The sequence below is a fragment of the Heterodontus francisci genome, chromosome 9 (genome assembly GCF_036365525.1).
Source record: "Heterodontus francisci isolate sHetFra1 chromosome 9, sHetFra1.hap1, whole genome shotgun sequence".
Taxonomy (NCBI): Eukaryota; Metazoa; Chordata; class Chondrichthyes; order Heterodontiformes; family Heterodontidae; genus Heterodontus; species Heterodontus francisci.
Genome location: NC_090379.1, coordinates 16,252,198 through 17,405,630, shown reverse-complemented (window position 1 = coordinate 17,405,630; position 1,153,433 = coordinate 16,252,198). Strand labels below are relative to the sequence as shown.

Below are 1,153,433 nucleotides of genomic sequence, written 5' to 3'. Positions count from 1 at the left end.
GCTGATTGTTGTGGTTTTCATATCTTCACACTCTTACTTCAGAGAGTTGTGTGGAGTAGTGGAAGGATACACAGGCTGAATGCTCATGGCCATAACCATCTTTATACCAGTCGATACGGTGATTAGTCCCATACGATGGAAGGGTTTGAATGGGCTGCCACAACCCACAAGATGAAGAGGCGAGGGCCACCCACAGCCACCGCATGCAAGTATCCCACTGGATGCCAACCCATTGTTCATAGTCGGAACTGTCTGTGTCATACTTAGGAACGGGAGGAGGCCATTTAGCCCCTAAAACCTGTTCCACCATTTAATGAGATCATGGCTGCTCTGTGACCTAACTCCATATAGCTGCTGTTGAATGTTTGTTTGGTACACTGTCAACTTAATATGCTTAGTTAGTCTAGCTTAGAGAGATTCCTACGTCTGAAGTAATTAGAACATTAACTTTTATGACATTACAATTATGTACAGCTTCACACTAGTCTGTGTGAGTCCTGTAAAGTCACATTGCATCTATCTTCAAGTCTCTCTCACATGTGCTCTCTTACATCCTCATGGTTGGAGGTATTGTTTACACTGTTTCAACATTAATCCTTTCAGACCCTTATACTACACCTGCCTTTATCCCATATCCCTTTGGTGAACAGAAATCTACCAATCTCAGATTTTAAATTAACATTTGATCTCGCATCAATTGCCCTTTGTGAAGAGCATTTCAAATTTTTACTATCCTTTGTGTGTGGAAGTGTTTCCGAACTTCATCCCTGAAAGGCCTGGCACTAATTTTTAGCCAATGCGCCTTAGTAATAGACTCCTCAACCAGCAGAAATAGTTTCTCTGTATCTACCCTATATGTTCCCTTTAATATCTTGAAAACTTCAATCAAATCATCCCATAATTTTCTAAATTCTAGGGAATACAACCTTGGTTTGTGTAATCTCATGTAATTTAATCCTTGGAGTCCAGGTATGATTCTTGTAAATCTACAGTGCACTCTCTCCAAGGCCAATATATCCTAAGGTGTGGTGTCCAGAACCGTTCACAGTATTCCAGGTGAGGTCAAATCCTTTATTTTCTGACTCAGAGGCGAGGATGCTGACTAAGCCAAAGATTTGCCTCATTGCTTTCTGTGGGAACTTTGCTGTGCACAAAATGGCTGTCGTGTTTACTTACACAACTGTCACACCTCTTCAAAGTAATCAATTGCATGTGAAGTGCTTTGAGACATCCCTGAGAGGCAGTGATAAGGTGCTATATGAGTGTAAGTCCTTATAAGTTCAAAGTAATTTGTATAGTTAAATGATCTATAGCATCAGGATTTAATTGGTATTGTCGGGCATTTAAGAAGCTAAGAAAATCTACAGGAATCTTTTCTGGCTCCACAACATAACACTTAAAAATGTCATACTAATGTTTATTAATTTAGAAAGATACGAATTGGAAATATTGCTGAATGTTATATTGGGAATATTACCCAGAGAAAACGTGAGTTCAATGCAGTACTGATCACTGATCTCACAGACTGTATTCTCTGGTTTGCCTGCCTCATTTTGTTTCAGTCAGTTCCCTAATACAGTTGCAAATGACTGGTAGGCATGACATGGATAACAAAAGCAGATGGAGCCAAAAAAAAAGTGACGGTTTAATTATAGTAATTATCACCAGCAGCAGGAGGACAGGCCGTGCAAATCTGAGTGAGTCTTCAGAGTAAAGTAAAATAAAATGAGTCCTGCAAAACAGGCGTATTTACCTCCTCAACAGTAATTTCACAGCGCAGAAATGTAGCACCTTATGAAATATTGAGTTTTCAGAAAGATGGATTAGGCTGCAGTGTCTTGTTGACTTGTTGCTGCTTCCTTTTCTACTCTGTTTATATGTTTTGACAATATTTTATTGCACTGATTTAACAAATGCACGTAGTATATTGAAGTATACCCCTATTGTGAGAAAACAACATATCCTGCTGTTCAAAAAGGACAGTCATTAACTTGTCACCTGTCAGTTACAATCAGTTACAGTTGGTTGACCTCAGCAGTTTCTAAGTAGGTATAATGAACTAGATTTGCCTATTTGGAACAGTGGCCTTAAAGGGACAGCCAAGGTTAATAAATAAATATTGATACTACGTTCCAGATCCCAGTCTGCTCACAAGCAATTCCTTAGGAGATCCAAATTATATTTTTTTAGAAACAGTTTTGTTTTAAACTCAACATGTCCTTATAAAGCCCCAGTGCCGAGGTGTGACCATAAATTTCAGTGTTCAAAATTATGAGGGGTTTGGATACAGTAGATAGGGAGACACTGTCACAAGGGGCAGTAACCGGAGGAGACAGATCTAAAATAATTGACAAAGAAGCCAAGAGGAAGATGAAAAGTGTTGTGATCTGGAATACACTGGCGGAAGGGATGGTGGAATCAGTTTCAATTGTAACTTTTAAAAGAGAATTGGACCTCTACTTAAAAGGAGAAAAAAAATTGCAGGGCTGTGGAGTAAGAGCGATGGGGTAAGAGCAAGGAAATGGGACTAATTGGATAGCTCTTTCAGTGAGCTGACACAAGCGTGATGGGACAAATGGCCTCCTTCTGTGCTGTATGATTCTATTGTAATGAAAGTGCTTCCTTTTTTTAATGTTGTTTGAGGACTCATGTTTAAAAATTGTGGAAATGGATTCATTTGAAAGACTGAAAAGATTCCATAGATGCTAGACTTTTTTTATATAAAGGTCACTGGAAGGACTTGATGTTTTGTTTAAAAACAAACCCTTTCTGGATGTCATATGCTTTAGCTAAATAAACAGCAAAAGCCTTGGTGACTAGGGGAGTTGTTTACAGAGAAGTGACATGTCAAGATTTATGGTGATGAAGAGTTGATTTCGTTTTGGATATTGTTTTGAGTCAGTTGGGGGGTCAACCAGCTAAGAGACAAGCCACCAGATCATCCTTTTCCATCCCTTTGAGAATCCCTGAAAATCCATTGTGTGAACTGGAAAAATTGATGCTCCATTTCTCCTGAAAAACCTGCCATACTAATCCTCAACTTCACCTGATGAGAACTGTTAAAAGAAAAAGATCCCAGTGACAGCCATCTATGAGTATCTGGATGCCAGACTAAAAGGGCCAGTGGAGAACATCGCATATCTTCTCCATTTTTCCTTCAAGAATTAACAAATATTTGGCCAAAGTATTTTTTTTTGACTTTTTGTAAAGAGATCTCTGCAGAGAAAACGTCCTTATTTTTTCTTTAACTGATGTGTTTGTGCACGTTTGTGTTGGGCTAATTTAGAAGGGAACTTTCATGTTTCAACTTGTGTGTTAATGCTTTGCATCTTTACTGAATAAGTCTTGTTTTATAATAAATTAATAATTTCTTTGTTTATTAAAGAAACCTGGTGAGTGGATTTTAATCTGAAACTAAAATAGATGAAGTATATAATTGGCCGTATCGGTAACTGGGTAAACATTTAGGCATATATTGTGATCCGTGAAGAAGTGGAAGTAGAGACAGACAGTGCACTCCTCCAGCCTCAGTCATAACATTATGATAAAGCATCTCATTATTTGGATCAATGAGTTGCTACAAAATAGACTGTTGTGCAAAAGTTTATATTATATACTTTCAAGGACAGCATCCAGACCATCCTTACCATGGAAACCATGAGAATCTTGCCACTGTTTCTGGGATCATAATAAAGAAGATGGCCCTAAATATTATCCAACAACAATTCCAAATTCTAGCATACAACCAGAAGTTGTTAAGCCTGTGAAAATCCAACAGCTCTCTGGAGTTTTGAAAGGAAGAGTCATCCCATTCTTATTACTTCTTTTTTATCAGTCTGGCTAATTAAAAAAACATGCCTTTAACTGGCACAGTCTCACAGGATTTCCCTTTGCATGTAAGAAGCACGTTGTTATGGGAATCACACAAGATGATCCACATTGTAAGATTATGACGAGTACCAGAAACAGTGTATGGCTCAAAATTGGTACAATCTGAGGGAAAACACATTGGAATTGCCCAGAAGATTAATTGGGGGCTGTGGCCAATTGCTTCTAAGTAACTCCACCTTCAAGTTGGCCCTGTCTATTATCTCTTTAGCAGTCTGCTAACCGGGGAGCAGCGTCTTCTCTAAACAAGGGAACAAAGGTATAAGAGGTGAACAGTTTTTTGTAGAATTTGTTACATGGTAATTTGAGTGGAAGTAATTCTACTCCACTAGAGCTAGGGATCAATGCTAATCACCATGTTCAGCTTGGACTTTCTGATCCCTTATAGTTGGGTGGATGGTGAATTCACCATTTATTATGAAAATCACAGATAAGTTGGGAGAGTTCGTTATCATTCCATTTATTACACCTGTGCTAGTCCGAGGCTTTCACCGGAGCTATTTACTCTAATCCCCACTCCTTCTGCAGGTGTTCACCCAAGGGTCGAATCTTTATTCCCCATGGGAAGGTATTGTGGATTTAGCCCTGAGATAAACCATATTTATGAGGGAACTAGAAGGAAGATTCTGCAGTCCCACATCCTCCCATTGGGCAGTAGCATTACCAGAGAGAGAGTGCATCATGTGAAATCACAGCTGATAAGTTTGTGATTTTCCAATCATTTGTTTTAATGGGTGGAAACTCATAATCTGTGCTCCTGTGATTTTGCACGATGCAATCCATGGGAGTGTGGGAACATAGAAGGGACCATTTCATTCCCCCTTAAATGTTGCATTTGACTCAGCTTCATTTGTCACTTGTTATGAAGCATTCCATACCACGAAAATGCTTCTGTGTAAAAACAAATCCTCTTCTCACTCTACACTTCACATATCTAGTGCTCACACTCAGATAATTCACCAATCAATAGAAATAACCTTTCATTATTTATCCTTTTCATTTCTTTCATAATCTCAAAGACTTCTATTGGATCCTCATTAACCCCCTCTGCTCCATAGATCCTATATTTCATGAGCCCCACATCATTTTGCATCATAAACCCAGTATTCAACGAGGTCCCTGTATGGGCGATGGCTGCCCCTGCGGGAAGACACCCCCGCCCACCATAACTATAACTACACCCCCCCCCCCACTCCACCCCGCCAGCTGGTTCGGCCACAGCTGGAGTATTGCGTACAGTTCTGGTCACCACATTACAGGAAGGACATAATTGCTCTGGAGAGAGTGCAGAGGAGATTTACAAGAATGTTGCCAGGGCTTGAAAGTTGCAGCTATGAGGAAAGATTGGATCGGCTGGGGTTGTTTTCCTTAGAACAGACGAGGCTGAGGGGTGACTTAATTGAGGTGTACAAAATTATGAGGGGCCTAGATAGAGCAGACAGAAAGAACCTGTTTCCCCTAGTGGAGAGGTCAATTATCAGGGGGCACAGATTTAAGGTGATTGGTAGAAGGATTAGAGGGGACATGAGGAAAATCTTTTTCACCCATTGAGTGGTTGGTGTCTGGAATTCACTGCCACGAACAGTGGTGGAGGCAGAAACCCTCAATTCTTTTAAAATGTACCTGGACATGCACCTGAAGTGCTGTAACTTGCAAGGCTACAGACCAGGTGCTGGAAGTTGGGATTAGATTGGGCAGCTAGATTTAGAACTGGCAAGGACACGACGGGCTGAATGGCCTCCTTCTGTGCTTTAATTTTTCTATGGTTCTATGATTCTACATCACTGTTCAACCACAAAAGCAGAAAACAAGTGTTTAATATTATTCCATACAACAAAAGAGTTGATCGGAGATAAGGGAAGGAGTTTGCCCTTGGGAACGGGGAAGGAGGTGGGGGAGTGGTCAAACAAAATGGGAAGGGGCGATGTTCTACATTGACCGGGTTCCCTGACATTTTGTCCAAGGTGGGAAAGGCCAAAGATGGCCTTCCTGCCCCAGGCCAATTGAGGCCCTTAAGTGGTCTCCCCTGCAATTTTGTGGAGGACAGAGGGGCCTGCCACCATGTGGTGCCGCAGCCAGGTGAGACATGGTGGCCTCCTAGTACAGTCAGGAGGGTCCCTTCTTTGGGGGAAATCCATGGCCCCTAGAGGGCCCCCTGGTGGTGATGGCTGTCCCTGCGGGAAGACCCCCCCCCTCACTAAATCCCCCCCTACTCTCACCCTGCCGTAGGGGACTGCCTGACGGACCCTGGTGACCACGACTCCACTCATCTGTCGGGGTTTTCAACATCCTAGGTAGTGCAGACTTCCTGCAGTGCCAGCAGTGGCCACCACTCCCAGTGGCGCTGCTGGTACTGCAGAGCTGCCAGCCCTCCAACTGGCTGGCAGCTCTGTAGGTGGAAGCTTGTCCCTTAAAGGGACAGCATCCCTATTGGCGGGCAGTTAATTGACTGCCCGCTGTTAAATTACAACAGGGGTCCGAAGAGGGACGATTCTCCACCCGCCTTCTGGCCCGTCACGGGGACATCCATCGCTGGAATAAAATCCGGCTTAAGGAAACACAATCATTTATTTATTCTTAGGACTCAGATCACCAATAAACCAATTGAATTTTATTTTCACATTTGATGTCACCCGAAGTTCTCAGTCGGAGGGAGCCTTAGCTCAGTGGTAGCATTCCTCCCTCTCAATTGGTAAGTTAAGGGTTTGAGTGCCACTCCAAACAGTGAAGATGAGAGTTCTGGCCTCTGAACACTGCGCTGACGTCCAAAGGAACTGCAGTGGTGACCACCGCCCCCCCACCCCCCCACACCCCGCCCCCGCCATTCCCGCCTCCCAAGCCCCAATCACATCTAGTTGATTCTCCTTGTTATGAGTCAGGCTAGCAAACTGTCCACAGTAAAGCAGGGACTTTGTTATTGAAACAATCCAGATCATGATTTACTGGATCCAAAGCAGTAGAAGAAATGGGTCGCTTGCTTAATTAAGTTCTCCGTTGGATTACTGCCTTCTAACACACTCCTACCCATACACTGCCCCACATAGACAATTGTTTCCAACTGGTGTTGAGGGATTGGATCTTAGTTGTCACTCAACCTTTCATAGCAGATATCTACTTATTAGGGGCTCGCCAAGGAGTGTCACAGAATTCTAGAAAAATAGCCCTTGAACCTGCCTGTCTGTTCACTCTGCAGTATCAGATGAGGAAGGTTTGATTAGCAATTGCTGTGCAAATATCTTCTGTAATACCAAAAGTCAGAACAACCTACAGAATTAGGTGCACAAATATTCATGTAATCTATTAACTCTGCTAAGGCTAATCTCTTGTATAACAAAATATTGCAGCAATTTTATTTAATATGGGAACATAGAGTAGTAAAGAGAGTCTTCCCATATTTTCCAGCTCTCTTATGAACAGTAGGAGGGCTGAGAAGAAGAGCTGCTGTGTTTTATTTTATTCATCAAGGTGCAAATAATTAAATCGATTGCTTTCTTTGCAAACAGTGCCCTTATCAAGTTATCATTCAGGTGCTATGCCAAGCAAAGGTATCTTCACATTAGCCAAACAACTATTCTTTTTAAAAGCAAAATACTGCGGATGCTGGAAATCTGAAATAAAAACAAGAAATGCTGGAACCACTCAGCAGGTCTGGCAGCATCTGTGAAAAGAGAAGCAGAGTTAACGTTTCGGGTCAGTGACCCTTCATCGGAACTGTTTCTTTTTGTTCTGGAGAGTGTGTGTGCATGTCTGCACATGTGTGCATGTGTTTGTGTATGTTTGTGCCTGTATATCTGTGTGTTGTGTGTGTGTGTGTGTGTGTGTGTGTCTGTCTGCCTGTCTGTGTTTATGTGTGTCTGTATTTTTGTGTCTGTGTCTGTGTGCATGTATATGTGTTTGTGTGTGTGTCTTTCTTTACCAAACTCTTTATGTCTGTGTGTGTCTATGTCTATGAGTGTGTGTTTATGAGCGTGTCTTTCTGTGCCAGTTTGTTTATGTCTGTGTGTTTTTTTTTTCATTTGTGGGGTGTGGGCATTGCTGGCAAGGTCGGCATTTATTGCCTATTGCTAATTGCCCTTGCAAAGGTGGTGGTGAGCTGTCTTCTTGAATTGCTGCAGTCTCTGTGGTGTAGGTACACCCACAGTGCTATTAGGGAGGGAGTTTGGGGATTTTGACTCAGCAACAGGGAAGGAACTGCATGTGTGTGTGTGTATATTCATGTGTGTCTCTGTGTGTATGTTTGTGTCTGTATGTATCTGTGTTCCGTGCGTGTGTGTGTGTCTGTGTGTATATTTGTGTATGTATCTGTGTGTATATATTTGTGTGTGTGTGTGAATGTACGTTGTAGATGTTCCTCCTGTTTAGATGGTGCTGACAAGAGAGAATGGCATTTGATGCAATAATAAGTTTTCTCTACTAATCGTGTGAGCTGCTACTGAGACATGATAATGTGTACCGACAGGAGCTTACAATGCTGCCCACGAGGGCAATTTGAGGAATTTACAAGGAGGAACTGGAGCCAGAGATTGCCCAGTCCATCTGGCCAATTTCAAAGTTCAAAACATACCACGCTGTACTCTCTTTTCCCCTGTATTTGCTGAAAATCTAGCCACCTTCTCCAGAATTTGCTGTTGCTATCCGCCCCAATTGTTTGACTGAGAAATCTGTTCTGCATTCATTACCTTCTGTGTGAATTCGTTAAATCTAAACTACAAGGGAGAAAGTAGTCTCCATCACACCTGATATCTGGGCACAAAATACAAGTTGGTGGAGAATTAATTTCCAGGCCTGATCTCTTGTGCCCAATCCACACCACAATTGCATCAAAGGCCACCAATGAATAGCTACAGTTTTTTTTGACTTACCTTAACATGGATGCAGGAGCTGCAGGAGCATTCCTCCTAGCTTCACGGCAGTACTCCGCCTGAAGCTATTACGTAGACCAGGTCCAAGACCTGTTTTCCAGTGAGCCTTGGGCCTACTTCTTCAGGCTGTCATGAACATATTGCCCACTTCATGCCAGATTCTGGCACAAGATTGATTTCCTATCCTATGTTTTTTTTGTTCGGGGGATGTGGGCATCGCTGGCTAGGCCAGCATTTATTGCCCATCCCTAACTGTCCTTGAGAAGGTGGTGGTGAGCTGCCTTCTTGAACTGTTGCAGTCCTTGGCGTGCAGATGTTATTAGGAAGAGTGTTCCAGGATCTTGATCCAGCAACAGTGAAGGAACAGTGATATAGTTCCAAGTCAGGATGGTGTGTGGCATGGAGGGAAACTTGCAGGTGGTGGTTTTCCTATGCATCTGCTGCCCTTGTCGTTCTAGGTGGTAGAGATCGTGGGTTTGGAAGGCGTGTTGCTGCAGTGGGCATCTTCTAGATGGTACATACTGCTGCCACTGTGCATCGGTGATGAAGGGAGCGAATGTAGAAGATAATGGATGGGGTGCCAATCAAGCGGGATGCTTTGTCCTGGATGGTGTCGAGCTTCTTGAGTGTTGTTGGAGCTGCACCCATCCAGGTAAGTGGAGAGTATTCCATCACACTCCTGACTTGTAGATGGTGGACAGGGATTGGGAAGACAGGAGGTGAGTTACTCGCCACAGAATTCCCAGCCTCTGACCTGCTCTTGTAGCTGCAGCATTTATGTGGCTGGTCCAATTCAGTTTCTGGTCAATGGTGACCTCAGGATGTTGATAATGGGGGATTAAGTGATGGTAATGCCATTGAACATTAAGGGGAGATGGTTAGATTCTCTCTTGTTTCAGATGGTCATTACCTGGCACTTGTGTGTGTAAGGGTGAAGGCTTGCCCTGATACCCAAAAACGCCTCAAGCGTCAGATGTCTTGTCCAAACGAGCAATCTTTATTACGAGTATGCAAGGAGAAGTCCTCCTCTCACAAATGATTGTAGGGGTTCTACTAGTACAATGTTTTAGCAGTTAATTTATACAGTTACAAGAGGTTTATTTGACAAGCTGTTTCTTTAATTGCATCATCTTCCCACCTTACTCTCTTCCCTGATCTCATCTACCTCTTCATTAGATTATTCATGTGATTCCATGTGTCTTCCCCCGACCTCATCTACCTCTTGACTAGATTCTTCATATGATTTTCTGTGTCTCACAGACAAGCTTTTCTCAAGTTTAAGGGGCCTAAGTTTTACGCCAAGTATCCCATCGTTCCCTATGCCTCCCCTACAGAGCCCCCTGGTTTTGCAAGTAGGACCCTAACAATCACTTGATCCCTTACTTCTGGCAACTTTTCCCTGTCCTTTAGAATAACTTCCAAGTTCTGATGTTCCTGACTTAACTACATTTGAATTGCATCATCTTTAACTTGCTGCACAAGTTTGAAAGGCTAAAACTGGGTTTCTGATGGACTTTTACAAGGCTCAGGACTCATCTTTATATTTGGAAAACAAACTGGAGCTTCATCCCCAGTTGCCAATAGTTTGTGCCAGTATGTCTCAGCTTTAAAATTGCACTGAAAATCACAAAGTCAAGCACACAAACATCATGCGCCCAAATAAAATATATAAATCCATATACACACACAGACACACACACAGACACACACACACACAGACACAGAAAAGAGTAGCACGTGCGTTTAAAGGAAGGAAAATCAATTACTGCAATGATCCCAATTCTCCCCTTTTCGAATGTCTTGCAACAACTCTAATTAGAAACGAAAGGAAAAAGATAAACTCTCACAAGCAGACAAACTCCAAGAGGTTATGCAGCAGCCTTTCACAGTCATTCTTTGATGAATATCCTGAACTAGCTGATATGCGTCCCCTTTTCTGAGGCCCATAGCCCTAGCGACCCAAGTCTTCATTTCGTCCCAGGTGCTTCGAGCCATTCTCCCTTCCTCTGGTAGGGCTGAGTAAATCTCCCTCCTGCTCAGCTTCACTACACCTCTGCTTCAACAATCTCTCGTCCGCCTCCCTCTTTTCCCATTCCCTTGATATATCTGCACAAAATGCCTTCAGGATCTCCACTTTCCCAGCCCGCTGACCTGTCTCTTCTATATATCTGGGTCGTTCCTCCCCTCGTTTATCCCTTTCTTTCAGTAATTGACTCTTTGTCCTGTCAACTATGGCACACCTATCTTCCTTCTCTTTCCTTAATTTACTAAATTCTAACTCTGACTGTCTACATTTTTCCTCCTCCTGCTTACACTTAGCCTGATACACCAACAGCCAGACTGCTTTCATTTATCTAAAAGCAAGTTCTGAAGAAGGGTCACTGACCCGAAACGTTAACTCTGCTTCTCTTGCCACAGATGCTGCCAGACCTGCTGAGTGAATCCAGCATTTCTTGTGTTTGCTTTCATTTATCTGTCTTTACATGTCGACCCCTGCATCTAATGTTCTGCCTCACCGACAGGGTCATCCGAAATCTGTACAACCCGGACCCACCCTATAGATTTCACTACCACCAAACAAAACAAGTTAGGAAGCAATTCTTGCTAATAACTTAAACACTCATATTTTTCGTAGCTTCTTCTTTTAACTTACACCAATTTAATACAACTTCTCTCAGACGCTTCACACACATTTACCATTCAACAATTTCTGAACACACAAAGAGATCAAACACCAACTCAGACTTACACACACACACACACACACACACACACACACACACACACACACACACACACACACACACACACACACACACACACACACACACACGTTTTACTTCTTATGTCCTTTCAACAGCATTCTAGACTACTGTGGTACTTCTAATGTAATTTTTACCAATCGTTTTCTGAAACTTGTTTCTATCTCTGGACTTGTTTCTGGACATGCTGTTAATTTGTTTCTGCTTTTGAGAATGTTTGTGGACTCGCCGGCAGAGTCCCACAAGACAATTGATTTGATCAATTGCCTTATCCCTCAGACCTTTCTTTTGGCCCTTCCACCATGCTCTTAGTGCTTTTGAAGGAGTCATTAGCTTTTCACCCACCTTTTTTCATGTTACTGATCAAATTTTCATCTTCATCTGCTATAAACCTGGTAAGGGACCACCTCCCTCCCTCCACCACCGGTCCCCAATCTAGGCCTTCTGCACTATTGGTCATTCTGTCAAAGTGTGGTCTGCCCGAACAGTATTGACATATGGAATGCCCTTTAAATCCCCTACATGATATATGGACCTACGGGATACCCTTTAAATCCCCTGTGCAGCCCAATCTCTTGCGAAGGTCTGCTTTGAGGTCTCTCTCAGCACGGTCTCCTGCGTGGTACTGGCCTTCGGGATGCCTCTATATCCCCTGCACGGATTCACCTACTATGTGGCTCTATGTTGGGGCTTTCTTAGCACGGCTCCATGCCCAGTTCTCTCAACTTGCGACCTACTACCCTGGCGTGTGCTTTGATCGCTCGGCACTTAAGTATCCAGACTTTGCTTCTTTGATACCCACTTAAATTACCAGTCCCGCGACTGTGAGATAGACCTTTCCTAACTATGGGTGGTAAAATAAAAGGTACTCACCCCCTGATTGGTCTCCTCAATGTCGCGGTCCTGATATGGTGTATCCTGCTGACTACGCCAAATGTAAGGGTGAGGGTTTGCCCCAGTACCCAAAAACACCTTGAGAGTCCCAAACGAGTGATCTTTATTACAAGCATGCAAGGAGAAGTCCTACTCTCACGACTGATCGTAGGAGTTCTACTAGTACAATGTTTGAGCAGTTAATTTATACAGTTACAAGAGGTTTACTTGACAAGCTATTTCGTCATCTTTCCACCTTAATCTCTTACCTGATCTATCTCTTTACCTCTTCAGTAGATTAGTCATATGATTTCCTGTGTCTCTCAGACAAGCTTTTCTCAAGTTTCAGAGGCCTAAGTTTTACGCCAAGTATCCCATGATGCCCATACGCCAATCTCCCCTACATGTGGCACGAATTAAAGGCCAGCTCGCGTCTGCAAATGAAACCCGACCCGAGCCCGACAGAACCACGTCCGACCCTGCCCCTCCCGACCCGAGCCCGAATGCCAGACCTGGAAGTGTGACCCGACCCGAACCCAACACGTGTCGTCAGGTTCCGTCGGGTTCAGGTCTGGTAGCCATGCTCTAGCACGAATGTTATTTGCCACTTATCAGCCCAAGCCTGGATGTTGTCCAGGTCTTGGTGCATATGGACATGGGCTGCTTCAGTATCTGAGGAGTTGTGAATGTTGCTGAACATGGTGCAATCATCAGCGAATATCCCCACTTCTGACCTTATGATGGAGGGAAGGTCATTGATGAAAAGGTTGAAGATGGTTGGGCCTAGGACACTACCCTGAGGAACTCCTGCAGTGATGTCCTGGAACTGAGATGATCGATCCTCCAACAACCACAACCATCTTCCTTTGTGCTAATTAAAGGTGTTCACCTTCTGAGCTTGAGTCTTGCCAAATGGTTACTGAGTTTGTACCCCTTAGAATCCCAAAAACCTCTGGACAATCTCTCCTGAGTTGCCTTTTCCTCTAGTGAAATCATTTGCAAAGCCTTTCCTCATTGTTCAGAAGCCTAACCCCTCAGTAATGATTAACTTGTCCTCCTCTTTCCAAAGTCAAAGTATCCCCATTGTAGCACAACAACCTTTGTATATAGTCCTCATACAGGGCCAGCCAGTTCACTACAGGCTGGTCAGGGGGAGTGGAATATGATTTTTTTAAAAGAAGGGCTAAAAATAATAATTTTCAAGATAAAAGAACACTTTGAAAACTATGGCCATAATTTTTACAACCCCTCAATGAGCGGGCTGCTGGCAGTGGGCGGGGCGGGTGGGCATTCCCAACGCCTCCCGCCTCCGCTGCAATTTTACACGGGGTGGCGGCGGTGAGAAATGGCCTGCCCACCCCAGGGCAATCAAAACCCTTAAGTGGCCAATTAACTGCCAATTAAGGGCCTCCTCCTGCCACCGCTGGTATTTTACCCTCGGTGGGCGGACGGCAAAGACCCCAAGAACACTGCAGGTAAAAGCTGGCAGCCTCCTTGCAGGCTGGTGGGGGCCCCTCCTGATCAGGCACACTGTGACCCATGGAGGGCTGCCACAGCTTACCCTCCTTGCTTCGCCGGGGCCTAGTTGATAATCCCCGGTGAAGCCCCAAAACCTTACCTTTGTTCCAGGGCCGCCTTTCACCTTGCTTGCGATGGCTGGGTGCAGTCACAGCATTGGCCGGTAGCTCCATAAGGTCAATTAAGGACCTGGGGAGGGAAAAATCCCAGCCTGGCTCTGCAGGCCGAGTGGAGGCAGGATCACACCCGACCTTTTGACCGGTGGATGGGGCCTCCCGCCCAACGTAAAATTCCGGCCTATGTATTTTGAGAATTGGAGTGGTTTCTTAAGGCTGTGTTCTCATTGTTTAGGCTAGAAATCAGAGGAGAAAATACAGTGGGATTGTGGGACTAGTGAAGGGAACACAGCCATAAGGAACCCATCTAATCCCCAAAGATATGTAGGCCGGAATTTTACACCAGCTGCAAGAGTAGGCTGGAGGTTGGTGGTCGGGGGGGGGGGAGGGCGCGGGGGGGGTGTTGGGGGGAGGGGCGGTAAAAATGAGTGGGAGGCAGGGGGTGCCATTCCCTTTGCCTTCCCACCCCTGCTGCAATTTTGTGAGTGGTGGGGGAGGTGACAAATGGTCCACCTGCCCCAGGCCAATTAAGGCCCATAAGTGGCCAATTAATTGCCACTTAACGGCCTCCTCCCACCACTGCTGATGGTTTTGCAGCTCAGAAAGCCACCCAGTAAGACTTGGCTGCCCCCTTGCAGGCTGTCGGGGGTCCTTCCTAGTTGTGCACCCTGTGCCCGACAGAGGACACCAGCTCCTCCCCCGTGGCACAAGCCATCCCGAATGGAGCACCTCCCCCACTCCTCTCGAGCGAACCCTGCCTCCCCCCCAACCCCGCACCCACCTCACTGCCTCACCCCTGGTTGCACTGCTGGGACTGAAGAGCTATCGACCCGCTGATTGGCCAGAAGCTCTTGTAGGCGGGACTTCCTGCCTCGGGGGCAGAAGTCCTGCCCGAGGCCACTTAAGGGCCTGGGCCATGTACAATTACAGTGTGGCTTCCAGGCCCAGAGGAGGCGGGTCACCATTAACCTTTTTTGCCAGTGGGCCGGGCCTCTGGCCCAACATAAAATTCCAGCCATAGTTTTCAAATTGGACTTTTATCTTGCAAATTATTATTTTTAGCCTTTTTAATTTGGCACACAAGGCCCAGACTCCGCTGGTAATTTAATTTCTCTTGTCACTCGTCCTACATCAGGATGTGATGAATTTGGCTGAAGAAACTACAGTCTCTGTGCACAGGTGTATGTTTTAATCCTTCCTTGTTGGAAAAACAACAAATTGGAGCCAATGATTCCCTTAATTCCCAGAATCAATCAATCTCAGTCTTGAATGTACTCACCGACTGGGCCAAGAATTCAAAAGATTCACAACCCTCTGAGTGAAGGAATTTCTCTTTACTTCAATCCTAAATGGCCGACCCCTTATAGTGAGTCTGTGACCCTTAGTTCCAGACTCTCCAAACAGGGGAAACAACCTCTCAGCATCTAAGCTGTCAAGCCCTCGCTATGTAGTCATAAACACACATGCACTAATAAAATATTTTATCTGTGCAAAGCAAGTTTATACAGTGCAGTTAATGACTGATTCTTAGCTTCCCAAAGGCTCAGCTATAGTCCAGTGATGGTGGGGGAGTTGCAATCCCCAGTCTGTACTGAACCAGGGGACACAATTTCAAAATAAGGGGGAAGCCACTTAGGACAGAGATGAGGAGAAATTTCTTTACTCAGAGGGTTGTGAATCTTTGGAATTCTCTATCCCAGTGGGCTGTGGAAGCTCAGTCATTGAGTATGTTTAAAGCAGATATTGACAGATTTCTAAATACCAATGACATAAAGATATATGGGGATAGTGTGGGGAGAAAGGCATTGAAGTAGATGATCAGCCATGATCGTATTGAATGGCGGAGCAGGCTCGATGGGCTGAATGGCCTACTCCTGCTCCTATGTTCCTAACTGAAGATATCTCAGCTTGTGTCACAGTTGGTCTCAGCACAGTTCAATTAAGAAGGGACAAAGGTTCCTGTGCCTGATCACTATCGAGTGACCCCTGCCAGAATTGTGTAAGAGAGAATAAGACCAACTTTAGTTGTGATGTATTTCCCTCTGCACCTTATTGAAAGGTCTCAGTCAAGGATTGTGCAAAAATATTGGGCAGCTTCAGAGAGGTACTGAAGTTAAACTCCACCTTGGGTAGAAGCCAGCATTTTTAGGAGAGGATAAGGGAGAAAATCGATGAAAAATGTGCTGATTGTTAAAACTTCAACGAGCAGAATAAAAGAAGGCATAAACTCTACACTTACTGATTGTCTAAAACCCACCTTCACTGGTCCCTGGGATTGCTGGCACATTCGCCAAAGTGAAAATAGACTTGGACACTGCAATGAAAAAAATATCTAAAGCAAGTGTTTTTCCACTGGCACACATCGCTGAAATGAAATGGCATAGATTAACCCTTTTGAGTACTGAATCACAGAACCACTGAATGTCATTTAGAACATGCACTTTGGTGAACTGGCAAAAAAATTGGTCAAATATGAATTTTATCAAAGTCAATTTATTTTGGTTGGTTTATTACAAAAGGAAGCTATCTCCACACTTTGAACACCGTGGCAAACCCATCATTCCAGATTTTATTTCTTGCATTACGTTTAGGAACTGGACAATTTTTCCCAAATTTCTTCCCGGGTCCACCATCTTCGAACTTGCAGTAAGCTCTTTCAACCCCAAGTGTCCAGTCTCTTCACACTGCCATGGTGCTCAGTTGTACTTTCCTTTATCCAACATCTTCATCTTTGTACCTGTGAATAGAATATGGAACCCCTCATTACCATAACATTAATATAATTATGGTGCGATTTGCATGTCTTTTTTATTCTCCCTGGTGTTGACAAAATTGACTCGAGGATCATGAAGTAAAATACGCACATATCCAAAATATGCAGAACAGCAAACAATTTTATCCATCATTTCAACAGAAGTGTAAGTAAGAATGTTAGACTATTTCTAATTATTCAGAACATCAAAAACACCATAGAACTACCTAAGCAGAATTATTTGCTATCTATTTTTTCTTAATGTAATTTAAACATGGCTTTAAAGATTTAATGTAATTCAGGTAAGATAGTTAGCAATGCTAAGAGCAAAGACCAATTGAAGTAAGAATTTCAAAGCACAAGTATGCAGAATGAATACGAACAATGAAGAGAACCTAACCACTTAAAAATAAACCAAACTACAAGAACTACAGAAATGGTGATGTGAGGAATCAAAAACTGGAAATGTTCCAGCTTGTGGCGATTCTGGCCCCAACTTGACACAAAAGAGTGCTCAACGGACCTTTGGGTGGTGTTCTCGGGACCTACACCAGGAGTCACAAGAACATAAGAAATAGAAGCAGGAGAAGACCACCAGCACCCTTGAGCCTGCTGTGCCATTCAGTAAGACCATGGCTGATCTTCAACCTCAATTCCAGCATCCCACACTGTCCCCATATCCCTTGATTCCCGTAGAGTCCAAAAATCCTTAAATATAGGCAACGACTGAGCATCCACAGCTCTCTGGGGTAAAGAATTCCAAAGTTTCACAACCGTCTGAGTGAAGAAAATTTCCTCATCTCGGTCCTATATGGCCAACCCCTTATCCTGAGATTATGCCTTCTAGTTCTAGACTCTTCAACCAGAGAAACAGCCTCTTAGCATCTACCCTGTCAAGCCCTCTCCGAATCTTATATGTTTCAAGTCATTGAATAGAAAGTTGGAAGCTGCGATGGAGCATTGTAAGCATCTGCTAAGATGGGCTGAATGGTATTCCTTAAATGTATTTCCCTTGTGATTTTTCTTTTGTGTAGTAAATGAAAGTCTCGGCAATTACAACAACAGCTTCTATATTCTAACTTAAGTTAAAATAAAGCCTTGGCTCAGTGAGAGCACTCTCACTTCTAAGTCAGATGTTTGTGTGTCGCTTCAAGACATGAGCATGTTTTTTTTAATTCATTCATGGAATGTTAGCTAGGCCAGCATTTATTGCCCATCCCTAATTGCCCTTGATAAGGTAAACTGTCTTCTTGAACCACTGCAGTCCGTATGGGGCAGGTACACCCACAGTACTGTTAGGAAGGGAGTTCCAGGATTTTGACCCAGTGACAGTGAAGGAACGGCAATATAGTTCCAAGTCAGGACGGTGTGTGGCTTGGAGGGGAACTTGCAGGTGGTGGTATTCCCTTGCATTTGCTGCCCTTGTCCTCCTAGTGGTAGAGGTCACAGGTTTGGAAGGTGCTGTCAAAGGAGCGTTGGTGCGTTGCTGCAGTGAATCTTGTAGATGGTACACACTGCTGCCATTGTACCTCGGTGGTGGAGGGAGTGAATGTTTGTGGACGGGGTGCCAATCAAGCGGGCTGCTTTGTCCTGGATGGTGTCGAGCTTCTTGAGTGTTGTTGGAGCTGCACCCATCCAGGCAAGTGGAGAGTATTCCTACACACTTCTGACTCGTGCCTTGTAGATGGTGGACAGGCTTTGGGGAGTCAGGAGGTGAGTTACTCGCCACAGGATTCCTAGCCTCTGACCTGCTCTTGTAGCCACAGTATTTATACGGCTACTCCAGTTTAGTTTCTGGTCAATGGTAACGCCCAGGATGTTGAAGGTGGGGGAATCAGAAATTGTAATGTCAAGGGGAGATGGTTGGATTCTCTCTTGCTGGAGAGAGTCATTGCCTGGCACTTGTGTGGCACAATGTTACTTGCCACTTATCAGTCCAATCCTGGATATTGTCCGGGTCTTGCTGCATTTCTACACAGACTGCTTCAGTATCTGAGGAGTCACGAATGGTGCTGAACATTGTGCAATTATCAGCGAACATCCCCACTTCTGATCTTATGATTGAAGGAAGGTCATTGATGAAGCAGCTGAAGATGGTTGGGCCTAGGACACTACCCTGAGGAACTCCTGCAGTGATGTCCTGGAGCTCAGATGATTGACCTCCAAAAACCACAACCACCTTCTTTTGTGCTAGGCATGACTCCAACCAGCAGAGAGTTTCCCTCCTGATTCCCATTGACTTCAGTTTTGCTAGGGCTCCTTGATGCCATACTTGGTCAAATGTTGCCTTGATGTCAAGGGCAGTCACTCTCACCTCACAGGTTCAGCTCTTTTGTTCATGTTTGAACCAAGGCTGTAATGAGGTCAGGAGCTGAGTAGACCTGGCGGAACCTGAACTGAACATCACTGAGCAGGTTATTGCAAAGCAAGTGCCACTTGATGGCACTGTTGATGACACCTTCCATCACTTTACTGATGATTGAGAGTAGACTGATGGGGCGGTAATCGGCCGGGTTGGACTAGTCCTGCCTTTTGTGTACAGGATGTACTTGGGCAATTTTCCACATTGCCGGGTAGATGCCAGTGTTGTAGCTGGACTGGAACAGCTTGGCTATGCGCGTGGCAAGTCCTGGAGCACAGGTCTTCAGTACTATTGCCAGAATATTGTCAGGGCCCATAGCCTTTGCAGTATCCAGTGCCTTCAGTCGTTTCTTGACATCACAAGGAGTGAATCAAATTGGCTGAAGTCTGGCATCTGTGATGCTGGGGACTTCAGGAGGAGGCCGAGATGGATCATCAACTCGGCACTTCTGGCTGAAGATTGTTGCAAATGCTTCAGCCTTGTCTCTTGCACTGATGTGCTGGGCTCCCCCATCATTGAGGATGGGAATATTTGTGAAGCCACCTTCTCCAGTTAGTTGTTTAATTGTCCACCACCATTCACAGCTTGATGTGGCAGGACTGCAGAGCTTAGATCTAATCCATTGGTTATGGGATCGCTTAGCTCTGTCTATCGCATTCTGCTTACGCAGTTTGGCACGCAAGTAGTCCTGGGTTGTATCTTCACCAGGTTGACACCTCATTTTGAGGCATACTTGGTGCTGCAATTCTGGTCGCCACACTACCAGAAGGACGTGGAAGCTTTGGAGAGGGTACAGAGGAGGTTTACCAGGATGTTGCCTAGTCAGGAGAGCTATGAGGAGAGGTTGGAAAAACTCGGATTGTTTTCACTGGAACGATGGAGGTGGAGGGGCGACATGATAGAGGTTTACAAAGTTATGAGAGGCATGGACAGAGTGGATAGTCAGAAGCTTTTTCCCAGGGTGGAAGAGTCAGTTACTAGGGGACATAGGTTTAAGGTGCGAGGGGCAAAGTTTAGAGGGGATGTGCGAGGCAAGTTCTTTACACAGAGGGTGGTGAGTGCCTGGAGCTTGCTGCCAGGGGAGGTGGTGGAAGCAGATACGATAGCAACGTTTAAGAGACATCTTGACAAATATATGAATAGGAAGGGAATAGAGGGATATGGGCCCCGGAAGTGCAGAAGGTGTTAGTTTAGGCAGGCATCAAGATCGGCGCAGGCTTGAATGGCCTGTTCCTGTGCTGTACTGTTATTTGTTCTTTGCTCCTGACATGCCCTCCTGCACTCTTCATTGAACCAGGGTTGGTCTCCCGGCTTGTTGGTAATTGTAGAGTGGGGGATATGCCAGGCCATGAGGTTACAGATGATGGCCCACACACCTCGTGGATGCCCAGTTTTGTTTCTGTTCGAAATCTATCCCATTTAGCATGGTGGTAGTGCCATACAACACGATGGAGGGTATCTTCAATGTGAAGGCTGGACATTGTCTCCACAAGGACTGTCATGGACAGATGCACCTGCGGCAGGCAGATTGGTGAGGATGAGGTCAAGTATGTTTTTTATTCTTGTTGATTCCTCACCACCTGCTGCATACCCAGTCTATGTCCTTTAGAACTCGGCCAACTTGGTCAGTATTGGTGCTACCAAGCCACTCTTGGTGATGGACATTGAAGTCCCCCACCCACAGTACATTTTGCACCCTTGCCACCCTCAGTGCTTCCTCCAAGTGGTGTTCAACATGGAGGAGTACTGATTCATCAGCTGAGGGAGGGCACTAGCTGGTAATCAGCAGGAGGTTTCCTTGCCCATGTGTGATTTGATGCCATGGGACATACCCGGGGATGGTGATGGCACTGTCTGGAACATTCTCTGTAAGGTATGATTCCGTGAGTATGACTATGTCAGGCTGTTGCTTGACTAGTCTGTGGGACAGCTCTCCCAACTTTGGCACAAGCCCCCAGATGTTTGTAAGGAGGATCTTGCAGGGTCAACAGGGCTGGGCTTGCCGTTGTCGTTTCCGGTGCCTCGATCGATGCTGGGTCGTTTGTATGGTTTCATTCTTTATTGACTTCGTACCAGTTAGATACAACTGAGTGGCTTGCTAGACCATTTCAGAGGGCATTTAAGAGTCTACCACATTGCTGTGGGTCTGGAGTCATATGTAGGCCAGACCAGGTAAGGACAGTAGATTTCCTTCCTGTTACGGCCAGGTGAGAAATGTGTCTAGGGGTCTTTTGCGGTCTTTACCTGGTCTTATTGTAACAGGGTTTAATTTTAAACAGAGTATTGAGCTCCTCCTTTGTGAATTCTTAGTTTAGAGATACAAGCACTGAAACAGGCCCTTCGGCCCACCGAGTCTGTGCCGACCATCAACCACCCATCCATACTAATCCTACACTAATTCCATATTCCTACCACATCCCCACCTGTCCCTATATTTCCCTACCACCTACCTATACTAGGGGCAATTTATAATGGCCAATTTACCTATCAACCTGCAAGTCTTTGGCATGTGGGAGGAAACCGGAGCACCCGGAGGAAACCCACGCAGACACAGAGAGAACTTGCAAACTCCACACAGGCAGTACCCGGAATTGAACCCGGGTCGCTGGAGCTGTGAGGCTGCGGTGCTAACCACTGCGCCACTGTGCCGCCCTTGATCACAGCTTTCCAATTATAAGGCAAAGAAATGAGCACAAATAGGCTTTCTTTGGTTTAAGGAAGAAAAGTGAAATTATTAAACTTACTTGAACTCTAATACGGTTCATGCCTACGGATATACGACGTGACCACGATAGCATGCACATGCGATATACACATGCAGAGAGGGACAGAAAAGATAAAGTGGAACAGTTTGAGGCAATATCTTGTTACTGTGCTTCGAGCTCGCTATAGTCCTTGATTGAAGATATAGTCTTGCATTTCATTGGGGCCCAGTATTCTTCTTAAACCTTGTTCACGCAGGAGACTTTTCTCTCTTTGAGTTTACGTGTCTTCAATGGTTTCCGAAGCTGGTGAGAGCGAGATGAGGGCAGACTGGAGAAGAGGTAATTCTTGCTGCAGTTCCAGGAGCACATGGCGTTCTGAGTACAATTTCTGTTTTTCCAGTTTAAGTCACCTCTAGTTGGCCAGCAGGTGGTCACAGGACCGACTGGTTTGACCAGGTCTCTTCTTTGTATTGGGACGTGGACTGGTTCCTTTGTTTCAACACCGTCTGGTACTATGCAAATTTCCTTCTAGCCAGGGGCTTGCAATTTTAAGTTTTAATGTTCATGTAGCCAAATCATGTGTGTCTCAGTCTTGGCAGGTGGGGGGTTTGCCTGACATTCCCTAAAGGACATTAGTAATCCTGACTGATGTTTCAGTGCCGCACTGATGGAATGATGCACTATGATGAGTCATTAAACTGAGGTTCTGTCTGCCATCTCAGGTGGACCTAAAAGGTCCCACGTCACCAGTCAAAGAAGGGCGGAGGAGTTCTCCCTGGTGTCCTGGCCAATATTTATCCCTCAATCAGTATCACTAAAGCAGATTATCTGGTTGTTATCGCATTGGTGTTTGTGGGGCCTTGCCATGCACAAATTAGATGCTGCATTTCCTACATTCCAAAAGTGACTACTGTGGAAACAAGAGTTCACCCTACCCGAGTACCTCAATGTGCTGGGCTGTCTGTGGGATCAGCACATGATGAGTTAAAACAGCTTTCTGTTGAACATGGGATGCATTATGGAAGTGGGCCTAAGGCAAGGCAAGGATAACCTTCTTGGATAAATGAGCAATGTGTGAAATTCACTCAACCATTTCCTGATGGTCTGGGTGATATTGACCTGGTCACTTGTGTTAATAGTCATAAAATGACAGGAAGAATATATGAGAGCAATATCGCCATGGAACTTCAGAGGGCAATATAACCATGAGAACAGAATGGTTAGAAGACATTGAGAAGAATGTTGTTATTCTGGTGTCTCTTTTATGCATCTTTAATGTACTATGATTTAATGGTACTTTGCATGGAATGTAGAAATCAAAGGTAGAATTAATGCAAGAATTGTGAGTGACCATTATAGGTTGTACTCACAATGGAATCATGAAGTGCATTGGACCAGAGCACACATACTGGATCATGTGGTATGATGCCTCATTAAAGATCTGAGTGCACATTTTGGATCTTGAAATGTGATATCTCATTAAAGATCTGATTCTGTGTTGTTACAACTGCATGTGTCTGATGTTTAAAGTGACGAGATGAAATAGAACAAGAAGATATTCAAACAGCTACTCTTCAAAAATACCTCATTGTCTGTAAGGCACGTTAGGACATCCTGAGGTCATGAAGTGTGCTATATAGATGCAAGTTTTTTTTTCTTGCTGAAGTGCTTCAGGAGTTATATAGGTGCCCACCTAAGACAAAGTCACATTTCTGCTTGCATCCTAATCACAAGAGGTATATACATAGTCTAGGGGGATTAGAAAGGAAAAGCTCAGTGAATTAATCCAGTGAACAGTTATGCCATTTCGACCGGGATAATCCCAGGTTCAAACAGCAGTGTGTGCTGATGTAGCTGATGTCTGCCAGGGCAGCAGCAACAGCAGCAGTGATGCTACAACTGGACGAAGTACCAGAGGACAACCCAAAACGCATTGAGCCATGTCTCATAAAAGAGTCATTTGCTTGGGAGAGGAGAGACAAGGGAGAAAACTGGCAGGGAAAACTGGTGAAAAGCTAAGCGTAGCATGCATTCTGCAGTTTAAGAAGACCTAAGAATGCTAAAAACACAAGTAATCAAGTGCAGAGGATGAAAGTACCTTTAAAAGTCAGCTCTTTGCTCCCTATGGGACTTTGATAAATATTTTGTGTGTTTGGGGAATAGGTGGGTGGTGAGATGCATTGGCTAAATCAGTGGGTGGATCACACCACCTGTCCCTCGCCAAGGTGAAGTTATAATATATCAAATACATGCTGTATATAATGCAAGCTCACTCCTTTCCATTGTGAAATCAGGATGAATTAAGAGGTCTTTTTTTCCCCTTGCAGAATGCCTTCACGCAACATTCCTTCCTGTACTAATTTAACTCATTCGTTAGCCTGCTTAGAATGACCACACAGACATGTTAAGCATGCAGAGAAAATTAGATTCCAAAATGCTCTCATTAAACTGAGAAAACAATGTTTGCTCGGGGGGCCTAAATTTATTTTTAGGACGGTAAGTCAATTAAATCAAGACTATATATAGTTCTGATCTCGTTCTGGCTGGAGTCCCAGCTTTATCAGCAAGTCAAAAATATTAGCAGGGTTTGCTGATGCAATGTTCTTTCATTTTCAACATGGATACTGTGCTGTCACAGATGGCCTGTGGATATCCTGGGGAAACAATTGGGTGTCACAGAAATCATGATAAGCATTTATTATTGCATTCTTTTACAGCAGAACCTCCAGTCTACGTGTTTGGTTGACTGACACTCGTAAGAAACTCAATACACCCATTGTACATCATCTGATGAGAATTGCACAGTGACACCTGATCTGCAGTTTAATTATCAGTTATGTGGTTTTCTTTGTGTGTATCCTCTCATACTTAGCCTAATCTCAGCTTACTCTGATAATGAATGAATGAACATTTAATGGTTCATACAATACTATTTTAGCAGAAGTATTAGCCCACTCAGAATAAATGGGTTTACACCTCCATTCAAATGTCATACAAAGAAAAGTTTTAAGCAATTTTTATGCTAATATTAGTGACAGTAATTTCTTGGCTATAGTGTCATAACTTACTCCTATTAGTTATTTCAACCTAGTTATAGTTTGTGCACCACATCATTCTTTGCAAATGTGTCCTTTTGACTAAGTTCAGCTATGTGTACATATTGCAAAGAGTTACCATTAAACGGAGGACTTTTGGTCATGCCTCTCAACTTTCCCTTTGGTTTAGTGGAGCTGATTGGGTCAGGCTGAAAATTGGCTTCAGTTTAATTAAGGAATTTGGATATTTCTCCAGTAGAACATTTTTGAGATAATTATTGAATATTCAGGTTACTCCACAAAAAAACTGATTTGCCTCATAAATTTTGGGTTGTAAATGACTTTGGGGTAAGAGAGGTGATGATCTGCCGAGGGTAATTTGTGTATCAGCTTAGCTCCAAATAGAAAATGGCTGACTTGGTGCAAGAGTTCACGTGGGTACGAGTTCTGACTACATTCTCTACTACCAAGTAACATCATGGTAAAAATTTCAATTAAACCCATTTATGTGCAGGAAGAGTAGATTCAATTAACTCTAATAACGTTGCAACTCTCCAGTTGTTACATAGCCTATTCATCCAGACCTTTGACATTGATGGTGCAAAGTCAATTTGATGAAAGTCTATCGTTATTATTATGTGGAATGAGTCTGTGAAAAGGAGTGAATCCTCCTATATTGATGCATGTGGTGACATACAAGGGTTGACTATGACGGTGCAAACCATTGCATATGCATCACATACTCTGCACAGTGCATTATTTTCTAATTATTTTCTAAGGCACTATTCTCCATGCGTACTTACTGAATAGGTATCGCATATGGTATGTACATGTATGAAATGTACCGAGCAACAGGCAGGATCCTGCCCCACTGCGCCCCCTGCCTGCTTCATGGATAATGTAACATTTCTGGGAGCCCAGAAGAAAAAGACAACGAACTGAATTTTATAAGCCCGCTGCCGAATTTGGCGGTGGGCATATAAAATAGCAGCCCGCCCGTGCGGGTCCCACATCAAAGAGCTGTTGCGATTCCAAGCACGGCGGCTCATTTAAATAGCTGGGGGGGGGGGGGGGGGGGGGGTGCCACTTGCCCCACCCCCGATCATGTTGGAGGGGGTGGAATGTCCATCCCTGGCAATGGTGTCAGCTGCTTGTGCGCAGGCACTGATGCCATTTTTAAAGGGCAGTTAAACCTACCGGCTAATTTAAGTGTTTAAATATAGATTTAATGAGCTTAAATAAATACGTTTTTGCCCCTCCCCCATCTCCCATAACAATTAGTTATTTGCCATTCCCCCCCCCCCAAAAAAAACCTTACCTTTACCATCTGACCTTCCCCCACAAACTGCACAAAGTTTAAACTACAACCCTTCCCATCATCCCCTACACCCATGATGTTAATTTCACGCCCCCGCCCCTCCGCACTGAAAAACATACCTCCTCCCCGCACCCTACAGGTGTCACGCCTCGTTTCCCCGGACGGGGATCTGAAGGCATGAGAATGCCGGCTGCTGGGTAGAAGATCGCAGCGGGACACCAGGATGATTTGGAGGAAAGTATAGGTGGTCTGATTAGCAAGTTTGCAGACGACATTAAGATTGGTGGAGTAGCAGATACTGAAGGGGACTGTCAGAGAATACAGCAGAATATAGATAGACTGGAGAGTTGGGCAGAGAAATGGCAGATGGAGTTCAATCAGGGCAAATGCGAGGTGATGCATTTTGGAAGATCCAATTCAAGAGTGAACTATACAGTAAATGGAAAAGTCCTGGGGAAAATTGATGTACAGAGAGATTTGGGTGTTCAGGTCCATTGTTCCCTGAAGGTGGCAACGCAGGTCAATAGAGTGGTCAAGAAGGCATACGGCATGCTTTCCTTCATCGGACAGGGTATTGTGTACAAGAGTTGGCAGGTCATGTTACAGTTGTATAGGACTTTGGTTCGGCCACATTTGGAATACTGCGTGCAGTTCTGGTCACCACATTACCAAAAGGATGTGGATGCTTTGGAGAGGGTGCAGAGGAGATTCACCAGGATGTTGCCTGGTATGGAGGGCGCTAGCTATGAAGAGAGGTTGAGTAGATCAGGATTATTTTCATTAGAAAGACTGAGGTTGAGGGGGGACCTGATTGAGGTGTACAAAATCATGAGAGGTATAGACAGGGTGGATAGCAAGAAGCTTTTTCCCAGAGTGGGGGATTCAATTACTAGAGGACACGAGTTCAAAGTGAAAGGGGAAAAGTTTAGGGGGGATATGCGTGGAAATTTCTTTACGCAGAGGGTGGTGGGTGCATGGAACGCTTTGCCGGCGGAGGTGGTAGACGCGGGCACGATAGCGTCTTTTAAGATGTATCTAGACAGATACATGAATGGGCAGGAAGTAAAGAGATACAGACCCTTAGAAAATAGGCGACAGGTTTAGATAGAGGATTTGGATCAGCGTAGGCTTGGAGGGCCGAAGGGCCTGTTCCTGTGCTGTAATTTTCTTTGTTCTTTGTTCTTTGTTCTTTGTAAGTTTACTTAAGTTAATTATTTAAATTGAGTTAAATATTCAAATTATGGTCCCGTCGCCCAGCAGCAGGGAGGCCACCACGGTGCCTCGCCACCACCAGGCCGGGCCTGCCAGCATTGAGGTCCGTGGCGGACATCATCAGGGGCCATCTTCAGGCCCTCCTCCGCCATGGATCCTGAAGTCGAGGGCTCCTTAAAATCCAGCCCAATAAATTTAACCATTCTAATCAACCTAACCTAATCATCAGAACAAACCATATGGGGGCAAATGTTACAGACCCCCCCTGACGTCAGGGGTCATGGCAGGGGGGCCCGGAAAATGTCTCCGGGAGAGGCCTGCCACGGGCCTCAACGCTGGGAAGGCCTGGCCCCATATTACTGGTGGCGGCAAGGCCGCTTTGCGGCCCCCCCCCACCGGTCAACGACGGGAGACAAATCTAAATATTTTAATTTATTAAAATAAATGACTTAAATACTTACCTGCTCCCGCTGTCTGTCCAGCTCCGATATTGTAGCCGGTGGCTGGCACTCCCACACCTTTGGATCTCTGTTCGGAGATCCGATGCGAGACACTGGTGGGTGGGGGGTGCGCAGGTAAGTATTTCAGTGCGGGGGGGTGGTGGTGGAAGTGATTGGTAGAGGGGATGTTGAGAAGGGGCAAATTTAAAAGTTTGTGAACTTTGCGGGGGTGGAGAGGAGAGGTCAGATACACAGGGTAAGTGTTTTGGGGGAAGAGGGCAAGGAAACAGTGTATGGTTATTGGGGGGGTTGGGGTGATGGGAGAGGGATTGGAAACATGTATGTAATTTTTTTCATTAAACTTTATTGAACTATTCCTTTAAAACTTTAAATTGTAATGATGGGGCTTGAAGCCCTTCAAAAATGGCGTCGGCACCCGCGCCGTGGCACAAGACGCTGCTGTTGGGGATAGACTGCCCGCCCCTGCATGTTATCGAGGTGGTGAGGGGGGTCCACCCCAGCCATATAAATGGGCTGTTGCACTTAATATCACGGCAGATCCGCGGAGTAAATCCCGTGTGTGCGCGCCGCCACCGATCTCTTGTAAAATGCAACCCATGTTATTGTTAAATCATCCTGGAATTGATGAGGACCTTGGAAAGCATGGAATAAGGAAAGGTTATTTGATTCCTTAAACCTGCCCCTTCTGCAAACCATATTCAAATGAATCTATTAGGGACTCTGCAGAATTGGTTTAATTTCAGAGCTTTGTTCTGAACCTCTTAAGTTAATTGAGTAATGTAGTATAAGGGTTTGAAAGGGTTAATGTATGAGACAGTGTGAGGAATAGCTCCCACCATGATGATGTAAGAGATTACATGTGAGGGAGACTGGAGGGAGAAGCAGCATGGCTTCAGAGGAGTCACACAGACTTATGTAAAGCTGTATGTAGTTTAAATGTAATAAATGAGTTAATGTTAAAATCACTGAAGACTCAGTAATCTCTCCTAGCTAGACTGACCAAGTATACAAATTGTGGCAGACTAACCAAACATGGTGAACAGCAGTGGTTCTTACTATACAACACGCAGAAGAATTTGAAAAATACTCTTAAGCAAGCTGACCCGGAAAAAAAGGCACCAGAACCTAAGCAGAGGCTGTGAAAAAGCTCCAGAGCTGCTCCATGGATGAAGGAGGCATAGAGAGTTAGGGAATCGGCTTGTAGAGGCACTCAGGCTGCAGCAGGGAGGCTGGTGGTCTGTGGAAAAATTCCGGTCCAGCAGTTGCAGGGTTCAAGCTGGCGAATCAAGCAACAGTTGGGGTTCTGGTGAGCAACCCTTAAAGAGGGTAAAAAGATTTGTTCCTAACGACACTAGGCAGGCAGCACTGGGAAAACCAAAAGTCCTCAGTGAGGGTGGATCCAAGATCAGTGCCTTACACATAGTGACCAGAGCAAGTAAAAACAAAGAGACTGCAAATACCCAATATTCTGAGTGAAGAGAGTAAAAAGAGTATAGAGAAAACGCTGCAAAACCTCATTTAAAGAAATAAATAAATAAATAGAGTTAGAGGTGAGATTTCACAGGGAGAAATGGTGACCATAGCAGCAGTCAACGCAAGGCTGAAAAAGTGCGGGCAACTTTCGATAATGGAGGGAAAATTTAAAAAGAAAATAAACCAAATAGAAAGCCACAGATCTTAAATTCACAATACCAGAGTGGTTTGAACAGATGGAAGGACCAAATCAAACTCAAAATTGGTCACTCTGGCGAAAAAGATTTTTGAGATACAGAATTGCTTCCAAATTAGACAGCCAGTCTGAAGCAGAGCAAGTTAACACATTGCTTTATTCCATCGGAGTAATAGCAGATGATGTTATTGCAAGACAAGGTATTAATGAGACATCAGAAAAATCTGTCTTTGATAGCTGTTTTAACCTGAGGAACAATAAGATTCTGGAAAGGGCAAAATTTAACAGAAGGGTCCAAAACCCAGGTGAGACAGTTGATACTTTTCTTAATGACATTTACAGACTAGTTGAAGGATATAAATATGGGGACTTAAAAGCAGAATTAATAAGAGACCAAATTGTAATAGGTATTACTGATGAATCCCTATCAGATTTATTGCAGTCTAAGGAAGACTTCACCCTAAATAAAACAATTCAGCTGATGAGCCAAGCAGAGGTCCAGGAGAAGAACTGAGCAATCCTGAGAGGTGAAGAAAGACCTTGGTTCAGGAAACCTCCAGTGACCATACAGTTCCTTAATCACAGGGCTGTAATGTGGGATGGGGGTGGGTGGGTAGTGCAGGACGCCATGAAACCCTGCTAGCGCTGTGGTGCCAAAAAGACTCATAGGCACGACCAGTGTCCTGCAAACAAAGCAGAATGCTTTCACTGCAAGAAGGTTGGCCATTTTGGAAAGATGCACCGAAGTAAAACATCTACTTTAAACAGTTTCGAAGAAAAAGTCTTCACACATAGATTCCCATTAATGAAGTAGAACAATCTCCTTTGGAAGAGAAATCAGAAGAATTCCTTGGTAAGATCAATGACCCTAATCATGCATTCTGGACACAGATATATATGTCAACGGACATATCACCAATTTTAAACTAGACACCGAAGCAAGTGTAATGGTTTTATCAGACAACGAACCATGGCTTCAACTTATTACCTGCAACCAACAGAAACTCAGTTACATGGCCCACGAGGGATTGAACTGAAAGTCAAGGGAAAGCTACAGGCAACACTCCAGTACAAGGGAAAGCAGATATTGGAAACACTGTATGTTCTACAGAATCAAGAATTCTCTTTCTTAAGTTGAAGAGCTTGTATTGCCCTTCATCTTATAAGAAAAGTCAAAGAAGTTAAGCAACATGAGTCCAGGAGTCAGTTCCAAAAAGACTTTCCAAAATGATTTACAGGTCAAGGAAGGCTGAAGACCGAAGATAGCATTAGATTGAGAAAAGATGAAAAACCAGTATACCTTTACATGCCTAGAACGATACCACACCCACTAATGAAGCAAGTCCAATATCAGCTAGAAGAGATGACCAGGATGGGAGTCATTTCTCTTGTCACTGAACCTACAGAGCGGTGTTCGGGAATGGTTCCAGTTCCTAAACCTAACAGTACTCTTCGTATTTCAGTAGATTTAACTTAATAAAGTTGTGGCAAGAGAAATTCATCTGATCTCCTCAGTAGATGAAAGCTTGGCAAAATTATCCAAAAACACATGCTCACAAAGCTTGATGCAAATAGTTGCTTTTAGTAAGTTCCGTTGGATAAGTAGTCAAGGTTATTGACAACCTTCATTACTCTGTTCAGAAGATTTTGCTTTAATCGTCTACCATTTGGTATAGCACAGCACTGGAAATATTCCAAAGAAATATGTCAAACATTCTACAGGGCCTTAAAGAAGTAATATGCCATATTCTTTGGCCTCCTTGTCTCGAGAGACAATGGGTAAGCGCCTGGAGGTGGTCAGTGGTTTGTGAAGCAGTGCCTGAAGTGGCTATAAAGGCCAATTTTAGAGTGATAGACTCTTCCACAGGTGCTGCAGATAAGATTGGTTGTTGGGGCGGTTACACAGTTGGCTCTCCCCTTGCGCTTCTGTCTTTTTTCCTGCCAACAGCTAAGTCTCTTTGACTCGCCACGTTTTAGCCCTGCCTTTATGGTTGCCCGCCAGCTCTGGCGATCGCTGGCAACTGACTCCCACGACTTGTGATCAATGTCACAGGACTTCATGTCGCGTTTGCAGACGTCTTTAAAGCGGAGACATGGACGGACGGTGGGTCTGGTACCAGTGACGAGCTCGCTGTACAATGTGTCCTTGGGGATCCTGCCATCTTCCATGCGGCTCACATGGCCAAGCCATCTCAAGCGCCGCTGACTCAGTAAGGTGTATTTGCTGGGGATGTTCGTCGCCTCTAGGACTTCTGTGTTGGAGATACAGTCCTGCCACCTGATGCCAAGGATTCTCCGGAGGCAGCGAAGATGGAATGAATTGAGACGTCGCTCTTAGCTGACGTACGTTGTCCAGACCTCGCTGCCGTAGAGCAAGGTACTGAGGACAAGGGCTTGATACACTTGGACTTTTGTGTTCTGTGTCAGTGCGCCATTTTCCCACACTCTCTTGGCCAGTCTGGACATAGCAGAGGAAGCCTTTCCCATGCGCTTGTTTAATTCTGCATCGAGAGACAGGTTACTGGTGATAGTTGAGTCTAGGTAGGTGAACTCGTGAACCACTTCCAGAGTGTGGTCACTGATATTGATGAATGGGGCATCCTGTCCCATGATGTTCGTTTTCTTGAGGCTGATGGTTAGGCCAAATTCATTGCAGGCAGCCGCAAACCTGTCGATGAGTCTCTGCAGGCACTCTTCAGTGTGAGATGTTAATGCAGCATCATCAGCAAAGAGGAGTTCCCTGATGAGGACTTTCCGTACTTTGGTCTTCGCTTTTAGACGGGCAAGGTTGAACAACCTGCCACCTGATCTTGTGTGGAGGAAAATTCCTTCTTCTGAAGATTTGAACGCATGTGAGAGCGGCAGGGAGAAGAAAATCCCAAACAGTGTAGGTGCGAGAATATGCCATATGGACGACATCTTAGTCCATGGTGAATCCATTGAAGAACATGACCTGAGGGTTAGAGTGGTTTTGAATCGTCTACAAGAAGAAGGCCTAATACCTAATGAAAAGTGTGAATTCTCAAAAGCACCTATTTGTTTCTTAGGACACGTTGTCAGCAGCAACAGCATAATGGCAGACCTGTAAAAGACGAGAGCCATTAGTGAATTCCCAATTCCTACTTCTCTCCAAGATATTCAACAATTCCTTGGAATGGTTAATTAGTTGGCAAAATTTTTACCCAATCTAGCACAAGTTACTGAACATTAATGACAACTGTTAAGGAAAGCTCAAGATGGTGTTGGGATGAACATCAGGAGCAAGCATTTAAAAGGATCTAGGAGATACTGATTTCGCCGGATATCTGAACACATTATAACCTCTCGCTACCAAACACAATTGCAGCAGATGCCTCATCTATAGGGTTAGGGGCACTCCTTTTCCAGGAACAGCCAAATTAATGTCAAAGACCAATCCATTGTGTGCCTTGAGCATTGGCTGAGACTGATGCGGTCACAAAGAAAGAAGCTTTCGCAATCACGTGAGCTTGCGAAAAGTTCTCAGATTGTATCATCAGCTTAAAGGTTGTCATAGAAACAGACCACAAACCCCTATTTCCTTACTTGATGGAAAGGAACTCGCTAGGATGCCTCCAAGAATCCAGAAATTCCAGTTGACACTAATGCGATACAAATATGAAAAGGTATATGTGCAGGGAAAACTGCAAACATCTGCAGATGCATTATCCAGAGCTACTGTTGACCATCCTACACAACAGGATGTTAACTTTATGAGTGAAATTGAGTCATATTCTCAGTTCATTGAATCACAATGGCCAGCAAACTCAAAAGAAGCTCCAAGAAATTCATCATGCTCAGCTGCAAGATGAGGAATGAATCCAAATATGCCAATATTGCACACAAGGTTGGCTACAGCAGTGTACCAGTGGTAAGAGGATGAAAATCTACTTCGGGCACAGAAGGCACTTTACTATTGTGAATGATTTACTGGTATATGACGAGAGGCTGGTATCACTCAGGACTGATATACTGGAGAAGATACATCAGGGTCACATGGGTATCATGAAACACAGAGCACAGGCTCAGTTGTCCGTCTGGTGGCCAAGAATATCGAAAGATATAGAAGAAATTATTTCAAATTGGCAGGTATGCACAGTGCACAGACCAGACAAGACCAGACAGAACCTCTTATGTCGACTCAACTTCCAACCAGACTACGGGAACGTCTGGGGATGGATCTATTTATGTTTAATGGAAAATCCTACCTAATTGTTATCGATTATTTTTCAAGGTGGATTGAGGTCAAACGTTTGTACACAACAACAATGGAGATAGTCATTCGAGTGTTACAGGAGATCTTTGCAACACATGGCATTCCTGGCCAAATAGTTTCTGATAATGGACCACAATTTGCAAACAACTATTTCAGGCACCTTGCAGAAAACTGTGGATTTGTGCAACATACAAGTTCCCCTAGATATCTTCAATCTAATGGTGAAGCTGAGAGAGGAGTCAGAACTATCAAAGCACTGTTAAAGAAAAATGAAGATTTTCAAACAGTGCTCCTGAACTACAGAGCCTCTCCAATGCTGTGTGGATTAGCATCATCTGAACTGTTGATGAGGAGAACACTTAAAACACAACTTTCCAAACTACCTAAAAAGTTACTTCCAGGGCTAGAAGTCCAGGGTTATCAGACAGTTCAAGACAGAGAAAAGTCATACTGAAAGCAACAAGCTTGTAATTATAATAGGAAATATCGTTCCAGGAACTGACCTAAGTTGATGGAAGGAGAAAAGTTATGGGTATGAGACCAAGGCAGAGAAGGAGTAATCGTCCAGAGAGATGAGAATCAACAGAGGGATCTTATTTCATACATACTTCAGAAGGTACTATGAGAAACAGGAGAAATCTTATTTCTATTCATCAAAGATGTCAATCAGTCATACATTTGGATGAACCAGATGTTGAACCTAAAATTCAGAAAGCACCGGATACTACAAATCTCAATGAAGGCCGTCCAGGTCAAGAGACCAGAGTTCAGAGAAGGGCTACTGGTCTTCCGCATCTGACAACAACATGATCAGGGAGAGTTGTGACGCTCCCTGACGGCGAGTTTCATGGCGGCGGGGGGGGGGGGGGGGTCCGGAGAATGGGAGTGGCAGTGGCCGCCACAGAACTCGACACTGGGATTGCCGGTTTCGATTCTCCTGGGGGCAGGATAAGCCAATGGCGGCATTCCCGCCAGAGACCAAATAAGAGCCTATTCCCCCCACCACTGGGTGGGCCCCTCCTTTGTGGCCCACGGTGGACCCCCACTGGGAACAAATGTACCCCCTGGGACTCCCCTCCCCCGGACCAAACGCCCATCCCACCACACCCCCTCGCCAGGGCCTTCTGAACTGGCCCTGGCGATCCTGCCTCACTTACCTGACGTCCAGAATTCCAGCACTGGGCCTGGGTTCGGGCCTCCATGGTACCAGCAGTGGACACCGCTCCGGGTGCTCAATGCCCAGGTGGGAAAGATGAAACTCTATCTCAATGAATCTTTATAGCTTAGAGTGCTTTGTCCTTGTCACACATCAGCATTAGTTGACCATTTTTCCACCGAAAGGATGTGAAAATAAGAGTGACTTTTAATCTCCTTTTTTAAGTAAAGCATATTCTCACAAATTTATAATTGCTACCTTAATGTGAAGAGGTTAATATGGCCAATGGAAGTTGTTATCCCCCAAGATTATATAATAAGAAATTTGTTAGTTTCACTTACTAACCAAGACTCACCTCACATCCTTTGTGTTGGAAAGTCGTTTGTCCTTGCCTGACTGTGAACAGATGAGAGGTAAAAAGTAAAAGAAAGCATTACAGACTTTTGGGAGAAAATAAGGCCATAATGGCTTTAATCTGAGAGTTAACAAAGCTTTCAGCAGGCTCAAACAGACAGCTATGAAGACAGAACAGTTAGAAGACATTTTAAAAGAAAGAAAGACTTGCATTTGTGTTTCACAACTTCAGGATGTCCCAAAGCACTTTACAACCAAAGACCTATTTTTGAAGTATGATCACTGTTGTAATGTAGGAAACACGAGAGCCAATTTACACATAGCAAGCTCCCACAAACAGCAAGGTGATAATGACCAGATAATCTATTTTCCTATCATGTTGGTTGAGGGATAAATATGGCCAGAACACCAGGGATAACTCCCCTGCTCATCTTCAAAATAGTACCATCAGTTCTTTTGCATCCACCTGAGAGAACAAGCAGGGCCTTGGTTTAACGTTTCATCTGAAAGACAGCGCTTCCAACAGTGTAGGACTCCTTCAGTAGAGTACTGGATTGTCAGCCTACATTTTTGTGCTAAGTGAGACTCAAACCCACAGACTTTTGACTCAGAGGTGAAAATGCTACCAACTGAGCCACAGCTGACTTTATTAAAAGTTGCCCCACTGATGTGGAATACTGGGGAATGTCCTTTACATGAAGACACGCTATTCTGATTGGATCACAATTGTTGCTCTGTTACAGTTCAACCACTGTGAAATAAAGCATCTTTACAATTCATATGACGCCTCACCTCACCAAGTTAGCCAGTTCACAAGCAATGATAATGAAATTTCCCTCGGTTATGCTATTATGCAGGCAAATGTGTCTCTGAAGACACTGAACCTGTGTTGGTTTCTACAGCAAACCTATTCCTTGAAATATCTCCTGTCTATCAATGTCCTGTTGAAGGTAACATCCAAAATTGCACAATATGTTCTAAATGTGGCTTCACTGATCATAGAAAGTACAGAGGGTCAGAGGGACCTTGGTGTACTTGTCCATAGATCACTGAAGGCAGCAGCACAAGAAGGTGGTTAGGAAGACATACGGGATACTTGTCCTTATTAGCCGAGGCATAGACTATAAGAGCAGGGAGGTTATGATGGAGCTGTACAAAACACTAGTTAGGCCACAGCTGGAGTACTGTTTACAGTTCTGATCACCACACTATAGGAAGGATGTGATTGCACTGGAGAGGCGAGGGTTGTTTTCCTTGGAGCAGAGAAGGCTGAGGGAGGACCTGATTGAGGTATACAGAATTATGAGAGGCATTGATAGGATAGATAGGAAGAAATGTTTTCCTTAGCAGAGGGGTCAATAACCAGGGGGTATAGATTTAAGGTAAGGGGCAGCAGGATTAGAGGGGATCTGAGGAAACATTTTTTTTCACCCAGAGGGTGGCTGGAGTCTGGAACACACTGCCTGAGGCAGGAACCCTCACAACATTTAAGAAGTATTTTGATGAGCACTTGAAATTCCATAGCTACGGGCCAAGTGCTGGAAAATGGGATTAGAATAGATGGGTGTTGATGGCCGGCACAGACACGATGGGCCAAAGGGCCTGTTTCTGTGCTGTATAACTCTATGACTCGATGATTTATACGAAGTTGGAATAGCTTGTTTTGGTTAAAATTAAATGCCCTTGAGATGCATCTCAGCACTTGATTAGCATGGTTGATAATAGCTTCACATTGGCCATCTGCTTTCAGTATATAAACAATAGCCTCGACAAGCCTCCCAAAATGTAATTATCGGCCCTGTGAAGCTTTTTTGAATATGCTTTCAACTAATTCTCGTTATCTCTGTATGCCAATTCAGCCCAAAACATTATGCAGTATTGAACAATTTTACTCAGTTTATTCCTGCTGGTATCAGAGGTTCTTTAACCAGCTTGCCCTCACACAAACAGAGGAAGTACTTGCATAGATACATAGAATTACATAGAACTTAGAGCACAGAAATAAGCTATTCGGCCTACCTGGTCTATGCCGGCATTCATGTTGCACACAAGCCTCCTCCCAGCCCTCTTCTGTATCATTCTACCCGTCTATTCCTTTGTCCATCATCCATGTTATTCATCTCAAACACTCCATATGGTAGTGAGTGCCACATTCTGTTTAGTTTAGTTTAGTTTAGAGATACAGCACTGAAACAGGCCTTTCGGCCCACCGAGTCTGTGCCGACCATCAACCACCCATTTATACTAATCCTACACTAATCCCATATTCCTAGCACATCCCCACCTGTCCCTATATTTTCCCTACCACCTACCTATACTAGGGGCAATTTCTAATGGCCAATTTACCTATCAACCTGCAAGTCTTTGGCATGTGGGAGGAAACCGGAGCACCCGGAGGAAACGCACGCAGACACAGGGAGAACTTGCAAACTCCACACAGGCAGTACCCGGAATTGAACCCGGGTCGCTGGAGCTGTGAGGCTGCGGTGCTAACCACTGCGCCACTGTGCCGCCCTTTCTCACCACACTTTGGGTAAAGAGGTTTGTCCTGAATTCTTTATTACATTTATTGGTCACTATTTATATTGATGGCCCCGAGTTTTGGATTCTCCCTCAAGTGAAAACATTTTCTCTATATCCACCCTATCAAATCTTTTCATTATCCTAAAGACCTTTATCAGGTCACCCCTCAATCTCCCTTTTTCTACTTAAAAGAAATGATTCGAATGACTCAATCATCTCAGTCCCAGGACATCACTGCAGGTGTTCCTCAGGGGCAGTATTCTAGACCCAACCATCTTCAGCTGCTTCAGCAATGACCGTCCCTCCATCATAAGATCAAAATTATGGATGTTTGCTGATGATTGCACAATGTTCAGCACCATTCACGACTCCTCAGATAATGAAGCAGCCCACGTCCATATGCAGCAAGACCTGGACAACATCCAGGCTTGGGCCGATAAGTGACAAGCAATATTCATGCTACACAAGTGCCAGGCAATGACCATCTCAAACAAAAGAAAATCTACCATCTCCCCTTGGCGTTCAATGGCATTACCATCACTAAATCCCCCACTATCAACATCCTGGGGGTTACCATTGACCAGAAACTGAACTGGACCAGTCACACAAATGCTCTGGCGAGAAGAGCAGGCCAGAGGCTGGGAATTCTGTGGAATTCACCTCCTGTCTCCCCAATGCCTGTCCACCATCTACAAGGCACAAGTCATGAGTGTTATGGAATACTCTCCACTTCCCTGTATGATGCAGCTCCAACAACACTCAAGAAGCTCGATACCATCCAGGACAAAGCAACCCGCTTGATTTCCACCCCATCCACCACCTTCAACATTCACTCCCTCCACCACGGACACACAGTGGCAGCAGTGTGTACCATCTACAAGATGCACTGCAGCAACACATCAAGGTTCCTTCGACAGCACCTTCCAAACCCGCGACCTCTACCACCTAGAAGGATAAGGGCAGCGGATGCATAGGAACTCCACCACCTCCAAGCCACACACCATCCTGACTTGGAACTATATCGCTGTTCCTTCACTGTTGCTGGGTCAAAATCCTGGAATTTGCTTTCAAAGAACAAAAAAAGAACAGTACAGCACAGGAACAGGCCCTTCAGCCCTCCAAGCCTGCGCCGATCCAGATCCTCTATCTAAACATGTTGCCTATTTTCTAAGGGTCTGTATCTCTTTGCTTCCTGCCCATTCATGTATCTGTCTAGATACATCTTAAAAGACGCTATCATGCCCGCGTCTACCACCTCCGCTGGCAACGCGTTCCAGGCACCCACCACCCTCTGCGTAAAGAACTTTCCACGCATATCCCCCCTAAACTTTTCCCCTCTCACTTTGAACTCGTGACCCCTAGTAATTGAATCCCCCACTCTGGGAAAAAGCTTCTTGCTATCCACCCTGTCTATACCTCTCATGATTTTGTACACCTCAATCAGGTCCCCCCTCAACCTCCGTCTTTCTAATGAAAATAATCCTAATCTACTCAACCTCTCTTCATAGCTAGCGCCCTCCATACCAGGCAACATCCTGGTGAACCTCCTCTGCACCCTCTCCAAAGCATCTACATTCTTTTGGTAATGTGGCGACCAGAACTGCACGCAGTATTCCAAATGTGGCCAAACCAAAGTCTTATACAACTGTAACATGACCTGCCAACTCTTGTACTCAATACCCCGTCCGATGAAGGAAAGCATGCCGTATGCCTTCTTGACCACTCTATTGACCTGCGTTGCCACCTTCAGGGAACAATGGACCTGAACACCCAAATCTCTCTGTACATCAATTTTCCCCAGGACTTTTCCATTTACTGTATTGTTCACTCTTGAATTAGATCTTCCAAAATGCATCACCTCGCATTTGCCCTGATTGAACTCCATCTGTCATTTCTCTGCCCAACTCTCCAGTCTATCTATATTCTGCTGTATTCTTTGACAGTCCCCTTCAGTATCTGCTACTCCACCAATCTTAGTGTCGTCTGCAAACTTGCTAATCAGACCACCTATACTTTCCTCCAAATCATTTATGTATATCACAAACAACAGTGGTCCCAGCACGGATCCCTGTGGAACACCACTGGTCACACGTCTCCATTTTGAAAAACTCCCTTCCACTGCTACTCTCTGTCTCCTGTTGCCCAGCCAGTTCTTTATCCATCTAGCTAGTATACCTTGGACCCCATGCGCCTTCACTTTCTCCATCAGCCTACCATGGGGAACCTTATCAAACGCCTTACTGAAGTCCATGTATACGACATCTACAGCCCTTCCCTCATCAACCAACTTTGTCACTTCCTCAAAGAATTCTATTAAGTTGGTAAGACATGACCTTCCCTGCACAAACCCATGTTGCCTATCACTGATAAGCCCATTTTCTTCCAAATGGGAATATCCCTCAGTATCTTCTCCAGCAGCTTCCCTACCACTGACGTCAGGCTCACCGGTCTATAATTACCTGGATTATCCCTGCTACCCTTCTTAAACAAGGGGACAACATTAGCAATTCTCCAGTCCTCCGGGACCTCACCCGTGTTTAAGGATGCTGCAAAGATATCTGTTAAGGCCCCAGCTATTTCCTCTCTCGCTTCCCACAGTAACCTGGGATAGATCCCATCCGGACCTGGGGACTTGTCCACCTTAATGCCTTTTAGAATACCCAACACTTCCTCCCTCCTTATGCTGACTTGACCTAGAGTAATCAAACATCTGTCCCTAACTTCAACATCCGTCATGTCCCCCTCCTCGGTGAATACCGATGCAAAGTACTCGTTTAGAATCTCACCCATTTTCTCTGACTCCACGCATAATTTTCCTCCTTTGTCCTTGAGTGGGCCAATCCTTTCTCTAGTTACCCTCTTGCTCCTTATATATGAATAAAAGGCTTTGGGATTTTCCTTAACCCTGTTTGCTAAAGATTAGAATTAGAATTAGAATTAGAACATTACAGCGCAGTACAGGCCCTTCGGCCCTCGATGTTGCGCCGACCTGTGAAACCATCTGACCTACACTATTCCATTTTCATCCATATGTCTATCCAATGACCACTTAAATGCCCTTAAAGTTGGCGAGTCTACTACTGTTGCAGGCAGGGCGTTCCACGCCCCTACTACTCTGAGTAAAGAAACTACCTCTCTCATTTGTCCTATATCTATCACCCCTCAACTTGAAGCTATGTCCCCAAGCTATATTCCAATATTTCATGACCCCTTTTAGCCCTCTTAATTCCTCGTTTCAGATTGGTCCTACATTCCCGATATTCTTCCAAAGCAGAGTTGAGGCTCAGAAAAGAGTCATCCGCAATGGAACCAGCGGAACTCTTGGGGAAGACCTCTCTGTGGTGTTTATCTTTTCCTTAGTAAAGGCTTGCGCTCTTTTCATAGGCTTATAGAGGCCTTGTAGCGCAGAATTCCGAGGATAGCCTAGGACCCTCTCCCAGATCTGCCCCCTTAATGTAGAGGAGGGATGAGCAGAAAATTCTCCTGAGGCCCTATTTTCTGATCCCCGTGTTCTACACAGGGCCTGATCAGACTTTCAGGCTTATTATATGTTTTATTATGAATGCTGTGTTAAAAATTACACAACTGCACCATTACGTAAACCAATGAATGGTTTTGCATGCATTCTTTGGCTTTGAAGTGCAAGGTTTAATAAAACCTGATCATGTTAATGGACTTTCTCCATGCCTCAGCACTCCATCCCTCCTACATCAACAATCTTGATACAACATGTGTAAATTATGACTGAATATCGCTAGTTATGAGAGCAGCTAATTAGTTAATAGGAAACTGTGTACAAACAAATTGTGTATACATGAATGCTGCTCAGATATTTTATTTCTTTTCTAATCATTTTGTCTCCACAGGAAAATGGAAGGCTTGCCGTCCACTACAAGCAGACATTGGCTGGTGATAGAGATTGTTAGCAGCCATCCCTTACTGGATGATGTCCCACTCCACTCTTGCAAATGTAGTTGAACATTGTGCAATCATCAGTGAACAATCCCACTTCTGACCTTTTTGATGGAGGGAACAATATTGATAAAGTAGCTGGAGGTAGTTGTGCCTAGAACACGAACCTAAAAAAAACCTGCAGCAACCTCCTGAGGTTGAGATGATTGGCCTCCAATTACCACAACCATCTCATTTTGTCCTCGGTATGACTCCAGTCACTGGAGAGTTTCACCCTGATCCCCTTTGAATTGGATTTTACTGGGGCTCCTTGGTAGTACACTAAGTCCAATGCTGCCTTGAGGTACTCTCTTGCTATTGTCTCTCCTTCCCCTCATCATGTATTTCACTGCAAAAACAAAGTTAGATTTGCCAACACATCAGCTCCCTCCTTTTCAGCCACCTCAACTTCTTCCAGTGGGCCTACAACAACAACTTATATTTATATAGAGCCTTTAATGCAATAAAACATCCCAGCATTATAAACAAAGTATGACACCGAGCCACCAAAGGAGATATTAGGCCAGATGACTAAAAGCTTGGTCAAAGAGCTAGGTTTTAAGGCAGGTCTCAAAGGAAGAAAGCAAGGTGCAGATGCAGAAAGGTGTCGGGAGGGTGTTCCAGAGCTTGGGGCGTAGGCAACTGAAGGCAGGTCCACCAATGGTGGAGCAATTAAAATCAGGAATGCACCAGAGGCCAGAGTTACAGGAGCACAGATATATTGGAGGGTTGTGAGGCTGCATATAGGGAGGGGTGAGGCCATGGAGGGATTTGAAAACGAAGATGAGAATTTTAAAATCAAGACTTTGCTTGACCAGGAGCCAGTGTCGGTGAGCGAGCACAGGGATGATGGGGAAATAGGACTTGGTGCGAGTTAAGACACAGGCAGCAGAGTTTTGGCTGACCTCAGGTTTTCAGAGAGTAGTAGAATGTGGGAGACCAGCCAGGAGTGCTTTGGAATAATCAAAACTCAAGGTAACAAAGGCATGAATGAGACAGGGGCGAAGTTGGGTGATGTTACGGAGGTATAAATAGGCTGTCTTAGTGATGGCACAAATATGAGGTCAGAAGATCAGCTCGGGGTCACATGTGACACCAAGGTTGTGAACATTCTGGCTTAATCTCAGCCTGTTGCCACGGAGAGGGATGGAGTTGGTATCTAGGGAACAGTGTTTGGAGCAGGGACCAAAAACAATGGCATCAGTCTTCCCAATATTTAATTGGAGGAAATTTCTGCTCATCCAGTCCTGGGTGTTGGATAAGCAGTCTGATAATTTAGCAACTGTGGGGGAGTCAAGAGAAATGGTGGTGAGGTACAGCTGAGTGTCGTCAGCATACATGTGAAAACTTACGCTATGCTTTCGGATGATGTTGCCAAGGGCAGCATGTAAATAAGAAATAGGAGGGGGTCAAGGATAGATCCTTGGGGGACACCAGAGGTAACATTACGGGTGCAGGAAGGGGAGCTATTGCAAGTGATTCTCTGGCTATGATTAGATAGATATGAATGGAACCAGGTAAGAGCAGTCCCACCAAGCTGGATGACAGTGGAGAGTTGGAGAAGGATGCAACATCAAGGGGCTCTTCATTAACCTCCTCTTCATTCTCCTCTATCCTCCTTTTCCCGATTCACCCAGGATATGTGAGTGTTGCTGTCAAGGCTAACATTTATTGTCATCCCTAATTGTTCTTTATTCATTCATGGGTTGAGGGCATTGCTGGCAAGGCCAGCACTTATTGCCCATCCCTAATTCCCTTTGACAAGGTGTCTGTGAGCTGCCTTCTTGAACCGCTGCAGACCAAGTGGTGGTACACCCACAGTGCTGTTAGGGAGGGAGTTCCAGGATTTTGACCCCGCGACAGTGATGGAATGGTGATATAGTTCCAAGCCAGGATGGTATGCAGCCCGGAGGGGAATTTGCAGCTGTGGTCATCCCATGCAGCGGCTGCCCTTTCCTTCTTGGTGATAGAGGTCATGGGTTTAGGAGGTGTTGTCCAAGAAACCTTGACAAGTTGCTGCAGTGCATCTTGTAGATGGTACACACTGCAGTCATGGTGCACCATGAGCGGAGAAAGTGAAGGTGATGGATGGGCTGCCAATCAAGCGGGCTGCTTTGTTTTGGATGATGTCGAGAGCTTCACTCATCCAGGTAAGTGGAGAGTATTCCATCACACTCCTGATTTGTGCCTTATAGATGATGGAAAGGCTCTGGGAGTCAGGAGTAAGTTATTTGCCACAGAATACTGAGCCTCTGACCTGCTCTTGTAACCACAGTATTGATGTAGCTGGTAGATTTAAGTTTCTGGTCAATGGTGACCTTCAGGATGTTGATGATGGGGGATTCAATGGTAATACCATTGAACGTCAAGGGGAGATGTTTTTCTCTTGTTGGAGGTGGTCATTGCCTGGAACTTTTTGGTGCAAAGCATACCAGCCACTTATCAGCCCAAACCTGGATGTTGTCCAGGTCTTGCTGCATGCAGGCATGGAATGCTTCAGTATCAGGGGAGCTACAAATGGTATTAAACACTACAATCATCTGTGACTTTCCCCACTTCTGACCTTAGGTTGTAGGGATGATCATTGATGAAGCAGCTGAAGATGGTGGAGCCGAGGACACTGCCCTGAGGAACTCTCGCAGTGATGTCCTGGGGCTGAAATGATTGGCCTCCAACAACAACAACTAACTTCCTTTGGCTAGGTAGGACAGCAGCCAGTGAAGAGTTTTCCCCCTGATTCCCATTAACTTCAATTTCACTAGGGTTCCTTAATGCCACAGTTGGTCAAATGCTGCCTTGATGTCAAGGGAAGTCACTCTCGCATCACCTCTGGAATTTAGCTCTTTTGTCCATAGGAACATAGGAGCAGGTGTAGACCATTCAGCCCATCGAGCCTGTCCCGCCATTCAATATGATCATGGCTGATCATCTACTTCAGTGCCTTTTTCCCACACTATCCTCATATCCCCTTATGCCATTTGTATTTAGAAATCTGTCAATCTCTGCTTTAAACATACTCAATGACTGAGCTTCCACAGCCCTCTGGGGTAGAGAATTCCAAAGATTCACAACCCTCTGAGTAAAGAAATTTCTCCTCATCTCTGTGTTAAGTGGCTTCCCCTTATTTTGAAATTGCGTCCACTGGTTCTAGATTCCCCAACCAGGGGAAACATCTTAGCTGCATCTACCCTGTCTATCCCTTTAAGTATTTTGTAGGTTTCAATGAGGTCAGCCCTCATTCTTCGAAACTCGAGAGCATACAGGGCCAGTTTCCCCACTCTCTCTTCATAGGACAGTCCCCCCATCCCGGGAACGTCTGGCGAACCTTCATTGCATTCCCTCTATGGCAATAATATTCTTCCTAAGGTAAGAGGACCAAAACTGCACACAGTACTCCAGGTGCAGTCTAACCAATGTTCTATACAATTGAAGTAACACTTCATTAGTCCTGTACTCAAATCCTCTTGTGATAAAGGCTAACATACCATTAGCCTTCTTAATTGCTTGCTGCACCTGCATGTTAGCTTTCAGTGACTTATTGACAAGGACACCCTGATCCCTTTGTACATCTACACTTTCTAATCTCTTACCATTTAAGAAATACTCTGCACATCTATTCCACCTACCAAAGTTGATAACCTCACATTTTTCCACATTATATTCAGTCTGCCACGTTTTTGCCCACTCACTAAGTCTTTCCAAATTCCCTTGAAGCCGCTTTACATCTTCCTCATAACACACATTCTCACCTAGTTTTGTGTCATCCGCAAACTTGGAAATATTACATTTAGTCCCCACATCCAAATCATTGATATATATTGTGAACAGCTGGGGCCCAAGCACTGATCCCTGCGGTACCCCACTAGTCACAGCCTACCAATGTGAGAATGACTCGTTTATTCCTACTCTCTGCTTTCTGCCTGTCAACCAATCTTTAATCCATGCCAGTATATTACCTTCTATCTCGTGTGCTTTCATTTTCCTAACCAACCTCCTATGAGGGACTTTATCAAAAGCTTTCTGAAAATCCAATGCCCACCAACTCCCCTTTATCAATTCTGTTAGTTACATCCTCAAAAAACTCCAACAGCTTCATCAAACATGATTTCCCATTCATAAATCCATGTTGACTATGTCCAATTATCCAAGTGTCCATTTGTCACATCCTTTAGAATAGATTCTAGCATTTTCCCAATGACTGATGTAAGGCTAACAGGTCTGTAATTCCCTGTTTTCTCTCTCCCTCCCTTCTTAAATAGTGGGGTGACATTTGCGACCTTCCAATCTGCAGGAACCTCTCTAGAATCTATATAATTTTGGAAGATGATCACCAATACATCCCTTATCTCCATAGCGATCTCTTTCAACATTCTGGGATGTAGAATATTAGGTGCTGGGGACCTATCAACCTTCAGCCCCATTAATTTCTCCAGTACAACCTTCTTATTAATATTAATTTCCTTCAATTCCTCACTCTCCCTAATCCCTTGGATCTCTAATTCTGGGAGATTTCTTGTACCTTCCTCAGTGAAGACCAACACAAAGTAATCATTTTGCTTCTCTGCCATTTCTCTATCCCCCATTATAAATTCTCCTGACTGCCTGTAATGGACCCACATTTGCCTTAGCCAAACGTTTCCTTTTTACGTACCTATAGAAGCTTTTACAGTCCGTTTTTATATTTTTGCTAGTTTACATTCATATTCTATTCTCCCTTTCTTTATCAGTCTCTTCGTCCTCCTTTGCTGTATTCTAAAATCCTCCCAGTCCTCAGGTTTACTACTATTGCTGGCAACTTTATAGGCCTTTTATTTTAACCTTATACAATCCTTAACTTCCTTATCCATGGTTGACTGCCTTTACTTTTGGGGATTTTGTGCCTTGAAGGAATGTATAGTTGCTGTAAACTATGTAATGTTTCTTGAAAGAATGTCCATTACATATGTACTGTCATACTTTTTAATGCATTTTCCTAATCCACCTCAACCAATTTGCCTCTCATACCATCACGATTTCCTTTGTTCAAATTTAACACCCTGGCTTCAGATTGAACTACCTCACTTACAAACATAATGTAAAATGTTATCATATTCGGTCATTCATCCTTCAAGGTTCTTTTACAACAAGATTATTAATTAGCCCTTTCTCATTACATAATACTAGATCTAAAATGCCCTGTTCTCTAGTCAGTTCCTCAACATACTGCTCTAGAAAACCATCCCTAATACACTCCAGAAATTCGTCCTCCACAGCATTAATGCTCATTAAGTTTACCCAGTCTATATGCAGATTGAAGTCACCCATGATTACTTTATTACCCATGCTACATGCTTCTCTAATCTCCTGATTAATACCATGCCCCACACTACCACTACTGTTTGGAGGCCTATAAACAACTCCTACCAATGTTTGCTGCCCCTTGCTGTTTCTTAGCTCCACCCAAACAGATTCCACATTTTGTTCTTCCGATCTGAGATTCTCCCTTACTAATGTACTGATCCCATCCCTTATTATCAGCGCAACACCACCTCCTTGTCCATTTTGCCTGTACTTCCTAGATGTCGAAAAGCCTTGAATATTCAGTTCCTACTCTTGGCCACCCTGTAGCCACGTTTCTGGTATGGAAATTAGATCATATCCATTTACCTCTATTTAGGCCTTTAAATCATCTACCTTGCTGCGAATGCTGAATGCATTCAGGTAGAGTGCCCTTAACCTTGTCTTCTTGACATTCTGCATTCTAAGCCTAGTTAATGCTCGCCTTTGTTTCGCCTGCCTTCTAATGTCACTTGCTACATTTCTACCTTCTGTTACCAGCTTTACTTTCTTCCAATTTGAGCTACCTTTCAGGTTCCCATCCCTCTGACGAGCTATTTTAAACCCTCCCCAACAGCACTAGAAAATTTCCCTGCGTGGATGTTAGTTCCGGTCCTGTTAAACTGTAGCCTGTCCATCTTGTATTTATCCCACCTGCCCCAGATCCGGTCCCAATGTCTCAGAAACCTGATGCCTCCCTCCTACACCAATTCTCCAGCCACGTGTTCAATTGATCGATCCTCCTATTCCTATGCTCAGTAGCACGTGGCACTGGGAGTAATCCTGAGATTACTGCTTTGGAGGTTCTGCTTTTTAATTTCCTTCCTAACTCCCTAAAATCTGCTTTCAGGACCTCAACCCTCTTCCTATCTATGTCATGTTTGAACCAAGGCTTTAATGAGGTCTGGAGTTGAGTGGCCCTGATAGTTTTTTTTATCCTTCACACTGTATGGACTTTCTTTCCTCCAATGACTTCTCCCCCTTGCAAGCGCCTGCTGCTTCTTCCATTATGTTAAGCTGCCTCGCACATCTGCACAACACTTATGCATATATCAACAAATTTGGCCCTTGCACAATAACGTCACTTTTCAGAGTAATGATAATAAATGGGATTTAGCTTCCATCCAACTTTAAGTTATCTAGGCCACTGCAGATGATGTAAATAGCATAGGACAATATAAAGAAAGAAAAGGTCTTTCAACCTATCATTCTCACTCCATGCAGACCCCATACAGTTTGGACAATTGTGGACCCTACCCAATTTATCTCATTCATTGGGGAGGTGATTAATCACAGAGAACACTTTGGAGAAGATAAAGCTTTGTGATTTGTTTTTCTCTAACCCCTTAAAGTAATCTAGCAAAACTCCCACAAAACAGTCTAACATTGTAGCCTACTTTATTCAATTCTGAGCACTTGCATTTCAGGTTCAGTATGTGATTTTCATGCTTCCAGCAATACCAGAAAAGCATAAACAGATTATCTGGTTGTTACCACATTGCTGTTTGTGGGAACTTGCTGTGCACTACTTCATTACCTACATTACAACAGTGACTAGACTTTGAAAGTATTTAATTGGCTGTGAAGCACTTTGGGACATCCTAAGGTCATGAAAGGCACTGTAGAAATGCAAGTCTTTTTTTCTTTCGTTCCATAAATAATAGGCCAAGAACGCTGGGCCCAAAAAACCTGGATCTTTTTCATGGAATTATAGAAATTTATAGCACCGATGGAGACTATTCAGCCCGTCGTGCCTGTACTGGCTCTTTGAAAGAGCATTGTGCTTAGTCACCACCACCACCCACCCCCCCCCCCCCCCCCCCACCCCACAGGTTTTTTTGTCCGTAACCTTGTAAGTTCCTCATCCTCAAATACTTGTCCAATTACCTTTTGAAATTATTTATGGAATCAGTTTCCATTACCTTTTCATGTACACCATTCCAAATCCCAACAACTCTGAGTGAAAATATTTCTCCTCATCTCCCCTTTAGATCATTTGTCAATGCTTTTAAGCCTATGACTTTTCAGAGACTAACTTCAGCTACCTGCCATCTTACCATATCCCTCAACTTTTTCTCTTTCCAGAAACTCATCCATGATCTGTTGCACCTATTTACGTTGTCTCCTTCATGTGTTATCCCTAGTGACAAAAATAGAGTTATGTAGAATCTAGAGCACAGAAACAAGCCATTTCACCCAACCAGTCCATGCCAGCATTCATGCTCCATTTGAGCCTCCTCCTATCCTTCATTGTCTAACTGTATCAGCATAACCTTCTAATCCCTTCTCCCTCATATGCTTATCCAGCCTCCCCTTAAATGCATCTGTGCTATTCCATTCAACCACATCCTGTGGTAGTGAGTTTCACATTCTCACTGAGTAAAGAAATTTCTCTGAATTCCCTATTTGATTTCTCGGTGACTGTTTTATATTGATGGTCTCTAGTTTTGCTCTTCCGTACAAGTAGAAACATTCTCTCTGTTTCTACTCTATCAAAACCTTTCATAATTTTAAAGACCTCTATTCGGTCATCTCTTAGCCTTTTCTTTTCAAAAGAGAGATCCAGCCTGTTCATCATTTCCTAATCAATATAACCTTGTAGTTCTGGTATCATCCTTATAAAATGCACCATTTCCAGTGCCACTAAATCCTTTTTGTAATGTGGTGACCAGAACGCTTCACAGCACTCCAAATGTGGTCTAACCAAGATTAAGTACAAGTTTACATAACTTCTCAATTTTTCAATTCTTTTCCTCTGGAAAGAAACCTAGTGCTTGTTTTACTTTTGTTATGGCCTTATTAACCTGCATCGCAGCTTTAAGTTATTTCTTTATTTATACTCCTCGAACCCTTTTCCTCTTCTGCCCATTTAGATTCTCATGTTTTAAGTAATACGTAACCTCCTTATTTTGTTTACCAAAATGTAATACATCACACTTATCTAAGATTAAATTCATTTGCCAATTATATGCACATTCTGCATGTTTATTAATGTCTTGTAATTTGTTGCAGTCCTCCTCAGTGTTGGTTACCCTCCAAATTTGGTGTAGTCCAAAAATTTATAAATTGTGGTTATGGTTCCAAAGTCTAAATCATTAATATAAATTGTGAACAATAGTGGTTTCAGCGCGGAATCTTGTAGGCCCCACTTCTTACCTTCTACCGTTCTGAATAGCTACCCTTTAACCCTCCTTATGCTTTCTGTCTTTCAAAAAGCTGGCTATCCATTCTGCTGCTTGTCCCGACTCTGCATGTTCTGGCTTTATTCATTAGTCTATTATATGGTACTTTATCAAAGGCTTTTTGGAAATTTAGATAAATTACATCTACTGCAATACCCCTGTCTACTCTAAAATAAAAGCAAAATACTGCAGATGCTGGAAATCTGAAATAAAAACAAGAAATTCTGGAAATGCTCAGCAGGTCTGGCAGCATCTGTGGAGAGAGAAGCAGAGTTAACATTTCAGGTCAGTGACCCGAAACGTTAACTCTGCTTCTCTCTCCATAGATGCTGCCAGACCTGCTGAGTATTTCCAGCATTTCTTGTTTTTATTACCCCTGGCTACTCTCTCTGTTACCACTTCAAGGAATTCAATAAGGTTGGTCAAGCTCCATATTGACTATTCACATATTTTTAGTTTCTAGATGTTTTATTCTATTTTCACCTTCAGTAGGGATTCCATTATTCCTCAACTCTGTTACCCTTTGAGTGATGAAGTTCTGTCTGTCTTCTGTTCTTACATCTAGGTTCCTAGGATTAAAATTGTACAACTCTTGGTATTTGATCTTCTTAGCATGGTGCACAATTTTCATGGATCTGTAGTGTAGTTGATCATCTAGTTAATACATATCCCTTCATTTTTCTTCTTAAACGAATATTTAACTCTGTTCAAAGAGATCAGTAAAGCCGTCTTGCGTGGGGCTTAAAAGGCGACTGATGTGTAAAAGTTAATGCATTGGTCAACCTCATCCAGTCTCTGTCATAACCTATAATTGGTATTATGATGCCTGCATCATTCACTCCATCTCCTCTGCATGGTAAAGCCATGAAAGGATTTAATGCAGAATTACAAAAGATAAACTGGGGCCATAAAATCCGTACATACCATCATATGAAAGCTGTGGCTTGCGCCTCTGCACATTAACTTAATTGGAATAAAGGTGTTCATGAGTGTTCCCACCTGGCCACATGAGCCCACCCACCGACTGCTGGAAACCTTGTTTACGTGGTTTAGCCTGCTGCGTGCCATCTGTTCCGAACTGACACATTAAAATTGGCTAGATGCAAAATACCATCTTCTCTTCAACCCTCTCTGAAGGCTTTCAGCCACTTGCTGTGCAGTCTTCTTAATAATTTATTTCAAATTAAGTCAATGCTGTGCAGTGGTGCCAATGTTTGTTTGAACTGGTTACAAGCATACCTGTGCGTAGAGGAAATGTTTGCAAAAAGTAGTAGATCAGAATGAGCATTAACTGGCTCGGCATCTGCTCCATTATATTTTCTTTTCTTGGACTGTGCACCATAATCTGCCAGGACATTTCTGGGAGCAACACAGTGAGATCAGTAATTAGTCATTTCCCTACCCACATTGAGAGAGGTTATTCAGATGCTCCAGTGAGTAAATGCCTAGTTAGGCACTGAGTTATACAGATGGAAAAAAAAGGCCCAGATTTCCCTCTCCCTAACCCGAGGTCACCAAGGCCAATGATAGTGACACTATGACTAAAATAAGATAGTCAAGCACAGAACAAGGACTGAATCTGGGGTCTTGATGTCTGTATGGCTCTATTCTTTATTGGAGTAGTGTAGTTACATACTGCGCCATCGGAGTACCCAACTTCAAAACTCTTTTCTATTCACTGGTGTCAGACCTGGCTCACCTGGTAGCATTCTTGTCTTTGAGTCATAAAGGTTAAAGATTCAAGTCTCACTCCAGAGACTTAACCACAAAATCCAGGCTGACACGACAGTGCAGTACTGAGGGAGCACTGCTCTGTCAGAGGTGCTGTCCTTTGGAAAGCATTAAACTGAGAACCCCGTCTGCCCTCTCAAGTGGATGGAAAGGATCCCATGATGCTAATTTGAAGAGCAGATAAGTTCTCCTGGTATCCTGGCCAATATTTATCCCTCAATCAACATCACTTAAAGAGATCATCTGGTTATTAACTCATTTCTGGTTGTGGGATCTTGCTTTTTTTTATTGCAAATTGACAGCCGCATTGCCTACATTAGAGCAGTGACTATAATTCAAAGCACTTCAGTGGCTGTAAAGTGCTAAATGATTTCTTGAGGTCGTGAAAGACACTATATAAATGCAAGTCTATTTTTAAACTAGAATTGTAAATCTTCCACTCAATTTCCTGAAGTGCTTCATCTGCAAAGATAAATAGAAGAAAGCTATGGTCAGGCTGGTGTTGGCTGACCTTTTTTTAAAAAATATATTTTGACCTTCACTCTTCTGTCCCAGAAATAGTAAATCTATTGTACGATGATTACAAGACGATTTAAATATAACCCTGCGGTTCAAGACTGAATGACTGAAGCACAGGAGAATAAAATAGAAAAAAGGTCAATTGTAATGACACCCAAGCAGAAGGTACTGTTTTCTTGTCAGTCTTTTTCACATAAACCTGAAGTGTATACAGCTCCCACAGGTACACCGAAATCTGATCTCCATACCTGCCTATGATAGTTAGCATAATTTAACACAATACAGTAAGTCTGTTAAAGAAGGATTCTTGCCAGCAGGGCTCCCTTGGAATATTGAAATGGGTAAAAATAATGACCAACTTTAACATCCTGTTATAATTTTTTTTTTCCTAATTTCCTCCTCTCTCCTAACGGCTCTCTCTCTATGCTGGAATAGGATCCCACCCCAGTGCTCATTGCTCATATATGCCTTCAGGCAGTTCTCATATACTATTCAATTGGAGGGGTAGATAGCATCACAACTGTACATAAACCTATCCTTTCCAACATCCATAAGCATCCACTGTCCAACGAGACACCACTGGTGAGAGCCAAGAGAAGAAATTTTGGCCGGAATTCTACGCCCCCTTTCCCCCAAAGACCGGGCTGGTGGCGGGGGGTGGGGGGCATAAAATGGAGTGGGAGGCTCGGGGAGTCCTTCCCGACCAGCTTCTGCTTCTGCCGACATTTTACGCAGGGCAATGGTGGTGGGAAACGGCCCGCCCACCCCAGGCCAATCATAGCCCCTAAGTGACCAGTTAATGACGACCTTAAGGCCTCCGCCCACCGTCACTGGGATTTTACCATAGGCAGGCAGGCGGCCCAGGCCCGAGAAAAGCCGCCTGTAAAAAGTAGGGGGTCTTCTGCCGGCCTAGTGGGACGGGCATGGGGGGGCCCTCCTGATCAGGCACCCTGTGCCTGATGGAAAACCGCCCCCGATGCCCCAACCACCCCCAACGCCCACCACGCCCACTGTCCCCCCAATTGACCACCCTTGCCTCGCCGGGGCCCAACTGATCACCCCCGGCCAGGCCCCAAAAACTTATCTCTTTTCTGTCCTCTCCGTCATCTTGATCACGAAGCTGGGTTTGCAGTCGCAGGAGTGGCCACCGCTCCCAGTGGTGCTGCTGGGACTACGGGTTGCTGGCCCGCTGATTGGCTGGCAGCTCCATTAGGTAGAAGTCCCGCCTAAGACCAATTAAGGGCATGGGGACTGTAAAATCCGGACTGGATCCCCAGGCCCAGCAGAGGCGAGATCACCACCGACTTTTCGGTCGGTGGATGGCTCCCTTCCGACGAGCACAAAATTCTGGTCTTTGGTTAATTTCCCCTTCTCTGTCCCTCACTTTACCCTATTATATTGTAATCAATTGTAGCAGCTCTACTTTTGACTGTAGCGAAGATCAGTTAATTAGGTATAAACAAGGAATTGAACCTGGAATTTTATTGTTCTGTAGGCCACCAAGTGACATAAATACCAACAGAAAGATCAAGGCATCTTCTAATTTTTTTGCCTGGGGTATAAGATGTTTGTGGGATGGTGAATTTTGATGAATTTAATTGCTACGTGGCTGAGTGTAATTATTGAGTCCAACCGGGTGAAGAAACTGATCTGATATCAGTGGACATGCTCATCCTCCCAGGGTGCTTCAGTTATCATGTTATTTTAAATGTGTTAGTCAATGCAGCTTTGTAAAAGGAGACTGTATGTGTCAAAGCTGCCAGGATAGCTTGTTGGACTGAAGCTGTTGGATTTCATCCAATCGTTTCAGGTTCTGTTACAGGTATAACTTGCATTTTTTTAATGAAGGGTCCGATAAGGACATAGGAGTGGAAATAATTCAAGGCACATTTCTTTTTTGATTATTTGTTCCTGCCAGTATTTATTGCGCATCCCTAATTGCCCATGAGAAGGTGGTGATGAGCTGCCTTCTTGAACCGCTGCAGTCCATGTGGTGTAGGTTCTCACACAGTGCTGTTGGGGAGAGAGTTCCAGGATTTTGACCCAGCGACAGTGAAGGAACAGCGATATAGTTCCAAGTCAGGATGGTGTGTGACTTGGAGGGGGACTTGCAGGTGGTGGTGTTCCCATGCATCTGCAGCCCTTGTCCTTCTAGGTGATAAAGGTCATGTGTTTGGAAGGTATTATTGAAGAAGCCTTGGCGTGTTGCTGCTGTGCATCTTGTAGATGGTACACTGCTTCCACTGTGCGCTGGTAGCAAAGGGAGTGAATGTTTAAAGTGGTGGATGGGATACCAAACAAGCGCTTCTGATATGTCTTCCTTTTTCCTCAACGAGGATTCCCCCCATTGTGCTTGACAGAGCCCTTAACCGTGTCTGACCTATTTCCTGCATTTCTGCCCTCACCTCTTCCCCTCCCTCCCAGAACTGCAACAGGGTTCCCCTTGTCCTCACGTTCTACCCACCAGCCTCCACATCCAAAAGATCATCATCTGCCATTTCCGTCCCCTCCAGCATGATGCCACCACTCCTGACTTGTACCTTGTAGATGGTGGGAGTCAGGAGGTGAGATACTCATGGCAAAACTCCTGCCTCTGACTTGTTCTTGTAGCCAGAATTAAGGGGAGATGGCTAGATTCTCTCTTGTTGGAGATGGTCATTGCCTGGCACTTGTGTTGCATGAATGTCACTTGTTACTTATCAGCCCAAGCCTGAATGTTGTCCAGCTCTTGCTGCATGTGGGCATGGACTGCTTCATTATCTGAGGAGTTCCAAATGGAACTGAACACTGCGCAATCATCGCAAGCATCCTCCCCTGTGACCTTATGTTGAAGGAAGGTCATTAATGAAGCACTTGAAGATGGTTAAGCCTAGGACAGTACCCTGAGAAACACCTGCAGTGATGTCCTGGGGCTGAGATGATTGGCCTCCAATAACCACAACCATCTTCCTTTCTGCTAGGTATGACTCCAACCAGTGGAGAGATTTCCTCCTGATTCCCATTGACTTCAATTTTCCTAGGGCTCTTTGATGCTACACTCGATCAAATGCTGCTTTGATGCCAAAGGCAGTCTGTCTCATCTCAGCTCTGGAATTGAGTTCTTTTGTCCATGTTTGGACCCAGACTGTAATGCAGTCAAGAGCTGAGCAGCCCTGGTAGAACCCAAACTGAGCATCGCTACTGAACAGGTTATTGCTGAACAAGTGCCACTTGATAGCACTGTCGACGATGCCTTCCATTATTTGAGGCAGCTTGCAGCCAAAGAGGCCTGAGAATTGGGAGGAGTTGTTCCTTGGGCCTAATCCAAATAATGAAGGGAGACATCAATTTCGAGCCACCTGCCTCACCAAAGCAGCCCTCAGGTAATTCTTGGCAGTGGGCTCAGAGAAGGCTGTGGGGGGAGGATGGGGTTCGGCTCATCGATTGCGTCATTGTGGAGTCAGAGGGCATGCCTACACTTTCTGGCTTCACAATAATGTATTTTCTTCAAAAAAGAAATCAAAAATTCCCTTTGTTTGGTGGCTGCGGGGGTTGCTGAAGAATCCTGAGGAAGTCGAGCTCGATACCCCCTACTCGTGAGATAACCAATTTGTCAAAAGGGTCCTTTAATGGTGTTAGACCCTAATTATGCATATTTCAGGTCCCTAACACTGGTTTTAGCCGTCCGCCCAGGAAAGTTGGCACAGTGGGACCCATGCCTGTGCAGAAGGACACAGGCCGTCCCATTGCTAAATTGGTATACTTTGCTTCAGTGGAACACATACCAATTTCTACATTGTGATTTGTGTGCATACATTTCATATCATGCAATCACATACACGATGTAATGAAAATGCATCCAGACTCCCTCAATGACGCAATGAGTAAAGATCTGATGTAATGTGAAACTGTGCCGATCAGAAGGTTCAAGTCGTGCTGATTGCGAAAGTCGCCAGCTATCGTGGTGTTACAGTGCCTCTGGGACAGAAAAAGGAAAAAGTATCGAGGGCTCCTGCCTCTAAATACCAAGTCATGACTTTCTGGAGAATGTGCATGCTGGGGCATCTGGTAAAGATGGGATTTAGCCCAATTGTTCTCTACACTTGAAAAACCTTCCCAATTCTCACATTCTAGGCTCACACAGAGAGTCACAGAATGACACGACACAGAAGGAAGGCCATTTGGCCCATCAATCTGTGCCAGCACTCTGGTTAGTCCCACTCGCCTGTTCTTTCCTCACGCCCTACAAATTTTCCCTCAAAATGAATGGCCTTTTGCTGAGGTAGTAGAGGGTTTCTGCACCCATGGAACAATAGTTAGCAGTTCTAGGAGAGAAGAAAAGAAAGCACGTGCTGTCAATAAAGTGCCTTTTATGATTGCATAATGTCCCAAAGCACTTCACTGCCGATGAAGTACTATTTCTGAAGTGTAGTCATTGTTGTGATTTAGGAAACGCGGCGGCCAATTTGCACAGCAAGGTACCACAAGCAGCAATTTGATTACGACTAGATAATTTGTTTTTTCTTAGCAATGTTTGGAGAAAGCTAGCAACACAACCTGGCCGAGTAGATACAAAAATTATGCATTACTCTCAAAGCACCTGTTACAAACATACCAATATTCAGAACCACCATGACGCCTCAGCGTGCTGGAAAAGATAGGCGGAGGTGACAGGTTGCAGGTCAATCATTGCGTGGATCTCACCGTGTTAAGTGGCAATCAGCATCATTACTGGTCACGGATTCTGATTCCAGCACTCCGGCATAATTAAAAAGCACTGTAAAGGCTACGAGACTGACAGATGCAAACTGTGGGGAGTCTTTTCAGCTGAGAGACTCGGGTCTTTAGGCAGGTTGCTTTGTTAGTAGAAGAAAAGTTGAATTTCTGCTTTTGAAGAGGAGAAATTAGAAAGTAGCTTTTTTACGTGATGTTTGTGGGGGAAGTACTCTGGATTTTTTTCATTATTGGGAAACCAGTTGAGAGACCAAAGTCAGCATCAAAGCTGAAAAGAGCAGGAGAGAACATAGGGTCAATCAAGAAACAGTGCTGATAGAAACTTGCATTTTAAAAGCTTGAAGAAAGACTTGTATTTATATACTGCCTTTTATGACCTTAGGATATCCGAAAGCACTTTACAAACAATGAAGTATTTTTTGAAGTGTAGTCACTGTTGTAATGTAGGAAACACGACAGACAATCTGCACACAGCAAGCTCCCTCCCTCAAACAGCAAGGAGATAATCACCGGATAATCTGTTTTTAGGTATCTTTTGAGAGGTAAGATTTGGCCAGGACACTGGGGAGCTCTCCGCTGCTCTTCTTTGAATAATGCCATGGGATTTTGTTTCTATCCACCTGAGACGGCAGACACGGTTTAATGTTCCATTCAAAAGACTGTGCGAGGAAGGAAAGACTGGTGGAGGTAAGAAGTTCCGCAGTTCTGATGATTTGGAAATGAATAAATTGGAGTAAGAGGTATGGTGATTATTTTTGACTTCAGCAATGTAGGTGCAGGGAGACTATTTAGCATAGTATATTTGAATCTTCAGAAAAACAGAGAGAAAAGTTGAATTTAAAACTGTTTCCAGAGGTAGGAGGGTTGGTAATCAGAGGACACAGATTGAAGATAATTGGCAAAAGAACCAGAGGTGACACGAGGAAAATGTTTGTAAGCAGTGAGTTGTTGAGATCTGGAATGCACTGATCGAAAGAGGGATGGAATCTGATTCAGTAATAATTTTCAAAAAGAAACTGGATAAATGCTTGAAGGAGAAATATTACAGCTTTTTAAAAAATGTTCATGGCATGTGAACATCGCTGGCTAGGCCAGCATTCGTGTCCATCTCTAATTGCCCTTGAGAAGGTTGTGGTGAGCTGCCTTCTTGAACCGTTACAGTCCTTGGGGTGTAGGTACACCCACGATGCTTTTAGGGAGGGAGTTCCAGGATTTTGACCCAACAACAGTGAAGTAACAGCGATATAGTTCCAAGTCAGGATGATGTGTAACTTGAAGGGAACTTGGGTGATGTTCCCTATGTCTGTTGCCTTTGCCCTTCTAGGTGGTAGAGGTCACAGGTTTGGAAGGTGCTGTTGAAGGAGCCTTGGTGAGTTGCTGCAGTGCATCTTGAATCTGGTACACACTGCAGCCACTGTGCTTCGGTGGTGGAGGGAGTGAATGTTTAAGAGTTGGATGGGGTGATGATCAAGCGGGCTGCTTTGTCCTGGCTGGTGCCGGGCTTCTTCAGTGTTGTTGGAGCCACACTCATCCAGGAAAATGGGGAGTATTCCATCACACTCTTGACTTGTGCCTTGCAGAACAGGCTTTGAGGAGTCAGGAGGTGAGTTGCTCACCGCAGAATTCCCAGCATCTGACCTGCTCTTGTAGCCACAAAATTTATTATATGGCTGGTCCAGTTAAGTTTCTGGTCAATGGTAATCCCCAGGATGTTGATGGTTGGGGGGGCGGGGGGGGGTTCAGTGATGGTAATGCCATTAAATGACAAGGGAAGATGGTCATTGCCTGACACTTGTGTGGTTACTTACCACTTATCAGCCCAAGCCTGAATGTTGTCCAGGTCTTGCTGCATGTGGACACGGACTGTTTCAGGATCTGAGGCGTTGCGAATGCCATGGGGGAAAGAACATGCGATTGGGGCTGGTTGGATAACCCTTTCAAAGAGCCAGCACAGGCACAATGTGTCTGAATGGCCTACTGTATCATTCTATGATTCTAAGATTCTCAGAGCAATAATTATGGTAGTATTAGCTGTGCTATATTTATGCTATTTATAAATACATTATAAATATTCAATGCCTTTTGATCAATCTCCTATTGATCACATGCATAGAGTAAAAGCAGCAAATTCATATTCCCTGTACTCTGTGAAGCTGCAGTAAAGGCGGGGTGATTCTAGTGCATGAGCATACTCCAGCTGATAATTGTTCCTTTCACTCAATGTTGCTACAGGATTCTTGTGCTGGGCACTGAGGTGAGGTGAGGTGAGGTGAGGCTGGAGTTGGCTTAGAATGTGGATTACGAGTCTGAGGCTGGAACTGGGGCTGCTGAGTAGCTGGGGGTGGGTGATAGTGCTGCAAACATGGAGCTGTGTTCTGGGAGGGATGCGTGAAGTGTGGGTACAACTTTGTGCGGAGGTTGGTGTCGACCTTTGTCAATCTCCCAATTTTCCTATGCTTCAACTTCTGATCTAAGCTTTGCCATCAGGAGGAAAGTCTCAATGGGTAAGAATGGCTGATCTTCCTATTCTGTTGTCATATATTCCGAGTCCGCATTTACATTGTACATCGTCAGGAGTCCAGGAACATCATACTTGCCTACCCTCTGGTCAGACTATTTTTAAAGGCTTTTTGACATTTATTTTAAGATTGCCAATTGAGCCTGATGAAATAATTTTAAAACTCCTTAAATATACTTGAATTGGTCTCTTCGAATGCCTACTGACTCCATGCACCCAAATACACTGTTGAATTTGAAATTTTTTTTTTACAATTTCTGTACATCATTGTGCACCACCATAGCTTTCTGCCCTTGTTATCTCCTTCCTCTCCCCAGACAGTTTTTAGCTTTTTCCTCTTTTGTCACACACCGTTAGTTAAGAAATGTAACAATCTGTGTGTGCTAGCAGGCTCCAATGTGAAAGGAAAGGATGAGCTTAGTGACTGCTGGTGCAGATGGACTGTTCTGGCAGCATCTCTTTAGAAGTACAGGCAGTCCCTGTTCTTCAGAAACATTAAATTCACTCATTAGGAGCTCAAAGAGTCTTTTTTTTTTACCTTGTTTGAAGTACATGGTTCACTCAAAGTTGCCTGTGCAGAGTGTAAGACACTTTAGTAACAGGAAAAGGTCATGAGCTTACCTAAACCTACCCCTTTTCTTATATCTCAATCGCAGGTTGTTAAAATGAGGAACTGGCGACCACAAGGAGTATTGAGGTGAATAGCATAGCTGTGTTTAAGAGGGAATCGAGATAAACAAGTGAGGGAAGAAGGAATAGACGGATATGTTGATCAGGTGAGATGAAGCAGGGCTGAGAGGAGGCTCATGTGGGGTATAAACACCAGCATAGACCAGTTGGGTCGAATGACCTGTTTCTGTGATGCACATTCTATGTAGCACCTACATATCTTCTGAACACATCCGTCAATCCCTTTTCTCTTCATGATCACTTTAAAATACATATAATTTACAAGCTGGTAACAGGCCATTCAGCACAGGTATATTGTGTCAGCATTCACCTCCATGCAAGCAAATAGTCATCATCAGATTAACCTGTTTGATTACATGTGTTTATTCCCTTTAGCTTCCTTCACCAATACATTCAGATCTTGATTGTCGACATTGTTTCCGTCTCAACCATTTACTCTGGAAGTGAATTTTACAGCCTTGTAACCCTCTGTGTGAAGACGTTTCTCCTGCTGTTTTTTCTAAAGACTCTTATATTTAATGTTGTATCTATGCCCCCCCTCCTCCTCTCCCCCACCTTGCAAGACTCCTCAGCTGCTGGAAAGTCTGCTTTTACCTATCCTTTCATAATTTTAAGCACTTATATCATGTCAGCCTGTAATCTACATTGCTGTAGCAAAGTAAGCCCCAATTTTTCAAGGCTTTCTTTGTATTTGTATGTCCGCACACCAGGCTGCACCCTGGTAAATCTGTGCTGAATCTGTGTTTTAAAAGGCGAGAAACTTGTAAATGTTGATGATCAGAGAGACTTGGGTGTGCTCGTACAAGGAACACAGAAAGGTAGCATGGAGGTACAGTAAGCAATTAGGAAGGCAGATGGTATGTTGACCTTTAGTGTGAGGGGATTGGAGCACAAGAATAAAGAAGTATTGCTACAATTATACAGGGTTTTGGTGAGACCACATCTGGAATACTGGGCTGAATTTAGTCGAGCCACCGGGGCTCCCAGCAGCAGGCCAAAAAGGTGAGGGGAATCCCGCCTCGGTCCTTCGAAGCCCCCCCACCCCCTGCCGGCACGATTCAACGGCGCTCGTGCAATGAACTGGGATCCTTTCTCTGTAAGGGCGAGGATCTCACTTCCTAGAGCTGCCAGCCAATCAGTGCCAGCAGCTCAGTAGTATTGGCAGTGCCACTGAGAGCTTGACAGGAGGCCTGCGACCAGGCTCACGCTGGAGCCCCGGACCCCAGGTAACTGTGGCAGGGTTTCTGGAGCTAGTCTGGGAGGCCCCTGTGAGAGGAGAGGGGAGGGTGGACGTTGAGAGTGGGGGGGTGGGGGAGTTAACATAGGGTGGCCTTTGCTGCTGGGGGCCCTCTTTGGGCCACAGATTGCCCACAGAGGAGGCCCCTCCCCCAGGCCTGCAGGGAGGCCACCTTGTTTCACTGGGCGACCTCCACGTGTGACAGAGGCACCACCCCCCCCCCCCCCCCAACCCCCTCCTCACCCACCTCCACCACCACCCCACACCCCCCGGTCGCTGGTTTAATTTCAGCGATGGCAGGAAGGTGACCTTAAGTGGGTAGCGATTTGCCACTTAAGGGCCTCAACTAGCCACTGGGTGGGAAGGCCGTCCTTGGCCTTTCCTACCCATGACTTAATTGCAGTGCGATGGGAAAGCGACAGGCCTTTCAGAATCACTTTTTAACAGTGTTACGCAGAGCAAAATAAAGACTGGGACATACACATGGGGTGAAGGTAGAAGCTGAAATATGAAAAACACTTTTTTAAAAATTATTTTTAAAAATCTAGTATAAAAAATCTAGTAACTAATCATAATGGAGACAATTAACATCATTGCACATCCTTAACAGAGCCAGATCAGTTGTTCTGTGGTAGTTATTACTCACATTTCTGTTAAAAATCTAGTAACACCTCACTGAACAAGGCTTACTTTTGTTATGGGGCTTCTAACAGTGATATGAGAGTTGGAAAAAGGGAGATTTTCACCAGATCAATTGATCTCGTTGATTCACAATTCTATGGGCCCCCGGCCCACTGCTCCTCCCCCATCAGCCCCCGCCTCCAAGCCCATCTCCCGGGGGTCTATTAAATTCTGCTCTCTGTGAGCAGCTTTAGTCTCCATATGTAAGGAAGGATATACTTGCATTGGAGGCGGTACAGTTGTAAGGTTCACTAGGTTGGTCCCTGGGATGAGACGGTTGTCCAATGATGCGAGGCTGAGTAAATTGGGCCCGTATTCTCTGGCGTTTAGAAGAATGAGAGGTGATCTAATTGAAACGTACAAGATTCTGAAGGGGTTGGATAGGGTGGACACTGAGAGATTGTTTCCGCTGGCTGAGGAATCTAAAACACCGGGCACAGTCTCAGGATAACTGGACAATCATTCAGGACTGAGATGAGCAGAAATCTCTTCAAACCACTTACTTGCCAACAGGAGCGGCGACTGGCGAACCTGGGTGGAAGCTGATCCGGAGTGGTGACGGGCTCTCTGTCTCTGTGCCGGATTGTAGTAGGTAGTGTTTGGAGTAGAACAAGGCCCCGAGTGCAATTAGTATTATTTAATTAAGGGAGTAACTAATTAATTTTTTTTTTATTCATTCATGGGATGTGGGCGTCGCTGGCCAGGCCAACATTTATTGCCCATCCCTAATTGCCCTTGAGAAGGTGGTGGTGAGCTGCCTTCATGAACCGCTGCAGTCCATGTGGGGTAGGTACACCCATAGTGCATTAGAAAGGGAGTTCCAGGATTTTGACCCAGCGACAGTGAAGGAACGGTGATATAGTTCCAAGTCAGGATGGTGTGTGACTTGGAGGGGAACTTGCAGGTGGTGGTGTTGCCATGCATTTGCTGCCCTTGTCCTTCTAGTTGGTAGAGGTCGCGGGTTTGGAAGGTGCTGTCTAAGGAGCCTTGGTGCATTGCTGCAGTGCATCTTATAGATGGTGCACACTGCTGCCACTGTGCGTCGGTGGTGGAGGGAGTGAATGTTTGTAGATGGTGTGCCAATCAAGCGGGCTGCTTTGTCCTGCATGGTGTCAAGCTTCTTGAGTGTTGTTGGAGCTGCACCCATCCAGGCAAGTGGAAGTATTCCATCACACTCCTGACTTGGGTTTTGTAGATGGTGAACAGGCTTTGGGGAGTCAGGAGGTGAGTTACTCACCGCAGGATTCCTAGCCTCTGATCTGCTCTTGTAGCCACAGTATTTATATGGCTACTCCAGTTCAGTTTCTGGTCAATGGTAGCCCCTAGGATGTTGATAGTGGGGGATTCAGTGATGGTAATGCCATTGAATGTCAAGGGGAGATGGTTTGATTCTCTCTTGTTGGGGATGGTCATTGCCTGGCACTTGTGTGGCGCGAATGTTACTTGCCACTTATCAGCCCAAGCCTGGATATTGTCCAGGTCTTGCTGCATTTCTACACGGACTGCTTCAGTATTTGAGGAGTTGCAAATGGTGCTGAACATTGTGCAATCGTCAGCGAACATCCCCATTTCTGACCTTATGATTGAAGGAAGCAGCTGAAGATGGTTGGGCCGAGGACACTACTCTGAGGAACTCATGCAGTGATGTCCTGGAGCACAGATGATTGACCTCCAACAACCACAGCCATCTTCCTTTGCGCTAGGTATGACATTGGCAGGCAAGATAAAGGAAAATCCTCAGGCGTTTTATAAGTATATTAAGGGTAAGAGGATAACCAGGAAAGAGTAGGGCCCATTAGGTACCAAAGTGGCAATCTGTGTGTGGAGCTGGAGAACATAGGTGAGGTTTTAAATTATTACTTTTCATCTGTGTTCACTATGGAGAAGGACGATGTAGCAGTAGAGATCAGGAAGGGATATTGCGATATACTTGAATAGATTAGCTTTGAAAGGGAGGAAGTATTAGATGTTTTAACGGGCTTAAAAGTGGATAAATCCCCAGGCGCAGATGAGATGTATCCCAGGCTGTTATGTGAGGCAAGGAAGGAGATAGCAGGGACTCTAACACAAATTTTCACATCCTCTCTGGCCACAGGAGAGTACCAGAGGATTGGAGGACAGCGAATGTGGTACCATTATTCAAGAAGAGTAGCAGGGATAAACCAGGTAATTACAGACCAGTGAGTCTAACATTAGTGGTCGGGAAACTATTGGAAAAAATTCTGAGGGACAGGATTAATCTCCACTTGGAGAGGCAGGGATTAATCAGGGATAGTCAACACGGCTTTGTCAGGGGGAGATCGTGTCTAACTAACCTCATTGAATGTTTCAAGGAGGTGACTAGATGTGTCGATGAGGGTAAAGCAGTTGATGTAGCTTACATGGACTTCGGTCAGGCTTTTGATAAGGTATGGGAGATTGGCGGGCAAGATAAAGAAAAATCCTATGGGAGATTGATTAAGAAGGTAAGAGCCCATGGGATCCAGGGCAATTTGGCAAATTGGATCCAAAATTGGCTTAGTGGCAGGAAACAGAAGGTAATGGTCGAGGGTTGTTTTTGCAAGTGGAAGCCTGTGACCAGTGGTGTACCGCAGGGATCGGTGCTGGGACCCTTGCTGTTTGTAGTGTACATTAATGATGTAGACGTGACTATAGGAGGTATGGTAAGTAAGTTCACAGATGACACAAAAATTGGTGGTGTCATAAATAGTGAGGAGGAAAGCCTTAGATTACAGGACGATATAGATGGGCTGGTAAGATGGGCAGAGCAGTGGCAAATGGAATTTAATCCTGAGAAGTGTGAGGTGATGCATTTTGGGAGGACTAACAAGGCAAGGGAATATACAATGGATGGTAGGACCCTAGGAAACACAGAAGGTCAGAGGGACCTTGGTGTACTTGTCCATAGATCACTGAAGGCAGCAGCACAGGTAGATAAGGTGGTTAGGAAGGCAAATGGGATACTTGCCTTTATTAGCCGAGGCATAGAATATAGGAACAGGGAGGTTATGATGGAGCTGTATAAAACACTACTTCGGCCACAGCTAGAGTACTGTGTACAGTTCTGGTCACCACACTATAGGAAGGATGTGATTGCACTGGAGAGGGTGCAGAGGAGATTCACCAGGATGTTGCCTGGGCTGGAGCATTTCAACTATGAAGAGAGACTGAAAAGGCTAGGGTTGTTTTCCTTAGAGCAGAGAAGGCTGAGGGGGAACATGATTGAGGTATACAAAATTATGAGCAGCCTTGATAGGTTAGATAGGAAGAGACCTTTTCCCTTAGCGGTGGGGTCAATAACCAGGGGGCATAGATTTAAGGTAAGGGGCAGGAGGTTTAGAGGGGATTTGAGGAAAAAAAATTTCACCCAGAGGGTGGTTGGAATCTGGAATGCACTACCTGAAGGGGTGGTGGAGGCAGGAATCCTCACAACATTTAAGAAGTATTTAGATGAGCACTTGAAACGTCAAAGCATAAAAGGCTACGGGCCAATTACTCGAAAATGTGATTAGAATAGTTAGGTGCTTGATGGCCGGCACAGACACGATGGGCCGAAGGGCCTGTTTCTGTGCTGTATAACTCTATGACTCTATAAGGTTGTGGATCTTTGGAATTCTCTACCCCAGTGGGTAGTGGATGCTCCATCATTAAATATATTTAAGGCTGAGATAGACAGATTTTTAGTCTCTCGGGGAATCAAGGGATATGGGGAGCGGGCGGGAAAGTGGAGTTGAAGCCATGATTGTATTGAATGGTGGAGCAGGCTTGACGGGCCGTGTGGTCTACTCCTGCTCCTCGTCCTTATGTTCTTATCATCTCGGAAGTGTCAGTGTCCTTACTTTAGTGTGCAGCCCAATAAAGAGCACAGCTGTCTAGCTGAGGAGTTGCTACGGTTTGATGTAGGCTTATAGTTATTAGGCTCCCGCTTTTCATATTCTATATTTCTTGTGATGAAACCAGAATTCGATTAGCTTTGTTTAATGGCCTTATCAACCTGAGGTGCTGCCTTTAATGTCCTGAAAACCTTTACCTCTTTCACAGTATTGTTCAGAGTATAATTGCTTCAATTACTATAGTTAGTTTTATTATGCAAAATGTATTAGCTCTCACTTACTGACATTGAATTTCATCTTTTTGTCTCATTCCCCATCTTATTAACCCACTGCAGCCTTCTTTGGCATCTCAAGAATTAAATTATACTTCCTAATTTGGTGTGAGCTGCAAATTTCACTACCACTCTCTCTAGCCTATATCCAAAACACTGATAGACACAGTGAATGGAAATTGACCCTATGAGACACATTTACCCACTTCTACCAATATTCAAGAACTGCCCTAACTCCTCCTCTCCCTTTTCTCCATTCTAACCATTTTATAATCCCGTTTTTCATCCTTCCCATTAATTCAATATCTCTTAATCTTCTCCAGTGATCTCCCATGTGGTACCTTGTCAAAGATTTCCCTAAAGTCCATGTACGCTGCCTTCATTTCTTTTCTTCCCCTCAGCAATGGCCTGGATTTTTGCAGTCAGTGGCAAAACAAGGGTGCTCACCGCTGACGTTGAAGAAAGCCTCACTGAGCCATCTAGTGATCTCTGTGATGAGAACTTTACCTCTCTCAACATGCAATTGATTACAGTTTAATGGAGATTCCCAGCGTCGAGCTGCCATGATGTCACCAAGCTATCCAACCAGCCAATCACATTAAAGAATACTAATAGACCGCCAACCAGGAAATGAAAAGCACTAAAAACCGCTTTTTAAAAGTGTTACACAGAGTAAAATAAAGACTGGGGCATACACATGGAGTGAAGGTAGAAGCTGAAATATGAAAAACATTTATCTTTTTAGTTATTTTAAAAATCTACTTTAAAAAATCTACTAACTAATCATAATGCAGATATTTAACAACATTCCACATCTTTTCCAGGGCCAGATCAGTTGCTCTGCAATAGTTATCACTCACATTTCTGTTAAAAATCTAGTACACCTCATTGAACAAGGCTTAATTTTGTTATGGGGTTTCTAAGAGCGATACGAGAGTGGAAAAGGGGAGGTTTTGACCAGATCAATTGATCTCGCTGATTCCTGCCTTTGGCAGTATGGAGGGATGGTGCTTGTGGCAGAGCAGTGAATGACTTCCAGATTTCTGCGGTCAGATTCAGAGGGGTCAATGAAGGCGAACAGTGAGAGTTCGCTGTCAAAAACCATGCTAATTCCAATGTCTGTTACTTCCTCAAATAACTCTCAGGTTCTTCAAGCATGATTGCCCCATTTGAGATCCATCCTGGCTATGTCTATTGTCTTTTTATCAGGATATGTAGTAATTTCATCCTTAATTAAAGATTCTACAATTTTCCTTACCACAGATGGTAAACTAACTGTCCTATAATTACCCAGATTAGTTCAGTATATCTTTTTCTCTAATTCCCTGAAAACATTCACACCCAACAGTGCACTGAAAATATAATTTCTACAACCTCGGCAATTTCTTTTCTCATCCGCCACAGGATCTGAGGATGTATCCCACGGCATTTTGTCTTCCTGTAGCCTAACAAAACCAACTAAAGGTTTTCTTTTATCTACCATAATTTGACTCATCTCGTGTTGAACCAGTTGAGGATTCGCCTCCTCATCCAATATCTTTCACTTTTGAAGCTGCCAGCTGTTACGTAGTAGTTAACAGTCTTGCCTCTGAGTTAGAAGGTTGTGGGTTTAAGTCACTGTCCAAAAGCTTGAGCACAAAATCAGTCTAGGCTAATACTCCCAGTGCAATACTGACGGAGTGCTGCACTGTTGGAGGTGTTATCTTTTGGACCGAGACCCAGTTACCCCTCTCAGGTGGATATAAAAGATCCCATAACTTTATATAGCAGAAGAGCAGGGAATTCTCCCCTGCGCCCTGGCCAATATTTATTGCTCATCTACCATCACTATTCAACAGGTTATTCAGTCATTATCAGGTTATTGTTTGTGGGAGTTTGCTGTGCACAAATTGGCTGCTGCATTTTGTACAATACGACAGTGACTACCTTTCAGTGACTGCAAAGCACTTCAGATTTCCTGAGGTTGTGAAAGGCACTATACAAATGCAAGCCTTTCTTTTTTCTGCTGTCTACTGAAAGATTAACGCAAAGCATTTCATAAATGCCTCCACCAATTTTTGATCATCATCTACAAAATGACAATTCTCTCACCTCAGGGATCCCACCTCATTTTAATAATCCTGTTTTTACTGATAAACCTGTAAAATACTTGAATGATTGTAAAGCATTCTTTTCCTTTACGAGCATATTTATGATGTTGGTACACACACTGACCAGAGAATTCTTACCCCTATATGGGATACTTATTTTAAACCATTGGGCAGCGTGTTGTAGCATTGTTAACCCTGATTTAGTAAGAAAAAACAGCAGTCAAAATAAATCAGCAAAGGAAAAAAAAATATTGGAATAGTCTAGTAATGCACAAACAGTAATGGCGATGACTTGTAATTCTTGCTTGCTACAGAGGTGGCACTGCGACCTCTCTCTACCTATTACAACAAGCACAGAAAATGACGTCCCATTTCTCAGACTAACGGTGAGTCGGACAATGGGAGATACAGAAGTGTATAAAATATGGTTATATATCTATTATGGATCTGTCATACGTCAGGCAACACCTTTCGGTAGCATCAATAAAAAAGAAAGAAAATCATTTCCTCCTGTTTTAACCTGACCTCTCCCCCATGAGATTTATTTGCAGCTGCCAGTCCACAGATGCTTCCCTCAACAATTGACCTCACGGTCTGCCTAGTTAGACCTGCTTCCCCACTTTGACTACTCGAACACTTCTTTTTAAAAATTCATTCTTGGGAAATGGGGTGTCACTGGCAAGGCCAGTATTTATTGTCCATCTCTAATTGTCGTTCAGAAGGTGGTGATGAGCCTTTTTAAATCACTGTAGTCCATGTGGTGTAGGTACACTCACAGTGTTGTTAGAATCATAGAATCACAGAATCATAGAATGGTTATAGCACAGAAGGAGACTTTTGGTCAGAGGCTGGGAATTTTGAGGCAAGTAACTCACCTGCTGTATCCCCAATGCCTGTCCACCATCTACAAGGCACAAGTCAGGAGTGTGATGGAATACTCTCCACTTGCCCGGATGGGTGCAGCTCCAACAACACTCAAGGAGCTCGACACCATCCAGGACAAAGCAGCCCGTTTGATTGATACCCCATTCACCATGTTCAGCATTCACTCCCTTCACTACTGACGCACTGTGGCAGCAAGTTGTACCATCTACAAGATGCATTGCAGCAACTCACCAAGGCTCCTTCAACAGCACCTTCTAAACCCACGACCTCTACCACCTAGAAGGACAAGAACAGCAGATGCATGGGAACACCACACCTGCAAGTTTCCCTCCAAGCCACAAACCATCCTGACTTGGAACTATATCGCCGTTCCTTCACTGTCACTGGGTCAAAATCCTGGAACTCTCTTCCTACACCACAGGGACTGCAGCAGTTGAAGAAGTCAGCTCACCATCACCTTCTCAAAGGCAATTAGGGATGGGCAACAAACGCTAGCCTAGCCAGCGATGCCCACATTAAAGGCCTGCTCGGGTTTAAAGTTGAAACCTGACCCAGGCCCGACCCAAACACAGCCAGCCCGAACCCGACCTGGACCTTTAATTTTTTTCGTGCCTGACCTGACCCGACACGAATAGCGCAATAAATTTAATGATATCAAACATGTTATTGTGCTCTACCTTGTCTAAATAGTAATACTTGTGGATCCTGTTCATCAGTTACGGCAGCAGGCTATTCCTGCAGTTCGAGTTGTGGGGTATCATGGGTGAGCCTGATCCTGTGAGTTCCCAGAGGCAGCACTGTCCAGGCCGACCAGACCTGAACCCGAATGCTGGTCTCGGAATATAGACCTGACCCAGCCCGGACCAGACACATGTAGTCAGGTCTAGTCGGGCTCAGGTCGCAAAGCCAGGCTTTAACCCACATTGCACAAATGAATAATAAAAAAAATCGCAATCATGCCGGTTCTCTGCAAGAGCAACTCAGCTAGTCCCACTTCCCTGTCTTTTCCCCATAGCCCTGAAAATATTTTCTATCCAGATAATTACCCAATTCTCTTTTGAAAGTCACAACTGAATCTCCCTCCATCATACTCTGACAGTGCTTTCCAGATCCTAACTATTCACTGCATAAAAAGGTTTTTCCTCATGTCGCCTTTGGTTCCTTTACCATTCACCTTAAATCGGCGTCCTCTGGTTTGTGACCCTTCTGCCAAGGGGAACAGTTTCTCTCTTTCTACTCTGTCCAGACCCCTCATGATTTTGAACACCTCGATCAAATGTCCTCTCAACCTTCACTTCTCCAACCCCAGCTTCTCCAATCTATCCGCGTAACTGAAGTCTCTCATCCCCGGAACCATTCTTGTAAATTTTTTCTGCACACTCTCTAATGCCTCCGCATCCTTCCTAACGCGTGCTGCCCAGAATTGGACACAATACTCCAGTTGAGGCCGAGCCAGTGTTTTACAAAGGTTCACCATAGCTTCCTTGCTTTTGTACTCTATATCTCGATAGGTAGAGAGTTCCAGGAATTTTGCCCAGTTAGGATGAATTGCGACAATATATATCCAAGTCAGATTGGTGTGTGACTTGGAGGGGATGGTGGTCCCATGGGCCTACTGCCCTTGTCCTTCCTAAGTGGTTGGGGTTACAAACCTTAAAGGGACAGGCCAAGTTAAATGTAGCTCCATCTTAGCAGTTGAATATCACAACTGTGTGCCAGAGTGTTGATACGCGCAAGCAGTACCTCAAGAACAGGTCTATTGTCTGTTCTACTGTGCAGCAATCCATCGAAAAATGTAGTCCTTGCACTTATGTGCAACATATTTGGCCTCTTGTTTTAAACAGCCGACTCCACAAGTGGAACAAATGCTGCAGATCCATAATTTCCCACACAGTATCCTCTGCAGCATGTGAGTGGAATCTTGATAAATGTCACATCTTGAACCTTGCACTGTTTATGTTTCATGCTTCTTGCCTTTTATCTTTGACAAATTAATCAAAGTCTGAGTATATATTTTGTTACATTAAATATAAATACAGTGCTCGGAGTAGCACATATCTACCCGCACGATTTTCTTTGCTTCTGTGTGGTGAAATAGCCCTGAAGGATTGTAATTGTCTTAAAAAGTTATTGGAAATACACCACGTGGGCAGAAGACAAACAGGCAATATTGAAAAGATGAATTATATCATGAGTAATGTCAATACACATTTGCACTCTTAATTTGTCTTACTTAATCAAAACAAACCACGTAGCAGAGTTCCTTTTACTTATTCATAGGACACGGGCATCATTGGCAAGGCTGACATTTATTGCCCATCCTTAATTGCCCTTGAGCATGTGGTGGTGAGCCGCTTTCTTGAACTGCTGCAATTCGTGTGGTGTCGGTACTCCCACAGTGCTGTTAGCATAACACAAATGATTATATAATGCTTTAATAATTTGTGAACTTTATTCCCTTTCCTCAAAAAAGTAAAATGAAGAAGAAACTTTCTAGGAAAGATCTTCCTTAAAAGAAATACTTGAAAAAAATGTGAAACATTAAAGCTGGCTTTAATTTCTATCCGGGTATGCTACAGGCCAGTTACACGACTTTTTAAGTTGGTGTAAATTGTCTTTTTGGATGTGCACCAAAGAAGGAACTTGTATCAATACAGAGCCTTTCATAACCTCAGGTTGTCCCAAAGTGCGTCACAGCCAATGAAGTACTTCTGAAGTGTAGACACTGTTTTAATGTAGGAAACACAGTAGAAAGGTCCCTCAAACATCAATGAGATAATAACTGGACAACTTCTTTTTAGCGATATTGGTTGAAGGATAAATATGGGCTAGGACATCTTTTAGTCTGAAAAACAACTATTTATCACAGCTCGCTGTTTTCTGTTCTCAAGCCAATTTTTTTATCAAACATGACGCTGACCCTCCTATTCCATGAGCCTCAATTTTGTTAACCAGACTTTTATGTGGTACTTTATCCAACGCTTTCTTAAAATCTACATAGACAACATCCATCACATTCCATTCATCAACCGCCTCTGTTACTTCATCAAAAAATTCAATTTGATTAGTCAACCATGAACTGCCTTTGACAAATCCCTGTACCTGTTGATTTTTTCCCCTGATAATTGTTTCTAAAACCTTACCCACCATTGATGTTAAACTAACCAGCCTGTAATTACTAGGAATGTCCTGACACCCTTTCCCGAATAAGGATGTCACATCTGCCACTCTCCAATCGTCTGGCATCTCCCCCATAACACAGGAAGATTGAAAGATTATAGCAAGCTCTTCCACTATCTCCATTCTCACTTTCTTTAGCAACCTGGTATGCAAGCCATCTGGATCCGGACCAGGTGACGTATGCACTCTAAGAATAGCCAGCCTTTCCAGTACATCCTTTCTACCAATTTTCACTGTATCCATTACCTCTACCATCTCCAATTCTATTCTGTCAGCATCCTCTTAGTAAACACTGACACAATGTAATCATTAAGTATTCTAGCTTTGCCCTGTGCCTCGAAGCATATATCATCTTTTTTTCCTAATAGGCCCCACCCACCTCTGGAGAGGTCGCAAGACTCCCCTCTTATTCTTCCTCTTTGTTTGACCGCAACAGGGTTTATTCTGTTTTAAACAGCAGCTGTAATTACCACTTCAATGAGTGTTTACCTTTATTGTGATCATAAAAGAACCAATTGGGCAGTTTTTCTTGAGTTTAAACAAGAAAGAGGTGAGTTTATTGTACTTAAAAATCTAAACCCGATCTAAATAAAATAATAAATTTCACTACACTTTCACTCACACACACACACAAGAGAAATGCACACAGACAAATAGATTACAGAGTGATGAGGAATAGTTTTTGGGTTGGATTAGAGTCCAGAACAAATAAAAATAATATACAGTCTGTCTTCTTCTTCTTTGGCCTCCTTATCTCGAGAGACAATGGGTAAGCGCCTGGAGGTGGTCAGTGGTGTGTGGAGCAGCGCCTGGAGTGGCTATAAAAGCCAATTCTAGAGTGACAGGCTCTTCCACAGGTGCTGCAGAAAAATTTGTTTGTCGGGGCTGTTTTTCATGTTGTTTGGTGCGGTGTTGCAGTCCACCTTTCGGGCAATGACCCTGAGCTCCAAGCACCCATTGAAGCAGGTAGACTGTGGTGGGACAGAACCTTATTGACCGGGGGCTGCCCGGTTTGAGGCGGGCGGTAGCTGTCCAGTGAGGTGCGATGACCTCTCCCACCGACAAAGGCAACCCGTGGCGCCCAATCTCTACACCAATTTAGCTGGACTTATAACCCGTAACTGCTGCCTTCCGTGTTGTTTCAGTCGCTGTGAGGCAACTATGGAGTGACCTCTCCATGGCGCATGCCTGGGCGAATTTATGGGGGTTGAGAGTTGCCCAATTGTCAAAACCTCCCTCTCGGCCTTTCTGGTGGGGTCCAAAGGAGTGCAGCGCACGACGTTTGGCACCGGTATGGCTGCAGGAACTGCCGGAAACATGCCAAAGGTGACACATGACCGCCTACGGGGTTCCGCGGTGACTGTTAATTCAGTTGCTTTCTGGCTGTGGTTGTGATTCTAAAGTCTCTGGCTGGTAGCAGTATTTTTGCAGCTGGCCCATCTGGTTCAGGTTCTTCTTGGAGGCAGTGATGTGGGTGGCTTTCTTCCTGGGGTCTTTTTCTTCGATCTTTCCCAATCAGCAGGCAAGATTTGAATGCCCCAAGGTCACTTGGAGAGAGAGAGAGAGAGAGAGAGAGAGAGAGGGGGGGGTGGGGGGCACCCCCTATCTTCTGCCTACAAAGTCTCAGCAGCTCGCCCCTTTGCAGCAAAGTTTTTCCACAGATGGGGAGGTGGTCACATGATTGTCCAGTGTCCTTGTTTGCAATTTAATTAGATTCAAGTCTTGGAATTCTCAATCGCTCTCTGGTCTCATTGTTTCTAGATGGCTTTGAAGGTTTTGCTATTAGAAGTGAAGCTATTGGCTGAAACCAAATTCATGAAGTATTGTGCTGGTGGTTAGCTCAGATATTCGATTGTTCTTTGAAGTGTAAAGTGTTTCAATGCTGCCAACTTTTTAAAAGGTTTAATGTAGGTTGCTAACTGATAAATTAAAATCCTCATTTGGTATAGCATGTTTTCTTGACGCTATTTACATGCTAGGAGAAGATTTTTGGGTTCCCTTTTATGCTAATTACCATTGTATTCTCATGTTCTCTCTGTGCCAGTCTTATTTTCCTCTTCACTTCTCCTCTGAACTTATATTTGGCCAGGTTCTCACTTGAAAAATTCACCTGACATGCATCATACACTTTCTTGTTTTGTTTCATCACATTTGCTATCTCCCTTGTCATCTAAGAAGCCCTGGTTTTGGTTCCCTTACCTTACACCCTTGTTGGACTGTACCTAGCTTGTACCATTTTGCTTCCATTTTACCCTAGCTAGATACCCTCACATCCAATTACGTTTTCTCTCTTCCAATTTAGAAGTTCTACTTTACATTGTATTTGCCTCTTCTCAATTACTAATCTAAACCTTATGATACAAAGATCACTCTTACCCAAGTGTTCCCCACTGACACTTGGTCTATCTCATTCCCCGGCACCAGATCCAGCAATGCCTCTTTTCTAGTTGGACTGAGAATATTCTGGTCAAGGAAGTTCTCCTGAACACATTTCTGAAATTCCTCCTCCTCCCTCTTTACTCGAACATTATACCAATCAATATTTAGGTTATTGAAGTCTCCCAATATCACCACTCTATTGTTCTTGCACATCTGTGATTACCCTGCAGATTTGCTTCTCTCTCTCTCTCTTTCCCGATTTGGAGGCCTAGAGAATACTCCTAATAGTGTGATCATATTCTTTTTGTTTCTCAACTCTAACCGAATGGATTCTGTCCATGCCTCCTCAAGGACTTCGTCTCTTTCCAACACTCTGTTCTTTGGCCTCCTTGTCTCAAGAGACAATGGGTAAGCACCTGGAGGTGGTCAGTGGTTTGTGAAGCACCAGCTGGAGTGGCTATAAAGGCCAATTCCAGAGTGACAGACTCTTCCACAGGCACTGCAGATAAAATTGGTTGTCGGGGCTGTTACACAGTTGGCTCTCTCCTGGCACTTCTGTCTTTTTTCCTCCGAACTGCTAAGTCTCTTCGACTCGCCACTCTTTAGCCCCGCCTTTATGGCTGTCAGCCAGCTCTGGCGATCGCTGGCAACTGACTCCCACAACTTGTGGTCAATGTCACAGGACTTCATGTCACGTTTGCAGACGTCTTTAAAGCGGAGACATGGATGGCCGGTGGGTCTGATACCAGTGACAAGCTCGCTGTACAACGTGTCCTTGGGGATCCTGCCATCTTCCATTCGGCTCACATGGCCAAGCCATCTCAAGTGCCACTGGCTCAGTAGGGTGTATATGCGGGGATGTTGGTCGCCTTGAGGACTTCTGTGTTGGAGATACAGCCCTGCCACCTGATGCCAAGGATTCTCCGGAGACAGTGAAGTTGGAATGAATTGAGATGTTGCTCTTGGCTGACATACATTGTCCAGGCCTCGCTGCCATAGAGCAAGGTACTGAGGACACAGGCTCGATACACTCGCGGACTTTTGTGTTCCATGTCAGTGCACCATTTTCCCACATTCTCTTGGCCAGTCTAAACATAGCAGCGGACGCTTTTCCCATGCACTTGTTGATTTCTGCATCGAGAGACAGGTTACTGGTGATAATTGAGCCTAGGTAGGTGAACTCTTGAACCACTTCCAGAGTGTGGTCGCCGATATTGATGGATGGAGCATTTCTGACCTCCTGTCCCATGATATTCGTTTTCTTGAGGCTGATGGTGAGGTCAAATTCGTTGCAGGCAGCTGCAAACCTGTCGATGAGTCTCTGCAGACACTCTCCTACAACACTAATCAGTACTGCCACCCCACTTCCCTCTTTTCCTTCCCTATCTTTTCTGACAACTTTGTATCCATGTCAGTCTTCAGCATTTTTAAGCCAGGTTTCCATTATTGCCACTACATCATATTCTGACAGGACTATTTTTACTTGTAGCTCACTTATTCACCACACTTTGTGCATTTACATACATGCATTGTAATCCTGTCTTTGTATTCAAAGAACAAAGAACAAAGAAAATTACAGCACAGGAACAGGCCCTTCGGCCCTCCAAGCCTACGCCGATCCAAATCCTCTATCTAAACCTGTCGCCTATTTTCTAAGGGTCTGTATCTCTTTACTTCCTGCCCATTCATGTATCTGTCCAGATACATCTTAAAAGACGCTATCGTGCCCGCGTCTACCACCTCCGCTGGCAATGCGTTCCAGGCACCCACCACCCTCTGCGTAAAGAACTTTCCACGCATATCCCCCCTAAACTTTTCCCCTTTCACTTTGAACTCGTGTCCCCTAGTAATTGAATCCCCCACTCTGGGAAAAAGCTTCTTGCTATCCACCCTGTCTATACCTCTCATGATTTTGTACACCTCAATCAGGTCCCCCCTCAACCTCCGTCTTTCTAATGAAAATAATCCTAATCTACTCAACCTCTCTTCATAGCTAGCGCCCTCCATACCAGGCAACATCCTGGTGAACCTCCTCTGCACCCTCTCCAAAGCATCCACATCCTTTTGGTAATGTGGCGACCAGAACTGCACGCAGTATTCCAAATGTGGCCGAACCAAAGTCCTATACAACTGTAACATGACCTGCCAACTCTTGTACTCAATACCCTGTCCGATGAAGGAAAGCATGCCGTATGCCTTCTTGACCACTCTATTGACCTGCGTTGCCACCTTCAGGGAACAATGGACCTGAACACCCAAATCTCTCTGTACATCAATTTTCCCCAGGACTTTTCCATTTACTGTATAGTTCACTCTTGAATTAGATCTTCCAAAATGCATCACCTCGCATTTGCCCTGATTGAACTCCATCTGCCATTTCTCTGCCCAACTCTCCAGTCTATCTATATTCTGCTGTATTCTCTGACAATCCCCTTCAGTATCTGCTACTCCACCAATCTTAGTGTCGTCTGCAAACTTGCTAATCAGACCACATATACTTTCCTCCAAATCATTTATGTATATCACAAACAACAGTGGTCCCAGCACGGATCCCTGTGGAACACCACTGGTCACACGTCTCCATTTTGAGAAACTCCCTTCCACTGCTACTCTCTGTCTCCTGTTGCCCAGCCAGTTCTTTATCCATCTAGCTAGTATACCTTGGACCCCATGCGCCTTCACTTTCTCCATCAGCCTACCATGGGGAACCTTATCAAACGCCTTACTGAAGTCCATGTATATGACATCTACAGCCCTTCCCTCATCAACCAACTTTGTCACTTTCTCAAAGAATTCTATTAAGTTGGTAAGACATGACCTTCCCTGCACAAAACCATGTTGCCTATCACTGATAAGCCCATTTTCTTCCAGATAGGAATAGATCCTATCCCTCAGTATCTTCTCCAGAAGCTTCCCTGCCACTGACGTCAGGCTCACCGGTCTATAATTACCTGGATTATCCCTGCTACCCTTCTTAAACAAGGGGACAACATTAGCAATTCTCCAGTCCTCCGGGACCTCACCCGTGTTTAAGGAAGTTGCAAAGATATCTGTTAAGGACCCAACTATTTCCTCTCTCGCTTCCCTCAGAAACCTGGGATAGATCCCATCCGGACCTGGGGACTTGTCCACCTTAATGCCTTTTAGAATACCCAACACTTCCTCCCTCCTTATGCCGACTTGACCTAGAGTAATCAAACATCTGTCCCTAACCTCAACAACCGTCATGTCCCTCTCCTCAGTGAATACCGATGCAAAGTACTCATTTAGAATCTCACCCATTTTCTCTGACTCCACGCATAACTTTCCTCCTTTGTCCTTGAGTGGGCCAATCCTTTCTCTAGTTACCCTCTTGCTCCTTATATATGAATAAAAGGCTTTGGGATTTTCCTTAACCCTGTTTGCTAAAGATATTTCATGACCCCTTTTAGCCCTTTTAATTCCTCGTTTCAGATTGCGCCTACAATCCCGATATTCTTTCAAAGCTTCGTCTTTCTTCAGCCGCCTAGACCTTATGTATGCTTCCTTTTTCCTCTTAGCTAGTCTCACAATTTCACCTGTCATCCATGGTTTCCTAATCTTGCCATTTCTACCCCTCATTTTCACAGGAACATGTCTCTCCTGCACGCTAATCAACCTCTCTTTAAAAGCCTCCCACATATCAAATGTGGATTTACCTTCAAACAGCTGCTCCCAATCTACATTCCCCAGCTCCTGCCGAATTTTGGTATAGTTGGCCTTCCCCCAATTTAGCACTCTTCCTTTAGGACCACTCTCGTCTTTGTCCATGAGTATTCTAAAACTTACGGAATTGTGATCACTATTCCCAAAGTAGTCACCTACTGAAACATCAACCACCTGGCCCGGCTCATTCCCCAACACCAGGTCCAGTATGGCCCCTTCCCGAGTTGGACTATTTACATACTGCTCTAGAAAACCCTCCTGGATGCTCCCTACAAATTCTGCTCCATCTAGACCTCTAACACTAAGTGAATCCCAGTCAATGTTGGGAAAATTAAAATCTCCTATCACCACCACCCTGTTGCTCCTACAGCTTTCCATAATCTGTTTACATATTTGTACCTCTATCTCACGCTCGTTGTTGGGAGGCCTGTAGTACAGCCCCAACATTGTTACCGCACCCTTCCTATTTCTGAGTTCTGCCCATATTGCCTCACAGCTCGAGTCCTCCATGGTGCCTTCCTTCAGCACAGCTGTGATATCCTCTTTGACCAGTAATGCAACTCCTCCACCCCTTTTACCTCCCTCTCTATCCCGCCTGAAGCATCGGTATCCTGGGATATTTAGTTGCCAATCATGCCCTTCCCTTAACCAAGTCTCAGTAATAGCAATAACATCATACTCCCAGGTACTAATCCAAGTCCTAAGTTCATCTGCCTTACCTATTACACTTCTTGCATTAAAACAAATACACCTCAGACCACCAGTCCCTTTGCTTTCATCATCTGTTCCCTGCCTACTCTTTCCCTTAGTCACGCTGACTTCATTATCTAGTTCCTTACAGGCTTTAGTTACTACATCCTTACTCTCCACTGACCTCATTTGGTTCCCATCCCCCTGCCACATTAGTTTAAACCCTCCCCAACAGCGTTAGCAAAAGCACCCCCAAGGACATTGGTTCCAGTCCGGCCCAGGTGTAGACCATCCAATTTGTAATAGTCCCACCTCCCCCAGAACCAGTCCCAATGTCCCAAAAATCTGAACCCTTCCCTCCTGCACCATCTCTCAAGCCACGCATTCATCCTGACTATTCTTTCATTTCTACTCTGACTATCACGTGGCACTGGTAGCAATCCTGAGATTACTACCTCTGAGGTCCTACTTTTTAACTTGGCTCCTAACTCCCTAAATTCTGCTTGTAGGACCTCATCCCGTTTTTTACCTATATCATTGGTGCCTATGTGCACAACGACAACTGGCTGTTCACCCTCCCCCTTCAGAATGTTCTGCAGCCGATCTGAGACATCCCTGACCCGTGCACCTGGGAGGCATCATACCATTCGGGAATCTCGTTTTCGACCACAGAACCGCCTATCTACTCCCCTTACAATCGAATCCCCTATGACTATAGCCCTTCCACTCTTTTTCCCGCCCTTCTGAACAGCAGAGCCAGCCACGGTGCCATGAACCTGGCTACTGCTGCCTTCCCCTGGTGAGCCATCTCTCTCAACAGTATCCAAAACGGTATACCTGTTGTGGAGGGAGATGACCGCAGGGGACACCTGCGCTGCCTTCCTGCTCTTTCTCTGCCTTTTGGTCACCCATTCCCTTTCTCCCTCAGCAATCCTAATCTGCGGTGTGACCAATTCGCTAAACGTGCTATCCACGACCTCCTCAGCATCGCGGATGCTCCAAAGTGAGTCCATCTGCAGCTCCAGAGCCATCATGCGGTCTAACAAGAGCTGCAGCTGGACACACTTCCTGTACGTGAAGGAGTCAGGGACATCAGCCATGTCCCTGAGCTCCCACATTGAGCAAGAGGAGCATGTCACGGGTCTGAGATCTCCTGCCATTTTTAATCTTAAGCTTAAACTTAGTTAAATGAAAAAGGAACAAAAAGTTTTTAACCAATCACACGATAAAACAATTCCTTGTAATCCTTCTTCGTCTGCTCTTATCTAATATGGTATGACTTCCTTCTCTAGTACAATCCAACACTTTCACTCCTTTATTCACCTTAATCTTCTTTTCTACTTCTATTTTCTGCTGCCCATCCCCCTGCCAATTTAGTTTAAACCCTCCCCAACCACACTAATATATTGTCACAAGAGCTTTTTTTTAATTGAAAGCTAAACATTCTGTGTGCTTTTAAAAACTGAAAGGATTTTTCTCTGTCAACATTGTATGCTAAAACCTGGTGTTTGAACTGAGTGCAGACTGCAAGACACCTGTTTCCAAGCAGCTCAGCTGGGAAATGACAGGAAGTTTTATGACTGTCACATAACTTATTGTTGGAGTTTTAGTTTCAGTTTTGGAGTGTGAACAAGACCAGGGAGCTGGAAGCAGCTAGCAGTGAGCTGGCTGGGACCTGTGTTTGCAGACCAGAGATAAAGGACCTATGCTTTGAAAAAGAAGGCTTGCCTGTCTTGTAAAAAGAAATTCTACATGAGAGACGTGGCTGTGGTCAGCCTGGAGAGAGAAAAGACCCAGGAAAAGAGGAGTTGCTGCTCTATGTGGAGAAAGGCTCCTTTGCTGAGAGGAAGCCCTGCATTTCCAGGAGCAGAGCAGACCTGTGGGGAGAACGCCGAGAGCGCAGCCTAGAAATCAAACCCAAGGATCGAGGCCCAGTCTCTTACCTTCCGGGAGAGCAGTCCAGGCGCGGCGGAGTTTGAAACAAAAGTCAACAGTGACATCACAGGAAAGCTGCAAGGTGATTGGTTGGTGAGTAATTGCTGTTAGGGTATAGATCTAAATAGCTGGCTATTATACCAAGGTATACTATTAAGGTATACCTTAATTAAGGTCAGAAAGGTCTACAGTTTATTTTCATATATAGTAAGTCATGTTTTTTAGGGAGTTCTGTAGTCACGAGGACCAGGGAAGAAGGACCTTAGAATAATTGATATTATTTTATATTAAGCATCTTCCAAAAGGTTTAATATAAAGGGTTAAGTCATGGTAGGAGAGCTCAAAGCCGTGGTGTGCTCCTCGTGCTCTATGTGGGAAGCCGGGAACAATTCCAGTGCCCGGGACCAGCATGTGTGCAGGAAGTGTCTCCAGCTGCAGCTCCTGGAAGCCTGGGTTTCAGAGCTGGAGTGGCGACTGGGGACAATGTGGAGCGGCGGCTGGGGACACTGTGCAGCATCTGTGAGGCAGAGGGTATCGTGGATAACATGTATAGAGAGGTGGTCACACCGCAGGCTCAGACTCCCCAGGCAGGAAGGGAACGGGTGACCACCAGGCAGAGCAAGAGGAGCAGAGAGACCTGGACGTACAGGTCCACAGGTCACTGAAAGTGGTAACGCAGGTGGATAAGGTAGTGAAGAAGGAATACAGCATGCTTACCTTCATCGGTCGGGGCATAGAGTATAAAAATTGGCAAGTCATGCTGCAGCTGTATAGAACTTTAGTTAGGCCACACTTGGAATATTGCGTGCAATTCTGGTCGCCACACTACCAGAAAGACATGGAGGCTTTGGAGAGGGTACAGAAGAGGTTTACCAGGATGCTGCCTGGTCTGGAGGGCATTAGCTATGAGGAGAGGTTGGATTAACTCGGATTGTTTTCACTGGAACGACGGAGGTGGGGGGGCGACCTGATAGAGGTTTACAAAGTTATGAGTGGCATGGACAGAGTGGATAGTCAGAAGCTTTTTCCCAGGGTGGAAGAGTCAGTTACTAGGGGACATAGGTTTAAGGTGCGAGGGGCAAAGTTTAGAGGGGATGTGCGAGGCAAGTTCTTTACACAGAAGGTGGTGAGTGCCTGGAACTTGCTGTCGGGGGAGGTGGTGGAAGCAGATACGATAGCGACGCTTAAGAGGCATCTTGACAAATACATGAATAGGCTAAATTGTGGCGAGTCGAAGAGACTTAGTAGTTGGCAGGAAAAAAGACAGAGGCGCAAGGGGAGAGCCAACTGTGCAACAGCCCCAACAAACAAATTTCTCTGCAGCACCTGTGGAAGAGCCTGTCACTCCAGAATTGGCCTTTATAGCCACTCCAGGCGCTGCTTCACAAACCACTGACCACCTCCAGGCGCGTATCCATTGTCTCTCGAGATAAGGAGGCCCAAAAGAAAGAAACTACCAGAAAGACATGGAGGCTTTGGAGAGGGTACAGAAGAGGTTTACCAGGATGTTGCCTGGTCTGGAGGGCATTAGCTATGAGGAGAGGTTGGATTAACTCGGATTGTTTTCACTGGAACGACGGAGGTGGGGGGGCGACCTGATAGAGGTTTACAAAGTTATGAGTGGCATGGACAGAGTGGATAGTCAGAAGCTTTTTCCCAGGGTGGAAGAGTCAGTTACTAGGGGACATAGGTTTAAGGTGCGAGGGGCAAAGTTTAGAGGGGATGTGCGAGGCAAGTTCTTTACACAGAAGGTGGTGAGTGCCTGGAACTTGCTGTCGGGGGAGGTGGTGGAAGCAGATACGATAGCGACGCTTAAGAGGCATCTTGACAAATACATGAATAGGATGGGAATAGAGGGATACGGTCCCCGGAAGTGCAGAAGGTGTTAGTTTAGACGTCATCAAGATCGGCGCTGGCTTGGAGGGCCGAATGGCCTGTTCCTGTTCTTTGTTCTTGTTCTTTGTTCTTTGTTTGACTAGGCAGGCAGTTCTGGAATCTCCTGAGGCTATTCCCCTGCAAAACAGATATACTGCTTTGGATACTGTTGGGGGATTGGCCTCTCGGGAAAGCAGCAACGGCCCATACATTGCACCATGGTTGGCTCTGCTGCACAGGGGAGGAGTAAAAAGTGTGGGAATGCAATAGTTATAGGGGATTCAATTGTAAGGGGAATAGATAGGCATTTCTGTGGCCCCAAAAGAGATTCCAGGATGGTATGTTGCCTCCCTGGTGTCAAGGTCAAGGATGTCTCAGAGCTGTTACAGGACATTCTGAAGTGGGGAGGGTGAACAGCCAGTGGTCGTGGTATACATTGGTCCAAACGGCGTAGGTAAAAAAAAAAGGATGAGGTCCTAAAAGCAGAATGTAGGGAGTTAGGAAGTAAGTTGAAAAGTAGGACCTCAAAGGTAGTGATCTCAGGATTACTACCAGTGCCACGTGCTAGTCAGAGTAGAAATAGCAGGATATAACGGATGAATACGTGGCTGAAGAGATGGTGTGAGGGGGAGGGTTTTAGATTCCTGACATAGGGTCCTGTTCTTGGGAGGTGGAACCAGTACAAACTGGACGGGTTACACCTGGGCAGGACCGGGACTGATGTCTTAGGGGGAATATTTGCTAGAGTGGTTGGGGAGGGTTTAAACTAAAATGGCAAGGGGATGGGAACCTTTGCAAGGAGTCAGAGGAGGGGGGTCAAAGACAAGAACAAAAGACAGTAAGAGGAATAAAAAAAGTGATAGGCAGAGAAATCAAGGGCCAGAAACAAACAGTGCCACAGTGAAAAATAGTGGGAAGGGGACAAGGAATGTTAAAAAGACAAGCCCTACGAATTTGTCCCTTAACGCGCAGAGCATTTGCAATAAAGTGGATGAATTAATCGCGCAAATAGATGTAAATGGGTACGATATAGTTGGGATTATGAAGACATGGCTGCAGGGTGACCAGGGATGGGAAATGAACATCCAGGGCTATTCAGTATTTAGGAAGGACAGACAAAAAGTAAAAGGTGGTGGAGTTGCATTGCTGGTTAAAGAGGAAATTAACGCAATAGTGAGGAAGGATATTAGCTCTGACGATGTGGAATATGTATGGGTAGAGCTGAGAAACACTAAGAGGCCAAAACATTAGTGGGGGTTGTATATAGACCCCCAAACTGTAGTGGTGATGTTGGGAATGGCATTAAACAGGAAATTAGAGATGCATGCGATAAAGGAACATCTGTAATTATGGGTGATATTAATCTGCATATAGATTGGGCAAATCAAATTAGTCACAATACCGTAGAGGAAGAATTCATGGAGTGTATACAGGATGGTTTTCTGGACCAGTATGTTGAGAAACCAACTAGAGAACAGTCCATCCTAGACTGGGTATTGTGTAATGAGAGAGGAATAATTGACAATAGAGTTGTGTGGGACCCCTTGGGGATGAGCAACCATAATATGATCGAATTTTTCATCAAGATGGAGAGTGACGTAGTTGATGCTGCGACTAGAGTCCTGAATCATAATAAAGGAAACAACGATGGTATGAGGTGCGAGTTGGCTATGATGGATTGGGAAACGTTACATAAAGGGATGAAGGTGGATAGGCAATGGCAAACATTCAAAGAGCGCATGGATAAACTGCAACACAAAGAGATTCTTGACAACACAGCCGGCCGCTGACATCATCCGATTGTGCCAACCTGCGCACATGCGCAAATGGGCTCCTGCTCTCTGCGCATGTGCTGCGTTCTGCATTGCCATGACCAGTTGGTACAAGCGCAGATGATGTCATCACATAACGAGGGAGGGAGAGCAAGCGGGGAAGCGGGGAGAGAGCAGGGGGGAAGCGGGGAGAGAGAGGGGGGGTGGGGGAAGCAGGGAGGGAGCTGTCTCTGGCAATTCCCCCCACCAATCGATCTCTCCGGCCATTCCCCCACTGCCCGATCTCTCTGGCCATTATGTGCTGCCATGTGTTTACGTTGCCTTTGTGTGATTATTTGAGCAGCGCCATCTTTAGTCCTGTCAGCTACCTGAACGTCGCGGACTGTGACGTTTTATTTGAACAGGCTGCATTTGCGCATGTGCCAGTGCAGCGCCATCTAGTGGTTGTGTTGTCAGTAAACGCAGCCATTGTTTATTCCCAGTTCCGAAGAAGGGTCACTGACACGAAACTTTAACTCTGCTTCTCTCTCCACAGATGCTGCAGGACCCGTTGAGCATTTCCAGCATTTCTTGCTTTTATTTCAGATTTCCAGCATCCGCAGTATTTTGCTTTTATTTATTATATCATTGTTTGTTTCTGTCTGGCGCAAAAGTAAAACGGGAAAGGTAGCCAAACCATGGCTTCCAAGGGAAATTAGAGATAGCATTAGATCCAAGGAAGAGGCATACAAATTTGTCAGAAAAAACAACAGACCTGAGGATTGGGAGCAGTTTAGAATTCAGCAAAGGAGGACCAAGGGATTGATTAAGAAGGGGAAAATATAGTATGAGTAAGCTTGCAGGGAACATAAAAACTGCCTGTAAAAGTTTCTATCGGTATGTGGAGAAAAAGATTGGTGAAGACCAATGTAGGTCCCTTACAGTCAGAAACAGGGGAATTTATTATGGAGAACTGGCTGACCAGCTAAATGCATACTTTGGTTCTGTCTTCACAAAGAAGGACACAAATATCATACCAGAAATGTTGGGGAACACAGGGCTTAGTGAGAGAAAGGAACTGAAAGAAATCAGTATTAGTGGAGAAATGGTGTTGGGGAAATTGATAGGATTGAAGGCTGATAATTCCCCAGGGCCTGATAATCTACATCCCAGAGTACTTAATGAAGTGGCCTTAGAAATAGTGAATGCATTGGTGATCATCTTCCAAGATTCTATAAACTCTAGAACAGTTCCTACAGATTGGTGGGTAGCTAATGTAACCCCACTATTTAAAAAGGGAGGTAGAGAGAAAACAGGGAATTATAGACCAGTCAGCCTGACGTCGGTAGTGGGGAAAATTCTAGAGTCCATTATCAAAGATTTTATAGCAGAGCACTTGGAGAACAGTAGTAGAATCGGACAGAGTCAGCATGGATTTACGAAAGGGAAATCATGCTTGACAAATCTACTAGAATTCTTTGAGGATGTAACTAGTTGAGTTGATAAGGGGGAGCCGGTGGATGTGGTTTATTTGGACTTTCGGAAGGCTTTCGACAAAGTCCCACATAAGAGATTAGCGTGTAAAACTAAAGCGCGTGGGATTGGGGGTAGTGTATTGCAATGGATACAAAATTGGTTGGCAGACAGGAAACAAAGAGTAGGAATAAATGGGTCTTTTGCCGAATAGCAGGCAGTGACTAGTGGGGTACCGCAGAGATCAGTGCTAGGACCCCAGCTATTCACAATATATATTAATGATTTAGATGAGGGAACTAAATGTCATATCCCCAAATTTGCAGATGACACAAAACTGGGTGGGAGGGTGAGTTGTGAGGAGGATGCAGAGAGGCTTCAGGGTGATTTGGACAAGTTGAGTGAGTGGGCGAATGTACGGCAGATGCAGTATAATGTGGATAAATGTGAGGTTATCCACTTTGGTAGCAAAAACAGGAAGGCAGATTATCAGAACGGCTATAAACTGAGAGAGGGGAATATGCAACGAGACCTGGGTGTTCTTGTACACCAGTCACTGAAGGTAAGCATGTAGGTCCAACAGGTGGTAAAAAAGGCAAATGGTATGTTGGCCTTCATAGCGAGAGGATTAGAGTACAGGAGCAAGGATGTCTTGCTGCAATTATACAGGGCCTTGGTGAGGCCACACCTGGAATATTGTGTGCAGTTTCGGTCTCTTTATCTGAGGAAGAATGTTCTTGTTATAGAGGGAGTGCAGCGAAGGTTTACCAGACTGATTCCTGGGATGACAGGTCTGACGTATGAGGAGAGATTGAGTCAGTTAGGATTATATTCGCTGGAGTTCAGAAGAGTGAGGGGGGATCTCATAGAAACCTATAAAATTCTAACAGGACTTGACAGGGTAGATGCAGGAAGGATGTTCCCGATGGTGGGGGAGTCCAGAACCAGGGGTCATAGTCTAAGGATACAGGGTAAAACTTTCAGGACTGAGATGAGGAGAAATTACTTCACCCAGAGAGTGGTGAGCCTGTGGAATTCGCTACCACAGAAAGCAGTTGAGGCCAAAACATTGTATGTTTTCAAGAAGGAGTTAGATATAGCTCTTGGGGTGAAAGGGGGAAAAGCGGGAATAGGTTACTGAGTTGAATAATCAGCTATGATCATAATGAATGGCGGAGCAGGCTCGAAGGGCTGAATGGCCTACTCCTGCTCCTATTTTCTATGTTTCTATGTTTAAAATGTAGCAGATTTCTACTGCCTCCAGTCTCTGAAAAATCTCTGCCTCAGGAGTGATTCTTGTTCCCTCTTATGTTTTGGGAGGTCTTGAAAGCTCAAGAACGATTTTATTTCTAGTCTGCTATTTCAAACCCGAAGTAGACCTGTTGCTACACCCTTTGCTGAAAGATTTGTGTGACACCTGCTGCAGACGAAGTGCCGTGAATGCCTACCCATCACAGACTGTTCATTAAACTTGCCTGGAGAGACTTCGAGTGGCATCCCACTAATGGACTCTAGGACACCTCACTGACCTGGAAATATCCTACCAGAACGTCACAACCTAATTATTTTATTATTCCTAAGAAACAGTTGTAACCCAAAACATCCTTTTAAAACCGGTTAACCGTTTTTTTTTGAATTTATGTGTGTGTGCATGACGGTTTGGAAGAATAAGAAGTTTGAAAAGAATCCTTTCACATATCGAGTTATCTCATTATTGTTTGAGACTTAGTTAATTTTGTTGTTGTTTAAAGAAACCTGGTCTGATGTGATTTATTCTGGGGAATAAATGAAGTGTTTAATTTGGCTATTTTTCGGTAGGTGGGAAACTTTATATTTGATATGTTCTGACCTATGGAGTAGTGGGACTGAATTGACAGTGCATTACTCCCGCCTTGGTTGTAACAATTTTAATATACATTACATTTGTATAGTGCCTATCGTGTCATCAAAATACTACTTTTGGGATGCAATGACTATTGTTACTTCCCATTGTTTCAGCTAACCTCCAGCTCTTAAAGGCAGACTGTCCCTCTTTAAGGGGAAGCTGCACCACACCAAAGGAGGCTGAGTGCCAGGACTGCAACTGGAGACTAGTTAAATGGAACATTGGGGCAGATAAAGGTCACAGGTGTGGCGTTGAAGGCCTTAGTCATGGATGTTGACACAAGGAGCGATGCCATAGTCCCATGGGTGGCTGAGGGGATCAGGAGGCCCTCAAGGAACACCCACTGAAGGGAGTGGGAGCAGGTGGCCAGAGAATCAATGCTAGGGGACTGGCACCAACAACCTGGCTGCAGTGCCACAAGAAGTCTGATGACCACATATGGGTGGTCAAGGTCAGTGAATGCATCTTCATATGACATATCCACCGCACTAACATCCTCTCACACTACTCAATGCACCACACCCCCATCACTCACCCAGCAGCACTCTCTCACACTCAGGACTCAGGCTTAACATTCAGATATTATATCTCATCCTCACATTGCTACCAATGCTGACAAACTCACACCTACCTCTCGCTGCCTGCGCATACCTCCAGCTCTTCAGCTATGGCAGGCACATCACTCAAACACACTGCCACACACTCACTGACATTCTGCCCTCTCTGTGGCATTACATGGTAGGGAGCAGAACAGAAGCGGTGGGGGCCAGGCATGCCTTCATTTCCTAAGCCCAATGAAGGAAAAGCTCTCCCTATCCTGGGGCAGGATGTGACAGAGCCAGTGGTATCTCGCATCACTGAGAGCATTCAGAATGACAGTATGTTTCTGCCTTTTGCCCCGTCTCACCTCCCAGCTCATCCACATCCTGATATTTGGCATGAAGTGCAAGCTGCTGATGGTGTGATCATAGATCCTGCTTTTCACCCCAACATTTTCCCCTCCTCGACTTCCTCATGCTGACCCTCCCCTTCTAATTTTCTGCTTTCAGATACTCAGGGACTCTCACCTGCCCAGCAATAGCAGCCTCAGGAGGAAGAGAGAGAGCAACAGCACAGCACTGGTGAAGAGGCCCCACTACTTGATCTGACACACGCAGCCACCAGCTCAAATACTAACACTACACGTACCGTAGAGTAGTGTAGAGCTGGAATCAACATGTGGTGAGTCATCGGGAACGAATGGCTTCAGCCAGGTCAGGGGAAAGGATAGTCTGTGTGCTAGCTCACTGGAGGGCGAGGTCACAGATGGGTTCTGCTACAGGGCACTCAACAGAGGCCATCAATGGGGAATGCTGATGAGAATGCACACTGAGTTGCTTGGTGCATTGGCAGTCCTGCCAGACAGTTTCCTGTCACCAGCAAGGAGCATGGAGCAGTCTGGCTCCAATATGGCACAAGCACTGTAATGCTTGAAGCCCAGCACTTCCACCATGGCAATGGTATACAACTCCAGGAGAAAGCACGTCTGGACCCAATCTAGTGGTCACTGTTTCAGCTCCTGCTGTAGTACAGGTGCAAGTCACCCAAAGTCTGAGTGCTACAGTGGAAGCTATGATGGAGGACATGAGATCCAAGCTTGCTGCCATGCAGGATCAGACTGATTCCACCATGGCTGTGGATTTCAATGCCCAAAGTGGCAGTCAAGCAATCTGTCCTCGCAACAGATTACTATGGCGGCTGATGTTTGCCCTGTGGGAGTGGCAGTGGCACTGTGGGGCACAAACCTGTTGTCCTGTCTCAGCATAACATGATGACATTCATGCTCCCACGACTGCCACTTCGCCAGTGCCCTTGCTGGTTGCCTGTCAGCCAGCTGCCTCCCATGCTGAGGTGGTGCAGTCCAAAGTCAGGCCCTCAAGTCCCAGAGCTGCTCAAAGGCGTCATACCAGCATACGAATTAGGAGCAGGAGTAATCTATTCGGCCCCTCGAGCCTTCTCTGCCACTCTTTCGGATCATGACAGATCCTGTTTGTGGACACAACTCCATTTTCCCACCTACCCCCGATACCCTTTAAGTCCCTTGTTTGTCAAGAATCTGTATTCCTCTGCCTTAAAAATATTCAATGACTCTGCCTCCACCACTCTCTGGGGAAGGAAGTTCCACATTCTCACGACCCTCTGAGAAAAAACATTTCTCATCTCTCTCTTAAATGGAAGACCCCTTATTTTTAAACTGTGCCCCCTAGTTTTAGCCTCTCCTACAAGGGGGAACATCCTTTCAACATCCACCCTGTCAAGTCCCCTCAGGATCTATATGCTTCAGTAAGATCACCTCTCATCCTTCTAAACTTCAATGAATACAGACCCAACCAATCCAACCTTTCTTCATAAGATAACCCTCTCATCCCAAAGAATCAAAGAACCTTCTCTGAACTGCTTCCAATGCAATTACATCCTTTCTTAAGTAAGGAGTCCAAAACTGTACAGAATACTCTAGATGTGGTCTCACATCAATGCACTGTACAACCGTAGCAAAACATCTCTATTTTTATATTCCGTTCCCCTTGCAATAAACAACACCATTGCATTTGCATTCTTAATCTCTTGCTGTACCTGCATATTAACCTTTTGTATTTTGTGTACTAGGACACCCAGATCTCTCTGCATCTCAGAGTTCTGCAATCTCTCTCCATTTAAATAATATGTTGCTTTTCTATTTTTTTGGCCAAAGTGGACAAGTTCACACTTCCCCACATTATGCTACAACTGCCAAATCTTTGCCCACTCACTTAACCTATCTATATCCTTTTGCAGACTCTTTATATCCTCTTCACTATTTACTTTCCTACCTACCTTTGTATCATTAGCAAATGCATCGACGGCGTACTGGGAAACATTGGATATGCTGCCCACTCTCGCTTGGAAAAATTCAGATGTGTCGAAGTTCAATGCCATCCTCACCCTGGTGTCAGGTTCCAGGTCATGTTGAAGGAGATGACACAGTTTGGACACCAGGCTGACAATTCAAGTTTTTGTTTAAGGTGGTGGCAGTCCTTCTTGATTCTCAGCAGTCCAAGTGGTGAAGGTACTCCTGCAATGGTGTTAGGCAGGGAGTTCCAGGATTTTGGGTCTGGCAAGGACTGCCATTGGGAATGGAGAAGCAGCGATGGAGAGAGCTTCGGAAGCCGGGAGACGGAGGAGATGGCGATGCACTGCAGTGCGGACAATACCCACAGCGAGTCTTCAGGGATCACATCTTGTGCTTCAACATCACCAAAGGAGCCCTCTGGTCACCAACAAGTTATGGTATCTGCTACAGGCACAACTGGAGAACCCAACCAGGGTTTGTACAGCACTGTCAGTGCCATGAACTAATATTCCCAGAAGACCTTCCAGTCTGAAGCAGGTGACATCAGCAATATAAAAAAAGAAAAAAAGATTTGCATTTATATAGTACCTTTAACTACCTCAGGGCTTTCCAAAACGCTTTTGAAGTGTAGTCACTGTTGTAATTTGGGAAACGCAATAGCCAATTTGTGCACAGCAAGCTCCCACAAACAGCAATGTGATCATGACCACATAATCTGTTATAGTGATACAAAGAACAAAGGTCAAAGAACCGTACAGCACAGGAACAGGCCATTCGGCCCTCCAAGCCTGTGCCGATCTTGATGCCTGTCTAAACTAAAACCTTCTGCACTTCCGGGGACCATATCCCTCTATTCCCATCCTATTCATGTATTTGTCAAGATGCCTCTTAAACGTCGCTATCGTACCTGCTTCCACCACCTCCCCCGGCAGCAAGTTCCAGGCACTCACCACCCTCTGTGTAAAGAACTTGCCTCGCACATCCCCTTTAAACTTTGCCCTTCTCACCTTAAACCTATGTCCCCTAGTAACTGACTCTTCCACCCTGGGAAAAAGCTTCTGACTATCCACTCTGTCCATGCCGCACATAACTTTGTAAGCCTCTATCATGTCGCCCCTCCACCTCCGTCGTTCCAGTGAAAACAATCCGAGTTTATCCAACCTCTCCTCATAGCTAATGCCCTCCAGACCAGGCAACATCCTGGTAAACCTCTTCTGTACCCTCTCCAAAGTCTCCACATCCTTCTGGTAGTGTGGTGACCAGAATTGCGCGCAATGACGTTGATTGAACGATAAGCATTGACCAGGACATTGGGGATAACTCCCCTGCTCTTCTTCGAAATGGTGTCACAAGATCTTTTACACCCATTTCAGTTGGGGTTTTGGTTTATTGTCTCATCCAAAAAATGGCACCTCTGACAATGCAGCACTCTCTCAGTACGGCACTGGAGTATCAGCCTAGAGTTTTGTGCTCAACTCCCTGGAATGAGACTTGAACCTATAATCTTTTGACTAAAAGGCAAAAGTGCTGCCAACTGAGCCACTCTGACATATATTGCAGCTTTCTGTGCACCACTATATGGGAGGTCCATCATGGGATGCTGAAAGAGGTAAATACAGAAAAATTTTTACAGTTAACTTGATTTCTGCTGAAGTGCAGGGTGATTTTTTTCTTCTGCGTGCTAAAAATAAGCAATGATAATTCTACTTGGCAGATAGCATCCGTTACGATATAAAAACCGCCCGAAGAAGCCTGTGAGGTTGTTCAGACCTAAATAACGATTCCCTGCTGCCATTCTCACCAGTGAATCGATCAGTCAATTGGCACAGACAGCTTTACTTCATGTTTTCATTAAATACATAAATAAATAAAGGTCTGGCGTCACAAGGAATTGTCGGTTACTGTACTCCTCGAGTTAATCAATCTTCTGTCTTTCAAGCAGGGATTTCCCCACCATCGTTCTGCTATGTGTGTCTGTAAAGATAAATAGACAGTCAGGTTTGTAGTTGGATCGACAGGCTGCTAGACAAAGGAGCTAGTAAGTAAAAAAAAAGGCAAGACAGACAGTAAGTACTTAGATTGATGGATAGACAGGTAGATTAGCAAGTAAATAGACAGGGAGATAAATATGTAAAAAAAAAAGTTGAGACAGAACTTGTAAATAGACACATACCTAGATATATGGTGAGGCAGATAGGCACAGTGGGGCAGTGGTTAGCACTGCAGCCTCACAGCTCCAACGACCCGGGTTCGGTTCTGGGTACTGTGGAGAGTTTGCAAGTTCTCCCTGTGGGTTTCTGCCGGGTGTTCTGGTTTCCTCCCACAGCCAAAGACTTGCAGGTTGATAGGTAAACTGGCCATTGTAAATTGCCCCTGGTGTAGGTAGGAGAATGGTGGGGATGTGGTAGGGAATGTAGGATTAGTATAAATGGGTGGCTGATGGTCAGCACAGACTCGGTGGGCCGAAGGGCCTGTTTCAGTGCTGTATCTCTCTCTGACTCTATATAAACCCAAAAATTGTGCAAAAAAAAAAATCATGTACCCTGATCAAGGGTGAGGGTCAAAAGATAGGTGGTGGAACCTGGATCCACCAGGTATCTGTCACTTAAACAACAATAACTTGTTTTTATATGGTGTCTTTAACTTAGTACAACATGCCAAGGCACTTCACAGGAGTGTTTATCAAACAACTTTTGACACTGAGCTACAGAAGGGGATATTCGAGCAGATGACCTAAAGCTTGGGCAAACCAATAGGTTAAAACCAATAGGAACATCTTAAAGGAGGAGTGGTAGAAAGGCAGTGAGGTTTATGGAGGGAATTCCAGAGCTTCGGGCCTTGGCAGCTGAAGGCATGGCTGCCAATGGGGGAGTGATGAAAACTGGGGATGCTCGAAAGGCCAGGATTAGATGAGCACAGAGATCTCAGAGGGCTGGAGGAGACTACAGAGATAGGGAGGGCAAGACCATGAAGAGATGTGAAAACAAGGAGGAGAATTTTAAAATCGTTGTGTTGCTTAACCGGGAGCCAATGTAAGTCAGTGAGCACAGGAGTGATTGGTGAGCAGGATTTGGTGCAGCAGAGTTTTGGATGAGCTTAAGTTTATGGAGGGTGAAAGTGCCTAACATTGCTGAAAGGTGGGGTCAGACATGTTGTCAGTCTGTCCCCATTGCATGGTGGCAGCATTTTGGGGGACATTCCTGGAGGAATTCCAGGGCTACCTGGAGAATTCAGCCAGAAGCAGCTTGGTAGATCTAACAGGACTTGCGTCAAGGGAGAAGGGGCGGGTTGGGGGCTCGTATATTCTGATAAGAGTCGGAAGTAGGGCCTGAAGCTGAAAAAGAAACCAGCAATTGGTCCCAGTTGCTGCAGACGCCATCTGGAGCCACAGGAAGGATCACAAAAACATTTTGACCCTTTTCCTTTGGCCCAAGCTGGGCGTCTGGTTCCACCTGTTGGTTTGGGAGTCTGCCACATTTGTGAGGCCCAGGTGCCAAAATAAGTCGAGGCCTGATTGCTGCAGCAGTGGACGAGTTTCCAACTCGTGTCACCACCCAGCCACCATCCCAGAACTCACCTGGAATTAAAGCTGGGAACCCAGTATGCATACTTGGAAAGTTAGAAACATATCTAGTCATTAAAAGAATTGTAAAAAAAAAAATGTCATATGGTCAAGTTGAGAACTGTGCAGCTGCCATCAGCTCATTCTAGGCCATCTGTTATTCTCTACAATTCACTCATTGGGAAAGATTTCCTATGTTGACTATTGATGGTAAAATTGTTCTGGTTGATAATTTCAGTGCAAATAACAAACAGACGAAACATTCCACTCATTGTCTTCAAATGCTTAAACAGACAGCACACCTCAATTACCGAAGTGTCTAAAAGTAGAATTGACATGTGTCTCGCGATTGATGTTTAAGTATGAGATTTTTCGGCTGATAAAATAATTTAGTTTTTAATTAGGCCTTTTAGCTAATGGATAAGTAACATCTAAAACAATCATTTCAGAGGTCGTCTGTACAAAATATATGGAAATTTCATATAGCAGTGAAGACTTTGCATGAATTTAAGATTTCTTTTTGGTGGTCTTTAACATGTCCACTCATCACAGCTTTGCTTCCTTCCTCAGTCAACTGATTTCCTGCTTATGTCCAACAGCAGCATCGCCTCATATCCAGCGCCACTCTGCTTATCTCTGAACTTCAAACCAGGAACTAACAGACCCAAGCATTTGCCGCGAGCACTCGGCTTGAGATTTGGTTGTGCCCTCACGCATTAATAGTAGACTTCCCAGCCAGGAACATGCAATCAAATGCAACCAATTGTAATTAACTGGCAGCAGCTACTGCTTCGTGCCTGATTTTGAGAGTTGCACAGGGCTAAGAAGAAAACAAACTGCAACTGACCTGAGGCCAATGGGAATGGGCAACCCAACCTCCAGTTGAATGCTCGGTCCATTTTAGATACATAGATTTTTAACTTGTAGAAATTTAGACTGAATTATATTGAGGCACAACAAAAATTTTAGACAACAGAAAAAAAAAAGAGAGACAATGCCAAGAGCACGTGAATTGCTTTTCAGGTTTTAGAAATTTCTAACTCTTCTTCAGCTGCATGTGTACAGCTGTGAGCATAAACAACTTAAGGTGCTCAAACCTAACAGAATGATCAATGGTTCAGAATTGTCAATGTTTCAAAATTCAGAAGAGTTTAAGTTACGAATCATATTCCACCATCATTATAGGGGAATGGTAGAATTCACACGAACAAGAGCTAAAGAGAACAAGCATTATCCATAATTGGAATTTTGAACAATATGTAAAGGTCCATGAAATCCATTCCTTCCTCAGATCATTTACAGTCTCTCCCATATGGACTCTACCTCACTCATTTTGTCTCCTGAAGGACAGTTTCATTTAAAAATCTCCTGAACCTCAAAGTTGCCTAAATAAAAATTCACAATACTCATCCATCCCCTTCCTCAGTCCTACCTTGGTCCATTGCCCAACCATCTCTGGCCTCAACCACACTGGAATCCATCAGGTCTCATGAATTGTTTGATCATCTCAGTCTGTACCCAACCATATAATCTCCAGGCACGTTGCCAACCAGATATTGGTTAGAAACTCGGGGCATGGGGTCAGGGGAGGTCGAGTTTAACCCTACCCACCTGGTGGAAACCCAGGCAGATGGTCCTCCGCACCTCCTGACACAGGCCTCCAATGCAGTGTCGGAAAACCTTGGAGCCTGCTCTCCCCCATGTTGTTCCATTCTTCAGACTTTCCCAGGTCAGGGTCAGCACCTGCTCCAGTCACAATGCACCTCCCCTTTAAGAGATGCCAGATGACTTTAAGTAGCATGGCGAGCTTTAACTGGTGCTAGCCTCACATGATTTTGGTCCCCGCGCTGAGGTGAGCAGCCTCTCAACAGTGCAGTTAGCCATGGCTGCACACTTCAATCATAACATGATGTGAAATAGAAACAGGAAGATGTCATACAGACCCTTATCAGCTTGCTCCATCATTCAGTAAAATAGTGGCGGTTCCTCAACATTAACTCCACTTGACTGCCTGATCCCAATCTCCTTAGAGTTCAAAATCTATTGACCTCAGCCTTGAATGTACTCAACGATTGAGCATCCAGAACCCTCTGGGGTAAGGAATTCCGAGAACCACAACCCTCTTTGTGAATTATGTTAATCCTATATTCACTAGAGTTTAGAAGAATGAGAGGGGATCGTATAGAAACCTATAAAATTCTAACAGGACTAGACAGCCTAGATGCAGGGAGGATGTTCCCGATGTCTGGGGAGTCCAGAATCAGGGGTCATTTAGAACCGAGATGAGGAGAAATTTCTTCACTCGGAAGGTGGTGAACCTATGGAATTCTCTACTGCAGAAGGCAGTGGAGGTCAAGTCATTAAATATATTCAAGAAGGAGATAGATATATTTCTTAATGCCAAAGGGATCAAGGGATATGGGGAGAAAGCGGGAACAGGGTACTGAATTAGACGATCAGCCATGATCTTTTTTGAATGGCGGAGCAGGTCCGAAGGGCCGAATGGCCTACTCCTGCTCCTATTTTCTATGTTTCTATGTTTAATCAGCATGCTACCTACATCACATAGAACGGGCGCGAGTTAATTGTGCATCGCAATCCCCTGCCCATTTTTGGACCCCATTAAATTTAGCCCCCTTAGGTCTCCAGGCAGGTAGAAAAATAAATGTGTGACTTCCTCTAGTGAAACGTATGAGGGAGAGGGAACAGCTTATATCTCGAGTAACTTTCTCCAAGATTGATATTCGCCTTCGAGAAATATTCTCCCCTTGTTTAATTTTTTCTATTCCTTTCAGCTGCAGGTTTTGCAGAATCACATTTCAATGTTTCAGCTTTGTCAGCCTGTTCAGATAAAGCTGGGAAAAATGTGCAAATACCTGATAGCTTCACGTCACGGTTTTGTAGCACTTGGCAGTCTGGAATCGGCATCTTTCATAATGAACATGCAACAGTGAGCTGCCAGAGCTATAAGGCAACTAATTATTGAAGAGAGATTCTCCTGAACCTTCCTCCTTTGTCCAACACTCCCCCCTTCCATCTGACCCAGTCCTGACACCCACCATATCACTGAACTCAAAATAGACAACTTCATGTTGTATCATTAAGATTATGAAGACGAACAACTATATACAAAAACAAAACATGTTATTTCCAACAGACTTAATTCATTATTTCCCAAATGACTGCTACATATCTACAAATCACCCTCCATGCTGTCTGCATTCCTCCAATTCTTGCTCATGCGAATCCTCGATTATTTTCACCCCACCTGTTACAGCCATGCCTTCAGCTGTCTCGACCCTAAATTCTGGAATTCCCTCCTTAAACCTCTTCGCCTCTCTACCTCTCTCTCCTGCTTTAAAACCTTCCTTTTTGACTAAGCTTTGGTCACCTGTCCTCGTATCTCCTATTGTGACTTAGTTCCATATGAAAGCAAGTTCCTGTTGTTGTGCAAAGTCCGAGGGCCTATCTTCTGTACATTACCTATTCTAGTGCCCCTGCAGGGTGGCAACAGCTTGGGAGGTGCAAAGATTGAAGAGATATGAGTAGATACAGAAACAACCATAGAATCATAGAATGGTTACAGCACAGAAGGAGGCCGTTCAGCCCGTCGTGTCTGTGCCAGCTCTCGGCAAGAGCAAACCTCTAGACCCACTTCCCCGCCTTTTTCCCGTAGCCCTGCGATTTTTTTTCTTTTCAGATAATTATCCAATTTCCTTTCAAAGGCCTCAATTGAATCTGCCTCCACCACATTCTCAAGCAGTGCATTCCAAATCCTAACCACACGCTGCGTAAAAAAGTTTTTCCTCATGTCGCTGTTGCTTCTTTTGCCAATCACCTTAAATTGGTGTCCTCTTGTTCTGGATCCTTCCACCGATGGGAACAGTTTCTCCCTATGTACTCTGTCGAGACCCCTCACGATTTTGAACACTATCAAATCTCCTCTTAATCTTGTCTTCTCTAAGAAGAACAACCCCAGCATCTCTAACCTATCCACATAACTGAAACTCATCATCCCTGGAACCATTCTCATGAATCTTTTCTGCATCCGCTCTAATGCCTTAACCTCCTTACTGTGGTGCCCAGAACTGGACACAATAGTCCAATTGAGGCTGAACTAGTATTTTATACAGGTTTATCATAACTTCCCTGTTCTTCTACTCTGTGCCTCTATTTATAATGCCCAGGATCTCATATGCTTTATTAACCATTTTCCTAACTTGCTCTGCAATGTTCAATGATTTGTGCACATATATACAGGTCCCTCTGCTCCTGCAATCCCTTTAGAATTGCACCCTTTAATTTATATGCCCTCTCCTTGTTCTTCCTATCAAAATGAATCACTTCATACTTTTCTGCATTAATTTTCATTAAATCAACATGGGGAGAGTAGCTGGTACAGTTGAAGCCTTCTGAACTTCAACTGAGGATACTTGAGATGGTGATGGTGAAGGTGATGGCTGCAGGACATTCTGAAGGGGGAGGGGGAGCAGTCAGAGGTTGTGATACACATTGGTACCAATGACATAGGTAGAGAGAGGGATGAGGTCCTGCAATAAGAATTTAGGGAGCTAGGTAGCAGATTAAAAAGCAGGACTTCAAAGGTTGTAATCTCTGGATTACTTCCTGTGCCACATGCTAGCGAGTATAGGAGTAGGAGATAGAGCAGATGAATGCGTGGCTGAGGAGGTGGTGCAGGAGGGAGAGCTTTAGTTTCCTGGATTACTGGGTCTGTTTCTGGCAAAAGTGGGACCTGTACTAGTTGGATGTGTTGCACCTGGACCGGAACGGGACCAACATCCTTGCTGGGAGGTTTGCAGGTGCTGTTGTGGGGTGGGGGGGGTGGGGGGGTTTAAACTAATTTGGCAGGGGGATGGGATACAGAGTGGAGGTACAGTAGGGGGTGAGGCACATCCAAATAGAAGAGAAACTGAGTCAGTGTGGAAGGCAGAGCAAATATAGACCTGCTAAGGCACAAGTGAAAAATGCAAGATTGGATTGCATATACTTTGATGCAAGGAGTCTTACTAATAAGGCAGATGAATTGAGGGCATTGATTAACACATGGGATTCTAACATTATTGCTTTCACAAAGACATGGCTGAGGGAGGGGCAGAACGGGCAACTCAATATTCCAGGGTATAGAATCTTCAGGCGTGATAGGGGAGGGGATAAAAGAGGAGGTGGTATTGAACTGTTGATCAAGGAGTCAATTACTGCAGTGAGGAGGGATGATATCTTAGAAGGTTCCTCAAATGAGGCCATATGGGTAGAACTTAAGAACAAAAGGGGGGGCAAGCACTTTTTTTTTTATTCATTCATGGGATGTGGGCATCACTGGCTATGCCAGCATTTATTGCCAGTCCCTAATTGCCCTTGAGAAGGTGGTGGTGAGCTGCCTTCTTGAACCGCTGCAGTCCATGTGAGGTAGGTACACCCACAGTGCTGTTAGGAAGGGAGTTCCAGGATTTTGACCCAGCGACAGTGAAGGAATGGATGGTGTGTGACTTGGAGGGGAACTTGCAGGTGGTGGTGTTCCCATGCATCTGCTGCTCTTGTCCTTCGAGGCGGTAGAAGTCGTGGCTTTGGAAGGTGCTGTCGAAGGAGCCTTGGTGTGTTGCTGCAGTGCATCTTGCAGATGGTACACACTGCTGCCACTGTGCGTCGGTGATGGAGGGAGTGAATGTTTGTGGATGGTGTGCCAATCAAGCGGGCTGCTTTGTTCTGGATGGTGTCGAGCTTCATGAGTGTTGTTGGAGCTGCAAGTGGAGTGTATTCCATCACACTCCTGACTTGTGCCTTGTAAATGGTGGACAGGCTTTGGGGAGTCAAGAGGTGAGTTACTCGCCACAGGATTCCTAGCCTCTGACCTGCTCTTGTAACCACGGTATTTATATGACTACTCCAGTTCAGTTTCAGGTCAATGGTAGCCCCGAGGATGTTGATAGTGGGTGATTCAGCGATTGTAATGCCATTGAATGTCAAGGGGAGATGGTTAGATTCTCTCTTGTTGGAGATGGTCATTGCCTGGCACTTGTGTGGTGCATATGTTACTTGCCACTTATCAGCCCAAGCTTGGATATTGTCCAGGTCTTGCTGCATTTCTACACGGACTGCTTCAGTATTTGAGGAGTTGCGAATGGTGCTGAATATTGTGCAATCATCAGCGAACATCCCCAGTTCTGACCTTATGATTGAAGGAAGGTCATTGATGAAGCAGCTGAAGATGGTTGGGCCTAGGACACTACCCTGAAGAACTCCTGCAGTAATGTCCTGGAGCTCAGATGATTGACCTCCAACAACCATAACCATCTTCCTTTGTGCTAGGTATGCTTCCAACCAGCAGAGAGTTTTCCCCCTGATTCCCATTGACTCCAGTTTTGCTAGGGCTCCTTGATGCCACACTCGGTCAAATGCTGCCTTGATGTCAAGGGCAGTCACTCTCACCTCACCTCTTGAGTTCAGTTCTTTTGTCCATGTTTAAACCAAGGCTGTAATGAGGTCAGGAGCTGAGTGGCCCTGGCAGAACCCAAACTGAGCATCACTGAGCAGGTTATTGCTAAGCAAGTGCTGCTTGATGGCACTGTTGATGACACCTTCCATCATTTTACTGATGATTGAGAGTACACTGATGGGTGGTAATTGGCCAGGTTGGACTTGTCCTGCTTTTTGTGTACAGGACATACCTGGGCAATTTTCCACACTGCCGGGTAGATGCCAGTGTTGTAGCTATACTGGAACAGCTTGGCTAGGGGTGCGGCAAGTTCTGGAGCACAGGTCTTCAGTACTATTGCCAGAATATTGTCAGGACCCATAGCCTTTGCAGTATCCAGTGCCTTCAGTTGTTTCTTGATATCACGCGGAGCGAATCGAATTGGCTGAAGTCTGGCATCTGTGATACTGGGGACTTCAGGATAGAGCCGAGATGGATCATCAACTCGGATCTTCTGGCTGAAATTGTTGCAAATGCTTCTGCCTTATCTTTCGCAGTTATGTGCTGGGCTCCCCCATCATTGAGGATGGGGATATTTGTGGAGCCACCTCCTCCAGTCAGTTGTTTAATTGTCCACCACCATTCACGACTGGATGTGGCAGGACTGCAGAGCTTAGATCTGATCCATTGGTTATGGGATCGCTTAGCTTTGTCTATTGCATGCTGCTTATGCAGTTTGGCATGCAAGTAATCCTGGGTTGTAGCTTCACCAGGTTGACACCTCATTTTGAGGAATGCCTGGTGCTGCACCTGGCATGCCCTCCTGCACTCTTCATTGAACCAGGGTTGGTCTCCTGGCTTGATGATAATGGTAGAGTAGGGAATATGCCGGGCCATGAGGTTACAGATTGTGGTTGAGTACAATTCTGCTGCTGCTGATGGCCCACAGCACCTCATGGATGTCCAGTTTTGCATTGCTAGATCTGTTCGAAATCTATCCCATTTAGCACGGTGGTTGTGCCACACAACACGATGGACGGTATCCTCAATGTGAAGGCGGGACTTCGTCTCCACAAAGACTGTGCGGTGGTCACTCCTCCCAATACAGTCATGGACACAAGCAACTGCGGCAGGCAGGTTGGTAAGGATAAGGTCAAGTATGTTTTTCCCTCGTGTTGGTTCCCCCACCACCTGCCGCAGACCCAGTCTAGCAGCTATGTCCTTTAGGACTCGGCCTGCTCAGTCAGTCTTGGTGCTACTGAGCCACTCTTGGTGATGGACATTGAAGTCCCCCATCCAGAGTACATTTTGTGCCCTTGCCACCCTCAGTGCTTCCTCCAAATGGTGTTCAACATGGAGGAGTACTGTCTCATCAGCTGAGGTAGGTCGTAATCAGTAGGAGGTTACCTTGCCCATGTTTGGCCTGATGCCATGAGAATTCATGGGATCCAGAGTCGATGTTGAGGACTCCCAGGGCAACTCCCTCCCTACTGTAGACCACTGTCCCGCCACCTCTGCTTTATCTGTCCTGCCGTGGGACAGGACATACCCGGGGATAGTGATCGCAGTGTCTGGGACATTGTCTGTTAGGTATGATTCTGTGAGTATGCCTGTGTCAGGCTGTTGCTTGAGTAGTCTGTGGGACAGCTCTCCCAACTTTGGCACAATGTCACAGATGTTAGTAAGGAGGACTTTGCAGGGTCGACAGGGCTGGGTTTGCCGTTGTCGTTTCCGGTGCCTAGGTCGATGCCGGATGTTCCATCTGGTTTCATTCCTTTTCATTGAATTCGTAGTGGTTAGGTACAACTGAGTGACTTGCTCGGCCATTTCAGAGGGCATGTAAGAGTTAAGCACATTGCTGTGGGTCTGGAGTCACATGTAGGCCAGACTAGGTCAGGACAGCAGATTTCTTTCGCTAAAGGACGTTAATGAACCAGATGGGTTTTTACAACAATCGACAGTGGTTTCATGGCCATCATTAGATTAGCTTTTAATTCCAGATTTATTAATGTGGTGGGATTCGAACCCATGTCTCCAGATCAATACCCTAGGTCTCTGGGTTACTAGTCCAGTGATAATACCACTACGCCACCACCTCCCCACTTGGCTGGATGTGTACTACAGGCCTCCAAACACTCAGGGAGAGATAGAGGAACAGATTATGTAGGCAAATCTCAGAAAGGTGTAAAAATAATAGGATAAAAATAGTAGGGAATTTCAACTTACCTAATATCAGCTGGGATAGTCTTAGCGTAAAAGGGTTAAAGGGGGCGGAATTCTTAAAATGCATACAGGAGAGCTTTTTGAGCCAGTATGTAGAAAGTCCTACAAGAGAAGGGGCAGTACTGGACCTAATCCTAGGGAATGAAGCTGGACAAGTGGTAGAAGTATCAGTGGGGGAGCGTTTCGGGGATAGTGCCCATAACTCTGTAAGATTTAAGGTAGTTATGGAAAAGGACAAAGACAGGCCAGAAATAAAGGTCCTGAATGGGCGAAGGCCAATTTCAATTTGATGTAACAGGATCTGGCCAAAGTGGACTGGGAGCAGCTACTTGTAGGAAAGTCTACATCAGGCCAGTGGGAGGAATTCAAAGAGGAAATAGTGAGAGTTCAGGGCCAACATGTTCCCATTAAGGGCAAGGGTAGGACCAACAAGTCCAGGGAACCCTGGATGTCAAGGGATATCGAGCATTGGATCAGAAAAAAAAAGGGAGGCTTCTGGCAGATTCAGAGCGCTGAAAACAGCAGAGGCACTAGAAGAGTATAGAAAGTGTAGGGGGGTACATAAAGTAATTAGGAGAGCGAATAGGGGAACATGAAAAAACAGTGGTGGACAAGATAAAGGAAAATCCTCAGGCGTTTTATAAGTATATTAAGGGCAAGAGGATAACCAGGGAAAGAGTAGGGCCCATTAGGGACCAAAGTGGCAATGTGTGTGTGGAGCCGGAGGACATCGGTGAGGTTTTAAATGATTACTTTTCATCTGTTTTCACTGTGGAGAACGACGATGTAGGTGTAGCGATCAGGGATGGGAATTGCGATATACTTGAACATATTAACATTGAAAGGGAGGAAATATTAGTTGCTTTAGCGGGCTTAAAAGTGGATAAATCCCCAAGCCCAGATGAGATGTATCCCAGGCTGTTGTGTGAGGCAAGGGAGGTGATAGCAGGGGCTCTGACACAAATTTTCACATCCTCTCTGGCCACAGGAGAGGTGCCAAAGGACTGGAGGACAGCGAATGTGGTACCATTATTCAAGAAGGGTAGCAGGGATAAACCAGGTAATTGCAGGCCAGTGAGTCTAACATCAGTGGTTGGGAAACTATTGGAAAAAATTCTGAGGGACAGGATTAATCTCCACTTGGAGAGGTAGGAAATAATCAGGGATAGTCAGCATGGTTTTGTCAGGGGGAGATGGTGTCTATCTAACTTGATTGAATTTTTTGAGGCCGTGACTAGATGTGTAGATGAAGGTAAAGCAGTTGATGTAGTCTACATGGACTTCAGTCAGGCTTTTGACAAGGTCACGCATGGGAGATTGGTTAAGAAGGTAAGAGCCAATGGGATCCAGGGTAATTTGGCAAATTGGATCCAAAATTGGCTTAGTGGCAGGAGGCAGAGGGTAATGATCGAGGGTTGTTTTTGTGAGTGGAAGCCTGTGACCAGTGGTGTACCACAGGGATCGGTTCTGGGACCCTTGCTGTTTGTAGTGTACATTAATGATTTAGACATGAATATAGGAGGCATGATAGGTAAGTTCGCAGATGACATGAAAATTGGTGGTGTCGTAAATAGTGAGGAGGAAAGCCTTAGATTACAGGACGATATAGGTGGGCTTGTAAGATGGGCGAAGCAGTGGCAAATGGAATTTAATCCTGAGAAGTGTGAGGTGATGCATTTTGGGAGGACTAACAAGGCAAGGGAATATACAATGGATGGTAGGACCCTAGTAAGTACAGAAGGTCAGAGGGACCTTGGTATACTTATCCATAGATCACTGAAGGTAGCAGCACAGGTAGATAAGGTGGTTAGGAAGGCATATGGGATACGTGCCTTTATCAGCCGAGGTATAGAATATAAGAGCAGGGAGGTTATGATTAAGCTGTATAAAATGCTAGTTCGGCCACAGCTGGAGTGCTGTGTACAGCTCTGGGCACCACACTATAGGAAGGATGTGATTGCACTGGAGAGGGTGCAGGGGAGATTCATCAGGATGTTGCATGGGCTGGAGCATTTCTGCTATGAAGAGAGACTGAAAAGGCTAGGGTTGTTTTCCTTAGAACAGAGAAGGATGAGGCAGGACATGATTGAGGTATACAAAATTATGAGGGGCATTGATAGGTCAGATAGGAAGAGACTTTTTCCCTTAGCGGAGGGGGTCAATAACCAGGAGGCACAAATTTAAGGTAAGGGGCAGGAGGTTTAGAGGAGATTTGAGGTAACATTTTTTCACCCAGAGAGTGGTTGGAATCTGGAACGCACTGCCTGAAGTGGTGGTAGAGGCAGGAACCCTCACAACATTTAACAAGTATTTAGATGAGCACTTGAAACGCCATAGCATACAAGGCTATGGGCCAAGTGCTGGAAAATGGGACTAGAATAGTTAGGTGCTTAATGACCGGCACAGATACGATGGGCCGAAGGGCCTATTTCTGTGCTGTATAACTCTATGACTCTATGATCTTGAGGAACTCTGGCTGTTGACGGCACAGCTGCAGATGGCTGTGAGTCAGTCTTGGCCAGGGCAGTCCGATCCAATCGGCGCCTGGCACCAACGAGGGCACTTGTTGAGTGGTTGACCGGGGAGTAGGCATGTTGTCAAGCTCAGGCAGAAGAGCAGACATCTCTTCCCATATAGCCAACGGAAGGCTCAGGGGGCAAAGCCTCAGCAATCCCACTGCTCTGCGTGAATTAGAGTATTGGGAGGCTCTCAACTTTCGCTAATGGTCTCTTATGAGGGACTTTATCAAATGCCTTCTGGAAGTCTATATAAATAATATCCATAGACATTCCCTTGTCCACTACTTCAGCCAGCTCTTCAAAAAATGCAATCAGATTCATTAGGCATGACCTACCTTTTACAAATCCACCTGGCTCTCTCTGATCAACTGAACATTTTCAAGATGTTCAGTCACTCTATCTTTAAGTATAGCCTCTAGTAATTTCCTGACAACAGATGTTAAGTTAACTGGTCTATACTTCCCTGATTTCCCTCTCTCACCTTAAATAGCGGAGTGACTTACACAATGTTCCAATTTAAAGGAATAGCTCCCAAATTGAGATGTTACACTTCCACCCCAACCCCGCCACCGACCCCCTCCCTTTGGACAGATTCCTGTTCCAAGGTCCCATAGTCGGCATACTGCCTGTATTCCCAAGAGTCTTTATCCCTGTCCTCGCTTTGAAAGATTATAGTCAGGGCCTCTGCGATGTTCTCACCTCCTTTCTTTAAAACCCTGAGATGGAAACCAACAGGCCTAGGCATTTGTCACTCTTCACTGCCTTTATGATCCCATCCCTGATTCAATATTAATTTCTTTGGGATGTCCAACATGTCTACTGTAAATATTGAAGTATTGGGTCAAAATCCTGGAACTCCCTCCCTTACAGCACTGTGGGTGTACCTACACCACATGGACTGCAGTGGTTCAAGAAGGCAGCTCACCACCACCTTCTCAAGGGCAATTGGGAATGGGCAATAAATACAGGCCTTGCCAGTGATGTTCACATCCCTACTATCTCTTTTGTCACCTTTTGTTATTCTTTTTGTCTCATCTATTTGCCAGGATCTTAAGTTGTCCCTTACCTCTTTAGTCATCCATAGTTTTTTTTTTGGCAAGAAAAGCTCTTGCCACTTAAGGGTATAAACTGTTCTATATCATATTACGTTTTTTTTGAACACCTTCCACTAATTTTCTGTCTTTTTACCCATTAACAGATTTTCTCACTTTATTGTGAAAGTCAGCCTTACCTAAATCTAGAATCTTCGTAACGTTTCTGTCGTTCAAACACTATGTTGAACGTAACCATATTATGATTGCTATTGGAAAAATTCTCACAGACCATTCGGCTTTTAAGTAAATCTGGCTCATTGCTCATTACTAAATCAATATGGCCTGGCCTCCTTGTTGGTTCTGGGCCATACTGTTGCAGCAAACTATCCTGAACACACCTAAGAAATTCACTACCCTTCTGACATGTGCTAGTCTGCTTATCCCAATCTATATGATAGCTAAAATCTCCCATTAAAACCTACATTCTTGTCTAATCTCTACATTTATACATTCTACCACTTCACAGCTGATACTAGAGCACCTGTAACAACAGTCATAAAATCATTCTACCCATTAGGTCTCCACTACCTGCTTACCTTTCATTATAATCTCCCCTATCATTGAAGTAATTTCGTCCTTAATCACTAAGGCTACTCCTCCCCTCTACCATTTTCCCGATCTTTCCTGTAAACCTTAAAGCTGATAGATTTAGTTTCCAGTCTTAACTGTCTTGCAACCATGTCTCAGTAATGGTTACCGTGCCATACCCTACAAGTTCAATTTGTGCCTGCAATTCATTCAATTTGTTCCTTATACTCCATGCATTTTTCTAAAGAATGCTTATTTGGGGCCATATACCCTAACCTGTCCTTCTGCTCCAATGTTTTACTTACATGTTTCTTATTTCTCTCTCCTAGTTGAATAACTTTTCATCTATTAATTTTCTCTTTATCTGAATGCACAATTTCTGACTATTAATCCACTCTCTTCTTTTACGTTTCTTTCAAAGCTATTATTTATACTATCTTTTCCACGTGAGTCCCCTGACCCAACTACTAGTTTAAAGTCTTTGTGACCACCCTATTTATCTGCTTCACAAGGTCCCTGCCCGGTTCAGGTGGAGCCCGTCCCAACAGTACAGTTCCCTCCTGTCCCAGTACAGATGCCAGCGTCCTATGAAATGGAATCCCTCTTTTTCCCACACTGCTCCCTCAGCCATGTGCTCACCTCCTTAATCTGACGCCAATTTGCACATGGGTCAGGTAATAGTCCAGAGATTATAACCCTTAATTAGCTTCTAGTTCCTGGTACTCTCCAAACAGGACCTTTTGCCTACTCTTTCCTATGCTCGTGGTTCAATAGGGATCACAATGGCTGGTCCACCCCCTCTGCCTCCCATACCCTTTCATGCTGGTTGGAGATGTCCCACACCCTGGCACCAGGTAGGCAACATACCATGTGGGACTTTCAACCTTACTTACAAAAGATGTCATTTGTCCCCCGAATTATTGAATCCCCTGAAACTACCACATTACACATCTCCCTCTCCTCTTCCCTTTGGACCTGTTCTAAGGTCCCATAGTCAGCATACTGCCAGTCTTTCCAACAGTCTTTATCCCTATCCTCACAAGTAGCAAGTACATTGTACCTGTTGAATAGGATCAATTTCTCTGCATCCTCCTTTTCTATCTCCCCTGGCTTCTCTTTACACTGTTCACTATTGGTCACATCAACCCTGTTCTGATCCTTCACCTCATTACCAGGTGTTACTAAGATCTGCAGTGAAATGCCCAGCTATTCCTTCCCCTCCTTTATGTGTCAGGATGTCTCCAATGTGCACTCCAGCTCAATGACTCTGAGCTGCCAATGGAAAGCCTGGGTAGCTCTGGCAGATTGCCTGTTTTATTTAGGACCTTCCTTGCGGCCGTGCAAGTGGGTGAGCTCTGAGATTGGCGCCCATTCTGCTGATGAAAACACTGCAATTTCTACCTCAGTGTGTGTTAAATAATATACCTTCCACAGTGTTTGATTGCACTAACTGCCTCTATAATTCATGTTGACTAAGAGGTTCGACATCTGCAAGTTTCGTAACAGACTTTTTCTGCAATGCTCTCTAAAAACAATAATTTGCAATAAATGTTAAGATATTGCTCTGATATTGGCCTTTTCTAAAATTGTTTCCCAGTGTATCTTAAAGACATTGCTCAGAGCTGTGAAACAATGGGCTGGATTTTTGTGCTGGAGGCGGGGCTTCCTGCGTCTGGCCAAAAAGGCAGAGGGAACCCCTCCTCTCCCTTTGCATGCCCACCAATACCCCGTCCCCCGCCCCCAGAGCCATCCTCCGATCTTTTTGAATCAAAGTTTTAGGAGGCAGGATCCCCATCCCTTTAAAGGAAAAGGGGATCCTGCCTCCAAGAGCTGCCAGCCAATCAGAGGGCAAGCAGCTCAGCAGTATTGGCAGCGCCACCGGTAACGGTGGCCACTGCCAGTACTGCAGAGGCCTCGGACGCAGGCCCAGTGCTGGAACCCTGGAACTGAGGTAGGGTTAAGTAGGGTCGCCAGGGCCAGTCCAGATGGCCCCAGCGAGGACGGGTGGGGGAGTGGTTGTTCAGTCCGGGGGAGGGGCTTCCCAAGCGGTGAAGTTGTTCCTGGTGCAGGTCCTCCGTGGGCCACAAATTGCCCACAGAGGACGGGCCCACCCTCCAAGCCCACAGGGAGGGCATCTCATTTTACGGCATCCTCCCTGTGCGGCAGAGGTAACCCCCCCCCCCCCCCCCCCCCCACCCCGCCACTGGTAAGATCCCAGTGGCAGTGGGAAGAGGCCCTTAATTGGCCTCAATTGGCCTCTGGGAGGCAAGGCCATCGGTGGCATATCTCGCCCCGGGAAGATTGCTGGGCTAAGGGGAAGTGATGGGCCCTCCGCCCTGCTGCCCCTTCACCACCTGTTGTGATACTCTGTGCCCCCCAACCCCCATCTCCTACCCCACCTCAGGAGGGCCCGTAAAATTGCAGCCAACGTGCTCCCTATGGTTAAATGACATGATCCTCAAATTCTTACCTCTGTTGGTCTCGTTTTACGTAGGTACAATTTATCCTCTCACTTTTAGTCTGTTGGGTAGATTTGCCCACTGCAATTCTGCTACTCAATCAAAACAGTTTACTGTTATGTGACCAATGACATACATTTTTTCCATTCTTCAAATGAGGTTGATTCATTCTTATGTCATCGCATGATACAGCAGAGAAAGAAGAATCCCTGAATCTTGTGGTTAATTGGGATTACCCTCTTCAGGAGCTTGCAGATATTTTCTCCTCCAGTCTTTCCAGCCACTTCTATTTCAACAGCTTGCATTTATAGAATGCCTTTAATGTGAAAAACATCCTAGGGCAATTTATGCGAGGATGGATGGAGCAAAATGTAGCTGAAAAGCATAAAGGAACAATGCTTACTGCAAGAGTTAGGTAAGTTGCTGAAAGCTTTATTGAAATGACAGGCTTTGGAAAGGACTTTGTAGGTTCTGAGAAGAGCAGAGTGGTTTTCAGAATAAAGGCCAGCTACCCGAACCGAACCCAACGGGACCTGACGACATATGTGGGGTTCGGGTCAATCAGTCCGCATTTCCGGGTCCGGCATTTGGGCTCGGGTCGGGTAGGGTCGGGCATGCTCTATCACCACCTCCGGTAAGTGGCTCCAATGTTAATGTACTTTTTGAACTTGAAAGGTGGTTTTGTTACAGTTATTTTGTTGCTTATCTGCACAAGCTTAAAGTGAAAAATGGGAGGTAGGCTAACTGATGAACGGGTCGGGTTGGGTTGGGCGCGGGCAAAAATGAAAGGACTCAGGCCGGGTCGGGTTTCATTTGCAGAGCCAAGCCAGCCTTTATTCCAGAAGGCAGTTCCAGAGAGAAAGGCTGAGATGCCTAAATACTACGCTGCCAATCCACAAAAGGAGAACCTATCTGCAATACGCAAAAGGTTAGAGCTGGAGGAATAAAGGATGTGGGATAGGGTGGTTTGCAAAAGTAGAATGGTGCACAGCTATTGAAGATAAGGATTTTAAATTCAATTTTTGTATTCTGAAAAGCCAATGTAGGTCACCTAAGTTGGAAGTGATGGATAAACAGAGACTTTGGGCTGAATTTTACGCCTCCCCAGCGGGTCAGATAGTGGCGTGGGGGCGGATGGGGGCAGCGGAAAGTTGAGCGAGAGGCTCCGGGAGGCCTTCCCACCCCGCTCCTGCCTCCGGTCAACTTTACGGCCATCAGGTGGTGGGGGGGGGGGGGGGGTAGAGGAGGAGTGGGGGCGGGTGGTGGAGAACGGTCCGCCAACCCGAGGCCAATCAAGGCCCTTAAAGTGGGGATGTGAAAGGCCGCCCAGCAATAGCTGCCGTCCTTTCCGAGCGCCGGGGGGGGGGGGGGGGGGGGGGGTGCCATGGCAGTTGGGCACAGGGTGCCTGATTGATGGCCGCTCCCACCTCCCAACCCACCCCCGGCACCCAAGATGCACCCCCGCCCTCCCCCCAAACGACGACCCTAGCCTCACCAGGGCAGGACCGATCTCCCTGGTGAGGCATGCCTAACTTACCTTCCCTCCTGGCTCCATGTCGTCAGCTGGGCTGCAGTCCCAGTTGTGGCCACCGCTCCCGGCAGCTCACTGAGGTGGAAGTCCCACCTCAGGACAATTAAAGCCTGCGGACCCGTAAAATGCAGAACGGATCCCCGAGCAAGACAGAAGTGGGTTTGCCACCGACTTTTACGTCGGTGGTGAATTCCCGTCCGCCTGAGGTAAAACCCAGCCCTTATTATGGGACAGAGGATAGGAGACCAGCAAGGAAGATATTGAGAAAGTTGAGTCTGAAGGTAACAAAATCTGTATAAGAACTTCTACTACCAGATGTTTGTTAGTTGTATTTAAAAGTCATAGTCATAGAGTTATACAGCACAGAAACAGGCCCTTCGGCCCACTATGTCCACGCCCGCCATCAAGCCTATCCATTCTAATCCCATTTTCCAGCACTTGGCCCGTAGCCTTGTATGCTATGGCGTTTCAAGTGCTCATCTAAATACTTCTTAAATGTTGTGAGGGTTCCTGCCTCTACCACCCCCTCAGGCAGTGCGTTCCAGATTCCAACCACCCTCTGGGTGATCAAATGTTTCCTCAAATTCCCTCTAAACCTCCTGCCCCTTCCCTTAAATCTATGCTCCCTGGTATTTGACATCTCTGCTAAGGGAAAAAGTTTCTTCCTATCTATCCTATCTATGCCCCTCATAATTTTGTATACCTCAATCAGGTCCACCCTCAGCCTTCTCTGCTCTAAGAAAACAACCCTAGCCTATCCAGTCTCACTTCATAGCTGAAATGCTCCAGCCCAGGCAACATCCTGGTGAATCTCCACTGCATTCTCTCCAGTGCAATCACATTCTTCCTATAGTGTGGCGACCAGAACTATACACAGTACTCCAGCTGTGGCCTAACTAGCATTTTATACAGCTCCATCATAACCTCCCTGCTCTTACATTCTATGCCTCGGCTAATAAAGGCAAGTATCCCATATGCCTTCCTAACCACCTTATCTACCTGTGCTGCTGCCTTTAGTAATCAATGGACAAGTACACCAAGGTCATTCTGACCCTCAGTCCTTCCTAGGGTCCTACCATCCATTGTATATTCCCTTGCATTGTTAGTCCTCCCAAAATGCATCACCTCACACTTCTCAGGATTAAATTCCATTTGCCACAGCTCGGCCCATCTTACCAGCCCATCTATATCGTCCTGTAATCTAAGGCTTTCCTCCTCACTATTTATGGCACCACCAATTTTCGTGTCATCTATGACCTTATTGATCATACCTCCTATATTCACGTCTAAATCATTAATGTACACTACGAACAGCGAGGGTCCCAGCACCGATCCCTGCGGTACACCATTGGTCACTGGCTTCCAATCGCAGAAACAACTCTCAACCATCACCTTCTGCCTGCCACTAAGCCAATTTTGGATCCAATTTGCCAAATTGCCCTGGATCTCATAGGCTCTTATCTTCTTGACCAATCTTCCATGCAGGACCTTATCAACAGCTTTACTGAAATCCACGTAGACGACATCAACTGCTTTACCCTCATCTACACACCTAATCACCTCCTCGAAAAATGCAATCAAATTTGTTAGACATGATCTCCCCCGACAAAGCCATGCTGACTATCCTTGATTGATCTCTGCTTCTCCAAGTGGAGATTAATCCTGTCCCTCAGAATTTTTTCCACCAGTTTCTCTACCACTGATGTTAGACTCACTGGCCTGTAGTTACCTGGTTCATCTGGGCATGGGGATTTATCCACTGTTAAGTCCACTAAAACTGTTAATACCTCCTCTCTTTCAATGCTAATTTGTTCGAATATATCACAATTCCCCTCCCTGATCTCTACACCTACATCATCCTTCTCCATAGTGAACAGAGTTGAAAAGTAATCATTTAAAACCTCACCTTCGTCCTCTGGCTCCACACACAGATTGCCACTTTGGTCCTTCTTGGGTCCTGCTCTTTCCCTGGCTATCCTCTTGCCTTTAATATACTTATAAAAAGCCTTGGGATTTTCCTTTATCTTGCCCGTCAGCATTTTTTCATACCCCCTCTTTGCTCTCCTAATTACTTTTTTTTTTTAAGTACCCCCCCTACACTTTCTATACTCCTCTAGGGCCTCCGCTATATTCAGCCCTCTGAATCTGCCGTAACATGCTCTGATTGTTCTTAGGAATGTTTTAAATTTGAAGTGAGGAAGACAGTAACAGTAAAATCAGGACAATTCCAGAGGAGGACGCTAATGCTTAATACAGATTTTGCTAGAAAGCTTTATGGAGAACCATGGAACTCAATAACCTTTATTACGAGCTTTCAGACCTTGTCATTCATGAATGATTGAATCAGATACTCCAGTTGAACACTGTGGAATGTATTTTATTTAAACACAGAACAAGTTTAATGGATATGTGTCTTCATACTATCTGTCTCATCTTTTAAAAATTCAGTGACATCAGGTAATGTGCTTTGCAAAGCATTTTAACAGGATTATATCAAATAAGTTTCCGCAATGGCATAATTGATAACAAGAAGACAATGTATAGTGTCAGCTGTGGCTCAGTAAGTAGCACTTTCACCTCTAAGTCAGAAAGTGATGCGTTTACATCCTACTGAGCACAAAAAAATGCTAACACTCCTCTGCAGCACCGAGGGAGTGCTGCACTGCCACAGGTGCCATCTTTTGAATGAGACAATAAACTGAGGACCTGTCTGCCCTCTCGGAGGTCGAGGTAAAAGAGCCTATGGCACTATTTTGAAGGAGAGCAGGGGAGTTACCCTGGTGTCCTGGAACAATACTTATCAATCAATATCACAAAAACAGATTATCTGGTGATTATCACATTGCTGTTTTTGGCAACTTGCTATGTGCAAATTTGCTGCAGAGTTTCCTATATTGAAATAGTGACTACACTGCAAGAAGTACTTCATTGGCTGTGGTTGTGAAAGGTGCTATATAAATGCAAGTTTTTCTTTTTTATTGTTTTAAGTGCTTTCCACTGGCAAATGTTAATTAAACATTACACTCACATAAACACTGTCCCAAACACAAACCCGGCTCCTGTTTCCTGCCTCTGTGGCGAAAATATCACACTTTGTTGCACTTATTTCTAATTTAACCACATTGTTAGGGACATTGATTCATTTGGTTAGTTCTCAAATTGTTTGGCAGTAGTTCTGGGAACGGCCTTGCCTCTGAAACAGGTCAGGATATTTTTTTTAATTTTCTTAAAAATAATCCTTATTAAAAAAATGCATAATTTCAATCTTTTGCGGAAGTGAAAAAGAAACAGATACTTGGCAACATCGATGAACTTTCTCAAACAGTGAATTACTAATCATATTCTCACTTGAAAATAACCAGTGGAGAAAATTCAGGCAGTTAATGTGGAAACCAAAATCTAGCCTACAGGGTAGAAATTGGTATGGGTTGTGCCTGTTTCTCAGGCAAACGGTCCCAAAGTGTACCAAATTAGCAGTGGGACAGCATGTAACCAATCCGCTAAGGTCTTACTGAGAAATTAGATTTTTATTCCAACTTTTATCCATACCTAAAATAGATGTGAGGCATCTTGAATATGTAAATTAGGGGCCTAACACCAGTTAAAGGACCCCTTTGACAAATTGGCCACCTCATGAGGGTGGAGTGGTTCCAGACAGATAATCCAGATAAGGACCAAGGACCAACTTTTATCAATCCTTTGGCCTTTTCTTCAGATGTGTGCTGCTTATACAGTGCCGAGTCTGGCAGCCAATAGTAAGCCCAGCCTCATTCCTACCCTCATACACAATGGAGTGTATTGTTAGGAACATCAGAACAGGAGTAGGCCATCCAACAGCCTGAACCTACTCTGCCATTCATTGAGATCATGACTGATCTGTTAATACTTAAAATAGCACTATTACCTATATTGATGAAATAGGACACAGCTATCACATATTCCACTTTCATTAGTAAGTAATTGTATTAGATTTTATCATCACTAACTTTGAAGGTTTTATTCTTTTTTGGCCGCTTCCATCTTGTTCTTCATTTCCCAGAGGTCAGAGGCTGTGATTTTAACTACCATAGCAATAGTCATCTTGGCTGACAATCCACTGCAAGAATGAGAGAGTGCTGCATTGTTGGAGGTACTTCCTTTGGCTGAGACGTTAAACTGAAGCCATGGCTCCTATTTCAATGGTTCAGGTCAACACTAAAAATTTCAGGACACTATTCAAAGATGAGCAGGGGCTCCCCTAATGCTGTTGGCCACCATTCCTCTCTCAATTAGTACCGCCGAAAAGAAAAACAATGAATCTCATAACTGATTATGTGATCTTGCTTTGCACAAAAATAAGGCTCGTGTATTTGTCCACATAGTAGCAGTCACTGCACTTCAAAAGGTAAATAATTGTATCTGAAGTGATTTGTGACCTAAGAGATGTGGTACAGCATCACATAAATGCAAGTTTTTCATTATGTCATGCTCACATGAAGTGCAGTGATGAAAATACAGAACCCAAACTGAAGTTATAAATATTGATTTTTCCTTTACAAAGTGGACAATGTGCTGCAAAATGGCCACTGAAGGGCAAACTACATGACCCTATATATTCAAACTGTCTTACTGTCTGTTAAGGACAAAAGGATACATTCCAAGCTAAGGGGTGTCAATTACACCCATCCTGAACCCATCAAGAGACATTTCTGAATTAAATGGGTTCTTCTGAAACAAAGAAGGTATGAAGTAGCCACATCCTGGTCCATTGTTGGTCACTACAGGGAGGGGTTTTGAGTCTCCTAATAGAGTCAACATGCGAAAGACTTTTACCTTAAAACGTAGCTCTCTGAAGAGAGAGAGGAGAGATCACAACAACATCACAAAAGCCGGCCTAGCTGACAGCTGAGAGAGATCCAACAAGAAAAACAAAGAAGGAGCCCTGGTGTGAATTCTACACTTCAACGTGACACAGCAAAGAACTGTAAGTGACCACTGCCTCCAGACTAAAGTCTCAACCACTAGAAAAATATACAAACAACCCAGACCTGCAACTTTAAAAATGAACCCTGAGCACCTACCTCACTTAAAGCCATTTAGCCTTTTCCTCTCTATTCTTGTGTGTGTGTGTGTGTGTGTGTGCCTGTGTGTGAGAGAATGTGTGTGTGGACGCGATTGTGACCATTGCAGGATTGAATATTATTCAATAAATAGTTAATTTTCTATTTTAAAAATACAAGAAAACCTGTCACTGTCTGCTTATTTGACAAATAAAACACAAGGGGTTTTAACCCGAGTAACAAAAACATTTGCTACCGTCAGTTAGGAGGTAAACATTGGGAACCACCCACACCCCTTACTATCTGGCCGTAACAACAGTTTTCTACATCTTTTCAACATTTTCATTTTGCTACAGAATTTTGCTCTTAGACCTGTCTTTCCTTGGAAATTTCCAAAAAGACAGATTTGCTTCCTTCTCTCATTCTTACTCCATTATTGTTATTAAAAAAGGTAAAAGTGAATGGGAGGGCACAGGGCTGGGGAGTCCTTTCAGTGTAGATTATAAGACCATAAGAAATAGGAACACATCCTTTATTCATAAGAAAGAAAACTTGCATTTATACAGCTCCTTCTACGACCTCAGGATGTTCCAAAGCACTTAACAGCCAACTAAGTACTTTTGAAGTGAAGGCACTGTTGCAATGCTGGAAACATACTGTTTGAAAGATTCTTCTATACACTCCAGATGCAAAGCCATTTACATTAGAGGGAAAGAAGGCAGACATACCCTGTTGATATCACTGGGAACTTCTGGACAGAAAATGATGGTTATCAACTGGTCTGTAAAAACAGCATTTACAGTGAAATCAGTGCTAGTTCATGGATCACTCTACGTGATGTGAATGAAATGTATTCACTTCACCTTTAATTGAACAGTCAGTCAGTTAGGAGGTAAACAGTGGGAACTGTTGGCTACCATCTTGGTAACTTGGAAGATCCTATCACCTACCGGTATCAATGACAAGGAAGAATAGCCCTTACCGTGCTTTTAAACTGTTGAAGTGGGCAACTTATTTTTGGACAGGTTTGAGGTAAAGGTGAAACTAAATGCTAAAAAGTGACTGATGTTTAATTTCTGCTCCCTGACCTGCTCCTATATCTCTTATTTTCTCCACATGCAATTATCTTAGTTATCCACTCTTAAGACATTATGAAATGATCAAATCATGTTGTGTTTGAATAGGTTGACTCCAAAGCTAATTGCCGTCTACACTGTTCTCTTAATCATTTGACCCAATTACTACCCTTTCACTGCCAGACGAAGCAGCCACACGTGAGGAGCTTCAAGCTCTAGTTTTGAATTCAGACTGATTTAAACTGGATCAGATCCTCAAACATATTTGTGAATTTGCCTCTGCGTGTAACACCAATGCTACCAAAAATATTAGCTTAACCGGACATTGCCGTTTCTGGGTTTTTGCTGTTCACTATAAACATTGTTATGATAGGCTGCACAACAACAATAACTGCATTTCAAAAGTAAATAATTGCAAGTGAAGCACTTTGAGACATTTGAAATATCAGAGATCATGGAATAGTACAGCATGGAAGGAGGCCATTCAGCCCATCGGGTCTGTGCTGGCTCTTTCGGAGAATCCAGATAGTCTCACTCCCCTGCTCTTTCCCCATACTTCTGCATTTTTTTTCCTTCAAGCATTTAGCCAATTCCCTTTTGAAGACTACTATTGAATCTCTATCCATCACCCTATCAGGCTGCTACATTCCAAATCGTAACAGTTCATTGCATAAAAAAGCTTTTCTATTATTTGTTCATAGGATGTGGGCATCATTGGCTAGGCCAGCATTTACTACCCATCCCTATTTGCCCTTGAAAAACTGAATGGTTTGCTAAGAGGGCATTTAAGAGTCAACTACATTGCTGTGGGTCTGGAGTCACATGTAGGCCAGACCTAAACCAACAATGGTTTCACGGTCACCATTAGACTAGCTTTTTTTTAAAAATTCCAGATTTATTAATTGAATTCAAATTTCACCATCTGCTGTGGTGGGATTCGAACCCATGTCCCCAGGGTGTTAGACTGGGCCTCTGGATTACTAGTCCAATGATATTACCACCCTCTGCTTTCCACTTGCTGCCTCTAGTTTTTTTGCCAATAATCTTAAATCTGTGCCTTTTGGTTATCGACCCTTCGGAAACAGTTTCTCTTTATTTACTATATCTAAACCCTTCATGATTTTAAACATCTCTATCAAATCTCCGCTTAGCCTTCTCTGCTCTAAAATGAACACCCCCAGATTCTTCAATCAATTGTTACGGACAGGTGGTAAGGGGTGTGCATGCTTCCCACTGTTCAATTCCCATATGACTGCAATAGTGTTTTGTTTAACATGATAAGTTAACCCAAGTGTTTTTAGGGTCAAATAAACAGACATATAACAGGTTTTCTGGTAGGTTTAAAACAGAAGATTAACTATTTATTGAACAATATTAATTCTCCGAAATGTTCGCAAAACCACTCACGCACACATTCACTGTCACTTGCACTCTCAAGAGAAAGTAGATAGAAGGTAAAGGGTAAGAGTTCAAGCTGTGTTAGGTGTTTGTGATTTATGGTAAACTTGTTGAATCTAAGTAGGACAGTCTCTTTTAACAGTGTAGACCTGGGTGTTTGTAGTCTTGAACTTGTTGAGGTGCTGTAGATTTCTGGTGGCTAAGATTTCAGACTGGAGGTGGTGGTTCACTTTCAGTTCTCTGCTGCAGTAAGCTGAAGTGTAGAATTAGCAGCAGGGCTTCTTCCTTGTTTTGGACAGAACTCTTTCCACAGCCTCTCACTGGACTGCTTTCTATTGTTGTTGTGATCTCTCCCTCTCTCTCCAGAGGGTTGCCTTTTAAAGGTAAAAATTCATCATATTAGCATTTCTGTTAGTTGACACATAGCCTTCTCCCCTGGTGTGACCACACAACGAACCACGATGTGGACTCCATGGCTATCTATGGATGTCTGGATGGGCACCATTCTGTTATGATGTGTCTACTTCACATCGTTTTTGTCTCAGAAGAAAACCATTCAATTCAGGAATGTCTCTTGATGGTTTCAGGATGGGTACAGTCGACAGCTCTTAGTCTCAACTGTATCCTTTTGTCCTTTCGAGACAGTGAGACAGTTTTTGATTACACAGGCCAGATCATCTGACCTTCGGTAGCCATATTTACAGCACATTGCCCACTTTTGTTAAAGGAAAACTCAATTTCAAAGCATGCACATTGACTGAAGTTTGTACCTTAAAAGCTAGGAATATATGTTTTTACTGGGCATAACACTATTCACATAACTGTAATCCCTCACCTATGGAACCATTTTAGTAAATCTCTTCTGTGCCCTCTCCAAAGCCTTCATGTCCTTCCAAAAAGCTTTGTACACGATACCTCTATTTATAACGTCCAGGATCCCATATGCTTTACTAACTGCTTTGTTAACCTGTCCTGCCACCTACAAAGATTGTGCACAGACACCGCCAGGTCTCTCTGTTCTTGCTCCCTCCTTAAAATTGTACCATTTAGCATATATGGTATCTCTCCATTCTTCCTACCAAGATGCATCGCTGCACTGTTTTCTTCATTGAATTATATCTCCCTAGTGTCCACTCATTCCACCAGCCTATGTATGCCAGCTTGAAGTTTATCTTCCTTACTGTTTACTATACATCCAAGTTTCCGGTCATCTGCAAATTTCAAAATTGTGCCCTGTACCCCCAAGTACATATCATTAATGTAGACAGTGGTCCTAATACTGAAGCTTGGGGTACTCCACTGTATACCTCACTTGAGCCTGAACAACATCCATTCACCACAAGTCTCTATTTTCTATCCTTTAGCCAATTTTATATCCAAGCTGCTGCTGTCCCTTTTATACAATGGGCTTCAATTTTTCTAACAAACCTAATATGTGGCACTTTATCATAAATGCACATCCATTTATCCAAACCTTTTGGATATATTTAGGCTTCATTTTTAACCCAGTCTATCCAACTTTGCTAAATTTTTTTCTGTTAAACCCTATTTCGACCATTCAGAAACCATCCCCATTGCATTGCTTTGAATGTTACATTCATTGAGGAAGATTGTATAAAACTGCTTCATTTATATTACCAGTCAGGTGTAGAAGTTCACATATGTATGAAATTACTTCATATTTTTAATGGTATTGGCAGAAACCGCCTGTTTATACTGTAGGGCAGTTTCACTAACAGCAGGTAAATAAATATGTTGCTGTTAGCAAACAAGCACGGTCAAGATGAATGCTTTTACTTTTTCTCTTCAGGCTGTTTCAACAGGATCTATGTTGTGTGACATTTCCTTTAGAACAGCTCAGATAAAATGGTAAAGGATAGACTTTGCTTCTGCTTGCACAGGCGCACAAGCACAAGCGCTCACTGTCTATAATAAATATGATCATAGGAAATAAGAGCAGGAGTAGGCCATTCGGCCCATCGAGCCTGCTCTGACATTCAAACAGATCATGGCTGATTCATCTACCTCTGTGCCATTTTTCCCCCACTATCCCCATATCCCTTGATGTCATTGGTATTCAGAAATCTATCGAATTCTGTCTTGAACATGCTCAATGATTGAGCTTCCACAGCCCTCTGGGGTAGAGAATTCCAAAGATTCCCCACCCTCTGAGTGAGCGCATTCCGATACAAAACCAGATATACCCCTAGATACATCCCCACAATCAGACACACACACACCAAGCACAGTCACATATGCCCCCCAGTGGCGTAGTGGGAATGTCACTATACCAGTGATCCAGAGCACAGGCTAATGCTCTGGGGACATGGATTCGAATCCCACCGTGGCAGATGGTGAAATTTGAATTCAATTAATAAATCTGGAATTAAAAACTAGTCGAATGGTGACCACGAAACCATTGTTGTTGTAAAAACCCATCTGGATCAGAAATGTCCTTTAAGGAAGGAAATCTGCCGTCCTTACCTGGTCTGGCCCACATGTGACTCCAGACCCACAGCAATGTGGTTAACTCTTTAAATGCCCTCTGAAATAGCCTAGCAAACCACTCAGTTCAAAGGCAATTAGGGATGGGCTATTCAACTGCAGGGGGCATTACAGCCAGGCCCAATTCTGTTCTCACCCCTCATCCACAGACTTCCAGTGGGAATCGCTGCAAAATGATGAGCAGTGGGAATCCTGGAAGATTTTCCCTTTCCCCAACTGAGGACCACAATACCCCATTGTAGCTGCACCGATTCACAGGCTGAGATTCATAGATCTCAGATTCATACAGCACAGAACCAAGCTATTTGACCCATTGTGCCTGTGCTGGCTCTTTCAAAGAGCTATCCAATTAGTTCTACTCCCCTGCTCTTTCCTCATAGCCCAGCAATTTTTTGTATTTCAAAGTTACAATTGAATCTGCTTCCACTGCCCTTTCATGCAGTGCATTCCAGATCATCACAACTCGCTGCGTTAAAAAATTCTCATCTCCCATCGGAATCTTTTGCGTATTACCTTAAATCTGTGTCCTCTGGTTACTGACCTTCCTGTCAATGGAAGCAGTTCTCCTTAATTACTCTAACAAAACCCCTAAAAATGTTGAACTCATGATTAAATCTCCTCTTCACCTTCTCTGCTCTCAGGAGAAAAGCTCAATTTCTCCAGTCTCTCCACACCAAAACTGCAGTTCCTCATCTGTGGTACCCTCTCCAAAACCGTGACATCCTTCCTAAAGTGTGGTGCCCAGAATTGGACATAATACACCAGCTGAGGCTGAACCAGCAATTTAAAAGTCCAGCTTACTCTGCACAATTGGAACCTGGGACATCTCCAGCCATTAAGATTCAGCTATTCCCTATCTTAATCAGCTATCCTGTTGAGGATAAGGACCACCATCTCCTCTGGTGCATTATTGCATCATACAGTACAAATTATAGAGGATAGAATTGCCAATCAGCCATAATTTCACATACAAAAGTGCTCATACTGCCTTTTCATGTGGCCTAAATTTGCATCAGGTGTTAACTCATTTAACATAATGACTAAGCTGGACAATGGATTGGTTGGACCCATATGTGAGAAGGTTTTGAGTTGTGACTGGCTCTTGGGCTGCAGACTTTCTGAAGTGAAGTTTTAGGTCCTGCTGGGGGCAGGAATGGAGGCGGGTGGGGTATGGAAGTAGCAGTGCCAGTTAATGTGCCAGTTTCCCGACGCCTTTCACCAGGGCGGGGGAGGGTGGCCCCCAAGATCACACCCAGTCTACTTGAAGCCAATTAACATTGCTAAAGAGCTCACAGAGCTCATTAAGGGGCATGTTGTGATATTGACAGGGGCATACAGGCTGCACGTGCTGTCTGGGGCAGATAGCCGGATGGAGGCGGACACACAGTGGGGAGCCGGTCATGGCCGTCCCAGGGAATTAGCTGGACCCCATGAGAGGGTGAATGGTGCAGAGCAGCACTCAGCCATTGGGAAACACATTCCATTGGGTCAGCGCAGATTGCGCGGAAAGTGGGCAGTAAGTGCTCGGGCAGTGCAGGGGATCGTCACCCTCCTGGCATTGCAAGGGTATTAGAGGAGGATGAAAGGCTGCCAAACACAATTGGAGGGCCACCTGAGCACAGGAGAGGCTGCAGATGGTAATGGGGGCACGAGTCTCATATTATGTTTGATTGATCAGGGTTTGATTGCATCAGTCTGTCCACTATCTGTGTTCACAGTGTTTGATTGCTTGAGCCTCCGGGTGGGGCTGCAGAGCAAAAGTGTAACTAAGACAGATGCTCAGCTAGAAGCTTCTACAGAACACACTGCTGATTGTACTGAAATCCTGTAAAAACCTTTATAATTAAAGTCTTGTAAACAAACCAGTTGGTTATTTAACACAAGTGTGATATCTGCAATGCTTGGAGTTAAATCAGATATTACAAACTAAACCCAGTAACCCAGCGTAAACAGAACAAAAATGTGGCAATGAAGATGATTCAACTAATTCTAATGTTACCATCTCCAGAACCTTTCCTTCCGATGCCAGGAAATCCTCCTTTGTGTTGGGAGTGATGGATTTCGGGGTTCAAGACCTGCTTGCTCGCTATGGGGATGGACAGCCCAGATATAGCAGCAAACCCTAAGAATGCAATACTTGTGCATTGTTTAGGAGCAGAAGGACAGCATGTCTTCAAACAGCTCACAGAAGATACATCTACGTTTGATGCGGCGGTAAGTGCTCTCGAAAAATACTTCGGGCCAAAGAAATGTGTAATGATAGAATGATACGCATTCCGCCAGAGATCCCCGGGACATGGTGAGCCCCTAAAACAATACGTGACAGCATTGCAGAAATTGGCATCTACGTTTAAATTTGGCACACTAACCAATGAGCTAATTTGTAACCATTAATTGAAAAGACTTTAATTCCAAGAATTAGGGAACATCTTTTCATGGAGGATGATGGTTTAACCATGGGAAAAGCCATAATCTCAGCAGTCCGGATTGAATTCCCCATGTTAGACTCAAAGAGGTTACACACACATGCACCCTTAGACTGAGGGATGCAGACACAGCCTGCCCAACCAGATTCAGTGCAAGAAGACCTCAGCAACCTCATCAAAATGTGCCCCATCATGGTCAGTTTACAGACAAACTCGACCCAAATTCCAGAAATCCTCATCATCAAGTCACAATGTCATGTCCAGCTCAAGGGAAAAAGTGTAACTCATGTTCAAAATGGAACCATTTTGCAAAGATGTGCAGGCCGTCAAAGAAAAAGGCTTTATCAGTTTGACACGTTGGGGAGTCTCTTCCTGAGAGTGAGGTACAACATGTATATTCCATCACAAAAGGTAAAGCAAAAAGAGATTGCAGGCATCTCAATGTCACTTCTTATCAATGTTGGTGCGAAAGTATCTATTTTGAGTGACAAACTCGATCACCAATATTTTGCACAATTCTCCCTCACTCCTGCAACACTCTTCAAGGTTATGACGACACTATCATTCCAGTTTCGGGGATGATCACAGTTCCAGTACATTACAAAAACGTCACCCCAGATAGCTTCACTTTCAATGTAGTTAAAGGCCGAAGCTTTACGGGATAAACCTTTTCGATAGGCTTGGATTCAAACTTGAAGACCCCACTGGAGCACACATTAATGGGATTGATAATGCAGATTATACACGCCAGTATCCTTCCTTATTTACTGGATTTGGGGATATCAAAGGATACTGTCATGTTCCTCGCATTGACACTTCAATTCGACCAATTTCACAAAGTTTGACATGACTGTCATTTGCAATCCGTGCCAAAGTGACACAGGAGCTGAAATGACTAGAAGCAAACGGTATCATTGGAAGAATTGACTCATCGCCATGGATATCAAATCTAGTTATTGCACAATGGAAAAATGGTGAACGCGACTACGCATTGACCTAAACGCAGTCAACAAAGTTATCATTCCAGACAAGTACAATTTAAGACTGTCAGCACATTTTCATGACTCCACAGTCTTCACAAAGTTTGATATGTGACGGAGTTATCTTCAGATACCTCTAGCAGAACAAAGCCGATATCTTACAGCTTTTGTTACTCATGAAGGTGTGTTTTAGTACCGAAGAATGCCCTCTGGACTAATTTCAGCACCTAGTGCATTCCAGAAGATAGTTTCTTCAGTCTTGCCGGATGGTGAGGGAGTGCGCAACCTACTATTGTCCACGGATGGGACAGAGCTGAACATGATCAACGATTATCAGCAGTGCTCACTCTACTTGTAAAACACAATTTGACGCTCAATATGGACAAATGCATATTTGCGGCACCCAAGATTGACTTTCGAGGCTACAGAGTGACAGCAGCTGGAGTAAAGCCTACACACGACAATGTCAAAGCCCTTCCTGCACTTCCAACACTGGCTAATGTGAAGGAATTGGCATAGTTTCTAGGTACTACCAACTTCCATCATAAATTCATTCCTAATTACGCAGAGATTGCAGAGCCTCTTCAGAAGCTACTTCGTAAAGAGGCTCACTGGGAATGGACTGTCGCATAACAAACAACATTTGAAACATTAAAAGTGAAGATAGCATCTCCACCAGTCCTCGCACATTTCAGCCCACATGCGGAAACGTATCTCACGACAGATGCGTCGGGAACTGCAATTGGCGCTGTACTCTCACGGTCCATTGTTGGCTGCGAACGACCAATAGCTTATGCATCACGCCCATTGTTGGACACTGAATGTAAATATTCTACTGGAGAGCGGGAAGCACTAGCCTGTATCTGTGCATGTGAACATCGACACATGTACCTTTTTGGTGGATAGTTTACTCTTAGCACTGATCACCAAGCATTGACTACATTATTATCTATGTCAGGATCAAGTCACCGACCTCTACACATCTACAGATGATTAGATCATCTACATCAGTATAACTTTGAGGTCAAGTACCTTGCAGGTTCACGCAACCGAGTAGCTATATGCTTAGCCGTATACTGTCGCAGATAGTGTTAGCGACAGAAAAGCAACTTGCAACATTGAAGACTATGTGATGGCAGTGATTTCGCACATGACCACGAATCTTGTTACACGAGAGAAGTTGGAGACAGAATCAGCAGCAGACAGCATACTGCAGCAAATAAGTCAAAACCTCAAATCTGAATGGTCTCACGATATAGGGAAAGAACTGATCCCGTTTTACAGGGTATGCAATGAACTCGCATTGTTTGGCAATAACTGTATTGCACGTGGAACTTGAGCAGTTATCCCAAAGGCACTACAGTAATGTGTAGTGCATCTTGCCCATGAATGACATCTGGGTGTTGTTAAGATAAAGCAACGATCCCGTGGCCAGGAATAGATCGCTGTATAGAAGAGTTCATTAGGAACTGCGTAGCTTGTGCACTCAATGAAAAATCTGTTAAACCATGTCCTGCACCTCTACCACTGACCGCATGGCCAACAAAACCCTGTGGAAGAGGAGGAGGCTGGTGGTGGTGGTGGGGGGGGGGGGGGTGGGGTGGAAAGATGCAGAACATTGAGGTGTCCTGGTTGCATAGGGAAGGGGTTGGGCCTGACACGGGGCTTGAGGGTCTCATCAGGATGCCATCAACATTAGGAAACATCTGCTACAGAAACATTTTGAGTAAGCCCCTCTGACCCAGGAGGAACATCATGGTATGGAAATCACTGAGCTGCCTGTGCTAACACTTCCATTGAAGACGCAGCCTGGAACATAGGAGCAGGAGTAGGCCATTCAACCTGCTCTGCTATTCAATATGATCATGACTTCAATGTCTCTTTCCCACACTATACCCATATCCCCTTATGTCATTGGCATTTAGAAATCTGTCAATCTCTGCTTTAAACATACTCAATGACTGAGCTTCCACAGCCCTCTGGGGTAGAGAATTCCAAAGATTCACAACCCTCTGAGTAAATAAATGGCTCCTCATCTCTGTCCTAAGTGGCTTCCCCCTTATTTTGAAATGGCTGCGTTTGCTGACAACGCCACCACCAGGTGGCGCTGCAATGGCACAGGCACAAATGCAGCCTGTGCCACGAAAACGTCACAGTCTGCAAAGTCAAGCAGGTGCCAGGATTAAAGATGGTGCTGCTCAAATAATCATACGATGGCAACCTAAACACATGGCAGCTCATAATTGCCGGAGGGGAGGGGAGCGGGCCGGGGGCTGTAAGCGAGCGGGCCGGGGGCTGTAAGCGAGCGGGCCGGGGGCTGTAAGCGAGCGGGCCGGGGGCTGTGTGCAAGGGGGCGGGTGGTGGGGGTCAGGAGCGGGCGGAAGGAGGAGAGTGCACCTACCACCAGCAAGGTCTTCGGCCGCGCTCTCCCCACACCCGCTATGTACCCGTTTCCCAGACCCCCTCTCCCCCCACCCCTGCTCGCCCCGGCCGGCATCCTCCCACAATCTGCCCGTGTTACGCAATGACGTCATCTGCGCATGCATCAACTAGTCCTGGCACTGCGGAACGCAGCGCATGCGCAGATTGGCGCAGTCGGGTGACATAAGCTGCCGGCTGCGTTGTCAGTAATCACTTTGTTTTGAAATTGTGTCCCCTGGTTCTAGACTCCCCAATCAGGGGAAACATCTTAACTGCATCTACCTTGTCTATCCCTTTAAGTATTTTGTAGGTTTCAATGAGATCACCTCTCATTCTTCGAAACTCGAGAGAATACAGGGCCAGTTTCCCCAATCTCTCTTTATAGGAGAGTCCCCCCATCCCAGGAACAAATCTTCGTTGCACTCCCTCTAAGGCAATAATATCCTTCCTAAGGTCAAGGGACCAAAACTGCACACAGTACTCCAGGTGCGGTCTAACTAAGGTTCTATATATTTGAAGCAAGACTTGACTACTCCTGTACTCAAATCCTCATGCGATAAAGGCCAACATACCATTAGCCTTCTTAATTGCTTGCTGCACCTGCATGTTAGCTTTCAGTGACTTATTGACAAGGACACGCAGGTCACCTTGTACATCTACATTTTCTAATCTCTTGCCATTTAAGAAATACTCTGCACATCTGTTCCTCCTACCAAAGTGGATAACCTCACATTTTTCCACATTATATTCCATCTGTCACGCTTTTTCCCACTTTATTTATTTATTTAATAAGTCATTCCAAATCTCCTTGAAGCCACTTTCCATCTTCCTCACAACACATATTCCCACCTAGTTTTGTGTCATCCGCCAACTTTGAAATACTACATTTAGTCCCCACATCTAAATCATTGATATATATTGTGAACAGCTGGGGCCCAAGCATTGATCCCTGCGGGCACCCCACTTGTCACAGCCTGCCAATGCGTGAATGACCTGTTTATTCCTACTCTGTTTTCTGCCTGTTAACCAATCCTTAATCCATGCCAATATATTACCGCCTATCCCATGTGCTTTCATTTTGCTAACCAACCTCTTGTGGGGCACTTTATCAAAAGCCTTCTAAAAATCCAAGTATACCACATTCACCAACTCCCCTTTATCAATTCCGTTAGTAACATCCTCAAAAAACTCCAACAGGTTTGTCAAACATGATTTCCCATTCATAAATCCATGTTGGCTATGCCCAATCAGATCATTATTATCCAAATGTCCATTTATCACATCCTTTAGAATAGATTCTACCATTTTCCCAATGAAAGATGTAAGGCTGATGGGTCTGTAATTCCATTTTCTCTCTCCCTGCCTTCTTAAATAGTGGGGTGACATTTGCGACCTTTCAATCTGCAGGAACCACTCCAGAATCTATAGAATTTTGGAAGATGATCACCAATACATCCATTATCTCCATAGCTACCTCTTTCAACACTCTGGGATGTAGAATATCAGGTGCTGGGGACTTACCAACATTCAGCCCCATTAATTTCTCCAATACAACCTTCTTACCAGTACTAATTTCCTTCAATTCAGGTCCTGTTAAGGTGTAGCCCATCCATCTTATACAGGTCCCACCTGCCCCAGGACCAGTCCCAATGCCTCAGAAACCTGATGCCTCCCTCCTACACCAATTCTCCAACCATGTGTTCAATCAATCAATCCTCCTATTCCTATGTTCACTAGCACGTGGCACTGGGAGTAATCCTGAGATTACTGCTTTGGAGGTCCTGCTTTTTACATTTCCTTCCTAACTCCCTAAAATCTGCTTTCAGGACCTCATCCCTCTTCCTACCTATGTCATTGGTACTAATGTGGACCACGACCTCTGGATGTTCACCCTCCCCCAGAAGGATGTCCTGCAGTTGCTCAGTTACATCCTTGACCCTAGCACCAGGGAGGCAACACACCATCCTGGAGTCAGGTTAATGCCGCATGTAAACATGTAACCTCTTACCGCCAATGAACAATGCATATCTGCCCAGAGGTCACCTTTGATGTACCCTTGCTCTCATCCACCACTTCACACCTCTTTTCTTGCTCTGCCATTAATAAAAGAAGCCTCATATGTATGGCTTCAAGTGTCAATATTTGCATGGTGATCATAAAAGAAAACAGTGTACAGTTACAGGTGCAAGACACCACAGTGACACACTCAGTGCCCTGCCTGTAACTGGGCCCTGCTCCACAGATGTTCCCTCTGTCAAAGGGGACAAGGAGACTGAAGATGAGAATGGCAACCTGTGATGGGTGGCAGCCTGATCCTCCTCAGAGGAGGTGGTGGCGTAATGGTAATGTCACTGAGCTAGTAATCCGGAGACCTCGGCTAATGCTCTGGGTACATGGGTTCGAATCCCACCACAGTAGATGGTGAAATGTGAATTCCATTAATAAGAAATCTGGAATTAAATGCTAGTCTAATGATGACCATGAAACCAATGTCGATTGTTGTAAAAGCCCATCTGGTTCACTAATGTCCTTTAGGGAAGGAAATTTGCCATCCTTACCTGGTCTGGCCTATATGTGACTCCAGACCCACAGCAATGGCCTAGCAAGCCACTCAATTTATCAAACTGCTACAAGTGTAAGAAAAGGAATGAACCTGGACAGATCACCCGGCATTGACCTAGGCACCAGAAACAACAACGGCAAACCCAGCCCTGTCAACCCTGCAAAGTCCTCCATACTAACATGTGGGGGCTTGTGCCAAAGTTCGGAGAGCTGTCCCACAGACTAGTGAAGTAACAGTCTGACATAATCATACTCACGGAATCATACGTTAGAGACAATGACACTGATACCACCATCACCATCCACCGGCAGGACAGACCTACCAGAGATGGTGGCACAGTGGTATACAGTCGGGATGGAGTTGCCCTGGGAGTCTGCAACATTGACTCTAGACCCTTTGGAGTCTGATGGCATCAGTTCAAACATGGGCAAAGCAACCTCCTGCTGATTACCACCTACCATCGGCTGATGAATCACTGCTTCTCCATTTTGAACACCAATTGGAAGAAACATTAAGGTTATCAAGGGCATAGAATGTACTCTGGGTGGGGGACTTCAATATCCATCACCAAGAGTGGCTCTGTAGCAGCAGTACTGGCCGAGTCCCAAAGGACATAGGTGCTAGACTGGCTCTGCAGCAGGCGGTGAAGAAACCTATTTGACCACGTCCTCACCAATCTATCTGTCACAGATGCATCTGTCCATGATAGTATTGATAGGAGTGACCACCGCACAGTCCTTGTGGAGACGAAGTCCCATCTTCACATTGAGGCTACCCACCATTGTGTTGTGTGGCACTACCACCATGCTAAATGGGGTAGATTTCAAACAGATCTAGCAATTCAAAACTGGGCATCCAGGAGGCGCTGTGGGCCATCAGCAGCAGCAGAATTGTATTCAACCACAATCTGTAACCTCATGGCCCGGCATATTCCCTACTCTACCATTATCATCAAGCCAGGAGACCAACCCTGGTTCAATGAAGAGTGCAGGAGGGCTTGTGAAGCTACAACACAGGACTACTTGATGCCAAACAGCAGAAGCAGCATGCGATAGACAGGGCTAAGCCATCCCACAACAAACGGATCAGATCTAAGCTCTGCAGTCCTGCCACATCCAGTCGTGAATGTTGGTGGACAATTAAACAACTAAAAGGAGGCGAGTCCACAAATATCCCCATCCTCAATGATGGGGGAGCACAGCACATTAGTGCAAAAGACAAGGCTGAAGCATTTGCAACCATCTTCAGCCAGATGTGTCAAGTGGATGAGCCAACTTGGCCTTCTCCTGAGATCCCCAGCATCACAGATACCAGTCTTCAGCCAATCCGATTCACTCACGTGATATCAAGAAACTGCTGAAGGCACAGGATATTGCAAAGGCTATGGGCCCTGACAACATTCCAGTGATAGTACTGAAGACTTGTGCTCCAGCCAAGCTGTTCCAGTACAGCTACAACACTGGCATCTACCCGGTAATGTGGAAAATTGTCCAAGTATGTCCTGTACACAAAAAGCAGGACAAATACAAGCCGGCCAATTAACGCCCATCAGTCTACTCTTGATCATCAGCAAAGTGAGGGAAGGTGTTGTCCACAAGCGGCACTTGCTCAGCAATAACCTGCTCACTGACACTCAGTTCCGCCAGGTTCAAACATGGACAAAAGAGCTGAACACCAGAGGTGAGGTGAGAGTGACTGCCCTTGACATCAAGGCAGCATTTTACCGAGGATGGCATGAAGCAGCCCTAGCAAAACTGGAGTCAATGGGAATCGGAGAAAACTCTCCGCTGGTTGGAGTTATACCTAGTGCAAAGGAGGATGGTTGCGGTTGTTGGAAGTCAATCATCGCAGCTCCAGGACATTACTTCAGGAGTTCCTCAGGGGAGTGTCCTAGGCCCAACCATCTTCAGCTGCTTCATCAATGACTACCCTCCATCATAAGGTCAGAAGTGGGGATATTCATTGATGATTGCACAATGTTCAGCACCATTTGTGACTCCTCAGATACTGAAGCAGTCTGCGTAGAAATTCAGCAAGACCTGGACAATATCCAAGCTTGGGCTGATGAGTGACAAGTAACATTTGCACCACCAAAGTGCCAGGCAATGACCATCTCACTATCTCCCTTGATGTTCAATGGCATTAGCGTCACTGAATCCCCCACTATCAACATCCTGGAGGTTACCATTGACCAGAAACTGAACTGGACCAGCCACATAAATACTGTGACTACAAGAGAAAGTCAGAGGCTGGGAATTCTGCTGCGAGTAATTCACCTCCTGTCTCCCCAAAGCCTGTCCACCATCTACAAGGCACAAGTCAGGAGTGTGATGGAATACTCTCCACTTGTCTGGATGAGTGCAGAGCCAACACTCAAGAAGCTAGACATCATCCAGGACAAAGCAGCCTGCTTGATTGGCACCCCATCCACCACCTTCTTTATTCACTCCCTCCACCACTGATGTACAGTGGCAGCAGTGTGTACCATCCACAAGATGCACTGCAGCAACTCTCCCAGTCTCCTTCGACAGCACCTTCCAAACCTGCGACCTTTACCACCTAGAAGGATAAGGACAGCAGATGCATGGGAACACCACCACCTGCAAGTTCCCCTCTCAACTACAAACCATCCTTACTTGGAACTATATCACCGTTCCATCACAGTCGCTGGGTCAATATTTATTTATTTAGAGATACAGCACTGAAACAGGCCCTTCGGCCCACCGAGTCTGTGCTGACCAACAACCACCCATTTATACTAACCCTACAGTAATGCCATATTCCCTACCACCTACCTACACTAGGGGCAATTTACAATGGCCAATTTACCTATCACCTGCAAGTCTTTGGCTGTGGGAGGAAACCAGAGCACCCAGCGAAAACCCACGTGGTCACAGGGAGAACTTGCAAACTCCGCATAGGCAGTACCCAGAATTGAACCCGGGTCCCTGGAGCTGTGAGGCTGCGGTGCTAACCACTGCGCTGCCCCTACCCTGCCCCAATATGCTGGAACTCCCTTCCTAACAGCAGTGTGGGTGTACCTACACCCCAAAGACTGCAGCAGTTCAAGAAGGCAGCTCACCACCACCTTCTCAAGGGCAATTAGGGATGAGCAATAAATGCTGGCCTTGCCTGCGATGCTCACATCCCATGAATGAATAAAAAGCCTTTAGCCTGTGCTCCAGATGGCTGGAGGGGAGCACACCAACTGGGGCGCAACTGGTATCCCCTCCACACATCCCTGCACCATCAGCATCCTCTGAACATCAGTGCACAGTTCCTGAATGCACTCCAAGTGCTGCCACATATGGCTCTCCATGAGGTTGCCCAATCTATCAATGGAGGAGCTCGTGCGCTCAAAGCCCCTGAGCCATTGTGACGCTCAAATCACCATCTCTACTATGGATGCCCATTTTGCCATTGCCGACTTCCTCATGGTCCATGGTCCTGACGATGTCCATGGCTCCCTCCCCCATGGCGGTGAATAAGCAATCAGAGACCAAGGAGAGAATCAAACCCACACCAGTATATTGTCTTCTTTAAGTTTGAAAATTTAAGTTTCAACTGATTTCACTGTCATTCATGCATGTTTCAGAACCTGCAATTGAGGAAGCTTTTCAATTTTTAATGAGACTTATACTTACGCCATGAAATGTATTAAAATGAACAAAGTATAAAGCAGATTACAGTAAGGATAAATTAAAGAAGCATTCAAAAAATTGGAATAAATTAGCAGAGGGATGACTTTTTTTCCTCCTGTGCCTGAAAATGTCAAGCGAACACCCCCACCACCACCGCCCCCCCCGCCACCCGCAACCACCCCTTGTCTGCTTGAAGAAGCCTTGAAGCCTAGAAGAGTTGGGGCTGGCCATTTTAGTGGGTGGAGGCTCAATCGGGTGGTGGCTTTGATGGACCACCTGTAAAATAAGTGATTAATGTAGTTACACGCCCAAAATTCTGCTATCTTTTAAGAACATAAGAGCATAAAAAAAAATGAGCAGGAGTAGGCTATTCAGTCCTTCAAGCCTGCTCCACCATTCAATAAGATCAATTATTCTTCTACCTCAACTCCAGCTTCACGTACGATCTCCACATCTTTTAATTCACTTAGTACCCAAAAATCTATTGACCTCTGTCTTGGATATATGCATTGACTGAGCAGCCACAGCTCTTTGGTGTAGATAATTCCAAAGATACGCAACCCTTTGAGTAAAGAAATTCCTCCTCGTCGCAGTCCTGAATGGTGGACACATCCAAAACTGTTGCCCCGTGACTATGCTCCCCAGCCAGGCAAAACATTTTCTCAGCATCTCCCGTCAAGCCCCTTCAAAATGTTATATGTTTCAATCAGATCACCTCTCATCCTTCTAAATTTCAGCAAATCTTTGGTCTGTACCAAACTTACGTGTGTCTCTGACACAACTGAGGAAGAAATTCCAGGTCCCTTTGATTTAGAGGCAGCTGCAGAACATCAATCAGATCATAGCTTGCAGAGAAACATGTTTCACTTTTATTTGTATTTCAATGGAAATAAAAAAAATCAGGGAAAAAATGTTCGGGGATTGCCCACTAGCTAGTGTCCATTTTACACTATCCCACAAAATCAAGACTTACCCCCTGGAATGGGGGGTTTGAAACTAAATCACTGAGTCTCGGGGTGAGACCATTACCATTTAGCCAAGTTAATCGAGCAGAACAGTTGGAATTACATAGGTGTGTAATGCTTGGAAAGCCAAGCAAACAGACATGCATAGAAGCGAAGAAAATGTGAAATTTATATCAAATTGGTATACTTTCCAGCTGACGGGCATGTTGGACTCTTTTCTACGTGTACGGACACATCTGGATACGTGCCGAATGCCAAACTGTTAATTGTATAGGTAAGTAAAGAAGAATCCTTACAATAGTGCCATTTACTCACCAATAACCCCTGCTCACTAAACGCTGAGTTTGGCTTCCACCAGTCTTCACTATAGCGTTAATTCAGAAATGGATGCAATAGCTGAATGCTAGAGGATTGAGGAGAGCAGCTTCCCTCAACATCAAGGCAGCAATCAACTGAGTGTGGCACCAAAAAGCCCCAGCAAAACTGAAGTCAGTGGGAGGGGAGGAGTCAATGGGAAAGCCCTCAATGACTGGAGTCATAACTGATGGAAAGAAACATGGTTTTGGTTGTTAGCCTGCCGCTGTGATGAATGGGTTCTATCACTCCAGAAGTTCTTCAAGGATGTGTCCTCGGCCCAACCATCTTCAGCTGCATAATCCTGACATTAGTTCAGGGACGTGGATGTTCGCTGACAGTTCCACAGTGTTTGACTCCATTCACAACACTTCCCATAATGAAGCAGATCACCCCAATATACAGAAGAACCTGGACATCATCCAGGCTTGAGCTGACAAGTAGCAGGTAACATTCATGTCACATAAGTGCCCGGTAATGATCATCTCAAACAAAAAAAAAGCCCAGCCATCTCCCCTTGACCTTCCATGACACCACCAACACAAGTCCCCCACAATCAACATCTTGGTGGCAGTCCAGAATTTTATTAGCTCCATGCCTACATGAACAGGCTAGTGACTGGGTACTCTGCATTCCACGTGTGAAAGCGTTCCCACAATTCTTTTTTTTTAAGAGATACAGCACTGAAACAGGCCCTTCGGCCCACCGAGTCTGTGCCGACCATCAACCACCCATTTATACTAATCCTATACTAATTCCATATTCCTACCACATCCCCACCAGTCCCTATATTTCCCTACCACCTACCTAGTAGGTGCGTAGAGTAGTAAGGGCGTGGAACGCCCTGCCTGCAACAGTAGTAGACTCGCCAACTTTAAGGGCATTTAAGTGGTCATTGGATAGACATATGGATGAAAATGGAATAGTGTAGGTCAGATGGTTTCACAGGTCGGCGCAACATCGAGGGCCTGTACTGCGCTGTAATGTTCTAATATCCTAGGGGTAATTTATAATGGCCAACTTACCTTTCAACCTGCAAGTCTTTGGCATGTGGGAGGAAACCGGAGCACCCGGAGGAAACCCACGCAGACACAGGGAGAACTTGCAAACTCCACACAGGCAGTACCCGGAATTGAACCCGGGTCACTGGAGCTGTGAGGCTGTGGTGCTAACCACTGCGCCACTGTGCCGCCCTTTTCTTATGAAAACTGAGGTCTTTCTAGGTGACATCAGATGGCAGTTAAGAGTCAACTGCATTGGCGTGGAATTGGTGTTGCAGAAAGGATACATGGCATGTTTGCTTCCCTGTAGGACATTAGTGAAGCAGTTGAACTTTTACGACAAAACAACAACTTCTCAGTCACTTCTGCTGACACCAGTTTCTTGTTTTCAGACTTTGTTTAACTGAATTCAAACTCTCAAACTGCCCTGGAGGGATTTGAAGGCAAGTTCTGCAGATTATTACCCAAAGGCTCAGGATTACTCGTCCATCTATGCTACTGTACCACATCTTCACATGGCAACTAGGTAATGAATGTGACCTGGATATTGCGGCCCAAATTCCAAGAACAAATTTTTAAAAAATGTAATATTCTCAAGATACGACCAAAATGCTGGTTCACTGAATAAATTACTGACAAAGAAAAAAATATCACCGTGAATATGCATTGCTGTGTCAATGCTTCCAAATCCACCTTAGTTTCATATTTTGTTAATGTAGACTCTCCAAAATTCACAAACACAAAGATTTCGTAGCCCTTTTCTAAATCAGGGTTTCAACATGTTTTTATATGTCTCACACTTCCTTTCTCTCAGTACAGCAATGCAATTCAATCAGAAGCCAGCTACCTGCTGTGCTAACAGCATCTTACAACCCATAATATTAAAGTAATTTACAAATGAATCAGAGGCAACATGAGAAAACTCTTTTTTTTTAAACGCAGCGACTTATTATGATCTGGAATGCACTGCCTGAAAGGTCGGTGGAAGCAGATCCAATTGTAACTTTCAAAAGGGAATTGGATAAATATTTGAAGGGGAAAAATTTGCAGAGCTGTGGAGAAAGAGGAGAGTGGGACTAATTGGATAGCTCTTTCAAAGAACCAGCACAAGCACGATGGACCTTACGGCCTCCTTCCGTGTTGTATCATTTTATAATTTTACGGTTCTATGAGTAAAAAAATTGGCAAAAGTAACCGAGGTGACCTGAGGGAAAGGTTTTCTTTTGCAACTATTGGTTATGATCTGGAATGCACTGCCTGAAATGGAAGCAGATTCAATGGAAGTGGCCCAAAGCACTGGAATTATCTCCATGAACCTCACCACCTCTCTACCTCTTTCTCTTCCTTTTAAGATGATCCTTAAAACCTACCTTTTTCTTTTATAAGTTCTTGCAGCTTCTTCGATGGCTGGGGGCCAAACTTCGATTAATAGTGCTCTTGTGAAGTGCCTTGGGACTTTCTTTTGCTTTAAAGGTGCCATAGAAATGCAAGTTGTTGTTGTAGTGATGATATAATTGTTAATCATCTTTATTGGCTGCTTTGCCATTTTCTATAATTGATGTACATATGTTTATGTGCCCACTATGGCTGGAATTGTACGGCCCCCCAACAAGCAGGCTGGTGGCAAGGGGCCATAAAATTGAGTGGGAGGCATTGGGGAAGGGGGAGGGGGTGTCCATTCCCGATGCCTTCCCGCACCCGCCCCCTGCAATTTTACGCGGGGCAGAGGCGACGAGAAACAGCTGCCCATCCCAGGCGAATCAAGGCCCTTAATTGGCCAATTAACTGGGGAGGCAGTGGTGTAGTGGTATCACTGGACCAGTAACCCAGAGACCCAGGGTATTGATCTGGAGACATGGGTTTGAATCCCACCACAGAAGGTGGAATTTGAATTTAATTAATAAAATGTGGAATTAAAAGATAGTCTAATGATGGCCATGAAACCATTGTCAATTGTTGTAAAAACCCATCTGGTTCACTAATGTCCTTCAGGGAAGGAAATCTGCTGTCCTTACCTGGTCTGGCCTACATGTGACTCCAGACCCATAGTAATATGGTTAACTCTTACATGCCCTCTGAAATGGCCTAGCAAGCCACTCAGTTGTACCTAACCGCTATGAAGTCAATAAAAAGGAATGAAACCGGATGGACCACCCGGCATCGACCAAGGCACCGGAAACGACAACAGCAAACCCAGCCCTGTCGACCCTGCAGATTCCTCCATGCTAACATCTGGGGGCTTGCGCCAAAGTTTGGAGAGCTGTCCCACAGACTAGTCAAGCAACAGCCTGACATAGTTACACTCACGAAATCATACCTTACAGACAATGTCCCAGAAACTGCAATCACTATCCCTGGGTATGTCCTGTCCCACAGGCAGGACAGACCCAGCAGAGGTGGCGGGACAGTGGTCTACAGTAGGGAGGGAGTTACCCTGGGAGTCCTCAACATCGACTCCGGACCCCATGAAGTCTCATGGCATCAGGTCAAACATGGACAAGGAAACCTCCTACTGATTACCACCTCCTTCAGCTGATGAGTCAGTACTCCTCCATATTGAACACCACTTGGAGGAAGCACTGAGGGTGGCAAGGGAACATTATGTACTCTGGGTGAGGGACTTCCATGTCCATCACCAAGAGTGGCTTGGTAGCACCACTACTGACCGAGCTGTCCGAGTACTAAAGGACATAGCTGCTAGACTGGGTCTGCGGCAGGTGATGGGGGAACCAACACGAGGGAAAAACATACTTGACCTTGTCCTCACCAATCTGCCTGCTGCAGATGCTTTTGTCCATGACTGTATTGGTAGGAGTGACCACCGCACAGTCCTTGTGGAGACAAAGTCCCGCCTTCACACTGAGGATACCGTCCATCGTGTTGTGTGACACTATCACTGTGCTAAATGGGATAGATTTCGAACAGATCTAGCAATGCAAAACTGGGCATCCATGAGGCACTGTGGGCCATCAGCAGCAGCAGAATTGTACTCAACCACAATCTGTAACCTCATGGCCCGACATAACCCCCACTCTACCATTACCATCAAGCCAGGAGACCAACCCTGGTTCAATGAAGACTGCAGGAGGGCATACCAAGAGCAGCATCAGGCATACCTCAAAATGAGGAGTCAACCTGGTGAAGCTACAACCCAGGACTACTTGCATGCCAAAGTGCATAAGCAGCATGCAATAGACAGAGCTAAGCGATCCCATAGGCAATGGATCAGATCTAAGCTCTGCAGTCCTGCCACATCCAGTCGTGAATGTTTGTGGACAATTAAACAACTAACTGGAGGAGGTGGCTCCACAAATATCCCCATCCTCAATGATGGGGGAGCACAGCACATCAGTGCGAAAGATAAGGCTGAAGCATTTGCAACAATCTTCAGCCCGAAGTGCCAAGTTGATGATCCATCCTGGCCTCCTCCTGAAGTCCCCAGCATTACAAATGCCAGACTTCAACCAATTCGATTCACTCCGCGTGATATCAAGAAACGACTGAAGGCACTGGATACTGCAAAGGCTATTGGTCCTGACAATATTCTGGCAATAGTACTGAAGACCTGTGCTCCAGAACTTGCCGCACCCTTAGCCAAGCTGTTCCAGTATAGCTACAACACTGGCATCTACCCGACAATGTGGAAAATTGCCCAGGTATGTCCTGTACACAAAAAGCAGGACAAGTCCAACCTGGCCAATTACCGCCCCTTCAGTCTACTCTCAATCATCAGTAAAGTGATGGAAGGTGTCATCAACAGTGCCATCAAGCAGCACTTGCTTAGCAATAACTTGTTCAGTGATGCTCAGTTTGGGTTCCGCCAGGGCCACACAGCTCCTGACCTCATTACAGCCTTGGTTCAAATATGGACAAAAGAGCTGAACTCAAGAGGTGAGGTGAGACTGACTGCCCTTGACATCAAGACAGCATTTGACCGAGTATGGCAACCAAGGAGCCCGAGCAAAACTGAAGTCAATGGGAATCATGGGGAAAACTCTCTACTGGTTGGGGTCATACCTAGCGCAAAGGAAGATGGTTGTGGTTGTTGGAAGTCAATCATCTGAGCTCCAGGACATCACTGCAGGAGTTACTCAGGGTAGTGTCCTAGGCCCAACCATCTTCAGCTGCTTCATCAATGACCTTCCTTCAATCATAAGGTCAGAAGTCGGGATGTTCGCTGATGATTGCACAATGTTCAGCACCATTCGCAACTCCTCAAATACTTAAGCAGTCCGTGTAGAAATGCAGCAAGACCTGGACAATATCCAGGCTTGGGCTGATAAGTGGCAAGTAACATTTGCGCCACACAAGTGCCAGACAATGACCATCTCCAACAAGAGAGAATCTAAACATCTCCACTCAACATTCAATGGCATTACCATCGCTGAATCCCCCATTATCAACATCCTATGGGCTACCATTGACCAGAAACTGAACTGGAGTAGCCATATAAATACCGTGTCTACAAGAGCAGGTCAGAGACTAGGAATCCTAAGGCGAGTAACTCACCTCCTGACTCCCCAAAGCCTGTCCACTATCTACAAGGCACAAGTCAGGAGTGTGATGGAATACTCTCCATTTGCCTGGATGGGTGCAGCTCCAACAACACTCAAGAGGCTCGACACTGTCCAGAGCAAAGCAGCCCGCTTGATTGTTTGTGGATGGTGTGCCAATCACTCCCTCCACCACCGACGCACTGTGGCAGCAGTGTGTACCATCTACAAGATGCACTGCAGCAACACACCAAGGCTCCTTAGACAGCACCTTCCAAACGCACGACCTCTACCACGTCGAAGGACAAGAGCAGCAGATGCATGGGAACACCACCACCTGCAAGTTCCCCTCCAAGTCACACACCATCCTGACTTGGAACTATATCACCGTTCCTTCACCGTCGCTGGGTCAAATTCCTGGAACTCCCTTCCCAACAGCATTGTGGGTGTACCTACCCCACATGGACTGCAGCGGTTCAAGAAGGCAGCCCACCACCACCTTCTCAAGGGCAATTAGGGATGGGGAATAAATGCTGGCCTGGCCAGCGACGCCCCACATCCCATGAATGAATTTTTAAAAACTGCCACTTAAGGGCGTCCTCCCATCGCCACAGGTATTTTACCTGTAGCGGGCGGACGGCAAAGACCCCAAGTACTCCGCCAGGTAAAATCTGGCGGTCTTCTTGTGGGCTAGTGGAGGGGCCCTCCTGATTGGCCACAGTGTGCCCCATGGAGGGCCGCTCCCGAAGCCCCAACTGCCCAACACTCCCCCACAGCCCCGCAAACGACCTGCCCCCCCCCCTTTGCCTCGCCAGGGCCCGGCTGATTGCCCCCAGCAAGGCCCCAAAAACATACTATAATAAAAGCAAAATACTGCGGATGCTGGAAATCTGAAACAAAAACAAGAAATGCTGGATTCACTCAGCAGGTCTGGCAGCATCTGTGGAAAGAGAAGCAGAGTTAACGTTTCGGGTCAGTGACCCTTCTTCCGAAGGCAGCTCACCACCTCTTCTTCCGAAGAAGGGTCACTGACCCGAACCGTTAACTCTGCTTCTCTTTCCACAGATGCTGCCAGACCTGCTGAGTGAATCCAGCATTTCTTGTTTTTGTCCCAAAAACATACTGTTTACAACAACCAAAATATATAGAAGTGTAGAAGGTTATGACAGAGAAAAGGCTACCTGTCCCATTTTGTCTGTGCTAGCCCTATGCCAGATTATATCTAGAGTCAGGATACCCTCATCAGAATCGTGTCTACATACATATCTTTATAACTGCACTTATCTATGTTTTGATCATTTGTATTATATAGGTGACAACCATGGTTCAGTGGGTAGCACTCTTGCCTTTGAGGGAACTGAGCGCAAAATCTCAGCTGATGCTCCAGTGAGGCATTGCTACACAGACAGAGGTGCTGACTTTTGGATGAGATGTTAAATCGAAGACTCGTCTGCGCTCTTGGGTGGAATACCCTTTGAAAAAGTAGAATCGTTTTCCCAATATTCATCCTTCAACCAACCTAAAAACAGATTATCTGATCATTATTACATTGCCGTTTGTGGAATTTTGCTGTGTGAAAATTGGCCTTCCTACATTACAGCATTGACTACATTTCAAAAATACTGAAAAGGCTTTTGGATGTCCTGAGATTAAGATACCATATCAGGGCAAGTTCCTGTTTAACAGCTTTCTGCATATAAATGACACAGTTGAAACACAGGGAGCAAGACGCTAAACTTACTGTTTATTTTATTCCTCAGCTGCGGGTTCTGAGGAAATTGGGTCATCTCGGTGAAGTTATGTTATGTCATCTTTAGCTTATGGAAACCACCAATTTGGTGATTTTGACTTTGAGACATTAAACCCTAATTATTTCTCATGTTGAATTCTGTTTTGAGGACATCGGAATAAGAGTAGGCCATTTAGCCCCTCGAGCCTGTTCTGCCATTCACTGAGATCATGGCTGATCTGTGACCTAATTTCATATGGCAGTAGCAGTTGCACACCTACATCTCTCATGTACCCATTTTGTTTGCTGTTCGATCAGGTAGAGTGGGCTGATTGTCAGCTTGGCTCAACTGACAGGACTTTTTACTTATGTCTCAGAGCATATCATCTAGGCAGACACTTCAGTGCTGTGACAAAATATTATATATATGTATGAGGCAAAGTAATTGAACAACTGTGGAATCCAATAAAGTACAAAAAACAGAGATCTATGTTGTAAACTATAGAAAATACTAAAACCACACTCCTGCTTTAATTCCTTCAATAATGGCGTGGACGCAAAAGATATCACTTCAGTTCCATGTAGAATAGTGGAATTGATTATCAAGAATAAACTTGAGGACCATTCTACAATAAAAATCTATTAAATAGCAGTCAACATAGATTCTTCCCAGACCAACCTTCTCGACTGCTTTAACAACCCAAGTACATGGTGATATGCTCAATGGGATAGTTTGACTTGTGGAAGACCTTTGACACAGTTGCATACAAAAGGCTATTTGTTAAACTGAAAACTAGGGATTAAGGGTAAGCATTGGGAATGACTGAAAGGTATAAAAGAAGTACTCATTAGAGGAGTTTATCTCAGTCGTGGGCGGGGGGGGGGGGGGGGCATGGTGGGAGGAAGCACTGAGAGGGAGCTGCTTGGAGATCAGTATTGTCTCAAATTTATGTGGATTCAGAAACCCAATGCAGAGTGATCAAATTTGCAGACAATACCAAAATAGATGAGGTAGTGGAATCAAAAGAGGTAGTTAAGATGTTATAGAATGAGTTGGACAAGATATGTAAATGGGTAAAATGTGGTCAGATGAAATTTAATACAAACAATTGAACAGTGCTACACAGAGGAAGAAAAAATAGGTGTCACACGTACTCCACAAATGGTGTTGAAATAATTAATGATGAAGCTAAAAAATACTTTGGAGCCATAGCGGACTTGTTACTAAACATGTCCACTCCCAATGCAGAACAGCAATCAACAAAGCCAATACAATGTTGAACTTCATAGCCAAAAAAAGAGTAGAACAATAAGTCAGAGGAGGAATCTGTGATCAAATTTTACGGTACTCTAGTCATATAGCACCATAAATACTGCATCCAGTTCTGGTCGCTAAGAAACAAGCGAGACACTGAAGCCCTGAGGCAGTACAGCAAAGAACCATAAAAATAATTCCCTGTACCTGGGGTATGAGCTATGAGAAAATACTGGTGAAACTTGGGCTTTTCACCCTTCAAATGAAGCCACTGGAAGTTCAGAGTATAGAAAGGCCTTCATAGAGGGTTTGGCAAGGACACAATATGGTTTTATCATCTGTAACATTAACCTTGGTTACTATCTTTATGTTACACTGAATAAATGGAAACTGGGGATGTAGGTTCAAGCTAGTGAAAAGTACTTTTAGGACAGACATCATGAACATATTTCTGCAATTGCTTGTATTCATCCCAGTGCATCCCTTTTCCATTCTCCCTGATTGATTTATATGTGCCATTTTTCCTCTTTATCTCACATTTACTTTGTTAGCTGATCCATTTAAGGGGAGGTTTGTTTCGTCTGAACTTCTTGGTTTCGGGAATGCTTGCTCGGCATTATACCTTTAGAGGTCTTCCATTTGTCTTCTACTGAAGTGCTGCTGAACAACCTCCCCCAGTCTATTTGCCACAGACGTTCCCTCATTTGGTTGAATTTTAAAATTCCATTACTGACTCCTGGTCTTAAATGTTTCTCATTCCCAGACCATGTTGATCCTAATTATTCTGTGAGTGAATGGGGGATCAAGGATTGTTCATTTAGCATGCCATCCACAAACTTTCGAGAAACACAATTCACAAATGCGTGACTAATTTAACTGAATGCTTTGAGGAAATTAGGGTACATAAATTAAAGGAAATGCAGTGCATGTTGAATTTACAGAAGATGTTTGATTAGGTGCCATGTAAGAAATTTGTTAAAATAAATTAATGCATGTGGGAGTAAACTTTTTTCTTAAATGGGCAGTGATCTGGGGGAGTGGATTGCCTCTCCTCTGTGAAAAATCACATGTGCTCTATCACAAATGAGTAGTTTACCCAAAATCACTGCCCAAAGATCAAATACAGAAATTAATTCCAGGGCATTAAATGTAAAAACATAGAAAACATAAAAACATTAAAGCCAATACAGATAGAGACAGAAAGCTCAGAAACAGAAAGAGTTGATGTTAATGGGAAAGAAGGGATGTGAGTTTGACATTCTCCAGGGTTATGAGTTTGGACCTTGTGTTTTCTCTTTATGTAAATGATTTGGACGTATGTTCGGGAATAGATGTTCTCAGTTGTAAGTTATTCCACAAGATAATAAGGTTCAAAGGCATTTATAGGCTTTCATAGTGTCACGCCAACTTGCTTTGTTGAATGATAATTTTCTTTAATCCGCTGATGACAGATCTCCATTTATATTTTTTGAAGAAATTTTTTTTAAAAAAGAGATTAAAATAAGATGACTTTGCTGGCAGCTTAGGATGGCCACCTAATTTGTAACACTGTATCTTACATTGCAAGGCTTGTGAGGAGGTAGACAAAATGTCTGCTCATTTCTCAGAAAAAACCAAGACCCAGGAGGGAACTGTTTGTTCTTTTTCTTTTAGCAAGAAGAAACACTGCTAACTACAATGCTTGAGTGGCTGAGGGACTGTCATGTGATAAACCTCTCCTTTTTTAAAAAAAATATTTGGGCATCGCAAGCCAGGCCAGCATTTATTGCCCATCCATAATTTCCCTCGAGAAGGTGGTGGTGAGCTGCCCTCTTGAACCATTGCAGTCCATTTGGGGTAGGTATACCCACAGTGCTGTTAGGAAGGGAGTTCCAGCACTTTGGCCCAGCGACAGGAAGGAATGGCGATATAGTTCCAAGTTGGTGGTGAAGGAAGTGAATGTGACCCCATCCACAAACAAACAAACAATCAAGCGGGCTGCTTTGTCTTGGATGGTGTCGAGCTTCTTGAGTGTTGTTGGAGCTGCACGCATTGAGGCAAGTGAAGATTATTCCATCACACTCCTGACTTGTGCCTTGTAGATGATGGACAGGCTTTGGGGAGTCAGGAGGTGAGTTACTCGCCGCAGGATTCCTAGCCTCTGACCTGCTCTTGTAGTCACTGTATTTATATGGCTACTCCAGTTCAGTTTCTGGTCAATGGTAGCCCCCAGATGTTGGTAGTAGGGGATTCAGTGATTGTAATGCCATTGAATGTCAAGGGGAGATAGTTAGATTCTCTCTTTTTGGTACTTGTGTGGCGCGAATGTTATTTGCCACTTATCAGCCCAACCCTGGATATTGTCCAGGTCTTGCTGCATTTCTATATGAACTGCTTCAGTATTTGAGGAGTCGCGAATGGTGCTGAACATTGTGCAATCATCAGCGAACATCCCGACTTCTGACCTTATGATTGAAGGAAGGTCATTGATGAAGCAGCTGAAGATGGTTGGACAATACCCTGAGGAACTCCTGCATTGTTGTCCTGAAGCTGAGATGACTGACCTCCAACAAACACGATCATCTTCCTTCGTGTTAGGTATGACTCCAACCAGTGGAGAGTTTTCTCCCCGATTCCTATTGACTCCAGTTTTGCTAGGGCTCCTTGATGCCATACTCGGTCAAATGCAGCCTTGATGTCAAGGGTAGTCACTCTCACCTGACCTCTTGAGTTCAGCTCTTTTGTCCATGTTTGAAGCAAGGCCGTAACAACGTCAGGAGCTGAGTGGCCATGGCGGAACCCAAATTGAGCGTCACTGAGCAGGTTATTGCTAAACAAATGCCGCTTGATAGCACTGTCAACCACCTCAGGACCACCGAATCCAGCTAGAAGCCAGTTGAATCACCAAATGCCACAGACTGTATACCCCATTTTTTATGAACGCTAACTCAACCAATCTACCTTTTCCCACTGGTGTAACCTATTTGTGTGTATGAGTGATAGTTGCCACTTAGTTTATCATTTTCATTAGTTCAGTTTAGGTACAATAAAGTTAACCTCTTTCATTGTTAAACTCAAGAAAACCTGTCTGATGGGTTCTTGTTATAGCAAGTAAGTAATTAAACATCTACTGAATTGGTCAGTACATCCACTTTAAGAAATAATTAAGCCTGTTGTGATCAAACATGGTGAGGGAAAAAAGGAAAGCCCTTCGACCTGTCCTCACCTGACCGTAACAATAGAATTAAAAATACAGTGATAACTAATGTGAATAATAATTACACATACAATACGATTTGCCAGAAAATTCACATATTACAAGGGAAATACTCTAACACTCACCTTTCAAATCTTTCTTTCCTTCTGCCTATGTGAAAATCCATATATGTTTCCAATTAGCTGCAGTAACTTCAATTTTAACAAGAATCACTCCCCAAGCCTTCACCTTGACTGACCTGTCAATCAAGTCATTCAACTGGAGATAGTTACTGGAACCTAAGGCCCTCCCTCTAGCTGAATTATCACTTGTATCTGTGCAAATGTGTCCTTGGAGGGGGACAGCTGAGAATCCTAGGGGGCAAGGATAAATAAAGCTTGTAGCTGAGTGCTTACCAACGCCAGTCTCTGGTAACTTTTAGTTCCCACTGAACATTGAAACATGCTGGCAGTACTAAATTATGGGGGCATGACAAACTGAGGGAAAAGCAGGAGATTGCAAGGGCACATAGATGGATTAGTGAAGCGAGGAGATAGACGAACAATGCAGTACAATGGGGAAAAAAATGTAAATATAGGAATATGGGAAAGACCATATCTGGCAGGTATCAGTGAAGTAATATATTTCAGGGAGAAAAGCTATGAAAGGAGGTCCACTTTAAATGGTAAGTTTCTGAAAAAAGTAGAAGAATGAGATTTAGGATTCAGATACATAAATCTCTAAGGGTGAGAGTGCAGATAGAGAAGGGTATGAAAAGATAAATAGGATTTTGAGTTTGAGGTTGAATTAGTAAAAATGTGTGGGTCACAAATGGAGTATTATAAGCAGTTCCTGTTATAGGAAGAATACGATAGCCATGAAAATTAGCACAGCAAAAATTCATTATTTTGGTATAACTTATGAAGAAAGTCTTGAAACATAGAAAAATAGGTGCAGGATTAGGCCATTCAGCCACTTCGAGCCTGGTCCGCCATTCAATACGATCATGGCTGATCATCCAAACTCAGTACCCTGGTCCTGCTTTCTCTCCGTATCCCTTGATCCCTTTAGCTCTAAGAACTATATCTAACTCTTTCTTGAATATAATTAATGATTTGGCCTCAACTGCTTTCTGTGGTAGAGAATCCACAGGTTCACCACTCCCTGGGTGAAGAAATCTCTCCTCATCTCAGTCCTAAATGGCTTACCCCTTATCCTTAGACTGTGACCCCTGGTCCTGGACTCCCCCACCATCGGGAACATCCTTCCTGCATCTAGTCTGTCCAGTCCTGTTACAATTTTGTAGGTTTCTATGAGATCCCCTCTCATTCTTCTGAACTCTAGCAAATACAAGCCTAATCGACCCAATCTCTCTTCATACGTCAGTCCTGCCATCCCAGGAATCAGTCTGGTGATCCTCTGGAGTCTGGAGAAAATAAAGGTTGGGTTCTATTAGAAGTTTTCGAAATTCCATGAAGTTTTGAGAGGTTAAATAGTGAAAGATAGTTTCAGTTAATTGTATATCAATTGCGTTTAATTATATGCAGGTGGAGGGCATTAACTGTGGTTTCACTTGAGCACATTTCACGAGACACTTGCTGAAACAGTGTGTGGTTGAGGTAGGAGGTAAATGCTTGTAATGTTTCAATATTTAAATAAATATAAGACTGACTAAAGATTGGCTCCAGTATCATCCTTCGCCAACTGACTTTCTGGAATAGAACAGTTTCCACTTGTGACAGTGACGAGAGCATAAACTGAAGGTATACCAGAATAGTAAAAGTTAGAAGAGATTTTATACACAAAGAGATTCATAGGAATATAGAATGCTTCAGCACAAAGTGTCTTTTGAAATAGATATTACAAGAGGTAATCTTCCAACTTTCCACTGTCAGCCTTACCCCTGGTAGTGCACTTCAGAAATTACACTGGAAAATTATGTACGGTTGTGCACCCAAATTTCCGATATGTGCGATTGATAGGCGAGGCTTCCAGACAGCAGTGTAAAGACAGAAATTTACACCTACAGACGTCACTTTAATTGGAATTAGATAAGTATTTTAAAATTCAGATCCTTCTTTCAAATCCCTGCATGGCCACAATCCTCCCTATCTCTGTAACTTGTTCCAGTGCTACAACTCTGAGGTCTCTGCACTTTTCCAATTCTGGCCTCTCGCGCATCCCCAATTTTATTGCTCCATCATTGGCAGCCGTGCCTTCAGCTGCTTAGTCTGGACTCTGGAATTCCCTCCCTAAACTTCACTGCCTCGCTACTTATCTCTCCTCCTTTAATCTGCTCCTTAAAACTGTAAGCTCTTGACCAAACCTGTTCTATTACTTCCTTAAGTGAATCTGTGTCAAATTCTGTTTGACAAAGCTCCTGTGAAGCACGTTGAGATGTTTTACTACATTAGAGGTGTTTCGACCAGGTGAGAAAGAGGTCTGGGGTTCCCTTTCAGCCTTCACCTGGTCTTACTGTAACAGGGTTTTATTTTAAACACACCACGTTTTGAGCTCCCCCTTGGTGAATCCTCATTCACCGCTTTCCAATTATAAGGCAAATAAAAGAGCACAAACAGACTTGTAGGTTTAAAGAAGAAAAGTGAAATTTATTAAACTTAAACTCTAATTCGGTTGACGCCTATGGATCACGATGTGCCCACGCTAGCATGCATACGTGATACGCACATGCAAATAGAGACAGAAAAGAGAAGAAAGATAAAGTGGAAAGGTTTGACGCAATATCTGAAGAGTTTCTTCATTACGGTTCTTCGTGCTCACTGAAGGGTCCTTGCTTGTGGGTAATTCTTGTTTTTCGTTGGGGCCCAGTATTCTTCTTAAACCTTGTTCACTGTAGGATACTTTTCTTTCTTGGGGTTCATGTGTCTTCAATGGATTCCGAAGCTGGTGAGAAAGAGATGGGAGCAGACAGGAGAGAAACGTTCTCATTTCCAAGAGCCAGGAGCTTTCTGTCTTCAAACACTGCTTCTCCAATTTAAAACGCTCAGTTCAAAACTCTGCAACAGCCAGTTAGTCATGTGACTAAACTGGTCCAACCACGTCCATTCTGTGTATTGGGAGCAGGGACTGGTTCTTTTGTTCCAAAGCAAAACTGGTCTGCAAAAATGTCTTTCCAGTTAGGGGCTTGGCAATTCCTTGTAATAGGCCCTCTTTTCTTCCCAGCAACAATTTGAAGTTTAATGTCCATGGTGGTGAAATTAATGTGCCAGGTGGGGCCTGCATGACAGAGGTGCTATATAAATGCAGTTTATTGTTATATTCAAAAATGAAGGAAAAAGGTTTGCAATTGAAAGTGGACAGCTCAGTTGAAGAGCTGTGCATGGACCTAATTCTTCCTGTGTAATAATTTTATGATTCTATAAGTAATGCTGCTTATTCAAAATAAAACAATAATTCATCCATTGTAAGGCAAGTTAAAATAGAAGAGAAAATAACTTTGTTCATAAAAGAAAACCGTTAAGATTCCATGCTTGTCTGGCCAAACGCCAACTATATTGATATTTGCTTTGATTCTTTGGCCAACTAAATTAACAGGTTGGCTAATGTGCAAGAGTAATATCAGTCAATTAACTGCCATTGGGTATTAGCATTGCAGCAGCTTAAGCCATTCTGAGGAACCAAAATTGATTTAAAAAGATGAATTGTGTTGAAAGAGATTTGAAATAGGTCTTGAAAAGAGATGGGGCTGAATTTTCAAACTTGGGTCAGGAATCCGATGCCTGGATGATTTCACATCCCAACCCTGCATCTCAGCTGCGTTACAATCAAATGTAAATACCCAAATTGGACAGAAGTCAAGCTCTGTGCCCAATTAGTGGCACCAAGCATCTGTAGGAGCTGGGAGCTGGCTGCAGAACTTGAGCAAAAAAGACAGGCAGCAGCAAAGAGAGCAGGCAGCTCCTGGGAGGGCCGGCGGAATAAAAAGGTAAGGCAGCGCTTCAAAAATCAAACAAAAGCCCTGCACTGGGCCCAGCGCAAGATGCCCGCAGGCCCAAACATTTCACCTCCCATCAAAAATGTTTGCCATCTTCCCACTGTGAGCCCGACGGCTGTGCATTATCGTTCAGACTGGGTGAGCTCACCGGAATTCTCATTGAAAATTGCTGTGCAGATCCTCCCCTGTCCCCTTAACGAGCTCCTCCATGACCTTAATGGGCTGATAATTGGAGACAAGCTGCTTCCCTTGTTACCTCCCCACCCCCACCGTCCTCACATTAAAGATTGCGGATGGTCCCAGAGGCTTCAAGTTCCAGGGACGACTTCTGGGACTGTGATATTTGAATCGTGTCCACACTGCCTGATGACCCCCGTCCCTTTGAAAATCCAGCTCTTGATGTCTATTGAGCTAGGGTAAACATTACCTTTTACTGTGTCCAATTCAACCACACAACTTTGCACTTAATGCCTGAACTAAGCTTCAAACTGGCATTAACGTATTTTGATCTTGCCCTGCTGGAATGTGACCCACTTTGCACTCCAGCATAGTTTCCAGTGGTGTCAGTAGAAGTGCCCACCTCAAACTGGTGGAAGCTTTATATAACGACGCATCTGAAGACCTGCCAATCCGACATGTGATTTCCTGCCACTTTAGTGTGCATGACATCAAATGTTAATTACATCCTTGTGAAATGGATATCCAGGATTACTGGTCAGTATACTAGAAAGGCCTGATATTAAGATACTTTTTTAAAATTAAGGTATCTCAATTTCTTTTTTATCTTTTGGCATTTAGGTTCTCAGGAGCCTGTGCTCCAATTATGCTTCATTAATTTTTTTGCCTTCAGCGCTAGTACTGACACCAATGGGCTTCCCAATGGGAATTGCCCGATTTGAATTGATTAGGAAAAATTAAAGCTACATTGGGATGCCAGGCAGTAAGTTGGCACAAAGGATTCTTGATCCCCACATTCGGATAACAGCACACCTGGAGATGCAGACAGGGCATTGGTGAGACCACATCTGGAGTATCGTGTACAGTACTGGTCTCCTTATTGAAGGAAGGATGTAAATGCGTTGGAGGCAGTACAGAGAAGGTTTACTAGACAGATACCTGGAATGGGTGGCCTGTCTTACGAGGGAAGATTGGACAGGCTAGGCTTGTATCCGCTGGAATTTAGAAGAGTAAGAGGCCACTTGATTGAAACACAAGATCCTGAGGGGTCTGGATGTGGAAAGGATGTTTCCTCTTGTAGGAGAATCTCGAACTAGGGATCACTGTTTAAAAATAAGGGGTTGCCCATTTAAAAGCTTTTGATAAAGTCCTGCATGGGAAATTGGTTAAGAAGGTAAGAGCCCATGGGATCCAGGGCAATTTGGCAAATTGGATCAAAAATTGACTTAGTGGCAGGAGGCAGAGGGTAATGGCCGAGGGTTGTTTTTGCGATTGGAAGCCTGTGACCAGTGGTGTACCGCAGGGATCGGTGATGGGACCCTTGCGGTTTGTAGTGTACATTAATGATTTAGACATGAATATAGGAGGTATGATAAGTAAGTTCGCAGATGACACGAGAATTGGTGGTGTTGTAAATAGTGAGGAGGAAAGCCTTAGATTACAGGACGATATAGATGGGTGAGTAAGATGGGCGGAGCACTGGCAAATGGAATTTAATCCTGAGAAGTGTGAGGTGATACATTTTGAGAGGACTCACGAGGCAAGGAAATATACAATGGATGGTAGGACCCTTTGAAGTACAGAAGGTCAGAGGGACCTTCTTGGTGTACTTGTCCATAGATCACTGAAGGCAGCAGCACAGGTAGATAAGGTGGTTAGGAAGGCATATGGGATACTTGCCTTTATTAGCCGAGGCATAGAATATGAAAGCAGGGAGGTTATGATGGAGCTGTATAAAACGCTTGTTCGGCCACAGCTGGAGTACTGTGTACAGTTCTGGGCACCACTATAGGAAGGATGTGATCGCACTGGAGAGGGTGCAGAGGAGATTCACCAGGATGTTGCCTGGGCTGGAGCATTTCAGCTATGAAGAGAGACTGAAAAGGCTGGGGTTGTTTTGCTTAGAGCAAAGAAGGCTGAGGGGGGACACGATTGAGGTATACAAAATTATGATGGGCACCGACAGGTTCGATGGGAAGAGAATTTTTCCCTTAGTGGAGGTGTCAATAACCAGGGAGCATAGATTTAAGGTAAGGGTCAGGAGGTTTAGAGGGGATTTGATGAAAAGAAATTTCACCCAGAGGGTGGTTGGAATCTGGAACGCACTGCGTGAAGAGGTGGTAGAGGCAGGAACCCTCACAACATTTAAGAAGTATTTAGATGAGCACTTGAAACGCCATAGCATACAAGACTAAGGGCCAAGTGCTGGAAAATGGGATTAGAATAGTTAGGTGCTTGATGGCCGGCACGGACACGATGGGCCAAAGGGCCTGCTTCTGTGCTGTATAACTCTATGTCTCTATAAAACAGAGATGAGGAGAAATCTTTTCTCAGTGGGTCGTGAGTCTTTGGAATTCTCTTCCTCAAAAGGCAGTGGAAGCAGAGTCTTGGAATATTTTTAAGGCAGAGATAGATAGATTCTTGATAAGCAAGGGGGTGGAAGGTTACTGGGGGTAGGTGGAAATGTGGAGTAATCAGTTCAGCCATGAACTTATTGAATGGCGGAGCAGGCTCAAAGGGTCGAGTGGTCTACTCCTGCTCCTAATTCGTATGTTCATATGTTCATATACCTTGTTTTGGCAAGCAATTGGAGCAGATGGAGGTTCCTTTTCTCAAGGGAAATTGGATCTGCAGATCCAATGCCATTACTAAGTTACGGGAATTTTTGACTGTCATGAATAGATGAGAACCCACTGTAAATTGTATTTTGTGCATTTGAGTATTAATATCAACCACCATTTAAAAAAAAAACATGGTTAGTTTTAGCTGGGTTCCACTTGTTAAAATGGAGGAGAGAGAGAGAGAGATCATGGGACAACAATGTGAAAGGGTCCAATTTTAGGACCCAGGAAACCCCGATCCAACCTGCCTGGACTTGAAACTGTAACAGTTTGAGGGTACAGCCTGTTTTCAATCCACAGCTGCCTTGGTTTAGATTAGCACAGCTGCCTAAAGCTGCACACCTCTCTCTAAGACACATCCTGCAAAAAGCCAGAAAATTTAAGAAGACGCAGACTGCAAACAGCGAAGAAAATTAAAGACCCAGTCTGCAAAAATAGCAAGAAAACCTGCCTTCTGCTAGCTTCCTCTCCATCGAAGAGAAAGGTGACTTCAGCCAAATCAAGCTACCTCCATTTACCTTCGAGAGTGCGAAGAAGAAGAAATTTGAGAGAGGAGATATTTCCAACAGCTCCTTTCCCCAATTCGGCATTTCTAGTCGGTGACCTCCAATTTTTGGACATTTTGATAATTTAAACGGACACCAGTTTCAGCTGAAATTCATGTTAGTTTATAGTTCTATTGAGTAAATGTCCTTGCTTTTTCTTATGCCTTTAACCTTAGCCTGTATGTTTGTAAGCATGCATGGCAAAGTTGAACCCCTTCCCAAGTTTAAAAGCAGGTAAATAAACCCTAATTCTTTGATTTAACTCTAACAACCATGTTGTTGCGGTCAGTTATTATCTGGGTTTAAAGGATGGAAAAATTCAAATCACTAATCTGTTTATAGACAGGTGGTTGGGAAAAAGAGAAATTTGTTCCAAGATAAAAAAAGATTAACTGCCTGTTCATAACACTGACTAACTAATAAGTCATGCATTGAACATTACTGCTTGTACAGGATGAACAACCGACAATGTGGCCTGTTTGACTGCACAAGATGCCACCAACTAATTCTGCAGAAGCTGACGGTATCTGTGGGAAATTGTCTCCACAACATTTGGATCAACAGAGAGGCAGACGCAGGGCTATACCATCTGCTGCAAAGACACCTGCAGCATAGAGGCAACACATCCATCCTCAGTAAAGGTCAGCTGTGGCCTGAAAGGCTCCACCTTTTTGCAAATCTATGGGGTAGTTGCAATGAAGTAGGACAGATTGCAGCCCTTCTTTTAACCACCTCCTCGAACACGACTTCCACTTCAAAAGTGGCCAAACAACAACAGCAACTTGCATTTGTGTAGCACCTTTCATGCAGTTAAATATCCCAAGGCACTTCACAGCAGCATTAACAAAACTTGACACTGAACCACATAAAGAGATATTAGTTCATGAAAATACCTGAACTTTTGAGGAAGTGACGAAGATGATTGATGAAGGAAGGGCAGTGGATGTTACCTATATGGACTTCAGTAAAGCCTTTGACAAGGTCCCTCATGGCAGACTGGTACAAAAGGTGAAGTCACATGGGATCAGAGGTGAGCTGCCAAGATGGATACAGAACTGGCTCAGTCATAGAAGACAGAGGGTAGCAGTGGAAGGGTGCTTTTCTGAGTAGAGGGATGTGACTAGTGGTGTTCCGCAGGGATCAGTGCTGGGACCTTTGCTGTTTGTAGTATATATAAATGCTTTGGAGGAAAATGTAGCTGGTCTGATTAGTAAGTTTGCAGACGACACAAAGGTTGGTGGAATTGCGGATAGTGATGAGGATTGTCAGAGGATACAGATCGGTTGGAGACTTGGGCGGAGAAATGGCAGATGGAGTTTAATCCGGACAAATGTGAGGTAATGCATTTTGGAAGGTCTAATGCAGGTGGGAAGTATACAGAAAATGGCACAACCCTTAGGAATATTGACAGGCAGAGAGATTTGGGCGTACAGGTCCACAGGTCACTGAAAGTGGCAACGCAGGTGGATAAGGTAGTCAAGAAGGCATACGGCATGCTTACCTTCATCGGTTGGGGCATAGAGTATAAAAATTGGCAAGTCATGCTGCAGCTGTACAGAACTTTAGTTAGGCCACACTTAGAATATTGCGTGCAATTCTGGTCGCCTCACTACCAGAAGGACGTGGAGGCTTTGGAGAGGGTACAGTGGAGGTTTACCAGGATGTTGCCTGGACTGGAGGGCATTAGCTATGAGGAGAGGTTGAATAAACTTAGATTGTTTTCACTGGAACGACAGAGATGGAGGGGCGAAATGATAGAGGTTTACAAAGTTATGAGCGGCATGGACAGAGTGGATAGTCAGAAGCTTTTTCCCAGGGTGGAAGAGTCAGTTACTAGGGGACATAGGTTTAAGGTGAGAGGGGCAAAGTTTAGAGGGGATGTGCGAGGCAAGTTCTTTACACAGAGGGTGGTGAGTGCCTGGAACTTGCTGCCAGGGGTGCTGGTGGAAGCAGGTACGATAGCGACGTTTAAGAGGCATCTTGACAAATACATGAATAGGATGGGAATAGAGCGATATGGTTCCCGGAAGTGCAGACAGTTTTAGTTTAGGCAGGCATCAAGATCGGCGCAGGCTTGGAGGGCCGAATGGCCTGTTCCTGTGCTGTACTGTTCTTTGTTCTTTGTTCATCAAATGGTCTTTACTCATTCTTGTACGTTGTTGTCCCTCTTTTTTCCCATAGATGCTGTTCACACATTAAACCCTATGTAGCTTGGTGAATGGGTCATTGTGTCATGACTGAAAATTAGTCAATACTCCATCTTGGTCACTTCAGATGATTGTTGACACCTGAACATGCTGCCAAAAAAACAAAATCGCTCATTACATTTCTGCAACTACAATTTGCATTTATACATCACCTTGAATGTCAAAAAATGTTCCAAAATGTACAGAGCATGTATTAGATGGGAACTCTATCTTGCCCATTGGCGCCCCCTACAACTTCTTCAAGTCTGTCACTGCATGACAATCACGAGGATCAAAATGATGAGACAGCTGTCCTTGTTATAGCTGTCTCTTGTTGCACTTTGTTTTTGTATCAGCAAATGTACACAGAAATTTTTTTTACTGCATCGATCTGATTTGAGTACTGTATTTGTAATAAATAAAAAGACACTCTATACCAGCCAAGTCTTTATCCTGCTGCAGATTTCTTATCACACATGAAAAATGATGGGGACTGGGTGAGATGGTAAGTTTGAACATTGTATTACTGCTTCTGGGACCAAGGGTTGAATCTAGGCCCGATCGGATTAGTTGACATTCTGTTTTCCTTGGAAATTGTCAGAGTCCTAAGTGAAATGTATCTGGATGGTGTCACGGCAGCTGGAAGCAGCCATGAGTCCGCCACACATAAAGGAGCAAAATGCAACATTCATTCGCACTAAGTTGTCAGCTTTAGTCAAGCTGAATGAAAATTCAGAGATTTGTGGGAGGGACCAAAGCTAGAGGCCATAAATATAAGATAGTCACCAATATATCCAATAAGCAATTCAGGAGAATCTTCTTTACTCAAAGAGTGGTAAGAAAGTGGGCCTTGCTACAACAACGAGTGATTAAGAACAGAAGAAATAGGAGCGAAAGTAGACCACAGGGCCTGCTGAGCCTGCTCCACCATCGAGTACGATCATGGCTGATCCTCAGCCTCAACTCCACTTTCCTGCCCACTACCCATATCCCTAAGAGTCTAAAAATCTGTCTACCCAGCCTTACATATATTCAACGATGGAGCATCCACTACCCTCTGGGGTAGAGAATTCCAAAGATTCATAACCCTTTGAGTGAAGAAAATTGAGGTGATTTGCTTTGATACATTTTAGAGGAAGCTAGATAAACATACAAGAGAGAAAGGAGTAGAAGGATATGTTGATAGGTGGAGATGAAGAGGGGTGGAAGGAGGCTCATGTGGAGTATTACCTCCAGTATATACCAGTTGGACCGAATGGCATGTTCCTATGCCGTAGATTCTATGTGATATATATGTGGAAAATGTCACACTGATATAGTGCAGGGTAGTTTTTTGAGGATGGGGTTGAGGTCCTGTTTTGGGGATGGAGACAAAGGATCTTTAATACTCTTAGCCTGTGTGTGCTGAAGACTGACATTAATTTTCAGCTTTGATAAGGGGTAGAAAACTGGTGGCAATGGATTGACCGCTCGTCATGTGCGGATCCCAATGTTTAATGGAAAACAAAATTGGGTGGGGTGCATTATGGGCACCCAATCCACTATCACCAGCTTTCCGTACCTGCTGAAATTGAAAATTGCCCCCCCCTCCAGTGTATAAAGCAGAAGAGTGTTCCATTTCACAGTAATGACATCCCTCACTTTGATGAATGTAAGCTCATCCAAATTATAAATAGACAATCATTTTCTTTTGAAATATTAAAGATGATAGTGCTCATAACACTTTGCAAAGTGGACTCGATAGCAATCAAACCTTAAGGTTGTAACATGGATTCTGTTGGTAAATGGGCGAAATGCCTGAATTAATTGCATGTAGTATAACTGTGACATCTGCTGAAGTTTGTATTTGCAGTGCCAGTTTAGAGAGTACAGTGATGTGCAGTCTGTGGAGAAATGTTTCAATTTCAGCAGGCACGGAGAACTGGCGATGAAACTTTCAGCAGGTTAGTCTCTTTGTTCACAATTAAAAAATAAAGACAGGACTTGGGCTGACTGAAAGGCTTAACTAGTTGGAATGGAATCGAAGCTCACTGGCAGGTGGGTTTGCCTGTTTTCATCCCAGCTATAACAGGTGCATTACGAAGCATTCCTAGGCTTGAAACATCTCTCCTGGGATATGTCAGTTTAATTTCCAAGGCCAGCTCACAGTTGTGCTCTGTCCCCAGAGTTTTTTCTCATCTGTCTCTCCAAAAGATCATGAAGTGCTGCTGTAATGCTCCCCAAGTGCCCCAGCTGCCCCCTGGTAGGTGACACACATGACAATTCTTCATGCTTGATGCTTTCAAGAGGGACTGAGACCGGTTCTTAACTGGTCAGAGATTGCATCATATGGAAGATAAGTGGCTATATAGATAATACATGGTCTCCTAGACTGGTTATGATTGCCTGATGGAGTTGTGGAGAAATTTTCTTGGGTATTTTTTTCCCTGATTAGTCCTGGGTTTGTCTCTGTTTGCTTTAACCTCTCCCAGGAGATTTCATGCCTATGAGGGTGGTGGAAGGTATCTAGTCATGATGCTCTAATATCATGAATGTGGAGCAGATCTGATGGACCAGCTAGTCGTTTTCTGCTCATTAATTTCACATCTTCAGATGTTAGCACCTAGGCAGTAAATGTCAGCAAGCAATCAAGGAGCCCCAGCAAAACTAGAGTCAATGGGAATCAGGGGGAAAACTCTCCACTGGTTTGAGTTATACCTAGCACAAAGGAAGATGGTTGTGGTTGTTGGAAGTCAGTCATCTCAGTCCCAGGACATCACTGCAGGAGTTCCTCAGGGTAGTGTCCTCGGCCCAATCTTCTTCAGCTGCTTCATCAATGACCTTACTTCCATCATAAGGTCAGAAGTGGGGATGTTTGCTGATGACTGCACAATGTTCAGCACCATTCATGACTCTTCAGATACTGAAACAGCCCATGTCCATATGCAGCAAGACCTGGACAACATCCAGGCTCGGGCTGATAAGTGGCAAGTAACATACACACCAGTGCCAGGCAATGACCATTTCCAACAAGAGAGAATCTAACCATCTCCCCTTGACATTCAGTGGCATTACCATCACTGAGTCCCCCATTATCAACATCCTGGGCGTTACCATTGACCAGAAACTAAACTGGACCAGGCACATAAATGCTGCAGCTCCAAGAGCAGGTCAGAGGCTGGGAATTCTGTGGCGAGTAACTCACCTCCTGTCTCCCCAATGCCTGTCCACCATCGACAAGGCACAAGTCAGGACTGTGATGGAATATTCTCCACTTGTCTGGATGGGTGCAGCTCCAACAACACTCAAGAAGCTCGACACCATCCAGGATAAAGCTGCCTGCTTGATTGGCACGCCATCCACCACCTTCAATATTTACTCCCTCCACCGACACACAGTGGCAGCAGTGTGTACCATCTACAAGATGCACTGCAGCAACTCACCAAGGCTCCTTCAACAGCACCTTTCAAACCCACGACCTCTACAACCTAGAAGGACAAGGGCAGCAGATGCCTTGGAACACCACCACCTGCAAGCTTCCCCTCCAAGCCACACACCATCCTGACTTGGAGCTATATCGCCATTCCTTCACTGTCGCTAGGTCAAAATCCTGGAACTCTCTTCCTAACAGCACCCCAAGGACTGCAGCGGTTCAAGAAGGCAGCTCACTACCACCTTCTCAAGGGCAATTAGGGATGGGCAATAAATTCTGGCCTAGCCAGCGACACCCACATCTCCCGAACGAATAAAAAACAAATTCCTCCACTAATCTGCAATGCATGTACTTGTTCCTGCACTGATCTATAGATAGTGATGGGGCTGAGAACCCTGGCTGATAATATTTTTCCTCTCCCCAACTTAGTGACATTAGGGCAGGTTGTAACACGGTTACTGCATCCTGCCCTGAGGTTTGCAGAACAAGGAATGTTTGAACTGTTGGGCCCAGTGTTTTGTTGCTATCGATAAAATGATCAATCAAGATCCATGACCAATTTATGGATTTATTTACAAGACAGGGATTTCTGAATCATTACCCAAACACGCTGGGGTAGATTGTGACTTTGTATGATAGTGTAAAAAGGGCATTAGCAGGTTTGTAGCCTATTTTACATTTCTCCTGATTTATATATCCTTCGACGTCAATTGGGAGAACCGCAATACAGGCTGCCGACTCGCTATTATCCTTTCACACTATCACACAAAGCCAAGATCCTCCCATTGAAACTTAAGGGGTCAATTTTAACCTAACTCACCTATTGGAAAACAGACAGGATTGGGTGCAATGCTGGTTTCACACCCCACTGGACTCGACTCTCCACAATGGAAGTAATATTGGAAAGGGTGTAAAATCAGCATTTCACCTGATCCCATTGGTGTTCCATCTGATGAGTTCGGTTAACATTATCTCAGGCAGAAAAATGTGAAATTGTGAACATTTAACCATCATGGGATGGCTGAGAGAAGATTCATATTCCATAAGGGCTGATCACTCACAAGTGATAAAGTCCTAAGCAAGTTAGTATGAATAAGTAATGATTCATATCTCAAAGACCCTCATCGTGTATTCTGTTTGAACTAAAATTAGATAAGGTTGATTGTCAATGCTAATTTTTTTAAATACAAATTGTATTTATGCAACAGCTTCAGAGTGATGCTATTATAAACAATTTGTTTCCTCTTCAAATGATCTCTCTAGGTGAGATCCTAACCATGAAATCAGAAAAATATTTTGTGGAGATAAGGAGGAAGTGAGTTGCATTAGTATAGTGTCTTATCACAACACGAAGTTCATCATATGCAATGAATTACTTTGACATTTTGTAAGTTTTGTCATGTACACAAATACAACAGTCATTTTGCAGATAACAAGATCCCACCAAAATCAGCTAAATAAATGACCAATTAAACTGTTAGCTGACAAAGAATTGCTGATCAGGACAGCGAGAGAACTCTGTGCTCTTCTTCAGGGAGTGCCATGGGATCCATAAGCCAACCTGAACTGTTGGAACAAGCAGACAAGGCTTTGGTTTGATGCCCCCTCCAAAAGACCACGTTTGCAACAATGCAGTACTGTGTTGGAATTTCAGGTTAGATATTGTGCTTATACTGCTGGCATATGGCGTGCATACGCAGTCTTTCAACCCAGAGGTAAGCTGGTTATCAACTGAGCCAAGCTGTTGTGCAAACCAATGTCACAAGGGTTAGAATTCTACCAGAGTAAGTGAGGTCCTCGTCCATCGATGAAGACCCAATCCAAATCTTGGGCATGGGGTCAATTTCCTTATCCAAATTGGACCATCAATTTCCTGCCCCAGTCCCAGATGATCATCTTTGTAAGGTGGAGTGGTGCCTCAAAGAACATAACATAAGAACTAGGAAGAGTAGGCAATTCAGCTCCTCGAGCCTGCTCCACCATTTAATACGATCATGGCTGATCTAATTTCGGCCTCAACTCCACTTTCCTACTCGTTCTCCATAACCCTTCAACCCGTTACTAAGCAAAAATATGTCTATCTCCTCCTTAAATTTACTCAATGTCCCGGCATCCACCGCACTCTGGGGTAGTGCATTCTACAGATTCACACCCTTTGAGAGAAGTAATTTCTCCTCATCTGTTTTAAATCTGCTACCCCTTATCCTAAAACTATGACCTCTCATTCTAGATTGCCCCGCAAGAGGAAACATCCTCTCGTCTATTTTGTCAATCCCCTTAATCATCTTATATACCTCAATTAGATCTCCTCTCATTCTTCTAAATTCTAGAGAGAAAAGGCCTAAACTGCTCAATCTCTTTAGTGTGGCACAGCGGCGCCAGTGACCTGGGTTCGATTCTGGGTACTGCCTGTACGGAGTTTGCAAGTTCTCCCTGTGACCGCGTGGGTTTCCGCCGGGTGCTCCAGTTTCCTCCCACAGCCAAAGACCTGCAGGTCGATAGGTAAATTGGCCATTGTAAATTGCCCCTAGTGTAGGTAGGTGGTAGGAGAATGCTGGGGATGTGGTAGGGAATATGGGATTAAGGTAGGATTAGTATAAATGGGTGGTTGTTGGTTGGCACAGACTTGGTGGGCCGAAGGGCCCGTTTCAGTGCTGTATCTCTCTATGACTCTCTTTGTAAGACAAAGTCCTCATCTCTGGAATCAATCTAGTGAACCTCCTTTGAACTGCCTCCAATGCAACTACATCCCTCCTCAAGCAAGGGGGCCAAAACTATATGCAATACTCCAGGTGCGGTTTCACCAATGCCTTGTACAGTTGCAGCAACACTTCCCTACCTTTATACTCTATTCCTTTAGCAATAAGTGCCAAAATTCCATTTGCCTTCCTTATTACCTGCTGCACCTGCATACTAGTTTTCTGCGATGTGATTCATGCACAAGGACGCCCAGATCCCTCTGCACTGAAGCACTCTGAAGTTTCTCTCCATTTAGATAATAATTTGCCTTTCTATTCTTCCGACCAAAATGGATAACCTCACACTTGTCCTGATTAAACTCCATTTGCCAAATTTTGGCCCATTCATCTAACCTATCCATATCCATTTGTAAATTTCTTATTTCTTTATTGCAACTTACTATCCGACCTATTTTAGTGTCATCTGCAAATTTGGCTATAGTATCTCCTATCCCTGCATCCAAGTCATTTACATAGATTGTAAATAGTTGGGGCCAGAGGACCTCACCTTGTGGCACCCCACTAGTTACATCTTGCCAACCAGAATAAGACCCATTTATCCTGACTCTGTTTTCTGCTGGTTAGCCAATCCTCTATCCAAGCTAATAAATTGCCCCTAACCCCATGTGATCTTACCTTGTGTAAGAACCTTTTGTGCGGCACCTTATCAAATGCCTTCTGGAATTCCGGATATACTACATCTACAGGATCCCCATTATCCACTTTACTTGTTACAGCTTTGAAGAACTCTGACAAATTAGTCAAACACTATTTACCCTTCAAAAAGCTATGCTGACTCTGATGGATTGCGTTTTGACTTTCTAAATGTCCTGTTATCACTTCCTTAATAATGGATTCTAACAATTTTGCAATAACAGATGTTAAACTAACTGGTCTATAGTTTCCTACTTTCTCCCTCCCTTTTTGAATAAGGGAGTTATATTAGCATTTTTCCAATCCACTGGAACCTTTCCTGCATCCAGGGAATTTGGGAAGATTTATAACCAATGGATCCATTATCTCTGCTGCCACTTCCTTTAAGACCCTAGGATGTAGGCCATCAGGCCCTGGGGACTTGTCTGCCTTCAATCCCAATAGTTTGTTCAGTACTTTTTCCCTTAGTGATGATGATTGTTCGAAGTTCCTTCCTTTCTATAACCTCTGCATTGCCTGTTATTATTGGGATGGTACTAGTGTCCATGGAAACTGAGGCAAAATACTGATTTAGTGTTTCCGTCATTTCTGCGTTCCCCACCATTAACTCCCCAGTGACATCCTCCAAGGGACCAACATTCACCTTAGCAACTCTTCCCTTTTATATACTTATAGAAGCTTTTGAACAAAGAACAGTACAGCACAGGAACAGGCCATTCAGCCCTCCAAGCCTGCGCCGATCTTGATGCCTGCCGAAACTAACACCTTCTACACTTCCAGGGCCCATATCCCTCTATTCCCTTCCTATTCATATATTTACTGTGTACCTCCCACCTGTATTAGACCTTCCCAAATGCATTACCGCACATTTGTCCGGATTAAACAGGGGAAATCAGCAGCAGCCAGAGCAGTGGCACCACGGCTGGCACTGTTGTTCAGCAAGGAGGGACAAAGCGCAGAAGAGCAATAGTTATAGGGGACTCTATAGTCAGGGGCACAGATAGGTGCTTCTGTGGACGAGAAAGAGACCCCAGGAAGGTATGTTGCCTCCCTGGTGTCAGGGTCAAGGATGTCTCTGAACGGACAGAGGGCATTCTGAAGGAGGAGGGTGAACAGCCAGAGGTAGTGGCACACATCGGTACCAATGACATAGGCAGGAAGAGTGATGAGGTCCTGCAGGGGGAGTTAGGTAGTAAGTTAAAAAACAGGACCTCGAGGGTTGTTATCTCTGGATTACTCCCTGTGCCACATGCCAGTGAGGCTAGAAATAGGAAGATAGTGCAGCTAAACACGTGGCTGAGCAGCTGGTGTAGAATGGAGGGTTTCAGATATCTGGACCATTGGGCTCTCTTCAGGGACAGATGGGACCTGTTCAAGAAGGACGGGTTGCATCTAAACTGGAAGGGCACTAATATCCTGGCTGCAAGGTTTGCTAGCGTCACTCGGGAGGGTTTAAACTAGTGTGGCAGGGGGGTGGGAACCAGAGCAGTAGGACAGCTAGTGAAGCAAATGAGGAGGACATAGTAAATAAGGCCAGTAGGACTAATAGGAAGAGCAGGCAGAGAGATGTTGCAGAGCACAACGGGACTGGTGGTCTGAAGTGCATTTGTTTCAATGCGAGAAGTATAACAGGTAAGGCAGATGAACTAAGAGCTTGGATTAGTACTTGGAAATATGATGTTGTTGCTATTACAGAGACTTGGTTGATGGAAGGGCAGGATTGGCAGCTAAATGTTCCAGGCTTTAGAAGCTTCAGGCGGGAGAGAGGGGGGTGTAAAAGAGGTGGGGGAGTTGCATTACTGGTTAAGGAGAATATCACAGCTGTACTGCGGGAGGACACCACAGAGAGGTCATGCGAGGCAATATGGGTGGAGCTCAGGAATAGGAAGGGTGCAGTCACGATGTTGGGTGTTTACTACAGGCCTCCCAACAGCCAGCGGGAGGTAGAGGAGCAGATACGTAGACAGATTTTGGAAAGATGTAAAGGTAATAGGGTTGTAGTGGTGGGTGATTTTAACTTCCCCAATATTGACTGGGACTCACTTAGTGCTAGGGGCTTGGATGGGGCAGAATTTGTGAGGAGCATCAAGGAGGGCTTCTTGAAACAATATGTAGATAGTCCAACGAGGGATGGGGCCATTCTGGACCTGGTAATGGAGAATGAGCCCGGCCAGGTGGTCGAAGTTTCAGTGCAGGAGCATTTCGGGAGCAGTGACCATAATTACATAAGTTTTAAGGTACTTGTGGATAAGGATAAGAGTAGTCCTCGGGTATAGGTGATAAATTGGGGGAAGGCTAATTATAACAATATGAGGCAGGAACTGAAGAATATAGATTGGGGGCGGCTGTTTGAGGGTAAATCAACATCTGACATGTGGGAGTCTTTCAAACGTCAGCTGATTAGAATCCAGGACCAGCATGTTCCTGTGAGGAAGAAAGACAAGTTTGGCAAGTTTCGGGAAGCTTGGATAACACGGGATATTGTGAGCCTAGTCAAAAAGAAAAAGGAAGCATTTGTAAGGGCTGGAAGACTAGGAACAGATGAAGCACTTGAGGAATATAAAGACAGTAGGAAGGAACTTAAGCAAGGAGTTAGGAGGGCGAAAAGGGGTCATGAAAAGTCATTGGCAAACAGGATTAAGGAAAATCCCAAGGCCTTTTACACATATATAAAGAGCAAGAGGGTAACCAGGGAAAGGGTTGGCCCACTCAAGGACAGAGATGGAAATCTATGCATGGAGCCAGTGGAAATGGGTGTGGTGCTAAATGAGTACTTTGCATCAGTATTCACCAAGGAGAAGGACTTGGTGGATGATGAGCCGAGGGAAGGGAGTGCAGATAGTCTCAGTCATCTCATTATCAAAAAGGAGGTGTTGGGTGTCTTGCAAAGCATTAAGGTAGATAAGTCCCCAGGGCCTGATGGGATCTATCCTAGAATACTGAGGGAGGCAAGGGAATAAATTGCTGGGGCCTTGACAGAAATCTTTGCATCCTCATTGGCAACAGGTGAGGTCCCAGAGGACTGGAGAATAGCCAATGTTGTTCCTTTGTTTAAGGAGGGTGGTAAGGACAATCCAGGAAATTATAAGCCGGTGAGCCTTACGTCAGTGGTAGGGAAACTATTGGAGAGGATTCTTCGGGACAGGATTTACTCCCATTTGGAAACAAACGAACTTATTAGCGAGAGACAGCATGGTTTTGTGAAGGGGAGGTCGTGTCTTACTAATTTGATTGAGTTTTTTGAGGAAGTGACGAAGATGATTGATGAGAGAAGGGCGGTGGATGTTGTCTATATGGACTTTAGTAAGGCCTTTGACAAGGTCCCGCATGGCAGACTGGTGCAAAAGGTGAAATCACACGGGATCAGAAGTGAGCTGGCAAGATGGATACAGAACTGGCTCTGTCATAGAAGACAGAGGGTAACAGTGGATGGGTGTTTTTCTGAATGCAGGGATGTGACTAGTGGTGTTCCGCAGGGATCAGTGCTGGGACCTTTGCTGTTTGTAGTATATATAAATGATTTGGAGGAAAATGTAGCTGGTCTGATTAGTAAGTTTGCGGACGACACAAAGGTTGGTGGAGTTGTGGATAATGATGAGGATTGTCAGAGGATACAGCAGGATATAGATCGGTTGGAGACTTGGGCGGAGAAATGGCAGATGGAGTTTAATCCGGACAAATGTGAGGTGATGCATTTTGGAAGGTCTAATGCAGGTGGGAGGTATACAGTAAATGGCAGAACCCTTAGGAGTATTGACAGGCAGAGAGATCTAGGTGTACAGGTCCACAGGTCACTGAAAGTGGCAATGCAGGTGGATAAGGTAGTCAAGAAGGCATACGGCATGCTTGTCTTCATCGGTCGGGGCATAGAGTATAAAAATTGGCAAGTCATGTTGCAGCTGTACAGAACCTTAGTTAGGCCACACTTAGAATATTGCGTGCAATTCTGGTCGCCACACTACCAGAAGGACGTGGAGGCTTTGGAGAGGGTACAGAGGAGGTTTACCAGGATGTTGCCTGGTCTGGAGGGCATTAGCTATGAGGAGAGGTTGGAAAAACTTGGATTGTTTTCAATGGAACGACGGAGGTGGAGGGGCGACATGATAGAGGTTTACAAAGGTATGAGCGGCATGGACAGAGTGGATAGTCAGAAGCTTTTTCCCAGGGTGGAAGAGTCAGTTACTATGGCAACATAGGTTTAAGGTGCGAGGGGCAAAATTTAGAGGGGATGTGCGAGGCAAATCTTTTACACAGAGGGTGGTGAGTGCCTGGAAATTGCTGCCAGGGGAGGTGGTGGAAGCAGATATGATTGCGACGTTTAAGAGACATCTTGACAAATATATGAATAGGAAGGGAATAGAGGGATATGGGCCCCGGAAGTGCAGAAGGTGTTAGTTTCAGCAGGCATCAAGATCGGCGCAGGCTTGGAGGGCCGAATGGCCTGTTCCTGTGCTGTACTGTTCTTTGTTCTTTTGTTCTTTGCCATTTCTCCGCCCAAGTCTCCAACCGATCAATATCCTGCTGTATCCTTTGACAATCCTCATCATTATCCGTAACTCCACCAACCTTTGTGTGGTCCGCAAACTTACTAATCAGACCAGCTACATTTTCCTTCAAATCATTTATATATACGACAAACAGCAAAGATCCCAGCACTGATCCCTGCGGAACACCACTAGTCACATCCTTCCATTCAGAAAAACACCCATCCACTGCTACCCTCTGTTTTCTATGACAGAGCCAGTTCTGTATCCATCTTGCCAGCTCACCTCTGATCCCGTGTGACTTCACCTTTTGCACCAGTTTGCCATGCGGGACCTTGTCAAAGGCTTTACTATAGTCCATATAGACAACATCCACCGCCCTTCCCTCATCAATTATCTTCGTCACTTCCTCAAAAAACTCAATCAAATTAGTAAGACATGACCTCCCCTTTACAAACCCATGCTGTCTCTCGCTAATAAGTTCATTTGTTTCCAAATGGGAGTAAATCCTGTCCCGAAGAATCCTCTCCAATAGTTTCCCTACCACTGGCATAAGGCTCACCAGCCTATAATTTCCTGGATTATGCTTACCACCCTTCTTAAACAAAGGAACAACATTGGCTATTCTCCAGTCCTCTGGGACCTCACCTGTAGCCAATGAGGATGCAAAGATTTCTGTCAAGGCCCCAGCAATTTCTTCCCTTGCCTCCCTCAGTATTCTGGTGTAGATCCCATCAGGCCCTGGGGACTTATCTACCTTAATGCTTTGCAAGACACCCAACACCTCCTCCTTTTTGATAATGAGATGACTGAGACTATCTGCACTCCCTTCCCTCGGCTCATCATCCACCAAGTCCTTCTCCTTGGTGAATACGGATGCAAAGTACTCATTTAGTACCTCGCCCATTTCCTCTGGCTCCACGCATAGATTCCCTTCTCTGTCCTTGAGTGAGCCAACCCTTTCCCTGGTTACCCTCTTGCTCTTTATATATGTATAAAAAGACTTGGCTATCAGTTTTTATATTTTGCATTAGTTTTCTTTCATAATTTACCTTTGCTCTTTTTATTACTTTTTAGTAACCCTTTGTTGATCTTTAAAAGTTTCCCAATCTGCCAGCCTGCCACTGGCCTTTGCAATATGGTATGTCTTAGTTTTTGTCTTTATGTCATTCTTAACTTCCTTGATTAGCCATGGATTTTTTCCCCTTCTTACAATCTTTCTTCCTCTCTGGAATATATTTTAGTTGGGAGGAATTGAATATCTCCTTAAACACTTGCCACTGTTCATCAACTGTCCTCCCCTTTAGTCTTCCTGCCCAGTCCACTCGGGCCAAATCCTCATACCTATGTAATTACCTTTGTTTAAAACCAGAACGCTAGTGTGGGACTCCAGTTTCTCGCCTTCAAACTGAATTTCAAATTCTAGCATGCTATGATCACTCTTCCCTAGAGGATCCTTAACTATGAGATTAATTAATCCCAGCTCATTACATAATACCAAATCTAGACTAGCCTGCTTCCTGGTTGGTTACACAATATATTGCTCCAAAAAACAGTCCCTAATACATTCAATGAACTCTCCCTTGAAGCTACCCTTGCCAATTTGATTAATCCAGTCTATATGCATAGTAAAATCACCCATGATTATTGCCATACCTTTCCTACAAGCCCCCAGGCAATTCTTCAGTTTCCATTGGAACTACTATAGTGCTGGACAAGGCAATTCATCAATTACCTTATTTCCAAAAATTTTGGCGTCTTTAGAAGCTTCATAGAAACTCAGGGCAAGGCTAAATTGGTGTGTGCTCCACTGAGGGCTTTTGCAGTTATAAAGGAAGAAATTTCCCAGCAATGTCCAGGATCCTTCCCCCACTGCACATCCCCCAACCCGCTCCCACCCCACCAAGTTCCCTTGACATAAGGAAGGTAGCTGGAAGATCCATCTATGCACCCACCTATTCCCTCCCCACCCATCAAAATGTAAAGGTCCAGTCTAAACAAAGTGCAGTCCAACAGAACTCGATTCCAGATGATTTTCTGCCCTCGCCAAGGTGGAAATCTAATTAACACCCTGTCCCAAGCCAAGAATTTCAAGTCCAGTGTACATAAAGGGAACCTACTATAAGAAGCTGTAATATTCTTGACTAAATTAATGATACTTTAAGTGAAACTTCCAGTTGAAATTTGCAAAAGCTATTCAACCCAGGGGGCATTGACAGTTTAGATAAAAGGTGAAGTGTTTTTTTACTTTAGCCATTTGTTGGCTTGTTTTTTCCCCCACAGATAACCAAAGCTGCTAATCTGTGATGAAAAACAACACTTTCGAAGCCATGGGATGTTTAGCAAGAGGCCTAAGGTTCATTAATGGGTTTGAAACCGACAAACAGCCATACTTCAAAAGCTGTGTTTTGCATTGATGCAAAGTTAGAACCTTAAATGAAAGTTTCGGTAAATCTGATAAGAAATAAAACTGAAGGAGCTAAAATGACTGTTTCAGGGGTTATAAAACCCAACTACAGAGATATAGCTAATTTAAGTAGTGTAAAGTTTACTTGGAAACTGCAAGATGATAACACAAATTAACATTGATTGATAATGTCAGGGCTTTTTTGGAATGCAAAGAAGTTCAGCTTTATATGCTTTTCTGTGCTTCCTTGTGTGAGATAAACTTTTTTTTTAAATTCACCAAGCAACAACTTGTAAGAAGTCAATAATTTGAGGGACCCTGATTGTTTAGTTATCTTGGTGGTCCTGGAATGTGTGATCAGGAAAAAAAAACTGCTGTTGTGTGTGCTGATAACAATCTAAAGACATCTGCAGCATTCAAGAGTCATAGAGAATTATTGAAGGACGTTTGAGTGACATGGAGAATTGTACCTTAGGGTGAATTTTGATACAGTGCAACCCTGTCAATGGAACTGTCAACAGAACATCCTGCCCACCTTGGGAAGAAAGGTATAAAGATCATTGTAAAAAGTGATTTGGTGCTGCAGCCAGGCAACTTCAGTTGCTGAAGAGTATGCTCAATGGGAAGTGACTGTTAACCAGGTGATCGTAAGTATAACTTGTATTTGTGACTAACGGGTATACCGTATTGCTAACAGGTATATTGTATTGCTAACTGGCAATCCTACCAAACCTAGTAATGACACTAATGTTTAATTTGGGCTTTGAGTGTTGTCTCATTATTTCTTGTAATTCTCATCTGTACCGTAGAGAAATGTGTAAGGGGTAGAAGGTTACATCTTACACTATCCATCTTTATTGGGAAAGTACATTTTTCATGTTCTAATGTTACATGGAATTATTAATATTCACTTGTGTTTTCACTCATTACTCCATTGTGATTTTATACTTTAAATGTCATACATTCATTACAAATCCATTGCAATTAATTAATGTAAGTCAAGTCAAAATGTTTAAGAATTCTTCCAGAGTGCTTCTAGCACTCTAAATTCTTGGGGCAGGCCAGTTGCATAATTATTCAGATATCCAGGTACAGACTTGTGGTGGGAGCACATGAGTAGTGCAAATGAAATTTGAAGGGATAAGTACAATTAAATGGAAGCATTTGCAGCAGAGGGCATTTAAAATGTAGCTCGAGTTAAATTGTACCTTGTGTAAACTCGGTAATTTGATGCTACTGAGCAGATGTCACCACTTTACTGTATTTAGGAGTTAGATGGTCTATCTAACTGAGTTATACTGCCACCTTTGCATTAATGCATGCCAAAAATCATTTTGCATCAATGCAAATGTAAGTGTGTTAACAACAACCTTAATGGTCTACTAGCTTGAAAGCAATGATGGATTGTCGAGAACCTTTGTAATGCTCCCTTGGCCATTCAATGTTATATATGAATTGTACAGCTGTTGAGTGCTTTAATTGGATCTAATTGAATGGTAGAATAGGCTTGAAGAGCTGAATGGCTTATTCCTGCTCACGTGTTCATGTGACTGAAGCATGCCAGGAAATTAACGAGTATGGTTGAGCATTTACATCATGCACCTCATAGCATTCTTTGAAGCAAAAATTCCCCCATGACATGAATCCTAACTGTTATGATACATTGCCAATAGAGACCAAAGGGAATACTCATAGAAATGTTACAAAACAGAAGAAGGCCATTCGACCCATCGTGTCCATGCTGGCTTTCCCAAGGAGCAATTCGAGTACTGCCACTACTCTTCCCCCTCATCCCTGCACATTCCTCCTTTTGATATTCAGAATATTTAGAAAGTATGGAAAAATTTATGGCACAAAAGGAGGCCACTCTACCCATTGTATCTGTGCCAGCCACAAAATGAGCCACCCATCCTAATCCCATTTTCCAGCACTTGGTCCATATCCCTGGAGGAAACAAGAGTTCAGACGCCTAACCCGACATCTTTTAAATGAGTTGAGGTTTTCTGCCTCTACTAATATTTCAGGCAGTGAGTTCCAGACCTCGAACTTCCTCTGGGTGAAAAAATTCTACTGAGGAAATACAATTTAAACCTGAGGGACTGTATAATTCTCTTTCTTTGTACCTGATAGCAAACAAAGCTGTATAATAATGTTATGACCGAGGCAGGAGGAGCGCACTGTCTTTCTCTAGTTCCACTTCTCCACAAGTCACAAAATATATTTAAATGTTTACCCAGTCACCGATGCACCAATTATATACTTTATTTTTATTTCAGAATAAAATCCAACAACCAGGTTTCTTTAATAAACAGCAAAATCAATGTATTATATAACAAGACATATTTAGTACGCGCACACACAGGAGAAATGCGACATCAGGGCTTACGGCTATCACATACTGGATTCTCAGGATTTCTCAGAGAGGTGGAGAAAGGATGAGTTGGGTGCAACCATAAATCTTGACATGTCACTTCTCTGTAAATTTTGTAAATCTATTTCGGTAAGAAATGTGGCACGACCCACTCTATCAATACAGTTTTCCGAGCGAGGAATTGAGTAGGAGTCTGCCTTTGTTACTGCATTTACCTTTCCTGTAGTCTATGCAAAATCTAGTTGAACCATGAGGCTTAGGCACGAACACATCTGATGAACCCTGGCTGCCTTGACTGGGTTCAATTAGGCAGTTTTCCAACATGTATTGGTTTCTGCTTTCACCTGGGCCTGTTTCTCTGGACTTAAGTGATAATAGGAACATAGGAGCAGGAATAGGCCATTCAGCCCATCAAGCCTGCTCTGCCATTCAATACGATCATGGCTGATCATCCACTTCAATGCCTTTTTCCCACACTGTCCCCATATCCCTTTATGTCATTGGTATTTAGAAATCTGTAGATCTGTCAATTTCTACTTTAAACATACTCAATGACTGAGCTTCCACAGCCCTCTGGGGTAGAGAATTCCAAAGATTCACAACCCTCTGAGTAAAGAAATTTCTCCTCATCTCAGTCCTAAGTGGCTTCCCCCTTATTTTGAAAATCTGTCCCCTGGTTTTAGAGTCCCCAACCAGGAACCATCTTTGCTGCGACTACCCTGTCTATCCCTTTAAGTATTTTGTAGGTTTCAATTAGATCACCTCTCATTCTTCGAAGCTCGAGAGAATACAGGCACAGTTTCCCCAATCTCTCTTTACAGGACAGTCCCCCCATCCCGGGAACAAGTCTGGTGAATCTTCATTGCACTCCCTCTATGGCAATAATATCCTTCCTAAGGTCAAGGGACCAAAACTGCACACAATACTCCAGGTGTGGTCTAACAAAGGTTCTATACAATTGAAGCAGGACTTCACACCTGTATTCAAATCCTCTTGCGATAAAGACCAACATACCATTAGCCTTCCTAATTGCTTGCTGCACCTGCATGTTAGCTTTCAGTGACTTATTGACCAGAACACCCAGGTCCCTTTGTACATCTACATTTTCTAATCTCGTACCATTTAAGAAGTACTCTGCACATCTATTCCTCCTACGAAAGTGGATAACCTCACATTTTTCCACATTATCTTCCATCTGTTGTGCTCTTGCCCACTCACTAAGTCTATCCAAATCCCCTTGTAGCCACTTTGTATCTTCTTCACAACACACATTTCCACCTAGTTTTGCGCCATCAGCAAACTTGGAAATATTACATTTGGTCCCCACATCCAAATCATTGATATATATTGTGAACAGCTGGAGCCTACTAATCCTTGCATACCCCACTAATCACAGCCTGCCAATGTGAGAATGACCCGTGTATTCCTACTCTGTTTTCTGCCTGTTAACCAATCTTTAATTCATGCCAGTATGTTACCTCCTATTTCATGTGCTTTAATTTTGCTAACCAACCTCCTGTGAGGAACTTTATTGAAAACCTTCTGAAAATCCAAGTATACCACACTGACTTCCCTTTAGCAAATCTGTTAGTAACATCCTCAAAAAACTCCAACAGGTTCGTCAAACATGATTTCCCATTCATAAATCCATGTTGGCTATGCCCAGATTATTATCCAAGTGTCCCTTTATCGCATTCTTTAGAATAGATTCTAGGTTGCTTTTTTATAGGAAAGAATTCTCCTACATTCACATCATATATGGCTAAGGTTGTACATCCTGGTTTATTCCTACAGACTCCTTTAAATTCTATGAGTAGCCTTGTTAGGTCTTCTCATTGTTCTGCATCTGAATATGAAAGCATAATGTCCGATCTCCCTAACAATTCAGTATTAGCTAACAGAATAGTAGGAGGTTCTTTTTGAGAATTGCCTAGGCCTCCTTCTGCCTCTTCCTCACTATACTTTTCATCCTTCACTGTTTCTGTTACTTGACATACATGTGCTTGCTTACCCCGCTCCAGTCAGTGATATTGTTTCAACATATTTTTCCAGCCATCTGGGGTGTCAATCAAAATTTCCTTACCAATCCTTTTGACTACTCTATATGGTCCACTAAACCACGCTTTCAGTGGTTCACCCTGTAAAGGCCGGAATACTAACACCTCATCCCCTGGTTGAAATGTTTGGGTCTTGGCATACTTGTCTGTCCATTTCTTCATGGTTGTTTGGGAAGCCTAAGGTGTTCCTGAGCCACTTTGCAGGCTCTCATGTGTCGCTCCTGGAACACAGATACATAATCTAACATGGAAGATTTGTCCCTCTATTCTAAAAACTTTGATTAGTTTTACAGGACTTCTTATCTCATGTCCATAAACTAATTCAAAAGGACTAAAACCAGATGAATCCCTAGCGGCAAACAAAAGTAATTCCAGCCCTTCGTCCTAATCATGGGGATATTCATGACAGTATGCCCTGATCATCATTTTAAGGGTCTGATGGTACCTTTCTAAAGCCCCTTGTGTCTGTGGGTGGCAGGCAGAAGACTTTAACTGTGTTGTACCCTGATTACTCATAACTTCCTGAAAAATGTTAGACATAAAATTGGAACCTTGATCCGACTGAATCTCAATCGGTAATCCAGATCAAGTGAAGTACTGGGTTAAGTTTTCCACCACTACCTTAGCAGAAATTGTTCTCAAGCGAATGGCCTCTGGGAACCAAGTAGCCATATCCATGATAGTGAGTATATATTGCTGTACTGCTTTTGTTTTCAGTAAAGGTCCCACACAGCATACCAGTACCCTACTAAATGGTTCCCCGAAGTCTGGTACGGGAATTAGAGGTGCCGGTTTTATGGCAGGTTGTGGTTTTCCCACAATCTGGCAAGTATTGCAAAACCGCACCACGTCCTTTAAAGACCTGGCTAGTAAAAATGTCGACTTGTATGTGATTGGGTCTTCCATATACCCACATGTCCCACCATAGGAATTTCATGGGCTATCCTTAATATTTCCTGGTGATACTTGGGTGGTACCACTATCTGGTGAACAACCCTCCAGTCTTCATTCACAGGTCTGTGAGGAGGTCTCCACTTCCTCATCAGGATCCCATTTTTAATATAGTAGCCTTCTGGATCTCCCTTTGCTTCAGTGAGAGCCGATTGTGCCATTTTACTTCACTCTGGATCAGCTTGCTGAGCCTTGATCAGAGAAGACTTACTAAACATTTCCTTCGGATTATCCAAATCCCCAAAGTAAGTTTCAGATATTCAGCTAGCTGTGCTACCAATTTGACCTCTGACAATGGAACTTGTTTAACCATTGCTCGGTCACTACATATGAAGGAAAAATTCCTGGAACCTTTTCCTGCAACTGCTCTGTCTCCTTGACTTCATTTAGCCTTTCCATGACCACTGGAAAAGCTACTACCTTCGCTCCGACCAAATCATTCACTCCGTCTACAAGCAAACTATGGACAACTCCTATGGTTACCATTCTAGACATTATTTCACACTTCAGGTGCACCTGATACCTGCCGATACCATTCACTAAAACCTTGGCATTCAGTGCGTTCTCTGGTGGAAAAGTTATGCCTTTCCCAGCAAAAGAGTTTGGGGGGCTCCTGTATCCCTAAGTATAACTATAGGCTTACCTGCCTCACTTGAGGAATAATGAGTTACTTTTCCTTTTGTCAAGAATTCACTATAACTCTCAGGTATCTTGTTTATGCCGCCTGCACTCAGTGGTTTTTGTACTTAGCTTTCCAGCTGCAGGCAGAGCTACAGCTTGCTCTGTCATACTCTCAGTTCTCTTTAGGCGACGTCAAGGATTAGTCTGGCAGGCTTTCCAGGAGAAATGCGGCATCAGGGCTTTTAGCTATCACACACTGGATTCTCAAGGTTTCTCAGAGAGGTGGAGAAAGAATGAGTTGGGTGCTTCTCCCAGCAGGCTGAAACCTCAACTGACTCAAAACAATCCCAAAACGAAACCAACACTTGACCACCATAAATCTTGACATGTCACTTCTCCGTAAACACTTCTCATAGTCAGAAGGCACCTGCTGTTTACATACCTGAAGACATGTGACTTCCAGTAAGTGTGTTTTTAAATGAAATCCTAAAGTCCTTCCAATGACCTCTTAAAAAAAAAAATCAAAGTCCAGCATCTACGGAATCACTTCAGTCCTCCAAAGGAATCCATTTCCACAATTTTAAAACATGGATCCTCAGAAAATATTAAAAGTGGAAGCACTTTCATAACAACAACTAATTTATTCAGTGCCTTTAATGTAATAAAAGGACCCAAGGCCCTTCATAGGAGTATTATAAAACAAAGTATGATACTGAGCCACAAAAGGAGATATTAGGTCAAATGATCAAAAGTTTGGTCAAAGAGGTAGGTTTTAAGGAGTGTCTTAAAAGGAAAGCAAGGTGGAGAGGCAAAGGGGTAGAGAGAGTGTAATTGTGTATCTCATTACTTCTGACTCATTTTTTCTGTCCTTCTTCCTGGATCTATCTGCTTATCTCCCCCTCTTTTTCTCTTTCTAGACATTTCACAACTTCCCTGTCATCCCAGTGTCCTGGCCAATATTTATCCCTCAATCAACATCACTAAAACAGATTATCTGGTCATTTTTACATTGCTCCAGGGAGTCTTGGGGCCTAGGCAACTAAAGGCGCCGCCAATGGTGGAGAGATTAAAATCCAGGATGTACAAGAGGCCAGAATTAGAGCAGCGCAGATATCTTGGAGAATTTTGGGGCTGGAGGAGATTAGAGTGAGAGGGAAGGTGAGGCCGGAGAGGGGTTTGAAAACAAGGATGAGAATTTTAAAATCAAGACATTGCTTGACCAGGAGCCAATGTAGGTCAGCGAGCACAGGGATGGTAGGGGAACTGGACTTGGTGCAAGTTAAAACACAGCTGCATAGTTTCGAATGACCTCAAGTTTACGGAGAGTAGAATGTGGGACACCAGCCAGGAGTGCATTAGAATAGTCAAGTCTAGAGGTAATGAAGGCATGACTGAGGGCTTCAGCAGCTGATGAGCTGAGACAGGGACAAAGTCGGGCGATGTTACGGAGGGTGAAAATAGGCAGTCTTAGTGATGGCACAAATATGAGGTCGGAAGCTCATCTCTGGGTCAACTGTGACAGCAAAGTTGCAAACAAACTGGCTTAATCTCAGACTGTTGCCAGGGAAAGGGAAAGGAATGGAGTCGGTAGCTAGGGAACGAAGTTTGAGCAGAGACGGAAAACGATGGCTTCTGTCTTCCCAATATTTAATTGGAGGAAATTTCTGCTCATCCAGTACTGGATTTTGGATAAGCAGTCTGATAAGCACAGCTTAAGAGTATGCAGGGAGAGAGGGAATGGGTGACCACCAGGCAGAAAGAATCAGGCAGGTAGTGCAGGAGACCCCAGAGTGCTTAGGAAAGTGATGCTTCCTCTGGGGAGTGCAGCCAGAGCCAAGTCCATGGCACTACGGGTGGCTCAGCGGGATACAGGGAAGACTGGAAGAGCCATAGTGATAGGTAATTCGTGAGTCAGGGGAACAGACAAGCATTTCTGTGGCCTCAGACGTGAATCCAGGATGGTGTGTTGCCTCCCTGGTGCCAGGGTCAAGGATGTCACTGAGCAGCTGCAGAGCCTCCTGAAGGGGGATGGTGAACAGCCAGCAGTTGTGGTCCACATCGGAACCAATGACATAGGTGGAAAGAGGGATGTGATCCTGCAGTCAGGATTTAGGGAGCTAGGTAAGAAATTAGCAAGCAGGACCTCAAAAGTAGTCATCTCCAGATTATTCCGAGTGCTACGCATAAGTGAATACAGGAATAGAAGGATAAGACAGATGAATGCGTGGCTGGAACGATGGTGCGGGGGGAGGGCTTTAGATTCCTGGGTCATTGGGACTGGCTCTGGGGGAGATGGGAACTGTACAGGCCGGACGGGTTGCACCTGAACAGAGCTGGAACTGAGTTCCTTGTGGGACATTTTGCAAGTCCTGTTGGGAGGGTTTAAACTAGTTTGGCAGGAGGATGGGGACCTGAGGCTAGACTCAGTTGGGACAAAATCAGAAATGAAAATGGAAGGCAGAAAGTTAACGGATGTTTCCTCTGTCTTCCAGACTCAAAGGTTAGAACATTTAAAAAAAAATTAGCAGTGCTCAAGAGTATCTATTTCAATGCAAGGAGTATAGCAAATAAAGCAGATGAGCTGAGGGCACAGATAGACACATGGCAGTATGATATCATAGCTATTACAGATACATGGCTTAAGGAGGGACAGGAATGGCAGCTCAACGTTCCTGGCTACAGGGTTTTCAGACGCGATAGGGAGGGGGATAAGAAAGGAGGGGGAGTGGCAATTTTGGTCAAGGAAACTATTACAGCTGTGAGGAGGGATATGTTGGAAGGTTCATCAAATGAGGCCATATGGAATGAGCTAAGGAACAAAAAAAGGGAAATCACACTGCTGTGACTGTACTATAGACCGCCAAAAGTCAGAGGGAGATAGAAGTGCAGATATGTAGGCAAATCTCTGAGAAGTGCAAGAACAATAGGGCAGTAATAGTAGGAGATTTTAACTACCCCAATATTGACTGGGATTGTTTTAGCCTGAAAGGAATTGAGGGAGCATAATTCTTGAGGTGCATTCAGGAGAACTTTTTTGACCAGTATGTAGCAAGTCCAACAAGAGAGGGTGCAGTTTTAGACTTAGTTTTAGGAAATGAAGATGGGCAGGTGGAAGGGGTGGCAGTGAGAGAGCATTTTGGTGGTAGTGATCATAATTCAGTCAGTTTTAACATAATTATGGAAAAGGATAGAGATAGAACAGGAGTTAGAGTTCTCAATTGGGGCAAGGCCAATTTTATTAAACTGAGGAGTGATTTAGTAAAAGTGGACTGGAAACAGCTACTTGAAGGTAAATCAGTGTCAGAACTGTGGGAAGCATTCAAAGGGGAGATTCAAGGTGTTCAGAGTCAACATGTTCCCATAGAGACAAAGTGTGAGATGGCCAAATCTAGAGCCCCATGGATGTCAAGGAGCCTACAGGGTAAGATAAGGCAGAAAAGGAGAGCTTATGTCCAACACCAAGAACTCAATACTACAGAAAGCTGAGAGGAGTGAAAGGGTGAAATCAAAAGGACATTAGGACAACAAAGAGATGGCATGAAAGAATATTGGCAAGAAAAATCAAGGTGAACCCAAAGATGTTTTATCAATACATAAAGAATAAGAGGACAACTAAGGAGAGAGTAGAGCCCATAAAAGACCAAAAAGGCAACCTATGCGTAGGGGCGGAAGATGTTGATATGGTTCGTAATGAATACTTTGCATCTGTCTTCACAAAAGAGGGAGACAATGCAGATATTGTAGTTAAGGAGGAGTAGTGTGAAGTATTGGATGTGATAAACATAGGTAGAGAGGAAGCATTAATGGGACTAGCATCCTTGAAAGTTGATAAATTACCACAGACAGATGAAATGTACCCTAGGCTGTTAAAAGAAGCAAGAGAAGAAATAGAAGAAGGTCTGACCATCATCTTTCAAACCTCACTGGATATAGGGGTGGTGCCGTAGGATTGGAGAACTGCTAACATTGTACTTCTGTTTAAAAAGGGAGCAAAGGATAGAATGGTCAGTCTAACCTCAGTAGTGGGCAAATTATTGAAATCTATTCTGCGAGACAGGATAAACTGTCACTTAGAATAGTACAGGTTAATCAAGGATAGCCAGCACAGATTTGTTAAGGGAAGATCTTGTTTGACCAACTTGATCGAATTTTTTGAAGTAGTAACAAGGAAGATAGATGAGGGTAGTGCAGGTCTATATGTATTTTAGCAAGACTTTTGACAAGATCCCACATGGCAGACTGGTTAAAAAAATAAAATCCCATGGGATCCAGGGAAATGCAGCAAGGTGGATACAAAATTGGCTCAGTGGCAGGAAACAAAGGAAAGTTATTGACGGGTGTTTTAGTGACTGGAGGGCTGTTTCCAGTGGCATTCTGCAGGACTCAGTACTGGGTCCCCTGCTTTTTGTGGTATTTATTAACAATGTTGATGTAAATGTAGGGGGCATGATCAAGAAGTTTGCAGATGACACAAAGATTGACTGCGTGGTAGATAGCGAGGAGGATCGCTATAGGCTGCAGGAAGATATTGATGGCCTGATCAGATGGGCAGAAAAGTGGCAAATGGAATTAAACCTGGAGAAAAGTGCGAGGTGACGCATTTGGGGAGGTCAAACAAGGCAAAGGAATACACGGGAGCATACTGAGAAGTGTAGAGAAAGTGAGGGACCTTGGAGTGAATGTCCACAGATCCCTGAAGATAGCAGGACAGGTCAATAAGGTGGTTAAGAAGACATATGGAATCCTGTCATTTATTAACCAAGGTATAGAATATAAGAGCAGGGAAGTTATGCTGGAACTGTATAACTCATTGGTTAGACCACAGCTGCATTACAGAAAGGATGTAATTGCACTAGAGAGGGTTTAGAGGAGATTTAAGAGGATGTTGCCAGGACTGGGAAAAGGCAGCTATGAGGAAAGATTGGATATTCTCCTTGGAACAGAGAGGTTAAGGGGAGATTTGACTGAGATGTACAAAATTGTGAGGGGCCTGGATCGAGTGGAGGTGATGGGTCTATTCACCTTAGCAGAGAGGTCAGTGACGAGGGGGCATAGATTTAAAGTGATTGGTAGGAAAATTAGAGGAGGGATGAGGAAATGTTTTCACCCAGAGGGTGGTGGCGGTCTGGAACTCACTGCCTATAAGGGTAGTTGAGGCAGAGACCCTCAACTCATTCAAAAGGAGTCTGGATAAGCACCTCAAGTGCCATAAACTGCAGGGCTACGGATCAAATGCTGGAAGGTGGGATTAGATTAGGTGGATCGATTTTTGGCCGGCACAGACACGATGGGCCAAGTGACTTCTTTCTGTGCCTTGAACTTTCTATGATTCTATCATAATTTAGCAACAGTGGAGGAGTCGAGAGAGATGGTGTGTAAACATGTGTAAACTAATGCTGTAATAACAGTAAAGGCCATTATATAATTGTTTGTAAATGCTAGTTGAGCTCCTGTGGTGTTGTTCATAACTTAAAATAAAAATTATGTCTGCTTTCCTGTAATTGTTTATCTCATTATTTCTGACCTTCTCCCTGAATCTGCTTATCTCCCCCTCTTTTTCTCTGACTAGATATTGCACAATGTCTCGGTCATCCGAGGGTCCTGGCCAATATTTATCCCTCAACCAACATCAGTGAAACCGATTATCTAGTCATCGTCACATTGCTTATTCCAGGAGCTTGCTGTGTGCAAATTTGCTGCCTTAGTTCCCACGTTACAAGAGACTAAACTTCAAAAATACTTAATTGACTGTACTGTGCTTTGGAATGTCCTGAAGTCATGAAAGGCACTATCAAAATGCATGTCTTTATTTCTCTTTGCTTGTCCTGTTCTCACTATTTCTATCTTTATATAAGTCTGTTCTACTTCTTACCTTCTCTATGTTGCCTGCTATCTCTGTATGCCTTTCAGCAATATTCCTTTATTAATTTTGTTATGAGTGCTTGCATTTTTTGGTTAAATTTTGAGAATTTATGTTTTAAAACTGAAAAGGAATCCATGGATGTGTTTTTTTTCCAAGGGTCACTGAGCAACCTGAAAACAAACAGTTACTGGAAGGCACCCGTTTTCAAATAATTACCCAGCAGGGTTGTTTTTGACTTGGGGAAGATGTTTCCAGAGAAGTGACAGGTCAAGATTTAAAGGGGTCAGGAGGTTTGACTCCTGACATTGTTTATGGTTTTGCTTTGGACAATGTGTTGGGATATGGACAATGGTTTGAAATGACAGTTGGAGAAAACTTGCCAGAAAGAACAAACCACCCCAACTCAGTCTATTCCAGCAGTTTGGAAAAAGCCTGCCAGTTTTCCATCTCTCAAGGAGCTGAAAAGCAACTGTAAGAAACAGACTGAAACTGTGGCTGCATTCCTCCTTCAAGGCCTGTGTCTGAAATCTCTGTGCTGCATTTCTTGGAAGCCTACCCAAACTGATCTTCAACGTCGCCTGAAAAGAACCGTTCTGGGAAGATCCCAGTGACAGCTGTCGATACACATTTGGGACACCAACCCAAAACAAAGGACATTTTTCCGTATCTTCTCTTTCTTCTTCAAGAATTAGCAAGTATTTAACCCAAGTGTTTATTTTGGAATAGAGCTCTAAAATGCAAATCCCTTTATTTTTCCAGTTAACTAGTGTATGTGTGAGTGAGAGTGAAAGGCTAAGGTAAAAAGGGAACTTTAATATTTCAATGTATGCATTTGTGCTTTACTTCATTACTGGTTAAGACTCGTTTTATAATAAACTTATTAACAAAATTAACAAAACCTGGTTGGTGTATTTTATTCTGGGGGAAATAGAGTATATGATTGACTGTATTAGTAAGTGGGAACATTTAAACATATGTTGTGACCTGTGCAGAAATGGAATGAGAACAAACAGTGCACTTCTCCTGCCTCAGTCATAAAAATGTACTGAAATTATTAAGGAGGTGGGCACAATGATTGGGTTAGGAGACATTGTTTGCTTGCTGCTGCAGCACGCATTAGTTGAAAGAGAGTAACTAATGCTTGAGTTGGCAAGAGAAGTTAGATTGATAGAGAGCATGAGGCTAGAGTCCAGACTGAAGAGGGTGGGGTCTGGTGCTGGGATGCACCTGAATCTCAGATATGACCTTCCTTTTGGAGCCACAGCCTTGACTGGCACTGGAGCATTGGGTTCCACTCCAAAATACATTGGTCTGTAAGAAAGTGAGAGTGAGGGTGTTGGCATGGCTGAGTGTGATGTGTAGAGTTCTGCAGTAGGGAGGCTGCAGGACATGTAAATGGAGTGGGCCCCGAGTGGGCATAAAGTGATTTAGGGCATTAAGTCTGAAGCTGAAGTGAGGAGTGGAGTAGATACCAAGTTCCAAAGCTGGAGGGGGACAAGCAATTTGGAGGGGAGAAAGTAACTGTTCTAATAGTGGCATTATTGTGCTGAGAGAATTGGAGGAATGTTGCCAGAATGTGAGCTGGAGCTGGGGACCCTGCAGGATGCTGCTGCAGAATGGGAGCAGCAATTCTAAATTCACTTGGCACCAGGACTAGTAGATCAGCTGATTTTCTGACTTCTGATACTGCTGTTTCCACAAAGTAAAATGGAAAAGCAGCAGCATCAGCATTTGGAAATCAGTTAACCTGGCAGTCCACTCTCGTGAACCCTGGTGCCATTGACTTAACAATATAGACTGGTACCGAAGCCATGCCTGATGCAAAGGCCAAGAGAACATCAGATTAGGCTGAGGTCAGAGCTCAAGCATAGAAAAAGTTGACAGGGGATGGGCAAGCTGACAAAATTGATAGTTGAGAGGTTTTATACTACTCAGTTCTTTTCCTCTATGTTACCAGAGCTAAAATGGCTATTGGAACAGATTGCAAAGAGCAGTGCAGGAAAGCATGCCAGGAAGCAGCACCAGGCATACCTAAAAATGAGGTGCCAACCTGGTGAAGCTACAATATGGGACAACATGCATGCTAAACAGCAGAAGCATTATGCTATAGACAGAGCATAGTGATCCCACAACCAACAGATCAGATCAAAGCATGTCACATTCAGTTGTGAATGGTGGTGGACAATTAAACAGCCAACCGAAGCAGGAGGCTTCACAAATATCTCCATCCTCAATGATGGAACAGCCCAGCGTGTGAGTGCAAAAGTTAAGGCTGAAACATTTGCAACAATCTTCGGCTAGAAGTGCTGAGTGGATAATCCATCGCGGCCTCCTCCTGAGGTCCCACCGTCATAGATACTGGTCTTCAGACAATTCGATTCACTCCATGTGAGTTCAAGAAATGGCAGATGGCACTGGATACAGCAAAGGCTATGGGCCCTGACAACATCCCACCTGAAGGACTGAAGACGTGCTCCAGAACTAGCAACGCCCTTAGCTACAACACAGGCATCTACCTGCCAATATGGAAAATTGCCCAGGTATATCCTTTCCAAAAGAGGACAAATACAATCTACCCAATTACCACCTCATCAGTCCACTCTCAATCAACAAAGTGATGGAAGGTTTTGTTGATAATGCTATCAAGCAGCACTTACTCAGCAATAACCTGTTCACCGATCCTCAGTTTGGGTTCATTACAGCCTTGGTCCAGACATGGACAAAAGAGCTGAATTCAGGAGGTGAGGTGAGAGTGAACAACAGTATTTGACTGAGTATAGCATTAAGGAGCCCTCGCAAAATTGAAGTCAATGGGAATCAGGGGGAAAACTCTCCAGTGGTTGGAGTCATACCTAGCACAAAGTAAAGATGGTTGTGGTTCTTGGAGACTAATCATCTCAGACCCAAAACATTGCTGGAGGAGTTCCTCAGGGTAGTGTCCAAAGCCCAACCATCTTCAACTACTTCAATGATCTTCCCTCCAACATAAAATCAGAAGTGGGAATGTTGGCTGATGATTGCACAGTGTTCAATGTTAGGGTCTGAAGTTCTGTTAATGGATGATAAATACCTGGTAGTTCAAGATAATAGGGTTAACAGGTGTTGGGTGTTAATTAGTTAATGGTATTCAAATGTGTATATATAAAGAGCCAGCCAGCACTAGCTGTGGGTTGTTGGGAGTGGAGAAGTAAGTTCTCTGGCAAGCAATAAACAGTCTCTTCCTAAGCTTCCTGGTCTCAGTAGTCTTCACAATCAGGCTTGGAAGTTCTATAACATCCAATACCATTTGAAACACCTTAGATACTGAAGCAGTCCATGCCCACATGTAGCGAGACTTAGACAACATTCAGATTTGGCCTGATAAGTGACATTCATGCCATACAAGTGCTAGTCCATGATCATCTCCAAAGGAGAGAATCTAACCACTTCCCATGACATTCAATGGCATTACCATTGCTGAATCCTGCACCATCAACATCCTGGGGGTTATCATGAACCATAAACATAACCGGACTAGCCATACTTGCCTACTGTGGCTACAAGAGCAAGTCAGACAGAACTCTGTGGTGAGTAACACACCTCCTGACTCCCCAAAGTCTGTCCACTATCTACAAGGCATAAGTCAGGGGTATGATGGAATACTTTCCGCTTGCCTGGATGAGTACAGCACCAACAACACTCAAGAAGTTCGACACCAATCCAAGATAAAGCAGCCCACTTGATCAGCACCCCATCCACCACCTTAAATAGTCACTCCCTTCACCACTGGTGCACAGTGGCAGCAATGCGTATCATCTACAAGATACACTGCAACAGCTCACCAACGCTTCTTCGACAGCACCTTCAAAACCCAAGACCTCTACCACCTAGAAAAGGACAAGGTCAGCAGATGCATGGGAACACCACCACCTACAAGTTCCCGTCCAAAGTCACTCACCATCCTGACTTGGAAATATATCACCGTTCCTTCACTGCCACTGGGCCAAAAACCCAGAACTCCCTTCCTAACAGCACTGTGGATGTATCTACACCACGTGGACTGCAACGGTTTAAGAAAGAGGCTCACCACTACCTTTTCAAGGGCAATTTGGGATGGGCAATAAATGCTGGCCTTGTCAGTGAGGCCCACATCCCAAGAACAAGTAAAGAATGTCTTGGCTTGTATTCCCTTGAGTATAGAAGATTAAGGGGTGATCTAATTGAGGAGTTAAACATACAAACATATGAAAATGATGGGTCGGCAAAGACCAGCTGGTCCATCAAACCTGGCCCACACCATGATGGCTGGGCCATTATGGATAGACACTTCTTCCTGACCTCACACCCATCCTTGCAGCCATGTAATCTCTGAAAGAGGCAAAAAAACTGAATAAACCCAGAGCCAATAAGGGAAAAGGTACTCTGTAAAATCATTCTCTGACCCCTTTAGGCGATCAAAACCAATACAGGAGATCACATGAACCAAGTGTTACCTGTTAAGACATTTACCTCCTATATGATGATTGAAGGAGTTGATAGGGTAGATCAATAGAAACTTTTTCCTCTGGTGGGGGTCATAACCATAACATTGGGGCTAGGCTGTTCATTGGCGATGTCAGGAAGCACTTCTTCACACACAGGGGTCGTTGAAATCTGGAACTCCCTCCTCCCAAAAGCTGTTAAGGCTGGGGGACTCAATTGAAAATTTCAAAACTGAGATGGGTAGATTTATGTTCGGCAAAGTTATTCAGGGTTATGAAACCAAGGTGAGTAGACAGAGGTAAGATATAGATCAACCATGGTCTAATTGAATGTTGAAACGGGCTGAATGGCCTCCTGCAGTTCCTATCTTCCAATGTTTCTTGTGCTAGCAAGAAAATGAAGCTGAATAGGACCAGGAACTGCCCAGTCATCACAGAATTAGTTTTTGATGGTTACTAATTTCTTTTTAAATGTGATTAATTGACAACTAACCAATCAGAAAGCAGAAAATGAACCTTCATTGAACCAATAGCAAGCTTTGCACATGACAATTGGAAGGGGCTGGAATGATCAAATAAATGCTGAATAGATTGATTGTGATAAGGCTTTTGTTCCTGGACAGGATGACAAGGGAGACTTTTAAAAATATAAACATCTGGTCCAGCCATTTCATTTTCACTCAATCTTACAACCTATTGCTTTCTTTTTGAAAAGGTACTGCATTTTAAGCCTATGATGGTTTCAGTGCCATAACAAGGTTTCAGTGTAGGAAAATTGAATGCTTTCATACTTTGGACTTCCATTGTCAGTACCAAGCACTTCAAAACAACATGCAGCACAAGCAGCATTTTTTTAAAAATCCGTTCAAAGTAATCATTGAGAGATCTAGCTGAAGGACTAAAAGTCTTATAGTGCAAGGCATCATCAAAGTTGAATCATGAGAAAGAAAAATATATAGATCAAGAAGTGGTGATTGGGCGAAATTAAGATTGGATATTAAAAGCTAGTGTATTTTAGGAGGCAGGGGAGACTGAGAAAGTAAAATACAATTGTTTCCAGGTCTTGGGGGAAAAATAAGTAGGAGGTGGTGTCCTGAGTTGCAGAGAGAAGGAAAAGGCATATTTGTGACTTGAGAAGAGAAAAACTTCAGAGGAGCATTGAAGATCGTAAAAGTGTCCACATGTCATGTGTAAGGAATGCCATTGGTTCAGTGACATCATTTTCTTCATTCCAATTGGCCAACTGTCAACCAATCAAATTTAAATAGAAATCTGAATTTCTTTGTTCCCAAAAGTCTGTGAAGACTGGGATAGTTGGAGTTTTCAAGACTGAAAGCAATAGATTTCTGTCAGGTAAGTGTATCAAGGGAGAAACTCCATTCCCTAGTCACCAACTCCATCTCCCTCCCTGGCTATGCTCTAAGGCTAAAACTGGCTGTTTGCAACCTCAACATCCTATTTGACCCCAAGCAAAACATTCGACCCCATTACCTTTCCAAAACCCAAGCAACCTACTTCCGTCTCCGTAACATCGCCATCTGCATTCCTGCATTAGCCTATCTACTGTTGAAACCCTTGTTCATCCATGTCTTTGTTACCTCCAGACTCAATTATTCCTATGCTCTCTGGCTGGCCTCCCATCTTCCACCATCTGTAAACTTCAGTCCATCCAAAAGTTTGTTGCCCGTATCATAAAATGCGCTAAGTCCTGTCCACCCATCACCCCTGTGGCCTACTATGGCTCCCAATCCAGCAATGCCTCGAATTTAAAATTCTCATCCTTGTTTCAAATCCCTCCATGGCTTTGCCCCAACCTCTCTTTGTAACTTCCTCCAGCCCAATAACCTCAGAGATCTCTGCACTCCTCCAATTCTGATATCATGTACACCTCAATTTTCATCACCCCACTATTGGTGGCTGTGCCTTCAGCTGCCTAGGCTCCAAGCTCTAATTTCCTTCCAAAGCTTCTCCACCTTGCTTTCTTCCTTTAAGACACTCCTTTAAAACCAATCTCTTTGACCAAGCTTTTGGTCACCTGGCTTAATATCTCTATGTCGCTCAGTATCAAACTTTGTTCTGTGAAGTGCCTTGGGGTGTTTTACTATATTAAAGGTGCTATCTAAATGCAGGTTGTTGGTGATACATAATGAGATGGCCAAGAGGTTAAGACAATGCTAATCCATTTGCTCTTCACGTGTGGGTTTGAAACCCATCCTTGTTAGTATATGAAATGTTTAATGCATAGTCTTTTTGCATTTGAACATGTTTTACATAAAATCAGTCAGGAATCCTATTCTTGTCAACGCTGGAGTTTCCAAAGTTGTTCATTATGGATGCAATATCAGTTGTTAAATTTAAAACTGAGACTGATAGATTTTTGTTAACCAAAGCCATTAAGGGACACAAGCCAAAGGCAGGTATATGGAGCTAAGTCCCAGATCATCGATGATCTCATTGAATGTCAGAATAGGCTTGAGGGGCTGAATGGCCCCATCCTCTTCCTATATGGAGATAAGGTGGGCAAATGGAGTTGTGGTACAGATCAGTGATGATCTGATTGAATGGCACAGCAGACTTGGGCAGCTTCTGCTTCAGTTGTGTCAGCATCACAGGCTAAAATCCATATTCTGCCAACAGGCCAGGGCAAAGAGGCAGTTCCCCCAAGTCTACCTCAGCCTGAATGCGCTGCTGGCATTCTGAACCACACCCTAGCCAACTGAGCTGATGGGCTGAATGGCCTGAACCCCTGTCCTGAATGTTCCTAAAATGTCCAACCATCAAAAAAATTCTGAGCTGACGACATTTCGTGGTCAATTTCCCCCGTATTGTCTCCTCAGCCTCCTTCTAATGAACTATTAAAATCATTCGTTACCATAAGGCAAAATACAAGTCAAGAAATGTAAAACTTCCCCTCGAACTCGATGAATTTCCTTACTTTTTTTGCGTGTGGATATGAACAGCTACATTTCTACATCGCCATCTGCTTGACGTTTTATTGCGGTTGCCTGAAGTCTCAGTCTCTCTTTCTCACAGTCCAGGCAACAGAACGCAAAGGCCGTTTCCTTTTTAAATGCTGGTGTGGAGGGCGGGGTTTCCAAGCTGTGCATCCCGAGGTTGGCTTGCCTGACGAGTACTTGCCATAAACCGGAGTACCAGAGAAAGGAGAGGAGACGCGCGGGATCTGCAGCAGAAAGGAGAGGGCCGGGCTATCGAGGTTCCCCCCCCCCCCCAACCACCTCTCTAGCTGAACTAACCAGTATCCCGGAGGCACTGGGCTTGCAATCCCAGCGCATTTACCCCTGTACTCTCATCAGAATCGACCTCGCCATCGGAAGGGATTTAACCGAGGAATACGAATTGGATGTGTGTGTGTATATATATATATATCAGTCCAGGACGAGACTTGCAAGGTACGGCTTGTGACGTTAGGGATGAAGGAAATGAAATTCCTTCTCTTTCACGTGCCTGTGTTACGTTTGTGTTTCCTGGTCGAGGCAATGGACATAAACGCCAGTTTTAAATTATATATTTCCCATAATCGAGCAAAGTAGTGGCAAATAAGGATGCCCACCAAAAGCCTGGAAGGGGTGGGGGGTACATTAGAGTGACTGGGAGATATGGGGCAGCCCAGTCACCAAAAGTTGTGACATTTATGTATGTGTTTTCTATCCAGAAACAATTACATATTTTTGTTTCGGCGAAAGCCCAATACAAGCGGATGCTGGAAATCTGAAATTTAAAACCAGAAATCTCTGGAAATACTCATTCGGTCAGGCAGCATCTGTGGAGGGAGAAGCGGTTAACGTTTCGGGTCGATGACCTTTCCCCAGATCTCTCTTATGTTGTGTTTGTTGGTATGGAGGAGAGAGAGAGGAGAGAGGGGGGGTTTAATAGCATGGAGAGTGCACAGGCTAATGCTACTCCTTTGTAACTGCACAGAAAGGGCGGCGAATGTGAGCTAATATTTGCTGCAAAGTCCGATGACTTTGACCGTGCAGGTGATCTGTCGTCAAGTTAAAATGCAGACGATGCAGCTTCTTGCAATCTATTGGGGAATTTTTAAAAAAACAGGGAAAAATAGATGTGCCGCCGCAGCTGACTTTAAGAAGAAACGCGATACAGATGTAATGGTTAAAAGGCTGCTCTCTCTCTCTCTCTCGCACGCATACTGTTTTCGCTTGTTTGTCATTGGTATACGACCATCTATCTACAGAGCATCCTTCCCACCTTAGCGGGTGTATCCCATGGCTGTAATCGCACTGACATTACATAAATCATATCTAATTTCCCAAATCAGCGTGTCATAGTAAAAGGTGATGGTGGGAAAACTGCATTAACTTGGTAACTCTTTTTCGCCAGGCTCCGCAAACATTATTTTTTTTGTTTAGCCATAGTGATAACTCAGAGGTCAAGTCAAGTTAGCAGATTGAAGATGCGTTGCTGGTAGTGTTTTAATTCTTGCGCACAGACTTTAAAGTTGCTCTCCATCCCTGCAATCAAATGCAGCGTATTAAAACTGTACCATTTCCCCCACCTCTTTTCTTCCCATGCGGTTAATTCTTTTTCAGATACTTGTGAATATCATTTTGGTGCAAGTGAACAGTTTCCCCCCCCGCTACCATTCTGACGAGATTCACCGCTGTACTTGAAATGTTTTCCATAAATCGTTGCCAAAAATAGCTGAAGATTGAGCGAGTTCTGAAATGTTTAAATTGTGCGGTATTAAATTAAATATATTTTTATATATAAATATAATGCTGGCCTCTACTGCTAAATATTATGAGCAGCAAGTGCGATAGAGCAGTACACCCAATCGTGCTGATGTGGTCCCTATGAACGCAAGGCCAGATGGAAAATACGATATTGTTGTAAGTGTACAGCTATCGTCTGATGACAGCAAACAGACTCCCCCCTCCCCTTTCCCATTATAGAAACCCTTTCTACCAATAACAATGGAAAGAAATTAAAAGATAGAACCGTGCCTCACGCGATATCCTCTAGGTGCAAAGAGCCGTTAACTTGTTCAAATGGACTCCTGCTCCATTGGGATTTCATTCCGTGTTGAGGTCCATGCGCTGATACGCTGCGTTCTGTTAACCTCTGTGCATCTGATTTTGTTAATATAAAATTTTTGAACTGCAACAATGCAACGTTTGTTGAAAGTTCGTAAGTTTTCATAGAATATCGTTCCTATAGATCTTTTCAATCACATGGAGAATGGTGTATGGGGGCGTTTGGAGTGATGTTTTAAAATAAATATTGGTTGGGTTTATTGTGTGTGCGTGTGCTGCGATTGGAAGCCGAAGTTGTCGAAGACTAAATTTGTAAATTCCACTGATGTGTCGGAATCCCCACTAGTTAACAAGCAGTGATAACACATCAGGCGTCTGTTAAGCAAGTAGCCTTTTAATTTTGGTTGTGTATGTTGGGCATGTTGAGTGGGTACCTCGGTGGGTGCTATCTGGAGAGGTTTAAATGCCGTGCTTCCCTCTGTCTCTCGTCGTTTGAAATCAGAGTATTTAGTAAACGCCGATTATTAATCAGGGATTGGGAGGAGGGGAAAGCCACAGATTAATTCACTCAAAAATAAATCCGGATTTAAGCGAGCTTCTGAATATTTGTTTGATCAGCCGTGTCATCAGCGTACAGCCGTGGATTCATCAGCCGGGCTTTGAACCAACCCACAATTGTCGATTCTTACATCGTATAATTTAAAAAATAATTGTAATTGGCTTTGCATGAACACTGGAGATTTCATCGTCAGCTTTGTTGCTTCTCTCCACCCCCCCCCCCCCCCCCTCCTCCTCCTCCCTCCCTCCCAAAAAAATACGCCACAGTTGATGAAATAGCAAAAGCGGTTTCGGGCAAATTCATCGAATCGTTGAACCAGAACTTTTTTTTTTCTTAAAAGTGTTGCAGTTAATATAAATGAAGAGCAGACGCTGCTGAGATAAATGGAAAATTGGTGTATTTTAATATATATATGTGATGGGCAATGATCTCATTTCATATGCATTTCACAAGCTGGCAAAAATTTACAGTCTGCAGGGAGTTGCCATTAATGAACACAAGAGGTAGGGACGGTGATATAGTCTCAGATGAAAATACGAAGGGCTCAAAGGCGCCGGACCTCTGTCACTTGAAACAAAAGCTGGGAATGCATAGACCAGTCAATAGCGGAGAGGTTAGCTCCAACTAGTCGGATGGACCCCTTCCTTAGAGTAGGTCTTTATTCTTAGCAATGCTGACTTGACGCAATTTCAGCATTTCTCCCTCTTTATTTTAATTCTGGCAATAGCCAATTTGGGAAGGTAAAAAAAAAAGTTGAGATTTGACCTCTACCAAGTAAAACTGACCACCCGTTCTTCTCGAATAAGCCAAAACATCATCTTACCGTTTTATTAAAGTGCATTCGTTGTTTCGGAACCTTTTATAATGCATTGCAATGTCAGTTACTTTAAGGTTAGTACCTGAATAATAGATCCAGGCTGGAGAACAGGTAAAGGAGAGAGACACAGCAACTGATCCTTGACTCAAATTTAGGGTGCGTTATATTTGCAAGATCGTGTTTTTAAGAACACAAAGAATCCGTCCACTGTGTATTGCAAACTTATTTGTAATAGATTCACAGAATATCCACGCTCGGTCAGAATATTTCCCGACCTCCAGTACAATCTTCATTGTAAAGTGGTGGGGAACTCGATATGTTTCTGTTCGGGCCTCTTATTTATTGTAAATCGGGGAGGGAAAGTTCATTGAAGAAACGTTGTGTCTTTTCATTTAAAGAGTGCAATTTGCAGTTTTGCATGTTTTTTTTTGTTGCATTGGAAACAAATAGCAGTGGAGGTAGTGGGCGATGAGCAACAAAAGTCTGTAGGTGTTGCACTCGCGGTTTTTTTTGTTCCATTTAAGAAAGCGCGCGACACAGGCGAGGCGCACGCGCGCGGCGGGAGACCCCGGGAGGCGCGCGCGTGGCCGTGGGCAGTGTGCTGCGAGTGAGCAGGGCTGCAGCAGCAGCAAGCTCTGGAAGTCCATCACCTGAGGTGCAGATTCCCATCATAGACACAGAATCGTAGAAAGTTTAAGGCACAGAAAGAGGCCACTTGGCCCGTCGTGTCTTTGCCGGCCGAAAAACGATCCACCTATTCTTAACCCAACATTCCAGCATTTGGTCCGTAGCCCTGCCGATTATGGCACTTGAAGGGGGAGGGAGAATGCCTTGGTGTTTTTTTTTAGGACGAGCAATACTGAAAATCTGAGGTAAATTTTCATAAGCACAAGTCCAGCATTTCGCAATGGGAGGAGGCCATTCATCCCCTCCAGCCCTTTCTGCCAATCAAGGAGGTCATGTCTGATCTGTGACCTAACTCCACATAACCACCTTGACACCAGATTTTGTTTTAATGCATTCACAGGATGTGGGTGTCGCTGGTAAGACCAGTGTATGTTGTCCATCCCATCATTGCCCTTGAGGAGGTGATGGTGAGCTGTTGTCTTGCACTGCTGAAAGTGTCACAGTTTTGGTTCAATTGAATGGCTCGCTAGACAGTTGGGGGTCAACCATATTACCGTGAGGGTGGAGTCACATAAAGGTAAGGACAGCATATTTCCTTCCCCAAATGAACCAGTAGGGTTTTTATGGACCCAATTCATAGTCCCCGTTACTGATACTGGCTTTTTAATTCCAGATTGATTGATTTAATTAACTGAATTTAACTTCACCAGCTGCCATGGTGGGATTTGAACTCATATCTCCAAATAATTAGTCCAGGCCTCTGGATTTCTAGTCTAGTAATACAACCACGATGCTACAGTTGCCCTTTTTAAGTATGCTGCTGTATCCTTTTCTACCCTTGTTTGTAAGAGAAAAATTGGTTAATATTTGGGTAGGAGCCTCCTTAGAACTGGTCACACAGTTCACTTACTTTTGTGGGGCAGAGAAGGAATGAACCCCAATGAATTGTACAAGGTGGAGATTGTTTACCTTTTTTAAAGCCTCCTTTTTCTTCTACCTCCCTGGATTTTAAGCGGAAGGCAGGCATCAAGTATAGCAAACCTAGTCTCGTCATCAATCTGATAAGTAATGTCTCTGCATGAATAATTCACCCACTCTCTTTAGTTTTATTGTGGCTTTGAGTGTACAATATCAAAATGGAATGTTTAAGGGACTATGTGTGATATTTATTGCCAGTATAACCGTTTATATTTTAAGATGTTATTCCTGTTTTACTTTTTTAGTACTGAGACTTTTAGTGTAAAAATACTTCAGCAGGTGATAATTCAGGTGAGGCTTGTTGTTGAACTATCAAGGTCATCATGTGTGGTCACTGAGAACTAGTTCGAGGCAGCCATTGAAGTCCTATCGCCTGCAGAGATTCACAGTCTTGGCCTGCATGTGGAAAATCGTATAATGGGCCAGGGTTGCCAGGGCTTGTGAAAAATATTCAGGAACAGTAAGGACAGGAAGGGAAAGAATTGGATGGAAAAGATACTCATTCCATCATTGCATGTCTTCAGTTAATTCTGGCATCAATATCGCGTCTCAAAGGATAACACAAGTTCATCATTAGCCCTACTCATAATTAATGGGCTATTCATCTCCTCTTCTATTTACCTTGTTTAATGGATATAGATTCCATAGATAAATATTTGGCAGGGCTTTATTTTGTGCACCCCAACTCAATATAAATTGGGTTGTAATGCTGAATCTCCAATTTACTTGATCTATATATTTTAAGCCTGCCATTGACAAATATTCGATTTACGTTGTTACGTTGATGCATGCTGATGAAATGTCAAACAGATATTGTTGCAGGGCTGGCTATTAATAAGAGAAGACACAATCATGACCATGATGTGCAGCCAGAAATGTTTCACCTGTCGCAATAGAAATATGTATGGGTACGGAATATACGAACCAAAAGGATAGCTTTTTGTCTTGTCAAAGTGCACTCATGGATTTCCTCTGCACCATGAGAGATTCACACAATAATTGAATGTTGACCACTGCTGACTTCACCACAAGGTATGAGAATAGTAGAGCTGGCATAAAGCTGCTGATATTTTTCAAAGTTCAAGGTGAATTAACACTTATTTTTTTAAATGCTGAAAAAATGACTTTACTAATTATTCCAGGCTTGAACCAACTCTTTGGATAAATATCACCAGTAATAGTTTTTTTGTCTCTGTAGTACGAATTGTTCTTCATTATACTATAGATTATAAAATCAATTGCTAAACTAACTAAGGGTGTAGTTATTATCACACCCACCACCCAGACAGATAGACTAGAGTTATTTTGGGGTACAAGCTAATCCCTAGTGATAATACAGAATGGGTGATGGCAAATCAGCATCTCATTTACACGCAGCCCGTTATTTTGTTTTTTGCATTGCATTTGCACATTTGCTATCACCTGCCCAAAACAAATTCATGCCCCATTGTCTCTGCTTTGGTTAAAAAAAAATTGCAGTCAAGAATTGCTAGCCTTTAGGTGTGTATATATATTAGACATACAGTACACCAGCAAATGGGTTGTAAAACATAACCTTGTAGTAAAGGTTTCTGTTTTCAGCGTGCTCCTGCTTCAGCATGGTCACCCAAATGCAATGGAATTCAGTTACCTGCATCTATAAGAATGTGTAAAACCACCTTCACTCCTTCTACTACAATGGACTCAGAAGTCAGATGTATAATTTGACTTCCAATAATTCCATTGAAAACCATTTTGCATTGATGCAAAGTTGGTTGGATACCTGCACCCTGAAATAGACTGCATCTTGGATTTATTTATCCACTAGATTATTTTAAAAACTTTGTATTCATCCCATTTATCGAATGCAAATTTCTGGATCACAATTTTTAAAAAGTACAAGGAAACACCAAGAATAAAAAAAAAAACTGGAGCCACAATGTCTGCAGCCTCTTAAATGATCTTTCCATGAACAAAACAAGAGTTTTGATATTCATCTGGATTGTGATTAATCCCAATGTTAGATGAGTCAAGTCAATTAGACTTTGTGGCCTTAAAGGGATGCACATACACTCATCCTTTTAGAAGCAGATTAATAAACCATATTTTACATGACATAATCACAGAATCGTTACAGTGCAGAAGGAGGCCATTCGGCCCATTCTGTCTGCACTGGCTCTCTGAAAGAGCAATTTCCTCAGTTCCAGTCCCCTGCCTTCTCCCCATAACTCTGCACAGTCTTCCTTTTCATATAACTGTCTAATTCCCTTTTGAATGCTTCAATTGAAACAGCCTCCACCACATTCTCGGGCAGCGCATTCCAGATCTTAACCACTCGCTGCGTGAAAAAGTTTTTCCTCATGTCACTTTTGCTTCTCTTACCAAATACTTTAAATCTGTGCCCTCTCGTACTCAATCCTTTCACGAGTGGGAACAGTTTCTCTCTATCTACTCTGTCCAGACCCCACATGATTTTGAATATTTGTATCAAATCACCTCTCAGCCTTCTCTTCTCCAAGGAAAACAGTCCTAACTTCTCCAATCTATCTTCATAACTGAAGTTGCTCATCCCTGGAACCATTCTCGTGAATCTTTTCTGTACTCTCTTCATTGTCCTCACATCTTTCCTAAAGTGCAGCACCCAGACCTGGATGCAATACCCAGCTTAGGCCAAACTAGTGTCTTATACAAGTTCAACATAGCTTCCTTGCTCTTGTACTCTATGCCCCTATTAATAAAGCCCAGGACACTGTATGCAAGGGCTCTCGCAACCTGTCCAGCCACCTTCAATGACTTATGCACATATAAACCCAGGTCCCTCTGCTCCTGCACCCCCTTTAGAATTATCCCCTTTATTCTATATTGTCTCTCCATGTTCTTACTACCAAAATGAATCACTTCACATTTCTCTACATTGAACTTCATCTGCCACCTATCTGCCCATTCCACCAACTTGTTTGTCCTTTTTTGAAGTTCTACACTATCCTCCTCACAATTCACAATGCTTCCAAGTTTTGTATCATCTGCAAACTTTGAAATTGTGCCCTGTACACAAAGGTCTAGGTCATTAATAAATATCTGGAAAGCAAGGGTCCCAACACCGATCACTGGGGAACTCCACTACAAACCTTTCTCCAGCCCGTAAAACGTCCATTAACCGCTACCCTTTGTTTCCTATAGTTATAAAACAACACATCCTATTATTTGTGAGCAATACAACAGAGGATTTGTGTATGTTATGTATTTCTGACACATTTGACAAATAAATAGCACCAATATATAAGATTTAAGAATATTTTACAAAGCACAGACCTACCTGTTACATGCTGGATTTAAGAACTTGAAAGAATGACTTTGCTCTGGACCTGTTTCAGATTCAGTGCTGAGGAATCAGCGCTGCCCAATGTAAAAGGCTGAGGCTTGCCAGAAATTTGGTACTTGGGCCTCAGCTAGCTATTTGGAAAATCAAGTTAAGGCCTCCTGCGTCGCTGTCAAATTCCAGGGTTGGGTGTTGTGGAGGCTGGATTGGAGCTACCAATGAGGTAAGGGTGTGGGAGATGATTGCCAGGGCTGTGGAGTTGTCAAACCACTCTTGCTGCTTCTGGTCCCACAGATTTTATGAAGTAATATACTTTTTGTTTGTGGCTGTTAGGGCCACTGAAGAATCCTGAGTGTGTCCTGCTCATCATATAATTTAACATAGGCTCCTTTTACTAGGCATTTGGCCCATAGTTAACCTATTAAAGGAGCCTAACGCCTGTTTTATGTGGCCACTTGGGATGCCTAAAGAAAATTTGACCCTACAAAATTAACAGTGGGACGGACACCAGCACTGGGTGCAGACTGTCCCACTGCTCAACTGGAATGCTTGGCATCCCCCAATTTACGTCTGAAAAATTGGTGCAACGTATACCAATTTCTGCCCCATATTATACAAAGGGATTGAATTATAGGATTGACCAGAAAAAAAAAACATACTTTGTTCTCAATTTGCCAAAAATGCTCTGATCATTGCAATACATTAAAATGGTGATCAGTGCCTTTTGTATTTTGTTCTTAATACACTATGGAGCTTAATTCAGAAGGCACTATAGCCTGCAATTTGTATGTAGATTGGATTCTCAGCACTTGAGAATACATCAGAGCTTTTTTAGGTCCAAAAGTGAGAATTTGGGCAATATATAATCATTTTATTTTGTCTTTTTGCCGTAAATGTTTACAATCGCGGCTAAATGTGATGAGCAGAAAAGGGGAGCAGCTCTCAAAACGTTGACATGTCTTTTGAGTAATTGTTTCAGGCAATGACAGTACGTGCAGCAGTCATACAGTGTTTCAGTTGGTGTTTCATTACAGACTCAGAAACTGTTCTGAATAAAAATTTATTAAGAACTCCAATCAGCGGTCAAATGCTGATCAGTGTTCAAGTGTGTAATCACTGAAGACACGTTTATTACCAGCACGGATCCATAATATTTATTTCAGACTATTCTACTCAAATTACAATTGTAGTCTTCCATTCCATTATTGTATTGCAGATGTTTTAAGTAGCCTTGGATAAAATATTAAATGCCAGAGCACGTATTATTACTACTATAAAATGAAATGCAAGGTTTGTGAATTGTGCCGCCATAGAGAATTAGAAGTTATTCTTATTGTCATGCAGACCCCCACCTGCCAAGAATGTAGCGTATTAATTTTGTCATATGAACATTGATTTTAAACTATTGCTAGAGCGAGGAAATGACTTGTTAAACAGATCAACCGTGGCTGGAAAAAACATTTACATACTAACAGACAAAGGACCATTCCCTGACACATTCAACCCACAATGGACTTTGATCACCAGACATTGAAGGTGAGGAAGCTCGCGTTCCGGGATGACTGCTAAGATGGCTGAATCCACAAACACGTGTTCAAACCAGCTGGTCACATGACTAATCTGTTGGGCAACCTGAGTTTTATTTGAATTTTACAGACAATTTGAGAGAGAGGCTAAAATAAAAGCAAAATACTGCGGATGCTGGAAATCTGAAATAAAAAGAAGAAATGCTGGAAATACTCAGGTCTGGCAGCATCTGTGGAGAGAGATTTAACGTTAACTGACCTGAAACATTAACTCTGCTTCTCCCTCCACAGATGCTGCCAGATCTGCTGAGTATTTCCAGCATTTCTTGTTTTTATTTGAGGCTGTTTGCTCCTCGACTGTGTAGACCTCTCCTGTCTGCTCCCATCTCTTTCTCATGGAACTCCAAATCCACTGCACACATGAACCTCGAGAGAAAAGTCTCCTATATTGAACAAGGTTTAAGAAGAATTCTGGGCCCCAACGAAAAGCAAGATCTACCTACAATCAAGGACTTTACAGCAAGCTCAAAGAATAGTAACCAAAACCATCTTCAGATATTGCCTCAAACTTTTCCACTTCATTTCTTCAGCTCTTTTCTGTCTCTATCTGCATGTGTGTTTATCATGTATGCATGCTAGCATAGGTGCGTTCTGTATCCATAGGCATTAACCTAATGTTAACCTAGAGTTCAAGTTTAATAAATTTCAACTAGTCTTTAAACCAAAGAAAACCTGTTTGGCTGGTTTCTTTGAATTAGGATTGGAAAGTGGTGAACAAGGATTCACCAAGAAAGAGCTAAAAACACGGTGTGTTTAAAATTAAACCCTGTTATGGTAAGACCAGGTGAAGGCTGAGGGAACCCTAAACCCATTTCTCACCTGGTCGTAACACTATCATCAGATAACTTTTTTAAGATGCATTGAAGCAGTATTGTCATGATAATGGTCTAAAACCAGAGGTGAAACTCCAATGCGTATTAGAGTTGAGATGTTCCCACTTGTGGTGGGGGGTGGGGGGGGGTCCAAAACCAGGGGTCATAAATATAAGGTAGTCAGTCACTAATAAAACCAGTGAGGAATTCAGGAGAAACCTTTTTACCCAGACAGTGGTTGGATTGTGGAACTTACTACTGTATAGAGTAATTAAGGTGAATAGCATAGATGCATTTGAGAGGAAGCTGGATAAGTACATGAGGGAGAAAGAAATATAAGGATATGCAGACTGGGTTAGATGAAGTATTGTGAAAGGAGGCTCGTGAGAAGTATAAGCACTGGCAGACGGTAGAAAAGCAAGTTGTGGGGAGGACACAGTGTCTCCAAAGAGATATAGATAGGCTAAGTGAGTGGGCAAAAATTTGGCAGATGGAGTATAATGTGGGAAAATGTGAGGTTGTCCACTTTAGCAGGTAGAATAGAAAAGCAGAATATTATTTACATGGGGGGAGAGAGAGACTGCAGAATGCTGCAGTCAGAAGGATCTGGGTGTCCTTGTACATGAATCACAAAAAGTTAGCATGCAGGTAAAGCAAGTAATTAGGAAGGCAAATGGAATGCTGGCATTTATTGAAAGGGAGCTGGAGTATAAAAGCAGGAGTACTGCATACAGTTTTGGTCTCCTTACTTAAGGAGGGATCTACTTGCATTTAAAGCAATTTGGAGGAGGTTCTCTAAGCTGATTCTGAGATGAGGGATTTGTATTATGAGGAAAGGTCGAGCAATTTGGGCATATACTCATTAGAGTTTAGAAGAATGGGAGGTGATTTTATGGAAACATATAAGTTTCTGAGGAGGAATTGAGAGGATGTTTTCCCCTTGTGGGGAATCTAGAACTAGAATACAGTTTCACAATAAGCCATCTCCCATTTAAGACAGACGAGGAGGAAATTCTTCTCTGAGAGTCATTAATCTTTGGAATTCTCTTCCCCAGAGAGCAGTGGAGACTGGGTCATTGAATATATTCAAAGCTGAGTTAGATTTTTGATCAACAAGGGTTATGGGGATACAGGCAGGAAAGTGGAGTGAAGGACACAATCAGATCAGCCATGATATTGAATAACTGTGTAGGGTCGAATGGTCAACTCCTGCTCCTAGTTTGCAGACCAGTTGGACTGATTGGCCTGTTTCTAGAAACATAGAAAATGGGAGCAGGAGTAGGCCATTCGGCCCTTCGAGCCTGCTCCGCAATTCATTATGATCATGGCTGATCATCCAACTCAGTAACCTGTTCCCACTTTCCCCCCTTTTCTGTGCTGTAAATTCTCCATAATTCTGTGAAGTGTTAAATTTCTGAAAAATACTAGGCCTATTTTATTTTGTTAGTGGCAGGATTAACTAACTAATTGTCCTAATCTGGGGTCAAAACCAAGACCAGAAACAAGAAGTTTCCATTTGATTGTCTCTTTGGATATTCTAAGCAGGAAAATCCAAGTAAAAGATGCAAAATATTTTTATTATAATATTGGCTTGATAAACTTTTAGATAGACCACGCAAAGAACCAAGAAGTCAGAAGTAGAATCTGAGTCCTAGTTCTCCAGTTGATGATTTAGCAAAAGCACACGTGATGGGCCAAATGGCCTCCTTCTGAATTATCAATTTAAATCGGTGAGGGCTGCAATAAGGTTAATTATACAAAGGTTCTTGTGGTTGAACAGCAGCAAAAAGATGTAGCTTTTTCTAAAAGAAGTTGAAGAGCGTGAGTTCTTTTCAGTGTCATGGCCACTATTTCTCCCTCAGCCAACATAAAAAACAGATTATCTGATCATTACCTCATTGCTGTTTGTGGGAGCTTACTGTGTGCAAATTGCCTGCTGCATTTTCCTACATTACAACAGAAACTATGCTTTAAAGTGTTTAATTGGCTGCAAAGTTCTTTGGGATACTCTTGTGGTCGTGAAAAGTGCTATATAAATACAGTTCTTTGTTTTTTATAAGCACATGCAACCTGTAATTTGAAGGGAATTGATGTCACTGTGACTAGGGTACAGGTTGAGTGAACAGAAATGCCACAAAGTCTCAATGATGCTGCAGCAATGGTAACAAACTTGCCCAATCACCTTTAATGACATTAGCGTCTTTACACTGGCAGTGCCTGGCCTGATGCACAGCAGGTCCTAAACAATAGATTACATAACAAGGAACTGCCACTAATATCAATTTCACCCTCCCATTGGTTTCAACTATCTGCTTTTGGACTTGGTGAAGGTGCAACTTTAATTACTACCACTGATGTAAAGCCCTATTATTACATTCTGTATTATTCTGTCAGATAAAGACACATTAACTGAGTCTATGTATGGTTCCCAAAGTTTTTTTTTCATAGTGTGGTTTTTGCTCTTTCTCCTTTACAACACAATGGTATTGAGACAATAACAGAAACCAGCTGGAGCCTTACTAATCTGTATCCATGTAACATAAGTAGCTGTATATTGGATGGGCTATCTATTACCAAAATGTAAAACCTAATAGCAGTGTGCGTGAATTTAACAATAGCAAGCAGGTGGTAAAAGGCTTGCATTATATTTCACATAATTCAGCTGCATTGTATTATTGTTTACTGGGACAGGTAAACTGCTATTTGTGTTTGGGGTAGCATAACCCGCAGATCTGGATACATATTATGTTTCCATTTGCATTTTTCTTTAGAAATACTAATTCTTCCCGAGTGCATATGCCAGAACAGTTGTGGTAGGTGATTTTTCCCATTGGTATGAGTCCTTCTATATTTCATCACTTGTATAAATTTATTTAATTTGTATAATGACTTGCTGTAAGGTTAAGATTTGTTTTGCATTTTCATACAGTGATCTGTCTTGGCTACTGCTCCTGCTGGACCCCTAGAATGAGCAAGAGTGATAAGTATAGGGCATTTTCGGTACCTGCTCAATATGGTGCACCATCTCTCCATTCCAATTTGTCATTTTATTGGAGAGGGAAAGGGTGAATCTTGCACTCATTAGGTTAAGGATTTCCATTTTCTGGTTTCAGAAAGGCTGCTCCAGACTCCTCTTTCTTAAATTCTAAAACAGACAACACAGTCAAATTATTGCAAACAAATGGATCTTGCTTTCCCACCGGTGGGAACCTGAACGGAATTCACTTCACATGAAGCGTCAGGTTCGGACCCTAAACTCCTATAAGTAGCTTTTTTTTGTTTGGAATGCTGTTGGACGATCTTTGTACTTCCCCAATTCTGGCTTCTTGCATTTTTTGCTGGTTTTCATTGCTTCACCATTAGTGGATGAGTCTTCAGCTGCCTGGGCCCTAATCTCTGGGATTCCCTCCCTAAACCCCTCTGCCTCTGTACCTCCTCTCTTCTTTACGCTGCTCCTTAAAACTTTGACCTAGCTTATGATCACCCCATCATAATATCTGCTTATGAGGTTCAGTGTTAAATTGTGTTTGGTAACACTCCTGTGAAGCACCCTGGTATGTTTTACTGCAATAATATAAAAGCAAGTTGCTTTTAGGATTGTAGATTCTGTTCATTTGTTCACATCAACATTCACCATTTTTCATAGTCAAAAATTTTTATTTTTCAAAAAAATTTCATTTTTTTTTGTTGGCCTAACTTGCTCTGATCTTTTGTGGTGCCACACTTACTGCAACTGAAAAGGCAGAACCCCTCAACTCATTTAAAAGGTACCTGGACCTGCACCTGAAGTGCTGTAACCTGCAAGGCTACGGACCAGGTGCTGGAAGGTGGCGCAGACACAATGGGCTGAATGGCCACTTTCAGTGCTGTAACTTTTCTATGGTTCCCTGGGAGGATGACCTGCTCCAGTGCATACCGGATCTGACCAGGAGAGAATGTGCAGGATTTGGCCCCCAGTATGTTTATTTCTGATTTGTTCCCCCACCACTCTCAAGAAATACTTTGAGGTAAAGACTCCAGCAGTATGGCTGATAGAAGTTGCAGCCATTTACTTCTATGACACCCAGTGTTGGCCCAATTGCCCCTGCGTTGCCCTGTAACTTTACTTCAGAAGTGAGCTGATGACATTGCTGAGGAGGGAGAGAACAGTCGTTTACTAAATCTGGCAGTGCGAGGCAGCTGAATTAGAAATAGTAATAGATCAGTACATGCAGTAATTAACTTAGACTGCTTCAGTAATTGTCTTGCTTCAATTATGTATGTTCAGTTCCTCCACTCCGGCTCAGTGACTTCTATAATAAACAAGTTCCCTTCTCAATACCTTCCACCCCCCCTCCAAAATGCTAATGGCAGTTGGCTATTTCAATAAAAGGAGTAAATGACAAAAATATCATGAGCTGCTCAGAATTTATTACATTCTTTAAGTACTGAATGTGCTGCCCGTTTTTATTTTATTTTTTAAAAACTCATGTTTGCATTGTTAGTTTGCTGAAATGGCACTTCCACTGCAAGAGGTGGTGTATACCAACATATGTGCAATGTTGACTGCAGTCTCTGCCAGCGGTAATGGACTTGGTTGAAGTTGTGATTGCTTGATCTGCTCTTTCTGGTCTTATCTATGCTAATGAAGTGGTTTTTGCAGTGGTAAATCTGTACTGATTTTCTATAGTTTTTGTTGGGGATGGTATTGCTGCCAGCTAAATAATTGTGTGAAACATATGTATATGAAATTGTTTACAATTGGAATTGGTTGCTGTAAAAACTACACTGCTGTATAATTGAGGATTTTTTTTTTGACAGCAATGGGGCAAATTGCAGAACCAATGTTAGCCTGGCATGATTGGAAGCAGTTCCAGTCTCAAGGCGCATCATGGGTTTACACTGTGCTTACGTAACACCTCATCTAGATGACATTCCAGCGTAGTACTAAGAAACTTCTGCATTATTGGAAGCACCAACCTTCATGAGGTGCAAAACTTACTCCAATGTCTTAGATGGATGTTTAAAAAAAAAAAAATCTCTATGGGACTATTCAAAAAAGAGTGGGGAGTTTTTCCCAGTGTTCTGAACTAATGTTCTACCCACAGCTAGACCATCAAAACAGATTATTCATTGACTTGCAGTTTGTGCGATGCTGCTAGCCTTGCTTGGCACCATAACAATAGCACTCCATTTCAAAGTAATTGATTGTGAGGCTTTCGGGAAGAGCCTCTTATTGCCAGGAAAACATTCTGCAATACAAGTCTGTGACCGGAGATAGTTACATGTTCTAAACTAAGTACACTGGCATTTTTATGTACATTTGCTTAATTAGATTCAAAGACTTCCGAAATCTAAAATTGCAATTTCATCTTTCAAAGTACTTCATATACAATGGATAGAATTTTCCCAGCCCAGTGGAGGCAGGTTTGGAAGCGTGAGGTTGGGGAAGCTCCTGGATGTCAGGTTGGGATCCGACATGATCCTGCCCTCTTCCGGCTTTTCCCAGGGTGGAATTGAAGGAGAGCAGGGAGTCACCTTGGATCTGTTGGGTAAGTAATTAAGAAGTAGTTGAGGTAGTTAAGCCAACTATGAGTTGTTTTAACCCTGAATCTTGGATTTCCCAGGCAGGGAACGAGTTTCCCAACCTGCCAGCATCTCACCAGGGTCAGTGAGCCGAGTGCACAATAGGAAGAGCTTATTCAGTGAAACAGATAAGCCGGGAAGGCATTGATCAATTACGCTGAAGAGCTCCAGCCATGGACAGGTGAGAGGCTTCTGTTCACTGCATTTCTTCTGAGTGCTTTCACTGCTTGCTAGGTGATTGCCAATTTCTTGGAAGGCATTTCACTCACCTTGGTGCCATTACCCTGCTGCTCGTCTTCATGTCATAGTGACATGAAGCTTATGCAGCCCCACCTTCCACCTCTGCCACCATCAGCTTGTCCAGGAGCAACACCAGCGGCAGCACTAGCTGCCTTCTCAGTTGTATGCGCCTCTACAGGGCCGAGGTGCAGGGCAGCAAGATCCAGCTAGGAGGAGGTAAGACTGTGTGGACATAACTGAGCACCAGTGCTTCAAGAATTTCAGGCCTTCCTGGCAGGTCGCTGCTGACATCCGCAGCCTCCTGGAACACGAGCTCCTTCCCAGTGAAGCAGATGGCCATGAATTGCCAATGGCCGACTGGCACCTGTCACTGCAGCAGGTTCTCTTTGTGTAGTTTTCAGTTTGGAGGGAGCGCACGTCTGCTGCTGAATTCCTTGGCCACTTTCGTCCATGCCTGCTTGTTTGGAGAGGTTGTCCTCTTCCTCCTGGCCTTGGAAGAGCTCACCTCGGTGCAGCCCCTCCGATCCTGCAGCAGGACCTCCAGGTAAGAGTGAGTATTAGCCATTTTACAGTCAGCAAGTTGGCACGAACAGCTCTGAGAGGAATGACATGGAACACAGAATGATCTATTTATGATGGTCTTGGAGGAATGTTTGGCCAGGACATTGGGAGAACGTCCTACTCTCTTTATAGTGCAACGAGGGGCAATTTTAATTTAACTGGTCCACCTGAAAACCGATGGGACTGGGTGAAATGCTGGTTTTTACACACCGGACAATTTTATTCTCTGTTGAAGTCAATGGAGACTAACACTGTGTGGACTGTAAAACCAGGGTTGCACCCAATCCAGTGTGTTTCCTGCCCAGCGGGATAGTTTAAAACTACCCCCGATATTTTATCTTCAGGCTGAAGTGTCTGCTTCTGCACTCGCTGACCTGTGATGTCCTCCTGCCCTTACCTGAGAAATGTATTGCAAATTGTGCTGCTGTTAGTCTAATAGCAGTTGTAAATTTGTGAAGTAAAAATAGCATTTATGTGTCTAACTAACAAATGTACCCCAAATCTGATCCCAGAAGTAGTTTGGCTCTTGTTTTTGTGAGCTCTGGATATACATTTTTGGTGTTAAATATAGGTTCTTTCTTATCCAAGGCTCAGCAATAGTATGAGCAGCTGAGCCACAGAGATCTGGAAGTTTCCCACCTTTACCCAGTAGAACAAAATGGTGTTTTTTATGCTTCATTTATTTCTCAATGTTATGTAAATCTTCATAGCTGTGGATAAATGTTGCTGTTCAAAATTAAGTGGATTTCTTTAATCAAATAAAACGAAAGATTTGTCCTTTTTTAATTTGTGGAAGCAGCGACTGCTATAGATATTTCATAAATTTCTCTTTATTCTTCCATGGGATGTGGGCATTGCTGGCAAGGCCAGCATTTATTGTCCATTCCTAATTGTCCTTCAGTTTGGTACAACTGAGTTGCTTGCTAGGCTCTTTCAGAGTCAACCACATTGCTGTGGGTCTGGAGTAACCTGGCCAGACCAGGTAAGGACGGCAGCTTTCTTTTTCTAAAGGACATTACCCACCATCGTGTTGCATGTCACTACCACCGTGCTAAATGGGATAGATTTCTAACAGATGTAGCAACTTAAAACTGGGCATCCATGAGGTGCTGTGGGCCATCAGCAGCAGTAGAATTGTATTCAACCACAATCTGTAACTTCATGGCCCAGCATACCACCCCCCCCCCCCCCCATTCTACCATTACCATCAAGCTGGGGGACCAACCCTGGTTCAATGAAGAGTGCAGAAACGCATGCCCGGAGCAGCACTAAGCATACCTAAAAACGAGGTGTCAGCTTTGTGAAGCTACAACACAGGACAACTTACATGCCCAACAGCAGAAGCAGCATGCAATAGACAAGGCTAAGAAATCCCACAACCAAAGGGTCAGATCTAAGTCCTGCCACATCCAGTCATGAATGGTGGTGGACAATTAAATAACTGATAAGGAGGCGGCTCCACAAATATTCCCGTCCTCAACGATGGGTGAGTCCAGCATGCGAGTGCAAAAGACAAGGCTGAAACATTTGCATCCATTTTCAGCCAGAAGTGCCGAGTGGATGATCCATCTCTGCCTCCTGCTGAGGTCCCCAGCATCACAGATACCAGTCTTGAGCCAATCCAATTCACTCCACATATCAAGAAAGGCTGAAGGCACTGGATACTGCAAAGGCTATGGGCCCTGACAACATTCTGGCAATAGTACTGAAGACTTGTGCTGTAGAACGAGCCGTGCCCCGAACCAAGCTGTTCCAATATAGCCACATCACTGGCGTCTACCTGGCAATGTGCAAAATTGGCCAGATATGTCCTGCCAATTACTGCCCTGTTAGTCTACTGCTGATGATCAGCAAAGTGAAGGAAGGGGTCATCGACAACCCTATCAAGTGGCACTTGCTCAGCAATAACCTGCTTGTTGACGCTCTGTTTGGATTCTGCCAGGGCCACTCGGCTCTTGACCTCATTACAGCCCTGGTTCAAACATAGACAGAAGAGGTAAGGTGAGGGTGATTGCCCTTGACATCAAGGCAGTATTTGACCGAGTATGGCATCAAGGGGCCCGAGTAAAACTGGAGTGAATGGGAATCGGGGAGAAAAGTCTCTGCTAGTCGGCGTCATACCTAGCACAAAGGAAGATGGCTGTGGTTGGAGATCAATCATCTCAGTCCCAGGACAACACTGTAGGAGTTCCTCAGGATAGTGTCCTAGGCTAAACCATCTTCAGCTGCTTCATCAATGACCTTCCCTCCTTCATAAGGTCAGAGTGGAGATGTTCACTGATGATTGCCCAATGTTCAGCACCATTCTTGACTCCCCAGTTATTGAAATAGCCTGTGCTCATTTGCAGCAAGATGGGCTGATATGAGATTACAACTTCAAAAAAAACTGTTATGGACATTGATTCATCTGGAATCTTGAAGCTAAACAATTTTTTTTAAAAAGGAAGGTCACCAGAAGATTTGACCTGAGAGTAAACAGTTACTGGAAGGTACCTGTTTTCAAAGAACCCAGCAGGGGTGGTTTTAGGTTGAGAAATGTTTGGCGAGGAGTGATAGGCCAAGATTTAAAGATGCCACAGGACTTGCTTCTGGAAAGTTTTAATTTTAAACTGTTAAAGCCAGTTGTTGTTTGGCCTGAGACAGAAGACGTTTTTTTCCTGACTTGCCAGGAGAAGACTGATCACCTCTATCTTTTGAAAAGAAGTCCTGCATCAAGAGATTCCTATTTCCTCCTGTATTTGAAGAAAGCCTGCATGGTTAAAGAACCTGCATGTCAAATGTGTGCAACTGAAAACCTTGCTGCTGCCTCCCTGATGTCAGGCCTATTTCGAGCCTTCTGAAGCTGCATGTCTTGAAAGCCTACCCAAACTGATCATCATAATGGCCTGGAAAGAACTGTTCTAGGAAGATCCCATTGACAGTCATCTACTTGCCTTTGGGATACCTCACCGCATAAAAATCTGGTTTATAATTGGATAATTCTGTTGTTTATTAAAGAAACCTAGTTTATTCTGGGCAAAAATAGAGTATATGATTGTTTCAGTAAGTGGGGAAAATGTTAAATGTATGTTGTGACCTGTTGAGAAGTGGGACTGAATTAACAGTGCACTCCTCCCACTTCAGTCGTAACACTCATAAGTGGGAAATAACATTTGTGCCACACAAGTGCCAGGCAATGACCGTCTCTAACAAGAGACAATCTAACCATCTCCCCTTGATGTTCATTGGCATTACCATCACTGAATCCCACACTATCAACATCCTGGGGGTCACTATTGATCAGAAACTGAACTGGACGAGCCACATAAATGCTGTGCTACAAGAGCAGGTCAGAGGCTGGGAATTCTGTGGCGAGTAACTCGCCTCCTGTTTCCCCAATGCCTGTCCACCATCTACAAGGCATAAGTCAGGAGTGTGATGGAGTACCCTCCACTTGCCTGGATGGCTGCAGCTCCAACACTCAAGAAGCTCAACACCATCCAGGACAAAGCTGCTTGCTTTATTGGAACCCCATCCATCACCTTAAACACTCACTCCCTCCACCACTGATGCACAGTGACAGCAGTGTGTACCATCTACAAGATGCACTGCAGCAACTCACCGAGGCTCCTTCGACAGCACCTTCTAAATCTGCGACCTCTGCCATCTTGAAGGACAAGCTCAGCAGATGCATGGGAACACCACCACCTGCAAGTTCCCCTCCAAGCCACACAGCATCCTGAATTGGAACTATATCGCCTTTCCTTCACTGTCACTGGGTCAAAATCCTGGAATTCCCTTCCTTACAGCAGTGTTGGCGTACCAATACCCCAAGGTCTGCAGCAATTCAAGAAGGTGGCTCACCACAACCTTCTCCAGGGCAATTAGGGATGGGCAATAAATGCTGGCATAGCCAGCAATTCCCACATTTTCTGAATGAATAATAAAAATTGGTAAACCAGGTGGGTTTTTTTATGACTGTCAGTGATGGTTTCATGGCACCATTGCTGAGACTCCCTTTCAATTCCAGATTTTTATTAATTGAGTTTAACTTCTACTAGCTACTGTGGTGGGATTTGAACCCATGTCCCCAGGGATATAGCCTTGGCCTCTGGAACATTACCCCATGGACATTACCACTGTCACCATCTCCCCTTGTTTGCAGATATAACAGATTTATCAACAATTTATTGGGTCTAATATGGTGATTAGTTGCATCGATGCATTTAAGGGGAAGCTCGATAAACACATGAGGGAGAAAGGGATTAAAGACGCTGTTGATGGGATTGACAGGGTGGGAGGAGACTCATGTGGAGCATAAGTACTGGAATAGACCTGTTGGGTCGAATGGCCAGTTTCTAAGCTGTATATTCTATGCAGTTTTTTGTATTAAAAAAAAAATTATTGGTTCCTTGAAGCCTGATGTAGATTTTTTTTTTTTATTGGTTTCCTGAAGCTTGATGTAGAGCACATAACCCTTCATGTGGGTTGAGATAAATGGGTAGTTTTAATAATTGATGATTGTGTCTTTCCTTAAAGTATGTAATTTCTAAAGCAAATAACCAATGAATCTGAGAAACCTAGATAAGTGATGGATATTAAACTTTAAATTAGATATTTTTACTTTTAAGTTGAAACTGGACAGTAATATTTCAGCTGGAATTCATCCTTTGCACGAGTCTTTTTAAATAAAAATAAAAATTGTGTAGTTGGTCACTCTCTGACTGGATCTGAGTGTATGTAGATTATGTCCTTAATATTCTCCAGAGGGGTATGAGCGTGATTCTCTTCTATAGTCATAAATTATGAAGTCTGTTAGTTCCCTGGTTGAAATGGAAGGTTATTGCAACATAGAATTTTCTGTAAAATGGGGCGAGGAGGAGAGGTGTGAAAGAAATGAAAAGACAAAAAATGCCAATTGATGGAAATCTGAAATAAAAGCATAATATAAATGCACAGTATTTCAAAAGGCTAAGGCAGGTTTAAGGTTTGGGATTAGATCCTTCATCAGAAATATTTTTTTTTCAAAGTGGGAGCAAATGGTTTGATTCTTAAGCTTTGGGTAACATTGTTCTCCATGCATTTGGAAATCCAAAGTATTATAAAACCATAGAATGACACAGCACAGGAGGATCCAGCGATGCCTGTGAAAGCGAGCCAATTAGTCCCTGCTCTTTCCTCATAGCTCTGCAAATTCTTTTCTCCAAGTATTTGTCCAGTTTCTTTTTGAAAGTTGCTGTTGAGACTGCTTCCATTGCCCCTTTAGGCAGTGCATTTCAGATCTTCATAACTTAGTTATGTGGGGTAAAAAAAATTCTCATCTATCCTTTTGGTTCTTTTGTCAATTACCTTAAATTTGTATCAAAGCAAAATACTGCGGATGCTGGAAATCTCAAATAAAAACAAGAAATGCTGGAACCACTCAGCAAGTCTGGCAGCATCTGTGGAAAGAGAAGCAGATTTAACGTTTCGGGTCAGTGACCCTTCTTCGGAACTGATAAATATTAGAAATGTCAAAGGTTATAAGCAAGTGAGCCGGGGGTGAGGCAAAAGATAACCAACGAGAAGGTGTAGATTGGACAAGGCCACATAGCTGACCAAGAGGTCATGGAGCAATAGCAAACAATATATTAATGGTGTGTTAAAAGACAAAGCATTAGTACAGATAGGGTGTTAACGAACTGAAGATTGAGCAGCAGCAAGTACAAACATGAAAACAAACAGTGGGTAAGCAAACTGAACAAACTACAATGAAATGAAATAAACCAAAGAAAAAATTGTAAAAAATGTTAAAAAAAAAGAAAAAATAACTAAAAATAAAAGTAAAATGGGGGGCCCCCCCCGTCATGCTCTGAAATTATTGAACTCAATGTTCAGTCCGGCAGGCTGTAGTGTGCCTAATCAGTAGATGAGATGCTGTTCCTCGAGCTTGCGTTGATGTTCACTGGAACACTGCAGCAATCCCAGGATAGAGATGTGAGCATGAGAGCAGGGGGGAGTGTTGAAATGGCGAGCAACCGGAAGCTCAAGGTCCTGCTTGCGGACTGAGCGGAGGTGTTCCGCAAAGCGGTCTCCCAGTCTGCGTTTGGTCTCCCCAGTGTAGAGGAGACCACACTGTGAGCAGCGAATACAGTATACTACATTGAAAGAAGTACAAGTAAATCGTCGCTTCACCTGAAAGGAGTGTTTGGGGCCTGGGATAGTGAGGAGAGAGGAGGTAAATGGGCAGGTGTTACACCTCCTGCGATTTCAGGGGAAGGTGCCATGGGACGGGGACGAGGTGGTGAGGGTAATGGAGGAGTGGACCAGGGTGTCGCGGAGGGAACGATCCCTTCGGAATGCTGACAGGGGAAGGGAGGGGAAGATGCGTTTGGTAGTGGCATCACGCTGGAGGTGGCGGAAATGGCGGAGGATGATCCTTTGGATATCGAGGCTGATGGGGTGGAAAGTGAGGCCAAGGGGAACCCTATCACGGTTCTGGGAGGGAGGGGAAGGGGTGAGGGTAGAGGTGCGGGGAATGGGCCGGACACGGTTGAGGGCCCTGTCAACAACAGTGGGGGGAATCCTCGGTTGAGGAAAAAGGAGGTCATATCAGAAGCACCGTCATGGAAGATGGCATCATCAGAGCAGATCCGTCGGAGACGGAGAAACTGGGAGTATGGAATGGAGTCCTTACGGGAGGTAGGGTGTAAAGAAGTGTAGTCCAGGTAGCTGTGGGAGTCTGTGGGCTTATAATGGATATTCGTAGACAGCCTATCCCCAGAGATGGAGACAGAGAAGTCGAGGAAGGGAAGTGTCAGAGATGGACCATGTAAAGGTGAGAGAAGGGTGGAAATTGGAAGCAAAGTTGATAAAGTTTTCCAGTTCGGGGCGGGAGCAGGAAACTGCACCGATACAGTCATCAATGTACTGTAAAAAGAGTTGGGGGCGGGGGCCTGAGTAAGACTGGAACAAAGAATGCTCGACATATCCCACAAAAAGACAGGCATAACTAGGACCCATGCGGGTACACATAGCAACACCTTTTACTTGAAGGAAGTGAGCCGAGTTGAAGGAGAAGTTGTTCAATGTGAGAACAAGTTCAGCCAGGCGGAGGAGGGTGGTGGTGGATGGGGACTGGTTGTGCCTCTGTTCAAGGAAGAAGCGGAGAGCGCTTAAACCATCCTGGTGGGGGATGGAGGTGAAGAGCGATTGGACGTCCATAGTGAAGAGGAGGCATTTGGGACCAGGAAACTGGAAATTGTCAAAATGACGTAGGGCGTCAGAAGAGTCACGGATGTAGGTGGGAAGAGACTGGACCAGCGGAGAAAGGATAGTCAAGATAGGAAGAAATAAGTTCAGTGGGGCAGGAGCAGGCTGACGCAATGGGTCTGCCGGGACAGTCCCGTTTGTGGATTTTGGGAAGGAGGTAGAAGCGGGCTGTCCGGGGTTGCGGGACTATGAGGTTGGAAGCTGTAGACGGAAGATCTCCAGAGGAGATGAGGTCAGTGACAGTCCTTTGGACAGTGGCTTGATGTTCGGTGGTGGGGTCATGGTCCAGAGGGAGGTAGGAAGAAGTGTCTGTGAGTTGGCGTTGAGCTTCTGCAAGGTAGAGGTCGGTACGCCATACAACAACTGCACCACCCTTGTCTGCAGGTTTGATGACCATGTCGGGGTTAGACCTGAGAGAACGGAGTGCTTCAAGTTCAGAGGGGGACAGGTTGGAGTGAGTGAGGGGGGCAGAGAAATTGAGATGACCAATGTCTCGCCGACAGTTTTCAATGAAGAGATCAAGAGCGGGTAAGAGGCCAGGGGGAGGGGTCCAGGTAGAGGGAGAATGCTGGAGGCGGGTGAATGCGTCTGCTGGTCGGGGTGGGGGGAGGACTCCTGGTCAACAAAATGAGCCTGGAGACGGAGGCGATGGAAGAAGAGCTCAACGTCGTGCCGAGCGCGAAATTCATTTGAGGTGGGGACGTAAGGGGATAAAACTGGGACCTTTGCTGTGTACAGAACATTCAGCATCAGAGAGGGGGAGGTCAGAGGGTATAGTGAATACAAGGCAAGGGGTGAGGTCAGAGGGAAGTGAAGCGGAAGGAGGATCTGGAGGAGCATTCGTCCTGCAGCTCTACCCTCACCCCTTCCCCTCCCTCCCAGAACCGTGACAGGGTTCCCCTTGTCCTCACTTTCCACCCCATCAGCCTCGATATCCAAAGGATCATCCTCCGCCATTTCTGCCACCTCCAACGTGATGCCACTACCAAACGCATCTTCCCCTCCCTTCCCCTGTCGGCATTCCGAAGGGATTGTTCCCTCCGCGACACCCTGGTCCACTCCTCCATTACCCTCATCACCTCATCCCCGTCCCATGGCACCTTCCCTTGCAATTGCAGGAGGTGTAATACCTGCCCATTTACCTCCTCTCTTCACTATCCCAGGCCCCAAACACTCCTTTCAGGTGAAGCGGCGATTTACTTGTACTTCTTTCAATGTAGTATACTGTATTCGCTGCTCACAATGTGGTCTCCTCTACACTAGGGAGACCAAGCGCAGACTGGGTGACCGCTTTGCGGAACACCTCCGCTCAGTCCGCAAGCAGGACCCTGAGCTTCCGGTTGCTTGCCATTTCAACACTTTCCCCCCACCCCCCTGCTCTCATGCTCACATCTCTATCCTGGGCTTGCTGCAGTGTTCCACTGAACATCAACGCAAGCTCAAGGGACAGCATCTCATTTTCCGATTAGGCACACAACAGCCTGCCAGACTGAACATTGAGTTCAATAATTTCAGAGCATGACGGGGGGGCCCCCCATTTTACTTTCATTTTTAGTTATTTTTTCTTTTTTTACATTTTTTACAATTTTTTCTTTGGTTTATTTCATTTCATCTTATTTTGTTCAGTTTGCTTACCACTTTTTTTTCATGTTTGTACTTGCTGCTGCTCAATCTTCAGTTTGTTAACACTCTATCTGTACTAATGCTTTGTCTTTTAACACACCATTAACATATTGTTTGCTATTGCTCCATGACCTCTTGGTCAGCTATGTGGCCTTGTCCAATCTACACCTTCTCCTTGGTTAGCTCTTGCCCCACCCCCGGCTTACTTGCTTATAACCTTTTGACATTTTTAATATTTGCTAGTTCCGAAGAAGGTTCACTGACCCGAAACGTTAACTCTGCTTCTCTTTCCACAGATGCTGCCAGACCTGCTGAGTGGTTCCAGCATTTCTTCTTTTTATTACCTTAAATTTGTATCTTTGGTTACTGACCTCTTTGTCAGTAAAAACAGAGTAAATAAGGAGGAGCTATCAAAACCTTCAGGATTTTGAACACCTCTATTAAATCTCCCTGAACATTGCAGTTTCTCTCCCATTTCCATGTTAATGACGGAGTTCTTCCATGTTTCCTGTCTAGTAAATCTCCTATGTACACACTCTAAGACCTTGACATCTTTTCTAAAGTCTCAGCATCATCCAGCGGAGGGCTAACCAGTGTTTCATAAAGTTTGAGCATAATCTCCTTGTTTTTGTACTCCAGTAACTATTCATAAAGCTAAGGATTCCATATAGCTTTTTTTTTAGACAAGCTTCTTAACTTGTACCATCACCTTCAAAGACTTGTGTATGTATACTACTTGGTCTCTCTCTCTCTTCCTGCATCCTTAAAAATTGTACTATTTTGTTTTTATTGCCTCTCATTATTCCTATCGAAAGGAATCACTTCACACTTCTCTGCATTAAATTTCATCTGCCATCTTTTTGCCATTTCACCAGTCTGTCTGTGTCCTCCCAATGCCTGCTATCCCCTTTTCTGTATAGTACATTTATGTATTTCATATCATCTGCCAATTTTGAAATTTTCTCCTGTACACTCAAGTCCACGTCATCAAAAATATCAAAAGGTCTTCTGAGAGAGTTTTCTAAATTCAGGTTCTTAAAATGGCATACAGTTATTCTGTCATTAGTTCACTCTGTAATTATGAAAAATTATCGAATAGTTCCAGAGTTAGATTCCAGTCCATCACCAGAATGCAATGCAGTGCTGTGAGGCCACTTTATGGAAACCATCACATACTGCTTGAGTTTGACAAGCTCTGTAAATCCTTCCCTAAACTTTGACACCATTCAGGACAAAGCAGTCCACTTGTTTGGCACCCCATCCACCACAAACATTCACTCCCTCCACTACAGGCGCACTGTGGCTGCCATGTATACCATTTCAAGCAACAACTTGCTAGGCTTCTTTGACAGCACCTTCAAAACCAGTGACCTCTACCACCTAGAAGGACAGGATGCATGGGAACACCACCGTCTGCAAGTTTTCCTCCAAGTCACACACTATCCTACCATCCTGTCTTGGAAACATGTTGCTATTCCTTCATTGTTGCTGGGTCAAAATCCTGGAACTCCCTGGGTGTACCTACACCACATAGATTGCAGTGGTTCAAGAAGACTGATCACCACTACCTTAAGGGCAATTAAGGACAGTCAATAAATGCTGGCCTTGCCAGCAATTCCCACGAATGGATAAAAACCTCTCTATCTCTCCTTCCTAATTTTAAGACATTCCTTAAAACCTACCTCTTTGAGCTTCTTCCTTAATGTCTCCTTCTCATACTGTCATAGGTCAAGATTTTATTGGACCCTGGGTGACGTGCTAGGAGGTGGGGGAGCCTGGTAAAATGCCAGAGAGCCACGTCGGGATGGCTCTGCAATGCTGCCGGGCCATTTTCACAATGGCTGGAACGGCAGTGGCTTGGCTGCCTGCCGACTGGAGGTGGGCAGCCAAGTAAGCCAATTAATAGGCCTATTGATGGCTGTTTTACCAGGCCACTGGCATTTTTCCGGCATCAGAATGACCCTGGCGCATGGGGAGGTGGCGGCCTTCCAGCGGCTTCCTGGGGGGAATGGTGGGGACCTTCCTTGCCAGAGGCTCCATGGCTCAAGGAAGGGTCCCCTAGAGGCAATGGCTGCCCACACAGCCCCAACACTGCTGCTGACTGGTTCACCTTTCTGATAGCTGGGGCCTTCCTGACTGGCCCTGGCACATCAGTAAATTTCCCACCAGCCCTTCTAGGATGCTTGAGATGGAGACACCCTCTTCTCCTTGCAGCTTCAGCAGCAGCCACCTCTCTCGGTGACACTGCCAAGTCTGCAACACTGCTGGCCCTCTTGGCAGGCAGCTTGGATGGTGGGCCTGGTGGAGGCCCCTTAATTGGCTGCCACCGAGGAACCGCTGTCTGCCTGCACAGGCTTGGGACCCACATTTGGTCCTGACGCTGGGACTCGCTGCATGCCAGTAAGATCCCAGCCATAGTGTCATTATGGCATAGAACGAGGCTGTTCGGCTCATTGAGTCCATGCGGCTCTTTATAGAGCAATCCAATCAGCCCCATTCCCCCACTCTAGCCCATATCCCTACAAGTTTATTTTCCTCAAGAACCCATTCAATTTCCTTTTGAAGTCATTCACCACCTTTTGTAGGTGGTGAGTTGCAAGTCATTACCACTCGCTGCGTTTTTAAAAAAAGTTCCAACTCACATCCCCCTGCATCTCTTGCCCATAAGCTTAGATCTATGTCCCCTAGTCTTTGTACTATTAGCTTTTCTTTGTCTACCTTATCCATATCTGTCGAATCTCCTCTGCTGTAAGGAGAACAACCCCAGCTTCTCCAACCTCACCTTGTAGCTAAAATGCCTCATCTCTGGAACCATTCTGGTAAATCTCCTCTGCAGCCTCTCAAGGACCCTAATATCCTTCCTAAAGTGTGGTAACCAGAACTGGATGCAATACTCGAGTAGTGACCTAACCAGAGCTTTTTAAAGATTCAGCACAACTTCACTGCTTTTGTACTCAATACCTCTATTTATGAAGCCCAAGATCCCATATGCTTTGCTAACTGTTCTCCCAATATGTCCTGCCACCTTCTAAGATCTATGCAGATGAACTCCCAGGTCCCTCTGTCCCTGCACGCTCTTTAGAACTGTGCCATTAAGTATATATTTCCTCTCCCTATCCCTTCTGCCTAAATGCATCATCTCGCACTTCTCTATTAAATGTTAACTGCTGCTTGTCTGCCCATTCTGCGACCCTATCTGTCCTGTTGCAGTCGATTGCTATCATCCTCACTGTCTGCCATACCTCCAAGTTTGGTATCATTGGCAAATTTTGAAATTTTACCACGACTCACTCCTTTCTGTCCTTAAGCCAATTTTTATCCAAGCTGACACTGACCCTCCTATTCTGTGAGCCTCAGTTTTGTTAACCAGCTTTTTATGCAGTACTTTGTCAAACATTATCTTAAAATCTATATAGATATCATCCATTGCTTTCCTTTCTTCAACCTTCTGTTATTGAATTTTTTGATGAAGTTAGATTAGTCCAGCACGATGCGCATTTGACAAATCCATGCGGGCTCCCCTTAATTAACTCAAACCTCTCCAAGTGCCTGTAGATTTTTTTCCCCCCTGATTGTAGTTTCTAAAACCTTACCCACCACTGATAAACTAACTGGCCTGTAGTTGCTAGGAATGTCCTTACACTCTTGAATAAGGGTGGCACATTTGCCACTCTCCAGTCCTCTGGCATCTCCCCAGTACCTAGGGAAGATTGGAAGATTATAGCAAGCCCTTGCACTCTCTCACTTCCCTTAACAACCTGGGTTATAAGCCATCCGTACCAGGTGACCTATCCACTCTAAGCATAGCCAGCCTTTTAGTACATCCTGCCTATCACTTTTCACCCCATTCATTTTCTCTACCATCTCTGCTTCTACTGATATTTTGTTCGCATCCTCTTCATTAGTAAACGCCGATTTTAAAAAGTATCAGTGGTATCAAAGTATCTTTGGCTTGTTGTCAATTTTTGTCTGATTGCATTCCTGTGAAATACCTTGAGATATTTTATATTTGCCTACCTTGGAGAGGGTGCAATGGAAATTTACTAGAAAGATACCTGCAATGATGGACTTTGATTATATGGAGGGACTAGAGAAACTGGGATTGTTCGACTTAGAGCAGAGAAGCTTAAAGGAAGATTTCATTGAAACATAGAGAAATAGGAGCAGGAGTAGGCCATTCGGCCCTTGGAGCCTGCATCGCCATTCAGTATGATCATGGCTGATCCAAACTCAGTACCCTGTTCCTGCTTTCTCTCCGTATCCCTTGATCCCTTTAGCCCCAAGAACTATATCTAACTCTTGAATATATTTAATGATTTGACCTCAACTGCTTTCTGTGGTAGAGAATTCCACAGGTTTTCCACTCTCTGGGTGAAGAAATCTCCCCTCATCTCCGTCCTAAATGGCTTACTCCTTATCCTTAGACTGTGACCCCTGGTCCTGGACTCCCCCACCATCGGGAACATCCTTCCTGCATCTAGTCTGTCCAGTCCTGTTAGAATTTTGTAGGTTTCTACGAATCCCCTCTCAAAATTATGAAGTGCTTTGATGGAGTAAATACAGATAATGTTTCCACTTGCTAGATAGTGGGTAATAGAGGACACAGATTTAAAATAATTGACAAAAGAAGCAGAAGAGAGGGTTTTATTTAATGCAGTTTATGATCTGGAATGCACTGCCTAAAGTGGTGGTGGAAGCAGTTTGAATAGTAACTTTCAAGAGGGAATTGGTTATATACTTGCAAACGAAACATTTGCGGGACTATGAGGAAAGAGCAAGAGACTGAGACTAATTGTTAGCTCTTTCAAAGAGCCATCACAGACACTATAGGCAGAATGGCCAGTGTTGCATGTTGTTGGTGATTACTAATTGGAGTATAACTCCATTGTGGCATCAGAGCCAGGTTTAGAAAGCATTTGATCAAACTTGCACTTTCAGGGTACTCCAGAGATCTGCAGCTGAGATTTACATTTACTGAAACAAATATTTCCATGTCTAGCACTCACACGTTCAAGATTTACTAGCTGGGTGCTGAAATCTGCATGAACATTTCAAACTAGAATGTGGCGTGTTGCAGCAGCATTAGTGAATTTATGTTCTTTGGTGTCCACAGAGGATTCTGATAAAGTTGTGTATTTGTACAAATTATATTGTTCTAATGAGTTCATGACAGAATAAATCTGCTAATCCTAGATAGATTTGCTGTTTACTAAGCTTGGTGTCTTTAAAAACATTGAAATGCGTTATCTGCGGTAAAGAGATTAATGTAGAAAATACAATACTACTTTGACTTTAAATGCCATTTTTATTTTATTTACAGGTTGTCAGCAGCGATTCAGCTCATTGTGGTGGCTTTGTGGCAGATGCAACTACAAATGTATCGTAGCATCATGTGGCATCTGTGCATTATGGCATGCAAAAAGTGACAGCTGTATACTTCTGACAAAAACAAAAATTATCGGCACAATCTTGCACCTTCAGCGTAGATGGCAGAATTATACGAGAGCTTAAGGTTTGACTGAAGTCCCTGTTTCTTTTCGCCATCTATCCAGTGAAAACTTCCCATTCACAATTTCTCATTATCTCGACAGTAGCTTCTTATGAGTGAACTAATGCTGTCCAACTAGACCACATTTAAAGCTCGGGATCAGAGGCCATCGTGAGTTCTACCATTGTTGATGAAGTGCTTTGGGTGGACCTAACTCATGGCACCAGCTGATGCTTAAATTACCTCTCAAATGAGCATTTCTGTCATTGTGGATTTAAACCTCTACGTCAAGCTGCACTTTCCGTGAGCAGTTTTTTGAAAAATCCCATCCCCAGCTTCTGCCAACACAATGCTAAACATGGATTCCTTCTGCTTTGCACTGGTGTTCAGTTCTTTAGCAGGGCTCTGCCTGGGTATTGAGTTTACAGGTGCTCCAGGGTTGTGGACCCGCTACTCACGTTGGGATGCAAGTACCAGGAGCGATCTAAGTTTTCAGTTCAAAACGGAACTCTCCAGAGCTCTGCTGCTGTACTTTGACGATGGAGGATACTGTGATTTCTTGCAGCTGATGGTCGTGGATGGGAAAGTTCAACTTAAGTTCAGCATTGATTGCTATGAAGCTGTCATTGATATGGATAGGCAGGTGAGTGATGACAAATGGCACTTTCTTATGATTAGCCGCAACAACCTGAGAACTGTCCTTGTGCTGGACGGAGACACGCAGTCTGTCGAAGTCAAGCCCCAGCGGCGGTACATGAAGATTGTGAGTGATTTGTTCGTGGGAGGGGTCCCACAGGATATCCGAGAATCTGCACTAACTTCGATGATGGTGCAAAGTGAACCTCCTTTCAAGGGATTTATCGAAGATTTGAAGTATGGAAACTCTGCACCAGTGCTGCTGGGGAGTCAGTCGGTGAGACTAGACAAGGAAGGCATTTGCAGTGAAAATCCTTGTGAAAATGGTGGAATTTGCTCGCTGGTCGAAGGGGAAGTCTCCTGTGACTGTTCTAACACAGGGTATATGGGGCGGTACTGCACTGAAGGTGAGAATGAGCTCCTTCTAATTATTTTTCCCACAATCTTTTTGCACTAAAATGTAAAACTCTGAACCTTGAGTATGTTTTCATTTTTTATTGGATTAAAATTATATTCTCTCCATTATTTTGTTGTGAAATTTAACTGTTTGAATTTGAGGTTCTGCTAATGGTTCAATGGCTTGACCCAGAAAGTAGCTGTGTTACGCACATCAGGCTGCTTCTAGATTCCATTACATATCTGTGCCCTATCAGTTTATCACAATTGGGGCAGCAGCTTGCGGGAAAGTAAAAGTTACCTCTGGGCCCCACCCTCGATTGCTTAATAGCAACCATGTGCCTTTGTCCCATTGGTGAACAGGAGGTTATGTTCTTTTGTTCTTGTGTTCTCTGGCAATATTCACAATTCAAAGCTCAAAGGTGAATAATGGCCACTTGGGCTGAAGTACCAGAGGGCTTTTAGCACCCACAGAACCTGGGGAAGGAAGAAGATTGGCAAGAAAACATAAATTTCACTCCTGATTCAGTGACCTGACAAGTTTAAATGTTTCTATCATTTTCAAATCCATCCAGCAATATGTAAGTGGAATTGATGTTTAAAGTAGCAGAAGGATAGAATTAATTTTCTTTTGCAAGTTTTATTTATTCAATCATTCACTTTAAAATATCCATGCTGCTTCAGGTATTTAAGCATTTTAGAATAGTGTTCATGTGAATATAAATCTAAACCAGTTGTTCTATTTAAGCAGATTGATTTAAGCTATGTTCATATTTAACGACTGTATATCAGTGTAAAATTGGAATATTGTATATTTTTCAATTTATTGGAAAATGAATGTGCAAAAGACAAGAGAATTTTAATGTTTATAGTGTGTGAATGTTCTTCATATTTGTTCAATTCTAACCGAGCTGCATCATTCCATAATATAGCTCTCACCTGGCAAGATTGGACATGAACATTGCTTCATCGACTGCCGTTAGAATGTGTCTCTGTATATACGTTTGGTATCGTGTGGAAAAACATGCATAGCTAGTAGGCTTCTCATGGTGTTTCATGCTTTATGAATCTCAGAAAATGGTGTTGCTTCCGACATTTTGTGTTGTTGGCATGTGTCTCCTCTTCAAAAGCGGATCAGCAGAATTTTTAAAAGTTGTAACAGTGTGTATTCCTCAAGTTTTATATCTAGTTTTCTCATAGGTTTTTATAATGCGTATCTATTTGCTACAATGAAACTTCATGTGGTAATCTCTGTGCAAAACAATTCTACTAGATTTTACTTAATTAGAAAAAAAATTGGACCTCCTAATATATAATGAAAAATAACCATCGGGCTATCCCATAGCATAGGTTAGTGTGCTGATCCATTTCACCCTGGAGTGGTGTGACTCAGGTTTGTGCTTCTGTCTCACCACATGGTGAATTACCAATCCTCATCAGAGCCATTGGGGGAGATACCTTATGGGGTTGAAGCATTTTCTCCAAAGGAGCGGAAATTGGATGGAAAAACCGTCATGCAACAACTGATGCACGCACCAACGCTGCTCCTGTCCCAGCAGCTGGCTGCAGACGACATGTTGGAGCTTCACAGTGAGTCACAGCTCTTGTGTGATGCACCGGGCATTGATGAACTACAAGAGATTCTTGCAATGGAAGAATCAAAGGTGATCAGAAGTGTGATATCTGAAAATTCTTAAACAGTGGTGAGATCACATTTTAAAAAGGGACTTGTTTGGAAGAGAGGCTAACTAATATTAATCTTTTCAATATGCATTACAAATATTGATTATTTTCCATAAATAATGAGATTTACATACACCCATCTGTTATTGCACACATCCTGAATACTTCTATTGCTCAGTAAATAAGCAAATGCGAGAGAGCAGTGGTTGGTGAGGAAAATTTATTTTTTTCTGAAGGGTAAAATATTACCAGAAAAGAAAGTTCATCATTGAAAAATAGTAGAATTGGTAAAGATTAGGAACAGTAGGCTTAATAGCTAAGCTTGTGTGGTTTCCCAGATAATCTTCATTGCAGACAATTACATTTCAAAGGACAGCTGCCAGAAAAAGAACATAATAGTTTCTGAATGAAACTTTCTGCATCTTACTTAAATGAATGAAACCATTTCATGAAACCTTCCTTTCAGCACATTTTTTTTCCCTTCAATCATAAGTGTTGAGTTAAAAAGTCTTGAGAATACAGACTGCTTTTATTGCAGCTAAAAGTTATGAGTAAAATCTATACTGTAATATGTGTTTAATGGAGTCAGTGTTAATATTTTTGAAGATGATATCAGATTTACATTTTATAGCTAAGTACGTATCTGGGTGAGGATCCACTTTCAGGAATGCCTACTGTATATTGATGTACAGTGATACTAATGACTACAGATAATTTGGAAGCTTTAAACACGTACTTATAGTTGATCAATATTTAGAAGTTGTTATCCAGGAGGCTTCCGATAAATTGTTTTAACAGTTTGTGCTTCTGAATTGCTTTCAGGGATTGATCTATTCACATTTGTTAGCGTTCACAAAGAATTCCATTTCAGCATTTACAGAGTTCATCATGTTCAGTATATCCTGAAGAACCAGGATCTCTGACTGTCATGTACCATTCAGGCAACACCAGATCAGTTTTGTTTCTTGAGGGACTAAACATCAATTGGGTTTTCAACACATCTATGCTGAAACTGATTGCAAATCCTTGCTAAAAGTGCAGAGAATATGTGGGGCTGATTTTCTTGTACTTTTTAGGGCACTTTTGTTAAATTTTAATTTTAAAAAGTTCACTGGTAGCTTCTGGGAATATCATAAAAGAGGCACCCTGATTTTTAAAAACTGTCTCCCTGGTGCTGCTAAAAATTCACTGATGGACTTTGTCATTGTTAATTAGCTATTATATTTTTAATCGATGTTGATAAATAGTGTTTAAATCTACATATTTGGAAAATATCAAGCCGAGTTCATGAGCCAAATTGTAAAACAGATACGCAAAAAAAAATTCTTTGATTTTCAAATGTACGACAGAGTCCATTCATGCTATGATTTTTTTTTTTTTGACCCATGACATTTTATTCTAATCTACTTTGGTTCTCTAATGTCATTCCCATCCCATGGCTGCTCACTTGGGCATTGATGGTTCCAACACGACAGATGAATAGGTAACCATGGGCTGTTCATGCTATCTGGATCCTCAGGTTTTTCAGGGGTTGACTTACCGGAGGAAATAAAGATCAGAATGACACCAAATGAGATTTTCAGTTGTCATCTTCAAATAGTTATATCTCACTCTGTGTTAGGGCTGCAAACTGACAAATCACTGAGGTAAATATTTCTGAATTTTGGTCACAATTGAGACAAAAAATGGGTGAGTAATTCACTGTCCTGCTCCAGGAGAGGCATATTTATTTATTTATTTTTATTTAGAGCTACAGCACTGAAACAGGCCCTTCGACCCAGCGAGTCTGTGCCGACCATCAACCACCCATTTATACTAATCCTACATTAATCCCATATTCCTACCACATCCCCTCAATTCTCCTACCACCTACCTATACTAGGTAAATTGGCCATTATAAATTGCCCCCATCAACCTGCAAGTCTTTGGCTGTGGGAGGAAACCGGAGCAACCGACGGAAACCCACACAGTCACAGGGAGAACTTGCAAACTCCGCACAGGCAGTACCCAGAACTGAGCCCTGGTCGCTGGAGCTGTGAGGCTGCGGTGCTAACTGTGTTGAAAGAAAGCATATTCAATCCTAAAGTCCAGACTTCTTCCAATGAAAGCATACTAAGCAATTCACTAATAGTACTTTTGTTGATACTGGAGCCTGTTTAAAAGGGAATACACTTTCAACTGACAAGAATACTGGGATGAGTTTGAGTTGAGAAAAGTGGTCAAGAAATTGAAAATTTGCATGATAGGAATGATGATGCTCTTATACAGTCGTAGCAAGATGGTAAAATCCTAGTAATGAGATTAGTTTAGTTTTGGTAGCATAGGGCACCACCTTATTTACTCTTTTAAATGGAGCCAACAGTATTAAGCTATCATGTCTGCTCTTATCCTATTTGCGTTGACTCAGGACTGTTCTGTGGAAGCTGCTTGAAATGAAATAGCAATCCTGAACTGCAGACCATGTTTTGCTCAATACAGCCCAAGGGTTGTAGACTATATAAGAGCAGCCAGTCCTGGCTAAACCAAAATTTTAACATGTGTCTTAGTTTCCAAATTTTATCAATACAGGGCACGAGCATTCAGTTTACAGCTGCCCATAATGGAAAGGACTGTATTGTATTTAGGAAGCTAAAATTTGGAACTCAAATTTAAACAAATTCCTGCCAATGTCATGTGCTCATTTTCCCCCTCATTCCTTTCTGACTCTTCTTGTTGTGGTGCTGCCAGACAGATTGCTTAAACACAAAATCCTCATCTTCACAGAACAATCCAGTTAGTCCCATTTAGCAGGATGAATGATGAGAGACAATACCCAAGCTAAATGTTACCATTTTTAAGGGGTTGCAGGAACACCTGGGGGTATTTTTGCACAAATCTTTTGAAGGTGGCAGGACTGGTTAACAAAGTAGTTAATAAAGAGAATAAAAACAAAATGTTGGAAATATTCACATTAGGCAGCATCTGTGGAGAGAGTTTCGTATCAGTGAAGGTGAACCATCCAATGGGGCTGGAAGGCCGGTTTGGGGGGGGGGGGGTGGTGGCGACACCGCCTGAGCCATCCAGTGGACCCCCAGTCAAATTCCACAGCTTGCAGGCATTTAACTGCCTGCCGTCGGGGATGCTGTCCCTTTTAAGGGACTAAATCCTACCCTTAGAGCTGCTGGTCAATTCATGCCACCAGGAGCTTTGGCCACTGCTGGTACTGTAGGAGGCCTAGAGCAGCAAGGAGGGAAGAGACCCCCACTAGGTGGGTCGGGGTCGCTGTGGCCAGTCAGGAAGGCCCCGGCGAGGGGGTGGAGGGGTGGTTGGTGAGGGCGGGGGATTGGTCTTGCTGTGGGGGTTGCCATTACTGGGGGGGGGGTCCCCCTCTGTTTTTCATGGATTGCCCCCAAGAAGAGCGACCCCCACCCCCAAGCTCATTAGGCGGGTACCTCCTAGCTAAATGCTAGCAGAGACGGGAGGTGGCCCTTATGTGGTGAGCTACTTAAGTGGCTTAATTGGCCTCCCAGCGGACTTCCTGCAGCGGACAAAATGGCATAGGGCTGGACAACGTTGTTCCCAGTGCCACCCCGTGCCATTTTGTGTGACCTGCATCTCCAAGCTCTTCTCCAAGGGCTGGATAAAATCCAGCCCAATGTTTCAGGTCAGGGACCTTTCATCAGTTCCAATGAAAGGTTCACGACTTGAAACTTCAACGGTTTTCCTCTCTGAACAGATGGCGCCTGACCTGCTGAGTATTTCCAGTGTTTTCTGTTTTTATTTCAGATTTCCAGCATCCACAGAATTTTGCTTTTGTATTAGTTAATAAAGCATATGGGATCCTGGGATTTATAAGGACAGGCATAGAATACATAAGCAAGGAAGTTCTCCTGAACCTATATAAATGTACTAGTTTGGCCCAAGCTGGTACATAGAACATAGAACAGTACAGCACAGTACAGGCCCTTCGGCCCACGATATTGTGCCGAACCTTTAACCTACTCTAAGATCAAACTAACTACCGACCCTTCATTCTACTATCATCCATGTACCTATCCAAGAGTCGCATAAATGCCCCTAATGTATCTGCTTCTACTACCAATGCTGGCAGTGCATTCCACGCACCCACCATTCTGTGTAAAGAACCTACCTCTGTCATCTCCCCGAAACCTTCCTCCAATCACCTTAAAATTATGCCCCCTGGTGATAGCCCTTTCCACCCTGGGAAAAAGTCTCTGGCTATCCACTCTATCTATGCCTCTCATCATCTTGTACCCCTCTATCAAGTCACCTCTCATCCTTCTTCGCTCCAATGAGAAAAGCCCTAGCTCCCTCAGTCTTTCTTCATAGGACATGCCCTCCAGTCCAGGCAGCATCCTGGTAAATCTCCTCTGCACCCTCTCTAAAGCTTCCACATCCTTCCTATAATGAGGCGACCAGAACTGAACACAATATTCCAAGTGTGGTCGAACCAGGGCCTTATAGAGCTGCAGCATAACCTCGTGGCTCTTAAACTCAATCCCCCTGTTAATGAAAGCCAACACACCATACGCCTTCTTAACAACCCTATCAACTTGGGTGGCAACTTTGAGCGATCTATGGACATGGACCCCAAGATCCCTCTGTTCCTCCACACTGCCAAGAATCCTGTCTTTAAGCCTGTATTCCGCATTCAAATTCGACCTTCCAAAATGAATCACTTCACACTTTTCCAGGTTGAACTCCATCTGCCACTTCTCAGCCCAGCTGTGCATCCTGTCAATGTCCCGTTGCAACCTACAACAGCCTTCCACACTATCCACAACTCCAGCAACCTTCGTGTCATCGGCAAACTTGCTAACCCAGCCTTCCACTTCCTTATCCAAGTCATTTATAAAAATTACAAAGAGCAGAGGTCCCAGAACAGATCCTTGTGGAACACCACTGGTCACCGAGCTCCATGCTGAATACTTTCCATCTACTCCCACCCTCTGTCTTCTATGGGCCAGCCAATTTTGTATCCAGACAGCCAACTTCCCCTGTATCCCATGCCCCCTCACTTTCTGAATTAGCCTACCATGGGGAACCTTATCAAACGCCTTGCTAAAATCCATATACACCACATCCACTGCTCTTCCTTCATCAATGTGTTTTGTCACATCTTCAAAGAATTCAATAAGGCTTGTGAGGCATGACCTGCCCCTCACAAAGCCATGCTGACTGTCTCTAATCAAACCATGCTTTTCCAAATAATCATAAATCCTGTCTCTCAGAATCCTCTCCAATAATTTGCCCACTACCGACGTAAGACTGACTGGTCTATAATTCCCAGGGTTATCCCTATCCCCTTTCTTGAACAAGGGAACAACATTTGCCACCCTCCAATCATCCGGTACTACTCCAGTGGACAGTGAGGACGCAAAGATCATCGGCAAAGGCGCAGCAATCTCTTCCCTTGCTTCCCGTAATATCCTTGGGTATATCCCGTCTGGCCCCGGGGACTTATCTGTCCTCATGTCTTTCAAAATTTCCAGCACATCCTCCCTCTTAACCTCAACCTGTTGGAGCATATCAGCCTGTTCCACGCTGTCCTCACAAACGACCAGGTCCCTCTCACTAGTGAATACTGAAGCAAAGTATTCATTTAGGACCTCCCCTACCTCCTCCGACTCCAGGCACAAGCTCCCTCCACTATCCCTGATCGGCCCTACCCTCACTCTGGCCATCCTCTTGTTCCTCACATAAATGTAGAACGCCTTGGGATTTTCCTTAATCCTACCCGCCAAGACTTTTTCATGTCCCCTTCTAGCTCTCCTAAGTCCATTCTTCAGTTCATTCCTGGCTACCTTGAAACCCTCTAGAGCCCTGTCTGATCCTTGCTTCCTCAACCTTAAGTAAGCTTCCTTCTTCCTCTTGACTAGCTGTTCCACATCTCTTGTCATCCAAGGTTCCTTCATCCTACCATCCCTTCCCTGCCTCATCGGGACAAACCTATCCAGCAGTCGCAGCAAGTGCTCCCTAAACAACCTCCACATTTCTGTCGTGCATTTCCCTGAGAACATCTGTTCCCTATTTATGCTCCCCAGTTCGTGCCTAATAGCATTGTAATTCCCCCTCCCCCAATTAAATATTTTCCCATCCCGTCTGCTCCTGTCCCTCTCCATGACTATAGTATTAAATCCAATTCTTGGCACCACACTTTAGGAAGGATGTGAAGGCTTTGGAGAGGGTGCAGAAGGGATTTACTAGAATGGTTCCAGGGATGAGAGATTTCAATTACGTGGGCAGACTGGAGAAGCAGAGGTTCTCCAGGAGCAGTAAAGACTAAGAAGAAATTTGATAAACGGCTTTTAAAATCATGAAGGGTTTAGATAGTGTAAATAAAGAGAAACTGTTTCCAATGGCTGAAGGATCTTCAACCAAAGGTTTTAAGGTGATTGGCAAAAGAACCAGAGGCGACAGGAGGAAAAGCTTTTTAACTCGCGTAGTTAGGATATGGAATGCACTGCCTGAAAAGGATGATGAATACAGGTTCGTTTGTAGCCTTCAAAAGCAAATTGGATAAATCTTGAAGGAGCAAAATTGCAGGGATATGGGGAAAGAGCAGGGGAGTGGGATTAACTGGATTGCTCTTTGAACAAGCTGGCACAAACCTGATGGATTGAACTAATCCTTCTGTGCTGTACTATTCTATGATTCTGTGATCTTGCATTTTAAAATTCTGGTCTGTGTGACGATTAGCTGATCTCAATCGGATGGCAGTGGGAAAACTACTGCAATTTTCAATTGCTGCTCACCCATTTCTCACCTGAAAAGTGACGGGCATGGGTTGCAAATGGGAAAACTGCTTGTTTTAAGCTGGAGCCTGTTGAAACATATAAATAATGTTCCTATGCTGTGCTGTCTGTACTTGGTGGCATGCTACCTAACCAACGGTCCTTAAAGGGGCCACTGGTAGACACTCCACAAAAGGGCCACAAACATTTTTTCTTTTATTTGAGTGAGACGAGAAGGTAGAGTAGAAAGAAAATTACAATGTGACTTGATGGGCTGAATGGTGAGTCAGAAATTCACCATTTTGAGAAGTGATGCACTTGGTATCCTGATGACTCCAGTTAATTCAAATCGAGAGATTGATTTTTTCACAGGGTTAACTTGCGTTACTGGTAAGGAGGTTGGACTTTGCAGAAAAGCCCCACCTTTTGGCAGTAGGTTAATGTTAGGGTATTCATTTAATTTTAATGGGAGGAGGGTATGCTTAAAAATTTAGGTGAACTCATTCCTAGCTGACAGATGCCTTGGCATGCATCTTGCCAGATGTATTTACAGATTACACTAGGGAACATTAGTTCACACTAATCAGTTTTTGTAGATTTAAAAGGATTTTTCTTTAAATCAAAGTGACTTAAAACAAATTCAAAACTAATCAGATCTTCTGTTTTTAATATTGCAGTCAGTTTTTAGTGCATTCCTGCACTTCGCATCTGCTGCACTCAGTTTGAGATTCATTGAATATTGTACAAGGGCCTCAATCAATTGTCATTTGCATTTGAATTGACACCAACAACCTCAATTTAAATATATATATTTAAATTGTTCTGGACATCTTATTTTTCAGTAGTAAACTGTTGAAGGTTTCCTGATTAAACACTTGATTGTATTGCAATCTTTGATCCTTAAAGGTTAACATCATTGTGGATCAGCCTTGCACATTGTATTGCTTGTCAACAGCAGCACTTACTGTTTGCAAGAGAGTCAGGAGAACATGCCAATGGCCCTGGAACTAAATAAAATGATCCATATTTTCACTGTTAATTTCACAGTATCTATTCCTTGAAATGATTTCAGGGCTGTAATCTCAGTGCTGGTTTCAGATGAAAATTACTTTTACAGCCAATAGTGTGGTTTCACATCATCTGCACCTCTCAATAAGCTTAGATTCTTGGAATCACTCAAATGTCTCTTCTGCCTATCCACTCTCTGGACCCTACTGGGTATGACTGTTTCCTGTGTTTCTGAACATGTGACACTGTCATTTCGAGGTGTAAAGTTGATATTTTTTTTGGGAACTGATCATAAAGCTTTCGGAGTGCATCAGAAATTGGCTCAGTAAGGGAGGGAATAAAAATAGTTATGCCTGGAATTCATCAGTGTAGAGGAAAGTGTCTCATTGGTGCTGGCTTGATTTGGAAGTGGTGACGAAAAGAAAGGTGTTGAGGATGGGGGCGAGGGAGAAGAGAGGTGCCATAAATAAGAGTACAAGTGCAGCATATAAAGAAGTATCTGGATAGATTGGGATGACAAAGTGGAGAAACTGGGAAAGGAGAATCGGCAGTGGAAATAGGCGAACAGTGAATGCAACTCAAAAGAGGGATCAAGAATCCTGGTGTATAGCATGTTGAAACCATCAGCAGTAGCATTAAAGAAAGTAAATGAGTATGTTTAGGGCACTGGTTCAGCTCTAGCTGTAGTCTAGGATGCCTTAGCACAATAGGAACATTGAATACGAGGAAGGTCAATTAAACGGAGATGTTGGTACTTGAGGGACTAGGAGATAAAAGGGAAACTGGGTATGTTTAGACAGAATGAAAGGAGGATCTGGAACTATGAGGAGAGACCAGGAAAATGGAATGCTTTCGCTGGAGAAAGGTCATTTCGGGGCAGCCCTTCTCAAGATTTTAAAATACTGAGGGATTATGGATGAATTGAACCTTAAGATGCTAGGCAAAACTGCTAACTCAGTAACTAGGGGCATCAGCTCAAACTCAGAGGAGGGAAGGTGAACACCGTTCAGGTTTGGCTATTTCACGCACAGGGTGGTGAAAATATGGAATGGACTGTCCAAAAAGACATTCAAGACAGATTGGGGCTAATTTTCACTTTCATTGCACGAGTGGTAAACTGGCAGAGTGGATCATCCACCTGTTGTGGAACACCCCCCAAATTTCACCCCAATGATTTAATGAAAAGAATCATGGAATCATAAAAATCCTACACCACAAATGGATGCTTTTCATTGCATCATGCCTGTGCCAGATCTTTGAAAGAGCTAGCCACTTAGTCCCACTCCCCTACTGCTTCCCCACAGCCCTGCAATTTTTTCCTTTCCAAGTATATATCCAATTCCCTTTTGAAACTTACTACTGAATCTACTTCCACTGCACTTTCAGGCAGAGCATTTGAGATCACAACAACTTGCTGCATAAATAAAAATCTCCTTTTTCCCCCATGGATTTTTGTCAATTATCTTACATCTGTGTTCTCTGGTTACTGACAATCTTGCCAGCGGAAACAATTTCTCATCTATTCAATCAAAAGCCCTTATAAGTATGAATTTCTATTAAATCTCCTCTTAATCTTCTCTGCTCCAAGGAGAACAAACCTAGGTGCTTTAATCTCTCCACCTAACCAAAGCCCCTCATCCCTGGTACCATTCTAGTAAATTCCTCTGCACCTTCTCCAAGGCCTTGACATCCTAAAGTATGGTACTCAGAATTGATCACTATACTCTAGCTGAGGCCTAACCAGCAATTTATAAAGGTTTACCTTTGGGGGAGGCAGCTGGACGAGTAATCCAGAGCCCCAGGCTAATGCTCTGGGGACATGGGTTCGAATCCCACCACAGCAGATGGTGGAATTTAAACTCCATTAATAAATCTGGAATTAAAAGCTAGTCTAGTGGTGATCGTGAAACCATTGTTGATTGTTGAAAAAACCCATCTGGTTGACTCATGTCCTTTAGGGAAGGACATCTGTCCTGGTCTGGTTTGGCATACATGCTACATGTGACTCCAGACCCATAACCATGTGATTGATTGAAATGGCCCAGCAAGCCACTCAGTTGTATTAAACTGCTACAATGCCGAAGAAAACGAATGAAACCAGATGGACCACCGCCATCGACCTAGGCACCAAAAACAACAAAGGGGCTCTCTACTAGAAGCCTCAACTAGAAGGACAAGGGCAGCAAATGCATGAGAACACTACCACCTGCAAGTTCCACTCCAAGTCACATGTCATCCTGACTTGGAGCTATATTGCCGTTCCTTCACTCTCGATGGGTCAAAATCCTGCAACTCCCTTCCTAACAGTACTGTAGGTGTACCTACTTCACATGGACTTCAACGTTTCAAGAAGGTAGCTCCCCACCACTTCTCAAGGGCAATTAGTGATGGGCAATACATACACCTAGACAGCGACGCCCACATCTCACGAATGAATTTTTAATCCTAGCCCTATTGACCCTGCAGTGTCCTTACTAACATCTGGGGGCTTGTGCCAAAGTTGGGAGAGCTGTCCCACAGACTAGTCAAGCAACAGCCTATTCACGGAATTGTACCTTGCAGACAATGTCCCAGACATCACCATTCCTGGATATGTCCTGGCCCACCAGAGGTGGCGGAACAGTGGTATACAGTCGGGAAGGAGTTGCCCTCAACATTGACTCTGGACCCCATGAAGTCTCATGGCATCAGGTCAAACATAGGCAACAAACCCTCCAACCCCTCCTCCCCGCCACCTCAGCTGATGAATCCGTGCTTCTTCATGTTGAACACCTGTTGGCAGAAGCAATGAGGGTGGCAAGGGCACAAAAAGTAATGTGGGTGGGGGACTTCAATGACCATCACCAAGAGTAGCTTGGTAGCACCACTGCTGGCATAGTCCTAAAGGACATAACTGCTAAACTGGGTCTGCTGCTTGTGCTGTGAGGGAAACAAGGGGAAAACCTACTTGACGTCGTCCTCACCAATTTACCTGTTGCAGACATATCTGTCCATGACCGTGTTAGTAGGAGTGACCACCACATGGAGGGTACCCACCATAGTGTTGTGTGCCACTACCACAGTGCCAAATGGGATAGATTTCGAACAGATCTAGCAACTCAAAAGTGGGCATCCATAAGGCACTGTGGGCTATCAGCAGCAGCAGAATTGTATTCAAGCACAATCTGTAACCTCATGGCCCAGCATATCCCCCATTCTACCATTACCGTTCTGCCGGGGGATCAACCCCAGTTCAATGAAGAATGCAGGAGCAAAGAACAGTACAGCACAGGAACAGGTCATTCGGCCCTCCAAGCCTGCGCCGATCTTGATGCCTGCCGAAACTAACACCTTCTGCACTTCCGGGGCCCATATCCGTCTATTCCCTTCCTATTCATATATTTGTCAAGATGTCTCTTAAACGTTGCTATCGTATCTGCTTCCGCCACCTCCCCTGGCAGCAAGTTCCAGGCACTCACCACCCTCTGTGTAAAAAAAAAAAAAAAAAACTTGCCTCGCACATCCCCTCTAAACTTTGCCCCTCGCACCTTAAACCTATGTCCCCTAGTAACTGACTCTTCCACCCTGGGAAAAAGCTTCTGACTATCCACTCTGTCCATGCCGCTCATAACTTTGTAAACCTCTATCATGTCGCCCCTCCACCTCCGTCGTTCCAGTGAAAACAATCCGAGTTTATCCAACCTCTCTTCGTAGCTAATGCCCTCCAGACCAGGCAACATCCTGGTAAACCTCCTCTGTACCCTCTCCAAAGCCTCCACGTCCTTCTGGTATTGTGGCGACCAGAATTGCACGCAATATTCTAAGTGTGGCCTAACTAAGGTTCTGTACAGCTGCAACATGACTTGCCAATTTGTATACTCTATGCCCCGACCGATGAAGGCAAACATGCCGAATGCCTTATCCACCTGCGTTGCCACTTTCAGCGACCTGTGGACCTGTACACCCAGATCTCTCTGCCTGTCAATACTCCTAAGGGTTCTGCCATTTACATGTAGCACCAGGCATACCTAAAAATGAGGTGTCAACCTGGTGAAGCTGCAACACAGGACTACTTGCATACCAAACAGCGGAAACAGCATGCAATGTACAGGGCTAAGCGATCCCATAACCAACAGATCAAATCTAACCTCTGCAGTCCTGCCACATCAAGTTGTGAATGGTGGTGTACAATTAAACAACTGAGAGGAGGAGGTGGCTCCACAAATAACCCTATTCTCAATGATGGGGGAGCCCAGCACATCAGTGCAAATGACCAGGCTGAAGAATTTGCAACAATCTTCGGCCAGAAGTGTCGAGTGGATGATCCATCTCGGCCTGCTCCTGAGGTCCCCATCGCCAGTCTTTAGCCAATCCGATTCCCTCCATGTGATATCAAGAAACGGCTGAAGGCATGCATACTGCAAAGGCAATGGGCCCTGACAACATTCTGGCAGTAGTACTGAAGCCCTGTGCTCCAGAATAAAGGTGTGCAAAGGAAACCCAACCGAGCCCAAATGCCGGTCCCGGAAGTACGAACCAACCTGGCCCGAACCTGACACAAGTCATAGTCATACAGCACATGAAACAGGCCCTTCGGCCCATCGTGTCTGTGCTAGCCATCAAGCACCTAACTATTCTAGTTCCATTTTCCAGCACTTGGCCCGCAGCCTTGTATGCGATGGCGTTTCAAGTGCTCATCTAAATACTACTTAAATGTTGTGAGGGTTCCTGCCTCCACCACCTCTTCAGGCAGTGTATTCCAGATTCCAACCATCCTCTGGGTGAAAATTGTTTTCCTCAAATCCCCTCTAAACCTCCTGCCCCTTAACTTAAATCTACGCCCCCTGGTTATTGACCCCACTGCTAAGGGAAAAAGTCTCTTCCTATCTATCCTATTAATGCCCCTCATAATCATGCCCCCCTCATCCTTCTCTGTTCTAAGGAAAACAACCCTAGCCTTTTTAATCTCTCTTCATAGCTGAAATGCACCAGCCCAGGCAACATCCTGGTGAATCTCCTCTGCACCCTCTCCAGTGCAATCACATCCTTCCTATCGTGTGGTGACCAGAACTGTACACAGTACTCCAGCTGTGGCCTAACTAGCATTTTATACAGCTCCATCATAACCTCCCTGCTTTTATATTCTATGCCTTGGCTAATAAAGGCAGGTATTCCCATATTCCTTCTAAACACCTTATCTACCTGTGCTGCTGCCTTCAGTGATCTGTGGACAAGTACACCAAGGTCCCTGTGACACTCTGTATTTCCTAGGGTCCTACCATCCATTGTGTATTCCCTTGCCTTGTTAGTCTTCCCAAAATGCGTCACCTCACACTTCTCAGGATTAAATTCCATTTGCCACTGCTCTGCCCATCTTACCAGTCCATCTGTGTCATCCTGTAATCTAAGGTTTTCCTCCTCACGACACCACCAATTTTCGTGTCATCTGCGAACTTACTTATCATACCTCCTATATTCATGTCTAAATCATTAATGTACACTATGAACAGCAAGGGTCCTGGCACCGATCCCTGTAGTACACTACTGGTCAAAAACAACCCTTGACCTCTGTTTCCTGCCACCAAGCCAATTTTGAATCCAGTTTGCCAAATTGCCCTGGATCCCATGAGCTCTTACCTTCTTAACCAATCTCCCATGCGGGACCTTATCAAAAGCCTCACTGAAGTCCATGTAGACTACATCAACTGCTTTACCCTCATCTACACATCTGGTCACCCCTCGAAAAATTCGATCAAGTTAGTTAGACACAATCTCCCCCTGACAAAGCCATGCTGACTATCCCTGATTATTCCTGCCTCTCCAAATGGAGATTAATCCTGTCCCTCAGAATTTTTTCCAATAATTTCCCAGCCACTGATGTTAGACTCACCGGCCTGTAATTACCTGGTCTATCCTTGCTACCCCATCGGGGTCAGGTTGGGTAGCAGGCCTTTATCCATGTGCTGATGTAAAGGCCTGCTACCTGACCCCAACAGGATCTGACGACACGTCTGGTTCGGGCCGGGTCATGTTGGGTTCCCAGGTTCGGCATTTGGACTGGGGTCGGGTTTCCTTTGCACACATTTACTCCAGAACTTGCTGCACCCCAAGCCAAGCTGTTCCAGTATAGCTACAACACTGGCATCTACCAAGCAATGTGGAAAATTGCCCAGGTATGTCCTGTGCACAAAGAGCAGGACAAATCCAACCCGGCCAATTACCGCCCTATCAGTTTACTCCCGATCATCAGTAAAGTGATGGAAGGGGTCGTCGACAGTGCTATCAAGCAACTCTTGCGCAGCAATAACCGATTCACTGACACTCGGTTTGGGTTCCGCCAGGACCGTTCAACTCCTGACCTCATTACAGCCTTGGTCCAAACATGAACAAAAGAGCTGAACTCCAGAGGTGAGGTGTGGTGAGAATGGCTGCCCTTGACATCAAAGCAGCATTTGACAGAGTATGGCATCAAGGAGCCCTAGCAAAGCTGAAGTCAATGGGAATCCAGGGGAAAACTCTCCACTGACTGGAGTCATAGCGAACACAAAGGAGGATGGTTGTGGTTGTTGGAGGTCAATCATCTCCATCCCAGGACATCACTGCAGGAGTTCTTCAGGGTAATGTCCTAGGCCCAACCATCTTCAGCTGCTACATTGTGACCTTTCCTCCATCATGGGGTCAGAAGGGGGATGTTATCTGACGGTTGCACAATGTTCAGCACCATTCGTGACTCCTCAGATACTGAAGCAGCCCATGTCCATGTGCAGCAAGACCTGGCCAGCATCCAAGTTTGGGCTGATGTGTGGTGGGAATGTTGCTTGCCACTTAAGTGCCAGGCAATGACCATCTCCAACAAGGGAATCTAACTATCTCCCCTTGATGTTCAATGGCATTACCATCGCTGAATTCCCCCACTATCAACATCCTGGTGGTCACCATTGACCAGAAACTGAACTGGACCAGCCGCATAAATGCTGTGGCTACAAGAGCATGTCAGAGGCTAGGAGTTCTGCAGTGAGTAACTCACCACCTGTCTCCCCAATGCCTGTCCATCGTCTACAAGGCACAAGTCAGGAGTGTAATGGAATACTCTCACTTGCCTGGATGGGTGCAGCTCCAACAACACTAAAGAAGCTCGACACCATCCAAGGCAAAGCAGCCCGCTTGATTTGCACTCCATCCTCCTTCAACATTCACTCCCTCCACCGCTGACGCACAGTGGCAGCAGTTTGCACCATCTACAAGATGCACTGCAGCAACTCACCGAGGCTCTTTCAACAGTATCTTCCAAACCTGCAACCTCTACCACCTGGAAGGACAAGGGCAGCAGATGCATGGGAACACCACCAACTGCAAGTCCCCCTCCAAGCCACACACTATCCTGACTTAGAACTATATCTCTGTTCCTTAACTGTTGCTGGGTCAAAATCCTGGAACTCCCTTCCTAACATCACTTTGGGTGTACCTACCCTCCCAAGGACTGCAGCAGTTCAAGAAGGCAGCTCACCACCACCTTCTCAAGGGCAGTTAGGGTGGGCAACAAATGCAGGCCTAGCCTGCGACGCCCACATCCCCCAATTGAATAAAAAAAACTAACCACCTTGCTTTTGTACTCCATGCCCGTGTAAATCTAAGGATTCCATATGCTTTTTCAACAGCTTTACTAGCTTGTCCTGCCACCTTCAAAGAGCTGGACATGTTAAAATTAAGCTGGTTCTATGATGGGTGGGTAATTTGCTCCATCGAGTAACCTCTAGCGGTGAATTTGAAAATTACCTCCTTACTTACAATCTCAGCAAATTCAAGAGAAAACTGTTTAGTTTTACCTTGACAAAGGAAGCAATAGAGTAGTACGAGAGAGTGTATTTTACAGGGGTGATTTTCCAACTTTCCGTGATGAAGCTCATCTGCTGGGGCCATGTAGTGGAAATCAGGACGTGCATGCACGTGGTTTTCTAATCATTTGAATAATTAGTCATCAAGCCATTTTGCCAGTTCACCTTGAAGCCCATACTGCTCACTGCTTTCTGTAGGATGGCTCGGAGTAAAAGGTAATGGTGATAAAGCAACAAATTGTAACCTCTCAACACCTGCCTTGGAAGCTCTACAAAGATTGACAAACCAGCTGCCTTGTGATTAATATGTCATGAATCTATTTAGTAGTAGACTGTTCAAAAATATGAACATTGAAGACTTGATATGGAGTACTACTTTAATGTTCAAAATGTTCTTCAGAATGCCTAATTTGCTTGAGTAATCAGATAAGTTTTGCTAATGTTTTTAAGCATTGTTTTCTCAATGCTTTTTAAAATTTTAACAACTCCTTTTAATCATACTTGAATGTTATATTTAAATCCCTGCTTCCTATTCATTTTCTTTGCTTTTCAGTTTTTGATTACATCTTTTTTTTCATTTACTTTATATCCCCAAATTGCTTAGAGCAGTTCCACCTACATTAAGAAGCGTGAATCGGGGTCACGGGGATGAGTCCTCAAAGTAAAAGGCCTACCCAAAAAATTCTCAACCCATGACAGGTGCAATTTTTAATTTGCAAAACTGTCAGATTGCTTAGTCTCTTTTAGCGTAAAAAATTAAAACCTCATTTTACATTTTTTGAGAAGCCTAGACATTTTTCTACAAGCAAACCAATGATTAGGGTGTTTTTGCTTGATATTGTATTCAGTATAACATGTATATTTTAGCTTAAAGAATTAAATATGAGTGGAAGTATAGTGCTATTTTGTCCTGCTATAGGCTTTAGAGTGTATAAAATGTAACCAAAAGGAAGAATTGATTGGTCCACGTAAATGCATTAGGAACCAATGATATCATTGCATCTAGTGTCAACAGCAATTTTTCGCTAAACCTTTCCTGTCCCTATTGAAGCAGTGAGCTTGTCTCATATCATCAACAGAATTGTGATGGAGAAATTGGTCTGAGTTACCTCTCTTTTATTTTGAGCGTAAGTTGTGAGCAACCAATTTCTGGGTACAAGGTCCTGCATGGCCATATTGGTTCCCTCTGGTTTTTATGTATCCCTGCTGGCCCCCTGAAAGCTATTTTGACTCAGATTTTGAATAAACAAAGGATGGCCTGTTTCCGGGCCCTCCTGCAATATTCGTCATAAACTAAGTCAAGCAATTGCCAACTGGACTTTTCAGTTTCACGGTGACCTAACCAGTGGTCCTCAAAGCTGGAGGATGCAGGACGAAAAGTCCAATAATTTTTATTAACTTACCTCATCATGCGCATGTTGTAATCCTACCACCTCTTTCATGCTCGTTTATTGGGTGCTAGCCAATTTCTCTCACCCTGTTAGTCTCCGCTAACATAATTTCTTCTGCATCAAAACTTTCCATTCTCACATTCTGATGCCTTTGTTGAAACTGCTTAAATGTAGAGCTGTTTGTGGTTTGTGAACTCACTTGGCTAAGTATTTCTAGCAGCATTAATGAGAAAATTCAAATGGGCAAATAAGATAATGCACTAAAATAGTAAACCATTCTGAGCTAATGAATTTTGTTGATATACTGGGCAGTTAATCTGGTTTCTGATGCTAGCTGCCCTTTGTAAACCAGTGGGTAAACTCTGTCAGAAATTTTCCGCACTTGAATTCTTTAAAATATTATACAGATTAAGACAGCTAAATGGTGTCACAGCATATAAAGGTAGTACATTAAGATGAAGGTATTATTTCTGGTGACAGGTTGAAGGAGCTTAAGCTAGGAAAAGTGAGTAAAAGCTGATCAGTGAGAACCAGCTGTTTTCTTGAAGGATGGGTTAAGAAAAGAATTGTTTCAATGTGACAAAATGGTACCATTTTAAAAATACCAACTTACTATGTCTGCAATGAAGGTGACTTGGTAAACTACCAACTGTTCGTATGGTCTTTTGGTACTGTCAGTTCTACAAATGGTAGTAAATTTTTTTTAATCCTTTTTTTTTTAAAGGAGCATGTTTGACATGCAAAAAATTTATGGGCGAATCCTTTTGTAGGAAAAAAACTTCAGTCAGTACCGTGACTAAAGAATATTTTAAAATATTCTTAATTGTAGCTGAGTAGCTTTCTTGATATGTCAAAATTATCTGATTCCAGCTGCCAGGACAGATGATGAAATGCGAGGTTTTATTTTTGTTAAATTCACACATGCACAGTGTTTAATCACTTGCATGTTCATGAGCATGGTACTTTTGTTCTTGTGCATGAGACAGTTCCATGCAAAGACAAGTGCATTCAGTGTGTCTAACATCTGGTTCTTTCCTCCTTTTTTAAATTTCTGCTTTCAGAAGTCAACCGTGTGCCAGGTGAGTTCTCCCTCCACTGGGTGAACTTAATTTAACCAATGACTAACTTGCAGGGTGTAGCTGAACTTGTGGTTTACAAATTAAAAAAAGTAGTGAAAATGCTCAAGTTGAGAAAAACATATCTCATCGTTCAGGACCAAATCTTCTATAATTCTGTATTGCTTTTATGCAGCTGAATTTATTTGATAAAGTAATATTCACCCACATGTTGAACTTGTATAAAAGTGCAGTAGAAGGCTAAAGAAATAAGAAATCTTGCACGTAGAGAATAAATCATGAAATCGAAAAGACTTACATAGTATGAACAGAGACTGGAGGAGCACTAAACCTCATTAGAGTATTGGGGCAGAAAGTTATTAATTTACTAGATAATTTGAAGTTCCCTAAAATACACCTTTTTTAATACCCAATGATTGTTAACAATGTTATTAAGAGGAAATTTGCTTTTGAGTTGGCTGCTAAGCTACACCATAGACTTTGTCTAGAAATTAACCTAAACTTTAAAAATATATTATGGAATGAGTACTTGACTTAACTCCTTCACCAGTTTTTTGAACTCCTCCACATCTCTCCTGCACCACCCCCAAAAATAATAGATTCTGTGTTTTAACTTTATTATTGTAAGTGGCCCTAATTCAGAAATAACTTTCCATTCCATTGTAATTATACTGCCCTTTATGAGGGGAATTTACTGCACTTTCTATTTTTAAAGGAACAGACAGTGGTTTGGCTATTAGTTGGAATACCTTTTACTGTAGATCGGTTGCATATTTAATTTCCCATAGCAAAACAATTAACTGACACACTCATTGAGTCCTTAACCTGCCTAGAAACAAATTGTGATTGATTGCTTGTATGAGAAAAGTAACTACAATGCTTAAAAGTAAAAACATTTGGAAGAGGTGGAAATATTAAACAGAAAAGTTAGTGGTGCGTCTATATATGTTCAGAGGCAAAAGGTGACTCTTTTGATTCTTCTGGAATCAATTTACTCTTACTCAGCTCATTTATGAGCCAAGCTTTCTTTTTCTCATGGTGAAAAGCTTATTCAGTGTGATTGATGCCATACTTAGCCATAAGTATGTGACATCACAATACCAATTGGTATTGTATGAAACACTCTGTTTATTTTCTTTGTCTTTATTTCTTCCTCTTCAAAGGTTTCTCGCATCTGATGATGGGCGAGCAAGGTATGCTACCTTTTTCTCTCTCCCTTTTTCTATTAACTTGCTTTTGTTCTCACTGCCAGTTTATTGAATAGCGATGCAGTAGATGAATTTCTGTTGACTGTATAAGCTATTTTTGGGCCTTTAATTAATGCAACCGTTTTAATGGTTGTGTTGAATGATGAGTGGATGATGGTGGGGTGGGGGGGAACACCTGATATTCCGAATGCTTTTTAATGTGATGCTATTTATACTTTGTGTGACCACAAAGCACGCTATGTGTATATACACATAATATATTTTTCAATATTATCATTGCATGACCCCAAGAACTTACTGACAATTCAGCAGTGACTAATGAAGCTGGGCTATCAGTGTGGGAAAATAATGCATATGATATATTTTCACATTGGTAAGCATTGATACCTAGAGCTGCATTAGCAGGTTTAGAAGATTTTTCTTTGCATTTTGGATTTGCCATTGCACGCATGTGTATATTTTGTTTTGCAGTGTGTTTTCTTGAGTTTGTGTAACCTTAAACTAATTTAACGTATTACTGCAGAATTCTGCAATAATGCAGTGTTTAAGTTTTTTTTGTATTGTGTTTATTGTGTGTGGTGTGTTCAGGTTTCCTAATCTGTTGTCCTTCCCCTTCTTCATTGCTCTTCAATGATGGAATTCATGCTTACTTGGATCCAATCTTCATTTCTGTAGGTAGAAGTAAAGGTAGAGTTCTGTTTTTATTTTCACTTCTTATTAACTAAGATGTTTTTCTTTCTTTTTTTTAACATATGTTTGTTAATCTGTTATTGTGGTAACACAGCTGAGCTGAAAAATCCATCATATGTTGGCCTGATGATGATGGCTAAAGAAGCTCTTTTTTTTTAACCCACATAATCTTCAGTTTTTCTATGTTAACTTATCATTGTTAAAAGTATGCACATGACAAATCCCTTGGAGAAGATCCACATTAATAATAACATGGGTTTTATTTTAAATTGCAGTCAAAGATTATTGTGATCTGAAATTTTCCAAGTCTGAATGTTTATCTTGATCAGCATTGAAAATGCTTTGTTGCATTAAAGTACAATCTCTTGTTTGACTGCTTTGGATTAACCAAACTGAAGACTAGTTCTGGTAATTGTCATGCAGAATGACATTCTTTAACATTGCATCATATGCAAGGTATTATATGAACAAGACACCGACCATAACTACAAACCAAAAAATGTGGTTTGTGGGAATTATTTTGCTGATTTCTTGGTTTCAGAAACAGTCCAGAGCGATTAAAAAGTCTTGGAAGGTAATTGAGTCTATCAATCCAGCTTTCCGTGCTCAACAATGAAAATAAACTCCTAGAAGTACATTCTTCATGTTTCAGTGAATTTTAATTGTATGAATTTAAACTGTTTATAAGAATTGGTTGGATATTCACTTGCCTGTCAGATGAAAAGCTAAATGTTGCATTCCATGTTTTTATTTTCATGCTGTCATCATGTTATACAAATATGAATTTATTTGACAGAAAATGACTTAAACTCGCTATAAATAGGTTAGAAAACCAAGTGTGGTAACGAGTGGCATTTTTCCACTGTGCTTTATTTTCAGTCTGGTTTCAGGAATAGGTTGACAGCTTTTTGATAAATGATTTCATCATTTGCACTTTCCGTTTGCTGTCTAATTAGGTTTTCAACATTATGTTGCGCTGTGTGTTTTTTTAATATAAAAAGGAAAGATGCATGTGTTCACTGTGGGTGATGTGTCAACTTGCTTGTTAGTACTTTCACAAATCTTTGATGGAATAGCAGATGTTAGTTGAGATTCTGTAAGACCAAAATTAAGAGCTATTTTTTGTATCGATAAAAATGCTTAAGTACTCCAGTAAAGAAAGGTTTATATACTTCATTGAGCTCCAACACGCTTGTGGGAATCCAATTCAATGGAAAGAAGATTTGGGTGGATGCATAACAGATTTTTATTCACTACCACCCATTGTGTGACCTGGCTGAAGTTGAATTTCACCTCCTTGTGCTTCTAAGTTCATATTGAGTGATATTGGTATTCATATGAAATTCCTTTGCTTGCTCTTCCTATAGCGATTGTAATCACCTATTTTAAAAAAACCTAGTTAATATCTGTGTTAAAATAGGAAAGGAATTTCATAGGTATATATGAATCATTCTCATAGAAGTATCCCACAGTGTAATTTCAAAGCAAAATGACTTGAGCTCTTTCCATTTAGAAATGAAGCATTTGATATCCAGTAAAATATTGATGAGAACAGGTGGCATAAATTCAGATGTACTTTTGTTGTGCAATGTTCAAACGTTAATAAAATTGTTGGCTTTTTTGTGTGCTCCTGACTTTTTGTGTTCTCTTGGTGCACCTGCCCAGCTCCATAGAGAACAATTAATGCCTGTGTTCTTGTTTTTTTTGTCTATTGAGGCTTTCAGAAAATCCCCAAATCAGAAATGAAACTCAGTTTGTACCAGCTTTCAGTGCTCCCTACTGAGTTTACAGTCTTGAAATATCTCCTGTGCGTCTGCTGGAATGGACTTGATGGGCCAAATGGCCTCCTTCTGTGCTGTTAGGACTCTATGGCACTTAAGATTATAGAGTTAGATTTGTGGAAGATGTTTAGTTTTGCTAGTTGTTGGATGCTGGGATGGGCAGGGTGCTCCATTCACTTTGTGTGATGAAGAATTAAGAACTGTGGAAAATTAAAATAATTGTATGGGAGATAAGACATTATAAAATAAGTTTTGAGGAAGAAAGATGATGAATCCCAAGATTATATTGGATACTGTTATATTTGGCCTCCAATTACTTTTTAATACTTTGTTATTGAACGTTGTTCTATGTATAATATCAATAAGTAAATCACAGAATTGTTATTTCACAGGCCCTTTCATGTCTGTGCTAGCTCTCCGAAGAGCAATTTACCTAGTGCCACTCTCCCTCCTCCTTGCTGTAGCCTTACACATTCTTTTCAGATAACAATCCAATTCCCTCTTGAATGCCTCGATTGAATCTGCCTCCACCACACTCTCAGGTAGTGCATTCCAGATCCTAACTACTCAATGCGTGAAAAAGTTTTTCCTCATGTCGTGATTTCTTCTTTTGCCAATTATCTTAAATCTGTACCCTCTTGTTCTTAATCCCTCCACCAATGGGAACAGTTTCTCCCCATCTATCCTGTTCAGACCCCTCATGATTTTGAATACCTCTATCAAATCTCCTCTCAACCTTCTCCAAAGAAAACAGTCCCAACTTCTCCAATCTGTCCATGTAACAGATGTTCCTCATCCCTGGAACCATTCTCATGAATCTTTCATGCACTCCAATGTCTTCATATCTTTCCTAAAATGTGGCACCCAGAACTGGGCACAACACTCCAGTTGAGGCTGAAGCAGTGTTTTATACAAGTTTAACATAACTTCCTTGCATTGTACTCTATGCGCTCATTAATGAAGTCTAGGCTGCTGTATGCTCTATTAACTGCTCTCTCCACCGTCAATGATTTGAAACAACCAGGTACTTGTGCTCGTGCACCCTTTTTAGAATTGCATTCTTCATTTTATGTTGTCTCTTCATGTTCTTCCTACCAAAAAGAATCACTTCACACTTTTCTGCATTAAAGTTCTTCTGCCAATTGTCCACCCATTCCACCAAACTGTCTGTCCTTTTGAAGTTCTACCCTCCTAGCAGTCCACAATGCTCCCAAGTTTTGTGCCATCTGCAGATTTTGAAATTGTGCCCTGTCCACCAAGATCTAAGTCATTTAATATATATCAGGAGCAGCAAGGGTTAATTAGGGAAAGCCAACGATGGCCTTCCCACAGAGAGGCCAATTGAAGCCCTTAAGTGGCGTGTTAACTGAAGGCTGCATCCGCCACACGGGGAGGGCACCTTGTAAAATGAGTCCTCCCTGCATATTTTGTGGGGGGGTCCCTCCTTTGTGGGAAATCTGTAGCCCATTGAGGACCCCCACCTCCGTGCCCATGGACCCACCCTCCCCCTGGACTTCATGCCCACCCACTCACCACCCCCTTCATTGGTGCCTTCCAGACTGGTCCTGGTGACCCCACCTCACTTAGCTGAGGTCCAGGGTTCCAGTGCTGGCCTCTGCAGTACTGGAAGTGGCCACCTCTAGCAGGGCACTTAGGCAGCAAAATGACAGAGCATTGCTTGGTGGTGGGAGGGCGGGGGGCACAGTGGCGAAAGGGGTACGAAAAGGCCGAGACGGGGTGTTCTCCACCTTTTCGGCCCGGTGCCGGGAGTCTCAACTCCTCCCCAAAATCTAGCTTGGTTTTCTGTCACTCAGCCAATTTCATATCCATGTTGCTACTATCCCTTTTATTCCACGAGCTATAACTTTTCTCTCATGTCTATTGTGCAGCACTTTATCAAATGTATTTTGGAAGTCCATGTACACCACATCAACAGCATTGCCCTGATCAACCTTCTCTGTTACCTCATCAATAAATTCCAGCAAGTTTATTGAGCACTAATTCCCTTCACAAATCTGTGTTGGCTTTCCCTAATTAACCTGCATTTTCCCAAGTGATAATTTTATCCCGAATTATCGGGCTGCATTTTACATGTCCACTGCTGAAATCGGCAGTGTACTTAAACTATGGCGGACTGCACGTCGTGGAACCACCGCGATATTCAACATGGCGACTAATTTAAATGGCCGAGATAGACGGCAATCCGAAGTAAAGGCCTGTGCAGATATAAAATTAAAGCCTGGCCCGACCACAGCCAAACCAAACCTGACTGGAGCCCGAGTCCTTTAAATTTATTTTCAGACCCGACCCACGAAGTGGAAAAAACACTTGCTAAAATGTAATAATGCATTTATTTATAAAACATGGAGCCAGTACAGTCCAGCCCGACCTGATCCTAGCCCGAATGCTGGACACCGAATATAGACCCGACCCCACCCAATCCTGACACATGTAGTTGGGTTCGGGTCGGATAGCTAGGTTTTAATCCGAAGGTGCAGGAGTGCCGGCTACCAGCACCAATATCTCCCCAGAATGGATGGCGGGAGCGTCATTTATTCATTCATTTACATGTTTTGAAATATGCAGATTTGGCTCTTGTCGCCGAGTGGCGGGGGGCCACCACAAGGCCTCACCGCTGGTAATATCGGGCTGGGCCTTCCCAGCGTCAGGGCTCATGGCGGGCCTCTGCTGGAGGCATTTTCCGCACACCACCCCCCCAACCCCACACCATGACCCCCGACGTTGAGGGGGTGGGGTCTGTAAAATCCAGCCCATTATTTCGAGAAGCTTCCCCACCACCAAGGTTAGGCCTTTAGATGCTGGGTTTTAAAGGCCTGCTCGGGTCAGGGAAAAAAAAACCCGACAGGACCACATCGGACCCAAGCCCGACTCTGACCCGACCACCACAATGTTCCCTTTACTTACCTTGCGACTCCCAATCTTCAGGAAGCTTCAGCATGAGCGTGATGATGTCATTCACTCTGCTCAGACTCCATTTCCTTCTTTGACATCCTGGACTCCCAGCTCAGGTAGTTTTTTTTACTTTTTAACACTTATTTCTGTGTGCCCGGCTCGAGCACAAAAGCCAGACCTGGAAGAGTGGCCTGACCTGAACCGAACCCAACACATGTCGGGTCCCGTCCGGTTCGGGTCAGGTAGCAGGCCTTGACTGGGTTGATCTTTACACCCTTTTTTGAACTCGGGTGTAACATTTGCAATTCTCCAGTCCTCTGGCAGCACCCCTGAATCTAAAGAAAACTGGAAAGTTATGGCCAGTGCCTCTGCAATTTTCACTCTCTCTTCCCTCAGTATCCTTGGATGCATTGTATCAACTTCAAGTACAGCTAGCCTATCCAATACTTGCTCATCAATTTTAAACCCTTCAAGTGTTTGAATTACCTTCTCTTTCACCATGACCTGCGCAGCATCTTCTTCCTTGATAAAGATAGATGCAAAGTATTCATTTAATACCTCAGCCATGCTCCCTGCCTCCATGCATAAATCCCCTTTTTGGTCCCTAATTGGCCCACTCCTTTTTACTACCTTTTTACTATTAATGTGCCCATAGAAGACTTTTGGATTTCCTTTTATGTTAGCTGCCAGTTTCTTTTCATACTCTCTCTCTTCTCTTATTTGCTTTTTTACTTTCCCTCTGAACCTTCGATATTTAGTCTGGTTCCCAGTTATTTATCCACCTGATGTCTGTCATAAACACACTTTTTCATCCTAATCTCTATCTCTTTCTTTCGTCATCCAGGAAGCTCTGGATTTGTTTGCCCTACCTTTTCCCCTTCATGAGAAGATACCTTGACTGTGCCCAAACTATCTCATCTTTAAAGGCAGCCCATTGTTCAGTTAGCGTTTTGCCTGCCAACGTTTTGATTCCAATTTAACTGGGTCAGATCCATTCTTACCCCATTGAAGTTTTTTTAGCCAGTTAATTATTCTTACTCTGGATTGTTCCTTATCCATAGCTAACCTAAACCTTAAGATACAATGATCACTGTCCCTATTTGCTCCCCTACTTGCACTTGATCCACTTGGCCCCCCTCATTCGTAAGCACCAGGTCCATCAGTGCCTCCTTTCTTGTTGGACTGAAAACATACTGTTATAGAAAATTCTCCTGAAGACACTCTGGGAACTCTTTCCCCTCTCTACCCTTTACACTACTACTATTCCAGTCTATATTCAGATAATTAAAGTCCCCCATTATAACCACTGTACAATTCTTGCACTTCTCTGTATTTTCCTTGCAAATTTGTTTCTCTGCCACTTTCCCGCTGGTTGGTTGCCTATATACTACATCGAGCAATGTAATTGAACCTTTTTTGTTCCTCAGCTCCAGCCAAATAGGTTCTGTCCTTATCCCCTCTGGAATATTCTCCCTCTCTCCAGCACTGCAATGTTCACTTCAATCAAAACTGCCACATCTCCCCCTTTCCTGAACACCTTCTTCCAAGAATATTTAGTAACCTGCCCTGCCTTCCTTAAGAGTTACTAATGTACTTGCTTGTACGCTTTTACGCCTTTTTGTGCAAATGTTTTGCGTTGGCCTGTGTCTTAGATTGTGAGACAGGATTCTTCTTACAAACCAAGGGAGGCAAGGGAGGAAATTGCTGGGGCCTTGACAGAAATCTTTTCATCCTCATTGGCTACAGGTGAGGTCCCAGAGGACTGGAGAATAGCCAATGTTCCTTTGTTTAAGAAGGGTGGCAAGGATAATCCAGGAAATTATAGGCCGGTGAGCCTTACATCAGTGGTAGGGAAATTATTAGAGAGGATTATTCGGGACAGGATTTACTCCCATTTGGAAACAAATGAACTTATTAGCGAGAGACAGCATGGTTTTGTGAAGGGGAGGTCGTGTCTTACTAATTTGACTGAATTTTTTGAGGAAGTGACAAAGATGATTGATGAAGGAAGGGCAGTGGATGTTATCTGTATGGTCTTTAGTAAAGCCTTTGACAAGGTCCCCGCATGGCAGACTGGTACAAAAGATGAAGTCACACGGGATCAGAGGTGAGCTGGCAAGATGGATACAGAACTGGCTCGGTCATAGAAGACAGAGGGTATCAGTGGATGGGTGCTTTTCTGAATGGAGGGATATGACTAGTGGTGTTCTGCAGGGATCAGTGCTGGGACCTTTGCTGTTTGTAGTATATATAAATGATTTGGAGGAAAATGTAGCTGGTCTGATTAGTAAGTTTGCGGACGACACAAAGGTTGGTGGAGTTGCGGATAATGATGAGGATTGTCAGAGGATACAGCAGGATATAGATCGGTTGGAGACTTGGGCGGAGAAATGGCAGATGGAGTTTAATCAGGACAAATGTGAGGTAATGCATTTTGGAAGGTCTAATGCAGGTGGGAGGTATACAGTAAATGGCAGAACCCTTAGGAGTATTGACAGGCAGAGAGATCTGGGTGTACAGGTCCACAGGTCACTGAAAGTGGCGACGCAGGTGGATAAGGTAGTCAAGAAGGCATACGGCATGTTTGCCTTCATCGGTCGGGGCATAGAGTATACAAATTGGCAAGTCATGTTGCAGCTGTACAGAACCTTAGTTAGGCCACACTTAGAATATTGCGTGCAATTCTGGTCGCCACACTACCAGAAGGATGTGGAGGCTTTGGAGAGGGTACAGAAGAGGATTACCAGGATGTTGCCTGGTCTGGAGGGCATTAGCTATGCGGAGAGGTTGGAAAAACTCGGATTGTTCTCACTGGAACGACGGAGGTGGAGGGGCGACATGATAGAGGTTTACAAAGTTATGAGCGGCATGGACAGAGTGGATAGTCAGAAGCTTTTTCCCAGGGTGGAAGAGTCAGTTACTAGGGGACATAGGTTTAAGGTGCGAGGGGCGAAGTTTAGAGGGGATGTGTGAGGCAAGTTTTTTTTACAGAGGGTGGTGAGTGCCTGGAACTTGCTGCCAGGAGAGGTGGTGGAAGCAGATACGGTAGCGACGTTTCAGAGACATCTTGACAAATACATGAATAGGATGGGAATCGAGGGATATGGTCCCCGGAAGTGCAGAAGGTGTTAGTTTCGGCAGGCATCAAGATCGGCGCAGGCTTGGAGGGCCGAATGGCCTGTTCCTGTGCTGTACTGTTCTTTGTTCTTATGAATTCCACACAGAAATTTGCATTTCCTTGCACATGTTTTAAAAATTTTATTTCTTGATCTTTAGTTATTTGATTAATGTTTCTTGAGCAGTCTTCACATTCTCACTAGTAATCTTTTAGTCCTTCTTCTGTATTATTTCAGCAATTATCCATTCTCTTGCAAGCCACACTTTCTTTTTGGCTCTTCAAAGTCTGTGCCATGAATGACCCTAATGCTGTCGGCTAACATCTAAAAAGATCACCTTTAACTATGCAAAGATATCCTAAAAAAATTTGCTTTCAGTTATAATTTTGATTTTTTAAAATTGATTTAATTTTGTTGAATATTTGGCACTAATATTAAAGTCCCAGAACATTTGTTTTCATTTCTGATGAAAAGTAATGGACCTAAAGTGTTAACTCTGTTTCTCTACCAAGATATACTGAATAAATGGCTGAGTATTACCAGAATTTTCTGTTCTTATTTGTTTCCATCTCACTGTTACATCTGAGGTGGTGGAATTTCTGATAACCACAGGAAGGAAATTCATTGAAGGTGTGTGGCAATTTTGTTTCAGCCAGTTAATTAAGAAATTTATATAGTGAGCACTGCTTGATAGATTATAGAGCGCTTTCCATTCACTATCAGCTATGCAATATGCATTATTTATTTTCCTTATCTTACATTTTTCTATTTTAAGTCCTTGAGTTATGTTTGCTGAAGTATTTGGTCTTTCAGGCAAATGGACTGTGTCAATTTAGAATTGGACTTAGACAATTGTTGGTTTCAGCAAAAGCTTGCATAATGTTCCATACAGTTGATGAGTATCATTGGGCAGAATTACTGCCTTTCTGCAGTCATATGATAGAGTTGGTGCAGAAGGGATGAAAGGTTCTTTTACTTAACAATAACATGCACATTTGCTTGCTCACACCTCGGGCTGAATTTTATCAGCCCTCCAATTACTGACCACTTAAGGGCTACTTCCCGCTGCTGGTATTTTACCAGTGGCTGGTGGGAGTCCAGCCATCTGGGGACTCTGCCCAATAGAACCAGATCCCTGCGGGCTGGAGAGCTCCCCCTGCTTGGGCAATCTATGGACTGCTGGCAGCAAAGGCTACCCCTTCACCAATACCACCCCACCCCCCACTCTCACCAACCTCACCCCTGCCCCCCAACCCCTCACCAGGGCCTGCCCCACTGGCCCCTGTAAACCCACCCCATTTACCCGCTTCCAAGGCCAGTGTCCATGTTGCTCCTTCTAGCTGGGTGCAGTCCCAGCAATGGCCACTGCTGCTGATGGCAGTGGTGAGCTGCTGGCCCTCTGATTGGCCAGCAGTTCTTGGAGGTGGGATCTCCGTCCTCAGAGATAGGAACTGTGGTGCCGGGCAATTAACTGCCTGAGCGGTATAAAATGTGCCGAGGCGAAGTTGTCCCTGGCTTTCAGGCCTGCAGTTGGGGCCCCCGCTGCTCTGACAAAATACCAGCCATCATGCGAAGTGCCTTATTTAGTGATATGATTGAGAACTAGCTAAACGCAAGCTGATAATCCAAACTTCAACTGGGCATCCAGCACTCTACCATTGCAGATACTGGGCTGCTTCATTATGTGAGGTTATCTCCTGAGGCACTAGTCCATTCATTTGTAACTAATCCACAATGCTTAAGCTGAGTCTATTAACTGAATGAACTCTGAAAATTAGATGGCTAATGTTTAGCTGTGAATTGCAAAGAGTGGTTAACAGGGAAAATATTGTTTTGCAAGGAAAAATAATTGCTAACACATTCTTGCTGTATTGTTACTTTAGGCTGTGGTATATTGAGCTGTCGTGCTGTTTAGTCTATCCCATAAAAAGAATCATTTAGTCGGTATAGCTAATCTTAATCTGCTTTTAAGTAACAATTTTAAACATCTGACCAATTGTGTACAATAGGATGGAATGACTATTGAAGCATATGCACTGACACACTTAGTAATATTAGACGTCACATTAGCTTTTAAATGTTCTGCAATGCAATAATGTAAAAAGGCCTGAAATTAAGCTAATAGACTTATTGTGAGATGGATTGAATGTGGTGACTCGTTAAGCCTGAAGGACTTAATGTTTTTAAAACAGAACTTTAAAACTGATAACTGAGATTGAGATTAGCCCCTCCTCCTTCATACAATTGTAGTATTTTCCTTGTTTCATATCACAAATATTCCACCCCTGCTCCCCTTTCCATGACCAGATCCTCTTTTATTTTAATTTATGGAATTGCCCAGTGCCATGAAACTGAAGCTTTGTGTTGTGGCAAAATCTGCTTCATTGCACCCATCTTTCTCCTTGGAAACATTTGGCTTTGGCTTGTGGCACAGGCAGAAGTTTGGCACTAGAGGGGGAAAGTGATTTTACTGTAGAGAATGTGCCCACATATGACAACACGACCAAGGATTCCGATCTTTTTTTTTAGAACATTACAGCGCAGTACAGGCCCTTCGGCCCTCGATGTTGCGCCAACCTGCGAAACCATCTGACCTACACTATTCCATTTTCATCCATATGTCTATCCAATGACCACTTAAATGCCCTTAAAGTTGGCGAGTCTACGACTGTTGCAGGCAGGGCGCTCCACGCCCCTACTACTCTCTGAGTAAAGAAACTACCTCTGACATCTGTCCTATATCTATCACCCCTCAACTTAAAGCTATGTCCTCTCGTGTTTGCCATCACCATCCCAGGAAAAAGACTCTCACTGTCCACTCTATCTAACCCTCTGATTATCTTATATGTCTCTATTAAGTCACCTCTCCTCCTCCTTCTCTCCATCGAAAACAACCTCAAGTCCCTCAGCCTTTCCTCGTAAGACCTTCCCTCCATACCAGGCAACATCCTAGTAAATCTCCTCTGCACCCTTTCCATAGCTTCCACATCCTTCCTATAATGCGGTGACCAGAACTGCACGCAATACTCCAGGTGCGGTCTCACCAGAGTTTTGTACAGCTGCAGCATGACCTCGTGGCTCCGAAACTCGATCCCCCTACTAATAAAAGCTAACACACCATATGCCTTCTTAACAGCTCTATTAACCTGGGTAGCAACCTTCAGGGATTTATGCACCTGGACACCAAGATCTCTCTGTTCATCTACACTACCAAGAATCTTCCCATTAGCCCAGTACTCTGCATTCCTGTTAATCCTTCCAAAGTGAATCACCTCACACTTTTCCGCATTAAACTCCATTTGCCATCTCTCAGCCCAGCTCTGCAGCCTATCTATGTCCCTCTGTACTCTACAACATCCTTCAGCACTATCCACAACTCCACCGACCTTAGTGTCATCCGCAAATTTACTAACCCACCCTTCTACACCCTCTTCCAGGTCATTTATAAAAATGACAAACAGCAGTGGCCCCAAAACAGATCCTTGCGGTACACCACTAGTAACTAAACGCCAGAATGAACATTTGCCATCAACCACCACCCTCTGTCTTCTTTCAGCTAGCCAATTTCTGATCCAAAGCTCTAAATCACCTTCAACCCCATACTTCCGTATTTTCTGCAATAGCCTACCATGGGGAACCTTATCAAACGCCTTACTGAAATCCATATACACCACATCCACTGCTTTACCCTCATCCACCTGTTTGGTCACCTTCTCGAAAAACTCAATAAGGTTTGTGAGGCACGACCTACCCGTCACAAAACCGTGCTGACTATCGCTAATGAACTTATTCTTTTCAAGATGATTATAAATCCTGTCTCTTATAACCTTTTCCAACATTTTACCCACAACCGAAGTAAGGCTCACAGGTCTATAATTACCAGGGCTGTCTCTACTCCCCTTCTTGAACAAGGGGACAACATTTGCTATCCTCCAGTCTTCCGGCACTATTCCTGTCGACAATGACGACATAAAGATCAAGGACAAAGGCTCTGCAATCTCCTCCCTTGCTTCCCAGAGAATCCTCGGATAAATCCCATCTGGCCCAGGGGACTTATCTATTTTCACACTTTCCAAAATTGCTAACACCTCCTCCTTGTGAACCTCAATCCCATCTAGCCTAGTAGCCTGAATCTCAGTATTCTCCTCGACAACATTTTCTTTCTCTACTGTAAATACTGACGCAAAATATTCTTTTAACACTTCCCCTACCTTCTCTGATTCCACACACAACTTCCCACTACTATCCTTGATTGGCCCTAATCTAACTCTAGTCATTCTTTTATTCCTGATATACCGATAGAAAGCCTTAGGGTTTTCCCTGATCCTATCCGCCAATGACTTCTCGTGTCCTCTCCTTGCTCTTCTTAGCTCTCCCTTTAGATCCTTCCTGGCTAGCTTGTAACTCTCAAGCGCCCTAACTGAGCCTTCACGTCTCATCCTAACATAAGCCTTCTTCTTCCTCTTGACAAGCGCTTCAACTTCTTTAGTAAACCACGGCTCCCTCGCTCGACAACTTCCTCCCTGCCTGACAGGTACATACTTATCAAGGACACGCAGTGGCTGCTCCTTGAATAAGCTCCACATTTCGATTGTTCCCATCCCCTGCAGTTTCCTTCCCCAACCTACGCATCCTAAATCTTGCCTAATCGCATCATAATTTCCTTTCCCCCAGCTATAATTCTTGCCCTGCGGTATATACCTGTCCCTGCCCATCGCTAAGGTAAACCTAACCGAATTGTGATCACTATCACCAAAGTGCTCACCTGCATCTAAATCTAGATCACTTCATTATTATTATTATATACCAGGGGCTGGATTTTCAAAGGGCCATGGTGTCGGGACCTGGTGTGGGCAAGATTTCAAAATGACGGTTCTGGAGGTCGTCTCAGGACAGTTTGTTATTTTTAAAGGGCCGGCACGGGAAGGGAATGGGAAAACCACTCGCGGCCAATTTACGGCCCCTTAACAAGCTCCTTAAGGGGCCTGTCTGGTGCAGAATGGAATTTTTCAACTTTATTTCGGCAAACCTGAACAGTCTGGTGCACGTCAGTGCACAGCTGTCAGGTCACCATGGGGCCACATAAAGCTTATTTGCCTGTCTTAATACTGTGTTTTTTTTTAATGGACTTTCTTGTACCTGTGCTCGCACTGGACCTCATTTTTCCTGCGTCGCTGCTGGCCCTGTAAGGAACTGCTTGCTCTCTTCAGCAAGGCTGTGTGAGCCCCCAACATGGCTGTTGCCTACCTGTGCTGCTGGCAACACATAGTCCGCTCATACCTGCTGGAGACACCCAATGCCTCTAATTGGGTGTCAAGCTCCTCTCCTGCCCAATTAAGGTACTTGCATTGAAAAGTACCGTCGCGAGAGCGACACAGATGAGGTATGGGGGTCAGGACCCAGAATACATCCGGGTGTTTGGTTCCTGACCCCAAGTTTGAAAATCTGGTTCGAGGTGTCAACCTTGGCTCAGTTGTAGAACTCTCGCCTCTGGGCCAGAAGCTCGTGTCCCACTCGAGATTTGAGCACATGATCTAGGCTGTCACTTCAGTGCAGTACGGAAGGAGTGCTGCACTGTTGAAGGTGCTATCTTTCAGATGAGGCGTTAAATCGAGGCCCTCTCTAACCTCTCGGGTGGACGTAAAAGATCCCATGGGCATTAATTGAAGTAGTGCAGGGGAATTCTTCCCACTCTCCTGGCCAATATTTATCCCAACTAAATCAGTAAAAACAGATAATCTGGCCATTATCTCATTACTGCTTCTGGAACCTTATTGTCTACGTATTATAACTTCAATGGCTATAAAGTGCTACAGATTGTTGTGAAATGTGCTACATAAATGCAAGTTCATTTGCTCTTGTATATATGACTGCAAATGGCACTATTTTCATCTGGGACGAAACTGTTGAGTAAAAAGGTAATTGCCTCCGAGTACCATGCCAACTTGAGTGAAAATAAAAGTACAAATGGCACAAGAGTGAACATCTTGCTACAAAAACTTATATCGTGCCTTTAACGTAATCCCAAGGCGCTTCACAGGAGCATTATAAAACAAAATGACACCACCTACATAGGATTTTCAATCAGCTGATCAAAAGCTTGGTCAAAGAGGTAGGTTTTAAAGGAGGAAAGTGAGGTAGAGAGGCAGAAAGGTATAAGGAGGGTATTCCAGAACTTAGTAATTGAAGGCGCAGTTGAAAACTCGTTTCATATTCCAATCAGACCTTGCTTTCTTCTGAGGTTTAGAAGCTTTTTTTTTTAAATAGCTCCATGACTATTGATAATATAAATAGAATAATCAGGGGTTAAAATAGAACACAACTTGCATTGATTGACTAACTACAACTAGTCAGTAAAAGCACTACTAGAACGTACAGCGTTGAACTTGGTTTCAAGTTCAGAATGAGTTTAAGGGGCTGGAAATAGATTGGAGGTAGGTCTACGGAATGATGGATTCCAGGAAGCTCCTCCTAAGTGCAGGTAAATCTTAGGACTCCATCCCAAGTTCTGCCCTGAAATGCTCACTCATCTTCTGCCACTTCTACAAAAAAAAAAACCCTCCCTCAGTCTTTCACCTTCTCAGCATCTCCCAATTATTAAGAAATCCCAGGTACCGACCCTCTTTCCCAGTGCAGCCACATACTGAGTATCTGCTTCTAACCTGCTACTTTTTGACTACCTTCTTGTATGTATCCTTAGGCTTTGCCTAATTGAAAATTGAGTACATTGCTAAAGGAAATATATAAATAATCAAGGGCATTGATTTACGGATTTGACAGGAAAATGGACAGTTATTAATCCCCAAATTTTAGTACATTTAATAAAAGTACAATTTGACTGATTCAGTAGCTGTTAAACAGTAGCCCCGATGATACATAGCACAGCACTGCACTAGACCTGTTTCTGGCAGGGGCAACGATCACCTCTTAGAAAAGGTAAGTACAGCATAGAATTATCAGTGCCTGATTGATCTCTCGGGCTAGTTTTGATTGCCCAGTGGAGGCCAGAGAGCAATTTTGCAGATTTCTTTCCCCCACGTTGGCCTGGATTTTAATAGTTTTTCACTGCCTCCAGGAGATTATGTGGTTTTGGTGGGATGGGAAGTGGATACACAATGTACCACAATTATATGGGACAGGATAGCTGGACTGCAAGTTCTTCTCCTGTCTGTCACTTTTATATTTTATAAAACAGCACTTTTTTGTCTTCGCTAATGAACATTGCCATTAGAAATCTTCTACAGGTGTGTGTCTAAAACACTTGCACATGTACATTTGTGTATTTTTACACCTCTGCTGTTTTCATTTCTCTCTCTCTCCATAGTGTATCTCCCTTCTCAAGCGTCCAGCTAGTCTTCCACCACCCTTGTGCATCTAGCTGCTCCACTTGATCGTCCTTTGCCCTTCATAGTTCAAGATCTCACACCCTCCACCCTCTCTTGTGGATTATTTCTAACTTCTCCTCTCCCACCCCCCACCTTACCAAGAAATCCTCCTTGTTGGTATCTCCCTGCTCTCCTATTCTGGTTCTGGTCTCACTTGTAGTTTTCTGCCCTTTTGCTTTGGATATCCCTCCCTATTATTGTGCATTTGGGTTCTTCTTCCTCCCTCCCTTAGTAAAGAGTCTGCTGCAGATAAGCCTGGGAGAAGGTGGCACTGATGCATGACTGGCTGACTTCCTACTCCAGTCTTCTGATAGTCATTTATTTTCAGCCCCTGGTCTCCAACTCCATTTTTAGGAAATGTTGAGAGTTTGTTCCTGGTCTAGAATATTTTGGGTCCCAGCTCCTCTGTAGGCAATGCCACTGGCAGTTTCTTAATGCTTTGTTGTGTTCACAAAGCGCACTAATCTGAGACGTGTATGCATGCATGCATACATATACTGCATGCACGCGCACACTTGAATTTTGTGAACAAGTGTAACTTCTTTCACGTGTGTTTTCACCCTTTTGGGCAACTCCGAGCATGTGCCATTGGTCATGAACCATAATTAATTTGTACCCATGAGAGGGGGAAGGGGAGGAGAAGTAAAAAGAATCACAACTATTCCCAATCAATCTAGTCCAATAGCGACACATTCACCTTTCCTGCAAACGTCACTAGGTCATGATCAAGTGCAAGCACTGTAGTTGATTTTCTTTCTCCCCCCCCTTTTTCCCTCCCATGCAAGCGCGTGATGCTATGACCAATAATAGTGCAAACCAATTGCTATTAACCAGCCGCATTTGAACTTGTAGTCAATGGGAATTAAGATGAGGAGAGATGGAAGATGGGCTGCCAATTTCCTAGCGCTCATTTTATGTGATCACCTAAAGTCGAAATTACGCCCCAAGAGTGGGAGTATCTAATAAAACCCCTTTTGTTAAATATGAGTGTTAAAATCTGTAACATGTATCTAACATGCCTTTATTACTGATTTAAATGGAACATACTGTTGAACTAGCTGCTATTTTCTTTTTGCCAAAGGCATTTAATGTCTTGCTTGCAACCTTTTTCTGATGTTTGCAGTGTGGGCATGTTAGTTAAAAGGTTCTTCAAAATAAAGTCTATGATATAAATGACTGTGGCTTTTATGGACACACTGAATATGTAGTTGTAGTAATTTCAAGACAGCATTATTGAACCTGAAGAAAATAAGCAAACAGATTGTTAAATTATTTTTAGAAAATGTGGCTTTTTCCAAAGGCAGGTTTAACATTTCTCATTCTACTTTGTAATGCGTTAGAAGTGTGGAAAAAAATGCCACGGATGGGGTATTATCAAATTTGCTATGTATTTTAGAAGCTAGAATAGACATTAGGTGTTCCTGAGGGTTAATGGAGTCTAGACCTTGGACAGCTCCAGACTATGAAGCTTGCCCAGTGTGTTTTGTCATTCAGGCTATGCGTTCAACCATGTCCTTCTCTCGCTTTAGCAGTGGTGAAGGGTCTGCTGTTTTGTTGCATTCAATTCTCTTAGCTATGGGGGGAAATCAAATTCATTTTGGAATTGCTATTCTTGATTTTCAAGAAGAAAGTTTGAACTAGCTATGATAGGTTTAAAGGGAAGTGGGTGTTTGTTTCACTCTACCCTTTGTTGTTGTGGCCAGGCTTATATAAATACTGTTACTTGAGCAAATGAAAACGGGTAGATTATCCATGAGTTCAGCATTATTGACCTGCAATATACAAGTGGGCAGAAAAAAAGCTGAGTGTAGAATTATTTTCAGATCACACATCTGACAGTTATTAGATAATTTACCTAGTGGCCTATTTAAATACGATTAAAAGGTTTATACACACAGTAGCAATCTATTAAGATTCTGTGTGTTTCCTTCGAGATGTGTTGCAGGAAAGAGTTTTGGCCCAGATAACTGCCCAATTTTATTTTTAAAAGATGACAATCTTGGGGTTGAGGGAGCAACAAGCAGTCCTCCAACAAATATTGAAGAGCAGAATGGTCATTCTCCTGTTCTGTAGTGCCTTCTCCATTTCTGTAAAGTGATAAAAATGTATGAAAGAAAACAAAATAGTTAGAGGATTTACTTCTTCCTATCTAGACTCTATCTTTTCTCTGCTGGTTCAGTCTCTTCCCACCTACATCTGTGACTCTTCTGACGCCCGACATCATTTTGACAATTTCCAGTTTCCTGGTCCCAACCGCCTCCTCTTCACTATGGACGTCCAGTCGCTCTACACCTCCAACCCCCACCAGGATGGTTTGAGGGCTCTCCGCTTCTTCCTGGAACAGAGGCCCAACCAGTCCCCATCCACCACCACCTGGCTGAACTTGTTCTCACATTGAACAACTTCTGCTTCAACTCCACGCACTTCCTTCAAGTAAAAGGTGTCGCTATGGGTACCCGCATGGGTCCTAGTTATGCCTGTCTTTTTGTGGGATATGTCGAGCATTCTTTGTTCCAGTCTTACTCAGGCCCCCTCCCCCAACTCTTTTTCCGGTACATTGATGACTGTATCGGTGCAGTTTCCTGCTCCCGCCCCGAACTGGAAAACTTTATCAACTTTTGCTTCCAATTTCCACCCTTCTCTCACCTTTACATGGTCCATCTCTGACACTTCCCTTCCCTTCCTCGACTTCTCTGTCTCCATCTTTGGGGATAGGTTGTCTACTAATATATCCGTTATAAGCCCACCGACTCTCACAGCTACCTCGACTACACTTCTTCACACCCTACCTCCTGTAAGGACTCCATTCCATTTTCCCAGTTTCTCCGTCTCCGACGCATCCGCTCTGGTGATGCTACCTTCCATGACGGTGCTTCTGATATGACCTCCTTTTTCCTCAACCGAGGATGTCCCCCCACTGTGGTTGACCGGGCCCTCAACCGTGTCCGGCCCATTCCCCGCACCTCTACCCTCACCCCTTCCCCTCCCTCCCAGAACCGATAGGGTTCCCCTTGTCCTCACTTTTCACCCCATCAGCCTCCATATTCAAAAGGATCATCCTCCGCCATTTCCGCCACCTCCAGTGTGATGCCACTATCAGTCGCATCTTCCCCTCCCTTCCCCTGTCAGCATTCCGAAGGGATCGTTCCCTCCGCGACACCCTGGTCCACTCCTCCATTACCCCCACCACCTCGTCCCCGTCCCATGGCACCTTCCCCTGAAATCGCAGGAGGTGTAACACCTGCCCATTTACCTCCTCTCTCCTCACTATCCCAGGCCCCAAACACTCCTTTCAGGTGAAGCAGCGATTTACTTGTACTTCTTTCAATGTAGTATACTGTATTCGCTGCTCACAGTGTGGTCTCCTCTACATTGGGGAGACCAAGCGCAGATTGGGTGACCACTTTGCGGAACATCTCCGCTCAGTCCGCAAGCAGGACCCTGAGCTTCCAGTTGCTTGCCATTTCAACACTCTGCCCTGCTCTCATGCTCACATCTCTGTCCTGGGATTGCTGCAGTGTTCCAGTGAACATCAACGCAAGCTCGAGGAACAGCATCTCATCTACCGATTAGGCACACTACAGCCTGCCGGACTGAACATTGAGTTCGGTAATTTCAGAGCATGACAGCCCCCCATTTTACTTTCATTTTTAGTTATTTTTTCTTCCTTTTTTTTGACATTCTTTTTTACATTTTTTACAATCTTTTTTTTGCATTTATTTCATTTCATCTTAGTTTGTCTAGTTTGCTTACCCACTGTTTTTTTTCAGGTTTGCACTTGCTGCTGTTCAATATTCAGTGTATTAACACCTAATCTGTACTAATGCTTTGTCTTTCAACACACCATTAACATATTGTTTGCCTTTGCTCCGTGACCTTTTCATCAGCTATGTGGCCTGGTCCAATCTAGACCTCCTTTGTTATCTCTTGCCCCACCCCCGCCTCACTTGCTTATAACCTGTGACTTTTCTAATAATTGTCAGTTCCGAAGAAGGGTCACTGACCCGAAACGTTTACTCTGCTTCTCTTTTCACAGATGCTGCCAGACCTGCTGAGTGGTTCCAGCATTTCTTGTTTTTATTATAGTTAGAGGATAAATATGTACAACAGCGATTTTAATCATTGACTCGTATTTTGGCTCTTTTTAATGTCAGCTGCTGCTTATAAGAATGTCATTAAACTAGGGCTGTGAAGGTCACTGCATACAATGTCAATGATTTATCAAGAATAATGGCATTTTTCTTTCATATCGGCTTATCTCTGTTGCTGTTAATACAGGCACTAGATTTAGTGGGGTTTTCGCCCCTCTGTTGGTACCTTGAAGAGAAAACAATAACAATGACTAATGAATTTCTCACCTTTTGGCAAAGCACATCTGAGAGCAAAGCATTTGAGATGGGTAGTGTGCAATTGTGTTAATCATTGTTTTGGTATTACTGAATTTTACTGTTGTAATTTTAAAAAAATATCAGAGCTTATGTAAAATGTCTGAAGCACTTAATTTGATGTACGGCAATTCATAAAAAAAGATTATGCTGAAGCTGTTTAATTGAAATGTTGACAGCAAAATAATAACGCCAGCATGGCTCCAGTTATCTGCCAACATTAATTTTAATGTTGGCACTCAAAATAAGGAAATATACAATTTTCATTCAGGTTGATCACTTGCTTTAACACGTGATTGAATCTTGATATAATAAATGTTCCATATAGAATGCAACACTGTCGATCGACAGCTTGGAATAGCTGTCATCGCATCTGTTGAGAATAGAATGAGGGATCACAGTCTCCGATTAAGGAGTCAGCCATTTAGGACTGAGATGAAAAATTTGTTCACTCAGAAGGTTGTGAATTTTGGAATTCTCTACCCCTGGGGGCAGGGGATGCTCAGTTGTTGAGTATATTCAAAGCTGAGTTTGATCAGATTTTTGGGCACTGAGGGAACTAAGACGCAGGGATAAAGTTGGGAAAGTGGAGTTGAGGTTTAAAAAAAAAACAGCCCCACTGCCTACTTCTACTCCTCTTTGTTTTTATGTTAGATGAATATGTACCTTTGTCAAACCGTTGCTGGTTTCAGAACCTCGCTATACCACTTGATTTCACTTTTGATCATCTATAATGTAATTACTTCTGGATATTCACTATTCTCAATAAAAATCTTCCTTTCACAGGGAAGGTTTTTAGGAGTTTATTAGAACATAGAACACTACAGCAGAGTACAGGCCCTTCGGCCCACGATGTTGTGCCGAACCTTTAACCTACTCTAAGATCAAACTAACTACCTACCCTTCATTCTATTATCATCCATGTACCTATCCAAGAGTCGCTTAAATGTCCCTAATGAATCTGCTTCTACCACCACCGCTGGCAGCGCATTCCACGCACCCACCACTCTCTGTGTAAAGAACCTACCTCTGACATCTCCCCGAAACCTTCCTCCAATCACCTTAAAATTATGCCCCCTGGTGATAGCCCTTTCCACCCTGGGATAAAAGTCTCTGGCTATCCACTCTATCTATGCCTCTCATCATCTTGTACCCCTCTATCAAGTCACCTCTCATCCTTCTTCGCTCCAATGAGAAAAGCCCTAGCTCCCTCAGTCTTTCTTCATAGGACATGCCCTCCAGTCCAGGCAGCATCCTGGTAAATCTCCTCTGCACCCTCTCTAAAGCTTCCACATCCTTCCTATAATGAGGCGACCAGAACTGAACACAATATTCCAAGTGTGGTCGAACCAGGGCCTTATAGAGCTGCAGCATAACCTCGTGGCTCTTAAACTCAATCCCCCTGTTAATGAAAGCCAACACACCATACGCCTTCTTAACAACCCTATCAACTTGGGTGGCAACTTTGAGCGATCTATGGACATGGACCCCAAGATCCCTCTGTTCCTCCACACTGCCAAGAATCCTGTCTTTAAGCCTGTATTCCGCATTCAAATTCGACCTTCCAAAATGAATCACTTCACACTTCTCCGGGTTGAACTCCATCTGCCACTTCTCAGCCCAGCTGTGCAACCTGTCAATGTCCCGTTGCAACCTACAACAGCCTTCCACACCATCCACAACTCCAGCAACCTTCGTGTCATCGGCAAACTTGCTAACCCAGCTTTCCACTTCCTCATCCAAGTCATTTATAAAAATCACAACGAGCAGAGGTCCCAGAATAGATCCCTGCGGAACACCACTGGTCACCGAGCTCCAGGCTGAATACTTTCCATCTACTCCCACCCTCTGTCTTCTATGGGCTTGCCAATTTTGTATCCAGACAGCCAACTTCCCCTGTATCCCATGCCCCATCACTTTCTGAATTAGCCTACCATGGGGAACCTTATCAAACGCCTTGCTAAAATCCATATACACCACATCCACTGCTCTTCCTTCATCAATGTGTTTTGTCACATCTTCAAAGAATTCATTAAGGCTTGTGAGGCATGACCTGCCCCTCACAAAGCCATGCTGACTGTCTCTAATCAAACCATGCTTTTCCAAATAATCATAAATCCTGTCTCTCAGAATCCTCTCCAATAATTTGCCCACTACCGACGTAAGACTGACTGGTCTATAATTCCCAGGGTTATCCCTATTCCCTTTCTTGAACAAGGGAACAACATTTGCCACCCTCCAATCATCCGGTACTACTCCAGTGGACAGTGAGGACGCAAAGATCATTGCCAAAGGCGCAGCAATCTCTTCCCTGGCTTCCCGTAATATCCTTGGGTATATCCCGTCTGGCCCTGGGGACTTAGCTGTCCTCATGTCTTTCAAAATTTCCAGCACATCCTCCCTCTTAACCTCAACCTGTTGGAGCATATCAGCCTGTTCCACGCTGTCCTCACAAACGACCAGGTCCCTCTCACTAGTGAATACTGAAGCAAAGTATTAATTTAGGACCTCCCCTACCTCCTCCAACTCCAGGCACAAGTTCCCTCCACTAGCCCTGATCGGCCCTACCCTCACTCTGGCCATCCTCTTGTTCCTCACATAAATGTAGAACGCCTTGGGATTTTCCTTAATCCTACCCACCAAGACTTTTTCATGTCCCCTTCTAGCTCTCCTAAGTCCATTCTTCAGTTCATTCCTGGCTACCTTGTAACCCTCTGGAGCCCTGTCTGATCCTTGCTTCCTCAACCTTAAGTGAGCTTCCTTCTTCCTCTTGACTAGCTGTTCCACATCTCTTGTCATCCAAGGTTCCTTCACCCTACCATCCCTTCCTTGCCTCATCGGGACAAACCTATCTAGCAGTCGCAGCAAGGGCTCCCTAAACAACCTCCACATTTCTGTCGTGCATTTCCCTGAGAACATCTGTTCCCAGTTTATGCTCCCCAGTTCCTGTCTAATAGCATTGTAATTCCCCCTTCCCCAATTAAATATTTTCCCATCCCGTCTGCTCCTGTCCCTCTCCATGACTATAGTAAAGGTCAGGGAGTTATGATCACTATCACCGAAATGCTCTCCCACCGAGAGATCTGCCACCTGGCCTGGTTCGTTGCCAAGCACCAAGTCCAACATAGCCTCCCCTCTAGTCGGCCTATCTACATATTGAGTCAGGAAACCTTCCTGGACACACCTGACAAAAACTGCTCCATCCAAACTATTTGCACTAAGGAGGTTCCAATCAATATTAGGGAAGTTGAAGTCACCCATGACAACAACCCTGTTACTTCTGCACCTTTCCAAAATCTGCCTCCGAATCTGTTCCTCCGTGTCTCTGTTGCTATTGGGGGGTCTATAGAAAACTCCCAACAAAGTGACTGCTCCTTTCCTGTTTCTGACTTCCACCCATAATGACTCAGTGGACAAACCCTCCTCGACGACCTCCCTTTCTGCAGCTGTGAGACTATCCCTGATTAGCAATGCCACTCCCCCACCTCTTTTACCTCCCTCCCTATTCCTTTTGAAACATATAAACCCCGGAACATCCAACATCCATTCCTGCCCCTGTGATATCCACGTCTCCGTAATGGCCACAACATCGTAGCTCCAAGTACTGATCCATGTTCTAAGTTCATCACCCTTATTTCTGACACTTCTTGTGTTAAAATAGACACACTTCAACCCATCATACTGGCTGCAACTTTATCGTGTCAACTGTCTAACCTTCCTCACAGACTTTCTGCACTCGGTATCTGCCTGTTCAACAGCTACCCCATCCACTGATCCGTAGCTCCGGTTCCCATCCCCCTGCCAAACTAGTTTAAACCCTCCCGAAGAGCTCTAGCAAACCTCCCGCCCAGGAAATTGGTGCCCCTCCAGTTCAGATGCAACCCATCCTTCTTGTACAGATCCCATCTTCCCCGGAAGGTATCCCAATGATCCACATATCTGAATCCCTCCCTCCTACACCAGTTCTGTAGCCACGTGTTCAGCTGCACTCGCTCCCTGTTTCTAGCCTCACTAGCATGTGGCACCGGTAACAATCCTGAGATTACTACTCTGCTCGTCCTGCCCTTCAGCTTCCAACCTAACACCCTATATTCGCTTTTCAGGTCCTCATCCCTTTTCCTAGCTATGTCATTGGTGCCGATATGTACCACGACCTCTGGCTGCTCCCCCTCCCCCTTAAGAATCCTGTGGACTCGATCCGAGACATCCCTGACCCTGGTTACAATTGAACTGCCAATATTTGGTAAAAGTTGAGAAAATTTCATTTGAAAATGTTATAATATTGTTCATGTTGAATACTTGCCTACCCTCCATCTTGTAAAATCATGATTGCAGCATTTTTTTCTGTTTTTGCTAAGAAGCTCCTTCGCTGTTGAATAATATGTATTATGTGGAGGGCTAAATACACTTTGACATCAGGATGAATCGGGAAAATAATAGTGGCTAACACGTACTGCTGACTTTGGTAACTGCTCTGGTAATAACTTTTGGATTATCTCCTGTTATCTGATGCTTTGGATATTTGGTAAGGTAATGTACTGAATAGGAATTTATCTGCTATTAGCTGACTGTAACTGTACTTATGTATCAGTAATGAATACATATTGCTATATTAAATAGCCTTCCCCATCCCAATTTTCAGTTACTCCAGTGCTTTGAGGGTATTCTCATGCTGAGGTGGAAGCAACAGAACCATTGCCAGAACTCTAGTGTCTCAACTCTGTGGTCGTTAACATGTGTGAACCTGAGCAGTTAGTGTTGGGAGACTATTTGATCATAATACATGACAACTAAGTCTATTCCTGTCTCCATTTACTGTCTGAATATCCCTTTTGTATCAGGGCCACCTTTTTTTCTCCTCCTCCTATCCCAGTGCCCACTCTGCCCCAGCTAAGAATATAAAATAGATATAGCTAAGGGAAGCCTTGCTCATCCAGAAAAACCTATTGTTCAGTGATTGCAGAGCTATGGTTACGTGTCTACAGTCCAGAATTCCACTTGATGGGGTGAATTTTACAGAGCTCCTCCCCACCCCCGCCACCCCGACATCAGGAATCACTGCAGGGGTCGGGGGAAAACAGAAAATGCCTCTGGGAGAGGGCTTCCACGGGCCTCAACGCTGGAATATTGCCGGCTGCAGCGAGGCCTCGTGGTGGCACCACCACCCCCCCCCCCCCTACCCCCCGCTGCTTAGCGACGGGAACCCCATTTCAATATTTCAATAAATAAATAAATTGATGACTTGTCCGCTCCTGTTGTCTGTCCCGGTGTGATATTAGTGCCGGTGGCTGGCACTCCTCTGCCTTCGGATCCCCATACGGGATCCGTGGCGGTACATTGGTGGGGAGTGGGGGTTGGGGGGGAGCGGGTACGTTTTGAGTGCAGGAGTGGGGTCAAACTTATCTGATTGGTGTAGGAGATGTTGGGAAGGGGTGAAGTTTGAAGTTGATTAATTTTGTTGGGGGGGGTGCGGGTTGCAGGGAGGTGGTCAGGTGGGCAGGGGGGGTGGGAAGAGGCCAAGTAATGAATTGCATGGTTATTGGGGGGGGGATGGGAGAGGGGCAAATTAAATATTAAAATTTTTATTGACTTTCTTTTAAATATATAAATTAAATGGAAGGGCTTGAAACCCTTTAAAAATGGTGTTGGAACCCGCGTAAAGGCTGCTCAGCCATTGCCGGGGACGGACCGTCTGCCCTCTTCACGTCATTGGGGGAGGCGGTTCACCCCAGCCATTTAAGAGCTGCCGCGTTTAATATCGCGGCTCCGCGACATGTGGTCCGCGCGGGAGGGCCGCCATAGTTTACTTTGGTGGCGGGCGTATAAAATGCTGCCCGATCTGTTGACTTTTTGTGTGAAGAACCTCTGATTGCAGCCCGAAATTTACCTTTGGCTATTTTTTTAACAATATGCACTCCTTATTGTACTGTCATGGTTTATCTTCGATTTGCATTTTGTACGCTAATAGTTATCTTATTTAGCTCATGAGGATGGCCTCCTGGTCACCTGCATTCAAGGCCATGAAGTCCAAGCTTCTCCAGTCATCCTTTTGGAGCTGAGGATCGGTCGTATGCCTTTCCTTGTCGTCGTTCCCCTGGGTCTTAGTTTCCAAGGTGTGGCCTGAGCCGAGCTGCTAGAGTTTCGAGGCATGATTTCCCCTGGCCTATACCCTGTTGTTTTGCCTGTATAGTTCAACGTTCTGTTAGCTTTGTTTTCTTGTTCCACAGTGATGGAGCAATCCTTGATCTCTTTCAAAAAAAAATCTCTTTTTAAAAAAAAAAATTATTTTTCTGTCGAGATCAACTAATTTGGTTACAGACCAGGGAATAAACTTGGGATCTTTTGACAGTTAGTATAGTATGCAATACCGGTTATCTAATTTGTACTCATATGTTTCATCTGATTATATGTTTACAAATAATGGAAATATAAATGCAATCTATATTACAGATTAGAATTCAATGTTCCTCTCCTTACCAATGCTAAACAAATGTGTTTTCTTAGATAATGACTTTCAAACTGTCAGTAAGTCTGTTTGACTGCTTCGTATAAAATGTCAACATGTAGTAACAACAGAACTTGGGAATAATTAGCATTACAGACATTTTACCTTTTTAAACTTGCCAAACTATAAAAATATGACTTGGACATCATTCCTCTTCAAGGTCCGTTTGAATTACTTCCTCTTTCCAATGGAGTTTCAATGAATTAAATTCAGATTGCTCTACTTAAAATCTCCTACCATTCATTGGTGTCTCTGAATGAAGTGTCCCTGGCTGCAGCTTCCTGCCCTGGCTATTCTATCTATTTGACCGGTTGCTGGCCAGGAAACTAACTTAAATATTATTAATTAAGTCCCTCTTACCTTTGGCAGGACCTCCGCATCCCTAAACTTGACAGGTCCTCATCGGTTTTTAATTTTCCCCTGCACCCTACCCATAAATATCGGGCCCCTTGTTTCTCTAAAGCCATTTTTTTTCCTTATCAGCTTGTCCTTCAAAAATTTGTGTATGGAACCCCAGATCTCAGTTCCTGCAACCCTGGAACACTTATTTCATAAAAATATCAACTGAAAGCAAAAGTGTACCCCCCAAAATTGCAAATTAGAATTTCTTTTTGTAATTCTTTTGTGGGCGTCGCTGGCAAGGCCAGTATTTCTTGCCCATCGCTAATTTCCCTTGAGAAGGTGGTGGTGAGCTGCCTGCTTGAACCATTGCAGCCCATCTGGTGTGGTTACACCCACCGTGCTGTTCGGAAGGGAGTTCCAGGATTTTGATCCAGCGATAGTGAAGGAACAGTGATATATTTCCAAGTCAAGATGGTAACTTGGAGGGGAACTTGCAGGTGGTGGTGTTCCCATGCCTCTGCAGTCCTTGTCCTCCTAGATGGAAGGTGCTGTTGAAGGAGGCGTGATGAGTTGCTGCAGTGCATCTTGTAGATGGTACACACTGCTGCCACTGTGCGTCAGTGGTGGAGGGAGTGAATGTTGAAGATGGTTGATGAGATGATAGTCTAGTGGGCTGTTTTGTCCTGGATGGTGTTGAGCTTCTTGAGTGTTGTTGGAGTCTCACTTATCCTGACAAGTGGAGAGTATTCCACCACGCTCCTCCCTTGTGCCTTGTAGATGGTGGACAGGCTTTAGGGAGTCAAGAGGTGGCTTACTTGCCACAGACTTCCAAGCCTTTGACCTGTTCTTGTAGCCACAGTATTAATGCAGCTGCTCCAGTTCAGTTTCTGGTCAAAGGTAGCCCCCCAGGATGTTGATAGTGGGGGATTCAGCGATGATAATGCCATTGAATGTCAAGGTGAAAATGGTTAGATTCTCTCTTGTTGGAGATTGTTGGTGGCTGGCACCGTGTGGCATGAATGTTTATTTGACACTTATCAGCCCAAACCTGAATATTGTCCAGGTCCTTCTGCAAAACGACACTGACTGCTTCAGTATCTGAGGAGTTTTGAATGGTACTGAACATTTTGCAATCATCAGCGAACATCCCCAGTTCTGACCTTATGATGGAGGAAAGTCATCGATGAAGCAGCTGAAGATGGTTGGGCCTAGGACACTACCTTAAGGAACTCCTGTGGCAATGTCCTGGAGTTGAGATGATTGACCTCCAACAACCTTCTTCCTTTGTGCCAGGTATGACTCCAAGCAGTGGAGAGTTTTCCCCTTGATTGCCATTGACGTCAAATGCTGCCTTGCTATCCAGGGCAATCACTCTCGCCTCACCTCTTGTTCAGCTCTTTTGTCCATGTTTGGACCAAGGCTGCAATGAAGTCAGGAGCCGAGTGGCCCTGGCAGAACCTAAACTGAGCATCACTGAGCAGGTTATTGCTGTTTAAGTGGCACTTGATAGCACCATCGATGACCCCTTCCGTTACTTTGCTGATGATTGAGAGTAGACTGATGGGGCTGCAATAGGTCGGATTGGATTTATCCTCCTTTTTCTGATCGGACTTACCTGAGCGATTTTCCACATTGCCAGTGTTGTAGCTGTACTAGAACAGTTTGGCTAGGGGCGCAGCTAGTTCTGGAGCACAAGTCTTCATACTATTGCTGGAATGTTTTCAGGGCCCATAGCCTTTGCAGTATCCAATGTCTTCAGCCATTTCTTGATATCATGTGGAGTGAATCGGATTGGCTAAAGACTGGCATCTGTGATGATGGGGACTTCAGAAGGAGGCTGAGATGGATCATCAACTCGGCGTTCTGGCTGAAGATGGTTGCAAATGCTTCAGCCTTGTCTTTTGCACTGATGTGCTGGGTTCCCCCATTTTTGAGGATGGGAATATTTGTGGAGCCTCCTCCGTCTCCTGTTACTTGTTTAATTGTCCACCACCATTCATGACTGGATGTGGCAGGACTGCAGAGCTTTGATCTGATCTGTTGGCTGTGGGATTTCTTAGCTCTGTCTATTGCATGCTGATTCCACTGTTTGGCATGCAAGTAACCTTATTTTGTAGCTTCACTGGGTTGACACCTCATTTTTGGTATGCCTAGCACTGCTCCTGGCATGACTCCTGCACTCTTCATTGCACCAGGTTTGGTCCTCTGGCTTCATAGTAATTGGAGAATGAGGGATATGCTGGACCATGATGTTACAGATTGTGCTTGAATACAATTCTGTTGCTGATGGCCCACAGCGCCTCATAGATGCTCAGTTTTGAGCTGCCAGATCTATTCTGAATCTATCCCATTTAGAACAGTGTTAGTGCCACACAACACGATGGAGGGTATCCTCAGTGTGAAGATGGAACTTGGTTTTCACAAGGATTGTGCAGTGGTCACTCCTGCCAATACTATCATGGACAGATGCATCTGCAACAAGTAGATTGGTGAGAACACAAGACATAGGAGCAGAAGTAGACCATATAGCCCATCGAGCCTGCTCCGCCATTCAATATGATCATGGCTGATCTTGGGCTTCACTTCCACTTTTCTGCCCGCTCCCCATATACCTTGATTCCCTGCAAGACCTAAAATATATCTGTCTCAGCCTTGTATTCAATGACGGAGCATCCACAACCCTCTGGCGTAGAGAATTCACAACCCTTTGAGGTCTAGTAGGTTTTTCCCTCTTGTTGATTCCCTCACCACCTGCCACGGGCCCAGTCTGGCAGATATGGCCTTCTGGACTCTGTTTGCTCTGTCAGTAGTGGTGCTACTGAGCCTCTCAGTGATGGACATTGAAGTCCCCCACCCAGTAGTGTTCAACATGGAGGAGTGCTGATTCATCAGCTGAGGGAGAGCAGTAGTTGGTAATCAGCAGGAAGACTTTTTGCCCATGTTTGACCTGATGCCATGAGACTTCATGGGGTCCAGAGTCAATGTTGAGGACTCCCAGGGCAACTCCTTCCCGACTGTATACCACTGTACTGCCACCTCTAGTGGGTCTGTCCTGCAGCTGGGACAAGACATATCCAGGAATGGTGATGGTGTCTGGGACATTGGATGCAAGGTATGTTTCCATGTCAGGCTGTTGCTTGACTAATCTGTGGGTTTGCCATTGTCGTTTCCAGTGCCTAGGTCGATGCCAGATGTTCCGTCCTGTTTTATTCCTTTTCAACTTTTACGCAGTGATTTTGTACAACTGAGTGGCTTGCTAGACCATTTCAGGGGACAATTGAGAATCAACCGCATTGCTGTGTGTCTGGAGTCACATGTGGGCCAGACTAGGTGTAGATGGCAGATTTCCATCCCTAAAGGGCATTAATGAACCAGATGGGTTTTTACAACAATCGATGGTAGTTTCAACATGGCTAACTAGCTTTCAATTCCAGATTTTGATTAAGTAATTGAATTTAAATTCCACCAGCTGCCATGGTGGAATTTGAACCCTTGTCCCCACAGTGTTCGCATGGATCTCTGAATTACTAGTCCAGTGACATTACCACTATGCCACCATCTCTCTCAAATGGCAAAACAATGTATAATGAGACAAAAGGGACCATGGAAGTTACCCCCCCCCCCCCCCACCCAAATGTGGACTGAGGAAATTAAACACAAGATATTCAAAGTTGGAATATTCTCATGACCTCCAAGAGTGAGCAAGATAACCAGGAATATTCCCGTGATCTCCAGGGATGAGCAAGGTGGTAATCATCATTGTCCGAAGTGGTCATTTATATCAGAACAAGCAGAATGTAATTCAGAATCCATAACCACAGGCATCAATCACTAGAAAACCTTTACAAAAGAACTCATGATATCATCCAGGCACCATAACAAATATACAATGAACGCACACATTGAAATTCTGCATCAGAGATGAGCACTTTATGACTCGGGGACGCTAATAGATAATGAGAAACCCTTAAGTAGTGAGATGAACTAGAGAAAAGAAAACACACACATACATTATTGCCCATTCACTGGGAAATTGCATCCTTACCCAGTAAAGTACAATGCATGTACTAAATTGCTGTTATTTCTTTTATTCAGTCGTTTGGCTTTGTGAAAAAAAATTATATGCATAAACTCTCCTTCCCCACACACATCCCACATATTATAACATTGAGTAATGTGTACCATAGGATTAATTTATCCAGCCTGCGTTCTGACTGAGAACTTGCTCTCAAAGACACCATGAGCCCAAAGATAGGACTACAAAACTGATCCTCTATCTATGCTGCCTTTGAGCATGGTCATCTACCTGGAGTATGGGATGAGTAAATTATTATGAAGTGTTACAGGCCCAACGCACTGAAGATAGGAATAGGGGTAGGTCATTTAGCCCCTTGAGCCTTTTCTACCATTCAGTGAGATTGTGGCTGATCATGGGTAACCTTTGTCCCATATCCCTTTAATAGCTTTGGCTGACAAAAATCTATTAATCTCCATTAAAATTAACAATTGATCTAGCATCAATTGCCTTGTGCAGAAGAGAGTTCCAAACTTCTACCATTTTTCCGAGAAGGGTTTTCTAATTTTACTCCTGAAAGGTCAGGCTCTAATTTTTAGATTCCCCAACCAGTAGAAATAGTTTCTCGCTAACAACTCTATCCTTTCACCTTAATATATTGAAAACTTTGATCAAATTACCCCTTAACCTTCTAAAGTTCAGGGAATACAACCCAAGTTTCTGCAGTCTCTCCTCCACAATTTATCTCTTGAAGTCCAGGCTTTTATCTGGTAAACCTGACTGCACTCCCTCAAAGGTACTAAGGTGTGGTGTGCCCAGAACTGCTCACAGTACTCTAGGTTGGGGCCAACCAAGGCTTTGTATAGCTGAAGCATGACTTCTACCCTCTTGTATTGTAGCTCTCTAGATATAAAGGATTGGATTTTATTAGCCTTTTTGATTTATTTTCTGTATCTATTCATGCCATTTTAATGATCTATGTTTCTGGACTTCCACTGTTTCTAGATTTTCACCATCTTAAAAAGTACCTTGTTCTATCTTTTTTAGGTCCAAAGTGGATGGCTTCACATTTGCCTATATTGAAATCCATTTGCAACCATTTTGTTCATTTACTTAATCTATCAATATCTCTGCAGTTTTGATCTTTGCGGGACACTTCTAGTCATATCTTTCCAATTGGAGTACCTGCTCATTATTCCTACTCTGTCTCCAGCCGATCATGCCATTTCCTAACCAGGTCAATAATTTGCCTTGAATTCCATAAGCTTCAACTTTAGCTGACAGAATCTTATGATGGACTTTATCAAATGTCTTCTGGAAGTTCATGTAAGTAACATCCATAGACATATCCTAGTCCACTAATGTAGTCACCTCTTCAAAATTGCAATAACGTTTGTCAGGTATGACCTATCCTTTACAAATCCATTTTGGCTCTCGTAATCAGCTGAAAAATTTTCAAGGTGTTATAGAGTCATAGAGAGAAACAGCACTGAAACAGGCCCTTCGGCCCACCGAGTCTGTGCCGACCATCAACCACCCATTTATACTAATCCTACATTAATCCCATGTCCCCTACCACATCCCCACCTTCCCTCAATTCTCCCACTACCTACCTACACTAGGGGCAATTTACAGTGGCCAATTTACCTATCAACCTGCAAGTCTTTGGCAGTGGGAGGAAACCGGAGCACCCAGCAGAAACCCACACGGTCGCAGGGAGAACTTGCAAACTCCACACAGGCAGTGCCCAGAAGCAAACCCGGGTCACTGGAGCTGTGAGACTGCGGTGCTAACCACTGCGCTGCCCCTGTGTTCGGTCACCCTATCCTTAATTATAGACTCAAGTAATTTCCTGACAACAGATGTTAGGCTAACTAGTTCAAAATTCCCTGGTTTTCCTCTGTCACCTTACTTAATAGCAGACTGACATGCACAATTTTCGAATCTAACAGAACAGTTATCAAATCAAGAGAACTTTTGGAAGTTTATTAATAGAGCACCTGGAATGTTCTCACATATACCCTTTAAAATCCTGGGATGAAAACCATCAGCTCCTGGGGGGAATTTGTCACTTTTTAGTGCCATTATTTTCTTCATTTCTGCTATTTTGCTAAATGTGCGTCCCTGTGTGTGATTCAATATTAATGCTCTTGGGATTTCCAAAAATGCTGACCTCTCCCTCTGCTGTCAACACTGGCACAAAATAGTTATTCAGCAGGTCTGCCACTTCCTTATTTTCATTGACAATATCACTGTTATCAGTTGTTGAGGGGACTACAGTGCTCCTGACAGTCCTCTTTTTTTCCCCCCCTAATGTAAAGTTGTTTTGCATTGATTTTGATATCCCTTGCAAGTTTCTTTTCATACTTCCTGCCGTAGCTCTTGCTATTTCACTTGATGCAGCAAAGGCCATGAGCCCGACAACATCCTGGCTGTAGTGCTGAAGATGTTCTCCAGTTGCGCCTCTAGCCAAGGTTGATAGGTAAATTGGCCATTATAAATTGCCACTAGTATAGGTAGGTGGTAGGGAAATATAGGGACAGGTGGGGATGTTTGGTAGGAATATGGGATTAGTGTAGGATTAGTATAAATGGGTGGTTGATGTTCGGCACAGACTCGGTGGGCCGAAGGGCCTGTTTCAGTGCTGTATCTCTAATCTAATCTAAGCTATGCTAATACAGCTACAACACTGGCACCTACCCGACAAACACATTTGTGCAGCTTGTTCTGTCCACTAAAAACAGGACGAATCCAACCTGGCCAATTACACTCAGTTGTCAGCAAAGTGATCGAAGTTGTCACAGATAATGTTATGAAGCAGTTCCTACTCGCCAGTAACCTGTTTTGGGTTCTGCCAGGATCACTTGGCTCCCAACCTCAAGCCTAGGTCCAATCACTGACAAAAGAGCTGAATCCCAGAGGTGAGGTGATAGTCACTGCCTTTGACATCAAGGCAGCACTTGACTAGGTGTGGCACCAAGGAGTCCTAGTAAAATTGAAGTCAATGGGAATCAGGGAAAATGCTACAGAAAGCACTGTGGGTGGACCTACACCACATGGATGGCAGTAATTAAAGAAGGCACCACCTACTCAAGGGCAATTAGGGGTGAGCAAAAAATGTTGACCTCAAAAAAAAAAACTTTGTTTGTGCTGGAAGTCTCTATGATGCTATGAATTGTAAGTGTGGAGTCTCATTCCTTCAGGTTGTGATTGGTTTTAGGAGATTTTAAAAATGTCAAATTTTTCATTTTTTTCTGTTTGCCTCCTATTTGTCCTTTTTGTCTTTTTTTTTTCTCTCGTAATCCCATCTTTCTTTTGATTTCTTTTTGTGTGCTGATAATTACTGGACTACTTTCAATGGAGAGTAGAATCAGATGATGTGTAAAACAGACATTGCACCTGATCCCATTAATTTCCTGACGGGTGCATTAGATTACAATTGACCCATAATTGTCTGTGAATGGACATTAATAAAACCAAAAAGGACACTGAACTGTTAAATAGACATAATTGGAAGCACAGAGTTTTCCAATCTATAGTCTTATCAGCTAGAGCTAACAGCAAGTCCTTGACTTTGCCATAGCCAGATTCATTATTCTTTCAATTAGTAAAACCACAGTTGGATTACTCTATAAGAAGGTGTTGAGGCAATAGAGGGAGTACAATGCATGTTCATGAGCTTGCTGTCTGGTATGAGGAAATACAAAGCAACACTTGAAAAACTGGGGGGTCTGTTTCATAAAAACAGAGGAGATTTAGTTGTGATTTGTTAACAGTGTTTAAAAGTATGAAGGATTGGAACACAGTAAATAGAAACTGACTTAACCGTGCCAAAACATTGCAGCAAGTAACTCATCTCCTGACTTCCCAAAGCCTGTCCACCATCTAAAAGGCACAAGTCAGGAGTGTGATGGAATACTCTCCACTTGCCTGGATGGGTGCAGCTCCAACAACACTCGGGAAGCTTGATGCTATCCAGGACAAAGTAGCCCAATTGATTGGCACCCCATCCATCACCTTAAACATTCACTCCCTTTACCACCGTCGCACAATGGCAGCAGTATGTGTTATATACAAGATGCACTGCAGCAACTCACCAAGGTTCTTTCGACAGCACCTTCCAGACCCACTACCTCTGCCACCTAGAAGAACAAGGGCAGCAGATGCATGGGAACACCACCACCTGCAAGTTCCCCTCCAAGCCACACACCATCCTGACTTGGAACTATATCGCCATTCCTTCACTGTCGCTGGGTCAAAATCCTGGAGCTCCCTTCCTAACAATCTAAAGTAATATTTCCAAATTTGCTGATGACACAAAACTAGGTGGGAATGTAAGTTGTGAGAAGGTTGCAAGGACCCAAGAACTGCAGCAGTTCAAGAAGGCAGCTCACCACCACCTTCTCTGGGGCAATTGGAGATGGGCACTAAATGCTGGCCTAGCCAGCGATGCCCACATCGCACTAATGAATAAAAAAAACCCGTATGCTAGCTTTTAGTGACTCCTGAACAAGGACACCCAATTCCCTTCAGACATCAACACTTTCCAATCTCTCACTATTTAGGAAATACTCTGCCTTTTGTTTGTTTCTACCAAAGTGAATAACTTCACCCATTATATTCCATCTGCCATGTCTTGCCCGTTCACCTAGCTAGTCCAGGTCCCCTTGAAGCCTCCTTGCATCTTTCTCACAACTTACATTCCCACCTAGTTTTGTGTCATCAGCAAATTTGGAAATATTACTTTAGGTCCCCACATCCAAATCATTTATGTAGATTGTGAACAGCTGTGGCTCAAGCACTGATCCTTCTGGTACCCCACTAGTAACAGCCTGCCATCCTGAAAATGACCCGTTTATTCCTTGTCTTTGTTTTCTGTCATTAACCAATCCATTGCAGTATATTACCCCCAATCCCACGTGCTCCAGTTTTGTTTACTAACCTCGTATGGGACCTTTATCGAAAGCCGTCTGAAGATTCAAATACACCACATCCGCTGGTTCTTCTTTATCTATGCTACAAGTAACGCCCTCAAAAAAAAACTCCAACAGATTTGTCAAACATGATTTCCCTTTCATAAATCCAGAACAGGAGGTGTAGATATCACATTAAAAGTAAGGAATTTGGGACTGAAAGCAGAAGTCTGGTAAAGTTGTGAGGCTGTGATATACACTACTGGGGTTTGTGATTGTAGCTGAGACCATGTGAACATTTAAGAATAGTTTAGAAAGAAAGGTGAATAAAGGGATATGATAACAGAGTGGATCAGGAGACTAGGGGTACCACTCGTGGAATATAAACACAGACTGGTTGGGCTGGACAGCCTATTCTTGTGTTGTGATTTTTATGTAATACAAAATATATCAGCACAACAGTTGCTTGCTTAAACAGATAAAAACATTTTTTTTAGCATTTCTTTGAAGGGGCACTGTGGAACTGAAACATCATATTCAACTGGAAAGGCCATCCATTCTATATGCTGCTACTGCTACATGGAAACTTAAATGCATGGCAAGATTTCCATGTGATGCCGACTCTGATTTCTTTCTTTTAAGATGGTTCTTTAAGATAACTCTAAGTGTTATCTATTTTATTTCTACAATTTGATGTTTTGATTGCAATAAAAGGAATTTTGAGGATCAAACTATGTCATTATGAGGAAGGTACTGTTGTATAATACATAAAATAGCCTTCTTGCTTTTCATATTTACTTGTGTTTTCAAAATCCCTCTGTGCATCGTCCCTCCCTATCTCTGCAACTTCCTCCAGCCCTAGAACCCTTCAAGATTTCTGCGCTGCTCTAATTCTGGCCTCTTACACATCCTTGATTTTCTTTGCGCCACCATTGACGGTCATGCCTTCAACTGCTTAGGTCCAAAACGCTGGAATTCCCTCCCTGAATCTCTTAGCCTCTTTACCACTCTTTTCTCTTATAAGGCATTCCTTTAAAATGTTCCTTTTTGACCAAGCTTCTGGTCACCTGCCCCCCTATCTCCTTACATTATTCAGTGTCAAATTTTGTTTGATGAGACTCCTGTAAACACCTTGGGACATTTTTACTCCATTAAAAGTGCTGCATAAATACAAGTTGTTGTGTGCAAGATGTATGCTACTTTAAATCTTTTATTCTTTTGTGCACATACTGACCTAAATTAACATTCAAGTGCTATGGATGCTGGAAATCTGAAATAAAAACAGAAAATGCTTGAAATACTCAGCAGGTCTGGCAGCATCTGTGGAGCAAAGACCTGAAACATTAACTCTGTTTATCTTTCCACAGATGCTGCCAGACCTGCTGAGTATTTTCAGCATTTTCTGTTTTTATTTCAGATTTCCAGCACCCATAGTATTTCCTGTATTTATCTGAGCTAAGTCCATTTATTCCAAGTAAATTGTAAACATCTAGATACCTTCCCCTTGTTAACATTGTTTTGCGTGACCTGATTAATTCATAGCTGGTAGCTTTTTTGGGTGATCTGCTTTGGTTAGCAGTTGAATAATCACACAGGTGGATAGACTTAGCAAGTGTTTGGTGGAAACTCTAGTTTTTTCAGCCGGCGCAGACACGATGGGCTGAATGGTCTCCTTCTGTGGCGTAACTTTTCTATTCTCTGGCTTCTAACAGTGCAAGCATTTGTTTTGAAAAAGAGATCCAAATAGTCCCTGGTATGGCCAATAGATAAAGCTTACAATAGGTGAAGGATGCAGTCAGCAGCTAAGCTCTAATGCACCGTGCTCTAACATGTAGTGAGCCTGAAAAGCACTGTAAATTTTCAAAAGGACCAGATGCAATACAGGCAATAGGAGAAGCTGAACTGCTAGATACTATTGACCTAACACAGAACTTGCAATTTCAATTGGGCAAATGGGAACAGGCATGTAATCTTACTATACAACTTCAAGTGGGCAAATGCCCGAGTATGAGGGACAAGCTTAGTTGTGCAAACAACTCAAAATACACATCTGTCAAGGATATCTTTCAAAAACATTACGCAGCACAGGTACATTTTTATAGTTCCTGCAAAATTTGATTGAATATTTTTTAACAGTTTTTTGTAACATTAATTGCAAAGTTTTATATCTTGTTGTGGAATGTGTTACTACTAACTTGTGAACAGAAATCATAATTTTAAAATGAAAAGTTAATGGAGAATCTCATCCCTGAATCAGTACAAGTGATCTAGTTCTCAAAAAATAAATCAAAAGCAGGTTAAAATTGTGGTACATTATTCAGAATGTTTTTTGACCTGGAGTTTCCGTTCGATTACACTGTTTTTGTATACGCCTGATCGCGGTGTATCCGCAGCTAAAGAGCGCAGAATTTTAAGTGTGAATTGTGTTCAGCACAACTTGAGTTTCCTCAATCTTTTGTGCTAGTTTTAAAAAATATCCAACTAGAAAGAGGCCCACCCACATATTTGTCCATGCGTCCAGGATGAATTAACCAATATTAGGAGCTTCTGCTAACTGCTCTCATTTTCAGCCTTTCAAGCAAGCTTCAAAAATTAAACTGGATCTTTTGAGTGAAAAGACACTTACTTTTGAAAGTTTTTTTGACTTTCTTTTAAAGAAAATTAACTCAGGAACAGCAACAGTACCCCAATCCAACAAGAAAATAGTTTAGTATATTTTTTAAAAAGTAATTTCTAGTCATTTACAATTGGGTTACTTAAAGGTGGTGGATTGACACTGCGATTTTAAAATGCTTTTTTTTTAATGACAAACTCATTTTCAGCTGTATTAATCAAACATTACCAAGTTAGCACCCTTAAATATACCAAACAATACTTTATAAAGCAACATTTGTTCTTTTAAAAAAAATTATGTTGTGTTTGATGGTATGCAAATTAGTTTGAGCAGAACCTTGGGGGTGGGGTGGGAGGAACGCAACATTGGTGGGTGCAACATTGGCCACACTTTGCACTGAATCGCTGATTGCACCCAAAGCGGAAACTTTACCCCAGAGTTAATGTACTTGTCTAAGACAAGCCAAGTTTAGAATGCAGATTAATGGGTTCATATTCCAATTCCATGTGCACTAAGCAGAAATAAGGAATTACTAAAGCATAAAAAGCTCACTAGTTGTTTAGGGAAGTACTAGAAAACCTATCTTTTTTTCATGCTGGGAAAAGCCCCACCTTTATTCAGAGTTACTTCAGCTATGGGTAAACTACTAATGTACAATGTGTGATGAAATAAGCCAGCACGTGTGGATTTCTGAAAGGGAGGTTGTGCCTGATAAACCTTATAGAATGAATTCTTTGAAGGAGTAAGTGGATAGATAAAGGAAATACACTGAATGTTTGTTTGTGTATTTTCAAAAAGCATTTGATTAAGTATCTCAAAAGAAACTTATGGCATGTGGAATTAAGGGGAATGTGGTCACATAGTTGCAGAAAAGTCTGGAGAAAAGTAGGATTTAGCAAAATGAAATATAGCTTGAATGGTTAAGATTTTAAATGGAGTAGAAGAGCAGAAGGATCCTTGTGTGCAATTACACAGGTCTGGTACCGAGAGGCAGCTAGAGTACAAAAGCAAAAAGATGATGTTGAACTTAAACAAAAAGTTAGTTATGACACAGTTATTGTGTACAGGTTTGGGCAACACATTAAAGAACGTGAAGAATAGTTACAGCCAAGACTTGCACTCACCTAAGGATTTTATTGGAGATGTTGGGTTATAGTTATGAAGGGAGATTTGAAAAACGTATGCAGATCTCAGAAGATTGAGGGTGACCTGATGGAGGTCTTCAAGTTTGGGAAGGGTTATGCTAAAACAAATAGGGATAGTTTGTTTTGACTGTTTACGAGGCACAAATTTAAGATAATCACAAACGGAACTGAAGGTAGCTGGATTTTGGCCTTGGCTCACCTCATCTGCTGCCGAAACCCTCATTCAGTCCTTCATTACCTCTAGACTTGACTATTCCAATGCACTCCTAGCTGGTCTCCCACACTCTACACTGTAAACTCGGTCATCCAAAACTGCTGCCTGTGCCTTAACTCGTATCAGCTCCCGTTCACCTATCCCCCACACTCGCTGACCTACATTGGCTCCCAGTCAAGCAATGTCTTGATTTTAGAAATGCTTATCCTTGTTTTCAAATCCCTTTGTAGCTTCATCCCTCCCTATCTCTGTAACCTTCCACAACCCTCTGAGATATCTGTGCTCCTCTAATTCGGGTCTCTTGAGCATTCCCGATTTTAATTGCTGCACCATTGGTGGCCGCGCCTTCAGTTGCCTAGGCTTTAAGCTCCAGAATACTCTCCCTATGCTTCTCTGTGCCTGTACCTCACTTTCTTCCTTTTAAGACACACCTTAAAACCTACCTCTTTGACCAAGCTTTTGATCATCTGACCAAATATCTCTTTATGTGGCTCGGTGTCACATTTTGTTTGATGCCCCTGTGAAGTGCCTTGGGACATTTTATTACATTAAAGGTGCTACATAAAATAAGTTGTTGTTGTAGTAGTCATGGAAAAAAGATCTTCACACCAAGGGATTTTAGAAGTGGAATTCTGTGCCACAGGTGGTTGAAGTAGAGTCAATAAATTCTTTCAAAAGAGAATTAGACAGTTGCTTGAAAAAGAGGAATGCTGAACGGTGTGGGGAGCAAACAGGAAAGTGGGATTAAACTTGGTGTCTTGCAGAGAAAAGCACCTATAGAGACTTAATGATCTGTTTCCATGATGTAGCATTGTGATTCTCTGATGAGATCACTGAGTCATAACATCTGGTGACTAAAATAATTAATAGTAACTTGATTCTGTAGTTAATGATGCAGGTTGTGTTTTAATATCCTGGTTATATGTAATTGTTGATTGGAGGCTAGTTGCTATCTTATGCTTGCTATTGAAAAGCTATTGTATATTAGAATAACCATGAAATATTATCCCTTCCACTTCTCCCTGCTGGGAAGATCTCATTAGGGATCATGTGTGCGTTTTCCACTGAGTTAACCCTAGATTTTTGGAGATGGGCCTGTCGAATATTTTTGAACCTTGATTTATTTAGGGCACTGGAAGGATTTCCTCTGTGGGTTTTCCCCCTAGTTGTTTAATTGATTTCCCTTTGTCTTTTAATGTTTAATTTAGTTGGTTTTATGTCTGCTAAATGCTGATAAAAATTAAATTATGCACCTATTCACCTTTATTTTAATCTTGCCTGTAGCCTTGCAGTTTTGTTAATAATGAGACCATTTATTCTTAAAAATTCTGGAATCATTAAAAGGCAGATGGAGGAATGATGGTTTAAAAAGTACTAAGCAAGTGCTTAGCAACTCTCTATTCAGAGTTCCTTTCATGGGGATGAAAGACAAAGACTAGCATTAGGAATGTTAATAATCTGCAGGGCTCTGGCAGAAGATCTTGGACAGTTATTTAGTTTGTTGGTATTAAGTGGCTTAAAGGACTAATCCAAGCTGCCAGAATGACCAATATTGGGTTTGATTTGGACCTTCCATGTGCCCAACCCTTTCCATAGCTCCATAGTTTCAGTTTGTTTTACTTTCTCTTTGGAGTTTTTCCCTCCAGAATCAGAAATTTTCCATGCATTTTCAGCCCTGCGATGACACCCACTATGGCCAACATTTCTGCCTTTGAAATCTCACCGCTGCGCTTAGGATTAATTTAATTCATGTATTAAACTCAGTTTTATAGCATTACCGCTATACTTTAACTGGTTTCTGGCAGAACATTTTGCAGCCTCGTCGTTTTTCTTTCTCTTCATTCTGGTCACCACATGGACATATGAACATATGAATTAGGAGCAGGAGTAGGCCACTCGGCCCTTCGAGCCTGCTGCGCCGTTTAATAAGTTCGTGGCTGAACTGATTATTCCACATCTCCACCTGTCCTCGATAACCTTCCGCCCCCTTGCTTATCAAGAATCTGTCTACCTCTGCGTTAAAAATATTCAAGGACTCTGCTTCCACCACCTTTTGAGGAAGAGAATTCCAAACACTAACCACCCGTTGTGGGAAAAAATTTCTCCTCATCTCTGTCTTAAATGGGCGACCCTTCCATCCATTAATTTATCTTAAATTAATTTATTAATTAGTGCTAGAAATGTCAGTTAGAGGGGTCAAGTTCTTCACCTGTGAGATGTGGGAGGTCCGTGATGCTTCCAGCGTTCTGGATGACTACATCTTCAGGAAGTGTAGCCAGTTGCAGCTCCTCACAGACCGCATGGATTGGTTGGAGCGGCAACTGGATGCACCTAGGAGCATGCAGGTGGCAGAAAGCGTCATAGACAGGAGTTTTAGAGAAGTGGTTACACCCAAGGTGCAGGCAGGTAGATGGGTGACCGCTAGAAGGGGCAGGCAGTCAGTGCAGGAATCCCCTTTGGCTATCCCCCCCTCTAACAAGTATACCATTTTGGATACTGTTGGCGGGGATGGCCTATGAGGGGAAAACATCAGCAGCCAGAGCAGTGGCACCACGGCTGGCATTGTTGTTGAGCAGGGAGGGACAAAGCGCAGAAGAGCAATAGTTATAGGGGACTCTATAGTCAGGGGCACAGATAGGCGCTTCTGTGGACGTGAAAGAGACTCCAGGATGGTTTGTTGCCTCCCCGGTGCCAGGGTCAAGGATGTTTCTGAACGGACGGGGCATTCTGAAGGGGGAGGGTGAACAGCCAGACGTTGTGGTACACATCGGTACCAATGACATAGGCAGGAAGAGTGCTGAGGTCCTGCAGGGGGAGTTTAGGGAGTTAGGTAGTAAGTTTAAAAAAACAGGACCTCTAGGGTTGTAATCTCTGGATTACTCCCTGTGCCACGTGCCAGTGAGGCTAGAAATAGGAAGATAGTGCAGCTAAACATGTGGCTGAACAGCTGGTGTAGAAGGGAGGGTTTCAGATATCTGGACCATTGGGATCTCTTCAGGGACAGATGGGACCTGTACAAGAAAGACGGGTTGCATCTAAACTGGAGGGGCACAAATATCCTGGCTGCGAGGTTTGCTAGCGTCACTCGGGAGGGTTTAAACTAGTGTGGCAGGGGGGTGGGAACCAGAGCAATAGGACAGCAAGTGAAATAAATGAGGGGGAACTAGTAAATAAGGCCAGTAAGACTAAGAGGAAGAGCAGGCAGGGAGATGTTGAGCACAGCGGGACTGGTGGTCTGAAGTGCATTTGTTTCAATGCGAGAAGTATAACAGGTAAGGCAGATGAACTGAGAGCTTGGTTAGTACTTGGAACTATGATGTTGTTGCCATTACAGAGACTTGGTTGAGGGAAGGACAGGATTGGCAGCTAAATGTTCCAGGATTTAGAAGCTTCAGGCAGGATAGAGGGGGTTGTAAAAGGGGTGGGGGAGTTGCATTACTTGTTGAGGAGAATATCACAGCTGTACTGCGGGAGGAAACCTTGGTGGGGTCATGCAGCAAGGCAATATGGGTGGAGCTCAGGAATAGGAAGGGTGCAGTCATGATGTTGGGGGTTTTCTACAGGCCTCCCAACAGCCAGCTGGAGGCAGAGGAGCAGATATATAGACAGATTTTGGAAAGATGTAAAGGTAACAGGGTTGTAGTGGTGGGTGATTTTAACTTCCCCTATATTGACTGGGATTCACTTATTGCGAGGGGCTTAGATGGGGCAGAATTTGTAAGGAGCATCCAGGAGGGCTTCTTGAAACAATATGTAGATAGTCCAACTAGGGATGGGGCTGTACTGGAGCTGGTATTGGGGAATGAGCCTGGCCAGGTGGTCGAAGTTTCAGTAGGGGAGCATTTTGGGAACAGTGACCATAATTCCATAAGTTTTAAGGTACTTGTGGATAAGGGTAGTCCTCTGGTGAAGGTGCTAAATTGGGGGAAGGCTAATTATAACAATATGAGGCAGGAACTGAAGAATTTAGATTGGGGGCGGCTGTTTGAGGGTAAATCAACATCTGACGTGGGAGTCTTTCAAATGTCAGTTGATTAGAATCCAGGACCAGCATGTTCCTGTGAGGAAGAAGGATAAGTTTGGCAAGTTTCGGGAACCTTGGATAACACGTGATATTGTGAGCCTAGTCAAAAAGAGAAAGGAAGCATTTGTAAGGGCTAGAAGGCTAGGAACAGACGAATCCCTTGAGAAATATAAAGACAGTAGGAAGGAACTTAAGCAAGGAGTCAGGAGGGCTAGAAGGGGTCATGAAAAGTCATTGGCAAACAGGATTAAGGATAATCCCAAGGCTTTTTATACATATATAAAGAGCAAGAGGGTAACTAGGGAAAGGGTTGGCCCGCTCAAGGATAGAGAAGGGAATCTATGTGTGGAGCCAGAGGAAATGGGCGAGGTACTAAATGATTACTTTGCATCAGTATTCACCAAAGAGAAGGACTTGGTGGTTGATGAGCCTAGGGAAGGGAGTGCAGATAGTCTCAGTCATCTCATTATCAAAAAGGAGGAGGTGTTGGGTGTCTTGCAAAGCATTAAGGTAGATAAGTCCCCAGGGCCTGATGGGATCTACCCCAGAATACTAAGGGAGGCAAGGGAAGAAATTGCTGGGGCCTCGACAGAAATCTTTGAATCCTCATTGACTACAGGTGAGGTCCCAGAGGACTGGAGAATAGCCAATGTTGTTCCTTTGTTTAAGAAGGGTAGCAAGGATAATCCAGGAAATTATAGGCCGGTGAGCCTTACGTCAGTGGTAGGGAAATTATTAGAGAGGATTCTTCAGGACAGGATTTACTCCCATTTGGAAACAAACAAACTTAATAGCGAGAGGCAGCATGGTTTTGTGAAGGGGAGGTCGTGTCTCATTAATTTGATTGAGTTTTTTCAGGAAGTGACAAAGATGATTGATGAAGGAAGGGCAGTGGATGGTATCTATATGGACTTCAGTAAAGCCTTTGACAAGGTCCCTCATGGCAGACTGGTATAAAAGGTGAAGTCACACGGGATCAGAGGTGAGCTGGCATGATGGATACAGAACTGGCTCTGTCATAGAAGACAGAGGGTAGCAGTGGAAGGGTGCTTTTCTGAATGGAGGGATGTGACTAGTGGTGTTCTGCAGGGATCAGTGCTGGGACCTTTGCTGTTTGTAGTAGAAATAAATGATTTGGAGGAAAATGTAGCTGGTCTGATTAGCAAGTTTGCGGACGACACAAAGGTTGGTGGAGTTGCGGATAGTGATGAGGATTGTCAGAGGATACAGCAGGATATAGATCGGTTGGAGACTTGGGCGGAGAAATGGCAGATGGATTTAATCTGGACAAATGTGAGGTAATGCATTTTGGAAGGTCCAATGCAGGTGGGAAGTATACAGAAAATGGCAGAACCCTTAGGAGTATTGACAGGCAGAGAGATCTGGGTGTACAGGTCCACAGGCCACTGAAAGTGGCAATGCAGGTGGATAAGGTAGTCAAGAAGGCATACGGCATGCTTGCCTTCATCGGTCGGGGCATAGAGTATAAAAAAGTCATGTTGCAGCTGTACAGAACCTTAGTTAGGCCACACTTAGAATATTGCGTGCAATTCTGGTCGCCACACTACCAGAAGGACGTGGAGGCTTTGGAGAGGGTACAGAAGAGGTTTACCAGGATGTTGCCTGGAGGCATTAGCTGTGAGGAGAAGTTGGATAAACTCGGATTGTTTTCACTGGAACGACGGAGGTGGAGGGGCGACATGATAGAGGTTTACAAAGTTATGAGCGGCATGGACAAAGTGGATAGTCAGAAGCTTTTTCCCAGGGTGGAAGAGTCGGTTACTAGGGGGCATAGGTTTAAGGTGAGAGGGGCAAAGTTTAGAGGGGATGTGCGAGGAAAGTTTTTTTTTACAGAGGGTGGTGAGTGCCTGGAACTTGCTGCCGGGGGAGGTGGTGGAAGCAGGTACAATAATGACGTTTAAGAGGCATCTTGACAAATACGTGAATAGAATGGGAATAGAGGGATACAGTCCCTGGAAGTGCAGAAGGTTTTAGTTTAGGCAGGCATCAAGATCGGCGCAGGCTTGGAGGGCCGAATGGCCTGTTCCTGTGCTGTACTGCTCTTTGTTCTTTGTTCTGACCAGCCCTGCTCACCTGTTCAACATCAATGATGATTTTATCTGGAAACTGATCAGTGCTGTAACTTGTGAAGTGGTTCGACAGAGCACGGGGAAGGAGCAGGAGAGTGGGATTAGACTCGGTGTATATTTTGAAGGACACCTGTGCAGACTTAATGGGCTAACAGGCTGTTTCTATGCTGTAATTTCTACTGTTAATCGAAGCTCTTAATGGGTTCCATGTGGTATAACAGCAATGCTGTTCAGTTTGTCTTTATTTTCAATAAGACTCTCTCCAACTTCCAGTGTCAGAAACCAGTCTTCATTGATTGCCTTTAGGAATTCAGTAAGATGGCATTTAATTAAAGAGTGTAGATTGGATCAATTGAAATCTTTTTCCTCCGTTTCAAGGTAAAATCTTCCAAGCTACAGTCATCAGGTCCTGTGTAAAACATGTGATATTTTCAGGTCAAAGTATCCTTTAAAGTAAGCAGTGAATGCATCAATGCTTTGGAAAGCAAGTGAAATTGAAAAAGTGTTCACTTTTTATCAAAGCAATGTCAACTTTAAAGCAGTGTAGGTTAACCCTGAGTTTATACTTTACAGTGACTGGTTTACGTTTTACAGGCATGTCTCCAGAGGAGATGAAAATGAGATTCCTTGAAGGAGACAGTCCCCAGTTGACACTCCATGCAGTATAGCTCCTTTCTGCTATCCAAACAAGTTTACAAAGTACTTGGATTAAAAACCAGAAAATGCTGCAAGCACTCTGCAGTCAGGCAGCATCTCTCACAAAAGAGAGAGAGGATGGTCGGGTGAATGTTTCAGATCCAGGACCCTTCTCGCCATAGCTGCTGCCTGACCTGCTGGATGTTTCCAGCACTTTTGTTTTTATTTCAGATTTCCAGTGTTTAGCTTTTTGTTTTACAAAGTAGTTGGGTTTTGTTGGATCTGCTGAACAGTTTATAAATGAACCCAGAGCTCATTAAGTGAAAATGCTCCCACCTGTGCTCAATACCTTTAAAATTGATTGAGATTGAAGCTCTACTTATGTGTGAACGAACAAATAATGCCTGGACCCTCTCCTGGATCTGAGACCTGACTGCAGACAAGCAGTATAAATAAGATACGGCCGGCAGAGAGCTGATATTTAGTTTCCGACTTGAGGTCGGTAGCTAAAATACAACTCGACCCAAATGATTTATCACCAAATAACAGGCACAGAATGAACTATTCAGAAATGTTCTCTCTTGTACAGAGAAAAAAAAAAGTAGATTAATTAATTTTGTGTTTTTAGAATTCACAATACGGAGCACGTTTGTTGATGGCTGTCTCAGCATCTTTCAGTATGATACCAGGTGTCAAACAAAACTCTCTCATGTAAAGCAGAAGAACCAACACAAATAGGTCAATTCCCCTGACACTGTGAAAAGGTTAAGTCAACTGTCTTAAGAGTCTCTTGTGCCCCATATGTGTGAAGGAGTGAAGCATGTACTTAGGTGGAAATTACTTCACAATAGACTTTTAAAAATCTGTTTTGAATTGTAACGAGAATCTTTCTGGTAGCATAATTGTATTCAAGTAGGAAATCCTGTGAGCTTTTGTACTATTTAATCAGAGTGCTTTGTATTAAGCCAAAGCTGCAGCTGTCTTTTCTTTAGTCTCCTTGTGCCATAGGTTACTTGGGCAATCCCATAGAGGACATTGATTTGTTTGCAATGTGCATTCTTACAGCATGTAATTTTTTTCCAACATTTGTATCCATATATAATCAAGCATTTCATTTGTTCTGCAGTCAAGAGCTTTATTATAACAACATAAAACAAGCTGAAAGAAAGACCAAAAATACTTGAAAGACGTTCCGGCAACATGTGTGGAGACAACAGATGAGATGTTTAAATGAGCCTCCCACTGTGCTCGCAAGGTGAATGCATAGGATCCTTTGGTACAATTTGAAGAAAAGCAGGGGAGTTTTCCCATTGCCCTGACCAACATTTGTCCCTTGACCAACATCACTAAAACAGTTTATTTGGATATTTTGGTTATCTCATTGCTGTTTGTGGGAGCTTATTGTGCATAAATTGGCTCCCTGTTTTCCTGCAATACAACAGTGACTATACTTCAAAAGTACTTAGTTGGTTGTGAAGCACTTGAAGGGTGCGAACGGTGCTATGGGAATGCAAGTTATTTTTTTTTATGTTTTGGGTTTCTAAATCTGCTTATAGGTTTTATTAGAATATTAGAATATTACAGCGCAGTACAGGCCCTTCGGCCCTCGATGTTGCGCCGACCTGTGAAACCATCTGACCTACACTATTCCATTTTCATCCATATGTCTATCCAATGACCACTTAAATGCCCTTAAAGTTGGCGAGTCTACTACTGCTGCAGGAAGGGCGTTCTTCGCCCCTACTACTCTCTGAGTAAAGAAACTACCTCTGACATCTGTCCTATATCTATCACCCCTCAACTTAAAGCTATGTCCCCTCGTGTTTGCCATCACCATCCGAGGAAAAAGACTCTCACTATCCACCCTATCTAACCCTCTGATTATCTTATATGTCTCTATTAAGTCACCTCTCCTCCTCCTTCTCTCCAACGAAAACAACCTCAAGTCCCTCAGCCTTTCCTCGTAAGACCTTCCCTCCATACCAGGCAACATCCTAGTAAATCTCCTCTGCACCCTTTCCAAAGCTTCCACATCCTTCCTATAATGCGATGACCAGAACTGCACGCAATACTCCAGGTGCGGTCTCACCAGAGTTTTGTACAGCTGCAGCATGACCACGTGGCTCCGAAACTCGATCCCCCTACTAATAAAAGCTAACACACCATATGCCTTCTTAACAGCCCTATTAACCTGGGTAGCAACCTTCAGGGATTTATGTACCTGGACACCAAGATCTCTCTGATCATCTACACTACCAAGAATCTACCCATTCGCCCAGTACTCTGCATTCCTGTTAATCCTTCCAAAGTGAATCACCTCACACTTTTCCGCATTAAACTCCATTTGCCATCTCTCAGCCCAGCTCTGCAGCCTGTCTATGTCCCTCTGTACCCTACAACATCCTTCGGCACTATCCACAACTCCACCGACCTTAGTGTCATCCGCAAATTTACTAACCCACCCTTCGACACCCTCTTCCAGGTCATTTATAAAAATGACAAACAGCAGTGGCCCCAAAACAGATCCTTGCGGTACACCACTGGTAACTAAACTCCAGGATGAACATTTGCCATCAATCACCACCCTCTGTCTTCTTTCAGCTAGCCAATTTCTGATCCAAAGCTCTAAATCACCTTCAGCCCCATACTTCCGTATTTTCTGCAATAGCCTACAGTGGGGAACCTTATCAAACGCCTTACTGAAATCCATATACACCACATCCACTGCTTTACCCTCATCCACCTGTTTGGTCACCTTCTCGAAAAACTCAATAAGGTTTGTGAGGCACGACCTACCTTTCACAAAACCGTGCTGACTATCGCAAATGAACTTATTCTTTTCTAGATGATTATAAATCCTGTCTCTTATAACCTTTTCCAACATTTTACCCACAACCGAAGTAAGGCTCACAGGTCTATAATTACCAGGGCTGTCTCTACTCCCCTTCTTGAACAAGGGGACAACATTTGCTATCCTCCAGTCTTCCGGCACTATTCCTGTCGACAATGACGACATAAAGATCAAGGACAGAGGCTCTGCAATCTCCTCCCTTGCTTCCCAGAGAATCCTAGGATAAATCCCATCTGGCCCAGGGGACTTATCTATTTTCACACTTTCCAAAATTGATAACACCTCCTCCTTGTGAACCTCAATCCCATCTAGCCTAGTAGCCTGAATCTCAGTATTCTCCTCGACAACATTTTCTTTCTCTACTGTAAATACTGACGCAAAATATTCATTTAACGCTTCCCCTATCTCCTCTGATTCCACACACAACTTCCCACTACTATCCTTGATTGGCCCTAATCTAACTCTAGTCATTCTTTTATTCCTGATATACCTATAGAAAGCCTTAGGGTTTTCTTTGATCCTATCCGCCAATGACTTCTCGTGTCCTCTCCTTGCTCTTCTTAGCTCTCCCTTTAGATCCTTCCTGGCTAGCTTGTAACTCTCAAGCGCCCTAACTGAGCCTTCACGTCTCATCCTAACATAAGCCTTCTTCTTCCTCTTGACAAGCGCTTCAACTTCTTTAGTAAACCACGGCTCCCTTGCTCGACAACTTCCTCCCTGCCTGACAGGTACATACTTATCAAGGACACGCAGTAGCTGCTCCTTGAATAAGCTCCACATTTCGATTGTTCCCATCCCCTGCAGCTTCCTTCCCCATCCTATGCATCCTAAATCTTGCCTAATCGCATCATAATTTCCTTTCCCCCAGCTATAATTCTTGCCCTGCGGTATATACCTGTCCCTGCCCATCGCTAAGGTAAACCTAACCGAATTGTGATCACTATCACCAAAGTGCTCACCTACATCTAAATCTAACACCTGGCCGGGTTCATTACCCAGTACCAAATCCAATGTGGCATCGCCCCTGGTTGGCCTGTCTACATACTGTGTCAGAAAACCCTCCTGCACACACTGGACAAAAACTGACCCATCTAAAGTACTCGAACTATAGTATTTCCAGTCGATATTTGGAAAGTTAAAGTCCCCCATAACAACTACCCTGTTACTCTCGCCCCTGTCGAGAATCATCTTCGCTATCCTTTCCTCTACATCTCTGGAACTATTTGGAGGTCTATAAAAGACTCCCAACAGGGTGACCTCTCCTCTCCTGTTTCTAACCTCGGCCCATACTACCTCAGTAGACGAGTCCTCAAATGTCCTTTCTGTCGCTGTAATACTCTCCTTGATTAACAATGCCAAACCCCCCCCCTCTTTTACCATCTTCTCTGTTCTTACTGAAACATCTAAATCCCGGAACCTGCAACATCCATTCCTGCCCCTGCTCTACCCATGTCTCCGAAATGGCCACAACATCAAGATCCCAGGTACCAACCCATGCTGCAAGCTCACCCACCTTATTCCGGATGCTCCTGGCGTTGAAGTAGACACACTTTAAACCAGGTTTTCGCTTGCCAATGCCCTCTTGCGTCCTTGTAACCTTATCCCTGACCTCACTACTCCCAACATCCTGTACACTGGCACTACAATTTAGGTTCCCATTCCCCTGCTGAATTAGTTTAAACCCCCCCGAAGAGCACTAGCAAATCTCCCCCCCCAGGATATTGGTACCCCTCCGGTTCAGGTGAAGACCATCCTGTTTGTAGAGGTCCCACCTACCCCAGAAAGAGCCCCAATTATCCAGGAAACCAAAACCCTCCCTCCTACACCATCCCTGCAGCCACGTGTTCAACTCCTCTCTCTCCCTATTCCTCGCTTCGCTATCACGTGGCACGGGCAACAACCCAGAGATAACAACTCTGTTTGTTTTAAGTCTGATGGTTTACAAATTGAAGTTTGAAACACCCAAAACATTAACATGTCTGTTATCCCAACATATTGCCTAATTTTCTGAATGTTTGCAACATTTCCTCGTTTTGTTTTCTTCGTGCTGTAACCTGGTTTGTAGATCTCCAATTAAAAATCGCGCAACATTGTTTTTCAATTTCGCACTTTAAAAGAATTTATAGGAAGTCTGCTCTGTGCAAAACACTGCTTTCAACATTCTTCCTGGGATAGCCTTATCTGTGATCGCAATGATTGTACATTGGGTGAATTATTGTAACTTTGTACCATGCACCGTGATTTTCAATCCAGTTCCATTATGTGGAAACTGTATTGGAAGACATGTTACAGTATGCAAACTTTTGAACGGGACTTGGAATGCTACAGTTCATTATAAACACTTGCTTAGAGTTTCAAATTGCATCCTTCTGTTGAGCCAGTGGCTTTATGTTGGGTTAAACTTTTGACTTGCAAAGCATGCTGTGTCAGCTTCAACCTAGAAGGATGACTGATCCATTTAGCATGGAAACAGTGCAGCACTCAGACATAGTCATAGAATAGTGCAGCACAGCAGGAGGCCATTTGGCTTATTGAATCTGTGCTGGCTCTTTCGAAGAGCAATCTAGTTAGTCCCACCCCCCCCCCCCCCCCACCCTTCTTCTCCAAATCCCTGCAATTTTTTCCCCCCTTCAAGTATTTATCCAATTCCCTTATGAAGGTTGCTACTAAATCTATATCCATGGCTGGAAATTTGCAGCCCTCTTTCTCCCCCCCACCGCCCCCAATGAGCGGGGTGGGGGGTGGGGAACCATTATCGGCACCTTGCTGCCTCAGCTGCAATTTTACGTGGGGCTGTGGTGGTGAGAAATGGCCCACCCATCCCAGGCCAATCAAGGCCCATAATTGGCCTATTAACTGCCACTTAAGGGCCTCCTCCTGCCACCGCGAGTATTTTACCTGTACTGGGCAGATGGCAAAGCCACCAATAAAACCTGGCAGCCGCCTTGTGGGCTGGGGCCTCAGAGGGCTGCCCCCCCCCCCCCCCGCCCCATTCTTGGAACCATTCTGGTAAATCTCCTCTGCACCCTCTGGAACCCTTACATCTTTCCGTAAGTGTGGTGACCAGAACTGGACGCAATATTCTAGCTGGGGCCTAACCGGAGCCTTATAAAGGTTCAGCATGACCTCCCTGCTTTTATATTTAATGCAATTATTTATGAAGCCCAAGATCCCATATGCTTTGCTAATCACTCTCACTACATCCTGCCACCTTCAAAGATTAATGCACATGCACCCTGTTACAACCGACTGCTCCACTCAAAGCCCCCAATCAAAATATACGATTCTGATTGTGGTGGGAGAGGCACACTGATAATTCAATCCCGTCACTCCACATATAGCCTAACATCATTTAAAACTTTCCAAATTAAAGAGACACCCAACCAAATTGTACCATCTATTAACCCCCGAATGAGGTTAACCAAACTAGGGTGTCTTTAAATCAATAAATTAACTCTAATTAGAAGAACTAAATTCTTAAACACTGTGAAGATATGAACAACGTTTAAAATAGAAAAAAGTTAGGGTCCTTGCAAATTTAGTCCGATGTTGCTCAAAGTCCTCGCAGAATGTTGCTTTCCTTCTCCAGTGAATTTCAACAATTAACGACTTGCAAGCACTTTCAACAGAATCAATCTGACTTTAGAGTTTTTGAGGGATAAAAGATTGTCACAGTCTAACTTCCCTTTCTTAAATTTAAATTACCAGAGATCTCTGTTTTGGCTTGATTTTATTTTTTGAATTTTGAGAGATAATAATTGAACAGACTAAAATCCTCTTCCTTCAGTTTAAATGGTTGCGAGCTCTTTTTCAGGTGTGCTCATCACAGCTGTCTGTGTCTGTGTGTCTCTCTTCTGCTAGAACAAACTGTCTTTCACCAAAGCCAGTTCAAAACTGAATTGTAACAAATGTATCACATCAGGCTCACTCCCAGTGGCTGTTTCCATGGTGTCGAGAATGCACCCTTTGAATCGCAGTCTCCAAATGGCTGTTTCTAAGGCAACGAAAATGAACGTTCCTGTAACTCCTAAGGCTTGCTGGTTCTTAAAGCTATACTGATCCCTTGCAAGCCTTGAAGGCAAACCGCATATTCCAAAAAAAAAACTACATACCATGAAAACCCCCAGGTACCGATGTTCCTGCACGCTTTTCAGGAATGGGGAATTTTAGTTACAAGGTGAGGTTGGAAAAGCTGGGGCTGTTCTCCTTGGAGCAAAGGAGATTGAGGGAAGATTTGATAGAAGTATACAAGATTATGACAGGTTTAGATAAGCTAGACAAGGAAAAACTGTTCCAATTGACATTTGGTACAAGGACTAGAGGACGCAGATTGAAGGTTTTGGGCAAGAGATTCGGGGGAATGTGAGGAAGAACTTTTTACGCAGTGGGTGGTAATGACCTGGAACCCGCTGCCCACAAGGGCACTGGAAGCAGAGACGATCAATGATTTCAAAAGGAAACTGGATGACCATTGGAAAGAAATGAATCTGCCAGGCTACAGGGATTGAGTGGGGATGTGGGACTGACTAGATTGCTCTGTCGAGTGCTGGCATGGACTCGATGGATCGAATGGCTTCATTCTGTTCCATAAATGTCTCTATGACCCAACTACATCATGCTCGCTGTTTTCTGTCCTAAGCCAGTTTCTTTTTATCCAATTGGACACTGACTAACTCCACCATTCCATGAGTCTCGATTTTTGTTAACCAGTGTTTTATGTGGCACCTTATGAAACCTTTCCTTTTCCTTTTGGCCTTCTTGTCTCAAGAGACAATGGGTAAGCGCCTAGAGGTGGTCAGTGGTTTGTGGAGCAGCACCTGGAGTGGCTATAAAGGCCAATTCTGGAATGACAGACTCTTCAGGTAAAGTTGGTTGTCGGGGCTGCTACACCATTGGCTCTCTCCTTACACTTCTGTCTCTTTTCCTGCCAACTGCTAAGTCTCTTCGACCCGCCTCTTTTCAGCTCCGCCTTTAAGGCTGTCTGCCAGCTCTGGCAGTCACTGGCAACTGACTCCCACGACGTGGTCAGTGTCGCAGGACTTCATGTCGCGTTTGCAAACGTCTTTAACGCAGAGACGTGGACGGCCGGTGGGTCTGACACTAGTGACGAGCTCGCTGTACAATACATCCTTAGGGATCCTGCCGTCTTCCGTGCGGCTCACCTGGCCAAGCCATCTCGAGCGCCGCTGGCTCAGTAGGGCGTACATACTGGAGATGTCGGCTGCCTCAAGGACCTCTGCATTGGAGATACGGTCCTGCCACCTGATGCCAAGGATCCTCCGGAGACAGCGAAGATGGAATGCATTGAGACGTCGCTCTAGGCTGACATACTTTGTCCAGGCCTCGCTGCCGTAGAGCAAGGCACTGAGGATACAGGCTTGAAACACTCGGACTTTTGTGTTCTGTGTCATTGTGCCAGTTTCCCATACCCTCTTGGCCAGTCTGGACATAGCAGTAGATACCTTTCCCATGCGCTTGTTGATTTCTGCATCGAGAGACAGGTTGCTGGTAATGGTTGAGCCCAGGTAGGTGAACTCTTGAACCACTTCCAGAGTGTGGTCGCTGTTATTGATGGATGGAGTATATCTGATGTCCTGTCCCATGATGCTCGTTTTCTTGAAACTGATTGTTAGGCCAAATTCGTTGCAGGCAGCTGGGAGGGAGTTTCTGCAGACACTCTTCTGTGTGGGATGTTAATGCAGCATCGTCAGCAAAGGGGAGTTCCCTGATGAGGATTTTCCATACTTTGGTCTTCGCTCTAAGACAGGCAAGGTTGAACAACCTGCCATCTGATCTTGTGTGGAGGAAAATTCCTTCTTCTGAAGACATAAATGCATGTGAGAGCAGCAGGAAGAAGAAGATCCCAAACCGTGTTGGTGCAAGAACACAGCCCTGTTTCACACCTCTCAGGATAGGAAAGGGGTCTGATGAGGCACCGCTATGCTGAATTGTGCCTTTCATATTGTCATGGAATGAGGTGATGATACTTAGTAGCTTTGGTAGTAGTCTGAAGAGACCACATCGGCTGACAAGGTCAAAGGCTTTGGTGAGATCTATGAAAGCAACGTCGAGGGGCATCCGTTCGCGGCATTTCTCCTGTAGCTGGCGAAGGGAGAACAGCATGTCAATAGTGGATCTCTCTGCTTGAAAGCCACACTGTGCCTCAGGGTAGACACGCTCAGCCAGCTTCTGGAGTCTATTTAAAATGGCTTGAGCGAAGGCTTTCCCCACTGTGCTGAGCAGGGAGATTCCATGGTAGTTGTTGCAGTCACCGTGGTCACCCTTGTTCTGATAGAGGGTGATGATATTGGCATCGCACATGTCCTGTGGTACTGCTCCCTCATCCCAGCACAGGCAAAGCAGTTCATGGAGTGCTGACAGTATAGCAGGCTTGGCGCTCTTGATTATTTCAGGGGTAATGCCGTCCTTCCCAGGGGCTTTTCCACTGGCTAGAGAATCAATGGCGTTACTGAGCTCCAATTTTGTTGGCTGTTTGTCCAGCTCGTTCATGACTGGCAGAGACTGGGCTGCATTGAGGGTGGTCTCCATGACATTTTCCCTGGAGTACAGTTCTAGGTAGTGCTGCACTCAGCGGTCCATTTGCTTGCTTGGGTCAGTGATCGCTTCACCTGATTTAGACTTGAGGGGGGGCGCTCTTCTTGATTGGCCCAAAAGCTCTCTTAATGTCATCATACATTCCTCTGACATCAAACACTTTATTAAATCCATATAGACAACATCCACTGCATTCCCTTCATCAACCTTCTCTGTTGGTTCATCAAAAATTCAATTAGATTAGTCAATCATGATCTACCTTTACAAATCCATGCTGGCTTTCCTTAATTACCTCAAACCTCTCCAAGTCTCCATTGATTTTTTTCTCCCCTGATTATTGTTTTTAAAACCTTACCCACCACTGATAAACCAGATGGGATTTATCCTAGGATTCTCTGGGAAGCCAGGGAGGAGATTGCAGAGCCGTTGTTGTTGATCTTTATGTCGTCATTGTCGACAGGAGTAGTGCCGGAAGACTGGAGGATAGCAAATGTTGTCCCCTTGTTCAAGAAGGGGAGTAGAGACAGCCCTGGTAATTATAGACCTGTGAGCCTTACTTCGGTTGTGGGTAAAATGTTGGAAAGGGTTATAAGAGACAGGATTTATAATCATCTTGAAAAGAATAAGTTCATTTGCGATAGTCAGCACGGTTTTGTGAAAGGTAGGTCGTGCCTCACAAACCTTATTGAGTTTTTCGAGAAGGTGACCAAACAGGTGGATGAGGGTAAAGCCGTGGATGTGGTGTATATGGATTTCAGTAAGGCGTTTGATAAGGTTCCCCACGGTAGGCTATTGCAGAAAATACGGAAGTATGGGGTTGAAGGTGATTTAGAGTTTTGGATCAGAAATTGGCGAGCTGAAAGAAGACAGAGGGTGGTGGTTGATGGCAAATGTTCATCCTGGAGTTTAGTTACTAGTGGTGTACCGCAAGGTTCTGTTTTGGGGCCACTGCTGTTTGTCATTTTTATAAATGGCGGCACAGTGGCGCAGTGGTTAGCACCGCAGCCTCACAGCTCCAGGGACCCGGGTTCGATTCCGGGTACTGTCTGTGTGGAGTTTGCAAGTTCTCCCTGTGTCTGCGTGGGTTTTCTCCGGGTGCTCCGGTTTCCTCCCACAAGCCAAAAGACTTGCAGGTTGATAGGTAAATTGGCCATTATAAATTGTCACTCGTATAGGTAGGTGGTAGGGAAATATAGGGACAGGTGGGGATGTTTGCTAGGAATATGGGATTAGTTTAGGATTAGTATAAATGGGTGGTTGATGTTCGGCACAGACTCGGTGGGCCGAAGGGCCTGTTTCAGTGCTGTATCTCTAATCTAATCTAAATGACCTGAATGAGGGTGTAGAAGGGTGGGTTAGTAAATTTGCGGATGACATGAAGGTCGGTGGAGTTGTGGATAGTGTCGAAGGGTGTTGTAGGGTACAGAGGGACATAGATAGGCTGCAGAGCTGGGCTGAGAGATGGCAAATGGAGTTTAATGCGGAGAAGTGTGAGGTGATTCACTTTGGAAGGAGTAATAGCAATGCAGAGTACTGGGCTAATGGGAAGATTCTTGGTAGTGTAGATGAGCAGAGAGATCTTGGTGTCCAGGTACATAAATCCCTGAAAGTTGCTACCCAGGTTAATAGGGCTGTTAAGAAGGCATATGGTGTGTTAGCTTTTATTAGTAGGGGGATCGAGTTTCGGAGCCACGAGGTCATGATGCAGCTGTACAAAACTCTGGTGAGGCCGCACCTTGAGTATTGCGTGCAGTTCTGGTCACCGCATTATAGGAAGGATGTGGAAGCTTTGGAAAGGGTGCAGAGGAGATTTACTAGGATGTTGCCTGGTATGGAAGGAAGGTCTTCCGAGGAAAGGCTGAGGGACTTGGGGTTGTTTTCGTTAGAGAGAAGGAGGAGGAGAGGTGACTTAATAGAGACATACAAGATAATCAGAGGGTTAGATAGGGTGGATAGTGAGAGTCTTTTTCCTCGGATGATGATGGCAAACACGAGGGGACATAGCTTTAAGTTGAGGGGTGAAAGATATAGGACAGATGTCAGAGGTAGTTTCTTTACGCAGAGAGTAGTAGGGGCGTGGAACGCCCTGCCTGCAACAGTAGTAGACTCGCCAACTTTAAGGGCATTTAAGTGGTCATTGGATAGACATATGGATGAAAATGGAATAGTGTAGGTCAGATGGTCGGCGCAACATCGAGAGCCGAAGGGCCTGTACTGCGCTGTAATGTTCTAATTCTAATTCTAACTGGTCTGTAGTTGGCAGGAATGCCCTTATGCCCTTTCTTGAATGAAGGTATCACATTTTCCACACTCCAGTCCTCTGGCACCTCTCCCATATCTGGGGACAATTTGAGGATTATGGCAAGCCCTTCCGCTATCTCCACCCTCACTTCCTTTAGCAACCTGGGTGCAATTCATTCTGACCCAGTGCCTTATCTACCCTAAGATTAGCCAGCCTTTCCAGTACCTCCTCCCCCTCAATTTTTACCCTAACCGTTGCCTGTACTCTCTCTGCTTCTACCATTATTTTGTCAGATTCCTCTTGCTTGGTGAACACTGATACAAGGTACTCATTAAGTATTCCAGCCTTGCCCTCCGCCCCAAAGCATATATCACCTTCTTTGTCCCTCATAGGCCCCAATCCACCTCTTATTACCTGCTTCCTATTTACATGCTGGTGGAAGATTTTTGGGTTCCCTTTTATGTTGATTGCCCTTCTATTCTCATGTTCTCTCTTTGCCTGTCTTATTTTCCTTTCAACTCCCCTCTCAACTTAATGTATATGGCCTGGTTCTCACTTGAAGAATTCAACTGACGGGCATCATACATCCTTTTTTGTTTGTTTCATCATAATCTCTCTCTCCCTCTTCATCCAAGGAGCCCTCTTTTTGGTTCCCCTACCTTTTGCCCTTGTTGGAATGTGCCCGGCATATACCTGAAGCATCTCTTCCTTAAAGATAACCCATTGTTCCGTTATAGTTTTTCCTGTTAGTCTTTGGTTCCAATTTATCCTGGCCAGATCCCTTCTCACTTTGAAATTAGTGCTAATACAATCTTGTCATTCTACCTTTTCTACATTATTAGTCTAAACCTTATGATATGATGATCAGTCTTACTGAAGTGCTCCCCCCAGACACGGTCCACCTCATTCCCCAGCACCAGATCCAGCAATGCCTCCTTTCCAGTTCGGCTGAGAACATACTGATCAAGGAAGTTCTCCCGAATGCATTTCAGAAATTCCTCCCCCTCCTTACCTGTTACTCTAACATTATCCCAATCGATATTTGGGTAATTAAAGTCCCCCAATATCACCACTCTATAGTTCTTGCACATCTCAGTGATTTTCCTGCAGATTTGCTGCTCCATCTCATGATTTGGAGGCCTATAGAATATCCCTGTAGCTTGATCATACACTTTTTGCTTCTCAACTCTAGCCAAATGGATTCTGTCCTTGCCCCCTCAAGGACATCTTTCCTTTCCAACACTACAATGTCTTCCCTAATCAGTACTGCCTTTGTTCCTTCTCTATCTTTTCTGAACACTTTATATCTTTTGTATATTTAATGCCCTGTCCTCACCGTTTGTAAGCTACGTTTCCATTATTGCCACTATATTATATTCCCATATGCCTTTGTGCTTGTAGCTCATCAACCTTATTCACTACACTTTGTGCATTTACATACATGCATTGTAATCCAGTCTTTGCATTCCTCGAAGCCCTTCTCCATCTGCTCCCATCTAATATGGGACTACTGCCTTCTCTAATACTGTCCAACACTCTTACATTATGCATAGTACTCTTCTTCTATAGGCTGGTGCCCATCCCCTTGCCAATTTAGTTTAAGTCCTCCCCAACCACACTAGTGAATCTCCCTGCAAGGGCATTGGTACCAGGCTTGTTGCAATGCAGGCCATCCCTTTTGAATAGGTGCCTTCTGCCCCAGAACTGGTCCCAATGCCCAAGAACCTGAAGCCCTCCCTCCTGCATCATGCTTCAAGGCACACAGTGACCCGCTCTGTTGCTACTCTTGCTATGTGTGAAGCACTGGGAGTAATGCAGAGCTTACTACCTTCAACTTCCTACTCTTCAACTTCCTTCCTAGCTCCTGAAAATCTGACTGTAGGACCTCAGTACCTGCCCTTTTATGTCATTGGTACCAATGTGTACCACAACGTCTGGCTCACTCCCATCCTCCTGATGAATATCCTGCACTCTTTCCAGGATGACCTTTACCCTGGCACCAGGGAGGCAGCACACCATGCGGGACTCACAGTATTGTTTACAGAAATGCTTGTCTGTTCCCCTGACTATGAAATCTCCTATAACCACTGCATTTCTGCATCTTGCTGCTCCCTCCTGTACAGTCCCTTGCCCATTGGTGCTGGGGTTTGAACTGCATTCATTCAGAGTGTCGTCCCTCCCAGCAGTTGCCAATGATGAGTACCTGTTTGAGAGTGGCACACACCCATAAGACTCGTCCACCTCCTGCTTCTTCCTAATCTTCCAGATGGCCATCCACTCTTATGCCTGTGGGGTGACCACCTCCTGGAAAGTACCCTCCAGGAAACTCTCCTGCTCCCTGATGCTCCGCTGGAGACACTTCCCACACACGCGGTCGCCCAAGTGTCCTGAAGTTTCCACGTGGCGCAGGAATTGCATACAACATGTCGCAGCTGCCCATTCACAATCTAAAAAAAACTCTTCCCTCTTTTTTTAGAATCTAGTTGGTACCTTGTTTAAACTATTCATTTTAATTAATGCCTCTAGACTTGCTCTGTTGTACCACTGTTATTAATTCACTCGCTGTTATACTCACCCTGATTTGAGGTTATTAATTTCCCATCTGCTAATTGGAAAAACTGCCTAGTTTAGAGAGAAAAAGAGAAACACTCACCAATCAAACAATCACTTACCCGCTTTCCTGTAGCATCACTCCTTGATTTTTTTTTTCTTGGTTTCCTCTCGTAGTTCCTCTTCCCCCTCCCTGCCATTTGCTTTATCCCCACTGTGCTATTGGAGCTTCTGCTGTTCTCGCTGTGCACTCTCTCTCTGGTCGTGTCTACAATTGATTTTGCTAAAGACAGCATAACCCTCTCTCTATCTTCCATATGGCACATAACGGTGAGCCAAAGTAGCTGGCATCAGAATAGCATTTTGTTGCTGGAGGGAATAGGAAATAGTAGTTATTCCAGTCAACTGTTTGCACAAGAAGAGGACATTTGGGCTATCAAGTTCTGTAATAGAGCTATCTACTTTTAAATTCCATTTCTCTGCTCTTTTTCTGTACTCTTTTAATATTTTTCTTCGTGTTTATCTAATTCCCTGTTAAACTATGTGATTGATTTTTTTGTTTCACGAGCCACTTCTGGTAAAGCGTTCCATGTTCCACAGACCTTTGACAGAAAGGAAAAGGTGTTTCTAACCTCGAAGTTTCTGATATGAATATTAATTTAATTTACAGACCTGAAACATTAACTTTGTTTCAACCACCATAGATGTTGCCATACCTATTGAGTATTTCCAGCATTTTCTGTTTTATTACTAATTTAATGCCTTAATTGGACTCGTTTTGCTGACCACGGGAAATCATTTCTCATTTTCTGCCTTCTGAAGCTCTTTCATAATTTTGAAAGACTTTCTATTCGGTTCCAATCACCTTTTGAAAGTAATGTTTTGATGAGTTCACTGAGCAGAGAATAGCTTGCTAGTTGGCACAGCAAATTCTCCACTACCAGCAGGAGTCTGGAGGCTATTCTATAAAAGTAGTAACTAGCATGATATAGTATGGGGTAGTTTCAAACACATTGGGTGGGATCTTACCATCTGAGCAAATTCTTGGGCGTCGGGACCCCGATGGTGTCCAAGAACTGCCCACCTGTGTGCTTTTCATGGGGGTGCCAAACAAGAGGGGGAAACCCTCCACAGGATGGCCAGCAGCCGCAGCTGTGGCCCTCTGCCAACCACGACTCTGGGCCTCAGCGGGGGCCCATCCACCATTGGTAAGATCCCAGCGGTGTGACCATTCTGCTCCCAATTGGGCATTTAATTTCCAATAATTGGCTACTTGCTCCTACTGTGCGGGGAGCCATTACCATTCTGAACCCACTGTGACAAGATTGCTCAGAGGCAGGAATGCTCGGGTAGATGACCCAATGCATAACATTCACAAATTCCCCTCCCTCCTGCCTCCACAGGGCCTCTGCACAGCTGATAAGATTCTACTCGTCGTGTTGGAGGATACTGTCATTGAACATTAGTAAACAAAATTAGAACACATGCGATTGTAATGTCCTGCAATGGAATAAATGGGTCATTCTCAGGATGGCAGGCTGTTACTAGTGGGCTACCACAAGGATCAGTGCTTGGGCCACAGCTGTTCACAATCTATATAAATGATTTGGATATGGGAACCAATTGTAATATTTCTAAATTTGCTGATGACACAACATTAGGAGGGAATGTAAGTTGTGAGGAGGATGCAAGAAGGCTTCAAGGGGATTTGGACAGGCTAAGTGAGTAGACAAGAACATGGAATATAATGTGATTAAGTGTGAAGTGATTCACCTTGCTAGAAAAAACAGGCAGAGTATTTTTTTAATGGAGAGAGGTTGGTTAAGTGTTGATGTCCAAACAGACCTGAGTGTTCATGCTCATGAGTCACTAAAAGCTAGTATTCAGTTGCAGCATGCAATTAAGAAGGCAAATGGTATGTTGGCCTTCATTGCAAGGGGATTTGAATACAGGAGTAAAGATGTCTCGCTGCAATTGTACAAAGCCTTGGTGAGACCGCACCTGGAGTATTGTGTACAGTTTTGGTATCCTTATCTAAGGAAGAATATACTTGCCATAGAGGGAGTGCAACGGAGGTTCACCACACTAATCCCTGGAATGTCAGGAATGTCTTATGAGGAGAGATTGCAGAAACTGGGCCTGCATTCTCTAGAGTTTCGAAGAATGAGAGGTGATCTCGTTGAAACTTAAAAAATTCATACAGGGCATGACAGGGTAGATGTGGATAGGATGTTTCCTCTGGCTGGTGAGTCCAGAACCAGGGAACACAGCTTCAGAATAAGGGACGGGCCATTTAAGATTGAGATGAGGAGGAACTTCTTTACTCAGAGGGTGGTGAATCTGTGGCATTTTCTACCCCAGAAGGCTGTGGAAGCTCAATCATTGAGCATGTTCAAGACAGCAATCAATAGATTTCTTAATACGACCGACATCAAGGGATATGAGGATAGTGGAGAAAAAATAGTGTAGAGGTAGATGATCAGCAATGATCTTTGAATGGTGGAGCAGGCTTGATGGACCAAATGGCCTACTCTTCCAGTTTCCTATGAACAATGAATGTTCTTCCATTCACTGTTCAAACCTTTAAAGTACTCTTATGTGATCTATGTGCTTTTATTTTGCCAGTCTGTGTTATCTCCTACGTTTTGCATCAGAAAATTATGTCTGTTTATTGGAATCTATTTACTTGTCTAATGAACTAAAAGCATATTGTGGAGTACCAAGGAGAAGGGCAAATTACTTGCCTTAATGAACATTTCTCATAGCATATGCAGAAGACAACAATTTGAACAATACCTCTCCTTCTGTCCTTGATTTAAAAAGGAAAGGTAACTGTGCATAATTTTGGTATTTGTTGTCTATGCGGCATGCTGCTTTTTAAACCAGTTTTTAACCTATATGATTCAGCTAAATATGTTTTTTAGAAAAAGAAATGTGTAATAGTTTCTTGCTCTGGATTGCTGCATAAAAATCCAAGGTAAAAACCACAAGGGAACAAAATATAGGTTACAAGAAGGGGACATTTTTAAGTGACTCCATCTCTAGTGACTTCCTCTTGGAAATGCCCGACATCGTTGATATGCTAAAAAAAACAAATTGATTTGAAAAGCTCTGAATATTAACACCTGAAGGGGAATGTATATATTGTAAGAAGCGGGTATAATCTTAAAATTAGAACCAGGCCATAGTGAAATCAGGAAGCACTTCATGCAAAGGGTGTCGAAATCTGGAACTTTTCCCCGTAAAAGGGTGTGGGTGCTAAGTCAACTAAAGCCTTCAAGGGTGAGGTCGATGGATTTTTGTTGAGTAAGGGTATCAAGGGATATAGAGGAAAGGTGGATAAATGAGGTTGAGGTACAGATCAACCATGATCTAATTGATTTTTTTTTTAACTCTTTCATGGGATGTGGGCATTGCTGGAAAGACCAGCATTTATTGTCCATCTGTAATTGCCCTTGACGACTGAGTGTCTTGCTAGGCCATTTCAGAGGGCAGTTAAGAGTCATCTGTATTGCTGTGGGTCTGGAGTCACATGTAGGCCAGACCAGCTAAGGACAGCAGATTTCCTTCCCTAAAGGACAGTAACAAATTGATAGTCTCATGGCACCATTACTGAGACTATGGCCGGAATTCAACAGTGGGCGGGAGGCCTGGGAGTGTTCTTGGGGCTTTTACCGCCCATCTGCTGTGGGTAAAATACCAGTGGCGGCGGGAGGAGGCCTTTATATGGCAGTTAATTGACCACTTAAGGGCCTTGATTGGCCTTGAGCGGGCGGGCCATTTCTTGCCGCCACTGCCCCACGTAAAATTGCAGCGGAGGTGGGAAGACATTGGGAACGGCACCCGCCCCCAATCTCCCACTCAATTTCTTGGACCCCCGCCATTAGGGATGTAAAATTCTGGCCTAGCTTTCAACTCCAGATTATTATTTATGAATTGAATTTAAATTCCACCTGCTGCCAAAGTGGCATTTGAACCCATGATTTCAGGGCATTAGGCTGGGCCTCTGAATTACTAGTTCAGTGACATTACCACGACACCACCGTCTCCCCGCAGGAAGGGAACAGGCTTGAGGTCCGAATGGCCACCTCCTTGGTCCTCTGCAGCTTCAGTTATGGATGACTTTCACTTTTGGCCCCAAGGTCCATTACCTTTGGTCAATTCAAAAGGAATTGCCACTTATCTTTAGTAATTGTATTTCTTTCAAGCTAGCACCTTTAGGATAGCTGCAATCCCACATATTAAAGCAGTGCCACATTTTTGATTGGGATTTGCACTGGAACATGTTACTTTCCTTCCAGCAGTAATCTGTTAAAATAATTTTTTTTAATGAAATAAGCTGAGTGACGCTCGGTAGCAACACATCAACGCAAGGGTCGATTTTTAGTCTTCAGCTTGGCCGCAAAACAGATGTTGCAGATTGCTCACCATATAGAAACCACCCGATTTATCATTTAAATGAAATTTGGGTGGTTACCATAATGGGTGGTCAATCAGTAATGCCAGTTCCACTCCCAGGAATCTACCAAGTTGAACACCTGGAATCTGTGACCGCACTAGTGTGTGACCGAATGGCAGGTGGAATTGGCCCATAGTCATTTGCATTACTCTGACCTGCTGGGAGGGTGGGGTGGTGGGATGCCTAAAATATGTTTACCGTCCACTTAATTTGATTGTCAGATGAGCTGTGGAACATCGGCAAATCTACCCAAGCAAATTGAAGGATGTTTGATTGAATTTCTACTTTTTATATTTTTTGCTTAGTTTGTCAAATTGCTAAGTAACAATCCCACACCAGTAGAGTCAGAGTTATAGAGCACACAAACAGGCCCTTCAGTCCATCGTGTCTGTGCCGTCTGTCGAGCACCTATCTATTCTAATCCCATTTTCCAGCACTTGGCCCGTAGCCTCGTCTGCTATGGCATTTCAAGTGCTCATCTAAATACTTTTTTTAAATGTTGTGAGGGTTCCTGCCTCTACCACGCCATCAGGTAGTGTGTTCCAGATACCAATCACCCTCTGGGTGAAAACATTTTCCTCAAATACCCTCTAAACCTCCTGCCTCTTAGCTTAAATCTATGTCCCCTGGTTATTGATCTCTCCGCTAAGGGAAAAAGTTTCTTCATATCTTAGGGCGGCACAGTGGCGCAGTGGTTAGCACCGCAGCCTCACAGCTCCAGGGACCCGGGTTCGATTCCGGGTACTGCCTGTGTGGAGTTTGCAAGTTCTCCCTGTGTCTGCGTGGGTTTTCTCCGGGTGCTCCGGTTTCCTCCCACAAACCAAAAGACTCGCAGGTTGATAGGTAAATTGGCCATTATAAATTGTCACTAGTATAGGTAGGTGGTAGGGAAATATAGGGACAGGTGGGGATGTTTGGTAGGAATATGGGATTAGTGTAGGATTAGTATAAATGGGTGGTTGATGTTCGGCACAGACTCGGTGGGCCGAAGGGCCTGTTTCAGTGCTGTATCTCTAATCTAAAAAAAAATCTAATCTTTCCCATCAATGCCCCTCATAATTTTGTAAACACAGTAGTGCATATTTTAAATGTTTTTCCCAGTCCCTTTTTTAAATTTTCTGCTGCGTAGTTGTAAATAGGGAACAAACCTAAACTATTGCAACAATGTGTTCCAAGAATAAGGAACTTCAGTTATGAAGATAGATTGGAGAAGTTGGGACTGTTTTCCTTGAAGAGGGGGTTGAGAAGATATTTGATAGTGGTATTCAAAATTATGAGGCATCTGGACAGAGTAGGTAGGGAGAAACTGTTCCCACTTGTGAAAAAAATCAAGAACAAGAGGGCACAAATTTAAAGTAATTGCTAAAAGAAGCAAAAGTGAATTGAGGAAAAACTATTTCACACAGCGAGTGGTTAAGGTCTGGAATGCACTGCCTGAGAGTGTGGTGGAGGTAGGTTCAATTGAAACATTCAAAAGGGAATTAGGCAGTCATATGAACAGGAAGAATGTGCAGGGTTAGGTTGAGAAGGCGGGGAGTGGCACTGGGTGAATTGCTCATTTAGAGAGCCAGTGCAGACACGATGGGCCGAATGGCCGCTTTCTGCGCTGTAACAATTCTGTGTAGATCTGGCTGTTGGTATCTATCTTGTAGCTTGTTTAACAAACAGGAGAAGGCAGAAAGTTGTATGTTGCTTTTAAAAAAAAAATCCATTCATTTTGGTTCTGCACAGCCAGATATTTTACAGCAAGTGTTAATTTGTCAGCTTTATGACTTGTATGAAGCTTTTGCTGTTTTATTCTCTGACCATTTTGCTTGCTGAGGAGGTTGGGCAAGTATTCTTGTTTCTATGACTAATAGTTTTTTTGTTTAAAAAAAAAATCTGCCTCAGCAATTGACTATGTTATTCTAACTTGAATGACAGAGCAAGTCTGATTTTTGTAGTGTTGCAGTTATCAGAGGAAATTTCTTTCAAACTCTAGTGTCATCAAGAAATATATCCTCGCCAATAAGAATACACTGTTGATCTAGATGAATAGATGCAAAAGGCCAGGCTGACAAACCAGTTTCACTTGCATTCTATTAACAGTGTAATAAAAGCAAAATACTGCAGATGCTGGAAATCTGAAATACAAAGAAGAAATACTGGAAATACTCAGCAGGTCTGCCAGCATTTGTGGAGAGAGAAGCAGAGTTAATGTTAACTCTGCTTCTCTCTCCACAGATGCTGGCAGACCTGCTGAGTATTTCCAGCATTTCTTCTTTTTATTTCGATTAACAGTGTACTTGGCAGGAATCATTGAATGCTGACATCACAAATACAGCGAAAAGGAGTTGGAATACAGATCAGCCACGATTTCATTGAATGCTGCAATAGGCTCGAACGGCTGAATGTCCTACTCCTGTTCTTGATGACTAAATGGTGAGATACAAAAAAGAAAGACTTGCATTTATATAGTGCCTTTCACTAAGCACCGAATGTCCCAATGTGCTTTTACAGCCAATGAAGTACTTCTGAAGTGTAGTCCCTGTTATAATGTAGGAAACACGGCAGCCAATTTGCACACAGCAAGCTCCCATATCAGCAATGTGATAATGACCAGATAATCTGTTGTTTTTGTGATATTGATGGATAAATGTTGGCCAGGACACCCCGGCTCCCCTTTGAATCTGTGCCATAAAATCTTTTACATTCACTCGAGACAGCAGATGGGATTTAATGTGTCATCCAAAAGATGGTACCTCTGACAGTACAGCACTCCCTCAGTAACTGCAGAGGAGTGTCTGCCTTGATTTTTGTGTTCAAGTCATGGACTTGAACCCATGTTCTTGTTACTCGGAGGCAAGAGTGCTACCAACTGAGGTGCAGCTGACAGAAATAACACAAATGAATGCATGTGATTTACAACACTGAGCAGGAGCCTTTGTTAACCTATTAGTCCAAGAAAGATGGTTGTGGTTGTTGGAGGCAAATCATCTCAGCGCCAAGACATTGCCACAGGCATTCCTCAGGGTAGTGTCCTAGGCCCAACCATCTTCAGTTGCATCATCAATGACCTCCCCTCCATCATAAGGCCAGAAATGGGGATTTTCTCTGATAATTGTACCATGTTCAGTACCATTCAGAACTCCTCAGATACTGAAGCAGTCAGTGTCCGTATGCAGCAAGACCTGGACAAGATTCAGGTTTGGGTTGATAAATAGCAAGTAACATTCATGCCGCACAAGTGCCAGGCAGTGACTATCTCCAATAAGAGAGAATCTTATCTCCAGTTGACATTCAACAGCATTATCATTGCTGAATCTCCCACTATCAACACCCTGGGGGGTTACCATTGACCAGAAACTGAACTGGAGCAGCCGCATAAACACTGGCTACAAGAGCAGGTCAGAGGCTGGGAAATCTGTGACAAGTAAGCCACCTCTTGACTCCCCAAAGCCTGTCTGCCATCGACAAGGCACAAGTTAGAAGTGTGATGGAATACACTCCACTTGCCTGGATGGGTGCAGCTCCACCAACACTCGAAGTCTTTGAATATTTTTAAGGCAGTGGTAGATAGGTTCTTGATAAGCAAGGGGGTGGAAGGTTATCGGGGGTAGGTGGAAATGTGGAGTAATCAGTTCAGCCATGAAATTATTGAATGGAGGAGCAGGCTTGAAGGGCTGAGTGACCTACTCCTGCTCCTAATGCACATGTTCGTGTGTAGGACGAAGCCGCCCGCTTTATTGGCACCCCATACACCACCTTCAACGTTCACTCCCACCAATTCACAGTGGAAGCAGTGTGTACCATATGCAAGATGCACTGCAACAACTCACCACACCTGCTTCGACAGTACATTCCAAACCCGTGACCTCTTATACCTAGAAGGGCAAGGGCAGCAGACACATGGGAACACGACTATCTGCATGTTCCATCCAAGCCCCCCACCATCCTGACTTGGAAATATATTGTCATTGCTTCACTGTCACTGGGTCAAAATCCTGGAACTCCCTTCCTAACAGCACTGTAGGTGTACCTACATCACATGGACTGCAGCGGTTCAAGAAGGCAGCTCACCACCACCTTCTCCAAACCGAAGGAAGGATATACTTGCCATAGAGGGAGTGCAATGAAGAGTCACCAGACTGATTCCTGGGATGGCGGGATTGTCATATGAGGAGAGATTAAGGAGTCTGGGCCTGTATTCTCTAAAGTTTAGAAGAATGAGAGGTGATCTCATTGAAGCATACAAAATTCTTAGAGGGCTCAACAGGATTGAAGCAGGAAGAATGTTTCCCCTGGCTGAGGGGGGGATGTCTAGAACCAGAGGGGACAGTGTCAGAATAAGAGGTCGGCCATTTAGGACTGAGATGAGGAGGAATTTCTTCGCTCAGAGGGTGGTGAATCTTTGGAATTCTGAGGGCTGTGGAGGCTCAGTCATGGTGTATGGTCAAGACAGAGATTGATAGATTTCTAGATATTAAAGATACCTGGGGATATGGCGATAGTATGGGATAATGATGAGGTAGTGGATCAGCCATGATCTAATTGAATGGCAGAGCAGACCTGAGGGGCTGGATGGTTACTCCTACTCCTATGTTCTCAAGAGAAATTGGGGATGGGCAGCAAATGCTGGCTTCGCTCGTGATGCGCATATCGCATGAAAGGAATAAAAAGCAATCCCATGTGGTCTCTGCAATCAACAACCGATGGGTACCGTTTCCATCATAATAAAAGCAAAATACTGCGGATGCTGGAAATCTGAAATAAAAACAAGAAATGCTGGAACCACTCACCAGGTCTGGTAGCATCTGTGGAAAGAGAAGCAGAATTCCGAAGAAGGGTCACTGACCCGAAATGTTAACTCTGCTTCTCTTTCCACAGATGCTGCCAGACCTGCTGAGTGGTTCCAGCATTTCTTGTTTTTATTACCATTTCCATCATGATGCTTCAGGTCTTAAATTGTAGTGCGATGTAGATGAAGTTTTGGCTTGGCTAAAATGCATATTTGATTATGGTGGATACGGCAAGTCCAACTCTAGTGTAATCGCAAATATTTATTTACTTGAAGTTGTTGCCAGCTGATTTCTTGACATCTGCTTTATTGAATTATTTTGATAGTCTCTTGACATAATGTGCCAAGGTCAAAGTTTAGAGTGAGGAAAATCCATTTGCTTCATCAAATACTTGGTTGCACAGACCATGGATTCACCACAAACTCCTCTGAGAGGCAATGGGAAATGTTATACTGTTGTTTAGTAAATATCTAATGATTTTTTTCATGTTACTGATACAAAATGGTTGCTACTGTGTAATTCAAAATTGTCTTACTGCAATCTCTCTGCTTTTCTTTAAGTGCTGAAACAGAAGCTGTGAAAAATATTTTTGAAGTCTAGGTATGTTAGCATCTGGCAACATTACTTGTGATCTTGGGGATCAGTTGTGTAATTGTTTAGTTGTAAGATGGATTACATACCAAAAGTTAAGAAAATTTGAAATTACTTGAAACGCCAATGTAGTTATTTTTAAATTAGACAATGAAATGTCTAATAGAAGTAATTGGAATAGACCAATGAATAATTTATTTTGGATCACTCAAGCCAATCTCATTGGCAGGACAGAAGACATTGATACTCATTGATATAAGCAGTTTATTGTGAACCATTTCAGCAATAGGAACTTGATATGTGTTCATATGATGGTGTCTTCTGCTGAAATTGCTGAGTAGTTTGTTGTAATATGGCAAAAGACATGGGCCCAGATTTTGTGGTCAGCGGCGAAGATACGTTCCTTTAAAATTACACTTGTTAACAGGATTTCTGTGGTCTTTTGCACTGTGATTTGCAGTAATTGAAAATCCAAAACACCCCTACAGGAGATCTAGGACCTGTGGGAATTGCATACCTCCTTAACCAATCAGATTGAAGAATTCATACTGACAAGTGCATCATACCGATGTGCAGTGTCTATACTAGAAAGTGTCAGAATATTTTAATTCAATGTAAAATCATGTACAGGTAGTGTACAAGAGAGGGAAGGAAAGATGAAATTGAAAGAGGTCAAATAAAAAGTGATTTAAAAAAAAATCTCAAACAGTAATTAAAATCTGAAAGAATGAGACTCTTGTATAAGTAAATTTTCAGTGCTAGAGGTTGCTTGGCAGTAGTTGAGACTTATCACACCATTAAAAGTTCACTTATACTTGAATGGACAAGTCCTAACTTTTTCTGCTGTGTTTAGTGGGTAAGTATTGCCAAATCTCTCTGTGAAGTACCAGTACAACACGGCTTCTGGAAGAACAGGGCAGCTCGGAAAGCAACTTTCTGATTTCCACTTTTACCCGTGCATGTGCGGGCACCAGAGGTTGCCGACTGATTTGCTCCTTAATAATGGTGAACGCTGATTGTGGCTCGCAGATTGGGTTAGACTTTGCACTATCAGCATTCACTGTTCTTCACTATGATCTTCAAAACAGCCAGGGTCTTAATTCCCAGATAATGAAGGAGTCACAAGAGACACTCAAAACATTCTGGGAAGGAAAGTTGCATCTTCCTAATTTTTCTAGAATTTTGATTTTGAAGATGTTAGGTTTGTGGATGAGAGTATACCAGTAGAAAATGGCAACTTGGATTTTCATGAAGCCTTTGATCAGGTTTACAATAGGTAGGTCTGTAAGATGGAATCTTGCAAAATCAGTGTGCTGTTGCTACAATGGATTGAGAATTGGCCTCATTCCTATAGGCAGAAAGTAGTTGTTATAGGCTGCACATCTGTCTCATGGCTGGTTATCAGTGGTGTCTTTGCTTATTACTGTCAGGGGGTTGGTGGTGGGTGGGGAATGGTCTGCCAGTTTGTGTAGGATATGAACAATTTCTGCACGCAGCTTTTAGATGCGCTAAATGGGTCAAATTTTGACACGGTGCAGTGCTATGCATTTAGGTAGGACCAACAACAAGTTTACTTACACTTCACATGGAACAGAACTGAAATTGGTTGAGAGAGTGAAGGATCTTGGCATTATAGTCATAATTTTCTTAAGGTTCACGACCATGACAGGATGCCACAGCCAAAGCAGGTAGTTTTTTTTTAATTTCCAAAATATGCTTCATAAAAATCTGTAAAACAAATACATTACCAAACAGTTTCAAACAGTGCAAAGGAGGTCCGTTTGCTTCAATACAATCATGAGTTGCCTCACAACCCTTCCATTTCACATTTGTCGTGCCAGATACATTTTTACATTTTACAGCACACAAAATTTTCCCGGTACAGTTGAGCGGTTTCCCATGGATCCAGCCCCTCCGTTCAGCTTGGTGGGAGGACCTTACACTGTGGTCTTTCCAAATTGAGCCTTTGCTGTGGCTGCCCCAAAGCTTTAGTGCGACCCTCAGCACGTAGTCCTGGACCTTGGAATGTGCCAGTCTGCAACATTCGGTCGTGGACAACTTTGCGCTGGAAGACCAGCAAGTTTCGGGCAGACCAAAGGGCATCTTTCACCGAATTGATAGTCCTCCAGCAGCAGTTGATGTTTCTCTCGGTGTGCGTCCCTAGGAACAGCTCGTAGAGCACAGACTCCTGTGTTAGAGCTGCTTGCGATGAACCTTGACAAAAACCACTGCATCTCTTTCCACATCTGCTTTGCAAAGACACATTCCAGGAGGAGGTGGGCAATGGTCTCTTCCCCTCCCTCCACAGCCACCGCAGGGGCATTGTGCGGAGGGGGTGAGGCTTCGGGCGTGCAGGAAGGATCTGATGGGGAGGGCTCTTCTCACCACCAGCCAAGCTACATCTTGGTGCTTGTTTGAAAATTCTGGTGATGAGGCATTCAGCCAAATGACTTTGGTGGTCTGTTCAGAGAACCATCCGACAGGATCCACCGTCTCCTTTTTCCGTAGGGCCTTGAGGACATTCCGTGCAGACCACTGCCTGATGGATCGGTGGTCAAAGGTGTTTTCCCGCAGAAACTGCTCCACGAAGGATAGGTGGTACGGCACAGTCCAACTGGATGGAGCGTTCCGCGGCAGTGTGACCAGGCCCATCCTTCGCAACACCGGGGACAGATAGAACCTCAGCACGTAGTGACACTTGGAGTTTGCGTACTGGAGGTCTACACACAGCTTGATGCAGCCACACACGAGAGTAGTCATCAGGATGAGGGCCACGTTGGGTACATTTTTCCCGCCCTTATCCAGAGGTTTGAACATCATGTCCCTCCGGACCCGGTCCATTTTGGATCCCCAGATGAAGCGGAAAATGGCTCGGATGACCGTCACAGCACAGGAATGGGGTATGGGCCAGACCTGCGCCACGTACAGCAACAACGTGAGCAAAGCAGGTAGTTCATTAGACTCTATTAGCGGGGCTATTCAATATAAAATAAAACAAACCATTTTGTCTTTGTACGAGACATTGGTTAGACCACGTTTAGAATGTTATGTCCAGGTTTGGTCCCCTCATGGTGAGTAAAATAAAGGTTTTGGAAAAGTTGTGGAGGGGCAGCTAAAATATTTACCAGCTTAAACAACCTTAAATAAACTTTAAATGCTGGTTCTATTCATATTTTAGCAATGTGTGGACTTGAAAATACGGAGACTGTATGGATTTTAGCAAGGCTTTTGATAAGATTCCATATGGCAGATTGGTCACAAATGTAAGACCCCTTGGAATTCAAGGCAAAGCGGCAAGTTGGGTTCAAAATTGGCTTAGAGGCAGGACGCAAAGGGTAATGGTTGACAGGTGTTTTTGTGACTGGAAGGCTGTTTCCAGTGGGATTCCACAGGGCTCAGAACAAGGTCTGTTGCTTTTTGTTGATGTATACCATGATTTGGACTTGAATGTAGGGGAAATGATTAAGAAGTTTGCAGACAATACAAAAATTGGCCATGTGGTTGATAATGAAGAAAGCTGTAGACTGCAGGAAGATGTCAATGGACTAGTCAGATAGGCGGAACAGTGGCAATTGGAGTTCAACCTGGAGAAGTGTGAGGTAATGCATTCGGGGAGGGCTAACAAGGCAAGGGAATACATAATAAATGGTAGGATACCGAGAAGTGTAGAGGAGCAGAGGGACCTTGGAGTGCATGTCCACAGATTCCTGAAGGTGACTGGACAGGTCGATATGATGGTCAAGAAGGCAAACAGGATACTTGCCTTTATTAGCCGAGACATAGATTATAAGAGCTGGGAGGTTATGCTGGTGCTTTATAAAACACTAGGCTACAGCTGATCACCACACTTGAGGAAAGATGTGATTGCAGTACTGAGGGTACAGAGGACATTTACAAGGATGTTGCCTAGACTGGAGAATTTTAGTTATGAGAAAAGATTGAATAGGCTAGGGTTGTTATCTTTGGAACAGAGGAGGCTGAGGGAGACCGAATTGAAATGTCGAAAATTGAGGTGTCTAGATAGAGTGGACCCCTTTGTTAAGGGGTCCATAGCTAGTGGTGGTGTGGGGGGTGGAGGCGCGGATGGGGGGATGCATAGATTTAGGGTAAGGGATAGGAGGTTTACAGGGGCTTTGAGGGGAAATCTAATCACCCAGAGTGTGGTGGGGATCTTGACATCACTGCCTAAAAGGCGGTAGAGACAGAAACCCTCATAACATTTATAAAGTACTTTTAGGTTATGGCAGTTCAAGTGCATATCCAAGGCTATGGACCAAGAGCTAGAAGGTTGGCGTGGACACAATGGGCTGGATGGATTCCTTCGTGCTGTAAATTTCTATAATTTTAGGGTGATTTGATAGAGATATATCAAATAGTTAAAGGACTATATGGTGTACATATTGATAGTTTGAGGAAGACCAGGGGCCAAGCGAGTGAATTACACGAGGGTAGAGCAACGTTAGATGTTGGGCAGTTGTTCTTTTGCCAGAGGACAGTAAACCTACGGCACAAGTTGCAACCTAATACGATGAGAGTTGACTCTGTGCAAACTGTCAAAAGAGAACTGGACCAGTCCAGTGAAGATCACAACTTATTAAAAGTAGCTGAATAACAAGGCAATATGAGCATGGTCACTTAGGCAATCGCCTAAGGGGAGGGGTCAAAGAGGAACTTTTCAGATATTTTTCCCCTATTTGGCTGTGGGATTTTTATAAAAAATCTTTTGCCCCTCTGAGGAGGTTACATGGCTGCTGGCGGGTAGAGGGTGTTTAATCACAATGCTTCAAGCAACATGGCAGGCTTGGTGGATGAGATGGTCTTTACCTGTCCGTCATTCTCGTATCTTCAGAATTTGCAAGTCAAAGAATTCTAATCATGCTGGGCTTCTAGAATCCTTATTTGCCTTTAGCTAACAACCCTTACATTTTGCTGCAAGTAAATCTGTCTGTTCATTTGTTTAAGGTATTGACCTTTACTTTCAAGTGAAAGGTTCAAAACCATAACTATACAAATTTTTTTAGCTCAACATAATTTTATAATTAAATCATGTGGTTTGCAGCATTATAGAGATTGGAGTATGCTTTACTTTGAAATACATCAGCTGTCAAGATTATGGAACAATATTTTATGGGCTGAAGTAAACCTTTGTTCTTATTAAATGTCAGCTCAACTCACTGGTTGCTCTCGAGTCAGAAACCCATAGTGTTACGATCCCATTGGGGACCATTAACTTTTAATAAGAGAAAGTCGAATTCCCAGTTACTACTAAAAGAATTATGCCACAAGATTTCATGTTTTAAACAAAAAACTTTACAGTACAAGAGTTAAACAAAGCAAAACACGACTAACTTACTACAGTTTGGAAACCCTGATACTTGAAACTTTAAACAAAATCTCAACAGAACAGCCCCGTTTGACTTTTACTTCCACCACATAAGTTCCCAATAAGTTACAGATCTTGGTGGTTTGTTCGCTTCTCCTGGGATCAATCCAAAATGAACCACAGTTCTTAGGAATTCGCTTAGATTTGCTTAATTTCTCAGCTGTCTTCCGAGGTTTGAGATTTACTGTGGGTTCTCCCACTAGCTTTAGCTAGGCAAATCGTCCAGTTCACCTTCAACACCTCACATCTGAATTTCCCAGCTAGAGCACGGGCCTGCCTCAAAACAGAAACATCCCTGGTTCCTGATGGCCTCTTTGCTCCCGAGTCCAGCTGATTTCCAAAAGCCAACTGCTTTTCCAAAAACCACTGACTGACTGACTGTGCCAGCAAGCATACAGATCAAGGAACCAACAGGCATCCCCTGCAATATATTTCTCGATAGCAAATGGTACATGTGGGATGTCCCAGATAGCAATTTAAGCTAATTATTTCCAACTCCAAATCTTCTCTCTGATCTGGGAAATGAATAATTTAAACCGCTGACTGAGGTAGCTCCAGACACACTGTCTCCAGCAACAAGTTAAGAGGGGTTCCCATTGTGTAGGGTTGTTAGACTTCCCAATATGACCTTACTAAATAAACATGGACTACTCTTTGATTTGTAACCACTCTAGGCTTGTTGCCAGCTTCTCAAACTAGGTGTTTTCATTAGTCTTGCATAAAAAAAACAATTCCCAAATTAAAAATTACCTCTAGAAAATTAGTACAAACAATGAACCAGGTGATTGTAACAATAGGTCTAAGCCCTACTACAGGAACTGAGCACACATTTAGATGCAGTGTTGAAGGAGTACTGCACTGTTGGAGATACCATCTTTTGATGAGACATTAAACTGAAGTACCATCCACCAGTTTAGGTGGATGTAAAAGATCCTATGGCGCTAATTGAAGAGTGGCCGGGGTGTTCACCTGGTACCTCTCCATGTGGAACGATCCAGTCACCACTCCCCACCCCCCCCCCACCCCCCAACCCCGCTCAATGCCTGTAGCCCTGCGGTTTTATTTCCTTTTGAAATCATTGATTGTCTCTGCTTCTACCATCCTCGTGGGCTGCGAGTTCCGGCCATTACTATTCACTGAGTTAAAAAAGCTACTCCTCACTGCATTAAAATGTTGTTGGTCACATTCCCCCTGCATCTCCCTATTCCGTCTGCCAAAATGTATCAGCTGATACGTGTCAGTATTAAATTCCATCTGCCACTTGTCTGCCCATTCTGCTAGCCTATCTATCCTGTTGCAGGCGCTTCATATCATCCACACTGTTTGCCACACCTCCAAGTTTGGTATCATGAGCAAATTTAGAAATTTTGCTCTGTATTCCAAATCCAAGTCATTTATATGTAGCAAAAAAGCATTGGTCCAGGCACTGATTCTTGGGGAATCATTGTCTATCATCCTCCAGTCTGAAAAACAAACATTTACCACGACTTGCTGTTTTCTGTCCTTCAGCCAATTTTTATCTGGTTGGACACTGACCCTCCTATTCCATGAGCCTCAATTTCGTTAACCAGCCTTTTATGTGGTACTTTACCAAACACTTTCTTAAAATCCATGCAGACAATAGCCACTGCATTCCCTTCATCAACCTTCTCTGTTACTTCATCAAAAAGGTCAAGCATGATCTGTCTTTCACAAATCCATGCTGACCATCCCTAATTAACTCAAATCTCTCCAAGTGCCTGTTGATTTTTTTTTTTTCTTCCCCGGTCATTGTTTCTAAAACCTTACTCCCCCCCACCCCACCTCATTGATGTTAAACTGGCATGTAGTTGCTAGGACTTCCTAACACCCTTTCTTGAATAAGGGTATCACATTTGCCACTCCCTAATCCTCTGACATCTCCTACATATCTAGGGAAGATTGGAAGATAATGGCAAGCCCTTCTACCATCTCCACCCCACTTCCTTTAGTAACCTAGATGTAAGCCATCTGGACCAGTTGACTTATCTACCCTAAGTATAGACAGCCTTTCCAGTGCTTCCTCCCTCTCAATTTTCAACCTATCTATTGCCTGTACTCTCTCCAAGCTTCTACCGATATTTTGTTAGCATCCTCCTAGTAAAAACAGATACAAAACATTCATTTAGTATTCTAGCCTTGTCCTGCACCTCTAAGTATATATTATTCTCGTTGTCCCTAATAGGCCCCAATCCACCTCATACTACCTGCTTACTATTTAAATGCTGGTAGAAGATTTTTGGATTCCCTTTTATGTTGACTGCCATTCTATTCTCATGCTCTCTCTTTGCCTGTCTTATTTTCCTCTCTCATCTTAATGTATATGGCCTAACTCTCACTTGAAGAATTCACCTGACATGCATCATACACCCTCTTTTTTGATTCATCATGATTTCTCTCTCTCGTCATCCAAGGAGTACTGTTTTTGGTTCCCCTACCTTTCGCCCTTGTTGGAATGTACTTCGCCTGTACCTGAAGTATCTGTTCCTTAAAGATAACGCATTGTTAAGTTACATTTTTCTTGTCAGTCTTTAGTTCTATTTTATCCTGGCTAGATCCCTTCTTATCATATTGAAATTAGCCCTCTTCCAATCTAGCCATTCTACCTTGTATCGTTCCTTGCTTTTCTGCATTACGAGTCTCAACCTTATGATACGATGATCACTCATACCCCAAGTGCTCCCCAACAGACACATGGTCCACTTGGCCCACTTCATTTCCCAGCACCAGATCCAGCAATGCCTCCTTTCTAATTGCGCCGAGAACTGATCAAGAAAGTTCTCCTGAACATAGATGGTATTTTATGCATTTTATTTTCTGGCCTTTCCGACGGCGGAACTGGAAGTTGGCGACACTTGCGGTTCCCACGAAATTACATTTAAATTTATGTGCCAACAGCAGGCACGGGGGACATGAGCAATCATGCGGCGGATTCGGCTTTCCATTGGCAGATCCCGTCATCACTCTGCAAAGTACGATCAGCGGCAAGGCTATAAGGCTTTCCACATTGCAAGCATGGATGCCGACCAGTCTACATGCTCTCTTTTTTTTTCCTTTGAATGTAAGAACATAAGAAATAGGAGGAGCAGGAGCGGGCCATTCAGCCCTTCGATCCTGCTCTTCCATTCAATGAGATCATGGCTGATCTTCTACTTCAACACCATTTTTCTACACTGTCCCCATATCCCTAGATGTTTTGAATATGTAGAAACCTATGAATCTCAGTCTTGAACACACTCAACAACTGACCCTCTGGGGTAGCGAATTCCAAAAATTCACCACCCTCTGAGTCAATAAATTCCTCCTCATTTCAGTCCTAATTGGCCTGCCCTTATTCTGAGACTGTGTCCACTGGTTCTAGACTCCCCAGCCAGGGGAAATATCCTTCCTGCATTAACCCTGTCAAGCCCTGTAAGAATTTTGTATGTTTGAATGAGATCACCTCTCATTATTTGAAACTCCAGAGAATAAAGGCCAGTCTATTTGATCATTCCTCATAGGACAATCTCTCCATCCCAGGAATTAGTCTGGTGAACCTTCTTTGCACTTCCTCGATGGCAATTATATCTTTCCTTAGGTAACAAGCCCAAAACTGCGCACAATACTCCAGGTGCAGTCTCACCAAGGCTCTATATAATTGCAGTAAGACATCTTTACTCCTATACTCAAATCCTCTTGTAATAAATGCCAACATACCATTTGCCTTAATTGCTTTGCTATACCTGCAAGTTAGCTTTCAGTGACTAAAGAACAAGGACACCCAAGTCCCTTTTGAAGTTCAACACTTGCCACCATTTAAGAAATACTCTATTTTTGTTTTTCCTAGCAAAGTGGATAACCTCACATTTCTCCACAGGTTAAAGATTAATATAGTCTGAATCATTTTTCCTTATCACCCTACCCAATCCTTTATTTTTCCTCTCCCGCCCCAGCACTAAATTCCGGTTTTCCTTTACTCATCGTTCTGTGGCCACCACACCCCTGACCCAACAGCAGCAACGAAAACCCCTAGTACACACCCTGAATGCTATAACCATACTCTTCCCCCACACCTCCACCCCCTCGATACCCCACCCTGAACTACCCCCCCCCCACCCAATGCCTTCCCCGCCTTCACGGCAAAAGATTTGCCCCTGCTGGTCCTAAGCCTGGAGCCAAGCATCTGTTCAAAAGTTGGCCTTTCTTGTGCCAAAAGTTCAAGAATTAAAACCACTGACCTCAGGCACAACTGCACAAAGCCGATTGGTGTGTGCCACCTTTAAATGATGTGAACATGGCACCTCAAGATTCCTGTGCGCTGCTGACTTAATGTGGCAGGTAAGACTTAATTTGAAATAACTATAGGGTAATGTGTATGCAAATGCATAAAAAGCTGGAACCCACCACAGGGCAGGGTGAACTTGCCACTAACACGCAGCTGATTTATTCTTACGAGAAAACCCGCCACCGGGAAATCGAATGATCAGCTTATTCCTAATTAAATCACGCTGCCCGCCACAAATGCTGCTCTTGCTGAGCCCTCAAAATCCCCCCCCAAATTTCAGAAATTCCTCCATTTTCCCTTTACTCCAATATTATCCAAATTGATATTTGGGTAATTAAAGTCAACCAATATCTTGCATATCTCTGTGGCGGAATAATACAATGTGTTTGGTATACAGGTGTAGTGCACTGGCATTGTGGAGATATATATACATATTCTTGTACAATGTGGTTCCTAAATCATTTTGAATATTATAACAATATATCAGGTCGTTACTAACTTTGGGTTGATAAGTGTAAATGTATGATTAGCACAAAAGATAGAATATAAACTTCTGAGTCGTGACACAATATCACACCAACTTCTATCAATTTAAAGAATGGGTAGTACCCTACTGCAATGGTGAGGTGAGAGTGACTGCCCTTGACATCGATTGGCAATTGACAGTGTGTGACATAAAAGTGCCTTGGCAAAATTGAAGTCAGTGGGAGTCTCATACTTAGCAGAATGGAAGATGGTTGTTTTTTTGGAAGCCAATCATCTCAGGCCCAGGACTTCGCTGCAGGAGTTCATCAGTGGACTGTGCTAGGCCCATCTTCAGCTGCTTCATCAATGACCACTTCTCCATCATAAGGCCAGGAGTGAAGATGTTTGCTGATGATTGCACAATGTTCAGCACCATTCGCGACGACTCAGATACTGAAGCAGCCCATGTCCGTAAGCTGCAATACCTGGACAACATTTAGACTTGGACTGATGTGTGGCAAGTTATTCGTGCCACATAAGTGCTAGGCAATGACCATCACTAATAAGTGAGTATCTAACCATCTCTTCTTGACATTCAATGGCATTACCATCGCTAAATCCCTCACTGTCAACATCCTGGGGGTTACTATTGACCAGAAACTGAACTGGACCAGCCATATAAATACTGTGGCTACAACAGCAAGTCAGAGACTGAGAATTCTGATGCGAGTAACTTACCTCCTGATTCCCCAAAGCCTGTCTATCGTCTACAAGGGACAAGTCAGGAGTGTGATGGAATACTCTCCACTTGCCCGGTTGAGTGCAGCTCCACCAACACTCGAAGCTCGACACCATCTAGGACAAAGCAGTCTGCTTGATTGGCACCCCATCTACAACCTTCAACATTCACTCCCTCCACCACCAATGCACAGTGGCAGCAGTGTGTTCCATGTACAAGATACACTGCAGCAACTTGCCAAGGCACATTCGAGAACCAGCCAAACCCATGGCCTCTACCACCTGGAAGGACAAGTGCAGCAGATGCATGGTAATGCCAACACCTGCAAGTTCCTCTCCAATCCACACACCATCCTCACTTGGAACTATATCGCCATTTCTTCATTGCGCAATGCCCACATCCCATGAATGAATAAAAAAAATTGGGTTCTGATGTAGAGAGCATAGTTGGAATTCATGTTGAAAATTAGTTGGGATGGATATGTCATGGAGTGATATTTGATGCTCCACTCGCATAAATTAGACCTTTCCCAATATACATTGTAATTCTCTACTCATTGGCACGTCTGAACTAAGTACCTTTAAAATGTTACTGCAAATGTGAAAAATATTGTCTTGGATATTCAGTATTGCAAGAGTACACCTGATCTAATGCTGTTTTTTAATTATAGTGCTCAATGTGGTAGATTTTGGGCTGAAATTTATGTTGCTGCCGCCGTAATTGGCAGCAGACGTAAACAATGGCGGCCCGCACACTTCACGAAGCCTCTGACATTAAACGCAGTGGCTCATTTACATGGCCAGGGCAGACCACCCCCTGCCTCCCCCCACCCCCCCCCCCCCACGCCCCAGTGATGTGGAGGGGGTGGGCGGCAAGTCTCCGGCAATGGCGTCAGCCACCTTTGCACAGGTGCTGACGCCATTTGTAAAGGGCTTCAAACCCTAACTTGCAATTTAAATATTTAAAGGAATACTGATTTTAAAATATTAAATACAGTGATCCTGACCCTCTCCCACTGCCACCCAATAAGCATAGAATTAATTACCTGCCCTCTTTACCCCCCAAACACTTGCCTTTTGCTCCCAAAGTTCCCTCCATCCCCCAAAGTTCATCAACTTTGCCCCATCCCCACACCTCCTAGACCAATAAAATTAATCTGACCCTGCTCCCCCACCTCCCACACTGAAAAACGTACCTGCTTTCCCCTCCCCGCCAGTGTTCCGCCTCGGATCCCCAGATGGGGATCTGAAGACGTGGGAATGCCAGCCACCAGCACCAGTATTGCTCCTGGATGGACAACGGGAGTAATTAATTTATTTGTTTAAATAAATTTACATATGTAAATTTTACTGCCGTTGCCGAACAGTGTTGGGGACGCACGAGGCCTGGCTGCTGCCGCTGGCAATATTGGGCCGGACCTTCCTGGCGTCGAGGCCTGTGGCAGGCCTTTATCAGAGGCATTTTCCAGTGCCCCCCCCCGCCCACCCCCATGACCCCTGACAACGGTGTTTGTGGGGGGGGGGGCGAGGGGGGCTCTAAAATTCAGCCTTTTAATATGGGATAACAAAGTCAGCATCCAAAAGAAGAAATTCATATTTTGGGTGCAAACCCATGTCTGATTCATCAACCTCCTTTACTGTTCTATTTTTATCTGATTTTAGCTATTCTAATAAGAATGTTAACAGCTTCTTTTGGAAAAAAAATTCAAATTAGAGGCCACTCTAACATGAAAGCAAGCCTCAAGAGTGAGCATTAATTTAAACCAATTAAATATGAAGTTTACACCTAAAACAAAGTGAAATTCTGCAGAGTTAAATTATAACACTTCATTGTGTTAGCAATGCTGTAAGAAGAGGTGGTAAATAATTTTTAGACAGACCAAATCTTCCAGTCATTGAATTCGATTTTTTTTTTTCCCCATGCAATCTGCAGAGATTTGAAAGTTTACAGTAATTTGATGCTGTCTATATAAACTGGAAGATGGATGAGCTAAAATCATGGAGCAGCAAAACCCACAAACCATGCACACAAAAATTGTAAATTTCATTGGGTCAGTGCCAGGCACCACTTAATTTTGTATAAGATTTAATGCTCATTTTCTGAGACTCTTTGTTTTTGAAAGAATGTACATGGAGAAGGCTGTAAAAGTTTGGACGAGGAAAAAATTGCATTTGCATTTACTTCGAACCGTAGGACACCTCGATGTGCTTTCCAGCCAATGAAGTACTTTTGAAGTAAAAGCAAAATACTGCGGATGCTGGAAATCTGAAACAAAAACAAGAAATGCTGGAATCACTCAGCAGGTCTGGCAGCATCTGTGGAAAGAGAAGCAGAGTTAACGTTTCGGGTCAGTGACCCGAAGTACTTTTGAAGAGTAGCCACTGTTGTAACATAAGAACTATGGCAGCTAACTGGCACACAGTAAGCTTCCACAAGGTGATAATGATCAGATAACCTCTTTTTTATTTAGTGATGCGAATTCAGGAACAAATATTAGCCAGGACACCTGTGATAGCTCCCCTGCTTTTTCATGTCATGTCTTGGGATCTTTCACTTCCACCTGATAGAGCAGATGGGACTTCAGTTTGAAGTCTCACCTGAAATACTACACTTGTGACAGTTCAGCATTCTCTCAGTACTGCACTAGAGTGTCAGCTTCGATTTTTGTGCTCGAGTCCTGGAGTGGGATTGAACCCACAACTTTCTGATTTAGAGGCAAGAGTACTACCCAGTGAGCCATGGCTAATATGCAATGGTTAGAATTTTACCTTTTGGCAGAGGCCCCACCCACCAGCACAAAAGTCCACACAGTGATTTTGCATGGCCCTGGCCCTTAATTGGAAGATGTTGGGGCTTCTGCCCCTCTGTTGACGGATGTCCCATCTCCAAGATCTGATGGCCAATTCGAGGTCCGGCAGTTCCTCAGATCCAACAGCGCCACTGGGAGCAGTGGCCACTGTTGGGACTGCATCCAGACAGGACCAGCAAGATGGAAGAGGCCCCGGAATAGAGCTAAGTGGGGCCTCGATGGGGGCAGTCGGCTGGGCCCTGCTGGGCAGGGGGAGGTGGTGGGGGGGGGGGGGTGAGTTTGCTTGAGAGCAGGGGGTGTTCCAGTGGGAGTGGCTTGTGCTGCTGGGGTGGGGAGGGCACAGGGGGCCCGATAAACAGAGCCCCCCCCCCCCTTCAGGCTGCAAGGTGGCCATCAGGTTTAACTGGGTGACCTCCCCAGGTGGTGAAGTGCCCAGCCGCTTGAGGGCCTCAGTTGGCCTGATCCGGGTGGGCCATTTGTCACCTCCCCCACTGCTGGTAAAATTGCAGTTTGGGCGAGTAGGCAGTGGAAGCGGCCCCCCACTCACCTCCCATTCAATTTTATGCCCACTCCACCGCCTCCAGCCTGCTCCTGGGATGAGGGTGTAGCGGGGGAAGGTGTAAAATTCCTGCCAATGTGTCATATCAGTTGGATGGCTGTATGCAGTTGCAGTGATGCAAGTTTGTAACTGTACAAGATCATGTAGAAGGTTTAGTTAAAGGCAAAGCAAAGAGCTATTTGATATAGGATAATAAATGATGGAATGTGCACAAAGCAGGAACAAAAGCCAGTTCATATAATCTCTGCAATGCTCACTTGGCTGGGAAAAGTTGAAAGGTGTGTGGATTAAACAGATCTGGCCTTTTAACTTCCTGGTTTTATGCAATTAGAATTACAAAATACATTTCATCATTGGAGGAGAAATTCAACTCTCAAACCAACTCATTTGCAATTTAAAAAAAAGACACATGCAGCTGGAAATTGATTGTTGAGAGACCTCAGCCACCCCATTGATACCAGAGGACCCCAAATGCCATATTCAGGAGAGTCTGTAAATGGGCGTATGGTTGCTCTTCGATGTAAGCTGGGTTGTGGGGCCATAGTGGAAAATTCAGGTATGAGCGGGAGGAGCTTGTATTGTGCAATCTTCACCTAGTTGCACCAGGTCTTGAGTGGCTGAACGAGCAGTCCTTAAAAGGAAAATGTCCTCAAATCCAGCCTGATGCTGGATTTGGCTTAGCTCCAGCTGGCAGGGACTGGCACAAGGAACAATTGTCTGCTGACCTGCTGCGCGTTTTGGATGCAGTCAAATTTCTCCCCCATTGAGCATTCTTTTTCTTTTTTGCACAGTTAAATCTTCATTTATTGCCTTACTTACTGGGGATATTCAATGGCAAACTGCTGAATGTGTAGTTTATCTCTTGAATTATTTCACGTTAAATGCAGGAGTGAGTTGAAAAGGTTCCGCTTGTCAGTCAGATAAATTCTGTATTCAGTGGCTTAGCACTGCTGTTTGTTGCAGTTATTATGCTGTAAAACATGACAGGTTAGTTTTATTGCTTTTATGAATTGTGCTGTAGTCTGAACTGCAGTAAACATCAAAGTTGCTTAAATACAGTCTGTCTTTAGGTGTACTATGTTTTGCCTCTCCTTGTTATCTTAAAAAATCCATTACTAGAGATTAAAATTGGCAGTCAAGGGCAGATAGAGCACTAACAACCATATCATCTCTGGGTGCAAGTTGCAATGCTTGCTTCGTGGATATGGAAATGAGCTTTACAGATCAAGAAGTTTATTTTTTAAATCGTGAAGGCTTTAGATGCAGTAAATAAAGAGAACTTATTCCAGTGGCAGCAGGGCCGATAATAAGGCACAGATTTAAGGTGATTGGCAAAAGAACCAGAGTCAGCATGAGGAAAATCTTTTTCACACAACAAGTGGTTTGGATTTGGAATGCACTGCTTGATAGGATGGTGGAAATGGATTCAATCGTAGTCTTCAAAAGGTAATACTTAAAAGAGAAAAACATTGCAGGGATATGGGGACCAACTGGGGGGGGGGGGGTTGTTTGAAAGAGCTAGCACAGACTCGATGAGTTGAATGGCCGCCTTCTGTGCTGCAGTTAGCCTCAATAGGTCTGTACAAGGAAAGGTAGTAAACCAACTAGAGATTTTGCTATTGTTTGTTATCCATTGGCTCCCCCTGAATGCGATTTTCAAGATCAAGCAGCCTGTCAGTGCTCATGATCGAGCCTGTCATATGAAGCATGATCCTAGGGCAAAGTACTATAGGGTGCCTGAGATTCATGCAAACATACCTCAGGACTGGCTCTTATCTTGAAGAGGAGAAAATTGAATAAATGTTGTTTCAAAAGTTATCCTTTGTCCTCTGTGGCACCGTATTGCTCATAACCTTTTATGTGTGTAGTATTTTTAGTTTCCGACATGGGAGCTTCCTGCTAACTATTAGTTTTTCTCTACTTAAGCTATTTGGTTTCATATATACTTGTTTTATCGGTGAGCCGTCACGGTGTGAATTGAAGGATGACTATAATGCTGGTCTTGGAGCAGGTCATGCTTGCCTGTTGTATAGGGTGGAAAGATATACTGTGCAGTGCAGTTGTTTTTTTAAAAAAAAGAGAAAATAGCTTTTAAAATGGGGGAAGTAAATAACTCAAAAGAAGACAAATGATAGTGTACCATAACACTTGGTTGAATATGTTAAGCATTCAAATAAGGATATGGGTTTGCACATTAGTATTCATATGCTGTTGATTAGGCTCTAATGAGCCAGAAAGCACCACCTTGCATTGAATCAAATTCCAGGAGCTCCATGCTTCTGTTGTAGGACCATAGAAAAACTACGGCACAGAAGGAGGCCATTCAGCCCATTGTGTCTGCGCCAGCCAAAGAAACTAGCCGCCCAATCTAATCCCACCTTCCAGCACCTGGTCTGTAGCCTTGCAGGTTGCAGCATTTCAGGTGTATGTCCAGGTACTTTTTAAATGAGTTGAGGGTTTCTTCTGCACCACCATTCCTGGCAGTGAATTCCAGACACTCACCACTCTCTGGGTGAAAAAGTTTTTCCTCCTGTCCCCTCTAATCCTTCTACCAAACACCTTACATCTGTGCCCCTTGGTAATTGACCTCTCTGCTTAGGGAAACAGGTCCTTCCTGTCTACTCTATCTAGGTCCCTCATAATTTTGTACACTACAATTAAGTCACCCCTCAGCCTCCTCTTTTCCAAGGAAACCAACCCTAGCCGATCCAATCTTTCCTCATAGCTTCAACTTTCAAGCCCTGGCAACATTCTTGTAAATTTCCTCTGTACTCTCTCCACAGCAATTATGTCCTTCCTGTAATGTGGTGACCAGAACTGTACGCAATACTCCAGCTGTGGCCTAACCAGCATTTTATACAGTTCCAGCATCACATCCCTGCTTTTGTATTCTGTACCTCGGCCAATAAAGGAAAACATTCCATATGCCTTCTTCACTCTATCTACCTATCCTACCACCTTCAGGGACCTGTGGACATGCACTCCAAGGTCTCTCACTTCTACCCCTCTCAGTATCCTCGTGTTTATTGTGTATTACCTCACTTTCTTTGTCCTCCCCAAATGCATTACCTCACACTTCACTGGATTGAATTCCATTTGCCACTTTGCTGTCCACTCAACCAAACCATTGATATTCTGGAGTCTACAGCTATCCTCTTCGCTATCAGCTACACGGCCAATTTTTGTGTCATCAGCAAATTTCCCAATCATGCCTCCCTCATTTCAGTCCAAATCGTTAATATATACCACAAACAGCAAGAGACCCACACTGAGCCCTGTGGAACGCCACTGAAAACCGCTTTCCATTCGCAAAAACATTCGTCGACTACTACCTTTTTGTTTCCTGTCGTTGAGCCAATTTTGGATCCAACCTGCCACATTCCCCTCTATCCCATGGGATTTCATTTTACTGACCAGTCTGCCATGTTGTGCACCTGAAATAGTGAAAAATACTTTACAACTGTGTGGCTTTCGATTCTGGCCTTGTGCGCACAGAAAATAAACCTGCATGCAGAAGAGAACATCTCAAGGAAGGAGCCTTCTTGAGTTGGACAGATCACATACCAAGGCCGTACTGGTTAACTGAGCAGGCAGTGTGAAGAACTCGAAGGTGATTGCAAGTCCAGTGCTGATTACACGCGCATAATAGTTACATTTACCCTTTATAGCTGTGATCGCCCTTATTTCAGCAATACTTAATGTTTCATACCAAGGTAGCGAATAGTTCAAGAATTAGTTAAGCATTTGTCCTCTTGTTTTAATGAGGGAAAATGTTTGAGCATTTGAGTTGTTTGGTAAGCCTTTGTTCGGTGGCTTTTTTTTTTCATCAGTGTGGATTTTGACATTTAAATAGGATGTGTACTTTTCAGTTTCAAATTGATTATCATACGTCAATTTTGTGCTGTAAATTAAGCATACTCTGCAGTACCAAAAAGTAGATGGGACCGGCATGAAATTCTGCCATGAGGGTCAGTGAAGCAGACTGTGCATAGAGTTTCTGCTAAATGCTGTTAATGTATTGTACAGTTAGAGAGTTGTCAGGAACCTCAGTCCTCAGAATAATTGTCCTAAAACAGAGCAGCAAGGAGTCATACTGATTAGACTTCAGCTGGAGTAATATGTCCAATTCTGGGCAACACACTTTAGCAAGGATGTACTGGCCTTGGAGGGGGTACAAGGGAGATTTAGTAGAATGGTACCAGGGGTAAGGGACTTCAGTTATGTGACAGACTAATGTTTCCACATTAGGGGTCCAGGGCTCCCCTTTCGGCCTTTTCCTGGTTTGGCTGTAATAGGGTTTAACTTTTAAAACACAGTGGTTTTAGCTTCCCCCTGAGTGAGTCCTTGCTCACTGCTATCTAATTGTAATTGTAAAGAAATCAACCAGGCAGGTTTTCTCAGATTTAAACCAGAAAGGTGTAAGTTTATTAACCTTAAAAACTCTAACTCGTTAAAACTATGAATATACGACCACGCTAGCATGCATATGTGATAAACACGCTCACATATAGATACAGAGGAGGGGAAAGAATTAAAAGAGGGGAGGTTTAAAGTAGTAGATGGAATTCAGTTACTGGTGTTGGATTGGATGTAAAGTCATTGAAGTTAAATCTTGCAGTTCTCGTTGGGGCCCAGTGCACAATTTCAAACTTGTTTAGCTGTAGAAGGCTGCAGGAGTCTTTTGTCTTGAAGCTTGAGTTACTTCCATGGGTCCCTGGAACTTTGCGTGAGAGAGAGGGGGAGATGCTTTCTTCTTGAAGTTCAATTGCAGTCTGTCTCAAAACTTTTCTGTGAGCACAATTCAATTAATCCCCAGATTGGCCCGCAGGTTAGTAATGTGACTAGCTCCTTGTTTGAAACAGCCTCACCTACAAGGTTTGTGGATTCCTCCAAGCTTACCAGACATTGTGGGGGTGGGGTGGTGGGGGTGTTTGAATGCTCGCTCTTACACAGTCAGTGACTCTCGAAGTCCTTTGATCATCACTATTGACAAAACCCATCTGGCTAATTGGATCAGGGAGTACTCCCATTGTCTCTCCATGTAACTGTCTTTCTGAATGCAAATGTGCAGCCATGTTTTCCGCCACTGTTCTGTGGTCTTTTTAAAACAAGTTGTGTTCATTGTAGAGTCGGCGTTCAAATACTGTTCCATATGGCAAAATTAATATATTTCCATTTGGCAGGTGCAGTTTTCCATCTCACTAGAGAAGCTGGGATTGTCCTCCTTAGACCAGAGAAGATTAAGGGGAGATTTAATAGAGGTGTTCAAAGTCATGAAGTATATCGATAGTGATTAAGGAGAACCTGTTCCTGCTGGCAGGAAGGTCAGTAATTAGAGGATTCTGATTTAAGGTCATTGGCAAAAGAACCGGAGGAAAGATGGGAATTTTTCTGACACAAGTTGTGATATTGAATACGCTGCCTGAAAGGGTGGTGGAAGAAGATTCAATGGTAACTTTTAAAAGGGAATTGGATAAATTATTAAATATTTGCGGGGCTATAGGGAAAGAGCTGGGGAGTGGGACTAATTGAATGGTTCTTTCAAAGAGCTGGCATAGGCATGATGGGCCAAATGGTCTCCTTTTGTACTACATGATTTTAGAAAGCACACATTTTAATCAAGATCAAGCTGCAGATTTAGGACACAAGGTAGTTTTTACAAGTCCACTGTATACTGGGTTAAAATCAGAACCACAATATTAATGATTGGGGCTCATCAGAGTACAGTATTGAATGTAATGCTTCAGTGTGTTGAAAACAGGGTTACATTCATTTTTTCCCAACTTAAACTGTTCAGCAAGCTCAGTACATTACATTCGGTAGGGATGTTTCCTAATGTTTAATCAATAGCATGATTTTTGAAATATGCTTTTTGGATATAGAGAAAATTCCTTCTGTATTTGTATGGTTGTCAGTAACTTTTCAGAAGTTCCAAATGAATTATTCACAGCTTCTGTAAAAATTGCCAGAACGTGCTCTCTTCAGCAGAAGCTCAGTGTTCAAAAATGCAACAGAATGAGAAATCACTTAACAGCTTTGTGAGGTTGCTTAGCAGAATTGACAGTGATGAGGTACAGAAATCCCACTACTCAAAAGGCTTATAATTGCAAATGAAAAAGATTTCATGTCCAAATAGACAGCCTTGCTATCCAGGATCTGCTGGAGTCCTGTCCTACCTAAACTTATTGCTGTCAGAAAACATATCTTGCATGTATATATGCACATGGGCACATGAAAGATGAGAGATGAAACTTTTGTCAAGACTTCTACCTCTTGGTCTTGCTTCACTTTTTCATTCTAATGGCAAAGGACTTTGGCAGTCCAGTTTACAACTGGAGCCCAAAAGTTTCCAATACATTGGTCATCCGTAGATTATTTTTTATTTTCAATTGTATATTATCTTTCTCTAAGCACATACATGCTTCAGTTTTCTTAAATCAACACATGCGTTCTCTTTGGTCTCCTTGTCTCGAGATACAATGGGTAAGCACCTTGAGGTGGTCAGTGGTTTGTGGAGCATCACCTCGAGTGGTTATAAAGGCCAATTCTAGAGTGACAGACTCTTCCACAGGTGCTGCAGATAAAATTGGTTGTCGGGGCTGTTACACAGTTGGCTCTCTCCTTACACTTCTGTCTCTTTTCCTGTCAACTGCTAAGTCTCTTTGACTCGCCTCTCTTTAGTCCCTCCTTTATAGATGTCCGCCAGCTCTGGCGATCGCTGGCAACGACTCCCATGATTTATGGTCAATGTCACAGGACTTCATGCTGCATTTGCAGACGTCTTTAAAGCAGAGACATGGATAGCCGGTGGGTCTGATTCCAGTGACGAGCTCGCTGTACAATGCATCCTTGGGGATCCTGCCATCTTGCATGCGGCTCACATGGCCAAGCCATCTCAAGCGCCACTGACTCAGTAGGGTGTATATGCTGGGGATGTTGGCTGCCTCGAGGACTTCTGCATTGGAGATATGGTCCTGCCACCTGATGCCAAGGATTCTCCAGAGACAGCGAAGATGGAATGCATTGAGATGTCGCTCTTGGCTTGCATACGTTGTTCAGGCCTCGCTGCCGTAGAGCAAGGTACTGAGGACACAGGCTTGAAACACTCGAACTTCTGTGTTCTGTGTCAGTGTGCCATTTTCCCACACCCTCTTTGCCAGTCTGGACATAGCAGCAGATGCCTTTCCCATGCGCTTGTTGATTTCTGCATCGAGAGACAGGTTACTGGTGATGGTTGAGCCTAGGTAGGTGAACTCTTGAACCACTTCCAGAGCGTGGTTGCCGATATTGATGGTTGGAGCATTTCTGACATCCTGTCCCATGATGTTAGTTTTCTTGAAGCTAATGGTTAGGCCAAATTCGTTGCAGGCAGCTGCAATCACAGGCTAGATGCGTACTAATCAAGAAGTCACAAATGATATGCTCTCAGTGGCACTGAATTAGTCCTTAGGAGAAGCAATTTCCTCTAATGTGAGGTGTCTTTTCTCCTTTCACTAGTGGAAAATGCAACAAACAAGAGAACCTTTTCTTGTATGATTCTCAGCATGTCTTTTGACTTTTACAATTGTTTTGATGGTCCTTGGTCTGCTTGCATGTTCTGTAGGAAACCTTATCAGATTATGTTGGAAGGTTTGGTCCTTGGGATCAGTATCATCTGTGCTAACTACAAAGAATATATTGGCTGCTCTCTCTTTTCTTTCCCACTGATCTATGACATGTCGTTTTAATTCAACAGTGCTCCTGTTTAAATTATTTTCAGTGTTTTTTGTGTTCCCCTAAATGTGCTGGAGAATTGAATGTTCCCGCTATGAACATTATTCAGATAACAAGTCAAATAAAAACCTGCATGTGTGTGTCCTGTCTGCTTCCCATACCAGAAATACTTGCAACTTGCCTAAGAGAGACTGCCTATTCAGTGTAAAAGAGTATGAAATTATTGCAGGATTGTGTCTTAAGCTATCATCTGGTTGGTTGGCATTCTTCCATCTACGAAAGATGATGGATATGCAACGAACAGTCCATTTCCGTGGGGTGTCTTCTCTTGGTGCACCTTTGCTGATGGCTGTGAAGGCTAGTTCTTGAGAGGCAGGTCATCATCTAGCTATCATCTAGGATCTGGTTAAGACTGGCTCAGGCTCATTTTATTTGGAGCTCTTGTAGCATTGCAGCTGATAAAGAGAGGAGACTTGATTTCATCCCATCAGCCATGTTTGGATTCAGTTTCAAAAAGGACTGTGTTCTAACTTATCAGTGAAAGTCTGTCTCCCTCTAACATGCACCTAAAAATGCACTAGAATTGTCATCTGCATAATGGGTTACTCAGGTTGTGCTGTCCTTTTTTTTGTATAAGAATGAGGCATTATTTCTTTCAGTTTTGAACACTCTGCTTCTGCTCAGATTATACTGAGGAGGCAGTAGAATCTCTATCCACCATCATCTTATTGGATTATGGAAACAGTTGAATAATTTGAGTGTCTGGAAATTTAGGTCTTACAATTGAGGTACATCAATAAGCATGGGACAGAATGATATGCAACACAAAGAATATAATAAGCAACATTTTATTGGAATGGTGCATCTTCCCCGACATGCCCAGTTAGTTAGATTTGTTCGTGCATGTTTACGTTTTCTTTAAAAAGTCGCCCACCTAGATGCTGGATGTGTGAGCTGATCATGACACTGAGGACAACAGGACATCTGGGAACAATGGGACAAACGGTATATCGCCTTAACCAAGGATGAAGAAGTAAACAGAGGAAGGGTGAATTAGAGCGGGCAAATTCAATGTCATATCAGGTACAGAAAAGGAAATAACGAGAGGGAAAGCAAGACCGGATTGAGGGAAAAGATACTGAAGAGCAAAATTTTTTAAATAACAAGTTAAAATGACATTCTTAAAAACTCTCAAAGCAATTCACAACCTGAAGAAATGAGTCTCCACACTTATAATTGTTTACTTTCAGGGCAAGAGAGAATTACCTCAGAGTTATCACTTCGTTAAAACAGTTCTTGCGCTGGTAACTACAAGACTTAATTCTTTATGATGTGTTTAATGGGCAATTAATGTACAAGTGCAGCAACTTCATGAACATCATGGCAGATTAATGACGAGCTGCCATTTTCACAAAGCTAATGTTGAAGCGGCACAAATTGGCCAGCAAATTGTGGCAATTCACGTGGCATCTTGTCCTTGCTACAAATTTCTGGCCAATTTGCGCATCAGTAACAGCATGCGTCATTATTTTTCAAAATCTGGCCCATTATAAGTTGGCAACTAGCACTTTTAGCTTACTGTGCCAATTTGGGGTGCGAGGGGAAGGGGGAGGGGTTATGAGTTTCTGTGGAGATTCTTGTGTTTTAAGTTGATTTGGCTAACTGGTCAGTGTGATAGAGAAGTATTTTTCTTGGACTATGACATCTTCCTCGATGTACTGGATTAAATCTAATAGATTTATCCGATTCTTCCAAATGTAGGGCAGTTCCATTTAGTTAACACTATTTAGTGACTGCTATATATTTTTTATAAATCAGGTGACTTTTTCAATTAAAGAATTTCCAGTCTTTGTCTCATTTTGCTTAACTGCTGCTATTGTGAATGGTGTAAAATCCTTTGTGGGCTTGTGCACTGTTTTTCTTCAAAAGGCATTTTCTATTTAAAATTACCTGAAAACTGAAAGTCTTTCCAAAATATGTTGCCAAATATTCTTGCCTTTAAATGAAATCCTGATTCTAAATTAATTGGCTTAAATGAAGACTTGACTGTCATCTTTTTATTTCCAACTTGCTCAGAAGAGGCAGTTAAATTCATCTGTATTACATGTGAGAATAAAATGAGATTAAGGCCAATGTAGGGCAATGTTTTCATCACCTGACTGGAAAAATATTATTTAAAAACTGAAATGTTAATGATTTTACCTGTAAATTTGTCAAAAAAGACTCCCATTCATAGAGTGCGTAATCACATCATTCAAATTTCTCAAAACACAACATTAAATTAACAGCCACTAAACTTCTAATTAGTCATATGGTAAACCTTTTGTACACAACAAGATCACACGAGCAACAATGAGTTGAAATGTCATTGATATTGTCATGCCAGGCCCCCACCTGCCAAGAGTGAGGCATATTAATTTTGTCATGAACATTGATTTTAAACAGTTACTGGAGTGAAGAAAGGACTTGTTAAACAGCTGTGGCTGGAAAAGACATCTGCATATTGACAGACACTGTTTGGAAGGACAAAGCAGCCATTCCCTAACACAGTCAACTTACAATGGACTTTTGATCACCAGACATTGAAGGTGGGGGAGCTCGCATTGCAGGTTGACTGCTAAGATGGCTGAATACACAAACGGACATGTCAAACCAGCTAGTCATATGACTTAATATAAAATAAAAACAAGAAATGTTGGAACCACTCAGCAGGTCTGGCAGCATCTGTGGAAAGAGAAGCAGAGTTAACATTTCGGGTCAGTGACCCTTCTTCGGAACCTGCTGGGCAACCTGAGTTTTTTTTTGAATTTGTACAAACAGTTTGGGCAGAAAGCAGAATGCTCCTGGGCTGAAGATATCTCTGGCTGGCTCGCCACAGCCTCTCTTGTCTGCCTGCTCCCATCTCTTTCCCACAAGCCTCTGAATCCACTGAAGACACATGAACCCCAAAAGAGAAATTTTCCTACAGCGGACAAGGTTTAAGAATAATACTGGGCCCCAACGAAAAGCAAGATCTGCCTACAATCAAGGACTCTACTGTGAGCTCTAAGACCTGTAACAAAAACGAGATATTGCCTCACACTTTTCCACTTTATTTCTTTTTTCTGTATCTGCATGTGTGTACCACGTGTGCATGCTAGCATGGGCGTGTCGTGTAACTGTCAGCGTCAACCGAATTAGAGTTTAAGTTTAATGAATTTCAACTTTACTTTTTTAAATCGAAGAAAGCCTGTTTGCGTTGGTTTCTTTGCTTTATAATTGGAAAACAGTGAACAAGGATTCGCCAAGGGGGAGCTTTAAACACAGTGTGTTTAAAATTAAACCCTGTTACAGTAAGACCAGGTGAAGGCTGAAAGGGAATCCTAGACCTCTTTCTCACCTGGTCGTAGCAATGTCCTAACACAATAGAAAGCTAGAAATTCTAATCTACTGGTCCACGTTGAACTTCATTTCATGCATTTAGCAAAGCCCAGCTTTACTGAAGCTTTTTTGTGACTCAATGCTATAAATGTTGATGAAGTTGTTTGTGGGATCCTCTACTAATACAGGAATCAGTAGAAAGTGCCAACCTGCGCAACTTGCTTAAACATCCTCTTCTGTGAAAGACTATTCCGTAATACTGATTATATTATTTAAAAACATAAATTGCTCAAAGTAATTTTAAAAAAAATTTGAAAACCTGTTGCCATCTGCCAGAGAGAATACTTCAACTCAACGTTGTTTCCAATTGAACTCAAACTGCAATTATTCTTTGTCCACATCTATCACAGTGATTGTTAGTTAGATCAGTTCTATTTCATGACCAGCTAGTGTCAACAGTATAAAACTTAATTTGGTGTACTCAATGCAAAAAAAGTATATTTGTTGATTCAGTTATTGGCTTGGATTTCGTAGTCAGTGGTGAAGCGACAGTGCGCGCGCTGACCTCAAAGAAAGTTGCCTGCAAAGATCGAGCAATCTCTGATGTGAATTTCCCCTTTCCTGATGCCCGTTTGAATCTAGTGCCAAGTTCATGGGATATCTGGGCATTAAGTAACAGTGATGCCATCAAGCAGCGTAAGCAGGTAATCACATTGAAGTATTCTCACTGACATCAAAGCAAAAAGTAAAAACCACTGAATTTTTCACTTTTAATTAAAATTTTACAGGAAGTGACATTAGTGATTAAGGCACATGTAGGAGTAAGGTAAAAACTGAAATACCATAAAATTGGAAAAAAAAATTATCATGGGGAAATCTGACATTCCATAAATATAATTATTTTTTCAGGGCCTGTGAGGCTCAGTGTCATGCAGACCCCACCTGCCAAGAATGAGGCATATTAATTTCGTCACATGAACATTGATTTTAAACTGTTGCTGGAGTGAAGAAATAACTTGTTTGAAGATCACCAGACACTTGGAAGAACATTTGCATTCTAAGAGACAGTGCTTGGAGAGACAAAAAAGAATTGCTCACTGATTCAATTACCAGACCAAGTCTGGGCAATGGCGATCTACATCTTGTCAATAAGAGACAGCACTACCCACACCACCCCCCCCCCCCCCCCCCCCACCCCACCAAGAGCTTCGAAATCCACAAAAGTAGGAGTGGTTAAGCCAGTTAGTCACATGACTAACCTCCTGGCCAACTTGGAGTTTTGAATTGTGCCACACGGAAAGGAACAGACTCGAGTTTGCAACTGAAGTTAGAACAAGGAAGCCTCTTTCCTGGCTGTCTCTCTCTCGCTTTCTCCCAAGCCGCCGGACCCACGGAAGACACGTAAACCTCGAGAGACAAAAGACTCCGATATCGAAACAATTTGAAGTATGCGCTGGGCCCCAACGAATTGCAGGACTTACTGGCAACCAAAGACTCCACATTGAACTTAAAGGACTGTAACTATAACCCAGCTATTGCCTCAAACTTTTCCCCTTTTATTCTTTTCTACTTTTTCTGTCGGTATCTGCATGTTTGTTTGTCGCGTATGCATGCTAGCGTGGTCGCTTTGCATATTCGTATTCATTAACCCGATTAGAGTTTAAGATGAATGAACATCCACCTTTTTTAAATCTAAGGAAACCTGTCTGATTTCTTTGCCTTACAATTGGAACAGTGAACAAGGATTCACTGAGGGGGAGCTAAAAACACGGTGTTTCTAAAAATTAAACCCGGTTACGGTTAAACGAGGCAAAGGCTGAGAGGGAACCCCGAGGCCCTTTCTCACCTGGTCGTAACACTCAGCAGCAATCCTAGCTGGTGGGATTTGAATTCAATTCATTCATAAATGTGGAATAAAAAGCTAGCCTCAGTAACGATGATCATGAAATTACCAGATATCATCAAAACCCATCCGGTTTATTAATGTCCTTGGGAGTGAAAATTTACCATTCTTACCTGTTCTTGGCCGAGATGTGACTCCAGACCCACAGCAATGTGGTTGACTCTTCACTGCCCTCTGAAATGGCCCACCAAGCCACTCAGTTGTATTTGGTATGGACAACAAATGCTGACCTTGCCAGCGACAATTGCGTGCAATTCTGGTCGCCACACTACCAGAAGGACGTGGAGGCTTTGGAGAGGGTACAGAAGAGGTTTACCAGGATGTTGCCTGGTCTGGAGGGCATTAGCTATTTTTTATTTATTTTTATTTATTTATTTAGAGAAACAGCACTGAAACAGGCCCTTCGGCCCACCGAGTCTGTGCCGACCATCAACCACCCATTTATACTAATCCTACACTAATCCCATATTCCTACCACATCCCCACCTGTCCCTATATTTCCCTACCACCTACCTATACTAGTGACAATTTATAATGGCCAATTTACCTATCAACCTGCAAGTCTTTGGCATGTGGGAGGAAACCGGAGCACCTGGAGGAAACCCACGCAGACACAGGGAGAACTTGCAAACTCCACACAGGCAGTACCCAGAATTGAACCCGGGTCGCTGGAATTGTGAGGCTGCGGTGCTAACCACTGCACTACTGTGCCGCCCCGAAGGAGAGGTTGGATAAACTCGGATTGTTTTCACTGGAATGACGGAGGTGGAGGGGTGACATGATAGAGGTTTACAAAGTTATGAGCGGCATGGACAGAATGGAGAGTCAGAAGCTTTTTCCCAGTTACTAGGAGACATAGGTTTAAGGTGAGAGGAGCAAAGTTTAGAGGGGATGTGCGAGGCAAGTTCTTTACACAGAGGGTGGTGAGTGCCTGGAACTTGCTGCCGGGGGAGGTGGTGGAAGCAGGTACGATAATGACGTTTAAGAGGCATCTTGGCAAATACATGAATAGGATGGGAATAGAGGGATATGGTCCCCGGAAGTGCAGAAGGTTTTCGTTTAGGCAGGCATCAAGATCGGCGCAGGCTTGGAGGGCCGAATGGCCTGTTCCTGTGCTGTACAGTTCTTTGTTCTTTGACACCCACATCCGAGGAATGAATAAAAAAAAAACACAGCCGCAGAACTCTGAACTACCTGATACTTTGCTTTTGTCTTCTCAAGCCAGGAATGGCCTCCAAAATGCTAAATCATAGTCTACGTCTACACATTACTACCAAAAAAATTAGCCTTAGCAGAAATATTACTTTATGGCTGTGTCTAATAAACCTTTGAAGAATAAGGAATATCCAAATATGTAGCTTTAAGAGAATAAAACATGACTCATAAGTTATAAGTTAATTAACAATTTGCATGCTATCATAAACAAGAGTTCTGCAGGTTTACAGGATTACAAGACCGTAGTATGTGTTGAAGCTATGCATCCTAAACTACTGTCAGGAAGAAAGTTTTTTGAAGTATTCCTGCTCACGTAATGCTGTGCAATCTGTTTCGCTACTGCTGCTACCAACTTTCTCAAGTGAAATTTTCCAGCTTTGCTCTGTACTATGTGACAAAAATGTGAGTTTTTCGCACACACCCATAAATGCCATCAAGTTTCGGCAAGAGAAGACGAGGCAAATCTGGAATTGCCAATCTGACACCAAGATGGCGTTTAAAAACTTTGTAAGTAGTGGGCGGAAAAGACTGTGGTTGTAAAAGATTTTTGAGAAAGGCTTTGGAGTGCACAACAAGTTATGATTTCAATAAATGAGGATGTAAAGAGGAGGAAGAACGTGATAACACCCTGCAGATGTACTGTGCTGAATGTAAGGACAATCACTTCAAAGAGGAAAGCTGATGATTTGGATTTCGTGGTAAAATGATGGCAAAACTGCCAGAGTTCACTGTCCTTACTCCACTGAAACTGACAGCAACTTCTAGAGTCTGCACATGCGCCGAATAGCGTGGAAATCCAGAAGCTGCTAACAGTGATTCTCTGCTTCTCCAGATGGTACACCCCCCTCACACCACCGCTCCTCCCCCCCCCCCCCCCCCCCCCGCAACCAGTCACTCCATACACTGCCGTTGTGCAAATCAATGGAATTGATGAGAACTTCCATTCTTTTGCTATTAGTCTCACTGCAAAAATCCTTGATCAGGTTAAACCTTTATGAATGAGGTGTAACTGGGTTTTTAAACGGCATGCTAGCCTCATAATTACTTAAAACACCCTCACTGGCCTAGAAACACATTTTATATTTTGGAATGTCAAATTTTTCAAAAAATCCCACATTTAAATACATTTTAAATATTTGTTAACCTTTATTTTAACACTTTTAATCCAATCATAGAAATTTTCAAATAATATAATAAATGATTATTAAAAGTGAAGGATATTAAGTGCTTTTAACTTCCTGGTTTGCTGTGTGTGAATACTTCAATGTGATTGGCTGCTTACCTGTTTGTTGACATCACTGCTGCTGCACGCCATGACATCCCCTTGACTTGGCTCAAGATTTAAACTGCTATTGGGAGAGGGGAAAACCTTGCTACAGAGAACGTTAAATCTTTATTGGCAAACTTTCTTTGAGGTCAGCAGCAAGTGCCATGGACTGCAAAATCCAGGCCGATATTTATAAAGAAACCTTGGTTCGGAAAGAGCTGATTTTTGAAGTTGTAATGGGGGAGGAAGAACTGTTAGATTGATATTAAACTTAGAAAGGAAGTGTTTGATCATACAACTGTCGATAAGTGTATCTGCACAAAATATTTGTCATGTAAAATGTAATGGTGTTTTTGAATAGAATACCATAATGATGCAAGTTTTTCAACTCAAGTGGTTTAGATGACATCTTTAAAAACTCCAAGATTAAATGTCAAATGATTTGCAATTACCCTGTAGATCTCTAGGTAATTATAGTCTCATTTCCTGGTATCTGTTTTACATCAGTGTACTACCTATGACATTGGTAGTTAAAATCCTTAAATTAAAAAAATGTTTGTAAGAGTCCCAGCTGTTTCCCAAAGCAGTTTATAAATTCTGTAATGAGTGATTTGCACAGATGGGTGTTCTGCTGCTTTCTGGTGACATTAATGCAGATTTACTGGTAAACAATTAGCAGCATGTTAGCAGCGAGGAAATATGCTGTACAGTGTAACTGGATCAGTCACCAAAACGGCTGCTGCCATGGTTCTGGGCAAAAATAAGGACCTTCTAATAGACCAGTAGAGTTGTGACTGACTGATGATGTAGGATATTATATGTAGTAGGAGCTCAATTTTGGCAGAATAACAGCAAAACCAATTAAACTTTTCTTACAAGATAGAAAATTGACATGAGAAAAAAAAATTCCAGAACAAAGATTTTTCCTTGTAACCTCATATTTTTATGGAAATTTTAAATGAATAATTCATCAGCTGTAAATGACAACATTGTAATCATTTGATTTGTTATGCCAATATAAATAGTGAAGAATTGCATCAAAACTTTGTAATACTCTCTTTTTAACTTGTCGAGTTTTAAGATCAACGCAATACAAGATTAGACCATTCAATCTAACTCCTTCCGCAGGTTGTGATCGTGGCCTAAGAAAAGGTCCAGACTAACTTCTACCCCATAATGTCCCAAGGTCAATTCATCCCATCATTTGAATTATATATTAATTGTGTTTAATTGTAGGCAGGTGGTGGTCATATAAATAGACACTGACTGAAACAGTGGTTGTTGGGTTAGGAGGTACTTGCTTGTAACTGTGTAAATAAATGCTAATATAAAAGTTGGGTCCAGCTATATTCTTGTGGAATATAATGCATCAAGCTGGCTTTATCAGAGTCCAGGTATAATTCTAGAATGGACATTTTCTTTCTCCAGCTGCCATCATCTGATGCTTTCCAACTTCAGGGAACATAAGTCTGCAAAGAGAAAAGTTCATATGCCATTATGTTTTGAATGCTTATATTTTTGTTGTTTTTGCTGCCCCCTCTAATTGTCACCATTACTGCTTCTAGGTTTTTTTAATTCCAGATTTATTTAGTTAACTGAATTTACATTTCCCAGTTACTGTGGTGGGATTTGAACTCACTTCTCTGGATCATTAGTCCAGACCTCTGTGTTACCAGTTCAATAACATAGCCACTATGCGACTGTCCCCTATAATAAAAGGAAATTACTGAGAATGAAATGGATAAATCCTTTGCTCTAAGGCAAAAGATCATTAATTTATGACTGTTATGGGAATGCTTAAGAGGAGCGCTAAGCGTGGACTGGTCATTGGACAGGAGGAAGGGAAAGATGACAAATTACTTCAGATGTAAGATGCAATAACTGGCTTCGAAAGGCAGTGTGCAGATAAACTACAGCTGCATTATATAAACAAACAGATTGTGCCAGAACTAAAAGAATGAAGATCCTAATAGAACAAGCCCTTCCGAACTGGGCACAAATCCCAACAAGATGGGGATAAGCCAATTAACTTACTTACTGGGCAACATAAGAATGGCAGTAACTGTTCTGGTTGCTGCCTGTTAAAGGGGCAACTTGGCCTAGGGATTCAGGGAAAACTTGGATCATCTCGCTGTAAATATTCTAAAACTTCTGCAAGTCTGAGACAGCTCAAATCACTTGGAAATTCAGAGCTTACCATCTCTCTCAAATATTCTAGAGGAATCTGTCCAATAGTTGGAGATAACAATCAAAAGGAGACAAGTGGTCAAGTAAAGGTCCAGGGTCAGACAGAAGCAATTGACAAAATTACCGTTTCCTATTCCCTCCATTAATTAGTATAGACTCTTAGAATAGTTAAAGCAGAGAAGGAGGCCAATTTGACCCATGTGTCCATGCTGGCTCTCTGCAAGAGCAACTCAGCTCGTCCTACTCCCCCACCCTTTTCCCCGTAGCCCTGCAAATTTTCTCTCTTCGGGTGCTTATCCGATTCCCTTTTGAAAAATGGTTTGGTTGGCATCCTTCCATCTATGAAAGACGATGGACATGCAGCAAACAATCCATTTAGGTGGGGTGTCTTCTCTTGGTGCACCTTTTGCTGATGGCTGTGAAGGTCAGTCTTTGAGAGGCAGGGTTCTGCTACAAGTGCAGCTTATGAAGCTGCCACCTGATGCTGTGAGTTGTTGTTTTTGACATTGGTGCCTGTTACCAAGCCGCTGTAGTAACTGGCCATCGTGGTAGTGCACCCCACAATTGAATCTGCTTCTACCACACTCTCAGGCAGTGCATTCCAGATCCTAACCACTCGCTGCGTAAAATAAATTTTTCCACACATCGTCAATGGCTCTTTTGCCAGTCATCATAAATTGGTGTCCTCTGGTTCCGACCTTTCCACCAATGGGAACAGTTTCTCTCTCTCTCTCTACTCTGTCTAGACCCCTCATGATTTTGAACACCTCTGTTAAATCTCCTCTCAACCTTCTCTTTTTGAAGAAGAACAGCCCCAGCTTCTCCAATCTAACCATGCAAATGAAGTTCCTCATCCCTGGAGCTATTCTCGTGAATCTTTTCTGCACCCTCTCTAATGCCTTCACATCCTTCCTAAAGTGGTGCCCAGAACTGAACACAATATTCCTGTTGAGGGTGAACCAGGGATTTTATACAGGTTATTCATAACTTGCTTACTCTACGCCTCTATTTATAAAGCCCAGGATCCCATATACCTTTATAGCCACTTTCTCAACCTGCCCTGCCATCTTCAGCAATTTGTGCACATACATTCCAGGTCTCTCTGTTCCTGCACCCACTTTAGAATTGTACTCTTTATTTTGCCTCAGTGGGCATCATTACGTAGTGTTACATAATAATTACAGCACAGTATCAGGCCATTTGGCCCAAAAGGTTCCTGCTGGTGTTCATGCTCTATACGAATCTCTTCCCATTCTTCTTCATCTAACTCCATTTACATATCCTTCTGTTCCTTTCTATCTTCCCCCCCTCCCCCCCCATATTTATGTAGCTTCCCTTTAAATGCATCAATGTTATTTCACCTCAACCATTCCTTGTGGTAGCAAGTTTCACATTCTAACCACTCCACGGGTAAAGAAGTTTCTCCTGAATTCCCTACTGGATTTATTAGTAACTATCTTTTATTTATGACCTGTAGTTGTGGCCTCACCTGCATAATCTTGAAGACTTCTATCAGATCACCCCTCAGCCTTTTTTTTTCTAGAGAAAACATCCCCAGTCTGTTCAATTTTTGCTGATCGGTATGACCGCTCAGTTCTGGTTTCATTCTGTTAAATTTTTTTGCTGCATCTTCAGTCCTCCTATATCCTTTTATAATAGGGAGACCAGAACTGTTGACATTACTGCAGATGTGATCTAACCCAGGTTCTATAGAACTTAAACAGAGCTTCTCTGCTTTTCAATTCTAACTGTAGAAATGAAATTCACTGCTTCTGGATTCAGTTAGTTCATTATATCTGTTACTAAGAGAAAAGCTTGCACTAAGATGGTGCTTACTGCTGACTGCTGCAATACAGTTAGATTTTGATGATGAGGTCTTGCAAGAATTCTCGCCCCTAGGGTTGAATCAACACTTTTTACTGTTAATTGTTGGACGCTGCAAGATTTATGAAAGGCTGCACACGCTCTGAAAAGCTATGCAAAAAAGAGGGTATGGAGAAGAGAAAAAACGAAAACAAGAAAACCCTTTATTTCTTTTTAGGATAAATTTGATTTGGACAATAACTAATCATGATTGCGACCAAAAATAGTTACTGAAAGACCCTAAAATAAACGCAATTAGGAGAAATTATTCACTTAAATATGGACCATTGGAATAAATTTATGGGTATGTGTAGCCATGAAATGGTAGTTATGCCAGTAAACAAACTTACAGATAGAGAAAACAAGAGGCAAAAGAAATGTTGAAGGGTTCCATGATTTGAGAATTTAATAATGTTAGTCATTGAGCTGGAGAACAGTGGTAATTCGGACACTAGAAGGGTTTAAAATTGATGAGGTGTTGGATAGGCTGTCTGTTCTTAAAGTGGATAAGGCACCAGGACCAGATGAGATGCATCCAAGGATACTGAGGGAAGTGAGAGTGAAAATTGCAGAGGCACTGGCTATAATTTCTCAGTCTTCCTTAGACTTAGGGGTGGTGCCAGAGGACTGGAGAATTGCAAATGTTACACCCTTGTTCAAAAAAGGGTGTAAAGATAAGCCCAGCAGATACAGTCCAGTCAGTTTAACTTCGGTGGAGGGGAAACTTCTGGAAAGATTAATTCAGGACAAAATTAATTGTCACAGCAACAAATGCAGGTTAATTAAAGAAAACCAGCATGGATTTCTTGAGGGAAGTCATGTTTAACTAAGTTGCTGGAGTTTTATGAGCAGGTAACGGAGAGGGTTGATGGGGGCAACATGGTTGATGTGGTGTACATGGACTTCGAAATGGAATTTGATACAGAGCCACACAACAGACTTGTGTGCAAAGTTATAGGTCATGGAATAAACAGGACAGTAGCAAAGTGGATACAGAATTGGCTGAGTGACAGAAAACAAAGAGTAGTGGTTAATGGATGTTCTTCAGGCTGGAGGAAGGTTTGTAGTGGAGTTCCCCAGAGTTCAGCTTTGGGACCCTTGCTTTTCCTGATGTATATTAATGACCTAGACCTTGTACAGAGCACAATTTCAAAGTTTACAGTTGAGCTCAACTAAGCAGGAACCATGGTGTTAATCAACAATTATTGGAATAATATACTTGAATTTGTGTAGTACCTTACCATGTCAAAACATTTCAAAAGACTTCATGCAATAAATTACTTTTGAAGATTAGAGACTATGATTTAGGAAATTGCACCAGCAGTATGGCAGCAGCACTGTCCTGCAAGCAGCAATAAGATGAATGACCAAGTCATTTATTTTTTGTTTGGCTGAGGAGGCTCGTCTTTGGCTCGGTATCAATTTTGATCTTCTTTAGTTGTTATGAAGTGCCTTGGGATGTTTACTACCTTAAAAGGTGCTCTGTAAAGCGTTCATTGTGACACCAGCTCCCTAAATGGGCATAACCTTGAAATTAGATCTAGGCCATTCAGCCCTGATTTCAGAAAGCACATCTTCACACAAAGGGCTGGATTTTACTTTAGGCAGATGGGAATTCACCACCAAAGTAAAAGTCGGTGGCAAACCCGCTTCCGCCTAGCCCGGGCATCTGTCCCGCATTTTATGGGTCCCCGGGCTTTAATTATCCCAATGCAGGACTTCCACCTGCTTAAGGGAGGAGGTTCCGCATCATTGAGCTGCTGGCCAATCAGCAGGCTGACAGCCCTTAGTCCCAGTAGCACCACCAGGTGTGGTGGCCACTGCTCGGACTGCAGCCCAGCTGACGACATGAAGCCAGGAGCGAAGGTAAGTTGGGCATGCCTCACCAGTGAGATCGGTCATGCCCTAGTGAGGCTGGAGTGGCCATTTGGGGGGAGGGGGCGTCTTGGGTCCCAGGGGTGGGTTGGGAGGGAGGGGCGGCCCTCAATCGGGCATCCTGTGCCTGACTGCCATGGCTCCCCTGGCGCGTGGAAAGGCCGGCACCTATCACTGAGCAGCCTTTCATGTCCCCAGCATGATCGCTTGCCATGGGTAAAATACCTGTGGGGGCGGGTGAGGGCCATTAAGTGTCCATTTAAGGGCCTTGATTGGCCTCGGGCGGGCGGGCCATTCCCCCCCCCCACTTCCATCCGACTGCTGTAAAGTTGACCAGAGGTGGGAGTGGGCACCCCAGAGCCTCCCACCCAATTTTATGCCAGCCCCACGCCACCATCCGACCCGCTGGGGCGGAGTAAAATTCAGCCCAAAGGCTTAGTGGAAATCTGCACCTCTGTCCTGCAAAAAGCTGTTAAGGGGTTGATGAAATTTCAAAACTGAAAAAAAATAGATTTTTGTGAAGCAACAGTTCAGCCATGATGGAACAGGCTTTCGGGGCTAGATGGCCTGGACCTGTTCTTGTGTTCCAGAAAGAGGAGTAGATCTGGCCTTTGTGTAAGGTTGTAAAACGGGTGATAGAGTGTAAGCAGCCCATCACATATATATCTCTCCCAATGTTGATTTTCACAGTACAGGTAGAACAGTTAACACCAAAAAAGCACTGGAGGTTTGCAGATTTCCTGATTTGTCACAGCACTCTGCTTATCTGTGACAGTCATTTTGTAACAGAATGAGGTTACCTTCCTCCTTCATATTGCTCATGCAGTAGGAGCTTCTTTAAATGTCGGTGTCCCATTTTACATTGATCTACAAAATAGTCCTGTTTCATTGCAATTGTAAATGTCCTATGGATCAGATTCTGGCAGCTAACTTTGCTCAGCAGCAGAAGTTTTCCATCTTCATCTAGTTTCTCACTGTGCAACTTCTAAACTTATTCTTGGTTTTCCAGTGACTTTAAGGCACTTCTGGAACATGCTTTCTACAGCATAGAAGGGTATTCTCTACACAGAATCACAGAAGGAGGCCATTGAGCCTGTGCCAGCTCTTTCGAAGTGTGATCCAGTTAGTTCCACTCATCAGCTCTTCCCCCATGCACTTTTGAAGGCAACTATTGAATCTGTTTACACCACCCAATCTGACAGTGCATTCCAAATCGTAACCAGTCATTACACAAAAAAGCTTCTCCTATAACCTCTGGTTCTTTTGCCAAACTTTCAGCCATTGGACACAGTTTCTCTTTATTCACTCTATTTAAATCCTTCATGATTTTAAACACCTCCATCAAATCTCCTCTTGAACTTCTCTGCTTTGAGTATAACAATCCCAGCTTCTCTAATCTATGCAAATAACTATAATTCCTCCTCACTGCAACCATGCAAATAAATCTCTTCTGTAACCCTTCAATCCTTCACTTCCTTCCTAAAGTGTATTTCCCAGAAATTGTCTCAATACTCCAGCTAGGGCTAAACTACTGTTTTGCATAGATTTATCATATCTTCCTGACTTTTGTACTCTCTGCCTCTATTTATAAAGCCCAAGATTCCAACTGCATCTTGCCCAGCACTATGCTATTGGCAGTTTTAGTTCTTTTTCTTCAACCAGCAGATCACTAATGTATCTTTCTGCATCAACACAGTAGATAACACTGACTGCAAAATCATAAAGTATTGCAAAAGATACCCTTTTTTTGGCATTTTCATAGTCTGTAGCAGAATCTTCCTTTTGTGTTGCAGCACTGGTTTGCATAGTATGGTGGAAACCTTGGTCAGGTAAAGAGGGGAGGGAAAAAAACTGAAAAAGTCTAGGGTGTTTATGGATTTGTAGGTCAATTGACAACTTAAAATTGGAACTTGTCTGTGCAGTTTGTAGGTGAACGATTTATAATTTTTTTTCCCACCATGAAATGGTAGAATATTATTACGGGTGCAGAGTTGCTACTCTGATCAATACAATTGAATCATGAGATATGGATTTGGTGTTAAGTGATCGTTGCAAGGGGGGGATGACTAAAACTGAATTCCACTGTACGTAATATCAATAGTTGCTTGTTAAATAGAATCTGTTTCTTAAAAAACCTAGCAACGTTTCTTACTGTCACTATATGCTGTGTAACACTGTATGCAATTGCAATTTTGTATAATACACGTTTTTTAAAAAACACTAATTTTGAAAGCCATATTTTCTAATATCAGAATCAGCTTGATCAATGTTGGTAGAACCTGGATCATTGCTTGAGCTAATAGCTACTGTCTCTACCTTTTAGTAATGCCTTCTAACAGTAAGGGATCTCCACATGTTGATGGCATGAAGCAAATTAGTATCCAATTTATGCACAGCCTTCCTGCCAAAATGGACAATTTCACATTTTCCCACTTTGTACTCCATTTGCCAGATCTTTGCCCACTCACTTTAACCTATCTATATCGCTTTGTAGCTTCCTTATGTCCTCTTCACAACTTACTTTCCTACCTATCTTTGTGTCATCAGCAAATTTAGCAACTGTACCTTTGGTCCCTTCATCCAAGTCATTTATGTAAATTGTAAAAAGTTGAGGCCCCAGCACTGATCCCTGTGGCACGCCACTCATTGTATCTTGCCAACCAGAAAATGACCCATTTATTCCTGCTCTGTTTCTTGTTAGCTAGCTAATCTTCTATCCATGCCAATATGTTACCCCCTACACCATGAGCTTTTATTTTCTGCAATAATCTTTGATGTGGCATCTTATCAAATGCCTTCTCGAAATCTAAGTACAGTATATCCACAGCACATGTTACTTCAAAGAACTCCAATAAATTGGTTAAACATAATTTCGCTTTCACAGAACCATCTTGTCTGTCTGATTACCTTGAATTTTTCTAAGTGCCCTGCTACAACGTCTTTAATAACAGATTCTAACATTTTCCCTATGACAGTTGTTAAGCTAACTGGCCTCTAGTTTCCTGCTTTCTGTCTCCCTCCTTTTTTGAATAAAAGAGTTACATTGGCTATTTTCCAATCCAACGGAACGTTCCCTGAATCTAGGGAATTTTGGAAAATTAAAACTAATGCATCAACTAGCCGCTTCGTTTAAGACTCTAGGATGAAGTCTCTCAGGACCCGGGGTCAATGTGAAACAGTCTGATGGCCAATACTTTAGTGGCATCCATACTTTGGACAAGGTACCTGATAAGTGTTGAGCACTCTTGTCTTGGTAGCTTGAAGGTGTAGCATCATCATTCCATATCTGTTCCAAGGTCCTTCAGGTACTAAAGGGTTTTGAGCCTGGCTAATGGCACCTGCCATCCCCTATATTGGGCACCCTGCTGTATCAACCATGATAATACTCACTGTATCCAATTCTATTTCTCCAGTGATTTAAATAGGTGGTTTGGATGCTGCCTTGCACCTTTTTTATTTGACTGCAGACTCTCAACAGCCTACAAGTTCATTTTGGTAGCCAATTTTTAAATCCCCAAACAACCTTTTGCAAATTCTGAACCACATATAGTTGAAAATTGTTGTAATGGCTGAGAATATTTGCTGCTTTTCTTTTTAAATGGCTGCATGCTTTTAAATTTTAACTGCACCACTTTAAGGCTGACTGATGTATAATCTCCGTTCTCTCTTACGAACTTGTTATGAATGACTTATAAGGGCCAATCCCAGAAAATCCTGAAAGGTTTTTAAGTTTTACATCCAGGACAGGAAAATTTACAGTTCTAAGAGAAGACATTTAAGTTTAACTATGCTCTATTTTTTCCCCCTCAGCTGCTTTTAGCTTGTGCTACAAATTCAGTGAAAATTTAGAAAGCATTAACTCAGTCCTGTGTTAGGCTTTGTATTTTGTAGCAGTGAGCTGTATCTGTGCAGTCCCACTAAACTGCTACCTGACAGTAGTTCTCCTTGAAGTATAAATACAGGGACAAATGTGATCAGTTTACCAGAGTGTTTTAAATCTTATCCGAGCAGGAAAGCTTCTTCAAAGGTGAAAATCTGAATATTAATCTTCTATTGTTTAGTCCATTGGAACCTCGTATGGAAACTTATACCTGAAGTCATAATGCACTTAATCTGTGCTTATGCATTGATTGATTTGTTTTTTCAAACTAAATATTCAGTCATAGGATGACAGATTTTTTTGTGACTTTCACAGCTTGATTTTCAATTGCCCGGGGAGGGGTGGGGGTGGGGGGGGTGGGGTGCGCCCAATGCCTCCTGAACACGACGTGATTTTCAAAGGGAGGGAAGGAGGGAGTGAGCCAGAAACTCCCACACCTCCGATTAAGGGGTTGTTGAGCTCATTAAATGGCTTTAGAGGAGCAGTTTTAAATTGCCAATAGGGAGGCATCAGGAAAACAGTGTCAGGGTGCAGCTGTTGTGAACACAGTATGGAGCCATGAGGGCTAATGGATGCACTGGTCAACAAACTTAAGAAGTGGAGAATAATGCTCAGCTTTTCAACCAGTGGCACAGCATTGCCATTGCTGGAGCTGAGAGGGTTGCATTTGTGAGCAGTGTGTGGGAGGGCTCTTGAGAGGGATGTGAGGCTGCTGGCATCACTTGGGCAGCAGAGGTTGACAGAGGAAGTCCTGGTGAATGTACGAGTGCCAACTGAGGGAGTTGACACGGGAGCAGGCTATTCTGACATTGGACAGAGTAGTGAGGAGGAGCTTCAACAGGTGCATCCTTCTGCACAGAAGGAGGTCAAAGGAGCACAGCGAGGGGCTGCAAGGGGAAGAAGACACTACCCAAGACATCAGCTGTACCTCCCAAGAGTCAGCTACCTGCAAATGACAGAATGCCAGTGCCAGACAAGACTGCATCTATCCAGACAGATGGTCTCAGACCACTGTGCTCTGATCTGCAATGATCTGATGCCTCGCGGTCCCCATGGCAGTCCCCTCCCTGCAGCTGTCAAGGTCACCATCACCCTGAATTTTTATGCATCTGAGTTGTTTCAGGGAACAGCTGCGGACCTGGGTAGTACTCCAGTCGCCAGCTCATCATGCCATCAGGCAGGTCACGGATTCTCTATTCATGAAGGCGGGAGACGACATCCATTTTGAGACAGATGGGCCAGCGCATGCACTGAGAGCATTAGGCTTTGCCACCATCAGTGGATTCCCTCAGGCCCAGGAGGTCATCGATTTATACCTACATAGATATCAAGGTACTTAGAGACCATATTCCTGAACAGAAAAGGCTTCCGCTCGATGAATATCCAGCTGGTCTGTGATCACAGTAAGCACATTTTTCAGATCTGCGCTCTGTTCCCAGGCAGCTATCATGATTCCTGGTTAGCTGCTGGGGGCTAAGGGTTATCCCCTGAGAAGGTGACTCCCGATGCCCATCTGGCACCCAGACATGGATGCAGAGAGGTAGTACAGCCAGAGCCATCTCCTTTACATGAAGCTGCATTGAACAGACCATTGGCATCTCAAAGATCCACTTCCATTGCCTTGACCGGTTGGATGGCACCCTCCAGCACGAGCCAGCCAGGGTGTCTCAACATGACTATACAAAGAGGCCTGGACCTGGAATGCCACTCTTCCTTGGAGAAGGACTGAGTAAGTTGCATACAAAGGGGGTGTCCCAGGCATTGGAAGAGGACTGCCTAGGCCATCCCAGGCCTCACTGCGATCGGCAACATTTCACTTAAGCGCCTCTCAGCCCTGATGAAAGATGGCTGCGTAACTCACTTTCCATCAGAGAGAGAAATCATCCAGCAAGTGCACACATCTGAAGAATCCCATTGTGACCCAAAACCATTGTAAACGGGGTCTTCATCAACATTCTCTCACATCACAGACTATGACAGCGCAACAAACTCAGGTCCCCTCAGCCCCTCACCCCTTGACCTCCATTTGCCTTTTGACACCAAACAATAATAAAAGTCTGATCGAAGGAAAAAATAATTATTCCAGGAAAGGTCAATGAAAAGATAAATTGAGCAAACAATCACTCAAGTGACCCTTAAAATGCAACGACTGACATGGTAATGCATTCCCATCCACTTCTACTGGCTGCTTCTCCTGTGGTTAAGTGGTGGAGGATGAGATGCCTGAAGTTTCTGTCCTCATCTTGGAGGTGCCCGTGGGGGTCTCCTCCACAGGCTGCGCTGCCTGTGTCATTGAGGGGCAAACTCTGTCACAAGGTCTTGTGGCATGGATGGTTCCTGACTGGCTGAGGAAATGAGAGATGATGTCAGGGCTACCTCATCAGACTCTTCGACTTCCTCAGCTCTCTTATGGTGTCTTTGAAATCTGGATGAGGCCATCGGCTGGGACACAGCTGGCATCCACTTCAAGCATCTCTGCGGTCACTGAGCGGTCAATGCTAGAGTATCACTCTTTCTGTGCATATCAGTGTGCTGCTCTTGCATCCACTAAGAGTCAAGCTGCATATGGCTCACCAAGAGGTTGGCCAGTCTCTCAATGGAGGAGCTCATACACTCAAAACCCTGTTATAACGGTGCATGTGCGCTGCATGGACTCCCCCATTGTCTGCCCATGGCTCTACATTGTCTCTTGGATGTCTGACATTTTGGGAAGTCGTCTACCTCTGATGCTCCAGGAAGATCTCCCTGTTTGTGACACCTGAAGCCCAGCATCTTCACCAAATGGAGCATGGCTGTTTCTGTTCTCCCTGAGGGGGACCGCCCACATCTGAGACTGAGCGGGAGAAGAGTGAGACAGTCATGATGTACTGCTCACCCAATGCTCCCTGTTTTAATCTTGATTGACGCCCAATTGAGGTAAGTGCGTCTGCACTGGTGGATGGTGCAGAGGAATTATGTGATGGTGCAGGCTCTGGAACACCTCCCCTGCTGCCAAGGAGGCCAGTGATGACTTGTATCTAACAGTCTGCTCCCGCTCAGGTACTGGACCTGTGGCAAACCCAAGAAGTTGGTAATCAGAACCTGGGCTACTCAGCAGGTGCCTCAGCACAATCAACCCCGTCAATGACACTGGTTGTATAGTCATAGCATGCATTGAGCAGGAGTTTCCTCCATGTCCTTCATCTCGAAGATAAAGCTATCAAATGACCCTGCTCTTCACAGCTTCCTATCTCGCCATCGACTATGGCTTGACACAATGGCGCCCTCCTGATTTCTAGCACCGCCTCCCCTATCAGGGTCAGAGTGTGGAGGTCCAGCACACCACCACCTGTCCAAGACATTTCCTGGGAGTTGTGCAATCTTATCCTGCAAAGTGAGGAGAGAATGATTCATGAATAGGCTGCCCTTCCTCACCTATCCCAGCATAACATTCACATGAGCTGTTATGCTCTTCAGTGATGCCTTCTGCTCAATTATGCCCCATGTGTGAGGGTTGCTCCCTTCTCAGTGATGCAACTGAGCACTTGATCTGACAATATTAAGGAGAACTATAGGCACTCAGACTGCTCAGCTCGTCTGCATGCTGGTATATGTAGAGTTGGAGACCTGTCACCCAGGTGTTGCATGCCACTCATCTTTCCAGACCTTATCAGGTCATTGAATCTTTTTCTATACTGGACCTACGTCCTTCTGGTCACTCCTATTTTCTAAGGGTCTGTATCTCTTTGCTTCCTGCCCATTCATGTATCTGTCTAGATACATCTTAAAAGACGCTATCGTGCCCGCGTCTACCACCTCCGCTGGCAACGCGTTCCAGGCACCCACCACCCTCTGCGTAAAGAACTTTCCACGCATATCCCCCCTAAACTTTTCCCCTCTCACTTTGAACTCGTGACCCCTAGTAATTGAATCCCCCACTCTGGGGAAAAAGCTTCTTGCTATCCACCCTGTCTATACCTCTCATGATTTTGTACACCTCAATCAGGTCCCCCCTCAACCTCCGTCTTTCTAATGAAAATAATCCTAATCTACTCAACCTCTCTTCATAGCTAGCGCCCCCCATACCAGGCAACATCCTGGTGAACCTCCTCTGCACCCTCTCCAAAGCATCCACATCCTTTTGGTAATGTGGCGACCAGAACTGCACGCAGTATTCCAAATGTGGCCGAACCAAAGTCTTATACAACTGTAACATGACCTTCCAACCCTTGTACTCAATACCCCGTCCGATGAAGGAAAGCATGCCGTATGCCTTCTTGACCACTCTATTGACCTGCGTTGCCACCTTCAGGGAACAATGGACCTGAACACCCAAATCTCTCTGTACATCAATTTTCCCCAGGACTTTTCCATTTACTGTATAATTCACTCTTGAATTAGACCTTCCAAAGTGCATCACCTTGCATTTGCCCTGATTGAACTCCATCTGCCATTTCTCTGCCCAACTCTCCAATCTATTTATATTCTGCTGTATTCTCTGACAGTCCCCTTCACTATCTGCTACTCCACCAATCTTAGTGTCGTCTGCAAACTTGCTAATCAGACCACCTATACTTTCCTCCAAATCATTTATGTATATCACAAACAACAGTGGTCCCAGCACGAATCCCTGTGGAACACCACTGGTCACACGTCTCCATTTTGAGAAACTCCCTTCCACTGCTACTCTCTGTCTCCTGTTGCCCAGCCAGTTCTTTATCCATCTAGCTAGTACACCCTGGACCCCATGCGACTTCACTTTCTCCATCAGCCTACCATGGGGAACCTTATCAAACGCCTTACTGAAGTCCATGTATATGACATCTACAGCCCTTCCCTCATCAATCAACTTCGTCACTTCCTCAAAGAATTCTATTAAGTTGGTGAGACATGACCTTCCCTGCACAAAACCATGATGCCTATCACTGATAAGCCCATTTTCTTCCAAATGGGAATAGATCCTATCCCTCAGTATCTTCTCCAGCAGCTTCCATACCACTGACGTCAGGCTCACCGGTCTATAATTACCTGGATTTTCCCTGCTACCCTTCTTAAACAAGGGGACAACATGAGCAATTCTCCAGTCCTCCGGGACCTCACCCGTGTTTAAGGATGCTGCAAAGATATCTGTTAAGGCCCCAGCTATTTCCTCTCTCGCTTCCCACAGTAACCTGGGATAGATCCCATCCGGACCTGGGGACTTGTCCACCTTAAGGCCTTTTAGAATACCCAACCCTTCCTCCCTCCTTATGCCGACTTGACCTAGAGTAATCAAACATCTGTCCCTAACCTCAACATCCGTCATGTCCCTCTCCTCGGTGAATACCGATGCAAAGTACTCGTTTAGAATCTCACCCGTTTTCTCTGACTCCACGCATAACTTTCCTCCTTTGTCCTTGAGTGGGCCAATCCTTTCTCTAGTTACCCTCTTGCTCCTTATATATGAATAAAAGGCTTTGGGATTTTGCTTAACCCTGTTTGCTAAAGATATTTCATGACCCCTTTTAGCCCTCTTAATTCCTCGTTTCAGATTGGTCCTACATTCCTGATATTCTTTCAAAGCTTCGTCTTTCTTCAGCCGCCTAGTCCTTATGTATGCTTCCTTTTTCCTCTTAGCTGGTCTCACAATTTCACCTGTCATCCATGGTTCCCTAATCTTGCCATTTCTACCCCTCATTTTCACAGGAACATGTCTCTCCTGCACGCTAATCAACCTCTCTTTAAAAGCCTCCCACATATCAAATGTGGATTTACCTTCAAACAGCTGCTCCCAATCTACATTCCCCAGCTCCTGCCGAATTTTGGTATAGTTGGCCTTCCCCCAATTTAGCACTCTTCCTTTGGGACCACTCTCGTCTTTGTCCATGAGTATTCTAAAACTTACGGAATTGTGATTACTATTCCCAAAGTAGTCCCCTACTGAAACTTCAACCACCTGGCCGGGCTCATTCCCCAACACCAGGTCCAGTATGGCCCCTTCCCGAGTTGGACTATTTACATACTGCTCTAGAAATCCCTCCTGGATGCTCCTTACAAATTCTGCTCCATCTGGACCTCTAAGACTAAGTGAATCCCAGTCAATGTTGGGAAAATTAAAATCTCCTATCACCACCACCCTGTTGCTGCTACATCTTTCCATAATCTGTTTACATATTTGTACCTCTATCTCACGCTCGCTGTTGGGAGGCCTGTAGTACAGCCCCAACATTGTTGCCACACCCTTCCTATTTCTGAGTTCTGCCCATATTGCCTCACTGCTCGAGTCCTCCATAGTGCCCTCCTTCAGCACAGCTGTGATATCCTCTTTGACCAGTACTGCAACTCCTCCACCCCTTTTACCTCCCTCTCTATCCTGCCGGAAGCATCGATATCCTGGGATATTTAGTTGCCAATCATGCCCTTCCCTCAACCAAGTCTCAGTAATAGCAATAACATCATACTCCCAGGTACTAATCCAGGCCCTAAGTTCATCTGCCTTACCTACTACACTTCTTGCATTAAAACAAATGCACCTCAGACCACCAGTCCCTTTGCGTTCATCATCTGCTCCCTGTCTACTCTTTTCCTTAGTCACGCTGACTTCATGATCTAGTTCCTTACAGGCTTTAGTTACTACCTCCTTACTGTCCACTGACCTCCTCATTTGGTTCCCATCCCCCTGCCACATTAGTTTAAACACTCCCCAACAGCGTTAGCAAAAGCACCCCCAAGGACATTGGTTCCAGTCCGGCCCAGGTGTAGACCGTTCAATTTGTAATAGTCCCACCTCCCCCAGAACCAGTCCCAATGTCCCAAAAATCTGAACTCCTCCCTCCTGCACCATCTCTCAAGCCACACATTCATCCTGACTATTCTTTCATTTCTACTCTGACTATCACGTGGCACTGGTAGCAATCCTGAGATTACTACCTCTGAGGTCCTACTTTTTAACTTGGCTCCTAACTCCCTAAATTCTGCTTGTAGGACCTCATCCCGTTTTTTTACCTATATCATTGGTGCCTATGTGCACAACGACAACTGGCTGTTCACCCTCCCCTTTCAGAATGTTCTGCAGCCGATCTGAGATATCCCTGACCCGTGCACCTGGGAGGCAACATACCATTCGGGAGTCTCGTTTTCGACCACAGAACCGCCTATCTACTCCCCTTACAATCGAATCCCCGATAACTATAGCCCTCCACTCTTTTTCCCGTCCTTCCGAACAGCAGAGCCAGCCACGGTGCCATGAACCTGGCGACTGCTGCCTTCCCCTGGTGAGCCATCTCCCTCAACAGTATCCAAAACGGTATACCTGTTGTGGAGGGAGATGACCGCAGGGGACACCTGCGCTGCCTTCCTGCTGTTTCTCTGCCTTTTGGTCACCCATTCCCTTTCACCCTCAGCAATCCTAATCTGCGGTGTGACCAATTCGCTAAACGTGCTATCCACGACCTCCTCAGCATCGCGGATGCTCCAAAGTGAGTCCATCCGCAGCTCCAGAGCCGTCATGCAGTCTAACAAGAGCTGCAGCTGGACACACTTCCTGTACGTGAAGGAGTCAGGGACATCAGCCGTGTCCCTGAGCTCCCACATTGAGCAAGAGGAGCATAACACGGGTCTGAGATCTCCTGCCATTTTCAATCTTAAGCGTAAGTTAGTCTTAACTTAGATAAACGAAAAAGGAACGAAAAGTTTTCACCAATCACAGGAAAAAAAAATAAATAGAAAAAGCCTTACCTTATCTGCACACCATCGAGTCCTTTTTTTTGGTTAGAGGAGGAGGGCGGGTGGGAGACACTACAGGTGTAGCGGGGTGGCAGCTGGGTAAGTAAGTCCTATATATTTGGGCAGCGGCTGAACCCGAGACACTACAGGTGTAGTGTCTCGGGTTCAGCCGCTGCCCAAATATATAGGACTTACTTACCCAGCTGCCACCTCGCTCTCCCTGTCGCCGCTGCAAAAATAAACCGCCAAAACAACAAGGTAAGTTTATATAAGTTGTAAACTCACTTACCCAGCTGCCACCTCGCTGGTGGCCACTCCTTGCCTGCTGACCTCTGTCGCCACCTCTATCCAGGCCCTCTTTGTGTCTCTTCTTCCAAACACCAGGGACAAGATCTCTCTCCTGTCTGCCACTGCCTTGGTTAAAGCCTCAAGGGAGGCATCGGAGAACTTTGGTGTCACCCATGGATGTCTGCCTGTGCTAGTGCTGGCCCTTTGAGCAGTCTGTCGCTCCATCTCATCAGTGAATAGCAAGCCCAGTCATGGCTGCCGTTCACCTTTTCAAAGGGCTCTCAGTTACTGGGTCCTGCCTCCAGGGCCACTCCCAGCTCTGCTAATTGGGCCCCATGAGCCAATTAGGCCCTTTGCATAGGAAAATCGCATTGCACTACTGATGCCGATATGACATGGACTGGGATCTGGAAATGATCCAACCCCGAATTGAAAATTCAGTTCTTAGTGTCAGATTCAGGAACGCAAAGTGCTCCTTGGATTAATATGTTTGAATTACTTTCTGATGTAATGTGCAGAATGCAGCCATCTCACAGGGTTATCTAGTTGTTGTAACTGAAGTTGAATGTTTTTATTTTATGCGATGAGTTGTTGAGATCTGGAATGCATTGCCTGAAAGGGTGGTGGATGCATATTCCATCATAATTTTCAAAACGGAATTGGATAAATACTTGAAGTGCAAAAATCTGCAGGGCTTTGGGCAAAGGGGTGCTGGGGTTGGGGCAAGAACCTAATAACTATGTGGGAACAGGCACGATGGGCTGAATCGTCTTTTCCTGTGATGTGTCATTCTATCAATAGCATTTTTAGTTTTCTGGTTAATGCCATGAGACTGCCTGCTCGGAAATGGATATGGTTCAAAAGAGGAACTCTGCAACTATAATTTAAAAAAATACAAAGTAAAAATGTAACCTATAACGTTAATATATTTGTGTGGTGTTGTCATTCTGCAGCACCATATGCAATGCCTAGTTGCCCTAGTGTGTCGGTGGAGGAGGGAGTGAATGTTGAAGGTTGTGGATGGGGTGCCAATCAAGTGGGCTGCTTTGTCCTGGCTGGTATTGAGCTTCTTGAGTGTTGCTGGAGATGCACCCATCCAGGCAAGTGGAGAGTATTCCATCACACTCCTGACTTGTGCCTTGTAGATGGTGGACAGGAATTGGGGAATTAGGAGGTGAGTTACTCGCCGCAGAATTCCCAGCCTCTGACCTGCTGTTATAACCACAGTATTTATCTGGCTGGTCCAGTTCAGTTTCTGGTCAATGGTGACCTCCCCAGGATGTTGATAGTGGGGGATTCAGTGATGGTAATGCCATTGAACATCAAGAGGAGATGGTTAGATTCTCTCTTGTTTGAGATGGTCATTGCCTGGCACTTGTGTGGCGCATATGTTACTTGCAACATGTGGAATAGACTACCCAGGAAGGCAGACTATAGATACTTGAGGGAGTAGAGCAACTGAGAGGTATTACATTTTGTTATAAATGTCACAGGTTTGCATTGCATATTCTCTCTGTTTCAGTGTCAGTGGACAGCCAAGTGAGTAGATGTCACATTCTCTATGATCTGTGCTGTATCTTTACTGCTCAATGTCTAGTTAAGGGATGGAATGTTCTGGGGAATTGTAATATAGACCTCTTTTATTACATGTACTGGATCCTGTGATCTCTTATGTGCTCCAACACACGTTCCACAGCCTTTAAAGCAAGCAAATTGAGAAGCACATGAGATGTGGCATGACTATAACTAAACAACTGGTTTACTTCACATGAAATATTGGCATGAGCAATACAATTTCCCCTGAGCTGCATCTATTTCCTCCCTTTTTTTTTAATAAAAAAGGCAACTCGCTCCAAGCAAGCAAGCTGGCCCATTTTTAGAAAGCTCTTTTCTGATCCTGTACTTTATGTACATAATCAGCTTTATGACTTGTATCCAAACTTTTAAAAGACATTTAACAAAGTTCTGCACAGTAGGCTGTGAGTAAAGTTCAAGACTGTTCTGATTCAACGGAAATCCGGGCAACATATGAAACACTGGTTGAAGGATAGAAAACAACGGTGGTTATTAGGAGAGTTATGTTCAGGTGGTTGAAAGTAGTAATAGCAGTGCCCAGGGATTGTTTTTGGTACCATTACTCAATGGCAGATTCAGGAACTCAATGGAAACTGGTAGAATTTGTAAATAGGAAGGAAAAATGGGAGGCATACTGACTCCATGAATGGTATTCAAATAGCTAAGGGTAATGTTGAGCGACTTGAGAGTCTTGGTTGACTTGGTACTCAATCTGCCCAACCAATACAGAGCAGCAAACAATCCCGTAGAATATCGAACTTTGTAGCCAAAACAGTAGAATGCAAACCAGGAAGTCATGATCAAACTCTACATTCTTCTGGTTAGGTGACACCTTGAGAATTGTCTTAATTTCTGGTCGCTGAGACCCAAGAGGGATATTCAAGCTTTGGTGGTACTGCAAAGAAGAGTCACGAGGCTGAACCCTAAAGTTATAGGTCTTGTATTATTAGGCAAGACTGAAGAAGTAGGCTTTATAACCTTTAACGGATACATTGAAGACTTGATCTAGTGTAAGTTATTGGTAAATGCAGAAAATTACTTCATATGATTTCAAGTGCAAGTCTAATGAGGGGATACAGGTTCAAAATTTAGGAATGATAGCAGGACTTCCAGATGCAGACATGGAATAAAAAATGCTGCCACCATTTAAGAATCCATTGGTTACTGCATTGGGGTGGGGAAGACTTCAGGGTATTGCTGATGAACAAATTAGGATGGGTTGAATGGTTTCTGTCGCCTGTAGTTATCTTCTGACGTAGATGTGCTGGAAATCTGTCTTCCGTGTATGAACCCAAATGTTTTCCTAGAGCGGATCCAGATTAGCTGCCAGGCCAGTTCAAAACAACTGAACCCGTTGAAATAATTAAAGCTACTGCACCCGTTGAAATAAATGAAGCTGTTTCAGGATCATCCCTTCTTTCACCTCCACCATCACCTCCACTTCAGTCAAGAATAAAGTAGAGACCTGGAGGGAAGAGGACCCAAAATAGCAGGTTTCCATTGAGGTGAGTTTTTTTTTGTCAGTATTTTTAGCAAAGCTTTGAGTTACCTCATCCTTTTAAATATTCATTACCTAGGGTATTGTCAAATTAGAGGTTTTTTTCTGTTTTGATCAACATTAAGCAATTAAATGTTCTAAATTGAGTAAAGGATGTTTGAATTCTAAAACTGGAATTAATTGAAAGCAATTTAATTCAAATTAATTTTATTGTCAATGTTTCCATGCAGACTAAAGGATTCTGGTTTCAGAATTTTATTCTTAATATCCTATAAAATATTTTTGAACCTTAAGCTTATCTATTACTATAAAATCATTATATCGAGTCCCAAAAATACCAAAGAAAGGTCTATCTGTGAGTGAAGTCAAGTTTCTGACGGTAATCAATATCCTTCCCAACCATAACATGGCTGTCATGGCAACCGTTCGAGTCAGCAGAGTAGAACGCATTTAAATGCAATGCTACTTGGAAAACTTGTCTGCTGAAAATTGTGGCTGGACTTGTCTGAGCTTTTGATACAGTGGTGTTCATCACAGTAAGAAATCATTGAAAGATCTTGGAAGCGCTCTCTCTTTCCTTGACTGGTTTATCAACTCTGGCGTTCTGATTGCTTTGCATGGTTCAAAGAGAACTGTATTTTTTTTGCTCTGGTGTGTTACCAATACTTGCTTGTGAAATGGCTCAGAGGAAATTTGTGAACTGGGAACCACCAGATCCTCATCAGATGAAATATCCATCCAAGCTTTGTGTTGAGGGCAGCTTAATATCCCATTGGAGTGTGAATTTTTCCAGTAGCATATGTTCCACCTCATCACCTTCCAGGAAGGATTTTTTTTATTCATTTATGGGATGTGGGCATTGCTGGCTAGGACAGCATTTGGAGCCCATCAAAAGGAGGCATGAGCATGCCCAGGATAGGATTAGAAGACAGCAGGTGAATAGTTAAGGGTAAAGTTCCACCTATTATTGCAGAAATATGCTTTAATCCTCATTGCAGAAGCGTTTCCCCTACTGTGCCATATTTTGTACAGTGGTGATGTTTGTGACATCTCAAAATGGGAAATGATACCAGTTTAGTGCAATGAATCAGTGAGAACCGGATTGAAATTTACCCAACCTCATGTGTGGGGCACTTTATAGCCAGCAGTGAAACTTTTGCACCAGTGGTTTGAGTTGAATTTCAATCGAGGGCCGATTATTCCAACCCACTCTGTCACCAATCATAAAAGTGAATGTGGGATTTGAAATATTTGTTGAAATGCCGACTGTTGTATTCACATGTTTGCAGCTGTGTTTGTTGAATTACATCATATATGATGATGCTTGTGTGCCTGCAGACATGAATGCATTAGCTCATATCCAGAATTGGTAGTGTTATTACAGTCTAGTGCGCATATATATGTTTGTAAGTGTTTCTGTTTTTAATAGTTGTCAGTAGGAGGCTGTTGCTTTATTTGATTTCATGAAGCACTGTTAATTTTCATTTGATCACCCATCCTCATTGCTAGTTGCACTTCTATGAATATAAATACTATAAAATTTGATAGTTGAAAATCAGTAGAAGATACTGAATAATATGCCAGGGCTGCTGACGGGAATTTAGTTCAATTCTAAGAAAAGAAGAGGTGGTGATCAAAAAGCATTGTGCAGTAAACAAAAGAGGAGGCTTTATCTGCAGCAGTTTCTGAAACATTGTACAGCAACATTGACTCCTGTTCTCACTTGATTAGAAGAAATAAAAGAGCTATTAATCTCTTGCGGATATTTATGTTTGATTTTTCAGCTGTTCTAGTGTTACCCAAGCCCATTTACAAAGCCTCTGAAATTGTAAATAAATGCACTAGTTAATTTGTATATAAAATTCTGATCTTTGTTTAGTTTCAAAGTCGGTAGAAAATGTTGTGCAAATTGATATAAAATCCAGAATGCAGGTAACTGCAACTGGGGCCATTTTTACCCGAGAGTAGAAAAGGGCAGACTGTATACAGCTTCTTGATTTATGGTGGAAAAGGTCTGTTCACAGGAAAGGCTGGTAAACTCCTCAGAGAAAATGGTACAATTGGATTGTTTTTAATAAAGTAATATAAAGGCTATAAATTATATCAACTAAAAATATTTGCCATATTTGATTAATTTAAAGGGTTACTGCCTTTATGGAAAAAGCATGCAATTATTTTATTCTTTTGTTTAAAAAATTATGCAAAGTTTTACCCTGCACCAACATCCATCATTACTGAAAAAAAACACATTATCTGCTCATCATCTCATTCCTGTTTGTGGGAGCTTGCTGTGCGCAAATGAGCTGCCAAGCTTCCTACATTACGACAGTGACTACATTTCAGAGTACTCGTTCATTGGTTGTAAAGCACTTTGGGGTGGCCTGAGGTGGTGAATGGCGCTATATAAATTCAAGATTGAACTTTCATCCATTTGTTCATCCTTGATTCATATTGCATGTAATTAACCTGATAAAATTTGTGCATGGTTCTTCTATCATCTGAAAAAATAGTTCCCATTAAAGCTATATTCCTCTAAAGCCATACTATGCAGCAGACAGTGCATTTTTCTTTACAAATATATGTGTGTGTGTGTGTGTGTGAGAGAGACAGTGTGAGGGGCTAAGGTAAAAAGGGAACTTGAATATTTCAATCTGTGTTTATGCTTTGCATTGTTATAACCGACGCAGGCGGAGTGCACTGTTCTAGTTCCACTTCTCCACAGGTCACAACATATATTTATATTTTTTCCCACTTACCGATACGGTCAATCATAGACTCTATTTTTATTCCAGAATAAAACACAACAAACAGATTTCTTTAATAAACAACAAAATTATCCGTTTATTATAAACCAAGTCTTAACCAGTAATGAAGTAAAGCATAAACACACACATTGAAATATTAAAGTTCCCTTTTTACCTTAGCCCTTCACTCTCTCTCTCTCTCTCTCTCTCTCTCACACACACACACCGCTAAACTGGAAAAATAAAGAGATTTTTGTTTTTAGAGCTCTATTACAGACAAAACAACACTTGGGCTGAATACTTTCTCATTCTTGAAGAAACATCAGATGAGATGTTATGTTTCCTGTAAGGCTTGTTTTCCTCATGACTTCTCAGTGACCCTTTTTAAAGAACATTTCCAGGGACTGTTTCAAAGTCAAGTGGCCTTTACATGACCCCTTTGAAAACCCCAAAGTTTAACATTTCTTCAAACTTTCAAAAAATAAATCCTGAAAAAATATATTGAACAAATCAGAGACAGTATGTAAGATTTTCCAACTACAGTACACAGATGAACTTATTTGTTTAAAATGCCACAGAGCGAACATATTAATTTTCAAGTACCTTCTGTACAATCTTCTAAGTAAGTCTGTATTTGTTTTAATATGGTCATTGATTTTAATTAATACTGTACAGTTGGCTTCTTATAAAGTGTCTGTTATAGAGTACAAAGTAAGATGATCTGAAATACTAACCTCTGAGTTAATATAAAATAATTTTTAAGCAATTGCCTGCAAAAGAGCAAATGTGTGACATAGGCCGTAATTTTATGCCACCCCAGCGAGCCGGATGGTGGCAGAGGATGGCGTAAAATTGAGCGGGAGGCCTTCCCGACTTGCTCCTGCCTCTGCCCCACTTTACATGGTGGGGGGGTGGGAAATACGGGCTGCCCACCCCAGGCCAAACAAGGCCTTAAAGTCGCCACCTCAAAGCCACTTAAGGGCCTTCGCCTGCTTCCATGGGGATTTTACCTGTGGCAAGCAGGTATCCTGGAGACGTGAAAGGCCGCCCGGTGAAACTTGGCCTCTCAGCGCACTTGGGGAGGGGAGGGGGACCCTGACCCTGACTCTGACCCTGACCATTATGCACAGGGTGCCCGATTGAGGGCCACCTCAGCTTCCCCAACCACCCCTAGGACCCAAGAGCACCCCCCCCACCCCCACCCCCCAAAACAACCACCCTTGCCTCGCCGGGGCCCAATCGACTGCAAGGCAAGGCAAACCAAACTTACCTGCAGTCCTGGCTCCATGTCCTCGGCTGGGTGGCATTCCCAGCAGTGGCCACCACTCGCGGTGGTGCTGCTGGGACTAACAGCTGCTGGCCCAATGATTGACCAGCAGCTCAATGAGGCAGGGCTTCGTCCCTCAAGCAGGTGGAAGTTCTGCCTCGGAACAATTAAAGCCCAGGAACCCGTAAAACGCGGCACGGATCCCCGGACTTTAAGCATGTGGTCATGGACACAACTGTCAACTTTAACATTCACTGGTGGTGCAATTACATAAGTTTAAGAAATTTTTATTATAAATGTGGATAAAAGGATTTGTAATGGAAATAACAAGAAGGACAAGATATGTGACTTAAAATGAGGTCTCGTCCTGGTCCAATCAAATTAATTTTTTTTTAACATTGTCATTTTGTATGAATGCTCACTGCAGACAACAATAAACGAGGGTCTGCTTGAAACAAAGTTTGGCAATCCTGTTGTTCAGGATGGGTGGGGGATGCACGGAGAGGAAATCCACACATGCTTTTTCTCTCATTGTGTAATTTCCACAAGAAATCAATGTTTAGATAATAGACTTGTGGAATTAATTACCGGGGAACAACGTTGAAGTGACCATTGGCAAAGCTAAAAGAGCTAATTTGACTTTTTTCTGTAGGGGTTGGAATTATCTCAATCTTGTCTACCTTGCTGCCCAACATATCCCACAAACAGCAACAAGAGTAGGCCCGTCATTAATTTGATCTTGTTCCATCAATTAATTAGATCATAGCTAATGTGAATGTTAACTCCATTTACCCACTTTGGCTCTGTAACTCTTAATGCTGACAAAAATCTGTCTCCGTTATGAAATTTTCAATTGACTCAGCATGAACAGCTTTCCGAGGGAGGAATTTCAATATTTCCACTGCCCTTTGTGTAAAGAATTGCTTGCTGACATCATCCCTGAGCAACCTAGCTCTAATATTAATTCTGGCTTCCCCTACCAGAGGAAATAGGGTAGAGGTTAATTATGTTAGAGAAGCACAGGTGAAGGGCATTATTTAATTAAGGACTTATAGCAGATATTGGAAAAGTGTGAAGTGATTCATTTTGGAAGGTCGAATTTGAATGCAGAATACAGGCTTAAAGACAGGATTCTTGGTAGTGTGGAGGAACAGAGGGATCTTGGGGTCCATGTCCATAGATCGCTCAAAGTTGCCACCCAAGTTGATAGGGTTGTTAAGAAGGAGTATGGTGTGTTGGCTTTCATTAACAGGGGGATTGAGTTTAAGAGCCACAAGGTTATGCTGCAGCTCTATAAGGCCCTGGTTCGACCACACTTGGAATATTGTGTTCAGTTCTGGTCGCCTCATTATAGGAAGGATGTGGAAGCTTTAGAGAGAGTGCAGAGGAGATTTACCAGGATGCTGCCTGGACTGGAGGGCATGTCCTACGAAGAAAGATTTAGGGAGCTAGGGCTTTTCTCATTGGAGCGAAGAAGGATGAGAGGTGACTTGATAGAGGTGTACAAGATGATTAGAGGCATAGATAGAGTGGATAGCCAGAGACTTTTTCCCAGGGCGGAAAGGGCTATCACCAGGGGGCATAATTTTAAGGTGATTGGAGGAAGGTTTCGGGGAGATGTCAGAGGTAGGTTCTTTACACAGAGAGTGGTGGGTGCGTGGAATGCGCTTCCAGCGGTGGTAGTAGAAGCAGATACATTAGGGGCATTTAAGCGACTCTTGGATAGGTACATGGGTGATAGTAGAATGAAGGGTATGTAGTTAGTTTGATCTTAGAGTAGGTTAAAGGTTCGGCACAACATCGTGGGCCGAAGGACCTGTACTGTGCTGTACTGTTCTATGTTCTATAAAGAGAGCCTGCTGGGACATGGGGCTGAACAGGAGGCAGAGACATGTAATGTTGCATTCTGTGAATAAACTGACTATCAAGAAAAGGATCGGTGTCCAGCTTCATTCTTCACCATTCGACTTGGATCCGATAACAAACTGAGAGGTTATACCTATCAGGGACGACAGAACAGGTTGGGGATCGTTTCTCTAGAAAAGAGAAGACTTGAAGGCCTTATCAGGTCACCCCTCCGCTTATAAAAGGGTTTAATAGGGTAGACTTAGAGACTATGTTTCCAATTACGAGCGAGACCAGAACTCGGGCCATAAAGTACAAGGTAATCAATAATAAATCCAGTAGGGAACTTAGGAGAAACTTCTTTACCCAGAGAGTGGTGAGAATGTGGAACTCGCCACCAGAAAAAGTTGTTGAGGTGAATAGCATAGATGCATTTAAGGTGAGCTAGATAAACATATGAGGGAGGGAGGAAGGAATAGAAGAATATTTTGATGGGGTTAGATGGAGAAGGATGGGAGGTGGCTCACATGAGGCACTAACAGTGTAGACCTGTTGGACTGAATGACCTGTTTTGTAAATACTTTCTAATTCACTGTTCTCAAAACTGTCACCTTCTGTCCTTGCCCCTATATCTCCTTCTGCCAAAGCCAATCTGATCAAAGCTGATCAGATCCAAGCTTGACTTTTCCAATTAGCTTCCATTTGGTGTCTCCATATCAATCATCCATAAATTTAACTTATCCAAAATATTGGCAGGGATTTTTCGGAGGCGGTAGAGGTCCCGCCACCTGACTTGGCTGGCATTGGGACCCGGGCCGTATTATATGGGTGGCAGCCAGTTAAGTGGCTGCCCCCAGGGCTGCCATCCAATTAAAGACCACGGCCCAGCCCAATCAGGGAGCCGATAGCTCAGCAGCTCCACAGGGAGCAGTGGCCATTGCTGGGGCTGCACCTGGAGGACGGGGGCACATCGGTGGACGTGTGCCCTCAAAGTAAGGCAGTGAGGTCTGGGGGGTGCCAGTGTCAGTGTCATTCAGGCAGGCCCCAGTGAGGGGTGGGGGTGTGGATTTGTTGAGGGCAGCTGGCAGTGAAGCCATGGGGGCAGCCATTGCTGCCAGGCAATGGGCTAAAGAGTGCCCAAAAAGGAGGCCCCTCCACTCCTTGGAGGCTGCCAGGCAGCAGAGTGCCCCCCCCCCCGCTGACCCCACCACTGTTGATAAAATGCCAGTGGAGGCAAGAAGGGGCCCTTAATTGGCCACTTAAGTGACTCACTTGGGCTCCAGGCAGGTGGGCTATCTGTCATCTTCCCTGCCGCTGGCAGAATGACCTGGCGGCTAGAATTCGCGGGCACCTATTGCCTTCCCAAGCTGTTTTTCCAGCTTTCCTGCCTCCGAGACCATTCCCAGTGGCCCTGTAAAATTCCGGCCATTATCACTGATGTCCTCATGCATATTCCCATTGTCGTATGAAATCTGCTGGCTTTCCATCCTCTTTGATCTACACTGTGGCTCCCAGTATGTCTTTATATCTATTTTAATACTGGTTGACAAAAGGACCTGAAATGTTAATCTTTCTTACCTCTCTCGACAAATGCACTCTGACCTGCTGAGCGTTTTCATTCATGACTCTCATTCTTATTTTCAGATCTCCACATAACTTCACCCCTGAAACCTACCTTAGAAATCTGCTCCTGCTTTGCAGCTGTGCAAACATCCTCTACACCTCTAATACTGTATTTCTGATCTCTCGCCCTCTCTGCTCCATCAGCAGTGGCTGCTCGTACATAGTAGCTCCAGTACACTTCTATTATATACCTAGTTCCCACTGCTATGCCACCTCTTTTTTTTTTTTCGCTCTCCCCCTCCCCCCCCCCCCCTTTTGCTCCCTCTCTTCCCTCTTTCTTTCCTCCCTCTTTCCCTGTCTCATGCATGCTTCTTCTCACTCAGTAATCCTGAGAGGAAGCACAAGAGACTTAATGAACCCCGTGAGTACTACTAACAATCTCTCTCTTTTTGGTATCTGAGCTTTCCCACTTTGGTAATGGCATTGAAGTTTATATATTACATTAAATTGCGTTACTGATTTTGCTTTTATTGGTAATATCAATTAATCTTAGGGTACTAGATGGTCCTTGTTCTGTTGCCACTGAGGAAGGGATGGTGACTGTGAACGGAGTTGGTAGGGGTATAGTATGAGAATGAAATAGTTGGGGTAAACTTAATATCAGGGCAGGTTTCCTATACTCTGGTCAAAGAGCTGATTTTATGGAAAAGGTCATTTTTTTCTTGCCTGTTAAATTCAAAATTTACTGCTAATTATAGACATTACTGCTAATTACAGACACGTTAATGCCTGGAGGCCAAAAATTACGTTTTTTTTTACTTGCCTTCCTGGAGAGAGCGGAGAGGAGCTTGATGCTCCTTTTGATGCCACAGCACTGCTGAGAGGCACTGCTTGTTCGACTCCGTCTTGTTCTTCTCTCCCGATTCCCCTCTGCCCCACAGGACTTGCCTGAAGGTTACTATGGGCCAGGTGGCAGGCCCAGATTCATTTCCAACTTTGGCTGTGCTGCCTATGGAGATGTGATGGTGTCAGCAACTTGCCTACATTATTAAAACGAGGCCTGAGGCCCAAGTTTGGGTAAGCCTCGGGCACAAAAATAAGCCAAACAAGTGTTTCTACCTGTAGATCCTTGGTGTATAAAACTAAATTTTATCACGGACAGCAAGCCAAGTAGTTTAAAGGGGCCTGTCTTTATTCCTGGGCAGGAAAACAAAACTGAAGCTACTATGTCACATCTATTGCAACAGTGCTGGTTGCACGTGATTAGATATTTTTGAAGCATAATTTAAAAAAAAAAAGAGGCTTGAAAGCATTTCTTTGAAATTAAATCTAGACTTTAAAGTCAACCAATTTCTTCAAAGCTGCAGCAGCAAGAAACCAGTATAAATTTTTACTAATCTGAAGCTATACACTGAAACCATGAACTCTTTGAGGAAAGATGCGTGAAACCACTACTTAGTATTTTTTCCCATGATGGAATAAATATCAATAATGAAATAGATGGTAACTGGAAGGTGGTCCAAATGATCTTCTGTCAGTTTTCACAATGCAAGTCATAGATATAGCTGAATAGTCCTCTAGATAGTTTCATGTAATATTTCACACATTTTGTGCTCAAATTGTGAGATAAAATCATTTCCCATTATGGGCAACTACTCTCGTGTATCGAGCATTCCTAGCATGGATTGAGGCAAAGTAAACCTTTATTTTCTATCATGCTCAGCAATGTAACCACCCAATCTGAGAATAACAGTTGCCCCTCTCTCCTTCCATACCAATGTGACAATCCAATTTCCCATGGTACCCATTCTTGTGCCCAAATTGGGGAAGAGTTTTAACTTGTGGGCAGAAAATGCCCATGCTCATTTCACATGGGATCCTTGGAGAGACCAGATGTGTACAGAAGTTTAAGGGTGATGTAGTTGAAATGTTTAAGATAGTTAAAGGCACTTATGAAGTAAATAGAGAAGAAGCTATTTTCTCAGGTAAGGGAAAGCCCAGAACAAGGTTCTGATTAAGATTAAAATTAAAGCTAGGTTGTTCAGCTTGATATTGAGGAGCACTCTTCAAATATAAGGTACTGGAAATCTGGAACTCTTTCCCTCAACAGGCTGTTGAGGCTGTGGTCAGTTGAAAATTTCAAAACTGAGACTTTTCTTTTTGTCAGGCAAGTGTAATGGAACAAAGGTGGGCAGATGGAGTTAAGGTACAGATCAATCATGATCTAATTGAATGGTGGAAGAGGCTCGAGGGATTGAATGGCCTAGAAGGGAACATGGTTGTGGTTGTTGGAGGTCAATCATCTGAGCTCCAGGACATCACTGCAGGAGTTCCTCAGGGAAGTGTCTATACCACCTGCAAGTTACCCTCCAAGTCACACAACATCCTGTCTTAGAACTATATTGCCGTTCCTTCACTGTCACTGGGTCAAAATCCTGGAACGCCCTTCCTAACAGCACTGTGGGTGTACCTACCTCACAAGGACTGTAGCGGTTCAAGAAGGCAGCTCACCACCACTTTCTCAAGGGTAATTAGGGATGGGCAATAAATGCTGGCCTGGCCTGTGACGCTCACATCCCATGAATGAATTTTAAAAAAAAAAATTTCAAAAAAAACTCCTATTCCTTGTATTCCAATCCCATCAGTTTGGGCTATGCTTGATCCCAGATTTTAGAGAGAAAAGACTGGTGCACTAACCAACTATGCCACTTAGTCCCATGGGAGGACTTACTTCTATTACTGTTTTTAATTATAATGAAATTTTAATTAACGTAAGGTTTTTTATAATCTTGATTTTGATGTACTGTTCATTTCAAGGCTTGCGTCATGGGTATTATGTTGCAGACTGAGTTTAATCCCTCGCAGACCAACTGGTGCTATTGTTAAAATAGAAACAACATGTCCCATTACCGTGTGTCACAGACTGAAATTGAACCCAATACCTTTCTACTTCAGATAGTGCAATTTAATTGCAGGAACAGTTGGCACTTAACAACAGCAGAAAAAAACAAACAGCATGGAAATTGAATAAATGTTTAGCCGTGGCTCAGTGGGTATCACTCTCGCCTCTGCGTTAGAATGTTGTGGATTCTAGTCCAGGTCATAGAGCAGAAACATTCATTTAATTCTCTCTCCCCCTCCCTCCACACAGTGGAAGTAGACATCAACAGCCAAGTTCTTCCAGGCAGCGATATACCCAGTTTCACCTGACTTGGGAGTGCTTTATTATGAAAACTGAATACTAGGTTATTAGGAAAACTCTAGCTCTGAAATCATAGAAACATGGAAAATTTACAGCACAGAAGGAGGCCATTCGCCCTATTGTGTGTGCTAGCCGAAAAACAGCTATCCAGCCTAATCCCACTTTCCAGCTCTTGCTCCGTAGCCCCATAGGTTCTGGCACTTCAAGTGCATATCCAAGTGTTTTTTTTAATGCAATGATGGTTTCTGCCTCTACCACCCTTTCAGGCACCCTCTGGGTGAAAAAAATCTCAGTTGCCCTCAAATCTTCCACCAGTTACTTTAAATCTATGCCCCTTGGTTATTGACCTCTCTGCTAATGGAAATTGAACTTTCCTATCCACTCTGTCTAGGCCTCTCATGATTTTATACGTCTCAATTACATCTCCCCTCAACCTCCTGCGTCCAAAGAAAACAACCCCTTGATGAACTAACAAAAGTATCAAAAATATAAATTTAAAAAAAATAGTAGAGTGGGAGGGGAAAGGTGGCAGTTACAGAAACCTACCTCTGTATGCAGCACAGTCTTAATGACTGATGACTATAAACTATGCACATGACCCATGATGTCTTTGTGTCAAAGATTTTCATCCTAGACCCACACCATATTTTTTTGGTTCTCATTATAGCCCCTGTTAGCTGAACTCCGCAAAAAAAAAATGTCGTAAAATATATGCATGAGCACATAAAACCTATAAAGTTTGTGATCTTGCAGTTAATAGCTTTTAATTGGTCTTTAAAATGTGATACTTTTGGGAGTCGGCCAAATTGAGTTTGGTATTAACATTGGTCTGAGACTCTGTGCTTACAGCTGCTAACTTCCCTCCTGAGGGAATGAATCCCTTATGTCATTGTACTGCTGAGAGGTGATGGAAATAGTAACTTAAGGAAAGCAGCAAAATGTGTACTACAAAAGTTTATCTAATAAAATTTGGGAGAAAGGAAAATTAGAAAAGAGCTAGAATCACCTGCTGTACAATAGTGAATATGTCCTTTTTGTTTGTTGTGGGGAAGGAAAGCTGGGAGGTGTAGAATATGTAAACAGCATTCCCAATGATGTTTGAGACACTCTTACAGATGTGGCTTGATACATTTTACAGGGAAGGCTGGAATAATCATGTGTACTCGTATAACATCACTGGAATGTTTGCCATTTATTTGGCAAAATGCAAGTGTCATAATGCAGTGCACCACCAAGATTGAAAGAAGTAGGAGAAAAGAAGGGAAAAGCAGGTGATTCTAGCACTTTGTGTCTTCCTCATTTTCCTTTCTCCCAAATTTATGAAGGGGCTCACCTTTGTTACCAGGCGCGCGCACACACCTGCCTAATTAGATAAACTTCTTCTGTAGTACACATTTCGCTGTTTTCCTGAGATAAATCTAGAAGTGATTTAGACGGCCTCCAACTTTCAGTTGTAAGATGTACTTCAGCATAGTCGAGGTGGAGAAGCTAGCGTTGAGACCTTTAGATTGTCCAAGTGTTGAAGTAAGCAAGGAACTCCCCGAACTTTGTCAGTGGTGTTCAGAAGTGTCTGGGGCTAAGAAATCTCCAACTACATTTCTTATTTAGTTGTAGGCAAAAGCTTGAAATGTGGGTTAGTACTTGTGTTTCAGAGGTAGAAGAATGCCTAATAGTTTGATGCACAGGATGAGTGAAGCAATGTGGTACAGAGGAACAGGAGCAGGCTGTTCAGCCCATCAAATCTGTCCCATCGTTCAATTGGATCATGGTTTATCAATGTCTCAACTCTACTTACCTGCCATATACCCTTGAGTGCCTTAACTTTCAATTGATCCAGCATCCATATCCTTTTTAGAGTGAAAATGTTCCAGATTTCCATGACATTCTTTGTGGGAAAGTGTTTGCTGATTACACTCCTGGATAGCCCAGCTCTAATTTCAAGATTATGCCACTTTGTTATTATTTATACTACCTTTTCCACCCAACACCCCCGCCCCCCCACTCGCCCTACTCGTTTAAAATCCTCATAGTCGCCCTATTTATCCTTTTCTGCTAGGACCCTCACCCAGCCCCGGTTCAGGTGGAGCCTATCTCACCAGTACAGTTCTTTCCTGCCCCAGTACCGGTGTCAGCATCCCACAAAAAAAAAACAACTTTTTCCCACACCGTTCCTTCAACCGTGTGTTTACTTCTCTAATTTGCTTATTCCTACACCAGTTTGCATATGATCAGGTAGAGACTGTCCACAGTAAACTGGGCAAATCTGTTAATAGGTAAAATGCAAATCAGTGTGAGGTGTTCAAAAAATAATTTAACGTGATCACAGAATGGTTATAGCACAAGAGGCCATTCGGCTTGTCATTCCCATGCCGACTCTGCAAGAGCGACTCATCTAGTCCTTCTTTCCCTCCTTTTCCCTCTAGCGCTGCAGATATTTGCTCTTTAGATAATTATCCAATACTCTTTTGATACAATTGAATCTGCTGTTACCACACTCAAGCATTGTATTCTAGATCCTAACCACTCGTTGCGAGAAAATAGGTTTTTCCTCATGTAGTCTTTTTGATTCTTTTGCCATTCACCTTTAAATCAGTGTCTGCTAGTTCATGACCCAACTACCAATGGGAACAGTTTCTCTCTATTTACTCTGTACAAGACCCCTCATGATTTTGAACCCCTTTATCAAATCTTCTTTCAACCTTCTCTTCTCTAAGGAGAACAGTCCCAGCTTCTCCAGTCTGTTCACATAACTGAAGTCCCTCATCCCTGGAATCATACTTGTAAATCTTTTCTGCACCTTCTGTAATGTTTTCACATTCATCCTAAAGTGCAGTGCCCAGAATTGAACATAATACTCCCAAGTTGAGGCCGAACCAGTGTTTTATAAAGGTTTATCATAGCCACCTTACTTCTGTACTCTATGCCTCTATTTATAAAGCCCAGGATCCAGTATGCCTTTATTTCTCGCTTTCTCAACCTGCCCTGTCACCTTCAACGATTTATGCACATATACGCCCAAGTCTCTCTGCGTCTGCAGCCGCTTTAGAATTGTATCCTTTATTTTGTTTTGCCTCTCCTTGCTCTTCCTTCCAAATATGTATCACTTCACATTTCTCTGCATTAGATTTCATCTGCCACATGTCTGCCCATTCCATCAGTCTATGTCCTCTTGAAGTCTATCTCTATCCTCCTCAATTCAAACTGGAGAATTTTAGACCAGTTAAGCTAACAGTTGTTGGGAAATTCCCCGAGTCGATAATTAAGGATAGGATGACTAAACACCTTGAAATTTTTCAGCTGATCAGAGAGCCAGTATGGATTTGTAAAGAGCAGGCCATGCCTGACAAACCATTGTAACTTCTGGCTTGCATCTTCATTGCTGACTGTGCCTCCTTAATATTATCCACAAACTTGAATATACAACTTTCTATTCCTGCATCCAAGTCATTGAGTTTTATGCTGAGGCCCCAGTGCAGATTCTCTGGGAACCCATCTAGTCAGTTTCACCAATCAGAGTGTATTGACTTTATGTCTACTGTCTCCTGCCTCCCAATCAAGTACCTACACTTGTCACAAAGTTCCCTCTGTTTCCATGAGCTTTTATTTTTATGAATAATCTCTTGTGTGGAACCTGAACTAAACGTCTTCTGGCAGTCCATATAGACGCTCCCCTATCCAGCATTCGTGTGAACACATCTAAAAATTCAATGAGAATATTTAGACGTGACCTACCCTTTGCAAATCCATGCTGGCTGTCTTATCAGCTCATACTTGTTCAGATGTGCAGTTGCTATCTCTGATAGATTCTGGTAACTTCCCCACAATTGATGTTAAACTAACTGACAAGTCTGTAGTTTCCTGGTTTCATTTTTCTTTAAATAATGGAGTAACATTTTCAGTGTCGAGAGGATGTTTACCATGATGTTACCAGAAATGAGGGAATTCAGAAGAGAGACTGAGAAAGTTAGGACCATTCTCCTTCAAACAGAGAAGATTAAGAGGTGACCGAATAGAGGATTTCAAGATGATAGGTTTTGCGAAAGTGGATATAAGAAAGGCTGGTTCCTCTGGCGAGTAAGTCATTAACCAGGGACCATAAATTTAACACCATGAGAAAAAGATCTGAAGAGGTAATGACTTTTGTTTCCAGAGTATTTGGGATCTGGAATGTTCTACCTTTAAAAGGTGGTGGAAGCTGATTCCATAAATAATTTTAAAAGGGAATTGGACGGGTACTTGAGGATGAGGAATTCCAGGCTTCTGAACAAAAAAAGCAGGGGTGTGGGACTAAGCACAACTTTTCTTTCAAAGAGCCAGTCCAGGTATGACTGGCCAAATGGCCTCCTCCTATGCTGAAACTTCCTGTGATTCTAATTGTGCAATCCAGAGGCACAGCTCCCAAATCTATAGGTCTTTGGAAAATAATGGCGAATGCATCTACTATTTCCTCAAATAAAAACAAGAAATACTGGAATCACTCAGCAGGTCTGGCAGCATCTGTGAAAAGAGAAGCAGAGTTAACGTTTCGGGTCAATGACCCTTCTTCGGAAGGGTCCTCACCTATTTCCTCACCTATTTCTTTCAATACCTGAAGTTGGAAAGCATCAGGTCTTGGAGATTTGTCCACTATTTGTTCCACTATATTTTTTCCATTACCATTTTTTTTAACACTAAATCCAATACACTCCACTCCTTGACATAGTTTTGGGTTCTCTTGTACTGCTGATATTTTGGCCTCTTCCTCTACTGTGGGAAAAATTATGCATGATAATTCAACAAGTCTGCTGTTTTCGTATTATTCATTACAGACTCGCCTGCATCTATGTCTTCATTAGGTCGCATTCTCCTTTAGCACACTGTCTTATCAGAATTACAAAAAACGTTAACTGTTAGCTTTGATACCTTCTTCCGTTGCACTGAACAACTTTCTTTGCATCCCTTCGTTATTTCTTATATCCCTCCCAGTCTACTGTATTTCGGGTAGCCTGTGGAATTCATGAATATTGGCTAAAAGGACAAGCATTTCCTAGTAAACCAGAAATAAGTGGTAATTAAAGAGGAAGTGTCTAAATATTAAACTTGAGTAAATAATTTGCGCATCCAAATTATTGTTCGTGAATCTGCTATTGGGGTCAAACTGCTGATATAACCTCTTAATGATTTTGAATAATTTTTATTGTCTGATTAAAACTAAAAATATTCATGGTTAAATCAGTGCTTCAATTCAATGAAAAAATGTTCAAACTTAATTTTATTTTTGGCCAGACTGTAACAGGGAAATCGTGATTCTTCATTAAACACACCCTCATGCATGATCCAATTACTTTTTCCCCTCAACATCAACTTGCTCTTTCGATCTTATATGAGTTTCACTTTTTGTGAATTAGAAACTGTTTAGCTTATTCATATTTATGACCTTGAACAAGTGATGAATAACAGTGCAGTTCTGTCTTGAACCATGAGAGTCTCCCAAGTTACGTGATGAAAGAGGCTTCAAAGTGGGTGGATGCGCTATGTCAGTTAGACAAAGATAAGTCAATAACTGCATAGGAGAAAAGACAGGAAGGCAGATGTAAAGTGGCAGCTATGGTTTTTATTGAACAAAAATTATTAGCGAGTACAGAAGATCTCTGCACATTTCAAGAGGCAGGCAAAAAAAGGTGTATCTGAGGTGTATCATCCATCATGATTGTAAGAACAAGACTTCATGAGCCCAATCCATTTGACTTTGGTGTGGCTTTCAAACTTACATTGCTAGCACGTTTTAATATGAAGTTGTTTTTTGATTTCGAGGTGAAAAATACATTTGCATTCCTTTCTCTCCTGCCTGAAAGTTCAGGTTCATGCCGTGTGACTGTACCACGAATTCTGGCAGCTGTTTTATCAAAGAGAGGATTTGCAGGTGTACAGCACCCTTCATGATTTCAGGAGGTCCCAAAGTGCTTTTCAGCTAATTGAACACTTTCTGAATTATAGTCATTGTTGTAATGCAGGAAATACGGCAGTGGTATACAGTCAGCAGGAAGTGGTCCTGGGAGTTCTCAACATTGACTCTGGACCCCATGACATGTCATGGCATCAGGTCAAACATAGGCAAGGAGACCGCCTCCTAATTACCACCTACTGTCCTCCCTCAACTGATGAATCAGTACTCTTCCATGTTGAACACCACTTGAAAGAAGCACTGAGGGTAGAAAGGACAAAGAATGGGGGGGGGAGTGGAATTTCAATGTCTATTATCGAGTGGCTCGGTAGCACCACTACTGACCGAGCTGGTTGTGTCTTGAAGGCCATATCTACGAGATTGGGCCTGAAGCAGGTGGTGAGAGAACCAACGAGAGGGAAGAACCTACTTGACCTCGTCCTCACAAAGTCGCAGGTACATCTTTCCATGACAGTATTGGTAGGAGTGACCACTGCACAGTCCTTGTGGAGACGAAGTCCCATCTTCACACTGAGGATACCCTCTATCGTGCTGTGTGGAACTACCACTCTGCTAAATGGGATGGATTCAGAACAGATCTAGCAGCTGAAAACTGTGCATCCATGGTTGCTGTGGACCATTAGTAGCAGCAGAAGCACTACAAGCTTGAGCTTACAAATCAGAAGTCAAGTGTGTACGGAATACGAAGGTCAAGGCTATTCTCTCCTCAACTCCTTGACCCTCTATACATTCCATTTATCACAGTGACATCAGCCCCAAGCCTCAACACACACGTATGAACATAGAAGCAGGAGTAGGCCATTCAGTCCATTGAGCCTACTCCGCCATTCAATACGATCATGGCTGATCATCCACTTGAATGCCTTTTTCCCACACTATCCCCCATATCCCTTTATGTATTTCTCCTCATCTCTGTCCTAAGTGAGAAGAGACTCATGTGGAGCATAAGCATGAGTTGAGTCAAAAGGTCTGTTTATTATGTTGTAAATTCTATGTGGTTTCATAGTTGGTTGTGTTCTGACCAACCACTCCAGTCAAAGCCCCCAATCAAAATATACGATTCCGATTGTGGTGGGAGAAACACACTGCTAATTCAATCCGTCCACAGGTCGCCTAACGTAGCATTTTAAACTTTCCAAATTAAAGAAATACCCAGCCAAATTGTACTATCTATTAACCCCTGAATGAGGCTAACCAAACCAGGTGTCTTTAAATCAACAAATTAACTGTTTAATTAGAAAAACTAAATTCTTAAACACTATGAAGATATAAACAGCATTTGAAATAGAAAAAAATAGAGTCCTTGCAAATTTTCAGTCCAATGTTGCTTGAATTCCTCACAGCTGTCCGAGGGGGAACAGTCCGTAGTCTAATTCCAGCAGTACTTTCCTTCCTTCAGCAAGTTTCAACAATTAACAACTTGCAAACACTTTCAATAGAATCAACCTGACTTGAGTTTTTGAAGAATAAAGATTGTCACAGTCCAACTTCCTTTCCTTCAGTTTAAGTTATCAGAGATCTCTGTTTTGGCTTGACTTTTCTTAGAATTTTGAGAGATAATAATTAAACAGACTAAATTCTCTTCCTTCAGTTTAAATGGCTGCGGGATCTTTCAGGTGCTAACACCAGCTGTCTGTCTGTGTTCTATTAGAACAGACTGTCTTCAACTAAAAAGCCAGTTCAAAATTGAATTGTAACAAATGTATCGCTTGATGCTCAGTCCAAGTGGCTGTATCCAAGTTAACGAGAATGCACACTTTGAATCGCAGTCTCCAAATGGCTGTATCCAACGGCAACCAAAAAGTCTTGACTAAGACTCCTGAGGCTTAGTCATACAGTTATACAGCACAGAAACAGGCCCTTCGGCCCATCGTGTCTGTGCCGGCCATCAAGCACCTAACTATTCTAATCCCATAGACTTGTATGCTATGGCGTTTCAGGTGCTCATCTAAATACTACTTAAATGTTGTGATGATTCATGCCTCTACCACCTCTTCAGGCAGTGCGTTCCAGATTCCAACCACCCTCTGAGTGAAATTTTTTTCCTCAAATCCCCTCTAAACCTCCTGCCCCTTAGCTTAAATCTATGCCCCCTGGTTATTGACCCCTCTGCTAAGGGAAGAAATTTCTTCTATCTAACCTATCAATGCCTCTCATAATTTTGTACACCTCAATCATGTCCCCCTTCAACCTTCTTTGCTCTAAGGAAAACAACCCTAGCCTTTTCAGTGTCTCTTCACAGCTGAAATGCTCCAGCCCAGGCAACGTCCTGGTGAATCTCCTCTGCACCCTCTCCAATGCAGTCACATCCTTCTTATAATGTGGTGCCCAAAACTGTACACAGTACTCCAGCTGTGGCCTAGCTAGTGTTTTATACAGCTCCTTCATAAACCCCCTTGCTCTTATATTCTATGCCTCTGCAATAAAGGCAAGTGTCCTATATGCCTTCCTAACCACCTTATCTACCTGTGCTGCTGCCTTCAGTGATTTATGGACAAGACTCCAAGATCCCTCTGACCTTCTGTACTTCCTAGGGTCCTACCATCCATTGTATATTCCCTTGCCTTGTTAGTCCTCCCAAAATGCATCACCTCACACTTCTCAGGATTAAATTCCATTTGCCACTGCTCTTCCCATTTTACCAGCCCGTCTATATCGTCCTGTAATCTCAGGCTTTCCTCCTCGATATTCACGACACCACCAATTTTCGTGTCATCTGTGAGCATTACTGATCATACCTCCTACATTCACGTCGAAATCATTAATGTACACTACAAACAGCAAGGGCCCCAGCACCGATCCCTGCAGTACACCACTGGTCACTGGCTTCCACTCACAAAAACAACCCTCGATCTTCACTCTCTGCCTCCTGCCACTAAGCCAATTTTGGATCCAATTTGCCAAATTGCCCTGGATCCCATGGGCTCTTATCTTCTTAACCAATCTCCCATGTGGGACCTTATCAAAAGCCTTGCTTAAGTCCATGTAGACTACATCAACTGCTTTACCCTCATCTACACATCTAGTCACAGCCTCTCAAAATTCAATCACGTTAGTTAGACACTATCTCTCACGACAAAGCCATGCTGACTATCCTTGATTAATCCCTGCCTCTCCAAGTGGAGATTAACCCTATCCCTCAGAAGTTTTTCCAACATTTTCCCAACCACTGATGTTAGACTCACCAGCCTGTAATTACCTTGTTTATCCCTGCTACCCTTCTTGAATAATGGCACCACATTTGCTGTCCTCCAGTCCTCTGGTACCTCTCCTGTGGCCAGAGAGGATTTGAAAATTTGTCAGAGGCCCTGCTATCTCCTCCCTTGCCTCACATAACAGTCTGGGATACATCTCATCTGGGCCTGGGGATTTATCCACTTTTAAGCCCGCTAAAACAGCTAATACTACTTCCCTTTCAATGCTAATATGTTCAAGCATATCACAATCCCCCTCCCTGATCTCTACACCTACATCCGTCCTTCTCCATAGTGAACACAGATGCAAAGTAATCATTTAAGACCTCACCTGTGTCCTCTGGCTCCACACACAGATTGCCACTTTGGTCCCTAATGGGCCCCACTCTTTCCCTGGTTATCCTCTTGCCCTTAATATACTTATAAAACACCTTAGGATTTTCCTTTATCTTGCCCACCAGTGTTTTTTCATGTCCCCTCTTCGCTCTCCTAATTACATTTTTTTAGTACCCCGCCCCCCCCCCTACACTTCCTATACTCCTCGAGTGCCTCCGCTGTTTTCAGCACTCTGAATCTGCCATAAGCCTCCTTTTTTTTCCTTATCCAATCCTCTATATCCCTGGACATCCAGGGTTCCCTGGACTTGTTGGTCTTACCCTTCACCTTAACGGGTACATGTTGCCTCTGAACCCTCACTATTTCCTCTTTGACTCCCTTAGGTCTGATGTAAATTTTCCTACAAGTAGCTGCTCCCAGTCCACTCTGACCAAATCCTGTTTTATCATATTGAAATTGGCCTTCCCCCAATTCAGTACCTTTATTTCCGGCCCGTCTTTGTCCTTTTCCATAACTACCTTAAATCTTAGAGTTATGGTCATTATCCCCAAAATGCTTCCTTCATTGATACTTCTATCACTTGTCCAGCTTCATTCCCTAGGATTAGGTCCAGTACTGCCCCCTCTCTTGTAGGACTTACTACGTACTGGCTCAAAAAGCTCTCCTGTATGCATTTTAAGAATTCCACCCCCTTTAAGCCTTTTACACTACAACTATCCCAGTTGATATTAGGTAAGTTGAAATCCACTATTATTACCCTATTATTTTTATACCTCAGTGAGATTTGCCGACATATCTGCTCCTCTATTTCTCCCTGACTATTTGGAGGCCTGTAGTACACTCCCAGCCAAGTGATTGCCCCCTTTTTGTTTTTAAGTTCTACGTATATGGCCTCATTTGAAGAACCTTCTAAGATATCATCCCTCCTTACTGCAGTAATTGACTCCTTGATCAACAGTGCAATGCCACCTCTTTTATCCCCTCCCTTGTCACACCTGAAGATTCTATACCCTGGAAGATTGAGCTGCCATTCCTGCCCCTCCCTCAACCATGCCTCTGTGATAGCAACAATATCATAATCCCATGTGCTAATCAATGCCCTCAATTCATCTTTCTTACTAATAAGACTCCTTGCATTAAAATAGATGCAATCCAGGCTTGCTGGTTCTTAAAGCAGCACGACTCCTTTTCCAGCCTTAAAGATACAACACGTATTTTCTGGAGAAAAAGAAAGTACAGGACCATGACAGTTGGTTGGATCCAATATTTGTGCTCGAGACTTAAAACATGTCCAAACTATGCCAATTATTTCAACATGATCTTTCTTTCTTTGTGTGAGGGCTTTGTTGATTTAGCATAGCTTATACATTTGGTGATTTGATTTATTTTTAAATGAAGGCTGCATAATGTTAGACTTGGGTACTGATTTTTTAATTCTTATCAAAATGGGAAAGATGTGAGCACTTTGCAGATTGCAATGGTGAACGTATCACCCCGTTCTTGTCGCAGATATGTCTGCTGTCACTTGCAGCCAGTCCTGGTAAAATTGGATTGGGGAGGGGCTGGGTGGGAGGACAGGGTGCCAGGAAAGCATTTCATTTAAGGTTTGTAAATTGGGGTCCATGGATATGTATGTAGGACCCTGATGTAGTTTCAGGTACCCAGCTCAACCAGTGGTTCTGCAAAGGTGCTGCCGCAGACTGTTCACAAAACTGCAATTCTGTTTTTTTTTTGTTGTTGATAGATTTAGGAGAGCATAATGTTCTAGCTGAGGTCTATGGTGGGAACTCTTGGATTTTACACCCAGCCCCTGTTTGGTGGTAAGCTGCCTGTGACCACTGGTTCATTGCTTACAGCTCGCCTATCAGAAACAAAACCTGGCCATCAAAAATGGGTCTCGCCGAGGATATTGCGTAGTCGATGCCATCAGTCTGCTTGTGAATGAAAAGTTCATGATGAATTCTGGTTATTCCGTGAACCAAAAAATTAGAATTTTACATCACTATACAGTACTGAATTTCTTCTTTAGATCTGAACACATCCACAAATACTGACTGCTGTGAGAGATTGGTCCATTTACATTGACAAATGCAAAAAGAGTGCTGTCTGGTCAGATTAGGCTTTGTGCAATGCGTAATGCACTGCAATTCCTGATTTCTGGGCAGTCACCTAACTATGTCATCCATTATAATACTTTACAAAGATTCAGTATGTGCATGAATACAATGATATTTGATTAGAACTGATGCACAGATTGCTTTGCCTGAATTGTACTCTGCAGAATTCTATTTCACAGTGGTTTGAAGCTCAGGGAATAGACATTTTTTGCGTGGTGGAGTGAAAGGGAAAAAGTTTGATTTCACTGTTTTGTTTCTAAACCAATTCATATAATCAATGGCAGCTTATTTAAAAATGGGTAAATTTGCAATTTGGGTACAGGTATTCAGAATGCGTGTGTTAAAGGGAAAAATAACTTTTGAACATAGTATTTTTATTGTGAAGTATTTGGCCTCAAGTGTCCCATTTTTTAACTACCTCCTGTAATTGTTAACTCCATAACTGATGGAATCCTTGGTTAATTGTCATCGAAAGCAGAGAGTTTCCTTTTTAAACAAAATGCAAGTTACACTAGGTATTGCTATATTTGTTACCATTGTCAGATTGCCTGGGTTTATATTCCAATAAATATCAATTTCATCTCATTACAGTATCGTATTTCATGGACCTTGGTTTGACTCTATGCTAGGTCCGTAGGACTCTAGCCTTTCTCACTGACTGCAAAATGTGCAATGTGATGATCTTGATGGTTTCCATGCATGTTGTTGTGGACATCATGAACTTACAGCAAAGGATCATTATTTCAATACTAATGGCCATTAAATTGGCATATTTATTCAGAGGGCACAGAAGGCTTGGAGTGAGGCAGAGGTTCCAAATATTTTTCCTGAGCCCCTCCCATGTCCCATTCAACCCACCACCCCCTGGTTTCTCGGGGACAATATTTTTGCATTGAATAAAAGGATCTTATTTTCTCATTCTCATCTTCCATGAGTGTTTTTCTGAAGATGTAGCAGATTTGATGGTGGGGTAGGGGTGGCGAACTAAATTCCCCCGGTGCACTGGTTATCGTATCTTTTTTTTAAAAATAGCACAAAGGAAGTTTACCTGCTCAATGGGTTAAACTAGTGCATGAAGAAATGTTTACTTGTTAAACCTCCTCAGTTGCTTTCCACCACTAAGGCTAGGATTTTATTCTGGTGGTGGGGGTCTCGACGTCCGAGCGACCCACGTCGTCTCTTCTCTGGAGGACCCGCTATATCTAGTGCCAATCAGGCACTTAAGTGGACGGCAGTGGGCACAGCAGTTCCACAGGATCAGGACCCTGTTGCCAGAAGTCCCGCCCTTGGAGAGCTGCCAGCCAATCAGCAGTCGGCAAATGCCACCATGGTGGTGGTGGCTGCTGCTGGCAGAGCACCTACCGGAGGCCGAGCAGCATCGCTGGACCCAGGCTACAGGGGTCTCATGAGGTGGAAGTTGCAGGGGAGGGGAGTGTAAGATGGTAGACAGCAAAAGCAGTGGGCCGCCCCCTTTCCGATGCCGGGTCCATCGTTCAGGCGCTAAGTGCCTTTTGATGAAGGACCCACCCCTACCCCCAGAGCCGGGAAGCAGCCCGCACGGTTTTTGTGCCATGATTCTCGTGCGGCGACAGGACTGCCCACCGCACGGCTAATTGCAGGTGCGACAGGAAGAGTCTCTTAATTGCATTAATTGCCTTCTTAAGGGCCACAGTTGGTGGTGGGGTGGGAAGGCCATTAACAGGCCTTCCCAACCTGGACTAAATTTTGGTGGAGGCGGGATGGTGCCGGGAAACCCCTTGCCACCATTCCACCTGATTTTATGCTGTCCCTGCCTCCAAACCCGCCACAGGGAGAGCATAAAATTTTCCCTAACATCCAATATAATGGGCTGGATTTTACTAGTGCACCGCAAATCGCGGTGGCGCCCTTGAAGTCGGTGGTCCGCCCACGTGGACCAGCTGCCGCTAAGCCCCCGCAATATTTCGAGCAGGTGCTTATTTAAATGGAGGGGGCGGAACAGCCGTCCCCGATGACGTACAGCGGGTGGCCACTTTGTACCCGGCAATGATGTCCAGTGCCACCGCGCAGGCGCCAGTGCCATTTTTAAAGGGCTACAAGCCCTTACCCGCAATTCAAATTTTTAAAGAGAACATTACCTTTAATTTAAATAAAAACAGTAAAGTCCACGTCAAAGAGCCTCTTGACACCCTCAATCAATCAATAAATTTATTTCTCTCTTCCCTCGCCCCGAAATACCATTTTTGCCAGTCCCGCCCTTTCACCCCCAAACTTGATCTTTGCCCACCACCCCTCAGCCAATGAAATAAGTTTCCTCCATTCCTCCCCCCTGCAGCCTCCCGACCTGAAAATTAAACTCCTCCCCCACCCTCCTCACCAGTGTCCCGCCTTGAATCCCCAAACGGGCATCGGACTTTGCAGGACGTCCAGCCACCGGCCGGAATATTAGCGAGTGACGGCCACCCAGTCCAGGTAAGTTTAATTAACATGTATTTGCATAAATCTTATTAGGCAAATGATGACCCTGCCTCTCAGTGGCCGGGGTGGCCGTACCAAGACCTCGCAGCTGCCGGTAAAATGTGACAGGGCCTTCTTGGCGTCAGGTCGTGGCGGGCCTCTCCCAGAAGAATGCTCTGGGTCCCCCCGGCTATGACCCCTGACACCAGAGGGCTCATAAAATTCAGCCCAAGAGCACCTTTTTTTGCCATTTTATTTATGCACTAGTCACATTTGCCTAGAATGGTACTGTTCTTGTGGTATTTGTCCTGTGATTCAGTATTGCTTAAAAATAGCAGTGAAATGCATTATCAGCTGTCTTATAATTTCAATACCTTTCTCAGAAACATGGCCCTGCATGTCTCTTTCTGCCCTCCCACAGTGCAGAACATCCAAGATTAAAACTGCAGCGCTGGCAACTGTCATTGTTGTTAGTTTTTCCCAATTTGAGCACATCACTATTACAGATTTTATGAGAAAATTCCACCACAGCCTTTAAAAAGGGACAGTAAATTGAATGGCAGCAATGTTGTGATTGAAAAATGAAAGAATTTAGCATATTTAAATTCCACAGAATCATTGCAGGTTAGTGGAGTATCTGTATAGCAATTTCCTGATACAACATCAGATTACGAAGGTAAAGAGCCTTTTTGATTTCGTTTGAGGGCATGGCAGTCTCTGTGACATGGTATATTTGGACTTTCAGAATTTATTAAGTTTGGAATGAGACTTGCATTTAACATGGTAAAATACCTAAGGCTCTCTCCAGGAGTGTTTTCGAACAAAAATTGACAGAGGCAAAGAAGTTGAAATTAGGGCAGGTGACCAAAAGTTTGGTTGAAGAGTAGATTTTAAAGATTGTCTTAAAGGAGGAAAGAGAGGTAGGGAGGCAGAGAGGTTTAGAGAGAGAATTTCAGGGCTTAGAGCCTTGGAAGCTTAAGTTACAGCCGCCAATGATGGAGCGATGAAAATCAGACGTGCGAGAGGCCAGAATTAGAGGAGTGTAGACATCTCGGAGCATTGCCGGCTGTTACAGAGATAGGGAGAGGTGAGACTATGGAGGGAATTGAACACAAGAATAAGAGTTTTATAATTGAGGTGAGGATCCAATAATTGGAAGTAGAATGCTTGTGAGTTGTGATGTCAGATTGCTGGGGGAAGGTGCTAATGGAGTCCTACAAGAATCACTGATTGTACTCTAGGTGTCATTATTGATGGATGAGTAACAATAGGGGAAGCAGTAGAGACAAACACTGCAGCAAAAGTTTTCCAATAGAATTTAGATTGGTTTTGAAATTGGGCAGGCCTGTGGAGAAATGAAATTTAACAGTGAAAAACATAAGTCAACAAATGGGATCTGTAGGTATACAGTGAATGACATTGAGCACATAGAGGCTTGCAAAATAACCTTGGTATAGCAGCAAGTTGGTTAAAAATCAAGAAAGGTAGTGGAACTGGAACAGGATTATACAGACTCCATCACCATGGCCAGGAACAAATGGCGTGCAAAAATGGTGCAGATTGCTACCAATAGGTTGCATTGCTTTTCCTACTTTGCTGCTACGGGCAGTGCGACAAACCGTATCTGTTGGGTTGACGGATAAGGTGGGGAAGCAGATTTCGCGCCACACAATGATCATTGCTAAAGAGAGCATCGAACCATCTCCCCTTGACATTCCATGGCATTTCCATTGCTGAATCCCCCACCGTCAACATCTTGAAGGCCAGAAACTTAATTGGACCAGCCGTATAAATACCGTGGGTGCAACAGCAGGTCAGGGGCTGGGAGTTCTGCGGTGACTAACTCACCTCCTGACTCCCCAAAGCCTGGCCCAGAAAACCCGGGTGGCGAGAGTTAAACCTGTAAGACAGGTAATATGTGAGCCTCCCAGCCTCAAGATTTTAAATGGTCAACCCACCTTTTGAGAGCAGGCTGGCTGCCCGTTGTCTCACTTGTGATAAACCCAGAAGTGGGGGCAGATTTGGGATTTTAAGAGTTTTTGGGATTTAAAAGTGTTCCTTAAAAGTGGGAAGAGGGGAGAAAGGCTATAACAGTAATTGAGTTTGCCCTCCCAAATGATTTCAAAACAAATTGACACCCGAGTATTTGAATTTTGGGGGCGTAAACATTAATAGTACAATTGTACATACTTATTTTTTACCTTGGAGACCATGGCTGCGAGAGGAAAATGAATATCATACAGGGGATCTTAATGGACCTGGCTTGATGGAATGAAACAAAATTTTTCTCTCTCTGATCTTCATGTTATGTGAAATAACTTGAACTCACATGAAGCCATTACACTTGTATAGAATAGCCATGCATTACAAAGAGCAGTTGTGCACACTGATAGCTGTGATTGGAGAATTTGCACTTTCAATTTTAGACCAGAAGTTGCTGTGGCATTCTAACATTTGAGTATTTTGAAGTTAAATTCTTCAAATATTGGTGCTGAGGCTCATCATGTTTGTATGAAATACTTTAGTTGACCATTACAATGGAGATAAAAACCCATAAAGTGCTCAGGAAAATAGCAGAGTAAAGGAATTTCAGATGGATGTATTAGGTTTACATTTGGTAATCTGTGAAGAACCTAATTTCAAGATGTAGTGTTGTAGTGAATAAACAGTAATTATAAAACAACTAATTAATATTTCCTACAATTCTAGTAGGCAACACATTGTATCACGCAGGTTGTTGTATTTTCCCAAAGGATCTGCAGCTTGTTGCTTAACTGAATCAGCTATTGCTTATTTTAATGAATTGTGTTTTTCCTTGAAATGTAATTTAATTGCGTAATTTCTTTGCAAATGCTGCAGTGTCAGCAGATTTGTTGTGCCACTTGAGCACAGACTACATATAAACAAAAGTGTACCTGGTAATTAAGTAGGGAAAGCGAAGTATGTTACGCGAGATACTTATTCAATAACTAATCTGTTCTGTTGCCATTTGTGGAAAGCATGGTTTTGCTTTTTATGATCAATTATTAAACAAACGTAGGTAAGCTACTCAAAGGATTCCTGGATCTAATTTTGAGGTTTTTCTTCCAGTCGTGGAATAAAGTTGCAAAGTTCCTGACCTTGCAGATTTAGTAGTACAGCAGTTGCTTTAATTAAATGCCCATCTTTTTGAAAAGCTTTTACATTTTTCAGTCTCATATTTTGCTTTTAAGTTTCCTTTTGTTCTCTGAGCACAGGGGCGGCGCAGTGGTTAGCACTGCAGCCTCACAGCTCCAGGGACCCGGGTTCGATTCTGGGTACTGCCTGTGTGGAGTTTGCAAGTTCTCCCTGTGTCTGCGTGGGTTTTCTCCGGGTGCTCCGGTTTCCTCCCACAAGCCAAAAAGACTTGCAGGTTGGTAGGTAAATTGACCATTATAAATTGTCACTAGTATAGGTAGGTGGTAGGGAAATATAGGGACAGGTGGGGATGTTTGGTAGGAATATGGGATTAGTGTAGGATTAGTATAAATGGGTGGTTGATGTTCGGCACAGACTCGGTGGGCCGAAGGGCCTGTTTCAGTGCTGTATCTCTAATCTAATCTAATCTAAAATCTAATCAATATACGATTCCTCCTGAGAATACTAAAATGTTATTTTTTTCTTTGCTTTGGTTAAGCTAAAACGTGAAATGGACTTTTCTAAAAATTTTTGCTCCATTTGATCTTCAGTGATGGTGTTGGCAGTGGAAGAGAGCTGGTGGTGTGTGCCCCTGGCTTTTAAAGCCATGGGTGGTTTAACCATGTTTCTTACAGTAACACTGCCACATGTAGCAGGATCTTGTCAGTTATGAATAATGCAACATGCATATCATTTTTAAATTAATAATGAATTCTACATTTTCAAACATTTTATAGTGCTCTGGGATTGTTATTTCTAATGTTTTTTGAAAAAAATTCTCCAGACAGCATGGAGACAGACCAACCAACATTTTCCACAACATATTCATAAGCCTATTACAGTTAAACAAATAAAAGATAAACTGTTGGGACATTAGCAATCAGTTTTATATTGTATACCTGACCTGTGGTTTGAATAGCTCTTTTCTTCATAGATAATTGTATGACAATTGTGTGTGATTTGCTTGTCCATTTTTTTTAAAATGCAAAATGGAACTAGTTTTGCAGTATTTGCCTTCCCTGCTGCTGTGCAAGTTTCCAAGCAGAAATAGCATAAATATTTAGAATATGCACTTGCCCTTTCAGAACTTACCTTCACTTCAAGAATTGCTCTGTTGTCCCGTGCTTTGACATTTTGAACAACCTTTTGTTTCTCTTCTGCATTGCATCTCTTGCGATATTTTAACAGTTTTTGCAGCCTGTGTGTGTAAGATTTTCTTTCCATATGCAGCTGCTACATTTTTCACAAAATCCATTGGCATGCATATTATATTATGGGATGCATTATGCTTGAGGATTTACGGGAACTTAAGTTTGCACTTTGCAAGGATTGATGGCATCAGCTGGACCAATGGGATCATTTTCATCCAAAAGAATCTTGAATAAGCCTACTAGCAAAGTATTTTAATGATATCCTCCTCCCATGCGCTTAAGATTAGTCTTGATGCGTGCATACATAGTTTAGTAGATTGACAGAAGATGTAAATGATGCTGCTTTAATTCTGCATTGCATTTAAAATACTTAATGTCTATTCCTTGAATATTAAGTCATATATTGGACCATTTAATGATGCATCCTTTCACTTGCGGGGAGGATCACCATTTTTCAGTCACGTGCATCATGACAGTGCCGGGAAGTACATAGTGCAATACCCTCATCTTAACATACAGTGAAACTGTAGGCTTATCACTGTAACACTGGGTAATCAGTTTCCCACTATACTGTGTTGACTATGTCTATAATTTACTGTGGCTACTTCTGTCTGACTTCACGTGTAGCATTGGGAGGATCAAATGTCCACTGGGGATAGGTGCTTTTCAGAAAGCCTTGTAGACTTATTCCATGAGTCTTGGAAATGTAATCCTTGTTCAGTAGCGCAATTTTAAGTGCTTTCATATGACTCTTTAAATCGCAATTACAAGAAACTGTTGTATCACTGGTTCAATTGGTTTTGAATAATTGAATGTTAAATAAACCACAAACAAATATTGATTATGATAATATATGACCTTTTTTTCTTAACTGTGGTAGTACATGACCATTAGATACTGCTTTAAGATCTATCAAGCATATTATGGATTTATTGAATGATCTGACTCTTGTTCTCAGCTATGATGGAACCATAGCATGTGAGTAGCGATCTTGGCTTGTAGCTTTGCACCATAGTGCAAGGACTGGAGCTCCAATGAAGTCCTTCTGTCTGGATAAGTTTCATTGTAAACTAAATGTAGCTGAAGCTCTAAGCATTACATAGTGCAAAAAACCAAATATGCTCAAGGGATGGGTTACATGATCCAATTCATGTTCTTCGCGACAGGATGCATCTGTATAGTTAGCTGAATTTAAAGATTTCATCTAGATTTTCCTCTTGTAATATCAAAAGGACAGCTTGAGGTTATCATTGTGTGTGTATATATGTTGAAAAGCTTCTTAAAAATTAGGCTGAATGAATTTTTTTATTATTTTTACATTTGTTCAACAGCCAAGTAGTGAATCTCTTTTCCAAAAAGTACAATGAACTGTTAAACTAAATAGTTTAACATTTTCCCCAGGCTTATTTCTTAGTAAGGTTTCTAAGGAATTTATCCTCTTTCCCAAGAATTGATTGAGGGCTTTGAATATAGATGCTTGATTTATCACGGACAGCAATAAGTTCCATTAAAATCAACATTTGAAAAATGTTCAGGCAAAAGAGTTGTATCTTCAACAGTTAAAATCAAGCACTTTTTAAAGAGAGCATTTGCTTTAGTTCATTTTCTGCTTATAACATTGAAAATATAATATTCAAAGTAGGAGCCTTTATAATATAATTATCTGAACATGAAGTCAGTCATACTATGACATTGATGATACTGGGAAGTACACTGTGTAATACCTTCATCTTAGCACCAGTCTAAACGGCAGGCTTGTCAGTATAACAGTGGGTAATCACTCTCTCACTATACCATGTTGACTTGTGTTTGCAATTTGCTGCAGCCACTTCTATCTGACTCTCCACATGTAGCATTAGGAGGATCAATTATCCATTGGAGGTAGATTCTTTTCAGAAAACCTTGTTGATTTATTCCATGTGTCTTTAACAAAGTTTTTTTTAGGGATTGTGCGCTGCATAGGAATGTAGGACATAGGGACAAGAGTAGGTCATTTAGCCACTCAAACCTGTTCCACCATTCAGTGAGATCATGGCTGATCTGTGACCTGACACCTTTGCCCCATATCCCTTAACACAAAATTATTACTCTCCGTCTTAAAATTAACAATTGATCTAGCATCAATTGCCATTTGTGGACGAGCGTTCCAAACTACTTCTACCTTTTGCATGTAGAAGTGTTTTCTAATTTCACTCCTGAAAGGTGTCTCCCCAATTTTTAGGCTATACTCCCTAGTCCTAGACTCTCCAACCAATAGAAATAATTTCTCTCTATCTACCCTATCTGTACCCCTTAATCTTGAAAACTTCAAATCACCTCTTCACTGCATTTCCATTTGAGCTTGGACATATTTAAGGTACTATATTTAGTGGATCTTTCAGACAGAGGCTCAAAAGGTCGGGGTGTATAATGTCAGATGTCGTCAAATTTGAAACGAGTAGGAAAGATGAAGTAAATTAATAAGTAATTGTTAAGGAATGAGAAACTTAGGTTTGAAAACTTAGTTTGTGGGATGGCGGTGGTGTAGTGGTAATGTCACTGCACTCGTAATCCAGAGCCCAGGCTAATGCTCTGGGGATACAGGTTCAAATCCCACCATGGCAGATGGTGAAATTTGAATTTAATTAATAAATCTGGAATTAAAAGCTAGTCTAATGGTGACCATGAAACCACAGTAGATTTTTTTTTTTTTAAAAACAACCCATCTGGTTCACTGATGTTCTTTAGGGAAGGAAATCTGCTGTCCTGACCTGGTCTGGCCTACATGTGACTCCAGACCTACAGCAATGTGGTTGACTCTTAAATGCCCTCTGAAATGGCCGAGCAAGCCACTCAGTTCAAGGGCAATTAAGGATGGGCAATAAATGCTGGCCTAGCCAGCGATGCCCACATCCCACTAACGAATAAACAAATGGAGAAAATTGAGTGACTATGTTCCACAGTTTTTTTTTTACTGTACTGGGAAAGATTGAAGTAGAATAAGATCTGTGATTACAATACAATGGGAAAATAATGTGCAGAAAAATCTACCTTGAGCTTCAGTAGAACAGTAAAGGAATGCTCAGAGCAGCAATGACCATAGAAGCATCAATAAAACACGAGATAAAATCATAGTATCAATAAAATAAAGTGAAATATTGCAATTGAAAGTGAAGTTGAATTGTAATTGAGCAGTACATAATGTAGTCTTTTAGCAGTCTGAACTAATGTATGTTGTTTTGGGACTAGCATATCACTAATCAATGAGAAAAGGGCTGAGAAATGTTAGACCCCTTGTATGGCAATATAGTGATAATGAACAATGAGTAATCAATTCAATTTATGACCTGTGTGAAGTGAATAATTATATCTGTGATCGATGGTTTAAGTTATTTAAATTTAGATTCTTGTGTTCAGCAAAATGATTCTCAAGAATTATTTGAACACTAGTCAGCAGCTTAATGGGTAAGTGCAACATTCGGTGTGATGCTGAGTGACAGGCCATGACTTCCAGTGATTCAGGATGTGATCTGTGCTTGCAGTGACGATATGGGTGTCCTTGGAAGCGAGAAGAGAAAATCAACAGGAGCTCCTGCTCCTGGTTACTATGTCTTAACCCCTACTAGAAGGTGTATGTGTGGACTTTGCAAGAGGGTGGAATTAAGCTTGACTTTCATGCTCCACTATGGTTGAGGCAGTCCATGTACCTTCTGTGTATGCTCAAACTACTGCTTGCTGCTAGTTTAGAGAAGACAATCTCTTCCATCTTAGCAGCCAGTTGCAGTCAGCCATGATGCAGAGCTTAACAAAAACAAGAAATGCTGGATTCACTCAGCAGGTCTGGCAGCATCTGTGGAAAGAGAAGCAGAGTTAACGTTTCGGGTCAGTGACCCTTCTTCGGAACTCAACCCATGATGCAGAGCTTCCCTGGTATTGTTAGGCCTGATTTTCTGCAGATCAATGACTGTGCTGAGCCAGTTCCTAGTATTAGTTGCATGGCAGTAATGATGATCATGGAGTGTCAGGATAGAAGCAATTGTATAATTTCAGAGGTCCACTATAATGCCTGTGCACATAGCGGAAAGGGGAGACAGTTAGGCTAGTGTAGCCTCCAGTAAGTCTATCTTGAAATTTAGTAGCCCTTAATCAAGAGCCCCTTCAGTCCAAAGAGGTCTATGATGACACACAAAGCAGTCAACCACATCAACAACTCCTACTCAGAGAACCTAGGAGAACATTAGGTTAGGCTTAAGTGTTCATACTTCACATGCAACAAGGTTGGTAAGAATCACCAGAGATGAAATTTATCGGGTTGACAAAATTATGTGGCTACTAAAGGATTTTATTTTTACAGAGGCAAATTTTTGTTTTAATAGAAAAGCATGGATATTGCTTTTATTAACAAATGTTGGCTCAGTGACTTGTTGAGAAGGGACTGCTGTTATAATCACTTTTGTTGAGTGGGAAAACAGGACTATTAACTCCGTGGCTAGACGTGGAAAGCTGCCTATTAAGATTAGCTTGGTTTAATGTCTTTGGGATGAGACATGAAAGCAAGGCCCCACCACTGCACTATTCGAAGAAGAGCAAGGGAGTTCTTCCCGGTGTGCTGGCCAATATCTATCTCTAAACCCATCACTAAAACATATTATTATATTACTGTTTGTGGGAGCTTGCAAATTAGCTGGTGTGTTTCCTGCATCACAACAGTGATCGTACTTCAAAAGTACTTCATTGGATGCAAAGTGCTTTGGGACATCCTGAGGTCACGAAAGGTGCTATATAAACGCAAGCTCGTTCAGTCATTTTTTTTCTTGCGTTGGCATCAGGTTCTCCTATTCATCCTCTTAAGGTTGCTGCTGCCTCTCCTGCCCTTGAGAACCTTGCTCCTGCTTTTGCCTGTACACTCAAGTGACTGGGTACTGGTGAATGGATGCTATTTGACATAGGCGCTATACTTTTTGTTCTCAATGTGGGTGTGCAGACAAGGCCATGTTATTTGCTCTAAGAAGGTGGTGGTGAACTTTCTCTTTGAACTGGTGCTGTACTTGTGCTAATAGTGCTCCCATGGTGATAACAGGCAGAAAAGTCCAGGATACTGGATAATGAAGGAATGATCTCTGTCCAAATCAGGATGATGTGTGATTTGTAAGTGATGGTGTCCCCACACAATTACTGCAGTTCTGCTCAATGGTAGAAGTTTGGGGGAAAGGTGGCAGCGTTCAACCTCCTTCCTTCTCTGGTCACAAGCACGAGACACTTGATGGTGTAGTATATGGAACACATCTCTTTGTTACCTAGGTTGAGAAATCAACCCAACCTGGATCAGAAATAAAAACAAGAAATGCTGGAACCACTCAGCAGGTCTGGCAGCATCTGTGGAAAGAGAAGCAGAGTTAACGTTTCAGGTCAGTGACCCTTCATCGGAACTGGATCAGAATGGCTTTTCAGTTCCTGTATCTTTTGAGCCCTCTGACTCACCGGTGGAAACCATGCTCCTTTATACACTATATTTTGCCTTCATCAAAAGTACATGTCAAAGATAAAACTATTCCCAAATCCTTTGAAGACAGTCCAGTTATGTAAAGCTACTTCCCCTAAGCAAGAATTCCTGATCTAACCGATACCAACATCTTTTGAAGAACAAGTTTCTCAACTGTTATTTTCCTATACTATATCTAGTGGATACATCTACCTATGCTAATTACCTTAGGCCCCTAATGTTACACTTTAGACACTCAGGGCTAACTTAATTGCTGTCACTTATTTCCTTAAATCAGTACTTTTCACATCAGAAGCTATGCATTCATCTCACAACACTTCAAAGCCATCCTGTTTATATTGGAAAGTCTGCTGCTCTGCGATATGAAGAAGTTTGCCTGTTAATCTTTCAACTCTCCACGATGTCTAACACAAGGATGCACTGTTAAAGTAACCTTGGTGAATTGCTGCACTGCATCCTTAGAACATACATACTATAGCCAGAGCACAAGATATTGACTTCAGTGCTAGTGATACCAGTCAAGCAAACTGCTTTGTATGGGCTGGTGTTGATCATCTTGAGGGTTGTTTGGGCTGCGTTTGTCTAGGTGAGTATTCAATTGGAGTCCTGACTTGATCTTTGTAAATGGTGCAGAGGCTTTGAGGAAACAGAAGATGAACTATTAATCAGAGGGTACCAAGACTCTACCATGCCCTCATAGCCATGTTTTTGATATGGCTGGTCCGCCCACACTTCTTGTCAGTGGTGACCTCGAGGATGGTGATGGTTTGGCACTTTTTACAAAAAGAAATATTACATAGAATTAATATTTCTCTCATTACTAACAAAAATTAATGCAGGATGTTCTTGAGGGGTTTAAGTAGCATATATAGCTAATGAGCTTGAAAACACCAGTCATGGTTCTTATGGGCACACCCAGGTGACAGGCATCTGGTGTGTCATGTGGAATTTCAGTTCTGGGGAAATGAGGATGGTCAGAGAAGTTTGAGACACATTAATGGCTTGGCTTGATATCCTACAGGGTAAATAGGGAGGAAATTTCCTTAAAGTGGGGAAACAACAGGTCATAATGGGGGCAGTGGGGAGAGCCATATGATAGAACAATTATATATGAACTCTTCATGGAGCATACTTAAGGGGTGGAATGGCCGTCCCTTGCTTCAACCCAAGATGGAGCTGTGTTAGCAAGTGCCGTTGATGCAAAGTTATGGTGACAGATTAGCAGTGACTGGGAATATAATGGTATTCTACTCATGTAATGCTGATAAAAGCTGTCTAACCATTTTTAGTTAGCTCTGACACCTGGGAAGAAATGAAGAATAATCAGCGAAAAGTGCTTTAAAAATCAATCTCCACTTTGGCTAAGGTCAAGATCAGGAGTATTACTAATTGACTTGACACAAATGGGGAATCTGTTGGAAGAAAACCGAGGATTTAGATAGAGTATTGCTGTAATATGGTCTACAGAGTCTTTGAAAACATGCTTACCCTGCTGTAAATTTATGTAACATGTTCAGAGAACTGTATTTTACAGTCGATTTGAGAACTAAGCTGATTGTGTAGAGCTGCAGAAAGATTTTTTTTTTTAGAAATGGTCATTGGCTTGGAATGAATAGATTTTTTTTTTGTAAATTTTTTTCTAATGGATTTATTTGATGCTTCATCTGCTTATCATGATTTTTTTCTCCCCCTTTAGCATCAGTAAGTTTTCCACATACCGGCTGGAGGTTAAGTAGTGAACTGTGTCTTATTCGAACTGGCACTATTAGGAATTTCTGCTGTTGAGCTTTGCTCTACGGGCTCTGGAGAATACTTGAGCAAAGTTAAATGATTGATGGTTCCCAAGCTTCAAAGTGACATGCTCCCAAGTGTCAGTTGAAATTATAAAGAGTACAAGGAAAAGTGTGGGAAAAAATGTTTTAAAAGTAATACCGTACAATCCAAAAGGTGCTGATGAGAGCAATTCATGATTTAAAGACAGACACCAGTCAAATTAGGCTAAACCCTGTTTAGGATTGTGGGTCCAGGCCTAACCCCATGCAGTTTTCTTGTTGGAATAGTGGTAACTATTCCCATCTGTTAAGCAGGATATCAGGGTTTAATTCCATGATGGGGAGACTACATTTAGGTGTCAGCTGTGGCTCAGTGGGTAGCAGTCTCACCTCTGAGTCAGAAAGCTGTGCGTTTGAGCCCATAATCCAGGCTGACACTCCAGTGCAGTACTGAGGGAGTGCTGTGCTCTGGGATGTGCCATCTTTCAGATGAGTCTGCCCTCTCGGGTGGATATGAAAAAATTCCATGGCATGATTTTGAAGAGCATGGGATCCACGCTGGTGCTGTAGCACCACGAGCTTCACACTGGTTAATTGCCTCATCAATAGAAAAATATACTGTGACAACAAAACAGCTGTCAGTGGATAGTTGAGGAGTAACAGATTATTTACTGGAGTTCATGGCTGGGATTTGGGGATTGGGAAGGGGCTGATCAACTTTCAGATTGTTAGGCAAGAATCACCGTCTTTGCCCACAGGCTGTATGTTTGAACCCCGCTGTAGGAGCACCACCCTTGGAGAAAACGTCTGAGATTTGTATGCCATGCACTCGTATCTGGTAAAATCAAATTTGATGGAGCATTTTTAGAACTCTTGTCCCAATGAAAATGAAGCTTTTCTGCTTTGGTTTGATTTATTTCAGTCACGTTTTACTATTGGACTGTTGAGAGAGACCAAAGAAAGACTGCTATTTACAATAAATTGGGTTGACTTGGTATTCAGTAGAGGGAACCTTTGTTATGGTTCAGGTTTTTAAAGTTTGATTGAATGACTTGCTTTTCTAGGTGTTAGTCGTGGCTCATTGGTAACACTCAATTCTGAGTCAAAATGTTGAGTTCTTGACTCTTGAGCACAAAATCAAGGCGAACATGTCAGTACAAACACGGAGGGGGTGCTGCCTTGCTGGAGGTTTTGTCTTTCAGGCGAGAAGTTAAACTGAGACCCCGACTGCTCTCTCAGGTTGATGTACAGATCCCAAAGCACTGTATTGAAGATGATCAGGGGAGTTATCCCTGGTGCATTGGTCAATATTGATCGCTCAATCAACACTTAAAACAAACAGATTATCCGGTTGTTGTCACAATGCTGGTTGTGGGAGTTTGCTGTGTGCAAATTGGCTGCTGGATTTCCGACATTAGAGCATTGACTACACTTCAGAAGTACTTCATTGGTTGCAAAGTGCTTTGGGATGTCCGGTGGTTGTGAAAGGCGAGTTATAGACCAGTTAACCTAACACCTGTTGTCAGGAAATTCCGAGATTCTATAATTAAGGATAGGGTGACTGAACACCTTGAAATTTTCAGCTGATCAGCCAGAGCCAGCTGGATTTGTAAAGCATAAGGTCTTGTCTGATGAAACTGATTCATTTTTTGAAGAGGTAATTATAATCGTGGACAGGGGTATGTCTATGGATGTTATCTATATGGACTTCAAAACCAACAACACCTTGTATTTATATAGAGCCTTTAACATAAAACATCCCAAGATGCTTCACAGGAGTAGTATAAAACTAAGTTTGACACTGAGCCATAAAAGGAGATATTAGGTCAGATGATCAAAAGCTTGGTCAAAGAGGTAGGTTTTAAGGTGTGTCTTAAAGGAGGAAAGTGAAGTGGAGAGGTAGAGAGGTGTAGGAAGGGTATTCCAGAGCTAGGGAACTGAAGACACGGCCACCAATGGTGGAGTAATTAAAATCAGAGATGCACAAGAAGCCAAAATTAGAGGATTGCAGAAATCTTGTAGGGTTAAGGGCTGGAGGAGATTAAAGATTTTTTTTATTTGTTCGGGGGATGTGGGTGTCGCTGGCTATGCCAGCATTTATTGCTCATCCCTAATTGCCCTTGTGAAGGTGATGGTGAGCTGCCTTTTTCAACTGCTGCAGTCCTTGGGGTGTTGGTACACCAACAGTGCTGTTCGGAAGGGAGTTCCAGGATTTTGACCCAGTGACAGTGAAGGAACAGCGAAATAGATAGGGAGGAAAGAGCCCATGGAGGGATTTGAAAACAAGGATGAGATTTCAAAATCAAGATCATGCTTGATTGGGAGCTAGTGTAGGTCAGCGAGTACAGGGGTAATAGATGAACGGGACTTGGTATGAGTTAAGACACGGGCAGCAGAATTTCAGATGATCTCAAGTTTACAGAGAGTAGAATGTGGGAGACCATCCAGGAGTGTGTTGGAATAGTCAAGTCTAGAGGTAACGAAGGCATGAGTGAGGGTTTCAGCAGCCGATGAGCTGAGACAGGGGTGAATTCAGTCGATGTTACTTCCAGATGCTGCTTTCAGAAAGGCATTTGATAAAGGCCCTCATAAGAGACGAAGCTCATGGAATTGAAGGCAAATTATTGACCTGGTTAGGAAATTGGCTGAGGGTAGGAGACAGAGTAGGCATAACGGGCAGTTTACGCTAATTGGCAGGATGTAACTAGTGGTGGCCTGGAAGGATTTGTATTTAGGCCTCAACTGTTCACCATATTTTTTAATGATTTAGATGATGGGATAGAAAGCCACATATTCAAGTTTGCCAATAACACAAAGATAGGCAGCATTGCAAACCTGGGATGAAGGGGCTGTCTTATGAGGAAAGAATGAACAGGTTGACCTATACTCATTGGAGTTGAAGAATGAGGTGATCTTACTGAAACATATAAGATTCTGAGGGGGCTTCACAGCGTTGATGCTCATGGGGGAACCTAGAACTAGGTTCAGAATAAGGGGTTGCCCATTTAAGATGGAGTTGAGGAAGAATTTCATCTGAGGATTGAGAATCTTTGACATTCTCTACCCCAGAGAGCTGCAGAGGCTGAGTCTTGAATATATTTAAGGCTGAGATAGACAAATTGTTGAACTATAGGGGATCGAAGGTTGTGGGGAACGGGCAGGAAAGTGGAGTTGAGGCCAAGATCAGGTCATCCATGATCTTATTGAATGGCAGAGGGGCCATATGGCCTATGCCTGCTCCTATTTCTTATGTTCTTATGTGAACAGTATCAATGGAAGCATAAAATTAGAAAGAGATATTGATGGTGAATGGGCAAAACTGTCTCAAATGGATTTCAATGTAAGCAAATGTGAGGTCATGTACTTTTGACCTAAACTGGATAGAGCAGAGTACTTTCTAAGTAGTGAAAAGCCCAGGTACGTAGATCATTAAATGGCATGGACAGGTACAGAAACTAGTCAAACGGCTGATGGATTGAAGCCATTATATCTACAGAATCAGACTAGATACAAGGGGGTAGAAGCTATGCTATGCAAAGTTCTGGTTAGACCACATCTGGAGCACTGAGCAGTCTGGGCACCACACCTCAGGAAGGATGTATTGGCCTTTGAGGGAATGAAGCAAAGATTTGCCAGAAATCTAAACTCCAAGGTAAAGCCTGGCTACCCGACCTGAACCCAATGAGACCCGACTACATGTGTCAGGTTTGGGTCGGGTCGTGCCTATATTCCGAGTCCAGCATTCGGCTTGGTTTGGGTCAGGCTGGACATTGCTGCTTCCAGGAAATCACGGGATCAGGCTTACCCATGATTCGCCACAACGCCATCGACAGGAATAGCCTGCTGCCAGAACGGATGAACGATATTCGTGTCGGGTCCGGTGCGAAAAAAATAAAATATTAAAGGACTTGGGGCCTGGGCAGGGGGAGGGGCTGTTCAGGGAGATGCAAGTATTCCCAATGGGGGGCCATCCGTGGGCTACAGATTTCCCACGGAGGAGCCCCCCAGCCCAAGTCTGCAGGGGAGGTTGCCTCGTTTTACTGGCAGAAGTCGCCCCCCCCCCCCCCGCAGCCGCTGGTTAAATCTGAGCAGCGGCAGGAAGAGGCTCTTTAGTGGCTGTTAATAGGCCTCTTAGGGCCTCAATTGGCCTTTGGGCGGGTACGGCCTACTCTACTTCCAACAAAATTGCATTGTGATGGGAGGTGATGGCCCTCCCCGCCACCTCCCATCGCAATGGCACCCCCCCCCCCGCCCCCCAAACCTGCTTCCGAACCTGTCGCGGGGGGCGGGTGGTGGTGGTGGAGGTGGCCATAAAATTCAGCCCTACAAGTAGAAGTTGAAATTGTTGTAGCAGTGATATTTTCAATGCTGACTTCATTACACCCTCACCCATAAGGATGATCTGATTGGTTTATAAAAAAAAAAATGACAGATGTTTACTTTTCCATCCACTTGCGGACCAGATGGGGACTCTGTTTAACGTCTCATCTGAAAGACGTCAACTTCAGTAGTGCAGCATTCATTCGATGCTGCACTGGAGTGTCAGCCTGAATTTTGGTACCAATCTCGAGTGAGGATTGAACCCACAACCTTCTGACTCAGAGGTCAGAGTACTCCACGGCCATCACCTCCAGTTATATGCATAAACAGAGTTTCCGCCGATCTTCATTGCAGTTCGGCAAGAGAGCTTGGCTGGCTTGCCTATTGATATTTCTTTCTTTCTATTTTCTTGCTAGAAAATCATTGGATACGGACCAATTGCTGCCATCCGTCCAATTCCCACCCCCAGCCAGCTAACGCTTCCTGCCGGCTTTGGGCGGGAACCCGACTGGTCTATGCAGATGAGGTCCGGGCGTTAAAATCTCCCAGACCTTAACACTGTCAAGGTCTGGGTGACTTAAGACCCGTCTCAGCTCCCAATTGCACGACTGCCACCCAGAGTTAAAATCTGCCTGTGTAGATGTGCATCAGAATGTATCTTTTTGATATGCAAGGCAATCAGAAGAGAATCTGAATTCTAACCAAATACTGTTAGTTCATGCTGCAACTGTTTGAAATGTATGAAGAATTCATAATATGATTACGATGCTTGCTTTGATTGAAGTGTTCTTCAAAGAAGCTGGCCTCTCCTTCAGATGAAGTAAAAGATGTGTCTGGATCACACTCCTAGAATGTTTAGTTCCCTTGCTTTAGCCATTTTCACATTGCAACAATATGATGGGACACAATGGACAGAAGCATGCTACCATCATTATTCTCTCAAACGTTTCTGCGGACTGAAGTTTGAAACACTTTATTTTTGAGAGGGCTTAAAGTAGTATGTAATTTTAATTCTTATAAATAGATTTGACTTGTAGCTTGAGTGTGAATGATATTTTGACAGTTTGATATTTTTCTACTTGTAGGACGGTGGATGATTTACAGTGTGAAATAACTCAATTAAAATGGTAATCATAATTCTGTGGTGCGATATTCTCATTTGCAGTATGTGTAAGGGTGTATAATCCTATTCATAGCAGTTGCAGGCCTGACTCTGGAAACTGCAGTTTGCTGCAAATAACAGAGAGTGGGGACACAGCTCAAATTTTACTGCTAATATTTAGATGACAAAAAGAGAACGATGAGCCAATGAATATGTAAAAGTACTTGCATCGTAATCAGATGTTGCACTTCCACAGTGGGAGGTGGGTGTGTTTATATGTTATAATGTAAATTAATGAGAGGTTTCGGGGAGGGAGCAACAAAATTAGGCTAAGTTCTCTAAAGTAGTAGGTAAATAGTATAACAAATGCAGGGGCACGGTTGACACTTTGGACACAGTCAGCAACCGGGGTGCAAATTGAGGTGGTTTTCGAAAGTGAAGTTATGGTACAAGTTATTGCTCAAATGTGTTTTCTTCTTTTCTTTTGGGCCTCCTTATCTCGAGAGACAATGGATACGCGCCTGGAGGTGGTCAGTGGTTTGTGAAGCAGCGCCTGGAGTGGCTATAAAGGCCAATTCTGGAGTGACAGGCTCTTCCACAGGTGCTGCAGAGAAATTTGTTTGTCGGGGCTGTTGCACAGTTGGCTCTCCCCTTGCGCCTCTGTCTTTTTTCCTGCCAACTACTAAGTCTCTTCGACTCGCCACAATTTAGCCCTGTCTTTATGGCTGCCCGCCAGCTCTGGCGAATGCTGGCAACTGACACCCATGACTTGTGATCAATGTCACACGATTTCATGTCGCGTTTGCAGACGTCTTTATAGCGGAGACATGGACGGCCGGTGGGTCTGATACCAGTGGCGAGCTCGCTGTACAATGCATCTTTGGGGATCCTGCCATCTTCCATGCGGCTCACATGGCCAAGCCATCTCAAGCGCCGCTGACTCAGTAGTGTGTATAAGCTGGGGGTGTTGGCCGCTTCAAGGACTTCTGTGTTGGAGATATAGTCCTGCCACCTGATGCCAAGGATTCTCCGAAGGCAGCGAAGATGGAATGAATTGAGACGTCGCTCTTGGCTGGCATACGTTGTCCAGGCCTCGCTGCCGTAGAGCAAGGTACTGAGGACACAGGCCTGATACACTCGGACTTTTGTGTTCCGTGTCAGTGCGCCATTTTCCCACACTCTCTTGGCCAGTCTGGACATGGCAGTGGAAGCCTTACCCATGCGCTTGTTGATTTCTGCATCTAGAGACAGGTTACTGGTGATAGTTGAGCCTAGGTAGGTGAACTCTTGAACCACTTCCAGAGCGTGGTCGCCAATATTGATGGATGGAGCATTTCTGACATCCTGCCCCATGATGTTTGTTTTCTTGAGGCTGATGGTTAGGCCAAATTCATTGCAGGCAGCCGCAAACCTGTCGATGAGACTCTAAATGTGTTTATACAATCACAAACCAAAAATCTTCCATGAGCTAGGGCAATAGGGTAACGAGATAGAACTTTTGCTTTAAAAATATTAATTGTCGTTAAACATGATAAACGGGTGCAGTTTTATCAATACAGGTGAGAATGGGTTTATTACAAAGCATTCTAATATGTCTACTTCATCTATAAGTAACCTGTTCTAAAAACACTGAAAATGACTTTTAAAAAAAAAACTGCACTCAGCTATTTATTAGGTTCATTGGTGTGTACGAGTCAGTTTCTTAGTAAATTATATATATTTAATACATAAAAACTTATTTAAAACCTGCCAGCTAGTGCCTTTGTACCAAAAAAGAAGCTTAATTTGAAGAGCTTTCTTGAATAGGAACAATTGGCGGAAACCTGCCAACTCATTTTGGTGATCTGGGGGCGCAGCGAGTTTTGTGAGCGTAATATTTTTCAACCAGTGTTAAAGACTATATCTCCAACACAGAAGTCCTTGAAGCGGCCAACACCCCCAGCTTATACACACTACTGAGTCAGCGGCGCTTGAGATGGCTTGGCCATGTGAGCCGCATGGAAGATGGCAGGATCCCCAAAGACGCATTGTACAGCGAGCTCGCCACTGGTATCAGACCCACCGGCCGTCCATGTCTCCGTTATAAAGACGTCTGCAAACGCGACATGAAATCGTGTGACATTGATCACAAGTCGTGGGAGTCAGTTGCCAGCATTCGCCAGAGCTGGCGGGCAGCCATAAAGACAGGGCTAAATTGTGGCGAGTCGAAGAGACTTAGTAGTTGGCAGGAAAAAAGACAGAGGCGCAAGGGGAGAGCCAACTGTGCAACAGCCCCAACAAACAAATTTCTCTGCAGCACCTGTGGAAGAGCCTGTCACTCCAGAATTGGCCTTTATAGCCACTCCAGGCGCTGCTTCACAAACCACTGACCACCTCCAGGCGCGTATCCATTGTCTCTCGAGATAAGGAGGCCCAAAAGAAGTGTTAAAGATCACAGAAATTCAATTGAAATTTGATTATCATTTTCACTTAAAATTCCTTGATCTTTTACACTAGTTTGGCTGATTTCCAGTGGGTTGTGCTGGTGAAACCAATGCAAACTCTTGACCACTCTATATTGCTGTTAAAATTCAGGCTTCTTCCAATACTTTTCACTTATGCTGTCCACAAAAGTCACCTTCTAAATCAGCAGTGTAAATAACAATACTTCACTTTCACATGTAATTCAATTTGTTCCGAGTCCAACTTCTTTCAGATTCTTAAGAGTCCTTTTATCAGAAGGTCATATGCAGATGAAGTAAGGTGCAAGGAAGCTCATGTGGAGCATGAACACCATCAGGGGCTTGTTGGACTGAATGGCCTGTTTCTATGTTCTAAGATTCTACCCCTGCAATGTAGAACTGAATGGTTGAATCAAATGAACTGCCAAGGTGGCCAAAGGGCTGAAACATTTATTTCTGTTAGGAGGCCTCTGTGAATAGAGCTGTCAATCAAGACCAGTTTTCGAAATTGCTTTTCAGTTGTCAGACTCGAACCATTCTCATACCTTCGGTACAAAGGAAAAACTGCCTTAATAGCTGAGGGTCATGATAGCAGGACCCTGATGGGATCAGGCATTACAGTAAACAGCACTGACTCCTAGTCAATCGTGGTAAACTCGCATACATTGACTAGGAAAAGCATTTTGTGCTGATGGGATTGTCTGTAGGCATTTCGATCTTTGCTCAGCATGGTAGAGCCACCCTCAAATGGCTCGGAACGTATACTGTCCATCCGACTGTTCACCGCCTCTGGTCTAGCACACCTACTCAGCATCTATGCTCCAACACTCTGCTCCCCACCTGAAGCTAAAGACCAGTTCTATGAGGAACTCCATAATATCATTAGTAGCATCCCCAACACCGAACACCTATTCCTGCTGGGGGACTTTAATGCCAGGGTTGGGGCTGACCATGACTCATGGCCTTCCTGCCTTGGGCTCTTTGGCATTGGAAGGATGAATGAGAATGGACAGAGACTGCTTGAGTTGTGTACCTCACAACCTTTACATCACCAACTCGTTCTTTCACACTAAACCCTGTCACCAGGTTTCTTGGAGGCATCCAAGATCACGTCGTTGGCACCAGCTGGACCTCATCGTTACAAGGCGAGCCTCCTTAAACAGCGTTCAAATCACACGCAGCTTCCACAGTGCAGACTGCGACACCGACCACTCCCTGGTGTGCAGCAAGGTTAGCCTCAAACCAAAGAAGCTGCATCACTCCAAGCAGAAGGGCCTCCCGCGCATCAACACTGGCAGAATTTCTCATCCACAGCTGTTAAGCAAGTTTCTAAATTCACTTGAAAAAGCCCTCCAAAACACTCCCACAGGGGATGCAGGGACCAAGTGGGCCCACATCAGAGATGCCATCTATGACTCAGCAATGACCACCTATGGCAATTGTGTGAAGCGGAATGCAGACTGGTTTCAATCTCCCATTGAAGAGCTGGAACCTATCATAGCCGCTAAGCGCATTGCACTGCTGAACTACAAAAAAGCCCCCGGCGAGTTAACATCCGTAGCACTTAAAGCAGCCAGAAGCGCTGCACAAATGACTACTGGCAACACCTATGCAGTCATATCCAGCTGGCCTCTGACACAGGAAATATCAGAGGGATGTATGATGTCATTAAGAGAGCTTTTGGGCCAACCATCAAGAAGATCGCCCCCCTCAAATCTAAATCAGGGGACACGATCACTGACCAACGCAAACAAATGGACCGCTGGGTGGAGCACTACCTAGAACTGTACTCCAGGGAAAATGTTGTCACTGAGACCGCCCTCAATGCAACCCTGTCTCTGTCAGTCATGGATGAGCTGGATGAACAGCCAACAAAATCGGAACTCAGTGATGCCATTGATTCTCTAGCCAGCGGAAAAGCCCCTGAGAAGGACAGCATTACCCCTGAAATCATCAAGAGTGCCAAGCCTGCTATACTTTCAGCTCTGCACGAACTGCTTTGCCTGTGCTGGGATGAGGCAGCAGTACCACAGGACATGCGCGATGCCAATATCATCACCCTCTATAAGAACAAGGGTGATTGTGGAATCTCCCTGCTCAGCATAGTGGGGAAGGTCTTCGCTCGTGTCGCTTTAAACAGGGTCCAGAAGCTGGCTGAGCGTGTCTATCCTGAGGCACAGTGTGGCTTTCGAGCAGAGAGATCCACCTTTGACATGCTGTTCTCCCTTCTCCAGCGACAGGAGAAATGCCGTGAACAACAGATGCCCCTCTACGTTGCTTTCATTGATCTCACCAAAGCCTTTGACCTCGTCAGCAGAAGTGGTCTCTTCAGACTACCAGAAAAGATTGGATGCCCACCAAAGCTACTAAGTATCATCTCATTCCATAACAATATGAAAGGCACAATTCAGCATAGTGGCGCCTCATCAGACCCCTTTCCAATCCTGAGTGACGTGAAACAGGTCTGTGTTCTCGCACCTACACTGTTTGGGATCATCTTCTCCCTGCTGCTCTCACAAGTCTTCAGAAGAAGGAATTTTCCTCCACTCAAGATCAGGTGGCAGGTTGTTCAACCTTGCCCGTCTAAGAGCGAAGACCAAAGTACGAAAAGTCCTGATCAGGGAACTCCTCTTTGCTGACGATGCTGCATTAACATCTCACACTGAAGAGTGTCTGCAGAGACTCATCGACAGGTTTGCGGCTGCCTGCAATGAATTTGGCCTAACCATCAGCCTCAAGAAAACGAACATCATGGGACTGCAAGTCAGAAATGCCCCATCTATCAATATCTGGAAGTGGTTCAAGAGTTCACCTACCTAGGCTCAACTATCACCAGTAATCTGTCTCTCGATTCAGAATTAAACAAGCGCATGGGAAAGGCTTCCTCTGCTATGTCCAGACTGGCCAAGACAGTGTGGGAAAATGGCGCACTGACACAGAACACAGAAGTCCAAGTGTTTCAAGCCTGTGTCCTCAGTACATTGCTCTACGGCAGCGAGGCCTGAACAACGTACGTCAGCCAAGAGCGACGTCTCAATTTATTCCATCTTTGCTGCCTCCGGAGAATCCTTGGCATCAGGTGACAGGACCGTATCTCCAACGCAGAAGTCGTTGAGGCGGCCAACATCCCCAGCATATACACCCTACTGAGCCAGCGGCGCCTGAGATGGCTTGGCCATGTGAGCCGCATGCAAGATGGCAGGATCCCCAAGGACACATTGTACAGCGAGCTCGTCACTGGTACCAGACCCACCGGCCGTCCATGTCTCCGCTTTAAAGATGTCTGCAAATGCGACATGAAGTCCTGTGACATTGATCACAAGTCGTGGGAGTCAGTTGCCAGCGATTGCCAGAGCTGGCGGGCAGCCATAAAGGCGGGGATAAAGCGTGGCGAGTTGAAGAGACTTAACAGTTGGCAGGAAAAAAGACAGAAGTGCAAGGAGAGAGCCAACTGTGTAACAGCCCTGACAACCAATTTTATCTGCAGCACCTGTGGAAGAGTCTGTCACTCTAGAATTGGCCTTTATAGCCACTCCAGGCGCTGCTCCACACACCACTGACCACCTCCAGGCGCTTACCCATTGTCTCTCGAGACAAGGAGACCAAAGAAAAAAAAAGAAAAATATCGATCAGAGGGGAGTTATCCTCTTTTTTGGAGTGGGCACCTGTGCCTTGGGCAGATTTTTTGTATTGCATAACGCTTGAGATTTCCAGGGATGGTGCTGAGGCTACGCTACGCTGTGATTGCAGGGGACCTCCAGCAGATTTGACCAGCAGGGCACAGCACTCAGTTCAGATTACCAACACACAACTATTTGCCTTTATACAGTGCCTTTACCACGGTAAAACATCACAAGGCTCTTCACACTAGTGTTATCAGACAAAATAGTTGACACTGACCCATATAAAGAGACATTAGGAAAGGTGACCAAAAGTTATATAACGACTTAAAGGAGAATTGGGTGGGGGGGTGATAGGGGTGTGGCGACATTTAGAGATGGAATCATAGGGCTTAAAGCTTGGGCAGCTGAAGGGGCGGCGCAGTGGTTAGCACCGCAGCCTCACAGCTCCAGGGACCCGGGTTCGATTCTGGGTACTGCCTGTGTGGAGTTTGCAAGTTCTGCCTGTGTCTGCGTGGGTTTTCGCCAGGTGCTCAGGTTTCCTCCCACAGCCGAAGAATTGCAGGTGGTAGGTAAATTGGCCATTGTAAATTGCCCCTAGTGTAGGTAGGTGATAAGGAATGTGGGATTACTGTAGGGTTAGTGTAAATGGGTGGTTGTTGGTCGGCACAGACTCGGTGGGCCGAAGGGCCTGTTTCGGTGCTGTATCTCTATAAAAAAAAAAGGCTGCCAATCCTGGAGGGATGAAAATGGGGGATGTGCAAAGAGCAGGATTGGAGGAGTGCCGAGATCTCGGAGAGTTAACCTCAGAAACTGCAAACCGTGGAGCCCAAGGGGGAAATTTCCAATCCTGGTCACACACTTCACTCAGCTTTGCCCGTTGTGCAGCCCAGCAGTTGCTTCTCTGACAGTCATGTAAGGGCAAGTCCGACTGCCTGCATGTTTCTGAATCTCCTCCGTATGCCTACTGAAATGTAACCTTTGCGAAGCAAATGCAGCCCCTGAAACCTTCATGTCATGTTAATAGAAGTTTCAATCATTTAAAAAAAAAGTTCAGCACCTTGACCTAGCTACAAATTCATTTAAAAATGTGCAAATTTGAAAGGACACATCAATGCACTCTCCCACAAGCATGGTGCTATGAAAATGTACAATGGCATCATAAGCTATTGATGTGTATATGCAGTGCTTTCATGTATATGTGAAGATCCCTGTGTTATGCTTGACCTAAAAGAAAAGAATGATACAATGACAGCTTGAATTTAAACAGTGTCCTTAACGTAAAACATTTCGAAGTGCTTCACAGCAGCATTATTGGGCAAAATAATTATCACCAACCGTGCAGGGCGATGTTGGGACAGGAGATCAAAAGCTTGGTCAAAGAGAGCTTGAAACTGCATAGTATTTGTTACATCTGAATTATATCATCATGTCTTTCACTATGGGGCAAATTTTCACCATGCCTCTGGGTGTGAAACTGCTCATAGAAACTGTCCCATTTTCATTTCTGTGTTGGGCAGAAAATCTGCAAAGCCACTTTTATGCTCAGGGATGGTAAGTTTTTTTTATTCTTTGAAGGGATGTGAGTGCTGGCAAGGCCACCATTTGTTGCTCGTCCCTGATTGCCCTTGAGAAGGTGGTGATGAGCTGTCTTGAACCGCTGCAGTCCATGTGGTGTTGTTATACCCATAGTACTGTTAGGAAGGGAGTTCCAGGATTTTGATCCAGTGACCGTGAAGGAATGGTAATATAATTCCAAGTCAGGATGTTGTGTGGCTGGGAGGGAACTTTCAGGTGGTGGTGTTCCCAAGCGTCTGCTGCCCTTGTCCTTCTAGATGGAAGAGTGGGTTTGGATGGTGCTGTTGAAGGCAGTGTGGTGAGTTGCTGCAGTACATCTTGTATATGATTCCCACTGCTGCCACTGCGCGTCAGTGGTGAGGGAATGAATGTTTAAGGTGGTGGATGGGGGAGCCAATCAAGCAGTCTGCTTTGTCCTGGGTGATGTTGAGCTTCTTGAGTGTTGTTGGAGTTGTACATCCAGGCAGTAGAGAATATTCCATCACACTCCTGACTTATACCATGTTGAAGGTGGACGGGCTTTGGGGAGCCAGGAGATGAGTTACTCACCACAGAATTCCCAGTCTCTTGTAGCCACAGCATTTATGTAGCTAATCCAGTTCGATTTATGGTCAGTGGTAACCCCGCAGGATGTTGATGGTAGAGTATTCAGCGATGATAATGCTGTTGAACGTCCAGGAGAGATCTAGTTAGATTCTCTTTTGTTGGAGATGGTCATTGCCTGGCACTTGTGTGGTGCAAATGTTACTTGACATTTATCAGCCCAAGCCTGAATGTTATCCAGGTCTTGCATTCAGGCATAGACTGCTTCAGCATCTGAGGAGTCTTGAATGGTATTGAAGAGTCGACATTCCCTTATGAAAGAGGGATGAAGCAGCTGAAGGTGGTTGGGCCTAGGACACTACCTTCAGGAGCACTTGCAGTGATATCCCTGGGGCTGAGAAGATTGGCCTGTAACAATCACAACCATCTTCCTTTGTGCTAGGTATGACACTAGTCAGTGGCGAGTTTTTCCCCCTGATTCCCATTGACTTTTGCTAGGGCTTCTTGATGCCATACTCAGTAAAGTGCTGCCTTGATGTCGAGGGCAGTCACTCTCACCTCATCTCTGGAATTCAGCTCTTTTGTCCAGAGCTGAGTGGCCCTGGCGGAACCTAAACTGAGCATCAGTGAGCAGGTTATTACTGTGTAAGTGCCACTTGATAGCACTGTAAATTATACCTTCCATTACTTTGCTGATGATTGAGAGTTGACCTGTGGGGCGGTATTTGGCTGGATTGAATTTGCTCTTTTTGTAGACAGGACTTACCATACAGGGGAGCGGATAGTTCTGGAGCACAAATCTTCAACACTAAAGCCATGATGTTGTTTGGGCCCATAGCCTTTGCTGTAACCAGTGTCTTCAGCCATTTCATGATATCATGTGGAGTTAATCAGATTGGCTGAAGACTGGCATCTCTGTGCTGGGGACCTCAGGAGGAGGCCGAGATGGATCATCAGCTCAACATTTCTGGCTGAAGATGGTTGCAAATGCTTCAACCTTAGTCTTTAGCGTTGACGTGCTGGGCTCTCCCATCATTGAGGATGGGGATGTTTGTGCAGCCTCCTTCTCTGGAAGACGTTTAATTGGCCACCACCATTCACAAAGGCGAAATAAAGAAGATTTTAAGCAAAGCATTTTATTTTTAAAGCTTCGAAAAGATGAGGTTCCGGCAGGATAAGAGACTTGTTGGCTTAAGCCCATTGGTGACGAGTAAAGGTAAATGCAACAATAATTCTGTGATAGTTGTCATAATGGGAGAAGTAATACTGTAACTGTTGGTTTATTAAGCAATTAAATTTGACCTTATTAAAAAGAAAATTTTATATTTTAAATGAGCCCTTAGAATGTAAAGACCCATGTAGTACTCTAACTGTTTTCCAATTCATAGTCCAGAATACATTGTCCACAATTTAAAGGGAACAGCATCATTGGAAAGCTTTGATGTAATTTGTGTCAACAGATATGGTTAGCATCTCAAACTTTGCAGCTGCCTACTTTGCCAGTTGTGCATCTTGGTAAGGTTGCATCGATCTGGAGCATTTTCCAGGCTGGTCCAAAACCATGGCCATCGTGAAAAGGTTACCATTGAGGATACAAATAGTGAATTGTTTGAACCCTGAAACTGCATTCATCGTACTTCCAACAGTGCAGTACTGATGGGGTCTTTTGCATCAGGTGTTAGACAAAGGACCCATCTGCCCTAAAAGATCCCAGAGCCATTCTTGGAAGAAGACTTGCTTTCCCGGTTTCCCTCAACATTACTAAAAACAGATTATCTGTTTGTTATCTCGATGGTTTCTGTAGGATCTTGCTTTGCGCAAATTAGCTGCTGTGTTTCCTACATTACAACAATGACTGCACTTCAGAAGTACTTCACTGACTGTAAGGCACTTTGGGAAATCCTGAGGTCATGAAAGGTGCTAGACAAATGCAAGTCTTTTTATAGATGCATCTTTCATCCTTTTGAGGAGTTGGATGTTTTATTTCCCACTAGAGGAACAACTTTCGAGTCTTGTATGTTGTACCTGTGCCTGGTTGGGGAGTGGCATAGGACTGGTTAGAATTTACAGCACAGAAACAGGCATTCAGCTTATAGACCTGAACCCGACGACGTGTGTCGAGGTCGGGTCGGGTTGCACTTCCGGGTCCACCATTCGGGCTCTGGTCAGATGTGGTTCTGTCGGGCTCGGGTCGGGTTTTTTTTTTTGCCTTTATTTCAGCCCATGCTGGTGTTTATGCTCAACTCCTCCCACTATACTTAATTGTGGACTGTCAGCGTATCATTCTATTCCTTTCTCCCTCATGTACTTATCTAGCATTCCCCTTAAATGTATTTATGAATGCAAAATGAAGAACAGAAGCTACCTCATGGAGAGCCACATGTTGATGCTATTCTGCAGCTCCTACCAGTCAGTTACAAGGTGGCAACAGTGTGGAGCAGGGAACATGATTGCGGCAGGGAGCAAGTTGTGGCCAATTAGATTAGGATATCAGAAGTTAATTTTGTTCTCCAAAAAAAACCCTCAAAGTAAGTTCAACTTTAAAAACAGATTGCATAATCCTTTCTTGCTGTTCGGCAGAGTGTATGTGGAACTTAGCTGGCAGCTACCGATACAATATGAGAATGTGTCTGATTTATTAGATTTGATTTGTAGTATTACAGTGAGACACGAGCAATTCAGTCATGCCTTAGGTCATTTTCTTACTGTGGTATATCTGTTTCTTTGAGGTGTAGGGTTTGATTGATCTGGGTTTGATTGTATCAGTCTGTCCACTTATCTGTGTTCACTGATTGCTTAAGCCTATGGGCGAGGTTGAAGAGTCAAAAATGAAACTAAAATGCACATCGCTTGGATCTTGTACGGAAAACGCAGTGGCTGCTCTGCAAAGACATATACTGAAATTGTGTAAGAACTAATGTAGTTTAAAGTGCTGTAGCTAAGCCAGTTAGTGATTTAGTATAAGTGTGATATCTGCATTGCTCTGAGATAAATCAGATATACACAATATATCCAGCAACCCAGCGTAAACATAAGAGATGCATGGACAAATTCTTTTACAAAGATTTCCCTACTTTGAGGATGGTTAACAATAGTCCTAGAAAACCAGGAACCTGGATACTTTTCAAAGTTCTTGAATTGGAGCATTGGAAGTGTTTTTTTTCCATGGTACCAAGTTTCCACTTCCAGAATGATGCTGCATTTGGTCTCTATCTTAATTGTGACGGGCTGGAATCCTGGTCTTGGGCATTTTGTCAAAGCTGCCTGACTGTGCATTAGGATAACATTGTCCAAGTTTCAAACAACAGCAACTTCTAATGTAGTAAAATGTCCTCAGGCAATTATCAAACAAAATTGGACACTGAACCACATAGACATTAGGACAGGTGAGCAAAAAAAAGGTTGGCTTAAGAGGTAGGTTTTAAGGAGTGTCTTAAAGGAGAAAAGTAAGGCAGAGAGGTTCAGGGAGGGAATTGCAGAACTTGGGGCCTAGGGAGCTGAAGGCATGGCTGCCAAGGGTGGAGCAGTGAAAGTCGGGGATGTGCAAGAGACCCAGAATAGAGAAGCCTGGAGATCTGAGGATTGTAGGGCTGGTGGAAGTCACAGAGATGGGAAGTTACAAAGGATTTGAACAAAAGGATGAGAATTTTGAAGTTGAGGCATCACAGGATCCAGATCTGGGAGTGGGGAATGGTCCCTCAGATTTTTGAAATGTGTTAGTGTGCATTTCTTGACCTTCGCATCCAGTAAGTGATTTTGGGTGTAGCACGTAAGCATTCCACCTTGCTAGCTAACAAATAGTGGGTTTGAATATTGGGTTACAGTATCTCTGTTCAAAAACTCTCTCCTTTCTCTTTACACTTACTGTCAGACAGATGTTTTTCATTCGCTCTAAAGATCTGTCTTTTATTCCCCCATTTCCAAGTAACTTGCTGGAAGAAATGTGCTTTGGCCATTTTGAAAGCAATAGTCTGCAGAACAACTACAAAATAGAATAATGCTGGGAATCTGGTTAAGAGGAACAAACCTCCAACAATCAAGTGGGCATTGAGCCAAGTGATGGGACTTACCATAAATTTCCATATAATTCTGCTTAAATGAAATGTTGCAAACATTCAAGTACAAAACACATGAGTATCAGACTTATCAAATTGCCGTTAAGAGAATACAAGCAGTATGAAGTAAGATTTTACATTTAGAAGTAGAATTTGTTTATTGGTTGACACGCACTTCTGTCCACTTTTTATTGACTTTTTTTTTTAACCAGCATTCCCCTAAATGCACAAAGTGCATTTGTTTTGTTCAAGTGTGGAACAGCATGGAGTCAAGAGTGTGCCTCCGTGCTGCTGGCTTGAATTGTGCTAAAGAAAGTACCAGCATTAAAACTAATTTGGTATTGGCATCTATTTGGCTGACAAATTGGAAACCTATTGGAGATGGCAGTTGCCAACAGTTGCAGAATTAAGCAACTAAGCAATTAAGTTACAGAAGAATGCTGTTTAGGAGTCCTATTGTGAGATGAGTAAATTTCAGTATAATAAGAGCATAGAAATAGGAGGGGAGATAGGCCATTTGGCCCTTCAAGCCTGCTCAGCCATTCAACATCATGGATGATCAACCTCAACTTCACCTTCCTGCACTATTGCTATATCCCTTTATTCCTTTAGTATCCAAAAATCAATTGACCTCTGCCTTGAATATGCTCAAGGACTGAGCATCCACAGCCCTCTGCGGTTGATAATTCCAAAGATTTACAACCCATTGAGTGAATAAATTTCTCCTCATCTCAGTCCTAAATGGCCGATGTCTTATTCTGAGACTGTGACCCCTTGTTCTGGATTCCTCAACCAGGGTAAACATTTTTTCAGCATATACCCTGTCAAGCCTCTTGAGAATTTTATATGTCTCGATGAGATCACCTTTCGTAACTCCAGGAAATATAGGCCTAGTTTTCTCAGTCCTTCCTCATCTGACAGGCTCCTCATCCCAGGCACCAGTCTGGTGAACCTTTTGTTGCACTCTCTCTAGCAAAAGTATGTCTTTCCTTAGCTAAGGAGACCAAAACTGCATACAGCACTCCAGGTGTGGTCTCACCAATGCCCTTTATAATACATAAAGTTTTGCACAGAGCCTGCATCACGGTTTAAATGTGTCCATAGCACACACAAACTTTTCCAAATTTCTCATATGAATTAAACATTTTGCCTCTATTGATTTACTGTGTTTCATATCAACTCTCCCATCTTTTATGATTTCCTCACTCGCGGTGAACAATGCGACAGGAGATCTAAATTTAATCCCCCAATTCTCATACTTTTAAATTGAATTGATCTTCCAGAAAAACATTTCTGCTTTGTTTTGGGGAGAGCAGGGCCAGTGGAGAAAGCATTCTATTTTGTCACTGCGATGTCTTGAATAAATAATAAAATGTCTTTCAGTGTGCCTTGTGCTCTTGATGAAAAGATCCATCAAGCATGAGTTTTTTAAAATATCCTGTTGACTTTTTATTTTTGAAACCCATATTCATTTGATTCTTTTAAACCCTCTCTTTCTTTTATCCAAATGTCACTGGTACTCACTACCAACATACTCATGACTCATTGCATAAGTTGGCTTGGATGTTGCTGTTATACTCTGCAAGGATTTGTTTCAATGGTGGTACTTGCTTAAGGATAGTGCAAACCGCCGGCATGCTCGTGTCTCCGTGCTGTTCTGTTCTTGAATGTTGGTTTTTAAAAAAGCGTTAATAAAGAGTGGACATAAGTCTGCACCAACAAACGCATAAACTGTTTTAATAAGATGTAACATCATAATTCATACTGCTTGCAGTTTACAATTAAACAAACTTGCCAAAATAAGAATTGCACTCAGATTGGCACCATGAGTTTTGAATTGATTAGATTAGATTAGATTAGAGATACAACACTGAAACAGGCCCTTCGGCCCACCGAGTCTGTGCCGAACATCAACCACCCATTTATACTAATCCTACACTAATCCCATATTCCTACCAAACATCCCCACCTGTCCCTATATTTCCCTACCACCTACCTATACTAGTGACAATTTATAATGGCCAATTTACCTATCAACCTGCAAGTCTTTTGGCTTGTGGGAGGAAACTGGAGCACCCGGAGAAAACCCACGCAGACACAGGGAGAACTTGCAAACTCCACACAGGCAGTTTCCAGAATCAAACCCGGGTTCCTGGAGCTGTGAGGCTGCGGTGCTAACCACTGCGCCACTGTGCCGCCCTGTGTTTCTGAGGGGAGGGGAGGGAACATCAAATAAAATTAGATTAAAATAATCTACTGTCAAAAAAATTGCCGAGTATCCTCTGAACTTAAATGTGCTTTAACGAGAGCCTTTCAAAAAGCATAAGAAATCTTCTGAACTATCAGTTGTGTTGTGGTGCAAGGAAAGTCAAACCCCGAATCCAGTTTCCTGCTTGCCCTCGGAGATGTGTCTTAGAATTATACAGCATGTAAAGAGGCCATTTGTCCCATTTTGCCTGTGCTACCTCTTTTTTTATTTGTTCATGGGATATCGTCATCACTGGCAAGGCCAACATCTATTGCCCGTCCCTAATTATCCTTGAGAAGGTAGTGGTTGGTACACCCACAGTGCTATTAGGTAGGAGGTTCAACCGACGATGAAGGAGCAATATAATTCCAAGTCAGGATGCTGTACGACTTGGAAGGGAACTTGGCAGGTAATGGTGTTCCTAAGCGCCTGTTACCTTTTGTCCTTCTAGGTGGTACAGTTTGGGGCTTTGGAATATGCTGTTGAAGGCTTGGCGAGTTGCTGGAGTGCATCTTGTAGATAGTATACAATGCAATCCGTGGTGCGCTGGTGGTGGAGGGAGTGAATGTTGAAGGCGGTGAATGTGGTGTTGATCAAGCAGGCTGCTTTGCCGTCGATGGCGTTGAGTTTCTTGAGGGTTGCTGGAGCTGCACTCATCAAGGAAAGTGGGGAGTATTCCATCACACTCCTAATATTTGCCTTTTTAGATGGTAGAAAGGCTAAGGGGAGACAGAAGGTGAGAATTCCAAAACTATGACCTGCTGTTACAGCCACGGTATTTGTGTGGCAGGTCCAGTTGGGTTTCTGGTCAATGGTGACCCCCAGGATGTTGATAGTGGGGGATTTAGCCATGGTAATGCTATTCAATGTCAAGGGAGATGGTTAGATTCTCTCTTGTTGGGGATCGTCATTGCTTGGCACTTGTGTGGCATGAATGTTACTTGCCACTTTTCAACCCAAGTCTGAATGTTGTCCAAGTCTTGCTGCATGTGGGCACAGACTGCTTCATTATCTGCGGAGTTGCGAATGGTACTGAACACTATGCACTCATCAGCAAACATCCCCACTTCTGACCTTATGAAAGGAAGATCATTGATGAAGCAGCTGAAAATGGTATGGCTAGGACACTAATCTGAGCATGTCCTGGGGCTGAGATGATTGGCCTCCAACAACCACAACCATCAGGGAGAGGGTGTTGGGGTCTGAAGTTCTGTTAATGGATGATAAATACCTGGTAGTTCAAGATAATAGGGTGAACAGGTGTTGGGTGTTAATTAGTTAATTGTATTCAAGTGTGTATATATAAAGAAGAGCCAGCCAGCACTGGCTGGTGGTGTTGTTTGGAGAGCAGAAGTAAGCTGTGTGACAAGCAATAAACAATAACCAAAGCATCCTCGTCTCAGTGTCTTCACAAACAGGCTTGGAGATCCCTCTAACAGAGGATGCAGAATATTCCACAAGTTGTCATGTCTGTACCAATGGCATAGCGAGGACAGGTATTGAGGTCCTATTGTCAAACTTTCAGGAGCTATGGAGGAAGTTTAAAAACTGCAACTTCCAAGGTGGTAATCTCTGGATTATTCGCAGCGCCACGTGCTAGCAAGAGTCAAAATAAGAATATAGGGAGGATCAATGTTTGGCTTGAGGCATGGCGCAGGAGGGAGGGCTTCAGATTCTTGGGAAATTGGGACCAGTTCTGTGGTAGCAGGCACCTATTTAAAAGAGATGGGTTGCACCTCGACAGGACTGGGACCACTGTTCTTGTGGGGAGGTTCATGACTGTAGTTGGCGAGGGTTTAAGTTAAACTGGCAGGGGATGGGCAGCAAATAGAAGTAGAAGAGAGGAATGAGAGCGTTGGATTGTATCTGCAAAGGAAGTAATGCCGTATTCAATAGGGCAGACTAAGAAGGACTAGGGGACACAATCTCAGAATAAGAGGTGGGCCTTTTAGGACTGAGATGAGGAGGAATATTCAAGAATGCAAAGTGTTCTGAAAAGATAGGGAAGGAAAAAGGGAGTGGGGTGCCAATACCAATTAGGGAAGACATTTTAGTGTTAGAAAGAGAATATCCTTGAGGTGGCAAGGATAGAATCCATTTGGCTAGAGTTGACCAAGAAAAAAGGACCACGCTATTGGGAAGGGCAGGGGGAGTGAGGTGGACTATTCTGTAGGCTTCCAAATACAGATAGAGACTGCAGCAAATCTGCAGGGAAATCAAAGATGTGCAAGTACTATACCACGGTGATATTGGGGGTCATTATCCCAATTAATATTTGGTTAATTAATGAGAGCAAAAAGTTCTGGAAATACTCAGCAGGTCTGGCCGCATCTGTGGAGAGAGAAACCGAGTTAACGTTTCAGGTCTGCAACCCTTCATCAGAACTCTTTTTGGTTAATTAATGTTGGAATAAAGGGTAAGGAGGGGGAAGGAATTTCTGAAATGTGTTCAGGAGAATTTCCTTAACCAGTAAGTTCTGTGGATCTGGTTTTGGGAAATGAGGTGGGCCAAGTCTACAGCTACAGGCTAGGTACATTCCAACAAGGGCGAAAGGTAGGGAACCAGAGCCAGGGATCCTTGGATGATGGAGATAGAGACTAAAATGAAAGGGAAAGAGGGTGTCTGATGCAAGTCGGATGAATTATTCAAGTGAGAACCGGGCCAAATACAATAAGTTGAAAGGGGAAGTGAAGAGGAAAATAAGACTGGCAAACAGAGAATATGATAATAGAATAGCAGTTAACATGGAACCCAAAAATCTTCTACAAATGTGTAAAAAGTAAGTGGATAGTAAGAGGTGAGGTGGGGCCTATTGGCGACAAAGGTATGCAAACATATGAATTAGGAGCAGGAGTAGGCCAATCGGCCCTTAGAGCCTGCTCCGCCTTTCAATACGTTCATGGCTGAGCTGATTACTCCATCTTCCCACTTACCCCCGATAACCTCCAACCCCCTTGCTTTTCAAGAATCTATCGACCTGTCCCTTAAAAGATATTCAAAGACTCATGACACTGAGAAAAACTTTCTCCTCGTCTGTCTTACATGGGCGACCCCTTATTTTTAAACCTCTAGTTTTAGATTCTTCCACAAGGGGAAACATCCTTTCCACATCCACCCTGTCAAGACCCCTCAGGACCTTCTTATGTTTCAATCAAGTCGCCTCTTACTCTTCTAAATTTCAGCAGATATAAGCCTAGCCTGTCCAATCTTTCCTCATTAGACAGCCCACCCATTCCAGGTATTCATCTAGTAAACCTTCTTTGTACTGCCTCCAATGCATTTACATCCTTCCTTAAATAAGGAGACCAGTACTGTACACAGTACTCCAGATGTGGTCTCACCAATGCCCTGTATAGCTGAAGCGTAACCTCCCTACTTTTGTATTTAATTCCCCTCACGATGAGCGATAACATTAGTCATAGAGTTATACAGCACAGAAACAGGCCCTTTGGCCCATCGTGTCTGTGCTGGCCATCATGCACCTAACTATTCTAATCCCTTTTTCCAGCACTTGGCCCGCAGCCTTGTATGCTATGACGTTTCAAGTGCTCATCTAAATACTACTTAAATGTTGAGGGTCTCTGCCTCTACCACCTCTTCAGGCAGTGCGTTCCAGATTCCAACCACCCTCTGAGTGACATTTTTTTTTCTCAAATCCCCTCTAAATCTCCTGCCCCTTACTTTAAATCTATGCCCCCTGGTTATTGACCCCTCTGCTAAGGGATAAAGTTGCTTCCTATCTAACCTATCAATGCTCCTCATAATTTTGTATACCTCAATCGTGTCTTCCCCCCCCCCCCCCCCCCCCCAACCACTCAGCCTTCTCTGTTCGAAGGAAAACAACCCTAGCCTTCTCAGTTTCTCTTTATAGCTGAAATGCTCCAGCCCAGGCAACATCCTGGTGAATCTCCTCTGCACCCTCTCCAGTGCAATCACATCCTTCCTTTAGTGTGGTGCCCAGAACTGTACACAGTACTCCAGCTGTGGCCTAACTAGCGTTTTATACAGCTCCATCATAACCTCCCTTCTCTTATATTCTATTAGAACAAAGAACAAAGAACAGTACAGCACAGGAACAGGCCATTCGGCCCTCCAAGCCTGCGCCGATCTTGATGTCTGCCTAAACTAAAACTTTCTGCACTTCCGGGGACCGTATCCCTCTATCCCCATCCTATTCATGTATTTGTCAAGATGCCTCTTAAACGTCACTATTGTACCTGCTTCCACCACCTCCCCCGGCAGCAAGTTCCAGGCACTCACCACCCTCTGTGTAAAGAACTTGCCTCGCACATCCCCTCTAAACTTTGCCCTTCTCACCTTAAACCTATGTCCCCTAGTAACTGACTCTTCCACCCTGGGAAAAAGCTTCTGACTATCCACTCTGTCCATGCCGCACATAACTTTGTAAACCTCTATCATGTCGCCCCTCCACCTCCGTCGTTCCAGTGAAAACAATCCGAGTTTATCCAACCTCTCCTCATAGCTAATGCCGTCCAGACCAGGCAACATCCTGGTAAACCTCTTCTGTACCCTCTCCAAAGCCTCCACATCCTTCTGGTAGTGTGGCGACCAGAATTGCACACAATATTCTAAGTGTGGCCTAACTAAAGTTCCTAATTACTTTCCTAATTACATGTTATACCTGCATACTAACCTTTTGTGATTCATGCACGAGGACACCCAGCTCCCTCTGCATCTCGGAGCTCTGCAATCTCTCTCCATTTAGATAATATGCTTTTTTATTCTTCCTGCCAAAATGGACAATTTCATACTTACCCACATTATACTCCATTTGTCAGGTCTTTGCCCACTCACTTAACCTATCCATATCCCTTTGTAGCCCCCTTATGTCCTATTCACAAGTTACTTTTCTACCTATCTTTGTGTCATCAGCAAATTTAGCAACCATACCTTCGGTCCCTTCATCTAAGTCATTTATATAAATTGTAAAAAGTTGAGGCCCACAGATCCCTGTGGCACACCACTCGTTACATCTTGCCAACCAGAAAATGACCCATTTATACCTACTCTCTGTTTCCTGTTAGCTAGCCAATCTTCTATCCATGCCAATATGTTACCCCCTACACCATGAGCATTTATTTTGTGCAATAACCTTTGATGTGGCACTTTATCAAATGCCTTCTGGAAATCTAAGTACAGTACATTTACTGGTTCCCCTTTATCCACAGCACATGTAACTCTCTCAAAGAACTCCAATAAATAGGTTAAACATGATTTTCCTTTCACAAAACCATGTTGACTCTGCCTGATTACCTTGATTTTTTCTAAATGCCCTGCTTATACTGTCTTTAATAAAAGCTTCCAACATTTTCCCTAAGACAGATGTTAAGCTAACTGGCCTGTAGTTTCCCGCTTTCTGTCTCCCTCCCTTTTTGAATAAAGGAGTTACATTCGCTATTTTCCAATCAAATGGCACCTTCTGCGAATTGAGGGAATTTTAGAAAATTAAAACTAATGCATCAACTACCTCACGAGCCACTTTTTTAACACCCTAGGATGAAGTCCTTCAGGACCCGTGGACTTGTCAGCCCGCAGCTCCAACAACTTGTTCAGTACCACTTCTCTGATTGTAATTTTCTTGAGTTCCTCACATGCTTAAATGCACAGGGCAAGGCCAGAATACTTAATGAGTCCTTTGTATCAGTATTTACTAAGAAGATGCTGATAAAATATTGGTAGAAGCAAACATCATAGAGGTAATGGACGGAGTGAAAATTGATAGGAAGGATGTACTGGAAAGGCTGGCTATGCAGGCTATATATCGCCTGGTTTGGATGGCTTGCATCCCAGGTTGCTAAAGGAAGTGGAGATATCGGAAGGGTGTAAGGACAGTCCTAGTAACTACAGGCAAGGTCGTTTAACACAGTGGTGGGTAAGGTTTTAGAAACAATAATCAGGGAAAAAATCAGCAGGCACTTGGAGAGGTTTGAGTTAATTTAGGATAGCCTGCATGGATTTGTAAAAGGCAGATCACGCTTGACTAATCAAATTGAATTTTTTAATGAAGTAACAGAGAAGGTTGATGAGGAGAATGCAATTGATATTCTCAATATGGATTTTAAGAAAGTAGCACATAAAAGGCTGGTTAACAAAATTGAGGCTCATGGAATAGGATAAAAAAATCAGCTTAAGGACAGAAAAGAGTGAGTTGTGTTAAATCTTTGTCTACCATCCTCCAGTCTGAAAAACAATGGTGTTCCCCAAGGGTCAGTGCTGGGACAACTAATTTTTTGATATATATAAATGACTTTGATATTGGAATACAGAGTAAAATTTCAAAATTTGCCAATGATTCCAAACTTGGAGGAATGGCACTCAGTGAGGATGATATCAATCGACTGCAACAGGACATAAATAGGCTAACAGAATGGTCAGGCAAGTGGCATATGGAATTTAATACAGAGAAATGTGAGGTGATGCATTTTGTCAGAAGGGATAGGGAGAGGTCATATAGACTTAATGGCACTGTTCTAAAGAGTGTGCAGGGACAGAGGGACCTGGGTTCCATGTGCGCAGATCCTTGAAGGTGGCAGGACATATTGAGAGAGTAGTTAGTAAAGCATCTGGGATCTTGGGCTTCATAAATAAAGGTATTGAGTTTAATAGCAGGAAGTCATGCTGAACCTTTATAAAGCTCTGGTTAGGCCACAACTAGAGTATTGCATCCAGTTCTAGTCACCACACTTTAGGAAGGATGTGAGGGTCCTTAAGAGGTTGCAGAGGAGATTTATCAGAATGGTTCCAGCGATGGGGGATTTTAACTACCAGGTTAGGTTGGAAAAGCTGGGATTGTTCTCCTTGGAGTACAGGAGATTGAGAGGAGACTTGATAGCAGTGTACAAGATTATGACAAGTTTAGGTAAGGTTGACAACTAAAAGTTGTTCCTATTACCTGATGGTAAAAGGACTAGGGGACTCGTATTGAATGTTTTGGGCAAGTGATGCGGGGAAGAGCTTTTTCATGCAGCATGTGATAATGACCTGGAACTTCTTGTGGAAGCAGAGACAATCAGTGATGTCAAAAGAAAATTGGATGGGCACTTGAAGGAAATATACTGGCAGAGCTAAGGCGATAGAACAGGGGAATGGGACTGACTGGATTGCTCTACAGAGAGCCAGCATGGACTTAGGCCAAATGGTAGCCTTCTACGCCATAATGACTCTATGACCATTTTCATTTGTGCTAGGTAGGATTCCAACCAGTGGAGAGTTTTCCCCGTGATACCCATTGACTTCAGTTTTACTCGGGTCCTTGATGTCCCCCTCGGTCAAATGCTGCTTTGATGTCACGAGTAGTCACTCTCGTCTCACCTCTGGAGTTCAGCTCTTTTGTCCATGTTTGAAGCTGAGTGGTCCTGATATATAAATGTTCATATTTAGTCATTTACAGTAATATTCTGCATTGCTTGAAGAACCAGAGCACGAGGGATGAATGGCCAAAGGCTCTGCACTATAAGGGATTTTGAGGGAAATTTGGCAATATTCATTATTGGTAGAAATGTTTTAAGTGTGCTGTTTTGACTGCCATTTGACTCTGTTGATAGTGCTTTCTCACCTCTCATTCAGAAGTTTACAAGTTCAAGTCGCACTTTGCACTTTTGTGTCGTATCTAGCTTGGCATTTCAGTGCCGTACTTAGAGGGTACTGAATTGTCGGAAGTTCTGCTTCTAGATGAGATGCTAAAACAAAGGCTGCGTGAGTTTTCCTAAGGTAGATGCAAAAGACACATGGCACAATGTTCCTCCCTTAACTGATGCTACCAACAAAAAAAAATTACCGAATGATTCATTAATTTACAGTTTGTGGCACCTTGCTGTGCACAAATTGGTTGCCACATCTGCTGACAAATGACTACATTTCAGAAGTAATCCATCCCCATTGTAAAACGCTTGAGAGGTCGTGCTAACGAGCTAAATAAATGTAAGTTCTTTCAGGAAACTTGAATTCCAACCGATTAGAATCCTGAATTTATTGTAAAGTCTCAATTCACATGCACCTATGTTTGTTTCTGCATGCTGCATTAAATTCTTTAACCCTGTTTAGTGACAGCTGCTGTGCATAGATCTTGTGTGGTGGTGCCTGATCGTACTAAAGCACAGCTGCCCACTTCAGTCCTGCTGCCAATATCCAGAGGTAGCTGGAGCATTCACTGGCCTATCCATCTTGTCGGTGGGATCGTGTCAAGCCTGTTTGTGCTCACAGAAACCTCCATGATCAAATTGGTGAGCCATTCAGGCTTGTTATTTGTTTCCAGCTGCACCCTGTTGCGATTCAAGCCACAAAAGAAAAGATCAAATAATTGGGATGGCCTCTGCATCTGCTTCTGCACGGACAGTATTGAAAATATTTGTTCCTCCACCTGCTGAGAAAATCTGCTGTCGTTAAAACTTGTATGCCATGCCTCAGAAATTTTGGCTTACCTGCATTCCTTTGGATGGTTTAACTGCAAGTATAAATAGATCTGTGAAGATTGAAAACGCTTTGTCTGGTAGTCAAAAATAGTGTCTTCTCGGCACAGGCACCAAAACTTGATATGTTCCAAAATGGATTTACTACAGAGCAACAGTAACTTGCATTTATATGGTGTCTTTAATGTAATAAAATGTTTCAAGGGATTTCACAGGACCCTTATCAAACAAAATTTCACACTAAGCCACAGAAAGAGAAATCGGGGCAGGTAAGCAAAAGCTTGGTCATAAAGGTAGGTTTTAAAGTGCGCCTTTAAAGGAAGGGAAGTTTCGGGAGAAAATTATACAGCTTGGGGCCTTGGCAGCTGAAGGTGAAACAAGTTAAAATCGAGGATGCTGAAGAGCCCAGATATCTGAGGGTTGTGGGGCTGGAGGGGAAGACAGAGATGGGGAGAGGAGAGGCCATGTCGAGATTTGAAAACAATGGTGAGAATTTTAAACTCAAGACCTTGCTGGACTGGCAGTCAGTGTAGGTCAGCAGCACAGGTGTGATGGGTAAACAGGATTTGGTGCGACAATAAAAATAATCAAGAATTGTACCTTCTTGCCACAGGCACAAAAGCGTGACATGTTCCAATATAAGCATGTTGCAGAATTGGGCCATTATAGATTAATTTGCAGCCTTCATTTGTTTTGGCAAAAATCAATTCATATCAATGTTAATTGTTTGAAGAGCCTAGGGAACAAAAACATTTTTTGTGCTTGTTTTTTCAAAACACAGTGCCTTGTCTGACTGCGAGTGGAGGAGAAAGAATGGTAGATTTTATATGACTTCAAGTCTGCAAATTGTCTGTGGACTAACAGCTTCCAACATAGATTTGTTCAAACCTTTTTTATATTACCCAACGAGATTTTATAGAGGGAGGAATCTGAATGTTGTTAAACTACACCCCCACCCCCCCCCCTCTATCTCCTTCACCCTCACCTCCAAAACATGCCCAAGGAATTCATGGACTACTTTGTCACTAAGATTGAGGCCATCCAATCAGATGCCTCTGCCACTAGCCTCCCTTCCCCCTAGTTCACTGGGTCAAATCTCATCTAAGGTTCCCCAACTGCCCTAGCCCCAAACTCGCATCTTCCTCTAGCTTCTCTCCTATCTCCCTTCATGCCCTTTCTGAGCTCATCTTGTCCATGAGACCCACCTGCTGCTCCCTTGGTCCTATTCCACTAACCTGCTGACCATCTGACTTTTCTTCCTGGCTCCCACATTCACTGATACTGTTAACGGTTCTTTCTCCTCAGGTACTGTCTACCTTTCCTTCAAATCTGCCATCATCAACCCCCTCCTCAAAAAATCAACTCTTGACCTATGTCCTTGCAAACTGCCATCCTATTTCCAACCTCTCTTTTCTCTCAAGTTCCTGAATGTGTTGTCACCTCCCAAATCTGTACCCCAACAGCCTTTGACATGCTTGACTACACCATCTTCCTCCAATGGCTGACACTGTTGTCCAGTTGGGTGGGATTGCACTTGCCTAGTTCCATTCTTATTTATTCTGTCATCGTCAAAGAATCAGCTGCTCTTATACTTTTATCTCTGGTATCTCCCAAGGATCTATCCTTGGCCCCCTTCTATTTGTCATCTACTGCCCCTTGGAGATATCATCCAAAAATACATCTGTTTTCATATCTACGCTGATAGCATCCAGCTCCATTTCATCACCATCTCTGTTAATCATTCCACTGTCTAAGTTGTCAGACTGCTTTTCCAGCATCCAGTTCTAGATGAGCAGAAATCTTCTCCAATTAAATATTGGAAAGCCTGAAGCCATTGTCTTCGGTCCCTGCTACAAACTCTGTTGCCTACACCAACTCCATCCCTCTCCCAGGCAACTGTCTGAGGCTGAACCAGACTGTTAGCAAACTTGGTGTCTTATTTGACCCCGAGATGAACTTCTGACCATCCATCCACTCCATCACTAAGACTGCCTATTTCTGCCTCCGTAACATCGCCTAACTCAATCCCTGTCTCACCTCATCTGCTACTGAAGTCCTCATCCATGCCTTTGTTTCCTCTGGACATGATTATTCCAATGCACTCCTGTCCCGCCTCCCATGATCTACCCTCTGTAACTTGAGGTCATCGGAAGCTCTGTTCCTGTCCTAACTTTCACCATGTCCTGTTCACCCATCTCCCCTGTGCTTGCAGACTTCCATTGACTCCCAGTTAAGCAACGCCTCGATCTTAAAATTCTCATCCTTGTTTTCAAATCCCTCCATGGCCCCTCCTTGGCTTTGTAACCTCCTACAACTTACCCAGATAGCTGTGCTCCTCCAATTTTGGCCTGTTCTGTATCCCTGATTATAATCGCTCCGCCATTGGCAGCCATGCGTTCAGCTGCCAAGCCCCTAAGAGCTGGAATTCTCTCCCTTAAACATCTCCACAGCTCTACCTCTTTTTTTTCCCCCTCCTTTTAAAACCTATTTCTTTGGTGAAGCTTTTGATCATCGGTCCTAATATCTCCTATGTGGCTCTGTATCAAGTTTTCTTTCATCAACACTCCTGTGAAGTGCCTTGTGATGTATTTACATAGCACCATTAACATAATAAAACAAGTTGTTAGCAGTTCGCCCCCCAAGTCATCTGAATGAATTGATGATCTTTAAAACTATCCCTTGACACAGTAGTAATGTCACTAGGCGCTGGAGAGTAACATTGAGATGCATGAAAATTCTTGATTTCTGCTTGCTTAAAGCTCTTCTCAAGGCCCAAATGTACATGAGCTATTTTCCAAAGCATTGAAACCTATTTTAAATTTGGAATTCACAATGATTATTCTTTAAGCTGTACTTGAGTTGATTATTCCTCAAAACAAAATTTCCAATGAGTTAGATCAGCTGGCTTTTCAACTTCCTTTCTGTTTCAAGAATCCTTTGGGATAAATAAAAGAATTAATGCCTTATTTGTTTTGTCATTGTACACCAAAGTGTTTCCAATTTTCTTACTGCCTTGTTAGTTTTACAATGAACCGGTGTGAACTTCTCAATGCATTCTATCAGATCGGCAATCATTCGTCATTTTCTAGAATCCGCTTTGATTGCACCTGTGATACAATTTGAATCATTTTGGGTGCCCTGTGCACTCTGAGACTATGAATGGAATCTCTAGAGATCCTTCTTTCCCATCTAAAAGTGTCCTTCGCCAGACTTTCTAGATATTAATTGTTTTTATGCCTCAAAATATGTGTTCCTCAGTTTTATTGATAGTGCCAAGTTGCTCCTTTCTTTCCAGTATAATTTGTGCTCTGTTTTCTCATCTTACTCTTCTTCCCTGCTCCTTCCCTCACTCTGACATGTTTCTATTGACATCAGCTGCTTTCTGATACCTTGGCCTTGTGTGAGCATTAATGGGTTATTCAACTATGAAAAGCATCAGAATCTTATTCTCGCCCGACATCCAACTGGAGTTGCTGAATAGCAATTAGGAGAGGGAACTCTGGCTATTTTTCCCCTTTCCTGCCTAACCCAAGGGCACCGAGGCCAATTGTTGCATTTAACTTCTGCCTTGTTCATGACCAATGAGCAATACAGACCCCAAATTGAACTGGGACCTTCCGACCTATGTTGTTAACTGCTTTCTTGGGTCGTGGCTTTAACTACTGAGGCATTGGGACAGCCAGTAATCTTGGGCCTCATTTAAACTGCTACGTGTCCCTAGGGCATCAATTTCGGGCGACACTGGCAGCAGACTTTAAATAAGTCACAGGAGGGGGGCAAGGAGGTTATCATGAAAGGTTGTGGGGTGGTGGGGAAGGGTGGCAGGGTGGTAAAGGCTGGAAATAGAGTGGGGGGCCAATAACAGTCTCGGTAATCCTGTTCCTCCTGGCTCCACAGGCAGGGTTTTTCTCAAATAAAAGTCCAAAGTCCTGACGCATCATTGCAGACCTCCTTACATTTGTTCCAGTGATTATACACTCTTCGCTTCACAAGGGAGTCCTGGATGAATAAAAAATAAACAGTCTTAGAGTAACGTTTCAGTTAATGATTGGATGGGACATTGGGTTGCTTAAAACACAATCTTTTCACCCCTTGAGGTCTGGTTTGGCATCCAGCCCCACAAAAATAGAATTTTTTTTTTATTTGTTCATGAGATGTGGACATCATTGGCAAGACCAGCATTTATTGCATAACTCTAATTGCCCTCGAGAAAGTGGTGGTGAGCTGCTTTTTTGAACCGCTGCAGTCCATGTGATGACATAAAGGGATATGGGGATAGTGTGGGGAAAAAGGCATTGAAGTGGATGATCTGTCATGATCGTATTGAATGGCAGAGCAGGCTCGATGGGCTGAATGGCCTACTCCTCCTATGTAGGTATACCCGCAGTGCTGTTGGGGAGGGAGTTCCAGGATTTTGACCCAGCGACAATGAAGGAATGACCATATGTTTCCAAGCCAGGATGGTGTGAGACTTGGAGGGAACTTGCAGGTGGTGGTGTTCCCATTCATTTGCTGCCCTTGTCCTGCTAAGTGATACAGGTCATGGTTTTGGAAGATGCTATTGAAGAAGCCTTGGTGAATTTTTCTAGTACATCTTGTAGATGGTATACATTTAAGGGAACATTTCAGAATACTCAGAATAAGTATAAAGAAAAATTCTAAGGGGAGGACCCACCATCCGCGGTTAACTAAAGAAGTTAAGGAAAGCATCAAACTTGAGGAAAAGGAATATAATTGTGCAAAGATGAGTGGCAGTGCAGATGGTTGGTCAGAATATAAAGAATGGCAGAGAATGACTAAAAGGTTAGTCAGGAGACAGAAATTAGAGTATGAGAGGAAGCTAGCTAGAAATGTAAAAACTGATAGCAAGAGATTGCACAGGTACTTGAAAAGGAAAAGAGTAAGTAAAGTGAGTGTTGGTCCTCCAGAGAGTGAGAGTGGGGAGTTAATAGATAATAAGGAAATGGCAGATGCAATGTACAAATATATTGCTTCTGTCATCACTATAGAGGATACAAAAAACATTTGGCAATAGCTGTAAATCCGGAGGTGGAAGGAAGAGAGGAACTTAGTGAAATTACAATCACCAGGGAAGCGGTACTGTCAAACTAATGGAACTGCGGGCTGACAAGTTCCCGGGTCCTGATGGATTTCATCCTAGGATCTTAAAAGAAGTGGCTAATGAGGTAGCAGATGCGTTGGTGGTAGTTTTTGAAAATTCGCTAAATTCTGGAAAGGTTCTATCAGACTGGAAAGTATCAAATATAACCCCTCTATTCAAGAAGGCGGGAGGCAGAAAACAGGTAACTATAGGCCAGTTAGCTTGATGTCTGTCGTGGAGAAGGTGTTAGAATCGATCATTAAGGAGGTTGTAGCTGGACACTTAGAAAAACTCAAGGTAATAGTCAGCATGGTTTTGTGAAAGGGAAATCATGTTTAACCAATTTGTTGGAGTTCTTTGAAGGAGTGACATGTGCTGTGGATAAAGGGGAGCCTGTTGATGTACTGTATTTGAATTTCCAGAAGGCATTTGACAAGGTGACACATAAAAGGTTATTGCTCAAAGTAGGAGCTCATAGTGTAAGAGGTAACATATTAGCATGGATAGACGATTGGCTGGCGAGCAGAAAACAGAGTATGCATAAGTGGGTCCTTTTCTGATTGGCAGGGTGTGACAAGTGGAGTCCCGCAGGGGTCTGTGCTGGGGCCTGAACTTTTTACAATTTATATCAATGACTTAGATGAGGGGCGTGATGTCATGGTAGCTAAATTTGCAGATGACACAAAGATAAGTATGTTGTGAAGAGGACGTAAGGAGGTTGTAGACTGACATAGATAGGTTGAGTGAGTGGACAAAAACCTGGCAGATGAAGTATAATGTGGGAAAATGTGAAGTTGTTCTTTTTGGCAGAGTATGACTTAAACGGAGAACGACTGCAGAATTCCGAGGTACAGAGGGATCTAGGTGTTCTAGGCATGAGTCACAAAAAGTTTAATGTGCAGGTACAGCAGGTCATAAAGAAGGCTAATGGAATGCTATCATTTTATTACGAGAGTAATTGAAAATAAAAGCAAGGATGTTATGCTTCAGTTATACAGGGCATTGGTGAGACCACATCTTGAATACTATGTGCAGTTTTGGTCTCCTTATTTAAGGAAGGATGTAAGATTTACTGGATTGATAGCTGAAATGAGCTGGTTATCTTATGAGGAAAGGTTGGACAGACTGGGCTTGTTTTCACTAGAGTTTAGAAGAGTGAGAGGAGACTTGATTGAAGTTTATAAGATCCTGAACGGTCTTGACAAGGTGGATGTGGAAAGGATGTTGCCTCTTGTGGGTGAGTCCAGAACTAGGGGGCACTGTTCTAAAATTAGGAGTCGCCCTTTTAGGACAGAGATGAGGAGAAATTTTTTCGGAGGGTTGTGTGACTTTGGAACTCTCTGCCTCAGAAGGTGGTGGAGGTGTGATCGTTGAATATTTTTAAGGTGGGGGTAGATAGATTCTTGTCAGGCAATGGAATCAGTGGCTATCGGGTAGATGAGTGTGTGGAATTCGAAACGCAAACAGTTCAGCCATGATCTTATTGAATGGTGGAGCCTGCTCGAGGGGCCGAATGGCCTACTTCGCCTTGTTTGTATGCCACTGTGCACCAGTGATGAAGGAAGTGAATGTTTAAAGCGGTAAATGGCAGACAGTCAAGCAGGCTGCTTTGTCATGGATGTCCAGGAATGCCTACCTTGAAGAAGTTCTGCTCTTCTCTCCGGGATTTTCGTTTGTCTCTTTTACCTTGTTCACTAATATTTGTCAGTTCCGATGAAGGGTCACTGACCCGAAACGTTAACTCTGCTTCTCTTTTCACAGATGCTGCCAGACCTGCTGAGTGGTTCCAGCATTTCTTGTTTTTATTTCAGATTTCCAGCATCCGCAGTATTTTGCTTTTATATTATTGTCATGGATGGTGTCTAGCTTCATGTGTATTGTTGGACTGTCCTCATTCAGTCCAGTGGAGAATATTCCATCACATTCCTAACATGTGATTTGTAGATGTTGGACAGGCTTTGGGGAGCCTGGAGGTGAGTTTTTCACCACAGAATATCCAGCTGCTGACCCACTCTTGGCTGGATAAGTTAAGTTTCTAGTCAATGGTGATCCCCCAGGATTTTGATGGTGGGGTATTTGGTAATGGTCATGCCCTTGAATGTCAAGGGGATGTGGTTAAATTCTTTTTTGTTGGAGATGTTCATAGCATTTGTATGACACGAATGTTACTTGCACTTATCAGCCCAAGCCTGAATGTTGCTCAGGTCTTGCTGTATGCAGTATTGGAGGAGTTGCGAATGGTACTGAACATCGTACAATCATCAGCCCACTTCCCCACCTCTGACCTTTTTGAAGGAGGAAGGATCGTTAATGAAACAACTGAAGATGGTTGGACCTAGGACACTACCCTGAGGAACTCCTGCAGCGATGCCTGGGTCTGAGATGATTGGCCTTCAATAACCACAAACATCTTCCTTTGTGCTAGATATGATTCCAGCCAGTGGAGAGTTTTCCACTGACCTCAATTTTACTAGGGCTCCTTGATGCTATAGTCAGTCAAATGCTGCCTTGGTGTTAAGCTCAGTCACCCTCACCTCACCTCTGGAATTCAGCTGTTTTGTCCATGTTTGGATCAAGGCTGCAATGAGGTCTGGAGCTGAGTGGTCCTTGTAGAACTCAAACTGAGCATTGGTGAGCAGGTTATTGCTGAGTAAGTGCTGCTTGATAGCACTGCCACTGACACCTTGCATCACTTTACTGATGATTGAGAGTAGACTGATGTGGCCGTGATTGGCCAGATTAGATTTGACCTGCTTTTTTGAGAGCAGGACATACCAGAGCAATTTTTTTATTTTAAAAGCAAAATACTGCAGATACTGGAAATCCTGAAATAAAAACAAGAAATGCTGGAAATACTCAGCAGGTCTGGCAGCATCTGTGCAGAGAGAAGCAGAGTTAACGTTTCGGGTCAGAGACCCTTTTTATTTTGTTGTGTAGGTGTCAGTGTTGTAGCTGTACTGGAACAGCTTGGCTAGAGATGCAGTTAGAACTAAAACCAAAGTCTTCAGCACTATTGCCAGAATGCTGTCAGGGCTCATAATCCTTGCTGTATCTGACCCACTCACCTGTTTCTTGCTACCCTGTGGAATGAATCGAATTGGCTGAAGACTGGCTTCTGTGATGGTGAGGATCTCAGCAGGAGACTGAGATGGATCATTCACTCGCCACTTCTGACTGAAGATAGTTTCAAACTATTCAGCCTTGTATTTTGCACTTATGTCTTGGCTCTGCCATTGTTGAGGATAAAGATGTTCCTCCTCCTCCAATTAGTTGTTTAATTGTCCACCATCATTCACAACTGGATGTGGCAGGACTTCAGAGCTTTGATTTGATCCATTGGTTGTGGGACTGCTTATCTCTACCTTTAGCATGTTTCTTCCACTGTTTAGCTTGCATGTAGTCCTATGTTGTAGCTTCACCAGTTTGGTATTGCATTTTAAGGTATGCCTGGTGCTGCTCTGGCATGCTCTCTGCACTCCTGATTGAACCAGAGTTGATCCCCTGGCTTAATGATAATGGTCGAGTGGGGGATATGCGGACCATGAGGTTACAGATTGTGATTGTATCAATTCTGCTCCTGCTGATGGCCCATAATGCCTCATGGATGTCCAGTTTTGAGCTGCCTGGTCTGTTCTGAATCTATCCCTTATAACCCTATATGGTGGTCACTCTTGACAGTACTGTCATGGACAGCTATATCTGCAACAGGTAGATCGGTGATGATGAAGTCAAGTAGTTTTTTTCCCCTCATGCTGGTTCTCTCCACCTACCGCAGGCCCTGTCTGGCAGATATGTCCTACAGGACTCTGCCAGCTCAGTCAGTAGTGGTGCTACTGAGCCACTCTTGGTGAATGGCATTGACATCTGAGTCAAAAGGAGAATCTGCACTGAAATTAGAATCTGCCATCTGTTTCTTTTAGAAAAAGTACTGCACTTGGAAAGTTTGTGATTTGGAGTCGAGAGGCTAGTTACAGAGGGAAAGGCCTAGCTTGGGAGAGTTCACATGCTCCATGGGACATGGGGAATCTGGCTTGGGAAGATGCACATCTCCGACATGTAACATCTGCCCCAGTCTTGTGCACCACGCTGATAACACATTTGCTGTATGCGCAATTTGGAAGCAGCCTCGCACAACTGGCCCTGTCCGACTACAATGGCTGAGAGCATTGTGAGGGCTTCTTGTTGTTGGTCGCTGTCTGTGTGACTGCTGTCTGGCTCTGATTGTCAAACTTCTGCAAAAAATTTGCTGTGCTCCACTTTGAGTGCTAAATATGTGCCCTCCTATTTTATGACAATGATGCAGCCTTATCTCTGTCCTACTACGCACTTTTAAACTTACCCTGAACTTGTTTAGCGAGAGCCAGTGCCGGTACGTCTGCCCACAGTTTGAAAACACTTCAGCTTTGTGAATGCTTGTTAGCAAGCATGTGGAGAGCTCTCTTAGGATGAGGAGTTCCAGTTGGAGCCAGGCACTGTAAATGAACTTTTGCCTGATTGGATTTGATGTAGAAGGAGAGAACGTGCATTTATATAGTTCCTTTCATGACCTCCAGGCACCCCAAAGCACCCTACAGCCAATGAAGTGCTATTTTGAAGTGTAGACACTGTTATAATAATGCATCTACCCCTCTCAGACCAGTAGCTGAAGAATAAATGCCCCCTTTGAAAGATAGAATGCATAGATCATGTCAAACTGCTTATTAAAATGTAAATGTATTTGTTCAGACAAGAAAGTATGTACTTTCAAATTGTCATGAGACAGCAGGAATGGCTTCTACATCAGTGGTTGTAGAGCGGTTCAAAAAGTGAATAAAAAAGCAAGAGTGGAAAGATAGAGAATAAAAATGTTTAAAAGACGAGAGTTGGCATGCAAAGGAGCTGAAACATCACATTTTAAGCTTTTTAAAATATTCCACTTTTTGACTTTTTGCCTTTTTTTATATTCTTGTTTCTCGAATAGTTCTTTTGAGGCTGTGCATAACTTTTTTTCAACAGTAATAGCCAAGAAATATGAAAAGAGTGATTTAATTTGTTTTATTTTTTTAAAAGGTAGATAGAAGTTAGTGATGCAATCACATGACATCCTCAGCCCTAGACACACATCTGCTGCTATAAACCTTTTCCATTTCATTCCAATTGTTAAAGGTTTATTTAAATCATATATTGCAACTGCGCCAAATATATTCTCCATCTCTAAGTTTTTACTACTATGAAAAACAAAATAAAGCATGAGTGCTGAAAACCTGAAAAAAACACAATAAAGAAAATTTTGCCAATACACTTCAGGCCAGTTGGAATCTGAAGCAGAAAGAATTGCCCATGTTTTCAGCTGCTGACCTGAAATGCTAACCTTGCTTTGTCGTTCAGAAGCAGCAGCCAGTTTGCGCAGGGCAATATCTTTCAAACGACAATGAAATAAATGACAAGATAATTTGTTTTAGTTGTGCTGGTTGATAGATAAATATTGGAAGGACACCAGGGAGAAATCCCTTCCTCCTCTTCGAATTAGCACCATGGGATAATTTACATCCACCCAAACAGGCAGACAGGACCTCGGTTTCATGTCTCATCTGCAAGGTGACACCAGTGACAGTGCAGCACTCCTTCCGTGGAGTGTCAGCTTAGGTTTTTGTGTTCAAGCCTCTGGAACTGAACCCACAGGTTTAGAACTCGGTTGAGAGTGCTACTCCTGAGGCATGGCCATCAGCTTGATCTCGTGAAGATCACTTTGGCAGCGTCCAAGAGCAGATAACCCAATAGTCATTGTTTATCATCATTGGAGCTTCACCTGAGTATCCATTTTCTTCTAGACATGCAATTTATTATAAGTGGCTAAGGGAGTGGTGTGGGAAAGAGGGGTTCCATTTCATGGGGCATTGGCATCAGTTTTGGAACCGGGGGGATCTGTACCGATGGGACGGTCTCCACCTGAACCGATCTGGAACCAGTGTTCTAGCGAAACGGATAAATAGGGTGGTCGCTAGGACTTTAAACTAGTGAGTCGGGGGGAAGAGAAAGGGAAAACGACAGGGAGTATGATGGCAAATAAAAAGGTAAACAGCAGGTTAACGTGTGCAGGAGGGTTTAAGTTCAAGGCAGACTATGAAAGAAGCAGAAAGGAAGGATAACTCAGGAGTTATTATTAGAGATGTTGGAAATCATGAGGGTAAGAAAGCTAGCATAAAGGCACTTCACCTGAATGCTCATAGCATTCGTAACAAGGTTGATGAGTTAACGGCACAAATCATTGCGAATGAATATGATTTGGTAGCCATTATGGAGACATGGTTACAGGTTGGTCACGACTGGGAGTTAAATATCCAGGGGTACCAGACTATTCAGAAGGACAGACAGGAAGGTAAGGGAGGTGGTGTAGCTCTGATATTCAAGGACGACATCAGGGCGGTGCTGAGAGATGATATAGGTTCTATGGAGAATGAGGTTGAATCCATTTGGGTGGAAATTAGAAACTCTAAGAAGAAAAAGTCATTGATAGGCGTAGTCTATAGGCCACCAAATAATAACATCACATTGGGGCGGGCAATAAACAAAGAAATAACTAATGCCTGTAAAAATATAACGGCAATTATCATGGGGGATTTTAATCTACATGTAGATTGGTCGAACCAGCTCAGTCAGGGTAGCCTTGAGGAGGAGTTCGTTGAGTGTATCCGTGATAGTTTTCTTGAACAGTATGTAATGGAACCGACGAGGGAGAAAGCTATCCTAGATCTAGTCCTGTGTAATGAGACAGGAATAATTAATGACCTCATAGTTAGGGATCCTCTTGGAAGGAGTGATCACAGTATGGTTGAATTTAGAATACAGATGGAGAGTGTGAAGATAAAATCCAATACCAGGGTCCTCTGCTTGAACAAGGGGGACTACAATAGAATGAGGGAGGACTTGGCTAAAGTAGACTGGAAACAAAGATTTTATGGTGGGACAGTTGACGTGCAGTGGAGGACTTTCAAAGCAATTTTTCAAAGTGCTCAGCAAAAGTATATTCCAGTGAAAAGGAAGGACTGGAAGAAAAGGGGTAATCTGCCATGGGTGTATAAGGAAATAAGGGAGGCTATCAAATTGAAAGAGAAGGCATACAAAGTGGCCAAAAACAGCATGAAACTAGAAGATTGGGAAAACTTTAAAGCCACAAAAAGAGCTATAAAGAAAAGTAAGATAGAACATGAGAAAAAACTAGCACAGAATATAAAGACAGATAGCAAAAGTTTCTATAAATATATAAAACGAAAAAGAGTGGCTAAAGTAAACGTTGGTCCTTTAGAGGATGAGAAGGGGAATTTAGTTATGGGATATGATGAAATGGCTGAGGCATTGAACAGGTATTTTGTATCGGTCTTCACAGTGGAGGACATTAATAACATGCCAGTAGTTGACAAAGAGACGAATGTAGGTGAGGACCTGGAAACAATCATTATTACGGAAGAGGTAGCATTGGGCAAGCTAATGGAGCTAAGGATTGATAAGTCTCCTGGCCCTGATGGAATGCATCCCAGGGTACTAAAAGAGATGGCGGGAGAAATAGCAGGTGCACTGGCGGTAATTTTCCAAAATTCGCTGGACTCTGGGGTAGTCCCAGCAGATTGGAAAACAGCAGATGTGACGCCACTGTTTAAAAAGGGAGGTAGACAAAAGATGGGGAATTATAGACCGGTTAGCTTAACCTCTGTAGTGGGGAAGATGCTTGAGTCGATTATCAAGGAAGAAATAGCAGGGCATCTCGATAGAAATTGTCCCGATGGGCAGACGCAGCATGGGTTCATGGAGGGCAGGTCATGCTTGACAAATCTTTTGGAATTCCATGATGACATTACGAGCAAGGTGGACAATGGGGACCCAGTGGATGTGGTGTACCTAGATTTCCAAAAGGCCTTCGACAAGGTGCCGCACAAGAGGCTGCTGCATAAGATGAGGATGCATGGCGTTAGGGGTAAAGTATTAGCATGGATAGAGGATTGGTTGACTAACAGGAAGCAGAGAGTGGGGATAAATGAGTGCTATTCTGGTTGGCAATCAGTCACTAGTGGTGTGCCTCAGGGATCGGTGTTGGGATCGCAATTATTTACAATTTATATAGATGATTTGGAGTTGGGGACCACGTGTAAGGTTTCAAAGTTTGCAGATGACACTAAGATGAGTGGCAGAGCAAAGTGTGCAGATGACTGTGAAACTTTGCAGAGGAACATAGATACATTGAGTGAGTGGGCAAAGGTCTGGCAGATGGAATACAATGTTAATAAATGTGAAGTCATTCATTTCGGTAGGAGTAACAGTAAAAAGGATTATTACTTGAATGGTAAAAAGTTGCAGCATGCTGCTATGCCGAGGGACCTGGGTGTCCTTGTGCATGAATCGCAGAAGGTTGGTCTGCAGGTACAGCAAGTAATTAGGAAGGCAAATGGAATTTTGTCTTTCATTGCTAAAGGGATTGAGTTTAAAAGCAGAGAGGTTATGTTGCAGCTGTATAAGGTACTGGTGAGGCCGCACCTGGAGTACTGTGTGCAGTTTTGGTCTCCTTACTTGAGAAAGGATATACTGGCACTGGAGAGGGTGCAGAGGAGGTTCACTAGGTTGATTCCGGAGTTGAGGGGGTTGGCTTATGAGGAGAGACTGAGTAGATTGGGATTATATTCATTGGAATTCAGAAGAATGAGGGGGGATCTTATAGAAACATATAAAATTATGAAGGGAATAGATCAGATACAAGTAGAGAGGATGTTTCCACTGGCAGGTGAAGCTAGGACAAGAGGGCGTAGCCTCAAGATTAGAGGGAGCAGATTTAGGACTGAATTAAGAAGGAACTTCTTCACCCAGAGGGTTGTTAATCTGTGGAATTCCTTGCCCAGTGAAGTAGTTGACGCTTCTTCAGTAAACGTTTTTAAAGCTAAGGTAGATATCTTTTTGAACAATAAAGGAATTAAGGGATACGGTGAGAGCGCGGGTAAGTGGATCTGAGTCCACGAAAAGATCAGCCATGATCTTATTGAATGGCGGAGCAGGCTCGAGGGGCCGGACGGCCTACTCCTGCTCCTAGGTCTTATGATCTTATGATCTATCTTCAATTTTCACTTGTCATTAACGAACTAATTATTTCTGAATTCAAGCACTTGCCAAGGTGGCCTGACAACTCCTGCATGTAACTGCTTCTTTCTGCATTAACATGTAAGAGCCACCTTCAGCAAATGTTATGTAACTGCATAATGACCAGAGTCATCAATTATGCAGTCTTGCATTTTCAGTTTAGCTCATTTTTATTCAGTACATTGAATTTATGCAGATAAACAAACAATAAGAATCAGAGCTGCTTAAGTGGCAGTTGTTTTTCTCTGGAAATGTCTGATAAATCAAAAATGTTCCAGAAGTGCACTGGAAAAGTTAAATAGTGTATACAGTAGCTAATTAAATTCCCAAGAGGTTGATTGGATTTGACTTGCAGATTTGCACTATATCAGCCCCTCCCTATTCCTTCCCTCTGCAGCCGCGTGGGAGCAGAAATGAAATCTTTCAACATGCCGTTCATAATGGAATTGTAATACATTTATTCGTTATTTTTTCAGTTACATCTACATTTGGTGTGTTTGCCAAGAAAGGAATCCAGAAGATACTAATACATGATTTGTATAACTGTGCATATACATTCAGTTTGGTAACCTGTTATTGAGAGAAGAGGTCTGCTCATTGGAACATAGGAGCAGGAGTAGGCCTGCTTCGTCATTCTTGATCATGGATGGTCATTGACCTCAATGCCATATTCCCGCACTATCTCCATATTCCCTGTCATTAGCAACTAGAAATCTATCGGTCGCTATCTTGAACTTACTCAGTGACTGAGCTCCCACCGCCCTCTGGGGCAGAGAATTACAAAGATTCACCACCCTGTGAGTGAAGAAGTTCCTCCTCATCTCCATCCTAAATGGCTTGCCCCTTATTCTGAGACTGTGTCCCCTGGTTCTAGACCCCACAGCCAGGGGAAACATCCTTTTTGCATCTACCCTGTCTATCCCTTTAAGAATTGTGTAAGTTTCTGTAAGATCGCCTCTCATTCGTCTCAACTCCAGTCTCCTCAATCTCTCCTCATAGGACAATTCCACCAACCCAGGAATCAGTCTGGTGAGCCTCCACTACACTCCCTCTATGGCAAGTGTACCCGTCCTCCGGCAAGGGGACCAGAACTGCGCACACTATTCTGGGTGCGGCTTCACCAATGCTCTATATAATTGAAGCAAGACTTCTTTCTGCTGTACTAAAATCCTCTTGTGATAAAGGCTAACATACCGTTTGCCTTCCGAATTACTTGCGGCACCTACATACTAGCTTTCAGTGACTTATGAATAAGGACACCCAACTCCCTTTGGACATCAACACTTTCCAGTCTTTCACCATTTAAGAAATACTCTGCACCTCTGTTCTTCCTACCAAAGTGGAGCACCTCGGACTTGTCCACATTATATTCCATCTGCCATGTTCTTGCCCATTCACTCAGCCTGTCCAAATCCCCTTGAAACCTCTTTGCATCCTCCTCACAACTCACATTCCCACTAAGTTTTGTGTCATCTGCGAAGTTGGAAGTATTACAGTTGGTCCCCACATCCAAATCATTGATATATATTGTGAACAGCTGGGGCCCAAGCACTGATCCTTGTGGCCCTCCACTGGTCACAGCCTGCCAACCTGACAATGACTCATTTATTTCTACTCTAAATCCATCTCTCTTTTTCTGCCTGTAACCCTGTGCTTTAATTTTGCTTGCTAACCTCCTATGTGGGACTTTATCAAAAGCCTTCTCAAAGTCCAAATACACCACATCCACTGGTTCCTCCTTATCCACTCGGCTAGTAACATTCTCAAAAAAACTCGAACAAACTTGTCAAACATTTCCCATTCATAAATCCATGTTGACTCTGCCCAATCAGACCATTATTTTCTAAGTGTCCAGTCACATCCTTTATAATAGATTCTATTTTTTTCCCTACCACTGCGTCAGGCTAACAGGTCGGTAGTTCCCCGTTTTCTCTCTCCCTCCTTAAACAGTGGGGTTACATTTACAATCTTCCAATCTGCAGGGACCATTGCAGAACTTAAGAATTTTGAAAGATGATCACCAAAGATTCCACTACCTCTGTAGCCATCTCTAAGATGAAGAACATTGGGTCCCAGAGATTTGTCATTAATTACTCCAATACTACTTTTTTACTAATCCTAATTTCTTTCAGCTTCTCATTCTCACTAGACCCTTGGATCTCAAATATTTCAGGGAGACTTCTTGTATTTTCCTCCATGAAGACGGACAAAGTAATTATTTAGCTTCTCTGCCATTTCTCTATTTCCCATTATAAATTCTCCTGTCTCTTCCTGTAATGGATGCACATTTGTCTTTGCTAATTTTTTCTTTTTACATATCTATAGAAGCTTTTACAATCCTTATTTATATTTCTTGCTAGTTTACATTCATATTCTATTCTCTCTTTACCAATTTCTTGGTCCTCCTTCGCTGGATTCCAAAATTTTCCCAATCCTTCACCTGACAACTTTTTGGGCAACTTTATAAGTCTTCCTCTTTGATCTAATACTATCTTTAACTTCCTTTGTTAGCCACGGCTGACTCGCTTTCCCTATTGGGAACATTCCTGAAAGGAATGCTTGTTTTTTGAAAACCATGCACTAATTCTTTAAATACTAGCCATTGCCTATCAACCGTCAAACCTTTTAATGTGTTTTTGCAATCCACCATGCACGACTTGTTCCTCATACTTTCATAATTGCCCTCGTTTAGATTTAAGACCCTAGTTTTGGATTGAACTACATCTTTGTCAAACTTCATGGAAAATTCTATCATACTGTGGTCACTTTTTCCTAAAGGTTCTTTTACCACCAGAGTATTAATTAGCCCTTTCTCATTGCATAATACTAGATCCAAAATAGCCTGTTCCTTAGTTTGTTCCTCAACATATTGCTCCAGAAAACCATCTTGGACACATAACAGAAATTTTTCTTCCACAGCATTGGTACTCATTAGATTTAACCAGTCTATATGTAGATTGAGATCACCCATGATTTACTGCATTGCCCTTGCTACATGCACTTCTAATTTCCTGAGTTATACCATGCCCTATATTACCACTGTTTTGTGGCCTGTGAATCACTCCTACCAATAATTGTTGCCTCTTGTTGTATCTTAGCTCCACCCAAACAGATTCTATATCCTGTTCTTCCAATCGAAGGTCCTCTCTTATTAATGCACTGATCCCTTCCCTTATTATCAGCACTACCCCACTTCCTTTTCCTTTTTGCCTGTCCTTTCTACATGTCAAATATCCTTTTAATCCTTCGTTCCCAGATGTGTTGGTTTGCAAACTTATTTCATTTTAAATTAATAATGCAATGGTAATGCGATTAAAAGGTGATTGACCTGCTCCTTAGACCTGTGGAGGAGGATTTTATGTGGGTGACGGGGGTCTTGGCCACCGACTTTAGCGCGGTGAGAGCCCTGCACCACCTCCTTTGGGGAAGGCCCACCACATTACGTACCAGTTAGGCATTTAAGTGGACAGTGTTGTGCTTCCTGGGGATTAAGGGCCCTGGCGATGGAAGCCCTGCCCACTGAGTGCTGCCAAGCAGTCAGAGGCTGCAGCTGTTCCACTGAGCATCGTCACCGTGGAGGCGGTGGCTGCTGATGGTAATGGACCCACCGGAGGCGAGGGACTCGGGACACAGATGAGTCAGTGTGGGAGGTGTTTCGTAGGGTGGGTGTCACGGGGGAGGGGGGTGTAGAGGTGTAGGCCGAGTCCCTGGTGCCTTATAACGAAAGACACTGCCACCCCCTCCCCCACCCCAGACCCCAGAGCTGGTAAGCAATCACACAGAATGTGCCTTTGCGAAGCAGGCCTGGAAAGCGATGCAGTCGTTTTTGTCGTGGTTCATTCCAAGCAGCTCCGTAACGCAGGACTCTCTGCTCTGGGGGCTGTTCCCGGGGGCACACACTCAGATAAACATCAATTGCTGCTGGAGGACCATCAACTTGGTGAAAGACACTTCCACATGATCAGTTTCTGTTTCACCATGGCTACACACTCCTTCCAGGTTCTGGCACATGCCCTGGCCCCTCCAAAACTTATCCCCAGCGTCTTCAGGTAGTCTGACCCGATGGCAAAGGGGTCAAAGGATCACTTTGGCTCAGTTCCCAAAGAACATGGCTTCTCTCTTGCCTTGATTTACTTTGGCTCCCGAGACCAATTCTAATTGGTCGCAGATGCTCATCAGTCTGCAAATTGACAGTGGATCCGAGCCGAAGACGGCGATGCCATTCATGTACAGAGAGGCTTTGTCCTGAGTGCCTCCACTGCCTGAGATTGTCACCCCTCTTATGCCCACATCCTCCTTCCTGATGGATTCAGCAAAATTTTCATACAGCAAGCGAACAAGACGGGAGAGAGGACAGCTCTGTCTGACTCCAGATTTGATCGGAAACTTGCCAATTCCCATCCATTGATTGAAACTGCGCTACTGATGTTTGTGTAGTGCAGTTAGATCCAATTGCCAGTTCCCTCCCAAACCCCATTTTGGAGAGCATGGCCATCATTTAGGAGTGCAATATCCTGTCAAGGACTTCTCCTGGTCCAAACTGATGAGGCAGGTGCCCACCCCGCTGTCCCATACATAGGCGATTGTATCCTTCAGTAGCGTGAGGTTATCAGAGATATTCCTGCCGGGTCCAGTACAGGCCTAATCGGGTTGAATCACCAACTCCAGAGCAGACTTGACTCAATTGGCGATGACCTTGGACAGAATTTGTAGTCCACATTAAGCGGTGAGATGGGATGCCAATTTCTGATTTCCGCCCTCTTTCCCCCTTCCGCTTACAGATGAGGGTGATGATCCATTTTTTCATGGATTCTGACATGCTGCTGGCCAGAAGCATCCTCTCGTATACTTCCAGCAAGTCTGGGGTAATCCAGTCCTACAGAGTTGAATACAACTCGGCCAGTAAGCCTTTGCTTCCGGGAGTTTTACTTAGCGATGGCAATGCCATTGAATATCAAGGGGAAATGGTTAGATTTTCTTTTGCTGGAGACCGTCATTGAAGCCTGAATGTTGGCCAGGTCTTGGTGCATGCGGGCACGGACTACTTCAATATCTGAGGAGTTGCGAATGGAATGAATGTCTATTTAGAAAGAAACTTCATTCACCCCATCAAGGCATCCAACTATTCCCAAATAATCCAAAAGTTTTACCCGGAAATCCAGTTCATATGCTAACTATTCCTTATGTGAAGAACTTTTTGACATCAGTCTTAAACTTGTTTTTTTTCACTAGTTTGAACATATGTTTTTTATGCTGTTGCCATGATTCAGTTTTACCATCCACTTCCTATTGAAATTTCTTTGACTTTTGGATCATTTATATACATTCTGTTTACACCAAATAATTTGTATGAGGAAAAACTGCTGGATTTTATCTGGATTTTTCATTCATGATGCTGACCATAATAACGCTCGTAGGGTTAAAGTCAAATCCCCTTGGCCCTTCATCCTCTATCCTCTGTGTGCACCTTTTTTCATAGCTCCTAGTGAAATTAATCCTTTTGAATCTCACATGTCTAATCATTTCTGTTGTAGTGGCACTTTTTTAAAACCCCTCATCTGCAATAAATTATTGGGTAAAATCACATTGTCCAGTTAGCAGGGGCATTTATTTGAACAAGGTGACGAATAAAATCAGTCTTGACATCAAAAAGTTTACCAGAGAGAATTTCAGTGGGTTCTCAAAATAATTCTTGTCACAAAATTAAATGTGTCACTTGATAAATTCATGGAGTTGATGAACGAACTTTATCATTAGTTTGAATTGTTTCCTATGTCGATTTTTATATTTTGGATAAAGCCTTTCCTTATAATTAACCTGCATAATTGTAATTCCGCTAATTACACTTGGTGTATTCCAAGGCTGCCAATTAGTGCATAGGTTTTTAAGCTGGTAGCCTCAAGGTCATCAGATTTCTATCTGCCTGTCTGGTTTTCTGTATTTGCTCGTACATTATTTCTTCCACTGTATACTGAGAAATATTTTGGCAATATTTTCCCTTGTCACTGTCAATTAGAAGTTAAAGGCAGGGTTCCTTGGGAGTGTGACTATTTCGGGAGACCACAAGAAAGAAAAATTGATAGAAGAAAAACTTGCATTCGACCAGCAGACATCTCAAAGCAATTTACAGCCAATGAAGTATTTTTGGATGTGTAGTCACTTGCAATGCAGGAAACACAGCAGCCAGTAGACCCACTGCAAACTCCCGCAAGCAGCAATGTGATAATGACCAGATAATCTGTTTTTGTGATGTTGATCGAAGGATAAACAATGGCCACAACACCAGGGATAACTTCACTGCTCTTCTTCGAAACAGTGCCATGACATCATCTACAACCACCAGAGGGCCTCTGTTTAATGTCTCATCTAAAAGACAGCACCTCCAACAGTGCAGAGCTCCCTCAGAGTGTCAGCTTTGATTTGTGTTTTTTTTTTGAAGCTCAAGACCTGGAGTGGGACATGAACCCACAACCTTCTGACTCAGATGCAAGAGTGCAAGTAACTGACGCACAACTGACATGGCCATATGATTGTATGCCTATATCTATATGAGAAAGACTTGCATTTATATAGCGACTTTCATGACCTCAGGATGCCCCAAAGTGTTCTACATCAATGAAGTACTTTTAAGTTGTAGTCACTGTTGTAATACATAGATATATAATGATATCTATTTAGAGATAACCAAAATATCTATAAATATGCCTGAACACTCTATCTGCAGACTTTACAATACCAATAATTTCAATAAAATGCTCTTAATTTCTATTTCTGATGGAGAAAGTTGTAAAAGAAAATCAGAAAAAAAAGATTGGGTTGCTAAGTTATCACTGGAAGGGTAGGAACAGTGCAGGTAAAGATAAGTCTCCCTTTCCTGCTTACTGCTCCAGTAGGCAGCAAGTACTGAATATTAACCTGACTCCAGTACCAAATCTCAGCACAGACCTTGCTGAGCTATGCATTCAAATGTTTTCCAGTGTATGGCTGTGGCTCAAACTGTCAGGTCTGTGAGCAGCTGCACAGTTACTGGATGGCATACTCTCTGCTGTTCACTTGTCTCTCCACTACACTGACAATTGTGCCAATGGATTGAGTGTAGAACTGTACAATCTTAATCACATGGTGTGATTACAGCAAATTCCACTCTACGCAGAGATATTCGGAAATTTATGCTGGAACTATCTCTTTTGTAACAGTTTAAAAATAGAGATGAATTTGGAGATATAACATACAACTGCTGATAATCACTTTACTATGTTAAAAAAAATCTCATTTTATAGGACAGTGTAATTTCCTGTCAAATCCCATGGTGTGCATACATTTGAAGCAGGACTATGTAAGAAGATTAACTTGGTTTAACCATAGCACTAAAAAAAAAAGTGTTGGGGCTAAATTTTCAGGGCACCACAGAAGTCAGGAATGGAGGTGATGGGCCCCCGGGCGCTGGGTGGCTTGTGAATTTCAAGGCGCAGATCCTAGCAGCAATATTCACCACGGCGGGACAGGAATCCGCTGACCTCCCAATTGAGTTTAATTAAACTTGTTAAGTAGCCTGGGTTAGAGCTTGTCAGGGGCTGAAGTTCTAACATTCGAAGGGGCAGACAGCTTACCTGTGCATTTAGAAACTGACCAGCTGAAGGGAGGCAGGTAAAGAGTGGGGAGCCAGTCATGGCTACCCCAGGGCATCACCCGGCCCCATAAGAGGATCAGAGGAGCAAAGGGGGACTTGGCATTTGGTAAGGGGGTGCCCTTGATACTCAACAGGTGGCAGGAAGAGTGGCGCTTAGCACCCAAGCTTTGAACGGGTTCAGTACCCTCAGAAATGGCTGCACACCATGGCATCTCGGTCACTGATGCCCTCTTTGCCAGAACTGAATAGCACATTCATTTAATGACCAACATGGCTTGCAAGGACAGTGGGCATTGGGTTTTGCCTCCATCGTTGGATTTCCCCCAGGTGCAGGGTATCGTCGATTGCACCCATGTAACCATCAAGACACCCAGTGACCAGCCAGTGAGATTCATCAACAGGAGGGGCTTCCACTCCCTCAGCGTTCAACTGATTTGTGACCACATGTGTGTGCTCGCTTTTCTGGGGGGAATTTAATGCTGGCGGTAGGGGTCTCGACGTCAGGGGAAACCGATGCTGAGATCCCCGTGTCGCCTCTTTTCCGGAAGGCCCACCGAATTTGGTGCCAATCAGGCACTTAAGTGGACAGCAGTGGGCCTTCCATAGGATCTAGGACCCCGTCACCAGAAGTCCCGCCCTTGGAGAGCTTCCAACGAATCAGAGCCTGACAGCTGCAGCGGTACTGCGGAGGTGGTGGCTGCTGATGGAGGTGATTGTCGTGGAGGCGGAGGAGCGTCACTGGACCTAGGCCTCAGGTAGGTCAGGGCAGGAGGGGTCTTGCAGGGAGGGGGTTGAGGGGGAGAGGAAATGGGGTTGGGCAGCAAGGGCAGGGGAAGGTCTCAGCCGGCACCCCACTTCCCGGTGCCTGGTTCCTCGTTCATGCACTGTGGCTTTTAACGAGAGACTTCCCTCCCCACTCGCCCCCACCCCCACCCCTAGCAAAGCTAGGAAGCACTGTTTTTCTTACTGTTTTCCTTGCAGCTACAGGGCTGCCCGCTGCATGGGCAATTGCGGCTGCGGCTGGAAGAGGCCCTTAATTGGGGGTTAATTGCCCTGTTAAGGACTTCAATTGGCACCGGGGTGGGAAGACCGTTCACAGGCCTTCCCGCCCTGGACTAAATTACGGCAGAGGCGGGATGATGCCAGCAACTTCCCCGCCACCATCCCACCCGATTTTATGCTCTCCCTTCCTCCAGACCCGCCGTGGGGGGAGAGCGTAAAATTCCTCCCCGTAGGTTGCCATGACTCCTTCATCGTCTGCCAGTCTAGGCTGCCTCAGATCTTCACTCCAACTCTGCGTGCCTGGATGGATCCTAGGGGACAAGGGAAATCCCTTGAAGTGATGGCTACTGACCCCTTCTTGGGAGCCCCAGACAAAGGCACGTAGGTGATGCAAGTAATGCCACCTGCTTAGTAGGGCATCAATTGAGCAGACCATCAGGCTTCTGAAGATGTGATTCTGGTGCCTGGACTGGTTGGGTGGTGCCCTCCAATACCCTCCTGAAATGGTCTGAGACATTGTGATGGTCTGCTGCACTCTCCACATGGCCCTCCAGAGGAGTGAGGACCTTGAGTATGGTGAGGCTCTGGAAGGCGCCAGCTAATCGGGGAGGAGCAAGAGACCACCACAATGAAGCGAGGATCTGCCATGCTTCGGGTGTCGGGCCTCCTGCTCCCCTGTGACATCTCGCTTCTTTCTGGTGCAGTGGAAGGCTTTGGTGCAAATTGCAGATCTCTCCCTTGGGATAACCAGCAGCCTCAGTGATGGCTGCTCTGAAGTTGCTAAATGAGTCCCACACTTCATCATCTGACCCACCTCCATTGGCTCTAAATGGATAGGAAAAACGCCTTAAGGACTCACCCTTGTGAAAATCAATCAGTTTCCCACCGGAGGTGGGTTTCTGATCTAAAAACATACCCGGCTCCTGTTTCCTTCCTCCATGGTGAAACGTCAGCCCTTGGAGTTAGCGCAATGGCTCTTCCATTATTTCAATCCCCCTTCCTAGGGGCTACTCGAGAATTTCACCTCCCCCTGTACATTTTGGTTTTGTACTTTTGCACTAATGCTGTAGAAATGAGAGTGAAAACAGGTAGAGTACAAATGAAAATTTTGGCAGAAAATCTGAGGGTTTATTGATTTGATGTGGATATTCATCAGCTGGTTGTGTTTCACTCTTGCTAGTTTTGACACTTTTTTGTTAGCCCCTCTGTGGTGACTGATTTGTACAATATCCTAACACTTACTCATTTTACCAGCTAGCATTCACCCATACAAAGTGACTTAATTTATCAAATGTGTTTCCCTCGAACCTGTGGTTGTGGCTCGGTGAAGAGAGGAGGAGGAGATTATTCGAAGCATAAACACCAGCATAGCCAATTTGGCCAAATAGCCTGTTTCTGTGCCATACAAGGGAAGAGAACTCGAAGGACATCTATCTCTAAGTGGTTTAATATCTCTTAGCAGATATCTTGAGTGGCATTGGTGGAGGTGGGTAACTCTCTGTCCATGGTCAGTATAGGAACCGAAGACAAAAGAAGGAATTTCATACCATGAAACAGAAAAACAGTAAGCTTAATAGGGTATACCATGATTAGGGAGAGACTCAACAAATGCAATGACCTACCAACCACCCTTAATAATCAGAGACTTAACAGAAAACTTAAATATCAGATCTTCCATTGCAATTCTCAAGGAGACTTGGAAGATGATAAATGCTTATAGAAAAATTACGTTTTTGAAGGTTCTTATGCATAGGAATCATCTGAATGCTACACTTTTAAGAATATTTTGCCAAAGTAACAGTAGGAGTTAGGTGAAGTGCCTATTTCCCCTCCTGTTTGAGACAGGCACATGCAAAGACTGAAAGAAGCCTTAATTTTCTGAGGCCGTATGCTCTTCAAGGTGACGAGATACCGTGTGGTGGAATGGAACCCTGTTCACTTTTTGTACTCAGTAGCATCAAGCATTTCACTGCTTCACCACCCCACAACCAACCCCCATCCCATTCCCAATAACTTGCTCAGATTCTGGACGATGACTGAGTACTAATCACTGCACCAACCTTGTTCTTTTTGTGTCAGCTGGGGCTCAGTCTTGCCTCTATCATAATTTTCTGCCTTCAAGTCCCAGGGAGTTGAGTACAAAATCTGCACTGCCACTCCAGTGCGGTACTGAGCGAGTGCTGCACTGTTGAAGATGCCGAATTTTGGATGAGATGTTAAACTAAACCCACTTCTGCCCTCTCAGATGGAAGTAAAAGACCTCACAGCACTATTTCAAAGGAGTGCAGGGGATTTTTCCCAGATGTACTGGCCATTATTTATCACTCAACCAGCATCACGAGAGAGAAAAACTCACGATCAGGTCGTTATCCCATTGCTGTTGTGGGATCTTTCTGTGCGCCAATTGGCTGCTGCCTTTCTGACATTACAACAGTGACTACATTTCAAAAGTACATAGTAGCCTGTAAGGCGCTTTAGGGTGGCCTGAGGTTGTGAAAGGCGTAATTATAAATACATGAATTTTTCTTAAAGGATTCAGTTTGACGTTTGTTACAGATTTTCTGGTTTCCAGTTTTGTCTTGCATGGTTCTTGATACAGCAGTGTTACATTCCATTGCAATCCTCCACATTACAGTCAGCAATGAAAACAGAAAATGATGCATTGTAAGATAGTTAACATTTCAGCAGGCATCCATCAATGAACCTTCTTCCAGTATTTGTTCTATTTTTACCTCATTCTATTCAATGGTGGATAATAAATGATTTACATTCATATATGTTATTTAACAGCACTGCCATTTAAATGCAAGGTGACAGGATTTTCCTACAGCTTAACTTTCCTTTCTGGCAAAGTGACTTGACATTTAAAAATCCAGTGTTGCAGCTTTTATTGATGATAAGATGGTCTCAATTCATTTTGATTGGAACCAGACTTCTTAAATGCCATTTGACTCGTGTTGAAGCTTTTCAGCACATCCAGCTGAATGTCTAATCCTCCTTACTCTCAGTCATTAATGAATTAATTATTCATGCGAAAGCAAAGCTGGATGTCCAAATAATATCACATTTCCATTTCGATTGACAGACCTGGAAATGGCATGGTCAGATAGACAAAGTCCTTAAATTATAAAATCAAATTTCAAATAAGATTCTGTGTGAATATTGCCCTTCCATGATTTGGGCTAATTAAAATGAACACAGCAAAGTGAATTAATTAACATCACTAAATGAAGCATGCAGCTCATTGCTGTCAGTTAACCACTTTGTGATCTGGGGCATAGATGGTACAAAAAAAAACAATCATTTCTCTCTTGTTCCTTTGACCTAGTAATACAAATTTCTCTCTTTTTTTCCCCCATGGTACCTGAAATTGTAGGCATCAAGTGATTAATGCTTTCTTTTGGAAGTGCTGGTCTGTTACTGGATATAAAAAGTATAAACATGGCCAGAACCAGGAGCCATGGATTTCTCAGTAATTTACATAAACTTGATTTTCTGCATATATATATATATGTTTCTATCAAAAAATATGAATTGTAGTGGCAATAGATTGTTCTTGTATTCCCAATTAATGAATTATATTTACATTTTCATATTATTTAGTATTTCCAAAATCATTGCAAATCTCTTTCTTCCCGAAAAATTGATACGCTGCTTGTTTCTCTACTGACCCCACTCTGCTGGCCCAAAATTCCTCTAATATTGGCTGCTTATATGTTGGTGGATTTGCCTGTTTAATTTCAATGGTCAAATGTTTTGTAAAGGTTTGTTTGATGCTGTTTTAGCAAGTAGCCACCAAGAAGGGAACAATGCTGAGAACAGATCTTTCCAAATTGCTAGACTAACAAAATTCAAACAGCGGAACCCAGCAATGTACAAAGTATTTCAGGAGCACTGAAGTGCATTGTTTCTTAAAATATGACCAACCAGAGTACGAAGAAATATAAAAACTGATATTCTCCATTTGGAAGGAATTGCTGCCACAAAAGAAAGTTGCATGTTACCTGCAGAGTAGGTTTTTACCTGCATTCCTGACACTAAAAACCTACCTTTTGGGTCACTGACAGTTGCCTTTCAGAAATTTTCAGGGAAGGACTTCTGATAAGTCTTGTGAGGCCGCACGTGGAGTATTATGTTCGGGTGTAGTCTCTATAAAGGAAAACAGGTATATTGGTGATGTGAGAGAATTCAGATACCTGATTCTTGGTTGCATAAGTGATTTTGGCAGTATAATAATTCCTTCATCCAAAGGGTTTGTAGCACACTGTGTGTATCAGTGAAAATGGCCTCAAGTGGTGCATGAAAAATTCCATTTACATTCATGTATAGAAGGGCACCAGCCTCCCTTATTATGAGAAAACGCACACGATTTTGTGCAGCTCCAGCACATATAGTGATGAAAATAGTAATGTCTTTCTATAGCCCTCTGGGCAAATACCACAGCTCGCAACCACAATTTATGTTAATATCTTACGTTCATAGAAGCTTTTGAAAGGGGAACAGAGCATGTTTCCAAATGACCTGAGTTGCATCAGTGTTCCTTTGACTCAGATTTTTATAGATTTCCATTGAAGTTGTGGTCGTGTTTGAATTTTGGTAATTCATTCATTTTTACTTTTTCCATTTAGTCCTTCTGTCAAATATTCAAACACATGGTGATCATCAGTCCATCAGTGTTTAAGATGCTGAAGTTAATGAGGAACTAAGAGGCAAGTCATTGCAAAGGTATATGTAAAATATTGTTTTGTTTTAGGTTTTTAGGTGGCAATGTGATTTAAACTTTTTTTCCCAGTGCTCTATTCCGTACACAGGTACAGCACAAATCCTTGAAGTTCATTATCATTCAGAACTATGCAATCCCAATTGTAAAAGCCCTTCAGTTCAGTGTGAAACATGTTGAATGCTGATAATTAGATATTATAGATGGCGAGTATACAAGACTATTGTAAACTGTCATCACCAGAAAAAAGTATTGTTATTAGAAAAACTAAATGCATGTTGCAATGGAATATACTATTATGTTATATTCCTCCAGTTAAATTTCATTTTATTAGATTATTACTGTTGCATCACATATGCACACAATTGCAACAATGTAGTGGCGGAATTTGATTTCACACTGCAAGGTTGCATAGAGTGCTGAAGGTTGTCCATGCATATTATTTCTTTGTACATCTCATATGCACAATGTTCAATGTAATAATCAAGTTTATCCCAGGCAGAAAACATACAGTTTCTGTGCACGATTAATTTCTGATTGTAAATATTGTGCCAAAGAATGGGACTTCAGTGTAGTTACAAACCAACATTTTAATCTTGGGTTTTATGAAGTGTCTTGAGACATTTATTTTAAAAAAGAACTCTTTGTGGAAAAAGTGTTTGCGAGCAAATGACAAAACAGTTCGCCAGACAATGTTCGTGTTGAAAGGCAGTGTGTCATTTAGGAATGATGTGAACATATTGAAAAAGCCCTTCTGGCTTTTCTCCCTCCTCAAAAAAAAACAAAAGGTTTCTCCAAAATGTGCTCATGAAGATGGAATCTCTTAAAATAACAATAGGTTATTTTAAATTGTGTATAAATCATCATTTCCTTAGAGTTGAATAAGTGTTGGAGAATGTGGATGGTGTAGTTGGTTCGCAAAGTACCCCTTTACCTCTGACACAAAATTTAACCCATGCTGATGGAATGAAAGCCTGTTTTTCTTTCTCTAGCTATAAGAGCTTTGTGTGAAATGTTTGACCAGACTCAACTTTGTAAGTCTAAGTCCAGACACTGAGCTGTTCTTATTTGGGTACAAAGTTGTCAATCCCACTAGGAACAATTACAAGAATAGGCAGCATCAGACTGTTGGAACAAAATTAAAAGGTTAAAGCAACGTCTTGCTCTGACGTCACAGTACTGGCTGTTTTCGCGGGCAAAAATATGTTAAAGAGTTCTTTGCTCCAACATTGAGGTCCCACCAACTCTTTCAATCCCTCCACAGCCTCTGTGTGGTCTGTCATTCATGATCCACAATTTCCCCCATTAAACATTACAAAGTTCAAAGCCATTGTCTTCGAACCTGCCACTGACACTTCACTTTGCCACCAACTTCATTCCTCACCCCAGCCATTTTCTCAGGTTGAACCAAACTGATTGATTGCGACCTTGGCCCCTGACACCAAGCACTGTTTCTGACCCTATTGTCCACCTATTACAAACACTGCCCACTTCCATCTCCGTAACATTAACCACCTCCACTCATCACAGCCCATCTGCTGCTGAAACCCTTGGACTCATGCCTTTGTCATCTCCAGATTTAGCTCGTCAAATGCTCTCATGGGTTATTTCCTAACATCTTCTGTACACTTCAATCCATCCAAATATCTGCTTCTCGGATCCTATCCTGTGCCATTCCACTCGATCATCACCAGTGTTCTTTCTGACCTACATCGGCATTGGCCCCCCCAACGCCTCCAACTTAAAATTATCATCCTTGTGTTTAAATCCCTTCATGACCCCACCCCTCCTTCTCCCTATTACCTCCTAAGACCCTATAACCCCACGAGAATTTTCTTTTCATTCAGTTCTGGACTGTTGTGCATTGCCCCCTCTTCCTTTAAGATCCTCCTTAAAAGCCACCTCTTTTGCCACCCCTTTCTAATATCTCCTCCTTCGGCTTGCTGTTCACTTTTGGCGATTATGGCCTGAATTTTACGCCCCCACTCCCACAACCGGGAGTGAACTGGAGGCAAGAGGGTGGCGTAAGATCGAGTGGGAGGCGGGAGGTGCTGTTCCCGTCGCCTACCCACCTCTGCTGTCATTTTATTAACAGTGGGGGAGATTGAAAATGGCCTGCCCACCCCAAGACCATTGAAGCCCTTAAGTGGCCAATTAATTGCCACTTAAAGGCTTCCTCCTGCTATATATTACCAGTGGCGGCCAGGCACCGTTACCTCAGGAGGCAGCCCAGTAAAACCTGGTGGCCTCCATATGGGCTTCAGAGGGCCCTCCTGATCGGGCACCCTGTGCCCCACTGACGGCAACCCCCCCACAGCGTAATCTGCCCCTGCTGAAGCACCTCCCCCCTGCCCTCCTAATCGACCCTCACCTCCTCGCCGGGGCCCAGCCGTTTTTCCCCATTGAGGCCCAAAACCCTATTCACCTTTTGGGACCGGCATCCATGGTTCTCTCCTGGCTGAGTGTAGCCCCAGCAATGGCAACCACTCCCAGTGGCGCTACTGCGACTGAGGAGCTGCCAGCTCTCTGATTGGCTGGCAGCTTTTGGAGGTGGGACTTCCTGCCTCAGAGGGTGGAAGTCCTGCCCAGGGCCGTTTAAGGGCCTTGGCCATGCAAATGTGCTGCATGACTTCCAGGCCCAGCAGAGGTGTCTTGCCCTGACTTTTCAGCTGGTCGGCGGGGCCTCTGCTCTGCCATAAAATTCTGGCCTATCTCTCTGTGAGAAATTATTTGATCTTAAATGCTGTATAAAAATGTACGTTGCTATTGGTCATAAGTAGGAGCACGTTTATTACTGCCAGGAATCATATTTGTATGCCATGTGATGATTTAAGATCCACAGCCAGAATGTATTGAGCTTTTGTCATATTGAGTTCCAAGATTCATGGTTCCTGCCAGAGCTCAAGGTGGGCGGAGGGAGGGAGCAAGGAGGGTCCTGTCCACTCTGTGTTGAATGCCAAGTAAATATGGGATCATCAATCAGTTCACAATTAGAATATATGAAGTTGTAATTTGAAAGCTGCAAACAGTTGGCCTTCGTTTGAAGGGCATTCAGGGAGCCTTTATATCAGTTGATTAATTTAGCCTGTGTTTGCTGACAACGCAACCACTAGGTGGCACAGTGGTCGCACATGCGCAAGTGCAGCCTACATCACTGGAACGTCACTGTCTGCAATGTTCAGGCAGCTGCCAGGATTAAAAATGGCACTGCTCAACTTATCACCCCACTCTCTGCCTCTTGCTCTCCGCCCTCCTCTAGCTGCTAGTTCCAGGTCGCACCACTTATCTTCTCTCGGCCACTCGCTCCCACGTTCGATTATTTTCTGTATGCCGCCCGAAGAAGCAAGGCAGGCCGGGAGGGGTGACGGGTTGATGTAGGAGCGAGTGGCCGAGAGGAGGGAAGCGGGCCTAGAGCGAGCGGCTGGAGGAGAGCGGGGGAGTGGGGGGGGGGGGGATGGTTAAGCGAGGAGCGAGCGGCCGGAGGAGAGTTGGGGGGGGTGGTTAAGCGAGGAGCGAGCGGCTAGAGAGCAGGGTGTGGGAAGCGAGGGGCAAGGAACAATCAGACGCTTTACCGCGCATGCACTTGGTGTTTGACGCTGCGCAATGATGTTTCCTGCGCATGCACCAACCAGTCCTGGCAAAACGCCAGGCGGCGCATGTGCAGAGAGCTGGAGCTTGTTTGCGCATGTGCAGAGCTTGCAGCACTCTGATGTTGGCGGGCCCCTGCTTTGTCAGGAGTCACTTTGACTTATTTACATCAAAATTTGTGTCTTGCAGCCTTTCCCTTGTGCAGAACTAATGATTTTCCTTTGCATGTACCCTGATGGCACAGATGGCAATTAAATATGGGCAAGAGTCAAACCATTCTTTTCGGTCCCCGCTCCAAACTCTGTTCACTAGATATTGATTCCGCCCCTCCCCCAGCAATTCTGATATTAAACCAGTCTGTTTGCAACCTTGTTGTCACATTTGCCCCTGAGATGAGCTTCCGACCTCATATTGTGGCATCACTGACTTTTCTTAGTTTTCCACCTCCATAACATCGCCCAACTTTGCCCCTGTCTCAGCTCATCTGTTGCTCATTCCTGCCTTCCTAACCTCTCGACTTGACAGACTCATCGCTGTCCTCCTATGTTCTACCCTCTGTAAACACGGTCATTCGAAACTCTGCCACCCATTTCTTAACTTGCAGTAAGTCCCATTCCCCTATCACCCCATTAAAAATAAGGCCAGTCTCTTTCTGAGCATGGCTGGCCTTTTTATTTTTAATTATTTTTTTGTTTTTTAACCATGTGCCTGTTTTTCATGTGCTTTTGGACAGAGATGCTCATTATTCTGCCATTAATACTCTCTCTGGACTAATGCTTTGTCTTTCACCACAAGCATTAACAATCTCTTTGCCTTTGTCCCATGACATCTGTTATTTAATCTCTCCTGCCTTTTGCCCTATCACAACCTTCCCTTTTGTTCTCTTTCCCATCAGCACCACCCCCTCCTTTCACTTACTTGAAACCTAATACTTCTCTTACCATTGCCAGTTCTGATGAAAGGTCACAGACCTGAAACGCTGTTTCTCTCGCCACAGATGCTGCCTGACCTGCTGAGTCTTTCTAACACTTCCTGTTTTTAATTCAGATTTCCAGCATCTGCAGTATTTTGCTTTTATCCCAATGGAGAATGCCTGGCATGAGATGACAACTTTAGGGACTTAACAACTAGTGAGCTTTTCAGGCAGAGAAGTTAGGAGGAAGGACGGGGTAAAAGAGCCAGATAGCCACAGTAAAAAATGTTTTTGTTTATTTATTTCATAGTGTTTTGGTTCTCGAGGTAGAAATTTTATTCGTTTTTAGTAGTGAAACTATTGTGTCAGTGAACATTTTCCCAGATGGTGATGCGTGTTTTGTTTGGGTTTTTTTTTTCTCTGATGCAGTCGGGAAGCAAAGTGGTTGAATTGAGCTCTCCATTATTTAACAGGAAGACATCAATAAAACACATTGGAGCCCTGCAGCCTCAGCATCCGAAAGCACACTTGCAATTTGCCAGACTAACGTCACATGGCTTTCTGTTTTCAGCACGATCCCGTTTTAACGAGGACCTCTGTTGTCCCTGCATTTATCCAGCATGTTAGGGTTTCATTGGTTTAATCTGCTGCTTGTCCCTCGGCACTATTCATTTTCCCCTTTTGGGGCATGTTGTTCTCTCCCAAGAGCAATTTCAATTATATATATTTTGGATTAATTGATAAAATGACGCATGGTTTTCATTCAGTAGCAATGTTAGATAAAGATTATAGAGAATTCAATTTACATAAAAGTGATTTTAAACCTTCAGCATCTGTTTCATTAATATACCTACCACAGTGCCAAAGGCACATCCCTTAGGAAAAGCACAAACAGCTGTTGTCTATCTTTGTTTCGATTGATCATTGAAAAAAACAAAACAATTTATTTGCAAATAAATTGTAGCACGTAGATTGCTGTGAATTATTTCATAATTGCTATTATGAAAATACAGGATTTTTTTTCATTGCTGACACATGCATTTATTTAAAACTGAGAAAATCAAAAATCTGCAAACCCTTGCAAGGGCACAGGATGATAGAATCTTGCAGCACAAGCGAGGCCAATCAGCCTGTCGTACTTGTGCCAGCTCTTTGGAATGATTTAATTCAATTAAGACCCACAGCCCAGCTTTGCCTCATAACCCTCTTGAAATACATGGCCATGCATCATATTAAACTCTGAATGAAGAACATTGAAGAAATCAAGTTTATGGTTTGCAGAGAGAGGCAATGAAAGCTCATAGGGGTGATATTCAACTTGGGTGGCATGCAGTTGAGTGGTAACTCATCTTCTGCAGTTTTATATGCCTGTCCAGTTCAGTCAATGGAACTGAATGTCAGAGTATAACTGTGACAGTCCTGCTATCACCCATTTTGTGTCTCAGCTGAAGAGGAAGTTAATTTCCAACCCTCCCCTTCATCCCCATGCCATATCTCAAGAGCTTCTTTCACCATGAAGTCCTCAGTTTTGAATTGAATAGCCCAGCTATCTATGCATTTTCATAATCTCTCTGGTAAATCTCTGATTTTTAATCGCTCCATCATTCTCTGCCATGTTCTAAACCCTGGAATTCACTCCCTAAACCTCTTTACCTTCCTTTCCTCCTTTAAGTTGCTCCTTAAAACCTACCTTTTTGATCAATCATCTTGTCACCTATCCTAATATTTCTTTGTGGTTCGTTGTCAAATTTTATTTGACACCACTCCCGTGAAGTCCCTTGGAAAGTTTACTGTGTTAAAGTACTATCTAAATGCAAGTTGTTGTTAAGAGGAACTTGAATCCAGGCCAGATCCAGAAACAGAATCAACCTCTGGGTCAGAGAGAATATCTGTGAGGAACAACTTGACAAAGTAGAGCTCTTCAACCCTAAAAAGAGATGTCTCAGAGGGGAACTCATAAGGGCAGAAAAAATACTTAACTGGGTCTCAACATCAGGTCTGAAATAATACTTGCAGTTATGCTAGGGCAGCAGGATAGGAGGGTGGGAGTTACGGAGTTTGAAGGGCAAAGTTAGGACAGATTTCTTCGCATAGGTTTATATAAGAAACAACCAGATGCTGTCATTGGAAGATGGTGAGGTTCATATCAACAGCAGCAACTTATATTGACATAGTGCTTTTTAATGAAGTAAAACTTCCCAAGGCACTTCACAGGGAGCATTATCAGATAAAATTTGACAAGAAGTACATCAGGGCATTATTAGGACAGGGAGAGACAGTGGTGTAACGGTAATGTCGCTAGACTAGTATCCCAGGCTAATGCTCTGGGGACAAGGGTTCGAATCCCATCACAACAGAAGCTGGAATTTGGATTTAATTAAAAAGCTAGTCTAGTGGTGACCGTGAAACCATTGTTGATTCTTGTAAAAACGCGTCAGGTTCACTAATGTTTAGGGGAAAACATGTGACTCTGGACCCACAGCAGTATGGTTGCCTATTAAATGCCCTCCAAAATGGCCCAACAAGCCACTCCGTTGTATCAAACCAGTACAAAGCCTAAGAAAAGGCATGAAACTGGACAGACCACCCCGCATCGACCTCCACACCGGAAACGTAAATGGCAAACCCAGCCCTATCGACTGTGCAAAGTCTTCCTCACTAATGTTTGGGGGCTTGTGCCAAAGTTGGGAGAGCTGTTGCACAGACCAGTCAAGCAACAGCCTGACATAGTCATAATCACAGAATCATATCTTACAGACAATATCCCAGACGCCGCCATCACCATCCCTGGGTATGTCCTTTCCCAACAGCAGCACAGACCCACTAGAGGTGGTGGCACAGTGGTATACAGTCAGGAGAGAGTTGCCCTGGGAATTCTCAACATTGACTCCAGACCCCATGAAGTCTCATGGCATCAGGTCAAACATGGGCAAGGAAACCTCCTGTTTATTACCACCTACCCCCCACCTCCCCTCCCGCCAGTCCCACCTCTCCTCCTGCTGATAAATCCGTTCTTGTCCATGTTGGGCACAAAATGGGGGATTTCAATGTCCATCACCAAGAGTGGTTCAGTAGCACCACTGCTGGCTGAGTTTTAAAGGACATAACTGCTAGACTGGGTCTGCAGCAGGTGGTGAGCGAATTAACGAGGGAAAAACCTACTTGACCTCGTCACCAATCTACCTCTTGCAGATGTATCTGTCCATGACAATATTGGTAGGAGTGACCACCACACAGTCCATGTGGAGACAAAGTCACATTGAGGATACCTACCATCATGTTCTGTGGCATTACCACTGTGCTAAATGGGATAGATTTTGAACAGATCTCGCAACTCAAAACTGGGCCTCCATGAGACCGGGTGAGCCATCAGCAGGAGCCAAAGTTTATTCAACCACAGTTTGTAACCTCATGGCCTATCCCCCACTCTACTATTACCATCAAGCTGGGGGACCAACTCTGTTTCAATGAAGAGTGTAGGAGGGCATGCAAGGAGTAGCACCAGGCATATCTAAAAATGAAGTGTCAGCCTGGTGAAGCGACAACACAGGACTACTTGCGTGCCACACAGCGGAAGCAGCATGTAATAGATAGGGCTAAGGGATCCCACAATCCCTGATCACATCGAAGCTCTGCAGCCCTTCCACATGCAGTTGTGAATGGTGGTGTACAATTAAACATCTGACAGGAGGAGGAGGCTTCACAAACATCCCCACATCAGTGCAAAAGACAAGGCTGAAGCATTTGCATCCATCTTCAGCCAGAAGTGCTGAGTGGATGATCCTCCTGATCTTCCGCCTGAGGTCCCCAGCATCACAGATGCCAGTCTTCAGCCAATCTGATTCACTCCATGTGATATCAAGAAACGGCTGAAGGCACTGGATACTGCAAAGGCTATGGGCCCTGACAACATTCTGGCAATAGTACTGAAGACTTGTGCTGCAGAGCTAGTCACGCCCCTAACCAAGCTGTTCCAGTACAGTTACAACACTGGCATCTACCCAGAAATGTGGCAAATTGCCCAGGTAGGTCCTGTCCACAAAAAGCAGGACAAATCCAAACTGGCCAATTACCGCCCTAGCAGTCTACTCCCGATCATCAGCAAAGTGATGGAAGGTGACGTCAGCAGCGCTATCAAGCGGCACTTGCTCAGTAATAACCTGCTCACTGGGGTGGCACAGTGGTTAGCACCACAGCCTCACAGCTCCAGCGACCCGGTTTCAGTTCTGGGTACTGCCTGTGCGAAGTTTGCAAGTTCTCCCTGTGACTGCGTGGGTTTCCGTCGGGTGCTCCGGTTTCCTCCCACAGCCAAAGACTTGCAGGTTGATAGGTAAATTGGCCATTGTAAATTGCCCCTAGTGTAGGTAGGTGGTAGGAGAATGGTGGGGATGTTGTAGGGAATATGGGATTAATGTAGGATTAGTATAAATGGGTGGTTGTTGGTCGGCACAGACTCGGTGGACTGAAGAGCCTGTTTCAGTGCTGTATCTCTCTATGACTGATGCTCTGTTTGGGTTCCAGCAGGGCCACTCAGCTCCTGACCTCATTACAGCCTTGGTTCAAACATGGACAAAAGAGCTGAACTCCAGAGGAGAGGTGAGAGTAACTGCCCTTGACGTCAAGGCAGCATTTGACCGGGTATGACATCAAGGAGCCCTAGCAAAACTGGAGTCAATGGGAATCGGGGAAAACTCTCCACTGGCTGGAGTCATTTAAAGCCCAAAGGAAGATGTTTGTGGTTGTTTGAGGTCAATCATCTCAGTCCCAGGACATCACTGCAGGCATTCCTCAGGGTAGTGTCCTAGGCCCAACCATCTTCAGCTGCTTCATCAGTGACCGTCCCTCCATCATAAGGTCAGAAGTGGGGATGTTCACTGATGACTATACAATATTCAGCACCATTCGCGATTCTTAATATACTGAAGCAACCCATGTCCATATGCACCAAGACCTGGACAACATCCAGCTTGGGCCGATGTGGCAAGTAATATTCGCGCCACACAAGTGCCAGCCAATGACCATCTCAAACAAGAGAGAATCTAGCCATCTACCCTTGACGTTCAATGCCATTACTGTCATTGAATCCCTCACTATCAACATCTTGGGGTCACTATTGACCAGAAACTGAACTGAACTGGACCAGCCACACACATGCTGCAGCTGTGGCTACAAAAGCAGATCAGAGGCTGGGCATTCTGCAGTGAGTAACTCACTTCCTGTCTCCCCAGTGCCTGTCCACCATCTACAAGGCACAAGTCAGGAATGTGATGGAATACTCTCTACTTGCCTGGATGGGTGCAGCTCCAACAACACTCGAGCCCACTTGATTGGCACCCCATCCACCACCTTCAACATTCACTCCCTTCACCACTGATGCACAGTGGCAGCAGTGTGTACTATATACAAGATGTACTGCAGCAACTCACCAAGGCTCCTTTGACAGCACCTTCCAAACTCGCGACCTCTACCACCCAGAAGGACAAGGGTGATGCGAACACCATCACCGGCAAGTTTTCGTTCAAGCCCCACACCATCCTGACTTGGAACTATATTTCTGTTGCTTCACTGTCACTGGGTCAAAACCCTGGAACTCCCTTCCTAACAGCACTGTTGGTATTCCTACACCCCAAGGACTGCAGTGGTTCAAGAAGGCAGCTCACCACCACCTTTTCAAGGGTAATTAGGGATGGGCAATAAATGCTGGGTTAGCCAGCGACACCCACATTCCACGAACGGAAAAAACCTATGAAAACTCCCTGATTGATTGTTCTCTATCTGGCCGAACATGACCCCAATCCTACATGACATGCTTGGCTCTAAATGCCCTCTGGGAGAACCATGGATGAGCTATAAGTGCAGTCTTGCTGGTATTGCCCACATCCCAAGAACAAATGTAAAAAAAAATGAGAATGGGTGGGTAACTTGCTGACCAAGGCTCCTCTAGATTATGCAACATCTGCTTGGAATTTTTCTTTATCTAATTTCCTCCTCTCCCTTTGGGAATTACCTTCCTGCCTCTTGATATTTTTCAACAGGGATTGCTGAGCTTCCAGCCTAAATCAGAGTGGTGGTCCTTTGGTTTCTGCCTTGTTCCTAGCTCCAAACTACAGTGGGCGAAGGGTGCTCTGGGGTGGAGCATCAATTGTATTTGGTTGCTGCTGATGAAAGTCCTTTGAGAACCTTCAACTAATGCCTCTGCCTCGTAAGACACAAAAATACATGTGGAAAAACCAACCTCTGTTTCAAGCTGAAAGCCTCATTTGTTGCTCGGTTTTTGACTTTGACCGAGTGTTGGGGAACCTGGCAGCTTCATCGAGGGGAGGACTTAGTGGATTCAGGAGATAATTGCTTTTGCACCTATCTCCTGGATTCAGGTATTTAAACGGAAAATGATGGCAATACTCATCAGATCTGGCGGCGTCTGTGGGGAGAGAGAAACAAAGTTAATGTTTCAGGTCGATGACCCGTCATCTGCTGCTGCAAGCTTCGCCAACTGGTCCCCCCGTGCAACTGGAGGCCCAAGCTCTCGAGCAGGCTGGGCCTCCGGGCGGGAAACTGATCAGTGATGTTAAATCTTCATAGTGTGTGGGTGAATCCCTTGACTTTCTGACCAATCCACTCCCTATGGGTCATGTGAGTAAAAGTTCCTTCCTTCAAAATAGTACTGCAAATTAATTCATAATTTTGTTTATTCCTAACATTTATTTTGAAGATACCACAGGGGTGGATTGTAACTTCTGAAACGTTATCTGTGAAGAGTCTGACTGCAGTAAAGTGGGATTTAAATTTTAAGAAATACTTTTCAAAATTTACAATGTGTTAATCCTGTCCCTTCCTTGCTAATATTCTTTGTGTACATTGAAGGGTGCTTTTAACTTGTCATTCTGGAGTAGACTGTGAATTATCCATAGACTAATTTTTTTGTCTCTAGGAGTAAGGACTAAATGCGTTGTTCCTAAATTTCCACTGGATTCTCTCAATCTTCAGCAAGAGATCAACAGATACCACCAGGAAAATGATGTGAATCGCTGTTCTTTTTGCTAGAGCTCTTGTGGAATTTCCAGGCACTTTACCAGATCAGTAGTTTTACTTCTTTGTTGATGTTGAGGCTTAAGAAATGAGGCTGTTGCTGGAGTCCAAGGTGATGTCGTCACTACACCTTTAAAAAAAAACTCTGTGCAGTTCATAAGCAGTTTAGTTTAGAGATACAGCACTGAAACAGGCCCTTCGGCCCACTGAATCTGTGCCGACCATCAACCACCCATTTATACTAATCCTACACTAATCCCATATTCCTACCACATCCCCACCTGTCCCTATATTTCCCTACCACCTACCTATACTAGGGATAACTTATAATGGCCAATTTACCTACCAACCTGCAAGTCTTTTTGGCTGAGGGAGGAAACCGGAGCACCCGGAGAAAGCCCACGCAGACACAGGGAGAACTTGCAAACTCCACACAGGCAGTACCCAGAATTGAACCCGGGTCGCTGGAGCTGTGAGGCTGCGGTGCTAACCACTGCGCCACTGTGCCGCCCAGTTCTGTAAAGAAAGCAAATAGGAAGTAGAATGTATAGGCAGGAAAGTTAAATGCAAAACTACAAATACAATACTTACCCTGCACAAGACCTTGAAATGGTCCCGTTTAGAAATTCTTTTCTCTGCTATTTTAACAGGTTATTACTCCATAATTGCATAATCGCCTCCTTTAACATAAGAATTTCATCTGAATACCTTAAATGTTTACATGCTAATATCACAGAGTGCAATTTCAATCCTTAAGAAAATGAGATTAGTTAAATGGAGCTGCTGATCATTGAAGTTTCAAAATCACATGAGCTCTTAATAATCTTGCCTGCAGTATAGAGCTGTATTTTAGGAATAAACTTGACTTTTAAAAATTGGTTAAGTTATCTCGTATGATGCAGTGCCTCAAACTGAAATTCGAGGCCATTATATTACACACTGAGTCACTTCTGTAACTAGAGACCTTTTGTTCAGTTGTCAAGTTAGATCTATAACCAGAGCTTGTTTCAGACTCTTCCCGACATTTCTGGAATCAGAGGCAACAATGGTTAATGTAAAAATAGCAGTCACCACTTGTATTACGCCCTTGAGCAAACTTTTTCTTTAAATGGAGAAATTAATTCACCTGTTATTTGTACAGTCTTCAAGAGTTCTCAAGTTTTAGAATCTGACCGAGAAGGCATGTATTGCCCACTGATGTAAATTACTTGAGCAATAGTTTCTTCGTTGCTCGTGATGAATCTTCAGTCATTTACTTTTGTCCCAGTGAAAGAATGTAGTTAAAGTGAAGGAAAACTTGAATTTATATGACACTTTAATGCATCTCTCAAACATCTCAATGCAGCAAACGTGGTCACGAAAAAAACAAACTACTTTTGAAATTGCCACGTAGGCAAAGGCAACGAGATCAGTGAAGAGTTGATATGTTTTTCTGTTGGCATTTGTCGAGGAAGGAATGAAGGACACCAAGAAAATTTCCTGCTCCTGTGCCATGTTATCTTTAATGACCAATAGACCCATGGAGTAAAAGAGCACTCAGCTCGGAGACTGCAGAACTCCTTTAATGCTGCACTCTATTTTCAGGCTGCGTAATGTGGAGATGAGCTTGAAACCCCAATGTTCTGACTTGGAGGTGAGAGTATAACCAACTGAGTCAAGCTGGCACTGCTGAAATAGCTTAGGTTGGATTTGGACCTTTTTTTTTCAAAAAAGTACTCTGAAAATCACATTCAAGTTCCGAAGAAGGGTCACTGACCCGAAACGTTAACTCTGCTTCTCTTTCCACAGATGCTGCCAGACCTGCTGAGTGAATCCAGCATTTCTTGTTTTTGTTTCAGATTTCCAGCATCCGCAGTATTTTGCTTTTATTCAATCCGAATTTCTTTTAGATTCGGATTTTTTGGTTTGGCCATGAGCAACAACAACAATTTAAGTTTGTATAATAAAACGTCCCAGGCGCTTCACAGAACATTGTTAAACAAGATATGACATTGAGTCACATGAGGAGATATTAAAAACAAGAGCAAAATATTGCAGTTGCTGGAATCTGAAATAATGGCCGGAATTTTACACTCCCCAAATGAGCGGACTGGTAGCGGGTGGGGGGGGGGGGTGGGGGGAAGGGGCGTAAAATTTGGCAGGAGTGGGGGCCGTTCCACACCCCTTCCCGCCCCTGCTGAAATTTTATGTGGGGTGGCGGTGGTGAGAAACGCCCCGCCTGCCCCAGGCCAATCAAGGCCCTTAAGTGGCCAATTACCTGGCACTGGTATTTTACCCCTGGCTGGCAGACGGCTGAGGCCTCAAAAAAAAAAAAACCCATGTGATGCAACCAGGCAGCAGCCTTGCGAGCTGTTGGGGGGGCCCTCCTGATCGGGCACCCTGTGCCCCACGGAGGGCCGCCCCCAGAAGCCCCAACTGTCCCCATCGCACAACACTCCCCCTGGCCAGTAACTGACCCCCCTTGCCTGGCCAGGGCCTGACCGATTGGCCCGGTGAGGCCCTGAAAAGGTACTTTAGTTGTGGGCCTCTCCTTCATCTTGCTTGCAATGGCTGGGTGTAGTCCCAGCAGTGGCCACCGGTCCTGATGGCCGGCAGCTCCATTAGGCGGGGCTCCCTGCCTCAAGGAGGTGCAAGTCCCGCCAAAGACCAATTAAATTCCTGGGGAGTGAAAAAAATCCCTGTGTGGCTCCTCAGGCCCGGCGAAGGCAGACTCGCCACCGCCTTTTCAGCCGGGGGACGGGGCCTCCCGCCCAATGAAAAACTCTGGCCAATAGATCATTGACCTGAAACATTAACTCTTTCTCTCGCCACAAATGCTTTTTTTTTTAATTCTTTGATAGGATGTGGGCATTGCTGGCAAATCCAGTATTTGTTATCCATCCCTAGTTGCCCTTAAGGTGTTGGTGAGCCGCCTTCTTGAACTGTTGCAGTCCGTTGGGTTTAGGTACACCGACAGTGCTGTTAGGGAGAGAGTTCCAGGTTTTTGACCCACCAACAGTGAAGGGACGGAGATATAGTTCGAAGTCGGGATGGTGTGCGACTTGGAGGGGAACTTGCAGGTTGCAGGTGCTGGTGTTCCCATGAGTTTGCTGCCCTTGTTCCTCTAGGTGGTAGAGGTCAGAGGTTTGGAAGCTGCTGTCAAAGGAGCCTTGGTGAGTTTCTCAGTGCATCTTATATATAGTATTGCTGCCTAACCTGCTGAGTAGTTCCAGCATTTTCTGTTTTTATTAAGGAGGTATTAGGTCAGATTGGTCAAAGACGCAAGTTTTAAGGAGTGTCTCGAAGGAGGAAAGCAAGATAGAGAGGTGAAGAGGTGCAGGGAGGGAATTCCGGAGCTTAGGCACGGCCACCAATGGTGGGATGATTAAGAAGCCAGAATTAGCTGAGCACAGATATGTTTGAGGGTTGTGAGCCATCCTTTTTGTTAAAAGCAGAGTTGCAAGGAATTATCACTAACTTATATAACGAATATTTTGACTTTTTAACCAATAATGTTATTGTATAAAAGGGACTTGAAATAATTTGGGGAGAAAAGGTAGATTACCATTTGTTTAGATCAGGCTTGAGTATATGCATAAAGAGAGATATTCAAATGATCTTTGTGATGTCCTTGTCTGATGGGTTTTCGCACCATGGAAATGCCATACCAAAGAAGATATTGCAGCAACAATGAATTGTGCAGGAGGTGATTTTAGGTATTCTGGAACTTTGCTTAATATGCCTCTTTTGAAGGTGGTGAGGAAGGCAGGGAGATACTTGTAGACTTCCTGAGGTGACTAATTAGATTAAGTAGAGTTCATGATAGATTGCACATTGTTGCTGATGAACTCAAAACACCTTTTTTTTATTCCATCCTTCCCTCTATTATTGAACTGGACAGTGTGGGGGAGTGGGATTAACGCAGGCAGTTGAAATGATGTCTGACATATTAGTTAAGGACTGTGTCTACCTATACTTTCAGTTCCCTTGCTCTGCTGGGTGCAGTCTCCTTGTATAATCATCTTTGTGTTTGTTTTACTTTACTGCAGTAATTCAGTGCACTTATTAGGTATAAAATAAAAAGTTCAAGATTAAAGGATTACCTCATGTAATTCAAGGAAATAATTGGTTTATCTCCACATCTGTGCTATTTTCCCAGAACTCCTGTCTCTCAACATGAACAGATAAGCCCTTTCATGCAGAAGAGACATTGCACTGTTGAAAGGTGCACCGGCACCATTGACATCTGTGATACTTTATCTAAATATTTGATAACGGAATATGGTCATGTTTGTTGAGGCATGTACCAAATATAACAGAGATCAGCCTTGATCTTTCTCACAAAAGCCTGCCCAGTCATTTATTTATTACAGTCTTAGTTATGTGAAGAGTTCTGGAGTGCCGTCACTGCGACACTGCATTATCATACAGCTCCCGATTATAGCAAAGAATAAAGACATGCAATTGTGTGGAATGAGAGCAAATCTTTCCATCTCATGAGCCTATTATTTGCATTACTAGTGACATCATATAGAATATGCATTGCGGTCAACAGAGTGATTATAATGGTTTGGGTAAAAGAAAGAAAGAAAGTGAAAGACTTGCATTTATAGGGCAGAATTTAGTGGAGCTGGTGAGGCTGCCAGTGCTGGGCCAAAAAGACGATGGGAAACTCGCCTTGGCCATTTGGAGATCCCCCCAGCTCTATTTAACAGCGCCTGGGCAGTTTAGTTCTGATGAAAGGTCACAGACCTGAACCATTATCTCTGCTTCTTTCTCCACAGATGCTGTCTGACCTCGTGAGTATTTCCAGCACTTTCGGTTTTTATTTATATTTAACAGTGCCTGGGCAATTAACAGCCCAGCGCCAGGATCCCCATCCGTTTAAAGACCGGGATCCCGCCTCCAAGAGCTGCCAGACAGTCAGAGGGCTGGCAGCTCAGTAGTATCGACAGCACCCCGAGAACAGCGGCCACAGCCGGTACTGCAGGAGATTTGGGACCAGGCCCAGTGCCGGGACCCTAGTAAGTGAGGTGGGGACTCTGGGGCCAGTACAGCAAGCCGGTGATGGGGGAGGGAGGGTGGATGCTGAGTGTAGGGGGAGGGTGGGTCAGAGAGGTGGGTTGTTTTCTGTCAGGGGCCCTCCGTGGGCCACAGATTGCCCATGGAAGAGGTGTTCTCTCAAGCCCACAGGGCGGTCGCTTCATTTTACTGGGTGACCTCCAGGCATGCAGAGGCTTAATGCCAGCGCCGGGGGGAAGAAGCTCTTAAGTGGCTGATAATAGGCCTCTTAAGGGCCTCAATTGGCCTCTGGGCGGGAAGGCCATTGCTGGCTTCCACCCCCAACTAAATTGTGGTGCAACGGGAAGGCGATGGGCCTTCCACATCCCCTGCCCCCCACCCCACCCACCTCCCATCACAATTCTGTTGGCCCCCTGCCTCCTAGCCCGTCTCCGGGGTGGGGTGAGGGCATTAAATCCAGCCCATATAGCACTTTTCATGTTCTCCGGATGCTTTACAAATAATTAAATACTTTTTGAAGTGTAGTCGGCGTTGTAATGTAGAAACACAGCAGCTAATTTGTGCACAGCAAGCTCCACAAACAGTAATGTGATAATGATCAGATAATTGAGCGATGGTTGAGGGATAAATATTGGCCAGGTCCCCCGGAAGAATTTCCCTGTTCTTGTTCAAAATAGTGCCAAAGGATCATTGAGGCCGCCTGAGGGGACAGATAAAGCCTCGGTTTAAAGTCCTATTCGAAAGACGGCACCTTAGATAATGCAGTACTCCCTTTGGCGTGTCAGAGTGTCAGCTTTGTGCGTTCATAATGGAAAATCCCCCCTGCTTTTGTCCTGGAAACTTCATGCTTCCACCCACTGATTGAAATAGCTAATTTACACCTGGAATATTGTTATTGTTGCTCTGTTTATTTTAAATATACAGTTACTCAATTAAATTTACTGCCTCCTTGCAACTGTATTTAATTACTTTCCTTATCCCTTTCTATAAGGTCCCCCTCAGCCAAGCACGTTTTCTTGGTTGAGATAATGGCTGAGAGACTGACAGCGAGTATAGTGAGGCAGTTGGCAGTGTCAATTGCATTTGTGTGGCTAAAGTGCAAGCATAGAACAAAAATATTGGCTTGGATTTTCTGGTAGAATGCGTCATTACTGCACTGAAACTGGCAGCAACTTCTGGAGACCACACATGGGCAGGATAACACGGAAATCTGTGGTTCCATGCTTCTCCAGAGGTTATGTCGTTGAGGTAACCCGCCCTCCCCACCTGCCCACCTCCTGCCCCCACACCCCAACAGCCCCTTCAGACACCTAACAATGGGAAATCAATTGAATTGACGAGAACGTCCACTCTTACACTTAGTCTTGCTGTAAAAATCCTTGAAAAAGTTACGCCTTGTTGAATGGGATGTAAATGGGTTCTTTAACAGTGTACTAACTTCATAATAACTGAGCGAATGTTTAAGGTGGTGCATGGGCTGCTGATCAAGCGGCTGCTTTGTCTTGGGTGGTGCAGAGATTCTTGAGTGTCGGAGCTGCACTCATCCAGGCAGGTGGGAGAGTATTCCATCACAAACCTGAATTGTGCCTTGTAGATGGTGGACAGGCTTTGGGGAATGAAGGGGTTGCAACACTCCTTCACCGGGTCCAGAAGCAACCCAGAGTCACTGATTCACTGAAAGGCAGCAAGGCGAGCAGCGCTTTAAATATGGCGACAGCACCTGTGTTGGAGTCATCTGACGCCACACTCACTGTCTCCGAGCCCACCCCCAACATGTGATTGGACAGGTCCCACGCCGCCAATGTGTTAAGTAGCCGGCCGCACACATCACAGGCGATGACAGCACCCACTTCCGGTTCACCACCAGGACCCGTGACGGGGTCGCTAATTCAGCCCAAAAAAACACACGTCCAATGGAGTTGCGCGGGAATCTTTATACTATCTTTTGGATGCTGCTCAATATGAGTGCACATTTGCAGTAATTCGACTATAAATTTGTGTTTTTAATTAACTATCTTGTTCCTGATGTAGTCAAAGCAATCATAAAGGTATGCATGATCATATTGCTGGTATTTGAGCCTCAAGTCTCCAGTGTTTATATTACCTGATCCAATTGGGATGAGGTGTTGAAATAACTTGGAGGGGAGAAAAAATAATAAACTACTTGATGGGTATTTTTAATGATATTTTAGTATAGCAGTAAGTTAGGCTTAATATTTTATTTTATTTTGCTCTTTGCTGCCACCATTGGTATGTGCAGTGATGTATATTTATTGCAGTTCTGTATTTCTTTTCAAAAGAAAAGAAAGACTTGCATTTATATAGCGCCTTACATGACCTCAGGACATCCCAAAGCACTTTACAGCTAATGAAGTACTTTTGAAGTGTAGTCACTGTTGTACTGTAGGAAACGTGGCTACCAATTTGCGCACAAGCTCCCACAAACAGCAATGCAGTAATGACCAGATAATCTGTTTTTTGTGCTGTTGATTGAGGGATAAATATTAGCCAGGACACTGGGGAGAAATCCCCTGCTCTTGTTCAAAATATTGCCATGGAATCTTTCACATCCACCTGAGACAGCAGACGTGCTTAATGGCCTCTTTCTGTGCTGTAATTTTTCTATGGTTCCACATGGCCTTGGTTTAACGTTTCATCTGAAAGGTGGCATCACCAACAACGCAGCATTCCCTTGGTACTCCCTCAGTCCTGCACTGGAGTGTTTCTTGTCGTCTTGGTATTCGAGGATGATAATGTTTGTGGGTTTATGATGTTTGAGACTGTTTTGCAGGGAGTACACACAGGCAGCCATCTGGCTCACGAATGACCCTGGGGGGTTGGGGGCTAAATCTGCCGTCCTTACCCGGTCTGGCGTATGTGACTCCAATCCCCAGCAATGTGATTGATTCGTAACTGTTCTCTGAAATGGCCGAGCAAGCCACTCAGTTGGGATCAATAAGATGACTCAATACCACCTTCTCAAGGGCAGTTGGGGATGGGTAATGAATACTGGCATTACTAGCGATGTCCACAGTCCATGAATGAATAAAAAAAGGCCAATGTGCCTTTAAATTAGGGCCTATTAAGAGATGTTCTAAATCATGAGGGATCTGGACAGAGTAGATGGGAAGAAACTGTTACTATTGGCCGAAGGATCCAGAACCAGAGGACACCAATTGGCAAAAGAAGCAACAGCGACGTGAGGAAAATCTTTTTTACGCAGCGAGTGGTTAGGATCTGGAATGCATTGCCTGAGAGTGCGGTGGAGGCAGATTCAATCAAGGCCTTCAAAAGAGAAATGGATAATTATCTGAAGAGAAAAATTTTGCAAGGCTAGGAAGAAAATGCAGGGACGTAGGACTAGATGAGTTGCTCTTGCAGAGAGCTGGCATGGACATGGCAGGCCGAATGGCCTCCTTCTGTGCAGTAACCATTCTATGATTCTATTGAGAATGATTTTACTGTCTTTTGCATTGACTTCCTCAGGATACCAAACAGGTTGGAGAGAATCCATAACAGTCTTGGGTTGTACAGGACTGTAAGAAGCAGCCTTGATAGAACAAACGATCTCTCTTCATTTCCGTGTTTTATGTTCCTGCTCAAGGTTCTATAAGCTTGTATTTCTGCCTTCATCAATTTTTCCTTCCTGACCAGCTATTGCAACTGGTGACATTTTTACTGTGGTGCACCACAGAATCGTTACAGTGCAGAAGGAGGCCATTCAGCCCATTGTGTCTGCACTAGCTCTCCGAAAGTAATTACACCACATAAAGGGAACAGAAGATGTTTACAAGACCATGATTGCTAGACCTGGTTTATAACAGAATCAAGTTGATGGGAAGCTGGAAAAAAAAATGCTTTGGATAACTAAAATATAACCTATTTAATTTTTATTTCATTCGTGGGATGTGGCATCGCTGGCAAGCCATCCCTAATTGTCCTTGAGAAGGTGGTGGTGAGCTGCCATGTACACCCACAGTGCTGTTAGGGAGAGAGTTCCAGAATTTTGACCCAGAGATGTTGAAGGAACACTGATACAGTTCCAAGTCAAGATGGTGTGTGGCTGGAGGGGAATTTACAGTTGGTGACATTGTTATGTGCCTGCTGCCCTTATCCTCCTAAGTGGTGGAAGACCCAGGTTTGGAAGGTGCTGTCGAAGGAGCCTTGGTGAAATGCTGCAGTGCATCTAGTAAATGGTACACTCTGCTACCACTGTATGCCAGTGGTGGAGGGAGTGAATGTTTAAGGTAGTGCATGGGGTGCTGATCAAGTGGACTGCTTTGTCTTGGATGGTGTCGAGCTTCTTGAGTGATGATGGAACTGCACTCATCCATGCAAGTGGAGAGTATTCCATCACAAACCTGAATTGTGCTTTGTAGATGGTGGACAGACTCTGGTGAATCAGGATGTGAGTTGCTCACCACAGAATTCCCAGCCTCTGACCTCTTGTAGCTATTGTATTTATATGGCTGGTCCATTTAAGTTTCTGGTCAAGGTAACTCTTAAGATGTTGTTGGTGGGGGATTCAATATTGATAATGCTGTTGAATATCAAGGGGAGGTGATTAGACTTTGTCTTGTTAGACATGGATATTGCCTGTTTCTTGTGTGGCATGAATGCTACTTGCCACTTATCAGCCCAAGCCTGAAATAAAAATAGAAAATGTTGGAAATACTTAGATCAGGCAACATCTGTGGAGAGAGAAAAACAGTTAACGTTTCAGGTCTGTGACCCTTCATCAGAACTGGGAAAAGTTAGAAATGTAAAAAGTTTTCAGCAAGCGCAAGGGGGGAGAATGGGTCTGTGGGTGGAGGGCAGCAGAGATTAAATAACAAAAGGTTTCACGTGAGGCTAAAAAAACAAAAGAGGTATCTAGAGGAGGTGTGAGTGGCAGGATAACTGTCGTCCAAACACTAAGTGAAGTAAACAACAGAGAAACGAGAGACAAAAACAAACCACCAAAGAAACAAAATGGGGGCAGTGGTTATGAACCAAAATTATTGAACTCAGTGAGTCTGGAAGGCTCTAAAGTGCTCAGTCGAAAGACGAGGTGCTGTTCATTGAACTGATGTTGAACCTCATTGGAAAACTGTAGCAGGCTAAGAACAGAAATGTCAGAGTAGGAGCAAGGTGGGGCATTAAAAGGACAGGCGACTGAGAGCTTGCGGACTGAACGGAGATGTTCCGCAAAGTGGTCACCCAGTCTGCATTTGTAGAGGAGGCCATGTAGTGAGCAGTGAATACAGTATACTAAATTGAAAGAAGTACAAGTAAGTTTCTGTTTCACTTGGAAGGAGTGTTTGGGCCTTGGATGGTGAGAGTGGAGTAAAAGGGCAGGTGTTGCATCTCCTGCGCTTGCATTGAAAGGTGCCATAGGAAAGGGAGGGCGTGTTGAGAGTGATCGGGGAGTGAACCAGTGTGTCGCGGAGGGAATGATCCCTTCGGAATGCTGCAAGGGGAGAGGAGGGTAAGATGTGTTTCATGGTGCCATCACACTGGATATGGCAAAAGATGAATACGGAGGCTGGTGGGGTGGAAGGTGAGGACAAGGGGAATCCTATTGTGGTTCTGGAAGGAAGGGGTAAGAGCAGAAGTGCATGAAATAGGATGGACACAACCAAAGGCCCAGCCAGCCATGGTGGGGAAAGGTGGAATCTTCAGGTGACTGTTGTCCACGCCTTGCTATATGTTGATACAGACTGCTTCATCATCTGAGGAGTTGCAAATGGTGCTGAACATTGTGCAGTCATCAGCAAACATTCCCACTTGTGACCTTATGATGGAGGGAAGGTCAATGGTGAAGCAGCTGAAGATGGTTGGGTCTAGGACACTACCCTGAAGAACTCCTGCAGTGATGTCCTGGGACTGAGATGATTGGACTCCAACAAATACAACCACCTTCCTTTTGTGCTGGGTATGACTCCAACCAGTGGTGAATTTTCCCCCGATTCCCATTGACTTCAGTTTTGCTAGGGCTCCTTAATGCCACACCTGGTCAAATGCTGCCTTGATGTCAAGTGCAGTCACTCACCTCCGGAATTCAGTTCTTTTAGTCCATGTTTGGACCAAGGCTGTAATCAGGTCTGGAGCTGAGTGTGCTTGGTGGAACCCAAACTGAGCAATGGTGAGGAGCTAATTGCTGTGTGAATGCTCCTTCACAGCATTTTCCTGATGATTGACAGTAGCCTGTTTGCCTTCAGTATGGAAATTTGGCACTGGTAATGGTGATCTCGGATCCGGCCTGGGACAAGACTGGTCTTCTGGTTGTGTTGTGCAACGCTGTTTTTCTTCAAAAATGTCAACATTCCTGTTTGTTAAAAAGTCTAAAAGCGTTGACATGCTGTCATTTCAGCCAACTGCTGTAGAACTAATTCCGGCCCGGAAATTAACTTGTTACAGATTCAGCACCTGAAAAAGGCCATGATTTTAGCAAAAAAAGAGCACCATTATCGACACATAGTCATGCTGTGGTTGCATAGCATTACACAAGAACTATTCTGTTTAAATGTGTGCTCTCCCATGGTGCATATTCTTTTTGGTGGAAGAAAATACTGCATTTAGACACGAGAGCTCCTGAAGTAATACTTAAGCCTACTTGTGTGTGATTCTGTCAAAGATTTTTTTTTTTGACATATCTTTGTGGCTACCTGATGTTTGGATAAGTACCAGCGTCTATGCATAAACATTCATATCAGTGAACCTGCTGCTTTGATAATGCAGAACGGACATGCCAGACTGAATCAATAGATGTACAGCCAATTCCTTCCTAGATTTGTGACAGAATAGCCTATTTACCGTTCCATTAAGGATAGCAATAATGTTGAGAAACCGCAAATGTCTTCGAAGTATATAGCTAATGAATTCCTGCCAGGTCATCTCTCAGTTTGTAAAAGGCAGGAAATGTAAAGTATAATAGGTACCATGGTGTCTTTCTGACATCTAAGGCACTTGCAAGAAATCAGAAAAAGGAATTCAGCCTTACAAATGAAGGATTCCACTTGAAAGTAAACATTCTGCCCAGGCAAAAAGTCAAGCATCTAAATGTTTTTCAGATATATTGCTCCATGGCAAGTACAAGGATTTGCTGGATTCTAAAAGCATAAGCTTACATTGTTACTAAGATGCACCAAGGTGGTTCTAGGGCTCGGTATTTCTTTGGAGCTGCTCCTGCCACTGTGACTCTACCTGAAGTGTGGTGGAATCCTGCTTACATGTGAATGGGACTTTCAGTGCACTTCAATCAAAGGTAACTTTGCCTGAACAGGAGTGGCTTCCAGGAAATTCCTAACCTTGGTGTTTTCCTCTAAGCCCACAAGGTCCTGCTCACCGAGTCTTGCCAAGGTCAATATGAGGTGAATTGCTCTTGGGTAGATTCTGAAGTTGATGTGAATGGACTTTTTGTTTTAATGTACCTTTAATTTTAAATAATATGACATATGATATCCAAAGAATGGTCAGTGTCCTTTAAAACATTTATTTCTATGCACCTGAAGATTTATGATATACACCATGGAGATGTCCACAGTCATTTCTCTCCATGAGTAGAATATTCTGCATTCATACAAGTGGACACATCACGATTTGCCGCCCCCAAACGGAATCAAAGATGCACCAGTCACCCTATTGACTTGGGCGACTTTTACTTGTCCAGGATTGCTACCTGAAATCAGCATTAGGCTCTTAATGCAAATCTGGGTCAACAGCAATGGTGACTCAGTGCAAAATTATGTGCAAATGGGTGAAATTCATGTTGCGCATGCATGTACTTAGTCTTGACTAACTAATGGTTCTTAAAAGCTTCTCCGATAAAAGGGTAGTGTTGTGGATATGTTACTAGACTAGTAATTTAGAGGCCTAGATTAATAATCTAGAGAATATGATTTCAAATCCCACTGTGGCTGTTTTGACCATTTGAAACAAGTCTTCAAATAAATTCTGGAATTGAGAACAACTAGAACAGTGAAGCTCACTTAAATAAATAACTGGGTAAAAGGATTAATGTTTAAAAATAAAATCTCCACACTCAAATACCTTTTCTATTTTGTCCAGTGATTGCTGTCCCTGTTAAGTTAATAAAATGTCGAAATAAATTGCAAAAGACTGAATTTGTTCTGAATTTATTCATTTTAGTGCTGTGCTGCCTCACTAAAACCAGTGTGTTTAGTCCTTGTGGCAATCCATGCGTTAAGCTCTTTTTACAAGTGTTTTTTTGTCTGGTGTGGAAATTGCCTCATAACCAATTCAGTGATATTTCAAAGTCTTTTTCACTTCATCAGTAGCTAAGGCTGAAGCACTTTTGACAAATCAATGTGACAAGCAGCTTTTGTATAGGTGTGAGAATGACTTCATCAGGTACTAATGCTTGAGCTTCATGATGCTTATAACTTGCCCATGTTTCAGAATGGAAAGGCAAATATTCCGTCTAAAAAAAAAAATGGGCTCACCTTTACAGCAAACTATTGCATAAACTCTGGGGTCAAAGTCTATCTAACTGGCCAGGACGGGAACCCCATGGGATTGGGTGTAATGCCAATTTTACACCCTGTTGACTTTAATGAAATGGGCTGTGAAACCAGTGTGGCATCAGTTGACGGTGGTGTAATGTCACTGGATTAGTAAGCCAGAGGCCCCGGCTAATGCCCTGAGGACACAGGTTCAAATCCCACCACGGCAGCTGGTGGAATTTAAATCCATTAGTTCATTTTAAAAAAAATCTGCAACTGCAAGCTGGTGTCAGTAATGGTGCCATGAAACTATCATCAATTGTCGTAAAAATCCCATCTGGTTCACTAATGTCCTTTAGGGGAGGAAATCTGCTGTCCTAACCCGATCTGGGCTGCATGTGACTCCAGACCCACAGCGATGTGGTTGACTCCTAACTGCCTTCTGAAATGGCCCAGCAAGCCACTCAGTTGTCAAGTTGTCCACATGAAAGAATATTTTAAAAAATCTGTGGGGGTATTGGGGGTGTGGAGCATTGTGTGTGCCTCTTGGCTCAAGTCGGAAGCTTATGAAGGTTAATGCCCACAGCCATTGTTGACTCAATTAATTCAAATCCCCTTATTTGTGGGTGACTTTATCTGCTTTGCGTACTGAAATGTTAGTGTTTCTATCATTTCTGTAAATAGCCTATTTCCCTGATTGTATTTTGCACTTGTGTAAACATACAGCACTGAATTTCAAGAGTTGCTGGGAAACACCCAGGAAGCGGTTTTCTTTATGCATTAGGTATCACAGAATCATAAATTCTTTCTTCATATACACTTTTCTATTTAGCTACATGTAGCAGAAAAGTACAAGGACAACATTGAAAACCCAGTACACAGAAGAGTAGGAGAAAAATACAGAAAAACAAAAAATGCAAGAGGAATAGCTGTTCAGGTATAACATAAAAAGGGCTGAAGTCAGGCAGGAGAATTCCAAAGGGAAGTTCAATGCCCTTGAAGCTTTAGCTGAGAAACACTATGTAGATAACAAAGCATGACAGCGGCGTGCAATTGACATGATAGCACAAGGTAGCTAAGTGCTCCAGGACAAAAGTGAGCTGGATTTTACCAGTCCTCTGGGGGCAGGCCAGGAGGCAAGGGAGCCCATAAAATGTCAGGGAACGGCGGGGGAGGTGACATGCCTGTCATCTTGCCAGCGGCGGGGAAGGTGAGAGATGGCCCTCCCACACACAGGCTAGTTGAGCCACCTAAGTGGAGGGCTGCTGCCGCCACATGGAGGGGTCTCCCATGGCAATGGCACCGCCTTCCCTCAACAATGTGTCCCTATCCCCCACCCACGCCCCGATGCTCCCAGACCCAACTTAACCTGGTTGTGAGGGCACCATTCATTGCTGCAAACTCCTCCTCCAGGTGAAGCCGCAACCCTCTGGCCAGCAGCTCAGGCAGCTTATGAGATGCGGCACCAGGTCCTGCTGACCGCCGAAGTGGGTTTGCCTCCTGCTTTCTGGCCTATCAGCCGGACCCCTGTCACCAGTACTAAATTCAGCCTTATCTTCCCGCATGAATGCTTGCTTCTGTGGGTAGAGCTTGGTACCAGATGTAGCTTGTAACAATCTGCACAACATTTCTATTGAATGTTAGAACAACAACTTGCATCTACATCATGTCTTAAACATAGTATAAAATGTCCCAAGGCACTTCTCGGGAGAGCTAACAAATTTTGACACTGAGTCACATAAAATATTTGGATCAGTGAAAGAGGTAGGATTTGAGGAGCATCTTGAAGTAGGAGGGAGAGATAGAGAGATGGAAAGTTTTAGGGAGTGATTTCCAGAGCTTCAGGCTGTGACACTTGATAGCACGGCTGCCAATGGTAGGGCAATGAAAATCAAGGATGCGCAAGAGGCCAGAATTGGAGGAGCACAGAGATCTTGGGGATTTTTGGGCTGGAGGTTCTTGGAGATAGGGAGGGTTGAGGGCATGGAGAGATTTGAACACAAGGTTGAGAGTTTTAAATATTGACTTTTAAGAGATTTAGTATTGCATTGACTGCAGGCACCACTGTCATTTGAATAGTGCATCACACAAGCAACCCGACTTAGTGTCAGTGTAGTTGTAAATGTCCTTTAAATTGCTGGTACATAATTATTCATCACCCATTTAAATAAAGTGGCGATATTAAATATTAATGCTTTTCTTTTTTTTCACTCTGAAGTGATTTGTTTTCTGCAACTATTTAACTTATGCTGTTGAGCTTGATGTTAGTTATTGGAGGACTGTGTAATTTAGCAGTCTGTGTTGTAGCACCATTAACAGTAATTTAACTATACCTGGTAAATGATGATATGCCCAGGAGGGAAAGTGAAGTATGGTCAAACTTTAAATATTTGACAAAGGTAATAAAGGCCGTCATTTTCTACCAGTGTTAAGTACCTTCAGCAGCGAATAGTAAATCATTTCCTCTTTAAATGCAAAAATTATATTCAGATTGACTTAACATGAGACACCTTAATAACTGCCTAAGGTGCTTTCAATTTGTTTATACAAATCGTTCGTGGAATAAAAAAGTGTTTTCAAAGACATAACTCAAAAAGAAAACTCGACATCTTCTGGATGTATCTTACAAATAGAGTACTCGTGCATATGATTTGAGATAATCATATTAAACTCTGAACTGCGTTATGCTATGAGGAACAGTACATTGCATTTGTGATTTCATCCCATTGATAATTCCATTGCTTAGTTGCGTGTGAAAAATTGATCGCTGATTCAGATTACTTTTGCAGAGATTCCAAGTCCTCTGAGAACAGGGTTTTGCTAATCTGTAAGTGATTTGTAAATGACAATTTCAAGCTTTGTGTACTTAGTTTTCCAGAAGCTCATTAAAATCAGTGACAAGATGGTGCATTGTGACATAGTGGTTTAGGACAAAGAATCTCCCCTATGAAGGTTTGATTTCAGTTGGGTTGCTCAAGTGGAGCTGAGAAAACAGGAGCCCTATTTTACTGTCTACTAATGTTCATTATAAGCCCACCGACTCCCACAGCTACCTCGACTACACTTCTTCACACCCTGCCTCCTGTAAGGACTCCATTCCATTCTCCCAGTTTCTCCGTCTTAGACGCATCTGCTCTGATGATGCAACTTCTGATATGTCTTCCTTTTCCTCAACCGAGGATTCCCCCCAAACTGTGGTTGACAGGGCCCTCAACCGTGTCCGGCCTATTCCCCGCACCTCTGCCCTCACCCCTTCCTCTCCCTCCCAGAACTGCGACAGGGTCCCCCTTGTCCTCACTTTCCACTCCATGAGCCTCCACATCCAAAGGATCATCCTCCGCCATTTCCACCACGTCCGGTGTGATGCCACTATCAAACGCATCTTCCCCGCCCCTCCCCGTCAGCATTCCGAAGGGATCATTCCCTCTGTGACACCTTGGTCCACTCCTCCATTACTTTGTCCCCTTCCCATGGCACCTTCCCCTGCAATCACAGGAGGTGTAGTACCTGCCCTTTTACCTCCTCTCTCCTCACTATCCAAGGCCCCAAATACTCCTTTCGGGTGAAGCAGTGATTTACTTGTGCTTCTTTCGATTTAGTACACTGTATTCGCTGCTCACAATGCTGTCTCCTGTACACTGGGGAGACCAAACACAGATTGGGTGACCTCTTTGCGGACTACCTTCGCTCAGTCCGAAAACATGACCCCGAGCTTGTCATTTCAACACACCCCCCTGATCTCATGCCCACATCTCTGTCCTGGGATTGCCGCCGTGTTCCAGTGAATATTAACGCAAGCTCGAGGAACAGCATCCCATTTACCGATTCGGCATGCTGCAGCCTACTGGACTGAACATTGAGTTCAATAATTTCAGAGCATTGCGGGCCCTCCTTTTTATTTTGTTTTTTTTCTTCTTTATTTTTGGTTTATTTTAGTTTGTTTCATCATTCATTTTTTTTTTAAACCATGTGCCTGCCCACTTTTTTTTCATGTTTCTACTTTTGGCCAGGGCTGTTCATTATTTGGTCATTCAACACCCTCTCTGCACAATGCATTGTCTTTCACCGCACCATTAATGCACCCTTTGCCTTTTGCTGCATGACCTTCTGTTCGGTTATTCTCCGTGACCCTCTGTCCTATCAACACCTTCCCTTTTGTTATCTTTTGCCTGACCCTCGCTTCATTTGCTTAAAACCTATTAGATTTCTAACCTTTGCCAGTTCTGATGAAAGGTCACTGATCTGAAATGTTAACCCTGTTTCTCTATCCACAGATGTTGCCAGACCTGCTGAGTATTTCCAGCATTTTTTGTTATTATTGACCCTATTCTTCAGCTGGGATGAGTGAAAAATAATGGGTGGACTCGTCAATTCATGGCCCACGCTCCAGTTCCTGATTCGGAGTTAAAGATTTGCCAAAAGTTAAGCGTCAGCCTTGGGTCAGTTTCTAGCACTCTTGCTTCTGAGTCAGAAGGTTGTGGGTTCAGGTCCCACTGCAGCGACCTCTAGGCTGACACTGCAGTATGGCACTAAGAGAGTGCTGCACTGTTAAAGGTGCTGTCTTTCAGATGAGATATTGAACTGAGACCTTGTCTGCTGCCTCAGGTGGATGTGAAAGATTCCATGGTACTATTTCGAAGAGCAGGATTGTTTACCCCAGTGTCCTGGCCAATAATTTATTCCTCAACCAACTGCGTAAAAATAACATCAGTCATTCTGAGCCCTTGAGGTGAGATGAAGCAATATTGTTTGTGGGATAAAAACAACAAATGCTGGAAATACTCAGCAGGTCTGGCAGCATCTGTGGAGAGAGAAGCAGAGTTAATGTTTCAGGTCAGTGACCCTTCTTCAGAACTTGTTTGTGGGAGCTTGCTGTGTGCGAATTGGCAGCAACATTATAACAGTGACTGTTACTTCATTGGCTGTAAAGTGCTCTGGGACTTCCTGATTCTTTTCAATTTGTTTGTATAATCTTTTGTAGTAGATACTAAATGTGAAACATGACAAATTTTAATGTAAAAGGTCTTTACTCTTCTGTAACAAAAGTTGAGCAGGGACAGGGGAGAGAGTTTGGTGCAGAAATCTAGCATCAGAAAAAAGACAGCAGAATCTAAGGGGGGGCACCTCATTAAACTTTTTGGGGGCTACAGCAGTGAAATTATGACCATTCACATTGTAAGGACAATACCACAAAGCAAAAGTGTAAACATTTTGTATGGTTCTATTTTAACACCAGGACCCAGAACGGCAACCTGAAAGTAGTTCAGTGCACACATTAGCTATTGTCTTATCATATCTGGAATGTTCATACTTTTCAATCTTTTAGCTGAGTTATAGTTTTAAAGTCGACCACTTAGGGCAGGATTTGGGGGCAAAAATCACAGGCTGAGTTTACAGGCCCCTGAAGTCGGGATGGGGCAAGGGAGGCCCTGAAAATACTGATTTGGGCATCTTGTCAATTTCAAGGTGCTAATCCCGACAGGGCAGGGGTTGGGGCAGGACAGGATAGGAAACACACTCTCCTCCCAATTAAAAAAGTTAAAAAGCTCATTAAGAGCTTGTTGAAGGAAGGGGGTGGAATATTTAAAGGGGTAAACAGGTTTTAGAAGCTGTCATTTTTGGAACAGCTGAGGGGAGGCGGGTACACAGTGGGGAGCCAGTCAAAGCTGCCACAGGGTATAACCCTGGCCTCATAAGAGGGTAAGCGAGGCAAAGGGAGACTTGATACTTGGGAAGTAGGTGACCTTGGTGCTGCACAGGTGGCAGGGAGAGTGGGCACTCAGTGCTCGGGAATCAAACTGGGTCCTCACTATCCTGGGGGGCAGAAGAGAAGATGGCAAGGCTGCCAAACACAATAGGACTGCCATCTGTCTGCAAATTAAAGGCTGCAGCTGGCATTGGGGACACGACTGTCAGATTTTGGGCCCAGTGGCAATGAGGGGCAACATGCTCCGTAGGAAGGGTGGAGCCCCGGGCATCAGGAGGGGAAAGACCGGCAAGCACAGGAAAGCAAACAAGTCAGAGGGAATACAGTGGAAGTAAGTTTCAAAGGAGTAAGGACCAGGATGGATGGCCTCTACTTTAATGCCAGGAGTATTACAGGTAAAACGGATGAGTTAAGGGCAAGGATTGACATGTGGAATTGTGATATAGTAGCCATCATGGAGACTTGGTTGAGGGAGGGGCAGGATTGGCAGCTCAATATCCCAGGATATAGAATCTTCAGGCAAGACAGAGGAGGGGGCATTGCAATATTAGTTAAGGAATCAGTTACTGCAGTAAGGAGAGATGATATCTTGGAGGGGGCATCAAATGAAGCTTTATGGGTGGAGTTTAGGAATAAAAAAGGGACAGCTACATTGCTAGGTGTTTATTATAGACTCCAAGATAGTCAGCGGGAAATTGAGGAGCAAATATGTGAGCAATTCGCAGAGGTGTGTAAAAATAATAGGTTAATTATATTAGGTGATTTCAACTTTCCCAACATTAATTGGAATAGTCATCGTGTTAAGGGCTTAGATGGAGTGGAGTTCTTAAAATGTATACAGGAGAACGTTTTAGCTCAATATGTAGAGGATCCAACAAGGGAGGGTGCAGTGCTGGATCTAATTCTGGGGAATGAAGCCGGACAGGCGGTTGATGTGTTGGTGGGGGAGCATTTTGGTGATAGCGACCACAACATGGTACAATTTAAGCTTGTTATGGACAAAGAAATAGACAAGTTGCAAAAAAAGGTTTTGGATTGGGGGAGAGCGAATTTTAGTAAAATAAGGCAGGATTTGGCCACGGTAGACTGGAAAGAGTTACTTGTCGGGAAATCTACAGAAGAGCAGTGGGGGGCATTCAAAAAGGAAATGGGGAGGGTACAGGCCCAACATGTTCCCTCTAGGGTAATATGTAGGAGGATCAAGCCCAGAGAACCATGGATGACCAGAAACATTCAGGGTACGATGAGTAGGAAAAGAGAGACTTTTAGCAAATACAAAGAGCGCAAATCAATGGAAGCATTAGTGGAGTACAGAAAGTGTAGGATGGAGCTTAAGAAAGCAATTAGGAGAGCAAAGAGGGGACATAAGAAAGATCTGGCTGGTAAAAGTAGGGAAAATCCCAAGATATTCTATAAGTATATCAATGGGAAGAGGATAACCAGGGAAAGAGTAGGACCCATTGGGAACCAAGGGGGAAATCTGTGGGTGGAGCCAGAGGACGTTGGTCGGGGGTTGAATGAATACTTCACATCCGTCTTCACCCAAGAGAAAGAGCTTGTAGATATGGAACTTAGAGAGAGAGACTGTGAGGTTCTTGAGCAAATTGTCATAGGGAGTGACAAGGTATTGGAGGTTTTGGCAGGCTTAAAAGTGGACAAATCTCCAGGATGCTGTGGGAGGCGAGGGTGGAAATTGCAGGGGCTCTGACCCAAATTTTTAATTCCTCTCTGGCCACAGGGGAGGTGCCAGAGGACTGGAGAACAGCTAATGTGGTCCCACTATTTAAGAAAGGTTGTAGAGATAAGCCAGGGAACTACAGACTGGTGAGTCTCACGTCAGTGGTAGGGAAACTATTGGAGAAAATTCTAAAGGAGAGAATCTATTTCCATGTTGAGAGGCAAAATTTGATTAGGAATAGTCAGCATGGCTTTGTCAGAGGGTGGTCATGCCTAACAAATTTGATTGAATTTTTTGAGCATGTGACCAGGTATGTAGATGAGGGTAGTGCAGTTGATGTACTTTACATGGATTTCAGCAAAGCCTTTGACAAGGCCCCACATGGGAGACTTATCAAGAAAGCAAATGCACATGGGATACAGGGTAACTTGATAAGGTTGATTCAAAATTGGCTTCGCAGTAGGAGACAGAGAGTGATGACAGACGGCTGTTTTAGTGACTGGAAGCCAGTGTCCAGTGGCGTACCCCAGGGATCTGTGCTGGGTCCCCTATTGTTTGTTATTTATATAAACGACATAGATGACTATGTGGGGGGTAGGAACAGTAAGTTTGCAGATGACACAAAGATTGGCCGAGTGGTTAACAGTGAGGTGGAGTGTCTTAGGTTACAGGAAGATATAGATGAGATGGTCAAATGGGCAGAAAAGTGGCAGATGGAATTTAACCCTGAAAGGTGTGAGATGATACACTTTGGAAGGAGTAATGTGACACAGAAGTATTCAATGAATGGCCTGACACTGGGAATTTCCGAGGAACAAAGGGACCTTGGCGTGTTTGTCCATAGACCCCTGAAGGCAGGAGGGCAGGTTAATAGGGTGGTGAAAAAGGCATATGGGACACTTGCCTTTATCAATCGAGGCATAGATTACAAAAGCAGGGAGGTCATGTTGGAGTTGTATAGAACTTTGGTAAGGCCACAGCTGTCGTACTGTTTGCAGTTCTGGTCGCCACATTATAGGAAGGATGTGATTGCACTGGAGGGGGTGCAGAGGTGATTCACCAGGATGGTGCCTGGGATGGAACATTTAAGCTATGAAGAGAGGTTGGATAGGCTTGGGTTGTTTTCACTGGAGCAAAGAAGTCTGAGGGTGACCTGATTGATGTGCAAGATTATGAGGGGCATGGACAGGGTGGATGGGGAGCAGCTGTTCCCCTTAGTTGAAGGATCAGTTACGAGGGGTCACAAGTTTAAGGTGAAGGGCAGAAGGTTTAAGGGGAATTTGAGGAAGAACTTTTTTTACCCAGAGGGTGGTGACGGTCTGGATTGCACTGCCTGGGAGGGTGGTAGAGGCGGGTTGCCTCACATCCTTTAAAATATACCTGGATGAACACTTGGCACGTCATAACGTTCAAGGCTATGGGCCAAGTGCTCGCAATTGGGATTAGGTAGACGGGTCAGGTGTCTTCAATGCATCGGTGCAGACTCAATGGGCCGAAGGGCCTCTTCTGCGCTGTATTATTCTGTGATTCTGAAGAAGGCAACAGAGGCCAGTCCCTCAACACGGGATCTACCGCTGAAGATGGAGCTACCTGGAGATGAATGAGACAAAGTGCCACAGGAGACTGTGACTCTCCAGTCAGATGGTCACTGACATCTTTGACCTTGATGCCCAAGACCTCGCAGTATTGGTCGCTGTGCACTGCTGGTAGCCGTCAAAGTCATGGTGGCTTTGAACATTTTCTCTTCTAGTTCCTTCCAAGGATCAGTTGCAGACCTTAGTGGCATCTCAAACATCTGTACACCATTGCATCCTGCTGGTCAATGATACATTCTTTGTTAGAGCTGAACAGCACTTTCATTTCCCAACAGACATGGCCTTGTAGGGACAGAGGGCATTGGGTTTTGCCTCCATTGCTAGATTCCCCCTGTTGCAGGGCATCATCATTTGCACCATGTGGTCATCAAGGCACCGATAGACCGGTCAGTGAGACCCATCAGCAGGAAGGGCTTGCACTCCCTCAACATCCAACTGGCCTGCGACCACAACAAGAACTTCTTCCATGTGTGCGCTCACTTTCCTGGCAACAGCTGTGACTCCTTCATCCTCTGCCAGTCCAGGCTGCCGCAGATCTTCACTCCAACCCCCAAATCCCTTTAAGAGATGGCTATTGACCCCTCGATGGGAGCCCTAGACAGAGGCACAGAAGTGATACAATCAATGCCACTTGCTCAGCAGGCCAACCATTGAGCAAGCTATCAGGTATCTGAAGATATGGTTCCAGTACCTGGACTGGTCAGGTAATACCCTCCAATACTCTCCTGCAAGGGTCTCAGTCATTGTGGTGGTCTGGGGCGCTCTCCATTCCATGGCCCTCCAGAGAGGTGTGGACCTTGAGTACAGTAAGGTCCTGAAAGGAGGAAGCTGATGAGGGGAGAAGCAGGAGGTGAGAGGATGAGGAGGAGGAAGAGGAGATAGAGGGAGGTGACTGCACAGAGAAGTGCCACTGCTGCATGACGATGTGACCACTTCCTGCCACCCTCCAGGAAGTGGAGCTCCCTCCTCCTCCATCACAACCTCCAGCATTAGATCCAGGTCTGCATTGATGAAGTGAGGAGTGACCGTGCTCCGGGTGCCAGGCATCTGGCTCCCCTGTGACATCTTGCTTCCCTTTGGTGCCGTGGAAGGCTTTGACATTAACTGCAGGTCTGTCCCTCAGAACAACCAGCATCCTCACTGGCTCTAAGTGGACAGGAAACACGTCTCCATTTCAATTACGGGCTCACCCCCCCCCCGCCCCACCCGCGAAACTCTGAACTTTGAGGTAATCCGTTTCCCTCTGGAGGCGGGTTTTTGATCCAAAACAGACCCATCTCCTGCTTCCCGCCTCTGTGGCGAAAATTCAGTCCCATATTCCAATATTAACACATTTTTTGAGAATATACTATATAACTCTCCAGAGATCAGTGGCAGATGAGACAAAAGGTCAGCCAAGCTCATGAATTTCCATTGAATTTGAAAGTGTGGTGTGCAGTCAGCCAGCTGATCAGTTCTGAAATAAGCTCTTTCCTATTTTGTGATTTTCTTCCAACAATCCAAAAGTCTAACTTTGAAATAAATTTGCAACGTTAAGCCATTAAAAGGGAAGGATACCTTACCTTGTGTTCAGTAATTTTACAGTTTATTTATTCAGAGATACATCACAGAAACAGGCCCTTCGGCCCACCGAGTCTGTGCCGACCAAGAACCACCCATTTATACTCACCGTACAGTAATCCCATATCCCCTACCACCTACAATCGGGGCAATTTACAATGACCAATTTACCTATCATCTGCAAGTCTTTGGCGGTGGGAGGAAACCGGAGCACCCGGCGAAAACCCACGCGGTCACAGGGAGAACTTGCAAACTCTGCACAGGCAGTACCCAGAATTGAACCCGGGTCCCTGGAGCTGTGAGGCTGCGGTGCTAACCACTGCGCCACTGTGCCGCCCAAGTTCTCAGAAGCTTGCAACATTTTCTTTATATAATATTGAGTGTGATGGTTAATTGTACAGGATGTTTGAAATGTAAACCACAGTGTACTTTGCCTATCTTAACTTACTGTAATAGCATAGAAGTAGTATAATAATGGGATGTATTTATTATTGGACCAAATCATTCTGGAAAGTAACAGCGTGTTAATGATGCAAAAATGCGCAAATACAGGGAATGAAGAGATATACCGTGAGTTGCGAATCTTCAGAACTTGTTGGTCAATTTAAGCCTCTCAGCCATTTGTTTTGCCTTTACCCTTCGCCTCCTCGTTATTTTTTTAAGAACTTGCTGGATTTGCATATTTTTTGCTCGCTAAACTTGCTGCAGAAAGTAAGGGCTCATAATTAATCACATAACATTTTAACAATGTGCTAGTTGTTAATCCAATGTCAATCAATCTCTCCAGCCCAGAAAGGGAACAATTTTCTCTTTTCTGGATGTAATAGGTTGTTGGGGAATTTAAAAAAAAAAAATCAAATTTAAAAAATGTCTGTCTGTCTTTTCCATGTTTTTGTCTCGCCATCTAATTTTTCTTTCCCTCCAATAAAATAATGGCAAAATACTGCAGATGCTGGACATCTGAAATAAAAACAAAGTGCTGGGAAGACTCAGCAGGTCTGGCTGAATCTGTGGAGAGAGAAACATAGTTAACGTTTCAGGTCTGTTCTGATGAAAGGTCAACGTTAACTTTGTTTCTGTCTCTACAGATGCCGCCTGACCTTTCTTTCCCTTTGTTTATTTCTCTTTCTGACACGTCTTTGACTCTAATTCACCGGATTTCCTTCTCCATCATTCCTCTATTTCTTTCTCAATCCATAAATGTCATTGGTTAAGGGTTGTTGGTCCACTCCTTTTTAAAGTTCCACATGCCTCACACTTCAAGTCATGATTCAAAAATCTTTGTGTCAAGCGTAAGGTACAGGAAAACATCTAACTGCATTCACATGGGTAAGATTTAGCTCAATGTAATAGGAAGTTACAGGGTCTTTGAATGGAACCAATGGGGCTGTATTATTGAACATCCAGGTAATAAGATCATGGTTTACCAGGCAGCAGTGATCCCTGTGCTCCTATATGCTTTGAGACTTGATCAATCAACACCAGGCACCTCAAAGCACTGGAGAAGCACCACCAGAGGTTCCTCCGCAAGATCCTCCAAATATGGTAACAAGAAAGGCAGCCCAACAGCAGCATCCTCTCCCAAGTCAAGCTGCCCAGCATCAGGGCGCTAATCACCCAAAACTAGCTCTGCTGGATGGGACAGATCGTTCGCAAGCCTGACCCCAGACTCGCAAAGCAGCTGTTGTACTCAGCAGGATACGTTCAGGAGGAGAGCGGAAGCGCTTCAGAGAAGAAGACGTCCTCAAAGCATCCCTGAAGGGATCAAACATTCCCGTCGACTCGTGGGAGTCCCGGGCTCGTGAGCATCTTAGTTGGAGAAAGCTCATTCGGGAAGGCATCGTACACCTCAAGGGACTTAGTCAGGAACATGCGGAGGTGAAGTCGAGGTGTCGGAGGAAGAGCACAAACCTCCAAACTACTCATCTACCTGACCCTTCAAGCACCACCTGTGCCTCATGTGGCAGAGTCTACAGATCATGTACTGGACTTATCAACCATCTCATAACTCATCGAACTGGAATGGAAGCAAGTTGTCTCAATCCTGAGGTATTGCCCAAGAAGAATAGCAGATATCCTGAGTAATTTCTTTGTCCTGGAGTTCATGGTAAAAGCTGTGACTCTTTCTTTCCCAGAAGTGAGGAAGAAATATTAAGGCCAGTTGTAATTACTGATAGAGATATCCTGACTGCAAAGAGGACTTGATGGCCTGCGCATAGGGGTATTAAAGAAATGACTGATGAAATTGGTCACTTTCTGGTGGGGATCTTTAAAGAGTCTGTAGAATTGGGAGGCATGGCAAAGTATTGGGGAGAAGGGAGCATAATCTCAGAGTCATTGATACAGCACAGAAGGAGGCTGTTCAGTGCATTGTGCCTATGCCACCTCATTGAAAGAGCTATCCAATTAATCCTGTCCTTTCCACCTAGCCCTGAAAAATGTTTCCACTTTGTTTAAACGATTTGAAAATTATTGTTGAACCTGCTTCCACGACCCTTTCAGGCAATGCATTCCAGATCATTGTTTGAGCAGTAGGTGACAAAGTTTGTCTCCTCTCACCATTGGTTCTTTTCCAAATTACTGTAAACCTGTGTCCTCCAGTTACTGACCCTCCTGGCAGTGAAAACAGTGTATCTAAGGAGGAGCTGTCGAAAGCCCTCTGAAATTTGAACACCTCGATTAAGTCGCCCCTTAACCTTCTCTACTGTAAGGAGAGCAACCCCAGCTTCCCTACTCTGTCCATGTAACTGAAGTCCCTCATCCCTGGTACCAGTCTAGTATATATTTTTTTAAAAATGCTAAATTGGAAGTCCTAAATGAGTGAGCCTGACATCTGCTACAGGTACAGTGTTTGTGGATGTCCTGGAGAAGGGTATTACGGAACATTTTAGAGAAGTATGAAGTCTTCAGTGAAAATTAACATTACTCTCTTCGCAAAACTAATGCCTAACAACCCTGTTATACTTTGGTTGAAGAGGTGTCTGAACTTGTGCATAAATATTGGCATTTTCTTTTAATCGGCACTTTGGCACTTTTGATGTGAACCAACCTCCTGTGTGGTATGATAAGTCAGGAAAGCATGGAATAGGTGGGCAGTCAGTGAAGTGTATTGGCAACTGGCTAACAGGGTGATCCTTCAGGGAGTGTTAAGAAGTCAGTAGATTTGGAAGTCATGCCAAAGGATTGGAGGGAAGGCAACATAATCATAGAATAATACAGCACAGTGAGGTGTGTAGGAGAGCATGCCAGGAGGAGCAGCATCAAGCATACCTAAAAACGAGGTGCCAACCTGGTGAAGCTACAACACAGGACTATATGCACGCTAAACAATAGAAGCAGCATGCCATAGAGAGGACTAAGCAATCCCACAACCAATGGATTGGACCAAAGCTCTGCAGTCTTGTCACATCCAGTCGTGCATTGAACAACTGACCGGAAGAGGAGGCTCCAGAAACATCCCCATCCTCCATGATAAAGGAGCACAGCACATCAGTGCAAATGACAAGGCTGAAGCATTTGCAAGCATCTTCAACCAGAAGTGCCCAGAGGATGATCCAGCTTGGCCTCCTCCTGAGTTCCTCAACATCACAGCTGCCAGTCTTTAGCCAATATGATTCACTCGTGATACCAAGAAACAGCTGAAGGCACTGGATACAGCAAAGCTTATGGGCTCCGACAACATCCCGGCTGCAGTTTTGAAGTGACGACTCGTGCTCCAAAAATAGCTGTGCTCCTACCCAAGTTGTTCCAGTACAGCTATTCTACTAGCATCTACATCACAATGTGGAAAATTGCTCGAGTATGTCCTGTACACAAAAAGTAGGACAAATCCAATCCAGCAAATTACTGCCCCATCAGTCTACTCTCAATCATCAGCAAAGTAATGGAAGGTGTCATCGACAGCGCTATCAAGCGGCACTGACTCAGCAACAGCCTGCTCACTGATGCTTAGTTTTGGTCCCACCAAGGACGCTCGGCTCCTGACCTCATTACAGCCTTGATCCAAACATGAACAAAAGAGCTGAATTCCAGAGGTGAGGTGAGAATGACTGCCCATGATATCGAAGCGCATTTGACCGAGAGGAGCATCAAGGAGCCCTAGCAAAATTGAATCAGCGGGAAAACACTCCACTGGTTGGAGTCATACCTAGCACAAAGGAAGATGATTGTGGTTGTTGGAGGCCAATCATCTGACCTCCAGGAGATCACCACAGGAGTTCCTCAGGGTAGTGTCCCAGGCACAACCATCATGCAGCAAGACCTGGACAGCCTTCAGGCTTGGGCTGATAAGTGGCAAGTAACATTTGCGTCACACAAGTGCCAAGCTATGATGATCTCCAATAAGAGAAAATCTAACTATTTCCACTTGACGTTCAACAGCATTACCATTGCTGAATCCCCTACCATCGACATTCCTAGGGATTACCATTGTACAGAAACTTAAATGGACCAGTGATCTAAATATTGTGGCGACAAGAGCAGGTCAGAGGCTGCGAATTCTGTGGCGCGTAACTCACCTCCTGACTTGTCGATCATCTGCAAGGCACAAGTCAGGAGTGTGATGGAATACTCTCCACTTGACTCGATGGGTGCAGCTCCAACAACACTCAAGAAGCTTGACATCATTCAAACAAAGCAGCCCGCTTGATTGGCACCCCATCCACCAATTTAAACATTCACTCCCTCCATCACTGGTGCACAATGGGAGCAGTGTGTCCCATCTACAAGATGCACTGCAGCAACTCGCCAAGCTGCCTTCAACAGTACCTTCTAAATCCGCAGTCTATCACCGAGAAGGACAAGGGCAGCAGACGTATGGGAACACCACCACCTGCAAGTTGCCCTCCAAGCCACACACCATCCTGACTTGGAACTATATCGCCATTCATTCACTGTTGCTGGGTCAAAATCCTGGAAATCCCTCCCATCAGCACTATGGGTGTACCTACACCACATGGACTGCAGCGGTTCAAGATGGCTGCTCACACCACCACCTCAAGGTTAGTTAGGGATGGGCAACAAATGCTGGCCTTGCCAGTGATGCACAAATCCCATGAAAGAATAAAAAATAATTGATAGAGCTATCCAGCTGAAGTGTTCTGGTGGGAATTGCCTCAGCCTCAGTCTCTTTTATTATTCATTTAATATATCAGTGATTTGGCAGTGGGGATAGAGAAAGAAAACTGTTGAATACAAAGACATTGCTAAAATTAGAGTAGGCTGACCAGGTGCAGAAAGATCGAGTTAGATTGGAAAGTTGTGTCCTGGCCTGTCCGAAGACCATACACAAATCAACGATTCTCGGAAGACCGCCATCATTAACAACGAGCTAAGTAGACTCAATGTGGACATTGCAGCACTTCAGGAGACACGCCTCCCTGCGAGCGGATCTCTAAGAGAGCAAGACTACACCTTCTTCTGGCAGGGTAGGGATCCTGAAGAACCAAGACAGCATGGAGTGGGCTTCGCCATCAGAAACTCTTTGCTCAGCATGACAGAGCCACCTTCAAATGGCTCGGAACGCATACTGTCCATCCGACTGTTCACTGCCTCTGGTCCAGTACACCTACTCAGCATCTATGCTCCAACACTTAACTTCCCACATGAAGCTAAAGACCAGTTCTACAAGGAACTCCATAATATCATTAGTCGCATCCCCAATACCGAACACCTGATCCTGCTGGGGGACTTCAATGCCAGGGTTGGGGCCGACCATGACTCATGGCCCTCCTGCCTTGGGCACGATGGCATTGGAAGGATGAACGAGAATTGACAGAGACTGCTTGAGTTGTGTACCTATCATAACCTCTGCATCACCAACTTGTTCTTTCACACTAAACCCTGTCACCAGGTTTCTTGGAGGCACCCAAGATCATGTCGTTGGCACCAGCTGGACCTGATCATCACAAGGCGAGCCTCCTTAAACAGCGTTCAAATCACATGCAGCTTTCACAGCGCAGACTGCGACACCGACTACTCCCTGGTGTGCAGCAAGGTTAGACTCAAACCAAAGAAGCTGCATCACTCCAAGCAGAAGGGCCGCCCGTGCATCAACACTAACAGAATTTCTCATCCACAGCTGTTAGGTAAGTTTCTAAATTCACTTGAAAAAGCCCTTCAAAGCACTTCTACAGGGGATGCAGAGACCAAGTCGGCCCACATCAGAGACGCCATCGATGACTCAGCAATGACCACCGATGGCAAACGTGTGAAGCGGAATGCAGACTGGTTTCAATCTCACTTTGAAGAGCTGGAACCTGTCATAGCCACTAAGCGCATTGCACTGCTGAACTACAAGAAAGCCCCCAGCGAGTTAACATCCGTAGCATTGAAAGCAGCCAGAGGTGCTGCACAAAGAACAGCCAGGCGCTGCGCAAATGACTACTGGCAACACCTATGCAGTCATATTCAGCTGGCCTCTGACACCGGAAACATCAGAGGAATGTACGATGGTATTAAGAGAGCTTTTGGGCCATCCATCAAGAAGATTGCCCCCCTAAAATCTAAATCAGGGGATGCAATCACTGACCAACGCAAGCAAATGGACTGCTGGGTGGAGCATTACCTAGAACTGTACTCCAGGGAAAATGTTGTCACTGAGACCGCCCTCAATGCAGCCCAGTCTCTGCCAGTCATGGATGAGCTGGACGTACAGCCAACAAAATTGGAACTCAGTGATGTCATTGATTCTCTAGTTCGCAGAAAAGCCCCTGGGAAGGACGGCATTACCCCTGAAATAATCAAGAGTGCCAAGCCTGCTATACTTTCAGCTCTGCACGAACCGCTTTGCCTGTGCTGGGACGAGGGAGCAGTACCTCAGGACATGCGCGATGCCAATATCATCACCCACTATAAGAACAAGGGTGACCGCGGTGACTGCAACAACTACCGTGGAATCTCCCTGCTCAGCATAGTGGGGAAAGTCTTCGCTCGAGTCGCTTTAAACAGGGTCCATAAGCTGGCTGAGCGTGTCTACCCCGAGGCACAGTGTGGCTTTCGAGCAGAGAGATCCACCATTGACATGCTGTTCTCCCTTCACCAGCTACAGGAGAAATGTCGTGAACAACAGATGCCCCTCTACATTGCTTTCATTGATCTCACCAAAGCCTTTGACCTCGTCAGCAGACGCGGTCTCTTCAGACTACTAGAAAAGATCGGATGTCCACCAAAGCTACTAAGTATCATCACTCATTCCATGACAATAAGAAAGGCACAATTCAGCATAGCAGCGCCTCATCAGACCCCTTTCCTATCCTGAGTGGCGTGAAACAGGGCTGTGTTCTCGCACCTACACGGTTTGGGATCTTCTTCTCCCTGCTGCTCTCACATGCGTTCAAGTCTTCAGAAGAAGGAATTTTCCTCCACACAAGATCAGGTGGCAGGTTGTTCAACCTTGCCCGTCTAAGAGCGAAGACCAAAGTACGGAAAGTCCTCATCAGGAAACTCTTCTTTGCTGACGATGCTGCATTAACATCTCATGCTGAAGAATGTCTGCAGAGACTCATCGATAGGATTGCGGCTGCCTGCAATGAATTTGGCCTAACCATCAGCCTCAAGAAAACTAACATCATGGGACAGGCCATCAGAAATGTTCCATCCATCAATATCGGCGACCACGCTCTGGAAGTGGTTCAAGAGTTCACCTACCTAGGCTCAACTATCACCAGTAACCTGTCTCTCGATGCAAAAATCAACAAGCGCATGGGAACGGCTTCCACTGCTATGTCCAGACTGGCCAAGAGGGTGTGGGAAAATGGCGCACTGACACGGAACACAAAAGTCCGAGTGTATCAAGCCTGTGTCCTCAGTACCTTGCTCTTTGGCAGCGAGGCCTGGACAACGTATGTCAGCCAACAGCGACGTCTCAATTCATTCCATCTTCGCTGCCTCCGGAGAATCCTTGGCATCAGGTGGCAGGACTGTATCTCCAACACAGAAGTCCTTGAGGCGGCCAACATCCCCAGCATATACACCCTACTAAGCCAGCGGCGCTTGAGATGGCTTGGCCATGTGAGCCGCATGGAAGATGGCAGGATCCCCAAGGAGACATTGTACAGCGAGCTCGTCACTGGTATCAGACCCACCGGCCGTCCATGTCTCTGCTTTAAAGACGTCTGCAAACGCGGCATGAAGTCCTGTGACATTGACCACAAGTCGTGGGAGTCAGTTGCCAGCGTTCGCCAGAGCTGGCGGGCAGCCGTAAAGGTGGGGCGAAAGTGTGGCGCGTCGAAGAGACTTAGCAGTTGGCAAGAAAAAAGACAGAAGCGCAAGGGGAGAGCCCCATCAACCAATCTTATCTATAGCACCTGTGGAAGAGTCTGTCACTCTAGAATTGGCCTTTATAGCCACTCCAGGCGGTGCTTCACAAACCACTGACCACCTCCAGGCGCTTACCCATATTCTCCCGAGACAAGGAGGCCAAGGAAGTAGAAGATTTGGAAGTGGGGATAGAGAAGAAAACTGATCACAAAGACGTTGCTAAAATTAGAGTAGGCTGACCAGGTGCAGAAAGATCGAGTTAGATTGGAAAGTTGGGCTGTGTAAGGGTAAAGTAAATTTTGTGTTGACAAGTGTAAAGTATTGAGACTAGAGAAGTACAATGGATATTGGAACTCTTAGCTGAATGAGTACTAGCTATAAGAACATAGGGAATAGGAGCAAGAGTCGGCCACATGGTCTATTGTGCCTGCTGCACCATTCCATAAGATCATGGGGGAACTTCAGTATCAACTCCACCTTTCCACCCTCTCCCCATATCCCTTGATTTCCCCAAAATCTATCAGTCTCAAGTCTTAAATATATGCATCAACTGCGCATCAGCACCCTCCGTGCAGAAATTTCTCTTATCTCAGTTGTGAATGGCTGACCCCTTGTCCTCAGTCTGTGACCCCCTAGACTCCACAGCCAGGGGAAATGGCCTCTGAGCATCTACCCTGTCAAGACTTCTAAGAATTTTATACATTTCAATGAGATCACCTCTTATTTTTCTAAACTCCAGAGAGTATGGGCTACAGGATAAAACACAGGAAAAGACTTAGGGGTGTTAATGGACAGTTCACGGAAAGCATTTGCGGTGCGTGACAACAGTAAGTCAGGCAAATAGGCATTTTACTTTGTTGTTTTCATCTGGTGGGAGAAGCTGTCCTTGGAACATAATTTTCTTAAAATACTGAATGCTGATTTGGAATTTCCATGAAGGCGGCAATCTTATAACGCTATTACGGTAAAATAATTGTGCTTTTACTTGTTTCTATTTTTCTTTTAGTCACTTGTACCTGCAGCTTTCAGTGACCGCATTAAACATGCGCAGTGCCAGCCATCTGTAAAAAAAAAATCAGATTGGGATTTGCAGAAGCAAAGCTGTTGCAAGTTGGCTGGCTCGCAGGCAGTTTGCTCAGCTGGCAGCATGTTATGTAAAATTAGTTTACACTGCTGAAGAATAACATGCAAATTGTTCAATCTGGTAACATGATTTATGTAACCATTGGGCTGCTGATCTTTGAGAGTCCCTTCTGCAAACAGAACTTGTTCTCTTTTTCTCCCCCACAACAGTCCCAAGGAAGACCTTTTGATTTTCTCATGATAAGGATTGTGAGAGTCGGGTGGAATTCCCACCAAGTTCTCCTGATCTGGCAGAAGATTGGTGGACACCCTGCACATGTGGTGTGAATCATAGACTAGTACAGTACAGAAGAAGACCATTTGGCCCATCGAGTCTGTGCCAGCTCTTTTGAAGAGAAATCCAGTTATTCCCACTACCCAGCTCTTGCCCTATATTCCTGAAATTTTTTTCTCCCTTCAAGTATTTATCAATTTTCTTTTGAAGGCTCCTATTGAATCTGTTCCCAACACCCAAAAAGGCAGTGTTTTTCCAAAAATCCTAACTATTTGTTGCGTAAAAAGGCTTTTGCTCATATTGTCTTCGCCAATCTTTTTGTTACTTTGTTGCTGACTTTACAGCCACTGGAAACAAGTTTATCTCTATTCTATCTAAAACCATCATGATTTTAAACGCCTCTCATCAAATTGCCTTCTCTGCTCTATGGAGGACAACTCCAGCTTCTACAGCCTACACACCTATCTGTAACCCCTCATCACTGGAACCATTCTAGTAAATGACCATTGCAGCAGAAGATTAGGAGAACCCACCTGGAAACTCAAAATGAATATCACTGTAATGGGACCTAATAACCTCACTCAGTTTGTTTCCGGTTGTTGTACTGCCGCTGTGGAGTTGAAAGGTTGCTGGCACAAGCCTCACTTCAGGACTTTGAGCACATAAAGCTCCAGTGCAATATTGAGAGAGTATGTGTATTGTTGGAAGTGATCATCTTTGGATAAGATGAAGGTATCTCTGCCAGTGATTTATTTGGTTGTTCAATATCATTGGGACACTTCAAAGAATAATATATCTGGGAAATATACCTGCCTCGACCAGTACCAATATAAAACTGAACTAACTGATTTTTTTGTCTCTTGCTGTGCTTCGACCAGCGCAAGTCACTGCAGAAGGACTGTAGAGATTCAAAGAGGAAAGCCTACCAGCACCTCTTCACGGCAGTTGGGGATCGGCAACACATTCAGCATTGCCAATGTTTCTTATTCCTGAGAACAAATCATTTTTTTTAGATAAATTAATTGTACTTGAAAAAACTTTCAGCCTGAATTTGCAGCTAACTTGCGTCATGGTCACAACGCATTCATGACACACGCTATTTTTACTATGTAACAGTTCCAGGAAATAAACGCATGTAATTGAATTATGCAATGAGTTGTGTTGTGGCACTGGAGATTACTTTATACAGCCAAGGAGTTTTTTTTTGGGAAGAAAAGATTTTTCTTTGGAAACTTTAATTAACTTTTTAAATAAAAGCAGAAAATGCTGGAAGTCGTCAGCAGGTCAGGCAGCATTTATGGAAAAGCAAGCGGAGTTTACTTATCAGATTGATGACCGTTTGACGGAACTGGGAGTGCTGAGAGATATCGTTTTTAAGCAAGGCTGGGAAAGGGGAGCGGGAAGGAAAGAACAAACGGGAAGATCTGTGATAGGGTGGAAAGCAAAAGAGATGATAGTGCAAGGAAAAAGGAAACAGTAATGGGACAAGTAACAAAACAAAAGTTGCGACTAGAGGTGTAAATGTGAAAAGCAGAATCATTGCCAACAGCTGCTGCCCAAAAGTAAAAGGGGGAAGAGGTTATGATTTGAAATTGTTGAACTCAGTGTTGAGTCTGGAAAGCTCTTGTATTAACTTTTTAAACTTTTCAAGTTGATTTAGGTTTATGTCAGAAGTTGCAGCTCACTAACCTGGTGCTAAACAGCTTTGCTATTCACGAGAATCTTGATTGACCATTGGCCTCATCACACCAAGATTAATGTTCTAGCAAATGGTGACGAAAGTAAACATTGATATGAACAGGGAGCTTAAAAGTGCAATAAAACAGCGAGTGCCGCCAAGCATATTGTTCCAGCACATTCAAGCCCATTGAAACGTTCCTGACATGATCAAGAAAGACATCAATGCAAATCCTTACTACCTGTCTTTCATTTTGTAAGTTTGTGATAAAATCAAATCTGTTGTCACATCCCTGCCAATTTAGAGAGAAAGATGCTTCAATAATCTGCCCCACTAGGCTTCCTACTTTCTCACCAGGCCAAAGCGGGACTGAAGACCATCAGCTCCAGAAGAGGCAAAGAAGGGGCAAGTGATTCTTTCCTTTGCTGGGCCAGGAGCAGCAGGACTGCAAGACACCTTGGCACCCGACCCTGCAATCTATCTTGTGCTGCTGGGTGGCCTCCAGGTCCCAAAAATTTTCGTCGCTTCCCGTCGACCAGTGGGATTTCAATTAGGCCCAGCTGTTAATATCCAAAGCTCCTTCTGCTGTAGATCAGTGAGAAATTTGCATGACATCATGATTTCCTGCCACAAACCTGTTGGCAGTTAAAATACAGGCCAGGGAAGCAAGAGGTAGTTGGTGCGGGGGAGGGGAAGGGGGACATAGGTGATGCAGTAGTCTTGCACAGACTCCTGATGAAGCATGTTTGTTGGCCTGAATGGCCTTTTCTTATGAATGTATGTTGCCAACCCTCCAGGAATTGAAGATTTATCTCCTGGACTCTGCCATAAGGTCATTTAAAAACAGATGTTTTACCAAATACTTACAATGTTAGTTATATAAATATTGGAAAAGGAGGATTAGTGTTGGGGGAGGTGGGTGGCATACTAGGGGAAGACAGGCTGTTTGACGATGGAGTGCTGTTAGAGGTGGCGAAATCTCCAGGTGTACATCCAACCAGAGTTGGCAACCCTGTCTCCCACGTAACAGGCTTGTCAGCAAAGTTGAACCCCCATAGAATAAAACTGACAGTGGCAGCATGGAAACAGAGTTGGCTGAATGACAGGAAACAGGAAGTATTGGTTGTTTTTTGGATTCGAGGAAGGTATATAGTGAAGATCCCTAGGCAAGGGTTGGTAATAGGACCATTGCTTTTATTGATCTATATTAATGATCTAGACAGGGCACAATTTCAAAATTGGAAGTGTTTTGAACTGTGAGGAGGATGGTGATAGACTTCAAGAGGCCATAGACAAGGTGGTGAAATGGGTGGACACGTGGCAGAATAAATCTAATGCAGAGAAGTGTGAAGTGATACATTTTGGTAGGAAGAACAAGAAAAAGAAATATAAAATAAAGGATACAATTCTAAAGAGGGTACAAGAGCAGAGGGACCTGGGGGTATATGTTGAAGGTTGCAGGACAGGTTAAGAAAGAGGTTAATAAGGCATATGGAATCCTGGGCTTTATAAATAGTCCTAGAGACAAAAGTAAAGAAGTTATGGTGAACTTTTATAAAACACAGGTTTGGCCTCAACTTGAGTATTGTGTCTAATTTTGGGCATCACACTTTAGGAAGGATGTGAAGGCAATGTAGAGGAGGCAAAAAAAACTCTATGAAAATGATTCCAGGGATTAGGGACTTCAGTTAGGTGGATATATTGGCGAAGATGGGGCTGTTCTTTTAAGAAAAGAGAAGGTTGACAGGAGATTTGATAGAGGTATTCAAAATCATGAGGGTCTGGACAGAGTAGACAGGGAGAAACTATTCCCATTTGAGGAAGGGTCAAGACCCAGAGGACACTTGACTTAAGGTGATTGGCAAAAGAAGCAATGGCAACATGAGGAAAATCTTTTTTATGCAGTTTTCGGTTAGGATCTGGAATACACTGACTGAGAATGTGGTGGAGGCAGATTCAGTCGTGGCTTTCAAAAGGGAATTGGATAATTATCTGAAGAGAAAAACTTTGTCGGCTATAGGGAAAAGGCAGGGGAGTGGGTCAAGCTGAGTAGCTCTTAGAGAGCTGGCATGGACACAAAGGGCTGAATGGCCTCCCTCTGTGTTGCTACCATTCTATGAAAAGAAAATTGAATGAGATACTTGCAATTTTTGACTTGAATGGTCAGAGTGAAATGAACCATTCATTTTCAGTGCTTTATCCTTTTAAACTATCCTCTACAGAATTAGGATTAGGTCTGGACTTGTAGGAGATAGGTTTGAAAATCCCAGGTTATATATTTTCCCCTAAAATTCGAAAGGTTATTTATTTGGCTGGCTACTGATTAAGCTCAGATAATCCAGTTTAATGCCCCTCCTGCCTCATTTTTCAGCAGCCCCTTTTCTGTTCTTTGCTTTTCTCTCCCTCTGTTGTTTAATCAGTGTTTAAATTTTGAGTAACAAAATGCAATTACCAGTGATTAGTTTGTGATTGGACTTCTTGTTGCATTTCTTGAGGGCCCTGCAATCTGAAAATAAATGATTAAAAGAAAAACTAATTTTTAAGAAGTATTAATCGATCCCATGAATCGAGCAATAAACAGTTTTCACAACTCTTGCTGTTAGCCTTTCCAGAAGTGAATGATTCCTCATTAGTCGTGCACTGTAAATTGCTACAGAGTGGGACCTGCGTTGCATTGTAGTCCTGGGGAAGTAATACCATTCATCAGCCATGAGCTGTGGACTCTCTTGGACAGGTAGTGAAATCTTGGAACAGCGACTGTTCTGACCTGTCATTGGAACCTCCAGAGAGTGTGATTCAGTTCAATTCAATGCATTTTTATTAAGTGTTGACAAGTAGCTTAACCCTCTGATGGCGACAACAACAGGTCGATAAACGTGGATTATTTTCTCTTTTCTTAAACCGAGGCCCCAGTCTAACTACCTGGGTGACACCAGTTTGAAGAAGAGCAGGTGAGCTCTCCCCAGTGTCTTGGACAATATTTATCCCTCAACCAGCCTCACTTTTTAAAAAAAAAACAGAGATTATCTGCTCGTTATTGCATTGCTGTTTGTGGGAGCTTGCTGTGTGCAAATTGGCTGCCGTGTTTCCCTATATTACAACGGTGACTACATTTCAAAAGTACATCTTTGGCTGTAAAGAGCTTTGGGACATCCTGTGATCATGAAAGGCGCTATATAAATGCAAGTCTTTTTCTTTATTTGTCCCTCGTTGTACAGGGAGTTGAAACATTGCAATTCGACTGGAAAGCCTTTATGCCAAAAACTTTAAGAATATTTCTGCTTTTGACCATTTTTACGATGCATGTGGAAAGAATTGCGTTGTTGTATAGATGGAATTGTACTGAAATGGAAGAGCTACTGTGTCTTTTAATTTTGATTGGAACAGGGATATAAATCCTCTAAACAGAACAAACAAAATTGTATTGCATGCAGAAATCCCACTGGAGCTTCTGGTTTTGCTTGTTAACGGTACAGTCCTCCTTTTATACCAAAGCGCAAAACTAGAAGTAGAAATGCTATACATTATGAATTGCAAGGAATATATATAAGTTGTAATTAATGGGGGTTCAGGTGATGGCCTTAATGAAGCTACTGCCTTCTGATCAACTTCTTTCTTTCTTTTGGGCCTCCTTATCTCGAGAGACAATGGATACGCGCCTGGAGGTGGTCAGTGGTTTGTGAAGCAGCGCCTGGAGTGGCTATCAAGGCCAATTCTGGAGTGACAGGCTCTTCCACAGGTGCTGCAGAGAAATTTGTTTGTCGGGGCTGTTGCACAGTTGGCTCTCCCCTTGCGCCTCTGTCTTTTTTCCTGCCAACTGCTAAGTCTCTTCGACTCGCCACATTTTAGCCCTGTCTTTATGGCTGCCCGCCAGCTCTGGCGAACGCTGGCAACTGACTCCCACGACTTGTGATCAGTGTCACAGGATTTCATGTCGCGTTTGCAGACGTCTTTAAAGCGGAGACGTGGACGGCCGGTGGGTCTGATACCAGTGGCGAGCTCGCTGTACAATGTGTCTTTGGGGATCCTGCCATCTTCCATGCAGCTCACATGGCCAAGCCATCTCAAGCACCGCTGACTCAGTAGTGTGTACAAGCTGGGGATGTTGGCCGCCTCGAGGACTTCTGTGTTGGAGATATGGTCCTGCCACCTGATGCCAAGTATTCTCCGGAGGCAGCGAAGATGGAATGAATTGAGACGTCGCTCTTGGCTGGCATACGTTGTCCAGGCCTCGCTGCCATAGAGCAAGGTACTGAGGACACAGGCCTGTATAATGCCCTGGACTTTGTGGTCAGTAGCAAAGGAGTAGTGCTTGCCATTCATTGTGCTCACAGCTGCCTTCAGACACTTTTCAGGATTTTGAGCAGCATCTTATAGTCGCTGGGTGTCTGATCTACCACAGAGTCCTCTGCAGGGATCTGGGACCTGTGCGAACAGGGCAAGCAATAATGTGTCCCTTCAACCAATTAAATTGAAGAATCCTCACTGGGAAGCACAAGGGAGAGTTTAAGCCCCAAAAACGGGTGTGTTGGTGTCAGGTGAGGTGTTTAAAATATTAGTTTTAATGGAGGCAATACATAGGGTAGGCAGCCAGTCTGCTCCCAGGAGGCAGGTTGGCAATTTACATGTTTTAATGAGGCTGGCAGCTTCAGGTTTAACCTGATTTGCAAGTTTAACATTTCCAGCCTTGGGGAAACCTGGCCACTCAAGGGAGGTGAGGACAGTTTCAGGGAGAAGGTAAGTGTCTTTACCACACTATTTGTGGGCCAAAGGAGCAGGATTACTTTCCCCCAACTCGTCAAGTTTACCATAATCTGAACAAAATACTGCAAAGACTGGAATTCTGAAATGAGAACAGAAAGTGCCGGAAATGCTCGTCAGGTCTGGCAGCATCTGTGCAGAGAGGAACAGAGTAAATGTTTCAGGTCTGTGACCCGTCATCAGAACCAGCACTTTCTGTTCTCCTCTCCAAGCTTACCTTCTTCCTGAGGATTGGACCCCCACCCCCTGCAACTGCTGCCCCCACTACGATTGGAGATTGGACACCCCTTACCCTCCCAGTAGTAGCTGCAGCCTCCTTACCTGTGTAGCCAAGCCTGTCAATCAGGCTGACTTTTGGGCAGGGATCCAGTCAAAGAGAAAAGGCGCATGCTCTGGAGTTATAACTCCACACCATGCGGCTCCAGGTTTCCTGTCCAAAACTCTGTCCCCTGCTTGTGCACCCCACCCCTGTCAATATCAGGGCCATGGAGCCTAAAACACAAGGTGTAAGTTAGAATATTTAAATCCATGTAAAATCATGTACAGAAAGGGAAATAAAGAGAAGGGAATAAAAATGGGATTAAGAGAGAGAAATAAGAGATAGAAAGAAAAATGTAAAAAAATTACATAATTTTTTAAAATTTTTAAAAATCTCCAACAACAATTAAAATCTGCAGGAATGATACGCCGTGCTTGTAAAAGTTAACTTTCCGTGCCTGAGAGGTTGTGTGGCAGTAATTAAGAACATTCATGGGCCATAGGACATTCTACAGCACTTGAGTCAATGAAGCACTTTGGAAGTACATTCACTGTTGTAGATGCAAAGAAACTACAGGTGCAAATGAGTCAAGTATTTTTATCTGATAGTGTGAGGAAAATATGGCATGTATAATATTTAAGGATATTTTTACATAAAAACAGGGAAGCAGTTTTGTTCAGATTGTGTATTAAAATAACTATACCATTGCACCCTTACTGTACTGTGAATTTTGGTATCTCCTTCTAACATTTAAATGGCAATTTTATATTTAAATAACTTTGTGCTAAATATAATCCAGCCATGCACAGTAATACTGCGTTTTTAAAAAGGTTACTCAGCATGATAATTGGCTGCAAACTTGATGGGGCCTTAAAGAGGTTTCTACAGAGCAGATCCTACAAAAGATGAATACCAATTTCCAGTGAAATAAAAGCGTGATGCACAGACAAATAGCACTGCAGCATATTATTGAGCAAATGATGCATTTCAAAAAAAAAAAGGACATCCACCCTTCTGTAGAATCACAGCAGCTGCCAGCTCTCGGGACATTTAAACCTTGATACCATGGCAATGAGTTACAGCCAGTGAATCTTGATGATGGTGTATTTATTTATGCAAATTTTATTTTTACCTTAATTGAAGTGCAGCTGAAATGCAGCTTCTTGTTTCCCAGACCAGTCCAGATGTCAGCAAAGGTCAACTATAATTAATGCCATCTGCATAGACGCAGTGACACAGCAAATCTATTAATAAGTAGTAGATAATAACAGAAGTAGTTTATGCAAAAGGGTTAAAAGCATTGATTGACCTTCAGATCTTATTGCAAGTTCAGCCTCCCTTTTTGGAGCTGTTTGTTTATAAGATGAAAGTAGCTTGCTCTCTGGCAATTTTAACAAGGTGAACAACTGTAAATGGTAAATAGAGTGTTAGCTCCAGATGAAGAGGACTTCTAAAGATGGTTTTAGATGGCTGCATGCTAGCGACGTGAGGGAATCCCCACAAATGTTGTCATCTAAATACAGCCATCGCATACATTTGACCTGCTGTACAGCCACATTAACTGGTGTCATTTAAAAGAAGTAGCTGTAACCCATGTCAGGGTCAAAGTGCTCAACACTGTTTTAATGCTTTTTGGTGTTCACGTGAACAAGACTACAATCAAAGGGAGGCTCTCAGTCACTTCTACTACCCAACAGCAGTCAGATAAGGGCTGAGCTTCTATTCCAGGCTTAGTTTAGGCCTATTTGCTTGTTCACAGCTAACCAACAGAGCATTGAGCCGACAGCCTGCCAGTTTGTAGGAGTGGGTCATTTGAATAAATATTGATAGTTGCCTGTGCAGCTCTGACCTTGTGCAGGGAGCTAGACTAATAGGGAATTAGCAAAATCTGGCAAGCAAATCAGCACACTTCAAGCTAAGTAGCTGCATATGGGGGTGATTATCTTTTCAATCTTTCTAAACATGCAAAATGATTTCAGTTGCCGATTTTTTGTCAATGTTAAGGTTGGACAAAGGTGGGTAGAAGTTCCAGGATAAAAATCAAGTGAAACAAAACCCAATGTGGGCAAGAGTCGGAGTGATACAGCACCTGATTCTCTGCTTGGAGGCTTGGAATTCCACATGAGGTCGGTGTGCGGAGTGTTGCCCTGTTTGATATTTAAAGGCACCATCCCCAGAGGGCAGCAGTACACTAGTGCAGTCAGCAGGTTCAGTGCACTGTATGCTACCTATGGGATCTGGGAACAGAAGCAGAAGAAAATGGCATGTTTTAAGTAATCTGGGAAGGTATTGTGAATCAGGAAGTTGACCGTCACCTGCAAGCCACAGACTGCTGCTGATCAATTTGTTCCACGTTTACAGCGAATCATAAAAGCTTTCTGCTCTTTAATTGCATTTCATAAAAATACAATGTTCAATTAAAAGCCTTGGCAGGCCTGGTATCTTCAGAATAATTTGTATTTATATAGTACTTTTAACATAGTAAAACATTTCATGGTACTTCACAGAAATATTTAACAGACAGATTTTGACACTGGATTACATAAAGGGAAATTAGGACAGGTGACCAAAAGCATGGACAAAGTGGTATCTTCTAAGGAGAAGAGAAAGTCAGAGAGGTTTAGGGAGGGAATTTCAGAGTTTAAGGTCCTGGTACCTGAGGCATGGTCACCAGTGATGGAGTGAAGCAAATCGAGGTTGTACAAGAGGACAGAATTGGATACCTCAAGACATTCTGAGACAAGCTTGCTGTGTGATGTCATTCATCACTAATAACTAGGTTGTGCATATGTCATCACTATGCATATAATGATTCAACTTTCAGTATTTTGACTGCTTTTCTGCTTGTGTAACTAGAAGGTCCATTGAGAACATGATCCAGACCTGGAGAAAGACTTCTCTTGTGATACTTCAGTGGTGAATGGGCATCTCTCTGTGACGTACTTGGGTAGTTCTGGTGGGGTCTATGACCTGCATACCTGAATAACAATTGGCACAGCTCACCTCAGGCAGACTTTCCAATGCCCATTAACGTGAATCTCCTCTTTGCCCTCAAACTCCTTGAGAGCAAGTGGTTTGAATGCCAGAAGAGTGCTCATCTTCCAGTCAGTGCTGTTTCACTTTACTGTGAAATTCCTTCGAAAGATGAGGTAGAAAAAAGTAAAATGTAAAATTATACAGCAAAAAGAAATGCTAATCAACTTAAATACAACAAAAACAAACCAAAAGGCAAAAAACAAAAACTCAGCATTAGTCAGAGACCAGCCATCAAGGCTTTTAGGGAAAACCATGCCAAAGGCTAACAGCAGAGTTTGGAAGTGTAGCTATCTTATGTTTTCTTTCAGTGTTACGCTTTTCAGGCAAAGCACCAAATATGTTGGGAAGGCAAGTCCTGTTGCTGTCAGTATAATTTTTGTACCATTAATGATGCATGCAGAAGAAACACTGATGCTTTCTCGGCAGCTACTCCTGTGTTCCGAGCACATTTCCGACGCACTTTCCAATGAAGGAATGTTCCAATCCCACAAGACAGGCGTGCACTTCTTGACACCAGTGCAGAAAGTTCCCTTGTATCTGCTGCTGCACAGTGCCTGCTTTCTGCACTGTTGGATTGCGCTGAGTTTGCTGTTAATTCTCAGTTGGGAGGAAACTAGTCACTTATGCTCAGTGTATACATTTGAGCCCTGCAGTGCAGAGTTCTGCCACTTCTCCACAATGGTCCAAGCAGACAGTATGACCATGGCTCTCACTTGCACTATTGTCCAGATGCTGGTAGGGGTCCAGAAGGTGCAGTATACTGGCTGTAGAGCTCTTTCTCTCTTCAATATTTCAAGATGGTTTCACTTTTTGTTCATGGATTTCTTTTGTAAAATTATTTTCATGTAATCTACATGGAATGAATTTGCTTTCCCTAATGTCTCTTTTTGTTTAATAATGTGCCTTTGAAGTGCCTTGGAACGTTTTACTACATTGAAGGGACAAGTTGTTATTTCTCGTTTCCTGAAGGCTTTAATTCCATGTGGGAGTATAGTTCCACCCTAACGTATCTTGTTCAAGCATCCGTTGTCCATGGGTGAACCTTCGTGAGCGTTCATAGTTTACTTCGATGAAGTCAGCACGCCTGGAAATTTCACCTCCATAATTCAGGGCTACTTAGGCCAATGTTTGCACAACATTGCCATCTGATTGAAGTCTCAGCTAATTTCAATGCTATGACCTTTCTAGTCTTTTGTGAAATGCTATATAAACTCAACAGTACCTGCCAAAACTGTGACATCTTCCACCTAGAAGGACAAGGGCAGCAGGTGTATGGGAACACCATCACCTACAAGTTCTCCTCCAAGCCACACACCATCCTGACTTGGAGCTATATCGTTGTTCCTCCACTGTCGCTGGGTGAAAATTCTGGAACTCCCTCCCCAACAGCAGTGTGGGTGTACCTACACTACATGGACTGCAGCGGGTCAAGAAGGCGGCTCACCACCTTCTCGAGAGTAATTCGGGACAGGCAAGAAATGCTGGCCTTGCCAGAAACGCCCACACCTTGTGAATTAATAAGTAAAAAAAAAAAGTACCTGACTCCATCAATATAAGTCCTAGTTGCCTTCTTTTCAAAATGTGATCTGAATATAAAACTGAAGAGTAGATTCAATATTATGTCTTGCAGTTATATATCTGTTCTCTTGCTACTTCATTCATACTTACCTTTTAGTCTGTTTTGGTACCAATTCAGATGGCTGGATAGGTGCTTCATAGTTGGAATGGGCAACAGCAATATTCCTTAACCAAACCACACTCGAAGAAAAGTGCTTGTTAGCTGTGTGTTTTGCACCGGTATTGGAGTGGGTTGATGTGGCAGAATTCCCATCAGAGCATGCTTGCTGTAAAATGTAATGAGTTTACAGTTTGCTAGTTGCCTTTGCCAGTCATGCTGTGAGGTGGAATTGCTCACTGTGAGAACAACTCTGAGGAGATGGAGTCGGAGAAGAGCAGGGAGAGAGGGAAGCAGAATTAATTTGACACTTTTCCCTTTTCTTTGTGTGACAAGCATGTGCCTAAGCAGTGAGCAAGGACCAAGGTTGATATTTCTCAAAGCGGGGGAATGTTTGCCTCTATCCTTTTCTCTTTTATTGTACCTTAAGAAACCAGTGTTGAATGGAAGTTCTGTGAATAAAGATTCAGAGAAAAATGAAATTACACTATAAGTTGGGAATGGCCAGAGCTGCATCTGGTGTCATGCATTTGTCAAATTGGGTTTGAGAAAATCATTTCTCACCCAAATCTCTCTCTCTCTCCCTCCCCTGAAGGCGCGAACATTTAGTGGTTTATAGTTCAACAGCTCCATCAACTCCATTGGATTCTGTTTTTAAAATAATTGTGTTAGTGAAAATAATATCGCTTTCTTTTTAAAGTATATCATTATTAGCTGAGATCATTGCAGTTCAATAAATGTAATAAAGTTATGAGTGCACCTTTTATCATGGGTAGTTGATAATTGATAGTATTAGCATTAACACATGCTTTGCCTTTGTCCCAGGACAGCTTTGTTATTCAATATCTCCTGCCCTATCAAACACCTTCCCGTTTGTTCTCTCCCCCACCCCCTCTCCCCTTCACTTGCTTGAGACATAATTATTTTCTAAACTTTGCCAGTACTGATGAAAGGTCAAAGACTTGAAACGTTAACTCTGCTTCTATCTCCACAGATGCTGCCAGACCTGCTGAGTATTTCTCGCACTTTTTGCTTTTGTTTCAGATTTCCAGCATCTGCAGTATTTTGCTTTTAATTTAATAGTATTAGTTTTGCTTTGCTGTAGTGCACTTTCTTTCACCAACCACAGTGTGCTCCAGTGTTCTTAAATTAAAATTTTGTATTTTTCTTGCATCCTTATTTCAAGAGAACTATGTTGTGAGATTATCAGAACACGAAAGGTTATATAGAATTTCACCTAGTTAGAATCTTAGGGCAGTATTTTCCCAGCCCCTGGTGGCAGGCTTGGAGGCGGGGGCGGCGCTGAGAAAATAAGAGGGAGCTACATTGGGACGGCTCCCCAAAGTGTTCCCGTGGCTGGGGAGGTTTCTCGGGCAGGCTGGGATCAGGAACGGCTGCCCACTGTATGGAGGCAGGCAGCCAATTTACTTAATTAAGGCCTCAATTCGGGGTGATTTAGTGGGCTCGTCCGCATTTTGCTGGCGATCAGTTGGGCCCCCACCCCCGCCGCGTGCGGAAGCCGCCAGCTCCATGGAGGTGGCCTATCTGTGGGAGTCTGGGGGTGGGGGGTGGGCCATTGGAGCCAAAGGCTATATACCCCAAACAAGGGGCTGCAGACATTAAAGGCCATTGCCATGGCCCCCACAATCGCAGCTTCGGGGTTTCCCTTCAAGGGGCTCACCACCTTGTCCCCTCTGAAATAATTATTTATTTTCACCCCTCCAAGGGAGCCTACTTTTTGAGGTGCCCTCATGGTCCCGAAGTGCCTCAGCAGTGTCCATCTCTCCCGGTGTGGCTGCCACACCTCTAGAGATGCTAGCCCTCTGGGCTTGCAGTATCAGGAGCCTGCTGAGCCCAAAGGTGGCCAAATAGGCGGTGCCTCTGGGAAGATTGCGCCGGAGGCCTCACTTCTGGCAAGTGCAGGCTCAGGACCACCCCCCCCCCCCCCCCCCCACCCCCAACCAATGTTGGGGTCCCAAAGCCCAGGGTAAAATCCCTCCAGATACAGCATGTGAGGAGGTCATTTGGCCCATTAAGTCTATGCCAGCTCTCCACAAGAGCAATTTAGTTACTCTCACTCCCCTGCCCTTTCCCTGTAGTCCCAAATGTTTTTTCTCTTCTGATGCTTATCCCAATTTCCCTTTTAAAGCCACGGTTAAATTTACCTCCACTACACTGTGAGGCAGTGCATCCCAGATCCTAACCAGTCATTGTGTAAAAATGTTTTTCTTCACCTCACCTTTGGTTCTTTTGCTATTCACCTTTAAATGTCTGTCCTCTGGTTTTCAACCCTTCTGCCAATGGAATAGTTTCTCTCTGTCTACTGTGTCTCTACCCCTCATGGGTTTTGAACACCTCTATCAAATCTCCTCTCAACCTTCTCTTCTCCAAGGAGACCAACCCCAGCTTCTCCAGTCTATCCATGTCTATTTATTTCTTTATTTACCTTGCCCAAATGGCTGTACATCAAATTGGGCTTGAGAATTTTTTCCTTAACACTCTCTCCTCCTGCCATGAAGACACTAACATTTGACAGATTATAGTTAAACAGGCCCCAGCCTGGCTTCATTGGCCATTCTTCAAGTGAGAGTCGAGAGGCTATTCAGGCATGGAGGCATCACAGCTTAACTTGATCTTGTTCATGTGTCAACTGGTACATGCCCACTTTCCAGCTGGGGTCGTGGTTGGCAATCATGAGCAGAAACCTGCTTTAGTTTTTATAAATTTCTTCCATTATCCAAAGGCTTTAAAAGAAAGATTTGCATTTATATAGCATCCTTCATGACCTCAGGATGTCCCAAAGCACTTTACAGCCAATGAAGTACTTTGAAATGTAGGCACAGTTGTAATATTATTTATATTTAGAGATACAGCACTGAAACAGGCCGTTCGGCCCACCGAGTCTGTGCTGACCATTAACCACCCATTTATACTAATCCTACATTAATCCCATATTCCTACCACATCCCCATCTTCCCTCAATTCCCCTACCACCTACCTATACGAGGGGCAATTTACAACAGCCAATTTACCTATCAACCTGCAAGTCTTTGGCTGTGGGAGGAAACCGGAGCACCCGGCGAAAACCCACGCGGTCACAGAGGAGAACTTGCAAACTCCGCACAGGCAGTACCCAGAATTGAACCCGGGTCGCTGGAGTTGTGAGGCTGCGGTGTTAACCGCTGTGCCACCCAATGTAGGAAATGTAGGAAAAATAGCAGCCAATTGTGCACAGCAAGCTCCCACGAACAGCAATGTGATAATGACCAGATAATGTGAATGTTTTTTTTAATTACTGCTAGTTGAGGGATAACACTTTCTCAAAATATTGCCATGGGATCTTTTACATCCACCTGAGATGGCAGACAGGGCCTCAGTTTAACGTCTCATCCAAAAGATGGACTTATTGAGGCTAATTAACTGCTGACACAGCCCATTCAAAAACTCAAACCTGGGACCCCTTGCTTTATATGGCTCAGCCCTGTGCCACATGATGCAGCTACCAGCTCTCTATGTAGTTTAATCTTATTTCCAAAATAAACACAAATCATTTACAAAATACCATTTGCAATGTTTTATTACACCAATCTTCCACCAGCCATAGAATTATTTTTTTTAATTACCTAGATTTGGTCAGTGCCTCTGAATTTATTGTGTGTTATGTAAATGATGATACTGCCTGCAGCATTGTTAGAGAAGAAAATCTGAGCATGAACGATGTGATTGAGCTTGGGAAAAAAAAAATTGTTCTTGGAGTCTTCTCCCCGATTCTAAAATTCTCTGCTGACCCTGTCGAAGTGTTATTTATCTTGCAGAAAAATTGTATTGATCAAACCATAATGATAACTCAGACTGATGCATGACACGTATTGAGCAAGTCATTGTCTTTCCTCATGGAACCTGTTATGTTTTATTAGGTTATTTGCAGTATTGTATTTTTGTCTGTGCCCTTAATACCATTTTAAAGATCTCTAAAATCATTGATGTGGCTTCCAATTTTAGCAATGTAAGGAAGAGAAAGAAGGTTACTGTGAACATGGGGAAAGAACTGATGGGCTTTCATATTGGGATGGAAATCTTGAGTGATGCTCTTTGGATCCTGTATTCATGCAAATTTGATCTGTATCAATCCAAATTATTTGGTTAAACTCACGCGATAGAATTTTTGTCTTTGTCTTTAAGGGCTGAATTTTACAGACGCCCGCCCCTACCTGCGTAGGGGGTCCTGGCAGCGGGGCCTGGAAAATACCTCTGGGAGAGGCCTGCCATGGGCCTCGATGTTGAGAAGGTCCTGCCCCATATTATTGGCAGCGGCAAGGCTTAGTGGCAGCCCCACTGCTGCTCGGCAACGGGACCAAAATCTAAATATGTTAATGTATGGTAATAAATGAATTAATGCCTTACCTGCTGACTCCAGCCATCGCGCTCCGATCTTCCGGTCAGTTGCTGGGACTCCTTTGGATCTCTGACCGGAGTGGGGAGGAGGAAGATTTTCAGGGCAGGAGGTGGGGGAGTGGGATGAAACCTTATTGTCTGGTTCTAGGAAGTGGTGGGAAGGGGTAAAGTTCAAAGTTAATAAACTCGGTGGGGGGGGGAGGCGGTGTGGGGGGTGGGTGAGGGAAGTCTGGGATTGCAAGGTAGGTTTTTTGGGGGGTGGGGGGGAAGAGGGCAAGAAATAATTTGTCTAGTCATTGGGGGGGATGGGAGAGGGTCTTGAAACTTGTATTAGGTTTTTCACTTTCAATTTTTACTGCCTATAACTTTATAAAATGAAGTGGAAGGGCTTGAAGCTCTTCAAAAATGGCACCTGTGCGGTGGTACCGGATGCCGTTGCCAGGGACATGTCATCGGGGGGGGGGGGGGGGGGGGTGGGTGGCAGTCTGCCACGGCCTTCGAAATGAGCTGTCCCGTGCACCCCACCATCTTTGAAGCTCGCCACTGAGATCGGCGGTGAGCTGATAAAATTCATCCCTAAGTGCGTGTATGGTCTATGTCATTCTGCCCTTCTTGGCTGCACTGAATTTAGGTCTCCCTCTCGGTTAATTCTACATGTATAACAATAAAGTTCTGGTAGCCTCAAGTTCTAATCCAAGTGTTCCCTTGCAAAACTGTCACATGGTGATTCAGAGCCCCAGCAAACCTTTGTTTTCAGGTTTCTCTAATTTACAGATTCCTTGATGGACAAGGAGCATTTCAAGTGCTGATTCCATTTCAGCGATAGAGAAAATTGTATTTCCTGTGTGTTACGACCAGGTGAGAAAGGTGTCTAGGAGTCCCTCTCATCCTTCACCTGGTTTTACCGTAACAGGGTTTAATTTTAAACACACCGTGTTTTTAGCTCCCCCTTGGTGAATCCTTGTTCACCGCTTTCCAATTATAAGGCAAAGAAACCAGCACAAACAGGTTTTCTTAGGTTTAAAGAAGAAAAGTTGAAATTTATTAAATTTGAGCTTAAGCTCTAATTCGGTTGACGCCTGCGAATACGAGACGCACGCACACTAGCATGCATACACAATACACACATGCAAATAGAGACAGAAAAGAGCAGAAGAAAAATAAAGTGGAACAGTTTGAAGCAATATCTGAAGAGTTTTTGTTACCTTTCTTCGAGCTCACTGTAGAGTCCTTGATTGTAGGTCGATCTTGCTTTTTGTTGGGGCCCAGTATTCTTCTTAAACTTTGTTCGCTGTAAGAGACTTTTCTTTCTTGGGGTTCATGTGGCTTCAGTGGTTTCAAAGGCTTGTGAATAAGAGATGGGAGCAGACAGGAGAGATCTTCTCAGTCCAGGAGCAAACAGTCTTTCTCAGTTCAAAAAACCCTGGAACAGCCAATTAGTCATGTGACCAGCTGGTTCAACCAGCCGTGGCCCCTGTGGATTGCATCACCCCAGCAGGCCCTGGAATGCGCTTCCCCATACCCTCACTGTCCGGTGATCAACATCCATTGTGGGTTGAATGTGTCAGGAAATGGTCCTTTGTCAACACAAGCACTGTCTGTTAGTATGCAAATGTTTTTATTCCAGCCACGGCTGATCTGTTCAAGTCATTTCCTTACTCCGGCAACAGTTCAAAATCAATGTTCAAATGACAAAACCAATGTGCCTCATTCTTGGCAGGTGGGGGCCTGCATTACACCTGATTGATGTCAGGTGTCCCAAAGCAGGTGATTTAGTCTGTCTGGCAGAAAGCCTTGCCTTACGCCTTGTCCACCTCGTATTAACATTTTGAGTGCTTGACTATTCAGAAGAAATAGTTTGGCCTTAAAAGGATAAAGTGTTTTACTGCTCACAATCTGATTGAGGGTATATAGGTTTCTATTTTGCTTCGCCTTTATCAGGAGTATAGATAAGAACTCTGGGAATGTTCTCCAATGATCATTTTCCGAGACTGTTCCTAAAGAACTTGACTCAAAGGACTGCAAGGCTTCTGACTCGATGCTAAACTGATTTTGGAACCAGTGTCCATATGTTTTGTAGCATGGTCACTGTACTCTAGTATCTTGTGTCCATTTGCTCCTTCAGTATAGTACTTCACTTGTGAAAAAAAATCACCAAATACTTTCCGTCTGTACCTATTGGTTTGGTGGCATGCTATCTTCTGCCTTCAGTGATTGTTTAATAACAAGGTTACCATTCCACATCCAACACTTGGTTATACCATGGTTTAAGGATTAATTGTAAAACCAGGGGGCACATGAACTCATTTCATAGAGAGGGCGCAGAGAAGATTTACTAAGACTGGTATCAGGGATGAGGGGTTTCACTTATCTGGAGAGACTAGAGAAGCTGGGGGTTGTTCTCCTCAGAGCACAGAAGGTTAAGCGGAGACTTAATAAAAGTGTTCAGATTACAAGAGGTCTTGACAGAGTAGATGGAAAAAAACTCTTTCCACTGGCGGGGGGTGGGTGTTGGTAACCAAGGGACACAGATCTATCATAATTAGCAAAAGAGCCGGGGGCGATGAGAATTTTATTTTAGGCAGCGAGTTATGACCTGAGAGGCACTGCCTGAAATGGCAATGGAAGCAGATGCGATAGTAATTTTCAAAAGGGAATTTGATCTTGACTTTTAAAGGAAAAATTTGTAGGGCTGTGGAGAAAGACCAGGCAGAGAGCCAACATTGGCAAATGCACCAAATGGCCGCCTTTAATGCTGTATGATTCTATTTTGGATAATAAAGTTAAGGATTTCAGATCGGAATGGAATCAGCAGTTGGGGAAAAAAACTTAAGATGGTTGGGTCTGCTCTGGTGCTGATCCTCTTCCCCACTTGTCTTCACCTTCACCTGGCAGTGACACCACTGTGGCTTCCTGCTCAGGCCATTGAGTTAAAATTCCACCTAGGTCCCGATGCCATCATTGGGACCCAATGGATATATGCAAGGAAAGTTTTAGGTAGGCGTTCTTGCTGCCTTTATTTAGGAATTACAAATGGTCAAAATGGTCTACTCCTGTGGGAGAAACAAGTTACAAGGAAGTGTGTTGTAATGAACCTGAAGTATGTTTCATGTTCTGTGACTCTGCCTTAACAGTAACTTGTATAATGAGACCCTTGGTGTGGACTGTATAACCTACTTACTGTTTTAAAAAAGAAATTAAATGACAGTTAAAATTACTTTCTGGGCTGCAATTTCAAAATTTGCCAATGACACCAAACTTTGGGGTGTGGCAAACAGTGAGGATGATATGAACCACCTGCAACTGGACATAGATAGCTATCAAAATGGGCAGCCAGGTGGCAGATGGAATTTAATACTGACAAGTGTGAGGTGATGCATTTCAGCAGAAGGAATAGGGAAAGGCAATATATACTTAATGGCACAGTTCTAAAGAGTGTGCAGGAACAGAGGTACCTGGGGGTGCATGTGCATCGATCTTTGAAGGTGGCGAGACATATTGAGAGAGTGGTTAGTAAAGCAGATGGGATCTTGGGCTTCATAAATAGAGGTATTGAGTACAAAAGCAGGGAGGTTATGCTGAACCTTTATAGAGCTCTGGTTAGGCCCCAACTGGAGTATTGCATCCAGTTCAGGTCACCATCTTTAAGAAGGATGTGAGGGTCCTTGAGAGGGTGCAGAGGAGATTTACCAGAATGGTTCCAGGGATGGGGGATTTTAGTTACCAGGTTAGTCTGGAAAAGTTGGGGGTCGTTCTCCTGAGAGCAAAGGAGATTGAAGGGAGTTTTAATAGAGGTATACAAGATTATGACCGGCTTGGATAAGTTAGACAAGGAAAAACTGTTCCCATTAACAAATGGTACAAGTACTAGAAAACACAGATTGAAGATTTTGGGCAAGAGATGCAGGGGCAATATATGGAAGAACTTTTTTACGCGGCAGTGGTAATGACCTGAAAAACTCTGCCCCCAAGTGTGTGGAAGTGGAGTCGATCACTGACTCCAAAAGGAAATTGGATGGCCACTTGAAGGAAATAAATTTGCAGGGCTACCGGGGTCATGCGGGGGAGTGGGGTGGGGCTAACTGGTTAGCTCCATGGAGAGCTGGCATGGACTTGATGGGCCAAATGGCCTCCTTCTGTGCTCTAAATGACTCTATGGCTCCATCATTAATATTTGCATACTTAGTATAGTAATTGTAATTACCAGATTGGTGTTCTAATCTACATCTAACAATATCTCTGAGAATGCAAAGAATTAGAGTTTCAACCCCCATGTTATTTATAGGGACATTCAGCAATGAATTTAACCTTTGGCCATGGCATTTCCCCTCGCTTCAATCATTATCATATTATAATAAAGTATTTTGACAGTCTTATTGTGAAATAACACTGCAAGCCTCACTCACACAGCAGTCGCTGTCATTTTAAAGAAAAGGAGTCATGTTTAATCCAGTAATAATATTTGTGCTTGCCTGTGAAACTTGTTCAGATTTATGGACAGTAAAAGAAGGGGCAATGCCTGCTGAGACACATCAACATAATTGCATCAATAACAGCATGTGATCCTACTTTTAATGACTATCTACCAGCACTGTACAGTTGAACAACAATTGCTTAAGCAATGCAACAAATCACTGAGATTTTAAGATGTTTTTGACTCATAACAAAGTCTTACCTTATTGAGATGAACAGTATGCAATCCTGTATCTTGGAGCAAAGTGATTGAATTACATCTGTGATTCATTTGGATAAAAAAATGCAAATGCTGGAGATCTGAAGCAAATGGGGTTAATAACTTGCAAGTAGACTTTTTAAAAGAAGATTGGAAAGAGATGAAAAGTGACGGGTGATATACAAAGGCCATTACAGGTTCTGAAAATGCTTTAACAAACCCAATGATTTAACACAACTCTAAAATGGAAGGGACAAATTTATTTGTTGTTTGCACAAGGTTACATACAACTGGCAACTACAAATAGGAAGTAATGGTCATGCTTAGGAGATTATACTTTTCACATCTTGTTGTCCATAGGCAATTATTATGAAATGTTTTGTCTGTTACTGCAGACTGCTGAAATCAGTGGTCCTATTTGCATAACAACATGTGGCAACTAATTAGTTAATTATTGTTTGGCTTGTTTTCCTGGATCAAGTGTTAATTTACTTCTCACTGGTTATAACATTAAGGCTTTGTCAGAAAAAGTCTAGAAATGTGTCTAAACTTATCATTCAAACTTATTGACAGAAAATATAATTTTGTGTCTTCATGGTGTTGATGTAACATTGGCAACTTGTCACGAAATTACTTAGCAGATTTTGTTTGTGTGAGACATTACCGTTTTTTTCTTCTGGCTTTGTCTTTACTCCAGATGTCAGGAAATAAGAGAATTAATTCATATTCCAGTATTTGTTGACAAATCCATTATTGGAGCAAAACTCTTCAGCTGGACTGAAAAAGTCGAACAAAGCACTTAGTTGTGTTAGCACAGTGATAGAAGAATTTAAACTAATGTACAAGGCACTAGATAGTCTTTGTAGTATTGCATACAATTCTGGTTACTAAGGAAAGAGTTGCATTTATATAGCACCTTTTATAACCACAGAAATAATTTTATAGCCAATGAAATAATTTTAAAGCAAAGCCACTCTTGTAGGAAGCACAGCAACCAATTTGCGCATGGTGAATTCCCAAAAACAGCAATGGAATAAATATTGGCCAGGATACCAGGGATAACTCCACAACTCTTCTTTGAAATAGTGCCTTGGGATATTTGTGCCATCCTTAGAGAGCAGATAGGGCCTCCGTTTAACATGTCATCTGAGTGACAGCACCTCCGACAGAGTGGCACTCCCTCAGTTCTGCCTTGGAGTTTCAGCCTTGATTTTTGTGCTCAATCTCTGGAGTGGGATTTGAACCCACAACCTTATGACTCAAAGGTATGAATGCTATCAACTGACCTGTGTTAATACCCTCAAAATAAGACAGTTCAGTTGACACATTTAACCGAGGCCCCGTCTGACTCCTCATGTAGTACAAGGAGCAGGGACATTTTCCTGATGCTCTGGCCCATATTTAAACCTCAACCAACATCACTAAAAATAGAATATCTGTGCCTTATTATCATTGCTGTTTGTGAACTCTTGCTGTGCACAAACTGGCTGTGGTGGTTTCTCACATTACAACAGTGACCACACTTTATCAGCTGTAAAGCGCCTTGAGACATCCTGAGATTGTGGGAAGGGCTATATAAATTACAAGTCTGTTCTTTCTAACTAAAATGGCATTCAGTCTTGAGCAGTTACTGAGAGGTATAAAAAAAAACTTGAGTTTGAAAACAAAAGATGTTTTGAGCTTAAAATGGTATAAATATCCCCAAAATAGAGGCTAAATAGTAGTTTTAAATTAATTCAGATAGATTATCTTCTCTTCTAAGTGGAAGAAAATGTAAAGTCCATGGTTGATTCTAAAGTAGGGGAAAATCAGTTTACCTAGCCTACCCTTGAATGCATCTATACTATTCACCTCAAGTACTCTTTGTGGTAGCGAGTTCCACATTCTAACCACTCTTTGGATAAAGAAGTTTCTCCTGATTCCCTATTGGATTTATCAGTGATTAATTTTGTGCTTATGACCCTTCGTTTGGCCTCCCCTACAAGTGGAAACTTCTTCTGTACATTAACAGTGTGAAATATTCCAGACCAATCTCTACAGGTTGCACCACTCGAGCCTTTTCACAGGCTTAAAGACGTCTATCAGGTCACCCCTAAGTTTTCCCTTTTCTAGATAAAAGAGCAGAAGCCTGTTCAGCCTTTCCTGATAAGTAAATCTTCTTGGCAATAACTCCGAGTTTTCTTGAAATTACGCCAAGTATGCAGTTAGATTGATTGGCGTCTGAAAGAAAAAGATATATTGATATTTTGGGCATGATCCTTCAGCACCCAAAACACTAACTGTTGTCCACTTTTGAATGCTGATTGACCTGCTACGCATTGCCGGTTGTTATGATCCCCTTGGAGATAGATAAACCAAAAGAACCACATTTACTAAATGACCCCAATTTAAAAAAAAAGACAAGATTTCACTTTTATAACATTTACTTTAACAATCAAACCATAATCAACATAAATTAAACATTAATTAATAGACAAATCGTAGTCAACACATATATTTCAAATGATGCATTAACTATAAGCTACAGCAAAGATAGATCACATGGATTTACTGGGCAGTCTACGCAGTATATATGGCACCAACTACAGCCACAAAATTCTTCAAAACTCTGAACTTCCTCAGGTAGATCTCCAGCTCCTTTCTTCCAAGATGTAGCCACCAATTCTCATCTGACAACAGTTCCCCTTCAACCAAAACTCCATGGGTATGGTCTTCACCAAAATGACGCACTTCTCCAGAACCTCCTCACTTCTGCTCACGACGGTCTTGACAGCGTGAATCCACAGTATTTCCTTTATCCGAGCCCTTCAGTGACAACCCTATGCACTCTATGGCTGGGTCTGATTAATCATTTACTTTAAATAACAGAAACAGCTCCTGGATCCAGCCTTCGCTTTTTTCAGCCTGCCTGCACTCCACCCCTGTGTGATCTGCGCTTGAATGGCTCTGGTTCCAATCAGTTTCTATTTCCCCAAAAACCTGACGTCGTAGTTTCCCTTTCTGCTAAGGTCTGTCTCAAAAAACAAGCTTACAAACCAGGGTGGGTGCACCAAACAGAACAAGTCATCTGTTCAGAGAACTCGCACATGCTCCCCCACTGGTCCAGCAGACCACGGACTCCATCACACAGTGCTTTATGTTTTCTTTCCAGATTTTCAGTATTCACAATTTTTATAGATTCATATAGCACAAAGGAGGTCATTCAACCTATTGTTTCTGTGCCGGCTCTTTGAACAAACTAACCAATGTGTCCACTGCCATGCTCTTTCCTCAAAGCACTGCAGTGTTATTCCCCTTCAAGTATTTATCCAATTCTCATTTGAAAGTTACACTCAAACTCCTTCCAGCACCCTTTCAGGCAGAGTATTCCAGATCACAACTATCTGCATAAAATGATTCCCATCTCCCATCCCTGGATTTTTTTCCCAATTATCTTTAAACCTGTGCTTTCTTATTAGCGACCATTTTGCTAATGGAAACAGTTTCTCCCTATTTACTCTTATCAAATCATTCATTAATTTTGCTAATTTTTCACAAATCTCCCCTTAACCTTCTCTGGTTTAAGGATTCACAGTATTACCTTTATCTGAGCCCTTCATTCAAAGGTACATATGAATCAGGAGCAGGATTAGGCCACTCGGCCCTTCGAGCCTGCTCCGCCAATCAATAAGTTCATGGCTGAACTGATTACTCCACATTTCCACCTACGCCTGATAACCTTCCACCCCCTTGCTTATCAAGAATCTATCTACCTCTGCCTTAAAAATATTCAAAGACTCTGCTTCCACCGCCTTTTGAGGAAGAGAATTCCAAAGACTCAGTACCCTCTGAGAGAAAAAATTTCTCCTCATCTCTGTCTTAAATGGGTGACACATTATTTTTAAACAGTGACCCCTAGTTCTAGATTCTTCCACAAGGGTAAACATCCTTTCCACATCCACCCTGTCAAGACCCCTCAGGATCTTCTATGTTTCAATCAAGTTGCCTCTTACCCTTCTAAATTCCAGCAGATACAAGCCTAGCCTGTCCAATCTTTCCTCGTAAAACAGCCTGCCCATTCCAGGTATGAGTCTAGTAAACCTTCCATGTATTGCCTCCAATGCATTTACACCCTTCCTTAAATAAGGAGACCAGTACTGTACACAGTACTCCAGATGTGGTCTCACCAATGCCCTGTATAGCTGAAGCAAAACCTCCCTACTTTTGTACCGGATTTCCCTTGCGATAAACAATGACATTCTCTTAGCTTTCCTAATTATGTGCTGTACCTGCATACTAACCTTTTGTGATTCATGCACTCGGACACCCAGATCCCTCTGTACCTCTCCCCATTTAGATAATATGCTTTTTTTTATTCTTCCTGCCAAAATGGACAATTTCCCACTTTCCCACTTTCCCACATTGTACTCAATTTGCCAGGTCTCTGCCCACTCACCTAACCTATCCATCTCCCTTTGTAGCCCCCTTATGTCCTATTCACAAGTTACTTTCCTACCTATCTTTGTGTCATCAGCAAACTTAGCAACCATACCTTCAGTCCCTTCATCTAAGCCATTTATATAAATTGTAAAAAGCTGAGGCCGCAGCACAGATACCTGTGGCACGCCACTCATTGTATCTTGCCAACCAGAAAATGACCCATTTATGCCTACTATCTGTTTCCTGTTAGCTAGCCAATCTTCTATCCATGCCAATATGTTACCCCATATGCCATGAGCTTTTATTTTCTGCAATAATCTTTGATGTGGCACCTTATCAAATACCTTCTGGAAATCTAAGTGTAATACATCTACTGGTTCCCCTTTATCCACAGCACATGTAACTCCCTCAAAGAACTCCAATAAATAGGTTAAACATGACTTCCCTTTCACAAAGCCATGTTCACTCTGCCTGATTACCTTGACTTTTTCTAAGTGCCCTGCTATAACGTCTTTAATAATAGCTTCTAACATTTTCCTTAAGACAGATGTTAACCTAACTGGCCTGTAGTTTCCTGCTTTCTGTCTCCCTCCCTTTTTGGCTTCAGTGACAACCCTATGTACTGTATGGCCGGGTCTGGTTAATCAGTTAAAGAACAGAAACAGCTCCTGGATCTAACCTTTTCTTTCTTCAGCCTGCCTGCACTCCACCCCTGTGTGATTTGAGCTTCAACGGTCTTCCCACTTTCTCCAGTCTCTCCACGTAACTGAAGTTCCTCATGAAGTTTTCTTTATACATTCATTTTTTTCCCCCAGAGTTAGTAACTATGTGGGCCAACAGCTTTTTCTCTTGGCTTTCGCCTCTGTAGTGTCAGTGAAACAAGCGTTTGCAAGGAGCAGCACCCACAAATCCTGCAAACGCACTCTGCTGTGGCCTTGCAATATGCATCACTGATGAATGCATTTGCTTGTGAAAGAGCTCTGACATGTTTGCAGCCCTATCCCCACCCTGACTGATTATTGCTTCTTGTTGAGATTTACTTGTAACTGACTGGAAATACTACAAGGTCAACTATATGGTATAGTTTAGGAAGATTTATTGTTGCTCAATATATATGCCGCCTAACAGTGTGCTGTGCAGCTTGCTTAAGTCCCTCCTGTGGCTTCTGATAACACAACAGATGGAAGATGCTCAACTAAGTATTTGCAGAGGTAGCTGAAATACAGATGGCTATCTGCACTGGTAACTCTTTCCCATTTAGAGAGGGTCAATTTTTTAAAAATAGTTCTTTACTGTTGCATTTTTCCCCCAGCTAATTTCTAGTATATGGATTCGCTGCATCAGTAGTCATGAGAAACAGCAGAGTTTCTTGTGCATTAATTTAATTGAGCTGAAATTCCTGTGTTGTTTGGGAGGGGGTGTGGGAGTGGGAGCGGGGATGGAGAAAAGTAGACATAAGTAAAAGCTAGTACTTTGGTTGCATTTGTTTTTGATAAAAGGAGTTATTTTAGAGCCCCGGCTTTGTGAGTCTTGTGCCGAGACTGTATACGTTCCTGTCACATTTCAGCTGTCATATTTTCATATGAAGACTTCTGTATTACATCTGCATCAGATTGACTCATATTTATAAAACAGGTAGGGGACATAACAATAAAAGTGGCAACATAAACCACTGATCCAGAAATAACAAGGAGCTATCAAAGCAAAATTAGCAGTCAACAAACAGCTGTCAATAGATCTATTAGCAAAGGAGGAAAATTGAACCAGTTACATAGAATTTACAGCGGAGAAACAGGCTGGTGTTTATGCTCCACATGAGCCGCCTCCCACTTTATTTACTTTATCTCACCTTGTCAACATCTCCTTTTATTCCTTTCTCCTTCATTTTTTTTTTCCAAAATATACTTTATTCATAAAAATCTGTGAAAAATACATGACAAAATAGTTCCAAACAGCACCAAGTCACAAAATACAAACCGTGCAAGGGTGATCAGTTTCCTTCAATACAATCATGAGTTGCCTCACAACCCTTCCAATTCATTTCTCATGCCAGATACATTTTTACATTTTACAGCAAATGAAAATTTTCCCGATACAGTTCGAGGGGTTTCCCATAGGTCCAGCCCCTCTGTTCAGCTTGGTGGGGGGACCTTACACAGTGGTCTTTCCCCATTGAGCCTTTTCTGCGGCTGCCCCAAGCTTTAGTGCGTCCCTCAGCACGTAGTCCTGGACCTTGGAATGTGCCAGGCTGCAACATTCGGTCGTGGACAACTCTGCGCTGGAAGACCAGCATGTTTCGGGCAGACCAGAGGGCGTCTTTCACCGAATTGATAGTCCTCCAGCAGCAGTTAATGTTTATCTCGGTGTGTGTCCCTGGGAACAGCCCGTAGAGCACAGACTCCTGTGTTACAGAGCTGTTTGGGATGAACCTCGACAAAAACCACTGCATCTCTTTCCACACCTGCTTTGCAAAGACATATTCCAGAAGGCGGTGGGCAACTGTCTCTTCCCCACCACAGCCACCGTGAGGGCATTGTGAGGAGGGGGTGAGACTTTGGGCGTGCAGGAAGGATCTGACGGGGAGGGCTCTTTCCACCATTAGCCAAGCTACACCTTGTGCTTGTTTGAAAGTTCTGGTGATGAGGTATTCCACCAAATGACTTTGGCGGTCTGCTCGGGGAACCATCCAACAGGACCCACCGTCTCCTTTTCCCGTAGAGCCTTGAAGACATTCCGTGCAGACCACTGCCTGATGGATCGGTGGTCAAAGGTCTTTTTCTGCAGAGACTGCTTCACGAAGGGTAGGTGGTATGGCACAGTCCAACTGGATGGAGCGTTCCGCGGCAATGTGACCAGGCCCATCCTTCGCAACACCGGGGTCTGATAGAACCTCAGCACGTAGTGACACTTGGAGTTTGTGTATTGGAGGTCTACACACAGCTTGATGCAGCCGCACACGAAGCTGGTCATCAGGATGAGGGCAACGTTGGGTACATTTTTCCCGCCCTTATCCAGAGGTTTGAACATCGTGTCCCTCCGGACCCGGTCCATTTTAGATCCCCAGATGAAGCGGAAAATGGCTCGGGTGACTGCCACAGCGCAGGAGTGGGGTATGGGCCAGACCTGCGCCACGTACAGCAACAACGTGAGCGCCTCGCACCTGATGACTAGGTTCTTGCCCACAATGCAGAGAGATCACTGCCCCCACCTGCTCAACTTGGCTACTCACTCCTCCTAGGTTTTGGTGCACGCCACGGCCCTTCCGAACCATATCCCCAGCACCTTCAGGTAGTCTGACCTGACGGTGAAGAGGACAAAGGATCGGTCAGCCCAGTTCCCAAAGAACATAGCCTCGCTCTTGCCGTGGTTAACTTTGGCTCCCGAGGCTAGTTCGAACTGGTTGCAGATGCTCATCAGTCTGCGCACAGACAGCGGATCCGAGCAGCAGATGGCGATGTCATCCATGTAAGGGGAGGTTTTAACCTGAGTGCCTCCACTGCCTGGGATTGTCACCTCTCTTATACTCGCATCCTTCCTAATAGACTAGGCAAAGGGTTCAATACAGCAAACAAACAAGACCAGGAAGAGAGGACAGCCCTGTCTGACTCCAGATTGGATCGGGATACTTTCCAATTCCCACCCATTGATTGAGACTGCGCTACTGATGTTTGTGTAGAGCAGTTGGATCCAATTGCAGATTCCCTCCCCAAACCCCATTTTGGAAAGCATGTCCATCATGTAGGTGTGCGATAAACTGTCAAAAACCTTCTCCTGGTCCAGGCTGATGAGGCAGGTGTCCACCCTCCTGTCCCATACACAGGCGGTCGTATCCCTGAGTAGCGCGAGACTGTCGGAGATCTTCCTGCCGGGTACAGTATAGGTCTGATCGGGGTGGATCACCAACTCCAGAGCAGACTTGACTCGACTGGCTATGACTTTGGACAGAATCTTGTAGTCAACATTAAGCAGTGAGATGGGCCGCCAATTTCTGATTTCTGTCCTCTTCCCCCTTCCGCTTGTAGGTGAGGGTGATGATGCTTTTCCTCATGGATTCTGACATGCTGCAGGCCAGGAGCATACTCTCGTATACTTCCAGCAGGTCCGGGCCAACCCAGTCCCACAGGGCCAAATACAACTCAACCGGTAAGCCATCGCTTTAGGGAATTTTACTCGTCTCGAAGGACTCGACGGCCCTTGTCAGCTCATCCAGTGTTAGCGGTTTGTCCAGTCTCTCCCTCGTGCTGTCATCTAAGACCTCTGTGATAAATGACAGGAAGGACTGGGAGGCTCTGCTGTCTATGGGCTTCGCGTCATGCAGCCCAGCATTAAAGGATTTGCTGATCCTTAGTATGTCGGATTGTGAAGACATTACCGAGCCATCCTCTTCCTTCAGGCTGCTGATAACAGAGCTCTCTCTGTGTACCTTTTGGAAGACGTAACGCGAGCACGTCTCATCCTGGTCAATGGAGCGGACTCTGGACCGGAAGATGATCTTGGAGGCCTCTGTGGCAAAGAGCGAGGCCTGCTGGCTCTTCACCTCTTGGAGGTCCTCCTTGACCTCGACCCCCATCGACTGCAGCCGGAGCAGATTTTGCATACTTTTCTGGAGTCGGGACATTTCCCTCTGTCTCTCCCTCGCCCTCTGAACACCTTTGTGGATGAAGAACCTCTTGATGTTCTCCTTGATAGCTTCCCACCAGTCAACTGGACGCGAAGAGGGGTTTCACGGTCCTCCAACCTTTGTAATCACTTTTGAGTTCCTCCACGTTCTCTGGGGTTAGCAGTGTAGCATTGAGCTTCCACGTCCCCCTGCCAACCCGCTGGTCGTCCTGTAAGTGACAGTCGGTCAGTAAGAGGCAGTGGTCGGAGAAGAGCACCGGCTTGACGTCGGTGGATCCGACCGTGACAGCACAGGACAGAAGCAGGAAGTCAATCCTGGAACGGGCAGACCCGTCCGATCTTGACCATGTGTATCTAGGCTGCGTCCCGTCTGCAGGTTTGCTGAAGACGTCGTGCAGTTTGGCATCTTTAACTCTTTGTATTAGGAATCTGGACGTAGTGTCCAGTTTGCTGTCATCTCTGCCGGATCGTCCCGCTGCATCGATGATTAATTGGCCACTTAAGGGCCTCAACTGGCCTGAGGTGGGCAGGCCATTTGTCACCTCCGCCACCACTTGTAAAATTGCAGCCTGGGTGAGAAGGCGATGGGAATAGCACCCCCTGCCTCCCACACAATTGTACTCACCCCCAGCTTCCTGCCAGCTCTCGTGTGGGGCGTAAAATTCTGCCCCAAGTTTCTGAGTTAAGAGGCAATGAAGTTGCTGATTTTGAGAATCTTGTTAGTGTTGCTCTGTTTGAGTCATAGAGGAGACTACAGCTGTTGAAAACTATAACTCTTTCATTCCTCAGTACAGTACTGGACAGAGTGGGTGGGTCTTATAAATAGGTAATTGTGGCTTGCTCCATGTAGGTTAGGGCTTTCTGTCACTAATGTAACAAAAGACCTGGTTGTTTAAAGGCATGACCTGTTTGCTGATTTTTGTTTTAGTCATGTGTATAGCTTTCTGATAGGAAGAATGAGGAAAGGCAAATAAAATAAAGGGCGTAATTCTTAAGGGAGTGCAGGAGCAGAGGGACCAGAGGGTATATGTGTACAAATTGTTGAAGGTTGCAGTGCAGTTTGAAAAAGTAGTTAATAAAGCATATGGGATTCTGGGCTTTATTAATAGTCATAAAGAAAAAAAGCAAGGAAGTTATGGTGAAACTTTATAAAATACTGGTTCGGCCTCAACTGGAGTATTGCGTCTAATTCTGCACACCACACATTTGGAAGGACGTGAAGGCATTAGAGAGGGTGCTCAAAATATTTCCAAGATTGGTTACACGATGAGGGAAGCTGGGGCTGTTCTCCTTTGAGAAAGAACATTAAGAGGAGATTTGATAGAGGTGTTCAAAATCATGAGGGGTCTGGAGTAGATAGAAACTATTCCCATTGGCGGAAGGGTCGAGAACCAAGGACACCAATTTCAGGTGAATGGCAAAAGAAGCAGAGGCGACATGAGGAAAAACTTTTTCTTAACACAGTGAGTGGTTAGGATCTGGAATGAAATGACAGAGACTGCGAGGAAGCAGATTCAATCATGGCTTTCAAAAGAGAATTGGATAATTATCTGAAGAGAAAAGTTTACAGGGCTATAGGGAAATGATGGCAGAAAGGGACTTGATGAGATATTGTTGCAGAGAGCCAGACCGAATGGCCACCTTCTGTGCTGTAAACATTCTATGATTCCATGAAATCAGATTGAGAGATTTTCTCAGAGTAGCTGTCACCATCATTTACCACAATTCCAGTGCTAGTAAACAGATAAATGCCTCCCTCTCTCAAGATTATGCTTCCACCACTCCACCCCTTACAGTTTCCTTCCTCAGCCTTCCCTCTTGTGGTCCATTCCAATCCCTGTTTCCACCAGCACCCACCAACTGCCCCCCCCCACCACGGCCTCTGTCAACACAGCCGTGCACTGCTTTGCTGCTTGTCACCGTCATTCGCAACTCACATTCAGATAATAAAGGAAGAAAAGAGAGATTTATATTCATGTAGCACCTGTTGTATGATCGCTTTAAGAGTAATGTCCCTTTCAGAACTCAGTATGCGAATGAGCTAAATACCAGATGTAGTCATGCGACTAGAAGCCATAGTCACTCTGCACTGGAACACCCTAAACAAAGGTTCTGCATATAGTTTGCTCTGTATTTTATATACTAGTTTAACTGTTTAATAAACCCTCGAGATCTTCAAGGAACTGGAATCTGTGTCCTCATTGCATTGCTTAAAATAACACACAGAAACTCATGTCTGCAGTGGTGAAAAGACAAGATATAAGCTTGAAGACCCTGGATAAAATAGCTGTGAAAGTGACCCTTCCTACAGCCAAAAGAGAGAAAGTTCAAATGAAATACTGGCCCAAACAGTGGAAAGAAAAAAAACTTAACTCCAGCTGTGGGAGACAGATCATTAGTTTAGTTTAGTTTAGAGATACAGCACTGAAACAGGCCCTTCGGCCCACCGAGTCTGTGCCGACCATCAACCACCCATTTATACTAATCCTACACTAATTCCATATTCCTACCACATCCCCACCTGTCCCTATATTTTCCCTACCACCTACCTATACTAGGGGCAATTTCTAATGGCCAATTTACCTATCAACCTGCAAGTCTTTTGGCATGTGGGAGGAAACCGGAGCACCCGGAGGAAACCCACGCAGACACAGGGAGAACTTGCAAACTCCACACAGGCAGTACCCGGAATTGAACCCGGGTCGCCGGAGCTGTGAGGCTGCGGTGCTAACCACTGCGCCACTGTGCCGCCCCTATCATTGAATGATAGGCTGCAAATAATTTCCTGTGATCAAGTGAGTCATTATGCTGACGATCGAGGAATCCCAGTTTTAAAATGAAGTTTTGAAGTGCTTCAAAAAAAATTGGTTTTTTAAAGGCTCCGTGGGAGAGAGAAGAAAAAGAGGAAAACCCAATTCCCTCTCTCAGACTGATTGAGGTCGGTGCCATTATGGGAGGCATCCAAAAAAAAAAGGCATGGAAAACCCCGAACACAGAGTCTCCATTCACACAGCCAAGGCTAAAATAAATCATTAAACCAGTCAAGCGTGAAGAAGATAAACTCTAACAAAAAAAGCAAAGGGGAAAGTGCTTGAACTGCCTATCAAACAGCTGTGTAAATGTACAAGCCAAGTTCTGAAAGAGAAAAAAAACAGAGAACACTGTCAAGCACCCATTACACACATCAAAGCAGCTAGCTTGAAAAAAATCTTAAAAGGGGAACAGTGCGGAGTTAATAAAACAAGTTTTAAACCACAAATAGAAAAGTTAAAATAAGTACAGTGCTGAAGGCACGCACATCACTGAACAAAGTTAAATATAGAGCAGAAAGCAAAAGAACAGCAGAAAGATGGATATCAAATTTCCAAGCATGAACTGGAAGGCCATTGATATCCCATTCAAGTTCAATCTTTTGAAACAAAGAATGTAGTTATGCTTCGTAGACCAAGTGGTTAAAGAACCAGAGAAGCAGGCTATGAAAGTACTGATAGCAATTGGAAATGAGGGGTTATACAGAATCAATACCTCTGACTTATCTGAAGAGGACCAGAAAGATCCTGCAAATATATGGAAAGTGCTAGAAGATTAACCGGGTAAGAGTGAATTTTGGAATTCATCACTTGGAATTGATGTCCTACAGGCAACATCCACAGGAATCAATAGATTAGTTCATCAGTAGATGCTGTAGTAAGGACAACTAATGCGATTTCTCAGAAACTGAGCTGTCAGAGCAAATAAAGGAACTGGTGATTCTCTCAACACCTGTTGAAGCATTTCAAAAAGACCTCTTTTTGGGGGTGGGGGGAAAGAAAGGTCACATCATTGATGCGTTGCCAGATGGCAGGGCAACAACATCTGCAAGCACTAGGTGTACACATGCAATTGCAATTTCAAAACACTACTACACCACAAGAGTGTTGCCCACGAAACCGAAGCTAACACTTTGGCAAACAAACCAACTGTGGTCCAGATCCCAGACAACTTGTAAGGGAAATCGTATACTAATTTTCAAAGACTATGGCCTGAATTTTCCGAAGAGTTAAGAAGTCCCGCTGCCAGGACCAAAAGTGAGACTGGACCCTGTGCAGGCTAGTGGTGGGAACCTTAGATGGAATTTTACTGGCAGTGACCAATTAACAGGCTGCTGCAGGGACCGCTGTCCAATTGAGCTCAGCACCTTAGCGATGCCACTGCTGAGGCTGCAGGATGAAGGGAAGGGTGCCTCAATGCTAAGGTGCCCTCAAAGAGAAGGTAAATTTGTTTAAGTTCTATGCAGCGGCTAGGCAGGCCCCAGCGATCCGGGTAGAGGGTGCGGGGAGCACATTCCAGCAGTGGAGCCATAGCTGCAGGGGCAGCCACTGCTGCCAGGGGTCCCCCTGTGGGCAATGGACCGGCCATAAATGAGGGCCCCCTGCCCCAGAACCTGCTGGGAGGCTGCCAGGGTTTACCTTTTATTTTTTATTCATTCGTGGGATGTGGGCGTCTGTGGCTAGGCCACCATTTATTGCCCATCCCTAATTGCCCTTGAGAAGGCGGTGGTGTGCTGCCTTCTTGAACCGCTGCAGTCCATGTGAGGTAGGTACACCCACAGTGCTGTTAGGAAGCGAGTTCCAGGATTTTGACCCAGCGACAGTAAAGGAACGGCGATATAGTTCCAAGTCAGGATGGTGTGTGACTTGGAGGGGAACCTGTAGGTGGTGGTGTTCCCATGCATTTGCTGCCCTTGTCCTTCTAGTTGGTAGAGGTCACAGGTTTGGAAGGTGCTGTCTAAGGAACCTGGTGGCAGTCTTCGCATGTGGTGGCGGCCCCTCCTGACACCGGTAAAATGTTGCAGGGGCAGGAGGTGGCACTTAGTTGGCATAATTGTCCATGCCACTGAAGTTCCCACTGCTGGTAATATGCTATGGTGGCAGGAAGACATCTGGCTTCCCTCCTGATGCCTTCTGCTGCCATTTTACCAGCCCTCCTGCATCTTAGCCCATGTTTATAGGGCTGGTAAAATCTTTATTATTTCAATCTTTAAATGTTTCAGAGACATAAAAACTTTGTGGCACTTTCAGCCACCCACATACTTGGCTGTCTCTCACCACATTTTTCTTATCCTCCAACACATTAAAATCAATTCAGAAGTAAGAGTGCGTTATGAAGACTATTTGCGTTCCCATGAGCTTATAATAAGGAATGATCTAATTGAGGTGTTTAAGATAATGAAAGGAGTTGATCGGGTAGATAGAAAGGAACTACTTACTCTAGTAGGACAGTCCAGAACAAGGAGTTATAACCTTAAAATTCGAGCTGGACTGTTCGGGGGTGATGTCAGGAAGCACTTCTTCACACAAAGGGTAGTGGAAACTTGGAACTCTCTCCCCGAGAAAGCTGTTGAGGCTGGGAGTTAATTGAAGCTTTCAAAATTGAGATTGATAAGATTTTAGTTGGACAACTACATTAAGAGCAACAGAGTGAAGGTGGGTAAATTGAGTTAAAATACAGATCAACCATGATCTCATTGGCAGAGTAGGCTTGAGGGACTGAATTGCCTCCTTCAGTTCCTATGTCCCTGTTCCTGTAGGTTGATGAATGAATACTTGAATAATTTATCAGCTCTCAGGTGTTCTATTGTAAGGCTGCCTTTTTAATAGAAATCAGAGATATCAGCATATCTTTAGTGCACAAATGGGGAAAAAGCTTAGTCAAATATGGTTAATGTTTCCAGTTAATCTTTTAACCAGAAAAGATCGCTATGTGGAATAGCAAAATAGAACTTCCATTCTCAAATTTGAGGTTTTTTTTTCCATGTGAATTAATTTTGTTTCCCCAACTGAGAAAGAGATGATCTCATTGAGACTTGACGCTGATATCTTCTGATATATAAACTTCGATGGGACTTGTGCAATACTGAGTTCTTACATATTTTTGAAACAGAATGTAGCTGTCAATGTTATCATTATCTGCCCCCTCAGTGCATTACTTATCAGTAGGGAGAAATAGGATTAAGCCACAACTGCAAAGTTTGAAAATCTGAATTAAAAACAGAAAATTCTGGAAATGCACATGTCAGTTGCCATCTGGTGGAGAAAATGGGTTAACATTTAGATCCTGTCATTCATGGTCAGCAGGTTGTGTGCTCCAGGATTTTGATGTAACTGCAGGGTGGAAGCCCTTTCACCACACAGACTGTAACGCTTCAAGAAGAAGGCTCACCAACGCCATCTCAAGGGCAGCTCGGGATGGGTAATAAATGCTGCCCTTGCAGGCATCGCTCACATTCCGAGAATTTAACCTTTTTAAAAATAAGGTGAAAGAAATGCCTTTTAGGACTGACCAAAGCAAAGTGGGAGAGCAACAAGTAGAGGTCAATAGCTCATGTATGAGGTTCAAGGTTCCTCTGATCTTGCTGTTTATACTCTGATCTTCTGTGAATAAAGGAGCTTCAAAACGTTATTGGTATTTTCCTTGAAAACGAATCTATTTGCTATTTGTGGCACCTCTACTTCTCAAAAGAACTAATAATTAAAAGAACGAGAAAGAAAAACCTCCATTTATGTAGCATCTTTCATGTCGTCAGGCCATCTCAAAGTGCTTTACAGTCAGTGAAGTACTTTTTGAAGTGTAGTCGCTGTTGTAATGTGGGAAACACGCCAGCCAATTTGCACACAGCAAGCTCCCACAAACAGCAATGTGGTAATGACCAGATAATCTGTTTTTTTGTGATGATTTAAGGATAAATATTGACTAGGAAACTAGGGATAATTCTCCTGTTTTTCAAAATAGTGCCATGGGATCTTTTACACCCACCTAAGAGGGTTGACAGGGCCTCAGTTTAACAGCTCGCCTGAAAGACAGTGCAGCACGCCCTCAGTACTGCACTGGAATGTCAGCCTAGATTTCTGTGCACAAGTCCTGGAGTGGGAGTTGGAGTTAGAGATAAATTGCTCTTACTTCTCCTGCACTTCAAGTTCCCGTAGTAAAGCTACAAGTTTGCTCGTGGTGATTGTGTACTGTGGATTCATGCAACCAGCAACAGTGTCACTCCTCAGCAAATGTAGTCTCATCCAAATTTAAAAAGTCTCAAATTTTATCATGTGACTGTTTTAAAATGATACGCTCGCATTCAACTTTAGACAAATGGCCCATAATCATTGTGGTAGTGGGAAAAAATATGTTGGCAGATGACAGAGGTTTTGCTTAGTTTTGTAGCCAGGGTTAACCTAGCCAGTTATATTTAAGGTAAGCACACAAGGGAATACTTTCAATGGAAATAAATCCCTATATCTAATTAGGTGGGTGACAGTTGTTTCAATCTCTTCTGTAAAGTAGGGGATATTTATTATTTTTAATCCCCCCACTTGCAGCTTTTTGGAAACGAGCCATTTGGGTCTCTAACTTGTGTCAGAGCTGATTTCAGCTGCAAGTCCTATTAGCAAACAGCTTTGTTGGGTCCAGCTGTGATTGGAATCCTGCTTGTCCTGGATGCAAATCGGGAGAAGGCATCCAGCACTGAAATATTCAGCATCAGATGGATGCTGCTGCACACTATATTCTTTCAGAACCAGATGGCAGGGAGTACTTTACAATTCCCTCTATATTTAACATGTTAATGGAGCAGTCTTAAAACGGGTCACAGCAAAACCTGATGATTGATGGTATACTAACTGATGTGAAAAAGCACCAGATTGACTTTGTCACGTACATTGAATTTTCATGTTTTGCAACAATATTTTATGATCTTTAATATGTCGTAAAATTCCTGTTCAGAACAGTTTAACTGGCAATGTATGCATCTTGTAAAATATTGCTCTGCATGAGTAATAGATATGCACATAATCTTTTCTTTTAACAACACAATGACATTATTAATGATGAATTCCCCAGTTGGTTTACTTTGTAAAACAATAACTTGTATTGTTATAGCGCATTTAATTTATAAAATAGCCAAAGGTGCATCACAGAAGAGTTACTGAACAAAATTTGATGCTGAACACGTAAGGAGTATCAGGACAGGTGGCCAAAAAAATTTGGTCAAACGTGTAAGTTTTAAGGAACATCCTAAAGGAAGAGAGAGAGGTAAAGAGGAAATTCCAGAGCTTGGGGCCTAGACAGCTGAAGCCAGCAAAGCCACCAATGATGGAGTGACAAAAATTGGAGATACGCAAGCGGCCAGAATTGGAGGAGTGCAGAGACCTCCGAAGGTTGTAGGGCTGGAGGAGGTTACGGAGATAAAGTGATGAATAAAGCATGAAAGGATTTGGAAAAAAATGAGAATTTTAAAATCAGGACGTTGCAGGACCTGGAGCCAATGTGGGTCAGCAATGAGTGAAGAGGACCTGGTGAACCAGCTTTAAGTTTTGCAAGATTAAAGGAATGTAGTTCTATTAACGAGCAACATGAAATAAAATCATGGCTAATCTAGCTCAACTCTATTTTCCGGCCAATATCCTCCATTCCCTTGATTCACGTTGTGTAAAAAGGACCTATGTCTTGAGAATGGAGATTTTGAATTTGTTACATTGGTACCCAGGAGCCACTGAAGGTTAGCAAGGACCAAGGCAATGAAAGAGTGGGACAGGATGTGGCTGGAGAAGCTTATGGAAGCTTGGATAGCCAGTAAGGGAGGAATTGGAGAGATCACGTCTAGTGGTAATGAAAGCATGGCCAAGGCAGCGGTGTGGGTAAGATGGGGGAAAGTGAGTGGAGAATAGGACATTGAGTTTGAAGTTCAGCTTTGGACCGAACTGGACGTTGAGGTTATGCATCATCTTGGGCTGGATTTTACAGGCCCCCAAATGTTGGGGGGAGACCCAGAAAATGCCTCTGGGAGAGGCCCGCCACAGGCCTCAACGCTGGGAAGGCCTGGCCCCATATTGGCGGCAGCTAGGTGTCAATGGCAGCTCCCCTGCTGCTCAGCAATGGGACCAACGTTACCATCGTAAAAAAAAAAATTGCTAATCAGTGAATTAAATACTTAACCTTTCCCGCCATCCGTTCTGGTGCCATATTGGTGGCAGTGGCTGGCACTGCTGCACTTTTGGATCTCCGTTCGGTGGGCAGGGGGGAGCAAATAAGTATTTGTGCGGGTGTGGAGGGGAAGAGTGGGGAAAAACTATTCTGATTGGTGGAGGGGATATTGGGAAGGGTTTGTAGGTCAAAGTTGATGAACGTTCGGGGGTGGGTGGTGGTGGAAGGTCAGGTAGACAAGGTAATTATTTTGGGGGATGAGAGGGTAAGGAATGAAATAAATGGATATTGGGGGGTGCTGGGCGGGTGGGAGAGGGGATAGAAACATTTTAATTTTTTTCATTTAAATCTAAAGTGCATATTCCTTTAAAAATTAAAATTAAATGTAAGGACTGGAAGCCCTTTAAAAGAGGTGTTGGTGCCTGTGGCACCAGATGCCAGAGCCAGGGATGAACCGCCCGCCCCATACACACATCGGGGGTGGGGGATCCGCCCCAGCCATGTAAATGAGCCACCGTGTTTAATATTTTGGAGTAAAGCCTGCCCGTGCGCGCCGCCATCTTTTAAGCTAAAGTGCAGCTGCTTGTTCAACCTAAGAAAGCAATCAGTTCGGAGGGTGGGCTTTGGAAATGATATGGAGTTTCTGGCAGGTATCAATTGAGTTAGCTTCAAACTTCCCAATATTGAATTGAAGGAAATTTTGGTTCGCCCATGATTTGTTGTCAGACAGTGTGTCTGACATTTACTATGTTATTTTTTTCTATCCCAGACTCTCCATACTGCAAGATCCCATGGGCCCCAATCAAAGGTATGATGCAGGATAGCGCGACAGGTTTATAGTGTTGTTACAAAATTGACATATAGCACGATAACGTCAATGGCCATTTGAGCTCCTGTGTAGTGAGGTTGCACTGAACTTTAAGGAGAGGCATATTGATTTCCTGTGTCACTAAAAAGCTAAGTTATTTAATGGCGTACAAAAGCAGAATACGGCAGATGCTGGAAATCGGAAATAAAAACAGAAAATGCTGGAAATACTCAGCAGGTCTGGCAGCAACTGAGGAGAGAGAAATAGAATTTATGGGGGGAATTTTATGCTCTCCCCCACGGTGGATTTGGAGGCAGGTAGAGCATAAAATCGGGTGGGATGGTAGCAGGGGTGATGGGGGCCTCACCAACTTCCCGCCTCTGCCAAAATTAAGTCCGGGGTGAAAAGGCCTGTGAATAGTCTTCCCATTTCGCTTTCAAGTGAGGCCCTTAACGGGGCAGTTAATCCCCAATTCGGGACCTCATTCTGCTGCTGCAATTAGCCTTGCAGCCGGCAGCCATGCCACGCACAAGAAACATGGCACGAGAAACCATGTGTGATGCTTCCCAGCTCCGGGGGTGGGGGAGGTGTTCCCTTGTTAAAAGGCACTTAATGCCTGAATGAGGGACCCGGCATCAGGAAGGGAGGAGGCCCGCTGTGAGTCACCCCCCTGCCTACTGACCCCCCCCCCCCTACACTCCCCTCCCCTGCGAGACCCCTCCTGCCCTGACCTGTCTGTGGCTTGGGTCCAGAGAGGCTCACTGGCCTCAGGTAGGTGCTCCTCCAGCAGCAGCCGCTGCCTCTGTGGTGGCGCTGCTCAGTGGAAGAGCTGCCGCCCTCTGATTGGCTGGCAGCTCTCTGAGGGCAGTACTTCTGTCGTCGGGTCCTTGATCCCGTGGAATGCCCGCTGCTGTCCACCTAAGTGCCTGATTGGCACTAGATTCAGCAGGCCTTCCGCAAAATAGTCGACGCAGGGATCCCGGCCCATGTTTCAGGTCAATGACCATTCTTCAGAGATGGATGATAGGTCATTGACCTGAAGCATCAACTCTGTTTCTCTCTCCAGAGATACTGCCAGACCTGCTGAGTATTTCCAGCATTTTCTGTTTTTATTTAATGACGTATTGCAATGAAAATGTTAATCTGTTCATCGCTGAGCAAAACCCAGTGTGTGTCCATAATTCTGTTTTCGGTTCCATTCCTGGGTAATTTAATGTTGTGAATTGACTGTGGTTAATAACTTTAAAATCCTGATTGGTAGTAAGAGCAGTGCTTGCCTGTGATTGCACTTTCTAGTGGCGTTTAGGAGCTTGATGATTTTGAGAGCATAATCCTCTTGCGAACTGCTTGGTCCATCTGTTGTTTGAGTTCACCTGCTCCACAGATTACATCTCTCCTTCAGAGTCAGGAGCTACACGTTTTTTAGAAATAGCCGGTCACTGATTAGTGGTTTTCGCAAAAGGATGGTCAATCTGAGAAACACTGGTAGAATTTGAAACGGTCGCATAATAAAAATTGGGATTATATTTGTTCAGTACCCTGAAACAGTGGCCTGATGAATATTCAAGCAATCTATATTAATAAGAGCTAAAGGCAAAGATGCTGCTAGGGTTTTTTTTTTTAACATTTGACTCTGAACATATTTCTAGTCTCCTCCCCAGTCGTCCCTTGCAGCTCCTGTACTGATCACGCTAGACGATCCTTTAGTCTTTGTTCGAAGATGCAGAATTCAATTTTCATCAATAGTTAGCTATCGAGATGTCAGCTGGCGAGCTCTTGGTCTGTCTCGTTTCTCTTCCCTTCCTTTCACCGCATCCACCCCTCCTCCCATCTTACGTTAAGTGGGTAAAGTGGTTTTGCCATGATTGCTTATGCCAGTATCACATGCAGAAAACAAAAGGAACCTTTGACTTATTCCATCTGGCATGAACACCTGAAGTCAGCAGTCATTTATGCTCACTCTAAATTACAGCTTTATCCTCAGGAGAATGATAGATAATTGGGAATGAGTTACAGGTTGGAATCTGGTCATGGAGTTCACATATAATCATCTGAATACCCCAAAATGAGATGACATCTTTTTCATCATTCTCAACCATCTAATATTCTCAGAAAAAAAATATATACCCCAGATTAGACTGCAGCCTGTTAATCACTCCCAGATATCTATTATTCTCCATGATTGATACCGCAAAGTCATTTTTATTTAGTTTTTGGTCCATTTATTTTCCTGACACACATGTCATGACAGTGTACTCTACATCCATGTCCCGATGATTGATGGTGTGATATTATCACTGCAGGTTTATTGGATGATCACATACAGTTTATAATATGGGAAAGGCAGAAATTGTTTATTTGAAAAGACAGGTTTATGTAGTAGCAAGAAGTATGTGGGTTTTACTGAAGTATATGCATTTGTTAAATAAGTTATTTCTTCTCATAGTATTGAACAAAGTCTCTAAATGTGCAAAATCAGGGATCAATTCTGTACTACCCAAAAGGAGTATTCCATAATTATCCCTACCTGTTGTAAGCCTCCTGCCCGTTAGGTTAACAACTCGTCAAAAAAGCACCTTCAGCAATGCTGCACTTTCTCAGTACTGCACTGAAGGGTTGGCTTAGCTATTGTGTTCAAGTCCTCCCTTTGGCTTCAGCCCACAAACAGCTGGCTTGAAGGTGAAAGTACCATCAAAGAGTCAGGTTGACACTTCATCATTTCAATTAAAATTATGTTCCTCAGTATCATAACTATGACTATAACTTGCTGCTGGGAGAGGTGGTGGAAGCAGGCACGATAGCGACGTTTAAGAGGCATCTTGACAAATACATGAATAGGATGGGAATAGAGGGATACAGACCCTGCAAGTGCAGAAGGTTTTAGTTTAGACAGGCATCAAGATCGGCGCAGGCTTGGAGGGCCGAATGGCCTGTTCCTGTGCTGTACTGTTCTTTGTACAAATGGAAAGCTGCTTTGGTATTCCTCACCATAATTTTATCAGCTGCTCTTTTTGTGGAAGTGTGTGAAACCATTAGCAGGAGTGGAAGTTTTTGACTGAAATCGCTGTAGAGTATTAGAGTTATGAGGGGGTTTTCACGCAGTGACTCAATATGCTCTCGGTACCGGCTTAATGCTGCAACCTGCCAGAGAGCAGTTCAGTCCAACAGCAAGTGCATTGCACTGCTCTGCACTTAAACAAATTGTATGAATATAAAAATGTGTAGTTAAGTGTGCACAAAGCTCTTTCTACTTTGAGTACTTGTTAAATATTTTTATTTTGTAAAGAGCTGTTTGTTCTTAGTGCTCTTTACTGACACTTAAAGAATGAAACTGGTTTACATAGAATTATATAGAGTTTACAGCATAAAAACAGGCCATTTGGTCTAATTACTTTACCTCACTCTATCTCTCACCTTCTTTCACATTTATTTATCTTTGCTTTGCCTTCATGTTGAATTTGTAGATGGACTTTGGTTGACTTCCAAAAAAAAGCTTATGTTAGATCAGCCACTTAGACTGCTGGTTTTTGCATCAGTGCAATTCCATACCACATTGCATCAACATGAATGCTGCATACAGCTGGACTATTGAATACATCAGGGAGACTCGCTTTATGGGATTACTATAACATTTTTATTCCATACATACAGTGGGCAAATTGGTTTATAATTCTTGCTCTCTTTGTAGGCACTCAGAAAGCTAATGTACCAAGGAACTCTGTTGCTCCAGAAAAGCCTCTGGTTCGGACTGAAGTGACAGCCCTATCATGCAGTGAAATGTATCTTCCATCAGGGTTGACCAGCCAATTGGAATGCTTGGTTTTCAAATCATTCTTTTAATTTGAGAAACCAATGTGGATGGGTCAAAATCTCTGGCGCAAGATCCAAAGGAATAAAAACGATGAGAGAAGTAACGAATTAGCAATTGGATGACACTAATTTTTTGGTTTTAACTTGAGCCTTAAAATCACAGGAGGAACAAAAGACTGCAGGAGATTAGGAAAATCCACAGCTTTGAGTTCCTGGGTAAGATGATTTCCAGTCGGAGACTTTTTTAAAAATTTATTCATGGGATTTGGGCATCGCTGGCTAGGCCAGCATTTATTGCCCATCCCTTATTGCCCTTGAGAAGGTGGTGGTGAGCTGCCTTCTTGAACCACTGCAGTCCATGTGAGGTAGGTACACCCACAGCGCTGTTAGGAAGGGAGTTGCAGGATTTTGCCTGGGAACGGTGATATAGTTCCATGTCAGGATGGTGTGTGACTTAGAGGGGAACTTGCAGGTGGTGGTGGTCCCATGCATTTGCTGCCCTTGTCCTTCTAGTTGGTAGAGGTCTTGGGTTTGGAAGGTGCTGTCTAAGGAGCCTTGGTGCATTGCTGCAGTGCATCTTGTAGATGCTGCCACTGTGCGTCCGTGGTGGAGGGAGTGAATGTTGAAGGTGGTGGATGGGGTGCCAGTCAAGCGGGCTGCTTTGTCCTGGATGGAGTCGAGCTTCTTGAGTGTTGTTGGAGCTACACCCATCCAGGCAAGTGGTGAGTATGTGGAAGAAACTAGAGCAAAATAAATCAAACTTCCCAGCTGAGTACTCGCAAACTACTTTATTAACTTGTGCATAAGGAGAACAAGCACAGTAGAGCCCACATTGGGACTCAGTGCGATGTTCTAAAGAATTACAGTCAAACAGTGGCAATTATACTAATATAAAAGCAAAATACTGCGGATGCTGGAAATCTGAAACAAAAACAAGAAATGCTGGATTTTTCACTCAGCAGGTCTGGCAGCATCTGTGGAAAGAGAAGCAGAGTTAACGTTTCGGGTCAGTGACCCTTCTTCGGAACTGACAAATATTAGTGGCAATTATACTATTCTGCAACCAATAATCTTACAACAATATTTCAATCCTTAATTTGCATTCTAAAGCACCAATAATATTACAATTTAATTCTTGCTCTAAGCGAATAAGATGCAGTAATTTTCAATCCTTCGTTTACATATCTATCTCACCATTGGCCTTGCAGCTGGTACAGCGCAACAACAGAAAGAGACAAAAACAAGAAATGCCGGATTCACTCAGCAGGTCTGGCAGCATCTGTGGAAAGAGAAGCAGAGTTAACGTTTCGGGTCAGTGACCCTTCTTCGGAACTGACAAATATTAGAAAAGTCACAGATTATAAACAAGTGAGGTGGGGGTTGGGCAAGAGATAACAAAGGAGAAGGTGCAGATTGGACCAGGCCACATAGCTGACCAAAAGGTCACGGAGCAAAGGCAAACAATATGTTAATGGTGTGTTGAAAGACAAAGCATTAGTACAGATTAGGTGTGAATATACTGAATATTGAACATCAGCAAGTGCAAACCCACAACAGAAAGAGACATCAGGCTTCAACAACACTCTTCTTATCTCATCAGCCAGACATGGCACATTCCTAAGGAACAGTTTTCGTGAGAAACATATTGACCAAGCAAACTCTCACCCCTAGCCCAAGGATGGCTCACCTCAGGTTCCACAAGTTTTCCATCATACTCCTGGCTTCTGCCTTGTAGTGCAACAAGTCTGATTATAAAACTGTAAGGAGGAGGAAGCAAAAATAAGACACAATGTTTGCAATTTAGAAGAAACAACAAGAAATACTTGCATTTATATAGTGCCTTTCACAACCTCAGGACATTCCAGAACACTTTGCAGCCAATTATGTACTTTTGAGGTATATGCGCTTTTGTAATGTAGGAAATGTGGCAGCCAATTTGCACACAACAAGCTCCCACAAACAGCAATGTGATAATCTGTTGTTTTATGATTTTGGTTCAGGGATAAATATTGGCCAGGACACCAGGGATAACTGAAATAAAAACAAAGTGCTGGAAATACTCAGCAGGTCAGGCAGCATCTGTGGAGAGAGAAGCAGAGTTACAGTTTCAGGTCTTTGACCTTTCATGTTCTGATGAAAGGTCACAGACCTGAAACGTTAACTCTGCTTCTCTCCATAGATGCTGCCGGAATTTCTGAGGATTCCCAGCATGTGCAATATTTTACTTTTATTACACCAGGGATAACTGCCCTGCTCTTCTTCAAAATAGTGCCATGGGATCTTTTACAACCACCCAAACAGGCAGATGGGGCCTCGCTTTAACGTCTCATCTGAAAGGCAGCACTTCTGACAGTGCGGCACTCCCTCAGTACTGCACTGGAGTGTCAGCTTTGATTTTTGTGCTCAAGTGTTGGAGCAGGTTTTGATTAAATTCCGGCCCCTGTCTCAGAAGAACACCTTAAGTGCTCAAACGATGGAGACACTGTAGAGATGAGCCATGTTGATCTTTGTGTCTGAATTGTGAAGAAGGACTGAAGAGGCTTGGGCTTTCCATCCTGGAAAGGAGGCATCTCAGAGGTGATCTTATAACCGAGTATAATATAGCAAGTGATATGGAAAAGGTCAATTTTGAAATTGAACTGTGGAATTGGGACAAGGGACACGAGTGCAAACCAATGAAAGGAAACTTTAGGACCAATATCAGGAGGTTCTTCATAGAAACAAAGAATAGAATAATAGGATGGTTACAGCACAGAAGGAGGCCATTCAGCCCATCATATCCATGCTGGCTATAGGCAAGAGTGACACAGCAAGTCCCACCATTTCCCTGCAACCCTGCCTCCACCGCACTCTCATGCAACGCATTCCAGATCCTAACCACCCGCTGTGTAAAAAAGCTTTTCTTCATGTCGCCATTGATTCTTTTGCTGATTGCTTTAAATCAGTGTCCTCTGGTTCTTGACCCTTCCACCAATGGGAATAGTTTCTTCCTATCTACTCTCTGTAGATCCCTCGTGATTTTGAACACCTCTATCAAATCTCCTCTCAACCTTCTCTTGCCAAGGAAAATAACCCCAGCTTCGTCGATCTATCTAAGTAACTGAAGTCCCATATTCTATTTTTGTAAATCTTTTCAGCACCTACCCTAAAACCTTAACATCCTTCCCAAAGTGCAGTGCCCAGAATTTCGACACAGTAGTCCAGTTGGGGCTGAAACAGTGTTTCATAAAGATACTTCAGTACTTCCTTACTTTTGTACTCTATGACTCTATTTCTGAAGCTGAGCATCCAGTATGCCTTTTTAACCACTTTCTCAATCTGCCCTGTGATCTTCAGTGATTTGTGTGCATATACCTTTCTCAATCTGCTCCTGCACCCCCTTTAGAATTGTATGCTTTACTTTATATTGCCTCTCTTTGCTCTTCCTACCAAAAGGTATCACTTCACACTTATCTGCATTATATTTTATCTGCCATGAGTCTGCCCACCCCACCAGCCTGTCTACGTCCACTTGAAGTCCATCATTGTCCTCCTTGCAGTTCACAAAACTTCCAAGTTTTATGTCATCTACAGATTTTTAAGTTGTGCCTGCACACCCAAGTCATTAATGCACAGTTGGAATTGTCTTCTATGCAGAGTGGTAGAGGTGAAAACTCTTGAATCAGTTAAGAAACAACTTGAATTTAGCAATGGTGGGAGTGTAGAGTGGTTCAGGATGGATGAATTAAGATGTCCGAAAGGCTTTCCACAACTGTAAGTGTCTGGCCATGAGTGAAAGAACTTTGTTTTTCCTGCTCCACTAGAGGTCACTGAGAAGATCAAGGGCCTGTTTTTTAGGCTAGAAGTGGGACCAGAGGGAGGTGGGTGCAGAAAATAGGGTCGCCGGCCGGAATGCCAGTTTCCTGTCGCTGTTCCTGCTGCCGGAGAGTTTCATCAGGTCGGGGGAAGGCTGGCCTTGACTACCCACCGGATTCTCAAATAAGTCCAATTAAGCTAGTGAATGAGCTCATTGAGAGCTTGTAGAGGGCCAGGTTGGGATTTTGGTGGGGGTGCGTGGATTCTCCACTAGGTTGGAGGCAGACCCCAGGGGCATGGAGGTGGAAACACAGTGGGGAGCCAGTTATGGCTGCCTCCTGAAATTAGGTAGCCTCAGAAAAGGGAGCACGGCTGACAGGGGCACTCAGCAACTGGCAAACAGCTACCATCGGGTGTGCACAGGTTGCTGGGAGAGTGGACAAAACACGCTCAGGCATTTCAAGAGTCGTCATCCTCCTGGCTGCGCAGGGGCTTGGGGATTAAGAAGATGGGGTAAAGCTTCCACACATAATTGGGAGTCCAGCTGAGCACGAGGAAGGCAGCAGCTGGTAATGGGGGCTCAACTCTCAGATTTTGGTCCAGTGGCGATGAGGAGCAACATGCCCCGCAGAAGAGGCAGGGCGAGGAGAGGCACGAGGGGCAGGAAGGCGATAGAAGCCATGCCCACAGCATAGGATCCACTGCCAAAGACGGAACTACCTGGAGATGTCGGTGAACCAGTGCTGCAGGAAACTGCGACTGTTCCAGGCAGGTGGTCACAGAGATTTATGCCCTCGTGGCAGAACACTTCACACCTCTCAGCACTGCTTGCCATGCCCTGCCAGGAGGCACCAAACTCACTGTGGCCTTAAACGTCCTCGCCATTGGTTCATTCCAGGATCAGCTGCGGACCTTGGTGGTGTTTTGCACACCACTGCACTTCACAGGTCACTGATATCCTTTTATTCGAGAGCTGGTAAGTACATTTAATTCCAGTTGGATATGTTATCATAGGCATGAAGGGCAGTGGGTTTCGCCTCCTTTGCTGTATTTCCCCAGGTGTAGGGCGTAATTGACTGCACCCATGTGGCCAACAGGTCACTCAGTGCCAGCCAGTGTGATTCATCAACAGGAAAGGCTTCAACTCGCTCGGTGCTCAACTAGTCTGTGACCATAACAAGAGCATCCTGCATGTGCGCACTCTCTTTCCTGGCAGCTGCCATCACTCCTTTATCCTCCGGTATTCCGGGCTGCCGCAGCTCTTCATTCCAGCCTCCAAATTTCCTTGAAGAGATGGCTACTTGCCCCTTTACGAGACCCTGAGACAGAGCCATAGAAGTGCTACAACCGAAGCCATCTGCTTACAAGGACACCCATTGAGCAGGCCACCGGGCTTCTGATGAAGCGGTTCTGTTGCCTGGACAGGTTGGGTGGCGCCCTGCAGAACACTCCTGCAAGGGTCTCGCACATTGTGGTGGCCTGCTGCACTCTCCATAACATAGCCCTCCAGAGAAGCGTAAACCTTGAAGAGGGTAAGGCCCTGGAAAGAGACAACTCATTGGAAGAGGTGGTGGTTCAAGACATGGAAGAGGAGGAGGAAGATGCGGCGGGGTCGGCACATGCCTCGAGGGTCCCATCAGGATGCCATCAACGTCAGGGATCATCTGATCCAAGCACATTTCAGCTGAGTCCTTGTAACCCAAGATGACAGCATGGTCTGGAACACACTTTGAGCTGCCTGTCTGAACACTTCCATTGAAAACACAGCTGGAATAGATCCACTCTTATTATCGAGGAATGATATATAGCTGTCCAGAGGTTTCACTGCCACCCTTCAAGGACCATTGCTTCCCTTCAAAAATGCTTCCCTCTTTCCATTCTTGCCATTGAAGAATGGAAGCTCACACGTTTGGCGTCATGTGCCAGTATTTACACAGTGTTGAAACCGAGAGTTAGTGCACATATACAGGTGAGGCAAACCCCTGTGACCCACTTTGCTATGCCCAACGTTGTGGCCTCTGCTCTGAGGATGTGCCCTGAGCCAGAGTTGGGCACATGAGCTGATCGGACCCCTCCATTCACAGCCCATGACCACACACTGCCTCAGGGGGCTCTGACATGCAGGAACACATCTCTTGCTGCTGGTCTAGGTAGAACCTGCTTTCCTGTGATTCCTGAGGCCCTGCATCTGCGCCCGGCTAAGCATAGCTGTGTCTGTCCTCCCCCCTCCAAGGGGGACTGCACACAGCTGCATCTGCCACTCTCGCCTCTTCCTGCTCACTCAAGATGTGCTCATCACTCAGTGCCCCACTATCCAATCGTGCATGAGGACCCATGATGTGACTATCTGAGCTGGTGCAGGGTGCACTTGTAAGATGTGTCAGTGCTTGCTCGGAGTCTCTGATGCCAGCACTTTTCCCGGTGCAGACACTGGAATCTGTCCTTCCCCCTTGATGTCAGAACCTGTAGGAAGCAAAGGAAGAGATCATGGGAACTAGCCTTGACGACCAGAAGCCTCTGTAGTGCTGAGTCTTCCCAATGTAGCTGAGTCTTTGGCATGCAATATCCTTTCAACCTCTCCGCCAGAAATGCCCATCTTGCCTTCCCAGAAATAAAAACAGAAAGTGCTGGAAATACTCAGCAGGTCTGGCAGCGTCTGTGTGAAGCAGAGTTAATGTTTCAGTTCAGTGACCTTTCATCAGAACTGGCAAAGGTTAGAAATGTAATGGGTTGTAAGCAAATAAAGTGGAGGGGGGAAAAGAGAACAAAAGGGAAGGTGTGTGAATGGACAGAGGGCCAGAGAGATTAACTGACAATGACGTCATGGGGCAAAAGCAAAGAGAGCGTGATAATGGTGTGGTGAAAGACAAAGCATTAGTACGGAGGGAGTGTTGATGACAGATCAATGAGCAGCCCCAGCCAAAAGCACAAGCATGAAAAAAACTCTGTGGACTTTGAGTTCAATAATTTCAGAGCATGACTGGCCCTTTTAAAATTTTAAAATTTTTTTATTTTGTTCCTTTTTTTTATTTTTACCATGTGCTTGCCAGATGTCTGGCTAACTGGTCTATAATTCCCTGATTTCCCCCTCTCACCTTCCTTAAATAGCGGAGTAACTAATGATTGTCCAATGAGGAGTGATTGAGTAGACTAATCCTATATTTCCTAGAATTCAGAAGAATGAGAGGCAATCTCATTGAAACATAGAAAATTCTTAAGGGGCTTTGTAGGGTAGATGCCGGGAGGATGTTTCCCCAGCTAGGGAATCTAGAACTAGGCATCACAGTCTCAGGTTGGCCGTTTAGGACTGAAATGAGGAGAAATTTCTTGACTCGAAAGGTTGTCGATCTTTAGAATTCCCTACCGCAGAGGTCTGTGGATGCCCAGTCATTGAGAATATTCAAGCGAGAGATTGGTAGATTCTTGAATACTGACGGATAAGGGATATGGGGATCATCTGGGAAGGTGGAGTTCAGGTAGATCAGCCATGATCCTATTGAATGGTGGAGTAGGTGCGAAAAACCGAATGGCCTACCCCTGCTCCTAATCCTTATCTCCTTACATAAATTCCAGTTGTTGTTAGGAGGACTGAGGGTGCGAGTACTGAGGCTATACGATTTGAAGGAGTTTGACTAATTGATTGGAGTTATCAGCAAAAGAGTGAATAGGGTTGGATACTGGTTGGACAGAGTCATTCATATAAAGACGTCATTAGAAAGGGAGGAGGACAGAGGCCTGGGGAGCTCCTGAGTTAATGGAAAAACAATCAGAGAGTGAGCTATTGTTAACAGTGTGGAGAGTTATGAGAGGGATCTACATAGCCATGGACATAGATTTGATGGGAGGTTGTATGAAGATAACTGACGATCAAACATGGTTTTGTTGTTTATGGTTTCTCCTCAGCTTCACAGAATAACAGCTTCATGCTTCGTTCCATTCTTTGTTCTTCATTCCACAATGAAAGTGGCAGAAATTGAGTAAAAGCCAACAGTAGCTCACTCTCAGTAATGTCATTAGAATACAGAATCCTGCTGGGACTTTAGTGCCTGTTGGCCAGTCAATTCCAATACATAAAATGATCCAGCCACCAGTAAGTGATGAATGGAACATAACTGCAAATGCTAGAAACTAAAAATACAGCAAGAAAATGCTGGAGGTACACTGTACATTCATTATTATCTGTGAAGAGGAAAGACAGGATAATGTTTCAGTTGCAGGAACTTCATCATAACTCCTATGTTTTTCCAGCATTATCAATAAGGTAATGGTTTTTGAAAAGGTTGGCGGGGTGGGGGTGGGGGTGGGGGGGGGGCGGGTGCAGGAGGGAATAAAAGGTTGCAGGGATTAATTTTACGAATCTACGATGGCCGCCAAGGAACTCTGCATTAACGACAAGGTACCTGCCGACTGCCATGTATTGAAAAATCAGAGGCCGTTCAGTCTGCAGTAGCCCACAGTTTCTTTTTTCTGATGCACAGTGGTGAGGCACAGGTAAATATTTATGCTCAAGAACATCCTTTTATCTCTGAACCTCAGAGGACTTTTTGCTGCACAACAATGACACATCCATTTCCCTTACTAGCCATTCTTTTAGCCTCTACAGAGCAAGACTGACAGTTTTGTCTATTAGTGCTGAATGGCTGTCAGTTTTATGCCGTGGATTCACATACACCCAAGAATCTGGATAGACTGCCAAAACTCATTTCACTTTTTAGCCTTCAAGACAGTGAAGAGAAAGGGGAGGGAGACTCATTCCATCAGTCTGTACTTGGTATCGCCAATGTGTTAACCCACTGTGTTATGCAGTCTGTAGTAAGTCAGGGTCTAAATTTATATGTGTTCATGTCAACATTTTTTTTCTGTTGCTTGAAACCACAGGAACTTGCATTTATATGGTGCTTTTAATGTAGCAAAACATCCAAAAGTGCTTCACGTGAGCTTTATCAAAGAAAATTTGACACCGAGTCACATAAGAAGATATTGGGGCAAGTGGCCAAAACGTTGGTCAAAGATATAGGTTTTAAGGTGTGCCTTAAAGGAGGAGCAGGGGAAAGGTTTAGGAAGGCAATTCCAGAGCTTAGGGCCTAGATGGCTGAAGACACAGCTGCCAATGGCAGACAAAGGAAACAGCTCTTAACTTTTCTTCTGCTCGAAAAAATTCAATTCAACGGATAATTCAATTTAAGTGACCTTGAATTATTTTCGCAGAGGCCAGCCACAGAATGATTGGAGGTAGATAGAGTTGTAGGAACAACAGTACAGAAAGAGCCCCATTGGGACTTAAACTCTGGTGGCTATTCACCTGGTGCTAGCTACTGTAATCCCAATTTCTGCCTCTTCAAAGAAGCATGCCTTCCTCTAAATGTGTAACGATGATTGGGAAATTTTCTTCTGATTGTTGAACCACTAACAGGCATTAATTATGTAATATAAAAAATATTTTGGCAGGTAATCTGCAGCAGTCATAATATATGCACATCTAAACTTTGAAATCTATTTTACCCTATCCACAAAAATGCCAAACAAAATTCTAAATTTGACTGTAGTACTTAGATAAAGCTCTCTTTCCTCTTGGGACGTGTGATCAATACAATTCAATTAAGAAACTACATGCAACTTTGTGAAGAGCTTGAGGAAAGTGAAAGGTGCTGTGTAGATTTGAGATTCTGATTTCAGTTTTGAGCATTCTTCAACGTAACCTGAAGCTGTAAGTCATTACCATCTCGGTTAGCTTTCTGGTTGAAAGTAGTGGTTAATTTTAAAAGCACTTAGTCTCCCTCAGTCAGCAGAACAAAGCCACAACTCTGAGATACGATTCTTAATTCCTTTTTTATATTGAGAGTGGACCCAACAAGATTTCTTCTTCTTAAATGGAATAAGAACTGCACATCATTTAGAGTATTGCACCAAGCATGACCGGTTCTTAAATCTTGTAGGAGCTTTTAGGATCCTAATGCATCAGTTGGGAACAAATCCTACACTGTATTCTGGGTCAAATGATAAATCCCACAATGTTTTTGCTGTGTGGGATTCAGTCTAAAAAGCCAAACTCTAAACTGTAGTGTTGTCTGGATTCAAAGTTTTGATTTTGTTCTAGACTTCAAATACTGCACGGATCATTTCTGTGTTGCATATTTTGAGTTTCAGGGGTAGAAATTGGTCTTGGGTGGTGGCGCAAAATGTGTAATATTGGATCTGTGTATTAGAGAAACTTCTAAGCCTGTTTGTGAAGAAGACACTGAGACTATAATGCTTTGGTGTAGACTGTTTATTGCTAGCCACAGAACTTACTTCTCCACTCCTAATACTACCCAGCCAGTGCTGGCTGGCTCTTTATATGTACGTCTGAGTACAATTAACTAGTAAACACCTAACACCTGTTCACCCTATTAGCTTCAGATACTGGGTATTTAACATTTATTAACAGAACTTATTAGACATTAACAGTGTGGTCTGTTATACGCAGTGCCTGATAATCAGTTCCATTAACACGTTGAGACATTAAGGGGTTGAGCATCTTTGAAAGTAGGTAAATAGATGAATGGTAGCCTAGGCCACTAAGAGAAGCAAGGGAGGAAATAGCAGAGGCACTGACCACCATTTTCGAATCCTCTCTGGTTACAGGCATTGTGCTGGAGGACTGCTAACGTCGTTCCATTGTTTAAAAAAGGGGGGGGGGGGAGGTATAGACTGAGTAATTACAAATTGGTCAATGTAATCTTGGTGATGGGCAAATTATTGGAAAAAATTCTGAGGGATGGTATAAATTGTCATTTAAAAGGCGCAAATTAATCCAGGCCGGTCAGTGTGGATTTGTTAAGGGAAGGTCGTATCTAAGTAATTTGATTGATTTTTTGAGGAGGTAACAAGGAGGGTCGATGAGTGGAATGTGTTTGTATTCTACATTGATTTTGGCAAAGTTTTTGACAATGTCGCACATGACAGACTGGCTGGAAAAGTAAGAGCCCATGGGATCCAAGGGTAATTGGCCTGTCTGAACCAAAATTGGTACAGTGACAAGAAACAAAGTGTACTGGTCAACAGGTGTTTATTCTGACTGGAAGGCTGTTCCTAGTGGGGTTCCACAGGGCTCAGTACTTGGTCCCTTGGTTTTCCTGGTATGTATCAGTGATCTGCAATTAAATGCAAGGGGTATAATTTAAGAAGTTTGCAGATGATACAAATATTAGCCTTGCGGCTCATAGTGAGGAAGAAACCTGTAGACTACAGGAAGAAATCAATGGACTTGTCATGTGGGAAGAAAAGTGGCAAATATAATTCAGTCCAGAGAAGTCTGAGGCAATCCATTTGGGAGGGCAAAACAAGGCAAGTGTATGAACAATTATTGATAGGATACGAGGAACAGAGGGACCTCGGAGTGCATGTCCACAGATTCCTGAAGGTAGCAGGACAGGTAGATAGGTAGTTAAAAAAGCATATGGGATACTTTCCTTTATTAGCCGAGGTGTAGAATGTAAGAGCAGGAAGGTTATGCTAAAACTGTATACAGCAGTACTGAGACTACAGCTAGAGTACTGCATACAGCTCTGGTCACTATTATAGGAAGGATGTGATCACACTAGAAAGGGTACAAAGGAGATTTATGCGAATGTTGCCAGGGATGGAGAGTTTTATCCACAGGACAGATTAAAGACTGGGGTTATTTGGAACAGAGGAGGCTGAGAGATATTTAATGGAGGTGTATAAAATTAAGGGGCCTAGATAGAGTGGATAGGAAGGACCTATTTCCATTAGTAGAGAGGACAATAACAAGGGGCATAGATTTAAAGACATTGACAGAAGGATTAGACAGAAGTTGAGAAGTTTTTTCAACCATAGGGCGGTAGAAGACTGGAGCTCACTGCTTGAAAGGGTGGCAGAGGCAGAAGTCTTCATTGCATTTAAAAAATTCTTGGATATGTCCTTGAGGTGCCGTAACCTACAGGGCTACGGACCAAAAGCTGGAAAGTGGGATTAGCCTGCGTAGCTCTTTTGCGGCTGGCACAGGCATGATGGGCCGAATCTCCTCCTGTGCTGTAAATGTTCTATATTTCTATTTTTCTTGATAGTTTTCCCAAATGTTCAGCATTTTAAATGTTCTAAAATGGTATGGTCTGAAAAGACTATTGCACTATGATTTTTTTATTAAATGACGTTTATTTTCATTTTTTTTTTAGTTTGATATTTATGCAATTGAGAGAGAAATTAAATTTGGATAAAGCACCAAATATAAGATTAATTGAGACAACATAATTCAATCAGATGCTTACTGATTTAATAGTCTGCAGATAATTCTCTTGGATTCGAGGAACGCAGTTTAATGCTGTTAAAATATGGATGATGCTAAATCTTTTAAAATATCTATTATTTTAATATTTTCAATGCAAGAAAAGAAAGTAGTGGCTTCAGATGTAAGTTTAACCTATAATAATTTCTATGCTAAATTGTACTAAAGTTGAAGACATCAGGTTGTGGATTCAAGTTCCAATCCAGAGGCTTGAGAACACAAGTCTAGGCTGACACTTCAGTGCAGTACTGAGGGAGTGCTGCACTGTCGGAGATGCTGCTTTTCGGATTAGATGTTAAATTGAGACCTCGTCTGCTCTCTTGGGTGGATGTATAAGATCTCATGGGACTACTTTGAAGAAGAGCAGGGGAGTTATCTCTGGTGGCCTGGCCATTATTTATCCCTCAATGAACATCACAAACAGATTATTTGGTCATTATCATGTTTTTTGTTTGTAGGAACATACTCTGTGCAAATTGGCTGCTGCATTTCATACAGTAACTGCACTTCAAAAGTACTTTGGCTGTACAGAGTTCTGGGATGCCCTGAGATTGTGAAAGTTGCTATAGAAGTGCAATAATAATAATCACTGGCAATGTGATACCTGCTGTGGTGGTGTTTTTATGACATTGCTTTTGCAGTTTTTGTTACACAGACAGTTCTGATGAAAGGTCACTGACCTGAAACGTTAACTCTGCTTCTCTTTCCACTGATGCCGCCAGACCTGCTGAGTATTTCCAGCATTTCTTGTTTTTATTATAGAAGGGCACGTCTGTCTTTCTCCTTTCATATTGAAAGGAGTGCGAGGGAAAAGAAAGACTTGTGTATATATAGTGCTTTTCATGACCACCGGATGTTTCAAAAGTGCTTTAGAGCCAATGAAGTACCTTTTGAAGTGTAGTCACTGTTTTAGGAAAATAAATGGAACTAATTCTGCTTTCATCATTTCACATTTTGTGGCATTTTGCATCCAACACAAGTTGGCATCTTTAACATTTTTGAAGCACTTCAATCACTGCTCTATTATTATGCAGTCTTCTTGAGTATTGAAACAATTTCCAGTAGACTGAATCACTTTTAGCTTTATGGCATGAAAGGGAAATGTTTTCTTATCTTAGCAACCTTTACAACAGGCTCAACTCCTAGATCAACCAGCAAGAGGCTCATCTGAAAATGTTGGTTTCATCTATCACATTAATCACTGGCAATGTGATGCCTGTTGTGGTGTTGCTTTTACGATATTGCTTTTGCAGTTTTTGTTACCAAGGCAGAGATTCACACTGAGAAATGGGGCAGTCGGCAGAAAGTTTAAAACAAAATCCTGTCACCTACTTATTTTCGAGTGGGCTCCCAAAAAAAGCACGAGTCTTATTAAGGAACTTAAAGTAGGGTCTTGTTCCAGTTGCAATTTTCAGTCACCAATATTTGTCCATTGGGCCTTGATGCAAAGCTGCCTAACTTAGTGGTTCTTAGAGGGAGCACTGGAAGCTTTAAAGGTGGGTCTTCAACATAATGTTTTTGAGGCAGGGAAGAGCATTGAATATTTCTCCTGGTCCCACAAAAATCTTCAAGCTGTTGCTAGCCCTTCCTTTGCCCCCCTCATACCCCAGGATTACCTCTACCCCTTAATTGAATGCTTCGTCCCAGCTCCATGGAGGAACCTGGATTTCTCCTTCAATTTTTCCCCCACTGCTAGCTTCCTCCGATCAGCGATCTGCTCATCAAAGTTTAATGAAATGAGGACCGGTGATGAAAATAATTCAGACCCCTCGCTGGCGGTATTGGGAGGATGGTGCCATCACTCCTGCTCATTAACTGCTCATGTGCGCTGTTTGTCAACCCCATAGTGTCTGGAACATCATTATAAATGTGCTCTGTACTGAAAATGATGCCATCTTATGGATAATGTCGTCATGCCACATATTTTATGTACTGAAAGAATGGCAGACCAAACGAACGACACTGGTGAGTGGGAACACTGGCTCTTTTTTTTAAAACCTCCTTTTGAGGTCTGAAGAGCATTTAAACTGCTCTACCACAGTCCTAGCTGTGATCAGGAAACTCAAGCTACACATTAAAATCCAGGACCTTTCTGATCTGCATGATGTAGCTACCCACTTTCCTAAGCAGTTTAACCATGAGACTTGAGTTGAAAGATGTATTTGCATAGGTCACCTTTATAGTTGGGGAAATTGCAATTTTAAAAACTCACAGCAAGCAAGCACTTTCAGATCAAACCACAGTTTAAACTCGACGGGTTTTGACAAAATGCAGGTTGTTTCCTCTGGGCTCTGTTGCAATGTATTTGGATAATCTGAAAAAGCACTGTTTAATGAAGGTTTGGTTGCACCTGATGGGTCTGATATTAACTGTATATAAGTAGGAGGGTTTTGAATGAGTTAAAATCTTGCCTGATAAGTGAGCTCATGGCACACTAATGATGCTACGTTTGTTGTCCTTGTCAGGCAGTATAAATAAAATGCAACACGATAGTGTGTTGTTTCTGAATTATTATATTACATGCATATTATTGATTAGCCGTTGGTCCATGAAATCTAAAACTTTCATCAAAGTTTGTAAGCAATGACTCAATTTGAGAAGGTGACTCATACAACTTTAGTGTGTCATGTTAGCGGATGCCACTTGGAGCACAGTGCAAGTCCCAAAGGGGATAGTGTAGGAACCAAATGGCGAAACAGATATTATTGATGGAATGCAACAGTAAGTAGTTTTTCCTGCAGTGTTACATTGTTCACAACTCTGAAGAGTATCCTCATGCTTCATTGTTTTACCCAACATAAAACATTGCATTCCTGTAGATTTCCAGCATTGACAAGAAGGTTCATTTGTCTGTGTCCTTGTGGTACGGAAATATTTCCGCATCTCCGTTATTGTCCTTCGACAGCACCTTCCAAACCCACGACCATTTCCAACTAGAAGCACAGGGGCAGCAGATACATGGGAACACCAGCATCTGAAAGTTCTGCTGCAAGTCGCACACCATTCTGACTTGGAAATTGCCGTGTTATCGCTGAGTCAAAATCCTGAAACTCCCTTTCTAACAGCACTATGGGTGCACCTACACCACGTGGACTGCTGCAGTTTAAGAAGGTGGCTCACGACCACCTTCACAAAACAATTAGGGACGGGTAATAAATACAGGCCTTGCCAGTGATGCTCACGTGCCACAAATGAATAATTTATAAATCTTATCCTACTTTTGAGATGAATGCACATGAAATGAATTTTGGTAAATGTAAACTGTAAAATACTCCTGGAGATGGGAAAGAATAAGCTGTTTGACTGTTAAGAGTCATCCAAATGGGTGTTGAGTCTGTCTGCTTTCCAGTTGGCCATGGGAAGATGTCTGAAAATGGTTAACGAATGGGGAGTGTGGGGAGGTTGGTGGGATGAGTTCATGTGATGTTTCCAGGAATAAATACAGCCGGAGTTGGCAACTCTAGGGTAAGCTCATGATTTCCGTTGTTCTGTACATAAATATTATCATTATGGGTCAGCTATCATCAGAGCTCCTGTGAATGTTCTTCACACCTCTTTAGGGCAGCTGCATGAGCCATAGTGTTGTGTGTCAGACTGTCCATGGTCACTCTTTCATTGATTTGTTATGAACCATGATTGCATCATGGTTTGCAGGTTGTGGAGACCATTGGCTAATTCAAGGATTGACTCATCCGCGTTTCAAGGGCTTCTTCTTAGTCAAGGATACTGCTCCCCTCCTCCAGGTGCTCATCCGCCTGAAGTTGTTGCCACGGTTATTTAACTGCCACTCAGCATTGACTAGCCACCGGTATCATTGTCCACTGTAACTACGGTAACAAGTTTCATTTAAAAATCAAATGAACACCATTATCACACTGAGCATTTTGATTATTTTTTGAGGTGATGGGGCAGGGTGAAGGAGTAGAGAAGGAGAGTGTTCGTAACTCATTTCACACAAAACAATTGTGAGCCATGAATACATAACTTCCTTGTGTTCTTGATTAAATGGGACGGATTTGCTTGCCTGTTTGTCTCACTCCAACACAGCTCCAGCGAGGGTGTAGCAGAAAATGGTCAGGACCTGGATGCACCAGGTCCTGCCTTATATTAGAAGCTCCTGTTTGACCTTATAAAAAGAGAGACTTGCATTTCGACAGCGCCTTTCACAGCTTCAGGGCATCTCCAAGTGCTTCATGGCTGAATGAAATACTTTCTGACGTGTAGTCACTGGTGTAATGTAGGAAATGCGACAGCCAATTTGTGCACAGCAAATTCTCACAAGCAGTAAAGCGATAATGACCATATATATATATTAGCTGTTGGCTAATAGTAAATATTGGCCAAGACAGCAGGGTGAGCTCCCCTGATTTTCAAAATAGTGCAATGGAATCCACCTGAGAGGGTCGATAGGCCCTTGGTTTGAGGTCTCATCCAAAAGAGGGTTGGCTGGATTTTATCTGGCCCTTGGCGACGGGCTGGGAGGCAGTGGAAGGCAGATAAAATGGCGTGGAATGTTGTCGGGTGGCATGTCCCCGTGCTATTTTGTCTGCGGCGGGCACTGTGGCAGTCAGGACGTTTGCTGGAAGGCCAATTAAGGGCTGCCTGCCCCCTCCGCTGGCGTATCGCCAATGTCAAAGGGGCCTGCCACCACATGGAGGCCACCACCAAGTGAGACCTGGCAGCCTCCTAGCAGTCTGCAGGGGGGGGTAAGGTCCCTCTTTTAGGGGCAATCCATGAGCCACGGAGGCCCCCTGTCCAGCGATGGCCACTTCCACGGCAAAGAGCTCCCCCACCCTCACCAACTACCCCCTCGCCTGCCTGACTGGCCCCAGCGACCCCGGTCCTAGGGCCACCTCCTCCATCTTCGCTGCTCTCGGCCTCCTGTAGTACCAGCAGTAGCCACTGCTCTTGGTGGTGCCACTGAGCTGCTGGCCCTCCAATTGGCTGGCAGTTCTTGGGGCGGGATCTTGTCCTTTAAAGGGACAGCTTTTGTGAGGCTGGGCAGTTAATTACCTGTCTGTGGTTGAATTTGGCCGGGAGTCCGATAAAGCGCCGAGGCAGGACTGTCCCCCGCCTTCTGGCCTGTCGCTGAGACGTCAGTTGCCGAAATAAATTGCAGCCTGGTATCTCCTAAAGTGAACTATGCTGGAGTGTCAGCCGAGATTTTAGCTAATTTAATGGCGTATACTTTTCAGAATTAACTACTTGGATAAAATATTAAGTTTTCAGAATAATTATCTTTCCACTCCCTCAGTTTTTGGAAAAAATTTTATTTCGTTCTAGTTTTGAATCCTGGTCTAATACTGTTCAGCATTTCTGTGATAATATGCCAAAATTTAGAGATTGGTTCAATATGAGAGCTTTACTGTTGCACTGAAAATCTTTGCAAATAGCTCCAAATGAAGAAATGTAAATATTTACGCCAATGGGTTGTGATGCAGGAATGATTTTGCCTAATGCATGTTAATAAGCCTTTTAAGTTATGCTTCGGTTCGAACCAATGTGATACTGCAAGTCCAGTATTTTGCAATTATAAAATAATACTAACAGTTTTAATCCATGTATATTTGATAAGCAAAGTACTGGCATTAGAAAGAACCCACTGTCTTGAGCTATCGTGTCTGTTTAAATGAACAGACTGTTGGGTGGGCTGCCTTTTGGGATGCCTTCCAGTTTTCTCTATGCCCATTTGATTCAATAGCCTTAGGTGCAGGACTATAAAAATGCGCCCATATGGTGATGCTGTTGACATTCCCTTGAAATGGATTTTTAAGGTAAAAGTTCTTTTCCTATTTTTCCCATTTAGAATGTGTATCAACTTTACAATATGCAAATGTGCGATATGTAAATGCATTTACTGTAAGAATAACTGCAAGCTTCACCTCTGGTAGGAAATTGAGCCATACATCTCCTTTTGGTCAGGTAATCACATAAAAAAAAAAATAGGAGCAGGAGTAGGCCATTCGGCCCTTCGAGCCTGCTCCGCCATTCATTATGATCATGGCTGATCATCCAACTCAGTAACTTGTTCCCACTTTCGCCCCATACCCTTTGATCCCTTTAGACCCAAGAGTTATATCTAACTCCTTCTTGAAAACGTAGTGGTTTGGCCTCAACTGCTTTCTGTGATAGCGAATTCCACAGGCTCACCACTCTTGGTGAAGAAATTCCTCCTTATCTCAGTCCTGAAAGGTTTACCCCGTATCCTTAGACCATGACCCCTGGTTCTGGACTCCCCCACCATTGGGAACATCCTTCCTACATAAGGCATGGTGTGGGTGTAGTTATTGTGGTAGGACATTGAAAAGCACTCAAACCTTGCAAATTGTGTTTTTACTCTCTTTTACCAATCAGACACTAATTAATGAGGAGATAAGGGGATAAGATTTACAGGTCATGAGTGGCCTGACACAATCGCTTGTGAAGTTTTCTGGCTTAAGATCCAGATATTGACTGTATCCACATTTCCTTTTCATATACTTTGTTTATATCATATTAAGCGTCAAAATAACAAGTTAATTTTAATTTTGAATAGCTGTAGATTCTAGAGTAACTCATAGATGGGTGGCGCAGTGGTTAGCACCGCAGCCTCACAGCTCCAACGACCCGGGTTCAATTCCGGGTACTGCCTGTGTGGAGTTTGCAAGTTCTCCCTGTGTCTGCGTGGGTTTCCTCCGGGTGCTCCGGTTTCCTCCCACATGCCAAAGACTTGCAGGTTGATAGGTAAATTGGCCATTATAAATTGCCCCTAGTATAGGTAGGTGGTAGGGAAATATAGGGACAGGTGGGGATGTGGCAGGAATATGGAATTAGTGTAGGATTAGTATAAATGGGTGGTTGATGGTCGGCACAGACTCGGTGGGCCGAAGGGCCTGTTTCAGTGCTGTATCTCTTTAAAAAAAAAATAGAGTTGAGTTTTGCTTCACTGTGCTGTCAGTTCTAAAATGCAGTGCAATTGCCACAGAACACAAAAATATTTTATTCATCTATGGCAATGTCTCCTGATGGAACACACAATGACTTAACTTCTGTCTTGGTATTGGGTGTGAATTCAGTGTTAAATATGACCGTTCCTGGTGGCATATAGGTGTGGCATGATGCAGGAGCTTATAGATGCAATGGCTGTGGGAAGGAATATGGCAGTACAGTTACGGTTGGCCACAGGGTGGGTTCCTGATTTTTTTTGCTGTGCTGTTACTGCTGCAAAGACATTGTTTACTTGACCACTGGTTGGAAAAGCTACTCCCATAAGACTGACCCATAAGTTTCATCCATAGTATTTAGGAATGTGCTGCGTCCTTTCATTTGGGGGAATAGTGTATGGCTTGGGAAGAAAATAAAAAGGTAAATGAAATAAAAATAATTTCTACTTTGGACTGTCTGATTTATCATCTGTCCTTATTAATTCAGTCTCCTGTTGGGTGAAACATGTGGGCATTTTCCTCCTTTTTGATCAAGAGCCAAGGCCAGGGTAATCAGGATGTGGAGAGCATGAGAGATTCCTCCACTAGCTTTAGTTATTGCTTTCTTCAATTTCACCATTTTGTTTGGAGTATTAAGAAGACGTCAAGAAATTTTATTTTTATAAGGTGGGTGTAAAAGGTGTTCTACTTATGAATATTACTGGGCAAGCAGCAATGGTGCGTTGATGTAATTAGTCACAATGTTTTTTTTATATTATAAGCTGTGATTGCATTTTGTTTGGACCAGAGTACAAAATGGATAGCAAATTACTTTGTGACCCTTTTAACCTGTAACAAACAGCACTCTCAAACTGTCATTATCTGTTTAAATTGCTTTGTGTACAGAAAGGTTGTGATACAAATGCATAAACTGAGTGTGTTTGATTCATATTAAATGCTGTATACACGACGACAGTGATAAACTGCCAAGACCTCAAATGTTTGGTTTTCCTGGAAAAACACACTAATTCTAGAATATAATCTTCAAAGCGCTGGTTAAAAGTAAAAAATGTGTAACAGTAGAATTTATCCCATTCAGGCACAGTGCATTCTTAATATTTTAAGTGATTTTAAACTATTTTTTACCAATCTTTTTCTCTTCTCATTTCAAGTCGCCTCCTTTCCTACACTAAATATCGTTCTTTAGCAGATGATGGCAAGGGACAATGCTCACGTCCTTCTGACTGTGCCACTCTTAAGCTAACCGTGAAATGATGCACAGTTTGAGGCAAAGAGAAATTCATAGGGGGTAATTGTAAGCTAAACTGCCTGATGGAATTGGGAGCAATGCTGGTTTTACATCTCACCCAATTTCACTCTATTGAAGTCAACAGAGAGTAGTATTGGGCATGGTATTCCACCTGATCTGGTGCGATTCCCGCCTGACGAGGTAGGGTAAAATTACCCCCATGGCGTAGGTCGGACTCAGTTCATGATATACTTGCTTGTGGCTGAGGAGCATCACACCAGGAATTCAGGGTGACGCGACAGCACAAAACCAAGGACTGCTACAGAGGTGCTAATGGTTGACGCGATATTAAAAGAACTGCTTGTCTGCCTGTTTAGGTGAACGTTAAAGCTGTAATGGGAAGGTGGTAGAGATGGTATTCTGGGAAGATGCAATTAAATGAACCGAAAGGCTTTCTTCATCTGAACCACCTATCTTAGGAACTTTGGCCTTTTTTTCTGTTCAATCCTACAGGAAAATGCCTCCCCTTGAAGGCATAGAGGAAAGAGAAGTAATTAGATGCGTATACCAGGAAAGCATCTCATTTGTGTATTTTTTTTTAAGAGGAAAGGCAAAAAATGCTTTGTATTCAACTAAATATCTTAGTGAATGTTAGGATGGTGTTTGGTAATCACACAAGAAAGATTTAGTATTCACCTGATGTCCAAGTCCAAGCATATGGTAGGAGACGTGTGTCCTGACTTCTATGCCATGATCTTTTTGAAGATCAAATTCTTAAATTCTAACTGTCAATGTTTTAGTCAAGAGGTATTTAAAAGAGAAAAGCAGTACCCAGTACTGTTACTAGGTGTCCTGCAGATTAATAAAATGCTCGACCGTGCAGAAGTTCGCACATTTTTTTCCAAAAATATACTTTATTCATAAAATGCTGTAAAAGGTACATCACAAAACAGTTTAAATTTCACATTTTGGAAAGTGCAATAGAGATCAGATTCCTTCGATACAGAACATGAGGTGCCTCACAACTCTTGCCGTTCCATTTTATATCAATGTACGTTTGCATTATCAAAGTGATTCCTGACAACGCAGCCGGGCACTGAAGTCATCAGGCTGCGCCAAGGTGCGCAGATGGGCTCCTGCTCTCAGCGCATGCGCTACGTTCCGACTTGCCAGAACTGGTTAGCGCATGCGCCGATGACGTGTGCATCTTCGGGCAACGCACCTGGTCAGCCTCTGCGTATGCGCTTTACGCGTACAGCAATGCAACGCCAATGGATATTCACCCATGCGTCAAGCTCCGCTTCACTTCCCCCTACCACCCTCCTCGCTGCTCTCTTTGCCTGCTCCGCTCCCCCCACCCCCCCCCCCCCCCCTCGCTGCTCTCTCTGGCCGCTCCGCCTCCCTGTCCCCCCAGTCCTCGGCCCAGGCCCACTCACTCGCTCTCTCCCTCCCGCCATTGTATGCTGCCATGTGTTTAGGTTAGGTTGCCTCCGTGTGATTATTTGAGCAGCGCCATCTTTAGTCCTGGCAGCTGCCTGAAGTTACAGACTGTGACGTTTTAGTCGCACATGCTGCATTTGCGCCTGTGCCACCTAGTGGTAGCGTTGTCAGCAAACGCAGCCTTGCATTATACAACAAAAACATTTTTTGTTGTATACAGCCCAAGGGGTTTTAAACTGGTTCCAGCCCCTTGGGGTGCTATGACGGGAAGACCTTACATAGTGGCCTTTCCCCATAGAGCCTTTGCAGCGGCTGCCCCAAGTTTTAGTGCGTCCCTCAGCACGTAGTCCTGAACCTTGGGATGTGTTAGTCTGCAACACTCGGTCGTGGACACTCTTTGCGCTGGAAGACCAGCAAGTTTCAGGCAGACCAAACAGCATCTTTCACTGAATTGATGGTCCTCCAGCAGAAGTTGATGTTTATCTCAGTGTGCCTCCCTGGGAACAGACCGTGGAGCACAGACTCCTGTGTTATGAAGCTGCTTGGGATGAATCTCGACAAAAACCACTGCATTTCTTTCCACACCTGCTTTGCAACAGCACATTTCAGAAGGAGATGGACGATAGTCTTTTCCCCACAGCCACCTCAAGGGGAGCATGCGGAGGCGATGAGACTCCCGGTATGCAGAAAGGATCTGACAGGGAGGGCCCTTCTCACCACAGCCAAGCTACGTCTTGGTGCTTGTTTGAAAGTTCTGGCGATGAAGTATTCTACCAAATGACTTTTACAGTCTGCCCGGGGAACCATCCGACAGGATCCACCGTCTCCTTTTCCCGCAGGGCCGTGAGGACATTCCATGCAGACCACTGCCTGATGGATTGGTGGTCAAAGGTGTTTTTCTGCATAAACCTTTCCGTGAAGGACAGGTGGTACGGCACGTTCCAACTGAATGGAGCGTTCCATGGAAATGTGGCCAGACCCATCCTTCGTAACACCGGGGGCAGATAGAACCTCAGCACGTAATGACATTTGGTGTTTGCATACTGGGGTTTCATACACAGCTTGATGCAGCTGCACGCAAAAGTGGCTATCGGGACAAGGGCGACATCGGGTACGTTTTCTTCCCCCTTTTTCCAGAGGTTTGAACATAGTCTCCCTGCGGACACGGTCCATTTTCGATTTCCAGATAAAGCTGAAGATGGCTTGGGTAACTGCCACAGCGCAGGAGTGAGGTATGGGCCAGACCTGCACCACATATAGTAACAATGTGAGTGCCTCGCGCCTGATGACCAGGTTCGTATCTGCAATGGAGAGGAAACGCTGCTCCCACATGCTCAGTTTCTGTTTTACCCTGGCTACACACTCCTTCCAGTTTTTGGCACACGCCCCGGCCCCTCCAAACACCATATCCCCATCACCTTCAGGTAGTCTGACCTGACGGTGAAGGGAACAGAGGATCGGTTGTCCCAGTTCCCAAAGAACATGGCCTCACTCTTGTTGCGATTTACTTTGGCTCCCGAGGCTAGTTCAAACAGGTCGCAGATGTTCATCAGCCTGTGAACGGACAGCGCATCCGAGCAGAAGAAGGTGACATCATCCTTCTACAGGGAGGCTTTCACCTGAGTGCCTCCGCTGCCTGTGATTGTCACCCCTCTATTGCCCACATCCTTTCGGATGGACTCCGCAAAAGGGTCGATGCAACAAACAAACAAGACAGTGGAGAGGGGACAGCCCTGTCTGACTCCAGCTTCGATCAGAAAACATTCTGATTCCCGCCCATTGATTGAGACTGCATTAATGATGTTTGTGTAGAGCAGTTGGATCCAATTGCGGATTTCCTTCCCAAACCTCATTTTGGAGAGAACGTCCATCATGTAGGTGTGCAATATCCTGTTAAAATGCTTCTCCTGGTCCAAGTTGCTGAGACAGGTGTCCAGTACCCTTTCCTGTACATATCCCTGAGTAGCGCGAGGCTATCTGAGATGTACCTGCAGGGTACAGTACAGGTCTGATTGGGGTGAATCACCAACTCCAGAGCAGACTTGTCCCAATTGGCAACGACCTTGGAATAGAATTTTGTAGTCCGCATTAAGTAGTGAGATGGGCCGCCAATTTCTGATTTCCGCCCTCTCCCCCTTCCACTTGTAGATGAGGGTGATGATGCCTTTCCTCATGGATTCTGACATGCTGCTGGCCAGAAGCATACTTTCATACACTTCCAGCAGGTCTGGGCTGATCCAGTCCTAAAGAGGCGAAAACAATTCAACCAGTAAGCCATTGCTTCGGGAAGTTTTACTCACCTTGAAGGACCTGACGGCCTTTGTCATCTCGTCCAGCGTTAGCGGTTTGTCCAGACTGTCCTGCGCGCACTCATCTAAGACCTCCGTGATAGAGGACGGGAAGGACTGGGAGGCCGTGCTGTCCCTGAGCTTCACATCGTACAACCCAGCATAAAAGGATTTGCTGATCCTTAGTATGTCAGACTGTGATGACGTTACCGAGCCGTCCTCGTCCTTCAGGCTGCTGATCGTAGAGCTCTCTCTGTGTACCTTTTGGAAGAAGAAATGCGAGCACATCTCATCCTGCTCGACTGAGCGGATTCTGGACCGGAAGATGATCTTGGAGGCCTCCATGGCAAAGAGGTGAGGCCTGCTGGCTCTTCACCTCTTGGAGATCCTCCTTGACCTCGACCCCCCCATCGACTGCAGCCGGAGCAGATTCTGCATGCTTGGGGTCAGCAGTTTTATGTTCAGCCTCCAGTCCCCCTGCCAACTTCCTGGTCATCCTGTAAGTGACAGTCGGTCAATAGGAGGCAGTGGTCAGAGAAGAACACCGTGCAGAGGTTTGCACATTTTTCTTTCCAAAATATACTTTATTCATAAAAATCTGTATATAAAAAAAAATGCATTACAGAACAGTTCAAAACAGCACCAAGTTGACATTCCAAAAAGTGCAAAGGAAATCAGTTTTCTACAATGCAAGAGTGAGTTGCCTCAAAACCCTTCCATTCCATTTTACATGCCATGTACATTTTACAGCAAAACCATATGTGGTGTATACAGCCCAAGGGGTTTCCCATGGGTGCAGCCCCTCAGTTCACTTTGGTGGGAGGACCTTACACAGTGGTCTTTCCCCATTGAGCCTTTGCTGTGGCTGCCCCAAGCTTTAGTGCGTCCCTCGGCACATAGTCCTGGACCTTGGAATGTGCCAGTCTGCAACATTCGGTCGTGGACAACTGTTTGCGCTGGAAGACCAGCAAGTTTCAGGCAGCCCAAAGAGCATCTTTCACCAAGTTGATGGTAGATTTAAGGTAGTTATGGAAAAGGACAAAGGCGGGCCGGAAATAAAGGTACTGAATTGGAGGAAGGCCAATTTCAATATGATACAACAGGATCTGGCCAGAGTGGACTGGGAGCAGCTACTTGTAGGAAAGTCTACATCAGACCAGTAGGAGTCAAAGAGGAAATAGTGAGGGTTCAGAGTCAACATGTACCCGTTAAGGTGAAGGGTAGGACCAACAAGTCCAGGGAACCTTGGATGTCAAGGGATATAGAGCATTGGATCAGGAAAAAAAAGGAGGCTTATGGCAGATTCGGAGTGCTGAAAACAGTGGAGGCACTGGAGGAGTATAGGAAGTGTAGGGGGGTACTTAAAAAAAAAAGTAATTAGGAGAGTGAAGAGGGGACATGAAAAAACACTGGCGGACAACATAAAGGAAAATCCTAAGGTGTTTTATAAGTATATTAAGGACAAAAGGATAACCAGGGAAAGAGTGGGGCCTATTAGGGACCAAAGTGGCAATCTGTGTGTGGAGCCGGAGGACATAGGTGAGATTTTAAATGATTACTTTGCATCTGTGTTCACTATGGAGAAGGACGATGTAGGTGTAGAGATCAGGGAGGGGGATTGTGATATACTTGAACAAATTAGCATTGAAAAGTCGGTGGTATTAGCAGTTTTAGCGGGCTTAAAAGTGGATAAATCCCCAGGCCCAGATGAGATGCATCCCAGGCTGTTGTGTGAGGCAATGGAGGAGATTGCAGGGGCTCTGACACAAATTTTCAAATCCTCTCTGGCCACAGGAGAGGTACCAGAGGACTGGAGGACAGCGAATGTGGTGCCATTATTCAAGAAGTGTAGTAGGGATAAACAGGCCGGTGAGTCTAACATTGCTGGTTGGGAAACTGTTAGAAAAAATTCAGAGGGACAGGATTAACCTCCACTTGGATTGGCAGGGATCGTCAGGGGGAGATCATGTCAAAATAACTTGACTGAATTTTTTGAGACGGTGACTAGATGTGTAGATGAGGGTAAAGCAGTTGATGTAGTCTACATGGACTTCAGTAAGGCGTTTGATAAAGTCTAGCATGGGAGATTGGTTAAGAAGATAAGAGCCCGTGGGATCCAGGGCAATTTGGCAAAGTGGATCCAAAATTGGCTTAGTGGCAGGAGGCAGAGGGTGATGGCCGAGGGTTTTTTTTGCGAGTGGAAGCCAGTGTCCAGTGGGGTACCGCAGGGATCGGTGCTGGGCCCTTGCTGTTTGGAGTGTACATTAATGATTTAGTCGTGGATATAGGAGGTATGATCAGTAACTTCGCAGACGACACAAAAATTGGTGGTATCGTAAATAGTGAGGAGAAAAGCCTTAGATTACAGGACGATATAGATGGGCTGGTAAGATGGGCGGAGCAGTGGCAAATGGAATTTAATCCTGAGAAATGTGAGGTGATGCATTTTGGGAGGACTAACAAGGCAAGGGAATAAACAATGGGTGGTAGGTCTCTAGGGAGTACAGAGGGACCTTGGTGTTTTTGTCCATAGATCACTGAAGGCAGCAGCACAGGTAGATAAGGTGGTTAGGAAGGCATATGGGATACTTGCCTTTATCAGCCGAGGCATAGAATATAAGAGCAGGGAGGTTATGATGGGGCTGTATAAAATGCTAGTTAGGCCACAGCTGGAGTAGTGAGTACAGTTCTGGGCACCACTATAGGAAGGATGTGACTGCACTGGAGAGGGTGCAGAGGAGATTCACCAGGATGTTCCTTGGGCTGGAGCATTTCAGTTATGAAGAGAGATTGAAAAGGCTAGGGTTGTTTTCCTTAGAGCAGAGAAGGCTGAGGGGGACATGATTGAGGTATACAAAAATATGAGGGGCATTGATGGGTTAAATGGGAAGAAACTTTTTCCCTTGGCGGAGGGATCAATAACCAGAGGGCATAGATTTAAGGTAATGGGCAGGAGGTTTTGAGGGGATTTGAGGAAAACTTTTTTCACTCAGAGGGTGGTTGGAATCTGGAACGCACTGCCTGAAGAGGGTGTAGAGGCAGGAACCCTCGTAACATTTAAGAAGTAATTAGATGAGCACTTAAAGCGCCATAGCATGCAAGTGCTGGAAAATGGGATGAGAATAGTAGGTGCTTGATGGCCGGCATGGACACGATGGGCCGAATGGCCTGTTTCTGTGCTGTGTAACTCTATGATCCACCATCTCCTTTTCCCATAGGACCTTGTGCACATTCCGTGCAGACCACTGCCTGATGGATTGATGGCTAAAGGTGTTTTCCCGCAGAAACATTCCCACGAGGGATAGGTGGTACGGCACAGACCAACTGGATGGAGCATTCCGCGGCAATGTGACCAGACCCATCCTTCACAACACGGGGGACAGATAGAACCTCAGCACATAGTGACACTTGGTGTTTGCGTACTGGGGCTCATAAACTTTGTTTTTTATTTCCATAATAAACTTTGTTTTTTATTTCCAACATATACTTTATTCATAAAAATATTTTAAAAATACATTACAAAACAGTTCCAAACAGCACCAAGTCAAAAAATACAAAGAGTGCAAAAGAGATCAGTTTCCTTCAATGCAGGAGTGAGTTGCCTCACAACCCTTCCATTTCATTTTTCATGCCATGTACATTTTACAGCAAACAAATATTTTCCCGATACAGTTCGAGGGGTCTTCCGTGGATCCAGCCCCTCAGTTCAGCTTGGTCGGGGGACCTTACACAGTGGTCTTTCCCCATTGAGCCTTTGCTGCGGCTGCCACAAGCTTTAGTGCGCCCTCAGCATGTAATCCTGGACCTTGGAATGTGCCAGTCTGCAACATTCGGTCGTGGACCATTCTTTGCACTGGAAGACCAGCATGTTTTGGGTAGACCAAAGGGCGTCTGTCACCAAATTGACAGTCCTCCAGAGCAATTAATGTTTATCTCGGTGTGCGTCCCTGGGAACAACCCGTAGAGCACAGACTCTTGTGTTACAGAGCTGCTTGGGATGAACCTCGACAAAAACCACTGCATCTTTTTCCACACCTGCTTTGCAAAGACACATTCCAGAAGGAGGTGGGCAACTGTCTCTTCCCCACCACAGCCACTGCGGGGGCATTGTGCAGAGGGGCTGAGATTTCGGGCGTGCAGGAAGGATCTGATGGGGAGGGCTCTTCTCACCACCAGCCAAGCTACATCTTGGTGCTTGTTTGAAAGTTCTGGTGATGAGGCATTCCGCCAAATGACTTTGGCGGTCTGCTTGGGGAACCATCCGAAGGATCCACCGTCTCCTTTTCACATTCCGTGCAGACCAATGCCTGATGGATTGGTGGTCAAAGGTGTTTTCCCGCAGAACCTGCTCCACGAAGGATAGGTGGTACGGCACAATCCAACTGGATGGAGCGTTCCGCGGCAATGTGACCAGTCCCATCCTTCGCAACACCGGGGACAGATAGAACCTCAGCACGTAGTGACACTTGGAGTTTGCATACTGGAGGTCTACACACAGCTTGATGCAGCCGCACACGAAGCTGGTCATCAGGATGAGGGCGATGTTGGGTACATTTTTCCCGCCCTTATCCAGAGGTTTGAACATCGTGTCCCTCCGGACCCGGTCCATTTTGGATCCTCAAATGAAGCGGAAAATGGCTCGGGTGACTGCCACAGCGCAGGAGTGGGGTATGGGCCAGACCTGCGCCACGTACAGCAACAACGTGAGCGCCTCACACCTGATGACCAGGTTCTTGCCCACAATGGAGAGAGATCGCTGCCCCCACGTGCTTAACTTGTGTTGTACCTTGGCTACTCACTCCTCCTAGGTTTTGGTGCACGCCCCGGCCCTTCCGAACCATATCCCCAGCACCTTCAGGTAGCCTGACCTGACAGTGAAGGGGACAAAGGATCGGTCAGCCCAGTTCCCAAAGAACATGGCCTCCCTCTTGCTGTGGTTAACTTTGGCTCCCGAGCCCAGTTCGAACTGGTTGCAGATGCTCATCAGTCTGCGCACAGACAGCGGATCCGAGCAGAAGACGGCGACGTCATCCATGTACAGGGAGTTTTCAACCTGAGTGCCTCCACTGCCTGGGATTGTCACCCCTCTTATGCTCGCATCCTTCCTAATAGACTCAGCAAAGGGTTCAATACAGGAAACAAACAAGACAGGGGAGAGAGGACAGCCCTGTCTGACTCCAGATTGGATTGGGAAACTTTCCGATTCCCACCCATTGATTGAGACTGCACTACTGATGTTTGTGTAGAGCAGTTTGATCCAATTGCAGATTCCCTCCCCAAACCCCATTTTGGAAAGCATGTCCATCATGTAGGTGTACGATATCCTGTCAAAAGCCTTCTCCTGGTCCAGGCTGATGAGGCAGGTTTCCACCCTCCTGTCCCATATATAGGCAACGTATCCCTGAGTAGTGCGAGACTATCGGAGATCTTCCTGCCGGGTACAGTACAGGTCTAATCGGGGTGGATCACCAACTCCAGAGCAGACTTGACTCGACTGGCTATGAGTTTGGACAGACTCTTGTAGTCAACATTAAGCAGTGAGATGGGCCGCCAATTTCTGATTTCTGTCCTCTTCCCCCTTCTGTTTGTAAATGAGGGTGATGATGCCTTTCTTCATGGATTCTGACACATGCTATCGGCTAGGAGCATACTCTCGTATACTTCCAGCAGGTCCGGGCTGACCCGGTCCCACAGGGCCGAGTACAACTCAACCGGTCAGCCGTTGCCTCCGGGAGTTTTACTCGTCTCGAAGGACTCGACGGCCTGTGTCAGCTCGTCCAGAGTTAGCAGCTTGTCCAGTCTCTCCCTCATGCCGTCATCTAAGACCTCTGTGATAAATGACAGGAAGGACTGGGAGGCTCTGTTGTCTATGGGCTTCGCGTCATACAGCCTAGCATAAAAGTATTTGCTGATCCTTAGTATGTCGGACTGCGAAGACGTCACCGAGCCATCCTCCTACTTCAGGCTGCTGATAACAGAGCTCTCTGTGTGTACCTTTTGGAAGAAGTAACGCGAGCACGTCTCATCCTGCTCAATGGAGCGGACTCTGGACCGGAAAATGATCTTGGAGGCCTCCGTGGCAAAGAGCGAGGCCTGCTGGCTCTTCACCTCCTGGAGGTCCTCCTTGACCTCGACCCCCATCGACTGCAGCCGGAGCAGATTTTGCATACTTTTCTGGAGTCGGGACATTTCCCTCTGTCTCTCTCTCGCCCTCTGAACACCTTTGTGGATGAAGAACCTCTTGATGTTCTCCTTGATCGCTTCCCACCAGTGAACTGGAGACTCAAAGAGGGGTTTCACGGTCCTCCAACCTTTGTAATCCCTTTTGAGTTCCTCAACGTTCTCTGGGGTCAGCAGTGTCGCATTGAGCTTCCACGTCCCTCTGCCAACCTGTTGGTCGTCCTGTAAGTGACAGTCGGCCAGTAAGAGGCAGGGGGCACAAACAGGAAGTCAATCCTGGAACGGGCAGACCCATCCGATCTTGACCATGTGTATCTGCGTTGCGCTGCGCTCCGTCTGCAGGTACTGGGGCTCATAAGCCAAGTGGTGGGTAGTGGGTACTGCATCTGTTTTTATTCAGAGCTGAAACCTGGAGAGGTTTGAAATCAAATCTACATTAAGGTCAACCTTTTCCATACAGAACGAAAGAAGAAACCTGCCATAGGCTCTATAGCAGCTGAATATCTTCATTTTATTTTAAATGATTTAGTAGTAGGCTTCATAGGAACATAGAAAAATAGGAGCAGGAGTAGGCCATTCGGCCCTTTGAGCCTGCACTGCCATTCAATACGATCATGGCTGATCATCCAAACTCAGTACCCCGTATCCCTTGATCCCTTTAGCCCTAAGAACTATATCTAACTCGTTATATCAAGCTATTTGTTTCTAGTAATTTTCATTTTGAGATGCAATTTTAATACTTATCAAAAGTTCTGTTATTACATTGCTATAGTCCTGAGGAAATGTTGCTTGACGTGGTAAGTATGGTCAGAAATCACAAAGTATGACATTGGGGGAGAGGGATATCTGTGGAGCAGAGATGGAGGGGGGGCAGAAATGAAAATTTTATTAATTATTATCTTGCTTAAAGTGCCTCCCCACCCCATCCTCAGTTTTAATTATCTCTTTCTTCCTACCATCCTGAAGACAAGGTCCAAGCTTGGGCATAGGGAGCAATTTTCCAAACATACAGAATCAGCAGGGAGGAAAAGATCAGCTGGCCCATCAAGTCTGCCCCAGACCTTGATGGGTGGAGTATCATGACTAGGTGGTACATGGTGTCCTTTGGTTCTATTGTATGCCATTACCCTGTCAGCTTCAGCTCCAGTTTCTTTATATTGGCCATGAACCTTCAGTGATCTCACAGCACCAAGATCTTTTTTTTTTCTCTGTGTTTGAGAGATGGAGCACTCGTGAGTGCTGTGCGTACATTAGAAAATCAGGACTGAAATATCTCAGCTGTATCTCTGCTACTGTGCTCACAAAGGCTCAGTGTGTGGAACCTCCTCTCACAAAATGACCCCTGTTATCCTGGCCAAGTGCATGTTCTTTCTGTCGGAGTCGATTTGGCGTGTGGTGGAACTGCATTTGTGCATTTTATGGGAGGAGGTGGGTAATAATCACAGTCAACTCTCTTCCTTTCCTTCACCTGAGGTATACATATACCTGTGTATTTCAACAGGGGCCATTGGATAGCATTCAGGAATTAACTGTGGCTGATCATTTCTTTTCAGCTGATTATAATGACTTGGCTGAGATAATCAAATGCAGCACAAACTGGGGGTGGCGATTGTTGGGGGAGGGGAGACAGGTGTGGATGCTACAAATGTTCCGGTTTATTTACCTTAGTTTTACACCCTGTGACATTCATCCACGAAGGGTTTACCTTCAAAATTTGTTGCTCCGTTTCAGCTCCCTTCTGATACTCAGTAAAATGGACTTACAGAAATTTGTTCATTATTCTGTCATTTAACACCCTGTCTGAACTAATGCTTTGTCTTTCACCACACCATTAACACACCCTTTGCCTTTGCTCCATGTCCTTCTTGTCAGTTATTCTCTGTGACCCTCTGTCCTATTAACACCTTCCCTTTTAGTTATCTTTTGCCCCACCCCTGCTTTATTTGCTTAAAACCAATTACATTTCTAATCTTTGCCAGTTCTGATGAAAGGTCACTGACCTGAAATGTTAACTCTGCTTCTCTCTCCACAGATGTTGCCAGATCTGTTGAGTATTTCCAGCATTTTTTGTTCTTATTACAGAAATTTGTATTGTTTAAAACTTCCTTGAGTGCATTGTTCAATGAAATATTCCTCTTGAAAGTGAAATTTAATTTGTACTCCAATGTTCTACTCAAATGACTCATAAGCTGTAAATATGTTTAAGTGCAGATATTTACAAGTATGCCTTAGTCATCCTTTGTTTTGGGCTTTCGTGCTGGTTAGATGCGCCTGGTTTACAACATGATCTTCAATTGCCAACGGCTCATTTTGTGCCTGAAAAACAGGCAACTAGCTGTTGAAAGTTAGAGGGATGTGTGGGTTGGGGTGCAGGTGGGGGTGGGAGGTTTTTGGGGGCACAAAGCTGATCTGACACAGGATGGAGTAAACTCGCCTGCTGGATGGGTGCAGTTACAGCAATGCTCCCGAAGTTCGACACTGCTCCAAACAAAACAATTTGCATGATTGCTGCCTCTGGTATCCACTGCATCTTCACACAAAGCTTAGTGGAAATCTAGAACATCCCCATCCCACGTCCTCCCCCCAAAAAAAACCATTGAGGCTAGGGAGTCAAATAAAAATGTAAAAACGGAGAGGGATATATTTTAGTTAGGTTAAGGACATTAAGGGATATGGAACTAAGGCAGGTCAATGGCGTTAAGGTATGGATCAGCTATGAGCTAATGGAATAGTGAAACAGGCTGAATGGTCTACTCCTGTTCCTGTGTTTCCTTGCACCTCCAGTGAGCTGTGGTCACAGTATGAATGAGCTACAGGATGCACAGTAGCAATTGCTTCCCCGGAACCTCGGCCACTAAGAAGGACAAGAGTTGTGATGTCCTGAAAATCCTTTCTCCTTTATTTTTATTCATTCATGGGATGTGGATATCGCTGGCTAGGCCAGTATTTGTTGCCCATCCTTAATTGCCCTTGAGAAGGTGGCAGTGATCTACCATCTTGAAACACTGCAGTCATCCGGTGGGGGTACACCCACAGTGCTGTTAGGGAGGGAGGTCCAGGATTTTGAACCAGCGGCAATGAAGAAATGGCGATATATTTCCAAGTCAGGATGATCTGTGGCTTGGTGGGGAACTTGCAGGTGGTGTTCCCACACATAAGCTGCCCTTGTCCTTCTAGGTGAAAGAAGTCATGAGTTTGGAAGGTGCTTTCGAAGGAGGCATGGTGAGTTGCTGCAGTGCATCTTGTACATGTTACATATGGCTGTCATCCTGACTTGGAAATATATTGCCATTCGTTTACTGTTGCTGCCATTGTGCATCGGTGGTGGAGGGAGTGAATGTTTAACATGGTGGATGGGATGCCAGTCAAGCGGGCTGCTTTGTCCTGGATGATGTTGAGCTTCTTGAGTGTTGGAGCTGCATTCATCCAGGCAAGTGGAGAATATTCCATCACACTCCTCACTTATGCCTTGTAGATGGTGGACAGGCTTTGGGGAGTCATGAGGTGAGTTGCTCGCTGCAGAATTACCAGCCTCTGACCTGCTCCTGTAGCCACAGTATTTATGTGGCTGGTCCAGTTCAGTTTTTAGTCAATGGTAACTCCCAGGATGTTGATCATGATGGTAAGTTCCTTCCAAATCACACATCATCCAGATTTGGGCATATATCACATGTATTGTTACTTAAAAGGCTGGTTACCAAAATTGAGGTTTATGGAATAGGAAGATCAGTGTCAGCTTGGATAAAAAATTGGCTTAAGAACGGAAAACAGCGAGTTGTGATAAATGGTTGCTTTTCAGACTGGAGGATGGTAGACAGCCGTGTTCCCCAAGGGTCAGTGCTAGGACCACTGCTTTTTTGATGTACATACTTGACATGGATATTGGAATACAGAGTAAAATTTAAACATTTGCTGATACCAAACTTGGAAGTGTGACAGATATTGAGGATGATACCAGTCGACTGAAACAGCACATAGATAGGCTAGCAGGATGGACAGACAAGTGGCAGATGGAATTTATTACAGAGCAATGTGAGGTGATGCATTTTGGCAAAAGGGATAGGAGAGACAATGTAGACTAAATGTTAGTTATAAAAAGTGTACAGGGTCTGAGGGACCTGGAGGTTCATGTGCATCTTTAAAGGTGAAAGGTGATATTGGAAGAGTAGTTAGCAAAGAATATGGGATCTTGGGCTTCATAAATAGAGATATTGAGTACAATTGCAGGGAAATTATGCTGAGCCTTTATAAAGCTCTGGTTAGGCCATAGCTAGAGAATTGCATCCAGTCCCATACTTTAGGAAGGATCTGAGGCTCCTTGAGAGGGTGCAGAGGAGATTTACCAGAATAGTTTCAGGGATGGGGGATTTTAGCTGCAAGGTTAGGTTGTCGAAGGTGGAGCAAAGGAGGTTGAGGAGAGATTGGATAGAGGTGTACAAGATTCTGACAGGTTTGGGTAAGGTAGACAAAGAAAAGCTATTCCCATTAGGTGATGGTACAAGGACCAGGGGACACAGATTGAAGGTTTTGGACAAGTGATTTTTTTTTTATACTGCGGGTGGTAATGACCTGGAACTCGCCTACGAGAGTGGTGGAAGCGGAGACGATGAATAATTTCAAAAGGAAATTGGATGGGCACTTGAGAGGCATAAACTTACAGGGCTGTCAGGATTGAGCTGGGGAATGGGACTGTTTGGATTGCTCTACGGAGAGCTGGCATGGACTTGATGGGCCAAGTGGCCTCCTTCTGTGCATTATGCCTCTAATTGTGACATGGACCAGAATATGAAATGAATACTAAATTACTTTGTGACGATTCATCGTCACTGGGTCAAAAACCTTCACATCCCTTACCCATACTATGGGGAGCACCAGCGCCAAAAGGACAGCAGCGGTTCAAAGAGAAAGGCTAATGCCACCTTCTCTGTGCAGCAAATAGAGGCAATTAATGGGAGCTTGGTAGCGCCACCCACATCTTAACAGATTTATTTTCTTTTAAGAAAACTTGTTCTTTGCTATGGTGAACAAGATAGAGCCAGTTTGCAGTATGCATGTGCCCTAGCTGACAGTGAGATGTATGCAGCAACAACAACTTGCATTTGAATAGCACCTTTAATGTACTAAAACATCCAAAGGCACTTCACAGGAGCATTACCAGGTAACATTTGATACTGAGCCACCTAAGAAGATATTAGAGATGACCAAAGGCTTGGTCAAAGAGGGGCAGAGGGCAGGAGAGATTAAATAACAAAGCTGTCATGGGACAAAGGCAAAGAGTGCGTTAATGCTTGTGGTGAAAGACAAAGCATTCGTCCAGAGAGAGTGTTAATGGCAGAATGATGAGCAGCTCTATCCACATGAAAAACAGATAAATCGTTAAAATATAAAAGAAAATAATAAAGAAATAGAAAATATAAAAAAGGCCAGTCATGCTCTGAAATTGTTGAGCTCAAAGTTAAGTCCGCAAGGCTGAAGAGTCCCATCTTTAGATTCCCTTGTCCCATGCTCTGACTTCTGACTAAGTCCCAGTGGAGGATTTACTTTTAAATTGAAAGTGTTTAAATTCAACATATTAAGCTATAATGCAATCTCCTCTCTACAATAGCAGTTATGGATTCCAAGTGAAAAGAGTTTGGGTAGCTCAACCAAATTTCCTAATTAAAATAGATTTGCATTATAAAACTGTAATTTAGCACCAGTTGAATAAAAAAGGCATAAGGCCAGATGATGGGGAGATGCAGTATATATATATTTTAAAGCCTGCCATCAAATTTGATTTACAGTAAAGGTATAAGAAGCAAGAGCCCATACTTTATCTTACCAGGATAAAAGCAAGAAATGCTGGCAACACTCAGCAGGTCAGGCAGCATCTGTGGAGAGAGAAACAGAGTTAACGTTTCAGGTCGATGACCCTTCATCAGAAAATTCCAATAATTAGTGATGAGCAACAGATGCTGACCTTGCCAGTGATGCCCACGTCCCATGAAAGAATATAAAAAAAAGTCATCTTCCTACATGCTCAATGAATGAGAATGTTGGACCCTTAAGTCAAATGATTGAGTATTTCTAATTACTCATTTCTACAGTGTTAGGACTCTATAGATTAATTTGTTCAGGAAATTACTTTGAATCATGTGCATGGAAACACACCCAGTTAAGTTGATTCAGATGTATACTGTGTTCCCAGGTGTGCAAGCAAAGGACTGAAATGATGTTTGTTTTCATTGATTAAATATGCCAGTAATATTTGTGTTTGAAATGCCAGTCCTTTGTGCTACGATGCCTGGATGAACTTGATTTGTTTTAATTGAATGCATGATAATTTCTGGATAAATGTTAACATTTCAGCTCGTTAAACTATGAAAGGTTAATGGGTCGTCATTTACTATTTTGGCTACCTATTTTACAGAACACATTATAAAACCATTTTATTTTATGTTGTATATTAAACCCAGGATTTCAGCACAAAAATAGAGGTGTACTGCACTGTCGGAGGTGCCATCTTTCGGTTAAAGTCAGATAAGACATTAAACCGAGGCCTCATTGCCTGCTCTGATGGATGTAAAAGATCCCAAGGCACCATTTTGAAGGAGTTCTCTCTGGTGTCTTGGCCAATATTTATTCCTCCATCAACATCAGAAAAACAGATTATCTGGTCATTATCACATTGCTGTTTGTGGTGTTTGCTGTTCGCAAATTGGCTGCTGTATTTCCTACATTACAACAGTGACTTCACTTCAAAAGTACTTCATTGGCTGTAAAGCTGTAGTCATGAAAAACACTATATAAATGCAAGTCTTTTTTTCAACAGCTCATTAACCCTGTAGTCATAGCTACTCACAGAGCGTTTTATATAACTGTTCTCCATTGATTTATGCCTGCAGTTCATGCAATTTTGTTGACTAGTTCTATCTCCATGAATCCATCTTGATCTCAAAAGCTGCCCCTTAAGTCTGCCCACATCAGCATAAATGTCATGTTTCTGCATTAGGCTAAACTCTTAATGGCTATTCGTTGCAAAACAACATAGACATTCATTATTGGTTCATAGTTAAGAGACTGAACATAAATGATAGTTCTGCAGGTGATTCAACACAATGGAAGTTATTTTGAATGAAACGAAAACAGAAAATGCTGGAAATTGTCAGCAGGTCAGTCAGTATCTATGAAAAGAAAAACAGAGTTAACATTTCAGGTCAAAAACCTTGCTTTTGTGTTGGTGCTTTTGTAGTTATTTTAAATGAATGGGTTTCCTAAAATGTGCAGAATGTTTAACATCTGCAGTACTAGAGTGTATTTTATTTCTCTGCTGCTTGTTTTCAGTGGTTTACAATATTATTTCATAGCCTTAAAGTTTAAGATTAAAACATGGCTGTGTCTGCTGACAACGCAACCACTAAGTGGCGCAGTACTTGCACATGCGCAAATGCAGGCTCTTCCACTGAAACATCAGTGTCGGCGACATTCAGGCAGCTGCCAGGATTAAAGATGGCGCTGCTCAATTTATCACAGGAAATGCTTATAGTTAGATCATTCTAGCAAACTAACCGTACATTAAGTTGGATGGAAGCCCAGTAATATGCTATGTAGTTATAGAATACTAACTTAATCCTCCGATCCATTTAATATTCCAGTAATCTTATTAAATACAAAAGGAATTTTATGATTGAATTTCCATTAGAAGATAGTGAATTGGCACTCTGAGTGATGGAAAAGAAAACTGGGCAGATTATAAAATGTACTGCCAATTTGTTGTTGTGATTCATTTATATGACTGACCAGGACTGATTTCACCCGAACGCAGCTACTAGCTCCTGCCCCACTGACTGCTCTCCCCCTTCAGCAACTTGCTTTCTAACCCCCTCACTCCAGACCTCGCCGCTCCTCCCCCACTTCCCTGGCTGATCCCCACTCGCACCACCCTACAATTCGGTTGCACGTCCCCACCTGCCCCACCCCCCCCCCCCCCAAACAACCTCCAGCTGCTCGCTGTAGGCTGTGCCACTTCTCTCCTCTCGGCCAGTCGATTCCATGTTTGATCAGTCACCAGACCGCCCGACAAAGCAAGGCGGACCGCAAGAGTTGACAGGGCGACGTAGGAGCAAGTGGCCACGAGGAGGGAAGTGGCGCAGCCCAGAGCGAGCGGCTGGGATGGGGTGGGGTGGGGGTGGGGGGGGGCGGTGGAAGAGAGCAGGGTGGCGGGAAGCGAGGAACAATTGGCCGAAGACGGACCAGGCACGGATACACGATGACGTAATCCTGTGCATGCACCACTTAGTCCTGCCAAGATGTAGCTGTGCATGTGCGTAGCTTGGCGCACTCGGATGACGTCAGCGAGCTGCTGTGTTGTCAGGAATCGCTTTGTTGAAACATACCGCGAAATCCAAATCACAGGGCATTTCAGGGATTGTTAGAAACAGAGCAGTTCTCATCACTGATAAGTGGATAGTCAATCCACCAATTCTGAATTGACTTTGAGCCAACATTGAGTTCTGAAATCACAAAGTGTGCTTTTGTTTCCAAAAGCCAACACTGTTTCTGACACATATTTCATGATTTCTTAATAACCATGGGGCATGGATTTAAAGTAATTGGTAGAAGACTTAGAGGGGAGTTGAGTAGTAATTTTTTCACCCAGAGGCTGGTGGGGTTCTGGAACACACTGCCTGAAGGGTGGTAGAGGCAAAAACCATCATCACTTTTTAAAAAAAAATACTTAAATATGCATTTGAAGTGCCGTAACCTACAAGGCTACTGACGAAGAACTGGAAAGTGGGATTAGGCCGGATAGCTTTCCTTCAGCTGACACAGACACGATGGACTCACTGGCCTCCTTCTTTGCTGTAAATTTCTGTGATTCTGAAATTTATCAGATACACTGAAGTTGAAATGAACATCAAAACGTCTAATGTATCTTTATAATAAAGCATTCGATATTATGTGTTCCAAATATCAAAATGTTATTTCCTGTTGCTATAAAACTACTTTTGAAGTGGAATCACTGTTGTACTGTAGGAAACGTAGCAGCCAAATTGCTCCCTGTGAGGTCCCACAACAGCAATTTGATAATGACTAGATAATCTGTTTTAGTGATTTTGGTTGAGGGATGAAACTTGGCCAGGAAATCAGGAAGAACTCCTCTGCTCCTCTTCAAAATAGCGTCATGGGATCTGAGAGCACAGATGGGACCTTGGTGTAATGTCTCACCCAAAAGACAGTACAGCTCCCACTCATTACTGGACTAGAGTGCCAGCCTGGATTACATGCTGAAGGCAGTAGAATGGGAATTAAACCCATGACTTTCTGACTCAGAGGCAAGAGTGCTACCCAGTGAGCTACGACTGGCATGACTTGTGATCCCTCCTATTCGAAGCAGTTTGCAATGTCCCAGAGGTGCCTACTTCATTGGAGTTCAACCAGTGGAAAGAAAGATTGCAGACCACTGATGGCAATGGAGAAAAAACTGTTCACATACAGCTGTTGAAATATTGTTGATTTTCTTTTCAGTGTAAATGTTCTCTGTTGGAGGGAGATCCACATCAGTGAGCAATGCAAAAGGTCCATTGCTGATCTTTACAGATGCTGCCCTGCGTTTGTGGAACAATTACATGTCACACTGCAGGAAATGGAAGGGATAAAAATTGAAGAAACATTTTTATTTGGTATTCTGTTGAACTACATTTGCTGTTCCATAGAAAAACCCTGCAGCCATAATGGTGATAGATGTGCGCTTGGTACTAACTGCTGCAGTGGCCCATTTTACTAGCCATTTCAGGAGCTCGGGAGGGCCACGCAAGTAGGAGAGTTGACTCGCTGTTGTTTTATCTTGGTTTGCAAGCATGAAGAAGCACTCAAGTGGGAACTGCACTGCATAGTGTCTACAGAGTTGAAATAACATTTCAACTGTTTGTCAAGATGTGTCTGTATGCTTGCAAGGACTGCACTGAGATTTAGATTGTCTGGTGCTACACTTGAATTGTATGAGTGGTAAAAATAAATTCCACCATGAGCATTGAGTGTGTAAAGCATTATAACCCTGCGCTCTTGTCTGCTTATGTTGCTAAGACGAGAACATTTTTGGGGTGTATGGTCACTGCAGCTACTAGAAATTCTTGGCTTCTGCTCAGCAACTCCCTTGAGACTTCTCCATTGATCAGAGACTACAGTTCATTCACATTTAATCTGAAACAGAAAATTATAATTAGCTCGGGTGAGTTACACTATAAACTGGCAGTTCTTAGTGCTCTAATTTAATTTAAATGAACATTATTCTACGCGAGTCCCACTCATTTTCAATGTACCTTTACTTTATCCTCTGCTCTTTTCTTAGATTTCAAGATGGGAAGGTGACATTAGCTATCAGGTACACCATACCTGAGTAGGCAGGCAGATAGCATTTTATGAGTAACCACTAGCATCTTTCTCTCATTGTATGGCTGAGATGAGTACCTTACTTCAGCGCACGCTGCATCACATGTTCTACTGTCCTCCTTGTTTTAAGTCTCTGACTCAGTCATTGTTTTTCAGCTACCAAGGCAAATAGAGTTATCACATCTCAATTTGCAAATAGCTTCCAGGGGATGTGTGAAAAGCAGATCCTGCAGTGCTGCCATCCTATGGGAAAATACTTTTCCTCTGCTTGATGCCTTCCCAAGGCTGCACAACCAAGCTCAACGACCAGCCAAACAGTGAGTGAAGCATTCAAGTCTTTGTGTCACAGTAGCACACCAGCCACATTATACGATTATGCTACCAAGTCAGTATGTATTGAATTCTTTTGAGACCGTGGCTGGAATTTAACGTTGAGCGGAAGGTCCCGCCCACCAACCGAAAAGTCGATGGTGAGCCTGCCTCCGCCGGGCCTGGGGAGCCACGCCGGGATTTTTCACTCCCCTAGGCCTTTAATTGACCTTGGGCGGGACTTCCACCTCCCCGCGGCAGGAGGTCCCGCCTAATGGAGCTGCCAGCCAATCAGCGGTGGCCACTGCTAGGACTACACCCAGCCAGTGGAAGCGAGAGGAAGGACAGCCCCGGAACTAAGGTAAGTTTTTGGGGCCTCAACGGGGACAATCGGCAGGCCCTGGTGAGGCAAAGGGGAGGGGTGGAGTGTTGTGCAGTGGGGGCGGTCGGGTCTTCGAGGGCAGCCCTCCGTGGGACTCAGAGAACCCAATCAGGAGGCTCCACCCCCTGCCCGCAAGACGGCAGCTTCGTTTTACCTGGTGGCATACTTGGAACCTTTGCCGTCCAGCCAGTCCCTTAAGTGGTAGTTAATTGGTCACTTAAGAGCCTTGATTGGCCTGGGGCAGGTGGGCAGTTTTTTTATGCCGCTGCCCCACATAAAATTTCAGCGGGACGGGAAGGCGTCAGAGACAGCTGCCCCCCCCACCTCCCACTCAATTATACGATCCCCTCCCACCCCTGCCAACAACCCGCTCGTTGGGGCGCCATAAAATTCCAGCCCACGGGCCAGATTTTCCTGCAGGCTTCTAAACCCCACCATCAGGCTCAAATGGGGGTCGGAAGCCAGCACTGTGTACAACATGGTCACTCAATTGTGATTTTCCCCGCATTGGCCAATTAGTGGGTAGAGGGCAGAAGCCCTCCAGCTTGAAAGCAGCAGTAAGATTTCATGGCAGGTAAAAGAGAGAGAGGGCGGCCCAAAATGGAGGCATCCTCTCTCCAACTTTTTAAAATTTGAAATTAAAAATGGCCTTGTCAGCAGGCAACGATTGTGGAGGGGGGGCCTACAGCTGCTGCTGAACCCAAGCAGGCAAGGAGGGCCTCTAAGCCTGCCTGGAGCACTGGCCCCTTGGAGCTACCAGGAGGATGCAACCAGGCAGCTAAACGGACCTCCGGGGTCCTGAAGCCCAACTGGAAAACCCCATTCAACATCCTTCAGTCGGCCATTAATTACTTCGGTTGGCTATCTGCTGCCTGTGAGAAAGTGTGAAGTGATTTATGACTTTAACCCCTTATAGGAACTAAACCAAATCAGGCGTACATCTCTATGAATCTCCTTTAATTAAGTTCAAACCCGACAAATTCTTATAGACACTTATTTGGGTCCAAAGAATTGAACTAGTTTTCCCTCAAAGAAAGAAAACTAACAGAGAATATTACCATCTTTCTGATTGCCTATTTTAAAAAATAATTATGGCTAAGTCATAAATATCCCAGATATTATAAAGATCTGGGAAATTCTCTTCAATAAGTATCTCTCCACTTCGAGATACAGAGAGGGGGTTCTTGTTGTTGTATACAGAATGCTACATGAGATCATTTATTAACTTATATATATTTATTAAAGAATTGAACATGCAATACACTTTTAAGTGGATAAGTATATCACAATATCAAAGATTACTAAGAGATGTAACACATAATCTTATTTCTAAAATAGAATCCTAAAGTTCAACTTTGACATTGTTACAGCAAAATATCTGAGAATATCCATCAAAATTTAAAGTAAACTTTTACCTTTTGTTCCCTGAGTAAGACATAGGGTGAGAAGTATTGATCAGGAATTCAACACTTCTAATTTTTGCTTCAGAAACTCACGTTTGTACCGTTTCTAAGGTATCATCTGACCTTTTAGCATATAGGTGTTACCTTTCTGTATGTGTTTTTCCTGCTCTTGAAATCCAGATATGGTAATATCATTAACTAACATCTCCACTTAATGTATTGCTGGAATTCCCCTGCTCTTGAAGTTGAGTATTTATCTGGTCAAAATGTTTATAATTGTGTTTACTTGACATCTGTTCCTGCAAGTACTATTACATTTACTTTATTATCTATAATTGTATTTTTATGGTACCTTGTTGCAGCCTTTTGAGTCGATCTGTCTACATTTTACCAACGCTATCAATTAAGTTTATTGCTACCTCTTACTGATGTCACACAGGATGTTTCAATGTGTGTTTATCCTCGAAGTCCCTGGCAACAGAAATGCTGAAATGGATTTTCTAACTTAAAAGGTGTTTCTGGTTCACATACTATTGCAACTGACCTTGAAAGACCTTGAAATTTCTAAATCTCCCTTCTTAAAGGGGAATGTCAGTGAGTCTTGAAAGCTGACCATTTATTCAAACTTTAATTCTAAAAGGTATAATATATTAACTATATCTAAATTCTACTTAATTAAGCCTATTATTCCTGTGTTTCATCCCAAATGATGCGGGGTGGGATGGAGATGAGGAGCCGGGATGTAGGCCAACAGCGCAAAATTCCACACCCACCCACTTTCCAGCACCATGTTTATATAGCATTCCATTGGTGCAAACCGAAGCATTCATATGGTAAAAAACAAACACGTATGTGGGTGGAGCAAATTGTGTTTGGGGATCTTGGTCTTCAGGAAGATAGTGCTGAAGGTTAACCCAAAACTATCATTAGCGAAATTCTATTGGAATGAATGTTACTTGAGTTCAGACCATCATATAACCAAAATCCTGTCTTCAGTGATCTCTTGCCCGAGCTGAAACCTTGGACACACCTTCCAAACTTAGTATAAAAAGTTAAGGATCATTGTGGTTGGAAATATTGGTGGTAACTGTAACACACAACACAGTGTATATTTTCAGGAAAAAAGATCAGAAGATAGCCTGAGAATAGGAAATGAATTTGATTTTAATTTTAGCTTTTTTTTTCTTGCAATGCATTAATTGCCTACTAATTGGTTTTCAATTGTATTCAGGTGGTGGGCATTAATTGGGGACTCACCTATGCTCATATATATAGGAACAGGCCAAAACTGTCTTTGCTCTGTTGGAGGTGCATGATATGTAATGTGTATCTCTGTAAGAACACAAAAGTCTGAGTGTATCAAGCCTGTGTCCTCAGTACCTTGCTCTATGGCAGCGAGGCCTGGACAACGTATGTCAGCCAAGAGCGATGTCTCAATCCATTCCATCTTCGCTGCCTCCGGAGAATACTTGGCATCAGGTGGCAGGACCGTATCTCCAACACAGAAGTCCTCGAGGCGGCCAACATCCCCAGCATATACACTCTACTGAGTCAGCGGCGCTTGAGATGGCTTGGCCATGTGAGCCGCATGGAAGATGGTAGGATCCCCAAAGACACATTGTACAGCGAGCTCGCCACTGGTATCAGACCCACCGGCCGTCCATGTCTCCGCTTTAAAGACGTCTGCAAACACGACATGAAATCCTGTGACATTGATCACACCCTGATGGGTGCACTGCAACCCAGTCACAACTGAAAAAAACACCGAGTTCAATCAAATTGTCAGTTACCTCATAGAAACCAAACTGAACATGACACTTCAAACCTCTTTGATTTACTTTTGCAAGCTAGTATTGTTAAACATGAATGTTCTTGTTTTGTGATAGAATAGGTTGTTAACACAGACACTGATAAATGAAAGCGCAACAACAAAAAAAACTTGCATTGATATAGCATCTTTAATGTAGTAAAATGTGCCAATGTGCTTAACGGGAGCGATTATCAAACAAAATTTGATATTGAACAACATAAGATATTAGGACAGGTGACCAAAAACTTGGTCAAGGAGGTAGGTTGAAGGAGCGGCTTAAGGGATGATCGAATGAAAGGTAAAGAGACGGAGAGGTTTTGGGAGGGAATTCCAGAGCTTAGTGCCAAGACATCTGAAGGCATGGCTGCCAATGGTAACGGAATTAAAATTGGGAATGTGCAAGAGGCCAGAATTGCAGGAGTGCAGAGATCTAGGAGGGTTATAAGGCTGGAGTTCACCGAGACAGGGAGGGGTGAGGTCATGGAAGGTTTTGAACATAAGGATGAGAATTCTAAAATTGAGGCGTTGCCAGGCCAGGAGCCAATGTAGGCCAGTGAGCAGGGGTATGAAACATCCAACAAAGGGGGAAATGCCCCTTTTTATTTTTGAGAGCCTCACTGCCAGAAATTATTTTAGATATCGATTACACACAAATGTGTCTTTAAAAAAAAATTAAGAGTGGGGTTAGATTTTCGGCTTAACGAGTGTAAAACTGGAGATGAAAATTAGGCAGTTTCTAGAATGGGTGAATGATGAGTGATGCTAGTTTATACCCAAGCAGATTTTCAACGACCCCAGTTTTCAAAATGCTATTTTTTTTTTACCTGGCAGAACAGCTGCAGCCAGAGACCTCTGTAATCATGTCTCACGAATTTTTATCCTCACTTGCACTCCAGTTGGATTTTGGAAATGCAGAAAAACCTGAAACTATTGCACTTGGCGCAAATGTTCCAGTAGCAGATTTCCCATGGGCCAGTGGACTCTCCAGTGCATGCTCCTGGTGCATGATGCACATTTGAATTGAAGTTCTGTTTACAAGGGGTCAGAGTTGTGGCCCATGCTATTATCTTAGAGGTTTTTTTATTCGTTCATGGACCTGCAGTACCAAAGAGGGGAAAAGAATGAAGACGACCCTGGGAGAGGTAAGTGGGGTTGGGGTCACCGGGGTCATTCAGTTGACGGGGTGGGGGGATTGGTGAGGGTGGAAGGGGATCTTCCTGGGTGGGGGGGGGGAAATGGCAATCACCCCAAGGCGACCCTCCACGGGCCTTGGATTGCCCCAGAAGGAGGAACACCCCTGACTGCCAGGAGACGGTCAAACTTTACCTGGCAGCATCCCCTCGCAGCAGTGGGCCTCTGTGCCTTCAGCAAAATTGAAGTGGAGGTAGGAAGAGGCCCTAATTGGCCACTCAACAGCCTCAATTGGCCTGGGGCAAGAATGCCATTCTTGGGCCTTCCCCTGTTCCGGACAAAATGTCAGGAACAGCAACCCCTGCAATTTTTTTTTCCCCATCCCACCTTCGTGCCCGCCTCCAAGGCCGAACAAAATTCAGCCCAGTTTCTAGTCGATGACCTTTCATCCAAACAGGAAGAGATTTAGCAATTTTTAAGCAAGTAGACGGGCGGGGAGGAGTGAAGAACAAAAGGGAAGGTCTATAATCTGGTGAAAGGCTGTCCTGATCAAGTGGGATAATGGTGCAAAGAAAAAAACGGAGTAATGGGACTAGTAAAGGAACAAAAGATGGGTCGATAGGAGCTGTAAATGACAACAGCAGATCCATTACCAGCACCGGCTGTTCAAAAAAAAAAATGGAATGTTGCTTGGAATCAAATACTGTTTGATAATGCTCCTGTGAAGAGTCTTGGGACTTTTTATTCTGTAAAACGGGCTATATAAGTGCTAGATGTTATTAAATATGTTACAAACATTCTTCTCCTTTACACATCACGCCAACCCCCCCCCCCAAAGTATTTATCAAAAGTTTCAGTATGATGGTGTGATTATGAATTTTTAAAAAAATCTTCTGACTGTATATTCCTTTGTGTTCAAAAATATAAAATAAACATTGTAAAGATTGCAGTTTGAAGAAGAAAGCAAATTTATTAAAATTAGGAAACACCGATAAAGCCTCGAGGCCCAAAGTACAACATATTGTCGAGATTGAAAGGAGTATGAGAGAAGATTAGGCAAATCTAGAAGTAGTGGTTCGGTGATGTTAATCTTGGGTTTGTGAAAAGTCTCCGATTTGAAGTCCTAAGAATGACCTTTGGAGCAGTGAGTCTCAGCTCCTCATCTCTGCACGAAATTGAGTGTAGGATGGTGTTTATAGCTGTTGGTGGAAGAAGTCTGTTTTGCAGGAGCAGTGACCTTAGCTATATGGATTAAATGAAGACAAAATAAGTCGGTGGAGAGAGATTGGAGGCTTGAGAGGATATCAAGATTGCCTACCAGGCAGGCAAGAAGCTAATTTATTTATAGGAAAATGATTGTTTGATTTAGGGTATGCTGTGAAAGCTTTTGGGGGGTTGCCTTTCATTATGTTTCCTTGGCCAGAATTTAGCGGTAAGGCGGTGTCATCCCCCACTGGCTGAAAAGTCAGGGGAGAGTCCGCCTCCGCTGGGCCTGGAGGCTGCGTTGCTATTTTGCATGGCGCAGGCCCTTAATTGGCTTCATTCAGGGCTTCAGCCCCTCTGATGCGGGATGTTATGCCTCCAAGAGCTACCGGCCAATCAGAGGGCCAGCAGCTCTTCAGTCCCAGCAGCGCCACCAGGAGCAGTGGACATTGCTGGGACTGCACCCAGCAAGAAGAACACGATGCATGCTCGCCTCCAAAAAAAGGCAGATGGGGGGTCGGGCCTCAACGGAGAGAATCGGCTATTTCCCGGCAAGGGGTGGGGGAGATGGTCGGAGTTTAGGGCAGGGGGTGTTGTTTTGAGGGGCCCTCTGTTGGGCACAGGGTGCCTGATCGGGAGGGGATCCCCAACCGGCCCACACGGGGGCTGCCAGGTAGTACTAGGCGGCCTCCGCAGGTTCTAAAGTGCACATCCGCCATTGATAAAATACCAACGGTGGTGGGAAGAGGTTCTTAAGTGACAATTAATTAGCCTGGAGCGGGTGGGCCGTCTGCCACCTCATCTGCCGCTGATAAAATAGCAGTGGGGATGGGTAGGCGATGAGCACAGCACCCCTCCATCTCCCACACGATTTTACGCCCCCCCCCCCCCCCACCTCTGAGGGGCGGGCAGTGGGAAAGGTGTTAAATTCCGGCCCTTGTATCTTACCATTGTTTTTGCCTTAATGGAACAAACCAGTGGGTCTGGCTGAGTGATGATGTACAACTGTCAATGAAGCAGTTTCTGTCTGATTCCTGTTTGCTATGTTGAGATCTGTATCTCTTCACTTATGGCTGCTATATTTTCAGACTTGAGAATAAAATGTTCTGATGCAAATTAGGAATAAAATTCATGCTGGGACTATATTCCTTTGGGCTCTAAAGCAGAATTTTATGCTGTGTTTTATTCATCATTTAATGTCCTTTCAAATGTTGTTATCTTCAGCAGTTGGTTTCAATTAAGTTGACTGGTTCTGCTTCTGTTCTACGATAAGTGAGCTTTAGGCTATGAGCCTTTTTCTGCTAAACTCTGCAGTCGTGTTAATTGTTTCTGACCTCATTTAAATTCAAGGGCTTGAAAGGTAAATAAGAAATCAGGGGAAGGTCCATTTTTGGGCACAGGGCTTGCAATATGTGATAACCTTGCGACCGCTGCCATTGAGGCAGGCGACATGCAAACTTTGTGCTGCCTCTTCATCTAAATGATTTCAGTGTGCAGTCCAATGCAGAACTGCTGGCTGACAGCATGCATGGCTAGCACGTGTTTCTGCTAGACCACCCGTTTTAAAGGCAGTCTGCCCATGTTAAAGGGGAGCTGTACTCATTGCACAGAAGATGCTTCAGACTGTCTGTGGAAGACTTGGAGAGAAGCAAAACAACAGAAAACGGAGCAAAGGAGAAGAGGCTCCCAGGTTTTCTGATGTGGCGCTGACGGCATTAGTACATGAGGTTGGAAAGGAGGAGCAACACAGTATTTCCACAGAAGACTCTGGTTCATTTTAAAGTTGAAGAGGACAGGCTGGAGGAGAGAGAAGGAGAAGGAAGATTGTGGAATAGTTTCCACTTTCTCAAACAGCCTAACTGAGAGTCACAGCCACCTGAATATAAAACAAAAAAAAACTGCTGGGGATGCACGGCAGGTCAAGCAGTCACTGAAAGAGAAAGCTTTGGATGTGACATTTCCTAGCATAATATTGGGATTGGCTGATGCTTATTTTGTAACTTAAGAAAGCTTGTCCAGTGAGTCTCTCAGACCAGGGAATCTGGGCATGATCTTTGGTCTGCTGAGTGAGCTGACCTCAACTGAGGCAGAGCCTGTTGTCGAAGCCTCGATGTTAGGAAAGGAAATTGAGCCAAATTTTCTCTGCATGCTTATTATCAAATCTCACTGAAGAGAGGAAGGGAGATAATAACAAGACAGAGCACAATCTCCCGAAGTCAAACAAAGGAAAGGTCAGTAGGTAAAAGTACATCTGCACCTCTAAATGAATGTATAACACAAGCAGAAAATGCTGCAACCGCTATGCGGATCAGACATCTGTGCAGAAAACAGACAAGTTAATGTTTCACGTGTAACCTGTTGAGTGTTCCCAGCATTTGCAGGTTTTAGTTTTTGTTTGCCTCAGTATATAAGCAGCTGGAAATTTGGCTTATTTCTGTAATTAAGTGCTGTTGGCTTTAAAAGTCAAAACACACCTTTTAAAGTCGATTTGCCATCTACTCAAGTATAGCTGTATTAAATCAATGATTATTTCATTCAATGTAACAGGGTAAGAAGGGAATAAACACGAAGGAAACTACTATTGAGTAATTGTTTGAGACTTTCCCAGATCAATCAGTTCTATTAGGGAACTGAAAAAAATGCAATGTCTGCCATTTTCAAGTTAATTGCCCCATATATTGGAGCCCTGTCCAAGTGCTGGAGGCTGATGTAGCTGTCTTGTGAAGGAAATATAGTGTATGATTTTGACCAAGTTTGTTCAGAATTTGGTACTGTTAGTGACTCTGAATCTTCGGTAAAAGACAGAGAATTTACACATGTTCTGTAATATAAGGGATTGGCTTTGAAGAAAAAATTTCTTTCACTTATATATAAAAAAAAATTCAGTACTTTAATTCTTGTGTTCGAAGGGAAAGGAATACGCCCAAAGCCCATCTCAGAAACAGACACATCTTTAAGTAAACAGACAAGAAGACTTGTTGGCTTCTGGTTATATCTATTTGGTACAAAAATGTTATCAGTCATATGCGTAATAATATTCTGATAGTTCTATGGTGCAACTCCTTATCAGCACTGTGGGTGTACCACACCACATGGACTGCAGCAGTTCAAGAAGACGGCTCACCACCACCATCTCGAGCAGTTAGGGATGGGCAGCAAATTCTGACCTTGCTAGCGACACCCACGTCCCATGAACAAATAAAAAAAATTGCTGCAGAAAGGGCGCTGACAGGAAGAGAGTTGCCCCATTTGTAAATTGTGACCGCCATGGAGGAGGGAGCTATGGAGATGGCCAGGATGGTCCTCCAACCGCTGCCCCCCCCAGTAGCAAGAGTCAGGGAAGGTGAGATGGGCATTCTAGTGGAGAGGCTTTGCCAGTGATGCTCACATCCCAAGAGTGAATTTTTTTTAAAAATAGAGATCACTGTGTTCTGGGATTGTAAATGCTACCTAATTGCTAAAACAGATTATCCACGTGCTTTGAATCAGTTGGAATTATTTCTCAGAAATGATGGGTAATTTTAACCCTGACCTCAAAAATGGCCAGGAGATTTATCCTCCAACTGTGTTCTGCGTCCTTCCCTTTATCTTCAATTTTAACCTCTTCTTTTGAGAGGGCAGCAGTTGGAAGCTGGCAGGGTCCTTTTTTATTTATGCAATCGGGCTGCAAAATTAAGATAATGAAAGCGTTTGATAGGGTAGTTGTAGAGAAAAGGCTTCCACTTGGAGTCCAAATGTTAATGAGTCCCTCCTTCCTCACTGCTCTTCCCAATTGCAAAGACCTCCTGTAAGCCCCTCTCCTGAGTTCTGCAGACTGACTGCACAGTTCCCATCGAAAGCCTCCTGCTGCTCAACATTCTGCTTCCTCATCCCACTGGAATCATGGAATCAGGCAGGCAACTGACCAGAGCATATTTTTCTTTATTCTTTCATGGAATGTGGGCATTGGATCCCCAATTGCCCTTGACAACTGAGTGGCTTGCTAGGCCATTTCAGAGGGCAGTTAAGAGTCAACCACATTGCTGTTGATCTCAAATCACACGTAAGCCAGACCAGGTAAGGGCAGCCTATTTTCTTCCCTGAAGGACATTAGTGAACCAGGTGGGGCTTTTTACAGCAATTGATAGTTTCATGGCAGCATTATTGAGACTATGTGTTCAATTCCCGGTATTTATTAATTAATTGAATTTAAATTCTACCAGTTACCATGGTAGGATTTGAAGCCATACCTGCAGGGCATTAACCTGGACCTCTGGATTACTAGTTCAGTGACATTACCACTATGCCGCCATCTCCCATGCCTCATAGTGCCGAAATCCTCGCCCAATTACTTCCCTGTGTTAAATTTAATGTTTAGTATGTGAATACTTGTAAAAGAAGCAGTCCAAAGTTAGTGTGGCAGTAATGAAGATTGAGCATTCATTTTGTAGGTAATGGATATATCGTTACTCCAAGGGCTAATAAATTCAACAAAAACAAATAGAAAAGTCTCCCACACAAAATGGAGGAAGCCGTCAGAGGGTGATGTCTCATAGGGGAGTTGTCAAAGGATGAATTGGTAGGGACCATTTCTCCTTCCCTGTCACTTTTCCCAAAGGTGCCTCTATTTGTTTCCCTCAGCTGCCTGCCTTGACAAGCAACAGTTTGCTGACTGTTGATGAGAGGTGGTGTGTGACCTGAGTCTCTGGATTTGCTTAATTTCTGTTGCGGTTAGAACATCCTTCTGTAATTTGAGAATTTGTTTTTTGCCTGTGATTTTAAAAGCCCTTTGCTGGTGATGTACCCTATCCTCTCGATGTGGGGAGAACATTGGGGGATGAAGATTAATGCATGAGTAACACAAGATTATACTCCCACCTAAACTTCCTCTCCTTTCAGCATCTACCAAGTATTGAACATTGCAAATAGTACGGTCAGATTGAACTTGTATGTCACTAATTTGTGGTATGGTGTATACCATTAGGATAAAAAGCAATCATTTTCTTTAAACAAAATTGAATTAGTGTGTATTTTTGCCTTTTCTAGGAGTTTACATGGGAGGTGTGGAGAAGGGAGGGCCGAAGTCTCTAGCTTTGATGTTCTGGCCATCATGGTGTGCAGCAGGCTTGATGCACCAACTGGTCTTTATTCCTCCCCATCAATTTCATATGTTGCAGTTCTTTGTCATCTTAGAAGTGCCTACTTATATTTCAAACGGGAAATGGAGTATTGAGAACCATACTCAGGATTTTCACCAATACACTATAGGAAGGATGTGATTGCACTGGAGAGGGTACAGAGGAGATTCACCAGGATGTTGCCTGGGCTGGAGCATTTCAGCTTTGAAGAGAAGCTAGGGTTGTTTTCCATAGAGCAGAGAAGGCTGAGGGGGGACCTGATTGAGGTATACAAAATTATGAAGGGCATAGATAGGAAGAAACTTTTTCCCTTATCGGAGGTGTCAATAACCAGGGTGCATAGATTTAAGGTAAGGGGTAGGAGGTTGAGAGGGGATTTGAGGAAAACAATTTTCACCCAGAGGGTGGTTGGAATCTGGAATACACTGCCTGAAGTGGTGGTAGAGGCAGGAACCTTCACAACATTTAAGGAGTATTTAGATGAGCAATTAAAATGCCATAGCATACAAGGCTATGGGCCAAATGCTGGAAAAAGGGATTAGAATATATAGGTGCTTGATGGCCAGCACGGCCACGATAGGCTGAAGGGTCTGTTTCTGTGCTGTATAACTCTGTGACTCTCTATGATGTTGAAACAGGAAACCAAGGATAAACGGCAATTTTTATTTACCGAAACATCCCAACAAATGATATTTGGGTTGTTTTTTGGTAGACTTCTCAATCCTCCCTTATATCTTGTTCATACCATCCGAGTCTTATAATTTAGAAATGACATTTCTTAGTAAAATAACTGTTTGATAAGTAATACGCTGCACATGGGCTGTGTTTAGTGGAGCCGGCGGAGCTCCCAGCACCAGGCCGAGAAAGCAAAGGTAATCTCACCTCAGCCATTCAGAGCTCCCTCCCGGCTCTATTTAATGGCGCTTGGGCAATTAACAGACTGGTGCCGGGATCCTTGTCCCTTTAAAGATGGGGATCCCATGTCCAAGAGCCGCCAGCCAATCAGAGGGCTGGAAACTCAGTAGTATTGGCAGTGTCACTGGGAGTGATGGGCACTGCCGATACTACACCAGGCCAATCATTGGAGACCCAGACCCAAGGTAAGTGAGGCTGGATCAACGGGGCCAGTATCCAGCGATGGGGGGAGGGTGCTGTTCAGGGAGGTGGGTTGTTTTCCGCTGGGGACCCTCCATGGGCCACAGATTGCCCATGGAGGAGGGCTCCCCCCAAGCCCCTCCACTGGCATAATTCCTGCAGTGGTGGGAAGAGGCCTTGAAGTGGCTGCTAATAGACCTCTTAAGGGCCTCAATTAACCTCTGGGCGGGAAGGCCACTGTTGACCTAGCCCGCCCCCGAAGGCTTGGCGAGAGGAAGATGATGGGCCCTCGAACCCCTCCCCCCTCCCCACCCAACTCCCATTGCAATTCTATGGCCCCCCCCCCCCTCCCCTCACTAGTCCATGCCCAAGGGGTCCATTGCAGTGTGTTCATCGGCATGAAACATGGTGGATTTGTGTAGTTAAGCCTACCTTTTCCATATGATAAATTAAGAACTAAATTTAACGTTTACTTTGTTTTTCCTCGCCCCTCATTTACCTCCTATTTTAAGATTTAAGCACAGATTATATGTTATTTTATTGAATTAACCTTCTAACTTATCCAACTGGGAGTGCAAACCAGGCAAGGTATATGTTTTAGCTGCATTACTTTCATCTTGAATTAATCTAATTATGCTCACAGGTTCATCGATTAAAGTCATCTTGTGGCTGCAATACCAGTGATTTGAGTTTGGAAATGCTTTTGTATTTGCTCGGTTTAAGGGATTATGGAGCGTTGAGAGTTAGAGATTTTTAATATTGCTGGCTTTTTGTTTTCAAGACGATTGGGAATGGAAATTGGTTATCCTTAAATTAGGGGGCAACAGGAGGTGTGGGAGAGAAGTTCAGTTTTACTTTAAAGTCTCATTTTCCATGTAGCACATGAGCCAACCCATTTCTTCCACTGCTGTCTGTCCAGCGAAAGATGTTTGACGCCATCATAAGTAGTTTCCCTCGTTGCTATTATCCCTTTTTGATTGTCCTGTGATAGAACATTATTGTCTTCCATGCCTTCCCTTCCCTCCAGATGGAATCCAGTCAGTCCAAGACATAGAATCGTTACAGTACAGAAGGAGGCCATTCGGCCTATCGTGTCTGTGCCGGCTCCCTGCAAGAGCAAATGAGTAGTTTACTGACCTGATCAAACACTATAACCATCTCTGATCATTGAGTCCCTAGTGGAAGAGAAGTCCATAGTCTAGAATAACCATATAGGATCACTGGATGGATCAGACATGATAGTCTAAATGACTTTTTCTTACTGTGTTGCTTTGGGCATTGCATTACCACTCAAGTCTTCAATGAAGAGGCACTGGTGTGCAGCAGTTTTGAATTTCCATGGGACACAAACGGTGTCTAATGTAAGTTAGTTTGACTGAAGCCAATTTAGCGAAGAAATATGGGACAACCTCTCGGCTTTTCCTTTGGCTGAAAGCTTAGTGGTGTGTGTGCTGTCTCATGGCTTTATGTCTCATAACATTACCCTATAAATTGATAGCGTTTCAGCATTTATACCACTTAATGATCTGTGACATGCCTTGAAGTGTTTATTGCGTTCTACTGGATTTCAAAGACCTGCATAAGGCAACAAGTTTGCAAAAAAAACTTAACCCTTGACTGAATAATCTTGGTTCAATATATTTTTGGCAAATTTTTCAAGGACTGATTATTTTTCTTTAAATTTGAGAAATATTGGTGAAGGCCAACAGCATGGAGGACACCACTAAGGTTGGCCATAGAAGAGAAGGTCAGATAAATCGAGAAGTGGTTAGGTGATCCCAAGACAGTGGGAATAAATTGTCGATCATATTCACTGCAATCTAAATTAAAACAATTTTGGTATTGCTACTCTTGCTGTTATTGTGGGAGGGTTAGTCAACCTTGGCTGTGAAACTCTGAATGACTGCTGGCATCCTCCTGTTGGTGGAACTGGCTCGAAGGGCTGAATGGCCTACTTCTATTCCTGGCTGCTTCTGCTGCTTGTGATTTACTGGGATCTCAATCCCACCCTGCCATTTTGGAGGCTGTCTCTAGTGTCTGGTAAAGCAATTTTTTTTTGAAAAACCTCATTTTCCCTAACATTATGACCCTGTGTGGTGAAGAGATCCAGTCTGTCGGGAATTGATTTCCCAGTTGGCAGCCTGCCAACAGGTCTTAAATGTTAGTTTTACAAAACAGGTTTTCAGGCAAGAGTTTGCAGCAACAGAGCTGTAAGAAAGGGATTATTCAACTAGCAAGCCAGCCTTTTTTTTCTATTTGTCAAGGTGAGCGATGTTGGTGTTCAGAGAATGAAACACACTTTCACTTTGGGCACCCAATATCATTAAGCATTGTCTAGACCCAGTAGATACTAAATCTATAGTAATGCTCCCTCCATCCTGCCCTGACCCGAGCATCAGAACATCTTGTGCTGCAACAGTATGAATTTTTCCATTTCCTACACCAGCATGAACCATCCTTGTGGCCTCTGAGTGATCAAACAGCATAGGAGACCATTTGACCCATCATGCCTGTGCCAGGTTTTTGAAAGAGGTATCCGATTAGACCCACGCCTCCGCTCTTTACCTGTATTCCTGCAAATCTTTTCTTTTCCAATTCACCTTTGAAAGTTACTGTTGAATCTGGCTCCACCACCCATTCAAACAGTGCATTTCAGATCATAGCAACTGGCTGTGTAAAAAAAAAGACTCCTCATCTCCCCTCTGGTTCTTTTGCCAGTTACCTTAAATCTATGACCTCTGCTTACCAATACTTCCGCCAGTGGAAACGATTTCTCCTTATTTACTTTGCATAATTTTGAACACCTCTTTAAATTTCCCCTTAACCTTCTCTGCTCTAAGGAAGATAAACTCAATTTCTCCAGTTTCTCCATACAACTGAAGTCTGTCATTACTTGTACCATTCTTGGAAATCTCCTCTGTGCCCTTCCCAAGGCATGAACATCCTTCCCAACGTGCGGTGCCCTGATTTGAACACAGTGGGTTGGATTCTATAGAGGCCTCGACATCGCGATCCATGACTGGGGGGGAAGAGGGGGGTGGGGGGGGAGGTGGGCATGAAGATGGCCCCGGATGAGGCCTGCCATGGACTTTGACCCCGGCAGGGCCCGGCCCGATATTGCCAGTGGTGGTGAGGCCTCATGGTGACCCCCCCCCCCCCACCACTTGGCGATGGGGCCGCCATTTAAATATTTAAATAAATTAAATCACCTAAATTAATGAGTCTCCCGTCGCCTCCTGAAATACCGTCGCGATCTTCACCCTGGCGTCCGGCATAGCCATGCCTTCGGATCCTCGTCCAGGGTAACGAGGCGCGATACTGGTGGGGAGGTATGTTTCTCACTGTGGTGTTGGGGGGTGGGGGAGGGGACAGGTCAAATGAACGTCATGGGTGTCGGGGATGGTGGGAAGGGTTATAGTTTATCGTTTGTGCAGTTTGGGGGGTTGGTCAGATTGTGAGGATAAGTGTTTTGGGGGGGGGGGGGAAGGGGAAATAGTTAATGTAATTGATATTGATGGGGTGGGAGAGGGGCAAAAGAAAGGCATTTATTTATTTTAAAATTCGATTTCACTTTAAATATCTAAGTGTCCCGGTAGGGCTGACAGCCCTTTTAAAGTGACGCCAGCACATGCGCACAGGTAGATGACACCATTGCCGGGGACGGACAGCCCATGCCCTCCACGTGTTCTTGGTGGGGGTGGGGGAGGGGGCGGGGGTCGGCCTGCGCCAGCTATTTAAATGAGCCGCTGCACTTGGAACCGCGGCGGCTCTTTGGCGTCATTTTCTTTGCCTGCTGCCAGAAGCTTATAAAATTGAGCCCAGTACTTCAGCTGAGGACTTACGAGTGGCTTATAAAGGTTTAGCATAATTTCCTTGCTTTTGTACTCTCTGCCTCTACTAATAAGGCCAAGAACCTTGTATGCTTTTTTTTTAAAACCGCCTTCTCAACTTATCCTAGCACCTTCAGGGAATTCTGTACATACCATGTCCAGGTCCCTCTGTTCCTGCATCCCTTATAAAATTGTACCATTTGGTTTATATTGCCTCTCCTCATTCTTCCTATCCAAATATGTCAGTTTGCAGCATTAACTTTCATATGCTATGTGTCCTCCACCCTCGCTAGTCTATGTCCTCCTGTTACTATCCTCCCATTGTTTATGACATTTCTGAGTTTCAATACTGCAGCTCTATGGGGGGCTTAGTATGAATTTGTTCTTACTTGTAAACAAAATTAGGTTTCAGTGGGTAGTTTATGCAGGGGCTCTATCTCTCGTTGTTTTCTGTCCCAGCTTTTCCCAGTTGATTTCAATGTGGATAATTGATGGATATAGAAAATTGGTAGGTGGAAATTAATTCAAAAAACGGATCTAATTGTGGGTTCAGGTGGACACTTACACCACAAGAAATATGCTCAAATGATTTATAGCCATCCAGAAATTAGAGATTATTTGTATTATAGTCATTCCCACTCTTTCATTATCTATTATACTGTAAACAGACTGTTTTTGTGATAAACATTAATACTAACGTAGTGTTAAAGATCGGCCGGTTTTTACATCAGTGGAGCTAACCAAGGTGTTGACGGCCACGCTGCTACATGTAGTTGTTATTTGATGCTTTCACTGAAAGATTTAATTTATGATTAAATTCTTGTAGGATCACTAGAATGCAATCTGCAGTGACTGACTGAGATATTACACCAGATTATATTAAATTACATATGTAGAACACATTAGATTCCGACATTTTGATTTCTTGGCAACCTCATCTTCCTTTTGGGCTATTGTGTAATGGCACAGTGGGATCAAGTTAGTGCACTCAACAGTCAGAGTTTGTGCACTTTTTATAAAAAATATTTGTCTCTGGGATGTGTACAAAATTGGTGAGGCTGCAATTATTCCCAAAGTGTAGTTTCCCTGAGCTGAGAGGCTCAATAAGGGCATGAAGGGTCAATGATATGTAGGATAAATTGGTTAGGGGTTTCAGGTTCCCGTTCCTGAAGAATGCCTGTGTACCAGTTGGGTTTTTACAATTGTTCAGCTGGTCATAGTCATTTTCTTTCTGGTGCCAGCCCACAAATAAGATGATTTATTGAATGCAATTGAACGTGCCTTGGTGGGATTTGAACTCACGACCAATCACCACCCTATCAACCTATTCTCAAACATCAGCAAAGTGATGGAAGGTGCTGTCGACAGTGGTAGCAAGTGGCACTTGCCAATATCCTGCTCAGTTTGGGTTCTGCCAGGGTTACTCGGCACCAGACCTCATTACAGCCTTGGTCCAAACATGGATCAAAGAGCTGAACTCTGGAGGTGAGGTGAGAGCAACTGTTCTTGACATCAAGGCAGCATTTGACGGAGTGTGGCGTCAAGGAGTGTGAGCAAAACTGAAGTCAATGGGAATCAAAGGGAAAGCTCTCCACTGGCTGGCGTTATACCTAGCACGAATGAAGATGGTTGTGGTTGTTGGAAGCCAATCATCTCAGTCCTCGAACATCACTGCAAGAGTTCCTGTTGGCAGTGTCCTAGGCCCAACCATCATCAGGGGATGTTCACTGATGGCGCAGTATTCAGTACCATTCATGGCTTCTCTCAACAAAGCAGTCCAAGCTCTCATATGCAAGACCTGGGCTACATTCAGGCTTGGGCTGATAAGTGACAAGTAACATTCACGCCACACAAGTTGCAGGCAATGATCAACAAAAAAGAATCTAACTATCTCCCCTTGATGTTCAACGACACTACCCTTCCTGAATCCCCTACCGTCAAAATCCTGGGGGTCACCATTGGCTAGAAACTGAACTGGACCAGCTACATAAATACTGTGGCTACAAAAGCAGGTCACAAGCTGGGAATTCTGTGGCAAGTAACTCACCTCCTGACTTTCCAAAGCCTTTCCACCATCTACAAGGCACAAGTCAGGAGTGTGATGGAATACTCTCCACTTACCTGGATGAGTGAAGCTCCAACAACACACAGGAAGCTCGACACCATCCAGGACAAGGCAGCCAGTTTGATCGGCACCCCATCCACAAACATTCACTCCATCCACCACCGACGCACAGCGGCAGCAGTGTGTACCATCTACATGATGCACTGCAGCAACTTACCAAGGTTGTTTCAAAAGAGCCTTCCAAACCCACAACCTCTAACACCCAGAAGGACAAGGGCATCAGACACATAGCAACAGCACCACCACCTGAAAGCTCCCTTCCAAGTCACACATCACCCTGACTTGGAACTATATCGCCATTCCTGCACTGTCACTGGGTCAAAATCCTGGAACTCCCTCCCTAACACCACAGTGGGTGTACCTACACCCCAAGGACTGCAGAGGTTTAAGAAGGTGGCTCATCACCACCTTCTCAAGGGTATTTGGGGATGGGCAGCAAGTGCTGGCCTAGCCAGCTCTGCTCACATGCCATGAACAATTAAAAATAACTCGCCACTTCTGAGTTGCTAATCCAGGATTAGTACATTACTGTATCCTGTGTGGGTGGGTGCAGCCTATGCATATGTGTGTACATATTACTTTCAAGTGATTTCATACTTGGTAGGTATTTGTGTCTTTCTCTTATACTCAAAATTATATAGAAAATTTTTAAAATGTTTTTTTGAAGTCCCATGTGATTTAGATATTGGTATGTTCAGTCACTAAAGTGGAAGCAAAATATCCATGGCCAGTCTGTAATGGGGTTTGCGTGGTTACTACCCTTAGGATGGATAGCATATCATTTCATAACAGCTCCCTGTTTAACTTAACATTGGCTATTGTGTCAGCGTTTTCATAGCAGATACAATGGAAAGAACAGTACATCCATTGTGATGACTATAATGTTCATAATCCCATGAAGAAGTTTGGGTGATGTCTTCAATCTCGAGCAAATTCCAAGCGGGTTACAAAGATGGAAATGCTGGAAGAACCCAGCAGATCGTTCTGCACCAGTGAAAAGATAAGTTAACATTAATTTATCTGTTGGCTCCACAAACAAAAACTGAGCTGCTGAGTGTTTCCAGTATTTTCTGCCCTTGTTTCACTTTCCAGCTTCAAGTAGTTAAACCTGTTTGGTATACTCCCAGATAGATTGCTGCATGGTTGTAGTCTGCCATGGTGAGAATGTTTTATTTTGTATTTGCGCTGGCGCATTTTGTTTTCCAATAGCTATCATGACAGATGCGATGGGCTTCTCTAAATTAAACGGAATGTATTATTTATTTAGTTTATTTATTTGGAGATACAGCACTGAAACAGGCCCTTCGGCCCACTGAGTCTGCGCCGGCTATCAACCACCCATTTATACTAATCCCACATTATTCCCATATTCCTACCACATCCCCACCTTCCCCTACCACCTACTTATACTGGGGGCAATTTATAATGGCCAATTTACCTATCAACCTGCAAGTCTTTGGCTGTGGGAGGAAACCGGAGTACCCGGCGAAAACCCACACGGTCACAGGGAGAACTTGCAAACTCCGCACAGGCAGTACCCAGAACTGAACCCGGGTCGCTGGAGCTGTGAGGCTGCGGTGCTAACCATTGCGCCACTGTGCCGCCCAACATACTTTCCTACCTATCTTTGCATCATCTGCAAATTTAGCTACCATGCCATTGTTCCCCCTCATCTAAGTCATTGACCTAAATTGTAAAAAGTTGAGGCCCCAGCACAGACCTCCACTCGTCACATCCTACCAATCAGAAAAGGACCCATTTGTGCATACTTTCTGTTTTCTGCCTGCCAGCCAGCCAATCTTCCAAGCAAAGTGTGGGGGCAGCTTTGGCACTGTTGTCGACGTTCTTTGTGGTTGATGAAGTGGACTTTTTTCTGCGTGGTGTATGTCAGGGGAGCTTGCCTTGTTTGGCATTCCAAAGGCTAATAGTGCACCATGTCCTTGCAGGTGGTGGCAACCAGATTGAAATGTCTACCTTACCTACAGGATTTGGATACAATCGTATGCAAAAATGGCATTCGTTAAGGAATCATGCAAAGTATGACTAACCAACAAGACCACATAAATTACACATTTCATAAAGTATAGACTGTCGACCTGTTCCATGTTACTGCTTGGATCATGCCAAACTTGCAATCTTGCAGCTCTATCATTGCATTTTGAATATACCCAGCCTTCAACGTAGCATATGGTCACGATGCAGTATACAGCTGAAAGCCGTGCCAAATTCTTCTCTTCTAGTAGTTTCAGATTGGACACTGATAGCCGTTAGTGACTCCCTGAACTTTGGGAAATGTCCCATTGTAGTGACATTTGGGCATGGTATTCAGTGACAGTAAAAGTGGTAACTAATGCATTGGATACCATACCGTATTGCAGTGATAGCTTGGACAAGCCAAACGCAAATCCGATGAGGGCAATTTGTGCCATCCCTGTGTTGTGCTTGTGCCGCAGGTGGCCTGGCTGGGGATGACCATGCTCTGTCCTGTTGATTTGTAGCAAGTTGGGTCATTGTCAGGTTGGTGCACCAAGTTCTGCAGAATGGTCTGGCATCTGCTGATCTTCCCAGCATGCCACCTTTCATCATGTACCATCTCAACCATTTTTTAAAAAATCTATTGAGGTGCTTTAAAAATAAACAGAGTGCAAAATGATCACCAGATTGTTTCCAAAAATAAAATGAACCACATTTCTGAAATATAGTTCAGCAAAAAAGAATTACCATTTTAAAGGATCACGCACAAAAAAAATGCTTTGAAAGACTATTAAAGTTATGCACCCGTGATGCTTCCCTTGCTGCCACACCATATGGGCGCACAAAGTTAAAAAAAAAAAGCAAAGCCAGCACAAATACTGCTGAAGTGTTCTCAGCGTGCATTGAAATATTTTTGCATTAAATCTGGTACACTAATGAGCCTCATTCAGGAAATGGTCACAGAATGTTTCAGCTCGCTAAAAATAGAACAGCAAGCCAGAAAAAAGTTAACGCACAGGAACTGCTCTCCTCATTCACTGTCTTCCTCTGCTCTTTAGGACTGTGTCATTGTCGCCTTTGATATTTTGACGAATATACCCTGGGCATTGACTCTCAACAATTATTGTAGAACTGCCTGGTTCACCTTTTCTCGTAAAATAAAAAATAGTCTATAGATCATCTATCAACATTGTGAACACCCAGAGATTTTTGGATGGCAGCATTAAACATTTCTAACTCTTGGGACATTTGAGGCTAGTTCGTATGAGAGCCAAAGACCATAATAAACCTTTTGTGCCTCTGTTTTTAAAAAGAAACACTGAAAGAAAGTATATAAAGGAGAACAGAATATCTTGGCACTACTGCATAATCTCTTTCACGTGAGCCCATACTGAATTGGTTTTGGCAGATTCCTCGCAGCAAGTCAGTGGCACCAGCAACAATATAAATGCTTGGAATTAGTATGTTGCCACACAACAGTAAAAGAAAAACATTGGCTTCCAGTCTGGCAACACCTCAGATTTAAAATCCTCAACCTCGTTTCCAATTCCCTCTATGATCTCACCCCTCCCTATCTCTGTAACTTACTTCAGCCCTACAACCCTCTGAGATATGTGCATTTCTCCTATCCAGGCCTCCTGTGCATCTCTGATTTCCATTGCCTCACCACTGGTGGTGGTACCTTCAGCTGCTTAGGCCTTAGCTCTAGAATTCCCTGCCTCTCGACCTCTCTCTTCCTTTCGATGCTCCTTTAAAAACTACCTTTCTGACCAAGCTTTTAGTCATCTCTTCTAACATCTTCCCTGTGGCTCGGTGCTAAACTTTGTTAATGCTGCTGTGGAGTGCATTGGCACATTTTGCTGTGGTAAAGACACTATATAAATGCAAGTTGTTGGAGAAAAATGGCAGTACTGCAAGTGCAAATACCAGATCTTCGCTAGCTGCTAGTGCTTGACCTTCCAGATAACCTTATGAGGACGGTTCAATGGGGCACTGCTGAACTGGGACCGCATTGTACTTTCCTTAAAGTATACATCTGGCTTAGTACCATTGAAATTTTATGGTAAAGAAGAGACAAGCCCGTTGCTCGTTGATTAACATTAGAGACGCAAAGATAGTCAATTGCACTGCCTTTTTCAGTTATACTGCAGCCAGCATGAAGTCCTGGTGTTGTAAGACTGTCTCCGCAAAGTGGACCAACGCTGCTTAAAAAGGTTCACACTGCACTTGGAGCAGCAGCCATTGCGGTGCTGTGCATGTTGATGCAATGCGAAAGTCACATTGAGGGGAATTTTGTCCTGGTAGCGGGGGTCTTGACGTCTGGAGAAACAGACGCCAAGATCCCTGCGCTGCCTCTGTTCCAGAAGGCTCGCCGAATTTAGTGCCAATTAGGCACTTAAGCGGACAGTGCCGGGCCTTCCAGAGGATCAAGGGCACTGTTGCTGGAAGTCCCGCCCTTGCAGAGCTGCTGGCCAATCAGAGGCCAACAGCTGCAGTGCCACCATGGGGGCAGTGACGGCAGGTGCACCTACCAGAGTCTGAGGAGCATTGCTGGAACCAGGCCTCAGGTAAGTCAGGTCAGGGTGGGACGGGTCTCGTGGGTTAAGGGTCAGCGGGCCCCCATCCTTCCTGATGCCATATCCCTCGTTCAGGCATGAAGTACCTTTAAACAAGGGCCCTCCACCCCACCCCCTGGATCCGGGAAGCAGCTCGCGTGGTTTTTTCTGCTGTGCTTCCCATACAGTGACGGGGCCACCTGCCACATAGCTAATCGCAGCTGTGGAGAGAAGAGGCCCTGAATTGGGGGTTAATTGCCCAGTTAAGGGCCTCAATTGTTGTCAGGACCGGAAGGCCGTTCACAGGTCTTCCTGCCTCAGATTAAATTTTAGTGGAGGTGGGATGGTGGTGGCACTATCCGACCCAATGTTATGCTCCTCCCGCTTCCAACCCTGCCACAGGGGACAGCATAAAATTCCACCCATTGTGTTCCCTCACGGACTGTAGCGTAACTGACCTAACAAGGCTAACCATTAACAGGCGAGGCCATATATGTGTCCATGCACGTCTTGCATTGAAAACTTCCAAGATGGTTGTCTGCACTCGAATGCTAAATTCCTAGTTTGAAGCTAGCTGTAAAGAACAATTTTGTAGTGAATGACATGTTGCAGACTGGACTTCCTAAATACTTGAATGTTGTAATTTTAACATAAGGGAGAAGTTTCTCTCTCTTTGTTTTCTTCTAAAGCATCTTTTATTATGCATATCTTTTGAAGAAGAGAGAGAGAGAGAAAAAACACAGTGGGAGCAGAGCTTTAAAAAGTGCGCCAAAAGGAACAGAGTCGGAGACGTGAGAGAGAGAGAAAACACAGTGGGAGCAGAGCTTTACAAAGCGCGCCAAAAGGAACAGAGTCGGAGACCTGAGAAAGAGAGGGTAGTTTAAGGGAGTAAAAACAGAGAGAAAAAATACCAAGAGTGACATCACAGGAAAAACGTTAGTTCATTGGTTGGTAAGTAACTGCTAGTTGAATTATCTATTCTAAATTGATTTCAGATTAAAGGTGAATAGGAGAAATATTTTACAGATTAAAAACTAAAGACCAGTCAGAAATTTAAAAAACAAATTAAAATCTAATTAAATAAAATAGAGATGCAGGGCCAGGCGATGTGTTGTACCAGCATGATATGAGAGCTGGTTGACCCCATTGTGGTTCCTAGTGACCACATCTGTAACAAGTGTTGGCTGCTCAAGGAACTCCAGCTCAGAATTGATGAGCTGGAGTCTGAGCTTCAGACACTGCGATACATCAGGGAGGGGGAGAGTTACCTGGACGCTGTGTTTCAGGAGACAGTGACACCCCTTAGATTAACTACCTTGAATTCAGCCAGTGGTCAGGGACAGGAGGGTGTGACTATAAGTGAGGCAGGTAGAGTGATCCAGGAGGTAGTGTTGCAGGAACCTCAGCCCTTGTCCTTGTTTTCAGCAGATTCGAGATTCTTGCTCCCTGTGTGGACGAGAGCAGGGACTGTCGGGAGGATGAGCAAACTGACCACAGCACCATGGTACAGGGAGCCATTCAAATGGGGGGAGAAAAGAGAAATGTAGTCGTAATCGGGGATAGTATAGTTAGGGGCATAGACAGTTCTCTCTGGCCAAGATCGAGAATCCCGAAGGCTATGTTGCCTACCTGGTGCCAGGGTTCAGGATATCTCATCAGGGCTGCAGAGGAACTTGGAGTGGGAGGGGAAAGATCCAGTTGTCATGGTCCACGTAGGTACCAACAATATAGGTAGAACGAGGATGGAGGTTCTGCTGAGGGAATATGAGCAGCTAGGGACTAAATTAAAAAGTGAACCAAAAAGGTGGCAATCTCCGGATTACTACCTGAGCCACAAGCTAATTGGCACGGAGTCAATAAGATTAAAGAGGTAAATGTGTGGCTCAAAGATTGGTGTGGGAGAAATGGGTTCGAATTCATGGGGCATTGACAACAGTACTGGGGAAGGAGGGAGCTGTTCCAATGGGACGGGCTCCATCTGAATCATGCTGGGACCAGAGTCCTGGCGAATCACATAACTAGGGCTGTAGATAGGGCTTTAAACTAAATAGTGGGGGGGGAGGGTTCAATTGCATGGAAAATTAGGAAGTCAAAGTTAAAGGAGAAGATAGGAGTGCAAGTTTGTGATGAGGCTGATTGTTACCAGAAAATAAAAGGTAGGGACAGAACGTTTGAACGTCATATTGCACCAATGAATCATACAAGAGTAGGGAAATTTGATAATGGAATGAACTTAAAGGCTTTGTATCTGAATGCACGAAGCATTCGGAATAAAATTAATGAGTTAACAGTGCAAGTAGAGATGAATGGGTATGATTTAGTGGCCATTACTGAGACGTGGTTGCAGGGAAACCAGGTTTGGGAATTGAATATCCAAGGGTACTCGTATTTTGGAAGGATAGGCAGGAAGGGAAAGGAGCTTTGTTAGTAAAGTAAGAGATCAGTGCTATAGTGAGAAATGATATAGGCACTGGAGATCAAGACGTAAAATCAGTCTGGGTGGAAATAAGAAATAGCAAGGGAAAGAAGTCCCTGGTGGGAGTAATCTAAAGGTCCCCAAACAGTAGTTCCGCAGTGGGGCACAGTATAAACCAGGAAATACTGGGGGCTTGTAAGAAAGGTATGACAATAATCATGGGTGATTTTAATATGTATCTAGACTGGATTAATCAAATTGGCAAGGGTAGCCTCGAGGGAGAGTTCATTGAATGTATTAGAGATTGTTTTCTGGAGCAATATGTTGCGGAAACAACCCGGGAGCAGGCTATTCTAGATTTGGTATTATGCAATGAGGTGGGATTAATTAATGATCTCATAGTTAAGGATCCTCCAGGGAAGAGTGGTCATAGCATGCTAGAATTTCAAATTCAGTTTGAGGGCGAGAAACTGGAGTTCCAAACTAGCGTTCTGGAGTTAAACAAAAGTAATTACATAGGCATGAGGGCAGATTTGGACCTAGTGAACTGGGCAGGAAGACTAAAAGGTAGGACAGTTGATGAGCAGTGGCATATGTTTAAGGAGATATTCAATTCCTCCCAACTAAAATATATTCCAGAGAAGAAGAAAGATTGTAAGGGGGTAAAAAAATCCGTGGCTAAGCAAGGAAGTTAAGGATAACATAAAGACAAAAACTAAGACACACCATATTGCAAAGGCCAGTGACAGGCTGGAAGATTGGAAAACTGTTAAAGATCAACAAAGGGTTACTAAAAAAGTAATAAAAAGAGCAAAAGTAAATTATGAAAGAAAACTAGCGCAAAATATAAAAACGGATAGCAAAAGCTCCGATAAGTATATAAAAGGAAAGAGAGTAGCTAAAGTAAATGTTGGTCGCTTGGAGGTTGTGACTGGGGAACACAGAAATGGCGGAGAGACTAAATCAGTATTTTGCCTCAGTTTTCATGGTGGAGGACAGGAATACCATCCCAATTGTAACAGGTAATGCAGAGGTTATAGGAAGGGAGGAACTTAAAACAATCATCACTAGGGAAAAAGTACTGAGCAAACTATTGGGATTGAACGCAGACAAGTTCCTAGGGCCTGATGGCCTACACTTGAAGGAAGTGGCAGCGGAGATAGTGGATTCATTGGTTATAATATTCCAAAATTCCCTGGATGCGGGAAAGGTTCCAGTGGATTGGAAAAATGCTAATATAACGCCCTTATTCAAAAAGGGAGGGAGGCAGAAAGTAGGAAACTATAGACCAGTTAGGTTAACATCTGTCGTTGGGAAATTGTTAGAATCCATTATTAAGGAAATAATAACAGGACATTTAGAAAGTCAAAACACAATCCATCAGAGTCAGCATGGTTTTATGAAAGGTAAATAGTGTTTGACTAATTTGCTAGAGTTCTTCGAAGATGTAACAAGCAAAGTGGATAATGGGGATCCTGTAGATGTAGTATATCTGGACTTCCAGAAGGCATTTGATAAGGTGCCACACAAAAGGTTAATACACAAATTAAGATCACATGGGGTTAGGGGCAATTTATTAGCTTGGATAGAGGATTGGCTAACCAACAGAAAACAGAGAGTTGGGATAAATGGGTCTTATTCTGGTTGGCAAGATGTAACTAGTGGGGTGCCACAGGGTGAGGTCCTCGGGCCCCAACTATTTACAATCTATATAAATGACTTGGATGCAGGGATAGAAGGTACTATAGCCAAATTTGCAGATGACACTAAAATAGGTTGGATAGTAAGTTGCAATAAAGAAATAAGAAATTTACAAATGGATATGGATAGGTTAGGTGAATGGGCCAAAATTTGGCAAATGGAGTTTAACATAGATAAGTGTGAGGTTATCCATTTTGGTCAGAAGAATAGAAAGGCAAATAATTATCTAAATGGAGAGAAACTTCAGAGTGCTTCGGTGCAGAGGGATCTGGGTGTCTTCATGCAGAAAACTAGTATGCAGGTGCAGCAGGTAATAAGGAAGGCAAATGGAATTCTGGCATTTATTGCTAAAGGAATAGAGTATAAAAGTAGGGAAGTGTTGCTGCAACTGTACAAGGCATTGGTGAAACCGCACCTGGAGTATTGCGTGCAGTTTTGATCCCCTTACTTGAGGAGGGATGTAGTTGCATTGGAGGCAGTTCAGAGGACGTTCACTAGATTGATTCCAGAGATGAGGGGTTTGTTTTATGAAGAGAGATTGAACAGTTTAGGCCTTTACTCTCTAGAGTTTAGAAGAATGAGAGAAGATCTAATTGAGGTATATAAGATGATTAAGGGGATTGACAAAGTAGATGTAGAGAGGATGTTTCCTCAGGTGGGGCAATCTAGAGTGAGAGGTCATAGTTTTAGGTTAAGGGGTAGCAGATTTAAAACAGAAATGAGGAGAAATTACTTCTCTCAAAGGGTCGTGAGTCTGTGAAATTCGCTACCCCAGAGTGCAGTGGATGCCGGGACAATGAGTAAATTTAAGGAAGAGATAGACTGATTTTTAATTAGGAATGCGTTGAAGGGTTATGGAGAACGGGCAGGAAAATGGAGTTGAGACCGAGATGAGATCAGCCATGATCGTATTGAATGGGGTTCGAGGGGCTGAATTGCCTACTCCTGCTCCTAGTTCTTATGTTCTTAATAGAAATGCTTAGGCTTGAACAAATGTGGGAAGGTTGTAAAAATTCAGATCTGTGCATTGTTGTTGCCGGAGGCAGTGTGATATCCCTGCTGAATAGAATTCCACAAATGCTTGAAACTGCAAAGATACTATTTTTCTACTCTGCGATGTTTGCAGTATCAAGTATCAAATTTTCATCCGAAGAAATGCTTTCTCCAGGCTACATATGTTTTCTCGAATATGAGTGTTTTTTCTTTTGTGTGCTGGATAATCTATAATTTACAATCGCAAAGAAAAATTATATACTACAATGTTCAGATGACTATCATTGGAAAAATGTTTGGCAAATGTACTTGTTGAGGCATGGAGAATGAAAGGGCAAAAACACACATTATTTATGTCATTATAACTTTTTGTTAGGCAAGGGTTATGGAACCAAGGTATGTAGATGGAGTTTAAGGTGCAGATCTAATTGAACAGACTCGAGGGGTTGAATGGCTTACTCATGTTCTGTAAAATTCTCATCCTTGTTTTCAAATGCCTCATCCCTCCCTATCTGTAATCTCCTCTTGTCCTATAACCTTCCAAGATATCTGCGCTTCTCTCGTTCTGGCCTTTTGAGCATCCCTGATTTAAATCACTCCACCATTAGCAGGTGGCTAGGCTATAAACTCTGGAATTCCGTCCCTAAACCTCTCTGCCACTCTACCCCTCTCTCCTCTTTTAAGACGCTCTTTGAAATTTACCCAAGGCTTTTTATACGTATATAAAGAGCAAGAGGGTAACCAGGGAATGGGTTGGCCCACTCAAGGACAGAGAAGGGAATCTATGTGTGGAGCCAGAGGAAATGGGCGAGGTACGAAATGAGTACTTTGCATCAGTATTCACCAAAGAGAAGGACTTGGTGGATGATGAGCCTAGGGAAGGGAGTGCAGATAGTCTCAGTCATCTCATTATCAAAAAGGAGGAGGTGTTGGGTGTCTTGCAAAGCATTAAGGTAGATAAGTCCCCAGGGCCTGATGGGATCTACCCCAGAATACTAAGGGAGGCAAGGGAAGAAATTGCTGGGGCCTTGACAAAAATCTTTGCATCCTCATTGGCTACAGGTGAGGTCCCAGAGAACTGGAGAATAGCCAATGCTGTTCCTTTGTTTAAGAAGGGTAGCAAGGATAATCCAGGAAATTATAGGCCGGTGAGCCTTACGTCAGTGGTAGGGAAACTATTAGAGAGGATTCTTCGGGACAGGATTTGCTCCCATTTGGAAACAAACAAACTTATTAGCGAGAGGCAGCATGGTTTTGTGAAGGGGAGGTCGTGTCTCACTAATTTGATTGAGTTTTTTGAGGAAGTGACAAAGATGATTGATGAAGGAAGGGCAGTGGATGTTATCTATATGGACTTCAGTAAAGCCTTTGACAAGGTCCCTCATGGCAGACTGGTACAAAAGGTGAAGTCACACGGGATCAGAGGTGAGCTGGCAAGATGGATACAGAACTGGCTCAGTCATAGAAGACAGAGCGTAGCATTGGAAGGGTGCTTTTCTGAATGGAGGAATGTGACTAGTGGTGTTCCGCAGGGATCAGTGCTGGGACCTTTGCTGTTTGTAGTATATATAAATGATTTGGAGGAAAATGTAGCTGGTCTGATTAGTAAATTTGAGGACGACACAAAGGTTGGTGGAGTTGCAGATAGTGATGAGGATTGTCAGAGGATACAGCAGGATATAGATCGGTTGGAGACTTGGGCGGAGAAATGGCAGATGGAGTTTAATCTGGACAAATGTGAGGTAATGCATTTTGGAAGGTCTAATGCAGGTGGGAGGTATACAGTAAATGGCAGAACCCTTAGGAGTATTGACAGGCAGAGAGATCTGGGTGTACAGGTCCACAGGTCACTGAAAGTGGCAACGCAGGTGGATAAGGTCGTCAAGAAGGCATACGGCATGCTTGCCTTCATCGGCCGGAGCATAGAGTATAAAAATTGGCAAGTCATGCTGCAGCTGTACAGAACTTTAGTTAGGCCACACTTAGAATATTGCGTGCAATTCTGGTCGCCACACTACCAGAAGGACGTGGAGGCTTTGGAGAGGGTACAGAGGAGGTTTACCAGGATGTTGCCTGGTCTGGAGGGCATTAGCTATGAGGAGAGGTTGGATAAACTCGGATTGTTTTCACTGGAACGACGGAGGTGGAGGGGCGACATGATAGAGGTTTACAAAGTTATGAGCGGCATGGACAGAGTGGATAGTCAGGGTGGAAGAGTCAGTTACTAGGGGACATAGGTTTAAGATGCGAGGGGCAAAGTTTAGAGGGGATGTGCGAGGCAAGTTCTTTACACAGAGGGTGGTGAGTGCCTGGAATTTGCTGCCAGGGGAGGTGGTGGAAGCAGGTACGATAGCGACGTTTAAGAGGCATCTTGACAAATACATGAATAGGATGGGAATAGAGGGATACGGTCCCCGGAAGTGCAGAAGGTTTTAGTTTAGGCAAGCATCAAGATTGGCGCAGGCTTGGAGGGCCGAATAGCCTGTTCCTGTGCTGTACTGTTCTTTGTTCTTTGACCAAGATCTTCATTATCATCCTCAATATCTCCTTATGTGGCTTGGTGCCAAATTTCATATGATAATGCTTCTGTGAAGTGTCTAAGGATGCTTTACTCCATTAAAAGTGCTATGTAAATACAGGTTGTTGATGTTGTTTTATGTACCTAACTTACGGCATTGGGGACACAATTATGGACTCATAGGAATTGCAGCAAAGGAAGCCAAACACTGTCCTTGTGCCTATGCCAGTGGTAACTCCATATCAGAACCGTCTCTTGTAGCCCATTTCTTTGGACTTTCACTGTATCTTGTAACATTTTTCTGCTTCGGGTATTTATTTAATTCCTTCTTGAATATTGTCATAGAGTCATAGAGAGATACAGCACTGAAACAGGCCCTTCGGCTCACCGAGTCTGTGCTGATCAACAACCACCCATTTATATTTATCCTACATTAATCCCATATTCCCTACCACATCCCCACCATTCTCCTATCACCTACCTACACAAGGGACAATTTATCATGGCCAATTTACCTATCAACCTGCAAGTCTTTGACTGTGGGAGGAAAGCGGAACACTCGGCGGAAACCCACGCGGTCACAGGGAGAACTTGCAAACTACACACAGGCAGGACCCAGAACCGAGCCCAGAAACCATTTGTGATAATGAAATAAAACCAAAATTCTTACAGTTTAGGACTAATGCTAAATAGATGCTGCAATGAAGTGTTTCAGTTCAATTTATACGATTGTTTTGTGTGTTTATAAACAACTGGGAAAGTTCACAAAATACCTATTTTCCTTGAAAACAATAATTTAAATGGAAGAAAATTAAATTTTCTCAAGGGATACAGAGTCTAGAGAGGGAGAGTACATAAACTTCTTGTGACGAAACCACACTTGCCAAATGGGAGCATATCAATTTCATCATATGGAACACTATTTGAACTTTTACTGGACATTGAACATAACTTGTTTAAAAAGACCACAGAGCTGAACAGTTGAAAACATGGCTGCACATTTGCATTCTGAGGGACAGTTGAATGGAGCGACAATGGAAGTGCTCACTGATTCAATTAGCAAGATTGGTCTGGGCAGTAGTGATGATCAAAAGACATTGAGAGTCATCACCTGTGTAAGAGCCAGCACTGCACCTCCCCCTACCGCCACTGAGTGTGTCTAGTAAGCTTTGAAGAATCAACAACCCTCGCAGGCGATACTGTTTCAAACAAAGAGCTGGTCATATGACTAACCTGCTGGCCAACTAAAGAATTGATTGAATTGTGCCTCACAGAAAGGTTTGGACAGACTTCAATTGAACTTCAAGAAGAAGGCCCCCTCTCTGTCTCTCTCTCTCTCCAGCAAAGTTCCAGGGACCCACGGAAGCAGCTTAAGAGGACTTCTTCAGCGAAGCAAGAAGAAAGTGTGCACTGGGCTCCAATGAGAACTGCAAGACTCAACTTCAATCACGGTCTTTACATCCAAACCAAAAACAGTAACTGAATTCCATCTACTACTCCAAACCCTCCCTGTTTAATTATTTCTCCCCCTCTGTATCTGTCTGTGTGTGTGCTTATCGCCTATGCATGCTAATGTGGTTGCATTGCATATTTTTAGTAACTTTAACTGAGTTAGAGTGTTACACCTTTCTTGTTTAAACCTGAGAAAACCTGTCTGGTTCATTTACAATTATACTTACAATTGGGAAGCAGTGAGCAGGGACTCACTGAGGTGAAGCTGAAAACACTGTTTTAAAAGTTAAACCCTGTCATGGCAAAACCAGGAAAGGGGCGAAAGGGTAGCCTGAGACCCCTTCCTCACATGGTCGTACCATCTTTTTAAAAAAAACCATAAATTTTGGCCTATTCTGTTGTGGTTCTCTGTATAAGCTCTCAAACATATGCGCTGCAAATTAGATTAGTTGTCCACGTACATTAGCAGAGGAGCTGAATAATGAAAGAACTGCAACTTGAAATTGGATTGTGCCTGAATAGGGACTCAGTTGCTGGTTGAGGTCATTAGCAGAGCTTGGTGTTATGTATTATCACTAGCGTTTCAGATGCTAGTTTACAGAGATCTCAAAATCATTGTGAATGTAAACAGTAACTCATTTGTTATATTTACATGGACTGTGTACAGTTTCCAAAAGCCTATCTAGCTTCTGCTACTCATGATGCTACTTGCTTCTCCCAAGCCTATTACACATGTGACCTTTTACGTCATCATCACTGTGGGAGGTGTTACTCTCACTCCCAAATATTAACCCTATCAGACCCTTATACTACACTTGGCATGTTCAAACTTGCCATTCCAGTGACAGACTCTACGTTGGTTTGGCTGCCAAGTCCCTGAAGAAACTTACTGTGCATGCATGCTATGAACATACATTGCGCAGACTGCAGTCATATACAATCAAATTTTGCAAATGGGGTCTCAAACAAGTGTCCATTGGGACTAAAGTCTCATTTGGATGCTCGGGATGCCAGCAGAGGCTCCTTTACCAATATGGTGGGCGGCACACCTCTGGCATTGAATGGCCAGGATTTAACATGAAGACGGTGGCCCCGCTCACTGGCTGGAAAAGCCAGTCCTGGAAGCTATGACTGTATTTTCAGGCCTTAAAGCAGTTAACTGCCTGCAATCGTGGCTTCTGTCTCTCAAAAGCGGCATGTCCTACCTCCAAGAGCTGCCGGCCAGTTGAAGGGCTAGCGGCTCTACAGTCCCAACAGTGCCACTGGGAGTGGTGGCTTCTGCAGCAGCCATTGAGGAAGCCTGAAGTGCAGGCAAGTGGCATTGGGGATCCACAGGGCTAATCAGGCAGGCCCTGGCGAGGGGGGAGGTTTCGATCACGAGAGTGGGATGGAAGGTTTTGCGCTGGGGGAGCCCTCCCTGGGGCACAGGAAGCTCCATCTCGAGGGACCCCAGCCCGCTCCCACCAAGCCCGCAGGGTGGTCATCAGGTTTTACTGGGTAGCCTTCCAGGTGGTGAAGGAGCATCCGCTGCTGGCAGCAAGAAGCCCTTAAGTTGCTGTTAATTAGCCATTGAAGGGTCTCAGTTGACCCAAGGGTGGTTGTAAGATTCAAGCCAAAGAGTGCACACTGCCTGCCATATTGGACTTTTAGGAGCTTGTTTTGCACCTAGAAAATGGCTCTGGGCACAATCCAATAGCTAAATCCTGCTGTTTATTCATCTTGTGTGTCCAATATGTTCAATAGTATAGTCTTGAAATAAGTACAGCATTCCTTTTATAGTGAAGTCCAACGCTCCTGTCTCCATGCTATAAACCCCTTTCCCCACCCAATATAGTGAGCAGAAATTTATGGTCCCGGAACAATGTGCTTGTCACAGAGCCGCCAAGATATTAAGCACAGTGGCGCATTTAAATAGCCAGGGAACACAACCCACTCCAGTGATGTGGAGGAGGCTGGGGGGGTGTTGTCCGTCCCTGGCAGTGGTGTCAGCCACCTTTGCGCAGGCGCTGACATCATTTTCAAAGGGCTTCAAGACCTACATTTCAATTTAAATATTTAACAGATTGACTTTAAAAAATTAAATAAATTGATCTTGCCCCTCTCCCATCCCCTTCCCCAATAACCATAGATTTAATTATCTGCTCTCTTCCCTCTCAAAAAACACACTCACCTTGTGCACCTGAACTCCACCCCCCCCCCCCCCCCCACCCCCAAGTGCATCAACTGTACCCCTTCCCACCAATGAGATGACTGTGACCCTGCTCCTCCACTCCCACCAGTGTTCCGCCTCGGTTCCCTGGACGGGCATCTGAAAGCACGGGAGTGCTGGCCACCGGCACGAATATCGCACCGGGACAAACAGTGGGAGCGTAAAGGTAAATTTATTAATTTAAATTGGTCTCCCATCGCCAAGTGGCCCATCATGAGACCTTGCCGCTGTTGCCAATATCGGGCCAGGCCTTCCCAGCGTTGTGGTCTGTGGCAGGCCTCTCCCCAGGCATTTTATGTCACCCCCACCCCCGCCATGACCCCGATGTCAGGGGAGTCTGTAAAATGCACCCCAATGTGTGTACCAATAACTGCTGTGCAGTGTTTGTTGTAGGTATAAACTAAAAGACAGCAGGATGTAAGAGTATTCAAATAATTTAGTGTTAAAAAAAAAGTCTTTGCATGCAAATTAAATTAAATGTCATGTCCTAGGAAAAAAAAACAGTATTCATGAAGTACAAATGTCAAGTTTAAATTTATTTCGGAGAGGTTTCATGTTTCCTACTTTATGCCACCAGGCTGCCATAATTAATGAATTAATATAGCCCACCTTGCACACACAAAAGCTTTGTGGAAAGCTTTTACAACTGTTGTGAAACCTAAATCTGCTAAACTAATATTTATGCAAGCTCATCTGATAGCCCAGTTACTAACTGCACTGTCCAATATAGAATGGAGCTCTTATAGATCAGGAAGCGTTTGGGCTCATCTTTCGCCTGTAGGGTGTTAGCTGCCATCCTGTCAGGCAGAAATAGCTGCACTACAATCGGCCATCTGTTACACAGGGCAAAAGTCAACCAGATTTCCCATTCCTCATTACTGTGCATTGGTGTGATTGTCAGGTTAGGACAAGATAAACATTTGCAGTGATTCACTGCCCCCCTGCACCCCACACCCACGCCGACGACCTCACCCAGATGACCACCCCCAGCCCATTATTAACCTCATGATACTCACTATCCAGCTTCGCACTTAAGGTGGATAGGCCAGTATACACAGCATGAATCACTACCTTGAAGAGAGGAGGAAACAAACACGAGAATGTTACAACTAGGTGTAAATACCAACTGTATCTAATGCTGAGACATCTGCCAGATTTTTAGCTCCACTGAAAGTGTCATATAACACCCTCAAAAAGGTAACTCTGTATCCGTGAACAGGAAGGTGGCTGCAAGTTGGTTGTTGCTGATTCCTGATTGACCTCAGGTATAATTCTCTTTTCCAATCACAGAGAAGTAATAATAGGGGCTTGTAAGGAAGGTACTGCAATAATTGTGGGTGATTTTAATCTTCATATCAATTGGACAAATCAAATTGGCAAAGTTAGCCTTGAGGATGAGTTCAAAGATTGCATTCAGGACAGTTTCTTAGAACAATACTTTCTGGAACCAACCAAGGAACAGGCTATTTTAAATCGGTAATGTGTAATAAGACAAGATTAATTAATGATCTCATAGTTAAGGATCCTCTAGGGAAGAGTGATCACAACATGATAGAATTTCACATTTAGTTTGAGGGTGAGAAACTTGGGTCTGAAAATAGTCTCTTAAACTTAAATTAAGGAAATTACAAAGGTTTGATGACAGAGCTGGCGACAGTGGACTGGGAAAATAGGTTAAAAGGTAACAGTAGATAAGCAGAGGCAGACATTTAAGTAGACATTTCATAACTCTCAACAAAGATAGTAGCATTGAGAAAGACTCTACGAGAAGGATGCACCATCTGTGGCTAACTAAGGAAGTGAAAGATGGTACCAAATTGAAAGAAAAGGCGTACAATAAAGCAAAGATTAGTGGTAGGCCTGTAGATTGGGAAAAATTTAGAAACCAACAAATGATAACTAAAAACAATGGAGAAATTAGAGTATGAGAGTAAATTAGCAAGAAATATAAAAACTGACCATAAGAGCTTCCATAAGTATATAAAAAGGAAGAGAGTAGCTAAAGTAAATGTTGGTCCCTTAGAGGATGAGATTGAGGAATTAATAATGGGAAACAAGGAAATAGCAGAGACTTTGAACAAGTATTTTGTATCTGTCTTCACGGAGGAAGACACAAAAAAATCACAAGAATATTAGAAAATCAAGGGGCAAAAGGTGGGGGGAGGAACTTAAAACAATCACGATCACTAGAGAAAAAGTACTAGGAAAACTAATGGGACTAAAGGTTGATAAGTCCCCTGGACCTGATGGCCTGCATCCTAGGATCTTGAAAGAAGTGATTGCAGAGATAGTGGATACATTGGTTGTAATTTTCCAAAATTCCCTAGATTCTGGAAAGGTCCCCGCGGATTAGAAAACCACAAATGTAATACCTGTATTCCAGAAAGGAGGGAGATGAAAATCAGGAAACTCTAGGCCAGTTAGCCTAACATCTGTCATTGGGAAAATGCAGGAATCCATTATTAAGGAAGTAGTAGCATGACATTTAGAAAATCATAATACAGTCAAGTAGAGTCAACATGGTTTTGTGAAAGGAAAATCATGTTTGACAAATTTATTAAAGTTTTTTGATGATGTAACTAGTGGAGTAGATAAAGGGGAACCAGTAGATGTTGTGTGTTTGGATTTCCAAAAGGCATTCCTTAAGGTGCCATGTAAAAGCTTACTGCACAAGATAATTGCTCATGGCATTGGGGGTAATACATTTGCATGGATAGAGGATTGGCTAACTAACCGGGAACAGAGTGTGGTGTTAAATGGGTCATTTTCAGGTTGACCAACTGTAACTAGTGAGGTGGCACAAGGGATCAGTGCTGGGACCTCAACTATTTACAATCTATCTTAATTGCTTGGATGAAAGGACCGATTATATTGTGGCCAAATTTGCTGACAATACAAAGATAGGCAGGGAAGCAAATTGTGAGGAGGACACAAAGGGATATATGTCGGGTAGGTGAGTGGGCAAAAATTTGACAGATGGAGTATAATGTGGGAAAATGTGAGGTTGTCCACTTTGGTGGGAAGAATAGAAAAGCAGAATATTATTTAAATGGAGAGACTGCAGAATGCTGTGGTACAGAAGGATCTGGGTGTCCTTGTACATGAATCACAAAAAGTTAGCATGCAGGTACAGCAAGTAATTAGGAAGGCAAATAGAATGTTGACCATTATTGCAAGGGGGATTGCATATAAAAGTAGGATAGTCTTGCTACAACTATACAGGGCATTGGTGAGACCACATCTAGAGTACTGCATACAGTTTTGGTTTCCTTATTTAAGGAGGGATACACTTGCATTGGAGGCAGTTCAGAGAAGGTTCACTAGGTTGATTCCTGGGATGAAGGGGTTGTCTTATGAGGAAAGGTTGCGCACATAATTATTGGAGTTTAGAAGAATGAGAGGTGATTTTTATTGAAATATCTAAGATTCTGAGGGGGCTTCACAGGGTAAATGCTGAGAGGATGTTTCCCCTCGTGGGGGAATCTAGAACTAGGGGGCACATTTTCAAAATAGGGGTGTCTCATTTAAAATGAAGATGAAGAGGAATTTCTTCACTCAGTGGGTCGTTAATCTTTGGAACTCTCTTCCCTGGAGAGCAGTGGAGGATGGGTCATTGAATATATTCAAGGCTGATTTAGACAGGTTTTGAATCTACAAGGGAGTCAAGGGTTATGAGGGGGTGTGGGTGGTGGCAGGAATGGAAGTGGAGTTAAGGCCACAATTGGAGCAGCCATGATCTTATTGAATGGTGGAGCAGGCTAGAGGGCCGAATGGCCTACTCCTGCTCCTACTTCTTGTGTTCTTATGTTTTAATAAATAATTTCCATTATACTATCGTGGTGAACAACTCTGGCTGGGAATTTCCTTGATGCTGTACCTGTTCTGCTGCTATAACTTGGTTGCAGATGTAGCATAAACCCCATTTATGCAAGTAAACCACATTTATTCTCTCAAAGTTACGGCAGGAGAGTAGGAGCAGCATTTACGTCCATGAAGCACCTTGCTAACAGCTCAGATAAGCATTGGTCAAACTTTCACACACATGCTGATGCCACATCTCCTGGACTCGATGACTGTTACTTTGCTGTCCAACATCAAGTCATGGGTGAGCTTGAATGTTTTCCAGTTTAATGCTGACAAGCTTGGAGTCACTTATTCAGCTCCCAGTGAAAGCTGAGCATTCCTGCATTTGATTCCATCTCCAGTTGCTTGTTCTAGCTGAACCCAATGGTATGCATCCTCAATGTTCCAGTTGACCTAAAGCCGAGCTTCAAACTGTACTTCCGATCCGTCGCCAAGACCACCTTTGTTTTTGACCTCTGGCATTGCTTGCATCTGTTCTTACCTTGCCCTATAGCCACTGAAACACTCACTGATATATTAGTCAGCTCCAGACTCAACTTCTCCAACATCGTTTTCCGGTTTCCTAGGTTTGACCTGACGCCAGCTCCCTGTCCTCCAAAACTCCATCACTTGCATTCTATCATGCCTAAGTCTTCTCCATCTTTCACCCTTGTTCTTGCAGACTACTACTGACTCCAAATCCCCCACGTCCTGGTTGGAGGGTTGGGCATTGTTTATGTTTATGTTTAGTTTATGTTTAGAGATACAGCACTGAAACAGGCCCTTCGGCCCACCGAGTCTGTGCCGACCATCAACCACCCATTTTATACTAATCCTACACTAATTCCACATCCCCACCTGTCTCTATATTTCCCTACCACCTACCTATACTAGGGGCAATTTATAAAGGCCAATTAACCTATCAACCAGCAAGTCTTTAGCATGTGGGAGGAAACCGGAGCACCCGGAGGAAACCCACGCAGACACAGGGAGAACTTGCAAACTCCACACAGGCAGTCCCCAGAATTGAACCCGGGTCGCTGGAGCTGTGAGGCTGCGGTGCTAACCACTGCGCCACTGTGCCGCCATTGATAGGGGTAGGGGAGTGATCAGAAATGAGGCGAGCAGTGGCTGATAGCAGTCTGTAGATTGAATGTAGAGCTGAGAGGAGCCTTCTCGGGGCAAGTTCAAACCTGCCTTTCCAGTGGTAGTCTCCAAGCCTCTGCACTCTAGAATACCCCTCCATCTTGCTGCTGCCGCCAACAACCTCAAAAGCTTCATCAGAACCTAACCTCAGACAACGGGCTAGATTTAACCAGCCCCCCCCCCCCCCCAGCGTTGGGGGTCGCTGGGGGCCAAAAAATACCTCCGGGAGAGGCCCGCCATGGGTCTCAACGCCGGGAAGGCCCTGCCCCATATTACCAGCGGTGGCGAGACCTCGTGGCAGCCCCTCTGCCGCTTGGCAGTGGAACTTAATTAAAATATTTTAATTTATTTAAATAAAGGAATAAATAATTACCTCGTCACGACGGCCATCCCACTGCGATATTGCGGCTGGTTGCCAGAACTCCCGCACCTTCAGATCTCTGTTCGGAGATCCGAGGTGGAACATGGTTGGGAGGGGGGAGCAGGTAAATTTTTAGGACGGGTGGGGGTGGCGGGTAGTGGGGAAAACCATTGCGATTGGTGAAGGGGATGGTGGAAGGGATTGAAGGTTAAAGGTTTGAAACTTTGGGTAGGGGGGGAGGTCGGGATCGCAAGATTACTTTTTTTGAGAGGAGGGGGCAATTGATAATGTGTTTACTCATTTGTGGGGGTTGGTGGGAGAGGGGATTGAAACTTTTAATCAATTTGTCCTTTTAATTTTTCGGGTCATGTAACTTTAAATATTTAAATTCAAATGAAGGGCCTGAAAAAGGCTTTATAAATGGCGTTGGCACCTGCGTGGTGGTGCCGGAAGCCGTTGCTGGGGACAGGACGCCCCCCCCCTCGATGTCATTGGAGGGCGGCACTCCGCCCTGTCCGTGGAAATGAGTCGCCGCGCTAAATATCGCAGTGGCTCCACAGAGCGAATCCCACACATGCTCCCCCCCCAATCTTCGAAGCTCGCTACCAAGATCGGCGGCAAACTGGAAGAATTCCGGCCAACGTCTTTGGTTCGCTCCCCTATCCAACTCCCGCTCAGCACCATTTCTCCTTCCTGCTGTGCAACACTTTGAAAGATTTAACTGTATAAATATATGTTTGTGTCTCACTGAAACTCTGCAGCTATGTACTAGATGGAATCAGAGGTCACTTTATGTATTGTATTAAATTTTGATAGTTTTTCCAAATATGAATAATCGTGTTATAACATTTGCATTTTGTAAAAACAATAAGGAATTCAGTGTGTTATGATGATAAATTACTTTCCTGTGGCTGTTCGGAGCATTGGGGAGTACATACGCTTAGTTTAGAGCTTTAGGTGATGGAACTTCAAAAGGAGACAGTTACTGGAAGATATTACCAATTACCAAGCTCTTCAATCTAAATAATCTGTTGGAATTTCTGGTTTTGTTTGCTTGTATATCTTTAAATTTAATATGCCTTTGTTGATGGAATAGAAGTGTCTACACAGCTGTCCGAGCATTCACCGAGTGAAATGTCTTTGCAGCAGTTTCAACCCTGTCCTTAGCAACAGAATAAAGTAACAGTGAAGTGTGGTGGCACAATTTGGCACCCAAAAACTCATTTTTCAATTAGTTAAATTTATTGTAAGTCATCCTTCAACACTGAGACTTAAGAAAAAAATCCAGACCTTCTCCTCTGAAATGGCTAAAATCCTGTCGTTAGTATGTCATGGTTCCCCAAGATGTGTGTTCGAACACCATTCACTGGGAATGAAAGGTGGAAGTCAGGAACAGTAATTGACATCTTCTTCAATCTTGCCTGCCCTGTACATTGTCCAAGATTTACCAATGTTGACTTTCTGATAGTAGCATCTGTACTTCTTTTCCAGCATGTTTTACTGCGATGTGATCAGAGGCAGGAACTTCTGCTAACTCTCCCTCTTTTCTTTGCCCCTTCTTGATGCTGAGGCTAGCTTTGGAACAATAGCTGTTTCCTGAGTCAAGGGTTTGAATTTTTAGGCCCCGGTAGAGATGTACACGAATGGTGGGTGGGGCGTGTAAATTTGCGCCGCTGATCGCCGTGCTGGTTTGCTGGCTCTATCCTGCCCCTGGGCCATATTTCTGGAGATGGGATGGGGTGGGGGTGTGGTTGGTGGGTGGCAGGAAATTTTCCAGCCAACCTTTAGGTCCCCAGAGGTGTCAGGGAGCAGTGGAGTGAAGCAGTCTCCGAGTGGCAAGCTTAGAGGCTCTCCCCAGCAGCCTGCTTCAGCAGTAGCTGCAGGCAGCCCTATGGAGGGGCACCCCTCCACAATGGTGGCTTAGCGGCTAAAGACATATTACATGAGAAAATTTAAAAAAGTTGGAGAGAGGGTGCCTCCATCTTGGAGCGCCCTCTCTCCCGCTTACCTGAAAGGGCAGCCTTCTGCTCCTTCAGTGCTGGAGGACCTTCTGTTGGCCCTCCAGCTTTGACAGCCCATCCGCCATCCTTAATTGGACCACGAGCCTGCCCTTTGGCCATTATTTGGCCAATTTGGGAAAAGTCGCACATGAATGACTGAAACAAAAACAGAAAGTGCAGGAAATACTCAGCAGGTCAGGCAGCATCTGTGGAGAGAGAAGCAGAGTTAACGTTTCAGGTCTGTGACCTTAATTCAGAACTGGCAAAGGTCAGAAAAGAATTAGGTTTTAAGCAAGTGTAGGGAGGTATTTGGTGGGGAAGAGAACAGAATTGATGGTGTGTGATAGGGCAGAGGCCAGGAGAGATTAAATAACAAAGCTGGCATGGGACAAAGGCAAAGAACGTGTTAATGCTAGTGGTGAAAGACAAAGCATTAGTCCAGAGAGAGTATTAATGGCAGAATAATGAGTGGCTCTGACTACATGACGAACAGGCACATGGTTAAAAAATAAAAGAAGAAAGGCCAGTCATGCCTTGAATTTGTTGAACTCAAGGTTGAGTCCACAAGGCTATAGAGTGCCAAATCGAAAGATCAGGTGCTGCTCCTTGAGCTTGCATTGATGTTCACTGGAACACTGGAGCAGGCCAAGGACAGATATGTGGGCATGGGTGGGGGGGGGGTATTAAAATGGCAAGCAATCGAAAGCTTGGGGTCATGTTTTTGGACTGAGCAGAGGTGTTCTGCAATGCGGTCACCCAATCTGCATTTGTTCTCCCCAATGCAGAGGACACTAAATTGAAAAAAGTACGAGTAAATCACTGCTTCACCTGGATATGAATGACTGTTAGAACATTAGAACATTACAGCGCAGTACAGGCCCTTCGGCCCTCGATGTTGCGCCGATCATCTGACCTACACTATTCCATTTTCATCCATATGTCTATCCAATGACCACTTAAATGCCCTTAAAGTTGGCGAGTCTACTACTGTTGCAGGCAGGGCGTTCCACGCCCCTACTACTCTCTGCGTAAAGAAACTACCTCTGACATCTGTCCTATATCTTTCACCCCTCAACTTAAAGCTATGTCCCCTCGTGTTTGCCATCATCATCCGAGGAAAAAGACCCTCACTATCCACCCTATCTAACCCTCTGATTATCTTGTATGTCTCTATTAAGTCACCTCTCCTCCTCCTCCTCTCTAACGAAAACAACCCCAAGTCCCTCAGCCTTTCCTCGTAAGACCTTCCTTCCATACCAGGCAACATCCTAGTAAATCTCCTCTGCACCCTTTCCAAAGCTTCCACATCCTTCCTATAATGCGGTGACCAGAACTGCACGCAATACTCAAGGTGCGGCCTCACCAGAGTTTTGTACAGCTGCATCATGACCTCGTGGCTCCGAAACTCGATCCCCCTACTAATAAAAGCTAACACACCATATGCCTTCTTAACAGCCCTATTAACCTGGGTAGCAACTTTCAGGGATTTATGTACCTGGACACCAAGATCTCTCTGCTCATCTACACTACCAAGAATCTTCCCATTAGCCCAGTACTCTGCATTGCTGTTACTCCTTCCAAAGTGAATCACCTCACACTTCTCCGCATTAAACTCCATTTGCCATCTCTCAGCCCAGCTCTGCAGCCTATCTATGTCCCTCTGTACCCTACAACACCCTTCGACAGTATCCACAACTCCACCGACCTTCGTGTCATCCGCAAATTTACTAACCCACCCTTCTACACCCTCATCCAGGTCATTTATAAAAATGACAAACAGCAGTGGCCCCAAAACAGAACCTTGCGGTACACCACTAGTAACTAAACTCCAGGATGAACATTTGCCATCAACCACCACCCTCTGTCTTCTTTCAGCTAGCCAATTTCTGATCCAAAGCTCTAAATCACCTTCAACCCCATACTTCCGTATTTTCTGCAATAGCCTACCGTGGGGAACCTTATCAAACGCCTTACTGAAATCCATATACACCACATCCACGGCTTTACCCTCATCCACCTGTTTGGTCACCTTCTCGAAAAACTCAATAAGGTTTGTGAGGCACGACCTACCTTTCACAAAACCGTGCTGACTATCGCAAATGAACTTATTCTTTTCAAGATGATTATAAATCCTATCTCTTATAACCCTTTCCAACATTTTACTCACAACCGAAGTAAGGCTCACAGGTCTATAATTACCAGGGCTGTCTCTACTCCCCTTCTTGAACAAGGGGACAACATTTGCTATCCTCCAGTCCTCCGGCACTACTCCTGTCGACAATGACGACATAAAGATCAACAACAACGGCTCTGCAATCTCCTCCCTGGCTTCCCAGAGAATCCTAGGATAAATCCCATCTAGCCCAGGGGACTTATCTGTTTTCACTCTTTCCAAAATTGCTAACACCTCCTCCTTGTGAATCTCAATCCCATCTAGCCTAGTAGGCTGTATCTCAGTAATCTCCTCGGCAACATTTTCTTTCTCTACTGTAAATGCTGACGAAAAATATTCATTTAACGCTTCCCCTATCTCCTCTGATTCCGCACACAACTTCCCACTACTATCCTTGATTGGCCCTGTTCTAACTCTTATCATTCTTTTATTCCTGATATACCTATAGAAAGCCTTAGGGTTTTCCTTGATCCTATCCGCCAATGACTTCTCGTGTCCTCTCCTTGCTCTTCTTAGCCCTCCCTTTAGATCCTTCCTGGCTAGCTTGTAACTCTCAAGCGCCCTAACTGAGCCTTCACGTCTCATCCTAACATAAGCCGCCCTCTTCCTCTTGACAAGCGCTTCAACTTCTTGAGTAAACCACGGCTCCCTCGCTCGACAACTTCCTCCCTGCCTGACAGGTACATACTTATCAAGGACACGCATTAGCTGCTCCTTGAATAAGCTCCACATTTCGTTTGTGCCCATCCCCTGCAGTTTCCTTCCCCATCCTACACATCCTAAATCTTGCCTAATCGCGTCATAATTTCCTTTCCCCCAGCTATAATTCTTGCCCTGCGGTATATACCTGTCCCTGCCCATTGCTAAGGTAAACCTAACCGAATTGTGATCACTATCGCCAAAGTGCTCACCTACATCTAAATCGAACACCTGGCCTGGTTCATTACCCAGTACCAAATCCAATGTGGCATCGCCCCTGGTTGGCCTGTCCACATACTGTGTCAGAAAACCCTCCTGCACACACTGGACAAAAACAGACCCATCTAAAGTACTCGAACTATAGTATTTCCAGTCAATATTTGGAAAGTTAAAGTCCCCCATAACCACTACCCTGTTACTCTCGCTCCTGTCGAGAATCATCTTCGCTATCGTTTCCTCTACATCTCTGGAACTATTCGGAGGTCTATAGAAAACTCCCAACAGGGTGACCTCTCCTCTCCTGTTTCTAACCTCGGCCCATACTACCTCAGTAGACGAGTCCTCAAACGTCCTTTCTGCCACTGTAATACTTCCCTTGATTAGCAATGCCACACCCCCCCCCTCTTTTACCCTCTTCTCTGTTCTTACTGAAACATCTAAATCCCGGAACCTGCAACATCCATTCCTGCCCCTGCTCTACCCATGTCTCTGAAATGGCCACAACATCAGGATCCCAGGTACCAACCCATGCTGCAAGCTCACCCACCTTATTCCGGATGCTCCTGGCGTTGAAGTAGACACACTTTAAACCAAGTTCTTGCTTGCCAGTGCCCTCTTGCGTCCCTGTAACCTTATCCCCTACCTCACTACTCTCAACAGCCTGTACACTGGAACTACAATTTAGGTTCCCATTCCCCTGCTGATTTAGTTGAAACCCCCCCGAAGAGCACTAACAAATCTCCCCCCCCAGGATATTGGTACCCCTCTGGTTCAGGTGAAGACCATCCTGTTTGTAGAGGTCCCACCTACCCCAGAAAGAGCCCCAATTATCCAGGAAACCAAAACCCTCCCTCCTACACCATCCCTGCAGCCACGTGTTCAACTCCTCTCTCTCCCTGTTCCTCTCTTCGCTAGCACGTGGCACGGGTAACAACCCAGAGATAACAACTCTGGTTGTTCTCGCTCTAAGCTTCCACCCTAGCTCCCTGAATTTCTGCCTTAAATCCCCATCTCTCTTCCTACCTATGTCGTTGGTGCCAATGTGGACCACGACTTGGGGGTGCTCCCCCTCCCCCTTAAGGATCCCAAAAACACGATCAGAGACATCACGTACCCTGGCACCTGGGAGGCAACACCCCAACCGTGAGTCTGTCTCGTTCCCACAGAACCTCCTATCTGTTCCCCTAACTATGGAGTCCCCAATGACTAATGCTCTGCTCCTCTTCCCCTTTCCCTTCTGAGCAACAGGGACAGACTCTGTGCCAGAGACCTGCACCCCATTGCTTACCCCTGGTAAGTCGTCCCCCCCAACAGTATCCAAAACGGTATACCTGTTGTTGAGGGAAACGGCCACAGGGGATCCCTGCACTGCCTGCTGGTTCCCTTTCCTTCCCCTGACGGTAACCCATCTACCTACTTCTTTTACCTGAGGTGTGACTGCCTCCCTATAACTCCTCTCAATAATCCCCTCCGCCTCACGAATGATCCGAAGTTCATCCAGCTCCAGTTCCCTAACGCGGTCTGCGAGGAGCTGGAGTTGGGTGCACTTCCCGCAGATGCAGTCAGCAGGGACACTCTTGGCGACCCCTACCTCCCACATTCTGCAGGAGGAACATACAACTGCCTTTACCTCCATTCCCACTATTCTAGATTCCCAACAAATCTACTGAAAAACCAAACGAAAAAAAAAAGTCAAAACTTGTTCGCTTAGCAATCCGACGGACTGAACTTTTTAAATAAAAAGCTTACCTTATCAACACACCAGAGTCCTTTTTTTTTCGTTAGAGGAGGAGGGTGGGTGGGAGACACTACACGTGTAGTTCTCCACACAGTGTGGGCTTCTGACCCATATTTGAACCTGACAGCGGGGTTCTGCTCCTGGGGGGGAAATCCTGCCCAAGATCAATTAACCCAGGTCAGATTGGGAATTGAACCAGAGACTTCCTGGTCTGTGTGATTTAGTAGCACTGTATACATGTTGCATTTACCCCTTAAGTTACCTGAAGATGTTAACTTACTTTCCGCTGCACCAAGTCAGCCTTTCATTGAACCCTAATCTGACCTACCATTAATAATTATAATAAAAGGAGAGCATTTAAATTTTAAATGCTTTGGCTTGGTTTACAACTTAGATCATTCTCATCATGTTATTAGCTTGTCAGAAAGTTAGAGGTTGACCATAAAGATCCTCATTCCACTATAAACAGCGCATTGATTTCACAACTAACGTTTTGGAGTTCACTTCACACAACAGTTCTTTTGTAAACTTATCAGGATGTAGATGCAGAGCTGTCTTGTTGTAATGAGTGTGGGCAAGAAGGTTGAGCATGAGTTTTAGTACTTCGTAATCTATTAGTGTGATTGTGTATTTGTGCTGCAACATGTAAATTGCTCTCTGACAACAGCACCTGCATATTTATTTTTCCCTCTGAATTATCTTTTGCAAACAGGGGCGGCACAGTGGCGCAGTGGTTAGCACCGCAGCCTCACAGCTCCAGCGACCCGGGTTCAGTTCTGGGTACTGCCTGTGCGGAGTTTGCAAGTTCTTCCTGTGACTGCGTGGGTTTCCGCCGGGTGCTCCGGTTTCCTCCCACAGCCAAAGACTTGAAGGTTGATAGGTAAATTGGTCATTGTAAATTGCCCCTAGTGTAGGTAGGTGGTAGGGGAATTGAGGGAAAGTGGGGATGTGGTAGGGAATATGGGATTAATGTAGGATTAGTATAAATGGGTGGTTGATGGTTGGCACAGACTCAGTGGGCCGAAGGGCCTGTTTCAGTGCTGTACCTATGACTCTATAAATTACCTTTTTCCAATTTTCTCACCTCTGCTCTGCTCATCTGCTAATTCTTCAAATGTATGCCTACATTGTGGGTCTTGGCTGACTTTGCAGTTGTAGAGGGCATTAGTGTTGAACTCAATCCAGTTCTCACTTGGTGTCCAGACTCAAGTATTTTCTAGGAGAAATGACGAAAACGAGGGATCTTAGATGATTTCTTTCCACCAGTTACACCCTCCATCCCTTCGTGTCCAGGGTATTCTACATGCCCCAATATGTCCAGCTCAAAGTTTTCATAGAATGGGAATCAAAGCTGAGACCTTCTAGTCTGTGTAGTTTCAAGAAAGAAAGATTTGCCTTTATAAAGTGCCGTTCTTGACTCTGAGACATACCAAAGTGCTTTCGAGCTCGTGAACTACTTTTGAAGTATAGTCACTGTTGGAGGAAACACAGGAGCCAAATTGCAAGGTCCCACAAAACGCAATGTGATAATGATCAGATAATCTATTTTAGTGATGTTGCTTGAGGGATAAGTATTGGCCAGGGCACCAGGCGGAACTTCATGGTGCCTTGGGATTTTTTTTGCATACATCTGGGAGGACAAACAAGGCCTTGGTTGTGGATGAGATGTTAAACAGAGTGCTATGCCTGCCAGTGCCTCTACCAACCAGGCCAATGAAGATGTTAAACAGAGTGCTATGCCTGCCAGTGCCTCTACCAACCAGGCCAATGAAGGCAGAGCATTTTAAATATCTGTTAATGTAAATACAACCCTAAAACATGTAAGATGTAACCTTCTACCCGAGACAGGTTACTCGACAGTTTGGATATGAGAATTATAAGAAATAATGAGCCAGCATTCAAAGCCTAAATTAAACACTAATGTCTTTACTAGTTTTAGTAGTAATACCAATTAACAATACAATGCACCTTGTTACAACCAGTCTAGGGGTCTCTTTCAGCCTTCACCTGGTCTTGTTGTACCAGGGTTTTGTTTTTTAAGTGTTTTGAGATCCCCCTTGGTGAATCCTTGTTCATGACTTTCCAATTATAAGACAAAGAAATGTGCGTAAACAGGCTTGCTTAGGTTTAAAGAAGAAAGGTGAAATTTATTAAAACTTAAACTTAAGCTCTAACATGGTTAATGCCTGCGGATACACGCCACGCCCCATGCATATGTGATACACCCATGCAAATAGGGACAGAAAAGAGCAGAAGAAAAATAAAGTAGAAAGGTTTGAGGCAATATCAGAAGAGTTTCTTGTTTACTGTGCTTCGAGCTCACTGTGGTCCTTTTGTAAGTACTCTTGCTTTTCATTGGGGCCCAGTATTCTTCTTAAACCTTGTTCACTGTAGGAGACTTTTCTCTCTTTGGGTCCATGTGTCTTCAATGGGTCTTCAGTTCAGTGAGAAAGAGATGGGAGAAGACAGGAGAGAGATGTTCAGTCCAGGAGAAAGGAGCTTTCTGAGTTTCAAACACTCTGTGGCAAGTTCAAATTCAAATTCATGTGACTAAACTGGTCCGACCAGGTCTTCTGTGCATTGGGAAAGCAGGGACGGAGTCCTTTGTTCCAACACTGATTGCCAGTATGCAAAAAAGGTCTTTCCGGAGAGGGGCCTGGCAGTTCGTTGTGATAGGCCTTCTTTTCTTCCCAGCAGCAATTTTAAGTTTAATGTCCATGGGTGAAATATACGTGCCTCATTCTTGGCAGGTGGGGGACTGAATGACAGCTCATTAGCAGTATACCCATTAGTCACAAATACAATGCAAGAAATTATACATTCGATCACCTGGTGAGTGGCACTTCCCACTTCCCATTCTTCAGCAACACACCAAGTTGCTTGACCAGCCCCAAATCACTTTTTACAATGATCTTTATATCTTTCTTTTCCAAGGTTGGAATGGATGTTTCAGAATTGTACTATCCTATCAAAATCCACCTTAAGCTACAGTTGTCCGATGGGGCATGTAAACCACAAGGTTGTATCCTGCCTTGACGAGTTTCACACTTCTTAAACCGTTTTTCAGAAAAGTTTGCTGGTAGAGTTAGCTGCTCTGCATTTCAAAAGAATACAAACTCTGACATTGTCAATCAATGTCAGCTTGTGTTATCTTCTTGTAGCTTCCAAGTAAACTTCACCCCACTTAAATTAGCAAATCGCTGTGATTGAGTTTTATAATCCGCCGGACCAGACAGTTTGAATCCATTCGTTTTCATTTTTTATCAGACTTACCAAAATGTGAAGTTTCACTCAGGTATTAACTTGACATCAAAGCAGAGCACAACTTTGAAGTATGGCTGTTTATTGGTTTCAACCCGATTTTAGGACCCTTGGGCCTCTCTGACAGATATGCCATAGCTTGGAAGTGTTGTTTTTCATCTCAGACCAGTGATCTTGTTTGTCTGAAAAAAAGCCTGCAGCTTTTAGCAGGTTACTTTAATTCGAGAAGCCTTTTGACCTTCACAATGCATGTTGGTAAGGTTCTGTCAGTTTCTGTACACCTGCCTACAGTAAACAGCATGCCGTATTTCACTTCAACGAGCAATGCTTCCCGGGTTGAATAACCTTCACAAATCTCAACCATAAATTTTACTTGCAGAAGTATTATTAAGTTAGTCAAGAATATTACAGCTTCTTACAAACATGAGATATTTAGGATTAACATTGCATTTAATAAAAAAGTGTTTGGATCTAGAACAGAAAAGTTTGGTAACAAATGTTTTACGATCATGCTATATGGCACTGCATTGAAGCTGAAGGCTTGGAGTGGGGTGGTTTGTGGTTCATAGCTGTAGAATTGTTTTAAAGATCTGTGTAACTACACTGCAGAATGTGTTTTTAATCTCTATTTGACATCGTTTGGCAGTGGGCTTGGGGGAACATAGGGATTGGTGAGTGTAGGATAGATCCTTTACAAAGGAGGTGTTAGAATAAGTCAACCAGAGACATTAGAAGGTGGCCGAGTCATTGATTTTATTTGAGTTGCTTGGACCTTCTCCTAAGCAATGAATGACGCATACCACGAAGAGGGAGGGCAATTAACAATGATTTGGAGGATAAATTCCAAACAAAAATAACAGATTTTAAAAAATGAATGGAAAATGTTAGGTTAATAATTCAGATGGGGAATTTAATGAGTACACTCATAACTTTAACCTGACTTTGTATTTCAAATGCTGATTAACTTGCTGTGTTTCTTTTATGAGCATAATGCATATCTGTGCGTGAATGTGTTTGAGTTTTATAGAAGCATAGGCTAGAGCACAGAAGGAGGCAATCGGCCCATTGAGTCCACGCTGACACTCTGCACAAGCCACTCAGTTAGTCCCACTCTCCCACTGTAGCCCTGCATCTTTTTCTCTTCAGGTGCTTATCTAATTCCCTTTTGAGAGTCCAGATTGTATTTGCTTTCATCACACTCTCAGGTAGTGTGCTCAGATCTTAACTGTTCGCTGCGTAAAAAAGGTTTTCCTCATGTAGCTGTCGGTTCTTTTGCCAATCACCTTACAGCAGTGTCTTCTGATTCTCCACCCTTCCACCAATAGGAACAGTTTCTTTCTATCTACTCTGTTGTACTCCTCATGATTTCAGACATTTCCATCCAATTTCCTCTCAGCCCTCTCTTTAAGAAGAACAACTCCAGCTTCTTCAATTTATCCAGATCACTGAAGTCCCTCATCTCTGGAACCATTCTCGTAAATCTTTTCTGCACCCTGTCTAAAGCCTTCGCATCCTTCCTAAAGTGTGATGGCCAGAATTGCACACAATAGTCCAGCTGATGCCAAACCAGAGTTTTATAAAAGTTCATCGTAACTTCCTTGCTTTTGAAATCTATGCCTCCTATTTATAAAGCCTAGAATCCAGTATGCCTTTTTCCAGTATGCCCACATCATGCAACATTGGCATAAGTGGAAAAATCAGACCTTGTGGATACCTCATTTATATATAAATCAAAATGACAAATTTGAAAGATGTTAGCCATACAAACAGAACTTGCCATCATGATATAAGGGAGTGATGCAGATTCCAGGATTTCAGCAATTATTGTAAGTCGTGCAGTTTGCTGCAATTGCTTGTGTTGAAATTTTGCATAAAATGTCCAAGAGAGTGAAAATGCTAACTTGATAACCATTTGCCCTAAACATGATAACATTCCCTCAAGAAGGTCACTTGAATGCATTTCTTTAGACCCACCATGGCCATTGAGAGTTTTCTATCTATCAGGAAAGGATAAACAGGCTGGATCTCTTCTCTTCAAATGAGAAAGCTGAGGGGTAACCTAATAGTGGTCTTTAAGATTATGAAGGGTTATGACTGGGTAAACACAGAGATAGTGTTTCCACTTTTGGGGAAGAGCAAAGCTAGAGGCCATCAATCTAAGATAGTCACCAAGAAATGAAATAGGGAATTCAGAAGAAACGTCTTTACTCAGAAAATGAGTCATAGAGTCGTACAGCATAGAAACAGGCCCTTCGGCCCACCGCGTCGGTGCCGACCATAATGCCTGTCTATACTAATCCCACCAGCCTGCATTAATTCCATATCCCACTATGCCTTGCTCATTCAAGTACCTGTCCAGATGCCTCTTAAATGTTGCTACTGTTCCTGCCTCCGCCACCTCCTCTGGCAGCTCATTCCAGATACCCACTATTCTTTGTGCGAAAAATTTACCCCTTTGATCCCCTTTAAACCTCCTCCCTCTCACCTTAAATCTATGCCCTCTAGTTTTACTCACCCCTACCATGGGAAACAGACTCTGGCTATCTACCCTATCTGTGCCTCTCATAATTTTATATACCTCTATCATGTCCCCTCTCAGCCTTCTTCGCTCCAGGGAAAACAGACCCAGCCTATCCAATCTCTCTTTATAACTCAAGCTGTCCAAACCAGGCAACATCCTTGTGAATCTTTTCTGCACCCTCTCTAGCTTAATCACATCTTTCCTGTCGTGCGGCGACCAGAACTGCACACAGTACTGCAAATGCGGCCTAACCAACGTTATGTACAACTGTAACATGACGTCTCAACTCTTGTACTCAATGCCTTGGCCGATGAAGGCAAGCATGCCATACGCCGCCTTCACCACCCTGTCTACCTGTGTTGCCACTTTCAGGGAACTATGTACTTGCACCCCAAGGTCTCTCTGCTCAACAACACTCCCCAGGGCCCTGCCATTCACTGTATATGTCTTGCCCTGGTTTAACTTCCCAAAATGCATCACTTTGCACTTTGCGTTAAATTCCATTTGCCAATCCCTTGCCCACTTTCCCAGTTGATCTATATCCTGTTGTAACCTTAGACAACCTTCTTCACTGTCCACTATACCACCAAATGGTGTGGTAAGAATGTGGAACTCGCTACCACAGGGAGTAATTGAGGTGGCGAGTACTCATGCATTTAAGATGAAGCTGGATAAGCTGCATGAGGGGGAAGGGAATAGACGATTATGCTGATAGAGTTAGATGAGGAAGATGAGAAGAGGCATGAGTGAAGGATAAAGGCTAGCATGAACTGGTTGGGCCAAAAGGCCTGTTTGTGTGCTATTTGACAACAAGCAAATACGGGTGCAGAGTCAATGCAAGTATCCTACAACTTAGTGTTCCAATGTGCTCCTCACTGTGTACCACCTTAAACAGTTGGAATGAATTCTATGAACAAATTTAGGGTCACTTTATTAGATATAGGTAAATAAATGAAACGGAGAGGTTAGTCAGAATGAGTGTGCTTGCGGTGAACAGGATAGTATCGCATCTTGGTTGATGGAAACCAGTTTTATTAAAAGTGAAAACAGGTGACTTTTAATATCAGCTGACTATAATTTCTTCTGGCTGTAGTGTCCATTTCCATGGCAACTGAGGGAATTATAGGTTCACAGCACCCATTTTCCTAAAAACGTGGGAGAAGTATCTGTTTCCCTAGCAATAGATGGCGACTCTTCACTGAACTCAATAGGATGTATTGACCTTTGGTAGTGCACCGCTCAATGGATTCGCATAAAGAACTTTATGTGCTATTCGAACACAGTTGTTCAGCCATTTCTGTGCTCAGTAGTGCACTCCCAGAGGAAATTAAACTTCTGTCTTTTGGGGGTGTGAGGAAGGGGGAAGGGAGTTGCAAATAATTTGACTTTCAAGGAGGTTTGATAGCCAAATCTGAATGAGTCTGCAAAGTTATCCCCAGTGCTGGATTTTATTCAAATAAATGTTGCCTGAGACAACCAAAAAAACCCCATGTTCTAACAAGACGTTGGAATAACAGTGTGTGAATGCTAAGAGATATCACATTTTTACTTTGCAGGGGAGAAAAATAGTCTAGAAGTGGCGGGGCTGCATTGCTTGTGGGGGCGGGGGTAGGGTGGGGGAGGGGCGTGGGAAGAATCCATACCAACAGTACTGGAACAGGTGTGAATGGCTTGTTTTTTTAATGTCAAGTATATTGTGCTGCTTGCCTTATCTGTGAAAAAAATTTGCCTGTACTCTTCGTGATCCTCATTATTTATTACTCCAAATGTTTGAACTTAATTATGCCATCTTGCAGAACCTTTTAAGCAGCCATAATTAGGAGCCATAATAATAATTGCCGTTGTTACAGATGTTCAATAAAACTGAGATGACATGCCTCCACTCGAATACTAAGAACTCGCACCAAGCAGCTGGCTTCTGGTAGTGCCTGCTGTGGATGGCATTTACTGGAGAACAGTGACCAATTATGGACTGGTGTCCTTTAAATCATGGCGTGATGCGCAATGAAAATCTAAAGACATTCGACAGTATAGCAATCTATTGCAGGAAGTCATTTAGGGAACCTAGCAATGATTTTGCTCCCATCAGTGTTCAGTGATAATTAGGCTGTTACTGTCCCAAAGCACTCTGTAATTTGTACTTTCTGGATGAGTAAAAGATAACTGTGCAAAGGGAACAAAACATGAAATGGATTCCGCAATAGAACAGATAAACCTCTCCCCACAGTACTGTACATAAGCTTTTTTTGGTGGGGTCCATTCTTCATTGCTGTTCTTTGTTTTCTGACAGGGCTGACTTATTTTGAGGTACAGTTCCAGAGGCCATCGAGTACCTCACCTTAATTATTTATGGAGGTCACAATCATGCATTTCAAAACTGGGATCAGTAGATTTTTGTTAGGTAAAGGTATTAAGGGTTACTGTATCAAGGTGGGTAGATGGTGTAAAGATGCAGATCAGTCATGATCTAATTGAATGGTGGATAGGCTCAAAGGGTGGACTCGCTTCGTGCTAACTTATTCACTCCAGTGATGACTATTGGCAAGGTCATGTAGGGGCAATGAGGAGCATTTGGTATCTGGTTGGAAAGGTAGTCAAATGAGGGAATGAGCCTCTATTTACAGTTGAGGAGAAGCAGATCAGACTGTGGTGTCTATGGTAAACTGAGTTGGACAGAGAAGACTCCCAGTATGATCTGTTTTCTGTTACATTTGCAGCGATCAGCAAGGACTCCTCTGTGCATTATCACAATGATCTTCTCCAGTAGAGTCAGGGCCGTCTCCTTGGTCATTCAGGAAGAGGTGTGTTTTGATACAGCCAAGTGGTGAAGGGCACAGCTGGTTAGCATAATTCTGGACACGCGATCTGGAGCATACTGCAGGTCCCCTCCAAATCATTTCCAGGGAGCTAAAGCGTACTTTCACCACAATGATCCTCTCGATGACCAGCCTACTAGCTGCATTCTCCTTATTCCAGATCTGTTCTGCTACTGTTCATGGCACTTTGATTAAACATGGTAAAAGGGGTTTTGCATTGCTGACCAGAAGCCATCCCTGAATCTAGCCTGTTGCCTGAAGAGGGCATCGAGGGCCAAATGACTATTGGCAAGGTCATGAAGGATGAAAGCATCGTGGTGAGATGATTTCATTTTTGGAATCTGTTTCAAGTCATAGTGTGGCTGAGGCAGGAGGTTGTAGCTTCAAGTATCACTGCAGGACTTGAGTACAAAAATGTAGGCTGACGTTCTTGTTCAGTACTGAGGGAGTGTTCCACTGTTGGAGGTGCTGCCTTTTGGAAGAGATGTTAAACAAAGGCACTGTCTGCATTCTCGGGTAGGCATTCAAGATCCCATAGCACTATTTTAAAGAAGAGCAGGGGAGTTATCCCAGGTGTCCTGACCAATATTATTCCCTCCATCAGCATCTCAAAAACAGATTATCTGGTCATTACTACATTGCTGTTTGTGGGAGTTTGCTGTGCACAAATTAACTGCTGTGTTTACCACATTACAAGTGACTACAATCCAAAAGTACTTCATTGGCTGTAAAGTGCTTTGAGACACCACGTGGGCATGAAAGATGCTGCATAATTGCAGGTCCTTCTTTCTTTTATGAAGTGGCGGAGATGACTTCCACACAAATTTTCCTATTAAAAAAATTTCCTGGTAATATCTGAAAATGGCAAAGAAATTCATCCCCCTCCCCCAGTTCATGAGGCTCAGTACCTCACTGACCAACGCGGTTACCAAGGCCAGGTTGTAATCTTCCTGGCCCCATGGAGGTGGATTTGGAGCGGGGGTGGCGAGGAAATTTAGAAAGTTGCATGTCGGGTCATCTCCCCAACACCTTCCTGCCTTTGTGCGCTTTTGACGGACGCGGCTCCCTGCAGCAGTAGCTACCCACCAGGCAGTGGCAGGTAGCAAATTTGGGGTGATTACAAGGGCTATTATCCCTTATTTAAACATTACAATGGGATCTTATGAATGTACACGGGCCTTTCGCTGTGTCTGCTCTGCGGCAGGTGAGAGGAGGCAGCTTCACAGCAGGAAGTCAGAGCCTCGTAACTTCTAAAGCTGTTGGAGAGCTCACTGGCAGCAAATGGCAAGGCTGTTCCCTGCCCATATTGCAGCCTTGCCATTGAGTGATAAAATCATGGAGACGGATGTCTCCGATGGCCATATGCAGCGAACCTTTCATCCGCTGCACTGATGCTAATAACACCTACAGGGCTCCCTGCTGCTCATTCTGCGTGGCCTCAGCAACACTCCCACTGTTCTCACAGTGGGGGCTGCGGACTCCACTGGAGTTGGCTGTGATGTCCTGCGCTCCCACCTCCGAATCACCCACAATCCTGAATTAAACAGTGAACACAGAGACCCCCCCCCACCCCCCACAAAAGATTCACCCCTGTTGGTGCACCTCTGAGCTGTGTGGGGACGCAATACAGAAATGGTCTCAACCCTTGATTATTTTCTATGACTGGAATTGCCCCAACTGAGCAATTGAGGATCCTGCAGAATTTTTTTTTAAGCCCTGTTATAAACATCATTTCCTCTTTCCTTTTTGTTCCTCGTGCTGCCAAGTTTTTATCAGTCAGAGAACATGCCAGTCCAGTCAAGACACTGGAAAGGGAAATCATGTTTAACTAATTTATTGGAGTTCTTTGAAGAAGTAACATGTTCTGTGGATAAAGGCGATCTGATGGATGTACCGTACTTTGATTTCCAGAAGGCATTTGATAAGGTGCCACATCAAAGGTTATTGTGGAAAATAAAAGCTGGTGATATAGGTGGTACCATATTGGCATGGATCGAAGATTGGCTAGCTAACAGGAAACAGTAGGCATAAATGGGTAATTTTCTGGTTGGCAAGATGTAACAAATAGTGTGCCATAGGGATCTGTACTGGGGCCTCAGCTTTTTACAATGTATGTAAATGACTTGGATGAAGGGACTGACGATATGGTTGCTAAATTTGCTGATGACACAAAGATAGGTAGGAAAGTAAGTTGTGAAAAGGACATGAGGCGTCAAAGGGATTATAGATACGTTAAGTGAGTTGGCAAAAATCTGGTAAATGGAGTATAATATGGGAAAATGTGAAATCGTCCATTTTGGCAGGAAGAATAAAAAAGAAGCATATTATCCTAAATGGTGAGAGATTGCAGAGCTCTGAGATGCAGAGGGATCTAAGTGTCCTCGTACATAATCACAAAAGGTTGGTACAGCAAGTAATTAGGAAAGCTAATGGAATGTTATCGCTATTGCAAGGGGAATTGAATACAAAAGTAGGGAGGTTATGCTTCAGTTATACAGAGCATTGGTGAGACCACATCTGGAGTACTGTGTACGGTATTAGTCGAAGGATGTAAATGCGTTGGAAGCAGTTCAGAGAAGGTTTACTGGACTAATACCTGGATTGAGCGGGTTGTCTTATGAGGAAAGGTTGGACAGGCTAGGCTTGTATCTTCTGGAGTTTAGAAGAGTAAGAGGCGACTTGATTGAAACATATAAGATCCTGAGGGGTCTTGACAGGGTGGATGTGGAAAGGATGTTTCCCCTTGTGCAAGAATCTAGAACTCGGAGTCACTGTTTAAAAATAATGGGTCGCCTATTTAAGACAGAGATGAGGAGAATTTTTTTCTCTCAAAGGCTCGTAAATCTTTGGAACTCACTTCCTGAAAAAGCAGCAGAAGCAGAGTCTTTAAATATTTTTAAGACAGAGGTAGTTAGATTTTTGATAAGCAAGGGGATGAAAGGTTATCAGGGTAGATGGGATTGAGGAGTTGAGGTGACAATCAGATCAGCCATGGTCTTGTTGAATGACAGAGCAGACTTGAGGGGCCAAATGGCCTATTCCAGCTCCTAATTCGTATGTTCGTATGTTGCTTTTTGCGATCGCTGATCCTGAATAATCAGCTGAGAAAGTTAATTTTTGTTGGAGCAAAGTAAGACTGGACAATCATACAGTTTCTTACAACCTCCAGCCACACAAAGTAAGCTGAACAAAATACAGTGTTTTGGCATATTGGTCAAAATGTCATGCTTGGAGATTCTTTTGCATATTTGGCCTAGAAGGAATTACCAGTTAATTCATAATTAACTTCATTGCAATACCATAATATGAGTCACAAAGGTACGAGCTCTCTAGAATGTGGATTCAGCATGAAGCTAGTACCAGACGAAACAATTAACAGAATTATGTGTGCTAATTATACTCACCATATCCTTTTGTGACAATGGATGTGGGTTATTAGTATATTTCAGAGCAGTTAGCACCTATCCTGTTGAATTAGTTTCATTCATTGACCACAGCAGCAATCTAGACTGGTCAGAAATTATGGGTTCCATGCAGAGGGGCAGAGTTTAAGCTTTTGGCAACATCTGTCTCTCTCTGGGTCAGAGTCTAGACATAGTTTGAGTTTAAAACAGTGAGGCAGAGAGATCTTTCTTTCCCTCCACTTAGAGGAAGGCTGAGAGACTCTAGGTTAAGGCATGAATGCACACTGGTTCTACTCGGGATTAGAGCCAATCAGACAGTGGTACTGTTTAGTAAAGTGCAATAGGCCCATATTAAAGGAAAAGTTTGCATGATTTATTGTCGTTGATGTTGTGAAAAGCAATAGGAAATAGGAGAAACTCACTATGGAAAATATGGCATTTTGTGCAATCATGCATTTTATGTAAAATAAGCCAGCTTGTTGACCTAGATGCATTAGGGTACTTATCAGTTGCCACCCAGATGATCAGGGAAATAAACATAAGGCACATTCAAGGTGATAGTATCCAGTATACACAAGTGTCTTATTGTTACGGCCTTGGGTTTACACAAACCTATCAGGAAATATTGGGGAGTAAAGGCAAAATCCCAGTTGAAGGCTCTACTTATGGCACTGATCATTGAAGTTGCAGAGAATTACTGGTGCAGACCTGACACATTTTAACCATCAACAACTGAATAAAGTAGCACTCATTTCTTAGAATTGAGGTTCATCATTGTTAAAATACAGCACTTTTACTTCTAGAATTTTCAGGTCTGTCTCGATTCAAAGAAGCTTTCTACATCATTTTAGTTAATATTTTTGATAGGCAAGTGTATTAAGGATTTGGAACCAAGGCAGGTAGATGGGGCTAAGGTACAGATCAGTCATGATCTAATTGAATGGAGAACAGGCTCAGGGGGCTGAATGACCTCCCCATGTTCTTATGTTCCTAATAATTGTCATTCCAGTTTTGAAAACATGGGCAGACAAGAAGACTCCAGGGTCACATAATTACATATACAGCTGCTTCTTGCCTTCATAATGATCAGGAGACATACAGAAGGATGTACAGTTGATGTTTTACATGGCTTTTATTTGTACATGAACCAAGAGCGCGCTGCAGAAACTGTGACAACTTGAATAAAAGAGGAGTTGGTCTACTGCATATGAAGAGCTGATATCGGGTTTCTACCAACTGAAATGGGTAACTGCTTGACTCCCAATAAGTTTTGAATTCCAGATTGTGGGCTGCACTTCACTTCACTTGTTTGCCATAGTCAGTTCAGTTTAACTGGTTCCAGAGCTCCATCACCTGGAGGCAAGCTATCTAGCCAGTTGGGCCAGGAGGCTGGTGGAGGGACGGAGGGAGGGGGTTGGAAATCATTGCAATATTCACAGGTGCCTGATAGTACGTAATTTTGAAAATGCAGCAGGAGATGTATAGTGGGGTGGTAGGGTAAGAAATCTAGCTTGAATATGTTGTGCCCATGGAATTAAAGTAGGAGCATGGATATAAAATTGGCTGAGTGATGGGAAACAGAGAGTAATGGTGAACAGTTGTTTTTCGGACTGGAGGAAAATATACAGTGGGGTTCCCCTGGGGTCAGTGTTGGGACCTCTGCTTTTCCTGATATTTATTAATGCAACAACTCACCATGCTTCCTTCAAAAGCACCTTCCAAACCCACGACCTCAATCACCTAGCAGGACAAGGGCAGCAGATGCATGGGAACACCATCACCTGCACGTTCCCCTCCAAAGCTCCACTTCAAGGATGCTTGCAAGTGTGACATGAAGGCCCTAAATGTTGACTTGAACCTCTCTTGCTGCTTTTTCACTATCGCTGGATTAAAATCCTGGAACTCCCTCCTTAACTGCACTGTGGAGGTACCCACACCAGATGGACTGCAGCGGTTCAAGAAGGCGACTCACCACCACCTTCTCGAGGGCAATTAGGGATGGGCAACAGATGCTAGCCTTGACAGCAACGCCCATATCCCATACAATGAAGAATAAAATAAATCTTGACTGGGGTGTACAGGGCGCAACTTAAGAATTTGTGGATGACAGAAAACTAGGAAGTATTGTGAACTGTGTGGAGGATACTGATAAACTTCCAAAGGACGTAGATAGGTTGGTGGAATGGGCGGACAAACGGCAGATGAAATTTAATGCATAGAAGTGTGAAGTGATTCATTTTGGTAGGAAGAACAAGGAGAGACAATAGAAGATAAAGGGTACAATTCTAAAGTGGGTGCAGGAACAGAGGAACCGTTGAAGTGGCAGGGCAAGTTGAGAAAGTGGTTAATAAAGCATGCGGGTTCCTAGGCTTTATAAGTAGGGGCATAGAGTACAAACACAAAGATATGATGGTTGGCATCCTTCCATCTATGAAAGATGATGAACATACAGCAAACAATCCATTTAGGTGGGGTGTCTTCTCTTGGTGCACCTTTGTTGATGGCTGTGAAGGCCAATCCTGAGGGGCAGGTTCTGCCACAAGTGCTGCACGTGAGGCTGCCAAGTGATGCTGTGAGTTGCTGTTTTTAATGGTGGTGCTTGTTGCCAAGCTGCTGTAGCAACTGGTCATCTTGATAGTCCACAGGATGTGTCGCCATTTCCCTCTTCTGCCGGTTAGTGACTCCCAGGTGTGATAGTCAACATTTAGGGCCTTCATGTCACACTTGCAAGCATCCTTGAAGTGGAGCTTTGGGTGCCCCAAGGTCGTCTGGACCTTGCTACTTTACTATACAGAAGGTCCCCGGGTATGCAACCATATTTGATCTTGCAGACGTGTCCGATCCACTGAAGCCGCCTCCGTTTGATGGGTACCAACACACTTGGGAGCTCTGCCTTTAAGAGGACTGCTGCATTTGTGATTTTTGTCCTGCCAGGATATACCTATTATGCGCAGCAGACAGCGAAGATGGAAATTATTGAGCTTCTTTTCTTTGTAGCTGTATGTCACCCATGCTTCACAGCCATATAGCAAGGTGTTGAGAACACAGGCTTTATAAACTATCGGCTTGGTCTTAAGGGTCAGCTTAGTGTTATCCCATGTGTGTTTTGCAAGTCGATCAAAGGCGTAGCTGCTTTCCCTATGCAGCTACCATCTTTGCCGACTTGTGAAATGCGCATGGGAAGTTATGATGAGAGTGTATAAAACACTGGTTCGGGGCCTCCTGGAGTATTGTGCCCAATTCTGGGCACCACACTTTAGGAAGGATGTGAAGGCATTAGAGAGGGTGCAGAAAAGATTCATGAGGGTGATTCCAGGGATGAGGAACTACATGGATAGATTGGAGAACCTGGGGCTTCTCCTTAGAGAAGACAAGATTATAAGAGATTTGATGCAGATGGTCAAAATCATGAAGGATCGGGACAGAGTAGATAGGGTGAAACTGTTCCTGTTGGCAGAAGGATTGAGAACCAGAGGACACCAATTTAAGGTGATTGGCAAAGGAAGCAACGGTGACATATGGGAAAACTTTTTTTTGCAGCAAGTGGTTAGGATCTGGAATGCACTGCCTGAGAGTGTGCTGGAGGCAGATTCAGTTGTGACTTTCAAAGAGAATTGGACAATTATTTGAAGATAAAAAATGTGCAGGGCTACGGGAAAAAGGCAGGGAGTGGGCCTAGCTGAGTTGCTAATGCAGAGAGCTGGCATGGGCCGAATGGCTTCCTTCTGTGCTTTAACCATTCTGTGATTCTATTGTTAAGCAAAGTCCTTTTTTTCTTTAAGTTGTGCACATCAATGTCCAAGTCTTTCTGTTGTGCTAGCGGGTTAGCAACTTGCCCGACTTATCTGATGCCTATATAGATTGGATTGTCAGTTTCTAATATACTGCACTATCCACATTAAGCTGTCAACTTCTCAATTGAAGCAAACTTGTGTTTAAAGCCAGCTGGATGTAAAAGCCTGAAGGCAAATATTGAAGGGCTGCCGCTTGTGTATTTTTAATTTTACAATAAAAAAAAAAGTTTTCTGATATTTTGAAAGCTGACTGCACAATTCATGCACCAAAATGTTTTTATTAGTATACAGCAATAGAAATGACATGTTACTAATTCGACAAAATCCGAAAACTATAGAAATCTATTCAAAAACGTAGACTGACATCAGGTATGAACACACAAAACTGACGGACAGGATATTAGCAGCTGGTGCATCCAGCCTGTCCCGCACAACAGCAATGCCTGGAGGATCACGATTAGGCACCCAATCCCACATGCTCACGTACCCACCCGCCCACCATCAGTCATGTAATCTTCTGGGAGAGGCAAAATAACCCAGAAAAAGACTCACATCGCCAAAAAGAGAAATAAAAATCTGTGAAGTTCCCCTCCAACCCCTTTAGGTGCTTGAAACTATTCCAGGAGACCACACAGACCATGGGTATAGCACCAGGAATGTTACTTGCTTTTTGTAAGACATGATCATTTTCCCACTTGGGAACTGGTCCAACTTCCTCTTTGAAGGCCCAGAGAGTCTGCACTCTCCACATCAATGAAACAAGACAACTTGTTCCATTCGGTATATTATCCTTTGAGAAAAGAAGAACAATCTAACAATGAATTGAGCCCTACCCTGATGTAGCTTATACACATGGCCTCTGGTCTTCCCCAACCCATGTAGCTGAAATAGCCAGTCAAGCCCATTAACAATTTAGTATATCTCTATCAAATTACCCCGAAGTCTTTGGATTGGACCCAACCTTTTAAGCCTTTCTGAATATCTACAGTCTTTTAAGTTGGGGATCATCCTATTAGCCCTCCTTTGCACTTCTCCTCAAGCTTCCATATTGCCCAGCGTGTAAGGAGACCAAAACTGAAAGTAGTATTCTAAATGCCATTTAACCAGGATCTTGTACAACAAGGCATTGTGCTTTGCTTTATATTCACTAATTCTGTTTATGTAACCTAATGCCATGATTGCTTTGGCTGCAGCATCTCGGCATTGATCATGAACCTTGAGAGAGTTATGAACAATAATGCCAGGATCCCTTTCTCTCTAAGCTGACTTTACTTTGCTGCCATGTAGTGTGTAATTACACTTGGTATTAATCATGCCTATGTGCATTAAACTGCATTTGTTTAAGTTAAAGGCCATCTGGTAGAGTTTGGCCTATTCCCCCAGTGTACTTGGATCTGCTTGCGGAAGTTCCTCCTCTTGCATAGTCTCAAATTCTAGTGTCATCTGCTCACTTGAGGACCAATCTCCCAACACCTGCATCTAAATCATTTATGAAAACAGCAAAAAGCAACATCATTGTCCCTCTGAGATCGTCTTCTACTATCTAAGAAGCTCAGTTTGAAAAGCTACAGATCAAACTTTGAGAAACTTGGATCATTAAGATTTCAGGTACATATACCATAACTAAACTGTGGTAGATTATTCTGTCTCACAGATCACCAAAACTTTAGATGCATTATTTCCCATACCCCACCATAGAATTGCATTAATTCACCCATTAGACCGTCAAGGATCTGAAATAGTGCATATCCATTTGATTGCTAAAGAACAGATGCTTTACAGCATTTGCCCTGTAACCCTCAAGGATCAGGTCCATTATCCATACCACTAACTCACTATGAATAAAACAATATACTCTCATTCCCAATAGACCTTCAGAGATCAAATGCATTATAGCCACACACTAAATCTCCAGAGATCAGAATCATTGATGCATATTGCGTCCCATTTCAATTAGCTCACCATGCTGCAGTTGCATACTACAGTTAAACTGATTTGCTAACCATTTAGCATCAGCCGTAATACTTCTGTAGTCTCCAGTCACCAGAAATGTTTTGATATTTATTGAGTGAGCCCACTCATCGAGGAGCAACTGATTGTATGGGCGAAATCAGAAACTTGCTTTTGTACTTGTACATTATATTGCTCAGAGGTTTGGCTGCAGAGGCTTTGTCTGGTTCTGAGACCTTAGTGAGCTTTGTTAAGCACTTGATGGATAATACCCAAGTAGTTAAGACGGATCAAGCAGAAAGTCAGGTGAAACTCCACATGCATACATACATAAAACGTGTTCGTAGTATTATGCTTCATTATACCATCCCTAGTGTATTACAACTGTATATCCTTTGTGGATAATCTTACATCTCACGCCCTGGTCCACCTTCTAACCTACTTCACCTGAAGACTAAGCAATACCACTGGAGATTGATTAGTATTATGAATATAAGGCGATACATCCATCTATTTAAAGGTAGCCTGTTTATAACTGTGAGAAACACACATAACATGTACTGTTACCAGTTCAAAATTACCAATATTAATTTGCACGTGGTTGTGATAGCGTTTCTTTGATTGCCTCACCGAAATATTCACCAAGTCCTGCTGGATCTTGGATGATGAAAGCTGGGATGCTTTAACGGTTTGTCGAAATCCATTGAAATCTTGAACTCATATCTTGGATAGGTTCCTGCCCCAGGAGCATTTCCTGGTGAGAAGCAACAAGCTCTTGTAACATGCAGCCCTTCACAAAGTTTCCAGTGACGAATTAGCCAATTATAGATCTACTTCAAACACTCGACTTGTGATCCTATAACACCAACTTATATTTATATAGCGCCTTTAATGTGGTAAAACGCCCCAAGGAGCTTTACAGGAGCATTATAAAGCAAAGTATGACAAGGAGATATCAGGTCAGATGACCAAAAGCTTGATCAAAGAGCTAGGTTTTAAGCAGTGTCTTAAAGTGAATTCAAGATGGCCCCTGGGCAGTCAGCTCCCTAGGGAGCTCCTCACTGCACGCGTCTATCTGTCGCTCTTTTATCTCTGTCTCATCATCCCGTAACAGGTGGCTTCAGATCTGTTGGCAGACAATATGACCTTGGGTGGATAGCAGAGTTTCTAAATCATTTCCAGTCAAGATTTTCAACTTCTCTCCAGAGTATTATTGTATGCTTCATAGATGCAGTTAATTAGAATAGAATTTACAGCACAGAAACAGATCATTTGGCCCAAATGATCCACGCCACTGTTTGAACTTCACACAAGCCTTCTCCCAACCTATCTCATCTAATCCTATCAGCATGTTGTTCTGTTCCTTTCTTCCTTACGAACTTAGCCTCATAGAATAGTACGCCACAGAAGGAGGCCATTCAGTCCATTGAGGTCTGCACTAGTCCCATTGCCCAGCTTTTTTCCTATATCCCTGCAATTTTTCCCCCAATTTTAATGCAGTTCCTTATCCAGCTTCACCTTTAATGCATATATGAGTTAAGCTGATACCAGGCAGATTTATAAGAAATTATTTTTGCTAAGCTAAGAGTTTATGTTTTACTTATTAGACTATTTAATCACTTAAGCCTCTGTACTAAAGATTATTTCTGACAAGGAAGGAAGGAAATCTGCTGTCCTTACCTGGTCTGGCCTACATGTGACTCCCGGCCCACAGCAATGTGGTTGACTCTTAACTGCCCTCTGAAATGGCCTAGCAAGCCACTCAGTTGTCAAGGGCAAGTAGGGATGGGCAAAAAATGTTGGCCTAGCCAACGACATCCACGTCCCACAAACGAATAAAAAAAATAGAAGGTGCCCGAGAGTTTCTTTCTTTATACTTTTTCTCTTCTCTGCGGCAAAGCACCTGATTTCCACTCAGTTCTTTCTCCAGCAACACGGATAAGATGAGGAACTCAAGACAGTACGTTTTCTTGACCTTTAAATGTAATCATAGAATCAGAGAATGATACGTCACATGAAGCTATTTGGCTTATCATGCCCATACTGACTTTATGAAAGAGCTATCCAATGAATCCCCTGCCCCTGCTCTTTCCCCAGAGCCCTGGAAATTTCCACCCTTTACTTCCCTTTCGAAAATTATTATTGCAACCACCAGCTATTTAGGCAGTGCGTTCCAGATTGTAACAATCTGCTGTGTAATTGGATAGCTCTTTCAAAAAAACTGGCAAAGACAGGATGACTAGTCAATAGTGAACTTTACAATGCTTTGTTTATTTTCCCTTCTGTTTATTTCTGATCATTTGATTATTTTGTTGAAACAATGAATGATGGTGTCACCACTCACAAAAATGGAGCTTTGAGCAGGCACTAACCCAACAGTGCAGTTCAATGAGAGAATGAACTTGACAGTGCCAGGAGATAGGAACAGGAGTAGACCATTTAGCCCCTCAAGCCTGTTCCAACATTCAATGAGATTATGGCTGATCTGCAGCCTAACTCCATATTAACGCCTTTGCCCCATACCCCTTGATAACTTTGGCTAACAAAACTCTATCAATCCCAGTTTTAAAATTAACAATTGACCCAGCATCAATTGCCTATTATGGATGAGAGTTCCAACTTCTTCCACACTTTGTGTGAAGAAGCGTTTCCGAATTTCACTCCTGAAAGGTCTGACTCTAATTTTTTGACTATGCCCCCTAGTCCTAGACTCACCGACTAGTGGCAGTTGTTTCTCTCAATCTACCCTATCAGTTTCCCCCTAATATCTTGAAATCGTCGATCAAATCAATCCTTACGCTACTAAATTCCAGATTGAATTAGGTGCTACATCTGATGGTGGGGAGGCTGAATTAGATACTGAACCTGATTGTACATGGACACTGAATCAACACACATGGTTCAAATAAGGCAACATCCAAAACATCAGGTTTAATGACTAACTCTACTGATATTCATGAGCTCACAAGTGTCTTGGAACTAAATTAACTCCCCCCAAGCCTAAGTGATGCTTACCTCCAACAGTGGAAAATATGTAGTGCAGTAATAAAATTGGAATTGCCACCAGTGGTACCTTCTTAGCTACAGCTCAGTGGAAAATTTAAATCATCGTGTTCATTAAGAGATTTTCGATTAACGTTTTAGACAATTCGTCATTCTATAGCTACTTTTTATAATGGTAAATTACACACAAGTCCAAGCTGAGCTTCAGCATACAATCAGCTGTAACAAAGTCAAGCCCTTAACCAGTGCAGTAATTGCTGAATTATCATTTAATTGTACTTTTCAATTTTAGTAGTCTCAGATCTTTATAAGACAATATAATAACTTCAGTTTGGTGTGTCCCAACTTACAATGAACGACTTTGCTCAAAGCTCTAACTTTTGAGGGGAGGCTAAATGCTGTGAAAAAGAAAGGAAAAATTTGCATATATATAGCTCCTTTCACAGTCTCTGGGTGTCCCAAGGTTCCTTACAGACAATGAAGTGTTTTTATAAAGTGTAGCCACTGTTGTAAATTAGGAAAAGGCCAGCCAATTTGTGCACAGCAAGGTTCCACAAATAGCAATGTGACAATGACCAGATAATCTGTTTCAGGGATAAATAGTGAGCCGGAGAACTGCCCTGCTCTTATTAAATACTACTGTGGGATCATTTATATCCAACTGAGAGGGCAGATGGGCCCTCAGTTTAACATCTCATCCAAAAGACAGCACTTCCATCAGTGCATCACTCCCTCAGTACTGCATTAAAGTGTCAGCCTGGATTATGCGCTCAAGTCTCTGGAGTGGGACTTGAACCCACTACCTTCTGGTAAGATGGGAGTGCTGCCTACTGAGTACTTCTGTTCAATGAAAAAACCTCTCTCTCAAACATTTTTTCCAACAAGCTTATAGTAACGCTACGGTGTATGTAAGATTTCATAACGAATACGAGCGTAAGAAATAGGAGCAAGAGTATGACATATTGCCCCTCATCTCCTCTTCGGCATTCAATAAGCTCATGGCTGATGTACTTCAACTCCATTTTCCTTTCCAATCCCTTGATGCCCTTAGTGTCCAAAAATCTATCAATCTCTGTCTTGAATACACACAACAACTGAGCATCCACAGCTCTCTGGGGTACAGAATTCCAATGATTTACAACTATTTGAGTGAAGAAGTTTCTCCTGATCTCAGCCCTGAATAGCCAACCGCTTATTCTGAGACTATAACTCCTAGTTCTAAACTCTCCAGTCAAGGAAACAACCTGCAAAAAGGAGCCATTTGTACAGCAACTTATCACATCTTCAGGATATTCCAAAATGCTCGATAACATGTGGAGTACTTTTGTTATGTAACAATCTACACAGGACAAATAGATGGACTACAGTATTGAACTTATTAATGAACCCCCAGCTCTAACTGTATCCATTATAAGAACATATCTTTAAAAAAATTGATAGGTACTTGCAGAGAAGATTTAAAAAAAGACAAACTTGTGTACTTTCAACTATGCTGCAAAGTGTCACAGGCCCAAAAGGGACATGAGTGATGAGAAAGATGGTCAAACATCATAAAAGAGGGAGAATTTAGGATATCAGTCCATTTGATTTTCTAATATACAAAAGCACAGTACTGCAGATGCTGGAAATCTGAAATAAATAGAAAGCGCTGGAAACACTCAGCGGGTCTGACAGTATCCGTGGAGAGGAACACAGAGTTAATGGCCGGAATTTGACACCACCCCAGTGAGCGGTGGGAGGTGGTGTTAAATGGAGCGGAAGGCTCCAGGAAGCCTTCCCTACCTGGTCCCACCTCTGATGTCACTTTACTTAGGACGGCGGGGGCAAAAAAGGGGCTGCCCACACCAGGCCAATCAAGTCCCTTAAGTGACCAATTAACTGCCACTTAAAGGCCTCCTCCCACCGCCGCTGATATTTTACCAGCAATGGGCTGGTGGCTAAGGTCTCCCAGGAGGCCGCCACTTAAAACTTGACGGCGTCCTTGTGGGCTGGGGGTGGGTCCTCCTGATCAGGCACCCTGTGCCCCACAGAGGCTCCCCTCCTCACAACTGAGCCATCCCCCAGTCCCCCCCCCTCTGTCCTGAAGCCCCCCCTTGGGCCTTGCTGGGATCTGGCCAATTTTCCCTGGCGAGGCCCCTGACACTTGCGATGTTTCCAGGCTGGGGTCCCTCTTGCTGCTGAATCTGAGTGCAGTCCCAGCAGTGGCCACTGCACCGCTGGGACTGAGAGCTGCCAGCCCGCTGATTGGCTGGCAGCTCTTGGAGGCGAGACCTCCTGCCTCAGAGCGGTGGAAGTCCCGCCCAAGGCTAATTAAGGGCCTGGGGGAGGGGGGCATAAAATCCTGCGTGGCTCCCTAGGCCCAGTAGAGGTGGGCTCAGCCCCCAACTTTTTGGCTGGTGGGTGGTACCTCCTACCCAACGGAAGAGGGGAATGGAAGAGACAATGATGGGTGGAGAACACTAGCATAATAATTGTTAGTGGACCAGGACTGCAGAGGCCTGGACTAATGATCCAGAGTCATGTTCAAATCCCACCATAGTAGCTAGGGAATTTATATTCATATAATTAAATAAATTTGAAATAAAAAGCTAAAATTAACAATAGCGACCATGGAACTACAGGATTGTCATAAAAATCCATCTGATTTGCTACTGTCCTTTTGGAAAGGAAATCTGCTATCCTGATCTGGTCTGGCCTACATGTGACTCCAGACCTACAACAATGTGGTTAACTCTTAAATGTCTTGTCCTCTGAAATGGCCTAGCAAAGCCACTCAGTTGTCAAGAAGGCAGCTCACCTTAAGGGCAATTAGGGATGGGCAATAACAGTTGGCTTTGCCATCAACACCCACATCTATTCAATGAATAAAAAGTAATAAAAGGAAGTGAAAATTCGCCTTGCTGTCCATCTCTAGGGGGTGAAATGCCACTTCGGACAGGTGTAAAACTGGCAGCAGCGAATTGACTCCTTGTCAACTTTTTCGTTACATTGATTGTGTAATGGGCGGTCAATTTTCTACCACCTATTTGGACCCCCTTCCTGCACTCCCCCCGCCCCCCACTCCCCTTGTCTCTTAAAGGCACAGTACAAACTTACAGCACATTATTGGTGCTCTGACCTTGATTGGAATGCATACTTAAGACATGAAGTTTAGACATCTGCATTCAAATGCAGACTGTTAGGATGCAAGTTCTCTCTCTCTCTCTGACAGGTATAAGTGCTCTACACGAAAAGCGCTCCCAGTGGGTGCAAGGCACAGCATAAAAAATGGCCATAAATGAGCAATTTGATGCATGCTGTGCTTAAAAATTAGGCAGTGTGCCCAGAGCTCAGGTTAATCTCAAATATATCAAATTGATTTACAGTTGATGAAGAGACTCAGAAAAGAGGATCTAATATAGCTTTAAGCGAAGCAGAGGCAATATCTTCGATTTAACAGAAAACAAACCATTCTGTAGTCAAAAATAGGCTCAATAATCTTCAAATTTAAACCTGTATGAGAAAATTTATTAAATAATCCCAAGTTTTTCAGTCACATTGAACGAACGACCATGTTTCCCTTTTTAAACAGTATTTTTATTGCAATATCAGATTCAGGTGCACGATAAATAGCCCTGCTCCCACTGATCTTCCTACTGTCTCCATAGCGACAAGACGACAGCTGAAAAATGGCAACTAAATGCAGGTGCCCCTCATTTAATATCAACACTGATGCTGACAGAACAGATAATGGGCAATAACACATTATTATGTTCTTGGAAAATGAAATGCTTCAGCAGCCAGCTGTCACGCTTCAGGAATTTATTTGTTACTGAGGGAGCGGGGATGCTTTTTTTTGCTGTGCAGTTTGTGACCGCATAGACCTTGGTGGAGGAGTCAGTTGCTTGGGCAATGTCATGGGTTTGATTGGTGAACCATGGCGGAATAGATTGGCACGTCATGGATATTGTGTTGTGTCTTTGATAATTAATGACAAATGTGGAAGAAATGACTTCAGTGTGTAGTACACCTTAGGTAATGTGTTTAGGACACCAGCAGGGGAGAAAAAGGGTGGGTATGTCACCCTTATTAATAGGTCTCAGATTACGACCGTAAAATAGACACAGCAATATAAATTTCTGTACCTTTTTTTATAGTAACCTAAAAAGGACATCTTGTTATCTTTCATATGCAAGAGCCAGTTTAAATAGGATGTATATAGAAATTGTTAGATAATGATGTACAGTTTTATATCAATTTTGAATATATGTCAAACATTTGTGGTCCTTGTTATTTAAGAAGAAATTAGAACTCCAGTTCTGGACTATTTATTTCTCTGATGCTTCAGAAAAAAATTGCAGTGAAATACTTGCATGATTTCAATTTGCTTTTTCAATTAAAGAATAAGGGGATTGAATGATGAGCATATTATAAATAAAAAGATTATTATAGTACACACAATGAATTGATAATCACAACTATATTCAGCTTTAATGTGCATTTCTTTTTATTTCCACCACAATATCTTCATATATATAACTTTTGTGTTGCTGGAATATACACACATAAATTTCTTTTTAAATAAAATTCACGTCAATTGGAGCAAGGAACTTGGTTAGGTGATAATTTGTTTTGTGACATGAACTATTAATTTACTCTGTGCGATTACAGTAATTTTTTTCAACTTTGTAATTTAGTAATATTTTCTGTCTCTTCAAATTTGTGTTCCGAAAGACAGGAAATATCATGTTGCTGTGATCACTTGTCTTTGTTGCAATTTTGCCAATTTAATTTGTTAATTTAGCAAGTGACCATTTTCACCACATTGCATTATCATGTTTTGCAAAGATATTAGACCAAATCTTGTTGGAATGGAACATCTTATGACGTGCCATGTTAGTTAGACTTCCTCCTGCACCCTTCAACTCAAATTCTTTTAGTAATAAAGACAGAAAGTGCTGGAAATACTCAAGAGGTCAGGTAACATCTGTGCAGAGAGAAACAGAGTTAACATTTCAGATCGATGACATGTCCAATTCAGATTCCCAACATCCGCAGTATTTTGCTCTTGTGTCAAGTACTTTTTGTGTTGTAAGTTGCTGAAAGCGCGAGCTGATAATACTATGTTAAAGACAACAGGGCATCTGGGACCGCATTGAATGATGGGACAGTCTATCTCCTTACTGATGAGATTCAAGAATTGAGAAACAAACACAGGAACTGTGGAAAAGGAAATCGGGGTGAATTAGAGTATATCAGGGACAGAAAGAGAAATAAAGAGGGAAAGAAAGCTTGGATGAAGAGGGAGTGAGAAAATGCAAAGTAAAGTAAAAATAAATTTTAAAATGAAAAATTTGTCATTTAAAAAAACACTAACAATTTACTTCTTGCAAGAATGAGACTCAGCAGTGTAAATTGTCCACTTCCTGGACCTGAGAGATTGATTGGCATTGCGTTAACAATTATCACTTAGTTAAAAGGGTGCTTGTGCTGTTAATTATGGGCCCTACTTTCTGTGGCGAGTTTAATGAGCAATTCATGTCTAAATCCAAAATGTTAGAACATACAACATAGAACAGTACAGCACAGTACAGGCCCTTCGGCCCACGATGTTGTGCCGAACCTTTAACCTACTCTAAGATCAAACTAACTACCTACCCTTCATTCTACTATCATCCATGTACCTATCCAAGAGTCACTTAAATGGCCCTAATGTATCTGCTCTACTACCACCGCTGGCAGCGCATTCCACGCACCCACCACTCTCTGTGTAAAGAACCTACCTCTGACATCTCCCCGAAACCTTCCTCCAATCACCTTAAAATTATGCCCCCTGGTGATAGCCCTTTCCACCCTGGGAAAAAGTCTCTGGCTATCCACTCTATCTATGCCTCTCATCATCTTGTACCCCTCTATCAAGTCACCTCTCATCCTTCTTCGCTCCAATGAGAAAAGCCCTAGCTCCCTCAATCTTTCTTCGTAAGACATGCCCTCCAGTCCAGGCAGCATCCTGGTAAATCTCCTCTGCACCCTCTCTAAAGCTTCCACATTCTTCCTATAATGAGGCGACCAGAACTGAACACAATATTCCAAGTGTGGTCGAACCAGGGCCTTATAGAGCTGCAGCATAACCTCGTGGCTCTTAAACTCAATCCCCCTGTTAATGAAAGCCAACACACCATACGCCTTCTTAACAACTCTATCAACTTGGGTGGCAACTTTGAGTGATCTATGGACATGGACCCCAAGATCCCTCTGTTCCTCCACACTACCAAGAATCCTGTCTTTAAGCCTGTATTCTGCATTCAAATTCGACCTTCCAAAATGAATCACTTCACACTTTTCCAAGTTGAACTCCATCTGCCACCTCTCAGCCCAGCCCAGCTGTGCAACCTGTCAATGTCCCGTTGCAACCTACAACAGCCTTCCACACTATCCACAACTCCAGGAACCTTCGTGTCATCGGCAAACTTGCTAACCCAGCCTTCCACTTCCTCATCCAAGTCATTTATAAAAATCTCAAAGAGCAGAGGTCCCAGAACATATCCCTGCGGAACACCACTGGTCACCGAGCTCCATGCTGAATACTTTCCATCTACTACCACCCTCTGTCTTCTATGGGCCATCCAATTTTGTATCCAGACAGCCAACTTCCCCTGTATCCCATGCCTCCTTACTTTCTGAATGAGCCTACCATGGGGAACCTTATCAAACGCCTTGCTAAAATCCATATACACCACATCCACTGCTTTTCCTTCATCAATGTGTTGTGTCACATCTTCAAAGAATTCAATAAGGCTTGTGAGGCATGACCTGCCCCTCACAAAGCCATGCTGACTGTCTCTAATCAAACTATGCTTTTCCAAATAATCATAAATCCTGTCTCTCAGAATCCTCTCCAACAATTTGCCCACTACCGACGCAAGACTGACTGGTCTATAATTCCCAGGGTTATCCCTATTCCTTTTCTTGAACAAAGGAACAACATTTGCCACCCTCCAATCATCCGGTACTACTTCAGTGGACAGTGAAGACGCAAAGATCATCGCCAAAGGCACAGCAATCTCTTCCCTCGCTTCCCGTAATATCCTTGGGTATATCCCGTCTGGCCCCAGGGACTTATCTGTCCTCATATCATTCAAAATTTCCAGCACATCCTCCCTCTTAACCTCAACCTGTTCGAGCATATCAGCCTGTTCCACGCTGTCCTCACAAACGACCATGTCCCTCTCACTAGTGAATACTGAAGCAAAGTATTCATTTAGGACCTCCCCTACCTCCTCCGACTCCAGGCACAAGTTCCCTCCGCTATCCCTGATCGGCCCTACCCTCACTCTGGCCATCCTCTTGTTCCTCACATAAGTGTAGAACGCCTTGGGATTTTCCTTAATCCTACCCGCCAAGACTTTTTCATGTCCCCTTCTAGCTCTCCTAAGTCCATTCTTCAGTTCCTTCCTGGCTACCTTGTAACCCTCTAGAGCCCTGTCTGATCCTTGCTTCCTCAACCTTAAGTGAGCTTCCTTCTTCCTCTTGACTAGCTGTTCCACATCTCTTGTCATCCAAGGTTCCTTCACCCTACCATCCCTTCCTTGCCTCATCGGGACAAACCTATCCAGCAGTCGCAGCAAGTGCTCCCTGAACAACCTCCACATTTCTGTCATGCATTTCCCTGAGAACATCTGTTCCCAGTTTATGCTCCCCAGTTCCTGCCTAATAGCATTGTAATTCCCCCTCCCCCAATTAAATATTTTCCCAACCCGTCTGCTCCTGTCCCTCTCCATGACTATCGTAAAGGTCAGGGAGCTGTGATCACTATCACCGAAATGCTCTCCCACCGAGAGATCTGCCACCTGGCCTGGTTCGTTGCCAAGCACCAAGTCCAACATAGCCTGCCCTCTAGTCGGCCTATCTACATATTGAGTCAGGAAACCTTCCTGGACACACCTGACAAAAACTGCACCATCCAAACTATTTGCATTAAGGAGGTTCCAATCAATATTAGGGAAGTTGAAGTCACCCATGACAACAACCCTGTTACTTCTGCACCTTTCCAAAATCTGCCTCCCAATCTGTTGCTGAAACAAATTATGGGGAAGCTAAGGGTGGGATGTCATTTGTGTCAAAGTGGCTTAAATTCACCAGCAAGTTATGGAGATTCACAACTTATGGTATATCTCTTCTTCCCCTGTACTTGCTGGCCAGTTTTCTCAATAATTTCTTGGAAGATCCAGGCCATTAGGTCCATTCCTCTACAGATCTCTTGGTTGCTACGTACAATTTCCAGTATGATACTGAGTTTTGTAGGAGGTAATTTTAACTCTCAAATACGGGTGAGTTTGGGTCAGCTGGGATGTTAAATTTTAAAACTGTAAAAAATCGCAAACCCAAACCGAAACTACCTCAGACCCACCCACTTCTGGTTTTAATAGAGGCAACCAACCTACCTTATGGCGGAGTGCTGCTCATTTAAATGAGCCTGCATGCCGCCTCCTTTTGTCTTTTCCAGCTTCAGTGGGAGGGAGGGAAGCCAGGCAGCTAAAAGGAGGCAAAGACTGCTGCATGGAAGATGTAAATGCCTTTCCATCACTGCTTGTGGGCCATGAGTAGCATGAGTGCTTCTCCCCAAGCTCTCCAAGCTAACCTGCTTCGCTCACCACAATGAGACGCCCCCTCTGGAGATCAGACCATTCCCCCCCCTTCCACAATCACCAACTCTCCCTTTTGCAATCATTGACCACACCTGACCCCACATCTCTGATCTCGATCTGTCTCTGACCAGCCCCATTGCGAAAGTCCCTTGACGCTCCAAGCCACATTTTACCCACACCCTCTTCCACCTCGCAATCTTAAACTTACCTGCTGCTGGGCTGTGGTCTCTTCTGGAGCTTTCCCCACTGGACAGAGAGCCATGCTTGGCTTCCAGGCATGGATATGTTTGGACAAAAAAAACATGCTGTGAAGTCAAAACTCCATAGCATTTGGGGCTGAACTCCTTGCCTAGCTGTGAGCAGTTAGAATTCAGATTGTTTTCAGTCAAGAAACATCTATGAGAAGGGATCATTATCTCCAATGAGAAGATTTAGGCAGCAACTTGTATGTGATTGCCCCAGATATAATGGGCTGAATTTTAGGAGCCCTCTGGCGTCAGGATTCGGGACGGGGGGGCCCGGAAAATTCTTCAGGGAGAGGCCCACCACGACCTCCGACGCCGAGAAGGCTCTGCCATATTTTACCGCTGGCGGCGGTGAGGTCTCAGTGCGGCCTCCCTGTTGCTCGCCGGGGAGGCCTTCGTTTTAATATGCAAATTAGATTAAAATTAAGGAATAATTACCTACCTGGTAGCAATGGCTGTTAAAGGCCTGGACCCGACGACAGGTCAGGTTGCTCTTCAGGGTCCAGCTTTCGGGCTTGGGTTGGGTCGGGCCAGATCCGGGTCGGACACACACAGTACTCAGTACTCCACAGGCTCTGAGTCTATGCAGTGAGCGAGTGAGCGTCTCTATGACGTCATCGCGCTCACACTGCCGCAGTGCAGCTTCCTTCCATCCAAAAGTGGTAAGTACAGTGAGTGCACTAGGGTTGGGTCAGGCGTGTGAAAAAATGGAAGGACTCGGGCTGGGTCGGGCTCGGGTCCGATGTGGTTCCGTCGGGTTCGGGTCAGGTTTTTTTTCCCAAACCTGAGCAGGCTGGAACTCCCACGCCTTCAGAACTCCAGTCGGAGTTCCGAAGCATGACACTGGTGGGGAGGGGGGAGGAGAGGGGAGAACTATTGTAATTGGTTGTGTTGGGTTGGGAATGAACTTTATTTTGGATGGGATAGACCCAAAAACGAACAAGGCGGTGAGGGGTGGGGGGGGTGGGAAGGTGGGAGAGGGGATTCCAGCTTTGAATTAGTTTTTAATTAGTTTGTCTCACAAATTTCCAATTAATGTCCCTTTCAATTTCAATTGTTGCTGCGGGGCTTGAAGCCCTTAAAAATGGCACCGGCGCCTTCGCGGTGGTGCCGGACGCCACTGCCGGGGACGGAGTGGCCGCCCCCTCTATGCCATCAGGGGCAGTCGGTCCGCCCCTCCATTTAAATGAGTTCCCGTGCGAAATATCGCGGGGGCTCAGCGACAGCCCTGAAGCCACTGACAGCAGAGTGCCTCACCGCGATTTGCGGCGCGCTCATAAATTTCAGCCCAATATGTCTGCCAAATGGTACAGTGTTACCAAACATTTCTCCTTAAATAAATGTTTAAATTCAGGGCGTTTATTCAGAACCTCCTTCCCAGCTTGATTAATGGTACAGTCTTCTGAAATGTGATATTGCTTATATAAATCCTAGCTATTTTTGAATTCCGTGAACAGCCACCAGTTAAAAAATGTCTGTAATCGTTTGAATAAATTTAAAACTAAAAACAGCAGTTCCTTGAAAGTGGAGTCATATGCAATTTCAACCAATGCCTTCTGACAAAGCTTCCACTTCCTGGCCTTGCTGGGCTCATCACCATTACTGGGCTCCCTCTATTAATTGTATATCAATTAGATGTTAGTTGTGTTCAAGTAGTGGCATTAATTGGGGACTCACCTATGGTCACATGTTTTGGAGCAAGCTGAAAATGTGGGGCTGAATTTTCATTCCAGGGTTGGGGAGCTTGACACCCGGAACGTTTCCGGGTCCCGACCTTGCATGCCATCTGCCGCAGTGAGTGACACAACATAATTTTCTAAATGTCAGGCACCAATTGGCCCGGAGCTGAGCTCAGCGCCCAATTTAGGGCACAGGCAGGAGGTGGGAGCTAAGCACGGAGGGCTAATTTAAAAGACAAATGGTAGCCATGACTGGGCATGCCGTTGCCTTTAGAAGTGGATGAACAGGGAGAACAGAGGGCTAGTGGTGATTTCGGCAGCTGTCCCCTGGCGTTCTCACATTTTTCTTTTGCCTTACTTGAGGCCCTGATGGAGGCTGTGGCGGGTAAGAGAGCTGTACTCTTCCCGTCGTCTGGAAGAAGAGCTCCACTGAGCTAGGCCGAGCAGGGATGGCTAGAGGTGGTCATGGATACCAGCAGCCTCATGTTCCTCTCAAGAGCGCAAACACACTATCCTCACAAAATCAAGTCTCTCAGCTCAACTGATGGCATCTCTGTGCCACTGCATGAGCAGCTGAGTTTAAATCTCCACGTTTATACAACTTTTTCCACACTGCAGTCTTGAGCACTAATGGCTCCCCACTGTGTTCTCGACAGCTGTGCTCAAACCTGTGACAGACCCTCCATGCTCCCTGTGTTTGCCATTTGAAAATTGCTAACTATTGCTCTCCATACTCCTAACGAGGTTGACAAAGAGCTCAACAACCCATTAACTGGAGGCGTCTGGGTTGCTGACCCCCACCCCCCTACCCCCCATCTGCACTCTCTTTAAAAACCTGATTGTGTCACTGAGATGTCGAGTATGAGTGACTCCTTCCGATTGTATGATTTTCCAGGCCTGCCCTTACCCAAATTCACCTTCCGGGGCAGTTAAACATTCAGGCCCTGGCTGTTGGTTGAAGGTGCACAATATGTCAAAGTTTAGCCATTTTGTGGTACTTGAATCCTCAAGCTGCACACAGTGTTGTTGGCATTTAAAAAACATTCAATCACCATGCACTATTTTTCTACTATTAATTTTATGGCGCACTGACACGGAACACAAAAGTCCGAGTGTTTCAAGCCTGTGTCCTCAGTACCTTGCTCTACAGCAGCGAGGCCTGGACAATGTATGTCAGCCAATGGCGACGTCTCAACTCATTCCATCTTCGCTGCCTCCGGAGAATCCTTGGCATCAGGTGGCAGGACTGTATCGCCAACGCAGAAGTCATCGAGGTGGCCAACATCCCCAGCATATACACCCTACTGAGCCAGCGGCGCTTGCGATGGCTTGGCCATGTGAGCCGCATGGAAGATGGCAGGATCCCCAAGGATGCATTGTACTGCAAGCTCCTCACTGGTATAAGACCCACCAGCCATCCATGTCTCCGCTTTAAAGATGTGAAGTCCTGACACATTGACCACAAGTCGTGGGAGTCAGTTGCCAGTGATCACCAGAGCTGGCGGACAGCCATAAAGGCGGGGCTAAAGAGTGGCGAGTCGAAGAGACTTCGCAGTTGTCAGGAAAAAAGACAGAAGTGCAAGGAGAGAGCCAACTGTGTAACAGCCCCGACAACCAATTTTATCTGCAGCACCTGTGGAAGAGTCTGTCACTCTAGAATTGGCCTTTATTGCCACTCCAGGCGCTGCTCCACAAACCACTGATCACCTCTAGGTGCTTACCCATTGTCTCTTGAGGCAAGGAGGCCAAAGAAGAACAAGATTTAAGTAATATTATTTGGCTCATTCAGGGGTGTTTATGGCACCAGCGATTGTTTGAGCCCAAAATTAACTTGAATAAATTTTAAAGAAAGTCTTACATTTATGTAGTGCCTTTCACCATGGGACTTCCCACAGCACTTTACAGCCAATGAAGTACTGTTGTAATGTAGGAAAGGTGCACACAATTTGCACACAGCAAGCTCCCTGTTTTAGTGATGTTGGTGGAGAGATAAGTATTGACCAGGACACTGGAGATAACTCCCCTGCTAGGAACACTTGAACCCACAACCTTCTGACTCAGAAGGGAGAGTGCTACCAATTGAGTTGGCTCATGAAAATCCACCAATATACTGAAGCTTTTTGAGTTCATTATTACCATCAGGAATCACATCTTGCAATCTATTTAATCATAATAAGTGACTTGTATTGATTCAGTATGTACTGAGCTTCCACTTGTAAATATTAATGAATGTAAGCTGAAGCAACATGGGATAGAATGTTGAAGTCAAGTCACTTGGACAACCAATGACAACTGTAATATTGATCAGGCCTTTAATCTACTATAAAATGGGGGAGGTTGTAGCATGTTGGAGTGTAGCCAGCCATCACATTCTGTTTGTCTTCAGTCTGAGTGTTCTGGCAGAGGCATCTTACTGCAATATAAAGTACTAAACTTCACCCCCGCCCCCACCACTCAAAAAAAAAAGTGGCATGTTTACAATTGCTTATAGTTCCAGGTGTGCAGAACTGCAGTAATGCAATATATTTTGTCATTAGGTGACATAATGCGCCTGAATATAGCCATTTGTCATAGCTGAAGGACTCTGAGGAGTACTAATTGATGCAAAACCTATTTTGTTTGGTAAGCTGGTTTTACTTCAGGTACAGTACGTCATTGCACAAACCAGTCTGCTCACATAATCCCTACATTCATTGTCTGGATACAAGCATCGCGAGCAAGGCCAGCATTTATTGTCTATGCTGAGTTGGGATTTCCCAAAGATAATTATCATTGCAGGATTGCTCGGTAATCTTTGCTCACCTTGTTGAGACTTCATTTTTGTTTCTGGAAGTGAGCTTATAATATTCACCCAAGGTCACTGATGGATTTAACCAAATTCGCAGTTAACATCCTCGGCAGCTCATTAAGACAAGTGTCAGTGAATTTGAAATTAATGCTGTGCCCCTTCACATTGCACTTAAGGAAGTGCAGCATTAGTTCCAAGTCCATCTCCTACAGGCACTCTTGGATCAACAGCCACCTGCTGCAGAGGCAAGACCACTCTTGACTTAATCTACTATAACAGAAATGTGCCTTAAAGAGGGGCAAGAATGGCAGCTCAACATCCCTGGATTTTGAGTTTTCAGGCAGGATAGAGAGGGGGATAAAAAAAGGAGGGTGTGTAGCATTATTCATTAAAGAATCCATTAGAGCTGTAAGGAGGGGTGATATACTAAATGAATCATCAAATGAGGTCATATGGGTTGAGCTCAGAAATAAAAAACGGGGCAGCCACACTACTAGGAGTGTACTATAGACCCCCAAATAGTAATAGGGAGATAGAAGAACAAATATGTAGGCAAATTTCTGAGTGCAAGAAGAATAGGGCAATAATAGTTGGGGATTTCAACTACCCTAATATCAACAAACAGTGTGAAGGGCACAGAGGGCAGAAAATTCTTGAACTGCATTCAAGAGATTTTTAAGTGAGCATGCAACAAGCCCAACGAGAGGGGACGCAGTTCTAGCTTTAGTCTTGGGAAATGAAGCTGGGCAAGTGGATGAAGGAGCAGTGGGTGACCATTTTGGAGATAGTGGCCATAATACAGTTAGATATAGCATTATTATGGAAGAGGACAAAGATGGAACAGGAATAAAAGTTCTAAATTGTGGGAAGGCAAATTTTATGAAGCTGAGAGGTGATCTGCCAAAAGTGGACTGGATGCAGCTACTTGAAGGATAATCAGTGGCAAACCAGTTCAAAAGCGAGATACCACGGGTACAGTGTAGACATGTCCCCACAAAGAAAAAGGGTGGTGCTGCCCCCTGCTTATCTAGAAGCATACAGGGTAAGATAAAGTATAAAAAGAAAGCTTATAACAGTCACAAAAACCTTAATATTTTAGAAAGCCTTGAGTATAGAAAGTGCAGGGGTAAAGTAAAAAAGGAAATTAGGAAAGCAAAGAGAGGACATGAAGAAATACTGGCAGGTAAAATCAAGGAAAACCCAAAGATGTTTTATCGGTACATTGAGATCAAGAGGATAACTAAGGAAAGGGTCGGGCCTATCAGAGATGTACAAGGGAACTTATGCATGGGTGCAGAGGATTTGGGCAGGGTTCTTATTGAGTACTTTGGCTCTGTCTTCACAAAGGAGAGGGATGATGCAGACATTGTAGTTAAAGAGGCGGAGTGTGAAATATTGGATACAATAAGCATAATGAGAGAGGAAGTACTAGATGGTCTGGCATTCTTGAAAGTGGATAATTCACCAGGACCAGATGGATTGTATCTCAGGCTGTTAAAGGAACCAGGGAGGAAATAGCAGATCCTCTGAGGATCATTTTCAAATCCTCACTAGATACAGGTAAGATACCAGACGATTGGAGGTCTGCGAATGTTATACCATTGTTTAAAAAGGATGCGAGGGATAGACCAAATAATTACAGGCCGGTCAGTCTGACCTCGGTGGTGGGCAAATTATTAGAATCAATTCTGAGAGATGGGATAAACTGTCACTTAGAAAGGCACAGATTAATCAGGGATTGTCAGCATGGATTTGTTAAGGGAAGGTCATGTCTTACTAAATTACTTCCTCAAAAAATTCAATTAACAGGATTGATAAGGGTAGCGCAGTGGATGTTGTCTTCATGGACTTTAGTAAGGCATTTGACAAGGTCCCACATGGCAGGCTGGTTAGAAAAGTAAAAGCCCATGGGATTCAGGGGAATGTGGCAAGTTGGATCCAAAATTGGCTCAGTGACAGGAAATAAAGGGTAATGGTCGACGGATGTTTTTGCGAATGGAAAGCAGTTTTCAGTGGCGTTCCACTGGGCTTACTGTTGGGTCCCCTGTTGTTTGTGATATATATTAATGATTTGGACTTAAATATGGGAGGCATGATTGGGAAATTTGCAGATGACACAAAAATTGTCCGTGTAGTTGATAGCGAAGAGGATAGTTGTAGACTCCAGAATAATATCAATGGTTTGGTTGAGTGGATGGAAAAGTGGCAAATAGAATTCAATCCAGATAAGTGTGAGGTAATGCATTTGGGGAGAGCAAACAAAACGAGGGAATACACAAAAAACAGGAGGATATTGAGAAGTGAAGAGGAAGTGAGAGAGCTTGGAGTACATGTCCACAGGTCCCTGAAGGTGGCAGGAGAGGTAGATAAAGTGATGAAGAAGGCATATGGAATGCTTTCCTTTATTGGCTGAGGTATAGAATACAAAAGCAGGGATGTAATGCTGGAACTATATAAAACGCTCGTTAGGCCACAGCTGGAGTATTGCGTATAGTTCTGTTCACCACATTACAGAAAGGACATAATTGCTGTGGAGAGAGTACAGAGGAGATTTACAAGGATGTTGCCAGGGCTTGAAAATTGCATCCATGAGGAAAGATTGGATAGGCTAGGGTTGTTTTCCTTAGAACAGAGGAGGCTGAGGGGTGACTTAATTGAGGTGTACAAAATTATGAGGGTCCTGGATAGAGTTTTTTATTCATTCATGGGAAGTGGGCGTCAGTGTCTATGCTAGCATTTATTGCCCTTGAGAAGGTGGTGGTGAGCTGCCTTCTTGAACCGCTGCAGTCCATGTGAGGTAGATACACCTATAGTGCTGTTAGTAAAGGAGTTCCAGGATTTTGACCCAGCGACAGTGAAGGAACGGCGAGATAGTTCCAAGTCAGGATGGTGTGTGACTTGGAAGGGAACTTTCAGTTGGTGATGTAGACAGGAAGGACATGTGTCCCCAAGCAGAGAGGCCAATTACCAGGGGGCACAGATTTAAGGTGATTGGTAGAAGGATTAGAGGGGACATGAGGAAAACCTTTTTTACCCAGAGGCTGGTGGGTGTCTGGAATTCACTGCCCAGATCAGTTGTGGAGGCAGAAACCCTCAATTCATTTAAAAGGTATCTGGACCTGCCCCTGAAGTGTTGTAACCTGACAGGCTATGGACCAGGTGCTGGAAGGTGGAATTAGGATGAGCAGCTGTTTTTTTCAGCTGGTGCAGACACAATGGGCTGCATGGCCTCTTTCTGTGCCGTAACTTTTCTATGGTTCTATGGTACTAATACCACCTTCACTGTCCCAATTAAGCCGAGAAGCCGCTCAGTGATTCCCCAGAGCTTTCATTATTGCAAGGGTAATACCCATAAAATGTACGACTGCTATATTATCAGGATTGGAATTGCAAATTAGACATTGTTGAATATATGTGGACTCCAAAGATAAAATATGAATATGAAATAAGAAAAAAGCAGCTGTAGAGATTTTGCAGGCACCTGGCAATATAAGTAATAGCTGAGTACCTGGTCTGGCCCACATGTGATTCCAGACCCATAGCAATGTGGTTGACTCTTACCTGCTCCCTGAAATGGTCTTGACTATCTCTCCTGATCTGATAGCTCTCATGTGCATGTTTTACCTGTGTATAAAAAACATTGAGCAGGAAAAGACCATTGATCCTGTTACCTTTACAGATCATGCACAATCCGTGCACTGATGTATTTAAGGGATTCGAGATAAACACAAGGGAGAAAGGAATAGAAAGTCATGCTGATCGGTTAAGTGAAGTAAGGGGGGAGCAGGCTCGTGTAGAGTATAAATACCGGCATAGACCTGTTGTGGCAAATGGCCTGTTTCTGTGCTGCAATTCTATGTAATACCTGTGACAGCAGTCATAGATTGGCTGGTTAGCGTCCATTGGCTCACTTGACAATGCATTCCCCTATGGATTATATGCTTATAGGTTGGAATCCCACCTGTGCAAATTTCAGCTCAGACTCCATACCAACCCTTTATTACAATGTTATGGATGCGTTAGTTTGTTGGAGTTAAGTCTTTTGGAGGGAATTAAACCAATGACAGAGCAGTCTGTGATTCCTGTGCCACAGGCAATATTTTTTCCCCATTCCCTGAACCTGACCTCTCGAGTATTTATTTTCCTCCAGGGTACAAAAATAATTCTGCTTGGCAAGACTCTTCGGGCTACAGCAATACAGGGACGAGTGATGTCTTACAGGCTATAGTAGAGACACTGCGAATCTGGCTTTAGGTACTACTCTTTCATTATAGTTACTTGACTATACTGTCAAAAGTCAGGATGGCCATGCCCTGTAAACTATTCTGAAAATATTTGCTGTTTTCTGAAAGGTTTAAGCATCGGTAAGAAGCTTATGAAAATTAATATTGTTCAATCTTTCTGGGTACTCAAAGTTGCACATTTTACAAGTGCCCATTGGAACCAGAAGAGAAATAATCGACTTGGCTGTTCCACTTGGATAAGAATGTAAAACACCATATCCCATATTTTTCTAAATAGTTTCCAATTTTATTTTTTGATCACTGGATGTTTGCCTTAGTTCGTATTGCAATTTAAAACTACCTCACAGGTTTATTGGTTTTCAAGAAAGTTGGACTATTGTGTCCAAGTTATTCAAAACGATTCATCTTACACTTTCTGGTAAAATTACATTTGAAGGTAAAATATTTTATTAATTCCCATGTAGTTACTGTTCACATTTGATCCAAAAACTTTCCTCAGTACAGTTGTTTAGTTTTCTCTGTGGGAGATTTGAGGAAAAAAATTTTCACCCAGAGGGTGGTTGGAATCTGGAACACACTGCCTGAAGGGGTGCTAGAGGCAGGAACCCTCGCAACATTTAAGAAGTATTTAGGTGAGCACTTGAAACACCATTGCATACAAGGCCAAGTGCTGAAAAATGGGATTAGAATAGATGCTTGATGGCCGGCACAGGCATGATGGGCCGAAGGGCCTGCTTCTGTGCTGTATAAATTTATGACTGTGTATTTGGTTATTGAAAGAGAATAAGCTGCCTACTTTTGTAATATTGAAAAAAAATTATTTTCCCTTAGTGTCAGTTATTCAACAAATGTTAGTTGCTTCTTGTGACCAAAGGGGGAGATGGTGGCGTATCATCATGAATAAAAAAAAATCTGGAATTGAAAGCTACTCTAAGTAATGGTGTTATGAAACTATCGTTGGTTGTTGTAGTTCACTAATGTCCTTTAGGGAAGGAAATCTGCCGTCCTTACCTGGTCTGTCCAGACCCATAGCAATGTGGTTGACTCTTAACTACTCTCTGAAATGACCTAGCAAGCCACTCAGTTGTCAAGGGCAAATTAGGGATGGGCAACAAATGCTGGTCTTGCCAGTGATGCCCACATCCCATGAAAGATTAAAACAAAATCCTGGAACTCCCTCCCTAACAGCACTGTAGGTGTACCCTTTGGGCCAAAAGGGAAAGTCATCCATAGTATGAGATGCATAGGACCAAGAGGAGGCCATTCAGCCCTCGAGCCTGTTACCTCCTGGGGGCAAGTGGTAGCATAGTGGTAATGTCACTGAGCTAGTCATCCAGAGGCCCAGGCTAATGCCATGGGGACATGGGTTCAAAGCACAGCAGCTGGTGGAATTTAAATTCAATTAATTAATAAAAATCTGGAATTGAAAGCTAGTTTCAATAATGATGCCATGAAACTATCATCGATTGTTGTAACAATCCATCTGGTTCACTAATGTCCTTAAGGGAAGGAAATCTGCTGTCCTTACCTGGTCTGGCCTACATGTGACTCCAGTGAAACAATTATCAGTATCAACAGTCAGCTACATAGAGTCTACTGCAGAGAAACAAGCTATTTGGGCTAACTAGTCTATGCCGACATAAAAGCAAAATACTGCAGATGCTGAAAATCTGGAATAAAAACAGAAAGTGCTGGAAATACTGAGCAGGTCTGGCTGCATCTGTGGCGAGAGAAGCAGAGTTAACAGAGTTCATCGACCTGAAAGGTTGTTCTTATTATGGTCTACACTGACATTTATGTTCCACATGAGCCAACTGCTGCCCCTCTTCTTCCAACTTCATCTATCTTCAGTTTATCCTTCTGTAATGAGAAGCTTTTTATGTTGTCTGAAGCAACATAAATGAGATGCGTGGAGGTCAGGTTGTTGAAGATCTCAAACAGGTTTAATAACAGCTAACACGTATATACAGTACAGAGCTATCTATTTACATCACTTGCCTGTAGGTGTTACAGTAGCAGAGTGACGCTGGCTTGTAGTCACATGACTGCATCCTGGCACACAGCTCATTAGCATACTAAGATCTGAAAGGGACATCACTCTTAAAGGCAATTACATAACACCTTCTAGTCTTTTTTTTCCCTTCATGGTTATCTATCTTCCCCAACTTTATGCTGTCAGGCTTGGGAATGGTAGCATAGTGGTTATGTTACTAGACTAGCAGTCTAGAGGCCAGGTCTAATGATCCAGAGACATTAGTTTAAATCCCACCATAGCAGCTGTGTAACTTTTATTTATTTAGAGATACAGCACTGAAACAGGCCCTTCGGCCCACCGAGTCTGTGCCGACCATCAACCACCCATTTATACGAATCCTACATTCCTACCACATCCCCACCTGTCCCTATATTCCCCTACCACCTACCTATACTAGTGACAATTTATAATGGCCAATTTACCTATCAACCTGCAAGTCTTTTGGCATGTGGGAGGAAACCAGAGCACCCGGAGAAAACCCACGCAGTCACAGGGAGAACTTGCAAACTCCACACAGGCAGTACCCAGAATTGAACCCGGGTCGCTGGAGCTGTGAGGCTGCGGTGCTAACCACTGCGCCACTGTGCCGCTATAAGCCAGTTAATTAAATAAATCTGGAGTGAAAAACTGGCATCAGTAATGGTGATAATGATGGTTGGGAGAAACCCATCTGGTTCACTAATGTCCTTTCAGGAAGAAAATCTGCCGTCCTGGCCTGTATGTGACACTAGACCCACAGCAATGTGGTTGTCTCTTAACTGCATTCTGAAATGGCTTAGCAACCCACTCTGTAATGGGTAATAAATGCTGGCCTTGCCAGCGATGCCCATATCCCCTGAATAAATTTTTAAAACTTTTCAAAGCAATACCCCGATGTGCTCATCAATGTTTACTTCATTCACAAAAACACATGCATATATTCAGATTAAAAAATCAAATTGGACACTAGAAAAAAAGCACAGCAATGTCAATCATGATTCTTTATAATTCTTTAACAAAAATTGTAATTGCTGTATCCTCAAACAAATAAATGAAGCACAATTATGATTAATGGGCACATCGCAAGGTATTTAAAAAATGTCAGCAAATAGCAAGCGACTGTTCCACAGAAAGAGAATGACCTGCCTTCAGTAAGGAAGAAAGCATTATTTTCGCGGTTCATCCGAGCCTGAATTGAAATATTCTTTCAATTTTCCTCCTTTTGAAAGTAGAACAAAAGAGCAGTTGCTTGAAAAGAGGCTGACCAGAACTGATAACGCACCCAGAGAGATTGGACTAGAATCATTAAATGCACCATCACTCAGGCCACAAGCATCTGCAGACTGTTGGAACATATTTGCAGATGTTTTATTTATTTAGTTATTGCTTGTTTGTTTTGAACATCATTCTGCTCATCGCCATTGTGTCATCAGGTCTAGATGCTAGTGAGCCGTTCCCATTAAAGCTGCTGCTTTTAATATGTTTTCAAAATGTGAAAGGTAGACCGTTTTGCATACTATTGCTTTCATGGTGCTGCTTGTGTTTATATCGTCCTCTGCTACTCGTGATTTTTCTTTTCATTCTTGGGATACGGATGTCGCCAGCAAGGCTGGCATTTATTGCCCATCTCTAGTTGACCTTGAAGGTGATGGTGAGCTGTCTTCTTTAGTCCATGTGGTGAAGGTACTCCCTTCGTGCTGTTAGGAGAGTGTTCCAGGATTTCAGCCCAGCGACAGTGGAAGGTCATAACCTAGGAAAAGTGCCCTTTCTTGTGCATGATCCTCTGACATTTCTAGGTTTATGCACATTGTGCTCTGTCAAGGTTGATAAATAAACCTATACAGCAATGTTTGAAATAATTATTTAAGGTAGGTAAGGATTTGTGAGCCAGTATGGGTGAAGATCTTTTTTTAAAAAAAACAAACATAAAGGGTTAATTTAATCATAAAACATTAATAGTGCCACATTGACGACTTAGGTTTTTCTTTTTGAATAAATGAGTACCAGTTAATTTTGGCATTAATGATACCTAGCAATTCAGTTTATTATAGCACTGACACACAGTGCCACATAGTGATGGAGTGCAGGCTCAATCTTTCCACTCAGTTGACTTCTCAGTCTCAGCCTCCTAGTCAAAGAAAGCTCATCTTCTCCCTTTAGGGAGAGCGAGTCAGAGAGGAAACTTGTCACCAACTTGGATCAACAGGCCAAGAAGTATATCGCACCTCCTATCCCACACCCCCTGCCCCTCCTGCTTCCCAGGTGAAGGAGATACAAATGAGGCAGAAGAGTAATAGAAACAAGGAAAATTATAGGGTAAGAAAAGGGCTTTAATTGATGGGCAGAGTTGGCATGCATAATAACTCATTTAAAAAATGTCTCCAAATCATAACCACTGTTTCCTCAAAGCCGTCTGGCAGTGCAGGAACCCGAAGGTTCCAGTGTGGGAAGGGCACAAATCAGCTCCGTTAAGTCACTGCACATGCGTGGTCGCGCAAAAAAAAATTTTATAGGGCCTGCACATGTAAACAGATCGTTTGTGCACTACAAAAAAAATTAGTGCATGTTGATCTTTATCACATTGAAGAAAAAGAATGTTGCCACTTTTGATATGCTATCCTAAAACATGAGGTCAAATTAAAGACAAGGGTAAAAAATTCTTCCTCCTCTCACAGCAAATTGATGGGCATTAAGCAAAAATGGAGTCACCAAAATAGAAATCACAAACTAAGTACCAATGAGAAATGCCATTTTGCACATCTACCCTCATCAATCTAGGAAATACGTATGGCTCCCCTCTCCCCATCACAACATCCACTTTAATAGATCATCTTCCACCATTTCCTCCACATCCAGCGTGATGTCACCACCAAACAAATCTTACCCTCCCCTCCCCTTTCAGCATTCCGAAGGGACCGTTCACTTGGCAACACCCTGATCCACTCCTCAGTCACCCCCGCCACCTCCCTCCTTTCCTATGGCACCTTTCCATGTGAGCGCAGGAGATGCAACATCTGCCCTCTTACCTCCTCCTTTCCCACCGTCCAGGGCCCCAAACACTCCTTTCAAGTGAACCAGCGATTTACTTGTACTTTTTCAACTTAGTATTTGCTGCTCACAATGTGATCTCTACATTGGGGAAGCTAAACACAGACTGGGTGACCACTTTGCGAAACACCTCCTCTGTCATTTCACAAGAACAACCCCGAGTTTACCGTCGCTTGTCATTTTAATTCTCTACCTTGCTCCGTGTCTGACCTTTCTGTCCTTGACCTGTTAGTGTTCCAATGAAGCTCAGCGTAAGCTTGAGGAAGAGCACCTCGTCTTTTGATTGGGCACTTTACAGCCTTCTGGACTCAACATTGAATTCAATAAATTTGGATCGTAACCTCTGCCCCATTTTTTCCCTCATTTTTTTCCCAGTTAGTTTCTCCACCCCCCGCCACCCCCCCCCCACCCCCACTTATTCTTAATCCCTTTACTTTCTGTTGGATGGCTGCTACCCTGTCAATCACACCTCATCCAGACACATCTTTAATTGGCTTTGTACCATATTACCTTTTGGCATTTAATCTTTCCTGCCCTCCACCCTATTACAGACCCTCCCTTTTGTTCTTCTTCCCCCCCTCCCTCTTTCACTTGCTCAAAACCTATTATATTTCTAACCTTTGTCAGTTCTGATAAAAGGTCATCAACCTGAAACGTTAACTCAGTTTTTCTCTCTACAGATGCTGCCTGACCTGCTGGGTATTTCCAGCACTTTCTTGTTTCGGATTTCCAGCATCCGCAGTATTTTGCATTTGAACATCCAATGATCTCTTTAATGACTCCACATTTTTGCTGCAACTATCCTAGTGTTGATATTCTTCATTTAAAAAAAAACTTCCTGAACCAGTCCTAAATTCGCCTTTTCTCTATCTCCCTAATTCTTCCTTCATGGCGTACTTAGATCTGAAAAGCCCAGAACAAACCTCATCTATAAAGATTAGATTAGATTAGAGATACAGCACTGAAACAGGCCCTTCGGCCCACCGAGTCTGTGCCGACCATCAACCACCCATTTATACTAATCCTACACTAATCCCATATTCCTACCAAACATCCCCATCTGTCCCTATATTTCCCTACCACCTACCTATACTAGTGACAATTTATAATGGCCAATTTACCTACCAACCTGCAAGTCTTTTGGCTTGTGGGAGGAAACCGGAGCACCCGGAGAAAACCCACGCAGACACAGGGAGAACTTGCAAACTCCACACAGGCAGTGCCCAGAGCTGAGGAATAACATTTTATTTAGAGAGAGTTTGTTGAATTGCAGGAATCTGTCCAATAATGGTCTCTTCAGCAGCAGGTGTACTGTCAATAATCTCTTTCCAGTTTCGAATAAACAGTTACACACACACACACACACACACACACACACACACACACACACACACACACACACACACACACACACACACACACCCCCCCCCCCCCCCCCCCCCCTACCAAATGGCACAGAACAATTGCAAGTAGGCTACAGAAAGTACAGAACGGGGGGTCCATGTCAACCGTAATATTCGCCATCTGAAACCTATGGATGTTCTGTTGAAGTGTGCTTCACCAGAACACTCCTGAAATCCTCATGTGCTTTGCATCTTTTCAGGATGAAAAGGTTGTCTGGAGACCTGCTCCAAAGCCTTCATCAATTCCCCGGAATAACTAGCCATGGAGGGGCAAGACCTTTAGTGACCTATCTCTAATATTCAGTGCTTCCTTGTGGGGAAATGCCTGGTTTTATTCTACGCCTATTTATAATGACCTGGGATTAATTAACAACTTGTATTTGGGGAAATGTGGGCAGCTCACCACCACCTTCTTGAGGGCAATTAGGGATGGGCAATAAATGCTGGCCGAGCCAGCGATGCCCACATCCCATGAATGAATAAAAATGTCAGCAGCTATGGAAATATATCCCACCATAGTTCAGCACCTTCAAGAGAGGCGGATGGAAATATTAGACAAAAAATAAATTATGTTTTTACACCCACCCCCCCACTCCTCCCATTTTTCATACAGTTTCTTTACTTGGGTAAATTGTTATCAATCTTCAAACAGCTTGGCCTTTGCCTGTCTGCAGCTGCAAGATGGATGGAATGTTTGTTCGAACCATCATCTTGTGATCAATGGAAGATGTGAGGAACCATCTGAGCCTCCCACCATAAGCTTGAACTCATCCAAAACTTTGCTGCCCATATCCTAACTCACAACAAGTACTGTTCATCCATCACCCCTGTGCTCGCTGACCTATACTGGCTTACAGCCAGGCAACACTTAGGGCAAAATGTACACCGCGCCCTCCACCCCCCCCCCCCCCCCGCACAAAAGTGGGATGGTGGTGGGGGGGGTGGGGGGGGGGGTGCGTAAAATGGAGCGGGAGGCTCAGGGGGCCCTTCCTGACCCGCTCCTGCCTCCACCGCCACTTTGTGCAGGGTGACAGTGGCGGAAAACGGCCCGCCCACCCCAGGCCAATCAATGCCCTTAAGTGGCCACAACAGCAACTTAAGAGTCTTCACCCATCTTCACGTGGATTATATGCATGACAGCACGCGTCTTAGACCCGAGAAAAGCCACCTGACAAAAGCAGGCAGCTTACTGACGGCCAGGGGTGGTGGCTGTCCTGGTCAGGCACCCTGTGCCCGATAGAGGGCCGCCCCCGCTGCCCCAACCACACCCAACACGCCCCCCAACTCCCCAGTGGACCATTCTAGCCTTGCCGGGGCCCGATCAATCATCCCCAGCGAGGCAACAAAAACTTACCTCAGGTCCAGGGCTCCCTGACATCATCATCTGTCAGCTGGGCTGCAGTCCCAGCAGTGGCCACCACTCCCGGTAGCGCTGCTGGGACAGAGAGCTGCTGGCCCGCTGATTGGCCGGCAGCTCTATTAGGCAGGACCTCCTACCTCAAGTGGATGGAAGCCCCGCTTCAGACCAATTAAAACCCGGGGACCTACAAAATGCTGGTCGGATCCCCAGGCCAGCCGGAGGCGGGGTTGCCATTGACGCTTCAGTCGGTGGACGGCTCCCATCCGCCTTAGGTAAAATCCTGGCTTTTGATTTTTAAAATCCTGATCCTTGTTTTCAGATCCCTCCAAGGTGTTGTCTCTTCCATCATTGTAACCTCCTCTAGCCCTACTACCCTCTGAGATCACTGTGTTCCTCCAATTCTGGCCTTTTGCGAATCCCCCATTTCCTTTGCTCCACCATTGATCACCGTGCCTTCAGCTGCCTAAGCCCTTATATCTGGAATTCCTTCCCTAAACCTCTACCCTCTCTCCTCCTTTAAGAGGCTCCTCACCTATCCTAATATCTCCCTATGTGGCATGGTGTCAAATTTTGTTTGGCAACAAAAATGAAGTGCTTTAGGACATTTCACTACATGAAGGAGCTATATAAATGCAAGTTGTTGAAGTCAAAAGTAAAATGGAGGGGGTAAAAGAAACTGAAATAGGTTTGGACAATTCACAAAAAAAAAATGCGGCTTCAATGTTGGATGTGATTTGAGAAAACCCTAACAAATGAGAATTAAATCGAAATGCCGTGTGTACAGTGTGCCAATTGCGACTTCTAGAAGTCATTATTCCTCATAACCCAGCAGACGAAGCAGGGTCAGTTTTTATTTGGAACGTCCAGGCGGTGGCGTGGACAAGCTGAAAGATAATAGCTGTTGAAAGCTGCAAAAGGGAGGAGCGAGTTAGTAGAGCGTAACCTGAAATGCTGCAGCTGCTTCAGTAAAGGACGTGTATTGAGTCTGTCCTCACTGGCTTGATGTGAGCATGTGCTTTGCATGGATATGTCCCATCTGCACTTTGTAGCTCACTCCTACCTCCTGTGATCAAAAATATATGTGACAAAATGGACCCACGTCCAGGTGCTTTAATGCAATTCTCCGTTGACTTCTGGTTTCATTTTAATTTAGCCAGAGCTTCAAAGAGATTTACTTATTTTTGTGAGGTTCAAAGGGTAGTGAGGGTTGTACCTTTTGGATAATTTATTTTACTTTTAATAAAGATAAATGAATTGTTACTGCGTTTCATACAGGGTCCACTTGACGACTTCGTGTACAGTGCGTGTCACTCTCTGGGGAAAGCAAACTAAACAGACACATTGGGCTGGATTCGCGAAAAAAATGGCGACTCGCACATCGCCGTGACACCACGATCTAGTGTGCGGCGGCTCACGATGATATGCTAGTCAGGCCGCCCCGTCCCCCCAATCACGTGGTGGGGGTGGGCTCTGCGACGCTGGCTATGGCGTCAACTGCCTATGTGCAGGCGCTGCTGCCATTTTTAAAGGGCAGTCAGACCTGCTACTAAATTTAAATATTTAAACCCGTACCCACCCCCAGTACACCCCCCCAAAAAATCGCCCCTCTCCCCCTCCCTCCATAATGCTTCCTTATAATGGTTGCCCTCTCCCCCCACAAAACACTTACATGAAAGATTTGACCTTTTCCCCCATAATTGGTCAAAGTGCAGAGGTCCCCCCCTCCCCTACACTGCACATGCTAATTGGACCCCATACCCCCCTCCCCAACTGCACTATAAGTCTTAAGTTGCCTCCTTCCCCACCTTGGTGGTACCAGCTTTCCCTGGACGGGTAAGTGAAGGCATGTGAGTACCAGCTGCCGCACGGAAGATCCCGGGCAGCTGGTAAGATTGGTGTCAGTTTTGTTTAAATGTATTCATGTGCTTAATTTAAATATTTGAAGTTGGGTCCCAACGCCCACTGGCCGAGTAGCCACCACAGAGCCTCGCCACCGCTGAGAAAATCGGGCTTGGCACTCCAGGCGTCGGAGTGGCGGGCCGCTTCCTGTATGATCTTCCGGCTCCCCCCGCCACAGATCCCAATGTCGGGACCTCAACAGAATTCAGCCCATTCTGTGTGAATGGAGAAGATAAATCAGGCTGTTAGTGTACAAGGGCGAGAGTACAGAAGGTACAGAACTTGGTGTAATAGTGTTACGTATTAAACACAACAACAACAGCTTGCAATTATATAGCGCCTTTAATATAGTAAAGTTTCCCAATAGGCTTCACAGGAGTGTTAACAAACAAATTTGAGACCGAGCCACATTAGGAGATATTAGGACAGATGACCAAAGGCTTGGTCAAAGAGATAGGTTTTAAGGAACATCTTAAAGCAGGCGAAAGAAGTAGGGCTGTGGAGAGGTTTAGTGAGAGATCTCCAGAGCCGAGGGTCTAGGCAGCTGGAGGCATGGTCGCCAATGCTCAAGATATGGAAATTGGGAATATGCAAGAGGCCAGTACTGGAGGAGCGCAGTGATGTCTGAGGGTTGTAGGGCTGGAGAAGGTTATAACGTTAAGGAGAGGAAAGGCGTTGGGGACCTGAAAATAAGGATGAGAGTTTTAAATTCAAGGTTTTGCTGGACCGGGAGCCAATATAGGTCAGTAAGCACACGGGTGATGGGTGAATGAGACTTGGTGCGAGTTAGGATTCAGGCAGCAGAGTTTTGCATGAGCTCTGTTTTCAGAGTGTGCAAATTGGGAGGCAGACCAGGGTAGGATTAGAATAGTCAAGTCGAGAGGTGACAGAGGCATGGATGAGGGTTTTGGCAGAAGATCAGCTGAGCTAGGGGTCAAGTCAGGCAATGTTCCCAAGGTGGAAGTAGACCAGGGTGATGCTAGAAATGATTAGGGGGCAAGACTGCTGTCAGTATATGCACAGGGAGATGCATCTCCCCTCCTTCCTAGAGGAGGTAAAGTCACACATGGGATGTCACCCCTTCCACTTTGGACAAGTACATAAATGGCCATTCTTCATCTGTGAAGCTGGACAATCAGTACAAACAGGCTATTTGATCACTGGTGTATCAGAACCAAGTTCTATCCTGTCCTTCCCCAAGAACCATACATGGACATTTTGCAGTATCGTATCACTGGGAAGCATCCAGGAGTCTGGAGATCCACTGATGGTTCATTTGATAATTGTTGCATATAACTGAGTCACCAAAGGCTTGAAATGTTCCAAGGTTAGTCCCAATCTGTGCTGAGTAAGCTGTTCTCAACCTCGGTGGGGGTAGGGAGTCTAAAGTTGGCCTCCGTGGGCTGGGAGATTATTTTCAAGAAGGAATATAAGATAATTGTAGCATAGAAAAGGTAAAAATGGAACATGACTTCAAATAAAACCATAACATAAGGCCTACGCATCCCAATACATCACAGCAAAAGGAGAATTTAGGAGCAATATCAGTAAATCTTTCTCTCACAAAAACTGACCAACACTTCATGTGAAGCTCTGACCAGGGTGGTGGAAGCAAATCCCCCGGAATCAATTTCAATAAAGACGTGGATTGGGGTAAGGGGGAAACTGTATGATTTTTCCAGCTGGATAGGCTAAACAAAAAGTCTGTGCACTGACTACCTATCAGTCCTTGATCTCAGTTGGTGTCTGGATCAGAGAAACCTGGGAAATGGGGGGAAAATATTTGGAGGGAAGTGTGCAAACATAAATAACCTTAACAATGTTTTTGTTAAACCTTTCTGTGCCCTTTGGATAGAACACATTTCTATTCTCCATTATCTATATTATAGCATGTAATCTTTTACACAATTTTATATCAACTTGGGATACATTGATTAATATTTATCCCAACGTTTTCAAGGGTTATGTCCTTTAAGGTAAGATCTAACCTTTTGCATATTTTTAAGGCTCTAATACAAAATGAGTCCTATTCTTAATTGTGTTTTATTTTACCCATTGAATGTTATACGTTCTTGTGTTGAATGCCCTGCCATGTCAGCAACCTTTCATGAGTCTGTAACTCAGAAGTGACTGGGAATCGAACCAGGGATGTCTTAGACCATGTCGGTTGCACATTGGCTTTGTGAACTTTGCTGAGGAGACCTTTACTTAAAAGGGAGCACTGACAAGTTGAACATGATGAGCCCATCCCTCAGCTTATTAGTAAAATTGTTGTTTCTTGTTTTTTTTTGTTCTACTGAATGATGTAATGGGTTGAATAGGTAAAGAAAAGAGCACAGCTGAGGTTCAACCCTTGGGATTCTAAGTGTAAAAGCCCACTGAGAACAGGAGGAACAATGTACAAGGGAATCTGCTTATAATGAATGCCTCTGGGACTATCTTTGGGTGGTCTTTATAAATGAGTTGCTTTTAGCACTGAGTCATACTGTAGTTCGCTACTGCTGCAATCAATATGTGATGTCATTGTCAACCAATTCCAAATGGGGAGAAGGTCATGTGATTGATATAAAGTATGTTAATATAAAACACTTTTCTGCTCAGTGCACCATTATTCAGTCACGAGACATGATCTGTGTGACATAACCATGTGACAGTTTGAAATAATTACCAACGGCTGGCATTAATTTTAACTTCTGCAATTTTTCATTCCCATCTTCAGCATAGCTTAATAGTGATTGGGTCTGCTTGTCCGAATTGTCCTTGGAAATAAACTACTTCAATGTATTGATTAAATGCAGAAGCCGTGGGCTAAAGTTTTTAATCAACACTTTAGCAAATTATTGCCTGGAACATTCGTGACAAGCAATGCTTATTGTTTAATGTGACTAATCTCACTGTCTGTGCATTGTATGTACCATATCATTACTATAATTGACTATATATCTTAAATAATAACTGCACCTTGTGAATGTGCCAGTTTTGATTTGAATAAGGACATGAGCAGGGAAAGGCCAATTAGTTTGTTTGGATGTGCTGTTAGATCAAAAGACTGCTCGCAACTTTCAGAATTCACCTCTCTCCTGTGTTGGTTTGTAATTGATAGCTAGTTAAGTAATCAGCAAAGTTGGAACACAATGAAGACCTATGTTACAAATGCAAAATATTGCGGATGCTGGAAATCTGAAAGAAAAACAGTGCTGGAAATACTCAGCAGGTCAGGCAGCATCTGTGGAGAGAAAAACAGTGTAAACATTTCAGGTCATTGACCTTTCATCAGAACTATGTTAGTTCATATTGAAGAATGTGTCCTAGTTTAAGTCAATCCTTTACAAGATTTACAAGAATGTTGCCAGCGCTTGAGAATTGCAGCTTTGAGGAAAGATTAGATCAGCTAGGGTTGTTTTCCTTAGACCAGAGGAGGCTGAAGGGTGACTTAATAGAGCTGTACAAAATTATGAGGAGCCTAGATAGAGTAGACAGGAAGGACCTGTTTCCGCTAGCGGAGAGGTCAATTACCAGAGGGCACAGATTTAAGGTGATTGGTAGAAGGATTAGAGGTGACATGAGGAAAAACCTTTTCACCCAGAGGATGGTAGGTGTCTGGAATTCACTGCCAGGAATGGTGGTGGAGGCAGAAACCTTCAGTTCTTTTAAAAGGTACCTGGACATGCACCTGAAGTGCTATAACCTGCAAGGCTACGGACCAGGTGCTGGAAGGTGGGATTTGATTGGGTGGCTAGTTTTATCAGCCGGCGCAGACACGACGGGCTAAACGGCCTCGGTGCCGTAATTTTTCAAGGATCTACGGTTCTTGTTCATAGCATATCACTTTGTGTATTTTTCTGACAAACTTTGTAACGTTAGATGTGGGGGGAAGAAAAGGGACAATGTTTTTTCTTGGGCTCCCAATCCTTTCAACAAATTTGACATAAGCTAAATTGATAAACAAATTGTCTTGTCAAAATAAAGGTCACTCCCCTTTATGCCCGTAAGCCTCCCTAAAATTAAAATATTTGCTGAAAAACAACATGACACAATTCAGTGTAGAAGCTGCAGTATGCTGTTCTGTGATAGGGTGAGATGTGAGTTGGTGCTCAAGATCCTTGCAAGGTGGGTTATGATTTTGGCAGGCTCACCATAAGGAAGCATTGAGCAAAGACCCCTTGTGTAGACAAATAAATCCAGAGGACCATTCGCTCCAGAGCCACTCCTAGTAGTCAGATATAAAACAAATTAAGACTTACATTTATATAGTGCACTTCATTCCTTCAGGATATCCCTAAGCGTTTTACTGCCAATGAAACCCTTTTGAAGTGTAGTTGCTGTTGTAATATAGGAAAAGTGGCAACCAATTCGCCTACAGCAAGGTACCACAAGCAGCAATGTGATAATAACCAGATAATCTATTTTTAATATTGGTTGAGGTGTGAATTGGTTGAAGCCTGCTCTTCTTCGAGATAGTGCCATGTGATCTGTTACGTCCACCTGAGGGGGTAGACAGGGCCTCGCTTTAAAGTTTCATCCGAAAGGCAGCAGGTGCGACAGTGCAGCACTCCCTCAGACCTTCTGTCTATGAAGCGAGAGGGCTATCCACTGAGCCACAGTTGATCCTGTAAGAGACTTGCAAACTTGCAACGTGTATGAAAAGAGTCAAAATAAATCAACTGTAGGGGTTAGAATCTACAGGTCCTTAGTCTGTAGGAAGGAGTGAAGACTGAGGGATTTGAAGTTACAAAGGTCTTAGGCGGTGGTGGCAATGGGGAACAGAGCAGAACAGATTCACACATTATATGGTACAGGGAGACCAAGGGAAACAAAGGAAAAAGCATTTCGGTCATTTAAAAAAATATAAGATCTGAAATATTGAATGGACCGTGAATTACCCTGGCAACTCATTGTCAATCACCCAAGATTCTGCCATAGGCTATAAATCTGATCACACCAAACATTCCTAAATTTATACTTTTTCAACATGTGTGCAGCTAGTAAAACAGCTACACATTGTATTAAAATAAAGGGAAGAGAACATGAGAATAGGACTGAAATGCCTATTGCAATCCATTTGTCTGATACCAAACATACCCTACCTACTGTGTCTCTCGTACCTTTCAATATCTTTCTGTTGCAAATGTCTATTCAGCTGATGCTGTCCAATGTAAGCATTTCTGTAGCCTGTCCTGTAGCTCAGATGTCTAATCCATGATATCTATTTAATAACCCTTTGAAGTATCCTCTCCAGTGTCAAATTGCCTCCACTGTAGTATGGCAATGAGAATTGGAGACGAATAGAGCCCGACCGATGCTCATTATTACTTCTTGGGTATTACTTACTATGAACTACTTCGAGCTCTAGGGAAGTCGAGGATTATAACAGATTATTTCCTGCAGATTGGAGGGTAGCTAATGTAACCCCACTATTTAAAAAGGGAGGTAGAAAGAAAGCAGGGAATTATAGACCAGTCAGCCTGACGTCAGTAGTGGGGAAAATTCTAGAGTCCATTCTTAAAGATTTTATAGCAGAGCACTTAGAGAACAGTGGTAGAATTGGGCAGAGTCAGCATGGATTTACGAAAGGGAAATCATGCTTGACAAATCTGCTAGAATTCTTCAAGGATGTAACTAGTAGAGTTGATGAGGGGGAGCCAGTGGATGTGGTTTATTTGGACTTTCAGAAGGCTTTCGACAAAGTCCCACATAAGAGATTAGCGTGTAAAATTAAAGTGCATGGGATTGGGGTTAGTGGATTGTGATGGATAGAAAATTGGTTGGCAGACAGGAAACAAAGAGTAGGGATAAATGGGTCTTTTTCCGAAAGGCAGGCAGTGACTAGTGGGGTACTGCAGGGATCGGTGCTAGGACCCCAGCTATTTGCAATATATATTAATGATTTAGATGAGGGAACTAAATGTAATATCTCCAAATTTGCAGATGACACAAAACTGGGTGGGAGGGTGAGTTGTGAGGAGGATGCAGAGAGCCTTCAGTGTGATTTGAACAAGTTGAATGAGTAGGCTAATGCATGGCAGGTGCAGTATAATGTGGGATAAATGTGAGGTTATCCACTTTGGTAGCAAAAACAGGAAGGCAGATAATTATCTGAACAGCTATAAACTGAGAGAGGGGGATATGCAGCGAGGCCTGGGTATTCTCGTACACCAGTCGCTGAAGGTAAGCATGCAGGTCCAACTGGCGGTAGAAAAGGCAAATGGTATGTTGGCCTTCGTAGTGAGAGGATTCGAGTACAGGAGCAGGGAGGGATGTCTTGCTGCAATTATACAGGGCCTTGGTGAGGCCACACCTGGAATATTGTGTGCAGTTTTGGTCTCCTTATCTGAGGAAGGATGTTCTTGCTATAGAGGGAGTGCAGCGTAGGTTTACCAGACTGATTCCTGGGATGGTGGGACTGACGTATGAGGAGAGATTGAGTCAGTTAGGATTATAATCGCTGGAGTTCAGAAGAGTGAGGGGGGGGGGGGGGTGGTGGTTCTCATAGAAACCTATAAAATTCTAACAGGACTTGACAGGGCAGATGCAGGAAGGATGTTCCCGATGGTGGGGGAGTCGAGAACCAGGGGTCATAGTCTAAGGATATGGGGCAAACCTTTCAGGACTGAGATGAGGAGAAATTTCTTCACCCAGAGAGTGGTGAGCCTGTGGAATTCGCTACCACAGAAAGCAGTTGAGGCCAAAACATTGTATGTTTTCACGAAGGAGTTAGATATAGCTGTTAGGCCTAAAGGTATCAAAGGGTACGGGGAGATAGCTGGAACAGGTTACTGAGTTGGATGATCAGCCATGATCCATAATGAATGGCAGAGCAGGCTCGAAGGGCCGAATGGCCTACTCCTGCTTCTATTTTCTAAGTTTCTATGAGGACCAGGCAGAAAAATGGAGTTGAGGCCAAGATCAGATCAGCCATAATCTTATTGAATGGCGGAGCAGGCTGAATGGGCCATTTGGCCTACTGCTGCTCCTATTTTTTATGTGCTGTTATCCATATACAAAAAGGGATATAAAGATCAATTTTTTTTTTTACAAAAAAGTGCTGATATTCTACTCACTGGAAATTCCAGATTTATTTTAATCATTCCAGCTGATCTCCCATTGGCATTAACTGAAACAGAGGAGATATTATTTTATAACAATATGAGTGGTGGCAACAAAGTGTGATAAACAAAACCGGTTAAAGTGTTACAAAATTTGGCACAATGCTTACAGGATGTACTGTATGTTGGACTTTCAATACATTGTACAATATAAACTATGAATGGAATTGTCTGGAAGAAACCTGGCAAAATCATGAGGCAAATTAATACTTTATAGCAACGCCCAAGAAAGAAGCTGAAGCTGTGGATTAAGAATAACAGGAAAGTGGTAAGAAAGATTCGTTAGAGCAGCATTGAAGTGTGCAGTTTCTACAAATCTTTCTCATCCGCCTATTCCTTTATTCATTCTTGGGATGTGGGTGTTGCTGGCAAGATTAAGAATTTATTGCCCACCCCTAATTGCTCTTGAAAAGATGGCGGTGAAGCTGAATACAACTGAGTGGCTTGCTCGGACATTTCAGAGGGCAGCTAAGACCCATTGCTGTGGATCTGCAGTCATGTGTAGGCCAGACTGGGTAAGGATGGTAGGTTTCCTTCTCTAACGAGGATTCGTGAACCCAGATGGTCGTTTCATGGTCTCCATTACTGACTGATACCAGCTTTTAATTTCAAATTTATTTCATGAATTGAATTTAAATTCCACAGCTACCATGGTGTAATTTGAGCTCATTATTACAGCATTAGTCCAGGCCTCTGGGCTGTGAAATCAGTAAAATGACCACTATGCCACTGTACCCCAAGTGATTTAAAGTGTTGGTAAAGTCTGGTAAGATCACTGAAAGCTAGAGCCTACAATTTGGAAGCACATAAAGTTTTAGTTTGATGTTTCCAACCATGTGCAGATGGATTTGAATTTGAAATTCCATTCAGAGCTGTTCCAGACTCGATCACAACCAGCCTAGGCATTTTTCCAAATGTACACCAGATGTATCATATATCACATCTTGTAATGACAACGCGGGGTGGCTTGATACTCATAACACTGCTGCATGTCATATTAAACCATAGAGATATGAAGAGCTGATATTAAACACAAACATAACCCTCCCAAAAGCCCAGGCATTTCTGCCTTTCTTTAATAAGTTGTGGGAAAGCTAATCTAAAGGAAGCTGGTGGAACCCCACAGGAAAATGAAAATCTGAAATATTACAATAACTTCCATTTCTGTAGTGCTACTCATGTGAACCACATATCTCAATACACTTTATAGGGTATCAGAGATCTGAAAAATGTGTACGAGAAAGAAGGGAATCCAAAAAGTGGAGAGAGCTAAAATAGTCAAATAGAATTATTATTAGGTGGATTTTGAAAAAGGAGAAATAGTGGCAAAGTTAAGGGAGAAGGAGGGCAGAGGCGTGCTTATTGAACAAATGACCACAGATGATCAAGTGGGAAAAAAGGAGATATCTAATCAGAGGAGAAATTAGAACATTATTTTATTAATTTAAAATGAGTAATTTAGGCTTATATTTCTCATTTACATCAATGCAAAATGGTTGCTTGAGAGTTGTGGGAGTCAGATGGATGATTTAATTTGCTGGCACGTTTTGACCCATGAAAGAAATGACCTTTTCAGTTTCATATCATTGTACACCTTTGGGGACCACGAACAACTTGAGGACATGCAGATTCTTTTGACTTTTTAATCAGCGTATGGGCTCTCGCACATGCCCAGGAAGCATTCAAAATTTGCCAGCTGAGGAGTGGACCTCTGTGTATACAAAGGACTAACTCCAGTCTGAGCTCGCTATGGGAAGCCCACAGTCCAACTCTGTTCTGCCACTTGTGTATTGTAACATGTACCTCAGACCAGTAGTATCTTATGGTAGTCTACATCATAGTTTACAGGTTGGTAGAGCATCGAAACGGGTGATTCGGCCCAATTGGTCTCTGCTGGCATCTATGCTCTACACAAACCTCTTTCTGCCCCTCTTCATGTAACTCTACCAGCATACTCTTCGATTCCTTTCTCCCTCATGTATTGATCTAGCTTCCCCTTAAATGCATCTTTGCTATTTGCCTCTGCGACTCCTTGTAGTAGTACGTTCCACAGTCTAACCACTCTTTTGTAACTTTGGGTATTAAATTTCCCATGCTGTAGTCTAAACATTTGCTGCATTATTCAAGGTTTTTGTTAAGTAGAAAGAATGTTAATAGTGAATGTGCTACCTACATCTGGTACAATATGGAACATTCACTGATTCCTCGAACAATTACACAATGGGCTGAATTTTGTTCTCCCCCAGGCGTTGGGTTCTGTGGTGGGGGGAGAGGCCTGAAGATGGCTCCCGATGAGGCCCACCATGGACCTCGGTGCTATGAGGGCCCTGCCCGATCCTCCCGACGGCAGCAAGGCTCCGTTGGGCCCGCCCCCACCCCCACCGTTGGACGGCGGAACCTCAATTAAAATATCCAAACCAATAGAATGAATATATTTAAATAGACTTACCTGTGACCTTGAGGGTCCGCTGCAGTCTTTGGTGCAGCGGCCGGCACTCCCCTGCCTGTCCGGGGAAACGCAGTGCCACACTGGTGGGGAGCTGGGGGGAGGAGGTAAGATTTTCAGTGAGGTGGAGGGGGTGGGGGGAGACGACAGGGTCAAATAAATGTAATGAGTGTAGGGGATGGTGGGAAGGGTTGACCTTTAATTTTGTGCAGTTTTGGGGGGGGGGGTGGGAAAGGTCAGATGTAAAAGGTAAGTGTTTTGTGGGGGGAAGCGCAAATAGTTACTGTAATTGTGCGAAAGAGACATTATAAATTTATTTAATTTTGGGGAGGGGGAGGGGGTTACTTCTTTAAAAATGGCGCCAGCTCCTGCGCACGGGCAGCTTACGCCATGGCTGGCGACACATAGCCCTCCCCTTCCACATGACTTGGGAGGGGTGGGGGCGGTCTGCCCCAGCCATTTAATTGGGGCGGCTTTTTGGCGGCCTGCTTTTAAAATCCAGCCCAATGCATCAACTCACTTGATGGCACTCCACACAACCAGAGTGTAGCTTCATCAAACAAAAGAAAATCGGTTGCATTCACCGGCTCTCATACCAATGTACCAACATGATATTGTTCAGAGATCATATCATCTGTCAACCTGGTGTTCCTTCTCTGTCATATATTTGCATACTTTTTAATAGTTTTTATTCTATTTTAATAGTCGCAGCATGTCCATAAAGTGTATGCTGCAATATATAATGCAGAATACCCCTTCTGACCTCAAATGTTATTTTAAGGTTATGATCTTGCCCGAATTGAGTAAGTTATTGCTGCATGAAATGTTGGACACAGAAAGATAAGAAATTATTGTAAAAGCAAAATACTGTGGATGCTGGAAATCTGGTCTGCAGGTCTGGCAGCATCTGTAGAGAGAGAAACAGAGTTCATGTTTCAGGTTGGTGATCTTTCATCAGAACAGAATGGAAATTATTACGCTTTATAGGAATATAGGAATTCCACTGTAATCGGAGTGAACTCCAAGGGTCCCCCTCGAAATTACTTCTTTGATTTTACAGCCTTTGTTTTTTTAAAATGAATCCATCTCTTTATTTCATCACTCCCTAAGTAATCTGGTTGCCAGACAAGAACATGTCTTCTGATTTTTAGAGTTATTTACCTCTCTGCCTATGGGAAGTTAATAGTCTCTGGCAATCATCTTCATGCCTTTGCTTCTATGAAAGTCACCAAGTACTTTGAAACTCCATCCCAGAACCACTTTGCATTGCTAGCTCTCTCACTTTCAAAAGCCTCCTTAATAGCCTCTCCCTTCAAGCAGACCTTCCCTTTAAGCTTTCCAGTCTTCAACCCAGTGACCCCTTTGCTTTGTTTTTAGACACTTCTGAGGCCAGGTAATTGGCCTGGTAGCTGAAGAAGAGTGTGACTTGGGCAGCTATGTGCCAGGCTCACTGGAGGTTGGTCCACATGCCTTGTCTACATAATACTGGCGAGCTGCAGATGCCAATCGGGCGTCCCAGTGCATCTTGCCTGCTGGGATCATGAAAAATACAGTTGGCTCACAGTCATTTTGCCAGTAAGCCTTGGGTGGGGAGGAGAAAAGGTGCAAACACAGGCTGACAATGACCCACAGTATTGCTGTGGAGGTAGGTGGATTACTCCTGTTCCCCCGGCTGCACATTAAGGGAAGTTTTTTAAAAAACCTCACCTTTTCTTCATTGACTTCCAGTAGTCCCTTTTAAGGAGCACCTGTTGTAGACCCATAAAAGCCCAGTGAAGGGTGCACAGCGTATCGGTCTGAACAAATCTTGTTAAATTTGGCACCATGATCCTAAAACAGTCTTTGGGTCGATGATTAATATCTTGAGGGGTCCATGCACCTGTTTTAGGCTGATGCTTCAGGTGCCCAGAAATTGGTTTCCCCTAAGTTCTATTTATCGCCCAGACATCGGACGTCAAAGCAACTAATTTCACCTCCTCAGACATCCCTCCACATGAGGGTCAACTGTGTTAAATACAAGTTATTCTTAACACATATCTTGCCTCAAAGAGCTGATGTTTTAGTGCATCAATTGAGAGTGCTATTCTAGTGTTCTGGATCCATGTCACTTTATGCAGATTTTGCAAAATTGAAGTGGTGCTTTACCATGCTGTGGTTAGGAATGGTAGATTACTTTTGCATATAATTTCTCTGCTAAGTGTTTTTTCCATGTTTGAATCACAATTGGGGAGCATTGAGCAAAGTGCAGATGTACATCATGGGAGGGGGAAGGGAAAGAAAAATAGTTATTAGATGCTCCCACCCACACTGGCATCACCAACAGATGTCTCCACTTGCTGTGCTATAGCCTCGAGTGGCAGATCACCAACTCTTAACATATAATTGTCCACTAAGTGTGTTCCCACTTGCCTCTCAGCGGTTGGCTCCAGTGCAAAGGATCTCATAGCACGTGGCCTGAGCATCATCTTGTTATAAATGGTGGAAAAATGACACTTTGTGGTTGTTAATCCTAAGAATGCTGAGCATTAGTCTTTTTTTAAAATGTAGTTTTCAGCATAAGTACCAGATTGATCACTTGATGTGTCTGGTAAGTTTTATTGCCGAACAAATGTGATTATTGATTCGTGGTGTCATGTTGGAGTCTTGCAAAGGTACAGTGGTCAGACTGTCTAGACAGATATGCAGTGAGGTAAGAAAAATGTTTATATGCAGTGAGGTATGTTTTTAAGGAATTACACTGGGGGAAAATAACAGAACATATAGCCGTATGTTTTTTGAAACAGTTGCATCAGTGCTAAAACTGTAAAAGCCTATGATGTGGTTGAAGTCTTGCAGAGGTAAACTGGCATGATGATAGATTTTCAATGATATTGTTTACATTATTGCCTGTGTTTAAGTAAAATTACACAAATATATGTTAATGGAAAGCGAAAGAGAAATACTGCGGATGCTGGAAATATGAAATAAAAACAGAAAATGCTGGAAATACTCAACAGATGAAGCAACATCTGTGGAGAGAGAGAAGTACAAGTTCCATACCGATGGCTTTTCTTCAGAACTGGTCTGGTGAAAGGTCATCGACCTGAAACAGTAACTCTGTGTTTCTCCCTTCCCACGTTTATTGCTTGACTGACTGAGTGTTTCCTACATTTTCTCTTTTTATTTTCTATCTGAATGGAGGCAGTCCATTCAAGTTTAGAGTGAAGAATACCTGATGAAGGAGCTTTTTTATTGCATGGTAAATTAAAGTTCTTTTTTTGTGAATTTTGAGGCATGAAAGGAAGAGAAAGTCAATGCTTCAGAGTGGTTAGCACCCCGCCTCACCCCATCTCCCTTGGAGGTGGCCCTCTGTGAGAGATCAGTACAGCTTGTTGCATCTTGAAACCTTTATGGTGATAAGCAAATATGGATATTTGTGCCTAGCGAATGAAATATTTGTATTGAAAGTGCAACTTTTTTCTTCAACGCCCCCCCCCACACCCACACACCCACACACCCACACACCCACACACACACACACACAACTTCACAAACAGTAATCAAAACGAGTTGCTTCAGATAGCATTTGAAAAAAAAAAGGGTGTGAAAAATAACATAACATAACTCATTGTTAAAATAATTACTTTGGGGGAATTGTGGATGGGATAATGAGTGATCCAATAGTACAATCAAATTAATGCCTCACTGAAGTCACTACATCAAAATAATTATATCTTCTGTATTTAATCACTTGTCGCAACAGATGTAAATGTATTATCTTGTTAACTGGAATGGCTAATTGCAGAAAAAGATCAAGGACGCGGTTTTTATCTTTGCACACTTGGTGAAAATAGAGAACAGTTTCTATTAGGTTACCAACACTTGCTGCATCAAAGGTCTGCGGTATTAGGCAAAGGAGGCACGTCAGGCAAGAGCCCCAAGGCTGACCCCAGTGTTAAAAATTTGATAAAGAAAAACTGGAGTTGATAAACTTTCAAAGGTGACTGAGAATGGGGCCTTATAGATGCATGCAAGGAATTACAATGGTATTGAGGTTGATCTGAAGCACTATTTAAAAGCAAATTAAGGCATTAGATCAAAGAGGCATAGGCTATAATTTAGGACAGATGTCAGCAAGTATTTCACATGGTCAAAACTTGGAACAATAATCTGGGTAGGGGAGTAAAGGCAGACACCTTAGATCCAGTTGTAATTCAGATAGATGACATGATCGGGGAGAATTGCAGTTGGTTTCCTGGATAGAAGAGCGAAAATGAACCACAGAAACACCACACCAAACAGCACGACACAAAAAGGAAAGAAAGTACCAGCCCTTCGTTTTGCAAGCTGGAATGTCAGAACTATGTGTCCTGGCCTGTCGAAAGATCTTACACAAAATGACGACTCTCGGAAGACCGCCATCATTAATAATGCACTCAGTAGACTCAATGTGGACATTGTAGCACTTCAGGTGCTTAGTGATCCGCTCGCCTCCCGGCGAACGGATCTCTAAGAGAGCAAGACCACACCTTCTACTGGCAGGGTAAGGATCCAGAAGAACCAAGACAGCATGGAGTGGGTTTCACCATCAGAAACCCTTTGCTCAGCATGATAGAGCCACCTACAAATGGCTCGGAACGCATACTGTCCATCTGACTGTTCACCACCTCTGGTCCTGTACACTTACTCAGCATCTATGCTCCAACACTCTGCTCCTCACATGAAGTTAAAGACCAGTTCTACAAGGAACTCCATAATATCATTAGTAGCATTCCTAATACTGAACATTTGTTTCTGCTGGGGGACTTTAACGCCAGGATTGGGGCTGACCATGACTCATGGCCCTCCTGCCTCGGGCGCTATGGCATTGGAAGGATGAATGAGAATGGACAGAGACTGCTGGAGTTATGTACCTACCACAACCATTACATCACCAATTCATTCTTTCACACTAAACCCTGACACCAGGTTTCATGGAGACACCCAAGATCACGCTGTTGGCATCAGCTGGACCTCATCGTCACAAGGCGAGCCTCCATAAACAGTGTTCAAATCACACGCAGCTTCCACAGTGTGGACTGCGACACTGGCCACTCCCTGGTGTGCAGCAAGGTTAGCCTCAAACCAAAGAAGCTGCATCACTCCAAGCAGAAGGGCCGCCCGCGCATCAACACTAACAGAATTTCTTACCCACAGCCGTCACTGAAGTTTCTCAATTCGCTTGAAAAAGCCCTTCAAAACACTCCCACAGGGGATGCAGAGACCAAGTGGGACCACATCAGAGCCACCATCTATGACTCAACAGTGACCACCTTTGGCAAACGTGAAAAGCAGAATGTCGACTGGTTTCAGTCTCACTCTGAAGAGATGGAACCAGTCATAGCCGCTAAGCGCACTGCACTGCTGAACTACAAGAAAGCCCCCAGTGAGTTAACATCCTTAGCACTTAAAACCACCAGAAGCACCACGCAAAGAACAGCCAGGCGATGTGCAAACAACTACTGGCAACACCTATGCAGTCATATTCAGCTGGCCTCCGACATCGGAAACATCAGAGGAATGTATGACGGCATTAAGAGAGCTTTTGGGCCAACCATCAAGAAGATCGCCCCAGTCAGGTCTAAATAAGGGGAAATGATCACTGACCACCGCAAGCAAATGGACCGCTGGGTGGAGCACTACCTAGAACTGTATTCCAGGGAAAATGATGTCAATGCAGCCCAGTCTCTGCCAGTCATGGATGAGCTGGACAAACAGCCAACAAAAGCGGAGCTCAGTAATGCCATTGATTCTCTATTTCAGGGGTAATGCCGTCTTTTCCAGGGGCTTTTCCGCTGGATAATCAAGTGTGTCAAGCCTGCTATACTCTCAGCACTCCATGAACTGCTTTGCCTGTGCTGGGATGAGGGAGCAGTACCACAGGACATGCGCAATGCCAATATCATCACCCTCTATAAGAACAAGGGTGACCGCGGTGACTGCAACAACTACTGTGGAACCTCCCTGCTCAACATAGTGGGGAAAGTCTTCGCCCGAGTCGTTTTAAACAGACTCCAGAAGCTGACTGAGCATGTCAACCATGAGGCACATTGCAGCTTTCAAGCAGAGAGATCCACCATTGACATGCTGTTCTCCCTTCGCCAGCTACAGGAGAAATGCCGCGAACAATGGATGCCCCTCTACATTGCCTTCACAGATCTCACCAAAGCCTTTGGCCCCGTCAGCAGACGTGGTCTCTTCAGACTACTAGCAAAGATTGGACGTCCACCAAAGCTACTAAGTATCATCACCTCATTCCATGACAATATGAAAGGCACAATTCAGCATAACGGTGCCTCATCAGATCCCTTTCCTATCCTGAGTGGTGTGAAACAGGGCTGTGTTCTCGCACGTACACTGTTCGGGGTCGTCTTCTCCCTGCTGCTCTCTCATGCATTGAAGTCTTCAGAAGAAGGAAATTTCCTCCACACAAGATCAGATGGCAGATTGTTCAACCTTGCCTTAGAGTGAAGACCAAAGTACGAAAAGTCCTCATCAGGGAACTCCTCTTTGCTGATGATGCTGCATTAGCATCCCACACGGAAGAGTGTCTGCAGAGACTCGTTGACAGGCTTGCGGCTGCCTGCAAGGAATTTGGCCTAACCATCAGCCTCAAGAAAACGAACATCATGGGACAGGACATCAGAAATGCTCCATCCATCAATATCGGCGACCATGCTCTGGAAGTGGTTCAAGAGTTCACCTACCTAGGCTCAACCATCACCAATAACCTGTCTCTCGATGCAGAAATCAACGAGCACATGGGAAAGGTGTCTGTTGCTATGTCCAGACTGGCCAAGAGAGTGTGGGAAAATGGCCCACTGACACACAACACAAAAGTCCGAGTGTTTCAAGCCTGTGTCCTCAGTACCTTGCTGTACGGCAGCGAGGCCTGGACAACGTATTCTACCCTACTGCATCTTTCAGCTAATGACAGTCACCTCCATCTTCAGCAGAAGCCCTAAGTACTTTCCATTTCTTTGCTGTATAAAAAATGTTTTAAATGCATCTCAATGCATTCCATCTTCGCTGTCTCCGGAGAATCCTTGGCATCAGGTGGCAGGACTGTATCTTCAACGCAGAAGTCCTTGAGGCAGCCAACATCCCCAGTATGTGCACCCTACTGAGCCAGCGGCGCTTGAGATGGCTTGGCCATGTGAGCCGCATGGAAGATGGCAGGATCCTCAACGATGTATTGTACATTGGACAGCGAGCGCGCCACTGGTATCAGACCCACCAGCCGTCCATTTCTCCACTTCAAAGATGTTTGCAAATGCGACATGATGTCCTGCGACATTGGCCACAAGTCGTGGGAGTCAGTTGCCAGCGAGCGCCAGAGCTGGTGGACAGCTATAAAGGCGGGGTTGAAGAGAGGTGAGTCGCAGAGTCTCAGCAGTTGGCAGGAAAAGAGACAGAAGTCTAAGGAGAGAGCCAACTGTGTAACAGCCCCGACAACCAACTTCACCTGCAGCGTCTGTGGCAGAGTCTGTCACTCTAGAATTAGCCTTTATAGCCACTCCAGGTGCTGCTCCACAAACCACTGACCACCTCTAGGTGTTTACCCATTGTCTCTCGAGACAAGGAGGCCAAAAAGGAAAAAAGGACGAACCATATAATCTCTCTCATCTGCATTTATCTTATGACTTAGCTTTGAGCACCACACCGCTGTGTTTCAATTCTTGTTTGAAATGCTTTGAGAAGCCACCAGTGTTTTTCTCTCCAAGAAAGAGAAAAGAATTTGAACAGGAGTCATCTTCAGACCCCTCTTCAGGTTTAGTGGCTGGTTTAGATGAGTTCTAAAAGAATTGCTCAAATATTCATGCTCTCACCTGTGATTAATGCATGATATGGGAGATCAGGATCGAAAAATGGGGAAAGAAATAGATGAGGTTGACCCCAAAACAAAGGAATCTTCGCCTCATTCCAGTATCCCATCGGTCACTGCATTCCCAAACTTTGCTGTCTGCTTTCTTCTGAGATATAAATATGCCATCCTACACCATCACTGTTCTTTCTCCCAGCAGCCTCACTTTCTTGCAATCAAGACTTAATTGCATTATCTCCTACTCTAATTCATTCTGTAATGAGACCTAAAAACCGCAGTACTTGCCTTGCACCTACAGTCTACAGGTGTCAGCATGGCTCTGTCAGTAGCACTGCCAACTCTGAGTCAAAAGGTGTGGGCTCAATTATCGCTGCAGAGGCTTGAGCACAAAATATAGGAAGACACTCCATTGCAGTCCTGAGGGAGTTCTGCACTGTTGGATGAGACATTAAACTGGTATCCCTGTTTGCCCCCTCTGATGGATGTAACAAGTCCCATGGTAGTAACTTGAAGAGCAGGAGAGTTTTACACAAGTTTCTTGGCCAGCATTTGATCCCTCAATCAACACCTTGAAAAAAAACCTGATTATCTGGTCATTATCACATTGCTGTTTGTGGGAGTTTGCTGTGCACCGATCAGCTTCCGCATTTCCCACATTACAGCTATAACTGCACTTCAGAAGTACTTCCTAGGCTATAAAGTTCTTTGCGACATGCTGAGGTTGTGAAAGGTGCTATATAAATGCGAGATCTTTCTTTTGTTTCTTTCTTGAACCCCATCAAGCATTACATAACAACTAATAATTGATCTTCATCTTCACATCTGTTTTCAACCTCATGATGTTCTGCACGATGGGCCTTGGTCCTACATTTAATAAAAAAAATTCTCTGGGGAGTTTGTCTTCACTAGATTTGGAATTCTTATTTTCTTCATCGTATGTATATTCGCGCTCAAATCAGTCTTCCTCGTTCGGATCGATGTGGGTGTGCCAAGAGCTCATTGATTAGGATTGATATTTGTTCCGTCTTCCTGTCTTCTCCAAAATATAAAGAGAAACCATCACAGGAACTAATACCCATCTCCATTGACAGTGGGTGCTGGCAGTCAATTGCTTGCAAGCGAGCAGTGATTTTACCTTGCATGGATTCTATGTGTCCATTACTAATACTACTACAACTTGCATTCATATAGTGTCATTACCATAGTAAAACATCTTAAGGTGCTTCAGAGGAGCGTTATCAGATAAGATTTGACACCACGACACATATGGAGATATTAAGACATGTGATCCAAAGCTTGGTCAAAGAGGTAGGTTTGGCGGAGTGTCTTCAAGGAGGAGCGAGAACTGGAGAGTTTTAGGAAGAGAAATCTAGAGCTTAGGATCCAGGCAGCTGAAGCTATGGCTGCCAACAGTGGAGCGATTAAAATTGGGCATACACAAGAGGCCAGAATTGGAGGAGCATTGAGATCTCTGTGGGTTGTAGGGTTGGAGGAGGTTTCAGAGACAGGGAGGCCATGAAGGGATTTGAACACAACTTTAAATACGAGGCATTACCGGACTGGGAACCAAATGTAAGTCAGCGAGCACAGGGGTGATGGGTGAACAGGACTTTGTGCAGGTTAAGATATAAGTAGCAGAGTTTAGCATGAGCTCTGGGTTCTGGAAGATGGTAGGTGGGACACTGTCAAGGAGACAATTAGGATAGTCAATTCTGGACATAAAGCATGGATGAGGGTTTCAACCACAGATGCTCTGAAGCAGGGGCAAGGGGCATTGCATTGTACTACATGGCTCATCTAAACACTTGCCTTATTAGCATGCATCTGTGTTTATTTTTGCTCTCATCACATTACAGTTAAAATAGGCCAGCTTTGTCTGTGCTAATTTTGACCCCTTTTTTTTGCAATTTCAACCAAGTAAAGAATAAATGTGTACTAAAATGGTTTCTTCAAAAAACTTGGCAGTCACGCATTTTAAAACAGTTGGATATAGTGATATATGATATGTTCATCGCCCACGATTCCTTAAATAGAACAGGCACATAAAACACATCATCTGTAAAAATGTATTTAGTTTGGCTTGCAGGAACTACATGGTATTAAAGGTTTACTGCACTTAGGAAAAGAAGGTCACTTATGTCAAGATTTTTTGCACAGTCAAACCACAGAAGAGTAGTTGAAACGTTATCATTTGTTTTGCTTTGTTAAATGGTTAGTCTGCTTCAGTGGTTCAGGAGAGTGTTGAATTTCACAGAACTACTGAAAGAACAGGAACTTCCTCCAGTGTCCAAGTCCCCGTTCCTTTCTGAACCAATATCATCAAAAGCAGATTAACTGCTCACTTATCTTATTGCAGCTTGTGCTGTGCACAAAATGCCTGCAACATTTTCTCAGTTAACAGACATTACATTTCAAAGCAATTCATATGTAGTTCGATGGATTTAGGTCACAGATCAGCTATAATCTCATTGAATGGCAAAACAGGTTCAAGGGGCTGAATGGCTTACTCCTGTTCCTATGTAAATGCGAGTCCTCCTTTGCTTTTCTGAAGAGATAGTTGGATAGTATTGAAGAGTAGAAACCCTCAATGTTTTTTTTCCTTCATTGTCATAAAACCCAACTGGTTCACTAATGCCCTTTAGGGAAGGAAATCTGACATCCTTACCTGGTCTGGCCGATGTGTGACTCCAAATCCACAGCAATATGGTTCACTCTCTTACGCCATCTGAAATGGCCTAGCAAGTCACTCAATTATCAAGAAGGCAGCTCACCAGCACCTTCTCAAAGGTAATTGGTGGACAATAAATCAGTGGTGCCCACATCCTGTGAATGAATTATTAAAAAAAAACTTGCAGCACTGCCTCAAAAAGAGATTAGATGATGCAGCATAAATGGATGAGTGACACTGGGACCTTCTTGTCCTATGGGTTGAACAGCTTCTCAGCAATGTATCTTTATATTTGTGTTGTAGTTACCGCGTTTCCTAAAACAGTGGCTGCACTCCAAAAGCATTTCATTGGCTTTAAACGCTTTTGAATGTCCTGAGGTCGTGAAAGATGCCCTATGAATAATATAATTTCACTAATCAAGCAATAAGGTACAGTCGTCACATTGTGCAATAATTTTGCACAACCCCATTGCTCTTTGGAAGACCAAGACTATGCTCCCCTACTTCTGGCAACTTGGAAGTGATGTGCATTGTTGGAGAATTGCACAAAAGCAGCATGATGTGACTGCCTTTCAGGTTTTTTTTTATCCCTGATAAAATGGCTATGATCAGAAACTCAGCACATCAAGAACCTAATTTGACAATTTTATTTGAAGGTAAGTTCCTCTATCTCTGGTCCAGACAATTTAGTCCTTGGCTGCCTTATTAAATTGTGAGGCATTTCCCAAGCAGTTTATACAGGAGTCAAGTAAGAACTCTTTGTTATGTTCTAGTTGATCTTCTGTGGCAATGTGAATGGCGGAGTTAAGGCTAGCGTATTGTTGACCTGAAGCATGGTTAGAGGCCAAAAGATAATTTGATCAGAGAGCACTGAGGTAAGATGTTGGATCTCCCGTGGCTTTGCCAACCTGACATTTGTGTCTTTCTCAATATATCATGGTAAGCTGTGCATTTCGTTTTTGAAGATGTGTGTTTTCTTTGAGAATTTTTTTGTGTCTGAATGTCCCCTGTTCCTGGTGTCTTCCCCTCTGTCGCTGTGGCCCTTTTTTATGTTTCGGTCTCTGACTATCTTTGAGTGTCCATATGTTCTATGTTGCTGTGCTTTTTATTTTTTTCCCAAATTCTGGATATTTGTTCATGCTTTTTTTCGACAATGTCTCTTGATTATAATGTATTGTTGGATGGTTTTCTGTGTGTAGTGTGTGTATCTCTTGCAGTCCTTTTGTCTGTGCCTTGATCTTTGCCTGTTGTATTTGTCTTTCCCTGGAGTCTCTTTTCTGTGTTTGCTTTCAGCATTGTTTTTTCCTATGCTGTAATTTATTTTTCTGTTTGGATGTCTGTTTCTCTGCCCATCCATATTGTCTTTGTTTCTAGCTCCTTAATACCCATCTCTCTCTCTTTCTGTGTCCCAATCATTCTAGCACTGATTTTAACTGATTAGCCAGGAAGAAATAGGCAATTTCGGGTCGGGAAATTTTTTTGTACCTCTGGATAATGCAACTGGCAAGCCTAGGTGATATCAGGGGCCCTCAATCTTGCTTAGTAAAGGGGAGTGGGTTTTTTTCCTGAGGACTGTTTGTTACCATGATTTTTACCTCCCAAGTTCAATGTTTGGGTTTAAGAACATAAGTAATTGGAGCATGAGTAGGCTATACAGCCTCTGAAACCTACTCCGCCATTTAATAATATCATGGATCCCCAACCTCAACTCCACTTTTTCACTCTATCCCCATATCCCTTGATTTCTTTAGTGCCCAAAACCCGTCAATCTCTGTCCTGAATTTATTTGACTGAGCGTCCACAATCTTCTGGAGTAGAGAATTCCAAAGATTCAGAACTGTCTGAGTGAAGAAATTCCTCCTTATCTAAGTCTTAAAAGGCTGGCCCCTTATCCTGAGACTATGACCCCTAATTCTAGACTCTCCAGCCAGCGGAAACAACCTCTCAGCATCTACCCTGTCAAGCCCGCTAAGAATTTTATAGGTTTCAGTAAGATCACCATTCGTTTTTCTAAACTCGGAAGAAAATAGACCCATTCTAATCAATCTGTTTTCATACAGCATCCCTCTCATCCCAGGAAGCAATCTAGTGATTGTTGCAATGCCTTCAAGGCAAGTATATTCTTTAAGTAAGGAGACCAAAACTGTGCACAGTACTCCAGTTTATGGTCTTGCCAAAACCTAATATAATTGCAACAAGACTCCTTATTCTCATATTCCAACCCCCTTACAATAAAGACTAACATATCATTTGTTTTCCTAATTGTTTGCTGTACCTGCCTGTTAACTTTCAGTGATTAATGTACAAGGACACCCAGATGGTTCAGTGTGTTGATTTAGGGGATGCCAAGTTATGTTAGGTTTTGCCCATTGTAGTAACGTTTGTTGCATCACCATTCTGATGGAACACCCTGTAAATCTTAAAACCTTTCACTGTTTTTAATAGATGCATAATCATTTATTTACTTTTTATTAAATTTATTAAATGGAATTTTAAGCTATTGTGAGGGCAACTTGTTCCCTAACTCATGACTTGTCAGCTTATGTAGTCTTTTGCGCGTAATCTCGTCTCCCAGTTGGTCAGGGCGTGTGAAGAGAGGAGAGACAAATACAGGAATCTTATGAGTATAAATTACGTTGTATCTTAGTAAGAAAATTAAATCAACAACTGGTACCAAAAACCAAATTTAAAAATTGTTGAAACGGAAAGAGGTAATTTTTACACATGGTGTCTTAACATCAGATGTCACAATCATATTTCTCTTAAGGGTACGACCAGTTATCTCTTGAACCAATTTATTCTGTCGGTGTCAGTCACCTACCCGCCAGTTTATTGTAAAAGTCCATTGCCTTTTGGGTGAAATATTCTGCCGGATTTCCCCTCTTAACTCCTACATTTGTAGTTTTCTTTTTAACCTTGTCCCCCTGGTATTTGAATTGTTGACATTTGAAAAGTGAACAATTTGCCTGTGTCCACTTTCTTGATCTCGCTTATGATCTTGAAATGAAATTATTCAGTGTGCAAAGGTGATGGAGAGCATCAGGACACAGCTGCAATAAGTAAAATGTAACACTTGCGTTCACCTGGCAAGTTCCCAGCTTCTAACATCAACACCACCATGTAGCCGTATTTTCAGTCGTTCAACTTTTCACACCTGTCAGATCTTTGACAATGGTGTGAGAAATTAGAGATGTGACAGAGTACTTGTCATCAATCGTAATAGAGTGTGAGAAATATAGGTGTTACAGATTATACCCCCACCCCTTGCCAAAATTGTTTGGGGGAACTTTTGGGGGAAAACTTTAGAAGGATGAGGAGCCAACTAGCTTCATGACCTATCTGAATATTTAGACCTGTACAGTTGTAAGGAATGTTCACATTTGAGATGAGAAAGAAATAGCTTGCATTATTATACATCTTTCAGGACATCCATAAGCGCATCACATTTATTGAATTCCTTTGAAGTACAGTCACTGTAGTTTCCGCAAATGTGGCTGCAAACAACAGAGTTCCACAAACTACATAGGGATCAATGATCTGTGAATTCGCTTTTGTAATGGTGTTGGTTGAAGACACTGTTTTTCAAATAGCGCCATGGTATCTTTAATGTACACCTGAGCAGCCAGATGAGATCTTGGTTTTAGCGTCCCATCACGACACAGCTTTAAACAATACAATACCCCTTCCATACTAGTATTCAACAACAATAACTTATAGATATTGCTGTCTTTAGCTTCTTGATGGCAGAGGAGAACACAAGAACAAGGAGCAGGAGTAGGCCATTCGGCCTCTTGAGCCTGCTTTTTAAAAATTTGTTCATGGGATGTGGGCAATGCTGGCTAGGACAGCATTTATTGCCCATCCCTAATTGCCCTTGAGAAGGTGGTGATGAGCCACCTTCTTGAACCGCTGCAGTCCGTGTGGGGTATGTACCCCCACAGTGCTGTTAGGGAGATGCAGGATTTTGACCCAGCGCCAGTGAAGGACAGTGATATAGTTCCCAGTCAGGATGGTGTCAGGCTTGGAGGGGAACCTGCAGGTGAAAGTGTTCCTTAGCATCTGCTGTTCTTGTCCTTCCAGGTGGTAGAGGTTGCAGGTTAGGAAGGTGCTGTCTAAGTAGCTTTGGTGAGTTGCTGCAATACATCTTGTAGGTGATACATACTGCTGTCATTGTGCATCGGTGGTGGAGGCAGTGAATGTTTGTGGATGGCCAGTCAAGCGGACTGCTTTGTCATGGATGATGTTGAGCTTCTTGAGTGTTGTTGGAGCTGCACCCATCCAGGCAAGTGGAGATTATTCCATCACACTCCTGACTTGTGCCTTGTTGATGGTGGACAGGCTTTGGGGAGTCAGGAGGTGAGTTACTCACCACAGGATTCCTACCTATTCTGACCTGCTCTTGTAGCCATGGTATTTATATGGCTACTCCAGTTCAGTTTCTGGTCAGTGGTAACCCCCAAGATGTTGATAGTGAGGGATTCAGTGATCGTAATGCCATTGAATGTCAAGGGGATATGGTTAGGTGCTCTCCTGTTTGAGATAGTCATTGCCTGGCACTTGTGTGGCACGAATATTACTTTCCACTTATCAGCTCAAACCTGGATGTTGTCCAGGTCCTGCTGCATTTCTACACAGACTGCTTCAGTATCTGAGGAGTCGCAAATGATACTAAACATTGTGCAATCATAGGTGAACATCCCCACGTTTGACCTAATGATTGAAGGAAGTTGATTGATGAAGCAGCTGAAGATGGTTGGGCCTAGGATACTAACCTGAGGAACTCCTGCAGTGATGTCCTGAAACTGAGATGATTGACCTCCAACAACCACAACCATCTTCATGTGTGCTAGGTATGACTCCAACCAGCAGAGGGTTTTCCCCCTGATTCCCATTGACTCCAGTTTTGCTAGGGCACCTTGATGCCATATTCATTCAAATGCTGCCTTGATGTCAAGGGCAGTCACTCTCACCTCACCTCTGGAGTTCAGCTCTTTTGTCCATGTTTGAACCAAGGCTGTAATGAGGTCAGGAGCTGAGTGGCCCTGGTAGAACCCAAACTGAGCGTCACTGAACAGGTTATTGCTAAGCAAGTGCCACTTGATAGCACAGTCGACAACACCTTCCATCACTTTACTTGTGATCGAGAGTAGACTGCGAGGGCGGTAATTGGCCGTGGTGGATTTGGCCTGCTTCTTGTGGACAGGACATACCTGGGCAATTTTCCACATTGCCGGGTAGATGCCAGTGTTGTAAGTTGCACTGGAACACCTTGGCTATGGGCGCGGAAAGTTCTGGAGCACAGGTCTTCAGTACTATTACCGGAATGTTGTCAGGGCCCATAGCCTTTGCAGTATCCAGTGCCTTCAGTCGTTTCCTGATATCACGCTGAATGAATCAAATTGGCTGAAGTCTGGCATCTGTGGGATGCCAGATGCTGGGGACTTCAGAAGGAGGCCAGGATGAATTATCCACTCGGCACTTCTGACTGAAGATAGTTGCAAATGCTTCAGCCTTATCTTTTGCACTGAGGTGCTGGGCTCCTCCATCATTGAAGATGGGGATATTTGTCGAGCCACCTCCTACAGATATTTGTTTAATTGTCCACCACCATTCACGACTGGATGTGGCAGAACTGCAGAGCTTAGATCTGATCCGTTGGTTGTGGGATCGCTTAGCTCTGTCTATTGCAGCATGCAAGTAGTCCTGGGTTGTAGGTTCACCAGGTTGACCCCTCATTTTGAGGTATATTAAAGTAGATGAACTGATAGCGCACATTGAAGTAAATAAGTATGATCTAATAGCCAATATGGAGATGTGGCTGCAGGATGACAAGGATTGGGTCCTGCATATTGAGGGGTATATGACATTCCAGAAGAATAGGAAGCTAGGTAAAGATGGAGTGGTAGCACTGTTAATCAAGGATGGCATTGGTTCAAGAGATCAGGATTTATAATCTGATGGAAATGAGGAATAGTCGGGGAAAGAAGTCACTAGTGGGAGTGGTCTACAGGCCCCCTAACAGTAACCACAATGTAGAACGAAGTATACAAGAAGAAATATTGTGTGTTTGTGATAAAGGGATGGCAATAATCATGGGTGATTTCAATCTATATATAAACTGGAAAATTCAGATTGGCAATAGTAGCCTGGGTGATGAGTTCATTGAGTGCTTTCAAGATAGTCTGTTAGAACAGCACATTCTGGAACCAACCAGAGAGCAGGTTATATTAGACTTGGTTTTGTGTAATGTGACAGGATTAATTAATGACCTCAGATTAAAGGCACCTTTGGGTAGCAGCAACCACAATGTGATTGAATTTTGAATCCAGTTTGAAAGAGAGAAGTGTGGGTCTAAGACTAGTATTTTAAACTTACATAAGGGCAACTATGTGCATATGAAAGCTGAGCTAGCTGAAGTGAACTGGGTTACTAGGCTAGGAGATAGATCAATAGAGAAGCAGTGGCAGACATTCAAGGGGATATTTCAGAATAAGTATATTTCTACTATAAAGAAAAATTCTAAGGGGAGGACGCACCATCCGTGGTTAACTAAAGAAGTTAAGGAAAGCATCAAAACTAAGAAAAAAGCATATAACTGCACAAAGATGAGTGGCAGGTCAGATGATTCGTCAGAATATAAAGAGCAGCAGAGAATGACTAAAAGGTTAATCAGGAGACAGAAATTAGAGTATGAGAGGAAGCTAACTAGAAATGTAAGAACAGATATCAAGAGATTCTACAGGTATTTAAAAAGGAAAAGAGTAAGTAAATTGAGAGTTGGACCTCTAGAGAGTGAGAACGGGGACTTAATGGTAGATAATAAGGAAATGACAGATGAAATGAACAAATATTTTGCTTTTGTCTTCACTATAGAGGATACAAAAAAAATCCAGTAATAGCTGTAAATCAGAGAGGAACTTGGTGAAATTACAATCACCCGGGAAACAGTAATGAGCAAACTGATGGGGCTGCGGACTGACAAGTCCCCGGGTCCTGATGGATTTCATCCTAGGGTCTTAAAAGAGCTGGGTAATGAGGTAGTAGATGTGTTGGTGTTAATTTTTCAAAATTTGCTGGACTCTGGAAAGGTTCAATCAGACTGGAAAGTAGCAAATATAACCCCTCTATTCAAAAAGTTGGGGGGGGGGGGGGTGGGCGCGGGAGAGAGAGAATAAAGGTAACAATAGGCCAGTTAGCTTGACATCTGTCATGGGGAAGATGTTAGAATCGATCATTAAAGAGGCTATAGCTGGACGCTTAGAAAAACTCAAGGTAATCACGAATAGTCAACATGGTTTTGTGAAAGGGAAATCATGTTTAACCAATTTATTAAAGTTCTTTGAAAGAGTAACATGCGCTGTGGATAAAGAGGAGCCCATTGATGTACTGTATTTGGATTTCCAGAAGGCATTTGACAAGGTGCCACATTAAAAGGTTATTGCGCAAAGTAGGAGCTCATGTGTAGGGGGTAACATATTAGCATGGATAGAAGATTGGCTGGCTGGCAGAAAACAGGGTCCTTTTCTGATTGGCAGGATGTGACGAGTGGAGTCCCGCAGGGGTCTGTGCTGGGGCCTCAACTTTTTACAATTTATATCAATGACTTAGATGAGGAGAGCGATGGCTTGGTAGCTAAATTTGCCAATGACATAAAGATAGCTAGGAAAGTATGTTGTGAAAAGGACATAAGGAGGTTGCAGACTGATACAGATAAGTTGAGTGAGTGGGCAAAAATCTGGCAGATGGAGTATAATGTGGAAAAATGTGAAGTTGTTCACTTTGGCAGGAAGAATTAAAAAGCAGAGTATTACTTAAATGGAGAACGACTGCAGAATTCCGAGGTGCAGAGGAGGGATCTAGGTACTCTAGTGCGTGAATCACAAAAAGTTAGTATGCAGTTAGAACATAAGAACATAAGAAATAGGAGCAGGGGTAGGTACAGCAAGTCATAAAGAAGGCTCATGGAATGCTATCCTTTATTATGAGAGGAATTGAAAATAAAAGTAAGGATGTTATGCTTCAGTTATACAGGGCATTGGTGAGATCACATCTCCTTTTGGTCTCCTTTTTTAAGGAAGGATGTAAATGCGTTGGAAGCAGTTCAGAGGAGGTTTACTGGATTGATACCTGGAATGAATGGGTTGTCTTATGAGGAAAGGTTGGATAGACTGGGCTTTTTCACTGGAGTTTAGAAGAGTGAGAGGAGACTTGATTGAAGTTTGTAAGATCCTGAACGGTCCTGACAAGGGGTGTGTGGGAAGGATGTTTCCTGTTGTGGGGGAGTCCAGAATTAGAGGGCACTGTTTTAAAATTAGGGGTCGCCCTTTTAGGACAGAGATGAGGAGAAAGTTTTTCTCTCAGAGGTTGTCCGACTTTGGAACTCTCTGCCTCAGAAGGTGCGGGTCATTGAATAATTTTAAGGCGGAGGTAGATAGATTCTTGTTAGGCAGGAGAATCAAAGGTTATTGGGGGTAGATGGGAGTGTGTAATTCGAGACACAAACAGATCAGCCATGATCTTATTGAATGGCGGAGACTGCTTGAGGGGCCGAATGGCCGCCTTCTGCTCCTAATTCGTATGTTCATATGGTGCTGCTCCTGGCATGCCCTCCTGCACCATTCATTGAACAGGGTTGATCTCCAGGCTTGATGGTGCTAGAGTGGGGGATATGCCGGGCCATGAGGTTACAGATTGTGGTTGAGTACAATTCTGCTACTGCTGATGGCCCACAGCGCCTCATGGATGCCCAGTTTTGAGTTGCTGGATCTATTCGAAAGCTATCCCATTTAGCACAGTGGTAGTGCCACACAACATGATGGAGGGTACCCTCAATGTGAAGATGGGACGTGGTCTCCACAAGGACTGTGCGATGGTCACTCCTACCCATACTGTCATGGGCAGATGCATCTACGACAGGCAGATTGGTGAGAACGAGCTCTGCTATTCGATAAGATCATGGCTGATCTGATTGTGGCCTCAACTCCACCTTCCTGTCTACCCCCCATAACCCCGCTGTCGATCAAAAATCTGTCTAACCCAGCTTTGAATATATTCAATGGCCACTGCTTTCCGGGGAAGAGAATTCCATAGACTAACAGCCCAAAGGAGACCCCTAGTTTTTAAACTGTGTCCCCTAGTTCTAGACTCTCCCACAAAAGGAAACATCCTCTCAACATCCACCCTGTCAAGTCCCCTCAGGATTTTATATTTTTCATTCTTCTAAACTGCAATGGGTATAGGCCCAAACTGCTCAACCTTTCCTCATTAGACAACCTCTTCATCCTAAGAATCAGTCGAATGAACCTTCTCTGAACTGTTCCTAATGCAATTATATCTTTTCTTAAGTAAGGAGACCAAAACTGTATACAGTACTCCAGATGCAGTCTGACTGAGGCCTTGTACAGCTGTAGCAAAACTTCCCTACTTTTATATTCTATTCCCCTTTGCAAAAATGGCAACACTCCATTTGCCTTCTTAATCATTGACTGGAAGAGGTAAAAAAAAAAATACCGGGTGGTGTGGAAAGATCGGGGGTTTGGGACTAATTGGATAGATGTTTCAAAGAGCTGGCACAAATACAATGGGCCGAATACCCTCCTTTTGTGCTATCTGATTCTATGATACCACCTGTGAGAGGCTTTACTTAGGAGGAGAGACTAGAGAAACTTTTTATCCTAAGAATAATAAGAGGAAACATGATATTGTTTATAGGTGCTCAAAATTATGATGAGATTTAATTAAGTAAATCACAAACCTTTTCCACCAAATGGAGAAAGTGGAAGACATGAGTTCAAGATCATCGGCAAAAGAATGACGGAAGAGATTAGGAGAAATTCTTTCATGCAGCAGTTTTTTTAAGACATAGAATGCACCACAAGAATCAATTGTGGAAGATGAATACATAATAGCTTTTGGAATGGAAGTGGATATATGACTGAATCAGAAAAAACTCAAAGGTTATGGGGAAAGGGCAGGTGACTAAGTGGATGGTTCCTTTAGAGATGAGAAAACAAAATATTGTAGATACTGGAAGTCTGAAACTAAAGCAGCAATGCTGGAAACACTCAACAAGTCAGGCAGCATCTGTGGCGAGAGAGTGTGCAGGTCCTTTGTCAAAACAACCCTTCCCTGAAAGAGTAGACACAGGCACGATGGACCGAATGGCCTCCTTCTGTGCAGTGAAATGCAATGATTGTCAATTCCCTGTCAGCTAACCAGTCATTAACACATACTTAGTGGTGATTTACAACTTGATGTGTTGCAGTTTAGAGACTTTATTTAATCACATGTGAACATCTAAGATATCATGAATAATCCCAACTTAAAATTGGAAAACAAATGTTTAGGTAAATATCATAGGCAGACTAGACGGTTTTATGATGATACATTGGTAAAGGTTTATTCCCAGGGAACATTAAAATTTGTAATAAAATTGGTGTTAATCTAATTTATTGAAGTAGTAGTTCATTTTGTTTTCCTTAAGAAGCAACACATTAAGCAGTTTTACTGTACAGTAGGTTAACAGATATGCTCTTGTGAGATCTCGTTTGACTAATGGAAGAATGTAATAGTTTTTTAAAGAAACAATTCACAATTTATTGCCTTTTTTTTCCCAGCGTCTCACAGCCTATTATCCTCTTTGCCCTGACAGCTGCCTCCACCTTCACTCTTGGTTGAAATAGACAATGCACCCATGTAGGATATTTTTAGTTTGGTCTCTAGTTAACTCTGTTCAGCCCAGCGAAAGAAAGGAGTTGAATTGAAAATGTAGCTGTGAGTCAGTTCTAATCAGAATGCAGAAATAGAGTGTGAGACTTTCAGTAAACTCAGCTTCACAAGTTCCAGACTGGACGAGAGTAAACAGGACAGATACTTCAAAGTTACTCCACTAAAATAAACATTGGCCTGGAATTTTCTGGAGCAAAGCATTTCACAGTGTGCCCTCTTAGTTAGACCTGTTACTGCACCCTTCGGCTCAAAGATATTTCTGCGCACAAAGTTGATGAAAGTACGAGTTGACAGTGGCATGACCAGGGCAACAGAGCACCTGGGACCTTGGTGAATGACGAGACCAACAGGGTAACTCCTTAACCCATGAGATTCAGGGATTAAGAAATAAGCAGAGGAAGAGGGTGAATTCATCATCATCATCATCATCATTTAGGCTGCGTTCATCCACTGTAGGATGTAGCCCGCCTCATGATTTTTCCATTTACCTCTATTCCTTACTGTTCTCGTCCACCCCTGCTTCACCTCATCTGCTGCTGGAACCTTCATCCAGGCCTTTGTCACCTCTAGATTTAATTAATCTAATGCACTCCTGGCCAGAGTCCCATGTTCTAACCTCCGTAAACTTGAGGTCATCCCAAACACTGCTTATGAGGGGTCTACACAGAGCAGATCGAGAGAAACTGTTCTCAGTGGCAAAAGGGTCGAGAATCAAATATCACCGATATAACGTGATTGGCAAAAGAACCAATGGTGACATGAAGAAAATCTATGCAGGATCTGGAATGCACTGCCTGAGAGTGCGGTGGAGGCAGATTCAATCATGACTTTCAAAAGGGAATTGGATAAGCACCTGAGAGAGAAACATTTGCAGGGCTACGGGGAAGGGCAGGGAGTGGATCTAACTGAGTTGCTCTTGCAGAGAACTGGCGTGGACATGACGGGCTGAATGGCCTCTTTCTGTGCTATAACCATTTTATGATTCTACATTGCCCATGTCCTAACTTTCACTAAATCCCGTTCACCCATCACCCCTGTGCTCGCTGGCCTACACCGCCTCCCGGTTAATTTTAAAATGTTCGTCCTTGTCTTCAAAAAGCCCCACAATGCTCTGAGATATCTGTGCTCATCTAATTCTGGCCTCTTCAGCATTCCTAATTTTAATTGCTCTATGGTTGGTGGATGTACCTTCAGCTTCCTAAACTCTGGAATTCCCTTCCTAAATCTCTCCAGCTCTCTACCTTGCTTTCCTCCTTTAAGACACTCTTTAGAATCTACATCTTTGACCAAGCTTCCCTAATATCTGCTTGTGAAGCTCAGTGTCGTATTTTGTTTTATAATAGAAACATAGAAAATAGGAGCAGGAGTAGGCCATTCGGCTGATCATCCAACTCAGTGACCTGTTCCCGCTTTCGCCCCATACCCTTTGATCCCTTGAAACCCAAGAGCTATATCTAACTCCTTCTTGAAAACATACAACGTTTTGGCCTCAACTGCTTTCCGTGGTAGCGAATTCCACAGGCTTACCACTCTCTGGGTGAAGAAATTTCTCCTCATCTCAGTGCCCCTATGAAGCACCTTGTGATGTTTTATTATGTTAAAGGTTCTATCCAAATCCAAGTTATTGACCTTATGCTGCGATTATTTCTTTCTGTAGATTACTGTTCCTATTTTTGACCTTTTATATTGATTATATTTTGCAAATAAAAATCTTTAAATTAAAAAAAGGACAGATCAAGAAAGGGGTTTTGTTCAAGTATGAGAGGGTTTAGTTCAGCAGTAAAATGGGCATTCTGTAGTGATGATATTCAATACTTGACACTGCTGCAGTAGAATTGGCACTACTTTTTTTGCTTTTATTAATTGGCTTCTTACTGCACTTTTATAGACTTGCTTTGTATGTTTCCATTGGGGAACTAGTCACATCTTAAAAAATTTAATCACTCGGCTTCTTACTGAAGGGAATGTAAAAATACTCAAAGTAAATTGGGAGAATAAAAAGCCCCCTTTTCTTATTTTAAAAACTCTTCCTTTTTGTCTTTCTTTCCCCAACTCTACCTTGACTATAAAATATGTTTTGCCAGGACTAATGCAACAGCATCAGAAGAACGCAGCTGTAGGTCATCTGTCATCAGCCTGGGTTTTGTGTTTGTGTATGAGCTGTGGCTCAATGGGTAGGTAGCGCTGTTGCCTCTGAGTCAAAAGCTTATGGGTTCAAGACCCACTCCAGGGATTTGGGCACAAAAATTTCAGTGGTGAAATGTTAAGGTGAGGCTCCCTTTGCCCTTTCGGGTGGATGTCAAAGATACCATGGCACAATTTTGAAGGAGTGCTGAGGAGTTTTCTCCGGTGTGCTGGCCAATATTTATCCCTTGATCAACATCACTAAAAACAAACTATCACTATCAGCTGCTGTTTTTCCTACATTACAACAGTAACTTCGCTGGTTGCAAAGTTCCTTTTAATGTCCTGAGGTTGTGAAAAGTGCTGTATAAATGCAAGTTCTTAGAGAGATACAGCACCAATACAGGCTCTTCAGCCCACCGAGTCCGCGCTGGCTATCAACCACCCATTTATACTAATACTACATTAATCCCATTTTCCCTCTCACATCCCCACAATTCTCCTACCACCTACCTACACTAGGGGCAATTTTTACAATGGCCAATTTACCTATCAACCCGCAAGTCTTTGGCATGTGGGAGGAAACCAGAGCACCCGGAGGAAACCCGCACAGTCTCAGGGAGAACTTGCAAACTCCACACAGGCAATACCCAGAACCAAACCCGGGTCACTGGAGCTGTGAGGCTGCGGTGCTAAACACTGTGCCACCCCTTTATGAGAAATTATGTGAAGCAGCCTGAAAGAAGGGAAAATAACCTCAATTGTTTATCTTTTGAAAAAATGCCCACCTTTATCAATGCTGCAGAGATTTTTTTTTGTTTTCTAATTATGCCTTCGCCAGGTTACATTTATCTGTTTGCTTTCATGCTGTATCATGAATCACTCCTTGGCATTTCAATGACATTTAGCACAGATTGCTTGCCTTTATTTTTTTCAACCTATTATTATTTGTTTAAAAAAAGCCTTCAGTGAATGTGGGAAAGAGTTGACTAATAGAATAGTTTCATTCAGGAATAGTTGAAGTAAAATGCACAGCTAATCTGTCAGCATCTGAAAGAGAACATTTTTTTTTTACCATTTGAATGTGAGCTTTCATCCAAACTGGTAAACTTTAGAAGGGCATTCAGTGTGCACACTCTAATATATATACATTATGCACTTTCTGATGTTTTAAAAAAATATAATTATCTGAATGTGGAGCCAGGAGGAACAGGAATGCTGCCTGCTGATTGCTCTCTCCATCACGATGGCTCCCCTCCCTCACGATGGCTCCCTTCCCTCTTGATCGCTGCCCTCCCTCTTGATCGCTGCCCTCCCTCTTGATTGTTGCCCTCCCTTTCGATCGCTGCCCATCTCCCGATCGCAGTCCTCCCTCCCTTTCGATTTCTCCCCTTCCTCCCACGTTCTCTCCTTCCTCCCACTTGCTTCCCTTCCTCCCATTCACTCCCCTCCTTCCTGATCACTCTACTGCCCCCTGATTGCTCTTCTCCCTCTCGATCACTCCCCTTCCACCCCGATCGCTCCCATTCCTTCCAACCAATCCCCTCCCTCCTGATTGATTCACTCCCATCCTCCCGATTGCTTCCTATCTCCCAATCACCTCCCCTTTCTCCCGATTGCTGCAACCTTAGTACCTTAGAGCAGAGAAGGTTAAAGTGAGATTTTATGGAGGTGTTCACAATTGTGAGAGGTTTTGATACGGTATATAGGGAGAAACTGTTTCCAGTGACATGGAAGTCAGTAACCAGAGGACCCAGATTTTAAAAACATGGGCAAAAAAAGCTGGGAGCGACAAGGAGAATTATTATAATCTGGAATGTGTAAGATCTCGCATTGTAATTTTCTTTGTTCTTTAGAAAATAGGCGACAAGTTTAGATAGAGGATCTGGATCGGCGCAGGCTTGGAGGGCCGAAGGGCCTGTTCCTGTGCTGTAATTTTCTTTGTTCTTTGCTCTTTATTGTAGATCTGCTATTGCAAATCTGTGGAACAAACGCACAGCACTACCTTCTAGATTGCGGCTGTAAACTCAAACTTTATTATTGACTCCCTCTATTGGCACGTTGCGCATGCTACACCAAGCATGTATGGTGGCCTCAAGTGAACAGTACACGCCATATCAAATGAACACTAAATGAACGATACACTACAGAATGAATTGCCTGAAAGAATGGTGAAAGCAAATTTAACAGTAACTTTCAAAAAGTAATTGGATATATACTTGAAAAGGTGAAATTTGCAAGGCCATGGGAAAAGAGCAGGAGAGTGGGTTTAATAGGAGATCTGAGTATGTAGTTGGCTAAGGGATATGAGGCAACAGGTAGCGGTGAACAGATACTTTTCTGACTGGGCAGAAGTAAGCAACAGTGACATACCCCCCCCCCCCCTCCCCCTAGGGGTCAGTATTTAGGACCATTGCTTTTCTTGTGTCTTAGCAAACTGGACTTGAGTATAGTGATTACAATTAGAATGTTTGCGAATGTTTCGAAACTTTCAGAATAGTCACATCACTTGTTCAGGAGGACATGGACATTCTGATGAAATGGGAAGACATAGCGGATGCAATTCAATGTGGATGAGTGTGAAGTGATGCCTTTTGGAAGGAACAACATGGAGAAATAGTATAATCTAGATGGTACTATTTTATAGAATCATAGAATGGTTGCAGCATAGAAGGAGGCCATTTGACCCATCGGGCTGAACTTTACTAGCCCTCCGGTATCGGGGATCATGGCAGGAGAGCCCTGAAAATTCTTCCAGGCCTGCCACGACCCCTGACACTGAAAAGGCCCCGCCGCATTTTTCCGGTGGCGGTGAGGCCTCGGTGTGGCCTCCCCCCCGCCACCCCCAACCCCGCCTTCATTTCAATATGTTAATAAAGATTAATGAATGCAAATAAACTCACCTTGTCCTGGCGTCCGTCCCACACCAATATTCCGGCCCCTGCCTGGAACTCCCGCGCCTTCGGAACTCCATTCAGAGGAGGGGGGAGGAGTGAAATTATCAGGGCAATAGTGGGGGGAGTGGGATAAACACTTTTTATTGGCTGTGGAGATGGTGGGAAGGGGTTGAAGGGTAAATGTGACGAGGTTGGGAATAAAGTTAATTTTCATGATATAGGCCGAAATAAAATTGGTGGGGTTGGGAAAGGGCCTCCAGCTTTAATTTTTTTTGAGAAAATGTAAAGGGACCTGGGGGTGTATATTCACAAATCCTTGAAGGTGGCAGGGCAAGTTGATAAGGCAGTTAAGAGAGCAGATGAAATTATTTGGTTTTGTAAATGGGGCACTGAATACAAAAATGAGGAAGTCATGCTAAACCTTTATCTACCTTACCTAACTCTCTGGCGAGGCTTCAGTTGAAATATTGTATATGATTCTGGGCAGCACACTTTAGGAAGGACAGTCAGCTGAGTGCCCTCCCGGTGTGCTGTGTGATTCTACGAATATATGACAAAAACACGCCTAGGCAATGAAATGAGTAATCCAGGCTCATTTTTCTCCTGGTATTTCATTCTTTAGTAGAATTTTATTACACTGTATATTATGCATTGTTCCCCTGAAGAAAAAGACTGACATTAAAACCTACAGTTAATATTGGCACAGAATTTGCCTTGGGAGATTTGTAGAATATAATGTTATGCTATGAATACAATCTCCAGTTCATTTTGTTAACTGTAGAGGAATGAAAGGCTTTTCGCATATACAAACTGGCAGTGTGCCTCTATTGCTTTCTTTAAGATTAACAGATGAAGTCCCTTTATGATGCATTTCACATTTCTGATCTAGTAGTTGCTACATGAAACTGACATTAATAAGACACTGTGCTGCATTTCCTAATCTTGATTTGTGTTATAAAAAGGATCAAGCAAGGTGATATTCGTAGATTAAATAAAGACAATGGCAAGTAGGGTTCTGTGTCAGTTTATGCAGTCTGGCAACCTGTAGCCTGCAGTGCAGCACCATATCACTGACAGTAACAATTTTTTTTAAAATCTTAAATTCTATCATGTGCTTCGCTTTTAGTTCTGACTGACTGTTTTGATGGGCAGTTTGAATTTAATTTTCCAGTCAGCTTGCTGCTGTCAGGCAAAGTTGCAAAAAGAAATATTCCATTATTCTTACATTAAAATGCACCTCATTTTGATGCATAGAGCACCCTGCTAAATTATTTAAATGATGTGTGCTTTATCACAAAGATACAGAGCAGAAACAGGCATTCGGCTCAACAGGTCTCTGCCAGTATTTATCAGCCTCCTCTTGCCCTACTTCATCCCACCCACAGTGCTGTTAGGCAGGAAATTCCAGGATTTTGATGCAGTGACGATGAAGGTGATATACGCCCGAGCCAATCTTCTCGTACGATACCAAATGTAAATAGGAAGGGATTTTATTGATCTGTGAGTGCAATGCAGAATCAAAGCTGACTAATCAGAGCAAGTTAGAGCTGACAAACTTTATTGTTAGAATAATTGGAGTAAAATCTTCCCATCCTTACTAAATGTGAAGTCTCAGGATTTGAAATAGGCCTTAACATTTTGATGGGCATTAATTCTCCAATGTGGTTGCTGCCACCATCTTCCGAAGCAACTTCAGCCCAAGTAATTATTCTATTAATAACCTCAACCACCTTACCAGGCAAACAGTTGTACTTTTAATTGCATGGCATGTTACTATAATTGTATTAAAGGGAAGTCTCCCTTGTACATTTTACAACCCATTGATTTACTTCAAACAATACAAACAAGCATGGTTATGACTAAGAGCGTAATTATTTCTGGGCTTTTCTAATGATTTATGCAACTGACCTGTATGCAATATGAGGAAATACATTATGCAGGAATTTGATGTTCTGCCATTGTATCATACGAAATGAATAGGTATAGAAATGATAGCCATCCATAGAGGATTCAGAACTACCAGGGATCCTGCATGTTACGAAATCACAACCATTAAAAACTAGTTGGGGCCAATTTTTCCTATTTGTTTTACCTGCTGAGCACTCAGTACACGGAGAAACAAACAGGATCTGTGCCCCCACAGTGCTGCCCAGGATGTTCAGCACTTCCCAAACTGATATAGCTGGCCACAGGCATGGACCTGCACTAGACAAAGTCCAAGCCTAGCTATGTTCATGAGGCAATCCTCCCACCACACTTGACTCCTTGTGCACACATGTACATACAGGCTTACACGTGCCAACACTCACGCATGCAAACAGACAGCCATGCTCACATGCACCATCACCCGCGACAGGTGCTCACACACATACAATGCACACCGACAGTCATGCATATGAGCTCACCTGCACACAGATACTCCGCGTCCATGCTCACGGCACACGCGCATGCTATCTCGCCCACGTGCTCATGAACCCTCGTAAACACAGGCAGACATGCAGTCATGCACACACGCATGGAAATCCACAGGAAACACCATGTAGGGGGATGGCTTATGTCAAGCTTTGAGTACAGTCTACGTGGGCTGGATTTTAAAGCCCCTCCGCCACCGGAAAGAGTTGGTGGTTGGTGGGGTGCAATGAAGATAAGTACGCAGGAGGTCCGCCACCGACCCTGATGGCGGCAGGCCCCATACCGAACCCGGCGGCGAGGCCTTGTAGCAGCCGCCCCACCGCTCGGCAACGGGACCCACATTAAAATGTGTAAATGACTACTTACCGTGCAGGCCGCGGCGATTCAGGCAGCACGTTGCAATCTTTATTCTGGTGGCCGACAATGCCGCGCCTTCGAATCCCTGTTAGGGGAAATGTGGCGTGACGCCTGTGGGGAGGAGGAGGAGGTTTTTTTCTCTGTGCAAGAGTGGGGAGTGGTGTTGGGATGCCTTGGATTGGTCGTGGGGGTGATGGGAAGGGGTAAAGGACAAAGGTGCTAAACTTCGGTTGGGGGGGAGGGGGGGGAGATCAAATTTTCGTTATAGGTATTCCGGGGGGGAAAGGGCAGGAATGTTGTGATATGCCATTGTGGGGGCAGGGGCGGGGGGGGGGAGGGGGAAGAATGCATGGGATGACTTGTCTATTCATTTTTTTTACACGTTAAAGTAACTGGCCCTTTAAAAATTTAAATGTTTATTTTGGGCTGCAAGCCCTTTAACAATGGCACCTGTGCATTAGTGCCAGATGCTGTTGCCGGCGATGGCTTGCCCACCCGTTCCATGTGATCGGGGGGTGGGGGGGGGAGGGTGGCGGAGCGGGCACCCCGGCCCCATTGTAATGAGCCACCGTGTTTGAAATCGCGGCAGCTCAGTGACATGGTCCCCGTGCGTGCGAGCCGCATTTTCTTTTACACCCTCCGCCTACTTCAGCATCGGAGTCTTAAAAATCAGCCCCGTGTGTGGATTCTAGTTGCTTTTGTAATAAATTTATCCTGAGGATGTGAGCATTGCCAGTAAAGTCACATTTAATTGCCTCTCACTGGTTGCCCTTAATTGTTTGCCATTAAGAATCAACCACTCGACTTATGGGTGTGCATGACTGATAAGGGACTGAAGGACACTAGTGTTACAGCAATCCAGAGGCTTAGATAGTTATTTTGTCGGCCTTTGAAAGCCTGTAAGTTACCAGAATTATTTGAATTAAATTTTACAACCTGCTGTTATGGAATTTGCACTCACGACTTGGTTGCTGGTCAAACACCATAACCACCACAGCACTGAGCCCTGTTTTCAGAGGTTGGAACGCTATTGTTTTCCATCAAAGGGGAAGATTTCCTCTCTGTTGATTATGAGCATAGTGAGTATTTTGGCAGTCTCATTTCAGCTGCATACTGTCATGGATCTATCACATATAATGGCCCTAATTCAGCACAAATCTGCACCAAGTTGGAGGTCAAAACGTGGACTGTAATGATGGCTGATAATGGAAATAGAAATCTTGCGCGAAGGTGTGACTTCCTTTGGATGCAGATGTCACTAGCAAAGCTGACATTTATTGTTCATTCCGAGTTGCCCTTGAGAAGGTTGCATCGAGCCATGTGTGATGGTGCTCCCACAGTGCTGTGAGGTAGAGAGTTCCAGAATTTTGACCTAGCCACGGTGACAGAATGCTGCTTTTTTTTCTTCTTCCTTGCGATGTTGGCGTCGCTGGCCAGGCCAGCATTTATTGCTCATCCCTAATTGCCCTTGAGAAGGTGGTGGTGAGCTGCCGCCTTAAACTGCAGCAGTCCATGTGGGGTAGGTACACCCACAGTGCTGTTAGGGAGGGAGTTCCAGGACTTTGACCCAATGACAGTGAAGGAACGACGATATAGTTCCAACTTAGGATGGTATGCAGCTTGGAGGGGAACTTGCAGGTGGTGGTGCTCCCATGTGTCTGCTGCCTTTGTCCTTCTAGGTGGTAGAGGTCACGGGTTTGGAAGGTGCTGTTGAAGGAGCTTTGGTGCGTTGCTGCAGTGCATCTTGTAGATGGTACACACTGCTGCCACTGTGCATCGGTAGTGGAGGGAGTGAATGTTTAAGGTGGTGGATGGGGTGTCAATCAAGTGGGCTGCTTTTCTGTCCAAGTCAGGATGGTGCCTCACTTGGTGGGGATCTTGAAAGTGGTTGTGTTCTTGTGCACCTGCTGCCCTTGTCCGAGATGCTGGGTTTGAGAGGTGCTGTCAGTTTGTGGGGTACTTTAAGAAGCTTTACTCACCATATAATCCATCCTGCACAAAACTAGGGACTGGCCAATGCTGATAACAGATGAATATATTGGAAAATTGATCCAATTCCCACCACTGTTATTCCTCACCTGGATAATCACAGATTCAGTCTGGGGGAAGAAAGGAACATAATTTACTGATGTTGAGGATATTTGAAACTGCATTATTTTTGTTTATATCTTAGAGGGTCAACTTGTGTGCAGTGTGTAGTCTAACTTCATATGTTGTAATTATATGGTGATGGCCCTGGCTCCACTTTTTTGCATTGTTATTGCAGCTACTGTAATATGTATGTACTTTTTTAAAATGTTAGTTTTCCCAAATAAGTAATGTCGCTTTTATTTTTGTTTTCATTTTTCTTTCCATGATCCACACAGCCAGGGAAGACAACTCTGCAACGTTCCGAGGATCTGAGTACTTCTGTTACGACCTATCCCAGAACCCTATTCAGAGCAGCAGCGATGAGATCACCTTGTCCTTCAAGACCTGGCAGCGGAACGGGCTGATCCTGCACACAGGGAAGTCAGCTGACTATGTAAACCTAGCGCTGAAAGACGGAGCAGTTTCACTAGTCATTAACCTGGGATCTGGTGCTTTTGAGGCGTTGGTTGAACCAGTAAATGGGAAGTTCAACGACAATGCCTGGCACGATGTCAAAGTGACACGCAATCTGCGACAGGTAATGGCGGAGGCGGACGCTACGCTGCTAAAGAAAAGATCAGGCAGGATGAGGAGAGATTAAATGAACTGGTCATTGTTCACATAAAAAAAAATTGCAGGTCGAAGCTAACAGATCTGTTTATTCCCCATTCCCCCACCACTTCCCCGCCAACCTTTCTCCTCCCTTGAGAGAAAAAAAAACTTTGCTAATGGTTTCTTTTGTAACCCTACAAGCTTATTTTCCTTACTTATGTTTTATTCTCGGTTTCTTTTTCTCCATTCCCAATTCAGTTTGTTCAGTGTCCTGTCCTCAGAACTCCTGGTGGCTTTTGTTTATTCAATCTTTTGTTCCCTCGGTTCTGTTGAAGTTTTGGATCTTGCTCCCCTTTTCCAGTTATTTCGGTATTCTGTGACACATTCTCTTATTTATTAATTTAGTTGATTTAACCATTTTCATTAACTTCCTAAGAGTTTTTGGGCTATAAGTTTGTATGCTGGAATGTTTGTAAACTTCAGTATTTTGTGTGGCTGGCTGTAACTTTTCTTTTGTCTGTATATGTGAGAGACTTTCTTAGCTCAGACTGGAGCACTAATTGACCTTGCGTTGACCCATTTACTTCATTCTTTGCTTCCTTAAGCAGACATCTCTGTCAGGGGCCATCACTTTTCTTGATGGCTTTGGAAGACTGAATTCTCCTGTTAATAATAACTTCACCCAGTAAAGGTCCCAGGACTAGTGATTCTGATATGTCTTCTGCAGGAGCGCATCAAGAAATCAAGCCCGTTTCTTATTACTGCATGGCAGTATTGCTGTTGAACTTAAACGGAGAGTCAGTACTTGTGTTTCCTTCCAGTGGTTAAATGTAGGGTATTCTTCTTGTCTTCCTTGAGTGTCTCTAATAATATGTTGGATGTTGTGTTACCTTTCCAAAAATACTCGGTACAGTAAGAAAGAGGGATTGTCATTTGCTTTCAAGTAACTAGGACCTTCTTTCATGGGAGTATAGCGCTGACATAAAATAGGTCTTAACATTTTTAAAAAGAACCCCCCACTAAGATTCATATTGGATGCACATTGAAGATGACTCAGTGACAGTACTAATAAGCAACACTAGTTTTAGGATCTAGGATCCAAAATAAAGTTTGGCTTGTGGTAACGGTAATGTTTGTGACCAAGTGTACGAAGTAAGCTTACTTTCCTTTTTTTTTTGAAAAAAGAGGTCACTGTGTCACTTTCTTAAACATTTAAGTAATTTTGAAGAAAAGAGCTGTTGAGAACTTTTTTACTCGTTTTTTGGTCTGCTTTGGTCCTGTAGAATTTCTTTGCATCTTCTCTATATGTCGATGACATGCTTTAAAAAAAACTAACACTAATCATTCATGGAATGTGTCATTTTACTAACCGTTACCTAACCAACTAATGTACTAACACCCTAAATATCATCATGTTTTATTTTAAGTAACAATCGTTCTGTTCACAATTTTTAATTTCCTTTCTTCCCCTTTTCCGCAAAGCACTCAGGCATTGGACACGCTATGGTAAACAAACTACATTGTCTGGTAGATATCATTCTTATTGTCTCTTTTTTTGGGTTTGCCGTGTGTTCCCTTCTTCCCACCCTCCTTTTTTTTTTGTTCATTGTAGACACCATTACAATGAGGAAACGGGGTTGGTATTTCACCGCTTACTTCAGTCACTTTTTTCTCTTTTCCCCCATTCCTTTTTTTCTTCCCACCACAACTAGTTTGTTTTGTTTCTTTTCCAATTTTTATTTTCTTTTTTTTCTCTTTACTCTACCAAATACTTAGTTCAGACCATTTTAGGGCCTTTAGCCTAAAGAGCGAGCCTCTGCATCTCTTGGCAGTGGCTGTAGGCTAACTGGCAGGAGCTCAGACATCCCAAGATTGGGCTCTGCCAGTTTGTTTCTGTACATAGTGCATGGCATGACCAAATTCAAACTTCAGTGTGACCGGAAAAAAAACCAGTACAATCAAACTCCATTCAACATCTTGCCTTCTAACCTATTACCACTAACACGTCTCTTGTTAACTTCCTCCTCCTCTTCCCTACTCACCTTCCCTTCCCCATCACACACATACCACCCCCCCCGCCCCCCCATGTGTTTATCTGCATGCAAGTGAAAGCAATGCTGCTGTCGTTTACCTTCGTGTTCCATGGCTTTTCTTTTTGCATGAGAGTGTCAAGTTTTGACACATGCATGGTTTCTTTTGGGTTCTTTTTGTTTTGTTTTTCTTTTCATTTCTTTAAGTTTATTTTAAGAAAGAGGTGATGCAGCTGCTCACAGTGATGAAGTTGGTGACTTTTTCATGGTTGAGCTTTGACTCATGTCATGCGCATTCATGCTGTGGACGGTAAGAGCTCTCTCCTGATGCATGCTTGTCAGTGTTCAAATGGTAAAGCGGGAAAAAAGTTTTAAAAAAAAATCAAAGACTGATCTTCGAATTCTCCCACTCAAGTTTTTTTAAAGAAAAAATTGGCGTAAAAGTAGATGGTTCCATTTTCTTGTCTGGATTACCCTGCACCGTCATCCAACCCCTTTAAAAAAAAAAGTTTAGAACAATTCAAGTTGAAATCATTCATGGATTACCAGTGAGATTAACCTACAAGCATGGGAAAACTAGACGAAAGAATCTCCTACTACAACAATGCTGATGTTCAAACACAGACCAGAAAATGGGACTTCCGAGTATTAACTCAAGAATTAGGTTCAAAACGTAAACCTGAAATAAGCAGAAAAAGAGATTATAAACCCAGGCAGGCGCCAGGCAGCACAATGTGTAAAGGTCACTGTTGGCCGTTTTTTTTCATTATATCCTTTGAATAGGTCACCATTTCGGTGGATGGCATCCTCACTACCACAGGTTATACCCAAGAAGACTACACCATGCTGGGATCTGATGACTTTTTCTACGTTGGTGGAAGTCCTAGTACAGCAGATCTGCCCGGCTCCCCTGTCAGCAACAACTTTATGGGATGTCTCAGAGAGGTAGGGTCGGTTGATTCCATTTGTTGTGTGCTTATAGCTTTGATAGTCACATATTACATTGAATTTAGAGCACAGAGACAGGCCATTCCACCCCAAGCCAGAATTTATGCTCCACACCAGCCTCCTTCCAACCTACCTCATCTAATACAATGAACATGCCCTTCTGTTCCTTTCGTTCCCATGTATCTGTCTAGATTCCTCTTAAATGCATCAATGCTATTGGTTCTTAACTACTCCATGTGGTAGCAAGTTCCATATTCTAACCACTCTCTGGGTAAAGACGTTTCCCTGAATTTGTTATTAGAATTATCAGTGACTATCTTATATTTATGACCCTGTGTTTTGGGTCTATATCTACCCTTCATCCCCTTCATAATTTTGAGGACCTCTATTAGGTCACCTGTCAACTTTCTCTTTTCTAGAGAAAGGAGCTCCAGCCTGCTCCATCTGTCCTGATTGTTATAACCTCTCAGTTTTGGTGTCATCCTTGTGAATCTTGTTTGCACCTTCTCCATAACAGTGTATTAAATGATTGGGGGGGTGCGGTTTGGTGCAAATGGGAAGAGATGTGTGAAAGGAATAAGGGGCTAACATCATGAGGAGAGGGATGATACGCTGGGTTATTGTGCTGCATTTTGCACCATGGAGCTGTTTTGCTCCCATCCATGCTAAGATTGACTGGTGGTAAATTTGGCACTGGTTTCGTTTGTAAAGGTTCTGATACCATACAAGAAATTGGACTTCATTTTGCCGCGTCTACTTTGATGCAAAAAACAATATCAGACTGATACAAAAGCTAAGTGCAAAGTTGCTATTGAATCTGTTTTCGCCACCCTTTCGGGCAATGCTTTCCAGATCTTATGTAGGTACTTGTGGGGAGGGAAGATTGCATCATTAGTGGTATGAAATTCTCAAGAAAGGTACAGGAGTGATAAGGGTCGAAGTGTGGTTTGCAGAAAGAGCTCATTAACTCACCTATTGTCAAGGTTTCTTATTATTCATTACCGACTGACAAAGAGAGCAAAGAAATAAATTATAACCACACCAAACATGTATAGACTATTGTCAAGAGATTCATTCAAAATTGTGTGTATTAATACATGATTTGAGGCACAAGTTTTGGAGAACCATTCCAAAGTGATATATTTATGTCCTTACACATACAAACCTGACTAGACAGATCAAAAAGAAGTCAACTAACTTGTTTTTTGCATTGTTTTTCTTCCCTGAGTAGAAATGGTTCATTGCAATGCTAATAAATTGAATTTAACAGAAGTATGTGACAACAACAGTGAATTAAACTAAAAACAAACTTCTTTATTCAATAGGTGTAAGGTTCTGATTTTTTTTGCTCCCAGTGGGAGTCTCACGCTCCGGGAGGGTATAATCAAAGAATTAAGCATGCACAATTTACTAATAATTAATTTAACTGGTTAGAAAATCAGTGCATGTCTGAATTTTCAATGTATGCTTCAAAGGAGTGAAGTTCCCAGCTGAAAGTGTGAAACTGGTATATTACCTCATACATAAAAGGGGCATTTTAACGCTGTCCACCTGGTGAAAACCAGTCAGGTAGACAATTAATATTGTGGTGGCTTACCCACTGATATCCTGTTCCCTTCTCACAGTCTCCTATTTTAACCTGCTCACCTGAGCAAGTGGGATGGAACGCATGCCAAAAAGCAGCAGGATCCTTTTTTAAATATGCAGACTGTCATTTTAACAATAGTTTGAGTGGGAAACTATTTTGGCTTTCCCGCCAGGTGAAGTTAGAGGAAAGAAGAGTCAGGACCGGAAGAGGCTCATGAGGAACGAGAGTGCAAATTCAGGCCACCAATGCCCTGGATTTCCCTTCTACCCCAATCTCCCAATCTCCCCCCACCCCGCAACATTGCTGGGGCTCCCTGAGAGCCCCTTCCTGCAACTTACCGGAGTGCCAGAAACCCTTCCTATTGTCCCCAGTGTCAATCTCCTGCTGCTCGACATTGAACCCCCAGCTGCTCATTTGCCAGAGTCTATTGTTCTATATACAAACTGCGTAAGCTCACACAAGTCTTAAAATTGGAGCTAGACCATTTAGGAATTAAATTGGGAAGAACTATTTTCACACAAAGTGTAGCGGAAATCTGGAACGTGCTCCCCCAAAAAGCTGTGGCTGTTGGGAGTCAATTCAAGACCACACTTGATGCATTTTGTTCGGCGTGTGAAGGGATATGGAGTAATGGCTGGTAAATGGAGTTGAGGGACAGATCAGCTATGATCTAATAGAATTATTTGCGGGTCCAGGTACACAGATCATTAAATTGTCAAAATGCCTTTAGAATGCTGGCCTTTCTATCCAGAAGAAGGGTCACTGACCTGAAACGTTAACTCTGCTTCTCTCTCCACAGATGCTGCCAGACCTGCTGAGTATTTCCAGCATTTCTTGTTTTTATTTATATCCAGAGGACTAGAACACAAGGGATGAGAAGTCATGCAACAGCTATACAAAGCTCTGGTTAGACCACATTAGAGTACTGTGAGCTGTTTTTGGCACCACATATTAGGAAGGATATACTGACCTTGAAGGGAGTACAACGTAGATTTACCAGCATGATAACCTGGACTCCAGAGGTTAAATGGCGAGGAGATATTACACAAAGTCGGGTTGTATTTCCTGGAATTTAGAAAATTAAGGGGTGAAATAGAAGATATTACCTGACAGGATAGAGAGAGGGAAACTGCTCCTGCTGGTTAGGGCATCCAGCACTTGGGGGCATAGCCTAAAAATTACAGCCAGGCCTTTCAGGAGTGGAGTTAGGAAACACTTCTTCGTGCAAAGGGTAGTAGATGTTTGGAACTTGCTTCCACAAATGGAAGTTGATTCTGGGTCAATTGTTAATTTTAAATCTGCGATTGATGCATTTCTGTTAACTGAAGCTATTAAGGAATATGGGGAAGAGGCATGTGTATGGAGTTAGGTCACAAATTGGCCACAATCGTATTGAATGGTGTGGAACAAGCTAAAAGGCCTACTCCTGTTCCTTTATTCCTAATAGGGCAGGGTGGCTGAATGGTATACTCTTGTTCCTTGCAATGGTAAGGCTACACTCTCTGCCTTGTTGCAGACAAGATCTGTGTTATTACCAGATATTTCCTGTTATTACCAGAGTATGAGTAGAAAGTTGGGCAATATTTAAGCTAATGGGTGCCTGAGAGCTGTTGCAATATAATAAATGGTGCTGAGAGATATCTGAGACTCACATTGTAATTTGCTTTCAAAATGGCTCTTGGTTGTTACCTCTGGGTATCATCACAGTCAATACATTTTTTTTCCTTGTGTCATTTCAAGTGAGTCTGAAGGGAATTAAGACAGTAACTTGACAGACGATAGAGAAAAAAAAAGATTGGAAAATATTTGGAGACACTAAAATGGCATGAGACAAGCTTGAGAACGATAATGTTAGGCGGGCTGGACTTTGCAACATGATTATGTTTTCTAAAATTGTGATTTTAAAACGTTTAAGATGGAGTCTGGAAGACCAGGTGACCACATATCTGCTGTTCTAAAGGACAAGACAGATAGAAAACTTTTTTTTGAAAAAGAGGCTGCAGTGGTAACACCTGAAGGACTACGGGTTTCGTCCTCCCAGACTTTCGGGTCATAAAACACGCAGTCAGTGGTTCTGAAGATGCAAATGTACCAAGCAACTATTAACATCTAGGAACAATGGAAGGCCCAGGTGTCTCTGTGAAACCAGACTTCTGGACTCTGCATATTGGAGTCCAGATAAATTTAACAGATTTTCTGAAGGCAGACCAGGCTGTAAGAGACAAAACCAGAGGTTGAGATTTCAAGGCAGGCTGTAATAAGGGAACCTGGCAGTTACAGCCTGAGAACAGGCTATAAGGGAGACAACCAGCAGTTGCAGCCTCAAGAAAGAGGGAGAGGGGACACCTACACTTGGAAGCCTGACATAGTAAAAGGCTGCAAAAAATTGAACCTGTTTTGAAAGTTGAAGCTTGTGGAGAAGCAGAAAGCCAGCAGGATCACCAAGAATCACCTTATTCATGGACGTCCAGGCCAGAGAAGTGAGCAAAGAGGACATTGATTTTTGAAAAGGTCTGGGAGATCCAACCCATTGCAACTGGAAGGAGTTTGGGACTTTTAACCACAAAGGATTTCACCATCAAAAAAGGACTGTGTACTGTATAAGTGGTGTGAGGCTTTCAACTGTTTTACTGAGTAATCTGGAGTATCACCTACTAAGAAAGTACTATGTCGTTAATGGGGATATCTTTTAGTTTAGTTGTTATAATGTGAAATCTAGTCGTGTAATTCTTTAAATTGATTTGGGGTTCATATCTCATATTTTTCATATTAATGGTCTCACTGAGGTTGTAACAACAATAATTTAAGACTAGAACAATTCTGTGAATTTAATTATTCACACTTGCAAAGTGAGTTTCCACATGGAAATGTGGAAATGTAGATAGAAGCTTAAGTCATAGTGTCTCTTTCTATTGAAACCAACCATGGCCAATATGTCTTTGAATATTTTTCTTTTGTATCTTAACCTGTAACTGTTCTACTATTGTTGCTGTGTGGATCCTCATCATGTAACAGGTTAGCAGAGCAATTAAGAATGCTAATAAAGCACTGGAATTTATTTTTATGGGGTATAGAATTCAAAATTAGTGAAGTTATGTTAGACTTGCATATGCAAACAGAAAATTTACAACACAGAAGGAGGCCATTTGGCCCATTGTGTCTATGCCAGCTGAAAAGGTTATCCAGCCTAATCCCACTTTCCAGTGCTTGGTCCATAGCCCTGTAGGTTACAGCACCTCAGTTACATATCCAAGTACTTTTTCAGTACAATGAAGGTTCTTGCCTCTACCACCCTTTCAGGCAGTGAGTACCAGACCCCCACCACCCTCGAAGTGAAAAAATCTTCTCCTTAACTCCCTTCTAATCCTTCTGCCAATTACTTTAAATCTATGCCCCCTTGTTATTAACTTTTCTGCTAAGGGAAATAGGCCCTTCCTATCCACTCTTACTAGGCACTTCATAATTTTATACACCTCAACTAAATCGCCCCTCAGCCTCCTCTGTTCCAAAGAAAAGAACCCTAGCATATCCAATCTTTCCTCGTAGCTCAAATTCTGCATTCCTAGAAACATCTTTGTAAACCTCCTCTGTACCCTCTGTAGTGCAATCATATCCTTCCTGTAATGGGGAGATCAGAACTGTACACAGTACTCTAGCTGTGGCCTAACTAGTGTTGTATACAGTTGTAGCATAACCTCCAGCTGTAATATTCTATTTCTCAACTAATAAAGGAAAGGCTGCGTTTGCTGACAATGCAACCACTAGGTGGCGCAGTACTAGCACATGGCAAATGCAGCCTCCTCCACGTTCAGGCAGCTGCCAGGATTAAAGATGGCGCTGCTCAATTTATCACAGAAAAACAATTGGAACCCGAAAATCCATTCAATGGTTGCCATCGTTGCCTCCATCCAAACCCTAGCAGTCCCTCGCTCCCTGCTTGCCATTGAGCAGAATCTACCAGAAGGGAGTGAGAAGAGGTTGAGGGTGGGGATACTTTCCTTTACACTATCAACGACATTGCCAATTTTGGTATCATCTGCAAACTTCTTAAACAAACTAAAAATCGAATCCACCGAATGACCCCAATTTAGGAAACAAAAAACCAAGCAGTCAAGATTTCATTTTTGTAAATTTTACTTTAAAACTCAAACCAAAACTAACATAAATTAAACGTGAGCCAACAATTAAACAATAGTCGTTATAAATCTTAAAGGTTAGATGTTAATTATCAGTTGCAACAAGGTAGTTGTAACAGATCAGAATAGTCTTATCAGCAAGGTGGCACTGAATAGTCCCAAAGTCCTTCAGGTCTTTGAATGTTCCGTGTAGATCTCCAGATTCCATTTCCCCAAGGTGCAAATGCCGGCTTCCACTCGATGACAGTTTCTCTGCAATCCAAACTCCACCGATACTGTTTCCGCCAAAACAGCGCACCCCTTCTAGAATTTCCATGGTTTTGCTCATGTTAGGAAAGTGCCTCTGTGTTCCGTTAAATATATTTTTTGAGGATTCGTTTTTGAAAGATTGAAGAAATGTTAAACTTTGGGGTTTTTAAAGGGGGTCATGTAAAGGCCACTTGACTTTGAAAAACAGTCCCTGGAAATGTTTTTGAAAGGGGCACTGAGTGGTCTTGTGAGGAAAACAAGCCTTTTAGGGAAGCCACTTGACTTTCAGCAACAACAAGCCTGTCTGGGAAACTACCTGACTACCAGCTCAATAAACAACAGAGAACTTTGGAGAAGCTGTTTACAAAGAAGTGACCGGTCAAGATTGATGGAAGTCAAAAGGTTAAACCACCTGATGTTGGTATCGCTTTTGGATTATTTTGAGTTGGGGTTGAACTGTATAAAAAGGGAGAGAACCTCCAAGGAGAGAAGAGAACTGCCAAGAGAGAAGAGAATTCTCAAGGAAGGAGAAAAGACCACAACCCTTGAGCTTTCCAGCACCTCTCGAAAAGATACTGAGAAGTCCACTGTGTCAACTCATCTCATCTCCCTGTCTTTGAAGAAAAGCCTGCTAAATTAATTCTCAACACCGCCTGAAAAGAATTGTTCTACTAGATCCCAGTGACCTGTCTATGTGTACTCGGAGGCCAGACTGTGAGCCAGTTTTGGAACACAACATATCTCATCTGCTGTTTCTTCAAGAATGAACAAGCCTTCGGCCCAAGTGTTTTTTTTTTGTCTGTGATGGAGCACGAAAAACAAAAATCCCTTTATTATTTTGGTGAACCGGTGTATGTGTGTGTGTGAGGGGCTAAGGTAAAAAGGGAACTTTAATATTTCAAGCTGTGTGTTTATGCTTTACTTCATTACTGGTTAAGACTTGTTTTATAATAAACTGATAATTTAGTTGTCTATTAAATAAACCTGGGTGGTGTGTTTTATTCTGGGATAAAAATAGAATCTATGATTGTATCGGTAAGTGGGGAAAAAATGTAAATATATGCTGTGACCAGTGGAGAAGTGGATCTCAACAGTCCTGGTGGTATAGCTTCATTGGTCCAGCCTTACGTAACTCTTTAAGGCACCAGAAACAATGTTGGCAACTTTTATTTTCCAGTGAGTAGATCCCAGAAAACAGGTTCAGTTCAGCAGCTCTGTGACACTTTTAAAACAACACCCAACTTTGCAGCTTTTGCAGTCTCTTTAAACAGCCCTTCTCCCAAAGCCGCCTTGTGAAAAACACACACCTTTTTTTTTGATTAACATTCTGTAGAGTTTTCTTAAAATTGAAATTTAACCTCCCAGTTTTGTGTCATTGGTAATAAAAAAAAAACTCTTTTTCCTCAATCAGAGAACTGTTTGATTGTCTAACCTGGGTTTGACTTCCAACCTGGAAATCCCCAGCTCCAAATCAGGGACTGTCTCAAAAACACAAACACAAGCTGTACTGGATTACACCTAGTATTAAACCCTGCGGAATCCTACTGAAAACATCTATCCACTGTTTTTTTTCCTGCCACTGAGCCAATACTGGATCCAACTCTGCACTTTCCCTTGGATCCCATGGGATGACCAATCTGCCATGTGGAAACTTGTCAAAAGCCTTGCTGAAATCCACGTAGACTACGTCAAATGCACTACTGTCATCAACTCTCCTTGTTACCTCCTCAAAAAAAATCAATCAAGTTAGTCAGCCAAGACCTTTTCTTATCAAATCCATGTTGACTGTCCCTGATTAATCCTTGTCTTTCTGAATGATGATTTATATTGTCCCTCAGTACTTTTTCCAATAGTTTGCCCACTACCAAGGTTAGGCTGACTGGCCTGTAATATTCAGTCTATCACTTCATCCCTTTTTAAACAATGGTGCAATTTTAGCAGTCCTCCAGCCCTGTGGCACCATGCCTGTATCCAGAGACGATTAGAAAATGATGACCTGTGCCTCTGCTAGTTCCTCCCTTGCTCTTCTTAACAGCCTGGGATGTAGGATTCTGGTCAGCCTGCATTTAGAGAACTGTGCACAGTTCTGGTCTCCGTATGATCGAAAGGACATAGAGGCACTGGAGAAAGTGCAAAAAAGATTTCTATGAATGGTACCAAGACTGAGAGATACAGCTATCAGGAAAGATTGAATAGTTTGGATGTACAGAAAAGAGAAGACTCAGAGGTGACCTGATAGAGAATTTTAAAATTATGACAAGGTAGATGTGGAGAGAATATTTCCCCTAATGGGAAAATCCAGAACTAGCAGCCATAAATTCAAGATAGTTACTAATAAATTCAATAGGGACATAAGGAGAAATGTCTTTTACTCAGCGAGTGGTTAGAATGTGGAACTCACTACCAGGTTCAGGCAATAGTTTAGATGCTGTCAAAAGAAAATTAGACAAGTAAGTGAGAGAAAAGGGAATAGAAAGATATGCTGAAAGGCTGACATGAAGCAGATGGAATAGGGGAAGACTCATGTGGATTATAAACACCAGCATAGATCAGTTGGACTGACTGCCCTTTTTCTGCACTGTATGTTCTCTGTCTATTATTAATGCATCATATTGAGAATTAAATAGAATGGCATTGAGTATGCAGCACAGAAGCAAGCCATTTGGCACAAGTGGCCTATGCCAATGTATATGCTCCACATGAGCCTCTTCCCACCTCTCTTTATCTAACTCTGTCCCTCTATTCCTTTCTCCCTTACGTGTTTATCTAGCTTCCCCTTGAATGCATCTATTGTATTTGCCTGAACTACTGCTTGTGGTGGCGAGTTCCACATTCAAACCACTCTTCAGAGAGAAGTAGAGAAGGGAGAGCTTTAAGGAGGTAGTTCCTGATAATAGGGCCAAGGAGGCCGACACCTGTCCAACCAATGGTGGAATGGATGCTGGGGGCTGATATACAGATGGCTGTGGTTTGTGAAGCACTGTGAGAGGATGTAAGGCTGGTGACAATTGTAGAGTTAACATGGGGGTGCATTAGGGCGATCTTAGAGTCATACAGCACTGAAACAGGCCCTTCGGCCCACCGAGTCTGTGCCGACCATCAACCACCCATTTATACTGATCCTACATTAACCCCATATCTCCTACCACATCCCCACCTTCCTTCAATTCTCCTACCACCTACCTACACTCGGGGCAATTTACAATGGCCAATTTACCTATCAATGTGCTAACCACTGTGCAACCCTTGAAGGGAAAAGTTTTTTAAAAAGGCACTAATTAACATACTGTTCAAAAAGGCTTTTAGTTCTTGAAAAGATGAACCCAGGAAATAAGAAACTGGTGCAGGAGTAGGCTATTTGGCCCTTTGAGCCTGCTCTGCCATTCAATAAGATCATGGCTGATTTGATGGCTAATGAGTTTCGATTAAAATGAGTTGAAGTTACCAAAAGCAGATTAGAATTGCAGGTTCTTAACAAACTTGTGTAAAACCTTCCAGAGAGATGGCAGGAGGCTCCAAGCGATAATGCTAATAATTTTCTGTCAAATCAATATTCTTTGAAACCTCAACTGCAATATTATCACTCCAATTGACCTCAGTACCTAGGGAGGGGTGTGAAATAGAAGGAAGGATTGTGGAGTGTACTGGAGACAGATGAAGTATAATAGAGAGGCAGACTTCATTGACACGATAGAATTTAATTTGAGTCCCATCCAGATCTCAGTGAGATCGATGAATGAGGTAACTGGACCTTATCTGAATTTAATTAGGAATCCCTGCTGCACAGATTTACAAAGTCCAATCTTGGTGTTGTTTTGATGCATTTTATCCTCTTTTCTGCTGTTTTCAATCTTGGTGTCATCCTGAATTATGAAACTTGGCCATTTAATAAATGAATAATAAATGAATATTAAAGGTCCCATCCAAACATTGGTAAGCTCTGTGAGTGTTAAATTAGAAATGTTCATTAATTTTAAGTAAATACTGAACAATGTCACCCTACAATAAACTAACACTTGAGGATTTGTCTGACAAATGCACACTGTTTTTAAGATTTACCAGAATGGACTCCAATATCCCCCTTGGCTCCAATTACCCCATCGCATTGAAGCCTCTGATGAACATCATATTCCATCATTCAGGCCCAGCATCTACTGCTACCATTCATTGCTTTTAGTGTTGAGGCTTAGCAATGAAACACATGTCTTTGTGCCTAAACACCAAATAGATCAACAGGGGACCAGCCACTTCATGCTATGTTTAAAACTTGGGATTAAATTGAAAACTTTTTCTTTATACAAAATAACAAGTTGCCATTAGCGGTAAACTTGTTAAATGAATACTTGAGTCTAAGCCTGTCATGGGGCCTTTTCCTGAAGTGCCCCCAACAACCAAATGTATTCCCATACGTATTGTTTCAAGGAAATGCAAAAAAAAAAGTTTCAATTTATTCCTCTTCTGAAGAGTTCCACAGCTCCCTTATGACTTTGTCATGAATTATTAGAACTTGCCTCTCCTTTGTAATAAACAGAGTATTTTATTATTTCCCACTGTGTATCTTTGATCTGCTGTCTAACTATCATCTGCTCACCAGGTGTACGTCAGCTAAAGTGGAAGAACACAGCCACCCACATCACTTCTCCTTATATAAATCAGCAGTTGCATTAGGAATATCATTTCTGTTCCCCCCAGCAGGTATTGAGTGAAGTACATGGGGTAATCAATGCACTAAATATTCAGACGAGATGACACTTCTCTTTAGAAAGACTCCACATGACAATGATTGCAGACTATTATTTGTCATGTATATAGGAAGGGAACTGGGGTGTGGTTAGAGAGTTTCTTCTTTGGGTAAAGTTTGCAACAGTAGTTACAAGAACTCTCTACCTTAACCCTTAAAGCACTGTACGTTTGTTCACTCATCTAAGTGCTGTTGGGGTGCCATTAATGGGTAACTCTGCTGCCTGGGTCTCGATAAACTTTTACATGTCACAATTTGATCTGCTTGGGCTTACAATTTGGTTACATTCAGAATCTGGGTTTTCAATTGGCTATAAAGCTCATGTTTAAAGCTAGTTATGAGTCAACAGGTAGCCATTTTTGAATAAAAGCAAAATACTGCGGATGCTGGAAATCTGAAATAAAAACAAGAAATGCTGGAAATACTCAGCAGGTCTGGCAGCATCTGTGGAGAGAGAAGGAGAGTTAAAGTTTCAGGTCAGTGACCCTTCTTCAGAACTGGCCATTTTTGAAAAATTGTTTCTACTGGACTCAAGCGGTTCAAGAAGGCGGCTCACCACCACCTTCTCAAGGGCAAATAGGGACGGGCAATAAATGCTGTCCTAGCCACCAATGCCCACATCCCATGAATGAATTTTTAAAAACCTGCGAAGTAAACAGTGGGTAGAGGGAAGCAGCAGAAAAAAGATAAGGGCTTTTAAACTCAATATGGGATAGAAAAGCGGAAAGTTAAAGTATCAAGGCCGCAGGCAGAAAGGGAAGAAACAAAAAGAAGATACATCAGTTCAAGGACAATGTTCAGTGTTGACAAGAGTGTAAAACAGATGATATTGTTCAACCACCCACTACATACACAAAGGAAAATCGGGCATTTTTGTTTTGTTCCTGGGATGTGGATGTCGCTGGCTAGGCCAGCATTTATTGCCCATCCCTAAATTGCCCTTGAGATGGTGGTGGTGAGCTGCCTTCTTGAACCACTGCAGTCCATGTGGGGTAGGTGCACCTACAGTGCTGTTAGGAAGGGAGTTTCAGGATTTTGACCCAGCAACAATGAAGGAACGGTGATATCGTTCCAAGTCAGGATGGTGCGTGGCTTGGAGGGGAACTTGCCGGTGGTGGTGTTCCCATTCATCTCGTGTCCTTGTCCTTCTAGGTGGTAGAGTTCGCGGGTTTAGAAGGGCTGTCTAAGGAGCCTTGGTGCGTTGCTGCAGTGCATCTTGTAGATGATGCACACTGCCGCCACTGTGCGTCGGTGGTGGAGGGGGGGTATGTTGAAGGTGGTGGACGGGGTGCCAATCAAGCGGACTGCTTTGTCCTGGATGGTGTTGAGCTTCTTGAGTGTTGTTGGAGCTGCACCCATCCAGGCAAATGGAGAGTATTCCATCACACTCCTGACTTGTGCCTTGTAGATGGTGGACAGACTTTGGGGCGTCAGGAGGTGAGTTACTCGCCGCAGAATTCCTAGCCTCTGACCTGCTCTTGTAGCCACAGCATTTATATGGCAACTCCAGTTCAGTTTCTGGTCAATGGTAACCTCGAGGATTTTTCTAATGGGGGATTCAGTGATGGTAATGCCATTGAATGTCAAGGGGAGATGATTCAATTCTCTCTTGTTGGAGATGGTCATTGCCTGGCACTTGTGTGGTGCGAAGGTTACTTGCCACATATGAGCCCAAGCCTTGATATTGCCCAGGTCTTGCTGCATTTCTACACAACTGCTTCAGCATGTGAGGAGTCACGAATGGTGCTGAACATTGTGCAATCATCAGCGAACATCCCCACTTCTGACCTTAGGATTGATCAAGGTCACTGATGAAGCAGCTGAAGATAGTTGGGCCTAGGATACTAACCTGGGAAACTCCTGCAGTGATGTCCTGGAGCCGAGATGATTGACCTCCAATAACCACAAACATCTTCCTTTGCTTTAGGTACACTTCCAACCAGCAGAGGGATTTCCCCCTGATTCCCATTGACTCCAGTTTTACTAGGGCACCTTGATGCCATATTCAGTCAAATGCTGCCTTGATGTCAAGAGCAGTCACTCTCACCTCACCTCTTGAATTCAGCTCTTTTGTTCATGTTTGAACCAAGGCTGTAATGAGGTCAGGAGCTGAATGGCCTTGACGGAACCCAAACTGAGCGTCATGAGCAGGTTATTGCTCAGCAAGTGCCGCTTCATCAACGACACCTGCCATCACTTTACTGATTGAGAGTAGTCTGATAGGCTAGTAATTGGCCGTGTTGGATTTGTCCTACTTTTTATGTACAGGACATACCTGAACAATTTTCCAGATTTTCCACAATTTTCCGGGTACATGCCAGTGTTGTAGCTGTACTGGAACAGCTTGGTTAGGGACGCGGCAAGTTCTGGAGCACAGGTCTTCAGTACTATTGCCGGAATGTTGTCAGGGCCCATAGTCTTTGCAGTATCCAGTGCCTTCAGCCGTTTCTTGATATCACGCGGAGTGAATTGAATTGGCTGAAGTTTGGCATCTGTGATGCTGGGAACTTCAGGAAGAGGCTGAGATGGATCATCAACTCGGCACTTCTGGCTGAAGATTGTTGCAAATACTTCAGCCTTACCTTTTGCACTGATGTGCTGGGCTCCCCCATCATTGAGGATGGGGATATTTATGGAGCTTCCTGCTGCTGTTAGTTGTTTAATTTTGCACTACCATTCACAATTGAATGTGGCAGAACTGCAGAGCCTAGATCTGACCCATTGGTTATGGGATCACTTAGCTCTATCGCATGCTGCTTACGCAGTTTGGTATATAAATAGTCCTGGGTTGTAGCTTCACCTGGTTGTCACCTCAATTTGACGTATGCCTGGTGTGGCTCCTGGCATAACCTCCTGCATGCTTCATTGAACCAGAGTTGATCCCCTGGCTTGATGGTAACGGTAGAGTGGGGGATATGCCGGGCCATGAGGTTACAAATTGTGGTTGAGAATAATTCTGCTGCTACTGATGGCCCACAGCACCTCATGGATGCCCAGTTTTGCATTGCTAGATTTGTTCGAAATCTATCCCATTTAGCACGGTAGTAATGCCACACAACACAATGGAGAGTATCCTCAATGTGAAGACGGGACTTAGTCTCCTCAAGGACTGTGCGGTGGTCACTCCTACCAATACTATCATAGACAGATACATCTGTGGCAGGCAGATTTGGTGAAGATGAGGTCAAGAATATTTTTCCCTCTTGTTGGTTCTCTCACCACCTGCCGCAGACCCAGTCTAGCAGCTATGTCCTTTAGGACTCTGCCAGCTCGGTCAGTAATGGTGCTACTGAGCCACTCTTGGTGATGGACAATGAAGTCCCCCACTCAGAGTACATTCTGTGCCCTCAGTGCTTCCTCCCAATGATGTTCAACATGGCATGTAACAGGCGGCTAATCTCATATAACCTGTTTTACAGGCCTGCCGACATTAAACGCTCTGCCCTTTATCTGTGTCTCTAATGTTATGCAAGAAAATTGGGAGCTATCGAAGCTTGGCAAGGGTGGGGACTTTGTTGAGGGAGAGAAAGAATATGGATCACAGGGTTTTTGAGTTTGTGAAGGACGGATGAGCAGAGGTCAGCACAGGTTGTGTTTGCTTTTGGGAATGTAAACACGTACTGGCAGCCTAACCTGCCATCAGTTGTGAAAATATTCCTGTGTTTTGGGGACAGGTAGGGGATGAATTTATGCAAGTGTACAACTTGGGCTGGATTTTAACAAGTCTTTGACGTTGTGATCTGTGGCAGGGGGGCCTGAAGTTGGCTCCGAATGAGGCCCGCCACAGACCTCAACGCCAGCAGGGCCTGTTTCTTCCGGCTGTGGCGCACCACCATCACCACCCCCCCCCCACCCCCATAACCGGCCGCTGGGCGACGGGACCACAATTTAAATATGCAAATCAATAAAATTAATAAATTTAAATACACTTATCTGCGATCTTGAAGGCTGGCCAGGGTCTTCGGCACAGCAGCTGGCACATTTGCACTTTCAGATCCCTGTCCGGGGAAACGAGGTGCCACAGTGGTGGGGAGGGGGGAAGAGGTAAGTTTATCAGTGAGGCGGGGGTGGGGGGGTGGTTGGAAAACGGGGTCAAATACACGTAATGGGTGTAGGGGATGGTGGGAAGACTTGAACAGTAAACTTTGTGCAGTTTGCGAGGGGAAGGTCAGATGGAAAAGGTGAGTGTTTTTTGTGGGGGGAAAGGGCAAATAGTTATTGTAATTGTTATTGGAGGGGTGGGAAATGGGTATAAGAAATTTATTTATTTAGTTTTGGGGGAACTCTCTTTAAAAATGTATGTAGGCTGCTGACGTCATTGCCGGTGACGGATAGCCCACCCCTTTCACGTGATATGGGGGTGGGGTGCAGGCCGTCTCCGCTATTTAAATGAGCCGCTGCGCTTAAGATCGCGGGTGCGCATTTTGAGCTCGCTGCCGAGATCGGTGAAGGGCTCTTAAAATCCAGCCCCTTGTGTTCTGACACCGTTCTCTGCTCTTGGCTCTCTGTCACTCTGTAACTGACCTTTCGGAAGTATGCAGCATCAGCTCCATGAAACCTGTTTACTTTCCCTTCTGAACGCGTTCCGAAAACTTTTCTGTGTAAGGAATTGTTTGAGAAGCAGTGTTTTATTGCTTCATTGAGCAGTATATATGCGCCCAAGTGAACTTTGCCATGAGAGGACCACAGGGGAAGTGTTTTATAATAGGCAGACCTATCTTAGTGCCCACTTGTAATTGGGAAAAGAAAAAATGGAAAGGCAATGGAATATAAAGCAGTGGACGTTATACTACAGTTGCATAAATCTCTGCTTTGAGCCCCATTCGGAGTCCCGCGGTCAGTTCTGGACACTATACCTCAGGAAGGATATATTGACTTTGGAGGGGTTGCAGGATAGATTCAGCAGAATGATACTACAGCTAAAGGTTGCAAAGACAAAGCAAAATACTGTGGATGCTGGAAATCTGAAATAAAAACAGAACATGCTGTAAATACTCAGCAGGTCAGGCAGCATCTGTGGAGAGAGAAACAGAGTTGGCATTTCAGGTCAATGACCTTTCATCAGAACTGGCAAATGTTAGAAATGTAAAGGTTCTAAGCAAGTGAAAGAGGGAGGATGGGATAGTCTAAGCTTGTATTCATTTGAATAAAGAAGATTAAGAAGTGATCTAATTGAGCTGTTATTTCCTGGGGTGGAGCAGCCCAGAGCATGGAGGCAAAACTGTAAAATTAGAACGAGGCCATTCAGGGTGATGTCAGGAAGCACTTCTTCACATAAAGGATAGTGCAAATCTGGAACTTTGTCCCTGAAAAAGCTGTTGATGCTTGGGTTCAATGGATGCTTTCAAGACTGTGATTGATGGATTTTTGAAAGGTAAAGCTATTAAGAAATTTGGAACCAAGATGAGTAAAGGGAGTGGAGGTACAGATCATTTATGATGTAATTGAATGCTGGAACATGCCCACAGAGCTGAATGGCCTATTACTGTTGCTCTGTTCCTAATAAAGATTTGGAAAAACAGATTTCTAAATAGACATGCACTGTAATTGTCTTGGGAGGAGAAATAATCAGCTCGTGTGTATTCATCCGATTGCTATCCAGTAATTCCATGTGCAGCTGTCCATTGAGGTCAGAATTGGAACTGGTTGACTAGACCGCAAATACTTGCTGCCCAGAATGACCCCTCGGGTGAGCTCCAGATGAGAAATCATTCCTTCAGGAAAGGAGAAGAAAGATGATTTGGGGGAGCACTGAGAAAGCGAAGGCCAAAAATTTGGAGGAACAGTGGGTGGTGTTTTGTGAAACTGAATGTTGAGATTGATGAGAACAATGAATCTGGCTGTACCAAACAGAAGGAGTTCAATGGAAATCACCAGACAGTCAAAAAATCTGTTTGAAATCAATGGTCCAACTGGATTTTAAAAGATTTTACTGCCATGGAGTTTATGAAAAATGTATGTATGAACAAAAATACATTCAATATAAGTTTCTTATAAAATTTCACATTCCCCTCTCTTTGAAATTAGTGTGTTTCATTTTATTTTGAATTCCCCACCTAGGGGAAAATGTAGCTGGGGAATTCCAAATGTTACTAAAAACAAAATCCAGTTGGGATATAACACCATTAAAGGCAATAGGTATGAAGTATATAATATGAAGTATGGTGTTTATAATTTCTAGGATCCAGCTTTCACGTGTTTGAATGTCTTCATAAACTGGTCTTTTCGACTATGCAATAATTGTGTGTGATTATCTGTGTTGCTGAATATATAGATGCACATCAATATATTTGCCTTCTACCCTATTTAAAAAAAAAAAGGCCAGAATTTCACAAGCTGGAAAGCCGGGGGCAAGTCCGCCTATGCCGGCCCTGGAAGCCACCACCACATCTTGCGTGGCTGAGGCAGTTCATTACCTGCAGTCGTGGCTTCTCCCCCTCTGAGGCAGGATGTCCCACCTCCAAGAGCTGCCAGCCAATCAGAGGGTCATCAGCTCTTCAGTCCCAGCAGCTCCACTGGGAGCGGTGGCCACTGATGGGACTGCACCCAATGACAAAGCCACCATGCACCCCAGCCTCGGAACAGGTAAGTGGGGTTGGGGCTCGCTGAGGCAAATCAGCTAATCTACGGCAGGGGAGTGGGGTCATGTTAGAGGGCGGAGGATGTTCTAGCAGGGGCCTTCCATGGGGCACAGAGTACTGTTGTGTGATTGCCTTTAAGATTAATGCACCTTTAAGTCTTAGTATGCTAATGACCCAAGTACCAGGACATAGTCATGTGACTACGTGCCCATCTCTCTTTGCTACTGTAACACCAAGAGACAAATTCTGTTGATAGCTCTGTGCTGTATCTAATAGTTAGCTGTTTAATAAACCTGTTTTGAGATCTTCAAATAACCTGAGCTCCACACATCTCATTGATGTTGCATCAGACAACATTAAAAAAAAGCTTCTCATTGCAGGTACCTGATCAGGAGGGTCCTCCCGCAGCCTGCAAGGAGGCCACCAGGAATTACTGGGCAGCCTCCCCATTGATTGGCCACTTAAGGGCATTAATTGGCCTAAAAGCGGGCAGGGTGCCTACCACTTCCCCGACCGCTGGTGAAATACCAGTAGGAAGGCGACGGGCACGGCACCCACCCTCCTCCCGCCATGCAAACCAATTCTACACCACCCCCCCCACCCCGACCTCTCAGCCTGCTCCCGGGGAGGAGGGGCCTAAAATTCCGACCATATATTCCATCTAGAAGATATGTGATTCTACTAAGTTCTTGTGAGTAAAAATAATTTATTCTGAGCCCTATCATTGTTGGGGGACAGTAATGGCAGTTTTTTTTTAGAAAAACTAAATATTATTGAGAAATTAGATAAAGAGCCAAGCCCGCTAATGCAGAATATGTCCTAACACAAAAGCAAAATACTGCAGATGCTGGAAGTGTGAAATAAAAACAAAAAATTTTGGAAATACTCAATAGGTCTGGTAGCATCTGTGCAGAGGGAAACAGAGTTAACCTTTCAGGTCTGTGACCTTTCATCAGAACTGCCTCCACTGGCCCTGGAAGCCACAACAGCGTTTTGCGTGGCTCAGGCAGTTAATTGCCTGCATTTGTAGCTTCTGCCCCTCTGAGGCTGGATGACCCGCCTCCAAGTACACAACAAGATGTCACATTTTAAGACTTTTACTATAACAACTGAACTAAAAATCAACATTTCTAAACAGTATTTTGTCAATAGCTAATACATTAAATTACAGTGAAAAGTATTTTCCTTCTACTTATTTAAAACAATTGAAAACCCACACCATATATAAACATTGCACTGTGTCCTCATTAAATCATTTCTGTATAAGATATATATTACTTCCCATTTTCTGCCAGTCCAAGAAACTTCCCTCAACAGCTCTGGTTTGGATTTTGTAGCTATCTTTTAATCCATTCTTCCTAACCCCTGACTTCACCTGCCTTGATCTTTGCCTTCTGAAAGTCCATGTATACTACATCCACTACATTAATAGCTTTGCAGTTAAAAGTCCCAAACTCTTCCCAGTTGCAATGGGTTGGATCTCCCAGTCCTTCTCAAAGTCAATGACCTCTTTGCTCATTTCTTCCGATCGACCTGAACTTCTGTGAATAAAATGATCTCTGGTGACTCTATTGGTCTTTTTCCTTTGCAAACCTCAGCTTTCGAACAGGGTTCAAGTCTTAGCAGCCTTTTGTTTATCAGTTTTCTGAGCGCAGATGTTTTCTCTCTCTCTCTACTGAGGCTGCCACTGCTGGTCTTTGGGTCTTTGATCTGGGTTCCTTGTTCACATTGTAACCAGGATCTCTGTCTTGTCTCGAGTAGAGTTGGTGTGAGATCACATGTCTCTTCCAAATCCTCCTCACACTACATTAAAAATCACAGTTTTTAAAAGCATAATCATGCTACAACATCTAGTGTTCATAACACCTTCAGAGAGCCTTACTCCTCCTATAAAACTGAAGCACCTCACACAACATTGACTTCCATTTGCCATTTATCCACCCACTCTACAAGCCTAACGTGCCGTCCTTCACATTATTAGCTCATACCTCATGCACCGTCCCTTAACCCTCCCTCACCCCTGCCCATGTGTTGTCATCTGCAAATTTCAACTCAAATTCCTGAGCCCAAATCATTTAGACATGAGATATATATCACTTCCAATTTTCTGCCAGTCCAAGAAAATTCCTTCAACACCTACCCTTTGGTTTGTGTTTTGTAGCTATCTTTTAATCCATTCTGCTTCCTAACCCCTGACTTCACCTGCCTTAATCTTTGCCTTCTGAAAGTCCATGTACATTACATCCACTACATTAATATAAGAGCAAAATACTGCATATGTTGGAACTCTGAAATGAGAACAGAAATACTCAGCAGGTTTGGCAGCATCTGTGTAGGGAGAAACAGAGTTAACGTTTCAGGCCTGTGACCCTTCTTCAGAACTGGCAAAAGTTAGAAATCACAGAATTGTTACAGCACAGAAGGAGGTCATTCGGCTCATCATGTCCACACTGGCTCTCTCAAAGAGCAATTCCCTCAGTCCCATTCCCCCGCCTTCTCCCCATAACCCTGCACATTCATCCTTTTCACATAACTGTCTAATTCCCTTTAGAATGCTTCAATTGAACCTGCCTCCACCACTTTCTCAGGCAGTGCATTCCAGACCTTAACAAATCGTTGTGTGAATAAGTTTTTCATGCCACTTTTGCTTCTTTTACCAAATACTTCAAATCTGTGCCCTCTCATTCTCGATCCTTTCACGAGTGGGAACCGTTTCTCTATATCTACTCTGTCCAGACCCCTCATGATTTTGAATATCTCTATCAAATCACCTCTCAGCCTTCTCTTCTCCAAGTAAAACAGTCCTAACTTCTTCGGTCTATCTTCATACTGAAGTTCCTCATCCATGGAACCATTCTCGTGAATCTTTTCTGCACTCTCTCCAATGCCCTCACGTCTTTCCTCAAGTGTGGCACCCAGAATTGGATACAATACTCCAGCTGAGGCTGAACTGGTTGATGTCTTATACAAGTTCAACATAACTTCCTTGCTCTTGTACTCTGTACCTCTACTAATAAAGTCTTACCACCTTTAATGACTTATGCACACATATATGCTCAGGTCCCTCTGCTCCTCTTTAGAATTGTACCCTTTATTTTATATTGTCTGCCCATATTCTTCCCACCAAAATGAATCCCTTCACATTTTTCTGCATTGTACGTCATCTGCCACCCGTCTGCCCATTCCACCAACTTGTCTATGTCCTTTTGAAGTTCCACACACTATCCTCCTCACAGTTCGCAATGTTTCCAATTGCCCTCATCAACCCTCTCTGTTACCTCTTCAGAAAACTCCGGCACAGTGGTTAGCACCGCAGCCTCACAGCTCCAGCGACCCGGGTTCGGTTCTGGGTACTGCCTGTGTGGAGTTTGCAAGTTCTCCCTGTGACTGCATGGGTTTCTGCTGGGTGCTCCGGTTTCTTCCCACAGCCAAAGACTTGCAGGTTGATAGGTAAATTGGCCATTGTAAATTGCCCCTCATGTAGGTAGGTGGTAGGAGAATGGTGGGGATGTGGTAGGGAATATGGAATTAACGTAGGATTAATATAAATGGGTGGTTGTTGGTCGGCACAGACTCGGTGGGCCGAAGGGCCTGTTTCAGTGCTGTATCTCTCTATGACTCCATGCTGGCTTTCTCAAATTCACTCACATTTGTCCATGTGACTATTGATTTTGCCCCAATTTATTTTTTTCTAGAAGTTTTCCCACCACCGAAGTAGTGGCCTGTAGTTGCTGGGCTTATCTTTACACCCTTTTTGAACAAGGGTATAACATTTGCAATTCTCCAGTCCTCTGGTACCACCCCGAGTCTAAGGAAGACTTAAAAATTACAGCCAGTGCCTCTGTGATTTCCACCCTCACTTCCCTCAGTATCCTTGGATGCATCTCATCCGGCCCTGGTGATTTATCCACTTTAAGTACAGACAGCCGATCTAATACTTCCTCTTTATCAATTTTAAACCCCTCCAGTGTCTGACTTACCTCCTCTTTAACATTGCCTGAGTTGAATCTTCTTCCTTAGTAAAGACAGATGCAAAGTATTCATTTAATACCTCAGCTATGCCCTCTGCCTCCATGTGTAAATTCCCCTTTATGGTCTCTAATTGGCCCCACTCCTCCTCTTACTATTTATATATCTATAGAAAACTTTGGGATTTCCTTTCGTGCTAGCTGCCACTCTCTTCTCATGCTCTCTCTTTACTTCTCTTATGTGCTTTTCACTTCCCATTTGGACCTTCTGTTTTCAGCCAGGTTCTCAATAGTATTTTGTATCTGGCATCTGTCAGAAGCACAATTTTTCTTCTTTATCTTAATCTCTACCTCTTTTGTCATCCAGGAAGTTCTGGATTTGTTTGCTGTACTTTTCCCCTTCAAGGGAACATACCTTTACTGTGCCCGAACTATCTCTTCTTTGAAGGTAGTCCATTGTTCATCTACCGGTTTTCCTGTCAGCTTTTGACTCCGATTTATTCACCCCAGCTCCATTCTTACCCCATTGAAGTTGACCTTCTCCCAGTTAATTATTCCTGCCCTGGATTGTTCCTTGTCCTTTTCCATAGTCAGCCTAAAGCTTATAATACAAGGATCACTATCCCCTAAATGCTCTCCTACTGATACTTGATCCACTTGGCCCAACTCATTCCCAAGAACCAGGTCTAGCAGTGTCCCCTTTCTTGTTGGACATACTGTTGTAGAAAACTTTCCTGAACACACTCTAGGAACTCTTGCCCTTCACTGCCCTTTACACGACTACTATCCCAGTCTATGTTTGGATAATTAAAGTCCCACATAATTTTTGCACTTCTCTGTAATTTCCTTCTTTATTTGTTCATCCACATCCTTCCCACTAGCTGGTGGCCTATAGACAACACCGAGCAATGTAACTGCACCTTTTTTGTTCCTCAGCTCTAGTCAAATAAATTCTGTCCTTGACCCCTCTGGGACATCCTTTTTCTCCAACACTGCAACACTCTCCTTAATCAATACTGCCACCCCTTCCCCTTTTTTCCCTTTCCTATCTTTGCTGGACACCTTGTATCCAGGAATATTTAACACCCAGTCCTGCCCTTCTTTGAGCCAGCTCTCTGCTATAGCCACAACATCATATTCCCACAAGGAAATCTACGCCTGTACCTCACCAGTCTTATTAACCACACTCTGTGCATTCACATACATGCACATTAACCCTGATTCAGAATTTATTACTTTCTCCCTTACTCTGACCCCACCTAATAACTTACTATTCCCTACTCTCATGCTTTCTATCTCCTCCAGTATTCTGTGCACCTTGGTATTCCTCTCTAATACTGCTCCTGGTTCCCACACCCCTGACTAGTTACCAGTTTTGCTTTCCTCCAATCTGAGCTTCCTCTCCAGTTATGATCCCCTTGACAATTTAGTTTAAACCCTCCCCAACAGCACTAGCAAATCTCCCTGCAAGGATATTCATCCCAGTCCTGCTAAGATACAACCTGTCCACCTTGTACAGGTCCCGCCTGCCCCAGAACCGGTCCCAATGTCTCAGAAATCTGATGCCTTCCCTCCTACATCAGTTCTCCAGCCACGTGTTCAGTCGCTCAATTCTCCTATTCCTATGCTCACTTGCACGTGGGACTGGGAGTAATCCTGAGATTACTGCTTTTGAGGTCCTGCTTTTTAATCTTCCTAACTCCCTAAAAATCTGCTTTCAGGACCTCATCCTCTTTCTTACCTATGTCATTGGTACCAATGTGGACCACGACCTCTGGCTGTTCACCCTCTCCCAGAAGAATGTCCTCAGCTGCTCCGTGACATCCTTGACCCTGGCACCAGGGAGGAAACACACCATCCTGGAGTCACGTTTACTGCTGCAGAAATGCCTATCTGTTCCTCTAATTAATGAATCCCCTATCACTACTTCTCTTCCACTCCTCTTCCTCACCCCCTGTGCAGCTGAGCCACCTGTGGTGCCACAAACTTGGCTCTGACTGCACTCCTCTGAGGAACCATCACCCTCACCAGTATCCAAATTGGAAAACCGATTAGCGAATGAGATCATATCAGGGGACTACTGCACTACGTGCCTGGTTCTCTTAGACTGCCTGGTGGTCACCCATTCCCTATCTGCCTGCATGCTGCTAACCTATGGTGTGACCCCCCCCCTCCCTAAACGTGCTATCCACGTAGTCCTCTGCCTCGTGGCTGCACAACAGTGACTCCAGCCACCGCTCAAGTTCCAAAACCCAGAGTTCAAGCTTCTGCAGCCGGTGACACTTCCTGCAGATGTGTTTATCTAGGACACATGGTGCGCCCACAACTTCCCACATGCCACAGGCCGTATATTTCACTCCGCAGAGCTGCTCTGCCATAGCTTAACCTTACAGACTATTTAAGCAGAATAGCTTACCAGGTTCTCACCAAACAGCTCCTTTAACTGCACCAAAGCAAGAACCAAATATTGGAGGGTTAAAAGAGTGGAAAAAAAAAGAAAAATGGAGCACCTCCTCCCCCTTCACCGAACTCGACACTCACCAAACGTGAATCTGCACACTCAGCTTGTAATCTGCACACTGTGAGTCTAATAGACCTTAGCAATGATACTAAAGCTTTGTCAATACTAATAAGCCTTGCTACTATTAGTAAATCTTTCAAATACTGATAAACCCTCATAATACTTAATACAGCTTATGTGTTAAGTTGTCCCAATTTGAACTAATACAGTCCCTACTGGTCTCTGTCTCTTTGTCACTGTATTATAAGTTATAAAATCCACTTTAGTTTTTAACTTATATGTTAATAAATCGATCAAGTCTTATTTTATATTTAATTAAAATTGAAAGCTTACCAATATACTCCCTCCAGCGGCGCTCTCTGTCCCTGCTGTCTCTGTTGATTGTGACATCACTCTGATGTCACTTTTCGATTTTTTTTTTCCCCCTGTTCCACTCCCACTGTGTTTTCTCTCTCTCGCTCTCTCGCTCTCTCTCTCTCTTCCTTTCTTTCTTTCGGTCGGTCTGTCGCCGGCCTCCAACTCAGTCCCTTTTGGCGCACTTTTTAAACCTCCGCTCCAGCTGTGCGCTCTCTCTCGGTCAGTCGCCGGCCTCCGACTCTGTCCCTTTTGGTGCGCTTTATAAAACGCCACTCCCGCTGTGCGCTCTCTCTCTCGGTCTCTCTCTCTCCGGCCTCCCAATGTAACAGTCTTTGAGCAAATTAAAGCGGGGGAGCGGGAAGAAGAACAAGAAGGAAGGACTGTAATAGGATGGAGGGGGGAGAAATTAAATGACAGAATGCAGATGGAGTGCTAAATAGTTGTAATGAAAGGCAAAGCATGAGTCCAGAGAGAGTGCTAATGGCAGAATAATATACAGCTCTGTACGAAAGCAAAAACATGAAAAATAAATTTAATGCTAGCACATGGTGAAAAAATAAATAAATAAAAATAATTTTTAAAAAGTAGAAATTAAAATTAAATAAAAATAATAAATAAACAAAAAATAATGGGGCTCATCGTCTGAAATTATTGAACTCCAATATTGAGTCCAGAGTAGAGTGCCTAATTGGAAAATGAGCTGCTGTTCCTCGAGCTTGCGTTGATGTACAATGGAACACTGCAGCAGGCCAAGGAAAGATACATGGGCATGGGAACAAGGTGGTGAATTAAAATGGTAAGCAACCGGAAGCTTGGGGTTACGCTTGCGGACCGAGTGGGCGTGTTCTGCAAAGCAGTCACCCAATCTGCATTTGGTCTCCCCAATGTAGAGGAGACCGCACTGTGAGCAGTGAATACAGTAAACTAAATTGAAAGAAGTACAAGTAAACTGCTTCACCTGGAAGCAGTGTTTGGGGCCTTGGATGGTGAGGAGAGGGGAGGTAAAAGGGCAGGTATTACACCTCCTGCGATTGCATGTGAAGGTGCCGTGGGAAAGGGAAGAGATGTTGGAGGTGATGGAGGAGGGGACCAGGGCGTTGTGGAAGGAATGGTCCCTTCGGAATGCTGACGGGAGGGGAAGATGTGTTTGGTGGTGACATCACGCTGGAGCTAACGGAAATGCTCCACTACATTAGCTTTGTGTTTTCTTGTGTTACTTCCTGAAAGAATCTATTAAGGTTAATTGAACATGACTTTCTTTTTAGGAATCCATGCCAGTTATTTTTCATTATATTCTCTGTCTATAGATGTTTTGTTGTCTCATCTTTGAACAAAGATTCTCATACCTTTCCTACACTGACATTCAGCTGACTAGTCTGTTGTTCCCTGGATTAGTTAGAGCTCCTTGTTTGAAGATAGAAATTACAATTGCTGTTCAGTCCTCTGGCTCCATTACCTTTTTTAATAAGTGTTAAGTGTTTCCAAGTGATGAGGGGTTTGGATAGAGTAGATAGGGAGAAAAGCTATTCTCTTTGGCTGAAGGAGGGGGAGAGAGAGAGGGGGAGAGAGATTAATGTTGCCACTTTTCCTCCCACCCAGTCCATGTTGCATCCTTCTCTCTCCTCCCCCTCACTGCCACTCCCAACTCTGCCCTGATATTGCTGCTCTGGGTCATGTATCTCAGCTGCTATGGACATTGATTCCTAAGCTTGTAAAATTGTTATGAGAATATATTAAATTACGTAAAATTTACAGCACAGAAGCAGGCCACTTTTGTTTATGCCTCAAACGAGCCTCCTCCCACCCTACTTCATCCACCTATCCACATATCACACTTTTCCTTTTGTCATTATGTATTTATCTAGCTTCCCCTTAAGTGCATCTGTGCTGTTCGCCTCAACCACTCCATGTGGTAATGAGTTCCACACACACTGAGCATAGAAACATAGAATGATGCATCACAGAAGGAGGCCATTTGGCCCATTGTGCCTGTGCTAGCTCTTTGGTAGAGCTATCCAATTAATCCCACTCCCCTGCTCTTTCCGCAAAGCCCTGTGTTTGTTTTCTCCAAGTATTTATCCAATTTCCTTTTGAAAGTTACTATTGAATCTGCTTCCACCACCCTCTCGGGCAGTGCATTCCAGATCGCAACAACTTCCTGTGTTTAAAAAAAAGTTGAGAAGTTTCTCTTGAATTCCCTATTGGATTTATTATTGATGATCTTGCATTTATGCTCCCTAGTTTTGGACTGTCTCTTTTGGACAACCTCACGTCAGGGTACCTTCATTAGTCTCTAGACTGAATTTTATCAGCCCTTTAGGGATGGGCTGGGAGGCAGGACGGCTGGCAAAATGGCGCGGGAAGTTGTCAGGTGCCCAATATCTTCCTGCCGCCATGCCATTTCGCCAGTGGTGGGAAAGCCATCAGAGGACCCGCCACACGGAGCCCCATTGAGCCACTTAAGTGGCCAATTAAAGACCTCTTACCACCTCTGCTGGCATTTTATCAGTAGCTGTGGGGCCTGCCGCCACGTGTTGAGACTGTCAGGTAAACCATGGCGGACTCCCAGCCGGCTCCGGGGAGCGGGGGGTGGGTGGGTGGCGGGGGAGTGCCCTCATTTTGGGCACTCTTTGCCCCACAGAGGGCGTCCCCCCCTCCCCCAACACAACCTGCCCTCAGCAAACCCGCTCACCACCTCACCGGCGCTTGACTGACAGGCCCTGGCATCCCCAGACGCCGCTCACCTGACTTTGAGGCCGCCAACCATCGATGAACCCTCATCCTGCATGTGCAGCCCCAGCAGTGGCTTGTAGCTCTCAGGGACGGGCTTCCAACCTTAATGGGGATGGCAGCCCTGGTGACAGCTACTTAATTGGGCAAAATGTGGCCCTGGATCCCCCTGCTTTAGCCCCAGCGGCAGCACCCTTACCGCCATGGCTAAATCTAGCCCCCGATATGTCTCAAAGCTTCATACCACGAAGCAGGGGTAACATTAGATAGGAGCCCTGAGAAGTGGAACTGGGCGCATAATTTTCATCCATAGATGTGAATATTGCTCCAAAAGCAATCTACTTAATGGTTGGCACATATGAGTTTTACGTGTGTGATTGTAATTTCTCCAGCCTCAGATTTGTGACCCCTACTGCTGCACATGAGAGCAATTCAGAACACTTGTGTCTTTTACCTCATGTTCAAATAGCCCCACTTTCAAGTTGTTTCTGAAAGTCCTCAAGTTAGTAAGGGAGAAGAATTAGTACACTTCATGGTAGGCAGAGAAAAAGATGAATATATTAATAGTTAGTTATGCGTAGAATTTATAGCACAGAAACAGACTAATACTTGGAATGGGCGGGCTGTCTCACGAGGATAGATTGGACAGGCTAGGCTTGTATCCGTTGGAATTTAGAAGAGTAAGAGGCAACTTGATTGAAACATAGAAGATCCTGAGGGGTCTTGACAGGGTGGATGTAGAAAGGTTGTTTTCCCCTTGTGGGAGAATCTGGAACTAGGGGTCACTGTTTAAAAATAAGGGTTTGCCCATTTAAGACAGAGATGGGGAGAAATTATTTCTCTCAGAGGGTCGTGAGTCTTTGGAATTCTCTTCCTCAAAAGGCGGTGGAAGCAGAGTCTTTGAATATTTTTAAGGCAGAGGTAGATAGATTCTTGATTTGCAAGGTGGGTGGACGGTTATCGGGGGTAGGTGGAAATGTGGAGTAATCAGTTCAGCCATGAACTTATTGAATGGCGGAGCAGGCTCGATGGGCTGAGTGACCTACTCCTGCTCCTAATTCATATGTTCCGATGTTCATTTGGCCCAACTGGTCCATGTCGGTGTTTATGCTCCACATGAGCCTCCTCCCACCCCTCTTCATCTTACCCGATCACCATACCCTTTTATTCCTTCCTTCTTCATGTGTTTGTCTAGTTACTCCTTAAAGTGCATCTGTGCTACTTATCTCAACTATTCCATGTGGTAGTGCATTTCACATTCTAATACTCTCTGGGAAAAGAAGTTTCCCGGAATTGCCCGTTGAACTGTCTTATATTTATATAATTCCCTGTGACCTTAGTGATGGACGCAGTTTTTCACTTTTCACAGAAAATGCTGGAAATACTCAGCAGATCAGGTGGCATATGTGCAGAGAAAAACAGAGTTAATAGGCTGAATTTTATCAGCCCTCCAACGTCAGGGCTCGTGGTGGGAGGGCCTGGAGAATTCTTCCAGGAGAGACCCGTCACGACCCCCGACGCCAAGAAGGCCCCGCCATATTTTACCGGCGGAGGCGAGACCTCGGTGCGGCACCGCCCCCACCCCCCCCCCAACCACTTGGAGGCGGGGCCTTTATTTTAATATTAAAATTTATTAAAAGCGCATGCAAATAAACTTACCTTGTCCTGGTGGCCGTTCCACGCCGATATTCTGGCCGGTGACCGTAAGTCCCCGCGCCTTCTGATTCCCGTTCGGAGATCTGAGGTGGGACAGTGGTGGGGAGGAGTGAAATTTTCAGGTTAGGATTATGGGGGTGGGGTGGGGGGGTGGGAAGTGGGAAAAAGCACTCCGATTGGTTGTGGGGATGGTGGGAAGGGTTTGAGATTTCAAAGGTTCTGATGTTGGGGGGGTGAAAATTCAGCATTTTCAAATGTATTTTTTTTAGGGGGGGATATATCAATTTATTTAAATGAGAACTCTTGGGGGGAGGTGGGAGTGGGAGGGTAGAATCTCAGATTATTTAAAATTTTTCTGCAGTTAGTATGAAAACGGCACCTTTAAAAATGTAAATGAAAGTGAAGGGCCAGAAACCCTTTAAAAATGGCGCCGGACGCCATTGCCGTGGAGTGGCGGCCCTCTCTACGTCATCGGGGGTGGCTGTTACACCCCCTCCATTTAAACAAGCCCCTGTGTGTAATATAGCATCGGCTCAGCGATGGGCGATCCGCGCGGGCAGACCGTCAACTTCAAAGCGCGCCGCCATGATTTGTGGCGCACCCGTACAATTTCGGCCAATGTTTCAGGTCCATGGCCTTTCATCAGTGCTGGAAAATGTTTTAGTAGTATGTAAGCAAGTACAAATCCTGGAAAAAGGTGAGGTGAGGGAAGAATGAAAGGTGCAGTCTGATGGTGAAGGCAGAAGAGATTAAATGACAAAAGGGATGGTGATGCAAGGCAAAAAAGGAGATGGTAATGGGACAAGTGAAAAAGCAACAGATGGGTTGAGAGGAGCTAGGTGTAAATGGTTTACAGCAGAATAGTGGGGATGGGGGTCAGAGGGAAGCATGGAAAAGAGGAGAAGGGCGGCGCAGTGGTTAGCACCGCAGCCTCACAGCTCCAGCGACCCGGGTTCAATTCTGGGTACTGCCTGTGTGGAGTTTGCAAGTTCTCCCTGTGTCCGCGTGGGTTTCCTCCGGGTGCTCCAGTTTCCTCCCACATGCCAAAGACTTGCAGGTTGATAGGTAAATTGGCCGTTAGCAATTGCCCCTAGTATAGGTAGGTGGTAGGGAAATATAGGGACAGGTGGGGATGTGGTAGGAATATGGAATTAGTGCAGGATTAGTATAAATGGGTGGTTGATGGTCGGCACAGACTCGGTGGGCCGAAAGGCCTGTTTCGGTGCTGTATCTCTAAAACTAAAAAACTAAAACTAAACTAAAAACGAAACTCCTGTGGCCTGGGAATGTGGTGGGGAAAGCAGGATCATATCCCACGTTACAGGGGTAGGTGGTTCTCCATCAGCAGGTGGTCGGTGGGGTCTGTTAAATCTCTAACATCTTCCGATCCTGACAAAAATATAAAATAAAAACAGAAAACACTGGAAATATTCTGCAGGTCTAACAGCATCTGTCGAGAGAGAAACATAAGAGCAGCTCTGACTAGAGGTCATTGACGTGAAACGTTAATTCAGTCTCTCTCTCTCGCTCCCTCTCGATCAAAAGTTGTTGCCTGACCTGCCGAGTGTTTTCCAGCATTTCGTTCTGTCTTTATTTCAGATTCACAGCATCCACAGGAGCTTTTTTTTTGTTGCCTTTTGTCACTTTAAACCACGTTCGTGGTTCTGATGCTCAGCAGTGCCACGGGTTTGCGGCAGGTGACTGACGATCTCACCCCTCGGCTTCCAGCAATATTGACAGCCCTGCTGACGTTACAAGGGTTAAGCAGTAGAATTTTACAGGCGCTATGTTTGCACTTAAGCCTGTGCTTTACGATGGCTTTGGGCAATAATCTCTGCTGTGTGACATCTACAGGCAACAGTGTGTGATCAAACACTGATAAAAAGACAGCCAGCATTATTTAGCAGGGCCAATAGTGAAATCTGTATTCTAGGGAGATGGCTTCCCACTCAATCTCGGGCAGCTGTTTGCTGCAGGGTATTATCCACAGATATTTTTGTAATTGGAAGGACCCACCAAAACAATCGGAGAATCTTTCAGTTTGAATGTTATCTTTTGCCGTGAGCTACTCAGCAGATATATGTGAAATTGCTTCTCCTTGACGTGATGCAGCAGATTTCTCCCAGTCGCTCAAAATATTGCAGGCTGACATTTAAATTCACGACAGCTACAAGAGTTGACATGGGCAGCATGACTTCATAAAGTAATCAACCTTAAATTTTTATTGAACAGCCGTCAAGATGCATCTTAAAGCTCTCGTAATACTCACAGTTGATTGTTTCAAGTTTATTAAACTAGCCAGCACCTAGTGGGATTTACAGTAATGTGACCCTTGTTGCAGATGAATAAAGGATAATTATGCATCCATTCTCACTTAATTACTGAAAGTACCATATTGAGAAAGCTATTGAATACCTTTGTCAGGTGCATAAATGGCAAAAAGCCGCTATCTTCATTTTTGCTTATCAGTCACATTTTCCTCCTGAACTGTTTGACCTCTGCTGGTTAAGGAAACTGAATATCACGAAAGTAGTTTAATATTACTTATATTATTAATAATACTTAAGAACTTTTGGATGCAAATTTTTTTTTAACACAGTGAGTTATGATGATCTGGAATCCACTGCCTGAAAGTGTGTTGGAAGCAGATTCAATCGTAACTTTCAAAAGGGAGTTGGATAAATACTTGAAGGGAAAAAAATTGCAGGGCAATGGGGAAAGAGCAAGTGAATGGGACATAAAAACAAAAAAAGAAATGCTGGAAATACTCAGCCGGTCTGGCAGTATCTGTGGAGAGAGAAGCAGAGTTAATGTTTCAGGTCAGTGACCCTTCATCAGAACTGAGTGGGACAATCAGTGAATGGGACAAATTGGAAAGTTCTTTCAAAGAGTTAGTACAAGCACAGTTGGCTGAATGGCCACCTCCTCTGCTCTTCATTCTATAATTCTATTAACAATATTGGTATCCTTCATTTGACCCTGGAGACCTTCCTGGTATCGCAGCCTAACTCAGCTGAAATTAAGAGAATTTAGGGGAGGATAAGGTGGACCGGTACACTGGCTTCTTTTTATTCCTTCCTGAAACCAAGCATGAATGAGTGCTGGTGAAACCTATTGGAGTAAAAGGCAACAGGTTACTCAGAGATTCGAGTCTTGTCAGCTGTACTTTTGTAATCTCCAGTTCGCAGGCGATTCAAAATCAGGATTTTTTAAATTGTCACTTATCCCTTTGGATATTTTTCAGCGTAATGCTCCTCAGGATCATTGCTTAGTTTGCACACGTTCAAAAGTGTGCACGAGGGTCAAATGAGCAACAGAAGGAATGTTGTAGTGAATGTTGCGGGGGGTGGTTTTTGAGTCAGATCTCACTCGTGCTCAATCTGAAATTTGGGGGGGGGGGGGGGGGAGGCGGGGAAGGTGGTTTTCTTGCATTCTGCCAGAACAAGAATCTTGGCATCTCGTGATTATTCACTTTCTACCTTGTTGCTTCCATATCACTCCCCAAATGAAATTGTTCTAAACAACAAAATAATTAATGGTGTGCAGCTTCAGGCTGGTCAATTCTGCCATCTTGTGGCAATGTAGATATGTTGCAAGTTCAAATGTTCAGTAGAATCACAGGCTGGGATTTTACTGAGCTCCCAACCTCAGGCTCCGTCCTGTGGAGCGGTGGTGCCGGAAGATCATTCCGGCAGTGGCCCGCCATGGCGCCAGACTCTGGGAGTGCCAGGCCCACTCTTCCTGGCGGCGGCCGGCACTCAACGCCTTCACTTTCCCATCTAGGGAAGGGGGGAATTTATGATTTTTAGTGCCGTGGAGGTGGGGGGGGGAGGGGAAACGGGGCACATTTACATTACTAGTGTAGGGGAGGGTGGGAAGGGGTGACCTCTACACTTTGATCAGTTTGGGGGAAGAAGGTCAAGTGTTGCAGGTAAGTGTTTGTCGGGGGGTGGGGGGTGAGGGGCGGGGGAGGTGTGCTGGGAAAGGCCAAATATTGCAGTTAATTGTCATGGGGAGCGGGGTAAGGAGCGATAGGTTATAATGCGGTACATTGTGGGGGTGTATTCCTTTAAACTTTTAAATGAGCGGACAGGTCTAGCTGCCCTTGAAAAATGGCTCCAGTGCCTGCACACAGGCAACTGACACAGCTGCTGGCGTCGCAGAGCCTGCCCCCTCCACGTGATTGTGGGGGGGAGGCGGCCTGACCGGCGTATTTACTGGGCCTCCGCGAAGAAGATCGTGGCAGCACGGCGACGCACGGCCCGCATTTTTTCACACGCCATTGCTACTGGTGGCGGGAGAGGAAAATCCAGCCCATGGAGTGTAAAATTGAGAACTACAGTGTGCAAAGATACTCTATTATTAATGGGTTGAAAAACATTTTATCAAACTCCAGGCGCTGCTCCACAAACCACTGACCACCTGCAGGCGCTTACCCATTGTCTCCCGAGACAAGGAGGCCAAAGAAGAAACATTTTAAAATGGTGTATGTACATTACCTTCTTTCTCATTTCAAAGGAAAGTTTCTGAGGTTGCTTGACAATGTTTCAGAATCCGGAGTAGCTTTGCACACTGCAATTCTCAATGAATACTCCGCAGAAAAGGATGAGACACATGGAGCATATATGCGCACAAACTGTGTTGCAATAGGTGCAACAGTCCTTTAGGAACTGCTGATCTTCCAACCCCTGTCAATCATAGTGCTCTCTGTGCTTGCTGGTAACATGCAAAGAGCAGATTCAAAGGATATACACAAACTGACCTCATTGAATCTGACAAATGTCCTTTGGACCTGTATCAGCCCCGGCGCCATTTCAAGCACAATCGTTGAAACAGCTCATGAAACATTGGTATACAATATATGTCGGCTGTATTAATTACTGCAAATGAATTAAATATTTCTGGGCAGATTTGCTATTTTATACGCAAACTGTCCAAGCTCCCCAATTAGATTGGATCACTATAATTGTTTTTATAAAAGATAGTGGTCTGGATTTTGTGGTCAGCAGCAAACGAGCGGCTCCAACTGTTCGTTACACTTGCTCCCAGAATTCCTAGGTAAAGGCCTGCTCAGGTCAGGAAAAAAAAACCCAACCCAAACCCGACAGAACCACATCGGAGCCGAGCCCAAACTGGCCCGAGTCCCTCCATTTTTTCCCCGCGCCCAAGCCCAACCCGACCACGGGAATGTTTACTTTACCTACCTTCCCATTCAGAATATGCAGGAAGCTGCAGCATGAGCGTGATGATGTCATAGAGACATTCACTCGCTCACTGCGCAAACTCAGAGTTTCCCTCTTTGATGTCCTAGACTCCCAGTTCAGGTAGGCTTTTCAACTTTTGACACTTAACAGCAGAGCAAAATGCAATACTTACTGTATGTGACCGACCCGGACCTGCCCCGACCTGACCCGAGCCCAAAAGCCAGACCCGGCAGAGCGACCCGACCCGAACCCGACACACGTCGTCTGGTCCCGTTGGGTTCGGGTCGGCTAGCAGGCCTTTATTCCTAGGGGCTTTTGCAGTGGATGTGGCGGTGATTAAAAATACAAAACAGTGCGCTACCCTCTTATGTAGATCTGGGACCTGTGTGAAAAGGGCAGGTATCCTCTCAACCAATCAGATTGAAGAATGCTTACTGAGGCACGCAGAGTCTGAACCAGGAAGTGTAAGCTGGGATAGTTAATTCAATTACAAATCATGCACAGAAAGTGAAATAGAGAGAGGGAAAGAAAGATGTGATTAAGAGAGTAACAAAGAAAATATTTTTAAAAATCACTCCAACAGTATTTAAAATCAGAGGGAATGAGGCTCTACATTTGTAAAAGTTAAATTTTCAGTGCCAGAGAGGTTGGCTGGAATTTTGCAGAGGCGGCAGGAATGTCATCATGTGGGTTGAAAGCAGTGAGCAATGCAGCTTCTGTAGGCAGCGAGGCCTGGGGCTGCATTTTGCCGGCAGCAGCCTCATAATTGGCCGCCATCCTTAATAAGGATGGCGGCCCGTTTCCATGAGCTGGCGGCCCAAATAGAGGGCCACTGGGAGAGGCGGTCATGCTGAGGCAGGTGAGAGACCTGGGGCCTTCAACAGGTAGGTGAAGATTTTTTAAAAAATAATCAAAGGGCCACGTTCTGGTGGGGAAATCATCGGGGCAGAAGGGGCTGCCTTTCGTGCCTGTGTGGCTCCCTCTTTGTTGGATAAAACATCCCTCTCCCCAGGCCGCCACTAGCTGGTGGCCTCAAAGGGCGGGGTGGGGTGGGGGTCCAACTGGCTGTCAGCAACACGCCTGTGGCACCCTAAAATGGCCAGTAATTGAGCCTTTCAGTATGGAAATTGACTGCCCATCTCCTTGGAGCAGGCAGCCTGTCCACATCCGGTCCCGCTGTCGGTAAAATGCCCCGATGGTGGGATCGCATCAGGAAGCTGAAGTGACACGGTTCCCCGTGATTTTACCAGCTCCCTCCGGCTCCCAGGTTCTGGTACAGTTCATCCCATTGTTTTGCAGTGTTTAAAGCCTAGCACAGTGTTAATAATTCACTTACACTAGAATGGACCAGCCCTAGCTTTTTTCAGGCATGTTTAGTGGCTATCCACGCTGTAAGTAGGGCACATCACGCTATTCCCACATGCTTCAATGCTGAGTCTCTCTGAGAGATATCCAGTATAGCACAGCCTCTGGGGGCGCAGGGCAGCAACTTCCTGATTAACTGTGTGTGTGTGTGTGTGTGTGTGTGTGTGGTCACCTGAGGTTGCTGTTCAATTTACTTCTTAATAATGGTGATCGCTGATAGCCTCACTGTTGTTCAAATGCAAACTCTGTGCCAGTATTTTGTAACATTAGTGAAAACAAGGGATTTGATCTCACACAGCTACGACCCACAGAAGGATCATAGAAGGAGGCCATTCGGCCCCTCAAGCCTGTGTTACCATAATTGTGGAAAGGTTTTCAAGGATCGTTGGTGTAAATACTCAGGGAAGTTGTGTACTTCAAATGGTTTAACAGATCTATTAAGGTTGCTTATGGTATGCACTAGCAGATAATGTTTGAATTTGCCACAAACAAGTTGATTTCACATGGTGTTGCTGAGGGACCAGATGTTAAGCACATTTTTTGGACAGGGGTGGGTGTGAGAAATTGAACCTGGCGAGCGACAGTGAATCTGAAGTCCACCTTATTTTCTTTTCCATACGGAAAGTAAAATCAGGCAGGGTGTGAAAACGAACTGCCAGTTCGCTATCAGCCCTTTTGCACTGCTTCCAAAATCAATTTCACCCTCTTTGTTTTCCTCCGTGTGCCACCTTATCTGCTTGTTTCCCAGTCTCAGGTTCTTTTAATGTCTTTTTATTTTCCTGCGTGCCTTTCTCTGCGCCCAGCATTGAGATACTTATTTTGTATTATCAGTTAAACACTATCAAATTGTAGCATCGAAAATCTTGCCACTTTTGTGCCTGAAGAGCTGGATTTTACCAAGCCCTCGACCTCAGGTTCCGTGGTGGGGAGGGAGGGAGGGGGGGGGGGGGGGGTGGGCGCAGTGGGGTGGTGCGATTCTGAATATGGCTCCGGATGAGGCCCGCCACGGACCTCGATGCTGGGAGGGCCTGGCCCGATCCTCCAGGCGGCAGCGATGCTCTGTGGCGGTCTTTCCCCCTCCCCACCCCCGTGCCCACCGCTTGCCGATGGGACCTGAATGTAAATATTTAAATTAATAAAATGAATAAATTTACATCGATGTACCTGCCATACTGAGGGCCCACTGGAATCTTCAGCGCGATGGCCGGCGTTCCTGCGCCTTCAACTCCCCGTCAGGGTAAAGGCGGCGTGACACTGGTGGAGAGGGGGGGGGGGGAGGAGTTAATATTTTCTGTGGGTGGGTGGGTGGGGGGAGACAGGCTGAAATGAAGGTAATGGGTGTAGGGGACGGTGTGAAGGGGTGAACAACTTTTTTGCAGTCTTGTGTGTGGGGGGGTGGGGATAGTGGAAGGTCACATTTACAAGGTAAGTGTTTTGGGGGTGGAAGGGCAAATAATTAATTTAATTGTTATTGGGGGGGGGGGTGGGAAAAGGGGGTGTTAAAAATTTATTGGATGAATTTTCGGGGGTTACTTGTTAAAAATTTAAATGTGCCGGCAGGGCTTGGCTGCTCTTTAAAAATGGTGGGAGCGCACAGGCAGCTAACACCATTGCTGAGGAACCACAGCCCACTCCCTCCACATGTTTGCGGGGGGGGGGGGGGGGCCACCCTGACTATTTAAATCAGCCGCCGTGTGGGAGATTGCGGTGGCTGTTTGGCATGTGGCCCGTTTGAGCTCGGTGCCGAGATCCAGCCTGAAGTCTCTGAAGTGCAGGGGAGTGATGCATCTCCCGTTGTGTGTGTACGACTCTACCATTGGGGCAAGGGGATTGGCTTCAGCAATGGAAACATGGAAGTTTTTCAATGTCATTCTCCTGCAATAAGCCACAGAAGCAATAAATATAAATGCATCTGTTCCCTTACAGGAAGAAAAAAGACTTGCATTAATATCGCACCTTTCATGACCTCAGGTTTCCGCTCTCAGGCTGACGTTAAAATTGTAATCGAGGCCCGATTATCTCACTGGAACCCCAATTTACATATTTGAAGAAGACTCCACCAGGTTCAGCCAGGTCCCTTTGCTAGCTGAAATAGAAGGTTGGGCAATGTCACCGTGTAAACCACCTGGTTGATTTTAGCTACCTATTAGGTCAGGTATGAGCCGTGGCTCTGGGTAGCTCTCTCACCTCTGCGTTAGAACGTTGTGGGTTCAAGTCCCACTCCAGAGACTTGAGAACAAAAATCAAAGCTGCCACTCCAGTGCAGTGCTTTGGGAGTGCTGCAGTGTTGGAGGTGTTGTCTTTTAGATGAGACATCTGCCCTCTCAAGTGGATATAAAGATCCCATGGCACTGTTTCGAACAAGAGCAGGGGAGTTCTCCCCGGTGCCCTGGCCAATACTTATCCCTCAATAAACAGCAGAGAAGCAGGTTGTCCTGGTCATTGTCACGTTGCTGGTGATAGGAGCTTGCTATGTGCAAATTGGCTGCCGCATTTCCTACATTAAACGTCAAAAGAACGTCATTTGCTGTAAAGTGTTTTGGAATGCCCAGTGGTCGTGAAAGGCACTATATAAATGCGGGTCTTTCTCTTTCCGTTCTGCGTTTTACTCTGATGAGTCACCCTCCCCTTCACCATTAAAATCAATGCATCAGTACTGGGAAAACTCTGCAAGTGATCCACTCAATGGGAAAAGTTCGTCAAATGATTTTGTCTGTAAGTACCTGCAATAAATAACAGCCCTGTGGCTATGTGGGGCACATCAGTGTTGTTGGGGGCAGCAGGATGTATTTTATATTCAGAGCACTTCCCGAAAGCTGTCTTGTCCTTTTAGCATAACAATAGTAAACAACAAAAATGCTTTGATTAATCATTATTGGAGAGAATCCTCATCTTTCATATCATTAAAAGGAATTTGTTGCATCATTGTTCGTTTTATATATTAATGAGCCATTGAAATATTAAATAGAACATATAGCTCAGATCGCACAACAAAAACAGTGAAGTGTAAAAGTATAGAAGTATAAAAGTGGGATGATGGATTTAAGTTGATGAAAATTAAGAACATAGGAAATAGGAGTAGGAGTAGGCCGTATGGCCCCTCGAGCCTGTTCCACAATTCAATAAGATCAGCATCTACAACAAATTCCCTTTCCCGCCCTATCCCTTGATTCTCTGTGCCCAAACGTCTGTCGATCTCAGTCTTGACTATGCTCAATAACTGAACATCCAGAGCTCCCTGGAGTGGAGAATGCCAAAGACTTCAAAGTTAAAAGCATTTGCTGCATTCCAGAAGTGACTACACATTAAAAGTATTTAATTGGCTGTAGGGTGATTTGGAATGTCTTGAGGTCGTGACAGGCATAATATAAATGCAAACTCTTTCTAGTTTATATAACGCCTTTTACATCCTTGGCTGTTCCAGGCAATTAAAAAGAGGGTGAGTTATAAAATGTGGCATTTTTTTTGTTTCAGAAAATGTACACACTGCACCTTCATTATTTCATACATTAAACCACCCACGTTTTGCTCTAAGGGTTTTTAAATTAGCAATTTCACGTTCAAAGATAGAATGTGCTGCTTTTTGGAGCTGAGAAATGTAATTAAATTGCATGCTGGTTTGCCAAGTGATAGCCTCTCATCTATGCAGGTTAAGCTGAACAGATTTCTAATTTGTTAAAAAAAAAGGGACATGACAGAAATGGGTAATAATGGGTCTTCAATACTTTCACTCTATTCTAATCTCTCCTAGCATTTCTTAGCATATGAAAGGCAATTGCATTTAATATTCTCTGAGGTTGCTGGCTTCTGGATTTTTTACAGGCCTTTGCATTCACGTTTTCTTTATTTTAAGTATGAAATTAACTCTTTTGGGTGAATTTCTGTGTTTCATGATTTTAAGGGATCATTGTACTGACATTCTCTCTGTATTCCCTGGATAAGGGGTAAGTGCCAATGAATTCAAAAGTGGCAAATGCGACACCCCTGTGAAAGGGTGCAACTATAGGTCAGTTAGTTTAACATCAGTGGTGGGTAAGGTTTTAGAAACAATAATTAGTGAAAAAGTCAACAGACACATGTTGAGGTTTGAGTTATTTAAGGAGAGCCAGTGTTAGTATGTAAAAGGGAGGTCCTGCTCGACTAATTGGATTTTTTGATGAAGGGAATGCGGTGGATGTTGTTTATCTAGATTTTAATAAAGCATTTGATAAAGTATCACATAAAAGTCTGTTTAACAAAATTGACTAATTGGATTTTTAAAAATTGGCTTAAGGACAGAAAACAGTGAGTCGTGGTAAATGGTTGTGTTTTAGACTGGAGGATGGTAGACAATGGTGTTCCCCAAGGGTCAGTGCTGGGACTGCTGCTATTTTTGCTACATATAAATGAGTAGGATCTTGGAATACAGAGTAGAATCTCAAAATTTGCCAATGACATCAAACTTGGAGGTATGGCAATCAGTGAGGATAATATGAACCGCCTGCAACAGGACATAGATAGGCTAGCAGAATGGGTAGACAGGTGGCAGATGGAATTTAATACTGACAAGTGTGAGGTGATGCATTTTGGCAGAAGGAATATACACTTAATGGTACAGTTGTATCTCTATATAAAATAAAAAAATAAAATAAAAATAGTTCTAAAGAGTGTGCAGGAACAAAGGGACCTGGGGATGCATGTGCATTGATCTTTGAAGGTGGCAGGACATATTGAGAGAATGGTTAGTAAAACATAAATAGAGGCATTGAGTATAACAGCAGGGAAGTTATGCTGAACCTTTATAAAGCTCTGGTTAGGCTCCCACTGGAATATCGCATCCAGTTCTGGTCACCACACTTCAGGAAGGGTGTGAGGGTCCTTGAGAGGATGCAGAGGGGATTTACCAGAATGGTTCCAGAGATGAGGGATTTTAGTTACAAGGTTAGGTTGGAAAAGCTGTGATCTTCTTAGAGCAAAGGAGATTGAGGGGAGATTTGATAGAGGTATACAAGAATATGACAGGTTTAGATAAGTTAGACAAGGAAAAACTGTTTTCATTAACAAATGGTACAAGGACTAGGGGACACAGATTGAAGGTTTTGGGCAAGAGATGCAGGGGGAATATGAGGAAGACCTTTTTTAAGCAGCAGGCGGTAATGACCTGGAACTCGCTGCCCATGAGGGTGGTGGAAGCGGAGATGGTCAATAACTTTGAAAAGGAAATTGGATGGCCAATTGAAGGAAATAAATTTGCAGCGTCTATGGGGATCAAGTGGGGAGTGGGTCTGATTGCATAGCTCCGTGGAGAGCCAGGGTGGATGCGATGGGCTGAATGGCCGCCTCCTGTGCTATAAATGACTCTATGGGTGGAATTGTATGCTTTCCCTCATGGCGGGTTTGGCGGCGGGGAGAGCATAAAATTGGGTGGGATGGTGGCAGGGTGAGGGAGGTGGGGGGGACCCTCTGTCATCCCCCTTCCACTGAAATTTAGTCCAGAGCAGAAAGGCCTATGTTCGGCCTGCTGCCTATTGAGCCATTTAACTGGGATATTAATATTTAATTAAGGTCCTCTTCCCGCCGCAGCCACAATTATCAGTGCGGCGGGCAGCCTTGCCACTGCACGGGAAGCACAGCACCAAAAACCGTGCAGGCTGCTTTCCAGCTCCAGAGGAGGTGGTGGGGGGAGGCGGGGGTCCCCTCATTCAAAGGCACAGTGCCTGAACGGAGGGACATGGCATCGGGAAGGTGGGGGGCTGGTAATGGCCACACCCCTGCCCTTGCTGACAAACCTTCCCCCACCCCGCAAGACCTCTCCTTCCCTGACCAACCTTAAATCTGGTTCCAGCGCCGCTCCTTGGTGTCTGGTTGTTGCAGCTACAGCAGCAGTCATTGCCTCTGTGGTGGTGCTGCAGCTGCCCGCCTCTGATTGGCTGGCAGCTCTGCAAAGCCGGGACTTCTGGCGATCGGGTCCTAAATCGTACGTCCAGTTAAGTGCCTGATTGGCACTAGATTTGGCGGGCCTTCCGGAGAAGAGACGATGCGGGCAACTCAGCGTTGAGGACCCTGCCACCAGCACAAAATTCCACCCTATGACTCCATGAATGGAACACTCTTTAACCTTTTGGCACTTATTGTCAGCTCAAGTATTCTCAAAGAGATGGAGCTTAGATCTGTTTTCCTAGGGTAAATACTATTGTGGGAGCAGAATCACCGCAAGGGCTTTAGTGGTTCAAGGAGAAGGCCAACCTTGTCTTTATTAGAGCCAACTATGGATGGGCAGCATGTAGCCATATCACCAACACCCACATCATGAGAACAAATTTTTAAAAAATTGATTAATCTCATGCTCGAGATGTGGAGCCACGCTTGACTGCAGGTTCAACATAGGTCTAGAATACTCTTGTGCTGATTGTCCATTCCAAGTTCCCTTTGTTGGACAACTGCTCATCGGGAAGGTCGGATCAAGGAACTTGTCCTCTTTTTCCTGTGCCTCAGCTCCATTCTCGGAATAGCAACAACAACTTCATTTATATTTAAGGTAGTAAAACATCACAAGGCGCTTCACAGGAGCATTATAAAACAAACGTTGATGCTGAACCTCATTAGGACAGGTGAGAAAAAGCTTGGTCATCAAAGAAGTAGGTTTTAAGGAGCATCTTAAAGGAGGAGAGAAAGGAGAAGTTTAAGAAGAAAATTCCAGAGTTAGGGCCTAGGCAGCTGAAGGCATGGCCAGAGATGGAGCGGCGCAGTGGTTAGCACCGCAGCCTCGCAGCTCCAGCGACCCGGGTTCAATTCTGGGTACTGCCTGTGTGGAGTTTGCAAGTTCTCCCTGTGTCTGCGTGGGTTTCCTCCGGGTGCTCCGGTTTCCTCCCACATGCCAAAAGACTTGCAGGTTGGTAGGTAAATTGGCCATTGTAAATTGCAGCTAGTATAGGTAGGTGGTAGGGGAATATAGGGACAGGTGAGGATGTGGTAGGAATATGGGATTAGTGTAGGATTAGTATAAACCACTGCAGAAAAAAAAAACCCTTAGCAAATGTAATCACCTCTAAGTCTGCCAAATGATGCTTCACCTCCCGAAGGACGTGGATGAGCTTTCCGGACGTCGATGGTGGGCACTGAGGAAATGGCTTATTACCTGCACCAGATTCCACCCCCCCTCCCCCCCCCCTTTACCCCCCTTCCACCCCCCCCCACCCCCGTCCCCTTCCCTGCTCCACCCTCTCAGCTCACCCCCTCACAACCCCGTCCCAGCCCGCCCCCCCCTCGCACCATCTTCACCCCGCACCCCCTTCCCCTGCACCCCCCCCCCACCCCCTCCCTCTACCCCTCCCCCTTGCATCCCCTCCTCCCACCGGCACCATCCTACACCTGTGTAGGGGCCCCAACAACCCCACTGCCTTGTGGGCGTCTCGGGAGAGACCAAGGCTAAGGGAGTAAACCCTAACAGAAAATCCGGAGCGGAACCCCGTAGGCGGTCATGTGTCACCTTTGGCATGTTTCCGGCAGTTCCTGCAGCCATACTGGTGCCAAACGTCGTGTCCTGCACTCCTTTGGACCCCACCAGAAAGGCCGAGAGGGGGGTTTTGACGACTGGGCAACTCTCAACCTCCATAAATTTGCCCAGGCATGCGCCATGGAGAGGTCACTCCATAGTTGCCTCACAGCGACTAAAACAACACGGAAGGCAGCAGTTCCGGGTTATAAGTCCAGATAAATTGGCGTAGAAACTGGGCGCCACGGGTTGCCTTTGTCGGTGGGAGAGGTCATTGCACCTCACTGGACAGCTACCGCCCGCCTCAAACCGGGCAGCCCCCGGTCAATAAGGTTCTGTCCCGCCACAGTCTGCCTGCTTCAATGGGTGCTTGGAGCTCAGGGTCATTGCCCGAAAGGTGGACTGATACACCGCACCAAACAACATGAAAAAAGGAAAGAAGGTACCAGCCCTTCGCTTTGCAAGCTGGAACGTCAGAACTATGTGTCCTGGCCTGTCGGAAGACCTTACACAAATCAACGATTCTCGGAAGACCGCCATCATTAACAACGAGCTCAGTAGATTCAATGTGGACATTGCAGCACTTCAGGAGACTCGCCTCCCCGCGAGTGGCTCTCTAGCAGAGCAAGACTACACCTTCTTCTGGCAGGGCAGGGATCCTGAAGAACCAAGACAGCATGGAGTGGGCTTCGCCATCAGAAACTCCTTGCTCAGCATGATAGAGCCTCCCTCAAATGGCTCGGAACGCATACTGTCCATCCGACTGCTCACCACCTCTGGTCCAGTACACCTACTCAGCATCTATGCTCCAACACTCTGCTCCGCACCTGAAGCTAAAGACCAGTTCTATGAGCAACTCCATAACATCATTAGCAGCATCCCCAACACCGAACACCTATTCCTGCTGGGGGACTTTAATGCCAGGGTTGGGGCCGACCATGACTCATGGCCCTCCTGCCTTGGGCGCTATGGCGTTGGAAGGATGAATGAGAACGGGCAGAGACTGCTTGAGTTGTGTACCTATCATAACCTCTGCATCACCAACTCGTTCTTTCACACTAAACCCTGTCACCAGGTTTCATGGAGGCACCCAAGATCACGTCGTTGGCACCAGCTAGACCTCATTGTCACAAGGCGAGCCGCCTTAAACAGTGTTCAAATCACACGCAGCTTCCACAGTGCGGACTGCGACACCGACCACTCCCTGGTGTGCAGCAAGGTTAGACTCAGACCAAAGAAGTTGCATCATTCCAAGCAGAAGGGCCACCCGCGCATCAACACGAGCAGAATTTCTCACCCACAGCTGTTACAAAAATTTCTAAATTCACTTGTAACAGCCCTTCAAAACACTCCCACAGGGGATGCTGAGACCAAGTGGGCCCACATCAGAGACGCCATCTATGAGTCAGCTTTGACCACCTACGGCAAAAGTGCGAAGAGAAATGCAGACTGGTTTCAATCTCATAATGAAGAGCTGAAACCTGTCATAGCCGCTAAGCGCATTGCACTTTTGAACTACAAGAAAGTCCCCAGCGATTTAACATCCGCAGCACTTAAAGCAGCCAGAAGTACTGCACAAAGAACAGCTAGGCGTTGCGCAAACGACTACTGGCAACACCTATGCAGTCATATTCAGCTGGCCTCAGACACCGGAAACATCAGAGGAATGTATGATGGCATGAAGAGAGCTCTTGGGCCAACCATCAAGAAGATCACCCCCCTCAAATCTAAATCGGGGGACATAATCACTGACCAACGCAAACAGATGGACCGCTGGGTTGAGCACTACCTAGAACTGTACTCCAGGGAGAATGCTGTCACTGAGACTGCCCTCAATGCAGCCCAGCCTCTACCAGTCATGGATGAGCTGGACATACAGCCAACCAAATCGGAACTCAGTGATGCCATTGATTCCCTAGCCAGCGGAAAAGCCCCTGGGAAGGACAGCATTACCCCTGAAATAATCAAGAGTGCCAAGCCTGCTATACTCTCAGCACTACGTGAACTGCTATGCCTGTGCTGGGACGAGGGAGCAGTACCCCAGGACATGCGCGATGCCAACATCATCACCCTCTATAAAAACAAAGGTGACCGCGGTGACTGCAACAACTACCGTGGAATCTCCCTGCTCAGCATAGTGGGGAAAGTCTTTGCTCGAGTCGCTCTGAACAGGCTCCAGAAGCTGGCCGAGCGCGTCTACCCTGAGGCACAGTGTGGCTTTCGTGCAGAGAGATCGACTATTGACATGCTGTTCTCCCTTCGTCAGATACAGGAGAAATGCCGTGAACAACAGATGCCCCTCTACATTGCTTTCATTGATCTCACCAAAGCCTTTGACCTCGTCAGCAGACGTGGTCTCTTCAGACTACTAGAAAAGATCGGATGTCCACCAAAGCTACTAAGTATCATCACCTCATTCCATGACAATATGAAAGGCACAATTCAACATGGTGGCTCCTCATCAGAGCCCTTTCCTATCCTGAGTGGTGTGAAACAGGGCTGTGTTCTCGCACCCACACTTTTTGGGATTTTCTTCTCCCTGCTGCTTTCACATGCGTTCAAATCCTCTGAAGAAGGAATTTTCCTCCACACAAGATCAGGGGGCAGGTTGTTCAACCTTGCCCGTCTAAGAGCGAAGTCCAAAGTACGGAAAGTCCTCATCAGAGAACTCCTCTTTGCTGACGATGCTGCTTTAACATCTCACACTGAAGAATGCCTGCAGAGTCTCATCGACAGGCTTGCGTCTGCCTGCAATGAATTTGGCCTAAACATCAGCCTCAGGAAAACGAACATCATGGGGCAGGATGTCAGAAATGCTCCATCCATCAATATTGGCGACCACGCTCTGGAAGTGGTTCAAGAGTTCACCTACCTAGGCTCAACTATCACCAGTAACCTGTCTCTAGATGCAGAAATCAACAAGCGCATGGGTAAGGCTTCCACTGCTATGTCCAGACTGGCCAAGAGAGTGTGGGAAAATGGCGCACTGACACGGAACACAAAAGTCCGAGTGTATCAGGCCTGTGTCCTCAGTACCTTGCTCTACGGCAGCGAGGCCTGGACAACGTATGCCAGCCAAGAGCGACGTCTCAATTCATTCCATCTTCGCTGCCTTCGGAGAATACTTGGCATCAGGTGGCAGGACTATATCTCCAACACAGAAGTCCTTGAAGCGGCCAACACCCCCAGCTTATACACACTACTGAGTCAGCGGCGCTTGAGATGGCTTGGCCATGTGAGCCGCATGGAAGATGGCAGGATCCCCAAAGACACATTGTACAGCGAGCTCGCCACTGGTATCGGACCCACTGGCCGTCCATGTCTCCGTTATAAAGACGTCTGCAAACGTGACATGAAATCGTGTGACATTGATCACAAGTCGTGGGAGTCAGTTGCCAGCATTCGCCAGAGCTGGCGGGCAGCCATAAAGACAGGGCTAAATTGTGGCGAGTCGAAGAGACTTAGTAGTTGGCAGGAAAAAAGACAGAGGCGCAAGGGGAGAGCCAACTGTGCAACAGCCCCAACAAACAAATTTCTCTGCAGCACCTGTGGAAGAGCCTGTTACTCCAGAATTGGCCTTTATAGCCACTCCAGGCGCTGCTTCACAAACCACTGACCACCTCCAGGCGCGTATCCATTGTCTCTCGAGATAAGGAGGCCCAAAAGAGGGAAAAAAGAGGAAAGAGTATAAATGGGTGGTTAATGGTGGGCACAGACTCGGTGGGCCAAAGGGCCTGTTTTCTAAATCTAAATCAAAAATCCTTACTACAGTGTGTGATGTTTTATCATTCCCCAAGTTAACCAATGTTATGGGTGCCTGAGCAGTATTACACAGAACGTACAGTACAGGAACAAGCTGTTTGGTCCTATTAGGCTATGCTGGTGTTTATACTCGACACAAGCCTCCTCCCATTCCATCTGCCTCATCTCAGCCTTTCAACTCATCTTTTTTCCCTGTTCTCATGTGTACTCATCTAATTGCCTTTTGAAAGCATCTAAGCTATTTGCCTCAACCATTTCCTGTGGTAGCTAATTCTATATTCTAACCACAATTGGAGGAGCACAGAGAACCTGAAGGGTCATAGGGTTGGAGGAGGTAACAGAGATAGGCGGGGGAAAGACTATTGGATGGGGGGGGGGGCAGGGGAATTTGGAAACAAGAAAGAGAATTTTAAAATTGAGCTGTTGCTGGACTTGGAGCCAATGTTGGTCAACGATCACAGGGGTCATGGGTGTAGGAGGCATAGGATGAGTTAAGAAATGGGCAGCAGAGTCAATTCCACTCTGATAACTTATACCCAGTCATACCTCTGAGCAGCACTGTACTAGCCAGTCCAAAGTATATTGGCAGGTACAAAGAATTATATAGAAATTACAAAATGGGAAACGGGTCATTTGGCCCAACAAGTTGGTGTTTATCCTTTGCATGAGCATGAGTCCTAATCTCATGTGCCTGCCATGCTCCCATATCCAACTATCTTCCTTCAACCAGTTATCTAATATTGACGTGGTCTCTGCTAACTCACCTGGTGCATTCTGCAGGCTCACCACCCCTCTGTGTACAAAATGTTCTCCTGCTCCTTGTCTTATGTCTGTGATGTTTCATCTAATATCTATGCCCTCTAATTCTTGACTCCTGAACAATGAGAAAAAGCCTGCCTTCATGCCTCATTCACTGATACTAATTCTAAGGAAAGAAAAGTAACAGCATGCAGCAATCATTCCAATTACTCTTCGTAACACAGTGAAGTTACGATCCATGGAAATGCTCCCAGAACAGACTGGACCTAATTTCTCAAGGCCGTGTTTTTTTTCATCTGGATTCAAATCATCGGTTCCTAGATGACTTGGCTGTGAATAGCAACATTCTCATTGCTATGTCATTCAGATTTAGTCATCACCTGAATTATTTCTTCTCTTTGTCAGACCATTAATGCCCTTTTATAGCACAAAGTGGAAGAGACAGAGTGTGGAATCTCCAGTTGCTCCATTAACTTGGTAAACTGCCCTCTTCATGAAATCCTGCTGTACCTTCAGGGCCTATGGTGTGCTAAGTGAGTTCTATCAAGGACTGCTTTGCACATGGGTTCAGCAGTAGCTCAATCTTAAATTGTTCAATTTACAGAAGGTCCCTTCTGCTGTGACTATTCGAGAAAATGGTGCTTTTTTCACTTGAAATCTGAACTGTGCGCTATCCAAAATTATTAGTCAATCCATTTGTAACAATAGCGAAATGCGATATTCAGTTCCAGAGGGTCGTGAGTCTTTGGAACGCTCTTCCTCAAAAGACGGTGGAAACAGTGTCTTTGAATATTTTTTAAGGCAGAGGTAGATAGATTCTTGATAAGCAAGGGGTGAAAGGTTATTGGAGGTAGGCAAGAATGTGGAGTGGAGGTTACAATAAGATCAGCCGTGATCTTGTTGAAAGGTGGAGTAGGAACAAGGGGCCGAGTGGCCTACTCCTGCTCCTAATTCATATGTTCGTATGTCAGGTGAGATGCATTGGTAATTTTCATGCGTTTATCCAGCTATTTAAAGAGCAAATTGTTGTTTGGTCAAAATCGTGTATGCTTCTCCAATCTGCTTCATAATCGAACAGGGAGCATGCCTCAAGAGATTGCAGGAAGACAACCTGTGATTCTACGGTCATTCGTTTGAATAAGCCGAAAATTGCAGGTACGAGATGCATTGCATGTGCATCTACAAGGAGTATGAAATGCGAGTTTTTACTCTTTTTTTTACTTTTCTTTGCACAGGCAATATTAACACAAGATGGTTTTTATTTCTAGTGCAGTCACTTGCAAGATGCAGATGCCCCTCTACGTTGCTTTCATAGATCTCACCAAAGCCTTTGACCACATCAGTAGATGTGGTCTCTTCAGACTACTAGCAAAGATCAGATGTCCACCAAAGCTACTAAGTATCATCACCTCATTCCATGACAATATGAAAGGCACAATTCAGCATAGCGGTGCCTCATCAGACCCCTTTCCTATCCTGAGTGGCATGAAACAGGGCTGTGTTCTCGCACCTAAACTGTTTGGGATCTTCTTCTCCCTGCTGCTCTCACATATGTTCAAGTCTTCAGAAGAAGGAATTTTCCTCCACACAAGATTAGTTGGCAGGTTGTTCAACCTTACCCTCTTAGAGCGAAGACCAAAGTACGGAAAGTCCAAACCAGGGAACTCCTCTTTGCTGACTATGCTGCATTAACATCTCACACAGAAGAGTATCTGCAGAGACTCATCGACAGGATTGTGGCTGCCTGCAATGAATTTGGCCTAACCATCAGCCTCAAGAAAATGAACATCATGGGACAGGACGTCAGAAAAGCTCCATCAATCAATATAGGCGACCACGCTCTGGAAGTAGTTCAGGAGTTCACCTACCTAGGCTCAACTATCACTAGTAACCTGTCTCTCGATACAGAAATCAACAAGCGCATGGGAAAGGTGTCCACTGCTATGTCCAGACTGGCCAAGAGGGTGTGGAAAAATGGCGCACTGACACAGAACACAAAAGTCCGAGTGTTTCAAGCCTGTGTCCTCAGTACCTTGCTCTACAGCAGCAAGGCCCGGATAACGTATGTCAGCCAAGAGTGACGTCTCAACTCATTCCATCTTCGCTGCCTCCGGAGAATCCTTGGCATCAGGTGGCAGGACCGTATCTCCAACACAGAAGTCCTCGAGGCGGCCAACATATACACACTACTGAGTCAGCGGCGCTTGAGATGGCTTGGCCATGTGAGCCGCATGGAACATGGCAGGATCCCCAAGGTCGCATTGTACAGCGAACTCGTCACTGGTATCAGACCCACCGGCCATCCATGTCTCCGCTTTAAAGACGTCTGCAAACACGACACGACGTCCTGTGACATTGACCACAAGTCGTGGGAGTCAGTTGCCAGTGATGGCCAGAGCTGGCGGACAGCCATAAAGTCGGGGCTAAAGAGTGGTGAGTCGAAGAGACTAAGCAGTTGGCAGGAAAAAAGACAGAAGTGCAAGGAGGGAGCCAACTGTGTAACAGCCCCGACAACCAATTTTATCTGCAGCACCTGTGGACGAGTCTGTCACTCTAGAATTGGCCTTTATAGCCACTCCAGGCGCTGCTTCACAAACCACTGACCACCTCTAGGCGCTTACCAATTGTCTCTCGAGACAAGGAGGCCAAAGAAGAGTCACTTGCTCGGCAGAAAATGTAAGCTGCCTTGAAACTAGACAGTGTCTGTTTAAACCCCTTATCCACAAATATGAAAAGGTCTTTGAAAGGAAGAATTACATCCTCAGTTTTAGACAAGTGCATTTCCCCCCTAAATAATACTCCGCATTATGGCACAGAAATATTGATGCAGTATCCATTTTGCAGGCCTGAAAATGGGTGCCTAATCATCCAATATGGCAGGCAGCATACATGCTGAACATTTCTCGCCTGAGGTGCACCCTTTGACCTGTTGGTCAAGGTCCCTATATAGGGGTCTATGGCTCAAGCCTGAAACAGGTGTTAGATCCTCTGCGTAAGCAAATAGGGGACCCAACGCCTCTTTGAGGTCTCCTTTCCAACTTTCTTTAGCGATTGACCGCAGCATGAATTGTGTGTGATGCAATCAGTAATCTCAATCACCTGGCAGCAAAGCTAAAGGGCCCACTGGAGGCTGCCGCTCGACAGCTAAACTTTTATTTTTAACTCACTTTATTGTGTAGCCAGGAGCAGCATTCCTGCTCTTCCCAGCACCACATTAAATTCACGGATTGCTGCTTGTTGCCACTTGTGACCCCACCCCCAACCCCCGATTACCTCCCTCCCTCGAATTTGCTTTCCGCTTCGGCTACCATCTGAGCCCATCTTTTTTTTGGTTCTTCCGGGGACTGACGAGCAGCCTCTGGGCCTGCAACTGGAGCTTATTAGTGGTAAACAAAAGAGGTCGGCGGACGAATTTCAGGTGGTTCGGCTGCAGGCCTCATTAGGCAGGGACACGATCCAAATTCTAGGTCTATGTCTTTTACCTTGTTGGTCAACCCATGAGGAAGGCAGCTTCAATGTTGCTGCAACAAATCAACAACAACAACTAGCATTTGTATTGTCCCTTTAACTCAGTGGAGCATCTGAAGGTGCTTCACAGGAGTGATTATTAAACAAAATTTGACGCCGATTCACTGAAGTATTGTTAGGACAGGTGAACAAAAGCTTTGTCAAAGAGTTAGGTTTTAAGGAGTGCCTTAAAGGAGAGAGAGAAAGATTTAGGGTGAAAGATTTAGGGTGAATTCTGAAGCTCACAGCTATAGTGTTGGTCAGTAAGTACAGGAGTGATGGGTGAACAGGACTTGGTGGGAGTTAGGATACAGGCAGCAGAGTTTTTTTTTTAAACGATTCTTATTCTGCGACCTACATGATTATTAACTGCACAGTGGCCCCCATTTATAGTAGTGAATAAAGTGTAAAGAAACATAAGTTAAATAGCGCGGTGTATTTTTAGCTCCGGGAAAGAAAGCAGAGGAGACATGATACTGATCTTTAAAATAATTTAGATAGTGTTAAACTAAGTAAGCCAGTTCACTTGGAACATGAGTATAAGGCTGGAGGAAACCAGTCCAACATTCATAAAAGCAAAATACTGCAGATGCTGGAAATCTGAAATAAAAACCAGAAATGCTGGAAATACTCAGCAGGTCTGGCAGCATCTGTGGAGAGAGAAGCAAAGTTAACGTTTCAGGTCAGTGACCTTTCATAAGCCTCAAGCAAGATTAGAGAGGGGGGAAAAAAACCATCTCGTTTCCCACCAATCACTCCCACCCCTACCTCTAACACAGGTTGTGCAGCTGTGGAACAGACTCCGAAAAAGGTAGTAACTTCAGGGTCAATTTGTATGTTCACTGGAACAATATATATCCCTCAAAGAAGATCACGAAAACAAATTAACTGGTCATTACAACATTGCTGTCTGCGGGAGCTTGCTGTGCGCAGATTGGCTGCTATGTTTTCTACAACAATAACTACACGTCAAAAAAATACATCATTGGTTATAATGCATGTTGCCACATTTGGAGGTCATGAAATGTGCTGTATAAATGAAAGTTCTTTCTCTAATACTTGGCTAAGTTAATATCTGTTGAAAGGAGAATTTGAGGGTATTGTAAAAATAAATAGCACAGTATTTTTTTTGCCTGGCAGATGTGGGAGACGGAACCTAAGGCTGATTCTATAATCAGGCTCTCGAGGAGAGGGGTGGCACTCATAATGAACACGGGTTGGGAGATCATAGACCTGCAGTCAATTTTTGGTAGATGCAAAACTGTAAGCTGTCGACCTGTGATTTCCCCATGAAAACCCCTCTGTGCTGAGGGGACTCAGTTGTGGAATCTAGCCTTTTAACATTCCTAACATATGTGTCAAGGAATCCCACAATTGAATAATCCTACGTGAACTGTGAATGGAATGGACTTGATGGGAGGAATTTCTTACAATATGATTTTATTTTTCTGTCATCGGTGGAGTTGGAAGAAAATTAACTGGTGTTGTTTGTGATGTCCCCTAAATCGTTCTAGTTTGAAAGCAATGCCCGTAAGAGTTTGTTTTCAGATGGTTTTCCTTTCGAGTGAAGAATGACTGACTTGAGAAAAGTTTCTGTTCTGGAAATGCCTCTGGCTGTATCAGACGGGAGTGTGTTTAATCAAGGCAAACAAGTAGATTTTATACGTAGATTACCTTTCTGTGTCTCATGAGCAATTCTGTATTAAGATACCAATCGTCTGATAGCAGAAGTAGTAAGAATATAAACAATTTTGCAACACAAAAAAATTTCATGAAGTTCAACAAGCCAGACCCTTTTAAATAGATCTGAAGACTGCCGACTTGTCTCTCACCATATCCCAAAATCTCATCTCCTTCCAGAAATCACTTAAACACATCTATAGTGTTCACCTCCATGCCTTCCCTTGTAATTTGTCCTTTGCATAAAAAAGGATGTTCTCCCTGAAATTTTAAATTTTTGCTGTTAAACTTGGGTCCCCTGATATTTGATTGTTGATCAACTTCACATTCAAATATACATTTTTTTTTTGGAAAAAGGGAAATCTTTCTCCATCGTAACCTAAGTGTCAGCTTGCCTATGTTTGGCACACTCTTCCGTCTTGAGTCAAAGGGTTATGGGTTACCTTTAGGACTTGAGCAGTTTAAATTGACACTTCAGTACTGTACTGAAGACCCATCATTAAAATTCCAAAATTTGCACATCAAGTGAACATCCAAAATAATTTCAATCCACTTTTAGCATTTTCTGTTCTTACCGTAAACACATGGGGCTGGATTCTGTGAGCTTGCTCAAAAAATGGCGGCCCGTCCTTGCGGGCCGCACGCCAAAAAACTGCCGCGATTTTAAGAGCGGCGGCTCTTTAAATAGTCGCGGCAGCCCGATTTCCCCGCACATTCATGTGGAGGGGCAGGCTGTCAGTCCCCGGCAATGGCATCAGCTGCCTATGTGCAGACGTGGACGCCACTTTTAAAGGGCAGTCAGCTCTAAATTTTTAAATTTTTAAAGACATATCCCCCCAGAATTACATAAATAAAGTTCCAATGTCCCTCTCCCATCCACCCAAGAATTACATGAACTATTTTCCCCTTCCCCCCCCCCCCAAAATGCTTACCTTTAACATCTGACCTGCCCCCCCCCCCACCATTCAAATTGCACAAAGTTTAAAATACAGCCCTTCCCACCATCCCCTACACCCATTATGTGTATTTGACCCTATTTCCACCCCCCCCCCCCCCACCACAAAACACTGATAAACTTACCTCCCTTCCTACCAACGCCTCGTTTACCCGGACGGGGATCTGAAGGCACGGGAGTCCTGGGCGCCACGCCGAAGATCCACGGCTGGCCCTCAAGATTGTGGGTGAGTATGTTTAAATTAATTGATTTTAGTGATTCAAAATTCAAATTGTGGTCCGTCGCCCAGCGGCGGTAGGGGGGTGCAGGGGAAACCACCACGGAGCCTTACTGCCGCCGGGAGGATCGGGCCGGGCCTTGCTGCCGTCAAGGTCTGCAGTGGACCTCATCCGGAGCCATCTTCAGGCCCCCTGACGCAAGTCACGACGTCGAGGGCTGCTTAAAATCTAGCCCATAAACACATTTACAGAGGATAGAGAAAAGAGTTTATCCCAGGATTAAATGGAAAGCGTCATAAGAAAGATCAGAGGAGCTGAAACTCAACAGTCTAGAAAGATTAAGGAAAGTTAGAGTATTACTTCAAACTAGTCCCAGAGAACATAAATTTTCATCAGTAAAAATTACATTTTTAAGGAGATCTATTCGGAGCAACCTCTTCACTCAGAATAGTGCAGCATTGTAATCTCTCCTACCTCCAGCTGCTGATCCTTTCTTTGAACACATTTCCTGAAAAATAAAGAACAAGAGAAGTCAAGGTTCAGTTTTGGATTTGGCAAAAAGTATCTAACCTTGGGTATGTTTCAACAGTGGAGCGTTCAGGCTTTCACATACTGTGGAACCTTGCAGGTCACACAGACTCATAGGGAGGGATTTTAACCCCCAAAAAATGGGTGGGTTTGGGTCGGATGGTGGGGTGGGGTTTTAAGTCTTGAAAGTCTAAATTTGCCCCAATCAGCCTTCAAAGAGGCTACTTTAAATATTATAATGAGGATTAGTGTCTCATTTTCCTTTACCCTTTGAAATTTAACCCTGAGCAGCCGGGTTTTCCAGGCCTAAGGAAATCCGCTGGATAAACTGAGGCAGGAAACAGCTGGATCAAAAGAGAAGTGCCTTTCTATCGTGCCTGCCTGGACAGCCCCCACCTCCCCCCCACGACAGGACATCCCCCTCCCTGACACAAGATCTCCTCTCGCCCCAAGGTTTCCAATCTGCTCCCCTCTTCCCCAAGCTACCGACTTCCGTCATCCAACCAGGCCTCCAGTCTCACCGCCCCCCATCCTTGCCCCCCCTCTGACTTCTGGGCGGGAACCTGTCACTTGCATCACATGTACTGTAGGGAGTTGCCCCAGCCTGTGCTAAAACCCTAATTTCTGGGTCCCCACACTCTTCTACTTCTCTCAACCTTGTTCCTGGGTGGGGTGGGGGGAGGGGGGGGGGGGGAGGGGTTGGTCAGTAAAGTTTAAAAAAAATCTCCCTATAGAATCATACAGCACTGAAAGAGGCCATTTGTCCCATCGAGCCTGTACCTTTTCTTGAAAGAACTATTCAGTCATTACTACTATTCAATTTTTCTTTTTCGACTAGTTATCCACTCTCTTTTGTAAGTTACTATGCTCTAACAACACTCAGGAAGCTCAAAAGCCAGCTTAATCCCATTTGCCTTAAACATTCACTCCCTCCACCACTTACTCACAATGGCAGCAGCATGTACCATGTACAAGATGCACTCACCACACCTCCTTCGACAGCACATTCCAAACCCACGACCTCTCGACCTCTACCACCCAGAAGGACAAGGGTAGCAGACGCATGGGAACATCGCTGTCTGCAAGTTCCCTTCCAAGCCATGCATGATCCTCGCTTGGAACTATCTCGCCGTTCCTTCACTGTTGCTGGATCAAATCCTGGAACTCCCTTCCCAATAGCACTGTGGGTGCACCTGCATCAGATGGACTGCAGCAGTTCAAGAAGGCAGCTCACCACCACCTTTTCAAAGGCAATTAAGGATGGGCAGCAAATGCTCGCCTTGCCAGCGATGCCCACATCCCATGAAATGAACAAAAGAAAATTGTGGCTTAATGTTTCTGCAATTTACTTGAAATCGGCCAACCCTCTATAAAAGCTTGTGGAGTTTTAAGGGCAAGTTACATCGCGCGTAATTTGAATTTCCGAGCTCTATAAAGCTAGTATTAGAAAATATCACCCAACCACAAAACTAGCCACGCAGCGAGATCCAAATAATGAGCATGGGGAGTGCCCGTTTGTGACCGCTTGAGGTAGCTCTTAAAACTAAATTTTTAGGCTCTTTTTTAAAAAGCTTTTAAATATTAAAAAATATGTTATTCGCTAAGGAACTAACTAGTGTACACCGATTAAACTAGTAAATAGTTGAGCGCAGTTTTTTTCAGTGATTTATCATCAGGTGACTCAAATGATGGACTAAGCACGTTCGATAAAATACTTATCTTTTGTGATCAACCCATTTTCAGCTGTATAAATAATAATGCACCAGGCTGCCACTCTTTATTACGGCAGTGCATATTTTTTAATGCTTTAATACACTGTCCAAATGTGCTGGTTCATAGAAGATTTTATGTTTGTGATTATGCAAATATTTTTAAGTGGAAAATTGAAACATAATTTCACTTCAGCACATGAACGTAATTAATTTCAAGCACAATTGCGTCCAAAGTGGAAACTATACTCCATAAAGTTTAATTGAATGTTCCCATCGCAGTTGCACATTTCCGAAGTTTTGGATGCCAATAGCTCTTAAGAGTTCTCATTTAGGACTTGTATGAGATGATTGTCCATTTTTGCATTCTGTTTTCGAATGATTTTGAGCGTCCCTGGCAATTTTTTGACACAAGGCCTTAGATTAATGGAAATCTGTGCAAGGTTCACAGCCGCCCACAGTAACAAATTTTCAGCGTTCCTCCCGAGAAATTAACTTCTTTTCCTTAAGGCTATAGTCACAGTGTCACTTTAGGGTTGACTCATTTGGCGTTTACACTGGCTGCGGTCTAACTTTAGGGCGATGTAAAGCCGCATTTTAAAAGCATTCAGGGTCCAACTGGGATCATCCAAACGTTACATGGAATCGCCAGCCCTTTTTACACCTCACCCTGTTTCGTTTTTCATAGAAAAGTAAATTGGTATGGTGAGCAACAGGGTGCTGATTCACTATCGCACGTTTTCACTTAGTAATTAAAATGTATGACTTTCTCCTTCATTATGTGAAAATGATATAGGCCAATGCATGCGATTCTCGAGGAACAACTAGATTATTTTTTGTTTTATAAAGGGCATGCAGGAAGGAGGCACACGCTCCCAATCTATCACAGGGGAAACCGTGAAAATCTACCTGTCCATTGCTTCTATAACATACCTGGAATTTTGCTGCATTCCAGGTCTCTCTGGTGATTATGTATTGTGAGATGATATAGCCCAGCCTCACTCTGTGTTCTGTTATTGAGTGCACCCTACAATTACTGATTCCCAAAACCTACCTGTGATTCCCTGCAGTAGGCTCCTTGTCTCGGTGATGATGCCTGGAGAGAGGTAAGGCATCATTACAGGAACACAAAGGCAAAGCAGGTCAGGCAGTATCGGTAGAGGGAGAACCAGAATTAATATTGAAGATTGGTGTCCTCTTGTCACAACTTGGTGGAAGGCACCATTAGCTGTTCTGAGCTTCTCCCAGTTTCCAGCTGTATAGCGACATTAGTTTTTACATTCTTTCATGGGATGCGGGCGTCACTGGCAAGGTCAGCATTTATCGCCCATCCCTAATTGCCCTTGAACTGACTGGCTTGCTAGGCCATTTCAGAGGGCAGTTAGGAGTCAACTACATTTGTTGTGGGACTGAAATCACACGTAGGCCAGATCATATAAGGATGGCAGATTTCCTTCCCGAAAGAACATTAGTGAACCAGATGGGTTTTTACAACAATTGACAGTGGTTTCATGGTTACCTTAGGACAAGCTTTTAATTCTAAATTTATTAATGAATTCAAATTTCACCATCTGCCATGGTGGGATTTGAACCCACGTCCCCAGAGCATTAGCCTAGGCATCTGGATTACGAGTCCAGTGACTGTAGAGGATTTCTGTGGCCAGGGTGGGATGCAAGCTGTGGGAAAACCTAGAGGGGACACACAACATTTAAACAAAATGTCACTGCAAAAATACACAAGGTAAAATTTCATAGGGAAATTGAAAGTTAAAAGGGATCAAGAACTAAATACTGAAACTCGAATAGTTCACAATTGCCTTAACTGTTTTTTGTTGCTTCTATTTACATGTATAGCCCCGACCAAAGCATATTTTGAGAAGAACATAAGAAATAGGAGCAGGGGTAGGCCATATAGCCCCTTGAGCCTGCTCCGTCATTTAATAAGATCATGGCTGATCATCGATCTCAACTCCACTTTTTGGTACTTATATTTTTAGAAAAGACACATAGAGAAATTATAAGAAAATGACAAGAGAGCACAAACTCACAAGAGACAGTTGGACTTGATGGTGATCGGAGGATCATATACCATAGGAATAAAGGGGTCATTCTCGTGTTGGCAGGCTGTGACTAGTGGGGTACTGCAAGGATCAGTACTTGGGCCCCAGCTGTTCACAATATATGTCAATGATTTGGTCCCCTTAGCTTCGGAAGGATATTATTGCCATAGAGGGAGTGCAACAAAGGTTCACCAGACTTGCTCCCGGGATGGCAGGACTGTCCTATGAAGAGAGATTAGGGGAAATTGGGCCTGTATTCTCTCGAGTTTCGAAGAATGAGAGGTGATCTCATTGAAACCTACAAAATACTTAAAGGGATAGACAGGGTAGATGCAGGTAAGATGTTTCCCCTGGTTGGGGAGTCTAGAAGCAGGGGACACAATTTCAAAATAAGGGGGAAGCCATTTAGGACTGAGATGAGAAATTTCTTTACTCAGAAGGTTGTGAATCTTTGGAATTCTCGACCCCAGAGGGCTGTGGAAGCTCAGTCATTGAGTATGTTTAAAGCAGAGGTTGACAGATTTCTAAATACCAATGGCATGAAAAGATATGAGGATAGTGACCTGGATGAGGGCGTAGAAGGGTGGGTTAGTAAATTTGCGGATGACACGAAGGTCGGTGGAGTTGTGGATAGTGCCGAAGGATGTTGTAGGTTACAGAGGGACATAGATAGGCTGCAGAGCTGGGCTGAGAGATGGCAAATGGAATTTAATGCAGAAAAGTGTGAGGTGATTCACTTCGGAAGGAGTAACAGGAATGCAGAATACTGAGCTAATGGGAAGATTCTTGGTAGTGTAGATGAGCAGAGAGATCTTGGTGTCCAGGTACATAAATCCCTGAAAGTTGCCACCCAGGTTAATAGAGCTGTTAAGAAGGCATATGGTGTGTTAGCTTTTATTAGTAGGGGGATCGAGTTTAGGAGCCACGAGGTCATGCTGCAGCTGTACAGAACTCTGGTGCGGCCGTACCTGGAGTATTGCGTGCAGTTCTGGTCACCGCATTATAGGAAGGATGTGGAAGCTTTGGAAAAGGTGCAGAGGAGATTTACTAGGATGTTGCCTGGTATGGAGGGAAGGTCTTACGAGGAAAGGCTGAGGGACTTGAGGTTGTTTTCGTTAGAGAGAAGGAGGAGAAGAGGTGACTTAATAGAGACATATAAGATAATCAGAGGGCTGGACAGGGTGGATAGTGAGAGCCTTTTTCCTCGGATGGTGATGGCAAACACGAGGGGACATAGCTTTAAGTTGAGGGGTGATAGATATAGGACAGATGTCATAGGTAGTTTCTTTACACAGAGAGTAGTAGAGGCGTGGAACACCCTGCCTGGAACAGTAGTAGACACGCCAACTTTAAGGGCATTTAAGTGGTCATTGGATAGACATATGGATGAAAATGGAATAGTGTAGGTCAGATGGTTTCACAGGTCGGCGCAACATCGAGGGCTGAAGGGCCTGTACTGCGCTGTAATGTTCTATGTTCTATAAAAAGACATTGAAGTGGATGATCAGCCATGATCATATTGAATGGCGGGGCAGGCTAAATGGGCTGAATGGCCTACTCCTGATCCTATGTTCCTATAACAGATTGCCTCCCATTGTGATGTCATTATTGTGATGCATACAAGGATGTTGCACACCTTTCATTTTGTAGTTTGGGATTCACTATGCAGAGCATGTGCTATACATTGTGTATATTTAGGTGTTTTATTCGGTCCACATTGTGGCTGTGCCTTCATCTGTCCTGGCCCTAAACTCTGAAATACCCTCCCTGCATCTCTCCACCTTGCTTCTTCCTTTAAGACACTCCTTAAAACCTATCTCTTAGACCAAACCTTTGGTCATCTGCCCTAGTATCTCCTTATGTGGCTCGGTGTCATAATTTGTTCTAAAATTCCCCTGTGAAGCGCCTTGCGACGCTTTATTACTGTCATGCAGGCCTCCACCTGCCAAGAATGAGACACATTAATTTTGCCACATGAACATTGATTTTTAAACTGTTACTGGAATAAAGAAAGAACTTGTTTTTTTAAAAAAAAAACGCCAGACCCTTGACTGGAAAGACATTTGCATAGTAACAGACAGTATTTGGAAAGGACAAAGGTGCCTCTCCCTGCTCCAATTTAATCCACAATGGACTTTTCATTACCAGACATTGAAGGTGGAGAAGCTAGCATTCCAGGTTAACTGCTAAGATGGCCGAATACACAAACGGACGTGAGCAGACCAGTTTATTCACATGAATAATAAAAGCAAAATACTGCGGATGCTGTAAATCTGAAATAAAAACAAGAAATGCTGGAACCAGTCAGCAGGTCTGGCAGCATCTGTGGAAAGAGAAGCAGAGTTAACTTTTCGGGTCAGTGACCCTTCATCGGAACTGACAAATATTAGAAAAGTCACAGGTTATAAGCAAGTGAGGTGGGGGTGGGGCAAGAGATAACAAAGGAGGTCTAGATTGGACCAGGCCACATAGCTGACCAAAAGGTCACGGAGCGAAGGCAAACAATATGTTAATGGTGTGTTGAAAGACAACGCATTAGTACAGATTAGGTGTTAATACACTGAATATTGAACAGCAGCAAGTGCAAACCTGAAAAAAAACAGTGAGTAAGCAAACTGAACAAACTAAGATGAAATGAAATAAATGCGAAAAAAAGATTGTAAAAAATGTAAAAAAGAATGTAAAAAAAAAAGGAAGAAAAAATAACTCAAAATGAAAGTAAAATGGGGGGCTGTCATGCTCTGAAATTATTGATCTCAATGTTCAGTCCGGCAGGCTGTAGTGTGCCTAATCGGTAGATGAGATGCTGTTCCTCGAGCTTGCGTTGATGTTCACTGGAACACTGCAGCAATCCCAGGACAGAGATGTGAGCCAGGGTGTCGCGTAGGGAACGATCCCTTCGAAATGCTGCCAGGGGAAGGGAGGGGAAGATGCGACTGGTAGTGGCATCACGTTGGAGGTGGCGGAAATGGCGGAGGATGATCCTTTGGATATGGAGGCTGGTGGGGTGAAAAGTGAGGACAAGGGGAACCCTGTCTCCATCTCTGGGCATAGGTTGTCTACTAATATCCATTATAAGCCCACCGACTCCCACAGCTGCCTCGACTACACTTCTTCACACCCTACCTCCTGTGAGGACTCCATTCCATTCTCCCAGTTTCTCCATCTCAGACGCATCTGCTCTGATTCCCCTTGTCCTCACTTTTCACCCCACCAGCCTCCATATCCAAAGGATCATCCTCCGCCATTTCCGCCACCTCCAACGACACCCTGGTCCACTCCTCCATTACCCCCACCACCTCGTCCCCGTCCCATGGCACCTTCCCCTGCAGTCGCAGGAGGTGTAATACCTGCCCATTTACCTCCTCTCTCCTCACTATCCCAGGCCCCAAACACTCCTTTCTGGTGAAGCAGCGATTTACTTGTACTTCTTTCAATGTAGTATACTGTATTCGCTGCTCACAGTGTGGTCTCCTCTACATTGGGGAGACCAAGCGCAGACTGGGTGACTGCTTTGCGGAACATCTCCGCTCAGTCCGCAAGCAGGACCCTGAGCTTCCGGTTGTTTGCCATTTCAACACTCCCCCCTGCTCTCATGCTCACATCTCTGTCCTGGGATAGCTGCAGTGTTCCAGTGAACATCAACGCAAGCTCGAGGAACAGCATCTCATCTACCGATTAGGCATACTATAGCCTGCCGGACTGAACATTGAGTTCAATAATTTCAGAGCATGACAGCCCCCCATTTTACTTTCATTTTTAGTTATTTTTTCTTCCTTTTTTTTACATTCTTTTTTACATTTTTTACTATCTTTTTTTGCATTTATTTCATTTCATCTTAGTTTGTTCAGTTTGCTTACCCACAGTTTTCTTTCAGGTTTGCACTTGCTGCTGTTCAATATTCAGTGTATTACACCTAATCTGTACTAATGCTTTGTCTTTCAACACACCATTAACATATTGTTTGCCTTTGCTCCGTGACCTTTTGGTCAGCTATGTGGCCTGGTCCAATCTAGACCTCCTTTGTTATCTCTTGCCCCACCCCCACCTCACTTGCTTATAACCTGTGACTTTTCTAATATTTGTCAGTTCCGATGAAGGGTCACTGACCCGAAACGTTAACTCTGCTCATCTTTTCACAGATGCTGCCAGACCTGCTGAGTGGTTCCAGCATTTCTTGTTTTTATTCACATGAATAACTGGCTCTTGGAATTTTTTGAATTTGAACTTGCCACAGAATTTTAAACTGGCAGAAAGCTCTTTGCTCTTGGACTGAAAACATCTCTCTCCTGTCTGCTCCCATCTCTTTCTCACGGAACAGAAGACCCATTGAAGACACATGAATCCCAAGAGAGAAAAGTCTCCTACAGTGAACAAGGTTTAAGAAGAATACTGGGCCCCAGTGAAAAGCAAGACCTACCTACAATCAAGGACTCTACAGCGAGCTCGAAGCACAGTAACAAACCCTCTTCAGAGATTCCCCCTAACCTCTCTGTTATTTTTCTTTTGCTCTTTTCTGTCTCTATTTGCATGTGCGTATCGCATATGCGTGCTAGCGTGGGCATAGCGTGTATCATAGGTGTTAACCGAATTAGAGTTTAAGTTTTAATAAATTCCACTTTTTCTTCTTTAAACCAAGAAAGCCTGTTTGTGCTCATTACTTTGCCTATAATTGGACAGCAGTGAACAAGGATCCGCCAAGGGGGAGCTCAAAACACAGTGAAGGCTGAGAAAAAACCCGAGACACCTTTCTCACTTGGTCGTAACATACAGTAAAGATGCAATACAAGTACAAGTTGCTGTTTGTGTATGTGTGTGTTTTATATGCACACTTGTGTATGTATGGAAATCTAAAAATTCATTCTAGCCATGTGGATATGAGCAAGAACATAAGCCGGCATTTTATCTGGGTGACGGTGTCTCGACCTCCGGCAAAAGCGCCAGCGAAAACCTCGTGTTGCCTCTTCTGTGGCAGGCCTGCTGAATCAAGTGCCAATTAGGCATTTAACTGGACAGCGGTGGGCCTTCCACAAGGTCAAGGACCCTGGCGCCGGAAATTCCACCCCCTGAGAGCTGCTGGCCAATCAGAGGCCAGCAGTTCTATAACTGAGCAGCACCACTGCGGAGGTGGCCGTTGTTCCCGGTGGAGCACCCACCCGAGGCCTAGGAGCGATGCTGGACCCAGGCCACAGGTAGGTCAGTGCAGGAGGGGTCTCGTGGGTGGGGATTGTGTGGGATGGGGTGTGGCGGAGTCGGTAGCAACTGCAGGGGATGGCTCTCAGCGGGCCTCCTCCTTTCCGATGTTGAGTCCCTCATTCAGATGCTAAGTGCCTTTTAACAAGAGAGCACCCCACCTTCCCACACCCCCTGGAGGCAGCAAGCAACCTCCTTGGTTTCTGTTGCTGTGCTCCCTGTGCGGCGACAGGCCCGCCCGCTGTTGGGCTATTTTCGGCGCCAGCAGGTGAGGCCCTTAATTGGATATTAATTTCTCACTTAAGGGCTTCACTTGGCGGCAAGGTGGGAAGCTGTTCACAGGTCATCCCGCCCCAGACTTAATTTCGGTGGAGCCAGGAAGGTGGCAGGGTCCACCACCCCCATTATCCTACCCGGTTACATGCTCCCCCCCACCTCTAAACCCAGCCCGGGGAGAAAATAAAACTCCCCCCATAGTGAGAGATTTTCCTAGCATTTCATCTGTTGTTATTGATGTGAAGCATTACAAAGATCCTACTGTATCATATTAAGCATGATCTATAAATCATATTGGTATAAATAAGCACTAGTCAAGGAAAGCACCAACAATAATTTTGTTCGTAATTTGACTTAAATGGGACATTAAACTCGACAGAATAAAGGATGGTTTTAATGTTGTATTTTAGTATATCCAGACTGGATGGTGTCTCATAAATCATCACAGATCAAAGTATAACTTTGAGATGAACAATAGATTTACAACTAAAACTATTATATTTGGGTTGTGAAATGTTAATGGTTGTTGTATTTCTTCCAGTTATTATGGTGCAGATCTGTTTAAATATATTCGGCTGGATTTTGTTCCAGTGACGAGGATCCTGTTGGTGGGCCAGAAGTTGGTGGGCCAGAAGTTGGTGGCACTGTTTTGGACCCCCATTGAAATTTCATGGTGGGTATCCAGTTAACTGTCTGCCATCAGAGACACCATCACTTTAAGGGCCGAGCTCCCGCCTCCATAAATGCCAGCCAGTCGGAGGGCTGGTAGCTCTGCAGTACTGGCAGCGTCACTGGGAGAAGTGGCCACTACCGGTATTGCAGGAAGCCGACAGAGGACAAGATGTTGGAGATCCCGGACGCAGGTAAGTGGGGTTGCGTCACAGGGGCCAGTCACAGGCAGGCCCTGGTGAGGGGGCAAATGGGGGGAAGTTAGTGAGAGTGTGGGGAGTCTTTCCGCCAGGGGCCATGGATTGCTCCCAGAGGAGGGACCCCCAACAACCGCCCCCACCCCCCCCCCAAGCCCGCTAGGATGCCCCTAGGTTTTATCTGGCAGTGCCTCCACGTGACAGCAGGCCCCTCCACCTTCAATAAAATCGGAGCGCAGGCAGGAAGCTGCCCTTAAGTGGCCATTAATTAAGGGCCTCAATTGGCCTGGGGTGGAATGGCAATCGGCCTTCCCCGCCCCGGACAAAATGGCAACGGGCCAGGACAATGTCCGCCTGCCCAATGCCAGTCATTGCCCTGTTGTGTGCTCCCTACCTCCATTCCCATCTCCAATGGCAGGATTAAATCTTTCCCATTGTTGGTATGTTGTTAAACATCAATCAGAAGTGAATATTATAGCAAATATTTCTTCCTTCACCCTGAATTTTTATTCCTTCCTCCTTCAGTTGCATGCTGCCCCACTCCTTCCATTCCCAATTCAAAGCATCAGATGATTTGCTCTCAGGCCTCTGTAAATGCTTTTCTAGAACTGATTAGGAGTAAGTGCACTGTGGGCCGAATCACAACCTGATGTTCTTTCTCTATCCATAGGGAAATGCCTCATTCTCCCTTCCTCTTACTTTGCCTTTTCCCTCAGATAGTCTTACTTATCATGAGAGCTTTTTGCTCCAAAACCACAGCTGAGATTTGGCAGTGTCATTTCTCTCGAATAGATCTTTGGGAGTATGGGCATCGACAGGTAATATTCAAGAGTTTGCTTAGGTTTTCTGCATTTGCATCTGGGGTCACTTCTCAGCTTCCACTTGGTCATATTGTCACTGGACTTTGCCACCACCCCCCAGCTTGCTCTTTAATGAGAATGGCCCACCTAAGATCAGGAACTCATCAGATGGGACAAGCCTGCAGCATGAATTATTGGCAAACCAACTTCCTGGGTCATTAGGCAGCCAGGAAGTACACTGTAAATACAGCCTAGATGCTAATGCCACTTTTATCCTACCGATCAATTGTTGCCCTGGCTCCAAGGTGGCTTGTCTGGTGAAAGGCACACTCTTTGAGCACCAAGGGGACCTGTACACAAAGACTTGTCTAAGCAACAGCCAGCAAATTACTGGAATTAATTAACAATATTGTTACAGCTGCCCCAGTGGAGTCGCAGCAGACGAATGAGCTTTACAACCACACAGAGTAGGTTTCAGTATGTTCAGAGTTTTGATATGTTAACAGTGTGCATTGGCTGGCAAGTGTTGCACACACAGTTACTAGAAGCCCAAATATTTATCCAGTAGCTGCCTACCTAACAGCACTCTGGGTTTACCTATACCACATTGAATTCACAGTTCAAGAAGGTGGCTCACCACCACCTTCTCAAGGGTAATGAATGAACAAAAACCAGGTAGTACATAAACTTCAATTTGCCAGCTTAATGTTGCTCTTGGTGACTTACAGCTAACAGTTTTCTTTTTCTCTTTCATGGGTTGTTGCAAGCAGAGATTTTAAATATTATTTTACCATCAGGCTCAGGATTGGGTATTGAGAAATAATTGATAACCAGAATCGAAGGGACTTTTTAAAACTATTTTTTGTTATATATCATGAGGTTCCTTGTTTACGGAAGTTTAATAAGTACATTGTTGACTTTTGACATAGTCAGCAATATTGAGTGCAATATTGCCTTACTTTTCAGAATTAAATGTTTTGTTAATATTCTGCTCAAAATCATTTGCATATTGGCGAACATTTTCGAACGTAATTGCATTAAATATATTTGATAGATTTGAGTAGTAAACTGGTGTCGTTTTATTAATACAGCTGAAAAGGGGTTTATCAGAAAAATATAATCATTTTTGAATCCACCACCTGTCAACTTAGATAACTAAAATTAGCTCTTAAAAAATATACAGAACTAGTTTCATTGGCGTTTAGTAGTCAGTTTCTTAGTAAATTGAAAATGTATTTTAAAGCTTTTAAAATACACCTATTAACGTCCCTTGGGCTGTATTTTATGCAGTTGGCAGGAGTCCCCAGAGCAGGCCAAAAACACAAGTGGAATCCCGCCTCGGCCGTTTGGGGAACACCTGGCTGAATTTTACGGTGCTTGGGCAATTTACTGCCTGGCACCGGGGTCACCGTCAGTTTATGGAGAGGGATCCTGTCTCCAAGATCTGCTGGCCAGTCTGATAGTCTCTGGCCACTAATTGGCCACTTAAGGACCTCAATTGGCATCTGGGTGGGAAGGCCATCCTTGACCTTCCTCGCCCTTGGCTAAATTGAATGGTGTCGGGCAGGCGACGAGCACTCCACCCCCCTACTCTTCCCTCGTACTTTTATGGACCCACACACCACCTAGCCCATCCCGAGAGCGCTGGTGAAATTCAACCCCTTGTCTCTAAAACAAATTTCATATTAAGAGCCTTCTCAAAGGCCCACAAAAGGGCACGATTAGTGGAAAACTTGCCATGGTGATTAATTCAATCTAGGGGCTTGGCCAGTGGGACTGGCTTCCAGTATGATGGTTTTTAAACTAGCGCTAAAGATTGCAAAAACTCGCTTGAATTTACTTGAACTTTTGGCCTGTTTTGGCCAGTTTTGGGCAAACCTGGTGGAAACTTTACCCCAGTGGCTGTTTCTTTCTTGGTTTGTTTTGTTTAAACATCTTACTTACTCTGTTCCAGTTGCCTTAGCTCCTGCATCAGGGAACATAAGTTTAAAATTAGAGTGCAACCCGGTTAGGAGAAACGCCAGAGAAATTCTTCTCACTAAGGATTGTGAGAATGTGGAATGTGTTGCCCAGAGGCTGTAGATGCTGAATCAATTGAACTAAAATTGAAATTAAAAGGGAGATAGACACTTCCTTGAAAGAATAGGTATTAAGGGATAAATGTCAGATAATTGGGATTAAAAAGCGGAAGGTCTGCCATGAGTAACTGTGTGCTGAGAGTCTTTCTCCTCTTCTAACGTCATCTTCCCTCAGGTTGGAAACTGTGAATGATGTATATTACTGCTTGGTATTCTGAACAAAGCTCTATTTCGAAAAAGCAGAGGTGGGGGTGAGGTTTCTTCCAGTGTCTTGGACAACAGGACCCCTTCAACCAACATCATTTAAAGAACTAGATTATCTGGTCATTATTACATTACCCAAAATGTGAACTGGGTATTTTTTCCTCAATGCTGTTGTGGGATCTTTCTGTGTAAAGATTGATATGGTTACAACAGTGACTTTTTTTTTATTCGTTTGTGGGATGTGGGCTGCATTTGTTGCCCATCCCTAATTGTCCTTGTCCCACTGAGTGGCTTGCTAGGCCATTTCAGAATCAAACCACATTGCTGTGGGTCTGGTGTCGCATGTAGGCCAGATCTGGTAAGGACGGCAGATTTCCTTCCCTAAAGGACAATGGTTTCACCACTAGACTAGCTTTTTAATTCCAGATTTATTAATTGAATTTAAATTTCACCATCTGCCGTGGTGGGATTCAAACCCATGTTCCCAGAGCATTAGCCTGGGCTCTGGATTACCAGGCCAGTGCCATTACCACTACGCCACCGCCTCCTCAACTACAAAAGTATGTCATTGGCTGTAAGGCACTTTGGGACATCAGCTGTTTTTGAAAAGTGCTATATAAATGCAGGCCTTTCTTTTCTTTTTATGGTAATCTTGCTTTGCTATTTTTTTATAATGTTCTCTTCCCTCCAACTGGATGCTCCTCCTGATGGAACCTGTCCCATAGAGGTGATTGAGTTTGATTGGCTGCATATATTGTCATCCAAACTTGAGTCCTCTGAAAAAATGCAATCCAATGCTGCTAGGAAAGGATACACTTGCGAAGTTAAAAACTGTCACAGAAGAAGACCACTAAATACTAAGAGAATCGAAGAAAAATAAAGCCTGAGACAACCTATGTCTAGTGAAAATAAAGAGTGACTGGGAGAAGTGTGCCAAGCACCATCTTATAGTCTTTAAATTTAGAGCAAAAACACCTTCCCATTCAATTGACCAATCTGACTGACACACGTGCCAGAACATGTCACCTCTTCTGGTTTCGATCATCTCAAGCAGCCATGGTCCTCGGGTCACCCTTGTTGGTAGCCTCGATCCAGATCTGTCATGTGTTAATTCACTCCCTTAACTTCTCCGCCATCCAACAGAGCAAAGAACTGTGATTTGTTTCAGTTAATTGAGTTAATTTATTTCCTACCACTGAGCTATCTGTGATCTTTGGTCTTGACGTTGTGTCTTGTTCTCACAGAGATTGATAGCTTTTAGCCTTTTAGTATATCCCATAATTTCATCTGGCTCTAGACTCCATTTTGTAGGATACCTTTAAGCTAACCCTGCATTTTGAGAATCTTCTCTCCTCTTCTTGGCATTTCTTTGCGGACGAAGATTTCAGGAAGGTTGCATTCGTTGGTTGCAGGCCCACTGGTGGCTAGTCAGGCTTATCCGTGGGCAGATTCTCCCACACCGGGTACAAGTGAAGGTGTAGTTGCTGCTGGGGGCAATTGGAGCTATCCTTTTCCTCCTTTTCTCTTTCATGCTGGTTCTTCACTCAGTCTCAAAGGTGTCTGTAGCCCTCCTGATATAGCATCTCCAGACGTCACTATCTATGGCCTGCGTTTCCCACTGGTGATGGTAGATGTGGCACACAGAGAGGGACTTCTTCAGGGGGTTCTTAAAACGTTTGCATGGGGCCCCTCTGTTCCTTTTATCGGTGGTTAGCTCTCCATACAGCACGATCTTGGGCAGGCGACCGACGTCCATCTGGGCAACGTGACCCACCCAACGCAGTGGCTTTGCAGGAAGGTGACCTTGATGCTGGTGATGTTGGCTGTGTTCAGGACTTCAATGTTTGAGATGCGGTCCTGCCAGCGGATCTTGAGGATGCTGCAGAGGTAGCGCTGATGGAAGTGCTCTAGAAGGCGTACATGACAGCGGTATAGGACCCATGACTCAGCACCATACAGAAGGGAGGTGAGGACTACAGTTTTGTAAACTTGGAGTTTGGTCTGTGCTCTGAGGCTGTGGCTGAATGTACTATTTGCTTTTGAGACCCTATTGTCCACTTTCTTGTCTGTGGTGGCTTCGAACGAGATGACGCTCCCCAAATATGTAAATTACTTGGCGGCATTCAGTTGGGTTCCCTTGATGACAATGCTTTGCGGTCTGTATTCTTCTCAGGGTGCAGACTGATGCAGGACTTCAGTTTCCTTTAAACTGATTTTTAGTCCGAAGAGTTGTGCCGCCTTGGAAAAATGTGTTGTTATAAGTTGCAGGTCTGACTGACTGTGGGCCAGGAGAGCACAGTCATCGGCAAAAAGAAGTGCACGAATGAGTTTTTTTTGTGTCTTTGTGTGAGCCTGAAGAGGCCTGAGGTTGAAAAGGCCTTCACCAGTCCGGAAGCTTATGTAAACTCCCCCCTTTATGCCTTCCGTTGCTTGCTGCAGCACCATGCTGAAAAAGATGTTGAATAGGGTTGGGGCCAGCACACATCCCTGCTTAACGCCATTGGAGATTCGGAAGGGACTCGAGAGGTCACTGTTTTGCTTGACTTGGCCGTACTGATTTTCTGCTTCACCATGGCCAGGAGCCTGGGTGGGCATCCAAGTTTTACAAGTATTTTCCAAAGTCCATCACTGCTCACAGTGTTGAATGCCTTGGTGAGGTCTACAAAAGTAACGTAAGGCCTTTATTTTGCTTACGACACCTTTCTTGTATTTGTCTGGGTGCAAATACCATATCTGTGGTGCCTCTGTTTGCTCTGAAACCACACTGGCTCCTTGGGTGGTTTTCTTCCGCAGTGGTAGGCACAAGCCTGTTCAGAAGTATTCTAGCCAGGATCTTCCCAGCAATAGAAAGGAGGGTGATCCCATGAAGCAGTCTGATTTTTCTCCTTTGTTTTTGTACAAGGTGATGATAACGGCATGGCAAAGATCCCGTGAAATCCTGCCCTGTTCCCAGCAGTTCTGTTATGACTAGGGCATACAATTATACAGCACAGAAGGCGGTCATTCAACCCATCATGCTCTTTGAAAGAACTATCTAATTAGTTCCACTCCCCTACACTTTTCACACAGCTCTGCAGATTTTCCCATTTCAGTTATTTATCCAATTCCCTTTTTAAAGTTCTTGCCACCATTTTAGTTAAATGTGCAATGATTAGTATTGGGAGCAAAGGACTGAAAATCAGTGGGCAGTAATTTGTCCTGCCTTCCGAGACAGGAATGGTGACAGGGGGCAAACAAAATGGCAAGAGGTGCCTGCCCGCATTATCCTAGCCCCCTGCCTTTTTGTCAGGGCCAGGGAAGGTCGAGGATGGCCTTTCCACCCCAGGACAACTGGGGCCCTTATGTGGCCAATTAATGGCCACTTAAGGGCATCTTTCCGCCTCCAGTCCAATTTTATAGAAGACGAAGGGGCCTGGTGAGACCCGGGCAGCCTCCTAGCAGGGTTGGGGCGTAGTTTGGAGGCAATCTGTGGCCCCCAGAGGGCCCGCCCAGTATCGATGGCCACCTGCTCCCCCGGTAAGACCCTCCCCTATCCACACCAGCACTCCCCACCCCCGCACCAGAGCGTGCTTGACTGGCCTTAGCAACTCCGACCCCACTAGCTGTGTCCTGGGGTCTTCGACATCTTCTCCTCTGCAGGCCTCCTGCAGGTACTGTGGAGCTGCTGGCTCTCCAGTCAGCCGGTAGTTCTGGAGGTGGGAGCTCGTCCCTTAATGGGATGGCATTTGCGACTGCGGGCAGTTAATTGGCCGCTTGCCGTTAGATTGCAAAGGGGTCCGACAAAGACCCGAGGTGGGTTCTTCACCTGCCTTCTGGCCTGCTGCTGTGATTCTTGTCGCAGAGTAAAATCCGGCCTAATGTGAATATTAAGAAAACAAAGGATATGTGAATCAGGAAAGAGTTACAGTGAACAGATCTGTGAAACTGCCAGCACGTTTAGCGGTGGTTTTATAAAAAAAAAAAGGAGACAAACAAGGTACTGGGTTACATTCTTGAAGAGATGCAGTACAAATTAAATAAATGGAATTGTTGCTGTATGAGGGACTGGTCTTACCCATCTAGAGGACTGCCTGCACTTCTGGCCACCTAATCGTCAGAAAGATACCATTGCCCGAAAGACATTGCAGTAATTGAGCAATAAAAATGTCAGGATGCCTTCAAGATAATCTGATTCTTGAAAACCGATCCCAGAAAATTGGTCAAGGTTTCAAATATTAAGGAACACAATTGAATTTTTTTTGGAGTAAGTGCAAAGTCAGACAGATCTTATTCATATAAAGACTAGTAAGAGATAGAGAATAACGAACCAGCAAAGGCCATTGAAGCAGAAAGTTTAAAGAGGCTTAAAAAGACAAAAGGAGAAAGAAAGGATTGATGGATATGGCACTGGAAGTTCCTGCAAATGGGAGTTGAATGCTGCAGGAGCTTCCTTACACAATTTAAAATGGATTTTAAATGCTGATAAAGAGCAGAACGTTTTATTTTCTGTCTGATACTTCCAAATGTTAAAGATCAGCCAGGTTTTTGCATGTTGTGTACAGACCCTATAAATTGGCACTGTTCATTCCTTTTTCAAATTTGAAAATTGTTTTCATTGTCCCCTTTACATTGGAATTAAAGGGAGAGAATGCGGAACAACAAAGCAGTATGTGGATGGCCCCACTAGAGAAGGGGCTACACTCGAGCTCCTCTTAGGAAATGAGGATGGGCAGGTGGTTGATGTGTCAGTGGGGGAGCACTTTGAGGACCAGTGACCATAACTCTATTAGCTTCAAGATAATTATGGAAAAGGATAGGACTGGTCCTCAGGTTGAAGTCCTAAATTGGGGGAAGGCTAATTTCAATGGCATCAGACAGGAACTCTCAAAAGTTGAATGGGAGAGGCTGTTTACAGGTAAAGGGACATCTGGCAAGTGGGAGGCTTTTAAAAGTGAGATAGGAAGAGTTCAGGGCCGTAATGTTCCTGTTAGATGGAAGGGCAAGGCTGGCAAGTTTAGGGAACCTTGGTTTCTATAAGTATATTAAGAGTAAAAGGGTAGCTAGGGAGGGAGTAGGTCCCCTTAAGGATCAGTGTGGCAATTGATGTGTGGAGCCACAGGAAACGGGCGAGTTCTTAAATGAATATTTCTCATCCGTATTTACCGTGGAGAAGGTCATGGAAGCTAGTGAGTTCAAGGGAGGGAACACCGATATCCTGGAGTGGATCAAAATTACAAAGGAGGAGGTGTTGGAGGTTTTGAAGCACATTAAGGTGGATTAATCCCCAGGGCCTGACCAGGTGTATCCTAGGATGCTATGGGAAGCAAGGGAGGAGATTGCTGGGGCCCTGGCAGAGATTTTTGTATCATTGTTAGCCACGGGTGAGGTACCAGAAGACTGGAGGATAGCTGATGTGCCTTTATTTAAGAAGGGCAGCAGGGATAAGCTGGGGAACTACAGGCCGGTGAGCCTTACATCAGTGGTGGGAAAGTTATTGGAAAGGATTCTGAGAGACAGGATTTATATGCATCTGGAAAGACATGGTCTAATTAGGGATAGTCAGCATGGCTTTGTGCGTGGGAAATCATGTCTCACGAATTTGATTGAGTTTTTCGAGGAAGTCACCAAGAGGATTGACGAGGGCAGGGTAATGGACGTTGTCTACATGGGCTTTAGCAAGGCCTTTGACAAGGTCCCGGATGGTAGGGTAGGCTGGCCCAGAAGGTTCGAACACATGGGATCCAAGGTGAGCTAGCAAATTGGATACAAAATTGGCTTGGTGATAGTGGAGGGTTGTTTTTCAGATTGGAGGCTGGTGGCCAGTGGTGTGCCGCAGGGATCGGTGCTGGGCCCTCTGTTGTTTGTCATATATATTAATGACTTGGATGTGAATGTAAGGGGCATGATTAGTAAGTTTGCAGATGACACCAAAATTGCTGGTATAGTGGACAGTGAAGAAGGTTGTCTAAGATTACTACAGGATATAGAGTAACTGGGAAAGTGGGCAAGGGATTGGCAAATGGAATTTGACGCAGACAAGTGTGAAGTGATGCATTTTGGGAAGTTAAACCAGAGCAGGACATATACAGTGAATGGCAGGGCCCTGGGGAGTGTTGTTGAGCAGAGAGACTTTGGGGTGCAAGTACATAGTTCCCTGAAAGTAGCAACACAGGTAGATAGGGTGGTGAAGAAGGCATATGGCATGCTTGCCTTCATTGGCCGAGGCATTGAGTACAAGAGTTGGGACGTCATGTTACAGTTGTACATTATGTTGGTTAGGCCGCATTTGGAGTACTGTGTGCAGTTCTGGTCGCCGCACTACAGGAAAGATGTGATTAAGCTAGAGAGGGTGCAGAAAAGATTCACAAGGATATTGCCTGGTTTGGAGGGCTTGAGTTATAAAGAGAGATTGGATAGGCTGGGTCTGTTTTCCCTGGAGCGAAGGAGGCTGAGAGGGGACATGATAGAGGTATATAAAATTATGAGAGGCATAGATAGGGTAGATAGCCAGAGTCTGTTTCCCATGATAGGGGTGAGTAAAACTAGAGGGCATAGATTTAAGGTGAGAGGGAGGAGGTTTAAAGGGGTATATTTTTCACACAAAGAATAGTGGGTATCTGGAATGAGCTGCCTGAGGAGGTGGTGGAGGCAGGAACAGTAGCAACATTTAAGAGGCATCTGGACAGGTACTTGAATGAGCAAGGCATAGAGGGATATGGAATTAATGCAGGCAGGTGGGATTAGTATAGATAGGCATTATGGTCGGCATGGACGCGGTGGGCCAAAGGGCCTGTTTCTATGCTGTATGACTCTATTACTCTAAAGAACGGATAGCCAAAAGTCTGCATCCAAAACTATTGCAGATGAGGCACTGTGTGATGAACATTCTTTCTAAAGTAAGTTGTCCAGAATTATTGGAGATAGTACTCCAGCTGCAGTAGAACCTTCTAAATGCATACTTGCGGCAGCAGCTTGGTAGACCTCAGCAGCTTTCTTCTGTTCTGCCATCTTTAGAACCAGATTCTCTGGGTGCTGCAGACAGCATTCATTCACCCTCTTATCTATCTTGTCAGGCTGTATCATCAGTCTTTTCTGTGAAGAGTGCCCTCCTTTCCTTCACTTCATCCAACATTAGCTCAAATACACTGTGACTGAATTTAGCAGTGACTGGTTGAGAAGCTTCTATTGTGTGAGAAGTTTGCAGCTCAACAATCCTTTCCTTGTCTTGCAGACTTTTAAGTGGCTGCTGGAACCATTAAAGTATGTGAGCTGCAATCTTCCTGCAAACACTTCTGTGCAGCCCACTGTGCAGGTGAGAGCTTGCACAGAATAGCTAAAATAAGCAAATCCCAAAAATCAGAAGTAAACAGTTATCAGAGTGCAGGTGGTGGAAAAAGTCTCATCATGCCATTTATCCCTGATTTGCAATTGATCAGGAATTTTCAGGCCATTGTGAGAAGGTGAAAAGGTAAGATTGAAGATTGTTTGGAAGATGTGTACCCCAGGGATCAATGCTGGGTGCAATTTTTTCGTCGTGTATGTGCAGATGATTTGGACTTGAGTACAGGAAATTCAATCTCAAAGTGTCCTTAATGACACAAAGATAAAAGGAGTGGTAAACATTGAGGAGGACTGCGTTAAAAAAGAAACCTCAAAGTTGTCGGCAGATTAGTGAAATGGGCAGACAGAGGGTAGATGCAGTTTAATCGGGTAATTGTGATAAAATACATTTTATGAGGAAACACTAAAGGAACAGGATTATACAATAGGAACAGTGTAGATGAGCGTACAGATCCAGGGGTTCAAATGCATAATTCCTTGAAAGTACAAGTGCAGGTATTTAAAAGCATAAGAAAAGCAGTTATAAATAGGGGTGTGAAGTACAAGAGTAAAGAAGCAATAATAAATTTGTACAAAACATTAGGACTCAGTAGAGGATGGTATGCGGTTTTGGCTATCCTAGTGCAAGAAGGACATTAAAGCCATAAAGAACGTGCAACATAGAAGTTTACAGTTCAGAAGGAATACATTTGTGTCTGCTGGTTCATTGCTGGAGCAACCAAAACTAATCCCATTGCCTCACTTTCCTCATAGTCTTGTATCTTCCTCTTCAAATATTTGTCCAATTTTCCCTTCGAAAATATAGTGGTATCAGCCATTTCCTGTGACACAGCATACCATGATTCAACTATTCACTGTTTAAAGAAATCTATTCTAACTCTATCGTCACTCCTATTAATCATTTTAAATTGATGATTCTTCATAACTTGCGAAGCAACTAGTATAGAATCGTAAAAAGTTTACGGCACAGAAAGAGGCCACTTGGGTAGAAATAGTATTTTTTTCTACATGCTATCCGAACCCTATATAATCATTGAGACAACTATCAAGTCTCCTCTTAACCCTTTCTGCTCTCGTGGAAATAGTCCCAATAGCTAACTATAATTTCTCTTCTCGGGCACCAGACAAAATTGGTCGAATGGCCTCCTTTGTGCTATTATGATCTATGGTTTCTGACAAAAGGTCATTAACCTGAAATATTTACTCTGTTTCTGTCTGCCAGACCTGATGAGTATTTCTGGCATTTTCTGTTTTTATTTCAAATTTTCAGCATCTGCAGTATTTTGCTTTTGTATTATAGTTTCTGCAGTCTTTAAAAAGGAACAACTGGTTAGGTCTTCTGTTAATTTTTCCATTCTTGAAAATTTCTATGCACTTATGAAGTAATCTAAAACATAGGCCCTGCCACTAGTGTTCAACTTATAGCTTGGACTAGTGGCACGTCCATAGTTTGTGCCAGCTCTAAGAGGTGAAATGTTGGACTTTCTGATGATATGAAGTTAAGAACTAAAGCAGAAAAATTGCAACAATAAATATTAACTCAGATTGGCTCATGCTGAATGATTTGCAAGTACTTGATTAATTTCTGGTTTGGTCAGGAGTCGAGGATATCAGTTTGAGGAATGAAAAAGATGAGAAATGGGAACAACTTCCTCTGTGCCTGTTTGGCAAGAATAATATGAAATAACATGTTAAACAAAGAGTTTATGAATCTATTGCATAGTGTAGTGTTTGATTAATCAGGGTTTGATTGTATCAGTCTGTCCACCTATCTGCCATCCTTACCCACTCTGTGTTCACTGTGTTTGATTGCTTAAGCCTCTGGGTGGAGCTGCAGAGCAGAAGGGAAACTTAAGACAGACTGCTTGAAGCTTCTATAGAAAGCACAGTGCTCTGATTGTACTGAAATCCTGTAAGAACATTTAAGTCTTGTAAATAAACCAGTTGGTTATTTAACACAAGTGTGATACCTGCATTGCTCTGACTTAAATCAGATATTACAACCTAAACCCAGTAATCCAGCGTAAACATAACACATAGAGTAACCGTTTCTCCAGTATGTTCTGGCTGACAGAAGGAGTCAGCTGGCTTAGAGAGGATGGTAGCATAGTGGTAATGTTACTGGACTAGTAATTCAGAGGCCTGGATTAGTGTACTGGTGACATGAGTTCACATCTCACCATGATAGCTGTGAGAGTTTAAATTCAATTGATTAATGCATTTGGAATAAATTTTGTGTCTCATTAATAATGATTATAAAACTACTGGCTTGTCATAAAAAACCCTTCTGGTTCACTAATGTCCTTCAGGGGAGGAAATCTGCCATCCTTACCCACTCTGGACTACATGTGGCTCCAGACTCACAGCAATGTGGTTTACTCTTAACTGCCCTCTGAAATGGCCTAGCAAGCCATTCAGTTGTAGCAGACAGCTACACCACATGGACTGCAGCAGTTCATGAAGGTGGCTCACCACCACCTATTCAAGGGCAATTAGGAAGGGGCGATAAATGCTGGTCTTCTCAGCGACATATGCTAAGAATAAATAACTTTTAAAAAAAAGTTTTTTTGTTTTTATCTATTCTAATGTAACCTCTTACTAATGACATTAGCCTTTTGTTATAAGTAAGTTAGTCACCGGTGACCAAAGTGTTCAGAATAGTTGCAAAACTTGGCAATAGTTATCGACCTGGCAGTTCTATATTTATTTACATCTGGGCCACGTAGTCATCACCTGAACTGGGAATTCAGTGTGTTTAAACTATTGACTTTGTTAGGGCTAGCAGCATCAAAATAATTAAAAATCGATCATTAGCAAGAGGAAGTTCATGTGGGGAATCAGCAAGTAGCAAAACATAAGGTTGAAATTCTGAATCAGATTTTTTTTAGTCCTTTTGCATATTTCAAATGTAAAATCTCCTTTACTCATGATAGGATCTCTTGGGGTACTACACAGGTAAGTGAGGGAATCGTAAGCTACTTATCCAAAATGTCTCGACAATCTTTCCAAGTTAAGCCCCTCAGAGAAGTAACATCAGGCTGTTTATAAGTGTCTGATGCAAGTGTGTGACACTCTGGTACAGATCTTGGAGAGCATGATGTGGAAGGTTTTTTTTAGTCCATTGTGCAATTGCAGCAAATATATTTTAACTGCTGAGCTAGATTTCGAGAAGTGGTCTATATATGTAGTTTTAAAAACATGAGTATTTCACATATCTATGAGATGTGTTTCCTTCTCGAATTCTGTCTTGAACATATTAGAAATGTTGTGTATGTATGCAACTCCTAAAACACTTATGTATATCTCTCATTCTATTATGTAACAAACAAACACACTTACTCATTTTGCTTGCCTCTGATTGAAGTCTCCAAGGCAGATGATGCCGTTGCATGCTTGAGTCGGAGTCTTCTCAAACAAAAACAAGAAATGCTGGAATCACTCAGCAGGTCTGGCAGCATCTGTGGAAAGAGAAGCAGAGTTAACGTTTCGGGTCAGTGACCCTTCTTCGGAACTGACAAATATTAGAAAAGTCACAGATTATAAACAAGTAAGGTGGGGGTTGGGCAAGAGATAACAAAGGAGAAGGTGCAGATTGGACCAGGCCACATAGCTGACCAAAAGGTCACGGAGAAAAGGCAAACAATATGTTAATGGTGTGTTGAAAGATAAAGCATTAGTACAGATTAGGTGTGAATATACTGAATATTGAACAGCAGCAAGTGCAAACCTGAAGAAAAACAACCTGAAAAAAACAGTGGGTAAGCAAACTGAACAAACCAAGATGAAATGAAATAAATGCAAAAAAAGATTGTAAAAAATGTAAAAAGGAATGTAAAAAAAAAAGGGAAGAAAAAATAACTAAAAATGAAAGTAAAATGGGGGGCTGTCATGCTCTGAAATTATTGAACTCAATGTTCAGTCCGGCAGGCTGTAGTGTGCCTAATCAGTAGATGAGATGCTGTTCCTCGGAGTCTTCTGCCTGCTACCTCCTCATTCCTGATCATGATCTACTTGCATTCCCACTGATTCCACCCCCATTCCCAACCACATTGTCTCCTTCCTCCTGCGTCGATGCCCACCCTGACTGTAAGGCCCCATTGCTGCCATCTTTTTCCCATTCATGACCAGATCGATCTCCCTCGCTCGCTACAACCCACTTTGGTTTGAAGGTATTCCTCAATGGTATGAGGAAATCCACATGACGGCCATTGCTGGAAACAGCTTCAAGTCCTTAAATTGTTTCAGCACTTTCTAGATAAACACTGCTTTGATTTAAAATATGTCTGAGTATTTTACATAAAAAAAGGTTTCATCAGCACCTGCTGAGGAAACTCTTCTAAGTTAATTCTTGCTGTCCCGCCTCTGGTGTGACTGGCATTCCCACTCCACCAGGACCAATCTCTCTCCCTGCCCTAAATACCCTGCTTTTGGCTTCCTCTCTGCATGTTCCTGCCATCTGAATTCCCCACCCCACCCCCACCACCGCACTGAGCACCATTGCTAACCCATCGATGAGAAAAGATCTTTTTTTTTTTCAGTGACACCTTACTACACCTGGCAAATCCCCTTTCCAGTTCTCCCATATTTCACTACCGTTAGCCCAACACTACCACAGTCCAAGGCATGTAAACACTGAATTGGCCTCCACTGGAGTATTGTGTCCAGTGCTGGGCACCACACTTTTGGAAGGATGTTAAGGCATTCAAGAAGGTGCAAAAAAGATTCATGAGAATGGTTCCATGGATGAGGAACTTCAGTTACATGGATAGGTTGGAGAAGAGAAGATTAAGAGGAGATTTGATAGACGTGTTCAAAATGCACTACCTGAGAGTGTGGTGGAGTTGCTGTTGCAGAGAGCCAATATGGACATGATGGGCTGAATGGCCTCCTTCTGCGCAATAACCGTTCTATGATTCTAAGTCTATCTTTGTACAATTGCCTCATCCAGGACTCTTTCCTCATGCTCCCTCAACACCACAATTCCAGTTTTGCTTTTCCCTGACACTTCTTTTCCTTCTAGACCAAGGTACCCCTCTTCCAATGTTCACACACTCCTTGACCCCCTCACTCTCAAACCCCAGGTCATCCTCCCAGCAGAAAATACTAAACTGGGAGAAGGCCAACCATTACTGTCTACTGAGGATTAAATTGGGCATTTAATGTAACATTGTCAGCGTTGTCCACATCCCGAGAAAGAATATTAAAAGAAGCACGCACACACAACCACCTCCTCTGTGCTCCCCTTCTGCCCTCCAATTCCCCAGTACATCTACAAGCAATCAACCTGCAACTTGGAATATCTTCCCTATCATTTTCCTTTATATAATGGCTTTTAAATAGGGTGAACAATAAAATTAAAATTAAATTAATTGTAACTAAATTAAAATAAAATTAACTACAGAGTCAAACTAATGTTTAATAGAAATCAATGTCAATTATGTACATAATTGTGGAATTCTAGCAGAAAAATATCACTTGAGTCATATTCAAGACGGAGGCCGTTAGATCTTTGGGTACGAACGGAATTCATAGATATGGGGATGTGGGGATAGTTGAGGTCAAAGATCAGCTATGATCTTTTTGAATGGACATGAAGAGCCAAATGGCCTACTCCTGCTCCTATTTCTTATGTTCTAACACTCGACATGCCCATCATAATATAGTGCACATTACATTATATAAAACACTAGCCTATACTGAGATATGAGCAATGCTAGAGGAGATTTGCCAGTAAATAATTAAATTTTACTGCACAAGAGTCAAGGACTTTGAGGTAGCAGCAAGTACATTACCCAGGATGTGATTTATGTTGGTGGTCCCTAGAAAATGCAAAAACATAATATCCCTCTGGATACGCACTCAAACGTAGATCGGTATTGGTGAGTTTTTCATTGTTTCTTCTTTCTTTTAAGTGCTGAAACAGGCTTTACAATCCTATTTAATCTTAAGAGTCCCCAGCAGGGACGGTGAACAGGTAACTTGGTTTAATTTTTTTTTACTCTTTCATGGGATGTGGGTGTTGCTAGCAACGCCAGCATTTGTCGCCCATCCCTAATTGCCTTGGCAACTGAGTGGCTTGCTAGGTTATTTCAGAGGGCAGTTAAGAGTCAACTACATTGTTGACATCCCATTAGAGCATGGCTACCCGACCCGAACCCGACGGGACCCGACGACACGTGTCGGGTTTGGGTCGGGTCGCTCTTCCGGGTCCGGCATTCGGGCTCGGGTCGGGCCGGGTCGGACACAGTGACAGCCAGGATGTCAAGGCAGAAAACACTCTGTACTAGTCTGCGGTGAGCGATTCCATCCAAGGTAGAGCACAACCTGGCAGGGTTATGGGGAGAAGGCGGGGGAACGGCATTAGGTGAATTGCTCATTCAGAGAGCTGGTGCAGACGCGATGGGCTGGATGGCCTCCTTCTGCGTGGTAACAGTTCTGTGATACAGTGCTCTCAAGCAGTGCTTAATCACCGATAACCTGCTCACTGATGCTCAGTTTGGGTTCCGCCAGGGCCACTTTATAGACTTGTACCAAACATGCACCAAAGAGCTTAATTCCAGAGGTGAGATCAAGGCAGCATTGACTTTGTGTGGCACCAAGGAGCCCTAGTAAAACTGAAGTCAATGGGGATCATAAGGAACACAGTCCACTGGCTGGAGTCATATCTCACACAAAAGAAGGTTGTGGTTGTTGGAGGCCAATCAGCTCAGCCCAGGACATCGCTGCAGGAGTTTCTCATGTCAGTATCTTAGGCCCAACTATCTTCAGCTGATTCATCAATAGCTTTCCATCCATCATAATGGGGATGTTCACTGATGATTGCAGAGTGTTCAGTTCCATTTGCATCTCCTCAGATACTGAAGCAGTCCGTGTCTGCATGCAGCAAGACCTGAGCAACATTCTGGCTTGCGCTGATAAGTGCCAAACAACATTCGCACCACACAAATTCTAGGCAGTGACCATCTCCAACAAGACATCCCCCCTTGACACTCAATGGCATTTTCACCCGAGGCATGCGCAGGGAGTCTGTTGTGGCTTCCCCATCAGGTGAATCTAAAAATACGTGTAGCTGGCTCCAGAAGAAACTCAAAATGGCAAGTTCATTTTATTTCTTTGTATTTGGGTCTTTGTGAGTCAGACAAAGCAAATGTGCTTCTCTAAACTGCCACAACGAAACACCCATGCCCCAGGCTTTCATCAAACACCATTTTTCCTAAATTCAGTATCTGTTATAAGTAATAAATGAATGTGTTCAAAGAAAATTATAAAAACACATAATTATTGTTAATACTCCTATGAATTTTCTCCCAGGTTGCTCGCAGCAGTGTCCTGGAGATTAAACTTCAACCCTGGAAAATCCGGGACAATCTTGGAGGGTTGACAACCCTACTGGAGTTAAACTCTCCCAGGCCTCACGCTGCAGACAGCAATCATATAATGGCTAGTTCGCTGAGTTGGGTAAGGGGAAGAGGTTAAATAGCCCCACGACCCACTGATTTCTTTTTTTTGCCCTAGCCTGAAGAGTAGCCAGGACTGCATTTTGCTCTCCTGTCTCATGCACTAATGCTGCAATGCTGCTTTCAAGTATTGCACAAACAGCATAAGCTTTAGGAGACTGTGACAGTTCATCAAAAGACTGTTGTCATTTTTGTGACAGGGCTTTGAGAAATTACTTGAGCTGTACGATTTCAAAGGTAAAATAGCACTGCCCCAGAGGTAGTTACCATGGTTTGTTTCCTCTTACAAAATCGCTCCCTGGTTAGCAGCTCATAGAAGATGCCCTCAGCTAACAGAATGCTCTTCAAATTATGGGAAAGATACAAACTTAAGGGCATGCCACACTAGTATTTGCTCACAATTTGAATTTTTGTCACAGTCTTTTCTGTTTCTTACTGCTGGCTTTATTTCAATTCCGATTGGAATAGATTGGGTCAATAAACAATCTTAGCTGCCTCTTCAGGTAGGCTAACATGAGTTATCTTCACATCTTTTAGGGATTTACTTAGTGCTGGAAGCAGAAATCAACTTGAAATTGCCTGCAGTCTGAGAACATTAAGCTTCAAGCAAAGCTGATGTGCTTAGAATGGTAGACAATGATATGCTAGCACAAAAGTAAATTAGTTTTACACAGTGGCGCAGTGGTTAGCACTGCAGCCTCACAGCTCCAGGGACCCGGGTTCAATTCTGGGTACTGCCTCTGCGGAGTTTGCAATTTCTCCCTGTGACCGCATGGGTTTTTGCCGGGTGCTCCGGTTTCCTCCCACCGCCAAAGACTTGCAGGTGATAGGTAAATTGGCCATTGTAAATTGCCCCTAGTGTAGGTAGGTGGTAGGGAATATGGGATTACTGTAGGGTTAGTATAAATGGTAACAAGAGTGAGGAGAAGCAAAATGATCAAATTTTAATGGGGGGTGGGGAGGGTGGTGCAGCAACGCATATTTACACAAATATTTGAGGGTAGCAGGGCAAGTTGGGAAGGCTGTTTTTAAAAAAAAAAAGCATTTGGGAGCCTTTGTATTATTAACAGAGTTATAGTATACAATATGGGAGCAGTAGTATTGTGGTAATGTTACTGGATGAGTAATCCAGAGACTTGGATTAATGCTGCAGAGACTTGAGTTTAAATCCCACCATGGTAACTGGGGGAATTTAAGTTCAATTAATTAAATAAATCGGGAATTATAAAGATAGCTTCAATAATGGAAACCATAAACCTACTGAATTGTTGTAAAAATCCAAGTGGTTCACTAATGTCCTTCAGGGAAGGAAATCTGCTGTCCATACCTGATCTGGCCTACAAGTGACTCCAGACCCACAGCAATTTGGTTCACTCTTAACTGCCTTCTGAAATTGCCTAGCAAACCACTCAGTTGTACTAAACTGTTACAGAAAAGACAAATAAGAATAAAGCAGGATTGATCACCCAGCATGGACCTAGGCATCAGATATGACAATGGTACACTTGCCCTGTTGACTCTGCAAAGCCCTCCTCACTAACATCTTGTGCCAAAATTTGGAGATCTATCCCACCAACCTGTCAAGCAACAGCCTGGCATAGTCATATTCCCCAAATCATACCTTACAGCAGATGTCCAAGGCTCCTTCAACACTATCCCTAGATATGTCCTGCCCGAGGGCACAGTGGGAGGAACTGATCTTGGGAATCCTCAACGGATCCATGATCTAATGGCATCAGGTCAAACACACACAAGGACACCTCCTGCTGTTTCTTAACTATTAACTTCCCTCAACCAGTGCTCCTCCATGTTGAACACCATTTGGAAGAAGCATTGAGGGGAATAAGAGCACAATGTACTTTGGGTGGGCGACTTAAATGTTCATCACCAAGAGTGGCACAGTAGCACCACTACTGACCAAGCTGGCAAAGTCCAGAAGGACATATCTGCAAGTCTGGGCCCACAGCAGATGGTGTGAGAACCAACAGGAGGGAAACTTTCTTGATCTTGTCCGCACCAACCTACCTATCGCAGATATTGGTAGGAGTGACCATCAGTCTTCACACTGAGAACGCTCTCCATTGTGTTGTGTGGCACTGGTACCATGCTAAATGGGATAAATACAGAACTGATCTAGCAGCTCAAAACTGGGCATCCATGAGGCTGTGGGCCATCAGCAGCAGCTGAATTGTACACCTTGTGAATCTGTAACCTCATGCCCAGCGTACCCCTCACTCTACCATTACCATCAAGCCAAGGGACCAACCCTGGTTCAATGATGTGTGTAGGAGAGCATGCCAGGAGCAGCACGAGGCACAGCTAAAAATCAGGTGCCAACCCGGTGAAGCTACAATACATATTAAAAAGTGGACGTAGCATGCTACAGACAGAGCAAAGTGATCCCACAATCAACGGATCAGAGTAAAGCTCTGCAGTCCTGCCCCATCCGGTCATGAATGGTGCTGGACAATTAAACAACTAACCACAGGAGGAGACTCCATGAATATCGTCATCCTTAATGATGGGGGAGCCCAGCACATCAGTACAAAAGACAAGGCTGAAGCATTTGCAACCATCATCAACCAGAAGTGCCGAGTGAATGATCCATCTCTGCCTCTTCCAGAGGTCCCCAGCATCGCAGATGCCAGTCTTCAGCTAATTTGATTCATTTCATGTGTTGTAAAGAAATGGCTGAGTGCACTGGACACAGCAAAAGCTTTGAGGGCCAGCAACATCCTGCTGTAGTTCTGAAGACTTGTGCTGCAGAACTAGCTGCATCCCTAGCCAAGCTGTTCAGTACAGCTACAACACTGGCATCTACCCAACAATGTGGAAAACTGCCCAGGTATGTCGTGTCCACAAAAATCAGAGAACTCCACACCAGCCAATTACGGTCTCAACATTCCACTCAATCATCAGCAAAGTGATGGAAGGTGTGGTCAACCGTGCCATCAAGTGGCACTTGCAGGCAATACCCTGTTCATCAATGCCCAGTTTGGGTTCCGCCAGGGCCACTCGGCTCCAGAGCTTATTACAGCCTTGGTCCAAACATGGACAAAAGAGCTGAATTCAAGAAGTGAGGTGAGAGTAACTGTCCTTGACATCAAGGCAGCATTTGACTGAGTGTGGCATCAAGGAGCCCAGGTAAATTGAAGTCAATTGGAATTATGGAGTAATACTCTGCACTGGCACCTAGAATAGGATCCATGATCTAATGGCATCAGGTCAAACACGGACAACCGTGCGGTTGTTGGAGGCCCCAGAACATTGCTGCAGGAATTGCTCAGGGAAGTGTCCTAGGCCCAGTCGTCTTCAGCTGCTTCATCAATGACCGTCCCTCCGTCATAAGACCAAAAGTGGGGATGTTTGCTGATGATTGCACAGTGTTCAGTTCCATTCTTAACTCCCCAGATAATGAAACAGCCTGTGCCCGAATGAAGCAAGACTTGGCCAACATTCAGGCTTGGGCTGATGAGTGGCAAGTATCATTCCTACCACCCAAGTGCCAGCTATGACCATCTCAAACAAGAGAGAATCTAACCATCTCCCTTTGACATTCAATGGCATCACTGAAGCCCCCACTATCAACATCCTGGGGGTTATCATTGACCAGAAACTTAACTGGACTAGCCACACAAATACTCTGGCTACATGAGCAGGACAGGGGCTGGGAATTCTGCAGCAAGTAACTTACCTCCTGACTCCCCAAAGCCTGTCCACCATCTACAAGGCAGAAGTTGGGAGTTTGATGGAATATTCTCCATTTGCCTGGATGGATGCAGCTCCAACAAAACTCAAGAAGCTCAACACCATCCAGGACAACGGTGTCCACATGATGGGCACCCCAGCCATCATCTTAAACATTCATTCCATCCACTGCCTGCGCACAATGGCAGCAGTGTGCACCATCTACAAGATGCACTGCAGCAACTCGTCAAGGCTCCATTGACAGCACCTTCCAAACCCTTCATCTCTTCCACCTAGAAGAACCAGGGCAGTAGGCGCATGGAAACACCACCATCTACAAGTTCTCCTGTCAGTCACTTACCATCTTGACATGGAACTATATCGCCGTTCCTTCACTTTTGCTGGGTCAAGATCCAGGAACTCCCTGCCCAACAGCACTGTGAATGTACCTACAACCCATGGACTGGAGCGGTTCAAGAAGGCCGCTAACCACCATCTTCTTGAGGACAATTAGGAATGGGCAATAAATGCTGGTTTACCAGTAATGCTCACAAATAAAATTAATGCTAAACTTTTACAAAACACTGGTTGCGCCTCAGCAGGACCGTTGTGTTCAACTCTGGGCACCACACTTCAGGTAGAATACCGAGGGATTAGCGAGGGTACAGAGGAGATTTACTAGTATGGTACCGGGAATAAGGGACTTCAGCTCTGTGGAGACTGGCGAAGCTGGGGTTGTTCTAGTTCCCAGTAGCAGAAGGGTTATTAACCAGAGGACAGAGATTTAAGATGATTGGCAAAAGAACCAGGAGCGACATGAGAGAACATTCTTTCATGTAATAAGTTGTTATGGTCTCAAATGTCCTACCTGAAAGGGTGGTGGAAGAAGATTCAAAAGTAACCTTCAGAAGGGAATTGGCTAAATACTTGAAAGGGAAAAAATGTACAGGTTTATGTGGAGCAGGACTAATTGGATAGCTGTACGAAAGAGCTGGCACAGGTACAGTGGGTCGAATGGCTTCCCCATTCTGAATTATACTGTAATTCTACTATAATAGAGTCATAGAATTTTAGAGCACATAAGGCCATTCAGTTCATTACAGCTGTGCTTTTTTTTTTATTCTTCAAACAATTATTAATTTCCCTTTTGAAGTCTCTATTTCGGACTCTGCTTCTATTGCTGTCTCTGGTAGGACATTCCATACAAAAACAGCCGCTGCAGTTCTACAGGGAAGGAATTACTTCTGGAGGAATAGAATTCAAATGCAGATTGGTGAAGCTTAATGTATGTAAAACTTTGGTGAGACCAGACTTTAAGGGTACTGTGAGCAGTTCTGCTCACTATGTTACAAAAAGGACATAGAAGCACTGGACAAAGTACAAAAAAGATTTATAAGGATGCTACCAGAACCAAAAGGCTACAACATTCAGGAAACACTGAACAGGCTGGGGACCTATCCTCTAGAAAAGAGAAGGCTAAGAGGTGACCTGATGGAGGTGTTTAAGGTTATGATGCAGTTCAGGTAGACGTGGAGAAGATTTTTTTATTCTTTCATGGGATGTGGGCATCGCAGGCCAGGCCAGCATTTATTGCCCATCCCTAATTGCCCTTGAACTGAGTGGCATTAGTGAAGGACATTAGTGAACCAGATGGGTTTTTACAACAATCGACAATGGTTTCATGGCCATCATTAGACTAGCTTTAAGTTACAGATTTTATTAATTGAATTCAAATTCCACCTTCTGCTGTGGTGGGATTCGAACCCATGTCCCCAGAGCAATACCTGGGTCTCTGGGTTACTAGTCCAGTGACAATACCAGTATGCCACTGCCTCCCCTTGTGTTTCCACTTGAAAGGGAGACTAAAACTAGGCCCCATAAAATATAAGATACTCACCATTAAATCAAATAGGGAATTTAGGCAAAACTTCTTTACCCACGGAATGGTGAGAATGTGGAACTGGCTACCTCAAGGAGTAGTTGAGATAAATAACATCGACGCATTTAAAGGAAGCTAAGTAACCTGATGAGGGAGAAAGAAACTGAAGGTTATGCTAATAAGGTTAGGTGAAGAGAGGTGAGAGGAGGCTCATGTGCTGCATAAACACCAGCATGGACCTGTTGGACCGCACGTCCCGTTTCGTTTCTGTTAATTCTTTGTAAAATAGGGGGAAGCAAAAGCCCAGAACCTTGAGTAAATGTTATGAAGGGTTACAGTGGGGGAAATGATGCATTATTGTAAAATAATTAGAGGAGGAGATTAGGTTTTCCAGTTAATTTTAATTTTTGTATGGAGTAAAGCACTCTTGTCGGGCTTGAAGTGGCAGAAAGATTGAGCATTGCAGAAAAAAAAGTAATGAACGTGAGTTAAATGATCTTAGCAGGGCTGACCTCACTGTATGAATGTTTCTGTGTGCAATAAACTCACTTCCCCACATCTCGAATATGGATTGACACTGTCATGCAGAAAGGTAATTTATCCCCAGAGGTTATTGTAAGGAAATGATTGTGAATGTGGTCCTATGTGGTTTATATGAAAGAGTACAGCACAGAGTAATTGGGTATGGAACTTATTTCACAAGCAGAAAAGACTCATAACTCAAGTATGACAGTGTTATGAATGAGCTTCAAGTTATTGTTTGTTTGGAAGTGAAGATCTGATCATCTGCTACCTGTATATAAGCCAACCTAGAAAACTAGTGAGCAGTAACAGTTTCAAAAGTGCTGATTCAGTACTCCCAAACACTGACTGCCAGTGTCAGCTGTGGCTGAATTGATACTAATCTTGCCTGAGGCATTAGGTCATGTGTTTAGGTGCCACTCTCATTCCTTGTCCTATCACCCTATCAGCATAAGCTTCAATTTCTTTCTCCCTCATGAGTTTATCTCTTTTTATTCTTTCTTGGGATGTGGGCATCACTGGCAAGGCCAGTATTTGTTGCCCATCCCAAATTGCCCTTGGCAACTGAGTGGCTTGCTAGGCCACTTAGAGGAGAATAAATAAGTCTGAAGGGGAAATATTGCTGAAGGCTTCAGATTTATTTTAAATTCATGGCTTCCACCCCAGAAAAAAATGATGTTTGACTCTTTTTATTTGGCCCTCCCTCCCAGTTTTTTTCCATGTTCTCTTTGGCCTCCTTTTCTCGAGAGACAATGGATACGCGCCTGGAGGTGGTCAGTGGTTTGTGGAGCAGCGCCTGGAGTGGCTATAAAGGCCAATTCTAGAGTGACAGGCTCTTCCACAGGTGCTGCAGAGAAATTTGTTTGTCGGGGCTGTTGCACAGTTGGCTCTCCCCCTTGCGCCTCTGTCTTTTTTCCTGCCAACTACTAAGTCTCTTCGACTCGCCACATTTTAGCCCCGCCTTTATGGCTGCCCGCCAGCTCTGGCAATCGCTGGCAACTGACTCCCACGACTTGTGATCAATGTCACAGGATTTCATGTCGCGTTTGCAGACGTCTTTAAAGCATGTAGGGGCAGGTAAAATCAGGAACAATGTGACTTCGATCAAGTGTAAGTAGTGTAGGTTTATCTTAAAGTGAAAATCCTAGGTGAAGGACCAAGATCCCTAGGGCAGCAATCATCTAAGCTGAACATGACGAGACAGGGCAAGTAGTGCAGCATCAGCAAGGTTTTTACAAGCCTGAAAATTTTAGGAGCAACAGGTAACTGATGGTGATAAGGAGTCCTACCGTTTTACATTCCTGGGAAAGAAGGAATTGGAGTAAGAGACTCCAAGTGATAAAGCTTCAGAAGCTGGTGAAATTAAAAAGTCAGGGCAGTGATTCCAAGTGTGAGAGGGTGTGAAATGGGAGTGCAGAGATGAAGGAGCTGACAATGGTATCAGGACACAGGAGCATCCTATACTGTTCAGCAGTATCTATGAGAAGGGTTGTTGATACTTCCATAGGTAACTTGTTGATAAGTAGATTTGCTAATAGCCTGAGTTTATATGCTAGCAGATGAATTTTGTACACATTGTTCTGCCTTAGGACCAACAATGACATAATGTACAATTCCATATTCTAATATAAACAAATTTGGCTAGTTAATTATTGATTCTTGTTTTGGAATGTTGATCATGCAATGGGTGGAGATGACCTTGAGCATGTACTGGACATTTAGTTGCCCTGGGCTGCAGAGCTGACAAACTGCACAAAAGCAAGAAATCAGGAATATTGTAAACCTGCAGTGCCCCAGGTGTTATCGTATTCTGTGGTAAAGATTACAATGATGATATCTCCACCGGGGCATGAATATTTCATCCACTGCTTGCATACTGGTGCAGTGCAAAAATCCAGCAACTTTGATAACTGAGGATGGCTCATCAGAACACAGTTAGCAGCTTGTTTAACATTAAGTTGTATTTGGCCTCATAGACTTATGGGCGGAATTTAATGAAGTCGTTAAAAGTGGGAATGGTGGTGTGGGGGGGGACAGAGAATCGCGTTGGATTTGTCTGCCTGGAAGTTCAACATGGTGTCGTCGGTTCCGGAATTTGTCAGAGCCAGGAAAGCACCCCAAAGCAATGGGGAGCGATTTTAAATTGTAGAGCAGCTCTTTTAAATGCATTTAAATCTAATTCATTGCAATTTAATGATAGGGTCTCGATTGTGCAAATGGCAAGTGGCACTCACGTGCCTTTGGGTTCACGTTCACTAAAACCTGGTGACAGTGAGGCAAGAGGCCTTACTGCCGTGACGGGGAAGCAGTCCTGAGCATTGCTGGATAGTGGAAGAGGCCATTGTCAGACTGTATTGCTGTGGGCTCTGCAAGATGGTTTGAGGTCTCGGGCTCTGCAAGGGGGATCGGGTTCTTGGGGGCTCTGCAAGGGTTTAGTGTGGGTGTGGGGGGGCTGTATTGGGTTAACAAGCAGCACTGCTGGAACAGACATCAAGGCTGAGCTCTGAGATCCATCAGGGACTCTGCTGAGAGAATTGTCAAAAGCTCAGTTGCCAAGGCAGGGTTGTCTCTGCATCGACAGCGCTCCGCAGTGCATAAGGTTGCCTCACATGGGTCTCATACATCCTGCATTCATGGAACCCTGTGGCATGATGTGGCCCCTCCGACAGAGGGAGGGCCAAGATGCACCAGCACCTGTCCATGAAGCGGCATGATGAGAGCAAGAGCAGCCGGCCAAGACAAGAAGACCCACGTTCACTAGAGAGTGTACCAGACATGGATTGGCTATCTCCAAATGTCTGAGCGCCATTGTCAATGAAAAGTACAGCTCTCCAGGGAGGCCGTCGCTGACTTATGTGCCTTGCTGCAGGACGAGTTGCAACCTATGTGATTGGGGGTTCATCCCATGTCAGTGGCACTGAAAAGATCACCATGGCTCTAATCTTCTATGCATCTGGATCTTTCCAGGGACCACTGTGGACATGTGCGAGGTCTCCCAGGCAGTTGTCCACCTGCATCAGGGAGGTGACTCATGCCCTAGTCAAGAGGGCTGGTGACTATCTGTGCTACTGGATGGACCCTGACAGTCAGGCTGAGAGGGCCATTGGATTCGGGACCATTGCTGGATTTTGCCGGGTGCAAGGTGATGGAATGCACGTATGTGGCCATCAAGATGCCCAAGCACCAGCCAGCCGCCTTTATCAACAGGAAGGGCATCCGTTCAATAAACGTTCAACCGGTGTGCGACCACTGAAAGCGTTTCCTGCAGGTTTGTGCCCGCTTACCAGGAAGCAGCCATGATGCCTACATTCTTCGACAGTCCCAGGTGCCACAGCTTTTCAATCCTCCCGCTCGCCTTCAGGAAGGGATTCTCGGGGACAAGGGGTATCCATTGAAGACTTGGCTTCTTACACCTGTTAAGAACACTCACAATGCAGCAGAGGAGAGGTACAACAATTGCCAGGGCACTACTTGATAAACCATCAAGCAGTCTATTAGGCTCCTGAAGATGAGGTTCCTGAGTGGCATTCATCTACTGACAAGGACACAGAGGAGGGAGAGGGTCCACCTGCATTAAGGAGGTGACTCATGCCCTATTCAAGAGGGCCAGCGACTGTGTGCACTACTGGATGGACCCTGACAGTCAGCCCGAGAGGGCCGTTGGATTTGGGGCTATTGCTGAATTTCCCTGGTGCAAGGTGATGTTCAGAAGGGAGTTGCAGGATTTTGACTCCGCAACAGGGAATGGTGATATAGTTCCAAGTCAGGATGGTGTGTGGCTTGGAGGGGAACTTGCAGGTGATGGTGTTCCCATGCATCTGCTGGCCTTGTCCTTCTAGGAGGTAGAGGTCATGGGTTCGGAAGCTGCTTTCTAAGGAGCTTTGGTGCGTTGCTGCAGTGCATCTTGCAGATGGTACACACTGCTGTCACTGTGAGTCGGTGGTGGAGGGAGTGAATGTTTGTGGATGGGGTGCCAATCAAGCAGGCTGCTTTGTCCTGGATGGTGTCAAGCTTCTTGAGTGTTGTTGGAGCTGCAGCCATCTAGGCAAGTGGAAAGTAATCCATCACACTCCTGACTTGTGCCTTGGTGATGGTGGACAGGTTTTGGGGAGTGAGGTGAGTTACTCACCGCAGGATTCCCAGGCTCTGACCTGCTCTTGTAGCCACAGTATTTATATGGTTACTTCAGTTCAGTTTCTGGTCAATGGTATCTCCCAGTATGTTGATCGTGGGGGATTCAGCGATCGTAATGCCTTTGAATGTCAAGGGGACATGGTTATATACTCTCTTATTGGATATAGTCATTGCTTGGCACTTGGTGGCGCGAATGTTACTTGCCACTTATCAGCCCAAGCCTGGCTATTGTCCAGGTCTTGCTGCATTTCGACACGGACTGCTTCAGTATCTGAGGAGTCGCGCATGGTCCTGAACATTGTGTATTCATCAGCGAACATCCCCACTTCTGACCTTATGATTGAAGGAAGGTCATTGATGAAGCAGCTGAAGATGGTTGGGCCTAGGACACTACCCTGAGGAACTCCTGCAGTGATGTCCTGGAGCTCAGATGATTGACCTCCAACAATCACAACCATCTTCCTTTGCACTAGGTATGACTCCAGCCAGCGGAGGGTTTTCCCCCTGATTCCCATTGACCTCAGTTTTGCTAGGGCTCCTTCATGCCATACTCGGTCAAATGCTGCCTTGATGTCAAGGGCAGTCACTCTCACCTCTTGAGTTCAGCTCTTTTGTCCATGTTTGAACCAAGGCTGTAATGAGGTCAGGAGCTGAGTGGCCCTGGCGGAACCCAAACTGAGCGTCACTGAGCAGGTTATTGCTAAGCAAGTGCTGCTTGATGGCACTGTTGATGACAGCTTCCATCACTTTACTGATGATTGAGTGTAAGCTGATGGGGCGGTAATTGGCCGGGTTGGACTTGTCCTGCTTTTTGTGTACAGGACATACCTGGGCAATTTTCCACATTGCAGGGAAGTTGCCAGTGTTGTAGCTGTACTGGAACAGCTTGGCTAGGGGCGCGGCAAGTTCTGGAGCACAGGTCTTCAGTATTATTGCCGGAATATTGTCAGGGCTCATAGCTTTTTCAGTATCCAGTGCCTTCTGTCATTTCTTGATATCACGCAGAGTGATTCGAATTGGCTGAAGTCTGGCATCTGTGATGCTGGGATTCAGGAGGAGGCTGAGATGGATCATCAACTCGGCACTTCTGGCTGAAGATTGTTGCAAATGCTTCAGCCTTATCTTTCGCACTGGGCTCCCCCATCATTGAGGATGGGGATATTTGTGGAGCCACCTCCTACATTTAATTAAAAGCAAAATACTGCGGATGCTGGAAATCTGAAATAAAAACAAGAAATGCTGGAACCACTCAGCAGGTCTGGCAGCATCTGTGAAAAGAGAAGCAGAGTTAACGTTTCAGGTCAGTGACCCTTCATCGAAAATGTATCCTACATTTAATTGTTTAATTGTCCACCGCCATTCCTGACTGGATGTGGCAGGACTGCAGAGCTTAGATCTGATCCGTTGATTATGGGATCGCTTACCTCTGTCTATCACATGCTGCTTATGCAGTTTAGCACACAAGTAGTCCTGTGTTGTAGCTTCACCAGGTTGACAGCTCATTTTGAGGTATGCCTGGTGCTGCTCCTGGCATGCCCTGCTGCACTCTTCATTGAACCAGGGTTGGTCTCCTGGCTTGATGGTAATGATAGAATGGGCGATATGCCGGGCCTTGAGGTTACAGATTGTGGTTGGTCCACAGCATCTCATGGATGCCCAGTTTTGTGTTGCTAGATCTGTACGAAATCTGTTTCATTTAGCACAGTGGTAGTGCCACACAACACATTGGAGGGTATTCTCAATGTGAAGACGAGACTTTGTCTCCACAAGGTCTGTGTGGTGGTTGCTCCTACCAATACTGTCATGGACAGATGCGGCAGGCAGATTGGTGAGGACGAGGTCAAGTATATTTTTCCCTCTTGTTGGTCCCCTCACCACCTGCTGTAGACTCAGCCTGGCAGCTATGCCCTTTAGGACTCGGCCAACAGTGGTGCTACCGAGCCTTTCTTCATGATGGACATTGAAGTTCCCCACCAACAGTACATTCTGCGCCCTTGCTACCCTCAGTGCTTCCTCCAAATGGTGTTCAATATAGATGAGTACTGATTCATCAGCTGAGGGAGGGCAAAAGGTGGTAATCAGCAGGAGGTTTCCTTGGCCATGTTTGGCCTGATGTCATGAGACTTCATGGGGTCCAGAGTTAATGTTGAGGACTCCCAGGGCAATTCTCTCCCGACTGTATACCATTGTGCCACCACCTCTGGTGGGTCTGGCCTGCCGGTGGGACAGGACATATTGGGAATGGTGATGGTGGTCTCTGGGACATGGTCAGGTATGATTTGGTGAGAATGACCATGTCAGGCTGTTGCTTGATGAGTCTGTGGGACAGCTCTCCCAACTTTGACACAAGCCCCCAGATGTTAGTAAGGAGGGCTTTACAGTGTCGACAGGGCGGGGTTTGCCATTGTCATTTCCAGTGCCTAGGTCGATGCAGGGTGGTCCATCCTGTTTTATTCCTTACTGACTTCATCGCCGTTAGATACAACTGACTGGCTTGCTCAGCCATTTCAGAGGGCATTTAAGAGTCAGCCACATTGCTGTGAGTCTGTAGGCCAGGCCAGGCCAGCAGATTTCCTTCCTTAAAGGATAGTAGTGAACCAGATTGGATTTTACAATGGTTTCATGGCCATCATTACACTAGCTTTTTAATTCCAGACTTTTATTAATTGAATTCAAATTCCACCTTCTGTAATGGTGGGATTCGAACCCATGTCCTCAGAGCAATAACCTGGGTTTTTAGTCCAGTGATAATACCTCTACACCATCGCCTCTCCTCCTCCTTTTGACTGCTCTCTTGAACCTCCCTGCTCACCAGAGAAGGACCAGGAGCTGCAGAAGCCTCCAGGCGCCTTTTCCTTCTCTCACCTTGCCACTGCTGAGTTGAACTCATGGCCACAGAGATGGTGTGCAGGTCTGTCCCCATCTGTAGGATCTGGCTGTCCATGAGGGTCGCCAACCTCTCGATGGGGAGAGCCATGCACTCATAGGCCTGAGATATGGTAGCTGTCATGGCATGGATGGACTCCTCCATCCTCTGCTCATGGTTGCACATGACCTCTGGCATCTCTGCAGCTCCAGCATGCCCTGTGTTATCAACACCAGAAGTTCTTCTTCATTCTGGGGTTCAGCATGGGCCTGGCCACCCATAGTCCTCCAATTGTCAGAGGCCTGAGCCAGCTGCCCAGGCGCGTGTGCGTCGCTCTCACCAGCTTATGACCTTGATTCTAATGCCAAGCCTGGGTGGAGATCGCAGAGGATGTCAGCAGCTGTGGGGTCACCCAGCGCAACTGGGTCCAGTGCAGGAAGAGGATCATTGACCACCTGCATTCTGCCAAGGTGAGTGCTCCATACCAATTGCCTTTCTGAACATTGCATGTGACTACGCAGGTTGCATGACATGGGGAGGGTAGTAGCTAAGCAGCATTGGCTGAATGGCTAGGGTTTCATCTCTTGCTGACAGATGCATGACTGTGCCAAGAGCACAGGCCAGCTTCCTTCATAGCTCACCCCACTTAACTCCCCTGACAGCGAGTGTTGGCGTAAGATGAATTAGATCCCCCAGTAGGGGACGAGGGGCTGACACCGAGGTAAAAATATCTGCCCTGGTGGAGGGTGCAAGAGAGCCATGGGATGGTGCATCCTCTGTGGTCCTCCTCCTCAGCGGTGGATGACTGCCCCCATGTGGCTGTGGACCCTTGCAAACAGCTGCCAACATGAGGGAACACAAACATACGTGGGTTAGACTGTGCAGATGTCCTAATGCCAACCATGCGTAATGTGGGTCTCTAGCATTGACATGCATGCCGATAGGAAACAATCCTCACTCTCTTGCGCAGCGACTCCAATCTCCCCGTCCGATATTTCATGGCTTTTTAAAAATTCATTCATGGGATGTAGGCGTCACTGGCCAGGCCAACATTTATTGCCCATCCCTAATTGCACTTGAGAAGGTGGTGGTGAGCTGCCTTCTTGAACCGCTGCAGTCCATTTGGGGTAGGTATACCCACAGTGCTGTTAGGAAGAGAGTTCCAGGATTTTGACCCAGCGACAGTGAAGGAACGGCGATATAGTTCCAAGTCAGGATGGTGTGTGACTTGGAGGGGAACTTGCAGGGGGTGGTGTTCCCATGTATTTGCTGCCCTTGTCCTTCTAGCTGGTAGAGGTCGCGGGTTTGGAAGGTGCTGTCTAAGGAGCCGGTGCATTGCTGCAGTGCATCTTGTAGATGGTACACACTGCTGCCACTGTGAGTCGGTGGTGGAGGGAGTGAATGTTTGTGGATGGGGTGCCAATCAAGCGGGCTGCTTTGTCCTGGATGGTGTCGAGCTTCTTGAGTGTTGTTGGAGCTGCACCCATCCAGGCAAGTGGAGAGTATTCCATCACACTCCTGACTTGTGCCTTGTAGATGGTGGACAGGCTTTGGGGAGTCAGGAGGTGAGTTACTCACCTCAGGATTCCTAGCCTCTAGGTATTTATATGGCTACTCCAGTTCAGTTTCTGGTCAATGGTCGCCCCTAGGATGTTGATCGTGGGGGATTCAGCGATGGTAATGCCGTTGAATGTCAAGGGGAGATGGTTAGATTCTCTCGTGTTGGAGATGGTCATTGCCTGCAACTTCTGTGGCGCGAATGTTACTTGCCACTTATCAGCCCAAGTCTGGCTATTGTCCAGGTCTTGCTGCATTTCTACACGGACTGCTTCAGTATCTGAGGAGTCGCGAATGGTGCTGAACATTGTGCAATCATCAGCGAACATCCCACTTCTGACCTTATGATTGAAGTAAGGTCATTGATGAAGCAGCTGAAGATGGTTGGGCCTAGGACACTACCCTGAGGAACGCCTGCAGTGATGTCCTGGAGCTCAGATGATTGACCTCCAACAACCACAACCATCTTCCTTTGCGTTAGGTATGACTCCAGCCAGCGGAGGGTTTTCCCCCTGATTCCCATTGACCTCAGTTTTGCTAGGGCTCCTTGATGCCATACTCCAATGCCTCTTCCTTGGCGGAGGTGAGCGGACTTAGATCTGGGAGTCCTCTGCCAATCCGGGCCATCTCCCTCCCATTATGGGACCTCTTGTCCTGCAAGAGGAAGGATGGAGATGATTGAGAATGACACAGAGATCAACATGACAGTTCTGCTAATGTCAGCCCCTCGTCTCCTACTGGGGGCTCTAATGTATCTTACGACGACACTCGGATTAAGTGGGGTGAGCTATGAAGGAAGCTGGCCTGTGCTTTTGGCACAGTCATGCATCTGTCAGCAAGAGATGAAACCCTAGCCACTCAGCCAATGCCGCTGAGATACTACCCTTCCCATGTCATGCAACCTGTGTAGTCACATGCAATGCTCAGAAAGGCAATTGGTATGGAGCACTCACCTTGGCAGAGGGCAGGTGGTCAATGATCCTCTTCCTGCACTGGACCCAGTTGCGCTGGGTGACCCCACAGCTGCTGATGTCCTCTGCGATCTCCACCCAGTCTTGCTTGGTCAGGTGGGAGGACCTCGTCTTGCCATCGTGGGGGAAGAGAACCTCCTACCTTTCCCTTGAAGCCTGGAGAGGAATCAGCAGGGAGGCATCATTGAACTGAGGGGCCACCCTGTCTCTTGCCTCAGTCATCATCTTCTGCACTCCTCGGGTGGTGGGACGGGGCAGTACAGGAACTAGTCAGACAGAGTTGTAGGCTGTACCAAGCTGACAATGAACCCAAGGCAGCAGTGAATATGGCGCCAGCAACTGCTCCGGAGTCATCTGAGGACGTAATCGATGACTCACCTCCGCCCCTGACACGTGATTGGGGGGGACCCGTGCCTCCCCTATGCAAAATGGCCACCCGCCGCAAAATTCTGGTTCGGCAGCCAATCATGTGCTGAATGCGAATGGCGCCCTTATCCAGACCCACCGCTGTTGGTCACCCTACCTCCTTGTGATGCACCACTTTCCTACACCAACCAGAAAGCAAATAGACTCTTCACTACCCGACTGGGTGATTGTTGACTGTCAGTCAAACAAACTTTTTTCCCATGTCCAGTATTTTTATTACTGATAAAGAATTAGTTTTTTTAAAAAACAATTTCTTTGAATGCCCTTGTGATTTTTCTCCAGGTTTCCTTGCAGCAGTGTCCTGGAGGGTAATCTTTAATTTCTGGAGACTCTAAGCTCATGTTTAATGACTGGTGGTATAAATTTTCAGAGGACAGTATGGGCTCCTGTTTGGGAGAAACAAACAATTTCGATAAGCCAGCCCCCTTTGGGTTTTGTAGACTTTTTGCAGATATGAGTTTCATAATACAGGCCCGAGTTGGTCAGCACTCTTAGGTCGGGATCCCAACCCCCCAGGATTGTCTTGGGAGTCTCCAGAAATTAAAGATTAACCTGCAAGGAACCCTGGAGAACAATCCTAAAGGCATTCAAAGAAATTGTGTTTTTTTTTGACAGCTAATATTTTGTTTATTAGATAAGAAAAATTGGACATGGTCTGTTTGATCCAATTGGGTTGTGAAGTCTATTTGCTTTCTGATTGGTGTAGGAAGGCGGTGTACCAATTGGATTGACATGTTGGACAACCAATTGTTAGTGTGTGGGTGTCATGGCAGTTGGAGACAGGAGGTCATGTAATGGCACTTCCAGAAATACATTCAACCAGAGTTTGCAGCCCTGTTGTGGGGCCTGATGTATATTGTGGCTATTAAAGGGGATGGCAAATAAAAAGCAAGAAACTTCAAATGTTGGTACTCTGAAACAGAAAGGGAAAATGCTGCAAACACAGCAGGTCCTTTGGCATCTGTGGAGAGGAGAGAAAAGTTAACGTTTCTTCAGAACTGAAAAAAAATTAAAAATTAATGGCATTTAAATGGGAACAGAACAAAGGAAAAACAAGCGCACGTACATGCGTATGCAGACGTGCACATGACAGGAAATAAATATGAGGCTGACCTGTAATGTGCAAGAAAAATAAGAGATGGTTCAGTGTCCGAGGTGATGCCAAGGTGGGAGGATGGAAGTAGCCTTGAACGTGTAACACAGAACTGCTTGTGGTGTGAACGCAATTTTGTGAAATGCATCTTCCTGATTTTAAAATTACAGTTAGTTGGATAGATTGGAGAAGCTGGGGTTGTTCCCCTTGGGCCAGAGCAGTCTAAGAAGAGATTTGATAGAGGTGTTTAAAATCATCAGGAGTTTAAATAGAGTAAATGAGGAGAAACTTTTTCCAATGGCTGAAGGGTCGATAACCCGAGGGCACAGATTTAAGGTAATTAGGAAAAGAACCAGAGGCGACATGAAGAAGAACTTTTTTACGCAATGAGTGGTTAGGATTTGGAATGCACTGCCTGATGGCGTGGTGAAAATAGATTCAGTAGCAGCTTTCAGAAGAGAAGTAGATAAATGCTTGAAAGAGGGAAAAATGCAGGCTCTGGGAGAGTGAGCTGGGGAGTGGGACCAACTGGATTGTTTTTCCAAAGAGTTGGCAGAAGCTTGATAAACAGAAAGTACTAGTCTGTGATTCTCTGATATATGGTATAGTTTCTGAAATATTCAGCACTGTAGAATATTTCTATTAAACAAACAATGGTCAGAATCAACCAGTAAATCAGCCAGCTTGAGTGGGACTTCACTGTTGTGAGATGAATAGATTTACCCCTGTTAATCTCCTCCCCCCCCCCTCCTCCCCACCTCCACTACCAGCACCACCTAACATTTGACTATAAATTGAACCTTTTGACACATCCTACTTATTTTCATTATAATTCAGAATAAGCATCCTTGTTTTGACAACAGCTTGTGACAAGCAACTGCCTTCTCGTTCCTCACCTGTCTGCCGGCCTGCACAGATAATAAAGTGTTTACATCTGCCACTTAACTAAAGATGACCTTGTGTTGTTTTATCTTTTTTTGTGATTGACAGGTTGTTTATAAAAACAACGACATCAGACTAGAGCTCTCGCGTCTGGCGAGGATTAAGGATCCCAAAATGAAGATCCACGGCGATGTTGTGTTCACATGTGAGAACGTTGCCACCCTGGACCCCATATCATTCGAGACACCAGAAGCGTACATCAGCTTGCCGAAATGGAACACCAAGAAAATGGGCTCGATTTCGTTTGATTTCCGTACATCTGAGCCCAGTGGCCTCATTCTGTTCACGCATGGAAAGCCACAGGAACAAAAAGACCAGAGGAGCCTGAAGAAAACCAAAGTGGACTTCTTTGCTGTTGAGCTCCTGGATGGGAACCTGTTCTTGCTACTGGATATGGGCTCTGGTGCGATCAAGATCAAATCTACAACCAGGAAGGTGAATGACGGAGAATGGTATCACGTGGACATACAACGCGACGGTAGATCAGGTGAGGAAGGTACCGAAATGTTGATGCCAAGTGAGGAGTCTGCCGACAGAAAAAGATAAAACTCAAAATACGTTTTCCTCACAAAGGCCTAGCAAAAAGCAATTGTGTGAACAATAAGCTTTGAGTGAGGATTAAGAATGACTGCACTCTGATAAATACACAGCTTGCTGGCTTAGTAGTGGAATAGGATTTTGTTATACCCTTGCAATATCATGTGGTGTCGAAATCAGTCTTTCTTGTTAATATGGTTTCTGACCTGTGCCATATTTTCAGCGGGATAAAAAAGATTAAAATAATGACTCTCCCTGTCAAAAAAATAAAATAAAAATAACTTTGGCTTCGAATTGTGGTGCCTTCTAATTTGCTCCCTTGTCCTGAAGACGTTGGCTGCTGTTGGTGTAAAGTTCCATAGATCCAGCAGCACTCTGGTATCTTACTTGAGTATCTGTCCTTCATGCATTAGCTTAGAAAATGAGTTTCATCAGGCTGCCTGACCATTGGAGGGAGGAAAGGCTACATGCCTGAGCCTGATTTAAGATTGCCAACTCTCCAGGATTGTCCAGCAATCGAGGATAAATCTCCTGGACAATGCTGTGAGCAATCTCGGACTCAAGTAACAAAAGCTTTTTTTCCATTTCCATTCAACAAATTTGTTTCTTGTTTGTAAAAATATTGGAAAAGTGGGGGGGGGGGGGAGAAAATATTGTTTTCATGACTGTCAGGAGTCCCCCAGGTGGGTTATGAAGAGTCTGTTTGTTTCTAGTTGGCCGTGGGAAGGCCATGTATCGAGAACATGGATGTGCCGGGCAACCATTGATGGGAGTGTGGGGGTGGGACAGGTGGAAGTGAGAGGTCATGTGATGAAACCTCCATGAATACATTCAACCAGAATTGGCAACCCTAGGCTGATGCTATTGTCATTCAGTACCACACACACACACACGTACATAAGACGACAACATATATTTATATAACAATTTTAACGCAATAAAACATCCCAAGGTACCTCACAGCAGGGTCATAAAGCAAAATTTGACACTGCGCCACATAGGAGCTATTAGGGCACTTGGCTAAAAGCTTGGTCAAAGAGGTAGGTTTGAAGGAGCATTTTAAAGGAATAAAGAGGGGTGGAGATGCTTAGCAAGGGAATTCCACAGCTCAGGACCTAGGCAGCTGAAGGCATGGCCACCAATCATAAAGCAGAAATAAAATTAGGGATTCTCAAGAGGCCAGAATTAAAGAAGCACAGAGATCTCGGAGGGCGGTGAAGCTGGAGGAGATTACAGAGATAGGGAGGGGTGCTACCATGAAGGGATTTGAAAACAATTTTCAAATCGAGGCGTTGCTTGACCGGAAGCCAGTATAGGTCAGCAAGCACAGAGGTAATGGATGAACAGGACTTGGTGCAAGTTAGGACACAGGCAGCAGAATTTTGGATGACCATAAGTTTATGGAGGGTAGAATGTGGGAGGCCATCCAGGATTGCATTGGAATGGTCAAGTCTAAAGGTAACAAAGGCATAAATGAGGTATTCAGCAGCAGATGAGTTGATTTCCTTTTCACTCATCCCACTTGAATAGTTTCTTGTACCATGGTGCCATGGTCATCTTGCTCATCTACACAGGCAGCAGGAACCTCGTACCTGCTCGATAAAGGCACAGCCAAGGTTCCTCCAGCACTGCTGCTCGAGTGCCCTTACCTGCCTGACTCACAGTCACACCCACTTGTCCTGGATCACTAACCAGACCTGTACCACTATCTAACCTAAGGTGTGTGACTACTTCCTGGATCAAAGTGCCCAGGTAACTCTCCCTCTCCCTGATGCCCCGCATTGCCAACACCTTAGACTCCAGCTCAACAACTCTGAGCTGAAATTCCTCGAGATGCAGACACTTACTGTAGATGTGGTTGTCCAGGATCGCAGTGCTTTCCACAGACTCATACATGCTGCAGTGTGGCACACCACTTGTACTGCCATTCGTTAACCTTGTTTTATTTAATTAGTTAAGTAATTAATTGAAGTTTTCAAAAATTTTAAAAAATATAATTTAAAAAATCTGAACTTGAAAATTCGGGCTGGATTTTACGCCAGGCGGACGGGAGCTGGCCACCGATGTAAAAGTCGGTAGTAAACCCGCATCTGCATTTTATGGGTCCCCGGGCTTTAATTGTTCCGAGGTGGGACTTCCACCCGCTTGAGGGAGGAAGTACTGCCTCATTGAGCTGCCGCCAATCATTGGGACTTTATCTGTTAGTCCCAGTAGTGCCACTGGGTGCGGTGGCCACTGTTGGGACTGCAGCCCAGCTGAGGACATGGAGCCAGGACTGAAGGTAAATTGGGTTCGCCTTGCTGGGGGAATCGGTCGCGAGCTGGCGAGGCAAGGGTGGTCGTTTTGGGGGAAGGGGGGGGTGGCGTCACGGGTCCTGGGGGTGGTTGGAGAAGCAGGAATCCTCAATCGGGCACCCTATGCATCCCGGAGCCTCCCGTTCAATTTTACACCACCCTCCCGCCACCATCCGGCTCGCTGGGGTGGCGTAAAATTCCGGCCCTCGTCTCAGTAACGGTGCCATGAAACAATAATCGATTGTTGTAAAAACCTATCTAGTTCACTAATGCCTTTTAGGGAAGGAAATCTGCCATCTTTACCTGGTCTGGCCTACATGTGGCTCCAGACACACAGCAATGTGGATGACTCTTAATTGCTCTCTCTAACATCGCCTAGTAAGTTACTCAGTTGTCAAGGACAATTAGGCAACAAATGCTGAATGCTGACCTTGCCAGTGGAGCCCACATCCCATGAAAGAATTTAAAAAATGTATTTTTTAGTTTATAAACCTAATTATAAACCTATAAACCACTGACCACCTCCAGGAGCTTACCCATTGTCTCTCGAGATAAGGAGGCCAAAGAAGAAGAAGAAACTTAATTATTTGATCTGGTTTAAGTTATAGGTAGGTTAAATTAAATGTTTGCCTGTAAACTTAGCCCAGCTGATCCTCCTTGTGCTGTGACGTCACCTTGCAATTATTTTCTCCCATATGCTGTTCACTGACACATTGAAAGCCCTTTCCAATCTTCCCCTCTGCTCTTGACCTCTCGCTTTCCAGTGCTTTGCTCCACTCTCAGCCTCACCACTTTCATTGAAGAGAATGAATAATTCAGTATTTGCCAACTTGCAGATTGTTATTTTTTTAAAAGACTTTCTGAAAACTGATTAAGAGGTTGTTGAAATGGTCCACATTTGATTATTGTGTTAGGGTTGTCAAATTTATTTATACCTCGTTTTGTGAATATTTTTGTAATTTTAGTCTGCAAAATCGCTGGCCTAAATTTGATATTCTGTTAGTTTGAAAGGTGTGGTATTGTAGTGTAAAATTATAGCTGATCCTGTGTGAAAATATTTGCAAATTAAGTACTTGTTGAGCATACGACTAGAGAAAATGTGTTATTTTTGCACTGCAGGGGACAAGGTGTCTCGACAGTAACTGCTCCCAATGTTTTCAATAACCATTCTGCCTTGGAAACCAGGTAGTTTAATTGGGGAAGAGTGACAATGGTATGCATTAATGGGGGAGTTTATCATACTGAGGATTGTTTTTGCAGGTGCAACAGTTGCTAACATTGGTAAACACGCATACCTCATTGCTTGTTATTGTCTTTGTATTCATTTTCTGTGAAATCGTTATTTCTCTCCAAACTGGAGGGAAAAAAGTCATGAAGGTGAAGAAGTTTATAGATAAAACAAGTGGAATTTAAGTCATGTTGAAGGCAAATAGAATGCATAGGTATCTGATAGCCAATCAAAACATTGCTCTTATTCCACTATTAAATAGATAATGACACTTTCTTTGTTTTCTTATTTTCTCATTAATTTTCTCTTGTGAAGATGTTGGTTTCTTTCTAGAAAACAGTCCCATGGACATCGGGTGTTCTCCAAGGGGGCATACCTTATAAAATTGAGCTAGGCTGTAGAGGGGTGGTGTCAGGAAGCACTTCCTCACATAAAGAGTAATGGAATTCTAGAATTCTCTCCACAGAAATCTGTTGAAGCTGGGGATCGATTGAAAATTTCAAAAGTGAGATTGATAGAATTTTGTTAAGCAAAGCTGTTATGGGAAATGGAACCAAGGTGGCTAGATGGAGTTAAGATATAGATCAGCCATGATCCAATTGAATAATGGGAGAGGCTCAAGGAGCTGAATGGCCTCCCCCATTCCTCAACTCCTATACTTGGCTCGAGAGGCCATTCATCATGTCCCGAACCTTAATGCCAAGCATCAGTAGGCCGCTTGATTGTGATGGTATCACTGTCAAGCCTGCTCTGTTCTTCACCTGATGTCAACACAGGCACAATTCCAACAGGTGTTGTTCAATAGCATTTTGGATTCAGATCCCTGGCTGATGTTTCACTCCACGTCCCAGAAGTAGTGAGACCAATTGTGGCACCCAAAATCCAACGGCGCTATTTGAAGAAGAGTAGTGGAATTCTCTCGTCGTCCTCACCAAAATAAATCCCTCAACCAGCACTATTGAAACAGCTCATCTCCTTGCTGTTTATGGGACCTTGCAGCTTGGCAACATTACAACAATGATTATGCTTCAAAAGTACTTTGTTAGCCACAAAGTGCTTTGCAATGTCTAGACCACATGAAAGGCACTATATAAATAAATGTACCTTCTTTCACTTTCTGCTGTCCTGGCTTAAGATTAGCTAACTCTCTACAGATAAAGCATTTTTCCCTTGACTTTTTAAAAATTTGTTGGTGGAATCTGAACATCACTGGCGATGCCGGCATTTGTTGCCCATCCCTAGCTGCACTTGAGAAGGTGGCGGTGAGACCCCCTTCTTGAACCGCTGCAGTCCATATGATATAGATACATCCACATTGCTGTTAGGAAAGGAGTTCCAGGATTTTGACCCAGTGACAGTGAAGGAAGGGCGATATAGTTCCAAGTCAGGTTGGTGTGTGACTTTGAGGGGAACTTGCAGGTGGTGGTATTTCCATGTGCCTGTTGTCCTTATTCTTCTAGGTGGTAGAGGTCCCGGTTTCGAAGGTGCTCTTGAAGGACAGACACCCTGTGGCACAGCTACTCATCACTTGAACACACTGAGCTATTGGAAGAAGCCAGGGTGCTTCTTTGGGTTATATTATGAAACAGAAGCTTGTAATTGACATACATTGGAGACCTTAATGCCCCAGGTGTAAAATAACTCATTCAGTAAAAGTTGGGCCAACATTTTCTAAGCTGTCTGATTTTCTTTTGCAGGTACGATATCGGTGAATAGTCGACGCACCCCATTCACGGCAAGTGGAGATAGTGAGATCCTTGACCTGGAGGGGGACATGTACCTTGGAGGCCTGCCAGACAACAGAATGGGTTCCATCTTGCCCACAGAGCTGTGGACAGCCATGCTCAACTATGGCTATGTTGGCTGTATCAGGGACTTGTTCATTGACGGCAGGAGCAAAGATATTCGCCAGTTGGCTGAGGCACAGAACGCTGCTGGGGTCAAACCATCTTGCTTGCGCATGAGCATAAAACAGTGTGACAGCAACCCTTGTAAGAACAATGCAGTATGCAGGGAAGGTTGGAACAGGTTCATCTGTGACTGCACAGGCATGGGCTACTGGGGGAGAACATGTGAAAGAGGTAAGTGTGATTTACCTTCTTAAGGAAGTAATTTCGTTTTTAAAAAATTGTTTAATGCCTATTTACGGTGACAAAGTAAAAGTGTGCCAAGCATTTGCTTCAGGAATTCAGTCTGTGGAATTGCAGGATGCAGATTTGATCTCGCACTCTACTCAATTCATGATCTCAGCCCTATAACTGAGGAGTAGTCAGGCGTCTTCCTGATGGAGGGCAAGAGAATTGTAACTCATTTTCATGCCTACCGCCTCTCCTCCTTACATCCTAGAATCTGGGCCAGTTTTGCACTGGTCGAAGCATTGTCACTCACCTGTGCTGTTTTCAAGTAGCCCAGGGACAAGTGGGGACCATGGCACAGGAGAAAATAAAGCATTTACCTTTATTTGTAGCCCAAAGGAACAGCTAGTGCTCAGTTTTATGCCTCTTTACTTAACTTTTTCAACCAATTTTCTCCCTCCTGTTCTAAAATATGATGGTGCTGTCTACTTGCTGGGGCGTAGATCGCCAATCATCTGACGGAATGGACATTTTTCACGCGAATATCAGGAGCATGTCAATCCAAACCGGTGGTTTGCTGTGATAACTAGACCATTTGTACTTGTTCCAGTTGAAAATTATATTAGCTCCAGTTGAGACTGGTGAATCTGGTTTCAGTTGAAAATTATATTGGTTATAATTGTGACCAGTTAGACTGGTTTCTGTCTTAACTTATTCCACTTGAGACCAGAGTATTAACTTGCAAAAAAATGTTCATATAAGTGCCACTAACATGTGAACATTACTTATGTGGTATGTGCTGTGGTCATGCAGTGGAGCTAAAAACGCTCTAGATTGCACCGTTCGTTTTAAATTTATTGTGATGCAGAAAAACACAAAACACAGTTTAGATTAGATTAGATTAGAGATACAGCACTGAAACAGGCCCTTCGGCCCACCGAGTCTGTGCCGAACATCAACCACCCATTTATACTAATCCTACACTAATCCCATATTCCTACCAAACATCCCCACCTGTCCCTATATTTCCCTACCACCTACCTATACTAGTGACAATTTATAATGGCCAATTTACCTATCACCATGCAAGTCTTTTGGCTTGTGGGAGGAAACCGGAGCACCCGGAGAAAACCCACGCAGACACAGGGAGAACTTGCAAACTCCACACAGGCAGTACCCAGAATCGAACCCGGGTCCCTGGACCTGTGAGGCTGCGGTGCTAACCACTGCGCCACTGTGCCGACCTTAGCAAAAACCAAATTAAATACAGTACAGAAATTAAAAAATAAATGAACACAACAATTGGAGTGCAAAAAAAGTTAAATTACAGCTGTAATCAAAATACAAAACTTAAGCATTAACTACTTTTAGACATTTGATGGTTTGCTGGATTTTAGTCTTCTATTGCAGTCTTGTATTTTCTTTTGTTCATCTGACTGAGTTTCTTGACAGATTCCTCACTCAGCCCTTGGGTTTGCAGGGGATACGTGAAGCATGCTGTAAATAAGAGAGAAAGATAAAGTCACAGACTTCCAAAACAGTTGACAGAGGCCTCCCTGCTGAGCTCCTGTTGAGAGAGATTTGTGATGTTCTGAACTCTAACTAATTAATTAACTACAGACCCTACATGAGAGTAGATTATTCAATGGTTCAATCTCGCTGAATGACTTAAGTCATTATGGAGGCAAGTTTAGCACTGCACCAAATGCCATAATGATCCATTACCTTCGGCTGAAACCAACAATGGTTATCTAATGTTTTGAAAATTCATTATAAGAATCATTACCTTGCCATCAATTGCAGAATACAACTGCTCGCTAGCCTCTTCGTGCTCCATAAGAATTAAGGCTTGCTGTCTCTGCCTGGTTGGTGCTCGGGGTGCAGGCATGTCCAACACTGTTTGCTTGTGTGGTTCTTGAGTACATGCCTAGGCATGTCCGATTCTCTTGCTGCAACATGAGGAAAAATAATTGGCATCATTCATATATCAGAGTTGGGAGGCCATTTGCACAACTCCAATTCACTCCATTATCTGTTTCTGATCAGACAGAGCTGTAAGGAACTTAGCCGAATTCTTGGACAAGACAAAAAGGACAACAGACAATGGTTTCGGTGCAACAAGTAAACAGAATAAATACTTAAACAAGATACTTAGCAATAAGCCATAGTAGACAAGCCAATTTCGATCCTTGCTCCTCAAAGCTACTTGGACACATGTGATGTTGTCTTTAGTCCTTCTCTGATGTCGTCTTCTACTCGAGCTTCTTCTTCTGTAGTTCTTCCTGTGTCTCTGTCTGTGTGTTCTCTAGTTCTTAGGACCCTGCGTTTGTATCTTTTTTTTCAGAGTCGCCTATGTGCCAAAGTGCAAATTGTGTGCAGCTTTGCACCTGTTCCTGACCTTATAACAGTTGAGGCTTTTTTCCGAACCCAGCTTGATTTGATTGACTTCTCCTGTCTCACCCAGACTTTATGGCACCACCTGTTGCAACAGTACTTTCATAAAATAACATCTTTAAAAACTACGAATACAACAATCCTTTCAATAAAAAACTTTTCTGCGAATGACTTTAAGATATTTTACATGCTTTCCATTTAAATATATTTACACCTTTCTAATCAGAACATGAATTTGAACTTATTTTACACCTTCTCATAGAGCTGTATTAGTCAGGGAAAGAGGTGCAGCAATGTAGAATTAAGTCCAGTTCAATGGAGAGGCGGTGGCGTAGTGGTAATGTCACTGGATGAGTAACCCAGAGGTCCAGGCTAATGCTCTGGGGACGTGGCTTTGAATCCTACCAGACCAGATGGCGATATTTGAATTCAATTAAATAAAAATCTGGAATTAGAATATCTAGTCTAATGGTGACCATGAAACCATTGTCGATTCTTGTAAAAACTGATCTGGTTCACGAATGCCCTTTAGCTGTCCTTATCTGGACTGGCCTACATGTGACTCCAGACCCACAGAAATTGGTTGACTCTTAAATCCTTCTGAAATGGCCTAGCAAGCCACTCAGTTGTACCAAACCGCGACAAAGTCAATGAAATGGAACAAAACTGGACAGACCACCCAGAATCGACCTAGGCATCAGAAATGACAACGGCAAACCCAGCTCTATCGACCCTGCAAAGTTCTCCTTACTAACGTCTGAGGGCTTGTTCCAAAGTTGGGAGAGCTGTCCCAAAGACTAATCAAGCAACAGCCTGACAGAGTCATACCCATATTCATGAAATCATACATTACAGACAATGTCCCAGACACCACCATCGCCATTTTTGGGTATGTCCTGTCCCACCGGCAGGACAGACCCAGCAGAGGTGGCGGTGCAGTGGTATACAGTCGGGAGGGAGTTGCTCTGAGAGTCTTCAACATTGAATCCAGACCCCATGATGTCTCATAGTATCAGGTCAAACATGGGCAAGGAAATCTCCTGCCAGTCTCCCTCAGCTGATGAATCAGTGCTTCTCCATGTTGAACACCAATTGGAAGAAGCACTGAAGGTAGCAAGGACACAGATTGTAGTCTGGGTGGGGGACTTCAATGTCCATCACCAAGAGTGGCTCAGTAGCACCACAGCTGGCCGCGTTCTAAAGGACATAACTGCTAGACTGTGTCTACGACAGGTGGTGAGGCAAACAACAAGAAGGAAAAGCCTACTTGACCTCGTCCTCACCAATCTACCTGTTACAGAGGCATTTTCCATGACAGTATTGGTAGGAATGATCACGCACAGTCCTTGTGGAGCCGGCGTCCCGTCTTCACATTGAGGATACCTTCCATCGTGTTGTGTGGCACGACCACCATGCTAAGTGGGATAGATTTCGAACAGATCTAGCAACTCAAAACTGTCCATCAATGAGGCGCTGTGGGCCATCAGCAGCAGCAGAATTGTACTGAACTACAATCTGTAACCTCATGGTCTGGCATATCCCCCACTCTATCATTACCATCAAGCCGAGGGACCCACCCTGGTTCTATGAAGTGTGCAGGAGGGCATACCTCAAAATGAGGTGTCAACCTGGTGAAGCTGCAACACAGGACTACTTACATGCCAAACAGCGGAAGCAGCATGCTATAGACAGGGATAGGCAATGCCATAACCAACGGATCAGATCTAAACTCTGCAGTTCTGCCACATCCAGTCGTGAATGGTGGTGGACAATTAAACAACTAACAAGAGGAGGAGGCTCCACAAATATCCCCAGGCTCAACTATGAGGGAGCCTAGCACATTAGTGCAAAAGTCACGGCTGAAGCATTTGCATCTATCGTCAGCCAGAAGTGCCGAGTGGATGATCCATCTCGGCCTCCTCCTGAGGTCCCCAGCATCACAGATGCCGGTCTTCAGCCAATCCGATTCTTTCCATGTGATATCAAGAAATGGCTGAAGGCACTGGATACTACAAAGTCTATGGGCCCTGAAAACATTCCGGCAATGGTACTTGCTGCGCCCCTAGCCAAGCTGTTCAAGTACAGCTACAACACTGGCATCTACCTGGCAATGTGAAAAATTGCCCAGGTATGTCCTGTCCACAAAGAGTAGAAAATATCCAACCCAGCCAATTACCGCCCCATCAGTCTACTCTCGATCATCAACAAAGTGTTGGAAGGTATCACCGACATTGCTATCAAGCGGCACTTACTCAGCAATAACATGCTCACTGATGCTCAGTTTGGGTTCCTCAGTTTGAGGTCAGCTCCTGACCTCATTACAGCCTTCGCCCAAACATGGAAAAAAGAGCTGAACTCCAGGGGTGAGGTGAGAGTGACTGCCCTTGACATCAAGGCAGCATTTGACTGAGTATGGTATCAATGAGCCCGAGCAAAACTGGTATCAATGGGAATCAGGGGGAAAACTCTCCGCTTGTTGGAATCGTACCGAGCACAAACGAACGTGGTTATGGTTGTCGGAGGTCAATCATCTCAGCCCCAGGACATCACTGCAGGAGTTCCTCAGGATAGAATCCTAGGCCCAACCATCTTCAGCTGCTTCATCAATGACCTTCCCTACATCATAAGGTCAGAAGGGAGAATGTTTGCTGATGATTGCACAATATTCAGCACCATTCGCGACTCGTCAGATACTGCAGCAGCCCTAGTCCAGATGCAGCAAGACCTGGATAACATCCAGGCTTGGGCTGATGTGTGGCACAAATGTTACTTGCCACTTAAGTGCCAGGCAATGAGCATCTCAAACAAGAGAGAATTTAACAATCTCCCCTTTATGTTAAATGGCATTACCATCGCTGAATTCCCCACTATCAACATCCTGGGGGGGGTGGGGGAGGGGGTGGTCACCATCGACCAGAAACTGCAAGAGCAGGTCAGAGGCTGGGAATTCTGCGGCGAGTAACTCACATCCTGTCTCCCAATGCCAGTTCACCATTTACAAGGCACAAGTCAGGAGTGTGATGGAACATCCTGCACTTGACTGGCTGGGTGCAGCTCCAACAACACTTAAGAAGCTCGACACCGTCCAGGACAAAGCAGCCCGCTTGACTGACACCCCATCCAGCACCATTAACGTTCACTTCCTGAACCACCGACGCACTGTAGCAGCAGTGTGTACCATCTACAAGATGCACAGCAGCAATGCACCAAGACTATTTCTACAGCACCTTCCAAACCCGCGATCTCTACCACCTAGAAGAACAAGGGCAGCAGATGCGTGGGAACACCACCACCTGCAAGTTCCCCTCCAAGCCACACACTATCCTGACTTGGCCCTATATTGCCGTTCCTTCGCTGTAGCTGGGCCAAAATCCTGGAACACCCTTCCTAATGGCACAGTTGGTGTACCTGCACCCCAACGACTGCAGCAGTTCAAGAAGGCAGCTCACCACCACCTTCTCAAGGGCAATTAGGGATGGGCAATAAATGCTGGCCTAGTCAGCAACGCCCACTTCCCACGAATGAACGAAAAATAAACTATCGCTTTTGCAGCTCTGTAAAATAAGATACGATAACAGGGCCCTAAGAACCACAGAAAATACTGACAGAGATGGAGACATGGGCATTTTTTTAAGCTGCAGGCAATCTTACTGGTTTGATTAAGTCAATCCAATTGGATTCAACTGGATTGACTATCAGTAATATTTTCCAGTTCAAAGATTCTGCCTGCAAACTGGTTACAATTGAAACTGCTATATGTCAACTGGCTCCACTTAATTCCAATTGGTTCCCGATGGTTCCAGTTAACATTGGCTGGGCAACTGGGAATACCAAATGGATACCAGTTAAGATTGCCAGTTATCCCAGCTGTATCCAGGCAACACCAGTTGAGACCACTTACTTGCAATTACTTGAAGAAAAGACCAGTTAAAAGCAATTGACATATCCAAGTGATTTCAACTGGTTTGGAAATATGGGATACTAATCAAGTACACGGGTTTGTCCTTGATGCTGTGGATATTATTGTGGCTGCACCATCCAGGCAAGTATCGCGCGACACTCGTGACTTGAGCCTTGTGGATGGTGAAGAGTCTTTGAGCGGTTCGGATTTGAGCTATTTGTTGCATAGTACCTAGCTTTTCCAGCCACAGTCGTTGTGGTTGGTCCAGTTAAACTGGATGAGTAATGGAGCTCAGTAGCTTTCAGAGAACCTGAGCTGTGCAGGTTACTGGTGAGTAGCTGCCATTTGATGGTTGTCTTGCTAATTCCTTCCTTCACTTCGCTGTTGATTGAGAGAAAGCTGATGGGGTCTGCATGTATCAGCTGCTAAATCCAGAAACAAAAGAATTCTCGTGTTTATATTCACTAGCTTGTGTGATACCTCACTAAAGAGATAAAAAGAAGTTATGTTTTATTATTTTTAGTTAATGGAGAGCTGTAATCATGAACAAGAAAAAAACCATGCCCTTCAAACAAAACATCCAAATGGTTTTCCGGGGTGACAGCGGTATAAAATTGATATTCTGGCCTCGAGATGGTGCCCATTAATGCTCCTCCCATTATTAGTTGCTTTGTTGAGAATGATCCAAGCTGATTTCTTGACACTGGTGGCAGATGTGTGAGAACCTTGTGGTAGCTTCAGACAAAAAGTACCAAATATACATTTTTTTTAATGTTGAAATATATCAGAAACTTTTGGAGAAAGGTGATAGGTTTTAGGTGAGAGTAATGATTTTACTTGATAAATACAATCTCTTAGTTTAAATAATTCCTCCCTGAGAACATTCCTTTCGAATGGGCTGCAGCATACACCTGAGCACAATTAAGTGCAGCATTTGAAAAAAAAAGATAGCAGTCCCTTATCAGAAGCTGAAATTTTAGCCTATTTTTCTCTGTCAATGTTCGGAATCTCAAATTTCTTCTGTGTTTATTTTAGCTATTTTTTTAGAGGTGCAGTCTGTTTATTAATCTGATGGTCAGAACACTTTATGGTCATTTTTTTCGAACACCTGCTTTGCAATGCAAGCTTGCGTTGCAGTAGAAAAAAAGTAATTTTGTCAATGAGCATGATTATTGGTGACACTAGTTGTAGTGTACAGAAACATCAATTTTTATGATGATGGTGGAAAGATTTTGGAAGGAGAGGAGGAACTAACTTTGGAACGGGAGTAGGCCATTTAGCCCCTCGAACCTGTTCTGCCATTCATGGTCAATCTGTATCTTCACTCCATCTACCCACCATGGGTCTGTAACCCTGAATACCCGTGCCTAACAAAAGTCTATTGATCTGTTTTTTTTTTAATGTTTCAGTTGACCTCCAGCATCAACAGCGCTTTGGGGGCGGGGGAAGAGGTTTCCAATACTGTTTATGTGAAGAAGTGCTTCCTGACATCACCCCTGAATGGTTAATTTTAATTTTAAGGTTATACCCCTTTTTTCTGTACCCCACCTCCCCCCCCCCCCCAGAGGAAATAGTTTTTTCTCGATCTACCCTATTAACTCCTTTAATCATCTTAAACACCTCAATTAGATCACCCCTTAATCTTCGAACTCGAGTGGCTTTTATTGCAGATAATTTGATGTTTAAATCTTGAATAGATTTTTAGGTGATTAAAGAATTGTCATGAGGTAAGTTTGTGTTTCTTTGATAGCATCATTTACCTATCATTGGTAGCATGGGAGTAAAAAAACCTCTTGACACTCCATTTAGCCCAACATGATCAGCACAGCCTGCTCTGATTAGAATAATAATGAACGGCAATTACACTGAGAAGAATTTAATGAAACAAATCTCTTCACCACTGGGGTTTGATTTCTCTTTCAGGATAGCAGGAGAAGAAGAGCTTTTAATTTATACTATGCAATCATAGCAAATTCTTTTGCCTGCTATATTATCCCATTTAAAATAAACAGGTCATGGCTTTAGTTAAAATAGAAGACAGAAGAATTTGATAGGTATTCATTAAAAGTTCATATGACAGTAACAGTCCAACTTCTTAGCTTATATATTTCAAACTAATCCTTTGAAACTTTGAAAGAATTCAATATAAACTGCTGTAAATTTCAGTCCTGATGAACAGTCACATCTTACAGTCTGACATCATGTCTATGTGCACCCTGCGTGCAAAGCTAATTTGGAATGATAATTAACGCTGCAATCTGCCTCGAAAAAAAAACATGAAACATTAATTACGGAATTGCTGTCATTCAAAAGGGATTAAATTAAACCAGTCAAAGTTCAAGAAAAAAGGACAGTAATTTTTTGAGTAAAATATTGACTGCTGAAATCCTGGTGGCGGGGGTCTCGACATCTGGAGAAACCGACGTCAAGATCCCCGCACCGCCTCTTCTATGGAAGGTCCACCGAATTTAGTGCCAATCAGGCATTTAACTGGACAGTGGCGGGACTTCCATGGGAGCATGGACCCTGGTGACAGAAGTCCTGCCCTTGCAGAGCTGCCGGCCAATCGGAGGCCGGCAGCTGTAGCACCACCACGGAGACGTTGGCTACTGCTGCAGGTGCACCCACTGGAGGCCATGGAACGTTTCTGGAACTGGGCCTCAGGTAGGTCAGGGCAGGAGGAGTCTTGCTCGGTAGGAGTCGCGGGCACAGGGGTGGTCGGCAGCAAGGGCAGGGGGATGGCCCTCAATGGGCCCCCCCTTCCTGATGCGGTGTCCCTCATTCAGGCACTAAGTGCCTTTTTAAGGAGGGAAACAGCCCCACCCACCCACCGTTAGACCCTTAACTGGTATTAATTATTATGTGATTGCATCTAAGGATGTCTGTCATTAAGCTTTGCTCCCAAATAGACTTTTAAAATGTATTCTGATATAACTATCGAGAGCAAATGAGATGCTGTACTATGGGTATTGTGCCCTCATGTTTTTCTCAGATTACCTTATTTACATAGAACATAGAACATACAGCACAGAACAGGCCCTTCGGCCCACAATGTTGTGCCGATCCTTTGTCCTCTGTCAAGGACAATTTAATCTATACCCCATCATTCTCCTTTATCCATATACCTAATAGAACATAGAACAATAGAACATTACGAATCCTGTTGATTTGGTGTTTGGATATGCAGGTAAAACTTTCAACTTAGTACAGTAATTCTCCTTCTGTATGTATCTTTGCTCCACTCTGCATATGTATTAGGAGTTTTAAGTTATAATGAAAGACTAAAGGAGTTCAGATTCTTTTATTTGGGAGAAAATAAGACTTTGAGATGATGTAATTCAAGTTTTAAGGATTATGAACAAAATAGACAAAGTTAGTTCAAACAAACCATTTAGTATGGTGAGCAGTTTATATATCAGGAAATGCAAAATAAAAAATTAGGGGCTGAAGATTCAAAAGGAAAGTCAAGTAGAATGGACTTGGTGGATTAAGTTACCAGAGAAGACATTGCCGCAAGTTATAATAAACTGAAATTCACTGCCTGAAAGGGTGATGGAACCAGATTTAATAGCAACTTTCAAAACGGGAGGGAATAAAATTGCAAGAGAGTGGGACTAATTGGTTAGCTCTTTCAAAGAGACGTAGACATGGTGGGCCAAATAGCATCCTTCTGTGTTGTAAGATGCTATGGGCTGAATTTTATCCTCAAGAAAAGGGTGGATTTGGACTCAGTTGGGGGGTTAAAATCTCAAAAATTGGTTTCCCAACTCAAACTCATCTCCAACCCACCTATTTCCCAGCTTTAACTGAGATCAGAAGGTTGGCAAGCAACCAACCCAGTTTAATGAGGCAGTTTGGAAATGTAAATATAATCATGAGGCTGATCATGGTCATTTGGCTTTTCAACTTTAACTGCCGTTGGCTGGGTTTTCCGTGTGTCGGGAAACCCAGCAGCCTCATCGAGGCGAGGACTTGGTGGATTCAGGAGGTAAGTGCCTTCACACCTACCTCTTGGATCCAGGTATCAGCAGTGACTCTGTTTGTAGCACCTGCACCTCAAGGTTCTGGGTTCAAGTTCAACCCCAGGACCTGAACACAAACAGTCAAGGCTGACACTCCAGTACAGTTTTGGGGGAGTGTTGCACTGTTGGAGATGCTGTCCTTGGATGAAATGTTAAACTGAGACCCTGACTGGCATCTCGGGTGGATGTAAACAATGCCATGACTCTATTTTGAAGAGGAGCTGGGGGGTTATCTCTGGCCAATATGTATCCCTGAATCAACATCACAAAAAACAAATTACCTGGTCATTATCACATTGCTGTTTGTGGGAACTCATTGTCCGATAGTACAACAGTGACTTCAAAAGTATTTCACTGCTGTACAGGGCTTTGAAATGTCTGGTGGTCGTGAAAGGCACTATATAAATGCAAATCGTCTTCAGGTGCCTGCCTGAGAAACCTCCACGATTGGGCACCTCCCCCCGCCCCGCACCCCCCCCCCCCACCCCCCAACCGAGGCCTCCAATCCCACCAGATCGACTCCGCTATCATCAAGCCTCCTTCCTCTTCCTGATCGACATGCCCTCCCCTGGTCAACCCCACGACTGATTGACCAACTGAATGAAAATTCTGCCCCATCATTCTATGTTGTGTGCTTGAGTTTTAAAAGAAATTAAGTACATTCCTGTAGGGCGAAGTGCTGTACTGAGAATGCAGATTGGTATAATTGATAGATCAAGAAGAATACTGTATTGTTAGGCTTGTTGGCCTTTTCTTGCTTTTAATGATTCTGACCTACCTGAAGGAGAACCCAATGAAATGCTGCTCAAACAATTGGTCTGATGGTAAATCTGATGACTTTTTAGCGTACGCTGCAGCTGTTTCAGTGACGAGGCAGTATTCCTTCATTTCAGGATGGCATTGGAGTGCAGCAGTCATGGAGTTTACGTTGGCTTTCTGAACCAAAACGATGATCCGTGCGGACACTTCATTTAAAATGTTTCGGGGGTTTTTGATAGTGTAGATAGGGACAAACTGTTCACACTGGTAGTAAGGTTGGTAAGCAGAGGACACAGAGTTTAAGGTTATTGGCAAAAGAACTGGAGGAGAAATGATTTGGGTAAATAATTGAAAGCTAAAACATTTCAGGGCTACGGGGAAAGAGCAGGGAAGTGGCACAAGCTGGATAGTCCTTTTAAAGAGCTGTCCCAGATGCATTGTACACAATGGCCTCCTTCTCTGCTGTAAGACTCTGATTCCAACTTGGAAAGCATTAAGTGCACGCCTGAGTTGTGTAAGAAGTGACTCACTGATGTACAAATGGTTGTTATATTATTAAGCAGTGAGAACATGGTGACTACCTTCCCTGTTAAATGTAGACTATTAACTGGACAGATGAATATTTCATAACTTAAAAATGGAACAAGATTAGATAAATCAATTTAATCGTGAAGTGCTAAAAGCATTAGTTAATTGTTGTGCTTTGACTCTGATTCGACTGCTCTTTGAAGGGTGTTGGTTGAGTACAAAAATGTTCATATCTCCCCAGGGTTCGAGTCAGACCAGACATTTCAGATTTTTCTCCTAATGAAGTGCTCCCTTGTGCAGTACAGAAGTGTCTCAATGACATGGAACCCCCAAGAGTTGCATCTGCCAGCCAGCTCTTAATTATCTTCCAGAAGCAGATCAGGATGTATTATTTTATTTTTATCCCTGCCCCAGGATAATATATAATACCTCAATTGGGTTTTATACAACAATGAACTCTGCAAAACCAGTACTAACTTGCAGAAGGACTCCATAAGGAATTTTACTATTCTACATCATTGAAGCCTGTCAGTATTGCAACTGATGACAGTATGAGAGAGTTCTAAATTCTCAGAGGGAAACACTTGAGCAGGAGATCCATTTTAACGTGATCCTTCTAATTTAAATGCTTTGGTACACTCCGAGGTATGCACTCTACAAGTACTTACTCAAGCATTAATGTTCCTGTTGAACCACTGACGTACTACTGAACTAAAATGCATTGGATTAATATTAATCATCATCGGATGAAAGGAAGTGAGATGGAATACTGAAATAGTATGAAGTCAGGGCTTGTTGAGGTTATAGGAGTGTTGTCTGAATGGAACTAGTCAAGTTTGAAGATTGTAATACAAGACTCATATCCTGAAGCTTCTGCAGAAGCCATTGAGAAAGTTATGATGGATTCAGTCCAATTGGGTACATAAAAATCTGAGTAGTGAGATCAAATGATGTTGGATTGATTAGCATGGAGTTTGGTTTTTTTTTTGTTAAAATTGCTTTCTGGCATTAGAAAAATTCACAGGAATTTTCTTCCCTTGGTAGTTAGATGCACATTGCACTTGGGTTAGGACAAAATGAGCCAGAATTTGCTGGCAAAATAATGGCTTTGCCTTTATAAATCATCCAATAACTTGTGACAAGGAAGAGATGCCCCCCCTGAATTGCTAATCGACACAAATTGCTGGATTACACTGCTCCGTCATTCGCCTTGCAAAAATGGGAACTTGCCCTCAGCCTCCTTATGAGCTTCAAGAAGCTGCTGCAGTGGCACATGAGTTGCTAGGACTGGTACTTAACAATGCAAGGGTGCTTTTAATGACTAGATGTATGTTCCTGCAATGCTGATAAATCTCAGATCCCCAGAAAGGGAACAATTCACATTCAGAGAGATTTTAAAATACAAAATTTAATGAACATTTTCAAAAATTCTTTTCATTTGTCTTTTTTCTCTTAATTCAATCTTTATTTCTCTTACTGTTCCCAATATGACACTAATTCACTCTATTTTCCTTCTTTTATTCCTGTTACATTCTCAATCCTTAAATCTCGCTGGTTAATGAGATATACTGTTGGTCCTGTCGTTCACTGAAATCCCAGATGCCCTATTGCCCCCAGAATCAGATCACACTACAAACAATTTGTGAAACAAAACTTTTTTTGCACTGAGCAGTGCAGGAAAATGCCTAACTGACCCAATGTCTCACTCCAGCAAATTCTGGGCCATTGTAAATTTTAAAAATTCCTTCATGGGATGTGGGCATCGCTGGCTAGGCCAGCATTTATTGCCCATCACTAATTGTTCTTGAGAAGGTGGTGGTGAACCGCTGCAATCCTTGGGGTGTAGGTACACTAGCAGTGCTGTTAGGAAGGGAGTTCCAGGATTTTGACCCAGCGGCAGTGAATGAACAGCGATATAGTTCCAAGTCAGGATGGTGTGTGGCTTGGAGGGGAACTTGCAGGTGGTGGCATTCCCATGCATCTGCTGCCCTTGTCCTTCTAGGTGGTAGAGATCATGGGTATGGAAGGTGCTGTCGAAGGAGATTTGTGAGTTGCTGCAGTGCATTTTGTAGATGGTACACACTGCTGCCACTGTGCATTGGTGGTGGAGGGAGTGAATGTTGAAGGTGGTGGATGGGGTGCCAATCAAGCGGGTTGCTTTATCTTGGATGGTTTCAAGCTTCTTGAGTATTGTTGGAGCTGCACTCATCCAAGCAGGACATACTTGGGGAGTTTTCCACATTGCCGGGTAGATGCCAGTGTTGTAGCTGTATTGGTACAGCTTGGTTAGGTGCACGGCTAGTTCTGGAGCATAAGTCTTCAGTACTGTTGCCAGAATGTTGTTAAGGCCCATAGACTTTGTAGTATCCAGTGCCTTCAGCCATTTCTTGATATCACATGGCAAGAATCGGATTGGCTGAAGACTGGCATCTGTGATGCTGGGGACCTCAGGAGGAGGCCGAGATGGATCATCAACTCGGCACTTCTGGCTGAAGATGGATGCAAATGCTTCAGCCGTGACTTTTGCACTAATGTGCTAGGCTCCCCCATAGTTGAGCCTGGGGATATTTGTGGAGCCTCCTCCACCTGTTAGTTGTTTAATTGTCCACCACCATTCACGACTGGATGTGGCAGGACTGCAGAGCTTAGATCTGACCCGTTGGTTGTGGGATCGCTTATCTCTGTCCATTGCATGCTGCTTCCGCTGTTTGGCATGCAAGTTGTCCTGTGTTGTAGCTTCACAAGGCTGACACCTCATTTTGAGGTATGCCTGGTGCTGCTCCTGGCATGCCCTACTGCACTCTTCTTTGAATCAGGGTTGGTTCCCCCGGCTTGATGGTAATGCTAGAGTGGGGGATATGCCGGGCCATGAGGTTACAGATTGTGGTTGAGTACAATTCTGCTGCTGCTGATGGCCCACAGCACCTCATGGATGCATAGTTTTGAACTGCTAAATCTGTTCGAAATCTATTCCGTTTAGCATGGTGGTCGTGCCACACAACACAAAAATTGAGGAGGCGTTCACAATAATGCAGAGAGGTACGAAGTATAGTGTAAATAGTGGGCTCAGCAGATTGAATGACATTTGTTTGTTCCATTACTTTCTTACATCAAGCAAACGTTTAACTTCTTGAGAGGTGTTATTGGTTACCTGCTGATTAACCTTCTGCCATCACGGTTAGGCTAGTCTTAACAGTAGCAGACAGCTGACATTGTCTGACAGTTTAATGCGCAACATATTACTGCTCTACAGGAAATGTCTTTCCTTCGGAAGCTGACATTGAATACTCAGAGGTATTATATAAAAGCAATAACGAATCAAGAATTAAATGAAATTAATTAACTGAAAAATAGAGCCCTTCAAATTGGTGAAAATACTAATATTCACTCTACATCTGTGCTACTCTTTGAATGCATTAATTAACAATTGATGAACCTTTTTTTCTTGTTTGTTAATTAAAATTATTCTGTGTTGCGCAGATTTCACCTTTGGTTTAAACAAAACTGACTAAATAGGAATTAATTTGGGGAACTCAGACATGAACAATTGAGAAAATATCAAGGGAGTGGGGGGGAGAATTAATTTAACTGGAAATTTTTAGTGGCGTTTGGTTAACATCTAGATCTGCGTTAAAGTATAGCAAATGTAGTCTATAATAAATGTGATTTAGAATTTTAAAAAGGTAAACTGAGTTCAGTCATTTTAATTTGTTAATTTAGTGACATTCTAAATTCAGTACGAAGAAGATTTATGACAATGAGAAAACGCTGTTATATTTTAGGTGCACAGTGCTGTATGTAGAGACAGGCTGCTTACTAAAGTGCTGAGAGAATTAAATAAACCTACGTCAGGCAAAAAGATGCTGAGGGATAGAAAGCTGCTGTGCTGTCTGGTAATCTTTTAACCCATCCTGTTGTCAGTTTGATTTTATGGTTGTTAACGGATGTTTCATCATGTCCTACCAGGGAGCAGTGACAATTGAAACTTTTCATATGTGAGGACTAAAGATAGTCAAGTTATCTTGAATGTCACTGTTCCTCACTGTAGTCCATGTGAAGTAATGTAGATTCTTCAGTTAGCATAGTAATGCATAGTGTTATGACCAGGTAAGAAGGGGTCTAGGGGGTTGCCTCTCAGCCTTTGCCTGGTTTAACTGTAATAGGGTTTAATTTCAGAAACACTGATTTATCACCCCTTTCAGTGAATCCTTGTTCACTGTTCCAATTGTAAGGCAAAGAAATCAGACAGGTTTCCTTAGATTTAAACAAAAAAGGTAGAAGATAATTGATCTTAAATTCTAATATGGTCAATGACTACGAATATGCGACGTGACCAGACTACCACGCATACGCAACAAACACACACGCAAATAGAGACAGAGAAAGTAGAAAGAATAAAGGGGAAAAGTTTGAGGCAATATCTGTTAGTTACTGTCCTTTGAGTTCAGTGTGGAGTCTTTGGTTGCCGGTAAGTCCTGCTATTCACTGGGGCCCAGTTCACGCTTCAACTTGTCTCAATGTTGGAGTCTTTTCTACCTTGAGGTGTTCATGTCTTCTGTGGCTTGGAAGAAGGTGAGAGAGAGGGAGAGTGGCTTCCATGTTCCTGCTTCAGTTGCAAACTGCCTTCTGTTCCTTTCTGTCCGGCACAATTTTAAAAAAACCCAGGTTGCCCAGCAGGTTAGTCATGTGACTAGCTCCTTATTTGGAACAGTCTCTCCTGCGATGTTTGTGGATTGTATTACCTTAGCAGTCTCTGGAAAACGCTTCCTTATACCTTCAATATTTGGTGATCAAAATCCATTTGGGTTAATTGGAGCAGGGAATAGATCTTTGTCTCCACAAGCAGCGTCTCTTAGTATGCAAATGTCCTTCTAGCCCAGTGTCTGGTGATCTTCAAACAAGTCATTTTTTCACTCCAGCAACAGTTTAAAATTAATGTTTAGTTTAGTTTAGAGATACAGCACTGAAACGGGCCCTTCGTCCCAAGGAGTCTGTGCCGACCATCAACCACCCATTTATACTAATCCTACACTAGTTCCATATTCCTACCACATCCCCACCTATCCCTATATTTCCCTACCACCTACCTATACTAGGGGCAATTTATAATGGCCAATTTACCTATCAACCTGCAAGTCTTTGGCATGTGGGAGGAAACCGGAGCACCCGGAGGAAACCCACGCAGACACAGGGAGAACTTGCAAACTCCACACAGGCAGTACCCAGAATTGAACCCGGGTCGCTGGAGCTGTGAGGCTGCGGTGCTAACCACTGCGCCGCTGTGCCGCCCAGTGTATGACAAAATTAATATGCCTCATTCCTGGCATTTGGGGGTCTGCATGACAGTAGGTTAAGAGTGTACAATGTATCACAGAATTGTTACAGCACAGGAGACCATTCGACCCATTGTTTCTGCACCAGCTTTGCGAGTGAGCAGTTCACCTAGTGTCATTCCCCTGCATTCTACCCATAACCCTGCACATTCTTCGGGTAACTATTGAACTTCCTTTTGAATGCCTCGATTGAACCTGCCTCCACTGCACTCTCTGGCAGTGCATTCCAGATCCTAACCACTCGCTGCTTGAAAAAGTTTTTCCTCATGTTGCCATTTGCTTCTTTTGCCAGTTTCCTTAAATCTGTGCCCTCTCGTTCTTGATCCTTTCATGAGTGGGAACAGTTTTTCCCTATCGACTCTGCCCAGGCCTATCATGATTTTGAACACCACTATGAAATCTCTTCTCAACCTTCTCTTCTCCAAGGAAAACAGTCTCGGCTTCTCCAATCTATCTTCATGAATGAAGTTCCTCATCCCTGGAACCATTCTTGTGAATTTTCTCTGCACTCTCTCCAATGCCTTCACATCACCTTCACTTAAATGCAAATTTCTTTAAATGTAAATACTACATATAGTTCTAAATTTTAATGAAAGCAAATAGAGCTCTATTTTCTCCCCTTTTGTTGGTGTTTAATAAGTGTCAGCATGATTCAGTTGGTAACATTCTTGCTTCTGAGTCACAAGGCTGTGGGTTCGAGTCGCAATCCAGAGATCAAGGGCTGGATTTTATGCGGCCCCCAAGACTGGGTTGGAGGCGGAAGTGGCCCATAGAGATGGGAGATGGGGGGCAGAGGGCACATCGCCTCCCCATCTCCAAGTGACTTTGTCGAGGGCGGGATAGGGTGATGACGACCTTACCATCCGGAGGGCAATTGAGGCCCTTAAGTGGCCTATTAACACCCACTCAAGGGTCTGTTTCCCCCGCTGCTGGGATTTAACCGGTGGTGTGGGGTGCCTCCGCCATGCGGGTAGGTTGCCTCTCAATATGAGGCCCACTACCTGTGGGCTTGATGGGGGGGGTTCCTCCTTCTTGGGCAATCTCTTGGCCCACAGAGGACCCCCGCCAGCAAAAACTGCACCTCCCTGGACCCTTCCCCCTGCACCACGACCACTGTCCCATCCCCTCCTCACTGGGGCCTTCTGGACTGGCCTCGGCGACCCCTCCTCAGTTAGCTGCGATCAGGGGTTATGGCACTGGGCCTGGGTCCAAGGCCTCTGCGTACTGGAAGTGGCCACCACTGCCTACGAGAGTGGTGGAAGCGGAGACAATCAATGATTTCAAAAGGAAATTGGATGGGCACTTGAGGGAAATAAACTTGCAGGGCTGCGAAGATAGAGCGAGGTAATGGAACTGACTGGATTGCTCTACAGAGAGCTGGCATGGACTTGATGGGCTGAATGGCCCCCTTCTGTGCCATAATAACTCTGAATTGAATACAAAAATCTAGGCTGGCACTCCAGTGCAGTACTGAGTGCTGCACTGTCTGAGTCTTCTCGATGAAAGGTTAAAAATTGGGGCTCCATCTGCTCTCTCAGGTGGATGTAAAAGATCCCATGGCACTGTTTTGAAAAGGAGCAGTGGAGTTCACCCTGGTGTCCTGACCAATATCTAGCCCTCAAGTAACATCACGAAAAAAATGGTCTGGTCGTTATCATATTTTTATTTGCGAGAGCATGTGCGCAAATTTTCCTACGTTTGCTACATTACAACAGTGAATACACTTCAAAAGTACTTCATTGGCTATAAATGCTTTGGAACATTCTGAGGTTATATAAATGCAAGTTTTCTGTCTTTTTCTATTATTTAGCAATGGACAAACACTTTTATTTAAATTTTTCTATATTTTTATGAAACTAGGAAGCTAATGTCTGGGCTTATAAGAGAGTGATTGGCTTCAGTGATCATCCAGCACTGCTGTATACTTGGCCATTTGGAGTAGTGTGAGAGCATCAACAGTTCTACTGCAGTTTGATTATTTCCTTTCACCCCCATGGGGAAGTGAATTGGTCGCTGATTGATAGTTTAAACTCCTTTTCATTCAGTCCTCAATAGAAATGACTTGTGACGTATTGCTACAATTAAATTAAGTATGCACAGGAAATGTTGAGCACCTACTGGGGAGCTAAATAGACTCCGGTGAATCAGAGTATAATCGTTGGTTTTGCCAGGAAACTGCGGTTTAGAATTTGCTAATCGGTTTCACACTGCAGCTCAGAAACACTTCATCATTTTATGTTTGTAATGCATAACATCCTTTTTTGCACTTGATTTTCGGTTTTCAAAATTTTATTTATAGGCCGATAGAGATCGTCACAACCACTTGGTCAGGTCATGGCTTTGTAGGAATACTTGGCACTGACTGCAGTCCTTTCTGTTTTGCATGTGGAATAATCTGCACCTGATAGAGGTTGCAAAGTTTGTTAATTAAATAATTTTGGAACTAAGGTGGTGGGCCAATGGCAATGCACTTTAGAGCAACAGGGAAAGTGGTGGGAGCTACCTGTTGACTCAAAAAAGACCTATGGATGAGTCAGTGGCACAAGTTGGCAAGTTAGAATATCATGGCTGGGGCAGCTGATGGCCCAATAAAGGTCAAAGGCAGCTGTTCTGAGATGCTGCTAAAACTCCCCTCCTCCTCAGGCTGCTAAAGCCAACAGGTTTCCCAATACTGACACTCCCCTGCCCAAACACTGCTAGACCTTTATCCAGAAACTCTGGATAAACTCTGATTACAATTGTCACTACTTCCTAACCATCACCACCACTCTCAAACCGTTACACCACACTCCCTGTGCTAACAGATGCTCTTCCCAATGCGCTTTAATTTCAAAGGCCCCCCCCCACCACAAATCTGACCAGACCCTATAACTGCATTCCACCGTGCTTCCACATCTCAAGTTCCCTCTCACAGTGGTCCTAGATCTTCAAACCTGCACGACTGCTCTCCAAATCTCTCTCCAGAGTGTCACCGTACCCTGCAACCTCTCTTCCATTGCCGATCCTCTGAAGCTGCTGCCCGGAGGTTTCATTCCACTGCTGCAATCCCAGGGTCTCCTTATCAGTGGTTCTAAGGCTATTCTCATTGTTAATGAGTCAGTCTCCTGTTTGTATTATTTGGCTTAATAGAAAGAAAGAGTTGCATTTATATAGCATCTTTCACACCCTTGGGGCATCCCAAATTGCTTTTCAGCTAATGAGATACTTTAAAACTATATTTACTGTTGAAATGTAGGAAAAGCAGCTGCCAATTTGCACAGAGCATACTCCAATGAGCAGCAATAATAACAAGATAATCCATTTGGTGATGTTCCATAGTAAGTGCTTGAGGAATCTCAAGTGAGAGACTTGAGTTTGGACCTGTCCTGAGGCAGAACACAATGGATGAGCTGCCCAATTTCAGTCAGTATAATGAGAAGAAAATACAGCCCACTGTTTTTGTCAACTTTCAAGTGAGAAGGGGTTGAAGGCCTCCTTGTTAGACCATAACAGGTTTAATTCTTTCTTAAAGTGGATGTACTGGCCAATTCAGTTGGTGTTTGATTACTTACTTGCTATGATCATAGCCAGAACCAACTGGACAGGTTTTCTTGAGTTGACCAAGAAAGAGGTTAACTTTATTGTACCCAAACCGAACTAATAAAATAACAAACAACGTGCCAACTTTCACACTCACACATGCTCTGGAGGTTTACACACAAATAGGTTACAGAGAGGGGAAAGATAGATTGGTTGAGTTAGAGTCCATAAAAAGGTATACAGTCTGTGAAATTTGGTGACTCGGCTTGCTTCTAGCCGAATTCAGTGATCCTGAGGCTTTTAGTTTGAAGAGGTAGATGACTGGTTCAGTGAGTCTCTTGGAGACAGCGATGCGGATAATTTCGTCCAACGGGGTTTCTGATTGTTGCCGGAGTATGCAAAGGTGGTCAGTCAACAAGCAGGATTTGAAAGATTTCAAGCTGGAATGGAGAGAGAGGGAGCCCCACTTAGGGTCTACTCATTTTAGAGTTCAGTTGCTTCTGCTCTGCTGCAGAGAAAACAACAGCTTAAAGTCACAGATGGGGAGGGGCTTATCACATGACAGTCACTCAGCCATTTAAACATAGCAGTTAGCTCTGCTTGCTGAGAGAACAGGTAGTTCCTTTAAACATCTTGGTTCTTGCTGGGGACTGAGCAGACATTTTGTTTCTCTCCTCACAGTCCTTTGCAATGTAGGATACAGTGTAGCAAAATAGGTAATCATCTGAAGCTGAAAGGATGACTTTTGCTGGCAACTTGTCTTTTAAAAGTGTCTTTGATAAAATATAGGCCAGAATTTTACGCCCCACGAAGAGCAGGTTGGTGGCGGGGTGGGGTGGGGGGTGCTATAAAAGGGAATGGGAGGCTCGGGAGACCCTTCGTGACCCGCTGCCGCAGGCCAATCAAGGCCCTTAAGTGGCCAGTTAACGGCGGGCGTCTGCCCACCGCCACGGGGATTTTGCCCTTGGCCGGTTGGGCGGCCCAAGCCTGAGAAAAGCCGCCTGACAAAAGCAGTTGACTTTCTGATGGCCTGTGGGGGGGGGTGGCAGGGGTGGTGTGCGGTGCCCTCATGACCAGGCACCCTGTGCCCGACAGAGGGCCGCCCCTGATGCCCCAACTACCCCCAATATCCAACACGCCCCCCCCATCATCCCAATCGACCACCTTTGTCTCGCTGGGGCCCAGCTGGTCACCCACGGCGAGGCCACAAAAACTTGCCTTTTCCTAGAGTGTCCTTGCTCTTCTTGTTGATGCTGGGTTGCAGTCCCAGCAGTGACCACCGCTCCCGTTGGCGATGCTGGGACTAGGAGCTGCCGGCCTGCTGATTGTCCAGCAGCTCCATTACGCAGGACTTCCTGCCTCAATGAGGTGGAAGTCCTGCCTCAGAAAAATTAAGGGCCTGGGGACTGTAAAATGCAGTCCGGGGGAGGAGACGGGTTTGCCACCGACTTTTCAGTTGGTGACCAGCTGCTGTCCGAAAGTAAAATTCCAGCCATAAATTCCGATCTCCAGTCAGTGGATTATAGAAAATTATCATTCAACAAACGTATAACATCAACCAAATGTGAGAAAGAGCACTGGAGATTCAAAGTATAGAATCATAGAATGGTTGCAACACAGAAGGAGGCTATTCAACCCATTGAGCCTGTGCCAGCTCTCTGCAGAAGCACGATAGCTAGTCTCACTACCCGCCCTTTCCCTTCAGCTCATCCCCTTTTGAAAGCCACAGTTGAATCTGCTTCCACCACCTTTACAGGTAGTGTTTTTCAGATCAAAACGACTCGCTATGTTTAAAAAAAAAAGAGTTTCTTCATATCACCTTTGGTTCTTTTGCCAGTAGCCTTAAATTTGTGCCCACTAGCGCTGGACCCTTCTGCCAATGGGAACAGTTACCCTTTATCTGCTCCATCTCGACCTCTCATGGTTTTGAACATCTCAATTAAATATGTAAATACATTATAATATAATTCAGATATTTTACAAACATTTTGTTTATTAAGAAAATGTTTACTTTCTAAACAGACCTGATATTGTAGCTAGTGATGATGGTCTGGCCTTGATCAAATAAATAGTTTGTATATTTGTGTGTGTATATGCACATTCGTGACTATGTGTGTATGTTGAAGCATGCATGGATTTTTTTTTATGTCTGTTATATCAGAGGAGCATTATTTTTGCATTAATTTCTCTGCAGTGGATAGGAACACATTATGTGTTTATTTTTCAGGAACTAATTAAAAACTACTTTCTTCACCATCTGAGTGGAACTGTTACAAACTTTTTTCCAAATCGGTTCATGCACACAAATTAGGAGCAGGAGTAGGCCACTCAGTCCCTCGAGCTTGCCCTGCCATTCAATAAGATCATGGCTGATCTGATTGTAACCTCAACTCCATATTCCCACCTACCCCCAATAACCTTTCACCCCCTTGCTTAGCAAGAATTTATCTACCTCTGCCTTAAAAATATTTGAATACTCAGCTTCCACCGTTTTTAGAGGAAGAGAGAGTTCCAAAGACTCACGACCCTCAGAGCAAACATTTCTCCTCGTCTCTGTCGTAAATGGGCGAGCCCTTATTTTTAAACAGTGACCTCTAGTTCTAGATTCTTCCACAGGGAAAGCATCCTTTCCACATTCACCTTGTCAAGACCCCTCAGGATCTTATATGTTTCAGTCAAGTCACCTGTTACTCTTCTAAACTCCAGCGGATACAAGCTAAGCCTGTCCAACCTTTCCTCATAAGGTAATCCGCCCATTCCAGGTATTATTCTAGTAAACCTTCTCTGAACTGCTTCCAACACATTTACATCCTTCCTTAAATAAGCAGACCAGTACACAGTACTCCAGATGTGGTCTCACCAATGCCCTGTATAGCTGAATCATAACCTCCCTACTTTTGTATTCAATTCCCCTCACAATAAATGATAACATTTTATTAGCTTTCCTAATTACTTGCTGAACCTGCATAATAACCTTTTTGCGATTCATGCACTAGGACACCCAGATCCCTCTGCATCTCAGAGCTCTGCAATCTCTCACCATTTAGATAATATGCTTTTTATTCTTCCTGCCATAATGGACAATTTCACATTTTCCCACAATATACTCCATTTGCTCAATCTTTACCAACTCACTTAACCTATCTTTATCCCTTTGTAGCCTCCTTATGTCCTCTTCACAAGTTATTTTCCTACCTATCTTTGTGTCATCAGCAAATTTAGCAACCATACCTTCGGCTTCCCTTCATCTAAGTCATTGATATAATTTATAAAAAGTTGAGGCGCCAGCGCAGAGCCCTGTGGCACACCACTCATTACATCTTGCCAACCAGAAAATGACCGATTTATGTCTATTCTCTGTTTCCTGTTAGCTAGCCAATCTTCTATCCATGCCAGAATGTTACCCCCTACACCATGAGCTTTTATTTCCTGCAGTGACCTTTGATGTGGCACCTTATCAAATCCCTTCTGGAAATCTAATTACAGTACATCCACTGATTCCCCTTTATCCACAGCACATGTGGACAAAGAACTCCAATAAATTGGTTAAACATGACTTCCCTTTCACAAAACCATGTTGACTCTGCCTGATTACTTTGAATTTTTCTAAGTGCCCTGCTATAACATCTTTAATAAAAGCTTCTATATTTTCCCTAAGACAGATGTTAAGCTAAGTGGTCTGTAGTTTCCTGCTTTCTGTCTCCCTCCCATTTTGAACAAAGGAGTTACATTCGCTATTTTCCAATCTAATGGAACAGGTTTCCTCAGAGGGTCGGGAGAAGCACTTTTGCTCCTCCTGGACCAGAACCAGTGAGGGAAAGACACTTCATTGTTCCATCCAGCAGTGCTCGCCTCCCTTCAGCTGCTAGAGATGTGCATCTGCTCCCCAGTCGGACATGCCAGTGACTTGCCATGGGTACCTGAATGGAAATCTTCTAGTGTACTACTTAAAAAGGTGGAGATGTTTAAAGAAGGAATTCCAGAGCTTATGGCCTAGGCAGCTGATGGCATGACTGTCAATTCCCCACAAAAACTCCAGTTTAAGGCCAATATAACACATTCTTTTAGAACATAGATCCTTTGAAGTAATTTCAGAAATGAAATTAATGAATGTGCGAAAGTGTGTGAATTGGAGCAGGCTCCTTGAAGCTAATTGTATGAATTATGTGATCTGCACAAAACTTATGGTAACAGGGCTTATTGTTCCAGCCTGATATTGTTGCCAGTAAATTTAAGTGCCGTATTGGTTTGTGCTCTGCTGGTTATAGTTTCTTGGTAAATTACTCCATTAATCTTTTAGTGTATTTATATTCTCTCCTGACAGAATGAATAATAAGTTGTCTGCCATCCCCAACTTGCAGTGAACATTTTCAGAAAAGGCACACTGGTAACTTGCAGTCAATCTGTTGGCTAAAACACTGAACTCCTCAATCTGTTCTGCCTTCCTCATCTAAAACTATTCCCCTATTATTAATCCAAGGTTCTGTGACACCTAGCTGTGTGCCGCAGTTATAGACTCACACAATCAAACAGCACAGAAGGAGGCCATTCAGTCCATCGCTTGCTTGTGCTGGCTCTTAGAAAGAGCTGGTCAATTAGTCCCAGTCCCCGACTCCTTCCCCCATAGCCTTGCAAATTTCTCCTTTTCAAACATATATTTAGTTCCCTTTTCAAAGTTACTTTTGAATCTGCTTCCACCGCCTGCTCAGGTAGTTCAATCCAGATCATCATAACTCGATGTGAGAAAAACGTTTTCCTCATTCTACCCATGGATATTTTGCCAGTTGTCTTAAATCTGCATCCTCTGGTTACAGACCCTCCAGCAAGTGGAAACAGTTTCTCCATCGGTACTCTTATCAAGATCCCTCATAATTTGGAATACCATGCGTTGCTGTGGAATCTGGCTGGTAACATAGAATCATAGAATGGTTACAGCATAGAAGGAAGTCATTCAGTCCATCAAGTCCGTATCAGATCTCTACAAGAGCAACTTAACTAGTCCCACGCCCCTGCACTTCCCCCCGTAGCCCTGCAATTTTTTTTTCTCTTCAGGTGCTTATTCAATTCCTTTTTGAAAGACACAATTGAATCTGCCTCTACCACCCATTCAGGTATTCCACGTCCTAAGCACTCACTGTGTAAGAAAGCTTCTCCGCATGTCTTCTTCGGTTCTTTGGACAGTCACTTTAAATTTGTGCCTTCTGGTTCTCGACACAGAAGTTTCTCTCTATCTCTTCTTTCTTCTTCTTCTTCGGCCTCCTTGTCTTGAGAGACAATGGGTAAGCGCCTAGAGGTGGTCAGTGGTTTGTGAAGCAGTGCTTGGAGTGGCTATAAAGGCCAAATCTAGAGTGACAGACTCTTCCACAGGCACTGCAGATAAAATTGGTTGTCAGGGCTGTTACACAGTTGGCTCTCTCCTTACACTTCTGTCTTTTTTCCTACCAACTGCTAAGTCTCTTCGACTCGCCACTCTTTAGCCCCGCCTTTATGGCTGTCCACCAGCTCGAGTGATCACTGACAACTGACTCCCAAGAATTGTGATCAATGTCACAGGACTTCATGTTGCATTTGCAGATGTCTTTAAAGCGGAGACATGGACGGCCGGTGGGTCTGATACCAATGACGAGCTCACTGTACACTGTGTCCTTGGGGATCCTGCCAACTTCCATGCTGCACACATGGCCAAGCCATCTCGAGCGCCGCTGGCTCAGCAGGGTGTATATGCTGGGGATGTTGGCCACCTCGAGGACTTCTGTGTTGGAGATAAGGTCCTGCCACCTGATGCCAAGGATTCTCCGGAGGCAGCGAAGATGGGATGAGTTGAGACGTTGCTTTTGGCTGACATACGTTGTCCAGGTCTCGCTGCCACAGAGCAAGGTACTGAGGACACACTTGATACACTCGGACTTTTGTGTTCTGCGCCAGTCTGCCATTTTCCCACACCCTCTTGGCCAGTCTGGATCCAGCAGCAGACGCCTTTCCCATGCGCTTGTTGATTTCTGCATCGAGAGACAGGTTACTGGTGATAGTTGAGCCTAGGTAGGTGAACTCTTGAACCACTTCCAGAGCGTGGTCGCCGATATTGATGGATGGAGCATTTCTGACGTCCTGTCCCATGATGTTCGTTTTCTTGAGGCTGATGGTTAGGCCGAATTCGTTGCAGGCAGCCGCAAACCTGTCGATGAGACTCTGCAGACACTCTTCAGTGTGAGATGTTAATGCAGCATCGTCAGCAAAGAGGAGTTCCCTGATGAGGACCTTCCGTACTTTGGTCTTCACTCTAAGACAGGCAAGGTTGAACAACCTGCCAACTGATCTTGCGTGGAGGAAAATTCCTCCTTCTGAAGAAGAACAGTACAGCACAGGAACAGGCCATTCGGCCCTCCAAGCCTGCGCCGATCTTGATGCCTGTCTAAACTAAAACCTTCTGCACTTCTGGGGACCGTATCCCTCTATTCCCATCCTATTCATGTATTTGTCAAGATGCCTCTTAAACGTCACTATTGTACCTGCTTCCACCACCTCCTCCGGCAGCAAGTTCCAGGCACTCACCACCCTCTGTGTAAAGAACTTGCCTCGCACATCCCCTCTAAACTTTGCCCCTCTCACCTTAAAACCTATGTCCCCTAGTAATTATTCTTCCACTCTGGGGAAAAAGCTTCTGACTATCCACTCTGTCCATGCCGCTCATAACTTTGTAAACCTCTATCATGTCGCCCCTCCACCTCCGTCGTTCCAATGAAAACGATCCGAGTTTATCCAACCTCTCCTCATAGCTAATGCCCTCCAGACCAGGCAACATCCTGGTAAACCTCTTCTGTACCCTCTCCAAAGCCTCCACGTCCTTCTGGTAGTGTGGCGACCGGAATTGCACGCAATATTCTAAGTGTGGCCTGACTAAAGTTCTGTACAGCTGCAAAACTGCAAGACTTGAACACATGTGAGAGCAGCAGGGAGAAGAAGATCCCAAACAGTGTAGGTGCGAGAACACAGCCCTGTTTCACGCCACTCAGGATCGAAAAAGGGTCTGATAAGGCACCGCTATGCTGAATTGTGCCTTTCATATTGTCATGGAATGAGGTGATGATACTTCGTAGCTTTGGTGGGCATCCAATCTTTTCTAGTCGTCTGAAGAGACCACGTCTACTGATGAGGTCAAAGGCTTTGGTGAGATCTATGAAAGCAACGTAGAGGGGCATCTGTTGTGCGTGACATTTCTCCTGTAGCTGGTGAAGGGAGAACAGCATGTCAATGGTGGATCTCTCTGCTCGAAAGCCACACTGTGCCTCAGGGTAGACATGCTCAGCCAGCTTCTGGAGCCTGTTTAAAGCGACTCCAGTGAAGACATTCCCCACTATGCTGAGCAGGGGTATTTCAGGGTAGTTGTTGCAGTCACCGCAGTCACCCTTGTTCTTATAGAGGGTGATGATATTGGCATCGCGCATGTCCTGTGGTACTGCTCCCGCATCCCAGCACAGGCAAAGCAGCTCTTGGAGTGCTGATCGTATAGCAGGCTTGACACACTTGATTATTTCAGGGGTAATGCCGTCCTTTCCAGGGGCTTTTCCACTGGCTAGACAATCGATGGCATCACTGAGTTCCGATTTTGTTGGCTGTTTGTCCAGCTCATCCATGACTGGCAGAGACTTTGCTGCATTGAGGGTGGTCTCAGTGACAACATTTTCCCTGGAGTACAGTTCACTGAGACTGCCCTCAATGCAGCCCAGCCTCTACCAGTCATGGATGAGCTGGACATACAGCCAACCAAATCGGAACTCAGTGATGCCATTGATTCCCTAGCCAGCGGAAAAGCCCCTGGGAAGGACAGCATTACCCCTGAAATAATCAAGAGTGCCAAGCCTGCTATACTCTCAGCACTACATGAACTGCTATGCCTGTGCTGGGACGAGGGAGCAGTACCCCAGGACATGCGCGATGCCAACATCATCACCCTCTATAAAAACAAAGGTGACCGCGGTGACTGCAACAACTACCGTGGAATCTCCCTGCTCAGCATAGTGGGGAAAGTCTTTGCTCGAGTCGCTCTGAACAGGCTCCAGAAGCTGGCCGAGCGCGTCTACCCTGAGGCACAGTGTGGCTTTCGTGCAGAGAGATCGACTATTGACATGCTGTTCTCCCTTCGTCAGATACAGGAGAAATGCCGTGAACAACAGATGCCCCTCTACATTGCTTTCATTGATCTCACCAAAGCCTTTGACCTCGTCAGCAGACGTGGTCTCTTCAGACTACTAGAAAAGATCGGATGTCCACCAAAGCTACTAAGTATCATCACCTCATTCCATGACAATATGAAAGGCACAATTCAACATGGTGGCTCCTCATCAGAGCCCTTTCCTATCCTGAGTGGTGTGAAACAGGGCTGTGTTCTCGCACCCACACTTTTTGGGATTTTCTTCTCCCTGCTGCTTTCACATGCGTTCAAATCCTCTGAAGAAGGAATTTTCCTCCACACAAGATCAGGGGGCAGGTTGTTCAACCTTGCCCGTCTAAGAGCGAAGTCCAAAGTACGGAAAGTCCTCATCAGAGAACTCCTCTTTGCTGACGATGCTGCTTTAACATCTCACACTGAAGAATGCCTGCAGAGTCTCATCGACAGGTTTGCGTCTGCCTGCAATGAATTTGGCCTAACCATCAGCCTCAAGAAAACAAACATCATGGGGCAGGATGTCAGAAATGCTCCATCCATCAATATTGGCGACCACGCTCTGGAAGTGGTTCAAGAGTTCACCTACCTAGGCTCAACTATCACCAGTAACCTGTCTCTAGATGCAGAAATCAACAAGCGCATGGGTAAGGCTTCCACTGCTATGTTCAGACTGGCCAAGAGAGTGTGGGAAAATGGCGCACTGACACGGAACACAAAAGTCCGAGTGTATCAGGCCTGTGTCCTCAGTACCTTGCTCTACGGCAGCGAGGCCTGGACAACGTATGCCAGCCAAGAGCGACGTCTCAATTCATTCCATCTTCGCTGCCTTCGGAGAATACTTGGCATCAGGTGGCAGGACTATATCTCCAACACAGAAGTCCTTGAAGCGGCCAACATCCCCAGCTTATACACACTACTGAGTCAGCGGCGCTTGAGATGGCTTGGCCATGTGAGCCGCATGGAAGATGGCAGGATCCCCAAAGACACATTGTACAGCGAGCTCGCCACTGGTATCAGACCCACCGGCCGTCCATGTCTCCGTTATAAAGACGTCTGCAAACGCGACATGAAATCGTGTGACATTGATCACAAGTCGTGGGAGTCAGTTGCCAGCATTCGCCAGAGCTGGCGGGCAGCCATAAAGACAGGGCTAAATTGTGGCGAGTCGAAGAGACTTAGTAGTTGGCAGGAAAAAAGACAGAGGCGCAAGGGGAGAGCCAACTGTGCAACAGCCCCAACAAACAAATTTCTCTGCAGCACCTGTGGAAGAGCCTGTTACTCCAGAATTGGCCTTTATAGCCACTCCAGGCGCTGCTTCACAAACCACTGACCACCTCCAGGCGCGTATCCATTGTCTCTCGAGATAAGGAGGCCCAAAAGAAAAGAAGAACAGTTCTAGGTAGTGCTCCACCCAGCGGTCCATTTGCTTGTTTCTCTCTATTGACTCTGCCTCAACCCCTCATGATTTTGAACATCTCTATCAATTCTTCCCTTAACTCTCTCAGTTCTAAGGAGAACAATCCCATTTTTTTGAGCCTTTCCCCCTGTTTGTTGATAAAATAAAGCACACGCTGGTCATTTCTGCTTGACAGATTTGCTAGAGGCATTGCTTGCTCTGCAGAGACCTGACAATGGTTGTAGTTTGTATCCAAAATAGGATGATTGCAAATGACAGGGTGATCATGCATTGGGTCAAGAGCAGCCATTTGTAAATGAAGTTGCTTGTGCAGAAGTATTTTAATCAAGACTGGCATGTGTGCATTCATTTGTTTCCATAACTGCTGGCCTTTAGTTTCCTGTGAATGTGCCACTGGACTTACAGTTGTGCTGTGCTAAAATTTTAGCAGATGGTGATAACTTACACCACAAGAATTAGTGAGTGCTGTGACAAGTAAAATTGGAAGCAAGCAAGGCCAGTCTCATGGAGTGGATAGTAGACGTGAGGCAACAAAGGAAGAAAGTGATTTTAACTGTGGTGAATGTTTCAGAGGTGCCGAGGAAGACGAAGAGGTAAAAATGTGCTGCAGTCACTATCATAGAGGACGATAATTATGATGTTCACCAGGCGGGCTGAGCAGAAGCCATACAGAAGGTTATTGAACAGTTCTGGGGGAATATGGCTGATAAAAAAAAAAATATCATTTTAAGTAGCGTCTTTCATGATCTCAGGATGTCGCCAAGAGCTTTACAGCCAACAAAATAATTTTTGGAGTACGGTTGCTATTAAGATATAGGAAGAACAAGGAGAGGCAATATAAAATAAAGGAACTGGGAGTATATCTGCACATATCGTTGAAGATGGCAGGGCAGGCTGTGAAAGTGGTTAAAAAGGCATGAGACATCCTGGGCTTTATAAATAGCTGCATAGAGTACAAAACTAAGGAAGTTATGATGAACCTTTATCAAACACTGGTTTGGCCTCAACTGGAGTATTGCTTCCAATTCTGAGCACCACACTTAAGATTTATGAAAATGGTCCCAGATATGAGGGATTCCAGTTGTGTGATTCCTGTTGTGTGAATAGATTGGAGAAGTTGGGGCTCTTCTTTTGGAGAAGCGAAGATTAAGAGGAGATTTGGTAGAGGTGTTCAAAATCATGAGGGGTCTGGGCAGAGTAGATAGGGAAAAACTGTTCCCCTTGATTTTTATTTATCTATTTAGAGATACAGCACTGAAACAGGCCCTTCGGCCCACCGAGTCTGTGCCGACCATCAACCAATCATTTATACTAATCCTACATGAATCCCATATTCCTACCACATCCCCACAATTCCCCTACCACCTACCTACACTAGGGGCAATTTATAATGGCCAATTTACTTATCAACCTGCAAGTCTTTGGCTGTGGGAGGAAACCGGAGCACCTGGCGAAAACCCACGCAGTCACAGGGAGAACTTGCAAACTCCGCACAGGCAGTACCCAGAATCGAACCCGGGTCGCTGGAGCTGTGAGGCTGCAGTGCTAACTACTGTGCCACCCAAAAGGGAAGGGTTAAGAACCAGAGAACACCAATTTAAGGTGATTAGCAAAAGAACCAATGGCAACATGAGGAAAATCTTTTTATGCAGCGAGTGGTTAGGATCTTGAATGCATTTCCTAAGAGTGCGGTGAAGGCAGATTCTGTCATGGCTTTCAAATGCGTAAACATCTGAAGAGAGAGAATTTGCAGGGCTATAGGGAAAGGGCAGAGGAGTGGGACTAGCTGAGTTGCTCTTCCAGAGAATCGGCATGGACACGATGGACCAAATGGCCTCCCTCTGTGCCGTAACCATTCTATGAAATGTGGCAGTCAATTTGTACACGGGAAGCTCCCACAAACAGTTGTGAAATAAATGACCAGATTATCTCTGTTAGTGATATTGATTGAGCTATAAATATTAGCCCGGACATCCCCCACCCCGGTCTTCAAAGAGAGCTGTGGGATCTTTTCCGTCCACCTGAGAGACCTCATCCAAAAGACGGCAACACCGACAGTGCAGCACTCCCTCAGTACTGCATTGGAGTGTCGGCCTCTATGAGATGCTGAAGTCTGTAGAGTGGGTCTTGAACCAAAGACCTGTTGCTTCAGAGGCAAAAGTTATACCCACTGAGCCACAGCTGACATATTGAAGGGCCTAAACCAGCAAATGCAGATTTACTATAATGTGCCGTTTGGAGGGAATGGCTGGTTTGAGGGTAGGCTTTTTGAGGAGTGGATGGTAGTGGATCAGAAAGGGCAAAGGGCAGTGCCATTTACAGTGAAAGCAATCATTGTACCTGGCCAGTAGGGGGATAGGTCAATATCAGTTGACCTTGCCTCTCCTCACAAATCTACCGCCTGCAAGGGAAGGTTAACCGGGGTTGTTCTTGTGTACCTCTTAAGGATCAAAACAACGCTGGTACCTGGATGTTAAATTTTGTGTAGCCACGCAATTGGGACTTCAAAAAGAGGGGTACCTAAAAATGGGGACAAACATAATACATTGCAGCCCCCTTCAGTGGATAGGCAATTTGCAAGCAATATTTATTCCATCTGAGCAATCTTTACATTGCTCCATCTGCTTTTGCTGTTTTGAAATAATGCAGCAGTTTTCAACTTGATAATGGGCTGACCTGTGGATCAGCCAGCTGCAATGTTACACCAGCATGCACTAGCTTGCCTGATGTGCCCCAGTAGGGCACTATTTCTAAATGCGATCTTAGGCTGAGAGGAAAGAGGCCAAACAGCCTGGAATGAACATGGGCAGTGAAGGCAGGACAAATGGCAGAGGGAGCACCGCGTGAGATGAATGAATCCAGGAAGAGGTAGACGGGTGCACAGTGGCAGAACGACTTGGCTTTGCAGTCAGCTGTGATGTTGGAAACTGGTCTAAAATGGAAAGAGCAGTAGGGGCAGTGGAAACCTGTAATATTGAAAACCCCAACTGCAGGCACTGCAGAGTTTGTGCTCAGTTCAGCGGCAGATGATAGCATTCACTTCAGTGAGCTGCAAAGAGCAGGGATATCACAAGAAAAAGATTTGTTAAATAAAATTGGATTCAATTAAGCAGCTATTGATTTGTCAGTTATTCACTTAACTTGTCTTGTGTAATTGAACATCTGACCATTAACTAATTTTAAGTTATGATAATATTCCTAACCGTTGTTTTCCAGAATCCTTAAAGCCTTTAAAAGGCTTAGTAATTTTGCTCTAAAGAATGGGACTTTCTTTCAAAAAGATTCTTTTTTACTTTTCTCTGTTTTCTTAATCTTTTAAGTGAGAAGGGGTTAAATACACAGTCTGCTGCCAACCATCAGCGACATTTCTGTCCTCCGTCTGCAACAGTTATAGTTGTCTCTCTCTTTCTCTCTATCAAGGGAGGATCAACTTTAACTGCGAGAGATGGATGAGCTGCTCAGCAGCTGATCCGACTGGGCAGTGTGCTCAAGTGTGATTTCTTTATTTCCTCCTCCGGTTTTCTTTCCAATGTCACCCCTGCCCTTCCTCATCAGAAGCCGATCCATTAAGAGCTTACCTGAAGAATTTTCCATTTGGAAGGGATCTGGTTACTGCTTTACAAATCCCAATTTTTCATTGAGTAACAACTTCTATTTATGTAGTGTCTTTAGTGTAGTAAAATCATCCCAAGACACTTCACAGAAGCATTATGAAACAAGCTTTGACACCGATCCACGCAAGGAGCTATTCGGACTGAAATCTTGGTCAAAGTGGTAGGTTTTAAAAAGCATCTTATAGGAGTAGAGAGAGGCAGAGGTTTGTTCTCCTTTTATCTCCCCTGCTAGTTACATGCTCAAAAAACACTATGTTGACTCTCCCTAATCATATTATGACTTTCTAAGTGAGCTGTTAATAATAATAGATTCCAGCATTTTCCCTAGGCTGCGTTTGCTGACAACGCACCCACTAGGTGGTGCTGTACTTGCACATGCACAAATGCAGGCTCTTCAACTGGAACGTTGGTGTCTGTGATGTTCAGGCAGCTGCCAGGATTAAAGATGGCGCTGCTCAATTTACCACAGGAAATGCTCATGGCTAGATTGTTCTAGCAAACTCACCTTACATTAATAATAATAAAAGCAAAATACTGTGGATGCTGGAAATCTGAAATAAAAACAAGAAATGCTGGAACCACTCAGCAGGTCTGGCAGCATCTGTGTAAAGAGAAGCAGAGTTAACGTTCACCTTACATTACATTAAGTTGGATGGAAGCCCAGTAATATGCTACTGACGCAGTTCTTTCATACTAGAACGAGATGAAAAAACTTTGAAAGGACTTACCTTAAAAAAAAAAATAGGTTGTTTTAGAGGCTTTAATCTTACCATTCAAATGGTCAATACGAAGCTGCTTAACATGGAGTAGTTGATGGTAGCCTTGAGCAGGCTGTTAACCTTAGAATGCATGATGAACTTTATATTGTAAGAATGAGCCATGGTGCAATGCATTGTCATTTACTCCATTGGGAATTGCTGCTTCGTTGGGGGCTGCAGAAATCGCGTGTGATAATCCGAATGTAGTGAATCTCACCCCGGTCTTGTGGTCGATCACAGTTATTGGCACGTACCTCAGGGGCTTGGAAATTTCAATTCAATTCTGAAGTACAGGGTGCTCAAATGTTTGGACCTGACATTCAATAAACATTTGCTTGAGCTGTAAGTGTGAGTGGAAGTCTTTGCACTTGCAGTAGTTTTCCACTAACGCAACTGAGTCTGTATTTTGCTGCAAGTCAAAAGTAACTTCCGCATTTTAGAACGGTTTTTGGCCTGGCAATAGTGGCTACTACCACCCAAGGCTCTGCACACCACCAGCACCACTAGTCCCCCTCAACCGTTAAGATAAGGTTAAGATAGTGTGGAAAGCAGTAGAAATATTCACCCTCAAGTCATTATTTTATTATGTAAAAATATAGAAACAATTGAAAATGAGTAGCAGCTCAGTCAGCATCTGTGGAGAAAACAGACTGCTGGGGCTCAATATTAACTGAGTCACGGTGGATGGGAGAGTGCCATTTGGATGGTGGTTTGGGTCAGAGGGGAGTGTAGGAGCCATTGAGGTGGGTGGGGAATGAAAAATTTTAAAACTGGTATCATTTCCCCAAATCGCCACATGCTTTGAGTAATAGCTCCGGTAGAGAGGTCGAAACTGTGCAGGTATGATGACCACCTCCTGTGCTGAAATTACCTACAAATGTTGGCACTTTCTCTTGCGTGAGATCAGGAAGGTTTATTGGTAGCGCTAGTCAAGCTAGAATCCTGGCTTTTTCAGACTTGCGCACTCAACTCTTCATAGTCTGTTATTTGAAGTTGGTGCAGTTATCATTTTCTTTACCTGTTTATCTTTAGTATGCATTGCAAAATATCATTATATGTGGTATTTAAGGATCTAATTGCCTCTAGAGACAGAACATCAATAGCAAATTGACCTGCATTCTCATTATATTGACAATCTGTCCAATTTTAACACCTTTTGATTCTTTGGTGTCCAAATGGAAATATCAACCAGTTAGCCCACAATTACAAAGAATTCTTCATGGGAAAGGTGGTATTTGAGAACTGTGCTGTTTAAACTTTTCAAAACAAATTGTATGGTAAAGAGTATCTGGCAGGACAGGTGCTTCCACAGCTACTGAAAACAATTTAGGAAAAGTCTAAACCGTCAAAATAACTTCATTACCTTCCTCCCAGCAGAGCAGTCATGCCCCTTTTTAATAATTTAGATAGCTACCAAATCAGGAATAACCTCAGGGCTTTGATTTTTCATATGCATTTTAATTTTGCCTAACTCTGTTTTAAAAATTCAGGTGACGAGATTTTTTTAGATCACTCCTGATTGGTACTTGAATTATGGGGATGCACTGCCTGAGTGTGTACGTGGCAGGGAGACAAAAGAGTGAATGTGTTTTGTTTCATGTTGTTTTTACTAGTGAGCAAATACAGGAACACAAGAGACAATACTTAAATAGATTTTCATACAGACACAGAAATCAGCTACAATTGGAGCCAGTCAGTAGGACTCCAGAGATGGAGCACATTTGCAATCAAGCTGCCAAGAGTCACTCACTGATGCCAAAGCTGATTATGTGAGGGCTGGTTTCAGAGCAGTGATTTCAAAATTTTCCAGTTATTTAAGTAAAGAGGAGCACAGACGTAATGGGATTTAAAATGAATTCCAAAAAAGCTTATATTCCATGATAAGCAGACCAAGCATTTAATGTTGCATTGATTAGTCTCTTTTTTAAAAAAACGCTGGAAGAACATTGTGTTCAGAATGGATAAAGATAATACAGAGATGGAGATCACAAGATTGTTCCAGCCAGGTGAGAGATGGGAGAAGGGCTTCTGCTCTTTCCACCTCTTGGTTGACCACAGCAGGTGTTTCTTAAAAAGAATTTGCTTGTCAATTTAGCGAGTGTTTAACTGTTTAAGTGCTGTGATGGTAAAAGGCACACAGACAGGTTTTCTTGTTAGGTTTAAAAGAAAAGGAAGTAGTGTTTATTGTTCTTAATACCCAATAAATAAAAATAATAATAAAATGTTCCAACTCACAGTTGCACATGCACCCAAGAGATTCACATGCACACACAAGTAGGTTACAAGGAGGAAGGGTGGATTAATTTGTTTGAGTGTCCAGAAGAAAGTCAATCATATACGAATCCTGTAGGTTAATGCATTGGATGGTGTCAGGCCGTGGTCGGTGATTTTTCCTGGATTCTGCGTAGAGATGATTTACAGTCTTGACGCACGATCTCTGTCTTTTTCTCTGAAGTCAGCAGCTGTTTGGTTTATGTTGAAGACGCTGCTTGCAATGTTTAGCTGGTTAGGGCACCCACTTGCAGAACGGCTGGAGGGAGAGAGAAAGACCATGGCTGGGATTTTATCCAGGCAACGGGGGTCTCGACCTCCAGCAAAAGGGCCGGCAAGAAACCCGCGCTGTCCCTTCTATGGGAGGCCCACTGAGTCAAGTTTAGGCACTTAGCTGGACAGCAGCGGGCCTTCCTCGGGATCAAGGACCCCGGCAACGGAGGTCCTGCCCAGTGAGAACTGATGGCCTCTGATTGGTGCCACCGCAGAGTCGGTAGCTGCTGTTGGTAGAGCCTAGGAGCGGCGCTGGACCCAGGCCAGAGGTATGTCAAGTCGGGAGGAGTCTTGCGGGGTGGGGATCGTAGGGGAGGGTGGTGTAGAGGAGTCGGCAGCAAGGGCTGGAGCTGGCTCTCAGTGGCCCCCCAACCCCGTTTCCTGATGCTGGGTCCCTCGTTCAGCCACTGTGCCTTTTTAATGAGGGATCCCCCATCACCCCTCCCCCTGGAGCCAGCAAGAAATCTGCACAATTATTCTTCCCGAGCTCCCCATGCAGCGACAGGCCCACCCGCCGCTGGGTGAATTGCTGTGGCGGCACGATGAAGCCCTTAATTGGGCATTAATTGCCCATTTAGGGCCTCAATTGGTGATGGAGTGGGAAGGCCGTTCACAGGCCTTCCCACCCCGGACTTAATTTCAATGGAGGCGGGAAGATGGCGGGGTTCCCTCTTGCCACCATCCCACCTGATTACATGCTCTCCGCCTTCAAACTCAACACGGGGGCCAGCATAAATCCAGCCCCTCCACCACTCTCCCCACACACCCCCCCCCCCCCCCCCCCCGAGTTGTCACTATTATTCCCATTATGGTCTGGTGGATTCTGATTCCCTCTGGAGAAGCAATTTTTCTAACACAAAGGGATAGCTTGCTACCACAGGACCACTATTCTCAATCTAGCCAGTTACCAAATATGGTCACAGCAAGCTGGGAACCCCTCATTCCAGGTCCATTGTCTAAAGTGATGAGTTTAACTGATCGGCCGCACCCACCTGAAGAATAAACAGGTTATGTCTCAATGTCTGTGAGTAGTTCAGGTAATGGGCCATTCACACTCGTCTAAGCTGATGGTTTGGGTGGTTCAATTCAAGACAGCCCTGCTCCTTTATGATAGTTTTGTAATTTTGCAAGGTGAAAACATGTAAACTGCTGTTTAAGCCGTTTAATAAATACTTTTTTTTCATTTGTTCATGGATTGTGGGCGTCGCGGGCTAGGCCAGCATTTATTGCCCTTGAGAAGGTGGTGGTGAGCTGCCGCCTTGAACCACTACAGTCCATGTGGGGTAGGTACACCTACAGTGCTGTTTAGGAAGGGAGTTCCAGGATTTTGACCCAGCGACAGTGAAGGAACAGCGGTATAGTTCCAAGTCAGGATGGTGTGTGACTTGGAGGGGAACTTGCAGGTGGTGTTCCCATGCATCTGCTGTTCTTGTTCTTCTAGGTGGTAGAGGTTGCGGGTTTGGAAGGTGCTGTCTAAGGAGCCTTGGTGCGTTGCTGCAGTGCATCTTGTAGATGTCCACAGTTTGTCGGTCTATTTTAAAACTCATCTTGTGGTTTCAATCTGCTCCATAAATAGTCATTTTTGATGAAACATGGTTTCATAACAAAATAGCTATGAATGAAGGAGAAAATTTGATTTATTCTAGTTCATCCAGATAGAAGGACCTATGTTCTCCCCCATACATTTCACCGCCGCGCTCTGCCATTGAAACATCGTTGTTTCATAAATGATTACAAAGTTCTTGCTTCTGCCTGGAATTCCATGTATTTTTGCCAGAAGAATTTCCTGATAGCTCTAAAATACATTTTTTTAGCTACTTTACAGCTGTGCCCTCTGATCCTACTGGCACGACTTAGTTTGTCATTTTCTAGATTTGCCTTTTCCATACAGTTTACAGTCTAATATAAGATCACTTCAGAAGCCTCCTTTCAGAGCTGAAAAGCCTGAAACCCACCAGGGTTTTTTTTATTAAAAGCAAAATACTGCAGATACTGGAAATCTGAAATAAAAACTGATGAAAGGTCACAGACCTGAAACATTAACTCTTCTTCTGTCTGCACAGATGCTGCCTGACCTGCTAGGTATTTCCAGCACTTTCTGTTTTTATTTTAGGGTTTCTTTATTACTCCGATCCATGACACTAGAAGGGGAATTTCATTCTCTCCCTGGGGTGGGTTTGGAGGGGGGAGAGCATAGAATTGGGTGGAGTTGGGAGAGGGGGGGGGGGTATGGGTGTGGGGGAAGCCCCACCACCTTCCCACCTCTGTCAAAATTAAGTCCAGGGTGGAAGGCCTTCCCACTCTGTTGCTAATAGAGGCTCTTAACTGGACAATTAATGCCCAATTAAGGGCCTCATCCCACAATTAGCCATGTGGCAGGAGGTTCTGCAGCTCCACAGGAAGCACGGCATGAAAAACCATGCAGGCTGCTTCCCGGCTCCAGTGTGGTGGGGGGGTGGTAGTGGTGTTCCCTTGTGAAAACGCGCTTAGCCTGAATGAGGAACCTGGCATCGGGGAGGGGGGGGGGGGTGCCTGCTGAGAGCCACCCCTTTGGCCTTGCTGACGAACCTGCTAAACCCTCCTCCCCCACGATCCCCAGCCCGAGTGACCCCTCCCGCCCTGACCTGCCAGTGGCCTGGGTCCAACAAGGTTCTTCGGCCTCTTGTCGGTGCTCCTGCAGCAGCAGCCACCGCCTCTGACCAGACCAGCAGTTCTCGGAGGGCGGAACTTCCTTCGTCAGGGTCCTTGATTGCGTGGAAGGCCTGTCATTGTCCATTTAAGTGCCTATTTGGCACTAGATTTGGTTCCACAGAAGAGGCGACGCGGGTTCTCGGCATCACTTTTTCCAGACGTCGAGATGCCTGTCGCTAGCATAAAATCCTGGACCAGGGCGTCTTCCCTTTGCTTTCTCCAATGCTTCAGTGTCTGTTGTGCCTTGCTGACCAGAACTGGACACAATACACAAGTTGCTTTCTGACCAGACCCACACTTTTTTTCAGGACAACTTCCTCCACCTTGTATTCTATAGCTGTAGCTGTATTTTTCAGTATTCCATTGGCTTTGTGCAGTGCTGTTCTACTTTGATTAGACATGTTCACTGTCAAGTCTTTATGATAGCTAAACCTTTTTCAATTCCATCATTCTTTGAAAACCATTCCTGGAGTTGTTTTCAAGCAGTTTGGGATATGTTACTACATTTAAGGCATTCTATAAATGCAAGTTCTTGTGATTGTAAATTTGTGACCCACTTCCCCTTCCTAAGTGCAGAACTGGAGGAAGGTATATAGTGGGGTTCCCCAGGAATCAGTATTAGGACCACTGCTTTTCTTGATGTATATCAATGATCTAGACTTGGGTGTGCAGGGCACAATTTCAAAATTTGCAGATGGCACAAAACTTGTAAATACTGTGAACTGTAAGGAGGATAGTGATAAACTTCAAGCGGACAATAGGCAGACTGGTGGAATGGGCAGACACGTGGCAGATGAAATTTAATGCAGAGAAGTGTGAAGTGGAATAAAAACAGAGCTGGAAATACTCAGCAGGTCAGGCAGCATCTGTGGAGAGAGAAGCAGAGTTAACATTTCAGGTCTGTGACCTTTTGCCAGCGTGAAGTGATTCATTTTGGTAGGAAGAATGAGGAAAGGCAATAGAAAATAAAGGATACAATTCTAAAGGTGGTGCAGGAGCAGAGGGACCTGGGAGTATATGTGCATTGAAGGTGGCAGGTCAAGTTGAGAAGGTGACGAATAAAGCATGTTTGGTCCTGGGCTTTGTAAATAGGGGTATAGAGTACAAAAGCAAGGAAGTTTATAAAATGCTGGTTTGACCTCAGCTGGAGTATTGTGTCCAATTCTGGGCACCACACTTTAGGAAAGATGTGAAGGCATTAGAGAGGGTGCGGAAAAGATTTAAAGAATACTTCCAGGGATGAGGAACTTCAGTTATGTGGATAGCTTGGAGAAGCTGGGATTGTTCTGCTTGGAGGAGAGAAGATTAAGAAGAGGTTTGACGTAGGTGTTCAAAATCATGATGGGTCTGGACAGAGTAGATAGGGAGAAACTGTTCCCATTGGTGGAAGGATCGAGAATCAGAGGAAACCGATTTAAGGTGATTGGCAAAAGAAGCAACGGTAACAAGAGGAAAAACATTTTACGCAGTGAGTGATTAGGATCTGGAATGCACTGCCTGAGAGAGTGGTGGAGGTAGATTCAACTGAGGCTTTCAAAAGAGAACTGGATAATTGTCTGATGAGAAAAATTTGTAGGGCTATATGGAAAAGTCAGGAGAGTGGGACTAGGTGAAGTTGCTCTTGCAGAGAACTGGCACAGACACGACAGGCCAAATGGCCTCCTCCTGTGCTGGAACCATTTTAGGATTCTAACTTTACGCTTGTCTGCATTAAATTTCACCTGTGGCGGTTCTTCCCATTTCAATTATCAGATGCTTTGTAGAAAATGGCTGCTGCCTGATTGGAAATGTCATGCCACAGGTTTAAGCTTAGTTGGGCATGCTGGCATTGTACATGATTTATCTTTAGAAGTAGGCAGTGAGAAATTTCGGACCCTTTCCAAAAGAGGTGAAAAGAAATACAGCCCATGGCATGGAGAATTGCACATGGTCTGTGAAAGTAACAGGCTTGCTGGATAGAATGGCCTTTACTTATTCCTTTTATTTAATGCATTCAAAGGATGTGGCCATCACTGGCAAGGCCAGCATTTATTGCCCATCCATAATCACCCTTGAGCCACCTTCTTGAATATGTCCGATTAGTTTGCTAGGCCATTTCAGAGGACAGTTCAGAGTCAACCACATTGCTGTGGGTCAAGAGTCACATATCAGACAGACTGGGTAAGGACGGCAGATTTCCTTCCCGAAAGGACATTAGTGAACCAGATGGGTTTTTATGACAATCTGGTAGTTTCATGGTCACCATTACTGAGTCTAGCTTTTTAATTCTAGATTTATTTAATTCACTGAATGTAAATTTTTTTCAGCTACCCGTGGTGGGATTATGAACTTAAGTCTCCAGATCTTTAGTCCAGCCCTTTGGATTACTAGTCCAGTAACGTAACCACTATGCTAATGTGCACGATGCTTTATGTTTATTTATTTATTTAGAGATACAGCACTGAAACAGGCCCTTCGGCCCACCGAGTCTGTGCTGACCATCAACCACCCATTTATACTAATCCTACACTAATCCCATATTCCTGCCACATCCCCACCTTTCCTATATTCTCCTACCACCTACCTATACTAGGGGCAATTTATAATGGCCACCTATCAACCTGCAAGTTTTTTTTGGCTGTGGGAGGAAACCCACGCAGTCACAGGGAGAACTTGCAAACTCCGCACAGGCAGTACCCAGAATTGAACCCGGGTCGCTAACCACTGTGCCGCCATGTTCTTGTAGTTAAATTGGGGGAAAGTGTTCTGGCCAAGCCAGTTTGTGTAAATTCTCAGGAAGGTCGAACCAGGACCAACATAGGGTTACAAACCCTCTGGAATCAGCCCACAGAGTTTCCACGAATTAAAGACTCATCTCCGGGACACTGCTACAAGCAAACTTGGAGAAAAATCACCAGGGGACTTTAAAAAAATTGTTGTTTTTTTTTATTACTTTCTTTGAACACTTCTGTTTACCAGCTGTAAAAAAAAAAAAAAATATTGGTGATAGGTAAAAAGGCTGTTTTATTGTCAGTCAATAATTACCCAATTGGATAATGAAGAGTCTTTTCATTTTCCAAGTGGTGTGGGAAGAGGGGCACCGTATGGATCGGTGTGTTGGGCAACCAATGGCGGAAGCATGGGAATGGATCGGTTAGAGGTAGAAGCTGATGTGATGAAACCTCAAAGAACGTTAGAAACCCTGGTCCAATAGTATGATGTGAAGAGCTGGCAGCTGGGCATTACTTAAAAGGGAGAGAGAAAAATAAATGTCAAGATGCTTCTTACAGATTTGGTTGCAAGTAAAATATGTTTTAAAGTAGTGTTGTCCGTGTTAAGTTCAGTAAACATTTTTGAATAGGTAGACGCAGAGAAGTCTATCTTCTATTTTCACTGCATCACCTACAGGTGACCCAAAGATTCAATTCAAATTATATTGCATTGAGAGTTTGACAATTTATCAGGAAGACCTTTTATTAAAAATATTAAATCTTTCAAAACATTACCTGCAAAGCAATGAAGAACTGAATCGACACACTCAGCTATCCATTCTCTGCTATCACCTTCCCCCAGCATTCCAACTCTGATTTCCTGGCAGTGTTTTGTACAGGGCTCACTGCTCCAGTCACATATCCCTACATGAGCGCACAAGGCAGCTATTTAAGAATATGCTGCACTCTGAACATAATGTTCCTCACAAAAAAATTCAAGCTTTAAATTACCACAAATGGCAGTCAATAGAAGGTGAAAAACAATGAGAAATAAAAGTCTTGCTCAGAAATCTTTTAGTGAATACAGCAATCTGGTTAATTTCATAAATACACCAATGTAAAATTAAATTGGTATTTACCCAGTGTCTAGAGAGCAATGTGTATTGAATCGGCAACACATAGATTACCCAGAGGAAAGAGTTGGTGGGAAGTGGCGCCTATGGACCAAATACTTCACATGGACTTTTTGCATGTATTCTGATGAATAAGAGTGGTATCTGGCAGCTCATTTATTCATTTACAGCTACCAAATAGAAGAAAAGACATGCATTCATATAGTGACTTTTATGACCTCAGAATGCCACAATGTGCTTTATAGCCAATGAAGTACTTTAGAAGTTTGGTCACTGTTGTAATGTAGGAAATACGGTGCCTAATTTGCACACAGCAAGCTCCCACCAACAGCAATGTGAAAACGATCAGATGATCTGTTTTACTAATGTTATTCAAGGGATGAGTATTGGCCGGGACTCTGTGGAGAACTCCCCCAGAACACTCACAGAAGCCTGGAGAAGTTGGGCAGCCCGCTCAAGTTGTACAGTGTCTGTGGGTTGGTAAGAAACAGGAAGATTGATATCCTTCTAAACACCCCAAAAAGTGCTGAAATTATTTCTGCTTGAAATGTTAGATTACTAGCAGTGCCATCTACGATGGGAGCTCTATCACATTCTCTCTCATGTGACCTTTATGCATTCAAAGACCAAGGATATTAGCGTTTGGTGCAGAATTATCAATATGTCGGGTTTGCAAACAAGATATGCTTCCTTCTGTCCAGCATTAAAATCTGTGCAACAGTTGATCCTAAATTTTGAATGAAATAATCCAAAACCTGACTTCATTGAGAAGGTGTGAGACACAATGTTTATTGAGGCTGCCAACTGTGCCATTAAGTATTGCCAGATGCAACAATGATAAAAGCTGTGGAAGAAAATATTCAGTATTAAATGGAATAATGAATAATAACCATTTATCTTTGCTCCTTCCCATCAATCTGACATTCTGTTTCAAACAGATTTATGGGTGGCTTTCAGCAGCAAGCTGCAGTCCAATCTGTGAGAAGAAGCAGTTAAGTTAATCAGTATTAATTTGAGCAATGTGAAGGTCACCCATCTTGGCCTGAGGCTGTGGTGGACCATAATGCTTCCCAGTTCCTGCAAACATTTGTGATCAGTGTTTGCTCTCATTTCCAAAAGATCGTTACAGAGTGCCGCAAATTAATGTTGTGCAGCTCGCAGTCCCTGCTGGTAATGGATAAAATTTCCTATGAGACTTCTACAGCGGGCTATTTAGAAATGTTAGCATAACTGCCAGATTCCCAGTAAGGAAGATAATGGTTTCTAGGTCAGGTAATTTTTCTCTCTGGAAAAGCAGCAACAGTAATAATAGAACATTATTTTCCGAGAGCACTTCTGAGTGAGCAGATGGTGGCCATTTCTGCATTGGGAGAAGGAAAAAAAACATTTGAGAAATTGCACTCCATGCCAACCATTAGAGATGTATTTGAAGTGAAAATCATACCATTTATGCACCCCACCCCCAACCCCAGCTATTCTTTTCCCTTCTCTCCTGATGCCTGTGATTTCTGCTGGGCATGCCTGACTGCCTGACACGAGTCTTCTGGTACATCTTCCATCTAACCAATCTTCACGTGTGAGCTTAGACCATGCGTGTTGACAGACTATTTTTTATGGTGCACAATGATATTTTTAACCCCATTAAAATACTACATGTCTCTTAATTCCTTTTACTCTGCTACAAAACTCCCAAGTTGACATTAAATCACACTTCCATCCAGTAAAAAAAGTGCAACAGATTCCCATAAATCTGTTTGAAACAAAATGTCATACTGATGGAAAAGAGTAAAAGTAAATGATTATTTATTCATTATTAACACAGAGCTCTACTTTTGTGTGTTTCTTTATTGCATTGCAATGGAAATTTTACACCACCATTTTTCATGCAGTTTTTTTTCCTCTAGTAAATTATTGTGACTATTCAAAACAGGTTGGCCTTTGCAAGTTTGCAGCTACAAGATTGAAGGACTGCTTGCTTCCAAATCATCACTAATGTAATTAATGGAACATGTGAGAGACCAGGAGCCTCCCACCTTACACTCTTCATAAACCTGTGCTCATCCAAAACTCTGCTGTCCGTAACCTAACTTGCCCCATGTCCGTTTGGCCATCACCCCTGTTCTCGCTAACCTACATTGGGTCCCAGTCCACCTAGATTTTAAAATTCTTGCGCTTGTTTTCAAATACTTCCATGGCCTCACCCCTCTCTACCTCTGTAACCTTCTACAGCCCTCCAAGATCTCTGCATTCCTCCAATTTCAGCCTCTTGCACATCCCTGATTTTCAATGCCCCACCTTCAGTCACTTAGGCCCTAAGTTCTGCAATTCCCTCCCTAAACCTCTCCACTCCTCTAGCCCTCTCTCTCTTCCTTGAAGGTGTTCCTTAAAAGCCTACATCTTTGACCAGAGCTTTTGGTCACCTGGCCTTATGTGGCTTGGTGTCCAATTTTGTCTGATAATGCTCCTTGCGAGGTTTCACTATGTTACCGAAGCTATTTTAAATGCAGTGGCTGTTGCTTTGGTTGTGAGCATCTGATTTTCCCTGCTACCTACAGGGAGACATCGCAGGATTTCCTCAGTGCCTCCAGCTTAGATCTGGAATCTGATGACGTGGAAGTTGAACCTATGCTCATCCGTCACTTCGAGGAGTCTTTTTTTTTGATCATGAGATATGGGTGTCGCTGGCAAGGCCAGCATTGTCCATCCCAAATTATCTTTAGGAGGTGGTGGTGAGCCACATTCTTGAAGTGCTGCAGTTCATGTCGCTTAGGTGCACGCACAGTTAGGGAGCGAGTTCCAGGATTTTGACCCAGCGGTAGTGAAGGAACGGCGATATAGTTCCAAGTCAGGATGGTGTGTGACGTAGAGGGGAATTTGCAGGCGTTGGTGTTCCCATGCACTTACTGTCCTTGTTCTTCTAGGTGGCAGAGGTCGTGGGCTTGGAAAGTGCTGTCTAAAAAGCCTTTGAGTTGAGACAGTGCATCTTGTAGCTGGTACACACTGCTGTCACAGTGTGCCGGTGGTGGAGGGAATGAATATTTAGGATGGTGGATGGGCTGCCAATCAAGTGAGCTGCTTTGTCTTGGATTCACTTGAGCTTCTTAAGTGTTTTTGGACTGGTACTTATCCAGGCAAGTGGAGAGTATTCCATTACATGCCTGACATGCCTTGTAGATGGTGGACAGGCTTTGGGGAGTCAGGAGATGAGTTACTCGCCGCAGGATTCCCAGCTTCTGACGTGCTCTTGTAGCCACTGTATTTCTATGACTGGTCCAGTTCAGTTTCTTGTCAATGGTAACCTCAAGGATGTTGATGGCGGGGGATTTAGCAATGGTACTCCCTTTGAAGTTCAAGGGGAGGCAGTTAGATTCTTCCTTGTTGGAGATGGCTATAGCTTGATACTTCTGTGATATGAATGTTAACTTGCCACTTAACAGCCCAAGTCTTGCTGCATATGGGCATCAACTGCTTGATTATCAGAGTTGCAAATGGAACTGAACACTGCAATCATCAGCAAACATCCCCACTTCTGACCTTATGATGGAGGGAACATCACTGAGAAGCAGCTAAAGATGGTTGGACCTAGGACACTGCCCTGAGGAACTCCTGCAGTGGTGTCCTGGGGCTGAGATGATTGACCTCCATCAACCAAAACCATCTTCCTTTGTGCTATGTATGATTCCAGCCAGTGGAGAGATTTCCCCTGATCAGCGCTGTCTGGCTATCCAAACTGATTTTCAATTGGTGGTTCCGTCCTCATACTGCAGAATGTTTCTCTATTTGCTGAACATATAGGCTTTGCTGCTTGCATTCTAATAATGAACAGTGTGCTCAACTCCACCTAAGCCACAGGGAAGAATGGTGTGGGTATACAGTGCCATGAGAGGCAGTGATAATGTGGGATGAAGAGGGGAGTGGGAAATCCTTTTAAGGCAGTACTCCGTGTGATGAGAGACAGCAGTACTACCTGAATAAACATTGCAGTGTTGCCACTGCAGTCAGAATTGTTTGTATCAGTAGTGTTGCAATGTAAATGAAGCATAAGGTTGTAATTTTTTTATAATTACAAATTTGTTTTGGTGTAAGCCGTGGCTTAGTGGGTAGCGTGTCACCTCTGAGTCAGAAGGTTGTGGATTCAAGTCCCGCTCCAGACACTTGAGCACAAACTCTAGGCTAACACTTCAGGGACGTTCTAAGGAGGGGCTACACTATCAAAGTTCCCCTCTTTTGGATCAGACGTTAAACTGAGGCCCTCTCAGGTCAGTCAAATATCCTATGGCACTACTTCTAAGAAGAGCAGGTGAGTTATCCTCGGTGTCCTGACCAATATTTATCTATCGCTCAATGCAGTTCACAAAAACACATTATCTGGTTGTTATCATATTGCTCTTTGTTGGGGGCTTGCTGTGCGCAAATTGGCAGCTGCATTTCCTAAATTACCATAGTGACTACTGGCTGAAATCAACTTTGGGAAAAGCACTTTGGGACATCCTGAGGTCAATGAAAGGTGCTATAGAAACGCAAGTTTTTCTTTTAATTGCATGGTTCAAATGGATCGCTCGGAAAAGGTAAATTGCCAAAAGGTTTAATGAGCTCTGCATTCAGATGGGACGAATTGTCATTCTGTAAATTGACAGGAAGGGGCATTTGAAGAGGAACTGTTCACCGGCACACCGTGGCAGCAGTGTGTACCATCTACAAGATGCACTGTATCAACTCATAAAGGCTTCTTAGACAGCACCTTCCAAACCCACGACCTCTACTGCCCAGAAGAACAAGGGCAGTAAGTGCATGGGAACACCACCGCCTGCAAATTCCCCTCTACGTCACACACCATCCTGACTTGGAACTATATCGCCATTCCTTCACTACCACTGGGTCAAAATCCTGGAACTCACTCCCTAACTGTGCGTGCACGTAAACTACATGGACTGCAGCACTTCAAGAATGTGGCTCACTTCCATTTCTCACTACCTCATGAACGAGCCCAATTGAACTCTATTATTCATGGTGGATTGGTAGAGGCCATAAATATTTCTATTTAGAGTGCAGATAGTATCAGGGATAATGTACAAGACCAAGCCGTGGGTCAACTCTCAAAATGGCCATATAAAATAAAGACCAAACCTTTAAGTGGAAACTGCTTTTCATTTACAACTCTGTTTTATAGTCTATAACCTAATAAATAATGCAAAGGATTAGTTGTCTAAGAGTTCCCCTGTATCCTCAGATAAGTGCCTAATTCTTCCGATCCTTATGAATCTAGCCGCACCACTAGCTAAGCTGTTCCAGTACAGCTTCAACACTGGCATCTACCAGATAATGTGGAAGAGTGCCTAGGTATGTCTGGTCCACAAAAAGCACAACAAATCTAACCAGGCAAGTTACCACCCCATCAGTCTACTCTCAATCATCAAAGTGATGGAAGGTATCGTTGATAGATATTTAGAGATACAGCATTGAAACAGGCCCTTCGGCCCACCGAGTCTGTGCCGACCAAGAACCACCCATTTACACTAACCCTACAGTAATCCCATATTCCCTACCACCTACCTACACGAGGGGCAATTTACAATGGCCAATTTACCTATCACCTGCAAATCTTTGGCGGTGGGAGGAAACTGGAGCACCCGGCGAAAACCCACACGGTCACAGGGAGAACTTGCAAACTCCGTACAGGCAGTACCCAGAATTGAACCCGGGTCCCTGGAGCTGTGAGGCTACGGTGCTGACCACTGCGCCACTGTGCCGCCCTGAAGGGTGCCCGATTGAGGGCCGCCCCCACCTCACAATCCAACCCTGGGATCCAGGATGCCCCCCCCCCCCACAAACGACCACCCTAGCCTCACCAGGGCACGACCGATTCCCCTGGTGAGGCAACCCAAACTTACCTTCAGTCCTGGCTCCTTGGTATCCTCCTCAGTTGGCTGGGCTGCAGTCCCAGCAGTGGCCACCGCTGCCGGTGGTGGTGCTGAGACTAAGAGCTGCCGGCCCGCTGATTGGCTGGCAGCTCACTGTGGTGGGACCTCCTCCCTCAAGTGGGTGGAAGTCCCGCCTCGGGCCAGTTAAAGCCCGGGGACCCGTAAAATACTGGACGGATCCCCAGGCTGGCTAGAAGTGGGTTCACCAGCGACATTTACGTCGGAGTCTGGCTCCTGTCCGCCCACTGTAAAATTCCGGCCGAAGTGAGAGTGACTGCCCTTGACATCAAGACAGTATTTGACTGAATATAGCATCAAGGAACCCTAGCAAAATTGAAGTCAATGGGAATCGGGGAAAACTCTCCTGTTTGGAGTCATACCTAGCACAGTAGCACAAAGGAAGATGGTTGTGGTTGTTGTAGGCCAATCATCTCATCCTTAGGACATCACTGCAGGAGTTCCTTAGGGTAGTGTCCTAGGCCCAACTATCTTCATCTGCTTCATCAATGACTAACCCTCCATCATTAGTTCAAAAGTGGAGATGTTCACTGCACAGTGTTCAATACCATTTGAGACTTCTCAGATACTTGCATGCATCAAGACCTGGACGATATTCAGGCTTGGGCTGATAAGTGGCAAGTAACATTCACGCCACACAAAGGCCAGACAATAATCATCTCCAACAAGAGAAAACCTAGCCATCTCCCCTTGACATTTGTATTGCCATTGCTGAATTCAACACCATCAACCTCCTGGGGGTTACCATTCACCAGAAACTGAGCTGGATCAGCCACATAAATACTGTGGCTACAAGAGCAGGTCAGAGGCTGGTAATTCTGCAGCAAGTAACTCACCTCCTGACTCCCTGAAGCCTGCCCCCCATCTACAAGGCACAAGTCAGGAGTGTGATGGAATACTGTCCACTTGCCTGGATGAGTGCAACTCCAACAACACTCAGGAAGCTCCAGGACAAAGCAGCCTTCTTGATTGACGCCCCATCCACCACCTTAAACATTCACTCCCTCCACCACCAGTGCACAGTGGCTGCAGTGTGCATCATATAAAAGATGCACTACAGCAACTTGTCAAGCCTCCTTCGACAGCACCTTCCAAACCCACGACCTAGAAGCCCAAGGGCGGCAGATGCATGGGAACACGACCACCTGCAAGTTCCATACCATCCTGACTTGGAACCATATCGCTGTTCCTTCACTATGTTACAACCAAGGCGGGAGTAATGCACTGTCAATTAAGTCCCAGTACTCCACAGGTCGCAGAATATTATTCAAGTTTTCCCACCTTCTGGAATTTAGCCAAATTAAAACACTTTAGTAGCCCCCAGAATAAAACAGACCAAACCAAGTATCTTTAAACAACAACAAATTAACTGTTTATTGATAAACTAAATGTTAAACACTATTAAGATAAATTTATGTCTAAAGACTTTGTAACTTCTTTTCTCTTCACCCTAATGCGCACACACGTACATTCAAAAATCAACAGTTAACCGGTTTTAAAAATAGTATTTCTCAGGAATAAAATAAGTAGCTAGGTTATAAGTCCTGGTGAGTTATGTTCCTGGTTGGTGAGGTGTCCCAGATTAGAACAATCAGATGCCACTCGAAGTCTCCAAGCAAATTCAAAGCAGTCTTTTAATAGGCATTTGAAGCCCTTAGATTGCAACGGGTGTCACACAATTCTTTTAACGAGGAGTCTAGCCACAGGTCTATTTGGATTCTAAAATCAGTAGTTTTTCAGTAGAAACTTTACTGAGAATTCCAGCAAACACAAACAAATGACAGAGAGTCTCTCCTTCGGCAACACAAAGCCTGAAGATAAATGTAGATTTTCCTGCTAAAAGAGAGGGATTCTTCCTTTCAGTGAAGCATGCTTCGCTGGACTCTAGTTCAAACTGGTTGAAGCCAGTCATTATCCACAGTTAAAAGTTACAGTATACCATGTGACCTCTCTCTCCTGCTGTGGCCTAGGAAAAAGGTGCAGCTGCTGGCACGCTGTGCTCAGTCTTAAAGGCACACTGTTTTAAACAGAGGAGAAAAAAGCAGTTCCGTGACAACTATCACTGGGTCAAAATCCCTTCCTGACAGCACTTTGGGTGTACCTACACCATATGGACTGCAGCAGTTCAAGAAGGTGGTGAGCCACCATCTTCTTAAGAGCAATTAGGAATGGACAATAAATGCTGGCCTTGTCAGCGACACCCACATCCATGAAAGAATAAAAAACTATGCCTCTAGGGCTAAAAAAGATTATCCAAAGTGTTAATGTTAATGTATTCATCAATCAAGGCTAGTTCGTAAATTTTGAAAAATTGGAATTTCTTCTCTCGAGTAGAAGAAATAAGATCATAAGATCATAAGAACTAGGAGCAGGAGTAGGCCGTCCGGCCCTTTGAGGATGCTCCGCCATTCAATAAGATCATGGCTGATCTTTTCGTGGACTCAGATCCACTTACCCGCGCTCTCACCGTATCCCTTAATTCCTTTATTGTTCAAAAAGATATCTACCTTAGCTTTAAAGACATTTATTGAAGAAGCAAGGAATTCCATAGATTAACAACCCTCTGGGTGAAGAAGTTCCTTCTTAATTCAGTCCTAAATCTGCTCCCTCTAATCTTGAGGCTATGCCCTCTTGTCCTAGCTTCACCTGCCAGTGGAAACATCCTCTCTACTTGTATCTTATCTATTCCCTTCATAATTTTATATGTTTCCATAAGATCCCCCCTCATTCTTCTGAATTCCAATGAATATAATCCCAATCTACTCAGTCTCTCCTCATAAGCCAACCCGCTCAATTCCGGAATCAACCTAGTGAACCTCCCCTGCACCCTCTCCAGTGCCAGTATATCCTTTCTCAAGTAAGGAGACCAAAACTGCACACACTACTCCAGGTGCGGCCTCACCAGTACCTTATACAGCTGCAACATAACCTCTCTGCTTTTAAACTCAATCCCTTTAGCAATGAAGGACAAAATTCCATTTGCCTTCCTAATTACTTGCTGTACCTGCAGACCAACCTTCTGCGATTCATGCACAAGGACACCCAGGTCCCTCTGCATAGCAGCATGCTGCAACTTTTTACCATTCAAGTAATAATCCTTTTTACTGTTACTCCTACCGAAATGAATGACTTCACATTTATTAACATTGTATTCCATCTGCCAGACCTTTGCCCGCTCACTCAATGTATCTATGTTCCTCTGCAAAGTTTCACAGTCATCTGCACACTTTGCTCTGCCGCTCATCTTAGTGTCATCTGCAAACTTTGAAACCCTACATGTGGTCCCCAACTCCAAATCATCTATATAAATTGTAAATAATTGCGGTCCCAACACCGATCCCTGAGGCACACCACTAGTGACTGATTGCCAGCCAGAATAGCACTCATTTATCCCCACTCTCTGCTTCCTGTTAGTCAACCAATCCTCTATCCATGCTAACACTTTACCCCTAACGCCATGCATCCTTATCTTATGCAGCAGCCTCTTGTGCGGCACCTTGTCGAAGGCCTTTTGGAAATCTAGGTACACCACATCCACTGGGTCCCCATTGTCCACCTTATAAATGATTTTTCTTTCAATATGTATGTGAGGAGTATTTTCAAGGGAAAATCATTCAAATCCATGTTCTTCAAATGCTAGTGATCGCGTTATATTTTGGAAAAGAAATCCTTCATCCAGATCCTTGTTGTCTTTTTAAAACTGCACATATTGGGCTGCCTCTTGTGACACAGCTATCGCCACTATCCCAGGACGCAGTGATGACAATAGACACTTTCGACTTTGACTGCTTGCATGCAACCTCCATGCTTTACAGTGGGAGTTGGTTTGCCACAGGCTGCCTTCAAAAACGACTGTGCCATATGCAGTGTGATTTCCCCATTCCTTTCAATGGGGCTAAATCCAAGATAAGAGCAAACTGTTCCTCTTTTCCGGAAACAACATTCCCTTTCTCTTCAGTTCAATGAACAAATGAACCATGTAGATAAAGCAAGTATTTTGTAAGGATTAAAATTGGACGTGAACTGCGGATCAGCAGATTAAAGGATATTTACTTCAAGATGATATTTTGTTGATGAGAATTGCCTGCCTGGGGGAAAAATATACCAGAAATATTCCAAAATATGAACTGAAAATGTTCAAAATGCTCTGTAGGTCAGGCAGCATCTGTGGAGAGAGAAACAAAGTTGACATTTCAGGTCAGCTCTTCAAAACTCGATATTCTGTGGGCAACTGTCGCCTTGCAGTCTCTACTTGAGTAGATATGTAGACATTCTTCATATGCATTATTAGATCGTAAGTTATTTGACTTTTAGTGGGGTCAGTATTGCAGCAAAATCTGTTCCTGTCCTCACTGGGATCTGTACACATAGGATTTAGAAGGAGGCTATTCGGCCTGTGCTAGCTCTCTGAAAGAGCTACCAGTTAGTCCTATTCCCTCTGTTATTGCAAAATAACCCTTCAAAATTTTACTTTTTAAATAGAGGTCCAAGTCCCTTTTGAAAGTTAACCATTGAATCTGTTTCTGTCTCCCTTTCAGTCAGTGCATTCCAGATCTCAAACTTGCTGAGTAAAAAAGTGTTTTTACTTTTCCCCCCCAGTTTTTTCCCCCAATTACTTTAAATCTGTTACCAAACTTCCTGCCAGTTTGTCCCTATCTACTCTATTAAATCTTAGTTTTGAACACCTCTATTAATTCTCCCCTTAACCTTCTCTTCTCTAAACAGAACAATCCCAGCTTCTCTAGTCTATCCAGGTAAATCTCTAAGCATCCTCTTTCCATCAGATTCACTGGATATCAATCAGGATTGGGAATCTCGTATCAGTATTTTCCCCTCACTAGCTGTGAAACTTTTTTTTGACATTCTAAGCTATTGATTTACTTAATACAGAGTTTTGGTATTGGGTGCAACCATGAACCATAGTGAACTCATGTACATACACTGTTACGGTCAAGTGGGGAAGGGTCAAAGGGCTTCCCTCTTTTCTCTCTTCTTGTTTGACCACAATAGTACTGGCCAATTCAGTAAGTAAGTGTCTGGTTCTTGTTATGATCATAGCAAGTAAGTAATCAGACGGGTTTTCTTAAGTTAACAAAGAAAGAGGTTAACCTAAACCGAACTAATAAAAATAATAAACAACGTGCCAACTTGCACTTCCACAAACACAAGAGGTTTACACACACACAAGTAGGTTACAGAGTGGGAAAAGGTAGATTGAATGAATTAGAGTCCATAGGAAAAACGGGTATACAGTCTGTGGGGTTTGTTGATTCAGCTGGCTTCCAGCTGAATTCTGTGGTCTTGAGGCTTTTAGTTTGAAGAGGTAGAAACTTAGTAACATAGAAAATAGGAGCAGGAGTAGGCCATTCGGCCCTTCAAACTTGCTCCGCCATTCATTATGATCATGGCTGATTATCCAACTCAGCAACCTGTTCCCGCTTTCGCCCCATACCCTTTGATCCCTTTAGACCCAAGAGCTATGTCTAACTCCTTCTTGAAAATATACAATGTTTTGGCCTCAACTGCTTTCTGTGGTAGCGAATTCCACAGGCTCACCACTGTCTGGGTGAAGAAATTTCTCCTCATCTCAGTCCTGAAAGGTTTACCCCATATCCTTAGACTATGACCCCTGGTTCTGGACACCCCCACCATCGGATACATTTTTCCTGCATCTACCCTGTCACGTCTTGTTAGAATTTTATAGGTTTCTATGAGATCCCCTTTCACTCTTCTGAACTCCAGCAAATATAATCCTAACTGACTCAATCTCTCCTCATACGTTAGTCCCACCATCCCAGGAATCAGTCTGGTAAAGCTTCGCTGCACTCCCTCTATAGCAAGAACACCCTTCCTCAGATAAGGAGACCAAAACTGCACACATTATTCCAGGTGTGGTCTCACCAAGGCCCTGTATAATTGCAGCAAGACATCCCTGCTCCTGTACTCGAATCCTCTCACGATGAAGGCCAACATACCATTTGCCTTTTTACCGCCTGTTGGACCTGCATGTTTACCTGCAGGGACTGGTGTACGAGAGGTTTCGCTGCATATTCCCCTCTCTCAGTTTATAGCCGTTCAGATAATCTGTCTTCCTGTTTTTGCTACCAAAATGGATAACCTCACATTTATTCCACATTATACTGCATCTGCCATTCATTTGCCCACTCACTCAACTTGTCCAAATCACCCTGAAGCCTCTCTGCATCTTCCTCACAACTCACTCTCCCACCCAGTTTTGTGTCATCTGCAAATTTTGAGATATTACATTTAGTTCCCTCATCTAAATCATTAATGTATATTGTGAATAGCTGGGGCCCTAGCACCAATCCATGCTGTACCCCACTAGTCACTGCCTGCCATTCAGAAAAAGACCCCAATATCCCTACTCTTTGTTTCCTACCAACCAATTTTCTATCCATCGCAATACACTACCCCCAATCCTATGCGCTTTAATTTTACACGCTAATCTCTTATGTGGGACTTTGTTGAAAGCCTTCTGAAAGTCCAAATAAACCACATCCACTGGCTCCCCCTCATCAACTCTACTAGTTACATCCTCGAAGAATTCTAGTAGATTTGTAAAGCATGATTTCCCTTTTGTAAATCCATGCTGTCTCTGCCCGATTCTACCACTGTTCTCTAAGTGCCCTGCTATAAAATCTTTGATAATGGACTCTAGAATTTTCCCCACTACCGACGTCAGGCTGACTGGTCTATAATTCCCTGCTTTCTCTCTACCTCCCTTTTTAAATAGTGGGGTGACATTAGCTAACTTCCAAACTGTAGGAACTGTTCCAGAGTCTGAAGAATTTTGGAAGATGGCCACCAATGCATCCACTATTTCTAGGGCCACTTCCTTAAATACTCTGGGATGCATACCATTAGGTCCTGGGGATTTATTGGCCTTCAATCCCATCCATTTCACCAACACCATTTCTCTACTAACAGTTCCTCTCTCTCACTAAGCCCTGTGTTCCCCAACATTTCTGGTATGATATTTGTGTCCTCCTTTGTGAAGACAGAACCAAAGTATGCATTTAGTTGGTCAGCCATTTCTTTGTTCCCCATCATAAATTCCCCTGTTTCTGACTGTAGGACATTTGTTTTCACCAATCTTTTTCTCTTCACATACCTACAGAAACTTTTACAGTCAGTTTTTATGTTCCCGCAAGCTTGTTCTCGTACTCTATTTTCCCCTTCTTAATCAATGCCTTGGTCCTCCTTTGCTGAATTCTAAACTGCTCCCAATCCTCAGGTCTGTTGTTCTTTTCTGACGAATTTGTATGCGTCTTCCTTGGATCTAATGCTATCTCTAATTTCCCTTGTAAGCCATGGTTTGGCTACCTTTCCCGTTTTACTTTTGCACCAGACAGGGATAAACAATTGTTGTAGTTCATCCATGTACTCTTCAAATGTTTGCCATTGCCTATCCACCCTTATCCCTTTAAGTAACGTTTCCCAATCCGTATTAGCCAACCCGCGCCTCATACCTTCGTAGTTTCCTTTACTAAGAGTCAGGACCCTAGTCTCAGAATCAACTACGTCACTCTCCATCTTGATGAAGAATTCTATCATATTATGCTCAAACCCAAGGAGTCTCGCACCACAAGATTGTCTATTATTCCTCCCTCATTACACAATACCCAGTCTAGGATGGCCTGTTTTCTGGATTGGTCCAGAAAACCATCCCGTATACAATCCAAGAATTCCTCCTCTATGGTATTGTGACTAATTTGATTTGCCCAATATATATGCAGATTAAAGTCACCCATAATTACAGATGTTCCTTTATCGCATGCGTCTCTAATTTCCTGTTTAATACCATTCCCAACATCACCACTACAGGTTGGTGGTCTATATACAACCCCCACTAATGTTGTTTGCCCCTTAGTGTTTCTCAGCTCTACCCATACAGATTCCACATCGTCAAAGCTAATATCCTTCCTCACTATTGCGTTAATTTCCTCTTTAACCAGCAGTGCAACTCTACCACCTTTTGCTTTTTTGTCTGTCCTTCCTAAATACTGAATACCCCTGGATGTTCATTTCCCATCCCTGGTCACCTTGCAGCCATGTCTCCGTAATCCCGACTATATCATACCTGTTTACATCTATTTGCGCGATTAATTCATCCACTTTATTGCGAATGCTCCGTGCGTTAAGGCACAAAGCCTTAAGGCTTGTCTTTTTAACATTACTTATCCCCTTCCCACTATTTTTCACTGTGGCCCTGTTTGATTCTGGATCTTGATTTCTCTGCCTATCACTTTTCTTATTCTCCTTACTGTCTTTTGTTCTTATCTTTGATTTCCACCCCCCCCCCCACCCTCCTCTGACTCCTTGCAAAGGTTCCCATTCCCCTGCCATTTTAGTTTAAACCCTCCCCAACCACTCTAGCAAATACTCCCCCTGGGACATCAGTCCCGGTCCTGCCCAGGTGTAACCCATCCAGTTTGTACTGGTCCCACCTCCCCCAGAACCGGTCCCAATGTCCCAGGAATCTAAAACCCTCCCTCTCACACAATCTCTTCAGCCATGTATTCATCCAATGTATCCTGCTATTTCTACTCTGATTAGCATGTGGCACTGGGAGTAATCCTGAGATCACTACATTTGAGGTCCTACTTTTCAACTTACTTCCTAGCTCCCTATATTCTGCTTTTAGGACCTCATCCTTTTTTTTTTTTACCTATGTCGTTTGTACCAATGTGTACCACGCCACTGGGTGTTCACCCTCCCCCTTCAGAATGTCCTGTAACTGCTCTGAGACATCCTTGACCCCAGCACCAGGGAGGCAACATACCATCCTGAAGTCTCTTTTGCAGCCACAGAAATGCCTATCTATTCTCCTTACAATTGAATCCCCTATAACTATTGCATTCCCACACTTTTTACTCCTCCCCTGTGCAGCAGAGCCAACCGTGGTGCAACAAATTAGGCTGTTGCTGCTTTCCCCCGAGAAGCCATTTTCCCCCAACAGTATCCAAAGCAGTATACCTGCTTTGCAGAGGAATAGCCACAGGAGATTCCTGAACTGCCTGCCGAGTCCTCTTGCTCTGCCTGGTGGTCACCCATTCTCTTCCTGCCTGTGGAGTCTGAGCCTGCGGTGTGACCGCCTCTCTATACGTGCTATCCACGATAATCTCCGCCTTGTGTATGCTCCACATTGTCCCCAGCTGCCGCTCCAACTCCAAAACCCGGGCTTCCAGGAGCTGCAGCTTCTTGCACACTTCTTGCACACATCCCGGTCCCGGGCACTGGAAATGTTCCTGGCTTCCGACTTGGAGCACGAAGAGCACACCACGGCTTTGAGCTCGCCTGCCATGACTTAACCCTTTAAATTAACCTTTTGGAAGATCTTAATGTCAAATAATATCAGTTACTCTCGGGCCCTTCTTCCCTGGTCCTTGTTACTACAGAACTCCCTAAAAAAACACTACTTACTAGTGGATCAATGGTTCGGTGGAACTCTTGGAGTCAGGTGATGCGGATGATTTCCTCCAATCGGGGGTTTCTGATTGTAGACGGAGTATGCAAAGGTGGTCAGTCAACAAGTAGATTTTTAGATTTAGAGATACAGCACTGAAACAGGCCCTTCGGCCCACCGAGTCTGTGCCGACCATTAACCACCCATTTATACTAATCCTGCACTAATCCCATATTCCTACCACATCCCCACCTGTCCCTATATTTCCCTACCACCTACCTATACTAGTGGCAATTTATAATGGCCAATTCACCTATCAACCTGCAAGTCTTTTGGCTGTGGGAGGAAACCGGAGCACCCGGAGGAAACCCACACAGACACAGGGAGAACTTGCAAACTCCACACAGGCAGTACCCAGAATTGAACCCGGGTCGCTGGAGCTGTGAGGCTGCGGTGCTAACCACTGCGCCACTGTGCCGCCCTAAGTAGGATTTGAAAGTTTTCAAGCTGGAATGGAGAGAGAGAGAGACCCTCACTTGGGTCTGCACGTGTCAAAGTCCAGTTGCTTCTCCTGTCTCTGCTGCAGAAAGACACAAGCTTAAAATCGCAGCTGGGGAGGGGCTTGTTATATGATAGTCATTCAAACATAGCAGTTAGCAGTATTTCCCTCTTGCTGAAAAGAATAGGTAGTTCCTTTAAACTTCTTGGGTCTTGGTTCTTGTTGGGGCTTGAGCAGCCATTTCATCCCCCTTCTCACAAGCATTGCAGTATAGTATACAGTGTTGCAAATTAGATAGCCATCTTAAGCTGCCAAAAAAGGTCATCCTTTTAGCTGGTCTTTTTCAAAGTCTATTTCAAAAAAAAATATAAATTCAGATCTCCAGTCAGTGGACAAAAGAAAATTATCATTCAACAAAGCCAGCTGGCGTGACAACACTGTGTGAAACCATGGCCTATAAAACCCAGTCTTTAATTTCCTCTACATTTAAGATTAGCAGTAATCCACGTTCCAGTAGTCAAAATGCTTTGGCTTTGCTGAAACTGCTGCAGACTTTCCAGCAAGGTTGATGTTGAACTACCAAAAGAAAGAGCTCACACAGCCTCAGAAGTTTGCATGCAAAATAGTATCTAAACAAGCCATGAAATGATGAGCTCTGGCCTTTGTGACACAGCATAAGCGAGATGGAGTCCAACAAGGTGATCAGGTTTGCCTCTAAAACAACGGTGCCTTGTCAACACTCTGTTCTATATTTGTTGACTCACTAACGTGATTTAGCACTATTTTCCTTTTTGGTAACTGACATTTATGTTTTGGAAATAAGGAGAGGTTCCTCGGCATATGTCAGTATTTACAAGGTTGTTTGCCATGCAGAAAATCTTAGGAAACCACTGATGTAAACTCATTATGTCTTGATGTATTAATACTTATTCACTTGTCAAATTATCAAAGTATGTCAAAAATGATTCTGTCGATAAATCAACAAGCAAACAAAACTGGTGCCATTGAGTAGAAGCGTTAAAAGGGAACAGTTTTCTGAGTGAAGGATTTTCTCTTGAAAAATATGCCTTTGAATAGGGTAACTCTTTTTGTAATTTTTCAACTTGGGAGCAGAAATTCCTGCTGTTCTCACATAGAAAACAGTCGCTTGTCCTGACTGCAAAAGATTGGTTCAGGTGATGCAACTGGGACATCCATTATGAGGTTGTTCATATGTCATGTATGCCTCCAGCATTCCAACTCAATCAACAGCTCAATGTCAAGTAGATTTTTCCAGCAGGAGACTCAACTTAGCTGCACCTTTCAGTGCCTTAGCCAGAGTGTCCCATTACTCTGCTCTGTTTTTCAGGCACTACATGTCCAATCTCTCGGCCCAAGCATTCATTTACTATAATCAATCAAAATCTGTTATGTTTACTGTTGTTTCAGTCCAATTTTATTCCTTCATATATCTGATTTTTGGTTCGTTGTCAAAATTATACAACCTGACGAGTGTTACTTGCCCAGTGGTTGAAAAGAACTGGAGCATACAGTCTCCTACGTTTCCCAATCAGCTTATTAGAAAAGAAAGACTTGCATTTATATAATGCCTTTCATGACCCCAGGATATTCCAAAGTGTTTTACAGCTAATGAAGAACCGTTGAAGTGTAGTTATTGTTGTAATGTAGGAAATGCAGCAACCAATTTGTACACAGCACAGTTCCGCAAACAGCTGTTGTTGTGATGTTGGTTGAAGGATAAGTATTGGCTACATCAACAGGGTGAACTCCCCTGCTCTTCAAAATAGTGCAATGAAATCTTTTTCTGTCCATCTGAGAGGGCAGACGGGTCACTGTTTAATGTCTCATCCAAAAGACACCAGCTCTGACAGTGCAGCACTCCCTCAGTACTGCATAAGGATTTATTGTTCACCCCAAGCAAGTTGCATTGTCAGGTAGGGAGGAGGTGGTGTAGAGGTGATGTCATTAGTCTAGTAACCCAGCACTAGTGGCCCGAGGTTAATGAATTTGAATCCCACCAAGGTAGATGGTGGATTTTGAATTAGTCCAGTGTTGACGGGGGTCCTGAATCTTAGTAAAGGAAACTACGAAGGTATGAGGCGTGAGTTGGCTATGCCAGATTGGGAAACGTTACTTAAAAGGATGACGGTGGATAGGCAATGGCAAACACTTAAAGAGCGCATGGATGAACTACAACAATTGTTTATCCCTGTCTGGCACAAAAGTAAAATGGGAAAGGTAGCCAAACCATGGCTTACAAAGGAAATTAGAGATAGCATTAGATCCAAGGAATAGGCATATAAATTTGCCAAAAAAAACAACAGACCTGAGGATTGGGAGCAGTTTAGAATTCAGCAAAGGAGGACCAAGGGATTGATTAAGAAGGGGAAAATAGAGTACAAGAGCAAGCTTGCGGGGAACATAAAAACTGACTGTAAATGTTTCTATAGGTATATGAAGAGAAAAAGATTGGTGAAGACAAATGTCTTACAGTCAGAAAAAGGGGAATTTATTATGGGGAAGAAAGAAATGGCTGACCAACTAAATGCATACTTTGGTTTTGTCTTCAGAAATAACATACCAGAAATGTTAGTGAGAGAGAGGAACTGAAGGAAATCAGTATTAGTAGAGAAATGGTGTTGGGAAAATTGATGGGATTGAAGGCCGATAAATCCCCAGGACCTGATGGTATGCATCGCAGAGTACTTAAGGAAGTGGCCCTAGAAATAGTGGATGCATTGGTGGTCACCTTCCAAGATTCTGTAGACTCTGGAACAGTTCCTACAGATTGGAGGATAGCTAATGTAACCTCACTATTTAAAAAGGGAGGTAGAGAGAAAGCAGGGAATTATAGACCAGTCAGCCTGACGTCTGTAGTGGGGAAAATTCTAGAGTCCATTATCAAAGATTTTATAGCAGAGCACTTGGAGAACAGTGGTAGAATCGGGCAGAGACAGCATGGATTTACGAAAGGGAAATTATGCTTGACAAATCTACTGGAGTTCTTCGAGGGTGTAACTAGTAGAGTTGATGAGGGGGAGCCAGTGGATGTGGTTTATTTGGACTTTCAGAAGGCTTTCGACAAAGTCCCACATAAGAGATTAGCGTGTAAAATCAAAGTGCATGGGATTGGGTTTAGTGTACTGCGATGGATAGAAAATTGGCTGGCAGACAGGAAACAAAGAGTAGGGATAAATGGGTCTTTTTCCAAATGGCAGGCAGTGACTAGTGGGGTACCGCAGGGATCGGTGCTAGGACCCCAGCTATTCACAATATATATTAATGATTTAGATGAGGGAACTAAATGTAATATCTCCAAATTTGCAGATGACACAAAACTGGGTGGGAGGGTGAGTCATGAGGAGGATGCAGAGAGCCTTCAGGGTGATTTGGACAAGTTAAGTGAGTGGGCTAATGCATGGCAGATGCAGTATAATGTGGATAAATGTGAGGTTATCCACTTTGGGAGCAAAAACAGTAAGGCAGATTATTATCTGAACGGCTATAAACTGAGAGAGGGGAATACGCAACGAGACCTGGGTGTTCTCGTACACCAGTCACTGACGGTAAGCATGCAGGTCCAACAGGCGGTAAAAAAGACAAATGGTATGTTGGCCTTCATAGCGAGAGGATTCGAGTGCAGGAGCAGGGATGTCTTGCTTCAATTATACATGGCCTTGGTGAGGCCACACCTGTAATATTGTGTGCAGTTTTGGTCTCCTTGTCTGAGGAAGGGTGTTCTTGCTATGGAGGGAATGCAGCAAAGCTTTACCAGACTGATTCCTGGGATGGTGGGACTGTCATTTGAGGAGAGATTGAGTCGGTTAGGATTATATTCGCTGGAGTTCAGAAGAGTGAGGGGGGATCTTGTAGAAACCTATAAAATTCTAATAGGGCTTGACAGGGTAGATGCAGGAAGGATGTTCCCGATGGTGGGGAAGTCCAGAACCAGGGGTCATAGTCTAAGGATACGGGGCAAACCTTTCAGGACTGAGATGAGAAATTTCTTCACCCAGAGAGTGGTGAGCCTGTGGAATTTGCTACCACAGAAAGCAGTTGAGGCCAAAACATTGTATGTTTTCAAGAAGGAGTTAGATATAGCTCTTGGGTCTAAAGGGATCAAAGGGTATGGGGTGAAAGCGGGAACAGGTTACTGAGTTGGATGATCAGTCATGATCATAATGAATGGCGGAGCAAGCTTGAAGGGCCGAATGGCCTACTCCTGCTCCTATTTTCTATGTTACTAAGTTTCTACCTCTTCAAACTAAAAGCCTCAAGACACAAGCAATGTGGTTGACTCTTAAATAGCCTCGCAAGCCACTCAGTTGTCAAGGCCAATTAGGGATGGGCAACAAATGCTGGCCTTGCCAGCGATGCCTATGTCCCATGAAAGAATGAAAAAGATAGCTCGCAGAGTGAGGATTTAGTTAAGGGAGCTGCTTTTTTTGCATTGGGCAAGGTCCATTTGTTGTTTGTGAATTGATTTGAGACTTTGTCAGGTCATGAAGGGCACTACAGAAATGCGTGAAGACAGGATTAGACTTGGTTGCCTCTTATTATTGAATAGCCTGGTTCACTGCCAAGGCTTGCATATGAAAATTATTCGTGTTGGTGAGATGTCAGATGTTTGGCACCTGTAGAACACACCCAGTAAGGAGTCAGCCCTTTCAAAATGGTGAGGAGTAAATTGGTGAAGGTTTAATTTAAAAAAAAAAGCCTATGCTAAGCTTGACTAGCACACTAGTTAAAATGTTGATGCTCTTTCTGCTGAAGCACAACAAACTGATTCTTAGCCAGTAAGTGAAGCATTTTCAGTCCTGACACTGCATACAGGCCACTGGAATACATGAAGCCAGCTACCACATCTCGAACCACAGCTGTTTAATTGGTTGATTAACTGCAATGAACTGCCGGTTGCACTTCAGCGGAGCGTCTCTCATTGAATATCCACTTCTGTGACATTGCATGAAAATGCTCCACTGAACTGTCTAAATTCTTTTGGCTGGCAGTTCTGAAATAGAGAGAGGAAGGGGGGCGGGGGGGGGGGCGGGGTATATGAACAAAATGACGGGATAAAGAAATTTCTCACCACAATTTTGGAGGAGCCATTATAACATGAGTCTTGTTTACATATACGATTGAAGTGAATTATTAAGAGCTAAGTCCTTGGTGTCAGGAATTTATCCTGCTTTATAGGGACCAAGTGTAAATAAGACCTGGAGTGGTCGAACCCAGGTTATTTTAGATCTACTCCTGAAGGAAAGCATGAAGGAAGCCTTAGATTTCTATAGCACCTTTCACTACCTCGGAATGTCTCAAAAGTTCTTTACAGTACTTTGAAGTACAATCACTGTTGTATTATAAGAAGTACAGCGGGCAATTTGCATCCAGCAAGGTGCCACACAGCCATGTTATAATGACCAAGTAATCTGCATTAGCGATGTTTGTTGAGGGATAAATATTGACCAAGACACCAGGAATAACTCAACTGATCTTCAAAATAGTGCCATAGAATCCTGAGAGGGTAGACAGGGCCTCAGTTTAATGTCTCATCTGAAAGACGGCATCTCTGACAGTGAAGCTTTGATTTTGGCTCTGTTCTGTTCTGAAACACTTCTGTTTCAGATGTACCTGTAGAATTTTTTTTCAATGCAGCTACAGTGGAACCAAGTTTCCATTTGTGTATGCGACCACATGGATGATTAGCATCGGTGCATTGAAAGGAAGCTGATAAATTTCCCAGAATCATTGATTCTAATGTTCAGGTGGCACAATGGTGCTCTTTGTCGTCTTAAAAATCATCTTAATTGGTCATGGGAGTGCTACCATTGTCTTTAATTTTAGAGTCCTCAGTTTAGTGAGATGCATAATAATTCAGGAACTATTACTTCTACCCAGTGACCTGACATTTATTTAGCAAATCTTGATTGCTGCCCAGTTACCTTTTACATAAAATTACATGGAATATACAGCATAGAAACAGGCCATTTAGCCCATCTGGTCTACACCAGTGTTTATGCTCCACCTGAGCCTCCTCTCACCCTACTTCGTCTAACCCTATTAGCATATCCTTCTATTCCTTTCTCCCTCATGTATTTATCTCGCTTCCTCTTAAATGCATCTATCCTAGTTACCTCAACTATTCCCTATGGTAGTGCGTTCACATATAACAATACTCAGTAATTTTCCTGAATTCCTTATTGGATTTAATAGTGACTATCTTATATTTATGACCCCCTAGTTCTTGACTCCCCCACGATTGAAAACACCTTCTCTACATCTACCCTATTGAACCCTTTCATAATTTTAAAGATCTCTTTCAGGTCACCTCATAGCTGTCTTGTTTATAGAGAATGGAGCCCCAGCCTGTTCAGTCTTTCCTGACAGTTAGAACCTCTCAGTTCTGATATCATTATCTAAATCTTTTTGCACCTTCCCGAGTGCCACTATATCCTGTTTGTAATGTGGAGGCCAGAACTTGAACCTATGAAAATGTGGATGTCAGGTGAGCGTAGATTCAGGCTTGGTTCTGATGAACCCTCCAATGCAAGCCTCTCAGACCCTAGTACGTTTTATCCTGTTCATACATCGGCAGGATACTTAAAGAGGAGCGAATCTGTCAACAGATGTCCAATGTATGCTGAGAGGCTACTTCAACATGAAGCTCGCACGTAGATAATCACTTCTAAATCCCATTTGCGACTGTTTCTGGCTACAGATATCCCTTTGTATTGGCGGAGGTCCGTCTGAGCCAGCAATATGAAATTCACACTGCTGATGGGTACGGATGGACTGAGAGTTTCAGAAGTAGCTATTTACATTTGATGTGAAAGGTGCATTGGCTGTCAAGTAGAATTCTGTGCTTGCAAAGTCATGTTTATACTTCAGAAGTACTTGCCATTTGAAAAGACTATTAAAAGCAATTCTGGAATTCAGAGGATCAGAGATGAGTAATAATGCACCTAGTTAACTACTCTTAAGTAAAACTGGATTCATCCCTGGTGTGCTATTTGGGCATAACAATGATGACCGAGTAGTTCCTTTCAGGACAAACACAATTTGTGCTCATCTGCCTGTAACAACAATTTTTATGAAATGTCTTTAATGTTTTAAGACATCTCAAGGTATTATCAAACAAAATTTGACACCGAGTCATATAAGGAGATGTTAGGACAGCTGACCAAAAGCTTATTTTTATTCTTTGAAGGGATGCGGGCATTGCTGTCTAGGCCAGCATCTATTGCCCATCCCTAATTGCTCTTGAGAAGGTGGTGGTGAGCTGCCTTCTTGAACCCCCTGCAGTCCATTTGGGGTAGGTACACCCACAGTGCTGTTCAGAAGGGATTTCCAGGATTTTGACCCAGCAACAGCGAAGGAACGGCGATATATTTCCAAATTAGGATGATGTGTGACTTGGAGGGGAACTTGCAGGTGGTGGCATTCCCATGCATTTGCTGCCCGTGTCCTTCTAGGTGGTAGAGGTTGTGGGTTTGGAAAGTGCTGTCGAAGGAGCCTTGCTGCAGCGCATCTTGTTGATGATACACACTGCTGCCACTGTGTGTCAGTGGTAGGGGGAATGAATGTTGAAGGTGTGAATGGGGTGCCGATCAAGCGGGCTGCTTTGTCCTGGATGGTGTCGAGCTTCTTGAGTATTGTTGGAGCTGCACTCATCCAGGCAAGTGGAGAGTATTCCATCACACTCCTGACTTGTGCCTTGTAGATGGTGGACTTTGGGGAGTGAGGAGGTGAGTTACTCGCTGCAAAGTTCCCAGCCTCTGACTTGCTATTATAGCTGCAGTACTTATATGGCTGGTCAAGTTCAGTTTCTGGTCAGTGGTAAGCCCCCCAGAATGTTGATAGTGGGGGATTCAGCGATGGTAATGCCATTGAATGTCAAGGGGAGATGGCTAGATTCTCTCTTGTTGGAGATAGTCATTGCCTGGCACTTGTATGGCACGAATGTGACTTGTCACTTATCAGCCCAAGCCTGAATATTGTCCAGGTCTTGCTGCATATGGACACAGACAGCTTCAGGATCTGAGGAGTTGCAAATGGTGCTGAACATTGCAATCATCAGCGAACATCCCCACTTCTGACTTTATGATGGAGGGAAGGTCATTGATGAAGCAGCTGAAGATGGTTGGGTCTCAGAGCTATCCTGAGGAACTCCTGCAGTGATGTCCTGGGACTGAGATGATTGACCTCCAAAAAACCACAGCCATTTTACTTTGTGTTAGGTATGACTCCAACCAGTGGAGAGTTTTCCCCCTGATTCCCATTGACTTCAGTTTTGCTAGGGCTCCTTGTTGCCACACTCGGTCAAATGCTGCATTGATGTCAGGGGCAGTCACTCTCACCTCACCTCTTGAGTTCAGCTCTTTTTGTCCATGTTTGGACCAAGGCTGTAATGAGGTCAGGAGCTGAGTGGCCCTGGCGGAACCCAAACTGGGTATCAGTGAACAGGCCATTGAGTAAGTGCTGCTTGATAGCATTGTTGACGACACCTTCCATCACTTTGCTGATGGGGTGGTAATTGGCCGGATTGGATTTGTCCTGCGTTTTTGTACAGGACATACCTGGGCAATTTTACACGTCGTCAGGTAGATGCCAATATTGTACCTGTACTGGAACAGCTTGGCTAGAAACGTGGTTAGTTTGGTGCACTATTACTATTGCCGGAATGTTGTCAGGGCCCATAGCATTTGCAGTATCCATTGCCTTCAGCCGTTTCTTGATATCACGTGGAGTGAAACGGATTTCCTGAAGACTGGCATTTGTGATGCTGGGGACCTCAGGAGGGGGTCGAGATGGATCATCCACTTGGTATGTCTGGATGAAGATGAATGCAAATGCCTAAGCCTTATCTTTTGCACGGTTGTGCTGGTCTCCCCCATCATTGAGGATGGGGATGTTTGTAGAGCCACCTCCTCCTGTTCATTGTTTAAAGCTTAGGGCCTAGACAGCTGAAGGCATGCCCGCCATTGCTGGAACAATTATCATTGGGGATGTTCATGAGGCCAGAATTGGAGGAACGCAGCGATATTTCAGAATTGGAGGGTGGAAGAGGTTACAGAGATGGCGGGGGTGGGCACGAGGCCATGGGGGGAATTTTTAAAAATGTGGAAGAATGTGAAGAGATTATCTAGCCCATTACACCCATTACATGCACAGATCTTACTCAATGTGCTCTTCCTGAACTGTAACTATTGACTTAATCTCCTGAAGGAGACACTCCTTAATTTGTTTCCCACCCCCTACAGGCATATCAGGAATACTCCAGAATAAATACTTCATCCACTATTCAACTCTGGCAACTTGATTTCCACGATGATGACTCCTCAGTATCCACAGGACAATACCCATCATGTCCCATAGAACATTTTATGTAATGTGAAACTAGATGCTTGGCCTAACGTTTTTCCTTCCCACTCCCTTTTTATGTTTTTCAATAGTTGTTTTTTTCTTTCTTTTTCAAACTTCTTGTATTGTTGTGAATGATGACCTGACGAAAATTCTTCTGACCTGCCAGACCGAGTGTTAGGCCAGTGAAGGATTACATTATCATGAATATGACAGCAATAGATGTATTAAAGGACTGTTGATTAATTTATCTGTTCAAAATATGGATTGAGTGATTCAAAATGTTTAAACCATCATGAAGTCGGGGAGATGTAATCTATATTAGAACAAATGGTCCCTTACTTTCCTACCATCAATTCTAATTTTAGCCTGTCTGGGACAGAGATAAGCTTCTGCTGAAACACTGCTCTTATTCATTTTCTTACACACTGTGGCAGGTGGGTAATCAGCTATTAATGGCTTTGCCATAATTGACTTTTTCTATTGAAATTTTTTTTTGAAGAGGAAGAAAAGGGTGAAGGCAGACGTCAATCATTTTTACACTGTATTAATGACTCCATCAAGGTAAGGGAGGGTGTAAGCTATAACCAGAGCCAGCAATTTAATATCTAAATACTGTGACAGGTCACTTTGAAAGAATGATAACAAAATGCATGGGGATAAAACAACTTCCATTTCAAACAATAATCTTGTCACTTTTTAAAAAATATACATTTTACCCATGATATTTGACACAGTGTGGAACGGAAAACGATGTGTCAGTACTATTATACACCTTCACATTTTTTTTGAGAGTATCAATTTTCTCTATTTTTCTCTTAATCCCCAGACAACTCTGAGGCACATATCACCATAATTACAAACCCTCACTAATAAACTAAGCATAACTTGTAGCCATCATTCTGACAGACAGGGCTAATCTTTTTATAGATGCAAACTAACTCAATCATGAGTTCATTTATATGAAAGACGAAGAGGAATTTTTAAAAATGATCTGGAACTTACTGCTTGAAAGCTGGTGGAAGCAGATTCAGTCACAACTTTCAAAAAGGAACTGGATATATGCTTGAAGCAGGGAAAATTGCAGGGCTACGGAGACAGAGCAGTGGCATGATTTGTCAAGGATGGACCAAATGGCCTCCTATGCTTTAAACTCTTATGATTGGGGGAGATGGTGGTGTAGTAGTAGTATCACTAGATTAGTAATTTACAGACCTAGGCTCATTCCCTGGGTTCAAATCCCCCTATAGCAGCTGGTGGAATTTAAATTCACTTAATTATTAGAATATCTGGAATTCACTGGTCTCAGCTTCATGGCACCATTACTATCATTGTTTATTGTAAAAACCTATCTGGCTTAAAGGCCAGCTTGCGTTTGCAAGTGAAGCCTGACCCGACCCGACCCGACCCAGCCCGAGTCCTTTTGCTTTTTCCTGCGCGCGACCCGACCCAACCCGACCATCAGTTAACCTAGCTTCTGTTTTTCACTTTGTTGCTTATCTGCACAAGCTTAAAAAAAACTGTAACTAAACAACCTTTCAAGTCCAAAAAGTACATTAACATTGGAGCCACGTACTGGAGGTTGTGATAGTGTGTCCGGCCGGACCCGGAAGAGCGACCCGACTTGAACCTCACACATGTCATTGGGTCTCGTCGGGTTCGGGTCGGGTAGCCATGCTCTAATCTGGATCACTCATGCACTTTAGGAAAGGAAATCTCTTGTCCTTACCTGGTTTGGCCTACATATGGCTCTCGACCCACAAAAATGTGGCTGACTCTTGACTGTCCTCTGAAATGGCCTAGTAAGCCACTCAGTTGTCTCGAGCAATTAGGGATGGGTAACAAATGCTGGCTTTGCCATCAATGCCCACGTCCCATGAGAGAATAACAAAAATTTTTAAAATAACATCCAATCCATCTTTGGCCTATATCAGTGCACTGAATATGAGAATTGAACTTGCAATGTTAATTTTAATGATTGTGCCAGTCAATCTCCATTGGTCTTGCTTACAGGAAATCAAGGCAAGTATAGTCTTCATATGAAGTGGAGTTAGCGGGTGTGGAATAATTAAAAACATGTAATTCTGACCACATTAAAATATCAGGCTTAGTGAAGACCTTGGTGAAGATTAGGGTTGTCAACCCTCCAGGAATGTCTTGGAGCCTCCATGAATTGGAGATTAAGGTCCAGGACACTGCTGCAAGCAAACTCTGGAGAAAAATCATTGGGCATTTAAAAAAAGATTGTTTTTCTATTTTCTTTGAACATTTCCGTTTATTTGCTATAAAAGTATTGGAGATATATAACAAGGCTGTTTGATAGTCACGGATCATCCAATTGGATAATATAGAGACTTTCTGCTTTCAAATTGGCCATGGGAGGGTGGAGCACCACAAGGATGGATATGTTGGTTGGCCAATGGTGGATGTGTGGAGGCGCAGTAGTTAGTGGCAGGAACTCATGCTGAAAACTCCAATCAACATCCAACTAACTACGTCCAACCAGAATTGGCAACTCTAGTGTGGAATAGAACAAGCACCTTCTGACCCACCAGTGAGAAGCTGACATTGACCAAAACTGGTTATATGGTTAATGGCTCATTTGAAGCAAAATATCTCCAGCAATACAGCACTACTTCCGATGTGGCATCAAATCCAAAATGTTCCAAACTTTTGGCAAGAACGCTATGAAAAGAGCCAAGCTGATTCAGGTTACTGCAAGGGGTAAAAAAAAGTATGTAAGTGCCTGTTTCAAAGTGAACCTGGACTTCCATGTGTAAAATAGTTAGATCTCAGGTAGAACACACATAGCTCCCTCTTGCAGTAATTATTGTGAAGGAATTCAGACAAATAGAATTCTTGTAGCTGAGACATGAAATGAATTACAATATCCAGTTTTGTTTCATATAAAGTGGATCATATTGCAGGTAGAAAGAAGCACTGCAAAGAATAGTATGCTTTCTGTCTTGATTTATTCGAGCTGCATTGCAATCCTTACTAATGGAAACAGAGCTTTGCCATCTTTGACCTTCAATAGCATGCAGTACAATACACTGCCTTGGTTGGTGACAATGAGCTAGATAGCAGTGTACAAGAGTAGCTCATGATCTGAAGGAAGCGCTAGCATGGAAAGATCTTGTTAGCAGATGGTGTTCTGCTCCAATTAATCACATTCGCTGCTTAACTGGGGTTGGTGGAGGTTTGGGTGGGGGTGTGAGGAAGGAAACTAAAACAGTCACGAAGTTCAGAGCAGTTCCGGTGGAATTCAAATCTCTTCACAGGTTTGGAATTTCTCTGTATTTAAAGGAAAAAAAAGGACTTGCAAATATATAGTGCATTTGTGATCTCAGGATGTCCCAAAGCACTTTACAGCCAGTGCAATACTTTTGAAGTTGTAGTCAAGGAAATTCAGCAGCCAATTCACTCATAGTAAGGCCCCATAAATAGCAAGAAAAACAGCCAGAAAAACTGTTACAAATGAAGTTGGTTGAGGAATGAATATTGGCTGGAATACCGGGGAGGACCCCCCTGCTGTTCTTCAAAATATTGCTGTGGGTCCTTTCATGCCCATCTGAGGGGCAGAAGGGGCCTCGGTTTGATGTCTCATTAATATACTAAAAGTACCCTTTTCTGTGCAGAGAAGTTACTTCTGGGATATCAAGGATGAGGTTTCATTCCTGCCAAAATTGTAATTTTTAAAATTTAATATACCTTCCTTTACTCGCACATCACTGTCTCCTTTTGGTATAAAATTCCACAGGTGCCAGTGACCCTCCAGTGCCTTGGGTTCAGGTGTGTGTCTGGGAAGGGAGTATTGGTAGGCGAGTTAAGTGAGGGGGAAATACATTGTAGCTGAGCCTGATCCACATAAGCACGTTTCCTATATTACAACAGTGACCACACTTCAAAGGTATTTCATTGGCTGTAAAGCGCTTCGGGGCATCCTCAGTTTATGAAGGATGCTATAGATGTACAAGTTCTTTCTTTCTTTCAGCAGGAGGTCACTAGACAGCAATTGGAAAAGCTGTATTTGTTCTCAAAACAAAGGAGATTGAGGGGAGATTTAATCGATATTAAAGATTATGACAGGCTTAGCATAAGTTAAACAAGGAAAAGCTGTTCCCATGGACAAATGGCTCAAGGACTCGGGGACACAGATTGAAAGTTTTGGGCAAAAGATGCAGGGGGAATATGAGGAAGCACTTCTTTACACAGCGGGTAGTAATGACCTGGAACTGGCTGTCCACAAGGGTGGTGGAAGCAGAGACGATCAATGACTTCAAGAGGAAATTGGATGGCCACCTGAGAGAAATAGATTTGTAGTGCTACGGGGATCGAGCTGGGGAGTAGGACTGACAGCATAGCTCTGTGGAGAGCCCACATGGACTCAATGAGCTGAATGGCCTCCTCCTGTGCTGTAAATGACACTATGACCAGTTTTCTAAGGTACTTTTCACCCTCTCCGCACCCACACAGCTTGTTTCTCTTGCATAATTTCAAAATGTTTTGAGAAATTTACAATCTAAAGCATGCTCGTCTTCAAATGGCAATTCAAAGGATGAAACAAATTCAGCAAATTTGAAAGATGGAGTATGTAATTTATTCAATAAGCTGCAGCTTCAGAATTCAACTATTAATTGACAGTACATTTTTGAATTGTGATTTTTTTTTTTTCCTTCTGTAGCATGTGCCATCATTTTGAAATAATGACAGGGAGGCATTTTCTATTCTGTCTTTGAAAGCACAGATAAACACAGTGCATAGTGAGGATTGGAGTTTTATGTTAATTTTAATGTTACTGCTGTCAAAGGCAAGTCTTATTACAGGTCATTGTATACTACAGTGTATTACAAAGAAAATGCAACAAATAGGTGTTACTGTGAATTGGAAACACTAATTCATCACAAGCCTTGAGCGTTGCGCAGAAATAAGCAGAACTCAAACACACATCTTAATTTGAAACAATTCAAGATTTCAGGTGCATTTGACCCAGGGTTCGGAGAAAATCGTAACTGGGTAACACTGAGGAAGTGAAAAATGAATCTCCTCCACACAATCCAAGGAATATTTTGATGCTCATTTAACCTTACTGAAATGGGGGCCGTGGTTGATCCCAAGATTATGGCTGCACCTTGGGTATTTACTTATCTTGGGATACAGCAAACTGTATTGCTGCTCGGGTAGAGGCGAGTATCAGTGATTTCACACACACTCCTCCCCCCACCAGCCCCACCTCCCCAGATAAAACATTATTTGTTCTCCAGTTGCCACCTTTGTGTGAAGGACATGTTAAATATTTTGCATACGTTTAGGTCTTCAGGGATCCAATCTACTTCCCAGGTCTGGACCCCAAAGGTAGTCTCCACTTCTGTCCTGTTAGATATAATCATGTCCTTCTCACTGGGTGTCCCAGCCTCTGAAGAAGCACTGTCCTCCAGTCCACAGTCTCCTCCACCCCATCCCTGTCACAATCCCCTGTCCCTGTCGCCACTACCCCTCCCTGTCACCACCCTTGTAAAAGGTTGACTGAGCCTCTTCCCCTTATGGGGCTGAATGGAAAACTCCGGATTAAATTTGTGACTTGACTTATCTGGGTATGGGCAGAGTTTAGAATAGGAATATTGAATAGGCTAGGGATCTTTGCTGTAGAAGACAGAAGCCAAAGGATGAACTGATATTTAAAATTATGAAGGGGTTTGATAGGGTAGACGTAGAGAATGTAACAACTTAAGAACATAAGAAATAGGAGCAGAAGTAGGCCATTCGGCCCCTCGAGCCTGCTCTGCCATTTAATAAGATCATGGCTGATCTGATTGTGGCCTCAACACCACTTTCCTGCCTGCCACAACCCTTGACTCCCTTGTAAATCAAAAATCTGTCTAACTCAACCTTGAATATTATTAATTGACCCAGCCTCCACTGCTTTCTGGGGAACAGAATTACAAAGAAGAAATTCCTCCTCATCTCCATCTTAAAAAGGAGACCCCTTATTTTGAAACTGTGCCCCCAAGTTCTAGATTCCGCCTTGAGGGGAAACAACATCTCAGCATCTACCCTGTCAAGCCCCCTCAGAATCTTGTATATTTCAATAAGATCACCTCTTATTCTTCTTAATTCCAATGAGTATAAGCCCAACCTGCTCAGCCTTGCTTCATAAGATAACTCCTTCATCCCTAGTGAACCTTCTTTGAAATATTTCCAATGCAAGTATATCCCTCCTTGAGTAAGGAGACCAAAACTGTATGCAGTACTCTAAATGTGGTCTCACCGGTGCCCTGTACAGTGGAAGCAAGACTTCCCTACTTTTACGCTACATTCCCCTTGCAATAAATGCCAACATTCCATTTGCCTTCCTAATTACTTGCTGTACCTCCATGCTAACTTTTTGTGATTCATGTTTCCATTTGTAAGGGAGGCCAAAACTAAGGACTATAAATATAAGATGGTCGCTAATAAATAGGAATTCAGGAGCAACATCCTTACCCCAGATGATGGTTGGGATGTGGAACTTGTTACCACAAGGGTTTTTTTTATTTGTTTGTTGGCAGGGCCAGCATTTGTTGCCCATCCTAATTGCCCTTGACAACTGATTGGCATGCTGGTCCATTTCAGAGGGCATTTTAAGAGTTAACCACATTGCTGTGGATCTGGAGTCGCATGTAGGCCAGACCAGGTAAGGATGGCAGATTTACTTCCCTGAAGAACATTATGACAATCAACAATGTTTTCGTGGGCACCATTAGACTAGCTTTTAATTCCAGATTTATTAATTGAATTCAAATTTCACCATCTGCCATGGTGGGATTCGAACCCATGTCCCCAGAGCATTAACCTGGGCTCTGGATTAGTAGTCCAGTGATATTACCACTACACCACCGCCTCCTGTAAAGGTGTACTTGCAGTGAATAACATAGATGCATTTAAGGGGAAGCTAGATAAACACATGAGGGAGAAAGGAATTGAAGCTTAGGCTGATTGGGTTAGATGAAGAGGGGTGGGGGGATGCTCATGTTGGATGATTGCCTTTAAGAGTGATGTCCCCATAAGATCTTAGTATGCTAATGAGCTGAGTACCAGGATGCAGTCATGTGACTACATGCCAGTCTCACTCTGTAACTGTAACATCGAGGCAAATCCTGCAAATACACAGCTCTACTGTATGTAATTAGCTGTTAATGAGCCCGTTTTGAGATCTTGAATCAGCTGAACACTCCACGCATCTCATCTATGTTGCATCAGACAACACAAAAAGCTTCTCATTGCAATAAACATTGTCATGAAACATTTGCTCATTTGGCCTACTTCCGTGCTGTACGTTCTTTGTAATTCTACGTATGTAATATGTAATTCCATTACGATGGCCGAGAAATTTTGGGACCCCAATGTTCTTTTAAAGTTAGTGAAGTTATTTTTTATTCAATTTGAATGTCAAAAATAAGCTCAAAGTAGGAATTTTACGAATAAAATGAAAATCAGCGATTGGTGTCAGATCCCTCTCCATTCTTACCATCGCACATTTTAGTGCCAAAAAGATAATTTATTTGTCCTTTCAGTAAGCAGTGATGTGTGAACATAAGGACGGAGAAAATGTAAAAATACTTTAAAAATGTTGGATCATGTTTTTAATGTGTCCATCTCTCTCCTGGATTTGCACTAAACCTAAGGTGACTTTATTTACAGCAGTGACCTTTGAGAAATAGGTCTGTGTACAAACCACAATGTTGCCGCATCAGTAACTTAAAAAAATTGCCCTGTGAGATTGTTCCCAATCTTGATAAGGAGAGTCTGTGCGATTAGATCCTGGTTTCACTCCAAATTTATTGTGTTTGGCAAAGTTATGCTTGGATCTAAGTACAATACAATGTCAGCGAGCAGCTACATACCTCTTAATAATAAAACAACTATTCTACAAAAAAAACTAAGCTAGAGACAAATAAAACCACTGCATTAGTGTTAACATAGTGCCAGCATTAAGTTTGCTGAGCTCTTCCCGATGAATGGATTTAACTTTGACAGAAACTACAGGGACAAATAAACCCTGGTGCAAACCTATAGCAGCTGAGTCTTGGTGGGTTGCTTGTCATCTAACAATAACAAATTGCATTTATAAAGCGCCTTTAACTTAGCAAAATGTTCCAAGGCACTTCACAAGTGTGTAAAGATACAAAATTTGACATTGAGCCTCGAAAGGAGATATTAGGACTGGTGACCAAGCGGTCACAGAGTTAAGTTTTATCTGAGGAGTTGCGAGTAGGGGGTCTAGAACCAGGGGATACAGTCACAGAATAAGAGGTAGACCATTTGGACTGAGATGAGGAGGAATTTCTTCACTCACAGGGTGGTGAATCTTTGGAATTCTCTACCCCAGAGGGTTGTGAAGGCTCAGGAATTGAGTATATTCAAGGCAGAGGTTGATAGATTTCTAGATATTAAAATATCAAGGTGTATGAGGATAGTGTGGGAAAATGGCGTTGAGGTTGAAGATCAGCCATGATCTAGTTGAATGGGGGAGCGGGCTTGAGGGGCTGAATAGCCTACTACTGCTCCTATTTCCTATGTTTCGATGAACTGAACACTGAACAATCATCAGCGAACATCTCCACTTCCGACCTTATGATGGAGAGAAGGTCATTGATGAAGCAGTTGCAAATGGTTGGGCCTAGGGAACTGCCCTGAGGAACTCCTGTAGCAATGTCCTGGGGCTGAGATGATTGGTCTCCAATAGCCACAACCATCTTCCTTTGGGCTAGGTTTGACTCCAGCCAGTGAAGAGTTTTCCCTCTGATTCCTACTGACTTCAATTTTACTAGGGGTGCTTTATGACACATTCAATCAAATGCTACCTTGATGTCGAGGGCAGTCGCGCCACTTCATCTCAGCAATTCAGTTCTTTTTGTCTGTGTTTGGACCAAAGCTGTAATGAAGTCTGGAGCTGAGTGGTCCTAGTGGAAGCCAAAACTGTGCATCGATGATCAGGTTATTGCTGTATAGGTGCGCTTCCATCACTTTTCTGATGATTGAGAGTAGACTGATGGGGCAGTAATTGGATATGACTGTGTTAGGCTGCTGTTGACACTGTGGGACAGCTCTCCCAATTTTGGCACAAGTTCCCAGATGTTAGTGAGGAGGACTTTGCAGGGTCGACTGGGCAGGATGTGCCTTTGTCGTTTCTAGTGCCTAGGTTGATTATGGGTGGTCCACTCAGTTTTATTCTTTTTTTGACTTTTCTGTAGCGCTTTTGAGTGGGTTGCCAGGCAATTTCATAGCACAGTTAAGAGTCAACCACATTGCTGTGGATCTGGAGTCACATGTCAACAGGTTTCCAGGTAAGGACAGCAGGTTTCCTCCCCTGAATGGCATGAGTGAACCAGATGGGTTTTTACTACAATCTGGTAGTTTCATGATCATTATTAATGAGAGTAGCATCTTTTCCAGTTTTATTACTTTATTAAATTAAATTTCATCGTGGGATTTGTCTCTGAAACATTCATTCAGGCCTCTGGATTACTAGTCACTGTTGCAATATCAGTTGAGGGAGGCGTACTGAAGGAAATATCCTAGAGATTGGTACTGAGATCCATACTAATTCTAATCTGTGTAAACAACTTAGATTCAGCCAGGGTTCCAGCTCTAGATCACCATTGAGTGAACATTGATAGAAAGTGCGGATTTATGTACATTGAACAAGGAAGGGGTCAGCTGGGCTGTAAAGCCATCACTGATGAGGCCCACGCATCAAAAATATTTACTTGGATGAAATATTTACTGGAGGCTCATGGAAGCAAGAATCATTGTTATTTTAATGCACTTAGTTCTATAGAGTAGATCTACGATTTCAGCTGTGCTTTTCCAGAAGGGAAGTATCCAAGCACCAATCATCCTGTTCTGCTTCTTTGTACAATCCAGGGTCTGTCTAAAGGATATGATCAGCAGATATGTTCAACATGAAACAGTGGAGAAACATAGATGAATGAACACTTCATATAGAGATTGTGTGTCAGCATTATGAAAAACCTGCCATGTATTTTCCAGCATTTTCAGTTTTTATTGCAGATTTCCAACATTTAAAGCGTTTTCTTTATCTGTAATGATCACCAAAGACCAGAGAGTAGGTAGCTTGCCCAGTGTTGGCCAGGATGGTGTGTGGCATGGCAACATACAATTAAGTCCTTCTGTAGTCACTTCCAACCTGTACTTCATCTTCCTCTTCACACAAAAAACAAGACCACAACTGTCATACAAAATAGCTATCATTTGTACAAGATGGGTATTTTTTCTGGGCAAATATTCACAATGGTTTGTGAATTGGGGGAAAACTCTCCATTGGCTGGAGTCATACCTAGCACAAAGGAAGATGGCTGTGGTTGTCGGAGACCAATCATCTCAGCCCCAGGACATTGCTACAGTAGTTCCTCAGGGCAGTTCCCTAGGCCCAACCATCTGCAGCTGCTTCATCAATGACCTTTTCTCCATCAAGGCAACAAAGCACTATTTAAGATGTAGCTAGGAAAGAATTAATTATCATTACAGTTCAGTTTATTATAATGCAGCAGCCTGGATGCATGGAAAGCATGAATAATGGCTTGAGAAGGAGAGTGCTCATCATCACCCTACCTTTGGCAGCCATGCCTTCAGCTGCGTAGGCTTTGATCTCCAGCATTTCCTCCCTAAACCTCTCTGCCTCTCTACCTTGCTCTCCTCCTCTAAGATGCTCCTTGACACATATTGCCTTAACTAAGTTTTTAGTCACCTGCCCTAATGTTGTCTTCTTTGGCTGCATGTCAGTTTTAGTTGGTCTGTTAATACGCCTGTGAAACATCTTGGAATGTTTTACTACATTCGAGGCACTATATCAATGCAAGTTGTTGTTGCTCCTTGAATCCGCAAATTCAAATAAAATATTATTTCGCAACATTGGTAGGGAAAATGCAACAAGGAACAGTTTAATTAGTGCATGCTTTTATATAAACAACAAACCGTTGTGAATATTTGCCCAGAAAAGTGCACATCTTGTGCAAGTGATAGCTATTTTGTAGAAAAGCTGTGGTGTGGAGGGGAGGCTGAAGTGCAGGTTAGAGGTGACGACAGAAGAAGGTGATTGTATGCTATGATGCATTACAATTGGTTCATGCAGTTGCTGGTTTTTAACCGACATATGCTGACATAAGCATCACATATTTATCATCACTAAATAATAAGGCAAAGGTTGTAACAGGACTGTACGATGACAGAATGGGGGGGGGGGGGAATGTTTAAGAACTGTATTAGTGACAGGAGAAATGATCCTAAATGTGACCTGGAGAGAAGGAATGAAAGGTGCACTGGGTTAGATACATTCTCCATTAACTTCTGAGAACTGGGAGTGAGTCAAACCAAGACCGATGGATGAAAGACAGGCAGTTGTGGAAAACCCTAATGGGGATGAATTTTGCACAATATCCACCCAGTTGCTAATGGATTTTAGGTGACAGTACAGAGTTGCTGATAATTAGACAGTAAAGTGGCAGCACCACATTAGAAGGGCCAAAAGGAATTTGAATGCCTGGCTTGAGAGAGGTTTTCGGAGGCTGAGGATAGGGAACGTGATCCAAAGTATTTTGATGCTGAAGCTTGGGGGAACAAGAGGGGAAAAGCGCTGAGTGAGCACTGAATATATGCGTGTAGTTAGGAGGTGTCCAAATTACTGAAATACAGGGGCTGATAATGCACTGGCCATAATCCAAGGCCCACTTCTCCTGACCACATGGTGTGAGCTCGCTGTCTTCAGCCAGGCCAATAGGGTGGAATACAGGTGAGGGCATCTCAGTGGCTGACACAGGTGAGGATAGCTCAGTGGCTAAATACAGGTGAGGGCAACATGGCGGAGGTGGATACAGGTGAAAGCATCTCAGCGAAGGACAGTACGGCAGGGGATGATACAGGTAGGGCATCCCAGTGGCTGAGCAGAGGTGAGGATATCCCAGAGGTGGAAGTTTACAGTTGAGGACATTCCAGCACTTATGCCAGATAGCAGCAGTCTGTGGATTATCAGGGCCAGTGTGAGTAGAAGAATCCTTTGGTGCTTCAGAAAAAGCTGTTATCTTAGTATATAACTGTTGGGTCAGATCCAAAAGTGATTTGAGCCTCAAAGACTTCCAGCAAATGGAGCCTGTTCTGTTAACCTGTGCAGCACAACAATAATCCTTCAATCAACATTATCAAAAAAGACAGATGAACGGTTCATCTATCTCACTGATATTTCTTGGACTTGGTAAGTGTAATTGTGATTCAACACTGGAAATTCCTTACCCTGATGCTTCAACATGTGAATGTCATTTAAAGCCTTGGGGCATCATCCTAAAAAACAGGTTAGCAGAACAAGAAACATTTGCTGGAAGACTTTGAGGCTGAAATCACTATGGATATGACCTGATGATTATATACAGCTGCATATAGTGACACGACTATTCCCAGTCAGAATAGAGATGGTTGATTAATTTCCCCGTCAATCATGCCCGAAGACTGCACTACTGTTAGTGCTGGGATTGGTTCTATGCACATAATTTGTAGTGCATAACTATCCTCCACTCACTGCATTTTGCTTTGGAAATCATTCTGCTTATACCGGGAGATGTTGCTGCAGTCATGAGTTCTGTTTGCTGCTGTGAGCTGTTTTAACAGAATTTTTCTGCTGAGTAAATAGACTTCTTTTGGTGCAAAATACACTGCTTGCTGTGAGTCATACTATAGGTCCTGCCCCACCTCCAACTCATTGACTGACACAGTGGTGTGAATAGACACTCTGGAGATGTTGACCAACACTCTCTGAGCACTGCTGACTCCCCTTCGAGTAATGCCAAAGTGTCCTTTAGAAAAGCAGAGGCTGTGATGTATTTTGATTCCAACATACTGCAGATATATGTCAGCCATGGCTCAGTTGGTAGCATTCTCACTTTGGTGTCTGAAGGTTTTTGGGTTCAAATCCCACTCCAGGACTTGAACACAAAATCTAGGCTCGCGGTACTGAAGGAGTGCTGCACTGTCAAAGGACGAGATGTTAAACTGAGGCTCTGTCTGCCCTCTCAGGTGGATGTGAAAACTCCTATAGCACTATTTCGAAGAAGAGCAGGGGAGTTCTGCCTGGTGTCCTGGTCTGATATTTACTCCTCAAAAAACATCACTAACGCAAATTATCTGGTCATTGTCATGCTGCTGTCTGTGGGATCTTGCTGTGCACAAATTAGCTGCCATGTTTCCAATACCACACTAGTGTCTTCACTTCTTTGGCTGTAAAGCTTAGGATGTCCTGTGGTCATGAAAGGCACTACATAAATGCAAGTCTGACTATGAGCAATAACATTTAGGAATGTGTACTCTTCGAAGCTCGAGAGGAACTCCAAATATCCACATTCTTGGCTGCAATTAATTTAGTAGCTGAAAGAAATATCTGACCTGAGCAATTATTAGCATGTCTCCAACTGTAGTAAATGGAGACTATTAAGAAACCACTCAATAAAGTATCATAATAGAAATAATGTCTGGCTTTGCAGAGTCTATTTAGAATAAGTGCCTTGCTCATTTGATCTAAAATGACCTGTACTCTATAAATCCCTGGGGGTATTATCTGAACATTCAGTACCTTTGCTTTGTGAATGCTTATCAATGAGTATTCTGTTACTCTGGAAATCTGCCTAAAAATTAAAAAAAAAAATCACTTGCTGGGGAAAATAGGCAAGCCGCTTATGGTGCTGTTTGCACAGATAATTTGTTCTTATAGCGTGGCCCTGATTCTGTACAGTAATTAGCTGCTTTTAGTCAGGCATTTTATCTTATCAGATGCTGAATTTGACTGAATAAGGTATACAGATGCAGATTAAATAACAGCAGCTTTTCCCCCAGACATTATTTGCTTTATGTGCATAATGAAAAAGAGAGAAAATGTTTCATAAAACATTGGTTTGCCAACAGCTACTGACTATTATTTTTGTTGGTGTTAATGGATTTGTATTAGCGAGTGGGATGTTACAGACAAAGCACTCGGAAAGGAACTGTACTCTGAATACAAATTAGGGATTAACTGGCGACTTTTACCCCCAATATAAAATCCAAGTGACATGATGTAAATTAGCCATCAGAAGCTGTTCAACACTGTCACTTCGCACTAGATGGATCACCTTGAATTCCCTCATTGTGCAGTGCGTTCGATAGCTATGCCCCAGGTGTTGCAGGGCTTTTGTGCCGACAGGAGCACAGTTGCTTATGTGCCCTTGTGTGAGGGCAAAATGAGAATCCCTAATAAATTACATTTACGCACCAAAATATTTTTTTAAAATGGTTATGTTTGTGTCCTACCAGGGGGCTCTTGAATACAAGAACCAATGTTTCCAGGCTTGTGCACACTGAACTGTATATAACACAGGTTAATAGCCAAATAATGTGTATGGGGAAGGGAAGGGGGGTAATCATTTATTCCTAAAGTAATACATTTCAGATCGACTGGAGCCATCCCTAAATTCGCAAGTCTCTTTAAAAAATCAACCCTGTAGAAATTGATCTTAAATATTACCTACCTGACAGTTAATTTTATTTTATTTTCTTCAACACAGGACTGTTTACATTTGAAGAATTGTTACAATTCAGCAAACAGCATTGAGTGATCTCTTCAAAAAAGATTTGTAAAATTGGATTTTTAAACTTATAATTTAGGACTGAGGATTTGGTTAGTGCAGGGAGTCAGCAAGCTAGCCTTTCATTCCTGGTAATTACATCCCATCTCAATCGAGAAATAAATGCAACATACATTTTTTTACTCCATCTGTCCATGTATTTCTATGTCCATGTGCTGCTATGTCTGTGCACCTTTCTCTCTTTTTCTCTCTGCCTCTTTAACTCTCTGTGATTCTATTTTTCTGTTTCTCTTAGCTCTCTGCAACATTAGTTTGTGAAAGCTTGAACACTAAAATCTAGGCTGACACTCCAGTGCAGTGCTGAGGGAGTGCTGCACTGTTGGAGATGCTGTCTTTTGCATGAGATGTTAAACCGATGGTTAGAATGGCCAAAATGAGTTGGCTCATTCCGCTTTGCGGAACATCTCTGCTCAGTCCGCAAGCAGGACCCTGAGCTTCCGGTTGCTTGCCATTTCAACACTCCCCCCTGCTCTCATGCTCACATCTCTGTCCTGGGATTGCTGCAGTGTTCCAGTGAACATCAACGCAAGCTCGAGGAACAGCATCTCATCTACCGATTAGGCACACTACAGCCTGCCGGACTGAACATTGAGTTCAATAATTTCAGAGCATGACAGCCCCCCACTTTACTTTCATTTTTAGTCATTTTTAGTTATTTTTTCTTCCTTTTTTTGCATTCCTTTTTACATTTTTTACAATCTTTTTTTGCATTTATTTCATTTCATCTTAGTTTGTTCAGTTTGCTTACCCACTGTTTTTTTCAGGTTGTTTTTCTTCAGGTTTGCACTTGCTGATGTTCAATATTCAGTATATTCACACCTAATCTGTACTAATGCTTTGTCTTTCAACACACCATTAACATATTGTTTGCCTTTGCTCCGTGACCTTTTGGTCAGCTATGTGGCCTGGTCCAGTCTGCACCTTCTCCTTTGTTATCTCTTGCCCAACCCCCACCTCACTTGTTTATAATCTGTGACTTTTCTAATATTTGTCAGTTCTGAAGAAGGGTCACTGACCCGAAACGTTAACTCTGCTTCTCTTTCCACAGATGCTGCCAGACCTGCTGAGTGAATCCAGCATTTCTTGTTTTGGCTCAGATGATTTCTTTTTGAAGAAAATTCATGAAAGATTTGCATGCTTTCTCCCTTTTTGGTTATAACATTTAGGTTTCAAACACCCAACTTCTACACGCTTTTCTGTTGGACATGCACAAAGGGGAGGGGAGCAATTGGGACCACAGTGTATGTTTAAGAGGTGTCAGAGAGTTAAGAAAGAAAGTCTTGCATCTGTATCGTGCCTTTCATGATCCCAGGATGTCTCAAAGCGCTTTACAGCCAGTGAAGTACTTTCAAAGTGTCCATTCATTCGTTGGTGTCATCTTCTTCCCAGAAGGTTGACTGTCATGGATCTCCACCTCTGTCTGTCCTGTGCTTTCCTTATACTTTCTGCATAGGTCAACTGCATCCAGTCCATTATATCTGTCATCCGTTTTCTTCTCTGTTTCCTCTCCTATGTTTTCCCATTGATCTTTCCTTCCAATAATTGTCTCTGTCCACCTTCTGCTCCAATTATGTGATCGAAGCATTGTATCTTTCTCTCTTTGATCTTATGCACTAATTTCCACTCTTTTTCCAGCCATTTCCAGCACTTCCTCATTAGTCTTTCTGTCTATGTAACGTATGCGGAACATCCTGAAGTGAAGTGTAGTCACTGTTGTAATGTAGGAAACATGGCAGCCAATTTTCATGCAGCAAGCTCCCACAAACAGCAATGTGTTAATGACCAGATAATCCATTTTCTCTATGATGTTGATTGAGGGATAAATATTGGCCAGGATGCCAGGGAGAACTCCCTGCTCTTTTTTGAAATCATGTCATGGGATGTTTTTGTCCACCTGACCGGGCAGCCTGGGTCTCATTTTAAGGTCTCATCCGAAAGACAGCACTTCCAGCAGCATCCCCTCAGGACTGTAGTGGGAGTGTCAGCCGACATTTTCTTTGAGCTCAAGTCCTCAGTGAGACTTGAACCCACAACCTTCTGACTCAGACATGAGAGTGTTACACACTGAGGCATGGCTGACACTGGAAAATATAAGTTTAGGTTGCTTTTACATTATTGTTTGGTGCGGTTTGGGTCTTGGAGAAAAACTCCAAAATAACCTCCCACGTTGCTTGGAGGAGATATGGATCTATGACAAGACTTGATCTGACTGAAGATCCACAAGGAAATGAGTTGGTGGATGCAACAACAACTTGCTTCCTCGGAGAGTTATCAGACAAAATTTGACACTGAGCTGCATAAGGAGATATTAAGAAACATGACCAAAAGCTTTGAACATAGAACATTACAGCGCAGTACAGGCCCTTCGGCCCTCGATGTTGCGCCGACCTGTGAAACCATCTGACCTACACTATTCCATTTTCATCCATATGTCTAACCAATGACCACTTAAATGCCCTTAAAGTTGGCGAGTCTACTACTGTTGCAGGCAGGGCGTTCCACGCCCCTACTACTCTCTGAGTAAAGAAACTACCTCTGACATCTGTCCTATATCTATCACCCCTCAACTTAAAGCTATGTCCCCTCGTGTTTGCCATCACCATCCGAGGAAAAAGACTCTCACTATCCACTCTATCTAACCCTCTGATTATCTTATATGTCTCTATTAAGTCACCTCTCCTCCTCCTTCTCTCTAACGAAAACAACCTCAAGTTCCTCAGCCTTTCCTCGTAAGACCTTCCCTCCATACCAGGCAACATCCTAGTAAATCTCCTCTGCACCCTTTCCAAAGCTTCCACATCCTTCCTATAATGCGGTGACCAGAACTGCACGCAATACTCCAGGTGCGGCCGCACCAGAGTTTTGTACCGCTGCAGCATGACTTCGTGGCTCCGAAACTCGATCCCCCTACTAATAAAAGCTAACACACCATATGCCTTCTTAACAGCCCTATTAACCTGGGTGGCAACTTTCAGGGATTTATGTACCTGGACATCAAGATCTCTCTGCTCATCGACACTACCAAGAATCTTCCCATTAGCCCAGTACTCTGCATTCCTGTTAATTCTTCCAAAGTGAATTACCTCACACTTTTCTGCATTAAACTCCATTTGCCATCTCTCAGCCCAGCTCTGCAGCCTATCTATGTCCCTCTGTAACCTACAACATCCTTCGGCACTATCCACAACTCCACCGACCTTCGTGTCATCCGCAAATTTACTAACCCACCCTTCTACACCCTCATCCAGGTCATTTATAAAAATGACAAACAGCAGTGGCCCCAAAACAGATCCTTACGGTACACCACTAGTAACTAAACTCCAGGATGAACATTTGCCATCAACCACCACCCTCTGTCTTCTTTCAGCTAGCCAATTTCTGATCCAAAGCACTAAATCACCTTCAATCCCATACTTCCGTATTTTCTGCAATAGCCTACCGTGGGGAACCTTATCAAATGCCTTACTGAAATCCATATACACCACATCCACTGCTTTACCCTCATCCACCTGTTTGGTCACCTTCTCGAAAAACTCAATAAGGTTTGTGAGGCACGACCTACCCTTCACAAAACCGTGCTGACTATCGCTAATGAACTTATTCTTTTCAAGACGATTATAAATCCTATCTCTCATAACCTTTTCCAACATTTTACCCACAACCGAAGTAAGGCTCACAGGTCTATAATTACCAGGGCTGTCTCTACTCCCCTTCTTGAACAAGGGGACAACATTTGCTATCCTCCAGTCTTCCAGCACTATTCCTGTCGACAATGACGACATAAAGATCAAGGACAAAGGCTCTGCAATCTCCTCCCTGGCTTCCCAGAGAATCCTAGGATAAATCCCATCTGGCCCAGGGGACTTATCTATTTTCACACTTTCCAAAATTGCTAACACCTCCTCCTTGTGAACCTCAATCCCATCTAGCCTAGTAGTCTGTATCTCAGTATTCTCCTTGACAACATTTTCTTTCTTTACTGTAAATACTGACGAAAAATATTCATTTAACGCTTCCCCTATCTCCTCTGATTCCACACACAACTTCCCACTACTATCCTTGATTGGCCCTAATCTAACTCTAGTCATTCTTTTATTCCTGATATACTTATAGAAAGCCTTAGGGTTTTCCTTGATCCTATCCGCCAATGACTTCTCGTGTCCTCTCCTCGCTCTTCTTAGCTCTCCCTTTAGATCCTTCCTGGATAGCTTGTAACTCTCAAGCTCCCTAACTGAGCCTTCACGTCTCATCCTAACATAAGCCGCCTTCTTCCTCTTGACAAGCGCTTCAACTTCTTTAGTAAACCACGGCTCCCTCGCTCGACAACTTCCTCCCTGCCTGACAGGTACATACTTATCAAGGACACGCAGTAGCTGCTCCTTGAATAAGCTCCACATTTCAATTGTTCCCATCCCCTGCAGTTTCCTTCCCCATCCTACGCATCCTAAATCTTGCCTAATCGTATCATAATTTCCTTTCCCCCAGCTATAATTCTTGCCCTGCGGTATGTACCTGTCCCTGCCCATCGCTAAGGTAAACCTAATCGAATTGTGATCACTATCACCAAAGTGCTCACCTACATCTAAATCTAACACCTGGCCGGGTTCATTACCCAGTACCAAATGCAATGTGGCATCGCCCCTGGTTGGCCTGTCTACATACTGTCAGAAAACCCTCCTGCACACACTGGACAAAAACTGACCCATCTAAAGTACTCGAACTATAGTATTTCCAGTCAAAGAGGTAGGTTTTAAAGAGCCTTAAGGTAGGAGAGGTAGAGAGGTGTGTGGAACAACGGCCAGACCTTTTGGCCGTGACAGGGAAGGCATAGAAGTTATTGGTGGAGTGATGAAAATCTCAGATGGGGAAGAGACCAGAATTAGAGAAGCACAGAGATCTTGGAGGTTTGTAGGCTGGAGTATGTTATATAGAGAGGAGCAAAGCCACAGGTGCAGTTGAAAATGAGAACTTGATAATTGAAGAGGTATTTAAACCTCTCTTTTAAAATTTTGGGGAGGGAATTCCAGAGCTTGGGGCCTAAACAGCTGAAGGCACTGCATTCAACATTACCAATCTCTCTTTGCATTACAGGAATTATACTTAACAGCCATTTCAGAATGTAAGCAATGATTGAAAAATGGCTACAAAGCGAGGTGATATGCGAGACTGAAGGGGCTGATGTCAGGTGAAGTTCCAAGTCTCGATCCCGCATTGTGCTGGTATCAGATACAGGACCGATCTTTGTTGGGATGGCCAATTAATGGCCAGGGAGTGTGCTTGCCACATAATTAAGTCCAGCGGGTGGGCTCCAGAGGCTGGAAAGCCAATAGGAGGTGTCCCAGCCCTGAGAGATCAGCAGCCCCACCGTCCGAGGCTTGTAAGAGAGAGAGAGCATGCCTCATGATGGTGATGCCTCTGAAGGCAAGGTAAAAGATTTTCAATTTAAAAAGGCCACACCTGCCATCCCGTCATCATGGAGAGGAAATCCCTCCACTTGGGCAACCAGTGGCTGCAGCTGTGGCCCAGCGGCCATGGCGGATGCAGAGCACGGTGGCGGGGGGGGGATCCCTGGGGTGCTGGCACACCTCCAACCCCCCTCCAGTCTGCCTCTCGGAGGCCGCCTCCATTCTCAGCCTCAGTGGGGAGCTTGCAAGCTGACTGGGAAGTTCCAGCCAGCCTCTGCTTAACAGGCCCTTTAACTGATCTCATAGGCTACCCACACTCCCCGCTGTGCCTGGAACAACAGTTTCCCACAGGTGGGAACATGCCGGCAACCCAGCATGCTGCTCTCCAGTGCCAATTTTCAGGCCTTCCCGCCTCCGGTCCCTCCTTCAACAGGAATCCAAAGTTCTGCCCGAGAAATTAACTTGGATACTGATTCAACAGCAGAGTGATCCAAGCTGAGCCAGTGACGGAACAATAATACCCTGTTATAAGTAAAGAGTTTGCTTGCAGTAAATATCATTAATCATTGAAAGAATCAGTGAGGTAAACAAGTCAAAGTTGGTACGCCATCGACTTGACCCCTCCAATATACTGTCTCAAATGAACCAAGTACAGTTTGTTCCATTGGCTGACACCAATCATGAAAATAATTGTTTAAAAATTAAAATAATACAATTGTTTATAATTCTGACCTCTTTACTTTGACCAAGATTTAACCTAACCTTGCAAAGAAAAGAAAGAAGAAAGACTTGCATTTACATGGCACCTTTCATGACCACCAGATCTCTCAAAGCACTTTAAGCCAATGCAGTAATTTTTGAAGTGTAGTGACTGTTGTAATGTAGGACGTGTGTGTATGTGTGTATATATATATATATATATATATATATATATACACACACACACACACTTCCTATATATATACACACATATACACACACACACACACATTTCCTATATATATACACACATACACACACACACATTTCCTATATATATACACACATACACACACACACACACACACACACACATTTCCTATATATATACACACATACACACACACACACATTTCCTATATATATACACACACACACACATTTCCTATATATATACACACATACACACACACACACATTTCCTATATATATACACACATACGCACACACACACATTTCCTATATATATACACACACACACACACACACATTTCCTATATATATATATACACACACACGCACACACACACATTTCCTATATATATATATATACACACACACGCACACACACACATTTCCTATATATATATACACACATATACATATATTTAATCCATATAGTTCAGTTTCCACTTGTTGCACTGACACTGCACATGTTGCAGTCCATAGCCCAACCAGAGCTGATGTCACTGTTTTATCAGAACTATGTGTCTGTCCCTGCAGCCTTTAATCTTTTCAACACCCATCAGCCAGCTGAAAAAGCTAAGCATTTTTGATTTCTAGTCTACTCCACAAATGTCCTTGTTCAAATCCTCTACAGTCTTGGGCCAACAACTCCCACAGTTTCCAAGGTTTATATTAGCACTGTAAGCGGAGGAACACTGGAGCATACTATGGATTGTTGGTGCCAAAGCTACCACTGCAAAGGATGACCTTCACAATAAGTGGACTTTGTAATATGTTGTATTAACATCATACTAATGACCACTGTGCTACATTATATTTTCCTTCAGAATCTGTATTTGCCTGCAAAACAACAGTACTACACTTCAAAATAAGCATTGGGCTGTTCTGAGGATGTGAAAGGCAATGCATATATGCATCTTCTGTACATTATTCAAAAGGTTGTCCTTTTATGGAGCCTAAAAAGTTGTTTAATAAGGAATTAGTACTTTCCCAGTAGCTCTATTAATAAAGGCATTGATAATACAGGTTAGGAAAATCCTGAGGTTCGATTCTTCTATGGTGCTAGTTTAGCTGATCTCAGACAGCACTATGGGTTGGTATGATATATTTGGCTGGACAGGGGGAGAAAATGTAGCTAAGGTTCCTCTGCCTTATTAATATCCAATGACCCTCTTTTTGAATGTATGCAAACATAGATGTCTGATGTCAAGACAGGATTGGTCTGCTGAATCTGAACATTTAGACTAGCAAGAATGAGTATTTGGGCAAAGTGCCAGTAGAGAGCTGTAATCAACAGAATATTATTCCACCATGATTCGTTGGCGTAGATTTTGAAGTCAATGGAAATAATTGGAAGGGTACTTCAGATTTGCTATTACCTATTTTACACTATAAGCAAAGTCAAAATCTACTTCACTGTCTCCAGGTAAGGAGAAAGAAAATGGCGGGAGAGGGAGAATCCAGATTTAACACTGTTGTACCAGTATTCCAGCCAGAGTGGAGATGATTGGGTAAATTTTCCCTGTCAATCACATCTGGAGATCACACTACTCTTAGCGATTGAGATTGATTTTATGCACATCACTTGTATAATGTAACTATTCTCCACTCACTGTATTTTGTTGGAGCAATCACTCTGCTTTTATTGGGAGAAGTTGCAGCAGTTCTGGTCACAGGTTTTGTTTGTTGTCGAGACTCTCTTTCAATAGATGCTGTAGACTGTTTGTTGCAGTGTGCTGTTTAACTGGACTCTGCTGAATAAATAGACTTTGTCTGCTGTAAAATAGACTGTTTGCTGTGAGGCCTACCAAGTCTCACACTGACTCCAACTCATTGGCTGACACACTGGTATCTGTAGAAACTCTGCTCAAAGAAATATGGTAATGTAGCTCAAAATTCTTTACAGTGAAGTTCTTAATCATGCACCAGTTAGAATCTAATTAACAAAGACCAATTAAATGATTGTCAGATTATAATGATGTCTACGTGTTGTTGCTATTTCTTGCTATTATGCATCCATTACTTTAGTTAGACACACTGTAAGGAAGAAAAATATAATTACTCAGATCTGCTGGGAATTAGCCTGTGTGTCCTCTGGCTGTTCAGATTGCCATGTCAGCTAGTTTGCATCGCGATGGTGCTTATTGGATATTCACCCCAATGGGAAGATCACAACCAGAATCGGTTCAACAATTTTTTGTGAATTTGGGTCTCCAACAAGGTAGGGGTTGTTCATGCTGGGGAGTGAAGTACTTCCCATGTTGGGAGCCAGCTGTCAGCATCAATCATTCCTAAATTGAATGGTTTGGTAACAGGTATAAGCTTCTACTATTCAATCCCAACAATATGCTTCACCTCACCATGAAATGTGTTTGGGCAGTCTCAAGTGGGCAGGGGCTCACTTAAACCAAACAGCCTGCCCTTGCTCAAATGTGGTGTAGGAAGTGGAGAAATGTTACAAGAGCAAGGGATGCTCTTCTGAGTTTTGGACTCAGTAAAGGGAAGACATTTTGCCACATAATTTTCAGCTGGATTAGAATCCAGATCCCTGAGCGGAAAGGCCACTGCACTAGCTATTCCTCGCCTAGACTTAGTGAATCAAAATATAGGAAAGCTCAGAACAAGAAAGGGCTGTCTCATGAAGCCCACTCATTCCATGGTCCTCAACTATGTACTACCCAGCACCACCAATGATATATCTATCTAAAGAGCAGGGGGAGTGGGACTAATTGGTAGGTCTTTCCGAGAGCCTGCATAGGCATAGTGGGCTTTTTTCTCTTTGCTTTTCTTTCTTGTTCCTGTGTGCAGGGACAAAAAAGCCCCCGGATGCACTGGGAACCACAGCCGATGCTGGTCCAGCTGTGTTGCCAATCAAGCAAAAAAAAATCTCCCATTTTATTCGCCCTATTCAGCCATTACATGAGAAAAGCTTTATGCTTCAGTCATAGAGCATGTGTCGCTTTATATGTGCTGCTTTGGTGCCATCTAGCGGGAAGTAGACTCTTTTTTTTTAGAAAAAGAACACAAGCAATCTGATCATCAAAAAGCCTTATCAACCTCCATAAATTTCTGTAAAAATTACCAACACCACCTGCTGTACCTGATTCCTTCACACTACGGATCCCACAATTGATCTTGCTTATGGAAATGCCAGATAAAATAAATAGAAGTTGTAGTTGTTCCTACCTAACTCCGTTGCATTTTTTTCTGTTGATTTTGTACTTTTTAAACAAGTTACCTTACCAAATTGCAAGTGCATTGTGTTTAACATTCCATGATTGCCGTCGTACTTTTAGCTTGTTTACTGTAACGCAGAAGAAAATTCGCCCTCTGTTGTTGTTAGACTGGAGAATTGCATAAGAGAGCGCAGGTACTGCATAATAATTCCACAAGAAAGTTTTTTTTAATGATTATTTATAATGAAGGATCAATATTTCAAGGAAAGCCAAGGGGAGCATGTTTTATTTTAAAGTGATGTCTGAACAAACATTACATGGAAGCCATTCATATGAAAGGCACATACTCCTGACTGTTGTAGGGAAAGAAAGAGAGGGATCTGTAGATTTTCTGGAGCCACTCAGTCCACCAGTTTTCAATATTCTATGCTCGGAGGCAGACCAGGAACAGATGCTTCAACACTATTTACATAAAGTCAATAATTCTGGTTCCTTGCCTGACTGCACTCAAATCTAGTGTGTAACATAGGAAAAGCTGTTATTCTACCCAATTACAACAAGTAGATGATATTTTGTCAGCCAGTTTTATGGCCACAGCTCTCTAAATCTTGACTTGATTCTGGCAATCTTTCAGCATTTGACATAAACATTAATCTACAAATGAAGAATCCGATGCCCCCGTCATTGGATTTTCCGACAGACTAGTCGCAAAGAAACAGCCAGCAGAAACGCTGTTGCAATAAATCACAAATGTAAGGACGTCTCTAAAATTTTAATAATTGCAGTTTAATAATTAGCAACAGCAACTTGCATTTATATAGCACCTTTAACATACTAAAACATCCCAAGGTGCTTCACAGGAGCATTATCAAAATTTAACACTGAAGTTTGTAAGGAGGGAATAGGAGACGTGATGAAAAGCTTGGTCAAAGAGGTATGTTGCAAGGAACGTCTTGAAGGAGAAAAGCAAGGTGGAGAGGTTGAGCGGTTCAGGGAGGGAATTGCAGAGCTTGTGGTCTAGGCGGCTGAAGGCATGGCCACCAATGGTGGAGTGATGAAAATTGGGGATGCACAAGAGTCCAGAATAGGAGGAGTGTAGATATCTCGGAGGGTTGTAGGTTCAGAGGATGTTAGAGATAGGGAGGGGTGAGGCCATGAAGGGATTTGAAAACACGAATGAAAATTTTGATATTGAGGCATTGCTTAATTGGGAAGCCTAGAAGGTCAGGGAGTGCAGAGGTGATGGCTGAATGGAAGTTGTAACATATGGATGGAGGCCACTGTCCTTGATGCCTTGATGAACTGCACCCCAATTCATTTATGATGCCATTGCAGCAAAGCCCAGCCATATTGATGAGTAAAAATTCAAAAGAACTATTCTACTCTTCTCTCTAATAGAACGTCCAGTGTTGTTTGATAACCATGATCTATACAGAGTTTTATATCTGTAAATTTTGGGGTCATTCTTTGATCACTGCTGAAGCAATCAAAGGCAATCAGTCTGAAGAACAAGAGGGGAAAAAAACAATCTTAAAAATTACCAATATGGGATCAGTATCGTAGCGCATAGGACGCTGAAGTGACAACAGCACAGGGTCAGAGTTGGGCTCCCAACTTTCATGTGATCACGGGTCCAGTGAGATGGTAAGGTCATTCAAGAAAAGGGTAACAGAGTGATAGAAGGTGGAAGATTTATTTGATTGAATGGGTGTGTAAGGAAGGTTGAAGGTTCATGAGAAACATGTCTGTATTACTAAGTCACGTGGCTCCCTTGTGTGTATCACATTGCACCTTGCCTGCGGTACCTCTGGGTCGTCTTCATATTGTGTCTGGTCATCATCCGTCTCCATATCCTCCTCTTTGGATGAGGCTTTGTGCTCCAGGATGGCCACATTGTTCAAAGCTTGTCCCCTCTGAAATGCCAGGTTGTGTAGAGCACAGTACATGATATACGAGGCCCCTTGCAGGGGCATACTGAAGGTCTCCGCTGGATATATCAAGGCAACAGAACCGCATCTTCATGGTCTGTTTAATGGTTGCTCGAGTTGTGCCAGGGCAACTGTTCCATCTCTCCTCTGCATCTGTACTTAGGTTCTGCACAGGCATAAGTAGCTATCTCTTCAGTGGGTAGCCCTTGTCACCCAATATCCATCCATGTAGGCACACGGAAGTCCTTAAAATGTTGGGTACCTAGGACTGCCTTAGTATGTAACTGTCATGACAGCTTCCCGGGCACCTTGCACAGACCTGAACGATCCATTTGCAGGGGTCATAGACCAGTTGTCCAGTGGGCAAGTGGAAGTTCTTCCTTTTTGATGAAGGCTGCTGCCTGGTCTGTGGGAGTCTTGATGGCCACATGCAGTCGATGGCACCTTGCACCTGAGCAAATCCAGCGATGGCCCCGAGTCCTATTGCCCTCTTAGCCTGACTGTCCAGATCGGTGCAAAACCGCAAGTATTGGCTCGCCCTCTTGAGTGGGGCATTGGTGACCATCTTGATGCAGTGATGAGCCACAGACAGGGAGATCCTATTGGTTTCTCTAGAAGATCCCTGCAATGATCCTAAGGTGTAGAAATGCAGTGCCATGGTGACCTTCAACGCTACAGGCAGTGGATGCGCACCGCTTCCCACTGGGCTCAGATCCTCCTTCACAGCTCGGTGACCACCTCCCTGAAAAGACACGGTCTTTGGCGACACTGTTGCTCAGACATTTACAGGAAGCAGAGCCTCTGACAGACCCTCTCTGGCAGGTAGCGTCTTCTGTGCACAAGAGGCTAATTGCATGCCCTTCTGTGCCCTCTTTGTCCATGCCCCATTCCAGCCTCGTGATCCTGGCTCCTCTCTGGATGCTGCAGCCTGCGAGATTCTGCTAATTGTGTTGGTTGAGGAAGTTCTTGGGCAAACAAGCACTTGACATGTTTTAAACATATTTCATTTCATATATTTCATTTATTAAGAATCCTACTAGTGTACACCAATTAAACTTGTAAATGGTTCAGTTTGTTTTTTTAAGTTGTGATTTTAAATAAGGTTGCTCAGAGGTGAGGAGGACTAGAAACCTTTATTAAAAATGCTTATTTTTGGCGATCAGCCCATTTTTAGCTGTATTCATAAAATTGCACTCAAATATGTAAAGACATTTTTTTTACTGGAAAGAAAGAAAAAAAACGATTTACGCTGCCAGATTATGCTGGCTCAGAGAAGATTTTATGCTTGTGGTTATGCAAATTAACTTTAGTGGTAACTTGGAACGTAACCAGTGCAATTTCAAGCACAGTTTGTGTGCAATTTCTCGATTGCACCCAATGCAGAAACTACTCCAATGTGCCAAAAAGGAAATGCGTTCCATTTCTCCACCATTAGTCGCCCTCATTTTAGACAGCACAAAATTCCCTAAAATCTTAGAAACAAAAAATATTTTACAAATTCCAATAGGGCAAATGTATTTTGTAGTTCCTGCTATTCTGATGTTGAGTATTGCTGTAACTTTTGACAGAAGATGCAGTAATTGTCTTCAGGATGAAGTTGTGATCTATGTACACTCTATCACTCTAGGCCATAGTCAAACATACTTAGAGTAAATCCTGTAATCCCCTTTTTTATGGACTTCAATCACTGCTTTGAGTACTGAATTACGTGTGTTGATCATGAATTTACAGCTTATTTTGTCAGTATGTTAACATTGAAATTTACCTCTTTTTTAAAAAAAATAAACACCCTGGATATACATTTTCTGAACATACATCAACAATGTTCTAAATCTGATATATTCAGTATTTTGATTTTGGGAGTACCAAGTGATACTTTTGTTTAGCGCAATGGTAAAAAAAATTCAAAACGACCTGGGGGCTCAGCTAACCATGCTTTCTGGGACTTGAGCACAAAATCCAGCCTGATACTCCAGTGCCAGTACTGAGGGAGTGTTGCACTGTCAGAGGTGCCATCTTCTCAATGAGATGTCAGACCGAAGTCTCATCTGCCCTCTCAAGTGGACGTAAAAGATCCCGTGACACTATTTTGACCAAGAGCAGTGGAGTTCTTCCCCGGTGTCCTGGCCAATATTTATCCTTCAAACAATACCTAAAAACTAAAGATCTGATGGTCATTGTGGCAGCTTGCTGTCTGAGAATTGGCTGCTGCATTTTCTTACAATACAACAGTGGCACTGCTTCAGAAGTACCTAATTGGCTGTAAAGCACTTTCAGACCTCCTGAGTTCATGAAAGACGTTATATAAATGCAACTCGCCAAGCCTCCTTTAACAGCACCTTCCAAACCTGTGACCCCTACCACCTAGAAGGACAAAGGAAGCAGGCGCATGGGAAGACCAACATCTGCAAGTCCCCCTCCAAGTCACACACCATTCTGGCTTGGAACTATATGGCCGTTCCTTCATCGTCGCTGGGTCAAAATCCTGCAACTTCCTCCCTAACAGAATTGTGGGTGTACCTACACCACATGGATTTCAGTGGTTCAAGAAGGCAGCTCACCACCACCTTCTCAAGGGCAATTAGGGATGGGCAATAAATGCAAGCCGAGCCAGCCACGCCCACATCCCATGAAAGAAGTAGACAGCATAGTTGGTTCACGTGAGTCCCATCACTATAACAGCAACGATTTCTGTGGGAGGGGATGGCCCAGAATTAAAATCTCTTAAGGAGATGAAGCCTGATGAAATTTCTCCCTCGACTCTCCTCCTCACTTGAAAGAAACTTCAGAATAGCAACCCAAGCTTCACCATTCATTACTCACCAGTAATATTCATCAGGTGACTTGCACACATTCCACCCCACCCCCCACCCCCGGAATCGTTGAGCGACTTGTAGTGTTTAATAATCCTGCGGGAGTATTCTCAAATGTAGAGAGCAGCCCAGAAACAGACTACAAAGGTGAGTTCGGCTGTGCTGGGCTTGTGAATGGAAGCAGAAACTTCTTGTTGTGCATGTTGAGCCAAGGCTATTCAGTTGTCAGAAATCTATAGGATGTTAGTGAGCAAACGTTATGATCAACAGAAGTGTGGAAAGTGAAACTTGATCTCTAATAATAGGCAAAGTTATGTTTTTACGATTCACCCCATTGAAACAAAAATACGACTTGTTCTGAAGCATGAGAGTTGGAGATAAGAACAGTAAGAGGCTCAGTGTTCGCATGACCACAGGTGTTTACATTGTTCGTGTTACTGCATCCAGAGACACTGAACAGCAACGTGGGAGAAATAGGTTGCAGTTGGTGTTTCGATAATGAGAGATTTACCGACTATCCTTAGTTTTGGTTTCACTGAAAGAAAAGGAATTAAGAGGAATAAAAATGGAAACGAGATATCATGGAAAACTAGAAAATAACTAAAAAAGGAGTGGGAAAAAGTAGGATGAAATAAAATGGGAAGAGAAAGAATAAGAATGAGGAGGGAATTAAAGAACTTTTTATGAAGTCAGATATCTAAATTCCTTTTTTAGACAGTATGTAAACGATGTATTTAATTTCAGTTGTAATTCAGAATATAATTTAAATTCATAAATTAAATCCACTGTTCGGTGATAAAATGAAGATCTGTAGCAGACTATAAAAAAATGAGTAAAATGAAATAGCAAGAGGTTCCAATTTATAATCTTTGTATCAAGACATTAATCTTCGAAATTCTAGCTGGATTTTGCTTGCTGCATATAGGACCTGGCATCCAGGAAGAGAGAAACATGGGGATAGGGAAAATCCAACACACACAAATAAAGAGTAACAAAGAGAGGGAGAGAGATGAACAGACAGACAAACAGTGACTATTCTACTTCCACTAAAATAAAAAGGATTATTGTAGCATCCCTTCCAGAGTTTGGTAAGACTGATGAATGAGGGAGGTGAACTTTGTCAAAATATAAATTAAAAAGGAATAAAATGCAAATACTAGAAGCTTTAAATAAAAACAAAAAATATTTGCTGTAAAGATTCATGTTTTAGATGTAGACTCTTTTTCAGAATTGGAAGAAACCTTAACCAATCATGTTTCATTGCAGATGTTAATAGACCCATTCTGTGGTTCCCAGTTTGTCAGAATATATTTGAACAAAGAACTGTACAGCACAGGAACAGGCCATTCGGCCCTCCAAGCCTGCGCCGACCTTGATGCCTGCCTAAACTAACACCTTCTGCACTTCCGGGGTCCGTATCCCTCTATTCCCATCCTATTCATGTATTTGTCAAGATGCCTCTTAAACGTCGCTATCGTACCTGCTTCCACCACCTCCCCCAGCAGCAAGTTCCAGGCACTCACCACCCTCTGTGTAAAAAAACTTGCCTCGCACATCCCCTCTAAACTTTGCCCCTCTCACCTTAAACCTATGTCCCCTAGTAACTGACTCTTCCACCCTGGGAAAAAGCTTCTGACTATCCACTCTGTCCATGCCGCTCATAACTTTGTAAACCTCTATCATGTCGCCCCTCCACCTCCGTCGTTCCAGTGAAAACAATCCGAGTTTATCCAACTTCTCCTCACAGCTAATGCCTCCAGGCAACATCCTGGTAAACCTCTTCTGTACCCTCTCCAAAGCCTCCACGTCCTTCTGGTAGTGTGGCGACCAGAATTACACGCAATATTCTAAGTGTGGCCTAACTAAAGTTCTGTACAGCTGCAGCATGACTTGCCAATTTTTATACTCTATGCCCTGACCGATGAAGGCAAGCATGCCGTATGCCGCCTTGACTACCTTATCCCCCTGCGTTGCCACTTTCAGTGACCTGTGGACCTGTACGCCCAGATCTGTCTGCCTGTCAATACTCCTAAGGGTTCTGCCATTTACTGTATACTTCCCACCTACATTAGACCTTCCAAAATGCAGGACCTCACATTTGTCTGGATTAAACTCCATCTGCCATTTCTCCGCCCAAGTCTCCAACCAATCTATATCCTGCTGTATCCTCTGACAATCCTCATCACTATCCGCAACTCCTCCAACCTTTGTCGTCCGCAAACTTACTAATCAGACCAGCTACATTTTCCTCCAAATCATTTATATATACTACAAACAGCAAAGGTCCCAACACTGATCCCTGCGGAACACCACAAGTCACATCCCTCCATTCAGAAAAGCACCCTTCCACTGCTACCCTCTGTCTTCTATGACTGAGCCAGTTCTGTTTCCATCTTGCCAGCTCACCTCTGATCCCGTGTGACTTCACCTTTTGTACCAGTCTGCCATGAGGGACCTTCTCAAAGGCTTTACTGAAGTCCATATAGATAACATCCACTGCCCTTCCTTCATCAATCATCTTTGTCACTTCCTCAAAAAACTCTATCAAATTAGTGGGAGTGATTCTGTCTCTATTACGTCCTGTGGCACTCAAACCTTTTCCCAAATGTCATTATTTTTGAAACCAGTTGCTTAAAACTAGATGACAAGGAAGATTGGTGATGACACGGCTGGATTTTATGATCCTCTGGAAGGTGGGATTTCAGGCTGGGAGGGCTGTAAAATCCGCATGTAGATGTCTGCCACTAAACCCAGCGCCGTAATGCAACTTCCCGATTCTGTTGGAGGCAACGCAGTGCCATGGCGGCACTTCTGCCCCAATGCGACATCATGATCATTTACATCTGTTAAATACTATTTAGCATACATTTGAATCTGATTCATTGCGATCTTACCAGCCGTTCGCAATCTTGTGTTGGATGTTGGATGCACTCACATGCCTTCAGTTTCGCATGTCTAAATAGCTGGCGCCACCGAGGCAAGAGTCCTCGGTGCCTCGAGAGGGTAAGTAACTTTACTGGTGTTAGCTAGGGGAGGTGGATGGGTGGAAGAACTCTAAGTGGTTTGTCTGTGAAGGCGTGGGGAAGCCAGGGGGCTGCTTGCAGAGAACAAAAACATTTTGTAAACAACACAGAAGTGAAGCCTCAGGGAGATATTTATAAAAGCACACTAGTGCAGATGCAGGACTGGCAGACTTTTAAAGATGGCGCCAGCGCCTGCTCCAGCAGCAGATGACGCTGTGAAAAGCGACAGGATAATAAAATTCAGCCCGAGGAGTTCCATTGAGACCATTCCAACCTTTCCAGCCAAAGCAAACTGACAATCCCGACTTAAAATATTCTTTAAATGGCTCGTTTGTTTTTGTACCCAACTATCCCATCAATGAGTCTGGTGTTGATTAATTATGTGAAGAACTACTTCCTGATGGTACTATTAACTTTGCCCTTTGCCAGTTTGAACTCGAATTGTGTTCTGGATTTGCACAACCCTCTACTAGCTGAGCTTAAAGTGTACCTGGTCAGGAACTATTGTTCTTTAGACTCCGATTTACACCCAGGGCAGTCTGAGTCTGCACATTCTTATTGCAGCTCCTTTGTGGCACCTGTTGCCTGCTTCTTCCATCACTAGAACAGATGGAGAGGAGCTTTAAAATGGTGGGTCTCCATGAAACTAGCACAATGATAACAGCATACATTCGTAGTTATTTTCAGATACAGATGGGAATGCAGGTGATGTGGGGAAAGAAAGAGAGTACCCTGGAAAACAACATAATGGCAATATATGTGTGGCCAGGCCTATCTTTTGGGTCATTTCTAGCTGTCAAACCAAGAGTATAACTATTGAGTCTCCAGAGCCTAACAACAGCCAGGCAATGTTGTCTCTAATCCGAGTGGCCACAGAAACCCAGAAGTCCCTGCACAGGCTGTGCACAAGTCCATCCCAGTAAATTAACGCACATTTAAAGTGGCCACACACTTCAATAGATCACCCATGAACTCCAAACAAAAATAGGGAATGTTGCAATCAGGCCAGTTAAACTCCATCCATGGTGTTTAAAGGGTTAAGAAGCATTTATGTCATCACAGCTGCAGCAAATTTCCATGACACTTAAGCAAAATTGATCTAAGTGTTCCACTTAAAAGTCACAAGTGGTAGAATTTTTAAAAATCTTCGTTGAAGAACCTAAAGGTTCAATAAAACTCATTAAAAATGTTAATGGAGACATCTGTGGCTGCAGGAAAAGCTATTTTAATCCAGTAGTGGTCTGCATAATTATCTAAGAAATTACACAGGAAGAGCAGGATGTTATTAAGATGATCGTGTAGTGTGTTTGGCATAAGGAAAGGAGTTGTCTGTACTGACTTGCAGGAACAGGTATAATATTACAAATTCCAGATCCTTTGTAATTTGATTTAACAAACTGCAATCGAAGTGAAATACAAAATTAATAATTTGTATCATTAGTGGAGGTATGTTAAAACTTTAATTTTTTTTCATAAATACATAGCTAATTTTTTACTTCAAAAAAATTCAAATTTGTAATTCTATATGCTAATTGCATTGCCATTCACTTTTGCAAATGTTTACCAGATGGGGCTCTTTTCTCTAGAAGGCTGAGGGGTGATTTGATAGAGGTGTCTAAAACTATGAAAGGCTTTGATGAGCTAGATGTAGAGAAGATGTTTCCACTGTGAAGGAAATGAAAACGTGGCCATAAATATAAGATGGTCAGTAATAAATCCAACAGGGAATTCAGGGGAAACCTCTTTAGCCGGAGTGGTTAGAATGTGGAACTTTCTACCAGAAGGAATAGTTTGAGGTTTTAGATGCATTTGAGGCGAAGCTGGATAAGCATGAGGAAGAAAGGGATAGACCGATATGCTGATAGATTTAGATGGAGAGGGGTTGGAGGAGGCTTAAGTGGTGCATAAACCCCTGCATAGACCTGTTGGACTGAATGGGCTATTTCTGTGCTGTAGATGTAATTAGTTTAGTTTGTGTTTAGTTTAGAGATACAGCACTGAAACAGGCCCTTCGGCCCACCGAGTCTGTGCCGACCATCAACCACCCATTTATACTAATCCTACACTAATCCCATATTCTTAACACATCCCCACCTGTCCCTACATTTCCCTACCAATACTAGTGGCAATTTATAATGGCCAATTTACCTACCAACCTGCAAGTCTTTTGGCTTGTGGGAGGAAACCGGAGCACCCGGAGAAAACCCACGCAGACACAGGGAGAACTTGCAAACTCCACACAGGCAGTACCCAGAATTGAACCCGGGTCGCTGGAGCTGTGAGACTGCGGTGCTAACCACTGCGCCACTGTGCCGCCCAAATTCTATGAAAGCCTTGAGTTGTGTTTTAATACTCTGCAGCATCTCTACATATAGAAATGGCATCCAGCCTATGCCCTTGTTTCCAATATTATCTTTGTGTGCTGAAGCATATTTTAGTTTGATTCATAAGAAACATACAGTGCACCTCAATTAGCCACTGAAATAGAATGAACCTCACTATCTCTGAGGTGGGACCTTACCACTTCTGAAATTTTTCTGCCGTTGGGATCAAAAGCAGGTCCCAACCCAATGGTGTTGGCTGGCCAAATGGTGTCGTGATCTTATGGGAGGCAGCCAATTAAGGACAGAGGGTGGATTCCCAAGGTGGGAGACCCAATCAGAGAGCCTGAAGCTGTGGATGGCCGGCAGCCCCATCAGGAGAGGTAGACGCTGCCAGAGCACGCAGGATCCACAGGATTTCTTGTGGCCTATGATTCCCACGGCTCCTTGATGGGGTGGGGGGGGGGGGGGGTGCGGGAGTCATAAGAGGCTTCGCTGGCCCCCAGCCTACCGCTTTTCGGCTGCCTCCAGACACCTGCTGACTTCAGCCTCTGGTGGCCCATCCAGCACCGACGCACAGTGGCAGTGAGTGACTGAGCCATTCAATTCTGAAATGTGCCAGGTTCAGTCCCCAGGTTGTGCAAAGTTAACTGATCACATATTGGCCACCGGCCCTGACTTAAAGAAAGAAATATCAGACAAGATCCCACTCCTGGTTGTTATTGGAATGTGTGCAACATTGGGTTAGGGCAGGGTCAAGTGTAGCTATGAGTCCCCTCCCCTTGCCGCTTCCCAGACTTGCAGATACTTCCCGGTCTCCCAAATGAATAATTGACACTCATTGAGGTATTGGAGGTCTCCCAGTGCCTATAGTACAGTCCCTGGTGCTTATAGTGGGCACATTTGTGTGAATGCAATTTGCCAGCTATAGAGATGCCCAGATTAACGCGATGGCACCAATTCAGTACTCTTGTATCACAAGAATGTTGTAGATCGCGAATAAATTGAACAAGACTGCGCACAATGCAGCCAGCTTATTTAAAGTGCAGTTAATGCTTAGTACAAACTGTAACCCCAAAAGTGCCCTGTACATACAAAGGTATTTGAGCATTAACAAGGTGCTGCTTACTTATTTGATTTGATTTAGAGATACAGCACTGAAACAGGCCCTTCGGCCCACCGAGTATGTGCCGACCATTAACCACCCATTTATACTAATCCTACGCTAATCCCATATCCCTACCACATCCTCACCTATCTCTATATTCCCCTATCTACCTATACTAAGGGCAATTTATAATGGCCAATTTACCTATCAGCCTGCAAGTCTTTTGGCTGTGGGAGGAAACCGGAGTACCCGGAGGAAACCCACGCAGACACAGGGAGAACTTGCAAACTCCACACAGGCAGTACCCAGAATTGAACCCAGGTCGCTGGAGCTGTGAGGCTGCGGTGCTAACCACTGTGCCGCCCTATATTTGTTCTTGCATTCAGAGCACCTTAACAAGGTGGGAACAGGTGAGTTAGCTTGGCTATTTCTGCCTGAAATAAACAGTAGTTTTCAGGCGCTATAACCAGCAGTTTTGAAATTGATCTGAATGAGAATAGATATCGCTTTTTGGCTGCTATAAGTAGGATATTGCTTTTTGGGTGCTACAAGTGACTGCCTGATTTAAACATGGATGTTTTAAGTGGTGGGTGTTGTATGATTGGTTACTTGACACAGCAGAGATTACTGAGTCTTTGGTAAGGTTGAACCATAACACTTTATTACATAATAAGGAACTATATACACTTAAAACATGTCTAACTCCTCTGATGTCCATACTGCTACTGCTTCTCCTCCAGTCTCTTTTACATGTAAACCCCTACATCGTCCTAATGGGAGGTGTTACTCACACTGTCCCAGACATTAACTCTTTCAAACCCTTATCCTACAGTGGGGACTATTCTGTATCTCTGAGTAAATCAATGCTTTCAGGAGACAAGGAGAGGTGAGAAAATTGCTGAGAATAATAAAATATGAAACATTACTTGAGAGTCAAACACTTAAATATAAACATTTCAATATCTAACCCAATCAATTTACAAAGTGATTCCTGACAACGCAGCCGGCCACTGATGTCATCAGGCTGCGCCAAGGTGCGCACATGCACAGACGGTCTCCTGCTCTCTGCGTGTGCGCTGCGTTCCGACTTGCCAGGACTGGTTAGTGCATGCGCTGATGACATCATCGCGTGACGTGTGCATCTTCAGCCAATGCACCTGGTCGGCCCCCCAACCCCCAACCCCTTGCTGCTCTGTCCGGCCGCTCCACTCTTTCCGGCTGCTCCGCTCCCCATTCCCCCCCTCCCTCCCGGCCCGCTCGCTCGCTCCCTCCCGCCATTGTGTGCTGCCATGTGTTTAGGTTAGGTTGCCTTCATGTGATTATTTGAGCAGCGCCATCTTTAGTCCTGGCAGCTGCCTGAAGTCACAGACTGTGACGTTTTAGTGGCACATGCTGCATTTTCGCATGTGCCACTGCAGTGCCACCTAGTGTAGCGTTGTCAGCAAACACAGCCATCAATTTATTGCCAAACCCATCGAGATTCAGAATTTGTCTATTAACTGTATTAAGTACTAATTACCTAGAAATGCATAGAATGTGCAGTGCAGAAACAGGCCATTCAACCCAACACGAGCTGCCTCCCACCCTGATTTCATCTCACCTATTAGCATATCCTTGTATTCCTTTCTTCCTCATGTGTTTACCAAATTCCACTTAAATGCATATGTGGTATTCACCTCAACTACTCTTTGTGTGGCAAGTTCCACATTCTCACCACTTTAATCGGCAATCTCAATCTGAGAGCTTGCAAAGGTGTGGGAAATGGAGAAATGCACACTGGTGCAGCATAGCGTACCTTTGTGAGGTTGATGGTAGATTGTTTTCAGAGTGAACAGAGCTTCTGTGTGTAGGTAATGGTGGAAAGTGTTCTAGTCGTCAGCATTGACATTATGCACCTTGATCAGCATAATAAAATTCATCCACAACATAAAATTAGTTTCTATCAGATTGGCAAGCAACAGTAAGCGGCACATGTTCATGCAGACATGCGCCTGACAATGAATCTGATGATATTTCCAAGCGTTAACACAAAATTACTTTTTTTTGCCTGAACTCTCAATACAGTGATTGATGTTTCAAATGTGAAACCAAAAGCTACATTGTTAGAAATTCTGATTGCATAAATTTAGACTTTATTTTCTGTTCCTTGGAATAACCTTGTTTGCCACTGTTGAAGAGAACACAATCAGCTGCTCTCCTGTAGACCCTTTGTGGATAATGGGTGAACGCATCTGTTTAGTCGCATGCTCTTTCTGAGGTTCAATATTGAGAATTACGAAGATATGGACAATGACGGTGAAGAATTGGCCCTCTGTTCCATCCAGACTGTCCTTCCTTCCATCATAAGGACAGAAGTGGGGATGTTCGCTGATGACTGCACAATGTTCAATACCATTCGCCACTCCTCAGATACTGAAGCAGCATACACTTTACTTAAACATGTCTAACTCCTCTGATGTCCATACTGCTGCTGCTGCTTCTCCTCAAGTTTCTTTCACATGTGATCCCTTACATCATATGCAGCAAGACCTAGACAACATTCAGGCTTGGGCTGATAAGTGGCAAGTTACATTCGCACCATACAAGTGCCAGGCAATGACCATTTCCAACAATAGAGAATCGAACCATCTTCCCTTGGTGTTCAATGGCATGTCAATCATTGAATACCTCACTATCAAAATTCTGGGGGTTACCATTGACCAGAAACTGAACTGAACCGGCCATATAAATGCTGCAGCTACAAGAGCAGGTCAGAGGCTGGGAATTCTGGTAACTCACCACCTGATTTCCCAATGCAAATCCACCATCTACAAAGCAGGAGTGTGATGGAATACTCTCCATTTGCCTGGATGGGTGCAGCTCCAACAACACTCAAGAAGCTCGACACCATCCAGGACAAAGCAGCCCGCTTGATCGGCACCCCGTCCACCACCTTCGACATTCACTCCCTCCAGCACCGACGCACAGTGGCAGCAGTGTGTACCAACTACAAGATGCACTGTAGCAACTCAACAAGGCTCATTTGACAGCACCTTCAAACCAGTGACCTCCACCACCTAGAAGAACAAGGGCAGCACATGCATGGGAACACCAGCACTTGGAGGGAACGTGCAAGCCACACACCATCCTGACTTGGAAGCATATCACTGTTCCTTCACTGTCGCTGGGACAAAATCCTGGAATTTCCTTCCTAACAGCATTGTGGGTGTACCAGAACCACATGAACCACAGCGGTTCAAGAAGGCGGCTCACCACCAGCTTCTCAATTAAGGATGGGCCTTTTCAGCGATGCCCACATCCAACGAAAGAATTTTTTAAAAAAACAGTTGCGGCACCTTGAGTATCACAATATATACACTCCCATCCCACCCTAAACCCAAATGATCTCTTGGTAGAGACAAAATAAATTGAAAAATCCAGGCCAATTTGGGGGAAACAAACTTGGAAATTCCTCTCCAACTATGCCACCCCCATTGTCAGGTGATTGAAACAAGCCCAGATCATCACTCTGGGCCTGATAATTCTGGGCAGTACCTACCTTTTGCAAGAGATGATCTCCACCCCCAGACAGAAACCGGTCCAGTTCTCACTTTGAAGAGTGTAGGAACAGGAACCTCCTGAGCCACTTCAGCCATTCAGTGAGACTGTGGTTGATCTGTGACCTGATCAAGGTCAGCACACTCCATATCAAGGAATTAAGCTTGCTGGTTCAAGAGCCCTGTCTTGTTCTGATGTGAAAAATCATGTGACCAGATCACTTTTGCGATCTTGGCCAGCTTTTGACAACATCAGCAGCTTGCTGGGCAGGCAGTTCAGAGTTTCATGTCTCAAATGATTGTACCTAACTGCTAATTTAAATAAAGTTTTCGCGTTGCCATTCCTTTATGCAAAGTGCATTGATCCTTCGCTGTTCACAGAAATGAAATGAAATTACTCACGCAATGTATCAGCAAATGCTGTGCATCAGGTCCGTGTATTGGTAATTGTGGATGTTAAAGATGGGTCAGGGTCACACTAGGTCAGAGTGGCAGAGCAAAGTCCCGCCCGGTCCACTTTCCATGGCGATACTTCCTGAGAAAACAGTCCAACCCTTGGTATGAGCAAGGATTCACTCAAGGAGGTCATCATAGACAGTAGAGCATGGCTACCCACCCCGAACCTGACCAGACCCGACGTCATTTGTCGGGTGCGGGTCGGATCTCTCTTCCGGGTCCGGCATTCGGGCTCGGGTTGGGCACAGTGCTCCCTTTTGGTCAGGGAGGGAAAAGCTTCCAATTTGAACAGCCAGGACGTCGAGGCGGGAAATGTGCATCCGGACCCGCACTAGTCTGCAGTGAGCGATTTCATCCAAGGTAAAGCACAACCTCTTGAATATAACCAACTTCATTCAGGTGGTCGGGTTGGGTCGGGCACGGAAAAAAAATCAAAGGACTCTTGCCAGGTCGGGCTCGGGTTGGATGTGGTTCTGTCAGGCTTGGGTCGGGTTTCAATTGCAGACTTGAGCAGGCCTTTAGTAGCCAGTCTGGTCCTTACCCAATGCCCATACTTTCCAGCAGAGGTCAGCAATAGCAATCAGGAGCCCCACGCACCCCTCCCCCCAACACAACCCCTGCCCCCACGGCAGCACCAACCAAGGTCAGTCATTAGGACAGATTGAAACTGAAATAAAAACATGAAATGCTGGAACCACTCAGCAGGTCTGGCAGCATCTGTGGAAAGAGAAGCAGAGTTAACGTTTCGGGTCAGTGACCCTTCTTCAGAACTAGCAAATATTAGAAATATCAAAGGTTATAAGCAAGTGAGGCGGGGGTGGGGCAAGAGATAACAAAGGAGAAGGTGTAGATTGGATAAGGCCACATAGCTGACCAAAAGGTCATGGAGCAAAGGCAAACAATATGTTAATGGTGTGTTGAAAAACAAAGCATTAGTACAGATAGGGTGTTAACGGACTGAATATTGAACAGCAGCAAGTACAAACATGAAAAAAAGCAATGGGTAAGCAAACTGAACAAACTAGAATGAAATGAAATAAACAAGAAAAATTGTAAAAAATGTAAAAAAGAAAAAATAACTAAAAATAAAAGTAAAATGGGGGGGCCCGTCATGCTCTGAAATTATTGAACTCAATATTCAGTCCGGCAGGCTGTAGTGTGCCTAATCGCATTTGATTGAAACTGAATCTGGAATGTCTTTTTAGCTCAGCAAAACACCACATGGTCTGCTTGCCAATATGGAGAGCCTCAATAGTATGTGTGGTCCTTTTTTTTCAAAGAAAAGGCAAGCCTCATTGCTGCTGTTTGAAGTCGAACAGATCACAGTGAGAGATCAGATTCAGCTTCCGTATTGATGTCCCGAAGCTAGATGGAGTGGATGATTTGCAGTTTCTGCTTAAGTTTGATATCTGACTGTTTTGATGCCACTGGACACACTGAGACTCTCACTCTTGGTATTCCAGTCTCTGATGATCCATTTTTCAGAAGTATTTCCCCCAGGGTACAAACAGTGTATTTCTTTTGAATTCTGTACATCTTGAAATTGCACCGCATGCTGTTAATGTGCCTGCATTTGTTTGTTTGGTCGCTAATTTAGTAGACATTAAAATAATTTAACACCTCCATTGAATAGTGCATCAATGAACTTTGTATGAATATGTTGAGCAATTGTAAACTGATACTGCAGATCCTAATATCAAGGCCTTTAACTGTTCTTTTACAGCAAAACCAAGAATTACCCGCCTCAGAGACTGAATAAAAGATCTCTCCTTATCATTTCGCGCATCATTGTTTGCTGAAGCTATGTTTGTTTAGCTAATGAAAATGGTATTAAATTGCAGTTTGCATGTCAATTAATACAGTATGCATAAACTGTGTCTTACTTCAAATCGTGTAACCATGCTGTATTTCAACAGTGAGCCACTCATTTAGATTGCTCAGGTCACAGGACATGCTATTGTAATTATGATTGAGGCGCTTAAAATAAACCCAGCGCTATCAGTGACGAAAAAGCATCTTGGTTTAAATTAGTTAGGAGCCCAGAGCAAGTGCACATGGAGCTGATATGCAAGGTTTTATGTAGCAATTCTCCAAAGACACTGGGAGATTTCGAAATGTTAATCTATTTTTTTTAACTGCAGCGTTGACCTTGTAGCTGTTTGGAAGGAGTTGTGCGGCTGTGTAAATGTTAGCGCGGTATTTGAGCTGACTTCAAAGTCAGTCTTCTCTGAGTTCAAGTGAAAGGCATGTTACATAAAGGTGGCAGGTTCCCCAAGGTGCATTGGCACACTTTATCCAGGCAGGCAGTCATCCGAGGCAGAAAGTAACCAGCGAATAACTGTCCAGCCTCTGTCTTAGTAACACATTTCAATACAGATGATTTTCTTAATTGATTTTTTTCATGTTTTCTTGTACATTTGTTATGATATTCCATTTAGAGAAGGTGGGACTGCAAGAGGAGGCAACGGAGAGAACAGAATTACTATACAGCCTTCAGATTGTTGCCTTCACCAGTCGCTCTTCTAGATACATAACAACCCCGGGATGTCCCAAAGCACTTTGCAGCTAAAGACGTACTTCTGAATTGTAATCACTGTTGTAATGCAGGAAACGTCGCAGACAATCTGCACATAGCAAGCTCCCACAAACAGCAACCTGATAATGATCATGTCATCTATTTTTAATGATGTTGGTCAAGGGATACATATTGGCCAGGACATGAGGGAGATCTTCCCTGCTCTTCTTTACATCCATCTGAGAGGGAAGACGGGGCCTCGACTTAACATCTCAAATGAAAGATAGCACCTCTGACAATGCAGCATTCCCTCAGCACTGCCCTAGGAGTGTCAGCCTGGATTTTGTGCTTAAGTCTCTAGAGTGGTAGGGAACCCGTAATCTTTTAATAGTCTTGTAACAAAATATTTTAATTTTATAAATATTTTGGACTTGAGATTCCAGATATAGGTTTGAATGATGCGAGGCCAGCAGATTGGAGTCAAACGCTTGGCTCCATGGTGTTTTCTGGTCAGGGAATATGGATCTCTGTTCATGAATGGCAGTATCTGAAAGTTAGTTCAATTTAAATGCTACCAGGGTGAGACGATCTCTGCTGACATCAACAAAGTTTAAAAGCTTTTCAAACTTCTGTTTGCAACAGTTATACTGCAGCCATTGCACAGCAGGACTGGTGCAGGTCTTCCTCTTGCAAGGTGGCCTTACACTGTCTGCCAACAACAACAGCAAGTGGCCTTCAATGTAGTAAAATACTCCAAGGAGCTTCATATTACATGTCAAAACTTGACACCGATCCACGCAAGGAGATATTAAGGCAGGTGACCAAAAGCTTGGTCAAAGGGCTAGGTTTTAGTGAGCGTCTTATCATAGAATAGCATCATAGAAAGTTTACAGCACAGAAAGAGGTCACTTGGCCCATCGTGTCTTTGCCAGCTGAAAAATTCTAATTCTACCTTCCAGCATTTGTGGTCCGTAGCCCTGTAGATTATGGCACTTCAGGTGCATATCCAGACTTCTTTTGAACGAGTTGACGGTTTCTGCCTCAATTACTCTTTCAGACAGTGAGTTCCACACCACCCCAGCCTCTGGGTGAAAAAACTGTTCCTGATCTCCCCTCTAATCTTTCTACCAATCACTTTAAATCTATGCCCCCTAGTCACTGACCTCTCTACTAAGATAAATAGGCCCTTCACCTCCAATCTATCCAGGCCCCTCAAAATTTTGTACATTTCAATCAGATCTCCCCTCAGCCTTCTCTGTTCCAAGGAGAACAACCCCAGCCTATCCAATCTTTCCTCATAGCTGCATTTTTCCAGTCCTGGCAACATCCTCGTAAATCTCCTCTGTACCCTCTCTAGTGCAATTACATCCTTTCTGTAATGAGGTGACCGGAACTGCACACAGTACTCAAGTTGTGGCCTAACTAATGATTTATACGTGTCTTGAAGGAGGAAGGAGAGGTGGTGAGGTTTAGGGAGAGAATTCCAGAGCTTAGGGCCCAGCCAGCTAAAGGCACAGCTACCAAAAGTGGGGCAAAGGAAATTGGGAATGTCCAAGAGGTCAGAATTGGTGGAACACAAAGATCTTGGATGGTCGCAGGGCTGCAGGAGGCGAGGCCATGGAGAGATTTGAACACGAGGCCTTCCTGCACCAGGTACCAATATAGGTCAGGGAGCAAGAAATGATGGTTGAATAGGAATTGCCTAAATGCAATTATAGACACATTATGATTGAATTACAGTGTACAGTTTACACTGATGAACAACTGAAATTGCTTAATGTAATTAATATAAACTCTGTGGTAACCACTAGCCTATGAAGATATTCGAGGATAGGATTTCTACCAGGGTTCTTCCAATATTTCAACATGACTTTGATGCAAGATTGGTGGAAATCCTGGAGAAATGGCGGTTTTCCCTATTTGTATGGATATTCTGCTGGTCTCCTCTGGAGTCCAGTACTGAGGAAGTGCTGCATTGTCAGAGGCGCCATCCTTCAAATCAAACATCAAATAAAGGCCCTCCCTGCCAGTTCAGTCATTGTCAGTGAATGTTAAGAATTCCACAGCATTTTACAATGAAAGAGCAGAGCGTTCTCCAAGTGTTACTGGCCAACACTCTTCCTTCAACCAATGCCCCCAAAACATTCATTTCACCACTGTTTATGGGATCTTGCTGTGTGCCAAATGACTACCATGTTTGGCCATATAACAGTCACTGCACTTAAAAGAAATTAACTTTATGCCACGTGTTCTGACATGTGACAAAGTGTTATATAAATGCAAGGATTTCTTTTAGTTTTTCTTGTAGCCCTCAGGATTTAAAACTAAAATTAATCTTTTATTGAATGTTGTAACTGATTATCCTTGTTTGATCTCTGCACTTTTCTAGTTTGGGCCTAGTGTTGTGGAGCTGCAGGAGTTTAGAAAGATAGGGAGGGGGAAAGACCATGGGGGAATTTGAAAACAAGGATACTCAGTTACAATATTGATCACAGAGACATGGGGTTGAATTTTACACCCCCACAAAGAGTGGAAAGGCGGCGTGGGGGGGGGGGCGTAAACTGGAGCAGGGGGCCCTTCCTGACCTGCTGCCGCCTCTGCTGCCACTTTACGCAGGGTGGCGGTGGCGAAAAACTGCCCGCCCCAGGCCAATCAAGGCCCTTAAGTGGCCAGTTAATGGCCTCCAATTGCCGTCATGGGGATTTTACCCTTGGCTTGTTGGGCAGCCCAGGCCCGAGAAGCCACCTGACAAAAGCAGGCGGTTTTCTGATGGCTTTGGGGGAGTGGGGGGCCTCGTGATCAGGCAGCCTGTGCCCAACAGAGGGTCACCCCTGATGTCCCAACCACCCCCGTTCCCCCAATCGATCACACTTGCCTCGCTGGGGCCCGACTGATCAGCCCCGGCGAGGCCCCCAAACCTTACCTTCGTTCCGGGGCTGTCCTTCATCTTCCTTCCGATGGCTGGGTTGCAGTCCCAGCAGTGGCCACCGCTCCCGGTGACGCTGCTGGGACTAAGAGCTGCCGGCCCACTGATTGGCCAGCAGCTTCATTAGGTGGGACTACCTGCCTCAGAGGTGGAAGTCCCACCTCAGACCAATTAAAGGCCTGGGGACTGTAAAATGTGGGCTGGATCCCCAGGCGGAGGAGGGTTTGCCACCGACTTTTTAGTCGGTGGTCAGCTCCCATCCGCCGAGGGTAAAATTAAGCCCATGGTTGTAAAGCGACCAAGGTTGGGAAATAAATATTCCAGGGTACACAACATTTCAAAAAGACAGGCAGAATGGAAAAGCTGGAGGAGTAGTCCTGATAATGAAGGATGACATAAGGACATTAGTGAGAAAGGATCCTGGCTCAGATGATCAGTATGGGTGGAGATTAGGAGTAACAAGGGTCAGAGTTGTTTATAGGCCCTTAAACGTAGTTATACTGCTGACAGAGCATGAAGAAATAAATAACTGCAGCTCGTTACAAAGGTAACTCAATAATCATGGGGACTTTAACCTTCATATAGACTGGACAAACCAAATTGGCCAAGATAGTCTGGAAGATGAGTTTGTAGAATGCTTTCACAACAAATTCCTAGAACAATACATTGTGGAACCAACAAGGGATAAATCTATTTTTTTTCTAGTATTGTGTAGTAAGGTAGGGTTAAATCTCACAGTAAAAGATGCTGTGGGAAAAAGTGATCATAATACAATTGTATTCCATATTACATTTGAGAGCAACATACACAAGTCCAAGACTAGAGTCATAAACTTAAAACAAAGCCAATTACATAGGTATGAGGGGAGAGCTGGATGATATCAATTGGGTAAATAGACTAAAAGGTATTGTGGTGAATAAACAGTAAGAAACATTTAAAGAAATTATTCAAATTTTTCAAGAAATATATGTTCCATTAAAAAACAGGAACTCAGTGAGAAAGATCCATCACTGTCTTACTAGGGAAGTTAAGGACAGTATTAGATTAAAAGCAGTTTAAAATGTTGCAGAGATCAGTAGGAAACCTGAGGATTTGGAGAACTTTAGGAACCAACAAAGGCAGACAAAATGGTCCCTTGGAGGCAGAGACGGGAAATATTATCATGGGGAATGAGGACATGGCAGAGACATTATATCTGTCTTCAGAGTAGAAAACACACATTACATACCAAAAATAGAGGGTAGCCAAGAGGCTAATAAGAGTGAAAAACTTAATTAATATCAGAGAAAAATTATTAGAGAAACTTAAGGGACTAAAAGCTGACAAATACTCAGGATCTGATGACCCATATCCTAGGATTCTAAAAACGGTAACTGCAGAGTTAGTGAATGCACTTATGATTTTCCACAATTCCCTGGATTCTAGATCAGTCCCAGGGAATTGGAAGTTAGCAAACGCAACACTGCTATTCAAGAAAGGAGGGAGAGAGTAAACAGGTAACTGCAGACCAGTTAAGCTGACATCGGTCGTTGGGAAAATGCTGGAATCAATTGTTAAAGAAGTCTTAACATGTGCTTAGAAAATCACAGTATGACCTGTCAAAGTCAACATAGGTTTATGAAAGGGAAATTGTGCTCAACAAATTTGTTAGAGTTTTTGCAGATGTAACTACTAGGGTAGATAAGGGGGAACCAGGAGATGTAGTATACTTGTATTTCCAAAAGGCATTTCATAAGGTGCCATACAAAAGGTTAATAAACAAGATAAGGGCTTTAGTGTTGTAGATAATATATTCACACAATGGAGAAGTCCTTAACTGACAGGATGCAAAGAGTAGGGATAAACAGGACATTTTGAAGTTAACAGGCTGTAACTAGTAGAGTGCCACAAAGTTCAGTGCTGGGGCCTCGGCTATTTACAATCTATGGTAAAGGCTTTTTGGGATTTTCTTCTCCCTGCTGCTCTCACATGCGTTCAAGTCTTCAGAAGAAGGAATTTTCGTCCACACAAGATCAGGGGGCAGGTTGTTCAACCTTGCCCGTCTAAGAGCGAAGTCCAAAGTACGGAAAGTCCTCATCAGGGAACTCCTCTTTGCTGACGATGCTGCTTTAATATCTCACACTGAAGAGTGACTGCAGAGTCTCATCGACAGGTTTGCGGCTGCCTGCAATGAATTTGGCCTAACCATCAGCCTCAAGAAAATAAACATCATGGGACAGGATGTCAGAAATGCTCCATCCATCAATATCGGCGACCACGCTCTGGAAGTGGTTCAAGAGTTCACCTACCGAGGCTCAACTATCACCAGTAACCTGTCTCTAGATGCAGAAATCAACAAGCGCATGGGAAAGGCTTCCACTGCTATGTCCAGACTGGCCAAGAGAGTGTGGGAAAATGGCGCACAGACACGGAACACAAAAGTCCGAGTGTATCAAGCCTGTGTCCTCAGTACTTTGCTCTATGGCAGCGAGGCCTGGACAACGTATGTCAGCCAAGAGCGACGTCTCAATTCATTCCATCTTCGCTGCCTGCAGAGAATACTTGGCATCAGGTGGCAAGACCGTATCTCCAACACAGAAGTCCTCGAGGCGGCCAACATCCCCAGCATATACACACTACTGAGTCAGCGGCGCTTGAGATGGCTTGGCCATGTGAGCCGCATGGAAGATGGCAGGATCCCCAAAGACACATTGTACAGCTCGCTCGCCACTGGTATCAGACCCACCGGCCGTCCATGTCTCCGTTTTAAAGACGTCTGCAAACGCGACATGAAGTCCTGTGACATTGATCACAAGTCGTGGGAGTCCGTTGCCAGCGTTCGCCAGAGCTGGCGGGCAGCCATAAAGGCGGGGCTAAAGTGTGGCGAGTCGAAGAGACTTAGCAGTTGGCAGGAAAAAAGACAGAAGCGCAAGGGGAGAGCCAACTGTGTAACAGCCCCGACAAACAAATTTTTCTGCAGCACAAACCACTGACCACCTCCAGGCGCTTACCCATTGTCTCTCGAGATAAGGAGGCCAAAGAAAGAAGAAAGACTTAGATGCAGTGACTGAGTATTCAAGTTTGGTGATACAAATCTAGATGGGAATGTAAGCTGTGATGAGGACACAACGAGGCTGCAAAGAGATACAGATTAAACAAGTAGGCAACAAGGTGGCAGATAGATTATAATGTGGGGAAATATGATGTTATTCACATTGGAAGTAAAAATAGAAAAACAGATTTCTTTTTGAAAAGGTATAAAACTTTTAAATGTTGATGTTTGGAGAGATTTGGGGGAACTCGTACAAGGAACACAAAGTTAGCAATAAAAACAAGAAATGCTGGAACCACTCAGCAGGTCTGGCAGCATCTGTGAAAAGAGAAGTAGAGTTAACATTTCGGAGTTCCGAAGAAGGGTCACTGACCCGAAACGTTAACTCTGCTTCTCTTTTCACAGATGCTGCCAGACCTGCTGAGTGGTTCCAGCATTTCTTGTTTTTATTTCAGATTTCCTGCATCCGCAGTATTTTGCTTTTACAGAAAGTTAGCATGCAGGTACATCATGCAGTTAGGAAGACAAATGGCATGTTGGCCTTTATTGCAAGGGAATTGGAGTACAAGAGTAAGGAAGTTTTGCTACACTTTGATAAGATCACATCTGGAGTACTGTGCGCAGTTTTGGTCTCCATATCTAAGGAAGGATATACTTACCTTGGAGGTGGTACAGGAAAGGTTCACTAGAGTGGTTCTTGGGATGAGAGGGTTGTCTTATGAAGAGGGATTGAGTAGAATGGGCCTATACTGTCTGGAGTTTACAAGAATGAGAGTTGATCTCATTGAAACATACAAGATTCTGAAGGGGCTGGACCGGGTAAACACTGAGAGGTTGTTTTCCCTGGCTGGGGAAAATAGAACACAGGGACACAGCCTCAGAATATGTGGTCAATCATTTAGAACTGAGATGAGGAGAAATTTCTTCACTGCGGGTTCTGAGTCTGTACCCTAGAGGGTTGTGGATGCTCAATCATTGAGAATATTCAAGGCGGAGATGGACAAATCTTTGGTCCCTCCGGGAATCAATGGGCAGGAAAGTTTGTTTTTAATCTTTCATAGGATATGAGCATCACTGGCAAGGCTAGCTTTTGTTGCCCACCCCTATTTGCCCTTGAGAAGGTGGTGGTGAGCCACCTTTTTGAATGGCTGCGTTTGCTGACAATTCAACCACCAGGTGGCGCAGTACTTGCACATGTGCAAATGCAGCCTCATTCACTGAAATATCACTGTTTTTGGCAGCTGCCAGTAGTAAAGATGGCGCTGCTCAATTTATCACAAAAACAGAAACAAATGAAACCCAAATGCCCACAGTGACTGCGATCGCCACCTCCATCCCACACCCAACAGTACTCATCTCCCTCCTGCCATTGCACTTCTCTTCGCTGATGCCTCCTGCTCCTGTCTACTCGCTGCTTGCTCTACGCCTCGCCACTTCTCCCCCCTCGGCCACTCGCTCCCCGCTTCACCCCACCACTCCTGACCTGTGGGCCACTCGCTCCCGGCCACGCCGCTTTCTCCCCTCTGCTCTGCCTCTGCTCCCCACTCCGTCCCACTCACAGTCTCCCTCCCCTTCCCTGCCTATCTTGTCACTCACTCTCTCCCTCACTTCCCCCATGTGGGGAAGAAAGGCGGCGAGCACGGGAGGAAGCGGGGAGCAGAGGTGGAGCAGACGGGAGGAAATGGCGATGCCAGGAGCGAGTGGCCCACAGGTAGGTGTTGGAGTGGGGGGGGGAGGCGGGGGGGTGGGCGGTGAGTGAAGCAGGGAGCGAGCGGCCAAAGGAGGAGAAGTGGCGTGGCGGGGAGTGATTGGCCCACAGGTAGGTGTGGGGGGGTTGGTGGGGAGTGAAGCGGGGAGCGAGCGGCCAAGGGAGGAGAAGTGGCGAGGCGGGGAGTGAGTGGCCCACAGGTAGGTGGGGGTGAAGAGTGAAGCGTGGAGCAAGCAGATGAGGGAGGAGAAGTGGCAAGGCGGGGAGCGAGTGGCAAGCAGACATTGCAGTACGCAATGATGTTTTCGTGCACATGCGCGAATTAGTCCTGGCAAGCCGGGTGCTGATGTAGGCTGCGCATGTACAGCACCATACTGACAGCAAGGGTCTCTTCGCATGTGTGAAACAGGGAGCGCTCTGATGGCATAGGTGCTGGGCTGCGTTGTCAGGAGTCACTTTGTTTTTGAATCGCTACAGTCCATGTGGTGCAGGAACACCCGCAGCTTTGTTAGGAAGAGTGTTCCAGGATTTTGACCCTTGTTTGTTTTGCCTGCAGAGGACAGGTCCCTATGCATGAATTTAAGATCATCAGTCAAGCTCGCAATGTGGCTCACAATGTCGCAATGTTGCTAGAAGCCACATATATTCATACGTAGGGACCTGTCCTTTGCAGGCATAGGAAAATGTCCAGGCGTTGCACCTGTTTTGAATAAAACATAAGTGTGGGGACACGTGTTCCCTGGTGCATTCTCCATGGCAACACCTTGACAAATCAGAGTCAACTTGACAAATCAGAATCGACTTGCCAACCAATCAGCACCCTTTTCTCCTGCAGGATAAATTGTTGCTCCCTTTGAAATTCGGCATTCATGCGTCTGTCCTGATGAGTGCAAGACGAAAAGCTTGGAAAGGATGTGCCTGTGCTCAGCAATACTCAGGTTCTGTGCTACCAAGCAACTCTATAGAAATAGTTAATGGTGGATGTTATCCCATGGACTTCATGATGGTATTAAACCATATTCAACACTGGAAATGTAAAGAAACATTAGCACCATTGTGAGTCTTGCAATTAAACCATATTCAGCATTTAAGCATCTAATGGTGCTGATTTTAGCAAGATGTAACTCTTAAGAATCAAGTAAGAAAATCTGTGCATCCTGTTTGTTGTTGCAAAATTTATTTCTCTTTTCCCTCATTTTGAAAATTTACCTTCTATCACCTTTAAATGCACTGAAAATAAGTATCTATTTTCCCCTCTCATTTATTCATATCTCTTTATTCCACATACCCATCTCCAGTTAAGAGAGCTCCCTAACCATTTACGCCAGACCCTTTTCGAATGCTGCTGCTGCTGTTGAATCAGCTTGGGATGACTTGTCTTCAACCTTCTTTCTTCTGAGTTTATCCTTCTGAATGAACGGCGATCTTACAGAAGGAGGCCATTCGGTCCATCATGCCTGTGCTGGCTCATTGAAAGAACTATCCAATTAATTCCACTCCTCTGCTTTTTCTCCTTCCTGTCGATATCCAATTCCCTTTTAAAATTTACTGCTTAATCTGCTTTCACCACCTTTTCAGCCAGTGCAATCCAGATGTTAATAAATCAACAACAACTTGTATTTATGTAGCTCCTTTAGCCAAATAAAAACCTCAAAACACGTCACAGGAGCATTATAAGGCAAAAATTTAATACCGATCCACATAAGGCAAAATTGGGGCAGATGGCCAAAAGCTTGGTCAAAAAGGTAGGTTTTAAGGAGCATCTTAAAGAAGGAAAGAGAGTTAGAAAGGCAAAGAGAAGGAGCGAATTCCAGAGCTTGGGGCCTAGGCAGCAGAAGGCAAGACCGCTAATGGTGGAGCAGTTAAAAACGTGGATGCACAAGAGGTCAGAATTAGAGGAGTACAGATATCCTGGAGGATTATGGGGCTGGAGGAGATTACAGAGGTAGGGAGGAGTGAGGCCAGGGAGTGATTTGAAAATGATGATGAGAATTTTATAATCGAGGCGTTGTTTAACTTGGAGCCAATGTAGGTTAGCAAGCTGCATAAAACAAAATTCTTTTCATCAAACTTCTGACTTCTGCCAGTTGCCTTAAATCTGTGTCCTCTGGTTACCGACCCTTCTGCCAATGTCATCTCTCCTCTCTCGCATCGTTATACAGTCAAGCAAATGTTTCTTTCACTCTGGCGAAGGGATCAAATACCAGAAGAATAGGATTGCCATTCGTCTGTTTTTGGGTCAGATGTTTTGGTTCTTAGAAATTTCTAAACAGAGTTCTCAAGAGGTATACCGGAATCTAAAAGTCTGGGTTTTAAAATAACGTACAAAAAGTACCAGCTGGTCCATCCAGTCTGTTGGAGGTGCCGTCTTTCAGGTGAGATGTTTTTTTTCATTCATTCATGGGATGTGGGCGTCGCTGGCCAGGCCAGCATTTATTGCCCATCCCTAATTGCCCTAACTGAGTGGCTAGGCCATTTCAGAGGGCATGTAAGAGTCAACCACATTGCTGTGGATCTGGAGTCACATGTAGGCCAGACCAGGTAAGGACAGCAGATTTCCTTCCCTAAAGGACATTAGTGAACCAGATGGGTTTTTACAACAATCGACAATGGTTTCATGGCCATCATTAGACTAGCTTTTTAATTCCAGATTTATTAATTGAATTCAAATTCCACCTTCTGCTGTGGTGGGATTCGAACCCATGTCCCCAGTACAATACCATGGGTCTCTGGGTTACTAGTCCAGTGACAATACCACTGCGCCACCGACTCCCCCATAAACTGAGGACCCATCTGCACTCTCAGGTGGATGTAAAAGATCCCAGGGCACTATTTGAAGAAGAGCCAGGGAGTTCTCCCCAGTGTTCTGACCAATATTTATCCCTCAACCAGCACTTAAAAAAACTTATCTGGGTCATTATCTCAATGCTGTGCGCAGATTGGCTGCCACATTTCCTACCACACTGACGGCATTTAAAAAATATACTTGATTGGCTGTAAAGTACTTTTGGATGTCATGAAGATCCCTATGTAAATGCGAGTCTTTCTCTTTTTTTATTCAGCTATGTTGCAACTAAGCAACATGCAATCTAATGCTCCCAACCCACCAGCAACTATGGGAGGGACAACAAAACAGATTTTAAAAAGACCTAGAATCACTTCAGGGAAAACTACATTTTGAGAAATTCTTCTCTGGCCGCCAAAGGTGAACGGAAATGATCAGATAACCACGACGCAAGGTGCATTATTCAGCTTCACGCCTACCTTTTATATACAGCAATATTAGTCTTCTCCGGGAACTTGTCCAGCTCTTTTTTTTTCCTTTTAAGTAGTTCAATGTAGTCACTGGTGTAATATAGAAAACTTGGCAGCGAATCTGCACACAAGCTCCTACAAACAACAACAACTTATATTTATATAGCACCTTTAAAGTAATAAAACACCCCCAAGGCACTTTACAGGAGCATTATAAAACAAAGTATGACACCAAGACAGAAAAGGAGATATTAGGTCAGATGACCAAAAGCTTGGTCAAAGTTTATTTTTGTGTTTTTAAAAATAAAACTATTTACATTTTTACATAATTCAGCTCGACATCCCTGATGAGTCGAGGCAAAGAGGTGTAGGGAGGGTGTACCAAAGCTTGGGGCCTAGGCAAACGAAGGTGCGGCCACCAGTGGTGGAGTGATTAAGATCAGGGATGCACAAGAGACCAGAATTAGAGGAGTGCAGTTATCTTGGAGGGTTATGGGACTAGAGAAGATTATATGGAGAGGGAGGGAAACAGCAGTGTGATAATGATCAGTTATTCTGTTTTTAGTGATATTGATTGAAGGACCAGGAATAATGCCCCTGCTCTTCTTTGAAATAGTACCATGGGATCTCTGAAAGAGCAGATAGGGCCTTGTTTTAATGTCTCAACTCAAAGACAGTTCAGCACTCCTTCAGTATTGCACGAATTGTCAGCCTAGATTTTTGTGCTCAAGTCTCTGAAGTAGGACATGAACCTACATCCTTCTGACTCCAAGGGATTTTTGCTACGCACTGAGTCACATTGAAGCCAAGAGTTCAAAGGGACAAAGTGCAATGATTTTCGGACATGGGTTTGATGAAAGCAATGTGTTTATTTTTGTTTATTCTTTCGTGGGATGTGGGTGTCGCTGGCATGCCAGCATTTGGTGCCCATCCCTAATTGTCCTTGAACTTGGCTTGCTAGGTCATGACTGATAATACCTTGTGTTTAGTAGATTATCACTGGTTGCACTGTAGAGGACCCAACACTGAACAAGTTGCACAGCGAACATTATTGAACTTGGACATTTGTAAAAAATGAAAAGCCGATGGCTGTTCTGTTCATTGGCCTATGCCAGTGTTGTTCTTGAGCCAATGATGGGAGTTTAGGAAAAGATCTTGTTGCTCCTCAAAATTGGAGATTGGCACATGGTAGTGAGGGTGGGGCAGGGGCACAGGTGGGGAAGTAGATGATAAATAATCGTATATAGAAGGAGCAGGCTTGATCACATGGATGGCCTTTTGCTCACCATTTGTTTTGATATAGAAATTATTTTGGTTGACTCGATCACAATTTCCCAGTTCCTTTCCTTTCCTCTGTGGAACAATCTGCCCTGCATACCCCCTCCTACCTTGTCCGTCACTTGTGAAGATCTCCATGGAAGACCCTGTACCTGGATGTTTGATGATACAGAGCATTGGTGCCACAGATTACTATGCTTAGATACTTGTTCAGCAGGTTCATTCCAACCGAACCATATGCAGACCAGTCCAAGCTTTATAGAAGAGAGCTCCCTTAAATAATCTTCCAATCTGTGCAGTAGAAAATGGTGTCTTTGGTAAACAGATTTTTTTTCTCTTTGATATTACCTCTCTGACATTCTGTTGAACTTCTGTTTATATTATTTGGTTTTCATCTCCCTCCCTTGGCAGCACTAACAGTGACAGATTATCCAGTCGATTTTTTTCAAAGATCCAGTTATTTAGCAAACCAGTTGTCTCTGATAATAGCACAAAAATACGTTTTCCAAAAAAAGAGTAAGAAAAGTCGTGTTCATGACTTTAGGCAGACACATTCTTAGTGGATGTAATGACGAGCCTCTTCAAATCATCAGTATGACTCATTGATCTTGTTTAAATGCTTCAAGCCTTTCCTCACCATATGTACTTTTTATTTTTAGAGAACAATTTATTGTCTAAATGGTTCCAGCAAATATAAAGAGGATAGCCATCACATATCCTTTCTAATGCAAATCAATGGCTTAAATTGACATGAGGAATTTAAAGGAGCATTTGATCTGATTTTCTTACCCATTTATTATCTGATATATTTATCGTTGACAGTAATGAGCCACAAGAGCAAAGCCGTGAAATTCTGCTGTCTGGTACTTGAACAAAGGAGTTAACTTGTTTAAACTAGCAGACAAAGTAATGTCAAGTGAATTGTGAATGTACTAAGTGTTTGTGCCCAATATTGTAAAGCATGATTTAACCCATGTTACATAATCAACCAACTCATTCTAATTGTAACAATTGCAGCAAGTTTCTGCAATGAAATAAACATTTTAATAAATACTTTCATTGAGGTGAGAGTGACTGCCCTTGACATCAAGGCAGCATTTGACCGAGTATGGCATCAAGGAGCCCTAGCAAAACTGGAGTCAATGGGAATCGGGGAAAACTCTCCGCTGGTTGGAGTCATATCAAGCACAAAGAAAACTGGTTGCGGTTGTTGCAGGTCAATCATCTCAGTCCCAGGACATCACTGCAGGAGTTCCTCAGGGTAGTGTCCTAGGCCCAACCATCTTCAGCTGCTTCATCAATGACCTTCCCACCATCATAAGATCAGAATGTTTGCTGATGATTGCACAATATCCAGCACCATTCACGATTCCTCAGATACTGAAGCATCCCGTGTCCAGATGTAGCGAGACCTGGACAACATCCAGGCTTGGGCTGATCAGTGGCAAGTAACAATCACGCCACACAAGTGCCAGGCAAGAGAGAATCTAACCATCTCCCCTTGATGTTCGATGGCACTACCATCACTGAATCCCCCATTATCAACATCCTGGGAGTTACCATTGACCAGAAACTGAACTGGAGCAGTCATATAAATAAAAGCAAATTACTGACGAAGCTGGAAATCTGAAACAAAACAAAAAGTGCTGGAAATACTCAGCAGGTCTGGCAGCATCTGTGGAGAGAGAAGCAAAGTTAACGTTTCAAGTCTGTAACCTGTGATGAAAGGTCACTGACGTAAAACATTAACTCTGCTTCTCTCTCCACAGATGCTGCCAGACCTGCTGAGTATTTCCAGCACTTATTGTTTTGTTTCAGCCAAATAAATACTGTGGCTACAAGAGCAGCTCAGAAACTGGGAATTCTATGGCGAGTGAGTCACCTGCTTCCCCAATACCTGTTTGCCATCTACAAGGCACAAGTCAGGAGTGTGATGGAATACTCTCAACTTGCCTGGATGGATGCAGCTCCAATAGCACTCAAGAAGCTTGACACCATCCAGGACAAAGCAGCCCAATTGACTGGCACCCCATCCACCACCTTCAACATTCACTCCCTTCACCACCAATGTACAGTGGCAGCAGTGTATACTGCTTTAAGTTGCGGGGTGATAGATATAGGACAGATGTTAGAGGTAGTTTCTTTACTCGGAGAGTAGTAGGGGCATGGAACGCCCTGCCTGCAACAGTAGTAGACTCGCCAACTTTAAGGGCATTTAAGTGGTCATTGGATAGACATATGGATGAAAATGGAACAGTGTAGGTCAGATGGTTTCACAGGTCGGCGCAACATCGAGGGCCGAAGGGCCTGTACTGCGCTGTAATGTTCTAAAAAAAAAAATCTATACTTTCTAGAAGATGCACTGCAGCAACTACCAAGACTCCTTTGACAGCACCTTCCAAACCCACGACCTCTACCACCTAGAAGGACAAGGGCAGCAGATGCATGGGAACACCGCCACCTGCAAGTTCCCCTCCAAGCCACACAGCATCCTGACTTGATGCTGGGCCTACCTGCAGTCCCAACAGTGGCCATAGCACCTGGTGGCAGTGCTGGGCCTGCTGAGTTGCCAGCCCTCTGATTGGCCGGCAGCTCCTGGAGGCAGGCTCCCTGGCCTTAAAGGAACAGGAACCCTGGCAGCGGGCAGTTAATTGCCTGAGCACCATTAAATACAGCTGGGGGGTCCTCTGAACGGCCAAGATGGGGCTCCCTCACCTTCTTGGCCCGGGACTGGGACCCTATGCTGCCTGCACAAAATTCTGCCCATAAAGTGGGATTATTACCTTTTAAGTAGATTCAAAATGGCATCCGAGCATGATATGGAAAGGCAGATATACGGATAAAATTATTTTCTGTAGCATCTCCTCCAGGTTTCTCACAGTTTTGACTGTCTAAATCCAATTGTTTGCAGTCAGAAAACACACTGGTAGGGCACTGTGTGGTTACTTAAAGATCTCTGCTGTTTAGCAGGACATGGTTAAAAAGATTCTTCTGGTTTATATCATGTAGATAATTAATGTCTGTTTAAATCTGCTCTAATCCATGAGTGAGGATATTCATGCAGCTGCAGGGTTCACAGTGCTTGGTGGGATTCTGTTTTAATTTAAGTGCTGTGTCTTTTGAAATCCTTAAAAAAAAAAGGTCTGGTTTACTTGAAGTTGAATCTGCTTTTTTTCATTTGTCATGTATTATCACTGTGGTACTGAGCCACATGAGCAGTTAATATTGATTCATTCAAATAGATTTGTTTCAGAATGTAACATTTTAGGATTAAGTATGAGTATTTTGAGACATGGCATGTGAGTATAGCTTTCTTTGGTGCAAAAAAGGTGACTTTGGTTCCCAAAGCTCTCCACCACTGGGGCTTTCCTCTCTTCATGTGTGGGTTTTCTGTAGACTAATTGATAGAAATTGCTTTCTACAGTTAGTCAACAGTCCATCATTGTTGTATTATACGACCGCTAGCATGGTAGAAGGCAAACTAGATAGATCATGGTCCAGCAATTCTGATCTTTCTATCTAAATCTATATTGATAGATTTCTTGTCAGTACTGAGTTATCTCTTGTTATTGGGAAATGGTACAGGTGCTGCAATTCAACTTGATGACTTGGGCTGGAGAAGAGTAAGAAAATCAGCAAGTCCTGGTGAAAATTGTACATAGGTAGACTTAATGACGTGATCAGACTTGGCTGTGATATACTGTATTGTTGAATAACATGCCAACCCTCACAACATAATCACATACATGAAGAACGTTCACATACTTTTAATTCATTTTCAGGGTGCCACTGGTAAAACTAGCAGTTATTGCCCATCCCTAGTTGATCTTAAGAAGGTGGTGGTGAGCTGCCCTCTTGAATCATAGCAGTTTATGTCGTGAAAGTACACTCACAATGCTATTCATTAGGGAGTTCTAGAAATCAACTTAGCAGCAACAAAAGAAGGGTCATATGTATATATCTCCAAGTCGGGATGCCATGTGATTTGAAAGGGAACTTGTGGATGATGGTGTTCCCATGCATCAGAGGGCAGGACTTCCGTTGTCAGGGTCCTTGATCCCATGGAAGGCCTGCCGCTGTCCAGTTAAGTGCCTAATTGGCACGGTTCGGCAGGCTTCCCACAGAAGAGGTGATGCAGGGTTTGCGGGCTCACTTTTGTCGGACATCGAGACCCCTGTTGCCCAGATAAAATCCCAGCCTGTGCGTGGAGGCGGAAGACATGGGTATGGTTCTTCATAAATACTTTGCATCGGTTTTCGTAAAAGAGCGGGACGATACAGACATTGTGTATATCTCCAAGTCGGGATGCCGTGTGATTTGAAAGGGGAAATGGGGAGGAGGAGTGTGAAATATTAGATGAAATTAACTTAGTGGGAGAGCAAGGATTAAGGGCTTTAACATCTTTGAAAGTGGATAAATCCCCAGGCTCGGATAAACTGTATCCTACGCTGTCAAGGAAAGCAAGAGAAGAAATAATGGAGACTCTGACCATCATTTCCAATCCTCTCTGGCCACAGGCGTGGTGTCAGGTGACTGGAGGACAGCTAATGTTGTACCATTGTTTAAAAAGAGAGAAAGGGATAGACCAAGTAATTACAGGCCAGTCAGCCTAACCTTGGTGCTGGGAAAATAATTGGAAAACATTCTGAGGTACAGGATAAATCTTCACTTAGAAAGATTTGGATTAATCAAGGATAGACAGCATGGATTTGTTGAGGGAAGGTCATGTCTGACTAACATGATTGAATTTTTTGAGGAGGTAACAAGGAGGGTTGATAAGGATAGTGCATTTAATGTAAAATAAAAACAGGAAATGCTGGAAATACTCAGCAGGTGTGGAGAGAGATGCTGCCAGACCTGCTAAGTATTTCCAGCATTTCTTGTTTATATTTCAGATTTCCAGCATCCGCAGTATTTTGCTTTTAATTTGGTGCATTTAATGTAGTCTATATAGATTTTAGTATGGCTTGATAAGGATCCATGTGGGAGGACTGGTCACAAGAGTAAAAGCCCATGGGATCTAAGGTAAGCTGCCAAGCTGGATCCAAAATTGGCTAAGAGGCCAGTGGTGCTTTTTTGACTGGAAGGCTGTTTCCAGTGGCGTTCTACCAGGCTCAGTACCAGATCCCTTACTTTTTGTGGTATATATCAATGATATGGACTTGAATGTAGGGGTATGATTAACAATTTTGCAGATGATACAAAAATTGGCCATGTGGTTGATGATGCCTGGATGGGTGCAGCTCCAAAAAGCACAAGAAGCTCAACAGCATCCAGGACAAAGCAGCCTGTTTGATTGGCACCCCATCCACAAACATTCACTCCCTCCACCAGTGATGCAGTGGCAGCAGTGTGTACCATCTACAAGATTCACTGCAGCAACACACCAAGGCTTCTTAGACAGCGCCTTCCAAAGCTGCGACCTCTACCAACTAGAAGGACAAGGGCAGCAAATGTATGGGAACACCACCACCTATAAGTTCCCTTCCAAGTCACACACCATCCTGACTTGGAACTATATCGCCGTTCCTTCACTGTCACTGGGTCAAAATCCTGGAACTCCCTTCCTAACAACACTGTGGGTGTACCTACCTCACATTGACTGCAGCAGTTCAAGAAGCATCTCCCCACCACCCTCTCGAGGGCAATTAGGAATGGGCAATAAATGCTGGCCTAGCCAGTGACGCCCACTACCCATGAATGAATTTAAAAAAATAAAGCTGCAGACTACATGAATATGTCAATGGACTAGTCAGGTGGGCAAAACAGTAGCAAATAGAGTTCAGTCCGGAGAAGTGTGAGGTCATGCATCTGGAGAAGGCTAACAAGGTAAAGGAATGCAGAATAAATGATAGGGTGTAGAGGAGCAGAGGGACCTTGGAGTGCATGTCCGCAGATCCCTGAAGGTGGCTGGACAGTAGATAAGGTGGTCAAGAAGGCATTCAGGAATGCTTGCCTTTATTAGCTGAGGCACAGCATATAAGAGCTGGGAGGTTATGCCGGAGCTGTATAAAATACTAGATAGGCCACAGCTGGAGTATTTTGTGCATTTCTGGTCACCGCACTATAGGAAAGATGTGATTGTACTAGAGAGGGTATAGGGGAGATTTACGAAGATGTTGCTTAGACTGGAGAATTTTAGTTAAGAGGAAAGATTGGATAGGCTAGGGTTGTTTTCTTTGGAACAGAGGAGGCTGAGAGGAGACAAAATGGGATTATATAAAATTATGAGGAGTCTAGATAGAACAGATAGGAAGGCCCTATTCCCCTTGGTTGAGAGGCTCATAACCAGGGGGCATAAATTTAAGGTAAGAGATAGGAGGATTTGAGGGGAAATTTTTTTCATAGAGGGTGATAGGGATCTGGAACTCATTACCTGAAAGGGTGGTAGAGGCAGAAACCATCATAGCATTTAAAAAGTTCTCAGAGATGCACTTAAAGTGCCGTAAACTACAAGGTTATGAACCAAGAGCTGGAAAGTGGGATTAGGCTGGATGGCTCTTTTTCAGCAGGCATGGACACGATTGGCTGAATGGCCTCCCTCTGTGCTGTAAATTTCCATGATTCTCTGATAATCACTCCTATGAAGTACATTAGGACATTTTACTACCCTACTGGGACTATATAAATACAAATTGTTGTTGTTTATTGGTACCCCAGCCCAAGTAAGGAGTTACTTCAAATGAAGGGAGAAAAGGGAAGATAATGTTGGAGGTGGTGGGGGAGGAAATAAAGTATGATATTCCTTCTTTCCATTTCTGCTATTGACTTCCCTTTGTCATACATCTTACTGAGCTGAAAACCTGACCAAGGTTTTTCCTTTATTCATGGAATGTGGGTGTCACTGACAAAGCCAGCATTTGTTGCCCATCCCTAATTGCCCTTGAAAAAGTGGTTGTGAGTAGTTTTTTGAACTGCTGCCGTTCATGTGGTGCAGGTACACCCGCAGTGTTGTTAGGAAGGGAGTTCCAGGTTTTTAATCCAGCGACAGTGAAGGAACGCCAGTATAGTTCCAAGTCAGGAAGGTATTGATTTGGAGCAGAGTTTGCAGGTGGTGATGTTCCCATGTGCCTTCTGACCTTATCCTTTTAGGTGGTAGAGTTTGTGGATTTGGAAGGTGTCGTTGAAGGAGGCTTGGTGAGTTGCTGTAGTGCATCTTGTAGATGATACACACTGTTGCCACCGTGCATCAGTGGTGGAGGGAGTGAATGTTTAAGGTGGTAGATGGGGTGCCGAGCAATCAAGCAGGCTGCTTCGTCCTGGATGGCGTCAAGCTTCTTGAGTGTTGTTGAAGCTGCACTCATCCAGGCAAGTAGAGAGTATTCCATCCATTTCAGGTAGTGTTCCTGTATTACTGGAGTGTCCAAGAATTTCTTTCCTATGGATTATGCTTTCTTTCACATTGCTTTACGAAAAACAGGTAGTTAATAGATTATGTGGCACAGTTGCTTAGAAAACTGTCCCATTGAACTCAGAAACTGTGGCCTAAAAATCAACCGAGTTGATGCCTAACATTTTAATGATTATAATGAACCTGAAGTGTCTCCTTTAATTTTGTAAATGAAACCTCAAACTAATTCTGTCACACAGAATGGCCCATGTTTCGACAGTAATCAGCAGTCTTGCTCTCGGAGGGCATGAGATCTTCAGATCTTGGTCAGTGTGAGATCTTCTGATGTTGAGGTTGAACCATATTGATGTGGCAGGGAAGGGGCAGCTTCACTCTCTATGTCTAATCTGTATGACTGGGAAACATGACACTGTACGAAAACTTATATCAAATCCTGAGCCCAACATCTCTCAAAGTTCAGCAGCAACTTGTATTTTTACCTTGAAAGGAGCTGTCATTTCTCACTCCCTAGTTCTGATGCCTTCTGCTGGTTGCAGCATTAAAGTTGTTGAGCAACTATTCTCCGCTGCTTCACCATGGCCATCTCCCTTTGGGCTAACTCCACCCTTACTTACTCTGCTTTCCGCAGCCCGACATCCCGACACTTCAGTCTCTCATTATTTTGTATTCACCCCTCCCCCACCACCACTTCCTCTCCATCCCATGGACGAACCTTCAGCAACAACTCTGGAATTCTCCTCTCGAACCTTTCTGCCTTGTTGCCTCTCTGCCCTCCTGCCGAAGCCTACTCAACACTTACATTGTTTTTTAAAAATGATTTGGAACACCTTTCCTAACTTCCTTCCTACTTCCTTTGCAATGCCCACCACTTCCCCCGGAAAGACCAGATTACGCCCAAGCTAGCTAGCTCCCGTTTTTTGGGTGGGAAAAAAAACGCTAATGGGTCTGATATGGCCTGTGGCGTACCCTCGCTCCAAATTGCTTACAACGTCTGAGTTGTCCAGGGCGCATGGCTGAAGCTAGCATTAGTATAATTTCCTATGAGATTCAAGAGGCTATTTAGTCATGACTGACTGCAGCATGTGACATGCAACTGTGCATGCTGCATTCGGTATTCTTGTGCAATTGGCAGCTAAACTGTTAGTCCTTAGAGACACAGCTGGAGGACGCCATAAAAAAATTAACTTACCTGACTGTGGAGCCAGGAGTAGCCGGATTGTTCCACATTGAAACTGCAAGCCACTCATAGCCCTCCCAATTTCCTCCTCCAATTCTGCACAGTCCTCTTGCTCATTGGCATCGGCACAACAGTCATGGTGCAGAATTTGAGATGATTGCTAGTCCAGTGTTACTGGACAAAATCTGAAAGAGGACCAACATTCAATTGTCATTTCGAAGAAGGAAAATAATAATGCAAGGATCAAAAAGCCTTGCATGGATGTTGTAAACTTGTCTTGTTATAAAAAGTAGTCAGTTGTGTGTACAATTTCAAAAAATTCCTTCAACTCCAGACACAAATGCCAAAGATTGACACCTCCCTGATTGATGAAAAGCACAAGTTGCTGTAACCTATCACCACTTTTATTTCTTTCCCTGCAGAGGCATCCATCCTCAGCTACGATGGCAGCATGTACTTGAAGATAGTTATGCCCTGGGTAATGCACACGGAAGCTGAAGATGTCTCGCTCCGCTTCATGTCCCAGCGAGCCTACGGCTTGCTTGTAGCTACAACCTCGAGGGACTCAGCCGACACACTTCGCCTGGAGCTCGATGGAGGGCGTGTGAAGCTGACAGTCAACTTAGGTATTGTATGACACTTGGTTGCAGGGCTGATGCAGCTCATGTCTAGAGTTTTCTTTCTATCAGTAGTAAAACTATTAACAATTGCTTCAATGCATTAAATACTTGATCTTAAATTTATCCCGCACCTAGTTTCCTAAAACAGTAATGTTAATTAGTAACACTGTGAGTAGTTTGTGTTGTACAAAATGTGCATGAAATTATTCTCTAACATGAGACGATATGAACTTTTGGATTTGAAATCCATGTTTAAATGGACCATCTTTTGAGCTACTATTCATGTTTTTTGCAACCATATCTGTTCGCACTGCCAAGTAAGTCACAGCTACTGTTTAGTAAAATACTTACAGGCACGTGTTTAAATCATTCAAAAATAATTGCGTTCCCATAATAATTGCTTATTATAAAAGAAAAAGTGCTGTGACCTACTCGGGTGGGTTTTTTATACATATAAAAATGTTTTAAAGAATGTCCTGTAAATGTGTGTAGTTTTTTTATGTGTTTTTTTGTAGTCATTTTTGCTCTTCATTTGAGTAAAATTTTGTGGTTTTATAGAATTACTGGATTTTTTTTAAAACTTAAAGTTATTGCTTAATTTTTATTTCAAAATGCTTCATGAGTCATCAGTCAAAAGATGGCTATCAACCCTTCAAAGGCCTGAAGCCTGCGGCCCGCTTGGCAAACAGCCCTGAGAACAGAGTGCACAACCTGACTTGCAGCTGGCTCGCATTACCTCACAGACGCCCAAGTTCTTTCTCCCCCCACTGCTTCCATACACACGCAGCCCCCCACTAAATTGGGAACCTCAGTATCTGCTCTCCAAATTGCAATGATTCATCAAGATCAACCAGCAAACAGTAGTCAATTGTGCATCATTTTTTTTTTGTTGTAACAGCTGTTTCCAGAAACCTCTCCAAATCTCAACTAGCAACCCTTTTAATTCTTGTGCAATTAATGAGCAAGAAAGCTCCCATTAGAGATGCATTTGCGTAATTTTTATAATCAGTGCACTGATTGTCATTTATTTTATGCGACAAAGGAAAAATACCTGGTCAGAATTTTAAAATGTGTAGCTATGAACTTTGAAGGAAGTGATGCTCCCCTTTAAGAACGTTAATCAATTATTTGATCAGACTGAAATGATGGGGGAAATTGGATACATGTATCATTCTTTAAAATACAATTTCTCAGTTCATCTTCCCCAATTCAATAAAAGATTTAAAAGTAAATAAATATTGTTACTTTGAAAAACACATTTAATTATTTTGGATATTGTTTAAAAAAAAAAGTGATGCATTTTTGAAAGCCAAAATGTAATCATTTTCTAACTGGGGGAAAAAAAATGAGGTTTATAGCAGAAGAGAAAATAAAGTTGTTTTATTGATGCAGAAGCTGTTTCTATTCCAGTCCATCCCAGAACAGAAATCTTACTGAGCCTACTGTTGCTGTAAATTCAAAAACATTTTCAACAATTCCCGGTGCTATTACCATATCTATTTTTTGTCCTGTTGAAGCTTTCCTTCATCATTGTGTGTTTTTTATAGTGGTTATGCCCTCTAGTGATCACTATGCAACACAAACTAAGTACTTCCTGCTCATGTCCAGGGTAAGTTGGATGCTTTGCATGTCTTGTTTGCTTTTAAACTAAGCTTAAAAAAAAAATTAATTGGTCTTTAGCTGTTGCTTTGCAAATAAAGCCGAGTCGGCTTTGAAGCCGAAGGGTGTTCAATTCTCAGCTTACGATGAAACTAGGTTCAAATAACCAGTGCTTAATAAAAAGACATGGAGGCACATTTAAACGCAGAAAGAGCAATAGGTCTAGATCTCAGTTATAGTAATATGAATTGCATCTTTGCACAGATCTCAATATTTCCTCATGTTTGTATCTCTCTGGAGGAAATCTCCATGGATCTTGATCACGGAAAGTGATACATGGCACTAATAATCCATTGACAACTTTTTAATCATTTTTTCCCCCAAATTTATGAGCTTGTTTTACTGATTTAAAACGTGATCTGCTTCACTGCCTCTAAACACAAATTAAAATCAGTTATTGCTGTTTACAAAGGAAATGTCTTTTAATCCTAATTGAGGTACAACTATTCTTAATTCAAAATTGCTTAATTCAAATTATTAGATAATTTGTATTCTTTTAATGGAAAAAAATGACTTATAAATATTAGCATATTTTCCTTTGCAATTTCACTCCTGTGTCACCCTGTGCGCACCCGCCCAGCTGCCGCTCCCCCAGACATCTGGTAGGATAGTCGCAGAAAACAAAGCAATGCCTGCCCCCACCCATAATTTCCATTCCCCTCTTCCCCCACTGTCGCTGTGCACCCCTTTCTCTGCCTGCTGGTGAGGAGAGGCCGGGGGTGACCCAGGATCACTACGTATTTCTCTCCCATCTGACCCAGCTACTGTAGCTGCCCAAGATTGCACCTGGGGCATGTTGTGATATTGCTTTAGCTGTCTGAGTATTAGTTAACATACTGTTGAATATGTAAATAGTTTAGTATATATCACCACAGAAAGTGATGTACGCCAACATGTGATTTAGCAGTCAGAACAGTGTTAGGCAATAGTAAGCACATGCATCTTAGAATTCTCCTGTAAGTCTGTTATTTTGTAAAATATGAACCCTTCATTCAACTTACCATTGGTAGGTTTGTGTTGAGAGGCAGTGGCAGTATGGACCTGAAGTTCCTGGATGGAGGTGGAGAGATGGCCTAACAGTTGCTCCAAAAACACCTCCAAACACCTACCTTCTTACGCAAGAGACCTACAAAAGCTCTACCTAAAATTTTCTGCCGGGGCCTCTTTAAGTGGCCTCTCTGCCTCTCCTGGTGCTGCTGTACCTGTTTTTTGCTGGTCTAACTTTACACCTAACATTGGCCGACTTGGACTTGCATCCAGAATCCTGCTGAGTGACCCCTGGAAAATATGTCAGGGCCACAGCAGGCTCATGAGTCCATTCATGCCATCACCTTGCTTGAAAGAGGAAAATCCAGTCCTACAAATCTGCTGACAGCAGATGGCTTCCTCCTCTGGAGGCAGTTTGTTGAGATTAATATCATGCCATCAGTTCCAACTAGTGCGTGCAGTCGCCCAGAAGAATATTAACTTACTCTTTAAGGATGATTTAGAGAATTGGAGCTTTAAGGAGTATAACTGCAATGCCTGCCACTGGAACTAGGATCAATATTCCCATCACCTACACTGTGGATCAGTGCACACACTGAAGCTGTTCAGGGGACATTGAGATAGATAATGATAATTGCTTAGCTTATTTAATGAAAACAGGGGGGGAAAATATGTATCATTGATTTTAACTACATTTGTTCATCGCGAGACCAAATGACCACATTTTTCATCATAAAATCTCTTCAGGCTATCTGTAATAAATAGTTCTTTTCAAAAATGATTAATCTCTTTTTCCACACTTCAGAACAAATCTTTTCTTACAGCATTGCCACCACAATTAATTTTGAACCGATTTTTAACTTTTTTTTTTCTAGTTAAATGCCTCCTTTTTGTTTTTCTTTTTCCTGTTTGCAAAGACTTTGAATAGGTGGCTACACATTTGGTTTGCATCTGACAAGGTCTGAGACTTAATGGTCTGACTGAGAATTGAACACTCTTTAAGGGGCCAGGACAAAGCTAAAGCTCCCCAGTGGTAAACTTTGAATCATTTGGAGAGCGCAGTTGGGAATGCCCAAATTCAGGAGAAGAAACAAACTCTGCTTCTGTTTATAAACTCCGAGGGATCCTCCTGAGTACTTTCTAAACCAAGAGTTTCAGATGGCCTGCTCAGGAGGTCTCCTGTCAATGCAATGCAAACTGCATTGCAGAGGAAAATGATGTCCCTTTTCGTCACATCTATTACTGTTCCACGCATTCAGAATCCTTCAGATCTGATAGTTCAGGATCTGAAAGCCTTAGTATTTGCAAGAAAAAAAAATGAAAGATTTTTTAAAGATCTCCACCTCTCAAGGTGCCAAGCACATGAACCCCTTTCTGCTTCTTCCCCGTGTGATCACTGTCCAAGGTCAAGCCGCTCCTGCCTTCATCCAATCCTCCAATAAGCAACGTTCTTCAGTAGCAATCGTTGGATAGTGACCAGGCACCCTGAACAAGTTTTCTCCATTCTTCCCCACCATTACTCCAACACTGGGGTCATCAAGGTTAACTATAGCATTCCCCCTATTGAGACCCAGTCTGAAATCAGCGAGCTGAGCACAGGAGATCAAACCTTGCGGAACATGCAACCTGCATAGATCAGCATCACATTTGCCCATCTACATATACCAACTGAATAATTGGGGAACTCAGACAAACGCATGTTTAATTGCTAACAGGAAATGACAGGAAAAGAAACACCTTACCTTTAAAACATTACATTAAGTATAAATTAAACCATATACTCCAATATCACATTCTCTAGATTGAAGTTGCTAATGTCTTAAATGTGTTTTATTCCCTGAATTTGCATAATCCTAACCCCACAAATTGGTGTAGGTTGGCAGAGTAGTTTTTTAAAAGGCGGAAAAATCTAACTGAGTTCCGTAAACATCAGAGGCATTCAGTCTTGCCCAATGATAGCGCTCAAGAGTCAGTCGCACGTCCCAAAGGCACATTTAATATTCGTCCCACTTTTTATTAAACTGAGTGCCTTTATTTGGGAATGAGGTAACCGTGGTTGACCAATTGGGTTTCAGGGTAGGGACAACAATGATGAAGGAAAGTCGTGTAGCCCCATAAGGTATCGCGGCCTCTGTACGGTGATTGTGCCGAATGGTCCGCGGCTGTTTGCACCCACTTTTCTGTTGCGGTTGACGACACATGACAAACCTGGCCACGTGAAACTGAACCCAGATTGTTGATGTTTTTCTCCTCGTTGTTTCTCAAGAATTTCTCTGAATTGCCTGATTTTCTGGAGCCTGAAGTATCTCCTTTTATTTAATTTTGTAAAAGAAAAAAAAACCTTGTCAATCGATAACAACTAAAGTGGGGAAATATTGGTCCCACAGCTTTAATTGGATTAAGAAGTGCCTCAAATTCTACATATGTATTGAAGAAGATACCACTCTGACAATAAAAAAAAAAGCTGGTAAGCGATTTGATAATTGAGGGCGACAATTTATAACCTGTATAAATATTTCTGGACCTACATCACAATTTAAAAAACTCTTTTGCTCATAGCTTCTGATTTCAATCTACAAATGATATCTGAAAAATTGCTGTTATCCTGAACAGTTTCATATATTTTCTTTTTTATCCTGTACTTGATATTTTAATGAAGTCCTTGAGAAACTTGCTAGATCTTTCAAAGATCACTGGCCCTACCAAAGCACTGCTCACCCATCTTCTTGCTAAATGCTGTTTTCCAACAGTTTCCTCAGTAGTATTTGGTAGACTAGTTGGCCATGAGTTTGTGAAATGGTGGAGCCAGTCATCTTTGAGGCTTACAATTTGAACAATCTCCACTAAATCTTGGTTGAGTTTTCATATGGTTAGTTGTTTGCAAGTGGCCATTTTATAATAAGAGGTTGGGGATGACGGGGTGGGGTGGGGGGGGGGGGCGGGTGGAGGGATGAGGGAAAGAGTGTGAAAAGAAGTTGCTGGTTATCCTAAAGAAAAGTAGGCTCCTGATAATGCATTGGGACTAGAACATGAGTATAATGTGCAAAATTTCTGAGAGACTTTTGTTGTATGGAGGTCACCAATCCATGTTTGAGTCTCATTTTGTAAACATCTTTGATATGTATGTGAAATTAAGAGTAAAGTAAAATGGCCACCTTCTTGCGTGTGTCTGTCCCCGGAAGGGTGGACTTATTGTTATTGGATGTCTGCAGCTGTTACCTTGAAGGATGCGATTTCATCTTTCATTTATTCTTCCCCGTCTAGACTGTATCAGGATTAACTGTAACTCCAGTAAGTTATTGTTCAAGTTTCATTTTGCTCTTAATGCTTTTATAGTGTTTAAAAGAATTGCTTAATATGTATGTTGTTATGTCTTTAGATGCACTGGGGAAAAGACTGCAGTGGTTGACTTTCTGAATATGCCAAAAGATCAATGAGTTAAAATAACCCGCAGTCAAATCTCATTAACAAGTACCAGTAAAATGTGTAAAGTTCTAATTTCTTTGTTTATTTAGCTCCTTCATACAGAACAGTTATTGGATCTCAAGCAAACGTATCTCAATCTTGAGGTCTGTTACACAGTGCTAATCACACCACTTGTAAGCCAGTGTAAGCCCACTGGATAAAGTTTAATGGCATTTGACTGTGATCTAGTAATAACCTGCATGTTTTGAATGGTCAGTGAAACAAAGTGATAAGTGTTTCTGCAGTCATAAAAGCAAATAAAAGGGCGTAATCCTTTAACAAGCAACACAAGAGCAGTAAGTCAAAGCACTGGAGATAGTTTCACTGTGGGACCAAAGAGCTTAAAATGTGGTCTTATCCAATTCTGGGTCAACTGAGGGCAACCAAGTGCTCATCGCAGACACAGGTTTTCCATCATGACTAGGGTCACCTACTCTGCGATTTATTTTTTATTTGCTCAGAGGATGTGAGTGTCACTGACAACATTTGTTTGCCATCCCTAGTTCCCCCTGAGAGAGTGGTGGTGAGCCACCTTCTTGAACCGCTGCATTCCATGTAGGGTAGGTATACCCACGGTGCTGTTAGGAAGAGAGTTCCAGGATTTTGACCCAGCGACAGTGAAGGAATGGCAATAAAGTTCCAAGTCAGGTTGCTGTGTTGCTTGGAGGGGAGCTTGCAGGTGGTGATGTTCCCATGCATCTTCTGCCCTCATCCTCCTATGTGGTGGAGGTCACGGGTTTGGAAGATGCTGTTGAAGGAGGCTTGGCGAGTTGAGATCTATGCAAATAAAAGAGGCGTAATAGCAGGGTAATCCTGGCCAGACATAGATAGTGAGCCTGATTCCATATATCTTCAAGGTGTTATGACCTTACCTTGACCAGCGCCTTCCATTTTACCTTAAATGACAGGCATTAAAATATATAAATATTTAAAATAATGTTTTATGGCAGATGCAAATCAGTTATTTTCTAACAGAAAGGGTTATGTAGATCTGAAGGTCCACTATTGGTTTATCCATGTTTTCTGCTCATAACAATTTAGGACATAAGGTCAGTGTTCTGCCACAACAGCAGTGAGAAATCTAACTTGTGAGAGAACTCTATTGTTGTCATTGCGCTGCCTTGCTACTCATTTGCTTTTACAGAGGGCACATTCTGCTCAGCAGGGACTGGATTATTAAATCCATTCGGGGTCTGGATTGGAGTCGGGCAGACGAGCAATTTGGCACTGGTGGCCTTCGTGCCAATTTACTGCCCTCCGTGCCAGTTTGCCACCACAATCCTGACCCCGAGCCATTTTGAATGAGTGCGCCTTGGGGTCTGTTCGGCTTTTCTCCGCTTCCCACCGGGCAGCCAATTGAGGCGAATTATTGGTAATTACGGGGATTATTAATGCTCTGTTCCTGCGCCGATTGTCAATTGGAAATTCCAATATAGGTAGCCCATGTTGACCTGGACCATGTGCACACCCATGCGGTGGGCTCAGGGGGTGAGGTGGGGCGGGGGGGAGGGTTGGGAGCTCGATGGATCATGCGAGGGATTCCCCCCAACCTATAACGGCCACTGGACCCCAGCTGCAGCCACTGGCCGCCCCCTGGAGGGGTTGTCCCTTCAGGATCATGGCCAGACAGCTGTGGCTTTTTAAAGCATCAAAATAACTTACCATGCCTTCTCCCTTTTTCCATCTTCAGTTCGGCAGCTCCCACCTCGGCCAGTGGGGCTGCCGATCACTGGGTGCTGAAGGACCTCCCATTGGCCCTCCAGCGTTGGGTGCCCACCCGCTATCCCTGATTGGATGGTGAGCCCCCTCCCTGGCCTTTAATTGGCTGAGGATTTGAAAATCCCTGTGCTCCCATTTTTGGTTCTCAACCCCTGATTGAAAACCCAGGCCCAGGTCTGAGATTTGGATTTAGTGTTTCCTATCCTGTTAGTATTTGCCTACATACACCTCATTATATCATAAATGGTCCATTCCTTCCTTGCAAACTAAAATCAGAAGAAACTTTTAATTATTCTTTCATAATGGACCATTCTTACTGAAATCCTTGTAATGTACAATGTTAGATATTTGTCTTGTTTTGTGTAGGATCAAGACAGGGAGAAAAACATAACTCCGAGACATAATACTGTTCCTTTTTACATTATAAATACTTGGCAGCATTGCCCTAACCAAATTGGACTAGTTACCACTTGAGGAGGGAATTTTATGCTCTTCCCCCACAGCAGATTGGAGGCAGGGAGAGCACAAAATGGGCAGGATGGTGGGTGGGGGGGGGGGTGAAGGTGGTGTCCCGCTACCATCCCGCTACTGCCAAAATTTAGTCCAGGGCGGGAAGGCCCATGAACGGCCTTCAAATTGAGGCCTTTAACTGGGCAATTAACCCGCAATTAAGGGCCTCTTCCTGCTGCCATAATTAACCGTGTCCTGTTGCCGTATGGGAAGCACAGCACAAAAAACCCTGCAGGCTACTTCCCGGCACAGTGGAGCTGGGGGGTGGGAGAGGTCCCTCGTTAAATCACATTTAGTGCCTGATCGAGGGACCCGGCATTGGGAAAAGGGGGGACCCGCTAAGAGTCACTCCCCTGCTTTTGCTGCCGACATCCCTCCCCCCACTGCCACCCACACCCTGTGAGACCCCTCCCGCCCTGACTTACCTGAGGCCTGGGCCCAGCTTCTCGGCCTCCATAGGTGCATCTTCAGCATCAGCCACCTCTGATTGGCCAGCGGCACTCCGCAGGACCTCCGTGACGGGTTCCTTGGTCCTGTTGAAGACCCTCTGCTGTTCACTTAAGTGCCTGATTGGCACTAAATGTGGTGGGACTTCCAGAGAAGAGGCGACGCGGGGATCTCGGCATCGCTATTTCCGTACGTCAAGACCCCCACCACTAGGATAAAATTCCCCCCTTGATATCTCAAGGATTCCCTCTCGGCAATGTCACTCGTGTGGCTGCTGCTTTGCCATCTACTGACATCTAACCATCAGCTTGCTCAATATCTTGTGATCACTCCATCATGGAGCAAACTGTACTCTCTGGCCTATGTCAAAGATTTTTTTTTTTTGAAGCGTTCCACCCTTCATCCTATAATCCTGAAAAGACTTATCAAGATAGAAGCCAAATGCACGCCAATCACATCTTCGAGTTTTTTTTAATTCATTTTTATGGGATTTGCCCATCCCAAATTTTCCCCTTACAAATGGCTTGCTAGGCCATTTAAGAGGGCATTTTAAGAGTCAGCCACATTGCTGTGGCTCTGGAGTCATATGTAGGCCAGACCAGGTAAGGACAGCAGATTTCCTTCCTGAAAGGACGTCAGTGAACCAGATGGGTTTTTACAACCATCGACAATGGTTTTATGGTCATTATTAGACCAGCTTTTAATTCCAGATTTATTAATGGAATTCAAATTTCACCATCTGCTGCGGTGATATTCGAACCCATATCCCTACAGCATTGGCCTGGGCTCTGGATTATTAGTCCAGTGACATTACCACTCCGCCACTGCCTCCCCTCTTCGCCTTTTGGACCTATAGCTGGTTCCTCTCTAAAATGTAAATCAAAGGGGGATTAAAATAACCACCCCAGCCAAAATTATTCTGTGTACCACTGCAGTAGGTGAGAGTTAGACGTAGACATAGTTGATTAAGGGCTGCCCAATGTTTATTGCATTGAACTGAAGTATTTTTGTTACGTGGGAGGCACTTAAAAACCTACAGCAAATAGTTTCCCGTAGGCAGCGATTTTTCATATATATAAAAAATACCTTCCTGGTGTTCGACAGCCAAAGTAAAATCCCACTGTTTATGAACCAATTGCATTCTCCCGACATCGATTGCAACAAGGCCCTTTAAGGAACTTCACAAGTGGCAACATCACAAGAGCCAACATACCTTTGTTTTAATTTTGGAAACATACTGTATATCACCGCCGCATTCTCAGACTTCATGCTGACTGGAATTTAACAACTATTTGATTCTTTTTTGAAGCTTTTATGTCGAGATTGTAACATTAGCAACACAAGAATGCATCACAGCAGAATACAGCCCATCAAAAAGTGTTACTAGCACTGAGGGCTATTGATTTCAGTGGCTGCTAAGCAGACCAAGGAATCTTTGGAATCACTGCATTTGAGTAAAGTTTAGAAAAAGTCATTGGATAAAGAGAACGTAGGGACACTTGGAATGTTTTTCTTCTCTATACCCCACTCCCACCCTCCCCAACAGATATTAGTATGCCTGATTCTGAGTGTGAAGTGTATTTCTCTCTCTTCCCCCTTTCATCAGCTGTCCTCTTTCTCTCGTTTTCACAATCTGTTTCATCTAATTGTAATTCTTCCCTGTAAAATGAATTAATGCCACTTTCTGTTAACCCTCCTCGTACTAAAGATCTAGTGCACAGTCACAAACCTAACATCAACCGTGTATTCTAAGCTACCGACCTATAAAGAGTCACATGTACTTCAGTGTAATCACGCACTGTCCCCTACTATGATGGTTTTGTTATGCCTATAATTGAGTCTTTGAGGGAACCATTTGGCATAATGGGTTGAACACTGCCCTTTTACCTCTTCTCAAAGAACTGCAGAGGCTGCAAGTAAACTCATGCCAAGGAAACATCTTTCCTACAGGTTGTGATTTTCTGAACAGATAATTTAAAACTAATTGGTAGTAAATTGGTACTCACGTCAGGGACTTCATAGGATGACAGTGTTGGAAATGCCACATAGAGTGACTTAGAGCAACACTAAGTGGGGCTGCTCTGAGGTTTGGTTGAGGTAAATTACTGGGATCAAGGAGAGAGAGCTTTAACTGAACTCCTGACACATGGTGGGGGGGGGGGGGGGGGGGAATTTTAAGCTGTCCCCCGTAGTGGGTTTGGAGGCAGGGAGGGCATAAAATTCAGTGGGGAGGTTCCTGCTGCATTCCTGCCTCTGCCAAAATTTAGTCTGGTGCGGGGGTGGGTGGGGAAGGGTTGGGGTTTCCCTCGTTAAAAGGCATTTAGTGCCTGAATGAGGGACCCAACATTGGGAAGGGGCCCGCTGAGAACCACCCCCTGCCCTTGCCAGCGAATCCTCCCTGCAAAATTCTCCTGCCATACTCCTCCCGCCCTGACCTACCTGTGGTCTGGGTCCAGCGCCGCTCCTGGGTCTCCGGTGAGTGCTCCTCCAGCAACAGCCACCGCCTCTACGCTGCTCAGCAGAAGAGCTGCCAGCCTCTAATAGGCTGGCAGCTTTCCAAGGCCGGGACTTCCAGCGACAGGGTCCTTGATCTTGTGGAAGGCCTGCCACTGTCCGCAAGTGCCTGATTGGCACTAGATTTGGCCTTCCAGAGAACAGGCAACACGGAGATCTCGGTGTCGCTTTTTCCGGACATCGGGACCCCCATTGCCAGCGTAAAATCCTGGCTATGGTCTCTGTCACCTACAAGGACCAACAGTGGAAACATATGCCATTCTCTCACCAAGTCGATATAGAGGGATCTAGGTGTCCTCGTGCATGAATCGCAGAAAACTAGTATGCAGGTACAGCAGGTAATAAGGAAGGCAAATGGAATTTTGGCATTTATTGCTAAAGGAATAGAGTATAAAAGTAGGCAAGTGTTGCTGCAACTGAACAAGGCATTAGTGAGACCGCACCTGGAGTACTGCGTACAGTTTTGGTCCCCTTACTTGAGGAGGGATGTAGTTGCGTTGGAGGCAGTTCAGAGGAGATTCACTAGATTGATTCTAGAGATGAGGGGTTTGTCTTATGAAGAGAGATTGAACAGAATTAAGCCTTTACTCTCGAGTTTAGAAGAATGAGAGGAGATCTAATTGAGGTATATAAGATGATTAAGGGGATTGACAAAGTAGACGTAGAGAGGATGTTTCCTCTGGTGGGGCAATCTAGAGTGAGAGGTCATAGTTTTAGGATAAGGGGTAGCAAATTTAAAACGGAGATGAGGAGAAATTACTTCTCTCAAAGAGTCGTGAGTCTGTGGAATTCACTACCCCAGAGTGCAGTGGATGCCGGGACATTGAGTAAATTTAAGGAGGAGATAGAGAGATTTTTAATTAGTAATGGGTTGAAGGGTTATGGAGAACGGGCAGGAAAGTGGAGTTGAGGCCGAGATGGGATCAGCCATGAATGGTGGAGCAGGCTCGAGGGGCTAAATTGCCTACTCCTGCTCCTAGTTCTTATGTTCAAGCCTACTTAAGAGGGTTATTCAGCCAATTCAACTTATTCCATCGATCTCATCCTCTTTCAGAGCTTTTCACTGTCTCATATCCATTCCTATTCTCTCTCTCCACTTAAAAGTCTCATAATTATTAACAAAGGAAGACTTGCATTTATAACACGTATCATGACCTCAGGACATCCAGTGAAGTACTTTTGAAGTGTCATCAATGTTGTAGGAAACACAGCAGCCAATTTGTGCACAGCAAGCTCCCAGAAACAGCTATGTGATGAGGCTAGATAATCTACTTGTGATGCTGGTTAGGGAATAAGTATTGGCCAGGACACTGGGGATAATTCCCTTGCTCTTCTTTGAAGTAATTCCATGGGATCGTTTATGTCCACCTTAAACCGATGCCCCATCTGCTCTCTAACATCTTAACTAAGAGACAACGCAGCATTCTCTCAGTACTGTACTGGAGGGTCAGACTAAATTTTTGTACGCAAGTGCCTGGAGTGGGATGTGAACCCACACTCAGCTGACTCCGTGGCAAGAGTGCCACCCACCGAACCACCGCTGACACTAAATATGATGTGGAATCATTGATGTTGTTTCTTTTCACCAGAAATGTACAAGCACTTTCCAAACCAGCACTCTTTGCATATCAAATAGCTGCTAAAATATGACTGTACTCAGGTCATGTTTATTTACAACAATTAAGTCTTGTGGCCTTAAAGGAACAGATCCCTTAAAACACCACAGCGGACCTAAGCAACAGACATGCTGTTGAATACAAATGAAAGCCCATTATCAAACAGTGTAGTGTCTGATTTATCCAGAACAGCACCCTTAATCTTCACATATATGTAAAACTTTCAAGAAGTGAAACTTAAATTTATATACTATTCTTGTTTGAAAAATTTGAGATTCAGCAAAATAAGTACCAAGTGCAATTTGTGTTGAGGCGAGTTCTCAAGCATGATCTTCCAGTGTTCGAAAGGGTCCAGTTTTTAACCCTACGCATCTGGCACAAAACCGGTGGCTGGGCAGGTAGAATCAAGCAGGTTACTTACCCACTTGGAAGGTGAACCGTTCCCACTGTTTCCGAGCTGCAATAACTGACAGTTCAGATTGTTTCCTACATTGTATTTCCTTTCCCTCTCTCCCACAAGTTTCTTCCCAACCACGCACCCCCAGCCCTCCATCACTTCTCTAGGGGCTGACAGGTAGCCAAGGGCTGCCCAATCTTTATCTGCCAGCAGCCACTTTGCGGCCTCTTCTTGGATGGGCATGAAGTGGACCTGAGGCAGTGGGAGGTTAAAATATCCTTGGTCTGAAACTGGATGCCCTTTTTTTTCCCTCCTTTCTGCCTGAAGCCCGTTCTAGGTTCAAATCCATCCCTAGGTCTTTAAGACTATGACAAACAGACACAAATGGACAGGGACAGCTGACTCTTGTCAGATCACATCCGATATGCTATAGGATTTCTTTTCTAGTTCTCTCTCTTTAGCTCTTTTAGGTTGTAAAACGCAAATCAACTATATTTCTGGAACTTCAGCCACGTGGCCATTCTTAAACCATGAGCCTGAAATAGGAGTGACAGCAGGCTGCAGCTTAAACAAATGCAATTTTGGGTGCTTATCAGTTTATCTATTCATGGAAATGACTCTCAAACACTTACAATTGGAAGTGCCCTGATTCTGCTGGGCAGAATTAACTTGCCACTCGGTGTGTTTGATCAGTTGTTTAATGATATGGTGTAGGAGAATAGGTTATTTTATCTTGGGGCTTCAGGGATAGAATCAGTTCACATAATCTGAAGGGATATGTTTCAGTTAAGATTTTTACTGGCACAGTGAAGACAAATTTCACATTCAGCTCCCAATGACTGAATTTCCCATGCAATGTAAATGAAATAAATGCCAATATGGATTGTTTCCTGCATCACCATTTGAGGAGTGCAGGACCTGAGATGTACACATAGAAATTTTTTCAGTCTTCGTGGTCTTGGTGCAGGGAACAAGCCATGTGCTGGAATGGCTAGGCCTGACGCCCACCCAATAATAGACCTCAAGCCTCATAAGGATCACACCAGCAAGTAGTAGACACCTGTTGGGTGTGCTCAGACAGCTCACCAGTGAAGATCTGTACTGCATCAGGTAAATCTTAACGAGGGTTCCACCTGGCGTTGAGGTGGGGAAGACTGCAGCGGGGGAGGGCGGGGTTACTGGCAGAGGTGGAAGCTCCCAGGAGGTGAGGGGTTGGGCGACCAAGTGAGCTGGGGGGGGGCAACCAAGAAGGAGGGACCAGGATAGAGAGAGGGCAACTGGGGGTAGGGGGGAAACTAGGCAGTGACAAGGTGTGGAGGTGTAGGGGTAATTGTACACCGGGATAGGTGGGGAGGGGGTGAGGGTCAATTGGAAGGTAGGTAAATGGAGGCTGGCAGTTACAGCACAGACAAAGGTAATGCAAGCTTTAGTTGTGTAGAACCAGCTGTGCAAGTGAGAGTTATATCACCCACAACACAAATGGTTTATTTCCCTAAATTCCAGTTCCTCAACATGTATTTCATTTAAATGCATTGGGAATTTTTCTTAAATTAATAATTTACTTTCATATTTTTACTGTTTGTGCACAATTATCAAAGTCAATTTATTGAAAGGTTATCAAGTGAAACTGCTGGAAATAAAAAAACAAAACTTAAAAGAAAATGCAATAAATTTGCAACGTTAGGTGTATTACAATAAGCTGATCTGTCACAAGAAAATTATGAATGAGGAAGACCGTTTAGCTCATCTTAGCTTGTCCACCCAGAAGGAGCCTTAAATTTCCTGTCCGTTCCTTCCCATCCCCTCCCTTTCATTTCCCTCATTGCAGCTTCCATTTATTCCCCAACTGATTACAGGGTTTTCTTCCACTACTCTATCTATAAGTCCATTCCCTTATACTAATGTGTGAAGAGAACTTCCTTATTAGTCTTAAATTTGCCTTTTAACTGCTGTAGTTTCAACATCTATCCTTCCCCTTGTCCTACTCTCACAATTTACTTCAGAGTAATTTTTTTCAGATTTACCTTTCACGCTTTTGTACAGACCACCTTCTACCACAGTTGAAAAGCTCCACATCAGGGATCAGCTCTTTCTCTGCATCACGTCTGGCGTTTGAATATCGAGTGAGAGTCTTTTGTATAAACTTTTAGCATCACTACTCAATAAACTACTGGTTTACACACTGCAGATGTATAATTATTCCTAATCTGTAGCTTTTCAACCATGACAAAAGGCATCTGACAGATGGTCGATACAAAAGTGCTTAATGGATTATTGTGTTACCCATAACTCTGTTGGTACCACTCTCACCTCTTAGTCAGAAGGTACGAGTTCAAGTCCCACTCCAAGGCTTGAGCTCAAAAATCTAGGCTAACACTCCAGTGCATTACTGAGGGAGTGCTGCAATGTTGGAGGTGCTATCTTTCAGATGAGACGTTAAACCAAGGCCCTATCTGGTGCCTGGGGTGGATGGAAAAGATCCTGTGGCACTATTCCAAAGAAGAGCAAGGGAGTTATCCCCGCTGTCCTGGCCATTATTTATCCCACAATCCACTTGGGTTGATACTCTGTAACAAGTAATATTTGCACCACACAAGTGCCAGGCAACAAGAGAGAATCTAACCATCTCCTATTGACGTTCAATGGCATTACCATCACTGAATACCCCACTATCAACGTCCTGGCGGTAAACTGGAACAGCTGTATAAATACTGTGGCTACAAGATCAGGTCAGAGACTAGGAATTTTATGGCAGCTAACTTGATTCCTAATTTCCCAAAGCCATTTACAAGGCAAAGTCTGGATTGTAGTGGCATACTCTTCACTTGCCTGAATGAGTGCAGCTTTATGAACACTCAAGAAGCTCGATGCAATCCAGGACAAAGTTGCCCCCATCCATCGCCTTAAACATTCACTCCCTCCACTGACGCACGGTGGCAGCAGTGTGTACCATCTACAAGATGCACTGCAACAACTCACCACAAAACCTTCCAAAGCCACAACCTCTACCACCCAGAAGGACAAGGGCAGCAGACGCATGGGAACATCACCAGCTGCAAGTGCCACACCATCCTGACTTGTAACTATATCACCATTCCTTCCCTGTCAGTAGGCCAAAAACCTAGAACTGCCTTCCAAATAGGACTGTGGATGTACCGACAGCAGATGGACAGCAGTGGTTCAAAAGGTGGCTCACCATTGCATTCTCTGGGGCAATTAGGGATGAAGAACATATGCTGGCCTAGCCAGCGATGCTCAAATTCCATGGGGGAGAAAAACAGATTATCGGGTCGTGATCAGATTGCTGTTTGTGGGATCTTGCTGTGTGCAAATTGACTGCATTGTTTCCTACATTACAACAATGGCTACACTTCAAAAGTACATAATTGGCAGTAAAGAGCTTTGAGATGTCCAGTGACCATGAAAGGTAATATATAAATGTAAGTCTTTTGAAATATATATATATATGTTTGGCATAACATGATTTCACAGTACTTTCATGCCCACTTTCTTGCTTTTTCTCATCTTCTGTCCTGCTATTTTCAGCATTGATGAGGTCCTGCCTTATGCTCATTGGCCCTTTGCTTAAATCCTCAATTTAAAAGAAAACATTTATTTTGAGAGCACTTTGAATAAAAATTGAGATAGAACATAAAAGATTGTATCACAAATGCTCATATTACAGCATGTGTTGGAGGGCAGCCTTTCTCTAGGAGACAATTATGGTGGAATCTGTAAGGCGTTTTAGAGTGGATGATTTGAGATATGATCTCAGACCGGTCGTAATCCAGGCTGATGCTTCCATTGTAATACTGAGGGAGTGCTGCAGTGTTAGAGGTGTTGTCCTTCTCATGATGCCGAGAATGCCTTCTGGAGTGATTCAGGGGATCAATGAAGTCTTTGGCAATATTTAATGAAGAGCAGCAAGTTCTGGCTAATAATCCTCCTTCAAACAACACCATCAAAAAAGAGAGAAGATTTGCAGGGCTGCAGGGAAAAGGTCGGGAAGTGGGGCTAGGTGAGTTGCTCTTGCAGAGAGCCGGCATGGACACGACAGGCCGAATGGCCTTGTTCTGTGCTGTAACTATTCTAGGATTCTGTGATTCATTACTGATGAGGGATGACTGCTGCGTTTTACCAATATAACGACAGTGATTCATTGAGTGAAGTGCTTTGACACTTTGCAATGTGCCAAGGCATATATTAATGCAAATATTATTCCCACCCTAATATGAATGCAACAACACCAACAACTTATAGTTATATAGCACCTTTAACATAATAAAATGTACCAGGGAACTTCATAGGAGCATTATAAAGCAAAATATGACACCAAGCCACATCGGAGATATTAGGTCAGATGACCAAAAAGGTTGGTCAGCGAGGTATGTTTTAAGGACTTTCTTAAAGGAGGAAAACAAGATCGGGAGGGAATTCCAGAGCTTAGGGACCAGGCAACTGGAGGCACAGCTGCCAATGGTGGAGCGATTATATCAGGTACAGCGTTTTACTTAAAAGTACATGTACAAACAACTGCTGATTGGTTTCATTATCTAGAAACCCTTTCTCATCCAATGGTCTCAATGAATTGTTCTGTTGTCTGTGGCAAATTTGGCAGAGTTATGACTACTGTTAGAAAATGATATTTAGAATGAGGCCTGATGTGGTGAAGTAAGTCAAAAATGCCAGTTTCTCACCACTGGACTGAAGCCCAAGCAGGACTTAAAGCGGTGACAATGCTAATGTAACCCCACTATTTAAAAAAGGAGATAGAGAGAAAACAGGGAATTACAGACCAGTTCGCCTGCCATCAGTAGTGGGGAAAATGCTCGACTCCATTTCAAAGATGTAATGGCAGGGCACTTGGAAAACAATGACAGGATCGGACAAAGTCAACATGGATTTACGAAAGGGAAATCATGCTTGACAAATCTACTGGAATTTTTTGAGCATGTAACTAGTAGAATAGATAAGGGAGAACCAGTGGATGTGGTGTATTTGGACTTTCAGAAGGCTTTCGATAAGGTCTCACATAAGAGATTAGCATGCAAAATTAAAGCACATGGGATTGGGGGTAAGGTACTGACATGGATAGAGAACTGGTTGACAGACAGGAAACAAAGAATAGGAATAAACGGGTCTTTTTCCGAGTGGCAGGCAGTGACTAGTGGGGTACCGCAGGGATCAGTGCTACGACCCCAGCTATTCACAATATATATTAATGATATAGATGAGGGAATTAAATGTAATATATCCAAGGAGAAGGACTTGGTGGATGATGAGCCTAGGGAAGGGAGTGCAGGTAGTCTCAGTCATCTCATTATCAAAAAGGAGGAGGTGTTGGGTGTCTTGCAAAGCATTAAGGTAGATAAGTCCCCAGGGCCTGATGGGATCTACCCTAGAATACTGAGGGAGGCAAGGGAAGAAATTGCTGGGGCCTTGACAGAAATCTTTGCATCCTCATTGGCAACAGGTGAGGTCCCAGAGGACTGGAGAATAGCCAATGATGTTCCTTTGTTTAAGAAGGGTGGCAAGGATAATCCAGGAAATTATAGGCCGGTGAGCCTTACATCAGTAGTAGGGAAACTATTAGAGAGGATTCTTCGGGACAGGATTTACTCCCATTTGGAAACAAATGAACTTATTAGCGAGAGACAGCATGGTTTTGTGAAGGGGAGGTCGTGTCTTACTAATTTGATTGAGTTTTTTGAGGAAGTGACGAAGATGATTGATGAGGGAAGGGTGGTGGATGTTGTCTATATGGACTTCAGTAAAGCCTTTGACAAGGTCCCGCATGGCAGACTGGTACAAAAGGTGAAGTCACACAGGATCAGAGGTGAGCTGGCAAGATGGATACAGAACTGGTTCAGTCACAGAAGACAGAGGGTAACAGTGGATGGGTGTTTTTCTGAATGGAGGGATGTGACTAGTGGTGTTCCGCAGGGATCAGTGCTGGGACCTTTGCTGTTTGTAGTATATATAAATGATTTGGAGGAAAATGTAGCTGGTCTGATTAGTAAGTTTGCGGATGACACAAAGGTTGATGGAGTTGCGGATAATGATGAGGATTGTCAGAGGATACAGCAGGATATAGATCGGTCGGAGACTTGGGCGGAGAAATGGCAGATGGAGTTTAATCCGGACAAATGTGAGGTAATGCATTTTGGAAGGTCTAATGCAGGTGGGAAGTATACAGTAAATGGCAGAACCCTTAAGAGTATTGACAGGCAGAGAGATCTGGGCGTACAGATCCACAGGTCACTGAAAGTGGCAACGCAGGTGGATAAGGTAGTCAAGAAGGCATACGGCATGCTTGTCTTCATCGGTCAGGACACAGAGTATAAAAATTGGCAAGTCATGTTGCAGCTGTACAGAACCTTAGTTAGGCCACACTTAGAATATTGCATGCAATTCTGGTCGCCACACTACCAGAAGGACGTGGAGGCTTTGGAGAGGGTACAGAGGAGGTTTACCAGGATGTTGCCTGGTCTGGAGGGCATTAGCTATGAGGAGAGGTTGGAAAAACACACTGGAACGACGGAGGGGCGACCTGATAGAGGTTTACAAAGTTATGAGCGGCATGGACAGAGTGGATAGTCAGAAGCTTTTTCCCAGGGTGGAAGAGTCAGTTACTAGGGGACATAGGTTTAAGGTGCGAGGGGCAAAGTTTAGAGGGGATGTGCGAGGCAAGTTTTTTTACACAGAGGGTGGTGAGTGCCTGGAACTTGCTGCCAGGGGAGGTGGTGGAAGCAGATACGATAGCGAAGTTTAAGAGACATCTTGACAAATGCATGAATAGGAAGGGAATAGAGCAATATGGGCCCCGGAAGTGCAGAAGGTGTTAGTTTCAGCAGGCATCAAGATCGGCGCAGGCTTGGAGGGCCGAATGGCCTGTTCCAGTGCTGTTTTGTTCTTTGTTCTTTGTCTGACACAAAGCTGGGTGGGAGTGTGAGCTGTGAGGAGGATGCAGAGAAGCTCCAGTGTGATTTGAACAGGTTGAGTGAATGGGCAAATACATGGCAGATGCAGTATAATGTGGATAAATGTGAGGTTATCCACTTTGGTGGCAAAAGCAGAAAGGCAGATTATTATCTGAACGGCGATAGATTGGGAAAGGGGGAGGTGCAGTGAGGCCTGGGTGAGCTTGTGCACCAGTCGCTGAAAGTAAGCATGCAGGTGTAGCAGGCAGTTAAGAAGGCAAATGGTAAGTTGGCCTTCATAGCGAGAGGATTCGAGTACAGGAGCAAGGATGTCTTGCTGCAATTATACAAGGCCTTGGTAAGACCCACACCTGGAGTATTGTGTGCAGTTTTGGTCGTCTTATCTGAGGAAGGATGTTCTTGCTATGGAGGGAGTGCAACGAAGGTTCACCAGACTGATTACTGGGATGGCAGGACTGACATATGAAGAGAGATTGGGTCGATTAGACTTGTATTTGCTAGAGTTTCGAAGAATGAGAGGGGATCTCATAGAAACCTACAAAATTCTAACAGGACTGGACAGACTAGATGCAGGAAGGATGTTCCCAATGGCGGGGGAGTCCAGGACCAGGGGTCACAGTCTAAGGATAAGGGGTAAGCCATTAAGATGAAAAGGGATTTCTTCACACAGAGTGGTGAACCTGTGGAATTCTCTACCACAGGAAGCAGTTGAGGTCAAATCATTAAATATATTCAAGAAAGAGTTAGATATAGTTCTTAGGGCTAAAGGGATCAAGGGATATGGGGAGAAAGCGGGAACAGGATACTGAGTTTGGATGATCAGCCATGATCGTATTGAATGGTGGTGCAGGCTCGAAGGACCGAATGGCCTACTCCTGCTCCTATTTTTCTTTGTTTTCTATGTAATTTCCATTCTTTATGAGCTGTAGGGTCTAGAGTCTGTTAAATTTCTGCAGCCTCAGCCCTGTTTCTTGTGATTGTGACTGCACTGCATGGAATTTTGGCACAAATTTGTCAGTCTTTGCCAGAGAACAGTGTGAAATGGGAAGTTCATATTAGTAATAAGGTATGCTGTTCTGAAATTGCAAGTAGATTAAGTGTTAGGGCACTTTGCTATAAATGCCTTAAATCACCTACTTGAAAATGTCTTTCAAAGGACATAATATTGGTTCTTGAAAAATGACTTCCCCTCCCGCACAGGATGTCCGTTCTCTAATGCGAACTTTTGTGATCTAAATTTTTATGTTTTGTCTCAATTTCATTCAAAGTATTCACAAAAGAAATAATTGTTTTTTTTTTTATTCTGCAAGCAACCTATCTATACTTGAAAATGATTGATGGTGAATGTGTGTAACAAGAGTGAAACATTTTCCATTTCCCATTCCTCCCTTGTGTTTTGTTCATGGTCTTATCTTGGCCCTTCAATGTGGTTCAGCTTTCCCACTCATTTCTTTTTTTTTTCCAAAAACATACTTTATTCATAAAAATCTGTAAAATACATATCTCAAAACAGTTCAAACTTGACATTTTCCAAAGTGCAATCCAAGAGATCAGATTCCTTCGATATAAAACGTGAGTTGCCTCACAACTCTTGCCATTCCATTTTACATACATTGAAAGTTGCATTGCACAGCAAAAACATATTTTGGTGCATGCAGCCCGAGGGGTTTTATACGGGTTCCAGACACTCGGTATACTCTGGCGGGAGGACCTTACACAGTGGCCTTTCCCCATTGAGCCTTCGCAGCGGCTGCCCCAAGCTTTAGTGCGTCCCTCAGCATGTAGTCCTGGACCTTGGAATATGCCAGTCTGCAACACTCGGTCATGGACAACTCTCTGCACTGGAAGACCAGCAAGATTCGAGCTGACCAAAGAGTGTCTTTCACCGAGTTGATGGTCCTCCAGCAGCAGTTGGTGTTCATCTCAGTGTGTGTCCCTGGGAACAGCCCGTAGAGTACAGAGTCCTGTGTTACAGAACTGCTTGGGATGAACCTTGACAAAAACCACTGCATCACTTTCCAGACCTACTTTGCAAAGGCACATTCTAGAAGGAATAAAAACAAGAAATGCTGGAACCACTCAGAAGGTCTGGCAGCATCTGTGGAAAGAGAAGCAGAGTTAACGTTCCGAAGAAAGGTCACTGACCCGAAACGTTAACTCTGCTTCTCTTTCCACAGATGCTGCCAGACCTGTTGATTGGTTCCAGCATTTCTTCTTTTCATTTCAGATTTCCAGCATCCGCAGTATTTTGCTTTTACATTCTAGAAGGAGGTGGACAATGGTCTCTTCCCCACCACAGCCACCTTGAGGGCAGTGTGCGGAGGCAGTGAGACTCCAGGCATGCAGGAAGGATCTGACGGGGAGGGCCCTTCTCACCACCAGTCAAGCTACATCTTGGTGCTTGTTTGAAAGTTCTAGTGATGAGGCATTCTGCCAGATGACTTTGGCAGACTGCTCGGGAACCATCCGACAGGATCCACCATCTCTTTTGCAGACAGGGCCTTGAGGACATTCCGTACAGACCACTGCCTGATGGATTTGTGGTCAAAGGTGTTTTTCTGCACAAACTTTTCCACGAAGCATAGGTGGTACGGCATGGTCCAACTGAATGGAGTGTTCCGCAGCAGTGTCACCAGACCCATCCTTCGCAACACCGGAGACAGATAGAACCTCAGTACATAGTGACACTTGGTGTTTGAGTACTGGGGTTCTACGCACAGCTTGATGCAGCCGCACACAAAGGTGGCAATCAGGATGAGAGCGACGTTGGGTACGTTTTTTTTTTCCTGCTTTCCCACTCGTTTCCAGAATATACACTGAGCCTGCATCAATATGAATAAGAATAGCCTAAAGTATCATTGTGAGGCCCTGTTTAGAGAGTCTCACTACAGTGATTTGGAATTGAAGCTGACCAGACAATTCAGACAAAAGCACATGCAGCACACCAAGAGCTTTTGGTGGGTTGGGGTCGGTGGCGTAGTATTAGGGGGGAGGCAATGTGCAATGGCAGTTTGGGGTTGTACAAAATAAAGGGGATCAAAGAAAAGTTAATTACAAAGTTACAATTACTGAAGATTTTCAAGAAGCAAAATGTATTGAAGGACAAAGCAATGCAAATTAGTGGTTTCAAATGATCTTATAGGCCAATCGTAGGATAATGTCCACAGTTATAAATGACCATGAGATTGAAATAATGCTCTATGATTTGCTAAAGAATTATGGGCAGTGGCTTTTTGCTTACTCCAGAAACTCTGAATATTGTGGGTTGTCAATGGGAGGTACGAGAAAATACTAAGCATCTCAACTAGCTCCACTGCTCCCTCCACAGCCCACCCCAGGCACACGCACACACAAACAACAAAGGGCCCCAACAATACCATTCCTCACTGAGGTCTTATCAAACATTATCATTTTTGTTAATGAGCCCAGAATGCCATGATGTAACTTTAGTGGCTAAAATATTCTTATTTCACCACAGTTTCATCTCATCGCTTTGCAGGTGATATTTGACTACCAGAAATAAAAATACAAGCCTTGTTCTTGTCAGTGCTTACGTTGCCCTTGAAAATCAGCAATGATCTCCTGTTAAGCAACTTGCCACAGACAGATTTTGCTTCTCTGTATCACAGATATTTATTGAGCACTTGGTTGTCCATTTAGCTAGTACAGATTCAGACCTAATTAGTTGCGATTTATATCCATTTTAAGCTCGTAATGGTTTTCTACTATATCTGTTTATCTACTTGTTTGACCATTTTGCCAATCTTTCTATTTGAATAAATTGAAATATCAAATACAGAACCAGTGAAAAAAACCAATAACTCATATAAGGGAATGATAATTCAGGGGTTGCATAAATGTCTTTTAATTTAAGATCCAAGAAACTGTTTTGAATCGATTGATGTCTCTAATATAGAATCTGTTACAGTGAAATTCTTATGAGCTCTGTGTGGTTTTAAAAATTAATTGTGCAAACCTGTGTTCAGTAGTGTTCCAGATTAGTTACTTGTTTTAAAATGCAAACTTGTGAAGCAGCATTTCACCTGTTAACCTGGCCTAGGAATCATGCAGCAGTTTTTTGAACTCGTTGCTAGCCATTCAGCTCGAATCTAACATCATATCCCATTTCCATGGAACCACATTCAAATTGTGACTTATACACCAGCTACGCTCTTGTCCTTGATCTTTATACATAGAACATGAGTCAGCGTTCTCTGGAGAAGATGGGGTGTCTCTACCTACCGCTAAGTTTGTTGCCTTTCAGTCACAAACAGGTCTAAATAGTAAAACGTACTTCCTTTGTTAACCTGCAGAGTGTCTCGGGCAGGATTTACAGCAGTCTATTTTACAGCGAACAAGGTATTTACTCAGCAAGGAGATTCTCAACAGACTCTAATTAAATAGCATACTATGGCAAACATTCTAGAGACTAGTTAAAAAGAATCTCTACGAATTAGAGGAAACTGAACTTATGAATGAAATTACTGGAACTCCCCCAGATTAAAAACATGGTGATTTCTCCAGCAAAATTCAGTGTGTGGGAGATAGTTATATAATACAAATGATATGGGTAAAACCAATCTCAGTTACTTGGAGCATGCAGTGTCCAGGAGTGAATTACCCAATCACCTGCATTCTGGCCAGGAATAGGGGTGTCACTATATTTTACCTTTAACCTGGTATTTGTGCAATATATGCAAGGGCACATTTAATATAGTTTGCAAGAGAAACAGAGAACATTGAAAACGCACAACAGACCAATCAGCACCTGAAAGAAAAAGATCGGTTAATGTTTTTTTTGACGGGACCCTTTATCAAAACTGCTATGGAGAAACCCTTATGACCTGCTATATAAGTGGTTTACACAGCCTGACCACAGTGGAACTGATGAATAGTCACAACTAAACTGTTAACTTGCCTTTTATCGTTGAGCATCTGAACTTTGCGTTCACAATTATGAGGGTTTTCGAAGGAGTAAATGGGTAAAAAAACTGTTTCCACTGGCAGGTGGATTGATAACCACAAGATACAGATTGAAGCTAATTGGCAAAATAATCAGAGGGGAGAGGAGAATTTTTTTAACTTAGAGTGTTGTTATAATCTGGAATGCACTGCCTGAATGGATTTTGGAAGCAAATTCAATAGTAAGTTCCACAAGGGAATTAGCTAAATACTTGAAAGGGATAAATTTGCAGGGATATTAGGAGAATTGGACTAAATGGATTGTGTGTGACCTGCTGTGCATAGCCAGCACTTTTCTGGTTATTTGTTTTTCAGATTTCTGGTATTTGCACTTCATTTACATTTATCTCGACATTTTTAACTTTGCGGTTCTGCAGCATATACTGTCAGCTGCACTTACAGTAGAATCCCCTACTCTGGCACAGGATGAGCAGAAGTATTGTGGACTCCATAAGTAGAATGCAAAATAATTACAGTTTCTTGTAAGAAACACTTATGAAGTTTAAAAAAAATAAATAAACTGAAAGCAAAGGCAAGTAATGCAGAGGCTTGATTAGGTTTTTCAATACGCTCCTGGTGGAGGATTCCTTGTAATTCCAGTTCAGTGGCTTCGAAACCCTGTGCTGATCCACGCTGCTGAAAATGTATTATTCAAATATTTCGCCACTTTGCAAGCATTTAGTTTCCAGCGTGATTGCAGTTTCTATTTTTGAAATGCTTCTGCCACCTAGTTAATTAAAATTACAGAGCTAGAAAGCCTTTGCGGCATTGAAACTAGCCAGTGAGAAAATTGAAATGTCAAAGGATGTCGGAACTAAAAAAAATTTAAATTGCAAAATGATATTACCTTTTGCACTTAATTGTTTGTTGAAAATATCAAAAGAAGTATTTTCATGCTAGGAGAAGGAGGGATAACAAAGGAAAAGGAGTAAATGGCCAATTTTTATTTGGGAACTTTGCTGCAGACCACTGAAATGTAGAATCATGCAGCACAGAAGGAGCCCATTTGGCCCATCGTGTCTGCTAGCTCTTTGAAAGAGCTATCCAAATAATCCTACTCCACCTGCTGTTTCCACATAGCCCCGCAAAACTTTTCAGTTCAAGGGGGCAATTTTATGCTTTCCCCTGTGGTGGGTTTGGAAGTGGGGAGAGCTTAAAATCCAGTGGGATGGTGGCACAAGGGGACCTTCCCACCTCCACCAAAATTAAGCTTGGGTTAGGAAGGCCTGTAAACACCCTCTCCCCCCCCCCCCCCCTGCTGCCAGTTGAGCCCCTTAACAGTGCAATTAATGCCCAATTAAGGGCCTCTCCCATCACAATTAGCCATGTAGAGGGTGGGCCTGTTGCTGCACAGGAAGCACGGCCCAAAAAATGGTGCCGGCTGCTTTCCAGCTCCAGCGGAGAGTGGGGGGCTGTGTCCCTCGTTAAAAGGCACTTAGTGCCTGACTGAGGGACACGGCCTCAGGAAGGGGTGTTGCTGTGAGCCACCCCCTGCCCTTACTAACGACCCCCATACACTCCCCTCCCCGTAACCCCCAACCTGCAAGACCCCTCCTGTGGCCTGGCCAGGACCGCTCCTGGGCCTTGGGTAGTTGCTCCATCGGCAGCAGCCACTGCCTCCGTGTCGGTGCTGCTCAGTGAAAGAGCTGCCAGCCTCTGTTTGGCTGGCAGGTCTCCGAGGGCAGGACTTTCGTCGCCGGGGTCCTTGATTCCGTGATTGGTATTAGATTTAGCGGTCCTAAGAGGCGATGCGGGGTTCTCGGCATCGTTTTTTCCGGACGTCGAGACCCCTGTTGCCAGGACAAAGTCCCGGACCAATTTATTCAATTCACTTTTGGAAGTTATTGTTGAATTTCCTTCCGGCCTGTAGCAACTCGTTGCACAAAAAAAAAACTTCTCATCGCCTCTGGCTTTTTTGTCAATTATCTTCAATCTGAGTCCTCCCGTTACTGACCCCCCTGGAAGCAATTTCTCCTTATCTACTCTGTCAAACCCCTCATACTTTTGGGTACCTCCATCGCACAAGGGGTGGTAGAAGGATGGAACTCTCGTCCACAAAAAGCAGTATATACTTTTATAATAATTTATATAATATATAATATGAAATAGTAATGCACTTAATTTTAAAGCTGAGACATTTGCTAGCCAAGGGTATAAAAGGATACAGAGCCAAGGCAAGTAGATTGAGTTAAGATACAGTTCAGCCACGATCTCACTGAATAATGGAACAGACTCGAGGAGCTGATTGGCCTACTCCTATTTCTGTCTTCATATTAAATCTCACCTTAACTTTTCTGCTGCAAGGAGACCAATCGTAGCTTCTGCATTCTCTCCACATAATTGAAGGCACTCATCCCTCATTCTGGTAAATCTCCTCTGCACCCTCTTCACTGTTTGGAAGGTTCCTTTAACTGGTCAACGTCTGCATGAAAGCATGTGGGAAAATGTCTCTTTCCTTTCGTTTCCTTAAAACATGGCATTGTTGAGGTGACTGGTGTTTTATATTTTCGTATGGTCAATTGCTTGTTGAAACTTCAGTTATGAAGATAGATTGGAGAAGTTGGGACTGTTTTCCTTGGAGAAAAGAAGGCTGAGAGGACATTTGACAGAGGTATTCAAAATCATGAGAGGCCTGGACAGCGTAGATAGGGAGAAATTGTTCCGATTCGTGAAATGATCAAGATCGAGAGGGCACAGATTTAAAGTAATTGGCAAAAGAAGCAAAGGCGACATGAGGAAAAACTTTTTCATGCAGCGAGTGGTTAGCATCTGGAATGCACTGCCTGAGACTGTGGTGGAGGCAGATTCAATCGAGGCATTCGAGAGGGAATTGGATTGTTATCTGAAAAGGAAGAATGTGCAGAGCTGCAGAGAGAAGGCGGGGGAGTGGCACTCGGCGAGTTCTCATTCGGAGAGCTGGTGCAGACACAAAGGGCCAAATGGCCTCCTTCAGTGCTGTAACGATTCTGTGAAACAAATGAAGTGTAGCTGTTCTGGCCATTCTCTGCAAAAACAACAACTACTTGCATTTATATAGCACCTTTAACATAGTAAGATGTCCAATGCTCATCACAGGAGCGTTATCAACCAAACCTACACCCAGCCACATGAGGAGCTATTAGGACAGATGACCAAAAGCTTGCTTGGATCAAGAGATTGGTTTTAAAGAACATCTTAAAGGAGCAGAGGTGGAGAGATAGAGAGGAGGAGAAGTTTAGGAACGGAATTCCAGAGCTTAGGGCCTGGGTTGCTGAAAAGATTAAAAGCGGGCATGCGCAAGAAACTCTTGGAGGTTTGTAGGGCTGGAGGGAGTAACAGGGATAGGGAGGGAGGAACGAGACCGAGGGAGGGATTCGAAAACAAAGTTGAGAATTTTAAAATAGAGACATTGCTGGACCAGGTGACAGTGTAGGTCAATGAGCACAAGAGTGATGCGTGAACAAGACTTGGTACGAGCTAGGATACAAACAGTAGAGTTTTGAATGAGCTCAGGTTTTCAGAGGATGGAAGATGGGAGGCCAGCCAGGAGAGCGTTGACTTAGTTGAGACTATAGAGAACAAAGACATGGATGTTTTACAAACAAGAGAGGAAGTTCTTCTTGAATGGAGAATGTTATTGTGACAGTGGGGCAGTGTTGCATTTGCAAAGGCAACCAGCAATTGTAACCAGGATGCTGTCGAACCATACAGGTTCACCGCACAGTGGAAGGCCTAATCTGCGGCTTTGTCCTCTTCTCACAGCCCTTCATCTTCTCCTGCTTCAAATGTTCAGCAGCTTTTCTCTTGAAACATGCAGCGGTCACTGCCTCAGCATTGCCTGTAGTGGAGTATTTCATACTCAAAGTAATGCAACTTTTCCCTTCTTAAATTCTAAATCACAATTTTAAATTAAGCCATCCTCAACACTAACTCCCTAACCAGAGGAAATAGCTTCTCACTATTCACCCTATCGGTGAGAGAACATTTAATTAATGTGGAGGAGACGGGTACAAACACCACTTTTGGTTTAGCACGACTTGGGGGGGGGGCTGGCCTCTCCCTCCCTCGCCCACCAGCACCTGAGTGAGGGGGCTGGTCCAGAACATTAAAAGAGAATTGAAGCCCCTCTTTTTTACTAGTGGGACCGACATTCATCAGGAGCAATGTTGGCCAGGACTTGGAGAACTCATCTCTTCTTCAAATATTGCATGAGATCTAGTAAAGTGCCTACGGCATTACACACAGTCAGTTTTGATGCAAATTTCTTTTCCAATATGCAAAATCGAAAAGGAGTTCGGAGAGAGAGAGAGAGCAAAGAAACTTGTTCCACGTAGCCATCTAGCGCCCAGACCGCAGCTGTACACATTCAACAAAACAACATTGAATGGGTAATGTTCATACAGCAAGTTAGAGCGATAAATATAGGCAGAAATGTATTACAGCATGAAGGTTCACAACGAAGAAATGTCAACAGAAATGATTTACATTTATGTAAGTGTGCCCTTATGCAAAACTTTTTAATGACATATATGTATCTTTCCATTGATCAAATGGCAACAATATATTGCAAAAGGTGAGTATAATTAAGTTTTTAGTTTTGTCAATGTGATTTTAAAACAATGTTTACCCTGTGCCTTATAGGCTATATAGTATCTGATACAATCAAGAACTTATTGCATTTTCATTGCAAAGCACATGCATGGATTCTATCTCTCGATCTCTCTCTATCTGGCTGGAATGCAACTCTATCTCTATCCAACTCTATCCATTAGTTTACCTGATAGGTTATTGGATAAATGCATAGCTCATTGGTATTGGAGCAGGACAATTTTAATTGGACTACAAAGCGTGACACCAGGCAATGCAGTGTCACCGGCCCAGAGATCAGCACCACAAGTGCCTTCTCAATCTGAGGAGGACACTAAAACACTCTTACAAATGGTCCAATAGATAGAAAAATAAAACTAAAGAACTCTGGAGAAGCTTCCTTACCCAGAGAGTTGTGAGAAAATGGAAGGCACAGGGTAGTTGAGGAGAATATCATAGATGTGTTTCAGAGAAAACTGGATAAGTACACGAGGGAGAAAGGAATGTAAGGATATGCTGATGGGATGAGATAAAGTGGGGTCCTGTGGAGCATAAAGCAGCACAGACCAGTTGGACTGAATGGCCTATTTCTGTGCTGTAACTTCTGAGTAATCCTGGACCTGCAAATGGTTGTCTTGGTCAAGACCAGGAGCAGACCCACAACATGCTTCTCCACCTTGTCTACTCCCCAGCACAAAGGGTAGCTGAAGATTAGAAGTGTGGGATTGAGATTCAGCCAGAAATTTAGGAGCCGCCATCTTTAAATAGTAGAACGGCAGCTGAAACCTCTCGTAGCACAATTAGCTGTGAAACATGGTTTCTTTAAGACCCAGTAAATAACTTATGGCTTTGCTGTTGGTAAAGTGGCTCAACACTCTCCACCTAAGTTTTCAGCGAAGCAGCTAAGGATCCCTGAATAAAAGAGCCTTCCCTTTGGCACCGTCCTCACTGTAAAATAATACGGAAAGCCGAACCGGATCGCAGACAGGAGAGAGCAAGGAAGTGGAGAGTGTGCAGCAGCAACCTACACAGGAAATCCTTCCACGCAGAGAGAAATGGCACAGAGAGAACTTCCAGGAGAAGGCTCAAGTTGTAAAGCAGAGCTTCCCTACTGAGGTTTCCAGGTCTTGCACCCATGGGAAACTCCACCCCAGCGGCGGTGAGATTGGATGGGATCTCTCCACGTGCTTGAGTCTCTGCAACACAACTAAAGGAGTCAGGACCCAAGTGCCACTTTCAATGCCTGGAAGACCTCATAGCGTTAGGTCATGTAGGGCTGCCAACACCTCTGATGACATCCTGGATCTCCCTGACTCTGTAGTCAAAGGACCCTCAGCTCCATTATGCATGTGTCACTAAAGCTGGCAACCTGGCAGTGTGGGCTTCAGAGGAGTGATTGCTACCCCAGGAGGGGAGGAGGGCTCCTCCTGATGGTGTGCTGACTGGTCTTGGGCCATGCAGGAAGAACGAGAAAGCCCCCAGTTCAATCCCTGCTCTGTATCAAGTTTGCTGACCTCAGCTAGGAAGTGATAATTAGTCTCCATCTTTGAGACAGAAAGTCAGCTTGGATTAGTGCTTCTGATTGTCATCCAACAACCCTTTCTTAAGTGATTTTGTGAGAGCAGAGTGCCCTTGTTGATTGGTCCCCACTCCAGTTCCCAGTTTAACATCCTACCTGTACTCAATGGCTAGGCTCCACTTGTTGACTAGTCACTTGGGGCAACATTGTGAGAGCTTCCTGATGCCTGTGGAATGGTGCTTGACCACAGCACAGGTGAAGGCCATTCACCCCATTGTGGCTCTGATGACTTTTTGCTGGAGCCATCCAAAAATCAATCCCACTACCCTGTTCTCTTCTCACAATCCTCTTCAAATATTTATCCAGTTTCCCCCCCCGCCCCCCCCCCCCCCCCACCATGGAAAGGATGCAACACTTTCTGCCTCATGTGACGAAGCATTCCAATCTCCAAAAACTATCCACATAAAGCTTAGGTGTCTCTAAACATCATGAGTTAGTCAACAGGGGCAAGTGGCGGGGGCGGGGTGGGGGGGGGGGGGGGGGGGCGGGGGATGGTGGAACACGAGGAAGGAAACGAATAAATGTTTCAAATATCATCTCCCTATGAAAAAAGTACAACAAGAAATATTAGAATATAGATGAGGTGGAATTTGTGAAGGTGCTGTGGAGTCAATCTGCCCTCTCTTATTTACAGGAGAATGATGCAATGATTAGTGCATTTATCGGATGCAGTGTAAACTGCCCGATCACAGCAAAGAAAGTCATATGTACAGTAATGGCCACTGTGAAGAAAGATCATTTTTATTTCATGTTACTCGAGTAGGTTTTGATATGATGACTGTCTAAATGACATTAGCATTGTATGACAACAGTGTGTATATTTTTCTTCATCCTTTGTTAGAGCCCACATAACATGTTTAAAAAACATTAAATGTTTGCAATATTGTGATGTTTATTCAGTCATTATTTCAAAAAAAGGGATGGTTGTGGTTTTCTCTTTTCATGTTAACATGGAGGCAGTCTGATTTGCAACAGCCCGTGTCAGCAATATACCCAGTAATGGGGTGTCACAGTGCTAAATCAATCACTTTTTCCATTAAAACATTTTTTTTAACGCTCAGCATTGCTTCCCTCAATCGCCGGGGACTGCAATAATCTATGGTCTGTCTGGGCAATATGCGTGTGACATGAATTCAATAACTTATGAACCAGAGACTTAACTTAGCATGTATTTTGCTTGCTGATGTGTTTTCTGCAGTGTTCAGAATTCCTTATGCTCTGTCTCCCATTCTGTGGAAATGGCTCAGTAGTTAACTGCTATCAGTTTGCTTCTACAGCTCACAGTGAAAATTCAAAAAGGCATGCACAGATTTTACTTTTTAACCTGCAAATGCTAATAAAAGCAGTAAGAAGAGAGCTAGTCTGTTTGAGGCAATATTGCTGAGTTAGGGGTCCCTTTGAATATCGAAATTTACGCAGCATTTGAGAAAGTAAGACGTATTTTTGCTGTCCCTTCTGTTAGTTCAGTGAAAATAGATTGTCAAGAAGCCAAGAAATCCAGATACAGAGCGATGTACATTCACATTTCATTGCTAGTCAACAGAAGGTGTGCAAAAGTGTGCTGTGCTATATATTTAATTCCTTCCAGCAAAACAATCCCTCCCCTTAGCAAATGATGCCAAATCGCTACTTTTTAATTTCCAACCTGTCACAATAATCCCTCCCAGGCCTCCTCCTTTGGAGGGAAGTGCCCCAGCTCCATTCAGTAACCTCCCACCCAAACAACAATCCCTCCTCCCATAATGGGAATACCCATCTCCATTCAGTGACCTCCTCTCAGGATGGGAACAAGGAAGTCTTGGTACAATTGTGCAGGACTTTGATGAGACCACACCTGGGGTACTGTACAGAGTTCTGGTCTCCATATTTAAGGAAGGATATACTTGCATTGGAGGTGGTACAGCAAAGGTTCAGTAGATTGATTCCTGAGATGAGAGTGTTGACCTATGATGAGTAAATTGGGCCTATATTCTCTAGAGTTTAGAAGAATGAGAGGTGATCTCATTGAAACGTACAGGATTCTGAAGGGGTTTAACACTTGTTTTCCCTGGGCAATCTAGAACACCGGAGGGGTTGGGAGCTTGGGGGTGGAAAGGGGGGGAAGCGTGGGGGTGGAGGGGGGCCCGGCCCAGTGTCAGGATAAGGGATAATCATTTATGAATAAGAGAAATTTCTTCACTCAAAGGATTTGAATCTTTGGAATTCTCTACCCCAGAAAATGTAGATGCTCCATCATTGAGTATATTTAAGGCTGAGATAGACAGATTTTTGATCTCACAGGGAATCAAGGAATGTGGGGAGTGGGCAGAAAAGGGAAGTTGAGGCAGGAGATCAGCCATGATTGTACTGATTGTACTCCCACCTAACACAATAAGCCCTGCCCACTAGGAGGAAATGCCCTATCTTTATTTGGTGATTTTTCATAGGAGTATTTCAGCCCCTCGCACCTGTTCTTTCATTCAATCAGCTCATGGTTGATCTGGATGTTAACTCCATCTATCTGCCTGGGCTCCTCTCATTACCCTTGGCTTGCTTAAATCTATCGATCTCCGATTTAAAATGATTCATCGAGCTAGCATTCACTGCTTTTTGTGCAAGAGAGCTCCTACTTCTACCATAATTTGCCCTCTCTGTCCGCGTCCCACACCCCCATCCCACAACCACTCCCTCCGGCACATGAAATGGCTGCAAGCAGTCACCCACAATGTGGAGAACTGTATGAATTAAGCTTGTGCTGTCGTGCAATGTAGTAGACCATCTTTCCATACCCTTCCCCCATAGCCCCACCCCATCATACAAACTTCTGGAAAGTTCTATTGCTCCTTGGCATAATGCAAGATTCAAGAATTCTGAGAACTGCAGAATATTCCTCAAACCACAGTATTATAAAATGCATTGAAAAGTATTATAACCTAACCAGGAGATCGAATATCATTGCAGTCCTAAAAGGGTTCATTTTCACCTGTTGGGAAATGAAATCACTGCCCTGAGTCTCATCTCTAAATTTCAAGCTCAATTGATTCTACCATCTCAGTGACAGGTGTTTCCCTGAGGAGCATTTCCAACACCTGACTTACTTTCAAATGTCCTTTCTGAAAACTGGCCCCAGCCTATTATCTACTTAATAATCTAAAATGTAATTAATGATGTTGCAGGCTTTAAGTCTCATTTCAATGCAATGTGATACTGAGGCATGCTAGCATCATCTGTACTGTAAATGTGTGATTTACCCAGCAGGATACACACTCGAACAACAGATAGTTGATTACTGTGAGCTTTCAACCCAATAGGCTTCATGTGACTTGGCTGGCAGCTATTTGTAGTGTTCTATCATCCTTACTTTATTTAAAAAGACACAAAGCAAAACTATCATCATATTTGGGGATTTTCATCTTACATAATTATCATATGCATTTATATTTATCAGTGTCATATTTTATTTGATAATGCTTCTGCAAAGTGCCTTACGGCATTTTACTGTGTTAAAACATTCAGTTGTTGTTGGCATCTTTCTTTCTTTGGCCTCCTTGTCTCGAGAGACAATGGGTAAGCGCCTGGAGGTGGTGAGTGGTTTGTGAAGCAGCGCCTGGAGTGGCCATAAAGTCCAATTCTAGAGTGACAGACTCTTCCACAGGTGCTGCAGACAAAATTGGTTGTCAGGGCTGTTACACAGTTGGCTCTCCCCTTGCGCTTCTGTCTTTTTTCCTGCCAACTGCTAAGTCTCTTCGACTCGCCATACTTCAGCTGTCCGCCCAACTCTAGCGATCACTGGCAACTGACTCCCACGACTTGTGATCAGTGTCACAGGACTTCATTTCGCGTTTGCAGATGTCTTTAAAGCGGAGACATGGACGGCCGGTGGGTCTGATACCAGTGACGAGCTTGCTATACAATGTGTCCTTGGGGATCCTGCCATCTTCCTTGCGGCTCACATAGCCAAGCCATCTCGAGCGCCGCCAGCTCACTAGGGTGTAAGTACTGGGAATGTTGGCCGCCTCGAGGACTTCTGCGTTGGAGATACGGTCCTGCCACCTGATGAAAATGATTCTCCGGAGGCAGCGAAGATGGAATGAATTGAGACATCGCTCTTGGCTGACATACGTTGTCCAGGCCTCGTTGCCATAGAGCAAGGTGCTGAGGACACAGGCTTGATACACTCGGACTTTTGTGTTCCGTGTCAGTGCGCCATTTTCCCACACCCTCTTGGCCAGTCTGGACATAGCAGCGGATGCCTTTCCCATGCACTTGTTGATTTTCTGCATCAAGAGACAGGTTACTGGTGATAGTTGAGCCTAGGTAGGTGAACTCTTGAACCACTTCCAGAGCGTGGTCGCCGATATTGATGGATGGAGCATTTCTGACATCCTGTCCCATGATGTTCATTTTCTTGAGGCTGATGGTTAGGCCAAATTCGTTGCAGGCTGCTGTAATCCTGTCAGTGAGTCTCTGCAGACACTCTCCTGTGTGAGATATTAATGCAGGATTGTCAGCAAAGAGGAGTTCCCTGATGAGGACTTGCCGTACTTTGGTCTTCGCTCTTAGACAGGCAAGGTTGAACAATCTGCCATCTGATCTTGTGTGGAGGAAAATTCCTTCTTCTGAAGACTTGAATGCATGTGAGAGCAGCAGGGAGAAGAAAATCCCAAACAGTGTAGGTGCGGGAACACAGCCCTGTTTCACGCCACTCAAGATAGGAAAGGGGTCTGATGAGGCGCCGCTGTGTTGAATTGTGCCTTTCATATTGTCATGAAATGAGGTGATGATACTTAGTAGCTTTGGTGGACATCCGATATTTTCTAGTAGTCTGAAGAGACCACGTCTGCTGACGAGGTCAAAGTCTTTGGTGAGATCAATGAAAGCAACGTAGAGGGGCATCTGTCGTTCTCGGCATTTCTCCTGTAGCTGGCGAAGGGAGAACAGCATGTCAATGGTGGATCTCTCTGCTCGAAAGCCACACTTTGTCTCGGGAGAAATTTAGATTTAGATGTAGGTGAGCACTTTGGTGATAGTGATCACAATTCGGTTAGGTTTACCTTAGCGATGGGCAGGGACAGGTATATTCCGCAGGGCAAGAATTATAGCTGGGGGAAAGGAAATTATGATGCGATTAGGCAAGATTTAGGATGCGTAGGATGGGGAAGGAAACTGCAGGGGATGGGCACAATCGAAATGGGGAGCTTATTTAAGGAGCAGCTACTGCGTGTCCTTGATAAGTATGTACCTGTGAGGTAGGGAGGAAGTTGTCGAGCGAGGGAGCCGTGGTTTACTAAAGAAGTTGAAGCGCTTGTCAAGAGGAAGAAGGCGGCTTATGTTAGGATGAGACGTGAAGGCTCAGTTAGGGCGCTTGAGAGTTACAAGCTAGCCAGGAAGGATCTAAAGGGAGAGCTAAGAAGAGCAAGGAGAGGACACGAGAAGTCATTGGCGGATAGGATCAGGGAAAACCCTAAGGCTTTCTGTAGGTATATCAGGAATAAATGAATGACTAGAGTTAGATTAGGGCCAATCAAGGATAGTAGTGGGAAGTTGTGTGTGGAATCAGAGGAGATAGGGGAAGCGTTAAATGAATATTTTTCGTCAGTATTTACAGTAGAGAAAGAAAATGTTGTCGAGGAGAATACTGAGATTCAGGCTACTAGGCTAGATGGGATTGAGGTTCACAAGGAGGAGGTGTTAGCAATTTTGGAAAGTGTGAAAATAGATAAGTCCCCTGGGCTAGATGGGATTTCTCCTAGGATTCTCTGGGAAGCCAGGGAGGAGATTGCAGAGCCTTTGTCCTTGATCTTTGTCGTCATTGTCGACAGGAATAGTGCCGGAAGACTGGAGGATAGCAAATGTTGTCCCCTTGTTCAAGAAGGGGAGTAGAGACAGCCCTGGTAATTATAGACCTGTGAGCCTTACTTCGGTTGTGGGTAAAATGTTGGAAAAGGTTATAAGAGACAGGATTTATAATCATCTTGAAAAGAATAAGTTCATTAGCGATAGTCAGCACGGTTTTGTGAAGGGTAGGTCGTGCCTCACAAACCTTATTGAGTTTTTCGAGAAGGTGACCAAACAGGTGGATGAGGGTAAAGCAGTGGATGTGGTGTATATGGATTTCAGTAAGGCGTTTGATAAGGTTCCCCACGGTAGGCTATTGCAGAAAATACGGAAGTATGGGGTTGAAGGTGATTTAGAGCTTTAGATCAGAAATTGGCTAGCTGAAAGAAGGCAGAGGGTGGTGGTTGATGGCAAATGTTCATCCTGGAGTTTAGTTACTAGTGGTGTACCGCAAGGATCTGTTTTGGGGCCACTGCTGTTTGTCATTTTTATAAATGACCTGGAAGAGGGTGTAGAAGGGTGGGTTAGTAAATTTGCGGATGACACTAAGGTCGGTGGAGTTGTGGATAGTGCCGAAGGATGTTGTAGGGTACAGAGGGACACAGATAGGCTGCAGAGCTGGGCTGAGAGATGGCAAATGGAGTTTAATGCGGAAAAGTGTGAGGTGATTCACTTTGGAAGGAGTAACAGGAATGCAGACTACTGGGCTAATGGGAAGATTCTTGGTAGTGTAGATGAACAGAGAGATCTTGGTGTCCAGGTACATAAATCCCTGAAGGTTGCTACCCAGGTTAATAGGGCTGTTAAGAAGGCATATGGTGTGTTAGCTTTTATTAGTAGGGGGATCGAGTTTCGTAGCCACGAAGTCATGCTGCAACTGTACAAAACTCTGGTGAGTTCTGGTCACCGCATTATAGGAAGGATGTGGAAGCTTTGGAAAGGGTGCAGAGGAGATTTACTAGGATGTTGCCTGGTATGGAGGGAAGGTCTTACGAGGAAAGGCTGAGGGACTTGAGGTTGTTTTCGTTGGAGAGGAGGAGAGGTGACTTAATAGAGACATACAAGATAATCAGAGGGTTAGATAGGGTGGATAGTGAGAGTCATTTTCCTCGGATGGTGATGGCAAACACGAGGGGACATAGCTTTAAGTTGAGGGGTGATAGATATCGGACAGATGTCAGAGGTAGTTTCTTTACTCAGAGTAGTAGGGGCATGGAACGCCCTGCCTGCAACAGTAGTAAACTCACCAACTTTAAGGGCATTTAAGTGGTCATTGGATAGACATATGGATGAAAATGGAATAGTGTAGGTCAGATGGTTTCACAGGTTGGCGCAACATCGAGGGCCGAAGGGCCTGTACTGCGCAGTAATGTTCTAATTCTAATTCTAAACGCTCAGCCAGCTTCTGGAGCCTGTTTAAAGCGACTTGAGCAAAGACTTTCCCCACGGTGCAGAGCAGGGATATTCCACGGTAGTTGTTACAGTCACCGCGATTTCTAGTTAGTGGAAAAATGATGGCACTAGATGAAAGCTGCCCATAAAAATTTAGTGCTATCTGTGGCATGGATTACACCTATCCCAACAGTAATTTGTATTTTTTTATTCTTTCATGGGATGTGGGCATCACTGGCCAGGCCAGCATTTATTGCCCATCCCAAATGCCCTTGAGAAGGTGGCGATGAGTCGCATGGTAGGTGATCTGAAATACAAATATAGGATAGCTTCCTCTAGACTGCAGTAATAAAATTGGACCTAAGATTTGGGAGGCTTCCCAATAGAATTCTTTTTTAACCTGGGACACAACCTAACAATGTGAAGTGTACATTTTGGTCGGAAGATTGGGGCAAAGCAACATAAACTAGATGGTTTAAAGGGGATGCAGGATTAGAGACACCAGGGAGTGTATGTATACAAATCTTTGAAGATGACAGGACAAGTTGAGACAGCTGTTCAAAAGAAGCATATGTGATCTTTGCTTTATAAACAGAGGCAGAGAGTACAAATGTTACAACACAGATGGTCAGGCAGTGAAGGATAGAACTGGAGCTTAGTTCTTTATATACTTAAAAGCTTTTATTTACAGATTGTGCACTTCCAACCAGATAACCACAGTTTCAGCTTGCTTCTATGATTATATCACAAATGAGTCCCCAATTAATGCTCACCACCTGAATACAATGAAACACCCAATTAATATCCAATTAACACAAAAACAAGAAAATAATGTTAAACCTTGAGAAATCACTGGTTAGGCCCCAGCAGGGTTGTTGTGCCAATTCTGAGCACCATGCTTTAGAGTGGGTGCAGAAGAGATTTACTGGAAGGGTATGGAGTGATGCTGGACTTTTGTTCCATGGAGAGACTGGGGAAGCTGGGGTTGTTCTCCTTGGAGCAGAGAAGGTTAAGGGGCGATTTAATGGAGTTGCTGAAAATCATGTGAAGGTTTTGATGGTTTCTCCTTACTTACTCTCTTTCCACTGGCAGAAGGGTTGGTAACTAAAGAACACAGATTGAAGATAATTGGCAAAGCAACCAGAGGTGAAGTGAACTTTTTTTATGCAGTGAGTTATTAGGACCTGGAATGCTCTGCCCGAAAGGATAGTGGAGGCAGATTCGATAGTAACTTTCAAAAAGGGATTGGATAAATATTTGAAGGGAGAAGTTTGCAGGGCTATGGGGCAAGAGTCAGAGAGTGAGACTTTCAAAGACCTAGCACAGGCACAATGGTCTCCTTCTGTACTGTTGCATTTCTATCAGTCGTATTTGTTGCTTTCTTCTTTTCAGACTCTCTACTTTTAGTTGGATGGGCAGAGCAGTTGGGGTACAGACTTCTTCAGAGTTCTTTATGCTTTATACCTTACTGAACTGAAAAAAGCCCCTTTAAATTTTCTTTCCTGTTTCCCTCAAATATAACACTTTATGACCATGAAATTGGCCACTTGACAACACAATTGACAACCAAATTTGTCTGCTGAGGGATAAGAGAGTTTGAATGTCGGTCAAGGTTAGAATTCAAACTTGGGTCCCCAGTGTAGGAGGTCAGTACCTTAGTTTGATCCTACCTTTTTGTTTTGTTAATGCCTTGTCCAATGCATTCCTGTCAAGTGCCTGATGCATCTGCTACTCGCTTTTGTTTTGTGTGATTCACAGACCTCAGAATTCAGCCTTTGCTGAATAACATCAATCAATCAATCAGAACATGTCTGTGGTGCTGTGCTGGAACATTTCTGAGGGCACATTGCTGGGGACTTTGACTTACACCTGTCAAAATCTGGGAAACCGAGCCTTACTTGTCAAGCTTGATAAAGAAATGATTGGTTTTTTAATTTTTGTTGACGCCTGGATTTGTTTGGAAATATACAGGTAATGCCCTGATCCAACATTCTCAGTTGAAGTCATGCTTGAAGAGAGTGTGGATATGGAGATAGAGCTGCGACACTGTAGCATAAAGCTTCTACTGCATTTGAGTATAGCTCCCACACTGGAAGTACAGAATTGGTGAATTTACCCTTTAGTCTTCTCTCTTAGGCAGTTCCTCGGGATCGAGGATGACCTGCCTCCACTCCAGTTCGATTGGTTCTGCGACAAGTCTAATGCGTGACCTGCAGGCTCTGCCACATGAGGAGCAGGTTGTGCTTGAAGAGTCAGGTAGCTGAGTACTAAGTCCCTGTCCCATGCATACATATTTGCAGAGAGTCTGTGTAGCTTCAGTTGATTTCCATAACCCTGGACTCGTGGGGAAGAAAAGTGACAAAGCAACTCTAATGCTACCTCCAATGAATCTTGCTGGAAGTAAAGAAAGAAACAGGAAACTTTCTTGTTTTGCACCTTTCCTGACCTTGAGATTTCACAAAGCAATTCGCAGTCAATGAAGTACTTTTATAGCATAGACACTGTTGCAATATAGGGAAATATAACAGCTTTTTGCACGCAGCAATGTTCCACATGCAGCTTTGAGATAAACGACCAGCTCTCCTTTTATCCATGCCTATTGAGGGATATGTATTGGCAGGGTCACGGGGGAACTCTGCTGCTCATCTTCGAACAGTGTAGTGTGATCTTTTGCATCCACCTGAGAGGGCAGGTGAGGCCTCAGTTCAACCCAAACATTGGGACCTCCGACAGTGCTGCATTCCCTCAGTGCTGCACTGAAATGTCAGGCTAGATTACATGCTCAAATCTCTGGAATGGGACTTGAACACCCAACTTTCTGACTGAGACATAGGTGCCACCAACAATGCAAAGGCTGACACCATTAAGCACTCACATATGGAGAGTGGAGGAGTTTAGGATCAGTCTTTGCTATGAGTTCTACTATTGAATAGTGAGATGACACTAACAGCTCACAGTGGAAAATTGACACAGGTTGAAGAAGCAGAGGGCTACCACACCTGCAGAAATCCTCTAATAATAGTGGCCTCCGGAGGATAAAGGAGAGAATCGAGAGCGAAAGAGTTGCCAGTTTACCTGCATGTTTTCTGACAAAAGCTAAGGAAAGTAAAATCATTCTAATAATGAAGCTTTATAACTAAATGAATCTCTGTCATGATGAAAAACAAGCATCACCAGTTCAGAGATGGACTAGAAAAGTATTCAGTAGTCATTGCTCTTGCTTTCTAGGCAATGCCTCCAATAAATTGCAGCAGAGGTCTTTATCTCTTTGGTAATTACAGCTTCCCAAACTCATGGAATGGCCAAATTAGCCATGGATTATAGTGAGTAGCACTCTCGCCTCTGAGTCAGAAGGTACTGGTTTCTCTCCAGAGATTTGAAAACCTTCATTTCAATAGTGCCTTTTACGACCTCAGGATGTCTCGAAGCACTATCCAGCCAATTAAATACTTTTAATGAAGTACATTCACTGCTGCAATGTAGGAAATACAATTTTCACACAACGAGGTCCGACAAGCAGCAGTATGGAAATGACCAGATAAACTGTGATGTTAGTTGAGGGATAAATATTGGATGGAACACTGGGGATAACTTCCCTGTTCCTCTTCCAAGTAGTGTCACGGGATCTTTTATGTCCACCTGAATGGGCAAATGGGGCCTCGGTTTAACATCTCATCCAAAAGGTGGCACCTGGAACAGTGCAGCACTCCCTTAGTACTGCACTGGAGTGCCAGCCTAGATTTTGTGCTCAGGTTCCTGGAGTGGGACTTGAATCCACAACCTTTTGACTCAGGCGAGAGAGCTACTGACTGTCCCACGGCTGACACCATCTAATTTACGAGCAGGACTGGTAACTCTTTTCCCCTTCCTCCAAATTGTCATTCTTCTTGCGTGTACCTAGACAGTGAGGATCATCTGGATATTCAACTATCAGACAAACCGCAAAGGCACCCAATGTCTACACGTTGCCATTTTCACTGAGGCTGTTTGAAAAGGGATCTGTTGTGTGCAAGTGCCCTCTACAAATTGCTTCCACAGTGCAGCCACCAGGAAGTTGGTTGACTTCAGCTGGCATGTGGATTGAGAAGCTACAACTGACCTCATTGCCTCTGGGAGGAGAAAGAAAACCAGCAGAGTTTCCCCACTCCCGATCATTGTCCAAATCCAAGAAAGAAAGTCGGGCTCAGCTGGTATACCCAACACAATGGAATAATGCTGTCATTTGCTCTCCAGCCTCGGGTATGAAGAGTGATCGCTTGTCCAAGGCACTATTATTTAATGGCGGAGCAGGCTCAAGGGGCCGAATGGCCTACTTCTGGTCCTGTTTCTTTTTTTCCCTTTATGTTGGGAGTCTGAAATCTGTGTGTAGAACAATTCTTTCCAACTGGGATATTCCCATCCTATCCCATTTCAACAAGAACTTGAGTCACATATTGTAATATTTAAAAAGAGATGAATGGCATAGTGACAGAACACTACAAAATTCCCCACTTGATATGTGAATACTCTAGCCAGTGCCTTAGGAGGGAGGCGCTGAACTACAACAAGACTTTCCTTCAACAGATGAAAAAGTATGAGATGCGGGTCCTCTGGATTACACTCATACCCTCCAATTTCACGACAACATAAGAACGCACAGAGCCTGCCTGCTCATCAATTTCAAGTTGAGCTGTGTGGCCTAGGGAGGGGGTTCTAAAGAAAAGGAAAGCGATTCAAATCAGGAAAATCTAACTTTGAAATGTTGATTTAAAAAAGCTGAAAGATAACATTTTAGCATCTAGAGCAATGCAAAATTGTTGTACTTCAGCTCATAAATTATCTCAATCTGTAAGCAACATATTTAACGCAACATAATAGCTGTGAATAGAAAGGTACAGTGTTCAAGTTTAGCAGTTTGAAATTCCAGCTTATTGTTTAAAAATTGCTTCTGATCAATGTTTGAAAACAGTCAAGGTCAATTAAGATGATGGGATGTACCAGTCAATTTCGTTCTCCCCATTGGTCACTGAAATGGTTTCGGTTTTGAGTGCAACAAGCTGCAGGTTATGTCTTGGTTCACCGCCAATTGACAAGTCGAAAATATAATGGGACATAGCAGGGGTGGGAGCATCACTTGAACACTCTCATTTGTTTTTCTGATAATGAAAATGAATTGGAAATCTGAATTAATGTTTACCTTTACAAGGCACAGAATGTAATGAGTCCTTGTTTCAAATCCTTCCATGGCCTTGCCCCTCCCTATCTCTGTGACCTCCTCCAGCCCTACAACTCTCTCAGATCTCTGCGCTCCTCCAGTTCTGGCCTCTTAAGAATCTCCAAATTTCATTGCTCCACCATTGGCAGCCATGCCTTCACCTGCCTAGACCCTAAACTCTGGAATTCCTCCCTAAACCGCTCACGCACTCTCTCTTCCATAAGATGCTCCTTTAAAATCTACCTCTTTGTTGACCATCTTTCGGTCAGCTATCCTAACAGAATCACATTGCCTTATGTTGTCTGTGTCAAATTTTGTCTGATAACGCTCCAGTGAATAACCTTAAAATGTTTTACTACGTTAAAGGTGCTATATAAATGCAAGATTTTGTTGTAAGTGGAAGCACAGGCTTCCTGTTTCAATTCCCAACTTTAGGTTTACAGTGTATACACTTTAAAACAAAAAAAAGTCCAGGTATCTTACAGCAGCACACGACACCAACTGAACCACTGGGGGAGTAAATTTAACATCTGTTGGAAGAATATTTTCCGTAAAACTGGAGTTTAAAAAAATTGTTATGTTGCTTTTAATTCGATAAGTGGGTTGAGTGGGAGCAGTGAAATGTGCTTCAACCCTTAATACTATCTGTCCCAATACAAACTGGAACTCCAGCCATGCAACAGAAAATGGTGGATTAATTCATTTCCGTTTCACGCTGCTAAATTAGATATTTTAGTGCAGAGGGAGGGCATTGGGTGTGTCAAATCAGTTTGAAATCAATTCAGTGTTGGCAATAGGACCCATGCGCAATCTGCATTTAAAAAACTTGTGTAAAGAATCATGTCACAGGGTGTTGAGCCATGATTCATCCAGCAGACGCATTGGAAATAACAACAACTTGGATTTAGCTTCTGTCTTTAAAGTAGTAAAAATATTCCAGAGCACTTCACAGGAGAGCTATCAGACAACATTTGACAGTGAGTCACATAAGGCAGGTGACAGGTAGGTTTTAAGAAATGTCATAAAGCAGGAGGGAGTGTTACTCTGTTTGATGGCACACCACTCAAAGACGAGTACATTTCTATTGCACATCAGTGAAGTAGTAATCTAGCCCCTCCTCTGGACATACCTCTTTCAAGGGCATTATGTGACTAGGTTAGTCACGTTTAATTAGTGGTAAAATGATTAAACTTTTTGTTAATTATACATTTAAAATGGTTCCACATTAACAGTATAACCAGAAAAGTTAATTGTTCCTTTAAGACCAAATCAAGCCATGAAATATGTTCTTACTTATTTGTACATTCATGGTCATAGTAAAATCATTGGCCCATTTATTCTAGATGAAAAACATTTTTTAAATTTCAAAGCATATGGTTAAATGAGGAGCTTAGGATACTCATGCATGTGCATGGCTTCTATTAGGTAACACAGTCCTTTACTTGTCAACATTTTTATTCTTTCTAGACAAACGGGTCAAAGTTTTAGCACAACAGTGTCCTTAATTTGTCCATAATGTTAGTAACTGATTTTATGATAATAAATAAGATGTGCATTTATATAGCACCTTTCACGATTTTGGGATATGTCAAAAGTGCTTTACAGCCAATTTGAAATGTATTCACTGTTGTAATGTAAGAAACAATGCATCCAATTTGCTCATTGCAAGACCCCACAAGTTCTTACATAATAAGCAATATGTAAAGCCAAGTAACAACAGAAACTTGTATTTAAATAGCACCTTGACTGTAGCAAACACCCTTCGCAGGTGACAAAAATTTGACACTGAGTAACGAGATATTATGACAGGTGATCGAAAGCTTGGTTAAAGAGCTAGGTGATCAGCAGCATTTTAAAGAAGAGAGAGAGATAAAGAGGAAGAGAGGCTTAGGGAGAAACATAGAAAATTCCCGGCACAGCAGGAGGCCATTGTGTCTATGCCGACTGAAAAAGAGCTATCCAGCCAAATCCCACTTTCCAGCTCTTAGATTTATGCACTGAAGTGCATATCCAAAATATCTTCAAAATAGTGCCATGGGATCTTTTACCTGCATCTGAGAGGACGGACGGGACTTTGGTTTTTTGATGTCTCATCCAAGAGATGGCACTGCTGACAGTGCAGTGCTCCCTCAGAGCTGCACACTCAATCTCCCCCAGCCACCCACCCCTCCCACCCCTCCCACCCCAAAACCTATTGATACCACAGGATATTGAGGCTGCAGTTCCACAAAGGATGTTGAAACAGGCAAGCAGTCCTTCACGTGACAAGCTGGCAATGCCATTTTAAATGTTGTTTTTCCCATAATTTCCTTTGTTTGACTTTGCTAATAATGTCAGTCAATGTGAGCTCCATTGAGTAAATGATGAATACAATTATGGAAAGGATTGCGGCACCTTTAAATGTTGGTGCGGTATGTACCCATTCTGATCCGAATTCCCTATTTGGATTCCAAGGTTCTGAACAGTTGAAAAGGTTTGTCAATATTCATTGTCTAGTTTTAATAGTGAGCCTAATGCTCAAGTGCAGCCAGTGCTTGTAGATCCATACCCCAAGTATGCATCAGCACCATTTGATAGTATACCTCTCAAATACGTGTACATTTCTATCGTACATCAGTGAAGTAGTAACCTAGCCCTTCCTCTGGACGTGCCTCTTTCAGGAGCATTATGTGGATAGGTTGGTCACATTTAATTAGTGGTGAAATGATTCAGTGTTTTGTTAAGTCTGCCTTTAAAATGGTTCCATAATAACAGTATAACCAGAAAAGTTAATTGTTCCTTTAAGACCAGAGATGGAATGAACAATTGGCAGAGGGAGGGCATTTGAAAGTTCTGCTGTTGGAATGCAATTTATTGGCGTCATTATTCATCTGGACCTGTCTCTCTAAGCAACCTCACCTCACGACTTCTCTCTTCTTAGAAACTTATCTTTTTGATCATGCTTTCCTTCCTTAATTTTTCCCACTTCCCATTCACTGTCCTCGTTCTCATTATTGTTAAGTGCCTTTAACATTCTCCTATGTGAGGAGTGCCATACAAATGTAAGTTATCAAATCTCACTACGGTGTGAGAGGTTACAAGTTGCAATGGTTAACAACATACTTATTGAAGCAAATCCTGATTTCTTCAGTTCTGCTCCGGGTCGATCGGAACCCCGTTCCCTGGCAGCTTAAATTCGGTTCTGAGAACAGACATCTCAACTTTAACGAAAGATTATAAGGAAGTGAAGAATGTATGCTAGCTATATCAGTCTAGTGCAGGAGTATGCAGCCACATTCTAGTGGTGCAGTTGGGCTAAGACAGTCTCTTCAAGATTCCATCTGAGGTCCTTTGTCTTATGCAATAATGTAGTTGTGACATTTATTTATTTCAAGTTAGAAACCGTAGTGCAGGACACCACTAAATAAAAGAAATAAGACAAATCATTAAATCACACTGCGTTTCAGTTTTCCAAGCTTACAAATTGTAGAAGCTAGTGAAGTAGGTTAGGAGCTGTCATGGTTTTGAGGTCCTAGGAAGATTTAGGAGACAAGAGTCCTGATTTCAATGGAATGAGGACTCAGGAAAGAGCAAAGAGGAAGAACATTTAGCACTGCGCGTGTGAAGCTGAGGAGTTAGTTCACAGGGCTGCTGAAGGTTGCAGTGTTGGCAGAATGCCAAGAAAGTCAAGAAAGGGTTCCATGAAGACATGGATGGATTGGAGTAGAAGTTCCTTAAACTCAATGAGATGGTGCATTTTTCTACATTTCTCCCAGCACTTGAAGCCGAAGGGATATGGACACTAACGTAAACAGAAAACACAAAAGGAAGCTTATTGTTCATAATAAGTCCCTCTTCCTCTTGATATAAAGTGCAGTGAATCATTATTAAATGAAATAGAGATGTAAACCAGTTTCAGTATTGGTATGTTTGGGAATTAACTGTTAAACAGATACCTTGTTTTTACTATCATTTTCATGACCTGTTTGTGATTGAAAGTTTTTTTACATGGCTGTAGGTTATTGTACATAAGTTGTATTTAAGCAGTGCTTCAAAACAAATATCAACCAAATTAGATACCACTTTGGGCCTCCTGTGGTTGCCTTTATCCAGGTAGGCCAGTTACCGATGGTGTACCTTCAAATCTTAAGAGTTACTTAAACATGGCTCTGAGCAACCAGGATCCTTTCTCATCGTTCAGGCTTGTGGACCAATCTTAAGGCTGAGATTAGTCGATCCTTCTAGACAGGCTGCAAAGCAAGGAAAGTTACACTATTACAGACTTTGGTCCTCTCTGATGGAGGCAAAATCTGACACTGTTCACCCTAGTACTACTTGTGTACCTGCTGTGAGCTCATGGTGAAATTGCCATTTTTCATAGTTTGATCCAAAGTGCAGAACATGTTATCTTCACAACCAAAGACTGGCTGTGTGGCTGGCGAGTACCTTTTCCAACCAACATAAAGAAGAAAATTGGACATTTAAGAAAAAATCATTAGATTTAGAATGAATCTTCTGTGTGTATTTTGGTTCAAGATAGTCAAACGAGCCAAACTTTTAGCTTAAGATAAAAGAACTACAAAAAAAAGTTAAATTATAATTAAAATTAACTGTGCTGAGTCATTGTGAAGCTGTGATTAGTAAAAATTTGTGTATTCCAAATGTGCAATGAGAGTGGGAAGGGGGTGAACACGAATTAATTTGTGATTCATACTTTATGTGTAATTTTAAAAAATTTAATAATCACCCACATGAAATAAAATGAAGCCAGGCTTTTACAAATTTAGATAGGGCTCAATGGATGCCCAAGCTAATATTAAAAAAAAAAGTGAAATGTAGATCTGAAAGAAATAAGAGGAATCAACATTGAGAAAACACTAACTGCTGCATTCACATTCACAATATCTGAGACTCTCGCGACTAAATAAAATTAAAGTTGAGCTAGTTCTGCATAGTTAATATTGTGGTAATGTGTGGTAAAAGATAGTTATTTATGCATAAAAGACCAAATTTCACACTACATTGAGATACACAACAAAACTACTGCTGTTGTTTCTCAGGTCCTTGATCAGAAAAAATTGAACAAATCGTGGTTTAATTTTTTAAATAAGGTGAAAAGTGCATCACAAGTCGGACGCTTTTGGTAACAGTTTGTTAAAGGTATCCCATATTATAATTGAGAGGTTAAACACTTATAAGCCTCTGTTAACAAATTGTTTTTGACTAATAGTGCATTATGAGCCTGTTCTCTCTTGAGAATCCATCATTTGGGCATCCGTGTTACATTCACAACAAGCTACACAAATTGTACCTCAATATGATGTCTTCTGATAGCATTTTTGAGTGCAATTTTGCATTACCTTTCCAATTGCTGTCTTGTTCTTCTGTCTATACCCTATCACTCCCTAGGCCAATGGCATTTTTTTATTCAGGTTACGACTGTTTCTTTTAGAGTAACTTTCTCCTCCTCACTTTCTTGCCTTCCCTGCACTATGCTTCATCACTGACAGAGCAGGTGATTCAGCAACTCTTGGTTTCTTGGTAAAGCCACATTGCGAACTTTCTTTACGAAAGTGCACAGAAATCAAGGGACATCTCCCTTTGAGTTTTTCCATCCCTAAGGGGAAATCTCCTTTCCTGTATTTAACTGAACAACTTGGCACAGGGAGCATCAGGAATGAAACGTGATGCTACCAGCCATGGTGTGGTGCATTGGGACTTCAGGATATCAGTACATCCTCAAGGTCACCATTAGGAAATGTATGAGGCTGCAGCCTGAGTGTAAAGTCTCTTTTTTTTCAATTTGTGTCGTGGAAGAAGGTATTTAATTTCCTTCCCTCTCTTTCAGAAGAGATTGGGCTGACCGGCTCCTCCTCAACAGCGTAGTTATAATTGGCAACTGGACACATGGAGAAGATGCCAATGTTGCTCCACAGCCAAGTTTTCCCTTTGTTTTATAGAGCCTGTAACCACAACAAAAGGCCAGCGAGAATTTAAGATGGAGTGGACTTATGAGCATGGTAGTTGGTATAGACCCATCGAAAATAACACCCAGTTCTAGATATCTTTTCTTTGTAGCTGATTTAATTTTGAGAATAGAACTTTTATGAGTCCGAAGGGGCCAATAGCAGTGATAATCGGTGCTTGAGTGGGAGATGCATTTAGGTTTAATATCAAAATTGTGGACTGCAGAAAAGGATTCAGCAAAAGTTCAAATCAATCACATTCCTCAGTTCATTTCTAGTTACTGACAAATCTTCGTGAATTATAGCTATCCATTTATCTCACCACACTCTTAAGCCAGAATATCTAAAAGTTCTGCAAAGTCCTTGTGAATCTAAGATGGATGCGACCACATTGAGACTGATGGGACACTGTTGAGTTTGGTGCTTTATTATGTGTTGTATTTGCTTGATTAGTTTATATTAGGGCTGTAATAAAGGTTTGTTTTAGAGATTTTGTAGAATAGTAACAAAATGACATTCTTCTTTGCAATGAGTGTGAGACTGAAAGTTGGGATTGTGCTTTTGGTGATAACTTAGGGTCGGAATGGAAGTTCAAATGTGGATGCTTTTTAAATTAAGTGCATAAACAAAGAGTCTTTATTGCAGCCCTAATGAAAATAATGTTGACCGGCTGATTTCGAATGAGCAAAGTAACACTTTTTGCCCAACACCTTCCCCAGGCAAAGGACCAGAGACAATTTATGCTGGGCAAAAACTCAATGACAATGACTGGCACACAGTTCGAGTGGTTCGCCGAGGTAAAAATCTGAAGTTGATGGTCGATGAAGTTACTGCAGAAGGTACGATTGTTTGTGTCTTCTGAATAGTCTACTCTGGCATTTTGATTATAAGATAAAATGCAAATTTTATCGTGTTTTTTTTTTAAAGAGTGGTAAAATGAATTTGAAGCCATTTTCATTTTTAATTTGAATAAATGTTTAGTGTGTGATTGCGCCCCGAATCCTGTGTAATTCTACGGCAAAAATGGCTGTTTAGCTCCCCCGCTGGTTTTGTGGGTAAATGAATCGCCCCCATATTGAAGAGTTACGCAAGCCAAAAAGGTCCCAGGTTTGATCTCCTTCTGTGCTACATGCACCGATATGCCGGATTTAGTGTTTGGTTGCATTCGTTAAAGCTATTAGTGTAACATTTTCTGGGACGCAGAACAAATGTAAATGGGAACAAAAAAAGATAATCCAAACAATGCACTGAGGTTCATTTCTAGACCTTGGTTGGATCAACTTTTTACTGTGAACAGTTCATGTCTCTGTGTTATAAGAAGGATATAGAGGCACTGGAGCAGGCGTAAAAAAGATTTACTAGGATGATACTAGAATTGATCGATCTTTCCTGACAGATATAATCTAACAGACTGGGGCTAATTTTTGCAGAAAAGGGAAGACAGAGGGATGACCTGATAGAGGTCTTTCGGGTTATTAAAAGGTTTGATGGGGGTAGATGTAGTGAAAATGTTTCCACTTACAGAGGAGATCAGAACAAGTGGCCATAAATATTAGATAGTTACTCATAAATTCAATCGGGAACTCAGGAGGAACATCCTTACCCCGAGAGCAGTTAGAATGTGGAACTCACGACTACAAGGAGTAGTTGAAGTGACCAACGTAGATAAACACGTGGGAGAAATTAATAGAGGGATATGTAGATAGGGTTAGATGTAGAAGATGGCTCAAGCAAACATAAACACCGGCATGGACAGGTTAGGCTGAATGGCCCGTTTCTATGCTCATCTTTCTTTAAGTTCTTTCTTAATACAACAGTAATGTTCCACAAACAGCTGTCCAGATCTTTTTTGAAGGACAAATTTTGGAAGCTGCTCTTCAAATGGGATCTTTCACGTCCATTTGAGAGGGAAGGTGGGATTTTGGTTTAACATCAAGTCCAAAAGACAGCACCTACAGACTACTCACTACTGCACTGATGGCCGGAATTTTACGTTGGGTGGGAAGCCCCGCCCACCCACCTCTGTTGGACCTGGGGAGCCACTCTGGATTTTTTGGCTCCCCAGACTCTTAATTAGTCTTGGGTGTGACTTCCACCTCCTTGAGGCAGGAAGTCCTACCTAATGGAGCTGCTGGCCAATCAGCAGGCCAACAGCTCTTAGACCAGACCCTGCTCCCCGGGAGCGGTGGCCACTGCTGGGACTACATGTAGCCATCACAAGCAAGATGAAGGACAATCCTGGAACTAAGGTATGTTTTTGGGGCCTCGCTGGGATAATCAGCCGGGCCCTGGTGAGGCAAGTGGGGGTGTTGGTGGAGGGGGGTTGTTGTGCGGTGGGGGTGGTTGGGCCTTTGGGGCAGCCCTCCATGGGGCACAGGGTGCCCAATCAGGAGAGGCCCGCCCCCAGTCTGCAAGAAGGCCACCAGGTGTTGCCTGGCGGTGTTCTTGGGGCCTTTGCAGTCCAGCTGCCGCGGGTAAAATACCAGCAGCAGAGGGAGGAGGCCCCTAAGTGGCAGTTAATTAGCCACTTAAGGGCCTTGATTGGCCTGGGGTGGGCAGGCCATTTCTCACCACCGTCACCCTGCATAAAATTACAGCGGGGCGGGAAGACGTCAGGAACCAGCCCACTCATTGGAGGGGGCCATAAAATTCCAGGCGATGTATTAATATAGATTATGGGGCGCAAGCATCAGGAGTTGGACTGGAACTGACAACCTTCTGGCTACCGAGGCAGGGGTGCTATCACTGAGCCAAGGGAATTCTTCCTTTCTGAAGCCTTGTCCTTGGTTGCAAAAACACTTCGAACTGTGCTTGCTCCGTGCAATTCACAACAAGGTTTAAGTATTTTTCTGCAAAAGCAATCTATAAGTGTTCGCTGGGCTGGATATTGGTATAAACCCCTTACTAACAGTAGTATGTAGTCTCTCAAATCAGCCAACTAACTGGCAGCTGTGGTTCAGTGGATAGCCTTCTTGCCTTTGAGTCAGCCTAACACCAGAGACTTGTGCACAAACTCTAGGCTGACGCTCCCAGTGCAGTACTGAGAGAGTGCTGTACTGCTGGTGCTGTCATTTGGATGAGGCGTTAAACCGAGGCTCTTTCTGCCCTCTCATGGTAGACGAGAAAGATCCCATGGCACTATTTTGGAGAAAAGCCTCAAACAGCACCTCAAACAGCGGCACAGTGGCGCAGTGGTTAGCACCGCAGCCTCACAGCTCCAGCGACCCGGGTTCAATTCTGGCTAATTGCCTGTGTGGAGTTTGCAAGTTCTCCCTGTATCTGCGTGGGCTTTCGCCGGGTGCTCTGGTTTCCTCCCACCACCAAAGACTTGCAGTTGATAGTTAAATTGGCCATTATAAATTGCCCCTAGTAGAGGTAGGTGGTAGGGGAATATAGGGACAGGTGGGGATGTTGTAGGAATATGGGATTAGTGTAGGATTAGTATAAATGGGTGGTTGATGGTCGGCACAGACTCAGTGGGCCAAAGGGTCTGTTTCAGTGCTGTATCTCTAAACTAAAAAAAAATAAACAAAAAAGATTTCCTGGTCATCACACTGCTGTTTGTGGGGGTTTGCTGAGTGTAAATTAGATGCCACATTTCCTACACTACAGCAGTGACTACGCTTCAAAAAATACTTAATTGTCTTTGAAGCACTTTGGAATGTCCTGAGGTCATGAACGGCATTATATACATGCACATTCTTTTACATCCTGCTAACAACAGAGTCCAGGATGGTCTTGGTAACCAAGCCTGACATTGCCTATTTCCGTCTTAAGCACAATGATAAGACTGTCGAGACCGCCATAAAATGCAGTTAGGCTGAAATGAATATAAACAGGACAAATGGTATCTGGGAGGGAGGAAAATAACTTTTTATGTTAAATTTCTAGGGGCTGAAGTTATTGGTTTAACATAAAAAGCTCTTTTTGCAGATTTAATCCAGTCGAACTTACCTTATTCAACAGTATGTTAAAATGTAGTAAAGGAGAATAATTTTTCTCTTGGGGGAAATAGATGTGCTGCCACATTAACCTGAAAGTGGCTTTGCAACTTCTGGTGTCAAACGCCAGTCTGACTCCTGTGTGCACAAAAGCCAAGCTGTGTGAAACTTTTCTCAGGAGAGGCAGACTCATGTTGATTTGTGTTCACTCTGGCTTCAGCCCGACACAAAGGTACCTTTTATAAAGCAAGACTACCCATGAACGTTTTAAATTTAATATGTCTTAATGATATAAATAGCCAACACTCCCGAACAAAGGGCAGTGTAAAGCTGGAACGGTCTCCCTTTTGAAACGCTGTTGGTGTTGGCTCAATTGGACCTTTCACGAATGAGATCTGTGTTCCTAAGCACAAATTCTATGCTAACACTCCAGTGCAGTACTGAGGGAATGCTGCCCTGTTGGAGGTGCTGTCTTTCAGGTGAGATGTTAAACCGAGGACCTAGCTGCCTGCTCGGATAGATGTAAAAGATCCCATGGCACTATTTTGAAGAAGACCAGGGGTGTTATCCCCAGTATTCTGGCCAATATTTATCCCTCAATCGACATCACAAAAAACCCGGAATACCTGATCATTACCACATTGTTGTTTGCGGGAACTTGCATTGCACAAATTGGCTGCCGCATTTCCTACATTAGAACAGTGACTACACTTCAAAAAGTACTTCATTGGCTATAAATGTTCCTAACCACACTCTCATAATATTAAACATTCGCACATGGGGAGTGGAGGACTGCATATTCTGAACTTCCCTCTAACCCAGTCAGGGTTGAGGTTAGCAGGTAACTACGGTCTTGTGGTTGCATGCTGCACCTCTTAAAATTCTAATTCACTGATCTGGGACCTGTGTATTTGCAGGGTAATTCCGACGGGATGGTTCTTCTTTAGGATCTCACCGAGAGGAGAGAAAAATGGTTTTCAATATCCTTACTCACCTTTCTAAAAATATAATGAATTAGACGGGGTGAAATAGGACTTGGGGAGTAATTTGCCTGTTACACACTCCATCGGCTACTCAGTTCTGTGGACTTCATCCAACGACCATCAAGTGATTCCGCTTACTTTGCCCCACCTGTGCCCAATTTCATCCTTGTATAATGATTATATTTTACGATGCCTTTTTTCCCCATACTTCATTTTTAATGGTGAGGGCCAATGAGGATCAATGGCTTGGAAATATTACTGGGTCAGATCTCACAAGGATGCTGAAGTGATAATTATACAGGCAAAGCTTGAACAATTTTGTATTAATGATTGCAAGGCGGGGCGGGGGAGTGCGTGAGGGGGTCATTTGGCATTGCACATGCTCCTAGACATTGCTCCAGTGGGCAAGGGTGAAACATTCAAGAGGAAGCCGTCCCATCAGCCTTATCCACCACTTCAGTAATTTCCTGAGATTGGACAGTTGGCTATCGAGATACCCATACAAATGTGGGTAGTTATTTTATAATAAAGTGCAGCACAGAATTGCATAGAATTTGCAGTACAGAGATAGGCTGTTCAGCACAACTGGTCCATGCCAGTGTCTATATTCCACATGAGCCTCCTCCCACCTCACTTTGGCTCGCACTGGGCAGAATCTTCTTCACTTTAAACATTTTCAGGCATTGAACCCATTTGTGGGTCTCAACCCCACTCTTGCGTGAAGTGCACCTCATGCAATGATCATTTGGGAGGTGGTCAATGAACTGGCCATCCAGTTAAGGACGGTGGATGGGTGAGACATGGCTGCAAGAGCCAAAGGAGAGCACCTGCAGGACTGACAGGCTGGCAGCCCCACTGGAAAAGATGGGTGCTGCTGAGGTAGATGGAAAGCATTAAGTGTGTCTCAAAATGGAGGTGCTGTGGAAAGGCTTCAGAGGTTTGAATAAAAATGAAGGCCCAGAGTTGTTAGGGCTACCAGTGGGAAAAGAGTTGAAGATTATGCTGTTGGAGACAGAATCTTACTAGCCCCGAGGAGGCGGATTTGGAAGCTGGGGCTTTGAGAGGGAGGGATGGAAAATTGAACTCAGGCATCATTGTGGAGGAGGAGCTCTTGCACAAGAATGCTTTTTGCCCATTGTGCCAGTTTCAGCCTTGCAGCTCCATGATAGTACCATGGACAGCAGCCTCCAAAGTCCGACTGACCTCCCGCTGTGAGGCCACCTCCGATGCCCTGCTGAGCTCCTGACGTAGCATGGGGCTTGTACCCCTTCCAAAAGATTCCATTTCTCTGCACAATGGAGGGTTAATCGCCCTTCTATTTTTAAATGCCTTGATTGGCTACCCACCACAGATGGGCAGGCAGCAATTGCTGCAGGGAGCCCACCTCTGGGAAAATTCCCGAGAGCCTGGACGACGTCGGGGATCGGACACAACATGCCTTGGTCCAATTTTCCATGCTCCATCTCACCCCCCCCCCCCCCTCCCACTCCGCACCCCCACCTCCAAATTCATCTCGGGGCTGGTAAGATTCTGCTCCCTATCAGCATAACCTAGTCTTTTCTCCCTCATGTTTTTATCTAGGTTCCGCTTAAATATACCTCAATCCCTTCATAAGGTAGCAAATTTCACATTCTCACCAATGTCTGAGTGCTAGGATTACTGTGCGTTCTTGATGTATAGTATAGTTTGACATAGGATTGGAGGAAATAAACTTTAAAGGCCGCAAAGGTATACAGTTAGTCTTTTTAAATGTGCAGTTAAAAATAAGAATCTTTCTTCAATTGCCACAGAAGCAACTGGCCAGACTCAAGTCTCCACCATCAATGTGCCTCTCTTTCTCCCCAAGGCTAGCCTCCCAATAATATTGAAAGAGAAATAAAACTTGCATTTATATAGCGTTTTTCATAACTTCGAGACATCCCAAATTGTTCACAGATAATTAAGTACCTTTTAAGAGTTATCAATATTGTAATTAAGGACAGGAAGCAGCCACAAAGCATACTGCAAGGTCGCAGAAACAACACCGAGATAATTGACCAGATTTTTTGATGACATTGGCTGAGGGATAAATGTTGGTCAGTGTGTCATCTTCTTTGAATCTTTTACCTGAGATGTTAGACAGGGCTTCAGTGACAGTGCAAAGCTTCCTGAGTGCTGCACTGAACCGTCAGCCTAGATTATGTCCTCTAATCTCTGGAATGGAACTTGAACGCACAGTCTGAACCCACAGCTTTCTGATCCAAAAGTGAGAGTGCTACCCACCGACCCTTTAAATCACCCAAGGTCAGGGACGCAGGAATCCAGCAGGTAAGAGGTCCAGCTGTGACAGAGGTGTAGAAGCTAAGAGAGAAATCTGTCCCTGGATCTTTACTGCTTTTAACTTGGCTCCCTTTTGCTGTCAGCCTCAATAACTCCGTGAAGCTAATTCCCTCTTTTCTGGACCCATCCTGCTGTGGTATCACCAACCTTTAGCAGAAATAGTGCAAAAAAAGAACCCTGTGGAGTTTAAGGGAAAAGAAAAATCAAAATAAGATTCGACTTTATTGAGATGCGCATGCATGTTGAGCAAAGTTGGGCAGAGAGATTTGCACCGCTGTAAGGGAACCCATCCAATATCCCATCCATTTAAAGGATGCAAAATCTGCCATTATGAGTGCGCCATCCTTGCTGTTTGATGTTCTTCCATGAAGTCCATTCCTGGTGGTGATTTACACTTAGGCATGAGAAAGCCCCCGTAATTGCTTTTTCTAATTAGAGTGTCTTCAGAGGTGTGCCCCACTCCCCTTCATAAATTGGTGCAATCTTAATAAAAGCATGCAACTAAAAGAAATGAATTGGTCATGTCAAAGTGCATTAGGTGCACAAGTGATGTCTTCTGTGATCAGTATAATGCAAAACTCATCGAGCCACTTTTAAACAGATTTCATCTTCCCAGAAGGTTTTTGACTTTATCTTCTTGGGAAGCTGGAAAGTGTTTGGTGTAGTTTTAAGAGTTGATACCATTGGTTTGATTTTCTTGTGTTTCATAGAACTTGCTTTCTAACTAGCCGTTGCTGGGATCAGCCAGCAGATGGCATTTGGCAACTGCTAAGAGCTTGGATTTCAACTCAGCAACAGCCGTGCAAGATTCTGAGCTCAGTGGTTAATGCTTTGCAACACAAATATTATTGCATCATTAAAACAAAAGTGTTGAGCATCAGGGAAAACCAGATCATACTCAGCAGTATTTAATGCTTAAAAGTTAATTTAAACCTACACACAAACAAACTTGGAGAGAAGCACAAAGCTGATGTGCAAGGAGTGGGTAGGGAGAGAAATTAAAAAGGAGAGAGGAAAAAAACTTTCATTCCTGTTGCAACACAATCCATCTTGAGCACTTGGATGGATGAATAAAACAGTCCTTTAAATCTTCCGAAAATATCCTTTCTGCAAGTTCCCCACATGTCTAATCCACAGCAGACACCTCTTGGCTTTGATGGCTCCATCTTTAGACCTTCTTCCATTGCCATTCTTGGCCTCACTATCTCCTCTCTCTCTCTCATATTGTATTTCCATACCCTCTCCATCACTAAAACCACCTCCAACAAACTTGGTTCCCTCTTTCATGCCAGCCAGTTCTTTTCCACTCAGCCATTGGTAACTCCCAGTAAAGCCCAAGCCCTCAGAGTTGAGTAACATGAGGAAGGTCTTCTAACATTCCAACATTCCTGGACTGGATACAAGGAAGTCATGAAATAAGTGATCCTTCTCTTGTCTCTGGTCCCCAAATTAATTTTTACTTTCCATGGGAACATTTCTTGTCTTCCTATTTTATTGGCAGTATTCAGTCTTGTTGGTCACAAATCTTTGTCTCACATACTTTTCCTCCTCACTCTGTTGAATGTGTTATCCCTTATTCCCACTCATTTATTACCAGGACCTCAAAATTATGCTATTCTTTGCTTCCCTCATTTCTCTATTCTCAAAATCCAGATAATGTGATGCAATGGGTTTATTAATGTGAATCGCAAATTATCTGTGGATTCTTTATAAAGTTCTTCTGAAATTTGTTGTCCCAAAAGGAAGGAAAAGTAGAAATTTGATCTTAAATTCCCATGAATTAAAAACACTGATCTTTAACAAAGATTTCCATTTATATAGCACCTTATCACACCTCAAAAATGTCTTGAACACTTCACAAATTTTGAAGTGCAGTGACTGTTATTGGGAAAATGCCTAGATATGCGACCTTACACAGTGGAATTTCAACATGCAAGTCTACCTGCCATTATAATTTGGAGTTAGCTCTGTGTGGATAATGGTTTAGAGTACAGAAATAAGGAAAGATGGGCAACTTTTTGAAGTTTTATTTCAAAATATCATGAATTGAGAAACATTGCATGTATTTCTCAATAAAATCCCATCGTGGAAACTTGAAAATGTCGACAAAGTTACGAGTATTCGGAAGCTGGCAGTTTCCTTTGTTTAAGAAAAAATTATATCCTTCTTTCATTCCTTACACCTCCTCTCCTGAAGTACATCTAGTACAAGTCCTGTCAAAAATTTGTTTAGGGAACATTGCATCCCAGCCTAAACCTTGCCTCGTCCAACATTATAGAACCTTACAGTGTTACAGGATAACAATTGAAAACTAGTTGTGGCCTCTTTATGTCATGTCCAGGTTAGCAGCTCAGTTGCTGTGTCCCTAACACAGTCCTGGCTGTCATCAACTTACTCAGTATGCACAAGTGATTGAACCTCGAAACTTCTTGCTTACTTATCATGCGTTTACACTCCATAAGTGTAGTGCAAAGCTGAAACTTCTTTGTACCAACGTTAAACTTAGGAGTGTAAATTGAGTGTGAAGACCCAAACTGACTCTGAAGTGAAGATGAATGAGAATCTCTCCTCCAAGGAGCATCTCTCTGCTTTGTTCAGGTGTGAGGTCAGGCTCTGACCTGTACTCAGGCTGTACCTACACTATAATTACAATGTCAACTGACTCTACAATTGTGAAGTAAATGCACCCTTTGGCTCAGCATCAATCCAAGTGAGTTTTTTTTAACGATCTGTTAAACTGGAAACAGAAGTGGCTGCCTCTTCCCACAGTAAAAGTGATAGCCAGCTGTTTCTGTTTGTGGAATGCTTGGTAGGTTTTGGATTATTTTCATAAATATATAATTAAATAGGAACAGTATAATACAGTGGGCTAGAGAGCAAGCCCACAGTATCAAACTGGCACAAATTGGTACTGAACGAGAAATCTCATGATTTTAAACAGGGAAAATTAGCGGTTCACACTGCTGCAAGATGTTCTGAGGATAGGATTTAAGCACCTTATTGGATATGGTAGCATAGTGGTTATGTTACTGGAGTAGTAATCTAGAGACCTAAACTAATGATCTGGAGATGAGAGTTCAAATTCCACCATGGTTGTTGGGGAATTTAAATTCAGTTAATTAAATAAATCTAGAATAAAAAAGCTAGTATTAGTAATGATGACCATGAAATTACTGGATTGTTTATTAATGTACTTTATAGAAAGAAACTTTATAGAAGTCCTTACCCATATGTGACTCAGACCCACAGCAATGTGGATGACTCTTAACTGCCCTCTGAAAGGGCCTAGCAAGCCACTCAGTTGTTACCACTGCCTGCTCAAGGGCAATAAATGCTGGCCTTGCCAGAAATGCCCAGAATCTATGAATGAATAAAAAACATCTTACTGGGGCACTGTGTAACTAAAGTAACGGGAGGTTTACCCTGCACCTGGCCCAGTTGTGCTCACAGTGGCTGCAAAAAATTGGGGGTGTGGGGTGGTGGGTGTTTGAAATATGAGCTGGCAAGCATGAATGATTACATTCTTTATTTGTTCTTTTAGGTCAAATGCTCGGCGACCACACGCGACTGGAATTTCACAACATCGAGACTGGGATAATGACAGAACGGCGCTTCATCTCAGTGGCTCCGTCCAGCTTCATTGGGCATCTGCAGAGCTTGATGTTCAACGGAATGATGTACATTGATCTGTGCAAAAATGGGGACATTGAATATTGCGAAATCAATGCCAGGTTTGGTATGAGGTCCATTATTGCAGATCCTGTCACTTTCAAAACCAAGAACAGCTATTTGACCCTGGCCACTCTGCAGGCGTACACCTCTATGCATCTCTTCTTCCAGTTCAAGACCACTTCTCCCGATGGATTCATCCTGTTCAACAGTGGAGATGGCAATGACTTCATTGCTGTGGAATTAGTTAAAGGGTAAGGGTTTTATTTTGGTTGACAGGGTATGTTCTCCAATTGCAGTCTATAAAAATCTAAGAATTCTTTGGAAAATAGAAAAAACTCCATAACAAAAAGTTTCCTTCTTTCAGAGATCAACCACATCTAACCCTCTGATTATCTTATATGTCTCTATTAAGGCACCTCTCCTCCTCCTCTCCAACAAAAACAACCTCAAGTCCCTCAGCCTTTCCTCGTAAGACCTTCCCTCCATACCAGGCAACATCCCAGTAGATCTCCTCTGCACCCTTTCCAAAGCTTCCACATCCTTCCTATAATGCGGTGACCAGAACTGCACGCAATACTCCAGGTGCGGCCTCACCAGAGTTTTGTACAGTTGCAGCATGACCTCGTGGCTCCGAAACTCGATCCCCCTACTAATAAAAGCTAACACACCATATGCCTTCTTAACAGCCCTATTAATCTGGGTTGCAACTTTCAGGGATTTATGTACCTGGACACCAGAATCTCTCTGTTCATCTACACTACCAAGAATCTTCCCATTAGCCCAGTACTCTGCATTCCTGTTACTCCTTCCAAAGTGAATCACCTCACACTTTTCCGCATTAAACTCCATTTGCCATCTCTCAGCCCAGCTCTGCAGCCTATCTATGTCCCTCTGTACCCTACAACATCCTTCGGCACTATCCACAACTCCACCGACCTTCGTGTCATCCGCAAATTTACTAACCCACCCTTCTACACCCTCTTCCAGGTCATTTATAAAAATGACAAACAGCAGTGGCCCCAAAACAGATCCTTGCGGTACACCACTAGTAACTAAACTCCAGGATGAACATTTGCCATCAACCACCACCCTCTGTCTTCTTTCAGCTAGCCAATTTCTGATCCAAAGCTCTAAATCACCTTCAACCCCATACTTCCGTATTTTCTGCAATAGCCTACCGTGGGGAACCTTATCAAACGCCTTACTGAAATCCATATACACCACATCCACTGCTTTACCCTCATCCACCTGTTTGGTCACCTTCTCGAAAAACTCAATAAGGTTTGTGAGGCACGACCTACCCTTCACAAAACCGTGCTGACTATCGCTAATGAACTTATTCTTTTCAAGATGATTATAAATCCTGTCTCTTATAACCTTTTCCAACATTTTACCCACAACCGAAGTAAGGCTCACAGGTCTATAATTACCAGGGCTGTCTCTACTCCCCTTCTTGAACAAGGGGACAACATTTGCTATCCTCCAGTCTTCCGGCACTATTCCTGTCGACAATGACGACATGAAGATCAAGGACAAAGGCTCTGCAATCTCCTCCCTGGCTTCCCAGAGAATCCTAGGATAAATCCCATCTGGCCCAGGGGACTTATCTATTTTCACACTTTCCAAAATTGCTAACACCTCCTCCTTGTGAACCTCAATCCCATCGAGCCTAGTAGTCTGTATCTCAGTATTCTCCTCGACAACATTTTCTTTCTCTACTGTAAATACTGACGAAAAATATTCATTTAACGCTTCCCCTATCTCCTCTGATTCCACACACAACTTCCCACTACTATCCTTGATTGGCCCTAATCTAACTCTAGTCATTCTTTTATTCCTGATGTACCGATAGAAAGCCTTAGGGTTTTCCTTGATCCTATCCGCCAATGACTTCTCGTGTCCTCTCCTTGCTCTTCTTAGCTCTCCCTTTAGATCCTTCCTCGCTAGCTTGTAACTCTCAAGCGCCCTAACTGAGCCTTCACGTCTCATCCTAACATAAGCCGCCTTCTTCCTCTTGACAAGCGCTTCAACTTCTTTAGTAAACCACGGCTCCCTCACTCGACAACCTCCTCCCTGCCTGACAGGTACATACTTATCAAGGACACGCAGTAGCTGCTCCTTGAATAAGCTCCACATTTCGTTTGTGCCCATCCCCTGCAGTTTCCTTCCCCATCCTACGCATCCTAAATCTTGCCTAATCGCATCATAATTTCCTTTCCCCCAGCTATAATTCTTGCCCTGCGGTATATACTTGTCCCTGCCCATCGCTAAGGTAAACCTAACCGAATTGTGATCACTATCACCAAAGTGCTCACCTACATCTAAATCTAACACCTGGCCGGGTTCATTACCCAGTACCAAATCCAATGTGGCATCGCCCCTGGTTGGCCTGTCTACATACTGTTTCAGAAAACCCTCCTGCACACACTGGACAAAAACTGACCCATCTGAAGTACTCGAACTATAGTATTTCCAGTCAATATATGGAAAGTTAAAGTCCCCCATAGCAACTACCCTGTTACACTCGCTCCTGTCGAGAATCATCTTCGCTATCCTTTCCTCTACATCTCTGGAACTATTCGGAGGTCTATAGAAGACTCCCAACAATGTGACCTCTCCTCTCCTGTTTCTAACCTCGGCCCATACTACCTCAGTAGACGAGTCCTCAAACGTCCTTTCTGCCGCTGTAATACTCTCCTTGATTAACAATGCCACACCCCCCCCCTCTTTTACCATCTTCTCTGTTCTTACTGAAACATCTAAATCCCGGAACCTGCAACATCCATTCCTGCCCCTGCTCTACCCATGTCTCCGAAATGGCCACAACATCGAGATCCTAGGTACCAACCCATGCTGCAAGCTCACCCACCTTATTCCGGATGCTCCTGGCGTTGATGTAGACACACTTTGAACCAAGTTCTTGCTTGCCAGTGCCCTCTTGCGTCCTTGTAACCTTATCCCTGACCTCACTGCTCTCAACATCCTGTACACTGGAACTACAATTTCGGTTCCCATTCCCCTGCTGAATTAGTTTAAACCCCCCCGAAGAGCACTAGCAAATCTCCCCCCCAGGATATTGGTACCCCTCTGGTTCAGGTGAAGACCATCCTGTTTGTAGAGGTCCCACCTACCCCAGAAAGAGCCCCAATTATCCAGGAAACCAAAACCCTCCCTCCTACACCATCCCTGCAGCCACGTGTTCAACTCCTCTCTCTCCCTATTCCTCGCTTTGCTAGCACGTGGCATGGGCAACAACCCAGAGATAACAACTCTGTTTGTTCTTGCTCTAAGCTTCCACCCTAGCTCTCTGAATTTCTGCCTTAAATCCCCATCTCTCTTCCTACCTATGGCGTTGGTGCCTATGTGGACCACGACTTGGGGCTATTCCCCCTCCCCCTTAAGTATCCCAAAAACACGATCCGAGACATCACGAACCCTGGCACCTGGGAGGCAACACACCAACCGTGAGTCTCTCTCGTTCCCACAGAACCTCCTATCTGTTCCCCTAACTATGGAGTCCCCAATGACTAATGCTCTGCTCCTCTTCCCCCTTCCCTTCTGAGCAACAGGGACAGACTCTGTGCCAGAGACCTGTATCCCATTGCTTACCCCTGGTAAGTCGTCCCCCGCAACAGTATCCAAAACGGTATACCTGTTGTTGAGGGAAACGGCCACAGGGGATCCCTGCACTGCCTGCTGGTTCCCTCTCCTTCCCCTGACGGTAACCCATCTACCTACTTCTTTTACCTGAGGTGTGACTGCCTCCCCATAACTCCTCTCAATAACCCCCTCCACCTCCTGAATGATCTGAAGTTCATCCAGCTCCAGCTCCAGTTCCCTAACGCGGTTCTCGAGGATCTGGAGTTGGGTGCACTTCCCGCAGATGCAGTCAGCAGGGACACTCTTGGCGACCCTTACCTCCCACATTCTGCAGGAGGAACATTCAACTGCCTTAACCTCCATTCCCACTATTCTAAATTCCCAACAAATCTACTGAAAAACCAAAAAAAAAGTCAAAACTTGTTAGCTTAGCAATCCGATGGACAGAACATTTTAAATAAAAAGCTCTGCTAATGCTTTCAGCCATTTTGGCCCTATTGTCTTGAGCTTTCTGTCTTAACCCCTCTGCTTTGTTACTTCTCTACTGTCCTTTAAAAACATCTTCAAAATTTCTCTCTTCCTGACCCTTCTATTACTGCCACATCAATTTTTCATCTATGAAGTGTCTTAGGACACTCACTGCACTGAAGGTGCTATATAAATGTTGTTCATTCAAACGTCTTAATTTTTAACAAATACCCTCTGGTAACTGACCCTTTCACTGTTGTGAACTATTTGCTTAGATCAGTTTTATTAATTCCTTTCATAGTCTCAAAAACTCTTTTTTGTGGCTCCTCATCAATTGCCTCTCACAGATCCACTTAAGAGCCTTGATTGGCCTGAGGTGGGTGGGCCGTTTCTCGACCCCCCCTGCAACACATAAAGGGCGGTGGAGGCGGGAGCAGGTCGGGGGAGCCTCCTGCTCCATTTTACGCCACCCCCCCCCCTCCCCCAGCACCACCACCCAGCTCATTGGGGTGGTGTAAAATTCCAGCCTATGTCTTCAAGCAGTTCTCTCACCATTAATTTTGCTGGGAAAAATCAAAAGGGTCAGACCCCTTTGGGTGGGGGAAAAACACTTTGAGTTGTGTGAGCTGTCGCCAAACCTGCTGCTGGTCAATGTCTTGTGGAAAATACGACCAGTGAAAATGTAAACGAGAGATCAGGGCTCGGAAGCTGTAACATAAAACACCTTTGTTTCAAAGCAAAAACGCAGTCAGTTAGCTGAGGGTGAATGGTCCCTTCCTAACAGCACTGTGGGTATACCTACACCCCAAGGACTGCAGTGGTCCAAGAAGGCAGCTCACCACCTTCGCACGGGATGAGCAATCAATGCCAGCAATGCCCACATCCTATGAATGAATGAAAAAAAAGCTCAGATTACAATGCAGAAAAGACTCTGTAAACATTGTGTTTGTATTTTTATTGTCACAACAACCATTAAAACAAATTTTAAAAGGTGCTTATTTAGCTAATTACATCATGGATACACAGCTAATTGCTTTTTTCCCAAAAAGTAATTATCAGTATGTTGACCTTCATGTGAATCATTTAACTTAATTAGTCTCGGCTGGAGGTTCATTTTGGAAGTCTGGCTTCTTATGCCAAAGAGTGAGCTTGAACGATAGATTATTTTAATTACAAAAATACAAAGATAGGTAGAGATAAGGGAAGCCATTCCACTCACTTAGCTAATTTCCTTCAGTCACCCCTCACTGCTTCTAACTGCTTCTTCCATGATTTTTGGGATTTCTATTTACACAAGCCTACCCCAATATTAATCACTCTTTCTGCAAAGTGATTCCTGACTTCAGCTCTAAACTGTTATCTTGTGACTGTTTGTATCTATATCTCCTCATCCTTAACTTGAGGCTTAGCTAGGAATAGTGCTGCTATTAACCTTTGCTATTCCAGTTTGTACCTTGTATATCTTCATTCCATTCACCACCTTTCAAGATGGCAGATTCTGAGTCTTCCTCTCCTTTTAAACCACATATAACTACATAACGACAGTGGCCATGCTTTAAGTCATTGGCTGTGTTATGGATAGGTGGGAGGTGGTGTGGGTGACTTCCACTTACCACCTCTCAACTGACCGCAGAGTGTGTTTTAAAAATAGTGTTTTAGTCGCTGTGTGTTTTCAGGGTCAAATAAATAGACAAACAACAGGTTTTCTCATAGGTTAAGAAAGGAAAATAAATATTTTTACACAATAACCAAAAAATATTCACAACTTCACCCACTCACGCATTCACAAACACACACACAAAACACACATACCAGAAAAGATAGAGAGTAAAGGGTAGCATGCAATTAGAGTCCAATTGTTGTAAAAGAGTTTGTTGTTTAACAAAATCTTCAGAAGCTGTTCAGGAGGAAATTTTTCAGCAGTGCAGGCCTGAATGTTTGTTGCCTTGAAAAGGATGAAGTGTCGCAGACTCCTTGTGGTTGAGCCTCAATCCAAAGTCGGTGGTGGAAATCCTGGTTCAGTTTTGCAGATGGGGAGTTCCAAAGTTGCCTTGCAATTTCTCTGCTGCAGTGGTTAAAAGATGTTATCGTCAGGGCTCCCCCCACTGCTTAGCTGAAACTGCAGTTCTGGCTGGAAAAGACCTTCTCTGACTGTTCTGCCTCTTTCTCTCCAGAGAGATACCTTTTAAGGTAGAAACTTGTCAGGTTGGGGTGTCAGACAGATGACTCACGGCTGTCTCACTTGGGGTGATTCATACAATATTCCAGGATATGGGGACCATTGTTACATGATGGTGTCTGAATGTGGTCCATTTTGATAAATAGGTGTTATTTCACACTTACTATTTTGGCCTTGCTTTCAGAGTCAGACTGTCTGCAAAAGTCTTTGTTAACTCCATTCCTGCAGATAGGAGTTGTTAGCATGGCTGTTTTCCATTGCAGTGTGTTTTCCCAAAGCTAATTCAGACATGGATAATGGATTTCGTCTTCATCAGACAAACATGTTTATTGACAGTACAGGAGGGGTCACCTAACCTCGACACCACTAACCTCTACGCCTGTAACACAAATGTGTCCTTTTCTGTGATTCAGTTCAACAGTTGACTTTTAGTTCATAATTCCTCCAGTTCAGTTCATATTTCATCACTCTTGCCTCTGTGAGCATGACAGCTGTGAAGGTGCTTTGGGACATCAAGAGGCCATAACAGGCAACAAACAAGTGCAAGTTCTTCCTTTACAAATCCACATTGTCGAAGTTCACACATGAATAAGGGCTACCTGGACAAGTCATCAGAGGATGAAAGCTGCCAATGGAATTTGTACCCTAGCAAAGAGAGCTTTTGAGAGGGAAAGAAATTCAAGAGTACATTTTTTTAAAAAAAAGAAAGAAGATTAAATAATAATAGAAGACCGAGTTAACATTTTGATAAATTTTAATTCAACTTTGGAAATGTCTGTGATAAATGCTCAAACAGCTTCTCATTTATTTTTTAATTTGAATAATTATATGACGTGTATATTTTGTTAAATGCTGTGCAATATTTTGTTGCCATTCTAATTTTTAATTGCAACTTACAATATATCCTATTTCCTAATTTTAATTTTTGCTTGTTGATATTCTTTGTTTGCCAGTCCTGTCTCCAGTATATTTTTAACTTGATGAATCATTGATCTTCTGCAGATACATCCACTATGTGTTTGACCTGGGAAATGGGCCCAATGTTATCAAGGGGAATTCCGAAAAGGCCTTAAGTGACAACCAATGGCACAACGTGGTAATCACCAGGGACAACAGCAACACACACACACTAAAGGTGGATGCTAGATCTGTGACTCAAATCATCAATGGTGCCAAAAACCTGGACCTTAAAGGTAAGTTTCTTTCAAATTACCCCCCCCACCAACCCCACCTCAACCCCAATTCAGTCAGTTCAACTGCAAGGTAATTGTAATTACACCGTCATTTTCATTTGGAGAGGATTTGACTTTACAGGCAGACCCCAGGCTGTTGATGAGCTCTCTTCACAAAGAGACTGCAGTTTTCCATAATTGCTGTGGACAATTTTTAGACCATCACCGTTCAAAATAATAATAAAAAATCCTGAATCCTCCAGGAACCGTGGGCATCAGGGAATGCGATCTCATGGGTGTTTAACATTATGTGACTGTCTCGATTGGGATACTTGGTAAATTCACTGTCGAAGGGTGAAACTGTGCTAAATAGGTCAGCAAATCCCCAGGATGTGCTACGGTAGCTGGCCTCTGCTTGTGGCCTTAGTGGCTTTGGTCAAAGTAGGGATATCAGTCAGATTCCACTGTCCAGTTTCCCTGTTGCATTCTGCATCTGTGTAGACATCAGCATGGAGCTAACAACAGAAATTGCTGGCAGGCAACATCTGTGGGGAGAGAAACAGAGTTTAGGTTTCAGGTCAATGACTTTTCATCCAGGGGTGGGGGTGGGAGGTGTAAAATTCCAGCCAGTATCTGCTTAGGTGACCTAGAGTCAAATTTTGTTTTACAATGCTCCTATGACTTGCCTTGGGATGTACTAGGTTGAAAGCACAATATAAATGCCAATTGTTATTGTGTTGTAGTGGTAGTATTCCCACCTTTCAGCTGGAAGGTTTTGGGTTTGACCCCCATTTTAGACAGTAGAAGACCAGAGCTGTGGTCTCTGAATGCTGGGTTGGCAATCAGCGGAACACTTGTATCTCATGGGAGTGAAGTAGCAACCTGCTTGATCCAGCCAATTCAGCTGGTGGGGAGGTGTGAGTCAAGCGAATGACCTGTGCACATTAAAAGGGACAATTACGGCAACATTCCAGAGCACAATGTACTGGATTTAAAGCAGCAGAAGAAATGGCTTGTGTCAACTGTTGCACGGAAGATTAAATGATGATGAACACAGTTTAGCAGTCTGACTAGCTGTAATGAAGTATCATTTCCAAAATAAATGAAATATTTTATGAAGAGGGGTATGGGGGCAGGATGAGAGGTAATTAGAGTGGGTGGAGACCTAGACCCGTAGTGCAGAATTTTATGACATGTGCTGGCTGTTGTCAGTTATCTTCCAGCACAGAGCTGGATGTTCTTTTTGAAAAAGGAAGCCCTCAGTTGCACGTCAGCTTTAGGTTCCCTTAGGCACAGTTGAGTGGCATGTAGTTCATGTCCTGGATTTGGCCCACATTGACAATATGCCAACCTTCTGTCATTATTGATTTCACCAAGCCTGCTGCCCTCACCTTCACCCTCAGCACCAACCTCCTCCTGCCCACTCTATTCATAACTTGGCACCATTCCCACTAAACCTGCCACCTTCCTGGCTACACCGTCAGGCCTGTCACTCTCCTGGCCTTGCTGCTAAGTCAGGAGTACAGTGGTGTTCCGCTGCAGACTGGTAACATGAGTGGGTGAATCTGATAGCTTAATTTTGGGAATGGCATATCAACTGATTTCCTACATGCCACTTCTCACTTTAATTAGAGAGAAGGATATAGAACTAATGACAGTGGAAGATGGATATGAGTAGAGAGAAGGAGCATTTTTATTTGTTTCCATGGACAACCAGTATATAAAAGTATCAGTGTCATTGTTGGTGTGTTACTTGCATGTACTAACAGGGCATCACTCTGGCAGTTCGTGACCTAAGATTTGGCTTGAGATCTTATACAAGGACCAGCAGTGCTTATTCTGCTTGTTCCATTGATTTCTTGCCTCTCCCAGGAGATTTCTTGGTTGGGGAGGTGGGTAGCTAATGGAAGGAAGAAGTGTTTAGATGTAGTGGTCCAAACATCGTGGTATGGGGCAGGCTTGATGGGCGAGTTGGTCTTTTCCTGCCCCATCAATTTCATATGTTCATATCAGTATCTGCTAGATAGCTAATGATAACGTCACCTCCCATTTTGTCATATTGAGAAGCCACTGGGAAGTGCCCGAACGCATAATGGAGGACCTGCCTGAGACTTGGAAGAGATAAAGACACAATAAATACAGAAGTCATGAATAGTGATTGCAAGCTTCAAGCTTGGGTTTTAAATGGGACTTTTTAAAAGAAAATTGTCACCTCATTAAATGCCTTGTCGGATGGGGCTCCGTGGTATTGCAGTGAGATATTTATGCATCTATCAGCCAATTAAGCATCCTGTGCTCTCCTGTAATTCAGTTTCCCAGCTGTGCTCTTTTGAATTCATTCTGAATAATGTGTGTGCATTAGTTTGCAATGGAAAGCATTCAAATCAAAGTTTTAAAGGATTGTTTCCATTTGTGAATAGCAAGTTTGCAAAAATAATTGTCAAATATTCAATTTCAGCAAAAGCTTTGTTTGTTGAGACTGGAGGGAGAATTTTAACACTGCCCTCTTCCCAGGGGTGGGTGGGGTGGGGAGGCAGGGGGCAGGGGTCAAGGCGTTGTGTAGTTAAATTGTTAAAACTGTAAATCCTGACCAGAACACGCCACAAAAGCACCTAAATCTGAATTAACTGAGGCATGTTTGGGGTTGAACAAGCAACCTGTTTGGGAGAGGCAGGTCAGTAATTATAATATTGAACTGAGGCTGCATGCCTCATATTTTGTCAGCCATTTTGAATTAACACCTCCAGAAATGGTTTCACTGACCCCGTGATTAGTTCTCCCCCTGTGATAATACCCCTTGTGATCACTCCTCTGCCCCTCAATCTTCTCTTCTGAGATCTATTTGCCTTCCCTTATCCCATGATCCAATCTCCCTCTCTGCTCTCTGCAAAGCCGTTTCCTACAACCCCCTATCTTCTCTATTGCCGAGGACCGTCCCCGGCCGCAGCTTAGAGTCATAGCGTCGGACAGCATAGAAACAGGCCCTTCCGCCCACCGCGCCCATGCCGACCATAATGCTTATCTATACTAATCCCATCTGCTTGCATTAATTACATATCCCTCTATGCCTTGCTCATTCAAGTACCTGTCCAGATGCATCTTAAATGTCACTACTGTTCCTGCCTCCACCACCCCCTCAGGCAGCTCATTCCAGATACCCACTATTCTTTGTGTGAAAAATTTACCCCTTTGATCCCCTTTAAACCTCCTCCCTCTCACCTTAAATCTATGCCCTCTAGTTTTACTCACCCCTACCATGGGAAACAGACTCTGGCTATCTACCCTATCTATGCCTCTCATAATTTTATATACCTCTATCATGTCCCTTCTCGGCCTCCTTCGCTCCAGGGAAAACAGACCCAGCCTATCCAATCTGTCTTTATAACTCAAGCCCTCCAAACCAGGCAACATCTTTGTGAATCTTTTCTGCACCCTCTCGAGCTTAATCACATCTTTCCTGTAGTGCGGTGACCAGAACTGCACACAGTACTCCAAATGCGGCCTAACCAACGTAATGTACAACTGTAACATGATGTCCCAACTCTTGTACTCAATGCCTCGGCCGATGCCATATGCCTTCTTCGCCACCCTGTCTACCTGTGTTGCCACTTTCAGGGAACTATATACTTGCACCCCAAGGTCTGTCTGCTCAACAACACTCCCCAGGGCCCTGCCATTCACTGTATATGTCCTGCCCTGGTTTAACTTCCCAAAATGCATCAATTCGCACTTGTCTGCGTTAAATTCCATTTGCCACTCCCTTGCCCACTTTTCCAGTTGATCTATATCCTGTTGTAACCTTAGACAACCTTCTTCACTGTCCACTATACCAGCAATTTTGGTGTCATCTGCAAACTTACTAATCATGCCCCTTACATTCACATCCAAGTCATTAATATATATGATAAACAACAGAGGGCCCAGCACCGATCCCTGCGGCACACCACTGGTCACCGGCCTCCAATCTGAAAAATAACCCTCCACTACCACCCTCTGCCTCCTATCACCAAGCCAATTTTGTATCCAATTTGCTAGCTCACCCTGAATCCCATGTGTTCGAACCTTATGGACCAGCCTACCATGCGGGACCTTGTCAAAGGCCTTGCTAAAGTCCATGTAGACAACGTCCATCGCCCTGCCCTCCTCAATCCTCTTGGTCACCTCCTCGAAAAACCCAATCAAATTCGTGAGACATGATTTCCCACGCACAAAGCCATGCTGACTATCCCTTATCAGACCATGCCTTTCCAGATGCATATAACTCCTGTCTCTCAGAATCCCTTCCAATAACTTTCCCACAACTGATGTAAGGCTCACCGGCCTGTAGTTCCCCGGCTTATCCCTGCTGCCGCCCTTAAATAAAGGTACAACAGGATTTCCCCCCCCACTGTTGTTGACAGGGCCCTCAACCGTGTCCGGCCCATTTCCCGCACCTCTGCCCTCAACCCTTCCCCTCCCTCCCAGAACCGTGACAGGGTTCCCCTTGTCCTCACTTTCCACCCCATCAGCCTCCATATCCAAAGGATCATCGTCCGCCATTTCCGCCACCTCCAGTGTGATGCCACTACCAAACGCATCTTCCCCTCCCCCACTGACACATCAACCACCTGCCCATCCTTATTTCCTAAGAGGAGCTCGAGTGTAGCCCCTTCTCTAGTAGGGCCATCCATAGACTGCTTCAGAAAACTATCCTGGACACACTTAACAAATTCTTCCCCATTGATCCCTTAGCACTAAGGCAGTCGCAGTCAATATTAGGGAAGTTAAAATCACCTACTATTACAACCCTATAATTCCTACACCTATCTGTGATTTCCCTACATATATGCTCCTCTACTTCCCTCTGACTATTGGGGGGCCTTTAGTATAATCACATCAAAGTGATCACCCTTTCTTATTTCTAAGTTCTACCCATATGGCCTCGCTGGAACTCCCCCCGGGATATCCTCTCTAAGTACTGCTGTGATGTCCTCCCTAATCAATAGTGCAACTCCCCCTTCTCTCTTACCTCCACCTCTGTCACATCAGAAGGATCGGTACCCTGGAACATTGAGCTGCCAGTCCTGCCCATCCCTCAACCACGTTTCCGTAATGGCTATAATATCACAATCCCATGTACCGATCCATGCTCTGAGTTCATCTGCTTTACCTGTCAGGCTGCTTGCATTAAAGTAAATGCAGTTTAGCCTACCAGACCTTCCACGCTCCCTGTCCTGCCCCTGCCTGGCCTGCCTACTGGACTTGCTTGCTTTAACCTCGACATTTGCTTCAACTATCTCATCTGAGAGACTCCTACTTTGGGTCCCACCCCCCTGCAAGACTAGTTTAAACCCTCCCGAGTAGTACTCGCAAACCTCCCCGCAAGGATATTGGTCCCCCTCCAGTTTAGATGCAACTCGTCCTTCTTGTACAGGTCACCTCTGCACCAGAAGAGATCCCAATGATCCAAGTAGCTGAAGCCCTCCCTCCTACACCAGCTCTTCAGCCACACATTCATTTGCCTAATCCTCCTTTTCCTACCCTCACTAGCACGTGGCACAGGGAGTAATCCTGAGATTACAACCTGCTTTTTAACCTTTTGCCTAACTCCCTATATTCAGTTTGCAGGACCTCATCTCTTTTCCTGCTTATGTCGTTAGTACCAATATGGACCACGACCTCTGGCTGCTCACCCTCCCCTTTCAGAATGTCCTGCAGCTGCTCCGAGACATCCTTGACCCTAGCACCAGGGAGGCAACATACCATCTCATTTGTGGCCACAGAAATGCCTATTTACACCCATTACGATAGAATCCCCTAACACTATAGATCTTGCAACCCTTTTCCTCCCCTGCTGTGCAGCAGAGCCCTCCGTGGTGCCACGAACTTGGCTGTTGCTGCTTTCCCCTGGGAGATCATAGCCTCCAACACTATCCAAAGCGGTGTATCTGTTTGAGAGGGGATGGCCACAGGGGACTCCCGCACTACCTGCCTGCGCCTACTACTCCATCTGGTGGTCACCCATCTCTTTTCTGCCTGTGCAGCCATTACCTGCGGTGTGACCACCTCACTAAACATGCTATCCACGACGTCCTCAGCATCGCGGATGCTCCACACTGAATCCACCCGCAACTCCAGCTCCGTAATGCGGGTAGCCAGTAGCTGCAGATGGATACACTTCCTGCACACATGGTCATCAGCGACACTGGAAGCGTCCCTGACTTCCCACATAGTGCAGGAGGGGCATATCACGGGGCTGAGCTCTCCTGACATGACTTACCCTTAGGTTAATTTGTTACTCCCTTAATTTAAAAATACTAATTATACTCGGGGTCTTGTTCTACCCACTTCAATCCAAAGTCCTTAAAAAAAAAACACTTTAGTAGTACTCACCTTATCACCAGAGGTTTTTTTTCCACAGTCTTCCCTGTCCAGCCGCCAGCCAGCCTTTCAATCTAGCCAGCTGTTGGGTGGGAAGCAGAGTAAAAAATTTCTAATGAGGCCATTAAATTCACCGTGAAATCCGTGTTTCTGATATTTTCAGGTTTCCCAACTGCTGACCGGCACCTCCACCCCCTCCCTGCCTCCCTGTAAATCCTGGGGCAAATGATTCTGAATCCAGTCAACTGCACCAGTCATATTAATGAAAGTGCACAAGATTGTTCTTTACTATGTTAGAAGTTTCCTAGAAATAGACTATAATTTTATCAACTTTATCAGTACTAATGTGCGGACAAATATGCCAGGTCATATATATATATATATATAACAGTTTCTGTTTACCCAAAGTAGCGGGTAAAATCAATTCACAAACATCATTGCACTTAAGTGGCTTTTTATGGTCATTGGATTGTGCACCGGTGGAATCGTACTTTGTGTTTCAACCAATATCTTTAGGTGCTTTCGCAGTTAGAAAATGCACATATTCTTCTAGACTGAAAAATGTTTGAGGTAGAAAGCTGGTCTGTTACATTAGACAATCAAACATGTAATGCTCCACTCGAAAGTACATTGAGCCACAAATCTTAAAATGTAAGAACCTAAGAAATAGGAGCAGGAGTAGGCTGTATGGCTCCACAAGCTTGCTCTGCCATTCAATAAGATCATGGCTGATCTTCTACCTCACCTTTCCGTTCCCACCCAGTCCTAATATCAATGCTTTTACTAATTGTAAGCCAGGTTTCTTAGGAGTTGAATAGGTGATTCACTGAGCAATGGAAGATGAGAAGCTAACGAATTTTCTTTGTGTTATTGTAATCTCATACCAGCATCAGACAGGTCTGCAGTACAAGCCAAATTAAATAATTGACAGGACCTGGAGTGGGCTGTGCATCTTCCTGTTTGGTTCCAGATAATTGTACAAGCCAACTAGGAAATGGGTTGGTTCACTCCAACGAGGCTCGTAGCTGGCCAGTGTTCTAAATTGACAAACTCTACAGTTTTGCTCAGTTAAACTCTAGCAATAGCTCTAGGCGTATTTGACTGCACATTATCCTTGGCTGTTACTGACCTATAGTTTCTGTGGTCTTGGGTAAGTAAGAGAGAGAGTATGCATTCTATCTTGGGCAGATGAAAAGCCTACCTGTGTGAGTTACTCAGCGATTTGTTTTTTCAAAGCCTAATGCTAGGCACTGATAAGCTGATCAAAAGAAATAGTGATTTACTAAGATGGAAAATATTAGTACAGATGTGTCTTCACGGTGACATGCTGTAGTTATCTGCCTGCGCTTGACTAGAGATAAGAAGATCCTCCCAGAAATTAGAAGTACAAAAGCAGAGTTAAAATTTGACGTGGAGAATGAAATCAACGTTTTTCAGCTTTGAAGTGATATTGGGAAAGGCCAGCTAATTAACCAGGCAAGTCAGTTAAACAAACAAGATAGCAGTGGGGTTAAACATATGTAGTTGTTTCCTTGTTCAGTTGCTAACATACTGGGCTAGTAGAAATGAATCAGCTCCAGTGATTCCAACCAATGGCATGCTGGTTTCCCCAATAGCTTGGTTTTTAGACATATCGTTTTTCATTCGTTTTATGGGATATGAGCATCACTGGCAAGGCCAGCGTTTATTGCCCATTCCTAATTGCCCTTGAGAAGGTGGTGGTGAGCCACCTTCTTGAACCGCTGCAGTCCATCTGGTGCAGTTACATCTTAGGTTTCTTAGGTTCTTACACCATCTGGTGCTGTTAGGGAGGGAGTTCCAGGATTTTGACCCAGTGTCAGTGATGGAACAGCGATATAGTTCCAAGTCAGGATGGTGTGTGACTTGGAGGGGAACATGCAGGCGGTGGTGTTCCCATGTGTGGGTTTGGAAGGTGCTGTCGAAGGAGCCTTGACGAGTTGCTGCAGTGCATCCTCTAGATGCTACACACTGCTGCCACTCTGTGTCGCTGGGAGCAAATGTTTAAGGTGATGGATGGGGTTCCAGTCAAGCAGGCTGCATTGTCCTGGGTAATGTCAAGCTTATAGGGTGTTGCTTGAGCTGCACTCATCCAGGAGAGTACTCCATCACACTCCTGAACTTGTGCTTTGTAGATGGTAGACAAGTTTTGCAGAGTCTGGAGGTGTAAAAGTAGACTGTATATCATGAGGCCACTATTCCCGGCCAGAATGGAGATAATTTGGTAATTGCCCTATCAACTGTGCCTGGAAATCACACTGCTCACAGTACTAAAACATTACTAAAAGACCAAAACAAAACCCTGGAAAACAAGGCATGCTAATAAGTGAAACACCCAGCAATTCCCAAGGCAAAATAAAATGTAAGCTATGTGCTTTGGAACACAGGGACTATTGCTTCGAAGATTACTGCATTGTGGTAGAATTTTCTGCTTAACACAAAGTTCTTCTTTCTATTGTCTTTGTCTAACCAGGTGTCCTATACATTGCTGGGTTGGCCCAAGGCATGTACAGCAATCTGCCAAAACTTGTCGCCTCCCGTGATGGGTTTCAGGGTTGCTTGGCATCTGTAGACCTCAATGGAAGGCTGCCGGACCTGATTCATGATGCATTACATCGGAGTGGGCAAATTGAGCGTGGATGTGAAGGTACACCCTTTAGCAACTCTAGTTCAGGCTCTCTCATCAACTCGAACAGTAGCTCAAACCCACACCTATACATCCTTCCATCTGAGAAACTTTCCATTTTGTTAACCGTCATCATGTCTTCCATTGTAATCATTTGTTCACCACTGGACCTGGCTGTTTGATCAGTTCAAACGCAATAGAACCAATGCCAAATCTGTAAATCTAATCAACTTTTCTTGTATGTAACAACAGGTGTGATAGTGCTCCTTTATTTTTGGACTTGCACATGTACGTTGTAAATGAGTAAATATATTATTTATCAAAAAAGCAAACCCTGCCTTTCCTGATGTTATTTCTTCAAGAAATATTTATTTTACTCCCGTCACTCAAGGTATGGTGCATTTGCATGATCGTGGCACATTGTAAGCTTAATTGGAATCCAACTACAAGAAATAAAATGCTTTAAAAGTACATATATGGGCTTCTGCAATTGGATAGTGGGTTAAAAAAAACTGGGTAGAGCAGGGGAGTGGGGCTAATTGGATAGCCGTTTCAAAGAGCCTGGCAAAGGCATGATGGCTGAATGACCTCCTCCTATGCTGTGTGATATGATTCCATATCACTTAACCATATGGGCTAGAAGTCCTTAAGTTTAACTTCCAATCTTTGTCAAGTTAGTTCACTTTGGCCACAACAGCAGTTGGAGTGTGTACCCCCTGGGGCCAGATCAGGGGAGGAGGTGGCAGGGAAGGGGAATGGGGTAGCGGCTAGGGACAGAGATGGGAATGCTTCCCCTGATCATCATCCAGTGATTCTGGCTCAGGAGGTGCACGTGTACATTCCAAGTGAGGACTAGTCTCGCTACGATGAAATCTAGGGTTCAAGTAGCCGGCTGACACTCATTATCTCAGCTGGCATGAAAAAATGGCCAAGTGGGTGAGATGATGGCTGCTGGCATCTGGCAACGTAAGAGTCATGGCCTTGGGAACGAGGGAGGGATAGGAGATGGCTGGGAATAAAAATGTACAAAAATTTCTGCGGAACCATCTCTAGAATCATGCAGAGGCAAATTGCTCCGTTTTTTAAAGTTCCTGGTTGAATTGCTTTTGTTTTAAATCAAATCAATTTATTTAATTTTAATTTCTTCATTTCCTTCCTCCCTTCCCTTCTTACCATCCCCACAAAAGGTTTGAGCGAGACAAGATACATTTGGCATCGTTGGTTTGAAGTAGAAGTTACTTTACTTCTTCATAAAAGCAATTTCCTTGTACATCCCTGATTCCAATATTAGATAACAAGAAGAGATAAATATAGTCATTTTTATTATTTTCTTTATTGCATTGTGCAAATGCCATCTGATCTCATCTGTGCAAGACATAGGGAAAATAAAAAGAGAGAGAATAATTTATCAGTTATGTCAGGGAGAAAAAGCCAGCATATTTTCATAATGACATTGCAGTCTATTTTTGTACATGGCCACAGCCTTTCCTAAGATGTCTTAATTCACATGAGATGAGACCTTACATAATTTATTAACATTTTATTATAAGGCAGCAGTATTAAATATCACTAACATTTTTCTACAGCTTATTCAAAGCTGCTCATTAACTGTACAATTCGATTTTGATATGAGATGATCAATATTCTGCCTCTGAATTATGGAGTTTCACATAATATTTTAATATTTGATGCAATTATTTGAAATTTGCATTAGTTGTAACTCTTTTTTTTGTTTTCTATATTTTGTGTTTGACTTTGAATGAAATGCATAATGACTCGTAAATAAATTTGTACTGTGTGTCAACTACAACCTCGTCATTAGATCAGACACATCAGCCAGCAATTGCATCTAAGTGAAAGCGGAATAGGTTCTCGACCGGACAAAGGCATCTGAAAGTCAAGTGTATGTAATCCATGTAGTACCAAAAGATTGTATTTCAGAATCAAGTATCTGTAACTTTTATTCCATCAAATGGTTTTAATAAAATGTGGGGCTGTGACTGACTGAATGCCCTGCATCAGCATCTAGATTCAGACTGTAAGTTTCATTTGAGGAGACTCTGATGTGACACTCGGGTACAAAACAAAGTGTCGACTGTTCTCTCCTTTCACTGATGGCAATACAGCATTTGCCATTATCAGCCATCCAAGGGTCTAGGTTGAGGGGATGGGGGTATTGTTGGTTACTCTGGCTCTGCCTCCCTCTTATCTGTGGCCTTGTCCATGCCCAGGTGGTCCTGGAGATGGAACACACTGTGTCCCCGGTACAGTTGAGGCTTTCGTTGACCAGTGGGCATGGCAGAGACTGCAGTGCAATGTGCAGATGAGTGATAATATTATTTAGTTTGATAAGTTTCCTTTGTTCTTTATGGTTTAGTTCTTTATTGGTTGTTCCCCTCTAAAGAAGGGGCACTTTTTTTTGTTCAATGACACTAGGGCAACCCAGTGTCTCCTTGTATGTTCGTTGGAAAAGGTATACTCGTAGTAAAACATTTATAGAAAGCTGCAAAGGAACGTAGAGTACAGTACAGGCTAGAATTATGTTCACATTGCAATGGTGGACTCTGCCTTACTTCGTATAGCATTCCCAGGTATTTATCCCATGCTAATCAAATGACTGGGTAAAAAGATCGATTGATGCAAATGTGATTTAATTTTTCCCCTTTTGCTTAATCTGTTGCTCGTCTGATCTGACATTTTAAGGAAATTTTTTGTTGTAATTTTTCCCACCTTTAATGTCACCACTTTGTGCCCTCCTTCAACCTGGCGAAGATGTGAATGAGTTGATGTCCAATGTAAATGTACAAATCGCTTGCCATATGATGAGTTATGTACCATGACAGTTGTCCTTTTAAAGGGGATGAAGAAGCTATGCTTGTTGTTAACAACAGTGGTATGGAGGTGCAATTTCATTCATTGTAAAATAGGATTGGAGAATAATGAAAACTAAGTTGGAAACATGCTTTCAAAGTTAGTTTCTCTTTGATGAGTATGTTTTTCTTAAAGATATGCTGACCATGAAAATTTTTGTAATGGAAGAGTATGCATTTGAATTGAATTGTTTTAATTTTAGCAGGAAAGCTTTGAGCCTTGTTCCATGGAGATGGGTTTGCTTTTCATTATGTGTTAATAGAGAACAAGTTTTGATCAGTATGGAAATAGATCTAGTTCACTGACTAGCTATATAATATCACAACCTCCCGCTGTATCGACAACAAACTTGACATCGTATGGCAATTTTCCAGTTTCTTTGTGGTAAGGGCAAGACCATTTTAGCTGGCATTCTGCCTATTACACAACACTCAGGCTCAATGTTGAGCGCATGGCCTGAAGGATCAGGCAACAGATATGGAAGATGGCGCAACTTGAGGAAGCTGCCAAGGTAGGCAGCATTCAGAAGCTGCTGAGTCCACAGAACATAAAGTTTATGGGCACTGGTAGCATGCTAGCTGTCATGCTGAAAATCTGTGCACCAGAGCTAACTGCTCTTCTAGCCAAGCTGTTCCACTACAGTCATGACACTGGCATCCACCCAACAATGTGGAAGATTACTCAAGTACGTCCTACCACAAAACAAAGGATAAATCTAAGCTGGATAATCAGCCTCCTCCCAATCATTAGTAAAGTGATGGACAGAGTCACCAATTGTGTCGTCAGGTAATACCTATTCAGCAGTTACCTGCTCACCCATGCTCAGTTTGGGTTCTGCCAGAGTTAGCCTGCAGTGCATGGACTCACATCTGAAACAAGGGAAGACGCAAGTTGTTGTTATTGTTGGCCAATCATCGCAGCACCAGAACGTAGTTGCAAAAATTCCTCAGGAAAGCATCCTTGTTCCAAAAATCACCATCTGCTTCATTGGTGACTTTCCTTCCATCATAAGGTCAGGAATTTGCTGAAGACTTCACAGTGCTCAACTCCATTCACAACTCCTCTGGTATTGATGCATGCTGTGCAGGTTCACAGCAGGAGCAAATCACGTCCAAAATTGGTTGACAAGAAGCAGGTCATGTTCCCACCACAGAGGTGCTGTGCAATGGCCATCTTAAAGACCATCTCGAAGGGTAAGCTCAAACATTGCCCTCTGACATTCAATGGTGCCAAAATGATCACATCTCCTACCATCAGCACCGCAGTGGTCACTATTGATAAGAAGCTTGACTGGACCAGCTACAAGAACAGCGCAAATGCTGGGTACTTTGCAATGACTTACTGACTCCTCAAAGCCTTTCCACCATCTGCAAGGCTCAAATCAGGAGTGTCATAGAACACGCTCTCATCTAACCCTTGCAAACACCTGAACATCAATGAACATTCTGGAGGATTCAGCTTGAGGAGGTAACACTGGGTGGGTCACAGAACATAAGTGAGGAACAGTAACTGATGATGGGGGAAGGACCACTTCTGGTCACTGTTGCTTTGAGAAATACAGCACTGTTTTTACATTGGGCTGTGGTTTCTAGTCATCAGCAAAGGAGATGAAGTAAGCCGGCTGTTTTGACTTATGTTACTTGTTATATCTGAGAGCAGCATATTAACTAATAGTGCACATGATCTCCATGCTAGTCAATAAGGAAGACAATACAAAGAAGTTGAGTGCACTGGTAGCTTTACTGCCACTGACCATGCTGCCTCTCTAGTGCAGTTTGGGCTGTCGATGCCCTTGTCACAGAACCAGTTCCCTGTCTTCAATGCCAGATAGATGTGCCAGGGCAGCAGATAATGCTTGGTGGTTTTAATAGTAGGTCCTGGCAAGGCTTCAGTGCCTGCAGACCTTCCTGCCAAGTCTTCTTGCATTTAGTACCACTTAAATCATGAAATACATAGAATTATGTAGAATTTATAGCACAGAAACAGCTCATTCAGTCCAACAGGTCTTTGCCAGTGTTTATGCTCCAGACAAACCTCCTCCCACCTTACTTCATATAACCCTGTCAACATATCCTTCTATTCCTTTCTCCCTCATGTACTCATCTAGCTTCCCTTGATATTATAATTGGTATGCTTTCAATAGAACTCCCCCAGCATGAAGGTAACTTCATGTGACTTGCCAAATAGCAAGGGGACATAGTCTTAAAATTAGAGTTAGGCTGTTCAGGGGTGAAATCAGGAAGAAATTTTTCACACAAAGGGTAGTGGGAATTTGGAACACTCTTCCCCAAATGCTGTTGAGACTGGGGGGGTCAGTGGCTACAGAATGAAGGAGGGTGGATAGAGTTAAGATGTAGATTAGACATGATCTCATTGAATGGCAGAACAGGCTCGAGAGGCTGAATAGCCTCCTTCTGTTCCTACATTCCTTGACACTGTATTTGGTTGTAACATAAAATAATATGTTAAGTTGTACAGACTGGTTGGCAAAATCATTGCTTTAGTTCAGCATTTAATCATTTTCCTTATGTTAATATGAATGAATCAGTGTCCCAATAGTAAAGCCTAACATGAGCAAATATAGTGTGCAATTATTTTCTAATACAACATTTGTAACAGTGCAAATAGTGCGCTTCCCAATTGATGTTGGCAAACAAAGTTGGATTATGCTTTACTGTCAACTCTTTTCCATAGAATAGGAGCAAATGATGGTTTATTCTGTTCTAAAACCCTTCTGTTGCCTACAACCAGTCATGCTTGGCATACTTCTTCAAACTGAAGTAAGCTTATTGAATTATGCTGTGGTTATTGGCAAGATAATGGAGCATATTATCAATGGGGCCTTATGAGAATATTTGGCTTTTGTGAAAATCATGGATTAGTTAAGCGATCAGTATGCATTTTACAAATTATGCATGGGACACTTAGAGGAAGCAAGAGGACATATAGATGTCAATATGAGAGGCACTTAATTGCACATGGCATCAAGTTAATGTCATTTGGTATTTACGGCCAGTTATATGTCAGTGATTTACCTGGTACGTGTTATCATAAAAGTTTCAACAGCCATGACACATAACATCAAGATTGGTATTTTTCAAGAAAGTATCCTTGGTCTATACCCTTCTTAATGTATATTTAAGTGACATCTGAAGTGGTTCATTACTGCAGCCTGGCAGTCTGTTTGGATGATAGTGTCCTGAACGCTGCTGTAACATCTCGCTCAGGAGACTTGAGGCAGGATCTAAAAGCCATCTAACAGTGGGATAAGTGGTGGAAGGCTGTGTCTGAAACCACAAATTGATAGTTGAAAACAAGCCAGTTGATTTGAGGGTTGAACCTTTTATCACATTCAGCTGTGAAATTGTACATCAAAAGTGATGAGCTGGAACAGCTGAGTTTTACTGTAGATGAACAGAGGTGTCTCTCTGAGCCATGTTTCCAAAAGAACTAACCAACACTTGTTAGAACTTGTCTAGAAGGATATGTAATGCTTATGTATACATCTGTTATCCATAGTGAGTTGCAGTATGACCTTTAACTTGATGAGGTGTTTCTACACATCTATCATTGTTTGATGGAATTGCAAAGTATGTTCTGCAAGCAATCAACAACAAACAAATTGCATTTATATAGCACCATTCACATGGTAAAATGTCCCAAGGCTCTTCACAGGAGTGATTATCAAACAAAATTTGATAGCAAGCCACCGATTAAGACAGATGACTAAAGGCTTGGTCAAAGAGATAGCTTTTAAGGAGCGTCCTAAAGGAAGAGGCAGAGGGATTTCGGGATGGAACTCCAGATCCTAGAGCCCAGGCAGCTGAAGACACGACCACCAATGGTGGTGTGATGCATATCGGGGACGCGCAAGAGGCCAGAATTGGAGTAGCGCTGAGATCTCAAGAGGGTTGTTCATCACTGCAAGTACAGCTTGGTGCTGCAATTGGGATCAGTCAATGGGGAATAGATGCATGCAAATCTGCTCAGGGGCTTTTCTACCTGATTCAAATCAGTTCCACATTCTAGTTCGGCCAAGCATTACATCCTGGATGGCCATCAGTGCCAGTAGTGTGAGTGCAGAGCTTGCCGTCAAATAGCTAAAGATGCATTCACGATACCTCATGCAGAAGACCAAGGGTGTCACCTGACCAGCCACCATTCATCATCTTCAATCTGTGACAGTTTAGAATTCCCTTTCATAGTCTACTGAGTTCCATATTTGAGAGCTATTTTCAGAGTTTAAAGACTAGTAATAGTTACTTGTTGGACAATCACTTTCACGTGTGCTTATTTTATGCTAGCATCTGCCACAGTATTTTAACACACATGCTTATTATTTGTCTTTAATCATTATTTGTTTTTTCTGTGATTTGTGGCTTAAATAAACAAAAGCATTTTTGTATTTGTCGCTAAATTCCATTTCTTGAAATCTTACCAGAGGCTATTGATCTTCAAATGGAAATAGAATACTTTTAAAATTTTGGCGTAGACAAGAAGCTGGCTATCGTAGTGTAGGGGAGATGTGCAACAGGCCAAGAGAGTGAAAAAAAGACTGAAGATGGAGGAACAAGCGGTGAGTTGTTCTGTGGAAAAGTGCCTTACTTGGCCTAGGAATCTGATTATTTATCAATTAAGGCTTCGCAGGGAAAGATTTTCTCTTGTCACTGTGTGGGCAAGATTCCCTCGGTTCACTTATAATATGTTTGATTTCACTTCATCAAAGGCCCAGAGAAAATATCTCCAGCCACAATGCTAGTAACATCATATACACAGCATAACTTGCCACACTTGCTATTTCTATTAAAATTACAAGCTTACTTGTTCGTGATTTCATGAGAAACAGCAACCAGAAGAAACTATCACGATCATGTACCATGGGCTGAATTTTTCGCCAATTCAAAGAGTGGGATGGTGGCGGGGGAGAAAAACAGCCCGCCCACCCCAGGCCAATCAAGGCCTTTAAGTGGCCACTTTAAGTGCCTTCGCCCGCCTCCACGCGGATTTTATGTGTGACAAGCAGGTGTCCTGGACACGAGAGAAGCCGCCTGACAAAAGCAGGTGGCTCTCAAACGTCCTGGGGGGCCCTCATGATTGACACCCTGTGCCCGCTACCCCAACCACCACCAACACCCAACATGGTCCCCTTCCCCCCACCCACCCCAACCGACTACCCTTGCCTCGCTGGGGCCCGACCGATTGCCCCTGGCGAGGCAATCAATGCTTATCTGCATTCCGGGTTCCCCGACATCATCCTTTTGAAGCTGGGCTGTAGTCCCAGCAGTGGCCACTGCTCCCGGTGGCGCTGTTGGGACTAAGAGCTGCCGGCCCGCTGATTGGCTGACAACTCTATTAGGCCGGACTTCCTACCTCAAGTGGGTGGAAGTTCGGCTTCACACCATTGAAGCCCGGCAACCTGCAAAATACAGGTCGGATCTCCAGGTGAGGTGGAAGCGGGTTTGCCACCGACTCCTACCTTTTCAGTCGGTGGCCGACTCCCATCTGCCTGTGCTAAAAGCCCGGCCCATGTCACTACATTCCCCTATTCTGTGCAAGATACAAGGAGATTTGGTACCTTGCTATTTTATCAGGACATTTTTAATACAGTATATTTTAATTTACAACTTAATTCTGTTTTTTTCTAAGCACAAGCACAAGTCTGGAATGGAAATAAGTTCTGGTGCACCTTGTTTAATACAGAATTTGTAACAAGAGCTTAGTTTGACAGGTTGTATTTGTATACCAATTTATAAGACTTGAAACAAGCCTACTTCTACATGAGAGTAAATTAATAATAGCCACTTGTTAAGATCTAAATGAAACAAATTATATATATATATGAAGCCTACAAAAAATTCTATTTTGGGTTAATGGTTTACAGAGTTTAATTATTATTACCTATAACCCAAACCGATATCTATAGGGTATCCTTTTTTCTTGTAAACTTCCTGATCCTTCCTTCATTTTTCATTTCACTTTTACTCATCAATTTTTGTAATCATTAAGCTGAGGCACTTTAGTGCTTCGGAATGGAGCGTTTTCCATTTCAGACAACTTAGTGCTCTCAGGCCAACTACATTTCTGGCTTAGTGCAAAACGAAACACCTTATACTCTCCCCTAACAAAGTACATCTTGGAATTCAGATTGGTCCAGAAATCCTATGGTTGTCACTGAAAATGTGAGTTTTGTAAAAAGATCATATGTGAGCTCACTCGATGACTTAATGGTTCTCTTGTTATAGCAGTGCTGGTTGTCATCAATGGTTCTTTTTGGAAAGAACATGTATGCGGGTATTGTGTGAGCACAGGATTGAGACCTTGTGTAGTTTGAATAACCTGTTGAATAACACGCCTGTCCAGACTGCCACATGAAGAATGGCCGTTGGAGGATTGCTGACACCTCTGGAATTGTATCATGATAATCAGTGCCTCAGATAAGGTGGGGATGGTTAGCTGTAGGACTAAGTAGAGCTTCTTTTGTGGCTGCAAGTTTAATTTCTGTGTGGGGTTCACGTGGAATACCAACTAGATGCAATGTTGTACTGCTTGCAAAGGGTCCCCCTTCCAACCGTACATAAACCTATGAAACAAGCAGTTAAAATTATTGTGTAGTGGTAAATGCATCTCTTTTTCCACAGTGACAGGACTCGGGCCTTAATTATAATCGCTAGCACAGTTACTTAACAGCTCTATTTCTATGCTAATTAAGGAACTGAACAAAGACATTACACACGATTATTCAATTTCTTTTATGCTCCTTCAGAAATGGATTTCTTTCATTTAACTTGATTCAAAATCGCTCTTCAGAAGAAAATAAGGCTCTTCATTTGTTATCCTGCACCTATCAGGACGATGATTTACAATTCAACTGCAGAATTTCGTATTGATGTGAAAGATACAAAAAACACGTGAAAGCATGGAGGGAAGGGAAGTCATGTGGCCCAATAAGTCCATTCCTTTGCAGACCGTCGCGATCTTGATTTCTATTCCTCTTATTTGAACCCACCAAGGGAAAGTTCTGCATGTCTCTCTGACACCCTCCTACCCAAAGTTAATCAAGTAAAACTCCACACAGGTATCCATCCTCACCCAAAGGAATATAGGAACAGGAGTAGGCCATTCAGCCCCTCAGGCCTCTTGCACCATTCATGGCTGATCTGTATCTTAACTCCGTCATGCAGGATAACAAATGAAGAGCCCGATTTTCTTTAAGAGAAATCTTGAATCAAATTAAATTAAAGAAGAAATCCATTTTTGAAAGAGAGTGGTCTTGGAGGGGTAACGCAGAATGGGAGAGAGTGAATCAGCCTCCTGTTGTACACTCTGCCTGAAATTCTTTTCCAAAGCTTGATCCTGTCTTTGTTCAATGTACACAGATGCATTTTACTGGGTGTTTACAGAAATCCAGCATGATTAATTTTCATCCCCTTCTGGTGCCAGTACACACTTACTGAATTAAATTTGTTGTGCCAATGTGTTTTGTTGAATGATAATTTTCTTTAATCCACTGACTTGGAGATCTGAATTTATATATATTTTTTAAAGCCATTTTTAAAAGACAAGCTGCCAGCAAAGTCGTCCTTTCAGCTTAAGATGATCACCTAATTTGCAATACTATATCCTACACTGCAATACATGAAGAGAATGACGAAATGTCTGCTAATGTCCCAGCAAGAACCAAGACCCAGGAAGTGTAAAGGAACTACTGTTCTCTCAGCAAGCAGAGAAATACTGCTAACTGCTATGTTTGACTGAATGACTGTCATGTGACAAACCTCTCCCCATCTGTGGTTTTTAAGCTGGTGTTTATCTCTGCAGCAACGGAGAAGCTTTTGGACTCTGAGATGAGTAGACCCTAAGTGGAGTTCCCTCTCTCTGTCTCTCTCTCTCTCCATTCCAGTTTGAAAGCTTTCAAATCCCGCTTGTTGACTAACCACCTTTGCATACTGCGGCTACAATCAGAAACCCCATTGGAGGAACTCATCCACATCGCTGTCTCCAAGAGACCCACCAAACCAGTCATCTACCTCTTCAAACTAAAAGCCTCAGGACCACTGAATTCAGCTAAAAGCCAGCCAAATCACCAAACTCCACAGACTGTATACACTTTTGTTTTATGGAGTCTAACTCAACCAATCTACCTTTCCCCAGTCTGTAACCTATTTGTGTGTGTGTAAACTTTTAATGTGTGTGAGAGTGAAAGTTGGTGTGTTTATTATTTTATTATTTCAGTTTAGGTACAATAGAGTTAACCTCTTTCTTTGTTAACTCAAGAAAACCTATCCAATTGGTTCTTGTTATGATCATAGCAAGTAAGTAATCAAACACCTACTGAATTGGCCAGTACATTCACTTTAAGAAAGCATTAAACCTGTTGTGGTCAAACAAGGAGAGGGAAAAGAGGGAAGCCCTTCGACCCCTCCTCACTTGACCGTAGCAGAAATTTGGGGGCTTACGTCTGGGATCAAACCCAAAGACAAATGGAAAATTGGAAGTGGAAAACCAAATTGATCCCTTGCAATTCAATAGAGATTTTCTTGTGGTTTTCAGTGCTAGAGTACTAAAATGTCCACATTCGAGGCCAGTACCTTCCTAGATCAAAGAGAAGTAACTTGGACCAGGTTAAAAGCCTATCTGTTGAAGAGTTGAGGAATGTAGCTGGGCTGTTAGAGATTACTATCCATCCAAAAGCTAGGAAGCCTGAAATCCTATAACTTGTGGCCAGCCATTTTAAAATTGGCAATGAAGAACTGGAGACAGACATAGGATCTGAAACAGACAAAGTAACATTAGCTACGGTACAACTAGAACAAAGGAGACTAGATTGGAATTCCAGAAGGAGAAAGAGAAGAGAGTTCCAATAAATGGAGAAAGAAAGAGCTTTCCAAAAGGAGGAGGAGGAAAGGGAGTGAAGGCAGCTAAAACTAACTAGGGGAATCCCTAATACAACCAGTGAAGGCACCATTAGTGAGGGAGTTACCCCTAGCTCAGGACGGGGTACTGAGCTCTTAAAGTAGTCCCAGTAGATACCAAAGTTCAATGAGGGGGATGTGGAAACATTTTTCATCTGTTTTGCAAAGCTTGCAAAACAGTTAAAGTGGCCAGTAGACAGCTGGACACTGTTACTGCAAAGCAAACTAACAGGAAAAGTCCAAGAAGTTTATTCACTATTGCCTATTGAGAGTTCATCAGATTATGAGCCTGTAACAAGTTCCACAACTTGCCTTAATGAGATTTGAACTCACTACTTCTGAGGTACTCACCCAGTACCACACCCACTATACTATTGTACCAAGTGGCACCCATGTTATATAACATTTCACTGTCTGCTGCTTTAATGTAGGCATTAACCCATTTGTTTACAATGCGGTAACTCTCCTAAAATGGTGTTAAAAGGAACGTCATGCAAAAGTGTTAACTGCTCATTTGCTAATATTGCTCACAGTAACTTCAAGGCAATAGCCTTCCATGTCACTGATAAATGTTCATTTCATATTCTACAATGCTGCCCAGCTAAAATCTTTAGTGAGTATTATCACAGTGGACAGACCTTTAACCTCTGTTGTAGGCTATTACAGTCTTGAGGGATGACTTTAAATGGGTTAAGTACCAGCACACGATGAAGCAGGAGGAAAGCCAGCCCTTCTCCGTGCCATCATCCCACAAGTTATACGAAAAGTAATGAGATGACTTTCATTCATTTACACCCACGGCATTTTGATGTTAGATGTGTGAACATGGAAATCAGACATGAGGGCAAATACAGTTGTTTGGTTAGAGGGTTGAATGTAGTTTTCCTGTTGCTATGTGTCTGAGTCAATCCTTTTGGACCTGTTACATGGACTAAGCTTCTTGCCAGTGGCTTAATGAGTCCACTAAGAGGCAGTAATTCCCTGGCTGCATTGTCAGAATGCTTTACATTTGGTTAAGCTGTTGCCATTTAATGCCACCCGATGAAGACACTAGTCCACCTGCAGCAAGTGATGATGAAATGATTTTAAAAAAGACTCTTTTATGTTAATGTAACAGTGCTTGAACCATTCAAAGTGCAGCCCAAGGGTGTTCATGAATATATATCTATAAATTCATTAATATTTAATGGTAGTTCCAAATTGGAAAATGTTGGTGGCCTACTTATAAAAAAAAATAAAACCAACTTTGGATTGCTTTTACCAGTCAATGTTGTAAAGGCATTATTTTATTACTGCTGGGATTTAAAAAAATTTTTTTTTTGTTTGTTGGAATATTTTGTCTGCAGTTTGTTTAGTAGTTGCAGCCTCTCGCATATGGAAAGCTTTGTACTGACAGAAAACCATTAACTGCTGTGTCAGTGGCTCAACTGCTAATTTCATAGCCAGTGTGAATGGTGCCACCGGGAAGATGCTGATCCCAGGCTTGCTCCCTGCTCTGTGCCAGGTTAGCTAATCTTGGTAGCTGTGACAGCAAGGGTGCTATAATTAGCCTCAGTGTCCTTATTCTGAGGAAGGGAAAAATTCCTCAGAGCAAGCCAAGCATCCATGAAGCAAGGAAGGATTTAACATCTTCAGGAAGGGAAGGAAGAGAATTAGCCGGGAAGGGGCAAAACATTGTATCAGTTGGTTTACGCGGCAAGTTGTTATGATCTGGAATGCACTGTCTGAAAGGGGAGTGAAAGCAGGATCGATAATAACTTTCAAAAAGTAATTGGATAAAGACTTGAGGGGAAATTTGCAGGGCTATGGGAAAAGAGCAAGGGAATGGGACAAATTGGACAGTTCTCTCAGAGAGCTGGCACAGGAGCAATGGGTCTAATGGCCTCCTTCTGCGCTGTATCATTTTATAATCACATCCAGCCAATAAAATAGTTCTATAGTGCAAGGAGTCTTTTTTGAAAGTCAAATGATTGAGAAATTAGGCACATCTTATGGAAAACGTGAAGGGAAGGAGGTCGGGGAGCGGGGGGGGTGCAAGAGTATTGAATGGTGAAGACTGACCAGATTTCTGGTTTCTCAGAAAAATCAGCTTTTTTACTGTAATCAATATTCTTTATCCTCCATGCTTATTGATTCTGTCCCAGGCGCACTATCTGATAGGTAGCGCAGCGATGGTTTTCCCATCAATAGCTGCTCTGAATTATCATTTCTCACAAAGCTGCTTAGTTTTGTCAAGTGTTGTATGTTGTTAAATTACAGTTTGTAGGCATACTATAACCACATGGGTTCTTAAGTGACACCCCTTGTGTTTTATTCCAACACTGTATTGGTGTACAATATCCCTCAAAAAGATAGTTTTAAGACTGCAATATTTAAAGAAAAACATGTTTTGTGAGTGAAACATGTTTTTCACGTCATGTTCGGTTGCAGTGTGGTTTAAACATTTTGTTTTTCTTTTGTTCCTGCTCCAATAAAAATGCAGCTTGTGTTAGCTTTGGTAGACACTCAGTTGAGCAAGTGATTTGTGATCACTGAGACCAGCTTGGGAAAGTAGCATTTTCACAGTTGCTGGGATTTGTAAAGCAAAATTGGTGCACTGGTGACAAATGCCTCAATACACGGTAAGTGTACAGAATCAAGTAAGGCAGGTCACATTAAAATCACTTGCCCTAACTATAAATGCCCCAGCCTTGTATGTGCTTGCTGATGACATTAGCATATTAATGCTTCATGTGTTTCTTTTATTTGAATTCAGATTGTTTGCTTATATGAACACTGCTGCCCCCCCATTTAACTAACCTCTGTTATTGTTTGCTTCTTTGTTCTTTGGCTAACAAGTTGAGTTGACCAAGGCAGATCTACAAGGTAGAAAGTTATGTTTCTTTCCAGACTTGACTGAAAGTTGCTCTGTGTAATGTCTTGTGCTACTTGCCCAAACTGCACATTTCTTCAAAATGGCTCAGATTTTTGTTTTAAACATTCACTTCTTCCAATGCAATCTTGAAGACGTTTATCAAATTTGACTCAACAACACTGAGAGATGTTGTATGTTCAAGAATTTTGCCCACTGAACTGACGATTCCAATTCTGCTGTCACTCTTGCCTATGCACACCTTGCACAGTTTTAGGGGACTCAAGTAGTGATGCAGGTTCTTTTCCAGCTCTGTAACATGGCTGTTAATCTTGGTCATATGTGACTCACTATTTGTGCAAAGGTGAGAATAGCTATATCCATTGTTAAATAACCAAATATATGTATCTATCTATAGATCCAAGTCACACAAAACTGGCACTGTTGGTTTTCTTCTCCATTACTTGCAATGGTTGCAAAGCAGCCTACATCATATGTTAGTATGTACCTGGCAGCAGTTTTGACAATAAATCTGGAAGTAATTACTTCTGGACTTGTTCAAAATCTGGTGCATGCAAAAAAACGAACAATTACTGTGGCTGAAATCACGCACTGTAATATTAGTCGTGAACATGGTAATACAAAAGTCCGAGTGTATCAGGCCTGTGTCCTCAGTACCTTGCTCTACGGCAGCGAGACCTGGACAACGTATGCCAGCCAAGAGCGACGTCTCAATTCATTCCATCTTCGCTGCCTTCGGAGAATACTTGGCATCAGGTGGCAGGACTATATCTCCAACACAGAAGTCCTTGAAGCGGCCAACACCCCCAGCTTATACACACTACTGAGTCAGCGGCGCTTGAGATGGCTTGGCCATGTGAGCCGCATGGAAGATGGCAGGATCCCCAAAGACACATTGTACAGCGAGCTCGCCACTGGTATCAGACCCACCGGCCGTCCATGTCTCCGTTATAAAGACGTCTGCAAACGCGACATGAAATCGTGTGACATTGATCACAAGTCGTGGGAGTCAGTTGCCAGCATTCGCCAGAGCTGGCGGGCAGCCATAAAGACAGGGCTAAATTGTGGCGAGTCGAAGAGACTTAGTAGTTGGCAGGAAAAAAGACAGAGGCGCAAGGGGAGAGCCAACTGTGCAACAGCCCCAACAAACAAATTTCTCTGCAGCACCTGTGGAAGAGCCTGTCACTCCAGAATTGGCCTTTATAGCCACTCCAGGCGCTGCTTCACAAACCACTGACCACCTCCAGGCGCGTATCCATTGTCTCTCGAGATAAGGAGGCCCAAAAGAAAAAAGAACATGGTAATACATTTGCTCTTATTCCTTTTCCTGCTGTTTTTGCGACTGTTAATTCTATTTATTTTAAGCAGGTTTGGACTTACATTTAAATGGCAGACAAAAGAACTTCATTCAAATGCGATGATATATCTTCATATCAAACAGAATTATTTCAACTGCTGTGGTCTGCAGCAAGCAAAATCTGAACATTTCCACAATACAGTCCCACAGATTATTTTGCACAATGTAAGCATAGTCCTTTTCCCCCTTCCATCTTCATCTGAAGACACAGGCTGTTGCTGGACTATGGTCTATGGATGCCAAAGAATATTTGGAACCTCACCAAGTGAGGCCATTCTTCCTAGTTTTTGTATGGGATGTGAGTGCCACTAGCAAGGACAGCATTAATTGTCCAGCCTTAATTGCCCTTGAGAAAGTGATGGTGACCCGCCTTGTGAGCGCCTGGAGTCCGTGTGGTGAAGGTATTCCCACAGTGTTGTTAGGCGGTGAGTTCCAGGAATTTGATCCAGCAACAATGAAGGAACAGTGATATACTTCCAAGTGCATTCCAAATCTTAACCAAACCTCTGTGTGAAATGCTCTCCAGAGGAAACAATTTCTTCTTACCTGTTCTATCAAATCTCCGCATAATTTTGAATACCTCTATTAGATCTCCCCTTAACCTTCTCTGCTGTAAAAAGCACAATCACAGCTTCTCCAATCTGTCCTCATAACTGAAGTCCCTCATCCCTGGTATCATCCTGGTAAAGATCCTCTGTATCTTCTCCAGGAATTTGATATCCTTCCCAAAGTGTGGTGCCTGGAACTGTAAACAATACTCCAGTTGAGGCCTAACTCGTGATTTGTAAAGTTTTAGCATGACTTCCTTGCCTTTGTATTCAATGCTCTTAGTTACAAAGCCAAGTATCCCATACACTTTCTTTACCACCTTACCAGCCTGCCCTGCCAACTTCAAAGATTTGTGAGTGTGCACCCCCAGCTCCCTTTGTTCTTTCACCACTTGTTGATGTACCACCCGCTGTATTATTAGTGGTGGGATGTGAGGTAAATTGAGTGCCCTTTGTGCCTTGGAATACCATCTCAGGTGAATGGCTGAGGTAGCTGTTCTTGGGGTGGAGGCAGCAGGGGATAGGGACACTGCAGTTGACCTCCGCAGCTTTATGGGAATGAGGGAAATCAGGGCGGATCCCTGCTGCTGACAAACATCCAGTGACTGTTGCAGTTTCAAATGTGGGAATGTCAGGTGAAGACGGAATCAGAATTAACTCTTGTGGCTCTGCTGCCAGGCAACCATCTCTCAGCACCATGGATGGCGCGTGTGAATGGTTCCTGCCAGTAGAACTGGATACTGGAAGGTCCAGAGCCAGAAATTGAAAGTAGTTTCAAACGATCTCACATGTACGGACAAACTTTTTTTCTATGTTTGTTCCTGGGATGTGAGTGTTGCTGGCAAGGCCAGCATTTATTGCCCCTCCCTAACTGCCCTCGAAGCACCTTGTTGAACCACTGTTGTCCATATGTTGCAGCAGAACCTTCTTGGTAGCGTAGAATCATAGAATGGTTAAATCACAGAAGGAGGCCATGCAGTCCATCGAGTCTCTACCAGCTCTCTGCAAGGACAACTTAGCTAGTCCCACTCTCCCGTGCTTACTCTGTAACTCTTCAATTTTTTTTTCTCTTCAGCTGCTCATTCAATTCCCTTTTAAAGGCCGTGATTGAATCTGCCTCCATCGCACTCTCAGGCAGTGCATTCCAGATCCTAACCACTCGCTGTGTAAAAAATCTTTCCCGCATGTCACCTTTGATTCTTTTGCTGATCACTTTAAATCAGTGTCCTCTGGTTCTTCACCCCTTTGCCAATGGGAACAGTTTCTCCCTGTCTACTCTGTCAAGACCCTCATGATTTTGAACACGTATCAATTCTCCTCTCAACCTTCCCTTTATGGAGAACAACCCCAGCTTCTCTGATCCATCCACATAACTGAAGTCCCTCATCGCTGGAACCATCCTCATAAATCTTTTATGCATCCTCTCCGATGCCTTCATATCCTTCCTAAAGTGCGGTGCCCAAAATTGGACAAAATACTCCAGTTGAGGCCGCACCAGTGTTTTGTAAAGGTTCATCATAACTTTGTTGCTTTTGTACTATACGGAGGAATTTTGTTCTGGCGGTGAGGGTCTTGACATCTGGAAAAAGCAATGCCACGATCCCCGTATCGCATCTTCTCTGGAAGGCCCGCCAAATTTACTGCCAATTAGGCACTTAAGTTGACAACAGCAGGCCTTTCACAGGATCTAGGACCCCGTCACTGGAAATCCCGCCCTTGGAGAACTGTCAGCCAATCAGAGGCCAGCAGCTGCAGTGCCATCACGGATGCGGTGGCTGCTGCTGAAGGTGGAGGTACCAGAGGCTGAGGAGCATCGCAGGAGCCAGGCCTCAGGTAGGTTAGGGCGAGCGGGTTCTCACAGAGTGGGGGTTAGGGGAGTGGGCAGGGAGGTCAGCAGCAAGGGCAAGGGGATGGCCCTCCAGGCTAATTGTAGCCACCATGGGAAGAGGCCCTTAATTGGGATTAATTGCCCTGTTAAGGGCCTCAATTGGCAGTGGGGTTGGAAGGCCATTGACACGTCTTCCCACATCGGACTAAATTTTGGCGCAACAGGATGGTGGCGGGAGGACAGTGTCAACTCCACCCCACATTCCCTCACCACTGCCACCACCACCACCCACCAACCCCCGCATCCCTGGGGGTGGGGGGGTTGGGAAAATCCAGGGTTCAAGTCCCTTTCCAGAGACTTGAGCACATAATTCAGGCTGACAGAGTGCAGTATTGAGGGAATGCTGCACTGTCTGAGGCACCGTCTTTCAGATGAGATGCTAAAACCGAGGCTCCTTCCGCCACCATCCCACCTGATTTTATGATCCCCCCCCCCACCGCCTCCAAACCTGCCGCGGGGAGGAGAGCATAAAATTCCCTCCGAAGCCTCTACATAAAGCCCAGAACCCCGTCTACCTTTTAAACCAACTTTCTCAGCTTGGCCTGCTAACTTCATCGATTTCAACATAAATCAGAAAATGTCCAACATTTGCAGTAGAGAAGTTTGTGTCTAAAGTTGTTCTTTGCCACTTAATAGCAGGTACACTGTGAAGTGGGAATTCAGGCAACAGATTTAGAGGGGACGCGCAGCTGTGATCTGCTTACCTCACCCAAGTTTAAATATTGATGGTTCAGGCAGGAATAGCAGGAGCAGAGCTTCAAAGGCTCGGTGACTCACTGGTGAGGAAAATAGGGCGAGCGTCACTGAGAGATTCGTGAGTCTCTGCTGCAGCAATGCTCACCCAGCAGCAGACCAAGAATAATAAAGTGCCTTGAGGTTCCCTTTAAATGCTGTTCAAACCCATTTCAGTGGATAGCACACAGCAGCATATTGATCCTTTAGATTCAGCAGGCCAGGTGACAGACAGGTCTGTGCCCGCGGCAGTTTCTTTTGACTAAAGTCTTCTGATATGCCTTTTATACTCCACCATCTCCTTGAGAATGCTGTCCAGTCAGGGCTGTAGCTTAAACAAGGCAGCATACGTGCTGCTGAGGAACAGGCCATCAGCTCACAAGCTAATTCTCTTCCCTGACTGCAGAGGCAAGGTGGTGGAGCTCGGCCATTATTATGAGCTCCCACCCACCAGTAAATGGGAATTTCAAATGAGGGGTTTACACTCACCGTCCCTGACATTGCAAAAGGTCCGGAGAAATTTAAGAAAGTAAAGGAAAGAGCCTGTATTTCTACAACACCTTTCATGACCTCTGGAGGTTCCAAAGCCCTTTACAGTCAATGAAGTATATTTTTGATAAAAGCAAAATACTGCAGATGCTGGAAATCTGAAATCAACCCAAAAAGTGCTGGAAATAGTCAGCAGGTCTGGCAGCATCCGTGGAGAAGTATATTTTTGAAGTGTAGTCGTTATTGGAATGTAGGAAACGCAGCAGCCAATTTGTACACAATAAGGTCCCATAAACAAATAAATGACTAGATAATCTGTTTTGGTGATGATCGTTGAGAGATAAACATTGGCCAGGGCACCGGGAACAACTCCCCTGCTGTTCTACAAAATAGTGACGTGGAATCTTTCACATCCACCTGTGAGGGCAGGCGGGGCCTCGGTTTTAGCATCTCATCTGAAAGACGGTGCCTCAGACAGTGCAGCATTCCCTCAATACTGCACTCTGTCAGCCTGAATTATGTGCTCAAGTCTCTGGAAAGGGACTTGAACCCTGGATTTTCCCAACCCCCCCCCCCCCCCCCCACCCCCAGGGATGCGGGGGTTGGTGGGTGGTGGTGGTGGCAGTGGTGAGGGAATGTGGGGTGGAGTTGACACTGTCCTCCGCTGTTATGCCACTTTACCAGCGGCGGGAGATGCAGGACGCCCCCCCCTGCCCCCCCCACGCACACACACAGACCAATTGAACTTCTGCTGGCATTTTACCAGGGGTGGGTGGGCTTTCCGCCGTGTGGGGAGACCACATGGTAAATCCCGGCAGCCTCCCTGCAGGCTTGGGGTGGGGAGGATCCTCCTCTTCGGGCATTCTGTGGTCCACGGAGGTGGCCCCTCCTTGGCAAACTCCCTACCCTCACCAAGCACCCCATGCCCACCCACTCGCCATGGCCTGCCTGACTGGCCCCGACTCCCCCAAAGCCCACTTACCGACTTGGGAGGGCGGTCTGCTTCATGGTGTCCTCTCTTCTCGGCGCGGACACAGCAGTGACCAACGCTTCTGGTGGCGCTGCTGGTCATCCGATTGGCCGGCAGCTCCTGGGGGCGGGCAGCCATCCTTTAAAGGGACAGCAGCCCTGACAGCAACTAATTAGTTGCCTAAGAGGCAAAGTTTGGCCGGGAGTCCCCCAAACGGCCGAGGTGCAATTGCCCTGGCTTCCGGCCCATTGTTGGGACCCCCACTGCAATGACAGCCTGTCCACTCAGGACTGTAACATAAATAAGGCAGTATATATTGCATCTGAGGGACATGCCATCAACTCACAAGCTAGCAGCATCTGTGTGTAGCCAAAAGATTAAGCGTGCCTGACCAGATTTAAGTTGTGTGATGGTGTGTGCAGGTGCAGTTGTGTCAGTGGGGAAGCAGGCAAGCCGAAGGCACTCTGTGGTGCTAAGAGGTCACGTTCCAAACACAGGTAGTCCCGATTTACTGCAGCCTGTACTTGAGCATCAGACGCAGTGCTGTCTGAGCTTGCACTTTACTGACCTGTAATGAACTGATGTATGATATAATAGTTCTTCAAAATTGTGGCCAACGAGTTGCTTTCAACAGGAACTGAATTTGAGACTCTGTGTTCCTGTTTTCTATCTGTATGCAAGATGCAGGTTAATTGAGGTTAGCTGGGCTGGTTTGATCTGAGCAAACACTGTTATGATATCAACTGTGTTCCAGAATAGGATAAATTTTATAATGATTGAAAAGATGTCAGATTGGGTGTCAAGCAATTCTGTGAAGAGGAGATAATGGGCTGGATTTTAAGAGCCAGCCGCCGATTTTGGCCGCGAGCTCAAAAAATGGTGACCCGCGTGCCAAAGAGCCACTGCAATCTCAAGTGCGGCAACTCATTTGACTAGCCGGAGGGGGCAGGCTGTCTTTTCCCCAGCATTGGTGTCAGCTGCCTGTACACAGGTGCTGGCGCTATTTTTAAAGGGCAGCAAGCCCTGTCGCCCAATTTAAATTTTTAAAGTCCGACCCACCCACCACCCCCTCCCCCCCCCCAAACTTAAATAAATAAATTTCTAACGCCCCTTTCCCATCCCCCAATAATAATTACAATAACTATTTGCCCTTCCACCCCCCCCCCCCCAAACACTAACTTTTACATCTGACCTTCCACCCCCAAACTGCACAAAGTTTTAAGGTTCAACGCTCCCCACCATCCCCTACACTCATTGTGCATATTTGACCCCATTCCCCTGTCCCCCGCACTGACAAGTTTACCTTCTCCCCCCTCCCCGCCAGTATGGCGCGCGTTTCCCCGGACGGGGATCTGAAGGCGCAGGAGTACCGGCAGGCCCTCAAGATCGCAGATAAGTCTATTTAAATTTAATAATTGTGTTTATTTGAATATTTAAGTTGTGGTCCTGTCGCCCAGTGGCGGGGGGCAGGGGGCCCACCATGCCTCGCCTCCGCTGGGAGGATCAGGCTGGGCCCTCATGGCATCGAGGTCCATGGCGGGTCTCATCCTTAGCCACCTTCAGCCACCCCCCCCCCCCCCCCCCCCCACCACCACGGAGCCCGACCCCTGGGGGAAGAATAAAATCCAGCCCAATGATATAAAACATGATAATTAAGTCTCTTTGTTTTTGCAGTCAACCCTCTGGTGTTCCTACTGACATCCCGTTGGTTGAAAGCAAAGGTCCCAGTAAATTTGTCACTGTTGATTCTTAGAAAGATATTGATGCTGTTAGTCAGGTGAGGAAGGGGGTCTTAGGCTCCCCTTTCGTCCCTTCTCTGGTTTGACCTCAACAGGGCTTTTTTTTAACACAGTGATTGAACATAACACCTTGCTTGCTCCTATTCCTCTAATATAATTGCCAAAGAACCAGTCAGACAGGTTTTCTTGAGTTTAAACAAGAAAGATGTAAGTTTATTATTCTTAACACTCAAAACTGGTTAAAATTACTAAAAATACGCTATGCATTCACGCACACATTCACACGAGAGTCACACACAAACGTACAAATAGATTCCAGAGGGAAAACAGATTTGGGTGATTGGAGTAGAGTCCGGAATAAATGGAATTTAAATACTGAATATCAGTCCCCGAGTCCTCAGTTGAAATTGTGGTCCTGAAGTTCTCGTTGGGCCACGTGCACGGTTGCGGGGTTGCTTCTTGGGCTCTGGAAGGCAGAAGAGGGAGTTTAGACCCTTGTCCCTTAGTTGCTGGCTGTGGCGGTCTGACTGGAGAGAGAGAGAGCTGATCCCTTGATGGCTTACCAGTTACTGCCCTTCTGCTTTTCTTACTGACAAAAACTCTCAGTCTCCCCAGAGCTGCACAAACAGTCACATGCCATTACCAAACCTCTTTCTGGTGTTAATGAGGTCCTTCTGGAATCTTCTCTGAGATTCATGGCGCCACACCTCAAATTGTTTAGTCACACTTGGAGGGGATTGGCTCTTTCAAAGTCAATGGCTGTTGATGACCGTGTGTTGATAAAGCCATTTCAGATAATTTAATCAGAGAGCACCCCATTATTCTGGCTAGGTTGAGTAAGTCATGTTGTTTCCAGTTTACTCTGTTGGTGTTTAATATGTAAATTGCAGGGGCCATCTTGGCTGCCAGCTTTTCTTTTTTAAATAAGTTATTTGAAAGAATCTCCAGTAAAAGTCTATGGCAAGGTTCCAACCTGTGAAATTAATACTTCTCATTTGGCATGTCGGGTTTTCATGTCAATGCCATAGCAATATGCCTTATAAAAAGAGTCACTAAGATTGTGCTCACATTGGAGAGCACAGTGTGGCTTTTGACCATGACTTGACAGTGAAATTTTCATATGTTTAAATTTAAAAAAATAAATGTGAGTGCTCCCTCGATAGTTTGGCAGGTTTTGTGTGATATGTGCCTGAGCTGTTCATGCCAGACGAGTCCCAGGATCAATTCCTGGGTTGTGTTTGGTTAGCTAATCTCAACCAAGATAGTGGCCTTGTTAACCTAACAGCTCTTGAGTTGTGCAGGGGAGTAGTTGGGTACATGCGTGCATGTGTGTGTAGAAGGCATCAGGTGACAATAGGACTGTACCATTAAATTGCCTTATGACAATTAGGTACACTAATCATTGAGTCATTTATGGGATAGAAGGAAGCTATTTGGCCCATCGAGTCAATTACGAGTCAGTGCCAGCCAGCTCTAAGCGGAGCAATCTATTCAGTCCCACTCCCCCGCTCCTCCTTGCTCTCTCCCAGTCTCTCTCTCTCCCCCCACCCCCCCAGTCTTCCAGTCTTTTCTCCCCCCCAGTCTTTTCTCCCCCCCAGTCTTTTCTCTCCCCCCCAGTCTTTTCTCTCCCCCCCCCCCCCAGTCTTTTCTCTCCCCCCCCCCAGTCTTTTCTCTTCCCCCCCCCCAGTCTTTTCTCTCCCCCCCAGTCTTTTCTCTCCCCCCCCCAGTCTTTTCTCTCCCCCCCCAGTCTTTTCTCTCCCCCCCCAGTCTTTTCTCTCCCCCCCCAGTCTTTTCTCTCCCCCCCAGTCTTTTCTCTCCCCCCCAGTCTTTTCTCTCCCCCCCAGTCTTTTCTCTCCCCCCCAGTCTTTTCTCTCCCCCCCAGTCTTTTCTCTCCCCCCCAGTCTTTTCTCTCCCCCCAGTCTTTTCTCTCCCCCCCAGTCTTTTCTCTCTCCCCCAGTCTTTTCTCTCTCCCCCAGTCTTTTCTCTCTCCCCCAGTCTTTTCTCTCTCCCCCAGTCTTTTCTCTCCCCCCCCCCCCCGTCTTTTCTCTTCCCCCCCCCGTCTTTTCTCTTCCACCACCCCCCCCGTCTTTTCTCTTCCACCACCCCCCCCGTCTTTTCTCTTCCCCCCCCCGTCTTTTCTCTTCCCCCCCCCCCCGTCTTTTCTCTTCCCCCCCCCCACCCCCGTCTTTTCTCTTCCCCCCCCCCCACCTGGTCTTTTCTCTTCCCCCCCCCCCCCGTCTTTTCTCTTCCCCCCCCCCCCGTCTTTTCTCTTCCCCCCCCCGTCTTTTCTCTTCCCCCCCCCCCGTCTTTTCTCTTCCCCCCCCCCCGTCTTTTCTCTTCCCCCCCCCCCGTCTTTTCTCTTCCCCCCCCCCCCGTCTTTTCTCTTCCCCCCCCCCCGTCTTTTCTCTCTATCTAACCAGTCTCCTCTTTCTTCCCCAGTCTCTCTGTCTCCCGGTCTTTCTCTCTACGCCTGCAGTCTCTCCGCCTCCCCCCCAATCTCTCTCTCTCACCGCGGTCTCTCTCTCTCTCTCACCGCGGTCTCTCTCTCTCTCTCACCGCGGTCTCTCTCTCTCTCTCACCGCGGTCTCTCTCTCTCTCTCACCGCGGTCTCTCTCTCTCTCTCACCGCGGTCTCTCTCTCTCTCTCACCGCGGTCTCTCTCTCTCTCTCACCGCGGTCTCTCTCTCTCTCTCACCGCGGTCTCTCTCTCTCTCTCACCGCGGTCTCTCTCTCTCTCTCACCGCGGTCTCTCTCTCTCTCTCACCGCGGTCTCTCTCTCTCTCTCACCGCGGTCTCTCTCCACCTCTGCAGTCTCTCTGCCTCCCCCTCGCCCCAGTCTCTCTCTCGCCATCCAGTGCAATATGGTTGACTCTTAACTGTCCTCTGAAATGGCCTAGCAAGGCACTCAGTTGTCAAGGGCAGTTAGGGATGGGCAACAAATGCTGGCCTTGCCAGTGACACCCACATCCCCTAAGAGAATTTTAAAAAGTACAAAAGCAGGGACGTTATGCTGAACCTTTATAAAACTCTGGTTATGCCCCAACTAGAGTACTGCATCCAGTTCTGGTCACTACACTTTAAGAAGGATGTAAGCGTCCTTGAGAGGGTGCAGAAGACATTTACCAGAATGGTTGCAGGGATGGGGGGATTTTAATTACAAGGTTAAGTTGGAAAAGCTGGGTTTGTTCTCCCTGGAGCAAAGGAGATTGAGGGGAGATTTGAGGTGTACAAGATTATGACAGGCTTCGATAAGTTAGACAAGGAAAAACTGTTCCCATTAACAAATGGTGCAAGGATAGGGGACACAGATTGAAGGTATTGGGCAAGAGATGCAGGGGGAATATGAGGCAGTACTTTTTTACACAGCGAGTTGTAATGACCTGGAACCTGCTGCCCATGAGGGTGGTGAAATTGGATGGACACTTGAAGGAAATAAAATGCAGGGCTATGGGAATCAAGTGGTGGAGTGGGACTGACTGGATTGCTCCATGGAGAGCCAGCATGGACATGATGGGCAGAATGGCCTCCTCCTATGCGGTATATGACACGCTCTCTCTCTTACCCCCAACCCAGTCTCCATCTCTCTCTCTCTGCCCCTGAGTTTCTTTCTCTCTCCACCCAGTATGTCTCTGTCTCCCCTAATCTGTCTCTGCCTCTCCTCCAAGTCAGATTTGTACTGGTTATCTCACTGGACTAATGATCCAGAGAATGTGAGTTCCGATCCCATCATGGCAGATTGAGAATTTAAATTAAGTTAAATTGAATTTTATTAAAAATCAATAAAGGTGACCTTGAAGCTGTCCAGTTGTTGTTTACAAATAAAGAACAGGTTTATTAATGTCCTTTAGGGAAGGAAACCTGCCATCCTTGCCCAATCTGGACATGTATGTGACTCTAGTCCCACACCAATGTGATTGACTGTTAACTGCTCACTGAAGTGGCCTAACACATCACTCAGTTGTATCAAATTGCTACCACGTGGATTGCAACCATTCAAGAAGAAGGCCCTTCTCAAGTCCATAATAATAAAAGCAAAATACTGCAGATGCTGGAAATCTGAAATAAAAACAGAAAATGGTAGAAATACTCAGCAGGTCTGGGATGCATCTGTGGAGAGAGAAGCAGAGTTAATATTTCAGGTCTGACCTTTATCAGAACCTTGTCAGGTCCAACTGGTTGACACCCTGCCATCTATGATAGATGATGGACACGCAGCTAACAATCCATTTAAGTGGGGTGTCATCTCTTGGTGCACCTTTGCTGATGGCTGTGAAGGTCAATTCTTGAGAGGCAGGTTCTGCCACAAGTGCTGCACATGAAGCTGCCAAGTAACGCTGTGAGTTGTTGTTGTTTTTGACGTTGGCACCTGTTGCCAAGCTGCTGTAGCAACTGGTCATCGTGGCAGTGCACACCAGTCCACATGATGTGTTGCCATTTCCCTCTTTCACCAGCTAGTGACTCCCTGTTGTGATAGTCGACATTTAGGGCCTTCATGCCACGCTTGTAAGCATCCCTGAAGTGGAGCTTTGGGCACCCCACTGGTCATCTGGTCTCGACTACCTCACCATATAGAAGGTCCTTGGGTATTACCCCTGTGGGGTAATGGCTACAGCTTAGTTTATCAGAGATGCAGTAGGGGCTGAATCTGGCACCTTGCCTCCCAACTGAAACAAACTTATTGTGTGAACAGTGGCCTCTTGAAAAAAAAATCAAATGATGCATCTTAATGGAACATCCACTTTTGTGAGAGTTTTTGACTAACTTCTTTACAAACATACAATGCCATGGATAATTTCCTCACCTCCCATGTGATGTTATCAAGTCAAACATGACTTATAGATTACCTGGGGTCTCTTCTGCTTCCCCAAAGTGTTTGACAAACATGTCTTTTTTTTACCAATACAGTATCTCTTAAGTAGGTATTGACAGGCATTGAATGGAGTTAACAAACTAAATCCAGATCAGCCATGATATCATTGAATGGTGCAGGCCACACTTGAGGGACTGAATGCCCTACTCCAGTTCCGAAGTTCCTATAAATAAGGTCATGTGAGAAAAGGCGATAAAAGATGGGCATGATAACCCTTTACGTAATCACATATTTAGGGGATAAAAATCCAGGGCATTATATACCTGGTGTCCTCTAGATTTCTTGGGCAAGATGCAGTCTGTTTCAGTGATTTGTGAGTTGGCAGCTGCAGTGCACCATGCATTGCACAAGATGCACTTTCAGTCTCATTTTTGTTTGGTTTGAGCTTTTTGATTTTGTAGATGAATGCAGTGCTTAAACTTTCTAATCCTTTTTTATCCACTCTTCAATCTATTGATGGCCGTCTGGTTTCATGCGTATAGTATTTTCACACAGGTTATTTGCCTTTATTTAAATCACAGTTCCACGCAGCAAATAATCTATGTATTTTGTATTCTTCATCTTCCTAGCTTGCATTCCCTCAAAGGTACCAGATGTAACTGGCTGATGATCTGATAGTTGCCCGGTAACGTTGACCCAGGTCCTCCCCAAAAATTGAACACCTGACAAATTAAGAGTGCATTTTTTTTGGTGACATTTTAGTTCGAGGTCGCAGACATTTTCCAAAATCGTTTGATCACAATACTGGTGTATTTTTTTAAAATATTGAACTGTAATCATGGGTAAAGCAAGGGACTTGAGGCTGATGTTTTAATTCAGAGGATATAGTGAACACCAAATGTTCTGCACCTTTGCCCATTGCACTGTGAAATATTCAGCCTTGATACTTGCCACAAGCTCATGTGCAACCTGAAAAGGCTCCCCAACAGGAATTCAGAGTGTGGATAATCTGTGTCCCACCAGACCTCAACCAGGCTGACGATAATAATTCGGATTTGGAAATAAATCATCTTTTTTCCTGTTGATTTTACTTTGAGGAACTGTATGCCATAAATGAGGCCCAGTGAGGGTACTTTAACTAAAGAAATTAGTGGACATTCCAGCATCAGACTCCATCTCATGAAGAACTTGATAATTCAGCGTTATGTGGGATGGATTCTAGCAGTTTAGAATCCAAATGCCAGTTCAGCCAATGTTAGGAAGAAATCACGTTGACAAAATTATTGTTGCCACATTTTTATACAAATATAGAAACTTACAGCATAGATTCCTGGCCATTTGGCCCATCGTGCCTGTACTGACTCTTTAAAAGAGCAGTTGTGTTTAGTTCCACTTTTCCACTTTTTGTCCGTAACCCTGTAAGTTTCTTATCCTCAAGTACCTATCCAATTCTCTTTTATTTATCGAATCAGCTTCCACCATATTTTCCAGTCAAGTGTTTCAGATCCCAAAAACACTCTGAGCCAGCCTTACTAATAAAGGAGGTTTACAGAGTGCAAAGTGAATATGATGCCATATCTCAGTGAGGCTTGTTAATCTATTAATTGTGTATCAATGGTTTGATTATATGCAGGTGAAGGGTGTTAATTAGGGTTGAGCACTTATAAGCAGACACTCACTGAGACTGCTGAAGGGTTTTGAGTGAGGAGCTACATGTTTGTAATCCTTTTACTCTGCACAATATATGTGAAACTCTATAAATATAGGCTCCAGCATTATCCATCCACAATAAGCTTTCTGGAGTTTATCAAGGCTCACAAGACAGATACAGATGAGGAAGACCATTTGACCTACTGAAGCTCATTCATCCATCTCTTAAATAAGTCCACAGTTTTTCATTCCAGTACCTAATGCCTTCAGGAGAGGCATTAAAAGGGCAGTCTGATCACCGAAACACTTTTATTACAATTATGGCATACAGTTCCTGGAACTAATGTGAAAACTTTACATAAAGTCAGTTTAACCTGTTCTCCTTTTGATATATATTGTATATAATGAACTTAAATTTTCTAATATAGGAGGTTTGAAAAAAAGTCCTTGGAGGGAATGTTGTTCACAACCTAACCTGTTTAGGCTTGTAGCTGTGTATATACTTGTGTGTACACGTGTGTGTGTGTGTGTGTGTGTTTTGAGATATTCTGTGCACTTGTGGATGCTAATACCTTCCAGAAAAGAAGGGGGGAATGTTCTCTGTTTTTTTCAGCTACCATTGACTGTCCTTTTCCATCTTTTCTTCCAAGGTCCCAGCACAACCTGCCAAGAAGACTCCTGTACTAACTATGGGATCTGCATCCAGCAGTGGGAGGGGTATACGTGCGATTGCTCCATGACCTCGTACAGTGGCAGTCAGTGCAATGACCGTGAGTGATTGGTCCATTTAGTTTCATTTTTTCCTTTGCTGGCTGAGCTCAGTATGTCTTTGAGTAATGCTTTCCCGATGCCAAGGGTCCTTCCTTGATGTTATAATTGGCGGTGTGGGAAAGGAAAACCTGAGGCATGCGGTCTTGGCAGTTCTGTTAGCTGAAGAAAGGAAGTGAGGTGTTTATCCGGCATGGTTTTTCTTGGTAGTTAACTGTGTATGTCATGTGCTAATGCTGTCATTAACCTGCTTAAAATAAACAGAATTAGACTACTTACCAATAGTTTACAAAGCAGTTTTACCCAAACGTATTAAGTAATATGCTACCAAAAGAAATGATAGTTTTCTGCTTGGAGTGCAAATTTTCTGGATCTATTAGATACATGAGGAAAGCTGGAAAGGGCTGGTAACACTGTTGTCTGTTCTTGTCATGGGACGGGGATTTTGAAATATCCACCTGTCCTTCCACCTTTGTATAAAGGAAATGTTCCCACTGAGTCTTAGCAAAGAGTCTAGGCAAATGGAATAAGCCAGTCTCTGCTCATCCAGTTGGGTTAATTGGCATCTGAAATAGGACAGGAAGCTTCCATGTTTCAATCTGAAGTTCGGAGGAAGGGGGCATACCTGAAACATTAGCCCATCTTTCTCTTTTTGAGTGTTGATGGACTTAGAATAGACATGGAGATTGCAATACAAACATAAGAAATTGGAGCAAGAGTAGGCCATTCGGCCCCTCGAGCCTGCTCCACCATTCATTAAGAACATGGCTGATCTGATTTTGGCCTTAACTCCACTTTCCTGCCGACCACCATAACCATTGACCCCCCCCCCCCACCTTGTAGATCAAAAATCTGTCTAATTCAGCCTTGAACATATTCAATGACCCAGCCTCCACTGTTCTCTAGGGAAAGTGAATTCCAAAGATTAATGAGAAGAAATTCCTCCTCATTTCCATCTTAAATGATAGACCCCTTATTTTGAAACTGTGCTCCTAGTTCTAGATTTCCCCCTTGAGGAAAAACACCCTCTCAGCATCTACCTGGTCAAGCCCCCTCAGAACCTTGTACGTTTCAATAAGATTACCTCTCATTCTTCTAAACTCCATTGAGTCCAACCTTTCCTCATAAGACATCCCCTTCATCCCAGGAATCGGCCAACTAAACCTTCTCTGAATTGCTTCCAATGAAAGTATATCCCTACTTAAGTAAGGAGACCAAAACTGTACGCAGTAATCTAGGTGCAGTCTCACCAATGCCCTGTACAACATGAAAACAGGCCCTTTGGTGCAGCCGGTCCCTACTGGTGCTTATCCAGCAAAGGAACAGTGGTCCAAATCCCATGTGTCTCCTTGTTCCCAAATCCCTTCATGCTCCTTTCCATCAAGCATCTATCTAACCAGTTAAAACTGACATGTTCTCTGCTTCAATCACCAACTAAGTAATGCCTTCCAGAACCTCACAACTGTCTGATGTTTTAAAAAAAAAAGTGTGCTTTCCGTACTAAATCTTTTACATTTAATCTTAATATCTATATCCCTTTTGTTCTTGACCCTTCAAACTCTGGAAAGTGCCTGTTTCTATCAATTCTGTCCCACATCCTCATAATTATGAACAGTCGATCAAATGATCCCATACTCTACTAATCTAACAAAAACAGCCCCAGTGCTCCAAATTCCCAGCAGTACCCATAGTTTATTTCCAACTAGCAGCTTTTAGGATTTTCTTCTGGCCTTCTGCTAATGTCATTGCTGGATTTTATTGGTTGCTACTGGTTTTGTTGCACATTTGGAAGCTACATTTAAACATTAATTGATTTCTTCAGACAACAGACAACTTTCAGGATTACGAAGGCACAAACGTTTTGTGCATTTTCACTGTAATAGCCCCAACAATGTACAGTCTTAGTTATTTCAAAAGCATTTTTTTCTGGTTAAGAAAATTCCAATGATCCAGTAATTTGAATTGAACAATTGAAATAAACAGCACAGGGAGGCTGTTTTAGTGCTTCATCTATTTTCTGCCAGGTATTTATCATATCTGTGAAGAAAAATCAAATCAAAATTCTTGCATTTTGGTGTGGGGTAAAGACTAAACTTAAAAAAAAAAGTATTGCAGAAATGGAAACTTGCTCTTTGTTTAAAATTAATCTATCCATTACCAGGGCTGGGGCAATCAGCCAATTGTTGCTTTGGGTGCCAGTTGCAGCCTTTTCTGCTTTGAGTGTTGATCAGAGATGGCTGGATTTGGATCCAGATTTGCGCTCTAAGTCCATTCACACTCTGAATGCTTCCTCCTCATGCATCCTCAACCAATGCAATCTTCTTACTTCCAGTCCAACAGCACATCCTGCAATATGAGTTTGGATTCCAAAACATTCATTTGAGAGATTGCAATGGTTGGTAAAAACAGGTGGATATTCACAATGCCCTGTTAATCTTTGCTGCATTATTATTGCATATTTCTTACCCGTTTTTAATAAAACATGTTAGAAAATATTGCTGTATATTATGGTCTAAGTACACAAGGATTTTTCTTCTGCCCATGACTTTGATGAAGGAAGAGGAAGCATCAAATCCTTAGCAGGTAGGTCCTGTTCAGGCCCATTCATTGGAAGAGGTTTAAAGCGTATTAAGGTCAGACTGAGATGAACTTGCTGCTTTCAGCAGTTGGAAAGAAATGCTGAAGGATGCAGCACTGTGATAGAGTTTAAATAAGTTGGCCTGGTTGATGTTTGCACTGGAGATAGCTCCAAGAATTTCATCAACAAGGGGATGTTCACCCAGTTTTGAACACCACTCTTCGATAATGACTACCACAGGATGATTTTTAAAAAACAGATACTATTGGAATGTATTAGTTTGTTATGAGTGACTTTTCAAGAGAGGTTGCTACTCGTCACATTCATTGCGTATGAGAATGGGTTAAGATTCTGTGTGGGTTCAGATTGCTGAGACTTGCTTAGAATTTCCCTCGGCCTCTCAATGTATTTCTTATAAATTCCTTTGGTCAGCTGTTTTACCAAAGGGCTTCAGTAACATAATAAATAAATTTCATATAAATGTGCTTCTTTCTTATACTGCACAGCATGATTTCAGCTCACAATCTTTATAATGACTGATCCATGCAAGAATTTCCTCACCTCTCCCATGTGTGGTGGTAGTTCCGTGTTGTTCAGTCTGGAAAAAACTTGGCTGAAGATATCATTATTGATGAGATGTTGTTCCGTTTGTTGGATGTTCATTGATAAATATGAAAGACTGGGATCTATTAGCTGGGGTAAAGGGTATCTCGATGATGCCTAAAGGTAGAATGTATTCTCTGAGACATCTGCAATGGTTGTCAGCCAGGCCAATGGGAAAAGGGGATGGTGATATCCCTAGATAATTCCTTTGGATGCTGAGGGAAATGTGTCGAAGTAGTTGCATACATTATACTTGTCCAGCAAAAGTCTTTATTTCTTCAGAGTACAGAATCCAGAAAACATGCAGAGGCTAAGTGACTGCAGAATTACATACATTCACTCAATCAACCATTCTTTATACCCTTTCATAGGGTGGATCAAAAACTATCAAAACTCACTAAACAAACCAATGGCTTACAACCAAAACCTCATTATCCAATTCTGAAGATGCCATGTACACACGGTTACAGGTTGCTTAGGTTTCAATCCTACGACCCATTCCCCCTTACACCATCTATTTTTGACCATTTGACCCCCTTGTCAAAGAAGCTGTGGTTATGCTATAAAACATGTCTCCATTGAAAGGAAACATAACATTCCTAATCCCTCGAGAGGGATAATGGTCCTCCTTTGTGTTTACCACATTTAATCAAGACGCTTGACCTTGGTACTGAGTAAATTCAGCACTTCTGTACCTATGTCCATTTGTGTTTAATATCCGTCCATAGCTTGCTACCTGGATTCTATTAACCTTTCCCCAGCCTAAATATCTAATACGCCCTGACGACCTTTGTAGCCCAGTTTGTCCCTCTCACATCTCCCAACAGATGGGGTGGTGTTCAGATGTTAAATGGAAGTCAAGTCACGTTTTGGCAGAGAACGATGGAAGGACAATCAAACAAAGACAGAGAAAATCAGGGTTATTCACACTCTGCCTCTGCTGAGCAATATCTAGTACTGCAGTGAGAGAAATTTGGGAGGTTTATTTCCCACCTTTTTAATCAGGAAAAGTAGGTATTGAACACAGATGGAAAAGGTGAAAGTTAAAAAGGGGAAGGGGATAAAAGTCCATTGATAGAAAATATGAAAGATTTCTATTTTCTTGGGTAAAGGGTATCTCACTGATGTATTCACTGAGAAATACAATGGATGTCAAACAGACCAATGGGGAAAGGAGATGGGGTAGTGTTCAGATGCCTCTGTTACTTGAGGGCTTCCCTGGACCACCCAGCTAAGAGAGAGTGGGCAGTGCCATGCGATCCAGTCTCCAACAGCCCATAACTTTCCCTGTGACTTTCATCCTGTCCATTGGGGAAAGCAACTGGGCCCATTTTAGTGCCTCACTGTGGCAACACATGGGAGAACAGGAATCCTGCAGGGGAAGTGAGCTCAACCAAACACATTCACTCCCATCACTCCACACCTCTAGCACCCGACGCCAATCATAATTTGATTCTAATCATATGACGTCACGCCTTGAGTATCCCTGTCGGTCTTGGTGAAATCAGCAATGCTACAGCTTCCCTGAGTAAAGAAAGTATTGTCGTGTGGTTTTTAGTATTTGACTTGCATGAAATCAGTTCTCTGAAGACTATATCCATAAACTAACAAAGGGGAAAAGAGCAATGTGGAAAGATTTTTTTTCAAAACTGCTAACGTGGTGCTTTGGATGTTACGCTATTGGAGTGTTGCAGGCAGAATTCCCATTGTTATTCACCAGGACTAGAGCAGTCTGTATGAAGCCTGTTTCATTTATCTATTTTGTGCCAGGTATTTAACATATTTGTGCATGGAAGCATCAGTGGGGAGAAAAATTAAATCGTATTTCCAACACAATGGCAGCTAATTTCCTGCAAGAGCAAAAATGCTCTTTAAAATTCTGTATTGTCCATCCAATTGCAAATATAGCAGAGGTTGAGGGGGGAAGGGGGTGTAAGAGGAAAATAAAATGACTCTCAAAAATCGGAAAGGAATGCAAAGTCACAAGCTTATTGTTCTGACATCCCAGTATGAACCAGCACCTAGCTACAATGTGATTTCTGTACATCTGGAGACTCGCAATGATCCCCGCCCACACCACACCGCAATTCGGGTGGAAGTAAAGTGTTGGAGCATGAATATGCAAGATGGGGGTCAACAGACCCAGGATGGGATCCCACAGAGTCTGCAAGATCCTCAGATTTTTCAGTGCACAGTGTCTCAAGAACTGGGCATTCCATATTTTGCATTATTTGTTGACTCACTGGCGAGTCGCTTGTATTGCTGTAACCTCATAAGAAACTTTGACCTGTGCTGTTTTCCTGCTTGTTCCCGACGGTCATTCAGAAGTTAAGATGGTACTCGACCATACCTTTGGTCTGAAGTTGGGGAGAAAGTCTCTTGTTAAAATAAATGGAGCTGTCCTGGGGTGGTAGGTGGCTCCTCCCCATTTCTGATGACTCAAGAGCAGACTGGAATACAAGAAGGAAATTCAAACATGGTGGATCTCCATTAGAGTTGGAGATTTATTTTTAAATATACTCTGAGCACGCACATTGTGTTGGAAAGTTGAGCAGACTCAGATTGAGAGCGCAGTCAAAGTCCTGCGATGGACTGCTTAACCATCTGTTCTGTTAAAAAGCAGGAAGACTGAACGATTTCATCTATCATCAAGTAGCAAATAAACTGAACATGTATATGTATTTACAAAGGCCAGCAGATAGAATGATAATGTCTCATGAGAGCATTCTTGATTGAATGCAAGAAAGCACACAATTAAAATGGCAGCACTAGTTACCAAGTGAACAAAGAATGCAGTTAACAATTTTCCGCTGATGAACCTTCTGGTATCTGCAGACATGAAGTCAATGGGGGTAAATATTTGAGGTTCATTGCACGGGCAGTAATCTGATGGAATGGATCGTGTGCTTGTTGTCAAGCCTGTTCAATCTTCACCTTGGGTTCTACAACAGGTGGGCAAATGGCTGCACCGCCTAAGCCTCAAAGACAAAAATCCACTCTGATATTTCCTTCAAAGTCCGTGCACAAAATAGTTCCGTAAATCTTCAGCTGCTTGATATTTTACTGTGATTATAGGTCACTTTGCCAAAAAACTACTAGTCTAATGGCACAGTTCTAAAGAGTGTGCAGGAACAGAGGGACCTGGGGGTGCATGTGCATAGATCTTTGAAGGTGGCACCACACTTCAGGAAGGATGTGAGGGTTCTTGAGAGAATGCAGAGGAGACTTACCAGAATGGCTCCAGGGATGGAGGATTTTAGTTACAAGGTTAGGTTGGAAAAGCTAGGTTTGTTCTCCTTAGAACAAAGGAGATTGAGAGGAGATTTCGTAGAAGTGTACAAGATTATGACAGGCTTAGATAAGTTAGACAAGGAAAAACTGTTCCCATTAACAAATGGTACAAGGACTAGGGGACACAGATTGAAAGTTTTGGGCAAAAGATGCAGGGGGAATATGAGGAAAAACTTTTTTACACAGTGGGTGGTAATGACCTGGAACTCGCTGCCCACAAGGGTGACGGAAGCAGAGATGATCAATGACTTCAGGGGGAAGTTGGATGGCTACCTGAGAGAAATAGACTTGCAGGGCTACGGGAATCGAGCTGGGAAGTGGGACTAACTGCGGACTCTGAGGAGAGCCGGCATGGAATTGATGGGCTGAATGGCCTCCTTCAGCGCCATAAATGACTCTCTGACTCCAGCCTGTGTTGCCTAGAATGTGGCTATTCATTCAGAAAAACTGTTCTAGCATTAACTTGGTATTTTTATGGTGTGTGTATGTGTGAGATGTAGCGTTTTGGAAAACTGAGGGAACAAGGAAGGTTGAGAAAACAGTCCCTTCATTCATAACACAGGCACATTATTTCTTACCTGTCAGACTAACTTGCTCATGAATTAGCAATATCAGGCAATGAGACTTGGTAAAACAATTAACCTCGCTGCCTGACCCCTGCTGGTATTACACTGATGCTGGCATTCTTTTAAAGAAAGCAGTTGAAAAATAACACTTTTCAAGGTCACTTTAGGCTTTCTGTCCAGAAAGAGAGGATTTCAAAGATAAGACTGTAAATGGCATGGAGGAAAAAAATGCAACATGGCTTCAAATTAAACTGCAATAGGGTAAGATTGGGGCATGGGTTCAAATTAGCAGAAGGCAAATTTAAGATGTCTGGAAATTCTTCACAGAAAGCTTGATCAATATGTGGAAAGGATTTCCAGGTACAGTGTTTCTGGTAAAAGCCATGGGATCATTTAAGAAACAGCTGGTTAGGGGAACAATATACTTTTTTCTGGACAGCTGGACTAGCTAGCTTCCTCACCCATTTCTATCTTGAGCGATGAGGTGTTTTGTATTCCAAAATCACCAGGTAATTGCAGATGGGGAAGGCAACTGGGGACCATCTTAACATCCAACTCAAAAGACCCTAAAACCTCCCTATTGTGGCATCTTATTGTTTGCCCCTATTTTCTCTGTTCTGCATAAAATATTACTTCGGAAGATTGGTATTCTCTGTACTCAATTTGCCAGAATCAAACTTACTATTCATTTCTCAAGTGTTGCCTTCCAGGGCATATTGTGAGCAGAAAGGTGATTATCGGAACAAAGGCACTGCTTAGAGCACAGATGACCAGGCTGGCTCGAGTCCCGCTACTCCTTTACGACCCTCAAAACCTACTGCATTGACGAAGCTCAAAATCTACCACTTTGACAAAGCTTTTGGTCATTTGTTCGAATGTCTCCTTATGCGCCTCAGTGTCAAAGTTGGTTTGGTAACGCTCCTGTGACATACCCGGATGTTTTCCTCTGTTAAAGGCACTATATGAATGCAAATTGTTGTTGAGAAGATAACAGCCAAGCCCAATCTTTCTCTTATCTGGCATCTACATGTGCACATTCCCTGCAGGGGTCATTGGACAGTAATCAAGAAAACATGTTTCTCTCGATCACTAACCTAGAGACACGGAGATCAAATTGAAGGTATAGCATTATTCTGAAATCAGTTAGCTTTGCACAGACTAGGGCTAGAAGCAAGAGAGTGAGCATGTGTCAAATTACAAACTTTTCCTTGTATTCTGTTCAGGAGTATAAGCAAGAAGCCAGAAGAATTTAGGAGCATAAATAATTTTTTAAAAAAGTTAATTGGATTTCTCTGCTGGTTCCAATAAAGTATTTAATCTCAGTTCTACTGTAGCTTGACTGGCTTGAACATAAGAACATTATAACAGGAATAAGTCATGCGACCCCCAAGCCTGCTGCTCCATTCAATTAGCTTATGGTTTACCAGTATCTTAACTCCGTCTACCCGCCTTGGTTAATGCCCTTACCTAACCATCTGTCAATCTCAGTTTTTGTCAGTTGATCCCAGCCTCAACAGCTTTTTGGGAAAAGAAAGTTCCACTACCCCTTTGTGTGAAGAAGTGCTTCCTGACACCACCCCTGAACACCATAGCTCTAATTGTCAGACTATTGCCCCTTGTTTTGGACTTCCCCCACCAGAGGAAATAGTTGCCCTCTCTGTACCCAATCAACATCTTTAATCATCTTGAACACCTCAGTTCGATCACCTCTTAACCTTCTATATGGAAACCTGCTCTGAAGTGGGAGCAGCATTCAAGCCTTGGACAGGATTGCTTTTTAAATAGAGAATTAAAAGTTCCTGTGGGGAAAGGAATATTTGGCATTTAGGTTATGTCAGTACTGGAGAGGAAATAAAAGCAGACATCTGTGGGTGATTATGCGGAAGTATTCAATAAACCTGAGAGAACAATAGAGAGTAACGCAATCATAGGTTTCAAACTTTACACTTCTTTCTACAGTTGTATTTTAAAAATAAATGGAATTAATGGTCCATTGAAACCATTGAATAATTGACAGTGTAGGTGCATTCTCCTTACTAGTCGGGAAAGATATCAAATGCATCCAAACTGCAGCTGTTGACTAAACCACTTCCATGAAGCCAGGTCTGGAAAAACACAATAACTTCTGAAGGTCATGTGATCAAATATATAATTCTTGCAAAGCGTAATGTCAAGAAATACCAGAGTTTTCCAAAAAGGAAAAATTTTGCTGCAAGTTTACGAGACTGGTACCATAGTTGAGGGACCTCAGTTATATAGAGAGACCAAAGAAGCTGGGAGTTCTGATGAAAGGTCACAGACCTGAAACGTTAACTCTGTTCCCCTCTCCACAGATTTTGCCAGACCTGCTGAGTATTTCCAGCACTTTGTTTTTATAGTAGAGAAGCTGCAGTCATTCTCTTGAGATTCAGTCGAGCAGTTCAAAATGATATGGGGTTTGGTTAGAGCAAATAGGGAGAAATTGTTTCCACTGGCAGGAGGGTCAGTAACCAGACGACACAGATTTAAGATAATTGGCAAAAAAATCAGAGAGCAGATGAGAATCTTTTTTTATGCAATGAGTTGCTATGATCTGGCATGCATTGCCTAAAAGGGTGGTGGAAGCAAATTCAGCAGTAATTTTCAAAAGGGAATTGGATATGTACTTGAAAAGGTAAAAGAGGTTGCTGAGATTGACAGTGCGAGGGAGCTGAATTAACATTCATTGACTGACAGCCACAACTGTGCATGATAATTTGACTCTGCCACCGTACGTTAACTCCTCCAGGCTTGTTAATTGATAATGTTATTAGCAACTTACAGCTTAAAAGCTTAAATGAAAGTTTTTAATCCATCGACCAAATATTTCCTCTGCATTGTCTCTTGATGGTTTCTTGAGTCCCAGCCATTGTGAAGCATCTCCTCTTTATCTTGTTATCTTATTATTTTTACTTTAACAAGTTGTTGTGATCTGCGATGCACTGCCTGAAAGGATGGTGGAAACAGATTTAATAGTAACTTTCAAAAGGGAATTGATATGTAGTTGAAATGGAAACATTTGCAGGGCTTTGGTGAAAAAGCAGGGGAGGGGGACTAATTGATTAGATTAGATTAGAGATACAGCACTGAAACCGGCCCTTCGGCCCACCTAGTCTGTGCCGACCATCAACCACCCATTTATACTAATCCTACACTAATCCCATATTCCTACCACATCCCCACCTATCTATATTTCCCTACCACCGACCTATACTAGGGGCAATTGCTAATGGCCAATTTACCTATCAACCTGCAAGTCTTTGGCATGTGGGAGGAAACCGGAGCACCCGGAGGAAACCAACGCAGACACAGGGAGAACTTGCAAACTCCACACAGGCAGTACCCAGAATTGAACCCGGGTCGCTGGAGCTGTGAGGCTGCGGTGCTAACCACTGTGCCGCCCATCTTTACCTCTTTCAATGAGTTGGAACAGGGATGATGGGCCAAATGGCCTCCTTCTGTGCGCATGCTTCTATGATCTCACAACTCTGTATAAAGCCTAAGTCCATCCAAGACTTGGAAACCAAGCACATTGTTTTAACAGCTGTCTTGCACTCCTGTACAGGATACAAGAGAACGTCTGTCATCTAATAAGCAAAATCTCATGCACCTTTAGCCTCCATATTCTCTCTCTATTGCAAATTATATTCTTTTTTGATATTACTATGATCAGTGCTTCTCTGAATTTTCTTCCAAAGTACCACGTTCCAAGTACATTATTCTACACAACAGTCCTCCTTCCTATATCTTCACTGTGTGGAAATCGAGTCTCACTGCACCACACAACCTCCTACTCCAACTCTTTCTTTCTGAGGACTTCTAGAGTTTTGAAAGACAAGGCACCACTTCAGTCAGTGCTGCGTGATTTGCCTTGTCTTTTGCTTTTGTTTTTGTTGTCATCAAAATTAGTTGCCCTCTACTGTATGGTCTTGGCCCTTCAAAATGGTTTAGTGAAAATAACAGAAAACTTGATGAAGTGCACAACACAGTGTATTGGTGCTACTGTTGTACCTGTTATTTCTGCTTGGGCCATTTCCCTTTCAATGCTGTTGTATTTTAAATACTGCTTTGGGAGCTGATCACTTCAGGTGATGAGCAAAGTAGAGCTCCTTGTGGAGAGCAAGTATTAAGCTAATCAAAATTACTTCCTGGTGCTTGTGGCAAAATAGGAGTGACTGTCAACCTAGTAATGAATAGTTAAAGTAACAGTCGGACTGTCTGTGTGAGGCCTGTATTAAATGGTCTGCTTGGTTATATTTGCTTTTTTTTCTATAACAAGAGTCAGCCACTGATTAGGGGTAGCGGGGATTTCAAAAAAAAAATAAAATTCTGGTAAAACTAGCATCAAGAAAAACAAGAATTATACATTTGATATACATACCATCTGAACAAAGAAAATTAAAAAGGATGCTTTCTGTTTAAATTCATCTGAGAGCTATTGATTCGTTGATATAATTAAACTGTCTCTCCCTCAAAGTATCTGTGCGAAACAAGCTGTGAAGCGCTGCCAGTTATGGGTGGCATGCCTACGTATTATTCAAGCAAGGATAATGTAAAATTGTTGGACTTTTCATCAATTTAACAAGCGTTAGTGCAACCTGAATAGAATAAAATCAAATTGCATCTGGTTTGCTAAATACAAAGTTGCAAAATATTTACAATACAGAAACGGGCCATTTGGCCCAACAGGTCCATACCAGTGTTTATGCTCCAATCAAACCTCCTCCCACCCCTTTTCATCTAACCCATCAATATATTCTTCTATTCCTTTCTCCCTCATGCGCTTATCTAGCTTCCTTGTGAATTCATCTATGCTATTTGCTTCAGCTGCTCCTTGTGGAAGTGAGTTCCACATTCTGACCACAATCTAGGTAAAGAGGTTTCTCCCGAAATGCCTATTAAATATACTAGTGACCATCTTATATTAATTGCCCATAATCCTGGTCTTGCATGCAAGTGGAAGCAACTTCTCTACGTCTGCCCTAACAAACCCTTTCACAATCTTGAAGACCTCCATCAGGTCCCCCATCAGTCTTCTCTTTTCTAGAGAAAAGATCCCCAGCCTGATCTGTCTTTCCCGATAAGCATAATCTCTCAGTTGTAGTATGATTCTAGTATTTTTTTTTTGCACCATCTCCAATGCTTCTATAGCCTTTTTTAATATTTTAAAAAATATTTTATATTTAGAGATACAGCACTGAAACAGGTCCTTCGGCCCACCGAGTCTGTGCCGACCAACAACCACCCATTTATACTAACCCTACAGTAATCGCATTTTCCCTACCACCTACCTACACTAGGGGCAATTTAAAATGGCCAATTTACTATCACCTGCAAGTCTTTGGCTGTGGGAGGAAACCGGAGCACCCGGCGAAAACCCACGCAGTCACAGGGAGAACTTGCAAACTCCGCACAGGCAGCACCCAGAATCGAACCCGGTTCCCTGTGAGGCTGCGGTGCTAACCATTGCGCCACTGTGCTGCCCTACTGCGCCTTTATTCTGAAGACAAGAAATATTCACAGTACTCCAATTGTGGTCTGATATGTCTGAGTCTTTGGCCTCCTTATCTCGAGAGACAATGGGTAAGCGCCTGGAGGTGGTCAGTGGTGTACAGTTTGCAATAAGGCAAAAAAGGGAGCTTTGCTCTCTCGATACTATTTAGACAGTGAATCTTAACTTCCTTTAGTACACCCCTGCACTAACATTTTTTAAATTTCAGTTCTTGGAAGATAAATCTCCATACATTGTATTTCCCATTGTGATACATCAAACAACAACAACTTGCATTTATCTAACACCTTTTAATGCAGTAAAAATGTCTCAAGGTGTTTCATAGGAGCGATATCCATCAAAATTTGATACCATGCCATTATGAGATATTAGGACAGATGACTAAACACCTGCTCACATAGGTAGGTCTTAAGCGCATCTTAATGGAAGAGAGAGGGGTAGGGATATGGAGAGGTTTAGAGAGGTAATTAAGGCCTAGGCAACTGAAGGCATGGCCACCAACAGTGAAGCAATTAAAATTGGTGATGCTCAAGAAGCCAAAATTGGAGGAGTACAGAGCTGTCATCGGACTGGAAGAGATTACAGAGATGGGGGAGGCGATGCCACAGAGAGATTTGGATGAGTTTAAGTTTATAGAGGGTGAAACATAAGAGGCTGGCCAGGAGAGCATTGAAACAATCAATTCTTGGAGTAACAGAGGCAAGGATGAGGTTTCAGCAGTAGATGAGCTGAGACAGGAGAGGAAATGGACGATGCCTTAGAGGTGGAAGTTGATGATCTTGATAATGGAGTGTATATGTGTTAATGTCAGATATGAACAGGACCTGACCCAGCTGCAATGCTGTCCGCAGTAACAAACCCAGTTGGTACCTGTTCTCGGCACATGTGAAAAATTATCTTTTAGTCAAGGTACCAGGTGGTTGATGGGCAAACAATACATAGCCTCAGCCAGTGCCTTTAAGGGAGAAAACTGAGATGGTTTAAAAAAAAAAGGTAAGTTAATGGCAAGCTATTTCTTCTAGAGGGAGATTCCAGAACAAGAGGGCATAACTGTATAATTAGAACTAGGTCATTCAGGGGTGATGTCAGGAAGCATTTGTTCAAACATAGGGTAGTGGAATTCTGGAACTCACTCCCCGAAAATGCTGTTGAGGCTGGGGAATCAATTGAAAATATCAAAACTGAGATTGATAGATTTTTGTTGAAAAAGGGTATCAAGGGATTTGGAACTGAGGTGGGTAGATGGAGTTAAGATACAGATCAGCTACATCTAATCAAATGGCAGAACAGGCTGGGGAGGCTGAATGGCCTAGTCCCGTTCCTTTTGTTCCTAAGACTCCTGCTTTGGAAGGATTACTAAGTTTGGAACACGCTCAAATCTTCTTTGGAATATTGTAATTTATCCTTTGAAATGTATTTAATGAATAAAGTAATTGATGTTGAAATTCCTTTTTAAAGTGATAATAAATGTGCATAGGAGTTGAACAAACCTTATCAAGTTAATTGAAGCAGGTATCCACAATCTAACTGCAAATTACCATTAACAATATTAACATTTTAACAGGAGCTCCAAATACAATGAATTATCGGATGTGTTATGATTCAGGATGTCCTTATTCATGGTCATTGCAAGTGGCAGCTTCTATAGGCATGCAATGATCTCCTATGATCTGAAATATATAACCTTATTCATGAAGTAAATGGGTTAGGATGATGTAGGAATAAGTTTTGTTTTTAAAAACTAGAATTCCACATAACTTACTCACTGCGTGTTCTTGTTCTTTTGGCTAAGCAGGCAAGTACATTTCTGTTGAGCTATATAAATCAGGCTAAACTACCAAATCAATTTTATTGTTAGAAGAAAATTCACACTGAAGTAAGAAAGACCAGTAGATAAATGGCAATTACTACTTGCAACCATTTTCTGAAACAAAACCAGGAAGTATTTCTTGGAGTGTTTGTCAAAATTTTATTTTCACTTACTGTGGGTTGTAAATAAACTTGGCCTAAATGAGCCATAGAATTGGGAGAGCTAGCAACAAATGGTACTCCTCCATGTAGCTTTTTACACTTCAGATCAAAGCAGGAATTTTTACAATAGGCAGGTATCTTTCAAGAAATCTCATCCTTAGAACACCAGGGGTTACATTAATTAATTAATTAATGTATTGTATTGTAAACTATTGTAATTAAATTAATTAATTCAAGCACAGTCCTGATTGATCTGCTTTGCTACTGTGTCATTCCAAGATTCTGTCTGAGTGGATGGAACATTGACAGTAGGTCTTTCATTGTGTGAGTAGTTCTGGCCTGATGTAATTTTTTTGGAATTTCTTTCTGCTATGACAGCTCCCTGAATGACTGTGGCAATCACAGATTAATTATCCTGAATTAGTCTTGTATATTTGCTTTATGCATGGTCCTAAGACACAAGGAAAAGGAAATTCTAGCAGCTAGAGTTCCATTTAGTATCCTGGTTTATCAACCTACATAAAACCTTTGTGTAAAAACTTGAGGGTTCATTTGGCAATTGTGTGCTACAAGTATGCACACTCCCTCAATAGAAGCGGCCGGAGACCAGGATGTTAGCATGACAGTATTTAACCTTATCTCCAACCAGCACCGCAGTCCCATGAGACTCCATAGTGGGAGTGTAGGTCGGTTAAATTTTTCCCGTAATAATGAAATAATATGACACAGGGTGGAGTCTGCATCAGTTTGTAGGATGTATATTTGTTCTATTTTGTAATTTTCTAACCTTGTTCACTGTATTCCTGATCATACACCTGCAATGATCTTAAATGCCTCCGTGAAATGTAATTAAATCAGAGATCACAGCAGGGAAAATATATCAGATACTGAGATAAAAAAACTACTGCAGTAGTAAATAAAGGCAAATCTCGTAGAGGCCTTAGATTTTCCAGACTTTCTGTCATCTTGGTTAGTGCTAGCTAGTTAGTGCTCTCGGGGCCCATGCTGAGTTATTTTATTTTATTTATTTACAGATACAGCACTGAAACAGGCCCTTCAACCCACTGAGTCTGTGCCGACCATCAACCACCCATTTATACTAATCCTACATTAATTCCATTACCATCTCACATCCCCACCTTCCCTCAATTCCCCTACCACCTACCTATACTAGGGGCAATTTACAATGGCCAATTTACCTATCAACCTGCAAGTCTTTGGCTGTGGGAGGAAACTGGAGCACCCGGCGAAAACTCACGCGGTCACAGGGAGAACTTTCAAACTCCGCACAGGCAGTACCCAGAATCGAACCCGGGTCGAATGGCTTCAATGTCCTTGGTACAGAAATGTTTCAAATCCCTCCCTATCTCTGGCACCTTCTCCAGCCCTACAACTCTCCAAGAGCTTTGCACTCCTCCAATTCTGGCTTGCTTAGCCACTGGCGGCCATGCCTTCAGCTGTCTGGATACCAAGCTCTGGAATTCCCTCCCTACATGCTTACGCCTCTCTAACTCACTCTCCTCCTTTAAGATGCCTTTAAACCTACTTCTTTGACCAAGATTTTGGTCAACTGTCCTAATCTCCTTATGTGACTTGGTGTCAAAATTTGGCTTATACCGCTCCTGTGAAGTGCCTTGAGATGTTTTACTTTGATGGTGGCACTATAGTTCTTTTATTACCATTCTACTTAAGGTGATCAGTACCAGCATCCCATTGCCCAGATTGGGTGAAATGCAGTTGGATGTTAAGTAAAGCTCTAATCTGCAATGGATACCTCTCCATTAGGAACTGGATTGACCTTTACCACTATATTTAAACCCCAGTCAGAGGAGTGAGAAGCCATTATTTAACCACTGCCCTACCCAGTCCCTAGATAGCATCATGGATGTCCACTAAGACTGCCTATTTCCACCTCCATAACATAAACCGAAGCCATCCATGCCTCAGCTTATCTGCTTTTGAAACCCTCATCTATGCTTTTGTTACCGCTGGACTAGACTATTCAAAAATATTTCTGGCCAGCCTTCCACCATCCTCTGTAAACTTGAAGGCACCCAAAACAGGTGCCCATATCCTAATTAGCACCAATTCCCATTACCCATCACCCCTGTGCTCACTGACCTAAATGGGCTCTCAGTTAAAATTCTTTGTTTTCAAATTCCACCCGTCCCTATCCCTGTCATCATCTCCATCCCAAAAGCCCTCCAAGATGTTGCTATCCTCCAAATCTGGGCCTCTTCAGCGTCCCTGATTTTAATTGCTCCACCATTCATGGCTATGCCTTCGGCTGCCAAAGCCCTATGCTCTAGAATTCAGTCCCTAAACCTCCCCGACTCTCTACCTCACTGTTCTTCTTTGAGAGGGTCCTTAAACCTACAACTTTGACCAAGCTTTTGGTCACCTGCCATAATATCTTCTTAAGTGGCTCAGTGTCAAATATTAGCAATCCTATGAAAAGCCTTGGTGCATATTCCTGCATTATAGGTGCTGTATAAATACAAGTTGTTGTGAAGTTTTCTAAATAAATTACTATTATTTATCCCATTAAAAATGGTGCAAAATCTTTAGTATTTAACATTTTTAGCACAGAATCAGAAAGCAAGAGATATTAAAGTTGTACTAGCCCAAACCATTTTGTTCAAAATTTGCAGATTGAGTCCACTTTCACATCAACAGAACGTTTGTTACAGTATTCTTCGCTAAAATGTACTCAAACACATATACAGCATCAAATCCCACTTAGATATGTGCTGCCCAAGTACTACAATTTTGCAGTAAATGTCCCAGAGGCAGTGAAAGTGCTGAATAATGTGTACTAACAGATCGCTTGCACTACTCACGGTAGATCTAAATGTGCACCTCGGAGCTGAGTCTATATCGAATGCCACAAATCCTAACATTGTAAGATCAGTTTTTCAAAGAAACTCCATTTGACGCTGCTCTGAGCCATGTAATTTTTTTTATCAATCTTTGTAGTGAGAACTTAATTTCCTGAAGGGCTGAATTCTATAACCAGATGTGTGAACAGCTTTTAAAGTCCGACCCACAATAAACCTTTTTTAAACCAAGGCCCACTGTGAACCCATTAACCCTCACCTCCCTGTAAACTCCCATTGTGCACCCATTAACCCTCACCTCCCTGTAAACTCTCATTGTGCACCCATTCACCCTCACATCCCTGTAAACTCCCACTGTGAACCCATTAACCCTCCCCTTGCTGTAAACTCCCATTGTGAGACCATTAACCCTCACCTTCCTGTAAACTCCCACTGTGAACTCATTAACCCTCACCTCCCTGTAAACTCCCATTGTGAGACCATTAACCCTCCCCTTCCTGTAAACTCCCACTGTGCACCCATTAACCCTCCCCTTCCTATAAACTCCCACTGTGAGACCATTAACCCTCGCCTTCCTGTCAGCTAAAGAATCAAGGAATATGGTGGAAGATAACATTACATGATCTTCTTGAATGTCAGAGCAGGTTCAAGGGGCCATATGGCCTACTCCAGCTCCTATTTCTTGTGTTCTGTTCTTGCATTCGTGGCATAGCCTGTAATGTTGGTTGGACGGTTGTGAGCTGGGACCTCATGACTGGACATGAGTGCAGAATGTAGGTTGATGCTCCTGAAGGAGTGTTGCTGGAGGTGTCTGCCCGTCTGGGTAGGTATTTAAGGCGCAATGGGGAAGACAGTGGGGTTGGTATTGTGGTAGGATAATGCAAATGCCCCAATGGGCTTTCTCCATCTGAATGCATCTACTTAATAAATTACTGTTTCTCACTGACATCAAAATAAAATGGCAGGGAGTAATAATTTGGGGGAATGACTGTGATGACAAGTAATGAATGAGTATGACAGGGATTGAATTTGCTTGAGCCAATCAATACCGTCTTGCAACACTTCAACTTGGTGTTTGGTCAATAACATAATTAAGACATCTCTCTGATCTGCTGTAGCCGTCTATTACAATATTTACTTATGCGATGCCTTTCTTTGTCAAAGCTTCTCCCTGCTTCAGAAGGCAGCAAGGTATATGAGCAGCTCTGTGGCTCTGCTCAAGTGATTGTTCTTTGGAGAGGCTAGGGAATCAAGTACTGGGCAGTCTGTCTGAGCTTTAAAGCTGCTTTTATATCAGATGGGCCTCACAGCCAACAGCAATCGTGGAGGAAACTTCCTTTCACTGTGGTTTCTTGGTGGCCTCATCTTGAGAGCTGGTGGCACTTGGATTCCACCAAACCCAAAATAAACCAGCTGAATCCTATCCTTGATGAAATGTTCCCCTGTACTAGTTAACGGTTATGGGCGGGAAACGTGTCTGATTCTTTTTGCTCATAGTATTCTGAGCTCTATAGTATGAACCTCACATTCTGCCCTGCTGAAATCAGTTAATATAAAGAAGGAATGAACTGGCAATTACACAGTGTCTTTCACAATCTCAGGACATCACGCAGCACTTTTAGCCATCGAAGTACTTTTTGAAGTGCAGTCACTGTTGTAATGTAGGAAACACAGCAGGCAATTTGCATGCAGCAAGATCCCAAGAACAGCAATGAGATGTTGACCAGTTAACCATGCATTAGGAGTTGCTTGAGGAATACGTATTGGCCAGGACATCATTTGAAATAGTGCCATGGGATCTTTCACATCCACCTGAGAGGGCATATGGGGCCTCAGTTTAGCATCTCACCCAGATATAGCACATAGCACAGACCAGAGATCTTCCTGTTCCACATGGTGCATCTACCAACAGAGTCTTTATTTTTTTCAGTTTGCCATTCTCAATTTAGCGAATGGCAATTATTGCCTTGTTCCACTGCTCCTCTGTTGAACAGTGAACTGCAGCTCAACTGTGTTCTAAGGCTCTGGGTTTTAAATATTAAAAGTAGCTAATATTGGATAACATGTCCTCAGTGTAACTACTGCAGAATCAAAACTTGCAATTAGATTGATCTTAACATTGTGTCCGATTTCAGTAGAAGATTTCACACTCCGGGGGTCTTAATATAATAAGCTCAGTGCCAAAGAGAAGTCAGAGATACTTTCTGAAGTGGCACGCTCTTAGGAAGGCTTAAAGACTGGGGGGAATATGTCTTTTGCTCTGAACTGCTCAATTCCATACAAAACATTATTCTGCACGTGATTGTATTTGAATGAGGCTAATATAGAAAGAACCTTATAAGAAATTGCCATCATACGTTTAAGCAGATCTAGTTGACAACTATATTAATCCTAACTCTGTAGTATTACAGATAGGTGGGAGATGCTTTGGACGGCTTCCACTTTTCGCCCCTCAACTGGCCGTAGACAGTGTTTTTAAAAAAAGATTGTTTCAGGCCCTGACTGTTTTAGTGGTCACATAAACAGAAAAACAACAGGTTTTCTTGTAGGATTAAAAGAAAGATAAACTATTTATTAAACAATACCTGAAAATTTTTGCAACCTCACCCACTCACACATGCACACACAGAAGTGGAGATAGAAATTAGAGGGTAGCATGCATTTAAGTCCAATTGTTGTAACCTTCTTGGTTTTCCGGGAGGAATTTTTTTTTAACAACGCTGCAGGCCTGATATTCCTTTTCTTGGTTCAGTGAAGTATTGCAGACTCCTCTGGTTAAGACTCCGTCAAAGTTGGTGGTGAGAATCCTGTTATAATTTCTCAGGTGGGGAGCTTTCAGGGTCACCTTGCAGTCTCTGTCTCTGTGGTCTAAAGATGTTACAGGCAGGGTCTTCTTCTGGAATGGATTTCTCAGCTTCCAGGCTGGCTGGCTTTCTGTCGCTGTCTTTCAGAGAGCTTTTTTTTTTAAAGAAAAAAACCTTATCAGGTTTGGTTTCAGCCAGGTGACCATAGATGCTCTCCACTGGTGTGTTCATACAATGTTTTTAAATGTGTGGCCATTGTTACACAATGGGGTTTGAATGTGGCTTAGAGTTATACAGCACAGAAACAGGATCTTCGGCCGATCGTGTCTGTGTCGGCCATCAAGCACCTAACTATTCTAATCCCATTTTGCAGCATTTGGCCTGTAGCCTGGTATGCTATGGCATTTCAAGCGCTTATCTAAATACTTCTTAAATGTTGTGAGGGTTAGTCCAGTAACATTACCACGCTACCATTCCCAGTATCTGTATCCATTTACTTGCAGCCAGCTGTGGAACTAGTTTGAATGAGGGCTTCATAAACCGTTATCCACTTGGAATGACGTGGGCAGGTTTGCTAAATTGCATATCTGTACAGGAGCAACATCTGCGGAGGATAGCTCTGCTGCTGGTGCAAAAAAAAAAAGAGACAAACTTTCCACAGCAGGTCCCTGAAGTTCACTTCAATATGGCAATACCTGTCCTTTGGAAGTGGAGATCAGCCGATTTTATCTTCTACCTGTCTGAGGATCTCAATACTAGTGAGTGCAGAGCAGGAGAACAGTGTGTCATTTTAGTTGGATTGTTTCTCATCTCTTATCCTGAAGAAACAGAGGGTGAACTGTTTCTCCCTGAGGTGTCTTTGTGAGTAGCAGAGCTCTGAAACTCTGCACATTTGCTCAGCCAGAGGTCAGTTAAACTTAGTTTGCAATCATTAGTGCCATGAGGATTTCAGTAAAGCACGACAGTGGACGTGTGTGAAATTGTCAGGAAATGCTCACTGGAGCTGTTGATAAGCAGAGTGTCTATTGGCGCTGTTGTGTCAGCCAATGAATTGGAGGCGGGTGGGACTTGTGCAGGAATCACATCAAACAGTCTGCAGAGTCTATTGTGAAAGAGTATCTACAAACTGCAACAGGCAGAACTCATGACCCAAACTACAGCAACGAGCCGGATTTTCAAATGGCCGTGGAGATGGGACCGGAGGCAGCCAGGCAGATATCTTCCCGCCTTCAGTCCATTTTCAAGGAGTTTGAGTCGGCAGAGCATAGGATAACACCTGCAATCGACAGATAACCAATGGAAGCCCATAAAGGCTCCTCTCCCGCAATGACTGGAATTTTCCAGTCGGCCCCACCTCCCCCGTGATGTCCAGAACCCAGCCAAAAGGAGGTGACTTCCTGGCGGCAGACCGGAGGGTGGGCAGCACTCCAAAAGGACTTTAAACTATCTCTCCCCAACCCCACCCCCCCCAACTGTCAATGCAGAAACATGGCTACCGCTGCAGCCACAGGGGGTTGGGGAGGGAGGTGGGGGGGTATGGGGAGAAGAATTCCCCCTCCACAAAGGTGGTCTGGCAGCTTGACCAATTTTATTTTCAAAGATTTTAAAAGTGCTGAGCAAGCATTTCCACATTGAGGCGCCCTCTCTCTCCATTACCTGCATCGGGAGGCTGCAGCTCTTTCACTGCTGCAGGGCCTCCTGTTGGCCCTCCATTGTCGGGAGCCTGCCGACTGTCTTTAATTGGCTTATCCTTTAAAAATCGCAGCATTGCGGGGTTGAAACCCGGAAATGGTCCCGATGTCAGGGTCCGGACCCCAGTACAAAAATCCTGCCCAGTGTCTCCTGATAAAAGTCGGATGATTTCTCCAGCAAAACGCAGTGAGTGGAGGATAGTCACATAATACACATTATTGTGTGAACCGAATCCCAGCCATTTGAAGTGCAGTCTCCTGTCCTGACTGACGGGAGAGTTACCCAATCATCTCCATTCTGGCCTGAAAAGAGGTGTTACTATATGCAGGCATTAGTAGTACCCAACAGTGCTAATGTAGATTTGCAGAGCCATAAAACACTAGGATGGTTACCTTGTGGCAATGGGGACGGGATCAACAACAATAACAACTTGCATTTATACAGCATCTTTAATATAGTAAACCATCCCGAGATGCCTCACAGGAGTATTATCAGACAAAATCTGACAATGAGTCACATAAGGAGACATCAGGACAGGTGACCAAGAGCTGGTCAAAGAGGGAGTAGGTTTGAAGAGGCAACTAAAATGAGAGAGAGAGAGGCGGAGAGGTTTAGGGAGGAATTCCAGTGGCTAGGACTGAGACAGCTGAAGGCACGGCCGCCAACGGTGGAGCAAAGAAAATGGGGGAGCCGCAAGAAATCAGCATAATATGAGTTGATCAATTAAGAGAAGCACATACGGATGTGAAAACAATCGGACATTTATCAACTGATCTGTTGAGCTGATTTGTCTGATCTGACTGGCTTGGATCGGTGGGGGAGGGGGGGGGCATGCACGTTCCTCCCGAAGATGACTACTTGAATCACAGAGAATAATTGCCTAGAAGAGTACTCCACTGGGCAAAGGTACAGGGATAAATGCTTTACTGCTTTTCCAAAACTCCAAGACGATTTGAAGAATGAAGTAAAGAAGTCAAGTTCCAAATCTTCTGACACATTCAAGGGAAGAACGGCATGAGCTGGCTCCCGTTTGTTCAAAAAAAGAGAAACACGTAAGCAGTGTGTTGATTTTTTCGATAGTGTTTTGGTACCGATTTTTTTTTAAACGCTGGCATTTATGTAGCATGTTGCATGACCTCAGGACATCCCAAAGCATTTCACAGTCAATGAAGTACTTTAAAAGTGTGGTCACTCTTATTCCATATGAAAGCACAGCAGCTAATTTGCACACAGCAAGGTCCCACAAACAACAATGAGATGACTACTTCAGCCCATCTGCTTCTGAAACCCTCAGAGGTGCTTTTGTTACCTCCAGACTCGACTATTCCAGTGCTCTCTCGGCTGGTCTCCCATATTCCGCCTTCCGTAATCTCAAGCTCATCCAAAACTCTGCTGCTTGTCTCCTAACTCACGCCAAGTCCTATTCACCCATCACCCCTGTGCTTGCTGACCTACATTGGCTCACAGTCCAAAAGTGCCTCAAATGTAAAATTCTCATCCTTGTGTTGAAATCCCTCACTGTCCTGCCCATCTCTATCTCTGTAACCTCCTCCAGCCCTACAACCCTCCGAGCTCTCTGCATTCTTCTAAGTCTGTCCTCTTACACACCCCTAATTTTAATTGCTTCACCATTGGCAGCCCTGCTTTCAACTGCCTGGGCCCTAAACTCTTCCTAAACCTCTGTGCCTGTATATCTCTCTCTTTTCCTTTAAGATACTCCTCAAAACCTACCTCTTTGACCAAGCTTTTGGTCATCTGTCCTAATATCTCCTCATGGCTCGTGTTTAAATTTTTAATGATAACATTCTAGGGAAGCACTTTGGGATGTTCTACGTTAAAGGCACTATATAAATGCAAGATGTTGTTTTAAATCTGCTTGATAACCTGGCATAATGTATCAGAATGCCCTTAATACATTGAGAAGTCTGCTTGTCTTTCTCAACATTATGGTTTTATTTTGGGATCCACTTCAAAAATAAAACTAAATGCTGCATAAGTGGTGTTACTGCCACCTCTGCCCCCTGCCTCCCCTTTACTCAATGTCTGAGATTTATAAAATTGTTCTGTTTGTAAATTATGTTGGACACTTCTCTTGAATACATTAACAATGAGAATAATGTATCAGATAAAATGCAGCCCATCAGTCATAAGCTTGCAACAAATCCATTTTACCAGCTGACACATTGCTTGTGTGTACTTTGCTTTTAAAGGCAAATATAATTTCTGTGACATACTTTTATGACAGAAGTATGTAAATACTGCAGTTGAATAATGCCAGATGTTCTTCAGTCAATACCTCACCCTTCTAACCGTCCTGTTTTTCTCTCATTATGCTTCATCCTGAACACGCTGATTTGTGCTGGGGTAGGGTTTCACTGCAACATGGAGCCCTCTGCTACCTACACCCAGGCCTCCATTGGGTGGTATCATAGCCTTCTGTTCATTGCTTGACATAACCCTGCCCTCTCATGACACCCGCTTTGCACGCTTTCTAGCAGAAATTACTGCTGGGGATGTCGACCTGAATTTCCCCCCAAACCCACCCCCCTCCTTATCCCTGAGATACTGAGGCCACTTGTAGTCCATGTGTGATCAGCTACTTCAACGCAGAGCAGCGATTAAACCTTTGACTTCCCTGCTTTCTTTGACTGAGAGTACCACACTGAGCTATGTACTGAATCATTGCGGCAAATCTTTCTTTGGTACCAGTGATCTGTACTTTCAAATGGTAAAGCTCTCTTCAATTCACATATCCCACCTGAAGGTTTTTTTTTACTCCCGAAAAGGTCAACCTGCAAAAAAAACTTTTTAAGAACTTGCATTTGTATAGCACCTTTCTTGACCGCAGGATGTCCCAAACCACTTCACAGCCAATGGATGTGATGAGAGTAGTGTTACGAGAGTGATTTTCTTTTGTATAATATGTTTTAAGGACTTGTAGTTGAATTATGGACACAGATTCATCTGGAATCTTGAGATGCTGAGCTTTGTGTTTTTTTAAAAAGAAGTCACTAGAAGGTTCCTGCACTTGGCGTATAAACAAAGACTGTTGGTTTTTGCCTGCCAAAAAAGACCCAGCTCATCTTTCTCTCTTGAAAAGAAACCCTGTATTTCCAGTGTGTCAGTTTCCTATTTCTAACTGTATTTGAAGAAACCCTGCATATCAGATGTGTGGGAACTGAAACCCTGGTTGTTGCATTTCTGCTGTAAGATCTATCTGAAACTTCTGTAGCTGCATTTGTTGGAAAGCCTACCCAAACTGATCTTCAACATCACCTGGAAAGAACTGTTCTAGGAAGATCCCAGTGACAGTCATCTGTATGCATTTGGGATGCCAAACCAAAACAAAGGACATCTTTCCATGCCTTCAATTTTTTCTTCAAGTATGAGCAAGTATTCAGTCTTAAGTGTTTTTTGTTTCCTTTTTTTAACCGCGCTAAATAAAAATCCCTTTTATTTTTCCAGTTAACCGGTTTATGTATGTGTGTGTGAGGGGCTAAGGTAAAAAGAAAGGAGCGTTAATATTTCAATCTGTGTGGTTATTCTTTACTTCATTGGTGGTTAAGGCTTGTTTTATAATAAACTGATAATTTTGTTGTTTATTAAAGAAAACTGTTTGGTGGTTTTTTACTCTGGGATAGAAATAGAGTCTATGATTGACCGTATCAATAAGTGGGAAAATATTTAAATATATGTTGTGTCCATGGAGAAATGAAACTAGAATAAACCGTGCACTCCTGCCACCTCGGTCGTAACAGTAGTCACTGTTGTAATGTAGGAAACGCAGCAACCAATTTGCACACGGAAAAGCTTCCACAAACAGCAATGTGATAATGACCACAGATATTCTCATTCTTATTTAGTGATGCTGGTTGAGGAATAAATATTGGTCAGGAGATTTGGGAGAACTTTGAATTAGAGCCATGGGATCTTTTTACCTACACCTGAGTGGACAGACGGACTTCGGTTTAACATCTCATCCAAAAACAGCACTCCCTCAGTCCTGGTACTGAGAGCATTAGCCTGGAGTGAGACTTGAACCCACAATCTTCTAGCTTAAGAGTGAGCATTCTACCAACTGAACCATGGCTCTCACTGTGATAGAGTAGCTTTTGAATCATTGGTGTGGGCTAGCATACTGTGCCAATGACTGGTATAATCATAGAATGGTTACAGCACAGAAGAAGGCCATTCAGCCTATCATGTCTGTGCTGGCTCTCTGCAACAGCAACTCACCTCGTCCCACTCCCCCACATTTTCTCCGTAACCTTGCAAATTGTTTTCTCTTCAGATAATTATCCTTTATTGAATCTGCCTCCACCACAGTCTCAGACAGTGTATTCCAGATCCTAACCACTTTATCCTCATGTCACTGTTGGTTCTTTTGCCAATCACCTTAAATCGGTGTCCTCTGGTTCTGTATCCTTCCACCAATGGGAACAGTTTCTCCCTATCTACTCTGTCCAGACCCCTCATGTTTTTGAACACCTTGATCAAATCTTGCCTTAATCGTCTCAATTCTCAACTCTAGCTAGTTTTAGATTTGGACGTCTTCTATCCCAAAGTGGGAGAGTAGGGGAAAACAGTGACTGAGTCATACTGGCCCACTCTCGTGCTTCTCTTAGGCAACAAAATAGGCCGTGGCCTGGATCATTATCTGCAAAGACATAGGGAGAAGGCCTATAGATATCTGCTGCAGGAAGCTGCAGTATAAGCCGATGCAAAACACTGCCCTTAGCAGAAAAGTAACAGAGAACTGTGGGCCATTGGTGTTCTGTGTGTATATGTCAATCTCTGCAAGCCACAGATCTTTAGTGGCTTCCTATTTAGCCCTTTAGGGAATACTCTATCCTGCAAAGATCTTTAATGAATTGTCCTGCAGTGCTTTCACAAATGGTGCTGTACTGATTGAGCGAGGTATTTGATTTAACTGCATGTGTGATGCTGGCTTCAGTCCTGCAGTGCAGTTACATTTCCAGCTTTCTGTTTTGAATTTACAAGCACCTCACATCTAATCCCAGGAGGGGCACTTGTAAGTTGCGGCAATTGACTGGTGCCAACAGTTTGATGGATGGCATTTTTTAGAAACATAGGCGCTCAGCTGTGTCTTAGTTATAGGTATTCAGTACTTTATTCGACACAAGCTTATGTCTTTGATAAGGGGAGAGAGTACTTCTGTTTCTATAATGTACAAGATATGCTGAATGTATGCATTTTTGAGTTCTTGCATAGAATTTACAGCATAGAAACAGGTCATTCATTCCCAACTTGTCTATCCCAGCGTTAATGTTTCATACAAGCCTTCACCCACCCCTCTTCATCTGACCCTATCACCATGTCCTTCTATTCCTTTCTTCCACATGTACTTATCTAGCTTCCCCTTAAATGCATCCAAGAGCCACGAGGTTATGCTGCAGCTCTATAAGCCCCTGGTTCGACCACACTTGGAATATTGTGTTCAGTTCTGGTCGCCTCATTATAGGAAGGATGTCGAAGCTTTAGAGAGGGTGCAGAGGAGATTTACCAGGATGCTGCCTGGACTGGAGGGCATGTCCTACGAAGAAAGATTCAGGGAGCTAGGGCTTTTGTCATTGGAGCGAAGAAGGATGAGAAGTGACTTGATAGAGGGGTAAAAGATGATGAGAGGCATAGATAGAGTGGATAGCCAGAGACTTTTTCCCAGGACGGAAAGGGCTATCACGAGGGGGCATAATTTTAAGGTGATTGGAGGAAGGTTTCAGGGAGATGTCAGAGGTAGGTTCTTTACACAGAGAGTGGTGGGTGCGTGGAATGCGCTGCCAGCGGTGGTAGAAGCAGATACATTAGGGGCATTTAAGCGACTCTTGGATAGGTACATGGATGATAGTAGAATGAAGGGTAGGTAGTTAGTTTGATCTTAGAGTAGGTTAAAGGTTCGGCACAACGTCGTGGGCCGAAGGGCCTGTACTGTGCTGTACTGTTCTATGCTCTATGATTGTCATCTCAACTAGTCCCTGTAGTAACGAGTTTCAAGATTGGAGGAGACGCCAATCTTCATTTCTTTGCTACATAGAAACTTAAAAACATTTACGGCACAGAATGAGGTCAATCGTGTCTGTGCTGTTACTTAGCTGGTTGAAAGAAAGAATGTTTTCAGCCAGTTTCTGATCAGACAAATAACATTTTCTTTCTTCGAAGATGCTCCTGCCTCCAGCATGAATGATGGGAGAAGAATTTTTATGGGCTAAAAAAATAAAATAGGATCAATTATCTTAGAATAATAAGATTAAAATGACAAAAGCGTAAAGAGAGAATAAGAACATAATAGGAGCAAGAGTAGGCCACCTGGCCCCTCGAGTCTGCTGTGCCATTCAATAAGATTATGGCTGAGTTTCTTCATCCCCTTAGTGCCCAAATTTCTACCAATCTCTGTCTTGAATATACTCAATAACTGAGCATCAACAGCTCTCTAGGGTAGAGAATTCAAAGAGTTTACAACCTTCAGTGAAAAAAAATTCTCATAACCATCCTAAATTGCTGTCCGCTTGTCCTCAGGCTATGACTCTTACAAACTTCAGTTATGAAGATAGATTGGAGAAGTTGGGACTCTTTTGCTTCGAGAAGAGAAGGCTGAGAGGTGATTTGATAGAGGTATTCAAAATCATGAGGGTTCTGGACAGAGTATTTGGAGAGAAACTGTTCCCACACATGAAAGGATCGAGAACGAGAGGACACAGATTTAAAGTAATGGGTAAGAGAAGCAAAAGCGACATGAGGAAAAACATTTTCAAGCAGCGAGTGGTTAAGGTCTGGAATGTGCTGCCTGAGAGCGTGGTGGAGGCAGGCTCAATTGAAGCATTCAAAAGGAAATTAGACTGTTCTATAAAAAATAAGAACGTGCAGGGTTACGGGGAGAAGGCGGGGGAATGGCACTAGATGAACTGCTCTTTCGGAGAGCCGGTGCAGACACAGTAGGCTGAATGGCTTCCTTCTGTGCTGTAACAATTCTGTGATTCTGTGAACATATGAACATACGAATTAGGAGCAGGAGTAGGCCACTTGGCCCCTCGAACCTGCTCTGCCATTCAATAAGATCATGGCTGGTCTGATTGTAACCTCAACTCCACATTCCCGCCTACCACCAATATCCCTTCACCGTTTTTTTAGTTCTAGATTCGCCAGCCAGAGAATCAAGCTCCCAGCATCTACCTTGTCTAAGAATTTTAAACCTTTTAATGAGATCATCTTTTATTCTTCTAAACTCCAGAAAGTATCTGCCCATTTTCCTCATCGGACAACCCTTTCATCCCAACAATAAATCGAGTGAACCTTTGTCGCGCCCTTTCTAAGGCAAGTATATCCTTCTTGCATAAGGAGACCAAAATTGTACACAGTGCACCATGTGTGGTCTTACCGAAGCCCTATATAATTGCAGCAAGACCCCCTTACACTTGTACTCCAAACTCTTGCAATAAAGGCCAACGTACCATTTGCCTTCTTAATTGCTTGCTGTACCTGCATGTTAACTTTGTGATTTACGTACAAGGACACCCAAATCCCTCTGAATACCAACATTTACTAGTCTCTCATCTTTAAAATTTTTTTAACTCTTAACTACTCTGCTTTTCCATTCTTTCTACAAAAATGAATAATTGCTCCTTGGCCAATCACTTAACTGGTCAGTATCCCTTATAATTTCTTTGCGCCCTCTTCACAGCTTACGTTCCCACCTAACTTTGTATCATCAGTAAGCTTGGATACATTACACTCAGTCAGCTCATTTAAATCCCTGATATAGATTGTAAATAGCTAAGGCCCAAGCACTGGTCCTTGCAGCACTCCACTGGTTAAACCCTGCCATCCCAAAAGTGACCTTTCTGTTCCTGCTTTCTGTTTCTGTGCTTTAACCAATCCTCAATCAATGCAAATACAGTACCTCCAATCCCATGAGCCTGAATCTTGTCTAACAACCTTTGTGTGGCACCTTATCAAATGCCTGCTGAAAATCCAAAAATGCCACATCCACTGGTTTCCTTTTAACTACCCTGCTTGTTACACCTCAAGAAATGCTAAGGGACAAATAGATCTAAAATGCCTAATTTTATTAAATATAATTCTATATTTAAAATTGTATTTTAGTAATTTAGGGTGAATATTACAAGAATAAAACTACTCCTAGACTGGGATAAACAATAGTGGTAGTGGATAAGTTTTTAGAGACCATAATATGGGATCAAATTAATATTCACTGAGAAAAATATGGGTTAATTAAGGACAGCATGTATGAATTTATAAAACTCAAGTCATGGCCAACAAAATTAATAGAGCTCTGTGAGGAAATAATGGAATATATTGATAAGGGACACCGAGTTAATGTTGTATAGATGAATTTTCAAAAGGCATTTGATAACGTGCCACAATAGAGTCTTGTTTGATTAACTGAAGGCACACAGCATGAAAAGGAATGTTAACAGCATGGACAGGAAGTTGATTTAAGGGCAGAACGCAATTTGTACTGGTTAATGGATGATTTTTAACCGAAGTAATGTAACAATTGGTGTCTTGCAAGAGCCTTTATTAGAACCATTGCTCCTCTCAAAATGTACCCACTCCAGAGACTGGAGAACATAATCTAGGCTGACACTTCAGTGCTGCACTGCAGGAGTGCTACACTGTCATAGGAATAAATCTTACAGGTGAGATGTTAAACTGAGGCCCCATTTAGCTTCCAGATGAATGCAAAAAAATCCCATTGCACAATTTAAAGAAAAGCAAGGGAGTTCTTCCCAGCATCTTGGCCAACATTTATCCCTCGACCAACACCACTAAAATGGATCATCTGCCCATTTACCTTATTGTAGTTTGTGGGACCATACGGGTTTGTTGCATTTGTTTGCATTTTAAGAGTGACCAATTGTGGCATACAGCACACAAGCAATTTTTTTCAAATCATTGGTTAGCCTGCAGTCAGAATATTAGGCTAGATTTTTGGCCCCTGCTGGGACCAGGATCGGAGGTGGGCGGGGCCGAAAATTAGCCCTTCTGGCCAGCATGCCGGTTCCCCAGCTCCATTTTGCGTCCGAGCTATTTTAGTGGAGATGGAATTCGGGCCGGCAAGGTTACCAACCTCATGAGTCAAGTAACCAATCAGGCTCATTAAGAGCCTAATTGAAGCCAATTAACGGAGGCTTACTGGAATTTTCCAGTTGGCTTCTAGGTTCCTGTACCGGCGGGCACAACCCACTGTCCTGAATTGGACAGAGAACCTATCTCCATTGCCAATTAAGGGGACGCCCTCATGAAAATCCCAATGAGTGACTGTTTTCCCCCCGGGGCGGGTCAGGATGCAGAAAAAATTCTGTTTCCTATTTCCCGCCCCCAGAGGGTAAATCCATCACATTGAGTTTAGCTTTGGTCATCTTATTAATTAAGAGCATGGAGTGTGTGCAGAAGAGATTCACTAAGGTGGTACCAAAGATGAGAGACTTTGATTATGCAGAGAGGCTAGATAAATTGGGTGCTCGTCATTAATGATCTAATAGGGGTTTTGATAACGTAAATAGGGAAAACCATTTCCATCTGTTGGGATGTCAGTTTCTATAGGGTATAAATTTAAGAGCACAGGGAAAGGTTAGAAATGTTTTAAATTTTATACAGAGGACTGTTCAGACATGGAGACAAATGGGGTATCTACCTAACTTCCTCTGAAGTTTTAGTGTCAGTGAGAAAAACTCAGTAGAAATTCACTTCCCAGGGAACGTATTACCAGAAACAGTGGTGGAAGCATAAACCAGAATATCTTTTATAAGGAAGCAAATAAAGAAATAAATGGCTTGGGGAAATGGAAGTGAATCTCTTTCAGTGAGCCAGCACAGGCACAATGGACTGAGTGGCCTCCTTCTGTGCAGAACAAAATCTATATTCTGTCACTGAGATTAATATCACTTTATATTTACTGAGCTGGTTGGCCTTAGTTGCCTGACGCTTCCCCGCATCTCAGAGCTGAATTGTATGATTTCATCTTGATTTGGCAATTTCAGGTCAACTTTATCAAGTCTAATTTGACTTCTTGGCAGTCTATAGATAACTGGAGCAAAGAATGTCCAAAAAGTAAAAGTAAATGAACTTTAAGTAAACTTAAAAATAATTATGTATTTGGATGCAAGATGGCAAATCTGTCATTTTCAATGCTGGTTTGAGGAGACCAAGAAAACACTTTGAATAGCCTAGGTCTGGTATTACTGTTCAGAATTGGTAGGATGTGAATTTGCGCCTGAGAATTCCTTAACTGGTGCATATCTGAATCCATCCTTGCTATCAAGATATGCAATGCACAGAAAGCAGGCACTTGCCCAGAAAGAAGAGGAAATCTCACCAAAAAGATCACCACTGTACAGACTCCTCTCGAGCACCTCCTATTGCCTCCCTATCTCCCATAAAATGCGTAGTGGCCTGTAACCTGAAAAGTGATGCGCAGTGGGAAAATATATATAAAATAATTAAGAAAAATGTTTACTCACAACTTGTTATTCAGAAAGGAGATAGCTAAGTCTGAATCAACAGATCAAAAAGACCATTAAGGCTGAGACTTTGTCTAGACTCTGGCTCTGTAACAACGCTAGATGGTGCTGTGACACTAGTTGATACAGATTGATTGCCTTACCCTATTTCAATAATTGTGAAAAAACATCTGAAAGATGCACTGAAGAAAGGATTTATTTCCTGCTTCTCTAACAATGTAAATCTTCTCCTCTGTCCATATCAATCTTTGAGATGGAGGGGTTTGAAAAGCCAATATTCCCAATGCAAACAGTGCAAAAATAGAAAGCAAAGTATGTCCTGCTGATTAAGACTCACATAGTATAAATTTGCTCATTGAAAACGAATGATGCCTTTTACCTTGAAGGACGGGATGCTGTGCTTATAGGCTGTTTCCTTAAGGGGCTATTTCCTTTGATGCAGTATCTTGACTTTTAAACAACACGGAAAGAGAAATCTGTGCAAAATTTTCTTGCATTCATCTGATTAAATGCTACACCCTACCTAGATCATCATCTGTCTTTTCATTGCCCCAAATACCAATTACCTCTGAGAATGTTCATTCAATCCATTTAATGAATTCATTCTTTTCATGTTTATGACCTATTTTTTGCTGTTTCTGCAATTTTTCCCCATTGATTAGACAGCATTGTTGAACAGGAAATGATATTCTGGCATTTAATACGATAGTACTTCAAAATATATTAGTCAAAAAAATGAAAAAAAAAAGAGTCGAAAAAGATTTTCAGCCCTGTCTCTATTAGGCCAGTTACACTATTGGTTTCTCATCAATGTGAAGTTGTTTCTGATGCACAGCAAGTCACAAATACCAATATAACTGTGGTCCATGTCAGTGATCTGACCACATTACTGCAAAAGGTACAAGATCACCTGTGCTCCAATCTGTTGTGAAAAGAAGAAAGACCTTCATTTATATAGTGCCTTTCATGATCTCCGCATGCTCCAAAGTGCTTTACAGCATTACAGCTGCCTCTGTATCCTCTCCAGTGCAATCATGTCCTATAGTGTGGTGCCCAGAACAGTACTCCAGCTGTGGCCTAACTAGCGTTTTATACAGCTCCATCATAACCACCCTGCTTTTATATTCTGTGCCTTGGCTAATAAAGGCAAGTATCCTATATGCCTTCCTAACCACCTTATCGACCTGTGCTGCTGCCTTCAGCGATCTATGGACAAGTACACCAAGGTCCCTCTGACCCTCTGTACTTCCTAGGATCCTACCATCCATTGTATATTCCCTTGCCTTGTTAGTCCTCCCAAAATGCATCATCTCACACTTCTCAGGATTAAATTCCATTTGCCACTGCTCTGCCCATCTTACCAGCCCATCTATATCGTCCTGTAATCTAAGGCTTTCCTCCTCACTACGACACTACCAATTTTCGTGTCATCTGCGAACTTACTTATACCTCTTATATTCACGTCTAAATCATTAATGTACTCTACAAACTGCAAGGATCCCAGCACCGATCCCTGCGGTACACCACTGGTCACTGGCTTCCACTCACAAAAACAACTCTTGACCATTACCCTCTGCCTCCTGCCATTAAGCCAATTTTGGATCCAATTTGCCAAATTGCCCTGGATCCCATGGGCTCTTACCTTCTTAACCAATCTCACATGCAGGACCTTATCAAAAGCCTTACTGAAGTCCATGTAGACGACAACTGCTTTACCCTCATCTACACATCGAGTCACCTCCTCGAAAAATTCAATCAAGTTAGTTAGACACGATCTCCCCCGACAAAGCCGTGCTGACTATCCCTGATTGTTCTTTGCCTGTCCAAGTGGAGATTAATCCTGTCCCTCAGAATCTTTTCCAATAGTTTCCACTGATGTTAGACTCACCGGCCTGGAATTACCTGGTCTATCTCTGCTACCCTTCTTGAATAATGGTACCACATTCGCTGTCCTCCAGTCCTCTGGTACCTCTCCCGTGGCCAGAGAGGATCTGAAAATTTGTGTTAGAGCCCCTGCAATCTCCTCCCTTGCCTCACACAACAGCCTGGGAAACATCTCAGCTGGGCCTGGGGATTTATCCACTTTTAACCCTGCTAAAACATCTAATACTTCCTCTCTCTCAATGCTAATATGTTCAAGTATATCGCAATCCCCCTCCCTGATCTCTACACCTACATGGTCGTTCTCCACAGTGAAAGCAGATGAAAAGTAATCATTTAAAACCTCACCTATGTCCTTCGGCTCCACACACAGATTGCCACTTTGGTCCCTAATGCGCCCCACTCTTTCCCTGGTTATCCTCTTCACCTTAATATACTTATAAAACACCTTAGGATTTTCCTATATCTTGCCCACCAATGCCTTTTCATGTCCCCTCTTCACACTCCTAATTACTTTTTTAAGTACCCCCCTACACTTTCTATACTCCTCTAATGCCTCCACTGTTTTCAGTGCTCCGAATCTGCCATCAGCCTCCTTTTTTCCTGATCCAATCCTCGATATCCCTTGACATCCAGGGTTCCCTGGACTTGATGGTCCTACCCGTCACCTTAACGGGTACATGTTGGCTCTGCACCTTTACGTAGCAGAATATCCCAAGGCATTTCACAGGAGTGTTATTAAACAAAATTTGACACCGACCCACATAGGAGATAATAGAACAGGTGACCAAATGCTTGGTCAAAGAGGTGGATTTTAAGGAGTGTCTTAAAGGAGGAGACAAAGATAGAGAGGCAGAAAGGTTTAGGAAGGGAATTCTAAATCTTAGGGCTTCGGCAGCTGGAGGCACAGCCACCAACAGTGGAGTGATGAAAATCGGGGTTGTGCAAGAGGCTAGAATTAGAGCAGCGCAGAGATTTTGGACGGTTGTAGAACTGGTGGAGGTTACAGAGATGGGCAAGGGTGAGGCTGTGGAGGGATTTGAAAACAAGGATGAGAGTTTTAAATAAAAACAAAGTGCTGGGAGTACTGTGAAGAGAGAGTTTATGCTTCAGCTCAGTGACCTCTCATCAGTTCTATTAAATGTTAACTCTGTTCCTCTCTGCACATATGCTGCCAGACCTGCTCAGTATTTCCGGCATTTTCTGTTTTTATTTCAGATTTCCATCATCTGCAGTATTTTTCTTTTGTATAAGATTTTAATATGGAGTTTTTGCCGAACAGTAGGGTCGTCACATTTAAGTGAAATCTTGTCCCATTGGACATTCGTACACATACACATTCCCAAACAATGACTGTATAGCAATCAAGAGTTTTTTTCCTCTCTCGCCACCTGAGTACAGATGTTTCTGTATCCTGCGTGGACAAGGATTTGTATTACTATCTAACAACTGTTAATCTTATTGTTCCTCACAAAGTGATGCCAAAAACACCCAACTGCATTCAGACACTGAATCTAGGTAAAATTTGTCAACAGATTGTGTGATAATTTAGGAACATTTTGGGATTCAAACTTGGCGCCTCAAAACTGTACAATTCTTTACCTCCCTCTGTTATTCCTTCTTCCTAAGACCTGCAAGCTTGTAAAGTCTATGTTTACCTCATCACTGATACTTGACTTAGCTCTTTATTCCTTTATATGAGCTTTGGCCTTTAATAAAAACAAGTTCCATTGAACAGGAAATAATTTCTGCTGCTAGGGTTAGATGAAGTAAGGTGGGAGGAGGCTCATGTGTAGCATAAACACCAATATAGATCAGTTGAGGATGAATGGGCTATTGCTGTGCTGTAATATCTATGTAATTTGCTCTGTAAGAATTCAATGCTTGGATACAAAAACTGTTCTTGGATCAATCCTAATTTACTGTAATAGTTGTTTGGAACCATGCTTGACCTTTGGTGCGAACTTGTTAAATTATTCATGTTGAATGGGATATCATAGCCTCAGAAAATGCACAACATTATCTTTTACATCTTCATATTAAATATCTGGACTAAATTTCTCAACAGAACTATATTTAATCTGTGTACACATATTGATAGTTTGCTACACTCTCCAGGGCCAGGGCTGCCTCCTCCAGTGCATTGCTAAGCCCTTGTTCACCCAGTTTTACATTGGATGGGAGGCCCTGCCCACCGGCCGAAACGTTTGGGGAGAGCCCGCCTCCGTTGAGCCTGGGGAGCCACGCCAGGACTTTTCGCTCCTGTAAAATTGCACCGGGGCTGGGAAGGCATCGGGAACGGCACCTCCCGCCTACCACTCAATTTTATGGTCGCGCCACGAGCCTTTATCTCCTCTTCAGTTGGAGATGTCTGCCAATAGGATGTGTGATTTCATTATTTCTATTTGGGCTTTATTACTTGCAAATTGCAAATGTAAACAGGCAAATTATATTTTTATTTTTAGATTGCCCAAAACGAAGCTGAAGCAAAATCAGAATATTTTGACTCTGATTGTTTGGCATTCTCCAGTACACTGGCACAGAGTAGTGGACTTGATTAAATCACCTCCCCACTTCCCCTCAGCCCCTGCCTCCAGGTAGGGTAAGAAGATCCTAATCTCAGCTTTATCTGCCTCAGTACTGTGTACAGTTCTGTCCTCCATATTACAAAAAGGATATAGAGGCACTGGAGAAGGTGCAAAAAGAAAGATTATAAGGATGATACGAGAATTGAAAGGAAACCAGAGGAGTAAAAATTCATCAGGCTGGGAATCTTTTGACTAGACAGGAAGATTGAGGGGTGACCGAATAGAGGTGTCTAAAACTATGAAAGGATTTGATGGAGTAGATGTAGAGAAGATGTTTCCACTTGTGGGAAAGTCCAAAACTAGGATCAAAAATATAAGATAGACACAAATAAATCCAATAAAGAATTCAGGAGAAACCCTTTTACTCAAAGTTGTTGGAATCTGCAACTTTCTATCACGTGGCATAGTCGAGGCTATTACGACCCAGGCAGGCGGAGTGAACTGTCTTTCTTGGATTCCACTTCTCCACAGGTCACAACATATATTTAAATGTTCACCCAGTTACCGATACGGTCAATCATATGCTCTTGTATCCCAGAATAAATTACACCAACCAGGGTTTTTCAATAAATAACATTATCAGTTTATTATAAAACAAGACTTATCCAGCAAAGAAGCAAAGCATTAACACACAGATTGAAATATGAAAGTTCTATTTTTAAATACCCAACACACACACGCGCGCGCACACAATCTGGAAAAAAAAAACAAAAGAAAATCTTCTCTGCAGAAGTCTTTTACAAAAAAAAAGAGTACTTTGGCCGAATACTTGCTAATTCTTGAAGAAAAAGGATGAGATATGTTGTGTTCCAAAAATGACATACAGTCTAGCATTCGAGTACACGCAGATGGGTCACTGGGATCCTTTCTGGAACTGTTCTTTTCAGGTGGCGCCAAGAATTAATCTGGCGGCCCTTCCAGGTGCTTCTCAGGAGAAATGCGGCATCGGAGGTTTGAGCTCTCACACACTGGATTCGCTTCTCTGTAAACAGCTCCCCAAATCACCAAGGTTTCTGTTGTTTATTGAGCTTAAGGCATGTGACATCTTGTAAAGGTTTGTTTTCAAAAAAGACCTCTCCGTGACCCTTGCAAAACAAACCACAGCCATTAAATCTTTGCATTTTCCCAAATGAACCAATGTCGACAATTCTTAAGATACGACTCCTCAAAAAAAACTTCTAAAAAATAGAAGCACTTTCACAACAAGGCAACTGGCATAGATGCATTTGAGGGGAAGCTAGGTAAGTCTATGAGGGAGAAAGGGATAGAAGAATATGTTGCTGGCAAATGAAGAAACAAATGTCTGTCAATCTCAGTTCCAAAAGCACCAATTATCTAGCAGAGACCACTGCCTTTATTTGAGTTAGATTAAACAATTTAAAATAAGTAGGAGGTTGGAAAGATATTCAGAAGGAAACATGCATGAGATGCAAATAAATGCATGACATCCTAGGCAGTTAACCACGCGTGGAATCTTCTCTTTTGGTATTCCACCCCATGTCTTATTTGCATTCGAGTAGTCAAGCACTCTTACATTATAGTATTTGAGATACTTCTCATTAAAATATAACACTTTTTAGGCCACTTTCCATCTGAAGCTCCTAGTTAATTTAAAATGGAATGCAACCATCTCCTTAAAGAACGTTCCAACAGTAGTGTCAGCTTTCCCACGTGATCTGCTGAATATTTATTAGGAATCATGCATTCCTTAATGTACTGCTACTTTCTTAAAAAAATTATAAATGGTTAGTTGCCAGAGTTCGGCTGATTGATATAGTTCTCCTGCACATGTTATCTGCTATGATGATCAATATTTATCTCTCAATCAGCATCACCAAAACAGATTGGTCATTATTACTTAGTGGGAGCTTGCTGTGCACAATTTGACTGACGCATTTCCTACACTACAACCGGTGACTAAACTTTTAAAAATACTTAAATGTTTCTAGAGCACTTTTTTTTTATTCATTCATGGGATGTGGGCGACGCTGGCCAGGCCAGCATTTATTGCCCATCCCTAATTGCCTTTGAGAAGGTGGTGGTGAGATGCTGCCTTGAACCGCTGCAGTCCATTTGGGGTAGGTATACCCACAGTGCTGTGAGGAAGGGAGTTCCAGGATTTTGACCCAGCGACAGTGAAGGAACGGCGATATAGTTCCACGTCAGGATGGTGTGTGACTTGGAGGGGAACTTGCAGGTGGTGGTGTTCCCATGCATTTGCTGCCCTTGTCCTTCTAGTTGGTAGAGGTCGCGGGTTTGGAAGGTGCTGTCTAAGGAGCCTTGGTGCATTTTGTGTACAGGACATACCTGGGCAATTTTCCACATTGCAGGGTAGATGCCAGTGTTGTAGCTGTACTGGAACAGCTTGGCTAGGGGTGCGGCAAGTTCTGGAGCACAGGTCTTCAGTACTATTGCCGGAATATTGTCCGGGCCCATAGCCTTTGCATTATCCAGTGCCTTCCGTCGTTTCTTGATATCACGCAGAGTGAATCAAATTGGCTGAAGTCTGGCATCTGTGATTCTGGGGACTTCAGGAGGAGGCCGAGATGGATCATCAACTCGGCACTTCTGGCTGAAGATTGTTGCAAATGCTTCAGCCTTATCTTTTGCACTGATGTGCTGGGCTCCCCCATCATTGAGGATGGGGATATTTGTGGAGCCACCTCCTCCAGTTAGTTGTTTAATTGTCCACCACCATTTACGGCTGGATGTGGCAGGACTGCAGAACTTAGATCTGATCCGTTGGTTATGGGATTGCTTAGCTCTGTCTATCGCATGCTGCTTACTTAGTTTGGCATGCAGATAGTCCTGTGTTGTAGCTTCACCAGGTTGACACCTCATTTTGAGGTATGCCTGGTGCTGCTCCTGGCATGCCCTCCTGCACTCTTCATTGAACCAGGGTTGGTCTCCTGGCTTGATGGTAATGGTAGAGTGGGGGATATGCCGGGCCATGAGGTTACAGATTGTGGTTGAGTACAATTCTGCTGCTGCTGATGGCCCACAGCGCCTCATGGATGCCCATTTTTGCATTGCTAGATCCGTCCGAAATCGGTCTCATTTAGCACGGTGATAGTGCCACATAACACGATGGACGGTATCCTCAATGTGAAGGCGGGACTTTGTCTCCACAAAGGCTGTGCGGTGGTCTCTCCTACCAATACAGTCATGGACAGAAGCATCTGCAGCAGGCAGATTGGTGAGGACGAGGTCAAGTATGTTTTTTTCCTTGTGTTGGTTTCCCCACCACCTGCCGCAGACCCAGTCTGGCAGCTATGTCCTTTAGGACTCTGCCAGCTCGGTCAGTAGTGGTGCTACCGAGCCACTCTTGGTGATGGACATTGAAGTCCCCCACCCAGAGTACATTTTGTGCCCTTGCCTCCCTCAGTGCTTCCTCCAAGTGGTGTTCAACGTGGTGGAGTACTGAGTCATCAGCTGAGGGAGGGCGGTAGGTGGTAATCGGTAGGAGGTTACCTTGCCCATGTTTGACCTGATGCCATGAGACTTCATGGGGTCCGGAGTCGATATTGAGGACTCCCAGGGCAACTCCCTCCCTACTTTGGGGCATCGTGAAGTCGTGAAAAGAGCTATAGATATGCAAGTCTTTCCTTTGCTATACTTTGTTATGATGTAGAAGACTGTATTGTTTGGAGATTTATGACAGTAGCAGATAGGTATAATTTAAGTAAAGCTGCTATTTGTATTCATTCTTGGTTTGTGAGCGTCGCTGGCTGGGCTAGCATTTGATGCCCATTCCAAATTGTCCATGAGAAGGTGGTGGTGAGCAGTACATGTGTAGGTACACCTACTGTTTTTTTTCTGTCGCAGTTTGATACAACTGAGTGGCTTGCTAAGCCATTTCAGAGACAATTAAGAGTCAACCACATTGCTGTGATTCTGGAGTCACAAATAGGCCAGACTGGGTAGGGATGGCAGATTTCCTCCCCTGAAGGATATTTGTGAACCAGGTGGGTATTTGGTTAAGTGCTACTCTCAAAGGGTTAAATCCACAGAGCAGTAAAGTGGGAGATGCAGATTAGAAAGCAGACATGCCATCTCAACGAGAGTGCTTTAGGCAATATGTTTAGTTTGGGGGTTCCAGTGAACATTCACACCTATTGAACAGGATATTTATATTCATGTTCGCGCTGTTAGGCTGTCTGCTGAAAACATAGTTCTCGTCGATAAGTTTCGTTGGTTGGTCGACAGCCCTACTGGATAATCCCTGAATGGGGAATAGAACAGAAGAAATAGAGGCAAGGAGGCTGTCAGGATGTTAACGGGAGACAGCAAGGTGGAGGTCTGGACTTGAGCTGGACGCTTAAAAGGCAGTTCGGAAGCAGCTCGGAAAAAAGAATGCTGAAAATGAGTAAGTGAGCCCATGAAAGGGACAGAGTGCATGGATTATTATTTAATTCTCGTTTTCTTTGAAGAAAAGTGAAACTAAGTGAAGGAAGTCGGATTTATTATCTCTGTATGTTCACTCATCAGCTATAAAATAAAGCAGCTTAATGACTTGCATCAGTTCGCTTCTCAATTCTCACACTAATAGCAATGAAGAAAATAATGACACTTAATGAGTGACAAATCCTCAGCTGATCAGACAGAGCCAGCATGGATTTGTAAAGGGTACGACATGATGACGAATCTGATTGCATTTTTTGAAGAGGTGACTGGAGTAGTGGACAGGGCAATGTCTATGGATGTTATTTGCATGGAGTTCCAAAAGACATTTGATAAAGCCCCTCAGAGGAGACTGATAACTAAAGTTGAAGCTCATAGCATTAGGCAAATCTCTCCTCGTAAGTTAACCAACGGAGTCCTGGTAAATCTGTTTACCAGATTCCGGTAAACCTATGCTGGACTCCCTCCAAGGCCAATATAAACTTAAGGCGTGATGCCCAGAACAGTTCACAGTACTCCAGGTGTGATCTAACCAGGGCTTTGTTTAGTCTGTAGTGTAACTTCTACCCCCTTATATTCTCATCCTCCAGATACAAAGGCCAGCAATCCTTTTTGACTCTCTTCTGTTCCTGCTCATAACATATTAATGATCTGTGTACCTGGACCCGAAGTCTGTTTGGACTGTGACTGATTCCAGCTCTTTAACCATTTAGAAAGTACTCTGTTCTATTCTTTTTAGATTCAGTATTGGTGACCTCATATTTACCTATATTAAAATCCATTTGCCACAGTTTTGCTCATTCACTTAATCTATCAGTATCTCATAATTTTATACTTCTCTCGGCACTGCATACAATGGTGCCTATCTTTGTGATATTGGCAATCTTGGATATGTGGCTTTCTATCGCATCATGTAAGGAATTAGGAAATTGGCTGAGCAGAAGGAGACAGAGTAAGGATATAATGGGCATTATACTCTTAAGTGGCAGGATGTGACTCATGGTGTCCCACAGTGCTCTGTGTTTGGGCCTCACCTGATCACTTATATGATGCGACAGAAAGCCACATATCCAAGATTGCAATATCACAAAGATATGCACCATTGTCAGCAGTGTAGAGAGAAGTATAAAATTGAGATATTGATAGATTAAGAAAATGGGCGAAGCTGTGGCAAATGGATTCTAATATAGGTAAATATGAGGTCACCACCATTGAACCTAAAAAGAATAGAACAGAGTACTTAAAAAATGATAAGAAGCTAGAATCAGTCACAGCCCAAACAGACTTCGAGTCCAGGTATACAGATCATTAAAATGTTATGAGCAGGAATAGCAAAGAGTCAAAAAGGCTAATGGACTGCTGGCCTTTGTATCTGGAGGACTAGAATACAAAGGTGTCGAAGTTACACTACAGGCTATACAAAGCCCTGATTAGACCACACCTGGAGAACTGTGAGCAGTTCTGGGCATCGCGCCTTAAGTTTATACTGGCCTTGGAAGAAGTCCAGCATGGGTTTACCAGAATCTGGTAAACAGATTTACCTGGACTCCAGGGGTTAAATTATGAGGAGAGATTACATCATCTAGGTTGTATTCGCTGGAATTTGGTAAGTTAAGGGGTGATTTGATCGAAGTTTTTCAAGATATTAAGGCAAACAGAGAGGGTAAATAGAGAGATTTCTGCTGAAAGATTTTTGTTAACCAAAAAAAGAAAGACTTGCATTTATTTATAAAGTGCTTTTCATGGCCACTGAACGTCTCAAAGCACTTTACAGCTAATGAAGTACTCTTTTTGAAGTGTGGTCACTGTTGTAATGTAGGAAACGCGGCAGCCAATTTGCACACACAAAACTCCCACAAGCAGCAATGTGGTGATGACCAGATAGTCTCCTCTTGTGATGTCAATTGAGGGATGAATATTGACTAGGGCACTGGGCATCTCGTCCAAAAGACAGCACATCGAATAGTGCAACACTCCCTCAGGACTGCAGTGGAGTGTTGCCTTGATGTTTGTGCTCAAGCCCTGGAGTGGGACTTGAACCCAAGACCTTGTAACTCAGAGGCAAGAGTGCTACCAATGGATCCACGGTTGATACCAAATGAATTAAGGGATATGAGGCAAAGGTGGGTGTATGGAGTTAGGTCGCACATCAGCCATGATCTCATTGAATGGTGGAACACAGGCTCAGGAGGCTAAATGGCCCCCTCCGGTTCGATGTTCCACTGGTCTTCCTACTTAAAGAATGAGGAAACACACACAAGGACGTGTGAGAGACATGACATTCCCTTCAGGCCACAAAGAGTCTTATTGTACAATTAAATATTGGACAGTATGGGGAACACTTTTGAATGTAAAACACTCAGACAACTACAGGTATGACCAGCACCACTCTACTGAAGAGAATATCTAAGAATGACCTGAAGCTTGTAACTCAACCTATTTAGCCTTGGGTATGAACACAGAATTAAAGGCTGCAAGTTTATTTTTTCCCCTCCCAGAGTAGACATGCTGAACAGGTTTATCCCACCCTCTATTGTGAGTACCATTGGTATAAATTGTACTCGGTGTCTGGAAGGAATGAACTTGATGGGCCAAATAGCCTTTATTCCCATGCTCATGCATTAAGTCTTGGGTTCCAAGCCCTCTAGTATTTTTGTTACTGGGCACGAGTTGTCTGGAATCCCTCTTTTTCTTCACCTCTCTTTGAGGAAGACTCCACTCTCCATTCAGCAGCTCTCCCTAACCTCTCCTGTAACCTGACAAATGTTAGAAATTGGCAATGGGTGGTTTAATAGCTATGGACTCAGCTGTACAGTGATGAAGTTCTTCAATACTCCAGCCCATTTTGCCAACTGGCCACTTACCTTACTGAGAGATCTCTAATCATGGATCTTGTTGCAAAGGAATACTGAAATTCTATGGCAACTTTTAGAAATGTCCTCCAAAGCATTTCACATAGAAAAAAATACTTAAGTCTAGTCACTGTTGTTGTGTGGGAAAAATGGTTAACCTGTTTTTGTTAGCTGAAGGTGGAATGTCGGGTCAACACATGAGGGAAAACCCCCTGATTTTCTTCAACATTAACTCACCTGAGTGGGCAAAGAGGATTCCAGTTTAATGTCTCATCTCAAGGACCGCACCTCCAACAAAGCAGCACTCCCTCGGTCCTGCATGGAAGCAGCAGCCTGAATTATGAGCTTGACTTCTGAAGTAGGGCTACAGTTGAGAGGCGAGAGTGCCAACTACCCAAGCTGGCACCTGGTACATAACATACTTAGCCTCTAATTTGTTATAATATTAGCAGCAACAATCTGTTCAGGCTATACTGTGTGTAGACTGTTCATTCCTGCAGCCTAGCTGAAAGATCTGCCAAGGTCTACAAATGGATGTCAATGAGATCTTCCCTATGCATCTGACATCATTCTTTCTCCATAGATTTAAATTGTTAGTATTTCCTGAAAATAAAAGAGTGCTGCTTGCAATTTTTAATGGGGTGGAATCTACTTAATTTTATGCTGAGTTTGAAAAGATTTGTTTGCAAAAGGTTTAACATAGGCTGTAGTTCTAATGTAATATGTAATTTACAAATTTATAGAAATCAATGCGTAAACCATAAATAAACCTGCCACATCTGGACTGCACAGCCAGTTCTTTTCCTTGGTGAAATGTGTGATTTGATTTCTATTAGTTAGGCAGATTTTATGCATTCAGTTTACAATAAGCCACATAGAAGTTGGCAGGGCAACAGAGGAGGTACTGTATGAGGTGTAGGCTGAAGGTGTTATTCCACACTGGAAATAAAGAGGGAACTGGGACAATTTGAGAGACAATTCATGATTGCTTGAAGTGTGAATAGGTAGGTGGGGAAGGATGTGGAATTAGAACTCTTTGCTAATGAGGCAGCAGAGGGAATATCTCCCATGATTTCCAAAATTTGTTAAATTAGGAGAATCATTGAATACATTATCAATGTACAATTCCTGAGTGAGTTTATCTCTCTGAGGGTGGAATTTTGTTCCCCTTTTGGAACAGTACTAATTTTTTAAAAAGTGAAATGCTACTCTTTGTTTTTAAATCATGTTTTCCTTCTTGAATCTGTTGCAACCTTTTCTAGCTGTCGCTATGAATCCAGAGCACTACTTTGAGGTATGATGTAGAAGTAGGACAAGGGGTGTGGGTTGAAACTGGTGACAGAAAATTATCTTTACATATAGGGTGATAAAAGTCTGGGATGGATTTCTGGAGGTGAACAGTAAACCCAAAACTATGGAATAAAAGCAAAATACTGTAGTTTCTGGAAATCTGAAATAAAAACAGAAAGTGCTGGAAAAACTCAGCAAGTCTGGCAGCATCTGTGGAGAGAGAAACAGAGTGAACATTTCAGGTCAGTGACCTTTCATCAGAACCCAAAAACTATGGATGTCATTTAAAGTGAAAACTTGCCATATCACCTTTCATGTCCTCAAGATGTTTAAAAGCACTTCAACCCCAGTGGTTGACTATGTCACGGTAGCGGACTGTACTGTCTTCACACTTACTGCTGAGAGTAGGTTTAGTCAATACTGCTTCTAAAGCTGAAGAAAGAAGAACTCCCTCAATCCTATCACACTTGACTTGTCTGGTTTCCATTTGTTTGGTGGACTTCAATCTTGCTGACGGCTAAGATTTACTTTGAGCTCCACGAGGCGTAATTCCATCCCCTCTCACAGATGACTTCCTCTCACTCTCTGTGCTGTAGTGGAAGCTAGGGTGATGAATTGCTTCAATTTGCAGAATCACTTGTCAGTGTTAGTTATGATCTTGCTCAGGTGATTTTCCAAAATCAGATTCTTCAGAAGAAGAATGCAAAATGCCATATCCTGAGCTGACTTTTTTTTTTTGAAGTGTAGTCACTGTAATTTTCTGAGCAAACACAACAACCAATTTACACAGCAACAGAACCTTGCATTTATACAGTGCCTTGACAGGGGTGTTATCAAAACAAATTTGACATTGAACCACATGAGATATTAGGACGATAGTCAAAAGCTTGGTCAAAGAATAAAGAAGTCTTCGGCTTTCTCGGCCCTGGACAAAATTCAATGATGTGAGGAAGGTGATGGGCACTCTGCCAGCAAACCCCCCCCCCCCCCCCCCCAAACCCCCCAGGCCACCTTCCCTCGCAATTTTATGGCCCGTCCAACACCCTGCTGTCCCTAGAGGGCTCATTCAGTCAAATGTCTCCAAGAATGAAGATTCATCAGACTAACTGTTCAGATACTATTTGGGGTAAAGCATTGCTCATTCTGTTTTCTGGCTAGAATTCAATGGCTAGAATGTTTGTGTCCCCCTGCATCAGCCCACCAGCTGCTGAAACCCTCATCCATGCCTTTGTTACATCCAGACTTCCTTACTCCATTAAGAGCAAAATACTGCAGATGCTGAAACTCTGAAATGAGAACAGAAAGTGCCGAAAATACTCAGCAGGTCTGGCAGCACCTGTGGAGAGAGAAATAGAGTTAGCGTTTCAGGTTTGCGACCCTTCATCAGAACACAGTGTATTTCCGGCACTTTCTGTTCTCATTCCTTACTTCAGTACTCTCCTAGTCTCTCTCTCAACTTCCCCACCCTCCATAAACTTGAGCTCATTCAATACTCTGCTGCCTGTATACTAACTTGCTTTAATTCCCATTCTTGCATCAACCCTGTGCTTACTGATCAATGTTGGCTCATGCCTAGCAACACCTCAAATTTAAAATCTCCTCTTGTGTTCAAGTCCCTCCATGGTCTCGCCCCTCTCTATCTCAGTAACCTCATTTTTAGAGGACCACAATCTGTAACCTCATGGCCCGGCATATCCCCCACTCTACCATTACCATCAAGCCAGGAGACCAACCCTGGTTCAATGAAGAGTGCAGGAGGGCATGCCAGGAGCAGCACCAGGCATACCTCAAAATGAGGTGTCAACCTGGTGAAGCTACAACACAGGACTATCTGCGTGCCAAACTGCGTAAGCAGCATGCGATAGACAGAGCTAAGTGATCCCATAACCAACAGATCAGATCTAAGTTCTGCAGTCCTGACACATCCAGCCGTGAATGGTGGTGGACAATTAAACAACTAACTGGAGGAAAACAAAAACAAGAAATGCTGGAATCACTCAGCAGGTCTGGCAGCATCTGTGGAAAGAGAAGCAGAGTTAACGTTTCGGGTCAGTGACCCTTCTTTGGAACTTCTTCACTGACCCGAAACGTTAACTCTGCTTCTCTTTCCACAGATGCTGCCAGACCTGCTGAGTGATTCCAGCATTTCTTGTTTTTGTTTCAGATTTCCAGCATCCGCAGTATTTTGCTTTTATTAACTAACTGGAGGAGGTGGCTCCACAAATATCCCCATCCTCAATGATGGGGGAGCCCAGCACATCAGTGCAAAAGATAAGGCTGAAGCATTTGCAACAATCTTCAGCCAGAAGTTCCGAGTTGATGATCCATCTCGGCCTCCTCCTGAAGTCCCCAGCATCACAGATGCCAGAGTTCAGCCAATTCGATTCACTCCGCGTGATATCAAGAAACGACTGAAGGCACTGGATACTGCAAAAGCTATTGCATTGACAATATTCCAGCAATAGTACTGAAGACCTGTGCTCCAGACCTTGCTGCACCCCTAGCCAAGCTGTTCCAGTACAGCTACAACACTGGCATCTACCCTGCAATGTGGAAAATTGCCCAAGTATGTCCTGTACACAAAAAGCAGGACAAGTCCAACCCGGCCAATTACCGCCCCATCAGCCTACTCTCAATAATCAGTAAAGTGATGGAAGGTGTCATCAACAGTGCTATCAAGCTGCACTTGCTTAGCAATAACCTGCTCAGTGACGCTCAGTTTGGGTTCTGCCAGGGCCACTCAGCTCCTGACCTCATTACAGCCTTGGTTCAAACATGGACAAAAGAGCTGAACTCGAGAGGTGAGGTGAGAGTGACTGCCCTTGACATCAAGGCAGCATTTGACCGAGTATGGCATCAAGGAGCCCGAGCAAAACCGAAGTCAATGGGAATCAGGGGGAAAACCCTCCGCTGGCTGGAGTCATACCGAGCGCAAAGGAAGATGGTTGTGGTTGTTGGAGGTCAATCATCTGAGCTCCAGGACATCACTGCAGGAGTTCCTCAGGGTAGTGTCCTAGGCCCAACCATCTTCAGCTGCTTCATCAATGACCTTCCTTCAATCATAAGGTCAGAAGTGGGGATGTTCGCTGATGATTGCACAATATTCAGCACTATTTGCAACTCCTCAAATACTGAAGCAGTCCGAGTAGAAATGCAGCAAGACCTGGACAATATCCAGGCTTGGGCTGATAAGTGGCAAGTAACATTCGCGCCACACAAGTGCCAGGCAATGACCATCTCCAACAAGAGAGAATTTTACCATCTCCCCTTGACATTCAACGGCATTACCATCGCTGAATCCCCCACTATCAACATCCTAGGGGCTACCATTGACCAGAAACTGAACTGGAGTAGCAATATAAATACCGTGGCTACAAGAGCAGGTCAGAGGCTAGGAATCCTAAGGCGAGTAACTCACCTCCTGACTCCTCAAATCCTGTCCACCATCTATAAGGAACAAGTCAGGAGTGTGATGGAATACTCTCCACTTGCCTGGATGGGTGCAGCTCCAACAACACTCAAGAAGCTTGACACCATCCAGGACAAAGCAGCCCGCTTGATTGGCACCCCATCTACAAACATTCACTCCCTCCACCACCGACGCACAGTGGCAGCAGTGTGTACCATCTACAAGATGCACTGCAGAAATGCACCAAGGCTCCTTAGACAGCACCTTCCAAACCTGCAACCTCTACCAACTAGAAGGACAAGGGCAGTAAATGCATGGGAACACCACCACCTGCAAGTTTCCCTCCAAGTCACACACCATCCTGACTTGGAACTATATCGCCGTTCCTTCACTGTCGCTGGGTCAAAATCCTGGAACTCCCTTCCTAAGAGCACTGTGGGTATACCTACCCCAAATGGACTGCAGCGGTTCAAGAAGGCAGCTCACCACCACCTTCTCAAGGGTAATTAGGGATGGGCAATAAATGCTGGCCTAGCCAGCGACGCACATCCCTGAATGAAAAATAAACTTGATAGAGTAAAGACTGAGAGGCTGTTTCCCCTGGCTGGAGAGTGTAGAATTAGGGATCATAATCTCAGGATAAGGGGTCATCCATTTTGGACCAAGTTGAGGAGAAATATCTTCACTCATAAGTGTTGTGAATCTTTGGAATTCTCTATCCCAGAGGACTGTGGCTGCTCAGTTATCGACTAAGAATGAGAGATTTTTGGTTATCAAGGGATATGAGGATAGAGCAGGAAAGTGGAGCTGATGTAGAAGCTCAACCATGATCTTATTGAATGGCAGAGCAGGCTTGAGCGGCTGTGTAGTGCATATACAGCAAGTGATGAGGAAGGCAAATGGAATGTTGGCATTTATTGCAAGGAAAGTCCTGTATAAAAGTAGGGAAGTGTTGCTACAGCTGTCCAGGCCATTAGTTAAACTGCATCTGGAGTACTGTGAACAGTTTTGGTGTCCTTACTTAAATGATATAATTGCATTGGAAGCAGTTCAGAGAAATTTCAGTCAACTGGTTCCTGGGGTGAAGACGTGATCTTTTGAGGAAAGGTTGAGCAGATTGGGCCTATATGAATTGGAGTTTAGAAGAATGAAACATATAAGATCCTGAGGGGACTTGACAGGGTGGATGCTGAGACGAAGGGACACAGTTTAAAAATTAGAGGTCTCCCATTTAAGACTAGGATGAGGGGAATTTTTTTCTGAGGGTCATTATTCTGTGGTATCCTCTTCCCCAGGAAGCAGTGGAGACAGGGTCATTGAATGTATTCAAGGCTGAGTTAGATAGATTTTTGATAGCCAATAGTCAAGGGTTATGGGGGGAAACTAGAGTGGAGGCCACATTCAGATCAGCCACGATCTTATCGAATGGCCATGCAAGCTTGAGGGGCTGAATGGCCTACTCCTGCTTCTATTTCTTTTGTTCTTGTGTGTTCTTGTGTTCGTATTCAGTGACCCATCCTCTAAGTTGTGCAGGGATTGTTAATATGTGAATAGCACCTCTGATGTAAAAAGAGGGAGAAATAATGCAGAAGAATGAATAATGACTACTTGATGATGTGCTGGTGTTTTCATGTTCTGATATCTCCTTAAATGGCTCGGTGTCAAACTTTGTTTGATAACGCTAAGGTGAAATGCCTTGGGACATGTTATGACATGAAAGATGCTGTATAAATGCAAGTTGTTGTTTTGTTGTTGAATTGTTGATAATTTTGGATACTCAGATTGTGGTGACTGTTAAACTCCAGAAAGCTTGTTCTGGAAGGATAAAGCTGGAGCCTATCCTTTACTCCGTTTCACATTTATTGTACAGAGTAAAAGTATTACAAATATGTAGCCCTTCACTCAAAAACCCTCCCCCAGTCTCAGTCAGTGTCTGCTTATAAGTGCTCTAGTAAGACCCCAGTTAAGACCCTCCACCAAATCAAACAATTGATACACAATTAACATATTAACAGTGACTTCACTGATCTCAGGTGAAGGTAGGGCTTGTTGAGAAAAGTCTGCGACCTGTCCTGGTTCCTGTACAGTGATCCCGACTGGAAAAGCACGTGTGGATGTTGGATGAGAACAGGACTATAGGAACAGGAGTAGGCCATTCAGCCCCTCGAGCCAGCTCCACCATTCAATTAGATTGTGCCTGATCTGTAACTCAATTCCATCTAACTGCTTTCGCTTCGTATCCCTTAATTCCCAACAAAAGTCTACCAATCTCACTCTTCAAAGGTCCAGTTGACTTGTCCCATGATTTGAACATAGCTTTGATGCTGCACACCTCCTTTGTTTGAATAGCCTGGTGATGCTCATTGTCTGGACTGACACATGAAGAGTTGCCATTTGAGTGAGGTACCAGATGGTGGCAACATACTGCAATAGGAATCAGCACCTTCCGAACAAGAGACGAAAATGGCCAGGAGAGAAAGAAATTCTATTTTACAGTCTCTCTACCTAGCAACAAAAAAAAAATTGTGTTTGGGAGCGTGTTTGAGTCCATTACATACTTAAGGGTTTGAAAGACATTATAAAGCACTCAAAGAAATGCTCCTGCAGGTTCCAACATGATTTGAATTCCATGTAACACAATTTTAGATGCTATTCATATAAAACACACGGAAAGTGTTTCTGCCTTTGGTGCGTGCTGCAGGAACTAGGAAGCTCAATTATTGTTTCCATTTGGAAACAGCATCTTCCTGTAGCAATGAAACTGTTTGGATTTCTTTGTGAATTCTCCTCCAGTATTGATGACATATATTTGTTCGAGTCATCTGGTGCATATAAAAAAAAATCCAAAGTTATTAAAATTTGATCTCTTTTATTGGACTAATATTTTACCGCATCTTGTATACCTCAGGGGTCACTTCATGAGAAGCTAAAATTGACTAGGTGACTCTCTACAAACAAAGGGACCTATCTGATGTGCACTTTATCTGAGTGATATAAAACTATTTCATGGCTATTGGTTTGTCACAGTTGTACTTCCATGACATGATTAATCTATCTACAAAATTAGTTTACTGGCCATACTTGCTTGGAGAAAACAAAAAAATGTCTGTTTCACTCTATTTGTGAACATCACCTTTCCTCAGTAGTCAATGGAGAGGTGGAAAGGGTGCATTTGAACCCTGGCCGGAATGGTGTACCTGAATCTGAGGCTGGTAGCCCAGTGGCGTCTCTTTGGAATACAAACTAAACACACACCTGTATGAAAATACATTTTAATTTTAAAGTCTGTACCTTTGCTCAGTGGGAGAGAGTCAGAAAAGGGAAGAGCAAAATATTGTCCACAGGTCAACTATTGATAGTCTGTCATAAAACTTGTACCAACAGATACAGGACATTTCAGCATTATTACCATTGGTGAGGCGAATAAACATTACGTGTAAAATCGTATAAATTCTGTGGTCTTGCGAATTTTAAAATCAAGATGTTGTTTTACCAGGTTGTAGGTCAGCGAGCACAGGAGTGATAAGGGAGCTGAACTTGGTGCTAGTAAAAACACGGGCAGCAGAGTTTTGGATGACCTCAATTTTATGGAGAGTAGACCAGCCAGGAGTGCATCAGAATAGTCAAGTCTAGAGGTAACAAAGGCATGAATGAGGGTTTCAGCAGCAGATGAACTGAGACAGGGACAAAGCCGGGCGACGTTACGGAAGTGGAAATGGTGATGGCACGATATGAGGTTGGAAGCTCATCTTGGGGTCAAATGTGACACCAAGGTTGCAAACAGAGGGGCTTAATCTCAGACTGTTGCCAAGGAGAGGGAGGGAGTCGGTAGCTCGGAAACGGAGTTTGAAGCGGGGACCGAAACCAATGGCTTCAGTCATGGCTTCAATATTTAATTGGGGGAAATTTCTACTCATCCAGTACTGGGTGTTGGATAAGCAGTCTGGTAATTTAGCACAAGTGGAAGAGTCGAGAGAGGTGCTGGTGAAGTAGAGCAGAGTGTTTTCGGCATACGTGTGAAAACTAATACTGTGCTTTCTGATGTCACCGAGGGGCAACATGAAGATGAGAAATAGGAGGGGGACAAGGATAGACCCTTGGGGGACACCAGAAGTAACGGTGCGGGAGCAGGAAGAGAAGCCATTGCATGTGATTCTCTGACTACAATTAGATAGATAAGAATGGAACCATGTGAGAGCAGTCCCACCCAGTTCAGGCTTCTCTACGACTTGACATTTCTCACTTTGGACTCCTTTGCATTATTTTTATGTTTGTTAAAGTACGGGCATCAGTAATAAGGATTGAGCTTTGTGACTTAGTGGCAGCATCAAACGCTTCCTTGGTCAGGAATGTAAGCATTGAAGGCAGCCTCCCTTTTGTTCTGCCTCCTACAATTCAACTTAGCACCCAACCTCAGAATTGGACCCTTTGCCTGTACCAGTGGGTCATTCCTATTTAGCCCATCAGCCATTCCTGCACTATACCTTACAAGGGAAGTCAAGCTGCAGGCATTCTTTGTGCTGTGCAACCACATTCACTCGGAACTGCACCAAACTTGTTTATTTAGAATCTTTACAGCCAGAAAAGAATGGAGACTTTCACCCTTTGGTTGAGTTTGGTTTCTGGCAGAGGGGGGTGGGGGGGAGGGGGTGGGTTCATAAGTTTTGCTCTGCTAGTTTTATACCCTTCCCTCCTTTTCTGAACATGTCACTGTCTGGCGCCATAGCGAGTGAGCACCCCTCGGTTAACTTGTTCTGTCTCTTTTTGTGTGTGCCATGGGCGTTTGTTCGCTGCTTGACGCTGGGGCCATGCTGAAGCTGAACATGATCATCTCCTCACTCTACATCCACACGTGCACGTTTTCCGTCAGAGACTGGTGGACAACAGAGTGTGTTAATCATTCCCTATCTCTTCACTGAGCCACTTCTAATGCCCCTACCAGCATTCTGGCTGAGATAAACCAATCCAGCACATACCAATTTCAAAGTCTAAGCCCATCACCAGTTAACTCATTCGGACAAGGTTACCAAAACTGACTCTGAGCTGACGGTCGCAAGAATAAAGAAGTCCTTCGGTATTCTACCGAATGCTGCACCCAATTCTCTTTGATCTTTCACTCATAATTCTTTGACAAAAGTGGAAAACAATCTAATATGTTTTAAATCAGATGAGCTTCAATGGTGTTTTTCAAAAGAGAAAATAGAGAGATGTTTTATTGGCTGCATTAGCATCTGACGTTTGGCACATCCACATTTAACTAAATCCAACCCTAGTGACAGGTGATGAAGGGATGGAAGATTTATAAATGATTAGAGCCTCAATCAATCAGCCCTGCTGTGCTGACTCGGGATGGCTCTGTCATAAAATGAGAAGTGTAGGGCAGTACAATAGGGGAGATCGTGGCAGGTGTGGAAGGGAACAGTCAAGCGTGCAGGTTGGAGCATTACGGTGAAAAATCACTACGTACACAATATGTGATTAGGGGAATGAGTCCTTGCAGCATATGGGCTGCATTAAATCTTGGGTCTGGCCCACCTGAAATGCATTTCTGGCAAACTATTTTCAGAGAAATAACAAGCCTCTTAAGGCTCTTTGATAACTAAAGATTAGAGGGGCTGAGGAAAGAGATTATTTAACGAATGGCAGCGAAGCAGGATGGGCCACATTTCAATCTTGGATACTGGTAAACAAAGTTAACTCTGCAGCCAAGGCCCAAACAGGTATGGTGGCCCGAGACAGACAAACAGCAAGACGTTTGCCAGTGCCCTGTGTTGATAAACTGCATGATTTTGGTTGAACATCCAGCAATTCCCCAATGTCTACCAGCAAGGTCCATAAGCCTGATTCTGGAACCACCCATGCCCATATTCGCCAAGTTAGACATTTGGAAACAAGAAGACATAGTTTCGGGGTTGTGAAGGGCAAATTGAGGACAGACATCAGGAGGTATTACTTTACAGAGAGAGTGATGAATGACTGGATTGGGGTTGCCAGGACAAGCTGTTGAGTCCAGTACATTTGATAGATAGCTTGATGCTTTAATGTGAATAAGGTATTCTAGAAAGGTGAGGTCAAATAGCCTCAAAGTTCTTCATCAAAGCTGGCCTTGTGAAGTAGAGAATAGTCCCAAAGGAACAGACTGTGCCCTCAGTGTTCTGGCCAATATTTACCCCTCAGTCAACATCATTAAAAAACAGATTATCTGGTCATTATCACGTTACTGTTTGTGGGAGCTTGCTGTGTGCATATTGACTGCTGCGTTTTCTACATTACATGACTACATTTCAATACTATTTCACTGGCTGTAGAGCCCTTTGGGACATCCTGCATTCGTGAAATGTACTGTAGAATTGCAAACCTGTCTTTCAGTGTCAAGCAGGCGGGAACTTAGGTGTATTTCTCAATAGTTTGATTTGGAGAATTCAGGGAGTTAGGCAGTAGACTAAAAAGCAGGACCTATCGGGTTGTAATCTCTGGATTACTCCCAGTGCCACATGCTAGCGAGAATAGCACAGATGAATGCGTGGCTTAACAGTTGGTGCAGGAGGGGGGGTTTTAGATTCCTGGACCACTGGGACCGTTTCTGGGGAAGATGGGACCTTAACAAGCGGGACGGTCTACATCTGAACCAGAGGGGGACTAACATCCTTGCTGGCGGGTTTGCTAGTGCTGTTGGGAGGAGTTTAAACTAATTTGGCAGGGGGAGGGGATGCAGACTCCCAGCTAAACACAGGAAAGCAAACAAGTCAGAGGGAATACAACGGAAGTAAGTTTCAAGGGAGTAAGACCAGGATGGAAGGCCTCTACTTTAATGCCAGGAGTATTGCAGGTGAAACGGATGAGTTAAGGGCAATGATTGACACGTGGAATTGTGATCTAGTAGCCATCACGGAGACATGGTTGAGGGAGGGGCAGGATTGGCAGCTCAATATCCCAGGATATAGAATCTTCAGGCGAGACAGAGGAGGGGGTAAAAGAGGAGGGGGCATTGCAATATTAGTTAAGGAATCAAATACTGCAGTAAGGAGAGATGATATCTTGGAGGGGGCATCAAATGAAGCTTTATGGGTGGAGTTTAGGAATAAAAAAGGGACAGCCACATTGCTAGGTGTTTATTATAGACCCCAAGATAGTCAGCGGGAAATTGAGGAGCAAATATGTGCGCAATTTGCAGAGGTGTGTAAAAATAATAGGGTAATTAGGTGATTTCAACTTTCCCAACATTAATTGGGATAGTCATCATGTTCAGGGCTTAGATGGAGTGGAGTTCTTAAAATGTATACAGGAGAACTTTTTAGCTCAATATGTAGAGGATCCAACAAGGGAGGGTGCAGTGCTGGACCTAATTCTGGGGAATGAAGCCGGACAGGTGGTTGATGTGTTGGTGGGGGAGCATTTTGGTGATGGCGACCATAACATGGTACAATTTAAGCTTGTTATAGAGAAAGAAATAGACAAGTTGCAGAAAAAGGTTTTGGATTGGGGGAGAGCGAATTTTAGTAAAATAAGGCAGGATCTGGCCAAGATAGAGTGGAAAGAGTTACTTGTCGGGAAATTTACAGAAGAGCAGTGGGGGGCATTCAAAAAGGAAATGGGGAGGGTACAGGCCCAACATGTTCCCTCTAGGGTAATAGGTAGGAGCAACAAGCCCAGAGAACCATGGATGACCAGAAACATTCAGGGTACGATCAGAAGGAAAAGAGAGGCTTTTAGCAAATCAATGGAAGCATTAGTGGACTACAGAAAGTGTAGGATGGAGCTTAAGAAAGCAATTAGGAGAGCAAAGAGGGGATATGAGAAAGCTCTGGCTGGTAAAAGTAGTGAAAATCCCAAGATATTCTATAAGTTTATCAATGGGAAGAGGATAACCAGGGAAAGAGTAGGACCCATTAGGGACCAAGGGGGAAATTTGTGGGTGGAGCCAGAGGACATTGGTAGGGTGTTGAATGGATACTTCACATCCGTCTTCACCCAAGAGAAGGAGGATGTAGATATGGAACTTAGAGAGAGAGACTGTGAGGTTCTTGAGCAAATTGTCAAAGGGAGTGACAAGGTATTGGAGGTTTTGGAACGCTTAAAAGTAAACAAATCTCCAGGTCCGGATGATTTGTGTCCCAGGATGCTGTGGGAGGCGAGGGTGGATATTGCAGGGGCTCTGACCCTAATTTTTAATTCCTCTCTGGCTACGGGGGAGGTGCCCGAGGACTGGAGAACAGCTAATGTGGTCCCGCTATTTAAGAAAGGTTGTAGAGATAATCCAGGGAACTACAGACCAGTGAGTCTCACGTCAGTGGTAGGGAAACTATTGGAGAAAATTCTGAAGGAGAGAATCTATTTCCATGTTGAGAGGCAAAATTTGATTAGGAATAGTCAGCATGGCTTTGTCAGAGGGAGGTCATGCCTAAAAAATTTGATTGAATTTTTTGAGCATGTGACCAGGTGTGTAGATGAGGGTAGTGCAGTTGATGTAGTTTACATGGATTTCAGCAAAGCCTTTGACAAGGTCCCACATGGGAGACTTATCAAGAAAGCAAATGCATATGGGATACAAGGTAACTTGATAAGGTGGATTCAAAATTGGCTTAGCTGTAGGAGACAGAGAGTGATGACAGACGGCTGTTTTAGTGATTGGAAGCCAGTGTCCAGTGGTGTACCACAGGGATCTGTGCTGGGTCCCCTATTGTTTGTTATTTATATAAACGACATAGATGACTATGTGGGGGATCAGTAAGTTCGCAGATGACACAAAGATTGGCCGAGTGGTTAACAGTGAGGTGGAGTGTCTTAGGTTACAGGAAGATATGTACGGGATGGTCAAATGGGCAGAAAAGTGGCAGATGGAATTTAACGCTGAAAAGTGTGAGGTAATCCACTTTGGAAGGAGTAATGTGACACGGAAGTATTCAATGAATGGCCTGATACTGGGAAGTTCTGAGGAACAAAGGGACCTTGGCGTGTTTGTCCATAGATCTCTGAAGGCAGAAGGGCAGGTTAATAGGGTGGTGAAAAAGGCAGATGGGACACTTGCCTTTATCAATCGAGGCATAGATTACAAAAGCAGGGAGGTCATGTTGGAGTTGTACAGAACTTTGGTAAGGCCACAGCTGGAGTACTGTGTGCAATTCTGGTCACCACGTTATAGGAAGGATGTGATTGCATTGGAGGGGGTGCAGAGGCAATTCACCAGGATGTTGCCTGGGATGGAACATTTAAGCTATGAAGAGAGGTTGGATAGGCTTGGGTTGTTTTCACTGGAGCAGAGAAGACTGAGGGGGTGACCTGATTGATGTGTACAAGATTATGAGGGGCATGAACAGGGTGGATAGGGAGCAGCTGTTCCCTTAGTTGAAGGGTCAGTTACGAGGGGTCACAAGTTTAAGGTGAGGGGCGGGAGGTTTAAGGGGGATTTGAGGAAGAACTATTTTACCCAGAGGGTGGTGACAGTCTGGAATGCCCTGCCTGGGAGGGTGGTAGAGGCGGGTTGCCTCACATCCTTTAAGAAGTACCTGGATGAGCACTTGGCACGTCATAACATTCAAGGCTATGGGCCAAGTGCTGGCAAATGGGATTAGGTAGACAGGTCAGGTGTTTTAATGCATCGGTGCAGACTCGATGGGCCGAAGGGCCTCTTCTGCACTGTATTATTCTGTGATTCTGTGAATATTAAACAGGGTTTGACATAAATCAGACATCTGGATAACCAAAAAAAAATTATTTCTTGGACCCGAAACAAATCAATCAGTGACTACTGTAAACAAGGATTATTAACAAATTAAATCTAGAAGGAGGCAAGTGCAAGTTAAAGGCAGAACTGTATCGGTAAATATTTGCCATGTCACATTTAACATTGCTAGCTTGCTATTTTGTGCTTTTACATGAAAGACAGAAATTGGGTTTGACTTTATGGTGAGCTTGTACTAACATTAGATTTACATGCTGTTAGATTCATACTGTTCAAATGTAATAAGCATCCACAAATGCAAAGGTAAACATTGTTGAACTATGTCATTACTTCACTGACGTCTTCCCAGAGCTAAAACACCTTGGATTGAAGTTTTACTTACCTGACCTGCCAGGAGTGTGGGAGTGCCAGGGGCTGGGGGGACACGCTAGTGTTGGTGGGGAGAGGGGTGGTCCAAAAGCCATGGGGAACCCAGAAGTCAGTATTTTCCCCAATATGCTGTGGAGCTTTAACTCCACAATGTGAGGCATGTCACCAATCAGTTCCCCGCCCAGAAGCCAATTCTGAACCAGTCAGGTGGGGAACCCGAAACAAAAGCAGGAAGTGCTGGAAATATTCAGCATTTGCAGAGAGAGAAGCAGAGTTAACGTTTCAGGTCTGTGACCTTTCATCAGAACTGGCAAAGTTTAGAAATGTAATAGGTTTAAGCAAGTGAAGGGGTGGGGGAGAGGCGTGGTGGGGGGTTGGTGGGTAAGAGAACAAAAGGGAAGGTGTGTGATAGGGCAGAGGGCAGGAGAGATTAAATAACAAAGCTGTCCTGGGACACTGGCAAAGAGTGTGTTAATGCTTGTGCTGAAAGACAAAGCATTAGTCCAGACAGAGTGTTAATAGCAGAGTAATGAGCAGCTTTGTCCAAAAGCACAACATGAAAAATGAAGTTTAAGGCAGACACATGGTTAAAAAATAAAATAAAATAATTTTTAAAAGAATGTAAAAAAAAGGCCAGTCATGCTCTGAAATTGTTGAACTCCATGTTGAGTCTGGAAGGCAGCAGAGTACCTAATCAAAGGATGAGTTGCTGCTCCTCCAGCTTGTATTGATGTTTACTGGAACACTGCAGCAGGCCAGGGACAGAAACATGGGCATGAGAGCAGGGTGGTGAGTTGAAATGGCAAGCAACCCGATCCTTGGGGGTCATGCTTTTGGACTGAACGGAGATGTTCCGCAAAGCGTTCACTCAATCTCAGTTTGGTCTCCCTAATGTAGAGGCGACTGCATTGTAAACAGCGAATACAGTATACTAAATTGAAGGAAGTACAAGTAAATCACTGCTTCACCTGGAAGGATTGTTTGGGGCCTTGTATGGTGAGGAGGGAGGAGGTAGAAAGGCAGGTATTACACCTCCTGCGATTGCGTGGGAAGGTGTTGTAGGAAGTGGACAAGGTGTCAGGGGTAATGGAGGAGTGGACCAGCATGTCATCCCTTTGAAATGCTGACAGGGGTGGGGAGCAAAAGATGTGCTTGGTGGTGGCATCATGTTGGAGCTGGAAGAAATGGCAGAGGATGATCCTTTGGATATGGAGGCTGGTGTGTGGAAAGTCAGGACAAGGGAAACCTGTCGTGGTTCTGGGAGGGAGGGAGGGGAAGGGCGAGGGCAGGGGTGTGGGAAATGGGTCGGACAGAGTTGAGGGCCCTGTCAACTGCAGTGGTGGGAGGGGGAGGGGGGGGGGTAATCTGCGGTTGAGGAAAAAGGAAGACCTATCAGAAGTGCTGGTGTGGAAGGTTGCATTGTCAGAGCAGATGCATCGGAGACGGAAAAACTGGGAGAATGGGATGGAGTATGGAGTCCTAACAGGAAATGGAGCTGGATTTTGCAGTGGGGTCATGGCGTGGGGGGGAGCTAGAAAATACCTCTGGCAGAGACCCACCACGGGCCTTGATGCCAGGAAGGCCCTGTCCGACATTGCCGGTGGTGGCGAGGCCTTGTGGCAGTACCCACCCACCCCCCCCCCACCTCATTGCTCGGCGATGAAAGCAGAATTTAAATCTTTTTAAAAATGCAAATTAACGAATTAATCATTTACCCTCTCCGCCATCTGTCCCTCTCCGTTTTATAGCTCTTCTGATTAAAATCAATGGAAATCAAAATTGGGAAACATGTAAAACAGCCTGTTAACTCATTGTCATCCATTTTATACCAGTGCACAGTGAAGATCTACCCTGTTGTCTTCTGGTCTGGAGCAAGTGCTCAGTCACCTAGTTGTCGTGTATTACCAGATAGTTTCAGTTTTTCCTACTGTAGTGGATTCTTTTCCTCCCACTCGCCGCTGCCATTACCTGCGTGAAAATATTTTGCTAATTCCAATGTGACATCCAATAATTCATTTACAAGATGGGAAAGCATTGTGACGTTGGGAAGAAGTAGGTTTTGTGTTTCAGCCACTCTTATCTCCGATGGAATCCAATTGTTCAAGGGAAGTCAAAAAGGGGAATCAATTACCAGAGAGGAAAGGCCCCAGATTATAGGCTGGACACAGGTCTGGACAATACCGACACCCTCTACTCCCTCCACAACCCCAGAAAAATCACCTACGCAATCACCCCCTTTATAAGGGGTATAGTAAAGTTTATAAAGATTCTTCATATCTTTAGGGGTCCAGGCTATTACTGAGGCCTTGACTTCCAGGTGGTTGATGGGCCGGTATGCCAGATTGAACTTGGCAAACGTGTCCACCGCCACTTCGTCGACATAAGGACGAGGAAACTCCCGGCATTCGAGTCCGCTCCCTGGCTATGCAACCTCTTTCACTCCTGTGGGAGCAAATGGCCTGTTTCTATGCTGTAAATATTCTACAACTATGTAGGGCCTTGTCAGGGAAGGTGGGAACTGCCATATCTTGATTCCAGCCTAATTCTCCCAGCCTAATTCACTGTCCTTCTCCTGCTCTCCCACTGGACTTGCAGTGGGAGTACACTGGAAGTGCTGTGGATATTTAACCCCTACATCTCAATACTGTATCTAGAAAATTATACCAATGGGGAGAAATTTGCTCACGTAGCATCACTTATAGCCACATATTACTTCGATTCCTGATGATATCAATGAAGAACCCCCATGCAGGTAGTTGCACTGTCTGCCAGGATGAATCACTTTAAGTCTGCGTATCACCGCTAGAAGTAGCATACGTGAGCAAATTTCTCTTCCCCCCCCCACCCCCTTCCAATGTTTTAAAATTCTCTTTCTTCTTTTCAAGCCCCTCCATGGCCTTGTCCCTCTGTATCTCTGTAACCTCATCCAGACCTACAACCCTGAGAAATCTCTGCACTCTGCCAATTTTGCCTTCTTGCGCACCCCAGATTTTAATCGCTCCACGATTGTCGACTGTGCCTTCAGTTACCAAGGCCCTAAGCTCTACAATTCTCTCTCTAATCCTCTCCACATCTCTTCCTCTATCTTCACCTTTAAAAGGCTGCTGGAAAACTACCTCTTTGACCAAATTTTTGTTCCGGCATCTCCAGATGTCAAGTATTGTTTGATAATGCCTTGGGTCCTTTTACTACATTACTACATATAAATGGAGTTTGTTGATGTTGTTTATTGCCCTTTGTGTTGATAAGTTGGCCTTGATATCTGGTCTAATTATATCATTCACTGGCTATACATATGATCTCTGAACCAATTATTTTCCCTTTGTTTAAAGTAGTATCTAAGATTTATCCTTTCTGAAATTTACTATTTTTTATACTTCAACAAGATCCCTCTTAATATGATTCTCTCTGGGCTTTAGAGATTGAGTTTTACATATTGCAATGAGTCAGTCTATCGCCACTTGGACCTTTAAGATAAGAACTATGCTAAAGATTCCCAGAGAATGCTCTCCTTTTGTTCTTTGTGATTTAAGTCCTAGATCACACTTGGGTTTAATTTGCTCTCTTTTTTTTTTAATGCTATTTTTGTTTACCTACAAAGGTTTGCTCTTGAATTACAACAACTACACAACTGAACAGTCAGCCCCAAAAGATAAACTGCAATAATGTCGATGAATCACAAGGTAACCCTTCTGAAAAGCATGTTAGCACTATAAATATTGCTCAGTGCATTCATCCAACTGTGGAATGCACCAGTTGGGAGTGCTGAAGGCAGGGACTAAGGCATAGAAAGACCCATGTAATGGATGAGTCACTTCAGACTACTGTCAGTGAAGATTTAAGCTGTTAGAGGATCAGAAGGAAAACCCAAGCTGAGGGTCCAGCTGGCTTGGGAGGAAATCATCTAAAAGGCCAACATAGTCTTCACAACTTGCTGTTTTAGGAGGATTCAGTGCGAGCAGGTGTACGACTTGAGTAAGTCATGGTACACAGTTATAGTCGCCAACTATGGTTTTGTGACTTACCAGAGGTTTCATCACATGACCTGCCACCTCACAGCACCCTACCCTCACAAGCTGGCCATTCGTCCATCCCCTGCCACACTACTGTCTCATGGCCAATTGGAAAGGGAACACGCTCTCTGTTACCCAATTGAATTCATCTTGATTTAGTAAAACCGCATTTTTTTTTTTAATCCCACCTCCAATATTTTTTATAACGAATAAGTCTTCAAAGAAAATGAAAAAGTAACACAATATTTTTTATGATGCACATATTACTTTTACCCCCTGGGTTTGCTTGCAGCATTGTCCTGGAGATTAATTTTCAATTCCTGGAGATGCCAGACCACTCATGGAGAGTTGGCAATCGTATACACTATATGAAGATCACTGTCAATTATCTCACTCTGCACTCTATATAGGTATGGCTGTCAATGACTTTAAATTGCTATTTATAGGTTGGCAAACCAATTATTTTGGGTAGAAATGTAGATGTCACTCAATAGTTTCACACAAGAATATTGTTGCCAATAAATTTACCCAATACCATAACAAGAAGTGAAACACATAAGGTAGATAGTTAGGATGCTTCTCGACTATTTTAACAGGCTGAAAAAAGCAAGAGAAAGACTGTTCACCAACTATACTTATGCTCAATGAGCTGACTACGGTATTACAGTAATCTCTGCACATACCGGCCAGTGGGCGTATTCAAGACTTAGGCTACAACAGCAGCATGCAACCCGAAGGACAAAAATAGATGAGTGGTTTTCAAGCCATCTCCCATCCCCTTGCCAACAGTTGCCTCAGGGCTAGAGTCAAGAAAAGCTACCCTAAGCATGCTAGTTTCCACAGCCAGAGTGCGACAACCTCTTCTCTTGTACATAGGCAGAGCCAGTTGGATCTGTAACCTATTGAGACCGAAGGCCCAAAGAAACACGTACCATTCAGAGGATTCCTCTTAGTAAGTCTCCACACTTACTCCTTCTCATAGGTCCTTACTTAGAATAGTTCAGCAAAGATAGGGGGAAAAGAACTTATATTTTCACAAAGCATAAGAGGACAGGTGTGCATCACATTAAACACATTCCACTCGTGTTTTTATGTTAATAAAACCAAAGGTTCACTTTCAAGTTTTTAGTCAGTACTTTTGAAATGTAAAATGTATGGAAAAAATAAAATAAATTGTTTTGCACAGAGTAAAAAAGGGGCAAAGCACTTGATCATTAAGCGAAGAAAAACCTTTGAGAAATTTTTAGTTATAATGTGCTCCAAAATTCTACATACTGTCCTTATGTTTGCACAATAGGCTATGTCTCAGCTGTAAGAGAAATAGGAACAGGAGTAGGCCATTCAGCCCCTTGAGCCTGCTCCGCCATTCAATGAGATCATGGCTGATCTGTGAGAGAATTGCAACACTGCCTGGAACACACGTCATATCATCATTTATCCTTTTTCCTTGTTGCACAACTGTCTCAAAAGGCATGCAGTAAAGCTTCTTAAAATGGCAACATTGAGCAGCATGCAAAAATCCACATTTATTCTCCCCACTCACTACTAACTCATAATGCAAGAGCAGCAGTGGAAACATTCACATCAGGTGAATGATATTTTAGGATGTTCAACGAATTTGTGCTACTGTCATTCCTTTATTGTGGAATCTGACTATCTCACAGAGTTGGCATCAGGTACATTTGGAATGCCTCCTAGAAATCAGCTGCGTTTTGCCTCTGGCCAGTTGTTGAAGTCTTGATCCCCCCCCCCCCTCATGAAGATTCCTAAAAAAACTCAGCATTACATTGCATCATTTCATTTTTTCACATCACCTGGACATTAAAGAAGCATCAAATCTTTCTTGTGGATGGGAGGGAGGACACTGCCTGCATGTGCATGAATGGTAATGTGGGCACAATCAGTATAGTTGGAGAATGGCACATGGGTGGTAACTAAACTGAAAAAAATAGAACTTGGATTTCTAAAGCGCCTTTCATGACCTCAAGATATCCTAAGGTGCTTCACAGCCAATGAAGTACCTTTAAAGTGTAGTCATTGTTGTACTGTAGAAATCATGAAATTCAGTTTCTGCATTGCAAGCTCCCACAAACAGTTGGATAATTAGTTCTGATGAAGGGTCACTGACCTGAAATGTTAACTCTGCTTCTCTCTCCACAGATGCTGCCAGACCTGCTGAGTATTTCCAGCATTTCTTGTTCTTATTTCAGATTTCCAGCATCTGCAGTATTTTGCTTTTATTTTAGTGGATGATTAGTGAGGTTGGTTGATGGATGAATATTGCCCAGGACACCGGGGATAACTCCCCTGCTCTTCTTAGAAATAGTAACCATGGGATCTTTTATGTCAGTCTGAGAGAGCAGGTATCTCAAATATCCAGCCAGTACTGCACACGCTATTAAATATCATTTATGAATGGAAAACAGCATATTACCTCAGTGATGCAGTGATAGACCAGATACAAACTAATCAACTGATGTCTCTTTTTTGGTAAGCCTGGAAGGTTCAAGGCATGTAGAAGTGAGTTCAGTTACTCTGTAGCTGCAGGTTTTCATCCAGAAAGTAACAAAGATATGATTGAGTATGTCGGTGTAGAGAACGCGAATTAAAATCCCAACTGAATTTAAATTCTGTTTATATCTAAAACTGGTATTTGTAAGACGCATCTTGACGGATTGAGGTAAAAACCCAACTGGTTCACTAACGTCCCTTCAGGGATAGAAATCGGCCATCCTTACCTGGTCTGTCCGATATGTGACTTTAATCCCACATGAATATAGTTGACTCTCAACTGCCCCCTGAAGAGGCCTAGCAAATCGTTCAGTTGTACAGGACAATTAGGAATGGGTAATAAATGCTGGCCTTGTCAACAACACTCACATTCTGAGAATGAATTTAAAAAAGAGATTGGCTGCCAGTCGAGGGGCAACCTCCAAGGTTAAAATAAAAATAAAAGCAAAATACTGCGGATGCTGGAAATGTGAAATAAAAACACGAAATGCTGGAACCACTCAGCAGGTCTGGCAGCATCTGTGGAAAGAGAAGCAGAGTTAACGTTTCGGGTCAGTGACCCTTATGGAGACCTGATTATTGGGTGACCAGGATTGGAAACTAAATATTCAGGGATATTTGTCATTTAGGAAGGATAGGTGGAGGGGAAAAGGAGGTGAGGTAACATTAGTGAGAGAAGATATTAAATCGAAGGAGCAGTAGATGTAGAATCAGTTTGGGTAGAGCTCAGCAACCGCAAGGGGCAGAAAATATTGGGATTTGTTTGTAGGCCACCAAACTGTCGTGGAAATGTTCAGCACAGTATAAATCAGGAAATTAGAGCTGCATGTAACTCGGGCAATACAGTAAGAATGGCGAATTCAATTTACATATAGACTGGGTAAACCTAATTAGCACTAATGCCATGGAGAGTGAATTCCTGGAGTATGTACGAGATGGGTTTCTGGAGCAGTATGTTGAGGAACCAACTAGATATCAGGTTGTTTTAGATTTAGTATTATATAATGAGAAAGGGCTAATTAATAACCTTGCTGTAAAGGAGCCGTTAGGAAATAGTGACCACAATATGATAGAATTTTGCATTAATTTTGAAAGCAATATAGTTCATTCTAAAACAGGGGTCTTAAATCTGAACTAAGGAAACTATGAAGGTTGGCTATGGGGGATTGGGAAAATAAATTAAAAGATTTAATGGTAGACGGGCAATGGCTAGTATTTAAAGAAGTATCACACAGTTCTACACCAAATAGGCATTCCTCTGAAACACAAAAGCCCAGCAGGAAAGGTGAATAAACCGTGGCTAACATAAGAAGTTAAAGATTGCATTAGATCAAAGGAAGTGGCTTATAAGGTTGCCAGAAAAAGTGGTCAACCTGAGGATTGGGAGCAATTTAGAAGAGGACCAAGAAAGGAAAAAAAAAAAATGAATGCAAGCTTGCGAGGAACATAAAGGTGGGCTGTAAAAGCTTCTTCAGGTATGTGAAAAGGAAACAATTAGCGAGGAGGAATGTGGTTCCATTACAGGCGGAGACTGGCGAATTTGTGGTGGAGACTGGGGAGATGGCGGAGAAACTAAACAATTACTTTGTGTCTGTCTTCACGCAGAAAGATACAAAAAATCTCCCAGAAATACTAGGGAACCAAGGGACCTGTCAAAATGAGGAACTGAAAGAAATTAGTATCAATAAAGAGGTAGTACTTGAAAAATTAATTGGATTGAAAGTTGATAAATCCCTGGACCAGATGTGCTACATCCCAAAGTATTGAAGGAGATGGCTATAGAGATAATGGATGTATTGGTGGTTATCTTTCAAAATTCTATAGATTCTGCAAAGGTTCCTGCAGCAAATGTAATTCCACTATTTAAGAAGGGAGCGAGAGAGAAAATGGAGAACCATGGACCTGTTAATTTGACGTTAGTAGGAGGGAAAATGTTAGAATCAGCTATAAAGGATGTGATAATTGGACACTTGGAAAATAATGATATGATTGGGCAGTCAACATGGATTTATGAAAGACAAATCATGTTTGACAAACCTGTTGGAGTTTTTTGAGGATGTTACTTGGAGCATAGATAAAGGAGAACCAGTGGATATGGTGTATTTGCATTTTCACAAGGCTTTTGATAAGGTCCCACACAGGAGGTTAGTGCACAAAATTAGAGCACATGGGATTGGGGATAATATACTGCAATGGATTGAGAATTGTTTAACAGACAGAAAGCAAAGAGTAGGAATAAACGGGTCATTCGCAGGATGACCGGCTGTTACTCGTGGGGTACTGCAAGGATCAGTGCTTGGGCCACAGCTGTTCGCAATTTGGTTAAATTATTTGAATATGGAGACCAAGTGTAAATGCAAAAGGGAATTAGACTGTTGTATGTAAAGGAAGAAAGTGCAGGGTTATGGGGAGAAGGCAGAGGAATGAAACTGAGTGAATTGCTCTTTCAGAGAGCCACAGAGGACACAATGGCCTCCTTCTGCACTGTAACAATTCTGTGATTCTGTAATATTTCCAAATTTGCTGATGACATGAAACTAGGTGAGAAGATAAGTTGTGAGGAGGATGCAACGAGGCTTCAAGGGGATTTGGACAGGCTAAGTGAATGGACAAGAACATGGCAGATGGAATATAATGTGAATGTGTGAAGTGATCCACTTTGGTAGAAAAAAACACAGAAAGGCAGAGTATTTCTTAAATGGCGAGAGTTTGGGAAGTGTTCATGTCCAAACGGACCTGTGTGTCCTTGTTCATGAGTCACTAAAAGCTAGTATGCAAGTGCAGCAAGCGGTTAGGAAGGCAAATGGTATGTTGGCCTTCATTGCAAAGAGATTTGAGTACAGGAGTAAAAATGTTTTGCTGCAGTTGTATAAAGCCTTTGTGAGACTGTACCTGGAGTAGTGTGTACAGTTTTGGTCTCCTAATCTAAGGAAGCATATACTTGCCATAGAGGGAATGCAACAGAAGTTCACCAGCCTAATCCCTGGGATGGTGGGATTGTTTTATGAGGAGAGATTGCAGAAATTGCAGATTGGAAAAATGAGAGGTGATCTCATTGAAACTTACAAAATTCTTACAGGGCATGGCAGGATAGGATGTGTCCTCTGGCTGGTGAGACTAGAACCAGGGGACACAGTCTCAGAATAAGGGGCAGGCCATGTAAGAGATAAGAAGGAATTTCTTTACTCAGATGTGGTGAATCTGTGAAATTCTCTACCCCAGAGGGCTGTGGAAGCTCAATCATTGAGCATGTTCAAGCCAGAAATCGATAGGTTTCTGGATACTAATAACATCACGTGATATGAGTGGGGGAAAACTTAGATGATCAGCCTTAATCTGTTTGAATGGCAGAGCAGGCTCGACGGGCCGAATGGCCTACTCCTGCTCCTATTTCCTATGTTATTTGAGATGAAACCTGATGCTCTGCTCTTCTTGACACCAGTTGTGTGATGACACTCTGTGATACCAGTTTTAAATTGGGGAAATTAATGGTTAATGGAACGTGGGCATCAAAACATCCTGACATGTTCCGCATCAAACTGCCTCATAGCCAGCCAAAAGAAAAGTATTAATTCCAGGATCTGTGCACTGAAGGGCATTACAAATAATTATTTCAAGGAGCAAATTTAGGATTGCAGGTAAAATTTAGTGCCCAGCGATTCATAATATTACTGCCTCTTAACATGCAATTAGCACATGCGCTAATTTAACACACAAAGCAAATGAAATCCCTTGTCTGTTTATTCCAGCATCGCTCCTCAGTTCCACTGTTCAGTTTGCAAAGGAATCTCCCCTCCCCCACACTTGTCTTCTGCCGTATTGATTTGTAGGATTTGGTAAAAGCCAACTTTTCTTTTTTCTTTATTTTATTTTATCGTCATAATTTTAGATAAAGGCTCACAAGTTAAACTCATTAAATTGGCTATTTTCTGGAAAGACTTATTGAACTGCCCATCAAGGAAATATAGTGAGAGGAGAAAATCCATTTGTTTGTTATAGCCGTGTGACCTTGAGGCAACATGTGCATAGTTTGCTTTAAGCCTGAGTGGTGCCCAAGGAGCTATCAATCACCTTATGTTTGCAGTTCGAATTTATAGTATAAACCAACACATAAAATCCTACAATCAATATGGTGCTTTCTTCCTGTGAATTGTTTGGTTTTCCCTGATTACCTTTTTGTGCGTGGCTTTTATGGGTTTTAGTGTGCTGATGGATAGTCTAAATAGAATGTCTTTCAATTGGAAATTTACTGATTTTTGACAGTCAGAAGTAAATGTATTTAGGGGAATCTTTTTGACGGAAATGAAGAAACTCTTTGGTCCAAGGGAGAAAGAATTGGCTATGGTATGAGGATCTCGGCTATCTGTTTGCCCTGAGGCTGCAACCTTGACTGCACTGATTGAGGAATTGTTAAACTCCTCTGGCTTATAACTTGCAGTTACTTCCTGATATGTTCAAACTAGGTTTGTCTTGTTATTTATTGAGAGCCTTTATACAAAGGTTGAGGCTAACCGAGGCAGTAAGCTGTCATTTTTCATCACCTGTATCGTGGACCTCTCTCCCTGAGGACTGAACCATCCCTCAAGCCAAGCACAACTGTTATCTGGTAACGGCCCTTTAAGAATTAAATAGGGAAAATTTCAATTTATGGAAGATTATTAAACAAAACATTAATCTCCCATTAATTGTTAAACTGGTCTTCACTCTTGTGATGATAATGGAACCATGAGAATCGAGGTACCATTTAAAAAAAAACAGTAGCACCAGACAGACAGCAAACCAAGTTCTGAAGAAAGGTGCAAAATTCAGGGGCCGAGTAGATTGAATAAAAACTAGTGTCGTCACATTACACCGGCCTATTTGCCCAGACATTGTTGCTGCTGAGCCAGGCCTTCCAGCTGTGCAACCGCTCTAGTGCTGATCCCACCATAAGACCCAGGGTTAGCTTGTGCACATATCCCAGTGCCATTAGCTGAGTGCAACTTCTGTGTAACATGAGAGTACTGTGCTGGTTAGTTTATCAGCTGCAGCTTGAAAAGCTAAAAGATATGTGCAACAGGCTGGCCAAGAGAGCAGCAGGTAAAAGATCCTGTGGCACCACTTGAAGAAAATCAGCATGTTTTCATGGTCTCGCCGCCACTATTATTACAGTGGGGAGATGGTGTAGTGGTAATGTCACTGGACTAGTCATCCAGAGGCCCTGGGGACATGTGTTCAAATCCTATCATGGCAGCTGGTGGAATTTAAATTCAATTTAATTAAAGTAATGAAAATCTGGAATTGAAAGCTACTCTCAGTAAGAGTGCCATGAAACTATCATTGATTGTCATAAAAACCCATCTGGTTCACTGATGTCCTTTCAGGGAAGGAAATCTGCTGTCCTTACCTGGTCTGGCCGACATGTGAATCTAGGCCCACAGCAATGTTGTTGACTCTTAACTTCCCTCTGAAATGGCCAAGCAAGCCACTCAAGACAATTAGGGATGGGCAACAAATGCTGGGCTTGCCAGCAATGCCCACATCCCATGAAAGAATTTTAAAAAGTACCTAAATAGCTCCAAAGACTGAATAGACTGGTAGCTGTAAAAAATGGCTCGTATGAGATTTTGTAGCACTTCTAAAACCTTTTCATCAAGTGAAAGAGGAGGTAGTTGAGACACCAGATGGACTGAAAATTGATCAGGAAGCATTACAAAGGCTGGCTGTACTCAAAGTTGATAAGTCACCAGGATTGGATCAGATGGAGCTGAGGACACTGAGGGAAGGAAGGGAGTAAAATTGCAGAGGCACTGGCCATAATCTTCCAATTCTCCTTAGATGCAGGGATGGTGCCAGAGGACTGGAGAATTGCAATTGTTACACTGTTCAAAAAAGGGTGTAAGCATAAGCCTAGCAACTACAGACTAGTCAGTTTAACCTCGTGGGAAAGCTTTTAGAAACAATAATCTGAGATAAAATTGGATAAACGTGGATTAATTAAGGAAAGCCAGCATAGATTTGTTAAGGACAAAGCATGTTTAACTAACTTGATTGAGTTTTTTTGATGAGGTAACAGAGGGTTGATGAGGGTAATGCAATTGATGTGGTGTACATGGACTTCCAAAAAGAGTTTGCTACGTAACGGGCTTGTTAGCAAAGACAAATCCCAAGGAATAAAGGGACAATGGCAGCATGGATACAAAGTTGGCTGAGTGACAGGAACCAGAGAGTAGTTTTTTTGGACTGGAGGAAGTTCTGTAGTGGGGTTCCCTTGGAATCGTGATTGGGACCATTGCTTTTCTTGATCTATATTAATGACTTAGACTTGGGTGTGCAGGGTACAATTTCAAAATTTGCAGATGACACAAAACTAGGAAGTATTGTGAACTGTGAGGAGGATAGACTTCAAGACAACACAGACAGGCTGGTGGAATGGGTGGACACCGGGTAGATGCAGAGACTCGTGAAGTCATGCATTTTGTGAGAAAGATTGAGAAGAGGCACTGCAAAATAAAGGATACAATTCTAAAGGGGCTACAGAGGAACCTGTGGGTATATATGTACAAATAGTTGAAAGTAGCAGGGCAGGTTGAGAAAGTGGTTAATAAGGCAGACGGGATCCTGGGCTTTATAAATAGAGGTATAAAGTACAAAAGTAAGGACATTATGGTGAACTTTTATAAAACAATAGTTCAGCCTCAATGGACTATTGTGTCCAATTCCAAGCACTACACTTTGGAAGGATGTGAAAGCATTAGACAGGTGCAAAGGAGATTTACCAGAATGTTTTCCGAGATGAGGGACTTCAGTTACAAGAATAGATTGGAGAACCTGGAACTGTTCTCCTGAGGGAAGAGAATGTTGACAGGAGATTTGACAGAGGTGTTCAAAATCAGGAGGGGTCAGGTCAGAGTAGATAGAATCTATTTCCATTGGTGGAAGGGTCAAGAGCCAGAGGACACTGATTTAAGGTGAATGGGAAAAGAATCAAAGACGACATGAGGAAAAACTTTTTTATGCAGTGAGTGGTTAGGATCTGGAATGCACTGCCTAAGTGGGTGGTGGAGGTAGATTCAGTTATGGCTTTCAAAATGATATTAGATAATTACCTGAAGAGAGAATGTTTTCTGGGCTACGGAAAAAAGGCAGGAGAATGAGACTAGCTGAGTTGCTTTTGCAGGGAGCCATCACGGACACAATCGGCTGAATGGCCTCCTTCTGGCTGCAACCATTTTATACTTCTATAATTCTAAGTGGAGGAACTGACAAAGGCATCCAACTAAAGAGGCATTGGAAAAAGGCAGAAAAGAAGCGCACAAAACTGTGAGTGAGGCCAACCTACTGACATTTCTGAATGGGTTACAGCATTGCATAGAATTACATGGAATTCAGAGCAGGGAAATTAGCCAACTGGCCCATGATGCTGTTTATTCGACATACACCTTATCCTCCTATCACCTTATCAGCATTAACTTCTATTCCTCAACAGCAGAGGGGAGAAAAGACCACTGGGAGTCCATGGTAAGGAACTTTAGAAAAGTGTATTTCGTGTACATGGAGCAAGCGGGAAGTAGTGGTGACATTGAGCATCACCTTTGTCTCGCCCTCAGAGCCGAAAACTTATGCTAGAAAGTGTTCAATGATCAGACGAGGGCAGGCAGGGTAACATGTCACCCATTGTTTCTTTTCTTTTTTTGGGCATCATGGGCATTAACACATTGTTCATGTTCTAAGATTAATTACTGCACTAGTCACCCTTCACATTGCTCTATGGTTGAGGACTTTGCTAACTGCCTCTTACAAGATGTGTTCTCATCTCCTGCAATTACCAGCATGATGAAGCTTTAAAGCCCTTCATCCACTTTAACAGAATGATATGAGCTAATCTGTTACATCAGCTGTCTGAATGCACTTGGGACAAATCCCTCAAATGCTATTTTTCAATTAAAGCATTTAAGCTTGTGTTATGGAAGTGTTTCCATTATTAATATTTTTTGGGGACTCATGATTAAAAGATTGTGAACATCAGTTCATTTGAAAGATCAAGGAGATGCCCGGATTTGGCTATTTTTAAAGGGTAACTGGAAGGACACTTTGGATATTTTTTTTAAAACACTTGCTGAAAGAGACAATGAAGTGCTAAAATAAACAAAGAGCCTTGTTGTCTATTTCAGTTGTTTACAGAGAAATCACGTGTCTAGGTTTATGGTTATCAGGGGTTTTGGCTTGTTGATTTGGCTTGGACTGTTTGAATGCTCAGTTGGTGTGTAGCCTGCTAAGGGAGAAACCACCCAACTCATCCTTTTCCACCTGTTCTGGAAAATCTTCTGAGAATCCAGTGTGATAGCTGAAACCACTGATGCAGTAATTCTCTTGAAAAGCCTGCAAGACTACTCTTCGATGTCTCCTGAACAGAACTGCTCCAGCAAGATCCCACTGACAGCCATCTACATGTACCCGGATGCCAGGCCAAAGGCCATCTAGAACATTCCATATCTTATAATTTTTCTTCAAAAATTGACAATAACATGGCCAAAGTATTTTTTTTAAGTTGATCTCTGCAGAGCCAGTTTTTCATTTTTCTTTATTTTTTCTTTGTGTGTGTGCACATGTGTGTTAGGTTATTTTAGAAGGGTATATATTTACTCTTATTTTATAACCTTTGCATCTTTATTGAATAATAGTTTTATAATAAATCAATAATTTTTTGTTAAACCTTGTTGGTGAATTTTTTTATTCTGAAACTAATGTAGATGAAATATATAATTGGCTGTAACTCGGTAAAACATTTAAACATATGTTGTGACCAGTGGAACTAGAGAAAGACAGTGCATTGCTGTAACCTCGGTCATAACACTTGTTACAAGAGAGAATTGCGCACATTACCAATTCAAGATAGGAGCGGAGGGGACAGTCAGGACCTTAGTCCCTATGTGAAACATGTCAGAATTGTTGGGGAGTTACTCTACTTAAGCAGTGGGAGATATTGGTGCAATGCAGGCTGCAGCGGGCAGTGGGTGATAACCTAGAAAGTCTTCATGGCATCTGTGTGAAGCATTCACAGCCAGACACTTCCACACTCTACTCTGCCTTCTTAATCCCAAGTGTGTTTTTCTCACCCATTATTAGTTCTCCTTTTCTACAGATTCATTACAGCAATAGGGGGAGGGGTTTGAGGAGGAAAGTGATCAGAAAGTGAAAGCAATCTCTTCCTTCTCACTTCTGATGTTGAAGAAAAGGATAATGAGAAATGAACCGCACAGAAAAAAATAACAACTTGTATTTATTTGGTGTCTTTCACAATCTCAGTATGTCCCAAAACGCTTTACAGTCAATGTAGTATTTTGGAAGTTTAGTCACTGTCACTGTTGTAATGTTGCTGACGATGCTGCTTTAACATCTCACACTGAAGAATGCCTGCAGAGTCTCATCGACAGGTTTGCGTCTGCCTGCAATGAATTTGGCCTAACCATCAGCCTCAAGAAAACGAACATCATGGGGCAGGATGTCAGAAATGCTCCATCCATCAATATTGGCGACCACGCTCTGGAAGTGGTTCAAGAGTTCACCTACCTAGGCTCAACTATCACCAGTAACCTGTCTCTAGATGCAGAAATCAACAAGCGCATGGGTAAGGCTTCCACAGCTATGTTCAGACTGGCCAAGAGAGTGTGGGAAAATGGCGCACTGACACGGAACACAAAAGTCCGAGTGTATCAGGCCTGTGTCCTCAGTACCTTGCTCTACGGCAGCGAGGCCTGGACAACGTATGCCAGCCAAGAGCGACGTCTCAATTCATTCCATCTTCGCTGCCTTCGGAGAATACTTGGCATCAGGTGGCAGGACTATATCTCCAACACAGAAGTCCTTGAAGCGGCCAACATCCCCAGCTTATACACACTACTGAGTCAGCGGCGCTTGAGATGGCTTGGCCATGTGAGCCGCATGGAAGATGGCAGGATCCCCAAAGACATATTGTACAGCGAGCTCGCCACTGGTATCAGACCCACCGGCCGTCCATGTCTCCGTTATAAAGACGTCTGCAAACGCGACATGAAATCGTGTGACATTGATCACAAGTCGTGGGAGTCAGTTGCCAGCATTCGCCAGAGCTGGCGGGCAGCCATAAAGACAGGGCTAAATTGTGGCGAGTCGAAGAGACTTAGTAGTTGGCAGGAAAAAAGACAGAGGCGCAAGGGGAGAGCCAACTGTGCAACAGCCCCAACAAACAAATTTCTCTGCAGCACCTGTGGAAGAGCCTGTCACTCTAGAATTGGCCTTTATAGCCACTCCAGGCGCTGCTTCACAAACCACTGACCACCTCCAGGCGCGTATCCATTGTCTCTCGAGATAAGGAGGCCCAAAAGAAAGATGTTGTAATGTAGGAAATGCAGCAGCCAATTTTCGCACAGCAAAGTCCTACCAACAACATTGTGGTAATGACCAAATAATCTGCTTTCGTGATGTTGATTGAGAGATAATTATTGGCCAAAACAGCAGGCAGTACTCCCCTGTTCTTTAAAATAGTGTAGGAGATCTTCTTATGCCCATCTGAGAAAGCAGACAGTGACCTCAGTTTAGCATCTCATCAAGAAGATGCTGCTTCTGACAGTGCAGTACTCCATCAGTACTTTTTTCTTTTTTCTCTTTCACTGCCTGATCGCATGAGGTTCCCCATTCCCAAAATCGGGAAGCTGGTGTGCAGAATTGTAGAAGAATGCAAACTGGCATGGTCACTGCACTGTGGCACTGCAGCTTGGAGCACTGTAGTACAGTAGCATTACTCCACTCTGTCATGATCTATCTCCCCTTGGCAAGTTCGATTGAAATGCCAAACTGGATCTAAATCCTGGAACCCTGTCCCCCACAGCACTGTGAATGCACCTACACCACAAAGACGGCACGATCCAAGAAGGCAGGTCATCATCATCTTCAGGGCAATTATGAATGGGCAATAAACACTGGCCTTGCCACTGACTCCCTCATCCCATGAATGAATACATAAAAAATGCCAGTCTAGTTGACACAGCTGAACTTGACATGATACAAAGCGTCTTGGTCCGATTGCCAATTTGAAATCTGACTAATTGACATTGTGCCGAACGTCCCTCGACATAATTATCAAGCAATGCATTATAATGTTGCATAGTTATTTTTCATTATGCGAAGGATCGGCAAATTGAATGCCCAGGAGCTTAAACAATTAAGTTGAAATTGTGGTATGTCTTTGGACAAATTGATCTTAGTACTATGAAATGTAATTTATGAGTGAAGTGTTGATGAGTTGTCCTAAGTACTCAGTCATGTCAACGTGCTTGATTGATGTCACCTTCCAACAGATTATTGACAAATCTAACATTCTGGACCCAAGCATGCATTGGATCATAGGACCAAATTGTGTTCTTTTCTCCATTTTTGTCTGTAAATTTTTTTTCTCTGTCTGTAATTTCATTATTAAGTCTTTTCACAACCCTACTTTCAAAGCACGAATTCTGCCATTTAGAGTGACATGTTGACAGACTGCGCTTTGATTGAAAACTTTACCATCAGTTGTCTTACAATTAAATGACAACATTTCAGTTTAGGTCTTCCATTTGAACATACGAATTAGGAGCAGGAGTAGGCCACTCGGCCCTTCGAGCCTGCCCTGCCAGTCAGTAAGTTCATGGTTGAACTGATTACTCCACATTTCCACCTACCCCTGATAATCTTCCACCCCCTTGCTTATCAAGAATCTATCTACCTCTGCCGTAAAAATATTCAAAGACTCTGCTTCTGCTGCCTTTTAAAGAAGAGAATTCCAAAGTCTCACGACCCTCAAAGAAAAATGTCTCCTCATCTCTGTCTTAAATGGGCGACCCCTTATTTTTAAACAGTGACCCCTCGTTCTAGATTCTCCCACAAGTCGAAACATCCTTTCCACATCCACCCTGTCAAGACCCCTCAGGATCATGTATGTTCTAATCAAGTCACCTCTTACTCTTCTAAACTCCAGCGGATACAAGCCTAGCCTGATTCCAGGTATTAGTCTAGTAAACCTTCTCTGTACTGCATCCAATGCATTTACATCCTCCTGAAATAAGGAGACCAGTACTGTACACAGTACACCAGATGTGGTCTCACCAATGCCCTGTATAGCTGAAGCATAACCTTCCTATTTTTGTATTCAATTCCCCTCGCGATAAACGATAACATTCTATTAGTTTTTTAAATTACATGCTGTACCTGCATACTAACCTTTTGCGATTCCTGCACTAGGATACCCAGATCCCTCTGCATCTCAGAGTTCTGCAATCTCTCACCATTTAGATGATATGCTTCTTTTTTATTATTCCTGCCAAAGTGGACAATTTCACACTTTTCTACATTATACTCCATTTGCCAGGACTTTGCCCACTCACTTAACCTATCCATGTCCCTTTGTAGCCCCCTTATGTCCTCTTCACAATTTACTTTCCTACCTATCTTTGTGTCATCAGCAAATTTAGCAACCATACCTTTGGTCCCTTCATCTAAGTCATTTATATAAATTGTAAAAAGTAGAGGCCCCAGCACAGATCCCTGTGGCACACCAGTCGTTCCATCTTGCCAACCAGAAAATGACCCATTTATGCCTACTCTCTGTTTCCTGTTAGCTAGCCAATCTTCTATCCATGCCAATATGTTACCCCCTACACCATGAGCTTTTATTTTTTACAATAACCTTTGATGACCTTATCAAATGTCTTCTGGAAATCTAAGTGCAATACATCCACCGGTTCCCCTTTATCCACAGTACATGTAACTCCCTCAAAGGACTCCAATAAATTGGTTCAACATGATTTTCCTTTCACAAAGCCATGTTGACTCTACCTTGAATTTTACTTCGAGTACAATGTCTTTGCTTTTTCACAAAATAATTTCCATTGTGTTTGATTTTGAAAATGAGAACGCTGTATTGAGTATGGCAGAGGAGTAAGTTAAATCGAAAGCTGTGCTGTGACACTTTCTGTACTTATTTTGGCTCGCGGTGAGAGAGGTCAGGACAGACACAAGGTGCAGGAGAACAGAATCCACTCTATTTTCGACAGCACTGTCTCCTGAGTTGTCTCCAGAATCAAATGAAAGTTTAAAGAGAGCTCACGCTTAGAAATTATATTTTATCTATTTTCATGTATAGTTAGAGATGCAGACTGCTATAAAAAGAACAAACTTGCATTTATAGATTGCCTTTTCATCATCTGTGAACATTTCAAAGTGCTGCACAACCAGTAAATTACTTTTGAAGTGCTGCCACTAGTTCATAAGATCATAAGATCATAAGAACTAGGAGCAGGAGTAGGCCGTCCGGCCCCTCGAGCCTGCTCCGCCATTCAATAAGATCATGGCTGATCTTTTCGTGGACTCAGATCCACTTACCCGCGCTCTCACCGTATCCCTTAATTCCTTTATTGTTCAAAAAGATATCTACCTTAGCTTTAAAGACGTTTACTGAAGAAGCGTCAACTACTTCACTGGGCAAGGAATTCCATAGATTAACAACCCTCTGGGTGAAGAAGTTCCTTCTTAATTCAGTCCTAAATCTGCTCCCTCTAATCTTGAGGCTATGCCCTCTTGTCCTAGCTTCACCTGCCAGTGGAAACATCCTCTCTACTTGTATCTTATCGATTCCCTTCATTATTTTATATGTTTCTATAAGATCCCCCCTCATTCTTCTGAACTCCAATGAATATAATCCCAATCTACTCAGTCTCTCTTCATAAGCCAACCCCCTCAACTCCGGAATCAACCTAGTGAACCTCCTCTGCACCCTCTCCAGTGCCAGTATATCCTTTCTCAAGTAAGGAGACCAAAACTGCACACAGTACTCCAGGTGCGGCCTCACCAGTACCTTTTTACACTTTCTTTCTTTTGGGCCTCCTTATCTTGAGAGACAATGGATACGCGCCTGGAGGTGGTCAATGATTTGTGAAGCAGCGCCTGGAGTGGCTATAAAGGCCAATTCTAGAGTGACAGGCTCTTCCACAGGTGCTGCAGAGAAATTTGTTTGTTGGGGCTGTTGCACAGTTGGCTCTCCCCTTGCGCCTCTGTCTTTTTTCCTGCCAACTACTAAGTCTCTTCGACTCGCCACAATTTAGCCCTGTCTTTATGGCTGCCCGCCAGCTCTGGCGAATGCTGGCAACTGACTCCCACGACTTGTGATCAATGTCACACAATTTCATGTCGCGTTTGCAGACGTCTTTATAGCGGAGACATGGACGGCCGGTGGGTCTGATACCAATGGCGAGCTCGCTGTACAATGTGTCTTTGGGGATCCTGCCATCTTCCATGCGGCTCACATGGCCAAGCCATCTCAAGCGCCGCTGACTCAGTAGTGTGTATAAGCTGGGGGTGTTGGCCGCTTCAAGGACTTCTGTGTTGGAGATATAGTCCTGCCACCTGATGCCAAGTATTCTCCAAGGGCAGCGAAGATGGAATGAATTGAGACGTCGCTCTTGGCTGGCATACGTTGTCCAGGCCTCGCTACCTTTTTACACTAGTTACTTTTGAAGTGTACTATATCGGCAAACAGGATGACCATTTAACTTTATATAATTAGACCCCAGCAGGCATGTCAGAGAATATCCCTCTGATTTCCATTGATTTTTGTCCATGTGGGGAAGTTCCATTCTTTCTATACTTTTTTATGTCAATTGGGGCTGAGATCAGGGACTTAGCTCCTGGACAGTCATGAATATACAAATCTTCCTTTGGTCTGGTGCATCGAAAGTTAAGAGCATAGGTTATGAGCATGAGTTAATGGGAGCAAGAGAATACATGTGTTACCACCCAGTTCCGGGTGCTGAGACATGAGGGAATCATTGAAGCATTGGAGTGAAGTGAACAACCCAAGTGATAGAGGTGTTATGACCAGGTGAGAAAGGTGTCTAGGGGTCCCTCTCAGCCTTCACCTGGTCTTACCATAACAGAGTTTTATTTTTAAACAGTGTTTTTAGCTTCCCCCTTGGTGAATCCTTGTTCACCGCTTTCCAATTATAAGGCAAAGAAACTAACACAAACAGGTTTTCTTAGGTTTAAAGAAGACTGAAATTTATTAAACTTGAACTTAAACTCTAATTTGGTTGACGCCTACAGATACACGATGCGCCCACACTGGCATGCATACGCGATACACACATGCATATAGAGACAAAAAAGAGCAGAAGGAAAATAAGGCAATATCTGAAGAGTTTTTGTTACGGTTCTTCGATTGAGTCCTTGATTGTAGGTAGATCTTGCTTTTTGTTGGGGCCCAGTATTCTTCTTAAACCTTGTTTGCTGTAGGAGACTTTTCTCTCTGGGGTTCATGTGGATTCAGAAAGAAATGGGGGCAGACAGGAGAGATCTTCTCAGTCCAGGAGCAAACAGTCTTTCTGAGTTCAAATTCTCTGTGGCCAGTTCAAAAGAAAACCCTGGAACAGCCAATTAGTCATGTGGACCAGTTGGTCTAACCAGTCCTGGCCCTTGTGGATTGTATCCTCCTCAGGAGGCCCTGGGATGCATTTCCTCACCTTCAATGTCTGTTAGTATGTAAATGTCTTTTCCAGCCATGGCTGATCTTTTTAACAAGTCATTTCCTCGCTCCAACAACAGTTAAAAATCGATGTGCCTCATTCTTGGCAGGTGGGGGCCGAGCATGACAGAGGTCTGAGTTAGGAAAGACCAAGGAAACGTAAGCTTTTGTCCTGGCACGGAGGCATCTGAGATGTGATATTAAAGATCTATTTGAGATAACTAAGTGTTTGGAAAAGGTAGATCCAGAATATTGCTTTAAATTGTGAGAACAGGATCAGGGAACACACGCTCAAACTCGTGTAAAGCAAATTTATGGCTGATCTATGAAAAGAGTATTTGTCGCACATAGCAATCGACACTTGGAACAGGCTTCTGGATAGATCAGTGGAGGTGTAATCCCTGGAATAATTTGCCAAATAGTTGGATGCTGCAATAGGGAGAACTGTAGATTATTGCTGGATGGATAAAACTAAGATGGGCCAAATGGCTTTTCTCTTGTGATGTTGTGAAATGATTGCCTTTGTTCCACTCAGCATGTTATCATTGTCGGAGCCTGCCATCCAGCAGATGCTATTGTGTGTTTGGACTGACATTTCTTGTGCTCCTCGGGACCGTGCTAATTTCTTGCCACATCTACCCAGAGCACAACTCCTCAGCAGTCTGTTAAAACTTTCATTCTGCTGTTAGCATCATAGAATCGTACAGGAAAAAATTGCAGGGATATGGGGAAAGAGTGGGGGAGTGGGATGAACTGGATTGCTCTTTGAAAGAGCTGGCACAGATTTGATGGGCCAAATGGACTGCTTCTGTGCTGTAATCTATGTTTCTTTAATTTCAGTGATTGAAGAGTGATAGGGAACACATTGAAAGATGCTATGGTGAATCACCTGAAAACATACTAGGCCTTTCTCAGATCAGCAGCAGCCTAACACCAGCCATTTATTGTTGTGCAATGTACATGAGATAGCTGGTGGATGAGATTGTAAGATACATATTTGCCAAATGATAAATATACTGCTTTCCAAATCTGCCATGACAGATTTTACAGACCAGATGACACTAGATTTGCATTGACTACCCCATTCTTCTGTCCAAAACATTTATGTTCCTAAACATAGACATTGCAACAATGCCTAAAATTCAAAAGTACTTCATTGGCTATGAAGCACTTGGGGACATCCTGATGTTGTGAAAGGCTATATATAAATGCAAGTTCCTTCTTTAGATCAAGTTGGCCATTGCAACTTTGAGATGCACAGCTATTTCAAATGCCTCTTTTGTTTCCAACAGAATGGTTTGTTTTTTCTAAACATTTCTGCTCTCTCCTGGAGGCAGTTGATGCTCCAGGTTCCACAGTTGCTTTGAGTCACCACAAGATAGATTTGGATGAAGTAGGCCATTCTTGCTATTTGATCTCATCTTTCAGAGCATCACATCTCTGATGTGCCATGCTCCAAGTGGTCATTCCTCAGGTGTGAGCTCTAACAGTGAAGCCTGGATCTCCCGGTGCAAGTGCCCTGTTAACGTCGGGATAGATAAGGAAACTCAACCACAGTGAAGTCTGAATGGAAAACTCGCAATAGGCTTGATAAAAATTCTGAAAGCCTTTGAGTCACAGAGAGATACAGTATCGAAACAGGCCCTTCGCCCAACAAGTCCGCGCCAACCATCAATCACCCATTTATACTAATCCTACATTAGTCCCATTTTTTCCCCCTCTCATCCTCACCTTTCCTCAATTCTCCTATGACCTACCTACACTAGGGTCAACTTTTACAATGGCCAATTTACCTATCAACCTGCAAGTCTTTGGCATGTGGGAGGAAACTGGAGGAAACCCACGCGCACACAGGGAGAACTTACAAACTCCGCATAGACAGTACCCAGAACCAAACCCGGGTCGCTGGAGCCGAGAGGCTGCGGTTCTAGCCACTGTGAAACTGACGCCTGTTTTTTCAAGGATGAGGGGAAAAATAAGCAATGAGTAAAGATGAAGGATACCCAAGGGGCAGGTGAATGTCTGCTTGCAAAACAGCCCAGCATGTTCACTGTTTAGCATGGGGTCACTTGGTAATGATCAGGAAAGGAGAATTTAATTTCAGGAAATAAGGCTACCACATTTTGGGTTAGACATTGAAAAAAAAATGATCCCAGTAGCTATTCAATGATGCTTGATGCAAAACTGTGTGTGTGTAAATGACATGCAATATTCCCCTTGCTTGAATAGGTGGCTGATGTTCATTATCCAGATTCAAACATAAAGAGGTTAATTTTCACTTTCACCACTTGGGTATTCCACCAGTGGAGCTGTTTGCCACTCCATTGTAGAAATGAAAATTGGGCGGGTTCTATAAAGGGCAAGGCATCCACTCTGCTAGTTTACTGGCCAAAGGAGAGCTTACCTCTAAAAAGGGCCATTTGATGGGGTACTTGAGGTTGATGAGTGCTGTGAAACAGTACTTCAAACACAAGGCAATGCAGTCAGGAAAGCAGAGGGACAAATGATGGTGAGGGAGGGAGAATCTCTTAAAGGGACAGAAATGCATTTATTCTTGAAATTAGCAGCCAGACTAATGCAGCAATCAGTTTGGGAAGGAATTGTTGACCATTCCTTCAGTAAAGGGCTGAATCCACTTGCCTGGCTGAGTGCAGCTCCAAAAACACTCAAGAAGCTCAACACCATCCAGGACAAAGCAGCCTACTTGATTGGCACCCATCCAACACCTTCACAAGGGCAATTAGGGATGGGCAATAAATGCTAGCCTTGCCAGCAATGCTCACGTCCCTATAGTTTTTTTAAAAAGTAGTACCATTTCAATGTGACTCAATATTGCAGTTGCAAGACAGGGAAGTCTTGTGCCTAGTCTAGTGTTGCTTTGGACATGCAAATTGGTAATAATTGGTCCACCCATCTCCATAGACACATATAAGCACAGAAGGAAGCTATTTAGCTCATCGTGTCTGCACTAGCTCTTTAATAAAGCTATCCAGTAAGTCCCACTACTTGCTGTTTCCCCATAGCCCCGAAATGTTTCCTTTTCAATACATATCCAATTCCCTTTTGAAAATTGCAATTGAATCTGCTTTCTCCACCCTTTAGGCCATGCACTTCAGGTAATGTTTTTATTCGTTTCAGGAGATATGGGAATCGCTGGCTAGGCCAGCATTTATTGCCCATCCTTAATTACCCTTGAGAAGGTATTGCTGAGCTGCCTTCTTGAAATGCTGCAGTCCACATTGTGTAGGTACACCAACAGTGCTGTTGGAAAGGGAATTTCAGGATTTTGACCCAGCAATAGTGAAGGAACGGCAATATATTTCCAAGTCAGAATGGTATGTGACTTGGAGGGGAACTTGCAGGTGGTGGTGTTTGTCTGCTACCCTTGTCCTTCTAGGTGGAAGAGGTCATGGCTGTCGAAGGAGGTGTGGTGTGTTGCTGTTGTGCATCTTATATTTAGCATATACAGCTGTCACTGTGCATCGATGGTGGAGGGAGTGAATGTTTAAGGTGGTGGATGGGGTGACGATCAAGCATGCTGCTTTGTCCAGGATGGTGTCGAGTTTCCTGAGTGGTGTTGGAGTTGCACTTATCCAGGCAAGTGGAGAGTGAGTATTCCATCATACTCCTGACTTGTGCCTTGTAGATGATGGACAGGTTTTGAGGAGTCAGAAGGTGGGTTACTCGCCACAGAATTCCCAGCCTCTGACCTGCTCTTGTAGCCAGAGTATTTATATGACTGCTGCAGTTCAGTTTCTGGTCAATGGTAACCTCCAGGATGTTGATAGTGGGGGATTCAGTGATGGCAATGCCATTGAATATCAAGGGGAAATGGTTAGATTCTCTCTTGTTGGAGATGTTTATTGCCTAGCACTTGTGTGGTGCAAATGTTATTTTGCACTTATCAGCCCAAGCCCGAATGTTGTCCAGGTCTTGCTGCATATAGACACGGACTGTTTCAGTATCTCAGTAGTTGCGAATAGTACTGAACATCGTACAATCGTCAGCGAACTTCTGTCCTTATGATGCAGGTCATTGATGAAGCAGCTGAAGATGTTTGGGCCTAGGACACTACCCTGAGGAACTCCTGGGGTGAGTTGATTGGCCTCCAATAACTGCAATCTTCTTCCTTTGTGTTAGGTATGACTCCAGCCAGTGGAGAGTCTTTCCTTTGATTCCCATTGACTTCAATTTGGCTGGAGCTCCTTGATGCCACACTCAGTCAAATGCTGGCTTGATATCAAGGGCAATTACTCTCACCTAACCTCTTGAGTTCAGCTCTTTTGTTCATGTTTGGACCAAGGTTGCAGGTACAATCCAAACTGAGCAGCAGTGAGTAGGTTGTTGCTGTTTAACTGGCGTCTGAAAGCACTATCGACGACATCTTCCGTCGAGAGTAGATTGATGGGGCTGTAATTGGTTGGATTGGATTGCCCTGCTTTTAGTGGTTGGGACATACGTCGGCAATTTTCCACATTGTTTGGTAGATGCCAGTGTGGTCGCTGGACAGGAACAGCTTGGCTTGGGGCATGGTTAGTTCTGCAGCACGTCTTCAGTACTGCAGCTGGGATGTTGTCAGGACCCATAGCCTTTGC

The 1,153,433-nt window shown here is 43.7% G+C and overlaps 1 protein-coding gene across 1 annotated transcript; it reads left to right on the top strand.

Moving 5' to 3' along the window:
* Positions 1-189,098: 189,098 nt before the first annotated feature.
* LOC137373311 (neurexin-3-like) lies at positions 189,099-1,072,749 on the top strand. Its single transcript, XM_068038134.1, has 16 exons — positions 189,099-189,421; positions 220,240-221,450; positions 242,309-242,338; positions 719,928-720,229; positions 723,057-723,218; positions 823,289-823,727; positions 828,997-829,380; positions 961,110-961,313; positions 967,218-967,244; positions 1,011,737-1,011,856; positions 1,021,802-1,022,183; positions 1,029,182-1,029,372; positions 1,038,203-1,038,376; positions 1,067,843-1,067,962; positions 1,070,478-1,070,543; positions 1,072,700-1,072,749. The coding sequence occupies exons 2-16, from the start codon at positions 220,757-220,759 to the stop codon at positions 1,072,747-1,072,749; spliced, it is 3,345 nt and encodes a 1,114-aa protein (XP_067894235.1). The 5' UTR covers positions 189,099-189,421; positions 220,240-220,756.
* The last annotated feature ends 80,684 nt before the right edge of the window (positions 1,072,750-1,153,433 follow it).

Coding starts and splice junctions, on each gene's coding strand:
- LOC137373311 (XM_068038134.1), top strand. CDS start 220,757: ATGCTAAACATGGATTCCTTCTGCTTTGCACTGGTGTTCAGTTCTTTA. Junction 221,451..242,308: donor GGGGCGGTACTGCACTGAAG/GTGAGAATGAGC, acceptor TCCTCTTCAAAG/GTTTCTCGCATCTGATGATG. Junction 1,022,184..1,029,181: donor GCTGTGGAATTAGTTAAAGG/GTAAGGGTTTTA, acceptor GATCTTCTGCAG/ATACATCCACTATGTGTTTG.